This window comes from Lissotriton vulgaris, chromosome 8 (assembly GCF_964263255.1).
Source record: "Lissotriton vulgaris chromosome 8, aLisVul1.2, whole genome shotgun sequence".
NCBI lineage: Eukaryota > Metazoa > Chordata > Amphibia > Caudata > Salamandridae > Lissotriton > Lissotriton vulgaris.
In genome coordinates, this window is record NC_141696.1 from 109605523 (window position 1) to 110729209 (window position 1123687).

Genomic DNA, 1123687 nt, shown 5'->3' on the forward strand with positions numbered 1-1123687 from the left:
CTTGCGATGCGGGCCTGCAGACCTGTCCAGATCTGGGTTTAGTACTAAGTTGAGATCACCCCCCCAAAGGATTTGTGCAGTGCTGTGGGTGCCTATAATATCTACTACGGATTGAAAGAATTCCGGGAAGTCATAATTTGGACCATAGACGTTCACTACAATAAAGTCCACGCCAAGGCCTTTGCAGCGCGCAATCGCATAGTGGCCCTCTGTGTCAACGCGTAGGGAGGTTAAAGTGAGCTTGGATTTTGGGTTCACCCAGATAAGGACCCCTCTGGCGTGAGTCGTAAAGCCCGCAGCTATAGTGTTACCCTCCATGCATCTGCTGTGTAGCATCCTACTCGTGAGTGGCAGATGCGTCTCCTGCAGGAGAGGTATATCCACGTGAAGACGATGTAAGTAGTTCATCACTTTCCGCAGCTTCCGGTAGTCATTCAGCCCTCTCACATTCCACGTCAGAGCTTTAAGCGTCATAGGGGAGGAGTGGTCCCCAGTTTTAGGTGTGTTCAGTGGCAGCACAGGTGATGCAGTGTATGATTTGCAGTGTTCGTGTATGTCCAGCATGACCAGTGTTCGGAATCTGTGCGCAAGAACCTCGCTCTTCCCCCCATGCCACTCAAAAATGACAAACATGTCACCCCACCACCGGCAGCAGACCCCCCAACTGGGACGTGCAGAATTCCCTACCCTCCCCCAACCCACAACTCTAACATAATAGTCTCCATAGGGACAAATCAGGTGGTGTGCACGCGGGGCCAAGGTTGCCTGGGCGCCAAGTAGGTGTGCGAAAGCGCACTACTCTAGGACCTCCCTCGCCCCCACCCGCAACAGTCTATAGTGAGCATCGATGAGGCTACTTCAACCCCCATTAGGACTGTACAGTTCCTCAGGATATGAAAACGGACTACACAGGGGCCAGGTACCATAGCATCAGAAGAATGTTGAGCCGCCCCCCTACTAAGTTCCAGCCAAGCTCATGCAGTGTTATATGGAAGCGGCCGGCAGGGATCATCAAGTCTGCGTAAAGTCTGGCCCCAGCGCAGTTTAATGTGAAATAGACAACTGCAATGCAGAAAAGCCCTAAGCAGGGCAACAATCCCCGCTGCGGACCCCAGCATCCAGACCTTACCAAGTCAATCAGTCTTCCGGCAGTGGGCGGTTACTCACGCTCCTCCAGCAGTTCGCCACCCTCCGCCTCCTCCGCAGGTATGTTCGCCTCCTTGCTTTTCTCTTTGGACCAGTTCTTTAAGGCTTGCTTCAATGCTCTAGGGTCAGTAAACAGATGCAAGTGGCCCTGTCGATTGACACGGAGCTTTGCAGGATATAACATGGTATAGTCGAGTCCAAGGTCTTGCGGCTGGCGCTTGAGCCGGGCGAAGTGTTTGCGGGCTTTCTGCACTTTGGCGGTAAAGCCAGGATAGAGCGATATCTCCGAGCTCTCATATTGCAAAGTTCTTTTTTCCCTAGCTTGTCTCAGGGCGGCGTCCCTGTCTCTGTAATTAAGCAGCTTGGCTATGATAGGGCGCGGTGGGGCACCCGGGCGCCGTCGCGGCCCAAGAAGCGATGAGCACGCTCCACCACAAACATCGGGGAGAAGGTGTCGGCTCCAAGCAGGGTGGTCAGCAGTTTCTCGATAAAGAGCTCCATGTTGCCAGTTTGCGTCGTTTCCGGCAGGCCAGTTATTCGGAGGTTACAGTGACGGGAGCGGGCTTCCAAATCCTCCGTTTTATCCTGCAGTGTCTGCATCAGCTTGTCTAATCTCTTATGGTTAGAGTTCAGCTCCTTCTGCGCCTCTTCTCCTTCAGTTAGCATCCGCTCAGACATGTCCAGGCGCTCTGCGTGATTGTCAATGCGTTCTGCCATTCTGTCCATTCTGTAGGTGAGGGCGTCCAGCTTTGACCCCAGCGACGACATGCTAGTCCTCATCCTCCTGCTCAGCGTTTTTGTCTGCTCCCGTTGTATTCTGAGACCTGGAGCGCCGGTGCTCGAAGGTGAGCTTGCTCTACATCTTGTCGCCTTTGCCCATTTTGCTGTGTGACTACTCAGACTCCAGGTGTGACTCGTGCTACTCCAGATCCTAGGCAGGGTCCTCAACGAGGGTCAGCCAGGGTCGTCGACCGCACTCAGTTGTAAACCTCGCCAAGCGGAAGCACCCCGTTGCAGTCCTAGTCCCACGCAGTCCCCCGCGACATGGCCCGCGTTCAGGGAGAAACAGTTTGGAGCTGCTCTGACCCCCCAGTTCACTCAGGTTGCTATCGGAACCAGCTCCTGCTGTAGCTGTCGCACCCGAGGAATCTTCCACGAGACTCCAGGTAGGGCGGACGCCCCAAGCATGCAGCAGGAGGCCACCGGGGTGCTACTTGCCACTCTATCTCAGCAGTGGATGCCCCCACCAGGTCCACACTCAAAGTTGCAGCATATCCACAAGGGGGGGCATAGCCGCTCCACAAGTGGTCACGGCTATGATGTGGGGCAGTGTCCAGGACCTGTGGTGTCGTGTGGTCTCCTGGGGCCTGCAAACGCGTTGTCCATCCAGGCCCTGGAGCGCGATCAGAGGCAGACCTACCTCCACACCAATGGCCAACAGTGCTTCCCCGTGGAGCAGGGGGCCCGCCTCACTCTATCCCGTCAATCCAGGGGGGGGTCACCTCTCCCCCCGCGCCTCCGGTAATGGTCGGTGCTTTACTACGCACCGCGTTAGCAGGTGCAGTTCTCCAGCTCACGGACAGGCCCTAGCCGCCTCTCTAAGCTCGGGGGGCCCAGGAGGCACAGCCACAGCGATCACCACCCTTCCGGTGCCACGGGGGTCGGGCGCCTGGGTACCCTCGCTCTCCGGCTCCCCGCGGTGTTCAGAAGGTCAGGGCCCCGGTCAGTGCCCTGGTCGGCGCCGCACGTACTGTGAATTCGCACGGGCAGCGCAAGCACTCGAGGCCGCTGCTTCTGGGCCCTCCGCCTCACCGCTACGCAGTGTCGAGTGGATCCCCGTTCACGGCCCCAAACAGCTGTTTAGACGGATCGCCAAGCAGCCCGTCCGCTCGCCTCCACAGTGGTCCGTGTGAGGGCCAAGGTTCGCCCCAAGGATGCAGGTTAAATGCAGGATTGTTTAATAACGGGCAGGAGCTACGGGACTAAGCGGCCATCTCGCCGCCGGCAAGCTCCGCCCCCTCTCCTTCGCCTAATATTTACTAGCAGATTCATCGACTATAATGGTGGTGTGTCTGAATAAAATGTCTTGTTAATAAAAACCATGGTAAAACTCATTTAAACTGCAGGTGTAAATGGTATAAATATTTAGTTTTGATTTAGTCACTCCGCTATGATACAGCAGCTCTCCTTTGAATCTCACCAATCGATGAAGTAGGGTGGAAGTGTTTTGTGAGTAACTCGCAGTGTTATGGGCCCCACTGATGAGTAGATATATGATTTGGTACTTCAGGGAAAGGTGATATGGTTTTAGAAAATATTTCCGGAGTAGCGCTGCATCAGGAATGATGGTGCGTTAGCTTTCCCAGAAGTCGGATTGTTTAATTTGGCAGTTTTTAAAAAAAACATTTTACATTTTAAACATAACATTTGGCATTTCGAGTAAGTTATAGTATACATGCATAAATTCTTTGCAACATATTTTCCGTTTCATACATCAAGCAGACTTCATTACTTTTCTATTCAAGGCTAGAGTTTTTCCAACATATCGGGTCATGGGTACTTCAGAAACTAGATCCTCATAGAAGAGTGATAGCTTCATGTCATTTACATTTGTTATCCCGCCACCTCACCGGGCAAGGCTATATAGGGTCTCCATCCCTCCCTTCGGCAAAAAGAACTCCAGGTCAACGCAACATTAGCATTTCAGGGTATCCCCTTCATGGACTACTTTGAAGATCGGACAGTTCCTGTGGTGGGTCGCATGGCTGCCCTCTGTATTCGTTCCATTTCCCCCATACCCTAGTCCATTTATTGGGGCATCCTCGATGCACATACACTGCCTTTTCTGCCAGCATAGCTGTGTCCATATCCCTTCCCCATTGTGTGTATGTGGGTCCCACCCCTGAGCCCCAGTTCCTGGCAATGTTCCGTTTAGCAAGGGCTAGGCCCAATGTTGCCCATGTCTGCATTCCCCGATTCATGTCAGTGGGTGACCAAATATTCAGTAAACAACATCTAGGGTCTCTTGGTAATTCAATACCACCTGCTTCTGATATTTCGGAGAGTATTCAGCCCCAATAAGATTGGATCTTGGGACAGTCCCATATTATGTGAAAGTATGTGCCCGGGAGACCGCACCCTCGCAGGCAGAGAGGTTCTGGGATGCGGCCCAGCTGGTGTAGGAGTGTGCGGGAGTAGTATATTCTGTGTAATATTTTCAATTGCACTAGCTTGAGTCGTGACGGGATGGAGGCCTCCCTGGTAGATGCTAGTGCGTTTAGCCAATCTTCATCCTCTATGTCCCCTAGTTCTATTTCCCATTTGCTCCGGAGGACAGCCGTGGGGTCGGGCTGTTGTTGATACGTTTGCAATATGTGAGGGAGATCGCTTTTTTGTCTAGGCATTCAGTAAGTAGTCTATCCTCCAGGGTGGAGGATTCAGCCAGTTGGGTGCCTGTTGGAACTGCCCCCTGTAGTGCATGCTTGATTTGTGCGTAGCGATGCTGTTCGGTGTCTGCCATCCCATATTTTTCTTTAAGGGCTGGGAAGGTGACCATTTCAATTTTTTTCCATAAGTCCCACTGCCGGAAGCCCTATGTGTTTGCTAGGGTATCTAGTCGCCGCGTGTCCCAAAGTGGCGTGGCGAGCGTGAGCACTCCCTCCCATCCCAAGGCTCTCTGTGCTGCGTGCCAGATCTTGATCGTGTGGGCTGTTGGGCCTGCAAAGGTGTGGCGTCGTTTGTTCGTGTATAGTGCCCGCATGAGTTGGTCAGGTGGTAGCACAGTTCGGTCAAGGTGGAAGGCCGGGTCCAGTTGTGGGGCGTGTATCCATTAATTAACTGCTATTAGTTGTGCTGCCCAAGTAATACAATTTAACACAGGGTTGGGCGATCCCCCCGTCATACCAGGATCGGAATAATTTGGCCTGTGCTATACAGGCCAATACAGGAGTGACGAGATTTCTGTGTCTATGGACTTAAAATAGGTGAGAGGGACTGGAAAGGGTGTGTTTTGGCAACGCGTAAAGAAATCTAGGGAGTGATAGCATCTTAAATAATGCGGCCCTCCCTAGCAACGTAAGCGGTAAAGAGCGCCAGTGTGTGACGTCGGATTTTAGCCTCTGTAGCGGTTTCATTAAGTTTTCTTCCATGAATAAGGGTTCCTGTGGCGTGACATAGATTTCCAGGTATTTGAATCCCCTGGTGACCGTCTGTAGGGTGCAGTCTGGGGGCAGCATCGGTGTATGGCCTCGCAGGACATAAAGAAGCGATTTGGTCTAATTAATGGTGTATCCCGATACCTCGCCGTAGGCCCTGAGTAAGTCCATCAAAGCTGTCAGTGACTGGGTGGGGGACATCAAATAAACAAATACATCGTCCGCGTAGAGGGAGATGCGATCCTCCCATCCCGTCCCCCATGTGATCCCTCTAATTATGGGGTCTACTCGTACCTGCATCGCCAGAGGTTCATGTATAAGAGCGAAGAGTAGCGGGGATAGAGGACATCCCTGCCTCGTTCCGCGTCCCAGTGTGAATGTGCGGGAAGTGTGGCCATTTGCTACCACCTGCGCCATCGGCTCGGTGTAGAGAAGTTTAACCCAACTTCAAAATTTAGGGCTGAAGCCTATCTTTCTGAGGACCGCGAATAGGAATGGCCATTCCACCAGGTCGAAGGCCATTGTTGCGTCAAGAGAGAGGATGGCCGCGTCTTCCTGTAAGAGGGGAATACGATGTAGGACGCCATTAATGCGCCGTAGATTAAGTGATGTATTCCTACCAGGCATGAAGCCGATTGGTCCGGGTGTATTAGGTCTGTAAGGTAGGGCTGTAGTCTAGCGCCAGAATTTTCGCCAGGACTTTAGCATCTACATTCATTAGGGAGATCGGCCTATAGGAAGATGTTTGGTCAGGTGGTTTGCCGGGTTTGTGCACTACGACAATGGTGGCTAGTCGTTGGTCAGCTGTGAGCTCACCTCTCGATAGGCAGTCATTATACATCGGGACCATGTAGGGGATTATCTGTTGTGATAGTGTTTTGTAGAGTTCAACGGGTAGGCCGTTTGGCCCCATCGCTTTCCCTGTATGTAGTGCTGCTATTGCCTTCCCCACTTCTTCCCCTGTGAAGTCGCCCTCAAGTGTCTGTGCATCTTCCTGTGATAGCGTGGGTAGGGGTATGTCCTGCAGGTACTGCGAGCAGTCTTCCTCCGTCTTCCCACCCCGTGCAGTGTATACGGTCTCATAATAAGTGGCCAGTTCTTCTACAATTTGCGGGGGAGCAGTCGTGTGTGTACCATCTGAACGTTCTAATGTGGCAATCCATCTATTGGCCCTTTCCCTACGTTCAATCCATGCGAGCATCTTCCCAGTCTTGTCACCCAATTCATAGATCCTATGCAGTGTGTCAGTCAGTTTTGTCTTGATTATGTCCTCTACGTATGCCTTGTACTGCTGTGATGCTAGTTTTAGTGTGTGTGCTGTGTCTTCTGTGTTATCTGAGGCATGGGCCAATTCTGCTGGTTGAACTGCTGTTTCTAGTGCTTCAACAGCCGCCCGCTGTTCTTTTTTGTGCCTGGAAATGGTAGAGATAGCCTGTCCTCTGAGTACTACCTTAAATGCCTCCCATAAAACCGAGGGCGAATCTACTGAGTCTGGGTTTTCCTCAAAGTAATGCGTGGTAGAGGTTTTCAGTGCTTTCAAAATAGCTCTATTTTTGAGATAGCCGGGGTAAACCGGGAATATTCTTTGTCGTCTGGTGGGTTGTGCCATGTAGGTGAGGTGCACTGGGGAGTGGTCTGATATCCCTCTTGGTAGGAGCTCCAGAGCCGTGATCTTTTCCGGGGGGGGATCGCCAAGGTTAGCATGTAGACTATTCTGGAGAGACTATTATGGGCCCCTGAATGGAACGTGTAATGACGGTCATGGGGATGTTTAAGTCTCCACATATCCACCAATCCCATTGCTTCTAGGGAGTCGTTAAACATTTGGTTAGGTCTAGTGGTTTCACGAGGAGGTTGCCGATCAATCGCTGCATTCGATACTGCATTAAAGTCTCCTCCCTTTTCTCACACTTTTCTAAGCATGTGCATGTCACCTTTAGAAGTATAAAGTATATCCAGGTTCTTGTCTATATGAGACAACTAAGATATATTATTTGTTTCACAAACCTCTACTGTTTTACAAAATTTTATGCATAGGCAGTCAAAATGGTGTCTGCAGATACAGAAGGAGAATTTTCTTCTCAAAATGTTGTAAATTGAATGTTAGGTCACTCTGTACAGTGACAAGAATCACAAAACTGTGTACATTTCTGTTTTATTTCCAGCCCTGAAGAGTCAGAGCAATCTGTACTCTGACGAAACACGTGTCGGCTGGCGTAAAGGTTTTATTTGGGCAATAAAACAGCAAAATATTGCTTAAACAGAAGAAGCAGAATATTATTTTCTAGGACGAAACCCATTGGATGTCTGTTCTAAATACAATTTGTACCTAAATTGATTTATTGTGTGCATAGGAATTTGCGTTGTACTCCTCCCATGATTAGTTCACCTTCTGGGAGTTCAAGTATTAGTTTACCCAGGTCTTGGAATGCCCCTTGGTGTAACGTAGGGGGGATGTAGACTGAGAGTATATTATATAGCCGTCCCTCCCATTGACAATGTATAGCCGCAAATCGTCCTTGGTCATCAGCCCATGTGCGTTTGATGAGGAGTGGAGTGTTTTTTTGGGCCAGGATTCCAACCCCACGGGAACCCGCTGAGAATTCTGCGTGTGTGACCATCTTGAAGCCCCAGCGATTAAGAGCCTTGGAGGTAGTCCCCACCAAATGTGTTTCCTGTAGTAGGGCCAATGTGGGTGCCTTTCTCTTGAGATATTGGAGGACTAAGCCCCGCTTCATTTTATGGCCTGGCCATTGACATTCCACGATATGATTGTTAGCGTGGGGGCAACTAGTGGTTGTGATTGGGGGGCTGGTGAAGTAAAGTAAAGTAGGGGTACAAAGTCCGAGGTGAATGTGACCCTTCCCTCGCGGGCGGGTCCGTTTCCGCCCCATGTCCAGAGCAGGCCTCTAACAAATGTCTTTCTGCATCAGCAGTTCAGTAGGTGAAAGTCCTCGCTCGTTCCGCCTGATTCATTTCAGGCCAGAATCTCCTTGATCCAGATTTTGTGAGCCTTCCTCGTTGGGAGTGAAGAGTTCAGGGCTACCCATCTCCGCTTCATCTGCGTGGCGACTGCGGTCTCTTCCACTACGAAGGGGTCCCTCTTTCTTTCTCCAGCCTTCAAGCCAGTCATACGCCTCCTCAGGAGTCTCAAAGAACCATGTCTTCCCCTCAGCAGCCACTCTCAGCCTCGCCGGGGACAGCGTGGAGTAGGGTATTTCACGTGACCGCAAGACTTTTTTTAACTTCCAGAAAGCTTCGACGCCGTTTTGACACCGCTGCAGTGTAGTCAGGGAAGAAGGCGATCGATGAGTTCTGTATTCGAGTTTGTGGGGAGATCCGTGCTGTTTGGAGAATGACATCCCTGTCTCTGAAGTTGAAGAGGCACGCAAGCACCGGTCTCGGGGGCGCCCCTGGCTTATCCTTTCTGCCTGGCACCCTGTGTGACCTTTCTACTGAGAAGAATGTGGAAAGCCCCTTGGGCTGTAGCCTAGTTTTTATCAGGTCTTCCACGAATAAGTCCATTGCCTGGGTGCCTTCACTTTCCGGAATACCTAAAAATCATACATTATTGCGTCGCGCGCGTCCTTCTTGGTCGTCCAGCTTCTCGGCCAGCATTTTGTTTTCAGTCTCGAGTTGGGAGACCGTCTTTGCTAGCGTCGCCATGTCGCCCACTAGTGATTTTGTGGTTTGTTCCACTTCCGCCACTCTGGTGGTGATTTTTTGAAAGTCTGCGGGGAGTAATGAGATGTCTGTAGAAATGGAGCCCACAGTAGTTTGCACTTCGACCAGCGCCGCCATTATGTCCTCTAGCGTGACTTTTTTGGGCGTTCCTCCACCTTGAGCTGCGCTTGACGAGGTCCTCCCTTCTTGCAATGGGGGAAAGTCTTTATTATAGGCATACTTGTCCAGTTTGGCCTGCGTCGTGAGGTTTCTTGGGCCTCTGCCAGACATCTCGGCACACTGGGACGGTTGTAGGGGGGGATGAGTCGCTATTCACAATGTGCGCAGATGGGGCCTGAAGTCTCGGCAATGCGTCACCCCTTTCTTGTTTATGAGCTGTATAGTCCTGAGCTAATGGCGTGGGCAGTCGAATGCCGGTGCTTTCCGGGGTCTTGTATGAGCGGGTCCCTAGAGCTTCTTTAGCGCCTGGTGCGTGTGAAGAGCATGGATCGTGCCGCCCCTCCCGGTCCGGTCTTTATAATTAGTGCACCTGAACCCACCTTGTAGGCGTCTGGTTATTATTGTGGGGCCCCCACTGTGAATCCCGCGTATCGGGTAGATAAGGGTCTCCTGCGTGGAGTGTGCCACAGTTATGCCGCCGATCGCGGAGCCTATTCGGCCTGTGCAGGTACTCGGGCCCCGGTTACTGCTTCCGGTCTAGGCCTTCTTTTGGTAGCTGCCGGGAGATGCCGTGTGGGTTTGGGGTTGTTCCACTGCTGGTGGCGGTTGCGGGTTGCCTCCACACCGGTGCGGGCACCTCACTGTGTTCTTTCCAGCGCTCGGTCCGGGCCTGTGGATCGCTTCCCCGCTTTCATTCACTGCCTCGCGCTGCGGGATCTATTGCGCGCTCCCACCTTAGGGACTTGTCGCTGCAAAGGAACTACGTGGGATGATCCCGCTTGCCTGCCGTGTCCGACTCTCCGTCCGATTTCCGGCGATGTCTCTGCTACTCTTCGCCCCGGAGAGTCTCTGGGCCTGCGGATCACTTGAGGCCCCAGCTTCTATTACGGGGTTAGGCCCTCTTCCTTCCGCCTTGAGTTGTATCGGGTCTCCGCTGCGGATTTTCCCCGGACTTGCTGTCGGCGATGCCGCTCGGTCACGGGCGTTCACTGGTGCTGCCGCCTCCCAGTAATTATAAAAATAAGCAAGACAGTTTGCCAGTACTGTGCAATAATTTACGACAATTTTATATTGAAGAGCTCTTGATTGCTCTATCAAACTGACCACTCTTTCAGTCAATGAAGGTTTTGAAAAAGAGACTTTTGGTTAATCTTTGTTTATTAAATTATATTTTGACTTTTTAATAAACTTTGTTTTTTATGTTATTTTTTCAAAGATGCATTAGCTATATACAACAATATACAATGAATTGGAGGAGAAACAAATAAATAGGCAAAGGGATAGGTCAATAAAGCATTTTGGACAACATTAAGACACTAGACACACAACAAACACTAGACACCAGTGAACACTGAATAGTACATAACAAAGTGGGGGCGGTGGAAGTTGTTGGCGTTATTTCAAACTGTTTATCAAGAAAAAATAATAATCATTCTTTGTCCTATGTCAAGTTTAGCCTATTTAGAAACAGATTAAAAGACCAACTTAATGCATATTTCTCTTTACCAAACAGCGAGATAATCGGTTTTAAATAAAGTTTTACAATTTCAACTTATTTTTCAACGTTTGGCCACAACCTTTCCAAACAGCCACTACAGTGGCGCCAACAGACAACTAACACCTCAATAGGTCGACGCGTTTCGAATCCTAAATTGTTGGATAGGATTCTCTTCAGGACCACACAAAATAAATCTGTGGAAAACAATAAATAAAACATTCTGTCAGTGGAAACGAAAGAGAGACTCTCAAACTTTCACTTCGCATCCATACACACTCAGTATATTACCTGTCTGCAATGTTACTGCGGCTTAGGCGTAAAGATGAACTGAAAAGAAGTTGAATAATATATATCAGCATCAATCAATAGAAAACCTGGTTTTCAAAATTGCGCAAGAGTCTATGGTACTCACTGATGGGTATTTTCTTCCAATACCTATTGCGGGCATCCCCGAGGGGGCAAATGATCCAATTTCCCAATAGTTGTTTAGGGGGGGACGGACTGGCCTCGAGAATCAATCTGAAAAAACAAACAACGGAAATAAATGTTCCGTTGTGGGCTCCTCGATACATTCAGGGAAAGCGGGAAGTGGCAAACGAGTTGTATATACCGCTCGCGGTATCCAATTGTGTCCGTAGTTCAAGGGATCTGTTTACCTGAGGCTTTGCGTCTTTCTCCTCCGAGCTGGGTCGCGGTCAGTAGGAAACGCGATACCAGTGGATCGGAAACGCCTCACTTTTAGTCTAAACTACTTCCGAGTTTGTACAGAGGGAATCATGGGATTTGTAGTTGATGGAGGAGCCGGAATGGTACTTCCGGGTTCTATTCAATGGATCTTTTGGCAATGTTGGTAGCACAGAGTTGTGATACGAACAATAAACTGATGCGGAAGTATGCATTCTATGTTGAACCAACAAAAGAGCAATGAGGCTAGTTATACTTTACAGACTGTATAGTTCCGACATTTCGTTTAAGCCTTGCGTGGTCGTATTAAATTTCAAAATCAGCATAGCTTCGCGTTGACGCAATTTGGCCTCTACATCTCCGCCTCTTGGGTCAGGGTCAATTTTAGATATCACAGTCCATTTGAGATCTTGTTCCCCATGGAGCTGGTCAATCCAATGTTGGACTAATGGGGCAGTAACAACTTTTTTCTTTATTCGCGATTTATGTTGGGACATCCTTTGTCGTACTTCCTGAGCTGTTTTACCTATGTACAACTTGTCACACGGACATAGGATTCCATACACCACATTTCTCGATTTACAATTAGTGCATTGTTCATGCTTCCAGGATATTCCTGCATGTTGGAATAAGTTCCCAGTAATTGACAGGATAAGTGGTCGGATTTTCCCCGGAGGGTCACTTCAACCTCGGAGCTCTCTTAGCAAGCGGCCATTTTCGTCGGCAGCCACGCCCCCCTAATTTGGCAGTTTTGAACTTGAGAGAGAGGATGATGAAGCTTGAGCCAAGATCTAGACCGACTCAATTTGAAGCCCTAGTTGAATGGGAGGATGAGATGCACGAAATGGAGAGAGAGAGGTCAGAAAGACATCTCAGACCAAAAAGTAGATTACGTGGATTATGGGGAGAGACACATGAGAGTAGAATGCGCAGATGGAGAAATGCTGACATGTGTGATGGAATGTATCCAGTTACATTAGTGGATGAATATGAAGGGCGGAAATGTACAGAGAAGAGGAAAAATGTGGAAACAGGGAAAGAAAGTTATGGTGATGGTGAATCAGAGGATGCTGTATTGGAAGAAATATTAAATAAGACCGCCACCATATCGACCAGGTTCTTTATGGACCACACCTAATGCTCTACCAGTAGAAGATGGAATTAATGAAACCCCAAGACAATTTTCTAATTTTAGAGATATACCAGAAAGAGTAGAAATGAGATATATCCCAAATGCCTCAATGACAGAAACAAGACTTACCAGTATTCCCAAGAAAAATAATGAAAAAGGAAGTGTAAATAGAGTAGAAAAACGAGTTGAAGAAGAAACAAGTACTGCTGAATATATACGATCTACAAATGAATTGACAGAAAAGATACAAGAGCTTACCAAAAACATAGTAGCAGTAACAGTCCCAGTAACGATAGGACCTGTAATCCCGGTGTTTGAAAACAAAAGAATAAAAGAGCCAAGTTATACAGCAAAAGTTTGCAAAAGGTAAAAGAAAATATTTATCCAGATTTGTAAGAAATTAGACGAGCAAATGTAAATCCGCCTGACTTAACTTTTAATCAGAGTTTACCCTATAAGTATGCAACGGAGCAGAACTTATGTTCATGTGCAAAAGTATAACATGGAAAGCGAAGTCTGTACATGATCAATTAAAAGGATTAGCGAATTAATTCGAAATAGAATTCGCAAAGAATAAAACATTGCAGAAATCCTACAGAGTAGACTTTTCAGAAAAAGACATTGAAAATATGAATACTGCAGGAAGGTTAACCCAGATAAAAGAATTAATTGTATTACTAAGGAGATAGGGAGATGTGAATAAGTGGAGAATAAAATGGGCAAAGAAGAAAGAAGAGGTCAGTGATAAATCTACATTAGTGTTCCCTGTGAGAGAAAAGGAAACAGTTGCAAATGATTTCCTTATGAGAGAAATACCCGGAGGAGGTTATGTACATGTTCCTTGGAGTATACAGGATATATTATCATTTACTAATGATTTCCCCAGATTGAGAGAAAAACCAGTAGAATGGCATCGACAGGTAGATCGATTTGTGAAAGTTTCAAAAGTACTATGGGTTGATCTGGATGGATTATTTGACATCGTTGTAACAGCAGATCTGTGGACTGAGTGCAAGATAACTGTAAATTGGCCAAAAGAGGTATATCCTCGAGACAAAGTAACAGGTGCCCGTCGCCTGAAGTAATGCGAAAGTACGAACAAGTAATAGTGTTTTTGAAGAATAAAATTCCACCAAAATAAACAGATTGGGTTAAAATAGACACAACTATACAGGAATCGAAGGAATCTGTACATGCATTTTATGAAAGACTGTTGTTGGTGTTTAAACAATACAGCGGATATGAGGAACTGAGTGAAAAAGACATGAGTCATTTTGTATATCGTATTGTATATGGTTTAGACCAGAAATTGGAGACATGATTAGACATAGCTTAATAGGATGGCAATCGAGTACAGTGGATGAAGTATTGAGACAGGCCAAATATTGTAGTGATGAAATTGAAGCTAAACAAAAGAATCTAAAGGAAAAAAGCTTTGTGGGCACAAGTGAAGGTAGCAGAACACCAAGTAGCAATATTGGAGAATAAAAATACAGATAGTCAAGGAAAATTTAAAGGAAATTTTAACAAAACAAAATTGGTAGGAAATATAGAAGAGCTTAAGAAAAAGTTCCCTTGCAACCGCAGAAGCAGCAGATAGTTACTCAGAAAAGTCAGGTGCCACAACTAGGGTGACCAACTGGCATAGGTGCAAATTCAGGACGGTTAGTGTAAAAATTCAGGACAAAGAGACAAAATTCAGGACAAAAATTCAGGACAAAGGGTCAAAATTCAGGACAAAACTTCGGGACAAAAGTTACTTTTTACAGACACGTCAGAGGAGGTAGCGCAATAGTATATAAGTAAGTAAATAGACAACCACCTAAGTACAAGTCAAAATAAATTTATATTAGGTTGAGACAACCGTGCAGGTCACGTTTTTTCAGTATGGCCGCAGCTTGCTACCTTAGACGATTCAAAATTTGCATCTCGCTCCAGCAGGTACTTAAGTCACCAGACAATGGTGAACAACACCTGAATATAAGTGAGGCCGCTTTTATTGTTGATTGAAAACTACTGGATATACAAGGAGCTTTGCAGTGCCAGCCCCCAGTAACAAAAGGACTCTCCCCCTACTTTCCGCCTCCCATTGAAACACCCAATGCCCGGTCCGGCCTTGCTACCACCCTCCATTGGTGCCCCTCATCTTCACTTAGACCGCCTCTCATGTGTATTTAAATTATTTTATAGTGTTACTCATCCCAAGTATGTAGGGCAGGGTGTCGGAGTATGTTACATCACACACACACATTATATAGAGACAATGACTCATATTAACATGAAAGTCATTGTATAGGAAATGTTACTTATGATAATGGGTGCTGCAAGGTGTAATCATTATTTCATCCATCATTCAGTCTTTCACCATTCATTCTGTCCTTCCATCTGTGTGCCCATATATATCCAAACATATTCAACCATTCGCAAACCTATCCACCATATATCCTTCCATCCATCATTTCACTCATCCATCCCTTCATCCACCCTTTCACTCTTCCATCATTCATCTATCCATCCTTTCACCCCATCCATCCGTACAGTCATCTATCCACTTTTCCACCCATCCATCTATTCACTCACCCATCCAGCCATTTACCCTTTCACCCATCCAGCTATCCATTCACTTGCTCATCCATACACCCATTAACTTGCCCACCATCTACCCTTCCACTTATACATCCGTCTATTTACCTTTTCTCTCATCCATACTTCCACTCATTCACTCATCCATCCTTTCATTATCTATCCATTCATCCTTTCAGTAATCCATCCAGCCATTCACACATTCCTTTACTTATTTACCTTCCCACCTTTTCACATTATGAGCTGAGCCTTTGTCTGCAGAGTCGCAGACAGAAGAGGCCCATCAAGAACTTCACCTCGCTGTAGCTCCTAAAGCAAGGGGTGTTGGAGGGTTCACTATGCCCCTGCAAATAGGCAATCTGAAAACGTAGAAGTCATGAGTCATGCATGATGCACAGTGCCAGGATGTGAGGTGACTGTGGCATGGTGGTGTTTCCAGGGCTTTAAGTGGTGTAAAGAACGTGGGGGTCTCTTCAAAGGGTGTTTTTGATGTAATTAAGGGCGTGGTTTAAAACACCTAGGCAAAACATCTGTGCTTAGCATAGTGTTGCGCCCGACTGGTATTATGTCATTGCATCCAGATGTATAATACAGCAAGTACCATTACACCAACAAGAAGCCAGGACTATTGGCTTTGTCAATGGGTATTAGTTGCTTAAAATAAAAAAGCAGTAACCAGGGCTTTGTTGAATATAATATTGAAAATACCTCACTCTAAAATGATGGGACAGTTTTTCAGGCTTCTTTAAATAAACAGTTTTCTCACGTTGCAGCATGGACATTTTACCTCGTTTCTATCAGATTGCCCTGCTGTACACTAAGGTAGAAGGAGGCCGCCACAATCTTTAGCACCCCCAGACTGCCACATTGTCATTCTGTATGTGGCAATCAGCCGGCAGACAGAATGACAATGTGCGGGTAGGGGGTGCTCCAGGAGGAGTGCGAGGCGCCCCATCAAGGGGGGGGGGTGAGGCCTCTCACAGGGAGCAGTGCTGCTCCCTATGAGAGGCCAAAATTACGGACAAAAGGCGTCCGTAAAAGGGATCCTCACGGACAACGGACGTGAGGTCCCAATTACGGACGGTCCGTGAAATTTACGGACGGTTGGTCACCCTAGCCACAACCGCCACTTCCACACAGTGTAAATCTACAGAGATACAGTGCAGAGACAGGATTCAGCGGAGGAGAGCAGGTAAACCGATCGCCCAGAGTGAATGTGAATCCCCAGTATTGGATACAAGAGGAAGGTGGGAGTGAGTCGGATGAAAGTTTCTGATGGTGCCTGAGAGAGGGAGAAGAGTGTGTGCTTGGAGCCACTCTTGAGGTAGATCAGTCTGGTCCATTTGTGAACGGAAAGGTAAGTGATGTAGAAATAACTTTCCTAGTGGACACTGCTGCTACCCGTTCTACTGTTAGATCAGTGGAAGTCCAAAATCTTCCTCTCTCAGGAGACCACATCCAAGTTGTAGGTGTAGCTAATAGACAGATTAAAACCTCTTTAACACAACCAGTTGAAGTAGAAATTGGATATTTCAAAGACATGCACCGATTTGTAGTGTGTGATAGTAGCCCAGTAAATCTGTTAGGACGAGACATTTTGTGTAAAATGAACTGTGCCATATGCTGTTCACCAGATGGCATAGAACTGCAAACCCCAGATGAAGAAAGTTTGTATAAAATGACCATGCTCATGATTGAGGCAGAGAAAAATAAGTTGTTTCCTGTGTTTGATCGAGAAAAGATACCTGATGAATTGAAAAAGGTAGTGAAAGAGAAGGTGTGGGATTTCACAGGAGAAGATATTGGATTAATGAAAGACGTAAATCCTGTAAAAGTCTCTATAAAAGAAGGTGTGAGTTACCCGAACGTTCCCCAATACAAAATGACAGCAGAGATAATTGAAGGAATAACTCCAGTAATAAAAAAAAATGATTGCTCAAGGCATTCTGAGAGATATAGAAAGTAGTCCTTGTAATTCACCGATAATGGGATTGAAAAAGCCAAAAGGTACATTTAGGATTGTACAAGACCTTAGAAAGGTTAATAGAATAGTTGTCCCATGTTGCCCAATTGTGCCAAATCCAGCAGTGATTTTATATGAAATTCCCCATGATGCAGAATGGTACACTGTGATCGATCTGTATAATGCGTTCTTTACTGTTCCATTGCACCCAGAAAGCCAGCCAATATTTGCGTTCCGGTTCGGAGATCATATTTTGGCATGGTGCCGAATTTCTCAAGGGTATACTGCGAGTCCATCTATCTTTAATCAGTTGCTAAAGAAATCACTAGAAAGTTTGAGCATGCCTGGAGAGTCTGTATTGGTTCAGTACATTGACGATCTCCTAGTGGCATCAAGGACAAAAGATGCATGTATAACAGATACCGTTGCATTGTTGAATCATTTGGCAGAGGAGGGACATAAAGTGTCTCCATCAAAATTACAATTTTGTCAGAAAGAAGTGCAATACTTCGGTCATAAGATTGCCAAAGGAATTAGACAAGTCACTGCAGAAAGAATCAAAATGATACAAGGAATGCAGCCACCAAAAACCCAAAGGCAAGTAAGAATGTCCTGGGAATGGTAGATTACTGTAGACAATGGATTAGTGGATTTTCACTGATAGCAAAACCATTATAGAGATTAACTAGAGCAGATATCAGAGACCCTATAGTATTAACCAAGACTGAGATGGAAGCATTTGAACAGTTAAAAACGAGATTATGTGAAGCACCAGCTTTAGGGATGCCTGACTATGAAAAAGAGTTTGAACTGTATTGCAGTGAATGAGAAGGATGCGGATTGTCAGTGCTAATTCAAAGACATGTAAAACTGAGAAAGCCAATTGCATATTTATCAGCTGTTTTGGACCCAGTTGCAAAGGCATTGCCAGGTTGTCTGAAAGCAGTAGCAGCTACAAGTGTAAGTCTAGAACAAAGTGAAGGAGTAGTGATGGGATTTCCTGTGAGGGTGTATGTACCTTATTCTGTGGAGATTTTTCTCACTAGGACAAAGACCCAGTATCTCACCAACAGTAGGATGACCAAATAGGAGAAAGTAATTCTGGGAGCAGAAAATGTGACAATCTTTAGATGTGTAAATATTAATCCTTCTACGCTATAGCCTGATACCATTGAAACAGAAGTAAGAAATAAGGTTGATCACAAATGTCTAGATTTTCTTGAATACTGTACCAAACCAAGACCAGACATCAGAGATGAGCCATTTCCTGAATCTGACTATGTAATGTTTGTTGATGGTTCCTGTTTGAGAACAAATGAAGGTGTTTTGAGTGCAGCATATGCAGTTTGCACAGTAGCAGATGTACTGGAAGCATCTTGTCTGAAAGGAATTCTTTCCGCTCAAATAGCAGAATTGATTGCTTTGATTCAAGCATGTGAGCTGGGAAAGGAAATTAAGGTTACCATAGTGACTGATAGTCAGTATGGATTTGAAGTTGTCCATGACTACGGACAACTGTGGTCCCAAAGAGGTTATTTAACCTCTGCAGGATTCCCCATACATAATGCCGAATTCGTAAGAATGTTGATTGACGCAATTTAATTGCCTGATAAGATTGTAGTAGTGAAATGCGCATCTCATAAAAAGGGAGATGACTACATAACTCGAGGTAACAGGTATGTAGATTCCATTGCAAAATATTGTGCAAGAAATCTTGCATCCATAAATCGGGACAGGAGTAAAGAGCATGTTTCAAGTCCTTTAATGCTAACCACAGTAGTTGAGACTTGGCAGGAAGTGAGGCAAATGCAGGAAGAAGCTGATGAGGAAGAGAAACACATCTGGTTAAAGGCAGGATGTAGGCAAAGAGAAGAAGATGAAATTTGGGTTTACAAAGATGAAAGACCAGTAATGCCTGATAGCATGATCTCAAATATGGCCCGAATGTACCATGGTCAAGCTCATGTTGGAAGGGATGCCATGCTTCGTCTATTTAGACAGACGTGGTATAATCCTAAGTTTAGGATGATTGCTGAAAGCCTGTGCCAGAGATGTTTGGTGTGTCAGCAATTTAATCCTAACAGAAAAACAATTGTGAGTCTGGGAACCATAGGATGGGAGGGAGGTCCATTTACAAGAATACAGTTGGATTTCATAGAACTTCCAACTTGTAATAGGCTCAGGTATGTTTTGGTGATCATTTGTCTGTTCTCTCGATGGGTGGAGGCTTTCCCCACGAGGAGGAACGATGGACTAACTGTTGCAAAGTTGCATTTACGTGAAATCATCCCAAGGTATGGATTTCCAGTACTGATGGAAACTGATTGTGGAACACACTTCCAAAATGAACTTATGCAAATGATCTGTGAAGCCCTGGACATTCGTCAGAAATTGCATTGTGCTTACAGACCTGAGGATTCAGGGGTAGTTGAACAAGTGAATAGAACAATAAAAAACAGGATTGCAACAATGTGTTTGGCAACAGGACTGAAGTGGCCAGACGCCTTACCACTTGTTTTGATGACCATAAGGAGTATCCCCGACAAAAAAGACTGGATTGAGTCCACCTGAGATTTATTTTGATAGGCAGAGTGATGAGACAAGCATTTGTACCAGTTGATAAACTGTTAACTATTAATGATGACATCATACTGGATTACTGCAAAAATCTGTCTGACATGGTGACTTCTGTGTTCCATCAGGTGGGAACTGAATCAAACACGAAAGAGAAACATCCAGCTCATGATCTAGTTCATGGAGATTGGGTTCGGATAAAGGTACATCGTAGAAGAAACTGTATGGTGCCTCGCTAGCAGAGACCAAGGCAGGTTATACTAGTGAGCACGACTGCAGTTAAATGTGCCGGAGTAAAGAGATGGGTGCATGCAAGCCACACCATCCGTGTGCCTGGACCTGGGAATCCAAACGAAGAAGGTGAAAGCACAACTGATTCTGATTCTGAAGGTGAACCAGAGAGAAATCCATATACTGAAGCTCGACAAGAACGTCGACATCTGGAAGTATCAGATGCTAGCTCTGCGTCGGAAGGAGAAAAAGAAATCTTTGAAATACCAAATTCTGAAGATCAATCTGAAAATCGAGATTTGGTAGAGGCTGACACCAGTAAGGAAACTGAGCAATGTGGAAATAAAACTGGTGATCAAGAAAATACTGAAGAACGGTCTGAAAGCTCTGAAAGCAGGAACCAAAATCCTGACACTGGAAAAGAGGAAATAACACACGATAAGGATGAGATTCCAAGTACCAGCTATGGAGATGTTCCTAACAGAGAGAAAGAACTGTCAAAAGAGAAAACTGACTTTTGAAAAAGAAAAAGACATCATAAAGTTTGACATAAATGAAACTGTTGAAGAGACTGAAAGTGAAACTGACGACGCAGATGAAACTCCATTGAGGAAGAGTTCAAGAAAAAGGGCTTGGAGAGTGGAACATACTACCACGGAGCCTAAGACAAAAAGAGTTTGTAAAGGAGATAATTGCCCTAAAGAGAATGATGGACTGAGATTTAAACGGGTTAACAAAGCAAGAAAACCAGAAGATCAAGTAAATGAAATAACCAGTCAAAAGGAGTTGTTGGGGAAAAGAATAGAAGTTGTTCAAAGGCCAAAAAGAGTGAGAAGACCAAATCAGAAATACAAGTCACCTGAATGGTCGTATATCATTCTACCTCCTACTGAAGACGTAAACAGTAGCCTAGAGAACTTATACTGCCCAAAGTCAATTGGGAAAAGTGAGTAAAAAACTGAATCACAGAGAAAAGTGATAATTGATCAAAGGTATAGGGTAAAGACAAAATCTGAAATCCTGATATAAGGAGGACATTGTAAGTGAAAGGTGAAAGCCTATAGATGACAGAGGTGTAAGAGAATTGTAAAAGCAGGAAAAAAAAATATATATATATGGCTAACAATGATCATAAAACTAAATGTCCTATCTTTAGAAAATGGTGTAGAATGTCTTTAATATGTACAGGACTATTAATATTGATATGGATAATTTTAGCTATTGTCATTCCTTTTCAGGATAACTTAGTTTAGTCGAAACAGAATGTGAGTTCAAATGAACAAAATGTTGAATCAAAGTCTAACAAACAGCATGTATATAGACCAGAAATGCATCAAGATAGGTCAATCAGTGAGTACACCAAAAACACGTTTTCAAGATTGTTGTCTGAATATGTTAAGACCATGAATGCTAGTAACTGTTATGTCTGTGTGAAATTACCTGCATCTGTTTCAGAAGGGGTGACGTACCACCATCTTCCACTTACATATGGTGTCACGTGTAATGTAATTGCAAGTCTGTTTTATCAAACAGGTAAATTAGAGTACTATTATTCAAATTCAGATGATGTATTTACAAAATTGAAAGTAATTAATGTCATGAATAAAGTAAAGCCATCTAAGTAATGGGGGAATTCTTTTTGGAAATGGATGAATTGAGCCACGAATATGCCTTGAAAAAATTTTTTACATGTAAAATGAGAATTGAGGAGAAAGCATTTTTAGATATGGTTGAAGAGAGAAGAATTGCTCATAAACGTAGTGAAAAAGTGTAACATGAGAAATCTAAATATTGGACATTTGAAGATGAAAATCTTGATGATAGAAATGTGAATGTGGCCATAAGTATAGATACTCCATTGTTAGGGAAATTTTGTATAAGAAGAGACAACACTGTGTATGACAATTATTTTGTGGGAGCAAGTCAATGTAAAGACACCTATAGAAAAATAGGGGGTCGGGGATTTAAAGGTGGAAAAGATTCCGTTTTCCCTGGTATTTATTTTATTTGCGGAAACAAAGCATATTATAGATTACCAGACCATTGGTATGGGACATGTTATGTAGGTCTGGTCTTTCCTAAAATATTCCATGTAGATAGAGGTACTAATGGAATACATGAGATATGATACCAGCAGTGGGAATATCTTTTAATGCAAACCGAATTCGAAGATTATCAACGGTAGTAGATCGTTTGTCAACAGACACAGCAGGAGGATTTTTAATGGTATATACTGAAATGGTTGCTGTGAGAGCTATGGAGATGCAAAATCGTCTTGCTCTTAATATAATATTGGCAAAAGAAGGAGGAGTATGTGGAATTTTGAAGGTGCAGCACTGTTGTACCTATTTTCCAGACAAAAGTCAAAATATTGAAAAGTACATTACAAACATTACAGAGTTGCATAAGGAAATTAAACCACTGGAGGTTGATGGTATTCTTGAACGACTTGGTAAAAGTTTTTCAGCAGTTAAACGTTGGTTTCAAGAAATAGGTAGTTCAATTATAGGTAAAATACTAATCCCAGTAACAATAATAGTATTAGTGATTTTGATGTTAAGATTATGTTGCATGTATAGAAAAAGAAGGAATGCTAAAAAATCAATATAGAAAGCAATTCAAGAAAAACGAGAAAGAGAAAACTATGATATAGAAATGAAAGAATTTTGAGAAAAGGTATTTGAAGAAACCAGAGAAGAAGATACTAGAGTATAAACTGTACTAATCTGAAGAACTTGAAACATGTTCGGATAAAATTTTCAAAATTTTGGGAGATATTTGGTGATAAGATCACCAAAGGAGGGAGTTGATGGAGCGAGGTGGAGAAACAAAATTGTGTATGCCCCTCGAGAAATCATTTCCTCATAACTGTAACCTTTATTAATTGTGTGGTTTGGTATATTAATCAACGTAGTATTGAATGCACACACAAATACACATGGGAATATTAATCTGCTTGCATGGAAAACTATAATCCACTAATTTAGTATTGTTGTCATGTTGTTTATTAATGCAAGGCTTTAATTTAATCAAAATGTATTTTGTGGCAAAAACATGGAGTTAGGTGAGTATATCATGCATATGTGTTGCTTGTTTGCTAGGTAACAACTAACAGGGAAACCCTTAGTATGGGGGGAGGTAAACAGAAGGGTTATATTTCAATAATTAACATTTATTTGTGTTTGTTTCTATGATAGTTCCCGTCCTGGCCAGTGAGACCTAGTAAAAGATGGCTGCTTTATTAACTGTGAATGGAAGATAAACTGAGCATACGCAGCCCAAAGCCGAGATTGAATGTGAGCTGCCTGTGCCTGAACGAAAGCAGTTCAAGAACAACTTGCCCTGGAAGTCCTGATGACTGCCAAAAGAATGAACATTTGAGTTACTGATCGTGGGAAAGAAACCTGTAGTAACTAGTTGAGGATGTGACTAGGCCGAAGACTTTCTCAAACAAAGAACTCTTAAAAATTCAGCTGATGCTACGGAAATTGAATATTAGGATGACAAGGTGATATTCATCCACCCTCAAATTGTCCAATCAGGACTTGAGTCCGTACTGATAGTAACTTTTGTAGATAGACAACGTTCGTGAAAAAGGGTATATAAAATCGTGACTTTTCCTAAGAAAAAACTCTCTTTCGATTTCGTCCTGAGATGCTGCCGGTATGCTGATTTTCCTGAGATGTAAGAATTCTTGAATAAATGTTTTATTTCTTTCAGTGAGAACTGAGCTTTAGATGAGCTTATTAGTTAGGAAAGTTAGGAGAAAATGAATTTTGGGAACTATCTGTCTTTTTGCTAATATCTGTGTTCTGAAATCTAAATAATAATGGCTATTTCTAAATCTCTGAAATAAATGAATATAACTGTTTGAGATAAAACTTTTACTCCTTTAAAGTTATCTTTGAATAAAGAAACAAATAAAGTGAATAAACTGTTAGACATGCTAAACTTTGCTTTTAATAAAAATTAGATAAATGGAGAATTAAGCTGGTCTTGTATTTTCCTACGCTTAATTTTTAATAGTAGATTCATCGACTATAATGGTGGTGTGTCTGAATAAAATGTCTTGTTAATAAAAACCATGGTAAAACTCATTTAAACTGCAGGTGTAAATAGTAAAAAATATATAGTTTTGATTTAGATACTCCGCTATGATACAGCAGCTCTTCTTTGAATCTCACCGATCCATGAAGTAGGATGGAAGTGTTTTGTGAGTAACTCGAGGTGTTATGGGCCCCACTGATGAGTAGATGTAGGATTTGGTACTTCAGGGAAAGGTGATATGGTTTTAGAAAATATTTCCAGAGTAGCGCTGCATCACTACTTATCTATTCAAAGGGCACATTGAGTGCCCGGGCCTTTCCTTCATTTACAGCTGTGCAGCAAGTAGTGCCAGCTGCACCGTTTAGGCCATTTTATCCTTGGGGGCAGTTCTGATTGAGTTAGGAGTGAGATGCACTCCTGTGCCCCATCCCTTCACAGCTGTGCAGCACTTAATGCCAGTTGCAACACTTAGGTTTGTGCCAGTGCACACCCTGGCAGCAGCCCAGACGTTCTGGATACAGGGCATTTGAGCCCACCCTTTCAGATGGCCAGGGGGACTGGGAGGTTTGTTGGGCGCCAGGCCCTAATGTGATTATGTGGTGCTAGGAAATGTATTTTATGTAGTATGATTTACGCACCCTGTTCTGGTTACCAATAAATGTGTTTTTATGATTATGTGGTTGTCTTGCATATTATGGTTTATGCTACTGAGATTTTGTTCCACACTGTGCTTTATGCCCCTAATGTTAGTGATACTTAGGAGGTTAGGAAATGTTGTTCCACCCTGTGCTTTATGCCCCTAATGTTAGTGATACTTAGGAGGTTAGGGTCCAATATTAGACTGTTGAGATTATGGGCGTACAATGCGCTTGGTGCCTAATGTGGTTTATTTTACAGGCTGATGCTAAGTACAGTGATTACCAGTGGTTACTGGTTGTACGTTTATGATGTGTTTTACTTTTACTAAGTTCACTTTGTGGTGGTTCTGACAGTGGTCCAGTTGGCCCTGTCATATGTAAACAATTCCCTTGTAAATATGATCTAGTGCCAGGTATATTATGTAATTACCTAGATGAAGGGCCCATCAAATACCAGCGGAATCATAGAGACTCCCAAGCAGTAAAGCTTTCTCGACTACTGGAATCTGTGCCCCCATCTTCTCCTTCTCTGAAGTAACAACCTGTTCCTAATCGCCTCACTTCCCGGACTGCACCTTACTTCAGATATCTTCACCCGACGTCTGGAATATGTGCCCCCTTTTTGTCCTTCTACTTCTCCTCACCACCGCTTTCCTAATAACACCCTTCTCATATCCCTTCTACCCTCCTCCTCCTCATTTTCCCAAACTGGCCACCACTCGAATTAAGTCTGGAATTAATTGCTACAAAATCATGTATCCTCCCAACCTGTCTAAAGCTTCAGCAAAACGATTAAAGCATAACACTATTGAATGTTTCCCTGATTCCCTTTTTGTTGAACAATTTTACAATGGTCGTTATGGGAGGCTCAAAAACGATTTCATTATTTTCACTCACGACATCCCCTCTTGGTCCACCAGCTTAAATAATTCCCTTAACGTCACCTCCTCCTCCTCTATCCCTCATGGGAAACAGATAAAAAATATCCCCCTCTGCGTGTTTCAACGGCTCCCTTACTATCTCACTCTATAACAACTGTACTGTCATGATCCAAGCCAAAGACACCTGTCTCTCTCTCTTTGACCACCTCTTCCCTTCCTTACTCCCCTCCTATGCGACCGGGTTATCCTTTGACTCTTCATCTAGCTTCACCCATTACTCCCTTTCTCCTCCGCTGACCCCCTACACTCCAATAGGCTGCACCCTCAGGAGTCACAGGTCGACCCTCTTCTCTCCCCCTCCCCTGTGCCCTCTTCTCCCATTCTCCCCCTCACACTATGCCCCCCCTTCATCACTTCAGCCTTACCTCTAGCTAATACGCTCCTTGTCCAATCTGCACCGTCCCGGTACTCCAATCTCATCTCCTCCCCCCTGTCCCTACCTGCCACCCCCCTTTTTAGTCCACCTCTCCTCCAACCTTCTCCCCTAGTTAACTTTCCTTACATTTCCCTTATTCCCTCCTCTTCTCTACCTCCTCCTCCCCGCGCTATATACCCTGATTTCTCCAAAACCCATTGCATCTCTCTCCTTCCCCCCACTCCTCCAGCAATGATGTGCTACCCCCTTTCCCCCCTTGGTAACCCTTTCCCTCCCTTGGGCCTAGCAGAAAGACTTTCTTTCTTCAACTTCCCTATCTCCCAACCTCCCTCACTCTGCCAGATGCCTGTTCCCTCACAGCCACCTCTCCTAGCTGACAAGACCTCTCCAACCACCTCCCCTCTTTTCCTCTCAAACCTTCTACATTCCTATGACTCCACACATTCCTCCCCTCTCCTTCCGCCACACCGCCTCACTCCTCACCTATCTCCCCCTTACTATGTCTTCAATTCCTATCATTCTTGCAACGCCAACAAAGGCAACTCTCCTTTCACCTCTGATGCACCAACGCCCGCTCTCAACCACCACCTTTCCCCACCTATGAACCCTATACCCCAACTCCCCTCCCGTCCCCCCACCTCTCCCTGCCTTCCACCGCCAATTGCACCCCCTCCTGTTTCCATCGAGCCACCCCACATTCCGTGCTCTGCCCTACTCTCTCTGGAAAATAAGCTAGGCTCTCTTTTCACCTCCATCTCCCAACTTGAAGCTACCATTTCACTTTTAAGCTCCAAGATTTCCACTTTTCCATACACCTCAATTCCTTTGGAAATCACTCACCTTTCCACGAGATGCACCTCGTCCCCACACCACATAATAACCAAGCATAACCTGTTGTCTGCAAACTGTAACACCTGGGGGTCTCGGGGTCGCTACAGACACAACAAAACAGAACACGACACGGTTCAAAGGTTGGGTGATTTATTTGTATAGCAATACAAATATACAATGAAAATATGAATAGTTACTGTTCTCCGCCAGCCGGTCTGCATAGCCCCGTCCTCTGCAATTACGCCGGTCCCGGCGTATGCCAACAGAGGAACGAAACACAGTAGCCGGCAATGCCACCCGGTGTGTTTTAAGGGGAACGGGGAAACAGCCGTTTCTCACCGTTGAAGCAGAGAGACACCCAGCCGGGGTCTCTACCTGAAGGGAGCAGCCGCTCGACCTTATGCGACAGAGGAGACAGGGAGACACCCAGCCGGGGTCTCGACCTGAAGGGAGCAGCCGCTCGACCTCTTCCTCGTCTACAACGGGACGCGGTTTCACCTCCGGGTGATACGTCACCGTTGTCCCAATAATAACTGAAACTGAAAACGAGAGCAGCCGCTCGATCGTCTTCGGAGCTCTACAACCGGTACGCGGCAAACACCTCCTGGTGTGCGTACCAGCTGGAGTCTATTGCAATACTGTGACAGGCTGGGAGCTTCGGCTCACACCAGCGATTGCCCCAGTGATGGACTCCCGACTCCTCCGAGTCAGCGGCGACTTTAATGGACCGGCTTCTCGACTCGTCCGAGTCAGAAGACGCAAGGAAGCTTCCTGGTAGCTCACCAAGAACAAACAGGGCGGAACCACAAAGACCGGCCCGGGGAGACTCTCTCGACCCACCGCCGTCCTTGTCCTGAAATCCTGCAGTGAATTCTCCTCGGAGCGGGTGCACCAGAACAGCTTCTTCACCGGTTGTGTGGATACCAGAATATCCGACACCGTTCCTTCGCCGAGTACCGCCTATATAGGCGTCTTGTAATTGCGTTATGCAACCACTGCTCCGAGTTGCATAACACTCCTCCCGCTTTGCCTTCTGGGATTTGGAGTCCGGAGGAGTCGCGGATGTCCTTTTCACCGCGGGAGCGGGAAATTCCTGACAGTACATCCCCCTTCCCTCAGCATCTCCCCACGGGGCCCGCGCTGGACGGGAAGCGACGATGAAACAACGAAACCAGGCGCGGTGCGTGCACCCCTTCAGCCGGCTCCCACGACTGTTCTTCAGGTCCATAGCCTTTCCAGGCTACCAAGTACCACAACTTTCCCCGCCGCCATTTGGAGGCAAGGATACCTGCAACCTCATACTCCACCTCCGATTCCACCAATATCGGTCTGGGTTTAGGGGTCGTTGAGTTAGCTGCGGGTTTGAGCAGCGAAACATGGAACACAGGATGGATTCTCAATGTCTGGGGTAGGCATACCTTTACATTCAAAGGACCCATACATTTGGTGATTCTGTACGGCCCCATGAATTTAGGATGGAAGACGCTGTTTTTCCGAAACCTCATGTTCCGAGTAGATATCCAAACATGGTCCCCAGGCCGGTATAACGGTCCTGGTCTCCTTCTTCGGTCCGCGCTAGCCTTATACCTCTGTTTAGCTGCAATCAGGAAGGCCCTAGAGCGCAACAAGATGTCCTTGATGTGTGCTACCCGTTCTGCTGTGGCTGGTATTTTGCTCTCTCGAAGGGGATGGAAAAGGGTAAGAACCTCAGATGATGTCCATAGTTGCTGTAGAACGGGGATGATTTAGTTGAGCTGTGAGTGGCGTTGTTATACGCTATCTCCGCGATCCAGAGCAGATCGACCCATTCCTCCTTTCCCTGCTCCACAAAACAGCGCAGGTACTGCTTTAGAGTTTGGTTCAGGCGTTCCGTTTGGCCTTCTGTCTGGGGGTGGTAGCTGGTGGACATCGCGGTCTGGACGTGCAACGCAGAGCACCAAGTCTTCCAGAACTGTGCCGTGAACTGCGACCCCCTGTCCGACACGATCACCTCTGGCAATCCATGTACTCTTACCACGTTGGTTAGCAGTAACGTTGCTAGCTCTCCTGCCGTAGGCACCTTCTTGCATGCGATGAAGTGCCCCATCTTAGTCAAGTAGTCCACGACCACTAAGATAGCCGTCATTCCTTGATCCTTCGGCAAACCCACCACGAAGTCCAACAAAATGTTTTCCCATGGACGATGCGGGGTAGGAAGGGGACGAAGGAGCCCTTGGTTTTTTCTGTGATCCGTCTTCATGGCTGCACATGTGGTGCAGGCCTGTCCCCACGACTTGACATCTGCTCTCATGGCTGGCCACCAGAAATGGCATCCCATGTTGGCCACCGTCTTCTCGTACCCCAAATGACCCGCACAGGGGGAGTCATGGCACCACTCAAACGCCTGTTTTCTCAGCCGAGGCGTGGGTATCAGCAGGCGTCCGCCTTTCACAGGTATACCGTCTCTCACATGCCATTCCCTGTGGCTCTGTAGCCATCTCCTCCAATCGAACCTACGGATCCCTCTCTGGATCCCTTTAAGGAAGGTGTCCGGCTGAATCACCCCCAGCACCATCTGAGGAGGAATGATCGAATGCACTGCCTCCTGTGGAGGTTCTTTGACAGCAGACTGTCTTGACAGCGCGTTGGCCTTCCGGTTTTCTGACCCTGGACGATAGGTTATGTGGAAGTTGAAACCAGCGAAGAATATCATCCACCTTAACTGCCGAGGAGAAAAATGCCTTGCAGCCATCATGAACTGCAAGTTCCGGTGATCTGTGTACACCGACACCACATGCCTGGCCCCCATCAGCCAATGTCTCCACTCAGCGAAGGGGTCCTTGATCGCGAGAAGCTCTTTTTCTGCGATATGATAGTTGCGTTCAGCGTCGTTGAGTTTGCGGGACATAAAAGCCACGGGATGAAGCAAACCCGTGTCGGGGTTGCGCTGTGACAAAATAGCCCCAACTGCCACGTCTGATGCGTCTGCTTCCACTACGTAGGGAAGGGTCGGATCCGGGTGTGCCAACACCGGTGCTTTACCAAAGGCGTTTTTCAAGGCTTCGAAGGCGCTCTGCGCTTCCCGGGACCACACGAACTCAGCTGACTTCCTTAGCAGTTGTGTGATCGGTGCCACCAGCCCCGAGAAGCCGTCGATGAAACGCCTGTAGAAATTGGCGAAGCCAATAAAGCTTTGGACATCCTTTACTCCTTGGGGGGTTAGCCATTCTCTCACCGCCTTGATCTTATGTTCCGCCATCTCCTGTCCGTTTGGACTAAGCATCACTCCCAGGAACTCCACCGATGTGACATGGAAATCACACTTGAAGAGTTTGTGAAACAGCATGTTCTCCCTCAGCTTCTGGAGTACCGCCGAGACGTGTTTCACATGATCATCCTCATCGTCAGAATAAATGAGGATATTGTCGATGTAGACCACGACGTATCTGTCCATCTCCTCCCGAAACACCTCATTCAGGAAATACTGAAAAGCGGCTGGTGCGTTGCACAACCCGAACGGCATGACGAGGTACTCAAAGAGGCCAAACCGGGTCTTGAATGCGGTTTTCCACTCGTAGCCGTACCTCATGCGCACCAGATGGTAAGCCCCTTTCAGATCTAACTTGGTGTAAATCCTCGCCTTCTTGACCTGCTCCAGGAGAACACTTATGAGTGGTAAGGGGTAGCGGTTCTTTATGGTGATGGCATTCAACTCCCTGAAGTCCACACAGGCTCTCAGCTCCCCATTAGCCTTCGGAATGAAGAAGAGTGGCGAGGCGGCGGGAGATTTCGACGGTCTGATGAAACCTAACCCCAAGAGTTTATCCAGGTACCCTCTGAGATGCACGTTCTCCGGTTCTGTCAACGCATACAATCTGCCGCTGGGCACGTTGGCCCCTGGGACCAGATCGATCTGGCAGTCATATATGCGATGCGGGGGGAGCACCTCCGCCTTTACTTCATCGAATACATCTTCGTATCTGTGATAGGCGCTGGGGAGCACCACCTCCTTTTCCGCTGCCGTGGCTACCGTCTGACTTCCACTCGGTTCTGTGAAGGGTTGATCCTGTCTCATCCCGCAGTGCACCCGGCAAAACGGGGACTTCATCTCTATGGCATGTGTAGGCCAGTCCACTGAAGGGTTATGCTTCTGTAGCCACGGAAGACCCAAGATGACCCCGTATTGGGGGGTGCCCTGATTATGTTGAAGTCAACCTTTTCCAGATGGCTCCGTCCATACTTCATCAGTAGACCCCCTGTGTGCTGCCCTATGGGCCCGGTCACCAATCGTCGTCCGTCCACGGCGTATACTTCTTCGGGAACAGCCTTGGGAAGAAGCACCAGTCCCAGCCTATTCGCCTCATTAATGTCCATGAACATGCCTGTTCCCCCCGAATCCACCATGGCCACCACAGGCACCCACTGGTCATGTACTCCGACATGCACCATGATGAACAAGTGTCTTTGTCCTGTGGACACAGAATTAGACAGTGAAGGGATGTAACCGTGACTCCTAGATGTCCCTTCCTTGGTCTGGGAGTCCTCTAGTTTTCCGCAGGGACGTCCAACACCGCTGTCACCGACCGGTTGTTCCTGAACCGGGTGTTTTTCGGTTTTGCCGGGCACTCCCGGACATAGTGTCCCTTCTTGCCGCAGTACAGGCACAGCCCCTGTTTACGGCGGGATTCCTTCTCCGTTGCTGTGAGACTCGCCCTAACGGCGCCTATGTCCATGGGTTCACCCTTGGTTGTGGCTGTGGTTTCAGGACTTCCCACCGTTGCATATGACGGAAGGGCCTTCCCTTTCCTTCTGGTGTCACCTCTTCTTTCGCTCAACCTGTGATCCAGTCTCAACACCAGGTTGATAAGGCCCTCACATGTCTTGGGTTGTGGGTCGATTTGAGCAACCACGTCTTTCAGCTCGTCACACAGCCCTTGGTGAAACAGCGCGGTTTGTTTCGCTAATGGCCACTTGGTTTCCGCCACCAGCCTGCGAAACGCATTGAGGTATTGCACCAGATCGTTGGAACCTTGTTTTAATTCCAGCATCTCGCGGTCCGCGGTGTATGAATCTGCCCTTCGATCGAATACCTTGAGGAATTCTTCGCGAAAGGCCCCCCAATCACAGAGGATGGGGTCGTCACGGCTCACCAATGGTACAGCCCACTGTGCAGCGTTACCAGCCAAGTAGGATATCAGAAAAGCCACTCTAGCTTACCTCGTCGGAAACGCCTTAGGCTTGCAGGACAGATGCAGGGCCACCTGCGTAAGGAACACTTGCACTGTGTTGGGGTCCCCGTTGTATCTCTCCGGGGTAGCCAAGGGAATAGCAACCGGCATCTCCACCACCACTGATGGACTCGGTGTCGTGCTGGGAACGCCGGGCGTTAAAGGGTCTCGTTGCATGGCATCCAGCCTAGCCCGCACATCTGCGGTTTCCTGCCTTGTGGCCGTAAGTTCGTTTTGCATTGTGGCTAATGCAGCCAAGACGTCATCCAGTGTTGCCATGTTTGTGAACGCCCAGGAGTCTGTTAGGTTTGTAAAGGTCGGATATTTTGTAACACCTTGGGGTCTCGGGGTCGCTACAGACACAACAAAACAGAACACGACACGGTTCAAAGGTTGGGTGATTTATTTGTATAGCAATACAAATATACAATGAAAATATGAATAGTTACTGTTCTCCGCCAGCCGGTCTGCGTAGCCCCGTCCTCTGGAATTACGCCGGTCCCGGCGTATGCCAACAGAGGAACGAAACACAGTAGCCGGCAATGCCACCCGGTGTGTTTTAAGGGGAACGGGGAAACAGCCGTTTCTCACCGTTGAAGCAGGGAGACACCCAGCCGGGGTCTCTACCTGAAGGGAGCAGCCTCTCGACCTTATGCGACAGAGGAGACAGGGAGACACCCAGCCGGGGTCTCGACCTGAAGGGAGCAGCCGCTCGACCTCTTCCTCGTCTACAAAGGGACGCGGTTTCACCTCCGGGTGATACGTCACCGTTGTCCCAATAATAACTGAAACTGAAAACGAGAGCAGCCGCTCGATCGTCTTCGGAGCTCTACAACCGGTACGCGGCAAACACCTCCTGGTGTGCGTACCAGCTGGAGTCTATTGCAATACTGTGACAGGCTGGGAGCTTCGGCTCACACCAGCGATTGCCCCAGTGATGGACTCCCGACTCCTCCGAGTCAGCGGCGACTTTAATGGACCGGCTTCTCGACTCGTCCGAGTCAGAAGACGCAAGGAAGCTTCCTGGTAGCTCACCAAGAACAAACATGGCGGAACCACAAAGACCGGCCCGGGGAGACTCTCTCGACCCACCGCCGTCCTTGTCCTGAAATCCTGCAGTGAATTCTCCTCGGAGCGGGTGCACCAGAACAGCTTCTTCACCGGTCGTGTGGATACTAGAATATCCGACACCGTTCCTTCGCCGAGTACCGCCTATATAGGCGTCTTGTAATTGCGTTATGCAACCACTGCTCCGAGTTGCATAACACTCCTCCCGCTTTGCCTTCTGGGATTTGGAGTCCGGAGGAGTCGCGGATGTCCTTTTCACCGCGGGAGCGGGAAATTCCTGACACAAACATTGCAAACTCACACAAGCCCTCAAACGCCACCGTTCTTCCACTTTCATCTCCAAGTAACCCTACTATCTACACTATTCCGACCATCTCCTCTGTCAGAACCACTCATCCACCTAAACCCTCCTGAGCACCCTCGTATAAGTACAATATCCCTATCACCCTTCATAGCCCAAGTGGCCCCGTCACCAAAACAGTCTCGACAGAGCTGCGAAGTCTGCTCCACAACTACAGATCTGCAATAATACACAAACTTGAAATCTCCGATACCATCATCCTTCACAATATTGGCATGCTCTTCCTCACAGAGACCTGGTTGAACGATACCTCTCACTCTGTTTGATCTCCTATCACCCACAAGCTATTCTATATTTAGAAATTACAGAATTGACAAAGTTGGGGGAAGTGTTGCAGTCATCTTTAGACACTCCCTTCAAATTAAGGCTTTTCCTAACAGCTCCTTCCGCACTTTTGAATGCCTATCTCTTGAGCTTCAATTGCACCACTGCTCACCCCTCAGATTCCATTCCATTTACCGCCCGCCTTGTAGCGGCCCTTTGTTTATGGAGGAACTCACTGACTTCATTAGCGACCAATACTCGCAAAGTGACAATCAGATCGTTGTGGGTGTCTTCAATCTCCACTGGGGCTCGCCTCAAGACTCTTCTGCAATTTGCTGGCCACCTTCCTCTCTGCACACGATCTTATCCAGCACTGCACAGAAACAACACACTCTAAGGGCTCAATCCTGGACCTTGTTATTTCTAAAGTAGGCATGCTTACTATCGCTTGCCCTATTCATGTAGACTGGTCTGACCACCTCCTCATCCCATTCTCTCTTCACCTATCATACTCTATAACTCTCGGCCAACCTAAGAGGGCTACCTCCTGGTTCTGTGACACTAAAAATATTGACGTCGGTACCCTCTGTGAATCAGCTTTGCTATCACTTCCAAAGCTAGACCCGAACCTAGATGTTAACGAACTCACCTCCCAATGCCTCACAGTCCTTGCAGTCGAAATCAATAACGTTGCTCCTCTCCAAAGCAAAAAGAAAAGGCCTATTCCCTCAGCACCTTGGTTCAACAAATCCTTCTATGAAGAAAGGAAGTACCTAAGATTCCTGGAGAAACAATGGAGACAAACGCCCTCCACCGATAATTTGGCCACGCTTTGTTCAGCAAGATCCAAGTACCACATACACATCTTCCTTGGAAAAACGTCGCACTTCAGAACCCTCCTCGACTCAGCCAAAAATACATCCAAAAAACTATTCGATCTCATCAAGAATCCAAACTGTTCTTCCCCAACCTTCAAGTTGGAGGATTCTACAAAGAAAGCAGCGGAATTCGCTTTATTCTTTGATGAAAAAGTGAAATCACTTGTGGATCAGGTCATTCATCCTACCCTTCCATAGGAGCGCAAATCCTTAGCCATTTGGCAGAACTTTGACCCCATCTCTGAAGATGCCCTCCTCAAATACATCCTCGAAACAAATCCCTCCAACCATTCTCTTGACCCCATCCCTAGTGCCATTGCCATTGACTTCTATAACCATTCTCTTTCCTATTGGACCACTCTGGTTAACTTCTCCCTCTATCAAGGCTCCCTTCCTGTTTCCTTCAAAACTGGGCAGGTCACCCTTCTGCTTAAAAAACTCACTGCTGATGCGAACGACCTCAACAGCTTCCGCCCCATCACTAACCTACCTTTTCTTGCGAAAATCACAGAAAGATGTGTCGCGAAGCAACTCTCTCATCATATCAAGGACAATGATCTTCTTGACAATTTCCAGTCCCACTTCATCCAAAACTGCAGCACTGAAACACCCCTGCTGCAAGTGATTGATGACAGACTGCGGATACTCGATTTGGGGGAGTCTTGTCTTTTAATTCCTCCTCCTCTCTTCCTCACTTTCTCCTCTCCCAGTTCAATCATGGATGGATCAGATGAATCTACTTAACAATAAACCCATCATTGTCAACAGCGCAAAATCCCTTGGTGTCATACTCGACAAAAAACTCAATCTACTCTCCCACATCAATTCCATCGCAAAGTGTGCTTGATACCAACTGCGCCTTCTTTGGGGGATTCGTCGCTTCTTCCCGGAGCAAGACCTTAAAACGCTGGTCCAATCGCTAGTTCTCTTCAGACTGGACTACTGCAATTCTCTTCTTACTGGCCTTCCCAAATCCCACCTGTCCCCCATTAAATCTGTTCTCCATTCAGCAGCTTGTTTCATATATGGGGCCAATAGAAGCGACCACATCACACTCATTTTATCCACTCTCCGTTGGCTTCCCATCGAGGCAAGAGCTATCTACAAGACTGTGTGTATCACCCACAAAGCCTTGCACTCCTCCTCATCTAGCTACCTGGCAAATAAACTGAAACTCTCTGGTGGCTCTAGACCAACATGTAATGTGGAAAATGTATTGCTTGAACCTCCCACTTTCAAGAAGGAAAGATCGATGGCCCAATCCTTTTCAGGCAACGCAGTGAGAATCTGGAACTCACTTCCGCCTCAGCTCCGGACCACCACCTCTCCCCAGTCCTTCAAAACTGACTCAAAGTTCTCCTCCTTCAAAGACACTTCCAAATTTAATTCACGCCCTCTCTATTATCTGAAGGAAGTCCTTCCGTTATAGGAAATTCTATTCTCCATGACTATAGAAGTGCATTCCCAGTGTGTTCTTGTGATTTGAGTGTCTGCTATTTATTGCAATATTATACTTCTACCTGTATTTTGTACTCTTTTGTAACATGCACACGTCACTTTTCCTCTTTAACGTATCGTTTGCTACCTCTTGTATTTTGTTTGCTTTTGATACATGCACAATTGCCACCATTGCCTCATGTTACATAACGATTTACAAAAAGGGGGTGGTGATGAACAGAGTGTCTAAGTTAAACAGACCACTCTTACCCAGTCCAAAGATCAGGGCTTGATCCATCACCGTTATTTATCTCACTGCCCCATCCCAGCTCAGAACCTGGCTATATGCAAATCAGTCTGTCCCTGGCCCAGTGCATCATGGGAACAGGGCAGACTAAACTACCAAGCCAATTCTTCACCAGAAAGGAGACAAGCTACCGGGGACCGGTTTCTGGCATTTCAGCCTTCTTCGGCCCGGCTTGCTTGAATCCTGATGGAGCAGTGAGAAAGGGACTCATGTCTGAGTATACCCTGCCACACCTATAGTGGCCAAAAACGATTTACAAAAAGGGGGTGGTGATGAACAGAGTGTCTGAGTTAAACAGACCACTCTTACCCAGTCCAAAGATCAGGGCTTGATCCATCACCGTTATTTATCTCACCACCCCTTGTTGTAAATATTTGTGTCCACCCTAAGCGTGGAAGGGTATTCTCAGATGTGAGACCCTTGCTCATTGCACCATCAGGATTCAAGCAAACCGGGTCGAAGACGGCTGTAATGCCAGAAACCGGTCCCCGGGAGCTTGTTTCCTTCCCAGTGTAAGAATTGGCTTTTGTAGTTTGGTTTGCCCTGTTCCCATCATGCACTGGGACAGGAACAGACTAATTTGCATACAGCCAGGTTCTGAAACTGGGATGGTGCAGTGAGCTAAAAAACGGTGTTGGATCTAGCCCTGATCTCTTGACTGGGTGAGAGCTTTCTGCTTAATTCAGAGACTCTGTCCCTCACCACCCCTTGTTGTAAATATTTTTGTCCACCCTAAGCGTGGAAGGGTATTCTCAGATGTGAGACCCTTGCTCATTGCACCATCAGGATTCAAGCAAACCGGGTCGAAGACGGCTGTAATGCCAGAAACCGGTCCCCGGGAGCTTGTTTCCTTCCCAGTGTAAGAATTGGCTTTTGTAGTTTGGTTTGCCCTGTTCCCATCATGCACTGGGACAGGAACAGACTAATTTGCATATAGCCAGGTTCTGAAACTGGGATGGTGCAGTGAGCTAAAAAACGGTGTTGGATCTAGCCCTGATCTCTTGACTGGGTGGGAGCTTTCTGCTTAATTCAGAGACTCTGTCCCTCACCACCCCTTGTTGTAAATATTTTTGTCCACCCTAAGCGTGGAAGGGTATTCTCAGATGTGAGACCCTTGCTCATTGCACCATCAGGATTCAAGCAAACCGGGTCGAAGATGGCTGTAATGCCAGAAACCGGTCCCCGGGAGCTTGTTTCCTTCCCAGTGTAAGAATTGGCTTTTGTAGTTTGGTTTGCCCTGTTCCCATCATGCACTGGGACAGGAACAGACTAATTTGCATACAGCCAGGTTCTGAAACTGGGATGGTGCAGTGAGCTAAAAAACGGTGTTGGATCTAGCCCTGATCTCTTGACTGGGTGAGAGCTTTCTGCTTAATTCAGAGACTCTGTCCCTCACCACCCCTTGTTGTAAATATTCATGTTACATAACGTTTGTTCTTGTGTTTGAGTGTCTGCCATTTATTGCAGTATTATACCTCTACTTGTACTTTGTACGCTTTTGTAACACGCACACGTCACTTTTTCCTCTTGTAAGGTATCGTTTGCTACCTCTTGTATTTTGTTTGCTCTTGATACATGCACAATTGTCACTATTGCCTCATGTAACTTAACGTTTGCTTTTGTAACCTGCTCACTTGTAATTTTCTCGAATAATTACTGTTCCTATTGTGAAGCGCTCTGACACCTTCGGGTTAAGTCTGCACTATATAAAAACGCATAAAATAAATAAATAAATAAAACCTTATAATTGCCCCCACTTTCTTAGAGACTATGCAGGTTTCCTCCATTTGAACTTGGAGTGCTCACCCATGTAAAGGTTTTGGTTGACGGTGATACAGTTGGTTGGAGATATGATGCTGAAGTACACAGAATTATTCCGTTTTGAAGAAACCCACTGAAAGAAATTAGGAGCAGCAAAACACGTTATTCTGAAGAGTTGCACTCGCTGGGACAGCGCAGCCAATGAGCTACTGGGAAGTCTTTTCTCAGCCAATGGCAGACTACCATGGTAGTCACTAATGGTCCAATAAACCAATAGTGATGGAGAAATCCCATACCCAGTCCTATGCTAAGAGATCCTTCCGCCAATCCAAGCGTATCTGGCTCTCCCACCACTGATAGAATCTAGTTTCTCTGGCGTGATTGGTTGCGAGCACGGGTGTGTGTGGCTGTGCTCCGGTGTTCTAACCGGCTCCTCACCCTGTTGACGGGACTGGAGCCGCCCGTTAAACTGTAATAACGGTCAGCGGCTTCAGTGTGAAGTAATGACTGTCCCGGGACAGTGAGCCCAGACAGGTGTCCGCCACTCAAAGGCGGTGTAAAGAATCAGGAAGCACACACACTCTCACCCCCTCACCACTCCCGCCCCTGCCGCGCACAAACACTGCCCTCCTTCCTCCTCGCTGGCAGGCTGGCTCCGGGCTCCGAGCAGCGCAGACACCCGTCCCTCCCTCCAGCAGGAGCGCATGCCTCTCTCTCCCTGCCAGGCATGCTGTCACGGGCGGGTCCGGCTGGGGCCACCACAGTGACACTCGCTTCGAAAAGGGATTGCTTTAAAATTTACTTTTATACTGAAAAGTAAAGTAGAAGAACACTTTCTCAGAGACGCTCACTTTTTTTTTTTAGCTGAGCCTTCGTTTGGACCTGGAAGTCCGGACTTCGCAGTGTTTTTTTTGGGTGGTTCTGTCTTTCCTGGAGGGAGTCCAGTCAGCTGTGCCTTTCTTCGTGCCCCCCGCCCGGTGCCATGGCCTGCGGAGCGCCGGCGGGCACCCTCCCCAGCACCAGCCCCCCCCTCTGGTACCACCGGGACCTGAGCCGGGCGGCCGCCGAGGAGCTGCTGGCCAAGGCCGGGAAGGACGGCAGCTTCTTGGTGCGGGACAGCGAGAGTGTCACCGGGGCCTATGCCCTCTGCGTCCTGTGAGTAGCCCCCCCCCTTTCCTTCCTTCCTCTTATTTGTGCGGCTCAGGCTAGCTGGGCATCGCATTCAGAAATGTGCCCTCACTCTGGATTTTTGTGGTGTCTCGTTTTGGAAAAAAACATGAGGCGAGTTCTTGTCGCCAAGGAGGCAGTGGTCTAGTTTAGGTTTCCTTTCTAAAATACAAATGCATGTTGGGGAATTGTAGTTCTCTTTGACTGAAATAAAATGTACCTGCAAACACTGGTTTGTTAACTAAACGGTTAGTGCTGCAGCGTTGCTTATTTATTTTAACATTTCTGCAAATCGCAATTTAAGAGGGGATGTAGGCGTGCTGTACATCAGAACAACACTGAGACGCATGGCAACCTCTGACAAAGAACTAGCATGAGTAGTGCTATAAATGGGCAGGTGGTGTCCGGTATGGAGTACCTGCCTTTCTTCTATTTGAAGGGCAGAGTACTGGCACTTCTCAGCCCTGCTGCAATAGATTTAATGGAGGACTACCAGCACTTCTCAGGAGCAAACTGGTATTGTAATTGCATTTTTATAGCGCTTACTACCCATGACGAGGCGTCAAAGCGCTTTTTCGGCGAGCAGCACCCTACTCCGGAACCCATAAAGGATTAGTGTTCAATTAGTATCGTGAAATATGAAGGCAATTTGAGTGGTGGATAGGTTAGTGAGTTATTTGGATTCAGGATAGCGGAAGGATAGAAGAGAGAAAAAAGGTTTGTATTTATATAGCTCTTGTTATCCCTGATGGGGTGTTGAACCGCCTTTTCTTTTTATGTGTAGCACGCTAATCCGGAAACACTGTGGATAGTGAGTGTGTTATATCTGCTGCTCAGCCTGTGTGTCCGTGGTATAGAATGTTGGTGTGTGGTGATGCTGTAGAATGTTGGATGTGTGAGAGTTAGTTGGTGGAAGGGCTCATCAGCAGGTAGGCTGCTCCTGGTGGGGCTCTTAATGACATCTCTTGTACTCAACACCTTAATAAATCATCTTCCTTAATATACATCTGGATTGATGGACTCTTCATTGATTGCAATATTTTGGCGACGATTTAAAGAGAAACATGCGTGTGCTATTGGGGAGAATGAAGAAACTACCAAAACAAAGCCTATATGAAACTAACCTGAGGAAACTAATGGAAGAAGAAGTTTAAAGGAATCTAAAATTACAGAGAAGGTCAGGTGGGGGCCCTCCAGCCCCACCACTTGCTTCATCGGACGCCTACCAACCTGGGCATACTTCAATTGAGCAACCGTTATGTGTTGCTGGTGCTTGATACCTCAGAACTTCATCCCTTTCACTGGTCTTATGGATGATGTGAAAGCAGGGTAATGCCTGGGCATACTCCAAGTGAGCAACTGTTGATGTAACATCTTTGCTGTTGGTTTTCAGTGGAGCTCAATCGGCTGTATTATACGATTAATTTTGGGATGACTGTCAGCTAGACATGGATGTTTGGAAGCTCACATGAGCGGTGACTTTGAAGTTTTTTTTGTGTGAAAGTAGCCTGTGCACAGTTTGTATCTCATACAGAAGGCCCGCATAAAACATTTGGGCAGTGTCGTCGAAGTTAATTTTGCAGTACTATGCACACGTGGATTTTTCTATTCGTTATGAGTATTGCATGTGTAAGAGTAATGGTATTTGACTGGCACAATTCTTTGCTAAAGCCCTAGCACGGTTCTTTGGAAAATTCAGAGTATTTACCTTTACCGTTACTACGATGCAGCATTTGAATGCGCCGTGAGGCAAGCAAGCATTCCTTTACCTTGATCGCATGGCTGTGCTGAGAGGCGTCATGCGGATCCTCTCTGTCGCTGTTTGGAGTTGGCTGCTGCTCTTTAATGTTTAGCCGCGTATGCGCCTAGATACATGTAGTAAAGTATAAACGAGGATTCAAGCAGGTAGAGACTTGTTAAGAACAAGTTTATTCACAGCACAGAGTAAACAGCATAACACCATCTGGCCAAGCACCAACTGACCAAGCTGGAATTCTTAACTAGAATCATAACATTAGGAACACACTAAAGTTCCAGGTAAGAAACAGTGAAAACAGACTAAACACAGTGAAGCTATTTACAACACATCTCCCTCCCTTAATCCCATAAAGTAAAATGCAAATAAATACAACTATTGAACATAATCACTGAGATATACAGGCGGACGACGAAATCTAGCATTTCTAGAAGTAATTCCATTTGTAGAGATAGTTTCATTGGAAAACAAAGGTGTAGAAGAAGAGACAGTGTCACCAGAGCATGAAGGTGTAGGAATAGACACATCACCCCCAGAGAAGAAAGATGAAGAAGTATCACCACTACCTACCTCCCCCCTTACACTGGTTTGAGAATAAGAATTCAAGTCACACTGGGCAGATAACATGTAACCATTACTGGAGGAAACAGAAGAAGGTAGAGTAGTCTTCACATCCACATCACCCTGTCTCTTGTACAAAGCTACCCTTCTGAAATTCCACCACTCGCCATTGTCAAGAAGAACACAATGGGGAAAAACACGCTTTCCGAAAAAGGACCTCTAAACTTCGAGAGACCCTTAGAAAACCTCCCCGGCTTTACTTTGACCAAGTCCCCCACACAAATTGACGAAGAAGAGCCATCCAAAGAAGACTTCACCGGGGAAACCTTGTCTTGATTCCTTAACCAAGAAGGTGTTAACTTAGTTACAGGAGGACGACCACGCATTAATTCAAAAGGAGACTTACACTCATGTTTGTGGGGAGTTGAAGGATAGGCCCAAACAAGTTCTTGAACCTTATCGTTAGAAAAACAACCAAACTCAACAGACATCTGTATAATCCCCTTAATTAACCTATTGACCCTCTCACACATTCCGTTACTTTGTGGGTTATATAAACTGAATATAAATTATAAGTAAATTGTATAAATACACAGGTAAAAAAAAAAAATAATATTTGAGACTATCTGTCTTGTTAAAATTTCCAGTGATGAACTTCCACACCAACCACGTTAAAATTCTAAAAGTGTTTGTCTTACTTATTTTCCTTGCGTTGAATGTTTACAGGAACATGCTAAAATGGTAACATTATCACTCAGCGAGATCGTGCTGAAACTTGTTGGCTCCGTAGTAATCGATGACTGCAAGCGCATAGGGAGCAGCGTCGAAAAGAAACTGACGACTGACGTGCGTGTGACGAGTAGCGTCTATTGCAGAATGACGTGATCCTCGTAATCTGTGTTGGAAGCATCGCGCTGGAAGCAGCTTGCGCGAGGAGCATTGTTATGGACACAAAGGAGGATGCAGGTCACGGGGCGCTCAGAAGCGGTAACCAGACAACCAAGGTAACTGATTCAGGAAAGTTTATGCAGGGGTGGGGAATTTGTATCGCCCGACGCCCTGGACATGAGGATTCTTCTTGCAGACAAGAAGTTTTATTGTCTACTTAGTCCTCCGGACAAGTAGACTTTCTCATTAACCCTTGTGCATGTAATATAATCACAACACCGTTATTATCTGACATCTTAGTAAATGCGCCTCTTCATAGGTAATTACGGTAACCAAGCTAAGCCTGGTACAGCTTGTGCTCACCGTCAATCCGAGAAGCAGAGACTTCACACTGCAAGTATGCCAGTGAGCGATGCCGGCTCCCATATTAGTTATGCTTCCGGTGCTAAAAGTTGCCGCCTGTGTGCTCTTGGTGAAATAATAAAGAAACGCCACTAATGGTGCAGAGCGGATACCCCTGCAGTGGTAAAGGCAAGCATGTACGGGGTCAGGGAAGGTGAATGTCGTGCGTTACGAGTTCTTAAGTGTGGACAGGAATGCTGTGTATGCAAATTCGCCGAAAGAGTATGACGTCAGAGGAGCCCTGCCAGCTGAAGGGAAGCTGAACAAAGAGGATGTGAGGACCCTGGACGCACTAAATTCCATAAAAGGTCACGGATGTAAGATGTACTTGTATGATAAAACACACACAGATGCCTCGATGCTTAAAGGTGCCTGATGTCAGCTTCGAGTGAAATAACACCAGAGAGCCTGAAAAGTGAAAACTAGTAATGCAGGAAGTATTTGATGCACTTGTACAGCGTTCCAAAGTTCCTGATTCAAGGAACTGCTGCGACTTTCCTCTATTTACTTTGCAGAAAGATGACATGCTACCATTTCTAGACATTTATTTTGTCATTTTCAAAAGAAAAGCATTTTCTGTCCAGGGGAATAGATCTATTCATTTGGGTAGTAGGCTCTGAAGACTGAAAATAACGGGCTTGTTCAAAATATATGGTGGAGATGAGAGAGATGGAACACCAGTCAGGTCACAGACCTGCAGATAAGACTGACACTTATTTGCGTGGGATAGTTGGAGAACACTAGGAGAACTCCTGGCGCACGCAGTCTGGGCCAGAAAAAACAGGAGATTAGAATAGGGAGCACAAGATGCCTCATCATTTCACCTGCCCTGCTGGCACAACAATGAGCCGATAGTAAGCAACGCAAATGCAACTTAATATGTGAAATCCTCAACGTGGATTCGACCATACATGCTCATATTCTGAAAGTATAAAGAGGGCGATTTAAAATAAATAAAAAAAAGATTGTGGGACTGTATTTTGTCCATAGACCTTCATTGAAGCAGAGGCATTTTCAGGTGGCAGACTGCTAAAATAAAACTGTTTTAAACCAGGAATCTCCTGTGAATCTGGTCTGTTGGCATCCATGGCTCCAACAGTTACCAGTTGCGTCCTGCTTGGCTCATACTGAGCAGCAAGGACAAAGTGATGTGTGGGAGGATGGGGGCCTCCAACTCAGGCAGCTAGCGATTAACAATGTCATGGTTGATAAACATGACATGCCTATTGTACGTCAGGAGCTCCTAGGCCACGAGGCACTTACTGAAAGTGCAAAAAACTCAACTAGTGGGAACCAAGTCCCAACCAAGAGGCAGGCAGCAAGCAACGGTGTGGGAAACGGGGAGGGTTTCAAAATGCTCAAGGCTTCTTTTACTACATTCTCTCAAAGGCATTTATTTCCGAATGTCGGTGGTACTGACACTGTACAATTCCTTCCTTTCTTCACTAGGAGCACGCTGGTGTTGTTAGGTGCACCCATTGTTTCCCCCAAGCTGCTCATTCCTCCTTCTCCCCGCTTCCCCAATTTCCTAACGTCACTGCATTTTGTTCCCGTTCAAGTAACCTAACTGATCAGCTGCTACAATTTGTGTTTCACCTTTTCTCTAAATAGATCCTTTACCCAATGCCATACCATAATCATAAATGCCCGCCTCAGACTATTCTCGAATGCCCCCATATCTGCTTTGAATCATTCAGCTGCTTTTGCCCAGCCTCTCTTCCTCCCATCACTCGCTGAACCTTTAGCACCACATTCTACAGAACTATATCCCACCGGTTCACAAGTCCTCTCCTATTAGCCAGTACTTCTTGTTGATATTATTGTGCTTCACACTTCACTTGTGCTCTTTGCAAGGTATATTAAAACAGACTTTACCACTATTTAATAGGATGCTATTCAGTGACCTTAGAAGGATAGATGGCGGAGACTGTCCTGCCAGGGTTTCTAAAATTCTCTTCCAGCTTGAGCCCAAAACTAAGAGAACATGTAAAGTGTCATAGGCCCTCCTTCTGTTTGAGTATAATCATGGCTGGACGCCACCTGGATCCTAACACCTAAATGCCAAAGTAATGAGGAAACAAAGGTACACAGCTTGTTATCACTTACTTAAAAGAAGCTACGATTTGGAGGCCTTTTTATTTTTATTTTCTGCAACTTCTATATGTAACACATATGCACTGTAAAAAGTTCACATGTGTGAGTACGTGTGAGTATTTACAGGAATAACAACTTAAATAGCAATTCCTATTTTTTTTATTCAATACTTTCAAAACGCTACTCATCCCACTGTAGGGTGTCGGAGCGCTTTACATCACACGCACATTATACACGGACTATTAATCATACAAATGTGTAGTGTAAATCAATGTACATGATGCATAAGGCAAATAAGGTTTTAAGGTGTAGGCGTCACAAAGAGTATTTAATGGTAGGAATTATATGACAAGATTGTATAGCTGGTAGAAATAAAAAGTTGGGTTTTAAAATATAACAGTGCTTGGGCTAGTCCATTATTTATGTTAAAAAAAACTTTAGCAGCCTTGTAATAACAGATTAAGAACAAACAAGGTTCTAAACCCACGTCTTGCAGTTTACATGCAGGTGCTTGATGCCGGTTCATAGCTCATTGTGCTATATTAGAAAAAATGCAAATTTTGAACTGCAAGTAATAAAACAGTGGTCCACTTCCCTGTCTACATAACATAATAATCTGTAATCTGCATGTGACCTGATGTGCTTTGCAGAATACACATTAACACTATGCTACTTCATGTGTCAAAACTGTAACTAAACAAAACACAGATCTCCCCAGCAAGTTCTTTAAGCACCAGAGTTTCATTAATGTTTTATTATTATTCCCTGAGATTTACTAGGCACACAGAGCTCGCTGCAGCACATGCTTGGACCCCATTAAATATTGTAAAATGCAGATGTTGCACCCAATCAAGCAAGAACAGATTTTCTGTCATGTTTCCCCTTGGTGACAATTTATTGGAGACATAAAAAAAAAAAGGTACATACAAGTTGACCCCTTTTCAGGACTCCGCCCCGTGTGACTTCATCCTCTTTTTGTTGCCCACTTTGATCCCCCAATTTAGGGGTTCCCAAAGTAAATATTTTCCAATCCCAGAACTGCTCATGACCATACAAGTTAAGAGCAGGGAGTTTTGGCTCACAAAGAGATCTTGATTTTCTGACTTTGCCTCTTCTATTAACTACCTCTCCCCACTGGATCACATGCAAAAACTCTCGTCGCTCTCTTTGTCCTCCAGGCTACATGTCTGCTCTTCGCCTGGCCAATATTATTTTATTTAGGGTTTGTTTTCTCAGCGCTGTTAATCACCAGAGGTGATTTCCAAGTGCTTATCTGACCTATGTCCTCTGGTACTTCTCCCTTTGATCTTGACAAAGCTCTTCTTCTTTTAACCAAGTTTACACTTTATTTTGTACCACTGTTGACTTTTCCTATACCTATTCCTCTGCAGGCCATCCTTCCCCATATTTTGGATTTATTTATAAGGCTTAATAATCTTCTTCTGTTTTTAGAACTATGAATGATGGAACTATAAATATTGTTTACTAAATAGTACTCAATTTGATAGCCTTAAATGGAAGGAAAGCAAAAGTTGTGTTGCCAGAATCTGAACTCATAGTGTGCAGACCACAGCAGTTGTCTGGAGTAAATCTTAGCCCACTGAGCCATCTAGCCAATTTGCTGATTCTGTTTGAACAACTTTGGTTTCTTTCTTTGTGCTGTCATCCCGTCAACTGCTATCCCTCTGTCCTGAAATTATCTGAGCTTCTATTTACTGGACTAAATGGTTTGGCTGCCTTTATATTTCTCTTACCAGCCTCCTTCCCCTACAACATCCTCTGGTGCTTCTGCCCTTGAATTCACTAATGTTTTCTCCAGAACCTGTGTGCCTTTTCCTAGTACTAGATCCCTTCTGTCTTAATTCTTCCTCAATTTAATCCTTGGACCTTGCTGCAGGCCTCTCCAGGTAACCCTATCCTAATACCCGGCCAGCCCCGTCTCTTGAATACTGCCTGGTGATTCATTCAACATTTATCCACCTCAATCCAGCCTGGCCCCATGAGATCTGCCTCAGTGCCATCTGCGAGTTTCATGACATTCCCTTCATTGATTCAGGTATTATGCTATTGAAATGTCCACTCAGAGCTGTACTGTCCAGGCTACCCAATTTAGACTCCTTCCCCAATGGCCAGTCATTGTGCTCCTCGCCACTCCCATCTATTGTCCTTACTGCACAATTCGAAAACTGATACATTTGCTTTGCCATAACTGCGTTACCATCAATACACTGGACACAAAACGTGTCTAAATGTCAATGCCTCGACATGTGCTGCTTTTTACATGTCTTTACTACTAGGGTTACTGTGGTGGCAGTTGGCAGGGCTGCTGGTAGGCAGGAAGCAAAGTGAACTTGATAAGGTAAAGTGGTTGCTCAGAGCCTTTAGATGAGTACAGATCGCAGAGGGGGGTAAAGAAGGCTGAACAGCCTGTGATGAGCTAAGGCAAGGTAGCAGCAGTAGATAAGAGAGGTGTTGGAAGGGATGAAGCCTATGGTGAAACTGGAAGGTGAATAAAACCTCTTCTGAGGGAGGAGAACCTGTAGTAAAATGTTAAAGTGGAACAGAGCCCGTGATGAGGGAGTGGCGAGGTCATGGGATGATTAGTGAGAGGAATATTCAATCTAATGTATTTAGTTTGAAGGTATATGTGTAGTAAGGGAGTGGTGTACTTTAACAGTAAGTGTGTGAAGCCCTTGTTGTGAGCAAAGAGAACAGACGGGTGATGAACCCTATGATGAAGAAGTAGAATTTGTATGGGCCCTATGGCAAGTTAGTTGAAAGGCAAATGTTTTACTGCTGACAGCAAGAAAACAGCGTGGAAGGTAATACTTTATAATAAGAGAGTTTGCAAGAGCAAAGAGACATATGTGGTCAAGTTTACTTTAGGTTTTATAGTGGACTAGTAATCAGTCCTTGCTAGTACGTATAGCTTTTACTTTTATAGAGTACGTGGGACAAGTGGGTTTCTTTACAGGGCTAGAAGATTATTGTATATCTTTGTCCCTTGGACAAGTACAGTTTTTAAAAAATTCCACACCCCTGTTATGGCACGGATAAAATCCTCCAAATATTGTGAAAAGCGCTCACCTTCCCAAGAAGTTTAAAACGATGTCCGTTTTTCAAAGAATGACAGCAGTGATGACTCACTTGATGCACACGGAGTTCTTTTGTGGTGAAAGCCGCATTTATTCTGTAAAACTTTGTCCCACTGCGCCGTTGATCCTCTGGCCAGATACTAGTCCTTGTCGCCAAAATGTAGTAAAGTATAAATGAGGATTCAAGCATGTAGAGACTTGTTAAAAACAAGTTTATTCACAGCACAGAATAAACAGCATAACACCATCTGGCCAAGCACCAACTGACCAAGCTGGAATTCTTAACTAGAATCATAACATTAGGAACACACTAAAGTTCCAGGTAAGAAACAGTGAAAACAGACTAAACACAGTGAAGCTATTTACAACAATACACTCGGCACATATCCGTTGTACCTGCCACCATTTTAGGGGATTTTGCTGGATGTACGCTGGACCTTGGCCAGTGGATGGAGAACCTTTTTTTTTTTTGGCACAGCCATTCGGAAGATGCAACAAGATGCTGCTGCTGTTTCCCAAGGACGCGACTGCTCATCAGGCCAGAGAACACAGTAATGAACATAAGGCAAGGTGATCTTTAGTTGCGCTCACTTTGAAGGGGACATTGGAATGTGGCCTTCAGTTGCAAGCTATAACATGGTCTGGTCAGAGGACACACAAAACTGGTGGTTCGTGATCCGAGATGTTATCGAGTTTTGGAAGGAATTCATATCTTGGAACAAAGCCGGTGTATCAACGTTTAACGTGTTGTTTCCATTTGACCTTATTGCTAATATTGTGGCTGTTTTGTCATTTCAGCTAGGGTCAATTTTCATGCTCAGTCAGTTTAGAGTGAAGCTTAGGTGCGATTTCTTTTGGCACCTCATGGTGTGGTTGATGGATGTGTTCTATATTATCACTTAGGTTCTGTGAGGAGTATCTGTGTCATGATATGCTCTGCTTGTGTGAGGAGTAACTGTGGCAGGATTTGTTTTCCTTGTTTTATTTAGATTACTGCATGTACCTTAGTCACTGTTCTTGATAGTGTGGGGTGGCTCCACATTGTTTAAGTCACCCGGTTTTTATTGAAACGTGTGGTGTGGGATTACTGTGCGTTGTTTAAGTCACACAGTTATTTTGAATTGTGTTTGAGATGGCTGCTTGTGGATTAAGTCACTCATCTAGTAGGTGTTCCAGTTAGGATGACTGTTGTGTGTGTGGGATGTATTTGTGGGATGACTGAGAGTAGTTTGTCACCCGTTCTTGGTGAAGGTGTTTGTTCCGAAAAAACTGCGAAAATCCCAAGTTATGGTTTATTCCACAATTCTTAACTTGCAGCAGCCATGCGAACCCATAACTCACACATCAAATGCAATGCTCATGAACCTGTCTTTGATGTGACAGTCTCAATTGCAAATGTAAATATTCTTTCAGGTGAGATTGCATATGACATTAGCCATAACACTTTGAAAGAGTTGACTATGAACGTAGTCGTATTTATTGGTTTAAGGATGTGTTATTTGATTGCATTGTGTTCGTATGTGTTGCTGCTTACTGGTATGAATATTCTAAGGTCTTAAGCCTTGCATTTGGTGTGCGAGTCTTGGTTAGCATAGCTGTTCAAAAAACGAAATGTAGAGCTAATCATAAATGACACAGTTCACTGTTTTATCGGTTTAAAGTCATTTATATCTATGTCTGTACTTTATCTGTATTTTATTTAAGTGAATTTCTGAGGTAGCACGTTAAGACTTTATAACCAAAGTTAACTATAACTTCACTTTAACCTTGTTTTGTTATAATGAATTTTAGTTTTGGTATGAAATACAAAATTCAACTTCTTTGAAAATGTACTGTATCTTGCTAATCATGGCCTTTGGCTGTGCACAGCTTGAAGTGACGAGAGTGCTGGAGGGCATGTCTTTTGCCTGTAATCTTAATAACTCAGTTAAGAGATTTGGTCAGTCAACTAAGGCGCTGACCTTGCAACCCACATCTGACATAAAACTTAAATCTTGAGAGATGATGGATGAATCACTTTTGTCCCAATGTAAATAGCTGCATATAATGTAAGTGTGTGATTTGCAAATATGGATGATGTAAAGAGAACTGTGAAGAGTGCTTTGTAGTATTGTCCCAATTCTATAATGCAACTTCAACTGGGCTTTATAAACGTGTTCTGTGGTGTTAGTGTGTGGGTAGCTCGTCATGTTTGAGATACTCCTGTTGTGATAGGTTATCTGTAAAGCTTTGCATTGCTTTTTCTTCATCAAATGCATGCCCTCAGTTTCTGAAATAATGTTTGAAGATGCAATTATACTCTCTTCAAGACTTCCCCCAAAGCTGTTTCGGAGCAATCAGTTCTACTCACCAGAGTGATCTCTGCTTTCACAACATCCTCGTTACTTTAATCAAGAGCCCTCATGGTTCTTGTAAGGGGCACACTTCAACCAGTTGTCAACATATTCCTCTCCGTCAAAGCAGCAGTGGCATGGAATTCCTTTCCTAAGGAATTGCGGAATATTCAGGATCCCAGACTTTTCAAAAAACAACTTAACTGTCCTTTTTAATCAGCCCATCTAATTCTCTGCTCCACTCTGTTACGGTCACTCTGCGCGCCAGGACACTCATGAGTATTTGAGCGCGTTATAAATACTTTATAACATATAACATAACATAACATGTGCAGCGCCAGTGTAGGCCTGACTCTGGATTGGAAAGCCATCGTTATTTCTAATGGCTGAGATGATGTTGAACACTCACTTCGAAAAGGGATTCATCTACAGAGTATTTTTTTTAAAGCAGAGCACTCTGTAGGTAGATATCTGGATTGCACACGTGAGCAGCGTTGTTCAACTATGACCCCTTCAGATAGGCGCAGTCCATTGTATGTTTCTGGAATACTGCATATGCCCCAGGCAACACACTTTATCTGCTAAAAGAATGCTGTCAAGGCATGCATCAGTGCACCCACTGAGGCCCATGAGAAATCCCACATATCAGCAGTGTAAGGATCCCCAGTATGTGCTGTGCTTCCAGTCCTATTGAGAAGCTGGGAGAGGAATGGAGGTGGGTCTTCCTCTTTTCAAACCTGGCCTTGCTGCTTTGTCTGGCTCCTCCTATGGAATCACAGCCTGCTGATTCCAATAGCCATTGCCAGATTCCTTCTTTGCTGAATGACAATGATTAAGTAGGGGAGTGCGAGTTTGTGAGTGAAGGGGAAAAGAGTGAATGGGGGAGTGAGTATGAGTGAAAGTGTAAGAATGTGAGATAGTAAGAGTGTGTTTATTTGTGTTTTTTGATTGAGTTCACTGTTGGCCATGGCATACTCAATATTATTCTCGGCTTTTTGCTTCACACACACTAACATGTTCAGGGGTGTGGAATTTAAAAAGAAATATCTACTCATCCATGGGGCTGGTTGCTTCATAAATCTACTTTTCCTGTAACAAAATCCACTAGTCCCTTTGGTGCCATGCTGTGAGGCGACAAATTATGCAGCAATCTTGTTATACAATAGCTCTGATATATCCTCTGATTATGCCAGGGTTTATACCATAGTAGTGTTTGAATACTTGCAATCCCCTTCTGTAGCCATGTTTACGCAGATCTACTTACTGGGGCTGAAGGTAGTGGTAAGCAATAGTTCAGGGTTCTGAGTCTGTGCAAACCTACTAAATAGCATGTGTTATGGGTATTCATCAACTCGTTTCTAATATTTTCTCATAGAGAGAAAGGTTGGAAATTTACTCCTGAATTGGCAGACGTAAACCTTCTTCCAGAGTTGGGTATAAAGTGGTTGAAGGTAAAGTGAACTTGCAAACACTCAGATTTTCACATGAGAAAATCTACACATGCACATTTGCTCATGCTAAAAGGCAGTTCACAAATGTTTTCTAGGAGTACTATTTTTTGTTCTACATCTGTAAATTCTTGGGCATTCACGGAAGCTGTATAGCTGCACTTAATGCAAGGACATATTCAATGGGTGCATTTTTGAGACTTTCTTTAATAATTGGGCCCCTAATTTGGTCTGCCATTGAGCTTGACCTTTTGCGTTTATTAAAATTCTCTATCTCTCTCTCTCTCTCTCCCTCTCCCTCATGGCTGGCTTCACTGTGAGTGACAGCATGCTGCTCTTTCACAAGGGGCATATTGCACACATAGTAGTTTTGTTCAGTGCCAGTTACTACTGTGGCAGTGTGTGCCTTTTGAGACCAAAACATTTTTGCTTTTGCCAATTTTTGTTATAATTGTGAGGACCTGGCAGCTCCCACACCAATAAGGTTTTACAAAAACCATGCCAAAACAAGTCACACATTGACAAAACTAAAAAGCTGACTACAAATCTCAGATCTCCTGGCTTTGCCAATGCTCGTTTATATGTGTTTCCCATAATCTTATTGAAACTGGTTACACTGATTTTCCATTATGAATATTTTGGGAAATACTAGCATGCATCAACACGTGTTCCTAAATGATGCTGCAAAGAAATGGTACCTGAAATCTTACAGTAGTTAAGCAAAATGTTTTTTAGGTCGAGCCTAGCGCAGCGCGCATTCGCTGCTCTAGGAGAGGACCATCAGAAATCGTCTTCCCTTTTCAAGCACTCATGCTTGTGCTGGCATCCACCTTGCAGATGCGAGCAGCGGCGCACAGGGGCCATCTGTTTCTAATTAGCATGGCAGCGCACGCTTGTTTTCTTCTCCCGTCGTCGGTGTCTTTGATGTTTGCCCTCTGGGTTCCTGTCGTGTGCTACTTGAAATCTGCAATATATTTGTATGGATGGTTTTCAGCCCTTATTCTGTAAGTACTGCACTCACCCTCTGCGAAGACTTTAGCGCCTAGAATCCTTCAGAGGTCAGGGGTGTGGGTGTTCGTCTGACACTTCTGTCTTTCATTTTAACTGTCCGTTTGCGTTCACAACTGGTGAGGATCCAAGTGTCCGACCCTTCCCCATCCGATCCGAACGTGCCCGGGCACTGCCGCATAGTTCCTGTTTGCTTTTTATGTTTGGACAGCGGTTTTATATTCCGTTTCACTTTCCCCACAAGCTTTATATTTAGACGTGTTGCTTTGCAGCTGTTCTGTTTACTCAAAGCGCTTCTCTTGAATCGCACAAAGGATCTTGGGAGCCTCGGCCAAGGATGTGTAAGAGAGGGCGGATTGGCTTACTTCCATGGAGGAAGCACAGATGAGGCATGTGCAGTACAGGGTTACTCCCGGACAGAATGAGAGCAGGGGGTGCACACAGCTATATTCTTTCACTGCAGGTAGAGGCGGTCTGGGAAAGAAAGCTGGGTGGGGGTGCACGCAACAGTTTCACTGTTGCCGAGTAAGCAGGGTAGGGTGTGTTCAGCACGGTTTACTTGTGTGCAGGAAGCAGGGGTGTGACATTACAGTTTTACTTTCAGAGAGGAGGCAAGGCCATGAGGAGTGCATTGCAGATTTGAAGCAGGGGGTGCTTATAATGCATTTTATTTGGGGAAAATTATGCATTTCAGTCTGAAGTTGTACTTTATAAATTAAGCAGGGCTTGGATGCGCGCAGTACAGCTTTACTTCATAAAGTAAGCAGGCGGTGTTTACACCTTTACGTGTGGGAGGTCAGCAGAGATGTGATGTCCCCTGTCCAGTTTCTTTTTTGTAAAGTAAGCAGGGCTCAGTAGCGCGCAGTACAGCTTTACTTCATAAAGTAAGCAGGTGGTGTTTACACCTTTACATGGTGGAGGTCGGCAGGGATGTGAAGTCCCCTGTACAGTTTCTTTTTTGTAAAGTAAGCAGGGCTCCGATTCGCGCAGTACAGCTTTACCTTATAAAGTAGGCAGGACTCGGATGCGCACAGTATAGCTTTACTTTATAAAATATGCAGGGGGTGTGTACTTTACGCCTTTACGTGTGTAAGGTCGGTAGAGATGTGAAGTCCTCTGTACAGTTTCATTTTTGTAAAGTGTATAAATAACGTTTTATCTATATAAATATAATATAATGTGTCCGTTTTTCTTGTGTAAAATGAGCAGGGCACTCTGCGCATCGCTGTACTCTTCTACAGAATGCAGGGAAATAAATGGCACATTTCACTTTTACCTACATACTGTAAGGAGCGGGTGGTGTGTGTGTGTGTGTGTTAGTCATATTACTGCCTGCATTCAGATGGTTACTTACCCTTCATTTCTAGTTACAAAGCATGGATGAAATGCGCACATTACAGTTTAACTTGTATTGAGTGTGCAGGCAGCTTTACTCCTATAATAGAAGACTGGGTGTGTCCAAAAAGTTCTGGATATTGTCTCAGAAATTACTGCAAACCCCATTGTTCCCAGTCTCCTGGACCAGAATACCTCCCCCCCCACCCTGCCTGCAGCCAGCTGGCTAGCATTCCAAAGCTTGATCCGGTCACCTTGGCTACAATAGCCAAACGGATTAAATCAGGCTCGCGATTGGACCCTTTGCCCGCCTGGCCTTTTTCACATGGCCCTGCCGGGACTGGAAAAGCAGGCCCTGGGAGTAGTCAACGAGTCTTTAGATCTGGACTATCTACCAGCGATTCTGAAGGAAGCAAGGGTTACTCCCCTATTGAAAAAACCAGGGGCAGATGCATCAGCCTTAAAAACTATAGGCTCATCTCACAGCTCTCATTCCTTACTAAATTATTGGAACAACATGTCTTGAAATCTCTTGCAAAATATCTAGATGACCACCATTTGCTCCACTCTAGACAGGCGGGTTTCAGGACACACCATAGCACTGAGCTGGTGATGGTGTCAGTACTGGACGAGCTTAGAATCGGAGCCGATAATAAACATCCGAGTGCTCTGATTTTATTAGATCTGTCAGCAGCATTCAACGCGGTCAGCCATAACATCTTGCTGAGCCGTTTGTCGCATTTGGGCATGAAGGGGCCCGCACTTCAGTGGTTGAGATCTTTCCTGACCGACTGTACCCAGAGAGTCCAAATGGGGGAGCAGGCGTCGACTTTAGGCCCCCTGTCCTGTGGAGTCCCCCAGGGCTCTGCTTTGTCTCCACTTCTCTTTAATATCGATCTACAGCCCTTGGTGGAGGCGCTCACAGGCAGAGATTGCCAGGTCTTTAACTATGCTGATGACACCCAACTCCTGGTCTGTCTTGATAACACCAGCCAGGCACAAGAATCAGTGAAAAATCTTCTCAGGTTTACTGTTAACTGGATGGCAGCCAATTCATTAAAAATCAACCCGGATTAAACCGAGGTGCTGATCATTCCAGCTCAAAACAGCCCTTGGTGTGAACTTTTCTGGCTTTCAGAATTAGGTGTGGCGCCAATCCCAGTGCCAGTAGTAAAGAGCCTGGGCTTGAAAATCGATTCCGATCTGTCTATGTCTGGCCAGGTGTCGGTGGTAGTAGGCATCTGTATAGGCCTTCTTAGGCAATTACGGAGACTTGTCCCTCTCCACCTCTGTCCTACACTCAATTGTCTCAGCCACGGTCATATCCCGACTGGACTATGGGAATGCCCTTTTATTTAGGCATCCTACAGAAGCTTCTGAGGAGATTACAGGTTGTACAAAATGATGCAGTCAGGTTAATTTTTAGTCTCCCTAGGCGCACGCGAGCCACCCCCCTACTTCATAAATTGCACTGGCTGCCTATTGCACAGTGGGTGCAATTAAAGAGCTTGTGTATAGCCCATAAGGCGGCGTATGGGGATGCACCAAAATATATACAAGAGTATGTGCCTGGACGGGTGCTGCGTTCTTTGGAGACCTGTATGCTAGCTTCCTTCAGATACAATCTTAAGACCAAAGGGGGCAGAGCGTTCTCGGTCCTCCTGCCACGGATCTGGAACGATTTACCAGAGAACCTGCGTAAGGAATCAGCCCTGCTCCCCTTTAGAAAGCTGTTAAAAACCCACCTGTTTAGAGAGACATTAATATCTGTCTAATCCTCCGCCCTGCAGCCATGCAGTGCCCTGCTCCTTCTCTGAAGCGCTTACAGACCAGTGATGATTTGCGCTATATGAAAATAAAATAACATAACATAACATTTCAGGGTTACCAGTGTAAACAGGGCTGTGAGTGTAGGTTCTATTTTTGTTTATGTAAAGTAAGATCGGATACATTGTCTAAAATGACAGTTTTATTATGCACCGTAATTAGGGAAGTTGTGTGTACATGGGAACCGCACGAAGATTGCCTTTGGTACTTGTAGTCAGATCACGACGTCGGAGGATGTTAGTCTTGTTGAAGGAAGAATCCGAAGGCGCTTAAGAAGAGGTTTGCGAAGTTATTCTTCGTCCGGGCGAGAAAGAAGAAGAAGGGCTGAAAAAATGATCCAAATCGACGACCCCGCACACCTCAAGGTCGTCGAACAAGCACAAATAAGAAGCATTGTTATGTGTCCCCGCGTCGTTCTTCGAACGGCAAGTCTTCGAGGTTGGCTTCTCTGATCCAGCGGCGTCTTGCCTTCACAGGAGACTCCGGTCCATTCTCCGGCACCAAGGGATTCACGGCGCCCAGGGAGTCGTCTCCAGCTCCTCCGGCTTCACATGCCACGACCCCGGTGTCACCCACCTCTCTGCCATGGTCTGATCCAGACTAGGCGGCTCCGGATCCATACCAACCTTTTCCGGGGGTGGGTGTGGACCCATCCCACTTTCTTAATGTGATGTTTGGCATGTTTGCCAAAGTGACAAACCCATCCGGCACGCCGGCTGGCCCCGTGGGTCCACTTGCATATAATTTGGGCATCTCCCAACATTATGCCTAGACACCATTCGTGCCTTTCATGCCGATGACTCCATCATGGCATCTTCCAGCACCAAAGTTCTCTACGCCGATACCGCAATCTCCGGCACCGTCTGGTTTTGGCCGACGTCTTTCCGGCTTTGTGCAGCTCCACTGACTGCTACTTAGGGTTCTCCTTCAGCTCCGATGTCACCGGCGCTGCGCCTGGCGCCACCGATCCCAAAGATGCGCTCCAGGAGGGAGACCCAGAGGCTGCTGGAAGAACAGGAGTTCCAGGGACAGCAGGAGCTAGCTGAAGAGAGGGAAATTCTTGACTCTGGATGACTTCGAGGGTCTTCAGGAGGCCAGTGGTTTGGACACTTCCCCGAAGTGGGAGCTTTCTTCCCATGAGGCAATGCCTTCTCAGGACAAGGCTCCTTATCACACTGTCATCAGGAAGGCTGCTGACCTGTTGGATCTGCGGTTGCCCACAGCCGAGGTCAGGTCTAACATTTTGACTAAAGTTTTGCACTCTCCTTTTTCGGTGGTTGAGCCTTTGCTTCTTTTCAATGAGGCATTAACAGAGCCGATTTTGGAAGTGTGGCAGAAGCCTTTATCTGCCCCGGCAGTTTCAAGAACAGTGGCAAGACACTATAAGCCTGCTTTGGGGGATCCGCCTTTTCTAACCTCTCGCCCTTCTCTTGAGAGCTTGGTGGTTCAAGCTTCATGTTCATTCAAACAGTCGGCAGGATCATTCCCCACCACTCCAGGGGATAGAGACTCCAAAAAGCTGGAGCAGTTAGCCAAAAAGGTGTTCTCTTCTGTAAGCATGGACTTAAAATCTACAAACGCTACATGCTTGTTGGGAAGATATATCCACGCTTTGATGGACTCAACCAAAGAGGTGGTTCCTAATCTGCTGTATGATGTACGAGGGCGCTTTTTGGTGCTATTGACTGATTCGCAGGCTGCAGCCCGTCAAGTGATTCAGTAGGGTCTGGATACAGCGGACTCAGTCGCCAGGGTGATGGGCAATACGGTGGCTAACAGGAGGCACGCCTGGTTAAGAAATTCAAGGTTTTCTCCGGAAGTGCAAGCCACTCTGCTTGATCTTCCTTTTGATGGATCCAGGCTCTTTGGGACAAAAGGGGATTCTGCTCTACAAAGCTTAAAGGATAACAGGGCTACTGCAAGATCCTTAGACCTGCAATCCCTGTCTAGGTGATTTTGTGGTTTTGGAAAGGCGGCTTCCTTTCGAGGCCGTCAGCAGCAACAGAAGCAGGGGAACCCCCTGTTCAAGTCGTACAGAAGGAAGGGAAGAGGCCCGTCTGCTGGGCGCAGCCCGGCAACAGTCCTCCTCCTCCTCTCCTGTTCTTCCCACCACTTCCACTCTAGATTTCCCATCTTGGAACATGTTGGTCCTGTAGGAAGTCGGGTGTCCCATTGTCTACAAAATTGGAAATCTGTTACATCAGATCTTTAGGTTTTGAATCTTGTAGAAAACGGGTAGGTCTTTCTTTTCCAGGAGTTTCCCCCTCCTTACCCACCTCGCCAGGGCTGGTGTTCGGAGGACCATCTGCTGCTCCTTCAGCAAGAGGTCCTGGCCTTGCTTCAGAAAGGTGCAATGGAGGTGGTTCCTGAGAAGGAAAGGGGTCAGGGGTCAGGGGTGTTACTTCTGATAAATTCCTGATCCCTGGATGGATGGGCGATTGAGACTGATCCTGGATCTCAGGGTTTTGAATTTTTACAGCAAGCAGGAGAAGTTCAAGATGTTAACCCTAGCTCTAGTTCTTCTGACGCTGCAGCATGAAGATTGGATGGTGTCGATCGATTTGCAGGATGTATATTTCCATATCCCCATCCTGAAGTCACATCAGAAGTATCTCCGTTTTACGGTGGGATCCCAACATAACCAATTTGCGGTCCGTCCGTTCGGATTTACTTCCGCACTGTGAGCCTTCACAAAGTGATGGTGGTGGTTGCAGCTCATCTTAGAAGGGCGGGGATTCCGGTATTCCCCTAGCTGGACGACTGGCTACTCAAGGCGAAGTCTCCAGAGTTGGTGCTGCATCATCTGTAGATAACGACTCAGTTGCTGTTCGACTTGTGTTTTTCAATAAATGTACCCAAATCTCACCTAGTGCCCTCCCAGCGCAACCTGTTCATAGGGGCAGTATTGGACGCGACTGTGAATCGTGCCTTCCCACCTCCTCAGAAAATTCTAGACATCCGGGCTATGATTCCGGTGTTTCAACAAGGAGCAAAGGTTCCAGTCCCGAAGGTCTTACGCCTGCTTGGTCTGTTCACTTCCTTCATACTGTTGGTCAACCATGCACGCTGGCATATGAGGGCACTCCAGTGGTGCCTCCGCAGGCAGTGGTTTCAGGACAATGGAGATCTCAGGGAGGTGGTCAGAATCTCCAGAGAGACTGTGGCAGATATGTTATGGTAGAGCGTTTCAGGCAACCTGTTACAGGGGAAGCTGTTTCAACCTCCCTCTCCGGTGGCTACAGTGATAACGGACGCCTCCACTCGAGGGTGGGGTGCTCATCTGGGGGATCTGGAGATCAAGGGCCATCGTTGGAATTAATAAATGCCTTGCACTCTCGGGTCCGAACGAACAAAGTATGTCCCCAAATTTGGGCTGGTCCTCGACTCTCCCCCATACCTATCATTCAACGGAATGTATCTCTACCACCTCCATTTTTTACTCCGATGCACCCAGACACCTCTACGATGATAATCCTTTTATTAAAAAAGCAAAAAATATCATATTGCCAACATGACTCTGTTCACCCACACTTTATCACATTTTACAATCAACATAAAAGTAGTTCACAGCCTCACTTACCCATGGACTTGCCATTCAAGCAATGGCTAGAAATATCAAACTATAACCAAACAGAATTGTCGCTAACTATCAAATAATGGTTTACACTCCCTACTACACTATGTCTGGTCAGAATTTGTTATGGGCAGTACACAAATGTGTAATGATCGTTTTGTAAGCTTTCAACTCATTTGTGTAGAGATTTCCTGGCATTTAGGAAGGGAGAACACCTTCACATGTGAATTTGTGGCACAATAGCACAACTATCAAACGAAGAATGGTTGTATTGTTGCCTAATAGAATCAATAAAGGGTAAGGTGCACGTTTCCTTGTTTATAGTTAGTTAACGGGGGAATTTAGTATCTAAAAACAACATGTCCTTAAATATGAAAACTGTAGCGGGCAGTAAGGGTTATATATTGAAATTTTAAATTGCAGTACTGGTTTTTAAACCTGCACTTTTGTCAAAAAACACTTCCAAATAGCTTACAGACTTGTCTGAGATCATGCCTTCAAGTTCATTGAGGAAGAAATGTTGGAATTGAAAGACTAAATTGTAATGTTTTATTATGGGCGTGGTGAATTTCATACTACTTTGTGATGTTCAAATAAAGGAAAACCTGAAATCTCGATGACCTGTTCTGTGCCACTTCTGCATCCAATTGCTTCGGACTCCGAACTGTTCCTTCTGTTAAGGATGATGCTCTGTGTGTATTTAGGTGTCTGCACAGCAAGAACATAGCCGAAGGTAGTGGCGCAATGTACCTCGCCGGTGTCCTCGATTAGTCATAGATCGTTTGCCGCAAAGAAGGGGAGTTGTTGGATGAGTCGAGAGGAAAGGTGCTTTTAACGTGTTGAGAGTTTATTCTTGGATTTTGTCTCTTGTCTGGCAATGTCCTGGTTGTGAGTTGAGACCTGCTAGAAATGGTTACATTTGTCAGCCAAATAGTCATGAGTATAGTACATGATGGTCTTGTGGATGATATGGTATCGCCCTCTATCTATCTATCACCCTCACTCGATCTATCGCCCTCACTCTATCGCCCTCCTCACTCACTCTATCGCCCTCCTCACTCTATCTATTTATCGCCCTCACTCTATCTATTTATCGCCCTCACTCTATCTATCACCCTCACTCTATCTATCACCCTCACTCTATCTATCGCCCTTACTCTATCTATCGCCCTCACTCTATCTATCTATCGCCCTCACTCTATCTATCGCCCTCACTCTATCTATCTATCACCCTCACTCTGTCGCCCTCACTCTATCTATCGCCCTCTATCTATCGCCCTCACTCTATCTATCTATCGCCCTCACTCTATCTATCTATCGCCCTCACTCTATCTATCTATCGCCCTCCCTCTATCTATCTATCTCCCTCACTCTATCTATCGCCCTCACTCTATCTATCTATCGCCCTCACTCTATCTATCTATCGCCCTCACTCTATCTATCTATCGCCCTCACTCTATCTCTCGCCCTCACTCTATCTATCGCCCTCACTCTATCTATCGCCCTCACTCTATCTGTCGCCCTCACTCTATCGTCCTCACTCTATCTATCGCCCTCACTCTATCTATCGCCCTCACTCTATCTATCGCCCTCGCTCTATCTATCGCCCTCACTCTATCTATCTATCGCCCTCACTCTATCTATCGCCCTCACTCTATCTATCGCCCTCACTCTATCGCCCTCACTCTATCTATCTATCGCCCTCACTCTATCTATCTATCGCCCTCACTCTATCTATCTATCGCCCTCACTCTATCTATCTATCGCCCTCACTCTATCTATTTATCGCCCTCACTCTATCTATCTATCGCCCTCACTCTATCTATCGCCCTCACTCTATCTATCGCCCTCACTCTATCTATCGCCCTCACTCTATCTATCTATCGTCCTCACTCTATCTATCTATCGCCCTCACTCTATCTATCTATCGCCCTCACTCTATCTATCTATCGCCCTCACTCTATCTATCGCCCTCACTCTATCTATCGCCCTCACTCTATCTATCTATTGCCCTCACTCCATCTATCTATCGCCCTCACTCTATCTATCGCCCTCACTCTATCTATCGCCCTCACTCTATCTATCGCCCTCACTCTATCTATCGCCCTCACTCTATCTATCGCCCTCACTCTATCTATCTATCGCCCTCACTCTATCTATCGCCCTCACTCTATCTATCTATCGCCCTCCCTCTATCTATCTATCTCCCTCACTCTATCTATCGCCCTCACTCTATCTATCTATCGCCCTCACTCTATCTATCGCCCTCACTCTATCTATCGCCCTCACTCTATCTATCGCCCTCACTCTATCTATCGCCCTCACTCTATCTATCGCCCTCACTCTATCTATCGCCCTCACTCTATCTATCGCCCTCACTCTATCGCCCTCACTCTATCTATCTATCACCCTCACTCTATCTATCGCCCTCACTCTATCTATCGCCCTCACTCTATCGCCCTCACTCTATCTATCTATCGCCCTCACTCTATCGCCCTCACTCTATCTATCTATCGCCCTCACTCTATCGCCCTCACTCTATCTATCTATCGCCCTCACTCTATCTATCGCCCTCACTCTATCTATCGCCCTCACTCTATCTATCTATCGCCCTCACTCTATCTATCGCCCTCACTCTATCTATCGCCCTCACTCTATCTATCGCCCTCACTCTATCTATCTATCGACCTCACTCTATCTATCTATCGCCCTCACTCTATCTATCGCCCTCCCTCTATCTATCTATCTCCCTCACTCTGTCTATCGCCCTCACTCTATCTATCTATCGCCCTCACTCTATCTATCTATCGCCCTCACTCTATCTATCTATCGCCCTCACTCTATCTATCGCCCTCACTCTATCTGTCGCCCTCACTCTATCTGTCGCCCTCACTCTATCTATCGCCCTCACTCTATCTATCGCCCTCACTCTATCTATCGCCCTCACTCTATCTATCGCCCTCACTCTATCTGTCGCCCTCACTCTATCTGTCGCCCTCACTCTATCTATCGCCCTCACTCTATCTATCGCCCTCACTCTATCTATCGCCCTCGCTCTATCTATCGCCCTCACTCTATCTATCTATCGCCCTCACTCTATCTATCTATCGCCCTCACTCTATCTATCTATCGCCCTCACTCTATCTATCGCCCTCACTCTATCTATCTATCGCCCTCACTCTATCGCCCTCACTCTATCTATCTATCGCCCTCACTCTATCTATTTATCGCCCTCACTCTATCTATCGCCCTCACTCTATCTATCGCCCTCACTCTATCTATCACCCTCACTCTATCTATCGCCCTCACTCTATCTATCGCCCTCACTCTATCTATCTATCGCCCTCACTCTATCTATCGCCCTCACTCTATCTATCGCCCTCACTCTATCGCCCTCACTCTATCGCCCTCACTCTATCTATCTATCGCCCTCACTCTATCTATCTATCGCCCTCACTCTATCTATTTATCGCCCTCACTCTATCTATTTATCGCCCTCACTCTATCTATCTATCGCCCTCACTCTATCTATCTATCGCCCTCACTCTATCTATCTATCGCCCTCACTCTATCTATCTATCGCCCTCACTCTATCTATCTATCGCCCTCACTCTATCTATCGCCCTCACTCTATCTATCGCCCTCACTCTATCTATCTATCGCCCTCACTCTATCTATCGCCCTCACTCTATCTATCGCCCTCACTCTATCTATCGCCCTCACTCTATCTATCGCCCTCACTCTATCTATCTATCGACCTCACTCTATCTATCTATCGCCCTCACTCTATCTATCTATCGCCCTCCCTCTATCTATCTATCGCCCTCACTCTATCTATCGCCCTCACTCTATCTATCTATCGCCCTCACTCTATCTATCTATCGCCCTCACTCTATCTATCTATCGCCCTCACTCTATCTATCGCCCTCACTCTATCTGTCGCCCTCACTCTATCTATCGCCCTCACTCTATCTATCGCCCTCACTCTATCGCCCTCACTCTATCGCCCTCGCTCTATCTATCGCCCTCACTCTATCTATCTATCGCCCTCACTCTATCTATCGCCCTCACTCTATCTATCGCCCTCACTCTATCGCCCTCACTCTATCTATCTATCGCCCTCACTCTATCTATTTATCGCCCTCACTCTATCTATCGCCCTCACTCTATCTATCGCCCTCACTCTATCTATCACCCTCACTCTATCTATCGCCCTCACTCTATCTATCGCCCTCACTCTATCTATCGCCCTCACTCTATCTATCGCCCTCACTCTATCTATCGCCCTCACTCTATCTATTTATCGCCCTCACTCTATCTATCGCCCTCACTCTATCTATCGCCCTCACTCTATCTATCACCCTCACTCTATCTATCGCCCTCACTCTATCTATCGCCCTCACTCTATCGCCCTCACTCTATCTATCTATCGCCCTCACTCTATCTATCTATCGCCCTCACTCTATCTATCTATCGCCCTCACTCTATCTATCTATCGCCCTCACTCTATCTATCTATCGCCCTCACTCTATCTATTTATCGCCCTCACTCTATCTATCTATCGCCCTCACTCTATCTATCTATCGCCCTCACTCTATCTATCTATCGCCCTCACTCTATCTATCTATTGCCCTCACTCCATCTATCTATCGCCCTCACTCTATCGCCCTCACTCTATCGCCCTCACTCTATCGCCCTCACTCTATCTATCGCCCTCACTCTATCTATCGCCCTCACTCTATCTATCGCCCTCACTCTATCTATCGCCCTCACTCTATCTATCGCCCTCACTCTATCTATCGCCCTCACTCTATCTATCGCCCTCACTCTATCTATCGCCCTCACTCTATCTATCGCCCTCACTCTATCTATCGCCCTCACTCTATCTATCGCCCTCACTCTATCTATCGCCCTCACTCTATCTATCGCCCTCACTCTATCTATCGCCCTCACTCTATCTATCGCCCTCACTCTATCTATCGCCCTCACTCTATCTATCGCCCTCACTCTATCTATCGCCCTCACTCTATCGCCCTCACTCTATCTATCTATCGCCCTCACTCTATCTATCTATCGCCCTCACTCTATCTATCGCCCTCACTCTATCTATCGCCCTCACTCTATCTATCGCCCTCACTCTATCTATCGCCCTCACTCTATCTATCGCCCTCACTCTATCTATCTATCGCCCTCACTCTATCTATCTATCGCCCTCACTCTATCTATCGCCCTCACTCTATCTATCTATCGCCCTCACTCTATCTATCTATCGCCCTCACTCTATCTATCTATCGCCCTCACTCTATCTATCGCCCTCACTCTATCTATCGCCCTCACTCTATCTATCGCCCTCACTCTATCTATCGCCCTCACTCTATCTATCTATTGCCCTCACTCTATCTATCTATCGCCCTCACTCTATCGCTCTCACTCTATCTATCTATCGCCCTCACTCTATCTATCGCCCTCACTCTATCTATCTATTGCCCTCACTCTATCTATCTATCGCCCTCACTCTATCTATCGCCCTCACTCTATCTATCTATTGCCCTCACTCTATCTATCTATCGCCCTCACTCTATCGCCCTCACTCTATCTATCTATCGCCCTCACTCTATCGCCCTCACTCTATCTATCTATCGCCCTCACTCTATCTATCGCCCTCACTCTATCTATCGCCCTCACTCTATCTATCTATCGCCCTCATTCTATCTATCTATCGCCCTCATTCTATCTATCTATCGCCCTCATTCTATCTATCTATCGCCCTCACTCTATCTATCGCCCTCACTCTATCTATCTATCGCCCTCACTCTATCTATCTATCGCCCTCACTCTATCTATCTATCGCCCTCACTCTATCTATCGCCCTCACTCTATCTATCGCCCTCACTCTATCTATCGCCCTCACTCTATCTATCGCCCTCACTCTATCTATCTATTGCCCTCACTCTATCTATCTATCGCCCTCACTCTATCGCTCTCACTCTATCTATCTATCGCCCTCACTCTATCTATCGCCCTCACTCTATCTATCTATTGCCCTCACTCTATCTATCTATCGCCCTCACTCTATCTATCGCCCTCACTCTATCTATCTATTGCCCTCACTCTATCTATCTATCGCCCTCACTCTATCGCCCTCACTCTATCTATCTATCGCCCTCACTCTATCGCCCTCACTCTATCTATCTATCGCCCTCACTCTATCTATCGCCCTCACTCTATCTATCGCCCTCACTCTATCTATCTATCGCCCTCATTCTATCTATCTATCGCCCTCACTCTATCGCCCTCATTCTATCTATCTATCTCCCTCACTCTATCTATCTATCGCCCTCACTCTATCTATCTATCGCCCTCACTCTATCTATCGCCCTCACTCTATCTATCTATCGCCCTCACTACATCTATCTATCACCCTCACTACATCTATCTATCACCCTCACTCTATCTATCTATCGCACCACCACAGCATCACTCGGGGGCACCACAACAGCATCACTCGGGGGGCACCACAACATCACTATGCGCTACCACAGCATCACCGAATGCCACAGTGTTATAATGTGCTTATTGCCATTTTCATGTCTCTCCTCTTTGGTTCTCTCTCTGCCTGCTCAGCCTGCTATGATGTCATGTGGAATGTTAGGGTGGCTTTGTATGTGGGAAGATCAGTTGGTGAGATGGGCTGAGCAGGGTGGACCTTGCTCCTGGTGGGGCTTTACCAGAGACTACCTGATTTACCAAGGATCTTCTTGTAATTATATACCTGCTGATTCTACCTGATTAAACCTACTTATACCACCTACAAGAGATGTCTGCCCCATTACTTCATTATAACTCGTCGTCACCACAACATCACTCAGCGCCACCACAGCATCAATCTGTGCAACCATTCAACAACAACTGGTTCAAATATGTTCTCTCAATGTTTCAAGATTTATTACAAATGTTACAAAAAGATGTTAATATTTCACTTCTGTTCTTGGATTTTCCTCACAATAAAATACACTGAACATATTCTTCACAAAAGTTATTTACAAATGTTTAAGCTATTGCCATTATAAATTACAATAACTTTTATTTATTAATTATAAAAAAATTAAAAGCCATTGTTATTTGTAATCTCAATACATCTAAGTCACGTAAATACAACACATATTGCATTACAAATGCTATAGGTGTCACATTTGTGAAAGTTATAACTATTGGCATTGTAAATGACAAAGCTATTAATTTTGCTATTTTCAAAACCAACACATCAATAAAAAATTGTCATTTACAAGACCAATAGCTCAAACTTTCCTAATGCGAGACCTATTGCATTGCAAATGCTTGTTTAAGATAGGGACCACAATACTTCCCCGCCATGATTTTGTAATATCTCCTGTTGCAAAACCGTAGAGAAATGGGGGGAATAGAAATGTAATCCACTCGTCCGGATTTGCTTGAAGAGCCTTAATCGGGATCTTGTCTGGTCCCGTTGCTGCTGTAGATCTTGCGGCCTTTATATTTGTGTAGTTGTTGAGGCTACTGCGAAAGCATTTAACTGATTCTTCCCTTGAGACTGCTGATCCCATTTTCCCGCCTTCTGTGAGTTAAGTTTATACAAATTATGGATATGTTTTTCCCAGTCCGATGCTGACACTGGGAGTGCTTGTATTGTTCTCCTGATACTTATTTGCTTAAACTATCACCATACAGTGAAACTGCCCTTGTCTAGCAAAAATACATATAAAGCACAGACGTTCAGATGAACCAAGGCTCCTTAGTGTACCCTTCAGCGTTGAGTTAAGGGGTGGGGCGAGTCCAAATGAGAATGACATTACTTTGGGAAATTGTAGGCCTTGTGTTATGTTGAGGGAAGTCTGTTTTGGCAAACATGGGCCACTGAGAAGTACTTCGAGGCGCTTCGTGAAGGGAAAGGTCTGTCTCCAGAGGTTCCCTCTCTCCAGAGCTGGTCCCCGGAGCTGGCCTTTGGCTGCAGTTGAGGAAGGCGCGCCAGAACTGTGCGGCCCAAAGAGGAAGTCTAAAAAAAGGTCCCTCACGGCCCGCCGCGGCGGCTTTCCCTGTTTGTTTACAGATGTCGTAATGTAGCTTCAAATATACCCTCGTGTATCCCACACAGCGGAGGAACCAGGTTTGTCCCTGGCCACAAAACAGGAACGGTTTACTGGGGTTTTGGTTAGGTGATGGCGGCCTTGACTCCTTTGTGCACAAGAAAGCACCGAGACCATACCTGGTTTGCCGAGTGGGAGGACAGACTATAGATTTCAGCCACTGGCAGCAGAGCCCCCATCCTATCGTCTGTCTCCGGTCCCTGCCGCCCCCCAGCATCCCGTTCTCACGGCCCGCTTCGCAGAGCTTGCCCATGGCGGCCGGTTTTAGCTCCTTTTACTCCGTTGCTTTATTTCATGTGTTAATCTTTATCCCCCCCACCCTGTTTTGTGAAAATTAATAAACTATGTGGAACAAAAAAAGTATTTTTTGTTCTCGTTTATTGCTTTTTGTTTTTCCTTCGGTTTTATGAATATTTAATGAAATATTTGAAACCAAAAAAGTATTATTGTGCTTTTTTGTTTTCCTTGTGTAAAGAATGGAATTAAGAGCCCTAGACTTGTAAACCTGAGAGCCCAGACTAGAGCCAGTGAGAGCTGAGACAGAACCGGAGAGAAACCAGTAATGTTGTACAATGTTTTTTTTATTCGGTGAAGATGGTTTAACTGTTTGCTGTGACACTGGGCGAACCAAGCTCATCTAGTTAGTCCCCCTTGTGTTTTGTTTCCTTTAGCTGCCAAAAATGTGAGCATTTCGAAATAGACTGGGGCTGCAAGTGTAAGTGCTATATAAAACAAGTAGGCACGTTTAATTCTGATGAACATGTGTCCTGGAAATATAACTTTGTTGTTGTGGGTGTTAACTCCGCGCGCTCCTAGCCCTAGCATACATCCAAGTGAAGATTTTCACCAGCTCTACCTGAATGAGATATAAAGTCTGTTTTTATTACATTGAAAAGAGAACCATTGATTTTTTTAAATAATGTAGTTGGCTAAGATCACAAGGCGCAGCGGCAGCAGAGTCTGATGCTTTCCATTTCAGGGCCTTGCATAGAATATGAAACAGTCTTTCGGATGCCACACATTAAAATAGCCTGCAACACATTTGGCTAAATATTCTGTAAACCCAGTCCTTAGTTGGCACATTGCACTGCTTCAAAGAAATGTAACCGAAAAAAATATTTGTTTTGCCTTTTTTGTGTTAAAACTATGAAGAGCCAATAAACATTGATAGAATAGTTTTAACATGTCTTGATTAGTGATCCCGTATTTCAGTTTGTGGCACCGACTTCTTTTTTTACTATTATACTTTGCGGTGGAAACTATTTTAAGAATATGTTTCGTCTAGGATTAGTGCACCCCTCAGTGGGGATCAAGATGTCCAGCCAGCAAGATGCATCTCTAGAATGGTGGACTTTCTCCAACTAGTTGGAATTCTGAAGATAGCATGCTGGTTCGCGATTGTTTCAAGAGATCGTCTCCTCCAAAGCAGCTTTGGGGTGTAGTTTACCGATCCAGCTATTATCTTAGGTTTCCAAATGCAGTATTGCTTAGTTATAGCAAGTCAATGCCATCACATAAGCTGTAGCGTGGTATAAACAGCCTGGAGAGTTGAAGGTTTTTTTAATTGCACACTCAGCGTATTTCTGTATGTTGGGTCAGGTGCCTCCTGAAAAAGGAGGTAGACTCCTAGACCAGGGAATTGATTGAGGTATAGAAGAGTCCGTGTTGAGGCCTCCTACTTAGGCAAGTCTTGCATGTTTAGTACAGAATGTACCAATTGGATTGGTCAAGTGCACTGGAAATCTAGAACTAATGAATGAATCCACTAGAGATTTCTTCACATGCTCTATAATTCCCTAATATGTATATGAAATATGTATATGAAAGTTCACTTCCTCTTCTGAAAAGGTGGTTAGTTTATTGTAATTTATGACTGGGGCTCCCAGTTTTATGGTACTTATTTGTTGAACATTTCTCCTTGTATTTATCCATATTTAATACCATCTTATTAGTATTTATCTATGTTTATTTTGAGTTTTATGAACACATGATTTTGCGACTTATGTATACCCACACTTATTTAGCTGATAAATGTGCACTCATAGTTTAAAGCCTGTCTGGTTTTACCACACTTCAAAACCAAATCTAATAATCAATACACCCACATGAAAATATTAGCATTATATCAGTAAAGTTGAGATATGGCGTTATTTAAGGAAATCTCATCCTATTTTTAAACTCCATATGCTGCTGTTCTGCATAGCTATTGGCCTTGGAATTAATGAATGACCGCATGGATGGTCGCTTAAAAGAAGGGAAATTATCTGTATATTTCCACTTTTAAAATCGTTACAGACCGGAAACACACTATTATTTTCGGACTGTATCTGCACAAATCAGTAAACATGGAAAACTTGGGACCTTATTTATGACCGGCTGTTGCGGGGTTTTGGATAATGGACTGGCAGCTGCCCATCCACTACAATTTTGAGAAGTCTCCTCAGATCCAATGCTGGGAAAGTGTGCGGGTTGGGATGCTCTGCTTTGTGGGATGAGGTTTCATTGTTTTGTTCCTTATGTGTCTGGTGAAGTGTGGTTGCTTGGGTTCAACTATTTTCATGGGGCTTGGGAATGCAAAGGCCTTTACAGAATGAAGTAGGATGGTCTGGGACATTGTGTTGTTGGGTATGTTAGCAATATGTGAAGATTATGAGGAAAAATAACTTGGCTAGGGAACAAGAACCTTCTGATTTGGAATGTTAGTGAGTTGAGGAACAGGATCAAGGAGAGTTTGTCAAGATAAAATAAGCCAGACTTGATGCCCTTTTTAGGTGACAGACATGATGGATACAGAATGTCATTACCTTAGGCTATAAACAGTTGGCAATTGCAAGGTTTACTAAAGGGACCCATAATTGGCGACCTAAGTCAGGAAGAGAGTGTCTGCTGTTTGTGCTAGCAAAGGGATGGGCTGATCCCAATGAGTGTTATGTTTGGGTACAGGGAAGGTGGCAGTATCCACATTATATGATTCGTTATGTGTACACCTATTGAGACTTCAAAGTGTCTCTCTGTTGGACACTGCGAATTCTACTCACATCTTGGTAAGGGATTTCAGTAGAGTGGTGGATGTAGGCCTGGACAGGTCCCGGCCTGCAAAGTCGACATACATGATGTGACTCAATTTTGCACATGCCTTGGCATTAGCTGATATGTGTAGAGAGGGTCCGCGCAAGGGAAAAGTGTTATGTACACCATACACTACAAACAGAACTTATTTTTACTTTTATCAGCTCTATAGGCAGTAATCAAAACTACTGAAGGGAGGTATTGATATTTATTTTTCAATACCCAGTATCAAACACTTAACAATACATTCATAAATCATTTCAGAAAGCCCCAAAGTCGGGGGAGGAGAGGGGAGGAGAGTGAAGGAGGGGGTGTGCTCAGGGCAGGGTAAAGTCAAAAGGAGTACACGTAATCACAATGAACACAATCAGAATTGATAAACACATGAATCAAAACAAATTTGATACAAACGCCTGAAGAGTTAGGGCATTCAATGTAAATATAATACAAAGGAGACCTTCAACGATCACACATAAGGTATTAGGGCTATTTAAAGGACAGGTGCCGGAGGTCTGTGTTAGAAAGAAGAGCCGTTGACGTTTCGACCCCTGGCTGTAGGCTAAGTTAGGTCCTTTAACGGGGTCTTCATCAGGACAAAGAGGACAAGGTGGGAAGGGGCAATACTATCTGTAAAATTAAAACAATTGATCAGATCACTGTTTTAGAAGCCATCATCCATTTAGAAAGAATAATTAACATCAATTTACCATGGGCTTAGGGCCAAATGGGCCTCTAAGTATTGGGGATATTGGAGTGAGACCAGCCGAGGGTCTGGTTCAAACACAAGTGATATAAATTCACATATTGGATATTGGAGTGAAACCAGCTAAGGGTCTGGTTCAAACACAAGTGATATAAATTCACACCTACACAGAGGGGAACGCTAGCGAATTGTCACATAAAAATGAGAGTATTAAAAACTCACATAACTTATCTACCAATCAGCCGATTGGTGAGATTTTCTGTTGTCGACCCACACGGGGGCTTAGGATACCAAGCAGTTTCCACGAACTGCAGATAGAAAGTTTGAGGTTGGTGATAGGTATATAAGAATGACCTTAGTAAATACCCATTAGGACATATGAACTTACTTAAAAAGAGGGAAGGGGGCGACCTTGGTGTCACCGTGGGTCTGTGTCTGGGAAGCTTGCTTCTTCTTCAAGCTTTGAAAGAGGAAATTAATGCTATGGAGGAGAAATAAAAACAAAATGGCAAAGGGCTACATCACTGCAATACATGCTGTGAAAACACACTAGCGGGCAAACGTACCCATTTTACGTACCATTAAGATGGTCTGTCACTCACACAATGTTATCAAGTGGCATCAAAAACAGCTCGTAGGTCGGAATAACTCAACCTTCCAAACAGGTTAGGCAATGTGAACGCCTATAGCCTATACGGAAAAATAGAAAAGTGACCATTTAGAAGACCGGCTGGTATTTAAGACACGTTAGTGGCTAGAAGGGATACAGAACCAAACTTACACGCAATGGTGCTGGTCTATTCAAATGCGTGCAGCATCACCCGTAAGGTCATTCAACAGAGTTGATGCCGAGGTTGCCTTTGAAATATTTCGCGAATAAATCAATCCTACAAAAAAAACAAGGAGATCGGGTTTTAGGATCACGAATGACTGTGTCCATAATGATACATGTATTTGGTTTTCAGGCTCCCGCTTATTAAAGAAGGACGTTTAATACCTGTGAAAGCTGGCGATTACTGCCGCCGTCTGTATGCATCCAGGGTAAATCAGCAAGTCCGCAACGCGGAGTTGGGGGCGGAGTCTACAGGTAAACAGCTCGTTTGACATAGAAGAGTTACTCAGAATGTTGCGCAACCGGAGGTTTGTAGTTTTCAGGTTTAGGACATAAATGAAACACTTTCGAGTGGCATAATATTCCTTAGGGCCACAAATTAAAAAATTCAAAACTACTCGCGCACCTCTGCAACACGAGGGTGTAGGCGAGCAGAACCACACACAAGAGTTTTAGAACATTATGAATGTTGCCACAAGCAGATGTTACCTCAAGCAGATAAGCTCATAGGAGTTTTGAGTTTTACACAGAAATGAAACACTATCGAGTGACGTATTATTCCTTAAGGACACAAAGTGAAAAATTCAGAAATACTCGCGCACCTCTCCAACACGAGGGTGTAGGCGAGCGAAACCAAACATGAAATTTACAGAACATTATGATGTTACATTATGGTGTTACCTCAAGCGGATCGGTGACATGAGGGTGATGGACAGGTTATCTGGTACACATGCAGACATTGTCATTCTGATAATGAGGAAATGCAAATTAATGTGACACACAATATTTAATAATAACTCATGCACTTCTCTACCACAAGAGTGTGGATGAGTATTACTTCTAAAAACTTTCCTCATTAGGTACTTGAAACCGGCTCTAACCCACAATGTATTGCAACACTTATCAGCCATGCGACTATGTATGTCCATTAGTAGTTTAACCAAGTGCTGCTAACTGTGCCAAGCTGCTATCCTGTTCGTTCAGGCCATTTTTTATGGAATCCAGAAGGGACATCCATTTGGATTCTCGTGTATTGAGAGCTCCCTGAAGGTTACCTCCTCTGGTACCCAAAGATACTTTTTCGACCACCCACCATTTAAGGTCAGGCACCAAATGACCCTCCTTCTGCCAATGATCTACTAGAGGCGCACCCAATACCTTGCACCGCAGTCTGCTACAATGGGACGAGATGCGGGCTTTGATCTTCTGTTGGGTTTGCCCCACGTATAAGTGATCACATGGGCATTTTATAATGTAGATCACACTGCATGAATTACAGTTCGTATGGTGTCTCAATGTGTAAGTGCGACCACCATGAGTAAATGACTTAATCTGAACAGTAGTGTCGCAAGCAGTACAATTTCCGCATCGAAAATGACCCATCAAGGGAGGTATATTCCATAATGTTGTGATCGTAGGGAGACTCTCTGGTTCGAGGTAGGAATGAACCACCATGTCACGTATGCTTTTTGCCCTTTTGAACGAGTGAAGCGGAAGATTTGTTTGTCTTATTTCATCTGCCACCAGATGCCAATTCTTATGGATGACCTGTTTCACCTCATTACTCCGTGTAGAGAAGGTTGTAACACAAATGAGACGTTCACATTCAGTTTGGGCGGAGGGTGCAGGGTTCAATAAACTTTCTCGTGGATTGTACCAAGCTCTCTTTCTGGCACGTCTAACCATTCGTGTGGGGTAACCACGTGCAATGAGACGATCATTGAGGATTTCTGATTCTTTTATATAGTTCGCTCTAGTGGAGCAATTTCTCCTGATCCTCAGGAATTGCCCCACCGGTAAGTTGTCTTTTAAACCTCTTGGGTGGTGACTCCCATATTGTAGTAGGGAGTTACGCTCCGTGGGTTTTCTAAAGAGCGTCGTCTGGAGATGATCCTTATCCACATAAATGGAAATGTCTAAGAAAGGAATGGACTCGTTACTGGATTCCATTGTGAATTGAATGTTCGGGTTTCTAGAGTTCAACCAATCATGGAATGTGACTAATTGTTCTTTACTGCCTTTCCAGATACATAGAACATCATCGATGTATCGAACCCAAACGGGCAGATTAGTATGAAAAGGATTGCTGATTGGAAAGATGTGCTGGGTTTCAAAGTGGTCCATATAGATAATGGCCAAATTCGGGGCAAAGGTAGCCCCCATCGCTACCCCCTTTGTCTGAACAAAAAACTCTTTTTGGAAGATAAAAAAGTTCTGTTTCATTGAAATGCTCAACAACTCAATAATGAAGTACGTAGGAACCTGTACAGGAGCAGGTCTTTGATCTAGTACCTCCTGTATAACATCCAAAGCTTCCTGCTGGGGGATGCTAGTGTAAAGCGATACTATATCGCAAGTCACTAGCTGAGGCTTGGAGATTGAAGCATAACAGTATTTATTTTTTCAGGAGCCTATGGCTCTTCTGTAGTATACTTTACTTCCTAGTCCCTGGATTTGAGCTCCAGCCCCGTTTGACAAAGTGAAATACCTGGCCAGAGGTATTTCCAGTTATTTGTCCATGGTGCTGTTGATGAATGAGCTGAGGTCTAATGTCTCAGTTGTAGAACGACTGAACACGTGGGAACTGAAGGACCAAGAAATGATAGGCTATGTCAAGAAATTATAAAGTTATGATTTCAGGAGAAGGCTGGTCAATTGCACCACTAGTCCTTCGGTTGGCTTATGGGGCAGTCTTTAGAAGTTACACATTAGCAGGGGTGAAGTACAAAAAAGGCCTAAACTGAACAAGTTACATTGCGGTACTCTGGCTCATCTGTTTTAGAGGTTGGCAGGCCATTTGGGCGCTGGACTGCTCAATGTGTACAATGAAGCTGGTCAGCTTCCTAAGGACCTCCGCCATGCAGTTATAACAATTTTTACCCAAGAAGGAAAATAATGCCACAAAGTGCCCTTCATACTCCCTGATCTCTCTTGTGAGTATAAAAAGTGAAATCCTGGCCAGCAGTCTCTTTTGGGCATGTCCTTACTAATACACCTGGACGAGTCCTTGTTTACGTCTCACTGTTCCATCTGATTGATTCTCCGTAATTTCTTATGTTCCCTGGAAATGTGCAGGTGATATTGAGGAACCCCTTGCAAAACCCACAAGACTCTGAAATGGCATTTGAATCAATTGAATGGGACTTCATGTATACTTGGTCTACCAATTCTGTTTTCAAATTTAGTTTTTAAACTACCTTCCATTTTGCTTTCACTCTCAATGGAACCTAATTTGTAATGCTTATTGTTTGGGGATGCTGGAAGAGTGTAAAGATTTTTGCTAAGTGTCATCCGCTAAATGCAATGAAAAATATGAAAATAGTCACACATTAGTGCCTTCTCTCTTGTGTGTTAAGAGTCAGTCCTTTTTGGAGTTAGTTTAGTTTCAAATCGCATTGTATGTATTCTGCACACTAGACCACGCACTGTTGCAGAGAAATATAGTTCACAGTTAAACAAGTATGTAGTTTAGATTCAGGCAGGTTGCAGTGCAGAGACACTTCAAATGCTTGCTGGTGCTCTCCACATCCCGGATGGAGGTGAACTCTTCTTGTCAGTGCACAGTTTTTTAGGTCTTGCCAGAGACGGTGCAATTTTGTTAGCTTACAGGGGACTTTGAGCCTGCCCATTACTTACAGCTGGTTTGCTTTTTTGTCACTCTCATTTGCTTGCTTCTGTTTGGTCAGCTCGTGCTGCCTTCACTGCCTGCTAGTCTCTTTGACCCACCCCTGGAGAATGGCCCAAGTACTTGTACCCTTCCACTACTTGTGCATTTGGAGCTACTTTTTTCTTTTATAAATCACTCAGCGAGAGTGCATCTGCTTGTTGGCCATCTCCCTCATGTGCTTCTACCATGCCCCCCATGTCACGCTCTCTTACCCGCGTCCTTCTGTCCCCCTCCGTTTTGTTGCTTGCGCCCATCCGCTGTCCATGCTGCTGCTTGCCCCTTCCCACCCACCTGTCCCAACCTCAGGTCTTTCTACATGATGCTTTTGCCCCCTTCCTGTCCCTTTCTGTGTTGTTGTTTGCCCCCTTCCCACACTCACTGATTTATCTTCATCACTGTGGAGAACTGGAGAACAGTGGTCCAGGCTTATATCACATGGTGTCATTACACTAATCCTGGTTGTCTCCTTTGCAACCTATAACGGATACTGCCATCAGGGCCTCTGTCCATGAGTAAGACCCCACAACTCCTGTCTAGCGGGCCCACCACTGGCTTCCTAGTTAATTCTGGCCTGCTTCGTCTGTAAAGCTGTAAGGGATTTATTTAGCAACAAAGATGTTTTTTCTGAGCTGTCAGTGTAAGCGAAGACTGCAAAACAAAGAAATTCTTTGAGACTGTTCCTTTTCATAAGTAGAATACTACGCGCTGTAGATCTTTTGGCCTGGTTAAAGCTGTATATCTGTGCCCATAAAATTTAACAGCTCTGTGTATAAAAACCAGGCTCTTCTTTGTGAAGACCACTGATGTACTCTCTACTCAGCCTTCCAGATTGTTCTCGGAGAAGGAATTGTTAGGTTGTTGTTGGGACAGTTTGTGTTTTACCACTGGGTGTACACACGATCATAGCTGCTAACCATTCAGTCTTTTTGGTTACCTTTATCAGACGTTTGCGAGTTGTCATTCAACCTTGCCATTTGTGCTCATAAGGCTTTTCTTTGGAGACCCTCAAATGACCACTGCTAGTAATATATATGTAATCCTCAACCTTGGTTGTACTCACTGGTGGTGTACGTATGGCAATCATTTGTGAGATATAAATCTGTCTTTGCCATCAATAGTCATTACATGGCTTAATCGGGATGCTTCCCATATTTGTAACAGTTGGGGATAATAACTTGCGACCAATACTTCTTCGCATTTCTGATTACTATGTAGGTATTATTGCAGAGTATCTGGGGACCTCCTTTGACTCAAACATCGTATCTTACGCACTGTTGATACATATATTATCTGCAGAGATAAGATTGTTGAAGACTAATTAAAGTTACTCGTTCTAAAATGCATATGCTTTAAAATGAAAACATACATAGCTGCTCTGGTGTTTGATGCCAGTTCAACGGCAGGATCTATATTGATGTTGCCCTTGTTTGATCTCAATCAAATATATAGGACTTCTTGAAATATCACAAAAAATAAGCCTAATAACGATGTTTATTTTGAACTAGGGCGACCCTATAGGGGCACCCTAAGCCTTCTACACAGACTTGGGAGGCACAGTAGTATACCGCAAACTGTCTTTATCTACAGCAGGGGTTCTTAACATTTTGACTTATGTGCACAACCACTTAAGCAATATTGGAATCTGGGGACCCCCATTGAATTATTATTGGAATCCGAGGACCCACACTGAGTCATTACTGGAAGTCGGGGGCCCCAGCGTAAGCAATTTCAATGATTGGAACCTCAAAAAAATACAGGCACATACTGCAGCACTATGGAAGAGATTCATCACCTGGGCGTTTTGAAAGGAGCCCTGTGATAGAGGTGCTAATACAAACTATCTACTACTCACTATTACTCACTGTACAACTCACTCTCTACTACTAACTCTCTACTACTCTGTTTATAATACCCTACTAACACTTTACTAATAACTATCTACAATATACAACTCACTCGCCACACCTCAAATTACTCTATACTACTCACTTAAATACTATATAATACTCTACTCCCTAATACTCTATACTCACTACTAATTGTCTACTACACACTCTACTACTCAAAATAATTATACTACTCACTTTCTACAACTCTATCCAAAAAACTCAACACTACTCTCTACAAATCACTTGTTACTACTCAGTATAATACTCTCTATTATAACTATATAATACACTACTGCACTTTACTAACATCGACTCACTCTACTACTACTGTAAACTACTCATACTTTACTCAATCTCTACTACTCTCTAATTCTCTCAATTCACACTCTAGTACTCACTCTACTAATCACACTATAATACACTCTCTACTACCTACTAGTCAAACTCCTCACAACTCACTCACACTATCCACTATATTATACTCACTCTCTACTACTCTCTAGGACACCCTAATACTCTAAAGCACTAACTAATACTGCTCTCTAATATCTACTCTATTTTAAAAGTCATTCACAACTCACTCTACTAAATATATCTCCCACTCCATATTCTATCTACGACTCACTAGACTACATATATTTCTATTTAGTACTTTTCATTACTCACTACTACTCTCTACTATTCACTATATACTACTGCCTACAACTCACTCCTACTCTACTCTATAAAAGTATACTCTCTATTAATCAACTAGTCACTCTCTGCTAACTACGAATAACTGCTAATACTCTCTACTACTCTCTAATGCTCACCTATTGCCATTATAAATGACAATGCCATTTATTTATGTGTCTTAAAAACAAAAACATAACAAAAGTCATTTGCAATACCAATAGCTCTAACTTTAACAAAGACGAGACCATTGCTTTGTAAATGCTTGTTAATCATTCTTAGGGACAGTAAGAGCAGGAGCCAGCCCACGTATTAGTTGTTAGCTTGGAGCTCCCCAAATGCAGAAGCGTCTTAAGAGGTGAGCTGGATTTGTAATTGAGTATGACTCCAAAGTGCTTTTTTGGCGAATAGCACACTACTCCGGAGCCCAAGAATACTAGTTAGTAGGTTAGTACAATTTATTTCTTTAGTTTTTTCTTGTGCATTAGTTGTGTTTAGGATTGTGCTCTTGATTTCTTGTCTGTTTTGTTGGGCTTGGGGAGGGATAGAATTATAAGAGTGGATTTGAAAAGGGGAAGTTGTGGGTTGTTTTGTAAGCAATGGTCGTGTGTGCTTGCTAGATGGGTGGCACGGCTAAAAGGAGGGGTAAAATATTGAGAAGGATGCTTGGGAGTTCATGGTAGTCAGTAGGTTTTGGATGAGTCACTAGGAGTATGGATGGGAAGGACAGAAGGAATTTTAAAAAATATCGCTCTAAATTACACATGCACGAACACGCTCACACACGCAATGCTTGGTAAAGTTTTGTGTACTTGATTAAACCCCTCTATATAAATACCCATATGTACATTGAAACAGCAATGTGTACATGGTCTGCTATCCACATTTATCATGTTGTATTTTTTCTAATGGTTTCTGATAACTATAGTTAACTTATATATACATAAATAAACAAATGGCACTTATTGTAGTTATTAGTAGTAGGCATAACCCTATATGTACATAATAAATGATTTGTTATACACATGTATCATGCGGTGCAATATATAATTTTCCCCTTATATGAATGTATCTGCTTATAACAGGAGGCATAGTTCAAAGTACAATGGCGTACTTGTACACCGACAGCTTTTTTGTACCTTACATCCCATCACTGGAGCCAAACTGGTCAGTGGTTGCCTAGTCGAGCAGGCCTATTGAACTGGAATTGTCGTTGAATTCAGACGTATATTCAATCGACATAGACCCCACTGTATTTGATGTTAAGGGAGAGCAGCAGAAAACGTGCAGGATCAAGCACACGGCCCCGGTTTTGTTTTTCTGACTGTCGCTGCTTATTTTCGTGTTCCATCTTTTTAAAGCAGAGCACGTTGTGTTGATCTTGAGACTAGACCAATGCATTGAAATTCAGCTCACTTTTTCCAGCACGCCATTGAACTCCAGCAGGAAGAAGGGGCCCTTCAAGTTTGTAAAACGCCTTTGTTCCCCCTCGCATTATTCCAGACCTAGGACTTGCAGCTTTCAGGGGCTATGTGCGCCGAGGAAAAATAACCTCGTGTGGTGGTGGAAGATGCAAAGCGGGGAGGAGGGAATGGGGTGAAAACAGAAGTCAAGATTTTGTGTTACGAGGGGTGCCCTTAGGTTCACGAAAGACACTCTTTGGGTGTCAGTAACTTTAAGAATAATTAGAAAGGGACACTCTTAAATGTTACAAAACAGAAACCGACTTTGGGGTTACAGGGCTAAGCAAGAGCGCAAGTGTTTGGTTCATTACGGGAGTATTTACTGCCAGAAAATTGCGGTTGTGTTACTACACTGACTCTTGCTAGGACCCCATCATCTGAAATCATGCTCCAGTTTTGGAGGGAACCTGTGCTGAAAAACAAAGACGATTGTCAGAGTTTGGACAGGGGTCCCCAAGATGATGGATGGTTAAAATCACAATCGCAAAAGATAAGAGAAACTAAACGCGTTTGGTTTCAAGTAAAGAAGTTATTGGAGGAGGGTTTATTCGGAAACCAAAGAAGTGACTAGTATTTATAGCAACATAGTACCAACAAGCGTTGGCAAACCCAGTAGGTCTTGCCCATGATGAAGCTATTGGCTTTATCAATATCTTCTAGCCATATTGCACAGCAGCGCAGATGCTGTGCAGAATGGCTGAAAGTTAGAAAAAATAAGTGCTATAATGCCAAGTTTAACCCTTGGGTGTGAATGTTGTTCTTTACAGGTACGAAACCTAACCTAATACAGCTCTGCCGAAGCACCTCTATCACAGGGCTCTTTTCAAAACGCTCAGGTGATGAATCTTTTCCAGAGTGCTGCAGTATGTGCCTTTGTCAAAAGGTTGCCCTCTGTTTGCATTCAAATAGCTCTGCTGATGTAAGTAAAAGAAAAAAAGTCTCTGAAAGCACAAGAAGTGGAAAGACAATGAGCAAGGTAGCAGTTCTTGGCCCATGCTCCAGAGGAAGGACAAACAAACTAAGAGACAATGACACCTGCATGTGCTGATCAAAGAGAAGCAAGGAAATGAAACTGGTCATAAAGCAAACCAGTGGTAGCCGGGCCTGGTGGCTAAGTGGACTAATGCGTCCACCATAGGGGCCTGTGTTTCCGTTTCAAATACCGCAGGTCCAAGCAGCCTTTCATCCTTCTAAGTTCGATAAAATGAGCACCACTGAAGTGGGTAACAATAAACATTTGTTAATCAGCGCCAAGATGCCCACGGGTGAAGGTGCACTTTACAAATACACGTTATTATGTTATGGTACATTATGGGCTGGCTCTAAACCCCCTGTAAGTAAAACAAAATGTCTTGTAAGTGACAGCACATGCTCTGTCTCAGGCAAGACCTAAAAAGGACATTTGACTCCTTTGAAGTTGGGGTACAAACATTTGTTTCCCAGCTCTTGCGTTATTTAGCTGCATGCAATGTTGCTTCTATGCAGCCACATTGCTGTAGCTGGTGCACGTCTCTCTGCGACTTTTCCAAGTTTAGGGAGCTTTGAGTTACCCACAAAAAAACAAATAATGACATTGCATTATTCTTATAGTCTTCGATCAGAGTTGGCGGGCCGTTGTTAATAGTTTTTGCAGTAGCGCTCTTAGATTCTTACTTCAGAAATGCCTGGGGTTCCTCCTGTCGCCCATACAAGGCAGGAGATGCGGGTGTTTGTTCAGCCCTGACAGTACATCTCTGCAGGATCTGACTCAATGCAGTCCAGAATCTTTTGACCTCCCAGTTCGCCAAACAATATGCCACTTCCTAACTCAGCAAGAAGTCTACCTGTAAGTGACAAGATGTTGAAGATGGACTATGATCGGTCTTAGAGCTGCTTGTAATCTTGTGTGTAAACTTAGCTTGTTTGAGTGGTTAATTGAGGTTCGGGGACATCTAGAGCTCATGAGGAAGTCATACCTGCATCAAGTGTGAGTGTTTGTGTCCAGGTCCCTTAAAGCATCTGCCTTCCTTCTGGGCCTCGGACATAGCAATCTGTTGCAGAGAGGCAAATAATTGTAGCACTGCAGAACCATTGAAATAATCATTACTATAAGTGAATTAATGAGTGATTAATTGACATGAAGCTGAATACCAGCTGAATTGGGGCTGCAGTGCTATAGGATCAAACTGCTCCACCATGAAGGGAGTGTAGTGGTAGGCCTGTGTATAGGATGCTGCTTACATTGGAGCAAGATGCAACTTAAATGCTTAGTTGTGGCAATGTTGGAAAGAACAGTCATTACTATGAAGCTGAGTTGTCGTTTATTGTGTTTATTACATCGCTGTAATTGCTAAAGAATCGAGAAAAAACAATGAGCTAGTGGTAAAGCTACATATTAGAATGCAGAGGTAAAAAAACAGGACCGAATGAATTAGACACCCTTGACCTGGTGCAACTTGGGAGCTCTCCGAAGACAACATGGGGTAATGAGTCAAACGTGCAGCACGAGATGAACAATACTCAAAGAATTGGTGACAGCAAGAGGCATTTGCTAGAACACAGGGTTACAGTACAAAACTCTGCAGCTGTTCCACTGAAGCAAAATGTGAAGGGTTATCAGGAAACGACTAATAATTGAATGGTAAAGTTATATGGCAAAAAGCCATTCATTGCGGTGAGTAGACTATATTACTTAGAACCGTGGGATTTGTTTTATCACCTTGGCGTGGTGACAAAGTGGCCTCGAATCCATACACTTTTGGAGCTCCAAAGTCTCTGCAGTTGATAAGCTGATCCACTGATCTATCTTACTTGTTTCTACTGTTGGTATAGTGATCCATTGAGGTTTTTTCCAGGTATGGCCCTGGAAATTTACTGTGCAACTGTCAAATCGGGTCTTTACTCTCCCAAGAAGGGACTCTCCTGAAATCTAAGAAATTAAAGATCAGATGTTGTTTGCTGTTGGGGCACCACCACCTGACGCACCCAGGTGTGAGCACGGATAGTGTGTCTGGCTCCGTCTTCAGGATCTGGACATTATCTCATTGGCGGGAAACAAATGTTCAGCACATTGTTTCTTGCTCACCCTTGACTGAGAACTTTATGGTGTGGAAGTCCTGTGAGGATTTAGTGGGCTTTTTCTCTAGATTAGTCATCTCTGGTGTTAGTGGAGGTTACCAATCCCATGAACTTTTGTAACCCACAAACATCCAGTGACATGCATGTGTTACATAGTTGAAGGGTTAGCCTGACAAGTATGCCTTTTTATATATTTGCCCCATGTTCTCGTGCCTTTTAATAGGTATATGCAGTAATGGGCCCATACAAACTTTTGTGGCCTTTTTAAGCCACATTAGGAGAAAGACAGCCTTACTTCAACATGCCTTTTTTAAAATCACACCTACACCTTTTCTCTTCATACAGAAAACAGTTCTTAGTCAACACACCTCAAGAAAGGTGCTGCTTGATTGGGTATGCTGTCTTCCCTTTTTATGATGTCAGTGGTATAAGCACTCCCAGATCCTACGCAGTTCATATAGGAGCAAGCCGTAACCAAGGCCGAGATTCCTTATGCAGTTTAGAATATATGAAAGCCAAAATTATCACTCAGCTGTTGAAAAAAAGATTACTTGGATGGGTCCTTTGTGGAAAACTGTAGACCCATTACTGTTCTTCCTGTCTGTGGCAAGCTGCCAGAACGAATCATGGTTAAACAGCTTGTTAATCACCTAGAAGACACAGCCAGCCAGGAACCTTGGAACTACTTTTGCCTTTCCTCTTGATGAAATTAAATTACTTATTAATCATGGCAGCTTGGCTACCCTCATCCTTCTGGATCTCTTCACTCGTTTGACACAGTGGACCCCTCTATTCTATTGAGGCGGCTAGCTGAGCTGGGAATATTTGACACATTTCCTTCATGGTTTGTTTCCTTTCTGGTGGATTGGACTCAAGTATTCACCCTTTCACTTGCCTGGTCTGCAGGCACGCAATCTAAGTATAGGATCCCACAGTGCTCCTCACCAGTTATGTTAATGTCCATATGAAATGCTTCACCTAGTTAAACAGATCTCATGGATGTCTTGCGGTGTCCTATGTTGTTTACACTCAGCTGTTTATTCAACTGAATAATTCAGCATCCAGTTCCACCACCAATTTGGAGGAGTACTTAAAGGGAGTTCAGGCCTGGATATCCCTGAATTTCCTCAAGTTAAATTCCAACAAGACCAAGATTCAGGTGGTCGGGGAGAACTTAAATTGCTTACAAAATAGTGTCTGGCCTGTTTCCGTGTGCGGCCCTATTTCTCTAGCTTCGAAAATCAAGTCACTAGGATTAATTTTGGCATCTCGTCTTTCTCTTTAATAGCTTATGGCATTAGCCTGTTTCTTAGCCTTAGCTGTTTAGGGAAAATTCTCCAATACCTACTGCAGGAGTATCATGCTTGTGTGGTTTCTGAGTGTATTCTATCTATCATGTTCATGTGTTTTTGAGTGCATCCTATCAAGAATCGATCATTGTAACACATTATATGTGGGCCTTCCAGAAACAAGTTTACATAAACTGCAGAAGATTCAGAAAGATGCAGTTGGAGGCTCATCTTAAAAGGTCAAATCATGTCTCTCGGGCCAAATTCCACCTCCACTGGCTCCCAGTCAAGCAAACGTGTATGTTTTAAAGCTGTTTGCCTTATGAATAAGGTTCAATACAACATATCAACAATTCAGCTGCTACACTTCGGGCAGAAAGAAATACTCAAACTCCTAGTTTCTCCAGGTTATCCCAGATCTACGAGATCAAGGTTTGCAATCGGGCTCTTCGCTATTCATGCTTCCAACTTTGGAAGAATCTCCATCTCCGCATTGTACACTTCCATTTGACCTTCAGGAACGCCTTGAAAACCTGCCTATTTCGCTAACCTTTACCCCTGCTGTATTATGTACTGTCTCTTCCCTCCTTTTGTATGTGTAACATTTTTCCTCACAATTCTTGTCTCCTGGTGATTAGCAGCAAGATTCCTCTGGGGATGGAAGGGTGCTCTATAAATAAATGAAACCAAGTATATATTTGGAAACTGAAAGCAGATGTTTCTACAGATGCATTCTTTTCCACTATTAAACATTGGCCAACACAGTGTCAGTTGTTGGCAAAGGGGTCTTGGAGAGCCTTGCGCCTGGTGGGATGAATGCCCGGCGCCTGCAAAGTTCCAGTCTTCTCACTCAGGCCTTCTGTTCACGGCATGGATAACTACATTCTGGCTTAAAAACACGGCTATTGGAGTTGTGTAGAACGGAGGGCCAAACTACATGTTATGAATGAATATTTGACAAATTATGTGGCATAACGCGGCACATTCTGTGGCAGTCCTATTTTGTCCTTTCTATACATATTAATACTGTCTGGATAAAAGGTTCACCTCATTAGCACCAGTATAACACCAGAACACCTCAAATCGGCAACTGAAAGGCGATCAGTTCACTTTTGCAACCGGTTTGCCACAGCACGAATATGGTGCTTTTGTTGGTACGTTTTGGACCCTTTGAGCCAGAAACAAATACATTCTTTCTTGAAATCTGCAAATTATTCAGCAGTTGAGGTGTTATGTGGCTCATGAGGTACATCTGTATTAATGCATTACCTCCACGGCCACAGAAATGCATATTTCCAGTGACCATGCCTACAGTCATGCCCTTTTTGCCACTTTGTGACAGTTTTGCTCAAAGCTTTATTTGGTCAGTTGGTTTCCCTTTAAAATTTCCAAACACTTACATTGGTGAGAGGAATGTGCACTTCTATGTTTTCAGTATGTGGCCAGCTTTTTTAAAATTATTTTTGTGTCATAGGTCTCTGGCTTCTCACCATAGCTCAAAACAATCTAGCTAAATTCCCTTCAAGGGAGTTACATTGGATGATGAGGTAAAACTGGAGTACAGACAGCTCAATTTTGTTACTTAATTCAAGTCCAACCTTGAACCTGTACACTAAACGATATGACGGTTTAAATCCCTTGGACAAAGTCCATTATGTCAAATTAATCTAAGACGTTTACATCATATGCTTAACAGAATGCGCTCAAACTTATTTCTGAGCCACTGTTTAAGTAAGGCCCGGGTGTAAATATTGCAGGCAGGCATGACTTTGACCTGTCAATGAATCTTATATCTCAATGAAATCCCAGTGTTGATTCTGAATGAACAAAAATTACATTGATTCTTTTTAAGTTCAAGAATTATGGTCTTGCTTAGGCAATACATATTGCTGCTAGGGTTATCCCAATACACTCACATTTGTACTCTTCATAATTTGTGCACAGAAAATGGATGGAGCACATTTTATTAATTTGCCACAGCCTGTTAACAATTGCTAACTCTTTCAGAAAATGTTCATTAGGCATAACCGACAGACAGCAAAACTGCACTACATATATTCTCCACCAACAGAGACTGATTGTTACAGAGTTTTTAAAATATTGGTTTTCTTCTTGGAGCAGTAACGTAATCATGTGTTTTTACTAATGTGTGTGGTATTTCAATGTAGTAGTTTTCGTTTGATTGATTCTAATTGTTAAGTCACTTTTCTTTTTGAGGCCTACACCAAAACTAATAAAACCTTAATGTGGCACAGCTGGATCCAATAGAAACCATTTGTAACACTTCCACTGGAATTTCCACCGAAGGGTATTAACAAAGAGTGAAGTGAAAAATGGCCGCCTTTCGGCGAAGCCCCACAGCTGCTGCAGCAAATGTTCTGCCTAATCCACACGTTCCTCCCATCAGAAGGTTTCCTTGCTGTCTCCGAGCCAGCTGGGAGGATTTTTTTTCTTCTGTTCCAGCCAGAAATGTGGTGGATCCCTGAGGCAGCTGCTACTTCCCGGTTGAGTTTTTATAATTTTTTTTAAGCTGTTTTATTTTTAGTAAGCCGTTTCTGAGGAGAATTTAGGTTCGTAGTTCCCTACTTTTTAAGCACAAGTTTGTGAAACAGCTGCTGTTTCGGCTTTTGCAGCATGGTACAACTTATGTGCAAGTTTTTTTATGACTCCTTTTGAACGTTGATTTCCATAGTCGCTGCAAACCCTTGTAAAACCCTGGCTCGTGAATGTGACATGCATTTGATCTTATGTTGGCAATCGGGCATGGGACAGGCTCTGCCGTTTGTGGTGTGGCTAGAACTTCGGAGCACGCGTTGAAGGCAAGAAGCCCTTTTTCCTGTACTGACCTTTCCTTTGTCAATATAGAGTGTACTCTGCAAATTTTAATATTTGTAAGTGGAAATAGAACCAACAGAACTAACATATCTGATGACGGCTATTTATAAATGGATGCATAATGCCCTGTTGACATATGCCTCTCGTAACAGTATGCCATTATTGCTGGTTCCTGAGTGTTGGGATGGCAGAACAGTTATGTTGGATGTGCTATACCCCCTTCTCTTTTCATTGTTCGCCATTCTCAAGGGGGCGCATGACAGTTCCTTGGAGGTTCTCACGTGGTAAGCAAAGCGTGGTAGGCGTATCGCCTATATTATGCTTGGCAACGGTATTGCCTGGCTCTGACGGGAGGATGTGGAAGAAGTTGAGCTTTAGTTGGTCTGCCCATGTTATGTGACATTTATTAGCTGCTTCTATTGACTTTATGATGCCCTAAAACTGCTTCAAAGTGCCAAGGATCAGTTTTAACTTTGGAGGTACTGTAGCAAGGCAGTTTAGATCTTTTTTTTGCAGTTAGCTGTAAGACTGCCCTCAAGAGCGGGAATAGAAAGTCGTGGCATGGCACTGGTGATGCTGCAGTATGTGAGGGCTGATAGACTTGTCGCGATTGTAAATTAAAATGAAAAAGATCCTACATCATATATGTGAGACAGCATATCCTTCTCCTTTCAGATGGGAGCTCGAGCACTAATGATTATCACAAAGACAAGGCCCTGGATGGTCCTCTAAAGGACTTTGAGTGAAGTGCAAGGTCCATACCCAGTAAAACTGAAAGTAGTTACAGCAGACGTGTTCCTGCTGTTCACACAATTAGATAGGCCTTCTAGTGAGCTTCCAAGCCAGAGATGGGTAGACCGTAATGATGTTCTTACTCAGTGGTTTGTGGGGTTTTCTTCCTCTTTGGCAAGCCTTACTCCTTCCTTCGATTGATAGTTATTACTTGCTCAAAGCCACCCATGTTTTGGCCTTCCAATTGCTGTCCGTTTCTGGTATGAATTGTTGCATTTGGTATAACCTAGCTCTGGCGTTTACAACCGCTTCCACACCCTCATGTTCGCCTATCTACCTATTTATCTCTTCTGAAGTATTTATGGTTGATCGTGGCTATACCTTTTTGTTCCTATATTTGAGCCACCTGTTGGTTGCTGTCCTAGGTCTTCGTGCAGTTTCCTTACAAACTACTTGTAAGTGTTGCCTTGTACCTACTGCCACGGTGTCGTGCCTTTTTATTGTGCTTAGCTTCTGAGACTCTAGAGATCAGAGCATGGGCCCAACTCTGCTTCCCCATGATTGACATGTGGGGCCTGCTAGTCTCCAGAGATGTTGATGTCCTAAACCGAAGTTGAATACTAGTGTTCTCTTTAACATTGCTGTGCTGAGCCTACACAGAGATCTCTCTGCCTTTTTTAACCCAGCATTAACAATGTGTTTTTTTCATCTGAACATCAGTCATTTTAAGACAGCCACCTAATTAATTAATTTGTGTTGTATTACAGCTACTAGTTTGTTCCTCCTGCTGCAGTCCTGCGCTACAGGTTTCCCTTGATACCTAAATCGGGGAAAGGTAACAGGGGTTGGAAAAGGAATAGATGGGCATGTGAACCCTCAACCCTGTGTATGCTTGTGTGCACCTTTGGGTGTTTGTTGGTTCTTCCTAGTCATACCGCACTCTGGACCAGAGGTGTATTTTTTCCTGTTACTAAGGAGTAAAGTCTAGCAGTTGTGACTGCCAGAAGGATGATGATAATGACAGCTGCCACAAAGTCGTTTTCCCTGGGCCTGCCATTGGATTGTTCTCTCTTTGAGCCACCTGGGAGATGTGTGGACGACAGCCCATAAGCCGACAGTCAGCACCTGAACTGCTAGTGAATAGGTCACATATTCTGTGAGGTCGGCTATTGTTGTTAGCTGGCCCAAGTTAGGTAAATTCTTGCCTTAGTGTGTTGACGAGAATGAGCCTTATCCCTGGATGTGGATTACTATAACTTCTCAAATTCTGTGCACCATGAGTTGGAGATCATCCGATCTTGTTCACCTTCCCCTGTTCTTTGCACGTTTACGAATCTGCGGCTCTCATGTACTTCTCTTACTGGTGCAGGAATGACAATTGACTAACGCCCAAAAAGTCATTTTTCAGCATCTTACAACCTACCTGTATATCATTGTAAATTGTATTCCGTTTTTAAGACCCTTCACTTTTGCGAAAACGTTTTACCAATCTCTGCTTGGTGTGAGCACCGACGGCCAATGGATATTTCCAATCTTTATGTTGCTGAGAAATGATAAAGATCATTTACGAGTCCGACCACATGAGGGTACTCCGCTCACTTCTACAAGGTGGAAACGTTTTTTACTACTTTCAGCCCTCTTCTGTATGTGTCCTTCATGGCTGAGTGTGGCACAAGTTATCTTCTGATCTTCGAACTTGTGAACCTGAAATCCCTTTTTTTTTTTTTGATAATCAACCTGAAATTTCTTTCTAACCTGTTGCGTGAAACTTTTTTCTGGCACACTATAGGATTTTTCCAGTCTTTTACATTGCAAATGAATGTTTGTGCTAATAGTGACCCCATGCCTTTTCTCGGGATACAGTTAGCAAACTCCAAGTGTCTAATATGAATGACCTCAATTAGTTTCTAACACAATTGATAACTTGCAGTGCTTCAGGGAGTGCAGGGGCCCAAAGCTTTTCTTAGGAGCTCACCGCCTGAGCTGCCGATTGCCGAGGTTCGTGAATACCAAGACTGTCTGGTTTTGAGTCAACTTCATTTCTTTCTTCTTCCTCCTTACACCTAATTCGCATCATTTTGTGGATTCTTTTTCTTTCGTGCTTTCTCTTCTCTTCCTCTCTTTTGCTCTGGGTCAAAGTCTGGTGATGAAACATGAGTACTAAGAGCTGTGCCAGCCACCTGCACAAACAAAGGACATTTCAAATGCAACAGGAAGCGTACACCACAAATTATGGAGCAGCCTAGACCAGAGCCGAACCTGTCGCTGTGAACGCATATCCTCGTAATCATAAGCACATGCCTCTCCTTCATCATGGTATGTGAAAAAAATACAATAATAAATCAATACCTTAACTGAAGTTGAAATGAAGGAAAAATAGAGGATGAAAATTTTTATGGAATAAAAAGTTGTTTAATTTACATGTTTATTAATTGTAAATGGGAACATTTGTTGCTGTCATAGCATATGGGTTTCCACTTCGTGGAATAAAAATGACCTCAGAGCTGCAATACATTGGATGTCGTTCGTGTTGGAATTTCCAAATCTCTTTTTAGGGAGTCGTGATCTAGCGTTATTTTTAATTCTAAATCCAAATTAAGACCAAAGTAAATCTGACAGTATTGTAGTTTTTTGCAGTCACAAACTTAGCATGAACTGTGGGAGCATGTTGTAATGGGTCCGCTCTTTCACATCCAACCAGCGTAGTTCCCTTCCCACCAGGAGCTGCTATGGCAAAGTGTGCTTTGAGAGGCCAAACATGTATTGCTTTAGCTAATGGTTGTCTTTTATATTAGTGATGGTCTAGCCGCTCCTCAAATGTTCGAAAACCATGGCAAAGTCAAAATGTTACTTTAGGGAGTGTTTGCTGTTTTCCTTAGCTTATCGTAAAACCAGGGGCATTCATTAGTCACCCTGGCTCGGTCCGAAATTCCAGCTTTATTTGTTCACTAATTATAGAGTTGGGCACGCTTTGACTTTCTTTGCAGTTCAAATACTCCCCCTTTGTCACAAAAACCAACTATGTAGCATTTTGCTCTGAATGCCTTTAATTCACCACTTACAATGCAGGCTTCATCTTCGATGTCCTTTTCATGATGTTCTTCTTTGAGGGTACTGTTTAGCTCATTAAATGTAGTCTATTGATGCAGGGCCGCTCCATTAGAGCGGGGGAGCGTCGCCCCGCCAACTAAAAGGCCCCCCAAAGCCCCAGAGATGAAAACAAGTAGAAATTCAAGTAATTTATTACCATTTTATTTTTCATCAACCTGTCCCGAATCGAGTGTCAGGACGGGGTGGGACCTGCTGAGGGGCAGCAGGAGGGAGGCGTAGTGGGCTGCCTGTGCACTTAAGTTTAAAGTGCGCATGTCTCTTTGGCCGGCTGTCTTTCGACGGCCAGCCAGACATGTGCACATTAAACCTCTCTAACTCAGCTATCTTAAGACACCTGGGTTTAGAGAAGCACAGGCCTCCTGTGTCCTTGGCCGCGCCAAAATAGGCCACTCCCTCCATTCCTGGTGCTTCTCTCATGCTGGTTAGCATCATGAGAGCAGCGCCAGGATTGGTTAAGGGAGTTGGCTGGGCCCGCTCTGAACACCAGACTGGAGTGAGGAGGATGACCTGTCAAGCATGTAAGGTAAGTTAATTTTATGTGCAGGGCGCGATAATGCATGCGACCACTCCACCACTCTCCGTAGATGCCAGCCGCCACTGCTGTTGAACAAAGGTACCATACTGCGAGCTTCAATATCATTGCATCCACCTCTTCATTTTGTGTTTTATCTCTAGGACAGCCGATGAAAACGCGCACTTCACTAAGCTCTTACCAAATACTTCCCCAAACCAAAAACATATGTTCATTGTCCTTGCTGCCCTGGTTATAGTTTCTGTGAAATGCAAACATTATCTTCCATGATGAGTGCGTCACTTGGTTTACCAAGTCGGCACGGTTACATAGTCATTAGCCGCCCTCTGCAGAGGCAGAGTATAACGTCATGGGTGCCAGTATTGACCCTGTGTTTCTTCCTTCCAGAGTCGGTAAGATAACACCAGAGGTTGCATCCAAGTAGTATCAGCAGTTATTTAACTTCACAGAACAGATTGTTACGAGTATTATAAATAAATATCCAACTTTCACTTTTGCCCCTAAAATGAAGTATGTGAATAAAACCAGGGAAGTGAGAGAAACCTTATGAAACAGGTAATCGAAGGCTTTATTGAAATATGCAACCCCTAGTGGAACAGTAAGACACCGCACAATGCAGCAAAGAAGTAGGAACTAGAAAGATCTAGGCACAATTTTGATAACTGTCCTTAAAATGGCATTCACTTTGTATTTAAACCAAAATGAAAATGTAGTTTGCGCAGACCTTTAAAAAAAAACAAAGAAAAAGTGGTCAGCCTGCCCCAGCGAGGCCGTATCTTCATATCGCCTTACCTGCCTCTTTTCTTTTCCTTGTATCACGTGGAGACAAGGCTTGGGTTGAACCTGCCATACAGGTTAAACCGCAGTGAACCGTTGTGATGAGCCATCTGAGAAGTGCGCCGCTCACTGCCAAATTCATGGCCTACGGCTCAAACCGATGTGCGCCCTGCAGACCGAGCAGTGTGCCTTTCGAGAAGAGTGGGGGGCTGGCTTACAACCTATCCTGAACCTGCCCTGGAATGCACGATAGACTAGCACTATTAGAAACGTGCTTTGTTGCCACACGTCCTACCACAGAGCATTTATACAGATATACAAGGCGTGAGAAGAATAGGACTGGGAGACCACAGGTGATGCCACAGACCTTCCGTAACAGAACAGGCCCCCAGTCCGCCAGTTATAACCTAAATACTGAACCTGTGTTGGATTCAGCTTCACCCTGTTGTTCACCAATGTTTTTTCTTCCCTTTGTGCTGCCCTCGGATTTAATAAACTTAAATATATTATGCATGGGTCACCAGCAGATGCTCCCATGATTTACAAATGGTGACTTACCAGGGCTGGTGCAAGGTATGGGCAGTGTGGGCGGCTGCCCATGGGAACACAGTCAGCTCACCAACATGGGACCCCGCACCAGTATGCCACAGCTTGGCCACGGCACATCGGTCCTCATCTAATTGGCAGTTGTGGCCACAGGAGAGAACCTCCTCTTCTCCCTTGGGCCATGATGCTGCGGTGTAGCTAGGTGAGACCTAGGGACGGGCTCCCCTCCTATGGTCCCAATTGAAGGAGACACACAGTTTCTGAACTCCATGAGGCCTCCTACCTTGCTTCCCATACAAAGCCAACACAGGATGCCCATTGTCCTGCAGTTTAGTGCCCCAGCAGTTCTAAACCTCAACGCCTACAAGCAAACCTCACACCTTCAGCCCTTTATGAGCTGTACAATAAGTGCTTGTATGGGGCTGAGAGGGAGGGGCTACAGTTTACGAAATTAATTGCATCCATTTAGCAGCAGTTTAATGAAAAACAATTAATGAGGGATACTTCCAGAATTCCCAGTGTTTGTGAGGAAAGAAGTTGAAATATGGCTGGTTGGCTTTCTAGGAAGGATAACTGTTCTGGGAATATGACTGATTATGAAGGAATATATGAAGAAATCCTGCAATCCGAAATCCCGCATACCATGACTCTGCATTTATTACAACGCGGAGCCATTACTCCGCAATACTATCACTCCTCAAACTTTTACCCCGCAAATAACTTTACCACGCATTCCTTTACAACGCAAAGGCATGTGTGGTGAAGTTATATGCAGGGTAAACTTAGTAAATGTACTTACCACATATTATTATTATTATTATTGACATTTGTTAAGCGCACGGCTACCCCCAAAGGGGTGTCCCGGCGCTAAGGATTGCAGGCAGCAGGGGAAAGAAATTAATATCCTGCGAATAAAAAGGTCTTTAATTTGATACTGAATTGAGATTCAGTGTCCATAAGACGGAGGCTGATGGGAAGAGAGATCCAGAGTTTAGAAACTACCACTGCAAAAGCTCTGCCCCCCTTCCTCGCAAGACGGAATCTAGGTGGGAGTAGGTGCCGGAGGTGGGTAGATCTGAGGTTGAGAGCTGATTTGACTGAATGTAGACTGTGTCTAAGATATCTGGGGCCATTTCCATTCAACGCCCTAAAGACTAGTACGAGGGCCTTGAATCTGACACGAGCAGTGATAGGAAGCCAATGCAATTTTCTCAGGTGGGGTGAGATGGAATGGCGATAGGGGACTTTACAGATCAGCCTGGCTGCGGCGTTCTGCACGATCTGTAGCCTGTGTAGTAGGTAGGTAGGCAATCCTACATACAGACTGTTCGCATAGTCTAGGTGTGAAGTGATTAAGGCGTGCGTCACTGTTTTTAGAGACTCAGTCGGAAGAAAGGGGGAGATATTTTTTTTTAGCATGCGGAGTTTACCAAAACAAGAGGAAGTGACTTTCTGAATCTGGGTTTTAAAAGATCATTCGTTATCGAATTGGACTCCAAGATTACGTGCCGTTTGTACCGGGGTGGGCGGTGGGTTGAGCTCCGCAGGCCACCAGGTGGTGGGTGTCAAGGGGATAGCTTGGTTAAAAAACAGCACCTCCGTTTTGTCCGTATTTAATTTTAGTGTGTTCGAAGTCATCCAAGCTACAGTATTGGATAGACCGGTTTTAAAATTTTTAAAACCCAGGGGTGAGTGATCTCTGATGGAAAAAGAAGCTGAGTATCATTACCGTATGAGATCACTCTAACCCCGGATGTCTCAATCACCTTAGCCAGGGGTGCGACATACACGTTGAAAAAAAGGGGACTAAGAGCGGATCCCTGGGGCACCCCGCAGCCCAGCGGTTTCTTATCTTTAGACCAGAATGGTCGGCACCATACTTGTTGTGTACGGTCTTTTAAGAAATAGGTGATCCAGGCTAGAGGAATGTCACAGATCCCCATTTCACGGAGTCTGTTTAGGAGGATGGCATAGGAGACCGTGTCGAAAGGTGCGGACAGGTCGAGGAGCACAAGCATGGCTACCTCACCCCTGTCCACACTCTCCCGCACGGTCTCGGAGACTTCTAAAAGTGCTGTCTCAGTACTATACCCTGTCCTAAATCCAGATTGTGAGTCATGTAGGAGATCGTTATTTTCTAAATAGTCAGAGAGTTGTTCCTGGACAATTTTTTCCAGGATTTTGGCTGGTCTTGGAAGCAGAGATATTGAGCGATAGTTACTGAGTACAGCAGGGTCAGCTTCTGGTTTTTTCAAAAGGGGGATAAGAGTGGCTTGTTTCCATATCTCCGGGAACTGACCTGATAGGAGAGAGGAGTTCCATATTGTTACAAGGGGTTGTACGATCGCAGGGGCAATGGTAGCGAAGACTTCAGCGGGCATAGGGTCTAGGGGAGGAACTGACGTACATAGCTGAAGTTTGTTTAATGCTGCGTCTAAGGTGACAGGTTGAAACGCGCTAAGCCTTACGTCCTTAGCAGTAGTAAGTTCAGGCGACACGACCTCTGTGATCGATCTCTGTGCTATGTTAAAAGAAGCCTAAATGAGTTTAATTTTCTCGTGAAAGAAATTCGACAGTCCGTCACAGAGTTCTTGACAGGGTTCTGTCTTGTGTGAGAGGGCCGCAGGATTAGTAAAATCTTTTACAATTTGAAAGAGCACTTTGGTTGAATTGTCTGCGGATTTCATTTTACTGGCGAAATATTCTTTCATAATGCTTTGTTTGGTTTTATGACATTTTTTTAGCGCCATTCTATAGATTGTTTTGGCGGCTGCATCGTAGGTGCGGCGCCAAAGGCGTACTAGTTTTTTACATTTGCTTTTTTCTTCCCATAACAGCTTGGAAAACCAGGGAGCAGAGGGTTTGGTTCTGGCTGAGGAGAGAATGGTGAGGGGGGGGCGATATTCTCGATGGCCGTAGTGAAGTATTGATTTAAGTTAGCTACATCCTCATTTATGTTTGAGAAGGGTTGCCATCTGAGCTCGGCAAGTGCCGGCTCTATTGCTTCCAGCGTTACTTTGAACCACTTTCTTCCTACCTTCTCTGTCCTACATGTGGAGGTATTAGTGGGTGGAAATATGAGTTTAAAAGGAATAATAGAATGGTCAGACCATGTCACAGGGAGGGGGGACAAGGTAGAGAGGTCGGGTAGGTTCGTAAAAATCAGGTCTAAAGTGTGACCAGCAGTATGTGTGGGGCCCACAACTTTTTGAGAAAGGTTAATGCCGGCCATAGTCTCTACTAGGGAGCAGGCCTTTGCACAGGTTTTGTCATCTGCGTGTAAATTAAAATCCCCGAGGACAGTAAAATGGGGGTGTTTTAAGGAGAGATATAAATGTATATATATATATATAAATATATATATCAACCAATATATCAACCATCAAGAAATGCCTGCTGAGGAAGAGGCCCACAACAGGTGAGTAATGTCCAAAGGTTTCTTTATTGGAGGCAGCAGTTTACGCTACAGGAATCATGCCCGCAAAATAACACAGTCCAGCCCAACGTGTTTCGTGATACACACTTCATCAGGGGTCCGAGGCATGAAAGTATTTTAACCCTAAAAATACCCAAGCACCCACAAAACCAACCCTATAATCTAAAAATAACATACACTAAAAATACACTGTGCACCCCATAAACCAAACCAACCCTTAAAATACCCCTGAACCCCTAAAACATACACCCCAACACCCCCAAACTAAAACCATATACTTACCTCACACTTAAATATTAAAAACATATACTTTTACCATTCATGCTTTTACAACGAATTTCGTTGTAAAATCATGCGTGGTAAAAGCATATAAAATGTAATGGTATGCGTTTTAAAAGTATTGCGAAGTAATGGTACTTGTGTTGTAATGGTATGAGGAGTGAATGTATGCGGAGTGAAAATTGTGGAGTGAAGGTGTTTTACCATTATGAAGCAAACCTTCCGGATCCCTTGAACTCCAACATCTTTGCAAACCTTACAACCCCACATTCATTTTTCTTCTAGAAATGAGGTGCTTGCCCTGGGGCCAAACTATTTTCCCGCGAGCCTTCAGTGAAAACGAAGATGGAGTCGTTCCAGAGCATCTTCCTTTAGGTCCAACCCCATTGAAACGTTCTCCATGCCCAGTCATTTCCATATACAGTATAGCTACTAAGTTCTGATGCTCTGGCACCTTGTCTGTCCACTGCAACGCTGTGATGGTTGGCTTTGCTGGGCACCAGGGAAGTGGTACTGCTTTTCCACAAGGTGACCACAGGGGAAAATGTCTGTTCATGAAGAAGTCTTTTGGGATTGTGTTAAACTTCGTGTCTATGTCTACCAAAACCTGTAGCCGTTTTTTAGGTTTCGGCTACCGTCCCACTGCCTAAGCAGTGGGTGGGCGGAGCCGAAATCTTTTGTTGGTAGTATGGGGGCCTGAACACTCCCCTCTTCTCGATTGGCTGGCCTCATAAATGCTGGCCAGCCATTGGAGGAGAGGAGCGTCACTGAGTTCAGGGCCCGCCTTGACGCGATTCGGGGGCGTTTCCGTGTCTTTTTTTAAGTCACGCCCTCTCCTCTTCCCATTGGCTGGAATTTTACCTTCCAGCCAATGGGAAGGGGAGAGCACGCCCCCGAATCCCTACAGGACGCTGTGCTTTCTGAGCAGCGTCTACCGAGGCCATGCCATGAGGTTCGTCTCTTGGACCCGCCTTGCTGCTCTTACTACCTACGTAGTGTGGAGTGAAAAGAACATTGAAGAGGTAAGCGGGCAGTAGAGAAGAGCATCAGTGGCGTGCCAGCATGACCTCTACCAACAACTACCAGTGGCTGGAAAACACCGACAAACCCAGCTCCCGGTGAGACCCAGGAGAAGGACTCTCGTGGGAGGGAAAGCGCTAAAGGAAAGAGACTTGGACACTCGCTGCCCGACGACCCGCCCCATCTGTGCTTAGACTTTGTGGATGGGAGGTCCCTGGGGAGATGAGTTGGCTACTTTACTAAATTCCTAATGCGCCATGCTCGGAACCTTAAATATCGCTTATGCGCGCTCCGTGCATGCTTCCTGTATGTGGACCCTGCTACCACCTAATGTAGAATTATAACTGTCGATCTCCCGGGCAGCTTCTCTCACTTACAATTTCAGAGACAGTGCATTCTGTTTGTTCGGCCCTAAAGGAAGCTGCCCCTCCCCCCCGTTATATTTGTGTTCGGTCTGCCGTACCTGGGTGCTTCATGTCTCGAGAAAAATACGCATTTAAATTGTCTGGCCAAATTGCCCCTTGTGCCCCCCGAAACATCCTGGTGGCGCTTTGTGTCAAGGCTCATGCCTGACAGCGCTCCGCATGGGGGCTCGCCAGTTTGCGCCTCCATCTTTTTCCGAGTGGGATTATGTTGTTGTAACCCTTTAAGTGTTGCCTGATTGTTTTTGAATGTCGCTGACGCATACGGACTATGGATTGTACGTTAGATTGTTGCAGCCCGAGCTGAATATCACGTGGTACTTTTTTTTTTACTTTAAGTTACAGGCATAGTTTTAATGTGAGAATGGAGGCCAGGCAACTTTGATTTTATTAGCATGACATTCGTGCTGCTTTTATTTTCAGCACGGCGCCCGCTTCATGGACAACACGTGTTATGTTTCTGCTAATTGTTTTGATCAAGAAGGTAGCGTGTGTGTGATTTTGTCACACAGCTTTCATTTTATTAACACAGCACCTGTGCGGCTTTTATCAGCACAGCGCCGGCTGCACAGACACCGCATGTTATGCTCCAGTTTCCCCCTCAAAAAAATAAATCAAAAGGGTAACGTGTGATTTTGCAGCTGGATCAAATTACGCTGGGTCGCCATAGAAGCAAAATACCCAGCCATCCATTTCCGATTTATATCCATAGCTTCTCATGGGTAGAGTCATCCTGCCATTAAGATTGCAGCCCCCACATGTTTGCAGTGGTGGCAGCTGCCTGTGGTATTCTTTAGCAAACTGGGTGCCGGCCAGCTAACCGTTTCTCGCCTGCATACAGCCCTCCGTGACTCCTATCAAGCTGTTACGAGACATTTGCCAGTCCGACTTCCCTTCACTAAACGTGAAACTAATTTAATTTTCACTAATTCCTCGCAGTGTTTGCAGTTAACTAACTCGTTATAAATTCCCATGTAAAGTGTGTACAGGACCTGAGTCGGAGCCCCAGGAGTACGAGTTCCAGTTCCCCTTTTGGAACAGCGTTACTCGCGCTTCACTCCCAAAAGGATGGAAGAGCAGCATTTCCCGTTGCTATGACTGCGCTCTCCCTTTTTCCAGCACTCTCCCGACTCTCCTATCAAGCAACCTATCTGCAAATGTTCCAGGCGTGGCCACACACACTCATAGAGCCCTAACAAAACACACAGGCCAGAAGCTGGCAGCAGAAACGTGTAGATGTTGTTTAGATAATGTAAGACACTTTCAATCCCATAAGGGAAAGAGCAGGGGAGAGTGTTGTATTGGTCTGCTGTACTTTGGGCAATCTAACCTCACCGACCTAGACCTTTGTCTCCTAGCTAGCCCTACATTCAAGTCAAAACAAAAAGAAATAGCAAATTAGTATTACATATACCCCTTATGTGATGTGTATACCCCTCTCCGTTAATACACATCAGACGTTCAGTACCGTTTGCTAAGAAACCTACTAGGCTACTCAGCTCGCACTTCTCCCGGGTTTAGAATCTCTTAAAATAGGGCAATTATACATGGCACAAAAAAGATTCTGCTGGGAATTAATTTACGATCCACTGAAGGAAGGAGTGTTTCACAGGCAGTGGATGGAGAATTGAGAATATCTGCTGAGCTATGGACGCCCGTTGATTCATAAAGGTAAAACATGGGTTATACAGCCCCCAAGTGCACGCTCTGTGATCTACCACACACAAGATACAAAATGCCAGCATCACAGGCTCAGGTGCACAATACAAGCAAGCTTCACCGAGTGTACAGGACATCGGGTATTGTGCAAGCACTTTACATAAACCGAATATGTTTGTTCTTTTGTAACTTGAAATAATTTCCGCACGTACTGTTGAAATGTGAAAAACACCTGCTTTTGCGAGGGCTTGTTATATAGCAAGCGCATTCCCAGTCTTACTGGCTTGTATTTCTGGGAAGGTTTCATATATAATTCAGTATGTTACTTTTACGTTTTCACAACTTGTATCTTCTTAAAATGGTAAATAGCGTTTTTTCCTGAGTCTTAGCACATGCCATGTATCCATCCTATTAGTGACTTTTTTTTAATTCAATGAGCTTCTCCATTAGTGTGCTTATGAAAATCTGTTGCACCCCCATTTAGCCTAATAGATGGGTGCGCTCCGACTATCCATCCTGAAATTTCCACCCTGCTTTGGAGATACTGCGCCTTTTTGGTAGCTTCCAATATAGGGGCCTCATTTATGAGAAGTGACGCATCGCTGCGTGAAAGCAGCGATGCGTCATTTCTCAGTGCGCCCTCCTTGCGACATGATGGATGCGTCATATTTAATGTATGACGCATCATGTCGCAAGGAGTTACAGATACGTCAGTATTTCTGACGTATCTGTATGGCGCAAAAGTGACGCATTGCTGGAGTGTGTCACAAAAGGGACGCAACTCCAGCAATGCGTCCTTTCACATGGGGCAAGCCCCATGTGAAAGGGTCTGCGTCAATCTGACGCCTGCTGTGAGGCAGGCGCAAGATTTTGACGCAACGGCGTCCTAAAAGTGATGCAGTGAAATCTCATAGATTTCACTGCGTCACTTCTACGACCCTTCCTTGCGTCAATACGCCCCCCCTTGCATACAATATACCTGGCGCAGGTTTAATGTGGCGCAGGGGTTTACAAAGTGACGCATCTACCTAGATGCGTCACTTTGTAAATATGGCGCAACAAGGCGCATTTTTTACGCCACTGGTGCGTCACAAAAAGTGACGCACCAGCGGCGTAAAAGTGACGCACGGCCTCATAAATGAGGCCCTGGGTGTCGATTGTCAGCACACGAGAATAACTCTAAATCTGTCATTTATTTTTGTTTCACAACAAAGGTTATTTCTGTATATTGCCATCAGGTTTGCGTGTGCATTGTCATTCTTTCATATAACCTAAAATCTATTTCCACGAAATTAGCAGTTTGCCTTATTAACTAGATTACGGTATGGCTCTTAAATACATTGGCAGCGTTTTGGCTACGTTTATTTTTATATTTTAGTAGGTGAAAGACTGCCACATTCCCCGCTGTCTTGCCATTGCTTAGTGAATAACATCACATTCTTGCTATCGAACATTTTATTATTTGCATTGGTGCGCCCATGCTTTTGAAATCACCTGCTGGTCTTGTATTTGTTTTATAGTTTTGGATGTCCAACTCGTTACTGATTGAATAGTTTTAGGCCGAGCCTTGGCAGAGCATGCGCTGTCTCTTACATACATGCTGTATTCACTCGGAGGGCTTACTGCCCACCCATTGCCTTTTTATTCGTTACATCGTTTTGTCCTTTAAAACACCTGTTTGCTACTGGTTAATCTTTGCTTTTTGTCCCTCCTTGTTTTCATTTGTTTCCTACCACGGAGCAGTGCCGAACTACTGGTATCTTGCCACTTGAGTGTTTGTGTTATTCCTGGAGTACAATTTTTGTATTTGTTTGCACCCTAAAGGCATAGTTTTAATGTGAGAATGGAGGCCAGGCAACTTTGATTTTATTAGCATGACATTCGTGCTGCTTTTATTTTCAGCACGGCGCCCGCTTCATGGACAACACGTGTTATGTTTCTGCAAATTTTTTTGATCAAGAAGGTAGCGTGTGTGTGATTTTGTCACACAGCTTTCATTTTATTAACACAGCACCTGTGCGGCTTTTATCAGCACAGCGCCGGCTGCACAGACACCGCATGTTATGCTCCAGTTTCCCCCCCCACCAAAAAAATAAATCAAAAGGGTAACGTGTGATTTTGCAGCTGGATCAAATTACGCTGGGTCGCCATAGAAGCAAAATACCCAGCCATCCATTTCCGATTTATATCCATAGCTTCTCATGGGTAGAGTCATCCTGCCATTAAGATTGCAGCCCCCACATGTTTGCAGTGGTGGCAGCTGCCTGTGGTATTCTTTAGCAAACTGGGTGCCGGCCAGCTAACCGTTTCTCGCCTGCATACAGCCCTCCGTGACTCCTATCAAGCTGTTACGAGACACTTGCCAGTCCGACTTCCCTTCACTAAACGTGAAACTAATATAATTTTCACTAATTCCTCGCAGTGTTTGCAGTTAACTAACTCGTTATAAATTCCCATGTAAAGTGTGTACAGGACATATACACCAACTTCTTGCTAACTGCATGGTTACTTAGAGTGATCCTACAACATGATTTCTAATTGAATGTTAGTTGATGGTTAGCCGAAAATAGCCCAACTGTAGCCCAACCGCGTCTCTCTGAGGAAGGAGGGTCTGGGGCGCTGTTATGGAGGCCCGAATGAGCACTGGTGGCTAGACTGGCATCAGGGGTGTGTGCAGAGTGCCTCCTTCTGCTGAATGTTTTTGGTTTTTTAGGTTTCGCACTGCGAACCGATCGCGAACCGATCGTTGCTGCGAAACACTATTGCAATCGTTTCTGCTTTCAAGGAGTCAAGGGAGACAGCGGACAAGCGATGTGCACGCGCGTGTAAACGGATCAGGATCAGGCCACGCGCGCGCTTCCTGTCTCCCATGGCTCCTTGGAAGCAGAAACACACGCGCACACACACATACAGACCCCCGCCCTGCCGCCGCCGCGCATACACACACATAGAGAACACCCCACCCCCCCCCCCGCCGCCGCGCATACGCACACATGGTGAACCCCCCCCGCCGCCGCGCATACACACACAAAGACAACCCTCCCGCCGCCGCGCATACACACACATAGAGAACCCCCCAGGCACGCAGTCATAGCAGTAGACGGATGGACGGGGAGGGCAGCGCCGCGCCGAGCCATAGCGGGAGCACCTTGGACCAGTCTCAAACTGTACTCCGCCCCCGGCCGCATAACATGCCTCAGACACCTGTAACGCTGGGTCGGACACCGAGAGGATGGAACTGCGTGATGTAGAGACCGGGTGATATTTCTCCTTTCTTTTATTTTTTTATTTTACATCAAGGAACATTGGTCGAGCGTGTTTTTTAGACCAGTAGGGACCTACTTAATTTTAGGCCTGAGCCCAGGAGTGCGGGTGGCTTGCTTCGACTGACAACAGACATAACGAGGCCCCCACAATCTCTTTACTCCAGACAGCCTTTAAATACAAGTAAGAGAACCACCCAACCCCCCCACCGCGCATACACACACGAACCCCCCAACCCCCCCCACCGTGCATACACACACGCATGCGCACACACACACTCACATAGAGAACCCCCCTCCCGCCGTGCATACACAGGCACACATAGAGAACTCCCCCCCCCCCGCATACACGCACGCACACACACACACCCACACACACACACACACACACACACACACACACATACATACAGACCCCCCCCCCGCTTACACACACACATCCCCTACCTCGGCTCGGCGTGCCTTCTCATCGCAGCTTGCGCAGGGACAGCCAACGTGCACGCGCACGGCGACGGCGTCTCCTGCGCTACAACCGTGGTTTCGGTTTCGCGGCCTTTTTGCATTTCCGTTGCATCGTCTCCCTGGCATTTTAATAGAACTCTGGGACATCGTCGCTCTTCGAGGCTTTAGTGAGGGCGGCATGGTAAGGCACAAATAACCCCGCCGTGAGGGGTCTGGGGTCTCCGTCTCTTTGGATTGTTCGCACAGGGTGTTGGTGAATGGGGAGAGTGCGGCATGCAGGTTGAGAGATGGTGTATGTTGGCCGGGGCAGCTGCAGCGGGATGGGACAGGGGAGGTAAACAACTTTTTCATGGTTTGTTGGGGGAACGTCATTAATGACTGCGGTCGGAAAGGTAGTGGATGAAGAATTTGCGGCGCTACTGAAAAAGTAATGCCGTATTATATAATAATCGCCACCTTGTTTCCTCCTTCCCGTAAAAAATAGCATTCCTGCCTGCATGCGCCATGCTTGGGTCTCAAAAGTGGACTTTTTAGCAAGTGTTGCTGAGGGGTTAATGCCGGTATACCTCCGCATCTCACCCCAAACGTTACTTTTGTTAAAGTAAAACACTACACCGAGTCACCCATCTCCTTAGCGCTCACACATCAACAAATCAAACCGCCCCCCTCTAACCACAGCGCTTCACATATTTCTAAAAATGCCTGCCCCCAAGCCACAGCATAGCCCGCCTCCTCTGCTATTCTACCCACACTACGAGCTCCACCCTCCGCAAATGCATCGCAAGCCATTCACCACCCCCCGAATATAACTGGCACTGGCAGGCCATCTCTCACACATTATGCCAGCCTCCTTCTGCACAGTGTGCATACTTCAAAAATGCATCTCCCTCAAGCCACAGCCTCTCTTCGCACCTACCGAGCCCTCCCACTTTCATTCCACGCCACTGTCTTTTCCAGCCTCTTTACCCTCTAACCTTGCCTCCTATAGTGCGAGACCCGCGATACTACTCGCCCACCTCGCATGCACTCGTCGGCCTAACAGCTGTGAGCCCGTGCCTGAGGTGCATCATCAGAGCTGTGTGAATAATAACTGCGTCAGCCCCGTGCCTGAGGTGCATCATCAGAGCTGTGTGAATAATAAGAGCTGTGAGCCCCGTGCGTGTGGTGCATCATCAGAGCTGTGTGAATAATAACAGCTGTGAGCCCCGTGCGTGAGGTGCATCATCAGAGCTGTGTGAATAATAACTGCGTCAGCCCCGTGCGTGAGGTGCATCATCAGAGCTGTGTGAATAATAACTGCGTCAGCCCCGTGCCTGAGGTGCATAATCAGAGCTGTGTGAATAATAACAGCTGTGAGCCCATGCCTGAGGTGCAACAGCAGAGCTGTGTGAATAATAACTGTCAGCCCCGTGCTCATGTGCATCATCGGAGCTGTGTGAATAATAACAGGTGTGAGACCGTGCGTGAGTTGCATCATCAGAGCTGTATGAATAATAACAGCTGTGAGCAACAGCATACTCTTGCACACACTCTCACTGCTCACCAATTCAAAGTTTGCTAAAAAATGTATGCAACGCATTGTCATACACAATGCCAATAACTCAAACTTTAATGCTGCGAAACCTATTGCATTGTAAATGCTTGTTTTTCATTCTAGAGCAGTGTCACATTAGGTGTAGTAATGTACCTGTTTCCCCACGTTTCTTCCTTCACTCTGCTGGGTTTGTAGGATTCTATTTGTGTACCTTTGCCAGGATGTAATACCATTATGATTTATTTTTACTAATGTTTCTCTAGTCCTCGTTACCAGCCTTGTGTAATGTATATCATTCCACACTGTATTTGTAAGTGTACAGCATAGTTCCACTTCCCATCTCTTCTGGGCTGAGGATTTTGTTTTTCTGTGGGGTTTGTGGAAAGAATTTATTTAGCTCTGACAACGGACACTAATTGTCTTTTTTTCATGATAATCCATTTCTTGCACAACGTTAATGGATTGCTGGCATGAGGCATAATAATCATGGGTCACCCAGTGCTTATCTGAAAATATCTCATTCTTTATCTCTCTTAGTTCGCGTCATTTTGGTTAATCTGTCAAAGGTCCTAAGACCATTGTGGTCCTAGAAGTCCCCTATTCCTTTTTAGAATATGTTGTGTTTTGTCCCTCGATGTAGACTTACCCTTTCCTTGCTTGGGAGAATTCAGGGTAACCCACAAAGGGTGTACATGGTCTGGGGTGTAGTAAATGCTCTCACTGTAAAGATTTTGTGCCAAGCTGCAGTGGTGGTCTTGAGACATGGGATGCAGGGAGGCTCCACAACCTGTGTTTCCTGGCCATCCAAGCTATCTTTGAAATGTGTATGCCTTCTATTAACTGATCAATAAAGCACAATCATTTTATTGATTCTGTTATATTTTATTTCACTACACATTGTATGTGTGCTGCTAGATAGTAGTTGGCTAAGTAGGGAAAACACAGCCCACCCGCCTCAGATGATGGATAGGTATGTTTCCTCACCATCGTGGCTTCATATTCACCCCTGGAAAGCCTTCGTTTAATTTTTGTATCTTATCAAGCGTGTTTTTAGGGGATTTTAGGGGAAGGATTTGCATCACTTATAGTATTATAGGTAGGAGGGTCATCTTAATTGCTAGCTCCCTGCCTATTCACAATAGGCTCCACATACCATGACTGTAAATCTCTCTGCACTGAGCTTAGGAAATGTGACTCGTTTTTGGCTACAATTTTGACCAACACCACCAATGTGTAAATATCCAGGTACTGGACATGGTTCACTCACCATATGCACCTTCAGTGAGTAAATTAGCAAGAACTGTCCACCATTTGTTAAAAATATAGAGAAAGCTGTAAACTATGGAGATAATGTGATTGGTAGCGGACTCATGTAGTCCCATCAAAATCACATGAAGAGGCATACTATTTTTTTCTTTCTTTTCTTTATTTCATGTGCTTTATTCAAGTCTACTTGTCCTATATCACCAAAGTTTTCCCAGTAATAGCATGTGCTTCCCATGAGGAAGCGCATATTCTAAAGCATGGGAGATTCATCCAGGGTTGGATCTCACCAGACGCGTGTCCATTTCATTTAGGGTAGGTATAGTAATTAGGGATCCTTAAGTCCTGAAGAAAACTACCGACCCATTTGGGGCTGCCTGTATATGGTCAAAATGTATGTTGACCAGTGGACATAGGCACTGACAATTTTCTCAAGCATACATTTCTTTTTTTGCTTTTCATCTTCCCAGACGTATCCAGACGTATCTTTAATAAAGTCCATATTGTTTGATCCCACTGTGATGTTATGCCATACTCATTGTTTGGATCTCCCCTTCAGCTCTGACCAGTAGGAATCAAATTCAGATAAATCGTGTGTCTTCTATGAATGAAGAGGGAACTCAATAATGAAGCATTCCACCACTGGAAGGTGAGAGTTCCATATCCCAAATGAGGACTACTTCAGAGTGGTTGGATAGACTTTCCCCAAGTCCCTTCTGTTGTGTTGCCTGCTCTTGCTCTTTGTAATTACAGAGGGAATGTTAGTGCAGGTTGCTTGGGGGAGAATGCATGGAAACTGGGGGTAACGTGTGAAAATGCGGCTGCAGTGGATGTGCAGAAGCGAATGACTGGGCTTTTTCATATTATGATCTTACTTGTTGAAATAAAGACTCTTTTAACATTGTCCCGCCTTTGCTTATCTTTTCCTCACTTGTGACGAGTCACTGAGGTTTGCCATACTGGTCGCTTTGTGATGTTCAATTGAGGACTTATCATGAACCTTAAATATCTATCACCTCCCCTCTTGTATATTCTGCACATGCTTTGCCGTGTTCGAGGATGCACCTTCTGAGCCCTGGTTGATGCGTGCTACCTCAGGAAAGGCCTGTGCTATAAGAAGGAAGTCCTTTGTGGTAATCCTGGGTAAAACGTGTGCTGTCCTGGGGAAACAAGTGCTATATGCCACCACAAGTGAGACACGTGCATCCTGCAGATAAAGGTGTTGCTCCGAGAGAGAGCTAGCCACCAATAATCTAAGGCAGTCTTGTCAAGATTGTTGCACTGCAGTAGAACTGTTTTTACCAAAAGATTTCGACAGTGTTGGATAAAACTGAGAATCGTAAAACCTAATGATTGCCAGGTGTACATCTGTGGTAAGAGGTGCCTACGCCTCCTGTTCTGTCTCTCTTTTCACACCACAATGTCTAGTTTGCTTTGCAGCAGAGGTATCCAGGTAAGATCGGTCTGCTTTAACACCTCAAAATAACTTGTTGATCCTCATGCGCTCTCTTCAGCCCTTCCAACAGTATCCTGTTTTTGTGGTCAGCCAGCACCAGTATTTGCAAACATACGATCTATTACTGAGAAAAAAAGAGGTTATTGTTCCCGGCTCCCCACAGAGCTCCTATTTATAGAAAGTAATATGTCTTACACATTTGAATCATGCTCCTGATCAAATAAAGATATTATGGAGGGCTCCAAGACAAACAGGGTGCTCAAATAAGCCTCAGGCGTTCAGCAGACTGCGGAAATGTGACTTAAATCCTGTGCATCAGTACTTCCAACACGTTGTGGCTCATAAGGCCACGCCAGCTTGGTGTCAGTCACTCAGGATATGGCTACCTCACTTGGTCCTTTATTTGTTGCTGCAATGCTTTCTAACGAAATCCGAGCCATACTGCTCAGTCTACAGCCTCCAAGAAGGATGGTGGAGTTGGACATTTTTGGGGGATGATGCTGAAGGCTTTCTGGCATGACGACCCAATTAAAGTCTATAGGAATTATGTTAATTGTTTGTAGTGTAAAAATTATTCCAAGGTGGTCAATACCGTCCAAGTGACAGTGAGTTGAAGGTTAAGCAGGCTATGTGGAGTGCTCTACAAGCAACCTGGTTAGCTCACAAAACGTTATCATTGCTGCTGCTCCACATACGCCTATATGTTAAGGACGTTCCTCTGTTTTAGAGATCATCATTGCTCTTGGTATCAGTTTGCGCCGTGGTGGACATCCTCTGGAAAAAGAATGGCCAAGGAGCGACCTTGCTGGGAGTTGAGAAGCTTCTTAATGCAATAGGCCTATCTTATGCAAGTTTAAGAAGGGGGTCTGTCTGTCTGACTTGGGCTGTATCTTGTTTCACTTTAGGAGGCAGTAATTACCTTGCCTGTCCAATCACAAAATATCTGAGGCTGGTGAATGGTTTCGGGCTTGGCGACCCCATTAAAAAAGTCTGTTAAAGTATTTGACTTGTTAGGAGTGTAAAAAAGCTTCCTAGGTGGGCAGTACTACCCAAATGTGAGTACGTTGAATTGTATGCCAGGCTATGTGGATTGCCCTGTGAACTACCTTGTTACTTAACAAAACGTTCTAATTTCTGCGCTCCATGTACGATGGTATATTACGGACACATTTCCTGATTAAGAGACCATTATTGATCTTGGCATCAGTTTGCGCTGTAGTTGGCATCCTTTAGAAATGGAACGGCCAAGTATCGACCTTGCTTGGACTTAAGACTCCTCTTAATGGAATAGGCCATTATCGTATGCAAGTTTAAGTAAACGGACCTGTGTGCATGACTTGTGCTTTATCTTGATTCAATTTAGAAATCAGTAATTACTGTGTCTGTCCAATCACTAAATATTTGAGGTGCTCATTTTGTGATGTATTTTACAGTTTGTCAAAGGAGGGTCTAGACCCAAAAATACACAAGTAATGTGTAACAGATCACTCGAGTTATCAGGGCTCCCATTAAGTATTATTTTGCACCCAATGGTGTTCCGCCAATGGAGCTTAAACCACTGAATGTTAAAGATGGTATCGCCCCAGGAAGCCTGTGGTCTTCTAGGGTGTCAATGTTGGGCTACTCTCCCCCACCACTGTTTTTCAAATGATTCTATAGTTTTGTTTTTAGGCGCCTAGTTCACAAAGCCCTGGTTCTGAACGTTGCAAGTCTACTCCCATACATAGTCTTCCCAGTATAGAGTAGATTTCGAACTTGTTTGGGATTCACAAAGAATGCCCGGAGTAAGTAAATAAATTAGGACCGTCGATGTTTGGAGGAGGAGGAGGTATTGGGAAGCTGCAAAAGAAGCATGTAGGTGGGTACAGGGAAGGAGCTGCTGTGCTTATATACATTGGAAGATACATGGTCTAGCTAGTTTGGGATTAAATAGTTTTTTGTGATATCTGTTCTCCGTAGTAGCTCGTCTGTCTGCATTGTAACTCAATAGCTTATTTTGAGTTTAAATGAGAGCCAGGTTATCTTACTTCACTGTAGTCAATAGGGTTTTGCCTCTCCTAAGCTGCTTGAAGATCACTGTCCTCCTGAGAGGGGAGCAAACACACCTGGTGGCATTGCCCATTGTAGTTGCATGGAAGAATCAGTGTCTAATGCTGCATGTCCCCTTCAACATTTTCTAGTTGAGATCTACTGAACTAGGTGTAGGTTAATATAGTATACCACCCTTAAACAGACATATTTATTATTTTTAAATGTATCTGTGTAGGTTTATATTGAAATAGGATATCTTCAATCATGAGTGGGTGCCACGCTTGCGTTTTTTATAATGCTCAGCAGTAATGAGATGGCGTGTAAGCTTTGCCTTGATCAGTGATATTATAAGAAGTTGATATATCTGTTTCTGCAAGGTGTCCAATCAGCTGAACGTCTATATGTCTTCTTTTCATATTTCACGCTAGGCAGTTTTTCTTTTGTTACCTATCCTGCACTGCAGGTCTTCAAAACAGAAGTCTCAAGTTGCACAATGGCCCTAAGTTTCACATCAATATTGGTATGTGTAGGAAAGTGGGTTTCTGTTGCCCTTTAACTTTATGTGCCCTGGGTACCTGCCAATCTGGTTCCCAGGGCTGGTGTTCTTGATCACAGGTAAGCCCCTTGTAAAAGGTACCATGGGTACTATGACCAGGGAAGGCCTCTAAGGGCTGCAGCACCTATTGTGTCACCCTTAAAGATCCTGCACCTTAACACCCACACACTGCCATTGCAGGCTGCATGTTTTGGTGCAGAAAAAAGTGAAAGGTCGATGGGGTACATATCCCTGTGTGCCATGCCTGCAACCCAATGCCTGTGGCCTGGGTAAGTCACCCATCTAGCAGGGTGCCCCAGACCGAAGGTGAGGGTGCGGTGGCATGAACACGGTACCACTACAATGTCTAAGTCCATTCTTAGAGCTTGTAAGTGCAGTAAAGCCATAAAGAGTATATGGTCTGGGAGTTGGTCATTACGGACTCCACAGCTCCATAATGGCTTTACTGAAACCTGGGAAGTTTAGCAAACCTCTCAGCACTTTAAACGTGCACTGATGCCAGTGTGGGATGTTATGTAAAAAGCACTCAGAGGGAATCTTAGAGATGCCTCCTGAAAAGTTACCAGCCCTGGTGTGGTTCCTGAATGATTACCCCCAATTTGCCACCACCTGATTGGTTTCTGAACCCCTGGGTAGTGGGCCTTCGCTCTATGGGCCCAGAAACAAAGCCAATCCTGGGCAGAGGTGTCATGCCTCCTGCCCATAGATTGTACTATAGTTAGATATTTTAAATGTCCATATCTCCCTCTCAAATCTCCTACAATCATGAAAAACATCTGCTCCAAATATAATCTGCAGGATGCCTGGAGATTACAACATTCAGACACATTAGGATCTATTGTTTCTCTCCTTCACAGCTCTCATATTCAAGACGTGACTATTATTGCTCTCAGGCTCCGCTGTAGCCTTTATTGACAAAACTACTATAGAAGTTAGACACATTTCTGAGCACTCATACATCTCTTTAACACCTGTATGGGGCACTCTATGTACCAAATGCAATTTATGGAGACTATATGATGACATTTTAGACCTAAGTGGACATAAAAGTAAAATATGTAATGATATTAATCACTTTCTTGATGCTAACCTGGTTGATGATACTTCCTCCCTCACCAAGGTGGTAGGTGCAGAAGGCAACCATTAGGGGTTTCCTGATTAGTATCTGGTCCTTCATGAAAAAAATGAGCTATTGAAATCTTAGATAAATTAGAAAAATAAAACCTAGGATTAGAACTTCAACATAGACATTCCACCTCAAATAACTATTGCTAGCATCATTAAATACAAAAAAATATAACTATCTACTCAGGGCTGGTACTTGGATCCAAAAACAGAAAAGTGTAAGTATGTGTGAATCCAACAAAGCGAGAAACTACTTGTTTCCCATTGACATTTAAACAAAACAAATTGTTCATAACTGACATTAAAGATGCAAACAGTGAGATATAGGCCACCTCTGAGAGAATTGCAGAAGATTTTAAACACTTTTGTATGGAACTATCTGATAGCAATACACACATTGACCCAAGTAGTTGCTTAGCGTTTCTGAACTCAATTGACCTTCCCACAGTTAGCGATGCAGAAAGACAGTCATTGGCTTCTTCCCTCACAGCAGAAACAGTCTGGACACTCATAACACATTTGAAGACTGTGCACGCCCCAGGATCCAATGGGTATGCAGCTTTTTTTTAAATAAATATCTCTGGACAGAATTGTAATCCCCCTAATGGAATGATATCACACATTCTCATCCTCGGGAGTGATAACAACTACTCCAGCAGAAGCTGTGATTCCATAACAAGGGAGAGTTTTCTCTTTCCCGAACAATTATAGACCATTCTCATTAATAAACTCAATTTTAAGATGTACGTAAAAGTACTCGCTTCCCGCTTAAACACATTATTCCTAAGCTGATTCAACCCTCACAAGTGTGTTTTGTTAAAATCAGGCTATCTAGTGACAACACTAAAATATTTTCTCATGTCATTGAGTAAGCCTCTCTCACCTCTTCTCTTCAGTTGCAATAGCCCTGGATGCTGAGAAGGCCTTTGACAAGGTTGCCTGGCCGTTCCCTAAAGCCATCATGCACAAATTTGGTCTCAATGACGATTTTATCTGGATGGTGAGGACCTTATACATGCAGCCTAAGGCAAGAGCCTGTTTAAATGGTACCTTATCACTTATTTTGATCTAAAACTGGGTCCAAGGCAGGGATCTCCTCTGTCACCCCCATCTTTTTCTACTAGGTTTTACAAACTATAAGAGATAATAAGGGAGTTGTGGGTATTGCTTTTGGTAACTTTACAGTTAAAGTTGCAGCTTATGCCGATAACATCTTAGTGTTTACTGACCATGTGGAGTCATATGTCCAAGCACTATTGAAGCTTATTCCAAAGTCTCTGGTTACTTTCTAAATAGGGATAAATCTAAAGTAGTGGCCTTGATAAACTGGGGAGGGGGTTTGGGGGGGTGAGATATGTTTTAAGTGACTCTGTGTTATATCGTCAGGCTAAATTTATAAAATATCTTGTTATCAAATTCATTGACAACCTCAGGTAATCCTTTAGGCATAATGAATATATTACCTCCTGAAAAGTATTGAATATCTTAGAATGTTGGTCTCCAAAATACCTAATATGGTGGGGCAGAATTGAGACAGTCAAAATAATAATCACTCCCATGATAAAATATCTAATTTCTATTATACCGATTTTTTTAATCCTTTGATTTCTTTTATAGACTGGATGGTCTTCTTCTAGAACAATAACAAAAAAATGAGAATCTCCGTAAAGAAACTAAGACTCTCTAAAAACATGGTAGGAGTTAAACGGCCAGATTTCTCTCTTTACCACATGGCATTTCTCTTTAAACAATGCTCTCTTTGGCTTTCCTAAGTGGAGCAATATCAATCGATATGGTTGGAGGTTGAGAATCAGATTGTACAACATTCTAATCTTCTCTCATTTTTGATACCCTCTACCAAAAACATACCACACTATGTAGGTACTTTCTATCAATCAAAAAAAAGGCTTTAATATTGACTCATTTTCTGGCACGAAGCTCAAAAAATCTTACTTCACATCAATTCGAAATAACAGCTCAATTAAGTTAAAGAGCTATCCACTTAACTGGACCACTTGGAGGATGAAGGCATTTGCACTTTGAACCAGTTGGGCTCCCCACAAACTCCACTGACATTCGTTAACTTACAGCATTCCTACCATCTTCACAATTTGGAATGTTATAGTTTCCTTAAACTAAAATCGGGTTTAGCTAATTCTAAAGCTACCTTCTCACACCCTACTATCACCGATCTCATGACTATATATAATCTTAATGGACATTGTGTTTCTAAAATATACTACCTTGTTCTACCAAAATCATCTAAATCATTATTACATACTCAAACTAAATGGGAATCTGAATCAAATTGGCAAGAGATCTGTGTGTCCAGTTTTAAGTACAAAATCACTCCCACCCTTGCTCAAACTAAATGTAATCTTTTGTATAAAAAACACACTGGACCCTGGACCCCACATTACATGTATAAAATGAAACTAAAAGATAGCCCTTTATCCTGGAACTGTAACGATTTGACTGGCGACTTACCTCATAGGTTGTCTTACTGTATTTTTTCTAAAGTCTTTTGGCCAAAAATATTTCTATTCATCGAAGATGTTTTACAAATCAAAACAACCTTTTGTTTTTCTTACGTAGGGACCAGACCATATGATTGGAATATGCTAAATTTGAATGATAGACACCTTTTGGACCTTATACTTACCAGTGGTTGTAAGGTAATTGTAAGCAAATGGGGGAACTCAACCAAAATTTCATTCTAACTCAAGAACGTATTATATTTACAGCAGGCAATATCCATGACTCATCCCATATGGGAAAAACTACACTTTTATCTAGAACAAATTAAATCCCTCTGATTATTTACTGTTCTAAATATATGGCGTTGGATGATTCTCTCGCCATGCTGATTCTGCCCCCCCCCTACACCAGCTTTTATTCTGTAGTTTTCCTTCTGTCCTTTCTATACCACATCTGTCTTTAAGTTGGACTCTCAATCGTTTGCTTAGTGACGATCCAGCAGATTCTTTTATTTTTTTCTCTTGTTTATTCCTCCGGTGCTAATTTATATGCGTACACTAAGATAGGCTTCATCGCTGTATGTAAGTGTTGATTTATCTTGTTTTCTAAAATAGAACTTTCAGAATTTAAAAAGTGCCTCAAATGAAAAATATATTTTTTGGGTCTCTCACACTGACCTAGTCCTTTGCACTGAAGGGAACTACTTTGTGCTTGGAAGGGCTTCTTGTGAAGGATCAGAACCTCTTAATTCACAGTAAAGTGAGCCAGTGGCTGAAGTGGGCCGACCCTTCACCTCATGCGGTTAGCTTGATTGTAAGGAAAAAAATGTGAACGACACAACAGAACAATGGATGAAGAGGCCTGGCGAAAGCCCCTACAAATTTGTTATATATATTTATATATATTGATCCTTCCCTCTGACCTCTCACGCCTTTAACCAGCAAGGACACTTAACAACCCAATATACAACCGATATAAGTCTTTACTGACTACCCTTCAAGTAGCGATGTTCCAAAGAATGCTGGTCTGGCATTAACCAAGACCTCTTCATTTTACTAAAAAAGAAAGAAAAAAAAGAAATATATATAATATATATACACACTCACACACAGAAAATTCTCACAGGGCATAGGTGACTGTCTCACATGATTTTACAATAGCGCAAGGAAAGAAAAGCTTTTGAGGCCTAAGTGAAAAATAGCTGAATCACTGTTGTGTTAACATTATTGAAGATCGCACATTTGCAAGTGCATTTCATTTTTCTCATTAATTCAGTTATAAGTTCTCTTTATGATATACATGTCAGTATTAAGTGCTACTAAAAATTTTCTTTTTAGTCATTATTAGCACAATACCATGCAAGCATAATTTTCAACGGGTCGCTTTTCAGTGCATATTTTTTTATTTTCATGTGTTACAAAATCTCATATTTATCCTAGGTTAGTTCTCCGTGAAAAAGCATTTTCTACATTTCTCTAGTTCAACTATGCACATACACATTTATTTCAATGCACATTTGAATTTTGTTATCATGAAAATTCTCTGTTATATTGTATTTTTTTTATCTTCTCACAACACGTAAATGCATCTGCATGAAATTTCTATTTTTCTCACTTTGTTTGCATTATTTGTATCATCGTTCTCTAAAACTGTGCATGCTTTTACGATGCAGTATGTGAACTCATATTTTCAACTTAATAGATTAACGTGTCTCATCCAGTAAGATGGTTTCATAACATGATTTTCTCTGGTACGAATTGGCAAAGATATATGCCAGATAACATCTACACTCCAACACCTCCATTAACACGTTGATTAAGAAACAGAGATAACAAAGTGACATCATTTCTCAGGGTCTCTGAAATGTCAAAAGATTTCAGTGGTTAGGGAAACGAAAAACAGTGGAAATTACTAGTAAAGTGCTGCATGCTGTCATTGGGTTAGGCAGGAAAAATACCATAGTACAATTATATGTAACACACTGTCAGTGTATAATGAATACTAATAAATACTGTTTATTTAGCCCATAGTAGTTTCTTGCCATTAAATAATGGATATTAATTGCTACCCGAACTCCCTGATACTCGTTGTCGACATCGGAAGAATGTATGTTAGTTAGCCCTGCATGGATTCAGATGTATTATGTTATGTTATGTTAGTGCTATTTGTATTGCGCACGGCTGCTCCAGCGAAGGAGCGTCCCGGCGCACCGACAAGGTGGCGAACACAACACAACAGGGGAACAGAAAATATTATTAAAAAATGGGGGAGTGAAGGATTTAACAAAGCTCAGAGAATAAATGGGTTTTGGCAGCCTTGCGGAAGGAGAGCAGGTCACCAAGGGTCCGGAGTTTCAAAGGGAGAGCGTTCCAGAGTGCGGCTGCCCGCACCTTAAAAGAGCGACCCCCCACCCGACTGAGTTTGAACCGAGGGGCTACCGCTAATTCTTGGTCCAGCGAGCGCAAAGTGCGGCCCGGGATGTAAGGGCGCAGAAGTGGCGCAGTAAGGGGGGCGATAGACCCTTCAGAATCTTGAAGGAAAGGCACAAAACTTTAAAGTGGATCCGCTGCCTAACGGGTAACCAATGCAAGGCTCGCAAAGATGGACCGGCCGAGCAAAACCTAGGGAGACCTACGATTGCTCTGGCCGCAGCGTTCTGCACTCTTTGAAGTCGGGTTAACTCGGCCTGGTTTAATCCTATAAAAAGGGAGCTGGCATAGTCCAGCCGAGCCAAAACCGTTGCTTGCACCACCAATTGACGAGTTGCGGCATCAAAGTATTTAAGGGCAGGGCGCAGATTGCGCAAGATGCCGAAGCAGCACGCCGCCGTCCTTTTGGTGTGGCCAACGAAGTTGAGGGAAGGGTCCAGCCAAACACCAAGATTTTTGATCTCCGCAACCGGAGTAGGGGTCGGCCCCAGCTCAGAGGGCCACCAAGTATCTCCCCATAGGTCCGTCCGCTTCCCAAAGATCATCACCTCCGGTTTTTTGGCGTTTAGTTGGAGACAGTTGGACGCCATCCAACCAGCCACCGCCCGGAGTCCTTCTCTGAATCTTGGGGCATCCACCCCAGAGTCCCCGCTGATCGTGACCGCTAGCTGGGTGTCATCTGCGTTCGACACCATGGTCATACCACAGAGCTTCACAACCTCAGCCAGCGGCCTCACGTAGATGTTAAACAACGTGGGGCTCAGTGAGGAACCCTGTGGGACCCCAAGAGACAGAGGATGACATTTGGACTGGTAGGGCGGGGACGCCACACAGAAGGAACGATCCCTGAGAAACGAACGGAACCACTGGTGTGCAGTGCCGATCACCCCTATCTCCTCAAGACGTTGCAGGAGAATATCATGGGAGACCGTGTCAAAGGCGGCGCTTAGGTCTAACAAAACAAGCGCCGCCGTTTGACCTGCATCCAGAACTCCCCGCAGGTGCTCGACCATAGATAGCAGTGCTGTCTCCGTACTGTGGCCAGCCCGAAAACCATTCTGGGTGTCGTCCAGAATGTTGGCACGCGACAGATGACCAGTGAGGGCGGTGTTAACATGCGCCTCCGCGAGTTTGGCTGGCCACGGGAGAAGCGAAATTGGGCGGTAGTTCTCCGATTTTGTAGGGTCGAGAGATGGTTTTTTCAAAATGGGCATTACTACTGCATGCTTCCATTTCAAAGGCACCTGGCCTGATGAAAGCGACGTGTTGATTAAGTCGCAAACCGGGCGAGCAAAAATCTGGTCTCTGAACATTGGTGGCTTGAGCGGGTCGTCCGGCGACCCAGACTTAACTCGGAGAGCCAAGGCCGTGTAAGACTCCAAAGAGAGAGAGGGGAAAGATTCTAGCACCACCTGATCCGGCAGGATGGGTGGCCCCATACTGGTTTGTGCAGTGGAGGGGGGAAAGGCCCTATATATGGTCTGGACCTTCTCCAGGAAGAAAGCCGCCAGCGCTTCACAATGAGTATTGGAGCTGATGGAGTTACCGGCAGGCTTCCTTGCCGCAAGGTCTTTAAGGGCCTTAAAGATGGTTTTAACAGGGTTCCCGCTATTGCGAAACTCCAGAGCGTAGTATTCGGCCCGGGTTCTACAAACCGCGCGGTGATAAGACTTGACCGCAGCCATATACAGGGTTTTTTTGCTGCTGTCATACCTCTTCCTCCAGTGTCTCTCTGCACGTCTGCAGACACTTTTCAGAGCCCTCAGATTGCCATCATACCAGGGGCTAGGGGCGCGGGAGCCACACTTACTGGAAACCATCGGGATAAGGGAGTCGAGGGCCCTGGTTACCCATCCGCAGAAATGGTCATAACCAGACTCCACGTTCTCCGCTGCACCCAGTGGATCGTCAGTGAGAAGGCGATGGAGATCTTCCGCCTTTAATTTGCTCCAGCGCCGTCTGGGCATGGCTCGCGGTGGCACCTTAAGTGGGGCTTCTTCAAGAGGACAGTAAATGGTCACGAGTGAGTGGTCTGACCAGGTCAGGAGGAGGGGGGGGGCGCCACTGTAGCCCCTTCTAAGTTAGAGAAAAAGGGGTTAGGTTAGGTTAGGGGTTGTATTAGGTGTATTCGATGTATACACGGTTACATTTACCTTATGAGAAGTGTCACTGGGTTTCTACTGTCCTGTGGTCCCACTCGCTATGTGCGTTTGCTTGCTTTGAAAGGAGAGCACACCATTTGGTATGTGTTTTAATGTGGATTTTGACGCATATAAGTAGAAAGTGCACCAGAAAAGAGTCCAGTTCCAATATAAATTCCAAATTGTTTACTTTTTTCCCCAAGTATAGAAAATGATAAAAATCCAGCCAACGCATTTCGGTACAAGTAACGTTTTTAAATTCTATTTGATGACCCGATGTAAAGCAGTTGCTATGGAATTGTACTAATGCAATATCGACTGAGACTGTCATTATACTTACACCGTTAAACAAGACTTAGAGCCATGAAGAAGTTCCAGGTATTGGAACAAACCACATTGGCTGTATTTGTATAATTTTCTATTCATGGAGAATAGAGGAAACAATTTGGAATTTATATTGGAACTGGACTCTTTTCTGGTGCACCTTCTATTTTTTCATAAATCTTTGCATCTGCTGGACAGTAGCACCAAACAGTGGCAGGTGCTGGGGGATTTGTGCACAGGACAATATACTCAATAAGATTGGTGAATTTGATGCAGACTATAGAGTCCGCTGCTGGTTTCTTTGTATTAGTGATATTCTTTTATTTATCACATGCCCAGACACCACGATCCTCACACTCTTCTGGACAATAGACACATATGGACAAAATGCAAGATACAAGGTTAATTGGCACAAATCACAGATATATAGCCTACGCCCAATGGCAGAATGGCTGCCACTTCTGAGAGATTTACAGTTAGCGACCACTGGGTTCACATATCTGGGCATTTTTCTCACTACTGAGAGCAACATATGTCGCCAACGCAATATTCAACGAATACTGACGAAATTCAAAGAGGATGCCCATAGATGGAAGAACCTCAAGCAACTCAATCAATATAACGAACGATTGGCATTGCCAGATGTGGACGCCTACTACTGAGCTGAGCATTGCACTCCTATTAATGATTGGATACATGCAGCAGGCGATCACCTAACATATAGGCTAGAATGAGAAACAATGACCCCAAGCACATTTTTACACTATCTTTATGGGAGGAAGGGAGTTAGGGGGCTGCTCCCGGCCACACTAACCCCTCTGGAGGCATGTGGAAGAGCATCCAAAACAGTGGTATGGACCCACAAACCTACTAAGGCAACTCCAATATGGATAGAAAACTGGCTAAAAGAGATGGGTAAACTAACTGGTTTCAGGGAATGGGGCAACATAGGGATCTCAACTATAAGGGATATCATAGACAAAGGCACCCTTAAAACATTCCCTGCCCTGTGCAACAAATTCACACGTCAAGCATCCCAATTACTCAAATATGCCCAATTAAACACACATCGCTAGCGGAGGGCATAAATGGGGCGAACCTACTGGAGTACACACCACTGGAGGGAAGGCTGCTACAAGAACAACTCACATTGGAGGCAGTCTGTCACATACAAAACCCTAAATAACAACATGCCAGACAATCTAAACTCAGGAATACATGGGAGGAGGATCTAGGGGTCTTGGAAAATGTGCATTGGGAGGTCGCCTTGTTGCACCCCAGCGAGGTAGCAATTAAGTCACGCTACGGTTTATCCAATATAAAATCCTTCCCAGAGCCCACTACAACGAGGTCAGACAAAACAGCATTGGGAGGGCGGACAACCCGAACTGCCTTTGATCTGGACAAGACCGGGGAAATTACTATCATACGATATGGGGCTGCACTACCATACAGATCCACTGGGAGGAGATCGTAGGAGAAGTAAAGTAATACAAGCGACTATCCCAATGGATCCGAAATGTATACTGCTAGAGATTCCTAGCGATGTGGACAATGATAGACCACAGTGGATACTCAGCACATTGGGAATGGTGCTAGTGAAAAGAGCAACAAAAACAACAAGGTGAGTAAGGGCCCTAGGGAAATTTAAAGACCAAGCATAGACACACTCTCTATATATTTAGTAACATACAAATAAGTGTCTACGGTTCTAGAAAAGACCTAATACTCATTATGATGCAAAACAAGCTACTCAACAAAATGAAACAAAAAATGAGGATCAGAAAAGGTGAAATAAACTAGTCCTGACCGATCCTAAAAATTAAAGGATGCCCATCAGTCACTTCTCGATACTGCCCTTCATCATTTGGGACTCCTTCTGGACCTTGTTGGTAGCGAGCTATGAGTGATGTGTGAGGATAAGGTGAAAAATCCTTCATCAACGGGATAGCTCGCTGTACGGTCCTTATACTGTTAGTCAGTAGTCTATCATTGTGGGCCAAGAGCACTATCAGTTTGCCATGCTCCTTTTCAGACTTACCACCTCCCCTTGGGTGTTCACGAAAGTAATGGTGGTGGCCGTAGGTCATCTGCCGAGGTTCGGGATTCCAGTCTTTCCCCTACTTTAACGATTGACTGTTGAAGGGTGGCTTGCCCCACTCAGGCTTCTCCCATCTTCAGACTACAACAAACCTCCTGCATTTGCTGGGGTTCACTATCAATGTGCCAAAGACACACCTGACTCACTCTCAGAGGCTACTTTGCATCGGAGCCATTCTGGATACGGTGCAGTTTCTGGCCTATCCTTCAGAGCGGCAAGTTCAAGATGTTTAGGCTATGATACTGATGTTTCAGCCTGTATCCTGGATTTCGGTGAGATTGACTATGAGGCTGTTGGGCCTCATGTCCTTCTGTATCCTTCTTGTTACTCATGCCCTACGGCATATGCAGGATGTTCTGTGGGCACAGCATCAGGGAAATCTCTCTGACATGGTTCAGATCTTGGAGGGAACTGCAAAAGGTCTGCAGTAGGGGGCAAATGAACTGCGTTTGGGTCAGTGGCAGACCCCTCTCCCCTGACCGGAGCTGACGGTAGCGTCAGATGCATCACTTCTGGACTGGGGCGGCCACATGGGATAACAAGCATTTACAATGCAATGGTTTACCTTTGTTAAAGTTAGAGCTATTGGCATTGCTCTTGACATTATTTTTATTTATGTTTTTTTAACATAAATAAATGGCATTGTCATTTACAATGCCAATAGCTTAATCTCTCGCAAATGCCACACACAAACACCCACAGAGAGCCCCCCCCCACTCACACACAGCGCCCCCCCACACACACCCACACAGAGCCCTCCACACATACACCCACACAGAGCCCCCCCACACAGAGAAGAAGTATGCTACATTTAATGCGAGTCACAGGGCTTTCTACAACATCATTGATGAGCCGTGAGACAGTAGTGACATTATAACACTCTGGCTTTAGATCTCATCCACAGAGGATACCAGACCCTTCTGGTGTGCATTAATTATCATTCTGCGCAGTCTGTATTCGATCCATCAATCTCGGCGTCACTGGAGAGCGCGAGATACCCGGAAAAATAAACTGCGCGCATGACGCAGCCCCACCTCCCAATCCTGACAGGAGCCGTTCAACACCCCCTTCGTACGCTGCGCGAGCCTCCGCAAGAGGCTGATGTGGCGTAAAACAATGCAGCATTGCAGCTCTGGTGACCCATAATAACCTCCTGGCTTGCAGGCTAGCGAGGCAGCTCAGCGGGTCAATGCGCCAAAAGAGGTCGGCGCAACCGGCATGCGAAAAATTCCAGGCCCAAGGGCCGACTCACTCATTATTTTTAATGTAGATGAAATAAGTAAACGCCCGATCAGTTTTACTGCTCGAGAGTTTGATTTTGGACTTGCTTTACAAAACCGGGGAAAGTGCGTCTATATTTATGATCGCTATTTATTGGGCGAAAAATTTTGTTTTGCTAATAAATCTGAAGCCATTTGACAGAAATATATAATTTTACAACAAACACAACCAAACTGTTGTTGTATACGCAGTCAAAGCGACCACGAGTAAGGTTACTACGCTTCAGAGCGCTGTGGAGGCAGGGTCAGAGACAAGGACCAAAAAAAATAAACAATTGAGTTAAATAGTATATTTTCTTGGTCTTTCTCTTAAACGTAACAGCATACAAAATAGAACACAAACACCATACGCGAGACAGGAATGTATGTTAAAGTAATCTGTGCAGATGTACTACTGTTCTAGTGGTAAAGCTTATTTGGTTAATGCGATCACTACAGAAGTCTGTCTGTGCAAACAGAGATTCACATCTTTATCTTGGTTTGTGTATATGTGTATTTATAGTGCTAGGATGTGCTAGGATGTCCCACCCTGCGCTAGAAAGCACAGTGAATATGCAAGTCAGAATTTAAAAAACGCATTACACAAAAAGATTCCATGTTCAAGTCAAAACAAGTGCTGTCAAATGTTTATTTAGTAAAAGGCAATCGTGCTGCAGCAAGTGCACACCTTTTTCATACGTTCCAATGGAAGGGTGCACTCCAGAAATGAGCTGCAACGTCTATACAGTGCTCTAAACAGAGTAACTGTCACCATGAAGCTTTAAGTGACTCCATCAATTAAAGCTCCTGCTGGCTCCCAAGCAGCCTTTAGATCTACTGATTGCTGAACCAATTGCACACATTTGCATTTCTTTCAGGTAGCAGGCACCATGGAGAGAGAAGGGCCTGCCTGGTCCTTAGCTGTCTGTCTCCCTCATCTCCCTTTTCAGTACAAAAGAATCTCTCCTTTCCTTCTAGCCAGATGCAACTCAAGGCGTACATTGGCTAATAACCAAGATAAAAAAATCTTGGGAACGGTGGTTCATATAAATCCCACCCACTATACCCTCTGCTTGTTACGTACTGGTAAACATTTGTAGCTGGCTAAAGCATGCATGAAGTGTGCAATACCAAAAAAAACGTTCTCCCTTAAATTCAAGACAGAAATATGGCTGCACAACATATCAACTGAGATAAAATTCCCAAATTTTAAAATGAATGGTTTGGGGAGGAAAATGGTAAAACTATCAATAAGCAGGTCACTGCCCACTCTGGTATTACCCACGGATGTACTTAAGCTTCCTATTTCCCACCCTTTGACAGAAGTGAACATCACTATACGCTTATGGTTTCTTCTTAACCACCTTTTGACATAAGTGACCGTCACTATCGAATTAGTCCCTACACTGGATCTCTGTCGACCTCGCCATCTAAAAGATGTAATCTGGAGTCTGCCTCCTCACAGCTTGGTCACAACCATCCCTGGCATATATAAAAATAGTTCACATTTTCCAACTCAATCCACAGGTTACATTGGCTCATGCTACAATTGTCTGTGGGCGCTAGAACACTCAGTGGCACCTTTGCACTTCTACTTAATATAGACAACAACTCAGTGCTAGATAATATAAGCTTCATTGCTTTACTCTTCCAACAGACTACCGTATCAACATTTTGACTAGAGACTAGCCATCTTTCCAGCTGCAATAAAACATTAGCTGCTGTGGCACATCTTCCATACATCTGTAATGTCCAAGTCGGAAACCACAGAAAGTAAACATACTACAAGAATTTCTGCCATGGTGTGATGTGTTATGGACAATTTATTGTGTTCTAGGCTACAAACATCTATTCTTACACAATGACAGAGTTCGGATGCAGCTAGAGTGTCTTGGGCGGTACCATGTGCTGAACAGCTGGGGACCAGCAATAAATAACACTTTGTACATACATTAAAAAATAACGAATTAAAAAAGAGTTTCCATTTTTTGATTGACAGGCTTTAAGAACTTCAGGGCAGATCTATTTTTTCCCCTACATGTTAGATCTGAGTGATGGGGTAAAGAAGGTGCTAAGAATACCGGGTCCTGAATACCTTTCCAAAGTATTGGCTGCATATGCTGTTTCTTTGCTAGTTAATTACCTATCCATCTTACAGTAGTGGGACAGCTTGCAGCACGGGATATAAATCATCATCCGTTGCATGAATTGTGTAAACAAATGTAACAATTATTGTACTTGACTTCACTATAATAACTGATTGTTTTCTTAGACGAAGAATACATTTTCAAGTTCCATAGTCAGTACAAAAATAACCATAATAAAACATTTTGCTACAAACCTCACATGTGATCTTACGCTTACAATCATATAACACTCACTGATTAAAACCAGACGGCTGTCCCCAAATAACATATTCCATACTACAGTCATGTTCTTAGTCTAGTGAATGAATGAATGAATGTAACATTTGTAAAGCATTCTGCACCAGAACATGGCAACCTGGCACAGAAAAACAAAAAAGTGATAGCAAATGGTCGTCATAGCGAAGTGGGTTTAAATGGAAGAGAATATGTGAGATTTTAGGTAATTCGAGAAAAAAAAGTTATGATTTGCTGGCTGGGCAGCAAGAAGGGACGGCAATCTAAGCAGCAACAACAGAAGAAGGTCAGGCAGCCAGAGTGTGATCGTTTCAATCTTGGTTAGTCAAAGGAGATGATTATTCATAGACTGAACAGCAAATTCAGAATTATAGAGAGTAAAAAGTCTCTATAGATTGGAGCATGGCTGTGAACAGCATTGCGGCAGCGACACAATGAGTTGAAGAGGAGTTTGTGAACAGGCTGCCAATGAAAAGCTTTCTTGTGAGGAGTAATGCGGGGACGGTGTCTTAGGCCATGTATCAGCCTGGCTGCTAGGTCTTGGATGCATTCGAGCCTAGATATGGCGTGCCTAGGAAGTTGCTTCAATGCCACCCTAGGTTCACAATGTCAGCAGCAGCAGTCATGTGTACTGTGACTAACCAATGAATCTATATGATCAGACATAACGCCATCCTCTCCAGTACAATACAACAAATTCCAGGCAGCAGAGATCAGCGGCGGCCGGCATAACTCGCGGGTGGCAAGGTAGGCGTGGGGTGGGGCGTCACACGGGGGGGGGAGGGTCGCACATGTTCAGAATAAAAAAAAAAGTACCTTGATGCAGGGTTTCGCATCTTCTCTGCTCCCATGTCTTCTCAGCTCCTGCTCTCTGGCCTCCGGATCCGACAGGAACGGAATAAGGCAGCCAGGCTCCCTCCTGCAACTCCGGCAGCCGAGGCAGCGGTAGGGGGGCGGGAACGGGGTCAAAGACACAGAGAGCGAGGCAGCGGTAGGGGGGCGGGAACGGGAGCCGAGGCAGCGGTAGGGGGGCGGGAACGGGGCCGGGGAGACACGGAGAGCGAGGCAGCGGTAGGGGGGGAGGCGGGAACGGGGTCAGAGACACAGAGAGCGAGGCAGCGGTAGGGGGGCGGGAACGGGAGCCGAGGCAGCAGTAGGGGGCGGGAACGGGGCCGGGGAGACACGGAGAGCGGGAGAGGGGGTGGGAACAGGCAAAAAAAAAAGCAAGCACTCACCTGGACTTCTAAATTCATACGGGTTGAACCTGTTGACTTCCACCACATGCTAATCTTCTACTAGCAAAAAGGCAGCAGCTTTCGCCGTGTTGCTTTCAGCGATAAGAACCCAAATGCATAATTGTGGGGAGAGTGTATTTTAATTCTATTGCAGGAAGTACATCTCATCTCAGAAATAAAGGCACAGTCTGAGGCCATGTGAAAGAAGGTTGCACCCAACACCAGTTGACATGTATCTGTAATGTTTGGTTTATATCTGGGTAACTTTGCGGGGTAAGTATGTCCTGTGCATGTAATTCATTTGTTTGTATTTGAACCTTGCATTTCTAGACACATTCATTTTGAGCTTTGCAAAGAAGCAATTTGAATCATGCTGGCACACCTTTTTAATCATTACATACTTTTAGTTTCAATTGGGATATGTGAAAAATCTAAAAGCAGATAAGAGGTACTTCCCAATTTTTGACATTTATTCAGACATCGTTTGCATGTAAGCCACAGCTCTCCCAGAAATACTAAAGAGACATTGATGGTGGCAATAAATCAATCAATTTTCTTGTAAAGCACGACTACTCTACCGTTGGGGTCTCAAGGCAAGAAGACTGTTAGGGAGCCTTTAACAGAAGGGCGACCCAAAGTCTTTGAGGCTTGCTCCTATAGGCTAATAGAAGTTCCTTAATTTTTAAGTAGGTGCTAATTTTCTTAGCTTTCATAGGAGACAGAGGAAAATATTTCCTCTAAAAATTACAAGATGATGAACGGTCAAAAGCCTAGCTCTACTACCAAGATAACCATAGTTTCTAGTTCACGTTTCAGCGGGGTGGACGGGTACACCAAATTAATTAGGCCCCACATGTGGCCATACGGTTAGATCTGTACAATTTCAAAAGATTTGCAAGTGAACTTTTGGTGGTCAAGGTATGTCAGAATATCGAATACAGAAATACTGCCATCCGAGAATTATGACCTAAAAAACGTTTACAAAGAAAATGTCTCACTGGATGTACATTTTCCGTTAACAGCTCCCTCGAGGCGATATTTTGGCAGACCATACTTTGGACATCATCATTTATGTCCGATGATATTCTGGTACCACCTGTATGCCAGAACAGCAAGGGAAACCAAGCAGGCATTCACCCTCGATTGCGCTGGAATAGCACCAGCCCAGGGGGAGTTTGTCATTCGGCTGCACTGTATTTATTTTTAATGCCCATTAATGAACACAAAACTCCTGACAGTTAAGACCAGTCCTTTCATCTCGGTGTCTTGTCGAAAGTCATATTAAAAGGCTATAGGATTATCGCTATCATTTCCAGGTAGGGAAGGTGTGTTTTTTCAGCTTTACCACCAGACACTCAACAGGGAAAATAGAAATCCTAATGGAATAGTTCTCCCCTATTTGAATTCGTTGTAATGGAAATCTGTCCTATATATAACAGTGCCAACATAGTGTCAATGCTTACTATGAATAAGATTGGAACAAAACCCATAGGTACCTCACTCTGGCGGGGGCTCCTTGCGACGGCGGCAATCTCCGGTCTCCCTCTTCGGCATGGGAGACCGGCAACACTCTGGCGGGGGCTCCTTGTGACGGCGGCAATCTCCGGTCTCCCTCTTTGGCATGGGAGACCGGCAACGTCCTCCGCTTCTCCCGGGGCTCCCTCCAGGCCATGGGAGCCCCGAGTGGGCCGCCATACTTCTCCTGGGCTGCCGTCTTCCTTCTTCCCCCGGGCTGCAGGGGGGCGGGCACTTCCAGCCGGCCGCGCTAGGATTGGCCGGCCGGCTAGTCACTTCCGGGTCGCCGCGGGCAGCGCGGCGGCCCGTCTCTAGCTCAGGCAAGCGGGCGGCGAAGTTTTCCCGAGGAGTGGGCTCCCTCGCGGACCAGCAGTGACGTCCACGCAGCTTCACCAATCAGGAGCAGGAAGGCAGGTGCCGGCAATGCCGGACCAGATTCGGGGGCGTTCCCAGCTTTTGGCTGACGTCGCGTGACGTCGCCAAAAGCCAAAAAATCTCGGGAACGCCCCCGAATCTGGTCCGGCATTGACTGACAGGCCCATCGTCCAATGGCTAGGCTCCATTTATGGAGCTAGCCAATAAATGACGGGGGCCGTTCCTAACTCCACTACACTACTCAAGAGGTTTTTGCCTGCGCGAAAAAGATGCGCAGAAGCGCATCTTTTCGCCAGGCAAAACCTAAAAACTACAGTGGGCCATTATGTCCCTCCTGCCCCCCCCCGAGAATGGCAATGAGAAGCATATTATTTCTATCTCCATGTCTAGTTTATGCCATGCTGTCTTTTTATGTCTAGAAGCTTTAAAGAAAGGTGTTCAAAAAGATCCAGAGCAGAAGGTGCAGCGAAATTCAAGTTTGTTAATGGTAAGTTGTGGTTACCTTTACTGATAACAAATTAATGTTTATTTATAAAATCTTCAGTAGTTCCCTTAACCCCTTCTGTGCTCATGACGGCCCCCGACCGTCATGAGTCACTGTGGGCGTGTACACATCAAGGCCGGGGACCGTCCAAACCACGCCCACTGATTAGAACCTTAGCACTGCGGCGGAATTCGCGCCGCAGCCAAGGTGTTACTGAAATACAGTTACAGTGGTGCTATAGTTACACTGCGAATCCTAAAGATTACTAAAATCCAGTTAAGACAAGCTGTCTACACCATAACTCAAGCCCCTGCCATGTGCTGCTTGTCATCATTGATGACATTTCAAATTACATCAGTGACGACCTCCATGAGCACCACGGCTTGGGAGGAATGGGGCTGACCTAGTGTGTGGCGAAAGCCATATCCTCTACCTGTTCCCCACTTCACGCAGCCGAAGAAAGTGCACAGTCCTTTTTCTGGATTCGCAATTTTGAGGTTAATTGTAAAGCATCCACATGGCCTGGCCGAAGACCCCCCTCCTTTCTGAACTAACTGGGTATGGCCTTTAGTCATGCAAAATAGGCTTTTAGTACTTTTGTGCAGGACCTGTACTTTATCCAAGCCCTGCACAAAGCCTTCATCCACCTATGCCCAGCTGCAGACATCACTTGGTCTTGAGCAAGACGTGCGCCTATTGCCCAACCCACCCAAACCTGCTTCTGTGACAAGTAGGCACTCGCTAGCCACGGAAACCCACTAAACATAACCTTTTTTGTTTGTAAAAAATGGTTTTAGCGTTATTTCAAATCTGGCAAATTAGAAATCAAAATCTGCTGGTTTTTGCATCCACTTTTTTTTTTTTTTTACATTCTTCCAGAGAAAATCTTCGCCATCCCTACATTCAGATATTATCTTTGTCCCTCTCATTCCACGAATGCACTGATTTCCTTTTTATTGAGCATGTTGTTATTACCCCCACACAGGCCACGAAAAATCTACTTGTTCACTCATGGCAAATCCGAATTTATGGCGAGTCAGATTGTATCAGGTTGAGCTATTTGTAGTACCCACTCCTCCATTCTGGTGAGTGAACTTAAGCTGGAAGGAACAGGTGTTCTTTTCATTCACAAAGTGAAAGAGCAGTAAAGACTCCTTTAAATCTTGTTTTTATCTTAACACATTAGCTGTCTGTTCATGGACAGATCTCAAATGTCAGTTTCTCTTTTTATTATTGTTTCTCATCTTATCCTTTAAAATGTTGTTTACTCTTCTTTCTCTTATTACAGTTAGTGTTTTTTATCAAATGAGCTGTGTGATAATCAATGTGAAACAAAAGCATGTAGGATGTCACGTATTTTTTCTAACACGCAACAACAAAATAAAAGAGTTAAAACAGATCTGGTTCTGGCTCAATCGCCCTAAACCACATAAATTCACGAGTCAGAACCGCACACGCCATAACATGCTCCAAATGCCATGCGCTAAACAACAAGTTGTGGACTGCGCAGAAACAAAGGGTTTACAACAACATGACACCACAAAAAGACAGACAGCCTAAATGATGTTGTGTGTCACTTGCTGCCCACAACGGACGAAGTTTAGTGATTTTGGACGTTTGAGTGGCAACTTTAACTAGCTTTTTCATGTTTTTCCCCCCGATATTTAATACTCACAGACCTTGCCACAAATCAGCGGAGCACTTCACAAGTAACAGAGAAAACATCAATACACTCCCAGTGTGCAATCCGGACAAGGAATAAACAGCAGATTCAGTTTCTACTCACTGTATCTGTGTGTCTCTTTGTGATCAGGTATGTGCTGCTGACGGACCTATCCTCTGAAGAGATCCCATCCTACCGCCCACTGCCTGCAGTGGTAAAGGTGTGCCTTTACTGGCCCCCTTTAAGCTTGTGCCTCAGGTGAGTGGCGTCTGCACCGGGCACTGAGAGGGAGGAGAAAATATAACAAACCCTGTGTCCTCTCAGAGCCTGCCTGCAAGTCGACCCACTGTGCTGAGCACCCTTGTACTGTCCCACTAAAGGGAGCACTGGTTGAAACACATCTGCATGTCTTTGCAGCTTCACCGCCGGTTTGTTGCTTAAATAAAATAATGGACAGCTGTCAGTGCTTTGATGAACCAGCAAATGCCATTGAGGCCTTCGGTGCCTGCTGCCTGCATCTTCACGTACTAGTCTGCTGTGGTGTCTTCACATTTTGCTTCCACCCACTATAGTATGCATCATGATAACAAGGTGTCCCCACTTCAGCTTTTAGCTGTGTCACTGTTCGTGATGGCACGGTGCTCCTATGTAATGTACAGATCCGCAGAAAAGTAGTACGCTTGAGTGCCAGTGACAACTGGCCGAGTGTGGGCTTCTTCTTTCCATGTTCTCCCTTTTGTAGTTGTATGTATTGACTGGACAAGCACCCGCAGTGCACCACATTCAGCTCGAGCTTTCGAAACCATTCTTTAACGGCTAATCATGGGTAGACATGGGTGGTCATCTCGGCATTTAATACGAAGATCCGTTCTAGGCAGAGGCTGTTCTGTTTGTCGTGCGTGCAGACAGACAGACAGACAGACAGGCCTGGCCTGGCTGCAGTCTTTTATCAGCGGGACGCCCTGTTAGCAGAGCCGCGTTCCCTTTCCTCAGCCCGCCGCGGAGTGACATGTGAGAGGGTCTGTGCTCTGCTACAGACAGCTGCTTCGGCTCATCCGCGGCCTACGCCAGCCAGGTCTGTGCTTCCATGAGCGCCGAGGCTGAACCCTGGATGGCAGGAGGCTGGGCTGTGCTCCCAGGCCTGGCTTATGGAGTGCTGCAACTGGTGGTGAACTTGAATATTTTACTCATTTCGGAAGTTTAGGGACATTAGTTAGTTCCCCGCTGGGCTGCTACTCTGCGTTAAATACTATTTCGGCCCTCAATCTGTGGTGGCCCCGTATTACTAGGTGGATGCGATGGCGTGGGTGCTTGCCCCACTGACAGTACGGAAGTAACATATGCCTCTCGTGCTCGAGATTTGTCAGCAGGCAGAAGTATGGCGGCTGCGAGGTGATACGTTCAGCTGCTCCATTGAAAAACAATGATATGGCAGGATAACTGCGATTTCACATTCTGGGCCCGTCAATACCCGAATAAAGTGTTGGTTAGAACCTTTCTTTTAATCCAATGGGACCTCCGTTTCCTTTCCTTTATTTCCTCTGACCCTTCCAGATGGATTGCATTACATTGCAGCATTTATATAACACTTTCTACACCTATGTGGGGTACAGAAGCGCTTGCCTACATGGGTAGTACACTACACCGCCTAGTGCGTGTGGCTGGAAGGATTTAGTCTTTGATTTGATCTTATGTGGGAAGTGTTTCCATGTCTTGCATGATGACCATCGAGGTGTGGTTATCAGATTATGGGACACAGTCTGTTGGATGATGAGGTGTGAGAGACAGACGCACAGTTTTATGGTTTTCAGTATGCTGGTAACTTTGAACAGCTCCGCAGGTCCTTTTATATTATTTTATATGATACAGTATCTGAGATTTTGTGCATAGTCCTAAATTGGCATGGTTAAGTGTCTTTGTGAGACGTAAAGAAGCAATCATTGTATAGATATTTGGGACCTGTAGTGGTGGACTATATTCTAGTCCTCTGGATTGCCCAGCAATGTAAGACCAATCTCTTCAGTTATTCAATCCCGGTTCAGATGGTGATGCCTGTTTTTTTGGCTGTACAGTGCAGTTGATGGGAAACCCTCATAGCAGATTGTCTTTTGTGAATTTAGGCGGTATAAGTTGTAATTTGTTGCTGACCGCTGAATATTATGGTTTTAGTATTATTGTGGGCCATGATTCTTGTATATGGAGGTACATAACTATATAATACTGCGGTGAACTATAGGTCAGCCCTTACCTGCGTATCAAAAGTTGTTTGCTTCTGGAATTGTTTGCAATTCTTGAGATGTAAGCAGTGGATTGTGCATGGATGCCACTGTTTCTGGGCTCTGCTGCTGAGGTGTAGGTGGTGCAGTTATCCAGGAAATAGCTATGTTTGCAAATGTCTTCGGAAGTGTTGTGTCCAGAGGTTGAAACAAAAATGAATGCTCTGCTCGGTTACTGAAATACTTTCAGTTTTGACTGTGTAATATCTTTCTAATTCACTACCATTCTGGCTACCAAAGTTGATCCTTATCATAGGTGTTCAAGATACTGATATAAAGCATTTTTTTGGTTCAACAAAAGAGTTGAGCATTGCTTGCACTTTATAACCACTAAGGTCTCAATTATATTCATTAGCTAATTATTGAGTATAAGACCAGACGATGCAGGGAGGCATTGCTCCATTGTTATCAATCAGACATAAAGGCCACTTTTTTGTGTGTTGCATCCTGCATATTTGCAGCATGGAAAATCATGAGAGCTGTAAATCTCTAGCGCTAGGGAGTAAAATTAAAAGCGACCCACCACCTGTAACTCGTGCAAAAAATCCTTTAAGCATTTTTGTAAATTTAGATTTTTTTACATTTAATTTTTAGTGTATTTTAATTATATATTGTAAGGCTTTAATTCTGCCTGAATAAAAAAAAATGTTGCAAAAAATTCTGCAGTGTGTGGAACAATGTGTTCATTTCAATGTTGGTAATGCAGGTAACACCAGTGGCATAGCCAAGGGTGCCTTGGGCTCTAATGAAGTAAGGAAATTGGGCCACCATTCCTTTGTTTCAGACTAAATCAGCCATTAAGTTAGGTCGAGTGGGCCCCTCACTCTTCTGGGCCCAGATGCCATTGTACCTGTTGTACTATTGATACGTGTTGCCCCTGGGTAACACGTATTTGAATAGTCACATGACTATAATGATTAAGCCACCATACCCTTACATTTGTGAAAGTGGGAACACTTCTGTTTATGTTCAACACCTGTCATGTTCAATAACCAAAATAAGCAGCGGTTTAGAACCTACTTCATCTACAGTGTGTTTAAAAAAGAAAATAAGAACCATTTGAAATGGAGTCAGGTTTGAGCTAAACAAAGCACGCAAAAGAGGAACAGCACCAACTGATGCGACCAGTGAGCATCCGATCAGCTGCTGCACTGCTCTCCAAAGATTGTTTCACTTCTAGTCCTTTGAATTCTGTTGGACGTGAGGCTTCGGGTTTGGGTTTTGATTGGCTAATAAACTTAGGGCTGTGCTTGGTTAATAGGGCTAGGTCTCCCATTGGCTCTAGGGTTTATGGCTAGAGTTCTGATTGGAAAAGTCAAAGTAAAATCCCTGGAGGAACTATTGTCCTAATGGTCTAACTTCTTCCCATACGTCCAACATACATTATTTAAAAAACCATTCAGTTGAAGTTTACACACTAGAATGTAACGTTTACAATCTTTTTTATTTATTAAAAAATGGCGAGAAGAGTGGGATAAATGGATTATCCTGTACACATGATTTTAAAATTTCAACAAGAAAAACTTTTTCTAACAATGTATCTAAATAAAACAATACTTTAAAAAAAATCATTGTGCACTACTTCTCTTGGATCTTTAAGCTGCCTTAGGCACAGCTAACCACTACACTCTAAGACTCTACAAATCGGGCATAGAGGGGACTGCTGTCGACTGGTTCCCATCCTACCTTCAAACCAGGAAAAATGGCATCCATGCTCCCCATTTTTCATCCAAACTGTACTTCACAAAAGCGGTGGTCCCTGAAGGCTTTATCATCTCGGCCATGCTTTTCAACATCTACATGAAGTCATTACCGGCACTGATCAATGAATTTCAGCTCACATGCTATACCTATGCAGATGACACACAAATACTCCTTAAACTAGAAAGCCGCATACAGATTGGAAACTCACAAATGTTCAGTTGCCTCAGAGCTGTTAATTAGTGGATGACATGGAACCATCCCAAATGGAATGCTTCCAAAACGGAAATTCTCACATGTTGCAATTGGCAAAATTATGGCCCACTCAGAGCCTGGCCTGAGGATCTGAGACCACCTCCTAAAGTATCCAAGGAAGTAAGAAACTGTGGAATTACCATGCACTCCATGTTATCAATAAATGCCCAAGTAGACAAATTAACAAGATCAAACTTCATTACTATGAAAACTGCAATGCATCTTTCCCCACTTGGGATTTCCACACAAGGTCAAGGCTACTGTTTCTCTTGTACTGAGTAAACTTGATTACGCCAATGGCCTCTACCACGTATCACCTTATCAACTATGAAAAGACTGAAACAGATTCAGAATGCTGCTGCCAGAATACTCCTACGTGTAAAGCCACAAGCCTACATCTCCCTTGCCTTGAAGGCCCTACATTGGTTACCGGTTGCCAGAAGATCCACATTCAAACTGCTTTATATCACCCACAAAGCAAAACATGGAACAGGACTGATTTTCATCAGGAATAAAATCACCAAATATGTTCAACAAAGGAACCTCCACTCAAGATTGGCACTGCGCCTCAACACACCACCATACAAGAAAATAACCCAGAGATGGTACACCTTTCTCTGCTCAAGCAAGAAAACTATGGAATTCATTTCCCCCAAACATAAAATCCACGGATAATTATCTTACCTTCAGAAGACTACTCAAGAGTTGGCTCTTTCAAACCTCATTTTACTACTATGATCTGCAAAGCTTCCCTCGTGTATTCCAAACCTCATTTTACCACTGTGATTTCCCTAATTCCTTTCTAGAAACTCTTCCCTCCTCCATCTCTCTTTTTACTCACCCTACACCTTGTCTTACTACTATGATCTCCCATATAATACTTTCTAGACTCTTCTCTCTTCTATCCCACCATTATCCTTTTCAATCCATCTAACAGACTCACATGTCCACCACTCAATTTAACTCCTATTACCCTATACTAATCCACCACTAATCCTTTTTAGGTTCCGGAGTAGCGTGCCATTCGCCGAAAAGTGCTTTGACACCTCGCCAGACACTATATAAATACAACTATAATGGCTTTCATTGTTTTCAACTTAGTCACAATGCCAGAATCAGGTCACAGATGGGAAAAACGAAGATGCATAAAACATTTACTTTACATGAAACAAAGTACACATGACAGAGAAGCGCATCTTTAAACTTCCGCAGTCACACTTTGTCAAACAAACCTCTACAGACCTGATGAAGGGGACATAGTTTTCCAAACCTGGCATGTAAAATGTAAATGTATTGTGATTTATATAGCGCACGTATCACCCGAAGGCATCAAGGCGCTTGCTTAGGGAACCCGTCCTGGTATTCCCCTGTGAAATACCCCGGCAGGGTATCCGCAAGGTGAAAGCCAGGCATCCCGCCGCGAGAGGCCGTTGTGGAGATTAAGCAAGCTATTGCCCAGAGTCGCAGAGTGTGAACCCGTGAATCGAGTAGGCACCGGAGCGAGAATTGTCGAGTCCATGGACATTTTTTTTTTTTTTAGGACTCAAGACCCCGCCGAGCCGGGAATTGAACCCTGGTCCTGGGCTGACCTCTGCTTCTAGGTCTGCCTCCTCCAACCAGTGAGCCACACTTCATGCAGAAGTGGCTATGTCGCCTAGCGCCCCTTTCAGAGCTGCCCAACTCTCAGCATCCTGATCAATGCGGAAGATTTGGATGTAGAAAGAAACTCCAGTTATGAAGACCTGCTGGTCCACCTTCACCATTACTGGTGAAAACAACACAAAAGGCAGCATAAACAAGACTGGCAACTAAATAAGTGTTCTCATATAATTCGCAGTGCAGCGGTTCCTTAATACTGCAGCAAAAGGCTCTGTCTGACAGACTATAACTTTGAATGTGTGATATACCCCTGTAAGTAATGGACGTTCTTGCCTTCATTGAAGACATCATGCTGATAATTATTCTATCCAACTGCACGTGTATACTATAGCAGCCAGAGTAACTGAAAAACGACACTTCACCAGTAACTGCCTGTGAATGAAACCACAACTTCACAAGAACAACGATAGACCATTTTTTGTGGCTGGAATGCGCAAATCCTCTTCTTACAACAGGCGATCTAAGCAAATGAAGGACATTTTCTTAGTCATAGTATTACATTTTGGTAGGGTAAATATTCATTATTCCAATGTTAGTTTAAAGAGACAGGATAACACGTGACTGCATGACTCTAATTAAGTCAGAGGCTTACCTCTTACGAACTAGCTAGCAATGAAAAATTCTGAAAGTAGGCACTCTTAACAAATCTGTTGCCTCGAGAACGTCCTCCTCTGTGGCTTGAGCCAGAAGTCTTTTGAAGCTGTAGCCATGGCCAATGGAATTATGTGGCTGGGGTAGACCAAATTATCAGGCAGGGTTAACTGAATTATGCTGCATGAAAAGGCAAATCATGTGGCGTAATACGGCACATTTTGAGTTAGTATTACCTCAATATTTTGGCATTTTTACCCATGATAACACTATGTGGGCGAATACTTATTCACCTCATTAGTACCACTAGGACATACAAATACAGAAATAAGCAACTGAAGGATAACCAGTCAACATTTGCAAAGGGTATTCCACTGAGCGGCAACACAGGTTGCATCGTTTTTAGTAACTTTTGATGTGTTTCACCTATAAACACTTTTTTTCTGAAATCTGCAAATTATGCAGCGAATTATGGATTATGTGTCAAATGCGTTAAATCCATAATTATGAGGAAAGAAGCAGTGGCCTCAAAATCACAGTGCCTTAACTGTAATAGGGTGCACTGTCCCATATCTGTAGTCCGTGTCATGGCTATAAACTGTGGGTTTGAGAAGCCTCGCAACAGAAGCCTGAACCAGTGTTGACTGACAGAAGTGTTGCCCAATGTAATGTTCTATTTTCAAGCTTTGAAATAAGGCCTTACAAACCCAAAGTATGTAGAGCCATAAAGATATACACTATTAGACTTCAAAACAAACTCCAGATATGCGTCTTCTCTTTGGCAATTCACATCTAGGGTCAAAGCTTGTTAAAATTAAATCCTTTTAATTTATGGGGCAACTCTGCTGCCTCCTAAAAGTTGGAGGATGATTCACTGGTGCCCTCATTTCCGAGGGTGCTGTGCCACAAGCATCTTCTAGCTTGTCAGTGTGACCCCTCATCTCTTTTTAATGGGTTTATTGGTTCTCCATTTCTAATGGGGTTATTGGCTTGCCCATTTCTGTAATTTCTTAAGCAACTTGCTGGGTCTCAATCATTCTTCCTCAGTGTTGTAAAGGCAGTTATTAGTAGGGACAAATGTATATCTGCCCCTGGCAATAAGGCCACTACCATAATGTAGGGCTCAGTACAGGCCTTAGAAAATTATTCCCATGCTCAACCCTTGGTAGCTTGGTGTGAGAAGGCAGGCTTAACTTCAAAGACAGGTATGGAAAGCATTTAAAAACACCAATTAAGAAAATAATTAAGACAACACATAATACAAATCCAACACCAATTTATAGAAATGGGAAATAGTTGTATCTTTAAAAGGACACCAAAATGAAAATATTTGAATGTAGGGAACCAAAGATATGATTTTTTAAAGATTTAGCACTATATAGCTCATAGAAACCTGTTGCACCTATTGGGACATCTGGTCACGCTAGACCGGGTCAGAGTCAAAGTTTCAGTTCGACTGCGAAGGAGCCCTGCGTGGCTACCCCTCACAGTAGGTCTCGGTCAGAGTTTTTACCTTCTGACTTCGAAACCTTTCTGGAGCTTCTCTTCCTGGGGTCCCTCGAAGTTCTCAGCCTGCTGTCAAACTTATGGAAATCCGACCTCTGGAGCTTTCCAGTGGGACGAACCAGGGATCCATGCCGGCTCACGGTTGATGGTGGGCGGCTTAGATCTCGTGGTTGGTCCCAGTCACCGTTTCTATGTTCAGACTTAGAAACTTTTACTGAGCTTTTTCTTCAGGGGTCCCTCACTGCGCTTCACCAGGCCGGCTTTGATGAGGGTTTAGCGGCTTTGGTTTCCACCTACTCCTGCTCAAACTCTGGAAGTGGAACCTCCGCACCTTTTCAACGGGACGTACCTGGACGTCAGCCCGGCTCACGGTTGAGGGTTGCCGGCTTGGCTGGTCAGTTCGAGTCGGTCCACGTGTGGAGATTATTTTCAAAGTTGCTCCAAACTTCTCCAAACCTGTGGAAAGTCTTCCTGAAGACCCCCAAAGGGTCCCAAATTGTACAAAATGTACTCCAATGGTCTGGAATTTCAAAGATGGTCGTTGAAAGTTTGGGACTTCGGTTCCCACAATCCACTTGGACAAAGCCCTTACAAATCCACTGGTAGATATCCAGGCTGGGGATTCTTGGTGGTGATGGTCCAAGTGAGCTTGGTTAATCTGTAGCTTGCAAGGAGTCCACTCTTTAATAATTTTGAAACAAGATAGTCCACAGGGCTGTAGTTTAAGATTGTGCAACAGGCGCAATATTCAGAGTACAGTGCCTGGTTGGTGCAAATCAAACTCCTCAGTAGGAACCCATCTTCTCTCAAGTTTCAAGCTGCAGATATGAGAGGCTCTGTCCTTCTCAGATACTTATTCCAAGCTCTCTGGGTCAGGACCTCATTGGACAGGAGGTTACTCCTGTCCAATGAGGTGCAGGACAACTCCCCAGGGTATGACCACATCTTCCAAAGTGTGGCATTATTTTTTCCCAGAAATGCACAGCAGCTGCAGTGGTGGCTCATGAACCAACATTGGGACCAGGGCAGATCCCTCTCCCTTCACCAACCGGAGCACACAGTGGTGACGGACGCGTCCCTCCTGGGAAAAGGGGACCACATGGGTGAGGCCGAGATCAGAGGCCTCTGGTCTTCGGCGGAGTCCAAGCTCCATATCAACCTTCTGGAGCTCCGGGAGATCCGACTTGCACTGAAGGCATTCCTTCCCTCTGTCAAAGGAAAAGTGGTGCAGGTGTTCACAGACAACCCCACCGCCATGTGGTACTGCAACAAACAGGGCGGGGTAGGGTTGTGGTCCGTATGTTAGGAGGCTCTGCACCTCTGGACATGGATGGAACAGCAGGGCATTTCCCTGGTGGTTCAACACCTGGCAGGTTCACTGAACGCCAGGGTGGAGGAACTCAGCCTCTGGTGCATGATGGATCACGAATGGAGTGTTCACTCAGATGTGGCGCAAGGCCTCTTTTGACAGTGGGGAGAACCTTGGTTTGTTCTATTCGCCACCAAAGAGAAAGCGCAATGTCAGCATTTCTGAGCGTTGGAATTTCCAAGATGGCACTTGCCCGGCAACTTTTCGTCGCGAGTGGAGTTGCGGTCTGTTGTACGTCTTTACACCTATACCATTTCTAGCCAAAGTGCTGAGGAAGATCAGGCGCGACCGGGCCCAAGTTATTTTTATGGCTTCGGACTGGGTTCGAAGAGTATGGTATTCCGAGCTACTCCATTATGACAATCGATCCTCCGATCCGACAGCTTCTTCGGTAGGATCTTCTGTCCAAGCAGCAGGGGACGGACCTCTAGCCGAACCTGTCCAGCCTCCACCTCTTTGCGTGGAGATTGAGCAGCGGCAGTTGATTCCTTTTGACTTGCCTCCTGAAGTCTGTGATGTCATTCTGACAGCCAGGCGTCCCTCCGCGAAGTTGGTATACACCTGCAGGTGGAACAAATTTGTGGCATGGTGCAAAGGCTGTGGATACCCTTTCTGCCCCTCTTTCAGAAGTCCTACTGTTCCTCCTTTCTTTGGCCCAGCAGGGCTCTGCTCTGGGCACTATCAAGGGCTACCTTTCTGCTATTTCGGACTTTCTCAGGCTCCCTGATTACCCCTCTCTTTTCAAGTCCCCTGTTGTAAATAGATTTCTCAAAGGCATTACTCATCTTTTCTCTCCTATTCCTTTCGTAATGCCACAGTGGGACTTTAGTCTGGTTCTTACATATTTAATGTGCGCTCCCTTTGAGCCTCTGCACAATTGTCTTCTTCGTCTGCTGACCTTGAAGACTGCTTTCCTGGTTGCTATCACCTCTGCCAGGAGAGTGAGTGAGCTCCAGGCTCTTTCTTGTAAGCCTCCTTTTCTATCTGTCCATCAGGACTAGGTTGTGCTCAGGACACGTCCCTCCTTTCTGCCTTTCACATCAGGCAGACCATCACTTTGCCCACCTTCTTTCCGTCTCCTTCTAGAGAGGAAGAGAGGCTCCACTGTCTTGACCCAAAACGTGCACTCTCGTTTTACTTTAACCGCACACAACAGTTCCGGGTGGATGACCAGCTCTTTGTTGGCTACATTGGCGAAAAAAAAAAGGTCGGGCCGAACACATGCAGACTATCTCCTAATTAGTTGTCTTGTGTATTAAAGCCTGTTATTCTCTGGCTAAAAAGGAAGCTCCGTTGGGGCTGCATGCCCATTCCACCAGGGCGACTGCAGCCACTACAGCATTGGGACGTGGTGTCCCCCTGCAAGACATCTGTCAGGCAACTACGTGTGCCGCGCTGCACACTTTTACTAAACACTACTGCCTGGACAGCCAAATCCGGAGAGAATGCTTCTTTGGCTGTTCTGTTCTCTGAGACTTCCTGGTGTGATCTTGGTTCGCAGACCCACCACCGGGGTTGGTATTGCTGGGGTATCTATTCAAAAGTAAGGAATATATCATTATGCGTTTCTTTCAGATGAACAAGTTACTTACCTTCGGTAATGATATATCTGTAAGCAACATTAGTAGTGATAGATTCCTTACCGCCCCACCCATCCTCCCCGTTCTGCAAACTGATTTCTAGGGTTAAGGTGTTCCCTTTCAGGGCCCTAGTTTCAAGGCACCAGTGGTCAGTATCTTGCATGGCTCTGCGTTTTCTGGCGCGGAAAGTCGTGTACAGTACTGACATCCGCCTTCGAGGGCGGCGTCTAAGTAGCTGCCATGACGTCATCTTGGAGACCACGACGGACGCGGAGCCGCACGACGCCACCTTCCGACGCGCAGGGGTACTGCTGACAAAAATTTTACGGATCCAGTCTGACGCCTGGGGGTAATTCTAAGGTAAGGAATCTATCACTACTACTGTTTCTTACAGATATATAGTTACCGAAGGTAAGTAACTTGTTCAGCATAGGCAAAGTACCTGTGAAACGTGTGGCTTTACCAATGCCTCTTTCCTTAGATGACAGCTATGATATATTATAGAACAGTTTTAGATCGAGCTTACTAGACTACGCATGTGCTTTCTGTTGCATGGCATATTGTGGCATAGCATGCACATAGAGAGGCTTGGAGAACTGCTGATTGCTTACCGCTATTCGCTCTGCTTCTTATTTGTGTCTCAGCTTCTCACCCCTGTGTTTTTCTCTATCCTGTGGAGCATTGCTTTTGACCAGGTGTTTTTTTGCACTGTGTCTGCTTTGATGTTAGGGAACTGATTTTTTCTTCTTATGTAAACACTCAAAGTGAGTGCCTGTGCTATTGAATTTCTCCCACATGTATGTCTCTCACCTTATGCTGCTGTTTGTTCCATCCCACCCTTGTGTCTCCTCCATGTACCCCCGGCCTCCGCTGTGTTGCTTCCGATCACGTCTGCCCCTCTTGGTTCGCTCCCTGATGCTTCTGCCTCTTTTTATCCCCCCAGATCAGAAGTGGCCTTATAAAAGTTTTTTCTTTCTTTTTAAATTTAGCCATGCTCCACTGCATCGAGGATGCTGTGCAGCAAGGTTTAAAACCAGTGTCAAAGCAAATATGTCATTCCTGTTTTTTGTTTTTTCATTCTTATGTCTTCTCTACAGACTGCTTCCAAATATTTTTTGTCCAACACCTATTGCTGATGATATCAAAATATAGAGTAAGATTTGGTTTAACCTATTGCTTATCATTTATTCACTTTAATCTCATTCTAAATTGCTTGCTTCTTATTCAGTTGCTCTCCTTGAGAATGCATCTGTTTTCCCATTATATCCCTTGTGTGCTGCTTCCTCCTTCACATTCACTCCATCCATATCCTCCATGCTCTACCTTGTGCTTTCCCCACAGCTCATCTGTGAAAGCACAGTAACAGGTATTCATGACTGGATCGGATCCTGAAGTTCTGCACAGGACCCTGTTGCTTCCTGATCATCTGCCTTTTGAAAGCGCTACTTGAAAGGAGAGTCCCACATTACCCCTGCTAGCCCAGTGAGTACCAAGGAGTTGCCCAGACCACCTTGAAGCCCAGCAGGGAACCCCTTCACCAGAAAATTAGAAATACGGCAAGTGAGAAATTGCTGGTGTCCTGCAAAGAGGGAGAGTGAGTTCCTCCTGGTATATATGTTCCTATGCATCATGTGACCCTTTGTGACAGTAGGATTTCCCTCCATGCGCCATCATTCAATCAATCATTACATTTATAAGGCGCGCTACATACCCGTGAGGGTCTCAAGGCGCTGGGGGGGGGGGTGGCGCAACTGATCAAAGAGCCAGTCTTCTGAAGGCCAGCAGGTGCTGAGTCTGTCGTAGGTTGGTTGGGAGAGTGTTCCAGGTCTTGGCGGCGAGGTAGGAGAAGGATCTTCTGCCCGCTGTGGTTTTCCGGATCCGGGGGACTGTGGCGAGGTTGGCTGAGCAGAGGCTTCGGGTGGGGGTGTGGAAGCTGAGTTGGTTGTTGAGGTAGGTCGGGTGGGGTGTGGAAGCTGAGTCGGTTGTTGAGGTAGGTGGGTCCGGTGTTGTGTAGTGCTTTGCGTGGATGAGGAGTTTGAAGGTGATCCTCTTGTTTACGGAGAGCCAGTGCAGGCCTTTCAGGTGGGGAGTGATGTGGCTGCGGCCGGGGACGTCGAGGATCAGTCGAGCCGAGGCGTTTTGGATTCGTTGTAGTCGACTCAGGAGCTTGTTTGTGGTTCCTGAGTAGAGGGCGTTCCCGTAGTCTAGTCTGCTGGTGATGAGGGCCTGGGTGACGGTTTTTCTAGTGTCGGTAGGGATCCATTTGAAGATTCTGCGGAGCATTCCGAGGGCGTTGAAGCAGGACGCGGAGACGGCGTTGACTTGCCTGGTCATGGAGAGGGTGGAGTCGAGGATGACCCCCAGGTTACGTGCGTGGTCTGTGGGTTCCGGGGCAGTGCCTAGCGATGTGGGCCACTAGGAGACGTCCCAGGCCGATGGGGTGGGTCCGAGAATGAGGACCTCCGTCTTGTCTGAGTTCAGCTCCAGTCTGCTGTCCTTAATCCAGTCGGCTACGGCCTTCATTCCCCTTTGGAGGTTGGCTTTGGCGATGTGGGGGTCTTCGGTGAGGGATATGATTCGCTGGGTGTCGTCGGCGTATGAGATGATGTTGAGGTTATGTTGTCGTGCGACGTGGGCGAGCGGTGCCATGTAGATATTGAACAGCGTCGGGCTGAGGGAGGATCCCTGTGGGACGCCGCAGATGATCTCTGTGGTTTTCGAGCGGAAGGGTGGGAGGCGAACGCTCTGGGTTCTGCCAGAAAGGGACGATGTAGTCCAGGCCCAGGGCCTTCTCTTGAGTTCCGGCGTCGTGGAGCCGTGTCAAAGGCTGCTGATAGGTCCAGGAGGATGAGGGCGGCTGTTTCTCCTTTGTCCATCAGGATCCTGATGTTGTCAGTGGCGGCGATAAGGGCGGTCTCAGTGCTGTGGTTGCTGCGAAAACCGGATTGGGAGGGGTCCAGGATGTTGTTGTCTTCGAGGTAGCGGGTTAGTTGTTTGTTGACTATCTTCTCTGTCACTTTTGCCAGCAACAGAAGCAGGGAGATGGGCCGGAAGTTCTTGTGGTCCATGGGGGTCTGCCTTGGGCTTCTTCAGAAGGGCATTGATCTCAGCGTGCTTCCAGATTTCCGGGATGGTTGCGGTCTCGAAGGAGCTGTTGATTGTTTTTTGGAGGTGGGGCGCGATGGTTGTGCTGGCTTTGTTGAAGACGTTGTGTGGGCACGGGTCAGATGGGGATCCGGAGTGGATGGAGTTCATGGTTTTGATGGTGTCTTCGTCGCTGACATTGGATCAGGCGGTCAGGCGGCTGGTACGGGTGGTCGCAGGGGTGGTGGACTCGGTGGTGGGTGTGGGGGTGTCTGAGTTGAAGCTGTCGTGGATGTCGGTGATCTTGCGGTGAAAAAAGGCCGCCAGGGAGTCGCACAGGTCTTGTGATGGTGGGATGTCGTTGGTGTTGGAGCTGGGGTTGGAAAGTTCCTTCACGATGCTGAAGAGCTCTTTGGTGTTTTGCACGTTGTTGTCTAGGTGGTCTTTGAAGGCGGTCCTCTTGGCGGTCCTGATGAGTTGGTGGTGCCTGCGGGTGGCGCTTTTGAGGGCTGCGTGGCTGACTGGTGTTCGGTCGTGGAGCCATTTCTTCTCCAGTTTGCGACAGGTGTGCTTGGAGATCCGGAGGTCTTCGGTGAACCATGTGGCTTTCTTGTTGGTGTGGTTGGTTGTGGCGGTCTTGAGAGGGTCGAGGGTGTTGGCACAGTCGTTGATCCACTGTTTGAGGTTGGTTGCGGCGGTGTCTGGGTCGGTGGGTGGTCTCCGGGCGAGGGTGGTCGTCAGTTGGTCTTCGGTGACCTTGCCCCAGCAGCGGCGCGGCAGTTGTTGGGTGCGGTGGTGTGTGGTGGGTTTCCTGAAGGTGAAGTGGACGCATCTGTGGTCGGTCCAGTGGGGTACAGAGGTGTAGTTGAAGGAGACGTGAGGACTTGCGGAGAAGATGGGGTCGAGTGTGTGTCCAGCGGCGTGGGTGGGTGTCGTCACGAGCTGTTTGAGTCCAAGGTTGGCGAAGTTGACGATGAGGTTGGTGGAGTTGGCGTTGCTGTTGTTCTCGAGGTGGAAGTTCAGGTCCCCGAGGAGGATTTAGTCCGTGGAGGCGAGGGCGTGGCTGCTGATGAGGTTGGTGATGGTGTCGCTGAACTGTGGTTGGGGTCCGGGAGGTCTGTAGATGAGTGTCCCTCTGAGGGTCATGTTGGGGGCGGTGTGAATCTGGAAGTGCTCGGCAGTGGTGATGGTGTCGTCGGTGTTGGTTGAGATTCTGATGGAGTCTTTGTTGACGATGGCGATTCCGCCTCCCACTCCGTTGGTGCGGTCTCTGCGGTAGATCTTGTAGCCCTGTGGGATGGCTATGGCCATCCTCAACAGCCCTCTGCCCAGGTTGACGTGGACACAAATCTGCCACCCGACCATAGGCATAGGTGATCCTGCTGGACTTAGTAGAAATCTATCAAATGTTTTGCCCCTTAAACTCTGGGTTCATGAATTCAGATGAGTTGGCCCGTTTGATGAACTAAGGGTCTCCCAGAGTTCAATTGCACATTTGTAGTTTGGAATTGCAGTCAGTCCAAACCCTTACTCTTACCCAGAGAGATTCACCCTCTTCCTCCTGGAGTCCATAACTGTTGACTCCAGGTGCCTAACACCAAAAGCCTGGAGATATTAGTTATCAAAGTATGACAGTCCACTCCATACACAGCACAACCTGTTCAAATTTTTTGGCCATGACTAGCGGAATTAAGGATATCACACTTTTAAGTTGTGTGCTCAACAAACCTCACCTAGAAGCTAGAATTGAGTAATTTCCATGAACGGTGTATCGGGAGAATACTAATACCAGTGAGATAGGGTGACTGCCGGACTCCAAAAGGGAAGTTCTATGAGACCTTAATAAAGCAGAGGTTAAAATTAAGACTGCATCCACTGTAAGCAGAGATCAAGGTTTTAGCGTATTTCCAAAAATAATCTGAAAACGAGTTGAGACTTTTTGTACAGTGGATCAATAGTGAGTCCAACAGGGAATGCTTTTGAATTCTAAATTGGTTTTCTTTCTGGGTAGTTTCTGGGCCTCGGATAGCTCTACACACTTTGATGTGGAGGACTTTCAGCACATTGGACAGCTCAGCATTTATCCATTATGCTGAAGTCTCATAGGATAAAACGGACTCATTGTATTTGATGGAATCTTTCCAATTGGATCTTGGAACGGTATGCTGAAGACCTTTTTGTCAGTTGTGCGGAAGGTGTAGTCCAAAAATATTTTTTGCAACATCTCCAATTGTTCATCCAGGACTAAATTGATGCATGAAAGATTTTCTGGATATTTGCTCGAAATACATTTTTTGTGCAATTAATCTAAATGAGAGCCATATATTTATTTTGTAATGATTTTGAATGCCTAGAATTGACCTACCAATCCTGCACCTAATGTGGATGGATAACCCTTGGCTTATTGTGTCTGACTCATCCTTCACCTCCCATGAGCTGGCCTTGGCTGGTCACGCAATGTTCCCCGGAAGCTGATAAGGCATGAGTCCCATCTTTTCTTTTCCAGCTCGTTGTTCCTGCCGCTGTGTGATATCTGCTCGTCACTGGGTGCCTGTGTACAGGGAGCCCATATTGTGTGACACACCGGTGGCACCTTGCGAAATGGCAGGTCCGCTTTATACCTTTTTTTCTCCAATTATCTTTATTTCGTTTTTGTTAACACAAGAATGTGTAGTTATCATAACATATGTCGTGTAGTTATCATAACACATTAGCAAATATATTGTTCAGGCCAGGAAGGGTACAAGTGAGAATTTTACCTGAGGGTCACAAGGTGCTCAGGTTGCCAAGCAATACAGAGCTGTTAAAGCTAAATGAAATAGAAGTATACAATAATGAAATAAAGTGATCAAAACATAGAATTACCAGAAAGAGGAGACGACTATCAAACCTCCCACTCCCTATGAAATGAATTTGTACTTGTAAAGCGCACTTATACCCCGACCGGGGTTTCCTGGCGCTGTACGCATACCGCTGTGGAACCCTTCCTGGCTTTTCCCTGTGAAATGTCCACTCCTGGGCACCCCCAAGGTGAAGCCAGGCATCCCACCGCTGTTCGGGCCGTTGTGGAGATATTGCCCAGAGTTACAGAGTGGGACCCATGATTAGAATAGGCACCGAGGCGAGAATTATCAGGTCCGAGGAAATTGAGCCCAAGACCCGCCGAGGTGGGAATTGAACCCTGGTCCCGGGCCAGACCTCTGCATCAGGGTCTGCCGCTCTAACCATTGAGCCACACTTCTCCCTACCCCTCAAAGCCCCACCACTCCCTGAAAAAGTGCACCATTAGAAAAAGGTATGTGTTGTACATTGTGCTGGGCTGGAGGAAAATGCGAATGACCTGAGCAGAGATCAGTGGATGAACAGAGCTGGCCAGAAGCCCCTCTGTGTATGTACATTTGTATATGTTTTTGGTTGCCGTTTTGTTTTTTAAAACATGAGACTGGGGAGACAGCTAAAGCTGTCTCGAAGCTGGACCTAAATTGGCATTACTGCAGCATTGCAAGTTTCCTTCTTCATCTGCATACCACATGCAAACCTTTCTGTTCCCAAAACAGTGCCTCACTTCACGTATAATGATTATTCTCGGCACTGGGTATGTAAATCAGCATGCAAACTACAAAGTTTGCATGTGACCTTTCTGGCTCGCGGCAGACGCTGTACCTCGGATGCGTCCTGTTGATACGCCGTCCGCCCCAGCTGTGCACCTTTTTTGGTTACTTCAACCTCCCTTCTCACCATTTGCCGGAACAGTAATATGACAGCTGCCTTAATATGAATTTATTCTTAATACTAAGGAGCCTCGGCAGCATTTCCTGGCCCTACAAAATGGCGTCTGGCCTGCTCCCGGTGGGACTTCAAGGCCGCAGATTCCTGGAGGTGTCTGTGAGGTGCAACACAAGCTTGCTGGGATGCCGGCCGCGTGTTGGGACCCTCGCACCTCCTCAGCTGTTGGCGGGAGGGTTCCTCGAGTGGGCTGTGCGTGCCCTGGGCGGAAGATGATGTACTGACCTCCGCGGTGCATCCCTGAGACCTCATACAAGTGCCCGTCAAAAGTCAGCACTGCCTTCCAGTGTTTCCTTCCATATCCGCTGCCGGGTGTGGTGTCTTTCTAGGAGCTGTCTATAAGCGATGGCTGCCTACTTCCAAGCCCTCTCCTCGAAGAGCTGGTCTCCTGAGATGGAGTCCAGATAGCAAAGAAAAGGCGATTGAGCAGAACACGCCCACCCTCCGGAATTCTCTTATAATAAAGGAGGCGAGGGAAACGATTATTCATGAATCGCTAAACTTGCCCCTCTGCAAGTCTGCCTACCCATTGCATCGACCTTGGCAGGAGGAAAGGCGGAGTTAGTCCTTCCTGTCAGTGTTCGAACCTGTGACCACGGGCTGCCCATATTTCAGCAGTAAGAGCTGCCTTGTCAGCCCGAATACCGCAATAAGTATCGAGGGAGGTAGAAAATGTTGTCATTTTGAAATAGAATCCGCTACAAAGAGTGACTGGTTGACTGTAAAAGGTGTTTTATTAGGCTTATTTATTTCTTGCTGCATTGTAGCCGAGCTCACATTTTTAGTATGCTTGTAGTATGGAGCTAGGGAGAAAACAGGCAACACAGTAACAAGCAGTGGCACGTATTCAGATTGTCAGAAGATCCCCTTCTACAGAATTGTGCGGGCTACGTGCAGCTGTTCATGTCACTTGGAGAGCAGCGGCTGGCCCCACAGTGCAGTGATTTCCATGCAGGGCGCAGTGTAAAAAATTGAGGTAGAAGTACAGCTGAAGGGAATAGTAGGATGGGAAAAGGGGTGTCGGTGGGGTAGAATAAGACAAAAAGAGAGCGTAGCTTAAAGGCAAAAGAAAGTGAATGTGTGTGGGAGATAGAAAGTAGGAGGCGAAAATACTAAGAGAAAGAGAATGGGGGAGGGGTTCAGAGACTGTGAGTAAGAGAAGCAGGAGATGTGGTTTAGTGACTCAGTGGCGGACTGGATTTAAGAGACCTTGACTATGATGCCAATATACTCTTTTAACTTCACCCTTCTCACCTTCCACCCCTCCAATGTTCCCCCAGACTAGCCTGCCTGTCTTTTATTTTAATTTTATAAAGTTTTATATAGCGCGAACCAGATCCCGAGGGATATCAGAGCGCAACCAGATCCCGAGGGATAACAGAGCGCTTTACAAAAAGAATGAAAGGGAGGGTACTACTCCCATGGCGATATCAAGTAAGAATGCCAAACAGTTGTAGTAAAAAAAATCACATACAGGTCTGAGATTTCAGTACCCACTATTCAGCCCTGCCATCGGCCGGCTCCATCTGATTAGTTTCTCTCAAAAAGCGCCAGGATACCCTTAGGGTGGCAGTTGCGCTATACAAGAACTATATACAATACAATACAATACAATACACAACGAGAAGAGAGGGAAAATACAGCTCCATTAAGGATATCAGATAAGGATACCAAACAGTTATAGTCAAAATAATCACAGACAGGTGGTACACAGCGAGTAATGAAATAAACAGGTCAATAACAGGCTGCTACGGGGGTAAAAGTGTGTACAGTTACAGAGATGAGGGTTTGTTCGAAGGAGTAAACTTGAAAGGGTGAAAAAGGAAAGGAGAGGTGGCGTGGTGGCTCAGTTGCAGACTATGGAATCACCAGCCATGTAAGACCTTGGATTTCACATTTAACCAGGTTGTATAATACTGGGCAAAGCTCTTACGGTGGTACTACCGATCAGAGTCCTGTTAATTGAAACCGCGTTTACTTGTATGAAGGATGAAACCCACAGTTTAAAGGCTGCTTTTATTTATTTCCACAAGTCTGACGGGCTCACTTTGGGCTGTCCATTCAGAGTGATAGCTTTATATTTTCTCCACTGGTGAACATTCACTGCCAAAGCCTTTCGTTTGTACCAAGTGACCAGATTATCCACCAGTACATCCAGTCGGGCATACCTGGCAGCCGTGCAGTTGAGTTTGTACCTCATTTATGAACAATCCAGTAATCTTAGCACAGCCATGCTTCATTCACTTTAATTCAATTAGGCATCCTGGAGGTCTGCCGACTTCTGGTAGCAACGCATTTTCCACCAGTCAGCCAGCCCCACTGTATGAGCCTTACAAGTGCCTAATTTGAGTCCGTGATTCCTGGTGCTCTGCACCAGAACTTAATTCTCGACACTGGGACTTATGACAGTCCAACAACAATGATTGACATGGATCATGCACAGCCTGTGTTTCCTCCTCCTTTTGACGGTGTTACCGTGCTCCTGGGAATCATTCCCTGCTCGGGAATGTAAATATATGTCACTCAAGTAGCACCCCCAAATATTTAGGGGTGTCTCCCTGGGCACCAGTATAAACTGCTGATGAATCTGCTAAATTCAAATAAAACGATTCTTTTCAACTTTCCATATGCGTGTTTTATTTTCTTGAATGTGTTTCTTTCACACATCTTTCACTTAATTTCAAAGCGGTACTCCAAATCCCACAATGCATGGAATTACATCAAACGCTTAATGCACTTTGTCTCCTCCCTATGCATTTCGGCGTGAGCCTTCTTCAGGGGAGTATCTAAACAGTAAATCGGAATGTATGTTCACTCTATTGCGGGATGTACATCCTAAAGTATTTATGAATAACAAAGGAGGGAGGGAGAGAAACAGTGGATTCAGTCTCCCTAAATGTACTTGCTAAACAGAATAGAATCCACTTGGGAGGTGGTGGCGGTCCCTACAATGGTGGGGAGCACACAGTGTTGTTTAAATACCCCTCACACACCAACAGGCCCCTTGGTGTCATGCTTCATCATCGGGGTCTTCGCACCCCTCTACGGGATGCGGCGTGCTATGACCGACAACTACGTGGGAGCACTTTCTGTGGACTATGTGTGAATGCGTGTGGGGTACTTAAATGTGAGTGGTGGAGTGGTGAAAGTGATAGTTAAAAAATACCTGGCTCGTTGGGTAAAAAAAACTTTAATTAAGCTCCCGGCTGGTATTATTAAAAAGGGTGCAGTGTGAGGTTACTGGTGTATAATTATGTATATTAACCTCTTTTGTGCGTCGGCATGAACATGTTTTGGAGTGCGAAACTCCTTCAGGACGGGAAATGCACAAAGATCCCCACCTTACTCACATGGATGTAGATGTAAAAGTGTATTATACAAAAATTGTGAGGTGAACTATAGGTGTTATGTACCTAAATTGTAGTTCAACACGTAGTCTCTGCGCCCATTTGGCGTTTTTTCCAAGACCTGGAGGGAGAGAAGGACATAATCAATACCTTTCTCATTATGCAGTTGTGACTGTCATATAGGTTTCAATGACCTTAAGGACAAAGAATATGCACATATAAAGGGTTGCAGATTTCCTCCAAAGATCGTACACCCTATGGATAAAAGTGACAAAAAGGGGACAAGGACACACATATAAAAACACATACATAACACTCCTGCCCCTCCTCTGACCACGCCACGTTGCTGTTCAAACATATACGGCGTCCTGGCCCCGCTTCCACATCTTCGGGGTCCAGTAGATGGTGATGCAGGTACACTGAGGGTGCCGAGCGTCGAGGGCGTGAGTAGTTCCTGTGATTCAACGATCGGCTCACCACTAAGCTAAGTACCGATTCTAATGTCAATGACTCACTCTATGTCTCTTTACCTTTTATTTGACAAACGCGCAGGGTGTGCCAATTACGTTCCCACCCCCCTCCTGTGACCCATGGTGTTCTTCCTTAACACCAACAAAGTGAGACATTTTAACTTATTTATTTTTACGCGATCGATCTGCACTATTAATTTGATCGCAAATCGGAAGTTAAGCTTCCGTTTTTACTTTATCTACACACCTAGCTCGTACCACGCATAGCACGTAGCACTTCCTTCTGAATAGCAGCTAAAAACCCAGAGGCTAAGGTGGTGATAACTATATGGTTATATTTCACCACTACTGTCTCTGAACCACATTTGGAGCACCATAGATTTACAGTTACCATCAGAACAAATAATAAATGTATGTCCTGTTCTACATGTATGTCCATGTCCCCTTTATTTACAGGTGCAGAAACCGTAAAGTTGAAGCCTCCTAAACCAGGAGTGATTAGGGAGACAATCCTTTCTTCCTAATATTTTTTGCACTTTTTCACTGTTTTCCTTATTTTCACTTTCACGTCCCTAGGTAAGGGTGGGCCTTAGCGCGTCCATACCGCCAGGGTTTAAAACACACTTTTAGTTCTGAAGAATTGCCTGGTAAAATTACACCGTTTCGTGGCAAGAAACATGTCGACTGATATCTAGGAATCTACCACTCAACTAAATGTGGACTGCTTCCATACACATAGATTTTAATATAATGTCTTTAGTGATCATAGAATAAAGTTCCTTTTTGATACACTACAGACAATTTTTAATACCCTCATCACCCATTAGTTTAGTTTGCACAAACACGTCCTAAATCTCACCAACCTGCTCCGCAGTAGACCTGGTGTTGTAGCACACCAAAGAGACACTCAGTCTCTTTGGTGGAGCCCAATGATGAGGCATGCCATCACCAGGTGGTGAGTGAGGGCTTTCTTTAACGTCCTAAGTGAGGCCATTCCCTCTTTTTTTGCTCCCTAATGTGGTTTAGTGTAACCATAAGACACTCTTTGCTTGTTTATTAAACAAAAGAAAACAGCAGGAATACTGGTGGTGTATTAAAAATTAAAAATGTATTATTTATCACAACTGCAGCAGCAATGTTAAAAACTGGTCCTTAAGAAAGCCGCTGATACACAAATTGATCAACAGGCTGAAACATGTTGACCTATTAGTGACAGTGGTTCTATATCCATACCACTGTGCTGTTACATTTTAACCCTGTCAGGTAGAACACATTAATAAAGTCAATTGGTGATTCTATCTAGGCAGTTTTAATTCACATTCTTCTTTCACACTTCGCTGCAAACCTCACTACTACCCATCATCACACATATGGGATTACTATCCTACTCCCTACCTACTCAAAACATCTCTGAGCTCCTTCCTTAAATCTTGAAGTAGTAGCTCCCAGTGGTGACTAGGTTTTCCACACTGGTAAGGAGGACCCATATGATGAAGCATGTCACCTTCGGGTGAGTGATGGGTCTTATCCTTAACCACATGGCTGCTGCGGGGATTTTTGCGCTGTGCTGCAAATTGCTCTTTTGCTGCAGATATGACGAGCTCAGCTCGTCATCAGCACACGACACCCGTGGGTGATGACGAGCTGAGCTCGTCATCAGCATCAAAAGGGTTAAGGGATGCCTTTCCCTGTGTATAACACACTTTGTTAGTTAAGAGAGAAATAGGGCAGCTCTACAAATATTGTGTACACATGCATGAGACTGTAGGTGTATAAATTTGTTTTTTGTATCCTATAAATTACCAATTAGCGGGTTGATTGGAGGCGGATGTACGCTCAAACATGGGCTGTTATGCTTATCGTTCGCCGGTAACGCGCCATTGAACAGTGTTCGTTTCTGGCGCATGCTCAGTAAACGGCGTTCTATTGTGCAAGCGCCCTGGTCAAAGACTAGGCTGTTGCACATGCGCGGTTGGTACCGTGGATCGGCAAGTTAGTTATTGTAGTACTGGTGAAACGCTCCATTCAGCATGATCAGAAATTTGAGCGCTCCGGTTGTGAAAAGAAATTAAAGGTTTTAATGGGCATAAATGTGAAAGTAAAGGTACATAATAAAGACTACTGCCCAAGAAGCACCTGTGAGTGCTATTAATTAAGCAAATGGCTATGGAGAGTAGGAAAAAGCCAAAGTCAGCTGGTCATTGCGCAATATGGCTATTTTAACATGAACCTAAGCCAAATACCAGTGATCATGGTAATTCTTGGGAGAAGAACAGACTCATCAGATCTGTGAGACAGAGGATGCAGAGGGTCACATAGGTTCACAGATTTCTTAAGAAGGTTTTTATGTTATCGCAGTTGGCCCCATGGTAAGGCATCATTGAGGCCTTCTGTGTCTGTGCCCAAACGGAAAACCCATCTTTGTTCCTTTTCAAAAAGGCCGGTTTCAGAGGGTAACTGTTCAATAAATGTCCAAAGTAGCTCATTGACACAGTGCTGCCTCTCCAGATAATGTGCTGCCATCTTCGTTGTGGATTTTCTACATCTCACATTACTCTTGTGTTCGTTAATCCTCACTTTCACAGGCCTGGTGGTCATGCCCACGTATTCTAACCCGCAGGGACAAGTAATGAGGTACACCACGTTCTTACTGTTGCAATTTGTAAAATTGCGTTGTTCCCACTTGCTTCCATTTCTAAAGGTGAGAGCCAGGCTTTTTAGGTCTCGGCTAGAAACGCGCCAAGTGCGTTCTCGCCAGAGAACTATAGCTGCCGGCTCAGCCGACAACGATTGGAATGTGGCTACAAGACCTGGCCACGTGCGCTGCATTCTCTATGGCAGCGTCTGATTTCGACCCGCGTCTTCGGATTGGGTCGCGCGCGTGAGCTTGTAGCGTAGACAGCTCACGCGCGTGACCCAATCCCAAGGCGCGCGTCGGAATCCGACGCGGCCATGCTTCTGAATGATGCGCGCCTTGTAGGTTTCGGTTTCTCCCCCATCCTGCCCCGCAGCACACTCCCATCCTGCCCTGCAGCACACTGTCGCCGTCCTCAGTGCGCAGATGCCTCAGCACATGCACCTCTGACCCGGCTTGCAGATCCAAGAGTTGCCCACAATGGTATTTCAATAAAATCGTTCAGTCAGCTTTTGGGCATTGGAAACGAGCTCGAGCCGCCCACCAATAATGGTATATTGTATGAACGTCTTGCCCTCTCTGCATAAAGGACAGCAGATAAATTGCAGCAGATGGCTGTGATTGAAATGAAGCTCTTTAATGATTGTTTTTATTTGCACACAAGACAGCGTTTGATTTCTCGCACTGTGGAACTGATTCTTAAATGTATTGCTCTTCTTTTTGTATATTCTGGTTTATTGTTGCAATGGTTTAAATTAACTGCGCAAACAAATAAAACGTACTTACTCACTCTCTACTATGATGCAGGTTAAAAAAAAAGCCCAGCTGTTCTCGCTCGTCGGACAATCACTGGCTGGGAGGGAGGCTGACAAGGCGGCGCGAGGCTTGAATTAAGTGTGACCCCTCCTATAGTGGCCGAGTGCATTTGGCAGCCGTGGTGTTAGCATAATTACCCGGATTAGGCTCCGACGTAGATAATAAAGTGCTTGTTTTTTTTGCTCTGTTAATTAGCAGCTGCAGTAGTAGTTCTCTCATTTTGTCCCTGGCGGCTTTTTGTGTCGAGGGTGTCGCACCTTCGTCACACTGCAGACGGAACGTTTCACCTCGTATATCAAACTGGCGCGCATTACCGATGCATACATTAATTTCTGGAGAAAAAAAACAATTTACATATTTCTTGCATTCTCTTAATCTCTTCCTGCAGCGCTATGACACTGCCAGCATTGACCGCATCATAGCACTTTTTTTCCTTTTTCTTTTTTTTAACTGTGCCAATGCCCGCCCCCTCATGCTCTTCCCAGCACAGGCATCCCTGCCCACCCCGGGCCTGCAGACAACAAACCCGTCTCCCAGGACAACAGCACTCTGTCCTCCGTGAATGCGATCTCCGGGAGGGCTGGGGGTCCGACCGGCGGGGTGCGGGGGTGGGGGGGAAGCGGGGGTCAGTGGCAGCGGGAGGCCTGAGAGAGGCCAGTGAAAGCAGGAAGGACAGGGACGGCAGACTAGACTGGAGGGCAGTGCCAGTACACAGGACAGGGAGGGATGGCAGTGATGACCTGCAGGACAGTGGTAGTGACCTCAGACAAGACTGTAACAAAAGGCAGAGTTGGGAGGGGCGCAGATAGGACAGGACGGGAATACAGACAGGAGGGAGGACGGAGGCCAGTGACAATGGGCATGATTGAGGGGGCAGCGACAGGACCAACGGCGCCAAGTCGGCGCTTTAAAACCCCCCAATATTTACCCACTCATTCATTTATGCCCCGAAGCCGGATGTCTATCCACCCCTCTGCATTTCTCCTCCATCCGACAGGGCTATCACTCAGGCCGGGTTACAGACCCACGGGAAGCCCACTCTCCCCCGTTAATGGTCACACATGTTATTGCTTTCAAGAAGGCCCCCCCTCGCCGCCCCCATGTCTTCCTTCTGCACTACGTGCCTCACAGACTTGTGGGTATACCTACTTCTGCCACAGGAGCTGGCAGGGCAGTAACTACTCTCCACATACACAGAATATCACCGACATGTACATTTGCCTGACGTGCACACTGACATGATGGCTTGCTCGAGCACCCCCGCCCTCCTCGGCGCTGCAGGCATAAGTGTTCTCCACCTGTTGTGTGTACTGTACAGAAAGATGGGGTGCGGGTAGCGTTGGCAACTGACCCCTCTCACAGTATATTTGGGGGCTCCATCCCCGTTCTCTCCTCTCCTGCTTGTAGCGAGACCCCCTTAATTTAAGCCTTCCCGGTCTGTTCGATGTTCTAAATATTTTGTCTACTTGGCTACCATCAAACACACAATCGTCATGCTAATCAGGACTAAATTGTTACTCTGGATTATTATTGTTAAATTGTATGTCTCGCCCCATCTACCCCAAACGTTTTGGTATTTATATGCCTAATCCATTATTTTATATAGTTTGCGTTCCACTCCGATGTTTTTATATTTTTTATTGCCTGCTTGGGGTTTCAGTATGGGATCATAGTGGGCAGGCCCATTCCTAGAAGGAGATGGTGAATGGTCTTTTCTTTTTGCACGTTATTTATGGTCTGGTGGACGTTGTACAGGTAGGGTTTTTTATTTATTTATTTATTAGTTATCACTTTAATATGGCGCAAACTTTACCCACAGGTATCAGAGTGCTTTAAATCAGCATGCTTATAACAAGCAAGACTAGCACTCTATATTACTGCCAACTTAGCTTAGCATAAGCAACAGCTAACCATTCACAAACAATGTTTATATACCAATTGCAAATTAAAGAAAAAAAATTAATGCAAAGCGTTGTCATTTACAATGCCAGTAACTCAAACTTTAATGCTGCGAGACCTATTGCATTGCAAATGCTTGTTTTCGTAAGGTGGCAGCTACTACAATTGCCACAGGGATGGTGTCCTTTGATTCCCTGTAACCTGGGTTGTTGGTTGGGTTTATTAGATGGTCTGGTGTGTACTAGGATGTCCTTAAGATTTTTACCTCTCCTGTGGGCAAATAATGGTTTCTCTAGGTCTAGGGTCCCGCTGGTTAGTATTCTCCAATGCTTATTAACCATCTTAGACACTTGGTTCGAGTGCGAGCTGTATGTGGTGATACATACTGATCTTGCTTCAGTATTGTCTCTAGGGACTCTGTCCTCCAACAGAGCTTCACAGTTGTTATTCCGTGCCCTCTTCATTGCTGAGTTGATTACTTTGTCGGGGTAATGTCTCTCTTTCAGTTTCTTTTTGAGGTCTTTGGCCTGCGCTTTGTATTTGTTTATATCGCTGCAGTTGCGGCGTAGGCGAAGAAACTGCCCATATGGCAAGTTTTCTCTCAGATGACGCGGTGGAAACTGTTGAAGCGTAGTAAGCAGTTCCTTGCGGTAGGTTTTAAATGAGTCTCTGTTTTAAGGTAACCTGAGTCATGGTAAATGTTGAGGTCGAGGAAGACCATGGATTCGTTGGACATGGAGTGAGTGAATTTCAGGTACGCATTTTGATTGTTTAGCCAAACTTGAAAGTCAATGACTGATTGGCTGTTTCCTTCCCAGATAACTAAGACGTCGTCTATGTATCTTTTCCACGTTTGGATTTTGTTTCTGAAAGGGTTGTCCGGGTGGAGGATCTTAGTGGTCTCTAGGTGGTGCACATACAGTCCCGCCAGGCTCAGCGCGAAAGTGCTGCCCATGCTGGTACCGTGGCATTGTAGGTACAGAGTGCCCTCGTACTTAAAGAAGTTCTTTGTTAAAGCAGTAGAGATGCACTCCATTACAACCCCACGTGGGGTTTGATATTTCCATGTGGTTGAATGTAGTAATTCCTCAATGATGAGGAGAGTCTCGTCGTGGGGCAGGCTGGTGTAGAGGCTCTCCACATCCAAACTCAGCAGTATCTGTGAGTCAGGGTCAAATGGGAGGTCCTTAACTAACTGGAGGAAAGATTTTGTGTCCTTCAAGTAGGTATCCGTGGCCTGGACCCCTCGGGAGCAGCCCAAAATCAGCAGCCTTTTTTAGGATGGGGCCAAGGACCCCGTCGAGGCAGGAACAAGAAGGGGAACAACGTGACCTGGCAACCAGAGGACGAAACAGACCCCAGGGTATACCCCATCCCTGTGGCAATTGTAGTAGCTGCCACCTTACGAAAAAAAGCCTGGATCTCACCTTTAGAAATGGAAGCAAGTGGGAACAACGCAATTTTACAAATTGCAGCAGTAAGAACGTGGTGTACCTCATTACTTGTCCCTGCGGGTTAGAATACGTGGGCATGATCACCAGACCTGTGAAAGTGAGGACTAACGAACACAAGAGGAATGTGAGATGTAGAAAATCCACAAGAAGATGGCAGCACATTATCTGGAGAGGCAGCACTGTGTCAATGAGCTACTTTGGACCATTATTGAACAGTTACCCTCTGAAACAGGCCTTTTTGAAAAGGAACAAAGATGGGTTTTCCGTTTGGGCACAGACACAGAAGGCCTCAATGATGCCATACCATGGGGCCAACTGCGATAACATAAAAACCTTCTTGAGGTACCTGTGAACCTATGTGACCCTCTGCATCCTCTGTCTCACAGATCTGATAAGTCTGTTCTTCTCCCAAGAAATACCATGATCACTGGTATTTGGCTTAGGTTCATGTTAAAATAGCCATATTGCGCAATGACCAGCTGACTTTGGCTTTTTCCTACTCTCCATAGCCATTTGCTTAATTAATAGCACTCACGGGTGCTTCTTGGGCAGTAGTCTTTATTATGTACCTTTACTTTCACATTTATGCCCATTAAAACCTTTAATTTCTTTTCACAACCGGAGCGCTCAAATTTCTGATCATGCTGAATGAAGCGTTTCACCAGTACTACAATAACTAACTTGCCGATCCACCGTACCAACCGTGCATGTGCAACAGACTAGTCTTTGACCAGGGCGCTTGCGCAATAGAACGCCGTTTACTGAGCATGTGCCAGAAACGAACACTGTTCAATGGTGCGTTATCGGCGAACGATAAGCATAACAGCCCATGTTTGGGAGTACATCCGCCTCAAAAACAACCCGCTAATTGGTAATTTATAGGATACACCAGGGTATATAAAGCACAAGCCCTCCTCACAACGGCACAACCATCGTTGAGGGGAAGAGGGCAGATCGTCTCCTGAAAAACCGTGAGTTACCAGCATATCAGACATAAAGGAAGGGTTACCAGTGGATGTAAGTAGCGGATCCTAAACAAGGTTTTATCATGCCCACAGATGACTGAACTTAGCATGATGGAACCCCCAATAATGCGCTAATGGCTCATGAGGCAATGTAACCTAAAACACTAAGTAAGACAATGTCTACCTTGTTGTTTTTCATCCACATACTTCAAGGAACTTTTGGAACAATTACCAAATCCAACATGTGTGTTATGTATGTGTTTTTATATGTGTGTCCTTGTCCCCTTTTTTGTCACTTTTATCTACAGGGTGTACGATCTTTGGAGGAAATCTGCCAACCCTATATATATGCATATTCTTTGTCCTTAAGGTCATTGACACCTATATGACAGTCACAACTGCATAATGAGAAAGGTATTGATTACGTCCTTCTCTCCCTCCAGGTCTTGAAAAAAACGCCAAATGGGCGCATGTGTTGAACTACAATTTAGGTACATAACACCTATAGTTCACGTCACAATTTTTGTATAATACACTTTTACATCTACATCCATGTGAGTAAGGTGGGGATCTTTGTGCATTTCCCGTCCTGAAGAAGGAGTTTCGCACTCCGAAACATGTTCATGTCGACGCACAAAAGAGGTTAATGTACATAATTATACACCAGTAACTTCACACTGCACCCTTTTTAATAATGCCAGCCGAGGGCTTAATTAAAGTCTTTTTTACCCCACGAGCCAGGTATTTTTTAAGTATCACTTTCACCACTCCACCACTCACATTTAAGTACCCCACACGCATTCACACATAGTCCACAGAAAGTGCTCCCACGTAGTCGTTGGTCGTAGCACGCCGCATCCCGTAGAGGGGTGCGAAGACCCCGATGATGAAGCATGACATCCTAAAGTATTACCACCACCTGGTTTCCACAATGAGAAACTATCATTAATGTGGTCTCTAAGTGTTCTATTAATCGCTGTTTTGTGCAAACAGTGATCTACGATGTCCGTTTTTTCGTGAATTTCTCGTGACATAGTATTATGAATCTGATGTGAGAGTTAAACTAATGATCATCATGCTGTTATCCGTGACGCCTGTTAACTGCTATGGGTGCTTGCGTTTACTGAAGTTGTGAAAGGTTGCTCTCTGTTGTTAAAGAGAACGGTGATTTGCAGTAAAAAATTAGCTAGCTATCGCGCCAAGAATTTTCAATTCTATTAAGGACACGGAGGCGAGGATTATGCTTCTCTTTCTTTTTAATGCTACACACAGCAGCCAAAGAAATCTTTGTATTTCAAAAACAAACTACATTTCCCATGATGCAAAACACTACATCACTTCCTGTATTAGTCCATAAGACCTAGGCAATACCGGATATCCTCCTCTTTCTTTGCTTCAAACATAAGTCCATAAATAACAAGTCCAACATAAACATCCTCCAACATGGAAGAACAGCCAACTGGAAAGAATCCTTTCAACTGGAAACCTATTCAGTCCATCTTCCTCTCAGAACCTGGAAGAATGAGAAAAAAATGTGCCCGTAAAATCTGCAAAGACAGACTATAATCATGGGAGGGCAAGATATTACAATACATGTAATATAATCGGGTGGGATAATCCTCGCCTCCGTGTCCTTAATAGAATTAAAAATTCTTGGCGCAATAACTAGCTAATTTTTTATTCCATTACAGGACCGGAGGCTTTGCATTATGCTAGTTTAACGCTCTTGAAACTCTACAGAGGAAATATTACCCCCCGGTTTATAATAAAAATATTTAAAAGTTGATTCTGAGGACCAATCCGCTGAATGCATAATGTCCTGAACAGTACAACCTAACATAAAACTCTTAGAGGCCATGTTACAACGTACAGAGTGGGCCCCAAACACCTGGGTATTAATACCCGCCTCCTGCATAACATATTTCAACCATCTGGCTATCGTAGCTGCAGTAACAGGTTTGAATGGTTTCTGCAAAGCAATAAATAACTGCGTAACATCTATAGGTCGAAAAGACCTTGTACACTCCTCGTAGACCTTAAGACATTGCACCACACAAAGTTTTGCATTGCTTGGGAAAGCATGATAGTCAACACTTCTAGACATTGTCTTAGTCCTGGCAGTAATGTTAAAAGAAACTCCCTCTGGAGTAAACACTCTACCTGTAATGTCCAAGGCTTTGACGTCCGATGACCGTCGACATGCTGCAAGACATAACAGCATAGCCAACTTGGCTGAAAGTTGTTTCCTGGATAACAAATCATTTTGAGGCCAACTATTGAACAGTGAAAGAACTAGAGAGACATCCCCTAGAGAAGTATATTTGGGTTTGTGCAGATTCGCTACCCTGATCCCTTTCAGAAGTTTGCACACAACCAGATGCATCCCCACAGGGTTACCCTCAATTTGAGAGTGACCCGCCGAAATCGTGGAACGAAAATTGTTAACTGAACGATATGCTAAATTGTCTGAAGCTTTCATGGAAAGGAAGTTCACAATGCAGGGTAATCCTGCCCCCACGGGATCCACGTGTTGTTCCACGCCCCAACGAACCCAGCCTTTCCAGGCTGAAGCGTATCTCTTTCTGGTGGAAGGGGCCCAGGCTTGGTCGATAAAGGGTGAAGCCTGTTCCGAAAATTCTGGCATTTGCCAACATTTCCGGAAAGTCTCCAGGCCATCAGAGACAGATCCCCCGACTCTACCATTGGATGCATCTCTCCATGAGGGCCCTGGAGTATCATCGGTGATTCCAGGATCTTCCTGGGAAGGTCGCAACTGACTTCCAGGAGACTCGGAAACCAAGGCTGCGATTTCCAGAGCGGGGTCACTAAGATCACCTCCGCCCTCTGACGCACTATTCGTGAGTACACTCGAGGAATCAATAAGAATGTTGGAAATGCATTAATTCAGGGACTGGGACCAGTCCTGCGTTAAAGCATCCGTCGCCAGAGCCAACGGGTCCGGTCTCCAACTGAAGAACCAAGACATCTGCCGATTCAACCTGGAAGCCAAAAGGTTGATCCATTGGACTACCCGCGATTGGAGATGCCAATCGCTGTAATCTCTGAGGTGACGTGAGTGCCAGTCCGCCACCACATTCGACTGACCTGGAATATACTCGGCTATGACCGATATCTGCTGACTTCGGCAATAGTGCCAAAAGTCCTTTGCTATCTCTACTAACATGGAGGATCTTGTACGTCTCAGTTTGTTGATGTAGCGTACTGCCGAGACGTTGTCCATCCTCAGAAGGATGCAACATGACACGTTCTTGGGTGACAACATGACACGTTCTTGGGTGACAGAGTCTTGATCGCGAATGAGCCGGCGAGAAGCTCTAAGCAGTTTATATGGAGATCTAACCTCTGAAGGGACCACCGTCCTCCCGTGGAAATATTTCCGTAACGCGCTCCCCAACCCCAACGGCTGGCGTCTGACTCGATGACTACCTCTGGAATGGAGCCGAAGATGGCTCCAACCGTTCCATGCCTCGAAGTGGCCTAGCCACCACTGAAGCTCCTGACGGACCTCTGAGGACAGAGGAACCAGGTCCGTGTACGAGAGACCCTACTGCAGATGTTGAATCTTCAATCTCTGAAGGGCCCGGTAATAAAGAGGACCCGGGAAGATCGCTTGAATGGATGACGCCAGGAGGCCCACCATCCTGGCAATACCTCTCAGCGAGACAGTCTGTTTGGACAACAGGGCGCGCAATTCCTTCCGTATGTCGCACAATTTGGACCTGGGAAGACTCAAGCTGAGCCGCTTGAGAATCTATCACAAAGCCCAGAAAATCTATCATTTGGGTCGGGCAGAGGACGGATTTGGTCTCGTTGACCACAAATCCGAGATTTTTGCAGCGTAGCAATGGTCATTCGCAGGTACTTCCTCGCCATGTCCTGTGTTTGCGCCATGATCAGTAAATAGTCTAAATACACTATCATGGAATCCCCTGCTCCCTGAGGTAGGATACTACAGGCTTCAACACCTTGGTGAAACACCATGGAGCTGACGAGAGACCGAAAGGAAGGACCAAATATTTGTACCACCGGTCTCTCCACTGGAACTGCAAGAACCTCCGATGTGGAGGAAATATCGGCACAGATAGATAGGCATCCTTCAGATCCAGACGGACCATCCAGTCCCCCTGCTGAAGAAGATCTGCCAAAAGATGAATACCTTCCATCATGAAATGTTTGTAAACAATGTAACCATTGAAATCTTTCAAGTTGAGTACCAACCTGTAACCGCCACCTTTCTTCTGAACCAGAAAAATATTGCTGCAGAACCGCGAGGGCCCTCGTCGCAGAGCGCTATCGCATGTTTCTGCAGCAATTCTCCTATTTCGGATTCGATGAAAACGCACTTTGTCTGGGAAAAAGACAGCTGCCTGCGGAACCTGTCCTGAACTGGGACCTGAAAGAAATCTAGATGAAACAGTTTCTAAAATCCAAGCATCTTGAGACAATTGAACCCAATTTTGAAAGAAGTAACGAATACGACCCCCCAGAGGGAGTGGGAAAATATCTGGAGCACTCACCTGATGATTCTGTGGCCTGGAAGCCACCACAGTAGGCTCCCCTGTTGAACCGCCGCTTATTGAAGCGCTGCCTGTTAGGGTAGAATGTTCCCCCTCGGGTGGAATCCCAATCGCCTCTACCACGGCCAAAGTCGCCTCTCTGGGGACCTTGAAAAGACTGACAGCCAAATGAGCGTCCCCGGCCTTGTTAAAAACACCAGCCTGAAGGGCTCGCTTTATGCCTGACTGGGCCTTATCGAGAGTTGTGAAGGTACCTACGTATTTCGCCACATCCTTCACAAAACGCTCACCGAATAAATTGCCGTCTGCCAGGAGACCTGGTTCTGCTGCTGCAATTTCAGTGAGGTCTGAGTCCATCCTCATGAGGAGGGACTTACGGCGCTCAGTTGAAATAGCGCAGTTAGCGTTGCCCAAGAGGCATTTCGCCCTCTGGGTCCAACCAGCCAGAACATGAGGATCCATTGCCGCACCTGATTCCTGTGCCTCCAAGGCAATCTCCAAAATTTTGGTCAGGGGCCCCACAACATCTAGGACCTTGTCCTGGCATCCCCTACATGCATGGTCGATGCCCTTCTTAGGGTCCTTTGCAATTTTTGAGGAAGGTCAACATGCTAGAGTCAATGTCAGGGGTCTCTGCAACCTTATCAGCAATATCCAGCCTAGGGCACTCAGACCTGAGTCTATTCCTGACTTCTTTATCAAAGCTTTTTCGGAGATTGTCATGGATATAGACAGCGACCTCCGGTGCTGGTAGCCAATCGGATGACCTGGGGTGAACAATGTCTGCCGGGTTGAAGGTAAAGGGGGTGGACGCAGGCGGAGTGGGTTCTCGTTCATAGATTTCTTAGCTTTCTTTCTGGGAGGAGACTCATCAGGGGAGTCAGTGGTTGTGATGTCCGTGTCCAGAGCCATGGACTTACCGGGTCCAGGGCAGCAGGGAGGGCAAGGAATATGAATGAGGCCAAGAGTCCGATTGCGAATCAGAAGGCGCACTGTCCTTCTTAGGCTTCGTATGGTAAGTAAACCCATGGCGCTTGGCGAATTTCTCCAACTGTTTAGTGATAGGCTTTAGCGCAGTTGCCAAGGCTTGTTGAACAGTTCCCGGAACTGCCTTTTCTAGGGCCTTATTGACAGAGTCCTGGACCGAGGCGTCCAGGGCCTCAACAATATTATCCTCAATGGAAGGGGCAGCCACTTCCTCTTCATAGGTCTCATCCTCTTCATAGGTAACCCAATCATCCATGGTATCTCCAAATTTGTACATGGACTTACTCATAAGGGTAAGGAAAGTATCTAGAGAGGAGAAAATGGGGGAGCTAACCCACAGCACTACACAATCACCAGGTACCTAGCTCCTCAGCCAAAGGCTGTAGTCAGGTTCTTGCAGCCCACAGGACGTAAACTGGAGCAAAGAGCAATAAATAATACACAGGAGGTGTGCTCCCTCCAGGCCCAGCGTTTTTTTACAGCTTGCCAAGCGTGAGGAGTCAGCTCATGGAATAATCTGAAGTGGAGTGGGGAAAAAACCTAGCAAAAACGGGCAGTAGCGACATCCGTAGCCCAATCCTACAAAAAACAAGCCCAAAAAGGGAAAGCTCCTAGCGCTTCCGGCCAATGAGGGGGCCCTCCGCGCTCTAATAATTGTCCCCCGCCGTCGGCGGGTCGGTACCGGTGAATACAGTGCACAATAATGCAAATATGCCCCCAGCAGCAAACGCTGCAATCCGCCTCCCGGGTGAAAACCTGCTCCGGCCGCCTAATACCGAAGACACGCTCCTCCCGTCAACCGAGGGAGACGCGTCTGAGGAGCTCAGCGCGAGATCGCGCTATTCGCACCCTGGGTCCTACAGACTCGTCGGCAATGCTCGCGTACACCCCCGATGACAGCGGGGTGGCGCGGCAGCCAGAGACGTCTGGACAACTCAATTACAAATGCCGAGACAATGCATAACAGTGCAAACAAAGGGTGAGGACAGTGAAAACTCAAGGAAATAAGCATAGGCAAATGCGCAAATTAGCATGACATATACCAGCCGTCATTAATCATTATCACAGTAAACAAAAGGCACTTAACTGACTGCGTGAGCAGCAAAGAAAGAGGAGGATATCCAATATTGCCTAGGTCTTATGGACTAATACAGGAAGTGATGTAGTGTTTTGCATCATGGGAAATGTAGTTTGTTTTTGATATACAAAGATTTCATTGGCTGCTGTGTGTAGCATTAAAAAGAAAGAGAAGCATAATACGAAGCCTCCGGTCCTGTAATAGAATTCGGAGTTGCCGCGTTTCTCTGGTGACACAATATAACGAGTCTAAAGTGAGGGTTAAACGTGACGTGCATAGATTCCTACGGGCGCTCGCGCTTTATCAACATACCAGGAGTATAATACAAGAATTGCAAAGTTCGGCCCTTGACACTTACTGATGTCTTGAGCGTGCCGCGTTTCTATCCTTCTCATATCGGGTTTGCGAGTGCCGGAGCTTGTTGTCAGTTAAAAGCGTGTGTGTGCGTCATTGCGTAATCCTCGTGACCGTGAATGTTAGGATGGTTCATGGCGTGTGGACCAATAAAGATCGAAAATTTTTAAAACTTAGTCGCCGAAACACAATTTAAAACAAGCGTGTCCCGGATGTTACGTTGTTAAGCTCATAACAATACAATGATCATGCTATTAACTAGCTCGCTGAAACGTCCTGCTGTTGTTAACAAATCCAGCTATTATGGAAAAATGTATTAATGTGGATGTTTCCAAATAAAACCATGTTGGATAAAATGCATTTCAAAATGTCTCGAAATATACATGATTACAAGATAAATTGCCAGCCGTCCAGTCCGGTGGGTACCTCCTCACTAAGATGTCTGTTTGCTGTCACATGAATCAAACCATTAATCATACGTAACATTGAAATTCTACCCTCTCATTCAGTCCATTAGGTTTTAGGGTATTTAAATAATAAATCAGCAGTTTATACTTGTGCCCAGGGAGACACCCTCAAAGATTTGGGGGTGCTACTTGAGTGACTTATGACAGTCCACCACATGGCGCTGTTGACTTTCTAATTTGGAGACGTGCACAACGAAAGTGTATAATGGCTCAATATGCATTAAAATGAATAATACCTGCCTCCTACACCATTCTAATAGCTTTTGGGTGGCCTCCAGTAGTCTGAACTGTCATATTTGTATGGGTGTGATGGTTAGTAGTTGTGTTGGTACTTTCATTGGCAGAGCTTGCAGGGCCAATATGTGGTGAACCTGCAATGGCCTCACGAGAAGTGCCCTGGCACTTAATTTTATTATTTATTTATTTTTCACGTTAAGTACTGAACCTGACCCTTTACTTATGGTGGCCCTGCTTCACCTCTCATAATCCTATATACGCCATGCTTCATGTTCTTTCAGTTCTTTCAGTTAGTCAGGTATAGCTGGTGGCTGTCTACTTCTGGTAGCTGTGCTTTCTTCTCTCAGTCAAAACAAAGAATAAAGACCTTGTGTATGTTATTCAATTCAATGTTTCAAAAATGACCAGAGATAATTAATTATTTGGTTATACAAATTGATTCATTTAATACGTTTAACAGGTACTCCACTTTGCACATTTAGATCTCAGGAACCCACTTGGCAATCCTTTGAACATTTGATTATTAATTATTTCTTTGTAATATGTAACCCACTCTATGGTGAATGGTTTTTGTCACAAATTTCTCCCATGTTCAGTTATGTTTATCAGTGTTTTGTCTACTTTAAGTGACGCATCGTTTCAGTACTATTATTATGGAGCTGTATTAATGTTTTTAAAAAAATGCAATGCAAAATAACTGTTGAACATATTGAATGATTCAAATTGTAAGATCAATGAATTAATTGTCTTTGGTAATACTGGAAACCTTGAATTGAATGGCATGCGCGCAAGGTCTTTTTAGTTTCCAGTGGTCCAACCTCCTGTTTTTTAAGGACCCACCTCTTTTCTCTCCTTTTACAGTAGGTATACCATCATCTATCGGTCAGGCAGTCTCAGTAGACCTCCCCTTGTTGTAGAAGTGCTTAGCTAAATGCCCTAACAGTTAAACATCCACTAAAAAATTCACTAGTTCTCCCTTCATTTCTTTGATCTTCCTGTGGCCAGGTCGTTGTGACTCACTGACCAGGATTCCTAGGTGCTGGCTCGTCTGCCTGGGCTGGCACCTACATTGGATCGGCTTGTAAATTGTGTGTAGCAGCTGTTTGAACAACTGGCAAGTTAAATGCCCATGCCTCTGAAAGTTGGGCGGTTGAGACAAAAGTAGTCCTATGTCTGAGCGCTTCTAATATGCGATTTATACTGTTCCAATCCACATTAATATTTAAGTTGAAATGATAATTCAGAAAATGTCTAAATTTTTCAATAGGCCAGGCTTCCTCTTTAATATACTGAATGTCCTCTGATCACTGTGGCAGATTTATAAAATAAATGTCTCTCTTCTGGCTTAAAGTGTCGGGTTTAGAAACCCATAGATCAACACATATATTTGCTAAGTCCTTGTAAGATCTGCACTGCACCAATGGTCAATGTACCGATGCGATCTGAGCTGAAAGAGAAAGACATTCAGAAGGATATCTCTTTGACAGTGGTTGTGAGAAGTGCATTTGTCATAAGATACTTAGACCCCGATTACAAGTCGGTTTGATAATTCATATTATCTTTTCCCAGTAATTACCAGATGCAGTTAAGTCCGCACCCCTGCAATTGTCCCCATATATTAATCAGGAGGTCAAAGATGATATTTACCAAGGAAAATACCAAAGCATGCTGATTTTGTGCGGAAAGCACCAACATCCTCATGTTATGCCCCATTTGAAACTAATAATTGGTGATTATTGTTGCAGTCTTTAAATTCCAAAACCTGGGGCATTTGATTTTAACAGGTGTAGTATTGGTATCCAAGGCCAATGCTCCTGTAATTATGACTTTAGCTAGATCAAGAGTGTACTGGGCTGGAGAGACACTGTGCATGTAGAGCATGGGCAATTCTAATGTTGTTAAATGAATATGCTTTGCTTGAGTCCACAGGAAGATAAGTATGATAACATTCATATGTGGACCATGCTGTGAGTTTGGTGGAGCTTGTGAGTATGGGGAAAGGCCCTTGAGTGAACATACTCTACAGAAGAGCAAGGGACGCACAGGTTTGATAGCTTCTCATGAGATTTCCAGCACTTGGCTTTCACATGACAATCACGAACATTCTTGGCGCTGTAGTCATTGAACGAATAAGACTAACACACCTGATAGCAATTATTTGAAAGTGGAAAGTCCAGCACTGCAGACCTAGTATCTCCATTGATAGGAAATGATAAGGCCACCATGTGTGGGAGGACGACGTAGGCCTCATGTTATAAGGTTACTTTCAAACTTCACTTGTCTTTTGGCAAACTGCATGAAGCATGCCGGGGCGTGTAGTTTCACTTACGCTTTATAAAGATGAGCCTACAAAGCACGAGTAAAATTCAGGACTGGCTAAAAATTACCTTCATGACGTCTATTGGCAGCAGCTCAGTTGGGGGTGGGTTCCTGGAACATTTAACTACAGTGGCGGCTGCTATCAGGGAAAAGTGGAGCGGCAGCATGGGGGACAATAACAAAAAAAAATTTGAAAACTACCTGCCCACCTGGCATATACTCAGACGGCAACAGTTGAGCCCCTGTCGCAGGGGCTCAACTCTTGTATGGGTGAGTTGAAATGGTTATGTGGTCAAATTGGATGGGAACACCAGGGATTACTGCTGAACATACCAGTGGTGGCTATACATAAATAACTACGGTTGCCTTTGACAGAATGGCTGGCTTTAGCATACTCAAGCTGAAACACAGACTAGTTTTTCCCCATCCTCAGGAGCATTTTGGAAAAAATTTGATTGGCATATACTCAGACGGCAACAGTTGAGCCCCTGTCGCAGAGGCTCAACTCTTGTATGGGTGAGTTGAAATGGTTATGTGGTCAAATTGGAAGGGAACACCAGGCATTACTGCTGAACATGTCACAAAAAATAAAGACTGGTGGCGGTCTATATTAAACCCTGAAGACTGAGCAAGAAAAATATATAGAGGCAAATGTGTGAGTGTTAGAACATACAAGTGTATGAATAAGAGGAAAAGAATCCCATCAGCCCACCCATATGGCGGAACCTCATCATCTGGGATTAAGTAAGGTCATGGTCCAGATAAGGAGACACACCTGATAATCTTGTGTGTGTTTATCTCCAATTCTCCAAGACCGCCCGAGATGGATCCGACCCAAAGTACTATGCGTGGGGGTAATGGTGTGGGAAAACAAATTTGCAGTGAAGAAAAGTATGAACAAAAAGCAAAAAACAAGTGCTAGTTAAAATTGACTACCATGATGTAGGGAAATCTTTATTAAAGGTAAATCATGGTGTCAAGATTAAAAGAGAAAGTGTATAACAGTCTGAAATAATGACTGTCCTATATAGTTGGTATCATGGTCAACATGTTTCTGCCATGCAGGGGCATCTCCCCTACCAGGCTTTCATCAGGACCAATTAGGATACACTACTGCAATAACGTACTTGAGACCAAAATTGAATCAAATTAATTGTTACCAAATTATAATACTGGATATTGTGCCGCCCGTAAGTTACTCACTGCGCCGGTACTCCCAGTTTTTCAAAGGATTCTTTCCTGAAAGAAATTCAAAACACATATCTAACCGTATCTAACACAAACACAACGTGCCTACTATTCAAAACAAGTTAGTTGCGCTTCACAGTCTACCTTAACAGTGATAGTGGATAACATTAATTTAAAGAAAAATAACTTTTACTCACCCAAAGATTCTTGGGAGTAAACCTCACCTCTCCTGGCCACAGCTCAGGAAATGGAGGCCCCGCTCTTTATTAGTGGAAAGAAATTTTATGTATATAAAGGTTATCCTAAGAAGTAGAACCCTTCATGTAAATTAACCACTAAGTGTGCTTCCACGGGACAGCACATAGATAACATTGGTATTGAGTCACTTCTAATTAGGAGGTGGCCGAAAAATTTCAGGGCAATTGTCAAAAAACAAGTGTATATATCCAAACACTCAATATTAGTGAAACAGTGTTTTATCATTCACTGAATTGAAAAAATAGAACCCATTCACTGAGAGCCTGATTTACTAATTGTAATCTTACAGGTTATTTGAATGGTTCCTCTATGTTTTAAGTAATCCTGGCCCAAAATAAAATATCAGAAGCAAAGAAAAGAGCATGGAAATGCATTGCGCTGTTGCTCCTTACCTGTCCGTCGGTACCTCTGGCCTTGTCCTGAGGCTCGGGGGGAGGTACCGACTGGACCAAGTTTCTTAGTTAATATATCCACTATTGACCAATCGTCAGGCCATGCTAGCTCATGTGATATGGGGACCCTGTTGGAAACTGCTGTTATTAGGGAGTTAACTATGAGTGGGACAAACCGATGCTTGTTGTTGGCCCTTTGAAAGCCAATCAGGTATCAGTTTCAATGTTCCAAAATCAGGCTAGAGTTTGAATGTTAATGAGGCCGGACTATTGTTCCTTCTCTACTGACTCACAATGTGAGAACGAAACCTTGCCTGTTGCCTATTCGTCTTCTAACAATTTTAATGTATCTCGAATACTAAATCCCTGTTCCGTTTATTGCACACGGGGTGGTTTATTTAACCACATCCATGCGGTGCAGTTTCCCGCTGTGTGCGGCAATTTGCGAAAAGCCGCGTTAGATGACGAGCTCAGCTCGTCATCCGCACACGACTACCGTGGCTGATGACAAGCTGAGCTCGTCATCAGCAGCGAAGGGGTTAAGAAAGTGTTCTTCATTGCTGGGACTTAGCTATTGGATGGGAACCCGAATTGAGCCCACTGATTTGCCTATGAGGAGTCAATGGGCTTTCATGTTAAGACATTCGTTGTGCACTATAGAAAGTAAACACATGTATACTTTACAGGCATTTTGATTGGATGTGAGCCCAAATCAGGGCTTCTGATTGGACAGGACTACATCAGTGTTATTTACCATTAAGACTTTTAATATGCGTTTTGCGTTAGATGTCTGAACTTCGTAGTTAACGTATTATCGCGCAGTTTTTATTTGGTCTTTAAATATAGTTTCCCCTCGGAACCTCCCCATCTGTGTTGTGTTACGCATTACTGCTGAACATACCAGTGGTGGCTATACATAAATAACGAAGGTTGCCTTTGAAGGAATGGCTGGCTTTACCATACTCCAGCTGAAACACAGACTAGTTTCTACCCATCCTCAGGAGCATTTTGGAAAAAATTTGATTTAAGGGTTCAGGGAACATATACAATACTCTTAAAAGAAATGTTGATACTATTGCCTTTAATACCAAGTGGCTTAAGTGTGAAGTTGAGACTATGCGTTTGCGTGTCTTAGCTGTTATGAGGTATACGCTCCAAAGACAAGGAGCTGAGGTGGCAAGATCATGCCGCAAGCCTGGCGCCCTGTGGTAGAAGGGACGTTTGTTGATTGTGAATAGGTGGAAGGAACTCTGAAACTTGGAGACCTTACAGGGTGGAGGAAGCCGGTTCGAGGACGAGGTTTTGAAGTTGGAAGTATTTTACTCACGCCTTTGGTAGCTGGGGCACAAAAAAATATTGCTTAAGGAGTTAAAAATAGAAATGCTTATTACTGATGACATTTTTTTTAGGTGGGCATAAATGTATTTTAATTTTAAATTAAGTTTTTTCTGTAATCCATGGTGGGTTTGCATGTGGCTGTTTGCGTAAATTAAAAGACATGTATTTCACTAATGGAAGGGCGTATTTTTGTGGTGTGGCACGTTACTTAAGATGTTGCAGTTCTGGACATCTCTGAAAGGCAATGGATGTTGAAGCTTGGGGGTAAATTGTCTGATTATAGAGAGTGAAAGGGACAATTAGTCTCATGTCGAACCGGCTAGCTAAAATTCCTAATGCTTTGTTTAGTTCAGTGAGACTATAGTGTAAATGCCTCTGAGGATATTTAAATGACGCAATAAATGGACATGGCCCTTGAAGGTAGTTATGCCAGAACCTAGAGCCTTTACGTCAAAGTGTGTGTTGCATGCTTTAAAAATGGTCTGCCCATCCTACTTCGCACGTGCGCGCACTGAAACCTTCGCACTGCTCCAGTCTGTACAAATGCGGTGGAAACGTGTTTGTTTTGTTTCCTTAGTATCACTAGACCTCGGTGCAAGTTCGCGCGGTAGTCCTCGCGCTGCCTTTAAAATGCTGTAGGGAGCCGTAGCACAGGCACCTGGGGGTCTCCGGGGGCCTGTCGGCAGTGGGCCCCTCGTTACTGTACGTGGCTGCCTCGGGGTCGCATGATATTACTGAAGCATGCAACCGTCAGGGAGGACACCCACGTTCTGAGGAGGAGCTCACGGCGCCGGGAATCGAACCGCGGGCTTCGGCGCCGTCGGCTGTCGTTTAACCCCCCACGCTACGTAACGTAGGCGCGCAGAGTCTGCTTTCTGGATAACTGGATGCTGCTGCTGCGGGTGAACGAGTCCATCCATACCGCCCCAGACACGTTTAAGATGCAAGTGCTGAAAGTCGCAGATGTCAGTCTGCGTGAATTCTGACTCGAATGCTGTCCAAAAATATGATAAAAGGCTGGCTGGCTCATACCTAAGAATTCACAGCGGACAGCATGGAAAGTCACTCATTAGAAGCACAATTTTTATTATTTTTGCGATTTTAAAAATACAGACCGGAAACACATTGTTTTCGGTCTGTATTTTTTAAAAAAAAGAAAACTGGGAGCCTTATTTAGTATACATGGAACCAAGTGGAGTTGGAGGACGAATACAGTGAACAATGATCAGAGTTTGTCTTTTGAATGGATTTTTTTGGCATTTAATAAATAATGTCATCTCTACCATTTATCATTCAAACTGCATTGTTCGTTGTGGTTCCCACAGATTTGTACTGTAATTTTGTCTTATCATACCAGCCTAATGTATTTGTACTTGAGCTAATGTTTTTGTTAGCTTCTTGTTTTTAAGTTTTTCCTTGCTTTAGCCTGTTTTTTTTACTTTATCTTTTTGCATATTGTAAAGGAGCCCTCCGTGTGAGATCTTAGTCTTTCTTTTATTTCCGTAATTGTTTTGTAATACTTCGTGTTCACTGGTGGATTTGGTTTGATCTTTGCATATGGCTCTACTGTGCAGGAATACATTTTTTAGCAGTAGAAGCTATCTGAGAACGTATAGCGAAACTATACTTTGCCAAACATTGAAAGAAGTCATCTCACACTCGAAGTAGAGGGCATAGACCCCTTCCCACAACAGGTCTTGACGTGGACCAAGTCATCCAGGAAGTCGAAGCGAAAGGACAAGAAGGCCAAGCAGGATTTATCCCAGTCCCGCCACTCTCTGCCTGAGAAGTCTCAAGGACATCAGGGTACCTCTCTGTCTCGCTCCTGGTTCCCTACTGAGGAGCTGATTCCGCAACTGATCTTGATGTACCCCAAGTTTCTAGGGACCTTGGCAATCTTTCAATGGATTGAGGCTTTTAAAAGGCCATATTGCACATCTTTGGCACTCTTCCAGCTCCCTCTGGTGCACCTTGATGCCCCAAAGACCCACAGAGGCCTTCAGTCGGGTTACTGCTGGCTTCTCCACTCTCTGAGCCATCTGCGCCTCTTGAACCCATCTTTGGTTCCACTCAGACACAGGATCCAACTTCTACTCCAGCACCTAAATCCACAACAGTCCCTTTGATTTTGACGCCAGCCCCCGTGCTACAGGTGCTGGAGAATGACCCTGCCCCAATAGTCCTTTCTGACTCTGAATTTCTCTGTCTGGACGGAGATCATGTCCTGAAGTCATATCGACTCACCTGGTCCCAGTCCAATCCGATTCAAACAGACCAGTGCTTTTGCCTCATTTCCAACTCGCCTTTGGAGATGATATTTGGGATGAAGGGTGAGTATATTCCCCTATGCGTTTATGATACTTTATACATAGACTTGAAGGAGGCCACTGGGTTGGACCTGCACCAGATAGTGGGTGGTTCTCTCCCTCTGAGCCATCAACGGAAAAGAGTGCATCCTTTTCCATGATAATGAGATGGGCAGCAGAGGTACTGGATTTACAATAGCCAACTATGGAAAACCAAACTAACATACTGACAGACGTTTCGCAGCCTGCACAAACCTCATCCAAAGCTCTACTTCCATTTATTAAAGCTCTGACTGACACATTTATGGGCATCCGTCCTAAGCTTTGTTTCTGTTCACTCGTACACAGGCTTGTTGTCATACGCTGCAAGCCAGCGCCAGGAGTCCCTCAATTTTTTGATGCAGCACTCTATGCCAGAAAGTTAGGTGGTTCAGGCTTCCACAAGTAGGATGTAACCCAATTTAGTCTCAGCAACTCTACCAGACAGAATTTTCAGACAAATTAGAAGCCTTTGGGAAGCAGAGGTTTTCCTCGGCCAGTTCAGCCCTCCAATTCAGTCAGTGTCGGCTCTTTGCTTGGCGAGATCTTACCAGAAGTCTCCATGGAAATTTGGGCCAACCTGTGTCAAACCATGCAGGATGGTCAGAATGGTGCAAAATGAATTGTGTCTGGACTGGACACTACAAACTGCTTGGGCAGAGGAGCTAACACTGGCATGGTGCTTTAGCGACATGCTTTGATGAGACCCACTGCCTTTTTTTTTGGGAACGTACAAACTTTCTGATGGGCCGGCTATTTGATGGATCTCGCTTGTTTGGCAAGAAGGATGATTCAGCACTGGAATGGTTTCAAGAAAGCCGGTGCATGGTATATTCAGTAGACCTTTCTAAACCTTGAGGGCGCGATCTTTAACAGTTTTTCCCCATTTGAGGCTTCTCCCATATAGTTGGTGTACTGCCAAAGCCAGGGTCCCCCACTCCTGCAATAGGCACCCCAGGCCTTTCGGGTGGAGGATTGGGATCGAGCAGACAACGTCCAGGCTACCATGGACAAGGAACTTCTCAGTACACTGCCACTACTGCAACAACCTCTAAACTGCTTTAGTTTGCCCATAGTGGCACACCCTCACTGTGAGGTATACATGCTCACATGTTTTCTCCGTTTTCAAAGTATAACATGCTATAGGGGGGTCCTTAAGATCATCCAACAAGGCTATGCCTTCCTTTCCTTTTCAACCTGCTGCATCTTCCACCCACATCGGATTATCTTTCACAGGAGCACCTGTCCCACTTTCTTCAAGAAGTGCAAGCTCTTTTGGCCAAAGGAGCCATAGCGGGGGTGGGGGTCCTGGCCCTGGAAACAAAAACTGCCTGTGACTGTCGCTATTTCCTCCTTCTGACGATGAAGGACCGAGGCATTTGTCCTATTTTAGATCTTAGCCCCCTGAATACTGTCTTGCTGAAGTACAAATTCAAGATGCTCACGCTGGCCCAGTTTCTGTCTGGATGGTAGCTTTGGACCTGCAGGACACTTAATTTCTTGCACCTGTCCCATAGTCCCTACAGACGCTGCTTGGGGTTTAAGGTTGGCTAGAAGCATTTTGAATTTGCTGTGCTCCCTTTCAGACTACCCAGTGCCCCTCGGGTGTTCATGAAGGCGATGGTCACCTCACACCTTCAGAAGTTGGGTATTCCAATTTTCCCATAACCCGATGACTAGTTTTGGGAGGTGGGTTTGCCACAGTTGGGCGTAGACCATCTCCAGATGACGGCAAACCTCCTGACATCATTTAGGTTCACTAGCAACATACCAAAGTCAGACTTAACTCCTTTGCAGAGGCTCCCTTTCATTTCAGGATTTCCCGTCAAGTGTGCCAGATAGCATACATGGGCTCTGGGGAGAAACCTGAATGCTCAACACCAGGGGAACCTGTCAAATTCTACACAGGTTTCTGGATAGACTGCAAAAGACTTGCAGTTTTGGATCAACCGCAGTTGGACCGGCAATAGACCCCTCACCCTGTCCCACCAAGAGCTGACTGCGGTGATGGCTGCATTAATGCTAGGCTGGGAAGGTCATCTGAGAGAGGCAGAGATCAGAGGACTCTGGTCTGCAACGGAGGCCCATCTGCACATCAAACTTGGAATTGCAGGCCATTTGCTTGTCACTGAAAGCCTAACTATGATCAATCGAAGGTAGGTTTATTCAGGTTCTCACAGACCGCACCATTGTGTGTAATACTGCAACAAGCAGGGCGGGTGATGTCCTGTGCCAAGCGGCACTTTGTCTCTGTAGCTGGCTGGAGCGTCCGGGCATTTTCCAGGTCTTGAACTAGCTGGCCTGTTCCTGAAACACCATTGTGGACAAACTCAGCTGGCGACTCCAGGCGAATCATGAATGGTGGCTACACCCAGAGGTGGCACATGGCATTTTCCAGCAATAGGGAGTACACTGGCTAGATAGTTTTTCCTACTGGCTAGATAGTTTTGCCTCAGTCAAGAACATGCAGTGTCAAAATATTTGCATGCTGGAGTTTCCAAAAAGGATCTCTTGGACGTGCATTCTGTAGACAATGGAGCAGGGGACTTCTTGTACTCATTTCTGCCTCTTCCTCTCCTGAGTGCTAAAGAAAATCAGTAATGATTGGGTCCAAGTCAATCTAATAACTCCAGATTGGTTAAAGAGAGTGTTGTGTCTGGAATTTTTGGGCATGAGCATCAGTCCTCCGATCAGGCTACCAATTTGGAAAGTTCAGTCTCTGCAGCAGGACAAGGGTCCTGCAATCTAACCTGCACAACCTGCAACTCCATGGATCGAGACTGAGCGGCTGCAGTTGACTTTGTTCGATTTTTCCTCCTGAAGTTGTATATGTAATCATTGCTGTCTGGCATCCCTCGACAAAGTCTGTCTCCAGCAGGCGCTCTGACAAGTTTGCGGCCTGGTGAGGCAACCATGAAACACAGATCTGTTATAAGGCAAACTTTTGGATGTCTTGTAAAAAAAAAAAAAAAAAAGATTTTCTGGCTAAGCAAGGGCTTGCACTGGGCACGGTTAACTATTTGTCAGCCTTTTTAAATTTGCTGGACCAGCCATCCTTGTTCAAATCACCTGTTGTGATGAGGTTTATACAATTTTGACACATTTCCTCCCAAACCCCTTGTGATGCCACAGTAGGATCTCAGTTTGGTCCTCACTTATCTCACGTCAAGCTAGTTCACGGCTGCCAACTACTTCTGACTTGGAAAACTGTGTTTCTGGTTGTGACAACTTCAGTTTGTCGCAGGGATGAACTCTAGGCGCCTCACACTTACTTGTTTCCCCAGATAAAGTGTTTTTGAAGACCAGGGCAGCCTTTTAGCTAAATATTGTGACTTCTTTTCACGTTGGGCAATCCATTACTTTCCCAGTGTTCTTTACTCCACTTCACCCCTGGAAAGATGAGGAGCAACTTCATCAGCTGGACCCGAAGAGAGTCTTGAATTTTTACGTCAATCGCAACAAAGATCATCGGGTGTATTATTGTGTTTTTATCTAGGAACCTAAATCGATATTTCTATTTTATGCCTTTGTACGGTTATTATCAATAATATCCCTATAATGACATACAAATTATATCCATATCTAGTTGTAGCCCATGCAGTCACATTAAGCAAGGCTACTTCCCCAGACTCCTAGAAAGCACAACAAGTTCTCTAAACACACCAAACCTCCAGCAACCTGGGAAATCCCCATTTGCTTTTGTTTTGATTTGTCCTAGAACTCCTGCGAGCACTGTAAGAACGGCCAGTTCTTAGTGACCTCTTTATTGACGTCTTATGTCCAACCTTACGTCAAACCCGGAACCTTTCAGGTATAAATATACCAACGTTGCCTTAAGCAAACACACAGTGGTGGTTTTGGAGCAGAGCAGCTATCTACTTGCCCGAGAGCCCAGCTGATGCAAGAGCCCACGGACGCTGCCCCTCCTCTTTGACGCGCTGAGAAAGACGCTGTCTTTTTCTCCAGCCGAGAAAATCCAGCTCTGGCGTTTCCAGCCTACCCTTGCGGGTTGCTGGAATATCGAGTCCTGAGGAAAGAGATACCAGACCTCCCACATTCTATTACCAAGGTAGGGAGCTGACTAAACCCTTAAAGAGAATTCTTGAGTCAGATTCTTGGCACAACCAACTTAACTTAAACTGTTACTTACTTACTCCTTCCCACGTATTAGGCTTAGGTCAGGTACACCGGGGTAGGCTTATTTTAGAAGCACCAGTTGAGTACGTTAGTGAATGTATATATGTATGTATATCTTTTATCCATTTTAAAGTATCTTATGGCTAAGAAACCATATCAATGCTTTTACAGTATTATTTCATAATACTCCTTTTACTGTACGCACTTTACTTTACATTAAGTATTGCAATTGTGGCAATTCATTTCTCTTGCATGAGAAGGAAGACTGCTCAATAAATTATACCTTTTATTGAAAAAGCCCGTCTCTCTTTTCTCTGCACTTTGGTGAAACTAAGTACGCACATTTGACTGAGTGAAATAGCTGTCTATTGTTTTCACACGACTCTAGAGATGCACTCTTATTCTGAGGGAGCAAAGTTGTCATGTTATATGGTTGTCAGAAGCTAATCCCTTCTTGTCTATCCAGGAAGGTTAAACTCCTCCTTGTTTATTCGAGAAAGTTTCTAGTGACCTCTGAGCTAGCTGGCAAAAACATAAGTCTAATATAGTCAGTAGAGACCTAGTCGACCTCAGTCCAACGTCTACACTGCTGAATATATTATTCCAATGCGCAGAGCCTATTGGGAATATAGGAACTACACTACATGGCGCCCAACGTTTGGTAAGGCGATAAAACTAACGCAAGACATTAGAGTAACTCAGTCGTGCTTTTTCACACAGACCCTTTTTCCTCGTAAATACTCCAATAGACGTCTGGAGTGGGTAAAAGGTTAAAATCCGCCAGAACTTAGTAGGAAGAGATTCCTATGTATAGTTTTTGGTTTATTCATCGTTGAAGGATACAGTGTTCCAAAATATTGTGCACCTAATCTTTGTTTCCTTGAAACTTGATCTGCAAAAAAAAACCTTTCTGTCAGTAAAATGGTGGAATGGTGGAAAGTGACGATGAAGCGGAGAGAGCTAGAATAGCAGCTCAACTCACAGCAGATGACACAACTCTCCAACAGAATGACCCGGATGCAATACTCATTCCGGTTAATGTAAGAAGAACTAGAACTCTTAAACTTATAGAAAATAGACTGACATCACAAGGTGGTACAGTCATATTCGTGGTAGAGGCCCATGAATATCGGCAGACAGAGGTATTCTACTCATGGATAAACTTTCCAGCAGCAAACACTGTAACACACAAGTTCCACTATTACAAAATAGAGGAACCTCCGGAGGAATACACTCCTTTCGAGGATGTTGAAATCCCATTAAATTACCAAGAGCACCTGCTCTGGTTTAAAGGCGCCCTAAAACATAATAATCACATCACCAGGCTTGGTCCACTAGGTAGACCGGGAGCAACGTGGCCGGTTCTAGCCAGCTACACACCACACCCCGACATTGATAAAATGTCAAAAGAAGAAGTCTTAGTTAAAATGAAAGAACTAACAAAGGCATATAGAGAGTTAGTTCAATTGGCAACGAGGAATATAACTAATCTCCAGAAATTGAAAGAAACCAATATAGCAGACCAACCAATTGAACTTGCCAGAATCATAGGAAAATCCTATGAAGAACTAGGTAGAGATAGTTTGGGTGGGAAACCGGTAAAACCCCAACTAACTGAAAATCCTGAAAAGATATTTATTAAAAATAATCTAAACACTCCAAAAAAGAACTGGGATGGAAATAAACAATCCACTCCCAAATAAAAAAGATTCCAGTCCAGAGGAGGGTCTCCTCGGCGGAGAGAAAAATCTCTGGATCTAGGACACAAGTCTCCCCAGAGGGAGCCCTCTGAGAAAAGATACAACCTTAGAAATAGGGATAATTTGAAAAAACCTGATAGATATCAAGATATTGATACACGTCCTTCTCGATCTTTTCAGACTTCCTCGCAGAAATTGGAAAGAAGAGGACGGTCAGAACACAGTGAAGAGCACGCCAAGTCCAAAGACAAAGAACCTGCTCAAAGTAAAAAATTACAATTTCCAAGAAAGAAGGTAGCCAGTATTAAAATAATCAAACATGCCGAGGATACTGAGGATACAGCTGAAAAACGGAGAGTGGGCCCAGACAATGCTAGACAGCGCAGCAGAAGTGACAATAGCTCGCAAGATCCTGATGAATCATCTGGAGACAGTGGACACGAATGAATACATTCAAGTGGAAACTGCAGATACCAGAGTTAGCAAACCTCATAAAATATACGAAATAACATTGCGTATAGAGGGGGATAAGACTAGGAAAGTAAGGGGTCTGTTTTGGGATAACCTTTCAAAAGGCTATGACATCCTTCTAGCTGAGAAAGACTGGCCACCAGAGTTTGTCAGGGAGTGCCCACATGGCGAAGAAATGATTATGCCTGCCTTCCCAAATCATATTCCAATTCATAGAAAATACACATATGCAATAAAATGGGCAGTAGCCCAAGCTCCTGCATTATATAGAAATCATGTAGGATGGGATGAGTACTCTCCACCTCACAAAATCCAGTTAAAATGTCAACCCACTGCACAAAGGTAGTACCCAATTAAGCAAGAAGCTAAAAAACAAGTCAGGGAGATCTTAGATCAACTTGAATACCAAGGGGTGATTGAAACATGCACCTCTCAAATGAACAATCCTTTGTTTCCTGTCTCCAAACCAGACGATTCATATTGTCTAGTCTTGGACTACAGACACCTTAACTCATGTTGCAAGACATTTGCAGTACAAGACTCACACAGTGCGGCACTAATGAATAACATCGTTCGCAAAAAATACAAAACAACATTAGACATCTCTAATGGATTCTTTTGTCAAAACATTGCACCCGAAAGCAGGTATTTAACCGCTTTCTCAATAATGGGGTCACAGGAAAATTTCTGTCGACTCCCACAGGGATTCAAGAATAGCCCAGGATTATTCTCAGCAAGGGTAAGAGAGTTACTACAAATATATGATGATCAGGCATTATCTTATGTCGATGACATCTATCTCACAGATGATGACCTGGATACTCACTTGAAAAGAGTGAACACCATAATACTTGGGTTCGCAGCAGAGGGTTACAAAATCAACTTTAAAAAGTCACGAATTGCCCATCTAACTGTCCTGTTTTTAGGAAATGAATTATCAAGTGAAGGCAAAAGCCTAGCAGACAACTTCTTAGAGAAGTGCGCTGTACTCCAAGCACCAAAAACGCTGAAGAACTTACAATCAGTACTAGGTTTTCTGAATTTCGGAAGAACTTACATTCTAAATTATGCAGAGAGGGTTAAACCTCTCTATGAATTAATAAAACCTGATTTTAAACCAATCAATTGGACTCAGAAACACACAGAAATTTTGAGATCATTGCAAACAGACATGTTAGCTAAAACAAAATTAGAAACTCACGACAATACACGCAACCTTGTAATCCGAATCATCCCAGGAAGATGCGGATTCACGTACCTGACCTCTAATGAGGGAGAAACGGTACCTAGAACATACAAATCACATTTGTACACACAAGCTGAAAAAACATTCAGTCTTACAGAAAATATTGTAAATGCGGTTCAAACTGCTGTAGCAAAAGAAAGAGCCCAAGCCCAAGGCAAAAGAGTAACTGTTTCTACAGCAGAATCAGCCTTTGAGGCGTTATTCAGCCCAGTTAATCTAAAAACGGTGGCATTAGATCCAAAATGGATACAGTGGGAAAATTCTCTTGCTGCAGAAGACGTGAAATACTATTTTGACCCGAACATGAAAAAACGTAAAGATCTAAAATATGAAGAAGAATATCCTCTGACAATCAAAATTCAGCCTCTCCAACAGTACTCTTGTATAATCTATACGGACAGATTTGTACAACATTACGATGTGGATAATAAATCCTACAATGCAGCGTGCGCGATTGTTAAAGGTCGCTGGCTCTGGTGTAAATTCAGACCAAAAATAACAAAAACTGAATCGTTGAGAAACTGTTCGGCTCAGCGAGCTGAAATCAGATCTTTAAAGATGGCGCTTGAAAATGCCGATCGTGAATTCCCGACACTAATAGTGTGCGATTCGCTTTTTTGCATCAAATCTTACAATAATGACTTGCAGAACTGGGTTCAAAACGATTACAAAGATGACACAGGTGCCGCAATAAAGCATAAGAAGCTTTGGGAACAGGTAGTTCTTTTGCAGAAAGAACTACGAAAGACTCACGTGATACACTGAGTCATCAACGTGATGGCGTTCACGTTGCAGGGAATTCATTGGCTAAAACAGCCACAGCGTAAGCAGCTCAACCGGCTTCCGTAGCCACAAAAAAGCGTTCAGAAAAATACATAGACGGGGAAACCATGCTGGCGGTAAAAATGTCTTCAAAAGGCGACTGTGCAGCACTACCCGTGAACTATCCACTCAATTATACATACGTAATTGACGCAAACTCCGTTCCTTTTGCTCGAATCCCTGGAGTGAGGGATAGAGTAATTCCAAACACGAACAGGAGAATCTTCATAATAGCAGACGCACACATGGGATTGGGTCTAAGGCACCAAGAGATCAAGGGATCTCTGAAAGAATTACAATCAGAATACTGGTGGCCGGGGATGAGCGTGCAACATTACAAATGTGCAAAGAGCTGTCCAAACTGCAACAGAGATCGCAGTAGCGAACCGACCGTAGTATTGCCATGGCCCTTCTTGTAGTTAGCATAAGGCTAACTATACGTAAAATCCAGCGTCGCATTAATTTTTTTTTAAGACCAGATTCACTTAAAAATACAGACCCCAGCGCTCGGCTGACGCCAGAACTGTTATAAAAGATTTGCGAGTCTTTATCGGCACATACGCAATTGGCATGCTGCATTCTGACCAGGGTCCTGCTTTTAGCTCTCGAGCTTATAAGGAGGCCATGACCAGCATGGGCATTGCATTGCGGTACTCTTGTCCCTTCCATCCTGAGGGAAATGGGATTGTGGAAAGAAAAAAAACCGGGACATAAAGCAATCTATAACGGCGAGGGTACTAGGTTCGGGTGATGGGTGGGTCCAACATTTAACAAGTGTCCAACGTAGTCTTAATAACCTGCCAAGAAATTCTCTAAAAGGTTTCAGCCCGTACGAGCTATTGTTCGGTACTAGAATGCATATTCAGGACTTAGATAGTCAAACTTCAGTGGTAAAAGAAAAATGCTTTGATATCAAAGACCGTTTGGCTGTTTTACAGGACTTAAATGAAACAAGAAGAGCCCTAAGCAACATAAAGTTAAAACAGCCAGAAGCCACTGAAGATAAACCACCTGTCCCAGCAAGGCCTGTCTGGATTCCAAAGATTGGGGATCTAGTCAGAGAGAAGATTGTGGTGAAGAAGGAATTTGGGCCTTCTTACAAAAAAGCAGTACCTGTCTTAGCTATCAGCGGAACAAGATCAGTTGTACTACCGCCCCTTGCTGGTAAAAAGGAGAACCGAGTTGTATCCATCGACCTGGTAAAACCACAATCATGTGGCCAATAATAAGTAGTAGGCCCAGTGGACTCCCAAGAAATAGCAGAATACCAAAATTTGCTACAATCCAAGAGGTTCAAACTGAGAGACTAATCACATTTGATAAACCTGCACTGAATCAAAAAGGACTATGCAACAATGCCATGGAACTTGTGCCTCTTGAAACCCAAATCACAACAGTTCGTCAAGAAACACCTGTCTACAACGATGTAGCCTCAGACTATGCTAATGAAAGAAAAGATGATAAAGCAAATAAAAATTCTTAAGCAATTCCAACAATTGACAGAACTGCATCTGGCTACTTCATCAATTTTGATAACTTTTCTGAAGATCCAAGCGAACCTGAAGAAACGCCAGCAACAAAAACTTTTAAAGACAAAATAACTGAACTCTTTCATCAACTCAAAGATACCTATCTGATTTCTCCATGGATTACATTTTGGGTTGTGTTAGGTGTACTTTTCCTCCTGCTTTGGATCATCACGGTTCTCTGTTTGGGAAAATTCATTGAGGGAAAATACAGTACAATGGACACAGCAAGCCAGAACATCAACTTGGTCCTAAAGCCACACAAGTCATCTCACATCGAGAAAAGAGAACTATCATCAGTAAATGTCACAGCCATTCCAATACCCGGTGGGGTAGCTTGGGACAAAACGGATTACGAAATCTATGGCCGGTTGAACTCTTGAAATATCCACATCAGTTCAAGGTTTCATTAAGTGACTTTGTAAAACCAAGCACATTCTCTGATGATTGGGACTTTGAAAGTATAAATAATATGATGTCAGATTTAGTAATGTCAGCATAATTTACAGAACATGATTACTTACAAGGTTCATCGAATTATGAACAAATGTATTGTTACGATCACTATGCACATCAATATTTACATAAATCTGCTCAACCTAGAAATGTTTTTAGTTATAATCAATGGGAACATTGTGCAACTCCACCTAAAAGCAGCTCGAAGACATTTTATGAGAAATTCCCATACTTCACAGGGTTTCACACAAGTGATGCAGAAACGTTTTATTTTAAACTGTCAGATAGGACAGGGATAAAAACAATGTTGACAAATACTAAATTGATTTATTCTGAAACATTTTATGAAAAAATGATTACATTTGGTTTTGAATTCTGGAAAAACAACATTGAAACGAAAACCATCTGGGGTTCAAAAGAATGGCATGTCCAAGGTCTAGAAGCATTATTTAGAGCCTGCATGATCCCAGAACAAATTATATTCTTGAATGGCACCATTCAACAGACTACTTGTCTTGGCCTAGCTAAGATTAAAGACTTAAACAAACCGTCTATTCCAAAGCCAATACCTGACAGTAATAGCACTACAGATGTTGAGATAGACGTATACCATATTTTACACCTAAACAGAACACATACTGATTGGAAAAAATGGTTGATCTGGCCAATTGACACAAATAACTGTCAAGATAGATTCCTGAACAAAAAACAGTGGTTCAAAATGACCAGACCTGACCCTAGATACTCCCAGAGACAACATACAGGGATAGTAACAACATACAGTGTAGGGAAACTATGCCTTGAGTGGCTAGAGAAATCCACACTGGCTGAAATTAAGCAACACTTGACTTTACTTAAAGACGGTGCTGACTTGCGTGATTTCTTAATGGGACCACGCAAACAGCGTCAAAAACGTTTCATAGCGGCCGGTATATACGCTGCGTACAACGAAGCTTGGAAAGTAATGCAAATTGAAACGGCAGAAAAAATACGAGAAATTGATCGTATTAATTTGGAAAAATCACTTTCTGTTGTGGACAATGGGTTAATGACTCTGTCCTACAGAATATACTCACTGGATAGTATTGTATCAGCTGCTATCGATATAATAGATCAGGACTTACTAATGTTACAACACGGTCAGTCCCAATTACGTTCTATTGTACAGCTTGGCTGGACGTTGCAAAATCTGCGTTCAGGCTACGTGCCATGGCGTTTAATCAACACAACGTCATTATTCTCTATCTTTAACCCTACTGATAAACAAATCAGTTTGGCACAAAAAGGAGCAGACTATACGATTCTGAGCATTGAAAAACTTGAGAGATTACCGTTGACAATGTCAGAAAGACCTGTCATTGAATGGATAATACACGGAATAATCACAATTCCGATAACAACTTTCCAATTTAAAAATTGCCAAGAGTATATACCAGCAGGCCAGTATGAAAGGTTGGGTAAAGGGTACATTAAGTCATCATGGAAATTACCTTACACACACACATGTTATAGTGACAAAAAACAGAATGTATTTCTTAGTGGTAACAATTGTAAACGATCACAAAGCGGTATACTTCTGTGCCAAGGTATTAATTTGCATGGGGCCTGTGAGGGGAGTTCAAATAACCTTTCATGCCACCAGCACGGCACACCTGCAACACAAATAGAGCCATTCTTTGGAAAACTTTCTAACGGGAGTTATGTTCTAATAACGGACCACAGCTGTTGTGGCATGGTGCCAGGGAAAGCCTATCTCGTAAGCGTTAGTTCCATGGTCACTTGCTGTATGCAAGTATTGTATCCAAACGGCTCTCCAGATATGGAGGCGACGATTTGGCCTTCTTTGAATATCTCTTCTATTCGAATTGATACTTTAAGCAGAATGAAGTCTGTTCTTTTACAGACAACCGTGCTTTTTACGTCATCAAAAGAAACGTATGATCTGCAAGTTGCAAGGACAACAGCAGAGATACATACCCTTTTATCAACAAATTGCCCCATGCATTTCGTAGAAATGCTAAGCCAAATCCTAAATATGTCAGATACCAGTGGCATCGCACATGTATTTAAGACAATTTTTTCGGGACTGTTAACACCCTTCGAAACAGTTCTGGGCATCTTTCCCAATTTTGTCCATTCTGTCTTTGGCGGCCTACCACTACTTTTGGGACTCGTAGCAGGAATTTTATTTTTGATCCTTCTGCTCCGATATGGCAAGCCAAGTGGCAGACAAGACCCCAGCAACGATGGAAGAAACGATCCTAGCTATACGCTATCAGGACCGCATAACTAAAGTCCTTGGATTAGCCTGGCTAAGAGATCTGAATATGACCTGGTTTCTTTCATTCAGACCAATCTGGCAAAATTGCATCTTACCTGTGCTTCGATGTATGCTATGCGGAAGAAGAATGCATATTGGACACCTGTCTTACACTACAATCAGCAGTACCAGTGGATGTCGATACTTTGCCAAGTCCTGTAACGGCTCATGCATCGTGTTGTCCCCAGCGGTTACCAATTCTGATGACTGCATTCGTTGAGACTTCACCACTACGATTAGGTGGCAGTGAAGTAAGAGATGAGAGCAACATCACCCAGGTACGACCTTCTGTGAGCATTGCTGATCCTGACATCGATGACAGCAATCATTCTCACGACTGCACTGTTGCGGCATTTTCAAACTTAGTCGAACTTTCACCTGAAGCTGTAGACTGCTTTTTTGCACATCTGTCTGAAATGATGTTCTCCCCTGAACAGAGAGAATAACTTTTTAAGCAACAAGCACACAGCGTTCCTCTGAACTCTGAATTCAGCCTTCAACTTTGATAAACAAAAGCTACTGAACAGGGTTGGAACTATTTTTTCCTCTGAAAGCGAAATTATTTTTTTGCCAACTACCAAATATTTACTGTTTTTCTGGCACATGTACTCTGCTTAAAGTAGAACTATTCTTAAAGAACAGAGCTTCTATTTTTAGTAACTCTAGAGACAATATATTACCTCAGCCTCTAGCACATTTACACAACATTTACAGCAACTGTATTTATATGTGATGCAATGGTCTCGACCTTCTTTTCTGTATTAAGAGTCATTTCATGTGTAATTTTCGCAAATCGTTCAGCTAATATATATGCATCCTTTTTAACTGAATGATTACACTGCTTAATAAGCGTACAGTACCAATAATCATTTTCGTGTATTTCGCATACACCATTTCGAATGCAAAAAAATGTATTTTGGGGTGGGTTGGAATACACATGCACCTTTAAATGTTTACTATTTCTTAGTTTTAGTAATGATGGACATTAGATCGTGGAGTGGGTATTGTGTTTTTATCTAGGAATCTAAATCGATATTTCTATTTTATGCCTTTGTACGGTTATAATCAATAATATCCCTATAATGGCATAAGAATTATATCCATATCTAGTTGCAGCCCATGCAGTAACATTAAGCAAGGCTACTTCCCCAGACTCCTAGAAAGCACAACGAGTTCTCTAAACACACCAAACCTCCAGCAACCTGGGAAATCCCCATTTGCTTTTGTTTTGATTTGTCCTAGAACTCCTGCGAGTACTGTAAGAACGACCAGTCAGGTATAAATATACCAACGTTGCCTTAAGCAAACACACGGTGGTGGTTTTGGAGCAGAGCAGCTATCTACTTGCCCGAGAGCCCAGCTGATGCGAGAGCCCACGGACGCTGCCCCTCCTCTTTGACGCGCTGAGAAAGACGCTGTCTTTTTTTCCAGCCGAGAAAATCCAGCTCCGGCGTTTCCAGCCTACCCTTGCGGGTTGCTGGATTATCGAGTCCTGAGGAAAGAGATACCAGACCTCCCACATTCTATTACAAGGTACGGAGCTGACTAAACCCTAAAGAGAATTCTTGAGTCAGATTCTTGGCACAACCAACTTAACTTAAACTGCTACTTACTTACTCCTTCCCACGTATTAGGCTTAGGTCCGGTACACCGGGGTAGGCGTATTTTAGAAGCACCAGTTGAGTACGTTAGTCAATGTATATATGTATGTATATCTTTTATCCATTTTAAAGTATCTTATGGCTAAGAAACCATATCAATGCTTTTACAGTATTTCATAATACTCCTTTTACTGTACGCACTTTACTTTACATTAAGTATTGCAATTGTGGCAATTCATTTCTCTTGCATGAGAAGGAAGACTGCTCAATAAATTATACCTTTTATTGAAAACGCCTGTTTCTCATTTCTCAGCACTCTGGTGAAACTAAGTACGCACAATTGACTGAGTGAAATAGCTGTCTATTGTTTTCACACGACTCTAGAGATACACTCTTATTCTGAGGGAGCAAAGTTGTCATGTTATATGGTTGTCAGAAGCTAATCCCTTCTTGTCTATCCAGGGAGGTTAAACTCCTCGTTTATTCGAGAAAGTTTCTAGTGACCTCTGAGCTAGCTGGCAAAAACATAAGTCTAATATAGTCAGTAGAGACCTAGTCGACCTCAGTCCTACGTCTACACTGCTGAATTTATTATTCCAATGTGCAGTACGTATTGGGAATATAGGAACTACACTACAGTATTTTCCCATTTTAGTGAGGTTCTCTGGGACAAAGAAAGGCAATACAGCGCAGAAAAGCACTCTATCTATGTTGATTTGTCCTCTGCATTATGATCTGCTACACATTGGCCTAGAAGCAGCGCCAAGAATGGCCCATTGCACCAGTGCCATGGATGCAACCACTCCATTGGCACACGGAGTGCCTGTTCTCTGTATCAGTCCGGCCGCAACATGGGCATCAGTGCATTCTTTACAAAGCACTACTGTCTCGACAGCCAGTTTCAACTGGAAGGGCGCTTTGCCTGTTCACTCCTGCATACATTTTTTATTTGAGTCATTCCGCTGGCCCACCGCCTTGGAGAGGTACCACTTTCTTGGTATCTTTTCTAAAGGTGAGGAATCTGTGGTTAGAAGTGTCCATCAAAAGAACAAGTAACTTTTCTTCGTTGACGCTCTTTTTGGTAGTTAGTTTATCTAACCATAGATTTCTCAAATCTCACCCACCTCCCCTTGTAATGGCCTCTTTTTGTTTTCTATCTAAAAAGGTCCCAAACAAGAGACATAAACACTGATACTTCTGATTAATTTTGGGCTCCGCTTTCGGGGGCACAGACTGTGTCAAGAAAGAAACTGATATCCACATGTAATTGTGGCATTTATATGTGGTTCCGTCGTCACTTCCACGGCTGTAGCAAGTCAAATAAATCCAGGAACACAGTTGAACTTCGAGTTGGAGTTTATTAGAGAACTCAACCCATGCGTGAAGCGTCCCCTCGATGGAAAGCCAAACAGTGACTGAATAGCATCGTTGGAACTTCCACCGAAACCTAATAAGTTACACGAGATAACACACTCGCAACATGCACGTGAAACAATCCAAGAACAACATTGCACGATCTCCGTGCGATGTATACTAACCACTACACTCCCTTCCCCCTTACAATAGAACAAACATAAAAAATAAAATAAACAAATGTAAAAGGTAAAATAAAAATACACATTTTCTAATATCTCACAAAACTAGCAAATCTTTTCGGCACCTTAATTATACGAACACGGGAAGAACATGCATGAACATCTTGAACATTTAAACAAGAAGAGGAAGGAGCAGGAGCTAAGGATGTCTGAGAAGGGATGTTGTCTTTACATGATGAATCCAACCAGTGGCTCCAATCTAAATCTTCTTCCACCCTCCTACGTCTATCCTGCATTATTCTCACCTGACCGAAAGATACCATAACTCGTTGCCTTTTGTTCCACCACCCTTGTCTGTCTATAAAAGCAGCACCTTTGCTAACTTTCATAACTTGGACTTGATCTAAACATTTTGATTCACCTTTCCTGACTTTGCATGGTTTCTTAATTAACACCCAGTCACCTACCATTATGTCAGTACTAAATTCATTAATTTTTTTTATCAAAGTTTACTTTCATCTGCATTTGTTTGTCATTGATCTTCTCCCAGACCACCTTCAAATTAACACCTTTCTCACCAGTGATATTTTGTAACCAGGATGGAAACAAAACCAAATGTATTTCCCTGCCCCTCAATAAAGAAAAAGGCGAGACACCAGTAGTACAGTGAGATACCGTGTTATAACTCCACACCTTTTGTTTGATAAAACCTTGAACATTTAGATTAGAGGACAATGCAGTTTGAATTCCTTCTTTTATCACTTTATTTCCTCTCTCCACCAAACCATTTGATGAGGGAGAATATAAGGCGACCGTAAGCTGTTTAATGTCAAGTTCGCTCAAAAATTTGCAAATTTTTCCTGATACAAAATGAGTACCGTTATCAGTAAAGATAACTTTGGGGGACCCTTCTAAGTGAAAAACTCTGCTCAAAAATGAAATTGTATACTCAGTATCAGGAGTCTCCACAAAATCATAATACATCCACTTCGAAAAATAATCAACTAATAAGATAACATATGTCTTACTTTGAACTAACACAGAATATGGACCAGAAAAATCCACACCTACTTTTTCCCAAGGAAAATGTGGGAATTCTGTGGGGTGTAAAGGAACCTTCAAAGTGTGCCAGTGCTTATCTGATAGAAGACACTTGGGACAGTTATTAATAGCTTTTCTCACATGAGCATCTAAGGAGGGCCACCAGTAGTGTTGTTTTATTTTCATGATAGATTTCGTGACACCTAAATGGCCCTGATGTGTTTCGTTTACAATTAAAGAACGCAAGGCAGCTGGAGGTACAAATTTATCACCTCTACGAACAATCCCGTTCTCATCTGAAATTTCATCTGAAATCTGAGAAAACAAACGCAAATCCCACACTCAGCACCTAGTCTCAGGCCAACTATGAGTAGAGGAATCAATAACCTTCTGAAGAACTACATCTTCTTTGCAAGCCGAATTCCACTCCTTTTCTGATAAAACAGAATCATACTCACAAACGGCATTCCCAACTGTAACACATTCGATATCATCAGGTGTAATATCTTCATCATCATCTTTCATCATTGGCAACCTTGAAAGACAGTCAGCCCGAAAATTCTTTCCGCCCTGAATATGTTTAACAGTAAAATGAAATACTTGTAGCTTAGACACTAATTTCATTAGCCTGGCTGACAAACAAGAAGAGCTCACCTTATCAAAAATATAAATCAGTGGTTTATGGTCAGTTACCAGTTCGAACTTCCGACCCCATATGTACATTTTACATTTCTGCACAGCCCGTAAGCATGCTAATGCTTCCCTTTCGATAGTACTATATCGTTGTTCAAATGACTTGAGAGATCTAGAAGCGGAAGCCACTGTTTGCTCATGACCACCTACCCTTTGGGTTAGAACTGCTCTCAGACCAGAGATACTAGCATCAACCGTTATAATGGAAGTACAATCATCTCTGAAAACATGCAAAGCTTGAGCAGAAACAATCAATTTCTTAACCTCACAGAAAACCTTTTCGAGATCAGGACTGAAACTTTTACCCTTCCTTAAGAGCGTACGTAACGGTTCAACCACCTGAGCATATGAAGTAACAAACCTGGCATAATATTCTGCCAACCCTAAAAAAGATTGCAACAAATCCTTATCCGTAGGGTTTTTGGCATCTCCAAAGGCTCTAATAACCGAAAACTACGGTTTAATTCCATGACTGGAGACTGTGTGACCCAAATATTCTAGCTCCTGAACTGCAAACTTGCATTTGTCATCACACACAGTCCTATTCTTAGACATTAAAATTGCCAAAACTTGCTTCAAGATCAAGTTATGCTCCTCAGAAGATTTAGCATAAACCAAAATATCGTCTAAATGGGCCTGTACACCATTAACCTCACGAAAAAGAGAATCCATAAGCTTTTGAAAAACGCTCCCAGCCGACGCTAGGCCGAAAGGAAGACGTAAAAATGTGTACGCTCCAAAAGGAGTGACAAAAGTTGTTCGCTCTTAAGAATCTTTAGTTAGTGGGACCTGATAATAAGCTGATCTCAAGTCGATTAGGGAGAACCATTTAGCCACCCCCCCCCCAAATTTGCCAATAACTCATGGATCTTAGGGAGTGGGTGGCAATCTACGATAATGCTTTTATTCAAAGCGCGAAAGTACGCGCAGAGTCTTATCTCGCCGGACTTTTTGCGTGCGACTACGATTGGGGCCGACCTATTGTGACAAATTTGTAGGTTCTATAATACCTTGGTCACACAAACTTTTCAGAGTGGTTTTCAATTCATTCCTCACACTCAAAGGAACAGAGCGAACTTTATGTGAAATGGGTTGAGCTCCTGGAATTAACCTGATACGGTGTTCAAAACCCTGAACGAACCCTACTGTGTTGCAGAACACTGGTTTGAATAAGGAAATAACTTCTTTTAACACTTTAGAATCCGAATCAGACATGTTACACTCAATATTACATACAGGGAGATCCCCGACCTTAATTGGATTTTCATCGCAAGTAACCAAATATAGGCCCATGCGAGCGAGGTCCTTCCAGCTGATGATATTTTTCCCTTTCTCTACAACATACATTTTTGTTATAGTTTCTCTGCCAAGACATAGCACCAAACCAGGGAAATAACCAATCTTATTTATATATTTTTCCCGGAATGCCTTCGGATTCACATCTGATTGGATGAGATCAACCTTTCTGGTCCAACAATCATAAAAAGTAGTATCTCTAAGGATTGTTAAAGGGGAGCCAGAAGCAGCCATCACCTGCAAATGAACGTTGTCGATGATGGCCGAACATAGAGGGCCTTTTATAGAATTAATCTCATCTTCACCATCTAATTTAAAAACTATGTTGTTGAAGGAATTACTACAGGAATCAACATCTGGATCAATACAGTTCACATTAACTGACCTTTTAGCATTTCTGCATACCCCTTGAAATTTGTTTTACAGATGACACATCGTTTGTTAATGGCTGGAAAATTAGGAGAATTCCCTATATGGTTTTTGGACCTGCATCTATGAACCAACATAGCCCCCTTGTTTTTAACATTTACTGCGCATATGGAACCGTCATTATCAATTTCTGGAGAAGAAACAATGTTAATTCCACCTTTAGAGGTATCTTGCATTGCTTTACTTGACAACATGGAACGTTCAATGCTCAAAGCTAAGTCGATTACCTCAGACAGAGAAGGGTTTTTACATCCTAAAATCCTCTCTTTGATTTTACGTGAAGCGCAATTAAAAACAAACTGGTCCCTGATGTACTTATCAGATAATGGTCCGAAATCACACGTGGTTGCCAAGACCCTGAGTGCAGATCTGTATTCCTCAAGTATTTCTTCCTTCTTTTGTTTCTTTGAATAAAATTATGCAGCTCTAACATAATGTTTTGCTCTTCTGAGGACTGTTTTTTTAAGCGAGCAACTGCTTCCAAATAGACATTCCATTGACCATCACCAGCGTGTGAAGTAGGTGGAGGAATCGGGACAATACTATGGAAAATTCTTTGTGCTGCTTGGCCCAGGCATCCAAAAAGCAATGCAAATTTTCTAGCAGGAGGGTAATTTACAGCATCAATAGCAACTAAGTGGTTCTCAAATAATCTAAACCATTCTGACCAAATAATTTCAGGGCTACCAGGCTTACGGAGGAAAGGCAGGGGTTGGGTAATCTGTTGAACATTAGCCATTATATCAATCACAGCGACAATAACAATCCAAATAAATAATAAAATCTGCACAAAGTATAATAAAGCAGATAATCAACACGTGTATGCCAATAATGTATATTCAGACACACGGCATTTGAAACCTTGCATACATGCTCAAAAATAAACTGATACACAGTTAATAAAGCGTGCAAATCGACGGAAATTAACGACACGCACAGTAACGTGTGTATCGCTGTTCTGTTCTGAAATGATGCGCACCAACAATTATTATTAAGCGTGCGTATCGCTGCTGTGAAAGCAATATGCACTGGGAAGTTATTAAAGCAGATATTAAGCGTGCGTATCGCTGTTGAAAAACGAGACCCGATGTGATTTTTAATATAAATTGACAACTAGCATGTGAATCGCTGATGAACGATGCACACTGGCAGATTATTAGAGTAGATATCAAGCGTATGCGTCGCTGTTGTTAAACGAGACGCACTTCCAGTCATTTTAAGCCAATTCAATTAAATGAAGCGTGCGCATCGCTGAAAGCAAACCATGCGCGGTGTCAACATGAATCACACTTGCTGGAAACAATGTTTATCCAGTATTGGGGTATCTTTCATAGATTCACATGCTTAGAATCATCCCCGCCGACGAGGTGGGAGTCTCGCGGTACAATAAAACATATACATTATAGTCATAATAACATTATACCATAGACTATAGTGTAAGTAAGAGTCACTACAATAGCCTATCTCAGTCTTTTTGTAAACAGAACCAAACTTGGAAACCAGCCAATCAGGCAGCAGCACCCTCTAGAACCATCCCCACAGAGAGGCAAACCCTCAGATTTTCTACCGCCCTCGTGTTTTAGAGAGTCTCCCTGAGCTCTGCTCAGTTTTTTCCTTTGACCTGTGTTTCTGAAGGAAAATTATGTCTGATTCTAAGAAAAGTTTATTTTTGGCTTGTTCTTCCTGTGGGAAGAAAAGACTTCACTTTGAATACCCTCACAAAGAGTGTATCTATTGCCTCTACCCAGCACACAAAGTTAAAGACTGCAGGATCTGCAGAACCTTTCCTGCAAAGACTTTGAAGGATCGTGAGGGACGCCTGCTGGTTTGGCTGGAGAAATTGAAAACATCTGAAGGGGTTTCAGAGGGTGAAGGAAGTCAAGTGTCCACCCCCATCTCCAAGAAAAGAGATAGATCTGAAGATCCTCCTGAGTAGATGAGGAAGACCTTAAAAACTTCATCTTCTGAAGCAGGTCAGTCCTCCTCTCAAAAAGAGAAAAAGAAAATCTCTTCTGAGGAGAAATCTAGAGATAAGGTGAAGGTTTCTTTGAAAACTGCCTCTAAATCTCTTCAGGACACTCCGTCGACAGCTAGATCATCTTCGTCGTCGAGGAAATCACCTCAAAAAGTGAGTGGATCTTCAGCTTTGAAGAAAATTACACCGTCCACGAAGTCTTCCTCGACTGCGCCGTCGACGAGAGTCTCTACGCCGTCGAAAGTTCACACCTCGTCGTCGCCTGCTTCGTCGACTAAGATCCCGATGACGAGCCCTCCGGCGACGACAATACCGTCGACGACGATACTGTCGACGAGCCTATCGTCGACGACGATACCGTCGACGAGCCTATCGTCGACGAGCCTACCGTCGACGGCGATCGGTCGACGAGCCTACCGCCGACGGCGAAGATTCCGTCGCGTGCCTACCGTCGACGACGATGCCGTCGATGATTTCACCGTCGACTATCATTATTCCTTCGTCGGCGAGTCTACCGTCGACGACGACTTCAATCATAACGTCGACTACCACATCCTCAACGATGTCCTTTCCGTCGACGACAACCATGGTTACAACATCGACGATGCCAACGGTTGCAGCGATTTCAGCGGAATATGAGTCACCTTCAACATATATTTCGGCTACTCTAAGGCGTAAAAGACCCTCACCTTTGCAGTTTACGCCTATTCTGAGTTCTAAATTGTCATCTAACAAGCAATTTTATCATTATGTGTCCCACATTTCACCTTTGCCTCCTAGCCATTATCTAGAGGAATCTGAGGATGATAATCCTCATGGGCAAGCATGTGACCCTTCACAGCTCAGGATAAAGTATCAAGAGGAGGATGAAGAGGAAGAGTTCTATGAACCATGTGAGTCGTTGAGAGGACCTCAAGAGGTTGTTCATCAAGAACCAACGGTTCAAATGCGGGTGGCTTTGCTTCAAGACCTTACGGCATAGCTTAAGGACTAGAATAGTCATTTTCCTCCGCCTCCACCACCTCCTCCGCAACAAGTTTCTCCTCCTGTAGAGGTGCAAACTGTTTTACCTGCAACACCGATATCTGAGCCCCAGGTAACATTACCTTCACAAGACGATGATGTTAATACGGTAGCAGAGGACGGAGAGATTCCTAATTCGCCCACTACCGTTGATGAATGGGATGAATAGTTGATCCCAGATCCAGCTTCACCGATTCCACTGGCTGCAGCCTCTCCTCCGGAGGACATAGGAAGGTTTCCTGCCATTATGGAGAGAGCAACTACAAGATTTCATCTTACTATGCCAGTGCAAAAGACTAAGTGTTTTTTATATGATTTAAAGACCTAAACAGGAAGACCACACGTTCTATTCCCATAATTGATCACATATGGGAAGAGGGAATAAAGGTCATGAAAACTCAATTTTCTATTCCTGCAATTCTGCCACGGATTGACAAAAAGTACAAGGCGCCGGATGATGCTCCTGCCTGCCTTACGGGTCACCCTAAAGCAGACTCTGTGATTTCTCAGGCAGCGCAAAGAAAATCTCGGAATCCTTCCATTTCTATAACAGCTCCCCCTGACAAAGATGGAAGACGCCTGGATAATATAGGGAAGCTTTTTACAACCATGGCAGGTGCTACAGTCCGGGCTACAGACTGTTTGGCCATTTTGAGCAGATATGACAGTCAATTGAGGTCAGATATGTCGGCATATATGGAATATTTGCCTGAGGACAAAAAGATAGAGGCGGAGAAGATCCTTATGGAAGGAGTAAGATCGGCTTCTGAAATCATAGATATTTCTATGGATATAGCGTCTCTTGGCTTTCGCCAACTCGCCGGAGCTGCTACATTAAGACGTCAGGGCTGGCTTAAATCCACTAATTTTCGCTCAGAGATCCAAACTAAGATCCTTGATATGCCTTTTGATGGTGACCTTCTGTTTGGAAAGCACATAGGTAACGCTTTACAAGATATAAAGAAGGACACGGATACTTCAAGATCGTTGGGTTCTTTACAGTATCGTAAAACGCCGTTTCGTGGAGCAAGGGGCAGAGGATCCTACTCCTTTCGTGGGGGTTACCAAAAGTATCAGCAGCAAGGTAACCAGGGTCGTTATGGATACAATTATCAACAGCAACAACAAAATTACAGAAATCCTCCAGCAGATGCCTATAGACATCAAGGAAAGAGATGTCGGCCTCAGGGCAGAGATTCTGCCAGAAGGCAGTGACATTCCTGTTGCACCTGTGCCAGATTCGCCACTACAGTTCAAAATTCCCAAAATCTCACAGTGTTTCGACAATTGGAAGAAAATAACCAAGGACAAATGGGTATTAGATATCATATAATTTGGGCACACCCTGGAGTTCAACAAATTTCCCCCTCCTCATCCACCTCTAAAGAAAAATCCGCCACATCTTGCTCTTCTCAGGAAAGAAGTGAGAGTTATGCTTTCAAAAGGGGCAATAGAGAGTGTTCCTCTTTCTCAAATAGGAAAAGGATTCTATTCTCGCTTTTTCCTGATAAAGAAAAAGTCAGGAGATTGGAGGCCAATCTTAGACTTGCGGATGCTGAACAAGTACCTTCAGAAGAAATATTTTCGCATGGTAACACTCCAGGAAATTCTTCAGCTTCTAGATCATGCGGATTTCATGACAACCCTGGACCTCCGGGATGCATACTTTCATATCCCAATTCATCCCAAGCAGCGAAGATTTCTGAGGTTCACGGTGGCAGGTGCACACTTCCAATTCAGAGTACTTCACTTTGGCCTACGTTCGGCTCCAAGAGTCTTTACAAAATTCTTAGCTCCTGTAGCAGCGCATCTTAGGCTGCAAGGTGTTCAGCTATTCCCATACCTGGACGATTGGCTAATAAAGGCTCCATCCTTTCACAAGGCTTCTCTTGCAACAACAAAATGCCTGCAAGTGTTTCACTCAATGGGTCTATCACTAAATGCTCAAAAGTCAAGCTTTTTTCCATCTCAGGTAGTGCAATTTCTGGGAGCAAAATTGGACACTCTTCAAGACAAGGCATTCTTGTCAGCAGACAGAATATCTCGCCTTCTATCTCTGGCATCAGAACTTCTAAAAAGAAAGTCTGCTTCAGTGAGAATGATCAAAACTTTTCTGGGGATTTTATCGTCCGCAATCCTGCTAGTGCCTCAAGCGAGGTTAAAAATGAGGCCACTTCAAGAGGAGCTGGACAGTGAGTGGCTCCAAATCTCGGGTTCGTTCGACCACATAGTGCAAGTGACTCCAGTTATGAAAGAAATGCTTTCTTGGTGGAGGAAGTTTCAAGAATGTCTCCGTAGGGCTCTCTTTTCAACCTACAAATCCGGATTATATCATCACTACAGATGCTTCCCTAGAAGGGTGGGGGGGCCCACCTTCAGGATCTCAGCATAAGAGGAAACTGGTCTTCAGCAATGGCGAAAATGCACATCAATTTTCTGGAACTTCGGGCGATTTCTCTAGCCCTGCAATCGTTTCTTCCCCGACTGCAAGGATCTACAGTTCTCATCAGGACCGACAACACCACTTGTATGCATTATCTAAACAAGCAGGGTGGAACGAGGTCCCATATTTTGTCACAAGAGGCACAGAGTATCTGGAAGTGGCTCCTCATTCACAGAATAACAATCAAGGTGGAGCATCTACCAGGAGCACAGAACACCTGGGCAGACTCTCTCAGCAGAACAGCAAAGTCTTGCCACGAATGGGAACTGGATCAATCGGTGCTTGACAACATCTTCCAGAAGTGGGGCAAACCGAATCTGAATCTCTTTGCCACCAAGAGCAACCGGAAGTGCCTTTTCTTCGCAAGCTGGGAGCCAATGAAGGGTTCCTGGGGGAACGCTTTCATGATGAGGTGGACGGGAATCTTTGCTTATGCATTCCCTCCTTTTCCTCTAATCTCGAGACTTTTGCACAAGATGAAGAAGCAACCATGTTGCATGATCCTGATTGCACCGAAATGGCCGCGTCAACACTGGTTCATGGAGATTCTCCTTCTCTCCAAGTACAAGCCATTCCCCCTTCCAATACAACTGAATCTGCTATCAATGAGCAAAGGGCAGATTCTTCACCCTTGCCCAGCTCAACTGCAACTCCATGCTTGGTTCCTGGACTCACAGATTTCCAGGAAGTAGAACTTCCTCAGGAATGCAGGGACATTCTAGACAAAGCAAGAGCCCCTTCTACATTGCGGACCTGTGCCCTAAAATGGAAAAGATTCTGTCACTAGTGCTCTAATAATAATCTACATCCATTGGAATGTTCTCCTGATAAGGTGTTACCTTATTTGTTGTCACTCTCTAAGTCTGGTCTAACATTTGCTTTGGTTAAATTACATTTAGCCGCTATTTCTACATACAGAAAGTCTTCAGTAATGGCGTCACTCTCTTCTAATCGTCTCATCAAACAGTTCCTGAAGGGACTTTTCAGAACTTTCCCCCCTATTAAAGCTCCTCCTCCAGAATGGAGACTAAATGTAGTTCTACAGCAGCTCATGAAGCATCCATTTGAACCCATTCATAAGGCTAATATTAAATATCTCTCATGGAAGACAGCTTTACTGTTGGCACTCACCTCTTCCCGACGAGTCAGTGAGTTACAAGCGTTCACTATAAAGCAACCGTATTTGAAATTCTCTAATGATTACGTCATTTTGCGAACTGATCCCACATTCATACCTAAAGTTCCAACTACATTTCATCTCAATGAGCCGGTAGTTTTGCGGACATTCTTCCCCAATCCGTCATCTGCGGCGGAGAAGTCATTGCATTCCTTAGATGTCAAAAGATGCCTAAAGTTCTACATATCTCGAACTGTGTCCTTCAGAAAATCGGATCAGTTATTTCTCTCGTATGGTGGCCCCAAAAAAGGATCCGCTATCTCAAAAGCTACCATTTCAAAATGGATTGCGTCTACTATTCAGTTCTGCCATTGCAAAGCAGGCCATCCATTGTCAAGCAAGCTGAAAGCTCATTCTACCAGAGCAGTGTCCTCCTCTACGGCATTGTTTGCTGGTGTGTCCTTGGACAAGATTTGCCGAGCCGCAACCTGGAAAAGTGTACATACTTTTACTCTGCATTATTGCTTGGATCTGGCAACAGAAGCTGAATGAGCAGTTGGACAAGCAGTACTACAAAACCTTTTTAGATAAGGTAAGCCTGATGGCAAGAGTGTATTGTAACTAATGTTGTAGAGTTCTCTATTTGATATGACCATTATTGTGTATGAGTATAACTTGATCTTTCTCATAATATAGAAATGTTTGTGAATGCTGCATTGGTTTGACATGGTATCTCTTGAATTTCTTATGATACCCACCATCCACTATGCATATAAGTGTTACTTACTGCTAGCTACTCTGATTCTAAGCATGTGAATCTTTGAAAGATACCCCAATACTGGATAAGAAAACAAGTTACTTACCTGTAACTTCAGTTATCCAGTATTGGTATCTTTCATAGATTCATATGCGACCCACCCTCCTCCCCAGAGAGGCTTACCTTATCATAATGGTATACTACTATCACAGTGCTACGAAAATCTGAGGGTTTGCCTCTCTTTGGGGATGGTTCTAGAGGGTGCTGCTGCCTGATAGGCTGGTTTCCAAGTTTGGTTCTTTTTACAAAAAGACTGAGATAGGCTATTGTAGTGACTCTTACTTACACTATAGCCTATGGTACAATGTTATTATGACTATAATGTATATGTTTCATTGTACCGCGAGACTCCCACCTCGTCGGCGGGGATGATTCTAAGCATGTGAATCTATGAAAGATACCAATACTGGATAACTGAAGTTACAGGTAAGTAACTCGTTTTCATCTGCAGAGATTAAATGGCGGCAAGGTACGTTGAAGAAGGTGCGTACGTCAGATTATGTAACGTGCTACAGCCAGAGGCGGGACTTGTAAACGATTGGCCCAACCACATTAAGAGTGAGTCACATGCAGGAATGAAGAGACAAAATCATAGTTGGCCAATAGAAAAACGTCTCTCAGTTAAGTAGTAAATGGCTTCCAATAAGCACTCGTAATATCAGTGCTAGCCAATGGGAGCTTTTTTTAAAGTTAATTTCCCACGTACCTTTTCCGTGTCAAACCCCTCATTTGAAGAAGTCAAATAGAACTTGTGATGAAATGTCGAGTAGAGCCGGATTTATGGAATGACAAGTCGGTAAGGGTCGACGAAATACGTGGAAAAATTGTATTTCCTTCTGCTTGGGTGTGGGTGGAGTTTCCCCGATCGTCGCCAAATGTAGCAAGTCAAATAAATCCAGGGAAACAGTTGAACTTCGAGTTAGAGTTTATTAGAGAACAACTCCACCCACACGCGAAGCGTCCCCTCGATGGAAAGCCAAACGGTGAATGAATAGCATCCCAAACGGTGACTGAATAGCATCGTTGGAACTTCCACCGAACGGACCAACCACGCGTGAGTATCCATTTGAAACATAATAAGTTACACGAGATAACACACGCGCAACATGCACGTGAAACAATCAAAGAACAACATTGCGCGATCTCTGCGCGATGTATACTAACCACTACAACGGCGAAATAACTTCAATGCAGAGCCGCCCTGTGCCACCTAGGGGCATGTGGAAGTAATGGTATTTAAATCTTCCAGATCCAGTCTGGCACTTGGGGATATTCCCAAGGTGAGGAATCTGCAGTTAGAAAGAATGGTTCCAAAGGTAAGTAACTTTTCATTATAACTCATGCATGTACGCTACAACTGATTTATTGTAGGTCCACAATCACAGCACTGACAGCATCTTTGTATTGACTGTGGTTTGCTGATTTTCACCACGTATATTCACCATTTGGGGGGCATTCTTTATGGTCTAATTTGCACACGTTTTGCAGAGTATCCGAATTAAGCAACAAACTTGGCCAGAACGGCTGCACTCCACCCTGACCTCTGTCCCTATCCTGTTGTTAATTTAACCTCGGAAGACGATCGGCTTACCCCAATGTCACGCATTACGTACTTCAATTTAGGAGCCACAGAAAGGAACCAACCCCCTTTTTTTGCTGCTATATTTCCCAGTCCTTTCTGGGTTTGTTTGGGAAAGCTCTCTCTTTTTTACCCCACGCATTTGAAGCATTCAAAGCACCTTGAAATCTGACCTCTGCCATTTTATTGAACAATTCATAACTTAATGTTTTGTGTAATGTGCATAGTAAGTGTAGAATGCTTGATGAACGAAATCATGTATTGAGGACGAACGAGTCTACAGTAGTGATTTTCCTCCTGTTGGTGCTTCTTGGAATTTTCTGTACTCTTTTAGCAGAAACTGCGATGACTGCGAATTAAACAACGAATGCCTCTGTACTCATTTACCAGTAGGATGTTTTAGGCGAAAAATGAGAACACCAAGTGTAGTAATCCAAGGAGTACCGTTCTCTGCTCCAAGAGCACATACAAGCTTGCAGTTAAAGCTTTGAAGGAAGAGCAAACAAGCACCGTTTGCATGTGCCCCTCGCTGACACTTTACAGAACAAACCTCTGTAGTAACTTAATCCATAAACTGAGAACTTGGGGATAAATCACCTCAGTACCCATTCAGTAGGTCCATCTTTTTTGTTGTTTTTAGGTTTGGCCTGTCGAAAGCTGCGCACTGCGCAGCTTTTCGCACAGGCGAAATCTTATGTCTACAGTATGTGTGTGTTGTCCCGCCCCTCTGTTCTATGGCTAGCTCCATAAATGGAGGCTAGCCATTGGAACAGAGATCTGTCCGTCAATGCCGGAGCAGATTCGTGGGCGTTCCCGAGAATTTTAGGCTTTTGCCCACGTCATGCGGCTGTGGGCGTGTTTATTTATTTTTTTTTTTAAAGCTTTGTTTTAGCCAGTTCGGAAGTGTCCTTTGCAGGGGTGGGTTGCGCGATGTCCCGCTGTCCTTTCCCACCCCCCTCCCGCTGTCCGTGAGCCCGTTCCCGCCCCCCCTCCCGCTGTCCGTGTGCCCGTTCCCGCCGTCTTCCCTTTATTGCCGTCGCACGTATTTATTTATTAACATGCCGGTTATTAGTAAAGTACATGTAAAAGGCTAACACAGGTACACGTAAAGCTGCTCTTGATTTGTTTTAGGCTCTGTAAAGAACGTCAGTCCAGATTTGTACAGGATCAACAATTCTTTGTAGTTTCAATGCCCCCTCCCTTCTCAGCCGGGACAAGCCCCTGCCCTCGGAGCACACTGTGTTCACGTTGTTGTGCGGCGTCCAAAGGGGCACTGAACCGCTGGTAACTGGCAGTGCTGGGGTCTATTAAACACACAAACCCTTGGTTACAGGACATAAGGATTATTATAGTGTGAGTGCAGAGTGCGCAGAGTGCAGAGTGCGCAGAGTGCAGATTGTGAAGTAGTGAGTGCAGAGTGCAGAGTGAGTGTGCAGAGTGAGTGTGCAGAGTGAGTGTGCAGAGTAGTGAGTGCAGAGTAGTGAGTGCAGAGTAGTGAGCGCAGAGTAGTGAGTGCAGAGTAGTGAGTACAGAGTGCAGAGTAGTGAGTGTGCAGAGTAGTGAGTGCACAGTAGTGAGTGTGCAGACTAGTGAGTGCAGAGTGCAAAGTGAGTGTGCAGAGTAGTGAGTGTGCAGAGTAGTGAGTGTGCAGAGTAGTGAGTGTGCAGAGTAGTGAGTGTGCAGAGTAGTGAGTGTGCAGAGTAGTGAGTGTGCAGAGTAGTGAGTGTGCAGAGTAGTGAGTGTGCAGAGTAGTGAGTGTGCAGAGTAGTGAGTGTGCAGAGTAGTGAGTGAGCAGAGTGCAGAGTAGTGAGTGCAGAGTGACTAGGGAGTGCAGAGTGCTAGTGAGTGCAGAGTAGTGAGTGCAGAGTGACTAGGGAGTGCTAGGGAATGCAGAGTGACTAGGGAGTGCAGAGTGACTAGGCAGTGCTAGGGAGTGCAGAGTGACTAGGGAGTGCTAGGGAGTGCAGAATGACTGCAGAGTGCTAGGGAGAGCTAGGGAGTGCTAGGGAGTGCAGAGTGCTAGGGAGTGCTAGGGAGTGCAGAGTGACTAGGGAGTGCAGAGTGCTAGGGAGTGCAGAGCGACTAGGGGGTGCTAGGGAGTGCAGAGTGCTAGGGAGTGCAGAGTGACTAGGGAGTGCTAGGGAGTGCAGAGTGCTAGGGAGTGCAGAGTGACTAGGGAGTGCTAGGGAGTGAAGAGTGACTAGGGAGTGCTAGGGAGTGCTAGGGACTGCAGAGTGACTGCAGAGTGCTAGGGAGTTCAAAGTGACTGCAGAGTGCTAGGGAGTGCAGAGTGACTAGGGAGTGCAGAGTGACTAGGGAGTGCAGAGTGCTAGGGAGTGCAGAGTGACTAGGGAGTGCTAGGGAGGGCAGAGTGACTAGGGAGTGCTAGGGACTGCAGAGTGACTGCAGAGTGACTGCATAGTGCTAGGGAGTGCTAGGGAGTGCAGAGTGACTGCAGAGTGCTAGGGAGTGCAGAGTGACTGCAGAGTGCTAGGGAGTGCAGAGTGACTGCAGAGTGCTAGGGAGTGCAGAGTGACTAGGGAGTGCTAGAGAGTGCAGAGTGACTGCAGAGTGCTAGGGAGTGCAGAGTGACTAGGGAGTGCTAGGGAGTGCAGAGTGACTAGGGAGTGCATAGTGACATGGGAGTGCAGAGTGACTGGGGAGTGCTAGGGAGTGCAGAGTGACTAGGGAGTGCAGAGTGACTAGGGAGTGCAGAGTGACTAGGGAGTGCAGAGTGACTAGGGAGTGCAGAGTGACTAGGGAGTGCAAAGTGACTAGGGAGTGCTAGGGAGTGCAGAGTGACTAGGGAGAGCTAGGGAGTGCAGAGTGACTAGGGAGTGCAGAGTGACTAGGGAGTGCTAGAGAGTGCAGAGTGACTGCAGAGTGCTAGGGAGTGCAGAGTGACTGCAGAGTGCTAGGGAGTGCAGAGTGACTAGGGAGTGCTAGGGAGTGCAGAGTGACTAAGGAGTGCATAGTGACTAGGGAGTGCAGAGTGACTAGGGAGTGCTAGGGAGTGCAGAGTGACTAGGGAGTGCAGAGTGACTAGGGAGTGCAGAGTGATTAGGGAGTGCAGAGTGACTAGGGAGTGCAGAGTGACTAGGGAGTGCAAAGTGACTAGGGAGTGCTAGGGAGTGCAGAGTGACTAGGGAGTGCTAGGGAGTGCAGAGTGACCAGGGAGAGCTAGGGAGTGCAGAGTGACTAGGGAGTGCAGAGTGACTAGGGAGTGCAGAGTGACTAGGGAGTGCAGAGTGACTAGGGAGTGCAAAGTGACTAGGGAGTGCTAGGGAGTGCAGAGTGACTAGGGAGAGCTAGGGAGTGCAGAGTGACTAGGGAGTGCAGAGTGACTAGGGAGTGCTAGAGAGTGCAGAGTGACTGCAGAGTGCTAGGGAGTGCAGAGTGACTGCAGAGTGCTAGGGAGTGCAGAGTGACTAGGGAGTGCTAGGGAGTGCAGAGTGACTAGGGAGTGCATAGTGACTAGGGAGTGCAGAGTGACTAGGGAGTGCTAGGGAGTGCAGAGTGCTAGGGAGTGCAGAGTGACTAGGGAGTGCAGAGTGACTAGGGAGTGCAGAGTGACTAGGGAGTGCAGAGTGACTAGGGAGTGCAACGTGACTAGGGAGTGCTAGGGAGTGCAGAGTGACTAGGGAGTGCTAGGGAGTGCAGAGTGACTAGGGAGTGCTAGGGAGTGCAGAGTGACTAGGGAGAGCTAGGGAGTGCAGAGTGACTAGGGAGTGCTAGGGAGTGCAGAGTGACTAGGGAGAGCTAGGGAGTGCAGAGTGACTAGGGAGTGCAGAGTGAATAGGGAGTGCAGAGTGACTAGGGAGTGCAGAGTGACTAGGGAGTGCAGAGTGCTAGGGAGTGCAGAGTGACTAGGGAGGGCAGAGTGACTAGGGAGTGCTAGGGACTGCAGAGTGACTGCAGAATGACGGCAGAGTGCTAGGGAGTGCTAGGGAGTGCAGAGTGACTGCAGAATGACTAGGGAGTGCAGAGTGACTAGGGAGTGCTAGGGACTGCAGAGTGCTAGGGTGTGCTAGGGAGTGCAGAGTGACTGCAGAGTGCTAGGGAGTGCTAGAGAGTGCAGAGTGACTGCAGAGTGCTAGGGAGTGCTAGAGAGTGCAGAGTGACTGCAGAGTGCTAGGGAGTGCTAGAGAGTGCAGAGTGACTGCAGAGTGCTAGGGAGTGCAGAGTGACTAGGGAGTGCTAGGGAGTGCAGAGTGACTAGGGAGTGCTAGGGAGTGCAGATTGACTAGGGAGTGCTAGGGAGTGCAGAGTGCTAGGGAGTGCTAGGGAGTGCTGAGTGACTAGGGAGTGCAGAGTGACTAGGGAGTGCTAGGGAGTGCAGAGTGTCTAGGGAGTGCTAGGGAGTGCAGAGTGACTGCAGAGTGCTAGGGAGTGCAGAGTGACTGCAGAGTGCTAGGGACTGCAGAGTGACTGCAGAGTGACTGCTAGAGAGTGCTAGGGAGTGCAGAGTGACTGCAGAATGCTAGGGAGTGCAGAGTGACTAGGGAGTGCTAGGGAATGCAGAGTGACTAGGGATTGCTAGGGAGTGTAGAGTGACTAGGGAGTGCAAGGGAGTGCAGACTGCAAGGGAGTGCAGAGTGCAAGGGAGTGCAGAATGACTAGGGAGTGCAGAGTGACTAGGGAGTGCTAGGGAGTGCAGAGTGACTAGGGAGTGCTAGGGAGTGCAGAGTGACTAGGGAGTGCTAGGGAGTGCAGAGTGTTAGGGAGTGCAGAGTGCTATGGAGTGCAGAGTGACTAGAGAGGGCTAGGGAGTGCTAGGGAGTGCAGAGTGACTAGGGAGTGCAGAGTGACTAGGGAGTGCAGAGTGACTAGGGAGTGCTAGGGAGTGCAGAGTGACTAGGGAGTGGTATGGAGTTCTAGGGACTGCAGAGTGACTGCAGAGATTAAGCTAATGGCAATGTAAATGACAATTCCATTTATGTATCTGTTTTCAAAACCAACACATAAATACAAATTTTGTCATTTACAATGCCAATAGCTCTAACTTTTCCAAAGGCGAAACCATTGCATTGTAAATGCTTGTTTAAAAAGATGGTACAGAAAACTCCAGTCAGCCAGCAGAACAACGTAGAGAGGATGAATGGATTTCTCTTCCAGTCGACAGCCTGATAAGAGATTGCAATCTAATAATAACAAAAAAAGTCACATTTCACATTAGTCACATGGTACCAAGCACATAATTCCACGCCGAAGTATTTCTGCTACAGGTGTTATATTTTGGTCATTTTTTACTGACATGCTGTCTTTCGTAGATCACTTTTTCAGAGCACATATCCTTACTCCCCCTCCCCACCTCCACATTCGTGTCCTAGGACCTCCTTGTGTCCCCAGACCCATTCCCAGGCTACATCCTACTGCGCAACCAGAAGACTTGTTGGATCTCTTTGTATCTGGTTAGGTCATGGGTATTCTCTCTATCTGTTCCGACACCAACGTGGTGTGCATATAGGTTAGAGACCACTGCACCCCAAATGTCTGGTTTTATCTGCATCTCCATGTTGTGTAAAAAGGATCCCTTTTGCATCTTGTACAGTTAAGTGTGATATTATTTTTGCACTACATAGTCTGAACCAGTTGGGTCGTAATATGTCCTGTGTAATATCTAGAGTAGTGTAACCAGCAGAGTGGCTTGGACGGCTATTTTTCAGAGATAAGCAGGGCACAAGTCAAGGGTACATGCGGGTAGACTGCATCTGCCCACTCCTTTCACAGGGTGGACGCCGTCTACATACATGCCAACATCTCAGGAGAGCAAAGTGAGAGATTTAAAAAAATAAATCGGGAGAATGGGACTTTGAATCGTGTTACTGGCATGTATGGGCTTTGGACGTGTGCTGCTGTAGGATCGGACATTTGAAACGTAAATGCACGTTTTTTTCTTACCTTTCAGAAGCATGGAGCATAAGGCAGGCAGAGAGGTGATGAAAGTGTTGGGCACTGGCCTGGCAGGTTGTTGGCAGTGCATGCACCCCCCACCCCCCTGTGGCAGCCCGGGCTGAAACAGCCCCCACCCCCAGTACTTCGCAGGTCTTTAAAAGACGATTCCCTTGTTAATGACGCTTTGTTGGTTTTTCACCCCTTCGAGAGCCCCTGCATCGCCACTCTTTGCTGGAAGAATTAGCACTTTACACAATACCAAGCCCTGTCAGCTGAAAGCCCCGAGGAATCGGGTTTTTGCTTGTAGGAATCGGGAGGCGGGAGACTAGCCTTCAAATCAGTAGTCTCACGCCTGAATCGGGAGGGTTGGCATGTCTGCGTCTACCCTGCCCAGAAGTTGGGTAGCACAGAAATGTCCTGGTGTAATTTTCAGACACCAGGACACTTTTAGTAGCGTCTGCACGTTGTCTGCTTTCCTTTGGAGCAGCAACATGCAGGCAGGGAATGGGTTTATCGGATTTCAGCTCGGCCTATAACAAAGGCCGAAGTTAGGTGCCTATGAGGCCTCCTTTGGTTGGAGTATGCTGGCTGGGAGCTATCGGGAGCCTCGCACCTAGATGCCAGGTGGGGAAACAAAGGCACGCAGCTTGTTATCACTTCACAGGTACTTAAAAGAGGCATTGTTTTGACTTCCCTGTATTTAAGACATATGTATGAACTTTAGGAATGCCAGATGTGTTGATCTGTCCCAGTATTTACACATATAATTTAACCCCTTCGCTGCGGGGGTAATTCCCCCGCTGTGCTGGGGGGAGGGGGCGCGCACAGCGCCCCGGTTCTTGTGAAGAGCTCAGCTCGTCACGCAGCACGGTGGCGCTGTGCTCATGACGAGCTCAGCACGTCACGACCACACCCGTTTCCTCAGAACGCTCAGCACAGCTGGGGAATTATTCCCACGTGTGAGCGCTGCGCGGGTCATGACAAGCTCAGCTCGTCATGAGCACAGCGCAACCGTGCCTCATGACGAGCTGAGCTCGTCATGAGCACGCATGAGGTTAAATACTACTGTTTTGTTCTATTTCTTTTATAGCGCTACTCACCCCAATGCAGTGTCAGAGCTCTTTACATTTGACTTACACATTATATATTGACAATAAATCATGTGTGTAAATCAGTGTGTAGGATGTCATATAAGACAATAAGGTTACATGGTGTAGGAGACATATGCCTTTCATACTTCACTGTGCAATATTAGAGGTATTACTATTTATGAACTTGCAAGTAACAAAAGGATCTCTGTATTAAGGCAATAACCCACTTACCATTTACTTTAAATAAAAGATATGTCATCTGTGTGTTACATAATGTGCTTTACAGGAGGCATATTAACCCTCTATGCTACTTTGATGATTCAAAACTGAGACTAGACAAAACACAGATCTCTCCGGTGAATACGTTAATCTCCAGAGTTATTTTACCATTATTATTGTTCCTTGAGATGTAGTTGTCACACACAGATCTCTGCAGCAGGTGCCCTAACTCCATAAGATATTGTAAAATGCTGATTTTGCAACCAATTAAGCAGAACAGATTTACTACCAAGTTTCGCCTTGTTGCCAATTTATTTGTGGCAGGGTTTTAAAAAATGAATATATAAGCGGAGGACCAAATTTTGCGTCGGGGTTTGCGTCACTTTTTTGGCCCAACACGGCACAAAATCTCATTTTTAATATATTGTAATTCTCTCAAATGTACTCATGATAGACCTGCTAAACATACGTGAGACTTGTTAAGATCTGATGTCACTTCTTGTGATGTCACTTCCATTGAGGTCACGCACTGTGATGTCACGCGCCATGATGTCACTTGCATACTGGCTAACTTGTATAGCCCCCGCTTCATTTTTTTAGGACTTCTACACTGCAGATATGTCTTGGCCTCCCATTGGGTCCTTTTTGAATGAGTGTCACGATTGACAATGTTTCTTGTACGGAGTACACAGAAGGAGTTTTAAGAAGTAAAATGCTTTTGTCGGAAGGAGCCCAGCACCAATCGAGAAGCTCTCTTGTGTCCCACCAATGCATACCAGTCGCCCTCTACTTGTCAGGCATTGTAATTAGTAGATGGGGGGGGTTGGTTCTTGGCATATTGGACTATTTACATTTTAGAATATGAGGCACCGTCTAATGTGAGTACAGTGGCTTTTGTTAGCCAGTGGTTGGAATAGACGAGCCAGGAACAACTTGAAAGCACACCAGGCCTGCAGACCTAGTGTGCTGAGCAGTGTGCAGCCTCTGCCAAACCCCCTTCTCTCACTGGGACATCTAGCAGCCGACTCGGTAGCTGCACTCACAGCTGTTCTCATGTCTGGTATTAGTCAACTAGAAGGGTCGTGAATATTTCATGTGCTCCCCGATCACTCAGTGGGCTAATGGACCCTAAAGAATCTTTATCCACTTGAGCTGAAAAGTGTTTTCTGGTAGGGGCTGCCAGGTGATGTCTCTCTCCTGGGGGCGCGCGGCAGGCACTGTAACACACAAAGGGGTTTGCACTGTGGCGTAAAATGATCAAATAATTATCAAAATGAGGACCTAAATGTGCTCAATGGGAGCAGACAGTCCTCACAGAAGACTAGTCAACTGACTGAATATCCTTGGGATGGGAGCAATGTTGAATATCGCTAACAAGAATATAATCTGACAGAAATATTCTGTCCTAAAGATCGTCTGTATTTATTTTCCCTAAGATTGCAGATCTTTCCCCTTTAACTACTAAAGGGACATTTTTTATAAATGATATTTAGGGCACAATATTTATGGCAGACGATGGTTTGGTTATGATTTTCTGATACTGTATCAAGACAGGGCAGGTAAGACAGTTGCAAACTGGACAAGAAGGTTTATATGGGTTGATTCTTAAGAAAAGCAGGTAAATATTTGTGTGCTAAGGGTATCTGTTCTTGGCTGTTTCATTGCAGTAGTCCATAACTTGTCCCAGAAGGGGGCATGCAGTGCAGTTGTATAGTGCAGTCTTTTTTAAGTGTGCGCCTAGCCATGCTAGTGAAAATCTTTGGGAGCTGCGTGTATGTTGCCATTCAGACTGCGCTTCATTTCAGTGTCTAGACTCTAGACTGCTCTGAAAAGGGGAACCAGCACAAAAGGGAGAAAGGATAATAAGTTGATGACTTTACTACTGCTATGTACTTTGTCCATGCAGATATTGGTTTGGTCTTTCTTGTATTTTGCTGCTTGTGGCCACTTCCTGCAGGTAGGCTTTAGTTCCTCAGTGGTGTTTTGGAACAAGAACTATCCAGTGGTCAGGAGAGGTGCGTTATTATCTGCTGAAGAATGTGGGTGACAGACTTGCACTGTATGCCCATATTGCAAGGATTGTGATGTAGAGAGGCACGGTGGTAATGCTTTGATGACTTCCACGCATACTGCGATAAGAATGAGTAGAACTCAGTGTCCTGAGAATTACCGGAGAGTAATCAGAGCACTGTACACCATCACTTGAGAGCTAGTAACCTGATGGTCTTCTGCTGGTTTTATCTGCTCAGAGTAATTCTAATCTTCCAAAGGTTTCAAGTTCACTTCCCTGCGTTGCTGCTGTTTTCTTTCATATCTTGGGGAGAATGTTTTGCCTTCAAGTTTTCCAGCAGAAAGATTTTTGACAATGTTCTCTTTTTGGGAATAGCTCCTTTGGGGGCAGAAACCCTTACTGGCATTGTTTCACTCAAGCTGGTCTCCTTTATGAAACTCCAGATATAACTTCACCCACAGTTGGACTGGCAGAAAAGCCCTCTCTCTGCTTCAGCCAGATATGACTGTGGTGACTTATGGGTTGTTGTAAATGTAAATGTAAATGTATTGCGATTTATATAGCGCACGTATCACCCGAAGGCATCAAGGCGCTTGCCTTGGGAACCCGTCCTGGTATTCCCCTGTGAGATAACCCCAGCAGGGTATCCACAAGGTGAAAGCCAGGCATCCCGCCGCGAGGGGCCGTAGTTGCTAGGACTGGGCGGTTATCTGGGAGTGGTGGAGATCAGAGGACTGTCATACTTAGGGATGGTATCCAGACAAGTTGGGGCGCTTCTATAGACCATGTATGAATGGTGATCTTGAGCATGAATTTTAGAGGCTGACTTTGCTTCTTAGAGTCTCAGCACACTTTACATGGTTCATCATTTATCTCTCCCCCTCCCCCCATTGCACATTCAAGGATCACACTAGAGTGAGCAAGGAGGAGACAAATATCCTAGTAGGCTTACAGGGTAGAGTGGCTGCACTAAAGTGAAATACTTGTGCAAAGGTGGCTTATATAGTGTGACCATCATGTATACTGGTCAATTCATGTACTCATGAAAGGGTAGTACACCTTTCAATTACTGATTGCTTTTTGGGCCAAGGTATTCTGATTTAAAACAGCTATTTTTAGGTCTTGCAGACCTAGCGGTGGAGCGCGCATGCGCTCCTCGCTCTGCGAGGCTTATTGTCATCTGTACACTTTTAGAAGGGGACTTGAAGCCACGCCCCTTCTTCCAATTGGCTTGCGTCCTAGTTCAGGATAAACGCTGGCTTTGTATTGTAAAGGAGGCTTCTTAGTCCATCCTTGTTACCACCCTGTCCACTTTTGGCCCTGCCCACCCGGACTGGATCGTTTCCTGGCGGAGTTACACAGTCTCCTTTGTAAGTCTGTTGGCACTCTTTTATTTTCATTTCCTGCTCTGTCCGCTTCGGCTGCGCTTGTTGTTTCTATTTTCATGTCCACCCCTTACCATTTGGGAGCCTAAAGAGGGCTTTGCGCTGGACACTGCGTCTGGAAACGATGTCCAGTCATGCCGGGGTCGTCGTCGTGCAGTCTTTGTCCGTCTGGGTTATTAAAGTGAGTCAGGGTTGAGTGTGACGCCCCTGCCTCTTGCTCGGTGTACCTTCAGCTGTGGTAGCTTTGGGCTGCACCATGTATTAGCTGTGGTGGCGTGGCGCGAGAGGCCCTAGTAGTGACCTCAATATTATGGGGGACTTGTGAGTAGTTGTGCGTTGTCGGCGTGCAGGTGAATTTCTTCCAAGGCGTGAACCCGATGCAGCAGCACGTTGTGGTGCTGTGCTCTCTCGTCTCGAGTTCCAGTGGGTTTGTGTGTCCTGGAACCATTCAGGCGGTTTGCGTGGCTTGTTTCCTTACCGTGGGCATCATGTGTGTTGGGCCTTCCATGGCCGTTTAGGGGCTCTCGCTTGAAGAGGGGGACAGTGAGGCGTTCCATCATTATTTCGCTTTGCTGGTGCCTTGTAAAACTTATTATGTGGAGCAGCTTGGGAGCTGCAGGAGCAGGATTTGAAGCGCTAATAACCGAAAACAATACAATATTGAAAATGATGTGCTGCAATGCCCGTGATTTTGCGTTCAGTCATTGTTTCAGCTGGGATGTCATTTACCCTGAGCGTAGCTGTTGCCTGTGTAAGTCATTGTGGGGTTTGTTGTTATGGAGGTCCTGTAGAGCGTTTTTCCGCGTATGTGTTGTTTGGGTAAATTAGTTGTGCGCCCCACCCCCCTGCGTCCACATTTGGGTTTGCTGTCATTTCAGTGTCCAGGTTCACGCCCGCATTTGGGTTTGTCGCCATTCGGGTGTCCAGCTCGTGACGCACACCCTGTTTCACAGCAGATAAAGTAGTAGCCGCAAACTTCTTTGAACTTCCGCTGTAATCTAGCCGCTGGATGGCCCCACCAATGTATGCCCTGCATGATGGACAATTGCTTGGATGTCATCCAGTGTTTGAGTCAATTCAATTTGTTTACTTTATTCGGTTTCATTAAAAGAAAACCATAAAAGTTTATTCATCTCAAAACAGTACATTTCCAAAAAAGACATGAATTATTTGTTAAAATCACAATAAATTATTTACAAAGTAAAATTTGCATTCAGAGATTTCCAATTAAAAAAACATACAGCAAAAATTTTAAGTGCATCAGATCTTAAGTTATAAATTAGTTCTATGACGAATTCAAAATTTTAAAAACCTGGCTATATTTAAAGCTAGAAGATCAGATTCCAAGAGTTGTAGAACCATAAAAGCGGGTCGACATTGGCGTAAGCCCAGACTTTTTAGAATTGGTACGAGCCATCGCTTTCTGGGTTCGGTGAAGAATTTACAGAAAAGGGTTAAGTGTAAATGCGATTGAGAGGATATTCCATCACAGGGACAATGGCATAACAGGTTTGACCAGTCATTAACAGTTGGAAAAGTGACAAATCGGTGGAAGATATTAAGTCTGAATCTGGTCAGTAAGAATCTGTCATAGCTAGATAATTTCCAAGTTAAATATGGGTGAATCACCAAGGATGTTTGAATTAACAAGGAATGCTGGACAGAGGTTTTATTGGCTTCAACCAACAAACGAAGACCTGCTAGTTGCATTAGACATTGATTTTTTAGCGAATTCCTTGGAATCTGCACCATTTCAAGGGAGTTGCATATTTATTGACACTGCTTTGTCTGTGACTTTCCTAGTCGCATACCTATATTATGCCTTCCCTCTGCACAGGAGCTCGTTTGAAGCCCTACCTTCCCATTTGATTCTGGCGGATTGTTCCTCCGATGACTCAACATTTAGGTATTTTAACCCCTTCTCTTGCGCCTTAGTAGCACTCACATTTTTTGTAAATATCCCCCTCACACACCGTTTCTTATCCACAGGTGCTCACACAGTCCTGAAGAAGACCGCAGCTCAAGGACCAGAAACATCCTGTATCTAGGGGTCAAAACGTCGACTACACTTCAAATACAAACTCTAGGGACACAATATACAATTAATTTTTGGTTCTGTTCGAGTTATGTATTGTTTTGGGAACAGCCCTATCATATATGGAAATGTACATAGAAATTTATATTGATGTACTTATGTCACTTTTATCTTTCCATGTCCCCCTTTCCCGCACTTGAACACTCTATTCCCATCCTTTTCTTTTCTGAGCACCACGAGCACTGTGAATACTATTACACATTTGTCTAAAGTGAACTCAAATATTGCTTGGATATCAAAATACAGGTGAATACTAATCACACTTGAACCTGTGTCGTTCATTATTCTTTGTGCTACTAGAATATATGTTTAAATTAATTGTTCTACTGCCAAGACCAACTTTTTGATACTGGATTTCACTGACCCTGGTCAGGTAGTATATATGGGTCTCCCCCTTTATATACAACACTTCCTCCCTAGTCAGCGGAAACTGTAGGGTTCACGTGAGAGCCTACGCTCAGTTAATTGAATTTCATGATTAAGAAGGGATTCCGCTCTCACCAGAAAAGCGTCCAAAGTGCCCACGGTACTCTTTCGTTTCTCCAGGAATCACAGTTAATAAAGGGTAAGTAAGCAGACTTTGGAACAGTAAGAATAAGTGAATACTATTGTCAGAACAAAAAGAAAAGAAAGTCGAAATAGCTCTTAAACAATGGAGCTTGTGCTAAGGGGGACTACGTCGGAAGGTCCGTACCACCGAAGTTCTTACCAGTCTCACAGTAATACAGCTCGAGTCGAAGAGCCAAGGGACAGGGCCCTGACCTGCCCCTGTCTGACCCTGACGGCCACAGATGGCCCGCCCTTTGCCCGGGCTTAGCCCGGCGCCCGCCCGCACGCGTCCCACGTGGCGGGAAGAACTAATCGATTAAATCCCCCCTATTACAGGGGGGAGGGGCAGAGTCAGCTGGTAGCCCCCGCAGCGTCCAGGGGCTGGTAGTTCCTTTGGTGTCCGGCTCCCTTCACAACGCGATGCGTCTCCCGCAAAGCGGGAGGCGCGAGAAGCTTTTGAAACCCCTGATTACAGGGGGAAGGGGCAGAGTCAGCTGGTAGCCCCTGCATCGTCCTGGGGCTGGTAGTTCCTTTGGCGTCAGGCTCCCTTCACAACGCGATACGTCTTCCGCGAAGCTGGAGGCACGAGAAGCTTTTGAAACGCCTGATTACAGGGGGGAGGGGCAGAGTCAGCTGGTAGCTCCCGCAGCGTCCGGGGGCTGGTAGTTCCTTTGGCGTCAGGCTCCCTTCACAACGCGATGTGCCCACAGGAACATGAAGGCTGTGGAGTGGTTTTCCCAGTTGCATTCCTACCATGTATGCAAAGTTTGATGTCAAGATCAAGGAGTAAATCGTTCTACGTCGGGGCACATTTACTACAGTGGAAAACATACTTTGTAGCAGACTAGGGCCTTTTTCATGTAGGAGACACATTCTTTTAAATACCAGTTCCGCGAGATGCTGTTCTGCGGCTGGACCCAAGCTAAGTTACGGAGATGGGTGTACCATATGTTGAGTGGTCACGGGAGCTGGTAGCGAGTGGCCCTGAGTTGGTATTGGTGCACGCGGACGCTGTTGCGTTGGCATATTTTGAAGGGGCCAAGTCGCGAGTCGTCGTCGCCTTTCCTTCGGTCTTTCGCTCTCAGCAGTGTGCAGGCAGTATGGTGATGATGTGGGCATGGTAACAGAGCCCACAAGGTTGTTACATATTGCCAGGGTTGCAGGTTTGACCCGGGCAGGCCGCAAAGTGCCGTAAAAGCAGGGCCTGCAATGGGTGGAAACCGGGCACAGCAACGGAGTGTCTGTGATGCGCAATTGTAGGGTAACTCGGGTGGAGCTTCTTCCCACGTTATTGCGGCCCAGGTTAGTTCTCTGTAACACTGTGTGGCTGTCGCTTTCTGTGCTAAGGGTCAAGGCCCCCATTGTCTAACCTCTGGGTACTGCACGTAAGTCTATATAGGCAGTAGTGGAGTAGTGGAGTTCACCGCGTGGGCGTGATAAAGAATGGGCGCGAGTGGTTGGACTTCGCACCGCAGCAGGGGATAGGCGCGATTTGGGCCAGTTATTCGGGCCCCGGGCATTTTGACATGCCTAGCCGGCAGCTATGGGGAACAATGCGAGCATCATGGCTTGGGAACTGCGCCCTGGCCTAGAGTTTATTCTTTTGAGGCACCGACCTGAGATCACTACTTTGCAGACAAAGAGGCAATCACTACACACCACATACACTCCATAAAATATGGATAAAAGACATTGTCATTTACAACGCCATTTACGACGCCAATAGTTCTAACATAAGCAAATGCGAGCCCTATTGCATTTTCAATGCTTGTTTTATTTTGTTGTCGGACCGGCAGCTGGCTCTGTCTTCTTCCCCCACTGGTTTTAAGAAGCATCGGCCTATTGGAAAAGCTTCCCCCCTACTTACCTGTAAACATCAGTTCTGGATTACACGTTCAGTGGCAAGCCACTGAGCTTTCCAGCCATAAATGTCACACCTGTAAGCCCGCATCTTGGCTCTCTGCGTGACCTGGTGATTTGAGGGAGGTCTTGCTCAAACGTCTGTTTCAGCCTCCCGCAATCACTTGGGAAATGTGCAACTAGCTGCTATCATTGTTCTCCACTCAAAGTTGGGCAGTGGGTGAAGGTCAGCCGTCATGGAACGAACCATGCTGCCACCTCCTGTGAGCATTCTCTGGCAGAGACCTGTGCTTCCTGAACTGCATGCCAGGCACACAGTAAGTCCAGGGAGTGGAAACACAAGCTCATATTTTGTACACAATTGGCGTGGGAGGTGAAGGGTGCACTGGAATCGGTCCCAAGGTCACTTGGCGTGTTTTGCCAAGTGGCCAGCCTGCCCTCCACAACTGGACCAAACTTCCTCATGGCACTACTATTGAAAGATTGGAGCTTGTCACCCAACAGTGGCTGTTTGTACTAAGAGAGAGAAAGAGTACCCTTGGTTTGTGCTACAATATGTTAACCATGAAGAAAGTGCCACCTCTGAGGGGTCTTGTGGAAGGGAACTGTTTGAATGCAACTCTGTCAGATCTTCCATATCAGGAGGTCAGCGCTGATCTCATGTCTGTATATGCACATGTGTAGGGAATAATACTTATAGCAACATCTTTGCAAAACATTGGAGGGATAGGCAGTCTCACATTAGCTGCCCCTTGGCATAGGCGATCTCAATGGAAGATGAAAGCTTTATTATTAGAAACTTTTAATATCACAATATGTTGGAATAAACTGCATCTGTGGACTGAATGGGTTATAGTGTGAAATATAATGTGAAGTGCAGTGGAATCATGCATTCCATGTTCCCCTTAGCACAAGCTGCCCATGTCATACTTCAGACACTTCTTTTTTTTTTTTTTACTCCGGAAGTTCTCAGAAATTAGTTTACTAACCCAAAGGTTCAGGCTTTTAAGATGCCTTTTTGAACTGATTTTTTTTTTTTTAAGACCAATGGTCCCAAACTTTATTTAGTTTCACAGGTAATAAGGCAATTGATCACACAATGTCATAAAAAAGAATAACTACTACAAACGTTACCCAGCTAGTAGCATGTTTCGACATGTCGGTCATACATAAGTGAAAATAAACAGTAGCCAGGGGAGATGCATTAGTTCGCAAACGGCAGTGCCAGGAAAAGTCTCGGGTTGCAGTGCTCGTAGCCCGCAGCACTGCAAAAGGACCAAGGTGGTCATGAAAGTCAACAACCATTGTCTTAGGCCGCTTTCCCTGGTCGGCACAGAAGCAGTCAAAGGCAGGATCACATCCCATACTGTCATATGGGTCGCTGGGTTACAGTCTCCTGATCTTGGCAGTGTCCAACAGGCATTGTGTGAAGAGGAAACTGGGAGGGGAAATCGAACAGTATCATGAGTACAGCAGAAACAATCTCACTGCCAACCAAGAGACACAACAGGGAATGAAAAGAAGGGGAGAGGGAGAAACATTTCAACAACAGTTGGACTAGTATTTGCGTGTACGGTAATGTATCAGTGATCCTAGCTGTGTATGTTGCACCCTATGTGGGCCGTGTGGGGGTGGGGGCGGCTGAGGATGTAGAGTTGCTGCGACCATAGGGCGGGGGGGGCGGGGGAGGAGGGGGGGAAACAACAGGGGACTCCTCCTGTTGGGCATGATCCCGGTGGCCGGGGGAGGGAAGGGGGGGGGGCTCGCGCACAACCGGACGGTAGACGACAGGACCCTCACTGTTCTGTGTCGGGCGGTCACTCTATACCGGCCTGGGTGCACGCCCGGTGGTACGCGGCCAGGGCAGCGTCCCAGTCTTGGGCTATCGGGTACTTCCGGAGGCCCGCGGTCTCTTCCCTGTGTAGAGACACACTCTCCACGCAAGCCCAGTTGTCAAAAGAGCGACGCCAGTCAGCAGGGCGCGGGGGGGCGGATGCCTTTTTGAACTGATACTGAGGGGTACACCTTTATTTTCTCAGTTTACCCCATGAAATGCTCTGCAGCAGAGCTTTCTGAAAGTGACTTTGACTTGCTGTGCTGCTTGGCAGTGACTCGCTTGCTTCAATGCGTGCTGTTGTTGTCTGGCTTCAAATTGTTCACTGGTTGGTTATACTAAATTCCTCTCTGAGAGGATTTTCGCCAAATATTTGTTCATAGCTCTTCCTGAGGCAGTTGGGCTATGGCCAATTTGGCTGGTTCTGTTATGTTGTTATGAACTGAAACTTACCTTTAAGTTCCAGTGAAAGGTAAGTCATCATCTTTCAGGAGGGATCTGGTCTACATTTTTTGTTGTCTTGGCGTTGTTCATTGCTAGCAGGTTTGCTAAAGCACCTGCTCTCTGCTGCTGCTCTTCTAACCGGCCTTGATGTCCTGTTGAAGTACAGATGAATACAAAATCCTTGGCACGACCCCGGCCATTTCGGGGGGGGCGGCTGAACCTTTAATCAGTAGGCAGAGTGGAGCTGCAGGGGCTCTTAAAAGAGGGGGTGTAACAACTGCAAGGCCTAATTAACATTCAAATGGTCTTTTAAAGACCTTTGAAACGTTCGGGTGCGGCTCTGTGTGTGCCCGGGATCCGTCTCATCCCGGGCTGCCACACACGACGGGGAAGGGTGCCCGGGATCCGTCTCATCCCGGGCTGCCACACACGACGGGGAAGGGGGGGGGGAGGGGGGGGGGGGGCTGAAGCCCTGTGAGTCCAATGGGTGTTGCGCGCCTGCCGCTAATGCACCCACCAACCAACAAGCACACCTCAGGGTTATAGCAAAGATGTCTGGTCCAACAGTCCTCAAGCAGAAGAGGTCTCAGATTTTAGGCATCTGGACTGGTTTCTGTTATTGTGGGAAGATCTCGGAACCCTAGTTTCTGTGGGCATTTCACAAGCTGGTAACGCCAGTGTCACTTGCGGGGCCTGTGGTCTGCACTGCCATTCACTAGGCTGAGCAGAGCTCAGAAGCTTTGCTTGCAATGTCCTCCCGGGTACCATTTTATTTCTGGGGTGAGTCTGTGTAGGTGTGGAAGTCAGTGAAAGCTAATAACATGCCACGAATGCTATCAAGAACCCTCATGTAAAAGATCCTCTTCCCAGTACAGTTAAAGAGCTTGTTTATCACTTGGAACGCTGTGCTTGCTTCCCTCCCAGTTTGAACTACCTCTGAACAGTTCTCAATCGTAGACTTTGCTTTCGCCAAAGCGTATACTTTCAGTTTGGTTACATACTCGTTCGGGAGGCAGAACATTACTCCAGATGTATCAGACCTTTCACTCTGATGCTCACAGTGAAAACCTGGTGAGATATAACTTTGGTATCACAACCAGGTACACAGAAGACCTTCTCCTTGTTGAGTCTAGCATAGCGTCTAAAGATGAGGGAGTGGTATTCAAGAGCATGCAAAGTTTGAAAGTTTGTCACCTTTGCAACTTGCCACTTGCTACCATAAAACATTTTAATATAGATGTTCTATCCAAAACAGTTTTGGGATGTTTTAAAGGTATGCATGCGACTTTTTTTCTTACCGATAAATTGGCTCAGGGGAGGTCAAATAGAATTGGGAAATGAGTGATAAGAAAACCAAAGCAGGGGAGGAGTCACTATGATGCTCAAGTTTTCACACAGGAAAGCTCGCTTTTAAACACTGTTTTGACACTTTTATGATTGAAGCACAGTTTGGTTGGTCTAGCGCAGACCATCTTAACTCAGTGATTTTTTATGGAGATCCTGCCCTTTGCAGTTGATGGGTACTTTTTTGTTCATGTGTATATTCCTGGAATGACATCATGGGAGACAGACAGTAGTTAATATACTTCTTACGATGGATATTATCCATAGATCCATACCTCTCACTGCCATGTTGTGATCTTTGGACCTCAGTGGTCCTGAAAACGGTTGCATTCCATAGAACCGTTAGCAATTACACATGCTGCTTTGTACCATTTCTGAAAGTTGTGTATCGTGACGTGGCTGTAAGGGAGTATATTGAAGTAAAACAAGTGTATTGCACAAATACCGTAACAAGAAATTATGAGGCCCCCTTACATAATGCGATGGGCCCTTGAGTCTCCAATATTTCACGATGTGCACTGACCTTGAGTAAATGTGGACCTCCTTGAAGGTTTGGGGGTCACTTGAAGGGGTGGGTGCCTCACTGCACCACAAGTTGCAGGGGCCTGTGTTATGCCCTTTGTTAGACGGACCGGGAGGGTCGGCCGAGGACTAGGGGAGAGGTCTCCGGGGAGCTGGGGGGGAGACATGCGTCCCCCCCAGCTGAAGGCGGGGAGAGTCACCCATCCTCTTGGGGACTCTCCTCGTCGAGGCGGAAAAAGCGTGACAGGCCATCCGCGTTGGCGTGGTCCTGGCCAGGTCGGTGTTCCACAGTGAAGTCCATCCCCTGCAGGGAGATGGACCATCGCAATAGTTTGGGATTTTCCCCCCGCATCTGCATTAGCCACTGCAGGGGCCGATGATCTGTTTGCACCCGGAAGTGGGTACCGAAGAGATAGAGCCGGAGCTTCTTGAGGGCCCACACTACGGCGAAGGCCTCCCTCTCGATGGTGCTCCAGCGCTGTTCTCGGGCCAGGAGGCGTCTGCTGATGAAGGCCACCGGTTGGTCAAGTCCTTCGGGGTTCAACTGGGAGAGGACCGCCCCGATGCCATGGTCAGAGGCATCCGTTTGTACGATGAATTCCCGGCTGTAGTCGGGGGCTTGGAGCACCGGGGCAGTGCACATGGCGGCCTTCAGTTTCTCGAAGGCCGCTTGACAGTCGGGGGTCCAGTTGACTTCCTTCGGGTGGTTTTTGGATGTGAGTTCTGTGAGGGGCCCCACAATGCTGCCATTGTCCCTCACAAATCGCCGGTAGTAGCCGGTGAGCCCCAAGAAGGCTTGGACCTCTGTTTGCGTGACTGGAGGCTGCCAGGACTGGATGGCGGCGACCTTGAGTTGAAGGGGGGCCACCAGACCGCTTCCCACTTGGTGTCCGAGATAGGTCACAGACCCCTGACCAATTTGGCACTTGCTGGCCTTGATGGTGAGGCCGGCCCGTTGGAGGGCCTGCAGGACCTCTCGGAGGTGGTGGAGGTGGTCGGTCCAGTGGCGGCTGTACACAGCGATATCGTCCAGGTAGGCGGCGCTGAATTCCTCGAGTCCCGCCAATACCTTGTTCACCAGCCGCTGAAAAGTAGCTGGAGCGTTCTTCATGCCGAATGGCATGACCTTGAAGTGGTAGTGGCCATCGGGGGTGGAAAAGGCGGATCGTTCTTGAGCCCGGGGTGTGAGACCGATCTGCCAGTAGCCCGCTGTCAGGTCAAAGATGCTGAGGTAGCGGGCAGCCCCCATGCGGTCGATCAGTTCATCTGCTCGGGGGATGGGATGAGCGTCGGTTCTGGTGACAGCGTTCAGGCCCCGATAGTCAACGCAGAATCGGAGCTCAGGAGTGGTGCCGGGGGCAGCAGCTTTGGGGACCAGCACGACTGGACTGGCCCAGGGGCTGTCCGAGGGCTCGATGACCCCGAGCGTGAGCATCTTTGACACCTCCTCTTGGATGCAGGCCCGTACCCGATCTGGTACGCGGTACGCCCGATGTCCGATGTCCCTGGGGTGAGGGAAAACAGGGTCGCAAATTGCAGCAGGAGGTCCCGGCAGTCTTGGTGCTGTTCCGGGGTGAGGGCATCGGAGAGTCGGACCCCGTCTACGGAACCATCTTTCTCACGGGTCTTTAGAAGATCAGGGAGAGGTTCGGAGTCTTCTTCCGCTCCACTGTCTGTAGCCATCAGGAGGCTGAGCTCCGAGCGCACAAAGTGGGGTTTGAGTCTGTTGGCGTGGAGGACCCGGAGGGGGTTTCGGGGAGATTCCATATCGATGAGATAGGTGACGGGGCTCTTGCGCTCAACCACTTTGAAGGGCCCCGTCCACTTGTCCTGCAAGGCACATGGTTCGGTGGGGGACATCACCCATACTTGTTGGCCAGGTTCGAATTCGATGGAGGAGGCATTTTGATCGTACCATTTCTTCATGTCCTCCTGACTGGCCTCAAGATTCGCTTTTGCTATCTCTCTGAATCGTCGGGTCTGATTGCGTAGGGTCAGGAGGTACTTGAAGACGTCTGGAGGGGACTTCAGGGGGGCCATCTCCCAACCTTCTTTGACTAGGCTGAGGGGCCCTCGAACAGGGTGTCCGTACAAGAGTTCAAAAGGGCTGAAGCCGAGGGACTTCTGGGGGACTTCTCGATATGCGAAGAGGAGGCACGGGAGCAGCACATCCCACTGGCGACGGGGGGGCTCTTCCAACCCCCCGATCATTCCCTTGAGCGTGCGGTTGAACCGCTCGACTAGTCAGTTTCCTTGAGGGTGATAGGGGGTCGTGAATCGGTAGGTGACCCCGCACTGTTGCCAGAGGGATTTCATATATTTTGAAATAAAGTTTGTGCCTCTGTCGCTGACGACTTCTCGGGGGAAGCCCACCCGGGAGAAGATCCCCATTAAGGCCCGGCCGACCACCGGGGCTGTTACAGTTCGTAGGGGAACAGCCTCGGGGTAGCGGGTGGCGTGGTCCACCAGTACCAGGATGAACCGATGTCCTTGCGCTGTTCGGGGGTCCAGGGGTCCCACAATGTCTATTCCCACCCTCTCGAACGGGGTGGTGACGACTGGGAAGGGTTGCAGAGGTGCTTTGAGTTTGCGGCCGCTCTTCCCGCTGGCCTGGCACGTGGGGCAGGATCGGCAGTGGTTGAGGACGTCGTTTCTCATCTTTGGCCAGAAAAAGTGGGTCACCAGGCGACTGTAGGTTTTGTCCTGTCCCAGGTGTCCCGCCAGAGGGACATCGTGGGCCAAATTTAACAAGAAGTCTCTAAAACGGAGGGGCACCACCAACACTCGACTGGCCCCTAACTCCGCGATTCTTTGTTCACTATACAACAGGTCGTTGTCCCAATAGATCCAATGGGCTCCGGTGGTGTCCCCTGCGCCCTGGGCGAGGGCTTGCTGGCGGAGTCCCTCGAGGGAGGGACAGGTCTTCTGCTCTTGACGGAACTGCTCCTGGGTGGGCCCCCCTTCTTGACGCCACTGAGCCAGATCGGGAAGGTCCTGGAGCTGAGCGGGCCCTTCGGGGGTCTGCTCTGGGGGGTCGGTATGGTCGGTGTCCTCCACTGGGAGCGATCGGAGGAGGAGGTGCTGGCCATTCGGGTTCTTCAAGTCGGGGATGGCACGGGCGGCCATGGACCGGGTGGTTACGCACGCCCAGTCCGGGAGGCCCAACATCCCCAGGTGCTCTCTTCTTTCCACGGCGGCCCACGGGGAACTCTCAAGATCGTTCCCCAAGAGACAGTCCACGGGGGCATCATCTCGGACCGTTACCTTCAACATGCCGGAGACTCCTCCTCATTCGAAGGGGACGCAGGCCATCCGACACAGACTCTCGGAATTGTCGGCTGAACGGACGGGGCAGAGGATGTTCGGCAGGATCTGTTCTGGGGTCACCAGGTGACAGCGGACAGCCGTCACACTGGCCCCTGTGTCACGTAGTGCTTCGGCCCTGCGCCCATTAATGTTCACCCACTGACTATATTTTCTAACAAACTCGGTTGCCGATGCACTCCAGACGGTGTATACACTGTTAAGTAACAATATACAAAAAAAGATAGTGAACAAAATGACAGAAGTATCATAACAAAGGCTCTCATGAAGAGTAAATCTTGGAGTCTTTAATGTAGCAAACAGCAAACTGGCTGTTTGCTACATTAAAGACTCCAAGATTTACTCTTCATGAGAGCCTTTGTTATGATACTTCTGTCATTTTGTTCACTATCTTTTTTTGTATATTGTTACTTAACAGTGTATACACCGTCTTGAGTGCATCGGCAACCGAGTTTGTTCATGTAGGGGTAGTTTCTTTCTACTCTATTGAGTGGTTCAAGGTTTTTCCACTTGCCGTTTTGCACCTGTCCAAATACTATTCCTTACTGGTGTGCGTATAAACAGGCAGTGCACCCATAGCACAACTGATTAAAAGCCTTCAGAATTCTGTAGGTGACTATATTTTCTGGTGTTGGCGGGTAGGGGAGCCCGCGGGATCATGTCTCTTCCCCCTAGGCACGCTAGAACCATGGCGGCCGGTTCCCACTCTTGTTGTTCTTGTTCGCATTCTTCCTGTTCTTCCGAGATTTGCTCTCCTCCCAGGGCGGCGGCAGCTACCTGGCGGGGCCTTGGAGTCTGGTTCTGTGGACAGTTCGGGTCATTGGCGTAGTGACCGACTCGCTGGCATCGATGACAGGTGACATTGGCTCGGAACCCCGGGCGCATCGGGGGGTTGCCCCGGCTGGCTGGGGGCTGGGTGCTGGCAGCAGGAGCGGCCGGGACGGTGTCTCTTCCTCGTCCCTGGCCTCCTCCTCCTCCTCGGGGACGGTGCTGACCTTGGTTGTTCCTGTTCTGTTCGTGCGGCCCATTCCGGCCTACTCGGGTGCTCTCCCATCGGTCAGCCTCGGCGGCGAGCTGCCGTGGGTCAGTCAATTTACTGTCGAGGAGGTGCTGCCTGAGCTCGACGAAGCAGTTGTTGGAGAGGTGCTCCCACACCATGAGATTAAAAAGTTGCTCGTAGGTTGTTACGTGGCTCCCCTTGATCCAACCCTCGAAGGCTCGGCTGAAATAGTTTACATATTCCACCCACGTGGTACCTGGGATCCGGGTGCAGTCTCGGAACCTCTGGCGTTACATTTCGGGTGTGAGCCCATATCGGGTGAGGAGGGCAGCCTTCATGTGGTCATAGGAGGTCATCAGATGGTCTGGGAGCTGTAACAGGGCATCGCGGCCTTCATTGACGAACCTCCCCCATAGGCCGGCTCCCCAGTCACTTCGGTCGATCCGGTGGGAGGTCATGGCGATCTCGTAGGCCTTAAACCACTGTTGTATGTCGTCATCTCGGAAATACTCTCGGGCGACATCCTTGGGGATGTGGACCTTTTTTTCTGTTGCTCCTGGGGTGCGCGGTTGCTCGGGCACCCCCAGTTCTTTGTTTTGCTTCCGGAGGTCTAATTCTGCCAGTTTGTGCTCGTGTTCGTACGCTAATCTTTTTTCTTCGAGCTCTCTCTGCCTCTGTTTTTCTTCCCGTTCTTCTCGGAGCCGCAGATGTTCTAGGTTCAGTTTTTGTTCGGCTAACTTTAGTTCACCGTCCATTTTGAGCCGTGCCATTTCTAACTCATGTAGTCGGCTTCTTTCTCTCTCTTGGACCTCTTCCTGCGAGATACCTGTTCTTCGCTCCTCGGGAGCCGTGGTGTTCTTCTCTGATGCTGCAATGTTTTGGTCCGGGGGTCTGGCGGCCCCGGTTTCGGCCCAAGACTCAATAGCGTGCTTGAAATCGTCTTTGGTGCTCAGACCGGTGGTAGCAATGCCTAGTTCAATGCAGAATTGTTTCAACTCACGATGGTTGTACTCCTCCAATTTCTCCATCTGTAATTTCTCGGTGGATCCGCTCTCTTTGGTTGTCATTGTGGTTTAGTTGTGGGGTGAGCTACTCTCTGTACGATTACGCGTTGATTCGGATCGCGCCGCTGGCCACCAATGTTAGACGGACCGGGAGGGTCGGCCGAGGACTAGGGGAGAGGTCTCCGGGGAGAGCCGTCTCCAGTGATCGTACAGACGAGTAACTTCCCCCCCACAGACGTACACCACACAAAGATAAGGTTTGACGTTCTTTATAAGTAATCTTTAGGTACGAGAAGATGGTACAAGGAGGTCTGGACTCAGGGGTCCCCTCGATTCTAGTCTCTTGGATGGGACAGGGGGTAGCGGGACAGTCTTGTTACCAATCTGGTAGATGTTCGCCATTCCAACTCCAAAAACAAATGATTTCACCAACTTCTGTATTCCTCAAAAAGACATGTACAATGTTAAATATTATTCCAAGTCCATTTATTAACAATTCCTTTCTTTTGCCACACCGTCACAGCCGACGCGCGTTTCGCCCTCCGCGGGCTTTTTCAAGGCTAACAATTTGTATGGTGAGCATGTATCTTTTAGTAGTCAACAAGGAATCGTATGGTCTGTGAGTACATGGGTCCTTTACAGCTTTTGTTTTAGTGCACCATGAATTCGGTTTATGTAGTATGGTGTCAGTCCTTCTGTTCTTTGGTCAGTGAACCAGTAGTTAAACGTCTGATGGTCATTTGGTCAGACTAAATGAAATCGGGACTCCATACGAAAGCCGATTGAACACGAGATGGCGATGGGACTTATCATGGCTCCATCAGACGTTTAACTACTGGTTCACTGACCAAAGAACAGAAGGACTGACACCATACTACATAAACCGAATTCGTGGTGCACTAAAACAAAAGCTGTAAAGGACCCATGTACTCACAGACCATACGATTCCTTGTTGACTACTAAAAGATACATGCTCACCATACAAATTGTTAGCCTTGAAAAAGCCCGCGGAGGGCGAAACGCGCGTCGGCTGTGACGGTGTGGCAAAAGAAAGGAATTGTTAATAAATGGACTTGGAATAATATTTAACATTGTACATGTCTTTTTGAGGAATACAGAAGTTGGTGAAATCATTTGTTTTTGGAGTTGGAATGGCGAACATGATATTTGGAGAATAGCAACTGAGAGGGATGTGCCTTGGTACCTCTTCTAATTTATGTACGAGATCCCGTCTCACCAGGAGTGAGTAGGAGATCGTGGATTGTTGCTTTAAGGTGGATAAGCACAATACCAAAGAGCACTCCAATAGAGTGTACTAAATACATTGTATCACAACTATTACTAAGGGGAACAAGTATTCACAGATGTGCAGACCAAACGTAGCAAATCCACTGTGTGCTTTATGTTGTCTGTACCAATCTGGTAGATGTGATGATATGATGGATAGCTCACAATCCTCGAGCTCGGCGTTCTAGGTGGACGGGCCGCGGCAGCGCCAGCAGGTCCCGAGATGATCGTAGGTAGCGACGGTCCGCGGCGGCGCCAGCAGGTCCCGGGGAAGGTGGTAAGGACAACGGTCCGCGGCAGCGCCAGCAGGTCCCGACGAGGATGAAGGATGCAGAAGGTTGCGGCAGCGCCAGCAGGCAGGACAATAGTTCACAAGGCAAGGCTACGGCAGCGCCAGTAGTCCGTCAAGGATGAGTTCTTCTCGGTGTCTCTCGACTCCAGGATACAACTGCCTTCCTGCTCTGGAGCTGCCCCAGTTATAGGTCTGGCGTCCTTTGATGTCCGGACCCTCGCACTTGGAGGTCGGGAGGTCCGGGATGAGGGAGTCCAGACACCCAGCAGGGGGGTGGAGCCAGCGCCCGGGGGAGCTGGGGGCGATCGGCACCTGGCGGGGGAGAGCCATCGACACTTCTTTCTCCCATTGACCTGCCAAGTGGTCCGTTCACCTCCTGGGTGGATGGTGGTGCCGGGATGTCGGGGCCTGGCCAGGCCCAGGGTTAGGGTCGAGCTGAGGCCACGCGGCCTCGTGGTGTAGTGTCCAAGATGGCGGCCGGGTCGGGCAATGGAGCTGGTAGTGGCTCGGCCCCATGATACGGAGATGTCCGGGGTCAGGAGTCCCGTAGGAGACGGGGTGCGGGTCGCTTCTGTGGGTCACACCTGGGGGGCCGGGGCTCGGGCCCGGTCATGCGGGGAGGGAGCAAGCCCTTCACGTGGCCTGTCCAACACCCTTGTATTACACATATTTCGGTCTATCATAACTGAGTAAAATCCAGTTTGGATTTTGATTCTGCTGTCTGCTATAACTCTTGTACAGTACAGGAACAATCCTCATTGCTAGTGTTGCTCAGAAGGCGTGGAGAGCGCATCTTAATTTTAGTCAGACTCTTATCTTGTGTTTCTTTTTTGTTGTATAGCTCAAAAGGGCACCAGCGTATGTTACAATAGAACATTTTAATGTATTTATTTTTAAAGTTTTGTAAAGCGCGAACATGACCCAAGCAGGTATCAGAGCACTTTACATACGAGATGAGGAAGACATAGGTAAATAGCTGTGGAAAATAAACCATATGGCTGATTCAGGCCTAGGATTTTACTAGGTCAGTGTGGGAGTTGGGACCATGTGGCTGGAACAGTACTAGATAACACACTGTACTGAAAGTGTTTACTTATTTTCAGCTGAAGGTAGAAAGAGTAATCGATTTTCCCAGAAATGCACAACTTTTTGGTCAAGTGCTAACGTCTAGATTAGAACCCAAGTCCTTAGTTTTGTGTTCATCCACTTGAGTATATCCGCTCTGAAGCTGTGTCCTGTAGTGCCTGCGATGAACATGGTAACATGTCACTCGTGCTCATAGCAGTAAGAAGTAACAGTTTGTCAAATAAATGCTAAGCCATATGTTTAAAAAAAAGTATGTGTGCCTAATGTCCAGCATGGTGGTTGAGTCAGAGTTGTCCTGATGACAGATGATTGCATTTTACAACTAAAAGCAAGCAGCATCATTTCATAAATCTGTGATGGACACAGTCATCTGACAGAGTTGTTGGAATGCACCTTTTGCCAATTGATGAACCACAGAAGTCGGAGGCTGTTAAGTGGATAACTTGTCGAGTAAAACCATTTCGGATGTTTGCACGTTTTTCCTAATATCCTTGTGTGATTCCTAGTGGGTTCTTTTGGGTGTTAATCCTAAATACAGGAAGATTATTGGGAAATCCTAGATTAGTGGGAAGGATCTTAGTGTTGATTCTCTTAAGACAGCCTTCGAAGATTCGCATTAGAGTGCCTATAGAAAGCAGATTGACCCAGATGGACAGGAAAAAAAAGACAGTACAACGTGGAAAGTAACTTATTATATATCTATGTGCAACATTGTTTTATGTGTCCGCGCAGAGTTAACCCTTTTACTCCGGCTGTACTGTTAAACATCATTCATCAGCAGTGTCATCAAAGTGCATTAAAATGTAATTGAAGCCATCAGTTATTAATAGTACGGGCCTGTAAGCACAGCTTTAAATAGGAATTTTGAAGTGCTGGTGCTCACACTACCAGGGTACCTTTGCTACTGAGAAGTATTGGTACTCTTGATAGAGCGTGGGTTCACCTGCCCTAGATTCACCATACTCACCTGGGCCCATAAACAACATACACACTTTGTACAGGAAAACCTACGCTAAATCAGGATTTTGTTTGAACCTTTTAAGACTTATACCTTTGACTTACCAATCCTAGTCACTGGTACCGAGCGTCCTAAGGGATCAAGGGAGTTAGCAAGAAAATAGGTATCATTAAACATTTGCACTCATAAACAACCACAGACTCGGGAAAGATTTAACCGCTTTATCTAAAAAGTCTGAGTCCATACAAAATTAGTTGAAGTTTGTTCAATTAAGAAAAGTATAACCAAAACACTATGATGCGGAAATATTATGTAGCTTTCTTTAAGCATTGAAACGTAGGAAGGGTAAGAAGAGGAAAACAGCACAATGACATATCCTGCTCAGCTTTATATTTACCTAGAATGGTGTGAAGACCAACCCTGGCCCCGGGCTGGGATAAAGGACAGGACCCGAAAGTGCAGGTGCCAACACGATAGAACAGGTGCAGACCAGAATCAGGATAAATACGGACCAAATTGGATCAGGACAGGACCACCGCAGGTCAGGACCCACAGCTAAAGTGCAACACCGGCGTCACACCCCTCTCTGCAGCTAACAGTCGGACCCCGATTGTGTTAGCGAATCTTCTCCCCAGAACCCCGATTGGGTTATCGATTTCCTTCCCAGAACCCTGATTGGGTTATCGATCTCCTCCCCAGAACCCCGATTGGGTTATCAAATCTTCTGACAGAGTGATCCACCAGCACCTCTGCTCTCGATCGCCTATTGAGTGCGTTGGGTCAGTCGGACAATCTAACTAGCTAAGCCTACCTTAGTTATACCATTTTCCAGGGCAGTGTACCACCCCCCAATGTAGCAAAATGTGTGAATTCCCTCAATTTGATTGATCAAAAGACGAGGAGAGGTCCTCACACCATACCAGTTATGAGGTCATGCTTTTCAATATTCAGATTTATGTTCCCGCCCAATCATTTATTTTCCCATGCACTTTTATTCCACCAGGCAGTGAATGTATCAATAAGAACTACAATCAGACCCTCCAGGATTTCGCAATTTCGCGGTTTGCCGCCAAATCGGCACTTTTGTAAAAATGCCGCAATTTTTACAAAAGTGCCTGCGAAATCGGCACTTTTGTAGAAATCGCAGCATTTTTACAAAAGCCGCTATATCCTGGGGGGTCTGACTCTGTGAATCTCATTCTTCTTTATTTAGAACAGGAAAAAACCTCTGCAGCAATTGTCTCATGCTGTATTGTCATATTGATGCAGGATAGAGGACAGTGTAAACGCAGTTCGGGTTTCTTTAATCTCAATTCAGAATGCATTTAAAATGAGAAAGGAAAAAGCAGCGCAACCCCACTACCAACTCACACTGTCCCGCCGAAAAAGCACTGTTTGTAACACACCACTGGGGTAGCAAGAGGCATATAAATGGACTTTATTGTCAGGTATGTTCACACTGCAGTGTAAATAAAACTGACTCATGCACTGGTTTTATTGTTTGTGAAAACAGGAATCACAGGACATATTGTAATTAACGTAGCTGACCGTAATCGGGACCCTAACTGTATTTTTTTTTAAAACATACTTGGCCTGCCGCAGCAAGGATGTCACTTGAGTGAGAATCGGTTAGGCGCTGGGGAGACAGTCTACGTGGCCGTAACCCATTAAATGCGTACAGAGGTCATGACTGGGACGATAACTTACAGTGAATGAAGTCACTGGGCAATGACAATGCAAACTGCTGCCGACACACGTGCCCCTGCCACATGCTGAGGCGGGTGGGGGGCAGGCGAAATGGGAGGCATTTCTTAGCGTGCTGCTTTGAAAAATAGCAACATACAACCGTTCTGCTATAGATATAGCGGAGATGGCGGACTCTGAGAGGAGTAGCATGGGGCTGGGAACTGGCCTTGTGTCCTGGAGCCGAGGCCTGGGCTGCGGCAAGTGTTGTGGTCCGATGCTCCGCCATGTACTACCGCTGGAGCCATGGACAGAAGTTCGGGAGCTCTGCCATTTAGCCGGACCTGTGGTGAGAGATGAGTGTGGTTTTACGTGGTGAACGCTGGCTGTTTGATACGCTGTGCGAGAGCTTACAGAGAAGGTAGATGCCTGGAAATGTCCCCGTACTCTGTACTCTGCATGCCTGCATCAGACACTGAGCATATATAACAGTTGGAGTGTAAAGTCACCAGCCAAAACTTGAATGACAATATGACAAATTAGCTGAGACACACTTGATGCAAGCCTTATGCTCAATGATGGGTATAGTACCTGTGTCTAAATGAACTAAGAACAAAAGCAAAAAGAGCCCTGAGAAGCACTGTAGTTTAGTTGGCCTGGAAAGGAGTTGAAACGGCACAGTGCCCTAAGAAAAAAATACTAAGATATCTGTGTTTGTTGTAGGAAAAATGGGCAAATAAAATGCTGCAAAATTTCCATATTTGTGGCGCTAAATTTCCATTTTTGTGCCGCTAAATTTGCTAAACCATGCCGCTATATCCTGAGGGGTTTTACAATGTAATATATCTTTTCAATTCAGCTTCCTTTTCCTGGGTCAAGAGGTAAGGCTCCCAGGAACATCTTCTAGCAAGTCCAGATTTGGCCGGGTTTCAATGTCAGTGCTTCAGGAAGTTGAGCTTCTCTGCACAGGCGCAGTTCCTCCAAAGATGGAGTTCAGAAGTACAGGTCAGGCCCAAAATATGATACATGCAAAAGTAGAAAAGAAACAGGTTTAGAACAAGGAAATAAATGAATGCACTGTGTACCACTTATCTCTACTCTATTCCCATCACTTTATTTTAACTGCAGCATTAGGGATTATGCAGAACGAACAACTTAGTAAAAGCAGCAAAGCAAGCATTAGCGCATGAGAACATAGAGCAGTCATCTTTAGTTCTAGTGCGCAGAAGCAAGAATTTCCCACCAAGCAATAAGTACGTCATGTCGCATGAGTGTGACAGACGCAGCGCAGAAAAGTTCCCGCGTTGCGACAGCCATTTTGGGTTAATCGAGTTACGGTTAGTAAAAGCGCATTAAAAAGCTTCCCCAGAAATGTCATGTGGTGCATTGTTAATAATACAAAACATGTTAATTAGTATATTACAAGTTATTATTTCGAGGGGGCTGAATACCAGCAAGTCGCTTTACGTGCGCAACCTTGCTCCATCACTCTGCCATTAACAGCATCGAGGCCCTTGAGAAGCGCAGGTATTTCCCTTTCAAATTAAAGAAGTGCAGGTACTCAGTAGCTGTCTATAAGAAGTTAGCAAACACAGGTCATGATTTTCATGCATGTTTGTTCTCCCTTCAGAAAGAGGAGCTTTAGCCATAGAACGATGACATGTCATCCAACAACTGTGGCGCTAGTCCGGGGCTTTTCATTTCCTCGTCTCTGTTTACAGATAGTTTAGCTGAAGTGACCCAGTTTACGAATCCCAGAATGCCCTGGGTTATTGCACAAAACCGGTGCACTGATTGCCCGACGACTCGCAGCACACACTGCGAGGAGTCTGTGTGGACAAACCCCTCACTAGCAGCCACGGTGAAGGCGCCTCGAGCTGCCGGGTCTCGGCGCTGCTCGTCACGGGTGACTGGGAAAGCCGCAGCGAGCGCGAGGCAGCGGCCAAGCCGTACCCGGAAGTGCCCCCTTTTCAAGTTGACACAAGGTGGCGGGAGCCGGAACAGAGCCCGCGGCGGGGCTGGACTGTGAACCCGGCCTTCTTTGAAACACGTGTGTGCCCTGAAACGGCCGGGGTTGTGCGTCGCAGCAGCTGCGTCAGAGGAGACCTTTCATGTGTGTTTGATTTGTGGCCACTCGGGCCAGTCAAAAAGGGCGCCAAGTGAGCGCCCTTGCCTGTGACTCACAGGCCCCGGGCTCTGTGCTTCACTCCCCACCTTCCTGTGAGCAGGGTGTGAGTAATACCGACTGCTCGGCATTGTGGGCTTCCTTGCCGGGCAGTGCTGCCCTTTCAAACCCGAGAGAAAGGGGCTGGGAGACCGGATTAAGGATGTAGCAACCTCCGGCGACCCTCACGGGGCAGCACCGGGTTAAAGCAGGAGTTTTCACGGAGGAGTTGAATATGAGCCAGTGCTTGTTTTCCTTCTCCGTGTTTCGGAGGACACGACCAGCTGTTGGTACTATGGTGCAGTTACAGCACCGGAGGAGTGATGATAAAAGTCTTAGTTTTTTAGCGTGCCAAAACACTATTTACACATTGTTGCGGGTCATGAGGCCGTTTTAGCATGTACCCTTCGGCAACTGAAAGGCCGTCACCACCCCTCTATCTATGTAGATAGTATATATAACCCATGATTGCCTCAAGAAAAACAAGCATTGGAAACCCACTAGGACTTGCCTTTTTGACCTATAAGCTTTGTCAGTGTTTTTGGTTTGTGAAGGACAAAAAGAGCAGATATTGCGTGCAGTTGTTACTCCGATAAAGAGAGTGTTCTATAGCATGGCTTCTTAGAGCCAGGCGTATTAAAATGCGGATTAAATGAATGGATGAGGAACAGCCAACTCGTTGGTGTCTCCTGTAGTTCCATAACAGGGCGGAACACTTCAAGTTCTACCTCCCCCTGCCCAGGACTGCCCAAGTATTTGCCTGGATGTCCAGGTAGTAGCATAAAATAAATGTACATTAAACTAATCTAGACCAAGCTCATTTATTTAGCCAGCTGCAATCCTTAAACTCTGGCCTGTGTCTGGTCCTTAAGGGCTCTGTTAGCCCTCTTAACACACCTCTCGGGTCAGAAGATAAATTAATGGGCAGTTATCACTCAGTTCCTCGAAGGGCTTGCGTGGTCTCCTTTTCCGTTACAATGATCTCTCTTTGCTGCTGTTCTATTAATGTTTTGTTTCTGTAAAGCTTAGCTTTGTTTAACTGTCAGAACATGTATGTGTTCCCTAAATACTTGCTTGATGAGGTTCATGCTTTTCTGTTTGGTTGGCAGTCAGCTCTCAGATAAGGGAATGCAGCAAGGCCAGGGAAGAGACACGGACAGTGGAGTTATATTCTCGGGGACTATAAATCGGATAGTTTGATCCTGTGCAAGTCCTTAAATCTTCATGCCTCACTTTCCTTTTCTGCCAAAAGTGGGAGTGTTTTGGAAGCAGGCTGAACATCACTGGTGTGAGATAAAAATAATAATCTAAGTACTGTAAATTAAAAAAAAAAACTTAACCATTCTGTTCGCCCTGGAAGTCCCTAGAGCCGAATTACCCAGTCCGGCTTTCCCGATCTTGATGTTCGATTGTACAGCTCCTGGTTAAGTGTACCGAGATTTGAATCTAGATCACATTTTACAAAATCTGCAAACAAGCGACTAACCAGTATTTTTCTATAAAAAAGACGTCTCCGCGAGTTATCTTTCTACCCCTCCTCTACTCTTCCCACCCCTCCTCTACACTTTCTCTTCAGTCGTCTGGGAGACGGTCCTATAAACTTCGACAGAAGCACGGCGCTTTTATTCGTAAGCTTCCTCCCCCTATCATCGTAAAGCCTTCTGCTTATTCCATGTTTTATTTCTGCGCTCCATTTTCTTGTGTTATCACTAGATGCTCGGCACAGAGCTCTGTTTTGGTATGGCACCTCATATGGCGCCTGCCACAATGAGCAGGCTTGTCAGGGCGAGCAGACCAACGTCCACTACTTACTTATTTATTTATTTTACGCGTTTTTATATAGCGTGGATTTTACCCGAAGGCGTCAGGGCGCTTCACAATAGGAACAGAACTGCTACATGAGAACATAACAAGTGAACAAATTACAAAAGCAAACCCTAAGTTACATGAGGCAAAAGTGACAATCGTGAGCAAACAAATACATGAGGTAGCAAAAGGTGCATTACAGGAGGAAAACGTGACGTGTGCAGGTTACAAAAGCGTACAAAGTACAAGTAGAGGTAAAATACTGCAATACATGGCAGACACGCAAACACAAGAACAAACGTTACGTAGGCAATGTTGGCACTTTTGCAAGTATCGAAAGCAAACAAGCAAGCAGCAGTATTGCTCGATACCCCGACCTCTTCTGAGGGTGAGAATAATAATGGTGTTATGCTGTGGCGACTTTAAGAACGGACACATCTTTCTTGTCGGATAATGATTTTGTCCCTATGTTTATTTTGTATTTCTGGATTCCTTACAGGCAATCTGAGTGTTCCCGGCTTCGAGTAAACAGCTGACACCTATCCCGAGAAGGCCCAGCTGTCCCGTCGGTGACCAGCCGTTACCATTCCTCAGTTTAGATTTCAAGTTTATTAAATAGAAGGCGCTCCCGTACTTTCCCCCTCTCGAGTCCCAGCGCCGCCGCTGTCGCCGCGCAGCTCGTGTGCTGCCAGGTTCATTATCCCTTCGGCTCGATGCTTCCCACGTGTGATTGCAGCTCCCATGGAACGCGTTGGGCCCACTGGTGAAACCCGATCTCCCGCCTTCTCAGGAGCTTGTGTTCCAGCCGCGTCGTGTGTATGGCCTTTCTCACTTTCACCGGCTAATGCTTTATTTATGTAGCGTGCTGTCAGCACTGAAGGCTGCAGCAGCCGGTTCCACGGATTCTTGTTAATGCAGGAGAGTGATAGAGGCGCTGCGCATGTTCACCCTCTCACGTCACCCTCGCCCCACAGACCCCGGCCAAGGGAGCTGCCAGTATAGAGCGGAGGGGCCCCTCATGTTTATCCTCTCACGTCACCCTCGCCCCACAGACCCCGCCAGGGGAGCTCGCTGTATAGATCGGAGGGACCCCTCATATTCATCCTCTCACCTCCCCCTCGCCTCACAGACCCCGCCAGGGGAGCTCGCAGTGTAGAGCGGAGGGGCCCCTCATGTTTATTCTCTCACACCACCCTCGCCTCACAGACCCCGCCAAGGGAGCTCGCAGTGTAGAGCGGAGGGGCCCCTCATGTTTATCCTCTCACGTCACCCTCGCCCCACAGACCCCGCCAGGGGAGCTCGCTGTATAGATCGGAGGGACCCCTCATATTCATCCTCTCACCTCCCCCTCGCCTCACAGACCCCGCCAGGGGAGCTCGCAGTGTAGAGCGGAGGGGCCCCTCATGTTTATCCTCTCAAACCACCCTCGCCTCACAGACCCCGCCAAGGGAGCTCGCAGTGTAGAGCGGAGGGGCCCCTCATATTCATCCTCTCACCTCCCCCTCGCCTCACAGACCCCGCCAGGGGAGCTCGCTGTATAGAGCGGAGGGGCCCCTCATGTTTATCCTCTCACACCACCCTCGCCTCACAGACCCCGCCAAGGGAGCTCGCAGTGTAGAGTGGAGGGGCCCCTCATGTTTATCCTCTCACGTCACCCTCGCCTCACAGACCCCGCCAGGGAGCTCACAGTGTAGAGCGGAGGGGCCCCTCATGTTCACCCTCGCCTCACAGACCCCAGCCAAGGGAGCTCCCAGTATAGAGCGGAGGGGCCCCTCATGTTCACCCTCGCCTCACAGACCCCGCCAAGGGAGCTCGCAGTGTAGAGTGGAGGGGCCCCTCATGTTTATTCTCTCACACCACCCTCGCCTCACAGACCCCGCAAGGGAGCTCACAGTGTAGAGCGGAGGGGCCCCTCATGTTCACCCTCGCCTCACAGACCCCAGCCAAGGGAGCTCCCAGTATAGAGCGGAGGGGCCCCTCATGGTCACCCTCGCCTCACAGACCCCGCCAAGGGAGCTCGCAGTGTAGAGTGGAGGGGCCCCTCATGTTTATCCTCTCACGTCACCCTCGCCTCACAGACCCCGCCAGGGAGCTCACAGTGTAGAGCGGAGGGGCCCCTCATGTTCACCCTCGCCTCACAGACCCCAGCCAAGGGAGCTCCCAGTATAGAGCGGAGGGGCCCCTCATGTTCACCCTCGCCTCACAGACCCCGCCAAGGGAGCTCACAGTGTAGAGCGGAGGGGCCCCTCATGTTCACCCTCGCCTCACAGACCCCAGCCAAGGGAGCTCCCAGTATAGAGCGAAGGGGCCTCTCATAGTCATCCCCTCACCTCCCCCTCGCCTCACAGACCCCGGCCAAGGAAGCTCGCTGTATAGAGCGGAGGGGCCCCTCATATTCATCCCCTCACATCACCCTCGCCTCACAGACCCCGCAAGGGAGCTCGCAGTGTAGAGTGGAGGGGCCCCTCATGTTCACACCCGCCTCACAGACCCTGGCCAAGGGAGCTTGCAGTGTAGCGTGGAGGGGCCCCTCATGTTCATCCTCTCACATCACCCTCGCCTCTCGGACCCCGGCCAAGGGGGCTGACAGTATAGAGTGGAGGGGCCCTCATGTTCACCCCCCCCCCCCCCCCCCCCCACAGACCCCGGCAAAGGGAGCTCACAGTATAGAGCGGAGTGGCCCCTCATGTTCATCCTCTCACGCCACCCTCGTCTCACAGACCCTGGCCAAGGGAGCTCACAGTATAGAGCAGAGGGGCCCCTCATGTTCATCCTCTCACTCCACCCTCGTCTCACAGACCTCGGCCAAGGGAGCTCCCAATATTGAGCGGAGGGGCCCCTTATGTTCACCCTCGCCTCACAGACCCCGGCTAGGCGAATTTGCAGTGTAGAGCGGAGGGGCCCCTCATGTTCACCCTCGCCCCACAGACCCCGGCCAAGAGAGCTCCCAGAATAGAGCGGAGGGGCCCCTCATGTTCACCCTCGCCCCACAGGCCACGGCCAAGGGAGCTCACAGTATAGAGCAGAGGGGCCCATCTCCAGGGTCGATCTGGTAAAGAAAATAGGCCCGGGCACCAAAATAAAAGGGGCCCTCATTCGGGAATCGCAGAGCTAGAATATCCGCTGTATTTACAAATCAGGGCAGTTTTGAACTTTTAATGACAAGCTTTAAAGATTAGCTATATGTGTTTTGCAATATATGGACGACTGCATGCATTTATGTTTGCTGGAGGCAATGTTTGTGCCAATTATGGTGTGTGTGATAATACCAGAGCAAAAATCTGCCTACCAGACCATAAAAAACCCCACAAACAGCCAGAAAAGAGGCCTGTTGGCATATTGAGGGCGTCCTCAGCATGATGAGCCCATGTCTAGCAGAATGCACACATTGGCTTAATGATGGTAAATACAAACATATTTTCAGCATTCCGTAGTTGTTTGTTGTCCACCCCGGCATAATTCTGATCCTGCATAATGGTGAAAATTGCTGGCATATTGTGGTTTTTAGTGGCGTGGGGCCCACTGTGGGTATAATGCAGGCCCTGGTAGAAATGATATTCCTACAATACTATGGTCACCCATGGCGTTGCCCACCCCTGGTAGAACACTAGCCTAATGTTTGTAATACCTTCATTATCGTGGCATGATGGAGCCCACCCTTGGAATGATGCTGAACCTATGATGGTATTAGCTATTTTTCGCATAGTGAGGACTTCCATGGTATGAGCCACTTAGAACACTGTTGACGTGGAGGCTTCTGGTAACCTTAGAGGTAGTAGTTAGACATAGTTGTCAATATATGTAAAGAATACATACAAAATAAAAGACACAATATTGTGCAGCATGGACCGCAAGAGCGGCTTTGTTGTGTGTAAAGAGAAGGAATATCCTGCGCCGTGCCCGGATGTAAGACCCTTTCCGAGTCCGTTCCCTGGTCTCTGTGTATGGTTCCTGGTGGTTGGCCAGAAACAGGAGTGAAACTGTTGGTGAAAAGGAGGAAGTGAGAAAGAGACGGAAATAGCCGCTGCTTGTGGGCCCCTTTGGAACTTCACCCTGTTCGAAAGGGGGATGATGCTTCTGACAGGGGCCCTTGGCCCATCCAGCCAGACTGTATGCTGTGAAATCGGGCCTGCGAAGTGCACCGAAGAAAAGGGCAGGTGACTGTGACCATTGGAGTGAAAGTGGGGCAGGGAAGCAGGCTCGGTGGCAGAGGGGTGGTCGAAATCGATTACAATTCAAATATGTACGAAAGGTTCATCAAGTGTTCTGCCTCTGAAAAATAACAATTTTAAAGGGTCTGTATGTAGAGACATGTAAAAAAGATAATTTTAAAACCGATATTAATCATTAAAAAAAAAAGAAAAGAAAAAGGGTTTGGCATATAAAACGACATGGCTTGTTGTCACTCGCTTGCCCTAGAAAAAAAATGTAAAGAACTGCTTATTTTTATGTTTCCGCTCGGCAAATTAGTATATTATGGTTTTCATCTTCCCTTCCACTTCCAGATATACACACACAACCTGAGATTGGACAATAATTGCAACTAACTGGCTCGACATTACTAAGTGTCTGTCTGTGCTAGCCATCCAGGAATGGGTGTTTCAACTTCCTTAGTCTAGGCCCCGATAAAACGGGAGGAGTGGTGATTGGAGAAAAATAACTGTGGACTGAGGATGGGCCCCTTAATCACTAGACCACATGTGTTAGATAACATGCTTACCACCAGTAGACTGATGAAGGCAGGTCACCTTCTTCTGCTTTCAGTCGAAACAGTTCCAGAAAATACTTGTATATATCCCACAAGACCATTAACCACAGACCGAGACCATTAACCACAGACCATCAATACCTTTGTCATGGAAAGACTAGATAATTTTAACTCCAGCATCTAGGTATACTTGCTTGATCTCTGTGCAAACTGCTGTGTTTGTAGAATGCAATGAAAAGACTCGTTGCTGAACCATAAGTTTTAAAGATCGGACCCTGGATGGTTGCCTTTCAAGGAAAGTTACGTTTTTAAAGCTTGTTTCGTTTCATGAGGCAGAGCCAGAAGTAAGTAGGATTTTACACTTGACATCGAGTACTAGTTAAGAGGCTGAAGAACTAGCAGGAGTTAAATGCATCATGCGGAGCCTCCAGATAACACTGAGATTGACAGACGCATTGCCTGCAGCATCATACTCATGGTGCAGCAAAGATACAGCGAAAGCAAGATGTAATAGTCTGTTAACACCCCCATTCATAAAAAAAAGTTGAGGGCATACACTATTGGAAAAATCTTACTACTAGATCAAAAAATATTTTGTCTTTCCCATTGTTTACAAAAAGCTACGTAAGGAGAGGGATTGGCATTTCTAGAGCCCATCTAGAACACTATACCAGAGTTATCAAAGAAACCAAACACTTCAGAAGATTCCTTAAACATTTGAAAACACACCATTTTAGCTGATCCACTGGTTCTCTGAAAGCTTAGGGATACCCTTGTATGATAAATTGCTTCATTAATAAGCAAAATGAAACATTGTACCCGACCAAACACCTTGCCTTGCCTCAAACAAGGACCCACACCGCTGGTATTTCCTAATGGGTTCTGCATTGTGATTTCTAAATCTCCTTTCCTAGCAGGCAAGCTGTTTAAAGGGTGATTTCGTGACACGCGAGAGGACCTTGCTGCATTCAGGAGATAGCGTTTTTGGCTTTCCTTTGTAACTATTTAGAGTGTGTCACTTTGAAGTTGGAAGCCTTCATGACCCTGTCATGAGTTTTGATATCCAGACTTGTGACATTTCAGTTTAGATGCTTCCAAAGTCATCAGGTGCAGAAATAAATAAACCATTCACTTCAAAGAGAGGATGGTGGACCGTTGTGAGTTAAAAGGCTGCATAGTGCCAGAACCGTTGAAATTGTTGTAAAAATTGTGGTATTATATATAGGCTTCTTGCACTTGCTGAGGTATCAGTTCTCGAACCTTTACACAATGTTCTTATGCCTGCTCCAACATTTAATGACATTGTTGTAGTATTGTGGGATGCAGTCTAGTGGTTGCAGGGTGGAGTCAGAGGGAGGAGCAGGAACAGGAGGAGCCGGGGACAGGAACCAGGGAACAGTTAGAGTAGGGACAGGGACCTATGCAGATGTATGAATAAAGGGCTCATAGATATACAAGTCGGTGTCCGTGTGTAATTGATATAGGACACGACAGCTGGCGACGAGGGTGGGATGGGCATGACCATAGCCCACGGAAACCCCCAAGAGAGCCCTGTCCCCAGGCAGCCTCGTGGAGAAGAAACGCTGCCTAAAGGAAACGAAGTTGCTGCCTGAGGCAAGAAACCAGCAGCAGGTGACCCTGTTTCCCCCAACAGGTGAGAGGGATCTAAGAGGGAGCCGAGACACTGAGCGTTAAAACGCTCGAAGAAGAAGAGACCCCTTCGCGCCAAAAAGCGCCTCACGCTGGAAGCGTGTGCCCCGGGTGAAGAGCCCGTGTGCAGGAATCGGGAGCCCACTCCGACCCTGTGGAGTGCCCAGAGAGGTAAAAGAAGTGCCCCAGAGTTGTGGAAGGCGTCCTTAACGTGCCGACAGCAAGCGCTGCTGAGAGCGCTGCAGTTCGAGACCGGGCGCCATCGGACGTTAGAAAACCTCACGCCTAATGCGTGAGGTCCGGCAGGTCACTGGCGAAAGAGAGAGCGGGAATTCAAGAATCGAGTTGGGAGCCCACCCCAACCCGATCTGGTGACTGTGGTGGCCAAGAGACACATAAATCAAGGGGTGGATCGCCCCACGAAGGCCTGCTGTCGCACGCTGCTGAGCGCGCAATGACTGGAGCCTGGACTCCGATGTCGGAGAATCTCACGCCGGATGCGTGAGGATTGACCTGTCGCCGCCGAGGACTCTGCAAGGGAAGGCGGGAGCCCACCCCAACCTCACCTGACAGCAGTGGTGACCAGAGGGAGTCGAATTGGAAAGATCCTGCTCCTGGAAATGACTGCCGGTGAGTCCCGAGTGAAGAGGAGGGCTGAATGAAGAGAAAGAAAGTAGTGCCTGCAGATAACCACGGCGGCCATCTTTGAGTCAGGCAACTTTTGGGACATCCTCCCTGTGCAAACTGTAGGCGGCCATCTTTAAGTCAGGCGAGCAGTGTCTGGGAATAAGCATTGGTAAAGGACAAACAAACAAGCATTGGCCAAGACCAAACAATCATTGGCAAAGGCAAGGGACATACAAACAAGCATTGGCAATTGCATGCAAACAAACATTGGCGGAAGTGAATCAACAAACACTGATACATGCAAATCAACAAACAGACCAAACGATCATTGGCAAAGACAAGAGACACACAAACAAGCATTGGCAATTGCATGCAAACAAACAGTGGCGGAAGTGAATCAACAAACATTGGTACATGCAAAGACAAAGTACTGGCTAAGAGTAAACAAGCATTGGTACATGCAAATAAACAAGCAGTGATACATGCAACTAGACAAACATCGATGCGTGCAAATCAACAAGCACTGGTGCGTACAAAGGAACGAGCATTGATCCCTGCAGAGAGACACAAGCATCGATACACGCAAACCAACAAGCATTGGATAAATCGCAGCCAAGAAAGAAAACAAGTATTGCTGAAAACCAAACAAGCACTGGTGAACATAACAGAATCAAGCATCAGCAAAAAACCAAGCGAGCACTGGCGAAGGACAAACAAGCATTGCTAACGTCCCAGCGCATGACTAGACCACAGGCTTCGACCAAATACAGATCAATTACGAAGACGAGAAGACAAGTGAACAGCCCGTGCTCTGCGAGCATGATTCATCAAAATCCTACTCTTATGGCGGGGGAAGAAATCGCACAACAGTTCAATCCCTGTTTTGAAGCACCACCCCCAGGGATGCAGACGGATACTTGGAGTCTGTGTCTCAAAAGGAACCAATGGCTGGCCACCTTGAGTGACTTCCTGGATGCCAATGGAGAACAAAGAGAGAGGAAGTGCCTAATGCTGCTCCTCCATTTGGTGGGTCCAGAAGGCCGTGCCCAATCGAAACATTTTTCGAAGAAGACACAGACATCTATAAAAGACTCCAAGAGAAGCTCTGTGCCCGTCTCTCCGCACAAACGGAAGTGGATCGAGAGCGCATCGCTTTCAACACAGCTCGGCAGGAACCAGGTGAATCACTGCCAACCTTCATCACTCGGTTAAAAAACCTGGTACAAGGCTGTCACTTCAACACCTTTACGAATGAGGACGCCGTCCGACTCCGGATAATTGAAGGCTGCGCAAACCCCGACACGAAACTCAAGATCTTGCGAGGAAAGTGGTCACTGGAAGAAATCATCAGGAAGGCTGAAGTTGGACTGCACGTCAAGGTTAGAGGCAAATCAAAGGCCCCAAACCTGAAAGCAAATTATCAAGACGCCCGGACAGATAACCCTCAGAAAACAAACAGAACTGAAAGGAGAGAGAGGGAAGACAGACCAGCAAAAAGACAACGGGAAAGACACAGTGACAAAGAAAATAACACGGCTTACTCAGAGTCAGATTTCTCAGCATCCGACTACTCAAGGTCAACCAAGGACTGCTCGGAGTCAGATGACCTAGAGTCAACCATCCAAAAGACAATTCCAAAAAGTTATTCACCCCCCAGGAGTTTCTCAAAGAGTCATTTAAAGGAGGAAGAAAGAGCATCAAGTGGGACAGATCGCACTCCTGGACAAGAAGGCATCCCACACAGCAAGTGGGAGAGAAAGACTAACCATAGAAGACGGAGTCACACTGGTCAACACCGAGAGTCGGCACAGGGACATCAGTCGACAAGCAGTGAAGACGAGTCCAAGGAAACATCTGGCCGGAGAACACATAAACCCCAAGTCAGAGGTGTTGGAACATCAAGCCATTGGGAAGGAGAACCAGATCACACAAGACGGACTGGTCCCTCACAACAACAACAACCAGCAAGAAAAGATCCATGCCTTCATGGGCCCCAAAGCATCCATGGGCCCCGCGAAAACGACGAAACAGAGCGTAGATGGGTAACATCAGACGAGAAGGACGAAGAGGCGAAAGCTTGGGATCAAGCACAAGGAACAAGCACGGAATCTTCAAACAATCTCCCAAATGAGACAGCATTGAAGATATTCCAACAAAGACACATGGAGAAGCTTTTCAAACACGATTCCGAAGGGGAAAGCAGCTCGTCACGGACTACCCGGCTCCGAAGACCACCTAGTAGGACAGTCCCAAATGAACACTCACAGAGGGAACTGACGGAGCACCCCTCTGATTCAGAAAGCATGTCGGTCCGATCTTTTGAGTCGGCAGAGTCATGGTCCCGACAACGACCACGTGCAACATTCTTAAAGAAACATTCTCAGAGGGAAGTGAGGGAGAACTCCTCTGATTCGGACAGCATTTCGGTCCGATCCTTTGAGTCGACAGAGTCGTGGTCCCGACACCGGCCATGGCGCCAAACACTTGAACACATCAGCAAACCAAGGGACACTCCTCACGTCGAGAGCGACGTGTCCCACACCAATGTCAATGCACACTCGATCACTCCACCAGACAACCTGTCGCATCGAGCACAGGTGCATCGTGACACTAATACCACACCGTCACCCCGGGTAGGGGCAGCAAGGTTGACTCGAAGGCCCTGGTCCTGGTCTTATAAAATGGAATCCGACATCGTGACCAAGAGCACCCACATGAAAACGGACCAACCAGTCAATCCGCAAAGGAAGCCAGACATGTCAGGAGAACTAAGTCATCATAGGATGAGAACAAGACACACTATTCTTCAGCTGACCCCAGGGTCTGCCTGTTCCACGCGCGAGCAGGCGTGGGAGAGACAACCCGAGACAGCAAATCAATCTCCAAACCATACCAAACTGACCTCCGCCGTTCATACCTCACCGGCCGGCACCCCAGACTCGAAACAGGAAGACAGTGTTGTTCTTGACCTGACGAAGCAATTGGCAGTAAAAATAAATGAAGTGAATGAATTACTGAACCAAGCCAAGACAGTCTCGTCCGATAGCACCATACTGTCTGGCATACATGACCCGGAACCGGAGGACAGCGTTGTCTTCAACCGGACAAGACAAACGGAGGCCAAAGTGGATGCGGGTGCTCGGAAGAGGACCAGAACACTATCCACCCACACAAGGGATCGAGCACCTGAACCAACAGTAGTTACACCACTGGAAAGAGACATGCTGACTGCGGAATGTGAGAGCAGACAGTTCACACGTAACGTGATCAAGGATGCCCTGATCAAGACAACAGAAAGATTGACCAAAGTCAAGCCCACCGTGGATTCGACACTACTGAGGCTTGAAGAACAGGCTGTCCGTCAACCTGTGTGGCGGATTGAAGAACTGCGAACACTGGGGATATTAAGCTCATTTTGTTAAGAAAGGGGGAGATGTAGTATTGTGGGATGCAGTCTAGTGGTTGCAGGGTGGAGTCAGAGGGAGGAGCAGGAACAGGAGGAGCCGGGGACAGGAACCAGGGAACAGTTAGAGTAGGGACAGGTACCTATGCAGATGTATGAATAAAGGGCTCATAGATATACAAGTCGGTGTCCGTGTGTAATTGATATAGGACACGACAATTGTGTGACCCTGGGCAAATCGCTTCTTGCACACATACTTCGTTTCTCTGACCTGCTACCACCAGTGGTACCTAGAAATTGACTTACCCATCATACTGAAAGGTATATGGTGCAGGCCTTTTTTCATTCCCTCCTTGCGAAGAAAAAAAGATCACCCATGCTAGCAATGGTGCCCCCCAAACCCCCCCCCCCCTCCCCCCCTCACCCCCATGAAACACAGAACGTGTCAAAGGTTAGTACACAAATAAGAAGTAGGCAAATGAGAGTTGCAGGAAGCAAATCAATGGTAAGCAATAGTGGTCTCCAAGCCCCTGTATTGTATTGGTACGGCCACAATATGTCTTTCGCAACCAGACAACAGAAATGTCAGGTATGCCCGATCTAAAAATCATGGTTTTTATTTTAACAGAAAGATGGACGTTTAGCCACCGGTGGGCTCAGAAAACCAGAGTTGTAATTGCAACTTTCTTATTTTACCAGATCATATGCTTTTGGCAGGTTATTCTGTATCCCTGGCATCAAAGAAATGCTGGGACCTGGTGATATTGGAGTCAAGCGTTTAACAAGAATTATAATACTGTTCATGTGCACAAAATGTGACAGAATAAATGTTCTCTCAGTCAAATATCTTGTTATTTTATGCTGATATACCTAAATTGGTGCCTGCAGCCGGGGGAAGGAGTCTATCAAAGCAGAGAATGTCCCAAAAAATGGGAGAAGATCTGGGGTGCTCGGGAGAAATATAGATCTTAAGGGTGCGGACAGGGAGGTCTCTGTACACAGGGGGCTTAGGAATCACGGCGGTGCTTAGTTCATGTTAGCAGCTGTACTGTTCTCTCTTTCTACCACTGCCAGACTAAGATATACGTGTTATTGCTTGTGATAGTGTATGATGCAGTAGTTAAATAAAAAAAAACTTTAAAAAAAAATAGGGCACAAAGACAAAGACATACCTTGCTTATGTTGTTCTTTTTGTAGAACATGAACCTAGCTAGTGAAACGTGGAGTGCTGATCAGGTACGTGATCTCAGAGATACTTCTGGGTTCTTCTTTTTGTATTTTTTTGTTTCCAATCTGGTGATTTCCTAACTTTAAACATGGTGCTGTTCACTTGAGGTGGTTCATTTCTTGTACAAGGGTGCATTGGAGCCGGTTCTGGTGGTCTGGTCTTGAAGATGACAACAACTTGGTTGGAAGCAAGGGAAGTTTTTTCGTGTTTGGTTGGATGTGCTCAATCTTCTTCAAGCCTTCAATGATATTTGCTGCAGTATACAGGATGACTTTGTGGCCACTGAGGTGTTAGGAAGACCAATGAGCAGAGCATTGCTTTATTTGCTTATTACACACACACGGAATAGAAGCTTGCACCTCTTAATTCGCTAATAGGGAATGCATCTTGGTGCCATGTATGCTGCATGTAATGTAAACAAGCATTGGAAATGCAATAGGTCTCGCATTAGAAAAGTTGGAGCTATTGGTCTTGTAAATGACAAATATTTTATTTATGTGTTGGTTTTTAAAATAGCTAAATTGATAGCTATCTCATTTACAATGCCAATAGTTATAACTTTTGCGAATGTGACACCTATAGCATTTGTAATGCAACATGTTTTGTATTTACGTGACTTAAATGGCAGCTCTGGTTGTTAGGCCACATCTCTAGAGAGATGTATGAAGTACTGAGGAAGACAAGATAAACTGCACTTCAATAATGATGTCGAAATTAAGTTAGTACCTCTTTGATCGTTTTACTGCAAAATTTTGAAAATTATGAGACTCTAGTTCAGAACAGTTCGAATTTAGATGTAGGACAAGGCAACGCAAGAAGTGCCAGTGCAAAGTGTTGGAAGTAACTGTGGCCAAGCATCTACTGTAAACAGAGGCCACGTTGTCAGTAAACTTGGGAAAATATGTAGCCTGGCCCAATATTGAAAGTGTTGCAGTCACTGGGTGTAGGCCATTAAAAACAAGAACAGAAGTGAAATATTAACATCTTTTTGTGACATTTGTAATAAAGCTTGAAACATTGAGAGAACATATTTGAACCAGTTGTTGAATGGTTGCACATATTGATGCTGTGGTGGCACTGAGTGATGTGGTGGCGACGAGTGATGCTGTGGTGTTCAGTGATGCTGTGGTAGCGCATGGTGAGGTTGTGGTGCCCCTGAGTGACGTTGTGGTGCCCTTAGTGATTCTGTGTTGGTGCTGAGTGATGCTGTGAGGATGCGATAGATAGAGGGAGGGAGGGCGATAAGATAGATAGAGGGAGGGCGATAGAGTGAGGGCGATAGATAGATAAAGTGAGGGTGATAGATAGATCGATAGATGGTTGTATGGGGGGTTGTGTGTGGGGGGGGTTGTGTGTGTGTGGGGGGGGTGTGGGTGTGTGTGTGGGGGGGGTGTGGGTGTGTGTGTGTGGGGGGTTGTGTGTGTGTGTGGGGTTGTGTGAGTTTGTGTGGGGTTGTGTGAGTTTGTGTGGGGTTGTGTGTGTGGGGGGGGTTGTGTGTGGGGGGGGTTGCGTGTGTGTGGGGGGGTTGTGCGTGTGTGTGGGGGGGTTGTGTGTGTGTGTGTGGGGGGTTGTGTGTGTGGGGGGGGTTGTGTGTGTGTGGGGGGGGTTGTGTGTGTGTGGGGGGGGTTGTGTGTGTGTGGGGGGGTTGTGTGTGTGTGGGGGGGTTGTGTGTGTGGGGTTGTGGGTGTGTGTGGGGGGGTGTGTGGGGGGGTCTGTGTGTGGGGGTCTATGTGTGGGGGTGGGGGGGTTCTGTGTGTGGGGTTGTGTGTGTGTGGGGATGTGTTAAAGGGGTTGTGTGTGGGGAGGACGATCAACAGATGAGAGAGCAAGGAGAGAGTGAGAGAGAGGGGGGATAGAGATATAGAGATATAGAGAGAGAGAAAAAGGGGGAGAGAGAGAGGAGAGGTATAGAGGGAGGGAGAGAAATAGGAGGGGGAAGAGAGAGTGGGAGAGAGAGAAAGAGAGAGGAGAGAGACAGATAGAGAGGGAGGAGAGATAAAGAGAGAGAGGGAGGGAGAGAAAGGGAAAGACTGAGAAAGAGAGTGGGGAGGGAGAGCGAGAGAGGGGATTAGAGAGAGCCAGAGAGGGGGAGAGAGAGCCAGAGAGAAAGAGAGCGGGAGAGACAAAGTGTGAGGAGAGATAAAGAGAGAGAGAGGGAGGTAGAGAAAGAGAGAGATAGAAAGGGAAAGAGTGAGAGAGAGAGAGGGCGAGAGAGGGGGAGAGAGAGAAAGAGAGTAGGAGAGACAGAGACAAAGAAAGCGAGAGACTATGCGCACTGGTGGGAGCTGTGGGAAACAGGTTCAAACAAATTCTGTTGAAAAGAAAGGGTGACATACGTAACATTAGATGGATTCTTGAAAAAACAGGGCGGAAATTAAACCACAAACCACAACAGAGACAGCCCACTAACCCGAAGGGCCGTTAGAAGGCTTTAAAAGCCCCCTCGGTGCATCAGAGGAGACGCAACACCGCTCATGGCCTGCCTCGCTGCTTCACTGCCAAATGGAATCTCTCCTCAGCCTACCCCAGCACCAGTCACAGGACAAGGCCACACGTGAAATAACACATGCAGAAGAAGGGTGTCCAAGTTTAACTTTAGTAATGCTTTGTTACCAAATAGTCATCAGGAATTACAAACTATTAAAACTCTACCTGCCATGCAGACTGCCAAGCGCTGAGAAGCCTAAAATGAACATGGCTTGCATGCAGAGCCCATGTGCACCATTGTACTGAATAAAAGATGGTCAGCAGAGGCGAGGGGAGGGGAATCCAGTACTCCCTGGTTTTGTTAATTGTGCAAGGCCGAGCCCGGGTGGGGGCGTGGGTGGTGCCTCAGCACGTGCGAGATAACGAAGGATCAGGAGAGCGCCGGATTGATTTCAGAAAATCGCCATCTGAATAACCTGCATTTCACAAAATATACATGCGCACGGATTAGAAACATTTCAGTTTTTAAAGAACCTGAATGGACATATAGTATATGTGCAGATTATAATATAATGTTTATTAGCTTGCCTTCTCCTTTTTTACGTCATTATGACAAGTGTTCTGAGACAATAAAAAGCCTTTTCTCATGGCAATAATGTAATAACACTGAATGTGACCTGCGCATTAAGTGTTAATGTGTGGGTGGGTGAGCTTGTACAAGTAACAGCATTCACCCGGATTCGGGCTTCTGTGTTTTTGGGCCACAATTATTTTCACTGGCACTGCAGAACTGGGTTCATGTTCATGTTTGTGCTCCCACTGCACAAAATGTAGAGCCACATAAAGACAAATTTACGGGTCTCTGTGACATAGCGGCTTCATCACAGTCAGCCTGGAACCCGGCTGAAAAATGATTTATTTTGCAGATGATGGCAGCAACACTGATCACGGACAGACTTAAAGCCAAAGGGCCCTGATAAAGATAATTCAGCTGCGAAAACGGGAAAGAGGTACTCATGCCCCACATGAATTAAACCAGACAGAAATGGAGCCACCTCCACCGCCATTTTGTGCAAGCTTTTTTTTTTTTGAAAACCTTTATTTACATTTAAACCAAATACAAGTATGGGCCTACAACCCCGGGGGATGGCCGCTAAGCAGTTAGATTACCAGAGAGCAATTTTAATCACATGCAGCACCTCGGGGAGCAGAATCTCCATGCTAGCGTACTCTTGGCCACTGAACAGCACAATTAGAAAAACAGGATATACAAGGTTTTCATTTTATAATATAAGATGGAAGGATCAGGTGCCGAACAATTTCCCAGCAGCGAAAATGGCAGGCAGAATAGTAAACGTATCGTCAATAAACAGTAATCGATCAAATCAATGGCGCTGAAACAAGAGGTCAGGATGTGAAGGAATATTACGGTCAATTCGCGCCTGCAGTCACCTGCCCTAAGACCCAAAAAACACCACGAAAATTGAGGCACAGATGAAAAAGCAGGGATTGATACCAAAGGAAACCCACTGCACTGACCCAGAAAAGAAAAAGACAAAGAAAGAGAAGAGAAGAGAAAAAAGGCCATAGAAACAAAAATAAAAACGAAAGATCCCCTCCCCCAACCCCCCACCCTGCACCCCTGCAGATGACTACGCCCCTCCCGCCCCCAGCAATGTGCCTGTCGCCCGAGAATCAAACCTGAAATATAGAAGAAGAAGAGAAAAAGAGAAAGAAAGGAAACCCCACCTAACGGGGAAGCGGAGGAGGGCGATAGTCTATGCGCTCCCGGTCTCTCCCCCCGCCCTATCAAAGGGGCCCCCCTAAGCCAACACCAGTAAAGTTATCCACCATACAAAAATACCCCGGGGGGAACCACAAACCCCCCGCCCCGGATTCCGTCTGTTGATGAAGCAGTCCGTTACCAATAGATCCATCGTAAACGATTCAACCCACAATCTCAGCCTTGGCCCCGTCTAACAAAGTTGCTGTGTCCCTCGGATAAGAAAAGCCACATCCCGGAAAGTCAAAGTTCACACAGAAGCAGCCGGAGCTTGAGTCAGCAATTAGGAGAGGAATAGCAGGTCCCAACGCACACAGCTTGCACCAACGATGTCCCTCCCCGTCCCCGAAGCCAAGCATCGTTCTATCCGCCATATTGGGAGACCGATTGGGGAGGGGGTGCGTCTCGTTCCGACACAGATCAAAGTGTGGGCCAACAGTGTCCAGTATGGGGGAAGCAGTGAAAGGCTCCGATAACTGTAGGACCGATGTTTCCGAGAACTTAAGAGAGTCACCAATCTCAGCACACACGATGATTCCGTTTCTTCGGGGGCAGGCACAGCTTCCAGCACCGGGTCCAAACACAACAGTAGGGCTTCCAACAGGGGGCAAGTCGGCTGCCGGGTCTCAAAGAACAAGTCAGGGCTTGTTCCCGGTCCTATGATTCCATCTGTTGCTGACAGCCAAGGATTGACCTGGGCCCTCACCATCGCGTGAAGCGCCCAACTTCCGCCATTACCATCCGCAAGGAAGGGCCACATTGAGTCCGTTCCACCGGGTTCCATTCGGCCGCAGGCATAACGATCCCCACGGAGAGGCTCCCTCTCCGGGGCAGGATACGCCGGAGCAGAAACAGGCCATGAGGGACGGGCCAGCAACATGCAGCAACGCGCGGTGGGACTCCTACCCCGGGGCACCAGCGGTGCTAGTGCCGGGCCTCCGGGCTGGGGCCCCCCGCGACGCAGCACCACGCACCACCCGTCGCCTCACCTCAGGTACAGCACCAGGCAGCAGATGGTTGCAAAGTAGTTAAGAGAAATTTTCGAAAGTTCCAGGGACCGGACCCAACCACCCTCGGCAGTCCGTTGTTGTTCACTTTGGACCCGGGTAGACCAGAAATCGAGACCCCGGCTTCCAGTATGGGTTAGGCCTCAAAACATTTTCGATGTTACTTCACACCAGAACATCAGAAAAATTCCGCGATCACACCATCGGGATGCAGACTAGTTCACCCACGCGAATCCAGGGCAGGAGATCAGGATAAGCGAGCGGAGGACGGGGGTCATCGGAGCCGGGAGACTATGCGGCCATCTTGGTTGGTGTCGTAGCTCCTCATTTTGTGCAAGCTTGAGAGAGAAAGAGCAGCGCAGGATGGGAGAGAAGAAAATGGACGAGAGAGAGCAACACAGGAGGGGAGAGAGGCATGTAAGAGGTCTGGGAGGGAGCGTAAGGGGGTGGATCGTGACAGGAAGCAAACAACAAGCAAGTAGGTTTCTGCAGCTTAGGGGGCGGAGCGGGGAGAGCGGCGATGAGGGAGAGACACGGCCTGGCGGCCGTGAATAGTGTGAAGCAGCAGGGGCCTTTGAAGTGAAGCTAAGCTTCACTTCAAAGGTGTGGGAGGTGTGAGGAGTGAAACAAGTTGTAAAAAAAATGCGGCTGAGGCAGAGCGCACGCTGGGGGAAGCTTGTGGGGCGGAGCGGGAAGAGCTGCTGGGGAACAGATGGCTGGCGATTTGATGCTGTGCAAGCGCACGGGCACAGCATCAAATCGCCATTTAGTTAAACCTCTGTTTAAGCCCCTATAGTCTCGCTCCGCTCAATGTGCATGCGCATTGAGAGGCGAGACCTAAAAAGTTACCTGACTGATCAGTGCACCAGGATCGGAGTAGTAAATACTTTAAAAATAGGATACAACCCAATACTAATTGATTATTTATGTCAGTAGTTCAAAAAACGTAAATGGGTTTGCTTTCAGCTCTTTGGTATCCTCAGGGCACATTAGCTGAGTATTCATGCAGTATGCATGATTCATGCCAGCCAGCTGCTGCTTCTTGCATCATCCCAGTTATCTTACCTGCTTGCTAATTGTACGATTACAGTCGCTGTGCCAAGTAAAAGCACTTGCAGTGTACCTACTGCACTGCTAACATCTGAGGCGCCCCTCTGTTTGATTCCTTGTGGCTGGTGAGTTTCCAACCAGAAATCTTGCCAGACCTTTAAAAGTAGGATGCTCTCAGTTATATTGTACATTTTGTAGTTGTGCCACATGTTGAGACCATTCTTCTCTACCGAGTGCTTGGCGTTTGCTGCTCATTGATAATATTCCTGAGCTAAGTGCATGTCCTGGTCCCAACCCTTTGAAAAGCAGTGAATTTAAGCAATCAAGCGCCATTCTCACTCCCAGAGTTTCAAAGAAGTGCATCTCGCCCAGTTGAGGATCCTAGCATCCAAGATGTGTTATTTTATCAGAACGTTGTATTGTGGAGTTCATTGATCTTACTTGTATACGTTGGGTCTATCCTTACGTAAACTTCTCCATTTGGTGCTTCGCGGTTTCTACCTGTTGAGCAGGCCTGCATCTGTAAATTCATTATTTTTTTATTATTTTTTTTTGAAAACCTTTATTTATCGTAAACATAGTACACAGCGTCTGCCTACAACCCCTGCGGGCCGGCCGCTATGACAATATACAACCAAGGTACCTTGCGCTTCAATAGTCGACAAAAATAACAGCACTACGATGGACTGGCAAGGAGCCACAGGAAAAGGATAAAGAGGTTTCATTTTATAATTTTGACGATTCATCCTAAAGTCAGACTGGATAGTTGAGTGGGCGAGCCAAATAACAGGATAGCCACAAGTGAAACATCGTTATCAAAATACTGGCGCAAATCATTACCATAAGGATACACAAGTGCGAAAGTACATGTCGCCCTAGTTAGCGCCCGCCCAATCAATATATCACCACAGGAGTTGCAGTCAAGTTTGTCTACGGTATGATAGAATATGAGAGGGATCATTCTATAGCAGCAATAAAAAGGATCTGTCGACATATAGAAAGGCAATTATTACTTGGGAAAAAGCGTGACAGGATATGCGCCCTCAAACAGTAGTAGAAAAGGGGAGCAAGATATGTAATCATTCAGTGACTATGCAGTAAAATCGATTTCGTGGTCATAGAAACAATAAACCATGTGATAAAGACATAGACGCAAAGCGCAAAAATCGTCCCGGGAAGAACCAACCCCAACCCCTCGTCTGACCCAAGATATATAAGAAGGAAAAAGAGAAAGAAGAGAAAGAACAAGAAGAAAAGGCCATAGGAACAAAAAAAAAAAAGGGAAAGAAAAATTGAGCCCCAACCCCCCCACCCTGCACGTTGAAGAGGCTACGGCCCTCCCCCCCTTACTAACGTGCCTGTCGCCCCAAGAATACCCACATAAGGGAAAAGACGGGGGAAAGTCAACACAACCAAACTCCTGCCCCAACCCACTCGCACAAAGCAGCTCAGACTCGATCACATACAGACCCGCAGGTCAACAAGCAATGGCGGCGTCGTAGTATAGTTCAGCAAAGCGTCCACATCAAAATGGGCAACCGGGTATCCGTCCTACGCTATCTAGAGGAAGAGTTCACCCCTGACCCATTCTGACCCTTCCATCCAAGCGTGGCCACTGAAAGTTAGTAGTGCAATACTTCAAAAGATCAGGGTGGAAAGGCAAGCAAGGCAAAACCAGCCGCACGGGTGATCCCGCCATCCAGAGGCTGAAAAACCAAACTTTCCAAACGTATAAGAACATCAACAAAGTACCAGGCCACCTCACCAAGTCGCAATTCAATAAGGGCAGACCAGAGTCGATGGTCACAGGAGCAATTCCGTGGAAGCGATCCCCCTGCAACATAGGTTCAGGTCCCAAAGTCACATTCACGCAGTCGGCCGGCTCGAAGTTGCCTCCATCTCTGGCCAGGGTCCCCAACAGGACCACCCGTGGACGGATAGCCGCCACACCCATCTCCCGCATAACAAAGTCTGTGGCCCAAATCTTCGTCGGATCAGTGGGGCTCTCATCCATCAGCGGAGCTATAATGGCGTCCAGCCGTCTATCGAGGTCTTCGGCTCCCCTTACCCAAGCAACACGGAGGGAGTCCAATGCAATGAGGATGTGTCGAGCCGAGGGCTCCATCTTGCGAGGCCAGTCTAAGCGCATAACCCCACAAAGTAGCGTCATCATAGACCTCGAGCAGCCCACGGGAGACGCTGGCGATAGTAGCGCTTCATGGTACGGGGTCGTGATGCTCAGGATAGCCAATGCAGGATTACCGATCCCCGTACCAATGGGATCCGGGACACACAATGCGTAGGGCTTGCTTCAACAAACAAGTTACACAAAGAAAAGTCTGCTTCAAAATGGCGTCCCATCTCCGAGCAGCCAAGCTGTACAAGCAGCTTCGAGAACAAAGGGACGACCTCACAAGCCGATATAGTGGACTCCTTAATGTGTGCGTCTGCTTCTGGTGTTGCGCTCGGTCTCCGCGCTCATCCGTTCAGCTCCAATGCCATCAGCAGCATGTCGGGCCCCTGGACGTCCCGGCCTGCACAGCCGCGGTCTCCGGTGTCCTCTATAGCCGGCATCCGCATCCGGCCCCTCGGTCCGCTGCCCGACTCCGTCACGGCTCAAGCGGCAGAAATCAGAGAAGGGGGATGCCAATATCGTCAAGCCCCAAAGTTTCGGCCAGTTACTTCCCGGACCTTCCGACGCCGCGGAAGATTAGCGCCAAGCTGGAGCAAGTGGGGGAAGGCAGGATAATTCCAGGATTAATGCCGCGGCGAGCGGAGCTCGCAGCCTAAGCGGCCATCTCGCTTCGCGCTCGGCCACGCCCCTCTGTAAATTCATTGTTGCACTAGTGGAGAAGTGTGGCTCACTGGTTAGAGGAGGCAGACCTGGAAGCAGAGGTCAGCCCGGGACCAGGGTTCAATTCCCGGCTCGGCGGGGTCTTGAGTCCTAAAATGTCCATGGACTCGACAATTCTCGCTCCGGTGCCTACTCTGCGACTCTGGGCAATAGCTTGCTTAATCTCCACAACGGCCCCTCGTGGCGGGATGCCTGGCTTTCACCTTGCGGATACCCTGCCGGGGTATCTCACAAGGGAATACCAGGACGGGTTCCCTAAGCAAGCGCCTTGATGCCTTCGGGTGATACGTGCGCTATATAAATCGCAATACGTTTACATTTACATCACTCATGCAACTTAAAAGTGAAGCATGCATTTCACAGTAGGCCTGTTTTCTTGCTCCTTGTGGAAACAAAGTACACTTGGCAGCCTATGATCCATTTTACTTGGGTAATAGTTCCCTACAAATAATGTCCACAAGTTCTGAATCCCAAATACACGCCAACAATTTACACCCTGTCGCCCATTATTTTTCCCTCTATGTGCCTGTGCTCTTGGTGCTTAAACCACGTTTTTCAAGATTTTCACCTTTAAGCGGTGGAATCCCTCCCTTCCTATGTGCACTAGTATCACCCTAGACATAATGCAGATCTTTCTGATACTGAATTATCCGATTGTGGGTGCACCAAGAGTCTCTCCTTCCAAACATGCAGTCAGTGGCAGCTTTTCTTAACTCCACACAAATAAAACACCCTCTTCCAGACAACCTCCTGATCCCAATCTTGTCAGATAAATTATCAATACATTTCACACCGTATTCACGTTGGTCACAAAATAACAGTTGTATATTGATAGGGTGTGGAACCTACTTATGCATCCACAAGTGCACACTGTAGTATGATGGTAGCCTTTAAGATGCTTTACACGAGCTATCCCTATTCCTTTTCTTAACCACAAATGTAACTTGTTTGGTGGGTCCCAATGGCTGCTGACATCTTTGCTGTTAGGATGGGATGACTGTGAGTATACACTTGTCCCTGGGTACTTACAGACCTCCATGTATGAGCTTGCATATAAATGCTCCATGTTGTACCACCCCACTGGATAAAATTTCACGTAAAAGGATCAGAGTATTACAAAAAATACTTTATTACCACATAGATAGACTGCTTCCCAATTTTATCCTGTTAGTCATTTGGATTTGCGATTTTTGTGGTTTCGAGTTGTGTAAATAAATTCATTTTAGCATATTTATCTAATGTCAGTCCATGACCACGTTTCCTGTGGTCGGATGATGGGAGTGAGGCTCATTGGCAGGAAGTGCTAAATCATGTTCGGGGCAAGGGTGAAAGATTTTTCTTGGATAGCTTGCGGAAATGTTAGAAGGAATGTGGCTTAGGATCTACTGTTTCTTTGGCACTGGACAAAAGACACCCTTGCATATGATCGGTCTACTTCTGTAAACGGAAAGAAGATGTAAAGCACAATATAATGAAGTACACCCAGAGTAATTACAAGTGGTTCATATTGATTCATGCATTTCCACCTGTCACCTTTGCGCTTTGTAAATACAAGGTCCATATACATATGGCTCAATCTTTGTTACATAGTCCGATTCCATTTTGAGACCAGGAATTAAGGTTAAGTTGTAGTCAGAGTTCAGTTGAAGTTGCAGCAGACTTTCCTGTAGGGTCTTAAATGCCACACATGACTCAAAATCACAGTAGCAAGCCTTATTATAAAGGTTTTGAGTTCACCCTGCAACAAATAGATTTTACACTGGCCATGAAATCAGCCTATCTTTATGCTGAAGCAGATCTTCTGAAGAGCACACAATCCAGACTGCATTATGTACTAAGCGAGATATGTTCCATTTAGATCTTTCCACTGTAGGAGTTTGGTATGCCCTAGCGGAGCTTTCCGGGCACAGTACCCTGTACTCTCCTGCCATGCCACTTCCTGACAACATGCTACTGTCCTTAACAAGAGGAGGATGAGAAATCTAGATGGCTTTAGGTAGGGCAGAACAGACAACACTAGGTTACTAGTAAAAAAGAAAGGGAGTTTCTAAACCCGGACACTTATAAGGGAGACGGTAATTAAAAAGACCTCTATATATTTACATTGATCCACCCTCTAGCTTATGCCAACACTTCATTCAGAAACCTGCAGCATATGCCATGCTTACACAAATTCTCTCCCCATGCAACAGATGTCTCTGCTAAATAACGTCACCCTAGTAACGCCATGTAGATTCTACTTTAAATGGGAGTAAGCTCTAGATACTGAATTATCATATGAGTGCTGGGAGCTTAACTGCAGACAGACAACAAAGTTACTCCACTTCAGATTTCTTCATATTGTATATTATACCCCTGCACTGCTAAATAAGATGGAGACCCACTCCGCGTTAGCACAGACTTTATACATCTGGCTTAGCACTGTCCAGGATTGTTGCAGTTCTGGAGAAAGGTCTTTGACACTACATCGCGGACTATAGACCATGGCATTCCAACGTACACAAAGACAGCTATGTTAGGCCATGTTGCAGATATAGCTCTACATGTACGATGGCAAGCGATAATTATTACTGCTGGCATGAAGGTGTGTGTCCATGAGTTTGTGGAAATATCCACTTCTGACTATAAAAACATGGTTTAAGGATATAGCTTCCTGTAATGACAAGGCAGAAACATTGCTGACCTACATTGTTTATATGTATGTGTATGATATTTCTATAGCACAAACCTTGTCAAAAGGCAGCAGAGTGTAAATTGTCAAAGGTGTGCATAAAGTGAAAGAGTAAGAAGATAGAAAGCTGGGTTGTTGATGGTTAATGCATTATGACTGTGATGTAGTGTTCCTTTAAAAACGAAACCCCTTTTATAAATAGGAGCAGCATTGAGGCGATCCTGACGGATACTGGGGTGTTGCAGATTCTGGGTGTGTAGATGGTAAAGGGCCTGCTGTAGTTTTTTTTTCTTTTTTACACTTCTTACTCTGCTGTCTGACGGTGGCCTGGCTTGCAGGTCTGCTGAGATCCACCAAGGATTGTGAGCTTATCTGCAAGATAAGTAGAGGTGCTGGCTTTAATCGGTCTGTAATAGTTTTTAAGAGGGTACGAGCCGGAAAAGGGAAACAAATGGAGTTCCATTAGAATGGCGGTGATGTGGTATTATTTCTTCAGGCCCTGAATGAGACATGCTGCAGCATGTAGGATGTCACTAAGGGATACCAGTGTGGAGCATGGGGGGCCATGGTTTCGGGCATTGCCACCACCCAGATGCGACAGAATGAGAGCTTTGAACAGCTGTTCGGAAGTTGCTTTCTGAAAGAAATGTTTAACTCTCTATAGAAGAGACAGTTCGAACCAGGCCATCTTTTTTTTTGCCAATGTGTTTCTTGAGGATGAGATTAGTGTCCAGTGTGAATCCAAGTGACTTGGCATTCAGTGAAAGTTGGGGCTAGAATCTGTCAAAATTCATGCCTTTGAGCCAGGTTTGTACTGAATCTTTATTGTTCTTGGAAAATAAAAGGAATTCTCCAACCATTTACATCACGGCCTATAGAGAGATGGGAACTCCTGCAGCTGTACTTAGCAAGCTCAGGAGAGTACTGAGACAATGGTTTTCTATTGCTGCCAACTAGAAGGTTGCCTGATGGAGCGGTGGTAAGTGGGGGGATGAGGGGTAACGATCCGGTGGGGTGCACCACTTCACTCAATTTCTGTGAGGAGGAAGAGGCAGGGATATGGCTGCAGATAACTGAAAGTATGGGTCAGATACTCTGTACTTGAGCTCTTGTCTTTCATATATGTTCCTGACATTATTTGCAGACTAGTTCACTGTCCCCTTTCCGTAGCTCTGATGTAGCAGATTAGTCTTAGCAGTATGTGGAGCTACTGCTGTTTATATCATATATTGATTGTGGCCTGCAAAATCAGGGTAAGGTTAATTTGTTAAGTAAGGTTATCTCATCCAAGTCTGATGTTCATATAAGGTTGTCGTTGTAAAATATGAGCACTCAAATAACTAAAAATACACTTAAAAAGGCAAAAAATGATTTTGGAGAAAAATAGTTAACGTATAAAAATACATCATTCATCCATTCATCCCCCCCCCCCCCCCCCCCCCCCCCCCCGCCTTAGCGCCTTGAGACCCTCACGGGTGAGTAGAGATCCAACAGATGATGCATTACCAGGCTGGCAGCAAAAGTTCATCTAGGGTTGGCAGTTTGTCATGGTCATTGTTGATGCTATTCTAAGCATGAATCTCTTTCAGGGGAGTGTAGAATCCACTTTGTAGTTTTAATGCTTCTACAAACTCCCACTTGATTTTAGAGTCCTAAATTGGGTTATCTCGGGCACGCTTGCATTTTCACATACCACATTGAGGATAAAAGTACGGCAAATGCAACAAAAGACACCATTGTTTCCCCACTGCACTGACCCAATCACAACTGGTGCCGATCAGGGTATTGCTAATTAATTGCCTAGGGATCCAGCATAGAGTCTCTTTCATGGCATCAGTTGTGTTGAGTTCCAGTTCTTTAGCTCTTTGTGCTGTGGTTTAAACCTGGGTTGCCAGTTGCTATCGGGAGTGGAGGAGTGCAGCTGCTTTCCTGGGATGTATGAATGAATGAGTTCACACTTACTTTGATTACAAAGCATAATTAAAAGCCAGCTTCAGAGGGTGGAGGTGGAGAGGGGCCCCACTTCAATCTGGTCGTGATGGTGGAGAGCAATGGAAGTTCACCTATGGTGGTACACACCCTTGCTTCACCATGTGCCAGTTCCAATGACTATTGCGATAGATAGTGGTTATACTTTAGTATTATACTCACCAAGCATGGGAAGTCAAAATCAAACTGTAACAACAGAGCTTTAAGTGGCATTAAAAAGTGGGAGATGAGGGGTCTCTTACAGAGGCACGGCCTAAATAGAAATCCTTTCCTATAAGCATGGTCTATGTAATAAATGGTGTGGCTTAAAACATGTAAATTAAAATCCTGTGCTTCCTTTAGTGTACCGCCTGACCAATATTTTGTTGCCTCTCTCTGAACTTTGTTATTGCATCCAGGCACATCACACAATAGCCGATGTACGCCTAAAACAAGCAGACCTATTGGCTTTACCAGTGCTTGTTAGTAATATTAGATGAATGAATAACAATGATTTTGTTGTAAATATTTTGAATTAAAAATGTTTCAATTATGAAAATGTGAGAATTAAAATTAAACATTACCAAGGTCTGCAGAAGGGGCAAGGGTATTTGTTGTGTCTCAGTCACTCCCCTTCATGCTACTTTCCTCTGAAGTCTTCACTGTTAAGACACTCACACCCTTTTCTCCCCACATCTTTGAGTAATCTTCCATTGCATATTATGTATCTCAACTCGTTCAGCACTCTTTTTCACTCTCTCTTGCATGTACTTCCTTGCATATCTTTCAGTACCCCACACACGCAACATACCCATTTACATGTAAACACTGCATTTTATTTTACTTTATCCAGGTCAGTATTTTGACAGATGTGCAACTTCTTCACATGCCATTGCATAGAATCACAATTGCAACTGGCACATATAACCATTGCTCTGTGAGCTGTGCAGAGAGGCAAATGATCGGATGGCCATGTATTCTGAACCCCTTTGCCACCCACTGAGAGGCAGTGTGAGAAACTGGCATTGTACTCTGCCTCAACTCCAGAGCTCTCAAACATGGCCCATTATAAACACCCACCCACAATCTGAACTCACCCAGATAACTAGAGACCACTCAGTTCACAGTACACTTTATAAAAGAGTAATATGTTGCATGATAATCAAACCTACAGAAAAAAAACACTCAAAGAATGTTGGATTAAGTAAAACATATTCAATGTAAACATGATGTGCATGTCTGACACTGATTAACTTAACGTTTTTACAGTCCTCGATCAGTGGTTTTAATGGTAAACTTAGAAATGTGTAGATAGGCCCAATAGAGACCCGTTTCAAAGTCAGTTTTTAGTTCCTGGTTGGGTGTACATCGCAGGGAGACCTGCCCCACTTAAGCCCTGCATAACAACAACATTGGATGAAACATAACTACAACAACATGTGACGAAATATCAATAAAGTGTTTGTTTTCCAGAGTCAGTCTTCTGGTGACATTGCAAATGGCAAGAATGACGAATAGATAGGAAACTCACCATTATTAGCACTACACCATCTACAAGTTGATGTTGTGCTTGGATCCCCCTCACAAGAAAGCTAATCCCATGGTTCTGCTGTGCAAGGTGATATGGGGAAACATGCACAATATAGTATTTAATATCATATTAAGATATGCTTAGAGGGCACGGTCCCTTTAGTACGATCTTGATACACTGTTGCATTTTTAGTATCTTCACAACTTACTCATGGGGGTTTTGGTTGTTTTGATTGCATACTCATTAGTGTATGTGTGGATCTGTGAATGATTCAGTTGTGTGTGTTACAGTGAGTAGGAGTGCCTGATGCATATAGCTTGAGGCATTTATCAATTAGGGTCTGGTAGAATTGGGATGGGATTTTTCCATTGAGTAGTGTGTGGAATTAATGGTGTCCTCTTAAAGATCCACAGTACGCTTGTACCAGACGTAAGTGTGGGATGTTGGAGTTTAGTGTATTCTACATAGGTTGATGAGGAATGGCATATGGTTTTGTGGGAAATGGGGTACTGTTGTGCGCTTAGTGAAATACACTTATCTTGTATCTCTGGTGTGTTAGATAAATGTGCCGTTTTCTGTGTAGTTTGTGTGATTAGGGCCATTGTCGCCCTCGCCTACATCCCATTCGAAGGCGTCCTTCCTTCGTTCCCTCCAGCCTCTGACCTTCTGTCCTCCTCCCTCCCGAGGTCCGTCGGCTTTGAGAGGGCAGAGGCGAGGCCATGCGGCACTGCCCTGTCTGAACTCCCAGCAGGCACGAGAGGTTCGTGGTCTCTTGCGTCTGTGCCCGCCAGTGGCTGCAGAGAGCATGTGGGAGGTGTTTGCCTTGCACCGCTGTCTTCAGTCTCCGAAGCCTCGTGGGAAGCTTCTAGACCCGGACTAATTGTTCAGCCAGTCTGCGCTGTGCCACATACGGCCTGGCCTGGTCACTCTTTCCTCCGGAGCCAGGACTGGCAGCATGGTGCCGTCCGCACACTGGAGCATGGCGGCGGCATGCAACGGCTACGGGAAACACCTCGGGGAATGTTTAAAAGAAATGAGCAACCTGTGCTCCTCTCGCGCGCCCACGCGGGCCGGCAGTGACGCGCCGCTCAGCGATGCTCGTGATTAGTCCCACAAGCATCGGAGTGGAAGCGCCTGCATTGCTTGAATGGTTTCACCATGAACCCGTCTCAGCTGGGAGGGAAAGTGCGAGGCGTGCGTCCCCTGCGGCCAGTGACGTCATCACGCAAGAGTTCAGTCAGGGCAAGGGGAGCTGTACTCTTTCTTTACTTCCAGTTAATGTCTTTACCGTAAATGCCCCTCTTGCCTCTTTCTGCATTCTGTGGTGGGCACCGGGCAGGAGGAGTGAACTCACTGGCCTGGCCCATCCAAGCCGCATCACTGTTGGTCATAGAGTTCATAAGGAATGTGTGGGTTATGACTAGGGTTTCCACCTTTCCCAGAGAAACCCCACTCCATCCCTTTGCATTTCAACATTCTGCAAAGCCCTGACAAGATTGTTAAGCAGAACTGTATGTGAATAATATGTATTCACTTTGACACTGGCCTTTCTTTGTTTATGTTCAGGTAGGTGTCAACAGGACAGCTGTAGAACAGGGAATCTGTTTTCTTATTACATTTTAACGTTTGTATAAATAAGGAGAATTTACCAGTTATATGTGATTTATTCAAATTTTTGTCTCGGCCGGGACGTAGAATGCCAGCCATGCTGGTATAAAACTAGCCAGGCAGTGACTTCATCCTTTCTACTGAAAGAGCTCACTTTAGCTTTTCACACCCTGTACTGCCGTTTCTAACATATAGTTTTGCAAGGCCAGGAATCAAAGGCTTCAATGTTACTCTACATATATGGCAGCCACACAATGCTTTTCTTAATCAAAGGCGATGGAACATTGAGTCAGTAGTCCGTGCCAGCCCAATTTAACTGAATCTTTCACACCTGATATTTTGATTGAAGAATATCAGCTAAGACCCTACCCTCACTGCCCGAACTCTTAACGCCCCATTCCGTTTATTACCTAGCGCTCTGAAGTAACTTGAGAGAGGGGCAGTACTCTACAACAACTGTAAACCAATTAATATATTTTCTATGGTTACACAGTTCTATCAAGATCTCTTCTGGCTAACAAATGCACTTGGATAGTACAGAATACTGCCTCTAAAGTGTTTAGAAGATTTACAAAGGTTGTTGTAAAATTGCAGTCACACAAAATAACTTCTCAAACTCGAAAGAATTAATCTTGTTGACCTGAATGTTTTCATATTGTACAGCTCGTTGAAATATGATTTTTTGGGGGTACTTTTCTTTCTTCCACAGTCTTTCTACGTGGACTTTACGATGCTGTATCACATCCGCACCTAACACTTAAATAAAGTTGCAAAACAAATAAGCTGCATAAAACTTGATAACTTCTCATGGTCTACCAGTGGATGAGGTCTCCTAACACCAGTGGCTAAACAGAATGCTGGTGTCTTCTTTTTTCACCACTAGGAGCGGCCTATGTAATATTAACCTACGGACCACACCGATGCCCTCAGTAGCCACTGCTAGTTGTTACACTATCTATGCGAAGATGGTGAGTAGTGACACACGTGGTAGCATCTGTTCTCACACACTATGCAGCACCCCATGCTTGCGCACACCTTCATGCCTCACACACTGTAACAAAGCCTCACATTAATTCAAACTATGACCAGAGCTTTAGCAACCATGCACTTTAAGCAAATTGGAGCTTCCCCCGCTCCCTCCTTACTTGACTATCCAGAAAGGGCTTTGGACCTCGCCAAGGGTTCAGGAAAGTGCTAAATAATGTTGAAAATAGGATGGTTCCCAGTCATATTTAATAGCTCTGCTTCTGTTATCTTGGGCTGTTTAGAGAGCTTAGTAATTATCAGAAATGTAAGCTGTAACCATTAATCACAGCATGGGAAGCCTTCCTCTTTCCACAGATGGTGTGTGGGAAACTATTCAGCAACCAGCCTGACGCATCACGTGGCTGTGGTTTTGACTTTTCGGGCTTCAAGTACAAATGTTTTCATTAAAAATAATAATAATAATTATATTCACAATTTGTTACTACTTATAACTGTGAACGTTTCAGCCACATGACATTACAGCCAAGCTGGGTGTAAGTTCTATAAAGACTTTTAATGAATACATCCCCTTACTGTAGGTAAATGAGTATTAAATTGTAGTTACTTTGCAGTGCGGGCTTCACTTAATTTCCTCGCAAGGTATGGATTCAGTGTCTTTTCTCCCTTCCTATTTCCTTGTGCAAAGGAGTAGATGTGTTGAAAAGTCTTTTCCCTGGCAATGTTATTTGTGTGAAATTCTTTTCTCTCATGGAGAACAGTAATCTCCCTCCCCAAGCTTATTTTCCTACTTTGTGGTCCTCTACTTCCCATTGGGGTTCCTTATATTCTTTTTCCTTCAGTTCTGTTAAAGGGTTGTAACCTATAAGGATATAGTGAGTCATTCCATGGTTTGGTCTGTGGCTACTGTTCCATGCAGTATTTCCTCCCTTCTCCCTGTTGTCTGAACCCCACTTGCTTGAAAGAGTTAATAGTGGCATTCAGCTGACTGGTCTGGCCTCCAGTATCTCTCTAATGCAGGTCTCGGAGGCCGTCTTTATATGGGGGAAATCCCCACCCTCTCATTCCTCCTCAACCTCTTATTTTTTCAGTGACTGCTCTTTGCCAATTCTGCTCTTCAAAACATAGGGCCTTTTTGATTGATGTACTCTACCTCTGTCTAGTTCCTCTCTCGCCCTCCTTCAAAAGGTAGTCAGCGTCCTTCGGAGAATACACTCTGGCCTCCTGGAGCTCAGACCCTGTCTTGTCCTATGCACCAAAGAGCCTCTGCTCTGCTTAAGATCTTCTTGCTGAGTATCGGCCTCCCTCCCAGAAGACAGTGGTGTATTGAAAATTGATGATGCCCTCCCCTCCCTTGTAGAATACGAACAGGACCCCTTAGTTTCCTAAATCTCACAGATGTTCATTAGCCTTGGTCCGAATGGGGCCCTGAAATGATTGGGGCCCTCCTAGGCCACAGGGCTTTTTGTTGTTACACCCTTCCCTGCATCAGCCAGAGAAAGGTACCACTCACAGTGGTTGGTGAATGTCGATTCCTCCTGAGCTAGAGTGAAACAGGCAGATAAAGGATGGCCCTCGCCCATACCGTTTAGCGCCCTCTAACCTTCCATGGTAGTCATCCATATTGTCTAAGGTCCTAGATAGTGCAACCAAACCTGGGGTCACAGGTCCCTGAGAGGTGGATTCACTCTAGTGCCAGACCCTGAGCCTACCACTTTACATCCTGAAAGTAAAATGAAGAGAGTGCCTTTTTTGTCATCTTCCATGCACCTTCGGTGTTCAGAGGGGTGACCAGGAATACCGAAACTGCATTGACATACCCTGTCCCAGCAAATTACAGTAAATATAGCGCGTCCCAAATCTCAGAGAGGCTTGACTGAATACAGAGGGAGGCAAGTTTTCATGGGTTCCAGTGCAAAACTAGTTGGCAGGCCGTAGAAGAAAGCCATTACATACAATATGACATATGATACAGTATATAAAAGTTGCATGTAATTAGTGCCTCATTGTCTGTGTTTTCTATGTTGATAAGTGCTTACAGTTAAGTCACTCTCTCCCCTTCGGTGGATACAACATGGTAGACCTACCTCTATGTTTGTGAAAGGTCCTGCATTTTACTTTTCAATAGTTGGTCTTCCATCTTTTCCGGTGATAGGTGTCCTTACAGGGTGTAGCCTCTGCCCAAGTGGGCCTGTGCATGCCAAATAACATGTCTTAACAGTGTAAGGAGTGAGTGAATGTTTGAACGTGTACAAAAGACACGCTCCCTGGGTTTGCCTGTACTGTAGTACCCGATATGTTTGCGAGATCTCCCGGGTATCTATGGCCTGTCGTCGTGTTCAGCCTCCACTATGGACTGCTGTGCGCACCAGGCCCCAGGACCCTGACACTGCTCCTTTTGTCCGTCGGCTCCCAGTTGCCAAGAAACACACACTGGCCTCTCCCCTTTGCCTCAGATTACTCACTGAGGTACTGGAATCCACCGTGTAGAATGCAAAAGGAGCGGCCCTGAATAGATCTCCCAAGAGCCCTGGACATACATCTAACACGAGAACAGTGGTGGAGAGCGGGGTCATTTCAAATCTGACCATTGTTGGAGCAGGAAATACTTGCAAAGTACCAATCACAGCGAATAAACCATTGCTGGAGCAGGAAATACTTGCAAAGTACCAATCACAGCGAATAAACCATTGCTGGAGCAGGAAATACTTCCAAAGTACCAATCACAGCACCATACACAAAGGTTAGAGCATCTTTAATACTATGGAGGTCTCAAAAAATCAACCTTTAAAACGTGCTCGGTGCTCTAGTGAGTATCAGTGAGTGAAAATAACGTGACAGCTGTGTAAATACAAAAACAAGATTAGTTCAGTGCTGATGGTAGCACAGTCCAAGTGTTACAGTGAGCGATCAATACGATAGGAATTCATAATTGAATAGCAATTGATCCTCGTGTTTGTGTCGACAGCGTTTCAACATCTTTATAAATTCTACGGTCATCATCAGAACATGGAGGATTACAATTGTGTGGTATTGATCAAACAAGCAGCCGCCCTGTCATCTTGTGGCCTCTTGATATGCGGAGTCCTTCAGGCAGTGGCCAGTAGTTCAAGTCATGTAACCCACCCTCGACGGATGGTGCTATGTTTTGTAGCTTATGAACAACAACGCGTCTCTTCACCAGAAGCAGCAGAACACCATCATTGTATTTCTAATCTTCACCTTTTTGGGTCTTCGGTGGGGACCCAATACACAGTGCTTCAGTAATAAAGCAGTGATCCCATAAGTGGTGCTCTGTAATAGTGTTATGGATGAACCCCAAAAGATTCAAACAGTGTAAAAAAAATCAGCATGCCTCCCAGAGCATCTAGAAGAACTATTCGACCGAGAAAGGTTGATTTAATGTAAAAATAGCTGAAGTGTAATGTGCCATGTGTGTTGCGAACCTCTGTTGTGTGTGGGTGTGTCGAGAAGTGACCCTGGCTGACGCGGTGGCTGCCTCGAGTAAACACCACCACACGCCTCAGTGGGGGAGGGAGTGCCCACGGGCGGGAGATCCGCTGCTGTCGCTCCCTTCAGGACACGGCGTACCACACCGGCCTGTGACGGCAACAGGGCCCTGTTTCCACAACACACTGCACCGTGCGGCTGTGACCACAGCGAGCCGAGGTGTGTTTACCGCGATCACACGAGCTCCCCCATGGCCCCTCGGGCTCCTCTTCAAGGGCAGCAGCCGCCTCTCGATCACTTGAGGACAGTCAGTGTGTTCATTCACCACAGCTGCCTGGCCTCACCACAAGCCCACAGAGAATGGCTTTTGAGATTTTGCTGACAACGAAGCTTTGAGTTTATGAAAGGTCTGTAAGAAAGGAAGGGGGGAGGGCAAGGGCTGCACATTACAATGACTCTAAGTTTGTCTGTCGGTGACCACTAGTGCTGATTCAACCTCTTACTGAGTAGTGTCTTCAGGCATTAAAGGACAACACGTCCCTGCTCACTAGCAATAGTATGGCCTATATGTAGTACAGGAAGGGTTGTGTAGGGGGCCTGGTAAGGCCCCTGGAGAGTTTTCTTCAGAGTTCGGACTCTGGCGTGAAAAGCTCGAAGTCAGGGTACCTCATTAACGCCAGGAGAAAAGTGCCTGTAGAGATGCAGGCACTATAGTGATACTGGTCTGCGATAAGATAAGTGATTTCTTTTGCGAGAAAGTAGAGAAAATCTATATCTCCTTCTCAAATAATAATTCGGCCCAAACCAATTGTGAGGTACTTTCCACTCCCCTGGCATGTTGCACCACTTTTGGTCCCTTTTCAGAGGAGGAAGTAAATAAAGTCATGCTGGAAATTAAGTCGGGCTCCCCGCTAGACCCCTGCCCACATCACATTTTCTCAAAACGTACCCAGGTAATATGCCCGGCAGTAACACACATACTCAGCACTCATTGAGTCAAGCCGAATTCCCATTAGGCTGGAAGAACGCTATAGAAACCCCATTAGTGAAAAAAGCCAGAGCTGATATCAACAACCCCGCCAATTACTGGCCCATTTCACAACTGCCATATCTGTCAAAAGTATTGAAAAAATTGGTCAACAAACAACTTACAAATTTCCTGGAAACAAATAATTTATTGGACTTTTCCCAAACAGGCTTCAGGGCCAACAATAGCACCGAGGCCACACTCTTGGCAGTACTGGATGACATCAGGATTAAGGTGGACCAGGGGAAAACGGTCGCCCTGATACTATTAGATCTTTCAGCAGCGTTTGATACCGTACCCCACCACCTTCTATTAGAAACCCTAGCCGACAAAGGAATTCGAGCCAAAGCACTAGGTTGGCTGGAGTCATTTCTATTTGACAGAACTCAGGTTGTGCGTATGGGGAATTTTTCATTGTATTTGTGTCATCCGTGGCGACTATAGAAGAAAGTGGGATATCAACATCTGCTCATACGCGGATGATACCCAGCTAATGGTAGCCTTAAATGAAGAAGACGATCCGAAAAACAGGCTGCTTAACGGCCTCACGGAACTATCAGACTGGATGGATAGCCACTGCTTGAAGTTTAATGCTGATAAATCAGAAATCCTCCTGTTTGGCGGATTGCAGCATTTATAGGACAACACCTGGTGGCCCACGGCCTTAGGCACACCCCCAACCCCACACTGACTGCCAGGAACTTAGGAGTCATTATCGATAATACGCTATCCTTAAAATACCAGGTATCGTCAATCTGTGGTAAAAGTTTTGCCCTGCTAAAAATGCTGAAAAGAGTGTTCCCATGGATTCCCATTGAATGTAGAAAGATCTTGGTCCAGTCACTGCTGATGAGCAGGCTGGACTATGGGAATGCCCTATTTGTTGGCATGGCAGACTATTTATTTGCAAAATTGCAATTGGTGCAAAATGCTGCAGCAAAGGCTATTTGCAACAGGAAAAAATATGACTCAGCCAAGAGCTGCCTGCGGGATTTGCACTGGCTCCCAATGAGGCAGAGAGCCTCCTTTAAGATGCTACGTATAGCGCACAAGGCATTGTACAACACCGGTCCAAGTATCCTAAAAATAGGATCAAGTTTTACGCTCCCAATCGTAACCTTCGCTCGCAATGTACAGCAAGAGCGGTTACTAGGCGAGTAAAAAGAGCCAGGATGGGAGGGCGGGCTTTCTCCCACCTGGCAGCTACTATTTGGAATGATCTGCCCATCGATCTTAGACTTACGGACTGTCATCTAACTTTTAGAAAAAAGTTAAAAACTACACTTTTTCCAAAACTGTATTAACATTGCTTTACTCAAATTGGTGCCCCCTGCTATTCACTAGCTAATTCAGCGCCGTGATATCCTTCCAGGATGAATGTTGCGCTTAGCAAGAAATATTAACATTAACATTAATGTAGCAGAAGATCTGAAGACAGTCCTCCAGGGGCCCAGGCTCTCTCATTGGTGTCCCCTTGATGGCATCATTAGATGAACGAGTCTGGTCTCTAGAATGAGGTGCGTGCAGTTGTGTAGTTTGTTTGGACAGTTAAAAGACCATGGAAGTCTGATAATAACACGGGGACTGTGAAGAAACAGATTCCAGGAGGTCTAAATGTCTCTGGTTTTATCTTGCAGGTAAATTCCTTCTTCTGTGACACCAAGTGGGTACAGTGTTGAGATGCGCGATCCTACATCTTTGTCGGGGGCATTTCGAAACAGTTGAATCTGTTGTCTTCACCTTGTGGATGAATGTAGGCAAACATCAGAGTGGGTGGCCCAGTCTGAGCCCTCCTAGGTAGTGCAGCATTTCTAATCATCTTATTTGGTCCGTCTCGTCAGCATTGCACTACCCGTGGTGGTGAAGGAACCGCGGTTTGCAGGGTTGTGCCAGCAGTTAGGGAACTGGGCAGCCCCGAGTTCCAGTTGACCAATGTACACAGGCACTTTGAAACATGCTACTCAGGAGGCCTATCCTTGCAGGCACCACTCGCAGAAATCCTGCCATGATGGAGATGAGCTGCTCCGAATGGTAGGCACCAGTTCCATGTTTCACTGTCCTTCCTCTGTCACTTCTCAAGGCCTTTCTTCAATGGGGCTTTCTTTGGTCCACAGAGATATTGATCCGATTGGTGAAGGTGCATTGTATCCCAATCCAGGATGGTGCTGAACCTCTTGGCCTTTCGTACAACACTAGTGGGCAGATCCCCAGCCTACTCACAGCCCTGCCACTGCTGGAACAATATGAACATGAGGTACAGGCTGCAACCTCAGACTCTTGTTGCACTCACATCAGCCATGCTTTGTTCATCTGGGGACTTGTTAGGCTGAAAGTATGAACTAGCGGAGTTCAGAGAATGAGGGCAAGGAGCCTGTTAATGGCCTATCTTGTCCACAAGAGACCACCATTATACAGTATGTGTAGGCGGTTGCTTGAATATATGTTAGCTGGTGAGTGCATTTGAGCTAGTGGAACATAGTGGATAGGAAGAGGCACCAAGGAGCGAAGACATCAGTAACATATACAATAAATTCGACACAGCCGGATCCCTGCGACTCCCTTTCACCGGAAACATTATGCAGGGATAAAATCAGTGCAGAAATACAGCAGGGAAGGGACATGGCCAAGGAGTAATTAGAAGGAAAGGAGTGGTATTTTGATTTCAGTCCAGCAGCTTTGAGTAAGGCTAAGACCCGCAAGAAACCACCGCTCCTTCTCTGGCAAGAAGCACAAGGCTATGGCAGTGCAGCCAGACACAGCAAGCTGTCCGGTACCCCATCTGCCACTTTCACACTCAACATTTACAGTGTTGGAAAGGATAGATGGGAGTTGGGGGGGGGGGGGGGTGGGGGGGCTTTATCATGAACATTTCAGTGGTTTACAGTCAAAGTGGTAAAGAGTTACAAAACTGAGGGTAAGACAGCAAAGTAGGTGCTGAGAATTTACTGCTCATCCCACCCAGCTTTCTCCAGATCTCAGCTGGGATCTTCCGGATCCCTCATTTCCCCTTAATTTTTACTCACTTAGTAACCATCTCCAAATCCCTGAGTTGCACTTGAATAGGCAACATTATGCTGAAGCCACAGGTGTACGGTTCTGTCAAAGGCTGCTCCAAAAATAACCTTGCGTGTATTCCCTTCGAAAACCCTGCTACTGTCATGAGCTCCCTGAAAAATTACAGACGTGGCTGTACCTGTGCACTTGACACCAGGCTACACAAATACCAGACTCTGGCTCTAAGAGATGCATGATGAAGCCACTGGACTGGCCACAGGTTTGGAAAATGATCATTTTACCACAGCACTAAACTAGCCACATCCGCATAACCAATAGGATCAGATTCAAGTGCGAGATTGAGTGCCTGTCCAGAAAATGGGTCACAGAGACTGGTCCATTTCAGTATAAGGCCCTAAACTGCATGCCCAGCTACATTCACAAACCCGGTCATGCCAAGTTTTGTTCAAACCTCAGAACTTTCTTCCCATATGACTAATAGCCCCATCGACCCCATTCTATTTCTGGCTGGTTTATTTGTATCTGCACTGTCTTCCTCAACACCTTTAGAGCATCTTTGTAGTGTTTGTGTTAAATAACTGACAAAAAGTGCACCTGTCCTTGCCTTGCAGCAGCAGCTGTTGCGGTGAGCAGTGCAAAAGCTGTGGCCAATTTTAATCGATTAGGAATTTCCACCCAATGTTATGTATATATGGGACAGTACGGCTAGAAGAGGCCCATTCATTAAATGTCCGGGCCTCGGAGAGCCAGTAAAGTGCTCAGAGGGGAGAAGGGGAGTGCATGCTTCTGCCTAGGAGATTTCATCGAGAGATGAGCTAGCTGCAGTATTCTGAATTAATTGCTACGGTATTAAAAGATGGCTCGGAAGCCTCAGATTGAGAGAATAACAATTGTTGAGCCGTGAGGCAACGAAAATAGAAATGCCAGTAAAGGTTGACCACAGTGATCTGGCGTGTAATTGAAAAATTAGAGGTCAGAATACAACCAAGATTCATCACTGTTGAAAATGGGTGTAATATCCACCCAAGGGCACAACCACAGTTCTGTACTCCCCGAATCTCATACACATCTGGAGGTGCTACGAACATTTGTTGCCCAGATGTCTTTTTCTGGAGGGGGGTTAGACAAAAGAGCCCTTGCTTGTGGGAAGGTGTTCCACTCCTCCCTAACCTCTCGCCCTCTTGGAAATTGAGTGAGATGCTTCTGTATGAATCTCACTGTTTTCGGGGGCATAGCCTGTTGGCCCAAGTCCTTACCCATCGGTGGGTGGATCAGGGTGATACTACCTTGTCACCCTCTTCACTCCTGTACCTGCTCTAAATGAAGTGTACACAACCCGCATGCCAAAGTGTGGAGCTGTTAGAAGGTGGCATTCTTGCCCACGTCACATGTCCTTCACTCGTGTGGAAGTACTGCAGCCACGTCTGCCATCCTTCAGGGTGTGGTAAGATGCTTGTCCTCTCACAGGAAGATGCTTCCTATTGCCTGATAGAGGGTACAAGATGTTTTACAAAACTCTACTCTTTCCATGAGTTCTAAAGACCCATCACCCACCTCCTCAGTAATTCACTGTGGGAGAGTTATGGACCAAGACAGACCTGTGCCCAGGCTCTCACCTTTCTTGGAGTTTTAGACGAGCCCTGCCCCACTCCAAAAGAGGAGCTTAAAAACTATCCTCCCTGGACTGTGCTGTGAAAGGTTGTGTCAGATCAGGTGCTATTCGAAAGTTCCACCAGCAATTAGTATGCAAAAAGAAGAAGTCAGGGCACAGAGATTTCCTTAGAAGGCCGTAGAGGGCCCCACCTACTACTGGCCCTGCCCATTCCAATCACTCAAAACCTTTCTGTGCTTCTGTCCTTTTCTCTACCGTAGTTCCCATGTCAGGCAGTCGCCGTGTACTGTGCTCCATTGATCCTCACGTCGGTGAGATCAGCACTATAGAAATACCAGCACATACATCGCATGTTGCCATTTATTTCAGACAAGTGGGGCTCACGTTTAGGCTTTAACGGACTGGTCTTGAGTTGTTCATCTATGGTGAGTAGCTTATTCAGCACCCTTTGCTTTATGGTATCTGTAGTCCAGCTTTTACAACGAAGAACAGACTACAGGTACCAGAATTCCTTGAAAAAACAAGCATTTGCAATGCAATAGGTCTCGCATTAGGAAAGTTTGTGCTATTGGCAATGTAAATGACAATTTTTTTAGTAATGTTTTGTTTTTGAAAATAGCGAAATTAATAGCTTTGCCATTTACAATGCCAATAGTTCTAACTTTCGCAACTGTGACACCTATAGCATTTGTAATGCAATATGTGTTGTATTTACGTGACTTACATGTATTGATATTCCAAATAACAATGGTTTTAATTTTTTTAATAATTAATACTTAAATAAAAGTTATTCTAATTTATAATGGCAATAGCTTTAAGTTTTGTAACTAACTTTTGTGAAGATTATGTTCAGTGTATTTTATTATGACGAAAATCCAAGAACAGAAGTGAAATATTAAACATTTTTTGTTACATTTGTAATGAAGCTTGAAACATTGAGAGAACATATTTGAACCAGGTGTTGTTGAATGGTTGCACAGATTGATGCTGTGGTGGCGCTGAGTGATGTTGTGATGGCAAACGAGTGATGCTGTGGTAGCGCATAGTGATGTTGTGATGCCCCTGAGTGATGTTGTGGTAGTGCTGAGTGATGCTGTATGCTATTGTATGTTTTGTTTTGCTATCCTATGTTTTGTTCTCTTATGCTATGCTATATTTTGCTATCCTATGCTTTGATTTGTTATGCTACGCTGTGTTTTGTTATGCTATGCTATGTTTTGTTATGCTATGCTATGTTTTGTTATGCTATGCTATGTTTTGCTATGCTATGCTTTGTTATGCTATGCTATGTTTTGTTATGCTATGTTTTGTTGTGTTTTATTGTGCTATGCTTTGTTTTACCATGCTATGTTTTGTTTTGCTATGCTATGTTTTGTCGTGTTTGGTATGCTATGCTTTGCAATGCTGTTATATGTTTTGTTTTGCTATGCTATGTTGTGTTTTGTTAAGCTATGCTATGTTTTGTTGTGTTTTGCTATGTTTTGTTATGCTATGTTTTGTTATGTTATGCTATGATTTGTTGTGTTTTATTATGCTATGCTTTGTTTTGCTATGTTTTGTTATGCTATGCTTTGTTATGCTATGTTTTGTTATGCTATGTTATGCTAAGCTTTGTTTTGTTTTTGCTATGCTATGTTGTGTTTTGTTATGCTTTGCTCTGTCTTGTTGTGTTTTGCTATGTTATGCTATGTTTTGCTATGCTTTGCTATGCTATGTTTTGTTATGTATGCTATGTTTTGCTATGTTTTGTTATGCTATGCTATGTTATACTATGCTATGTTTTGCTATGCTTTGTTATGCTCTGTTTTGTTATCCTATGGTTGGTATGCTATGCTTTGTTGTGTTTTGCAATGCTATTTTTTGTTTTGTTATGCTATGTTTTGCTATGCTATGCTATGTTTTGCTATCCTGTGATTTTTTTGTTATGCTATGCTATGCTGGTGAGGGTGTGTGAGGGTGAGTGTTTGTGAGGGTGAGGGTGTGTGAGGGTGAGGGTGTGTGAGGGTGTGTGAGGGTGAGGGTGTGCGAGAGTGAGGGTGTGCGAGGGTGTCTGAGGGTGAGAGCGTTATGAGGGTGAGGGGGTGTGAGGATGAGGGGGTGTGAGGGTGAGGGGGTGAGGGTGTGTGAGGATGTGTGAGGGTGAGGGGTGTGAGGATGAGGGTATGAGGGTGAGGAGGTGTGAGGGTGTAAGGGTGAGGGGTTGTGAGGGTGTGTGAGGGTGAGGGTGTGTGAGGGTGAGTGAGGGTGTGTGAGGGTGAGAGGGTGTGTTAGGGGATGTGAGGGTGTGTGAGGGTGAGGGGGTGTGTGGGTGAGGGGTGTGAGGGTGAGTGAGGGTGTGTGAGGGTGAGTGGGTTGTGAGGGTGAGGGATTGAGTGAGTGTGAGGCGTTATAAGGGGGTGTGAGGGTGAGTGAGGGTGTGTGAGGGTGAGAGGGTGTGTTAGGGGGTGTGAGGGTGTGGGAGGGTGAGGGGGTGTGTGGGTGAGGGGGTGTGAGGGTGAGTGAGGGTGTGTGAGGGGTTATGAGGGGGTGTGAGGGTGTGATGGTGTGAGCGTGAGGGGTTATGAAGGTGAGGGTGTGTGAGGGTGAGGGTGTGTGAGGGTGAGGGTGTGTGAGGGTTAGGGTGTGTGAGGGTGAGGGGGTGTGAGGGTGAGGGTGTGAAGGTTAGAGGGTTGTGACGGTGAGTGGGGTGAGGGTGTGAGGGTGAGTTGGGTGAGGGTGTGTGAGGGTGAGGGTGTTTTACATTTAATAAGGGTATCTATACCTAAGGAGCTTGCATGTTTGCCATAAATGTATTTAACCACGGCTCCGCCTACCCTATAGAAGGTTTTGTAGACCTCGTGCTCATCAGTAAGAAAATTGAATGGTGAATGACCGTTTTACTTCATGCATTACGAGCCTCCGCAAAAACGCCTGCATGCAGAGCAAATTAAATAATATAATGTGGGTCTGCGCCCTGGAGGGAATGTTGATTCTTAAACCGCAATGTTGTTCATGGTAGTGGGAAAGTACCTCTAGATGGCACCATTGGTTTAGTACGTTTATGTCCACTTTTTGACACTTGTGTGCGCCCCTCTCTCATGAAGACTCAAGACATTTCTCGGCCCCTCCATGGCGACTCCCGCCAAACAAACATGCGCCATTTGGAGGCTTAATGTTGCAGAGTGTTTACTGTTTGCGCTGCTACTTAAGTGTGCTTAAGTGTATGTATTGAGGCAGTATTGAAAACTCGTTTTAGTGGCTTTTGACATGGGGGAGTGAAGGGGTTAATCTTTAGTATGACATTACATTTCCATCAAACCTCGATCCCATGCCTACAGTATAATTAATACTCGAAGCTTTGCCGTACATTTATTTGATTCACCAACTACTCGAGTGTGGGGTTCATAGAGATGGTAGGACTAATATGAAGGGTGCACTCAGTGTTTTTTCAAATCGCAACGTTCCGAATTTTCATTATGTTGGTGAAACTGGTTTATACTACACCCGCACAATGATTCTCCGCAGTCACAAGTTTCAAGCGAGCTGTTAGCTCAGTTAACTAATGGTAGCACCCAGAGGCAAACTCATGGGTTTGATTCCTTGTACCAGTTCATTTTAAATATCCAGAGTCTTGTAGTTGTGCTTGTTTTATGATCGAGCAGGCAATAGTAGACCTGGTCAAAAGATGTATTTGCAACGAGAATCTGGCTTTGCGGTGTTTTCACGGCGCCATCACTGATTTTTGGGAAACAACAAAGGGAGCGCATGCTGGTCTGCAAACAGATGTCCAGAGACTGCGAGGGTGAACGAGGCACAGGGCAGGGAGTGTCTGTGATGCTCGCTGTTTTTATGATAGCTACACACACAAAGACTCGCACATCATCCCCGCAAAGGTTACGAGCGCATGTACTCACTTCTGAAAAGATGCTGCCACCACTTTTGCTCTGTGACCGCGGCGGCTGGGACACGCTAGTAGCCAGAAGGAGGCGTGCTCGCGACAGGCTGGGGAGCACGCGCACACGTTCCAGGCAGCGATGGAGGCGAGGCGCGCACCGCCTCCGTGTGCCGTGTCGCGCGCTGTGGATCTCGTCCCCTTTTGCTCTTCCCAGTGTGCGCACCGCGGGTGCCTGTTTACTACGCTAGGGGCCTGCAACTGCCGCTCCCTGCGATGTTGGCGGAGGCTGGCGGGGATGCGCCCCCGGTCTGGGGGAAGCTGCCGGTTTTGCAGCCACTCTCGTAAGTACCGAGATTCGGGGGTATGGCAAATCTCCCGATGCATGGGGCAGGGGGGGGGTGTCTGTGTGTGCGTGCAGGGGGGATGGGTAGGGGGCGGCGTCGTGTGTATGCGTGCGTGTCTGTATGTGTGTGTGTGTGGTGGGGGGCGGCGGCAGTGAGCGTATTAATTGAAAAGCAGCTTTATAAATAATAATTACGAGGCAGCTTGCAAATAATAATTTAAAGCCTGCTTTGGAGATAATGCTAACAGCGAGCATGTTATTTAAAAGCCTGATTTACAGATAATGGTCACAGCAAGCGTGTTCATTCAAAGCCAGCCTTGGGAAAACGAAAGTAATGAAAAGCGAAACTGACACTGCACACACAGCAAGCAGCGCACTCCCGCGGTGAAAACTGAGAATGAACAGGCGCGCGTCTGACTGCTGTCCACATTCCCAAATACGGGTAACAATAGTTGTCTTGCTGACAGCAATCAATGCTTTCGCATTAAATGCAGGTCAGCTCGACCTAAACATGAATTCTTGTTTTACCTGACTATCTAGGTAAACCAGGGCCCTCCTATTGGTTTTGGCTGCAGTTCCTAATCTGGATCTGGTTACGTCAATGTGTCGGTCCCATATTGGAGGACTGTTTTTTTTGTTTCTGTTTTTTTAACCATCAGTACTGTCAGATTTCAGTACGTTCAGCACTCACCCCGGTTCTCAGAGAGGCTCGTCTGAATACAGATGGAGGCAAGTTTTCAAGTGTTCCAGTGCAATATTACTTAACAGCTCTTATAAAAAAAAAACAATTTGTTGAACACCGTGTGTAAAAGTTGCTTCATTGTCTGTGTTTTCTATGTTGGTGAGCACTGTGAATTAAGCAATTATGTTCCTCTCGGTCGATTGCACTGGTTTTATTCACCTAGCTGTGGTAGGCTGGTGAATTGTTTTTCATACTTGTTTGTATGTGGCAGAACCCGGCAAAAGCTGTGGTTATCGCTGAGCAGTGGTGTAGCTATAAATGGTGCAGTGACGCCACAGCCCTAGTGTATTAGATGCCCTGTACACCTCAACTATGGGTACATTTTAGTACCTAGTCTGGGCTTGAGGGACAAGTGGGCAATTTGTTTGTATGCAATATGGGGCCTGTAACATCTTTGCTAATGCTGCTGATGCCACTGGCAGATTAACTAAACTGCAATGCATAGATTTAAAGATGTTATAGGAGTTGAAGTAAGTTTGTCGAGTTATGGATTTTTTTGCTGGTATTTGAAATGAGCATCATTTTTTTACTACGTCCTGGAGGAGAGCAATGGAAGTGCATTTCGCAGTTCTGCTGCCCTGCCTTAGGATGCGCAGCCACCCTACGTGATCTATCTAAACTTTGAAACACAGCATAGCTTGAGTTATAGGTCACATTGTTCTGTAGGGCTTATATATTTGAAAGTATTGTTGAGTGAACTCTGGCCCTCTGGGTCAAGAGGCATTATGAACCCGACAGGGCGATTTAAATTGAATTGTGTTCCCTTACTGACAACCAATGCAGGATTTTACAAGCTGGGATTAAAGAGTCTTGCCAGCGAAGATCAAACTAGCATTGGCATAGCCTATAGGTCTCGCTTTTGGGACCTTATAGGTGTTTATCCATGCAGCAAATTCTCCTTGTATTGTTTGTGAAAGGTAGGTGTTGAGCTAGGCACTACAAAAAGCATGCAGCTATTTTGAAAACGTCTACTTAACTATTTTAAGTTTGAAGAACTCACTGAAAAGTGTGCCCCTTTTTACAGAAATCACCAGTCCTCAAAAAAGGTATATACACCGCTTTAGAGAAGGGCTAGAACTATGACAATAGTGCAGAAAACTTTAAAAGTGTATAGACCTTTCTAAGAAACAGAATGGTTGACAGACGTGACTCTAACAGCCTGAGGTGTGCAGGTAGACATTTATGCTGGTGTTCTATCTGTCGCTTTTAGTATGCAGAGTGCAGGAGCATACTATACAGGTTAAAGAATGTATGCGCTCCTACAGCATGCAAAAGCAGACTAAATTGTTTCCACGCGCTACCTGGTTTTGCATAGAAGGTAAATAATGCAAAGGGCGCTAAAGGGATTTGCTCAAGGTCACCCAATTGGATCAACAGATAAAGACAGGATTCTGAGCTTGTCTAAACCTAGCTTCTAGATCACATGTACTACCTGGATAAAGAGCAATGCTCATAAAAATAACATAACAAAATAGAACATAACGGCAGAGTCATGTGCAATAGATTCCCTTACCTGGGAATGCACCTCTTCCAGTATACCTCCCAAAGTACCCCCACCCGTTCAACAGGTGCCCCACTCCTGAGTTTTCCACTGAAAATGCTGCTCGCACCATGTCATTACTAGCAAGCCCCCGGCAATGCCCTGTCTCAGCCCGCAGGTATAGGAGGCACTGGAACAGCAATAACAAAATGCTTCTGTTTGCGATCAGAGGGGAAATAATGAAAAAAACTCTTTTGTGTTCCTGTCGATTCACACAACACATTCTAGTAAGCCCCGGACCTGGCCGCCACACAGTGAGGGAAAGGGGAGGGCTTCTGTGTTTCATTTAAAAGAGGGAAGTACCAATTGCCTGCGCTGGAGTGTGATAACAGTCCAGCCCGTCCCACGGGCAGGGGCGGGCTTTGGGACTCTATAAGTAAACATGTTTCCTCTTTAACCCCTTCTGTGCTCCCCAGTGCTGCCAACGGCCGTCGCAGCCTTGCCCACTCAATAGAACGGCCGCACCGCGCGGCTGAATTGCCGCCGCGGTTAAGGTGTTAATCTAAGCTCTGCTAGTTTGGGCAGATATGCGATTGATGATCACATAGCGTGATCAAGTGGAACACCAGAGATAACAAGTCCTAAACAAGCAGGTTGGGGGGCGCAACAAATAAAGCTTCTATTCTGCCCAAAGTAACCAAAACACAAACACAGCTCCCAAAGTAAATAAAAAACAAGAGAGTGCAGCGGCTGTAAAGAAAGATCAAGCACAAATAATAAAGAGGCCGCAAACCTTTCATCAAGCCAGTGCACGAAGTAAACACGAACACTTAACACGAGCAGAGGCAAGAGGCAGGTCAACAAAAAAAAGAGTGCTCTCAAGGTATCCTAAAAAACCGGAAGAGTAAGAGCACATGTAACAGGAACGGTCCTCATCTGACTTCTCATCTGAGGATGCAAAAGTCCAAAAGGAGGGACTAATAAACATATTCTCCAAACAAAAGCCGGCATTTACAAAGGACAGGACAGTAAGAGGAACCAATGATAAAGACGGACAATGCTTGAAGCTCATATTGTAGATTGTAGCCCTCTGTCTCGAAGAGACAGCATGTATGCTCTGCCTAGGCGAGACCTAAAAAGACACGTGCAGCAGCATTTTGAGTTGTTGAAGTGAAGTCAAGAGGTTACAGGAGCCTAATGAACCTGATAGTTTTGGAGAAAGCCAAGCAACTTAAACATTTTCTTCAATAAGTGCAAATGAAACAAGCAAAACAAAATAGAACATAACGGCAGAGTCATGTGCAATAGATTCCCTTACCTGGGAATGCACCTCTTCCAGTATACCTCCCAAAGTACCCCCACCCGTTCAACAGGTGCCCCACTCCTGAGTTTTCCACTGAAAATGCTGCTCGCACCATGTCATTACTAGCAAGCCCCCGGCAATGCCCTGTCTCAGCCCGCAGGTATAGGAGGCACTGGAACAGCAATAACAAAATGCTTCTGTTTGCGATCAGAGGGGAAATAATGAAAAAAACTCTTTTGTGTTCCTGTCGATTCACACAACACATTCTAGTAAGCCCCGGACCTGGCCGCCACACAGTGAGGGAAAGGGGAGGGCTTCTGTGTTTCATTTAAAAGAGGGAAGTACCAATTGCCTGCGCTGGAGTGTGATAACAGTCCAGCCCGTCCCACGGGCAGGGGCGGGCTTTGGGACTCTATAAGTAAACATGTTTCCTCTTTAACCCCTTCTGTGCTCCCCAGTGCTGCCAACGGCCGTCGCAGCCTTGCCCACTCAATAGAACGGCCGCACCGCGCGGCTGAATTGCCGCCGCGGTTAAGGTGTTAATCTAAGCTCTGCTAGTTTGGGCAGATATGCGATTGATGATCACATAGCGTGATCAAGTGGAACACCAGAGATAACAAGTCCTAAACAAGCAGGTTGGGGGGCGCAACAAATAAAGCTTCTATTCTGCCCAAAGTAACCAAAACACAAACACAGCTCCCAAAGTAAATAAAAAACAAGAGAGTGCAGCGGCTGTAAAGAAAGATCAAGCACAAATAATAAAGAGGCCGCAAACCTTTCATCAAGCCAGTGCACGAAGTAAACACGAACACTTAACACGAGCAGAGGCAAGAGGCAGGTCAACAAAAAAAAGAGTGCTCTCAAGGTATCCTAAAAAACCGGAAGAGTAAGAGCACATGTAACAGGAACGGTCCTCATCTGACTTCTCATCTGAGGATGCAAAAGTCCAAAAGGAGGGACTAATAAACATATTCTCCAAACAAAAGCCGGCATTTACAAAGGACAGGACAGTAAGAGGAACCAATGATAAAGACGGACAATGCTTGAAGCTCATATTGTAGATTGTAGCCCTCTGTCTCGAAGAGACAGCATGTATGCTCTGCCTAGGCGAGACCTAAAAAGACACGTGCAGCAGCATTTTGAGTTGTTGAAGTGAAGTCAAGAGGTTACAGGAGCCTAATGAACCTGATAGTTTTGGAGAAAGCCAAGCAACTTAAACATTTTCTTCAATAAGTGCAAATGAAACAAGCATTGGCATAGCCAATAGATCTCGCCTTTGGGACCTTATGTGTTTAGCCAGAACTTATGGCTATGTTGTAGAGCATTGTGGCTGCTGTGCATCATGTTGAAAAGTTATAATAAAAAGTGTTAAGCATTTTTTTTACCTTTATACAAACCAAAACGACATTATATACAACTGAACAACCTGATTAAAAAAAGATTTTAGCATAAAAAATGTCTTCTAGTTTTTTGGTACTTGCACTGCTGGCAACTTCTTGATCTCATGCTTGTTTGATATAATTTGAAGGAAATCTTAGTGCGAAAACATGTTTCCTTCCACATGTCGGCTGGAGGCATGTCTGTGACGACTCAAACTGCTAGGGAGAGCATCAAACTGGACACCGAAAGAACTGGCTTCCTAAAACCCCCCTCCTCTGCAGCGCTTCGAAACCTTGCTTTACCTTCCTTCTGTGAGCATTATTCTGCTCTCTCATGGAGAGTGTGACATCACGTTTTTACAGCCCTGTATGTAGCCGGGTCTGGTAGTTCATTGGATGAATGCTGCCACTTCCGGAATCTGTGTTTGACCTTGACGTCCCAGGTTCGAATCCCTGCAGGTTTACTCAGCCGTCCATCCAGCACCTTCTAGCCCATTGATGGCGCCAAGAGACCTGCTTGAGAGGATTGTGTGTTCCACAGATTTGCCTGTTGTGTGCCAGCTGTGAATCCCTGGCTGTACCCGTGCCTCGTGGATTTTTGTTTTCTACCGTAAACTTGTAGCCTATAAGAAAAGGGCACAGTCATCACCTCTCTACCCCCTGCGTCGTCCATTACCACAAAACTGTGTAGGACAGCCTGAGACTAACCTACTTGCCATCTTTGATCCAATCCTTTGGGTTATAAAGGCGAAGCTACTGCCATCAATAACACACTGGAGCGAAATCTTGATGGGGAAGGATGCTGGCCTCTTGAACAGGTGGTGGCCAAAATATACAAATCTGTTTTCACTTACCACGGTCGACTTCCCCAGCACAAGTGTGCATGGAGTTTGGTCTGTTAAATCAAGTAATAGCCAGACAGCAAGTATTTCTTACTTAGTGCCACAAAGAGCCTGTGGGGCTGGCACACTGGGTAACCTTAACTGGCAAGACATCAGAACCTGTCCGAGCAACTCATTCAAGCTTCGGTTCCCGGAAATGTCTTTAGATACTTTCCAGGCAAGCTATCTGTGGAGACAACAGGTGGCTCCGGTAGTTTTTTGGAGCAGCACTTATGTATTTTCTCGTCCCTGCTGCGTGATGGCAGATATGACTAGAGTTTCCTGCACATGAGCTCAACCCTATGAGCTATCTCGTCATCTAATATTTATACTTCCGCCTTTCACCACTGTACTATGATGGGAAACTGTGTCTGCAGGATCTGGCATTCTCGTCCTTCTGGCCACCAGTGGTTAGCGATCCTCAAAGCCCTGACAGCAGACCTTCAATCAGTGAGCTATTAACAATTTTGTTTCCTTAAGGTTGTGTCAACCGCTGTATAGTAATTGGAAAGGGTCACCATAGCAGGCGCGCAGCCCACTGAGCTATTAGTACCGAATATGCATCCTTATTTGGGGCCTCTAGCCAGTGATTTACAACAGCCAGGGGACAGAGAAGGCGGGACATGTACCCACCTTAGGCCAATTGCGTGCTGTCTTTCTTAGAAAGATGCACGCAAAGGCCAATAGCGGGAGATTTAAAAAAGCACACACACGAGCGTGTGTTTTGAGTTTAAAGCCCTTACTCAAAGCCTCGCATGACAACGCATGTATGCTAGCTCAGGCGAGACCTAAAAAGCGTGTGCTTACAATTGCTGAAACTTGATCTCCCATTGACGGATCCTGATTTATGAGGATTTCCAGGTTTTAGAACGAAAGAGCGGGCATTGTACCAATGCATCTGCAGCAACCAGGATGATCACCATTTTGCTGGGTCTTAATTTTGAATGATTGATACTGACTTGAACATATCCATTTATCAGTTTTTAGAAGCTATATTCTGAAAGGTATTCTTTCTCCTGCAGTAGAAGTAATGGTTTTTAAAATCAGCTAACAGTCATCTACCAGACGGCAGACTGAATGCTCGAACGGACAATGGACAAGTGGTCACCTTACATGTAGTAGTTAGGGAATTTAAATGTGATTTTCACATGCAATATTACCTTCATTGTTTATAACCGTTTCTGCTATCTAATGCTGCAATGAAACATGTGAAAATGTGCCTTAATTGGTGCTCGATTAACCCTCTTTGGAATCTGGGTTGTGATAAATTCTCTTTCACTTTCCTCTTCTGCATACCTCATCTTTCTGAGCACAATCTACTCTGTCACATGCAAGTTTGCCTTTATCTCGAATACTGGATTTCTGCACATTGTCCACAGCTAACGTCAAGGATCACAACCTCTCCTTTCTAGAAAGCCATTCCCCTGCAATCTAATACCAAGCAAACCTCCTGTGGCTAGCTCATCTGTTAATCCCATCAACCATCTGCATGAGCCCACATATCATACTAACTCCTATTAATTTATTCTACTGCAAAGAAGTTAGAGCGGATGCATGAATGATCTGGTTGATCACACAAGATGCATTCCAATAGGAAAAGAAACCAGCATTAAAAATGCAATAGGTCTCGCCTTTTATTAAGTTAAAGTCATTTGCTTTGCTATACAATACCATTAGCAAAGCAAATGGCTTTAACTTAATCGAAAGCGAGACCTATTGCATTTTTAATGCTTGTTCTTTTTGCATTTGCCACCCCGAGTGGGACGTGGGTCCGTGCTCTCCATGCCACTGGATTCAAGAAAGTCACCCCGAAACTGGGCACAGGATACTTGTTACAGGTCCAGGGACCTGGCAGTTCGAGCTAGACTGTTCCCATTGGAGCAGGGTCAAGACTGATTTGCGTATGGCTGAGTCCAAACTGGGGTGGAGTGGTGAGCAAAAGACCAATGCATTTAACCCAGCTCTCTGACTGGGGGTGAAGGTTCGATTTGTTCTGCATTCCCGCATCAATTGTTATTTTTACTCCAGGTACCACAGCTCTCTTTTAAGACACACACCTTTGGCTTCCTGCCGTTAAAGCCACGCGGGCCTCTTTAGTGACAGGCCTGAGACGTATTCTTTGGCTAAATTATAGGCTTGGCCAGTCCTAAAACCAGTCATAATCCTGGCTCAGTAACTTCACCGCATTGTATGATCTTTTTTATTAGCACTTGAGACCATCACGTTGTGTAGAAGCGTGCAATAGAGGGGCGGGTGTGATTCAAAGTGCGCAGCACCACAAAAATGCTTCACAACACACTGAATTCTAGAACCAGCAGGTAAACAAGCACATTTAAATTTTATTTTACAGATTCCGTGTCAGAGGAACCTCACGCGGAATGGGGCGGCTAGAAGGAATCTCGCCAACTGATGACACCTTGTTTTGGTAGGCACGGGGCTCTGGGCGCTGTGATTTGCCTAGAATCACAGGATGCTGAGCTGAGGCTCGAACCCGGCTCCCAAGCTCCAAATCAGCAGCTCGCCGGTCCTGTGTACAGATCGAATGTAGTCTCAGAAGGGGGTGTGCGAGGCTCGCGGGGAGGATTCCCATCAAGAGGGATAGCATTGCAGGGGCACGTCAAGGCCCAATGCTCTGGTGCAGCAACGACTATTTGCGGGGGGGAGGGCGGGGGCCTCCTGCAACACAAGGACTGCTACATGAAGAATTCAAGGCAATCCAGTGACTAAGTTATAACTAACGTGGACTATGTCCTTAAACAGTAATTCACCCCCGAGCTGTTCTCTAGGAAGACCTACGCTGATGCTGCCTTGCTATTCAGCCTTGCCACAACCCCCTCCGCCGCCCCGGGGAGGCCACGGCCATTCTCTGGTTTATCTCCGCTTTTCCTCTTCTCCCAATGACATCCCTTCCCTCGGCCACCCACCTGCCGCTCTTGCCACCTTTTCACAACGGTCCCCCTCTCTAAGCCAGCGACTCGCCCCCAACGTACCCCCCGGATGTCCCAGTATCCAAATATCATCGTCATTGCGCCGACGGATTGACTGAATATCTAGGTTCCAGCGCCTAGTGGTGGCAGATGTCCTGCTTTGCACGTTAACACCCGAGGGAGGCGCAAGCAATCGGCAGCGGAAGCCGTATGACAGCCTTTTTCCCCCACTCGAGTCGGACTCGGAACTCAAGTGGAGGGACGGACTGGACGGAAGAAGAAAGATTGTTGGCTGTGTGTGTGGGGGCGGGGCGGCGGGTCCTGTGTGTGTGTGGGTGGGCGGGAGGGGGTCCAGGGGCCCAGATGCAGAGGAGGCATGGAGGAAATAATATGCGTTCTGACAAACAGCAACACTCTGAATTCTAGAACCAGCAGGAAAACAAGCACATTTTAAACATTTATTACAGATTCCGTGTTAGAGGAACCTCGCGTGGAATGGGGCGGCTAGAAGGACTCTCTGCAACTGATGACACCTTGTTTTGGTAGGCACGGGTTCTGGGCACTGTGATTTGCCTAGAATCACAGGATGCTGAGCCGAGGCTCGAACCCGGTTCTCCAGCTCTAAATCAGCAGCTGTGTACATATTGAATGTAGTCTCAGAAGGGGGTGTGTGAGGCTCGCAGGGAGGAGACAAAGGAGCGAAGAAGGCGACGGGGGATGAAACAACGGACCATGGGCTGTGAAAAAAGGCAAATTTAAAAACAGCTGATTTTTCAGAGGAGGGGAGATGGATGTCTAACTGGCTGCAAAACACGGTGGAGTGAAGGTAAACAGAGAGTTATAGTAAAGCCAATGGTACATGTTTATCATTTCCCCCACATGTTAGGATGACAACATGTCCGCACAGTGGAATGTCTATGTTTACATCACAGAGAACCAGTGGCAAACAAGCTCGTCCTGAAAACGAAAATAGGATCGCACCGGAGCTTACCTTTATGGGGCCATGTGTTTGAAACACATGGCCCCATAAAGATAAGAATCCTTTTGCGACGCCAATAAGTCAAGTGAGCCAGTCCAAGTGGGACGGCTCAAAGAGAGAAAACTTTTTGAAAGAAAGTGCTCTTTCCCAGTGTCTGGCCACCATTTTAGCCTAAACATTGACGCTGGCCAATGGGAAAGAGGGGTGGGGCTTAAAGCCCGCTAGTGAAATCTACCCAAAAACATAAGATCTCGCAAGCGAAACTGCGCATGCGCAGCCTACGCCAGCCGAAACCTAAAATGACTGGCCAGTAACACTGGACTAACCACTAACCTTGTGTTCCTCAGCAGCAGGCTGCCCAGGATAACGCACTACAACATCGCATCAGGGGAAAGATGCTACAAAGTTCAATTACAATGCAATAAAATACAATCAATCTAGTTGTAAAATAGAATTTCTCAGAGTTTGGGAGGTAACAACGGAGGGTGAAGTTTAACCAGAAGCAGGGATAATACCATCCGCTCTGAACACTACAAACAAGGGGATTTCACTTCAAGGTGACAGTGCCATGTTGTACTGCCTGAGATCTTTCGCTGGGAAAGAAAGGAAGCCACGCATGCGCAGGGTCCTTCACTCAATGTTGGCTCGTCAGTGATATACTCTAGCATGGTTGATGTTGTTGAAGGCCGTTGATAGATGTAATAAAAAAAGTGCTCTGACTGCACCACCATCTGCCATCAGGTGCAAATTGTGCCTGATTACTGTGGTGACAGATTGAGTGCTATGAAGAGACCGAGACAAGCTTGATGATCGAGAATGTTATTAGGCTTGAGGTATTGCCTGGAGTGGAGTACTAGCTGCTTGTTCCAGGTACTTAACCAAAATCTGCTCCAGATTCAGAATATTCTTATAATGCAGCAAGGACGCCGGATCTGTCTGGGTTTCAAAAGGCAAGTAGCAACGGCTGATTTCAAATCAAATCAGAACATTCATGACAAGGGCCAATGGCTAATTCTACAGCTAGAAGCGGGATATCGGAAGAAGCAAGATTTCCTAGACGCTTGTTGTGGACTGCGATCAAGGGGAGACCATGTGGTTTTACAATCATCTGACTGATATCAGTAGTGGACATCTGAGCGCTGAGAAAAGGTAGACATGGCAGTCACACTGGGGAGAAAATAGGCCACCACTTTAGGTCCATTAGGTTTCTGATTAGGCTGCATATATTTTATCAATTTCGAGACTGCAAACGTCATGATTTTCATTTCACAGATGTTGAGTGGTCGGAATAGATGATGCATTGGCATTAGAGCTATAGTTATGTTATATGTCACATGTATAGCACACAGCTCTCACAAGTGTGGCGTTGTGGCATCTACGCGGGGGAAGTGGCCAAACTGTTCTCATGAAAAATCTCTTCTCTTTGCACACTTGTATAGTACAGTAATTTAGAAGTTTTAGAGGGTAATGATCACCTTTCTATTTTCTGTTTGAACTTGAAGATCTGATCTTCAAATCCATAAGAAGTCCATTTGGCTGGATGCCACTACCCCTTTTGGTGCGTGCCTCTCAGAATCAGTAGCAGTGCTCAGCAGCAGTTGTACTTTTATGCAAAATGTACAATTATATGGTCAATACACAATCAGTGCATTGATGAATGCAAGTGTAATTAATCCCCTTTACGCTAAAATGAGTACTGGCCTGAGCATGGGAGCCTGGCTTGAGCTCTGCCAAACACCATCTTAAATAAAGCAGGGAATTCCACAACAAATATTTAGCTGTTCATGCAGGTGAGATACAAGTCATTTTGCAGATGTCTTGCACACTTTCTGAAGTTTTCAGGAGCCTCCTTTCACTTGTTTTTTGTTAGGTGTTTGAAGAAACTTGCCTCCAATTCTTTATCTGGCTAGCAGGAGAATGAAGATTTGTCTGCTTTTGGGCTTTTTTGTAGTACTCCAGCGGGTCGGTTTTAGAGTTTATATATAATTTAATCCTCTAAACTCTGGGGTTTAAAGACAGGTGAAGGGTTAGTCTAAAATGGAGGGTGTTCCTGTGGGAATTGATGTACTACTAGATTGAGTGAGATTCTGGAACTGCAGTGTTTTTTCTTTCCCTGCAGGATACTTGTTTTTAGGTCGAGTCTAGGTAGCGCTTGTGATGCTCTGCGAAGCATGCAGTAATCTAGACTGTGACTTGAAGCACCACCCATTGTTTCCATTCGTGCCTGTTTGTGCCCTTCATAAATGCCATGCCTGCTTTTGTTTGGTCAGCATGCTTAATTAGTCCCGCCTTTTGCTGTTTTGGACCCTCCCAGCAGACTGCCCCTGCTAGGCGAGCTCTTACTTTTTAATTTATGTTCCTTCGTGCGCACTGTTGGTTTTTGGAGTCTTCCTTGGGCTTGTGTATCAGCATAGCGCCCGCTTCACAGTCGCAACACTTGCATTTTCCAACAAGTACATTATTATTATAATTAAGGCTCCCGGTTTTCCGTTTTTACTGATTTTTACAGATAATTACAGACCGAAAACATCAATTTTCTTGTTTGTATTTATTTTTAAATGTGGATAAAACGGAAATGGGTTTGCTTTTTGAGTAATTCTACTTACTGTCTGCCATGACTGCCAGGCCAATAGATGTGTGGATTGAGAGATAAGGGGGTTAAAAAATAAAGGAATTTTAGTAAAGAGACTTTAACAGAAGTAGATATGCCCATCGTTGGTACTGGAATTTGCATATTTTCATATAAGTGCTCTGATATATCTTCTGCGGGTGTTCACAGCACTGAAACCTGGCAGACATTTAAGCATGAGTGCAAATTTATCGGTTAAATAAATGTGGAAATATACTAAGTTCAGCTTAATTTTCCCATAAAACCCAAAATAAATATGGATAAATACAGATAAAATTAGCCAAAAATAAATATGGATAAATACAGACGAAAATGGCAAAATAATAAATACTATAAAACCGGGAGCCCTAATTATAATTAATGCGACTGCCACCACGATTTATTGCATCGGTAGCAGCATTTCATGTAGCATGGGGAATCCCTCGTTAGAACTCATTAAAAGAAAGCTCCTCCCTCATGCAGTTTCCTACGCGAGCAAGTTTCTAAAGAGCTGTGATGGCAACATTTTTCCCACTTGCGACAACCACATTTGTATGACATAGAAGGAACCCTATAGTACAAAGAGCATGTTTTGAATCTTTTATAACAGATTGCTACACATTATTTATTATTAGACTTATTATTTTGCTGAGTGGTTTCTCTTCTGTTCAGTTGAGTTCACAAAGAAACGCATCCTAAATTTGTTTGTTGGTGAGATCAATTGCTCATAAATATTTAAAAAAAAGTATTACCCAATGATGGATGTCAAGTTCATGCTAGGCAGGTGATAGATAGCCTGAATATCAGAAGTAGGGCGTAGTGCTTAGTCCCTTTATTCTTTCCATATTGCGGCAGTGAGTACCCGGTGGCACTGGTAGGTGAAGCCGGATGTATGCCTGTCCTGCACTTTTCTCTGCAGATTAGTCCTGGTTTAGGGTGGTGGAACCGGTCTCTAGGAGCGCCTGCGGCTGAGGTCGGATCACAAGGGTTGCTAACCCCCTCTAGCACCAATGTTGGCGCCATCCTCTACAGCAGGGCCGCCGCAGCCACCATGCAGGCCATCAAGTGTGTGGTGTTCAGGGACCGGTGCGTTATGGCTGTATGGAACCTAATATAGATGGAAATACGCAATACCCACCATATTGGATCCATAGAGATTAATAAATGAAGTCTTCTCAAAGCAGCTTTTCAACAGATTCTCATTTACAATGGTATATGGCAAACCAATGTCGATTCTATGCACATGCCCTCAGCTCCAGCACTAACGAAACATATGGGTTTGTTCTCGAGTTTTGAGTCGTCATTGGCTCATATACTATAGAACCCAGTATTTACTGCTCATGTTTCAACACCCCGTGCTGTAAAAGCCCCTGTACTTCTTGCAAACAGGTCTTCGAAGTCCTATTCTATGTTAGTCGAGGTGCTGGTCCAGTCTGCTTCAGACTGCATCTTTGCCTGTAGTTTTACTAATCAGACTGTGCACTTTGCCTGTCGTTTTACTAATCAAACTGCACTTTGCCTGTGGTGTTATTAATCAGCCTGTGCACCTTGCCTGTCGTTTTACTAATCAAACTGCACTTTGCCTGTGGTTTTACTAATTTGCTTCAGGGTGGACCCGCCACAGCAGGGCTGTATCATTCTATCAAGAGCTCAGTCATAACATGGGGGCTTACAGGGGCCCTGCACGGCGGTCCCTGACGGCCCGAGACGGCTGTGGGAGCACAGCTGTGGCCCGTGGAAGGAATGTACGGGGGAGGCCTAGAAAGGCACTGCACCGAGCTTCGTTGAGTGGCTGTTTTATTCATACAGCGCACGTGCTCCAGCACAGGCCTCATGGCGCGTCCAACAGGAGGCCACCATGCGAATTAAACACCACAAGATGAGCACACTGCGAATTAAATACTACAAGACGAGCAGGCAAGGTAGAAAAGGTCCAAGGATTCTAAGGCTTAAACAACGCTTTGATAAGCTGCTTTTATAGGTGAATGGAGACACACTCGAAGCTCTGGACCTCTTGGGCTTCATGTAGAAATGCAGGTTTGAGAAGTGGTGAGTGTGTACTCCATACAAGATCACAAAAGTTCTTGTCAGGAATAATATCCGTTCTTTCAAGTCGTCATACAGAGGACAAAAATATTCTGGTTGCAGTATAACATCTTTATTATTTTTTTGTGGAACATGGACAGCCGACACGTGTTTCACCCCCTCTTGGCGAGTTGCGCCGGGGCTTTCTCAAAGCTAATTTCACATATATAACGTATATTATTATGGTCTCCAATTTTAGTAATATCCAAGGTACAGGGAGTTCAATACTCCAGGAGCAGAAGTTCTTCTGTGAGTTTTATTGAGCTATTTCCGTGTTCGGTCCCTGCTCCCAGTCCTCGGTCTTCGGATTAGTTTACGGGTTGAATCCCAGGCTATCCTAATAATAGCACAATGCAAATTAAACACTACAAGATGAGCACAATGCGAATTAAACACTACACGATGAGCACCATGCGAATTAAACACTACAAGATGAGCACAATGAGAATTAAACACTAGAATATGAGCACCATGCGAATTAAACACTACAAGATGAGCACCATGCGAATTAAACACTACAAGATGAGCACAATGAGAATTAAACACTAGAATATGAGCACCATGCGAATTAAACACTACAAGATGAGCACAATGAGAATTAAACACTAGAAGATGAGCACCATGCGAATTAAACACTACAAGATGAGCACCATGCGAATTAAACCCTACAAGATGAGCACAATGCGAATTAAATACTACAAGACGAGCACCATGCGAATTAAACACTACAAGATGAGCACAATGCGAATTAAATACTACAAGATAAGCACAATGCAAATTAAACACTACAAGATGAGCACAATGCGAATTAAATACTACAAGATTAGCACAATGCAAATTAAACACTACAAGAAGATACGTTAGCAGACAACTGCAGCCTTAGCACTGTCCTAAGGAAGTACGTGAGATAATGTTTTTGATGCATAGAAGACGGCTTTCCCAGAGTTTGAGGCCCAGGAGTCGGAGAGAAAGACAACCTGTATGAGAATGTTTAACATAGGTGCTGAGACCAGCAGCTGAGCTTTAGAGCACAGTTCCTTCGCAGAACACTGGTGAAGGAAACATTGAAAGCAGGGAAAGATTGTTTGGTTGTGTAAAACAAAACTGCATAAGAGAGAACGTTTTAAAAGCAACCCTGTGCTTAACGAGGGGGCAGTGGAGTTGGAGTCTAGCTGGAGTCGCATCGTCAAGTTTTTATGCTGTTTGCAACCCCTACACGCTGCTGGGTTCAGAATTCTTTGGAGCTTGATGAGGGAGGACCCAGGAAGGAATAACTATAGGATGTTACGATACTGTTCCTTTGACCAAATGCTCGCAGAGACGACTTGAGCATGAAGTTAGTTTGGTGTGTAGGGAGGACTTTTCCCAGATGCTTTAGTTGGTGGAAGCATGTCACTCTGGATCAGAGGGGAGAGTCATGAGTCAGTATAGCTCCTAAAGATTTACCCTTTTTGAGAGGTGTGCATTGGCTGTAGGTCTAGGCTAGTAGGAAGTATGCGAACAAATGATGGTCCCAAGTATTAGGATCGCAATTTTGTTTTTATTCGGTTTGATAAAGTTGTGTGAGATCAAATCAGAACTTCTTGCAAGCATGTAGTGTGCCTGGCTAGAGAGCTAGGAGCACAGAGGCCCAGGGAACGACAGTGGCATCTTAAGGTGACAGTACATTGGCGAGAGTCTGTAAGGCCCGCTGTACGGGGCATTTTGTGTAGATGTGTTTTTGGGGCTGACCATAGTGCTCACAAGTCACACACCTTTTATCATGTCTCATGATGTTATCTGGGTCCGAGGCCACATTCCTTCATTTCCGGCCATTTGAGAGATGTCTTTTCCAGGGTTCTCATCAATTTGCTAATAACCACGTTGAAACCTGAAAAATTCTCATTCTTCTTGGTCACAAAAAGTCATCAAATATGGTTGCTTGTTCCTTATGTTATGGTTGGCATGAAGGGGGTGGAAGGGATTCATTTTTCTGGCCTGGTGCCGGTACCTTCCCTGTTGCAATGTTTGTCTATGTTCTGAACCCTTCCAAGAAAGGCTACCCTCAACCCTTCCTGCTCCCACTTTCTAATTGATGCATTTGCTTACAGTGTCTAAACTTAAAGAGGGTTGGAAGGATGGGGGTATAGGGAACTTTCAGGTGCAAACTACTTTGCTTCCGCAAGAACTTGGACTAATAGCAGTAGAGCAATATTGGATTTCCGAGGGTCTGTTCTGGTCCCTGTGTTTCAGGGACAATCACTCTCCTGTCTCCCGGCCTGGCCTCGGCTGCCAGTGGTATATGCTTGATCTTAGGATGCTGGTAAGTTAGCTTCAGCAAGGCCAGGGATGGGCTTACTATTTAATCAAACTGGCAAACCTCAGATAAGCAAAAGTCATGGAAGTATTGATGGAAGATAATAATAATAAAGACATTTATATAGCGCATGGAAAATAGTAAGCCATCTCGGCGTGTCCCCGCGCTAAAAGAAGAGGCGAGAAACTCATAAGGGGGAGAAGACAGTACGAGACAAGGGGCAATTAAATAGGCTATAAGGAGAACAGATGAGTTTTAAGATGTGAAGTCTGATTTCAGCTCCCAGACGGTACCAGAAAACAGCATTTAAAAAGGTACAGCAGTGCTCTGTATTTTAAATACTTGTTATTTTCAGGCACGTCATCATGTGTTGATGCTTTATATCACATGTCTGCACATGCACACTAAGAGCATGCCCTTCCCCATCAACTGATCCCTGCTCATGTAAAGAAACATGAACACCAAGTCTGGTAGAGCTCAGTATTGGAGATTTGCTGTCACAAGTGGATCGATCGATCGATCAATCAATCAAACCATATTTATTGAGCACATCTGACCACCCCTGAGGGTATCTAGGCGCTAAAGTCTCCTGGTTTCAGTCAAACAGGCAGGTCTTGAGTCCCTTTCTGAATCCCGCGAGATCGGAATACATTCGCAGGAGGAGGGGTATGTCGTTCCAGGACTTGGTGGCGAGGTAGGAGAAGGAACGACTTCTGCCCTAGGTTCGGCAAAAGAGGGGAGTATGTGCAAGGGCGAGTGAGCCGGAGCACAGGTGCCTGGGAGGTTGATGGAAGCTCAGGCGATGATTGATGTAGGCTGATCCCTGTGGCAATCTAGAGACAACTGTAGGGAAAAGCCACAGAAGGGCCATACAATTAGTACAGAGGCATCAGGACCTAGAGATGGGGGTAGTTATCTGTCACTCTAAAACTTTGCCTTTCTGGGACTCGGGGTGCAATTGTATCCTTCATTTAATTGCATTGTTTGTTTGTAGGGGCAGCTGTTAAGTAGAAAGAAAATTCACGAGGCGTGTGGCCAGCCCTGCAGGGCCTTCCCTCTGAATAAGTCTGTCCCCTTGACTAGAGTGGCATGAGCGTGCATTTTTGGGCCAGAGAGCGGGCACACGAGTGTTTAAGTTTCCACGTGTGTGTGTGTGCGTGTGTGACCGGCAGGAGGAGAGAAACAAGGATAAGTATATGAGAAGGAGACAATTGCATGAGGAAAGATATCTCGATGTCCAGCCAGGTCAACTCGATAGCCCTCTCTTGTTTCCACACCCTCAAGCTCCTCAGGAAAATCTTCAGATGACTTCCTCTCAACACCCTTCAAAATATTAGCCAAGCCATTATTACCAGCAAGCTGGATTATGGAAGCGCACTGACTCCAGATCATCCAGAACACAGCAGCCAGACTGGCACTCAAACTTCCACCCCAAACCTACATACCCACACACCTCAAACACTGACACCCTATTCACAAACGTGCCCTGTTCAAACTATTCACACATATTTACAAAGCACTGCACAACCTAGGACCTGCATACCTGACCAACCCCGTCTGCTTCCACACCCCACACATCATCTCTCAGCCAGCCTACTGCTCTCCCATGGCCTTGCTTTCAAAGAGCTAGAGATGGTGGCTGCCTTCTCGTACCTGGCTCCTAAAACCTGGAACCACAACCACCCCCTCCCCAACCCTCCTGTACATCACAAGCACCAGCTCGGTTCTAGAATTCTGAAAAATGCGGAAAAATGTCCATTTGGTATGCAACAGGATACTCTCCTGGGTGACATGCACACTGTACCAATGCACATAACATAACAAGGGCTGGGAGGCACAGGCATTTTAGAAATAAGACATGAGATCAAGTGAAAGGAGGTGTGTAAGTATAGTAGAGAAAGGATGCTGGACTGGGACATTAGATGGGGAGGCTGGATGTATGAAAGGAAGAGTCTGGAAAAGGAAGGTATAAGAGAGGGGAGTATGGAAAGGAGTGTGGGATATCTGGTATCTTTTAATATTTATTCTTCTTGGCAACAATAGATAACTTTGGAGTATTTGGTTCCCACAATCCTTTGTCGTGAGATTCTGTGTGTGTCAGTTGCAGAGGCTGTAATAAATACTACTTTGTCTTGTTAAGTTTGGTCACAGAATTTGGGACGAGTTTCAGCCCTGGTGTGGAGGATCCGCGTGGAAGTGGACTGGACCAGAATTATCCCCATACACAGGATAGAGAACGAATGATGCAGCCCGAGTGTTTACCAGTGGCTGGGATTAATTCAGGCATTCCATCTATCACTGTTTTGAATACTTATTGTGTCGCCCTAAGTGGGACAGGTATGCCCAGACCTGTGTCCCGTGCGCACTATCACTGGAGCCAAGCTGTACCCAACTGATGAGCCCATAACTGGGGCGGAACCGGTCCGGAGTTGCTTATGTTCCAGTTCAGGGAGGACCTGGCTTGGCAGTTAAGGCTGCACTGCTCCGAATGGAGCAGGGTCAGGGCTGATTTGCATATAGCTGGCTGCAAACTGAGGTGGCATTGTGTGCAGAATAACGATGGACTGGGATGCGGCTCCGAGTGATTACCGGTGGCCTTAGATTAATTCAAGCATTCGATCCATCACTGTTCTGTAGACTTTTTAGGTCACAGCCAGCCGGGACGAGTCCCAAATCGTCTATTCCCCTTTAGAGGCCAGTGTCCTGAATGGGTTGTGGACGTGCCATAGAACGCTATCTTACACACAATGTACACAACTCTGCCCTTTTAGGTGCATGTTTTATGAGAAAAGAGAAGTGGCACTAAGCTACCAACTTCAGTTACAATTTGTTTCTGCTTTAGAGCTTTGAGTCAGTTCTTTGTTTTTCATTTAGTCCTGACTTTACGCCTCTTAAAACGATCAGTTACCTTATTTCCCATGTTATTTTTCGTGTTCCTTTATCATCTTCAATTCTATGTATTGTGCCTCTTTTACATGAGTGGTGTCTATCATATAGGGGAATTGGGACTTTGAATATTCTGTAACCCATTAAATACGTTGACAGTTTCTTCTAGCATACCACCAGCTTTAAGAGTAATTGTTCCTAATTATAAGCCTTTTCATGAACTCTTTTATAATGCCAGTGGGACGCCAAAAACATCAAAGTTGTTTTACCTTTTATTAAAGTATTCAGGCAACAGAAGCATTCTAAGCAGACACGAAGACAAGGCAGGGAAAGGAAAATGAAAAGGCAAATGATGCATTTTATCATTACAAGAGAGGTGTCGAGTTCTGGATAAGTTAAAAATAAAGACAGAAGTAAGAGTCCAATGACGAGAACAAAATGTAATGAAACCGACGATGAGTGCATCAAAAGGAGGAACGAATGAAATACGGCTAGAATAAAACAATAAAGCGCTGTCTAAACCAATCAAGGAGTGAGGACAGGTAGAGATTGTGGCGCCAGGGGATTCTAACACAATGGAAAAGTACAAGGAAGCCCACCATTAGAACGGTCTTCCTTCCACTGCTGAATGTTGAGTGGGACATTGGGGTGTAAGGAAGGGAGGTAACTGGACATCTCACGAAAGATGGGAGATGCAAGGAGGAGTGGGCTGTAATGCAAAACAACTTCCGGAAAATCAAAAGACATGGGGTGTAATCTCTCAAGTGTATGGATCTCCAGACCAGATCTGCGGTTGTATAATACTGAACCCCTAGAAACCTTTCCTAAGTAGTCTGGACCTACCCCAATCCCCGAGAATCTATTCAGTGTTTAGTGGCTGTCAGAACTTTAAAGGATTCTCTTCTGATTGTAAAGCACCTCTGCCCACTCCCCTTCTTTCACCTCCTTAAATTTAAGGACCATGATCACAGGATGGGTGGACGTCCACAAGTTGTGTTGTAAAGCAAAATTGTCCCACACATTTGCCACTAAGTTGGTAAGCAGTGGACTAATGGCACCAGGTTAATTTTCGTTATTTAGCAATACCAATCACACAGCTGTAAATAGAACAAGAGGCTAACTTCTAAGACATAGGCCAACCAGTATACTCATTCAACCACCGAAAAATAAACCACTATAGCACACATTACTTAAATTCAGGTCAAGATATTAAAAAGAAAAGCCAGAAAAATTGTTTTTTGGAAAAATATATATACTTTGTGTATTTATTCAAATATTAACAGTTTATCACAATCATAACAAATCATTAAAAAAATAGATGAGGTATATTGAACATTTCATTAAAAGCATAAAAGGTCACAAAGAATAGACAAAACAAACATTTGTTTAAAAGTTCATAAGAACAGGGGTCGACGCGGCATTTCGGTTACAGGCTAACAATAAACAACCTTCTTCAGGACCAAGTTCTAAAAGGAAACAGAAAATTACTTTTTATGCATTTCCAATTTTTTACAAACAAAGCATATATCCAAAACAACATTACTTAATGGCTAAACTGTTCGGTGGTTGGCACTAGACAAAAACTGGTGATTTTTAAAATTATTGGTATTGTTAAAGCACATAACCTAATGATAGGGGCACCGTTTAGTGAATCCCAAGGTGTATTTATTGGGGAGACCTGTATGGTCAAGACATCTTATTCTTCATGTCTAACAATCAACAAAAGTTACCTGAATTTATTAAAGGCTTCCAGATATATCCTGGAGTGCCGGAAACCGGTTGTAAAATTCGGTCATTAACTGATGTGAATTCGCGATGTTTTTGATCTAACATACGCTGTATTGATCTCTGGAAGTGATAATAAAATATGGATCAATATTTTGTGTGCTCTTATTTATCTTTTAAGTAACAAATCAATATAGCACGTCACTACCTTGTATTTGTACAGGGAAGGATCACACTCTGGTAGTAGGAGCCACCGATATTGGTTTTCAGATATGCTGTAGAGAAATACATCTTTTACCGTGTTGTAATCAAAAGGAGTGATTGTCAATTGTCATGTAGGGTTCTAATTATTTAGACTTACCCAGATTTTAATGACTGGCTGCTTAATGTTTTCACGAGCTTTACAATTGGCTTGTGTATCACTTTTGGCGTTCATACCTTGGCGGGGATTCTCCTCAGGGCCGGACTGGGAACCAGAACCGGCCCTGGCAAAGTACTCGGCCGGCCCCCTCCCCCCCCCCCCCCCCCCCCCCCCCCCTCCAGGAGGAGAGGGGAGGGGGGAGAGGTGCGACCGCGCTCTGTGACAGGGCCGGTTTTCGGCCGTTTTTGTTACAGGGCCATTTTTGCAGCATAACGGCCCTGTAACAAAAACGGCCCCAGGGGCCCAAAACCGGCCCCCAACCATGCGGCCCACCGGGGAATGGCCCGGTGCCCTCAACGGCCAGTCCGGGCCTGATTCTCCTGCCACTATTGATATAGAGGATGGAACTTTTGTTAGGATCACTATTTGTTTAATGATACTCATTTGCAGTTTTAACGTAAAATATCTAATAACTGCCTCTCCATTGATTTAGTATATACTTTCATGAAGGAAGTTTAAATGACAGGTTTGTTACTGGCTAGCATATTATCAGTACTAGTATTCTATGTAGGACATAGCAGTGCAGTTGCACCCCTTGATTTGACTTTTACATCCATTGATCACATTCTTTGGACATACGTTAATAGTGTTACTTTTTGTGTTACTTCTTTTATCTACGTTTGTTATATATTGTATATTTAGCGTTGTTATCTTCCCATAGCATAAAGATAAATAGCGCGTCTTATTCATTATTGTGTCCAGAACTCGACAAATTGTATTTGGGTTTGTGGCACCTTAAGGGTGAGGATGCAGGTTTTAATCCTCGAGCCTGCTCCTACTCCGTCAGCGTTTTCTCGATTCTGCTCGGGTTGAAAGTATTAGGGACACGCAAATCACGGTTTATTTATAATACGGCGTTACTGATTGGGCGGTCACTCTCCTGCTTTTTGGTTGGTTGACGGGATGTCACCTGACATTTCGTTTGTAAACAAACACCCGTAAGGGGCGCGTTAGACAGCGTGATTACAGCGATATACCTAGTTTAATATGCGCGATAATCTAACGCATTTCGGCAGTAATATGCGAAAATTGGGGGCAGTGTGCAGAGCTCGAGTGATTGCTGTCCTGCTTCGAGTGTGAGACGGCTTTGGTGTATGTATATATCTATTGGATTTATACCTCATTTGTAGCAATGTACATATTTATGCATTAGCACTTTTGTATTTGAAATTTATTTTTGCTATTGAAATTGAGGTAGTAACATCTATTTGACATGAATTATTGGATATTTCATTCAGTATTTCTATGCCTCTATATATTCGATCTTGGAAACCATATTGCACCACAGAATAATGATTTTAAATGGAATTTTAAAGCACTATGCTATCATTCTTTCTTTTGCCTCGTTTGCCAACAAACTATGTAAACATTCATTTTTATGCCTGATTGTATCGTTTTTTACCCATGCGTCCTGTTTCTTTAGGCGCTTGGGCTTTTAATCAGTGTATATTGCTCTGCCTACTCCTGACGCGTCATGTGATCAAGCTCCGCCTGCGGACGAAACGCTTCAGGGAGAGCACTTGCTCTGCTATGGAAAGCAATACATTTGCACTGCTGACACTTTAATTGTGTGATGGCGTTTTGATAATATTCAAAATACACTTTGGAGGAGAGGTGGTCTGCGCCCGCTTGTGACCGCGACTAGAAGCGGTCGGGTTTCTTCTGATATATATATATATATATATATATATATATATATATATATATATATATATATATATATATATATATATCCACTCTCCGAAAAAATATTCGTTTGGAACATAACGTTCCTTCTCACGGCAGTGTCATACAGTTGTCCCTTTTCACTTTCCATATATACTTATTGGACATTAGTGATGCATGTTGGGATATGTAGTTTATACAGTTAATTATTTCTAACTTGATTACATTCGTTTTAGATCTGCATCAATAAATTGCATTACTTTTCACAATTGCGCTTGGTTTTTGTTAATGCCGTTCCCTGCATTCATATTATAGTGATATTCGCAGTTGCAAGTTAACATGAGAGATTATGTGCGGTCATGGGCTTAGTGCCCTGCTGCGCGCTGTGTTTTGCTCATGTCTGTCCGTGTAATCCCTTTTAGCATCTTAAATTGACATTTGCATGTGTCAAAGCGCGACTAAGCAGTGTGTCACTGTGCACGTAGGGTTATAGCATAAACCTATTTCTATCGCTGTGTTTAAGCAACATCGTGTTTGTGGACAGTGTTTGTCTCTATATCTAGGGCTGAGTGCGCTTGCCACTGCTTGAGATTAGTCGCAATTAATGTCCAAATCAATTTTCTGGGTTCAAAGAGTTTTTTGGTCTGCAGTTCAGTTTACAATGGCGTTTCCACACATATACTGGTCCTCATGTTCAGAATTTTTTTTTTTTCTGATTCATTTTTTCGCGGACACAGAGTACAATTTTTCGTGACATACAACAATTTAAAGATGAAAATAAGTTCTTCGTCCCCGTTCAATCCTTTAGGTTGTTTTGTTCTGAATCTCATAATTAGTTTGGATTCCAGTGTTCGTAATTTCAATTTCCTGTTTCCTCCACGTTCATGCTGTGGTATCGTTGCTAAGCCAAAATACTGAATGTCCTTCCACGTTTTGTTGGTGTGGCTAGTGATGTGTTTGGCCATAGCATAAGAATGGTCACCATTCTGTATGGCGCGTGTATGTTCCAAGATTCTCTTTTTTAATGTACACGTGGTGCTGCCAATGTAGCTTTTCCCACAACAGCATTGCAGCATGTATACCACAAAAGTGGTCTCACAACACGATGTTGCTTAAACACAGCGATAGAACTAGGTTTATGCTATAACTTACGATAAGTTACACCCACTATGGGCAGTCTCTTGGAATAAATTAAGAGCAAAACATACAGGCGAGTCTTTTAAGCATTTGTGAACTCATGACGAAGAGGCGTTGGCCTCGAAACGCGTCGAGTATCAGATTTTATTTTGGACTGTGGGGAAGCGAGCTGCATCGAGGCTAACACTGGCCAAGTGGTTTGAGCATCGTTGAGTGCATATCTGAAGCGCCAGGGCTTAGAAGGATATATAGATATATATATCTATATCTATATATATATATATATATATATATATAGATATATATATCTATCTATCTATCTATATATATATATATATAACAGGCTCCCAACCGCCTGTATATATTTGTAATTTACACATGCCTCTTTAATTCCATTTGACTCAAAGCATGGGTTCAGTGTACCAGGAAGGCCTCTAGCCATGTTCTGTCCGCCCTGTACCTCTGAATGTTGCACCCACCTGAGGGCAATTATTGGACAGGAGCAATAGCAGGGTCTGTGTGTGTTCGGAAGGCCATTGGATGTCGGACCCCCCCCCCCCTTTTGAAGAAGGCCGATGCGGCCGAAATGCATTAGGACAGCGGAGCTTACAAAATGGTGAAAGAAAATGATGTTCCCTTTACCTGTGGCGTGTGCGCCTCAAAGAACCTGGACAATTTATATATATAATATATATTTGTAATTTACACATGCCTCTTTAATTCCATTTGACTCACAGCATAGGTTCAGTGTACCAGGAAGGCCTCCAGCCATGCGCTGTCCGCACTGTACCTCTAGATGTTGCAAGCGCAGCGCATGGCCAGGTGCCGCGCCCTGTGTAAACTGGCTATAGGTGCAGAATATACTCATGCGGAGGACATGGGTGAGTGGCCACAAACCATTCCCCATGTGCCCTATATTCTATATGAAGCACCTGTCATTGGTAATGTTGCTTGTAATGTCATTGGTGATGTCACCAGTGGTGTCCTTTGCGTTGTCATGTGTATGGTAATAAGTAGTGCAGAGGAGATATGTTAGTGTAGCTAACCCTACTAACCCTACCTGGATAATCTCAGTTATTTTTATGATTATCAATCAATCTTAAATTAATGTTTTTTCAGGCAATGTAAACATTTGTCTTCTATGACAGTAAATTCGTCCCTTCCTCAACGTCGAAGCTGTCTAGTTAGGCCTCTCCCCTGTCTCAGCGAGGCCCTTCCTGCCCCACAGTCAGCTGCTGGATGTAAACCGGAAATTGCCTGCATGTATGCTCGCTCCCCACAGGCTGTGCCGACGAGGGAGGCAGCAACTATTTACGCACACAGCTCTGCTTTCCGGCACCGTTTTCACTTTTCTCACCGTGGGAAAGGCTGGTCTCGCTCTTGTTACAATTAACAAAGTCTCGACCCAAAACAATGGCAGGCAAGTTATTGAAGTGGCGTAGATTACATCTGTTCCACACTACACCTCCCACTCAAAACACCGATTTAATAACCAAGGCGCCCTTTTATAGTCTTTTCTTTCAAGGACACTTTTTTCTAAACAGAAAAACTGAAAGTAAAATTAAGTGTACTCCTCAAAATACTCGTGTGTCTTATTGTTGATCTAGAAAAGCACCAGGGATGTCTGGTCGAAAAGAACGGATGCATTAGGCCCATCAGACGTCTTTTGACGGTCTCATGGCCCCTAGAGAAGCACTCGTGTCGTGTGCCATGTTGCGCCAGATGCCAAGGGCTGCAAGGCAAGCCCTGCCAGGCATCCACCTGGTACCGTCTCTGCCAGCTGACGGAAGTAATGTGCCTTTTTACTGAGTCCTTACCTCCCACGACTCCTTTACCCAGTTCCCCACCTTGTCTACCAAACACTGAGACTGGATACCTCTTGGATCGAGAGAAGTGGATTACGGACCCATTTTAGTCCCTTAACTGGCTCCATCCAAAGAACGGCGACCCTTAGTTACCCTGGTGCTACTGAACACTTCAACTAGCCCCCAAGTCATCAGGGCCAGTCATAACTTTCCAGACCACAGCGCTGTGGATTCTGGGAGTTTACATTTTCCTTTTTTGGTGTAGGTTTTACAAAAGACTGCAGCAGTGGTGGACGGGCAGCTGCATCAAAGCCTACAGGGCAGCTCTCCTACCGATTCAGCGCTGTATTTAGCAACCCAGGAGTTGAAGTTCTTCGAAAACAACCATCCTTTACACATGTAGTGTTGCTAAATGGTGGACATGTCGAAAAGTGTGGCAAGTTCAGAAACTGTAATGTAACGTCATTCTGCCTAGTCTGCTGTTGACATACCAGTGCTAAGCATGAGCGAATTTTGCGGATCTCGCGTTCGCGAATTTTGCGGATTTGCGGATTCGCAATCCGCAAAATCCGCGAATTCCCGCGAATTTGCGGATTTTTTTTTTTTTTGTGTTCGCCCGTGTTTCTGCCAGTTCGCGAGGGTTTTGTACACTTTCGCAAATTGCGAACTTACCTGTCGGGTCGCAAGTTTCGCGAACTTGTTGTTTCTACGTGTCCAGCCTGTTTGGGACACTCTTCTTCATCACTGCCACTCTCTGTCACCACTGCCACTCTCTGACTACTCATGCCACCCTCTGGCCCACCCATGCCACCCTCTGTTTCATCACCACACCCTCTGGTTGTCCAGTGTACATTATTTTCGGCAAAGCAAAGCACACCTTCCCTGCCTCAAGTGACCTGAATTAATTTGGGGCTGATTCATGTGTCACAGAATATTTTTTTAGCTGGCACCTGCTTCCTTAGTGCGCCCTGATTAGTGATCTTTTGCACTTGCTAAGCGCTTTCATTGTTGCAAAATTAGTTACAACACCTGCCCTGCCCCAACTGACAATAATGAATTAGGGGCTGATTAATGGATTTTAACTTCCAGCCTGGCTCCTGCTTGTCTCCCTTAGCTGTAATTCAGGACCTTTGTGGCATATGTGTAACTATTCTGAGGTTCAGAGCAGGGTCACATAATAGTTTCAACTGGCAACTGAACTCTGGAGGGGCCCCTCAGGAAGCACTCCAGGAAATGGCTACTAATGATGAGCCTGAACTTTTGAACCTGGTAAGTAGTTACTTTCAGTTTTGCTAAGATCGTATTTCTGCAATTTGGCACTTATTCGCGGGGCGCGAACTCACGCGAACAGTGCGAGCAGTGCGAGCAAAATCCGCTGCTCGCGGATTTGCGGATTTTGCGGGAAATCCGCAAATCTCGCGGATTGCGGATTTCCCGAAAATCCGCAAAATCCGCGAGCGGAACGGATTTTCCGCCCACGCCTAACCAGTGCTCCCAGCACCGAGTGCTGAGTGAAGGTGATCCTCTTAATGTGGGTCAGTTAGCAGGTTTGCAGATATGGAAGGCTCTTTCCCTGCCGTCCTGTGTCATTCTGTGTTGATTTGTCCTAAAGTGGCACCACCACCCACCACACCACATGGTGTTCAGCTGCTGCCGCCACCTGTTCTAGAGTGGGCCATCCAGGTAGAAACGTTTTTTTAATACACACGGCTAGCTGGTAAGAAAAAAATGCACAAGCAAAATGCCCGTGCTGCAAAATTACAGGACATTTGTTGTTGCCTAAACACCTATTTCGCATCCTAGTTTCAAAAGCCGGCAATGCCTCCACTCCAAAACCCTACCAGCAGCAGCGAACAAATTCCTCCTCTGCCACACTCCCCACCACATTTTGTTACAATCCGGACTAAATCTACTACCAAAACACCCATCGTTCATCTGCTTCTGGCATTTAACCATTTGGCTCATCCACTTGTTAATGGCCCTAAGGAACTCAACGTTTTGTGTCTATTTTTTTTGCCCATGCTGTATCATGCACATCACTTGTTGGTCTTGCAAAGTCCACTCACTGATTGATCATGCTCTGTCATGCCTGTCACTTGTTCGCTGTTCCATGTCCACTCACTTCTTGACTGCGCTGTCATGTAGATTGCTGGTTAGCCGTGTCTGCACAGTTGCTGATCATGCGGTCATCCCGATCACTTGTTGCCTGCTCACTTGTTGACCATGCTGTCATTCCTATCACCTTTTAGCCCTTTCTTATCCGCTCACTTGCTGATCATGCTGTCTCACACCACTCGCCTGTTAGCCATGTTGTGTCCACTCAGTTGCTGATCATGCTCTCACACCACTCACCTGTTAGCCCTTTCTTATCCGCTCACTTGCTGATCATGCTGTCTCACACCACTCGCCAGTTAGCCATGTTGTGTCCACTCAGTTGCTGATCATGCTGTCATGCCAATCACTTGTTAGCCATGTCCGATCACTTGCTGATCACGCTAACCACTTGTTAGCCATGTTAGCTCCCTGGCATATCTGCCTTCCCCTTGGGATACCTGTCAAAAACTCGTCCCACTCTTGTTCTGCAATATTAATTCTCCGTTCAGTTGCCCACTCTGTGCTGAACTAATACCATAATATGCACATTCACCCAAGGGTAACTTGGTGCTGAATAATAGATGTTTATTGCTACCCAACTAAGTGGTACTCGTTTTATCGACCTCAGAAGGATGAATGGTTGAGTGGACCCGCTGGGATTTGAACCTGTGACCATGAAGTCGAACACAGGCTCCTGCAGTGGCTGCTTTAGCCCACTGAGCCACCAGACCCGACTAATGAAATGGATATTTCTTTCATGTTAACCGGATTACCCTCTGCCTCTTCAGTTGGGAAACCTTGGCAGTGGTGTGTTGATGCATCTTAAAATGGGAACACGATTCCTGCTGAGAGCAGGCGAGGATGGTTGCTGCTGACATGGCTTGCGCCAGAGTGCGGCCTGAACCGCTGTGCACCTGCCTGAGACCTGTTCGCACTCCCGTGTTGGAGCAGCAAACAAAGCTGGGATTGTCCTTGTTACTGTAAACAAGCTCTTCGGGTTCTGCTTCCTTTTCATGCTCATCTTTTTATAGTCTCTTGGGTGCATTTTTGTTTTCACAACAGAAATGGGTGGGACATTGGTTGGCCCTCTTGGCAAGCCCAATGCCAACAGCCCTGCCTGACCCAGTGCTTGGTGAATCTTGTCCCGTTTGTCAGTAGTGTGTGGAATGTGTCCTGTCATCTTGTCCTTGCTGTCACTTGTCTGATGTTGTAAATGGTCTCTCTTTGTAATCTTTCGGTCACTCTGGTCACTACCATAACAGCAATATGTGTTAGTAGCATAAGAAGATTTAATTGATCAAACGTAGTCCTCATTTTAGAAAGGATTGTAAACTTCTGTTTTAGAAGGATTTGTAATCAGAGGCTAGTCACTGATTCCCGAGGTCACTATTTCAGAATTTTCTCAACGCCCTCTTACATTTCAGCAGGGACCACACACATCTCTTCACTTGTAAGCTACATTAATGCAGCGGGGATAGGTTCTCCTGGCTGGACAATGGAAAGGGTCTGCACTTTGGCCTCCAGACATATATCCTGTCCAAGCTCCAGTTTCTATTAAATGTCATAGGTGGTTAAATGACCGAACACTATGCCAGTACAGACCCTTGGCTCATTCAGTGTTGTTAGTGCAGGACACCCCCTCCAGAACCAAGACACTTTTGCATTTCTGAAGTGGGAAGCATAAGTTAAGGGTACATTGGGAGGCCTTGTCAAAGTTTGCATTAAGCACACCATTTTGTGCTTTGCTACTGCTGAGTGCCAAATATAGGCATTCCATTCCACAAGAGTGTCTGGGTGCCCACTACCTTTAAAAGAGGTCAATTCTTTCTCAGCTACAGATTCTCTGGTTTCGTCTTCCCACTTGCCCTAGCATGTACTTTTGCACGGTTTATGATACTTCATTGACTACAAATGAGGTTTATCTGGTTTGTAATGTTAATTACAAAAATACAGCATTCAATAACATAAATATATAATTGCCCATGCAATAAAAAGTGATGTGGAACTTTACAAAGAGCTCACAAAAGCCAATGCAGACAAAATCAAAAGTAATGGCTAGGGCTAGGTCATTCTGCATTACTACACACAAAAATACGTCCTGGTTTGGTCAATCCATTATCAGCCTCCCCTCTCCGATTGCTGCCAAAGAGGAGACATTCGTAGATCTCCAAGCTCATATTTATAAAATTAGGGCTTTCTTTGCAACTAGGTAAGTTTCTGTCTAGCACAGCGACATACCTGAGGATTCTTACAGATGCTGAAAGGGGTTCGATATAGAGGTGGGCTCCTGGTTGAAGATATCTGTCAATGATGTGTCCTACCTGGAAGCCTTTAAGACATTATCACAAATCACCCCTGAACTTGTTTGTGAAGGTTACTGTTCTCTTCCTAGTATTTAGTATGATTATTAATATGTTTTCGATATTAAAAGATGTACAGGTGAGCAAAATCGGAAATATTTTCTGCCACCATGCTTCACAACCTCTTAACTTAGATTTACCTATGCCAGCAAGCGGAGAGCGGATCTGTGCAGACCTTTGTGTATCCTTTTGCCAGGTAGAGGAACATCACAATGTGTTTTTCCCAGTGATGCTAGGTTGACTTTTGTTGTAGGATTATTTCTAAGACCCTTCTGGTTTGGCGGGTTGGTTCAGGTCATTTTGTTTGAATTTGCTGAGTTTGTTTCCCTTGCTGGGGACTCTGCGTGCACAAATGGTTTAATCGTCACAGGCGAAGATTCGCTTCAAGGCCGCCTGAGCTGAGATCTGCACATTGCTCAGTTTTCATGTCCAGTTACTTGGTCAGTAGTCCTTCCAGGACGAGGGCAATCCTTGGTGGTTTCACTTCCGGAAAAAGAAAAGCCTCCCTCGAACTCCCAAGTACTTATCAATTTTTGTCCCATTTCCTCCTCCCCTTTACTACTAATATCGAGGTCTACATTCATAGGAGCCAGTAAACTGTTGGATCGAGGTCAGCCTCGGTTCATCCCTCTCATGGAACTAAAACCACATTACTTGCAGCCACTGATGACCTCCGTGCAATCTTAGATCAAGGTGATCGAGCCGCCCTCATTCACTTAGATCCGCACTTATGAAAAAGTAAAGACCCTGCTTTTCTCCATCTAATTAGCCAGCTGTCTCTTTAGCCAGGCCACCCTCTATAAGGGTCCAAGTGTCCTTTACGAGCACAAGAGGATTCAGGATTTCGTTCTTTTGTTTTTTGCATCTAACAGATGTTTTGCCTTGATGAACCTACCTCAAATCCCTTAGATGGAAAAGTCTGCATTTTCCCTGATCTCCCTCTCTTCTCCCCCCCCTATGACTATGGGGTTTTGTGTAAAATGTTCTAGGGACTTATGCTACTGTCTTACTTTGAAAATGCCTTTAAAATGGACCATAAACAAATGCACAGAAGTGCTGAACCAAACATGTGCTTTGATTTAATATTTTATGTACTACTTACTGAAAAAATTGGTAAGCACAGAAAAAAATGAGGATTTCGTTCTTTTGTTTTTGCATCTAACAGATGTTTTGCCTTGATGAACCTACCTCAAATCCCTTAGATGGAAACGTCTGCATTTTCCCTGTTCTCCCTGTTCTCCCTCTCTGCTTCACCCCCTATGACTATGGGGTTTTGTGTAAAATGTACTAGGGACTTATGCTTGTGCACAACTTCTCGATAATTTCCTTTCCGTTCGTCTTTGAACACCCTTACTTGTACCGTCGTTGTTGCCTTCTGTACATTCATCATTTTTAGGTCGAGCAGACCTACCCTCAATGCGTGAGCATTGAAGGTGTCTGCTTCAGACCTATTGTGGCCCGTATTGGCCTGTACCTAGGAATGTGGACACATAGCAGACGCGCGCTTTGAGGCTGTCAGATTTCACCTCGGGAGCGCGCTGCTTGCTGTGTGTGGAGTGGCGTGTCAGTTTCACTTTTTATTACTTTCGTTTTTGCCTAGACTGGCTTTCAATGAAGAACGCTTGCTGGAATTAAATGTTGTTTTTTTCTATTTTAACATGCGAAACGGGGTGAAGACTGATAAAGAAAATGAGCTGACAAAGGGGGAGCTTTAGAGTGCAGAGTGGAGCTTCAGAGTGGAGCTTCAGAGTGGAGCTTCAGAGTGGAGCTTCAGAGTGGAGCTTTAGAGTGCAGAGTGGAGCTTCAGAGTGGAGCTTCAGAGTGGAGCTTCAGAGTGGAGCTTCAGAGTGGAGCTTTAGATTGCAGAGTGGAGCTTCAGAGTGGAGCTGCAGAGTGCAGAGTGGAGCTTCAGAGTGGAGCTGCAGAGTGGAGCTTCAGAGTGCAGAGTGGAGCTTCAGAGTGCAGAGTGGAGCTTCAGAGTGGAGCTTCAGAGTGGAGCTTCAGAGTGGAGCTTCAGAGTGGAGCTCCAGAGTGGAGCTCCAGAGTGGAGCTCCAGAGTGGAGCTCCAGAGTGGAGCTCCAGAGTGGAGCTTCAGAGTGGAGCTTCAGAGTGGAGCTTCAGAGTGGAGCTTTAGAGTGCAGAGTGGAGCTTCAGAGTGGAGTTTCAGAGTGGAGCTTCAGAGTGGAGCTTCAGAGTGGAGCTTCAGAGTGGAGCTTCAGAGTGCAGAGTGGAGCTTCAGAGTGGAGCTTCAGAGTGGAGCTTCAGAGTGGAGCTTCAGAGTGGAGCTTCAGAGTGGAGCTTCAGAGTGCAGAGTGGAGCTTCAGAGTGGAGCTTCAGAGTGCAGAGTGGAGCTTCAGAGTGGAGCTTCAGAGTGCAGAGTGGAGCTTCAGAGTGGAGCTTCAGAGTGGAGCTGCAGAGTGGAGCTGCAGAGTGGAGCTTCAGAGTGCAGAGTGGAGCTTCAGAGTGGAGCTTCAGAGTGGAGCTTCAGAGTGGAGCTTCAGAGTGGAGCTTCAGAGTGGAGCTTCAGAGTGGAGCTGCAGAGTGGAGCTGCAGAGTGCAGAGTGGAGCTTCAGAGTGGAGCTGCAGAGTGGAGCTGCAGAGTGCAGAGTGGAGCTTCAGAGTGGAGCTTCAGAGTGGAGCTTCAGAGTGGAGCTGCAGAGTGGAGCTTCAGAGTGGAGCTTCAGAGTGGAGCTTCAGAGTGGAGCTTCAGAGTGGAGCTTCAGAGTGGAGCTTCAGAGTGGAGCTTCAGAGTGGAGCTTCAGAGTGGAGCTTCAGAGTGGAGCTTCAGAGTGGAGCTTCAGAGTGGAGCTGCAGAGTGCAGCTGCAGAGTGCAGAGTGGAGCTTCAGAGTGGAGCTTCAAAGTGGAGCTTCAGAGTGCAGAGTGGAGCTTCAGAGTGGAGCTTCAGAGTGGAGCTTCAGAGTGGAGCTTCAGAGTGGAGCTCAGAGTGGAGCTCAGAGTGGAGCTTCGAGTGGAGCTTCAGAGTGGAGCTTCGAGTGGAGCTTCAGAGTGGAGCTTCAGAGTGGAGCTTCAGAGTGGAGCTTCAGAGTGGAGCTTCAGAGTGGAGCTTCAGAGTGGAGCTTCAGAGTGGAGCTTCAGAGTGGAGCTTCAGAGTGGAGCTTCAGAATGGAGCTTCAGAGTGGAGCTTCAGAGTGGAGCTTCAGAGTGGAGCTTTAGAGTGCAGAGTGGAGCTTCAGAGTGGAGCTTTAGAGTGCAGAGTGGAGCTTCAGAGTGCAGAGTGGAGCTTCAGAGTGGAGCTTCAGAGTGGAGCTTCAGAGTGGAGCTTCAGAGTGGAGCTTCAGAGTGGAGCTTCAGAGTGGAGCTTCAGAGTGGAGCTTCAGAGTGGAGCTGCAGAGTGGAGCTGCAGAGTGGAGCTTCAGAGTGGAGCTTTAGAGTGCAGAGTGGAGCTTCAGAGTGGAGCTTCAGAGTGGAGCTTCAGAGTGGAGCTTTAGAGTGCAGAGTGGAGCTTCAGAGTGGAGCTTTAGAGTGCAGAGTGGAGCTTCAGAGTGGAGCTTCAGAGTGGAGCTTCAGAGTGGAGCTTCAGAGTGGAGCTTCAGAGTGGAGCTTCAGAGTGGAGCTTCAGAGTGGAGCTTCAGAGTGCAGAGTGGAGCTTCAGAGTGGAGCTTTAGAGTGCAGAGTGGAGCTTCAGAGTGGAGCTTTAGAGTGCAGAGTGGAGCTTCAGAGTGGAGCTTTAGAGTGCAGAGTGGAGCTTCAGAGTGGAGCTTCAGAGTGGAGCTTCAGAGTGGAGCTCCAGAGTGGAGCTCCAGAGTGGAGCTTCAGAGTGGAGCTTCAGAGTGGAGCTTCAGAGTGGAGCTTCAGAGTGGAGCTTCAGAGTGGAGCTTCAGAGTGCAGAGTGGAGCTTCAGAGTGGAGCTTTAGAGTGCAGAGTGGAGCTTCAGAGTGGAGCTTCAGAGTGGAGCTTCAGAGTGGAGCTTCAGAGTGGAGCTTCAGAGTGCAGAGTGGAGCTTCAGAGTGGAGCTTTAGAGTGCAGAGTGGAGCTTCAGAGTGGAGCTTCAGAGTGGAGCTTCAGAGTGGAGCTTCAGAGTGGAGCTTCAGAGTGGAGCTTCAGAGTGGAGCTTCAGAGTGGAGCTTCAGAGTGGAGCTTCAGAGTGGAGCTTCAGAGTGGAGCTTCAGAGTGCAGAGTGGAGCTTCAGAGTGGAGCTTCAGAGTGGAGCTTCAGAGTGGAGCTTCAGAGTGGAGCTTCAGAGTGGAGCTTCAGAGTGGAGCTTCAGAGTGGAGCTTCAGAGTGGAGCTTCAGAGTGGAGCTTCAGAGTACAGAGTGGAGCTTCAGAGTGGAGCTTCAGAGTGGAGCTTCAGAGTGGAGCTTCAGAGTGGAGCTTCAGAGTGGAGCTTCAGAGTGCAGAGTGGAGCTTCAGAGTGGAGCTTCAGAGTGGAGCTTCAGAGTGGAGCTTCAGAGTGGAGCTTCAGAGTGGAGCTTCAGAGTGGAGCTTCAGAGTGGAGCTTCAGAGTGCAGAGTTGAGCTTCAGAGTGCAGAGTTGAGCTTCAGAGTGCAGAGTGGAGCTTCAGAGTGCAGAGTTGAGCTTCAGAGTGCAGAGTGGAGCTTCAGAGTGGAGCTTCAGAGTGGAGCTTCAGAGTGGAGCTTCAGAGTGGAGCTTCAGAGTGGAGCTTCAGAGTGGAGCTTCAGAGTGCAGAGTGGAGCTTCAGAGTGGAGCTTCAGAGTGCAGAGTGGAGCTTCAGAGTGGAGCTTCAGAGTGCAGAGTGGAGCTTCAGAGTGGAGCTTCAGAGTGGAGCTTCAGAGTGGAGCTTCAGAGTGCAGAGTGGAGCTTCAGAGTGCAGAGTGGAGCTTCAGAGTGGAGCTTCAGAGTGGAGCTTCAGAGTGGAGCTTCAGAGTGCAGAGTGGAGCTTCAGAGTGCAGAGTGGAGCTTCAGAGTGGAGCTTCAGAGTGGAGCTTCAGAGTGGAGCTTCAGAGTGGAGCTTCAGAGTGGAGCTTCAGAGTGGAGCTGCAGAGTGGAGCTTCAGAGTGGAGCTGCAGAGTGGAGCTGCAGAGTGGAGCTTCAGAGTGCAGAGTGGAGCTTCAGAGTGCAGAGTGGAGCTTCAGAGTGGAGCTTCAGAGTGGAGCTTCAGAGTGGAGCTTCAGAGTGGAGCTTCAGAGTGGAGCTTCAGAGTGGAGCTTCAGAGTGGAGCTTCAGAGTGGAGCTTCAGAGTGGAGCTTCAGAGTGCAGAGTGGAGCTTCAGAGTGGAGCTTCAGAGTGCAGAGTGGAGCTTCAGAGTGGAGCTTCAGAGTGCAGAGTGGAGCTTCAGAGTGGAGCTTCAGAGTGCAGAGTGGAGCTTCAGAGTGGAGCTTCAGAGTGGAGCTTCAGAGTGGAGCTTCAGAGTGCAGAGTGGAGCTTCAGAGTGGAGCTTCAGAGTGGAGCTTCAGAGTGCAGAGTGAAGCTTCAGAGTGGAGCTTCAGAGTGCAGAGTGGAGCTTCAGAGTGCAGAGTGGAGCTTTAGAGTGGAGCTTCAGAGTGGAGCTGCAGAGTGGAGCTGCAGAGTGGAGCTGCAGAGTGGAGCTGCAGAGTGGAGCTGCAGAGTGGAGCTGCAGAGTGGAGCTGCAGAGTGGAGCTGCAGAGTGGAGCTTCAGAGTGGAGCTTCAGAGTGGAGCTTCAGAGTGGAGCTTCAGAGTGCAGAGTGGAGCTTCAGAGTGCAGAGTGGAGCTTCAGAGTGCAGAGTGGAGCTTCAGAGTGGAGCTTCAGAGTGGAGCTTCAGAGTGGAGCTTCAGAGTGGAGCTTCAGAGTGGAGCTTCAGAGTGGAGCTTCAGAGTGGAGCTTCAGAGTGCAGAGTGGAGCTGCAGAGTGCAGAGTGGAGCTTCAGAGTGCAGAGTGGAGCTTCAGAGTGCAGAGTGGAGCTTCAGAGTGCAGCTTCAGAGTGCAGCTTCAGAGTGCAGAGTGGAGCTTCAGAGTGGAGCTTCAGAGTGGAGCTTCAGAGTGCAGAGTGGAGCTTCAGAGTGGAGCTTCAGAGTGCAGAGTGGAGCTTCAGAGTGAGTGGAGCTTCAGAGTGGAGCTTCAGAGTGCAGAGTGGAGCTTCAGAGTGGAGCTTCAGAGTGCAGAGTGGAGCTTCAGAGTGGAGCTTCAGAGTGGAGCTTCAGAGTGGAGCTTCAGAGTGGAGCTTCAGAGTGGAGCTTCAGAGTGGAGCTTCAGAGTGGAGCTTCAGAGTGGAGCTGCAGAGTGGAGCTGCAGAGTGGAGCTTCAGAGTGCAGAGTGGAGCTTCAGAGTGGAGCTTCAGAGTGCAGAGTGGAGCTCAGAGTGCAGAGTGGAGCTTCAGAGTGGAGCTTCAGAGTGCAGAGTGGAGCTCAGAGTGCAGCTTCAGAGTGGAGCTTCAGAGTGGAGCTTCAGAGTGGAGCTTCAGAGTGCAGAGTGGAGCTTCAGAGTGCAGAGTGGAGCTTCAGAGTGCAGAGTGGAGCTTCAGAGTGGAGCTTCAGAGTGGAGCTTCAGAGTGGAGCTTCAGTGTGGAGCTTCAGAGTGCAGTGTGGAGCTTCAGAGTGCAGTGTGGAGCTTCAGAGTGCAGCTTCAGAGTGCAGCTTCAGAGTGGAGCTTCAGAGTGGAGCTTCAGAGTGGAGCTTCAGAGTGGAGCTTCAGAGTGGAGCTTCAGAGTGCAGTGTGGAGCTTCAGAGTGCAGTGTGGAGCTTCAGAGTGCAGTGTGGAGCTTCAGAGTGCAGTGTGGAGCTTTAGAGTGCAGTGTGGAGCTTTAGAGTGCAGTGTGGAGCTTTAGAGTGCAGTGTGGAGCTTTAGAGTGCAGTGTGGAGCTTTAGAGTGCAGTGTGGAGCTTTAGAGTGCAGTGTGGAGCTTCAGAGTGGAGCTTTAGAGTGCAGTGTGGAGCTTTAGAGTGCAGTGTGGAGCTTTAGAGTGCAGAGTGAAGCTTTAGAGTGCAGTGTGGAGCTTCAGAGTGGAGCTTTAGAGTGCAGTGTGGAGCTTCAGAGTGGAGCTTTAGAGTGCAGTGTGGAGCTTCAGAGTGGAGCTTTAGAGTGCAGTGTGGAGCTTCAGAGTGGAGCTTTAGAGTGCAGTGTGGAGCTTCAGAGTGGAGCTTTAGAGTGCAGTGTGGAGCTTCAGAGTGGAGCTTTAGAGTGCAGACTGGAGCTTCAGAGTGGAGCTTTAGAGTGCAGACTGGAGCTTCAGAGTGGAGCTTTAGAGTGCAGACTGGAGCTTCAGAGTGACGCACTCTACAGCGCCACGCACTGCGCCACGCACTGCGCCCCGCACTCTACAGCGCCCCGCACTCTACAGCGCCCCGCACTCTACAGCGCCACGCACTCTACAGCGCCACGCACTCTACAGCGCCACGCAGTGCACCGCACTCTACAGCGCACCGCAGCGCCCCATACTCTACAGCGCCCCGCACTCTACAGCGCCCCGCACTCTACAGTGCCCTGCGCTCTACAGCGCACGCACTCTACAGCGCACCACGCTCTCAGCGTCCCGCAGCGCCATGCACTCTACAGCGCCCCGCGCTCTACAGCGCCACGCACTCTACAGCGCCACGCACTCTACAGCGCCACGCACTCTACAGCGCCACGCACTCTACAGCGCCACGCCACGCACTGCGCCCCACACTCTACAGCACCCCGCACTCTACAGCGCCCCGCACTATACAGCGCCCCGCACTCTACAGCGCCCCGCACTCTACAGCGCCCTGCACTCTACAGCGCCCTGCACTCTACAGCGCCCCGCAGCGCACCGCACTCTACAGCGCACCGCAGCGCCCCGCACTCTACAGCGCCCCGCACTCTACAGCGCCCCGCGCTCTACAGCGCCCTGCGCTCTACAGCGCACGCACTCTACAGCGCACCACGCTCTCAGCGTCCCGCAGCGCCATGCACTCTACAGCGCCCCGCGCTCTACAGCGCCCCACAGCGCCCCGCACTCTACAGCGCCCCGCACTCTACAGCGCCCCGCACTCTACAGCGCACTCTACAGCGCCCCGCACTCTACAGCGCCCCGCACTCTACAGCGCCCCGGAATCTACAGCGCCCCGCGCGCAGAAACTTTTACAAATCATAGAAATCCCACCATCGACAGTAGTCAATTTATCCACGAAAGTATTGACAAGGGATGAGGAATCTGTCCTCAATCTAGGTTTAAAATGTGTTCCCAGCAGTCAGCAAACATACAAGGCAGCTCCAATAATATCCTATTGGCGAGCTAGTCCTGGCAATAGTGAAGAACGAAATTAGCAGTATTTCACTATCATGACATGTAATACATACCTACACATGTCCCACCTTTAACATACACTGCACCCTGCCCCTGGGAGTGTCTTGGGCCTACCTTAGGGGTGTCCAACATGTAGTAAAAGGGAGGCTTAGGGCCTGGCAAGAGACTGCACTTGCCAGGTCGACTTGGCAGTTTAAAACTGTACTCAAAGGCACTGCAATGGTAGGCTGGAGACACGTTTACAGGGGGTGCTTATATGGTTGGCACAATCACTGCTGCAGGCGCACTAGATGCATTTGATTTACAGGCCTTGGGCACACACAGTGCACTTTACTAGGGACTTACCAGTAAATCAAATATGCAAATTATGGAGAACCCAGCAGAATTAAAAATGACAGAGGTAGCATTTGCACTTGAGCACTGATTAGCAGTGGTAAAGTGTACGGAGTACATAAAACAGCAAAAAAGAAGTCCAGCATAACATCAAAAATACAGGTGGTAGAGCAAAAAGACAGAGGAAAACACGTCAAGGATGCCAGGTCTTGCAACTGCTTAGAGATATTTGAGTGATGACAGGTCACATTGCCTCTCTCTCATCGTCTCATGACCCCAAAAGACAGAGGTCAGTCGCAGGTGTCTAGGGATAATTGGTGCACCTGAGCCCACTACAAGAGAGCGCTTCGATCCACAAGAATCCACTGCAATAATCAATCTAAATTACACCGCGCTGTGTTTGTTTACACTTCCTCTCTCGGGTGGGTTCTTTTCAGATGTGATCCCATTTGTAGCTCAGCAGACAGCAGCTTACCCTGACAGAGCAAGAGAAGGATGATCCGCACTCTGCTGCTTTTGGTCCAGCTCTCTCATTTATGTGTATTTTGTTGCCTGCGAGTGTTGTTTTTGTTATCACAGGAGAGGGGGTTGGCCTGATTCTACTCCCCACTACGAGCAAGGAGCCACGTGAATATCACCTGTGTATGTCCATTACGAAGTGATGCTAGAACACGTTTTATTTTAAAAATGGATTAGGCCCCAGAAAGTGTTCAAACAATTTCGAGGCATGGTGCTCATCTTCTCAGCATGAGAAGGATGAAATGCTGAGCCGAACTTGCTTTGATTCCAAACTAGTGGCCATTAGGTTGCAGTTGCATCATTGTAACAGGTGCATCAACCAACTGAGCTAGCTTGAAAAATTCCGGAGTGCAAACATACTAGATTAATAATGTAAGGTTCCTTTTGTAACACCTGCTTAGGACAGCTGCTAATCCCCAAACATCTGATGCAGAGACACGCATTTTTTCCTTGACTGAAGCAACTATAACGATGATGCATATGTCATAAGTACATAGAAAGCTCACGAAAGTAAGCATGTGATGCTGAACATTTAAAAACATGATGGAATAACAATCTAGTATTTTAGCTATTCATCTTAACAAGACCAATGCATTGAACACCGTTACGTTGGCTGATAAAAGCGCATTTTATTTACAGTAGTCTAAAAGAGCAAAACTGCAGGAAAATGACCACTATACAAAATAAAAATAGCACTACTCTGCGCGCCGCCACTCCCGTGCACCATTTTAATTATGAAGACCCGGCCCGCCTCCAGTGCGTACCACTACCAACTATTTAATTAATTTTAAAAAGGCTCAGGCCAGGCCGGTAGGGCGTGCGCACCACGGCACCATAATTAATGTTTATAGGCCGGGGCCCGTTACCATCCGTCCCTGGCGTGCGTTGCGCACTGTAACTATTATAATATAGGCTTGCCTGCTTGCTTGCTTCAGCAGCAGCCGAGGGCAAATGGAGCAGGCGAGGAAGCAACAAGGGTTGGGGGGCTAATTGAGTGCAAGGGCGAACCCAATATGGAGGGAAGCGGCACACAGGCAAGAACAGAGAGCAACACTGAGTGCGGCCCCGGGAGCAAAGAAGTACAGAAGCGAGAAAGCATGTTCTATAGGAGGGACAAACACGAGTGACAAGTGGGGACATAAATAAGAAGCAGGCAAATGCGCGACCGGAAAGCAACTAATTAGTGCACGCAGCAGGCCTGGAGGCAGGCAGCCAGCAGCAACCCTGCCCCGCCGGTCGGTGACAGAGTCTGTCACTCCGTCTCCGAGTGACTTACTTTGGTTTTCGGACTCGGATTCGGAAATCGGACAGGGCAGCTCAGCGTGGGCGGGCCTGGCCGCCTGGCTGCTTTGTCTTGGACTTGGAAGGCAGTTAAGTTCGCAGTTTTCGTTGTTCTTCTCTTGTCTTCTTCTTTGGCTATGCGCGCCGCCTGCCTCGCCCCATATGCCACGCACAGGGGCTTACCGCTTATTGGCCCGCATGATGTTGTGCGTGCCCTGGGGCTGCCTGGCATTGCTCACCACCACTCAGCAGCAGCCAGCCCTGCTGCCCACGCCCCCCACGCACGCGGCACGCGCATACGCGGTGGCGGAAGTGCGGAACTGAAAGTGAAAGAATGAAAGGCCTGTCCCGCGGCCCGCCGCCATTTCATAGAATCAGGCGGGCTTAGACTAAGATAACAAAAAGTGCCTTACAATTGTCACTTTTGCCTCATGTAATGTAACGTTTGCTTTTGTATTTTGTTATCTAGTAATGTTCTCATGTATCAGTTCTGTTTCTATTGTGAATTCGCTCTGACACCTTCGGGTAAAGTCCGCACATCCCTTCTTACTCGGCTTGCTTAGCTGTCAGAATGGTGTTGCAGCGTTGGCTAAGAATCTATTATAGTTGAGCTTTTTTCTTTCAGTTAAACAATAAAGTGACATTCATACAACCTAAATTCAGGATGCTGCCTCCCTGCCAATGTTTTAGGCATCTCTCTTTTTAAAGTCGGGAACATTCTGTTAAAACAGCTGTTTAGGATGTAAGGTATTACTTCTCACGAAACAGACTGATTTTTGATAATGTCCTGAATGCAGCAAGGACCGTCTGAATGAATGTAAAGAATTGCAGTGTTCCTAATGTTCTATATGCGATTTGCCTTCAACTAGTAATTACCATTGGATCATTGTGTGCTGTCTCACTCTTAATGCCTGTTTAAAAAGAGTGCTCTTTATGCTGGACCCAAGTATGTTGCTATTTAAACAACACCAGCGATCAATGCACGCTTCCACCACACGCACACAGAACCAGACGTCGGTGCACGCTTTCACCAGGCGCACACACACACCACCAACCGTCAGTGCACACTTTCACCAGGCACACCCCATCAGCCGTCAATGCACGCTTTCACCGGGCACACACGCCACTAGCTGGCAGTGCACACTTCCACCAGGCACACACACCATTAGCCATCAGTGCACATTTTCTACAAGCACACACACACCACCAGCCATCAGTGCACGCATCAATGGTTAGCACATCCACAATTAACTATTGTAGCAATCGCAGTATGGCGCACTTTACTTCTAAACATGTCAGTGCACGCTTTTCCACCATGCACACACACCATCAGCCATCAGTGCACACTTTCAACAGGCACACACACACCACTAGCCATCAATACATGGTTTCATCAGGCATACACACCACCGGCCGTCGGTACACACTTTCAACAGGCACAGACACCATAAGTCATCAGTGCACGCTTTCACCAGGCACAAACACCACCAGCCGTCAGTGCACGCTTTCACCGGGCACAAACACCACCAGCCGCCAGTGCACCCTTTCACCAGGCACAAACACCAACAGCCGTCAGTGTACGCTTTCACCGGGCACAAACACCACCAGCCACCAGTGCACCCTTTCACCAGGCACAAACACCACCAGCCGTCAGTGCACACTTTCACCAGGCACAGACACCATAAGTTGTTCGTGCACGCTTTCACCGGGCACAAACACCACCATCCGTCAGTGCACGCTTTCACCGGGCACAAACACCACCAGCCAATACAGAGTTTGCAAAAGAATTAATGCAACACATTGTCATATACAATGCCAATAACTCAAACTTGTTTATATATAAACTCAACAGTAGCGTCCCACAAGTTCTCATTGCAAGTGTCTTGCAGTGGTAGAGTAACTTAATTGTGGTGGGTGCTCTGAGTGCAGAGTGAATGCAGAGTGACAGTGAATGCAGAGTGACAGTGAGTGCAGAGTGACAGTGAGTGCAGAGTGACAGTGAGTGCAGAGTGACAGTGAGTGCAGACTGACAGTGAGTGCAGAGTGACAGTGAGTGCAGAGTGCGTGCAGAAACAGTGAGTGCAGAGTGCGTGCAGAGTGACAGTGAGTGCAGAGTGCGTGCAGAGTGACAGTGAGTGCAGGGTGAGTGCAGAGTGACAGTGAGTGCAGAGTGACAGTGAGTGCAGAGTGACAGTGAGTGCAGAGTGCGTGCAGAAACAGTGAGTGCAGAGTGCGTGCAGAGTGACAGTGAGTGCAGAGTGCGTGCAGAGTGACAGTGAGTGCAGTGACAGTGAGTGCAGAGTGACAGTGAGTGCAGAGTGACAGTGAGTGCAGAGTGACAGTGAGTGCAGAGTGACAGTGAGTGCAGAGTGCGTGCAGAGTGACAGTGAGTGCAGAGTGACAGTGAGTGCAGAGTGACAGTGAGTGCAGAGTGACAGTGAGTGCAGAGTGAATGCAGAGTGACAGTGAGTGCAGAGGGACAGTGAGTGCAGAGTGCGTGCAGAAACAGTGAGTGCACAGTGCGTGCAGAGTGACAGTGCGTGCAGAGTGACAGTGAGTGCAGGGTAAGTGCAGAGTGCAGAGTGACAGTGAGTGCAGTGACAGTGAGTGCAGAGTGACAGTGAGTGCAGAGTGACAGTGAGTGCAGAGTGCGTGCAGAGTGACAGTGAGTGCAGAGTGCGTGCAGAGTGACAGTGAGTGCAGAGTGCGTGCAGAGTGACAGTGAGTGCAGAGTGCGTGCAGAGTGACAGTGAGTGCAGAGTGACAGTGAGTGCAGAGTGACAGTGAGTACAGTCACTCAGCACCACCACATTATCACTCAGAACCACCACAGCATCACTCAGAACCACCACAGCACCACTCAGCACCACCACAGCATCACTCAGTATCACTCAGTATCACTCAGCACCACCACAGCACCACCACAGCACCACCATAGCACCACTCAGCACCACCACAGCATCACTCAGCATCACCACAGCCCCATTCAGCACCTCCACAGCATCACTCAGCACCACCACAGCACAAATATGTTCTCTCAATGTTTCAAGCTTTATTACAAATGTCACAAAAAGATGTTAATATTTCACTTCTGTTCTTGGATTTCGTTACAATAAAATACACTGAACATAATCTTCACAAAAGTTATTTACAAAAGTTTAAGCTATTGCCATTATAAATTACAATCACTTTTATTAAGTATTAAAAAAAATTAAAAGCCATTGTTATTTGTAATATCAATATATCTAAGTCATGTAAATACAAACGTTGCATTACAAATGCTATAGGTGTCACATTTGCGAAAGTTATAACTATTGGCATTGTAAATGACAAAGCTATTAATTTAGCTATTTTCAAAACAAACACATAAATGAACATTTGGTGAATTACCATTAAAATATTTGACTTTTTTACTAAGATATTATTGTACTCTTTTATGCAAACAAAATTTAGATACTGCATAAATAACTTTAATAAAACATATTTTATATGTATTTTATATGTAGCTTTTTATGTAAAAAAATAACTATAGCACAAAGCAAAAAACAATTGCCATTTACAATGCTAATAGCTCAAACTTAAATAATGCGAGACCTATTGCATTGCAAATGCTTGTTTCAGTAAGTAGTACATAAAATATTAAATCAAAGCACGTTTTTGGTTCAGCACTTCTGTACATTTGTTTATGGTCCATTTTAAGGGCATTTTCAAAGTAAGACAGTAGTAGTTTCTCGGAGTATGAATTGTATAATTATTCCTTGTAAGCGCAGTCAAACATGTCTGCGGACTTGGATTCAAACAACATAACATGTACGTATATCCGCTGTATCCAGAGTATTTTTTTTTAAAGAAAAATGACATTTACTAGATCTTGGATATATGTGTCAATAGTTTAGACCCTCATGCTATAGAAATAGTATAAATTGTTACACGCGTATATTCCTTTCCATGAGACTTTTGGGGTAATGCATGATACACCTAACATGTACTTCCTTCTCGACTAAAAGTAGAAAAGAAATGTATAATAGATAGTTGTAATTTTGGTAAGCCGCTTACAGTTCGAGGTGTCTGTTGTCCTTACAGGCGTGGGGTCAGTAAGACTTGACTGAGTCCTTTGCGTATTTCTGTCCACGTCTTTGCAAAGTCTCCCTACAGACCAGTCCGCCTCTGCCTTGGAGGACATTTCATCGAGTTCCTAAGAATTGGATCTTTTGGGTGTTTGTGGGGCACTTGGATCTTACCACATAGTCTCAACAACTGAGCCAGGCGGTTGTAGCATCGAATATTGTGCGGGCAGGGACAGTATGTTCGGTATGTGTCAAGAAAGAGAATACAGACCTTTTTTAAATATTTGCTGCTACTCTGACAGCAGCTGATATCGCTGCTAGAGTCAAAAGTAGTGTTTGTTGGCAGGATCTTTTCATCCTGCTCTTTCTGGTGTCTGCCTTCCTTGTTGTGTGATCTGGAATCCGGTAGGGGGTGCTCTTCCAGGGCTAGCTTCACACACTTCTTCTCATTATGCTCAAGTCAATAAATGTACGCTTAGATCATTTTATGACACTCATTTTGTTCAATATTTGACGCCTTTGTAGCAATAGGTGGCGTTTGCACGAGGTGGATGGTGCTTGGCCGGAGCACAGTAAAAGGGAGTTAAAGAAGTTTGAAGTTGTGCTCTTCTGACAGCACAGTGCAGTGTCTGCACAGTGATGAATGGCAGACACTAACTGTGATGCTGCCGCTCAGCATACACTTCAGTCACATTGAAGTATGGGGCTGTAGCACTTGATCTGTGACAATGATCATCATAGCCCGTGCTTAGGGACTGATTGGATATTTTGGTTGTTAAAAGTCCAACCACGGTATTTCTATGGCTTACAAATGCCCATAGCCAGAAATGAGGCCACATAGAGGGTGCAGTACTCAGGACATAGCAGAGATGGCCAAGTGGAAGGAAGCCGCCATGGTGAATACTCTTCATTGAAGGGGTGACAACCCCCTCCCCAGTCTGGGTTGCAGGGGCAACGCCTTTTTATTATACCAAGAGTGCATAGTGATCTGCTATACACTCTTGGCCGGCAATAATCTCTGCCTGGTGGCTGGCACGGGCACCCTAAGGCCCCTGCACCAGCTTTTGAAAGATCTCCAGGGCTGGAGATACTCCATCCCTGCCCTTGGGGCCTTGGCACACCTCTGTACCTCCCCCATGAATGGCCTGCTAGGCCTCAGCTGAAGGTAGACAGGGGGCGCAGTGGGTTTAAGTCCTGCAATGCCCGTGGTTGCATGCCAATCAGCCAGTCCCCCCCACCCTTTCCCAACTCATCACTGGGTGGGACGAAAGCACAGAGATTAAAACTTCAAATCTGAGACTGCGCAGGTTCGAGTTTGGTTTATGCCCCAGCTGGAAGCTGAAGGAAGCAAACCCCCAATGGGACCTGCGGCATGGTGGTAAGCAAAGAGCTTTTACGTTATTTAATGTTGTGTGCGCGGCATAGGGGTAAGTGTGTGTGTGTGTGTGTTTGTAGGGAAGAGCGTGTCTGTGAGAATCAGCACGTGGTGTGTTCAAGTGAAAGTGAGAGAATCAGTGGAGGGAGTCAGTGAGTGACAATGAGTGATGGGAAGAGTGAGTATGAGTGTGATGAATAATAGAGAGGGAGGATGGGGTGACTGTAACTGGAAGGGACAATGACAGGCAGTGATACGTATGTAAGACTTAATGAGTCACAGTCTGAGGGAGTCCGAATGAGTGAGAATCAGTGAGACTGATTTTGTCAAAGTGAGTCTTAATGATTGGAACGGAGTAGGAATGAGTGAGTATAATTGAGCCTGGGTGAGTCAGTGAGATTGAATGAATGAGAGTAAAATTGATTGACTGAGAATGAGTGAGACGGAGTGAGTCAGAGAATGAGTGAGACAGCGAGTCGGAATGATTCAAACTTAATGGAAACAAGTGAGACTCAAGGAGTCAGAGTGAGATTGAGTGATAGGTGAGTCAGAGTGACATTAATTGATTGAGTGAGAGGGGCGCTGAGTGAGAATGAATGAGATGAAGTAAGACTGAGTTCGACTGAGAATGTGTGAGACTAAGTGAGTGTCAGAGTAAGATTGAGTGAGTAGGACTAAGTGAGCCCTCCTCGAACTCACGGATTAAATGGGCTCGCTCACTAGAATTCGGGCCACAGATTATGCCCACTGCCGCTTTTGCAGGCAGCTGAATGCAGGGAAAGAATGAGGTTCTGTTTTTGCCCTCACTTCGCTGTCATTCACCCCCAAAACACAATGTTGAAGCACAACAGCACACCTGATTCCGAGCTGCCAGTGGGTCAACCTCACATCACACTTCCTGTCTCATGTGTAGCACTGCCAGCACCCACACCTACAGCACATACTCCTAGAGCAAACAGAAACAAGTCCATGGAAGGAATGTTGAATTAATGTGAGCCACTGGCAAACATGCCTGTTGTCTTTCACCCGCTGTGCCACTCTAGAAAGACTTCGACCATAACAAATCAATCTTGACCATGCTGCAGTAGAAACAGCCGGTCCCCTTCACACCGGAGCACAAGCAACCTCAGACTAGCCTACTAAAGCCTTGTCAGAGGTCTAGCTTGAGCCCTGTGCACAGTAAGCACAGTGCACAGTCCCATGGTTGGGGAGGCCAGTTGCACCCAGAGCGTGTTACAACAATGAGCTAGAATACTGCCCGAGTGATCACCAGTGGCTGAGACATTTTCAAAGTAAGACAGTAGTAGTTTCTCGGAGTATGAATTGTATAATTATTCCTTGTAAGCGCAGTCAAACATGTCTGCGGACTTGGATTCAAACAACATAACATGTACGTATATCCGCTGTATCCAGAGTATTTTTTTTTAAAGAAAAATGACATTTACTAGATCTTGGATATATGTGTCAATAGTTTAGACCCTCATGCTATAGAAATAGTATAAATTGTTACACGCGTATATTCCTTTCCATGAGACTTTTGGGGCAATGCATGATACACCTAACATGTACTTCCTTCTCGACTAAAAGTAGAAAAGAAATGTATAATAGATAGTTGTAATTTTGGTAAGCCGCTTACAGTTCGAGGTGTCTGTTGTCCTTACAGGCGTGGGGTCAGTAAGACTTGACTGAGTCCTTTGCGTATTTCTGTCCACGTCTTTGCAAAGTCTCCCTACAGACCAGTCCGCCTCTGCCTTGGAGGACATTTCATCGAGTTCCTAAGAATTGGATCTTTTGGGTGTTTGTGGGGCACTTGGATCTTACCACATAGTCTCAACAACTGAGCCAGGCGGTTGTAGCATCGAATATTGTGCGGGCAGGGACAGTATGTTCGGTATGTGTCAAGAAAGAGAATACAGACCTTTTTTAAATATTTGCTGCTACTCTGACAGCAGCTGATATCGCTGCTAGAGTCAAAAGTAGTGTTTGTTGGCAGGATCTTTTCATCCTGCTCTTTCTGGTGTCTGCCTTCCTTGTTGTGTGATCTGGAATCCGGTAGGGGGTGCTCTTCCAGGGCTAGCTTCACACACTTCTTCTCATTATGCTCAAGTCAATAAATGTACGCTTAGATCATTTTATGACACTCATTTTGTTCAATATTTGACGCCTTTGTAGCAATAGGTGGCGTTTGCACGAGGTGGATGGTGCTTGGCCGGAGCACAGTAAAAGGGAGTTAAAGAAGTTTGAAGTTGTGCTCTTCTGACAGCACAGTGCAGTGTCTGCACAGTGATGAATGGCAGACACTAACTGTGATGCTGCCGCTCAGCATACACTTCAGTCACATTGAAGTATGGGGCTGTAGCACTTGATCTGTGACAATGATCATCATAGCCCGTGCTTAGGGACTGATTGGATATTTTGGTTGTTAAAAGTCCAACCACGGTATTTCTATGGCTTACAAATGCCCATAGCCAGAAATGAGGCCACATAGAGGGTGCAGTACTCAGGACATAGCAGAGATGGCCAAGTGGAAGGAAGCCGCCATGGTGAATACTCTTCATTGAAGGGGTGACAACCCCCTCCCCAGTCTGGGTTGCAGGGGCAACGCCTTTTTATTATACCAAGAGTGCATAGTGATCTGCTATACACTCTTGGCCGGCAATAATCTCTGCCTGGTGGCTGGCACGGGCACCCTAAGGCCCCTGCACCAGCTTTTGAAAGATCTCCAGGGCTGGAGATACTCCATCCCTGCCCTTGGGGCCTTGGCACACCTCTGTACCTCCCCCATGAATGGCCTGCTAGGCCTCAGCTGAAGGTAGACAGGGGGCGCAGTGGGTTTAAGTCCTGCAATGCCCGTGGTTGCATGCCAATCAGCCAGTCCCCCCCACCCTTTCCCAACTCATCACTGGGTGGGACGAAAGCACAGAGATTAAAACTTCAAATCTGAGACTGCGCAGGTTCGAGTTTGGTTTATGCCCCAGCTGGAAGCTGAAGGAAGCAAACCCCCAATGGGACCTGCGGCATGGTGGTAAGCAAAGAGCTTTTACGTTATTTAATGTTGTGTGCGCGGCATAGGGGTAAGTGTGTGTGTGTGTGTGTTTGTAGGGAAGAGCGTGTCTGTGAGAATCAGCACGTGGTGTGTTCAAGTGAAAGTGAGAGAATCAGTGGAGGGAGTCAGTGAGTGACAATGAGTGATGGGAAGAGTGAGTATGAGTGTGATGAATAATAGAGAGGGAGGATGGGGTGACTGTAACTGGAAGGGACAATGACAGGCAGTGATACGTATGTAAGACTTAATGAGTCACAGTCTGAGGGAGTCCGAATGAGTGAGAATCAGTGAGACTGATTTTGTCAAAGTGAGTCTTAATGATTGGAACGGAGTAGGAATGAGTGAGTATAATTGAGCCTGGGTGAGTCAGTGAGATTGAATGAATGAGAGTAAAATTGATTGACTGAGAATGAGTGAGACGGAGTGAGTCAGAGAATGAGTGAGACAGCGAGTCGGAATGATTCAAACTTAATGGAAACAAGTGAGACTCAAGGAGTCAGAGTGAGATTGAGTGATAGGTGAGTCAGAGTGACATTAATTGATTGAGTGAGAGGGGTGCTGAGTGAGAATGAATGAGATGAAGTAAGACTGAGTTCGACTGAGAATGTGTGAGACTAAGTGAGTGTCAGAGTAAGATTGAGTGAGTAGGACTAAGTGAGCCCTCCTCGAACTCACGGATTAAATGGGCTCGCTCACTAGAATTCGGGCCACAGATTATGCCCACTGCCGCTTTTGCAGGCAGCTGAATGCAGGGAAAGAATGAGGTTCTGTTTTTGCCCTCACTTCGCTGTCATTCACCCCCAAAACACAATGTTGAAGCACAACAGCACACCTGATTCCGAGCTGCCAGTGGGTCAACCTCACATCACACTTCCTGTCTCATGTGTAGCACTGCCAGCACCCACACCTACAGCACATACTCCTAGAGCAAACAGAAACAAGTCCATGGAAGGAATGTTGAATTAATGTGAGCCACTGGCAAACATGCCTGTTGTCTTTCACCCGCTGTGCCACTCTAGAAAGACTTCGACCATAACAAATCAATCTTGACCATGCTGCAGTAGAAACAGCCGGTCCCCTTCACACCGGAGCACAAGCAACCTCAGACTAGCCTACTAAAGCCTTGTCAGAGGTCTAGCTTGAGCCCTGTGCACAGTAAGCACAGTGCACAGTCCCATGGTTGGGGAGGCCAGTTGCACCCAGAGCGTGTTACAACAATGAGCTAGAATACTGCCCGAGTGATCACCAGTGGCTGAGATGAATTCAAGCATTCCTTCCATCGCTCTGTTGTTTGTCGCAGAAGACGCTCCACCTGGGCATAGTGATGGGGAGTCCATGGAGTTGGAGAAAGAGATGACTCCCATTTTGTATTGAATTGTGGTTTTGTGTTGCATTTGCATGTATTTAGTGCTTCGTACACCCTAATGAGGCACTGGTGTGCAGAGGCAGATGGGTAGCGCGCTACACTTTAGGAGGTGCTTGTTAAGAAGAGTAAAGAGTATCAGATTGCAGAGTCCCCTGTGCAGGAAGTGGTGTGGTGCTGTGTCTGATGACAAGAGTGCTGTGTGATGCACTTATCCCGACATCCATCACTGCACCTTAGCTTGCAGTTCAACGAAGGGCAGTGAAGGAAAGAGCACCTGGGATTGACACTATTGTAATGCTGTATCTGGTTGCAAGGGCTTTGGTTATCAATGTGGCCTATGTGAGAGGTGTTTTGGTGTCAAACATAGGGAGAAGTGAATGCACTCTTTAATTTGCTGCAGTTGTGCAGCTGCAGGTATACTTTAAATAAAGCACACAGGGAGATGCGAATGAGGTTTTGTTTCCCATACAGGAGAGAGAATGCGTTGAGCATCTTGGGTGGGTTTAAGAGACCGTAGGAGAAGCCTCAGGAAAACACTAGATGCATGTATTTTTATTTATTTATTTATAAAGTTTTATATAGCGCAAACTTGACCCAAGTAGGTATCTGAGCGCTTTACATTTAGGATCGTTGCGTTTCAAGTTACATCAGATACAAAAGCATAGTAATGAAGCTCCAGCCAGGCTCGAGCCTGGCTCTAGCTCAAGTCGAGATCCTGTTGGTGATAGAGCGCTCAAGTCACCCGGCTAGGATATTTTTACTAATTAGTCACCTGGGCCCATAATATTTTGATACTCTGTAACATTCACCTTGGGTAACTCACCCTCTACTATCAGTATATCTTGAGATTCTCTATACTACTGATTCCTATATCTATAACCTAGCAGTGTAGATACTAGGAACCTAATCACATGGGATCAGGGAGTTGAGTATTAAGCTAGGTATACAAGAACACAAAACATTTTGAATAGTCAAATAGCCACAGACTCTGGGTAGGTTTAAAACTTTATCTAATCTTCATCATCATATGTCATGAGCATCAAATTAAAGCAAAACAAACTATAATCAAAAGCATAAGTAACGTATAACTGTGCAATAGATAATTATGCTAAGCATTTAATAAAATTTGAAAAAAAGGAAGGTAAGAACAAGGAACATACTATTTTTAGATAACAATCTTTCGCAAACACTTTTGTAAAGGAGGGTAAAGAAAGGGAACTTGCTAAATCCAAAAAGACTTTAATAGCAGGTAAAGAAGAACATACTACTACAGGGAAGGTAAGATTTGGAACATACTATTAAATTCAGCTTTTCTCCTAAAGGGAGGGTAAGATAAGGAACATATACTAAAATAGAAACAATTTAGTATTGATTAAAGGTGGGTTAAAAAATGGAACATACTATCAATCAGCAATACATGAATATCTCATTACCAAGGGATAGGGGAGAAAAGGAACATATGCAATTAGACTTTGCAATTATTCGAGAAATTAAGAATGCAACTATAGGAAAGTAAATCACCCACACAGACTTTATATTTACCTAGGATAGAGTAAAGACCAACCCTGGCCACGGGTCAGTTGGAAAAGACGGGAAGGAACCCTCAAGGACTCAGGTGCCAGTAGGCGAGCAGGTACAGCTCAGGGACAATCAGGACAGTCAGGACAGGATCACCCCAGATTTTGGATTAGGACCGGGTTCACCAAAGGGTTCGACCAACACCTGCAGCTTCGGTTGCAACGCCTGCGCTACTCCCTCTCTGCAAGGAATCTGCCAATAACCCCGATTGGGTTCTCGAACCTCACAGCAAGGTGCTTCGCCAGCACTTTCAATTCTGCAAAACCCCGAATGGTTTTTTTTTCTCGAACCTCCCAACAGAGTGCTTCGCAGCTCTCTGATTTCAGTCACCTATAGAGTGCATTGGGTCAGTGACAGCTCAGCTATTCGGACAAGTCGGACAAATTCTCTAGCTAACCCTACACTAGTTATACTGTTTTTTGGGTCAGTGTACCACCCCCCAATGTTGCATGTGTAAGGATCCCCAATTTTTATTGGCCAAAGGAGGAGGTTAAGTCATCACACCACTTAAATTTTAGACTTTCTCAGGCTTAATATTCAATCTCTGTACCCACCCCTTAAATTCCATGTTCTCATAACATATGCTTTTCGGCTAACAATGGTGAATACAATATTCATGTACATTTGTAGCGACTTCAGTACAGTTCAACTTCGTTCAGCTAGGTCGCAGGTCAGGTTCCCCGGAGCATCTTGGCTGTGGCTGCCAGCTGGCTGGGTTCCACTGCTGCAGAGTTCTTATCCCTCCACAACGAGACCTGCGCAGTAAGGACTTCCAAAATGGAGTAGTAAGCTCCTCCCAGGCCCAAAGGATACGATACATGAAAAGCAAGAGAAACCAATTTAGAGCACAGTAATAAATGATTACACTGTATACCATGAATCACTATACTATACCCATTACTGTAATATAACTATAGCAGTATTGTTTATGCAGAACAGACAGCTTTGCGAAAGCGGCAATGCAATCTTAAAGCATGTGAGAACACAGAGCAGCCATATGAGCTTCATTGCACATGCGCAATTATTTTCCCTCCAAGACGTTGAATACGTCACGTCACATGGTTATGACCGACGCATGCGCAGTCTAAATTCCCGCGTAGCAGCGGCCATTTTATAGTGCAAGCGTATTAAGATAAATAAACACATAAGCAAGCTTCACTCGGTCGCCCCATATAATGAAAAATTTGCAAAATTAGTAAAACGAACATGTTGGTTATTTTAATAACGTTATTTGAGGTTCATGATACAAGCAAGTCGCTTAACGTGTAAATCCTTGCTCCTTCATTGGAACCTCCAGCCGAGTTTGCATGTGGCTTCTGCCTCCCTCCTTCTACCCGGGATGTGGTGTTACGGCCGGAACCGACGACTATGGAGCTCAGACACCAGGTTTGAGTCTCCACGTCGGCTCAACATCATGTACTTCTGGGCAAATCATGTAATCATCCCATGCCTAGAAACAATGCATGTGACCTTGTGTAATGTAGCTTGTGCTCATGTAAAGTGCTTCAGTACACTCGGCTCGAGTTTACAATATATTTTAAAAACTGCAAAAGAATGCACTAAGAGGTAAAAAGAAAGCCCTACCATAAAAACAGCCAAATAGATAACCATTTACTAACTGATTTGTACAGAATGAAACCAGAAAATCTGGATAAATCATGGCTTCCCTGCTTAAATTGTGTGATCTTAGGCAAAACATTTATTTCACCAAAAGTCTTTTTTCTTCATTATTGCGATTGAAAGCACATTTGAATATGTGAGTTCAGGCTACTAGTCTTATAATTTTTAATAAGTGATTTTCCGGGCAGTGCTGTAATTTGGCCTATTAATGTAAAAGCTTCCACATGTTAAAGAAATTCATTTTTTTGAACTTTGAAGAGACTGTATCATATTGTATGTGCTTTGTTGTATGATTTACTTAAAACATATTTGCAGGCCTTGGCTCTGCTCTCCCTGGTAATTAGTTGGCTCACCCACCTCTAACAGGAATGAACGAGTTACAGGCATCTTTTTGAAAGACTGTACAGTCCACTCAGGAAGAACAGAGGCACAACTTCTAGGTATTCACTTACTTGAGCCTGCTATGGTAGGAGCCCAACCAGTAGCAACCAGAGGGGCATCACACAGGATTAGGATTAGGAATATCTTTATTCGATTGTTTACATGATACAATCATAAAAGAGCATTTCATACACATTAATCCATACATTGGTAAAAAAATAGTGAGAGTAGTATTACAGCAAGACATTTACAAGCATATACACAGTGATATAGTTAAAAAGGCTAAAATACATTAAAAGTGAGAGTACAGTCTGCAGCTGAGTTGGTTACCCTTCCATGCTTTTTCTATATTTAACTGCGAGTTTTAAAAAATTACATACAAACATAGTACTTTCGCTGTTTAGCATTTGAAGGTGACACAATGCGGGTCTGTATTGTGTAAAATTCAGGCGCTTAAGTAAAGGTTTTAAAAACAGGTTTCGGGGGAGTGTATAAAACTGGCAAAAAAATAAAAAGTGTGCCAGATCTTGCGGAGACTTATTGTCGCAGCCGCAAGCTGGCAACACTTGTCCTCTGTGCGCTCCGCTTGGGACAGCTAATAAAAAGTGGAACATATCAAATCGGAACCTTGTCAATAGAAAACGGTCATAACCGGACATGGGCCAGGACAGGTAGGGTTCCATATATAAACAAGTTTTGGTTAAGGCATACTGTCTCACACTGCTTTTCTTGTATTCGTTTTCCTCCCGTGTCATACACCTAGACAGCATAAAAGTGTTCTTTACAAAGGTTACATCAGTTTTTGTTATTGTTTCAGGGGATAAAAATAGATCTGGTCGGCCTAATTCAAAAAGCCACGTTCTTACATATTTTATCCATGGGATCTTAAGCCTACCATCCCACTGTAGTGCCTCTTGAAGGATGTTTCTGGTGAGAGGTATGGCTGTGTTAAGCCAGCTATTCAGCCAGCATAACAAGGGATTCACTGCCAGCTTGTCACTTAGATATGGAATGCCAAGTTCCTCATGTACCGGAAAGTTGGCCGTCCCCCTGGGTAACCTTAGGACCTTTTTTAAGAAGTTATTCTCAGTAACTTCAAGGGCACCTAGTGATTCTGATCCCCAAATTTCACTTCCATAACGTGCAATAGCGGTGCTTTTAGCTTGATATAACTTCAAGACAGCAGCCACCGGACTATTGCCCATTTTTCTAGTGAAGTCCAGTATTGCTGCGTTGGCCCGCACTACCTCGCCCTTTTTCTTTTGTATTGCTGGTGCCCAAGTTAGTTTGTGGTCAAAGAGAACACCAAGGTACGAAAAGGTCTTTGTGGTGGGTATTTTATCTCCATTTACAAAGTGAGGGTATACTTTTTTTGGGGGTACACCTGCCACCATTGTAAAGGATTTAGAATTATTAATACTCAGGCCACGGGAGTTCATAAAATCATTAAAAGAATCTAGCAAGATTTGAAGACCAAGCGCCGTTCTAGATATTAACACGGCGTCGTCCGCATATAATAGGACCGGTATGCCCTTCTTGCCAATGTAAGGAAAGTCTGTACCAGTTTTTAATAAGTGCTCCTCCAACTCATTAATATAAAGATTAAAAAGAAAAGGGGCAAGGATACATCCTTGTCTGACTCCTTGGGTTATTTTAAAATCTCTGGTTACTTTTAAATCATGGGTATAGCGGACGTTTGCTCTCGTGTCCGAGTGGAGGTCAACAAGAAGGTTGACCAGGTTTTGTTCCACCCCCATTTTTAACAGCACCTCCCATAGCCTGGTTCTGTCTACGCAGTCGAACGCGGACGATAAATCCATAAAGGCCATATGGATCGTCCCTTTTCTTGCTAGGGTGTATTTACTGTTTATTAAATATAGGTTCAGACATTGGGTTATCGTAGAATGGCCTGGTCTGAACCCATATTGTATTGGGGACAGTATGTTATTATCATTGGCCCAGGCTGTTAATCTGTTTAGGATAATACCCCCCACCACTTTTGTGACTGAATTAATCAGGGATATGGGTCTATAACAAGTAACGCTACCACGGTCACCCTTCTTAAAAACAGGGACTATGGTGGAGGACCCCCAGGCTTTTGGGCAACCAGCCAGAATCCCTGCATTTACAACTGCGGTGATGACTGGTGCCCATAAAGAAATGTTTGATTTAAATAGGTCGGGTGGAATACCATCGGGTCCGGGTGCTTTGTTACAGGTTAATCCTTGTATCCCCTTTTCTACCTCCCCCACTGTGAAACACAATACATTTTCGTCAGAGAAATTAAAAACAAAGTCTGCTTGCAAATTGTCACTTTTAAAAATTGTGCTGTAATGTAATATCCACTCTTCCTCGGGTATATTAGTCCCGACGTTAGAGTTTAAGGGGACATCAAACAAGGGTTTGTTTACAATGCTCCAGAACTTGGAGCTATTGCCCAGAATTGCAGGATCGCATAGTTTCTTCCAGACACCGGCTTTTACTTCTTTTTTCCGGGCTGCCAGGACTGACTTATAGTTAGATCGCAGTGACTTAATAAGAACAGGATCTCTTGGGGTAGCCTTAAGTGCTTTTTTTAAGTCTCGGCCGGCCTTTGAGCAGGCTTGATCAAACCACCCTGGTTGATATTCATGACGTCCCTTTATTGGAACTGACAACAATTGGCCGATTTTCTCAACAACAGTAGCAAAGGCAATCAGGGTCGCTTCGGGCAAAGTGGATGGAGAAACACAAAGATCTAGGTCATTACCACAGCTAGTGGCAATTGAATCATACAAGGAGTCGCTATTGACCTTTGACCACTTCAGGCGACGATTTCCGTTGATGGGATTTAAAACACCATGATCAGGTCGTGGCTTCCTCTGATCAAAAAGGTTACCTCCGATTCTGATTGATAAAGGATTGTGGTCGCTGAAAGTGCTTGTTAGGATTTCAAAGTCTGTGGCTAGATCAACTAGATCTCTCGAAAGGAATATGTGGTCTATATAGGAGCCTTTGCCGTGGCCTTTAAACGTGGGGACGTTGAACTGGTGTGAGTCCTCCAGTGTGGCCATTGCGTCGGTTAGATCCTTTCCATCTATTAAGTTATTGATACTGGTGCCTCGGGGCGAATGATCAAAATGAAAGCCAGACCTCCTGTTGCAGCCTAAGAGGCCAATTGGTGTCGTTTCAGGGTTGCCACAGGGATAAGCATTAAAGTCTCCAGCAATAATGATGTTTCGAGGTAGACTATCCGCTTTTGACTCTAAAAGGTTTTGTAGTTTGAGAATATTACACTCTTTGTTTGATGACACGGCATTATAAAGGTTGATAAGTGTCAGTGCCTTTTTACCATTCCTGAGCACTAAGATTTGAATATGCTTGTTGTCCGATGCTCTGGTTGTAACCTGGCAGCTGAGTGCAAGGCTTATGTAGGTTGCCAGGCCCCCTTTAGATCTTCCGCTATTTGATGGGGTAGCTGGTAAGAAAAAACTTTGAAAGCCCTCAATATGTGCATTTGCATCTGCTAACCAGGTTTCTTGGAAGCATAGAATGGTATAATTTTTTACATAGGCTAACCACATAGGATCATTAACCTTAACGGCTAAGCCGGCTGTGTTCCAGGATAAAAGATGTATGGAGCGTTGTTCGGTGAGGCCCAAGCCTGTTGTCAGGGCCTGATCTGCGGAAGGAGAGATTGCTTGGACCCCATGGTCAGTTGTTAGGTGTTCTTGCGATGCATTGCTAGCAGTTAGAGGGTTTTGTACACCACTGTGCACTATGCACTGGGTTAAACTAGTGGCACTTGGATAGCTGCACCCACTCGCATTCGATGTGATTTCTTTAAGTTGTGCTGGAGGAGCTGTCCTAGGCGCTTCACTGATCTCCGGAGAGAAAACACTTATGCACTCTGGGCGCATACTTGATACTCTGTAAAGGGGAGCTGCCTTAGTTGTGGGCTCAGCAGGGATAAGGTAGGAGGATGGAGATACGCTTTGTCAATCGATCTCGTCTAAAAAGTCAATATTATAGAAAGCGTCATACCTGTTAGAAATAGGTACCCCATATTGTGTGTCTGGGTATTGGGGATGTGAAAAGAGCTGCTGCTGTGGACGGATAAAAGGCTCGTTTCTCTCCTGGTATCTACCGTGATGGTTGTTAGGTCTGCTCTGCCACGGTTGTTCATGCCTATAATCAATGTGGTTTGTTCGGATATATGGGCCAATAGGCAGTGTATAGGCCCCTGATTGGTTATCAACCATCGGCTCAAGCAGCCCCTCCTGTCCGTAGACTGACTGCACTTGAGTACGACGATGACCATGGTTATTTGGATAAAAGTAACTTAAAGCCATGGTACGGATCAAGCTACTTGTCACATCGCTTTTCCAGCTGCTTATAAAGCTGGCAGCACGTCTATCCCTAAAGGTTACCACTATACAGTCACCCTCGGTCGATTTAAATCTGTTTCCCACCCAGTCTACTCTTCTTACCTGTGCAATATGACCAATGATATGTTTAGGAATCGGTCTGTGAGTTGTGAGCCAGTGGCTCACCTTATTTTTTAGGTCCCCATGAGTTTCCACCCTATCCCCTGTTAATTTAGGTACCCCAATCATTACAATGGTGTACGGGCTACATTCAGGCGGGAGGTTAACATGAGGTGGACTCTTTACTACCGTCGGTTTTGTCGTGGTAGCACCTATTTGTTTTGAGGATGTGCCCTGTTTAGGGGATTTGGTTATTCTCGTTTGTTCTACCTGGGTAGTTGCAATTTTGGTTGGGGAACTTTCTGCGGCCCATTCGCAATCTTCTGTCTCTGCATCTTGTAAGGTTTGAGAGCTACTTGGTGTGGCTACCACTGGGAGGGGTATATTGGTACCGCTATCTTGAGTTGACGCTGGGGTGGTTAGAGGAGTCTTAGGCTGGTTTTTCTTGCTAGCAAGGGTAGGATTAGCTATGGCTTTTTTTGTCCTAGGATTTTTGTTGCTAATCAGAGTAAGGGAGTTACTGGCTGGTGTGAAGGTAGAGGTTGATTGTGATACCTTCAGTGTTTTTAGCAAGGTGGATGTTGCGTCATTTTGGGCCCTTTCAAACTTCCCTAGGGCATTCTCAATATTGAGGACTCTCTCACTGATAGGTAACAAAAGGGACTTAATCAAACTTTCAAGGTCACTCAGAAGTGATTTTGTATTTATCATCGTTTGTTCAGCCCCGGTTGTGGTGTGTATAGACGTATTTATGGGTGCTGTCGTCTCTTTATTCAAGAACAGGTCTGAGTTTTGACTGCTTATGAAAGGACACAAAGTCCCCTTCTCTGGGGCAGGTTTAGCCAGTCTAAATGTAGACCAAACATCTTTAGCTGAGCTAGGATGTTTGGCCTTGAGGTGAGATTTTTGGTTTTTTGTAATAGATGACTTGGGTTTACCTCGTGTACCAGTTGTCCTAGTTTTGCTCTTTATCAGGCGACTGACTCTAGTAACCGGTTTTGTCATTGTGGATGTATAACCACCCGAGGAAGGGGCTGCTGGGTGTAAGTGAGCTATAGGTGACATATGGTTGCTACTACCGTTTTCCCCGGTAGGTGCAGAACTGTTGTTCCTACTGTTGCCTGAAGGTGAAATAAGCAAGGCTGTTTGCGTGTTGTCTCTTGTTTGGGGACTGGGAAGCCCTGTAAATGACAGCGTTAAAATAGACTCCTCAGAGTTTATGGTGTTATCCAGAATGTTTATGTTACCAGTGGTGTGTAAAGAAAGGTCGGGGAAACATAAATCTGGAGTAAGTGAGAGTCGTCTTTCGGAGTCCTGAATAGCATCCGCCACGACATTGATCGTTTTTTGTAGCATTAAGTCTATGGCGGTTATTGTGGGAAGAGGGCTGTTGGTTACATCTTTCAATCTGGTAGCTGATCTTGTGGTAACGGGGGTATTTCGACTTTTGCTCATCCTCACGATGTTTTTATCAATTGTATGCAGTGGCACTGTGTAAGGAGGTGATGGTTTCGTGGGTGCTGAAGTTATAAAATGTTATTAGGCGTTTACCTTTGTTGAAGACAGCTGGACGGGATCTCAGGGGGGTGGCCCCGTCCCGGACTCCTCGGTCCCCGGAGGGCCACAGAGGGCCCGCCCTTTGCCCGGTCTTAGCCCGGCGCCGCCCCGCGCGCTCCCGCGACGCGGGTGTTAAGGGTTGTTTTTAAGCGCCTCCTGGCGCGCTCCGCCTCGACGCGACTTCCGGTCGCGGAGGCTGCTGGGAAATGTAGTCTTTCCCTCACCCCCACTCGGCGGCAGCACAGTTGTTGCGAGGCTGCGGCGGGGGGGGAGGTACTCGACAATGGAGCTGCGGCAAGGTCGGCGGCAGTGGTGGTGCTCCTGAACGGCTCTGCTGGCAAGGATAGCGACTCTGCTCCTGGTGAGTTATCAGGCTGTTTGGTTGGTCCCCACTGCTTTGAGGATTAAGGGCTGCTTTTAAGCGCCTCCTGGCGCGCTCCGCCTCGACGCGACTTCCGGTCGCGGAGGCTGCTGGGAAATGTAGTCTTTCCCTCACCCCCACTCGGCGGCAGCACAGTTGTTGCGAGGCTGCGGCGGGGGGGGAGGTACTCGACAATGGAGCTGCGGCAAGGTCGGCGGCAGTGGTGGTGCTCCTGAACGGCTCTGCTGGCAAGGATAGCGACTCTGCTCCTGGTGAGTTATCAGGCTGTTTGGTTGGTCCCCAGTGCTTTGAGGATTAAGGGCTGCTTTTAAGCGCCTCCTGGCGCGCTCCGCCTCGACGCGACTTCCGGTCGCGGAGGCTGCTGGGAAATGTAGTCTTTCCCTCACCCCCACTCGGCGGCAGCACAGTTGTTGCGAGGCTGCGGCGGGGGGGGAGGTACTCGACAATGGAGCTGCGGCAAGGTCGGCGGCAGTGGTGGTGCTCCTGAACGGCTCTGCTGGCAAGGATAGCGACTCTGCTCCTGGTGAGTTATCAGGCTGTTTGGTTGGTCCATCACACAGGAATCCACCAGTTACAGGCATGGATAGAATCCACTCATTACAGGCCTGAATGGGAAAGGCCGGTCCACTTAGTGTACAGTTTTCCGAGGAGTGACCGAGGAGCATACCTCAGGAATCCGCAGGTTACAGGCCTGGATAGGAAAGCTCGGTTTACTCTGTACAGGTTACCCAGGAGCGACAAAGGAGCATCCCACAGGAATCCACCGGTTACAGGCCTGGATGGGAAAGCTCAATTTACGCATTGCATGGTTTTCCCAGGAGTGACAGAGGAGCATCCCACAGGAATCTGACGGTTACAGGTATGGATAGGATCCATCGGTTACAGGCCTGGATGGGAAAGCTCAGTTTACTCAATGTACAGTTTTCCCAGGAATGACAGAGGAGCATCCCACAGGAATCCACCAGTTACAGGCATGGATAGAATCCACTCATTACAGGCCTGAATGGGAAAGGCTGTTGCACTTAGTGTACAGTCTTCCGAGGAGTGACAGAGGAGCATCCCTCAGGAATCCACCGGTTACGGGCCTGGGTGGGAAAGCTCAGTTTACTCTGTGTGCAGGTTACCCAGGAGCGACAAAGGAGCATCCCACAGGAATCCACGGGTTATAGGCCTGGATGGGAAAACTCTGTTCACTCAGTGTACAGTTTACCCAGGAGCGACAGAGGAGCATCCCTCAGGAATCCACTGTTTACAGGCATGGATAGGATCCACCGGATACAGGCCTGGATAGAATCCACTGGATACAGGCCTGTATAGTATCCGCCGGTTACAGGCCAGGATAGTATCCACCGGTTACAGGCCTGGATAGTATCCGCCGGTTACAGGCCTGGATAGTATCCGCCGGTTACAGGCCTGGCTAGAATCCACTGGTTACAGGCCTGGATAGAATCCACCGGTTACAGGCCTGGATAGAATCCACCGGTTTCAGGCCTGGATAGAATCCACCGGTTACAGGCTTGGATAGTATCCACCGGTTACAGGCCTGGCTAGAATCCACCGGTTACAGGCCTGGATAGAATCCACCGGTTACAGGCCTGGATAGAATCCACCGGTTACCGGCCTGGATAGAATCCACTGGTTACAGGCTTGGATAGAATCCACCGGTTTCAGGCCTGGATATAATCCACCGGTTACAGGCTTGGATAGTATCCACCGGTTACAGGCCTGGATATAATCCACCGGTTACCGGCCTGGATAGAATCCACTGGTTACAGGCCTGGAAGGTAAATCTCGGTTCACTCAGTATCCAGTTTTCCCAGGATTAATAGAGGCGCAGCTGATAGAAATGCACTCGTCTCCAGAAGCCCTTGCAAATCCCTGTAGAATCCACCCCAGACTTTTGTAAAGCGCGATTAGTCACCATCATTTTTTGACCTCCCCTGTAAGATATCACTTCTGACCGCTAATGTAATGCGTCGCAGAATGTGGCTCGTCCCAAGGAATATCTATGTTTTTTTTCATGGTGAATTATTTTGTATACCAGCTTATTAATTAATAAGGCATATTCCCCGTTATGTAGCATGACGCTTACGTTTTCCTGTCAGACATCCTGAGATTTCCACAGTTTTGGAAGAAAGGAGGTTATCAAGGATCTTTCAGAGAAAACAGAGGAGGCGCTCATAAAGTTACTTATTTTCTTGAATACAAAAAAAGTTGAATGCTGCTTAGCGTGCGGCGCCCTCTAGCGGCAATTTGTGATATCATTTGTTGTGCCGAAGGGAGGAGGTTCATACAAGGCCTGTCCTAAACCAGGAAGTGAACAGGAAAAGGAGTTGGCAGGAAGTCTTCGCTCCTGCAACGTTTCCTCGGGGCCTGAATTTCAGAATCCACTTTTTCAGCCGAATGTAAACCTGTTTTTTTTTTAAAGATGTTGACCGCCTCGTGGTGGTCTACATTTTCTTTAGGCACCCAGGTAGTCATTGATTTTTAATGGCTTCCCTCGGAAGTGTTTATTTTCAGCGAGCGCATTTAGCAATTGCTTGATAGGTTTCTCAATAAATGCATATTTAAATATAATTACCATTAAAGGCACTGATTTATATGTATCGTTGAGTGCAAGAGAATTACAGCAAACCGAAGCAATTGCCTGAAATGATTGGGTCCTCTGCAGAATGTTGTGAGGGCCCCTGAGAGTCCCATATTTAACAGATATTAATAGGATCAGGGATAAATGGCCCCCCTGAAGCAGGAGCGTAACACTGGTCCCTGCAGCTCAAGGGGCACCAGACCTGGTGGGGTAGAGGGTAGTTTACACTCAGCCCAAATCCAACGAATATGTGAGGTATGTGCGGGGCCCCATCATTTTGCTTTACACCACTTTCTTAGAGGGTTGGCATCAGCATGTGCTGCAGGAGCCTGCGTTATGACGTCACGGCATAAAGAATTTGTGTTCCAAAACATACATGTATGCGCATGAAGAGTGTAATACGTACATCCAAGGGATAGGGTTTTACTTATGAGTTGGACATTATTTTTCTGCTTTCAACTGATAAATACGCATTAAACATATTTTCCTTGGGCCAGCGCATGGAGACCCTTACCCCCTACACCCCACGTGATCACTAGTGACGTGTCCCGGCAGTGTATTGATGTGCATACACCATTTTGTAGAGTGAGTGGGGTGCTACAGGGGGCTGTGTTCTTACATTGCTTTTGTTGTAAGAAAGTTCCAGCAGGAACAAGAAGCTGTGGCCATTCTCCGAGGTGGATAGTTAATTTGGGGTGGTGATGTGGGATTGACTGATAGAGGCGTGGGGTGTAAGCAGGGGAAACCCCAGAGGGGGGATATTTCTAAATTGTTTCTGAATTGTTTGACAGCCAAGAAGTACTCTCATTCTACCTGCCTGTCCCTTCCACAGGTTCCAGAAGCACGTGCACACATACCGGATCCTTCCTGACGAAGAGGACTACCTGGCAGTGCAGGTGAGCAGACTGTGGCTTTCTGGGCCCTGTACCCCGGCCGGGCGAGGTATCTTTTGTTTACTAAGAAGAGAGGCGTGCTATTTGCAGCTTTAATTAAGTTAGTTTTGTTTCAAATTATTTTTTAAGCTCAGACTGGTGGCCCAGAAGTTACAATTTAAAGCTGTCCGCTTGTAGGACCTTTTATGAGCCAGGCACCTTTTGTTTTTTACTCCCCCCATTTTCAAATCTGTAAGTGTAGAATGGCAGCAGATATTCTTCAGTATGTGCACCTTGGAATATCATGAGTACATTCACCACTAATCCATTTTGGGTTCCGTAGTAAGCGCTATACAAATATAATTACTATTAGTCGCAAAAACCCGCCTAATTGCCCTGTTTTTAAGGTGTTGGTGTGTAACAGCTCAGCTTCGCTAAGGCACTCAGTAGTGTACTTACTGTGCAGTACAAATGAACCCACAGAAGCTGGACATTGGCATTCATTATCGACCCAAGAGAGCAGGAAACGTTAGCTGGTGGGGCGTTCATTTGAGAAGGAATTTAATGATGACTGCTGTCATGTCTAGACATTATTTAATTAAGCAAGAGCACATTTGTGAGCTAGACTCGTACAACAACAGTCTCGTCTTGATATTGCACGAATCACACCGAGCGAGCAGTGGTGCAAAAAGCGATATCCAAGTGCTAATGTAACTCGATGTTTAACGTGCAGAAATTGTAACAGGCTAAATCTTGTAAAAAAAACCTATAGAAAGAGGAGACCTCTGAGAACATCCGAACAATAACGCCAGTCCTTTCAGTGTTTTCAAAGCTGTGTTAAAACCGCAGTTTGGAGAAATGCCAAATACCATTCCCCCCCCCTGAATTTAACCAAAGGAGAATGCAATGTGGCAGAAGCAGAAAACCATGCCGAATGAGCTCGAATGCGGACAGCAGATCCAAGAGCTATGTTTCAAAAAATAAAAGTCAAAAAAGGGAGTTGCAAGGAAGTGATAGAAGCATGTAGGGGTCTCCTGTCAGGAAAACAAGGCGAAAGGAGTTGAAAGAAAAAAATAATGACCCACCAAACAAAGACCGCAAAATACATCTTTGTCATGTATGTAAATGGCTGTAATTTATTTACACCACGTGGTTTGAGATTTCAACATACAACCCACAGTGCCTTTCAGCTGTCAGATAATTGCTGGTTAGAAACTGTACTCAAAATACAGGAAAAAAGTGAAATACTGATCTAGTGTATCTTTGTATGTTATATTTATTTATACTCAATGTTGTCCTTTTACAATCTTGTTGCTGTTTTTGTTGACCCGTAATTTCCACTATTGCCAAATGTGCTGCCATGTATTTTATACACCTCATAGCAGTGAACACTATTTGGTGTTTCCATGTCTTACAGTATTGTTACATTGATGTAAAGTCTATGGATATATGTTGATTTCTGTGAGGCACATATTTGTCATCTTACCTGATAGTATGTGTTGATTCTGAAAATAAGGCCTTAGTTTTAGATAATTCAGTTTAACTTGCATACGCAGGAGTCTTTTTCTGCAGCGAAGTTAGGCTTGAGGTGAATAACTAAAGTTTTTTAATTATTGATAAAATTGCTTTAGTATCAGTTTAGTTTGTTGGGGCTAGACATCCGACATAAAGATTTCACATGTCTATAGATTGCAAACACAACACTAGAAAATTAATGGGAACAAGATAGTTCTGGTTCTCTGCGAAGATTAATAAGAAGGCTCTCTGTGACTGTGAAGCCAAACGTGCTGTCATAGAACATTGGAGAAAGTCAAAGAAGGTCCTGGACATGCTCTCATACCCTGGGCTGCTCTTGTGACCATTCCTCTTCGAAGTCCAGGAATTTAGGCAAGTAGAAGAAATAGAAATAAGCACAAGAAGTTGAATCACAGGTCCCCTTTGTTCCACCACTCCCACTGTTTGAAGTTGTGCTAAGTCCTGAGTACCACCAAGCCACAGGGTCGTTCTCCTCATCCTATATTGATTATACAGTTTATCCCGATTCTCCATGACATCCTCGGGTCACCGGCGACTCCTCAACAGCCCTAGAATTTAAATTGGTAACAGAATATTTGGTAGTTGCAATGCCTCGAGAGCACCTTTGGGCCCTAAGGATGCAAGGTGGCCTCTAGTCTGGTTACCACCAGTCGATTCGTCCCAAGGCTGACTGCCCCACTCAACCTTGCTTCAAGACTGGTCTCATCCATGAGCCTAGCTCCGCTGACTCCAGCACAGGTCCGACACCAGCGCTGCGACTGACACCAAAAAGTCGAAAACCAAACAATGTTTGTCTATTCTGATTCAGAAACCTCCCAAACTCATGCTGGCGACGATAATTTTTTTTTTTTTTTAATTAGTTTCAAAACAAAGAAAGTAATAGACATATAAGGTGCCATACATTCAGACATAATAATAAGGCGAACAGATGTAGATACAGGATAGATACTAAGCAGTGAAGAAATGGCTGAGACGCCTACGCCAATGTATGAGAAACAGGATGTGCCACAGTACGATATAAGATTCACATGAAGCGCAAGCTCTCAGAGTCTGCCCACCCATAAAATCAGGATAATAGAAGAAGCATGAGCACCAGACACTGGAATACCAAGAAAGTCAGGATGTTCCACCAACTATACTTATAAAAGGAAGGTGAAAGAGAGTGTGAAGAAAAAGAAACCATAAAAACAAAAATGAAGACGAAACAATAAACCCATCCCCCCACCCTGGACCCCAGCATATGGCTATCGCCTAACCCCAACTAGAAGTGTGCCTGTCGCCCCAACTAACTAAATACTAAAAGTAGAAAATGGAGGAGGGCGTCTTCATACATGCCCCCGGTCTCCGCTCCCCCCGCCAAAACCAAGAATCCCCAGACTAAGGTCTCGAAATCTATTAAGCTACAAATACGTAGCGCAACAGAGGAAACTCCAAACACCGCCCAACCTCCCGAACGCATCATGGTTGCAAACCCCGTGTCCAGTAATACCCGATGGCAAACTCAATCACACATTCTCATCCTTGACCCTTCCGATCAAACATGTGAGCCCCTTCCGGATAAACTGTCGCTTCCGCAGGATAGTCAATGCATGAAAAATCTGTAGCAAAGTTCAAAACGAGACGAAGCAGAGAGATGAGTGTTGAGAACTCCGCTAAGTCCAAAGACTCCCCACACCGTCATGGATTCCCAAGGTTGTTTCGTCTGCCATCTTAGCGGTGCCGATGTACAGCGGAGTGACGCAGTTTCAAACCAACAACAATTCCCATCAAAAGTCTCCGGAAAGGGAGCATCAAGTAGTCCTTCCATAGTCGGCAACGATCGTAGGCCTGACAATCCAATTGCGGCATCAAGCTTGCCCTCAGCACCCAAAACACTGGTCAGAGGCTCCAACGCCTCCCATAGTACGGGGTCTGCTTCCTCTATCGAAGTGGCCATCTTGGGTATCTCGAGTCGTTTCGTTTCTTGTAGTGGACCAGGGTCCGGTCCCATCCGCCCAGTTCCAGACAAAAAAACTATCAGTTTATGGATGTGGGCTTCCACGCAGACGTGAAGTGACCCTATGGCTGCCAACACAGTTCGTAGTGACGGGTCACTCACAGTCCGCTCCACAACATCTCGCTCAGTTTCGGTCATATTCGCGTCCCCAGAGAGCCCGGTCTCCCCGGGGAGAATAGGTGGATGCGGAACGGGCGACTTCAGAGGGGGACTTATCGTTGGGGACAATAACAATCCAAACTCAGCCACCGTAGGCGGAGATCCCAACCCAGCGAACACCGGCGGGGCCCTAACCGGGCCACCGAGCCAGGGACCCCCGTCTACAGCTCCAATTGTGCGTCGTCACCCCTCCTTCGAAATTTACCAATTCAGCCAGCCATCGTCAACTTCGGTCCAAGAGAAAATGTTTCACCTCGGTAGATCGGACCCTGTCACACAACTACAGCCGATGTTGTTCAACTGAAACCCGTCTGGGCCAGTACTCGAGACCCCGGCTTCCAGGCTGGACTAGGCCGCAAACTGCCACACGACGTATCTTTGTCCGTTAAGCACTGTTAAGCTCCAGACCGATTCATACACACGGAGGCAGGGCGCAAAAACAGGATAAATAACAGGATCTTCTGGCAGGAGTCGGAGGTCGGCGGAGCCGGGAGCTTACGCGGCCATCTCGTTGCTGGCGTAGCTCCTCCGGCGACGATAATGTTGATGATACCCCTTGTAATAAATTGGGTTGTTGGTTGAGGGGTGTGAAACCCTACTCAAGTAGCAGCCACAATCCTTGTCAAGGTGAACTACAAGAAGTCACAAATTTAACCTGTGCTTAACCTTCTGGTAACTTGGCACAAAATCAATCCGGGATAACTTCCAGACAACGTGTAAAGTATTTATGCAGCACACAAACAGTAATAAAGTGGAAACCCAACACAAGAAAAATCCTCACATCAATTTATAAAAAGAGTATATTTCAATAAAATATTTGACACCAAAACTGCCAAAAATCAAATCGGCAGAACCGGAGATATGCAATTTTAAATGTTTCAGGTAAGTATAGCAGGTAACAAGCACAATAAAAGCACCCCCTGCGAGTATCTGATCGTGCAGGACCGGATAAAAGTCACAAGTTTTTTTTATTTTTTATAAACTTTTATTGCAGTAATAAACGGCACCTTGCCATGGTACTACATTACACGCAAACGGCCTAAGGCCGATAAAGCACATTCAATGTATATCTTACGCAGCCATTTAGCCAACAACCCGAAGCGGGCATGCGGTGATAATAATTACGACCCAGAGTTCCCGCATCCTGACATACAACAAAAAACTCCCACAGGCTCTGCACAAATGTATGTGCTGTGCGTCCCCCTATGCATGAGCATCAAACCAATATCAGCAGTCCAGAATGTGTACCACGCCCTCCCTAAAGTCTCCCTGTTCCTCCAACCCCCCCCGAACCCCCTACCCTGCATCCCCATGGAAAAACTTGATTCACAGCCTCGCCCTAAGGGGTGTCTACAGTTGCTGTCTGGGGAGCCCCCGTGTTCCGCCAAGGGAGTCCATAGTGCCCGTCGTTGCCTCACCAGCCACTTCCACCTCCGCATTCTCCGCCGCACCCCCTGTGTGAAGCCTATAGGTATTATATAGTCCCCAAAAGTTTTTCGGTCTGCTCCTAGGTGGGAGTAGCTCGCTGTAGTAGTAATAGTAGTAGTTATGCGGTCCAAAGGCTCAAATATCATGGCCGGTAGGGGAAGAGGTTCCCCAAACAGTCTCTCCATGCGGAGGAAAAGTATATCTGCCTCACCATGTATCCAGGCGTGAACATGAACCCCCTGCGCTACCCTATAATATAGTTCGAAGTCTGGTGCGCCAAGACCTCCCAAATAATATGGTAGGGTAAGGACTTCCACTGTACCCTCGTTTGCTTACCGGCCCAGGCTAATTTTTATCATGGATTGACGTAGTCGCAGGAAGAAGGAGCGCAGCAACACTATTGTTATGTTCGTAAATAAGAACAGGAACAGGAGCCTGGGCAGAACCACCATTTTCATAATCGAAATTCTTCCCATCAGAGACAAACGGAGGCAAATCCACAACTCTACATCGTCTTCAAGCCAGAAGTCACAAGTTCAGGCCGACCACAATGGAGCAGGGACCAGGTTAGTCCAGCTGAAAAAGTTACCTTTTAACCTCTAGCCAGCATGAGGAGTTAATTTTGTGGTGAAGGTGAGCATGAGGAGCAGGGTGAGCGTCGCAGATGGTCGTCACTGTAGCACAAAGAGCTGGACGGTTGTTGCGGTATTTCTAACATCTTGTCAATTGTCGTAGACGGTTGTTGTTGGAAATTCACCTTGGCGGTCACCACGGGCTGTCGATGCCATAGCACGACGTGCAGATCTCTCGTTGTCGGTTGACTCTGACGGTCAGCGGTCACTGCAGCGTGAAGCTTTTTGTTGGCAGTTGGAACGGAGGGTGGCAAGATCTTATTGCGAACGGGCTTGTTCGCATGTCATGAAGAGCCCAAAACTTTAAGATTTCTTCCTTTATTCAAGGAGGTGCTCAACGGATGCCACACCAAAGGTCCAGGACCTGGGAGGCACCTCTTGGGGATCAGTAACTGACTCCCGCAGGACCCAGGCAGGTCCAGTTCAGCAGGCCAGCTGGGTAGTTGCAGAGGGGCCTCTGGAGCTTGTGTCCCTGTAGCTCAGAACAGGAGAGGAGTCAGCTGACCCTTCGAATCACGTCAAGTGTTTTACTACCAGATCATATCAAACATAAAAGTAAATGTTCATATTTTCACTTGCAACACACCCTGCCCTATGGTCTGTTTTAGGGCCTACCCTAGGGGTGAGTTATATGTATTAAAAAGGAAGGTTTAGGCAGTGCTTAATTTGAGCCGGTGGTTTCCGGTGCTCAGCACTGGCACTTAATCACCTACATCGGCGTCTTTCATGAGCGCCAGTTAAAGACACAGTCATTTACAGGGAGATTAAGTGATTTGTCCAGCACCATAGGATGTTGAGCGAATGCCGAAACTCAAACCTGCTTCCCCAGCTCCGAAGTTCGCAGCTGTGGCCATTACGCCGCATCCTCTGCCCACTTTCATGATTAGTAGTTGGATCCGGTTTAGGCGGCGCTAACAGGAGAAATGTGCTGGTGAACGCTGTCTCCTGATGAGGGGCCCTGGCACTTATTTTTTTAACTAAATTAACCTCTGGGTTAAGGCCTGGCAAAATGTTCCCCTACAGACAGATTGGTATGTGTCAGTAGGTACTCCAGGTATTCCAACACTAGTAAAAACCTAATCATTATACATTGGCACATTCTGATTACTGGCAAGCAAAACTTAAAGAAACCTTTATTTGCTTTAGGAGAAGCAGTAATTTACGAGAGCTGTTGGTTCATACACAACCCAAGAAGGCCAAGGCTAGCCCATAAACTGAACTTTGGGGCCTCCTGAAAGTGAGCAGACATTATCCCTGTAGATCATGTTCCGTGTGCCACCGCACTATGACAACTAGATCTGTTGATCTGGGTCGGAATAATTCATGGGAGCTATGGAAATGCACTAATGGTAATAGTGAGGGAGTGATTTACCTGATACCTGCCTATGTTTACTGCACTATTGAGGCATGATGACTTGGAAGGTACGTGATCGCATTTGTGAACACCGAAGCACCATACGATGCAGACGTAGTACCACCAAACTAACTATTATTTCAGCATGATGCACCCAGAAAATGACTTGTCATTGGTAGTCATTGATAAACTAGATTTGATAGGAGAACTGACTCATTTCACACAGTTACTCAGTCTGAAAAAACAATGGTGAGTGCATCGCCTGTACACTGTCCAAGACGGGCTTAACATTGACATACTGTAGCGAAGAATCGTGACGATGACACGCTAGGCACTTTACGCTTCTCGCTCCACGATGACCGCAATTTATACTTCAAGTAAAATTCCCGGACAGGAATACTCACGACCTGCAGCTCATCGCCAGAAAATCGCTAAAGTCCCCACCGCATTACAACTCACAGCAGTGACAGTCAGCGTAGCAGTCGAACTCTGACGCACACCAGGGCAAAGGTGAGCACTGCCTACCTTCCTTCTTCGTCGCCAGTCTGTGTAGTGAAGGAGCCTACTTTACTGCAGGGTCATTTAAGTAGAGTTTATTTGCCTAGAAGGAAGGCAGCTAAACATCCAGACAGCTAGCTCCCCAACAGCCTTTCCTTAACCGTCCACCAAGAACCTACTCCGACCCGCAGTCCAAGAACCCTGCCACTCACCAACATTCTGCCCAAGGTTGCTTAGAACGCTACACATACCAATGATCTCATTGTCTGAGATCTAATATCACTGTCTACTTTGAGGTGACCTTTTGAGTCACATTAATAACATGCTCATTTTATGATTCAGCTGAGCGAATCTTCTGGAGACTGTTGCACAGATAGCGGTTTCATTTACTACTCTCACTTTAACACCCTGCAAGCAGCCTTATGGAAAAATGGACAGTACCATCTATGTATTTAATATGTTAAAAGAATACATCTCTCTTCCATGAAGTGGTGATATTTAGTATTAAGGATAGCCTGCCACTGATTGAGTGTGCTATTCTCGGGTTAGTTTCTCGTACTCTAGCTTCCCACAGATTCAATTCAGTACCCGCGCACAGAACTTCAATTCTCAGCTTCTTAGAGCAGGAACTCTGACCTTCTGGTTGGAGTCACTACTCTTCCCCCGCGCAGCTCCACATTTATGGCACTGCCCTTAGTACCAACTTGAGCTTTAGGTAGGCCCTCCTCCACCCGCAGACTCCTGCCTGCGCCTCATCCTTGGTGGTCTAGTGGAAAAGCCTGCTCTTCTGCTAGTCCGCTCTGTGGGTGACAGCCTTTTCTGTTTTGCATTTCTCTTTTGCCTCTTTTTGTCTTTTTCTGTTTTGCCTTTTTTGTTGTCTTTTCCCCGCCGTTGCTGCCCCTGCGGCCCTCCCCCCTGCTGCTCCCCCTCCCCGACCCCTACTAAATGGCGGCCGTGCCCTAGACCAGTCCATCTGCGCTTTTCCGTGGCCAGCACCAGGGACCCTGGTCCCCCGACCCCCAGCACACTCTATGAACTCAACCCTGGACGCAAAAAGAACTGCCAGCTCTCGACACAGAGCAACACCCATGGACCGATCTACTGCCAACACTGCTGCTGCACCTTCACCCACCTCCAGACCCAGGCAGCTACTCCCAACCCACCGGACACCACTGTACACAAGCCCCTGAGCTGCATCCTTAACATACGCTCCCTGCACAGACACGCCGTAGAAATCTGGGACCTTCTCAACACTCACTTGCCCAACGTTGCCTTCCTCACAGAGACCTGGACCAACGCCAGCTCTGCTCCGGACATCGCAACCGCCCTCCCCGACAGAATCAAGATCCTGAGGAAGGCCCAGGAGGAGGCCTCGCCATCATTCACAAAAGCTCCCTCCAACTAACAACCACCGACTCAGACAACGCCTCACCCCCCATGGAACACATCCACTTCTGGATACAGCCCAACCCTGGAACGACGCTCAGCGGAACACTCGCCTACAGACCTCCCGGACTCTGCACGCCTTTCACCAAAATCATTGCAGACTACATCACTCCCCATGCTCTCGCCTCCACGGACTACTTACTGCTCGGACACCTGAATTTCCACCTAGACAACCTCAGCAATGCTAACACCACCGCCCTCCTGGAGAACCTCACCAACATAGGACTGAAGCACTTGTCTCCACCCCCACACACAAAGCAGGACACACGCTCAACCCCATCTTCGCCGGAGGAAACATTAGCTTCAGCCAAACCACCGAACCGCTCTGGACAGACCACCAGGGCATCTATTTCTCCTTCTCGAAACCACGGCACACAAGCGCACACCCCGCTTCCCAAGCAGAAACTGGAACAATGTCTCCGGAGAACACCTCACCTCTGCTGCCCTCTGCAGCACACCTCCCCTACTATGACAGACGTCAAAACAGCAGAAAGCAACCTCCACCAATGAATCGCCAACTGCGCCAACACTCTCACCCCCCTTCATAACTCCACGAGATGACACAACACGGAAGCCACCTGGCTCACCACGGACCTCCAAGAATCCAAGCTCTCTTGCCAACGACTGGAGAAAACATGGAGAAGCAGCAAAACCCCGGAAGCACGCTCCTCCTACAAGGCGGCCACCATGGCACACCACCAACTCATCAAATCAACAAAGAGAAACTTAATTCAAGACAGAATCCTCTCCAACTCCCACAACTCTTCGCCATCATAAAAGAATTTGCCAGCCCCAACAGCGAAACAACCGACGTCGCTCCCTCCCAAGACCTCTGCTAACAAACTCGGCTCCTTCTTCCACCTCAAGAACAAGATGCTCTACGACAACTTTGACGACCAAGACCATGGCACTGCCTCAACCCCCACTCCCCCCTCTAGTGACACCATCTAGCAGACCCTCCTCACCTGGATCCCTTTCTCCACAGAAGACACAGCAAAGACAATGAAAAGTATCCACTCCGGAGCACCTACTGACCCCTGCCCGCCGCACATCTTCCACAGGTCCGCCACCACCATGTCATCCGAACTACGCCGAACTATCAACTGCTCCCTCGAGACCGCCGCATTCCCCCGACGACTGGAAACACCCTCTTTAAAAGCCCTCTGCAGACCCGACAGATCTCAAGAACTTCAGGCCCATCTCACTACTCCCTTTCTTCGCCAAAGTCATCGAGAAAGCCGTCAACACCCAGCTAGCACACTTCATAGAAACCCACAGTATCCTAGACACCTCTCAATCCGGATTCTACAGCAACAACAGCACAGAGACCGCCCTCATAGCCGCCACCGACATTAGCGCCCTCCTTTACCAAGGCCACACAGCAGCCCTCATCCTCCTGGACCTTTCAGCATCCTTCGACACCGTCTCCCACCACACACTAGCTACCAGTCCCCACAACACTGGCATCCAGGGATCAGCCTTAGACTGGATTCGATCTTTCCTCTCAGGCAGAACACAATAATAAGACTCCCGTCCTACCTCTCCGAACCAGCAGTGATCAGATGCGGAGTACCCCAAGCATCCTTCCTCAGCCCCACGCTTTTTAACATCTACATGGCCCCACTCGCAACCATCGTCAGAAAGCACAAACTCAACATAGTCTCATACGGCGACGACACCCAGCTCATCCTCTCCCTCACCAAGGAACATTGCAACCTGGATGAGAAGCAGCTGCCTGAAGCTCAACTCTGAGAAAAAGGAAGTCTTCATCCTCGGCTCCACCCCCTCTGCATGGAACAACACCTGGTAGCCCCCCCTCCCTCGAAAACCCTCCCACCACAATGGACTACACATGCAACGAAAGCATCATTCTTGATTCTTCACTCACCATGAACCACCAGATCAACGTTGTATCCTTCACTTGCTTCAACACCCTCTGCATACTTCGCAAGACCTTCAAATGGATCCCCCCGATGCCAGGAAGACCATCAATCACGCTTTCATCACCAACGGACTGGACTACGGAAACACCCTCTACGCTGGAACAAAACAAAAAACTCGTCCGCAAACTCCAGAGCGTCCAGAACGCCCCAGCCAGACGTATCATCGACATCCCACGACGACCACATCACCCAACACCTCCGCAACCTCCACCGTGCATTTCAGCAGCCTCGGTCAGACAAAGGTATCTGGAGGTGCATGTTGCAGCATCTCTATGCGATTGTCACCATATTTGTGCCTGTGATCATTTGTTAGGAGACATGAGCACGCCACAGCCAGCCACCATTAGTCAAGTTTATTATTTTTAAACCGGCACGGCATGTATAAATCCTGCATTACGTAGTACATTTGAGGGGAAGAGTTACTACACAATATGTTTCTAAAGAGCCTGATGAGCGTGACTATGTTTGTGTCTAGAGATTTTCATGGACACTTCTCATGCACCACGCTCCGTTTGCTCCTAGAGTTGGTGTGTTAATACTAATCGACTGTCACTAACCCATACATCTCTCTGGCTGTACCAGGTCCTTATTCTTCCAATTCGTGCCGCTATACAGTATTACAAAAAAAATGCTTCAGTTTGATTAGTTCCCCACTGAGTAACTGATATGAGAAGTACATTGTATGAGTAATGTCTGTTGATTGCTTGAGCCAGAGAATCATGTGTTTGGGATTTCTGTATGTTCAGCAGGTCCGAGCCGTATTTACTACAACTGCAAGGACGAAGTGAAACCATGTAATTATATTGGTGAGAAGAATCTATCAGCATGCACACTTTAGTATGGGTTTGTAGTGGATTCTTCACGTGTGTATTCACTTTACCACTGTGCACACTACTTTGGTCACATCTATGAAGTTATAGTTTATGCATTATCTAATGTTGTGAGTATTTTATTCCCTATTGCAGGCCAACAGTGAGGAGATATTTACATTTCAAAAGTGTTTGCCAGAGCAGAGAGGGTGACTTGAGTCCTGACAAATGCCACTGACACCTCCTTTTAGTGTTGATACAGGCAGAAACATGTCGACCTCTATTGTGGGTAGAACTATATCCTACTCTTTTTACCCTGCCACTTAAGGGCTCATTAAAATGCACTTCTCCACCTAGTAGTTAGTTTTATTCCTTTCCAGTTCATTATTCCCCTTTGCACACCCACATACCCCCTTAGACCAGACAAGTTGCCTAGCTAACCATTTACACTCTATCCCCCCAAGCTGCCCTATATATTGAAGGGTGGTAGTTTTCATCCACTCCTTAGAGATGTCCGGAGGGCCCCAATGAATGAAGCATGCGACCCATCGGGTGGGTGACGGCCTTCGTCCTTAAACAGGTAGGCGGTTTCCCCTAGATCAACCTGATTTTCGGGTTATGTTCCAGATATGTTTGCAGCTAGTTCTTTTTGTGTTGTCTACAATTATGGGAGGCTGAACTGACTGCCTAGTGATGTTTGACAAAAGGTTTATTTTGTCAGGTCGAAATTGCAGTTTAAAACTGCATAAACAAGCTTCCATGTCAGGGCTTGTGACATGTTTTTGAGGGGCTACTTAAGTGGGTGGCGCAATGAGTGCTGCAGGCTCACTAGTAGTATTTAATTTACTGGCCCTGGGTACCTGTAGCACCACTTTACTTGGGACTTATACATGAATTAAATAGGCAAATTGGTGTAGGCTACTTCGACCGTGTTTACAGGAGAAAGCACAAGCAATTTAGCATGGTTAGCACTGGTAAAGTGCACAGAGTCCTAAAAGCTAACAAAAATGGGTTCAGAAAACAGGAGAGGTCAGGCCATAACGTTTGTTGGTGGCCCTGCAGAGAGGGCCAGGTCCAACACCCCTTTGCAACAAAAAACTATTTCTGGATCTGATAGATGCCAGTGGGTTGGACACCGACACCTCCCTAGACATTGGCCTTTCTGCTCCTAAAACTTCAGAGACAGTGGTCAGGAGGGAAGATGACATTTTGCATCTCACCCTCCCAACAACAGAGGTGACGACAAATGATTTAACTGAAGTGCTCAACCATGGTCAAACGAACTAAGAACCTCTGCTTCCCTTCAATAAGACCCAATATCCAGCACCTCCACATCCCTCCTGGCAGCTGCCGCAAAACCACTTTGTCACCCCTGTCAGCACAAGATTGCCCAGTGAGAGGCCTGCATCACCTACTACCTCCCCAGGTGAAGAAGCATCACATCCGACCAATGGGTGCTCCTGACCTTCGTTCTGTAATCCTTATTCTCAGTTTTGTCGCCCAGGATAGCTGTTGTGCATTCACTAATGTCACACAAGGTTTCACTTGTGGCATCCAATATCTTAATTACTCCATTATGAGAAATCATAAGGATTGTGCTCATGCTGGGCCCTAGTAGCCAATGGCATATTTAGGATGGATACTATTGACTTAATAGAGTAAAATGCACTGAGATAGTACTAGGTGACCTGGTCTTGGTGTGGTGGATACATATAACCACCTAGAAAACACATCAAGTCCAAGTGTTGTGTGGTTGGCCAGGATGAATTCTTTAAAGAAAGTACTGCCCTACCCAGGGAAACATAAGATATGCCACACTTATTTTCACCATTTACACCAATGTTATATTGATCGTTTTGTTTTTTGTGCACTTTTTGCATGACTGTGATCCGGCATAAACAATGCTTATGCAAGTGAAGAGAGGGGAATGATGCAGAGAGACTCCTCTTTAGTTCCAAGGAGTCCTTCAATGGCAGATGGCATTCTCGGAGTTTTATAAAACTCTGCAATAGTAACTAGAGTTGTTCTCTGCCAAGGTATAAGCCAAAGCAAAGCGCATCACTATGCACACGTAGTGTTTTATGTAAAAGTCTGTTTGAATGTTAAATAGTGCACAAGTTTTGATGAGCATAGCAGTGTGGTGCTTTAAAAGGAGGAGTTTTGTGGAGCGATGCCGTTATACCCAAAGTACGTCCAGTGTTTTTTGAATCTGCTTGAATATTGTTTGTAGGTTGCCGAAAACTGCAGCCAGAACTTATAGTTAGACTTGTGAGCGCAACCGAGAACAGAAGCTTGTATTGCAACAAGCATTGTCTTTCAGATGATTGCCTTTTAGAATCCCAGGTTTGCGGAAGATGATAGTATTGTGACCTACTGTGGCTTGAGATCCAGTCCCACAGTCAAAGACAACGGAGGCCGCAGAGCCTATACACCAGTGGCTATAGAAAGTGGCTATAGTAAGAATGCTGGTGTACTGAGGAAACTTGAAGAAATGTCACAGTGCCCTACCATTTCCTAAAACCATGGGAGTGTGTAGCAAGCAAGGGGGTGACTCCAGGATGCTTACAATGCAGTGTTCACACGTGTAAGGAGAGCAGGATGAACATGGCAGCATCTACACAAGGTCAATAGCAAGGTAATGTGCCCAACAGAGGGAGTCCCAGTGTTTTATAAACTGAGGATTTACATGTAGCAAACTGTAGAACTAGTCTAGATCCCTTTGTGAGAAATGAGACTTGAGCTTTGGTGAAATGGATATAGTTACATGGATGATGGGGCGCCCTGACCCCCATTTAGAGTCAGCGGCAACTCTACCATATGCAAAAGCTCAGTAGAACATGAAGATGGTAAATAAAGGTGGACACGGAGAAGAGAGCCTTGAGGCTTCATAAGAGCCGAATAAAACCATGGCACTTGTAAATATAGGATCTACACAATTTATTCTTCAGAACAGCTGCATTGAAAGGAGTAGCAGGGGAAGGATATGTCAAATGGTAATTAAAAAGAAAAACAAGAAAGTGTAGAGGTGAAGAACAGCATTGGCTCTCAGTCTTCCAGCCAACACACCGAAATGACAAGCAGAGCCTCTCAGAAGCAACTTAAAACCATGGGAGAGAACCACCGCTGAGCCACTGGAATGACCATGCGATACGAGAACACCAGATCTATCCAGAAACTCTGAATCAGGCTGAAGGTTTTTGTATCAGTGGAGTAGAGTTTGTGTGATTCAGGAGTGATATGATGTAATAGTTTTGATCAAGCAGGAGAATATTTTTTTTGGATGCCCATTTGTTGCCCTGCCCTCCTCTTCCTATGAGCGGGGTATCTAGAAGAGAGTGTTTGCATGGTGTGTCTCATAAGCGAAGGGGACCAAAGTGAAGAGCCATATTCTGCATTTAACCTAAGGCCGTGATCTCTCAGTAAGCTCTCCTTTTATACTAATGTATTTTATCTATCTAGTTATTAAATAAATAGGTCCAGAAAATAATTTCCACATTCCTACTCACCCATGAGTAAGAGATTATTGAATTTGCCAAGGAGAGCGTGGGTCACATGTACATTTTTACCATGTAGTCAGATGAAATGTATCTAAACTGTGGTTTTTATGCTTTGAACTGGACGCATTTCCTTTCCAACCAAATAGATATTTGATCTAAGCCATGTGCAGACGTAGAACGGGCATGAACACCCATTGGATCAAAATCAACGTGGTTGTTTGTCATCGGCATCACTGTGTTGTGAATCAGCTGCTGAGTGTTGTGTATGAATATGAAAGTACTGAGGAAAGTGAGTAGTCGTCCGTATTACAAAAATATCTAGAACGTCGTGCTTTAATCAGTAGCAGATCGTTTTAGTTATATCACCTCTCTCCTCAGACTCCAGCACTCACGATTATACGCAACAAACCAGAGTACAAAAAAGCAGAGGAAAAAGATTGTGATTAACAGGTCTATGGAAAATATCCAAATGCAGAAGTGAAAATGTTTCCACTGAGTTTAATTGTACAAAGACCTACACTGACGTTTGCACTAATACATAGGGGACACTCCCTCGTTAGCAGAACCTTTTATTTTTTTTATATTCTTACGCCCTGCAGTCACTGTGGTTGCATGGATGTAGACCCCCTTGCCTCTATGCTCCCACCCGTGACACACTTCTCCCTCACCTTCTTAAACCATCAGTTACACCTTCCATCATTCTTAGCCAAATCTAATCTTAACCTCGATCGTTACCTAAGCCCTACCACCTACCCTTCTCTACACATTTTATAAAAGAAAAATGGCTCAGCGTTAAAAATGCTCTATGTATCTATTTACTAGCAATCAATCACTGAAAACATGTCAGTGACCCTTATGTTCCCCCAGATGTCCCCCCAGCACGGAATAAGGCAAAAGAAGGGGGAGGGTGTGTAGGCATCCTCTTAATCCACTTATTTATAATGTTATGTACAGTACTGAAACCAACAAATAGGTAAAGCACCTGTATCTGCAGCTCAAGCTAAGACACACCCACCCCAGATGAGACCTGGACAGCAGCAGCCAAGGTGCCTCACAAATAAAAATCCTACATGAGCAGTAGCACTGCAGGCATCACACACAGTTCAAGGGATGACAGATGTGAGTAGAACCTGCTCTCTCCAGTCCTCGCTTTACTTTGACCAACCCCTGTGATTGAGGCTTTTGAAAGGTGACTGGACAGTGAGGGAACAGCAGGGGCCTGTAAGGGGTGTCCTTTGCTGGGCTGTGAACGGAACACGCTGATGAGTGTCTCCAGGGGAGTTTGTAAGGGATTCCCTTTCGGGTGCCTGATGTGAATGGTGTGTGTTGGCCTTAGTGCGGGGGATCAGGCCTTCTGTAGGGCAAAGAAGATTGTTTACAGGCCTAGCCAGAGGACCTGATGCAAAGTGAAGTAGTGGGAGGAATCCTGACAGAGCTCTGCACTGTAAAGAGACCTGGTTCTGTGGAGAAACAACCTAAACCGTGTACTGTGGACAAACACCGCCCCCCCCCCTTCCCCAAGGTGTCTTTCATCCGAAAGGAAGGGTAATAGCAGTGGGGCGTGGGAGGAATTAAAGGGAAGGAAACTCAGGGGCTTAACCCAAGCAAACACTTCCCACTTGTGAAAGGTCGTTTTCCAGTACATAGGAGTATTTGTGTCCTTCCTGTTTTGTAATTCATGGCTCTTCAACTCGGTCATTCTAAATATTGTAATTTTGTTTAAAAGTGAAACAATTTTCACTTAGTCCGGGCTCGACTGGTCATTTATGACTTAGGAAGATCCCCGGTGGGATGGGGAGCAGCTGGCTGGGTGAGAGCTTATGGGATTTTCCATCCAGGCAGGACTGAGTAAGTGGCAATTTCCATGTACTCAGAAGCATCATTTGGTGCTGCTGGACTAGTACTACCGAGTGTTGCAGCAAAGCTTAAAATAGCGCTGTCTTCGACGAGGTTTCTTCAAAAAGTGAATTGTATGACCCTGTCTCAAATGTTTAATGGGGGCAGGGGTCGAAGAATTAGAGGGCGGGAATAACCCAAGGATAAGATGAGTGACAGGAATCAGAGGTGTGGCCAGAATGCACAAAATATTACATTGTTTAGTATTTGTTTGGCATTTCAGTGCGAGTTACAGCTTATTAGGAGCTTATTTATTTCAAACAATGGATACAAATGTTTATTTAAAGTTTAACATGAGTTATTGACATTAAATACATTCACAAAGTGGGATATGTTTTCAATCACCGAATGTCCCAAATACGCTAAAAAGTGGAATCACAAGCCATATTTGTCTCCGACCCATTGAGTTTCTGTCATCAGCACTTCGCATCCCTTTTTCCACAGGAGCAGTTAAATATGAATGGGAAAATATCCTAATTTGGAATGGTTTTCATTTGGAATGGTTTTCTATATCATTATGGCTCTGCCATACTTGCCACATAATACAACATCTGCTGCTTAATCTGACAATTTTAACCAGTAGTTTGAACCTCAAACGGATCAAAAGTTACTAACAAATGTGACTTGTGTTGCTGCAAAGTGGACTGCTCTTTGCAAAGGTTGACCGATCACCTTTCTCACTGCTGCATTTGTATGTTACACTCGTACTAATAAGGCACACATTTTCCAAGACTGTTAGCTTGTGTAAAAATGTCAAAATAATAAAGTATCAGAAAAATATACTGCATTATGCTGCAGGCAGCCTGTTGTTTTTTGCTGTATAATTTAGTCAACTCTGCGGCATCATTTTGTCCTTCTTTGCTGCATAATTCAAGTGGCCCAAAGCAGGCAGCACATGTTAAAAGTGCTTGTGCATGAAGTAGAGAGACTGTGGAATTTGCTAACTTCGTTTGGTGTGCGTGCAAATCCTGCATTACCGATCCCTGGTGAGTTGCAGCTACAACTGCTGAAACCAGGCCAATGGAGGTATTAATGGGTGAGATGAACATGAGTCAAAACTATCCACTAGACAAAACTCCGATCTCTCTCTAGGACGAACATTAATCACCTGAGTTATGACATTTTTATTGTTACTAACACCCCCACCCAAAGTTAGCACCCGAATCGGTAACACCAATCGCACTGCCCTAGAGCCGGCCCTTCTCAAGGGTCCTGTGACCTCAGTGACGGAGTCACTGTTGCTCTAGATTCTGCTGCTTCATAGGCCTGTCAGCAAGACTGGAGGTGAACTTCAGTATCGATTGTGGTGTACAGGCCTTCAAGGTTAATCCACACTTGCCACCACTAGGGTCCACCTGCACATGCTAAGACACCAGGGCTTCTAAGGTCTTGTAGGGCCTTCTAAGGTCCAGCATGGAAATGTGTTCCCTCAGGAGAGTGGTCTGGGGGAACTGGTCATGAAGACTGAACCTGGTTCCCCAGTTCCAAATGCAGCAGCTCTGACCACAGTGCCACATCCATCCCCCCACTGATCACCATACTGCCCCACTGAGAGAAGCTTGCATTGCTTTCAGCTACAACCCAATTGTGCCCTGCTATAAACCCCTGGATGCGACTCAATTCAAATTACGCACTAGACCAGAGCAATATGCTTCCTTAAAAAAAAGTACCAACATCGTGGAAAAAGCATACACTCATATGCAAGCTTAAGTAAAGTTAGTGAAATATAAGCAGGAACAACATGGTTCCTTAATGCTTTTATATTCACTATTTAAAAATCAGTGAGTGTTTTTGCCTGAAGAGTTAAGCACATGACTACAGGGTCCGGAAGGGACCTGTTTCAATGTCCATTGCTTATATCCTTACAAAACTTAAGCAGTATAGTTTAAAAAGACCACATCCGTGAACACAGAGCCACAGTACACATTTTGTTTTCCAGTCTACCCATCAGTCCGGCATTGCAGTACCTCCAGGATTTGTGCAAAAACCACAGTTGATGGACAGAATGCAGAACAATGTCATACTTTCACCCCAGTACAGAGATCTGGGCCTAAATCCATCGTTTTTTGCACTACACACCACCCCAGTTCAGACATGGCCATATGCAAATCAGTCTGACCCTGTGCCTCATGGGAACAGTCCAGCCCGAACTGCCAAGCCATGCCTTCCCTGGACCGGAAACAAGCTTCTGAGGACCGGTTTCTGGCATTCCAGCCGTCTTCAGCCCGGCTTGCTTGAATCCAGTGGTGTGGAGTGCATGGGACTCACGTCTGAGCATACCCATCCCACTCGGGGTGACAAATGCAAAAACCACAGTTGATGGACAGAATGCAGAACAATGTCATACATTCACCTCAGTACAGAGATCTGGGCCTAAATCCATCGTTTTTTTGCACTATACACCACCCCAGTTCAGACATGGCCATATGCAAATCAGTCTGACCCTGTGCCTCATGGGAACAGTCCAGCTCGAACTGCCAAGCAAAAAAACGATGGATTTAGGCCCAGATCCCTGTACTGGGGTGAATGTATGACATTGTTCTGCATTCTGTCCATCATCAGTGGCTTTTGCAATTTTCCTCCAGGATTTGTGCCCTTCCCCACCCGGAGAAACTGCTGTTCAAAGACAAGAAAACAAAAGTAGGGCTTCACTGTCAAACTCTGTAAAGTGACGCTGATGTGTTTGGGTGTGAATTAAATCAATCTGGCCACTTTGCGACCACTCCGGCTTGTTTTATTCAGTTATTTATTTATTTATTTTTCATATTTTTAACCTTTTATTCCTGAAGCTGCACTTTGAAATGGAAAATGTAAAAAAAAAGACGAAATTTCCATCAAAAGTGTTTTTCTTTTTTGGATCCATTTCACAGGGAAACAAATAAAGGAAAGGAGGGAAGAGAGGGTGAGAACTGTTACTTGAAGTCACAGTTTTCAGTAAGTGAGGAGGAGCAAGACAGAAAGAGCGAGAATACAAGGAAGAAAGGGGGGCAGGTGCCAGCAGAGCAGAAGGGAACCCTGTCCTTGTGGCTTTGGGCCGGAAGGAAAAGACAGAGTCCTTTTCTTTCTCTGTCCATCCGTCCGTCCCCGAATGGCCACGAAACCTGAGCCTTATCTAAAGGCCGTGGCTATTTCTGCCGTCCTGGGACGCATGTAACATTTTAAAAGTAGGGGAACGGAATCTATTGAATTTAGGAAGTAGGGGCACGCCGTGCCCTGCCAAACCCTCTCACTTCGACCACTGCCTGGGAGTTTGTTTAGAACCAGCCAAATCTACATCAATAGGGTCTGACTCACATGCCACTTTTGCTGGTGTGGTGCAATCTAGTGCTATTCATCTTCATGCCAGCCCAGCACACTGCTGTGAGTCTGTGGGAGGATAGAAAGAAATCAGCACTTGGGACCTGATCGCTTGAGCTCTGCCTGATAGTGAAATCGACTGAAAATAACATTTAACTTTATCGATGTGCGGCAGAGAGCAGAAGCTGGACATCATTAGATAATCAAACTCTGTAAAAACAGTAGTTTTGTATTCGTTTAAAAAGCAAATCCATCTTTTGGCCGTTTACGTGCCACATTAGAGTAGAGGTGCTGTCTGAAGAAGTTTATAAGGCAGGTCGTTGTATTTGCTTTGTGTTTTTTCTTTTTCATCACCTAGAAGCACCTTTAATAAGGATCAAGCCAGTCAAGTGACTTCATTTACACAAGCCTGAAATGGCAGATACAGACCTGGCCATTTGAAGCATTTTCAGATTTAATGCTTATGAGAAGGAGAGCGGGGAGGTGGTGGAGGTTGTGGTGGAGGTGGAGGTTGTGGTGGAGGTGGTGATGGTGGTGATGGTAGTAATGGTGGTGATGGTGGTGGTTCGCTCCGTTTCCTTTAGCCGCATCTGAGCGGTTTGCATCTTCGAGGAGGATAAACATCGCAATGGAATAGTTTCCTTAATTGAGCTATTGGACCACTGTAGCCACCCAAAAAATTATAGCAATTAGTGCTCAAAGTGGTAGTTTATCTGAAGCGCCCTGTGAAGGTGCTGAGGCGCAACATTCTGGTTCTCGCTAGAAATGGAAGCGCTTTACATTTAGCGAAATGTAAAATTTCTTTTTTTATCACGTCTCACCTGTATTCAAGTGTGGATCCTTCAGGTCACTTCACGTTTTTTTTGGGTGGGGGGGATTCTCTTTTCAGTGGTAATTGTAATAAGATGAGGGTTGATGAGTCGGTGAGTGATATTATTTATAAAGCACCTAACAGAGGCTAAACCTTCTTTTGGGACTTGAATGCAGTTTCTGAGGCAGATGCAGGACACAGTATTAAAATTTAAGGGCTGCATGAGAAGTGTCAGCGAATGGATGGCCAAGAACTGCCTCAAATTAAATTCAAGTAAAACGGAGGTGTTGCCCTTTGGAAAAGACACCACTTTTTTGGTCCGCAATTTGGTGGCCTTCAGAACTTGGAGCGGCTCCCACTCCCGTGGTCAAATCCAAAAATCTTGGGGTTATAATGGACTCCTCTCTCTCCTTCTCCCTGTACATAAAAAGGCTTACTGCATCCATTTTCTTCATCTTAAAAATTTTAAGGAAAGTGCTCCCCTTCATTCCAGGAAACCTACAAAAAACAGTGATGTCAGCCTTAGTCCTTTCAAAACTCGACTACTGTAATGGGCTTCTGGTAGGAGTAAACAAATCCGTGCTGGTTAAGCTTCAGGTTCTTCAGAACTCTGCAGCAAGTATGCTTTTTGGATTAGCCAAATTTACATCAGCAAAACATGCTCTTAAAACGTTACATTGGTTACCCATGGAAAAGTCATAATGTTCAAGGCCCTGTGTATTGCCTTCAAGTCACTGCAGAGCGCTGGACCTTGCTATGTGAGGAAGCGTTTTATATGGTACACCCCCGTCGCACCCTCGCTGGGCCTCACTGAAGCTAGTAGAGGAACCCACGTTTTGTCTTCAAAGATGGGGTGGTAAAAGCTTTTTCAGTATTTCCACTAGATGGTGGAACAAGCTACCATTTGATTTGAGAAACGCCCCTGATTTGTTATCCTTTAGGAGAGGCCTAAAGACTTGGCTCTTCTCCCTGCACCCTAGAGTTGGTCTGAGCTGATGCACAGTTAACGTTCACCTGATGTAGTCTCCTCAAGTGCCTTGACGCCTTCGGGTATATGTTGCGCTATATACATTTTTTAAATAAAAAATAAAAAAATGTTTCTGCTCACCCTGCATCTGTCCTGGTATATCGTCCAGTACAAAATACCACTCCCGACAAAACCCAAATCGTCCGCTTCACAATTTCTTTCCTCAGGATTTACCAAAAGATGCAGCCATAGCTACCCACCGATACTTTCCAACCGTTTAGTCTTTTCTGATTATTCTAGATGCCGGTCATTCACCGGGATCCTATTGCTGTTCCTAGCTGTTGTTGTCTTGCAGATTCCTTTGTGGGGTTTGATGCCATACAGTCCACCTAGGGTGGTGTGGAGTGCAAAAAAACGATGGATTTAGGCCCCGATCTTTGTACTGGGGTGAATGTAAGACATTGTTCTGCATTCGGTCCATCAACTGTTTTTTGCAATTTTCACCCCAAGTGGGCTGGGTATGCTCAGACGTGAGTCCCAGGCTCTCCACATCACTGGAGTCAAGCTATCCAAGCTGAAGAAGGCTGATAGCCAGAAACCGGTCCTTGGATGCTTGATTCCGGTCTAGGAAAGACATGGCTTGGTAGTTCGGGCTGGACTGTTCCCATGAGGCACAGGGTCAAGGCTGATTTGCATATAGCCATTGTCTGACCTAGGGTGGTGTGGAGTGCAAAAAAACGATGGATTTAGGCCCAGATCTTTGTACTGGGGTGAATGTAAGACATTGTTCTGCATTCTGTCCATTAACTGTGTTTTTTGCAATACAGTCCTCTCTCTCCATCCATAATTGCAGAATTAAGTGTCTTGATTTGGTTTGGTTAGAGTTACAAGGTAAATTTACTGTAAGGGCTAAAGTTAGATTTAGGGTTAGGCTTAAGAGTTATTAAATAGTGATGGTGGAGGTTGGCTTTAGGGTTAAGGTAACGCCAAGGGTTATTTTTGAATTTCAGGTTAGGGCTACATTTTCACTAAGGTCAAGAGTTCGTATAAAATTTTGGATTTGTGTTAGGTTAACTGAGTTTCGTTAAGGGCGAGTTGCAAAAGACTTCGCTGTAGACGTAGAATATTTGTTGTATGGGACTGTAAGGGATTATCTACTGTATATTTTCTTTTTTTTGTCGTGGCTTAGGTTCCTTTCTTTGGCTTTTAAAAAAAAATTGGAGGTTTTTAGTTATTCTGCAGGCCGATGACTGTCTTTATGGTAGGATATTTAAATAAAGTCCAGATGACCATAAATTTGTGGTAGAGGGTTTAGTTGCCGTAGCACGTGCAGGTGCGTTCCGCCCGGCCAAGAGATGGTTTACTGCCTGCTTTGTCAGAACAACTCCTTTCATAGGGTTCCTTTTGAAAAAGTAAGAATGAAGGAATAAATACATAGGGAGCCTGTTTTTCTCTCATTAAATGTGTCTTTGTTTGGTAAGCACAGACACTGCTGATCTTGGTAGGAGACGCATGAGTTGATGTATTCATAGACTGATATTGACTCCTCTGTGCTCAGCCTGAGTGGAAACAGCACTAGTGAAGGAGGAGAGATGGAGTGAGCAAAGAGAGACCCATGGTTTGTGCCATTGGGCCTCGCACCAGCCTCCCATGGGAGGAGTGCAATCAACAATGGTGCCTGGCCTCCCCTGCCTCACTCAGATTATTGCTTCCTTTGTTAGCCCGGCTTCTTGTCAGGAGTTTTGATACAAGCTAATAAATGGAAAGCAAGCATATGTAAGAATGCCCTTAGATAGGCAATAGAAAGTGAATGGCCGCATGTATTATGCGATTTTAGCGACATAAGATATGTGCACAGGAGAGGTAATATATCGAATAATATGAATAAATGACAGATTGTACATAGTATAGAAGGTAGCCGTCTCCATTATTGTAACGGTTAAATAGTTTGTCAGGACGTGATGCAGTAATATTGCTGATAAATCATGATCAAGATGGAAATTGATGACAACACAAATGTAATTATTTTATTATACAAAAATCAAATCGAGAAATTCAAAATAAATAAATAAATGGCGAGCATCCACGACAGCCCTCCTCTCCTGACAGGTTGGTTCCAAAGTACAAGAATAGGTTTTTGGAGGGGCATTATTGCTCTCTTTTTGGAAGGAATTGTAGAGCACGTAAACTCAATGGCTTCATTTGTACCCTCTTTGATGTCTTGCCTATTTCTCATTTTCCAGTTGGCTTCCACTACATCTCTTTGATGTTATTATTTAGCTTTTTCTGGTCTTATTGTTTGTACTGTTGCTGTCCTTTGTTATCTTCTTGTTTTTTAGTTCTAAGAGAGACTTCTAGCCGCTTATTCCTCACCTTTTTGTATTATTTCCCAGGCATCAGACAGGTCCGGAAACTTTTTCGCAGTATCTCTGTGCGCCGGATGGTGGCGCTTTGTAACTCCACACTAATGCCGTTCTGATCTGAAAGGAATGTGCGGAGCTTATGTCTGCACCAATCTCACGCAATTATGTCCATTCCTTTCTTTCCGTGCTACCAGATGCTTATCATGAGCATCCTCTTTGGGAGCATCCTTTCTCAGAGACACTTAGGATTTTGCTTCACACATTTTCTTCAGTTTGAAAAGGATGTCACCCCCTAAAATAACAGCTTTCAAACCCTGTAGGGACTGCCGCAAACAGGTGTCTGTGAGTGATCCTTATCCTGTATACCTTTGATGTCCGGGGTCAGCCATGACTCACAAGACCTGTGGCGACTGCTCGTCGATGAACCTGAAGGTCATCAAGGAATGCAAGGCGAAGCTTTACATCACCAAGCATGAGACAACCGAGTGTCAGGACCAGGCCATCTTGCCTCCGGCTCCCCTTCAAATGCTGTTCCATGTGCCCAAACCCACGCTGGATCTGGATAATTGTCTTCAAAGGGATCCTCATCAATAGTCATAAGCACTGAAGATTCCCACCCATGCGTGGGGACCCTGGAAATAATAAAAAATATATATGAAAAACATATATGTACAGCTCTATATATGTACATATATCACTTTTTTCACACCTCAATGCAGGCCCTATAAAGAAGGCTATCAATGCAGCAATAAATAACCGCTTTTGCATTCACATAGTATAGAGATGGACCACAGGAGGGCAAGTATTACTTGAACTCTTTTTAATGAGTAGACTCAAAATTAACTGCAAAAGAGCAAGCATTGTTCGCCTACAGGCTGCAGTGAAACCCAATGGCATAGAAAATGAAAGCAATTGTAACATAAAAACTGGCACCGTGCCTTTGAGTCAGCCACGACCCGTGGCTACCCATCATGCCTCAGGGGTGACAGATCAGTTGTTCTTTTCGGCTCCTTCAGTCAGGACCCTGGAATTCACAGCTCTGACTTTGTAGTGTAGTTCCTATATTCCCAATAGGCTCTGCGCATTGGAATAACATAAACAGCAGCGTAGACGTAGGACTGAGGTCATCTAGGTCTCTACTGACTATGTTAGACTTAATTAGTTTTGCCAGCTAGCTCAGAGGTCACTAGAAACGTTCTCGAATGAACAGGGAGGGGTTAACTTCCCTGATTCAGACAAGAAGGGATTAGCTTCTGACAACCATATAACATGACAACTTTGCTCCCCCAGAATAAGGAGTATATCTCCAGAGTCGTGTGAAAACAATAGACAACTATTTCACTCAGTCAATCGTGCATGGTTAGTTTCACCAGAGTGCAGAGAAATAGAGAGACGGCGGTTTTCAATAAAAGGTGTTATTTTATTGAGCAGTCTTCTTCCTCATGCAAGAGAAATGAATTGCCACAATTGCAATACTTATCAAGAAGTAAAGTGTGTACAGTAAAAGGAGTATTATGAAATAATACTGTAAAAGCATTTATATGGTTTCTTAGCCATATGATACTTTAAAACGGATAAAATATTTACATACATAAAAACATTGACTAACAAACTCAACTGGTGCTTCTAAGATACGCCTACCCTGGTGTACCTGACCTAAGCCTAATACGTGGGAAGGAGTAAGTAAGTTGCAGTTTTAAGTTAAGTTGGGTTTTTGCCAAGAATCTGAATCAAAAATTCTCTTTAAGGTTTTAATCAGCTCCGTACCTTGGTTATAGAATGAAGGAGGTCTTGTATCTCGTTCTCAGTACTCGATCTCCCAGTAACCCGCAAGGGTGACTGTAAACACCGGAGCTGGATTTCTCGGCGTGAGAAAAGGCAGCTTCTTTCCCGGTGTGTCAAAGGGAGGGACGGCTTCCTTCGGCTCTCGCATCATCTGGGCTTCGGATAAGTATATAGCCGCTCTGCTCCACACCACTGTGTGTTGCTTAAGGCAAGTGTTGGTATATTTATACCTGGAAGGTGTTGTGTTTGACGTAAGGTTGGACATAAGACGTCAATAAAAGATGTCACTAAGAACGGGCCGTTCTTTTAGTGCTCGCAGGAGTTCTATGACAAATCAAAACAAAGGCATGGGGAATTCCCAGGTTGCTAGAGGTTTGGTGTGTCGAAAGAACTCGTGCTCTCTAGGAATCTAAGGAAGTAGCCTTGCCGTATTTGGGCTGCATGGGCTATGACTAAATATGGGTATGATTCTTATGCCTTTATAAGGACATGATTTATTATAACCACATAAGGGCATAAATCTGGAATATTTAATTAGGGTCCTAGATACATTCACAACAACTTTTTGACTTTTTTGTGAAATAATTCTACACTTTATTGTGGTGTTTTACCTTTCACTCGACATCTTTTAGGCCTTTGAGTGAGGTACAACCATTTTTTAACAGAAAGTGATTTATTTTCTGTCATAATGCTATCTCTTTTTGACCCTTGGCCCTCCTGTGGCAAAAAGGCTAGATCTGGCCCACATTCTGTGTGTATTCTCTGCCTTCCTGACTCTCATTCCCCAGAGACCTGAAGAATCTGTCCAGGAGAACTCTCAAGGAGAGAGAAAGGATTAGTCTCTATTTACTTTCTGAGAGAGGAAGGTCTCCGTGAGACAGAAGAGAAAGAGGGCCAGATCGATGTCGAGAAGCAAGATCCCGAACTGTTCCCCATCGGTGTTGGGATCGGCATCAAATTTACCAGCGGTAAAACAAATGTTGTGTTCGAAGCCTTCGATGACTCCAAGTTCGAAGACAACAGTTTTGATGTCGAGTCACCAGGTAATGGACCCTCTGTTGGCATCAACCCAGCGACGCTCAACGTCCAGTAGCAGGTCTAACGTTCGACGTTGAGGCATGAGACTCCGTCCGCGTCCTCTCTCGTTCGTTCAACGTCGAGGCATGAGACTCTGTCTGCGTCTTCTCGTAGACGATCAGCATTGAGGCACTAGACTCCACCGGTGTCCTCTCGCAGACGATCAACGTCGAAGCAAAAAACTCAGTCAACACCTTCACATAGACATTCGACGTCGAGGCACAAGACTCCATCGGCGTCATCTCAGAGGCGTTCGACGTCGAGACACCGGACTCCGTCTGCGCTTCCTCAAGAGCGCTCAGTGTCGAGACAGGGGACTCCGTCGGCGTCAACTCAGGAACGTTCGGCGTTGAGACGGACACCTAAATCGACGTCAACCAGTCGGCGATCGATGTCGAGGCACAGATCTGTCCCCAGTGAACGATCGACATGGGGGAGACGTTCGACTTCAAGACATAAGTCTTGGTCTGTCTCACGTCCAGTGAGCATTTCTCCGTCCCCATTGTCGAAGGCAAAATTGCCAGCACTGGTTCAGGACACAGTGACTCCACGTTCAATGTCGATAAACTCTCACCAGTCGGCGTCTACCCATCATACTGTTTCAAGATGCTCTTCGTCGTTGTCCTCAAGGTCAACGGAGGTGGTTATCTCGACGTCTAGCAGTCCGGCGTCTTCACCTGTACTGTCCCGTTCACGTTCTGAGGCTCCTGCTCGAGAAGATCTCTCCTAGGTTTATGTTACCTCTAAACCCCTGCAGAAATCTGGTACAGCACAAGCACAAGGTACTCAGGACTGTTCCAGTCCTCAACACAAGTCTCCTCTTGCCTGATTGGCACACACTGTAGATCTCAGGTCACCGACACGTTCACCTTCTTCTACCCAATCTTTGAAGAGGGACTACTCTCCAGCTCTTACTGTCGAGGGTCTCTCCGCTGAATGACGTTAGTACCTTCTAGGACGTTCTGGCCAGAAGGGCAACTAAGTTGAACATTGTTATGCCTCCTCAACAGAGTTTATTCTCAGTGATTTTTTAGACTTTACATCAAAGATCAGCAGCCAGACCGTTATTACCCTTAGTGATGGGGCTCCTCCAGCCGGTGATGGACATTTTACTTATGTCGCCAGCGAGGATCTTGAAGAAATATAGACCCCCGGAAGAGGATCCATTGTTTCTTAGATCCGACCCACCTCTTGACTGTAATTATTGCAGCTGCTAAAAAGACACATGCAGTGGCCTCCTCACCAACAGTCCCACACAATTTGAGCAATGAGAATTACTAGCCTGACTTTTTTGTCCATGTGAACACCATTAATACCCACCTGAAGTAGCGTGTCCCACCCACTGCATCCTAACTCCATTAACAGCATCTGAAACAGCCAGGACCATCCAGTGTGTTGAAACCCTAGACACTTCACGCTTATCAACACATGCTCAATGCACTCAAACCCTATTGACATCCTCCAGAGCTAGCTCAGCCAGCCGAAAGTCTTTCTAGACACATTCGCATAAACCAGAACCAGTTTGGCCCTACCCAGTCCATTCTAGCCCTATTAACCCCCATCTAGTAGCCCATTCTCATGACTAAATTCACTTGAGCCAAGATTACTGTGACTATATGATTCTTGATTTGTATGGAACTATATGTTTTTTACCTAATGCCTATTTATCTTCGATATTTTTGTGATTATACCATTGGATTCAAGCTAGCCTGGCTGATGACTGCTGATAAGCCAGAAACCGGTTCCAGGATGCTTGTTTCCGGTCCAGGGAAGACCTGGTTTTTCAGTTCGGGCAGGACTGTTCCCATTAGGCACAGGGTCAGACTGATTTGCATATGGCCATGTCTGAATTGGGGCGATGGAGTGAGCTAAAGAATGATGATGGATTAAACCCAGATCAGTTGACTGGGGGTGAGTGTTTGATTTGCACAAATGCTCCGTCCATCATCCCCTTTAGTATCCCTTGGTAGCTACGAGGGGCATAAGCAGGGCTTTAAGTGGGAGGGGGTCCTTCAAAGGGGAGCAGCCAATGTAATTAAGGGCGTGGCTTAAAAACACATAAGCTAAGAATCTGTGCTTACTATAGTGTGCCGCCCCAACTTGTATTTTGCTGTTTCTGTCATTGCATCCAGATATATGATACAACAAGTAACATCATATCTACAACAAGTCAGCACTATTGGCTTTGTCAATGGTTGTTAGTTGCATAAGATAAATAAGCAGCAACTATAGCTTGTATATAATATTGCAAAAGCTTCCACTTAAAGCACTGGTGAAATCACAACGATGTTGCCGCCCCTGAGTTTCAAAAAGAGAAGGGAAATCCAGAGAGAAAAGGATTCTCTTTAAAGGATTTCTCTCCCCTACAACGCTCACCTGGCATGACATCATGGTGTAACTTCACCACTAGTGACAATTGAGAAGTGTGAGCACACACACATCGATGTGACTGCTGTCACTGCAGGACCGCCTGTGTCAGGGAACAAATCAGAACCCGATACAGAGCCGTTTCGAGGCCTCCTTTTAAAAACTGCCGGTGCTCAGCACTGGTGAGACCCGGCCCACTTAAAACCGTGGGCATTAGTGATGAAGATCGCACAACCTGGTCTGGCAGTACCACAATTTCCTCAATGCCTTGCTTATTGAGTCTGTCAGGCGGACCATATGCCAGGATCCAGTACAGCAGTCCCTTTCACGATTATCTCCTCCTGCAGGGTTGGCACTTTTTTCTCTTGTTCACAGACAGGGTGTATTGAAACCAACAAAAGTCAAGTGATTCCTCCTTCAATTGGACTTCCATAGTATCTGAGTACTCTACGGAGTAGTCCCTCCTCGGTAGAAGAGGCCACAACAACGAACAGCAGTGGGTCTTGAGCTCTCATCTTTATACCAATTTCAGAGACAGAGGATATGTGTTCCAGGTCTGCTTCCTTGGAACCAGTTTGGGTTGGTTCCCCTTTCATGTGTTCCGGCCTGACTACCTTCCAGATCTGTCCTTTGTCCGCAACACTGCACTGCCCAGCAGGACTGTCTGCAGATGGGGTGCCCACCACAGAAGAACAAAGAGGTGTGAGCTGGCTGTACCCAGCTATTTATGACTCCTGCTCACAGAGATCAGAAAGAGAGACCAGAATCTATGCCACTTCGAAGGACTCCTTTCCCTAACAACAGATACTATAGGCCTCACCCTGCAACCCCTGCAGATGGGATGCCCACCGCAGAAGAACAAAGAGGTGTGAGCTGTTTGTACCCAGCTATTTATGACTCCTGCTCACAGAGATCAGGACGAGAGACCAGAATCTATGCCACTTCGAAGGACTCCTTTCCCTAACAACAGATACTACAGGCCTCACCCTGCATCCCCTGTAATGTACCTTATGGCAGCAGCAGGCAGAGTCCTTTCACAGCCCAACATATCAGGAAGGACAGTAACACTTCTAAAGTAAGCCTGTCTTTTCTTTCCTCACTATAGCGTGTAGTGTTCCCTCTCTCATCTAGGAGACACTAGCAATACACATATGCTATCTTGGGAAAGCAGCCTTGTTCTCTGGCCCAGGCTGTGGGCTTCCAAAATACAAACAGAAGGCCTGGATCACTTGTACTTGGTGCACTACCAATCTTATCACACAAGCACAATGCACAGGATGCCATCATCCAGCATTTATTCATTTTTTTCTTTTACAGTTTTTTATACCGTGAACTAGACCCGAGACATCGGGTATCGGAGCGCATTACATGAGCACCAGTTTCGTTAGAGAAGGACACATTCATTTTTGATAGGCACAGGGAGATTACGTGATTTGCCGCCCAGAATCACAGGATGTTGAATGTCGTTGCCAAGACTCGAACCCGGTTGAAAGTCACCACCATGCTCCACTCATGAAACCTGTGACCGAGTTGGTATGCCTCTGTCACTATGAGGGTGCGCATGGCGCATCCCTTTTAGTCGGATCATTGTCAAAGACAGGGCCGACGTCAATGAGCGCATTTGTGATCATCTTGTGGTAGAACTAAAATCATTAAAACAGGATCATGGGTATATGGAGTGATGGTGTGCAGGGACATTCCCTACACTACATGTTATGAAGCGGGTGCAAAGAAAGACCAGCACTTTTCTGGGGAGATCCTTGTGCTGTAGACAAGAGTCTTGAATTTAATGCACTCTTCAGGCAGCTTAATTCAGTGAAGGCAACGCGGATCAGGCAGACAAATAGTTTTTTGGTCACTTGCAATTTCCTAATGGAAGTCCCAAGTAGAGGCAATTGCAGTAGCCCCATCTGGATCAAGTGAAAGCCTAAAAGGCTGAATGAAGCCCATCAGAAATAGAAATGCCATAATCCGTGGCAGCTGCCTCAGGAAGACAGTGCAGGTAGTGGCAACAGCATTATTCTGAGGGACTAAGCACATTTGAGCGATCTTAACACTCAGGTTCTTGATGACAGAGACAAGCATGAGAAACAGACCCATTTCACTCTGTTATTTGCAGGTTAATGTCCATCCATAGTCAGTCCAGCTATCAAGAGGAAGTTCTTCGTTGTTCAACAGTTTGTGAGCGTTGGTCAAACCTTATTTAAAACGATGCAGTAGGTTTACCATTTATACCACCTGACTTAACAAACACCTTTTTGCAGTAAAATTCATGAGGGACACTGTATGAAGCTGGCTCTGTATTTACTATATCAAAGTAAGGTATAGTGTGCACAGAGTTCAGTGGATCCCCTGAGGCTTTACAGAGGCTAAAGTAGATAATACCTCACTCTCTTTCGTGGTAGTGTGGTTGAGTAGGACTGTGTTAAGCATTTGTTGTACACACACAGGAAAAGAATGATTAGACACACACAGACTGAATCCAAGACCAATTGTTTTGTTAGAAAAATATTACTTTGTTACTTTTATTTCTAGAACCAAGAGAAACTCAGTTTCAGGTAAGTACCAGTTTAAAAATAGCAATACTTGTCAGGTACAGTAAATTGTGTTTGTAAAAGCAGTAAAAATACTTTACAGTGATATTGAAAATACTTTGTGGTGTCAAATCAACAGTAGCAATGCTTAGCAATGCCAAAAATAGACACTTAGTGCAATTTCAGAAAATGCAATGCAATCCTATGGCAGGAAACAGTTATGCACATTTACAGGTAAATACTCGACTTACACATCCAGTATTCAGGGTTCAGACCAACACTAGGCAAGGGCCAGTTCAAGCTAGGTACTGCACCGCTGGCGGCACTGGGGCGGCCGGGTGCAGATGTCACTCGGACGGATGTTATTCAGTGGAGACTAGGGGCACCCACAAGAGGTGCAGGTTGCAGGTAAGTACCCGCGGTTTCAGGGCACAGGCCCGAGTGTTAAAGCAAGCAAAGGGGGCCACAAGGCAGCACAAACCTAACACCACCAGTGGCACAGCAGCGGCTGGGTGCAGGGTGCAAATCAGTGAGTGGCGCCCAATGCTTTTCAATGGGGAATTTCAGTCACACAGAGAGGCTGCAGGCTCAGACCAGGAGGCTGGCCGAAGGTGACCACCGGCTGGGCAGGTACGTTGAGATTTTGGAGGAGGGCTGGGCAGCATTGGCTGGGCTCCCCAAAGTCGGGGGCTTTGGATGCAGGGGTGCCCTTTAGTGTCGGATTTTCTTTACCGGAGCCGGTCAGGGGGACCCTTCAATATGAGGCTGCAGGTGTCTTAGTGGAGTCTAGGAGTGGTCAGCCAACTCTGGATTCGAGGTCAGGAACGCTAAAGAGACTTCTTTGGACAGTTGAGCCTCTTAGACTTGGGCCGTGGGCATCGGATGCAGAGTGGGCAGGGAATGTGGTGCCAGCTGGATCCGGAGTCCTTGTAGTTGGATTCTTCTGGACAGGGCCCTTGTCTCTCGCTAGATCTGGTCTTTATTGAAGAGTGGGCTGTCTTTTTCGGGTTCTGGAAGTCGCTGGCCACAGGACAGGCGTTGTCTTCTAAGCAGGGTCTTTGAGAAGGAGACAGGCCAGCAGTGCTGGGGCCAAATCAGTAGTCTTCAGACTAAGCCTCAGTGTGTCTTCAAAATACTTTTCTTCTTAAGTCGTAGGAATCTGAGGATCAAGTTTCAGGGGTGTCCCTAAATACTGAATTTAGGGGTGTTGCAGGTATTGGCAGATGGTAGCCAATGGACTACTTGCCTTTAGGGTACCAGCACCCTTAGGGGAGGGGGCAACCCCTAACCTGATTCACTTAAATTCTTCTACTCAAGATGGAGGATTTTCTAAATGGGTGGGGGGGGGGGGGGCACCTCTGTCCAAGGCAACTTAGGGTGGTCCTGGCAGAGTGGGGACACACCCCTCCTGATTACCAATTTTCCCGCTGACCCTGCCATCAAAAGTGGATCTTGGTCAGGGGGGCGGGAGTCTCTGCTAGCTGGAGAGGCCCTCGTCAGCATAACAAAGGGCAGGAAGCCTTTGCTGCTCACTGCCCTGAATGCTATGCCTGCTTGGAGGTTGGTGAGAAGCCCCTCCACCCCAAGCAGCCTTTGTTCCTGACCCACGAGAGCACAAGGGCTCATACCTCAGGAGGTCAGAAACATGTCTGAGTGTGGCAGGCTGGTACAGACCAGTCAGCTGAACATGAGGGCGTTGGTAGTTTTTCAGGGGGCATCTCTAAGATGCCCTCGGAGTGCATTTTACAATACATTCAACACTTGCTTCAGTGTGGGTTTGTTGTGCTGAGACGTTTGATACCAAACTTCTCAGCATTCAGTAAAGCCATTATGGAGCTGTGGAGCTCGTAATGACAAACTCCCAGCCCATGTGCTCAATATGGCTTCACTGCACTTACAATGTCTAAGAATGGACTTAGGCACTGTAGGGGTGTTTTACTCATACTGTTATGCCCTCACCTGTGGTATAGTGCACCCTGCCTTAGGGCTGTGAGGCCTGCTAGAGGGAAGGCTTACGTATGCCACAGGCATTGTTGGTGGGCATGGCACACAGGGATTTGTGCCATGTAGACTCTTAGGTTTTGTCTGCACCAAAACACACAGTCTGCAATGGCAGTGTGTATGTGTTTGGGGATGGATCTCTGAGGTTGGGACAATACATGCCGCAGCCCTTTGAGACCCTCTCTGGTCCCAGGGCCCTTAGTACCAGTGGTACCCTTTACAGGGGACTTATAGGTGACCCAGAGATTTGCCAATTGTGGAAACAACAGTACAGTTTAGGGAAAGAACACAGGTACTGTCAAAGTGCATCAGGCAAAAAGTGGGAGGTAACCATGCAAAAAGGGCACTTTCCTACACACATGCAAATGCTATGCTTCCTTAATCTCCTGGTCATCAATTAATTCTCTAAGCCGTTCTGCCTTCCCCTGACCCAAACAGTGTGTTTCATAGAAACACTGTGATTATTTCCACTTGTTTTGTAAAGCCCTTTAGGGTTAAGGTTCACCGTAAATATTCATTTTCGTGTTTTTCAAGTGGGTCCACTTAAAAGCTCTATAAGAGATCCTTTATCAAATTAATATCCATGATACCCCATATCAACAGTGACCGAATGAAGGGGACCTTTCCCGACTGTGGTATGCAGCTCAATAGCGGAGGGCACCAAACCATTATCTTTCACAGTGAGTCAGCATCTCTAGATTCCTCGACTTTATCATGGCATTTTATATTGTTACCAAGTATGTAATCTGTGTTGTATGAATCTGGACCATGTATGTTGCAGGTACGTAGATCTTTCATGTTTACTGTACCGTTAACTCTAACATGTCATCAAACGGGACAGAAGTGTCACTCTTAAATTATGAGCGAACAACTTGTTTTGCATCACTTTTTGCATTTGTGGGGTTTTTTGAGCATGTTTGTTTTTTGCAGTAAAACCATGAATACTATTGCTTTCATTACTTTGATATTAAGTCTAAAATGTTTGGCCCATCAGCATCTTCTCTTGATTCATTCCATGTTGTCTCTTCCAGACGTCACAAGGAGTCCAGGTGAGGCGCTTCAAGTCCTTGGGTGACCTAATCATCCAGTACCTGCAGCCCAGCCAGGGCCTGGTCTGCACACTACTCTACCCTGTCGACAGAGAGAAGGAGAAAGAGAACTTTGAGGACCGAGACTATTCAGGTACACCCTTCTGCAGGGCTCTGTCATTTTGGTTGCGGTATTATGGATACTTTCATGTTTGCAAGCATGAAAAGATGAACCATTCTTAGTGTATTTACAATTCAAAAGACAAAATTCCTAGGCCAAGTTTTTTTTTCTTCAAACATATGTTTATTGGCATTTTGTTGAGAAGAAATACACCGTATTCAAGACCATACCTCTGCAAGGCCTTCAAAACAACATATAATAAGCATGTGTAACTAAAAAATTGGCATGATAGGCAAATTATCTCATAAGCATCCCCAGGATGTTACAAAGGCACAAAACCTACATTTGAAATACTAATGTACTGCTCCGGACCCACCTTCTAACGTTTTTGCCAAATCAGCCTATGCATTTACATCAAATCGCTAGTTCCCATGTGGCCCATAAGACTGTGGGCCAAGGAGGAGGGACGGGGGCAATATGGGAAGTAACTTAGGTAAAAAGAAAACTGTCTCAGGGTGTGTGTTGGCTACAGGTAATGAATAAGATCAGAGGAGGCGTGGCTAAGCGGGACAAAAGCTCCAGAATGTGTAAGGGCAATCTCGCCACATTCAGGGGAAGGGGCGGGGAGGGTCGGGGCACATGGGCAGCCAGGGAGACCACAGCAGGTGGGAGGTGCTGTACCCTAAAGAAGAAGGGGCCAACTCTACTCAGAGAGCACTCACTCCTACACCATCACCCAGGTCTCTGCCCTGATCTCCACAGACAGAACCATTCGACCGCGGGTTTCTGACCCCACATCACCTTCCGGATGTTCCCCGCTCTCCAACACCTCCGTCCACAGACCAGCTATTGGGCGTCGTATCACCCCTTGTGTGTCTTCCCTAACCAACACCCTCTTCTCTGGCCTATCCCACAAGGTGATATCTTTCTCCCAGGTCTCCAGAATGGGCCCCACTACAGACTTCCACGCCATCGCAATTCATCTCTTGGCAAATATACTTAGTGCCCACCATCTGAGGTTTAGGTCTGCCTCAATCGTCCATGGTGTGAGAAGTTGGCCTGATATATAGTGCTCACTATTCTAGTGATCACTGTGTATCATACCAACGACCCTTATTGATGATTGGTTGTAAGTCAACCTTATAGACCAGCTATCCTAGTAGCGTGGACAAAAGCAGTCTTTAGGCTAAACTCTAGAGGGCGTGTTAAGCCAGCTGTTTTACCATCACATATACCCCTTGAACACCAAGTGAAAGGACACCACACAAGTTGTTATAAAAATAAAGGATATTTATTAATAACAAGTCTACCCTGAACTCTTTATGAGTCAGGGAGCTAAGCACAATACGAAACTCTTACGAAAATACTTCAAGTTGCACAATTTACACAAATGCCCGAGGGGCACGAAAAACCACATACACTAAAAGTGGAATGCGAAATACTAGCAGGTGAGTAACACGATCTAGAGGCTTCAGGATCGCTAGGACTACACTACTGAACTCTAAGGTTAGGAGCAGGAGGCCTAGGGAACTCGGGTGCAGAGTGTGCACTCTCACACGGGATGCGGGACAAAGTCTATGGAGGCTAGTATTTCTAAAGTTACTGTTTCCGGACGAATCCGACTAGGTAGACTTAAAACGAAAAAGGATCTGGACACTTGGATAGTGAACCTGCGTTGGAGCACCAAAATGCTCGGGTTACCTAGCCCAGGGGCTGCGGCTGCATAGGGTTCAAAAGACGTCGGGAATCCTCGTTGTAGTCTATGGAGCCTGAAAGAAGAAGTTGCTGGCAGGCGACCAGTGAAGATGTTCTGTGTGATCCAAGCCTGGATCGGTGATGGAGACGACCTTAAAGCAGAGGGGACTCAGTTCTTAATCACTAGCCAGTGATTATGTGGGCACCAGGATGGCACCGGATGAGGTCACCGCAATCAGGTGAGTGGGCTCTGCAGTCACACGAGCCAGGAGGCGTTGTCGGCGACCAGGCTGGAGGTGCGAGCTGTCCCACGAGGGTGTCTGCTGTCGGCGATGCTGGAACCAGGATTGGAGCTACAAGCCTTGGCAAAGGCAAGCCCACGCGGTGGAGTCAAGATGGCGTCTGGAGTGGACCAGGAGGGTCCGGGGTGCTCCCCTTTTGGAAGGGAGCAAGGGCCAGTCTGGAGCAACCAGACCAGCGGTGAAAACGTCGTGGTACGTCGTCAGGAGGGCCACTAGCCAACGGGCAAGTGACCGGACAATGCGGTAGGCAGCAAAGAGCAGAAGGGCCCCACGCAGATCTCGTGGATGCTGGGGGGCTGGACTTCGGTGCTGGAGCTGCTCTGGGTTGGGGCTTCTCAAACCCCAGTGCACTCACTCGCGGATCCCTCGGCGGTCGTGCTGGTTAAGCGTCGTGCAGGTTTTGAAGATGGTTGGTCCCTCAGGTCTCGTCACACCCACGAATCTCAGCTGGGCTGATGATGCAGGTAGAGGTCAGAGATGCCAGGGAATCCGGGTCTCGTCGAGCTGGTCAGTCTTGATCCGGAGGATGGACGTGCAGCAAACCGCGATGCTTAGGTGGTGCCTGCGGGTGCAGGGTGGCTACTCCTTAGCCACAAGGGAGAGTCTTCAGAGAAAGTCAAGAGTTCCTTTCGTGGAAAGTAGTTCAAGATTCAAGATTATCTAATTTGGGAAGGGGGCCCGCTCCTACCTTTATTCTAAGAAATGGGTCTGGCACGCGACTAGGTCCTGCCCATGGGTGGGACCAGGAGGGGGGTGGTTACACCCCTCTCCTTTGTCCGGACTTTCCCCAGCTCAGGGGCTGGGGTGCCCCTGGAACTGGTTTGAGCCGGCATATGCACAGTGAGCACCGGGGTGCCACTTGCAGTCACCTTCCTCTCAGCCCTGCCTACCTGGGATAGACAAAACCCTGTCTGGGATGGTGCTAGCACCGCCCCTGACAGGAAACCCTTTGTCCGAGCTCTCCTCGCTGGAAGGACTCCCAGCAGCAGGAGGTCAGACTTGTGTCTGTGGTGGCAGCATCCATTTTGCGATGCTGAGGCTCGAGTTAACTTTAACCGGGGTTCACAGTTACCTACATGTCGTGTCCCTCTAGAAGGGTGGAATGCTAACCCCGTCGCCAGAATTGGCGAGGGGTTAGTATTCCAATTCGTATGACACCTTACTCGACATGTTTTGATAAAGCGATACCAAAGTTGGCAAATAACCGCGAGGATTATAATGCACTTAAGAGTATATGGTACGCGTTATCATGGAACAGCTATTAGGACTTGGTTCCGCAAGCTGCAAACGGCTCAGCTCATGCCAGAGCACCATCTCACATAATTCCCAGCACTCTGCCTTCAGGATTGATAAGGCCTGCCATAGGAGTGACTGATAGGAAGACATGTGTCCATTTTAGGGTTAGATATAGGAATACTATGTTCGAGGCATATGGGCTGCAGATGGTACATTATGAATAGATCGCCATTTGGTGTTGGGCTCGGATGATTGCACTTTGTTTTTCTCTTGGAGAGTCTTTTGTATCTTGGTGACTCCTCCCTTAGTTGGTAGTGCGCATGGGCATCGGCTCCATCCTTAGATTGTTTTTTTCCGCCATCGGGTTCGGATGAGGATCGAGACGCTCCAGATCAACTTCAGAAGAAAGTGATTTATCGGCGCGTATTCCCTTTCCAATTCGACGGTATTGTTATCGAACGCGTTTCATTTCCATTCCGACGCGTTGCAAATTCAAAATCGAAGAGAAAAACTTGGATCTACGTCGAAGAACAGGAGGCCTTTCTCGACGCAGTCAAGCCCGGAGTCCATGGAAAGGACTCCATTCAAAAAATGTCCAACGTGTGGTGCTAAGTTCCCACACAAGGACCTACACGAGGTGTGCAACCTCTGTCTATCGCCTGAACACGAATCCAGGGACTGCGAAGCCTGTGCAGCATTCTCCTCCAAGCTAACGATTAGAAATCGTCGAGCTAGAAGACACGAGGTTTCCAGAATGCAGGCGGAGGCGATCCCGGAGCTGTTCGGAGACGAGCAAATCGAGGAAGAAGAGGACCAGTCGGGGTCGGAAGGGGACCAGTCGGAGGTTGAAGAACTCATCGAGCAACAAACCATGAGTGACGATGTCCCCTTACCGAAAAACCGACCCCGTGCGGTAACGACCCCGCCCTCGGGCCCGGTCAAACCGCAGAAAAAAGTTTCCGACGCCCCGCCCTCGGGCCCGGCAACGAAACTGAAACTGAAACCGAAACACTCGGACCCCCACCATGTCGGATCCGAGAAAAGGGCGACATCGACTTCGGCACCGAGGCTACATACAAGGGAAAGCTCGGTATCGAAACATTCCATGTCGAAGCATAAGGAATATGATTTATCGTCCAAGATACACTCGATACCCAGAAAGTCGGAATCGAGCAGACATTCGGTGTCGAAAACAACAAGATCTGACGATCGAAAACAAAAGCACCTCTCGGAACCAGGACCTTCGGTACCGATTCAGGAGCAACAGACAGATCCCAAACAAAAAATCTTGTTTATTGATCCGCAAACTGGGAAAGTGGTCACGAAGAAGAGAAAGAGTGAACAGTCAGAAGATAAACCTCTTCCTTCAAAAAGAGAACAATGGGCACAAATATAACTCCTCCTGCTTCTCCTCGACCTAAAGTCACACCCTCTTCTCCTATTCCTCACAATAGGACAAATATTCCTACACCTTCCACACCAAGACCAGCTACACCTCAGTCAGATGTAGACAGTGATCTAGGGGAGGGAGAACCTCAAGGGGATGACGAAACTATCCCAGATGAGGAGGACCCATGGGAAAACTATGATGTAGGGTCAGATGAGGACAACGACCCAGAGCTATATCCCTCAAAGCCTTCACCACCTGATGATAACACAGGTTTTGTGCAGCTCATTAATAGGGTAGCAAAATATCACAAACTAGATATGCATACAGAACCTCAAATAGAGGATTTCTTGTTAGAGACTCTACCTAATGCACAGAGAACATCAGGTACTCTTCCTATGTTGAAGGGTCTTCTTAGTCACACAGAGGAGATATTCGAAAACCCAGTGAGAGCCAGGGTGTTAAACCCAAGAATTGATAAAAAATATAAAGCGGCTCCAAAGGACCCAATATTTATTAAAGGCCATGTACCTCTAGACTCGCTGGTGGTCTCAAACGCTCGTAAAAGAGCAAACTCATTATCTACAGGAGAGGCTCCTCCACCAGATAAAGAGTCAAAGTTAATAGATGCATCAGGCAAAAGAGTAGCATCACAGGCAGCTAATAGCTGTCGTATAGCCAATACACAAGCACTACTCGCACGCTATGACAGGGCACATTATGATGAGTTAGAGAAACTTATCACACATCTCCCCAAAGAACATCAGAAAAAGGCAGATCAATTAATACAGGGAGGTAAAATAATAACTAATACCTCCATTAAATGCGCACTAGACGCAGCAGACACTGCAGCAAGATCTATTAACACCAGTGTCATGCTAAGAAGACATGCATGGCTTAGAATCTCAGGATTCAAACAAGAAGTACAAACGGCCCTACTGAACAAACCATTTGATCAAAAGACACTGTTTGGTTCAAGCACAGACGAGACCTTAGAAAAGATGAAGAAAGATACAGAAACGGCTAAGTCAATGGGAGCATTGCAACAGCCAACACACAGAGGTTCCTTTCGTAGATCCACCTATAGAGGGGGCTCAAAGAATACAGGAACAAATCAGCAATCCACCTCTTTCACACCAACATCACCCAGAGGTAATTCAAGAGGCAGTTACAGAGGTAACAACAACAAGGGTAGAGGCCGCGGAAATAATAACAACCGCAACGCCTCAACACCAAAACAGTGACTTCATAGAACTCCCCCCAGACCACATAACACCGGTCGGGGGACGTCTATCACAGTTCCTACCTGTCTGGGAAGACATCACATCAGACAAGTGGGTGAGACAAATTATCCAACATGGTTATTGCCTAGAACTCACAGCTACCCCACCAAACATCCCCCCCAAACAGCGTCCAATGAGTCAAGATCATCTGACATTGTTAAGAGAAGAAGTTCTAGCACTTCTACAAAAGCATGCAATAGAGAAGGTCCCAAAAGATCAACAAGGAACAGGAGTATACTCTCTACACTTCCTGATCCCCAAAAAGGACGGGTCCCTAAGACCAATATTAGACCTCAGACCTCTCAATGCTTACATAAATTCAGAGCATTTCCACATGGTCACGCTCCAACAAGTACTCCCTTTACTGAAGAAAGGGGACTTTCTTTCTACACTGTATCTAAAAGACGCTTACTTTCATATCCCAATTCACAAAGCCCACAGAAAATACCTAAGATTTGTGTTAGAAGGACAACACTATCAGTTCAAAGTCCTTCCGTTCGGTGTCACAACAGCACCAAGAGTTTTCACAAAATGTCTAGCCGTGGTGGCAGCACACCTAAGAAGACAACAAATACATGTCTTCCCATACTTGGACGATTGGCTAATAAAGGCCAAGTCAAAAGAAGAATGTCTTCACAACACACAGAAGACAATTCAATTGCTGCACCACCTAGGGTTCACGGTGAACTACAAAAAATCGCACCTGCAACCAAACCAGATTCAGCAATACCTGGGGGCTACAGTAGACACAGAAAAAGCAATAGCATACCCCAACCCAGTCAGGATACAAACAATGGTCGGGTTAATACAAAGATTGCAACCACAACACTCACTACCAGCACGAGTGTTTATGCAACTATTAGGCATGATGTCCTCATGCATACTGCTAATACCACATGCCAGACTTCAAATGCGTCCACTACAGGAGTGTCTAGCGACACAGTGGAATCAGGCTCAAGGTCAGATTACAGATCTGGTGTTGGTAAACGACCGGACGTACCGCTCTCTGAAGTGGTGGAATACAGAAAACATTTCCAAGGGACGGTCGTTCCTAGAGCCAATTCCACAAGTAATAATAACAGCGGACGCATCGCTCTCAGGATGGGGAGCGCATATGGACAAATACACAGTGCAGGGGAAGTGGAGTGTGCAGCAAAAGAAACTGCACATCAACTACCTGGAACTATTAGCAGTGTTTCTAGCACTAAAAGCTTTCCAAATGCAAATAACAGGCAAGGCAGTCCTGATCAGAACAGACAACATGACTGCAATGTATTATATTCAAAAACAGGGGGGGACACACTCTCTCCAACTATCCAAACTAGCACAGGACATTTGGAGATGGGCCATTCCTCAAAAGATCTATCTGTTAGCAGAACACCTACCAGGAGTTCAAAATCAGATAGCAGACATCCTAAGCAGACAGTCAGAGCAAGTACACGAATGGGAGCTGCACGACCAAATACTGCAGCCATTCTTCCAAAAATGGGGGCAACCAGAGATAGATCTGTTTGCCAATCATCAGAACGCAAAATGCAAAAACTTCGCATCCAGGTACCCACACCAACGGTCCCAGGGCAACGCACTATGGATAAATTGGTCCAACAAATTTGCTTACGCGTTCCCTCCTCTACCACTAATTCCGTTACTGGTTCGGAAGCTGCAGCAACACTCAATGACAATGATACTAGTGGCACCCACGTGGGCAAGACAGCCGTGGTTCACCACACTGCTACAACTCTCACAAGTACCACATCAAAAGCTAAGATTATTACCCATGCATCTCACACAGAACCATGGAGAAATAATGCACCCAGATCCCAAACAACTGAACCTAGCGATCTGGCTCCTGAGGTCATAGAGTTTGGATATTTAGATCTACCACCAGAATGTATGGAAATCATTAAACAAGCAAGACGTCCTACCACCAGAGCATGCTACGCAGCAAAATGGAAAAGGTTTGCTATACACTGTAACAGTAAGCAAATCAACCCTCTGGACGCATCCACTAAACAAATCATTTGCTATTTACTACACTTACAGCGATGTAACTTAGCATATACCTCTATAAGAGTTCATCTCGCAGCTATAGCGGCGTACCTACAAAACAGGCAACATCTTTCCCTGTTTAAAGTACCAGCAATTAAAGCTTTCATGGAAGGACTCAAAAGAGTCATTCCACCAAGAAGACCACCTTCCCCAGTCTGGAATCTCAACATAGTACTTACCAGACTAATGGGGCCACCCTTTGAACCTATGCATAGGTGTGAAATACAATTCCTCACATGGAAGGTGGCCTTCCTCATAGCTATCATGTCACTTAGAAGAGTAAGTGAACTGCAGGCTTTTACAATTCAAGAACCATTTATGCAGTTACACCAAAATAAGGTGGTTCTTAGAACAAACCCAAAATTCTTACCAAAAGTAATTTCAGCATTCCACATCAATCAGTCAGTGGAATTACCGGTTTTCTTTCCAAAACCACAAACAGTAGCAGAAAGAGCCCTACATACATTAGATGTTAGAAGGGCCATATTGTACTATATACAAAGAACACAAACTTTCAGAAAGACAAAACAGCTACTTGTTGCGTTTTCTCCAACACACAAAGGCAATCCCATCTCTAAGGCGGGCATTGTCAGATGGATTGTAAAATGCATTCAAATATGCTACTTAAAAGCAAAGAGAACATTAACTGTTCCTCCTAGAGCTCACTCTACACGTAAACTAGGAGCATCTATGGCATTTTTGGGAAACATCCCACTAGATGACATATGCAAAGCAGCTACCTGGGTTACACCACACACCTTCACAAAACACTATTGTGTAGATGTGCACACAACACAACAAGCTAGAGTGGGACAAGCAGTATTAAAAACTTTATTTCAGACAGTTGCAACAGACACTGGCGACCACCGCTAGGGAGAGAACTGCTGTATAGTCTATTCATAATGTACCATCTGCAGCCCATATGCCTCGAACGGAATATGCTACTTACCAGTATGCATCTGTTCTTGGCATAGAGGGCTGCAGAGCGGTACATGCCCTCCCAGCCTCCCCGGAAACCTGTGTCTGTTCCAACATTATTCTTATTTAGATACACTTACATGGGCATTCTTATCTGTATTCTACTACACTACTCCATCTAACCCTACTATGGCAAAACAATCTAAGGATGGAGCCGATGCCCATGCGCACTACCAACTAAGGGAGGAGTCACCAAGATACAAAAGACTCTCCAAGAGAAAAACAAAGTGCAATCATCCGAGCCCAACACCAGATGGCGATCTATTCATAATGTACCACTCTGCAGCCCTCTATGCCAAGAACAGATGCATACTGGTAAGTAGCATATTCCATCTAAAGCAAAGGGTGATTACACCACCTTGCCACAGCTGTCGTGCAGCCAGTTGTGTCAGATTTGGGTGGCCAGCCAGGGGTGGCATAATACATGCTGCAGCCCCTGGTAGGCCCTGGGTACACCTATGCCCTGGGTACCTAAGGTACACTGTACAGGGACTGATAAGGTGACTCAGTATCCAATTCAATATGTACCTAAGGTACATGGAATCCATTTTACAGAGAGAGCAGTGGGCCTGGGGCCCTGAATAGCAGGGTCCCAGGTCAACTAAGTTGAAAAACCAGCAAAACACCAGGCAAAAAGTTGGGGGCAACCATAGTCAGATATCCACCTTCCTACACATGGAAGAGTCCGAGCCAGTGTATTATGCAGTCTGAGGACTGCTGCGTTCCAGAACAGCTGTAGATGGGGGCAGCCACAAGTCAAATGGCAAAAGTCTGCACCTGGAACATTCATGTGGCTCCTCCCCATAAATGACCTGAAGTCTGTAAGGCATTAGGTAAGTCATGAGGATATAATTAATTTGGATGCATTTCAGTCTCGGTTTTCTGGAGACTTTCTTGAGATATGCTAGTATCCTGCATCATGGTTTCACTATCTCGGCATACCCGTCAAATTAAGGCTGTCACAATGAAAAATACAAAAAGAAATTGGATGGAATGCTTAAATTAATCTCAGCCACTGATAAGTACTTGGGGCCATTCCGTCGTTGTTTGCCCCACCATGCTGACTTAGATTAGGTAATGTCAGATACGTATGGCCATCCAGAGGAAATGCAGGCCAATGTGCTTTCCAATTGCGAACCTCTGTGTAAACATTTGAACAGACCAGATAAGCCAAGGTTCAGCCAAGGATTCATAGAACAGTCTGAGATGTTGAGGTTGGGTCTAGAGGTCAAGTAAGGCATGTTATCAGAGAGACAGCTGATGCCATTCACTAAGACAAGTTGAGACCTCGTTAAATTCTGCCCCCCAAATAGTTATCACAATAGAGTTGAATAGGTGGAAATACCATTCAAACACAGGAGCGTAGGTGGAGAGAGACGAGTGCATTCAGGGGCTATCACTCTCGCCATTTTACTTCATTTATGTAGTCCTTGTTAGGTTCTTATTTCCTGGGACTACCATCAGGTAGCAAAGAGTGCTGATAGAGAAGCACCCCCCCCCCCCTGCAGCTGCTTTATTGTATCTAATCCTACATGGTGCTGGAGCCTTGCTTTCCATTTTCATTGTACCTCAATTGGGACAATGGCTGGAAGTGAAGAGACTAGGAAGACTAGCCAGGTTAATGCTTCCTAGGTAATCCAAGTCAGTCGCTTGAGCCAGCGCAGATGGGAAAATATTATCCGTGTCAGTCACTTGTGTCAGAGTTTCCTAATGTGGTGATGCAGTTCACTATAATTGGCTTTTTGAATGTGGGCATCCATGTGTATTGATTGTGGAAAAGCCTTTAATCGGCAACACAACACTCATCCAGATTTTTCAGGTCTTGTATTTGTTCTTTGCTAATAGAGTGGAAGTGGTAAGTGTGATGTAATTGTATATTTCAAAATGTAGAAATTCCTGCTTAATGTACACAAACCTGTATAGTCTCCCAACCCCTTTCTCCAGCTAAGCTTGTTGTATATAAACACACGCCCAAACATGGGACTAGTAATTGTAAAAACAAGTTTGGCAAAGCCAGTAGGTCTTAGCTTTGAAACCTATTGACTTTGCCAACGCTTGTTGCTATCCTAGCTAACTGTGGCAATTGCGCAGACATCCACAGTGGCCTTCTTAGAAGGCATTTTGTTTTAGTTAACAAAATGCCATTTCTAAATGGTCGCTGTGGATAAGTGCTCATCACCAGACATCTTTGAAGAGCATTTTTACTTATTGCAAAATACATGCAAAGATAGCTGCTGTGGATGTGCATAAAATCCATGAAGGCCATCTTTGAAAGCATTTTGTTTTATTTTATCACATCATGTTCAAGGATGGCTACTGGGGATGCGTGTGAATCTTTGTCAGTCATATTTGGATGCAATGTGTCCAAATAAAAACATTTGAAGATGCCAGTCACGCACAAGTGTACAGGCACACAAATGAGGTGCCATGTTAGAAGGATCACACATCCGTTTTCAAAATGGATGATACCACTGCGTGCATTTAGAAACCATAGGGGGCTGGACTGCGAATGTAATCGAACCGTGGATGGAGAGAGGGAGAAAGTCACTGAATATAGCCCCTCCAGTGCACTGACTAGTAATGTGTGACATCAGGAGTGGAAGAATATCTCATCTAGCCAAAACACTGTAAGACAAGATTTGTCTTGGGCATGACTAGTCAAGTTCAGTGAAAACAACCATCGAATCAGCAGCAGGGAAGTGAGATGGACAAGAAAGCCATCCAGTCACGAGGAAGGGGCTGGCTGAAAGCTCATGCTAAGTATATGTAATGTATTGGAGACAATATGTCTGGCTAAAAATAACAAGAGCTGTTTGTAGCCAAGGCCAAATGAATGGTGGTCCATACTTGATTCTTCTGCCTTACTTCTGGGGGCTCTGATATTCCTCCAAGCCTCATATGCCGCCCCACCTTGTAGGCATGAAATGCTGTTGACTCTGTTACGTCCCAACTCTTTTCCTTACTTGCTATATATTACTGGGGCACATACCAGGGATTGGGTGTTTATTCTTTTCAGTAACGTGGTTTCTGCTCTGTACGATCTTCATTGATACTCCTAAATGCTGAATAATCCATTCCATTAAAAAACATGTTTGCTTGACATAGTTCAATATCTGATCTCAGGTTAGCCTCCTCCAACGGATTTTTTTCAGTCAGAATGCCTTCTCTATTTACCAGCTGTCTTTCTTGTGGAAGGAAGAAGGCTTCTTCTGATGCACACAAAGTCTGTGTGGTATGCCTGTCACCATCTCATCAGACAAAAGAATGTGACATTTGTGGGGAAAATGTCAAAAACGACTCGTAAAGACTGAGAGGGTATCAGATTAATAGGTCTGATTCAGGATGTGAGGGCAGAAGAAGAAAAGAAGATAGTAAGTGCCTGGCTCTTGCCCTTCCTCTGGTAAAATTCATAGATCTGGCAAAAACTCCCACAGAGGGAGCTCTACAGACAACAAGACATTGCCATCAACGTCCTTCTCATCGACACCGATCATCGCCATCGAGAGTGTTAGTGCAAACTTGCTCTCCTTCAAAATAAGTTTTGACAACACATCACCGTCAATGCACACTGTCAAAATCGACTTTAAGAATATCCGCATCACTATCCATGCCAAAAATCTCGACTGCAGCAGCTTGTTCACTGCCGCAGACCATTTGTTTGATGGCTGTGGTAACACACACAACGTCGAAAAGATATGAATCACTATTACATCCGATGTGGTTGAAAAATAGACCCTGTACGACATTGAATCCTTCTCCCTAAACATTGAGAGGTATATAAGTGGTACTCTTTTCATCACCAGGGTGGTCTGGATCACCTTCTGCTCATTCCACTTCATCTCAAGCGTTCTGTGATCCAGGTAATCAAATGGACAAACCTCTCTGCCCATTGAGAACAGTCATGCCTCCAGTGGATCCCTTGCAGACACACTTTGATTCCTTAGTCCTCTCACCAGGTAAAATGGCTTTAATAGCAACTTCCATGTCACCAATCAGAAAATGAAAACCTCCTTCACCAATTAGGACAACATCATTGAGAACACCTTCTAACAGAAGGGATGCATCTTATTCCAGATCGAGGTCTCCTTGTTCTGATTCAACACATACATATATAGTATACATCATAGCCACCTTCTAGAGTATCTCCTGAAGATCATATTCTTACTTTTCAAGATGCCTTAATTAGAGAAGCAACTAAGTTAAATATTAACATGGACACTCCTCAGTCCACTGTTTTTGTCATGCTAGAGAAGCTACAAGAAAGAGCAGTTCGTAAACCTCTTCTGCCTCGTCTACCATGTCTGTTGGACATTGTAAAAGAAAAATGTCTTAACCTTGCCACGGTTAAAGCCGCCACTTAAGGCTTCTAAAGAAATACAAACCACTGCAACAAAATCCCAATTTCCTCAGAATGGATCCTAAACCTGATTGTCATTGTTACAGCGGTAAGAAGTAAACACACTTCTGCTCCAGAATCTATGGTTCCTCCTGACAGAGTGAGCAAGAGATTGGACACAGTGAGGAATAAGATCTGTGGTACAGCTGGCACTCACTTAAAAAATGCCAATGCAACTGTCCCTCTAGCAAGGTATCATAGAAAAATGTGGGATGGTTTGAAATCTTTTGCCTCTGATTTACCATAACATATGCAACTTGATGTTCTTGAAATCGGTTCGAGATTAGAGAGCCTTCTTTAACAATCTTGAGGTGCTGCAGTTGACTCGTTGAACTCTCAGCTACATCATTCTGCCATGGGGTTTCACTAAGAAGATCGTCCTGGCTTTGTTTATCCTCCCTAAAACCTGACATTCTATTAAAAATTGCAAACTCATCTTTTTCAGGTTCCTCACTCTTCAGGCAGCATACTGAGGAAGAAATGGTCAGAATGAAAAACAAAGAAGCAACACTCAAAGGAATGAAGGCCGTCGCTGAATGGATGAGGAACAGCCGACTGAAGGTGAATTCGGACAAGACGGAGGTCCTCATCCTCGGATCCACCCCTTCGGCCTGGGATGCCTCTTGGTGGCCGACCGCACTGGGAACAGCTCGAAACACCCACCGACCACGCACGCAACCTAGGGGTCATCCTCAACACCACCCTCTCCATGACTAAACAGGTCAACGCCGTCTCCTCCTCCTGCTTCAACACCCTCAGCATGTTCTGCAGAATCTACAAGTGGATCCCCACTGAAACGAGAAGAACGGTCACCCAGGCCCTCGTCAGCAGCAGGTTGGACTATGGAAACGCCCTCTACGCAGGAGCCTTGGCTAACCTCCTGAGATTGCTCCAACGCAACCAGAACGCCTCTGCACACCTGACCCTCGACATCCCTCGCCGCAGCCACATCACACCCCACCTGAGAGACCTGCACAGGCTCCCGGTCAACGAGAGGATAACCTTCAAGCTCCTCACCCACGCACACAACACACTCCACAACACCAGACCAACTTACCTCAGCAGACGACTCCGCTTCTACACCCCCACCTGCCAGCTCAGCTCCGCCGACCTCGCCACAGTCCCCTGCTTCCGAAGAGCGACGTCCGGCGGTAGATCGTTCTCCTACCTCGCCGCCAAGACCTGGAACACCCTCCCCATCCACCTACGGCAGACCCAAGAACTGCTGACCTTCAGAAAACTCCTCAAGACCTGGCTTTTCGAGAAGTAGCAGCATTCCCCACCCCAGTGCCTTGAGACCCTCACAGGTGAGTAGTGAGCTTTACAAATGATATGATTGATTGAAAGCTGTAGAATTGGAGGAATAGAAAAAAATCTTCAAACAAAAAACACAAGCCCAGAGAAAGAAGGTATCACTGGTAAAGGATTCAAACCCCCAGATGACCATACCTACCTCAACACCAACAAAGGCATACCCTCCCAAACAACAGAGGCGATATCCGAAAAGATAGTCCACTCCACCAAAATCCTCATGTTCCAGAGGATGTAATTCACCAAGCAACAAGTAATTAAGATCTAAACTCCCCTTACATGTCCCACTCTCCTGTATGGGGAGCAATTACTCTTTTTCTGGAAGAGTGGAAAAATATAACATCTGAAAGAGACACGTTAGTGATAGATTCCTTACCTTAGAATATCCCCAGGCGTCAGACTGGATCCGGAAACTTTTGCGTAGCAGTACCCTTGCGCGTCAGTAGGCGTCGTCTGCGGCTCCGCGTCCGTCGTCGGCGTCGTGGGCGCTGTGATGACGTCGTTGGAGTACTTAGACGCCACCTCCGCGTGCTGACGTCAGTTCTTCTTTTTTTCCGCGCCAGCCAGCGCAGATCTGGAAAGAGCAGTTCCCTAGTCACTTTTTGACTAAGTTTTGGTGATCTTTTTGATCCATTTCGAAGTCTGTACGACTCCGACGGTGCCTTTAGGGATGCCCGGCTTCAAGCATTGCGACGAGTGCGACCGTACCATGTCGGTCACGGATCCCCACCGCCTGTGCCTGACGTGTTTGAGCGTCGACCATGATGACAAGGCCTGCCCCGACTGTCGGGCCCTTTCGAGGAAGGCCAGGCGGGAGCGGTCCCGCAGGCGGCTCGAACTCCGGCAGTCGGCCCCGCGCCGTGTGAGGTCCCGGTCCCACGGGAGGTCGAGGGACAGGTCGCGGGGACAGAGCCGTCACAGCTCCGGGAGTCGGCACCACTCCTCCGGGTCCAAGTCGTCAGGTAAGAAACACAAGAAGTCGAAAAGGCATCATCGCTCTTCTGACTCCCCCCGACGCTCGCGCGATGCGGCCGGGGGTTCGGGTGACAACGCCCACGCGGCTCCTCGGGAGTCGCGGGCGCCGCGTCCGGCCCCATACCCTCCGGTCCCTGGGCTGAACGCGACGCCGGAGGAGATTGAGTGTTTCCTCATGGCCATGAGGTCCCTTTCTCCTCCGACGGGTTCCGCGGCGCCTTCGGGCCCAGCGAACCCGTCTGGGGGCCCTAGTGGGTCGGGGGCTTCGACCCCGACGCCGTTGGGTGCTTCGACCCCGACGCCGCCGACGCCTTCGGGCCCGGCGCCGCAGGGCCCCACGATCCCGGCACCGCTGGTGCCTCGGGCTCGGCGCCGCAGGATTCAGCGGCCCCGGCGCCGTCGGCGCCTTTGGGCCATGCGCCGCAGGGTGCCGCTGGATCTCCATCGGGCTCTGGATCATCACAGGTGGACCTTACGACCCCCCCCCCGGCGTCGGTCTGTGTGGTGTCTCACCCGGCGCCGTCCCCGATGCCTCCTTTCATTCGGTTCCGACGTCGGGACGCCGCCTATCGGCGCCGATCTCGACGCCGTTTGGAGATTTTAGCTTCTACGAGCCGACCTCATACCATTACGACCCTGAATCTCAGGAGATGAGGGATGAGGAGGATTGGGAGGGGTCTGAGGACCCTCTGGCCAGGGAGTGCCAGTTTAACATGGAATGGGCAGAAGACCTTGGGGAGGCCAGTGGCCTGGACACCTCTGCAGACACTGTATTTGTCTCTCCTCCTACCGTGGCTTCGGAGGAGGGGGCTACCTATGGTGTGGTGTTGACGAGGGCTGCCAAGGCCTTGGGCCTTGAGCTCCCCGTCGCGGCCGTGAGGACTAACCTCACTGAGGTCCTTAAGCCGCAGTCATGCTCCATGGAGCCTCTGCTGCCGTTTAATGAGGCCTTGACGGACGTTCTTTTGGGCACTTGGTCCAGGCCCGCTAGGAACGTGGCCAGATGCCACCGCCCGGCTCCGGGCGACCCATGTTTCCTGTCCTCCCACCCCACCCCGAGAGTCTGGTTATCCAGGCCTCTAATTCCCAGACCACATTCCCGACGGCCCCACCGGACAGGGAATCCAAGAGGTACGAGAACTATGGCAAGAAGATCTTCTCGTCCCTTAGTTTGGGACTGCGGTCTTCCAACACCGCATGCCTCTTGGGCCGCTACACCCACTCTCTGTGGGAGACGGTGGCGGAAGTGCTGCCAGAGTGCCCTTTGGAGGTACGAGCCAAACTCGGCCAAGCCCTTGTGGAGGGCCGGGACGCAGCCAAGTATTCAATCAGGTGTGGCCTGGATACAACTGACTCGCTGGGCAGAGAGATGGCTACGACGGTGGCGGTACGACGCCATGCCTGGCTGAGATCCGCCAATTTTTCGGCAGACGTCCAAAACACCCTTATGGACATGCCGTTCGATGGCCGTCGCCTCTTTGGCGACAAGGCAGACCACGCGCTTGAGCGCTTTAAGGACTCCAGGGCTACGGCCAAGTCCTTGGGCCTCTTGGCCCCGCGCCAGCAAATGGGTGCCTTTCGCTCCTTTCGTGGCCAAGGAAGGGGCGCCCCCACACGTGCCGCCAGCCACTCGCCGCAAACTGTCGTCCAGCGCTGCGGCGGCTGTGGAAACCGCCGTGGAGGCGGTCGGGGGAACAAGCGGAGTCAGTCCACACCTGCCCCCGCGGCATCCACCTCTAAACCCTCCTAGTCCGTGCTTTTCAGCCCATGTGACGCCAGTGGGAGGAAGGGTTCGCCATCACCTCTCTCACTGGCGCACTGTCACTTCGGACAGGTGGGTGCTGCAGATCGTCCGAAGGGGCTACTCCCTCCCCTTCGAGACGACCCCTCAAGCCATGCCACCGCAACACCACCGCGTATCGGGGGATCACTTGCGGCTCCTGCAGGAGGAAGTTTCGGCCCTCTTGGCCAAGGGTGCCATCGAGCGCGTTCCTGGGCCAGAAGTAGGACGTGGTTGCTACTCCCACTACTTCCTGGTACCCAAGAAGGGAAAAGGGGGCCTACGCCCTATCTTGGATCTGAGGAACGTTAACGGCTTCCTCCGGAAGGAGAAGTTCAAAATGCTGACACTGGCTCAGGTCTTAGCTGCCCTAGACCCAGGAGACTGGATGGTAGCGTTGGACTTGCAGGACGCGTATTTCCACATCCCCGTCCTGCCGGCCCACCGGCGTTACCTGCGGTTCACGGTAGGCCACGAGCACTTTCAGTTTACCGTGCTCCCCTTCGGCCTTACCAGCGCCCCAAGGGTGTTCACGAAGGTGATGGTGGTGGTCGCAGCTCATCTGCGCAGGTTAGGGGTGTCAGTCTTCCCCTACCTAGACGACTGGTTGTTGAAGGCGGGCTCGCCCCAGACAGTCGTCAGCCACCTCCAGACTACGGCGGATCTCCTGCACCAGCTGGGGTTTTCCATCAATGTGCCGAAGTCACACCTGTGCCCCTCTCAGAAGCTCCTTTTCATCGGAGCGGTTCTCGACTCGGCGCAGTTTCGGGTTTACCCGCCCGAACAGCGGGTTCGGGATATTCAGGCTCTGATTCCGATCTTCGGGCCTTTATCCCGAGTTTCGGTCAGGTTGACGCTGCGGCTTCTGGGGCTGATGGCCTCCTGCATCCTTCTGGTGCATCACGCACGGTGGCGGATGCGGGCTCTGCAGTGGGACCTGAAGTTTCAGTGGGCCCAGCATCAGGGCAACCTGTCCGACCATGTCCTGATCTCGGAGGGCACTGCGAGACAGCTGCAGTGGTGGCTCTCGGACCGAGATTGGGTCAACGGCAGATCCCTCTCCCTTCCCCAACCGGAGCACGTAGTTGTGACGGACGCGTCCCTCCAGGGCTGGGGAGGCCACTTGGGAGAGGCGGAGATCAGAGGACTCTGGTCTCCGGCGGAGTCCGGCTCCATATCAATCTGTTGGAGCTGCGGGCGATTCGTCTGGCACTGAAGGCATTCCTCCCGTCTGTCCGAGGGAGTGCAGTGCAAATGTTCACGGACAACACCACCGCCATGTGGTACTGCAACAAACAGGGCGGAGTGGGGTTGTGGACGCTTTGCCAGGAGGCTCTGCGTCTCTGGCAATGGCTGGAACATCAGGGCGTGACTCTGATGGTTCAACACCTGGCAGGTTCTCTGAACGCCAGGACGGACGAACTCCGCCGTCGGTGCTCGATGGATCACGAATGACGTCTGAACTCGGACGTGGCGCAAGGCCTCTTTCTGCGATGGGGAGAGCCTTGGTTAGATCTATTCGCCACCGAAGAGAACGCGCAATGTCATCAGTTCTGCGCGTTGGAATTTCCAAGGCGGCACTCGCTCGGAGACGCTTTTCGTCGCAAGTGGAGCTCGCCTATACCACTTCTGCCCAGAGTGCTGAAGAAGATCAAGCGCGACCGGGCACAAGTCATCCTTGTGGCTCCGGACTGGGCACGAAGGTACTGGTATCCCGAGCTACTCAGTATGTCAGTCGATCCCCCGGTTCGTCTGCCTCTTCAGAAGGACCTTCTGTCGCAGCAGCAGGGGACGGTCCTCCACCCGAACCTGTCCAGTCTCCACCTCCATGCTTGGAGATTGAGCGGCGACAGTTGAGGCCTTTTGACTTGCCTCCTGAAGTTTGCAACATCATTCTGGCAGCCAGGCGTCCCTCCACAAAGTCGGTATACGCCTGCAGGTGGAACAGATTTGTGGCATGGTGCACAGCAAAGGCTGTGGATCCCCTCAATGCCCCTCTTACTGACGTGCTTCTCTTTCTTCTCTCTCTTGCCCAGCAGGGCTCTGCTCTGGGCACTGTCAAGGGCTATCTTTCAGCTCTTTCAGCCTTTCTGAGGCTGCCTGACCAACCTTCTTTGTTCAAGTCCCCTATCGTTAATCGGTTCCTGAAGGGCATCACTCATACCTTTCCTCCTGTTCCTTTTGTGATGCCTCAGTGGGACTTGAACCTGGTTCTAACGTTTCTGATGTGCGCTCCCTTTGAGCCACTTCACAACTGTCCTCTTCGCCTTCTTTCTTTGAAGACTGCCTTCCTGGTAGCCATCACCTCTGCCAGGAGAGTGAGTGAGCTCCAGGCTCTGTCTTGTAAGCCTCCTTTCCTTTCAGTCCATCCGGACAAGGTTGTGTTACGGACAAGGCCCTCCTTCCTACCCAAGGTAGTCACGGCTTTCCACATTGGGCAATCCATCACGTTGCCCACCTTCTTTCCGCCTCCGCATCCCTCGAGAGAGGAGGAGAGGCTCCAACGTCTGGACCCAAAACGTGCGCTCTCATTTTATCTGAATCGCACACAACAGTTCCAGGTGGATGATCAACTCTTTGTTGGGTACGCGGGCGCTAAGAAAGGGAAAGCGGTGCACAAGCGGACCATCTCCAGGTGGATTATCTTGTGCATCCAGGCGTGTTACTCCTTGGCTAAGAAGGAACCCCCTGTTGGGCTGAGGGCTCATTCCACTCGAGCCACAGCCACTACAACTGCCTTGGGCCGCGGTGTGCCCTTGCAGGACATTTGCCAGGCGGCTACGTGGGCCTCGCTGCACACGTTTGCAAGACACTATTGCCTGGACAGTCAAGTCCGGAGGGACGGCTACTTTAGCCGTTCCGTCCTCCAGGACTTTCTGGTGTGATTATTGGTTTGCAGACCCATCACCACGGGGATGGTATTGCTGGGGTATCTATTCTAAGGTAAGGAATCTATCACTAACGTGTCTCTTTCAGATGCACAAGTTACTACTTGTGTAACGATATATCTGTAAGAGACATTAGTTAGTGATAGATTCCTTACGGACCCACCCATCCTCCCCGTTCTGCGAACCGATATCTAGGGTTAAGGTCATCCCCTATCAGGGCCCTAGTTTCTTGGCACCAGTGTTGGTTTTTGTCAGGGCTCTGCGCTTCTGGCGCGGAAAAGCTGTGACTAAGAACTGATGTCAGCACGTGGAGGCGGCGTCTAAGTACTCCGATGACGTCATCACGGCGCCCACGACGCCGACGACGGACGCGGAGCCGCAGACGACGCCTACCGACGCGCAAGGGTACTGCTACGCAAAAGTTTCCGGATCCAGTCTGACGCCTGGGGATATTCTAAGGTAAGGAATCTATCACTAACTAATGTCTCTTACAGATATATCGTTACACAAGTAGTAACTTGTGCAACGGGCAGATAGGATTTAAATATCATACAAAACAAATATTTAATTGGATTTAAATAGCATCCTTCTCCCGTCCCATCAAAACCGCTAATGAGCTGTCTTCTACCCAGTTTTCATCAGAAAAACGCGGAAAGTGCTACCAAAACGAGCAATAGAAAGGTTCCGTAAAACTAACACAACAGAGTAATATATTCAAGACATTTTCTAGTCCGCAAAAAAAGTCAAGCCAAACTATTTCAACGATCCTAGATCTTCACTTCCTCAACAAATATATTGCCAAAGAAAAATTCTGGATTTTGGCTCTTCATCGGATCTAGCCACATATAATGAATGGTGATTAGCTGTGTGCAATAGACTTACAGGACGCTTACTTTCACATTCCAGTTTCCTGTTCTCGCAGGAAATTTCTCAGATTCCTGGTAGGAAATTATCCCTATCAATATGCTGTACTCCTCTTTGACCTGAAACTAGCTCCTCAAACCTTCTCAAAATGCATGGCACTGATCGCAGCACACTTAAAAAACAAGGAATATTTGTATACCCATATCTCGAAGATTGGCTGATAAAGCCAGATTCACAGTCTAAGGCGAAAAAATAAGACTTCAAATACCCGGGGAAATTACTGCCCAGAATAGGTCTACAGGTAAACTTAAACTCGTCAGTTATATCAACATTACTATGTCTGACTTTTCTAGGTGAAAAAACATACACCCAAAAATAAAGAGTGTATCTTTACGAGGAGAGAGTATCATCCATACAAAAGGAAACATGGAGATCAGATCCATATGATAAAACCATTCGTTCTTCAGATCTCATCACTCCTAGGATCCATGGCGTCATGCATATTCATAGTCTCAAAGGCAAGACTATTAATGAGACTTTGTCAGTACTGTCTACAGGACCAACGGTCACAGAAAACAGAACACTGGGAAGATAACATTTACTTAACAGACAACGCTCGATATTCTCTGGCCTGGTAGTCCAAAGTTCAGAATTTACTATTGGGAGTGCCTTTTCTCAAAAAACTTCCATCCCAAACTATCAGCACAGATGCCTCCTGGTCAGGATCAGGTACGCATATGAACCATCTAACAATTCAAGGTCTATGGTTTTACAAGGAAAAATCTTACCATATCAACCTTTTGGAACTGAAAGCAGTAGATCTGGCTCTCAAATCCTTTCTACCAATTTTTTCCTCCAAATAAATTGTAATTCAAACAGATAATACCACACTGATGTACTACATCAGCAAACAAGGAGGAATAAAATTGAGACAATTGTATCTTCAAGCTCAGGCAATGTGGCACTGGCCACTATCAAGCGGCTTGTCACTCACAACTATTCATATACCAAGAGTGCGAAATGTCTAGGCACATTTTCTCAGACGTTATAGCGAATGAGTTCTCATCGATGAAATACACACGATATTTTCACAAAGTGGGGTACTCCAACATTAGATCTGTTCGCTGCGACACAAAAGAAAAAATGCCAAGGCTGTGCATCCAGATTACTAGAACAATGCTTAGTTGGGAAATGGCCCTTGTGATCAATTGGTCAACTCCATTTACTTATGCTTTTCCGCCAATACCTCTAATACCACTAGTGATCCACAAATTGCAGACATCGAACATGAAAATGATCCTAATTGCACCGGGTTGGCTAAGACAGTGGTGTTGCAAGGACCTACTTCACCTATCCATGAAACACCACAAAGGACTTTCACTCAGACCAGATCTCTTATCCAGACTTCAGGGCCTAATTTTGCATCCAACCCTACAATCTTTGAATTTGGCAGCAACGCTCCTGAGGCTCCTGAAGTTACATGATATGGTCACTTAAATTTACCAACTGATTGAATACACATTCTTATTGAGTTGAAGCGCCCTTCCACCAGAAAATGTAATACATGTTAGTGGAAAAGATTACTGGTCAAGAAAACATAATTCCTCCATATCTACTTCTTTTGTCCAAATCCAAACTAGAGTTTTCATTAATAAACTTTCACCTAGCGGCCATTACGGCATACAGGAAATCACTTCAACAACCATCCTTCTTCAAAATCCTTGTAATAAAAGATTTTCTCAAAGGATTTAAGTATGTTTTTCTTGCAACCTTTGCCGCCATGGGTACTAAATCTAGTACTATTGAAACTGATGGGTCCACCTTTTGAAATGATTCATACAGCAACCCTACAACATTTGTCACTGAAGACTGCTTTTTAGGTTTTGCCTCGCCAAAAAGATGCGCTCTGCACATCTTTTTCGCGCAGGCGAAAACCTGATGAGAACTGTAGTGTGGCTTTGGGTCGGCCCTCGTCATTCATTGGCTGGCTCCATAAATGGAGCCTAGCCATTGGACGAGGGGCCTGTCCGTCAATGCCGGACCAGACACGGGGGCGTTCCCGACATTCTTTGGCTTTTGCCGACGTCACGCGACGTCAGGCGAAAGCCGGGAACGCCCCCGAATCTGTTCCGGCATTGCCGGCACTTCTGCGTCTCTCCTCCCCCGTTTACCGCCCCGTGACTGGCCGGCTGGCCAATCCTAGCGCGGCCGGCCGGAAGTGCCCGCCCCCCGCAGCCCGGGGGAAGAAGGAAGACGGCAAGAAGTATGGCGGCGCCCGCGGGGCTCCCGTGGCCTGGAGGGAACCCCGGGAGATGCGGAGGACGTTGCCGGTCTCCCATGCCGAAGAGGGAGACCGGAGAAGTGCCAGAGAGATTGCCGCCGTCGACGTTGCCGGTCTCCCATGCCGAAGAGGGAGACCGGAGAAGTGCCGCCGTCGCAAGGTGCAGGTGAGTCGATTTGTTTTTTTTTTGTTCCTATGGATACCTGCACAAAACGGTACCAGTTCAAATCACTCCTCACTAGCTGTCGCCATCCCTCCTCGGTTCCGCGCACAAAGAGCATTACGCCAGCGCTACCTTCACTGCTTCAAAAGATTACGGCCCGTCTCAAAGTTACTGACGATGGAACTTCACTACTCCGCTTCACAGGCAGCGCAGCAGCCGCATCAAATTTACCCTCCACTTCACTCGTAGACCGTCATCACATCCCGGCATCAGCAGCAGGACGGAAATTCCATGGACGGTCGAATCAAATGCCGGTGCCGCTCCAACCATCGCTTGTTGCCATTTGTAAGAAAGTTGCGCTTTACCAGGTAAGGTTGGCAATGTTTAGTTTTTGTAATTTCAAGCTGAGCATTCGGAGCGGCATGGCGTTCAGCTTAACTCCATCTCAACCCCTACAACCGCCAACCTTGAACCCCCAAGCTCATTCCCATTATATGTTCTATTCCCAAAGTTCCTCCACCATACCACAGAGGGCAATAGTTTTTCACCCAACCCGTAGTTTGGCTTCTTATCGACTGACATACACTTTAAACCAATCAGGACTGTGGGCTTTGTCAATGGATGTTTAAGATTAATGAGTAACAACGATTGAAAATGTTTACATTCTGAAATTGTGATAATGTGACTTCAACATTACTTAGATCTGTGGAAGGTGTCGTGATCTTTAGAGTGTCCCAATCACTCCCTTTATGTTCACTCTGTGTTACGACATGTATGCCCTTTTTCTCGCCATGTCTCATGTATGTGCATATCTTGTATCTCTGCATATCTTATATCTCATCTCTTTCTGCTTCGGCACCCTCTTTTCACTTTCTCCTGAACGCACTTCCTCGTTCTTCTTCACCACCCCAAACATGCAGAGCATCCACTCACCTATAAGCACCATATTTTCTTTAAAGTTTTACCTTGTCATATTTTTGACACCTGTGTACGTCTTTACTCACATTCTCATTGAATAACCATTGCAACTGGAACACGTGACCATTGCTCTGTGCTCTCAGTAGAGAGGTCAAAGATTGAATGACAATGTATTCTGAACACCTTTTTTACCCCATAACATGCACTTTGAGAAACTCATACTGCCTTCAGCCTCACCTCCAGAGCTCTCAATCGTGGCCCTTTATAAACACACGGAGGTAACTCAGTTGAAAGTATGCACTATACACTAGCAATATGCTACATAAAAAAATATACAGAAATACAACATGCTGGAAATAGCTACTACTCTTAGGAATGCAAGAAGTAGTAAAACGTAAAATATAAACTGGAACTAAAGCCCTAGAAGTAGTGGTGTGGTGGGTTCTGCAACACTTCTTTTTATGCAAAGTGTGATTTTGCAAAGTGAATTATGTGACAATCTTGCAGGGCTGTTGATTGTTTTCTTTTGTAAAGATGCAAAAGGGAACAGAAAAGGGGGGAACGAATCTGAAAACAGGGAGAAAGAAACGTGTTGCCCTCACACACCCCTAGAGGTGTCATGCTTCGTCTTGGGCATTGCTCCTTGTCGGGTCTGCGCTGCAATGCCCCACTGATACCACTAAGGGTTGCTTTAGCAGAGAACGTTTGTCATTTATGCCATATGATGAAGGGTGTAGGTGTGAGAGTGTCCTAAAAGTCTGGGATGGTAATGTGTGGGGAAGTGATGTAAAACTGTCTAGGAGATTTCGAAGTAGCTATTTTAATATGATGATTCTCCTGACCTGATTACACCACACCATACAGCAGTGGATGGACCACAATCATCTTAAACTAAATCTGGGTAAGACCAGCGTGGGGAGAGTGGCAGACGAGGGAAAGGTTCACGGGAGCTAGTGAGCAGGAGAGGGCACGGTGAAGAAGAAGAGCGCGGGGAGAGTAGATATGCGGATGAAAGGAGGAACGAGCAGGGAACACTGACGGGAGAGTAGACTGACTGACTGGGGACAGACTGGTTAAAAGAGAGCAGGAGCTAGTGAGTGAGAGGCGACAGGCGGGAGGTAGAGCGGGGATGTGTGAGCGGAGAGTGGTCGGCTGGTGAAAGGAGAGGACAAACTAGTAGGGCAGTTGCGGGCAGATGAGTGAAAGAGAGCATGGACTAATAAGAGAGGCGGAGGGCAGACGTATAAACGGGGTGCAGAGACGAATGAGCAAGAGATAGATTTTAGACTGATAAAAAAGGACAGTAGGAAGAGATAAAGGAGTGAGAATACGGATGAAATGGGGAGCAGGTACTAATGAGGGCGAGGGGACGGGCGAAGATGAATGAACAGGTGTAAAGGACAGCAGGGGCCAGTGAGGAAAGACTGAGGACAGGGAGAGGGCGAACTCATGAGAAAAGAAAGGTGAGCTATGTCTGGGAGTAGAAACGGTGGTGATGCTCAGCTCGAGTTATGGCACACACTGGATGCTGGTGTAACGCAGCCCCAGCGACGCGATGGAGTGGGGCGGGATATCCACTGAGTGCCCCTACGTGTCAGGGGCCCTCCATCAGTCCTCCGTGTGCCCCTGTTGCCTGCTTGTGCCTCCGTGTGCCCCTGTTGCCTGATTGTGCCTCCGTGTGCCCCTGTTGCCTGCTTGTGCCTCCGTGTGCCCCTGTTGCCTGCTTGTGCCTCCGTGTGCCCCTGTTGCCTGCTTGTGCCTCCGTGTGCCCCTGTTGCCTGCTTGTGCTGTGTGGCTGTGTGTGTGGGGTGCTTTGTGTGGCTGTGTGTGTGGGGTGCTTTGTGTGGCTGTATGTGTGGGGTGCTTTGTGTGGCTGTGTGTGTGGGGGGCTTTGTGTGGCTGTGTGTGTGGGGGGCTCTGTGTGGCTGTGTGTGTGGGGGGCTCTGTGTGGCTGTGTGTGTGGGGGGCTCTGTGTGGGTGTGGGTGTGTGGGGAGGCTGTGTGTGTCATTTGCGAGAGATAAAGCTAGTGGCATTGTAAATGACAATGCCATTTATTTATGTTAAAAAAAAAAAAATGTCAAGAGCAATGCCAATAGCTCTAACTTTAACAAAGGCAAAACCATTGCATTGTAAATGCTTGTTTTAACAGCGATTACCTCTGTAGGCGAAGCTTGTGAACTACAAGTCTTTCAGCAGTAGAAGCTTTTACTGTCTTTCATCACAATAGGGTAGTACTACGTACTACTTCTTTCTTGCTAAAAGTAGTGTCTGATTCTCACATTAATCAATCTATGGAATTACCTACCTTTTTCCCCAATCCTTTTTATACAGCAGCAGAAAGATCGCTACATTCTCTAGACATTAAAATGGTTCTCTGTTTCCACTTAGACAAAATAAAAGATGGTAGAAAAACTTCGGAACAGGCCATTGCAAGATGGATTGTGTTGTGTATTGCATTATGTTCCTGATTAGGCTTGGGCGGAGTTTGCGGATTTCCGCAAAACTCTGCTGCGCTTCGTGGATTTCCGCAAGCTACGGAGTGCGTTTGGTCATGCCGCCCACGTTGATTTTCGGTGCTGGCTGTTTGTCCCACGCTGTAAAATCAAGCTTGAATGGCACCATGCGCAGCTCAAGAGGGCGCTGCTTGTTTCTGCCGCTCGAGTAGATGTTCTACCCGAGCTGCAGTTTTCTCAACGCGAACGGAAGGTTTTCGAACACGAGCGGCCTCGACTGCCTGTGTTGAGAAATCTGCCGGCTCCACGTTGAGAAATCTCGCCAGCGGTTGATTTTCCTTGCTCGTAATCACCAACTTGAGGTTGGCGAGTGTGGAGTGGAGGTTTCTACAACTCTGCGTGGTCTGCAGAGTGCAGATAACTCCACGAGCGGAGTCAAGTCAAGTCAAGTCATGGAATTTGTATAGCGCACTACATACCCAGAGGGTTTCAAGGCGCTTAGGAAGGAGAGGAGGGTTACTTGTCAAATATCCATGTTTTAAGTTGCTTTCTGAATGCTAGGTGGTTCTGGGTAAGGCGAAGGTACGCGGGGAGTGAGTTCCATGTTTTGGCAGCCAGGTAAGAAAAGGATCTGCCTCCCATGGTGGTCTTGTTGATGCGAGGTACAGTGGCGAGGGCTTGGCTGGAAGAACGTAGTTGGCGGGGGGGGGTGTAGAAGGACAGTCGTGAGTTGAGGCAATCTGGTCCGATGTCGTAGAGTGATTTGTGTGCGTGGGTAAGCAGACGGAAAGTGATCCTCTTATTGACGGGTAGCCAGTGGAGGTCTTTAAGGTGACCGGAGATGTGTTCGTTGCGTGGGATGTCTAATATGAGCCTGGCTGAGGCGTTTTGGATTCGTTGGAGCTTCTTCTGGAGTTTTGCGGTAGTACCAGCGTAGAGGGTGTTTCCGTAGTCCAGTCGGCTCGTGACCAGAGCGTGGGTGACTGTTTTCCTCGTTTCGGAGGGGATCCAGCGAAATGTTTTCCTGAGCATGCGAAGAATGTTGAAGCAAGAAGAGGAAACTGCGCTGACTTGTCTGTTCATTGAGAGTGAAGAATCCAGGATGACGCCTAGGTTTCGTGCGTGGTCTGTCGGGATGGGTGCTTTTCCGAGGGCTTCTGGCCACCAGGAGTCGTCCCAAGCAGAGGGGGATGTACCTAAGATGAGGACTTCTGTTTTGTCCGAGTTCAGTTTCAGACGGCTTTGTTTCATCCATTCGGCAACTTCTTTCATTCCTTCGTGTAGGTTAGTTTTGGCGGTGCTGGGGTCATTGGTGAGGGAGAGGATCAGTTGAGTGTCGTCCGCGTAAGAGATGATGTTGAGGTTGTGTTGGCGTGCGATGGTCGCGAGGGGGCTCATGTATACGTTGAAGAGGGTGGGACTGAGTGAGGATCCTTGTGGTACGCCGCAGATGACTTCAGAGGCCTCGGACTTGAATGGAGGAAGGCGGACTCTCTGGGTTCTTCCGGTGAGGAACGAGGTGATCCATTCAAGTGCTTTTCCTTGGATTCCGATGTTATTGAGGCGTTGTAGAAGGGTGCTGTGGCAGACTGTGTCGAATGCTGCAGAGAGTTTACCAGGCCTTCGCATTAAGACTCCTTTCCTTAAACCCAAATCAGTAAATTTCCAAAACTGAGGGCCCATCGCCCAACCCCGCCTCACGGTCTTCCCCGTCATTACCGTAGTCTCCAGAGTTCATGACGTCTGAATTCCTGTCTGGTGGGTCACAAGGGCACTGCTCGCTGTGCCGAAGCCCTCTTAGGCATGTCAGCACCCGCAGGAGCCTGTCCGCTCAGCTGGGGTGCTCAAATAGAACCTGAATTGTCCACTTTGTTTCTGTTGTGATGTAGAAGCGGCGCCAGGGACACCGGTGCATTGGTTTTAGCAGGGCACGGGCAGGCCGGGTGAATAGTGCCATGCACGTGGGGGCAACAAGGAGCACTGATCTTGCAGTCTTCAGGCTCATGTCTGGATGGTGACCGTCGGGGCATGGCGGCTTCCCATTCAGACAAGGAAACAACATGCTTGGAATCAATGTCAGGCTATCTGTATGTTTTTATTTGTAGCTATTTTTTGAAAAAAGCAGACCAGAAATGCCGAGGTTAGGCGGTAGCGAGTGTCGCCCAAGATCACACAGTCTAATCGGAATGCAGCTCGGATCCCCTGGTTCCCGTGGAACCTGGCTTCAGGCTCATCACTCTGCAGCATTGCATTTTACACGGCCTCGATAGTTTTCTGTCTGTTTGAACCCGTTCTTGAAATGGAGCCACAGACGTGCAGGTACTGGCTATCCTAATGTGAAGTGCCGCTACTCTGCCTTCTAAATGAAAGAAGTGCAGGTACTCGGTACCTGACGGTACCTCGCTCCGAAAACAATCACATAGGGCTTGCTCTTGCCGCCACGGTCTTAGAGCTTCGTAGCCCTGCAGACAACAGGCGTTAGGGTTGGATGGTACATAGCTCATCTGTCTCTGAAGGGTGAAAGTCTAATAAAGCCCCGCCCGGCTCCATTGGATCCAGTCACCTGCTGAGATCTTGCCTTTGCTGACATCAGACCAGGCGTGGATGCGACACCTGAGCACAGATGTATGCGTCCGCTGCATTAGCCCACCGAGCTACCTGCCCGGTTTGTATCGATGCGTGCTGCGTGCCTTGTGCATTCCTCGCGTGCTTCTGGTCTCCAAGACAGACTCGCTCCTCCGTTGCTGTAACATACTTGTCGATTGATGTATGTGTTCCTGTTTGAGGCGTGGCCGCGCGTCCCCGTCGCAGACTCGAGTGTGAGGGACAACTGAGGCCAGAGGGACCCTCGCTGCGATAAGGGACCCTCAGGCCGCCTGTAGAAACGTGGCAGCCCGCGGCAGCAGGGGGAGCGGACCCCGCCGGAGCGGAGGTAAGGCCCGTGAGCCCCTGCACGCCCCCTGCGGCACTGAAGCTGAGCTCCCCAGTCCGCTCACCTGCAGTGAACTGTGTGCCCGTCACCCCAAGCTACATCCGGCTAGAGTCCTGTCGAGCAATGAATGTAGCAAAGTCCGTGCGAGGATTGTATTCTATGCTCTGTGCCACAGTATTTAAGATGCCAGTGTGAGCTGTGTCCTTTGCCCCGGCACTAGCGTCCACGTTTACCCCTTCGCGCAGGTGGGGAGGGGTGGGGCCTGCATCAAACCCGCCGTGACGGCTTCAGTAGTCCATAGTCAACTCAGGGCGACATAACATTCCCCCGCCCCACATACCCAAACCCGCAAAGGAAACACAGACAATTTATAAGTTTGGGTAAAAACTGCTGCAGGATTTATTTACATACAACATATGTAAAGATGGTGGGTTAGCTTACGGGCGATCCAGGACAGGCCGCATTCTCGCCACCTGTCCGCCTGATTGAGCCAAACAGCACAGTGGCGAACCACCCAACTGCTGTATAACATAATAAAATACTGACACACCCATTTGCTGGGCGTGCCTAGGCAAACCCCCGGCTGCACAGGCCCACAACCGCCCGAAGGACTACTGGGGTGCCGACACGGATTCCTGCACCTCCCATGAGGTTACAGGTAGGCTCTGGCACCCCTATGTGCCCACTGAAGTACATCATTTGCACCTCTCTTCTTCCGGATCGCCCCGTAACTCCGCCTGCAACGATAAACAAACATATTACAAAAAACCCCCCAACCCTTACCAATAACACTCTGGGTAAGCGGAAGGGAGGGAAAAGAGTGTTCAGCGAGGTCGCGACGGCGTCCGGGCGGCAAAGAGGATTCGGGGAAGGGGCGCCGCAGCATAAGTACACCACAAGCCCCTCCCCGCCGCCCGGACGAGATTCTCGGCCGGCCGCCTCCTCCAACCGGTGAGGTGGAGGTGCCGGACATTACAGTGGGGGGCGGGACCGCCCTCCTTGACTAGGTACCCGCCCTCTTGATGGCCACTGCGCGGCCTCGGGCAGGCGCATAGTCAACTCAGGGCGACATAACATTCCCCCGCCCCACATACCCAAACCCGCAAAGGAAACACAGACAATTTATAAGTTTGGGTAAAAACTGCTGCAGGATTTATTTACATACAACATATGTAAAGATGGTGGGTTAGCTTACGGGCGATCCAGGACAGGCCGCATTCTCGCCACCTGTCCGCCTGATTGAGCCAAACAGCACAGTGGCGAACCACCCAACTGCTGTATAACATAATAAAATACTGACACACCCATTTGCTGGGCGTGCCTAGGCAAACCCCCGGCTGCACAGGCCCACAACCGCCCGAAGGACTACTGGGGTGCCGACACGGATTCCTGCACCTCCCATGAGGTTACAGGTAGGCTCTGGCACCCCTCTGTGCCCACTGAAGTACATCATTTGCACCTCTCTTCTTCCGGATCGCCCCGTAACTCCGCCACAGCCTGTGCGGTGGTAACCGCTGCCGCACAGGCCCCCCACCAATGTCACCTATACTACCTGCATCCTCTGCTCATGAGTGCCTCCTTCAAGTCCAACAAAAAGAGGTCTAAGCCCACAGGCGTGAGGTGGACACCATCCTCCTCGAAGTACCCCTTGACCCTTTCCTGAATCAAGTCATGTTTAATGAAACCAAACCCTCTGTGCTGTGTGAACTTTTTCATGGCCGCATTTACGCGTCTTCTAGTCCTCTCGATTGCCTCACTGGACTGAGCACCCCGCCAGTGCCTCCTGGGCACTAATTCAGACCACCAGACCTCGCATTCGCGCAACATGTTACCAATGATACCCAGGTCCGTTTTCATCCTGAGAAGCAGAGCTGACTTCCCCAGTGAGGTAATGTCATTGCCACCCAAATGTATTATTAAATGCTGAGGAAGAGGCCCCCCCCGGGAAAGGATCTCCTTCAATCGAAATAGCAGGCTATGCCAGCGCATACCGGGGAACCCCCACCACACACACTCTATTTCTGCGAAGGTACCAGTCCACTGTCGGATGGCAGCCCAGCGCGCCAATCTGCTGACCATAGAATGCCCCAAGACCCACACGCGAGTACCTGTCAAAGAAAGACGCGATATGTTCAAGGGTGTTTATTCCAGACACATGTATACAAAAGTGAAGCACAGCAAACAAAATTGTGAAGCACAGCAAACAAAGTCAACAACACTGAAAAAGAGGGGGGGGGAGAGCTCACGGCCTAACATAACGCCTATAACAGGCAGATGCCCAACGTCCCACCGACTGCACCTGCCCTGGGGACATCCCCGCGCGGAAAGCTGAAGTGGCCGCCCCTATGCGGAATGAGTGACTCGAGAACTTCTTCCCTTCAACCAACAAGCCAGCCCTGTCAAGGCAAGCCAACATAATCTTGTCCAGTTGGTATTTTGTTAAAGGGCAGGAATCGGCATGCACCAAGAGGTAACCAGGCCCCAACGGGCGTAAAGCCAGGAAGGCTTGCAGCAATGCCACGGGGCAGTAGCGGGGATCACCAAGGGGGGAAAGTCTAATCAGGGCCCCCCTACCAGACTGGTCAGTTTTGGATCTTCTCAGCTTAACAGACAACCCACCCTCGAGATTGATATCTGCCACACCCAGGGCATCCATAGAGGTATCGGACTTAGAGCGCGCCACCAGCTCACTACTCCTGAATGCACCAAAGAAAGCTAGGGCGAATGCCGCCGCGAAGAGGGACTCCTCGTACCTGGAGTGCACAACAGCTTGCAACCTCTGCAGCATGGCCTGGAGGGAAGGGAAATCAATGGGGGACCTGTCATCTGGGGCCCTAGGATCCTCCCTCGCCCAACCCTTCAAGGCAGCCCTAATTGCAAAAGAAGAGGTGGGGTCAAGTCCCCCACACAATCTAGCCTCATGCCCAATTGCCGCTAGGTGTCCGCACACCCAAGAGTGCGATTTCAACTGCCGTTTGGCCCACACTATAAAAGCATGAACTTTCTTCTCTAATGGCAATGTTTGCAGACCCAGGTCAGAGATCACTTTAGTGAACGTAGCACGATGGCTTGCGTAGCGCTTACGTGTACTCAGTGCTAATGATTTTTCGCCCAGTTCCCTCATGTGCTGCTCCACTCCAAGATGTGCCAAAGCCTTGGCGCAAAGGGGGTCATCTCCTCTCTCGCCTGAGGGCAGGCTGCCCGGAAGCGGTCCAGCTGAAAACGAGAGAGAGCGTCAGCTGCGACATTGGTGACCCCCACAATGTGTCTGGCTCTAAAATCGACATTGCAAAACAGGCACCTGCTAGCCAGTTCCCGGAGCAGAGACAGCACCAAGGGGCAGTTGGCGGACAAACCATTGATCGCCTGCACCACTGCCATGTTATCTGACCAGAACAAGACTTTCCTGTGGGACAAGGCCTCCGGCCACAGGTGTAAGGAAATGACAATCGGGAAGAGTTCCAGGACAGAAATATTGGAAGTAATGCCTCGCTTGCGCCAAGAGTTGGGCCAACGCTGCGCACACCACTCATCTCCCAAAATGACCCCAAAGCCCTCGCGGCCCGAGGCGTCGGTGTACATGTTTAACTCTGGACTCCCCACCCAAGGGGACCTCCACTTCACAGTCCCATTAAATTCCGCCAAGAAAACATCCCACATCCTCAAATCCTTCTTGAGACCGGAGGTCAACCTGACAAAATGGTACTGTTTGTTAATTCTAGCGGTGGCTTTGGCCAGGCGCCTAGCAAAGACGCGCCCCACAGGAATCACTCTCGCAGCAAAGTTTAGCTTACCCAAGAGGCTCTGAATGACCCCCAGCGGCGCCTTGTCTTTGCCCAGCAAGGCCTGGATGTCCCCCCTCAAGGCCCCCACCTTCTCTGCCGGCAAACGGGACACCCCCTGTACAGTGTCAAGCTCAATCCCCAGGAAAGTCAGCACCTGAGCAGGGCCTTCGGTCTTACCCGGCGCTAAGGGCACCCCCAAGCGGCCAGCCAGCTCCACAAAACAGTCCAAGCCCTCCTGGCACTCCTGCGTGCCCTCCCTCCCAATAAACAGGAAATCATCCAGGTAGTGAGACACCGCATACACATTGTATTCCTCCTCGAGGGCCCACTGCAGAAAGGTGCTGAATGCCTCAAAGAAAGCACACAAGACAGCGCACCCCATGGGCATACATTTGTCAAAGTAGTACCCCCCTTTCCATTTGAATCCCAAGAGGTGCTGACTGTCAGGATGGACCGGTAGCAAGCGGAAAGCCGCCTCAATATCTGCCTTGGCCAGCCAAGCTCCTACCCCTGCCCTCCTCACCAAATCTATGGCCATGTCTAGGGAACAATAGGAGACCGAACAAGCTTCTTCAGGCAACCAAGAATTAACAGAGTCCCCCTCTGGGAAGGACAAATTGTGAATCAGTCTGAAGGCCCCAGGATCTTTTTTGGGGACCACACCCAAAGGGGACACAACAAAGTCGTGGAGGGGGGGAGACAGGAAAGGCCCAGCCACCCTCCCCAACGCTACCTCCTTGTTGATCTTTATGTCTACAACCTCTGGGAGCTCCCTTACTGATTTTTGGTTATCAGCATCTCTGCTGACTCTGGGGCCCTGATAGGGGATCTGGAAGCCTTCGAGGAAACCATGGGACAGGGTATCCCTATCTTTCACATTGGGGTATTTATGAAGGAGGGCAAGTAACCTGGGCAAAATGATTGGCGATGGACCTTTGGTCCCAAGATTGGGGCAATCGCAGACCGGCAACACAGGTGGACGATGGGGAGGGCTGAGAGGCTCGCGCTGCTGGGGGACCACAGGAGCTGGGGGAGGGGGGGTGGGAAGGTCCCTGGGAGTACTACTTGTCTTTGTTGGCAGCATTGGGGGCAGGGGATCTCTTCTCGCAGGAGGACTCAGGGTGGGGGCCACTGCACTTGCTGCACGCATGGGAGAACTTGCAGGCTTTCCCCCAAGTGCAGTTTCCCGCATTAAACATCCTGCAGGTGGCAGGGGCATATTTCTTGGCGAATTGCTTGTTGGAACCGCCCCCCCCACGCCCCCCACGAAAGGACTGGCGAAAATTACTCCTCTTCTGGGTGAACAGCTTCTCGTTATCTGACTTCCTGGCCTGGACCACACTGTTACCACTTTCTACTTTACTTTTACCCATATGAGCAATCCACAGTCTGACCTCAACCTGATCCCACTCCAGCTCGGGGCAGACAGACATCTTTTTTCGGAACTCGCAGTCATAAGAATACCACCCCATCCCAGTTGTTGCTTCCGCTTCATTAACTATGATGCTATTGTATTGAAAAAGACCCTGTGCTTGGTCCGGAAAACGTTCAGTTATGACTGCTGCCAGGATGGCAAAGGCCTGACGCCAGTTTCTAATAGACTTCTCGGGCCAGGACTGGAAGCGAGCTTTCTTCTCCTCCTCTTTAGACCCCATCCTACGCACATCTACCCCATCCGCCCCCAACATGAGGAGCGAGAAAATGTCAATGAACTCCCTCCTCCAAATGCCTTCCTTCGCCGCCTGGGGAACCTGCCAGGCCAGGGAGCATTTGCCAGATAGAAGGGGCGCCATGGTCATGAGGGCTGTGGGCGCAGGGATGGGCACCAATGATGTCGGTGGAGTCACCACACTGGTAGTCGGCAGAGGGGGGGGAGTGGCAGATAGCCCCGCTAGAGGCTGGGCAGCGACACCCGCCGGCAAAGGGGCCACCTGGGGCACCCCCTGTACTGGCGGCAAAACCTGCGGAGGAAAAGCACCCGGCACCTGACTGTCTATCACGCTGACCGTCTGGACAATAGGTAAAGTGACGGGACCCACAACAAACCCCCCTTGTGCAGGAGCACCACCCCACACTTGAGCAACATCTGCCTCCCCGGCAGAAGACAAAGGGGCCACTGGCGAAGATGGCAGAATAACAGGTAATGCAGAAACAGATGATCTGGACTGGGCAGGGCACAAACTGGCTCTTATTTCAGACATAAAAGAGGCCAGCGAGTCAGTAATCTTACCCAGGTCCGCCCGGGTAGCGAATCCCGCACTCGGGACCGCCAAACGTGGAGGAGAGGGGGGGCACACCCGGACCACCGCTGGGGGGGATGCCGGGGCATGTACTATCACGTTTCTGATCGGTTCAGGCGCCCTGGACTTTGCGGGGGGCTCCGGTGGGAAGTCTTTGACTGTTGGCTTCCTCGTGCGCTTGGATCTCCCTGTGGTAGTGTCCTCAGCCACCTCTATTTCAGTTATTAGTGGGGCAGGGGCCGGCCCCGGGGCCCTAGGGGGGTTGGCTAGTAAAAGTCCACTCGCCCACGCCACCCCATTGGTCTTTATCGCATCCAAAAGGGCTTTCATCTGGGGGTCCTGCGACGTTCCTAGCCCAGAATCCTCAACCTGAGATGTCTGTGAGAAAAGAGCGGGGGACCCCTGACTCTCCATGCCGCAGTCGAAAGAATCCTGCAAAAAAGATGACCGTGAGGACGTATTCACACGAATTTGATAAGCGAGCAGACATCACACACCCCCGAAAGCTCTCACCCAAATCACCCCCAATACGCTCGACCAAGAGGGCGAAACACTTGTCCCGCGGGCAACTCCTCCTAGGGGAGGCACACCCGTTTCAAAACATACCTCTGGAAAATTCCTCGTGACCTTGAAAGTAACGCCCCGATGCCGTTCCGCAAAACGAGTAAAGTACCTGAAAACAACAGAATGGGCTGTGAAACACATGCATCCCAACATTACATGCCCATTCCCGGGACACTAAGAGCACCCTGATTCAAAACCACCGGTAAACGCCCCCCGGGGAAGCGTGCCCCAACATGCAGAACGCGTGAGACATCACCACAAAACAGCCAATTGCGCGCGCTTGTAAACGTACCTTGCACTATCCCTGCGTAAGCGTGTGCGCACTACGGGCGATCGGCGAAGCAGGGGGGGGGGTGGGGAGTGGAGGGGGTGCGGAGGCTAGAAAGCGCGGCAAGATGCACCGATGAAGGCCTAGGTGCGAAAGCGACTTGCCCGCAAATGTCCGGAATCTGAAAGAAAAGGAACAGGGACATGTAAATAACGGGCCCCAACGAGGCCGCACAGCCAGCGCGTGTGCCAAAACAGCAAGAAAGCCCAAGCGCCGCCTCAACACGGCTCCTGCAAGGAAGAACGAAAGATTAGAAAATTACGCAAGAGAGGAAAGCCTGGCGTCCGGCAGGAACACCCCAACAGACCCGGGACCCCGGGACGCAGGCCCCCCCCCCTATTTCCGGCAGTGAATCACTCCGCGACCCCGGGGAGGGGTAACCAAAGATAACGGGCTAGCTGCGCGCCCGCCAGGTCACCCACCTTGCTCCTAACCCCGCCCATCTCCAGAAACATGTAAGCCACACGATGCGCCAAGGCATCAACAGCGTGGGACCCTTCGTGGATGCCATCCCCCCCCCACACTCTGCAAACATAGCAAAACCGCCTTGCTTAAATACCAGCAGGCGTATGAGGGGGGGCGACGCTAAAAACATTAAAACAGTTATAAGTCATCATTGGGAAACATCCGCCGCGCGATCACGCTACATGCATTAAAACAGTTATAAGGTATCGTACGAGAGAAAACATCCGCCGCGCCATCACGATACATACATTGAAACAGTTATCAGGCATCATTACGAAAACATCCGCCGCACAATCAAAACAAAGCAAGCCCTCGAGCATAGCGAATATACTAGGCAACACGCGCATCGAAGTGCATAATCAAACAGTTGCTATGATAAAGAGACGAATGTGCCTGCAAAAATTGTTGGCTGGTTCCCCGCAACCCCTCGAAACATACCCCGCGCCATCATGAAAGGTAACACAATGCTTAAATCATCGGGGGATAAATTGCACTATACGTGAATATGGCATTCACTTGAACATGGACCACAATGCACAAACCTGAAATGATTCGACACTAAGAACATGGAGAATCTGCACACTTAGAAAGAAAAGCGCTAAATGCACTTTGAACGGCAATCATCCCATGCGCGACTGGCAGGCAGTGGGGGACCGGACACACAAGGAAACCACACATTATACCGTAAATCCACGCGAACAGCCCCCCCCTCAACAAATAACACGCCGATCAGCAAACAAAATGGTCACCCCGACGGGAGAACTGGGGGGGCGGGGAAGGCGAGCGGAGGCAATACACCCCCGGGAATACAGGCCCTGTCCCACCCGGCCACACAAATTACATCGATCACTATGGGGCCACATCAGGTACCGACCGATACCGCATTGGCCAGGGGACAGGGACCGCAACGGCCCCGGACGTCCTCCCCCCCATAGCAGCCCGCTCTCACGGGCCACCTCGCCAGGCTCGCACCTCGCCACGAGGGAGCCGGCGGAAACGCAGGAAATGGGGGGGGGGGGGGGGGGGAGGATGCTAAAGGCCCGAGGCCACGCTCACCTTAAAACGACGAGAGACGACGAAAAGAGTGTTCAGCGAGGTCGCGACGGCGTCCGGGCGGCAAAGAGGATTCGGGGAAGGGGCGCCGCAGCATAAGTACACCACAAGCCCCTCCCCGCCGCCCGGACGAGATTCTCGGCCGGCCGCCTCCTCCAACCGGTGAGGTGGAGGTGCCGGACATTACAGTGGGGGGCGGGACCGCCCTCCTTGACTAGGTACCCGCCCTCTTGATGGCCACTGCGCGGCCTCGGGCAGGCGCATTCACTCTCTCTGGCCCGCCGCTGCGTTTCGGACAGAACACTTCTATGGTTCGCAGTTGACTTTCTCATTCACAATGCCATCCGGTCATTGGCTTGATAGACCACATGGCCAAGTCCCAGTGCATTGTGGTTATTGTAGTTTTTCTTTTGGCACTAGCTCAGCAAGCTTTGTTTCGAGGCAGCCCTTTTATCTGGCATTGGGAATGTTCCCGTCCCTTCTGCTTCAGTGCAACCCCTGATATGTGAAGCCCTTTACGCATGCACTGTTTACTTAACATCATGTTCTAGGACTCGCCTGCCCCTGGGAAGCCGCAGTCGAGTCCCAAACACACCGTGTGTGCACTCCCTAAGGTCATCTTCACCCCGGTTCGGCGTGTGTCTTGCTTTCATGAGCCTCTCTGCGCTCCCGTTGACTCATGCACGGGTCTTTAGTCCGTCTGCTGCATCCAGTTCTCGCCTGTGCTGCAGTCCCACCATGGTTTCTGCTCATTGGAGATGCCGAAGTGGTTACACATACCCCAACCCCCCCCCCCCCCCGTGTTTCTCTTTCGCTCTGATTGGAGCGCATGAGCCTAGCGGTGCCAGTTACGCAACTTTTTTCTTAGATAGAAAGAAACGAGAACGTCTTCTTTGTACTCTGAGATGGCCCATTAACCCCATGTAGTGTTAATCAGTCTTAAGTTAGACACAAGCCCTTAAGATGAAGTCACTCCTTGTCCACCTCCTCCCCCTCATGGTTCTGGACACACGAGAGGACACCTCAGCGCTCCAATCTTATGCACAGGAGAGCTGTAATAATGGACTTGTATACTTCCAATCTGCACAAGCTACACCTATATGCGTAGAGACTGTGTGTTGGCATTTGACCTGCCACCTGAAGTGGTGGATGTCATCCTTGCTGCCAGGTGCCATTCATGAAATCCATTTATGCCAGGCACTGAGACGAATCTGTGGCCTGCTGCGGTACGCAAAGCTGTCTAATGTCCTTTTGTTTGTTTTATCTTCAGCGCAGCAGGGCCTTGCACTGGGCTCTATTAAAGATTACTTGTCGGACCTTTTCGGCCTTTTCCGGTTACCGAACCAATCCATCCTTATTTAAATCACATATTGCGGGGATAGTCATTAAAGGTTTGACACATGTTCACTTCTAAGCTGTTTGTGATGCCCCACTGGGGTGTAAACCTGGCTTGACTTTTCTCACGTGTATGCCCTTCGAGCCCATGCATAGTTGCTCGATGCATCTCCTGACTTTGAAGACTCTTCCTCTTTGCATTTATATCAGTTCGTAATGTGAGTGAACTCTAGGCGCTTTCAGTGCAACCGATGTACACCATCTTTTTTCCAGACAAGTTTGTGCTGAGGACTTGGGCGGCATTCTGACCAAAAGTTGTGACGCTTTCATGTTTGGCAGTCCGTCACCCTGACTATGTTACTTGCTCTCTGTCACCCCGCAAAAGGGAAGTAGAGGCTCCATCGACTGGACCCCTAAAAGGCTTTAAGCTTTTACTTTGACCCTACCGGGGAACACAGTGTAGACAATCATCTTTTTGTGGGGTTCTCTGGGGCCAAGAAATGCAAGGCTGTGCAAAAGCAGACTGTTGAGGTGGATAGTCCTCAAGACCTGATAAGGCACTGGCCAAGAATCAGCCCCTAGGTCTAAGAGTCTATTCAGCCAGGGCTAAAGCCTCTACCACTGCATTGGCAAGTGAACTGACTGTCCTTGACATCTGCCAAGCTCAGACAAGGGTATTAGTGTATACATTCATGAAGCACTACTGCCTTGACCGCCAGGTCCGGCATGAAGGACATTTGGTCCAGTCATCCTGCAGGACTTTTTGGACTGATTCCACTCGACAGAACCTCCACATGGGGAGGTAGTGCTTTGGTATCCATTCTAACACGAGGAATCTGCAGTTAGAAATATCCATCAGAAGAATTAGTCACTTACCTCCAATAATGCTTTTTCTGGTAGATACTCTAACTGCAGATTCCTCACTTCACTCCCATCTCTCAGTTCCATGGCATGGCCTCTTTTTAACATCACGAAACGCCTAGTTTGAAGCCTACAAATCTTAAAGAGGCTGTACTCCCGGTGGTTTAGGTGAATCGCTATGAGATGCTGTTTCAGTAAATGTTTCTGTCATATGATTACAGTGTCATGATGCTCAGAGTCTACCTTGATTGTTGTAGATCTTGTGGTTCCCATACTGACCCTTTCATTCAAACTCTCCTCTGTGCTCCACAGGTATACATTTATCTCCTCCCAAAATGTATCTCAGCCCTCTCCACTGAGCCACATCATTCAGTCATTTATCTCTTCAGGGTCTTTCACAAGCAGCATCCCACAAACTCTAAAAATAACTGAAATCTTGCCCAGATAACTCTCAACTATGCTTACACCATCTGTGTAGACTTCTGTAACCAAAACTCATTCGCTTCAACACGGTCATCAAAGAACCGACGGCTGACATTTGGTCCCTCCTCCACCAAGGGACCCAAAGATCCTTCTTCTTCAGGGTTGCCCTTGCAGAATAACTTCAGCACTTATTACCCAACTGAAAAGCAGTTTTCCTAATAATGAGGCTTTCACTCTTTTTATTCTATTAGACCTATCGCCAGCTTTCGATACTGCTGCAATCATCCTTCTTTAGCATTTAGAAAACGTCAGAGTCAGGAGCTTGGCGTTGGCGTGGATCCCGTCTTTCTTGGAGAATAGAAGCGAAGCGGTTTGGATGGCCCCTTACTCTTTGGATTACAAAATGCTCAAATTTGCAGTGTCTTCCAGTGCATCTTTGAGCCCTACTTTATTTAATATTTATCTGGTCCCGCTGACCCCGTTAGTAGAATACTTGGGGTTCAGTCAGACTGTCTCCTACGTGGACATTACGCAGTTGTATGTCTCTTTAGAAAAAGACGCAAGTGAGGTGCAGGAAGCTTTCAAGAAATGATTGGAAGCAGTTTTTGAATGGATGTGGGCCAGCCACATTCTGTGCAGTGCTCTGCTGATGCACCTGAGATCCTGCTGTTTGGCTTGTCCTCACCTCAGCGGGGGCTGGGTTGTTGGATGGTTCATACAGCTGCTCCGCCGCCCACACTGAGGCTTGCAACCTGGGTGTCAAGATAGACTGTCAACTGATTGTCTGCACAGATAGTGGCTGTAGTTTGATCATGTTTTGCTCTATTGAGATCTCTGAGATCCCTCTTCAGTCCCAGAGAACAGTGATCATGCTCTCAATAAATCTTGTTTGGACTATGCAGGATATTGTACCTGGGTCTGCCTGCTGAAGAGGCTGCCGTCTGTACAGGACGCTGCAGCAAGGTAACTTAAAGATCCCAAGGCAATTGTCAATTCCCCGCTCATTTGAAGGAGCTCCATTGGCTGCCAATTTTGGGAGAGGATTCTTTTCAAAACCCTTGTTATGGCACATAGAGCTTTCTATGTCTCGGGTTCCTCCCTAACTCTCAACTCAACTAAATCACGATCTCCCTATCAGAGCCCTGGGATCTTCTGATGCAGAGGTGTTCTGTATCCCCAAAATCAGACGCAAGGAGTGGGGAGGTTCATCATTCTCCTATCTTGCGGACTAGGCCTGGAATCGCCTCCCGGTACATCTTCGAAAGAACAGGGTTGATGGCCACTTCAGAAATTCCCTTAAAGCGCTCAGGGTTGCATAGTGAGCATGGATGTCGGACTTGTTTGGGGTATGGTGGGAGCCGTTTTTCATAATGTTGGGACACTCACTGGCGGCACTTTGTTCTCTACAAATGGACTGATTTGTTCGCATATTTTTAACATGCAATTATTTGTTTGTTTTTCGGGCTGTGTATATTTGTTATTGTTCTCTCATTCACCTCATACACATGGTAATCTGTCTAACCAAACCCAACTTGTTGCCGTCGTCACTTATATCAGATCTTAAAAGTTATTTTTCCATGTGAAAATATATATTTTAGAGTTGTCAGAAACATTAATAGGCCGTTCTTATTAAGGCCGTACATTTATATAAAGTATGATGAGAAAGCCCTCACCAAAAAACACACACAAGTATGAATAAGCAGTGGCAAAGCCAATAGGCCTCACCTTTGTGACTTATTGCTATTGGTGAAAGCACAACGCTTTTTTAACAATATGCAACGTGCACTTGTGCGTCATGCTGATGCATAATTTCTAAAGCACGCACATGTGTGATGACATATGCATGCAGATGGGTAACCATGCATGTGCTTGTCAACTGAATCTCACAGCCACTGCTTTATTTATTTATTTTTATGATCCAAGATGGTGAACGCCACTTACAGTCGTACATAAAAAAGAAATGTTCACTAGTGCAAAAACGCATTTTGAAAGTGGCGTGGCCATGCAGCAAATAAGAGCTGCTAGGCCTAAATGTTAATTAAAGAAAATACATTTTTTAAGGAGTGCAAGAGGTGAAGGAGTGTGTGGCGGGAAGCAACGGGGAGTCAGCAGGGTGCTCATCGGGTGAGCTTCATATTAGGGAGGGAATTAACTAAAAAAAAATTAAAAGCTGTGCAGAAAGTGAAGTAAGATTTCCAGTCCACTGCGAAACACCTGGACAATTTGAGTCTCCCATCAATCTACAGAAATCAACATATAGAACTTGTTCAAATATTAACATACTTGGGCTCATTTCTGGACATCGTACAGAAAAGAGTGTTTCCATAGGTGGAGAGAGCATATGCTATATACAGTTGAAGTGTTGTCAACTCTAACACATGCACAATTTAACAGCCGTGTTCTGAGGGTCCATGACCATATTCATAATTCCGATTGGCAGGTTGTATAGGTGGCTCCTACAACAGTGTCGGGAAGGTCAGTGAACTCAAAAGCAAAACTCCTGGGCGATGGAATAATTTGACCACGAGAAGCTCTTTAGCCACTTTCACTGTCGAACATTTGTGGCAGTCTCATCCGAGGAGTTTTTTTCCATCAAGATCATCCAACTCAGTCAAGAGTCACAGATGCATCAATCAGTATCTGTGGAGTTCACATGGACTTTCTAACAAGGCAGATCCTGGTAAAAAAAAAACTCCGGATGGTTTGCCTAGTTCTCCAATCCTTCTTTCTTACTCTAAAAACAGACAAAACCCTAATTCAAACAGATAATACAACCACAGCCTCAACAAACAAGGGGGGAGCCAGGTATTCTATCAAGTGAGGTGCAAGCAAACTGGAAGTGGTTAATTTTGAAAGGCTTGTGATGCATCAATCTCCCAGGAGCACAGAACAGCTAAGCGAATGCTTTAAGAAGCTTGTTTGAAGAAAACCATGAGTGGGGTTTAATCGGCAATGCTTTAAGAGATAACTTTTTACAGTGGGGCGTACTGCAAATAGATCTATTTATGATAGCGAAAAACACCAAATGTTGAGACTTTGTACACAGGTTCTCACAACCAGGTTCCCTGTCTGATGTCCCCTTCTTTAATCAACTGGTCAAAAGGGTTTTGTTCGGCTTTCCTCTGTTTCCAGCCACTCCACAACTCAGACAGGCAAAGATGATCCAGGTTGCTCCAGAACAGCTGAGACTGTGGTGGTACACCAACTTGCACCTCTGCCAGAAAAACCCCAGAAGAGGCTGATGTGCAAACCCAACCTACTAGATGGTGTCAAATATCCCTTTCCAAATATAACTACCTTGCATGGTTCCATGGTACATTCAATACAAATTGATAAATGTTAGCTACTGGTTGTTTTTTTGTGTAGAGTTTAAGAGGAGCTAGCCGATTTAGAAAAATTGGTTCAGAAATCACAATTTGAGCAGGTGGGCCTAAGGGTGCCAGTAATCAGGGGAGAATCTGGCTCAGGAGTTTGTCATTTTCTCAGATCTGCAACAACATTTTGAAAAATGTTGCTTTTTTTAAGGAGTATATTATGTATTTAAGTGTACCTGCTTATTATCAGTTGCATCTGTTTGAAACCAGGGTAGGCTGCAGACGTTCTCACTCTTGAGCAATGTTCCCTCTAATTTTTTTCCTCTGTGTGCAGCAGTGTAAGGTCTATGTGCGCTGCAACCAAGGCAATGTGCGCCAGTAACCAGACTGCGTGTGTGGGTTCAGCGCCAAATATCACTCCAAACTTTTGCGTGAAAAGTCTGTGCATTTCCACACCAACAGCACCACGTGAACAGTGTTAAGGCAAGTTTTAAACAGTCCCACATAACGATTTGAAACCTTGGCAGCTATGTTGGTGCATTTCTTTTCTTAATAGAGCTGAGCTGCGCGGTGATTGTGTGCATTCGTTAAAGTTTTCATGTTAATTGCAGCTCATGACGGGCACTGCGAATAACATGAAAACTTTAACAAATGCTCTCTTTGAGGAGGAAAAATAAAATATAATAACTTAGTTATTATAATTTTAATTTTATTTTTCACAGGTTCTTGGCTGGGTTAGGGTAAGGCGCATCAGACCAATGTATTTTATTGCTGGTGTCCACATCACCGCATTAAAATGCATCAGTCACGCATTTTAGCGCTCCTCTGACAGTACTGCAATTGAGGCGCCCTGCCAATGAGGCAGCACCAGCATGCTCAAATTGTCTAACATATATGAGCATGCAACTGCGTCCTCAAATTTAAAATGCTATGTTTCACCCCACACATAAAAATACGATGTTTTTTCCTCCAAACACAGAATGTTACTCAAAGACTTCTGTTGTAGCACAAGTGCAACGCCATCCAACATGGGTCCCATGACAACAGACCTTCCTTCATGAACCCAATCACGAAACATGGTGAGCCCATTAGAAGAACCTTTGTCATGATACCCTATTTTAACATCGATGATACTAGACGCTTTATTATCAGCAAAAGATGCATTAATTTCACACCTGCTGCTGACAGAAAGTTCGAATTTGGCACTCATCAGTAAAACATATCCTATATCTTCTAGTGCCCCACCGAACCCTTCATTATCCTCACTGCTTTTCAGTGTCTGCACGAGACCCCTGGAACACCTAATTGTACAGTACGTAGTGCAATTCAAATGTATGAGGACTAAACTACAAATCAGAAAACACAAATGATCAAAGCAAGATCAAGGGGTGTCTCAGAAACAACTTGTAGATACGTGAGATCTGCTTAGGCCTCAGCAGGTCCTATGTCACTGATCAGAACAGCTTCAGCTTAACCCTAGTCTTTGATTTGATGGCCTTGGGAGCTTGGACACACTGCAGTTCCCATTCTGGAACAACGGATCACAGACACTTGATTTGACACAACTTTTTTGCTACATTTCAATGATCATATGAATCAGCAAACTGCAACTCATGATGCTTATAAAGGTTCTCTTTTACTGCAAGAAAAGCAAGATGGGCAGTTAATAAGAATGTTCATTCTATCCAAACTAGACTACTGCAATGTAGTCTATGCCGTAGCTCAAAAACAATTAGACACAGAAACTCTAGAGAATCGAGAAGCAGGACAATCCGATTTGCCTCAATTAGATTAAATCTGCTCACATCACATAGACATCTAAAGAGCACCTCTGGCTCCCAGTAGAACAAAAAAATTAAGTAAAAAAATATATCTGTACTTCACTTCAACCATACTATCCCATTAGGAAGCTCAAAACTTATCGCACCCCTCATGCCTCAAAATTAAGAAAGATGGATGGAAAACCATTTGAGTGCAAAGATCCAACTGCTAGCCTATTCAAGAAAGCCATGCTTTAGCTGTCTAGAAGCTCTGTAATGACCTTCGTCCGCACATGGTTAATAGAGGATAGAACCTCGAAACATGAAACATTAATACGCCACTGAATCTTCAAGTCTCCCAGTGTTGCCAAGTGGCTTACGTGTGCTGCACAAAAACACATAGATGGCACAAGACTAGCCACCATTGCAATGATGCGTAACACTGTTTTTATCAAACCTGCCAGTTCAATTTTACTACAATTGAAGTGTTAATTTATTCTGGCATTAGTGCTGATTAAGAATGTTAAACATTAAGGAAAAGGTGTATATAAATGGTAGCAGCACAACACAATTGTATCTTGCAGGTTTTACTTGTCATACAGTGGAAATAAAAAAAAATGCGCAGGTTAGCTATAAAGCTCACATAGTTCAAAACAACTGTCAAGGTGCATTGCTAAGAATGTGCTGAAAATGTATCTTCAAAACTGGTGCAATTAATAGGAAACAATTGCAAATCTCGGCACTAGGCCCATCTAGTCGTGATGTTCCGAGCACGCCCAAAAGTATATGTATGCTGCTTGGTCTCCAGCCTTGCCTTGGTGTTGTGCTCTGCATTGGCCTCACGGGTTATGAACTGGACTTTAGTCCAGCAATCCCCGATGGAAAGAGGTGTTTCTTTCTTCACACGTGTTATGTTGCAAACTTAAGTGACAGCGATGAGAACAACAAAAGAAGCTGTTTGACCTCTGAAACACCCTGGACACAAATGTACCAGAGCAAACATAACCGTGGCCTATATTCGGTGAGTATTTCATAGTGAAGTGAATATCAATATGTGGACCCAGAGACAGAGTGATAGACATGACAAATGGGAAAAGACACATATAAAACACACTAACAACAAAAAAACACATACACAAATACCTCATTGGTGGCACTTTAAAACAGAAACTAAAACACATGGTAAAATCGAATTGCAAACGATCTGTCAATAGACAAATGTACATCAAGTTGCAACGAAAAAACGAGGTTAGCTTCAGGGCTGGCATGCTGTAAGAACAGAACAAACAAAGTCCACCCACGTTGCCGGAAACAAACAATTCAGAGTCCCACGTGAAATGAACATTAAGCAAAAAAGAGCTACGCAATGTTTCCAACCACGTGAGATACTTTCACGAGCGTGACACCTCCATGGTCACCCGACATTTGGCACGTTAATTGCTGTATTCTGAGCCGTGACAGTAGGTATTTGTTTAATAATTACGGATTTTTAATACAGCACGGCCGCATGACATCGAGTTTGGATACCGCAGTGTTGAATAACTAACTGGTGGTCGACTTGTCAGCGAGGCATCTCTTGAGGCATGCTGAGACAATGAGATGTCTACATGACGTCCAGGACACCCTCTCATGTGAGCTTGGAATGAACACATGCAAGAAGGTAGTAAGCAGGGAATCAACAGGAAGAGGGCTACATCAAATGACCGGAAGCCACAAGCATAGAACTGAAGTAGTACTGTATCTCAATTCCTTTACCTGGAAGTAGTGTTTATGTAGAAGCGTGCCCGCAAGATCATCAGCACGCTACTTCAGAGCGGTTCGAAACACTAAGCTGAAACTGGTTCCACAACAAAGTTACGCATTGAGAAGTATGGAGAGGTGTACCCAGCAGGGCCTGGCATGTGCACACTGCACAGCAGGTAGACTTTAGCCGTGTTTCTAGACTTGCTTTATTTCTTTTGTTTGGTAGAGTAAGGCTCTGGGGCACATATTGTGTTTTTGTGAAAGTATTCATGTTAATCGCAGCTCGTGAAGACGCTGCAATTAACATGAATAATTAAACAAAAGCAGACAATGTGCTCTAAAGTCTCACTCTACAAAACAAAAGAAATAAAGCAAGTGCTCCCTCCTTGACTCCTTGATCTCACAAACTGCCTCTCCGAAACCAGGAAATGCCCGTTTTTCACGCAGCTCGCTTTTTAAAGGCGGCGACGGGAACGCTCTCTGGGGATGTGTGTGCGCGCCACACACACGGCACTGCGCGCTTGAGAGGACGGAGGTGCGCGCTGGCGCACGCGCACATGTTAGAGGGAACAGTGCTCTTGAGTGTAACTTTACAATTCAGTTTCGGTGTAGGTCCATAAAGTAATCACATGTGAATGCCCTGAGACCGTTTTATCAGTTGAGTGCAGGTTGGTGACGTTACAGGCTTTTTTGGCCACTGAAGAGGAGTTCACCAATTGTCTCATAGTCATTGAATTGTGGCATAACTGACACGTGTTGCTTCGTAAATCACAGTATTCATTCACCAATTGTATAGGTAATACACCTGACTAAACACTTCCCTTTTTCGATAATTTATTGATGTCCTTTGATCCACCAAACATAGCACAGATATCTCATGTGGTCAGAACATCAAAGGCCGGAACACCCTCGAACCCTTGCACCCTAAAAATATTCCAGATGGCACCTGACCTCATCAGTGAGCAACTTAGTATACTTTTTAAGGAGATTATTAGCACTGGTATCTTTCCTGATTCTTGGAAGACTGTCTAAATCCTTTCCCTTTAAAAAAAACCTAATTTGGATCCTAGTGACACCAGCAGTTATAGACCAATTGCCAGGATACCATTCCCTGCTAAGGTCCTGGAAAAAATCTTAAACATCCAATTGACAGCCTTCATATCATTGGCATATCTGTTAGATCCCTCGCAATATGGTTTCCGCCAAGGGCATAGTACGGAAACTGTCTTAGTCATGGCAGCAGAAGAGCTCAGAGCAATACTAGACTCAGGTGCCAAAGCTGCCTTGATACTTTTGGATTTATCAGCAGCTTTTGACACTGTTAACCACAATATCCTAATTGGAAGGCTCTCCGAGGCGGGAGTTGAGGATTCTGCCCTTAACCACATCATTGCGGCGGCTATTCCGCCGCAGCGCTAAGTGGGCGGGGCGGCCGCATGTTGACGCCGGAACCGCTCCGTCATCAGCCGCGGTTGGGCTGTGCTCATGACGGAGCGGTTCCGTCATGGCCCCGCCCGCTCAATAGAACGCGCCGCGCAGGCGCGGCGGCAGGGCCATGACGGAACCGCTCCATCATCAGCACATCGCCACTGCAGCTGATGACGGAGCGGCTCCGTCATCAGCATAGAAAGGGTTACATTGATTAAATCCAATCTGAACAATAGGTCTCAATATGTTCAGCTTGGAGATTCCTACTCAGAACAGTTCATGCTTCCATGTGGGGGGCCGCAGGGCTCCTCACTGAGCCCCACATTATTCAACATGTATGTGATCAGATCAGCGCAGAGCAAACTCCCCCAAACCCCCAGATTCAACAAGGTACGTTGGGCAGGAGGAAGCTTTGTTCTAGGCACAGTTAAATTGTGGAACTCACTCCCTTTTGATATCAAGAACAGTCCTACGTTGCTTTCCTTCATAACAGCACTAAAAACCTGGTTGTTCTCTAACTAAGCTTCTCTTCTGTGTTATTTCTGGCAATCTACCGCACAGCGCCTAGACGCCCGTGGGCATTTGTGCACTATATAAATTTCCAAATCAAATCAAATTCACAGAATAAAATCAAGAATTCATGCACATTTTCTTGCATTAATGTTGTATTTGGGAAGCAACATCTAAGCTGTGGCTTAGACTGAGAAGGCATTCTCACACATATAGTACATACAAGCAGGGGGGCAGAGGCAATGCTTTCTAGGTGGAGGAAGTAGAAGATTGTAACCATGATCATGGACTGAGCTCAGTAGGAAAGGTGGGCATTGTGAGTTGTTAAGAGTTGGCCTTATGGGGTTAGGGAACAGGAAGACATTCAGAGTTCTCTCCGATTGCACATGAGTTAAAAGGAACCCAAACAAACAAGGCTTTTTCTCATTTAACATTTCGTCAGACATGGCAAATTACAGAAAATGCAAGGGTTAGTGAAGTCACGAGCCTGTTTTTCTTGTTCTTCCGTCCCACAGTGGGCTTGTTTCCAAGAATTTTGGGCGGAGGTGCCTGGGGGGAGATTATTCTGGGTCAAATACAGAGTTGTAGTTTGTGGGACAGCTGGAGTACCTGTTACTGTGATTTGTGCTTAGCCTGCAGTCACCAGGTCAGATCCTGCCACATAGCATAGAAATAACGTGTTTTATCCTTTCACATATAAAATGAATTCTACTGAGCAGGGTAATGGCGCCTATTATTTAAGCTCCATTGAATTGTTTATATTCGAAGTGTTATTGATTTTAGTAGTGGTAACAAACATAGTGTTACTGGTATTGGTAATTTAAACGATGGCTCTATAGTATTATGAATGTTTTGAGTATTTTATTTTAAAGCTAATGATAATTAGTAACTATTAATTGTATGTTATTGCTGGGGTGTTAATCGTTTGTAATCATGTGTCCCGCAATTCAGACCCAAGCCGAAGGCCCGAGTGCACAATGAGGTGAAAACCTGGCAGTATGTGGGGAATAAGACTTTTAGTTCCAGTCCCCCGTTTCTTCTCCAGGCTGCCAAGCCCCTCTCTCTGCTGCATATTCTCTTTGCTTGGCAAGCAAAGGTAGTTCGTGTCCGCATTTCTAAGTTTACATTAGTTATTTTATTAATTGCTTACATTTATTGTTATTTTCCTTTTGCACTTCCCACTCCCTCCTCTGCATCCACTCCCTCTTTGCTCTCCCTGCTTTCATCCTCCGACCATCTTATCCCGTGTCTTGTTCATCCATGCCTACCTATCTCTCTTTCTGTCCCTCTTCTCTCTCACGCCCTCTTACTTCCCCACTCCATCCTCCTTTCTACTTCACTCCTCTAGTTCTCCCTGGCTCCCCTCAAGTACATATACCTATCTACCTTAATTTCTTCCCACAGTCCCTCATTTTTCTCACTCTTCTCGTCGCCTGCCCCCCTTCACTTCACTCCCATTCTGTCCCATCTACGGTAGTCTATTTTTTCCTCCCCTCATCTTGTTTTGATGTATATCAGTTCTCTGTTTTCAGTTTCCGTTTTTTGACCCCCTAGTCTATGTTAACTGTACTACCATTGCCTTACTTTTGGTCCTATGTAAAGTGCTCCCATATCTCTCGTTGATAGACGCTATACAAAACTGTTAAATAATATGATGTATATGTATTTATGTATCCAGTGCATGCTGGGAAGCACTGGCGTGCTTGACACAGCAGTAAATCACGGCACAGCTAGAAAACGTTATCCTGCCAAAATAATGTAACTTGTTGCACACCATTTGCCTATGTCTGATAGTTTGAGCACCTAGAATGAGTTAAGGGGGAAAGACAAGAGACAAGGTATAAGAAAACAACTTCACCAAAATGCATATTTCCCTGGCTACCACTCCCTTCAAGAGGTGATTGTGGTCTAGTTAGTTAACAGTTCCTTGAGTATTCCAGGGCAGCCAGCACCGCCACCTATTCTTACTGCATGAAGTTTTCTATCAACTTCTTGGCTGAGTCCAGCTAGTTGAAATCGGGTTTTTTGCCCATGTCCTTTGACTAGTTTCCTAGTAACCAAGGTGTGCCTTTTCTTCCTCATCCTCCTTCTCTATACCTACAAATCTGCTCTTCAAGCTTTCCTGCCACAGTCTTCACTGCAGTTTTGATGGAATTCGTCCTCTCAGTCAAGTTACTGCTTGGTACATTGATGGAGCACAGAATGGTCCTGTTCTCTTTCGTGCGCCCAGGTTTGTCTTTGGAATTCCCAGACCCTTCCCATGGCACAAGTCAGGGTTGGCGCAGGAGCGTGGAGGGCCCCCACTGTTTTTAGTTTGGGGACACTCCTTGAACTTGCATCCCACATACCTGTCGCACTTAGGGCGTCACCTTGAAGTATACAAAAAAAGTGATGGATTGAATGCTGGAAATAATCTCAGCCACTGAAGCTTACTTGGGATGCATCTCCGTCCATCATCATTTTGCACACCATGCCACCTCAATTTGGCCACTCCCATGTGCAAATCCGTCTTGAACCTTGATGTAACTCCCTAAGTTCCAAGGGTATGCCCAAACTTGGGCCCCATGCTCACTGTTCTACTCGAACAAAACTACACCTGACTGATGAGCTTTATTCAGGGCAAAACCAGCCTGCCTTGGGTTGCTTGTGTTCCAGTTTAGGGAGGACCTGGTCTGGCAGTTCAGACTGTGTGATTGCAGCTGGTTCAAGGCTGATTTGCATATGACTGGTCCAAACAGAGGTGACATTGTGGGAAAAAGAATGATGGGTTGAAATGCTACTCCGAGTGACTGTCCAGTGGTTGGACTTATTTGCAAGCATTCCTCCCATCACATTTTGTGTGTTATATTTTTTTGTACGGCAAGCATGCTTTTAGGGGTCTGCTTCAGATAATAACAGCCCTCATCCACCGTATCCCATTTTTAATGTATCTCTGATATTTGCCTTTAACTTGATATATCACACTGATTAGTCTAAATATAGATGCCATCCTTAAGAGCAAATGTATATTCATTGGCACACCAGTTGTATACACTTTGTCCATTGTGTCAAACTTAATGGTCATTGATGCATGGATTATGCTTTTGAATGCACACTTGCGTAGACATTCATTCTTTTGTGTTCGCAGACAAGATGTAGACGTGCATGTGTGTTTGATTTCCATATAAATGTGTATATAGGGTTACCTCCAACGGCTTGCAGTGATATACAAAAACTCTCTAAATAGTTACATTGTATACGTAGCAAAGACTGTATTTCAGCGTTGACTGTAAAATTGGTGGCTCTTTTTTGTGAGCGGTGTGTAACATCACCTCCTTTGATGTCACTGCATGTGACGTCTTTGCAAATTCAATTTCTAAATTAGTTCCCTCACCATTTTGGTTAGGACTTGCACCCTCACCTTTCCTTTCAGCTCCCTCCCCCATACTTCCCTTGCTTGTGTTCCCCCTCTGCCACTTGTTCCCTGCTACCCCCTTTTGATCCACGGCAGATAGATTTTCTTTGCATATCTTCCTTTCAGATGTTGTATTGCAAAGCAATTGCATGTATATAGCGCTAACTACTCCTGACGAGGTGTCAAAGTGCTTTTTCGGTGAGTAGCATGCTACTCCGGAACCCATAAAGGATTAGTGGTGAATTAATATAGTACAATATGAAAGCAATTTGACCGGTGGATATGTTAGTCTGTTATATGGATTGCGAAGGATAGAAGAGGGAACAGGTTTGCATTTATATAGTGCTTTCTACCCCTGATGAGGTGTTGAAGCATATTTTCGGCACGTAGCATGCTACTCTGGAACCCAAAACGCATTAGTGGTGAAATTGTATAGTAAAATATGAAGTAATTTGAGCGATGGCACCCTCGGATAGTTGTTGCTGGTGGGCTCAGCTCGGTGTTAGCATTGGTCCATGCTGCAGCCCTGTACTCTTCTGAGAAATGCTACAAACCAGAGAAATACTGCAAAATTTCTTCCCATGGGTAGAATCAGTGATGGCACCTGGTGCAGTTTGGTTCAGCACAGACCCCCCCCCCCCCACAGTACCCTCTCGAATCAGTTTAATTTACAATCATCTGCAATCAACGCATCTGCTAACCTACCAGGATCTTGTGCCTATGGCTTTAAATGGAAATATAGTAGTGCGGGTACTCTCTATTTACAGTACCTGCTTGCTCCTGAGAGATGCTGGTACTCTCCCATTATAATGTGTTCCAGCTGTGCTGGGAAGTGCAGGTACTCTCTCCTTCGAATTAAATAAGTGAGGTACTCAGTACGGCACAGGGCCTTCCTATTTAAAGCACCACCTGTTCCCTTCCAGACTCTAAGCACCTTTCTGAAAACGACTATTGGTCCATCTAAGGGGATCAGAGAGTTGGTCTTCTTCTCTCCATGCCTGGAAATTTAAAAATGTTGATGACTTCCCCAGCTCTTACTCCTGCGGAAGTCACCAGCCTTTGGTACTGTTTTTTCACCTCTTGTCTCCATAGGTCACACAGATCTCTTCTACTTAGCCAAGAATGGAAACAAGCTGCAATCTCATCAGCGTCTACAGGGTTCCATTCTCGTGTCTATGAACTAATGCAGGCATTTAGTGGGCTGGGTCCTATCGGTTCTCAGCACCACTGGCAGTTCTAAAAAGTAGGTGCTGAGACAGGTCCTACCAGGCTTTCCATTGTTGCCCTCACCCTCGGGGTAAAAAAAATCTGTACTCTGCCACAGTACCACCTTTCACTGTAACTTCAACAAGACTTGTTATAGCTCTTTCATAGTCTAATCATTTCAGAACTTTTTTTGCAGAAGATATAGCGCGAACTCGACCGGAAGGTATTGGAGTGCTTTACACGAGCACCAGTTACGTTACACAAGGACTTATTCATGTTTTTTATTATTTGATGTTGAGCTTACGCGGAGGGTCAGCTCTAGCCGTTATGCCACAATCTTTCCAAGAAGACATTTTCTATATTATATAAAACGAATGAAAAGTTGGTACTTATTTAGCTTATGGAACTAACAACCATTGACAAAGCCAATAGTCCTGGTTTATTGTAGGTGTACTGTTACTTGTATTATATAACTTATGCAATGACAGAAGCAACAAAAAACCAGACCGGTTGCACACTATGCTAAGCACAGATTTTTACCTAAATGTTTTTAAGCCACGCCTTTAATTACATCGGCCATACCCCTGTAAAAAATCCCGCCCAGTTTTTTCATCCAACTTCAAGCCCTGAACTTATAACTCCCCTGGAAGTCAATTGTGGGCAGTCGATTGGATCTGCATTCAAAGCCCACAGGAAACTAGGCCTTCTTGAGCTCAGTCTGGCTCTGTCCCCCACCAGTGTTTGCTAAACATTGTGATTGACTGAGCCAATATCCTTATTCCATGCAGGGTCACAGCAATAAAAATAATTATAACTCTGGTTGAGGGCCTTTAACATCCGTTACTGCCCTTGGCAGCCGACTTTACTGCTCTATTATGAATTGTTCTACTTTTTTAATACACCATAATAGGTAGAATCCCTCCTTTATCCCATGTCTTTTGATGGTGTTGACTTGCATGGGTTGTTAAGAGTCTGCTTTTGGCAGGAGTCCTAGGCAGGCAGCATTGCTCCTTCCAGTAGAACGCCCACACGCTCTGTGCACCGAGCCATTGGTCTGCCTAGTCATGTGAGAGGGACTTTTAACCAGGAAACAGCATGGGTTCACTGCAGTGAGGGAGCCCGGGATGTCCTTCTTCACGAGATGTGTCCTATCCTTAGCGCGTGAGTAATGCGCGCGCTACAGAAATGTGTGCTCTGTATGTATAGTGTCCTTTCTTTCGACCTGAACACGTCGACGCAGTCTGTCTGTCCACCAGGGGGGCGTGCACCCAGCCGGGAGCCGGCCTCTATGCTGCCCAAGGTGCTGCTGAGGAAAGCTCCATAGCAGCAGGCGCGAGAGCCGAGCGTGACGCAGGTAACGTGAGCGCCGAGGGAGCGCGAGCTGATTAAATGAGCATGCGCAGCTCCAGGCCTACCCGGCTTCTTTTCAAGGCCCCCTGGGGTATTACAGCGAACCCGTTTAAATACTACAGTTATGGCACTTTCATAGATTTACAAGAAAGAACTCCCCCACCAAGGTACTGATTTAGGTCGAAAAAGTTGGTATTTTAACACATGGACTGAAAATGAGAGCCTACAAATGCCAAGGAATTAAAAACCCTTAGGAAAGGTAAGTAATGTCCGAAGCCAAATATTGACTGATTTAGTTGACTCGAAGATGTCCGCTTTCCTGCGCGACTAAGAAGGCAGGCCATATTTAGATACACAAACTTTCAAATCCTCCAAAGTATTGATATTGTTTCTGAATCCTGCAGTGGTAATATGCGTTATAAAATGCAACCTTTAATGACTAATTTCTATAAAATTCCGGTGACGAGCATAGGCAGAGCCAATAGGACTCGCATGTGGGACGTGGGACCCCCTGCCTTTGTCAGAGATTTTTAACTTTGCTGTAGACAGAGCATCCCCAAAACTGTGCAGCATGGCAAAAAAATTGTTTTACATAAAAGGGGTAACCCTGTGTCCCTCAGAACCTGGGTAAGCGTGATTAAAAACAAAGTGGTTCTGTTGGGTGGCAACAAAAATTGCTTTGAAAGAAGGCTAGATCAGCTCATTACACAATGAAGTAAACCTCTCTGAAAACAACTGAAGATCAAATCTTTATATGATTAAAAAACAATCACAATACACAGGAATTTCTTCATTCCGTGACGGCACAAGTTTCAATAAATGGTAAAACATGTGGTAAAAAGTGACTTTTGGTGAACAAAGTGATCAGTGCATTAAATTCAGTGACACATATATATAAATTGTACAAGGGGGAATTTTTGGAAGGCCAAAGTTTTGAGTTAGTGCTCCAAGGAAACAAGAGGTTGCTGTGCAAGTTCCTGTGTATTGTGATTGTTTTTTAATCATATAAAGATTTGAACTTCAGTTGTTTTGACGTAAATAATTAATTTACTCTCTTAATTTCTATGCAGGTAAGTACTTAATCAATAGCAACTCAATCGGAATGAAAAAAGACAGAGTCCGTGGTGTTAGAGTTTCTAAGGGTTTTATTCCTCATAAAGGAATGGTCTAGACCAGGATATCATGTTCTGACCACCACAGGGGTGTCAGAAGGGATAGAGTGCTCTCGTTTATTAACAATACATAGCTTGTATACTTGATTTATACCATAAGAAGTAATGTAAGAGGCGTAACAGCTGAGAGAAGACAAGATAACAGTATACACGTGTTACTAGTACGTAATCAAGAGGCGTAAACTAGGCGTGAATCAGAGGTGTGTGCTAGAAACGTCACTGATAGGTGACGCAAGTGGGTGGCACCAAGGGGTGGTGCTAACAGAATTGTTGCAGTGTCAGCAGAAATCGGAAGCTTGGATGCGCGCGCAGCTGCATGACGTGTGATTGACGGGGTGCAGGGGACTTGACATTTACACTGACGGAAAGAGACAGAAGTCTGGCATGTCAGACCAACTTGTACTTTTATCGTATCTGATATCTGATGTTTAGGAACCATACTATCTGGGCGGAAAGGTCTCTAGGGCAGAAGCTATTCTATGCTAACTGTGGATGCGTGTATAAGCGCCTAAGTGTCTACATGAGAAGCGTGGGGGCACGGGGCCTTCCATGGAAGCATGGTAACAGAGGCTATGAATTTACTTGCATTGAGACAGGTCGGCCCTTTGGCTCTGCAGCTGGAGAGGATGTTTACTGGAGCTAGTAGGCAGGAATGCATTCTCGAGGAGCGGAACAGATAACTCGAAGGTTATAGTCAGTCTTGGCAGAAAGCAGGCTGAGCTGGGCGCGAGGGGCCGCGCTGAAAGTAAGTCAGAGTTCACGGGTACAGAGGTAGCCTGGGCAGAGGCTGTCAGAGTCAGGAAGCCAAAAGAGGCTCGATGGCAGAAATCAGGGCCTACTCTGCCAGAGCAGGGAAACATGTAAAGTGTACTACAAAAAGACGGTGGCATAGCATACTTAGGAACGGACTATGTAATCCATTCAGGGTGGATCTGAAAGAAGACATGTTAACGGTGGACGCAAATGTATTTGCGTCTTCATAGCTGGCACAGGAGGGAAGTTACATGCACTTTAAGCTGGTACATGGAGTCGGTGGGGTACGCGCTAGGGAACATAACATAATTTAATTTTCCTCATTCCCTCCTTGTTCCCTACGGACCCTTCATGAAATATCGATCCTCATGAATCGATCAGTTTGTTCTTGCAACATCATTTGTTCTTCTTTCTTTCGTTTACGTTTTGAGAGAAAACTGGAGTGTTCAATACATGACGTGGCACACAGTCCACAAATCGCTGGCCCACACTGCAGGCACAGGCAGCAACTGAATACTAGGACTAGGCCAATGCCTAGGAAGGATAGGATCTTCCATCCCCAAGCTGTTAACGTTGTCCAGAACCAACCGGACCAAGTCCAGGTGCCTGGATTCTGATGTATCTGATTTGCAATTTTATGGAGACGGGTGATAGCTTGATATACAGATGGTGCGTTTTGTGGTATGAAAACACAGCAACTTGACCCGATGACCTTACAGGCTCCACCTCTATCTGCCAAGATGACGTCAATAACAAGACGATTCTGAAGGACAACAACCCGCATGGCGGACTGCTCTTCTGTTAAGTTACCTAAGGCGGAGGCAGTTTCATTCACTACTGCTTCAAGTGTTCTAGTTAATCTGCGTATTAATTTACTATTCTGAACAGGGCCTAAAAAGAAAAAGAATCCTTTATTAAAGTCGGTGTACTGTTCCCATGCCGTTTCTGTGTAGTCGACAAGTGGGATGTCTCTTCTGGGTCTATTCTTTACTAGATTGGTATTTCTATGGTAATCAGGAGGAGCTAGAAAAACAGGTGGCAGAAGGAATGCAATGTAACAGGTACCATCCCAATCTGGAGGTAGACGTATGTATGCGGTATGACCACAAACAAAGTAAGAGTGACTAATAGCTTTAAAAGACGATTTTCCATGATCACTGAATTCGACCACAGTAGTACATTTACTATGACCTAAGTGTACTGAACCTTTCTTCTTGATACATAATTCACCAGTGACTGGCAATACTGACATAATTGGTAGAACTGGTGCAGCTTCGGACTCGACAGTAAGAATCATAAGGCTAATTGTATAATTACCTAATCCATACACTTCATTTTCTAGATCAGTTCCTATTCTGGTGGGGAGTCCCTCCTTATCTGGGTAACAGACGTCGAGCAGGACCATGTTCAGATTTCCCCAAACCCAGCCCCCATCGAAAACAGCAATGTCAGGATCTAAGGAATTAATTATTTTAAACCATGCTCCGCAGGAGCCATTGTGAGTGAACGGATACGGAAAGAGGGGCAGGGCTCCCTTGTAATTCTGGTAGGGAGGGAGTCGGCCACATATCCAGCAATTTGTAGCATTGTTAGTTTGATGAGAATGATGTAGCATACTAATGAATGTATTGTTGCGCAGCGCAAGTCTGTAGGAAAGCTCGTGTGGAGGTAACTCACTAAAAGTGTGTTCAGCAGATACATTATAGGCAGAATGTTCACGCTTGAAAATAGGATAATAGATGGGTAATACGATGCTGACAACAATAATTAGAATACTAAGAATAAACATGATTAATAGTGTCACTATGCAGTGACTACGAAGTGATTTACAATATGTACGTTTCTTGGCCTCTCTCTCTCTCTCTCTCTATCTCGATCTAGGGGATACATGTCAGAGACTATTTAACCGATTCACCTAGGGGAGGACTTAAACAATTAAACTGTCTGACTTGCTAGATCGTAATTTCATGCGATAATTTTCTTGAGGAGTTTTTTCTCGTTCAGATTCTGTAAAGTCTTTTTGTTCGACACAGTCTTTGGTGGGGGTGGACGAGTCTCGGTCAGGTTTCAGTCCAGAGAATTTTTTTATATGACTCGTGTGGACCCACCCCTTTCTTCCTTCTATTTTCACTGCCGTCCTTGTTGTTAGAAGAACGGTCTTCGGGGACTTCCAGCGGGGCTCCAGCGGACTCTTTCTGTCGAAGTTGCGGACGAACACAAGGTCGCCAGGACGGACGTCGTGTGGCTTTACATCAGTGTTGTCAGGGAAGGCTGCGGCAACCTGTGAACGACATGATTGGAGTGCAGACATCAAGGAGGCAAGGTAATCTGTCAACATGTTACAATCAACATCAGTAATCTTTTTCGGAATGGGCGTCCCCCACATATTCGGTGGTCTGCCAAAGACCACCTCGTACGGGGATAGCCCTGATCTCGAATGGGCGACCATTCTCATGTAGAATAGTGCCACTGGCAGGGCGACTATCCAGTCGACCCCTTTCTCCTGACATATTTTGGCAAGGCGGATCTTTAGTGTCTGGTTATGCCTTTCTACAAGGCCTGCTGCTTCGGGATGTCGGACACAATGGAACTTCCACTGGTATCCCAGTAATAAGGAAACTTCTTTCATTAATGCAGATGAGAATGGCTGACCGTTATCTGAGTACACGACACGAGGCAAGCCGTATCGTGGAAAGAATTCACGAACCAGCTGCTTGGCAGTGGTCGGGGCAGTGTAATCTGAGACTGGGTATGCTTCGGTCCAGCGGGACAGAGCACAAACAATTACGAGAACATATTTAAATCCTCGACAACGGTCCATCTGGATATAATCCATCTGGAGGACTTCAAAAGGGTGATCGGGAGGATGAAATCCACCTTGCTCTACAGGGACGCTTTTTCCTGGATTGAACTGACAACAGATCATGCAAGTACGCACTTTCTGTTTTGCTGCTGCTCGTAAGTGTTTATTGTTCCAGAGATTTTGTAAACTGTCTAACATCGCTTTCTCTCCTAGATGTGCAGGACTATGTGCTGTATTTATCATAACTTGAACCATAGAGTCAGGGAGGAACCATGTAGATTTTCCCTTTGTCATCCAACCTTGATCTGTCTGGATCCCTCCTAGTTCGATCCATTTCTTTATTTCTTCTGGAGTAGCATGTGTCTGAATGTCGATAACATCTAGTGTGGGATCCCTGACTGTCATACAGTTTGTCGGATCTGTTGTCATTGTCGTATCAGTTATCTGAGTGTGGGTCAGTGCTGTATGTTTTGCTGTCTGGTCTGCCAGGTCGTTACCCTGGGAAACAGAATCTGTGACTTTAGTATGTGCTTTACACTTCATGACGGATATGGCTGAAGGCAGATGTATTGCTTCTAACAGTGCTTGAATGAGAGGACCGTGTTGGATTTTGGCACCATGAGAGGTCAGAAAACCTCGTTCTTGCCACAGCATGCCGAAGTCGTGTACGACTCCGAACGCATAACGGGAATCAGTGTATATGTTGACATTTCTGTTCTTGGCTAGAATACAGGCTCGGGTCAGAGCGATGAGCTCTGCCGCTTGAGCAGACAGTGTATCAATACGATGTGTTTCTTTAACTTCAGTTTCAGTGGTCACGGCATACGCGGCCACTAACTCTCCTGTACTTGTTCTCATGCATGAACCGTCCACATAAAGTGTCAGGTCTGGATTTGTCAACGGAACATCTGTTAAATCTCGTCGGGGCTTTGTTACTGCATTAATGATCTCTATGCAATCATGCGGAACTGGATCTGTCATAACTGTAGGTAACAGTGTTGCTGGGTTCAGGATACTGCAACGTCTGATTTCTATGTGTGGCTGGAATAATGTCAATTCGTAACCTGTCAGTCGTGCTATAGTCAAGTGTTGAGTTTGGGTTCTGTTTAAAAGAACCTCTACAGAATGTGGAACTTGTACTGTTAACTGGTGACCTAGAACAATTGAATCGCTCTGTCTGATTGCTAACGCTGTTGCTGCTACTGACTTTAAGCACGCAGGGAGTGCCTGGGCTACTGAATCCAATGTACTTGAAAAATAAGCACAAGGTTTATGTGAACCTGCTTGGTCTTGAGTGAGGACAGATAACGCTGTACCATCACGTTCTGTAACAAAAAGTGTAAACGGTTTGTTGTAACATGGTGTCGCTAAAACTGGTGCTTGGCATAATGCTTTCTTTAATTCCTCAAAGGCTTGTGTATGTTCCTGAGTCCAAGGGAGGGCAGGCGAAGTTGCTGCCTCCTGCGTCGTCAACTGGATGAGTGGTTTAGCTAGAAATGCATATTGAGGAATCCATTGTCTGCAGTACGAGGTGAGGCCTATGAAGGCCCGCACTTCCTTTTGTGTCTGGGGTCGTGGCATATTTACAATTAACTGAATGCGATCGGGAGTGAGCTGTCTCCCCACTTTGGACAGCAAGTGACCCAAGTACACAACTTGCTGAACACAGAATTGTAGCTTCGAAGGAGACACCTTGTGTCCCTTGTCGGCCAGGAAATGTAAAACTGTCAATGATGCTTGTTCACATTCGGGCTCACTTCGTGCGGTGATCAGTAGATCATCGACGTATTGCAGTAAAGCGGTGTTAACTGGCATTTGAACACAATCTAGTTGTCTTTTCAGTGCTTGACTATAGATGCTGGGGCTTTCTGTGAATCCTTGAGGTGCGCGGGAAAATTTGAAACTTCGTCCATTTAAACTGAATCCGAAGAGATATTGGCTCTCCGGATCAATAGGTACACTGAAGAAAGCGTTCTTGAGGTCAATTACAGTAAAGAACGTTGCTTCTGAATCAATAGCAGTCAATAGGGAAGAGATATCGGGGACCACAGGGTACTGCGGTACGATGCACTTGTTCAGTTCTCGAAGATCAATCACCAGCCGATATACTGGCGGTGCATTGGGGTCTGTACGTTTAAGAATTGGAATGATGGGTGAATTACAGATATTGGAGTCGGTCTCTACGACCACTCCCTGGGCAATAAGCTCTTCAATGATTTTCAGTAAAGCCACTACAGCATCGGGTGGTAACTTGTATTGTCTGATTCTGGGTAGAACAACTCCTGTCTTGAGTGTAACACGATATGGAGTGATATGCATACAACCTACATCAGCTGGGCCTTTTGCCCATAAGTGATCTGGTACATTTTTCAATCTGACATCAAAATCTCTTAAAACATAATGACCCTTGAAATCCCGTAGAAAGAGTCTGACTCCCTCCGGGGAACAGCATATTATGGCTCCTAGAGCCTTCAGTGTTTTGATTCCTAACAGATTTTCTGGGCATGATTTCGTGAGTAACAAATCTGTAACTCGGGATAATGGACCCACAGCTAATGGTACTGGTTCCGAAACTTCATTTACAATAGGCTGTCCTGAAAAACCAAGGGATACATTCTGTGAGCCTGAGAGGGGTGCCCCTGGGACTTCATTGTGACTGATTGTAGTGCGACTTGCCCCTGTGTCAATTAAAAACTTTCTGTCTTTTCCCAATACGTGACTGTGTACATAAGGACCTTCTTGATCTACAGGAATTTCAATAAGAGGCAAACCACCTTCCCTCTCTAGGCTGTTTCATGTGTATCGGGGGTAATCTGGATATGCAGATTGGGCATACTGGTACATCTGTTGTGAAACTTGCTGAGTCGCGGCAATGGGCTGTGGCTGCGGCACTGCTACTGTCTGTGCTGTGTGTGATGGAGCATGCATAGGCTGTGTATTCTGCATCGGCTGTACATTTTGTGAAGTCTGTTGCTGGACCTGATCTTGTCTAGGCGGATGCGGTCTTTCTTTAGTTTTACCTGTTGAGATGTTGTGTTTCAGGACTGGGCATTCATGTACATAGTGACCTGGCTGTTTGCAGTAATTACATGTCCCTTTAACGGGAGCTGTATTGTGACTTGTCTGGGCCCCACCTTTTCTCTGGCCGTCGGCTGGGACCGTCTGAGCCACCAACATTTTCATTTTTGTGTCCTTCATACGCTTCTGTTCCTGATCTTGTTCTTCCCTAATTCTGTTCTGATGATATTGTAACATTTGTAACATCTGGGATGGCGTATTTGCCTGCCAAGTACTTTCAACTTTGTACACTCTATTTTTAACTAACGGTAGGGAATTCTCGACTAATTTTGATACGAAAAGATGTGGATATGACTCGCTGCTTGGTTGTAGGCCACTATTTATAATGAAACATTTCTCGAATCTGGAATAGAAGTCACTAGTATCTTCATCTTGTTTCTGTTTACAGGACGAGATTGCGTCCCAATCTTCCTTTCTAGTTGTCAATAATCTTGGCAAAACCTGTACTATTAATCCGGGCAATGCTTTAGTCCTATCCCCAAGGCCTACCCCTGGGATTCGTTTACTTTCTTCGTCTTCTATTTCTGCCCATGCTATCTTAGACTCTCCCACCTCCCAATCCTTTTCCTTTAATTTCTCGTAAATGCCCGTGGGCAACAGTACTTTTAGCATTTTCATAATATCATCATACGTGTAATCCCCCATCAGTAACATGTCTTTAAGCTCTCTGTGAAAACCTGCAGGGTCTTTATCATGACACGGGACTAATTTCTTCATTTCTAATAGTTCTAACTTGGTCAGTGGTGTGTGGACATACACACGCTTCAAAACTTGATCCGCACCCATAACTGGGTGTACTTCTCGTAAGGGGTTCTGACTTTCAATGCCACTCAGGCATTGCATGTGGTACGTTTTTCTTTCTGGAGGCGGGGGGGGAACATATTCAGAACTTATAAAGGTGTTATATTTACGTCGTTGTTCTATAATTATTTGTATTAACTTGGTACTGAAACCTCTCCATCTATCCATGAGTAGTGCTTCTAGTGTTTCGTGTAAGGGACCTGGATCGGAATGGTTCTTTCTGAACTTGATGAGGAGGTGCTGAATCATGTATACACCTGCTAATTTCTGCTCGTCTGGGGAAAGGTTCAAGAATGTCTGTGCTAATGTATCGTCATTATATATGTCTGGGTTTTCGGCCCATAACACGGCTGACCGGGTTAGTTCCTGTTCATCCATAGAATTGAGTACATGGTACCCCATTCGGTCTCGAAGCCTTTTATCAGTTTCCTGGAACTGATGTTCAGAAGAATTCGGGTTTGTTAAAGCAGAGAGAAAAACTCTCTTGTTTTCCGGACGGATGCCTTTCCTAAGGTAGTTTCCTTTACCTACATACGCTATAGTATCTGCAGTCCTTCCTTGTTCTGTAAGTTCTTCTTCCTCCTCGGAGGAAGCTTTATCATTCCCTTTCTGATGTGCCGTTATCACTGCCCTTCTAATTTTCTGGTACATACTGGCTATGCAAGCCCCCTTGTCATGTTTTCCTTCGGCTATATTTTGACCCCACTTTGTTAGTCCATCTAATTCACTTTGATCTGTCTCGGGCCTGTCTCGTTCTCTTATTAGACAATTTATGAAAAATCGTAATATCTGTGCTTGAATGTCAACTTTCTGTTTATCCATGGCATCCTTGATACTGTCAGGGTCTTTCCCTGTCTGTATAAACTCGTATATTCTATCGAGACGCTCCTTCATTCCTACATAGCATAGCAAGATATCAGTGGCAGATCTTAATCGTAGTGATGCCAATATCATTAGATCGTTTTTTCCGGGTACTGGATCATATCTGCAAACTGACATGTTTTCCTTTAATGCGTCAAGACGGGTCAAGTGGGGAGACTGGAAAGGATTCTGCGTGTCCCTTAAATTGAATCTGTGTGTTAATGGCGGGGTCTGCGGACCCGCAGTCGCACCTCCTGAGGCGGATGCTTGGGCATTATCTCTCCGCGGAGTCTGTATCTGAACTTGAATTTGTCGTTTAGTAGGATCAGGTAGGACCTGTTTCGGTAGGTCAATCTTGAGTGCGGGAAGTGGCGGAGCTGGCGGAACAGGGGAAGTCTGTCGCGGTACTGGCGGAACATGATCTGGGGGCGTAGTGCCACCCCCATCCCTGTCAGTAGGCAGGGCACGAACAGGCAGATTGGCGTAAGCTGGTGCTACATCCTCCAAATATGAATTTAAGAATATGTCTTTAGTACTTTTATGCATTACTTTAGTTGGAACTAATGGTAACGGTAAGTTTTTCGGTATGTCTGATGGGGCCTCAGGTGTACCTTCGGCCGCGAGATACATTCCGTTTACAAGATTGTTTCGAGCACGGTCTATTTGTTCTGTCTTTACTCGGATCCCTTCAATAACTAATTCATTTTCTTGGGCTTTTTCTGATTCTTTAAGTCTGTCCTCTCTACGGAGTGCTTTCTCAGCACGCTTATGTGATTCCTTACGCCAGAATTCTATGGCGTCTTTCTGGGATTGTCTAGCTTTCTTTTTCCATAATGCTTCTTCTACCTTCATGATGCACTCGGCATCCCATGTTCCAGTAACAGGCCATCTGTGTCTTTCGTCTAGGTGTTTGGTGTAATCGGCCCATAAATCTAGATATAATATGGCATCTATGCCATGCTTGTGGTACATAAAGTTACCTGGAGTGTCCCTAGGGGGAATAGGAATTTCTTCCTCCAGTATCCCTTTCCTAGTTCCTATCTGCTTTAACTTGTTGAAAAACGGCATTTTGCTTACTTATTACTGAGTGCTCGATCTTTACTATTTAATACGAGTTACAGCTAGTTGATACAAAAAAAAACACAATAATGCACATTAAACGATCACATTCATACCACGACATTAATCACATAAGAAGACATATAAAACATAGATGACTACCCCCCTATACTGGATGCACTGCTCAACAGTACAGATACACTGATGTAACAGTGCAGAAATTCGGAATACTAGATATACTGCTAAACAGTACAGATACACTGCCTAAAAACAGTGCAGACCGGACTTGCGTACCCAAACCCGTCTAGATACGACCCAGCAATGGTACTCACCGGGAAGCACGGAAACAGAAGGCCTCGGAAAACTCGACTGGACTCGACTCGGTACTTCGGAAAACTTCGGAAAACTTCGGAAACCTGGTGGGCCTCTTGACACCTCGGACCTTGCTTCTTTCGGCTAGGCTCTGGTCGGGATCCTCCGCACTCCTCACCGCCTCGTCTGGGCACTGATCGCAGTCTTCGTCACCTCCTTGAGTCAGAGGGAGATGCAGGAAATCCTGCCGGTACGCGTAGGTTCCGTCTAACTGACGGCAGGGGACAGAGCTTGCAATGCGCCAACCGGCGCGTGAGGTGGGGGAGGGGTCCCTATTCGGGCGCCAAAATGACGTAAATAATTAATTTACTCTCTTAATTTCTATGCAGGTAAGTACTTAATCAATAGCAACTCAATCGGAATGAAAAAAGACAGAGTCCGTGGTGTTAGAGTTTCTAAGGGTTTTATTCCTCATAAAGGAATGGTCTAGACCAGGATATCATGTTCTGACCACCACAGGGGTGTCAGAAGGGATAGAGCGCTCTCGTTTATTAACAATACATAGCTTATATACTTGATTTATACCATAAGAAGTAATGTAAGAGGCGTAACAGCTGAGAGAAGACAAGATAACAGTATACACGTGTTACTAGTACGTAATCAAGAGGCGTAAACTAGGCGTGAATCAGAGGTGTGTGCTAGAAACGTCACTGATAGGTGACGCAAGTGGGTGGCACCAAGGGGTGGTGCTAACAGAATTGTTGCAGTGTCAGCAGAAATCGGAAGCTTGGATGCGCGCGCAGCTGCATGACGTGTGATTGACGGGGTGCAGGGGACTTGACATTTACACTGACGGAAAGAGACAGAAGTCTGGCATGTCAGACCAACTTGTACTTTTATCGTATCTGATATCTGATGTTTAGGAACCATACTATCTGGGCGGAAAGGTCTCTAGGGCAGAAGCTATTCTATGCTAACTGTGGATGCGTGTATAAGCGCCTAAGTGTCTACATGAGAAGCGTGGGGGCACGGGGCCTTCCATGGAAGCATGGTAACAGAGGCTATGAATTTACTTGCATTGAGACAGGTCGGCCCTTTGGCTCTGCAGCTGGAGAGGATGTTTACTGGAGCTAGTAGGCAGGAATGCATTCTCGAGGAGCGGAACAGATAACTCGAAGGTTATAGGCAGTCTTGGCAGAAAGCAGGCTGAGCTGGGCGCGAGGGGCCGCGCTGAAAGTAAGTCAGAGTTCACGGGTACAGAGGTAGCCTGGGCAGAGGCTGTCAGAGTCAGGAAGCCAAAAGAGGCTCGATGGCAGAAATCAGGGCCTACTCTGCCAGAGCAGGGAAACATGTAAAGTGTACTACAAAAAGACGGTGGCATAGCATACTTAGGAACGGACTATGTAATCCATTCAGGGTGGATCTGAAAGAAGACATGTTAACGGTGGACGCAAATGTATTTGCGTCTTCATAGCTGGCACAGGAGGGAAGTTACATGCACTTTAAGCTGGTACATGGAGTCGGTGGGGTACGCGCTAGGGAACATAACATAATTTAATTTTCCTCAGTTTTCCGAGGTTTACTTCATTGTGTAATGAGCTGATCTAACCTTCTTTCAAAGCAATTTTTGTTGCCACCAGACAGAACCACTTTGTTTTTAAGCATGGCAAAAAAAAAGCGCGTCATTTTGTAGTTGCACAAACCACACGTGCGTGCCTACAAAATAACACGGCTGCTTTTTAGGGCTCGCCTATTAATATCCCGCAGGGATATAATAGGCTAGCCATATTGGGGTGAAACCAAGAGCTCAAACCATCGGGCGGATTTCGCGGTTTTCTAAGAGTTCACGTGAAATCACGTGACCACAAGCACGCGCATTTGCCCACATCAAAGCCTCAATCTCCATCCCACAGGCTTCCCCAGTGCGCTCCGGCCTCCGAGAGCTTCAAAGCTTCCCCGCCCACTGCTTCACACTTGGCCGTGAGATCCATTCCTTTAATACAGTTGGAAAAGCCCAGCCATCTGCAGTTCCTTGTAGCTTGTTGTCTGTAAGTTAATGTATGTTAAAACGTAACACAATCAGCACTCACGTTTATTTTAATAAACGTTTAAAGGCAACTTCCCACATCAACGTCTTTTAGCCTTTCCACTTTACAATCACATTATGTGTGGCGTTTTATATAGCGCTAACTAGACTCCAATGTATCAGAGCGCTTTACACCAGCACTAGTTACGTTACATACACACGCATTCATTTTTGGTAGGCACAAGGGATATTAAGGGATTTTCCCAAAATCACGCAAGCTTGGGCATCCCCGCCGAGACTCGAACCCAGTTCCCCAGCTCCTAGGTCAGCCGCCCTAGCCGTAAAGCCACAATCTCTCCACATTGTTCCTTTGTTTACTATCTTAGCTATTCAAGTTTCAGGCGTGCTCTTTAAACTATATATGGCACTTTTATTACCTTATTGTCTTCCCTTAGTTTCTTGTTTGGCGTGTGATTTATTTTACAACCCGGCCAGGAATGTTTGCGGCTGCTGTACATTTCTTAAATTACGTGTAGAAACATGAGACAGATGTAGACTCGGCTAGTACACTACATACGGAAATGACGTATACATAGTTATTTTTCCACATTTCATAGGCCGAGGATGTAAAGTAATATTTGAGACGTGTTATACTTTTTATCTAAAACATGAGCACTTGAAATTCGCATGCGATTATATAATGCGCTGTTTTTTGTTATGGGTACATATTTTTGTTTTGTTGATTGTACGTGGCAAAAACGTAGCTTTTCGCCCTATGAAAGTTGCGTGCAATTGCCCATGCGTTTTTCTCGCACCTAAATGAGTCGTTCAAACACGAACGCTGAGCACACCAACAAGAAAACAATGTAGTGTAACAACAGCATGTTTGTTGTGCGTATTATTTTCCTTTGTGAATGATGTCATATGCAAAGCCACGAGGTAACACAACTGCATGACTTGTTTTTCTTGTATTTTAATTCCACACATAGTTGAAACTATGGCGGCATGCCTTCCCCTGTAGCTTACATTTGAGATGTAGCCTGCTTGCAACCTGTTGCGTAAAACACATAGCCTCCTCCCAGCTGGGCCGCTGCCGAAGTCCTGCTCTGCCCCGGGGGCAGCCTCTCTTTCATTACTGGTCCCATGCTTGTGCGACCTCGACCAGCCCTGCACTTCCCACCTTCAGGCAAAGCAGCTGCCGGCAGCAGGCTTCCCCCTCCTTCTCTTACATTGGGGCCGTCGCCTGCAGATTTCCCTGTGCTGCTTGCTGCTGGAGGGGCCACTGCAGACTATCTCGCGCTGTGGTCCATCCACTGTCACCTGGCTGCAGGTGGTGTCCCTCATATCAGCTGCTGCAGAGACGATCCCGTACCTGCTCCCCCGCAGTTAACAATCACTTCAGCATTAATAACAATGGATCACAAGAACGCCAAACTGTGTTTACTAATAAAATGTTATACTGGAATGCCCCCCATTGTCTTTCCTTCTCGGAGCTGACGGTTTGCTTTTATCCTATTTACATGCCTTTATAATTTCTCTTTTTCACTGATGACAGCATTAGTTCTTTTCATCACCTTATCGTTCCAGTTCTTTGCCCCCTTGGATGTCATCACTCGGATGATACCTGCTGCTTTTCATGTTAGGTTGCAGATCCATTTATTTTTTAAAGAGAAGGTTTTACATGGTAAATATTGAATTGATATCGGTTTGTTTTAAAAAGTGGTTAACATTAAAACTGGGACTTCTCAAAATTTTAAAAAAACGTAAGCGTCCTGTGTGTCTCGCAGCTGCAATATGGTTAGCTCGTTTCTAAGTACTCAATATTTTGGCAAACAAGGGGGCCTACAGAGTTACGGCATTTTGCAGAGGATCACACTGTTTGGTTGATTCGTGCGCGCCGGGATTCAGTGTTAATTAAATCGCTGCGTTCTTCAGTTCAAGCATTTTTCAGCATAATCTGAGCACGTAAACTTCACACTAATACCCAGTAACGAGAAAACCAAGAGATAAACAGAAGCAAAATGTATCCCCCATCTCTCCTCTCATACTGTAGGGGCCTGGCGAATGCTTTAGTAATATGCACAAGCAATTACTGCCACAGCTTTATTTAAAAATGTCACAAAAAGATGTTAATATTTCACCTCTGTTCTTGTTTTATGCTGTTTTAGTTTGACATAAATACCAGTTAACATGAAACTGCAACGGCATTTCCAATGCACCATCATTACCACTGCAAGAGTGAATCCCTTCAAACAATGAACAGTTTGTGATTTCTTTGCACAGATATTACATTATATATTACTTTGGCATTTCACATAATGGGGAATCAATTATTGCTATGATACTGGAGAGGCTTTGTGGTTGAGCACATTGCACACACATTAATATGGCATGCATTTCATTGACTCAACGATCTTATGATTTCTCCAACTAAATGTGAAAATCTAGCAACAAGTATCACCTACACTCTTCAAGGGCATGCAGTGGTGCTGCTTCTTTCTGAGTAACACGTTTTCGAGTGTATTGCAAGGATATGTGTCTTTTATTGAAACATCTCCTCTACTCACCACTCTCCCTTTCCATTTACTCCCAAAGCCTTCCATTTTGCCCCGTATTACCTCTCCTCACACCACAGCACCACTCAACACAACAGCACCACTCAAAACTACAGCACCACTGAACACCACAGCACCACTCAACACCACAGCACCACTCAACACTACAGCACCGCTCAACACTACAGCACCCCTCAACACCACAGCACCCCTCAACACCACAGCACCCCTCAACACCACAGCACCCCTCAACACTTCAGCACCGCTCAACATTTCAGCACCGCTCAACAAAACAGCACCGCTCAACACCACAGCACCACTCAACACCACAGAATCACTCAGCGCCACTGAATGTCACAGCACCCCACAATGCCACAGCACCACTCAACGCCACAGCACCACTCAACGGCACAGCACCACTCAACGGCACAGCACCACTCAATGCCACAGCACCCCTCAATGCCACCGCACGCCTCAACGCCACAGCACCACTCAACACCACAGCACCACTCAACACTACAGCACCGCTCAACACTACAGCACCACTCAACACAGCACCCCTCAACACTTCAGCACCGCTCAACAAAACAGCACCGCTCAACGCAACAGCACGCCTCAACACCACAGCACCACTCGACACCACAGCACCCCTCAACACCACAGCACCGCTCAACACCACAGCACCCCTCAATACTACAACACCCCTCAACACCACAGCACCACTCAACACCACAGCACCACTCAACACCACAGCACCACTCAACACCACAGCACCACTCAACGCCACAGCACCACTTAGCGCCACAGCACCACTCAGCGCCGCAGAATCGCTCAGCGCCACAGAATCACTCAGCACCACTGAATGCCACAGCACTCCACAACACCACAGCACCACTCAACACCACAGCACCACTCAACGCCACAGCACCACTTAGCGCCACAGCACCACTCAGCGCCGCAGAATCGCTCAGCGCCACAGAATCACTCAGCACCACTGAATGCCACAGCACTCCACAACACCACAGCACCACTCAACACCACAGCACCACTCAACACCACAGCACCACTCAAAACTACAGCACCACTGAACACCACAGCACCACTCAACACCACAGCACCACTCAACACTACAGCACCGCTCAACACTACAGCACCCCTCAACACCACAGCACCCCTCAACACCACAGCACCCCTCAACACTTCAGCACCGCTCAACATTTCAGCACCGCTCAACAAAACAGCACCGCTCAACACCACAGCACCACTCAACACCACAGCACCACTCAGTGCCACAGAATCACTCAGCGCCACTGAATGTCACAGCACCCCACAATGCCACAGCACCACTCAACGCCACAGCACCACTCAACGGCACAGCACCACTCAACGGCACAGCACCACTCAACGGCACAGCACCACTCAACGGCACAGCACCACTCAATGCCACAGCACCCCTCAACGCCACAGCACCACTCAACACCACAGCACCACTCAACACTACAGCACCGCTCAACACTACAGCACCACTCAACACAGCACCCCTCAACACTTCAGCACCGCTCAACAAAACAGCACCGCTCAACGCAACAGCACGCCTCAACACCACAGCACCACTCGACACCACAGCACCCCTCAACACCACAGCACCGCTCAACACCACAGCACCCCTCAATACTACAACACCCCTCAACACAACAGCACCACTCAACACCACAGCACCACTCAACACCACAGCACCACTCAACACCACAGCACCACTCAACGCCACAGCACCACTTAGCGCCACAGCACCACTCAGCGCCGCAGAATCGCTCAGCGCCACAGAATCACTCAGCACCACTGAATGCCACAGCACTCCACAACACCACAGCACCACTCAACGCCACAGCACCACTCAACACCACAGCACCACTCAACACCACAGCACCACTCAACACCACAGCACCACTCAACACCACAGCACCACTCAACACCACAGCACCACTCAACACCTCAGCACCACTGAATGCCACAGCATCACTCAGCACCACTGATGCCCACATCATCACTCCGCACCACTGAAGGCCACAGCATCACTCTGTGCAACCATTCAACAACTGGTTCTAATATGTTCTCTCAATGTTTCAAACTTTATTACAAATGTCACAAAAAGATGTTAATATTTCACGTCTGTTCTTGGATTTTCTTCACAATAAAATACACTGAACATAATCTTCCCAAAAGTTATTTACAAAAGTTTAAGCTATTGCTATTATAAATTACAATACATTCTATTTAAGTATTAAGTATTATAAAAAATAAAACCCGTTGTTATTTGTAATATTAATACATCTAAGTCATGTAAATACAACGCATATTGCATTACAAATGCTATAGGTGTCACGTTTGCAAAAGTTAAAACTATTGGCATTGTAAATGACAAAGCTATTAATTTCGCTATTTTCAAAACCAACACATAAATAAATTAAGCACTGGCGTTGCCAATAGGTCTCGCAGTAGGAAAGTTGGAGCTATTACAATTGCAAATAACAATGCCTTTTATTTTTGTTTTCATTTTAAAAACATAAAGGGCTTTGTCATTTACAAAACCAATAGCTCCAACTTTCCTACTGCGAGACCTATTGGCAACGCCAGTGCTTGTTTCTTTTTGTTTGCCGATCCAACTCTAATTAGCAAATATATATAAAACAAGCATTTACAATGCAACGGTCTCGCCTTTGCCAAAGTTAGAGCTATTAACATTGTAAATGACAACATTTTTATTTATGTGTTGGTTTTGAAAACATAAATAAATGGCATTTGCCATTTACAATGTCAATTGCTCAATCTCTCGCAAATGCGCAGCCTGTTGCATTTGCACCCACACACACAGAGCCACACACACAGAGCCCCCCACACAGAGCCCCCCCACACAGAGAGCCCCCCACACACAGAGCCCCCCAAACACAGAGCCCCCCAAACACAGAGCCCCCCCACACACAGCCCCCCCACACACAGCCCCCCCACACACAGAGCCCCCCACACACACACAGCCCCCCCACACACACAGAGCCACCCCACACACACAGAGCCCCCCACACACACAGAGCCCCCCACACACACAGAGCCCCCCCACACACACAGAGCCCCCCCCCCACACACAGCCCCCCCACACACACACAGCCCCACACACACTCAGAGCCCCCCCACACACACAGAGCCCCCCACACACACAGAGCCCCCCCCACACACAGAGCCCCCCCACACACAGAGTCCACCCACACACACAGAGCCCCCACACACAGAGCCCCCCCACACACAGAGCCCCCCCACCCACAGAGCCCCCCCCCCCACACACAGAGCCCCCCCACACACAGAGCCCCCCCACACACAGAGCCCCCCCACACACAGAGCCCCCCCACACACAGAGCCCCCCCACACACAGAGCCCCCCAAACACAGAGCCCCCCCACACACAGCCCCCCACACACACACAGCCCCCCCCCACACACAGAGCCACCCCACACACACAGAGCCACCCCACACACACAGAGCCCCCCACACACACAGAGCCCCCCCACACACAGCCCCCCCCACACACACAGCCCCCCACACACACACAGCCCCACACACACACAGAGCCCCCCACACACTCAGAGCCCCCCCACACACACAGAGCCCCCCACACACACAGAGCCCCCCACACACAGAGCCCCCCACACACACAGAGCCCCCCCACACACAGAGTCCACCCACACACACAGAGCCCCCCACACACAGAGTCCGCCCACACACACAGAGCCCCCACACACAGAGCCCCCACACACAGAGCCCCCACACACAGAGCCCCCCCACACAGAGCCCCCCCACACACAGAGCCCCACCCCACACACACAGAGCCCCCCACACACACAGAGCCCCCCCACACACAGAGCCCCTTCACACACACACACACAGAGCCCACCCACACACATACACAGAGCCCACCCACACATACAGAGCCCCCCCACACAGAGCCCCCCACACACAGAGCCCCCCACACACGGAGCCCCCCCACACACAGAGCCCCCCCACACACACAGAGCCCCCCCCACACACAGAGCCCCCCCACACACACAGAGCCCCCTATCCATACAGAGCCCCACCACCCATACAGAGCCCCCCCCACACACAGAGCCCCCCACACACAGAGCCCCCCACACACAGAGCCCCCCACACACAGAGCCCCCCCCACACACAGAGCCCCCCCACACACAGAGCCCCCCCACACACAGAGCCCCCCACACACACAGCCCCCCCCACACACAGAGCCCCCCACACACACACAGAGCCCCCCAACACACAGAGCCCCCCACACACAGAGCCCCCCACATACAGAGCCCCCCACACATACAGAGCCCCCCACACACACACAGAGCCCCCCACACACACACACACAGAGCCCCCCACACACACAGAGCCCCCCCACACACACAGAGCCCCCCCACACACAGCCCCCCCACACACAGCCCCCCACACACACAGCCCCACATACACAGCCCCCACACACAGCCCCCCACACACACAGCCCCCCCCACACACACAGAGCCCCCCCACACACACATAGCCCCCCCACACACACAGAGACCCCACACACACACACACACACACACAGACCCCACACACACACACACACACAGAGACCCCACACACACACACAGAGACCCCCCCCACACACAGAGACCCCCCCCACACACACAGAGACCCCCCCCACACACACAGAGATCCCCCCCACACACACAGAGATCCCCCCACACACACAGAGCCCCCCCCCCACACACACACTGTTTATCTGTGATTCAGTTCGTACCATCCTAAAATCCGCAAATAGTGACACCACTGTCAAGGGAGGAGGTCTGAAGAGGCAGGTAGGTGCACAACTGGTCAAAGCCCGGGATTTGAAGGGGGACTAACAACCATAAGGTTCGTCAGGACTGAGGTACAGAAAGAGGCAGAGAGCACAAGGGGGGGGGGCAGGTCGGAAGGTGCACCCTTTCCTGCCCGGAAGTCAATCTCGCTCCCAGCTCACCTGCTCGGGGGGTATCCTTCTTGCTCACGGTGGCCAGCGGAGTCCTAGGAGACGTCATGTTTACGGTAGACCCTGAGCGGGTCTCCGGTGCAGGGTTTGCAATACGGGCCCTGATTCAGTCCCTCATTTGCAGTACAAACTATATATAGTAAGAATAAAAAATATTACAATAATTTGCCTGTACCCTAAAGATCACATCCAACAAGCAAATTCGGCAGAACGATAACTGTGAAACTTCCCAGTAAGTAGTTTGCTACAGCCAACTGCCTTGCCCTGCTCCCAGTATGGGACATAACCATCCAGAATAACGAGTCACGTTAGTTATACAAGGGGGGTCAAGCAAGCACTGGGTGTCGCAGTCTCCACAATGTTATTCCTTCATGGGCAATATTCTCTAAATTCCACCTGGCCACGGTAATTCAATATACAAACATAGCAAGTACACAGTCTATTCTAGACAGCGTCTCAAATTCCCTTTGGAGTACTCTGTGGATTTCTTCATGGGCCCTGAAGTTTTCCGGTACATGCTCTCTTACCACGGCCACTGCACGCCAACCCTGTCCTCGAGACGGACAAGGTTGTTCATTTATCTGGTCAGCATTCTTGTGGAGTTAAAGGCCTGCTGACACTTGGCGTATGCGAGTGACGCAGGTGACAGATGTCTTCTATTCAGAGAAGTGTGTGTGCGTGTCATCAAACCCAGAGGGGCACAAGGACACAGAAATGGAAGTTCGACATCGCCCCGCGTAGCGTAAACAGATGTCTTATCGCAAATCCACACGCCACACAGATCCAAATCAAAGCCTCCGTGTAAGCCCAGTGACCTTGCGGGACTGTGGCTTTACAATTTTCCCCTGCTCGTTTGCTCGTTCTCCTGCATAAAATCAAATTATGGAAAAGGGCTTGCGAAGTACTCCTTGGGCAGGCAAGCGAGAGAGAGAGAGAGAGACGCATTTGGTGAGAGCACGTCCTGTTCAGCTGCTGCAATATGGTGCACTAGTTCCCTGCAGCACACCCGATAGTACTGGACGAGGTGTTCAAGACGTGCTCAACACAGCAGTAGCAGACATGGAATGGAAAAGTCACTCGACTTCTAGAAACCTGGAGTAAAACGTGAAGCCTGGACAAGACTTTACGTTAACACGTGCGATCAGCTCGCTTCATTTAATATAGCCGCCGCGGTAAAGGTACGCCGGGGGCCGGTGTCTCAGAGCGGCGACCAGCACGACATGCTGTGTAAGGAGGCCACGAGCTGGACAATGGCGAGTAAACATTTTACAATGAACGGGCGGGGGTTAGGGGACGGTCAGCCACATGTCAGATACAAAGTCACCCATTTTCCTAAGGCTCATGGGACATTAACCGGTTCCTGGCTCTTCCACCCACGCAGCCCCATTCATATTGTCGGATCCGACATGGGCTGATAAGAAGGTACACAGCTATTGCTGCACACCTCCCCTCTTTTCGTGGAGAAACTGGGCCCCAGCCTCCCTAATACGCGCAGCCCCATTCAACACGTCAGTTCAGACCCGATAGGGGCTGTTACAGCTGTGGCTGCCCTGCCTCCCTTCCCGAACCAGCCACTCCCGCCTGTACTCCACAGATAGTGCAGGAGGCCCATTCAATGAGCGGTATCTACACTGCCCCCTGCTTGGACGCTCTAGTGCTCCGCCTCTTCTCTCGAGCACCCCCTTAGCTCCCTTTGACTGCCCAGGAGTGGCACGTGCCGCCCAGCTCGCACCAAGCTGGAGCAAGGGTCCGGGCAGGGAGGAGATCGTTCGCCAGTCGGGAGAGCCAACCACATTGGTTGGAGGGGGACACCACGAACAACGTAGGAAAAAAACAAGGCCACGGACAGTGGGCGGGCGGGATGGAGGAGGCACAGACAGTGGGCGGGCGGGAGGGAGGAGGCACGGACAACGGGAGGGAGGGCAGGGGATAAACAAGGCACAACAGCAGGAAGGGGAGGATAGAGAACATGGACAACAGGAAGGAGGCGGGAACAAATGGATCGCTGGCGGCGGGAGGAGGGCGGGATAACTCCTCGGCGAGAGGGAGGGTGTGGGGGGGGGACTTAAAAAAACAGACAAACGCCCAGGAATCGCGTCGTGACGGGGAAAAGAGTGATTGACAACCATCTCTTCCAACGGCTAGCCTCCATTTATGGAGCTAGCCAATGGAAGAGAGAGGCGGGACAAAGCCCTGTACTGTCTAACATAAGATTTCGCCTGCGCGAACACTCCTGCGCAGTGGACGCCAGGCGAAACCTAAAAAAACACGCACACAAAAGCGTTAGAGGAGCGAAAGCAACAAGCAGCATGGGCAGCCAGAAGCAACACGAAGGGCTTTTGTAGAGAAGCAACATCGGGCGGTGGAGTGGTGAGCAAATGGGCGCAAGAGGAATAGCTATGCGAAGGGTAGGTTTACAGTAGGTACACCACAGATGAGAATGGGAAATGAGCTACAAAGAGGAGGTTACTCTCACCAGCTTCATATTACACATTATTTCAAGCTTTGAAGGATAAGAGGCTGAGTGAGAGGCTTAGTTTACATAAACACAGCTGGAGTGGTTGCATTCATTGACAAAGTTATCTTCTCTGATTGATAAAAGAACATAAAACTCACAACTTTCCATTCCTACATAGTCAAAACACTGCTCCAAATATAGTAATGTATGGGGTTGACTTTCACCATCAAGACACTTGGAGCAGTCTCAGCATCACGACGAAAGTCACCTCTCTAAATAGTGACTGTCTCATGTTCAAACACTTACAATAAGTATCAGAATAATCACCAGCTCTAGATACATACAAGACCAGACTTTCACAACACTTATCACATCAGGACACTTCATAACGTCAAACATTGACACAATTAAAATACTGAAAAGCACAGCACTTACAAAAGACAGATTATTAAAGCAGAACTTCGGCTGTGAAAAACTTTCACCCGTAATCTCCTGTGCTCTAAATCTAGCACCTTTCGCAACTCAAACATAGAAGTGTACAAAGCCCCTAAAGGTACGGCAGTGTGGAGTGTGGGCCTGTGAGGAATTGGGGTGCATTACATGGTGTGGTTGTGCAACCCCATTGTGTAATGCACTTACCAGCCACTTTAGGACTCTTAGGTTTCGCTTGTCAAACCTTCTGCTCAACCCTTGGTAGCTGTGGCACTGAGCCGCGAGACTCACAGAAAGGAACAAGTGTAAAGCATTTAAACAGCATCAAAAAAATTGAAGAAGTCGACAAGACAGCAAAGAAATCCCATGCCAAATATGCAGATCCTGTATTTTTATGTATTGTTAGACACCACAGTGAAAAAGATAAGTTCTGGAGATATAGAATTTACAAGGTATAGTAAATCTGATTATATCACTCAACCACGAACAAGCACTTGAAAATGCAACAAATTTGACACTTAGAAGCTTTTTCACCAAAAGGTTTACTATTTGGAATGCGGTTACTCAGTCACTTTAGGCGACTAACTACAGTGGAAAGCCTGTAGGGTGGGACCGGCAAGGTCCTCAGAAACAGTTACCTTACCAGGTGAAGCAGTCTTAAGTCATTTCCAGGGATTTTTATCCTTTGCAGGGCTTTCATATGCAAGTGGTCCTGATGCAAGGGATAAAGGATGCTGAACATGCTCAAAGGATGCTGTGGATACAATGCGGTTAATGGGTATCTTGCTACGACTACTCCTTGGTCCATGAAGGGGTGATGCAGTCCTGGTCACTGGGTGGACCTCCGTTGAAGTCTTCTCAGTGGCAGAAGTTCAATCACCACTGGATTACTGGTCACCCGGAATTGGGGTCACAGGCCAATCCTACCTGAGACGATAACTCGTTCTCGGGGGAGTCCCAGCTGCACTCCGATGACTCTTCCTGGCTCAGTGAACTCGGGTGCAACTCTGTGCAGCGGGTCCTGGTCCCTGGTGTTGTACGGCGATGTTGGGGGCAGGCTGACTACTTTTGGCTACCAACTTGCCCCAGCAGACTTCTCAGCTGCTGTGTCCCTGTGCTCTGAATAGGAGGCTAGATCACTGACCCTTGGAGTCTCTTGGCTTTGGCTTGGCTCAGGAGACTACTTCTCCTTTAGCAGGACACAGCAGGCACAGTCACTCTGCTTTGCCAGCCACCAGGTTCAACAGGTGCAGTCCACGCTGGTGCACCCTCTCTTTGCCAGTTTCGCGGTGCAGCAGGGCGGTCCTTCTTCCTGTCCAGATGAGATCTGAGTTCTGGGTGCCGAGGGTGCACTCTTTCATGGAGGCCTAAAATGCATCTAGATTAGTGTAGCCCTGGGCATCTCATACGGTTCTTAAAGAACACAAAACTACACTCTGAAGTCTAAAGTTAATAATGGATGGGGAGGGTGCTGGGCTGCAATATATTCCTTGTGACTGCCCTCTTATCTGTGCTACCGCCAGAGAAAAGCAAACATCGTAAATTACCTTGTTATCTAAGGGACTTTAATAGTATTACAATGTCATGTGTGTGCCCCAGAAAGTTCAAGCTCAGGCAGCTGGATAAATAAAGTCAGCTGTGTGCCTTGGAAGCACTTTTTGTTTTCTGTGAAAGCACACTTTTGCTAAATCAAAATGTACTCCTGGCTACAAGCCAGTAGGTGAAGCCAAATCCCCTCTTTGTAGCACTCCTGAAAGCTCTGTTTTCGGTTCATCACATTATGTCTGGTGACAGCTATGCTGTCAAGCCAGACCACCTAACAAGCATTGATAAAGACAGTAAGTCTTGTTTTGGTGCCTGTTGGCTTTGTTAATTGGTTCTAGCTGTGCTGTAGAGCATCCCTAGAAGCAACATGGTGGGGGGCGGACAGCGAGAGAGAGAGGAACATGAGGGGAGTAAAATAATGTGTGAGCATGCAGTGCAAAGCTAGGGGATGCCCACAAATGAAAAAGCAACACAGGGTCGGGGGAGAACACAAGGGTACAGGGTAGAACATGAGCTGTGAGCACAACAAAGGAGATACATGCACATGGGAGACAGGAGTAAAGCACATGCACTCTTCAAGTGTGCTTAAACAAAATGGAAAAAGCTGCATCTGAAAACAGAACATTGGAAGGACACAAGTAAGGGTTTCATACTGCAGAGGAGGGTAAAACTCCAGAAGAAACAGTGAAGCCCACACAAGCTAACAAATTAGAAGCAAGCAAATTAGACTTAGAATGAAGCCAACCAAGGATCAGTAAGTAATGGCATCTAAGGTAAGAAAACGTCTTGCAACAGACAACACATGCTGCTGAAGTGTGACCTAAAAAGTAGTTTCCTAAAAGCGAGCAGAGGAAGCATAGATGCTATCCAATTAAAGAGGTGGTAAAGAAGCTACATTTAATGTGAGGAACAAACATCAGATGGACAGGCGCAAAACATATAAGCCATCCAAATAAGAAGTAAGCAAATAAGATTGAAAGTAAAGTCAACCAATGGCAAGCAATGGGTGGGCTGCATGCCCCTGTTATGTTCTTGGAAAGCCCACAATATGTCTTTGGCAACCAGAGGACTGTGCTGTCTGGAAGACTCAACCTAAAAATGAACTGTCCCCCAATAATAGTGTATTACCCTTTTAGACTTAGTTAGTGTTGGTCATTGTAGTAGTCAGACACAATTACTGCAGGCTGGAATCTTCGGTCCTTTTTTGAGAAGACATAGAACATCATATAGATCATGGGTAATGAAAGTAACTCAAACACAACACAGCCTACGCTGAGCTTTTTGCACCAGATTTGCAAGTTAAGTAATGCGGAGTGTACTTTACCGTGATCTTCAGCTTATTTAGTAAAAACCATGCATTCCAAAATATGTACACATCCATTGTGTATGTCTCCAGGGAAATCACTTAGCACCCAAATGCTAGATGACAAACGTAAGAGGATAATTGCCCGCTGCCCAAAGGGCCGAATCGTAGAATGTTCATGTAGCCCTGACTAAGCAGTAACCAGTTATACGTATTTAACAGTTAAAACCTCGGATGTTATAGAATATCCTTCATTTGACTAGACACTGCATCTTCATAGCAGTCTTCCTGACTGTTCAAACTTTGTAACCCGTATCTTTGACTGGTTCCTGGCTACGCTCTCTCTAAAGTATTCACTTTGTATCTAGTTGCAGTGTAAATAACTTCTCATTTGTGAAGGTGTTTAGGCAACATAGGCTTTTGTGGGTACTCTTCTTCAAGGGATTTTAAGGTGATTTGGTCATTGACAGTAAGCCAGTGTAGTCAGTTCAAGGTCAGGCAGATGGACTCATACGACCTCTTTACCGATAACATTGACTCTGCATCTCTTGGGGTTTTGCGCTTTTGATGCTGAAACTGATCACAGATCCAGGCTGGACGTCCAGGGTTAGTATTGAGTGCTCGTAAGCTTAGTGCTGTGGCTAACGCCTTATCTAGATGGAAGTAAGATGTTCGGTTTGTGTAGTGTGTGGCAGTGCATACAACGTTGTTTTTCGAATTTTTAAAAATGATTTGATTGTGAAGGAGATTGATAGGGCCTGGTTTTGGGTGTTTCTTACTTTTGGGCGATGTTGCAGTCCTTTAACATCTGTTCTTTGACGTTATCAGTTACACCGTTTGACAATCCTTCAAGAGTTATACTCTACTACTAACTGTTAGCCATTTGAGATTTCTTATTCAATACTCGAGGTGGCAACTAATCTGTTGTATGTCACTTTGAACAGCAATATGTCGACCCTCATGCTTCGGAGAGCATATCCCTGCTCCCACTGATTTCTTGTGCACCTCTCCTTTAGGTTTGCATTGAATCCTACAGTGAAGTTATTGCATTTTGTATTGCAAGAAAGTGGAGCACCGAGCAAGAAGTTAGAAGAAGCTTCACATATATTCTTGGTTCGCCAGATAGTGATTGGTGTGCATGCATTGCATAGCGCGCAATGGAGCCGTGTTTCAGTGCTTCCAAACAAATTGCCCCCCTTCCAATTAAAGAACTAAAACCCGAATGGAAATCCCTTGCCTCTAGAACCAGGTGCAGAATCTGCAACTTCAAAATGGAAACCCTGCTACATTTGGTGTGCTGCTGGCAGTGTGTCTATTTAAGGGAGTTCGGACATGTAAAGAAGCGTTATCGGTTCGGTTCTCCTGCACTGTACCGACAGACTTGGCCACATTTGGGAAATATATGGCCGAGCTGAGTGTCAGGCTTACCTAGAAAGAATGTTCAGAAAACACCAAAGAAGTTTGAACAGCAGCAATCAAACAGAAAACAGACTTGCTTTTTTTATGTTAACACCATAGTTTTAAACGATATACAGCACATAGTCACTTTAAATCCAGTGGCACTCGCATAACATGGGGGCCGATACAGAGGTCTTTTCTGTCCTACAAGATGGTTGTATGATGCACTTTGCCACATATTTATATAATGGTTTTTAATATGAAAAGTGTTTCCTACAAGTGTACAACTGCAATCGGATAGAATTTTATTTGTGTGTTCTTTTCACAGATGTAAGATATTTTGCAAATGATTTTAAGTAATTGGGCAATAAAAAAAAATCATTCGTTTCACGTTAACTGCAGATCTGTTCTTGTTAGTGCTAACACTCCAGTGGCAGTTGGTTTGGAGAAATGATGAGTGTGGTGTTGTTTGTCGGTCGGGGTTAATGACGCAGATTATGAAGCGGATGACACAATGGTCAGTCCAAGGGAGAGAAAGCAATGATAATTTACTTTTGTTGGAAGTAAAGGCTTGTGGTGTATCCAGGGCTTTAAGTGGGCCGGGTCTCACTGGTGTTGAGCACTAGCAGTTTTTAAAGGGGGGCTCGAAACGGGTCTCTATCGGGCTCTGTTTTGTGCCCTGGCACAGGTGGACTGCAGTGACAGCAGGCACATCGATGTGCGTGTGCTCACACTGCTCACTTCTCACCAGTGGAGGTTACGTCATGACGTCATGACGTCCTTCCAGGTGAGCGTTATAGGAGAAGGGAAATCCTTTAAAGAGTCATTTTCTCTCTGGATTTCCCTTCTCTTTTTGAAACTCGGGAGCAGCAACATTGTCGTGGTGTCACCAGGGCTTTCACTGGAAGCTTTTCAGTAGTATATACAAGCCATAGTTGCTGCTTATTTATCTTATGCAACTAACAACCACTGACAAAGCCAATAGTCCTGATTTGTTGTAGGTATGATGTTACTTGTTGTATCCTATATCTGGATGCAATGACAGAAACAGCAAAATACAAGTCGAACGGCACACTATGCTAAGCATACATTTTTAGTTTAAGTGTTTTTAAGTCACACCCTTAATTACATCGGCCACCCCCTTTGAGAGACCCCCCAGTGTTTTCATCCCACTTGAAGTCCTGGGTTTATCCAGAATATAGATAACACCCTTGACCAGTTACTGAATTCCCAGGGTGGTAAAATAGGCTCTGCAATGTAGGGGAACATTGGCCCATAGGTTAAAGTCTTCAGTCTGTAGAACATCATTTTTACTGCACTTGTGGAGATGAAATCAGTGAAAGGATCAGATTTTGTTTTTGCTTGGAGGCCTGTAGTTAAATAGTATGCAAGTGTCAAAGTTTAGTTTACTGTGGCTGGGGTTTAATCTTACATTGTTTACACCTGAAATGATTGGTGGACCTCTTATGCAATAGAGTTACCTGTTTCATTGTACTTTCAAGAGTTGTTGGCACTATTGTAATTTGTAGGTCTTTCACAGTTTTCCAACCTGTTTCCCTTGACGATAAGTATTAGTCTTTTTCTCACCTCCCATTAATACTTTTGACTTGTTGCTGAATGCGAGGCCAAGTTGGGGTTGGCCAAGGCGGGGTTGGAATTGTGCCTCTGATGCTGTTCCTCTGAGGTATAGTGGGAGGAGATGGTGAGGACTTACTGTTAGTGTCCTGATCTGATGTAGAGCCGTGTGCAGGGAACCTGTAAGCTATGTTCCCTCCAGGGTGCGCACATGCTCACCCTGCTTCCTTGAAGTGCCCATCGTCTATTAGGGAGTGCTCAGGTCGCTCCAGAAACCATTCAGGAGCTTTTTGTGTCTAGATGCACGTCTTTTACAAAGGCGCGCTTCTGAAAGGCATTAAGTCTGTTGTTGGATGGCGCGTCAACAAACATTTGGAAGGAGGGGCAGAAATGTCCTGCATTGTGATGGGAGCAAGCTGTGCCATTAGCCTGAAGGTGACGAAAATGAATAGGGCGGATGGGCAGCCTTCTTAGAGAAAAGAAAGGCGACTGTGCCTTTGATTAACAGTAGGAAGTGCACGAGTCAATAAATTAAGAAGTAGAGCAAAGACAAGTTCATGGTCTCACTTCACTGTGAGAGCCAAGCGTTGAAATGTTAGAGGTAAATGTTACTCATGCAACAAACACAAGGTAGAAATGTGATAAAGCCTTTTCAAAATTAAAGAAAGTGTATTTCTCCAAAGTTTCAACTTAGTATATCAGATTACATGACTGCACTGAGATGTTTATTAAAAGTGATAATAAAAAAAAATGAACTTAGACACATTCAGACCTCTCGCTCTGACAACAAATCAAGAGGCAAGTCAGTTTTTAGGTCTCGCCTAGCGCATGCGCTGCTCTTGGTGAGGGCTTCTGGAATCACTTGAGACTTCCAAGGTCTTGTCCGTGTAGGTGTGCCTCATCCCACACATCCCATTGGCCTTTGTGTGTGGCTTTCAATAATGAAAGCACACAAATGGCCAAAGACGGGTGCATGTCCCGTTTTTCCTCAAAACGTTTACTCCCATGGTCTAGGCGTCTCGGAACATAGCAGTGGCACGTATTGTGCCAGTTGCATTCCTCCCTGATCGTTCTCTTGTCTTGGCTCATATTACTGACGTCCTCGCATGTTCCCTCCTTCTCCTTCCTGGTTTCAGCAACGGGGCTAACAGCTGCTTTCCGCCAGTGTCTCTGATGTTTTCCATACCTCACTACGTGACACCCCTTCTTTGGGACTGCGGGTTTGGTGGCTGTGTGAGATTTTATTTGTGTCCTCCTCTCATCACTTAATCTACCAAAGGCTGCCTTCATTTGGTGTTTGTTGGCTGTTTAATCCCACCCCCTCGCTGTGTGGGTAGAACCTTTCTTCCAAGGTTTATACATTGTTTGATCCTACATATTCCACTCTTCGAGTGTAGAGACCACTCGATGTGACAGTGCAGCTGTCAAGTGAATGTTAAGATGTTTGTCTTTTTATGGACACTGAGATGGCAATGTTAATCAAACGTTTTCATTTTAGCTTTTGATAGCTGAAACATTGCCTCGCTTGCAAAGTGATTTGATTAGTGTTTTTGGTGCTTGCAGCTTTGGTTCTGGTGCACAGAGATCATTCATTGCAGCACACGGAAGAACAAATTTAGAGGGAACATTGCCTGTAAGGGCGCGTTTGTTTCCATGTTATCTTTTTGGGGGCTAATGGAAGACTCCTGTTTTTGACAGAGTAAGGGGGTTGATCCATATCTGCGTATTGTAATACTTGAAGGTGCACCGAGTGGGAAGTGTAGATAAGTGATAGACAAGCATCTGAGTAGCTGAGTAATGGCATACAAATGCTATTATTTCTGGGTCACTTCACCATTTAAGGCCTGGTATCACCATACGGATTTTTACCTGTTACTGGGGGAGTATAGCAAATAGATAAGAGGATTTACAAGAAGTTGCTTGATTATGCCATTGCATCGCTCCTCATCAATACAATGGAGCGTCATATTGAATTTTAAAATCAAAACCAGAATCGTCTGGAAGAAGCTTACCAAGTCTTATCTGGAACTATTTTAGTTGTAATAGTACAGTAGAAATGAATGAAATGAGAACAGGATTTCTAAAGCACCTGGTTACCCATAGGCATCCCAGCGCTATTGCCTGATTACACACAGCTGTGACCCATTCATTTAGGGAAGAGGAATGTTTTAATCTGTCTCCGGAAGGTGAGGTAGTTAGGTTGTGCACGAATCTGCAAAGGCAGACTGTTCCAGAATTTAGCCACATTATGAGAAAAGAGGCGGCCGCCACTTCGTGCTCTCTTTATTCTTGGTGTTGACAGTGAATATTTAGTTTCCGACCTTAGGGATCTATTTGGACGGTACAGATGGATAAGGGACTAAACAGACAAGGATCCCTTGCCTGCAAGTGCCCTATGGGCTATGCATAATGCCTTAAACTGGATGCGCTCACGGATGGGGAGCCAGTGTAAAGATGCCAAAGCTGGTTTAGCTGAAGAACGCTTTGGGATGATCTTGAGCATACGCGCGGCACAGTTATGAACAACTTGTAACTTTTGTATCGAGGAGTGAGGGGCTCCAAGATAAAGCGCATTAGCATAAGCCGTGACAAGATGAGAGCCTGAACTATAACTCTTCTTGCTGGAAAAGGGAGTAGTGGAAGCACTTTACGGACCATTCGTAGGATCCCGAAGCAGCTTGCAGCTACTTTTTGCCCTAGCTCTTTAAAATCAAGGTTCCGGCCGAGCCAAACACCCAGACTTTTGATTTGGTCCTTAGGAGAGGGGGCAGGACCAAAAGAGCTAGGCCAGAGTAGCCCAAGATTTGTCTTTTATTTATTCCCTAGAAGCATTAGTTCAGTTTTTGATCCATTAAGTTTCAAAAATGAATCTTCCATCCACCTTGATACTTTGTCCCGACAAAGGGCAAGACCAGAGCTGGAGGGGTCCCGTTGGTTGAAAGAAACAACCAACTGGGTGTCGTCAGCATACGTGACGATCTGGATCCCGTAAGGTAGCAGTACCTCTGTCAGAGGCCTCAAATAAACATTAAAAAGTGTGGGGCTCAGGGAAGACTGCTGGGGGACCCCACAGTTAATTGGTATGGGCTTTGAAGAAATGCCATCTTCAAAAACTTCGAAGGATCGGGCTTCTAGAAACGACTGTAGCCAATTGAGCATGGTCCCTGCAATTCCCACCTCACTTAGCCTTTTTATCAACAGCCGGTGGTTGACCGTATCGAAGGCTGCGCTTAAATCTAAAAGAATGCTGGCTGCGCAGCTTCCAGCGTCTAGAATTTTTCTAGACTCATCCACTACAACCAGAAGAGCCATCTCGGTGCCCTGTTGAGGTCTAAAACTCATCAGGGAGGGATGGAGATGGTTATTACTCTCCAAGAAGATGGACAGTACAGAGTTAACATATTTCTCAGCGATCTTGCTGATAGCGAGCAGCAAGGAGATGGGGCGGTAATTGCTCCAAACGTCCGAGTCCAGAGTTGTTGTTTTTTTGTAAGACTTTAACCATAGCCCATTTCCACAATGGGAGGACCGTCCCTGAGGAAAAAGAGACACTGATCAGGTCAAGGATTACTGGAGAAAGAGTTTTAGAAGCCAAATTTAAGATGTTAGGAGGGGCAGGGTCAGTAGGGGAGCCAGATTTTAAATTACTCATGATGTCTAGCAACATGGACGGGTTAAGTGGAAGGATTTCCTCAATTAGGCCTACTCTTCCTTTGTCCAAGTACTCTTGCTCTCCAATCTGTAGTTGATATGATATTTGAGTGAAGGAGGAATAAATGGTTTGGATTTTACTGGAGAAGAAATCTGCTATGGCGTTACATCGCGCGGAAGTATCTTCTGATACAGTAGGGGGAGAGGGGATGGTCAGCAAGCCCTTAGCAATGCGAAAGATTTGGCGAGGTAAATGTACAGCTGCTAGAATTCTCTCTTTGTAGTATAGAGTTTGGGCCAATTGAATTTCAGTTTTATAAGTTTTTATGGCCTCTCCATAATTTTGTTTATGACTGGCATAGAAATCCTTCCTCCATTGCCTTTCAGCTCTCTTGCAAGTTTTCTGAAGTTCAGAGTTTCGGGGAGAACCACGGATTACGCTTGGTTTCTGCCTTGTTAAATGTTTTTTTTGATAGGGAGGACTGAGTTCAGTGATGATTCCACCCAGTTGTTACATTTATTGTACGCAGTGACAGGATCGGGGTCGGAGGTAGGTCTGGTGTTTTCCAGGGTCATTACCCATGGTTCAATAGGTAACTTAGCCATCAAAGCAAAAAGTCTCCCTTTGACCTACAGGTATTTTACATTAGTATTATTTCCCTTTTCATATGTGAGCCACCCAAGAACTATTAAAAAAAAAAACCAATTCACAAAAATATATTTTTTTAAATTTCTTTTATCAAAAATATTTTTATCATCTTATTCTCTTTTTTTAAACATATATAAATTCACACTCAACAAACACACACACACTTTCATACCATGGAACCACTTTCCCCAACACACATTCAATCAATCTGGGAGGATCTGCTACAGAGTGATATAGTAGTTTCCATAGACTATATCCAACAACTGCACAAGGCAGGATCTTGATAAGGCTCTAGTCGGCGTGTTTTGGTGGCTAAACAGGGATGACATACCTCCTTCTTCAGGACCAGCCAGAAAACAGAGAAGTGTCTACTCAGCCCGGGGAAAATAACCACCTAAGGAAATATATATATACACTATAAAAGATGCCCACACAAATTACAAGAATAAATCTTCTATTATTTACATATCTATGGACCATCAAAAGAAAAATGTTTACCTTTGCTTTGACCCATAACCCCTTAGCTGCGGCGGCTATTCCGCCGCAGTGCTAAGGGGGAGGGCGAGCGGCGCTCCTGTGCTCGTGACGGAACCGCTCCGTCACGAGCCTCGGGTGGGCTGTGCTTGTGACGGAACGGTTCCGTCACGGCCCCGCCCGCCCAATAGAACGCTCAGCGCAGGCGCGGAAGCGGTCCGTGACTGAACCGTTCCGTCACCAGCACAGCCCACCCGAGGTTCGTGACGGAACGGTTCCGTCACGAGCACACAAGGGGTTAAAGAAGATTCCAGAAAAAGAAAAAACAAGAAAAATCAAGATCCTGCCTTGTGCAGTTGTTGGATATAGTCTATGGAAACTACTATATCACTCTGTAGCAGATCCTCCCAGATTGATTGAAGGTGTGTTGGGGAAAGTGGTACCATGGTATGAAAGTGTGTGTGTGAGTTTGTTGAGTGTTTCCTCTCTCGGGGTCAATATGTGTTGTGTATATTATGCCTTTTGATCTTTTGTCTATATACATCTTGATTTTGAACAATTTATGTATTGTTTTTCTGTAATTGCAAAAAAGAGAAAAATAATTTATATATGTTTAAAAAAAGAGAATAAGGGGGGCGTGGCCAAGATGGCGGACTGAACAGACGTCTACCCGAGTGGCTCCCCGTCTTAGTTCCCTTTAGCGCCCCTTTTGTAGCTGAATACACCCCCACGCACCTCAAGCCCCGGCTGCTCTCGTGGGGCGTCTCACGGCCGTTCCGGTGTGACCGGGCACTTAGCTGCAGGACCTCCCCTGGCTGAGAGTGCGGCGCCTGCACCGCGGAGAGGGGAAATGGCGGCCGAGCCCGCCAAGTGATTGCGGCCGTGCCTCTCACTAGTAGCGGACCGGGATCCACCAAAGACCAGAACCGCCCGCGATCCCTACCCGCTGGCCTGGAAGCGGTAACAAGAACGGGCGGTTGGCGACGTCCGCTGCCGGCGGTGGGGCACCAGCAGCGGAGAGGGGCGGAGCCAGCCGGGAGGAGCAGAAATTGAGGCCCCGGCTCCGGGCCTGCAAGGGAGCTGGCTGGCATGCCATCTGGTGTCTCTGAGGACGTTGTGACGCAGAGACCGTACCCGGGAGGCGCGGAAGGAGAGCCAGACGATCCACAGCCCTGAGGGCCTCCGTAAAGGTGAGGAGAGTCGCATGGGGCCGGTGGAAGCTGAGGGCTCGGGGGCACAATCGAGCCCTTGACGTTGGGCCTAGCAAGGCCTTGCTCACGCAGAGCAGCAGTGCACAGGACGGGGAGCGACACAGGGGCCAGAGCGCCGGAGCCCACGCGCCCAACCACTGGAGTTGCAACGCGGCGCCCTGGGGGCTGCGGGCTGAGAGACCTTAGTAGAGTGGCCATCAAACAGCCGCCGTGACGGGGCGGAAGACAGGCCCTTGGACGCCATTTTGAGGAGTCTGCCCGCGGGACGGTGGTCCCTGGTGGGCGTCCAGCAGCACACAGACACCACCACAGCAGGGATCCGGGGGCCGTGCTCCTGTCAGAGCTCCCGGCGGAGAAGCGGACTCACCGCGAGACATCCATCCTCTGGACCTGTCGTGGCCGGGCCGGGGTGCTGCCCTTCCCCAGCTAAGAGATTGATCTAGGGGTGAGGTGGAGATAGGAGGCGCCCCGAGACGACGGACACCACACGACAGAACCGTCCCTCGGTGGCCGCTGTGATCAACTATACAGGCGCTGGACACCCGAGCAGCACCGCGGAGCGCCCCACAACCAGGGAGGACCGCACCAGAGCCGACGCCGGCACACACCGGAGCCCCGGGGGCCCGAGCGGCCCACACGCAGAACCGGAGGCGGCGCAGTGGACATCATGGCGGGTCTCAGAAAGAAAGGGGACCGCACGCTCCCGGAGATGCTCGCGAAGAACCAGACCAGGCCTGACAAAGGGCTGCTCTCCCCCGAGGTCCCAAAATCACAACCGGCTCCCTCTGAAGACAATGTGCCCATCACCAAATCCTTTTTGGAGTTGTTATTTAACTCCCTCAGGGACGATTTCAAATCTCTGAAACAGGACGTAGCCGGTGAGGTCAGGGAGCTCAGGCGGGACGTAGAAGGCCTTGGGGAGCGCGTGGTCGCTATTGAAGACGCCGATCGGGCCCGGAGTGAGGAGGTCGAGCAGTTATAACAGGAAGTCCTACGGCTCAAAGACCAACACCTGGACCTACAGGCCCACGCGGAGGACTTAGAAAACCGGTCCTGTCGAAACAACATTCGGGTCCGGGTGGTCCCTCTTCAGACAGAGGGGGCGGACATCACAGGCTACCTACAAGACCTTTTCAGGGACATACTGGGAGAATCCCCGGGCTTTGGCATCAGGATAGACAGAGCAGACAGGGTGGGGCCCCCCCCCGGCGTTCATCTGACCCGCCTCCGGACATTCTGGCCTTTCTCCCTGACTTCCCACTCAAAGAAACAATCCTCCGCGAAGCCCGGCGGAAACAACCGCTTCATTTCCACGGCCATCCCATTGCTCTGTACCAAGACCTTTCAGCGATCACTTTACAGAAACGGAAGGCATTCAAGATAGCCACGGACTTCCTTCGTAAACACGAGATTCCGTATTCATGGGGCCACCCGTTACGACTTATTTTCAAATGGAACGTAGCCCTGCAGCAGCTGCGCTCGCTCAAGGACACATGCACGTTGCTGGGCGTAGAGGTAGCGGAGGGTCTTCACCATCAAGGCCTGCACGGGGACAACCCAGAGACGGCTGGCACACGGTCGGCCGCAGAAGTTCCTCGAAGTCGCGCTTGAAGCCTGAAGCCCACATCATCTCGCAGGAGAGAGCTACGGCCATCCTAGAGGTGGCCAAACAAACAGCGACCTCTGATTGATTCTGTCCCAAGGGGGGGACCTCTTCGCACGTTTGTATTCACAGCGGGGGGACGGGCGGGGGGCCACGGAGGCCGCCACTGGACACTGCTCCAACAGGTAACACTACTACAGCCCTGTGTTGATCTGACAGGACTGGGACTCTGAACTCACACAGTTGGGGGGTTGGGGACCGGGTGGTGGGTGGCGGGGACGGGGCTTTGAGGTCTAGGGGTGGGGCTAGGGGAGGGGGGCAGGGTTCAGGAGGGGGTTGGGGGGGCAGGGCAGTTGACAGGGTTTTTTTTTGGGGGGGGGAGGGGTCCTCCTTGTCCACCTATGTTTGAGTTCCCTTTTTCTTTCCCGCGCCTTGTTCAGAACCATGCAGGTCCTGCTGATTACACATGATGTCCCTCCAACTGAAAATCCTCTCTCTTAATGTGAGGGGACTTAACAACCCTATCAAGCGTCGGGCAATACTCTCCCTCTTGGAGCACTCCACATCAGATATCTGCCTCCTACAGGAGACGCATTTGCTGCCGAAGGATCACCATCGACTTAAGTCCAGAGCCTTCCACATGCAGTTTTTCTTGTCCTCACCTAAGAAGGTGGCGGGAGTAGCGATTTTGGTGTCCAAATCCTTTATCGGTCAAGTTTTGCAGAGGGAGGTAGAGATCAAGGGCAGGTTGCTTCTACATCGCTTTCTGATAGCCGGACAGACAATTTTAGTGGGCTCCATATACGCACCTAACGAGGGTCAGGAAAAATTCTTACACACGGCCTTGGTGGCAGCCACAGCTAACACCCACCCACATTTACTATTAGGGGGCGACCTCAACTTGGTATTCCATAACACGGCGGATCGCTCCTGCCAACGCTCGGGGCAGGTAGGATCCCTCTCCAGGACAGGACATGCACACCTTTCAGACTTAGGTCTCGTCGACCTGTGGAGGCACTTCCACCCACACTCCACGGCATACACCTATTACTCAGCGGCTCACAAATCCTACGCTAGGCTTGATTACCTCCTGTGCTCCTCATAACTGGTGCTCCGAGTGAAGGATGTTGACATCCTCCCGGCCTCCCTGTCGGATCACTTCCCAGTAATAGCCACCCTCCTCTTTCCAGCCGCGCCTGCCCCACCTCGGCATTGGCGCCTTCGGGATGCCTTGCTCCAGGCCCCTACCATAGTAGAGCGGATTAAAGCCGCCATCACCCAGTTTTTAACCTACAATGCCGATACCCCTAAGGCTACACAGTGGGCCGCGCTCAAAGCTGTCCTGCACGGAGAATTCATCTCCATCGCCACAGCCAACAACAGAGAACGCCCTCAGAAGAGAGTTGAAATAGCCCAACGCGTAGCGGAGCTGGAACAGATGCACCAACGCACGGGGGCAGCTCGGGCATGGTGCCAACTCTGCACGGAGAAAAAGATTTTGGCCGCCCTAGATCAGGACACTGCGGAATATGCAGCCCTCTGCCTCCGGCATGCGTATTATAGTGGGGGTGACCACTGTGGGAAACTATTGGCGAGCAAGTTGAGAGAACCACGCTAAAGGCAGGACATAAGGTCCATACAGACCCGACGGGGAGACCTCGTGGTCGACGGCGCTGACATAGCCGCAGCCTTTGGGGAATTTTACGAAACTCTATATGCAGGTGACCCGCTCGACTTGCTGGCCGGGCTCGCATACTTAGGAGGCTCGCACCTCCCGTCCCTGAACGTGGCACAGGCGGAGTTCCTCAATCGGCCCATCGGCTTGGAGGAGGTGATTTCGGCGATATCTCGCCTCAAGCTAGGGAAATCCCCAGGCCCGGATGGCTATTCGTCGGCCTTTTATAAAACGTTTTGTCATCAGGTGGCCCTCCTGTTACGAGACCTTTTTAACACCTTTGACCAGCCCGGAGCGATTCCTGCGGACCTTTTGGAAGCAGCGATAACGGTCATACCGAAACCCGACCGGGATCCCACACGTTGTAGTTCTTATAGGCCGATATCCCTCTTAAACCTGGACCTCCAACTATACACGGGCATCCTCGCGAGCAGGTTGGCACCATATATGCAACAACTGGTGGAACCTGACCAAGCAGGTTTCATACCCCAACGGCAGACCAGTGATAACACCAGACGGGTCCTCCACCTCATTGAGGCCGGGTCGCGGACGAGACCAGATTGCATGCTACTTACCATCGACGCCGAAAAGGCCTTTGATTGGGTGCACTGGCCCTACCTGGAACAGGTGTTACAACATTTCGGTGTGGGAGAAGTTCTCCGCAACCGTATACTGAATTGCTATGGCCAGCCCAACGCCACGGTCCGTGCAAACGGGCACACTTCCCCGTGCTTTCCGGTTGGCAGGGGGACCAGGCAGGGTTGCCCACTCTCCCCTATCCTTTTTGCCCTATACATGGAGCCATTACCGCAACGGGTCAGGCGACATACCCTTATCAAGGGCATCCCCTTTGGCGGCGAGTTGCACAAGATCAGCCTCTATGCGGATGATATATTACTCTCCCTCACTGAGCCGATGCAATCGCTGCGAGCGCTTTTTATCGAACTCCATACCATTGCGTTGGCTTCCGGGTTCAAAATTAACGTTGAGAAATCGGAGGCCCTCAATATCTCCCTATCGCCGGACACACTCATCGAGGTACAAGGCGAATTTGATATGCAATGGTTAAGTACCACAATTCCCTATTTAGGAGTTCTGCTGGGCCCAACCATCCCGGCCACTGCCGAAGTGAACTATGCCAGACTCTGCTCGCGTCTCAGCGACGAACTCCGGAGATGGAAGCACCACTCTCTCTCCTGGCTGGGGAGGATAGCAGCCACCAAGATGACCCTGCTACCCCAACTCCTTTGTGTTCCAGACTCTTCCTCTGCGCCCACCAGCAGGTTGGCTTCAGCGAACACAGTCCGACTTGGCACGCTTTATCTGGAATGGTCGCTGTCCACGCTTCAAACATGCAATCACGGTACTCCCGCCTGCTCACGGTGGAGTTGGGGTCCCCGACCTCCTCTTATACTATCAAGCGACACAACTTCGCACCCTAGTGGAACGGCACCAGCTGGAATCAGGCAAGAACTGGCTTTTTCAAGATAAAGCCGTTGCGGGCATGCCTCTCCAGGGGGTTCCCTTTCTCCACAGGTGCCACCGTCCCCCCAACCTCTACGCATCTCAGATTACGAGCACCGTCTTGGATGTGTGGGACCAAGTGGCTGTTCGACACGAGCTCACGTTGTTTCCCTCCCCGATGACCCCGCTTTTCGCTAATCCCGACTTTTCCCCCTATACATGGAGCCATTACCGCAACGGGTCAGGCGACATACCCTTATCAAGGGCATCCCCTTTGGCGGCGAGTTGCACAAGATCAGCCTCTATGCGGATGATATATTACTCTCCCTCACTGAGCCGATGCAATCGCTGCGAGCGCTTTTTATCGAATTCCATACCATTGCGTTGGCTTCCGGGTTCAAAATTAACGTTGAGAAATCGGAGGCCCTCAATATCTCCCTATCGCCGGAGACACTCATCGAGGTACAAGGCGAATTTGATATGCAATGGTTAAGTACCACAATTCCCTATTTAGGAGTTCTGCTGGGTCCAACCATCCCGGCCACTGCCGAAGTGAACTATGCCAGGCTCTGCTCGCGTCTCAGCGACGAACTCCGGAGATGGAAGCACCACTCTCTCTCCTGGCTGGGGAGGATAGCAGCCACCAAGATGACCCTGCTACCCCAACTCCTTTGTGTTCCAGACTCTTCCTCTGCGCCCACCAGCAGGTTGGCTTCAGCGAACACAGTCCGACTTGGCACGCTTTATCTGGAATGGTCGCTGTCCACGCTTCAAACATGCAATCACGGTACTCCCGCCCGCTCACGGTGGAGTTGGGGTCCCCGACCTCCTCTTATACTATCAAGCGACACAACTTCGCACCCTAGTGGAACGGCACCAGCTGGAATCAGGCAAGAACTGGCTTTTTCAAGATAAAGCCGTTGCGGGCATGCCTCTCCAGGGGGTTCCCTTTCTCCACAGGTGCCACCGTCCCCCCAACCTCTACGCATCTCAGATTACGAGCACCGTCTTGGATGTGTGGGACCAAGTGGCTGTTCGACACGAGCTCACGTTGTTTCCCTCCCCGATGACCCCGCTTTTCGCTAATCCCGACTTTTCCCCGGGCTTGGACTCCAGGGCATTTGCAGCCTGGAGACGTTCTCCCTGCAGAGCCCTGGGGCATTTGTTCAACCGAAATGGTATCCTCTCCTTTCAACAGGTGAGGGAGGACAATGGTATACCAGAGTCCAATCGCCTACCCTATTTGCATGTCCGCCACTGGGCACTACTGCCGGAGGTCAGACCAGGCGCACAGCGTTTCCTCACCCCGTATGAAAAGTGGCTGGTAACCCGCTCCTCTGATAAGAAACTGATCTCTGACCGATACCAACATCTCCTCCTCTCAACCACCTATACATACAATGCGGGTAGGACCAGGTGGGAGCGGGACTTGGGGAGATCACTCGCACACAAAAAATGGGGCGGCATATACCATAGGGCCAGACACTTTGCTTACCACACAGGCCTCAGTGAAACTTTGATCAAAGTGGCCACCTACTGGTACCATACACCTGAACGCCTACATCACTGGGACCCCCGCATCAGTGACCGCTGCTGGAGATGGTGTGGGGACACACTGGAGCACTTACTTTGGAGCTGTGACCTTTTGCAATCCTATTGGGGTACGATTTTGGACGACATAGACTCACATCTTGATACCCAACTTCCTAGATTCCCCGCTTACATTCTGCTAGGACTCCCTAATGCTTTGATGTACCCTTTGAAATCTAGGAGGGGGAGGCTCATAGCGATTGCTCTAGGGGCAGCCATGCAGAACATCCTGGCACATTGGAGGACCACGCAACCTCCCCCGCACACAGGTTGGCTCCATAGGCTATGGATGGTACTGGGTATGGAGAAGTTGTCCTTGGCGAAGGCGGGGAGGGGAGAGGAGTTTGCAGAACTTTGGCGGCCCTTTTTAACTTTGCTCACAGGGGAGTTCAGGGAACTAAGCTGCCCTCGCTACTTACGTCTGCTGCGCCTAGCAGATACCCCAATCGAGGAACAGAAGGCTCCGACGCGCAAGCGCAAGATGCAGAGCTGATGATCGGCATACAGCCTTTCCCTCATTGGCTTGGTGAATCCCCTTTCCTTTTGCTTTGTGGACAGGGGGTGGGGGGTGTTGGACAACGCTTCCCCTTCACAGGGGCTCTACAAGTCTTGCATTGTCGTTATTCTCACTACCGCACGCTTTCGTTTGTGTTAAACATGAAGAGTTCGGCATTGTTTCATCTGATGGGGAAAGGTGGTCTGCATGTTTTTTCCTGTTTTGAAAACTCAATAAAAGATTTAAACCATAAAAAAAGAGAATAAGATGATAAAAATATTTTTGATAAAAGAAATGTAAAAAAATATATTTTTGTGAATTGGTTTGTGTTTTGAATAGTTCTTGGGTGGCTCACATATGAAAAGGGAAATAATACTAATGTAAAATAACTGTAGGTCAGAGGGAGACTTTTTGCTTTGATGGTTTTGTATTTCCCCTCTTCTGCCTGACCTTTTATTGCTCTTCCAGAGGGGGTCCCCCTTTATTCTGCGCTCAATAGGTAACTTAGACCATGTACGTGAGTAGTTCCTACTTCCCATGGTTTCTGTGGCAGTAGCTTGCGGAATCCACGTAAAAGGAATTTAAAAATAGTCGGACCACGGCAGCCTAACAGGGTCTCTAACTAAAAGATTCACCAAATTGGAGAAAATGGGGTCCAGAAGGTGGCCTTTGGTGTGGGTAGGGCCAGCTACTTTTTGTGTGAGTTGGAATACGGCTAGCTCATCAGTTAGGTCGCGCGCATCTGATTGTAGAACGTTGTAGACAGCCAATGCTGTAATTAAGATCTATCTGGGTACACAATTGTAGGTATGTTTGAGTTCATATGTGTCTGTTGTGTGTTTTTTAAGATATGCCGTCAACTCAGGCACTTCTGGAAGAATCACTAATAGTGAATGAACAACCAGCTTGTCAGTTCTGAATGTTGAATGCAATGCTACCTCCTGGCTTTCTTTGATTCTTTCATGATGAGTTATTGTAAAATCCTCTGACGTCTAATAGTCTAATGTGTGTTCACCATATTTCTTTCAGATGGAGATGATGACAAGCCCCCACTGCCGCCACGCTCAGCCTCTTCCAGTTTCTCCACCTCCATGAACTCCAATATGGGAACCAGTGGACAAGATGTGACGCTGGAAAGGTGAACTGTCTTAAAACACAGAATAGCCCTGAGATGGGAAAGCAGAAGGAGTTCTTTTTTTATGTTAGATCGTTTATGCATTTAAGGTGTGCCCTTTAATGACAATCTTATGCCCATTACATAGACACTTGCCACACCAAATCAGGCATATCATACAGAGGTACCTCACAGGTCTGTATCAGCCATTAAACAATGCTTAGCGTAGCTGGAAGAAAAGGTGCGTCACCCTAGTTCCTGGATTTAAGGAGGACTGACTAGGTGTAGTTAGTAGTGAGTATGGTGATGTTGGTAGCCCAAAGTCTGGTTGACAGTATCTTGTGCGGGTTGCAAGCTTGTGGAGTCCAACCATCCAGTGTTACTCTGTCAGTTCACACATCAGCCCCAGGTCTTGTGTATTGGATTGATGCAGATGTTCATTTTCAGATGTTTCCTAAGGAGTAGATTTGTTTCTGTACAATAAACCATCATTTTATATTCATGAGTACATTTTCCCATTAGTAAATAATATAATAGCGCATTCTAGTGGATGAATGAGTACCTCTGCCGATGGAGTACATGAACCCCTACTGCTGTAGCTGATCACAAGTGCCGGGTGGTACCAAATGGGGAAAACAGAGGAGGCTTGGGTCTGGGTTCAAAACGCGTTGACAGTAGGGCAAAGGCAAATGATTCTTGGGTGTTAGATGAGAATTGGTCTAAATAAATTTTGTTCCCAGTGATCAGACAACCCTCATACGAATTTTATACCCCTTTTGCCCTACATACAGGCAGGACCTTTGGAATTATTAATCAATCGCCTGTGATTTATCTGTTTAGTATGAACTGGCTGTTTTAAGGAGATGTATAGGATACTCACAACTTCTGTGGCGTTTATGTTTTTTGTTATGTGTATCATATATGTGATTACGTTGTAATGTTCATATATATTTTTTTGATGGTGTCATAAGTATGGTTTATTGAATGAAGTGTTATCTATCTTATGACATTTATGAATGTTCTTTACATGTGCACTAACTGAGATAAAAATGATGTGAAATAAATCACATGAACTTAGAACTGTTTGTCTAGGCTCATACATTAGCAATCATTAATAATCTATCCGGTCAATATTTTGTTGTAGTGGTTGGTACCAAATGACATTGTTAACCCCTTCGAAGCTAATGACGAGCTGGGCTCGTCATGGCGCTTACCTGCCGTGCGCTGATGACAAGGCCAGCTCGTCATGAAATAAAGTAAAACATCAATTCCCAGCGCAGGACGGGAAAACGCCTAGCAGCCATGTGGTTAAAGAAGCCACATGGACAATGAAAATGACTTCAGCAAAGCCAATTTAATGCATGCTGGTGCCAATGATAGGACTTTCTTGACGTGACTATTATCACAGAGTCACATTCATTTTTGTATTCTTTATTTATTGATTTTGCAAAAAAAAGAACAATTCAAACAAATCAAAATTAAATTAGAAAATAAAAAAAAACAGTCACAGTGTACATATGTTTTGATCAAGTGACATTTCAGATATCAAGTTGCAGATCTTGGGAGTTATGCATTCATGGGTACAATATGCCAATTGAGTGAATCATTATACAGCAAAGTCTAGGCTAGCATTTCTTCCAACTGCTGAGTTGTCTAATGGGGACATCATGAGGACATTATTCTCTATACAGCATGTAGTTCTATTTTATCTAGCAAGTGCCAAGTATAGAAGCTAAAATGTGGTACCCAACGCACCCAGGTATCCCTAGTCGCGCGCTTCCTACTACCAGAAGCAATCTGAATTACAGGAGATATTCATTCTCTGCCAGCAATGTAGTTCTGATACAGGCTCCAGAAATTTGTAGGGCGGCTCTGAGGGGGGAGCAACTCGCTATGTAGTTCGGATTGCGTGTTGCAGTACAGCATATCTCTAGACCACTGTACTACACTAGGAGATGGCTCACCGGTCCAGGGCCTAGCAACTCCACGCTTAGCTAACAGCAAGCCCATATCAACCAGTCGTCGTATTTTTTTCCGTACATGTTTAGAATAGCCAAGGAGAGCTAGCAAGGGGTCAGGCGTCAAAGGCTCGCCTATGATATCGCTCAACTTTTTAAATATCAGATTTTGCGGAAGTCATCTCGAAGTAGATTAACATCCACCGTTACAGCATCCATTTTAGGTTCATTAGGGGCTATGGATCCCTGCAGCTCCTGTATGGCAGCCATAATTGTGTGCAGGGAAGGATACCCGTCCTGCTGTGAAACCCCTCCCGTAGCTGCAGTCTCTGCCCCCTGGGCCAATGCCTCAGCCGCAGACTTCTTCACGGTGTACTTGTCCAGGTTGTTCTGTTGCGGGGGCCTTATAGGGGCGGCCCTTCACAATTGCAGGGACCTCCCCTTCTCTCGCTCCAACTTCCACGGGGCCGGGTTGGCCATTCTCCATCAGACACTGTCTCGCCCACAAGCCCTCTGTCGCCCAACTGACGCAGGCGTTAGGGCCTGCGTCAGGCATAAGCTCCGGTCCGCCATGTGCCACTCGGGGATCTATAGGCGTCCCCCTGCCCGGGGGAGGTGGGGCCCTCCAACCCTTCACCTGAGTCACTCCTTCCAGTTAGCCCCGTAAGCAGGAGCACACCAGATTCACCCGGCAGGGAGTACCACACCAGCAGCGCAGAGCACCGCTGGATCTCCAAATACTAATCCCAGGGTGAGCCCATTCCCAACTGTATCCTTCTGGCGAGCCAGCTTTCTGCCTCTCCCATCGAGGCATTGTCTACTCGCGCTACCCAGTACCTCATTGCTCTGGCACGCGGGCCACAGCACAGGGTCGCCGCCTGCAATGCAGCTGCTCAATTGCCTCACTGCAAGGTTCTTCCTGGACACTCTCCAGGGTCCACGGGCCCCTGCCGCAGTTGCAGATAGGGAGACAGGGCCCGCTCAGCACTCCCATACCGGGGCTCCCGCCAACAGCCCTCCTCTGCACTGAACCCTGCCCTGGATCTTCAGCGTCCGCCGGGCCCTTTGTGGAGGGCCGACACACCGCCTAAACGTCTTGGGTCTGCCCCTGTAGCCGGTGAACAGTTCTCGTTCCTTGCGATCTTCTCTGGTAGTCCCTGCGCCAGGTCGCAATGCTTTGGGCGGGAGCGGGTCACAGCGCTCCAAGTCCCCAAGGCAACAGGGCCATGGACCCCATCTTCTGGAGACCTCCTGGCCCCTTACAATGCTGTTTCGCTTGTTAACGGGACTACCCTGTCACTGCCGTGACCTACCGTACAGTCGCCAGGGGGCACCGCTACATTGTGCCGGCTGAGCCGGGACCGATGTGCCAGGATTTCAAGACTGATATCGGGGATTAGCCCCGGGCCACACAGAGCTCGCTCAGAAGGCAGCCATCTACCCCGGCTGCAATCCACTCCCCTCCATTCATTGTTTTGTACTTCAGCCACATGTTGTGCAATGCCTGAGTTCTGAAGTTCTATTGACTTCCTTTCTTGTTATATATTGTCCCACTTCTATGGTTTTCTTATTTTTTTGACTTAATACATTTATAATAATCCGTATGGAATTAAAAAACATAGCTATCATTATATCTCTGTGTATTATTGCTTTATATGCCTTTTTTGAAAGGGGACACTGTTCCTGTAGAAATTACTTGTACGCTAGGTCCCTTTTTAACTTCTTCGATTCCCTTTTCTCTTTAAAATGTATTGACAGATGCTTCACTCTTGGGATGCAGCGGCCATCTGAAAGAGGTGGAGATAAAAGGACTCTGGTATTCAGCAGAATCCAGACTGCACATCAACCTGTTGGAGCTCCAAGCGATCCGATTGGCATTGAAAGCCTTTCTACCCTCCATCCAGGGAAGACTATTGCAAGTGTTCATGGATAACCTCACTGCCATGTAGTACTGGAACAAGCAGGGCTGGGTGTGGTCATGTACCCTTTGTCAAGAGGCCCTGTGATCCTGGACATGGCTGGAATAGCAGGGCAAATCACTGGTGGTTGAACATCTGGCAGGCACACTTAAAGCCAGAGTGGACAAACCCAGGCCGAAGAGGCCTAATGGATCACAAATGGCATCACCAGCCGTAGGTGATGCAAGGTCTCTTTCAGCAGTAGGGATAGACTTGGTTAGATCTGTTCACCACTGCTGAGAAAACACAATATCAGAAGTTCTGCATGCTGGAGTTTCCACAGCGGCTCTCGCTCGGAGACGCTTTTCATCTCAAGTGGAGCTCAGGCCTCCTATATGCCTTTCCACCCATGCCACTTCTGCCCAGAGTTCGCAAGAAGATCTGGAACGCCCGGGCCCAAATCATCCTTGTGGCTCTCGACTGGGCATGGAGAATTTGGCATCCGGAGCTGTTGAGCATGGCCATCTTCTGTTGCAGCATCAGGGGAGGGTCCTCCACCTGAACCAACCCTTTGCCTTCTTGAATGGAGATTCAGCGGTGACAGTTAGCAGCTTTGGACCTGCCTCTCGAAGTCTGTATTGTTATCTTGTCAGCCTGATGTCTCTCCAACCAAGACAGTTTACGCCTGCCGTTGGGGACAATTTGTGACATGGTGTACAGAAAGACAGATCAATCACCTTTCTGCCACCCCCTCACATCCCCTTCCTCTTTCCCAGGAGGGCTCTGCTCTGGGCACTCTAAAGCCCTATCTCTCCGCTATTTTTCCTTTTTTGCAGTTGCCTAACCAGCCATCCCTCTTCATATTCCTCATTGTAATTAGATTTTTTTTTTTTAAATCTGTTTATTGTTTTCATTAACAACTTCGGCAATAAAGTCAGGTTGAACAGTATCATATGTCACAATGAATATACATATCCCCCATCTCCATATATTTTTAACACCTGTACAAATTCGGTCGATTGCGGCCATCAGATCGGACCATCCTGTAAAACCATTTCCCATATTTACATTATTCCTCATCTTCAGAACTTTCGTCTTCCCACTCTGGCGACGGCTCACCTATATCCCCCCGATATTTGTTCCATGCTCCCCATATTTTTCTCCATTTCCAGGGGCATTTCCGATTTATGAATACTGTTTTTTCGGCCAGCATAGCCATGTCCATGTCCTTACACCAATTCGCCAGTGATGGTCCCTCCACCGCTCCCCATATCTGCGCTACATTACGCTTAGCCAGCATTAAGCCATAGTGGCCCATGCTTGCGCCGGGCGCGTTAGGTCATTGGGTTCTCACACATTTAGCAGGTATCTGCGTGGTTCAGGGACCAGTGATATCCCCACCGTCTGTGACACTGTTCTTAAGATCTTTTTCCAATAGTCGGCTATCTTGGGGCAGTCCCACAATGTATGAAAGAAGGAACCCTCCTCCCCACACCTTCTCAGACAATATGGATCCTGCGCTCTGTCCATTTTGTATAGATTGTGCCTGGTATATGTGCTGTGTAGTATTTTGAGCTGCACCAGCTTAAGGCGTGAGGGTATGCCCACCTCTTTGGGGGAGGACAATGCCTCCTGAACTCTGTATCGTCCAACTCCCCCACGTCCGTTACCCATTTCTCTCGGAAGGCGACTGTCGGGTCCGGTTAGTTATTAATCAGTTTACGATATGTGAAGGATGTGGCCCGCTTTTGCATGTATTCATTGAGCAGCCTGTCCTTTAACGGAGAGGCCTCCTGGACGTCAGTGCCCGGGGGTTTAATCTGTGCATAACGAAAGCTTCAGAAGGTGCAAGATCATATTGCTGTCTGAGTTGCGCAAATGGGATTACCGTCCCTTTGTCCCATAGGTCGCCCACCGTAGAGATGCCTATGTTGTCCCATTGGACAAAGCCCTTGCTATGTAATTAGATTTTGTAAAGGTTTGCAACATTTGTTCCCACCGTCTCCTTTCATTATGCCCCAGTGAGACCTCAAGCTCATCCTCACTTTTCCTATGTGCTCTCCCTTTGAGCCTTTGCACAATTGTCCGCTCAGGCTGCTTACCATCAAAACGGGGTTTCTTGTGGCTATAACATATGCCCAAGAGGGTCAGTGAGCTTCAGACTTTATCATCCAATCCTCCTTGCTTCAGCACCTATCCAGACAAACTGGTGCTTCGTACGAGAACTTCCTTTCCACTGAAAGTGGCCACTCCTTTCACGTAGGCCAATTCATCAATGCCTACTTTTTAAGCTCTGCCAAGTCCCTCCAAGCCAGAGGAATGACTTCACTGGTTGGACCCAAAGAGAACGTCGTCTTTCTACTTTTGACCGCACACAAGAGTTTCGGGTGGCCGACCAACTCTTCGTGGGGTATGTTAGAGTGAAGAAAGAACAGGCCGCGCAGAAGTGGACCATCTCCAGATTCTATGCATTGGCTAAGAAGCAACCCCCCGAGGGTTTGCGTGCTCACTCCACCAGAACGAAGCTGTGACCACTGTGATCGCACGCGGAGTTCTGGTCCTGGGGATCTGCAAGGCAGCAACGTGGGCCTCCTTTCACACATTCACAGAGCACTACTGCCTGGACAGTCAGGTTCATCAAGATACCCATTTTGCCCGTTCGGTCCTGCAGGACTTCCTTGTATGAAATCGGTCCGCAGACCCACCTCTGGGGATAGTATTGCCTGGTTATCTATTCTAAAGTAAGAAATCTGTGGCTAGAATTCTCTATCAGATGAACAAATTACCTATCATCGGTAACGGTGTATCCGGTGGGAGATTCTATTTAGCTGCATATTCTTTACCAACCCTTTCCCCTGTTCTACGAACTGTATTTCATTTAACATTGAAGAGATCCTTCAGACCTCACTTTGGCATACTAGTCATTCCACCTCAGTTTGGCTCTGCGCTTCTGGTGCGGAAAAAAAGTCAAGATCTGAGTTCAGTATGCTGAGTTGGCCCCTATATAGGCACCGCGTACGTCACTTCTGGCGAAGACGGCGCCACGTGAAGCCAAACACCACTTACCAGCACGCATGGGGATTGCACAAAAAATTCCATATCCAGTCCGACGCCTTGGGAACATTCTAAGGTAAGCACTCTGTGGCTAGATGGAGTCTCTATCAGATAAGGTGTTATAGAAGGTAAATAAATTGTTCTTTTTGTCACACTTTGATATTTTTGAAAGGAGTAGACTTGACTCTAGTCTCTATTCTAGTGGTCAAATTCTCTTCCAGGGGATCCTCATCAATAGTCATAAGCATTAGAATATTCCCGCCCATGCGTGGGACCCGGGAAACACTATATTATATGTGCCCCACATATATATAACCATATATATATATATAGCGAGGACATTGTTCCCGTGTTGGGCAGCGTGCACAGACACTGCGGCCCCGTGAAAAATTGAACTGTGATTTCGGGGCTGGAGCGGTAGGGGACTTAAGGAAGCATCCGTGTTCGCACTGAAAGCAGGGTCTGGGGTCTCATTCATGCTACAAACCTCAAAGGAAGGGGAGGTTCCCCTGTCGTGAGTACCAGGGAAGGGGATATTTAATCACAAAAGATTTAAGATTCCTGTAAAGGATGTAGCAGACTCGGATCGCTGAGACAAACTTGGACGGGGGGGGGGGGTTGTGTGTGGGGTAGTGCGGAAAGTTATAAAAAAAAAATTCTGACTGGATAAGAGCAGGCAACTAAAGTGCAAGTGACTGCAGGTACGCAAAAATAGTAAAATTCAATGGCAACATTTTATTTTGGTCCTCCCAACTGGGTTACAATCTAAAACATAATAAAAACAAATAAAAATCACCCAAAATGGTGATGCAATAATCATAATATACAGTCAAAGTGAAAAAGTCGACGCGGCGTTTCGGTGATATTCAATCTTGACACCTTCATCAGGACAAAAAGGACATTTGACTCCGTATCTACAAATTAAATAACAGAATTTTAACATCACAGTATACTAAGTTGCTTCTTATTTTCCACACTCTACTCCTATTCTATTTTAACTTGACATTGTTAATCATACTAGGCCCCTTCTGTATAATCACCCCGTTCTGAGGCAGTCCTTGTATTCACTAGACAGAGCACTGGTAATACCCCTCTTCCATTGGGTTCACCAACTAATTTATCTAGACAGTACACAGATGTACCTGTGTTTTTAGTTTCAAGAAGTTAATGGATGTACCTGTGTTTAGTTTAAAAGAGCTTTTCAATTGCTTTCACACTTGCTGTGGATTTCTTTGATATTCGTCACAGTTTTTCTGGCTGTAGATGTACAAAAACAATGGTACCCCATTACTTTTCCCCATTTGTATGGTTATCTAACAGTTTCAACCTATACTTGATTTGATTATTATTTACCTTATGGATAAAACAAAGTGCCTTCTAGGTGCACGGAGGAGCCACCGATGATGATAGGAGGGGCTTCTAGGATATTTGTTAGCGACCTGTATATATAAAGATCACATCTATTTAGTCCTGTATCTATGATGCCTGTTACTGAAGACTATATTCATCCATCTCTCAGTGAGTACTCACCAACTCTCATATCAGTTGGATATATGGGTATGATCAAATTGATGTAGACCGTTCATCTGGTTTCTTTCATGATAGGGAAAGATAATATCTATGGATGAAAGCACAATAAGGGGAAAACTATAGTAATGTACTGTGCATGTAGCAATATTAAACCAACTATATCTATACTCATTAGTTACATGGAGAGGAGACCTAATCAATGTCTCCTGCTGCAGATAAATAATTGACTTTCAACGTGATCAGATTTTAGTTCAAATCGTGCCATTCACTATCTAATGTGACATTAAGTCAAACTATCATAATTCTACCCCAGATGTTAGGTAAATAGTTCAACTAGTAATAAAATCCATAGAGGAATTGACATTTTTCTAGGGCATTAGTTAAACATGTGAGTGCCTAGTTTGGTGCTTACATGTTATATATATAAAAATGCCGATCTCCCTGCCTTAGTTTATATCGCTAATCAACACGACGGGAGTAGCACAGAGGAGCAGGGAGGCCGAATTTCGAATCAAAGGTATGCGAGGGCTTTGAGCATGTTTCCGTATCAGAAAGGGAGGGCTATCTGTATTTGTGATAGCCTTCCAAGTATGACTGAATCTTTGAAACCTTGCCCAAACTCTGCCCCTTATAACATGTAAGCACCATATTATAATTATTTCATCACCATTTTATAATTATTGCATCACCATTTTGGTTTGATTTTTATTTGTTTTTATTATGTTTTAGATTGTAACCCAGTTGGGAGGATCAAAATAAAATTTTGCCATTGAATTTTACTATTTTTGATACCTGCCAGTCACTTGCACTTTAGTTGCCTGCTCTTATCCAGTCAGAAATTGTTTTTTATAACTTTCCGCACTACCCCACACACAAACCCCCCCCCCCCCCCGTCCAAGTTTGTCTCAGCGATCCGAGTCTGCTACATCCTTTACAGGGATCTTAAATCTTTTGTGGTCTCATTCATGCTATCCTGCTTCCCGCCTGACCACAAGGTTGTCATTCCAGCACACTACCTACCTGGAGGCAAACTGCTGCATTCTGGGAGTTGCGGTTCCTGATGACGCCTGGAACTGCAACGGGTGGGTCTTCAACATCGGAGGCGGAGTAATGGTCACATGGCTACTTTAAGCAGCAGGACAGTATCGCTGCATGAATGGAAGTTCCCCGGACACTTGTGGCGCTGATGAAGGCTAATAAATGCCGAAATGTATTCGCTGAAATGCTGTGAATAAAGAGCTTCCATTTCGTTCCCCTGGCGTGGTCTCTACTCTCTTCAGGTGTAGGAGGTTTCTTGGATATTATCTGCTTACATGCCAGAAAAGCAGTTTGGAGACCCCCGCTCTACAATTAGACCCAGACTCTTCTGGCTTCTGCTTCGGCTTTTCTCGACACCAAGATATTGGTTTTGCCTGGGTCCGCCAAGAAGTCCAGGCAAGTTTGCAGCGGTAGCGAGGACATTGTTCCCGTGTTGGGCAGCATGCACAGACACTGCGGCCCCCGTGAAAAATTGAACTGTGGTTTCGGGGCTGGAGCGGTAGGGGACTTAAGGAAGCATCCATGTTCGTACTGAAAGCAGGGTCTGGGGTCTCATTCATGCTATCCTGCTTCCCGTCTGACCACAAGGTTGTCATTCCAGCACACTACCTACCTGGAGGCAAACTGCTGCATTCTGGGAGTTTCGGTTCCTGATGACGCCTGGAACTGCAACGGGTGGGTCTTCAACATCGGAGGCGGAGTAATGGTCACATGGCTACTTTAAGCAGCAGGACAGTATTGCAGCATGGATGGAAGTTCCCCGGACACTTGTGGCGCTGATGAAGGCTAATAAATGCCGAAATGCATTCGCTGAAATGGTGTGAATAAAGAGCTTCCATTTCGTTATTTCGTTCCACTGGTGTGGTCTCTACTCTCTTCAGGTGTAGGAGGTTTCTTGGATATATATATATATATATATATATATATATATATATATATATATATATATATATATATATATATATATATATATATATATATGCAAAGAAACAACTTTTCAATCACAAAGTTGACTCGAGCCCAGGTCCTTGATAGCGTGTTATTTATTCACACACTGGGGCGGAATTGACATGCTTTATGTTTTATGTATCTAATCACTGGTACATTTGCCCACTGGGGCTCAATCTTGAGAAACGTTCAGTTACTCTTTTCGTTTTAAAAAGGGTTCTACCTTTGATCAAATTGTAACAAAATGATTTATATGTTACACCAATTATGGTCCTTACAACAGTATTTTTGTATAAATGTACAAATGTATACGTTATCTGTGTCCAATTACCCATTCAAATATGGCCGCCACAACTGGGGTTGTACTAACACTGATGTGAGGACGAGTAGTCCTACGTTTATGTTTATATAATTTCTTCACTTTAAAAATGAAATTGTTTGTAAACACCGTTACCCGTGACCAAGGTGCGGCTGCACCGAAACGCGTCGGGTGTTGTTTGGCACTCTGTGTGTGAATAAATAACACGCTATCAAGGACCTGGGCTCGAGTCAACTTTGTGATTGAAAAGTTGTTTCTTTGCATTTTACGAGGATCGCCTCCTCACTCGAGCCCGCCGCCGTGTGTGGCCGGGAGACTGGCGAACTTTTTTGACTCATATATATATATATATATATATATATATATATATATATATATATATATATATATCCTAATAAACAACACCAGAGCTGAATCGTGCTGTAAAGAATTTCCACCATACATGAATATCATGCATTAGAAACATCATGAGAAACAACAACAAAGATTGTTTAGAAACTGTTTTAATGCTTAGAAAGCAGTAGAAATTCTCATAACACACTGAAAGCATAGAAAGCTCCCAGGCTGCATTGCAAATACACAGTCTAAAAAGACTGAAAAGCTAACCTGTAGCTGTATAGCAATCAACTGACACTGTGCCTTTAAGGCACTCATGACCCCCAGCTTCCCATCATGCCTCAGGGGTGACAGGTCAGTTGTTCTTTCCAGCTCATTCAGGATCCTGGTGACACAGCTCCACTCATTTCTGATTTTTGTCAGAAATTCACTTAATTTTCCTTCGTCGTCTCGTCGGCGGCGAGGGTGTCAAATATCTCTCCGCTGTCGTTGCGTAGACCCTCAACGGCGAGATTGGCTCCTCCGTCGTCGTCCCAGCGACGTTTGGCATCGAGAGAGAGGCATGTTCCGTCATCGGCTGCTTGCCGTTTGACGTCGAGACATCGCCGATCTTCACCAGCCTCTCGCCGGCATCACTCGCCGTCGAGGTGACAAGAATCGAGGAAGCATGCTGGATCGACGTCGAGAGACTCCCTACCGACCGCCACTCCTCCTCGCATTTGTCCAGGCGAGCTTCCTCAAGGTCAGCCTCTCCAGAGGCCAGTAACCCTGCACGCAAGTCACCTTTACGACAGACGGAGCCTTCTCCTACTGAGGTGCAGTTGTCCCCGAACTGGAATCTGCCATTACATCACTGGCGAGATTCAGGGGCTACGAGGAAGATGCAGGAGTACACCAGTCCTATGCACAGGTCTCCTCTTCAAAGACTGGTTGAAGAAGCGGACAGACGCAGCCCTCCCAGGCACAGGGTCCAAGCTGAGAGATCACCTGTGAGGAGGCCTACTAGATCTCGTTCCCCCAGAAGGGAGCATCGCTGGAGTACAAGAGATAGAAGTCGCAGGGCTCAACGCAGGAGTAGAAGATCACCGTCTACTTCTTCCTCCTCCTCTACCTACTCTTTAAAGAGAGATTATTCCCCCACGCTTTCGGATAGCTTTATCTCTAGAGTCTCACCGATTGATGACATTAACACGTACCATGATGTCCTGCAGAGGGGAGCTCAAAAGCTCAATATTGCAATGTCTGTTCCCCAGGTCACCACGACGGTGATTTTTGAGACACTTCACCAGAAGTCTGGGTCTTGTCCCTTGCTTCCATTGGTTCCAGGGATTTTGGAACCTGTCATGGACATATTCTTGTCTCCAGCGTTCATTAAGGCGGTGCCGGCTCGCATCCAGAAGAAATACAAGCCAGCTACCTCTGATCCGGTTTTTGTTAAGACTGATCCTCCTGCAGACTCGGTGATCGTAGCAGCAGCACGGAAGACACATGCAGTCACTGCTACCTCTTCAGTTCCTCCATACAAGGACAGCAGATCCCAGGACTCGTGGGGTCGCAAGGTCTGCAACGCTGCCGCCTCTACACTGAAGGTCTCCAGTGCGGCTGCGCTGTTAGGCAGATATGATAGAGCCTTGTGGGATTCCATGGAGCGCTTCAAATCCAAACTGCCAAAAGAAGATCAGAAATACTTTGAAGAGACACTAACAGAAGGATGTCTGGTGGCTAACCAGATGATTAGCACGGCGGCGGACGGCGCAGTGCTTTCTGCGCATTCGTATGCGCATGGAATATGCGCCAGAAGGTCGTCTTGGTTGCGCTTGACAGGCCTCAAACCAGATGCACAACAACGCGTCTTGAACCTTCCATTCTCTGGTTCCTCTCTCTTCGGCTCCCACACAGACGATGAGATGAGTAGAATGAAAACCGAGCTGGACACTCTCAAAGCGGTCGGCTTGGAGAAGAAAAAAGAATTCAAGCGCCGATACAAGACCAACCAGCGCAAGGGGGGTCAACAGAGGGTTCAACCCACTCAGTGGTCCCAGAACAAGAATCAGGGCAAGTCACAGTTTTGAGGAGGAAAATCTAACAGAGGTAGAGGTGGTCACCAGCAGCAGTCCGATACCACGACAAGAGGAGGAAAGTCATGAGCAGTGGCTTCCTCCACCTCCGTTGCCCACTCCAGTGGGAGGAAGTGCTTCTCAACATCTAGCAGAGTGGGCCAGCATCACAGGAGATCGCTGGGTGCTGAATATACTATGCAATGGATATGCGCTACGTTTACGTGCGCTTCCAAAGGACATTCCACCAAAAAAGTCTCGTCCTCATCAGTTAAAGCTGCTTCGACAAGAGGTGAGAGCTCTTCTCCAAAAAGCAGGCTATAGAGGAGATCCGCCCTCTCAAAGAGGAAGAGGAGTTTACTCCAGATATTTTCTTGTCCCCAAAAAAGATCAGGAGGGCAAGTTTCGACCAACCCTGGACCTTCGACTTCTGAACAAAGTCATAATCAAGGAGAAATTTTGCATGTTGGCCCTTCACCAAATATGTCCACATCTGCAAGTAGGCGATTGGATGTGTTCGGCGGACCTCCAAGATGCGTACTTCCACATTTCCATCGCAAAGCGTCATCGGAAGTACCTGCGGTTTGTGGTCGGCCACAAACATTATCAGTACAAGGTCCTGCCCTTTGGACTGAAGTCAGCTCTGCGAGTCTTCACCGAATGCATGGCAGTGGTGGCAGCTTTTCTTCACAGAAAAGGTCTCTTCGTTTATCCATAGTTGGACGACTGGCTGCTGAAAGGTCCATCCCCACTGCAAGTGGGGCGCGACTTCCAGTTTTGTCTACAACAGCTGCACGACCTCGGGCTGCATGTCAACCTGGAAAAGTCAGTGCAACAGCCCACCCAGTCTATCCACTACCTCGGCTCCGTTCTGGACACAAGCGTGGGAAGAGCGTATCCTTCGGAGGAGAGACTGTCTTCCATGAGACCGAGGTGCAGGCTTCTGCTCCAAGTGCAGAATCCGACAGTCCGGCAGGTGGCATCCCTGCTAGGATCGATGGTATCCTGCATCTTCCTTATTCCCAACGCCAGGCTGAGGATGTGTGCTTTGCAGCAGACTCTGGAGGACCAGTGGGATCAGTCGACAGGTCGCTGGGAGGATCAGATCTCTCTCCCAGGCGACGAGATCCTCCCTCTCATGGTGGACTCAACAGCGGAATCTGATGGTCGGAGTCCCTTTTCACCAGCCACTACCAGTGCAATCGGTGGTGACAGACGTGTCTCCTCAAGGCTGGGGGGCACACATGGGGTGCCTTCAGATTCAGGGACGGTGGTCGGCAAAAGAACAGGCCTACCACATCAACATGCTGGAGCTACGAGCAGTCCATCTGGCTCTGAAAGCTTTCCTGCCTGCAATCGAGTCCGATTCAGTCCTGGTCCAGACAGACAACACGACGACCATGTTTTACCTGAACAAGCAGGGTGGAACTCGGTCGCGTCTTCTCTCCCTGGAATCACAAGCGATATGGCACTGGCTGCTCGCCCGGAACCTCTCGGTGGTGGCGGTGCATCTTCCAGGAGAGCTAAATGTCAAGGCAGACTCACTCAGCAGGCACTTCGAAGATCAGCCAGACTGGGTGCTACACAACGAGGTGGTGGCAGACCTTTTCCATCGTTGGGGGTCGTCCGGAAATAGATCTATTCGCGGACGACGAAAACACAAAATGCCACGCCTTCGCGTCCAGATTCGACCGTCCAGGGACGGGGGAATTCTCTTTTGATGGACTGGTCAGGGACATTTGCCTATGCCTTTCCTCCTCTGCCCCTGATCCCGAAGGTGGTGTCCAAGCTACTCAGATCCAGCATGACCATGATTCTGATAGCTCCAGACTGGCCACGGCTGTGGTGGTACCCGGACCTTCTTCATCTGTCGGTACTTCCACACAGGAGACTACCTTGCAGGCCGGACCTTCTGACCAAGATGGGAGGGAGGATTCTTCATCCCAACCTTCCCTCGCTGAACTTGACAGCATGGCTCCTGAGGTCCTGCAATACGGACATTTAAATCTGCCTCCAAATTGTATGCATATTTTAAAAGAAGCAAAGAGACCCTCCACAAGAAAGTCATACGCGTTTAAGTGGAAGGGGTTTTTTCTTTGGTGCAAAGCACATCACTTTGATCCAACGAAGGGGCAGGAGGATGTCATCCTCCCTTACCTTCTGTATCTAGAAAGATCTGGTCTTAAGTATGCTTCTATCAGGGTGCATTTGTCTGCCATTACGGCATACAGGAAGTCGCCTAGTCAGCCCTCCTTTTTCCAGATGCAGGTGGTCAAGGACTTTGAACAGGGGTTAAAGAAAGTGTATCCCCCTGTTCGAAACCCTTCTCCTCCGTGGGAGTTAAACCTGGTGTTATCAAAGTTGATGGGCCCTCCTTTTGAGCCAATCCACAGAGCTTCCTTACAGCATTTGTCTTGGAAGGCCGCTTTTCTGGTAGCAATTACATCAGCGCGCAGAGGATGCGAGATCCAGGCATTGTGTACCAATGAGCCTTACACTGTTTTCCACCATAACAGAGTTGTCTTAAGAGCGCATCCTTCTTTTCTCCCTAAGGTGGTGTCTGATTTTCACATCAATCAGTCCATTTCCCTGCCATCTTTCTTCCCTGATCCAGCGACCCCAGCTGAGCTGTCACTTCATTCCTTAGACCTTAAGAGGGTGCTTAAGTCCTACTTACAAAGTACCAAGGAAATAAGGAAGACAGATCAACTGTTTGTTAATTATGGCTCCATGAGAACAGGCTTCCCAGCCGCTAACAGATCCATTTCAAGATGGATTGTTTCATGCATTACCTTAGCTTACCAGCTGGCGAAAAGGCCCTTACCTTTACTTCCCAAGGCGCATTCCACCAGGGGGAAAGCGGCCACTTTTGCTTTCTTGCATGACGTCCCTATGTCAGAAATTTGCAAGGCCACAACCTGGAATTCAGTTCATACTTTTACGAGGCACTACTGCCTAGAATCTGATTCCAGGGCTGATGCTCAAGTAGGCCAGGCCTCCTTGAGAAATCTGTTCGGATAGTGGGTTCCTCTATCCTAGCTTGGTTTTTACTAAGCTTACTTATCACGTTTTCTGTGTTCTCCTTTGCCCGCAGGGAGATGAGGTGAGGCTCGCTATTCTATTCTAATGCTTATGACTATTGATGAGGATCCCCTGGAAGAGAAGGATTAGTTACTTACCTGTAATCCTAGTTCTCTTCCAGGGGTATCCTCATCAAAGTCATAAGCAACCCTCCCGCCTCCCCGGGCAAAGGACTATTTTAAGCTGGAGATATTGTTAACCTCTTTGTTTCATGGTTTTTCAGTCTCTGCAAAGAACAACTGACCTAAACTGTCACCCCTGAGGCATGATGGGAAGCTGGGGGTCATGAGTGCCTTAAAGGCACGGTGTCAGTTTATTGCTATACATCTACAGGTTAGCTTTTCAGTCTTTTTAGACTGTGTATTTGCAATGCAGCCTGGGAGCTTTCTATGCTTTTAGTGTGTTATGAGAATTTCTACTGCTTTCTAAGCATTAAAACAGTTTCTAAACAATCTTTGTTGTTGTTTCTCATGTTTCTAATACATGTTATTCATGTATGGTGGAAATTCTTTACAGCATGATTCAGCTCTGGTGTTTATTAGGCTGCAATTGCTCATTTATATATATATATATATAATATGTGTGTGTGTGTGTATATATATATATATATATATAAATATGGTTATATATATGTGGGGCACATATAATATAGTGTTTCCGGGGTCCTGCGCATGGGCGGGAATATTCTAATGCTTATGACTTTGATGACGATACACCTGGAAGAGAACTAGGATTACAGGTAAGTAACTAATACTTACTGTAAAAAGAAAATGTGAAATGTGCCTGGGCATCAAGGAGTTTAAAGTAACATAAATATGAATTGATTGCTGTTGGAAATCTATGTTACTGACTGAATGGTTTTCCTTTCAGCACCACCAACGGCTTGAGCACTGTATCTCATGAGTACTTGAAGGGGAACTATGCACTCGATCTTGATGCGGTCAAGTCCGGTGCCACAAGCCTACCCCACCTCAACAAGACGCTGGTCACATCATGCAAGAGACTACACTGGTAAGACTGGCCTCTTTCTACTCATAACTCAAGTTTCAAGTTTTGGTTTATTTGATTTACTTCCCTGCTGAGAACAAAAAATTTCATACAGAACAATTGCTATTAATATTCACATAAAACAATCAATACATATTTAAAAAATATTAAAACAATTTAAACAGGTTATGGAATACAAATTCATCTGGGGGAGAGTTAAAAAGGGTGATCAGATTATGCACAGATGCGCTGTAGTATCTAATATGTATTGCTTTTATATAGCGGCTTCTTGCCTCAACCAGTATTGTGTTTGGGCATACCGAGCACATGTGTCATATCTTGCACACCACAATTGCACTCATACCTCACTGATGAAAGGAGCCTTTGCCCATTGAAAGAAAAAGGAAGGAACTCTGAAGTCAGCCAACCTTCTGGCCAGTTCCACTGGAAGCACCATACTCTTTCCCAGTCCATTTAAATGGGTTCCAGGTGCTAAGTAGATGTTTGATTGAGTTTAATGGCCTTCCTCTGTTGGGAAGAGTGTTTGATTTTAGCTGCTTTGTTCACTGTGTATGATCTAGTCTGTAATTCATGGTCAGTTGCAGAAAGAGCAAATGGTGCAATTTGTATGGATAAGTATACACAAGGGTGGGGAAATTCGGAGTTCCGGCTAATATGCCTGTCATTCGAATGGTCAAACACAGCAGAGTATAAGTAAGTACAGTGAAGATGTAAGGCTTGTAAGGGGTTTCTTTAAAATGCAGACATAAATAATTTTTTTCAACAATACAGTATCAAAAAGTTACACCCTAGTTATAGAATTAGCACTCAATAGAGAAACCTCTGTTCGTAAAACATATCACCTCGCGTTCTTAAGGAAATTTTAAACTTCTGTTTTTTGTTGAATCAATCCACTATTATGTGCATACAGTGTCGGACACAATTCTGCATTACAAAAAAGCAAAAACGTATTTGTCCAACATTTAACAAACAGCTTCCATCCTCAAAAAGAACTATATACCACCTAGATCCACTTAAAGTACCAACACGGAGGAATAACAGTGAACAAAGACATCAGGTATAAATCAGAAATGTTTCGTACTCACAGGGGAACCAACTTCCCTAAATCTCCCTCTCACTTCCCCCAGAATGCAAGTTCCCAAGTTCAAAGAACCTCACCTGGCTGCAGAGGCCCAACAGCTTTACTTATGAAAAGCTTAGTATGTGTAAACTGTTACTATTTACCCTCAAAATCTACCCTCACCTCTTAACAGTGAAGTACCCATTACTTGTCCTTATCACTTGCTTACAGAATCGTTTCCTCATGAAGGAAGTCAAGGAATAAGTGCAGACGGTGACCTTTTTCTTGCAACACTGTCTCTGGTCTTGCAAACAGAGCAGCCTCCACCTTACCCCCTGTGTTTCGTAGAGTTGAGGGGTTCATGTGCGTTATTATTATGTATAGCATAGACAGCAGTATCATTCTTCTTCGTTAGTTCACAAAGGGGAAGTAGTATCCCCTCAACTACTAACAGCTGCTTCTCCAGAGGGATTGAATACAGGAGACCCATAATCTTCAATTGGTCCCCTTGTCAAGAGAGTTCGGTCTTGCATCCGAACTCAATGTTTTCTGCAACACAGTTTTTTAATCCACCAATGTCATCTGAAGCCTTCTCTGTCACAATTTGTTAGTGTTCCAGGCCATTCCAAGCTTCCGAAGAAGATACTGTTCTTTCCACAGCTATCAGTCTCTCAAAGAAGGGGGCCATGTTCAGCTTGATTCTTTCACATATTGTTCTATGGCTTCTGAGAGCTCTGTCAAATTGGGATGTACAGTGTTAATAGATTTCAGAAGTAGTCTCTCCCCTTCCAGTAGCAAGCTCAAGGAGGAGCCTCCTGTTATCCATTTCACTTACTTCTCATCATTCAGGTATTTGGCTTGAAGACGTTGTCAAATAACCTTTCCTTTATGCTCTGCCCTTAATGTGGTGCTACTTCAAGTTGGTATGGTCAGGAATATCCTCTGCGCTTAAATGCCCCACTTAATGCCCTAGAGAATCTCTGGAAAACGTGCTTCGGATCCTCTGCAGGGCAAGGCCCTGAGCCCATGACATAGATGTAGCCACTCAAACCCCCTTCACCTAAGTGGGCCACACCACCTTCCTTGAAGGAAAAACAAGACCATCCTCCAGTACACTGTCTTCTTTCGCCTGTTTGTGTGCCGAATGAATGAGTGAGTACAGTTTCAACACATGCTCATTACCAACTATCAGTCTCTTGGCAAATGACAGTGCTACAGCTTTCTTTTGCAGCAGCAGATGGTGTTCTTCCCCTTAACCCTGGCACTCTCAGTATTCATCAGTGCCACTGGGTGTATCCAGGCCCGCCACCTCTTAATCTCCACACCAGCGCACATGGTGGCCAGAGGAGAAGAGAGGAACTAGTTTAGAAAGTCAGCTTCCTGGTCCGAGCGGAGCTCGGAACCCACCTCCCCTCAAGAATCAGCCCAGGATAAGCGCACAGTTAGCTAGAAAGTGTGGTGGTTGAAGTCCAAGATCAAGAGCCCCAAACATTGCCGGTCAACTTGGAGTTTCTAAGGAATAGCTACACAGAGCTTTTTTTTAGTGAGGCGCTGACATATTTTAGGCATTTTGTCGAGGTGCTAAACGTGTGCAAAGAAAAGCTAGAAGGAAATTCGCCCTATAGTCTATGTAAAATGCCTAAATGTATTACGACAGGTAAATATATAAGCTTTATTGTTATTCAGCTAGATTGTATCTCACACCCAGAATTCAGAATAAGCACTTGGCACTGAGTCCATTGTGGTGAATAAGTAGTTGGATATGCACATATGTTTTAGGAGTCACCTAGATTATTGAATACAATATTTATGAGTCTTACCAGCACTTTGTTAAAAAAAAATTAATTGACTTTTCCAATTTCATACAGCAAAACATAGAACTATACAGTACAGAAGAGCATAGCACGTTCAATAGGCTTACATACATCTGAATTGTCATGCTAAAAACGGTATCTACAGCAGAGCAAAGGAGTGCATTTACATGCGGGAACGAATGAGCACAGAATTCCACCAATCATGTTCTGGCCCTGGCATTTTCAACCGGGTGTGAAGGGTATCTAGCGTGGGGGGCTACTGCAGGAATCCAGGTATGTTTGCCCTTACTTCATGTTTCAGCCGAATATATAAAAATACCTCCAGCGGACTGCCATTTTCCCCATCTCGAAGCTCGTCGATCTTTAAACTTACACTCCTGGTGGAGGTCACCCCAGTTATGAAGGCTTCTTTTCCGGAGCATTTCTTGGCACACAGCCTCATGGGTGACCGGTGCTAGGGGATGGTACAGGAGGGGCAAAAGCTAGGAATATAACACAGGTTTACACGCTATCCTAACAAGGCGCTCCCATGCTAGTTTGGTACAGGTCACTGTGTGATGGGCAACCTGCCTCTCCAGGGACACGGGTTCCCAGGAAGAGGGCTTGGGGTGTGGGTGCCATGTATTCCTGCTCTATGGCCAGATGTAGTATAAATGGTGGTGGATGGAGCCAATATATCGAATAGTGGGCTTGGGCGCTAAGAAAGTACTGTTCCATGTATTATTTTATTTTATTTTATTTTTAACATTTATAGAGTGCGACGAATACCCTAAGGCGTCTCGGCGCTAAATGTATGTGGCCTCAAAGCTGCAGCTAGAGAATGGTTGTGTCATAGTCTGCTATCCCACCCGAGATGTTTCCCACCCCATGCAGGCTTAATTAGCAGCAATCGGAGGGTATGAAAGAAAGGGCGTTCCGGATTATAGGGTATGTTAAGAAATAAGTATAATAATTTGGGTAGGAGAATCATCAACATCAATGCAACTCCTGCTAATGAGAGTGGCAGCGTGATCCAGCGAGCAATCGTTTCAATTGTTGTGCCATAGTTTGCTAGGATTGTTTCCTCCCTGTCTCTTGTTATTACCACACCTAAGTATTTTATTTCCGATTCAAACCATCTTAGTGGGTATTCTAGGGAAAATTTGGTGGTGTTGGGCGTGAGGGGAAATATCTATGATTTACCCCAGTTAATGTTTATCCCTGATAGAGTGCCAAAGCGAATAATTCCCGGAGGATAGGGTTGAGGCTAGTGTGGGGTTCGCGAAGCTAGAGGGTAATGTCGTCAGCGTGTAATGAGACTAATATTTGCCGTGAGGGGTATTGTATTGCATATTCCCTATGGTGCTGTCGGAGTTTGGCCGCAAGAGCTTCAATTGCCAAGGCAAAAAGTAGTGGAGAAAGAGGGCACCCCTGGCGGGTGCCTCTCGAGGTAGGGAACAGAGTGGAATATAGGCCATTAATCTGTGCAATGGCCCCCGGCCGAGAATAGAGTAGTCTAATCCATGCTAAAAAGGGTTGGGGAGGCCCATTCTACCCAGTATAGTGAACATGTAGTCCCATTCCATAGAATCAAAGGCTTTTGTGGCATCTAAAAAAATCCCAGCCGTCGAGATTTCTGGATCAATATCGTGCAGTAGCGTGAATATGGTCCACAAATTATGTGAAGTTGCACTCCCAGGAATGAAGCCTTCCTGATCTGGCACTACCTGTCCCTCCATCAAGAATGTCAGTCTATTTGCGATAACTTTAGCCAGTATCTTGGCGTCGCAATTAATCGGTGACAAGGGTCTATAGGCCTCACATGTGGTGGCGTCCTTGCTCAGCTTGAGCAAGGAAATGATCATGGCTTGTCGCATGATAATAGGGAAGACACTTGTTTAAGGATGGGGACTCTCTGATTAATGTAGCATTTGTAGAAGTCTGCAGGTAGCTCGTCAGGGGACTTTGCAGAACGCATTATGGCAGCTCGTATTTCGTCGTCTTAGAAGTCGGCGGCAAGAAATTCTCTGCGGGAATCGCAGATCCACCAGAGGGCAGTGTCTTCCAAGTAAGAAACAATGTCAGGTTGTTTTCCTCTGTGTGCAATAGAGTTGCGCTTAGTAATCAGGATACTGATGATCTCGGGTGAGTCAGTATGTCTAGTTCCATCTTCGTCTACTATTTTGAGTATCTGATTAGCAAATCTAGGGATACAAGTTACTTCGGGTAGGGCCTTTCTGGGCCCTTCACCCTCCCCATATGTCCTAGCTGTATGGTACTTAGAGCGAAACTTAGATTCGTGCTCTGCCTCGTCTGCGTATTCAATTACCAGCTCTTTGAGGCGTGCCTTCCGTTGTGGGGTACGGTCAGTGACCAGGTGGTGGTACTCCTTTTTTAATATCTCCTTCTAATCTGTGCAGCGTCCCTCTTATGATGCGCAGAATCCCCTCACCTTTCGCTATACAGATCACCCTAATGGTGACCTTAAAGCTTTCCCATACACAGGCAAGTGATGGAACACTGTCTATATTACAGGGGAAAAACTCAAGGATTTCCTGATGTATTTCTTCGCTTTCCTGATGTATTTCTTCGCGGAAGGAGCAATCTAATAATGCTGTGAGTTGGAGCCTCCAGGAGCGATATGGGGATTCGTTGCCTGGTGGAGCCGTTTCATTAGCACAGGGGAGTGATCCGAGAGGGTGCATGCCAGGTGCGTCGCCTCCCGGAGCCACAAACTCAGCCCCTTTGAGAACAGCCAAAAATCTATACGAGACCAGCTGGAGTGTACAATGGAATAAAAGGTACCTTCTCTTTGTGTGGGATGGAGAGACCTCCATACATCCTACAGCTGGTGGTCTGTCATAATACCGGAGACTTTTTGATTTGCTTTTAGATGTGAAGACGGGAGTGCATGTGAACGGTAAGTCTTCGGGTCCAGTGCTATATCAAAATCTCCTCCCCATATAATGTAGGTGGAGCCTATCTTCAGAATGCGTCCTCAGAGTTTGCTAAAATAGGTGGCATCATCGATGTTGGGGCCATAACAGTTTACTAACGTTACTGAATGATCCGTTAGTCTGCCCCACATGATGCTACATCTGCCATGTGGATCTTGCAGAGCCCCAATCGGGCAGAACTTCACACTCACCTTAACTAGGATTGCTGTGCCCCTAACATATGTTGAGTAGGATGAAAAGCAGCTATGCGCATCCACTTCTTACCAAAGCTGGGTGATGTTCGAGGGTCTAGGTGAATCTCTTGCAACTTTGCCACCTGCCTGTCTAGGTATCCTAGGATTTGCCTGCGCCCGCGGGGGTCTCGAAGTCCTCGTACATTCCATGTCAGGAAGGTATAAGTGAGGTCTGCAGTTGGTCTAGTCATAGCAGTAGCCACTGTAGTGCCCTTGGGACAGGAAAGCTTTTTCGAATCCATCGTGCTAAGCATTTAAAAGGATGTCTTGTGTGTATCCGCATCTGCATAGATTCAAGGTTTTGACGTGGAGTGCTGCTGTATACAACAATAAAATCCCCTTACCTCCCTCCACCCACACCCACGGCCCAATCGAGTAGGCGAATATTTATTTATTTATTTTATTTGAAAAGTTTTATATAGCACTGGCTAGACCCGGAGGTATCAGAGCGCTTTACATGAGAAAGAACATTTTTTCAGAACAAAGTTACACAGTTATATCAGTTGCTGGAGCAATATTTACATGAGTTACTTGAGTTACAAAAGCATAGCATAGGCATAAGGATTAACAAAGCAGGCAGGTGGAGAGAAATTCATGGGAGAGAGGAAAGGAATAGAGGAGGTAGACAAAGAATGAAGGAGGGAAGCGGTGGGGGAGGGGGGGTAGGAGACACAGCGTGGAGAATATCAACCCACCCGGAAACCCCACAGACGCTTCAAAAAGGCGCATTGACAGGACAGGTAGAGAGTATTGATTTATTTTATTTTGAAGGTTTTATATAGCGCGGACAAGATCCTTGCGGATATCAGAACGCTTGCCAATAAACAAAGCTAGTTAACATAACAATAAAAGAGGAAAAATCCAAAAATAGCATAACACATGATAAAGGAAATTATATGAAGGAAAGATCACGCATGACATGAACAGTTCGTGTACAGGGAAGAAAACGTAGAGAACATAACAGGAACATCAAGGTTGATAAAAGTCCTGGGCAGAAAAATGAAACTAGGATGTTTAGTTGGATCCTTAACAGAAGAGTGGAATACTAGCAAGGGTACTATTGAATCTCAGATTTACTTAGTCTGTAATTAGGTGAATTTTGCCATGAGAATCGCTTTAACTTCCTTTTTGAAAGAGACGGTAGAGGCATTCAGTCTGATTTCTGGAGGAAGAGAGTTCCAAATCTTTGGCGCCATTCCCGAAAAGGTTTGTTTATACGTTTTCTTCTTGTTGAATCTTTGAGGTTTCAGTAGTAGGTAATCTGCACTCCTTGAGGACCTTGACCCACCAGAGATTGTCTGTTTTTGTGCGATTTGGGTATTTTGCCGCCAGTTGTTAGTTGTAATCATATCCATGAGGTGTTCGGTGAAGATGAGGTTGTCACCTGGTGGATGATACACGACGTGAAGCGTGCAAGCTGGTATGCCATTGCTGCTAATGTCAAGGCAAATGTATTCGCAAGAGGGGAAAACCGGGGATATGGATCTGTTAACCGTGATGTTGTTACGATGTATACTGGTGATACCTCCACCTATCTTATCGATTCTCTCCAGTCTGATGTCGCAGTTAGGGGGTACTAGAATGTCAATAGGTGCGGTGGAGAATTCTGTTAGCCAGGTTTCAGTTAACATTAACAGGTCTAGTTCCTGTGAGATGATGTCAGATATATCCACAGCATGTTTGGAGGCAGATCTGCAGTTGAGGAGTTTGCATTTAAAACTGGGTGTGATGAGGGAAAAGGAGGGGTCCTGGGTGAGAGGGACACTTCTAAGGTTGTTATCGATAACCCCTCTATTGTTGTGGCTTGCGGATCTGAATTGATTGAGGGGGATAGTAGGTATGGTCATCTGAGTAGAAGTTAGGCCAATCGTGGGAGATGGTACGTAGGAATGTAGGAGAGATAGCAGATCGCTGTCAGTAAACTGATTGATGATTTGCATTAGGCGCAATGGTGTATTGTGGTGGGGAACGGTTTTCCAGCTGGGAGGAGTGGGTTTAGGGGTGCGAGTTACGTGGTGTGGGCACTCATTCGAGTTAGAGGTGCTGAAGGGAGTATTACGCCATGGTTGTCTCAACATCACCTCCTTAAAAGATTGGAGTTCCTTTTTGATTTGGTGAAGAGCAGACATTATTTCCTCTAGTCTAAGGTCAGGTGAAGTCATGAGTAGGTTTGGAGGCTTTGTTATGCATGTGGATGGCTGCAATGGTGCAGGTATGGATATAGTTGGAGGTAGTGTTGTGCAAGGGGGTGGATGAGTGGAGGATGTAGAAGGCTGAGTTGAGGGGGTGGCTGGTTGATGTTTGGGAGTGAGCGGGGTAGTTTGGAGCGGGGGGTGCTCAGAGGGTAATGTGTTATTGATGAGGTAAAGTGGTGTCGAGATACAAGACATCCCATGGCCTTGGAGGGGGTGGCTGTGATGGGGTGAGTACTTGTCTAGAGTAGCATTATGAGTAAAGGATATCAAAACAGGAGAGATACTGCTGTTAGGGGGAGGGGAGCTATGATCCTGTGCTGACGGGGTTCAGAATCAATAAGAGGGACAAATGCTGTATTGACCGTGCTGGGATGTAGAAAGTGTGGGGTAGTCGAGATGTTGTGAGGTGTGATGTTGGAGGGTGAAGATTGAGTGGAGGTACCGCAAGAATCCGATGCTAGAAATGGATGAGGTGGGCGAGAGGTTAAGATGTCAGGCGTGCTGGGTGGTTTTGGTGCGGAGAAGTGAGGTGTAATAGCTTGAGGGGTGAATTGGGTGGAATCGTAGGACTCTAATGTCAGAAGTGGAAAGAGTGGTAGAGGGATGTAAGGCGAGCTGGGGGGTTTTGGAAGGGAGGGGGGAGGGGTTTGATGTATTGGCGGGAGGGGTAGATTGGGTGGAAGTATCGTAGATCTCCGATTTCTGTGCTAGACAGGGTGGTTGAAGGGGAAGGCTGTCAGTCAGGGTAGATGAATTAACCAAATGTGTGCTGGGGCTGGGAGAGGATTGGGTAACCAATTGGGGTTTAGACACTAGGTTTTTAATGGTGGGGAAGAAGTTGTTCAGGAGATTAAGATTGCAGTCTGTGGCTTGGATGAGGATAATTCCGTTATTGTATATGGTGATAGTTGCTGTCGCATGGAAGAGCTGTGAGGGGCAAATACATAGAACAATACCATGTGCGGTTTTCCTTGAGGAAGAGATCGAAAGTGAGGTAAGGAAAGCTTTCCTCCATTGGGCTCTTCGCTTTGTGTGGAAAATGAAATCAGAGGTAGTAATCCTGTTGTGTGTTGAGAAATAGGGATCGGCAAAGAGAGTTTCAGGATGCAGTTTTATGAAATTGTGCTTGAATCGTTTGGCTGATTTTTAAGTGAGGTTAGAGGGGTAAATGATGTTGTAGGAGTGTGCCTGCAAGTTCCATACTGAGAGCAACACAGTAGGTGAAAAGGTATGAGATGCGAAGAGGGCGTAGATCCCGTAGGGGAGCGTGGTATGTGGCGAGAGGGGTGCTTGGGAGAGGGTCGGTACGGAATGGGGGGACAGCCAATGAGGAGGTGGCTAGGTAGTCGAGGGCTGAATGGGAAGCAATACAGGGGTAGGGTAGGTGACAGCCGATGTAGAGGTGGCTAAGTAATCAAGGGCGGAAACGGAACCCAGGTAACTAGTTGGAAGCAACGGAGGTGTGGGGTTTGGAGTGAGAAGTGGGGGGAAAAGATAGGGGAAGGGAAGGGACCCAGACTTGGGGATAGAATAATGTGGAAAATAATGCAAGGAGAGTGAATGGAGATTCGGATCTGAAGTGACGAACTGCGGGCGCTCAGTGGTAAAAAAGACAGTCTAAGATGGCCGACTCATAGGGATGGATCTTACTGAACACCTATGAAGTCCTTTGTCTATTTCCATTAAGAGTGGGAGCAAGCAGAGTACTCCTATTTCATTGATCATTAGGGCTGGTGGGGTTCTATGGGCTATCCATTGTAGTCCTATTTTACTGTCCGTGGGACTATAATGGGAAGATAGTCCTGTTTCAGCTGAGACTTATTGTAGACAGAGGAGGTACAGTGAAAACAGACTCAGTCATACTGGTGGGTTGGGGAGGGCCCCTTGTCCATGCTATTTACGCCCTCGGCCATTTTTCTATGAGAGTAAAGGCTATGGCCACTGCCATCTTAAAAATAAATGAATAGCTAAACAAGAAAAGTGCCAAACAAGAATGAGGTCAGAAAAAGTCAAATGCCCAACAAAAAAAGGTATCATTACCTTAAAACAATGTCAATGTTGCTGTCATATTTTTGTTGGCTTAAACAGGTCCGCTTTGTAGGTAGAGGGCTGTTATTGTTAATTTTCTTGTCCTTTAACATTCTGTTTTTAGTCGGCCATTAAAATTATTCGTGAGCATTGAGTGTGCCCTTAATATGTGGTGATATGAGCTGTTCCTGAGGGGGTGGGGCTGTGCAGCGAACTAAGCTCCGAAAGACCTAGGAGTCTTCGCTCTGGGGCGCACCGGGGAACGTCGATGCCTTGGCCCTGTAGACCCGCCGCACTGGGTTCAGCTACCCCCGGGTGGCGCTGCAGTCTCAGCGCGGAAATCTCATTGTCCCAGGCTAGGGGCTCCGTGCACTCACCATCGTAGCGATGGACAGAGAAGACCCTCCGCCTCCTCCTGCGGCTCACGAAATCCCGCCTCTCAGTCTCAGATGCAGAACCAGCCGCTGTGTCTTCAGGAACCCGAAGCAGCAACAAAGGGAAGCCCAGGATACTGTCCCAAGTTCCCCCAGGATCAGGATCAACCACGGACAACCGTGCAGGGAAAGCCAATGCAGGATCTTACTGCTGCTGTGGCATCGGGGTTCCTCGACTTCACTCGGCGGGCTGACGGGGGCCGCTCATCGGTGGACCGGAACAGCCGGCCACTGCCCCCAACAGTCTGTGCACTCGGGGTTACGTCCCGGCCACTGCCCCCAACAATCTGTGTCCTCCGAGCTTCGCCTCGTGCTTGGGGCCGGGGGCCGGCAGGGAGAGCCCGCCACGCCTTAATCGGGTGCACTCGGTGCCCACTGCTCCCACAACTGCGGCCGCCTCTGGGTGTCCGTCCGCCGCTGTGGAAGGGAGAGCAAGCGTGTCTCAAGGGTCCGCTCCCCGAGTCCCGGTCTTTGGTTGGGGCTGAGGGCTAGTAGGGAGAGCCCACCATGCCTTAATCGGGTTGAGCCACTGATCTCTCAACTGCGGCCGCCCCTGGGGGCCCGTCCGCCGCTTCGGAAGGGAGGGTCAGCGAGTCCCAAGGGTCTGCTCCTAGAGACTCGTTCCAGCCGGCCTCTGCCCTCTTACTCCGTACACTTCTCCCTAGGCCACCGTCGCCAGCACTCCAGACGGGTGCCGTCCTAGCCCTCAGCAGTCTTGTGTAAGTGGCGGTGAGCAGAGACACTTCCAGTCGACTCAATCTCCTCCGATGGCCAGAACAGCTTCCCGGATGGCTGCAGGACTGTCGACAAACTCTGATGTCCGAGATCAGGTAAAAATTGATGTGCACGAATTGCAAATAAAAAGAAATGTTGCTAGAGATAATCCAGTTACTTTTACGAATTCTGTTCCTCACAATGGCAGACGCTAACAGGGATATTCCCAGAAAGGGGATCCCAAGCGCTAGGAGCTCCTTCCAAGAGCTCCTACCAGTCAGCCATCTTTTTGTTTAACCAGAAGAAAGACTGGAAAGATGTGAAAGTAAGGGTATGTAGATAGGGACATGGTGTGGAGGGCCTTAGTCAGAAAAGAAAAGTAGGAAGAGAGATTCGGGTCAACATAATGCATTTTTCAGGGAATTCTGTAGGAGAGTAGGGTCTGTTTCCTATGGTTACCCCCACTTTTTGCTGTGTTTCACTGGTTTTTCGACTTTAGTCTGGCTGTGGCCCTGCTAATCAGGACCACAGCCTAGCTCTCTCTATCTAGTTGATTGCATGTACTTTAGGTACATAACAGATTGATTACTGAGTTACCTTGTGAGCCCCTAGTATATGGTACCAGGGCATAGGTACCCCAGAGGCCTACCAGGGGCTGAAGCATGTATTATGCCACCCCTGGGAAGCCTCCCAAAATGGGTGTAAGCACCCCTTACTTAGATATAGTATACCTATATCTGGACACATATCAACCTATAAGTCCCTCTTATGGCAGGCCTTGACAATCCTGAAGGCAGAGTGCTTGGTTTTGTGTGAGAGGGTTCCCTAGCATGAGTTGAGCCCCTCTGCAGCCTTCGGAATCCCTTCCTTATAGCTGTTCTATGATATAGCCATACCATATAATCTTAAGTGCATTATAATCCTCGCGTTTAATGCTAACTTTGGTTTGGCTTTATCAAAACATGTTGTGTTTGGTGTCTAACACTTTGGAATACCACCCCACCCCCCGCCAGTTCTGGCAGCGGGGGTAGCATTCCACCCTTCTAGAGGGAGAAGACATGTACACACCTACTTACCCAGTAAATGTTTTAAAGAGCCTCAGCATCACAAAATGGATGCTGCTGCCACAGACATGAGTCTGACCACCTGCTGCGGGACGAAACTCTGGCAGGGGAGGCTTGGACAATAGGTTTCCTGTCCAGGGGGTGCCAGCACCTCCCCAGACGGGCTTTAGTGTATTGGGGCAAGGTGGGTTGCATTCAGTGAATGCTTTTCAGACACTGCCTGGGGCACACAAGGTGCTCCATGCATTTCCCAGTTCAAACCGGTTGCTGGGGCACTCAGCCCCATCGCAAAACTGGACAAAGGGGAAGGGGTGTAACCACCCCCTCCCCAGGTCCTCCCATAGGTGGGACCCTAGAGTTAGTCCAACCCCTAAACTTAGTATAAGTACAGGATCCCAGTCCCTAGGATTTTAGATTACCCTGGATGAAACTCTGAAGACGAAATCTTGGACCTTCGACATTCCATATCGAATGGAAGACGGAAGAAATCTCCCTTGGGTTCAAGGACTGACCTCCCGGTTCAAACAGGCACCAAAAAAGCATCTTGCCGGTCTACATTTTCGAGGCTCCCGCCGGATCCCGAAGACTCTGCGCCACAGGACACGGACTTCCAAACATCTCCGAGGCTGACACAAGTCCCCAGAGAAGCGGAGACCTGTAGCTATCACGAGAGACGTGGGACCGGAACTCCTGGACATCCTGCAAGTTTGCAAGTGCACCTACTTCCCGAAGTTTCCTGAAGTTGTGTATTGGGCTATTTGTTGCCCTTGCCCGAGCACCTTTTGCACCGAAGCTGAGAGGCCTACAATCCCCGAGTGTTCCGTGGGCCCGTTTTCTTCACCGCAGCTCGAGGCTTCTTTGCCATTTCTAGTCCGTTGGCAAGTGGGTTCCCACGAAGGACAATCCTTTGTTTCTTGAGCTTTCCTGGTTGCTCCAGACGTGCTCTGACTCCCCTCCTAAGGGTGAGTCCCTCAGACCTTGCTGGTCTGCACCAAAGCTGATCTTGTCATCTTGCGTGGGTTGCTGTTGCCAAGGCTTGTTGGGTCCAATACGGATTCCAACGCTGCAGCACACAAAATCCTTTGTGGGACAGCCCGTATCCAGCTTCTGGTCGTTGTCGACACCTCTTGGCTGAACAGTTAAGCTTCACCTACTTCACCTTAAAGCACCCGACATTGGCTGGCATCTTCCTGTCGCCATCCTGATCACTGGCTAGTGACTCAGACTCTGTCCCCTCTGCTTTCAGGTTCTTCAGATCTCCGATCCACCCTTGGATCCATCCGGACACTTTTCCTCTGGTCACCTACAGCACTTCTTCGCAGCTCTCCATTGGAATCGATGACGAAACCCGACACGAAAAGACACCAATGCACCCAGCTTCCATGGGTGAGGTAACACGAGTACTTTGGCGCTCCCGTGGATCTTGACTCTCGAAGTGTCTAAGTCTAAAAGGGTTTCACCGCAGTCCACTCCTAAGTGTCCTTAAACTTTAAAACTCGAACTTAAACTTTTTCCATAGAAGTCAATGGTGATTCGCGGCTGTGTTTAGACACTGCACGCGTCGCGTCCCCTGTGGGTCTCCTGCGTCCCTACCTTGGGTGGTTCCTGGTTGCCCCAGCAGTTCTACAGGCCCTAGGCCTCACTTCTATCCTTCACGTGGTTCTTATACCACTTTTTTAGTTTATGGTTTGTGAGGCTTCTAGGGCAAAATGTATACTGTGCTAGTTTACTGTGTACTATTTAAGTCCTTGTATTGTACTTTGGCCTCTAGCCTCATAAAGAGACTAGAGGGGTTGTGTTTAGAATAAATACATATATTTTATATATATATACCTTGTGTGGTGTACTTTCATTTGATCCTTCAAGAGATTAATGACTGGTAAAACAAGCTGCTTTACATTCCTTCATGTATTAGCCTGAAGGCTGCTCTCCCCAGCTACCACTAGGATAGCTTTTAGAAAGGTTGTCTTAAATGTACCATCAATTAGGGTAGTTTGGACTGGTACAAGGTGCCCACTAGAATAGTAGACATCATATGCCAGGCCAACTTCTCACAAATTCCCACAGGGGAAATGCGCCAGAGAGTCCGGCTTTGCTCCTCGCAAGTGCAAGGGTGCCCCGGATATCATTATTAAGTGGCGGACTCGCTGATCCCTACAGTGGCTTCTACGCAAGTTTAACCTGGGGTTATTGATGCCCAACCCAGTGCAGCCATGCGCGAGACACTGGCAGGCGCGTTGTGAGTGAATTGCATAGTCTTAATAGAAGTAAAGGCTCACGTCTTCCATACAGCGACCATCTTTAGTCTTCCCCAGGAGCCGGTGATAGCCTTCTGGAACCAGGATCTTCATCTCAAGATAAAGGCGAGCGCCGTCCAACAGATTTCAGGTAATTCTGGGTTTGTTGCGGGGTATTGAAGATGTGTATCTTTCCGTGGTATGGGACGCGCAGCCGGGCAGGGTATAGCATTTAATATCGTATATTGGCTTGTTGGAGCTTAGGTTTGACTGTCTGGAACTTCTTTTGTGCTTCCTGCACTTCCATAGTAAAGTCTGGGTATATGGAGCGACTGTTCCCTTGATGTATCAGCTCTTGCTTGCCTCTTGATTGATTGATTGATTTAATGCTTATATAGCGCATGCTGTCACCCTACGGGTATCCTGGCGCTTCAGACTGAGAAGAGTAGACCAGACTGGAATAAGTCAGAGCGGGAAGAAAGGAGATCAAAGGTTAAACCTTAGGAAAGAGACCGGTTTTTAAACTCCTGCGAAATTCTGGCAGAGAATCAGTTTGTCTGAGGTTCAGAGGTAATTCTTTCCACAGGTGGGCGCCGGCCACATTGAATGCCCTCCCTCTCGACTTGGAGCGTTTAACCCTGGAGACCTTCAGTAGACCGGCACTCGAAGAGCGAAGCTGCCTCTTAGGCTGGTACCGTGTACATTTTTCCTGTAGTGGGACTGGACCCAACTCATGCACTGCTCTGAATACCAGACAAAGGGACTTGAAGTGGACCCTTTCCTTAAAAGGCAGCCAGTGTAGATCCCTCAGCGCCAAGGTGGTAGATGCCCTTCGCTGCCTATTAAGTGCTAGCTTTGCTGCTGCAGACTGGACTTTAAAGTTAAGTAGACGTGCCAGAATGGGGTGGGGCCGGTGCTTCCGGAGGTGGTCTGGCCGGGAGCAAACGATGAGCTCTCTCCACCACCAGTACTTTAAAGAGCGCCTCCGTGCCAAAAAGCCCCAGCAGCATATGCTCAACATATTGCTGCATGCGGCCCGTGGCAGTAAATTCCAGGACCCCCATTATGCGCACATTGTTTCTGCGTGAGCATGCCTCCAGGTCTTCGTTTTGGCTGCAATGATTTATGTCGTTTTTCCATTTCTTGGAGTCGTTCTCGGCTTGCGGTAGAGGTGTCTTCGAGAGAGGAAATGCACTGTTCTGTCTCGGTTATGCGGCCATCGTGCTTTTCCAGCTTCTTTATAAAATCCATGCGCGTATTCATGGCGTCCATTTTAGATTCTATGGATTTGAGACTGTGGCGCATAGCAAGGAGGAGAAATTGTATGTCTGAGTCTTGCAAGGTGTATGAGGATGGGTTCTCCAGTATTAGGGGTGTCTTTCATAGATTCACATGCTTGAATATTCCCCGTCGTCGAAGTGGGAGTCCCACGGTACATAAAATAGCAGTAATATATGCATGTATATATGAGAAATATCATAAATAAAAATATACATACATTTAATGCAATAGAAATGTAAACTTGAAAAAGTACCATAGAACAGAATAGGCCAGTTGAAAAGCCCAAGGGAGAATTCACTTTAGTAACATATTAGAGTCATTATGTGTTGGTCCACATTCCAGCCAATCAGGCTGTAGCCTCCTCTAGAACCTTCTCCTCAGAAGCCCAAGTCCTTCGATTTTCTACCGCATGTCGTGTGAAGGGAGTCTCCCTGAGCTCTGCTCAGTTTTTTCCAGTTTCTAGCTGTTTTTCTCTTCAGAAATGTCTTCTACTAAGAAAACCTTGTTCAAGGCTTGTCCATCCTGTGGTAAATTGCGCCTTTTTCATGAGGACCCTCACAGTAAGTGCATTTACTGTCTTTACCCGGATCATATTGCCTCTACCTGCAAGTTCTGTCGCACTTTTCCCCCTAAAACATTGAGGGATAGAGAGGCCCGTCTCCTTCTGTGGCTACAGAAGTTGAAAACATCTGAGAATGTGGTTTCTGATGCTGAGAGTATGTCATCTGGATTTTCTAAATCCTCTCAGAAGCGTGGGTCTGAGACTGAAGTACCCTCTCCTTTTCTTAAAAAGAGTAAAATGTTGGGTTCTTTCAAGGATGTCTCCCCACAAGACTTGCTTCAGGGCGCGCCTACGGGACCTGGCTCTCTGGCGTCTAGACCCAAGACTATGCCCTCCTCTTCAAAAACGGGCACTGGCTCGTCGACGGGCTCGTCGACGCGTCCGTCGACGTCTTCAGCGACTACAAAGTCAGTTTTGGCGGTTTCAACGTCGACGGCCACTTCTTCTCTGTCAACCAGCTCTGCAACGACGACGACCATCTCGTCGACTAGCAGCCAAGAGGTGAGACCCATCTCGTCTATTATTAAGATCTCGTCGACGATCAAACCGTCGACTAAGAAATCATCGTCGACGCGCCTTCCGTCGACGGTTCCTCCGTCGACGAAGAACAAGCCATCGTCGTCGACGCCTGCTCCGACGACCGGATCTTCCTCGTCGACGACTGCCTCGTCGACGGTAACATCTTCGTCGACGGTAACCACCCCGTCGACGACTGGTCCGTCGACGGCTACTTTCTCATCGTCGAAAGCATCTTCGTCGACGGCGAAGAATGCAACCTCGTCGATGACCAAAAAATCTTCGTCGACCAAGACTAAGCTGCCATTTCATACGCCTGTTTCTGCGGCGTCGACGCAAGAACAACCGGGTGGTGCTAAGACTTTGGAAATCTCGTCGACGACGCACCAACCCCTACAGACTACTGCCACCTTCAAAGTGGTTACTGCTTCGTCTCTCAAGACTGTACCACTCATTCAGTTAAGTCCAGTAAGGAGTGGATCTCAGCCTCCGGAGAAATTGTTTCAGTCTGGAGAAGAGGAATCCGGAAATGATTCTGAAATGGATCAAACTTATGAGCCAGCATCCAGTCCTTCTGATTTGCACATTAAGTGTCAAGCGTACAGTGACGAGGATGAGGATGTGGATAATAACGTCGAAGATGGGAATGTACTTTTTCCAGTCGATACGGCACAACCAACTACTTACGAACAGGTTACGGAAATTCCTCTGTCATTGGTGCAAAAACCTGCAACATATGCTGGACGACTACAATCGTAGGTTTCCACCGTAATTGCCTCCTTCTCCGGCACCTCAAGTACACCGATCTCAGTCTCCAGCGCCACGACCTCTGTCTCCAGCTCCTCGACCTCTGTCTCCAGCACCTCGACCTCAGTCTCCAGCACCTCGGCCTCAAGCTCCGGCGCCTGTCGCACCTACCTCTCCTTCGGGTGCTTGCCCTGATACTGATAATGAGAACCAAACTCCTCATAACACTGGGGATAACGACACTGATGATGACATGCAGGATTGGGACATTTATAGGGCACAGACGCCTTCTGCTCCACCGGCATCACCAAGAGCTTCGCCGCCAGTAGATATCGCGAGTTTCCATAACCTTATGGTTCATGCTGCGAAAAGGTTCCACTTAACAATCGAAGCGCAACAAACTGAATGCTTTTTGTATGATTTTAAGGACTTACCTCAACGACAAACGCATACCATTCCTATCATAGACCACATATGGGAAGAAGGTTTAAAGTTGATGGAACGTCCTAATTCCATACCAGCTGTTCTGCCCAGATTGGACAAAAAATATAAAGCGCCACCTACATCTCCGGCCTGTTTGGTTTCACAACCTAAGGCAGATTCTGTTATCACACAGGCGGCACAAAAAAGATCTCGGAATCCAGCCATACCTCTGACATCTCCGCCTGATCAGGATGGCCGTAAATTAGACTCAATTGGCAAAAAATGTACCACTATGGCAGCGACAGCTGTGAGAGCGTCCAACGCCTTAGCTATTCTAGGTAGCTACGACCGTCAAATGTGGTCTGAGATCGCTGGTCTGATCACTCAGATGCCCGACTCCATCCGGGATGAAGCGCAGGCCATCATTCTCGAAGGAGAAAAGATTTCAGCAGAAATAATCGACTGTGCCGTCGATATATCTTCCACTGGTTTCCGGCAACTAGCTGGTGCTGCAGTCTTGCGCCGTCAAGGCTGGCTAAAATCAACCACCTTCCGTCCGGAGGTCCAGTCCAGAGTTTTAGATTTACCTTACGACGGTGAATCTTTATTCGGTAAGCATGTTGATGATGCTTTGGAACTTATAAAGAAGGACACGATACAGCAAAGTCCTTGACAACTCTACAATATCGGAAAAGGCCATTTCGTGGGGCACGCGGTAGAGGAGGAGGAACCTCTACTTTTCGTGGAACAGGCCAATATAGAGCATACAACTACAATGATAACAGACAGAGGGGCTCCTATCAGTCCCAAGGTCGTTCATCCACCTCCAGACCGTACCAGCGTAAGTCCAATTACAGAGGCGGTGCGAACACCAACAAAAAACAGTGACAAATCCAAACTTTATCCTCTGACGTCTGTGCATCTTGGAGGTCGAATCTCAAAGTTCTTCTGCAATTGGTCGCACATTACCAACGACCAATGGGTCTTGGACGTTGTTTTAAAAGGACATACCCTGGAATTCACGAAATTCCCCCCCACTCGTCCACCTTCGGGTCCACCTTCTCCCCATTTCAAGGAACTGTTGGCCCAGGTGCAGCTTATGATCAGGAAAGGAGCCATAGAATTGGTACCGCAAGGTCAACGTGGCAGGGGGTTTTACTCCTGTTTCTTTCTCGTAAGGAAAAAATCAGGAGAGTGGCGCCCCATCTTAGATTTGAGAGCTCTAAACAAGTTCATCGCATCAAAGACGTTTCAGATGCTAACCCTACTTCAAATCTTGAATTTCCTCATTCCAGGAGAGTACTTTTCAACGATAGACCTTCAAGATGCATATTTCCATGTACCTATTCATCCCAGGCACAGGAAATATCTCCGTTTTACAGTCGGCCAATTTCATTATCAATTCAAGGTCCTGCCATTCGGCCTTCGATCAGCACCGAGGGTATTTACCAAGATTCTAGCCCCGGTGGCTGCCTACCTGCTTTTACAGGGCATCCAGTTCTATCCGTATCTGGACGACTGCCTGATAAAGGCCAGGACTTTTCAATTAACGGAACAGCACACTCAAGTCTGCATATCCCTGTTCGAAACGTTGGGATTCTCCATCAATTGCCTAAAGTCACACTTTCAACCATCTCAACAGCGAGATTTTCTAGTAGCCTCGCTCGATTCTCGGCTGGGGCAAGTGTTCGTTTCACAGGAGAGACAAGATCGAATGATACAGAAAGTACAGTTCCTGCAGTCAAGACAGTACGTTTCTGTCCGAATATACAAATCATTCCTCGGCATGGCTTCTTCGTGCATTCAGCTAATTCCCAACTGCAGATTGCACATGAGAGTCCTACAAGAGGAACTAGACAAGCAGTGGAAGCAGACATCGGGGTCGTTCGAAGACAAAATCCATCTAACGCCCCGCTTTCAAAAAGCTTTGGAGTGGTGGGCTCATCCTCCAAACATAGCGACAGGCCGTTCATTCAAAGACGAACCACCAACACTTACGCTGACAACAGACGCTTCCCTAGAAGGTTGGGGGGCACATCTCAACGGGATGTCCGTGAAGGGAAAATGGACGGCGTCTCAGCGCACTTGGCACATAAATCGCTTGGAACTACTGGCGATTTTCTTGGCCTTGAAGTCCTTTCAGAGAGTAGTGCAGGGACAAACATTGCTGGTGAGGACGGACAACACCACCAGCATGCACTACATCAACAAACAGGGCGGCACAAGGTCTCTCGTGCTGTCACAACTGGCACAGGAAATATGGGATTGGGCTATCCAACAACAAATACATCTCACAGCTGTCCATGTGCCAGGTGTGGCCAATGTTCTGGCGGACTCGCTCAGCAGAGCCCTCTCGGACAACCACGAATGGGAAATCAACAGACCAACGTTGGATTTCGTCTTCCGACAGTGGGGCCGACCACAGTTGGATCTCTTTGCAACTGCTCTCAACAAGAAGTGTCAACGGTTTGCGAGCCGACATCCACACAAGGAGTCGAGCGGGAATGCCTTTTCAATAGACTGGTCGAACGACTTCATCTATGCATTCCCTCCACTTCCGCTCATTCCTCGTCTGTTGCACAGAATGAGGTTCCAACTGTGTCGGATAATCCTGATCGCACCCAAATGGCCGAAACGTCCTTCGTTTTCAGATCTCCTTCTGTTCTCTCTGACAAATCCGATACAATTGCATCCTCTGACACATCTTCTCACGATGCAGCAAGGTCAAATATGCCATCCGGACCCAGCATATCTCCAACTTCATGCTTGGAACCTGAGTACAATGAATTTGCACACATGAATATCGACAAGGATTGTAGGGCGGTGCTAGCAAGTGCTCGCGCTCCATCTACCTTCAAAACTTACCAGCTGAAGTGGAAGCGTTTCTGTGCTTGGTGTTCCACTAAAACCCAGGATCCCATGTGTGCTCAGCCTGAACAGATCTTGCCGTTCTTTTTATCATTAGCAAGATCAGGACTATCACACTCCACTCTAAAGGTGTTTCTGGCTGCAATTTCTCGTTTTCGCCACGATGGCGTAACATCTTTGTACTCCTCCAGAATAATCAAACAATTCTTCAAGGGCCTCTTTCGGATGTTCCCACCAATCTTCGGCCCCCACCTTCTTGGCGACTGAACTTAGTTTTGTCTCAACTACTTTTGCCTCCATTCGAGCCCATCCATTCTTCCAATCTAAAATTCCTCTCTTGGAAGGTGGCTCTTTTGCTTGCTCTGACTTCATCTAGGCGCGTCAGCGACATCCAAGCCTTTACTATACAGCCACCGTTTCTACAGTTCTCCAAGGAGGCTGTTACTTTGAGAACAAATCCCAGTTTTATTCCTAAAGTTCCCAGTGACTTCCATCTCAATGAACCAATTGTTCTTAAGACTTTCTTTCCTGCACCTCAATCTGCAGCGGAACGCTCTTTGCACACTCTGGATGTGAAGTGCTGCCTCAAATTTTACATTCAACGCACAGCTACATTTAGAAAGACTGATCAATTATTTGTAGCATATGGCCCAGTGTGCAAAGGACAATCTGTAACCAAACAGACTATCACCAGATGGATATCGTCTGCCATATCCTACTGTCATCAACGGGCTGGCAAGCCCCTTCCTGCTCCGGCTCGAGCTCATTCTACGAGAGCTGTGTCGACTTCTGCTGCCCTCTTTGCGGGGGTACCTCTGAGACACATCTGCAGAGCTGCTACTTGGTCTAGCAGCCATACTTTTACGAAGCACTACTGCCTGCAATCAACAGATGCCGCGGATGCGGCAGTAGGTCAAGCGGTGCTGCGGAATCTTTTCCGATAAAGGTGAGCCTCTGTTTGCTACCCGCCTCCAGTCATAAAGGTTTTTGTCATGATTTTTGGTATTTATTACTTATTAAGTGATATGTTTTGCCAAGACTTAAAATGTATACTTCCTTTATGACTAGTGTATGATTTACTGCTTTCTACTCTTATTCAAGCATGTGAATCTATGAAAGACACCCCTAATACTGGAGAAGAACAAAAGTTACTTACCTGTAAACTGTGGTTCTCCAGTATTGGTGTCTTTCATAGATTCACATGCGACCCTCCCATCCTCCCCTCAGAGGCTCTCTTCTCCTCAAACATTTATACTTACTTGTGCTACGAAAATCTGAGGACTTGGGCTTCTGAGGAGAAGGTTCTAGAGGAGGCTACAGCCTGATTGGCTGGAATGTGGACCAACACATAATGACTCTAATATGTTACTAAAGTGAATTCTCCCTTGGGCTTTTCAATGGGCCTATTCTGTTCTATGGTACTTTTTCAAGTTTACATTTCTATTGCATTATATGTATGTATATTTTTATTTATGATATTTCTCATATATACATGCATATATTACTGCTATTTTATGTACCGTGGGACTCCCACTTCGACGACGGGGAATATTCAAGCATGTGAATCTATGAAAGACACCAATACTGGAGAACCACAGTTTACAGGTAAGTAACTTTTGTTCTTATCCTCCTCCGCTGTGAGTCTGTGTCTTCAGCAGCTTTGGAGAGAGTTTTGTGTGCTGTGGGCTGCAATTTTGCCTGTTTGCCCTCCGCGCGGCTCATGGTGTAGGCTGGCGCTGTATATCCCAAGGGGGGCAGGGATCTAATTGGGATTCCGGTCGCCTTCCGTTCAGTCTGGGTTCAGCTGCGCTGACCTTCAAGCCCCACTGCTCCCTTGCAATATTTGCCTCCGCAGTCTGTTGGGCATTTGTGTAGATTTCTCTTGGCTCTAAATTGCGGTGATGAACAGCAGGCGCTGAGCGCTCATAAGGTCTTCCCTATGACGTACCTTTACATGTTTTACAGTGCCCCTCGTATGTCTCTGGCCCCAGCACCAGCCGCAGCAGTGTAGCCTCACCTCACATCAGATGGCAAGCTCAGCGTTGGTGAGAAACGTCATCTGCTGCCGCACAGGGGTTTCTCAGGCGGTTTTCTCAATATCAGCGCTGAGCCCCAGATTCACGGCCTCCCGCGCCGCCACACAGCGTCGTCGTAACCGGCTGAGCAGGCCGCTCCTCACCCAGCGCCAAGTGCGCCTCAGCCGAATCTGTGCCGCCGCTCCCTTGCGCTCCCAATGTCTCGGAGGGACCACCTACGCAGCGGCTTCCACCAGGATCGGCCCGCCAGTCTCCCCGGCAGCAGCCAGCAGCCCCTGAGGGACTGATCGCGTTTATCGCCCAACACTTCTGCGACAATTGTCTGGGCTCACCTTGGCCATCTGCGTACGGCCGGCTGTGCTTGAGCCGTTAGGAAGTGCCCGTCATTGGTATCCTATACAGAGATTGAGGTATTTATCCAGCCAACTTTGGGACCGGTAGTACGACTGAACGCGAGGGGGCATTGCTCAAACCACATTACCAGGAGTGGTATCCCCTGCATCCTCCATTTGCCTTGTGGAAGGAGTTATTTGAAATCCTTGATAAGGATTATCTGGAACTTGCTGGAACCTGGTTTTGAAGTGCTACCCTTCCATGTTGGATGTTGCGCTATATTTAAAAAAAACAGCCTTTGTCGTTTGTATTTAAACAACAGGTGTGCTGTCCCACACCACTCGTCCATCTCCGCCCTGATGAAGGTGTAGCCCCAGCTGGGGCCTGACACTGAAACGCGTGTTGGCTTTGTTACTGTTGGGAGAACTGGGTTGTACCTACCCCTACCCCCTGGATGATTATTCTTAACCGCATCGCTGCGGCGGCTTTTCCCGCTGTGTGCGGCAATTTTTAAAAAGCTGTGTTACATGACTAGCTCAGCTCGTCATCCGCACACGATCATCGTGGCTGATGACGAGCTGAGCTCGTCATCAGCAGCGAAGGTGTTAATCTGTCATCAGATCATTTTGTGGCCGTTGTTTCTATTCTGATGCACTTGTTGATGTGATGTGTATATGTTATGTTGGATGATCGTATGACTGCGATGTCTGAATATGATGTGTAGGACTTGACTAATTTATTAATGTTTTACTGAGTATTGTCTTTGTACTGTATCTATTTTTGCCGAAAAATTGATGAAATGTCTTTTGTGAATATGAAAAATAAAATAAACAAGCATTTGCAATGCAATAGGTCTCGCATTATTAGGAAAGTTTGAGCTATTGGTATGGTAAATGACAAATTATTTATTTATGTGTTTTTTTTTAAATAACGTAATTAATAGCTTTGTCATTTACAATGCCAATAGTTATAACTTTCACAAATGTGACACCTATAGCATTGGTAATGCAACATGTTTTGTATTTACGTGACTTACATGTGTTGATATTACAAATAACAATGGCTTTTATTTCTTTTTAATAATTAATACTTAAAAATTTATAATGGCAATAGCTTAAACTTTTGTAAATAACTTTTGTGAAGATTATGTTCAGTGTATTTTATTGTGACGAAAATCCAAGAACAGAAGTGAAATATTAACATCTTTTTGTGACATTTGTAATAAAGCTTGAAACATTGAGAGAACATATTTGAACCAGTGATGCTGTGGTGGTGCTGAGTGGTGCTGTCGTTGCCCTGAGTGATGCAGTGGTTGCGCGTAAAGTAAAGTGTGCCATACTGCGATTTCTACAATAGTTAATTGTGGATGCGTTAACAATTGATGTGTGCACTGATGGCTGGTGGTGTGTGTGCCTGTAGAAATGGTGCACTGATGGCTGGTGGTGTGTGTGCCTGGTGGAAGTGTGCACTGACGGTTGGTGGTGTGTGTGCCTGGTGGAAGTGTGCACTGACGGCTGGTATTGTGTGTGCTTGGTGAAAGCGTGCACTGACAGCTGGTGGTGTGTGCCTGGCTAAAGCGTGCACTGACGGCTGGTGGTGTGTGTGTTTGGTGAAAGCGTGCACTGACGGATGGTGGTGTGTGCCTGGTGAAAGCGTGCACTGACGGCTGGTGGTGTGTGTGTGTGTGTGCTTGATGAAAGCGTGCACTGACAGCTGGTGGTGTGTGCCTGGTGGAAGCGTGCACTGAAGGCTGGTGCTGGTTGTGCCCTGTGAAAGTGTGCACTGACGGCTGGTGGTGTGTGTGTGTGTGCCAGGTGAAATCATGCACTGACGTCTGGTGGTGTGTGTGTGGTGGAAGCGTGCACTGACGGCTGGTGGTGTTTGTGTCCGGTGAAAGTGCGCACGGACGGCTGGTTGTGTCTGTGCCTGGTGAGTGTGCACTGACGGTCAGTGGTGTGTATCCCTGGTGAAAGCGTCCACTGACGGCTGGTGGTGTGTGTGTCTGGAAGCATGCACTGAAGGCTGGTGGTGTGTGTGCCTGGTGGAAAAGTGTGCACTGACATGTTTAGAAGTAAAGTGCACCATACTGCGATTGCTACAATAGTAAATTGTGGATGCGTTAACAATTGATGCGTGCACTGATGCCTGGTGGTGTGTGTGCCTGGTGGAAGTGTGCACTGCCAGCTGATGGTGTGTGTGCTTGGTGGAAGCGTGCACTGACGGCTGGTGGTGTGTGTGCCTGGTGGAAGCGTGCACTGACGGCTGGTGGTGTGTGTGCCTGGTGGAAGCGTGCACTGACGGCTGGTGGTGTGTGTGCCTGGTGGATGCGTGCACTGACGGCTGGTGGGGTGTGCGCCTGGTGGAAGCGTGCACTGACGGCTGGTGGTGTGTGTGCCTGGTGGAAGCGTGCACTGACGGCTGGTGGTGTGTGTGCCTGGTGGAAGCGTGCACTGACGGCTGGTGGTGTGTGTGCCTGGTGGAAGCGTGTATTGACGGCTGGTGGTGTGTGTGCCTGGTGGAAGCCTGCACTGACGGCTGGTGGTGTGTGTGCCTGGTGGGAGACCTATAAAAGAGCCAACAGGACCACTGGGCAAAGTTTCTAGGAGTAATACAAGCATAGAGCCTCCTCAGGACTTTGAAGCGCTATATGGAAGCAATTGCAATATGTAACACTAAGAAGGCATACAGAAAAAACAACCCTTTTTCCTACGACTCTCTCCCCTTGTACCTGCCCTCAGTGGTGTACGTAAAGATGCTACAGAGTGAAACGTGGACCCGGGACATGTGCAAATATGACAGCATGGGCAGTGATCACAATGTGCGGTGGGTACACAACATGGATGCGGAACTTCCGGTCTTCCAAATCCCATACGTGGGTAGCTCACTTGTTTTCTCTTGGCTTTCTGGGATGTGTAATAGGAGGAGGAGGGGGTTCCAATGGGAGAAGTTTGTGAGCAGTCCGCAGCAAAGGTGCAGGGCAGACAGAATGGGTCAGAGTAGCAAGAAGTGACCACGAGGGGAAAGGTGCAATGGGTTAAAGTCAAAGGAGATTTTCACTAGGCGAAATGGCGAGAGCCATCAGAAAATGGATAGTAGGGAGCAGAAACTGGCGTTAATTAGTACAGATGTTGGGGGGGGAGTGGTTTACAGTGTAGGAACACGTGTGACACGGAGAAAGTGTGAAAGTAGAGGTGGAAGGCAACCGTCGACTAAAAATAGTGAAAGTAAGGGGAAAAGGTTGATGGGAGAACGAGAGGCAGAAGGAGAATATGAAGGAACTGATGACATTTGGAGGAAGTGAAACACTAGCATGACGAAAGAAGTAACTACGGGTGACACCTCTTAAGTCCCAATTTCAGTGAATTGTTACAGCTGAGGCACACATTACAGCACGGAGAGGCCTCACGGTTCATTTAGCATGACAATTACAGTGCCTAGACATAGCCTGCCTTGTCCACACCATCACACCGAAACCCCCCACGTTGCAGCTCGCGAACCCTAGCGCCAGAAACAACAGCATCACCCTGGCCTGCGTGATGCAACCAAGATGCAATAAGGACAGCACGACAAGCTCCCAGCTGTGCCAGCAAGCAGCAGCTACCATGCATGCTCAGTTTAAACCGTGTGGCACTTTTTTTTCCACTGGTTCTCTGCCAACACATGTTTAACGCGTTTTCCACGCCTCTGTTTTGAAATGTTTCCACGCAGTTTTCTGGCCAGGCGCGCTGCTTTGGGGAGAATCCGGAGACACAGATCAGCGGTGCACTGCCACATTCAGAGATGCCAGTGTCACACTGGCATCTCTGAATGTGGCAGTGCACCGCTGATCTGAGCTGCCTCTGCATGTCCTGCAGGGTCCCCTGCCCCAGGGGGACTGGCTGGCACTGCTGAGGAGAGGACGGTAGCCCTGCACCACTCTGGATCCGTTAGAGGCTCCGGGCCGGGACTCAGAGGAGGCAGCAGTGAATTAAAGGCTCGGGGTCCTTACCTCTTCTGTTCCTTCCATCAACGGTGCGCCGTGGCAGCCAGCGTCCAAGACCAGTGTCCCTCGTATCACCTTCTCTTCCGTCCTGTGCATCGGAGCATTTCACAGCCACAACTGATGTAAATTAGTACAGAGGGGGATTTGTCCCGTTTATTTGAAGACCTACGTGCCGGGCGGATGAACCTCAGTCAGAGTTACAGCGAAACCGAAAGCAGCTCTCAGTACTGGGCTGCGACTGAGGGCGGGGGCTGCCCGCGCATGCGCGCTCTTTGCTGGAGAGGGAACCCCGGCGCTAAGGCAGCTGAAGTCCCGGGTCCCGTCCCGAGTGACCACCAGCGCTGTGGAGCTCCCACGCCGAGACACACCCAATGGCTGCCGAGGGAGAGAGGGACACGGACGAGGCAGAAAGAGCACGGTGAGTGGGAGGGGGGGGGGTTGTATCTGTGTGTGTGTGTGTGTGTGTGTGCGCGCGCCCGTGAGTGGTGGGGGTGCGTGCGTGGCTGTGTGGGGGTGGGGGGGTGCATGTGCGTGTGTGGCTGTGTGTGCGTGCGCTTGTATATGGCTGCGTCTGTGTGTGTGCCTGCCTGCGTGTGTGCCTGACTGCGTGTTTGCCTGACTGCGTGTTTAGGTGAGAATCAGAGGCAGGGGATGTGCACGGCGCCGGGCTGGGCGTGCGCGCCCACGAGGTGAAATCCCAGATGGAAAGCGCGTGCACATCCCCTGTCTCACATTCATCGGAACACGCCAACAAAAGATGTCTTCGCAGACAAAGCATGCTTCGCATGCTTTTTAGGTCTGCTCGACCTAAAAAGGATTATCTATTCTGATTAATAAGCTCAAGTTGATTGATGACCTTTGATAATAGCCTTGGTCCACTCCGGTGTGTGCTCATTAGTATCTGGCAGTAATAAAATGTTTAGGAGGGTCAACAGTGCAATTGGCATGTAAATCATTAAAGCTTTTAAGTCTAGCTGCAAAAGTGCTAGAAAAGAAAGACACTTAACTCAAACCAGAAAATGCTTAGACATTTACTTCGAAGCAAAATACAAGTACAAGAATCAGATTCCTCAAGCTAGAACCACTCCATTAGACTAAAAGGCACTAATTGTACAGTATTCCTTAGCTTTCCTTCGTTTTACTGATCAAAATGTTTTAAATGGAAAGTTCACTAATCAACCAGTATTTATACATGAGTTTTAAGTCACAAGTGTTTACGTGTTTTTTAGCGGTAAACCCGCTCTTTGTATGATTTTTTTATCGTATCAGGCAGGCGCGCAACACCCATTGGGCTTCAGCCCCCCGTCGTGTGTGTCAGCCTGACACAGTTTTGCGGGCTGGCGACCATCTAATTGCAGCCGCACCCGAGTACTTAACAGGTCTTTAAAAGACCATTAATTGTAAATGGCCCAGCCCTCCGAAATATTTTTCAGCCCCCTAACCCCCCCCCCCCCCCCACCGAAATTTGGCTCTAGTTACCCGCCTGGTCAGGACCCTCTCCTAGGGCCTTATTGCAATTGTTGGGCAGGTAATTTCTTGTTGTTGGTTGCTCACCTTGGCCTGTCACACCCTCCGGTGACGGCTCCAAGTCTCAGGAAGCGGGCCGCTTTCTCCAGTCGAGCGTCGTGGAGGTCAGCCCCCTGCACTTAGCGACACATACAGCGGGGGTCACCTATCGCCGGGGCCAGTCCCGCAGATCTTTTTAGTCCGCCAGCATAGCCACCATTTTGTCACGTCTTAGGCTGCGGTCCATTCCGCACAGCGATATATTATGTAGAGTAGCTCAAGACGGGTTCTGTTCACTGCATCAGCTTCCCGGCAAAGTCTGGCTGCAGCTTTGTCAGGGTTACGCCGCAATATAAAGAAGGATTCTGCCGGACAGTGATCCCAGGCTGTCAGAGCCTCACAAGAGTGCGGCCGTCTTGCTCGTCGGCTCTCCAGCGCTGCCCTTACCAGCACAATTGGTGTCTGCTGTCAGCTATTAGAAATGTTTTAGAGCTTTCTGTTAATGGGATTGTATGCTTGTTTTCAACATTGTAAAAGAAAGACAACAATTTTTCCTAATGCTAGGAACCATTAATGGCCGATTCCAGTTTACCAGACTTTGGATTGGTCGTAAATCTATGATTTATGAGTGTGGCAATTTGAATTATTCAGTTATTTTTGTTGAAGTCAGTATGTGTAAGGAACAAGGTACAAGGTACAAGGAATGATGTGATGTTTAAAGTCCACTATATTAGTTTATCAAGAAGTAGTAATAACTTGATTGGTACATTTGATCTGTTGAAATTTTTGCATATAGCACTTTTATGCATTGGGATTGATATTCGAACTTTTGAATGCATTTTATTGACTCTTGTCTCTTTATGGGCTAATACTTTTTTATGATGTTAACCTTTATGAATAAAAGGCAGCTTAACGTATTTGTTTTTCTAATTTCCTCTGACTTTCCTCCCCCCTTCAGTGAAGTTGATAAGGTGTTATCCGGATTGGAGATCCTATCCAAGGTCTTCGATCAGCAGAGTTCCCTCATTGTCTCTAAAATCATTCAACAGGTAAGACACATATGCAGACCTCCCGGTGAATGGGTTGTTTGAGTGACTGGTGGTGGATATATTTTGCTAATGTAGAGCTGTGTTTTTTTTTAATGTCTGCATTAAGACTTTACATTCTGAATCATAGGAAGTTTCATTGAAGTCATACATGTTAGAAACATTCCCCACTGCATGCTTTGACCCTGGAACTCTTCATCTGAATATGTTTTTCCTTATTTTCACTGGGGATGCGAACTTCCATATGCCCATATGATGTGCAGCTCCTTTGAGAAGCCTATCACAGCAGGTTTTTCAGTAACTTCCAAAAACCCTTACGAGACTTAATTCCAGCATCTAGAGTATAAAAAAGCTGTGCATTTGTTTAACATTGAGGGGAAAGCGCAGCCTTGATAGGCTTGTGTATAAAGGCTTAAGAAAAAGAGTTATTTCCTTTTAGGAGGGACTTGCACTGCCCATGACACTTTGGACTGGCAGTTACCTCACAGAGTCCGTTCTTTTTGAAGAGAGATAAAGAGTTGTGATTTAAAAAAGTCAGTTGCTGTTACGAATGCCCAAGAAGATAGAAGCCTGAGAGGTGGGAAGCTCATGTTTTACTTGGATAGGGAAATACTTTATAAATCACCTAGTTTCCTGTTTAACAATGAATGGCCACCTGTATGGCATAACCCACCTGGTTAATAACTGCAAAATAAGTCATTGACACCTAATTTCCTTTTTAAAGGAGAATGGGGTATACTAATATTCATATACTGTGAAGTCTCACTATGGTACGCAGGACCATTGTTTAACAGGTACAAATAATGCAAAGGATAATAGGTACACAATACAGAATTGGTGCAATGAGTCACAAATACAAACATTTAAATACACAAGGTATTACATAATTACACAGAAGAAAAAAAATATGCATATCCCACATCCAATTAATAAGGACATACGCTTGAATCTGTCTGAACAATCCTTGGACACAACTTTTGAGTCATTTTTGTAATTTCTGTGTAATTATGTAAAGGTAAATTTAGGGACACAGTTTCACATGTTGGAAAATAACATGGTTTCTGCAATGTTTCACTTTTATAGATTCCTACAAATTAACATCATTTTATGACAAATGTGAATGTCTTATGTGTTATCTCTCCTTTTAACTTATGTACCTATGTGAACTTTGCAGTATCTGTTTTTAGATTATTTTGAATTTTATGGACTAATTGATTAGAAATATTTGGCATAAAATGTGATAATATAAACTGGTCTGTTAAAAAACATTTTTTTGACTCTTTCAAGACTGTATGAATGTGCGGTGATTGAAGAAGTTTTTGGTAGTTGAGGTGTGCGATTTTAGGTCTCCAAGGGAAAATATTTGTGACTATTAAGACTTCCATACTTCCCTCTTGTGGAATGCGTCATTGGCTTCCCTTGCCATGGTTTACCCATCAGTTGGTAACATATATTGTAGCCACAATCAAATAGGTGACGAGGACACCAGTCTTCAGAGTCATAACACACAATAGGCAGCTGTGCATCAGCTCGAAGGGAGAACATACGTGGAAAGTCAGGACCAAATTGAGGCTTCACAAAGGGTTTGGAAGGAGGCAATTTGTGTCAAACCTTTTATAAAATGCATTGCAACAAGTGGCTTGAATAAGGACGGCTGGCCCAGTAAACTCAAAGGCCGAAAGGGTCAACAAATATCTTTTAATTATGCCACCCAAAGTCCTTGCTGGGCCAGAGATAACACAAATAATAATAAATCTAACAGTCTATACTGTGGACCCCATACCATAACACAAATTTGCTAACAGTACCCAGTATAGAAGAACCTTGTAGATGGACGCCGGGCAGCAAGGATGACATCCACAACTTTGGGTGATGGACCAAACGTAGTCAACTGCTGCCGCTCAGTCTCCATGTGTGGAGGTGGAAGTTGCGCACGTTCGGCTGCAGAACCCAGCCCTGCTGCTACAACAGAAGATCCTCCCAAAAAAGCACCCTAATTGGAGGACATATAATCAAGCACAGACGTTTTTGGTACCACACTCTCCTTGCCCAGTCGGGAGCCACTAGGATAACCTGATCGTTCCTGATCTTCTTCAGAACGTGTTGCAGAAGAGGGGGAGGCAGAAACGCATATAGGAGTCCCATCCTCCACTCTAACCCCTTACCAGAATCCGTCTCCTACAGAGAGCTTTTTTGGAAACTCGGGCAGGCAAAAGTGTTGCCCACTTCCATTCTCAACCGTGGCAAAAATATTCAGCCAGGGTTCTCCCTATTGTTGGCTCATGCTCTGAGTCACTTCATGGTGTAATCACCATGTGTAATCTGCCATGTGCCTTAGGCAGAGCCAGTTCACACTGGCACCTGTGGGACTTCAGGATAGTCACATAAAAGTACTTTTCCTGCAAGTCTAAGGCAACAATCCGGTCGCCTGGATCCAGTGCAGACCTAACTAGGGCCATTGTGAGCATCTTGAATCTCTCCCCCTGCAGAAAGGCAGAAATTCAGAGGGCAGAAGTCTAGAATCAGACGAAGGCCTTCATACTTTTATGGCACCAAGGAAATAGCAGGAGTATCATCTAGCCCCTATTTCCGGATCTGGGACCCTCTTTGTAGGGAAGTAGAATCTGCTTTCAAGGTCACCCACACTTTTTGCTGGTGTCATTCTATTTGTCTGACTGGGATCCTGGTAATCAGGACTGTGCTATCTCCTTAAATTGGACAATGGTCAGTACTGCACCTTCCTAATTGGCTACAGGTGTACCCTTCGAAGTCCCTAGTATATGATACTAAGGTACCCAGGACTAAGGTCACCAGGGGTCTCCCATGGGCTGAAGCATGTATTATGCCACCTATGAGAGACCACTTAAACTGTGACTACAGGCCTGCCATTGCAGCCTGTGTGAGCTGGTGCCAGCACCACTCACCACCCGATATGTTTCCTTATATCGGAGGTCACTGTACTTAAAACCTATGTCCCCACTAAGGTAGGCCTTTCAATCCTGAAGGTAGGGTGCTTGGTTCTAAGTGTGATGGTGTCCTGCATGAGCAGGACACCCCCTACAAACCCCGGAGTAGAATATCCAGGCTTTGTAACTGCGGAGAGCCATTTTATACATATAGTGGACATCAAGTCAATTATGAGATGTCTAACTATATATTGGCTGCACCAAAACCGGTCATGTTTGGTATCAGACATGTTGGGTTCCTACCCCAACACCGATTCCAGTGTTGGATGCAGGATCCCATGTACTGGGGGGCTCCCCTAGGGAGCTCCCCACTGTATTCCACTGTACCAGCCTTTCTGGGTCTAACAGCAAGCTAGTGCTGCTGCCGACCACAGGCCCAAGTCTGCCCTCAAGCTGCCTAGCCAGGCTCGAGCAGGAGAAGGTAAGAAAATAGCTTCTTGTAGCATGGAGGTTTGACCACCTCCCAGACAGTACGTTTCGGACTAGGCTGGGGCTGCTTGCCAGCGCCACCAGACTGCTTTGAATGGCACATTTGGTGCCCTCCTGTCATACTCCAGTTGGAACCAGTTCAGGGAGCTGTTGGCTCCTGCTCTGGTGCGAAACTGGACAGAGAATGTGGGAGTATCCTCTCCTCTGTCTAGCCCCTCCCCTGGGAGGGATCCCTGAATCCTCTCAACCTTTTTCTTAGGGTACTTAAGAGCTTACCTGCAGATGACTCTTCAGATTCGTCGTGGGGCAAGATTCAGATCCAAAACCACTTTAGCTTCAACCACCTGGGCACTTTGGACTTCGCTTTGAGAACCGAGACTGCGTCTGGAAGACTCCTGCTGCTCCTTGCCTCATCGTCTTGCTAGTCTTCTGTGTTGTCTGTGCCTGTGCTCCGTCCAGGCTCTACTCCAGGTCTGTGGGCATCAAAGATTCCCGAAGGAATCTCTCTTGGAGTGAAGGAGTCACTCCCTTGTACCTGCAGGCTCCCCAAGAAAGCTGACTGGTCTGCTGCTCCTGATGTCCCATGGTCTCCAAAAGGCTAAGCAACACAGGGGGTGGTTCTGCAACTCCCGTGAGTCCTGCATTGTCTTCACAGCAAGTTTGAAGTCCGTACCCTCGTCGGTATCGCTGGAGCAGTACCCCTATGCACCTCGCTAACTTGCAGATGCCAAGGCTTGTTGACTCCTCTTCTCCAGAGATCTTCGGGCTCCAAGAAGTTCCAGCCTCCAGCATCTCCTGCTACCAAGATCTTCGTCCTCACTGAATGCTCTGCACCGTGGGCCTGCATTCTTGGTGAGCTGCTCGAGGCCCTCTTGCGACTCCTGTGCATTCGGCCTGTGGGTCCTCATGAGCGAGCTCTTTTGCTCCAGTGGGCTCCTCTGCTTGCTCAGGGACTGGTCTGACTCTCCTGCCGTTGGTGAGTCACTTGGACCTGGCTGGTCCCGTCACTGCACCTTCTTCTTTTTCTTTGTCTGTTGCTGCTGCTGCCAAGGCTTGTTGGTGCTCCAGACAGACACCAACCCCCTGGCTTTCGACTTCCGACGTTGGACAGCTCGTGGACAGCTCCTGGTCTTCCACAGCGTCGCCTGGTTTCACAGCTTCAGCGACAAGGTCACCTTCAACTTGCCTACATCTTCGTTCATCGGTGGTCATTGGTCTTCCATGCCTCCTGGTCACTCCCGAGTGGCATAGACTCTGTCCCCTCTGCTTGTAGGTACTCCTCTTCAACAATCCACCCTTGGATTCCACCGGACGCTTTCAGCTTCCTTGCCAGCGGGATCTTCACTGAAGTTATCTATTGTGGTCTACAGCGGTTTTCAACGTCACTTCGGACCTATGCACCCTGCTTCCCTGGTGTAGGTATCCTGGTTCCTGGAGTATCCATGAGTGGGGTGACTCTCCAACCTTCCATCTTCCACATGGTTTCTTCAGGGTCCTCTGGGAGGGGTCCTCCTATTTCACAACTGCAACCGCGTCTTCCTCATTGACTTGCATTGAGGATGTGGTTGTGTTTTCTGGGTACTTACCTTGGGTGTTTCCCCAGCTCTTCTAAGTCAAGTCTCGACTTTGGTTGTGGTTCTCATTCCACTTTATTTGTATATGGTTTTGTCTCCCTCTGGATACCACTGTTGTTTTGTGCTACTTACCTGTTCTATTGTTTAAATATTGTGTGTATTGTGTTTATCTCTCCGGGTAGTAGATATACCAATGTGTTAGTGAGTGTTTATGATAAATAACTGTTTTTTATAACAACACTGTGTGGTTCTTTTTCACTTAACCTACACTATATAATTAGTACTGGTACAACAAGCTGCTTAACACTCCTTCTGGACTAAGCCTGAAGGCTGCTCTGCACAGCTATCACTTAGAGAGCTTTCTATGATTGTCTAGGACCACTAAAATCACCATAAGGGGTGCCTGGATTAGTGACAGTGCTTCACTTAAATAAGAGTGCACCATAAACTAATCAGCCTCCTACACTCTTCATGGCCCCTTTGGACAGGATAGTCTGAACATCTTGCAACAAGATGTTGAGGTTGGTCCTCTGAAAGCCACTCTAATGTGGGCAGAGATGCAGCGGGTCGGAAAATAATGTTTGGACAAAGCCCTTTTGAATGATCTGAAGGACCCATCTGTCAGAAATTACACCTTGCCACCCTTCACATAAATGTCTGATCCTTCCTCCCACAGGGTGTTCATGCGCCACTAATGGCAAACTAAACTAAAGCAGCTTTGAGGCTGATGACGCAGGTGTAAAGGACTGGGAAGGTCCCTCCTCAGGATGGCTTGTAACGTGTCTACTCAGTCCTTATCCCTGTACCTAAAATGATCAAGTGCATACCGCAGGGGTTGTGGGGTGGTTGGCGCTTCCTGTGCGCCATGCCTCTAGATGCAGTTTTCGAGGAAATTGTCTAGCATGGTTTGAGAGGTCCAAGGAACGTGTCAGGGCCAGGCTCTCTTGGAAGCGTTCCAGGGCAGAATCAGCCTTTTCGCCTATTAGACGCTGTCTGTCGACAGAAACAGCCATATTCAATGCCTGGACATCCCTCGATAATCCTGTGGATCTTATCTATTCGAGGCAACAAAGCTCCACACTTGTACTAACTGCTTGACTCAAGCAATTGGTGGTATCCAAGCCATATTAAATTACATATTTGTCTGCATCCTGAGGGGCAAGAGTTGAGGGTTGAGGGTAGAGGTGATTTTTGGAGGAACAAAGTGTTCGAGGCATGTGGGCTGCTGAATTCATATCTGTGCATAGATCGCCGCCTAGTGTTGGGTCTCGCCGCCTAGTGTTGGGTCCGGATGATTGCACCTTGTTTTCCTGGAAGAGTCTTCGAAGTATCACGAGATAGGTGATTCCTCCCCTGGACTACCGTGCGCATGTGCATCTGCTCCATCCTCAGATTGTTTTTTTCCGCCATTGGGTTCGGATGTTATTCCTATACTCCAACTTCGGAATCGAAACTAAACTTTTCTAGAGGCCAAAAGGCCTTCCACTTCGACGGTATTGTTCTCGCTCGGTACTTCTTGACTCAATCAAGCTTTCCATCTCGACTCGGTCGTCGACGCGGGCCGTTGGGCCTTTTCTACGCCACGTGGGCCTGCTGTCGTTGGAAAGGAGCCAGTTCAAAAGGTGCCCACAATGCCACTCCAAGTTCCCGCCTACTGACAAACACACAGTATGCAACAAGTGCCTATCACGAGACCACTAGGAGAAAATCTGCCCAGCCTGTGCCCAATTCCGTTCGAAGAAAACCATCCGGATTCGACGGGCAGCTAGGCAAGAGATGCAGCGTCAGGCACCGGAACCAGACAACATCTTCGAAGATGAACAAGATCTTCCAGAAGCTCAAGATTCGGATCTAGAGATAGTCACCGTCGAGGAATACTCGGACTCTGATGACAACATCCCACCGGGGCAAATCGTGAGTACACTGACCCCAACACCGATTACCCCATTACCGAAGGCTCCGGTCGAGGCATCGCCTAAAGGCCTTAGCCAAGATCCAAAACATCATTCAGCAGCCCCGCCGTCCGGCTCGGCTCCGAGAACAAAGATTAAGCCTTCAGAGACCCCAGGTCCAAGTAACTTTATCCCAAAGAAGGTTCTAGAACCTAAAAAGGTCATCGACCCGAAGGGCGTTGAACCGAAGAAGGCCGTACAGCCTAAAGGCGTCGACTCGAAGAAGGACGTCGAGCCAAAGGGCGCAGAACCAAAGAGAAGCCCCGAACCAAAGAAGGCCGCCGACCCGAAGGGCGCCAAACCGAAGAAGGCCGTCGACCCGAAGAAGGCCGCTGCGCCGAAGGTCGTCGAACCGAAGAAGGTCGTCGACACAAAGGGCATTGTGTCGAAGCTTGTGGTCCAGCCTAAGAAGGTTATCGAACCAAAGAAAGGCATCAAACCAAAAACAAGTGTTCCTAAAACACCAGTCGATCCAAAAAAAGTCATCGACTCGACAAGACAGTCAACCTAAAAAACTTGTCGAGCACAGAAAGCGTGTCGAACCTAAAGATCCGGTTGATCCGCAATCACTCGTCGACCCGGATAAAGAGACCGAGCCGAGAAAGAGCAATAAGGCGCTGAAAGTCGTCGAACCAAGAAAGGTTATCGACCCGAAGGCAATAGTCGATCCAAAAAAGACTAAGTCAAAGACACAGCCACGGACAGTGGAAGAAGAACTCTTCCATCCAGATCCATCCGAAGATCAGGCAAAAATTTATATAAACCCTGAGACTGGTAAAGTCACAATCCTACACAGGAAGAAGAGACCATTGGGCACGGACTCTCATTCCCCCATTCCTTTAAAGAAAAAGAAGGACTTTGGGACTTCTCCCTCCAGACCCTTCATTCCTTTCTATCCTACTATGCCTACTACACCTTTTGCTCTTACTTCCTACGCACTCTGGGGACAATGAGGGTGACACAGGGGAAGATCCCCAACATGATTATGACTATCCAGAGGATCCTAACCCTCAAGATGAACCATGGGGTGAACTTACTGATCCATATGACATGCATCCCATCCCCGACACCTCCTCATACCCAACAAAGCTGTCACCTACTGACGACACCATTGTCTTCAACCAGCTAATAGATAGGGCAGCGCAGTACCACAACGTAGACATGTACAATGACCCTATAGAAGAAGATTTTTTATTTGATACATTCCCTACTTCAGAAAAAAATGTCAGAACACTTCCTATGTTAAAAGGGGTATTAAAACATGCGCCAGATATCTTTAAAGATACAGCCAGGGCACGCGTAATCAATCCCAGGATTGAAAAGAAATATAGAGCAGCCCCTACAGACCCTACTTAGGTCAGAGGTCAGTTACCATTAGACTCACTAGTAGTGGCTAATGCACGTAAAAGGGCCAACTCACAGACAACAGGAGAAGCTCCACCTCCTGATAAAGAGTCCAAAATACTAGAGGCCTCGGGTAAAAGGGTAGCATCACAGGCTTCCAATTTATGGAGAATAGCAAATACACAAGCTCTACTAGCTCGTTACGACAGAGCACACTATGACCAGCTTGAAAGTTTAATGCAACACCTGCCTGAGCCTTTCAAAGCACAAGCTAATGACCTCATACAGGAGGGGAAATTTATTACAAACGCCTCCATTAAATGTGCGCTTGACGCAGCTGACACTGCAGCCAGGTCCATTAACACTAGCGTCTTACTGCGAAGACAAGCATGGCTACGTATTTCTGGCTTTAAGAACGAGGTGCAATCCACCATTCTTAACCAACCAATCAATCAAGACTTCCTTTTTGGCCCTGCAGTCGACACCATTTTAGGCAAAATGAAAAAAGATACAGAAACTGCAAAATCAATGGGTGCATTGCAGTTTCAACAACACAGAGGTTCCTTTCGACGCTCCTCATACAGAGCAGCTACACGGGGAAATACTTCATAATCCTCGTCCACATACAAAAGCAACACCCAAGGTTCCTTTAACAAGAACTCCAACAGAGGAGGTTATAGGGGCAACAATAATAAGGGAAGAGGACGTGGAGGCAATAACACCAGAGCCTCCACTGCTGCAAAACAGTGAGTTCATCACACTACCTCAGACCATTTAAAACCGGTCGGAGGCAGAATCTAACAATTCCTACCAGTCTGGAACGCAATTACCACAGACAGGTGGGTGAGACAAATTATCCAGTATGGTTATTGCCTGGAACTCACTTCTACTCCACCCAACATACCACCCAGACACCGTCCTATGTCCAAAGAACACATCGCCCTGCTACAGCAAGAGGAGAAATGCATGCTGGAAAAGCGGGCCATACAACCAGTCCCTTTCCAACACCAAGGGACAGGAGTATATTCACTATACTTCCTTATTCCCAAGAAGGACGGTTCCCTCAGACCAATATTGGACCTCAGACCCCTAAATCAATACATACTGTCGGAGCACTTCCATATGATCACTACAGCATGTGCTCCGGTTGCTCCAGCAAGGAGACTTCCTAGCAACATTGGACCTCAAGGATGCGTATTTTCACATACCCATCCATCCAGCTCACAGAAAATATCTCAGGCTCACAATCGAAGGTCAACACTACCAATTCAAGGTTCTCCCCTTCGGGGTAACCACGGCTCCAAGAGTGTTTACAAAATGCCTAGCGACAGTAGCTGCACATCTCAGGAGGCAACACATCCACGTGTTTCCATACCTAGACGACTGGGTAATACAAGCAAAATCGTACAAACAGTGCCTAAAGCACACGTCTCAGACACTTCAGCTGCTGCACAGCCTAGGTTTTTCAATAAACTACCCAAAATCCCACCTACAACCATCCCACACACAACAGTATCTGGGAGCTACCATAGATACTTCAGTGGCAAAGGCATATCCAAACTCGGCGAGGATAACCAGCATGCAAGTGCTCATTCGCAAATTTCTGCCAAAATACTCTTTGCCAGCTCGAGTCTTCATGCAGCTCATAGGCATGATGGCCTCTTGCATATTCATTGTCCCCCATGGCCGACTTCAAATGCGTCCACTGCAAGAGTGCCTTGCAAGACAGTGGAACCAGGCTCAAGGATTACTAAAAGACCTAGTGTTGGTAGACAGTCGCGCTTACAACTCTCTGCAGTGGTGGAACCCACAAAAAACTTTCCAAGAGCCGACTGTTCCAAGAGCCGGTTCCACAACTAGTACTAACAGCGGACGCATCACTGACAGGTTGGGGAGCCCACCTACTTCAATACACAGTACAAGGGCTCTGGACAATCAAAGAAAAGAGACTGCATATCAATCAACTAGAGTTGCTAGCAATATTTCTAGCCCTAAAAGCATTCCAGAAATACTTGTACAACAAGACTGTGTTGATCCGGACGGACAACATGACAGCCATATACTATATCCAGAAACGGGGAGGAACACACTCTCCACAGCTGTCCACCTTGGCACGGAGCATATGGAAGTGGGCAATTCCAAAAAACATCTTTCTCCTGGCAGAACACCTCCCAGGAAAAGACAATCAAATAGCGGATCTGCTCAGCAGACACAGCCAACAACTGCACAAATGGGAATTCACCCCCAAGTTCTCCAGCCATTCTTCAAGAAGTGGGGTCACCCAGAGATAGACCTGTTTGCCACAAAAGAAAACTCAAAATGCCAATACTTTGCCGCCAGGTTCCCACATCCGTTGTCACAGGACAATGCGATATGGATGAACTGGTCAGGCAGATTTGGGTACGCTTTTCCCCCAGCACCACTGATTCCGCTGGTGGCACGCAAACTACGGCAACAATCACCCACAATGATCCTAGTTGCTCCCACATGGGCGAGACAGCCATGGTACACAACGTTCCTGGAACTTTCAGTAGTTACTCATCAAAGGCTACGCCTCGCACCCCATCTTCTAACTCAGAACCATGGAGAAATCAGACACCCAGATCCCAATCAGATGAACCTAGCGATCTGGCTCCTGAAGTCTTAGAATTTCGATACCTTAACTTGCCTCCAGACTGCATGAATATCATTGAGGCAAGAAGACCAACTACTAGAGCATGCTATGCAGCTAAATGGAAGAGATTTGTTATCTACTGCAACAATAAGCAAATCAACCCATTAGATGCTCCCATACAAAACATTATATGATATCTACTGCATCTTCAAAGATGCAACCTAGCATACGCTTCTATAAGACTACACCTTGCTGCTATAGCAGCATATCTCCAAAATAGACAACACCTTTCACTGTTTCGGCTACCAGCAATCAAGGCTTTTATGGAGGGTCTCAAAAGAGTGATTCCTCCAAAACACCCACCTTCACCAGTCTGGAACCTAACTATAGTACTCACCAGACTCATGGGACCTCCTTTTGAACCTCTACATTCATGCAAATTGCAATTCTTAACATGGAAGGTGGCATTCTTGATTGCCATCACTTCACTTAGGCAAGTTAGCGAACTACAAGCACTAACAATTTAAGAACCCTTCATGCAGATACATGCTAACAGGGTAGTACTTAGAACAAACCCTAAGTTCATGCCAAAGGTCATATGCACTTTCCATATTAATCAATCAATAGAACTGCCAGTGTTCTTCCAAAATCCACAGTCGGTAGCTGAAAGAGCCCTACACACACTAGATGTAAAGAGAGCTCTGCTTTATTATGTGGACAAAACTAAACCATTCAGAAAAACAAAACAATTATTTGTTGCTTTTTCACCACAACATAAAGGAAATTCCATATCAAAGTCAGGAATAGCCAGATGGATAGTTAAATGCATTCAAATATGTTATAAAAAAGCTAAACGCAGGTTAACTGTCCCTCCAAGAGCACACACTACGCACAAAATGGGGGCATCCATGGCTTTCCTAGGAAATATTCCTCTTGAAGACATATGTAGAGCAGCCACATGGTCTACTATACACACTTTCACAACATACTACTGTGTAGCCGTACAAGCAAAGCAGCAAGCTGCTGTAGGCCAGGCTGTCCTCAAAACTCTTTTTCAAACTGCTGCAGCTGGCACAGGTAACCACCGCTAGAGGAGATACTGCTATTACAGTCTATGCACAGATATGAATTCAGCAGCCCACATGCCTTGAACAGAATATGCTACTTACCAGTATGCATCTGTTCTTGGCATGTAGGGATGCTGACATTCATATCGCCTGCCCTCCTCCCCGGTGCCTGTTGCAGCTGCAGCATTATCTTTTGCATGGCCATCTCTTACTTTACTATCTCCATCTCTGCCACAATGGCGAAAAACAATCTGAGGCTGGAGAAGATGCCCATGCACACTGTAGTCCAGGGGAGGAGTCACCTATCTCGTGATACTTCGAAGACTCTTCCAGGACAACAAGGTGCCATCATCCGGACCCAACACTAGGCGGCGATCTATGCACAGATATGAATGTCAGCAGCCCTACATGCTAGGAACAGATGCATACTGGTAAGTAGCATATTCTATCGGGGGAAGAGTCCAACCCAATGGCTTCATATAAATCTGTATATAGATTGTCGTCATCATAATGTGGGGGGTAAATCGTCCCCATCTTCCCCCCTGCTCATTATCGAAGTCTGGTGGCTTTGTTCAGAGTCATAGCGGAAAAGGTGATTGAGCATCTGTAGCCAGCTTCCTGGTAGAGGCAATATCTTGCCTGAATCTGATCGTATTAGTACTGGGTGCATCAATGAGAATTCAGGATGTGACTTTGGTTCAGGCAGTGATGAGTTTGGCTCCGAGTTGGACACCCAAATTGATAATGAGTTCTCCTTCGGTACAGACAGCGTAAAGAGCAGTGTTGATGTTGAAGGAACCAATGTAGATTTTAGCATCTGTGAACAAATCTGCTCCACGGCCAGTACAGAACTCAACATGGGTTTGGGAAATACAGACTTCACCGAAGATGGATCCATCAGCGGTAACCTGGCTGGAGGCCTCTGCAATCCTTAGGGCTGAAGGTGCATCAGAGGGGGCCAAAGAAGTGCCAACGTTTCACATCAAAGACTCTCTAAAGGCTCAAAGCAGTTGCAATGACATGAGGAACTCTGGGTGCATTGGTATCAATTGCAAAATCAGCTCCTCTGAAGGAGTTCCGTAGTGAGACCTAGTGGCACTTTGATGCCTTCCCAACTTCTCCAATGGAGACTGCCCTATTAAAGGTGAGCCCCACTTGGCCTTCTCTATTTCCGATTCAACTTAGACTGTATCCAAAGACTTTGTCCGTGAAGATCACCTATTGCAGGAATGACTGCAAGAGCAGGAACTGGCCCACTACCTCCAGACATCTTGATCTTGTGCCTCCCTGCTCCCTTCATTTAGTGCATCATCATCAAGAGGGATTATCATGCTGAATGGGTTAGCTGGATCTTGTTGTCCCAGTGGTCTTGTTGTTGTGGCTGTTAGTCCTTTAGATATTGCTGCGGGCTTTCATATGCATTCTTGCATCTGAGAGAATGGAAATGCAGAAAACCATGGAATCAAGATGTGAGAACATCTGCTGGATCTGTTGGATTGGCAGTGTTGCACAGAAGGTGACATTTGTCTCAAATATATGACCCTCTCTCCAAAGAACCCACTTTCCCCCTTAAAGTATGTATTGTTGCCCCTAGATAGGATAGAATCTGTGCAAACTTTGACACTAATTTCTGTGGGTTGTCCTGCAGGGCTAGCCTGCAACCTAGACAGTGTGTTGTCCTTCTGAAGTAATGTTTCAGTTTTCTAGAACTGTGAGCCTTTATTAGCCAGTTGTCTCGTTAAAACATTCCTTGGCGTCCTAGATGAACTGACACTACGGAAGAATGTGTGTAGGGTCGATTTCAGGTTGACTGGTGGTATTGTATGCTGGAACTGCAAATTTCCCTCATTGAAATGCAGTCTTCCTGTGTTGTAACCCTATTGGGATTTGAAAATAAGAATCTTGTAACTCTGTGGCACACATCCAGTCGCCTTACTTTATGTGAGAAAAGATCTGATGGGCTGCACACATCTGCTTTTTTACCCTCCGATCCATTTGTTGGTGGAGCACAGACCCTTTTGAGTGGGTGCATGTATTTGCAATAGTGCAAATGTTTCTTTCTTCAGGATGGCAATTTGGTGCTTCGATGTTGGCTCCAGAGGTGGTGTTTTGCCTTGAAACGTAGTGAATATCCACAGCTCACAAAATCCATCAATTGCCTCCATTGCTATTCTCTCCCACTTTTGCAACTGAATAGATATGGTTCTCCCACTTGAGTGACAAACAGCGAAGTGGGGCAGGTTCGAGGTTGTCTCAGTCATTTGCCCTAGTAGTACTTTCCAGATGTATTAGAATAGTGTGATGGTGTCGACTTGGTCTTGGAGGGATTTTCTGGTAATAATACCACTGGCCTTACTGCTGCTGATACAGCCAGTGACGGGTTAGAACCCTCCTCGCAACTTGTACTGTGGCATAAAAAAAGCTTTCTTTTTTTCTTTAAGCTCTACCCCCTTCAGGGTCTCCACTTCATTCTTCTATATCTATAAAAACGAAAGTATGTCTGTCTGTTTGTCCTTTATGCATTACTACACCATTCATCCGATCGGCATAAAACTTTGGGAAGTTGTTGAGTACACTCCTGCGAAGGTTTCTGGCAAAAATAAAAAAAAATAAAAAAAGTAATTGTTAAAAGTTGTCGAGTACACTCCCGCGAAGGTTTCTGGCAAAAAAAAAAAGTTAAATATCGGCCCCCCGGCTCCCCAGCCCCCCAGGGCCCTCACACTCTTTCCAATAATAAACGTTTACAGTTTCCAGTGCGACACGCTTTTGCAATGACCATCAACAAAGCACAAGGACAATCGCTGCAAGTGTGTGGACTACATTTGGAGAATCCGCGCTTCTCACATGGACAACTGTATGTGGCCAGCTCGCGCGTCGGAAAAGCTTCTGATTTATTCGTGTACGCACCAGATGGAAAAATAAAAAATACCTTGTATCCACAAGCACTCAAATAAATAAACAGAATTAAAACAGCACTTTAAAATGTTTTCCATAGTAAAATGAATAAGTTTCAATAAAAATGACACAATGTAAATTGAATGTTATCATAACAAGTTTCCTTAAGTGTCCTTTTTTCTGAGATCGCAGCAACGCGCGATGGGTAAGCTAGTTCTTCATATTTACCATCTCCAGGAGCTGACCAAATAAGGAGGATCCTGACAATGTTTGATTGAAGATTTTCAACTGAGTGTCTAGCTTGAGGTTAGTTAGACAAAGCCATAAGGACATTCGAAGAGAGACTCTAAGGCAATAAGCTGCAGCCAGTAGTGCTGATGGTCATCTATAAAAGACTTTCTATATCTCTGTCATATGTTACACGAGTGGCGTCTTGGAAGTGTTTTTTAATGTGGTAGCTGCTATGCCATACATTTTGGTGTCTATAGCATTTCTAGGACAGAGGCATGTCTTCTAACTGATATGACTATGACCAAATATGGCTTTGGATCAAATCTCAAGAAATCTCGGTCCTGTTGCGGTGGCTTATATTTTTGGGGAAGGCGTGCAGTTGACTTTATTGTGGCCGGAGGTAGTTGCAACTTCTTCTTTGCGGCTTCAAGTGCAGGAGAAGTCATGGCGAAGGCTATGGTTGTAGCTTCTTCATTATGCGACTCCAGTTTATATGCACTCTCAACAAATACATTGTGATATCATCCACCGGTGAAACTCTTGAAAGTTTAAAGGTGGCAGTGCAGTTGACTTTATTGTGGCCTGGGTCAGGGACAACTTCTTCCCTGCACCCTCAAGGGCTGGAAAAGTCTTAGTGAAGGTCATGGTTGTATTGCCTCCATTATGATCGATAATAAAGCTTGCAGTGCTTTTCCAGTTTGGAAGCTCCCTCAACAGATACATTGTGATATCATCTACCGGTGAAACTGTTGAAGGTTTAGAAGTAGGAGTGTATGATGAGTGAGTGTCGTCACCATTAGACTGTGATCATGATGGAGACACAGAAGGAGATCTGAATCTTTTGTGCCCTTCTAGAGTGTGCGAAGAGTCCTTTCTCCCACATGAAAATATTGGTGCATAATTTTACAGTCCCTGACACTCTAGCTGCCACCGGCCTTGTCCTAATGGATGTTGGGCACAAGACCATATTTGGTGGTAGAGGCAAGTTTAATAGTCTTAGTGGAACCTGAGCTTGGTCCTTGGTCAGAATGAAGGCCCAGTAATAGTTGTATAGGCTCTTCAAGAGACTTCCTTAGGCTCTTTCTTAGCATTGGTGACACAGACCACCTCTAGGGCTTCAGCGTTGAGCTTGGCGACGTTAAGAATTTGTACCAAAGCGAATCAGCACCAGGGAGTGCTGTGGAACATTAGGTGTTTCAACGGTGAGGAAGACACTGTCAATCGAGGATAGTGATGTTGGAGCATGCTTTCGTCTTTGCCAGACCTTCTCTCGCTAGATCTCCCACTATGAAAGTCGTTATGAGGTTTTGATTTTTCTTTAGTGGAGACTGCATGGCTAGAGGACTTTTCGTTTTTTTTCTTCTTCCTCTGCTCCTCTTTCATGATTAGGACTTTCAGCTTGCCACTAAATTCATAAGTCTAATGCCATCACTGTCACTTTGAAATCTTCATGCGGAATGCATATACCTTCACTGAATGTGGAGAGTGAAGACACACTACACATACCTTCAGTAGCCACCTTATTTCTTCTTTTTTATCAAATCATTAAGCTATATATATATATTTTGTCAGTTTTAACGCTCAGTTTTTCTGTACAATGTTCATAAACAAATCTTTATAAAGCATTGACGGTTAATGCTAGGAATCCTAGATTCGTTTCAGATTTTGCGGAAAACTACTGATGATGTCACTGAGTTCCACTGAGGTAATTGTATCCAAATTAATTTTATTTGGAAACCTGACATGGATCCTGCCCTTTTGGACTTCCGAAGAACAAACCTGTGTTATGCCATTTCCTTAACTAATATCTTTCTCAATCAAAACTCATGAACTTTGAAATATTTTTCGGATTGGCCTTGTTTAAGTAAACCTACCATCCATTAAGTCTTTTGAAATTCAATTTGTTGTAACATTTTCTAATGACATCAAAGCAATACTTTAAATCTAGCAGTAGATGGTTGTATTGGGCTACATATTTGAGCTTGGTATGTTTCTTGTGAATTTTACAGCAAAAATGAAAAAGTTTAGACCACCTTTTAAGTTTTTCTTAAATTTACCAAAATAAATTAGCACTTACCTTCATCAAAGTAATTTGTAGGTCTGTGGAAAAACTCAGTTGGCTGTGCCCTCTTTGGGAGTCATGTGCATGCTTCAGAATTTCAGATACTACAGTTACAGTTGAAGTAGCTGCACGTTTCTAAATTGTGGGCAAACTGCTAGAAGATTAGCAACAGTGAGCGAAAACTCAACGTATTCATAGAAAATGCCCACTACGTTTCAAATTTTGAATGGGTGAAATGCACAAAAGGATGATGCGATTTGTTTGGGTAGCTATGGTCTTTTTTTCTGGAAATTGTGCGTTAACAGCCCGATTCATAACTCTATTTTGTTTTGATGTAGTTCTTGCATTGTGTCCTTCTCAACTTCCTGGGAATGCTTGATTCATTGGCTGCACCCAAAAAAAGTTTCTCCAGAAGATGCTGTCCCTTTTTTCAAAAGATCTTGCGCCTTAAGCAGGCTTGTCACAGAAGTTCATGCTGCATTCAGAAGTCTTACAACAACTTGATGAATATTGGGAAGAGACGTTGCTCGGCCTACTTGCAACAGGGAAAAACAAGAAGTTCCTTCAATCCAGAATCGGAGTGCGGACCCTACACTACTGCCCTACTTCCCTTAGCTTAAGAGCTTGGTTCATGTGGCCCTTAAATATAAATATCTGAATGTTTCTGAAATTTCATGCAAATTCTGAAGGGAGCTAGGAACCCTTCCCACCTATGCTATTAAATGGTAAAGATTCTTTGGTTGGTGTATTTTTTATGGACATGCCCCTTTATCTTGCCAAGAGTAAAGCTTTACCGCCCTACCTGTTACACCTGGAAAAACATCCCTTTAATATGGTTCTGTTCTAGATCACTTGTTTGTGGTAACAGTCTGAATGGTATCTTCTTAAATAGCCTTTTCAAGATCACTGGTGTGTGACATTTCATTGAGGAATCAAAGAGGAAATACACACCCACCATCACTATTCCACCTTCATGAGAATTGAAAATAGTATTATCAAAATTGATTAGGGTGTGTTTGAGTCCATGCTCATGTGCAAACACTATCTTGCAGCGTCACATTTCTACTGCCTTTAACATTAATCAGATTAGTAAGGGAAGGCAACGGCAGTGGCTTTCCAAAGGTATCTGAAACAATGGAAGCACAGCCATTTGGAGCATCTCACATACCTTTTGTATTCATTACATGCTGTATGCTTCTTTGTTGAAGTATGGTTTGGCAAATGTTGTTTCTTTCTCCTGGCTGCCGTGGAGCTTTGGAATCCAGTTTCACATCTGCTGGAAAAGAGGGCATTAAGTAACTAGAGAGGAAGAACAATTAACCTTCATAGTTATTCTGGTACTCTTCATTTTTGCACTCTTACCTTCACAACACATGCTCAGTCATCCCATCATTAAGTATGCACTATGCTCCAACCTTAAATTGCAGAAAAACATGTGTTAGTTGGGATTGGGTGGTTTTATGGTTGGCGGAGCACGGATGGGGCCTGTGATTGAGATGTTGTGATGATGGGTATCCTTGGAGAATCTACAGCATCTTTTTGAGCTGCTTCTTGTGGTACACCCTCAATTGTACCCATTCCCAAACAACTGTGAAGGTGTTGTTAAACTAACAAAAATAACTATGCAGTATGGTTTTCTTATTTACAGTGTAACTTGTGAGGGGTGGAGATGGTGGGTCCCAGAAAGATAATATTGATCAGTGTTTAGAATACAAGAACACATGTGGTGTGCAGTGTGATTGTTTGTGAGTTTGTGTGCTGGGATCTAATTCTGGTAGGTGTTTGAGTTAGCAGAACAATGGGGTGGAAGATGCACATTTATCTTTTAGCTTCTGAATGCCACAAATCTGGCAAAATAATGTTTGGTTTTAATTGTAGGATGGCTCCCACCTTGTGGGCATGAATTCTTAGCTGTAGAAATATGATGTGTGTCCTGGAAGTATGTGGTGTTAATTATTGGAAATAACTACAGAAAGTGGTAGCTTATTCGAACATGTTTACTGTTGGCCTTGCGAGAAGCACACCTACCTTGTCCTGATAATGAGGGCCAAGCAAAATTTGTGCCTCATTCGCAAATAGATGCAGGGTTGTCATAATATTGATGCACAAGTTTCTTATATTTTGAAATTTATAGTTGATGATGACTTGCAGACGTAAATGTGAAAAATACTTTGTCTGCTTCCACGATAGACTGCGAGTCTAGCTAGAGGTTGTTGACTCAATTCAATGCTACACACAGTTCTCTGTATCTGTGAGAGGTGAAATTGGCACCATTCTTTCATGCCAATGCAGCATGCAGTGTATTGCAGGGGTTAGTGTGGTGCACTTCAAAGTTGTAGATTTGTATTTGTATGTCACTGGGAGAGGGTTCTGAAGTGGCTGTGAGGAGTTTAGCACTGATTGAGAACACACAGTCATAGAAGCCCACCCTTATCTAACCCATGACCAGACCGTGTTGGGTGAAACTAATGTTATGGCATTCAGATATATATTGAGAAAGATACTGGCATCCCTATCCAACATCATCCCTATCGACTGGTCTGATCACCACCTCATATTGTTCTTGATCTCACCCTTAGTCCAGCCTGCCCCTACTAAAAGCAACAAAACCACAATGTTATCCAGAAACCTTAATCGTATCCCCCCAGGTGTACTGGAGGCCAAACTCCAAGCACAACTCAGTCGCACACCTCCCTCTCTCAATGCAAACAAACTCCCTGAGCACTACAATAAAAGGTTCTAGATCAACTTGCACCACCCAAACCAAAAACTCTTAAAATTATCCCGTCCAAATCTTGGTTTAACTCAGACCTCAACAATGAAAGAAGAGTACTCAGGCGGACTGAAAGAACCTGGAGACAACACCCTTCCCCCTCAAATCTTGACCTCCTTCGAACCGCTAGATCCGTATACAAGAAGCACATTTTCACCGAAAAGGCTTCCTTCCGTTCACAGCTCTCCTGGGTCAAAAATAGACCCAGAGAGCGGTTCAACATCATTAGAAATCAAGCCTCCCTCTCCCCCCCTCCCCCGCAACATGTTGGCCACCAGGAGCAAATGCGAAGAAATTGCTAACTTTTTCTCTGACAAAATTGCCAAAATTGACCAATCCTTCACTCTAACTCAAATTCCCCCAATCCCCTCTGTCCCCTTGATAATATTTCATCACCCTCCCCTCTGCTCATACCCCTGCGTCCTCCCCACCCCCACTTTCCTCAACCCCTCCTGAATTTCCCCCAGACAACACACAGCTCAAAAACAACGCCTCTTGGCTGAATTTTCACTCTGTTTCCGAACTAGAAGTCTTTAACATCCTGTCCAAATTAAAACCATCCTCCCACACTAAAAAAACCTCTCCCATCTTCCCTCGTCCAAGACCTAAAACATGTCATTGTCCCGTATTGAAACAATATCATCAACTGTTCCCTTTCCCGGTCTCCCTCTAACTCGGACAAATCACACTCATTCCAAAAAAACTCTAAGGCTGACCCGAACGACCCCAATAACCTCCGGCCCATCTCAAACCTCCCCATTCTCTCTAAAGCCCTGGAAAAATGTGCCCTTCAGCAATTGGATAAACACATTGACACTTACAACCTTCTCGACCCCCTACAATCTGGCTTCCGTAAAGGCTGCAGCACTGAAACTGCATTGCTAAATATAGTTGATGACATTCACCTTGCCCTAGACAATGGTGAGGCCTGCCTACTCATACTCCTTGATCTCTCTGCGGCATTTGACACAGTTAACCATTCAACCTTACTCATTACACTTAAATCTCAGTTTGGCCTTAATTGCACCATCCTCAACTGGTTCAACTCCTATTTCCAACACAGAACCCAACAAGTGAAAATCCAAAATTGCCTATCTAGCCCCACTCCGGTCTCCCTCAATGTCCCCCAAGGATCTATACTTTCTCCTGCTCTCTTCAACCTATTCATGGAACCCCTTACCCTCATTCTCAAACAAGCCAGTATTAACTATCACCTATATGCCGATGACACCAAATTGTACTATAAAATTAAATCCCACTCTGATATACTACACCTTAACACTACCCTGACCAATATCCAAACCTGGTTCTATTCCAATCATCTCAAACGTAATACTAATAAAACTGAAATCATTCTTTTCTCTCCTAAAAACACCCCTCTCCCCATCCAAACATGGGCATCCTTAATGCCCTAAAGTGTCGTCCACTCTCCCTCTCCGAATCAGTAAAATCCCTCGGCATCACCTTCAACAGTAAGTTTATACTTAACTCCATATAAAAAAATCAGCAAAAGGAGCACTCTTTACTCTCCAACATCTCAAAAAAATCCAACCCTTCATTCCAGCGGAAGATTTCAAATCAGTTGTACAATCCCTAGTCCTCTCGAAAATCGGCTATGGTAATGCCCTTCTCCCAAAGCTCACCTGGCCCCTCTCAAATCTGTTCTAAACCTAGCGGCTAGGCTAACAACTGACTGCAAACGTTCTGACCACATCTCCCTGCCTCTAAAGACCCTTAAATGGCTGCCTATTGGATGCAGATCCTCCAATAAATTAGCCTGCACTACGCACAAAGACCTCCAACAAAAGACCCCGCTCTACCTTTCAAACCAAATCAAAAAAGCGGGCAGTGCCTGACCGATGAGAAGCACTAACTCTCTCCTCCTAGTCCCCCCTCTGCTAAAAAAGAAAGCTGCGCAATCTCGCTCCTTCTCTGGTAAGGCCCCCAGCATCTGGAATGCCCTCCCTAAAGACCTACGGCTTAACCCTTCATACGTCAGTTTAAAAAAAGACCTTAAAATGCACCTGCTAAAAAAAATATTGGGGTCCATAATCATTCTATGTCCATACTTGACGTACAATCTCTTCCTTTTTGAATCTCCTACCTTCCCCCCTCCCACCTCTCCTATACTCTACCAACACCTACTCACCCCCTACCATACACATCCCCTACCATACTCATCCTCACTTCTTGCCTCCCCCTCCTTTCACCTCTCTCCTAACACTTAGCCAACCCTCCTTTGCTACACTCGCCTAACCATTCCTTATTGACAAAAATGAGTCTAGATTCTTTTTAATGTTTAATAATTTGTAATTGTCATTCATATATTGTTCTAAGTAGCTTCATCCTTTCACTTTGTACCATATTCAAGATATGTTAATCATTTTGTTCTTTAACTCTACCATATGTTAATGTTTCTCTTCGTTACTATTTGTTTTGTAATCCATGTACTTTCGTCATTCCAATGTAAAGCGCTCTGATACCTCAGGTTGAAGCCAGCGCTATATAAAACCTCTTAAATAAAATAAATAAATACTGATGAGCTCTTGAGTGTGGCCTCTAACAATTGTAACTGCAAACCAGGCCCACATTGGATCCTAAGTTCGAACATGGTACTGTATATAACAATAACAAAAATTAATTTACTATTTTAGACTTATCAGATGTCATAAATACAAAATGAATTAATCTGGCGATGAGGTGCAAAGTTCTTGTCACAGCTTAACCTTTGAGAAAATATGGGTGCATCCAGAGAGGCACGAGAGTTGTCTATGTTAATGTATGAATTGATAGCGGCTGCTACAGCTCCTAAGATTGGGAAAAGCCATGGTCCTGATGTCCGGGTGCCATTGACCAAGCTTCTTCCCTAGAACAGTAAAGTGGCATCTTGAGCTATGCATTTGCTGTGGAAATCTTTTGTGACTTATAGGTTGCAATACTGACTTTCCACAGGACAGACACTGCCTAATATCCCTCCAGTGTAATAAATTGAGTACAAATAACGGGAGTAGTGGTAGCAGATGTTATTAGGATGGTAAAGTACATTACTGTCTTTGGCGGTCTATAAAATCGTGGTTTTCTCATAAATTTTGTTTACACATTTCAGGCTCCTAACCAATCAGGTGAGCAGGAGCTGGAAAGCCTGGTCTTGAAACTCTCAGTTTTGAAGGACTTCTTGTCCAGCATTGAGAAGAAGGTAAGTTGAGGTAGAGCGGAGTCTGACCCTATTTAGCTACACCAGTGATTTTTATTTAACTTGCAGGCTATTAATTTCTGCACGCATATCTGTTGTTAATCCAAGTTTAGTGGTCACCGTGGGAGGGGGGGGGGAGACTAGGATGAAATGAACCCTCAATTTCAAAGTACAATATTGAGAGTTAGTTGGGTAAAAGGCAGTATCCCGTAATAATATTATGGAAGTTTTGTACATCAGCCTGTGCCGGATCACACCAAACGTAGTGAGAGCATGGGTGACTTACTTGTGAAACAGGTTAGACTCAGAGGGACTTCTAGCAAACTTACACCTCTTTGGATAAGTGACACACTTGAGAATTGACGCAGTTGCGGAGGTTTAGAACATGGACTAGGATAACTTGGATATTCATACTATGAAATGTGTGGCGTCAAACATGATTGAATGACTATGATTAGCTACATTCTGAATTTAGGGTAGCTGACTCTTAGGCGTGCAAGTATATATAACTACAGCATGCAGTGTTGTGCGAGTTGGTACAGTACTAGATGGCCCAGTATTGCTTCCCAGTGTAGAATATACTGTTTGAGCTGATAGACAAAGAGACAACATTCCTTATTAACAGAACTCTGATTAATAACACTCAAGTTACATTGAGCCACTTGTGGTCACACTCGGGCACTAATCTGGGCTTAAGAGAAACAGAATAGGAAGAGGCACAAATGCACCTTCTCCAGAGAGATGAAAAACAGATCTGGGTATGGCGAGTTCAGATATTACACAAAATACATTACAGGTGTGTCTAGTTGAAACAATTTGGGAAAGTGCAGAAGGATCTGCGCATGAGAGTATGTGGTGTAAATGTCAGTTTTATCCAACCATATGGTAGTATCTCAGATTAAAACCTGTTAGAAAAATGTATTAGATGCCCTGGCCATAGTTACAGATAGTGTTGTTGAAAATGCTCAGTTACTTATATTGGGTATATGGAATGAACAAATATCATCAAGGGGGTTTAAAGTTTTGGATAATATTATGGTACTACTTGCACACAGCATGCTGCTGGGCATAACGTCCTTCAACACCTTGTCAGGGGTAGTAAGCGCTACGTAAATGCAGTTACAGTTTGTGATGAATTGGAGTGTATTATATGATGTGGGTTTGTGATCTCACCGTCTAATACACTTACCAACCCCTTTAGAACCAGTAGGGTTGTCTTTAAAACCCTCAGCTCAACCCTGGGTAGCTGTGGCACTGAGCAGTAAAGTAAGGCTTACACAGAGGAACACTGGTAAAGCATTTAAAGATCACCTAAATAATTGAATAAGATATTGACACAACACTCAATCAATCCGACACCATTTTATAAAAACAGACTATATGTTTATCAGAATTTAGACACTAGAAAGAAAAAGATGAACCAGTAGGTTCCTAAAATATATAGATTTTACAAGCAATAATAAATCACAGCAATTTCACTCAACCACGAACAAGCCTTGGAAAATCAACTAATTGAACACTTTTTCAAGGAATTCTTAGCTTAGTGTCAATGCGGTTGGGTAGAAGTACTTGGGGTGACCAAGCTACAAGCTTGCCCCAGCAGGCTTCTTCAGCTGTTGTGTCGGTTTGCTGCAAACAGTAGGTCAGTCAGCTGGCTCTTGCAGTCTCTTGGCTTGACTGTGCTCTGTAGTCAGCTTCACCTTGAGTAGGACACGGCAGGCACAGTTACACTTTTCGCCGGTACCAGGTGTAGCAGGTGTAGTCTTAAATGGTGTGTGACACGTGCCCTTCAAAGGCGGCTTCCCCTTTGGAGTCTGCCTTTTGGGGAAAACACCTAAGCTTCCTGCAAGGACTACAATCCCCCATTGTTCTCCTTTCTGAGAGTCGATGGCACATCTCTCCAGGAGGGTAGAAAGTTGTCTCGTTGAACTGACTCCATGTGTTCCCCCCCCTGGAAGGCACATGAATTGTAAAGGCAACCAAGTGGCAGCTAAAGCTGCACACTGCTAAAAGTTACATTAATTTCTCTTGAGATACAAGTCGGGCTTAATCTAACAAATTGCATGATACCTTCAGGTGCCCACTTTGGTCACACTGTTCAAGAGTTAGCACCGCTGAGGAGTCAGTGTATAATCTTGTACTCGCCAATGGGGTGAATAAGTCTTTGTACAGTAAAAAATGTTTTGTATGTTTCCAGGTAAGGCATGTAAATTGTCATATGGTGCACCCTGTCTTGGGACTCAGTAGGCCTGCCTGAGGGGTGACTTACACAGATGTTCAAGGGAAGTGGTGACTTTGCCATTGCTTTTATTGGCAAGGTCGGGCTAGCAGTGCACAACTGCTCTACCAGTCTGCACTGGTGGACTGTGGGACTCATTTTACTTGGAGGACCTACAGGTTAGCACATCCAGTGCTGAAAGACTTGGGGTACCCCTCTAACTTACATGCCTGTGGCAACGGGGTACAATTACTATGGACTTAAGCTAAGTTAGGCATTTCCAATTGGGTACAGCCAGTTTGACATACACTTTAGGGTCAGGGCACTAAGATCTGAATAGCAGACCTTAGCGCAACCTCAGTTGAAAAATCTGCAGCATCAGTCGAAAAACTTGAGGCTGACCGTACATAAAGGGGTAGTACCTTAAACAGTTACAATGATGATCAAAGGTCAGACAGTGTAGAACCTGCTCAGTGGAGGAAAAGATGCTAAAAAAATCTGGGGGTTACACAATAAGTACTGTGGTGTCTTAAAGGAAAAATACACTATGCAATTGGAGGAAGAATATTTACCCCAAGCTTCTCAGGAAATGGGAAGTCACAGTGATGGAGTGGCATCATAACGACACTCTCTGGTGCCCGCTAATTGTTATATTAGTGGTACTGCTACTATGCAATAAAAAGGAAACCTCAGCAAAAATAGGTTTGAAAAGAGATTGGCTATAAGAAAGAGAATGCATGGCATGCATCTAATATATGGCCTCAGGTCTCACATGTTACTTGTACTTTTGTCGGTTTCAGTCATGTATATGTCCCTTTTACGACCCCATGCAATATTTTCCCTCTTGAACTTGTTCTGTGTCTGTGGTACTCTGCTTTAGGAGGTTTTTTCTCAGTAGTAATGTGGAAAGTATCTGCCATGAAATTCCTATAGTTTGAATGTAATCGCAATGTGATCTTTCTCTTTCCTTTAGGCGTTGAAAGCTCTGCAGGACATGAGCACTACTGCACAATCTGCCCCAACACAGCCATCGTCCCGGAAGTCCAAGTCCATCCCGGTGAAAGCCTTTGAGGTAATCTTCCATCTCTAGCATTCAATGTTTCATAGGGTCATCCTCTTGAACATTGCTTACATCTGCAAAGATGCTGCTTTTCCATATTTCTAAACAGCTGAAGGTGCAACCTTCAAGCAGAACCACATCATATTAAGTTCAGCTGTGCCATGGGCCATGCGATTGATTCATAAAAGTACCTTGGGTCCCATGTAGTGGGGTAGTTCAAACATCATGGGGCAAAATCAAGCAGATTCTTGCATTTATTTAGGAGTTTTGTTCTATCACTTTGTCTCCTCGCAATTATTTCAAAATATTGGAATAAGCTTCATGTTTATGGGTTACCTCAAGTGCTGCTGATTGCATTGCATGACCCCTACTAGATGGCCCTCTTGCGTCAGGGCATACACTTTTTACGCTGCTATTTTAATTTTCAATAAAAAATACACAAGTACAAACCTCGGGCACAGCATTTATATAACACATCAACTTCTTGGTGGAATGTAATGGCATTGATAAATTGAGAATATAATGATAAACTGATTTAAGATCATCAAAGTAAATGCCAGCTAAGCCAAGAAACCTGCTCTGAAAGCTTTGAATTGTCTTTTGTGGTGTTTGTCCTGCCTGGTTCTGGTCATTTCTTCGTGTATTTTCCCATAACGTGGGCAGAAACCGCTTCAGTTGTTTGTGGATATAAAATACCAATGGCTGAAACACACTTGTGTGTGTATAGATCAGGTCTATAGCAAGCGGCACATGCTGGATATCCTCTTGAGGAGTGAGACAGGGCAGGTCACAAAGGTAAGCTGCCAGAAAAACCTTTGGTCTGACTATAATTGGCAGCAGGACAGGTAAAGAATACTTGTCCTTTTTTCTGTGCATTAAAATTCTGTTTGCATAACACTAAATATGTGTACGCATGGAACTTTGTTGAAACCAAGCACAAGTTTGAAACTTGGGTTCCGCAGTCACTTCACCAGGGTGTAATGCTTTATTCACCCAGTTATTCTATGACTCAAAAGCAGTGGCTTCAATGGGCAAGAGGGCGACTCCACTCTGCCGCAGACATTGTTGGCAGGAGGGGGCATTTTAGCACATTATTTGGTCCTGCCCAAAAATTCAATCCTGTTGGGACTCAGTGGTGTTGTGCATGATGGGGATCTGTCGTGAGAACCTATCACTCTCAGCCAAATGGTGCCTACTCAGTGTTTGGGAGACCACAGAACTGGGGCGAGCTCATCAGACCTGGGTAACTTTAGGTTTGATGATTGCAAAGAGTAGCATAGCTTGTCTTTGGGTGGCGGAAGCTAGACCAGCCCTCCTGGACTGGGAGAGGGACATGGATTGGTGTATAGTAGCAGAGAAAATAGTCTATGAGTGTAGGTTGACCCCTGAAGTGGGGAAAAGGTGTGGAACAAATGGAATGTATTCCGGGGGAGCCCGTGTGCAGCGCCCACTGTTGTGTTGTTGCAGTCCCTGAGTGTGAAGAGCAGCTTGGGCCCGATGGGAAAGATTCAGAATGGCCTTTTACTGAAATTGAATGTCGGAGAACTGTACTAGATGGAGATGTACTGCTTTATTGGTATAATGTGCAAGAAAGTGGTGTGATGTTATCTTAATAATTGCTTCAAACGAATAAAACGCAATGACTTGGGCACCTAAGTGACGGGGGGAAGCTAAAAAATAGGCCTCCAGAAGTGTAAGGGTTGTGTCATGCAGAATATAAATATTAAACTTGAGCAGGTTAGTTTTTGTATTTTCGTGATGTACTACCTATCTGGACCTTGAGTTGATGTAGTTCCCATGCAGTGTTTGGTTACCCAGGCTTCAGAGTCTTGCATTTACAAGCCTTAGTCCAGTGCTACACTGGGCACACAGTGCACATTTCATGATTGTTAGCCCTCTGCATATACTCCATTGCTGTCATGGGTTTCTCCTCAAGGTTGCTTGCTTCAGCCATCTCCACCAAGGGCTGACTGAGATGATGAAGGTGACAACTTCACGTGCTTTGCTGTCTTAACAGGACTCTTTGATTAAGAAAATGTGTGTCTTCTTACAACATATTAGCTAGCTACATCAAGGTCCTTCTGTTTCTGCGATATTGAGCTGTGCTTATCATACACTGTAGGAAGTAAAGACTGATTTGGGTAGGTTTCAATTAAATCCAGTAGATGACAACTACAGGCAAGGTACTGTTCACTCAGTCTGGTAAGGTGTCCCCTCCTGCTTGATGAGATAGCTGTACTTACTCCAAACCTTAAGTTTGTCTTTTGCTAGTCGATGACTGCAGCCTGTGTACCCTGCTTCACACAATCTGGCTCTTCAGATGTCTTTGGGCTACTATATTGTCTCTTCTTTATTTAATCAGGTGAAGCTGGACATGAACTTGGCAGATCTCACTAAGATCCGGAAAACTATGAAATACACGCTGAGTGTGGATGTGGAGGGTGGGAAGCTGGTGGTGATGAAGAAGCAGAAAGATTCCCAAGAAGACTGGAACACCTTCACTCATGATAAGAGTAAGAATGCATGTGCCTGATGGGTTTGCATCTTCTGCTTCATTTGACACGTGCTTCAGGGCTTTTGATAGTCTTCTGTTATTTCACAGGTTAACCCTGATGATTTCATGAGAATCACGCCCCAAGTCACTGAGTACAATTGCTTCTGTCAATTCTGGGAGTCTGAGGGGGGTGAGGGGTCATCATTAAGAGTGTTAGTCCCCTAAATGAAACCTTATTACGTATATTACAACCACTAAGGGTTCCAAGATCTGTAAAGAAGATATAGGCTTACACTTATTTTTTCTATGTAATTGACACACATGATATATGTAAAGTAACTGATGGCATATTAAGATTTACAGCATACCCCTTCCCCCGCCCATAGCACTACGTCTAGTGGCACCCATTCCATCAGACAGTGTACCAGGCCCATGGTTCTTCTTCATACTTGCTAGTGCCAGCCCTTGAGGTACGATGGGAAATAGATCAAATATAAAATCGTATATTTTATTTATTTCATGAATACTTAATTAAAACCATTTCATTAAAATCCCATTAAGAACATCATTTAAAAAATCTCTAAATTATGTAAAGTGCAGTGTCCATAAAAAGTATCACCCTGGGAAACAAAACACAATTGTGAACTGTTAAGCAAGTTAAAAAGAAAAATAGATGCATTGTAATGTTACGCCTGTTCCCGTTTTTTTCCAAACTGAATTATACATTTTATGTACATCTGGCTAGGTCTTTACATAAAATATGCAAACAATTTAAAACAGTGATTTCATGTCGTGCAGTATGCGCCAATGTCAAGTTTATAGGAGCTTTTTATAAGCCTGGTACAAAAAACTGATTATTTGCACATTAAGTCTTATATTTTCTCAATTAAAAGATGCTATAACTGATTGCTGCCATATGCACTCTCCAAGATGCTTTAAGGTATGGTGCAAACATTGTCAATGCTCCAACAGGAGTTCATGAGTGACAGAGGAGAGTATGTGGTATAACAGCTAGAGCGGTCGACCTCAAAGCTGGGGAACCGAATTCGAGTCTCGGGAGAGATGCTCAGCATCCTGTGATTCTGGGCAAATCAATTACTCTCCCTGTGCCGAAAAAAATAAAATAAAAAATGTGTCTATCTGTAACGCAACTGGTGCTCATGTAAAGTGCTCTGATACCTTTGGGTGGAGTTTGAGCTATGTCCCCCACCAAACAAAAATAAAAATTGTGTGGGGGACTTGGGACTTGCTTGCACCATATAGAGTCTTTGTTTTTTTGTTTTGACAGGCCATTTGGGTCTTACATCTAGAGTTGGGAAATCACCTAGACGCAGACACATTCATTTCATTATCGTATTGACAGAATAACAGTAGCCAAGTTGCTCTAGGGATTTATGAGATTGTATGATAAACCATGAAAGAGCTCGCTTTGCAAAGAAATTTCTATTTGCCTGAAGTGACAACTCTTGCATATTTCTGTTTACCAATTTCTTAAAGACTTGAAAGGACATTGGCTGCTACTACAGCCCATTTATTTTCAAGTTCTTTATTCTAATCAATAGATGATCTCTGAAATGGGTGAACCTGGTACCAGTAGATAGTTCCGTCCAGAACATTTGATTTAACGAGCACCTTGGCAGCTCTAAATTTATAACAGAATCTGATAAAGGCACTTTGTCTTGTATTTGTTTGGTTTAGTAGGCTGAATTCCAACCTTATTTAAGCTGGAGAAGCATTTCATGGTAGGCGAAAGAGCTTCCTATATATGTTTCAACTAAGCACTTCAAAACACTCTGTTTCGCAACCACAAAGCTCTTTAAAACAATATACTATAGTGGGGAGGAGTTTTGTGGCAACAACCGTCTATATAACTTGTAGAGAATAACATCCAAATCTTTTCTGAAGTGACACAAAGGCTGATAAGAGTGCTTCTGCTTTTGGTTTCATTTGATCCCCTCTGTCCAAGTAAAGTCCCTGTTGTGGTTATTATGACCCCTGGATACTTATACTCTTTTAATTATCTTCATTTATGGGCCTTTATAAACCACAGTCAAAGCTTCCTAGGGCTTGTGGTAAATGTCAACACTTTTTTTATTGAGATTTGTTTCACACTTGATTGACGTGTAGTTGCTTAGTACATGCAGCAGACTTTGGAGACCCACATTGGTTCTACTGAGTAGAACAATAGCATCTGCATATATCATGCTTGTTAATGTTTTCCCCTCTATGTTGGGCACGTAGGCATAATTGAGTCCAATTCAGGTGTGAGGTCTGCCATAAAGATGTTAAAACAAGGTTGGCGCGAGCACACAGCCTTGTTTGAGTCCTGTTGTGATGTGGATCTTGCGCAAGATGCTTGTTCCAGCTCCAATTTTAATCGGAATCCTTGTATCAATATGAAGTTGTTGGATTGCCTTAGTCTGCTAGCTTAAACCACAAATGTTTCCTATCAACTTGGTTGAAAGCTGCCTTTAAATCCATGGAACAGGCATGGAAATGACTTTTGGCTTTCAGAACTTTTTTTTAATCCTGTCCAAGGCAGTCAGATTGGACAAGATACCCATGCCTGGGTGAAAACCAGTCTGATTGTATGGTAGTTTCTGCTGATCCTCCACCCATTCGTTCAGATCTTGAAGTAACAGCCCGTGTAATTCTTAGACTCATTATCCAATACGGCTACAGGCAATAATTAGATGTATCTCTTTTTTTTTTTTTTGTCCTCATAGCACCGTAAGCGTCTGCCATCGTAACATAAAAGACCCTGTTGATCCTGAACGCCCTGGGTCCATGTTGCTGCATTCGCTTTCGGGCCCACCAGGCCAGCTTCTTTTACTCTCTCTTTTACTACTGCCTTTGTATATCTGGTGGATAATGGCTCCTTGCCTCGAGTATTGAATTGTATTATGTGCCTAACTTGTCATATTTGATTTAAGGAGGGCATGTGGCAGACTGTTCGGCCCTGGAACACCATCTATTTGGTTTGGCTGAAAGGTATCTGTATACGAATCAGGCAGCTCCCACCGTGGGCGAACTAAGGATAAAGTCACTTGATCTTCTAGCTGAATATTATAATGTGCTGGGAGATACTGAACCAAGGCTACCTCTGTGATTTTAATGTTATTGGCAACACCAGGGCTTCTTTGTAAGTTGTGTATAATCCTCCAAAGTTGCCTTGAATATTATTTCATACAGTTGTAGAGGGCTCTTGCCCATAGGCCTTCATCATACTCCTTCGCTGCCCAAGGTACATTTTTATACCCTTGTCTGGTTTGTCTAAAGTTTTCCACCAGGGTTCTACTAGATGGATATTTCCTCACAGTTCTTATGTGGCAGTTCAAACTGTTCTTTTCAATCCCCAATGCAAACCATTCTTATTTTTTGTATCTTTGGACCAATTTGTTGTCCTTTTTGGAAGACCAAATTGTAAACCTGTTTAACAGCATTTCCACATTTAACTCCCAAGCTTGCACAGGGTTGCTGTCCTTGGATAAATTCACATGTGTTAAAGCTACACACTGCTCTATTATATCGTTGTAACTTGCCCTTTCCATTGCAATCTTCTCAACGTTTCTGAAGACACTAGAGTTAGTAACATTTGGGCTTTTGAATGTAAACATCTCTGTTTTTAAGTCCATTATTTGGGGGCTATGTTCACTTTCTGTCCGTAGATCAATTCTAAAAGAAATTTTCCAGTTGAACAGGTTGAGGGACACCAAAGTATAATCTATTGTAGAGGTAGCCTTTGAAGAAATACACGTTTAGCAGATGGCCGATCCTCTGGGAATCTCTCATTTCATACCCTCAGGCCCATTGTGGTACAAGCCATCAGCATTAACGCACACTGGCTGATCTGGGATCTGCCATGCTTGGTCTTGTTCAACAATGTATTTGTCAGCGTCTAGTTAATGGAAGAGATTTGAATTAAAGTCACCTGTTAGTGTGAATTCAGCATCATAATGGTCCTGCTTTAGGCCTACTAACAGATTGCAGATTTGCCTCTACCTCACGTTTTCCCGAGGCAGCCGGGTTGATATATATATTTGGAATTATTAAAGGGTATTTTGAGTTTTTGGACCAGTGCTCCTGCTTCACTGACAACTTCCATGGTTGGGACAATTTCAGTTGCAAGGTCCTGGGCTTTTAAATTGACAGGCCACCCCCTAGGACAACCTCTTAATGTGTGTTTGAACGCAAAGTTGGTAAATTCAATTAATCCAATCAGTAGCACACTTTCTTGGGCCCAAGTCTTGCAGTAGAATAATGTGGTGCCTCTCCCATTAAGTGGTTACTGTGGCAGTTTCTGAAAGATTTTTTAAGCCGCCCACATTGCAGGAGCATAGTTGCAGCGCTTCTGTGCAATCTTTAGCGCCAATCTTACGTGGCTGCAAAGAGTAATTTCATCTCAAGGCCTTATTTGAGAGGTACAATGGCTGCCAACTTCGATTCCAGGTAATAATGCTGCATGAATCATATGCACACTCTTCCAAGTTGCAGCACAGAATATCTTCTCTAGAGGCACTTCCGCAAACTTAATCATTGAGGTGGAAACTGTCCTAGTTGAGTGCAACCTTGCTTTTGCTGAAGTTTTGGGGTTTAGGGGACGGGCGGTGGGGCTGGACAGCCTTTGAGTAGCAGAACTGGATTGCATTTGAAATTCAATGAGTGGTGGTGACATTGTGACTGGAACACCCTTACAAGTGTCAGTTCTTATGAGTTGTTTATTGTGATGTAAGTAGAATTTTAGATATCATTTGATATATAGTGTATGAATGAAAATGTTCCTAGCTAATTTAACAGAAAGTTTCAATTCTATTAAGCACTCGGAGGCGAGAATTATGCCTTCTTTCTTCACTTTATTCTAATAGCAGCTCATTGAAGGATAACAAAAAACTACGTTTCCCATGAACACTTGGGAGAAGGTAGTTTAGACAAAACACATAGAAATAGCCAATCATGGCATAGCCACAATGTCCTATCAGGGGGCTCATAGCCCAACACAGTCCTCTCTCACTGGCCGCTCGCCCTCTTTCATTGCGCAGAGCCAGCCGTCTGATCACCTTCATGCATCCTGTTTGTTTGCATCAGACCCTGCAAAGACAGAGAAATATTACCATCTGAGCCCAAACTGCAAGGCCTGCAAAATTAAGCAGCAAACGTAGTTAGTGCACAATAGAACAACGTTTCCCACCAAACCCCTTATAGATAAGCAAGATTATGTACTCAAATGCGGGGAAGGATGTCCTCTCTTGGACCCTAGGGCGGGATAATCCTCGCCTCCGAGTCCTTAATAGAATTGAAACTTTCCGTTACATTAGCTAGGAAATGTTTCATTCTATGTCAGAACTGGAAGCAAGGAATATGCTAGTTCAAAGCTTGTTCACAACAAGGCGAGCCATGTCCAGCACTGGCTTAAAATAAAATCTTTTAAACGTTGAGTCCGAAGACCAATCTGCCGAGTTGAGGATATCTTGTAAACGGGCACCCAAGCCAAATGCTTTAGAGGCCATTGCCCCCCGTGCCGAGTGGGCAACAAAGTGACAGAGGCTAATGCCTGCTTCTTGCATCCCCCATCTCACCCATCTAGCAATGGTAGGTGACGAAACCGCCTTAAAAGTCTTCCGGAGAGCAATAAGAAGTTGCCATTCCCCTGGTAGAGGAACCTCCTCCATCATTTATTCATATGCTTTAACACCTTGCATGCTCATGACGGCCCCCGGCTGTAATGCGTCATGGTGGGCGTGTGCCGGGGGCCATCCAAATCCCTCCCACTTTTAAAAACACCTGCACAGTGCGAAAATTCACTGCGCATGCAAGGGGTTAAGGCATCAAACCACACACGGTTTCGGAGAGTCTGGAAATTCTGGGTACGAAATAACCCTGGAATGACACATTGTCCTTCTAAGGAGAGTGAAAGTCACTCCATTAAGAGTAAACATCCTACTTGTGCTGTCGAAAGCTCTGACATCGGCGACCCATCTACTGGAGATGACGCAGAGAAGCATAGCCAACTTAGCAGAAAGCTCTTTCCTGGAGAGAAAACTGTTTGGTTGCCAGGAGAGAAACAAGTTGAGCACTTGGTTCACGTCCAAAAGGGCAGAGAAGCGAGTCTCTGGAGTTAAAGAGAGCCGAATACCACATAACAGTCTGCATATCATGGGGTGCTCGCCCACAGAAGTGTCATTAATCGGCACATGTCCGGAGGACATTGTAGAGCGAAAGGTGTTTATCGATCTGTATGCCATGCCATTGGAGGCCAATGGTGCCTAGAAATTCACAACATGCACTAAGTCTGCGACCAGGGGATCAAAACCCCGTCGTAAACACCAATGGAACCATCTGCCCCAAGCAGATCTATACCTCTTGACAGTTCTGTCTGCCCAAGCCTTGGATAGAAAGGTTTCAGCCTCTTGCGAAAGGCCCCGGACCTCCCATCGTCCCCTGAAATCCGCCATGCCATGAGCCACAGTGAGTTTGTCTGCACCAGAGGATGTGGAACCTTGTCGGATCTCAGTAGGGCGGTTGGAAAGTGGGGGAGTGGGATTAGAGAATCCCAGAAAAGTTCCAGAAGAACTGGAAACCAGACTTGCGACCTTCAACAGGGGTTGATTATGACTAACTCTGCTTTTTGTCGCCAGACCTGAGCCGTCGTCCTCGTGATCATCGCGAAGGGAGGGAAGGCGTACCCCTTCTCTGGGCTCCACTCCTGGAGGAAAGCATCACAGGGCCTGGAGCAAGGGTAGGACGATTGTCCGTTGACTGCCTACGCCTCAACCGGAGCAACAACGTGCTCTGGTTATCCCCGTCAGCCTTAGACTAAGTAACTAGGGGTCTACAGTACTCCCCAGTACAAGTCTACTAGGGCATTCCTACCGCATCTGGTCATTTATGTCACAGAATCTCAATACCAGTCGGTAGTGCACTTTTTCACTTAGCTTTCTCAGTCCTGATGAAGTGCCATTTGACCCGCTAGGGACAGACTGGGTACGAAATATGTTGCAAAACAACAGTTGATGGACAGAATGCAGAACAATGTCATACATTCACCCCAGAATAGAGATCTGGGCCTAAATCCATCGTTTTTTTGCACTCCACACCACCCCAGTTCAGACATGGCCATATGCAAAAGCCTTGACCCTGTGCCTCATGGGAACAGTCCAGCCCGAACTACCAAGCCATGTCTTTCCTGGACCGGAATCAAGCATCCTAGGACTGGTTTCTGGCTATCAGCCATCTTCAGCCAGGATAGCTTGACTCCAGTGGTGTGGAGAGCATGGGACTCCCGTCTGAGCATACCCATCCCACTCGGGGTTACAAATGGAAAACAACAGTTGATGGACAGAATGCAGAACAATGTCATACCTTCACCCCAGTACAGAGATCTGGGCCTAAATCCATCGTTTTTTTGCACTCCTCACCACCCCTGTTCAGACATGACCATATGCAAATCAGCCTTGACCCTGTGCCTCATGGGAACAGTCCAGCCCGAACTGCCAAGCCATGTCTTTCCTGGACCGGAATCAAGCATCCTAGGACTGACCTAAACCAGCAAATTTTGTGACCAAAGAAATAATCTGTAAGTGACTCCGCATTTTTTTCGTCATTTAGGCACAAAGTAAAGATTTTCAACCACAGGTAGGATTCCCATATGAGACAATCAACTTGTTTAATTTGGCAAACCCAGCACAAAGTATCTGAAAAATTTTCCATATGTGTTTTGAAATACAGCACACACGCCGATCAACCTCAGTAAAGTATCGGTAAGATCTCTAAAAACTATTGGTTATATTCCCTCTGAGGCCCTGAAGCAGGAACATATAAATTAATTATGACATGTATTATTACAGATCTCAAACATTGAGTCAGTACAACTATAAAGTACGATTTAATAGATTTACAATCTGAACTGTATGAGCACCCATGAGCGTATGTGTTAAACATCATGGTTTTCATTTTCTTTTTTTAGTGATAGCCCCTGAGGAAGGCACTGATAGTGCCGAAATGCATCGGGCATGTGATCAAGATTTGTTATGCATTGTAAATGTGGTTGTGATTTACTCGTAGGATATGTGATTATCAAGTTGAATTCATTGTGTGATTATAATGAAAAATTTATGTTGAAAAACATGTGCTATAAAACATGAATTATACCGAGAACTGAACAAAATAATAAATCAATGAAAAGTATTTGATGAATTTTTGATTACGTTGTGAAGAATAATAAGGTGTGGTATAACACTAAATGAACAGTGCGTGACTGGACTAACAACCATGTTGGCCTAAACACATACAGTGAAAATATTGAGCCAGATTCTTTGGCTTCCTCTGCCATATCCAAAATATTTGTAATGGGGCCTAAGGCATCCAGGAGCTTATCCTGGCATGCCTGCCCTGACCTGTCAATACCCTTCTTAGGGTCTCTAATAAACTTCTTTAAGAAGGTGGCCATGAGAGGATCAATTTCCGGGGTAAGTGCTACCTTGCCCTCAATGGAGGGACGGGGGGACTCCACCCGGAGAAATTTACTGGCCTCCTTTTTTAGTGGCCTACGAATGTGACTCGCCACATAACTAGCAACCTTGTTGGCCAGGGCCAATTCGGAGGAACGTGGGTGTATAATATCATCAGGCATGTCTGATGTTTTTCGGCAGGCCTGGATAGTTTGAGTGGTCGTGGGCCTTGTTTCCCTTGTAGTGGTCCATTATTATTATTATTATTATGTTTCTTATATAGCGCCAGAATCGACCCCCGAAGGGGTATCTCCGCGCTTGCCTTGGGAACCCGTCCTGGCTTTTCCCTGTGAGATAGACCCTACAGGGCATCCCCAAGGTGAAAGCCAGGCATCCCGCCGCGGGGGCCGTTGTGGAGATTAAGCAAGCTTAATGCCCAGAGTTGCAGAGTGTGAACCCATGATTAGGTCAGGCACCGAAGCGAGAATTATCGAGTCCATGGACATTTGAGCTCAAGACCCTGCCGCGTCGGGAATTGAACCCTGGTCCCGGGTCTGACCTCTGCTTCAGCGTCTGCCTGCTCTAACCAGTGAGCCACACTTCTCCACCTGGGGTGAGACGGGGCGGAGCAGGAGCAGTGTATTGGGGAGTCAGCCTCTCAAAGGCTTGGGCTATTTGGCGGGAAAGCCTCTCCTCCAACAGAGTCATGACCTCCGCCACTGCTCAATAAATTGAGGTGTCAACAGCCTCATAGAACTCATCACCCCAAGGGAGGTCAGCCAGAGGGTCCTCCTCCTGTTAGTCCTCCTGGTATTCCATAACTAAATAAACTATAAAAGGTCAGGAACCAATTAGGGGTGTCTGGGTATCAGTGCACCAGGCCTTGAAGTAGGGCCTATAATTTTAAGGGCTGGGTATCAGCCTGAAATTAAGCGCGAGTTTCTCGCAATTTAAATGGGGTTAGAGCCCCTCGGGACACACAGGCTGGTGAATTAGGTTTTTAAATTGGGAGTAATGACCCTTGTCACAGGGGAGCTGGTCCGGGCAGTGTCCCACACACAGACCTTTAGGCCTAAATAAAGACCCAAAATCAGGCCATAATAAGCTCAAATACAGACTCTGCTCCCAAACTCACTGGGAAGCAGAGCATTAATAATTATCACAAGCGATCGGAGGCTTCGTCCTTGTCAAGCCGCCTGATCACATATAGACCCAGATGGGCATCTCACTTTCAGGACCGGCTGCTCGAAGAATGCACGTGATGACTGAATTCCCAGGAATGTGAGGAATTCAAACATCACGTTGCATTCAGCATTGCCTCCCACGCCCGCTGGCGCGGGAGGTCGACGCTTTGAGCGAGGCACCAGCAAGTAGGTGCGAGGAACGCTCCCGCGGTGAGGAAACAAAAACCAACAATGATTTGGACAATTAAAGTCGCAACATCGCGCTGAGCGCAGGAGGAATGAAACTCAGCGCCCAAAGCGGCAAAAAACAAGAGGAAAGTCGCAATGACACGCGCATACACAAATTAGCATAAAATGAAGTGGAAAAACAATCACCTGCAATTACAGTCCAATACAGTATGAAAACAGTATATTAATACAGAACTTCAGCATCAAACAGTGAAATAACATCTGGAGGGTACTTAACTCGGCTGCGTAGCAGCGAAGAAAAGGGCGAGCGGCCAGTGAGAGAGGACTATTTTGGGCTATGAGCCCCCTGATTGGACATTGTGGCTATGCCATGATTGGCTGTTTCTATGTGTTTTTTCTAAACTACCTTCTCTCAAGTGTTCATGGGAAACATAGTTTTTTTTGTTATCCTTCAATGAGCTGCTATTTGAATAAAGTGAAGGAAGAAGGCATAATCCTCGCCTCCAGTCCTGACATAGAATTGACCTTTCAGCTGGTGATGCTGGATTCAGGAAGAAAGTCTGAAATATTATAGGTTCACTGAGGCAAAATCCGAAGGAACCTTGGGAATAAATCTTTGGATTGGTTCTGAGAAGTACTAAATTGCCTGTGAGGCGCAAGAAGGTTCTTTTAAAACAAAAAAAAAATTATATTTCTTTTTATTAAATTTAAAACATAAACAATGAAGAAACATGGCAATACAATAATTGAAATGGTGGCGCGTCCGGCGAGGTAGGAGAGCATACAATTTCAATACAGTCAACAACAGTACGGGATGGGGGAAATCAAGGGGAATTGCGAGTCAGGAGGCATTTTAGCTGAAATAGCAGTAGGAATGTAGGGTCAGGGGGAAGGTGAGGCAGTCTCTACTTGTGTGAAGGGAGGTGTACATATTTCACCTCGGTAGGAGTTCCACTGGCCCCAGATTTTCCCCCATTTACGAGGCTTGCCACGTGCTACGTATACCGTCTTCTCTCTAAACATACACCAGTCCATATTTTCCTTCCATACCCGAACAGTGGGCGGCCTCTGGGATCCCCACAATTGCGCTATATCTCTCTTGGCAATCATGTTGCCGAAGGTCGCCCACTGCGTCTGTGTCACACCATAGTCAGTCGGCTCCCAAACATTCAACAAGCATCTCCTAGCTTCAGGCAACAACGCAACACCCGTGACCTCTTTCATAACTTCATGTACTCTATTCCAGAAACGCACAACCACCGGGCACTCCCAAAGTATGTTGAGAAAAGTGCCCAAGAAACCGCATCCACGCCTACACATCCCGTCCAAGGAATATCCCATGCTAACCAGACTGCCAGTCCTCGTCATCCAACTCCAGACCATCGCTGGTCCAGGCCTCTCTGAAACTGTGTAGAAGGTCGACCCTATTATTAATTAGTTTTTGGTAAATTAGCGAGATCGTACTATCAGGGACGTATCCATCCAGTATCCGATCTTCAAGCGGGTATGCCTCCGGGACAGTTGTACCCGACGGAAATACCGACAGCAGTACGTGTTGAATCTGCGCATACTGGAAAAACTCTGTCACACAATTCATACTCCACCTTCAACTCCTCAAAAGTCTTGGCCCTGTCCTTGATCCATACGTCATTCACCCTGCAAATACCAATCATGTCCCACCTGTCGAAGCCTTTCGTCTTCCACAGGGAGCCCAGACTCTCGGATGCGTAAAGTGGAGTCGCACGTGTCAATCTATCCTTCCATCCCATGGCAGCATTCGCACGATACCATACTTGCACCACTATCTTGGTTGGACCCGTGAGCATCTTCCCGGCCGATTTTGTATGGAGCACCCTGTTGTAGTCACCACCAGGCAACTGCCACTTGTCCATTTCGAACGCAGGATTAGATGCAGACCGTACGTACCATGATTAATCGCCCCCAGCTGGGAGGCCCAATAGTAGCGCCTAATATCTGGGAGTGCGATTCCACCATCGTACCACAGGAGTGTCAATTTGGCAAGGGCAATACGGGATCGCCCGTCCCATATCAATTATCTCTGCAGACTTTCCACCTCTCGGAAGTAGCTTGCTGGGATAGTGTCAAATGTATTCTGTAACGCACATAGAAGCCGGGGTAACGACATCATCTTGAATAAAGCCGCTCGTCCAAGAGGGGACAACGGAAGTTTGCGCCATGCCTCAACATCGGACCTTAGGCGTTGAAGCGGGGGTAGCAAGTTACGTTCATAGCGGACCACTGGATCCAAGGCGATAAAGCCCCCAGGTAGTTAAACCCCGCCTGCACCACCTGTATGGGGCACCCACGTGGCAAGAGAGGAGACCCACCCGAAAGAACATACACACAGGACTTGGAACAGTTAATTACAAGGCCGGAATTTTTCCCAAAAGAATTCAACACATCAAATAACACTATCAGCGACTTCCGAGGCGAAGTAAGATATAGCAGGATATCATCCACATATAGAGTGACACTCGGTCCTCGAGGTCTGGGGTCCATTGTATACCCTTCATCAATGGCTCCCACCTCAGCCAGGCTGCCAAGGGTTCCAAAGCAAGGGCAAAAAGAAGGGGAGACAACAGGCATCCTTGGCGCTTGCCTCTTCCGAGGGTAAACGAGCCAGAGACTCGACCATTCACGACCACCTGGGCCAATGGTTTCTCATACAGTAATTTCACCCAGCCAATAAATACAGGGCCAAAGCCAAACTTAGCAAGGGCTGCCCAGAGGTACGGCCATTCTAGCGTATCAAACGCCATCGTGGCGTCCAAGAGGCTAAAATGGCCGGCTCACGTAGCGACGTCGCCCTCGCGAGGGCGCCGTGCATGCGCCTGAGATTCAATGCAGTGTTACGGTGCGGAATGAAACCGGACTGATCTGGATGGATCAGGTCGCTAATGACAGTTATCAAGCGGTTCGCAAGTACTTTTGCGAGGATCTTGGGCTCAGCGTTTAAGAGCGAAATGGGTCTATATGATGCACAACGATCTCGCGGCTTCCCCTCTTTATGAATCCCGACGATCGATGCAAGTCGTTGATCAGAAGGGAGGGAGCCTGTGTCTAGCGACTCTAAAAACATTGATCGGAGATACAGTGCTATTTCATCCGGACGCAACTTGTAGAGCTCAATGGGGAGTCCATTAGGGCCCATGGCTTTTCCCGACCGCACGGAGCGGACAGCAATCGCCACCTCCTCGACGGAAAGCGCGGCGTCCATCAGTTCCCTGTCTGATTCCGATAAGCGGGGCAGTGCAATGTCACGTAGAAGCAAATGTGAGTCCTGCTCCGGCCTGTCTGATACAGGGGAATATACAGTTCGGAAGTATTCCGAAAAACACTCCACGATCTCAGTAGGGTCAGTTACTCTCACCCCATCCACTCTCTCAATCAAAGGAACCACACGACTAGCCCTCTCCTTCTTGTCTAGCCAAGCTATCAACCTCCCGCCTTATCACCCACATCATACAAACGTCCTTGCTGCTCTCTGCTCATCACCTTGGCGGCATCCGTCACCAGTGCTCTATAGTCATGTTGTTTAAGACTGAGGAGGTGGAGCTTGTCCTGGGCAACACCACTTTCCAATTCCCTTTCTAAGTCAGCTATTTCAGTCTCAAGTCGGACAACTGCCTCATGCTTACGCTTCTTAGCGCTATTGATTAATGACAGCGTCTGGCCACGGATAACAGTCTTGAAGGCTTCCCACAGTGAAACAGAAGATGACACAGACCCCTCATTTTCCAAGAAGTATTGATTCAATGATTTGACCAACTCTGCACGGATCTTAGGGTCGCGGAGATACCAAGGGCTAATCGGGGCTACCCGGCCCTCAGTTCCCAGTCTTGTTTCCAGGACAAGCCATAAAGGAGAGTGGTCTGAAATACCCTCCGCCAGGTGTCTAATCTCTCTGACAGTGGAGGCCTGTGTCACGGGCATCAGTATGTAATCAAGTCTCGAGAAACTACCGTGAGCACCAGAGTGAAAGGTATACTGCAACTGCCCCGGTCGAAGCAGTCTCCAACTGTCTATTAATCCCAAAGTATCCAGGTAGCCACCCAGCCAGGACCGAGACCTCACAAGTTCCCTGGGGGGGTAGCGGTCGCTATTTCCAGACACTACCGAATTAAAATCACCACCCACCACCAGGATGCCTTCCGGGAACCCCAGAATCACTCTCCCTAAGTCGCCAAAGGTCGTAGTCTGAAGGCCAGGCGGGACATAAACAGAAAGCAGGGTGATAACATTCCCCTCCCATCTTCCAATAATGGTGACGTACCGCCCCCTATAATCAAGGCGGATGTTATCGACCTCTAGAGGGAGGGAACCCCTGACCAGGATACCCACCCCCTAGAGCCTCTAGTGAATCCAGAGTGCGCCAGAAGACTGTAGCCCCGTCGATTCATAGCGTGGCATGTGTTTCCTATCAAGTGTGTCTCCTGCAGCAGCACAATATCAGGGGAGAGGCGTCTTAACAGTTGTAACACCACACTACGTTTTATCCTGTCCCCCAACGCATTAAAATTCCAACTCAATAGTTTCAATCGCCTACCCCCCATCCCTGAAGTGAGTGCTGCACCCTCCCCACAACGAACGCGACAACCAAGTCCAGAAGTCCATCAATACGTTGCCTTGAAATGAACCAAACATAAACAACTTCCCCCCTCCACCCCCCAACAAACTCCCAAAACTAGACCCACCACCCTGCACCCCTGCGTTAGACTCAAAAGCCACCCCAACTTGCAGTGTGCCTGTCGCCCTAACATATAACTAGTCTACGAGAAGAAACCCCAGAGGAGGAAGAGACTCACCCCTCCCTCCCCCCGCCACCCCAGGGTAACCACCTCTAGCAAAGCAAGTTTAAGAATCATCAAACCGCAGCTGGAAAGTCTATATGTAGTCTTGAGAACCAAGTCCGTTTCTCATTCCTGCTCCATCGGACCACCTTCAGCTCCTCCAGAGTGTTCAGAGTGTTCCTGCTGCCTGGGTAGCGTATCATGCCAGTCACTTGCAGCCTCAGGATGATCAAAAAAGAACGTCCCATCTCCATATTCCACACGTAGCCGCGCTGGAAAGAGCATTGCGTACTTCATGTCTCTGTCTCTCAGTCGTCCCTTCACCCCCTGGAACCCCATCCTTTGTTTCTGCACAAGCTGGGTGAAGTCCGGATAAAAGCTCACCGTAGTGTTTTCGAATTTCGTGGGGCCACCCGAGCGCGACGCCTGCAGGGTAGCGTCTCTGTCGCGGAAATTGAAAATCCTGGCGATTATGGGCCGCAGGGCAGCACCCGGCTTAGGTTTACCTCCCGGCACCCTATGTGCCTGCTCCACCGCAAAGAAGTTGCTCAGGCCTTTAGGTGCAAGGTGGTTTACTATGAGATCCTCCACGAGGAGGTCAACAGTTGGGCTGTCATTTTTTTCTGGGACACCCACAATACGAACGTTGTTTCGTCTTGCGCGACTTTCGAAATCCTCCAGTCGGCGAGAAAAGAAATCGGCTGAGGACCGCAGATTGCGGACCTCCGTTTGTAGGTCGGAGACGTCAGTCGTGAGGCTGGAGGTCTTCACATCCAGGGATTTGACTTTTTCATTGGTCTTAACTAAATCCGCCCTGATCAGATTGACGTCGATCGCAACGGTGTCAAGTTTTTGGGCCAGAGTCTCGTATTGTTGGCCAATGGAGGTCTTCATGCCAGCAATGGCGCCCATAACATCACGTAGAGTTAAGTCCTCTCCTGCAATCGAGTCGTCTCCCGTTTCTCCCAGAGTCCTACTCGCCCCACCGGGGGATCCCTTAGGATGGGTGTACCGGTCCATAACGTTTGATTGTATGGTACCTCCACGGTGGCCAGTCTTGGTCTTTCGCCTCTCAATCTCAGGTTTGCCGGCCATCTTGGAAGCTGCGCCCCTGAGGGGACCTGGAGACCTGGTTAAAATAGCAACGTTCAACTCACCCAAAGGGGTTCGCTAAAGGAACAGGTTACCACTCGCTGTGCAACGAACAGTGACTTTCAATCACGGCACTAGAGCGAAGTTGCAAAGTGGAGCAGACCCTGGGTGGCAGAAGCGAAACCGATGTTGGGGAGGGTGCGAGGCCAAAAGCAAAACCGAAAGCTAAGACCTGGGTAGAGAGTAGAATCAGGCTGGCCGATGTTGTTCAATTACTGCCCGGGCAGGCCATTGACTCGAGCCCGGGGCAGTTCCGTGGAGCAGGCCGCAAAAGTTCAGAGTTTCGTAGAATCGGTTCCCGGGGTCCAAATCAATTTCTGGAAACAGCTATCATATCAGCTGGGTTGCATCTTCAATGACCCGTCGTCATAAACCAGGATAATAGTCAGGATAAGTGCCGGAGGTGGCAAAGGACCGGGAGCCCTGTGCTCACGCGGCCATCACGGTTGCGCGCGAAGCTCCTCCTCCCTCGCAAGAAGGTTCTTGAGTTGAGAAAGCCTGTATCTCCTCTACCCTCCTGATCGGAGTGAGTGCTTAGTAACAAGGTGACCTTTCATGTGAGAAATATGATGTGTGCTCTGTGAATGGGTTTGAATGAACTGTTCAGGTGTTGAGATAGAACTATGTTCAGGTGCCAGTCCGGGAAAGGATCCCTTACTGGTGAAAATAAACCTGAATAATGCTGTCTTGAATTCAATGATGATACTGCAAGAGTAGAAATAGAGTTAATGTGATGAGCATCTATATCTTGATATGCTGCAAGCTGTGCTTTAACAGATGCATGTACCAACCATAACTGAGCTAGCGAGCCACATTATGCCAGTAGAGGATGTAGGTTTTATTTTTGCCACCATAGGCCGAAACGTTTCCATTACCGTTTACATGTCTTTGCCGTGACTTCTGCCTTGACTTGGAGAGAATACACCTGCAGTCCTGAGGAACATTGAGATCTTTCAATTCATGGAATTTAGGAACAGTGTGCATAAGAGGAAAGAAGTCTGGTTAGAATGAACGATCTGGCCTTAGTTCATCGTCAAAGGTTTACGGGATGTTGGAATGTGAATGTGGCTGTATTCCGATAGCAGGAGAAGCTCCGAGAACCAATGCTCCATGATCTATCTGGGGGCTATTAGGATGAAATGATACCGCTCTGCTTTCCTCTTTCTGAGAACCTTTGGTATAAAAGGGGTCGGGTAAAAAAGGTAAGCATAGATCGTGGACCATCAGTCGAAAGGCAATTCCCCACGATCCTGGATGGGATGCCAACTGGAATAGAATTGGCATTTGCGGGCTTCATTTGTTGCAAAGAGATCAAGAGCCGGTTTGCCCCGGAATGAGAAGACCATATTTAGCTCTGACTGATCAAATTCCCAATTGTGGAGGCTGTGTTTTTTGCATGCTTTTGATATTGTCAGAGAGAACTAGCACCGGAGACTATGCTGTCAATGGCAGGAAGCAAAAGACACACAACTGATGGACGGAATGCAGAACAAATCAAAACATTCATCCCAGTCAAGAGATCTGGGTTAAATCCATAATTGTTTTGCTCGCCTTGCCCCCCCAGTTTATACCTGGCCATACGCAAATCAGTCTTGACCCTGTGGCTCATGGGAACAGTCGAACCCGAACTGCCAAGCCAGGTCCTCCCTGGACCGTAAAACTAGCATTCTAGGAACGGTTTCAGGGTTTCACCCCTCTTCAGCCAGGATAGCTTGATTCCAGTGGCACAGTGAGCCCAGGACCCACGTCTGGGCATACTTGGCGCACTTAGGGCGGAAAAACAAAAGACACACAATTGGTGGATGGAATGCAGAACAAATCAAAACATTCACCACCAGTCAAGAGGTCTGGGTTAAATCCATCGTTTTTTTGCTCACCATGCCACCCCAGTTTAGACCTGGCCATATGCAAATCAGTCTTGACCCTGTGCCTCATGAGAACAGTCCAGCCCGAACTGCCAAGCCAGGTCCTCCCTGAACCAGAAACAAGCATCCTAGGACCGGTTTCGGGGTGTCAACCCTCTTCAGCCAGGATAGCTTGATTCCAGTGACACAGTGCGCCCAGGACCTACGCCTGGGCATACCTGGTTCACTTAGGGCAAGAAAGCAAAAGACACACAATTGATGGACGGAATGCAGAACAAATCAAAACATTCACCCCGAGTCGAGAGATCTGGGTTTAATCCATCATATTTTTGCTCACCATGCCACCCCAGTTTAGACCTGGCCAAATGCAAATCAGTCTTGACCCTGTGTCTCATGGGAACAGTCCAGCCCGAACTGCCAAGCCAGGTCCTCCCTGGACCGGAAACAAGCACCCTAGGACCGGTTTCGGAGTTTCACCCCTCTTCAGCCAGGATAGCTTAATTCTCTCAACCTCAAGCTATTTGCGGAATGGTCACATTTTTAAATACAACAGACAAGCTGCTAAGAACTGCTACTCTGTCAAACTCTTGTGGAATATAGTCTGTATCCTCGATTGTTTTTATATTTAAAGACCATCAGCTCATCACAAGATTGATATTTAAAATCCTGAATGTATGCATTAAATTGTTTGTTAGCCTATATAGAGCTTGCGCAAAAATTCTGCCCTCAACTAATGTGCCCTTTTTTATTCATGCACCAACACTTTAAGCTTTGTTATAATGAGTGCAATCAGACTGCTGTTGGTTTTAATTAACAATGTATTACTATTAATTTACTCACAAGATACTGTTAATCCTTGTTATTGATGTCCAAAGTCACTGGTCAACACTTGTTTTATAAGCAAGTAATTTAACTTATGATATGGACTCTACCATATATTAATGTTTCACTTCGTTACTATTTGTTTTGTAATCCATGTACTTTCGTCATTCCAATGTAAAGCGCTCTGATACCTCAGGGTGAAGTCAGCGCTATATAAAACCTCTTAAATAAAATAAATACATTAAATAAACGTATAACAGTATTTTAAAAAATCTCATCAAATTATATTTTTAATTACATGCTTTGGAACTATGCTTAATTGTGCTGTTTTATTTGTTTTATTGATCTGCAAAGGCTTTAATTAGTGGAGCAAAATAAAATAAAATGGAACTTGTCACAAACATCTAACATAGCTAAACAAGGAGACTTTAAGCTGCTTTCAAAGAAGTCTTCAGAGGAGGTTCCAAAACATCAGAAATCAAGAATTGTACTCAAGTTTTTTCTCATCATGAAGAAGAATAGGAAATGGAGACCTTTGCTTGACTTGCAAAAAGTTTTTAAGAAACAAAAGTGTGGTAGCTAGATAACCATAGCAAAGATGGAATGTGGAACTAATGTTTTTATAGCTCACAGTAGCAGGAGAGTTTTGAACACTTGCTGCGAGTGACTAAAGAAGCAGCAAATGGGCTAAATGAGTTTGAAATTTGTATAAAATAATTGGAGATTCATTCGTTTCCAAAGATGTGCACAATTCTGGAGAAATGTAATTTTCGGAAAGAGGGAGAGTAAACAGAAATTTATGTAACAGCTTTTGGAAATTTATTGGTGAATTGCAAGTTTGGGGAAAATCACAATGAGAGAATTAGAGACCAATTTATGCTTGGTTGTAATGCAGATACGGTAAGAGATGAATTACAGTTTAAGGATGAGCCTGATCCGAGTGAGGTTTCGAAAATTGTTAAGAAAATAGAACACACTCTAACATGAGATAATCAAGGAAAGTACCAGTAATGACAAAGTCGAGATGCAAGCACTAAATGTTATATCAAGAGGGGCAATGCAGAGCAAGGCTAGATGGAAATCTACAGAAATCAAGGGCATTTAGCCAGTTATAAATAATATCCTACCTGTAGTAGGTAAAGGGGGGATTTTGCTAAAGTGGGCAAAGCATCTAAAGGAACACAAAAGGTCAGTGAAGTTATGGAACTAGTTGAGTAATAAGTTTTGCAGGATCTGGGGAGTGAAACATGACCCATCAACCTAGTAGAGTAGAAGAACATCAGATTAACCTATTATTTGATTCTGGATCCATAGCATCCAAGGCGTTTTTGAAAGTTTATCAGAAGGAAGATTAAACTGTGCTGACCAGACTTTACAGCTGTAGGTTGTGGCGGAGAGTCTATCAGGTAACTTGCCCACTTTAAGTGGTACATAGGGTATAAAGGAAAGTATGCATCAGGGAATTATAATAATTTTTTTGGTTGGAGTTTTATATAGCGCAAACTTGACCCGAAGGTTTCAGAGCGCTTTACATGAGCACCAGTTACCTTACAGACAGACACGTTCATTTTTGGTAGGCACAGGGAGATTGTGATTTGCCCAGAATCAGGATGTTGAGCGTCCCTGCCGTGATTTGAACTCTGTTCCCCAGCTTCAATGGTTGTCCGCTCTAGCCATTTGGCCACATCCTCTCCCCCTCGTTGATTCCACCTGAGGAATTTGAAGTTGTTGCTGGATCCCGCCTCTCAACAACCAATTTGATTAAAGGACGGTGATCGAGGACTGCGCCATAACTCAAAAAGGAAAACTCAAGATTAATTTGTAAGTGCATTTTCAAAAGCCTTTAGTGATACATTGAGTTGCATGAAGGGTTATATCCATCTGATAAGATTAAAGAATGTAACCAGTGGTAAACAGGGTAATGAATATTACTATTACCTTCTGAGAGGAAGTTACAAGAGAATTGGAAAGACTCATTTCCGCAAGCATCATTGAGATTGTAGAGTTGTTCGCTCCTGTGGCTGTGGCTCGTAAAGAAAGAGGGGACATTGGGCTATGCATGAACCTAAGAGGACTCAACAAATGCATGGAGGCTGATAAACATTCGTTCCAGAACATTACAGTTATAATGTTCATGTTGAGGGCTAAATATTTTCCACACTAGATCTAGTGTCTGCATACCACCAGGTGAGACTACATTGTGATTCCAGAGAATGAATTGCCTTTGTGACTCCCAGTGGTACTTAATGAATTTTACAGATGCCTTCTGTGCTTATTTTCAAAGCCGCAGTGTTCCAAAGGATTATGTAAAGGGTTTTGGAGACGATACAAGGAGTGAAGATATACCAAGAGGATATCTTGGTTTTTGGGAAGGATGAAGAGAAACATAATATGAGGATAAGACAAATCCTGTTAAGAGGTGAATGGTTTAATAATAAAGGTGGAAAATAAAATCTGAGTCAAAGGGAGTTGGCTTATTTGAGTCCCAGGCTTAGGGAAAAGGCATAATACCTAAGAGCTGTACATATAGTCTCGAACATGGAGATACAAAAGGCATTTGGAGGTAGATTTTAGGAAAGGTTGCCTCATTGTGTAGCATCTCCTGAACTGCTAGTCATACAGTATGCGTCTCTTAGTTTTATGATTCACTAGGCATCACTATATCTATAGATGAGGTATTTATTCTGCAGTTTAATGATTATAAAGAAACTGAGGTTGAAGTTCATAGGGGACACTCCATAAAGGAATTTAGTGTGCACAGGGAGGGATGTAGGTGCTTTTTTGGTGTAGTTGATGACGGCAGTTCCACTGCATTAGTAATCTCAGGAAGATAGGATCACCTGAGTGAATACACCAGTGAGCATTATTTTAATATTTTCATTGCTTGTTTAAATGTGTTGGCTATTTGGAAGAAAAAAGGGTAATCTTCTTTAAACTTATTACTGTGTATTAGCTTAATCTCTAACTTCACCTTCATGATGTTGTCATTATTCAGTCCGGCAACTGATCAAATCTCAGCGGACGCAGGCCAAGCTGGGAATCGTATTTGAGAAAGAGAAGGACAAATCTCAGAGGAAGGATTTCATCTTCGTCAGTGCTAGGGTAAGAACCAAAATAAGAAGTGAATAGAAATGCATTGAAAATATTTCAATGTTTCAAATAAACAGGATGCTATATTATTTTAATTTGGCCTATTGATGGCTATATTGCAGTATTGATTCATGCCATTTTGTCCAAGGAAATGGCATGTGTGGCTAGTGGAATTGTCATCTTTGTGATTCTTTGAGTGAGTGAGGAATGCAACCATCACGCTTCAGAAATGTCGTTTAGCTGCTGCATCATTTTTTTTTTTTTTTTTTTTTTAAATATATTTTTATTGCAGGGATCAGTATAACAATACAGTAACGACCAGCAACACTTTATAGTCAACTTGTACAAGATATAGCCCGCCGACCCCCTTCCATAGCATTGTTATACAGCCAAGCAGCCCATCTCCCTGGGGTTGGGCGGCGATTGTAGCTGGGGTCAGTAGGATGCTGTAGCCGGTCCGGATGATACACTGTCCGTCATCTGCTTTTCTAAACAAACCCCAACCCCCAAAAAGATACCTCCCCCCAAACTTCTAGTTACTACGAAACTCCCCCCTCCCCCCCCCCACCATCAGCGCCAGGGAGCATGTCAATTCAGGATCCACAGCTTGACCCACGGGGAAGATAATAGTACTGTCCATGCTAGTGTCTAACGGGACTCGGGTCTAGTTGCTTCTTCACTGTCGGAGTCGCTGGGGGCACCATAATCCCTGAGGGCCTGCACCAGCGTTTCCCATTCTAACGCGGCTTCCTGCGCCTTCTCATTGTTCTGCCTCCAAGCTAACTGATATCGCAGCGTGCTCTCACCCGCCGCCCATTTCAAAAGTTCACCATGCCATCTGCCGCCCGTAGGACCAGCACGTGCCTTCCAGTTCCTGGTCACCTCTCGCTTGGCAAGTAGGAGCCCCAGGTCGATGAATTTACTGGTGATTTTATTCCGGGGGGTATGGGGGAACCAGTGCAACAGCCCTACCGCCGCATCAAACGATAAGTGCCTCCCCGTCACCTCTTCCAAAGTCGCCGCCACCTCCTGCCAGTAGGACGACAATCCTGGACAGGCCCACAGCATGTGTAGGAGGTCCGCCTCCTGAGCCGGGCACCTAGGGCATTCCGCCGAAGCCGTGGCAAAATAACGCCTGATCTTAACCGGGGTCAGGTACGCCCTATGGAGAACATAATAGTGGACCAGTTGGAAACGGGCGCTGCGCGTACCCTTCCATGCGCGCCTCACCAGCTGGGACCAGGTCGTCTCCGGGATCTCCCTACCGATGTCCTCTTCCCAGCGGGACTTCAGTTTGGCGAGAGGAGCCAACCCCTCGGTAATCAACCTGCCGTAAAGGCAAGTGACCGCCTTCACTGTGCCCGCCGACATCATTACATACTGGCACACCTGAGACAATTGAGGTTCCTCTAGTCCGTTTTGCCAGTGCGCCTGGATCACACGCACGATGGCCGAGTGCAGCAGGAAGTCACCCCGGGGGATCCCAAAGCGGTCAATGAGATCCTGAAAGGACAGGAGCACTCCGTCCTCGTATAGGTCCCCAACGAGCTGTAAACCCGAATCCTCCCATTCCGCCAGTCGCGACCAGTCACCTCCGTGGGGGAGGGCCGTCAGCATCCCCAATGGTATTTCAGGTGCATATGGGGTCCGCAGGCGATCTCTGTTATGAGCCCGATTCCAACAGAGTCGGATAGTCCGCTCCTCCATCGACAGGTCCTGAAGGACTAGACGCTGTCGCAGCGCGATAAAGGAGAGGACGTGCCTGGCCATACCCGTCCCTCTACCGTCTTCCGGGCCTCTGAACTCCCTGGCTATCTCCTGGGTGTATGTCTGGAGCTGCGCCGCCAGGTAATACTTCTCAAAGTCCGGCACAGCTAGCCCCCCCTCGTCCTTCGGCCTCATCAAGGTATTGAGGGCCACCCGCCGTCGGCCCGTGCCCCAAAGGAACCCGACCACCATAGAACGCAAGCGGCGAAACGTAGCCGGTGGGACCCAGATCGGCAAAGTCCGAAAGTAATATAATAGGCGGGGAAGCGCCACCATTTTGAGCAGGGCGATGCGTCCTGCCACGGAGAGCGGCAGCGTGGCCCAAAAGTCCATGCTGCCACGGAGTGCTCGTATGCAACGGGCAATGTTTCCGTCCAGGAGGTCGGGCTGGTCGTGGTACACAAATACCCCAAGGTATTTAAAGCAGTCGGGTTCCCATCTGATCTCCCTACTCAGCGTCGGAGCGGGGACACCCCTACGCATCGGGAAGAGGCAGGTCTTAGACCAATTCACTTGTAGACCTGAGACGTCTCCGAACTCCGTTAGCGCTAAATCCGCTCCCCGCAACGCGTCTACCGGATCCTCCAGGAAGAGCAATAGGTCGTCCGCATAGAGCGAGACGTAATGTGGGCCCGCCGCTGTCCATAAGCCCGTATAGTGGGCTCCCGAGCGGAGATGCATCGCTAGTGGTTCCACCGCTAGTGCAAAAAGAAGCGGGGATAAGGAGCACCCTTGCCGCGTGCCACGCTCCACCGGATATCGCGGTGAAATCAAAGGGCCCGATCTAACCCTGGCTGAAGCGGAAGCGTAGAGAACTGCTGTCCAATTGATAAATCCCTCCCCAAGGCCGAATTTCCGCAATACCGCACTTAAATAGCCCCACTCCAGGCTATCAAAAGCCTTCTCCAGGTCCACCGACAAAACCACCGGGGACGGGGCATCCACAAATGGTTCCCCAAGCAAGCGAAACAACCCTCTGATATTCATGGTCGTGTTTCGTCGTGGGATGAAACCTGCTTGGTCCTCGTGCACCAGGGAGCTCATATGCCCTAACAGCCTCGAGGCCAAGATGCTGCTCAATATTTTGTAGTCCACCGTCAGCATTGAAAGAGGACGGTAGGACCCCGGGTCAGACGAGTCTCGGCCTGGCTTGAGGAGAGGAACCACCAACGCCTCACACATCGAGCCGGGAAGGCGACCCAGCCTCTTCGCCTCCCTGTAGACCACCAGTAATCGAGGGGCCAGGAGGTCCGCGTAAGCTGCATAGAACTCCACCGGCAGGCCATCTAGGCCCGGGGTCTTGTTCCTCGCCATCCGTTTGATGGCCCCGCGGATCTCCCCCAAGCCGATGTCAGACCCCAAAGTGTCCGCCACTTCCTGTTCCACTGTGCGGAGTTCCAGCGGGCTGAGATAGTTATCAAGCCGGTCTGGGTCACGCGCGGAGCGACTGCGGTATAAAGATTCATAATAATGCCGGAAGCAATTAAGAATCTCCGGTTGGGTGTATACCTCGGTCCCATCCGCCCTACGCATACTAGTCGTCGTTTGGGATTGGCGCGTAGGGTTGGCCAACCACGCCAGTAACGCGCTCGATCTGTCGCCCTCCGCTATAGATCGGACCATATAGGCCTTGTAATCGAAACAGCGGAGCCGTTCGACCTCCACCGCCACCTTCTCCTTCGCCTCTGCCGTTTGCGTTTGCAATTCCGGGTGTCCGGGGCGGCTAAGTTCGAGCTCGCGGAGCGCTCGGTCCGCTGTGTCTAGATCAGCCAGGATAACACGCCGCATGCCCACCTTCTTAGAGATGCAGTACCCCCTCACCACCACCTTGAAAGCGTCCCATTCGAACGCCCTAGTACTCGCGGAACCGCCGTTGGATGCAAAATAATCCGTGATTCTCTCCCCCAGGTCTGCCTTGAAGACACTGTCCTCGAGGATCTCGGGGCGCATCTTCCAGGTGGGTACTGCCGGCGTCCCAGGGAACCAGCGAATGTCCAGCAGGAGGGGGTTGTGGTCCGAGATGGTCCGCGTTAAATACTCCGATCGGGCCGCTGCCGAGACTAATTCGGACGAACCAAGAAAGCCATCTAGTCTGACATGCAGCTCATGAAGGCTCGAAAAGTACGAATAATCTCTAGTCGCGGGGTGATGCGCCCTCCAGATGTCCGTCAGACCCCAGCGGGTCTGCCAATCTTGACGGCCCTTAGCCGTTCGCCGGACCGGGGAATCGGGGAGCGGGGGATGCGAACGGTCTATGTCCACATCTACTACGGAGTTAAAGTCTCCCCCCAGCAGGAGGGGACCGGCGAAAAAGTGGGCCAACGAGCCCGATAACCTGGAAAGGAAGGCAGTCTGGTCCACATTAGGGGCATACACACAGCAAACATTCAAGTCCCTCCCTCCTAGCGTGCCTGATATGGCCACGAAACGCCCCTCTGGGTCTAACACTGTCCTCGTGACCTGAAAGGGGACTCCCGCCCTGATCCAAATTAGCGCCCCCCTGGCATAAGCAGAGTACGCCGTGGAAAAAACCTGCCCTCGCCACCTACGCTGAAGCGCCGTCCCTTCCGCCTTGTTCAGATGCGTTTCCTGCAGCAGCGCCATTTGCACTCCCCTACGCACTAAATAAGCATGGACCTTGTGACGCCTGGACATAGTGTGAAGCCCCCTCACGTTCCAAGTAATACATTTCAAGTTAGCAACATCAACCATTGTCCCAGAGTGTTCTTGTACAGTCCCCCCGTTCGGGTCCCCACAGAGAAAAAACATCAATCCTCCCAGCGCTGACGGCGGCCATGTTCCCCAACCAGAACCAAACCCCCCAAAAACCAACAAAACCCCCTCCCAACCACCCCAGAACAGGACCCAAACTGCGCCATCTAGATCCCATCCAAACCTCTACGGAGAATAACCCCAAAACCCCACTAGTCCTACGGTCGCCACCGTAGGAAGGCCGTATGGGCCAGGTGCGGGCTGAGCGGAGGCAGTGGGTCCTCGTCGCCCAGGCTACCAGGACTATAGTAAGCCCCCCCCTGCGTCAAAATCTTTCGGGGCAAGAGCAGAAGCCTCCCATCCCTCCCTCTTCCAATGTTAGCAATAAAGAACGGCAGCCGCCTCCCCCCTGCCGGGCCCCCACCCAAAGCAAGGCAACCTATCCCGTTACCCTTGTCCGTCCAAAAGGTCCTCCACCGATTTCGGTGTAATCACCGGTATGTGGGTACTGTCTGCCACTGAGTCTTCCGAATCCGATGGTGCCCCCAGAGCACCCGGGTCTGCTTCCTCCTCTTCGATGCCTTCGTCTCTTGCTCCCGACAGTTCCGACAGAACTTCCAACACTCCCCTCCGCTCAGATGATGTCTCCGCTGTCGAGGGTCCTCCCGTGCGGCCGCGGCGGTTCCTGACCCTTTTAGATCGCCTCCTTTGTTCCGGCTCCTCCGCCTGATGGGTCGAGGCGCTATAACCATCCTTCCCCGTTCGGTATAGTTCGAGCCAGTCACAGACCTCCTCCGGGGTGTCGAAGAACTGGGTTTTGTCGTCGACAATGACTCGGAGCCTCGCGGGGAATAGGAGTGAATATTGGATGCCCTCACTCCTGAGTTCACGCTTAACCGCCAGGAAGGAGAACCGCTTGCGCTGCGTCTCGTAGGTATAGTCAGGGAAGATATTCACCTGACTGTTTGCAACCTGGAACGGGCCATTTTGTCTGGCGGCATTTAGGATCAGGTCTCTGTCCCGGAAATGTAGCAACCGCGCCACCACCGGCCTCGGGGCTCGTCCCTGCTGTGGGGGCCGCGCTGGGACTCTGTGGGCCCGTTCTAAAGTGTAAAAGGAGGACAGGCCCTCCGGGACCACCGTGTCTCGGAGCCAGGTCTCCAAGTAGTGCACCATATCACCTTCCTCGACCTTTTCCGGCAGGCCCACTACCCTAATGTTATTCCTCCTGTTTCGGCCTTCCGCATCCTCCGCCCTCCGTTCGAGGGTCTCGATTCGGGACATGGCATCCTTTATCGTCGCGGCCAGGGTCCTCTGCGCCGGTTCGATAGTCTTCACCGTGCTCTCCACCTCCTTGACCCGGTCCGAGAGTTTACCATGGTCTGCCCTAAGGAGTCCCAGGCCAGTCGCCACCTGGGCAATGTCCTGTTGCAGGGCCGACCGAGTCGCCTCTATGGCTTCCAGTACACGGTCGAATTGTTGCTGGAGTGGTGCGCCACCAGGTCGTTTAGGATCTCCATGTTCTTCCTTGTCCTGGGCCTCAGAGTCCGAGGTGGCCTGGCTGGATCCCTTGGCTCCTCTAGGTTTCCCCATGCTGCCAGGGGCTCTCCGCCAAGGTCCCGGAGTAGGCGCCTCCGTGTACAAGTGTCCAGCACGACTTTCCCGGGATTTCGCTCTCAAGTCCGGTATGGGTGATCTCCTTCTCCAGAGCCTGTGGAGACTCCGCCGTTTCGGCTCACGCCACCGCCACGGCGTCCGAGGGCACCGATAAGGGGGCGGAGACACCCGTCTCCGAGTCGGGCAGGCCCGTTCACCCACTATAGCTCCGGGGCAAGGGCCACCAACTCCCCCGGTTGTCCTATGGCGCCCGAGTGTCGCGCCATCCATGTAGTTGGGCTGGCCAGGAACTCGTCGCTAGTTGCGGAGTCGCGGCGCAGACCACCGCCTAGAACTGAGGGCACCCGTGCCCGGTGCCCTCTAACGCGTGGGCATCCGCCCTGTCGTCCAATCGAGTATGATCCCACTGTAGAGGGTCCGAACCAGCCAACGTCCAATGTCTAAGACCACTGAGGCTGGTGAAGCCGGGTGCCAGGCGATCCCCGCGAGACCTCCTCAACTCCGTAGGTTCGATCAAGAGGACAAAGGGGTCCGGGCGCCATATTGGGTCGCACTCCGCCACTCCGCAAACTTCGGCATTTCTTCAAAGCCACCTCCGTCCAAACTCCACCAGGGCCCCCGGCAGGGTGTCGTCGCCTCGCTCAACCGAATGCGGGGTCTGGGGTGCCCCTCAGCCTCCGATGTTCAGGATAATTTCGGGCTCAGTCCCGGAGCCGAGCTCTCAGGCGACCATCGCCATCGGCGCCCAAGCCACGCCATTTAGCTGCTGCATCATGTTAAGAAGATCTGATATTTTTTCTTTTACAAAGAAAGACTATACAAAAACCACAACCAAGCCGGGTATTTGCTCTAACAGCCTGTGTGTGTTTCAGTTTAAACATTCATTGCTATCTCTCTCACACACCCATTACATATAAAAGAATGCAAACGAGGATTAGATCGACTAGGCTTTCCCCCTCCTTACTCCATTTGTTTTTTCTCATCAGTAAGTTATTAAAACAGGATCCACGTACTTTTTTTTTTTTGCAGAGTTTTATATAGTGGGAACTTGACCCGAATCGGGTATCAGAGTGCTTTACATAGCACCAGTTACGTTACATGAGGACACACATTCATTTTTGTTAGGCACGGGTAGATTAAGTGATTTGCCCAGAATCACAGGATGTTTGTTTGGCGTTACCGAGACTCGAACCCAGATCTCCAGGTCCGAGTTCGAGCGCCCTAGCCATTAGGCCAACTTCTCTAAAACCCTTGAAGGCAATTCCCTTTTTTTTGGTACTTTAGACGATTAAACAAATGGTCAGCCAGCTAGTTTCGGTTTGCAGAGTTAGTTGGAAAGACTGCATCTGTAAGTAAAAGGTGATGGAAATGTTATCAGGTCAGAAAAAATGGAGAGCCGTAACTTAAATCTCTGATGGTAACAATAAAGTAAGTGTGAGAAGTATAAAATCAGGATGGTGATATATTTCCTTTTAAGAATAAAAATATTAACTTGAAATATAATACAAAGGGAGAAAATATGTTTTTTAAATCGACATCTGTTCCAGTAGTCTGGTAGCAAGAGTAAACAATTAATTACATAAGCATTGTTTCAGATTATGAAGTTCTTGTCCTTTATGCCAGCTGTGCCTGATACATGTTATTTTGATCTTGGAGCGCATCTCTCTGGCTTTAATGAATGTCTGTCACATTTAGTGAAGATGAGTACTGGGTAGGATAGTGCTCCAAACTGGCAAGTTTGAACAGTTCTGGACTACACTATCAAACTCCAACATATTGATCCCCCAAATTATTGTTGGCAAAATAGTGAACATCAAAGCTATTGGTTTTTAGCTTGTATTTTATATTATTATAATGATTGTGCAGTGTTGGATCTTTAATGGATTAACATGCGTTAATAATCCCCCTTGTTGAGCTGTACTACATAGTGATCAGTACAATGTTAAATATACACCTAGATAGCTTTCACATTGTCAAAACAGTAACCTTTCCACCTCTTTATAAAACACCCAAACTCCGCCAATCAGAGCAAAGCACAGTATTCCCCTCTCCAAACCCAGGCTAGCAAGTTGAGATTTCTACGGCATGCCGTGTATGAAGGGAGCCTCTGTGAGCACTTCTTTCTCAGTCAGATAAGAGACTATTTCTTTCAATGTATACACCAATATTTCAAGGAATTATTAAAACTACAAATCAAACGAAGTCTGAATCTAAGAAGCAGAGCCTTATTTGATAGAGACCTCTAGCCGCAGATATCTTACCTTAGAATAATCCCCAGGCGTCAGACTGAATCCGGAGATTTTCCCTAAACAGTACTCCTATGTGCAGGTATGTGACGTCAGTCGGCTCTGCGTGGAGTGGTCGCCATTGTCCACACTGGAAGTGATTTGCGCGGTGTCTGTATAGGTGCCACCCAAGCGTGCTAATGTTAGTTTTTTTCTTCCACCCCAGTCAGCACATATCTGGGAAGAGCTACCCCTTAGTCCATTTTTAACGAACTATTTTTCGAAGTTTTTGTATTCCTACTGTGATAGGAATGTCATTGAAGAAGGCCAGCTTCAAGCCCTGTGGTGCCTGTCACCACTCGAAGTTGGTGATGGACCCGCACCTTGTATGCCTTTGGTGCCTAGAGCGCGACCACAATCCAAAGGCCTGCTCCGATTGCCACACAATTAACCCGAAGGCCTGGAGGGAGCAATCCCTCAAGCTCCTAGCAGCTCGGCGTGCTATGCCGCTACAGTCCAGATCCTGGTCAAGAGCCTTTGGGTACCGTGGGTTTGGGAGGGCCTCCTTAAGGATCCGTGCTGACTGCTCGGGCCCCGGCAACAGTTGGCCCGCAGGGATCCACAGACAGGTCCAGATCAGCGCCGGTTGTGCCATCTCGACCTTCCCTGACGCGGGTCCTAAGGTGACCCTCCTCGCAGTGCCGTCCCCATTTTTATCCCCAACTCCAACGCCCGACTCAGATTCTGACTGGAGCCATGCCAGAGCATGAGCCCTATTGTTATGGGCTAGGACGCAGGGAGGAATGGGAGGGGTCGTTGGACCCTGAAGAATACCAGCCATGTGATACTGACAGGGACTGGATTAAGGATTTAGCGGATGCCAGCAAACAGGATACCTCTCCAAATACTGTCATGCTTTCTCCCCCTACCATGGCTACGGAGGAGGCAGCTTCCTTCGCAGTGGTGGTGAAGAGAGCAGCTAGGGTCCTGGACCATAGTTTTCCCTCAGTGGTAGTCAAGACTAACATCTTGACAGAAGTGCTTCTGCCGGGACGGTCCCCTTCAAAACCACTTCTCCTCTTTAACAAAGCTTTTACTGATGTCCTTTTAGGGACTTTATCCGAGCAACACAGGGGCTCCTGTGAACCGCTTCGCTCCAGGGGACCTAAAATTCCTCACAGAACACCCTTCCCCGGAGAACTTGGTGGTTCATGCCTCCACTTCCACGTAAATTCTGGCACATTCCCAACCACACCACCAGATTGGTAAAGCAAGAGGCTGGAGAAATGTTTTATTCCACCAGCCTTGTATTGTGGTCTGTGAACACTGCATGCCTTTTGTCCTGCTTTTCCCATGCTCTGTGGGATACGGGTGTGCAGGTGGTGCCAATGGTTCCAAAATAGGCCCAGGTTGTGGTCTCCCAGGCTGTTGTCACTTGAAGGGATGCAGCTAAGTTCACTATTAGATGTGGTCTGGACACCACCGACTCACTAGGCAGAGCGGTTTCGTTGACCGTTGCCCCGGCTCCATGCTTGGTTTAATAAATATCAGTGGGATGTCCAAACATTACTTAGAGACATGTCCTTTGATGGGTCCTGGACAAGATGGCTAAAGCCAGGTCCTTTGGCCTTCCCATGACCCCTCTTAACCACCAATCTGCTGTTCGCTCTTTTTGTGCCCACAGAAGAGGCTTCCAACCACGTCTTTACCCGTCCAGCCACCATAGCGTGCAGGCTTCCCAACCTCTGTGTGGCCAAGGATGCGGTATCCACAGACCCCATGGGTTGGGCAGCCTAGGTCAAGCCAGTCCACCACTCCCCTGGCAGCCCCAGCCTCTTACAGTCTGTCCTTCTGCCACCATGGGCACCCAGTGGAGTGCAGGACCTGCCCCACTGGTGGTTCATGACATTGGACCGGGGGGTTTTGCAGATCGTCCAAAGGGCTACTTCCTCCCTTTCGAGACAACCCCTCTTTTCATGCCACCTACTAAAGACACGTTGACGGAGTACCAACTATCCCTTTTTCGCAAGGAAGTGATGGCTCTCTTGGACAAGGGAGCCATAGAGAGAGTGCAGATATCAGAAGTAGGTTGTGGTTGCTATTCCCACTACTTTCTAGTGCCCAAGAAGGATGGAGGTCTTCGTCCTATGCTTGTCCTGCTCTCTCTCAATTTCTTCTTCAAGAAGGAGAAGTTCAAAATGCTCACTCGGGTCCTGTCTGCGCTGGACCCGGGAGACTGGACGGTAACGTTGAACTTGCAAGACGCATATTTTAACATCCCAGTCCTTCCCGTCCACTGACATTACCTGCAGTTCACTGTAGGTCCCAAGCATTCTCTCCTTTGGCATTACCGGCACCTCTCGGGTGTTTACCAAGGTGATGGCTGTGGTTTCAGCTCATCTGCAATGATCACAGGTGCCAGTCTTTCCCTATATCGACGCCTGGCTGTTGAAGGCAAACTCGACCCAGGCTATCGTCCCTTACCTCTAGAATAGGGCAGACCTCCTGCATTTGCTGAGGTTCACTATCAACATGCCAAAGTGAAACCTGACTCCCTTTCAGATGCTCCTTTTCATCGGAGAGGTTTTGGACACGTAGCAGTTTCGGGCCTGTCCTCCCAACTGGCAAGTCCAAGATATTTATGCTGTGATACCAATGTGTCAGTTTCTGTGATTGATTTCGGTGAGACTGACTCTGAGGCTGCTGGGCCTCATGACCTCCTATTTCCTGCTTGTGACACATGTCCTTTGGCATATGTGGGCTCTGCAGTGGGACCTGAATTTAGAGGGAACTGCGAAAGACCTGCAGTGGTGGCTAACGAACGGGAATTGGGTCAGTGGCAGACCCCATCCTTTCCCCAACCACACCTGACAGAAGTGACAGATGCATCACTCCTGTGGTTGGGCAATCATCTGGGAAAGGTGAAGGTCAGAGACCTCTGGTCTATTGCAGAATCTGGACTCCATATCAACCTGTTGGATCACCATGCGATCTGGCTGGCATTGAAAACTTTTCAACCCTCCATTAAGGGAAAGCTAGTGCAGATGTTCACAACACCACCTCCAAGTGGTACTGCAATAAACAGGGCGGGTGGTGTGAGGAGCCTTTGTCAAGAGTTGCTGTGTCTCCTGACATGGCTGGAAGTTCAAGCCTTATACCTGGTGGTTCAACATCTGGCAGGCTCTCTGAATGCTAGAGCGGATTAACTCAGTAAAAGATGCTTAGTGGATCACAAATGGCGTCTCCATCCGGAGGTGGCGCAAGGTCTCTTTTAGCAGTAGGGGAGAGCCTTGGTTAGATATTTTTGCCATCGCTAACAATGCGCAATGTCAGCAGTTCTGTGTGCTGGAGTTTCCAAGGCATTGATCGCTTCTCATCTCAAATGATGCTCCTGACTCCTATATGCATTTTTGCCCATATCACTTCTACCCAGAGTTATTGAGAAGATCAGGAATGACCGAGCCCAAGTCATCCTTGTGGCTCTGGACTGGGCACAGAGAGTCTGGTAACCCGAGCTGTTGAGTATGGCCATTGGTCCTCTAATCAGGCTGCTTTTTTGGGAGGATCTGTCTCAGCAGGGGAGAGTCCTCCACCTGAACCTGTCAACTCTTCGCCTTCGTGTGCGGAGACTTGTGAAAGTGGACAGCTTTTAACCTTCCGCCTGAAGTCTGTAACATTATCTTGGCAGCCAGCCATCCCTCCACCAAGACGGTACACGCCAGTCATTGGGAAAAATGTTGGCCTGTTGTACAGAAAGACAGATCGGTCCCCGTTCTGCCCCCTCTCCCATGTGCTTCTCTTCATACTTTCTCTTGCCCAGCAGGGCTCTGCTCTTGGCATCTCTTAAAGGTTATCTTACTGCTATTTCAGCCTTTATGTGCTTGCCTGACCAGCCATACCTTTTCAAATCCCCTATTGTAAATAGATTTCTGAAAGGTTTTCAACATTTGCTCCCACCTTCTCCATTTTTTCTTTTTTAATGTAGTTTATTGGTTTTCATACAAAACAGACATAAATACAGGTGACCCAATGGCTTCAAGATTACTATGCCTATGGTAGGACATCCCGTCTAAGTCTCGTTACGTATCATAATCATGTGTCACCTATGATCAAGCAATACCCCCAGTAAAACCCAACAAACCCTGTCAGTTTTGCCCGCAACTCCCTTTTCGAACAACAGTTGCCCTCCCCCTCCTCCCAGTTCTCGTCACTGATGCATCAAATGTAATGACCCTTCAAATCAGTTGTGTTCAGGAATACACTATGTCCTAGTCTTCGCGATGTTCCTGGTTTGCTATGGGGCTTCCTTGTCCCGTGTTACACTCCAGCTAGACCATCTGTACCTTGGGTTTTGTTGCGGGCCATGTGCTTAATTGCACCCCTGATTTCTCCCAGCTCTATGTCTTTCCCCAAGCTTTTTGCCTGTTCCTGTTCTAGTTCTGGTAGTTGTAGTGCCTCCAGGAAGGTATCAACAGCAGGGTCTCCGGCTACTAATGTGCTTTGATACAGTGTCTCGAAGTAGCGCAAGAAACATTGCAGGATCTCATTCTGGGTGTTAATTACAGTCCCATCCCCTGCCTCCAGCGCTAATATCGTGGAACCTCGTTTAGTGGGGTTCGCCAACCAGGCCAGCAACGTTCCTACTTTGTCGCCCTCCGCATGTGTTCTCATTACGTAAGCTTTGTGGTCATAGCTACGCAAACGTTCCATTTCCGCCGCTACTGCTTCCTTCGCTGTGCTAACCTCTTCCTGCAATTCGGGGTGCCCGGGTCTCGCTAGTTCTATCTCGCGCAGTTTTGCTTCGGCCGTGGCCAGATCTGTTAAGAGCACCTTTCGTACCCCTGCGTGCTTCCCTATACAAATTCCCCTGATCACCACCTTGAAAGCATCCCATTCCGTTGCTCTCGTGGTCGTCGAACGTGCATTCTCTGCGAAATAGTTGGCAATGCCCTCTCTTAGCGCTTCCTGAAAAAGTGGGTCATCCATTGTCTCAGGGCGCAGTCTCCAAGTGGGATGCAAGACTCTCCGGTCATCCAGTGCATCGTGATGAGCAGAGAGTTATGATCTGATATCGTCCTAGCTAGATATTTGGATTGTATTACGGCAGGCTGTACTGTCGTGGAACATAGCACCGCGTTTAGCCTAACGTGTAATTCATGCATCCCGGAGAAGTAGGAGTAGTCTTGGTCCTGCAGGTGATGTGCTCGCCAGATGTCCACTAGACCCCACCTCGTTTGCCAGTCTTGTCTGCCCTTAGTCAACCTATGGACTGGGGATTCGGCCAATGGGGGATGTGATCTATCAAGAGAAACATCAACCAAGGAGTTGAAGTCTCCACCCAATATTAACGGGCTGGCAAGGTAGTGTGCCAGAGATCCAGACAGTTTCGCCAGGAAATCCAGTTGATCGACATTAGGCGCATATATACTACAGAATGCTATGTCCTTACCTCTAAGCTTCCCTTGTATCGCTACAAACCTACCGTCAGGGTCTATCAGTTGGCTAGTTACCTGAAAAGGGACTCCCGCCCTAACCCAGATCAGTGCACCCCTTGCAAATGCTGAGTATGTAGTGTTATATACTTGGCCCCTCCACCTACACTGTAGCGCTATTCCCTCAGCCTTGGTCAGATGTGTTTCCTGGAGTAGTGCTATATGTACCCCTCCTGCGAACCAAATATGCATGTATTTTGTGTCGTCTGGTCATGATATGAAGTCCCCTCACATTCCAGGTTATACATCTTAAATCCGCTGTATCACCCATTGTCCATCAATGTCCTGAACATCATGTTTCTTGATTCCGCGACTGCATCAGTGACTGTCCCTCCCAAACTTCCCCCCAAACTGCCCCTTTCATCCCTTCCCCCCCAGAACAGGACCTAGCAACAACCACCTAGTTCCCATCCAAACTAGTACAACTTCTAACACATTTCGAAGCCCGCCAGCAGACACTGTGGGCATGCCTTAAGGGCAATGAGTGGGGACTGTGCGCCAACCGGTGGCCACCTACTCCGGTAGTCCTCCTTGTCCCAGTAAGCCCAGATTACTAGTGCCCCCCGAAACTCCCCCCCCCCCCCCCCCCCACCCCCCATCTCTTATTAGACCAACCTCCCTTGTTAGGCCACATTTGGAAGTCCATTACAGTTCCATGTTCTCCTACCGGTCACTCCTGCAGGATCAGCTACCCTTCGTCCAATATCTCCTCGGCCGTCTTTCGAGTGACTTTCTGTAGGTTTACGCTGTCTGTTTCCGAGTGTTCCCTATCTGATCGGGTGTTGTCTTTTTCTGAGTCCGTACCATCCACCGATACAGGCTGTTGTGTGGTTGATAGCGTGGACACCGCTGCCAACACATCCCTTCGTTCTGCTTCAGTCTGTGACGTGGAGGGCCTCCTTAAGCCCCGCTGCCTGTTTGGTATCCGTCGCGATTTCCGCGGAGGCAAGCTCTCTGAGATGGTCTGCTTTCTTAGTGCATAGTTATCCTTCCCAGCTTTGTAGAGTTCCAGCCAGGCACAGGCGTCGTCCGGGGTTTCAAAAAAACATGTTTTGCCGTCTACAATAACCCTAGGTCTGGCTGGAAATAGGAGAGAGTATTGGAGTCCTTCGGTGCGCAGCTCCCTCTTGACTGCCAAGAAAGAGGTTCGGCGGCGTTGGGTTTCGTATGTGTAATCAGGGAAGATGGTGACTCTGCTATTCTCCACCTGGAAGGGGCAATCCGTCCGTGCTTTCTGGAGGATCAAGTCCTGGTCCCGAAAGTACAGCAGCCGTGCTACTACTGGTCGTGGGGGCCTTCCTTGTTGAGGCGGCCTAGCCGGCACCCGGTGTGCTCGTTCTTAGGTGTAAAAGGTTGATAGGCCCTCTGGTGTCACTACCGTTTGGAGCCAGGTTTCCAGATATCGTATCATGTCCGACCCTTCAATTTTCTCCGGCAATCCTACTACACAGATGTTGTTCCGGCGGTTACGACCCTCGGCATCCTCAGCCCTTCTTTCCAAGGCGGGATATACGTAGGGGGTTGTACCCAACTAATGTCACTGGGACCTGGGTGATCAATGTAGTGAGAAGAAGGAGTCCCAGCAATCAAGAAACGATTTACAAGGCAAAAAATAAATAAACCAATCACAAAAGAAATCTGTTCACATTGTTTTAATCACAATGTGAATGTTTGTTACAAATATATAACGTATATTGACACGTAAATATAGTTCATGTAGTGCCCCAAAAGTAGTAAAAAGACAGGGGAGGGGGGAGTGATCCTGTGAGGAAATAGTGGAGGGAGGAAGAAGGAAGTTTGTTGTGACAATTAAATCAGTCAATTAGCGTCATTCGTCCATACTACACAATGTGTGCAGGAATGGGGACCGCAAAGTTCAAATTATCATTTCAAAAGAACAGCATACTCCACAAAGTTCAATTAATGGAAAAGTCAGGGCGTGGAGTTGGTAATAAGAGTGGTTGTCGACGTTTCGACCCTCTATTGCGCAGGTAGACTTGCTAGCCTTGCTGTGGGGTCTTCATCAGGACGAGGGTGGGGGACACACCTATTCAATGTAAAATATATAAATTAAAAATGGGAAATGAATCCCTAGCTAGTTCCAAGAGGGAAGCACATCAGTATTGGCATAAGGTCGTAGGGACTAGAATCATTCCTGTGATACAAAATAGGGGCGAGTGAATTCATGCGCCACACATTTAATATCCGTGTAATTACTAGACTCAATGGGTATTGGGTGCACCTTAAATAAATGGAAAATGCACTGAATTGAATTTCTATGTAAGGAAAGAAGGAGTAAAGCCAGTCTGAAACTGCAGTAGCCGGACAACTAAATATCTAAGGACTCACGATATACCTAGCAATTATTCGGTAATGGTCAGTTGAACTCACCATGATGTAGCATAAAATTGGACCGTGGTGCCATGAGGCGGCGTGGTCCGATTGGATCGTCGTTTATAGTGAAAAAGCTGTTGATAGCCAAAAAGGGGCGGGCCATTAGACAATTGCACATATACATTAAATTGAGGTAGAGTAAAATAAAAATGGGGCATACCACGAATCAATATCGGGACGACCCCAAAGCAATTTAATGGCGTGATCTGATATCTCAGCGGTTGTAACGAGGCTGGGGAGTGTAAATACAAAAGACCCCGGATTTAGCAGGCGGGAGGCTAGTGATAACACCACCTTTTTAAAATTCACCAGCGAGTAGCACTCACCAAGAGGACACGATCCTGTTGCGTCGTAGGGGGGTCTGGCTGATTCAAAAAGGTGCTGCGTGGATGATTCTAAAAAGAATTAAGGGACCAGAATCTCAGTACAGGGGAGATTAATTATGCAGTACCAACAAGATTAAGTTAGATCGGGAGGTTGAACTCACCGGGCAGCAACGATCGGTTGCCGATCTTTCCAAGGCATCCATTCGGTCCAACACATTAGTCAGGGTAGCTTTAAGATCCTTTTGTAGTGGTTCGATGCTTTGGATCGTACCCTCCACTGATGTGACTCTGTCGGCCAATTTCCTGTGGTCGACTCGCAATAAGCCCAGTCCCGTGGCTGTGCTATGTCCTGCTGAAGTGCTGTGCGGGTGTCCGGTATTGCCAATAGGATCCTATCAAGCTGTTGCTGCAGGTGTGGGTCCCGCACTTGTTCCATGTCTCCTTGCTCTTCCCGCATAGGTGTTTCTTCCTCCACGGTTGGTGGGGTGCCGCTCTTGCTCCCTTTCGGTTTCCCCATCGTCAAGTGTCGCTGTAGCTGATTGGGCTGTGCCGTTCTTTGCAGGTAGGTCTTCTTATGTGGGCCCCAGGGATTGCTACCCGTGACCTCTCCCACAGATCTCTGGTCTTTTCTGGGCTGTACCAGCGAGCTAGCAACGTCCAGTTTCAGTCACCCAGTGTTATGCGGGGTTGGTGCGTCAGCTGCTAGCGAATTCGTTACTTGCTCCTGTTTGTGCTCCTTTCGGGGTCTCAGGGGCCCATCGGGCGTATAGCGCCGCGTTCTCCACCTCGTGGTGCTGTCTGTGACTTGGGGTTTGCTTCCGGCCCTGAGAGTCGCCGCCTCCGGCCACCCTCGGCAGTGCTTGCTTGCTATGGTGTCCGGCCTACTCCTGCACCCTGTCTTTGCGATCGGTTGGTCTTGCACAGAGACTGCCCCTGAAGTGTCTCAACGGTCGTGCTTAAGCTCTGCACCTTTCTCCAGCACGGGTCGCAGTCTCTCTAGTGAGTAGCTCCTTCCGAGCGCTGCAGTAGTTGTGTCTTGCCTCAGCCGCCGCCCCTTATCGCTCTCCGCCGGCCGGGCGGCTCCCACGGTTCAATTCCTCCGCCTTCCCTTCTGCCGTCTCGATCCCCGGTCTTCCTGTGGCCGGTCACTGTGTCATTCTGGGGCAGTGCCACTCTGCGGTTTTCTATCGCTACCCGCGGTTCGTGGCAAGACCAGGGCGGTCCTTGCTACATATATCCTCATCTTGTGGGGCCCCACCAGTAATCCCGGTCAGGTTCCCCTCTGGTCCCGGGTGCGCCGCTGCTTTCCGCAGGTGCTGCCTCGCTTCGGCCTTCCTATGGAAGCCTGGTGTTAAGGCTCCCCAGTCGGGACCGTCAGGCACTCTGTTGATAGCTGTCAGGCCGCGACTCACCAGAAACTGAGGGGCCCTCTCCTTTATTAGTGTACCCTCCGTGGTAGTATTCAGGGCCCCTGAGGGGGCTGCCGCAGGCCTCACACCAATTCCCGATTCGCCGCCTCACAGCCAGCTCGGGCGCGGGCCTCTGCAGGATCGCGGGTCTTTCTGTCCCCCGATCGGCACTGCCTCGCCCCGCTCTCACCGCTGCCTCTGGGACCGCGAGCCTCCTCAGTCTATTCCCCCCGGCCGCAGCTTCGCCAGACAGGGATCCGCCTGTCCTCCGCTATTCCTTCCGCTGCAGTGGTAGCGAGGCCCGGCCGCCATCTTGATTTGTGTGTCGCGGCTCGCCGGCCGGTCGGCAGAAGTGCTCTAGCAAGTTTCCCTGGACGCCCGCACTCACGATTTGTTGGTTCCGGGGGGGGGCATTCCCTCCCCTATCGCCTTGCGGGAGGTGGGGGGTCCCGTGTGCCATTTTAATCAGGATTTATGGGGCTCGAAGACGGAGCTCCTCGCTCACACAGCCACCATCGTCGGCTGCAAGCCACGCCCCCCTCCTTCTCCATTTATTATGCTCCAGTGGGACCTTAATCTTGTTGTCACGTTCCTTATGTGCGCTTCCTTTGAGCCTCTGCACAATTGTCCACTCAGGCTCCTTACCATCAAGACTGACTTTGTCTAGGCTATAACATCTGTCCAGAGGGTCAGTCAGCTTCAGGCATTGTCATCCAAACGTCATTACCTGAACATCTACCCAGAGAAACTGGTGCTTTGTACAAGAGCTTCCTTCTACAGAAAGTGGTCACCCCCTTTCATGTAGGCCAATTCATCACTCTGACTACTTTTTGCGCTCTGCCTCGTTCCTTCAAGGAAGAGAAGCTACTTCACCGTCTAGACTCAAAAAGAGCGTTGTCATTCCATGAGAGTTCCGGGTGGACAACCAACTCTTTGTAGGTTATGTTGGAGCGAAGAAAGTACTGGACATACAGAAGAGGACCATCTCACGATGGATCATGCTCTCTATCAAAATCTGCTACGCACTGGCTAAGAAGCAATCCTCTGAAGGTTTGCATGCTATTTCCAGAAGAGGTAAAGTTGCAACCACTGCATTAGCAAGAGGAGTTGTGGTCCTGGACATCTGCCAGGCAGCAATGTGGGCTTCCTTGCAAACGTTTACCAAGCACTACTGCCTGGACAGTCCGGTCCATAGGGATGGGCATTTTGCCTGTTCTGTCCTACAGGACTTCATTATGTGAAATTGATCCACAAACCCACCTCCAGAGAGGTATTGTTTTAGTATCTATTCTAGCGTTGCAACTAGAAGTCTCTATCAGATGAACAAGTTACTTACCTTTGGTAATGCCTTATCTGTTAGAGACTCTATCTGGCTGCAGATTCCTTACCAACCCATCCATCCTCCCTGGTCTGCGAACGGATTTATAAGGACAGGGCTTTCCCCTTTCAGGGCCCTAGTATTACACACCAGTGGTCCATGTGTTTCGTGGTTCCCCACTTCTGGCGTGGAATGTCAGCTTGCTGGGGTGGTACCTATATAGGCACCATGCACATCACTTCCAGCGCGGAGTGGCCAATGATGCCACACAGAGCCGAGCAACGCCTCCTACCGCACGCAGATCCTCTCTAGTTCCAGTATGATGCCTGGGGACAAGTCAAAAGGTCAGGAATCTGCAGCTTGATAGTCCCTAACAGATAAGACATTACTGAAGGTAACTAACTTGTTCTTTTAGCCATGTAGGAAATGTGTAAAAAATAGATTTGCTCTAAAGACCCACATAAAGACTGTATGTTTCTCTTAACCCGGCATACTGGGCCAAGGAATGCAAAATTTGTAGAACATTCTCTACCAAAACTTTAAAGGACAAAGAGGCAAGTGTACTGTTAAGACTGCAAAAGTAAAAATCTGGAGAATCAGACTCTGGGGAAGAAGGATAATCCCCCTAATCTCCTAAAAGACATATCATGAAACCTTATTGCTGTAGACGGTAGAATGCTAACTAAACTGAAATACCTAATACACTACAGCCCTTAGCCCAAACATGATCCCTAAACTTAGTTCTGAATGTTACGCTGGCCCCACCATTTCCCTATCCTTTTTTAGGTCTCGGCTTCGAGACCTATTGCAGCTGAGAAGCTCCTCAAGGGAGATAGAGCGGTGCACGAGCCGACCAGGGTCTGTGGACGCGCACACACACAGGCAGGCAGGAGAGCAAATTCGAGGAAACCAAACAACGCTTAACAAAAAGAGGTTACAAGCAGAAAATCATCAGCCGGGGGGAACAAAGAGCGAGAAAAAAACAAGAGCAGAGACCTTAATTGAAAATAAAAAAGAAGAAAAATCAAAGAAAGATGAAGATAAACCACGTCTCATATTGACTTACTCCAAAGAGAGTGCACAAATCAGAAAAATTGTAACCAAATATTGGAGTGTGCTCAAAAAGGATCCGGATATTGGTAACCTAATTGGTGATGGACCACTAATTTCATTCAGAAAAGCACCATCACTTAGAGACACACTGGTCAACAGCCACTTCACAGATAAAATGGCAGAAACATGGCTACAAAAGCGACAGAAAGGATTTACTAAGTGCATGTCATGCAAAGTATGCAAAGTGGGAAGAAACCTGAAATCGCTCAAGGATCCGAAGGGACAAATCTTTGAAATCTGGAATAAAATCACGGGTGAATCACATTTTGTAGTCTATCTGTTAGAATGTGACTGTGGCAAACGCTATATTGGGTCAACAATCTGTGCTCTCAAAAAACGAATGTTGGAGAATATTAGAGCGATTCAAAACAAGGACACATCATATGCAATTGCTAAACATATGATGAATCACAAAAACAAAACATGGCAAAACTTGAGATACTCAGGAATCGCAATGGTGCCCAAACATGAAAGAGGAGGGAATCTACTCCAAAAGTTAAGACGCTTAGAATCGAAACTCATCATCCAGTTTAAAACAAAAATCCCCAATGGATTGAATGGGGACGAAGAACTGTATGTACAATTGTGACACCTCAACAGCTTGCAATAATTGACAAACTGAAACACTGTCCAACTGTAGAAATTCAATATCGGAGAAATTGGAATGAAAAAAGTACTAGTACAAAACAATCATTCTCTAAAGACATAATAGCACAAAAAGCACAAAATTGTACTATATTAATGATATAAAAAACTGAAAGGCTATAATGTATCATATGTATAGATCTGAGGGATAATCCACATCCAGGAATTGAACTTGATAATTCTTGCCAATTCAATGCGTGTTGTGTCTAACTGTCCGAGCTTCCTACTTAATGAATATCCGAGGGATGTTAAAATAGCCCAGTTGTATACAGAAAATGATGATATTTGAGTCTCTTAAAACAATATAAATTAGTTACAATGTCAATTGGTTTCCCTATGGCTGTTAATGTTTTTGTATAACATTGCTTTTTATAATTACTGTAGGGCGCCCACCTTGACAGCGGGTAAGATTCAAGCATATTGTATTGTATTGTAATTGCATTTATTTATCGCTTACTACCCCTGACGAGGTGTCGAAGCAAGTAGCACCCTACTCCGGAACCATTAAAGGATTAGTGGGGAATTAGTATAGTGAAATATGAAAGTGATTTGAGTCAGTTGTTTGGATTGAGAAGGATAGTGGAGGGATAGAAGAGGGGAAAAGGTGTGCATTTATTTAGCGCTTGGTACCCTTGATGGGTTGTTGAAGCGCTTTTTTGGTGAGTAGTCTGCCACTTTGGAACCCATAAAGGATTAGTGGTGAATTAGTATAGTGAAAATATGAAAGTAATTTGAGTGGTGGATATGTTAGTCAGTTATTTGGATTGAGACAGATAGTGGTGGGATAGAAAAGGGAAAATGGTTTGCATTTATATAATGCTTGCTATCCCTGATGGGGTGTTGAAGCGCTTTTTTTGCGAGTAGCACGCTACTCTGGAACCCATACAGTGTTAGTGTTGAATTAGTATAGTGAAATATGAAATTATTTTGAGTGGTGGACATGTTAGTCTGTTATTTGGATTGAAAAGGATAGCGGAGGTATAGAAGAGGGAAGGATTTAGCATTTTGTTTCTTTTTTTAAGCTCATAGCAGTAGGAGGAAGTTTGGTATGAGTAAAAGGTAGGTGGAGGGAGATGAGTAAAAGGGAGGTGGAGGGGGAAGAGTCAGTGGGAGGGTTTAGAAAGGCTTGTGTTGGGGTATCGGAATAGTAAAAAGAGGTATGAGATGATGCAGGGAGGGGTGGAGTAGGGAAGAGTCTCAAAAGGGTTATTTTGGGGACCATAGTATTTGTATGGGGTTTGGGATGAATAAGAGAGTGGAGGTAGAAGATATATTGATAGAGGTATAGGGTGAGAAGGAGGTTTGAGATGAGTCAGAGTTTGAGGTAGAGGATATATTGAGAGTGGTATATGGTGAAAAGTAGGGTAGTGCATTGGATATGCTGAATTAGAAGAAAAGTAATGGGTAAAAGTAATAAATATATAGATCCATAGGTAAATGGAAGGTATATAGATGCCTAAAGGAAGGTAGTATATGTGGATTAAAGGTGCTTTAAAATAATTTGAACCTATGAAAGATATCAATACTCCAGTGTACAGGTAAGTAACTTGTTTTTTCTCAAGACAAGGATGCCACTCATCACCATGTAACCTTTGTTTTTTTCTGCTTTCACCATATGGGTACTACATGCAGTAATGATTCAGAGTTGAACCCACCTGGTAGGTACCTCTGCTCCACCAGTGACCACTTTTATATATGCCTGTTAGCGTAACGGCTGCTACTGGTATCATCTCGTCTGAAGGTACAGTATCTCTATGGCTGTGTTCAGCAGTTCCTGACTCGGAGCGACCAAAAGTTACATCCCAGTTCATTTAAGCCAATCTTTAGTGGAACCCTTCGCGCTATCATCCAGATATAACTATTTAACATCAAGGAGAGTGGTTCTGGTTAGAGTTAAATGTTAGAATATTTTTTTATAACTTTAACTTGTTTGAATTTTAGGTAGACCGAATAATACGCAGCATGAGCAGGCACTCTAGGATTGCAGGACTTTACCTTAGTGAAACCAGCAATTTGTATTAAACAAAGTTATCAAACATATTCAAAACTCTAGTCCCCAAAGAGTATTTATGTTTTCAATGGAAGATGGGCCTAGGGCATTATACCTATTGCCCACTCTCCTCAAGAGAGTCATATGGTACTCCTTGCTAAGGAGCTCCAGAATACTATTGGAAGACACAGCAGTAGCTCGAGGAAAGTGAGTAAAGATGGGGTGACTAAGTATGTAAAGAAAGAAGGGAGGTTAAAGAAAATCGGGACAACATCTTGTGGATGTGGTTAGGGAGGGATTGTGGTCACTTCAGTGCTTATCAGTGAGGAAGCGGGTTACCTTCAAAGCTCTGTGAATGGTCTATAAGGCTCTTCACCAGCAGGGTCCATGGTACCCGAGAACCGTTTTCTACTGGTATTCTCCAAATAGACAGCTTAGATCTGCAGCGCTGCTGAAGGTGATCATTCCCAGGTTCCGAAAGACGAGTTGGGGCGGCTACACGTTTTCAGTGGCAACAGCCATATTATGGAACACACTACCTATACATATTGCAAGTCTGAATTCTTACTCTGTGTTTCTTAAGCATCTTAAAACCTGGTTATTCTCTCTCACTTAATGATTGTCTTGCTGTCTCACCCTGGCTCTTTCTGATCGGTGCTAGTGCTTTGATGCCTTTCTGGTTTAGTGCGCTCTATAAATTTGAATATTTTTTAAAAAATGTTTTTTAATTTATTTGGAGTTTTATATAGCGCTAGCCAGACCCGGAGGTCTTGGAGCGCTTTACAACATTTGTCAATAACAGTCCAGTATACAAAGAGTGTCAGAGAAAACACAATGATTCCAAGGTGGTTCATTAATCAGTATAAGTCCAGTAGCATTTGATGCAGAGTTGTAAAGTTCGCGGTAAAAGTAGGGGGGGAGTCCTGTGCCGGACAGGAAGAAGGTGTTGTAAGGAGTGATCTTTTGGTAGTCACTGGATCCCTTGTTTTGAGGCAGAATATTCTTGCAGGTCCGTTGTCACTTCGTGAGGTCTTGATTGAGGAAGAACGCCTTGAGCTGGCTCTTGAATGCTTTGAAGGAAGGGTTAGTCCTGATATGTATAGGTATGGCATTCCAAATTCTGGGTGCATTTCCGGAGAAGGACCTAGATAAGGTCTTTTGTTTGCAGGTTTTCGGGTGGATGAGTAGCAGAGTGTTGGTGCTGCTGAGGTTTCTTGTCTGTCCCGCTTTCTTGAATTTGGCAGCTAGATAGGTGGGTTTGCCAGTGTGCAGAGCTTTGTGTGTGAGACAAGCAGTTCTGAAGTTGGCCCGCAGGTTTTTTCTCTTATTTTTTAATGGGGTAAGTGTTACTTATCCCATATCCTCCCCCCCACACACTTTACTCTTTTTTTAATCTTTTTATCTTCTCTTACTTTTATCGAGGACATAGCCCCCCCATAACCACCTTTTAATATTTACATTTATATATATAAAACTGTAAATTTATGTATATATACGTGTGTGTATATTTACACACACATATAATCACTGCAAAAAAAACAAAGGTTATAGGGACGCTATAGTTAGGTTCACGTTTTACCCACTCAAAACCATATAAATTCAGCAGTTATAGTTATACTTATAGCAATTATAGGAAGCTGGACTTGTTTGCCGATTTCCCCCACTTTTTGCCCCCCAGTTGAACTACTGAGTGCTGGTTTTTTGACTCTGACGGTTCACTGCAGCCTACTAACCAGGCACCAGTGCCAGTGTTCTTTCCCCTAAATTGAAATGTTTAATTTAAATTCAATTGGCAAGGACTTTAACACCCTGGTAAATGGCACCTATGGTGCCCAGGGCATGGGTACTAAAGAGTGTCCCTAAGGGCTGCAGCATGTATTATGCCACCCTAAGAGACTCACTCCGAAAGTCATGCAGGCTGGCATCGCAGGCTGCGTGAAATAGTGCAAACCATGTAACCTTTGTTTTTTCAGTGAATTTATATGTTTTTTTTTAACGTAAAGTAATATATATTTGGATCCATAGGTACCCGCGGATCCGTGGAGGATCTGCGTCCCTAGAAATACAAGGTTTTATTTCTTTAATAGCTCAAACTACTGAACAGATTTACTCCAAATTACAATAAGCATTTACAATGCAACGGTCTCGCCTTTGCAAAAGTTAGAGCTATTGGCATTGTAAATGACAAATTTTCTGTTTGTGTTGGTTTTGAAAACAGATAAATAAATGGCATTGTCCTTTACAATGCCAATAGCTTACTCTCTCGCAAATGCGAGACCTATTGCATTTGCACTCATACACACACACAGAGTCACACACACAGAGTCACACACACACACATAGATGTGGTGGATGTGGTGGTGGTGGTGGTGGATCTGGTGGTGGTGGATGTGGTGGTAGTGGATGTGGTGGTGGTGGTGGTGGATGTGGTGGTGGTGAATGTGGTGGTGGATGTGGTGGATGTGGTGGTAGTGGTGGTGGATGTGGTGGTGGTGGATGTGGTGGTGGTGGATGTGGTGGTGGTGGATGTAGTGATGGATGTAGTGGTGGATGTGCTGGTGGTAGATGTGCTGGTGGTGGTGGATGTGGATGCGTGGGTGGTGGTGGATGTGGTGGTGGTGCTGGATGTGGTGGTGGAGGATGTGGTGGTGGTGGTGGATGTTGTGGTGGTGGGGGTGGTAGTGGTGGTGGTGGTGGTGGATGTGGTGGTGGTGGTGGATGTGGTGGTGGTGGATGTGCTGGTGGTGGTGGATGTGCCTCAAGATGGGGCAAAAGGCGGAAGCACCTAGCAACTACACATCATCCTTCCACAACATCAGAAGACTGCGTGTTAACCCTTACACTTCTCAGGTGGCACTTGGGGCGCTTTCCCATTGCAACCCCTCCGTTCGTAACAGCCACCTTGCACCCCTACCGTGAAATATTATGAATGAATGAATGAATTCGGATTTCTAAAGCGCGGGTAGCTGCCCTGAGGCGTCCAAGCGCTAAGCATATCTCTGAGGTGTGAGTTAGGAGGAGGGCAGATTCAGTACCATGGTTATGTGGTGAACAGGAGCGTTTTCAGCTGTTTGCGAAAAGAGAGAATGTCGGGGTTTGATCTGAGATGCTGGGGTAGGGCGTTCCACTTTTTTGCCACATTGAAGGAGAAAGAGCGGCCTCCGGATCTTGATTTCTTTATTTGCGGTACAATGGCTAGATGTGCAGAAGTGGAACGCAGCTGTCTAGTGGGTAGATAGGGTGTGATAAGAGGGAGGTTGATGGTCGGGCCTTGCGACCAGAAAGTCTGGTGTGCGATGCAGAGTGATTTGAAGTCTACTCTTTCCTTTACGGGGAGCCAGTGCAGTTTCCTCAGTCCGGGCTTTACTGAGGATCTGCGGGGGATTTGTAAGAGTGTTCTGGCTGCACAGTTCTGTATTAGTTGTAATTTGCGCAGGGTGAAGTCGGGAGCTCCGAGATATAATGCGTTTCCATAGTCCAGCCGCGATTGAATCAGGCCCAGGACTACGGTTTTTCTTGCATCAAAGGGGAGTAGCGGCAAGATCTTCCTAATGACTCTCAGGATACCAAAACAGGTGGCAGAAAGTTTTGTAGCCTGTTGGTCAAAGGACAGGGACCTGTCGAGCCAGACACCAAGGCTCTTAATGGCGTCTTTAGGTGTTGGAGCCGGGCCTAGGCTGGTGGGCCAGAGATTGTCTATGGTCGATGGTAAAGTGTGACCCAGGAGCATGAGCTCTGTCTTGTCTCCATTAAGTTTGAGACAAGACTTGGTCATCCAGCTTTTGACCGTATCCAGGCAGCCTGCGAGATCTACATTTGCTGACGTACCGCCCGCCTGTGCCAAGGAGACCACCAGCTGGGTATCGTCCGCGTAGGTAATGATCTTGATACCGAACGGACGGACGATCTCAGCCAGTGGCCTCATGTAGACGTTAAATAACGTCGGGCTCAATGAAGATCCCTGTGGGACCCCACATCCCAGAGGCTTGCTGGAGGAAGTAACATTGCCCTCATACACCTGGAAGGATCTTTCACTCAGGTAGGACTTGAGCCACTCCAGAGCTCTGTCAGATATTCCGGTGTCCTGGAGACGCTGCAAAAGGATACCGTGATTAACGGTATCGAATGCGGCGCTCAGATCGAGGAGGATGATTGCCACCGATCCTCCCCGATCTAAGATTCTCCTGGACTCCTCTGTGACTGCCAGCAGTGCTGTCTCGGTCCCATGCCTGGGGCGGAAGCCAGTCTGGGATGGATCGAGAAGTTGGTGTTGTTCGAGAAAAGTTGTTATGATACTGTTTATATGTTTCTCCAGGATTTTGGCTGCCCAAGGCAACAAGGAGATCGGGCGGTAATTGCTGAGATTCTTGGTGTCAAGATTTGGTTTTTTTAATCAGGGCCCTTACCATAGCCTGCTTCCACGCTGTTGGTACTATGCTGGTGGTGATCGAGGTATTGAGTACTTCAAGCAGTGTGGGGAGGATGGTTTGAATCGCCGAAACTAGAACATATGGGGGTGCTGGGTCTCTAGGGGAGCCCGACTTCACCTGGTGCATGAGGGAGGTGAGGTGATCTGCCTGCAACTGGGGGAATTCCGCCAGTACCGGGAGGTGATTGGATGGGTGATCTGCCTGCAACTGGGGGAGTTCCGCCAACACCGGAAGGTGATTGGGTGAGTGAATTTGAGGGGGACAAGGGGCTGCTTTGATCAGAGCGGTCTGGTCTGTAGAAGGGAAAGATGAGTATATAAGGTTGATTTTCTGAGAAAAGAAATTAGCCAGGTCTTCACAGCGGAGCTGTGGGTTCTCCGTTATAGACAGGGGTGTGGGGAGAGTAATGAGGCTTTTTACTATGCTGTATATCTCTTTTGAGCTAGAGCTGGCCTCTGCGATCTGGTTGGAGTAGTATGAGGATTGCGCACTTTTTATATCTTTTTTGTATGACCTGATGGCATCTCTGTAGATAGTTTTATCTGTTTCTGCGTAGCCTAGTCGCCATTTACGTTCTAGTCTCTTGCAAAAACGCTTTTTCTCCCTTAGTTCAGTGGAGTACCAGGGAGCTGAAGTTCTGGATCTTTTAAAAACTGTTTTCTTCAGGGGGAGCGTGGCGTTTAGGGAACTCAGAATCCATTCATTGAATGTTTCATTGGCCTGTGAGGGAGTCTGATCAATTGAGGGAGTGGATTTTTGTAATTCCAGGGTCCACTGGGTCAGCGGTATTTTAGACCAGATTCGCGTTTCCTGGACAGTGGGTGTAGGGGGTATAGATTTCTCTGTTGTCCAGAGCAGCGGGACTAAGGCATGGTCTGTCCAGGGAAGTGCTGTAGGGGGACAAGCCTTCAAATGTGTGCAGTTGCTGAAAACTGGATCCAGCAGGTGGCCTTTCGTATGCGTAGGAGATGAGACCAGCTGGAGCAGCTGCAAAGCAGATAGGTCCCTACTTAGTTTGTTGGCGATGGAGTTATTGGGGTCGTCAAAATGTATATTGAGATCACCCAATAACGTGTAGTTGGAAGGCGATAGGGCCAGATCGGCGACTAGCGGTGGCAAAGTTTCATAAAACTGTTTGGGAGTGCCTGGTGGGCGGTATATAAGAGTCCCAGAGAAGCTCAAATTGGGAGAGAAATCCAAGGTAAAGGACATACTTTCACATTCCGGAATTATGAAGTCCCACCTCCAGCCCACACTGTGCCATCAGTCTTGTGATCCTGGCAAGCCGCCCGCGAGCTCCAGAATTCGCCACCTCAGCAGACATGGCTCAGTCAGAAAGCCACTCTCTTGGAACCAAACTACTGGCCAAACTGGCACTGTGTTGCAGCAGTCTGAGACAAGTCTATTGCGCCTGGACCTTCTTCTGAAACTGTGGTACCTAGAGTAAACAGGTGCACGTCTCAGACGTAACTTTATTATAGCCAAATCTCTATATCATATATTGCATTTTTTAAGGACCAAAGCCACCGTTTGGAGACTGAATCGCTTTTCCTCGACCGGAAGCTGAGGGGCAGCGCTTCAAGCCTCAGTTTGATACACATTTTGTGCTGGTCACGCCTCTCTTTGAAACAGCCTTTGCGCCTCAATTTTCGTTCTGCTTCCGTGCTTATCAAGCCTCGGTTGAGGCAGCATGGTTCATGTCAAGCATTCCTCTTCGGTGCAGTTGCGTCGCACAATATTCTAAAGCAGAGTCGGAAGTCATTCTGTCTTTGCTTGATATTTATCCCCACTGATGATTCATAAACAACTGCAGAGGTGCGGAGGCATTAAGAAATGTGAGTGTTTCGAAAACGCAGTCTAGTAAAATAATATTTTTTTTACAATGGGTGCAGTGATGTCCTTCACAGGTCTTGCCTACCAGACCGCGCCTACCAGACCGCTTTTGTGTAGGCGAATGTCTAAAACCAACAAGCGCTCACCATGACACAGCCTTTTGTCTCTAAGCCCCGTCCTTTTCAGACTGGGCACCCCAACTTCCTGCTGGGGTAAAAGGTTCCTTATCTTCTTTATGGGGCCATCTGGACCCATAAAGAAGATAAGAAACCTTTTACTTCAGCAGTAAGTCAAGGAACGCAATCTGAAAAGGACAGGGCTTAAAGAGAAAGAAGAACGTCACTAGGACCTCTTCTCAAATGGCTCGCCACCGTTTAGGAGGCCAGCCAATGGAGAAGAGGGCGGGGATTAACCCTCGCTAGTGAAGTTCATAAAATCTCGCGAGCTCGACTGCGCATGTGCGCAGTACGCCATGCGAGACCTAAAAAGGGCTCTTTCTGGACTAAGAGCTATTTCTAGTCTGATATTTGTCACATCACCGATTGCATATTTCACAAACCCTTTCTATTTATACAGTACTCCACTGCATCAGTCGAAGGTTCACTCCAATTTCGGGTCTAGGGATTCCCTCAATGTCTCAGTTTACTCTCTCTGGGTTGTTGTTTCCTCTCCACATAGCCATGTTTTTGCCAAGTCTGTGGTTATGTTTTTCCAAACTCCACTGTGGATTCCCCTTAACTGTGCAACCTTCAGCGACTCACTCGGGCCTCCTTGGGCACACAGTGAGTCTTCCTACTCATCCTGTCCAAGCTTCTTCCTAGTGGGGTGTCTTGACATGGCAGATGAATCAATGCCCTGTGCCCCCACTGTACACAAGTTTATTTGCACAACTTCTCAACTTTATTTACTAAGTTAAAGTGTTTGAATGTTACTATACTTTGGATTACAGGCACAGAAGCATTGCCATACCAGTCTGTGTTTGTGAAATGCTAGGATGTTAATGTGGTTATATATGTTAACGGTATGTGGTCTTTTGAAATATTTACAAATATAATAAGCAGTGGTGACCCTTTGAGTTATTGATTTGATTTAGAATGGCTTTACGAATCACTGTTTCATGACTAGTTCCTCTCCTCTTCCCATAGAAACGTGAGGCCTTCTGCCAGTTACTCCAGCTGATGAAGAACAAACATTCCAACCAGGACGAGCCGGATATGATCTCAGTATTCATTGGCACCTGGAACATGGGTAAGTGACTGAGCAGAGGATTAATTTTTATTTATTTATTTATTTAAGGATTTGTAGAGCGCCTGGTGACACAAAGGCATCCCCGCGCCATAAAACCTGTAAGGTTGGCTAAGAGGGGAGAGAGGGGAGCGAAACTATTTATTTAGGGAAAAGCAGCCTTCCCATTTGTGAGCATGACCCAGAGGTTGGATCCCAGGCTCTGGCATGCTGTATGTCCTAAGCACTTGATCTTAAGAAGACATCAGAAAGAACACCTTTCACATAAGCTTTTAACAAGTGGATCCATGGGTCAGTATGTGGCTAATTCTTTGTTCTGGCCTGACTCAAACTGCTCTTGGCTTATGACATCTAGAATTCAGGCCTGTGACACATGGACTGTCACCTGAATCCAAATTCGGTCAAAATCTCCATTAGCACCTAAATCTGAATTCTAGCTTGTGTGCAAATTTCAAATTATGCACCATGCAAGTGTTTGTCTTAACTATTTCCATGGTCACAAATCATGCAGCCATCTGATATCGGAGTTGGTGCACTGTGGTACAAGGGATAATTTGCTTCATTTGCATGTTACAGACTTTTCTGAGGTCCGAGTGATGTGCTAATTAGGCACTCTGTAATTATCACACCAGAGATTTCAAGGCTCTCAGAATAAGGCCCTAGGACTGCAGTCTCTCATGCTCATGGTTCCCCAGGATGCACCCCTCCTTACTACCCTCTCTGAGCTGTTCCAAGTGCTGGCGTGCAAAACTTTTAACTTATTCTCATGCGGCAACGGATGCGTCTGAATAACGATCAAATCTTCTATGTCTCGGAGTACGTGACTGTTCGGTCCTTCATCTTTTGGTAAGATATCTCAATGTGCAGAGATCTGAGACTAACATCATGGCCACAGATTAGAATGTCAGTAGAGTGACTTTGCGACTGGTCCTTCTAAGGTTTATAACGTGAGCACTATTAAGATGTATACTAATAACCCCCCCTCAGCAGCGATTACAAGTGTTTCATTATGAAGAGTGCACTGTAAAAGTGTAGTTACTATTATTACAGTTATATGGCAATCATTTTAACCATCTACGACTTTTAATATATTTTCTAATCAAGTGAACACTTTAATGTGCAAGAAATCTCTCTGAAGAGGTGTTAAAGCCACAAGATCAATTATCTGTAAAAAGCTATAATAAATATATCACACTAAGAATAAAACTCTGAACGTTTTGATCCCAGTACCTAGGCTGAAAACACCAGCCCTTTCTTCTTTCTTCGTCTTTTGCTATCCTGTAGTCTCAAATGGAGTTCGAAATTCCAGATGTTCCGTCCAGTGTCCTTTTGCAATAATCACATAGTGTCAATTTCTCCTGAGGATTAAAAGGAACTGAGCAATATACACTTCAGTGACATTCAAAGAAATACGTAGGCCACCACCGCCCTCCCTCCATCCATCCATCCATTTTACTTAAGGTCACTTTTATGTGTTTTTCACTTGTCGTAGCTCATCATAAACTTGCAGGATTCAGCTGCAAGTCAGTCACTGCATCTCTCATTACAAAATTAGTGATTTCTGACTGCTACATTTGTTAGGTAACCATAGACATCAGAGGCAAGTACTTCTGAAACGTTACTTTCTTGCTGGGGCTACATATCACTTGAGCCAAGTGCCTTCTGTTCATTCTTGTAATTTTCCTCATTGTGTCAGTGTTTTGCATACTCTTTGTATATAAATATATCATCTTTTTTGCGTTCTCTCTGATAATGCAGTGTTCGAGGCATGTGGGCTGCTGAATTCATATCTGTGCATAGATCGCCGCCTAGTGTTGGGTCCGGATGATTGCACATTGTTGTCCTGGAAGAGTCTTCGAAGTATCACGAGATAGGTGGCTCCTCCCCTGGACTACAGTGCGCATGGGCATCGACTCCATCCTCAGATTGTTTTTTTCCGCCATTGGGTTCGGATGCCTTTGGTTCCCTCTTGTCGGAATCGATAGAAAAACTTTCCTTGAGACCAAAAGGTCTTTAGTCTTGCGTCGGTATTGTCTCGCGTTCGGCTTAACAACTTCTACTTCGGCTCCGCGCCGGGTTCTGTCCTTCCGCGTGCTTTCGGCGCGGAAGGCCTTGTGGACGCTCCAGACTCATCGACCATCCATCATGGACCGAAGTCCATTCAAAAGATGTCCGGTCTGTAACTCGAAGTACCCACACATCGACGTCCACCCGGTGTGCAACAAGTGTCTGTCGCGGGACCACGATGAGGCCAAGTGTATGGCCTGTGCGTGATTCAGGTCCAAGAAGACACTCAAGCTCCGACGAGCTGCGCGACTGGAGGCCCAGCAATCGGCTCCGGCGCCTACGGACATTTTCGATGCTGGGGATGTCGAGGAAGAATATATCCAGGACGTCTCGGAATCGAACCCCGCGTCGGACGTCGAAGAAGACTACGACGCTGATGCTGAGGTGTTCGAAAGCGAAGAAGTCGTCGAGGAGGTAGGAGACGACGACGGGGCCCTCGGGGCCATGGAGGATAGCTCGGACGAGGAGCTCCCTCAGTCAGACTCTGGGGCCGTGCCTATCTATAAAGCCCAGGTCGAGGGATCACCTTCGGGCCTTACCCAAGACCACAATGTGGGTTCCACGGCCCGCCTTCGGGCCCGGCCACGGACATTGTTACCGAGCCACTCCCGGTCAAAACGAAACCGAAAGTGAAAACTACGGTCTCGACCCCAGATACTGCGCAGGTGCAGGTATCGAAACCAAAAGTGCGCATCGCATTAGTCGGATCGAAGACTTCTGAGGCCTCGGCGCCGAAGAAACCAAAGATGGCTGTCGAGCCGAAAGGCCAAGTCGAGGGTGCCGAGCCGAAGACTACCGCGCCGAAGACTAAGGTGAAGGTGTTCGACACTGGCGCGTCGGCGCCGAAGACGATCGACGCCGGCAGGGTCCGGGTCGACCCGAAGAAGGCGGTCGACGATCCGAAGAAATCTCTCGGCGACCCGAAGAAGCGACCCGATGACCCAAAGGTCCTCTCAGCCCCGCTTCCACACGACAAGGCCAAGGGTGCTGCGCCACGTGAGTCGACTCCGAAAGTGACCTCGAAGGCCTCAACTCCGAAACCGTCCTCGAAGGACTCCGTCGAACCGGCACGTCCATCTGCCGCGTTCACGAAGACGGGTCACGGAATCCCTGCAGCGCATTAGGGACGGCGCCGCGGCGGTCGAGCCGAAGGACCCTCCGCCTCCCAAGCCTCTGGAGAAACCGGTTAAGGCGTCCACGCCGATCCTCTTCACCTTGCCGCCTAAGACGGCGCCGAAGGCTTTCGCCCGAGGCCGGGGGCCGGTGTGCTCGAGAAGGTCTCTTCGGCGCCGAAGGCGTCATTGGTGGTCCACGGCCCGCGGCCTCGACAACCATCGGAAGGGGAGCATCAGGAACATTTCATCGACGCCGAAACGGAGGAAAATCACCCCAGAACCCCAATTGGAGTCTTACAGAATCCCCCTCAAAAAGAAAATGGACTCTGCTGGTACCCCTGCCTTGGTGGAACCCCTTTCACCGCAAGCTCATGAGGTTTCGCCCACTTACTCCGATGTGGACGCTGGGGAGGGCGATGAGGAGGATGAATATAGCTATCCGGTCTACACAGACCCAGAAGATACACATGAGCCCTGGTCAGCTGGTGGTGACCCTGGGGATCCTCATTCAGGCCAAGACCCTCAACTTTTCTCTGCTAAGACTTCACCTACTGAGGACTCTGCTGCTTTCAATGCCCTCATTGAACGGGCCGCTGCCAATCACAATGTCCAGCTGCATGCTGACCCTGTGGATGTGGATTTCCTCTTTGACACCTTTTCTGTATCGGAAAAGACTGTAAAAACTCTGCCTATGCTGAAAGGTGTTTTGAAGCATGCTGCTGAGGTCTTCAAGGAACCTACCAGGGCGAGGGTCATCAACCCAAGGATTGACAAAAAATACAAAGCGGCACCTACTGATCCAACCTACATTAGAGGACAGTTGCCTCTGCACTCCCTTGTCGTCTCGAATGCCCGGAAGAGGGCCAATTCGCAGACTACGGGTGATGCTCCTCCCCCAGACAAAGAATCCAAGGTCTTTGAGGCTTCAGGGAAGAGGGTAGGAGCTCAGGCAGCCAACATATGGCGCATCTCAAACACACAGGCGCTTCTGGCGCGTTATGACAGGGCACACTACGATACACTAGAGACCCTTTTGCAACACCTGCCCGATCAATACAAAGAAGGGGCTGAGATGCTAATCCAAGAGGGGAAGCTGATCTCCAACGCTTCCATTAAGTGCGGTCTGGACGCAGCTGACACCGCTGCGCGAGCTATTAACACCAGTGTTATGCTTCGGAGACATGCCTGGCTACGAATCTCTGGTTTTAAGCCAGACATCCAAACCACCATCTTGAACCAAACGGTCAACCCAGATCACCTGTTTGGCCCAGAGGTTGACACCACCCTAGAGAAAATGAAGGACACTGACACTGCAAAATCCATGGGTGCCTTGCAGTCCCAGCAGTTTCGGGGTGGGTCCTTTCGTCGCTCCAATACTAGAGGCACCTCAAGGGGTCAGCTTTCACAGTCCGCGCAATTCTACAAGGGCAACACCCAGACTACTTATGCCAACAAGAGTCGTGGTGGATATCGCGGCAACAGCGCCAAAGGCAGAGGACGTGGCAACAACAGCTCCAGGTCCTCTACCACCAGCAAACAGTGACGCCTTGTCACTGCCCCCCGACCACCCAACACCGGTCGGGGGGAGACTCCAGCAGTTCCTGCCCGTCTGGAAGTCCATCACCACGGACAGGTGGGTCAGAAAGCGTATCCAATTCGGTTATTGTCTGGAGTTAACATCCTCTCCACCCAACATACCCCCAAGGCACCGTCCTATGTCGGACGAGCACTTGCACTTATTGCAGCAGGAAGTCAACGTCATGCTGCAAAAAGGGGCAATAGAGCTCATGCCTATGCAGGAAAGAGGCACAGGGGTTTACTCCCTGTACTTCCTGATTCCCAAAAAGGACGGATCCCTCAGGCCCATTCTAGACCTCAGGCCCCTCAACTTTTACATCCTGTCGGAGCACTTCCACATGCTGACCCTGCAGCAAGTGCTCCCGTTGCTCCGGCAGGGGGACTTTCTCGCAACTTTAGACCTAAAGGATGCGTACTTTCACATTCCACTACACCCTTCACACAGGAAATATCTCAAGTTCACCATCCAAAACCAGCACTACCAATTCAAGGTTTTGCCTTTCGGTGTCACCACGGCTCCCAGGGTGTTCACCAAGTGCCTGGCGACGGTGGCGGCACATCTAAGGAGACAAAACATCCACGTCTACCCTTATCTGGACGACTGGCTCATTCAAGCGAAGTCAGCCCAGCAGTGTGCCGCCCACGTGTCCCACACCATTCACCTCCTGCACGATCTGGGATTCTCACTGAATTACACGAAATCCCACCTCCAGCCCGCCCACATACGGCAGTATCTGGGTGCGACCATAGACACTCTGGCGGCCACAGCACAGCCGAATTCAGTGAGAGTCAGCAGCATTCAATCGCTGATCCAAAAATTCAGACCTCAACACTCGCTTCCAGCAAGAGTGTTCATGCAGTTGATAGGCATGATGGCCTCCTGCATCTCCATTGTCCCGCACCCGAGACTACATATGCGTCCGCTTCAGGAGTGCTTAGCACGTCAGTGGACTCAGGCTCACGGCCAATTGAAAGACCTAGTGTTGGTGAGCGGTCGGGCATACAACTCTCTGCATTGGTGGAATCCACGAAACCTTTGCAAGGGCCGACCGTTCCAGGAACCTGTGCCACAGATCATCCTGACGAGGGACGCTTCTCTCCAGGGATGGGGAGCGCATGTACTCCAATACACTGTGCAGGGACTAGGGACGCAACAGCAGAGGAATATGCACATCAATGTTCTGGAACTGATGGCGATCTTCATGGCACTAAAAGCCTTCAAAGTACACCTGTGCAACACGGTCGTGTTGATCCCGTCGGACAACATGACGGCAATGTACTACATTCAGAAGCAGGGAGGAACACACTCTCCGCAGCTGTCTCATCTGGCTCAGAGCATGTGGAAGTGGGCCATTCAGAGGAATATCTTCCTCATGGCAGAGCACCTCCCGGGCAAGGACAATCAGATGGCGGACCTGCTCAGCAGGCACAGCCACCAAATGCACGAGTGGGAGATACATCCATCAGTTCTCCAACCGTACTTCCGAAGGTGGGGTCATCCAGAGATCGACCTCTTCGCCACAAGGGAGAACGCAAAATGCCAAAGCTTCGCCGCCAGGTTCCCACACCCACAGTCGCAGGGCAATGCGATATGGATGAACTGGTCAGGCAAATTTGCGTACGCTTTTCCCCCAGCACCTCTGATACCGCTGGTGGCACGCAAGCTCAGGCAGCACTCGATGACTCTCATCCTGGTTGCTCCAACGTGGGCTCGCCAACCATGGTACACCACGTTTCTGGAACTGTCCGTGGTACCGCATCAAAGGCTACATCTCACACCCAGCCTTCTGACGCAGAGCCATGGCGACATTCAGCATCCAGATCCGCAACAGCTCAACCTGGCGATCTGGCTCCTGAAGTCCTAGAGTTTGGCTACCTGCACTTACCTTCCGACTGTATGGACATCATTCGGGAGGCAAGGAAGCCCACCACCAGAGCATGCTATGCGGTGAAATGGAAGCGGTTTGTCATTTATTGTGCAGACCACAACATTAACCCGCTGGATGCTTCCATTCAGAACATCATCTGTTACCTTTTCCATCTGTACAAGTGTAATCTGGCCTATGCTTCCATTCGCATTCATCTGTCTGCAATGGCCGCTTATCTCCAGAATAGGCAGCGCCTCTCCCTCTTCAGGGTGCCTGCCATTAAGGCTTTTCTGGAAGGGCTCAAACGAGTCATTCCTCCACAGACTCCACCAGCTCCGGAGTGGAACCTCAATGTGGTCCCTACCAGGCTGATGGGTCCTCCCTTTTAACCACTGCATTCCTGCGAGATTCAGTTCTTGACGTGGAAAGTGGCTTTCCTCATAGCAATTACATCGCTACGGAGGGTTAGTGAATTGCAAGCCCTAACAATCCTAGAGCCATTTATTCAAATTCATTCCAACATGGTAGTGCTTCGCACTAACCCGAAATTTCTTCCCAAGGTTGTGTCTCAATTCCATATCAACCAAACTATTGAACTACCTGTTTTCTTTCAAAATCCTGAGTCATTGGCGGAGCGGATGCTCCATACCCTTGACGTCAAAAGGGCCCTGATGTATTACATCGATAGGACCAAGGATTTTAGGAAAACTAAGCAACTCTTTGTCGCCTTTGCACCACACCACAAAGGTAACCCTATTTCCAAGGCTGGTATTGCTAGGTGGATCGTTAAATGTATCCAGATCTGCTATCTGAAAGCAAAACGCACTCTTACCATTCCACCAAGAGCCCACTCCACCAGAAAGTTGGGGGACTCTATGGCATTCCTTGGAAACATTCCTTTGGAAGACATATGTAGAGCAGCCACATGGTCTACCACACACACATTTACTAAGCATTACTGTGTTGATGTGCACTCCAAACAGCAGGCAGCTGTAGGGCAGGCTGTTCTCAAAACACTTTTCCAAACTGCTGCAGCTGGCACGGGCGGCCGCCGCTAATGGAGGGACTGCTATGTATTCTATGCACAGATATGAATTCAGCAGCCCACATGCCTCGAACCGAATATGCTACTTACCAGTATGCATCTGTTCTTGGCATGTAGGGCTGCTGACATTCATATCGCCCGCCCTCCTCCCCGGCGCCTGTAGCAGCTGCAGAATTCACATATACTTCTAGCATGGCCATCATTCACTGAGTTTCACTCCATCTTGGCCACAATGGCTAAAAACAATCTTGAGGATGGAGTCGATGCCCATGCGCACTGTAGTCCAGGGGAGGAGCCACCTATCTCGTGATACTTCGAAGACTCTTCCAGGACAACAATGTGCAATCATCCGGACCCAACACTAGGCGGCGATCTATGCACAGATATGAATGTCAGCAGCCCTACATGCCAAGAACAGATGCATACTGGTAAGTAGCATATTCGTTCTACTATTTTTGTTAATAAAAGGCAGAATCCTGACCTACCTCCTAGTCTCCTTATTGAAGTTCTTAAATGTAGCAATTGTAGTACTTCTCCCTGCATCATTTGTCACAGGTGCAAGTCTACAGTACATTATTTTTGTCGGTCGCTAGCTAACATCAACCATCCCAGCTCTGTAAGATGTCGATCTGAATATCGAGCATAGTATTTTTGTACATTAATGGTTCATGGCCCTAGGATATGCCTTTAGATAAACTATTACTGCCACTTAAACTCCACATAGCTCCATAACAGTGTTTCTTTCCTGTTTTACAGGCAGCGTGCCACCGCAGAAAAATATCACCTCGTGGATTGGTTCAAAGGGATTGGGCAAGACGCTAGATGAGATGACAGTCACCATCCCTCATGATATCTACGTGTTTGGAACTCAGGAAAACTCAGTCACCGACAAAGACTGGATTGACTTCTTGCGAGGGGTGCTGAAGGACTGCACTGAGATAGAGTATCGTTCGGTAAGGTTCTATCCTTTATAAACAAGTGGACTGAGACATCTGGTGCAATTATATATCTAAAGGGAACCCACTATCTTCTGAGAGAAAAACACAATTTTATAATGGACGTCTTTGCCTGTTGGGATGCTGTGATCTTGAAGGAAACCGTTAAAGGCTGTCATAGTAAAAGTCTTCTTGAGGAAACAACTGATGAAATGTTAATTTCTCTTTGTAATACCTGGCACCATTGGTGTGGGTTTCCCCTGTATTTTTACCTTTGCTTCCTGTGTTTTTGCTCTGTATTGGACTTCGTTTTTGCTGGTATAGATGTGTTATGCAATTTGCCACGGCTGTTCAGTGCCAAAATGCAAGTGCTCCCTTTCTAAAGTATCGCTATGGATTAGTGATTTCCTGATTGGCATATTTGATTTACTAGTCAGTACCTAGTACAGTGCACTGTGTTTGCCCAGGGCCTGTAAAACAAATGCTGCTAGTGGGCCTGCAGCACTGATTGTGCCACCCACATAAGCAGCCTGCAAATGTGACTCTGGTACTGCCATGTCAACCTGGTAAGTGCACCCACTTGCCAGGCCCTAACCTTCCTTTTTAGGTCGAGCTGACGGGGCATTCATGCGAAAGCATGAATGCTGTCAGCTCGACAACTAATGTTACCCGTATTTGTGAAAGTGGACAGCAATCAGACGCGCGCCTTTCCAATGTCAGATTTCACCTCGGGAGCGCGCTGCTTGCTGTGTGTGCAGTGTCAGTGTCAGTTTCGCTTTTCATTAGTTTCGTTTTCCCGAGGCTGGCTTTGAATGAACACGCTTGCTGTGACCATTATCTGTAATTCTGGCTTTTGAATAACATGCTCGCTGTTAGCATCATTTTTAAAGCAGGCTTTAAATTATTATTTGCAAGCTGCCTCGTAATGAACATGCTCATTATTTTTTATGAAGCTGTCTTTTCATTATTTTTGTGGCGCCATGGTTTTCTGCTGAGCACTATGCACGTATTATGTTTTTAAACGCTCCTATCCCTTTGAAAACACTTCTTTGCAGTGCTCTCATTTTAAAGTTATCAATAGGGCAAACTGCTTGTAGTTTTGATTCTTAGGAGCAACAACACAATCAATGCAGTGAAAACACTGAAGGCGAAAACTCCAAAGCCATTTCCCAAGTGCCATGTTTATAAGTTACATTTAACATCAGGTCAGAGTTCCTGTTGCCCTATTCTTCCCTTCGAGCACAAACAGACATCATTAAAACACTGGCTTGAAAGACAGCGTAACATGTAATCTGTACTCAAGACTTCAGGCGACATTACCGGGCATGCTTAACCTTGTGGCCGCACTACTACTGCTGGCAATGTGATTACAGTTCAGCATGTAACTACTCAATAATGCAAAGTAACGTGCACTTACAATTATATGCGACACCAGCCTCTTATACAGCACCCATTACTTCTGCAAACACCCTCGCATGTGCTCAAATAAACAATAAGTCCACAATAGTGAAAGCGTAACGCTGTTCGGTCCATATTCACTTGCACAGCATTATGTACAGCTTTTCTTGCGCTTCCCTCTCCGCTTCCAGCTACCATCACCCAGCCCCCCTCCCCCCCCTTTCCGCTGCCGCCCCCTGTCCGCTCCAAATTCACGCATTATTTACCGCTTTTCTTGCACTCGCTCTCTGCTTCCAACTACTATCATCCAGCCCCCCCCCACCCTGCTGCCACCCCCTAACCGCTAAATATTTACTTATAAAGCAATATTTACCGCTTTTCTTCCGCTTCGCTCTCCGCTTTTAGCTACCATCACCCAGCCCCCCCTCACCCCCCCTGCTGCCCACTGCCCTTCTTTCACTAGTTTCTATTTACACTCTTTATATTACTACACAACAAAGCTGCTCCTCTCTCCTCCCACCTCGTACTTTCTACGCGCCAAGCTGCGCACATCAAAATAACTGCGCAAATACGTTTAAATTATTGGATTGGCATAGTAGATTATTAGTATATAAAGGAACGTGCACTTACAATTAAATGCCACACCAGCCTTTTAGACAGCACCCATAATTTCTGCAAACACCCTCGCATTTGCTCAAACAAAACAATAACTCTACAATAGTGAAGGCCTCACCCCTGTCCGGTCCATATTCACTTGCATTACAGGTACGTAACAATAACAAAACAACATTTATTTCCCCCAAAAAGCTGCTTTTTCGTACTTTACTAATAACTTCCTGCGTCAACATTCGCATGCAACATGTCTTAAAGGCACCATTTTAAGTAAGTCGTACAATCTGCAATAACAACAGAGAACAAAACACACGTTTAAATATTCGCATTATTTTACTATTTACAGCTTCTTTAAAACGTTACACTACACTTCACGCATACAGCATTTCATGTGCGATACATAACAGTATATTACGCGTACAACACATATAGTATCACACACACTTCACATATAGCGTACAATGAGAGCTTCACATGTACAACATAACACTCAATATATACATAGAACGTGCTCAACTTACCAGCCACTAAACTTCTGTAAACACGTCTTCAACTTCTGCTTCTTTACATAGTTAGCAACATGCAAGCACAAACAGCTTACCAAAAATTAGACTCTGCCACGTGCTCTATCCTACGCCCATGTCCAAGGCACAGGGCGCATGCGCAATGCATACGCTTATGTGACGAACGGCTACCACTTTCAGTTTCAGCGTACTATTTGTTTTTTTGTTACCATTAATAATCGTATTTTTTACGTTATTAATTATTAAGCTTGAAAAAATAATGCAATATACTAAAAATCGGCAGTCATAGAAAATAATTATTTTAGCAATTACATTTAAATTAAATATTGAAATGCTGCATTTGTATTACAATGCTATTATATTACAATCTCAATGCACTCTGTACGTTCTTGCTTGCGCGCGGCACCTGCTTCTCAGATATCACCCCATAACTGCCGCAAACACGCTTACATTTGCCGAAACAAAAATACGAACTCCATAATAGCCCACGCCTGCCTCCTGTCCCTCTTAACATTCATTTGCATTGCACGATCTATCGCTTTTCTTCCCGCCTCGCTCTGCCCTACCAGCCACTATTACTCAGCATACTCTCTCACCTGCTGCTCAATGCCCTTTTCCAATTATTCTTTTTTACACGCTCCATACTACAGCACTACAAGCCCGCCCCTCTCTTTACTTCACCTATCACTTTGGAAACGCCGCACTGCGCAAATAAAAAAATAATGCAGTAATCTGTGTATATGTAAGGCATCACTATGTGTGTGTGATGCACTGCACTATGTATGTATATATATAATGCAGCACAACGTATATGTAAAACAACACAGTGTATGTATAAAGCAATGCAATGTGTATGTATGAAGCAGCACATATGTGTGTATACATGTGTAAAGCAGCATTGTGTGTGTGTGAAACAGCATAGTATAATTGTACAATAAGCAGCAATGTGTGTGTGTAAGTAAGTTAATATGTGTTTGTTTATAAGGCAACAATATATGTGGGTACAAAAGTGCTATGTGTGTCTGTGTATGTATAAGGCAGCACTATGTGTGTGTGAAATGTGGCAGTGTGTATGTAAGGCAGCATTGTGTGTATGTAAGACAGCATAGTGTATATATAAAGCAATGCAATATGTATGTATAGAGCAGCACAGTGTATGTGTGTACATGTGTAAAGCAGCATGGTGTGTAACACAGCACAATATAGTGTATGCAAGGCAGCACTGTGTATTTGTAAGGCAGTGCAATGTATATGTAAGGCAATACAATATGTATATGTGTGAGGAAGTGTATTATGTGTCTGTATGTTTATAAAGCAACAGTATGTGTATGTATAACAATGCAATGTGTATGTAAGGCAGCCAATGTGTATAAGGTAGTGCAGTGTATGTATAGCAGTGCAGTATATGTGTGAAAAAGCACAGTATGTGTATGTAAAGCAGTGCAGTATGCATAAGAGGCAACACAGTGTATGTGAGGCAGCATTGTATATGTGTTAAGTACCGCAGTGTGTGTATAAGCAGCCAATGTGTATAAGGTAGTACAGTGTATGTATAGCAGCAGTATATGTGTGAAACAGCACAGTATATGTATGTAAAGCAGTGCAGTATGTATAAGAGGCAACACAGTGTATATGAGGCAGCATTGTATATGTGTCAAATACCGCAGTGTGTGTATAAGAAGCCAATGTGTATAAGGTACTACAGTGTATGTATAGCAGCAGTATATGTGTGAAAAAGCACAGTATGTGTATGTAAAGCAGTGCAGTATGTATAAGAGGCAACACAGTGTATGTAAGGCATCATTGTATATGTGTCAAGCAGCGCAGTGTGTGTATAAACAAGCACAGTGTGTGTGTGGAGACAGCACAGTATATGTATGTTAAAAAGCATAATGTATATATGAAATAACACAGTGTGTGTATAAAAAAGTGCAATGTATGTATATGTAAGTTAACACAGTATATGTTTCTAAAGCAATACAGTATTTATGTATAAAGCAGCACCATGTGTATTAAACAGTGCAGTGTGTGTAAAGGAGTGCAGTGTCTATGTTTGTAACACAGCAATGTGTGTGTGTAAGGCAGCACATTATGTGTGTAATGCAATGCAGTGTATTTATATGTGAGGCAGTACAATATTTGTGTGTATATGAATAAAGTAGCATTATGTTGTCTAAATTAACGCAGTACATATCAATAATAACTAATAATTGCCGCACCACCTTTGCAAAATTTCACAAACTCGCCAACAACTTTAATATGCATATTACTTATTTAAACAAGTTACAAGATTTTCTTATTATTCATAATAGCACAACAACTAATTAACAGACAGACAACACATATTGCAATACAAATAATATAAATGTCACATTTGCAAAAGTTTGAACACGTGGCATTGTAAATAACACACCTATTACTTTAATTATTTGAAAACTAATAACATAAATAAAAGCTTCGCCATTTACAATGCCAATAGCTCAAACTTTCCTAATGCGGGACCTATTGCATTGCAAATGCTTGTTCTTACATGTTAGTCACCCCTAAGATAGGCCCAAGGTACCCCTGTGGGCAGGGTGTAATGAATGTGAAAGGGAGGACATGCACTGATGTGTGTGGCATGTCCTGATAATGAATTACTGCCAATTTCGTTTTTCACTATTGCAAGGCTACCTGTTCCCATAGGATAAAATGGGCAGTTTGCCTATAACATCTTATAAACATAACTACCCCTGGGAACAAGGTAGGAAAATAAAGTTTAGTATGCCTGAACTCAGATTGTTAAACTGCATCTTTTAGTGTAGGTGATTTTTACAATCTGTGTTTGAAAATACCACTTTTACAAAGTAGATATTTTTTTGCTTAGCCATCCAGTGTATTGACCGTCTGGCTTTGGAGTAACAGGGGCTGGGAATAATCAGTGGCTCCAGAGCGTCTGGATGAGTCAGGGCTGGGCTGAACAGACCTGGGCTGCATTTAGAGTAGGGGGAGGAGATTTCCTTTTACCTGAATGGGCCTGGTCTGCCTGACACAATGCTGTCTCCACCTCCTGCCAGGAAGTTGCACCAGAGAGGACACAACTGGTTTTGACTGAACACAGGGATTCTCTGCCACCAGAGAACAAAGGATTTTGCTGTATAAAAAGAGAGGCCCAGACGTCAGACTTTTAGATCACTTCTGGGAAATCAAGAGGAACCTTTGCAAAGGAGAAGAGCTGGAGAAACTGGAGGAGGAGTACTGCCCCTTTGCTGTGTGCTGTCTGGGGTTGGCCTGCAGTGGCTGTTTCTGGCAAGGAAATGAAAAGGACTTTGCTGTCTGCTGTGTCCCCTGCTTGAAGAAGATCTCCAAGGGGTTGCAGTGGAGCTTGCCCCTGTTCACAAGGTCTGAGAAACATCAAAGACCTCACCAAGCTTCCGGCCACCGTCTCTGGAACCACTGGATTCAGTTGCTTGGAGAAGAAAAGGGTAACCGACCCTGTCACCGAGTCCGACGCAGGATTCCATGTCTTGAAAGCATCATAGAGAGCACCGCCTCGTTTCGCAACGCAACCTTGGTCTCACCGACTCTGTCAACGAGCCGCTGCTTGCACCGTGTCCTGTAGATATCGCACTCTGCAATGCTTTGCTACATGCTGCACTGACATAATCAACTCCGTCGCTGCCCGACTCGAACATCAACCGACTCCGTTGCTGCTTCGTGACCTGCCAGCACTGCATCGAGCATCGTCTCCCCCTGCAACGCAAGCTTTGGTATCACCAACTCCATCAACGAGCCGCTGCCTGTACTGATTCATGAGGACACCGCCCGCTGCAATGCTTCCATCTCACATCGCAACCGCAACGGTTTCCCCGGACCAGCTCGAACCATCATGTCGGCCGCAACAACAAAAGGTACTGTCTCCGAGTCTGTCGGCGCTTCAGCTATCCCGTATCGACACGGTTGGCTGGAATTCTTAGCCTCTGTCGAATTGAGTATTGTGGTAGCCCCGGACAGAGTTTCCGAGACAGAGGAACTATATCTTAAAGTTTTTCCTGCAATTTAAATTTTGCACAGTAACAATTTTTTTTTTTCAAAATCTTTATTGAAATTTAAGGCATAAGTTGTATTCACAAGCTTACATTCGAACTTTCATCTCAGACTCACATATCCATACGGAGTATATCCATAGTGTCTACTGCTTGATCTTGTATATAGCTAGCCGGTTTCAAACAGTAAGAAGTAGTAACGTAACCGTGTATGCATACATCACTTCTCGTAGTACATTTTAAAGGCCTTCTGTGTTGTACAGTACATTATTTTAACCATCAGAACATTAAATCTTAAAACTAAAAAGAGTCATCACATTTAAGTAGTCTTTTCACGTACACACCGACTTCCAGCCACTCCACCTGCTTCATGTTAGGCAGCTCGGTAAATCCGTATTTGAACGTTGCCCTGTCTGGTTCAGTAATTGTAGCAAACCACCACCCAGCTATCTATTCATCGTCCCCATCAGAGTCCAAGTCTTCTTCTTCCGGTAAGGGTTCACAAATTTCTCCTCTATAAATATTCCATGCTGTCCATACCTTATTCCATTTTCGGGGGCATGCCCTGAGCACATACACCGCCCTTTCTGTAACCATCAGCATGTCCATGTTTTTACTCCACCTAGTAGCTGTAGGCAGTTCCTGTGCCCCCCATTTTTGCGCAATGTCTCGTTTAGCTACCATCATGGCCAGGGTAGCCCATATATGACCATATCTATCCAGATCATTGGGGTCCCAGATGTTCAATAAGCATTTGCGAGGGTCTGGCAGAACGGAGATCTTACGCGTTTGTGAAACAGTGCGCACAACCTGTCTCCAGAATTCCTGTATGCGCGGGCAATCCCAGAGTGTATGGTACAGTGTTCCCTCCTCCCCGCATCCTCGAAGACAAAAGGGATGTGGTGCCCTATGTATTTTGTGAAGCAAGGTCCTAGTGTAGTAAATGCGATGTAAAATTTTAAGTTGCACTAATCTGAATTTTGCTGAGATACCTACTTCTCTTGGTGATGCTAGTGCTTCGTTCCACTCTGACTCAGTGACCTCACCTATTTCTCCCACCCATTTTTCTCGTAGTTTTATTGTAGGGTCCCCTAGGTTGTTTATCAGTTTTTTATATGTGAGGGAGGTCGCGCTTTGTTGCATATAATCCGTCAACAGCCTATCCTCCAGTGGTGAGGACTCTGGTATATCAGTGCCTACTGGGATCGCCTGGAGCAGTGCGTGTCTTATTTGCACATATCTAAACGTCTCTGTCGGGCCCAGGCCATATTGTTGTTGGAGCTGCGGAAATGCGACCACCGTGTCTTTGTCCCATAACTCCCCAGCTGTGGAGATTCCTATACAGTCCCATTGCGTAAATCCCTTACTAGACCGTAGGTTCCCTAATGTCTTGGTGTCCCATAGTGGTGTTAGTTTGGTGATTTTCCCCTTCCAACCTAGTCGTGTTTGTGCTATGTGCCACACGGCCGCTGTGTGTTGCGTCGGTCCCAGCCGTTTCTTAACTTGCGATTTGTTATATAGTACTGAGAGCATACAGTCCGTCCCTAGCTGTGACCAATCCGCTCTATATGCTGGGTCACTTCTTGGAGTGTGTATCCATTGGTTTATTATTTTAAGATGGGCTGCCCAGTTGAACAGCTGTATGTTCGGCAATGCTATACCTCCCTCATACCAACTCTTAGTCATCTTATCATATGCTATATGTGCCGGGCCATTATTCCAGAGGAGGTTTGTGACCAGAGCTGCGACCTGCTTGAAGTATCGCGGTGCAATAGGATACAGGGTGTTTTCCAATACATATAGGAATCTGGGTAGTGCCATCATTTTATAAAGGGCTGCACGCCCGAGGAGGGTCAGTGGTAAGGTCGCCCAGTGTTTAACATCAGCACGAAGATGTTCCATAGGCGGCTTCAAGTTTTTGTCTAAGAAGTATGCTGCACTCTTTGTAATAACAATGCCTAAATATTTAAAGGAGTTCGGGGCCATTGCAAGGGGGCAATCCGATGGTAGCACCGGATCCGGACCCTTTAGAGTGTATATCACCGACTTGGACCAGTTCAGGGTATAGCCCGACGACTTCCCATGTGTGTTACAGAGATTTAACAATGCTGGGATCCCATTTTCAGGCTCAACCATATAAATCAGCATATCATCCGCATATAGGGATATTTTATCTTCCCACCCATCCTCCCATTTGATTCCTTTGAGTAACGGTGTTGTTCTGATTAGGATTGCTAAGGGTTCTAGTACCAGGGCAAAAAGCAGGGGTGACAGAGAGCATCCCTGCCTCGTCCCCCTTCCCAGCGGGAACGTCTGCGAGACGTGACCATTAGCTACCACTTGTGCCACCGGCTTCGTATAGAGTAGTCGTATCCATGCTATGTATTTCGGTCCAAAGCCCATACGTGCCAATACGGCAAATAGATATTCCCACTCTACTAGATCAAAAGCCATTTTGGCATCAAGGTAGAGAATCACTGCTTTTTCCGAGAGAAGGTGTGCTCGTGCCAACACCCCATGTACCCGCCTGAGATTCAATGCTGTACTCCTGTGAGGCATAAAGCCCGACTGATCAGGGTGGATCAGTGTCTGCAGGTGTTGTACCAGACGGTTGGCTAGTAGTTTTGCCAGAACCTTGGCCTCCACGTTAAGTAGGGAAATGGGGCGATACGAGGAGCAATCAGACGGAGGTTTACCCGGCTTTGGTATGGCTACAATCGTTGCGGTGCGCTGGTCTAGCGGCAGTTCTGCCTTTTCCAGGCTCTCCGTGTACATTTCCAGTAATGGTTTACTGAGAGTGTCGGCCATCGATTTATACCATTCTATGGGTATTCCATTGGGCCCTAACGCTTTTCCTGATTGTAGCGCCTGAATCGCCTGTTGAATTTCATCTTCTGTCGGGTCGGCCTCTAGCTCTTGCATTGCCCCCTGTGGGAGCCTGGGGATTTCAATATTCTCAAGCGAGCTTAACGCCGCCTGAGCAGTGACTTCCTGCTCTGGGGTATATATCTCTCGGAAGTGGCGTGCCAGGGTGCACACTATTTCTTCTGGATGTGTCTGCAACTGTCCGTCATGTGAGTGCAGCCTCTGTATACCTCTATTACTACCCCCTCTCTTATCTAACCACGCCAGCATTTTCCCTGCCTTGTCGCCTACATCATATATTCTATATGCTGTGCTTGTGAGATATCCTTGGACTGTCGTTTTAAGGTGGGCTTGGTATTGTCGCTGCCGTAGTTGTAATAGATGCGCTGCTTCCGGTGTGGGATCTGCCATGTGGGTGTTGTTCGCGTTGTGGAGTGTCAGCTCGAGCTCAGTGAGCTCTCGCCGTGACTCTCTTTTGTGCCCTGGAATTGCTGCTATCGCTTCTCCCCGCAGGACGTTTTGTACGCTTCCCACAAGACCGAGGGAGAGGACACTGAGCCCGCGTTTTCCTCGAAATAGTGTGTGGTCACTAATTTAAGGTCTTTCCTGATCTTGGGGATTTTTAAGTAGTTCGGGTATAGTGGATAAATTCTGGCTCGCTTCTTCTCTTTGGTGGTGAGTGACAGGGATATTGGTGAATGGTCAGATATGCCTCTCGGCAGGATTTCTATTTTATCTACTTTCCCCATTCCCACCCCTAGGAACAAGAAATAGTCAATACGTGACAGGCTATTGTGTACAGCGGAGTAGTATGTGTATTGTGTCGCTGTGGGGTTTAGCTGTCTCCATACGTCTGTAATGCCCATTGCCTCTAGAAATCCTGGGAGCGTTGCAGTGCCCCGAGGACGTTCTCTAATGGGATATGTGTCCAGTGTCCAGTGTTGGGTCCACTATTGCATTGAGGTCCCCTCCTATGATTGTGTCGCCTTCCGGGAGGTCCAGAAGGAATCTACCCAGGGCAGGCAAAGCAACAGATTGGGGTGCCGGGGGGATGTAAACGGAAACCACGTTGAGGGGTTTCCCTTCCCATTGGCCATGTAGTGCTGCGAACCGACCCTGATCATCCGTCTTGCGGTGTTCTACTATAAAGGGTGACGTCTTTTTCATGAGTATCCCCGCCCCCCGGGAGCCTGTCGTGAATTCAAAATGTACTGCCATCACGTATCCGCGTCTGTCAAGTGCCTTACATGTTGTTCCCGTGAGGTGCGTCTCCTGGACTAGTACTAGGTCGGGGCCCTGGCGTTTAATTGCTTGCAGAACCAACCCCCTCTTTATTTTATCTCCTAATCCTCTGATGTTCCAAGTAAGCATGCGCAGGGGAGGCACCTCAACTGTCGTAGGCGCGCCCTCAGTGGGTGCAGTGTGTAACCGTTGGGCCATTGGATTGGTTGGGTAGTGTTCTAGCTGCCATGTTACAGGCTTCAGTGTGTATATAGCGTTCTATGTTGAGGTGTAGGAATAGCTCGTTAGTCGGTGCGCTCGTGTACCATGTGGCGTGAGGGATGACTAACAATACTAACATTAACTTCAAAACGTTGTCTCCCTCCCTGCTCCCCTGCTCCACGGACTTACCCCCGCCCGCTTCCCCAACTTGGCAGAGTGCTTCGCATAGTTAAAAATACTTGCTCGCTGGGGAAAGGACTGCTCCGGAGACAACTGCCTCTCTTCCTCCCCGTGGTCGCCATCCACCTAGTATCCAGGGCGTTCTGTCAGGCCTTTGGTATAAATGTTATCTCACACCAGGTGTCTATTGTTCGTCATCCGAGGCCTGGACAGTATTGTCTCTTACTGGGGATCTGTCTTCTGGTCCGCGTCCTGACGCTTGGGAGCTTGTGCAGCTGTTTGGTTCCTGGTTCCTGTGTGTTCTGTGTGTCCCACGCGGCGGCTCTACTGGTCTCCAGCCGTCCAGCCAATCTCGAGCGACCTCAGGGGTATCAAAGAACCAGGTTTTGTTGTTTGCCACTACACGCAGTCTTGCCGGGAACAGCATGGAGTACGGAAGTTCTCTCGATCTGAGTTCTTTCCTAATGTCCAGAAACGTTCTCCTACGACGAGCAACTTCGGCCGTGTAATCCGGAAAGAAGGCCAGTGTGGAATTTTGGATTTTAATTGGTGGTGCCACTCGCGCCGCCTGCAGGAAGGCGTCTCGATCTCTGAAGTTGAACAGTCGAGCCAGGATCGGTCGCGGCGCTGCACCCAGTTTCGGTCTGCCTCCCGGGACCCGGTGGGCCCTTTCGACGGAGAAGAAGGTGGATAGGCCCTTGGGTTTAAGTTCTTTCTGTATCAACTCCTCCACATAGAGGTCCATTGCTCTCAAACCTTCTGATTCTGGAACCCCAAGGATCCTTACGTTGTTCCGTCTGGAGCGCCCTTCTTGGTCGTCCAACCGTTCTCGCAGTGCCTTATTTTCCGCAGCTATCTTCTCCACCGTTGCCTGGAGTTCAGAGACATCCTCGACCAGGGATTTCGTCACAACCTCCATAGAGCTTACTTTTCCGGACATTTATGGAAGTCCGCCCTGATAAGTGTGATCTCGGTTGATATTGACCCTACCGTCGCTTGGACTTGCGTCAGGGCTTTCATCACGTCGTCCAGTGTGGCCTGCTTGCTGCCTGCTTCCTCTGCTGACTTGCCTGCCGGAGATTTCCCGTCCGCGGAAGGAGAGGCATTCTTGTTGCATGCAAATCTGTCAATTCTGGTTTGGGTAGTGTTGCTCTTACTCCCCCTGCCCGACATTTTTGCCGCTGCCAGTGGATCGATGAATGGTCGATGTCCCCGAGGTCTTCCGCGGCTTTCAACTGTCTCTCACCGGGTTCAACAGTGTTGTGCCATTAGCTGCGCCCACTGAGTTAGCGGTCACTGGCTGCGCCCTCTGAGTTAACGGCGTCGCTCCAATGGTGCAGCTGCGACCAAGTCCCGGCTTGTGCAGGGGGAGGGGGGCGGGGGGTTGGTTTAAGCCCTCCTTCCCGTTGTATTTTCCTGGCCGTAGGTTTTATCCGTGTCAGTTTTGTGAGGTTCCCTCTGCCCCACACGCCTCCCAGATTCAGTGTCGATTTAGCGCTTGCCCCTTTGTGCCCCTCAGTATAGTTCACCAGTCACCAGGCTGTTTATGTGTTCATTATGCCTTTACTTATCCCTGCTCCAATATTTCTGTCTTTATGATGTAGCCGAGTGAGTTTCCGGGTGTCAGGGCTCTTGTGCAACCGGCAGTCAGGCTGTGACATGTGTATCAAGATTATGTCCGTGTTGGGCGTCCTCCGCACTGCACCAAGATGGCGGCCCGCCGGTATTGTTATGCCTCTATCACCGCCTGGCTCCTTTCTCATGCAGGGCTGTGATTTGCAAGGCTCCAGACACTTTGGCCCAATGCGCTACTTGATGCAGCTCCCCGGCACCTCCCGCTGTCCTACCTCGGCTGCGGGAGGATTTCTATCACCGGGGGCCGATTTACTGTACCAATATGGCTGCCCACCGGATTCAGCTCTCTTCGTGTTTCTCCTCGCCGCCCGCAGTCCGGCTTTTTTTCAAGAAGTGTCCCGGTGCGACTCTCTGCACTTATAGGCGCCCCCACCGTTGCGGTGATGTCTACTGCCGCCGTCGGCGCACCTCTTCCGTATCTCTCCTGCGCTCCCTCTTGGACGGGTGCTTCCGGCGTCTCTCGCCCGGGTCCCTGGCACTTCCTGTCCGTCTCTGCTGTACGCCAGCCACTGGTGTCCACTGCTTTTCTAGGCCGCCAGGTCCGTCGTCTCTATCTTGGGTTCCCGGTGTTCAATCTGCACCGGAGTCACGGCCGTCCGTCCCGCCCGGTCCCAGGTTTCAGGTCCTCTCCACAGAGGTCATGTGAAGTACGGATTTGTGTCCGGATCGTTGAAGAGGCCGCGTTGTCACTGGAGCTCTTCCCTTATGCTGCCGCCATGCTCGGCTGCAAGCCACGCCCCCCCCACAGTAACTATTTTTAAGTGTATTGTATGTTGGATTGTTGTCGTTTTTGGTCTTGTTGGTTTAGATAAAGTTTGCTTATTTTTCTAAACTGGTGTGGTGTCCATTTGTAGTGATTTTACTGTATGCATGCACAAATGCTTTACCCACTGCCTCTGAGATAAGCCTGTCTGCTTGGGCCAAGCTACCAAGGGGGTGAGCGGGGTTATTTTAGAAGTGTATCCCCTTACCCTGACTAGGAAGAAGGGTCCCTAATTGGACAAAGGTTCAAACCTCTGCCAACTAGAGACCCCCATTTCTTACACTTTTCCTCATCAATAATTATTAAAACTGTAATGTCCTTCCTGGATGCTGGATCCTAGAACAAATTAAAATATATACATTTATGCATGGAGCTTTTTAGTAGAAAAATGTGCTTGCCTATAAAAGCCAAACAATTAGCCAAGTTTCATTTATTTTCTTCTTTTATAAAGCAGCTAATTAAAAGGATTTAGTCACTAATTTAATACATGGGGAATAGAAACATTGTTCACAAACCTACCATTTTAAGGAAAAGGAAGTAAATTCTGGGCATTCTAGCAGCTAAGCTGCCATAGAAATGAAACACTGGTACTCTGTGTTTAAGGAATCACCCTTCCAACTTTGTGTTCATCATGTCCCACGGGTAACAGTTAAGCCAGTTTTTTTTCTCTAGATCTTGGAAATACAATCCAGGAGTATGAGCGATGCCTTTTTTCCCTTATATTGGAGACCTTTCTCAACCTTACCAATTCGCTTTTGCTCCGTCTCTTTTAGGACAAAGTGTTGTTAAGTGATTTTCTGACAGAAACTTGTAATTGTTCCTGTCAGGAAATGTGCCTTCACTGTTTATAAGCCTGTGGTGAGAAAAGGCCCCTTCAGACCTTAAGGACCTCTCCATTGTCTTCCTACCAGAGGACCATTACCCTAAAGACTTCTGCCACAGCCAGAGGATGTCCAGAGGAACTTCAATTGACAGCCAGAATATAAGGCTTCTTGGCTTGCAGGAGAGGCTTCCCAATACAGCCTCCGGAAAGTCTGAAAGGCTAGGAAAAGGGGGTCCTTTTACTCCAGCTCCATTATCACTCTCTAAGGACACCCCAAGGGACAGATCCATAGAGAAGCATTCATACTGCAACTGATGCTGTTCCCGGTAGAGGATGATGACGTTGTGTATGGGTACAGTAGTAACTTGATGATGGCTCTTGAAGGCCAGTATGCTGTAAGACGTTCAACTTTGAAACACCACTCGACGCTGAAGCATTCACCCAGACTTTCAGTTTTGAACCTACCTTTAAATTTGAGACCACATTTAGCTTGAAGGCTTGAAGACCATTTACCATTGCTACCTTAGATTTTGAGGACTTTCTGGATACTTTCCTTCTGGGAAGACATTCGCACTCAGAAAATTCCTGCTGTTGCAAAAAGTGGGTTTACCATCTAAAGATAAAAAGGCAACTGCATGCCTTCAATTCGTATTACTCTAGTGCCCACTCCTGTACACCCAAGGTGATTCTAGTAGTTCATCTCTCCACCACTCTTTTTCTGACAAGACAAAGTTTCTCCTCGTTTTTCTCCAGCGCCTCCAACTTTTCCAGTACCTCTAACTTCTTGTCATCTAACCAAGTCCACAATAATAGCACCAACTTTACCACACTCTGTTCATCAAAATCCTTCCAGGCAGAGAAGCCATCATAAGAGAACATGGTTTCCACAGAGAATTCAGTCCCCAGTAAGATCATGGTCTCATTCGAGACGTTCAACACATTCCAAAAAGAGATCATATTATTAGTAATGTTCCGGTTCTAGCATGTTCACTTTCTTAAATTTCTCACCCATTTTGAGGCATTCTTCAAAATTGTTGGATTCTCCTCTAGCTTGCGTATCTCTGGCAGATGATATCCAAACCTTCAATGAGGTTGTGGTCTGAGGAACGGCCAATTTAAACATCTCTATGCTAGTTCTAGCTACAACAATGTCCGTAATCTTTGAGTCTCTTCATCATAGATAATTTCTAGACCTCTTTTACTTCTGTTCCCTCATCTTTTCCAACCTTTGCTGAAAGTTCTTCTCACTCCTGCAACAGTCCAGTCTACCCAAGTAGGCTTCAAAAGAAATGTCTCCTGATCAAAACCTGTCAGAGTTCATCTCAGCAGCCCGAAAGACAAGGAAAGTAAACGGATGGACTCGAAAGGAAATTGTGCAGAACATTGGGCACAGCTATGAAGACTGCCATGTCACTGCCTTGTTAGAACACTACATTAGATTCATATGGGATTTCCGTCAGTGCTTCACTGAGGAGATGAAAAGGAAAGAAAGGCCAGCCTTTCAGGAAATTCCCCAATAAGGTGCGCTTGTCTAAACCCAAGTAATTAGTATGGCTGTAGTTTATTGCGATAAGACAGCACACGGATATTGCAACAAACTGTGTTTGGGCTGCAGTTTCTGGCTGTGATTCTCTGAACTCAAGGCAGAAGCTCAACAACACATTCTTCACCTCCCTTTCTATGGGAATCCTCTGTTCTGCTCTCACACCAGTGATTACATGAATATTATGAATGCTGAGATGAAAACTCTATTAGCCATAGGTTTGGGAAAAAAGAAATATTAGTCACTCTAGATTGTACAATAGGCTTTTTTCCTCCGGTTCAAATCCTTCACTAGTCTCAGCAACAGCAGCAGAATCATCAGAGAAAATCCCACCATTACTGTAAGCTGTGAAAGGAAAATGATGGTCAGCAATCACCTATTGTCATATGAGAACCACCTCCAGGGACTAGGGGGAGCATTGTAACCCACCTAGCAGAGTGGTGGAAGGTAAAGACACCACTGGATCTTACACATTGTTCAGAATAAGTATTCTCAGAGATTCACATCCCCACGGTCTGTTCCACCAAAAGGTACCTCATCAGCAAAAAGGAATGGGAATTCATTCTCTTTACTTTCAGAGTTGAAAAAGGTGCACAACAAGAATTCATACCCACACTTGGTCTCAGACCAAACTCATGGTTAAAAATTGAGAAATTCAGAATGTTGGTGTTTCACCTAATTTCTAATTACTAATTTCACATTCCTGTAAGAAAGGAACCTCAGAAGGTCCTGAGGTTTGTCGTAAGCAATAATCACTCCCTATTCAAAGTGTATTGTAGTGACTGGGGCTTACCTCATGTCTGTCCCTGCTTGGATGATTGTTTAACTAACGCTGCAACATCAGAGGAAGCATTGATTAATTTTCACATAACTTCAGCTATCTTTCTCTTGTTTGGTCTACATGTTAACCTAAACAATGTGACTGCTGTTCCAGTTCAAAAATTACAATACTGGATACTCCAGTCACAAAACTGTATTTTTCAGCGGAGAGCATAGCATATATTTGTTCTTCATCCAAAGGCACGCCCGTTATCCTCTCTACTAGTTATCAATTGCCTCTTACATCTTTCCAATCCCTTCAGCTGGCATCACATGTGATCCCTTTTGCAGTGTCTAGAGGATAATGGTGCAAAATTATGGGCAACTTTTGGAGAACAAACTTACTCTACTTCAGTCTGCGATTCAGTTATTCTCCTGGTAGTACCAGTCTCAGAATTTCTTGAGAGGAGTTCCCTTTCATGAAGAGGTTCCAACACAGACAATCACTGCAGTCCCTACTTGTTAGGAAGGGGTTCCCACAAATGGATCAATTTCAGGTTCAAGGCTGTAAAGTCATTACTCTTGTCCTTCAAGACAAAGTCTATTGCTGTTCAGACAGCCAACACAACAACACTGTATTATCTAAACACGCAAGAAGGGACGTTTTCCAGATGATTATCATGGAAGCATACATAATCTGATATGACTAGTATAGAATTACTTGAACATCATGGTTATATATCATCCATAATTTCAGAATGTGGAGACGGACTCACTCATCATGTCACTCCAAGAAAACTTTGAATGTTACCACAAAGTACTGCGAAGCGTCTTCCACAATAGAGGTATTGAAGGCTAGACATATTCAAAGATGCAGTAAACAGGAAGCGCCAAGACTATGCCTCAAGGTAACCAACCAGGGTCAAAGGGGAATGCATTTTTGATAGACTGGTCACGGAGGTTTCCTTGCACATTTTCTTTGATTCCATTGGTCCCAACTGTGTTGATCAAGCTCTCCTGGTGCAAAGAAAGGATGAGCCTGATAGCTCCATAGTGGCAACACCAGTGGTGGTTCACAGACCTTCTATACCTATCTTAGTAGCCCCACAGGAGAATATTGTGCAGGTTGGTTCTCCTTTACAAGTTTGTGGCACATTTGGGGAACTTCAGAAAAGTATAAGGAGGTGAACAATGTAACAAATGCCCTCGTAATTTCTCAAGGAGAGGAGAGAAAATTGTCTTGCTTGTTAATGATTGCCGGTATTGTCGATTTTGCTTCTTTTGTAGTGCTAGAAGACTGTAGTGTTTTTCTCACTGCTCATTATGTTGGTTTCTAAGTTGATGTAGCACCTGTTGCCTTGTTCTGTGAGTAAGGTATCAAGCTTGTACTACGTGAGTTAACATATGTAAGTTCTCGTCTGTAGGGTCAGCACAATAGAGCCTATTGATTCAAGGGAATTTCTAATTCCAGTGAAGTCCTCAGTTGATATGTTTTCTGTTTTTTTACGTGCGGTGGCAGCATCATCACACATATAGGTCTTTCTAGCCGCTCAAAGAGTTTGACGGGAAACTGACTCCATTTTAGGGTTTTAGGAATCCTTAAGTTATCCAATTACGTTTTTTTCTTTTCTTCAGACAGTTAATACTTTGGGGAGTCTATCTTCCAATTTGTATCCTTTGTAGTCAGAAGATGCAAGTCCAGCTGTATTTTGATTGGGACATGATGAGATACGAAATTTATTGTCGAAAGTAAAGTCAGGGTTGCCATATCATCCCTGACCGCGCTCGGTTGCAAAACTAGCTGCAGAACCTGTGTCACGAAAATTGACTTCCATCATTAATACAATGTATATAGAGGGAACTTTTTTTTGACCGAGAAACTGGAAACATGCCTCAGTTTTACCTTTAATCAAAAAACCCAGCCTGGACGCTAATGGTCCAAACAATTTTAGAACAGTACATAATATGACCACAAGTCAGAAAAAACTCTGATTTCAGGAAGCTCCTTTTCCGTCCTGATGATGATCTAGATTCATATAGATCGAAACGTCGTCGACCCATACAAGAAAATTTATTCCCCTGTTTTATTGTATATATTTATGTGGATTTACCTTGTTGTTTTGTGATGTCTTGTTTCACTTTGGTCACTTATGTCACGCCTTGCACACTGTCACTTTTGTGAGCACCTGGAACCTTTTCTACGAGTACTTAAATTACAAATAAATGAATACTGTATAAATCCCCTATGTATTTTGCTCCTTAGCGCGAATTTACAAAACACTTTCACCGTTTAGATGTGATCCTGTTGGACAGCTGTTGAACCATTGTCTGTTTATATATATTTGCTCACCCCAGGTTCAATTTATGGGGTACCCTTGTTTCTAGAACTACTACTTTGCAGAAAGGGGCCCGAATCATATGATTTAACAAGGACCCTTGATATAGGAACAGCATCGCAAACACTTCCTAGTCTTCTCTGAACAAGTGAACACCTTTCTCTTCTCTTACTTCAGCAGGATTCCTATACCTACAAGAGTTCCAGTCTTTCACAGTCAACTTTTCTTATGTAATCAGTGTGCTTCTGACAAAATTCCCTGTTCTCAGTTCTATGCTATAATGCAAAGGAATCAAGTACGACCTTCTGGATCAGGCAAAGGTGCTGGTGACGGTTGAGGGGAGAACACAAGCATTTCAAGATCCCCAAGAACTTGAATCCTTCCTGGATCACCACCCAATAAAAGTGCTGCCACTCTCAAATGGCAAGAATGATATGTCGGTTAATCCTCTTCATACCGCACTGGAAACCTCTAAGACAGTAGCTAGCTCTTTACAGATGAGGCATACATACTCTTCCAAAGAATCTTTTCAAGAAGATCTAGGCTGCCTCTTACGCCTTGATATCCAGTCCACAGTTAGTTTATTCAGGATGCACGGAGAATACCCAAGGGATAACTCAACCTTGCACTTTGCTTAATATTTTAAGCGCTGACCAGCAGAGCCCAGCACCAGAGGTTCTATACACTTCTGAATCATGGAGAGACACTAGGTTTTACAAAGAGAAACTCACCATTATAAAGTTGTTAGAGATTACTGTTCTGGAGTGCCTACAAATTCAAGTGTCCATCTCTAAGGTTTAGCTTTTTCATCATTTTCCTTGGAACTCATTATTGACATACAAACTTGCTAATAAACGTCAAGGTCACATCAAACCTAGGATTTCTATTTACTGCTTACAATTCGACAATCTTTACAACCAAGGTTCTTTACCTCTGGTCGCTCAATGTGAACTGACTTACAAGCTTTGTTGAACGGAAATAAGTACTCTCTCACCTCAGATCTAAAAAACTATACAAAGCCCTCCTGAAAGAGAGACATGTCATTGGCAGAAGTGGATAGCCTATGACAAGACCGGATAAGCAAAGCTACAGCTGCATCACTACTTGCACGCCTGAAGCTCAAAGTACATCAGGAACCCAACACTGTAGGAAAAAAAACACGGGTTCATTCAAATTTACGAGAGAATTTTGAAAACCTGGTCAAACCCAGAAGTGCTACTCTTTCGCCAAAATAACAATCCTAAAATATGCTCTGGGAATTGGGTCCATCTATAACACCATAAATCCTCCTTTTTTGCCACCCTGAGCAGAGTCCTGACAGAAATTGGTCATGTGCAAGTAATGATCAGTGGTGACTGCAACCTAACTATCAGGGGTGTAGCTTGGGCAGTATGAATGAGGGGGTGTGAGCTTCAGATTTCCCAACAATCACACTGGGGCATATTGTTAAAACACATATTTGAAGCCGTACATGAGGGGGTGGGCTTAAGGGACAGTGGAAAGAGAGAGGAGTGGGGATTGTGGGGATGGAAACGCAATATCTTTCAAACTAATCAACGTTTTTAAGGCCTTCAAAACACAGACGAGAGAGTGTGTGTGTTTTTGTTAGTGTGGGATTGTAAAAATCTCAGGTAAAATCCGACAGACACTACGCGTTACCCGACTGAAAGCACTTTTACCCAACAAATTACTACGGAAGAACAAAGGACTGCTACTCGTTTTAATGTCAGATCATTCCCATTTTGACCGATGGAGGCTTTGGCCTTCACCCCCTGAGAGCAGGAACACATGGCATGGAAACCAGAGTAGATTACTTCCACGCTTATAAACACATTCTCCCTAAATGTTTCAGCTGCATGACTGAACTAGCTGTGTTATTGTTATTGGAATTTGTAGAGCGCTAACTGTTACCCCTAGGCGTCCTGACGCTGTGTGACAGCCTACCATTGACTAAGTCGAAGAAGGAAATTAACCAGATCAGTTAGAGAAAAGCCATGTTTTCAATGACTTCCTAAAAGTCAGAAGATTGTCCATGCTTCTCAAATGTAAAGGGAGAGTATTCCATGATTTGGCCGCATTAGCTAAGAAGCTTCGGCCGCTCGTCCGATGATCGGAGTGCTCTATTTGGTGTGTATCATCGACATTGCTTTTTTAGAAATTCGGGCCCGGTTCCTTGAAGGGCTTTAAAAACCAGGCATAGCGACTTGAACAGAGTTAGCTTCCTGAGAGCAGCAGTTTTTTTTTTAGTCCCAATTGATTCAAACTTTGGGGTGCCTGTAAGTTTTCTGGCCTCTGCGTTCTGCAGCATTTGTAGTTTATTCCGTGCTCCTTCCTGTATTTTGAGATATAGACTATTACAATAGTCTAATCTGGACATTATTAATGCAGTAATGACTGTTGCGCTTCTTTGGGTAGCAGCAGCATTATTATTTTTGCAAGATCTAAGGATGTACGATGTTGAGGATGCCACTGAGTTCACCTGGTCCCTGAAACTCAGTTTATCGTCTATCCATACTCCGAAGTTCTTCCCTTTCTTGATTGGAGTGGGGAGTGGACCGGAGGCCTCCGCACAGCACTCACGGGCCCAGAGGTTGGGGTTATTGCCAAATACCACCACCTCAGTTTTCCCGGTGTTGAGTTTCAGGCAGTTTTGAGCCATCCAACCACCCACCGAGTTCATACAGTCCTGCAGCCTTGACGCAGTCTCTTGAATCCCATCTGGTAGTATGGTAACCAAATTTGGGTGTCATCAGGAAAGGAAATCAAAGTGATCCCGAAAGATTTAATAAAAGGTGCCAGTGAAGACACATAGATATTAAAAAGTGTCGGGCACAATGAAGACTCCTGCGGCACACCACATGGTAGGGAAAAAGAATTTAATTTTCCAAGGCCACCGTTTTCCTTATGTCTGCCAGAAACAATTTAAGAAGTTTCCAGGCAGTGCCCTTGACTCCGATCTCCTCTAATCGGTCCCTCAGCAAAGCATGATGGAGCGGATCAGAAGCAGCCGATAAATCGAGCCTGATCAGCGCGGCCTTTCCTCCTTGGTCCAGAATGGACCTTATCTCTTCTGTAGACTTGAGGAGGGAAATTTATGTACTGTGGCCCTCGCTGAACCCATACTGTGTTGGGTTCAGCGCCTTAGAATCATGCAAAAATTTGTTGAGTTGAGCATTCATGTTTCTTTCTATAATTTTTGCCGGGAGTGGCAGTTGGGAGTGGTAGTCGCATCCAGATTGAGACCCCCAAGCGCTGCCCCCATCTAGGGAAGCTCAGTTCCCGGAGGACTAAGACTCCGTGTCAACGTTATGCTTTAACTTGAACAAGCAAGCCACAACTAAGAAATTGACCTGCTCCAGCAGCTGCTTCTTCAGCTCCCTTATGTTCCGGGCTCCACTGCCGCTCTGCGCGCCATCTTGAACAGAAGAGTCTGCTGAGTCACAGAACGAGCCTTTGCCATTGGCACCCTTGTAACTATGGAAATGGAGTATGGACCAATAACGATAGGGCACATGCCAACAGATGAAAAGTTGTCAAATAGTATGTTACACTCATGCGGTCTAACATACAAACCTCCTATATCAAGGCTATTATAACAAAAGCAATCTATGTCTCTCTGCCCCATCACCTTTCTGAGCTTGTAAACTTTGTGCATTTACGTATTTTTAGAGAAAATATTAGTTTGTGGTTTCAGGTTTTAAGTGTTCTTGAATATAGTGAGGGGAGGAGTTGTCTTGTCTCTGGGCAAGTCACCCAGTGGACAAAAAAATGTAATGCAACCAGGTACTCATGTAAAGTGCTATAATGCCCTTGGGCTATGGTCGTGTTATATTAAATAAGTGGCAAAAAAGATTTTCGCCATCTCATCTCAGCAAGCACTCACCAGCAGCTGCTGCTGCTGCTTTTATCAAGCCCACAGGCAAAGCAGATTGGTATCCCTGCTGCTCATGTAAACACGGCTTTCAAATCAGCCAGCCTGTCGCATGACCCGCATAACCACTCCAGGGACAAAAAAAAAAAGAAACGGGGTTGAGCGGATGGGGGAGTAGAAACAAACATGAGGGCAGTTGGAGGAAGATGGGGGGGTGAGGGGGTAAGATGAAACATTGACGGGTGAATGGACAGACGTAATGGTGGAGGAAAGGGCTTGAGAGTCAAAAGAAGCAACATGAACGGGTTATGGGAGTGCTTGAAAACAGAGAAGAAAGTAGCTCCAAAAACGGGAGCAGTGGAAGGACACAAGTACTTATGTCATGCTCGAGGGGAGGGACAATCTCAAGAGATGATATGACGTATGCATGCAGTGCCAAATACAGAAGCAAATGCGAGCCATGCTGAAGCTCACCAATGTTGAGCCAATGGGCGGCGTGTAGCCCACTAACCGTAAACAACATGTCTCAAAGAGACAGCACATGCGTTGTGTGTGAGACCTAAAAAGGGGACACATTGTTACCTAAAAAGAAACAGCTACTGAAAAGAAATCATTAAGGCTGAGGGTGGGTTGAAACCCTAGGCTGACTCATGGGAGACATCACATTTGTCACTTCGCAAACATGTTTCTATGCAAAGTAGAAGAAATAAACTTGCATGTTTCGCCATTCTGAACCATTCAGTACCATAAAGCCTAAGTCAGCATTACAGCAGAGTTCTCAATAAAACTGAATCATTGTATGGGTCATCATCGGCGAAACTAAAACTGTTATTGCAGTGACATATGTTCTGTTGCTGTCAAAAGTGAACAACAACCTTCAAAAATACCATAAGGCCCAAGTGGACAAACATCTCCCTCTTCAGGACTGTCTGTCAAGATGGAGAAAGTTAATAAACATATATGACATCCTCCTTTAAAAAAATACATCTAACTACCACTTGAAGGTGATTGTAGCATGGTTACTGATACAGAACACCATCATACTACACCTAGGGCTACATCTGTAGTGCAAACGAAGTCAGTGAGACTAAGAAACCTTATAACCCATTGAAATATCCTACAAGGAGTGCTGTGTGGCATGGTCTCCTGTTGAAACTGTCAAAGGTATATGGAAAAACACTAAAAGGGTACCACTCTGTGTGTGAATCCTGAGGAGTATAACATCATATTCAACATCACTAGTTATGGTTTTACTAAAACCACCAATATTGTATTACACTAATATTTATATAATTAAAAATCTGTTTCAGTTGTGTTGATTGCCCCGAAACAAAACAATACTGTATGTCATAAAGCAGAGCGCAAGTTAACCATCCATTAACTTCAAAGACATTTTCTAACTAGTATATCTGCTGTTACTTTAAAGTTTCACAATGTCTCTTTGACGCTACTATGAGAAGGATCTTATTAAAAGCAACAATGCAGAAAATCACACAAAATAAATATACATTTAAAAGTCAGATTTAAAAAAACAGGAAAAAAATCAAGCTAATTAAAGCATATTGTCTTAGTCACATAGGTGTACCCCTAACTCTTCATCTGAATTGACTACACCTTTTCCACATGTGCCTAGATTGATGATGTAGATAGACTCTAGTTTTTTCAGTGCCTACTCTTTGTTTCCTACCCAAGGATTTTGCAAAGCTTTAGCAATTCCAAAGATGAACAGTTTGTTGCAATTTTAATCATGCAATTTGTAAAAATGTCTGGAGGCTGGGTAAACTCTGTTGTGTTAGTAATAGCCCTTTTATTCTCCTTAATACTTTTTTTTTTACTTGACAGATCGTGCTACTCATGTACCATTGGCAACTGGGGCATTCTAAAATATAAGTAACAAACGAAGTATTGCACGTTAAAAACTTGCTGATTTCTTTGCCACTCTCAGTGCCTGGCACAACATATTAGTTTCTGACCTGAATTCCTTTACAGGCCTTTTAATGTGACATATATAGACACCTGAAGCTTGTATACTGGTTTTGGAAGTACCCAATGTCATCTTAAAATGAGTAGGCCCCCCTAAAAGTGACAGCTGAAATTAGATCGATGCTACCTTCAAGTTTCTCCTCAACATTTAGGAGGCTCCAATGCCTATTCAGAATGTACTTACATTGTTGGACCTGGGTTCTGAAAGCAGTAACAAAGCCTCTTGCTGCTCTCTTGTAGCCCGATGTTTGGGATTCAGTAAGGTTGGCCTTTCCATTCTTCTTTATTCAATTGTTAAGGGATGATCAAATGTAACAGTACTGGCTTTATAGCATTGGTCTTAAAATTGTTGAAGGTGTCACTATTTATCATGTTTATACACACAAGTGCACTTGTAAAACTGTAGTTCCCAAGACTACTATAGCATCCGAACCGAAATGACCAAATGGAATGTTTGACATATTTAAAATGCTCTGTGAAAACAAACGACGTACCTGTGAACACGTCCCTGTTTGACCGAAACGAGTAGGGATACCGTTTGCATTTGTTAAACTATCATAAGATTATAATTAAAGAATGTTGGAAGCCAACTGTGAGTGCGGCTCATTCTGTACCGTTGGTAAAGCCTATGTAATACATATATATATATATATATATATATATATATACATACATATATATAACAACTTGCCTCATTTGGAGTGGTCCATTCTCCTTCTTGGCCGGCGAGTGTGTTGGAAGTGGTTTGGAGTGTTGCTTTGGAGATATATATATATATATATATATGCTGTGTGCCGCTTCCTCGAGGGTACAATAAAGGTGAAAACTGCTCACTGCACCTGAGGTCTCCGTCTTCTTTCCTGCGCAGCGGTTTCCTGCATTGGGCTCCGGGCGAGAGGTTGCTGAGGATTGTTCGATATATATATATATATACACACATATATATATATATATATACACACATATATATATATATATACACACATATATATATATATATATATATATATATATATATATATATATATATATATATATATATATATATATATATATATTCACATATATATTCACTGAAAAAACCATGGGTTATAGACCATATATAGTTAGGAATTAGCATTTACAAAACCTTAATTTACTCGCACAAAACCATAGAAATTCGAATATATAGTTAGTTGCAATAACTATATATCGCGCACCCGCAATCCACTGCTGATGATGTCACATGTTACATCATTCATGACATGGTCAGTGACCTCACTGATGACATCACTGATGACATCATCCAGAGACTGTCTGTTTCTGTAAAGTTAAAATATGTCTTACATATTGAAGAATGAGTGGATGTATAAGTGTCTGGATGAAGGATTTAGTAGGTGCATGAGTGAGTGAGTGATTAAATGTGTCTCACTGAGTGCATGGGTTAGTGACTAAACTGTCTTAATTTGTGCATCATTATATCTGTTGTTCTGTAAACTGCTGCATGTGTTGATCAGTAGCTATATGAGCAACTATATGGGTTATTGATTGGCTGCCCAAGTATTTGTATGGGAGAGTGAGTGTGTGTGTGTGGGTGTCTGGGAGGTGTGTGACTCTGTGCATAGATGTGTGAACAGTTGATTCACTAGATGTATGGGTTCAAAACTGCATGTGGAAACAGCTGTATGGGCGGTTGACTGTGTGCATGAGTGTATTGGTGAGTGAATGGATATCTCAGTGCTACATTTCAAAGTAAGTACATATGTAAAACACAGTACACGTGAGAGTTGGCATATATAAATAACTGTGCATAAGAGCCAGTGAATGTGTGAGTGGCTGTATGGATCATTGTGAACTTGTATCAGGGATTGTATAAGAGAGTAAATATGTGTTAGTATATGTTTGAATAAGTAAGGTGTGTATAACTGTATAGTTGAGGAAATGGAGGTGTGATTGATTCTTTGCATGACTGACTAGGTGTGTGAGTAACTCCATGGATGAGTGACAGTCTGTGAGTGTCTGTTTACACTGATTGTATCTAAGGTTATATTAGAGTCTGAAGAGGTTCATCGTATTATCACATGAATAATATTATCAGTGATGTGATCAGTAATGTCAAATGAGATGTCATCAGTGATGCCATTTGAGATGTCATCCGTGATGTCATTTGAGATGTCATCAGTGATGTCATTTAAGATGTCATCAGTGATGTCATCAGTGATGTCACTGACCATGTCATGAATGATGTAATATGTGACATCATCAGCAGTGGATTTCGGGTGCGCGATATATAGTTATTGCAACTAACTATATATTCGAATTTCTATGGTTTTGTGCGAGTAAATTAAGGTTTTGTAAATGCTAATTCCTAACTATATATGGTCTATAACCTATGGTTTTTTCAGTGAAATTCAATGGTTTTTTAATAGCAAATATGAAAAGCTGTAAAATGTCAAGTACGTGGTAAGTAAAAACATTTTCGTATTTATGCACGCTGATGATTCTTGGAAGAGGTTGACACAGATGACATTTTAAGGAACAAAGAAAGACAAATTAAGGATGAGGAAGTTGTCCCTTTAGTTTTTTCATCAGCTAGCGATAGCCACAAACACATTGTAATGGAGATTAGAGAGGCTACGGATGGGTGAATAAATTTTGAAAAGAAATGGCGACTCCCCCCTTTAGTAGATTAGCTAAATCTTTGCGTAATTTGGTAAGGGTTGCCTTTCCTTAAACCTTTGTTTTTAAAAAAAATTGGAAGAAACAAAAAATCTTCCCTTCCATAAATAACCCAAGACTTTTTTTTTGTTATGGCAAGGTAACGAAATAGAGAATAAACTATAGTTGGTCACCATGGTCCGGACGAAAATGAAAAATCAATGATACTAAGTACCTGTAAACACTGAGCAGACATGTGAATGTGACATTCTGATTATTGCTATGCCCGAATATGTATATAACTGCTCCAATCACTATGCTAATAAACAATCTTTTGTTCTGTTTTGTAAAGTAAAACTATTGTGAACGCAAGTATTATACATAGTAAGTGTTTAATATAGCATTTGTCAGTCATTGGTTAAGCAGCTAGGACCTGTTCACTCTTGACACCCCAGGTGCTGTGTAAGTTGCACTATAGTGCTGAATCGGGTACATTTTTCAATTTTTTTCTACAGCACCCTCAGTGCATGAACAACTATAGCAAGAGTAGAAAATATGATCATTGCCTTTTAGTCTAGACTTCATTTTATGTGTTTTGAGTGGGAGAAACGCCGTCTTTCGCCATTTTATGTGTTTTGAGTGGGAGACACGCCGTCTTTCGCCATTTTATATGTTTTGAGTGGGAGACACGCCGTCTTTCGCCATTTTATGTATTTTGAGTGGGAGACACGCCGTCTTTCGGCGCAGCATTGTAGGATGGCCACACCAGTGCGGCAACTTGCTGGACACCACCTCGGTGCCATCCGGATCTCGGCGCGTTGTGCTGCCTTCGGCCTATTCGCACATCGGTCCGCTACTGACGCCGCCTCATGGGCCAACGAGTTTTGTATGCTTTTTATAACCCAAAGCCGCATAACAGGTCATGTGACTTGTTTATAAAACTTTTCATTGGTTCATTTTACTTTTGGTTTCCTAATGATGGAAGGCTTGATCATATGACCTAAAAATAACACTTTTCATTGGATTAAAACATTTTTTTTCCCCAAACGATGAAAGACCCACCTTTTTTTTTCTCACTCGGCAATCAAAAAAGGTTCCGTTAGATGACAACAGAGGGGACAGGCAACAAGAACCATCACTCAAAAAAGGGGAGGGCAAGTTCTTCCCTACCGGGTCACGTTGGGGCTCCACCGGAACTCATCGAATTGATAGTCTACAGTGTTTCTGGATGTTTCAGACTGAAGCTGGCGTCAGCATGAGAGCACCACCATCTCGTAGCTCCGTCGTGGCCATTCCGCAAGCAATCATGGCAGCCGCTCCCCACCGGAAGCCTGCGAGAGTCGGGGGACCCCAAGACTTTTATAGAATCTGCAAGGCTGAGGGGACGCTTTCGGGAATGGGGCCCATGCCCTAGCAGACAAGCGTCCGAGTTCCAAGGTGTCCCAGGGCCATTTTAGTGGACCACGCCAAAATCCGAAGAGCCGGCCGCCATTTTAAGAGTCCTGTGGCAGCCGCCTATCGCTGCACCGCAAGAGTGGAAGCAACTCAACTACATGGTGAGCGAGACGCTGTAGCTGCAAGAGCGGGCGGTAAACAGCTGAATGGCGGAAGAGGCACAGTGTAGCAAAAGCGGGCGGAATGGCAACTGAAACGGTAAAGGGGCGCCCCACTACAGCAGACGAGCCTCCACCTGGGAGGCCCATTCACGCCGCCTTCCCTTCAAACCCCCCCCCCCCCCCCCGGGGCGCCCCACGCCGTTTTTCGGAACAGCATTGTAGGATACCAAAACCAGTGCGGCAAGTTACTGGACATGACCTGGGTGCCGTCCAGATCTCAGCGCGTTCTGCTGCCTTGGGACTATTCGCACAACAGACCGCTACTGACGAGACACGGTGCAGCAAAAGCGGGCAGAAAACCGCTGAATGGCAAGTGAAACGCTAGAACAACGCTAGAATAACATCTGGAATAATTGTCGCTCAGAAGAACAACACACAAAACTCTGTAGTGTCTGAGGAAAGTAAAACAGAGAAGGTCACTGTAGTTTCAGACACACTTAACACTAATGACTTAACAAAGATATCGTCTGTCTATGAAGCAGCTGTCATGTTCACAGAATTGACAAAGAAGTGTGCAGACACCAATGCTATTAAGAAACACAAGGAAATCCCTAACGCATCTGCATTCTCGGAAGAGGTTGACACAGATGACATCTTAAGGAACAAAGAAAGACAAATTAAGGATGAGGAAGTTGTCACTTTAGTTTTTTCAATAATGGAAAATATGCAGTCATTGGCTATGAAGGATGTCTAGTGAAGCAGAAAAAAGGCCATTTGATTAATCATCGAAAATTGAATAATTGCGTAATTTGGGCATAAAAGTTATATTATTGGAAGTAGATGGTTATAGTTCTGGTTAATTTCCATGCACATTAAGGGTTGCCTTTCCTTAAACCTTTGTTTTTTAAAAAAAATTGGAAGAAACAAAAAGTCTTCCCTTCCATAAATAACCCAAGACTTTTATTTTGTTATGGCAAGGAAACGAAATAGAGAATAAACTATAGTTGGTCACCATGGGGTTTAAAAAAGGGATGGTTCTTCACCAGATTAGATATTTACCCAGACCCTCATTCTCCAATGTGATGAACTAGGCTAACATTCTTCTGGTGCCTGCACCCTGTCACAGAATATCACCCCAAAACATGAAAGCGCCCAAACACCAGATTGAGTTGAACCCCACAGTAAGCCTTATTTCTTCAGGGCCTCAGAATTTCTTTTGCTTTGCTCATGGAAATTGTGGGATATAGGACAGATAAGGTGTCACCATTAAGAAAGGGTAGTATTTAAATTTGCATATCAATTATGTTTAACCTTTTAAAAATATGATATGCTAGCTTGAACTTATGCTTTACATTTGAAGCCGAATTCAACAGCTTAAGTAAGTAGGTTTTCGTAGTTGTAACTTTAAAGGGTGATGTAGCAAACTGTAAAGATTTTCTAAAACAGTGGAGCGTATTTAGTTTTTTAATGTACATGTTTTTGAAACGATTACACAAATGAAACATTTGTGAGTTTTAAATTTCCGGAGAAGTATAATTTACCAATAGTTTTCTCTGTAGATGTTTTTCCATTAACAAACCCAGTTCCATCACCCGCCCAGGATATCACTACTGTTCCCCATGTCATAAAACCTTAGGATGTTCAATAACTGAAACAGCTAATATGGGTTTACTTACAGGGGACATCTTTTGTTCTGTTTTGTAAAGTAAAACTATTGTGAACGCAAGTATTATACATAGTAAGTGTTTAATATAGCATTTGTCAGTCATTGGTAAAGCAGCTAGGACCTGTTCACTCTTGACACCCCAGGTGCTGCGTATGTTGCACTATAGTGCTGCATCGGGAATACGGACAACCCTATTGATGCTGATTTTTCATTATTGATTATTGTAAAGAAATGGCGACTCCCCCCTTTAGCAGATTAGCTAAATCTTTGCGTAATTTGGGCATAAAAGTTATATTATTGGAAGTAGATGGTTATAGTTCTGGTTAATTTCCATTCAGAATGTCTTACACAGCACCACTCTAGATAAATATGCTGCCTTGGGACTATTCTCACAACAGACCGCTACTGACCATTGTTCCTTCTGTTTTAATAAAAAATGTTTTACGGTGTTTACTGTTTTTGTTGCGATGTATATATTTATAAGTTATTAAAGTGTTATAATCCTACTACTTTGTTGGAGTGCTATATATTTTTAATGTGACACATAATTGTGAAGACTTTGATGTACAAAAAGGCATCCCTGGAATCTTCCGCTTCAGGCTCGGTCCCACACACCCTCACAGTGAGAATCCCCTCCCCAATCACAATACAGGATGGTTATCAGATTGTAGGAACACGTGTAGTGTGACGGATCTCATCGGGTGGGGGCCTTGATCTACTGTAACTCCTTTGAAGAGGGGTGATTCTTTACAGTTGAGGCCATAAACTACATCCGCCGGGCTAGGTGATAGCCTGGGACCGGCCTGGACAATCGGACACAGAGGAAGAGGAGTGTCAGAGGGTGCGGTAGTGAATAGGGTGAAAGGGAGGTGTCGGACGGGCACAGGGTGTGATTCTCAGGGAAGAGCAGCGCAAATGGGGGGAGGTTTATGGCCCATGCATAAGACAGAGAGCGGGGGTGACCAGTGCGTGGGGGAGATGCTTGCAAGGGTGGGGAGCCATGCTGAGGATCGGCAGCGTGCAGAGAGTGGGTCTGGTCAAAGTATCTAAAATGGCTGCAGTGCACGACAAAAGTGTGGCATTGGAAAAAAAGCAAGATGGCGCACACAATGTTTATCAATACGGATTAATTTATAACAATTATTTTTAACAATATATTTACTCGCAGTGTCAAAATGGCGGTCAACACTTCTTGATTTCCTTCCAATCGAACGTCAACAGACGTCACGCAGCAAAAAAAAAAAAAAAACGCTCACGCGCAGCCGCTGGAAGACAAGTATCAACATATATGAGCCTCCTCAACCACCCTCAGAAAACATAGGGGGTCAGGATACGTCTCCCGTACCCCCTTATACCCATTTCTCACATTGTTTTTCCTCCATCTTGTAATTTAATTAAATCGAAACACAAAATGGCGAATTCCTGTTTCGCTACCAGTTTGCGACCCGGTTCACGAACCGGGAAGCGCTTCTACCGCGAAAAATTTAATTTTTTTTATTTGCCCCACGGGACCCTTTAATAACCCCAACATCATTCCTAGGGGGTCAAGAGGGGTCTACCTTGCCCCCTTTCATTAAATTCCCCCTTCGTTTTTCTCCTCCTCTTGTCTCTCGATCCTACCGAGAAACAAGATGGCGGCCGCACCGGACTGTTTAGAATGTTGACAGACACCGGAGAGCCAATCAGCTTCGCTTCGCAAAGCTTCGTTACGCGAAAAGTACGCGATCTGGAGCACTATCCGGGACGCTGTCACAGATATATCTGTTTTTTTAAACGTTAATTTCTCGAAATCCACTGGAGCACATATATTGAGACCCAGCAAAGGCACATCGGGCTAACAGTCCCTACAATTTTGCCAAGTTTCGTGTAAATCCATTCAGCCGTTCGAGCTAAAAGTGAGGCCAAACACCCTATGGAAAAATGAATGGGAAAAACGCGTTTTGGGACCCCCCTTTTTTCTCGGCCCCCCCCTTGACGAAACCCCCCCAAATTTTCAGGGGCTGCTCAGAAACAAAATGTGCCATTTTCCTGAAAATTTCAGCCGATTCCGTCCACAAACGCCAAAGTTACTAGACATAGAATTTTCAAAAGTTCCATAGAGAAAACATCCTAACTATATATACCTACTGGCAACCGCCAGTAGGTTATATATACATATATATATATATAATCCTCAAACCTCCACGCCGACAGCGTAGCGAAAGAAGAAAACAGACCCAATATATATATATTAAATCACTTTCTTTTTCCTGGCGGTCAAAGACACAGCAGGGCTTCTGAGGCTGCAATTTATTCGGAACCATGTGCACAACCGGTTTCGGCGTGTGCCTTCGTCAGGTGCTGTCTTCTAAATTGCGTATCTGCCATTTGCGTGATGTTTTATGGGCCCCTCCTCCTTCTTGCTGGGGAGCCTCATGTGCATTCAATTAAACTTTCTCGCGCCGATTTCGGGGACTACCAGTCCCACAATGCTGTAAGTAAGTAATCAAATGTTCGTGGCAGATCGCAAAGATGTTCCTGCAGTGTTCACCTCTGGTTCCCTTCTTTCAGCCACGACCTTCTCACGAGCAAAGGTAGGAAACGCGAGTGTATTATCCGCGTTACACTAAGCAGTCTTAGCCCGCCGCAGTGCAGCGGCTCCTCAGCTCCTGATACACGATCGTGGCGGTTCACGGATAATTTCCAATACCTTGGCATAAGTTCAGTTCATTCCCATATCTTCGTGAACGGCTTGTAAGAAAGGGTCCTTTGTACGCCCCTTGGGTAGAGCGGTAACATTAAATCACTTTCTTTTTCCTGGCGGTCAAAGACACAAAGGACACAGCAGGGCTTCTGAGGCTGCAATTTATTCGGAATCATGTGCACAACCGGTTTCGGCGTGTGCCTTAGTCAGGTGCTGTCTTCCAAATTGCGTATCTGCCATTTGCGTGATGTTTTATGGGCCCCTCCTCCTTCTTGCTGGGGAGCCTCATGTGCATTCAATTAAACTTTCTCGCGCCGATTTCGGGGACTACCAGTCCCACAATGCTGTAAGTAAGTAATCAAATGTTCGTGGCAGATCGCAAAGATGTTCCTGCAGTGTTCACCTCTGGTTCCCTTTTTTCAGCCACGACCTTCTCACGAGCAAAGGTAGGAAACACGAGTGTATTATCTGCGTTACACTAATCAGTCTTAGCCCGCCGCACTGCAGCGGCTCCTCAGCTCCTGATACACGAGCGTGGCGGTTCACGGATAATTTCCAATACCTTGGCATAAGTTCAGTTCATTCCCATATCTCCGTGAACGGCTTGTAAGAAAGGGTCCTTTGTACGCCCCTTGGGTAGAGCGGTAACATTAAATCACTTTCTTTTTCCTGGCGGTCAAAGACACAAAGGACACCGCAGGGCTTCTGAGGCTGCAATTTATTCGGAATCATGTGCACAACCGGTTTCGGCGTGTGCCTTAGTCAGGTGCTGTCTTCCAAATTGCGTATCTGCCATTTGCGTGATGTTTTATGGGCCCCTCCTCCTTCTTGCTGGCGAGCCTCATGTGCATTCAATTAAACTTTCTCGCGCCGATTTCGGGGACTACCAGTCCCACAATGCTGTAAGTAAGTAATCAAATATTCGTGGCAGATCGCAAAGATGTTCCTGCAGTGTTCACCTCTGGTTCCCTTCTTTCAGCCACGACCTTCTCACGAGCAAAGGTAGGAAGCGCGAGTGTATTATCTGCGTTACACTAATCAGTCTTAGCCCGCCGCACTGCAGCGGCTCCTCAGCTCCTGATACACGAGCGTGGCGGTTCACGGATAATTTCCAATACCTTGGCATAAGTTCAGTTCATTCCCATATCTCCGTGAACGGCTTGTAAGAAAGGGTCCTTTGTACGCCCCTTGGGTAGAGCGGTAACATTAAATCACTTTCTTTTTCCTGGCGGTCAAAGACACAAAGGACACCGCAGGGCTTCTGAGGCTGCAATTTATTCGGAATCATGTGCACAACCGGTTTCGGCGTGTGCCTTAGTCAGGTGCTGTCTTCCAAATTGCGTATCTGCCATTTGCGTGATGTTTTATGGGCCCCTCCTCCTTCTTGCTGGGGAGCCTCATGTGCATTCAATTAAACTTTCTCGCGCCGATTTCGGGGACTACGAGTCCCACAACGCTGTAAGTAAGTAATCAAATGTTCGTGGCAGGATATATATATATGTGTGTGTGTGTGTGTGTGTGTGTATATATATATATATATATATATATATATATATATATATATATATATACATATATATACATATATATATATATATAATATATATTTTTTTTTCACTGAAAAAACCATAGGTTTCACACCTGTTATAGTTAGGTTGAAATTTTACTCGCATAAAACCATTGAAATTCCCAAGTTATAGTTAGTTGGACTCACTATAACTTGCGCGTGCAATGCACTGCTGATGACGTCACATATTACATCACTCATGACATGGTCAGTGACATCACTCATGACATCTCAAATGACATCACTGATGACAACATCCTTGTGACAAAGTGGCAGACCTCCTATCAGCATAAAATAACCTTTGACACACACATTCAAAAATAGAAACTAACATTTTCTTAAAAAAGAAGAAACCAATACCAATTACAACAACTTATTAGGTAATTCCAACATCTACATACACATCCACTCATTCACCAACAGTTCTATATAGTCACTCATGCATGTACTTACTCATCATATGTACTCATACACTTATACATCCTGTTACACACTAATACTCATCCATATAGTTACTCACACACAAATTCACACATGCAAATAAACTATCAAAAAACCATTTACTTGATTATACTGCTATATACACACTACTACACATACTTCTACAGAAACGGAAACATATTTACTCTCTTAAACAATCAATTATAAAAACACATACTCACTAACCCACCCATACACACAATCATCCACCCATACAGTCTTGCACACATGCTGTCTTCAAAATACATACAAATAGTGAGTCACTCATTCATGCATCTGTGCTCTAAGTAATATCCCCCACCGAACCATACAGACACTGATACTCAAAAAAACAACTAATAACCCATATACACACTCATGTAGCTACTCACCAACCCATGCAGCCACTTATACACAAAGTGAGACACAGATACAGATATTTAAATATTTAAACATTACTCGCTAATATATGTATTCACTAAGATACATTTAATAAGTCAGTTAACCAATCAATTTTACACAAAAAAAATCCATTTAGACATTTATTTACCCATTTATTCTTCCATCAACCTTTAGATATAAATATATAAAAAATATTTATTTTTCAGAAAGATACACATTCACTGGATGATGTCATCAGTGATGTCATTTGAGATGGCATCAGTGATGTCATGAGTGATGTCACTGACCATGTCATGAGTGATGTAATATGTGACGTCATCAGCAGTGCATTGCACGCGCAAGTTATAGTGAGTCCAATTAACTATAACGTGGGAATTTCAATGGTTTTATGCGAGTGAAATTTCCACCTAACTATAACTGGTGTGAAACCTATGGTTTTTTCAGTGAATTTAATAGATTTTTTAAATGCTAATTCCTAATTTCAGTGAATATATATATATATATATATATATATATATATATATATATATATATATATCCTGTTCACCGTTTGTCTCCAAACTCGCGCGTTCGTGCAACACAGCAAGTAGACTCCGGACACGGACCTCGAGGTGTATAAAGAGGTTTTATTTAGCAGAAAGAGTCACCGACGTTTCGGCTCAGCGGAGCCTTGATCACATGACAGCGTTTGCTTGGTTAGGTACACCTTTTAAAGTGAAAGCGAGTGGTTAAATGAAATCACCTGTGCAAACTTCGTAATAAACATAGAAAACACACTTTGCATCGCATTCAACATTGTATTGCATTTATATGTTTCTTAATAAATGTAAAATACATTTATAACCATATCATATTTACAAGGTTAATAATAGATTAAATAGATTGAATGACTAGAAAAAAAGGGGGGGGGTATTATTGTAAAATACACATATTAATTGATCAAACCCGTTTTAAAAGCCCTATTTACAAAGATAAAAATATATATATGTAAAACCCCTAATCATTGTATATACATATCTGTAAACATAGTTTTCGATTTTGCTTTCTGCCTCAGGAGCCTCGGTACAATAGTTCAATCCCTATAAAGTGCTGTGTATATATGCAATTCACAGTCCTGTTCCGCCACCTCAAATCAGGACCAAGATCCAATCTGCCACACCGGATACCACAGGTACAGACCACTCCACAGCGCAAGGGTGATATATTCTCAAAGTTTATTCACACGATTTCGCCAGCATGACGCGTTTCGGTCACTCCACGGTGACCTTGATCACATGACGAACAAAACCAATGAAAATGTATATATAGGTTTACCAATCAACAGGAGGGGCGGGAGAAATGATGGAAACTGAAAAAATCACTTAATGCACATCATCCTTACGTAGAAAACAGACAAAGAAATGGATATAAATATACCTGATTATTTACAATCTATAAACTGATTATACTGGTCACATGCACAATCTATGTACAATCGACTAATTCATAACATCATTTAATCAATATTGCTATACATTATGTACATGTGAATCCATCGAGATTGCTGTTTTCAGATATTTACAAACCCTAAATCGTTTTACATTTCGTGTATTTTGCAAGATCAAAAGATGATGCGCAATTATATTTCTTATTCAATATATAAGTTTTACCCGCTCACAAACCCGAGTCGATTGGCGTATAAGACCCCTAACGTGACCACCTAGTGTGCAAAAAAAGGGGGGGGGGAAAAGCAAACCCATAAATCAAGGTGTGATCTGAACTTAACCTGAAATTCAGAAAAAAAGAGATCAAAATTTGTGATTTAATATGTGACTAGTTTATCAAAGTATTAACACACTGGTCAAAATTATAAAAATTGGGAGATACTCATGCTTTACCATGTTACACCAGTTAGGAGGTTTACATGTGCAAGAGTAAATACAACTACTCTCCCTACTTTCCAACCCTATATATATATAAAATTTCTATGGCAAAATGAAAATGAAACCCCTCATTTTGTTCCTTTTCAAATTAAATGTATTAAGTGTTACCACTTTATTCCAATGAAGATGACTTCAGGTGTGCCATACTTTTGTCATAAGTAAGACTGTTAGCGTTCTAGTTGTTCTTTAGAACACTCTGGGACATTCTGTCATTGGGCTATAGTTGGGCTACATCTGGCTGATATTTGGGCTACATTTGGGCTCTTTTGTCTCTGGTGGCCATCTTGGGAGACTGCATATCAGAATTTTTTTAATGAAATATAAGAGTATTTGAGAAGTCACTCAAAATGTGCCCTAATTTTTCTTTCTTCAGCACTAATCATAATTTCTATGGCAAAATGAACCCCCTCATTTTGTTCCTTTGCAAATTAAATGTTTTAAGTGTTAACACTTTATTCCAATCAAGATGACTTCAGGTGTGCCATACTTTTGTCATAAGTAAGACTGTTGGAGCTCTAGTTGTTCTTTAGAACACTCTGGGACATTCTGTCATTGGGCTATAGTTGGGCTACATCTGGCTGATATTTGGGCTACATTTAGTTTTTTTTGTCTCTGGTGGCCATCTTTGGGCTACATTGGGCTACATTTGGGCTCTAACATGTATATAGCCCAATATATATTTGTTCAAAGTTAATTTTTGTAAAAACCACTGGAGCACATATCTTGAGACATAGCAAAGGCACATCGGGCTACCAGTCCCTAAAATTTTGCCAAGTTTGGTGGAAATCCATTCAGCCGTTCGGGCTAAAAGTGAGGTCGACCGCCCTATGGAAATTAACATGGGGAAAACACGTTTTGGGACCCCCCTTTTATCTCGGCCCCCGCTTGACGATTCCCCCCAAAACTTTCAGGGAAGGACCGGGGCTCCGCGAGGCAAATTTGAGGAAATTTTCAGGCAGATTCGTCAACCGGCGCCAAAGTTATTCACAATAGAATTTTGAGATTTTGCATTGAAAAAAATCCTAACTATAACTACCTACTGGCGACCGTCAGTAGGTAATTAAAATATATATATATATATATATATATATATATATATATATATATATATATGTATATGTATATATGTAGTTAGGACCTAGTTACCATAGGAAATTCCGAACATTCTATTGGGAATAACTTTGGCGCCGATTGAGGGATCTGCCTGTAATTTTCCTTAATTTTGCCTCGCTGTGCTCCGCTCCTTCCCTGAAAGTTTCGGGGGGATTCGTCAAGTGGGGGCCGAGAAAAAAGGGGGGTCCCAAAACGTGTTTTCCCCATGTTAATTTCCATAGGGACATTCTGACAAGGCTATAGCTCGAACGGCTGAAGGGAATTGCACCAGATTTAGCAAAATGGTAGGAACTGGTATGCAGCAGTGCCTTTTGTATGTTTGGTGTAAATCCCTCCAGTAGTTCTTGAGAAAATTTAATTTGAAATTTTTCAAATGGCATTTTCTATGGGACCTTTAGACACGGCTACAGCCCGAACGGCTGAACGGAATTACACCAAACTTGGCAAAATGGTAGGGACAGGTATGCAGTAGTGCCTTTTCTATATTTGGTGAAAATCCCTCCAGTAGTTGTTGAGAAAATTGATTTGAGCAAATTATATATCTATATGCGCTCAACATTCTATTGGGAATAACTTTGGCGCCGATTGAGGGATCTGCCTGTAATTTTCCTTAATTTTGCCTCGCTGTGCTCCGCTCCTTCCCTGAAAGTTTCGGGGGGATTCGTCAAGTGGGGGCCGAGAAAAAAGGGGGGTCCCAAAACGTGTTTTCCCCATGTTAATTTCCATAGGGACATTCTGACAAGGCTATAGCTCGAACGGCTGAAGGGAATTACACCAGATTTAGCAAAATGGTAGGGACTGGTATGCAGCAGTGCCTTTTGTATGTTTGGTGTAAATCCCTCCAGTAGTTCTTGAGAAAATTTAATTTGAAATTTTTCAAATGGCATTTTCTATGGGACCTTTAGACACGGCTACAGCCCGAACGGCTGAACGGAATTACACCAAACTTGGCAAAATGGTAGGGACAGGTATGCAGTAGTGCCTTTTCTATATTTGGTGAAAATCCCTCCAGTAGTTGTTGAGAAAATTGATTTGAGCAAATTATATATCTATATGCGCTCAACATTCTATTGGGAATAACTTTGGCGCTGATTGATGAATCTGTGTGTAATTTTCCAGAATTTTGGCCAGCTCCGCTCCGCTCCTTCCCTGAAAGTTTTGGGGGGATTTGTCAAGCGGGGGCCGAAAGGGGGTCCCAAAACGTGTTTTCCCCATGTTAATTTCCATAGGGACCTTTAGACACGACTACAGCCTGAACGGCTGAATGGAATTACACCAAACTTGGCAAAATGGTAGGGCCTGGTATGCAGATGTGCCTTTGCTATGTTTGGTGAAAATCCCTCCAGTAGTTCTTGAGAAAATTGAATTTGAAATTTTTCAAATGGCATTTTCTATGGGACCTTTAGACACGGCTACAGCCCGAACGGCTGAACGGAATTACACCAAACTTGGCAAAATGGTAGGGACAGGTATGCCGTAGTGCCTTTTCTATATTTGGAGAAAATCCCTCCAGTAGTTGTTGAGAAAATTGAATTTGAGCAAATTATATATCTATATGCGCTCACCGTACGCGCACCGTACTCGTACGGTATACGTATACGTATACGTATGTGCGCGTACCCTTATGTGCCTGATCGAGTTTCTGATTGGCTGGCAGTCGACAGCCAACAGTCCAAACCAGGAAGTGTTGGCCACCATCTTGTTTTTCAGGAGAACTGAGGCACAAGAGAGACCAAAACAAGAGTGGAAAACACGAAAAGGGGGCAGGGTAGAGACCCCCCAACCCTCTAGTCCTTCTTGGGGGGTCCCAAAAGGACCCCCAAGGGCAAAAAAAAAAAGTCAAAAAAATCGCCCGGTATGCGTACCGTGCGCGTACCCCACGATTTAAAAAAAATCATAATTTTTTTGCACTTGGTGGTCCTTCTGGGACCCCCTAAGAAGGGCTAGGGGGTCAGGGGGGCTCAACCCTGCCCCCTTTTTGTGTTTTCCACTCTTGTTTTGTGCTCTCTTTTGCCCCACTTCTCCTGAGAAACAAGATGGCTGCTCAGGTGGTCCTAGAAGGATAATAATAATAATAATAATAATAATAATAAAGGAGATTTATAATGCGCAACTTAGCCCAAGGGCGTCAAGGCGCAAGACAATATAAGTGTCATATTACAGGTCTCAGAATTGCCAAGCCCATGGCTTAAGAGTACGCCTCTCGATAATAACATATATAAACGTTATCCGCTAATAGAATTAGCAATTACAAAACCTTTGAAATTTATTGAAAAAAAATATAGGTTTCACGCCTGATATAGTTAGGAATTAGCATTTAAAAAACCTTGCAAATTCACTGAAAAAAACGATAGGTTTCAAGCCTTATATAGTTAGGAATTAGCATTTAAAAAACCTTGCAAATTCACTTAAAAAACCATAGGTTTCAGGCCTTATATAGTTAGGAATTAGCATTTAAAAAACCATAGGTTTCAGGCCTTATATAGTTAGGAATTAGCATTTAAAAAAACATTGAAACTGCTCCTATATAGTTAATTGTACTAACTATATTTCGCGCACCCGCAACCCACTGCTGATGATGTCACATATTACATCATTCATGACATGGTCAGTGACATCACTGATGACATCACTGATGACATCTCAAATGACATCACTGATGACATCACTGATGACATCTCATTTGACATCACTGATCACATCACTGATGATATCATTCATGTGATAATACGATGCACCTCCTCACACTCTAATATAACCTTTGATACACCCAGTGTTCAATACAGACTACCATTCTTGAAACCATTGACACACCAATACCAGTTACTACATACGCACTCACTGATTCCTAGGTCTACACACACATTCACTCATTCACCCATAGAATCACTCATACATACAGTCTCTCATCAATACAACACTATCATATGCACTCATACACCTATACAGACACTCACACACTGCCACTCATCCATGGAGTTACTCACACACCTAGTCAGTCATGCAAAGAATCAATCACACTTCCATTTTCTCAACTATACAGTTATACACACAACACCTTACTTATTCAAACATATGCTAACACATACTTACTCTCTTATACAATCACTGATGCAAGTACCCAGTGATCCATACAGCCACTCGCACATTCACTGGCTCTCATGTATAGTCATTTATATATGCCAACTCTCACATGCACTGTTTTTACATATGTACTTACTTGGACATGTAGCACTGAGATATCCATTCACTCAACAACACACCCATGCACACAGTCAACCGCCCATATAGCTGTTTCCACATGCACTCTTGAACTCATATACCTAGTGAATCAACTGCTCACACATCTATGCACAGTCACACACCTCCCAGCCACCCACACACACACTCAGTCTCCCGTTCAAATACTTGGGCAACCAATCAAAACCCATATAGCCACTCATATAGCTACTGATCAACACATGCAGCAGCTTACACAACAACAGACATGCTGATGCACACATTCAGACAGTTTAGTCACTAACCCATGCATTTAGTAAGACACATTTAATCACTCACTCATACAGTCAGTCACGCACCTAATAAATCCTTCATCCAGACAATTATACATCCACTCATTCTTCAATATGTAAAACATATTTAAACTTTACAGAAACACACAGTCACTGGATGATGTCATCAGTGATGTCAAATGAGATGTCATTTGAGATGTCATCAGTGATGTCATTTGAGATGTCATCAGTGATGTCATCAGTGATGTCACTGACCATGTCATTAATGATGTAAAATGTGACATCATCAGCAGTGGGTTGCGGGTGCGCGAAATATAGTTAGTACAACTAACTATATAGGAGCAATTTCAATGGTTTTTTAAATGCTAATTCCTAACTATATAAGGCCTGAAACCTGTTTTTTTAAGTGAATATATATATATATATATATATATATATATACATATATACATATATACATATATACATATATACATACATGTATATATACATACATACATACATACATACATATATATATATATATATATATATATATACATATATATATATATATATATATATATATATATATATATATATATATATATACATATATATATACATATATATACATATATATATATACAGAAGCAAAATTCAGGTAAAGGAATCCAGACAAGCCCGTAGTTCATCCGAAAGGTCTTTATTTGGCAAACACAAGAGTCGAGGGATAACGCGTTTCGAACAACAAGTTATATATATATATATATATATATATATATATATATATATATATATATATATATATATATATATATATATATATATATATATATATATATAGGCAAAGACTCCAATTGAAGATGCAAAAAAAAATGTTTATTGCATTAACATGTCGAGATGACCCGTTTCGACCGCAAGCCTGGGATCTTGATCACAGAGCGCGCTGTGTGAACCAACAGGGTTTATATACTCATGTTGTGACTTTACTATGTTCATCATGATTTGTAAATGTTGCATGATAATTACAACATGCAGTAAAGTTACCTAGTCATCGGCCGATGACTGGGCACACACCATGAAGCAAAAGCGATAACAGACATAGACAATATACTTGAAATTTGAACAAAGCATGGATGACCTCATTATGTTTAAAACATGTGATTATAATGCTTGAACAAATGAACAGATGCATATGGAGCAGCGCTTTAGCAGTGCATATGCGCAGGAAAAGAAATATAAAGAAAGGAAAACCCCTTTACCAAGTGTGAGGGAGCCGCCAAGAAAGACATTATCCCCTCCTTTTTGCAAGGTAATACAGCGTGCACTTAGCAAGAACTCTGCCACTGCACCAATCCAGATGCATGCTGGGAGTTGTAGTCGTCAACACTCGGACTACAACAACCCATGACTTGGTGGGGTCAGCTGACTTTCCTGCAGAGGGAGGACCATGGAAGAACAAAAGGGAGGGGCTTGGGGGTTCCTCAAATTGCCACAGCGTCTGAGGAAGGCAGAGATGCCGAAATGCATTACGCTGGCGTTTGGTTCTAATAAAGACTTCTCCAAAAAGTTCCCTGTGGTGGCTTCTGATCTCTTGAAGTGAAGTGGTCCGTGACAGAATATATACGCGCCTCTCAGCAGCGCGTTAAGAGGCCCCGCTCCCAATGTGTCCTGCGGTCTTGCTGACACCCGTGGCAACACGCAAAAAAGACTCACCGAGGAATCGGATACCGCAGGACAACCTTTGGCAACAGTTCGGGTCAGAGGCTTCTGCAGTGAGCAGCTCGTCATTGAAGATGGGGGTGGGGTCACTAAAACCCACACCTTCGGCCCTACCGAACATGGATGCTGAAAGGTGGAGCGTCAGGGACCTGAGGAGAATCTAGGAACAAAGAAGGGAGCCGCCAAGAAAGACATTATCCCCTCCTTTTTGCAAGGTAATACAGCGTGCACTTAGCAAGAACTCTGCCACTGCACCAATCCAGATGCATGCTGGGAGTTGTAGTCGTCAACACTCGGACTACAACAACCCATGACTTGGTGGGGTCAGCTGACTTTCCTGCAGAGGGAGGACCATGGAAGAACAAAAGGGAGGGGCTTGGGGGTTCCTCAAATTGCCACAGCGTCTGAGGAAGGCAGAGATGCCGAAATGCATTACGCTGGCGTTTGGTTCTAATAAAGACTTCTCCAAAAAGTTCCCTGTGGTGGCTTCTGATCTCTTGAAGTGAAGTGGTCCGTGACAGAATATATATATATATATATATATATATATATATATATATATATATATATATATATATATATACATATCCATACAAATGCCAAACAAACTGCCGAACTCCTTACGTGACGGGTGCCTCCTTCGTGCATTTGGCTTGCACGTGTTTAACTTGTTACAATTGTCCCTTCACCCAGGAACGCCACAGGAGCACACTCAGGCTTGATTTAAAACACATTTATTTCATCTCGCATGACGCGTTTCAGCCACCAGGCCTTTATCAAATGCTGTGTGATGAAAACCGATTGTTCATATTCCACGGTTTAAATAGCTCCAGAAGCACAGCTTCTATGTCATGGCAAACAAGGGAGGACTACAATTGCATCATGGTCCTGTTTGTTGTTTTAGCGGCGCCATCTTTGAAGGTGAAAAGGTGCATTTAAGTCCCATCTAAGTTGATGTTTCTTTTTATTATCGACTTTGGAAATGAATTTCCTCCCTCGTGATGGATCAGATGTTCATGCCTTTACACAATTGTCCGATATTTTGGGCCATTGTTAGTCTCTCTCCAAATGCTGTTGTTATTTGTGAGCTGTTGGTGTAACATGCCTTTCGTCAGCCACTCCGTGCATATTCGAATTCATACCTGAAATTGCTGATATAAGTAAACAGCGCATTAACATGTGGTCATGTCCTAACTTCAGAGTCAGCAGGCACATCATTCTTTTTGCTTGGGTGGTTCTAGCAGTTTCCCCTAATGTCCATACAAATGCCAAACAAACTGCCGAACTCCTTACGTGACGGGTGCCTCCTTCGTGCATTTGGCTTGCACATGTTTAACTTGTTACAATTGTCCCTTCACCCAGGAACGCCACAGGAGCACACTCAGGCTTGATTTAAAACACATTTATTTCATCTCGCATGACGCGTTTCAGCCACCAGGCCTTTATCAAATGCTGTGTGATGAAAACCGATTGTTCATATTCCACGGTTTAAATAGCTCCAGAAGCACAGCTTCTATGTCATGGCAAACAAGGGAGGACTACAATTGCATCATGGTCCTGTTTGTTGTTTTAGCGGCGCCATCTTTGAAGGTGAAAAGGTGCATTTAAGTCCCATCTAAGTTGATGTTTCTTTTTATTATCGACTTTGGAAATGAATTTCCTCCCTCGTGATGGATCAGATGTTCATGCCTTTACACAATTGTCCGATATTTTGGGCCATTGTTAGTCTCTCTCCAAATGCTGTTGTTATTTGTGAGCTGTTGGTGTAACATGCCTTTCGTCAGCCACTCCGTGCATATTCGAATTCATACCTGAAATTGCTGATATAAGTAAACAGCGCATTAACATGTGGTCATGTCCTAACTTCAGAGTCAGCAGGCACATCATTCTTTTTGCTTGGGTGGTTCTAGCAGTTTCCCCTAATGTCCATACAAATGCCAAACAAACTGCCGAACTCCTTACGTGACGGGTGCCTCCTTCGTGCATTTGGCTTGCACGTGTTTAACTTGTTACAATTGTCCCTTCACCCAGGAACGCCACAGGAGCACACTCAGGCTTGATTTAAAACACATTTATTTCATCTCGCATGACGCGTTTCAGCCACCAGGCCTTTATCAAATGCTGTGTGATGAAAACCGATTGTTCATATTCCACGGTTTAAATAGCTCCAGAAGCACAGCTTCTATGTCATGGCAAACAAGGGAGGACTACAATTGCATCATGGTCCTGTTTGTTGTTTTAGCGGCGCCATCTTTGAAGGTGAAAAGGTGCATTTAAGTCCCATCTAAGTTGATGTTTCTTTTTATTATCGACTTTGGAAATGAATTTCCTCCCTCGTGATGGATCAGATGTTCATGCCTTTACACAATTGTCCGATATTTTGGGCCATTGTTAGTCTCTCTCCAAATGCTGTTGTTATTTGTGAGCTGTTGGTGTAACATGCCTTTCGTCAGCCACTCCGTGCATATTCGAATTCATACCTGAAATTGCTGATATAAGTAAACAGCGCATTAACATGTGGTCATGTCCTAACTTCAGAGTCAGCAGGCACATCATTCTTTTTGCTTGGGTGGTTCTAGCAGTTTCCCCTAATGTCCATACAAATGCCAAACAAACTGCCGAACTCCTTACGTGACGGGTGCCTCCTTCGTGCATTTGGCTTGCACGTGTTTAACTTGTTACAATTGTCCCTTCACCCAGGAACGCCACAGGAGCACACTCAGGCTTGATTTAAAACACATTTATTTCATCTCGCATGACGCGTTTCAGCCACCAGGCCTTTATCAAATGCTGTGTGATGAAAACCGATTGTTCATATTCCACGGTTTAAATAGCTCCAGAAGCACAGCTTCTATGTCATGGCAAACAAGGGAGGACTACAATTGCATCATGGTCCTGTTTGTTGTTTTAGCGGCGCCATCTTTGAAGGTGAAAAGGTGCATTTAAGTCCCATCTAAGTTGATGTTTCTTTTTATTATCGACTTTGGAAATGAATTTCCTCCCTCGTGATGGATCAGATGTTCATGCCTTTACACAATTGTCCGATATTTTGGGCCATTGTTAGTCTCTCTCCAAATGCTGTTGTTATTTGTGAGCTGTTGGTGTAACATGCCTTTCGTCAGCCACTCCGTGCATATTCGAATTCATACCTGAAATTGCTGATATAAGTAAACAGCGCATTAACATGTGGTCATGTCCTAACTTCAGAGTCAGCAGGCACATCATTCTTTTTGCTTGGGTGGTTCTAGCAGTTTCCCCTAATGTCCATACAAATGCCAAACAAACTGCCGAACTCCTTACGTGACGGGTGCCTCCTTCGTGCATTTGGCTTGCACGTGTTTAACTTGTTACAATTGTCCCTTCACCCAGGAACGCCACAGGAGCACACTCAGGCTTGATTTAAAACACATTTATTTCATCTCGCATGACGCGTTTCAGCCACCAGGCCTTTATCAAATGCTGTGTGATGAAAACCGATTGTTCATATTCCACGGTTTAAATAGCTCCAGAAGCACAGCTTCTATGTCATGGCAAACAAGGGAGGACTACAATTGCATCATGGTCCTGTTTGTTGTTTTAGCGGCGCCATCTTTGAAGGTGAAAAGGTGCATTTAAGTCCCATCTAAGTTGATGTTTCTTTTTATTATCGACTTTGGAAATGAATTTCCTCCCTCGTGATGGATCAGATGTTCATGCCTTTACACAATTGTCCGATATTTTGGGCCATTGTTAGTCTCTCTCCAAATGCTGTTGTTATTTGTGAGCTGTTGGTGTAACATGCCTTTCGTCAGCCACTCCGTGCATATTCGAATTCATACCTGAAATTGCTGATATAAGTAAACAGCGCATTAACATGTGGTCATGTCCTAACTTCAGAGTCAGCAGGCACATCATTCTTTTTGCTTGGGTGGTTCTAGCAGTTTCCCCTAATGTCCATACAAATGCCAAACAAACTGCCGAACTCCTTACGTGACGGGTGCCTCCTTCGTGCATTTGGCTTGCACGTGTTTAACTTGTTACAATTGTCCCTTCACCCAGGAACGCCACAGGAGCACACTCAGGCTTGATTTAAAACACATTTATTTCATCTCGCATGACGCGTTTCAGCCACCAGGCCTTTATCAAATGCTGTGTGATGAAAACCGATTGTTCATATTCCACGGTTTAAATAGCTCCAGAAGCACAGCTTCTATGTCACGAGGGAGGAAATTCATTTCCAAAGTTGATAATAAAAAGAAACATCAATTTAGATGGGACTTAAATGCACCTTTTCACCTTCAAAGATGGCGCCGCTAAAACAACAAACAGGACCATGATGCAATTGTAGTCCTCCCTTGTTTGCCATGACATAGAAGCTGTGCTTCTGGAGCTATTTAAACCGTGGAATATGAACAATCGTTTTTCATCACACAGCATTTGATAAAGGCCTGGTGGCTGAAACGCGTCATGCGAGATGAAATAAATGTGTTTTAAATCAAGCCTGAGTGTGCTCCTGTGGCGTTCCTGGGTGAAGGGACAATTGTAACAAGTTAAACACGTGCAAGCCAAATGCACGAAGGAGGCACCCGTCACGTAAGGAGTTCGGCAGTTTGTTTGGCATTTGTATGGACATTAGGGGAAACTGCTAGAACCACCCAAGCAAAAAGAATGATGTGCCTGCTGACTCTGAAGTTAGGACATGACCACATGTTAATGCGCTGTTTACTTATATCAGCAATTTCAGGTATGAATTCGAATATGCACGGAGTGGCTGACGAAAGGCATGTTACACCAACAGCTCACAAATAACAACAGCATTTGGAGAGAGACTAACAATGGCCCAAAATATCGGACAATTGTGTAAAGGCATGAACATCTGATCCATCACGAGGGAGGAAATTCATTTCCAAAGTCGATAATAAAAAGAAACATCAACTTAGATGGGACTTAAATGCACCTTTTCACCTTCAAAGATGGCGCCGCTAAAAGAACAAACAGGACCATGATGCAATTGTAGTCCTCCCTTGTTTGCCATGACATAGAAGCTGTGCTTCTGGAGCTATTTAAACCGTGGAATATGAACAATCGGTTTTCATCACACAGCATTTGATAAAGGCCTGGTGGCTGAAACGCGTCATGCGAGATGAAATAAATGTGTTTTAAATCAAGCCTGAGTGTGCTCCTGTGGCGTTCCTGGGTGAAGGGACAATTGTAACAAGTTAAACACGTGCAAGCCAAATGCACGAAGGAGGCACCCGTCACGTAAGGAGTTCGGCAGTTTGTTTGGCATTTGTATGGACATTAGGGGAAACTGCTAGAACCACCCAAGCAAAAAGAATGATGTGCCTGCTGACTCTGAAGTTAGGACATGACCACATGTTAATGCGCTGTTTACTTATATCAGCAATTTCAGGTATGAATTCGAATATGCACGGAGTGGCTGACGAAAGGCATGTTACACCAACAGCTCACAAATAACAACAGCATTTGGAGAGAGACTAACAATGGCCCAAAATATCGGACAATTGTGTAAAGGCATGAACATCTGATCCATCACGAGGGAGGAAATTCATTTCCAAAGTCGATAATAAAAAGAAACATCAACTTAGATGGGACTTAAATGCACCTTTTCACCTTCAAAGATGGCGCCGCTAAAACAACAAACAGGACCATGATGCAATTGTAGTCCTCCCTTGTTTGCCATGACATAGAAGCTGTGCTTCTGGAGCTATTTAAACCGTGGAATATGAACAATCGGTTTTCATCACACAGCATTTGATAAAGGCCTGGTGGCTGAAACGCGTCATGCGAGATGAAATAAATGTGTTTTAAATCAAGCCTGAGTGTGCTCCTGTGGCGTTCCTGGGTGAAGGGACAATTGTAACAAGTTAAACACGTGCAAGCCAAATGCACGAAGGAGGCACCCGTCACGTAAGGAGTTCGGCAGTTTGTTTGGCATTTGTATGGACATTAGGGGAAACTGCTAGAACCACCCAAGCAAAAAGAATGATGTGCCTGCTGACTCTGAAGTTAGGACATGACCACATGTTAATGCGCTGTTTACTTATATCAGCAATTTCAGGTATGAATTCGAATATGCACGGAGTGGCTGACGAAAGGCATGTTACACCAACAGCTCACAAATAACAACAGCATTTGGAGAGAGACTAACAATGGCCCAAAATATCGGACAATTGTGTAAAGGCATGAACATCTGATCCATCACGAGGGAGGAAATTCATTTCCAAAGTCGATAATAAAAAGAAACATCAACTTAGATGGGACTTAAATGCACCTTTTCACCTTCAAAGATGGCGCCGCTAAAACAACAAACAGGACCATGATGCAATTGTAGTCCTCCCTTGTTTGCCATGACATAGAAGCTGTGCTTCTGGAGCTATTTAAACCGTGGAATATGAACAATCGGTTTTCATCACACAGCATTTGATAAAGGCCTGGTGGCTGAAACGCGTCATGCGAGATGAAATAAATGTGTTTTAAATCAAGCCTGAGTGTGCTCCTGTGGCGTTCCTGGGTGAAGGGACAATTGTAACTATATTATATATATATATATATATATATATATATATATATATATATATATATATATATATATATATATATATATATATATATATATATATTCATATATACATACATACATATATATATATATATATACATATATACATATATATATATACAGAAGCAAAATTCAGGTAAAGGAATCCAGACAAGCCCGTAGTTCATCCGAAAGGTCTTTATTTGGCAAACACAAGAGTCGAGGGATAACGCGTTTCGAACAACAAGTTATATATATATATATATATATATATATATATATATATATATATATGTATATATATGTATATATGTATATATATGGGCAAAGACTCCAATTGAAGATGCAAAAAAAAATGTTTATTGCATTAACATGTCGAGATGACCCGTTTCGACCGCAAGCCTGCGATCTTGATCACAGAGCGCGCTGTGTGAACCAACAGGGTTTAAATACTCATGTTGTGACTTTACTATGTTCATCATGATTTGTAAATGTTGCATGATAATTACAACATGCAGTAAAGTTACCTAGTCATCGGCCGATGACTGGGCACACACCATGAAGCAAAAGCGATAACAGACATAGACAATATACTTGAAATTTGAACAAAGCATGGATGACCTCATTATGTTTAAAACATGTGGTTATAATGCTTGAACAAATGAACAGATGCATATGGAGCAGCGCTTTAGCAGTGCATATGCGCAGGAAAAGAAATATAAAGAAAGGAAAACCCCTTTACCAAGTGTGAAAAAACAGAAGATGTACGCGGAAAAAAGCTGGTAGAACTAACGCTGGAATTACATGTATCGTGGCTATACGGATGCTGAGAGGCGTGCGCTGCATCCGGGGAACCGTGTACGGACTTTTAATCGCAGGGAATGAGGGATCTGGCCAAACTGGCACCTACTGTTGCTAATCCAAGAATGCACAGGGAAAACTGCTAAAAAAGGAATAGAGGAGCAATGCAAACTGCGAACAATGAAAAGCAGCAATTGATACACTGAATGCATAGTGCAAGAGGTCACCATCAATAAAGTAAGTCTACTATTGTCAAGTCATAGCGCCCGTGTCTTTGCGAGGAGAAAAACCTCATAGTAACGTACGCTGTGCTAAATGTGAAAAATAAGTGGGAAGGTCATTGGTTAGTTGGTCATACTAATAGGAGGGGGTCGGGAAAGTGCAATTGTGTATTGGCATGAATGGACCATTTTCCAGCTTCGCAAGTTTTTTGGTATTCTTGTCTGAATTTCTTCATGTTTGATTTCTTGTAGATTGCTGTGCAATCATTATGGAACATCAAAATTGCTGTTTTAGTAAAACCAGAACATGAAAATAGGATTAGCCATATAAGTACCTCAAGCGTGAAGACCGGGATAGCCAACACATTAGGTAAGATTGCAGCTTCTTTTTCATTCTGTAAACATTACTTTTTCTTCTAGCATTGTCGCATTTATTCGCTTTTTTTCACATAAGCGAGGATGCCCTGAACTTAGCCTAAAATAATTCAGAAAAGCTATTCAGTGAGGGCACAACCTGAAGCCCAACACTTGGCCATCACCATTTTATATTCCCTTTCATAAAGTAATGCAAGGTACCTAGTCAGTGTTGCCCCTACATGTAGCCTTTCCATACTTGAGCTTGATATTTACAGTAAGTATTTTACTAGTTGACAACATAGCAGTTTTTAAGATTAATATTGCTCAGTCATTGTTCCCTTGAAGTAGTTAAATGAGCCCCTTCAAGCAAAAATGAATAAGGAAATGCCTTTTCCGTGTAAGCAGGTCTACATGCTGCTATTGGAGCCATCAAGGACTGAGCCTGCTGATAATACCTCGACAGACAGCCACTGACACCTTGGCTATGTGGGCAAGCTGAAACTCAAAATCCCCAGTGTAGTATTTCTCATGGTGTCTTCTAGATGTGTCAACAGTGTGGATGTAGGTGTTTTGCATAGCATTACTATGCAGTCTTACAGCTACTCAAGACGCCTATCCAAAGCCAGATAGTCTAATCGTGAAACAACATGGCAGATAGTAGTTGTACAGTAGCACTATTCCAACAGTAAGGGTTTGTTTGTAGCATGTTTAACTGAACGGGTTTCATTGTCACAATGTCTTTATTTTTCTATACAGCTTGGTGTCATATGGGGAACTAAAATCATTCTCTCTTTTGTACAAAGAAGGTGGTTTTGGAGGGGGGGGGGGTCTTAAGGTCTCTTTAGTAACAAAAACTATACAAACAGCAGATGTTTTAAGTTTCGACCAATAAGGTCAAGTTCAGAGAAAAACCCATTTCATCATCCAGAGGTATGTGTGCCTTGGTTCTGGACATTATACCACTTCACAGCAAGAGACGAGTCTGGGCGCTGTTAGCTTATATCTACAATTCGAGGTGGTGTTACCAGTCTGGATCATGCAGTAGATGTTAAAATGCTCAAAATGGGCACGCCTGTAGCACTGCCTTCCTGGCTCTGTTGGCTGTAAGATGTTAAATAGAAATAAGAAGGGTTAAAGTTACAAAGTCCTTTTATCAACACTGGTTACAATATTTTTAGCGATCTCTGCTAATACCTTGTCAGTGTCTATTAAGAGCCTGTAATTGGAGTGATGGGCACATATTAAGCTATACGACTGCATACATCTGAAGTTGAACTGGTGGGCATAGAGAAGGTTATGAGAGACTACCTATTTCTACATTTGGACTGGTTGGGTTGGAGCAGGTTATGGGACTATAGCTTTGGGACTATACATACTGCAGGAGCTGTATTGGTTTGTGTTCATACTGCTGAGGTTCGATTGGTGGACCTAGAGCAGATTGTGGGAATTTACATATTGCTGAGGTTGAACTGGGAGACTAAGAAATGGTAATCCGTAAAGCTGAAGCTGGACTGGTTAGCGTAGAGCAGGCTGATTAATTCTGCCTGCTGGAAGAGTTAGATTGGAGGCATAGAGCAGGACAGTAATGCTGGTGCTAGTTGTTACCTTATTTTCTCACATCTTGTTGCACAATGGAAGGTTGCAAAAAGTGTGGCATTTGAAACAATACTTTTGTCTGTTGTAGCTTTCCTATGCAGGGCTTACTTGTAACATGTTATAGAGGTTCATGCATCACTCCCTGTTGAAGGGATGCATTCAGTATTGTTACAAGGTCTGGGTGAGATCTATGAGGAATCCTTTTTGCTGCATTAGAGCACAGTTCTGTGAGAGAATCAGGGTTCAAATATGAACATCTTTGTGAACTCATTTTCATACTTTGGTTTAGTGAAATGTTTAGAAAATTAAGTATTGGGAGTTGTCGTTGGATAGGGGAAGGTCTTGTTTTTCAGTAGCTAAGCTTTCCCTTGAATTCATTGTTTGGGAGATTGAAAATGTAATCATTGCTTCTCACTTTCAGGGAATAAAGGAGCTGTTGGTGTCTCCTTTATGTTCAATGGCACGTCGTTTGGTTTTGTCAACTGTCATCTGACCTCAGGAAATGAGAAGACAGCCAGGTAAGTCTCCTCATGAAGTCAAGTCACTTTACACAGTAAACTTTTATTAATGCCTCTCCATGTGAAATCTGAAAAAGAGCGCGAAGACTGATAACTAAAGTCAATCAAGAAATAAAGACTGTGTGGTCACCCCGTTCACTGAACAATGACAACATCCAGCCTACATGTTGTTTTAATACCTCTTGTTGGTTGATACTGTAGGGCTTTAACATAGGGCCAAGTTAGGGCTCCTCTTCTCCTATTCCCGATATTCTTCTCTGTCCTTTTTGATACTTGAGGGCTCCTTGTGTGCTGTCCCCGTCTCTACTGGTCTACCCTGCGGTCCCTTGATGAGGCGAAGCGTGACCATCAGAACCAAAGTTAAACAGGAGCCAGGGTAAGTAATTCAGTCCGGATTCTACCGGTTTCCTAATTACTTTTGCTTTTACTTGTGCTCTCCTTCTCCTGGGTGATCATGCGATAGTAACCGCCTCACCTCCCACCGCCTCCTTAGTGAGAAATACTGTATCAGGGGCACTTGCCTGTGGCCACAACCCTCCAGGGTCCTGGCAGGGGGAGTCACAGTGTCTTACTCCTCATGGCACTACTGGACCTCCATGTGTTACTTGTGGGCTGTTCTTCCTTGTGGTCTCCCACAGCCTCTGTTCTCCAACCTGCATTGCCTTCATCCGTTCATTTCGGCTCTCTGCCAGTCACTCCTCCATCTGTGATTAACACCTCTGTAGTGCTCCTCGCCATCTGCTGGTTTTCCGTTTCCACACCAGCTTCTTCCTCCTCAGTTTGGATCTGTCTGACGACCCAGTGGAACCGCGATACCCATCCTTAGAAGCTCTGACCTGCTTCTCTACGATGTTTTCCAGAAATACTGGTGCGCTGTTCCTCTTCTTGTCCATGCAAATGGCGGCCATTTTGGAATTCCTATCTGCGGAGGCTGCGGGATCACAGACTGGTGCCAAAAAATCTCATGTCTACATAAAACAGCATATGAGTTGGGAATTAAAGTCTAGCCCGGCCTAAGATTTTCTGATGCCAAGTGCACCACTTTCTCAAGGTTTTGGATGAACAAGTTTTCATGACTTGTTTTTGTAATCTATAAAATGACATACAGTGGTTGCAAAAGACAGTTAATTGCTTAGCATAGTGCAAGAAGTGGGAGCATTCATTTTTGTTTTTTTTTGTTTTTGTTTTTGGAAGACCTTTATTTCACATTTGTCCATCATCATACAAGGTGTATTGCATGGCCCACAGAGGGGCGAATCAAATATTCAATAAACAGAGTTATTCGGTATGGATGACGCAGCCATTTAGCTGGTAACCCGGGGGTCCAGCGGCAATATACATGGTGGAAACAGTATTGTCATTTGGAATTGTTCATAATAAGTGATCGGTCTAATTTTCTCTTTTTTTGGGTGTAACAACAGTAGAAATGTGTCATTCAGTCAAGCATCGTGGCCGTCGCAGCTTATTCCCCGGGATCTCACCTAGGTGCGTGTAGAACTGCATAAGTGCATAGTAATGCGTGGGTCCCGGGGTGGTTGTGGGCATGTCTCGCGTTTGCAATGCTCGACCGTGCATGACAATCAGTGTGTGGTATAGCTCACTGAGGCATAAAACTACAGGTGAAGGCTCGCGAGTCCAGTCCGTAGCCCTAAAAGCGATGTCCACGTGTGTGGCAGTAGGGCGTGCACACTAATCCTCAGGTCCCAAGCACAGCGGTCAGTCAGTGTTAGAACAGGCGCACTTCGCCTTGCCGCGTGTATGTCCACTGCTTGCGCCGGAGCCCTAAGCGTCAGTACCTCTCCGTACTCCAGGTGTAGCATGCGCTTCGTAGTGTGTCGCCACCTAGTGTTCGCTCTGTCCTCAGTGTCCATATCGAGAGCTAAGTGTAAGTCTGGTCGGGTAACTTGACCAGCGGGTAAACTATCCCCCACGCGCCATAACGGTAGGGGAGAACTGGGGTTGGGTAATGTATTGCGGTCAGGGATTGGGTGGAGGGGGGGCGCAAAGGAGATCATCGTATGATGCAGTGGGGGTTAGCAGCCGTCCGTGCGGGGCGCAGGGGGGCCAGGGTTAGGATGACAGAAGCTGTGTGTGGAGGGAGTGCGGGGGGGGAGATAGTGCACACCTGGGCAAGGTCTCTGTGTGTGTGTGTGCGTCCAGTGTATCTATGAAGCAGGCGGTGGTCGCCTTAGGTCATCTCCTGTTCCTTGCAGGCCTCCTGATACATCTTCAGAAGTGGGAGCATTCATGACACAAACATCAAGAGCAGAACGTTTTCTTTTGATTTGGGTAAATTGATTTGTTTTCATGTGAAAGGGCATTGCTCTGAGTATCCTCGAAACAATTCATCCATCGCATCCATTTAGAAATTTTGGTTGCAGTAATGCATATTTTTCCATTTCCAAATCCAGACACTTTAGTTTTCCAGCCTTATATTCTTTGGGACAGTTAAATAACAGTGTGGTTCTCTTACATGATATATTCAGTATAGATTGCTTATTTATGCCCTTAACAAAATGGACATAGTACAAATTTCTTAAGCTCTCACTTAAGTTTACCTTTATATTGGAGTTTAGACACGGATGGAAATCATATGGATTAATATCAGGAAAATGTTGTCTATAAGGCAGTTGAAAGTATAATTTACTCTTGTTGTCTTAATGAAAAATGTTTGCTGTTAAAACCCTAGAGCTTAACTGCAGAGAGACATGCATTCAACTCTATAATTGATACATTTTTAATAAGGCTAGAGAAACAAACTGATGACAAGTGTTGTTAACTATATTGATTGCCATTACAGATTTTTTAAAATACATAAGACTCCATCCAGTGTATAACAGCTGTTACTGATAGAGTCTTACAGCCGCAGATTCCTTACCCTAGAATTTTTCCCAGGCATCCGAATGGATCTGGAAATTTTTCATGAGCAGTACCCCTGGGTGCCGGTAGGTGGCGTCATTCAGCTCCATGTGGCTTTGGCATTGTCCTTGCCAGAAGTGACATGCACGATGCCTTTATAGGCGGCACCCCAGCATGCTGACGCCAATTCTTTTCTATCTGCGAAAGTCAGCGCTGATCTGGAGAAGAGCTACCCCCAGTCACATTTTAACAGACCTCTTTTCTACCCTTTTGTTGAAGATTTTTTTAACTTTGTCTCCTGGTGTGGCAGGAATGTTTGCAAGTAAGACTGGTCTAAAGCCCTGTGGCGCCGGTCACATCAGATGTCGGTGATGGATCCACACCTCTTCCGTCTGTACGACCATAATGCCAACATCTGTGTCGATTGGCACACCATGCACCCCACGTTTTTGAGGAAGTGAAGCTCCTTGAGGTACGACTCCCCAACGGTCTCGATCCCGTCAGGAGGAAGGTCTCTGGATCAGTCACGGAGCCACTCCATGCGCTCGTCATCAGTCGAAGTCGTCTGGGGGATTCGGGTAAGTCCCACAAGTCATCCATCCACAAGATATGGGAGCGTCGGCATTCGAGGCCTGGTTCCTGGGTTGATCCTGCTCCCAGGCTGACTCCACGCCTCCCATAGTTTCCAGAAGACGGTGCTGCCACCACCTAACTTCTTGAATTTTATGAGGCCATGCACCTCATATTTGGGTGGCCTGTCTCTGCTGGAGCGCCTCTGAGCCCCCAGGCTCAGAAGAGGCCCTCTGGTCTTCATCTTGCGGGTTCACCCCGCCACCAGTCCAGCCCCTTAGATCCATGGTGGCTCAGTCCCCATACTCATCTCTTGCACCGACATGTAGCTAGATAGGCATCGTCTGACTCAGACTCCTGGACTGATTGGGGGCAAACCACCCAGACTGGAGCCTGAGGCTTATTTCTTTGGGCTATTATTTGGGGATGATAGGGAGGGTACATTGGACCATGATGAATACCAGGCCTTAGATGTTACGCGGGCACCTGGTATGAGTATTCAGGATAGCGAAAGGTAACAAGGACCCCGTGTTAAATTGATACAGCAATTCCTAGGGTAGGGCACTATTCAAGTGTAATGTATATCCCTAGGCAATTTATACATTTCTACTTGTCATAGATATTTTAAGTATATATGCCTTTCCAGTGCAAACAATTAAAGAACTGAGTGTAACAATCAATATAAAAAACAATAATGAAAATTATATGAAATTAAAAACAGCAATTTATTACAATATTAAAAGTACAGCTCATAGCACATGTTAATCTCTTATTACACATCTTATTCTCATACTCATGCAATGTTTTCAATGATTAAAGAGCAATTATACATACATCAACAAGATTGTGTCAATAATCTAAAAACAGTTACATATACAACAATAGCGTTCGTTGTGGTAGAGAAAATTAAGTGTCTTTGACGCGCGCTTCGACGCAAACTGCGTCTTCGTCAGGAAAAGCCAGGCGATGACCTAAAAACGTAATTCGAAAGTTAGACTACAGTTTATGATATCACACAAGATAGATTGACCATCACTTTCACCATGTGTTATTCAGATGAAGTAAAAAATGGTAGCAGTCTGATTCAAAAGTAAGAGAGGTAGGATTGGAGCATAGCTAATGTATCGCTGGTAGCGTTAATAGAAAGTCTTCAGTAACCCAGATGGCTATAACAGGAGGATTTTACATAAGTCAAGATATTCCTGCTTACTAAGTATATCCAGTGAAGTTTAAAGATAGTAAGTGGAGTTCAAATCGATCAAAGTTTCACTGCTTACTCAGTATATCGAGCGAGGATGTAGGGATAATACTGTTCTCTCATATACATTTCAGCATCTCTGTCTGATGCCCAATACTACGAGGGATCATGGAAAAAATGTTTTTAAAGAGATCTATTTAGATATACAGGAACCTTATAATTACCCTCTGTTTATTCTTATACAACTCTTATGATGCTCCGAAATGTCCTTGATCAATGGGTTACATTAAGTCAGTCCGTAAATCCAAATTAGAGTTCTATAAAATCTAAATAGGATTAAGCATATATTAGCGACAAACTTAAATTATTTAATGCTCGATTCTTTTCCTTTTATAAAGATATCTGGTACCTAACGTGAATCGTTTGTACCTGTGGGTATTATTCCTGTTTTTCAGTATCTCTTGGAACGGCTCATTCTGGATAAAAATCTTGCGCGATGGGTATGTAATAATCGTAGCTGTAAAGAGTGTTATACATTCAGATTTCTCTTTATATATATGATAACAATACTCATATAGTTTCACAGTCAAATACTTCTATTAATCAAATCATGGTATTACTTAAGAGTTCGGCAACGGACGCCTCCTATTGTGGTGTTTAATCGGGTATCTCGACTCTATATTCGAAGCACTGTTATTAAGTCTAAATAAAGTTGCTAACTAACTTGTAGTTGTTAAGCTAGCATAGTTCGAACAACTATGTTTACGTTATAACAGAGTACCAGTTCATATGCTAACATAACTTACATTAATAACATGGGTAAAGTTGCTAACGGCTCCGTCGGCGTCTTCGCGTCCTGCCCGGTCGTCACAATTTGTTTAAAAGATTACAGATTGTGTCTCTATTGTCTTTTAAGTGTTTAAAGCTGCATAGATCTTCTTCCATGATTGGTTATTTGATGTACGGTATCACATGCAAAGGGTCTCAAGGTTAACTGACTACTGGCAGGAACACGGAAGTACTCTGATCATGTGACTCGTGTTCTAGTTGTGTTTTCAGGAAACCGAGCTACACTAGAAAGTGAACTCTATCAACAACGGTGTCCCTACTTCCTGTAGTCATAATATACATTTCCTTTAGCAATCAGAGTAGCATGCAAATCTATACATAGCATGTCATTATTATACAGACTCTCTCATATTGTTAAAGCTTCTCTAATATATTATAAGACATACCCACCTATATGGATCTTATTAAAGAGGTATCTAATTTAATTAATTGAGTATGTCCAGACCATACATCTATAGCATATTATCTAAATGCGATATCTACTCTAAATAGCATTCTCCCATGGTAACTCATTATTCATCCACAGACTGATGCATTAACTGAAAATATCCAGTAGGCTTCCTTTCTTTTACTGATTCTTGTACTTTCATTCTCTCCTATATTCTTTATCTTTTCTAGTACTCGCCATTGCATCTCTTCTGGCTTGTGTTGTGACTCTAAATAATGTTTCACTAATGGTGCAGTAATTTTGGCAGTACGGATTGCCGAACAATGTTCTGTAAGTCTAGTACTGATTACTCGTGAGGTCTCTCCTACATACCCTAATCCGCAGGGGCATACAATTAAATAGATAACATTTTGTGTCTTGCAATTCCACATCTGTTGTGTGCGAATCATATAACCATTAAAAACTAGTCTCTCCTTCCATTACCGAATCACATGATTTGCAGGATAGACATTTAAACGTTCCCTTAATGGGTTTGCTGCCATCAATAGTTTTTTGGACAAAAGTTTTAGCAGCATTATAACGTGAATGTACCACTATATCTTTGATATTTTTAGTACGTCTATATGCAAACAGGGGTTTGGGTAATGTTGTTTCTTGTTCTGGATCACTATTTAAAATGTGCCAATTAGAGTTTATTATTTGTTTTTCTTTGGCATTTAATGTGGAATGTTTAGTGACACATAAAAGTTGGTCTGGCTTTTTACGTGTGGTTCCTGTTAAAAGGTGATTTTTATCATAAAACCTGGCTCTTTTGTAGGATTCGCTCACCAACCGGTGAGGGTATTCTCTGGCTATAAATTTCTTTTTTCATCGAAATGCTTGGTTATCAAATTCTACCAAATTCGTGCAGTTGTGCCTTAATCTTAATAATTGTGAAAAAGGAATACTTTGTTTTTGTGTGTGGGGATGATAACTGTTAAAATGGAGGAGTGTATTTCTGGCCGTCTGTTTAACAAATAGATCTACCTCTAATACTCCTGTATTATGTCTTATTATTATGTCAAGGAACACAACTTCCTGTACGCTTGAATGTGCTGTAAATTTGAGATTATTATCTGTTAGGGTCAACCATGTTAAAAATTCTTCGAAACTATGTTCGTGATCTGTCCAGATAAAGAAGATGCCGTCTATATATCTAGTCCAATGGGAAATAGACTCGAAGAATGGAGCAATTTCATAAAAAATGTACTTTGTTTCAAAGAGGGCCATGTAAATGTTTGCTACCGAAGGTGCCACAGAGGCCCACATGCTTATGCCTTTAATTTGTGTAAAAAGACTCTTTCCAAATTCAACATTATTTTCATTTAAAACAATGTCAAGGCATTCTAGTATGAAGGTTTGTGGACCCGGAACTTCAAATTTGTTCATGACCCATTCAACAGCTTCTAGGACTTCTTTTTTTCGAATATTACTTTACAGTTACTCTATATCTAGAGTCACTAATACATTCCTATCTGGATTGAATTGTAGATTTTCGACCTTATTAATCATATCTCTTCGATCTTGCACATATGATTGCATTTTAGAGAAAACGTGTCCGATTTTGTGATCTATATATTTGGACAACAGCTCTGTAACTGATCGGATTGACGTCACAATGGGGCGATATGGAGGGTCTTTTTCGTTCTTGTGTACTTTAGGGATGCCATAAATACATGGCATCTTACCTTGCGAGCTATTCAGATATTCGTACTCTTTATTACTGATATCTCCTGAATCTAGCACACTATCTGTTAATGATTTATTTTTTTGCACTATCTGGTTGGTAGGCTTAGCTGTAATCTTAGAGTAGAACGTTTGATCTTGGAGCATGGTTAATATTTTTTGTTCATATGTAGTAGTATCAATAACTACGATGCCTCCCCCTTTGTCGCAATTTTTCACTGTTACAGCCTGATTTTGGCCTAAAGATCTCAAAGTTAAAAATGTCTCTTTCTCTAAATTATAAATTGGTTTTGGGATAAATCTGCACACCTGGTTCAAATGTTTTAATACTATGGACCAGATGTAGGTAAATCCGATTTACCGACTCTTAAATACCGACTCATACCGATTCGGTATTTAAGAGTCAGTAAATTGGAAGGAGGCAGATGTAGGTAAAAAATTACCGAATCTGTAAGAGTCGGTATTTACCGATTCTGTAAATACCGAATCTGTATTTCCCATTAATTCCTATGGGCCTTGAAGCCCAAAGGAATCAATGGGAAATACAGATTCGATATTTACAGAATCAGTAAATACTGAATCCTGCAAGGGTGCAGGGGGTGTCACTTTGACACCCTCTAGCACCCCAATTCCGGACTTGTGTGCCATGTGGCACACAGACAATGCCCTAAGGGCATGTCTGTGTGTCACATTGCACAGGTGAGCATGCACAGATGTGCATGCACACCTGAATTCGGTATTTTACCACCCAATAGGATTGGGTGGTAAAATACCGATTTTTAAGGGCCTGTGGCACTCTTAGGAGTGCCACCTACATGTGGTTTTTCCGAATCGGTAAATATACTGATTCGGTATTTTACCGATTCTGTAAATTTACCGATTCGGTAACTTTACAGAATCGGTAAAATATAGGCCCCCTACATCTGGAAACCCTAATACCGGTCGGTAACGGCCGAATTCGGCCGTTACCGACCGGTATTAGGGCTCCTACATCTGGCCCTAAATGTTCAAAAACAGATACTTCAGAGCCGATTTGATCTAGTGATGGTGTAAAATTCGATTGAACACGCAATTCATTCGTATCTGGTAATTCTGTATGATTGTTTTCTTCACTGAAATACTTAAGTCTAATTTTCTGAAAAAATGAGATGTCTCGATAAAGCTCAAATTTATTAGTTGACATATGGGGTGAATATGATAAACCTTTTGAGAGGAGAGTGAGACTAGCTGAATTCAATGGATTAGATGATAAATTAAATATAGGGATGTCACACCTTACCTCCAATATCGTCTCTTGCGTGTTTCTAATACATGTGGGGTCTCTGGTTGGTATTGGTGGTTCTGATAATTTTCTCTCGATGGTAATTGAAAGCTCACTCTGTCGGCCTCGGCGCCCCCCGCCCTGGGATAAACAAGCATTTACAATGCAATAGGTCTCGCATTAGGAAAGTTTGAGCTATTGGTATTGTAAATGACAAATTTTTTATTTATGTTTTGTTTTTGAAAATAGCTAAATTAATAGCTATGTCATTTACAATGCTAATAGTTATAACTTTCGCAAATGCGACACCTATAGCATTTCTAATGCAATATGTGTTGTATTTACGTGACTTAGATGTATTGATATTACAAATAACAATGGCTTTTAATATTTTCAAATAATACTTAAATAAGTTATTGTAATTTATAATGGCAATAGCTTAAATTTTTGTAAATAACTTTTGTGAAGATTATGTTCAGAGTATTTTATTGTGACGAAAATCCAAGAACAGAAGTGAAAATGTAACATCTTTTTGTTACATTTGTAATAAAGCTTGAAACATTGACAGAACATATTTGAACCAGTTGTTGAATGGTTGCACAGAGGGTGAGGGGGTGTGAGGGTTAGGGGGTATGAGGGTGAGGGTGAGAGGGTGTGTGGGTGAGGGGGTGGGGGTGTGAGGGGGTGGGGGTGTGAGGGGGTGTGGAGGTGTGAGGGGGGTGAGGGTGTGAGGGGGTGTGAGGGGGGTGAGGGTGTGAGGGGGGTGAGGGTGTGAGGGGGGGTGAGGGTGTGAGGCGGGGTGAGGGGGTGTGTGAGGGGGGGAGGGTGAGGGGGTGTGAGGGTGGGTGTAAGGGGGTGAGGGGGTGTGAGGGTGGTGGGGGTGAGGGGGGTGAGGGGGTGTGAGGGGGTGTGAGGGTGAGGGGGTGTGAGGGTGAGGGGGTGTGAGGGTGAGGGGGTGTGAGAGTGAGGGAGGGTGAGGGGGTGTGAGGGGGGGTGAGGGTGAGGGGAGGTGAGGGTGAGGGGGTGTGAGGGGGGTGAGGGTGAGGGGGTGTGAGGGTGAGGGGGTTTGAGGGTGAGGGGGTGTGAGGGTGAAGGGGGGGTGAGGGTGAGGGTGAGGGGGTGTGAGGGTGAGGGGGTGTGAGGGTGAGGGGGTGTGAGGGTGAGGGGGTGTTAGGGTGAGGGGGGTTAGGGTGAGGGGGTGTGAGGGTGAGGGGGTGTGAGGGTATGAGGGTGTGAGGATGAGAGGGTTGTGAGGATGAGGGGGATGAGGGGTGTGGCCTGAGGAAGAAGACTGAGCTCCGGACACTGAGGAGTACCTAAGGGGAAAGCTTGATGCCTCTGCCAATATCTTTAGAAGAAATTCAACAGATCACAGAATTTGAGGACTGCTTAAAGGTGGCCGTCCATGCAGTGAGAGGCGTGCGGTGGGCTTCCTTAGTAACAACTTATTCCAGAGGACTGGGGAAGTACAACAAATTCAGAGGTCCCTCCTTCATGAACATTTATGAGCTTGCAGAAGGACACGAGGAAACGGTGGCCCACGAAAGCGCCTCCCGTCTAAAAAGGAACGTAAAGCAGAGGGAACGTGCACAGCCCTGAGGCGGCCAAGCAGACCAGTTAAAGCTCTGCTTATGAAGCGGCATACCGGCCCCGAAGCGTGTTGGCTACACACAAAACCGTTACGTGGCAATAGCCCTCTGGTTATAATTAAATCTGATGGACTCCGAATCTCGGTTCCATTTTAGCTCCGAGGCATCATATTTCCGACCACCAGTTGGCGGTGGAATGTTTGGAAGTTGGCGCGCTTTCAGGGATTTCGGAGTAAAATGATCGGCATTCGTTGCTGTCATTTGAAAGCAGACTTGAGTTCTTCAGCCATCTCCCACTGCCTTTCTGATGTATATTTGCATGTTAAGGTCACAGAACAGCCTCCGCCTGTCTGCACCAAATACCTTAATAAGGGTAATCTGACCGGGCAAAGTGCTACTGAACGCGGCTTTAGCACAGATTGGCATCGGGACCTTCCAAGCTAAAATAGCAGCAGCTTTTTATTAATTTCTTTCGCTCGAAGACCCTAAAACAAACACACAATGCAAATCAACATCGTTAACGCGTTTCAAAAATGAATCCAACGTCCTCTGAAAATGTTAGAATCTGGTTAAAATTAAATTGCAATGCAAAAATAACACACGCGAAGAACGAACGGCCCACCCACCTTCACCACTCGCTTCCCAACACCATGCAAGTATTCACAACAAATATGATCTATCCATTCCAATCCAATCCACCCTCACGCTTATGCACTCACCCATGCTGGCTCGGTTACTGCTGGCGCACTGGGGAATTCGCTACACATCTCCTTTCGTTAGGAAACCGATATGTAGAAGACCAGGAAAGCCCGGACATCCTAGATGTTTCATTTTTTTTTTCTTCTGTAGGTCAGTCCGTAATACATGTCTCGTCACTGCGCATGCGCGTTTGAGCCTTTGAGTTCCTTTGGGCGGGCGGGACTTCTGTCTTCGGAAGTCCTGCGCACGCGCCCACGGAGTGCCTGAGAGCGGGGCTCCCATGCCCGAGGGAGAGCCCCGGCTACAGAAGTCCCGAATGGCGGTAAGTGTGGCTTAGTTCTAGGGGGAGGGAGGTGCGCTTGTGTGTGTGTGTGTGTGTATGTGTGCAATGGCGGCGGCGGAGGGAGGGGGGTCTTTGTATGTGTGCATGCGTGCGTGAGTGTAGGTGCGCTGGTGTGTGTGTGGGGGGATCTCTGTGTGTTCGTGTAGGTGCGCTAGTGTGTGTGTAGGTGCGGCGGCGACAGGGGGGGGGTGTATGCGTGTGGCTGTGTATGTGCGCATGCGTGAATGTGGGTGCGCATGCACACAGTCAAATCCAGCACAAGAGAGGCGCGTGGCACCCTCTTGTCCTTCATTCCCCCGAGACAGGCAGCTATAAGTCTCCGCCTGGACGCATCCTTCGGATGCTTATTCCAGGCGAGACCTAAAAAGGCTGACATGTCTGCTGATTGGTGTTTTATGACCTTTGTTGAATCTGAGGTACATAATAAGTTGATCTCCCTTCACCTTCGGAATCCGAAGTTTCAGAGAAAGTAGTGACTTTTTGATTTCTAGAGGTATTCTCATTCATATACTGGTTCTGTTTATAAAAGTTTTCCCCTAAATAAGGATAAGTTTTCTCTACTGAATGATAACGTTTATCTTTGGCTAATTGGTTGATTTTACGTTTTGTTAAATATTCTGAAAAAGATGCTAATTCTATGTCAGGACCGGAGGCTTCAGATTATGCTTTTCTCTCTTCGCTGTTTATTAACATCACATCGCACAGCAGCCAGAAAAGCATCAAAACTTGAAAAATGTTAGTATCCCCAACACACGAATATCAGAAAACATTGTAATAACATCGTTTAATAACTACAAATCCCATGAGATGAACATTTAGGCAGTCCTTCTTTAGTGTCCATAAATCCCAATATAAGGCGTCCAACCAACGAACTCCTCCTCTTTCTTCGCTGCTTCGCAGCCAGTTAAGTGCTATTATCCCTCTCTTGCACTTTTGTGTTTGTTGAGGTTTTTTTGTGTTTTCTTCTATTCTATTTGCATTGATTGTTGCTTTGGGGGGCCTGTGGGGTTTTTCTTCCCTTCCAGAGCCCCTTCCATCGCGGGGACGCCTTCGCCCCTTACGCGATGTCCCCGTGTATTCCGCTGTGTAGAGTCACCGCTAGAGGGCGCCGTTGCGTCTCGCCTGCCCGCGCGCAGTTTTCGTCTCATTGATTGGAGCTGCGCTGGGGAGTCGACATCGCAGGTGCCCTGCTGCCGCCTAACCCTGACGCCCTCTTGGGTTGTACTGTCCCGTGCTTGAACGCCCCGGTGGGGTCTGTATAGTGGGTGTACCCACGTTGAAGCCTGCGGGCGATTTCAGCACCTTTTTTCTGTAACAGCTTCCGCTGGGGTGTTCCCCGCTCGAGCGCGCTGGGAGACGGTGCGGCCCGGTCTCTGGAGAGAGGGTCGGCGCGCTGTAAAGGCTGGTGCTGCCTTTTAATTGTCCGGTTCCACCGGCCTACAACCTTTGCCAACCTTCGGTCGGCCCACACGTGGCAGTCTGTGTACGCCATCGGAACCCTCAGTTTCCACTTTCTTATCTACTGCGTGGCGCCATGGCTGAGGGGTACTACGTCGAGGAGGAGGAGTCTCACCAATACCTCCAGGACGACGAGTTCTATGCGGCTGTGGACCAGTCGATTTACCGGTGTGTGCAGGAAATCGTTGGGCCTATGGAGGACAGACTTTCAGCCCGCATTGTCTTGGAATGTGCCAAGTTGGCACCGGCCCCAGGGGGTTCCCCCGCCAACGATCCTGGCCAGCCTCCGGCGGCCAAAAAGTCACGTGGGGACGCGGGTCCCAGTGGTTCGCAAGGTGTGGACAAGGACGCTTTTGAGCGCCTACGCGACGCTTTCCTGGCTAAAGCGTCTGGGTCGACCCCCGAGGCGCCTCCGCCTCAGACACCTTCTACACCAGCGAACGTTGTCCCGGCCTCCCCGGGGGGGGCTTCCCCCGCGGATACGGAAGACGACGACGACGACGAGGACTCCGTGCGGTCATGGCGACCGGCGTCCAATTCGACGGAGTTGCCCAAGGACACTTCGGGCATGCTGGACCCGGACGAGATCATGCACCCGCGGTCGGCCGCCTGAGCGCCTGGTGATAAGGTGGCGCAGTTTGTGGCGGGCCGCCTCCGCAAGCCCTTGGAGAAGGAGGCGCGCAGCTGTTTGAGGGGCGAATGTCCTCGCCCGACTCTGGAGGGGAAGGTGGCCATGACGCCGGAACTCGATGGGAAAATGGCCACCTTCATGGCGAAGTTCGTCAAGGACCCCCGGAAGGGGATCGACCGTTCCTGGAGCTCCTGCCAGGACAAGCTTTGGACACCATTGGCCCCCTCACCAAGATTCTCGATATGGCCGAAGAAGCCAAGGTGTCGGGCAGCGCCATTTGCCTGGAAGTACTGTCCAACTGGGCGCAGCGGGCGGTTATCTTCTTGGGGAATGCCAACTGTGCCCTTTCGACCGAGCGGCGTCGGTCGCTACTGATAAAATTGGATCCCAAGTTGGGCGATTTGGCTTCGTCGGAAGCTGGCGCTGTTGCCCAAGGAGGACTCTTTGGTGAGCCATTCATTAAAGAACTGGGGAAGTTTGTTTCCACCTTCACCTCCCTGGATAAGGCCCAGTCGACCATCAAGCGGGTCTTCCACCAGCGTTTTTCCCGGGGGCTGGTCGTGGTAGGGGCCTCACGACCGGCCGTGGTGGTCAGCAACAGCCCGGAAAAGGGCATGGCTCCGGCAGAGGAGGCTACAACTCCTCCGCGAATTATAACAACTTCTACCCCACCAGAGGTCAGCGTTTCAGAGGACGCGGAAACTTCCGGAACGACTCCGGCGGCAACAGTTCACACGGTGAGTGTTATCCCTGCAGATCAGGTGGTTATTGGGGGGAGGTTGGCGTGTTTCCCCCAAGCGTGGGAGGCTATTACAACGGACGCGTGGGTCCTTCAAACCGTGCGGGGGTTCCGCATAGAGTTTTACGACCAGCCGTGCCAGGCGGAGCCTCCCCGGCCCATAACGTTTTCTCAATCGGACCCGCTCTTGATCGACGAAGAAGTCTCGGCGCTGCTGCGCAAGGGGGCTATTTGTCGAACAACGCGCCACCCTAGGGGTTTCCTGAGCAATATTTTTCTTGTGGAAAAAGTGGACGGGGGCAGACGACCAGTCATCAACCTCAGGGACTTCAATGGCTGGGTGGTGTACAACCACTTCAAGATGGAGGGCATCCATCTTTTGAGGGACGTTTTGCTCCCGAACGACTGGATGGTCCATCTGGACCTCAAGGATGCGTATCTGGTGGTTCCGATTTACCCCCCGCATTGTCATTTCCTTCAGTTTTGCTGGAAAGACATGGTGTTCGAGTTCAAGGCCCTTCCGTTCGGTCTTTCCTCGGCCCCTTGGTGCTTTACAAAAATTCTGCACCCGGCCATCGAAACCCTGCGGAGTCAGGTTATTCGGCTTATCGTCTATCTGGACGACATCTTGCTGTTGGGCCAGGACCCGAGCAAGTTGGCCGCCCATCTGTCTCAGACAGTCTCCCTGTTACAAGGTCTGGGGTTTATTGTCAACAGGGAGAAGTCGGTTTTCACCCCCGCCCAGCAAATGGTGTTCCTGGGCTTTGTGATGGACTCGGTGAAATCGACTCTGTTTGCCGTCCAGAAAGATGGCCAAAATAAAGCATCTGCTTCGGCAAACTATCTCCAAATCACACACCTCCCTCCGGCAGGTGGCCAGAGTAGTAGGCCTTCTCTCATCGTCCATTCAGGCGATATTCCCGGGCCCTCTTCACTATCGGGCCCTTCAGCGACTGAAAGCGCACCATTTGCGCAGAGGGCTATCCTACGACCACTTGATTCCACTGTCGGTGGAGGTCAAAGAGGAAATGTCTTGGTGGCTAGCCCACATGGAGGCGTGGAACGGCCGCGCGATTTTCGGGTCCGTTCCGGACTTGGTGATAGAGTCCGACGCCAGCAGGTCTGGCTGGGGCGCCCGCTGCGGGGATTTCTCCACAGGCGGCGCTTGGTCGTCAGACGAACAGCGACTTCACATCAACTGCTTGGAACTTCTAGCAGGTTCGTTCGCCGTCCGTTGCTGGACGAGGGACTCGGTGAAGTCATGCGTCCTTCTGCGGATGGACAATGTCTCAGCGGTTCGGTATGTGAACCACTTAGGGGGTCCGCGATCAAGAGCCCTTGCGGACCTGGCGAAAGACTTTTGGGATTATTGTCTCGCTCATCAAGTCTCGGTTCAGGCAGAATACCTGCCGGGTCGGGCCAATCAGGTGGCGGATTGGCACTCGAGATATCTCCGAGACTCCAGCCTGTGGAAGCTGGATGTTCAAGTGTTCCGCTGGCTGGCGGCATGCTGTGGTCCGTTTTCCATAGACCTGTTTGCGTCCCGTCTGGACTTCCAGCTTCCGAGGTTCTTCAGCTGGAGACCGGATCCCTTGGCGGAAGCGACGGATGCGTTCCTCCAAGACTGGAGTCAGGAACGGCCGTATGCCTTCCCGCCTTTCTCCATTATAGTACGGGCCGCGGCCCAGATTCGCCGTCAAATGGCGGACGTGGTGATGGTGACGCCCGTGTGGAGGTCGCAAGTGTGGTTTCCAGTTCTTCTGGAACTTTCCTGGGATTCTCCAATCCTACTCCCCCGGCTTCCTCGTCTTCTCCTCAATCCAGACGGGGTCCCTCACCATCTCCTCCAGGGTTCTCTCCGCCTCATGGCATGGAGGCTTTCAGGCGACGTTGGTCGCTCCCTGGCCTTTCGAACTCAGCTCAGCACTTTTTGTCCAAGGCCTGGGCAGGCAGCACTGCCAAGAGGTATAGATCGGCTTGGACCAGGTGGGTTAGTTGGTGTCTTCGACGGGGTTTGGATCCCATGGTCGCAGGCCTCGTTCCTATCCTGAATTTTCTTGCAGAACTCTCTACCGCCGGCTTGGCATACCGGACGATTAATACGATACGTTCTGCCATATCAGCGGCTCATGTGCAGATAGATGGAGCGGCGGTTGGGGAGCACCCCTTGGTATGTCGACTCCTTAGAGGAGTGCGTCTGGCTTTACCGCCGGAGCCACGGTATTCCGTCCTGTGGGATGTTAACGTGGTGTTGAACCTTTTTCTTTCCTGGCAGCCTAACAAGTATCTTTCCTTAAAAGAACTGTCAGCTAAACTGGCGATGCTCTTGTGCTTAGTATCTTGTCGCAGAGTGTCTGATGTGCGTGCCCTGGATGTCACGGCGAGAGCGTTCTCCCCGGATGGGGTGACCTTTACCGTGGGTCGACGCACGAAATCGGCTACGAGGTCTATTTCCTATCCGGCATTTGCAGATGCCCCCAAGTTGTGTGTGGTACAGTGTTTGAAAATAAAGGAAGTTTGTGCTGAAAATATACACACTACCCATGTGTTGAAACTGTGGTGCAGGAATGTCTGACTCAGCAGTGACAAGGCCCACGGTATTTTTTTGTTGAAGTATCTCATCAGCACCCGCTAAAATAGATTCAGCTGCTATCGAGCTTTCTATTGTCCCGCGAGCGGCCGAGTCCATGCCCCAGAGGGGGGAGCGGGTGCTGTAAAATAAGCCCCGCTGTGTTTTTTTGTTGAAGTTTTCATCCGCACCCGCTAAAATAGATTCAGCTGCTATCGAGCTTTCTATTTTCCCCGAGCGGCCGAGTCCATGCCCCGGAGGGGGGAGCGCGTGCTGTAAAATACGTACCCAGCCTTTGCGTGCCAGCGTGTGTATGAAGTGTTGCAACACCTACGACTTTTAAGGGGATTCTGTTAATGTAATTTGTAGGAATTCTTTGACAGTGCTCTGGAAGTCAATGTATTATTTTGATTTAAAACGGATCTCCCTGCGAATGTCAAAAGGAAATCCTTGCTCTCCTCCATTTACATTTTGACTTTCTCCGTGTCCACGCACACTACGTACTTACTATGTTAGAGTGAGTTCAGTTTTAAACATGCAGGCAGTCTGTTTGTTGTTAGTCAGTGCCTCCCATGCTTACTTGTTGACTCTGACTATAAAGCTAAAGGCACGGTCTGACGCAGTTATTATTCACACAGCTCTAATGATGCACTTCAGGCACGGGGCTGACACAGTTATTATTCACACAGCTCTGATGATGCACCTGAGGCACGGGGCTGACGCAGTTATTATTCACACAGCTCTGATGATGCACCTCAGGCACTGGGCTGACGCAGTTATTATTCACACAGCTCTGATGATGCACCTCAGGCAGGGGCTCACAGCTGTTATTATTTACACAGCTCTGATGATGCACCTCAGGCATGGGGCTGACGCAGTTATTATTCACACAGCTCTGATGATGCACCTCAGGCACGGGCTGACGCAGTTATTATTCACACAGCTCTGATGATGCACCTCAGGCAGGGGCTCACAGCTATTATTATTCACACAGCTCTGATGATGCACCTCAGGCACGGGCTGATACAGTTATTATTCACACAGCTCTGATGATGCACCTCAGGCAGGGGCTCACAGCTGTTATTATTCACACTGCTCTGATGGTGCACCTGAGGCAGGGGCTCACAGCTGTTATTATTCACACAGCTCTGATGATGCACCTCAGGCACGGGCTCACAGCTGTTATTATTCACACAGCTCTGATGATGCACCTCAGGCACGGGGCTGATACAGTTATTATTCACACAGCTCTGATGATGCACCTCAGGCAGGGGCTCACAGCTGTTATTATTCACACTGCTCTGATGGTGCACCTGAGGCAGGGGCTCACAGCTGTTATTATTCACACAGCTCTGATGATGCACCTCAGGCACGGGCTCACAGCTGTTATTATTCACACAGCTCTGATGCGCTCTCTAATACTCTTTACTAATAACTCTCTCCTACTCACTATCAACTTCTCACTCTACTACTTACTCTGTGTGTGGGTGCTAATGCAATAGGTCTCGCATATGCAAGCGATGAAGCTATTGGCAATGTAAATGACAATGCCATTTATTTATGATTTAAAAAAAAAAATCATGAGCAATGCCAATAGCTCTACCTCTAATTCTGCCAAAACCATTGCATTGTAAATGCTTGTCCAGGAATTGTCTGAGTTCTATAAAGAGACCTGGGATGTCGGTGAACTAGACACCTCCTCAGATACAGACTTGGTTTCTCCTCCTACCGTGGCTACGGTGGAAGAAGCCTCATTCTCTATGGTGGTCAGGAGGGCCGCTGAGGTTCTGAACCTTCAGCTACCCACTTTGACAAATGTCTTGACTGAGGTACTTCAACCGGAAGTCACCACTTCTGAACCTCTTCTCCCATTTAACAAAGCCCTAATGAATGTCCTACTCTGGGCTTGGTCCAAGTTGTGCATAGGAGCTGCTGTGAATCAGTCGATGGCCCACCTCAATTGCCCTGCCCCAGGAACCCCAGTTTCCTCACAACACATCCCTCCCCACCCCGTACACCTTAGTGATCAAAGTCTCCCATTCCAAATCCAATTCAGGCACATTACCTTCCACTCCTCCGGACCATGAATCCAAGAGGCTGGGTACCTTTGAGAAGAAAATGTTCTCAACCGCCAGCCTGGCCCTGCCGTAAATGAACACTGCATGCCTTTTGGGCTGATACACTCACTCGCTCTGGGGCTTGGTTGTGAAGGTGTTGCTTATGGTCTCAGAGGAGGCCCAGGCTATACTCTTTCAAGCTATTGGTTATTTGAAAGGTGCCACTAAGTTAGCCATAAGTTGTGGGCTGGATATGTCAGGGCAGAGGATGATAGAATGGCGTGGAATGCTATGATTAGAGACCTTCAGGGCGACAAGGAACAGATCTCCTGAACGGAGGGACACATCTCAGGGGGCAATGAGCGACTCTAGACCTGCACTGGAAGAAACAGCACACCCGCAGATAGAGTAGACTACATGGACAGCTTATCCGCAGGTGGAACTCCTGTTGCTCCAAGGGCCTGAACGGACACACGGGGGAAGGGTTATTGTTAAAGTTGTAAAATGTTTTGTTAACTTTATGGCATTGTGATTGATACCCCCTACAAGTATTGGAAATATTTCTTTGTTGTCTTCAAAAGGGAGGTGGGTACCCGAAATTGACACAGTCTGTGTTACGAACCGAATTGTGTTTGAGATGTTGGAGCCTGCTATGTCATACATCGTCATATGATGTGATGTGCTTTATTTGTGACTAAATGCCAATAAAGAACAAAACAAAAAAATTGTGGGCTGGATACGACAGACTCACTAAGCAGGGCAGTTTAATCGTTGGTGGGCTTATGGCGCCAGGCCTAGCTGAAGACGACTGGCTTTTCTGGGGATGTTTAGGCCTCACTCAAGGACATGCCCTTTGAAGGCTCCCGTCTCTTTGGAGACAAACCTCACTCAGCGATGGAGCGCTTCAAGGACAGCTGGGCTAATGCCAGGTCCTTGGGTTACGGCCAGGTCCTTGGGCCATCACCTGCACCACTGAAGGTAGATAGCATCTGACTGCTGGGTTGTACAGATTGTCCAAAGGGGCTATTCCCACCCATTTGTGACTGACCATCCTCCCATGCCACCTTCTTGCGACAGGCTGACGTAGGACCACATCTCATTACTCTACGAGGAAGTGCAGGCTCTCCTGGCCAAGGAAGCTATAGAGAGGGGGCCGGCATCAGAAGTAGGTTGTGGTTGTTATTACTGCTACTTTATAGTGCTCAAAAAGGACAGAGGCATTTGTCCTATCCTAGACTTGCGCCCTCTCAATTTCTTCCTGAAAAAAGAGAAATTCAAAATGCTCACACTCGCTCAAGTCCTCTATGCCCTGGCCCCGGGAACCTGAATGGTAGCGTTGGACCTGCGCGACGCAAACGTCCACTTTCCCATCCTGCTTGCCCGCAGACGTTACCTGCAGTTCACAATGGGCCACAAACACTTTCAGTTTGCTGCGCCCCCTTTAGGCCTTACCAGCGCCCCTCAGGTATTCACCAAGGTGATGGCTGTGGTTGCAACTCATGTGTGGAGATCAGGAGTTCCAGTTTTCTCATATCTCGATGACTGGGTGATGAAGTCGGGCTCGTCCCAGGTGGTTGTCCCCTACCCCAGACTATGGCGAACCTCCTGCACTTACTGGGGTTCTCTGTCAACGTGTCAGTCACACCTGATCCCTTCTCAGATGCTCTCTTTCCCCTGAGCTGCCCTGGGCACTGCTCAGTTTCAGGCTTATCATCCTGAGCAGTGAGTCCAGGATATTCAGGCTACAATACCAATGTTTCAGCCTCTAGCCTGGATTTCGGTGAGACTGACTCTGAGGCTGCTGGGCCTCATGGTCTTCTGCGTCCTGCTTGTGACTCATTTCCTGTTGGCATATGGGTCTCTGCAGTGGGAGCTGAAGTTCAGGCAGAGCATCAGGGAAATCTCTCCGACATAGTCAAGATCTCGGAGGGCACTCTAAAAGATCTGCAGTGGTGCTAATGAACTGCGATTCGGTCAACGTCTGACCCCTCTACCTTCCCTAACCAGATCCGACGGTAGTGACAGATGCATCAATCCTGGGTTGGGGTGGCCATCTGGGAGATGTGGAGATCAGAGGACTCTGGTCTCTGGCGGTATCCGAACTCCATATCAATCTGTTGAAGCTCCCAGGAATCCGGCTGGTATTAAAAGCCTTTCTACCCTCCATCAAGGTAAGTCTAGGGCAGGTGTTCACAGACAACACCACCGGCATGTGTTACTGCAACAAAAAGGGTGAGGTGGGTAGTGTACCCTCTGTCAAGCGACCCCATGATTCTGGACATGGCTAGACATTCCCCTGGAGGTTCAACACCTTGTGGGCTCTCTGAACGCCAAAGCCAATGAAATCAGCGGTTGTTGCCTATACCGAGCTAGTCAATGCTCCGCCTACATGCGTTGAAATTGAGCGTAAAGTTGACAGCTTATCATTCCGCTGAAGTCTACAATGTTGTCTAGGCAGCTCGGTGTCCCTCCACCAAGAAGGTGTACGTCGGCAGTTGGAGAAAGTTTGTGGCATGGTGTACAGACAAACTGGTTGAGCTTTTAACGGCACCCTCTTCCCAAGATCTTTTGTTTATTCTTACCCTGGCGCAGCGGGCTCAGCATTGGGCACATGGAAGGGGTATTTGTCTTCCGTCTCAGCTTTTCTGCGGCTGCCAGATCAGCTTTCCCTATTGTAAATAAGTTCCTTAAAGGTCTTCAGCACATGTATCCTCTAGCTCTCTTTGTTATACCTCAATGTGTCCTTAGTTTGGTCCTTACTTTTCCAATGTGCTCTCCCTTTGAGCCACACCATAACTGTGCTTTTAGGCTTCTCACCATCAAGACGGCCATTCTGGTGGCAATTAGATCTTTCTGGAGGATCAGTGAACTACAGGCTCTGTCATCTCATCCTCTGTACATATCCTTTTACCCAGACAAACTGTCCTTGTGGACTTGAGCCTCCTTCCTCCTGAACATTGTCACCCCGTTCCACGTAGGCCAATCCATCACCTTGCCTACCTTTAACGCTCAACCTCATCCCCCTAAGGAAGAGGAGAGGCTCCACTGACTGGACCCAAATGTGTGTTGTCATTCTACCTTGAACGCACAGAACTTTGGGTGGGTGATCAACTCTTCATGGGCTATGTCGGAGCCAATAAGGGTAAAACCATGCAGAAACAAACCATGTCCCGACATATTGTGCTCTGTATAAAGGTCTGCTATGCATTGGCCGAGAAGCAACGCCCCAGAGGGCTTGCATGATGGTTTCACCAGAGCAAAAGCTGCAACCACTGCATTAGCACATGGAGTTCCATTCTTGGACATCTGTCAGGCTGCAGCATGAGATTTGTTGCACACGTTCACCAAACATTACTACCTGGACATTCGAGTCCCTCGATATTGGCATTTTGCCCTTTGTCCGCGTTCTGCACAATACCTACCAATGCTAATGGGTATACTTCGTCCCACCCTTGACATATTCAATGACCCTGTAAGATCTAATATGATAACACCATGGGTAGATCAAAAATATAAAGCTTGGGGGGGCGTGGCTAGCAGCCGATGATAGCAGCAGCAAACTAGAGAGGCTCCCGGAGTAAGGCGGCTTTCCGCATCAATCCGCACAAAAACGAACCCAGACGAGGTGTCCGGGACCCGGTGACCGAACAGCACTTGGAGGAGAAGTTTGGGAGTATCGGTGCCCTAGGAACGGGAAGAAACGGTGACCTCTGGGTGCGGCTTGGTGGCGTGCATACAGCCGCGGCGGCTGGTTTGGGAACTGCCCGGGCGGAAGTGAAGTCTCGTCGGCGCTGACAACCGGAAGTGCCCGCTGTGACTACAGACCCCGCGATAAGGCGATGGAAATCTGATGCTCCTTAAAGATCACATAAGGGCTGGACATTTCGCCCCAAAGGCAAGACCTTGCTGTGGAAGACGGCGCCGCTAATTGCCACTGAAGCCTGAAAAGCGAGTGCGTAGCCGCCGCCATTTTCTATCACATCCGCCACGGTGGGCACGGACCTTATTGTTTGCAAGGCCGGGCGTCCTGTACCGTAATCTTGGAACTCGATCCTGAGCAATCATCATAATTGAAATACAGAGTGCGGATCCGGCCGTGGGTAGCCTAACGACTGCGAAGATTGGACGCCGCTGCAACTTTACGGCCCGGCAGTCCGCTCACCACGGGCACTCCCGTAACAAGGGACCGCCACAGGCTGAAAGTACCGGAGTGGTAACATGGCGGGCAAAGGGTCCAGAAATACCTCCACCCAGGCTAAGCTTGATAAATTTGCTTATGAGAAACAATCACTCTCTCAAACGGAACAGCGCAAATCCCTGGGCGAAGGCCCGGAAGGAGAGGGAGCGAAGAAGGCTACTTTGGAGGACGTATTGAACGCCTTGGCCCAAGTACAGGCAACAGTGGGAGCAACCGCAACGGAAGTAACTTTGATACGTGCGGACCTCCAAAAGATGAGCGAAAGGGTGAAGCAAGTGGAGGTAGTCACTAAATCTTTGGTGGAGGACGTCTCGGACCTGCAGATGGAAATGCAGAGACTGCAGGCCGACAATAAGTTGCTCAAGGAGAAGCTGGATGACCATGAAGGACGCTCCCGATGAAACAACGTTCGCATTTTGGGAGTCCCGGAATCTGAAACCACAGGAGCTATGGATTTGTATGTGGAGGACTTGATCAAGAACCGGCTAGCCCCCAAGGGTCTATCGAACTTCTTCACTGTAGAACTGGCCCACAGAGTACCGGGAGGAACACCGAAACCAGGGGCCTCACCGCGCCCGATCCTGGCGAGACTTTTTAACTTTTGGGATCGCGACACCATCCTCCAGGCGGCCAGAGTGGCACCAGCCATTCAAATTCAAAACTCGCGCATATCCTTTTTCCCGGATTACACGGCGGAGGTAACGCGACGGAGAAGAACCTTTTTGGAAGTGAAAAAAACATTGCGTGAGCAGGAACTACCATACTCCATGTTGTTTCCGGCTCGGCTACGGGTGGTCGCCGATAAGAAAGTCTGGTTTTTTGACTCCCCTGAGGCGGCAAGGGACTGGCTCGAAGGCTGGCGCACAGTAGAACGCAAGTCCGACAGAATGCATCACAGACACCGGAACGATAGTCGGACCGGCTCACAAACTTCAGATAGAAGAGGCACGAGCAAATCACCGACACCGGATTTATCTGCGGCAGCCGGGGGAATATAACATGGCCTGCCCATGCATGACTTGAACACTGACTCCCAGATTGAATACGCACACATGTCGTTAGTGGACGCCGGCCTGGATACTCTGAAAGGTGCAGGGAAGCCGCCTGCTCGGGGAGACACTCTCCCCCAACGTGCAAGTACTCTGTTTTTGGGATGGGTTAAGTGCTCTGCTCAGTTGGGGAGGCGGGCAGTTGGAGGTCCGTTAAGCAGGGAGGCAGGGAGGGAATGGGTGGGGGGGGGGGGAGTTTGGTTTTTGGTTGGAAATTCACTACGTCGGTCAGGACTTGCTACTCGCTGTATATGTGCTAGAGCTGGTAGGATAGGCCTACAGGTACGATTGATCCTTTAAAAATCGTTTGTATATGTCTGCATGATTGGAAATGGCGACTGAGCAGCTAAGTCAAGTGGGGAAGGCTGAGTCACAGTTGGGTGGTTCCTCCCTTAGAATACTCTCGTGGAACGTGAGGGGGCTTGGGGATAAGGTGAAACGCGGCCTGGTACTAAATGCATTAAAGAGGCAAAAACCCCAACTGGCGCTCTTGCAAGAGACACACTTGACCGGGGGGGGGCACTAAGGCCTTAGATAGGAGAGGGTACAGGATGGTGGCACATTCGGAATTTACATTGGGCTCCCGGGGAACTGGTATCTTGCTAAAAAAATCCTCACAATTCATTCCGCTGGGCACGAAAACAGATGGGCAGGGGTGCTTCACAGCCTTGCAGGGGCAATGGGAAGGTCGCCCCCTAACTGTGGTATCGGTATACATCCCACCGTCCCTTCACTCAATAATGCTTCCAGCTCTTAGCGACTTTTTATTGTCTCTCCCTGAAAGTGATGTAATTGTGGGAGGAGATTTTAATGCAGTGGTAGATTCACAGCTAGAAAGATTCCCCACGACAGCTTCGCCAGGGGGCCCTCCCGATTTCAACCTTTCCTGACAGCGATGGGATTGATAGACATCTGGCGTCACGTACACCCCCAGGACAGGCAGTACACATTTCACTCCACAGTCCACAACAGTCTCTCCCGGATAGATTATTTCCTGGCATTGGGGGAAGGGTTACAGCACGTAGATTTTGCAGACATACACCCGAGAGGCATTTCAGACCACTCTTCGATTACCCTAACAATCTCCACCCAGAAAAAATCTCGCCACCGTATATACCCCATTCAAGCGTCCTACCTTAAAATCCCAAAAATCAGGAAAACCCTCCAGAAGGCTACAACACAGTATTTCGAAGACAATGTGGCTACTGTTGCCTCCTCCGAGGTGCTCTGGGAGGCCTACAAGACTGTGTTGAGGGGGCAAGCTATGAGCTCTATTGCGGCCCATAAAAAGGAACAAACGGCTGAACAATCTCAGCTTGAGCTGACACTACGCAGTTTAACAACTTTGCATGAGGCTAACCCCACAGTAGACACTGCACATGCCCTCGCACTCCACCAGCGACTGTATACAGAACATGTTCGCCAAATGGTGAAGGGACACATTACTGACACACAAAATCGGATATACGATGTTGGCGACAAGGCGGGAAAGATGTTGGCCTGGCTCGACAAGAGGGGGGGTAGTTCCAGAGGGATTCAGCAAGTGAGAGATAGCAATGGCGTATCGCAAACAAGCCCTGAACAGATAGTGGAGGCATTGGCGACACATTTTGAACAGGTGTATACTCCGGAGAGGGTAGTGACCGCCGACATGGCACGGGAAGCGCTAAATAGAATGGACATCCCAGTATTGCAACCAGAGGCAATAACGGACCTGGATGCGGCCATAACCAGCGATAAAATACAGCTTGCCATACGTGCGCTCAAGCCTGGCAAAGCCCTCGGACCGAACGGCATTCCAGTGGAATGGTATCAGTCCCAGTCCGAGGAACTCAGCACATACTTGCTCAACATGTATGAGGAATGCCGAGAGAGAGGTGAGCTTCCACTCGTTCAAAGAACGGCCACTATAGTGGCGATACCTAAACCCGGGAAGCCACAGGACGACTGCGCCTCATATCGCCCCATCTCCCTGCTCAACGCAGAGGGTAAATTCCTGGCTAAACTCCTGGCTACCCGATTGATGGCACATCTGCCTGATCTTATCCATCCAGATCAATCCGGGTTTATGCCCCACAGGAACACAGCATTAAATCTTCGCAGGGTACATGGGGTACTGGCGAGGGCGGACCTGATCCACGACCACGCAGTTATATTGGCCCTGGATGCCAAAATGGCTTTTGACTTAGTGGAGTGGGGCTACCTCTTTGAGGTTCTGTCATGTATGGGCTTCGGCTCGAAATTCATATTGTGGATTAAACTGCTGTATACGAAGCCGATGGCACATGTAGTGGCGAATGGCCACATTTCTCGTACATTTTCGCTGGGGAGAGGTACCCGACAGGGCTGCCCCCTATCACCTCTGCTTTTCGCTCTCTCCCTAGAGCCACTGGCTAATTTAATAAGACAAACGCCCTTACTTAAGGGAATACACTGGAAGGAGGGTTGGGAAGACCGACTGTCCCTCTATGCGGACGACATGCTGGTGTACTTAACTAACCCCGAACATGGTGTACCGGCTCTTCTGAACCTTTGTGACGGTCACGGTAAAATCTCAGGTTACACGATTAATTGGAACAAATCTGAGCTGTACGTTCTGAAAGGCCAGACCCCAACGCTCGGCCCCGATTGCCCCCTGAGACTAACTGGCTCTTCTTTCAAGTATTTGGGTATTCATGTCACACGGGATCCATTGGAATATGTGTAATTAAATTTGGTTCCACCATTGGAACGGCTCAAACAAGATGTCAAGTTCTGGGCGGAGTTACCATTAACAATGCTGGGAAAAGCAGTGCTATATAAAATGATGTCTTTGCCACGTTTTCTATATATACTAGAAAACACGCCTTTTCCGGTGGCGCCGAGATACTTTAAGAAGGTGGCAGCGGTTGTCTCTGGTCTGCTGTGGGGCAATCGTCCTGCACGCATAGCGCAAGCCAAGCTACACAGGGGTTGGTACGATAGCGGAATTGCCTCACAGACTGATCCAGCGTTCCAAACAGATAGGGCACAACTGGGCGCCAACAACATGCTGGCCCCGCTCTATGACCAACGTAAAGTAAGAACATTGACGGGGCCTACCAAACTTACTGTGACAATATGGCATGCGGCACTGGCCGCGCTGGGCTGGAAGGGGAAGATCACCAAACTCACCCGACTTTGGGACGCCCGAGCCTTGGGAAACCTGAGATACAGTAGGGGCTTCTCTCACTGGGATTCCATCGGGATATCCACAGTGTGCGACATGTGGGAACGGGGCGAAGTCATTTCATTCGACCGTCTGAAGGAACTGTATGAGGTAGGATCACACGAAACGTACCGTTACGTTCAGATACGCCATGCTTTGCTTGCAGCCATCCCCTCCGGGTCGGTCCTGCCAGAATCCTCTCCACTGGAAGATCGACTTCTAACTGACTTTATGTTAGAAAGAGCGACATCACTGACTTACCGTAAACTCCTGAATAACTTGCCAGACCCGCTGGCCCCCCTGAAAGATAGGTGGGAAGGGGAAGTGGACGCCCTAGACGAACACGAATGGAACGCGGCGCTTGCGTCCCCTAAGGAGGTGGGCATCCCAGCTAGGCTGAGACTTGTACAGCTTAAGGTCCTCCAGAGTATATTACACGAGAACACTCTTACATCGCATCCACAGAATACAACATCCTTTCTGTCTCCGTGGCTGTGGGGAGGAGGGGTCCTTTTTCCACACACTCTGGGACTGCCCACGCATTCAACATTACTGGAGACTAATACTACGCACTGTATCACAGACTCTGGAAACCTCACTTCTCCCAGAACCGAGGCTATGTCTTTTAAATGTGTGGGGACCGACTGACCTGTCCAGATGCGGCCAACTTTGGGTCACGTTAGGCATGATTGTGGCTAAGAGAGATATTGCCCAGCGTTGGGGAGCGGCAGACCTACCGACGAAGTCGCAGTGGTGTATGAATATGGACAAGATGATGGTGACAGAGGGGGCGGTCTACTTGAGCCGTGCGTGCCCCGGAAAATGGAATAAGATATGGTCCCCATGGAACGTGTACCGCGGTGAAATTTGTGACCCTCTGCCAGAGGACGATCAGTTAGAGTCGGATGATGAGGGGGGGTAGGTTGAGGGGAAGAGGGAGAGTAGGGACGTTATACAATTACACGTAGATGTAGGGATATCGCCACCTTTCATTTTGGCCTGAACTCCTGGCAACACACAGCAGCACGTACTGTCATGGGATCTTTCATACGGCTAAACTGCACTACTTTTTCTAGATGACCGCATTGTGATTTCCTGATTGTTATTTTTGTTATTTTCATAAAAAACAAAAAAACAAAACCTTAACTGACTTGCAACATGATACTGATTGTATACCTTTCACTTGACCGTATGATACACCTTTTGTCCTCAGCAGCATGAATATAACATGGACTTAATATATACATGATTTCCAATGCTCATTTGTTAGCGGCCGGCCCTTTGGGTTGTAGGCACACTGCTGTGTAAGTTTGTGAAGGTATAATAAAGATTTTTAAAAAAAAAAATATATATATATATATATATATATATAAAGCTTTCCCTAATGACCCACTATACGTTCGAGATCAACTTCCGCTTGACTCTTTGGTGGTAGTAACCGCACGTGAAAAAGCCAATTCTTAAACATCTGATAAACCTTCTCCACCAGATAAGGAGAGCAAGAAAATAGATGCACCTGAATTTCTCCAATACCTCCCAAACTAACACAAAAAAACTATCCTATTAAGTTGCCTCTGAGGGAAAATTAATTTCTAATACAACTAAATGTTGTGCCCTCGACTCTGCAGGTACTGCAGATAGGGGGAATAAACTATAGTATTTTACTACGCAGACATGCTAGACTTCGAGTCTCGGGGTTTAAACCTAAGGTAAAACAAAATCTACTAGCCCTTCCATTCGATAGGGAACATTTGTTTGGGCCTCAAGTAGATACATTATTGGGAAAGACAGAAAAATCACACTGAAACAGCCAAAGCCATGGGAGTACTGCAGACACCCTCTCATCGTAGCTTTTTTGCCATGCCGCCTCGCGTGGAGGGTCCAAAACTACCTCTCTGTAGATATCCACCTCATACGAGTGGCAACAACCCCAAACCATCACCACTAGAGGATACCACAGAGTCTCATCGAGGGGTAACAACTCCAAACCCTTTCTTACCTTCCATTCCCTCCAATCACACAACACCTGTCGGGAGTCGTCTACAAGGGTTCTTTCTCGCCTGGCAGAACATCACGTCCTACATATGGTTGTTGGATGTTATCCAACATGGTTATTGTCTAAAGCTCACATAAACACCTCCCAATATTCCCCCTTGCAAAAACAGGCTTTCCCCACAATAACATAACATACCGTGTATTTGTAAAGCGCACTTTCACCCGTAGGTATCTTGGCGCTGAATAACAGATGTCTGTTACCCAACTCAATGGTACTCATTTTATCATCCTCAGAAGGTTGAAAGACTGAGTGGACCTGCCGGGATTTGAACCTGTGACCATGAGGTCTAACATAGGCCCCTGCAGTAGATGCATTAGTCCACTAAGCCACCAGACCCAGCTTAATCAAAAGTTGCTCAGGGAAGAAATACAAGCACTCCTCAAAAAAAAAGAGCCATAGAACCCGTTCCACTCCAGCAACAGGGCCCAGGAGTCTATTCAATGACTTCCTTATTCCCAGAAAGTATGAGTCCCTGAGACCAATATTGGATGTGAGACCTCTAGACGAGTACATTCTCTCAGAGCACTAGTAGGAAAGTAGGATCTGCTTTTAGGGTCACCCCCAAATTTTGCTGATGTCATTATGTTTTTTCTGATTAGTCTTACTGGAATCCTGCCAATCAGGACCCCAGTCTTTGTCCTTCTTCCCAAAATTGGACATGGTGAGTTCCTAGGTACCCTCACAATTGGCTGCTGGGGTACCCTAGCAAGTACCTAGTATATGGTACTAAGGTACCAAGGGAAAGGTACACCAGGGGCCTCCCATGGGCTGCAGCATGTATTATGCAACCCATTGTGTCCACCGACCTGCAATTTGAGCCTGTGTACGCTTGTGCTAACACCACTTACGACAGATATAGGCTTTCCTATATCTGAGGTCACTACACTAACCCTAAGGCAGGCTTTCAATCCTGAAGGCAGGGTGCTGGGTCCTAAATGTGAGGGTGCCCCTGCATGAGCAGGGCACCCCTACAACCTTCGGAGTCCTTTCTCCCGGGTTGTAAGTGCAACAGTCATAACAACATATAGAGTGGCCATGCGTCATTACGCTATGACCATCTTTAAACTGCTGTAACGAACCCTGTCATGTCAACAGTGTGGGAGGTATGATTCCATGCACTGAAAAGCTTCACCGGGGGGCCGGCAGTGCTCCCGGTACCAGTCTTCCAGAACCAGACAGTAAGCTAGGGCTGCTTCCGGCCAGACTCACGTTCCTGCCATCCTGCTGCTGGGCCAAACCTGACCAGGAGAAGACAGAACAATAGGTATCCTGTCACAGGGAGGTGTGCTCACTTCCCAAACAGGGTTTAGTGTATTGGGACAGGGTGGGGGCACTTACCAGCGCCACTGAGACTGCTTGAAGGGCGCATTTGGGGCCCTCCTTGCATTGTCCAGTTCAAACCAGTTCAGTACACTTCTGGTCCCAGAACCCAGCTACTGGTCCTTTCACTAATTGACTGTATGCTTGCATTTAACCTTGTACAGCACTCAACTGCCTTTTGGCTTATGCATGCCCTTTAAAAATGTCACATACATACATATGTGCAACTTGTATCTCTAAGCAATTGCACTGGTTGTAATCTGCTCTCCAAAAAACGTACAGCTCATCTACCTACCATATCCCAATGCGGTGGGTCTCTCCATCTTCTCAGTATCCTTTGTTACAACAAGGAATGCTATGGTGGTTGATCATTAGAGACTTTTGGACTCAGGCTCTGGAGTGTTACCACTAGATAAGTGCATGATCTTAAATTCCTCCTGTGTTTAGACAAAGCTGAAAATTCATTTGTTCTCTTACGCTGCTGTCTGATCTCTCACTTTGTACGTCTCTGGTGAATCAACTGACCTAGGTGACCATTGCACTTCATAAGTAATAAAATCTCTCAAAGTCCACCCACACTTTTGAGTTTAGACACGTGTCCATGCACTAACTGTTGGAATCTTTAGCCACTTCCCACAAAAAGGAGGAGGCTCAGATCAGGATTTCACTACAGAAAGTGGCCACCATCCAGGGAAACTTTTTTTTGCCAATATCGAGCAGATACTCAATGTTAGTCTCAAAGTGCGTAGGAATATCTAGCCATCTCATAGGAAGGCACCACTCATAAAATATTTTCAGGCAGTCTCTTGCTCAGCAGGCAGCTCACGAGCGAAATTGGAGCCATCTTTGAAAATTGCAATGCACCATATTGTAAGTCTCTGAGAGACAGGTTTCCAAGAGGGGCTGCTCCTCATGTTGAGGGCATCCAATTGAAAGGCTACAGCATTTGGTATGTCCTCTGTTACCACTGGAAAGGTTAATGAATAACAGGTATCACTTAGTACTTTGCCCTTTTGGCCCTAAAACTGGCCTAAAACTAGAAATGTGCTGGTCGATTTGCTCACTGTCCCTCTTAACAGCATTAGTTGTCACCAATTAACTGTTGGGCATTGGTATTTCATACTGAGGCACAAAAGTACAAGCCAAATATTATAGACTGTTGTAGCTTGCTTTAACAGCCATTCATTGCCCACTCCGGCATTTAGTTTGGGCCTATAACAAAGGAGCAGTACTGTAATGACCAGAGTAGCCTGCAACAGTGGACTGGAAAGTTATTACAGTATTGTGAACCATGAAGGCTGAATGTTCTAACTAAATCAAAAGCTTCCCCGAGACACTGGGGGTGTTAAAAAAAACTCCTGCGCCTCAGAAGTTTCTGAGGCTTTGTTTCACAGATCCTGCTATGCATGTTTAATAACTACAGGTGCATGCTGGGACAGGGCAGTAACTGACAAACTTGGACAGCAAGAGCTCTCAAAGGAGGCGAAGGCAGCCCCTGATTATCCCATGGCATTGCCAAACTGTATTGGTTTGGAAGTCCCGAGGTAGATACAGGAGTTTCCCCCTTCCTCCTTCTGTGGCACTAGTGATTCTCTGAAGTACAAAAGGAGGGAGAGCAAGACTCTTCCATAGTCTCTGCCTCGCTCCTTACCGTGTGCGTTCCACGTATCCTGGAAAGCGAGGGTAGAATGACAGTCAAAGGCTGTAGATTAGGACATTGGAAAGTTGACAGGAGCCGGTCTATACCTATGTTTATAATCCACTGCTGCTCCAGTGGAACGCTCAACATGACAGTGTGCATGCAACTCTTGAAGGACATTCTTACACAACTTCTTAAATACAGATTTTCATGTAGTAAAGAATGCAGACTCTTAACAGCTTCATGTTATGATCTGTTATTTGTATGCATTCTTTACTCCATACCGAGCAGTGTTTAAAAAGTGTCCTTCTCGAGTTGGAGAAACAGTAACATTATTTACTTAACCTTAATATCTTCTCTTGATGCTAAAATCAGTTCTATCTGTATAAAAGAATTCTGCGGTGACCTGTCGTGTTAAATTGTATTTCTCTTATTGAACTGTTTGCTTTTCCATCTTGTATTCTTTTTGTCCCAGGCGGAACCAGAATTACCTCGATATCCTGCGGTTGTTATCACTCGGTGACAAGCAGCTTAACTCCTTTGACATTTCTCTGCGTTTCACCCATCTCTTCTGGTTTGGAGACCTCAACTACCGCCTTGACATGGACATCCAGGTACATTCATTTCATATGCAACGGCAATGCAGCTAATTCTGCTCACATAGATATGTGCTAATATGCATTGTTCCCTTTGTCATCATGGACTATAACCTAAGAAGTTGTAGACTGTAACTTCCAACCTATGGCATTTATATGATGCATCTGAAGAATAAGTATCTACAAAATATCATAAGGGGTTACGGGTGCAAATTTAATGCATCTTTCCTAATAGAATTATCAGTCAAATACTGTACATTTTAATATGTCTTCTTTTATTACATATCAAAAGGGATATTTTAATCTACATATAAAATCTAGTCATTCACAATTGTTATTACATGGATTTGACGGATTTTGTGACATAAGTGGTTCTGCTATACCACATTTTAGTGCTATTAATCTTTCTTTTCATTGAATAAACTATTGAAAGTTGCAATCCATTGTTCTTCTGTCCACTATTATATTTACAACTGATATTGTTTGGAACCGTATTCAAGTGTCTAGCTACCTATATTGAGAAGGCGTTTCATCAAGTAGCTAGAGGAAACGGGGACATTGCAGATAGCACTTGAGATGAGTAGACAAATTTCATCCACTCTGTGCCTTGTTTGTGGCCACATAGCATCACATTACTATTTTAACCTGCTCTGTTAAGGACACCTCAAGTATATAGAAACGCCTAATTAAAAGGTATGCTCCTTCAGGTTAAATGAGAGGTGATGTGGGTAGAAACTCAACTGCAAGTTGAGTTTTCTTATTGTTTGAGCAAGCTATCATTTAGAATCGGGTTGTGTCTTATCGGGTGCCAATTTTAGAAAACCTTTTTGTGTATCTTGCTGTGTATGTTTGTATACCCCACAGTGGGGTCAAAAATGGCCAGTGTTCTCAAAAGAACCGTTGTTTTGGTTGTATGTGTTTGTCTCTACTATCTATGTTCATTAGGTCATGTGATGTACCTGGCAAATCAATTGCTTTGAGTAGAAGTGCCCCTGTTTGCAAGTTTTATGTTGCTTGTTTGGTCTGGCGTGCCTCAAATAAACCGACAGGATTCTCCAAAACTGGATCTTTCACAGATTTACATCCTTTAATTATCCTTCTCATCGAGTGGGGAGTTCCATAGTAGCATATCACTCGCTGTTCTATGTTAATGTAATGTTAAGGCTCAAAGAAAAACTGTTTAGTAGTCTTGTCACATCATTTGAAAATAACCAAACTTCCACCACTCAGACTATCAGCCTGATGACCACACCCTGAGAGTCCACCATTCTTCAGATTTCTATCGCATGTTAAGGGTGAAGGGAGTTATCTGAGCTTGACTAATTTCCTTACAGATAAGTGACTTTTCTTTCAACTTCATCTGTTGCTATTCTATGAAGTCAACTTCACAATTTTCTGGGATTACCATCTAAAGGAGGCAATGTCTGACAATGGTAAAAAGGTCTTTTCAGACCTTGTGGGACTTGTGACAAGAAAAGATTACACACCAAAGACACTAATAAGGAGTCTATTTATTGCCTGTACCCTAACCATAAAGAGCAATTGATGGTGTTACCCAACACCAATATAATAGGTCCACACAAGAGTTAATACTAAGTTCTTCAGAGAATAACATATGTTCGCACGGGCTGTATAATACGTCGCCCCTAGATACAAAGATGGATGTTCTGTAATAACTCATATTCCCATCCAATGTAATAAAATCTAATGTAATAAAACCCGGGAACAGAAAGGCTTCCAATCAATGTACTGACCACCTGTAATGTTGCTATCATGATTTAAGGACCTTGCATAATAACGGAATGCCAATAAAAAGATTTTACCAAACAACACCTTAGCTTAGCGAATGGACCTGTTTGTGCCAAAATCTTGCCACCCAGCCGGCCCGTCAACTCTAAGCTCTGGAGAACTCGACATTGTCACATTAACCGCCAGCGATACTCGCAACACGATATCTGCATCTTTGCATAGAAGATTCTCTGTGAACCAATACTGTCATGGACACCACAGGGGTATTAATATGAGCGGCAATGGTTCCTTTTTTATTTTGCCCATGACATTTGCAATTAGGGGAGGGGAGGGAAAAAGAGAAAGCTAATGTTTCTGACCAGGCTGACAAAAACACATTCTCCTGCATTCCTGGTAGAGCATGTCTTCAAGCATAATAATGGCAGCTCCTGTTCCGACCTGTCGTAAGCAGGTTAAAGTTTGACTTTTCCAAGTGCTTTAAGATCTTGTTCAACTGAATATGATGTGGTTCTCATTCTTGGAACTCTTTGTATGGCCTGCTTAGGGTGTCCGCTCATGCGTTGTTTACTCCCGGAATTTGTTCAACTGTTAAATGTATGTGGCCTTTGTTGGCCCAATCCGATATCCTTTGTGCTTCTTCTGATAGGGGAAGAGATCGAGCTTCCCCTTGTTTGTTCATGTAATGTATTAATGGTGTATTTTTGGTGTGAATCATTAAGGAACTTCCTTTTTCGGAGTGGCTGCTGACCCAGGGCAATGGTTCTCATCTCTAGAACATTGATATGGGGGTGAATTCATCCACTCACCATAAACCGCTCAATGCCAGAATTTGGCCAGAGATGCACCTGTTTTGATGAGAAAGTTCGACCTTTGTTGGAAGAAAGTTCATCCAACTGTGGAGTTTTTTTGTTGAAAACACCATGGCAGAGCTTGTTTTATCCCTGGTGTCAGTTTCAATAATTAACCAATGACCCCTGAGTTTGTAATCCTTGTTTGTGTGACACTTTCTAGAATGGACACCTATACAGATGGCAGTTTGGAATTAAATGAATACAAGGCAACATCATTGCTAAAAGAGATGTGTATGTTCTCATGGTGATTTTGTGTCCTTTCTGCAATGTTTTGTTAGCTCAGTTACCCATGCTATTCTCTGTTTGGATCGGAAGGCGTTGTCTGCATCTATATCCAAGATTGCTCTTAGGAATTTAATTTTGTGGCAGGTCACTAATATTGATATGATCTTGGTGAGTGTTAAACCTAATGCATGGAAAAGCTGCAGAGTGGACTAAATATAGTTCATTGCCACCCTGAATGATTTTAGCTTGAGTAATCAATTGTTGAGGCAGGGACACTCTTGATGTCCCGTTTTCCTCAGGTGTGCTGTGAGTGGAGCCATACGCTTTGTGAAGATTGTTGGAGCCTATATGAGGCTGAATTGGAGTACTTTGAGCTGATATTCTCAGGCTGCCACTTTGAATCCAAGATACTTTCTGTGCTTTGCATGGATAGGGATGTGGAAGTATGCAACCTGTAAGTCTAGGGTAGACGTAAAATCTCTTTCCAGTAACAGCTGGAGGATATCCTGTAGTCTAATCATGCAAATTGTTTGCTTCTTTAGATATATGTTCAAAAGACGGAGATTTAAGATTGCACTACTTTCTCCTGAAATTTTCTTTATTAAAAAGAAGCAAGAAAAGAATTCTGTATTTCACTACAAATCAGGGACTGATTTTATGGCTCATTTCTTTACATTTTAGATATTACTGCTTGGAACATCTGCAGATGTCGATTCAGTTTCTTGGCTGGTAATGAAGGAAGAGGTTTTTGTATGAAATTCAATGTATGTCCCAGGTTTAGGATATCTATGATCCATATGTCTGTTGTTATTTTCCAGCAGCTGACATAATAATGGATTTTTCGACCTACACGGGGTGGGAGACTAGATGTTATGGCCACCTCACACTTTTCACTGACATCTTGAGATTTCTTGAGCATTACCCTGCTACTGTTACTGGATTTGTCATTGTTTTAGGTCCTCTGGCCATATGTGATCTATTATTGTGTTTGCTTTGACTGTCTTCCTGGTGGGCTCTCTTGAAACCATATTTAAAGTAATCTGTTCGAATCTTTGTGATGCCCTTTCAGTGAGGCTGTGTAAACCACCGATGTTACTCAGGGTTGGGGAGGGGGCTGTATCTGATGGAGTTGGTGCTGTTTTTTTTCCCCTTTCACCGAAAGATAAATTAATCTCATTCATAACCAGTACGAGCAGGGGCAAAGGATGTAAGCTCCCCTTCCTCTTGTGCGTCTTCCGTATAGCAGTCATCGTTGTTAGGTTGACCTGGCGGTAAAACATGGCACGTTGCCAGTGGCTGAGCCTGTATAAGCAGATAGAGTGGTACTCTTGAACGTGTTCTAGAAGCGGTGGTCTTGGTTTGTATTGTAGAATCAGTGGGCTGGGTTTGAGGCATCGTAACTAGTGGTGAAGTTGGTTAGGAACGTGTGTTCTTTAAGCCAGTGATGCTCAGGGAATTATGCATAACTGTTGGCTGAGATTAGAGTAGGTTTTTAACCAGATTTAAAGGAACTTGCATTAGAGGTTGATCAGAGACCTGTTTAGCTCTCAAAAGGTTATTCGTTGTAATGCACTCTTGTTACTTTTGAAAAGTTTGGTATTTTGATCTGTCTGTCATAGAGATTATGAGAATGAATATCATCATAATAGCCAAGCACCTCATCTTGAAAAAACAGGTACTGTAGCAGGTTTGGCAACATTACTAGGGGATGCTTGTTCTGAAGTTAGAGAAGATATATGTTCTGGAAGCAGGGCATTTGTGGTGCCTTTGTCTGATTTAAGAAAGATTTTGAGCTTCTTTTGAGTTTTTGGAGAGGACTCTTTTTTTCATCTTGGAATAGTTGATGGTTGTGCAACTGTCAACGGTGTAGTGGAAGGTGCTGTTGAAAACAAATATGTAGTCAGTGACATTACCACTGTCATTTGGTCATACCTTCTTGTTGGTAAAGATAACCCTATCGACAACGCCTTTGTTTATGGTATTGTTGGAGATGGAGTTTTTTGCTTTGGTGTTGGTGGTTCAGACCCTGGTTTAGTTCTTGACTTACCAGTCTGAATTATCTACTCCGAAAGCAGACTTTAGTCTCTTGATTTCCTCAGAACCTTTTATGTGGTTCTTTTGAAGTAGATGGTTCAGACCTCGACTATTCAAGGGGTCTCTCCTCTGAATATACCCCTTTATGTTTTTTAGACTTTTTTGAAGTAGCATTGAATCTTCTGTTGCCAAAATAAAGTGATCCTCCAATATCTTTGAAGGTTTTAATTGAGATGGTCCGGCATATTTTTCACTAAGGAGAGTTTAGCGGAGAACCCCAAACCTCAAGATTTCTCCTTTTTCTTGGAGAAGGGAGTTCAACTGATGCCACACCAAGGGTCTAGGACCTGAGGGGCACCTCTTATGTATCAGGAAGTCACTCCAGCAAAAGCCAGCACGGCTCATGCTGGTCTAGTTGTATGTCCAGCAGCAGGTCAGCTGGGCAGATACAGAGAAGCATCTAGAGCTTGTTATGTCCTTGTAGGTCAAAAAAGGAGATCAGTCAGCAGACCCTTGGAGTCACTTCTGCCAGGGATGGAGGGTGTAGGTTCAGCCTTCCTTCTCAGCAAGCAGGGCAGCAGGGTATCAGTCCTTTTGGCAGCAAAGAAGGCCACCTTAAGAGCAGCAAAGCAGTCCTTCTGTACTAGCCACAGGTCCAGAGATATACTGAAGAGTTGAGTCTGAGGGTAAAAGAAGGAGTAGGAAACGGTTCTGCAGGTTTCCGCCCCCAAAGATATTGGAATTTCCTATCTCCCTGGACCCCGCTTGTCTGGAAACACAAAAGCCCAGTCTCAAACCCTTTGTGAGTGTGTTCAGAGGCTTTGTGAGGTGCAGGTGACCGCGCCGCCACCCTATCAAATCAGAGATGACCTATCCTGCCAACACCAATTCCTCCTTTGTCTCACTGTCTGGAGCAATACACAAAGACTAACTGCCAGCTACACCTAGTTATGTGACACAAGATACAGGCTGCAGGCACCAAATGGTTGAGACAAGAAAATGGCAACTTTCTAAAAGTGGCATTATCAGAATTGTGACTAAAAATCCAACCAATAAAACAGGTTTTAAGTTACAACAAAGACACCAAACTCAAAATTCCTACTTGCTCCGAATGGAAGCTCAGCACTTACTAAATGTAGTAAGGTAGCCCAGTGTTATCTTATGCAAGAGATAGGATTTGTAGTAGTGAAAAATGAATTTAAGAGTTGTTTTCACTACCCAGGCATCTAAAAGTTAAAAGTACATACCCAACTCTTCAAATACCCAATACCTTGCCCTATGAACTGGTTAGGGCCTACCCAGGTGGTATCAGAAAAAATAAGGAGGCCCCCCTCTTTGTATTTGTCTAGGACCAGGGTGAAATTATTGCAAGAAACCAAGGGGTGTCCCAAATAATAGGCCACAAGCCTAAAACAGAAGGATTCTATCTATACGTGTGTGTATAGTAGAGACCAAGGCCCAGGGCGGGCTTTTCTAATATTATTGGGGTGCAGAGAAAAGGCAAAGGCAACAAAACTCTAGTGTGTGGCTGGTGCAGAGTTACAATAGATATCCACAGGTTTGACGCTACTGTAGTTCGTGACAAAGATAAACCAACTAGGCTGATACCCAGAAATTTGTTAAAGTATACAGATTTTATTGTTTCACATGTGATATCAAACATTTAATGGTCATTAAAACAACATAGGTAATTACACATCAAAAAATTATGCACAGTTCATAGAAATTAAAACATAATATATATAAAAGAAGAATCTAAGGTAAGTCGACGCGGCGTTTCGGTTTTTTCTTCTATATAGCACCTTCTTCAGGACAGATTCTCAAAAATTTAAATCATTGCTTCTAGAACCAAATGTATATTGTGGTTCCGTTTGCCTCAGTCTTATAGGATCTGTTGGCTTCCACACTTTCTTTAACTGGAAATATCTTTATTAATTGTGCATCTCGCATTACACACTGTTCGGTGGAGCCACCGTTCTACGTATAAGTTACTACTTCCTAGTACTTCGTTTATTATAAAGGGGAACCGCTGCAGTGGATGACCTTCACTTGAAGCAGTCACCTGCTCACGGAGACTCGGGGGTTGACCTCCCGTCCTTTTTGCCTTACACACACGGATCCGTTGTTTTTACCAAACAGAAGACGGACCTGCGACGCTGTTACGGAAAGGAGCAGGGAGGCCGAAATAAAATTCAAAGATTCAAGTGTGTAAGGCCAAAAGGACGGGAGGTCAACCCCCGAGTCTCCGTGTGCCGGTGACTGCTTCAACATCATTCGAAAGGGCCATACCTTGGAATTCACCCAAATCCCACCAACAAAGACCCTGCAGCCGTTCCATCGAAACACCTACGTCTTCTGAGGCTCAAAGTTCATCAAATTCTCTTCAAGGGGGCTATAGAGCAGAGTGCTTGGAAGTATGTGAGATAGTGCTCTGGCATGAGCTGAGCCTGTCTACAGCTTTCGGAACCAAGTCCTTTAGCTGTTTCCATGATAACGCTATACCATATACTCTTAAGTGCATTATAATCCTCGCGGTTATTGCTAACTTTGGCATAGCATTATCAAAACATGTCGAGTAAGGTGTCATACGAATTGGAATACTACTCCCTCGCCAGTTCTGGCGACGGGGGTAGCATTCCCCCCTTTTAGTCCCACCCATAGGAAGGACCTAGTCATAGTACAGCCCCCTTTAGGCGCATAAAGGTAGGAGCTGGTCCCATTCCAAAACAGATTAATCCTGATTTGAAACTCTACAAGAAGAAACTCTGGACTCCGACGTTCTGCTCCACAGAAGACTGAAGAAATCTCCCTTGTGGCCAAGGAGTGACCACCCTGCACAAGCAGGCACCATCAAGCGTTCCAGCGGTTCACTTTGTCGTCTTCCCTGGTGGATCCAGACTTCAGAGCCCGACGAGACCTGGACTTCCAGACCTCTCCGACCTCAACTCACATCTACAGCACAGCTGAGATCCGTGGGTGCGACGAGACACGTGGGACCGGCCATCTTGAAGAAACTGCACTTCGCTTCCAGCACGACTTCAGAGGCATCCTCGACGAAGTGCTTTGGGGATTGAGAAGCCCCAGCCCCGAGCAGCTCCTGCACAGAAGATCAGCCCTCCAGCATCCACGAGATCTGCGTGGGGCCCTTTTGCTTGATTGCTGCTCGACGCGTTGTCTGGCCACTTGCCGGCTGGCTAGTGGCCTCCTAGACAACGATCCTTGAAATCTACACCGCTGGTCTGGTTGCTCCAGACTGGCCCTTGCTTCCCTGCAAAGGAGAAGCACCCCGGACCCTCCTGGTCCGCACCAGACGCCTTTTCCACTCACTGCGTGGGTTGCCTTTGCCAAGGCCTGTTGATGCCGAATCCCGAACCAACACCGCCGACAGCGAGAGCCTGCTGGGACACCTCGTGCCTCCATCCTGGTCGTCGAAGACACCTCCTGGTCCACGTGGCTGCAGAGTCAAGCGTCCACTCTTCACCTGATCGCGACAACAGCATCTGGTTCCTTCCTGGTTCCACCCCAGTCACTGGCTAGTGACTGTGAACATTGTCCCCTCTGCTTTCAGGTCTTCATCTTCCTTTATCCACCCTTGGATCACTCCGGACAGCTTCCTCCTGGTCTCCTGCAGCATCTTTCTTCAAGGCTCCATAGTCTTCAACGCGGACACCTGACACACTTTGACACCTATGCACCCGCAGCCCGTGGGTGAGGTAACAAGAGCATTTCGGTGCTCAAGGGTAGATTGACTCTCCTAGTGTCCAGATTTCCAGTCGTTTTAGTCCTAGCTAGTCGGAACTGCCTAATACTTACCTTTTCGTAATTTGTACTGTCCGTTGACTTTGTTACGCATCTCGCGTGTGAGTTCACACTCTGCACACGCGTCCCGTGGGCCTCCTATTACTTACCTAAGGTTAGGGTAGTGTAGACCCAACGATCCTACAGCCTCTGGACAGCTCCATTCCTTCCATCGATTTCCTTATACCACTTGTTTAGTATATGGTGTCTCGTGCCCCTAGGGCACCATTGTAACTCGTGCAACTTAAACGTATTTTTCCTAAAAGTCTTGTCATGTGCTTAGCCCTCTGACCTCATAAAGAGTTCAGAGGTGTTTGTTATTAATAAATATATTGTTTATTTTCATAACAACCTGTGTGGTGTCCTTTCACTTGGTATTCAAGGGGTTATATGTGGTAAAACAGCTGGCTTCACATGCCAAAAGAGTTTAGCCTAAGACTGCTTTGTCCATGCTACCATTAGGATAGCTGGTCTATAAGGTTGACTTACAACCAATCACCATAAGGGTTGTTTGGACTGATACATCATGGAGAAGTGTGGCTCAATGATTAGAGCGGCAGACCCTGATGCAGAGGTCTAGCCCGGGACCAGGTTTCAGTTCCCCGCCTCGGCGGGTCTTTGGCTCAAAATTCCCCGGACCTGATAATTCTCGCCTCGGTGCCTATTCCAATCATGGAGTCCCACTCTGCAACTCTGGGCAATAGCTTGCTTAATCTCCACAACGGCCCCCACAACGCTAAGGATGCCTGGCCTCCACCTTGGGGGTGCCCAGGAGTGGACGCCTCACAGGGAAAGGCAGGATGGGTTCCACAGCGGTATTCGTACAAGCGCCTTGAGACCCTTGCGGGTGAGTAGTGCGCTATACAAGTATCAATTTACATTACATTACATTTACATATATCAGGCCAACTTATCACACCCACCTTCCGTAATTTTGCACATTTTGTATCTTGGTCATGTTGGCTTTGCAGTGTATGCTATGCCACAAAATGTGGGTTTGTTATTGCTAACTGCTTGCTACTCTGATACAAAAGCATGGTAATCTATGAAGGTTTCAATACTGGGGCAAGAAAACAAGTTACTTACCTGTAACTTTAGTTCCACAGTATTGGTAACTTTCATAGATTCCCATTAACCCGCCTGCATGCCGGAGGAAAGCTCAACCTTCAACGGAAATGGTGGCTACACACAACGGCTCCGAAAATCTGAGGTTCCTTCAGGAGGGTTCTAATGGGTGAGGCTCTTCTGATTGGCTGATGGTCTCTTTTACACAAAGGGAGTGATGGGCTACAAAAGGGAATGAGGCCTATGCTTTTTTCTTTCTCTTTTATGCCTACTGCTATGTTATTTTTGTTACCGAGACTCCTATTCCGACGACGGTGAATGATACAAAAGCATGGGAATCTTTGAAAGTTACCAATACTGGGGAACTAAAGTTACAGGTAAGTAACTTGTGTTCTTTCTTTTAAAGTTTTTTTTTAGAAAGAGACTAAATTTTTTCCTCCAATAAGGACACCTACTTAGGACCTCATTTTGGTACTGTTGAAATGAACGTGTCCACGCTTTGAGCCTATTCAGAATGTGTCATTGCAGCATCTATCTTAAATCACCACCTTTTTAGTAACTATTACTTGAGCTCATAGGGTTAGTGAGATTTAAGCCCTTTCTGAAGTTGAACAATATAAGGACTTCATTGCACATAGAGGAGTTCTCACAGGCCATACTTCATTTTTCCCCACAGAGGTTTTGGTCTTTCACATGCACCATTACTTTTCCAGCTTTCTTTAGTAATCGGTCCTCCCTCACCTGCATGGTGTTCCTCACATTTTGTGATAGACGTAGAGAGTTTTTTGCTTCTATGTAGACAAGTCAAAGACTTTGCACAAAGTTTAAAAACTCTTTATTATTGTCATGTTCTCCAAGGACTTGCCACTTCAAGACAATCTATCTCTCATTAGGTTGTTTTATGCATTTCACTGTGCTATCAATTGGCTAATTAACCCTTGCCAGAGAAACCTAAAACACGTTCCAGAAAATTGAAAGCAGCCACCACACCTGGGCTTAGAAACATTCTTCTTGCAAATATCTATGTGGCGCCCATTTGCTGCAGAGAATTCATCTTATGTTTATGACTTCAGTTAAGATTTCTATTATCTTTTGTTCCTCAGATGTGATCTTTTCAGGATTCATGATAATTTGGGGTGCCTGAACTGTTCAAATAGAAGTTTGAGCGGTTGTGACGTTCAAACTTGCTGGCTTGGTTGACACGGTTCACAGTAACAATTAAAATTGCTATCATAAAAATTAATCCTGGTCCCAAACCGCACTGTGTGTGATGGGCAATAAGCCTTTAACTAATTGTGAACTCTTGTGTTGGAAATGTTCAGAGGATTTATCGCTCTGCATTAAATCCATTCAATGTTTGTGTGAATCAATAGTTCTGTACAGGGCCGGCTTTATCGCTGGTGGCGCCCAGTGTGACAATTCTTTTTAGCACCCCCACACCCTATGACCGCCTCCTCGAGCTCTCTTACTACCACCAGGCAAAAGTGCCCCTTGTTACTAAATACAGCGCCCCTCCTGAGATCAGCACCCCCCCCCTCCACAGGTCAGCGCCCGGTTCGGCTGCACCAGTCGCACTGCCCTTAATCCGGCCCTGGTTCTGTACATCTTTGAATTTCATTAGTGCGTCATAACTGTTTCCTCTGAATGTAACAATTCCCTATTCCCAATGCATTTCAGAAAATTCCTCCTTCATCAGGGAACCTTTCATATCTAATCTGTAATGTTAAACATCAATGCTGATAAACAGAGGAAGCTAAAAAAAAGCTGAGAGATGAGTGATCAAAAACTTCAGTGTGTTAACTGTGATCAGTGACTCTTTAATTGCAGAAAAGTATTAGACCCTTGTGTCATTTTCAAAAGTGCGTAGAGTGAAAATATAGAAAGCCTATGTTGATTCTTGGGAACTTTCGTTCACTTGAGCATGCTGAATTTTAAGCTTCCTTTTTTCTTTTTATCCTTTGCTAATGTGCTCGACCACTGGTACGTAATACAGGAACAGAAATGTTGTTTTCTGGTGATTCCTGGGCGTGGCATACACATAGCATTTGAGGATTAGCCCCACTTTTGATGATGACACACTGGTCTAACATTTTTTTCTTTTCACGCCGTGAGGTCTGTCTTGCCCTTGTTGGGGTTGGGGGGCTGTTATTAAATTCCTCAGGCTGGCGTGGTTATATATTTTCTGCATTGCGCTGCTCTCAGAGACCACTGGAATCCTTTATACAGCCAATTGCCATATCCGATTATTCCTTCTGTAGTACTTACTGAACCCGTCATGGGTCATCTATTCAGGGCTTCTTGACCTCACCTGATGGTGCATATGGATGCTTCCTTGTTAGGCTGGGGATTTCAGCTCAGATCCAGCCCATGCAAAAAGGCCTAGCCAGCAGTCACAACTCCCTATAAATTTGTTGGAGTTGTGTGTCCATGGCTTTATATCATTGAAGCTCAATGACTACACATCTACAATGTTCTGCATCAACAAGGCACAGGCTGTGGGTTTCACTTTGCGGAGTGTCGTAGAAACTGTGGCTGTAGCCTGTGGTCTACGACAAAGACATTGGTTTGTTAGCAGTTCATTTTGTGCGTCATCTGAAAATGTAGGAGGGCTTCCTTTGAAGACATAATCAATGAATCACAAGTGGGCGATACAGTCTGCAGTGGCACATATTTTTTGCCTTTGGTTTCTTTTTGGTTAGATCAGTTTGCCACTTACTGGTACAGCAAATGTCGAACACTTTGCTCAATAGATTTTCTAGAAAGGGAGTATTCGTTGATCGATGAGTATAGTTCGTTACTTTGTCATTTCAGAATTCTTTATGCATTTCCTCCACTCCTTGGTAAGAAAGGGGATTAAGAAAATACAACAACACAGAGCAAATTAAGTTTCATAGCACTTGGTTGGGCAAGATCTGTTAAAGTCCAGGTCCACAGGGATGTGGCCCCTTCAGTTGCTCTCTTGACAGCAGTTGGGCACATTCTTCATTCTAATGTAGAGTCATTGAATTTTCAGGCTGTGTTCATCTGGGCATTTCGCTCTTTCTTTTGGCTATTTTAGAACCCCTTGTATCATCAATTCTTTAAAAAAAGAATGTGTATACCCATGGTTAGAGAGTGAAAATGAAACATAGTAGGTTTGGCCTCCTGCACTCATTGGCATTGGTCTCGGTTTAATGTTTTGGCATTCCTTGGATGAGTTGTCCATCGAGCCCATGGCATTTTAAGGCTAGTTACATTGTCCACCATGACACAGTAGAGCAAAACATAACTTCACATCTTCACAAAGCACAGCAACCAAAATAGATCAAAGCATGATGTAATATAACAAGCCCTAACACAGTTTGGCATCACATAACATACCATAGCATACAGCATAGACCAGTTTGACATAACACAATACCCCACAAAACAGCCCAGCACATATTATACAATAACAAAGCAAAGTCTAGCAGCTGTGCATCACACTACATAACACAACATACTATAGTAGACAAGTGTTCCACTTGTGGGGTACTTCATCTTTTTTCCATTGGAGGCTGAGAGGATAAGCACCAGTTAGTTGGGTGATAACATAGGAACTTACTGAGAATTTTGGGATGGGATACTCAAAGTAAGGCACATATGCCATCTGCAGTTACAAGTGATACAGATGTTTTTATCTGCCATATTTGTGATGGAATATACTGCATGCCAAACTCTAAATAATGCACTTAGTGTCTAGAGACGGGGCCAGTAAGTGACGTTTTGCTGGGGTCCCTCCTTTTTTCTGAATTAATATCAAATGCTTGTAAGGGCCATCTACGCCACTGCTGATGGCGAACTATGTGTCTAGACACACATTAAACTGTCAGCAGCTCTTTTTCTGTGCTTAATATTGGTACTTTAGACAATTCATTTGAAACATGCATTTAACTGGTAAATGCTGCACAAAGTAGAACCATAGGCGCAAACTCTCAAGAAGACAAAATTCTAGTTAGCCAGGAGTACTGATAATCAAGGACCTTTATTCCCAAATGATTGCCTGTGGTTTTATACCAGCTTTGCCAATTTAATTTCTTAACCACAGCTTATCGCTCTGCTCCATTGGACTGAGTCACTTGCTTGAAAAATGACGGTTGAAGTGTTGGTCCAAAGTTTGACTCTCCCCTGTAGGCCATTCCAAGACCCAAGTGATTTTGGACTGCTTTAAGTTCTCTAAGCACTCCACTTGGTCTTCGAGGTGTCTGATGGAGGCAAGAGCACAGGATTGAAAGTGATGCTCTTCTCAGAGTCTGATCGAAGATACTGCATGGTTTGTCCTTCCTGATTAAGCTTCCCTTCTATAGAGCTGTTCCTATTTTCTTTGTTCTTCAAGCGTCTTTATATGTGTAACTCCTCTTCAAAGTCTTCCATCCATTGATCCATTGCATACAGTTTTCCGCAGATTTTGTTTTGGTAAGATATTCGTATTCTCTCCCCTTTTGTTAGATGAGACTGGCTTTAAGGCTTTCTCTGGCTGTTCGCGACACCCCATTGTCACTGCTCATGTTCTCCCCTTGCAGCCTTGACAACCCTTCCCTCTGTCTTTACCATGGTGACTGAGACACCTGAGGTTCCCTGGCTGCCAATCTCTCAACCCACCAGTTTCTCCTTGCCCTTCTCCACACATCACTGTTGCTCTCTCAGTTTTGACTTCACGATTGAGGGCAGTGGATATATCACTGCATTGAAGCCGACCCACTCCTCATCTCACAGCCAGCCAAAGTCATCTCCAGTGTCTGACTGTGAGGAGCTTTAAACCGTTGCAGTGACTGCATGCCGAATCCTCATTCCATGTTCTCACCACCTAGTGACTCTGCACTGCTCCAAGCAGTTCCCTCAATTTTGGAATATTGACATTTCTGAGAGATTGCAGCACTGAAGTGTGTATTTTGGGGCCCCACTCTCCCCATGCCTCTGCTGTAATGCTGTACTAAACCTGAGATTACCTAGCCCGCTGCTAGCATGCAGGCTGCAGAAAGCTGTAAGGCTGGACACGCTTTCAAATCTCAAGCTTGATATGTTATATTAATTCGTGGTATCCAACTGTGGTGCCGTGCTGGTCTGTGGTTGATGCTCAAAAGTGCCACCTGATATTGGTTATGAGGTACTGATTCAAAATATTTCCAGATCCAGTCTCTTGCCTGGGGCTGGTTCACCGAAGGAGCCTCTTGGAAGGTGTGTATCCATCAGAATGAATGTTACTGAAAGTAATTAATTTGTTCATTGTGAGCTTCATCTGCCACATACAATTCTTGTAGTCTTTGATGAGTTGCTTTTTATTGGAAGGATTGTGATGACTGCTTGGCAACAAAGCAGTGAAAGGGTATTGATTTTAGCTGCTGGTGGATTCCACAGCTCCTGTATATCATAGAAAAGGTTCTCCATGTGGATATACTTGAGGAAATGGTAAAATATGGCCCTCTGTTGCAGAACAGTTCACGTTTTGGGATTTGGTCGTAGAGGGGCTGTGGCACATACTGGTTCGTAATAATTGGGATCAGACAGCCCTGCTGTCTGAGATTTTATGAGTGAGCCACTGCAATGACCTATTGCTGCAACACTTGCATATGCTAGTGGTTCAAAAAGATCAAGCACATCCTTCTTTTATCTGTTTATGTCTTACAGATAGACTAAGTCCTCATACAGTGGTCCCTCAGCTATATATGTGCTTGTTCTAAAAGATGGTAGTCTGGCTGTGCAAGTTAGACCTGGGGAGTATATTTTTTGCAGTATAGCTCAGTGTACTAATACATTCACAGCATAGAACTTAGTGCAACATTCTTGTAATGGTCAAGACTCCATTGGGTCCACTTAGTCTTTCACCTTTCCAAAGTCTATACAATGAATATCATTGAGTTCGGTAACAGTAACATCCATTGCCAGCACCTGCATGTTAATCACATGGTAGATAATACACTGTTTAGTTATTAGTGTTAGATGCTCAGATATTTCTGTGAGCTCAGTACATGGTGTTGAGATTTGTTTTGATCGTTTATTAATGTTTAAGTGAGAATAAAAATTCACAATGACTGCTGAATCATGCACAGTATATCTGACACCATTAACAGTAATAGCGGTGACATAGACCTGAGCACTTTCCCCCAAAGTAGGCCATGCTGTTGAGATTTATAAATGATTTGAAAGTGATCAGTTTCAATTCCTGCTGAACATACACAACTCATCTTGTGGAAATCAATTAACAGAGTAACTGAGTTGCATAGTAGTAATACTTGTTACTGATAGTATTACTGTGAGAAAGTAATTATTAACTTGGGTCAATGGTAGTCCACCATAAGTAATAATGCCTCTATTCTTGTCAGATCCAGCACAAGTTTCACTAGCTCAATCTCAAGCCCCTAGTAACTGTGGCACAGAGAAAACAGGCTTAACTAAATAAAATGTGTAAAGCATTTAGAAGTACCAAGCCAGTTAAAAAGTCAATAACACAAAACAATAAAAATCAAATTTGAATTTATAAAGAGATCTTGACGAACAAAATTACACCAAAAAGACAAAAAATCAATAAAGCGCCAACTGCGGACAACTAATGGCACTAGACTGAGACAAGGGTAAGTTTTAAGGCCGACCCCAATGGAGCATGTGTCGGATACAGGGACCAGGTTCGTCCTAGTTGGAAATGTTACCTTCTGACTTAGTCTGTGAAATGGAAGTCCTAAACCCTCTGAATGGTAATGCAGCAGGCTTGGGTCCCATGCTCTGGATTGCAGTTGGACGAAGTCCTATTGAAGCATTTGACTTTTGGCAGGAAAGCTCAGAGCGGGAGGAATTCAAAATTCACGCCAAGGCAGGTCCCTTTCTGGTCTGATACTTTTGGCGCCTTTACCCAGTGAAGATTTATATCTTAGGACTTAGTCACATTTTTAGAGCTCTGATTCCACTAGTGGGGCAAGACTGAAATCTGTAGCTGAACAGGGCTCCAGGGGGTCGGATGTTTTCTCTGTGATGTCCCACTGAAATAGTTTTGCTGCTGTGGAAAAGCTTTGAGTGGGATCAACCTGAATCTTTGGCCCAGAATCAACACACCTTCTTCAGATTAACTTAACTAGTTTGTACCGGTCTTTTGGTAGTTTCCCCCCAAAAAAGTTCTGGGGTCAGCTCCCATCCTACTGGGATTGGTGCCTGGTAGGCTAGCAGGACAATAGAGGGGCCCACATGTGGGCTATATCTGCCTGTGACAGGGTCGGCATCCTTGGACATTAATTAAGTTCCTGGGCACAGCCCGGATGGCCATCCTGCCAGAGGAAGGTTAACCCGTCTTCCTTTGTCTCAGCTCTGAGGACCACTGCACATCTAATGATGGAGCCATTCAGCTCCCGGTGGACAATGGACACTGATAGAAAGACACTTTGGACTCAGGCAGGAAAAGGATAACTTTCTAAGAGTGTCATTTTCGGAATAGTTAAAAAAAATCTGCATTGACCATTAAGTTGAATAGTAACATGAGCCATTGAATTATTTTTGTAGCTACTCCCATTCTGTTAGGTGTTATAATATCACCCAGACCTTCTCTTTGGGAGAGCAAACCTTGCCACAGTGGAAAACGACTTTGAAGGGTTTTCACTGGCAGTACTTGTGACACACAAAATATACATGTCCTACTTCTTAAATACCATGCACTCTGTCCTATGGGAATTTAGGGTGTGGCTTAGGGGTGACTTAAAAGTATTAAAAATGAAGGTTTAGGCCTGGCAAAAAGTTTATTTTGCCAGGTCAAATTGGCATTGTTAAAATTGTATACCAAGTCTGCAGGGGCAGGCCTGGAGACATGCTCAGTTTAGTGGTGGGACAATATATGCTGCAGTCCATTAGTGACATTTAAAGTAAATGCCCTGGGGGAAACTTTTGTACTGTATACAAGGGACTGATAAATAAGTTAAATATGCCAATCATGAGTATACCAATTTGACATGTTTTTAGTGGTTGGATCACATACACTGGGTCCTAGACAGCATTGTCCCAGTGTGCAGAGCAACAACATTTTTTTTTTTTTAAATCAAGCAAAGCATAGGGAGGACCAAGCAAAAAGGGGCACTTTCCTACAATTACCCAGTAACACTGTTTTATTTTAATTAAAAAACTGGGAATATTCCTTCTATTGTCATTACTTCAGGTAATTGGAGAGCAAAAGACACTCTCATACAGTAGTCTTTCACTGCTCCCATAAATGAATTTCTACATAAAAAGGTAATCTAGTTTAGAAAAGGTATGTTACCAGTCTCACCATTAGGGCCAAAAACTGTAATTAAGGATAAAAAACCTTGGACAATGGCATCTGATATTTCTCAGGTATTTGCTTTCCATAAGGTGCTGAAAAGTAATTGGCATGAGGGAGACTGGCTTTGTGGTGCTGTTAGTGACAATGGTTTATTTACAAGTATGTTTGCACGCAAATATCACTTGTACAGATAACGAAAAATAGCAGATTAGTGTGGATTACAATGCTTTGAACTTCCACTTCTCCGAAGCACTAAAAATTATAGTAATTATAAATTATGTTCATGTTACAAATTCTGATCATTTTGGCTGAACGTTTGAAAATATAGACATATGTGTAAGCATTTTGTGGGTGTTTTTTCTTGTAGGAAATTCTAAATTACATCAACCGCAAGGAGTTTGACCCTCTGCTGAAAGTGGACCAACTGAATCTGGAAAGGGAGAAGAACAAGATCTTCTTTCGTTTCAGTGAGTGATGTTTATATTTGTAGAGCTTTGGGAGCTGAAGAGAAGCTGAAACGGAAAGGTCTCTGAAGGATGGACAGGTGGGACGGCTAAGGAAAAGATTGAACATAAGAGATTCTTCAGGGTGGCAAATTGAGACGGGTGAGAATGATGTAGAACACTGGACTCCCGACCGAAGAAAGATCAGACTAATGAAATAAAACCGAAACCAGATTATGTGGGTAAGGCAAATAAAAAAAAATGTTCTAGAGGATGGATTGATTTCGTGATGGGAAGACAGACTAGGAGAATACTGGGAATGGTGGGTTTACTTAAGTGTGGTGAAAAGAAGTAAGGGAAGAGGAACAGTGAGAACTCTCAGAGTAGTGAAACTAATCATTTGAGAAGACTGGCTATAGAGACTCTTGAAGATCGCGTGCCGAAACAAGTACAGACACAGAACAGAGGGATTTCACCCTTAATGCATTGTAGTTTAGAAAACAAAAGATAGAATAAGTGGTCTAGGATAAGGCAAGATAGCTGACAATCTGGAAGCAAGAATGGTGAGAGGGAGGTGGACTAGAAACACGTAGTGGTCAAAAGATGAAGCAAAGAACTTGGAGAATTAAGTGACTGGGAGTTGCCAGGAGAGAGAATGAGCAGGTAGAATGAAAGGTTGAGCTTAGGGTTAAATCAATCATTCAATCAATCAAGAAATTTGTAGAGCGTACTACTTACCCGTGAGGGTCCCAAGGCGCTATGCGAGGGGTGCTACTGCTCGAAGAGCCAGTTCTTGAGTAGTCTCCTGAAAGTAAGTAGGTCTTGGGTCTGCTGTAGGAGGATGTGGAGGGTGTTCCAGGACTTGGCAGCGAGGTAGGAGAACGATCTGCCGCTAGTGGTCGCTCCTCGGATGCGGGGGACGATAGGGAGGGCGCGGTCGGCGGAGCAGAGCTGGCAGTTCGGGGTGTAGAAGGTGAGTCGTCTGTTGAGGTATGCGGGTCCGGTGTCGTGGAGTACCTTGTGTGCGTGGGTGACGAGTTTGAAGGTGATCCTCTTGTTGACTGGAGCCTGTGCAAGTCTCTCAGGTGGGGTGTGATGTGGCTGTGTCGATGGATGTCGAGGATCAGACAGGCAGAGGCGTTCTGTATGCGTTGCAGTCGTTTCAGCAGTTTGGCCAGGGCTCCTGCGTAGAGGGCTTTTCCGTAGTCCAGCCGGCTGCTGACGAGGGCCTGGGTGACCGTTCTTCTTGTGTCGGTTGGGATCCACCTGTATATCTTCCGGAGCATGTGGAGGGTGTTGAAGCAGGAGGATGAGACGGCGTTGACTTACTTGGTCATGGAGAGTGTTGAGTCGAGGATGAACCTCAAGTTGCGTTAGGTGGGTGTTGGTGTTGGTGCTGCTCCCAGGGCGGTTGGCCACCAGGAGTCGAACAATGTCAGGCTAAGGGATGATCCTTCGGGTACGCCGCAGATGATCTTGGAGGCCTCGGACCGGAAAGGGGGGAAGCGGACGCTCTGGGTTCTACCTGAGAGGATGGAGAAGGTCCACTCCAGAGCCTTGTCTCAGATTCCTGCGTTGTGAAGGCATTTGCGTAGGGTGTGGTGGCAGACAGTGTCAAAGGCAGCTGATAGGTCCAGGAGGATGAGGGCCGCGGTTTCGCCAGTGTCCAGCATAGCCCTGATGTCGGTGGCGGCGATGAGGACGGTTTCTGTGCTGTGGTTGCTGCGGAATCCTGACTGGGACGGATTTTGGATGTTGTTCTCCTCGAGGTAGCAGGTCAGCTGTGTGTTGACGGCTTTCTCAATTACCTTCACTGGGAAAGGGAGCAGGAAAATGGGCCGGAAGTTCTTGATTTCTCTCAGGTCCGCCTTGGGTTTCTTGAGCAGGGTGTTGATCTCGGCGTGCTTCCTGCTCTCCAGGAAGATCGCGGTCTCGAAGGATATGTTGATGGCCTTGTGGAGATGGGGTGCGATGGTGATGCTGACTTTGTTGAAGATGTGGTGTGGGCATGGTGCTGACGGGGAGTCTGAGTGGATGGTGTTCATGATCTTGATGGTCTCTTTGTCGTCGTTGATGTGGTTCCAGGTGAGCAGGGGGTCGCTCTGGGTGGGGGCTGTGGGGTCAGAGATGTCGTTGGTTGTTGGGGTGGTCAGGTTGTCGAAGCTGTCGTGGATGTCGGCGTTCTTCCAGTGGAAGAATGTGGCAAGGGAGTTGCACAGGTCTTGTGATGGTGGGATGTCGTTGGAGCTGGGGTTGGAGAGTTCCTTCACAATGTTGAAGAGCTCTTTGCATTTGTGTGCATTGTTTTTTTTTTATAATCAAATTTTTATTGGAGCTTTTGGTACAAACAAAAGTCATTGGTAACGAGTCACATGTCACGAATAAAAAAACAAAACCCTGTCCCCCCCCTGAGGACAACACAAATCACAGTAGTCACTTCTGAATAGGAAGATAGTCCCGTTGCAACAGACCAGAAGAAAAGATCCGAGCCCCTCAAGGCGGAAGCAGGCCAAACCATTTGCCCCACACTTTGTTGAACATCTCTGGGCATCCTGAGCCTTGAAGAGGGACTCCACCTGCACCCCACACCAGTCCACACCCCTCCTCCATTTCTGCAATGTTGGCGCCTCCACTTATGCCCATCTAGCAGCAATGTCTTGTTTCGTCACAGCTAGTGCTGTGCCCAGGAAGCGCCTGCCGGCCCGGGTGCCATCCAAGACATCGAACACCCCAGTATTAAGTGTTTCGGGTCGTGGAGAACCACCCATCCCAAGACCTGCATGAGCTCTCGCTCTCCCCCCCCCCCCCCCCCAAGAACAAGTTCAAGGCCGGGCATAACCACACCACATGGTAGAAGTCAGCTGGCGCGCCGGAGCAGTGCGCGCACTCCGGGGAGGCTTGCATGCCAGCGTGGAAAAGATGCGCCGGGGGGCGAAGTAGGCCGCGTGGAGATAGTAAAGCTGGACCAATCATAGTTTGGAGGATGTGGTCAGGGTTTTGGGCGCCATAAGGGCGTCGCGCCAGTCCGCTTCATCCAAAGGACCCACCCATCCCTCCCTAAGCCGGTCTAGAGATGCGGGACAGTTATTTACCAGAGCGAGATATATACGGGACACCTCCCCCTGTACCCCCCCTCCCCAGATTACCCATCATGACTTGTGCCTCAAGGGGGCTAAATTCCGGGAGGGAGGTGGGCGTTGGAAGGTGCGCGTGAAGGGCGTGGCGAAGTTGCAGGTATTTGTAGAACTGGGAGTGTAGGAGACTGTGTCTATGTTGTAGATCAGAAAAGGAGCGCATATGATCCCCTACCCACACGTCCCCGAGTTGCGTTATCCCCACCAAGTCCCAACGACGGAAGCCATCCAGGGAGGAGACCTCATTCATCCAGGTGCTGTGCCGAAGGTGCGTTTGCCTAGTCAGCTTCCGGTCCCAGGTGACCAGGCGGAGGGCAGCGTGCCAGGCCATAAGGACCGACCAGGTGGGTAGGGGCATGGATTGTGGCACCGGAGAGCCATAGAGAAAGTTTTGAATCTGCGGAAAGTCTAGGGTCGTAAGCTCCATCCGGTAAGGTGGGTCGGATCAGCCGCCCGCGAACCAGTTGTGGATCATTATGAGCTTGGTAGCTAAATAGTAAAAGTGGAGGTTAGTGACTCCCATACCACCGTGGAAGGGGGGGATCCGGCAATGGGACAAGGACATACGCGATCTCCCACCACCCCACCAGAACCGAGTGAGTGTGCCATCGAGCTCTCTAAACCAGCTACTGGGGAGGTGGACCGAGGTGTTCTGTGGGATTTAGAGGATGCGTAGGAGGATCATCATTTTAAAAAGAGCACTTCTGCCCAGCGGGTTAAGGGGGAGAGATTGCCAATTCCGGAGGTCAGTTTTCAGACCCGAGGCCCGAGACCTGTTCAAACTCGGAGAGAGCCAATAGAGACCTAAGGCCAGAATGCTCCGGGTCAGCTAAGTACAGCAGAACATCGTCCGCGTACAGGGGGATTTTATCCACCTGGCTCCGATCCCACATCCATCCCTGGATAAGGGAGTCCTGCCGGATCAGCGCCCCCAGGGGCTCCATCGCCAAAGCGAATAGTAGTGGGGAGAGGGTGCAGCCCTGTCGGATACCCCTCCGGATCGGGAATGGTTCAGAGAGTGCACCGTTAACCAAGACAAGGACAATTGGGATACTGTAAAGGACCTGAATCAGATGGCGAAAGGGAAGACCGAAGCCCATGTGTTCCAAAACATCCCCCAAATACCCCCAGTCCACCGCGTCGAAGGCCTTCTCAAAGTCCACATGGAGAAGCGCCAGGTATGTGGATAGTCGATGTCGATGGGCCAACGCCAGATGGAGGCGGCGAATGCAATGGCGGGTGCCCCTGGCTGGCATAAACCCGCATTGGTCAGAGTTGACCAGGTCGGATAGAAGGGGCCTGAATCTTTGGGCTATAGCCGTAGCGATATCAACGAGATTGGGCGATAGTCAGAGCAGTTTAAGGATATATACGGGACACCCCCCCCCTGTACCCCACGGGGTACAGGGGTGTGTCACCGACACCAAGGACCTCCGACCCGAATCTCCAGGAGGGGGGAGAGGAAGAAGGGGGGGATGCCACCCGATGAGATGGTGACTTACCCCCGGTGAGGCCGCTACACGGTGGTCCACACAGGGATGATGGGCGTCTAGGCCAGCGGGCCGCCAGAGAAGGACACGCCACAGCACAGGCCGCCAGACGGAACCCTTCAGCACTCCAGTCCAGCCAGAGGGCCTCCAAACGAACCAAGCCCACTTCTGACCCCCCGGGGAGCCCAGGTAAGAAGGAAGTTCTCGGGGGCGGCGTCCGCGGGCCCCATGACAATCCACAGCCTTCCCTGGGGGGTTCCTCTCTCAAGGCGGCGCACCGGGGCCGAACAGGCAAGTCCCAGGTCACAGGGCACAAGTGATCGGGTCTCAGCCCGCGCTACCCGAGGGGCCACCATTGTAGGTGAGGCGGGCCGCGAGAGCTCTGCAGGAAGAGGGAAGAACCAACGCGGCCCTTCAAGGACACCGGGGGGCAGCGGGCAGCCCAGGGAGCTGGATCTGGTAGGTGGAGGGATGAATCAAGGGCTGTTTGCGGCGATTAAGAGGTTGATGACGTTGGGGGTCCGGAGCACTCTGAGTGCGACTGCCATCTTGACGCCTCAGGCCACGCCCAGTTGTGTGCATTGTTGTCGAGGCGGCCCTTGAAGGCAGTTTTTTTGGCGGCTATGATGAGGTGGTGGTGTTGGCGCATGGCGGTCTTGTGGGCTTCTAGGTTCTCTGGTGTCTGTTTGCAGTGCCATTTCTTCTGTAGTTTCCGACAGATTTGTTTGGAGGTCTGGAGTTCTCCCGAGAACCAGCTGGCATTCTTGGTGGTGTGTCTGTTGGAGGGTTTCTTGAGTGGGGCGAGAGTGTTGGCACAGTCGTCGATCCAACGCCTGAGGTTGCTGGCGGCAATGTCGGGGTTGGTGGGGTCGGCGGGTGGGCGTCGGGTGAGGGCGGTGTTTAGCTGGTCTTCGCTGATTTTGCTCCAGCCGCGGCAGGCGCCTGTGAGGTGCGGTGGTGCGTGGTGGGTTTCTGGAAGGTGAAGTGATGCAGCGATGGTCGGTCCAGTGGAGTTCGGTGGTGTGGCTGAAGGAGATGTGGGGTCTTGGGGATAAGATGGAGTCAAGCGTGTGGCTGGCGGAGTGGGTGGGTGCAGTGATGAGCTGTCTGAGTCTGAGGTTGGCGAGGTTGTCGGTCAGGGTGGTGGAGTTAGTGTTGTTGTTCTCGAGGTGGAAGTTCATGTCCCTGAGGAGGATGTAGTCCGTGGAGGCGTACCTGCTGACGAAGTCGGCGATGGAGTCGCTGAACTGAGGCCTGGGTCCCAGGGGTCTGTAGATCAGAGTTCCTCTGACAGTGGTGTTGGGATCAGTGTGGATCTGGAAGTGCCAGTTGTTCGACAGTGCTGAGGGTGTCGTCGGAGTTGGTCGAGGCCATGAGACATGAGTGGTCTTGTGGATGATGGCAAGTCCACCTCCTACTCCGTTGGTCGATCTCTGCGGGTGATCTTGTAGCCGTCCGGGATGGCTATGGCGATGTCGGGTGCTGAGGAGTCGTTCATCCAGGTCTCTGTCAGGAAGGCTACGTCTGGGGAGGATGTGTCGAGCAGGTCCCAGGGCTCAACTGCATGTTTTCGTGCGGAGCGGGTGTTCAGTAGTATACATATCAGGTGGTTGCGTCCTGTCACAGTGGGCGGTTTGGCGGCTCAGAGACAGGTGAAGCTGCAGTTCTGACAAGAGAAGGGTCCTTTGTGGCGGCTAGGAAGCAGGCGTGTGTTTGTCCATTGTTGAGTGCGTGGAGGGTGTTGGCGGCGTCTGGTGTCGTGGGGTCCAGAGGTCCTGGCGCTGGGTGCGGTCGCGGCGTGGACGGGCGCTGATGGGCTGGCCTTAGGCGCGCCTTTGGCGCAACCGCCATAAGAAGGAGAGGTGGGAGGGAGGAGCAGCTGGGACCGCACGAATGGGAGAGTGGGGGTGTGGGGCAGCAGGAGACGCAGTGGCAGGAAACGAGAGTGAGGAACGGCGAGGGGTAAGAGGCAAAAAAGGGTGCAGAATGGCACAAGAGGGAAAAGGAGTAATGAAATATAGCCAAAATAAACAATGACAACAAAAGCTATACAATTGCGCTACTGCAAAAGTGTAGCGGGCGGGGACGCAGGGGACTCAGCGGCGGGAACAACCACGGGAGGAACAGCGAGAAGGAAAGAGAGGGCACAGGGCACAGAATAGCACAAGAGGATAAAGGAGGAATGAAACGAAGACAAAATAAACAATGACAACAACAAAGCAATACAATTATGCTAAAGCAAAAAGTGTAGCGAGCGGGGCCGCAGAGGACGCAGTGGCGGGAAAGACCACGGAAGGAACGGCGAGAAGGAAAGAAAGGGCGCAGAAAAGCACGAGAGGGTAAAAAGGAGGAATGAAACGAAGGCAAAATAAATAATGACAACAAAAGCAATACATTAACACTGAGCAATCTACGGCCTACCACTGACCACCAGGGATGAGGCGCAATGGTCGCCTGCGGGTGGAGAAGGGCCTCGAACCTCCATCAGCAGCAGCGGCAGCTGGGCTAAGTGCACGGGCACACTGGTGGTGCTGTGCGGCGTGGGGAGCGACCTTCCTAAAAAAGGGTCAAGGGTTAAAGACAGTGGCAGTTAGGGTTATTAGATAAAAGTGTATAAATACAAGGCGCATGGGATATCACAATTGGGGTTGCTCCGATAAGTGTGAACACCGGCCATTTTCATGTGGAGAGAATGGTGTTTCTGAATGGAAGGTGCTCAGAAAGGTGCACCATCCTTTTTTTCTTCTTTCTCCCCCTGCTTTTCCGCCTCAAGTGGCCTGATGCACTCCCTATAATGGTGTGTCTGCTTTATATCTTTTGTTCTGTCGAATTCTCAGTCTTAGGCACAAACCCTTCCCTAACATCTCTATTTATGCTTGAAATTTCTTTAGGAATCTAGGATGACGCAGCCACATCGCAATATATTATTATTTCTTGTCCTGTTGAAAATATTTTATATCCAAAATAAATGGTGATTATTACATATTATTTGAGGAAGTTTATCAAGGCTAGAGTGAATTTTGTGGTTGGGATTTGGGACATCATAATGATTGTTATGTAGTAGCACTGTACATCGGAAAACTGGGTAAAATTGCTATACCATGTTTACTTCAGTCTGTAGCATCATTTCAGAGTCATCCTGGTGAGCACCTTAACTTTTACCTTAAAATTATTTATTAACAGCTATGGGACAGATGTACTAAGCCATTTAGTGTTAGCAAGCCCTACGATTTGCTAAACCACAGGGTTTGTGCCTACTAAAGGTCTTTTTACTATGTACTAATCCCATTTTGCGATTTGGTGAATGGCTACAAAATGGGTTTAGAAATGCATTAGAAATCACAATTTGGAAGGGGCATGTTTAGTATGTCCCTTCCAAATTACGATTCATTATGGAATGTTCCATTTGTGTGTGACCTCAATTTTGGTCTCAAACCATACAAACGTTACCGGCTCCTAAAAAGAGGTGCTTAGTCCTTCCCAAAGGGGAAAGAGATCTCTTCGTCTTTTCAAGTTTGTTGGTGAATGAGAAGCGGTCTAGGGCATCTCTCCCTACAAACGTTTTAAATAAAATACACTTTTTTCTATAAACGCAGACCTGTTTCCTTAAATAAAAACTAGCTGCATAAACAAAACCTAAAGAAATACTTAAATGCAATCACAGATATGATGGTCCACATTCCGTGTAGTGGCATCGATTAGGAGTAAGTTGTAACTTGCAAACCTACGTATGTATATATATGAGGTCATTCAAATTTGGACAATTCTGAATAGTGATTTCTGAACCAACCTAATAGTACATAGGTTGATTCCCAAAATCTCATTGGATTTGCAAAAAGTCCTTGGTGTGCAATTTGCAACCTCTTTTTGCAAATCCAGTCTTAGTACATCTGGCCCTATGTTCTGTCCTGGCCAGATTATATGGGTGAAGGTGCATGGATTTCATATCACCCTCATTTTTAGGTCTGGCCTAGAGCTTGCATTACATGATTCAGTAGCCTCATGTTTTCAGAACAGTTCTTAATAAAAATACATACATGTTTCATACTTATTGGGAATTTCAGTTATCCCTTTTCTTCCATTAGTCTGTTGTGGTTGTATTGACATTTTGCTTCTGTTCAACACAAAATACAGCATGAGGCAATAGGTCATCCGAGTTCATCCTTTGGCTTTATTACGCTCTGAGTGGCAGCATTTTGCTGGATAACGTGCACATCCACTTGAAAATTTGTGCACTTCAGTGCTAGGCTGATGTGGGTTTCTGCTGGATCATTCCTTTAGTTATAAATTTTATATAATTTTGCATATTTTTGTTTTGCATATTGAGTATGTTACCACCCAAAAAAATAATATTAACACACTAACGCCAGGCAAAAAGTGGGCGTATTTTTGCCAGAAAGACCCTACTTTCCTACACCACGTAGCTCCCTTACAGATATCTTGAATTGGAATCTGTCTGGCCCGAACCGTGGTTGATGCTTCACCTCTTGTAGAGTGAGCCTTAGGTTTGCCTGGTAAAGATTTATTAGCAATCTGATAGTTCAAAGATATACAAGAAACAACCTATTTTCCTATTGATTTTTTGGAAGCAGCTAAACCTTGCCTTAAAGAGCAATAGTTTATAAAAAAAAGATGCCTCAACTTTCTTATATTTTTTGATTTGTCAAACAAAAAACATAGCAGTCTTTTAATATTTAAAGAATGTAGGGTTGTTTTCGCTGCTGTAGACGGTGTTGCAGGGATTCTATACATAACTATGCGTAGGAAAACAGGACCTCAGTGTGTAGGCGCTGAAGCTTCCTACCACCTTAGTACCCAAAATCCCAAAAACGACAAGCTAAAGTGTCTTATTCAATCTCCTACTTAATCACGAACCTACAAATGATTAGACAACCCAGAACACAACACTCCTGACTCTCTCAGGAATCGCGGTAGCAAGACATACCTTTTCACTCACTCACTCATACTTGTCCACAATAAGAATTGACAGTCACAGTTATAGTTCAAAATGTTTATCTTAACTATTGTGCTCTATAATGCAGTATACAAGAACCTACCAACAGCGAAATGCATAAACCTAAAACAGTTAGCATTGTTACAATTCCATAGACTATAAAGGGAGTTGTCATATACAGACAATGGAAAAAGGACTATAAGGCCTAACCACCCTCCCCTTGGTAAGGTAAAGTTTATTATAGAAAGGAAGATCTCTGGGCCTTATCAGCAGACCCCATACCTTAGTTCTTAGATGGAAGCTTTACATCATAGGAATAGCATAGCTCTTCACCCTGGAAAGGTCTCTCTTCAAGTGTGTATTTAGAACAACATGCATCCCCGTAGTATCAAAGCACAAGTTTCCAGCAGCACAGCTGTGTTAGCATGTTTTGTCTAGGTGCTAGGGACTGACCAGAACAGAATAACAAGGGGCATTGTTTATCGACTTTGCACATCATGTTCTTCCTGAACTCCAGGAACAGGGAGAGAACACAGAAAGCAGACCGTTCTCATGTGATAGGCACAAAAAGTCTTGTAAAATAAAGTCTTGTAGTAACGTGCGCAAAAGCAGCATCATGGCAGCAGAGCTCATGCTAACTTAGCAATGATGACAATGACCCGAATAGCCATATAACACCCTCCACTTGGTAAGGTCGTAGTATATAGACAAAATACCAAAACCGAGGTAAGCAGAGTTCAGAAGCACATGAAAAAACGAAATTGGAAAAATAAAATAAAATACATTTTATGTTGTTGAAAATGTTGTTTCTCGGAAAACCTGAGTAAGAAGGAGGTGGTAAATCCGTCAAAGTATGTGAACTTAAGAATGCAGTTCGTTCCAAAAGGCCATCCCTATCATTAGTAGAAAAAAGGGATGTGTCCAGTCAAGTAGGCCAAAGGAACAGACGTGCTTCTCATAATCTGATGCCTTTAATAGAACATCTGGGCAACTTGCCTGATATTCGATGAAACTCCATAGCAGGAGGTTCTGTACTGCCGCACAGATATCCCTTTCAGCCAAGACTCCAAGTGCAGCCGCAGGCGCCATACTGCCGTCCCCAGAACAGGCCTGATCATGGGTCACTAAGGGATCCATTAACGGGTCATAATCCGGGTCTGAACATGACGTATTGAAGAGGCATAAATCCAAAGCCCAATAGAAGGGGCACAGCTGACAGTAGAACACAGGTTGCACGCAAGTGAAGTAGGCAAAGTGAAAAGTTAGTCCATAACTCAAGCCAAGCTTTGCTAATGAAAAGCATCCAAAAAGTTGTTGCATTCGGTCATGGTACAGTTGCAATTGGCCTGGTCTGTGCATTACCTCAAGATAATAATAATAATAATAATAATAATCCACATTTGTAAAGCGCACAATCACCAGTAAGGGTCTCTAGGCGCTGGGGGCCATCGGGAAGATTAAGCAAGCTATTGCCCAGAGTCACATGGTGCTGGGCTATTCTGCCGCCGGTGCGGGGGATCGAACCATGATCCCCAGATTCCGGAGTCAGTCGCCCTAGCCGCTGCGCCACACCTCTTCCACATGAGCAGCCATTGCGTTAGCAGGAGCAGAAGAATCAGGATTCCACCAGCTAGCGCCAGTTACAAAGGGAACCCTCCGAAGACGCTAGAAAAAATAGAATAAATAAAAGCCGGTATTACTCCAACTATCGTCTGAAAAGAAGTCACAAGGCTGGATTCCACAAGCTTAAAAAAATGAGCAAGGCTTTTGGTGTCAGATGCTTTAAATATTTGATGTATAAGCTCCCCAAAGTAAAGTGGGAGGTTCGTGTTCAGAAGTGACTGAATCTCAAAAGATGTTTTAGCCACCTGCAATTCGAAGGTCTCTAAGTGAGAGGCTCTTCTTGTTGAAATAACAGCGCTTGAGTCTGTTCAATTTGTTGAAATCTGTGTGCAAAGTCGGAATGGAAGGCCAAATGCAACTATCTACTTTCCCATGCAAGGGCGAAAAAAGCCCATTGCTACAGCAAGTAACACGTTGTGAAACTGTTACTATGTACGGGATTCCTCCCCGTAAACCACAGAAGATGTGGTTGTTCAAAATAGGATAACTGCCGTTAGTATGCAATGTAAAAGTAGGAATTATTGCTGAGATGGGAGTTCCTTTAAAAAAAACAAGCAAGATTAGGCGCAGATACATTACAAGTGCTGTGCAACTTAACGCGTCCTACTGTGGAATCACAGTCCTCCCCTGTAGGAAAACTTCCTTATCCTCCAGTTGACGTCTGTAAGTTAAAGGTAGGGACCATCATTCATTGAGAAATGCACTACCCAGGGGTTTAAAGCAGCCAATTGGTAAATGTTTCATGCTAAATTTAAACTTAAACAGTGAAAATGGATGAGAGCTAACCCCATCAATTAACCATACAGCCAAATCTGTGTCCGCCCCAGAAGATGGCAAGTGTTCTAATCGCTCAGTGTGCAATAGTGTGTATATAGTATCTTTCAAGGGCATAAATCTCTGTTTATCAGATAGTAATCTATCTGATAAACAGAGATTTATGGTAAAAACAAAGCAGAAGCATTCAAAGAATCCGAAGGGACTTTTCCTATTTTGAGAGTCTGTAACGTCGATGCAAACTGCGATTGTCATTGATTTTGACCATGATATGACACAGATACATCATTCTGAACAATATCAATAACAGATGAAACAATATTACCCAAGGTATTATTGCGTGAAAACAGTGTATTGATACTATTGTCGACCACTGCAAGGGATTTTTCTAAATTTGCTTTGTCAATTTGGCGCTGATGAAGCGCTGCCTCAATCTGCGAAAGTTTCCATATTTCATTGTAAGCTGCATAGATAAACCTCTTTGTTCTAGGAATCCTAGGACCTAAGATAAAATCAGCCAAATTGATGTCGCACAACAAGAGTGTGAAGTGTTGTTTTACTGACAACAAAGTGGAGCACAATTTACCCATCGAGTATGTGGTGAATGTGGATAACGAGGATCTGGTCTAGTCTGTTTGAAACCAGGCGTTGCATTGTAAAAACACAGTTGACATGCATTTGAATTGGTTTGCCACAACAACCAACCTCTCGGGTCAATATCAGAGACATTGAAAGTGTCATTTCAAAACAGAGCTTTCAATACATCGATTGAATATTTTGAGTCTGTACTCCAATTATCATACTCAGCCAATAAAAGAATGGATGGAAAACAAATTTTATTTGTTTTTATTCTGTATCAAGGGGAGAGGGAGGAACAGCAGGGCTAGTTCACTTCCCCTGAAATATATGTATTATCAATGGAACTAGCCTCAAAGGGCATAGGGATAGTGTGTATGTACGGAAAAGAGAGTTTGGTGGGTGAGGGCTTTCAAAATAAATATTTCTCTTTACTGTACAAACACTATCCCTATGAGGCTAGTTGCCATTGATAATACATATTTACATTTTTGGCAGTTGCCAGGCCAAAACAAGTAGTTTGGTACACTGTATCATTAAAAAAAGAAAAAATTAGCCGGAATTAGGCAGTCACGGTGCAAAGCTTCAGTTCCTTGAACTTGCCAAGACTTAGTGCCCCAAATTAATTTAAAATCAATGGTATCTCTCCAGTGATCATATCCGTGTAAGGCCAAATCAGTTCTAAAGGAACTGGAGTAAGTTAATTTTGTGTGGGTCAGAACACATTTGGATTGAGACGACACCTGTAATTTAAAGAAATAGGATTATGGATTGGACATGTTATAATCAGTAAAATAGGTGAAATTATCCCTAAGGGTTTTAGAACTGTCCTGTATGGGAGGTGGACAATGTTCCCAATGTGTGTAATTAAAAACCGGTCTTAACGTATTTGTTTTGTGTAGGAAATGATGCCCATAGTGTTGATAACATACTAAATCAGCATAATTGGCAGCATTCAAATACAAATCCTCAGCATCAAAGGCAGCATAATACTTCAAATCAGAAAACAATGAATTTATTGCCTGTTTAACCGTATCATCGGAATGTATGTCCTGCGTTACCACATCTCCTAATGAGACCCGAAACACGTATGATATCTTGAGGACCCCCCTGTTGGGCCGTGAATTCCGAATGCTACTTTATCCTACACCATGGGTACTCACAAACTTTCTCTCGGGGGCCAAATTTACAGTGTGGTATGCGGCCGAGGTCCGCACTGATGGGTGCGGGTCAGAGGGGGAGGGGGTGGGGCTAAAGCGAAACGGTTGCACACAGGTCCCTGCAGCAGATGCCTTCATCCACTGAGCTACCAGACCCAGCATACATACATCTCTCTCCCTCCTGCCCTCCCTCTCCATCTCTCTCTCCCTCCTGCCCTCCCTCTCCATCTCTCTCTCCCTCCTGCCCTCCCTCTCCATCTCTCTCTCCCTCCTGCCCTCCCTCTCCCTCCTGCCCTCCCTCTCCCTCCTGCCCTCCCTCTCCCTCCTGCCCTCCCTTTCCCTCCTGCCCTCCCTCTCCATCTCTGTCTTCCTCCTGTCCTCCCTCTCCATCTCTCTCTTCCTCCTGCCCTCCCTCTCCATCTCTCTCCCTCCTGCTCTCTCTCTCCCTCCTGCTCTCTCTCTCCCTCCTGCCCTCTCTCTCCCTCCTGCCCTCTCTCTCCCTCCTGCCCTCTCTCCCTCCGGCCCTCCCTCTCCCTCCGGCCCTCCCTCTCCCTCCTGCCCTCTCTCTGCATCTCTCTCTCCCTTCTGCCCTCCCTCTCGCCCTCCCTCTCCCTTCTGCCCTCCCTCCTGCCCTCCCTCTCCCTCCTGCCCCCCCCCTCCCTCCTGCCCCCCTCTCCCTCCTGCCCTCCCTCTCGCCCTCCCTCTCCCTTCTGCCCTCCCTCTCGCCCTCCCTCTCCCTCCGGCCCTCCCTCTCCCTCCTGCCCTCCCTCTGCATCTCTCTCTCCCTCCTGCCCTCCCTCTCCCTCCTGCCCCCCTCTCCCTCCTGCCCTCCCTCTCGCCCTCCCTCTCCCTTCTGCCCTCCCTCTCGCCCTCCCTCTCCCTTCTGCCCTCCCTCTCGCCCCTCCCTCTCCCTTCTGCCCTCTCTCTCTCTCCTTCCCTCTCTCCCTCTCCATCTCTCTCTCCCTCCTGCCCTCCCTCTGCATCTCACTCTACCTCCTGCATCTCTCTCTACCTCCTGCATCTCTCTCTACCTCCTGCATCTCTCTCTACCCTCCTGCCCTCTCTCTCCCTCCTGCCCTCTCTCTCCATCCTGCCCTCTCTCTCCCTCCTGCCCTCTCTCCCTCCTGCCCTCCCTCTCCATCTCTCTCTCCCTCCTGCCTTCCCTCTCCATCTCTCTTCCCTCCTGCCCTCCCTCTCCATCTCTCTTCCCTCCTGCCCTCCCTCTCCATCTCTCTCTCCCTCCTGCCCTCTCTCTCCCTCCTGCCCTCCCTTTCCCTCCTGCCCTCCCTCTCCCTCCTGCCCTACCTCTCCATCTCCCTCTCCCGCCCTCCCTCCTGCCCTACCTCTCCATTTCTCTCTCCCTCTTGCCCTCTCTCTTTCCTCCTGCCCTCCCTCTCCCTCCTGCCCTCCCTCTCCATCCTGCCCTCTCTCTCTCCCTCCTCCCTCCTGCCCTCCCTCTCCATCTCTCTCTCCCTCCTGCCCTCCCTCTCGATCTCTCTCTCTCTCCCTCCTGCCCTCCCCTCTCCCTCCCCCTCTGTCATCTCACTGTGTGTGTGTCTGTCTGTCAGCCTTCAGCCCGGGCTGAGACAGCTTCCTCAGCGCGCACACACAGACAGCCGCACCAAAGTATTTTGCAGGTCTTAAAAAGACCATTTACATGTTTTTGAGCCTTTGTTGTAGCCCCCTGCATCTCCACTCTGACAATCACCGCTCGCTCGGCCCCACAGAGCAGAGGCTTTGTCGTATTTCACCACTTAGCGCCCCTATATCTCCACTCTGCTCTGTGGGGGCTGGGGGAGAAGTGATTGTCAGAGTGGAGATGCAGGGGCGCTAAGAGGTGAAATACAACAAAGCCTCTGCTCTGTGGGGGCCGGGGGAGCAGTGAATATCAGTCTCTGAGTCCTCTGAGTCAAGCGCGGCTGCGGCGGTGTTTGCTAACACTAATAAATTATTTTTATAAGCACAGGTACGATTGTCTGCAAGGTCTGCGGGCCGCCAAGGCAGGCTTGCCGGGCCGTACTATGAGTACCCCTGTCCTACACGATGCCATCTGCAACCAGGAAAGCTGAAATGTTCACAAGAGTTTGATCACGTTTCATGACATGGGACGATGTATGAGGCGCCAGAATTCCATCGACCAAGTTCACATCAGAGCGTTCTGTCAAATAATGACCTTTAAAGGACTAGAAAAATACTGTCATAAATCCAATCGACACGAAGAGGAAAATCCGGATAATTACCAACCAGATGTAGGTCCATGTCGGGACCAGGTAAGTCTTTTGAACCACGAGATGAAAATACTTATTTTTGTCGGTGGAAGTGCCAAAGTGGAAGGAAGAGTCATAAGAGAAGCTCGCACAGTCCCCAAAATAACCGCTTGCACCAATGTTTATTAAAGGTGGTAAGGCAGCATCCGCTTGATGTTGTCGAGGACTGGTTGGCACTTCACTGTAGGACTCATCTGCAGAGTAAGTATACTCGACTTCCTCATTGTAAGAGGATGGAGGCAGTACAGGCAAAAGATCTTTAGTAGTTTCCATCTCACTCTCAGCGATACAGGGATTAGTCGAAGAGGATGAATTCATTGGATTCAAAGAGATAGCGTTGCATGAAATGGCAGGAGTTACACTATTCAAAAACGGCCAGTGGTGTAGTTTGACATTGTCCCCTGAAATGTATCTGTTGTCTTTGCGACCAGGCAAAGGTGGTAGAATTACTGTATGAGTACCCTTTAATCCAAGTACCGGCACTGGCAGACGATAAGAGGGACCAAATTATTTTTTGTTCTCCAACTTTTCTCGCACCAGATTTCCAATCTTAGGGAGCCAGGTGGTGACCGGAATCAGCAGTGCTGTATCATTGGAAGAGGGCAAACGTCCAGTTGCGTAGTTGTCACAGGTCTTTTGTAGGTCCTGTAACATAGTAGAATGATTATCTACGTCAAAGGTTACGGCAGCCGCCACAACGTCTAGACCATCAAGGTCTGGCACAAACATTTTAATGCTAAAGAGCATTTTGTATTGGGTTCGCCCATCCAGAGTTCTTCTAGGGAGAATATTGAGTGCACGTTAAACTCGATACAAATAGACTTGCTGCCAGTACCTAAGACCCTGGCTGTCAAAGATTGCTTTAAGTCACGGTTCATTCGCTCCACTGTAGAATTGCCCTTAGGCCTGTATGGAGATGAAAACTGCACCAGCACCCCCATTGACTTCATCACGTCCTTGTACGCATTAGAGGCGAACGCTGGACCATGGTCAGAATGAAGGGGCCAATGGTAAACATCCCGACAAAGACACGCAAGTCTCTAATGACATTTCGAGTGTCAGCCCTACGTTGTGGCCAAACCCAAAGGAATTTAGTGCATGAATCAACTGCAACAAAAATGTACTTATATGTAATATTAGAAGACAATGGACGGCAGTGATCAAGATATACACAGCCAAACGGCTGAATGGAAATACATAGCTGTGTCTGTGGTGGGCTTGAGACTGAAGACGGTTTGATTTGCTGACAAATGTCACACGAAAGCACATAATTACGAGTCTGTTTCTATAAACCACACCATTAGTTGCGTTGCTGTAAAATAGAAACTGTCGCAGACACCCCAGCATGTGCAGAAGCCATGCCTTCGTGTGCGGCAATGATCAAAGCAAATCTGCAATCCATGTTGGGAATCAGCCAATCCCCAACTGACGGTATTTTAGCATAAGGAACTTGTTCGGGAGATAAAAGATAAGAATTCTTGGAAGGAAGCCCTGCGGATAAGCAGTTCCAGCTACAGCTTCCAAAATGTCATTATCTATCTTAGTTATGGATCTTGTAACTGCTACAACAGAACACGTGGCTACTGCAGATTTAACTGTCTCGTCAGCCAATGAATTACCAACAGCATGTGCCCCCACGCGCTGATGGCCTAGAGTATGTATAACCTGTGTGAGTGGCTGATGTTCTTTAAGATTCGCCACTCGAACCTAAAGCGTTTTTATGCTTTATTGCGCTGCTTTAGAGTCTCGATAGTGATTTTGAGACCAAAAGAATAAGTTGTCATTAAAAGACTGAACACAGTAGTAAGAATCGCATACAATAAGAGTATTCACATTAGGGTCAGCAAACTCGAGAGCAGCTCCGCTAATTGCACTGTACAGTGCCTAAGTGCCTGTGTATGCGCTATGGAAGATTTAAATTCTCCATTTACAATTGAAACAGCCACAATAGCGCAAGCCGCTGAATAAGTGTGTTTGGAACCAATGGCCAGTTGAGCCTAGTCTTCGGTATAAATTATACATTTGTACTCATCCAAAGGAAGCAACGGAGGAGGATGAACATGTTCATACTGTAAAAACTCCTGTGTCTAAAGAGCAGAATCAAAGATAAACGTGGTATTAGCCGATGTCAAAGAAGTAGCCCAAAGAAGATGTAGTGCCTTAGAGATGGGTACACTCGTCTTAGTCACTGCTTCTAAAGCAGGGAAAGGCGTGACCATAAGAATGTGTTTACCTGGTGCCAGTGAGCATTCTTTCAGAATCGCCATTTGAACCGCTGTCAAAACTTTTTCAACATTTGAAAATCGCATTTCTGCCGCAGTGTACAGATGTGATTGGTATGCAATAGGTACTGTCTCCCTCATTGAACGTCAAGTAAGTAAAGCCCACCGTCCCGGTACTATACGTATCACCAGATCTAAAAGAAACAATGATAGATTCCTTATCTTAGAACTAACCCCATGCGTCAGACTGGATCTGTAAAGTTTTTCGTCAGCAGTACTCCTGCGCGTTGAAGGTGGCGTCAGTCGACTCCGCGTTCAGCGTCGTGGTCGCCTGGATCACGTTGCGGTGGCTACATAGACGCCGCCGTCATGCGCTGATGCCAGTTCTTTCTTTTTACGCACCAGCAAGCGCAGATCCAGGGAGAGCGGTACCCTCCCGTCACTTTCTGACTGACTTTTTCGCGACTTTTGTCAACATCGTTTTTTTAGTCCATCGACTGGTGCACGAGGGATGCCCGGCTTCAAGGCTTGCGTCTCCTTTAACCGACTGATGTCGGTGACGGATCCGCACCACATGTGCCTCTTCTGCCTGGACTGCGACCACGACCCCAAGTCGTGCTCCGACTGCCGGACCATGAACCTAAAGTCTATGTGAGAGCGGTCCCGAAAGCTTCTCGATGCCCGGAAGCCGGCTCCTCGCCTCTCGTGGTCCCGGTCGCATAGGAGGTTGAGGGACCGGTCACGGAGCCACCACCATTCTTCGTCCAAGTCTTCCCACTCTGGGTCAGGTAAGTTGAAGCAGAGGAAGAAGTCGAAGAAGCATTGTTGCCCTTCCACTGCCCAGCTTTGTCAGTTTGGCAAAGCAATGCACACCATCTTTGGGCAGCCCGACTCCGCCAGCATGCCTTCGGGCCCCGCAGATACGGTTGGGGGCCCTGGGCCTTCGACGTCGGAGGCTTAGGCTTCTGTGCCGCAGGGTCCCCTTGGATCCAGGCCTGGATCCGCATCAGCGCCGGTCGACCTTTTTACGCCTCCCCCGGCGCCGATTCCTCCAACACCGATTCCTCCGGCACCACATCCACAGCCGGTGTCAGCTGTGTCTCCAGCCGACGTCGACCCTGGTCTCCACCTCGAGGTAGACACGGAGCCGGCCAGCATCTACCAGAGCCGGCGCCAAAGGGTACTTGTGTGACCCTGTTTTACCCTGGCTCTTTGAGACCAAATTCGCAGCCAGAGGAGGGTGAGGAGGACTTGGAGGGGTCTGGGCACCCTTTAACCGACCAGTTAGGTTATGAAGGACTGGAGAGAGGAATTGGGGGAAGCCAGTGATCAGAATATCTCCCCAAACCTTGGCATGTTGTCTCCTCCAAACTTGGCTACGGAGGAGGAAGCATCATACGCAGTGTAGCGTAGGGCGGCCGAGGTTCTCCACCTCGAGCTACCTACGGTGGCAGTCAGGACTAGCCTACTGACAGAGGTGCTTCAACATGCAGCGAGCTCTTCTGAGCCCCTGCTGCCGTTTAATGAAGCCCTCACAGACATCCTTTTGGGGTCTGGTCCAGGCCCAGCACAGGAGCTCCTGTGGACCGGATAATTGCCGGACGCCATCGCCCGGCCCCGGGCGACCCCAACTTCCTCTCCCAACACCCCACCCCTGAGAGCTTGGTGCTCCGAGCCTCCACCTCCAAGGGAGTGTTCCGTACCACTCCACCTGATAGGGAATCCAAAAAGCTGGACCATCTTGGGAAGAAGATGTTTTCTTCCTCCAACTTGGGATTGCGGTCGGTAAACACCACATGTCTGTTGGGCCGTTACACCCACTCCTTTGTGGGATACGGTTTCGCAAGTGCTACCTCAATGCCTGGAGGAGGCCCGGGCCGTACTCTCTCGGGTAGTTGCTGAAGGAAGGGACGCAGCAAAGTTTACCATTCGCTGTGGGCTGGATACCGCTGACTCACTAGGCAGGACGATTTGCAGGTCGACTGGCCTTTCAGGGGATGTCCAATCCACCTTAAGGACATGCCCATTGATGGCCGTCGCCTATTCGGTGACAAAGCAGACAACGAGCTAGAGCGCCTTAAGAACTCTCGGGCTACGGCCAGGTCCTTGGCCCTCTCCTCCACCCGCCCTGTGCAGTCTGCATTTTTCACCCCTGTTGTGGCTACGAAAGCGGTGCCCTGCCAAGTCCCGTCCAGAGCCACAGGCCAGCGCAAGCTGTTCAGCCCCTGCGCGGCCAGGGACATGGGAACCACCGCTGTGGTTCTGTCGGCCAGCGGGCGGGCCAGTCCGCCACAGCCCACTCTGCAGCAGCATCCAACCTCTCCTAGTCCGACCTTACAGGGCCACCAATTGCCAGTGGGCGGCAGGATTCGCCATCACCTCCCCCACTGGAGTACGATCATGTCGGACAGGTGGGTTTTGCAAATAGTCAGAAGGGGCTACTCCCTCCCCTTCAAGACTACCCCTCCATCCATGTCAACTCAGTACCATTGCATGTTGGAGGAACATCTGGCCCTTCTCTAACAGGAAGTTTTGGCACTCTTGGCCAAGGGGGACATCGAACAAGTTCCTGTCCCAGAAGTGTGTTGTTGTTGCTATTCCCACAACTTTCTGGTGCCCAAGAAGGACAAAGGCCTGCGTCCTATTTTGGATCTCAGGAACGTCAACCGCTTCCTCCGGAAGGAGAAGTTCAAAATGTTGATGCTGGCTCAGGCCCTGTCTGCCCTAGACCCTGGTAAGTGGATGGTAGCGTTGGATTTGCAGGACACTTATTTTCACATCCCCGTCCTGGTGGCTGTTAGACCTGGCACCTTGGCGTGAGTCTCCCTTCCACTTTTTGCTGATGTGCCTCCGATGTTTTGCTGGTTTTCCGATACTCAGGGCACTGCGCCACGGCTGATCCGTGCCGCAGTGCAAGTGCTCCCTACTGTAACCTGTACATACGATTGGTATCCATGATTGGTGCATTGGATTTACTGTTAGTCCCTAGTAAAGCGCACGAGAGAGTGCCGGGGCTTGTAGATGCCAATACTGCTGGTGGGCCTGCAGCGCTGGTTGCGCCACCCATCAAGGCAGCCGTAAAAGATGTGTCTGGGAACTGCGACCGCAGAACCCGCGTGCGGTCTCGTACTGCCACGCTAGCTGGGCAAGTGTCCCCACTTGCCCGCACCGACCCTTCCCTTGACTGCATATTAGACACCCCTATGGTAGGCCTGCGGGCAGGGTGCATTGTAGGTGTAAGGTAGGACAAGCCCTGATGTGCGTGGCATGTCCTGGTAGTGACTTACAACGAAGACCGTATTTCACTACTGAAGGCTACCGGCTCCATTAGGCCAGACTGAGCTGCGAGGATTGTTACGACCTATAATCCCCGCAGGCTCAAGGAGCATGGTAGTGAGTCATGTTTAGTATGCCTGAACTCAGGATGATGAGATATTTCTTGTAGACAAGTTTATTTCAATATCCTGGGTTTGCAAATGCTACTTTTAGAAAGTTAGCATTTGCTTGCCTAACCATTTCAGTTGCCTCTGCCAGTATGTGTATCCGACTGTCTGGGATGTGTGAGTGACAGGGCTGGAGGGATGACAGGTGGTGAATGCGCAGATTACACCTTAGTGGGAGGTAGGAGTGCCTCTTGACTCGAACTGTCACTGTGCTCGGCCACCACAATGCTGGCTCCACCCTCCTGGGGAGCGGCGGATGACTCTGCCGGCACCTGGCCCAGGAAGGGCGAAGCCCCATCAACAAGGTACTCTGGCCACCCCTGTCAGGACAATGCTGGCTCCACCTCCTGTGGGGCGTCTGATGCGCCTGCCCCTCACACTGAAAGCAGGAGCCGGAGCACACCCGCCGAGGTACTCCAGAACTGAGAGTGGCTATGCAAAGGCCCCCCTGGCCTGCGAGGACAAAGGAATTGGCCTATAAAAGACGGAGCCCTGCTCCTTGAAAATTAGATCCAGTTTGGGCCACAGAACGACTCTGCCCTACGAGAAGGACCGCGAGAAGACAAGGAAGGGTGCTGACTCTTGCCTGTGTCTGGTGCCTTGCTGCTGAAGGAGAGGAGGACAAAAAGACTACGAAAAGACTTTTGTGCTACTTGTGCCAAACTCTGCGAAGAGATCTCCAAGGGCTTGGAATTGAACTTGCCCCCTGACCAGCGTCCCAGGACCAGTGGACGCTAACCCCCTTGGAAGAAAGCGACTGCGGGTGCTGACCATCGCCGCAGCACCGACAAAGAGGAAGCTCCTCTAAGGCATCCACACCCCCCCGACCACCGTGACCGGGGCCCAAAGCAACAGCGGAAGCACAGTGAGGACCAGCCGCCGCTGGCCCGAACATCGTGACCACAACTGCGCTGGGAGCCCGAGAGCAAAGCAAAGGAGGGCCCGTCCGGTCCGAGCTATCGAGGCGACCGCATAGCGAGCCGTCCCTCACCTGCAAGGACAGACCATTGCCCTACGAGAATCCACAAGGTCGGTAGCCTGCCCGACAGCCCAGCTGGGAGCCCACAGCTGCATCGACATTTGGCTGGGTACGTCCTGCACTTGGGGACCGTACTGCCACTTGTCACCGCCGCACAGCCGCCGTCTCCAAGGTCGGAGCAGACGGCGAAGAGAGGACCGTGCCGCCACAGAGCACCGCTGCCCCGGACGACCAGTGACCTGCTCGGCCGAAGAGCCGCAACGATCAGCGACACCGGGAAGGCAACGCGACGTGGGACAGATCCCCTGGAAGCCGCTGGCTCCACAAAGAACTTTGTTTAACGCCGGCCTACGGGCCTCCCAAGAACTACGATAAGAACTGTGGTAACCTAAAGCTAATATCCTGCAACCGTATCCATAAAGTTATTGACTGTATTCACCAGCCTGCGTAAAGTCTATATAAAGAGATATATTTTTACAAGAATACAGTCTGGTCTCGTTGTGTGGTGGGTTGGTTGTGAAGGTGTACTGTTGCAAGTGTTTAACCCTATGTGCCCCAAAGATTAGCCTACGACTGCTTAAGCCACACTACCTAGAGGGTAAGCAGAGGTTGTCTGGAAGGTAACCCTCAGCCCTGACGAGGAAGAGAGAGTCCCTGCTTGTCGCTAGTGTTGCACTGCGCCAACTAGAGCCTCCCCCTTCCTACATTGGACGCAGCGGTGAGGATTTTCGAATTTACACTTGCGATAGTTATACCTGAGCTTCTGACCGCTACACAAGGATTACGGTACAGTTACTAAACCACAGACTTTGCTTTTTGGAAAAAGATTCCGAGTGCAGAAACCATGCCGGGCACAAAGAGCCTGGATGGAGCGGAGTCCACGACCTCCGAGGTCTTGGAGGTAGAGTGGGACCCCGCCAAAGTGGATAAATATTCCAAGGACGAGCTGAAATTCTTTTGCAAGAAACTCAAAGTTCCGCACGCTGGCTGCAAAAACAAAACGCAGCTCTCCAAGGCCCTGAAAGCCTGGATAGAGTCCCGAAAGACCCCGGAAGAGCAAGACGTCCTCGCCGAGCAGAACGCAACGGAGGAGCAGAATGCGCTTGGGGATCTGATCGATCTCGAGCGGCAGGACAGCGAACACAGTTTTGGAAAAGGCCTGTCGCCAGAGGAGCTGGCGGACAGGAAGGAAACCCGGAATCACGAAAGAAAGTTGGCAGAATTGAAAATCCAGCTGGAGCTTGAAACGAAAAGAATGGCGCTGGAAGAGCGAAAGCACCAGATGGATTATGAGGTGAAAATGAGGGAGATAAGTCTCAAAGAGAGAGACTTGGATCGTCCTCCCTCTGGTGGCAGCACATCGCCAGTGCAGGTAGAGTCAAGAGTGCATATCCCGAAGGACGTAGTCAAGGAGTTCTTTAAGGGGGATGACATAGGACAATGGTTTAGGGCATATGAGGTAGCCATGTCCTCCCACCGGGTCCCTGAAAAGGATTGGGGAGCGGGGTTGTGGGGAAGGTTCCTTAGCGAAGGGAGAGATACCTTGCTAGATTTGCCCGTTGAGAATCAGAGGTCCTATACCCACATGAAAGAAGCTTTGTTGAACAGGTACGGGCTTACCCCTGAGATGTATAGACAGAAGTTTAGGGGATGTACTAAGCGGCCTGGGAATACGTATGTGGAATATGTGACTTACTTTTGCAGAGCACTGGATGGTTGGGTGAAAGGTAACAAAGTGAATGATTTTCAAGGTCTCTTTGATTTAATTGCATGGGAGCACTTGTCTGATCACTGTTTTCCTGAGTTACGCCAACATCTGATCGATAGCAAGCTGTCCAACCCGAGGAAGCTTGCTGAGGAGGCGGACCGCTGGCTCAGCACCAGGGTCCACAAGGGTCCCGTGGGAGATTCCGCCAAGAGTGGGCAGGGTCCCCAGCAGAAGAGTGGGGGGGACAAAGGGGGAAAACAGAAAGGGTTCCAAAAAGGCCCCCAAAGTAGTTCCCAAGGGAATCCGCAGCAGGGTTCTCAGCCTCCCCCACCCCCGAAGCAGAATGGGGCCCCGACAGGTAAACCTGTTCCAAAGGGGCCCTTCAATTGTTTCAAATGTGGCGAGCCTGGGCACATATCCAGTGACCCCAAGTGTCGCCTATTTGGAAAACCCGCACCCACTGGTGCTCCGCCCCGACAGGTGACTAGCGTTCACCTGGGAGAAGAAATGATGGTCCCGGGGGGTGGAGATCCCGTTCACATGACCCTGGTCTCGTTAGGAGACAGCGAGATGATCCCTACGAACTACCTGCCCTCTAACACTAAAAAATATGGGCAGGTGGTGATCATCAATGGTAAGGAAGCCGAGGCTCTTAGAGACACAGGAGCCAGTGTGACTGCAGTGAGGCAGCACCTGGTGTCTCAAGAGCAGGTTGTACCCCATGCCTACTGTAGGGTTATCAATGCTGATAATTCCGAGAGCCAGTGTCCGATGGCTCAAGTTCCCTTCGAGTGGGGGGGGGTCTCTGGTACTCTGCAGGTCTGTGTGAGAAAAACCATGCCTGTGGACTGTTTGCTAGGGAACGACTTGGAGCACTCCCCTTGGGAAAAGGTGGAGAAAACGACTCACCTGCGGATGGTGGGTCTGCCTGACTGGGCGTGCGTGACCACACGGTCGATGGCAGCCAGTAAGGGTGATCGAGAGGTCCTGGGGCCTGATGGAGAGGCCCAGGAACCGGCCTTAGGGAGAAGGCGCAGGGGGCGCGGGAAACCGGCCCCGGAAGTTCCTACGGTCCAGGAGGAGGCAGACCTTGAGGGGGATGCCCTGGAGCCTACAGGGGAACAGATCGCTGAACTGGGGGACCTGCCTGAGCTGACCCATTGGCAGCAAGAAGGAGGACCCTCCAGGGAGGAATTCTGCAGGGAGCAGAAAGAATGCCCTTCTCTCGTAGGTATGCGGCAGCAGGCTGCAGACCAGGCCAATGGTGTTCAGGCCAAAACACATTACGTGTACTGGGAGAACGACCTCCTGTATTCGGAGCCTAAGGCTGCTGAACCTGGGTCAGCCCGTGTGCTGGTGGTACCCCAGAAGTTCAGAGCCTTCCTACTGGGTCTGGCTCACGATGTGCCTTTAGCAGGACATTTGGGGATGGACAAGACCTATGACAGGCTTGTCACCCACTTTTACTGGCCCCAGATGCACAAGAGTTCCGATACGTATTGCAGAACCTGTCCAACTTGCCAGGCAAGTGGGAAGACGGGAGGGAAGAACAAGGCTCCCCTCCAACCCTTCCCTGTGGTCGGTACGCCATTCCAGCGAGTGGGTATTGACATCGTTGGGCCTCTGGACCCCAAGACAGCCATGGGCAACAGGTTCATCCTGGTCTTGGTGGACCATGCCACCCGGTACCCTGAAGCCATACCTCTGCGGACAGTGACGGCTCCCGTGGTGGGGCGTGCACTGATGGGAATTTTCTCACGAGTAGGATTCCCTCTAGAGGTAGTGAGCGACAGGGGGACCAATTTCATATCGAAGTATATGAAGTCCCTTTGGCAAGAGTGTGGCGTAACGTACAAGTTCACCACACCCTACCATCCCCAAGGTAACGGGTTGGTTGAAAGATTCAACCGAACCCTCAAAGGCATGATCATGGGCCTGGAAGGTCCGATGAGGCGTAAGTGGGACGTCCTCTTACCATGCCTGCTGTTTGCATATCGCGAGGTACCACAGAAGTCCCTAGGGTTCAGCCCCTTTGAACTGCTTTACGGTCACCCCGTAAGAGGACCACTGAGTTTGGTAAAGGAAGGCTGGGAGCAATCTCCCAGGAAACCTCCCCAGAATGTATATAGCTACATGCTGGCCTTCAGAAACCAAACCAGGCGCTTCAGACAACTTGCCGAGGCAAATCTGGAAGCGAGCCAGGAGGAGATGAAGCGGTGGTACGATCAGAATGCCACTCTGGTCGAGCTTCAGCCTGGACAAGAGGTGTATGTCCTGGCCCCGGTGGAGCCCTGTGCCCTTCAAGATAAGTGGACAGGACCATTCGAGGTTGTGGAGCGGAAGAGCCCCGTGACATACTTGGTGGACATGAAGACGCCCAGGAACCCTTTGCGGGTCCTACATGTCAACCGCCTCAAGCCCCACTTGCGAAGGTCCGAAGTGGGCATGTTGTTGGCAACCGATGACGGAATGGAGGAGGAGTCAGAGCCTCTACCGGACCTCTTGGTGGCCTGTGAGAAGGATGGGTCAGTGGATGGAGTTAACCTCTCACCCTCCCTGACCGCCGAACAACAGGAGGATTGCCGCCAGTTGCTGGGGCAGTTTCCAGACCTGTTTTCCCTGGTTCCGAGTGTCACAGATTGGTGCGTCCATGATGTGGACACTGGAGACAGCTTGCCGGTGAAGCATAAGGCTTACCGGGTGACTGACAGGGTACGGGCCTGCATCAAGGAGGAGGTCTCCAAGATGCTTGCCCTCGGGGTGGTTGAGTCTTCCAGCAGTCCTTGGTCCAGCCCCGTGGTCTTGGTACCGAAGGCTGCTGCGCCGGGAGCCACGCCCGAACTCCGGTTCTGTGTGGACTACAGAGGACTCAATTCAGTCACCAAGACTGACGCGCACCCCATCCCCAGAGCTGACGAGCTCATTGATCGGCTGGGGGCTGCCCGGTTTCTCAGCACGTTTGATTTGACGTCTGGGTACTGGCAGATCGCCTTGACCGATGGGGCAAAGGAGAGGTCGGCATTCTCTACACCAGATGGGCATTTCCAGTTCCGGGTTATGCCATTTGGAATGAAGAATGCCCCTGCCACCTTTCAGAGATTGGTCAACCAGGTGTTGGCTGGGCTGGACGAGTTCAGTGCCGCCTACCTGGATGACATCGCGGTGTTCAGCGGCACCTGGCCCGAACACCTGCGACACCTCTGGGAAGTGTTGATGGCCCTGCGCAGAGCAGGCCTCACAATCAAGGCAAGCAAGTGCCAGATTGGGCAGGGTTCAGTGGTGTACTTGGGACACCAAGTTGGGAGTGGCAAGGTAGCCCCCTTGCAGCCCAAAATCGAAACCATCCTGGCTTGGGAACCCCCCAAGACCCAGACTGCAGTGAGAGCCTTCCTGGGGCTCACTGGGTATTACAGGAGGTTTGTCGAGGGCTATGGCACGATCGTGACCCCCTTGACAGAGCTGACTTCGAAGAAGCAGCCCAGGAATGTGATTTGGACTGACACCTGTCAGAAAGCTTTCGACACCCTGAAGACTGCCATGTGCACGGCGCCCGTGCTCCTGGCCCCTGATTTCTCCAAAGAGTTCATTGTGCAAACAGACGCTTCAGAGCATGGTGTAGGGGCTGTTCTTTCACAGATGACTGAGGAGGGCTTTGACCAACCCGTAGCCTTCATAAGTCGGAGGTTACTTCCACGGGAAAGTAGGTGGAGTGCAATAGAGCGTGAAGCATTTGCTGTGGTCTGGGCGCTGAAGAAGCTAAGACCCTACTTGTTTGGGTCTCACTTCCGAGTTCAGACGGACCACAGGCCCCTCAGATGGTTGATGCAAATGAGGGGTGAGAACCCGAAACTGTTGAGGTGGTCCATTTCTCTACAGAGTATGGACTTTACGGTGGAACACCGCCCTGGCACCGATCACGCCAACGCTGACGGTCTGTCCAGATTTTTCCGCCTTAGTGATGTGGAACTCCCTGGGGAAGGGTAGTTCCCCCCACATTTCAGCTGGAGGGGACACATGTTAGACCTGGCACCTTGGCGTGAGTCTCCCTTCCACTTTTTGCTGATGTGCCTCCGATGTTTTGCTGGTTTTCCGATACTCAGGGCACTGCGCCACGGCTGATCCTTGCCGCAGTGCAAGTGCTCCCTACTGTAACCTGTACATACGATTGGTATCCATGATTGGTGCATTGGATTTACTGTTAGTCCCTAGTAAAGCGCACGAGAGAGTGCCGGGGCTTGTAGATGCCAATACTGCTGGTGGGCCTGCAGCGCTGGTTGCGCCACCCACCAAGGCAGCCGTAAAAGATGTGTCTGGGAACTGCGACCGCAGAACCCGCGTGCGGTCTCGTACTGCCACGCTAGCTGGGCAAGTGTCCCCACTTGCCCGCACCGACCCTTCCCTTGACTGCATATTAGACACCCCTATGGTAGGCCTGCGGGCAGGGTGCATTGTAGGTGTAAGGTAGGACAAGCCCTGATGTGCGTGGCATGTCCTGGTAGTGACTTACAACGAAGACCGTATTTCACTACTGAAGGCTACCGGCTCCATTAGGCCAGACTGAGCTGCGAGGATTGTTACGACCTATAATCCCCACAGGCTCAAGGAGCATGGTAGTGAGTCATGTTTAGTATGCCTGAACTCAGGATGATGAGATATTTCTTGTAGACAAGTTTATTTCAATATCCTGGGTTTGCAAATGCTACTTTTAGAAAGTTAGCATTTGCTTGCCTAACCATTTCAGTTGCCTCTGCCAGTATGTGTATCCGACTGTCTGGGATGTGTGAGTGACAGGGCTGGAGGGATGACAGGTGGTGAATGCGCAGATTACACCTTAGTGGGAGGTAGGAGTGCCTCTTGACTCGAACTGTCACTGTGCTCGGCCACCACAATGCTGGCTCCACCCTCCTGGGGAGCGGCGGATGACTCTGCCGGCACCTGGCCCAGGAAGGGCGAAGCCCCATCAACAAGGTACTCTGGCCACCCCTGTCAGGACAATGCTGGCTCCACCTCCTGTGGGGCGTCTGATGCGCCTGCCCCTCACACTGAAAGCAGGAGCCGGAGCACACCCGCCGAGGTACTCCAGAACTGAGAGTGGCTATGCAAAGGCCCCCCTGGCCTGCGAGGACAAAGGAATTGGCCTATAAAAGACGGAGCCCTGCTCCTTGAAAATTAGATCCAGTTTGGGCCACAGAACGACTCTGCCCTACGAGAAGGACCGCGAGAAGACAAGGAAGGGTGCTGACTCTTGCCTGTGTCTGGTGCCTTGCTGCTGAAGGAGAGGAGGACAAAAAGACTACGAAAAGACTTTTGTGCTACTTGTGCCAAACTCTGCGAAGAGATCTCTAAGGGCTTGGAATTGAACTTGCCCCCTGACCAGCGTCCCAGGACCAGTGGACGCTAACCCCCTTGGAAGAAAGCGACTGCGGGTGCTGACCATCGCCGCAGCACCGACAAAGAGGAAGCTCCTCTAAGGCATCCACACCCTCCCGACCACCGTGACCGGGGCCCAAAGCAACAGCGGAAGCACAGTGAGGACCAGCCGCCGCTGGCCCGAACATCGTGACCACAACTGCGCTGGGAGCCCGAGAGCAAAGCAAAGGAGGGCCCGTCCGGTCCGAGCTATCGAGGCGACCGCATAGCGAGCCGTCCCTCACCTGCAAGGACAGACCATTGCCCTACGAGAATCCACAAGGTCGGTAGCCTGCCCGACAGCCCAGCTGGGAGCCCACAGCTGCATCGACATTTGGCTGGGTACGTCCTGCACTTGGGGACCGTACTGCCACTTGTCACCGCCGCACAGCCGCCGTCTCCAAGGTCGGAGCAGACGGCGAAGAGAGGACCGTGCCGCCACAGAGCACCGCTGCCCCGGACGACCAGTGACCTGCTCGGCCGAAGAGCCGCAACGATCAGCGACACCGGGAAGGCAACGCGACGTGGGACAGATCCCCTGGAAGCCGCTGGCTCCACAAAGAACTTTGTTTAACGCCGGCCTACGGGCCTCCCAAGAACTACGATAAGAACTGTGGTAACCTAAAGCTAATATCCTGCAACCGTATCCATAAAGTTATTGACTGTATTCACCAGCCTGCGTAAAGTCTATATAAAGAGATATATTTTTACAAGAATACAGTCTGGTCTCGTTGTGTGGTGGGTTGGTTGTGAAGGTGTACTGTTGCAAGTGTTTAACCCTATGTGCCCCAAAGATTAGCCTACGACTGCTTAAGCCACACTACCTAGAGGGTAAGCAGAGGTTGTCTGGAAGGTAACCCTCAGCCCTGACGAGGAAGAGAGAGTCCCTGCTTGTCGCTAGTGTTGCACTGCGCCAACTAGAGCCTCCCCCTTCCTACAGTGGCCCACCGGCGTTACATGAGTTTCACTGTAGGCCACAAGCACTTTCAGTATACCGTGCTCCCCTTTGGCCTTACCAGCACCCCTCGGTGTTCACGAAAGTGATGGTGGTGGTTGCTGCTCATCTGCGCAGATCAAGGGTTCCAGTCTTCCCCTATCTCGACAACTGGCTGTTGAAGGTGGGCTCGCCCCAGGCTGACGTCTCCCACCTCCAGACTACGGCCACCCTCCTGCATTTGCTGGGGTTTTCCATCAACGTGCCAAAGTCACACCTGAGTCCCTCTCAGAAACTACTTTTAATCGGAGCGGTTCTAGACACAACACAGTTCGGGTCTATCCTCCTAAACAGCGAGTCTGGGATATTCGACCTAAGATTACGATCTTTCAGCCTCTATCCCGGGTTTCAGTCATGATGACCCACAGGCTATTGGGCCTGATGGCCTCCTGCATCCTGCTGGTTGACCATGCCAGATGGCATATGCGTGCCCTGCAGTGGGACCCGAAAGTCCAGTGGACACAAAGTCAGGGCAACCTGTCCAATTGAGCCCGGATCTCGGAGGGCACTGCACACCAATTGCAGTGCTGGCTAATGAACCAGGATTGGGTCAACGTCAGTTCCCTCTCCCTTCCCCAACCAGAGTTCACAGTGGTGATCGATGCATCACTTCTGGGATGGGGTGGCCACATGGGGGAGGCAGAGATCAGAGGCCTCTGGTCTCCGGCGGAGTCTGGGCTGCACAACAACCTTATGGAGCTTCGGGCGATTCGTCTTGCACTCCAAGCATTCCTTCCCTCTCTCCGTGGAAGAGAAGTGCAGGTATTCATAGACAACGCCACCCCTATGTGGTAATGCAACAAGCAAGGCGGGGTGAGGTTGCAGACCCTATGTCAGGAGGCCCTCCACCTCTGGACATGACTGTAACATCAGGGCATATCCCTGGTCGTTCAACACCTGGCAGGTTCTCTGAATGCCAGGGCGGGTGAACTCAGCCACAGGTGCATAATGGATCACGAATGGCGTCTAAACACGGAGGTGGTGCAAGGTCTCTTTCGACAGTGGGGAGAGCCTTGGTTACATCTATTCGCCACCAAAGAGAACGCGCAATATCAGCACTTCTGCGTGTTGGAATTTCCAAGGCAGCACTCGCTAGGCGGCGCTTTTTGTCACTAGTGGAGTTGTGGTCTTCTATACGCCTTTCTGTCTATGCCACTTCTGCCCAGAGTGCTGAAGAAGATCAAGCGCAACCGACCCAAGTAATTCTTGTGGCTCTGGATTGGGCACGAATAATCTGGTATCCCGAGGTGCTACACATGGCCATCGATCCTCCGATCCGACTGCCTCTTCGGGAGGATCTTCTGTTGCAGCAACAGGGGACGGTCCTCCACCCGAACCTGTCCAGCCTTCACCTCCTTGCGTGGAGAATGAGAAGTGGCAGTTGACGTCGTTTGACCTGCCTCCCGAAGTCTGGGATGTTATCTTGGCAGCCAGGCGTCCCTCCACTAAGACGGTATACGCCTGCCGATGGAACACATTTGTGGCATGGTGCACATCAAAGGCTGTGGATCCCCTTTCCCTTCTCTTTCTGAGGTTCTCTTGTTCCTCCTTTCTTTGGCCCAGCAGGTCTCTGCTCTGGGCACTCTACAGGGCTACCTCTCTGCACATTTCAGCCTTCCTTATGCTTCCTGATCAGCCTTTTCTTTTCAAGTCCCCTGTTGTAAATCGTTTTCTTAAGCACATTACTCCTCTTTTTCTGCCTGTTCCCTTCGTAATGTCCCAGTGGGACTTGAACTTGGTTCTTACATATCTTATTTGCGCTCCCTTTGAGCCGCTACATAACTGTCCTCTCAGACTTCTAATTTTGAAAACTGCCTTTCTGGTGGCCATCACCTCTGCGCGCAGGGTGAGTGAGCTACAAGCTCTTTCTTCCAAGCCTCCCTTTCTGGCTGTCCTCCAGACTAGGTCGTCCTCGGAACTAGACCTTCCTTGCTTCCCAAGGTTGTTACTTCTTTCCACATTGGCCAAACCATCACTTTGCCCACCTTCTTTCCACCTCCACATCTTTCAAAAGAGGAAGAGAGGCTCCACCGTCTGGATCCAAAACAAGCCCTTTTCTTCTACTTGGATCGCACCAAACAATTCCGGTTGGACGACCAGCTCTTTGTGGGTTACGCGGCCACCAAGAAAGGTTGTGCCGTGCCCAAACAGACCATCTCCAGGTGGGTCGGTCTGTGCATCAATGCTTGCTATTCTTTGGCAAAGAAGGAGCCACCAGTGGGACTGTGCGCCCATTCCACCAGGGCGACGACAGCTACCACTGCTTTGGGACTGTGAGTCCCCCCTTAATGACATCTGTCAGGCAGCTACGTGGGCATCACTGCACACGTTCACCTGGACGGCCAAGTCCGGAGAGATGGTTTCTTTGGTCATTCTGTTATCCAGAACTTTCTGGTGTGAACTTAGTTTGAAGACCCACCTCTGGGGTTGGTATTGCTGTGGTATCTATTCGAAGTTACGGAATCTATAACTAACTTTCTTTCAGAGGAACAAGTTACTTACTTTTGGTAACGATATATATCTGTAAGAAACATGGATTAGTTATAGATTTCTTTCTCCCCCGGCCACCCCTCCCCCCCCCACCCAACCGATCCTACCCATTCTGTGAACTGCCTTCTAGGGTTAAGGACTTCCTTTCAGGGTCCTAGTTTTGTGCACCAGTGATAACTGTCTTGCATGGCTCTGCGCTTCTGGCGTGGAAAGTCGTGTACAGAACTTACCGCAATGTTATACCGGCGACCACGACGCCAACGACGAACGCAGAGTCAACTGATGCCACCTTCCGACATGCAGAGAAGTGTGGCTCACTGATTAGAGCAGGCAGACCCTGAAGTAGAGGTCAGACCCGGGACCAGGATTCAATTCCCGACGCGGCAGGGTCTTGAGCTCAAATGTCCACGGACTCGATAATTCTCGCTTCGGTGCCTGACCTAATCATGGGTTCACACTCTGCAACTCGGGGCATTAAGCTTGCTTAATCTCCACAACGGCCCCCCGCGGCGGAATGCCTGGATTTCACCTTGGGGATGCCCTGTAGGGGCTATCTCACAGGGAAAAGCCAGGACGGGTTCCCAAGGCAAGCGCTTAGAGACCCCTGGGTTATAAGCGCTATATAAATCCAACATACAATACAATACAATACAATACTGCTGACGAAAAACTTTCCAGATCCAGTCTGATGCCTGGGGGTAATTCTAAGGTAAGGAATCTATAACTAACCTATGTTTCTTACAGATATATGGTTACCAAAGGTAAGTAACTTGTTCTTTTGTCTAACGAGATAGGACTTTATTCGAACAAGCAAGATTTTTTTTGTTGTTGACATATTTGAAATAGATCAATGTTCGCCTTGACAACTGACCGCATTCTTTAGAAACACAATTAAAGATCAGAATACTAATAGAATAGCACCCCAAGTGTTATGTACAATAAAAGCCTGTGGAAGACTAACAAACCGTTTAACAATTTCATCAGTTTCTAGCGTGGTTAGTGTATCGGCTCCCAATATCTACACAGCAACAGAAAAATCATTATCCACAATATTTGGAAAGCATAGGAATTATTAAGTTTCTGCAGAATAAAGCAGCTGTGGAGCTAAAATAGCTAAGTGGCATACTCAACAAATGTCATTAATCGGGCTCTTCATTTTAAAATCATTATCTTTTTTTGGGGTCTGTTTAAAACGTTAAATTGAATATATTTAAAACGAGCCCCTTTAGACATTGAGTGAGGTAACTCTTGTATTCCTGTATCCTAGCATATTCAGTGTCATCAAAAGGCTTGCCTAAATTGGCCTCCCAAGCATTTCTAAGAGTGTATCGGGATAGGTCAAGCTGTTGTTGGAATGGCCTAAACAAACACTGTATTCATTTCCCCCAGGTGCCTGCGGTGTGCAGCGTTTGATGCACCTTGTGTGTCAGGGGCATTCGAGATAGAGTATGAAAGAGAGTGGTGACATAGTGTCAGATGCTTTTGCATACATGAGGGAGATCGCAGGCCACCACTAGCGAACGGAAACTTATCCCTTCACCTTTGAGGAAGAGATTGCCAGCAATAGAGAGCCCAAAGGCATGGCAAGTTTGTAAGTGTTCCCATCTCAACCAACCCGCCGCTGTGGGCAGGCCTGATAAGGGGCTAGATGGAGTAAGCTGTTTCACTGTGCCTGTTAGTTTATTGGTCCTAGCCGAACAGGCCCGTGGGCTGTGGATTTAGGTAAGTAAAGGGGAATTAGAGGTAGATCAAAAGACCATCCTTGACATCAGTCATCGGAAGCCCCCTCTCATACAGGGAGAGAGCTTCCGGGCCACCCACTGCAGCTGGGCAACTAAGCTATACTGTTGTGTTCTATCTAGCACCCCGATCAATATTGTGACCTCATGCCCCTATACGGCTATAATCAATACATATCCCTATAATGGCATAAACGATCAGAGCCATATTTCAGTAACTCGTCTCTGCAGCTCATTACAGTACATGACACAGCAGAAGCCACTTCCTTTGATTCCAAGATAACACACTGAGTTCTTTCGACAGCTCAAACCCCCCAGCAACCTGGGAAAGCCCCGCTGGCTTTGTTTTGATTACTAATAGAACTCATGCGAGCACTGTAAGAACGACCAGTTCTTAGTGACATCTTTATTGACGTCTTATGTCCAAAAACCTACGTCAGACTCGGCACCTTTCAGGTATAAATAATACCGACGTTGCCTTAAGCAAACACGGTGGTGGTGAATACTGGAGCAGAACAGCTGTCCCTTGCAGAGAGCCCAGCAGATGCGAGAAGCCCACGGACGCTGCCCTTCCTCCTTGACGCGCTGAGAAAGACGCTGTCTTTTCTCCTGCCGAGAAAATCCAGCTCCGGCGTTTCCAGCCTACCCTTGCGGGTGACTGGAATATCGAGTCCTGAGAGGAGATACCAGACCTCCAACATTCTAATCCAGAGGTACGGTGCTGACTAAACCCTTAGAGAGAATTCTTGAAGCAAACCCTTGGCAAAACCAACTTAAACTTAAACTGTGACTTACTTACTCCCTCCCACGTACAAGGCTTAGGTCAGGTACATTGGGGTAGGCGTAGGTAGAAGCACCAGTTGAGGACGTTAGCCAAATGTATATTTGAATGTATATATTTTATTCATTTTAACCATCTTATGGCTAAGAAGCCATATCAATGCTTTTACAGTATTATTTCGTAATACTCCTTTTACTGTACGCACTTTTTATAATAAGTCTTGCAATTGTGGCAATTCATTTCTCTTGCATGAGAAGGAAGACTGTTCAATAAATAATACCTTTTATTGAAAAATGCCTGTCTCTCTATTCTCTGCATACTGGTGAAAGTAATTCTGCACAACTGACTGAGTGTAATAGCTGTCTATTGTTTCACACGACTCTAGAGATTGACTCTTATTCTGAGGAGCAAAGTTGTCATGATTATACGGTTGTTGGAAAACTGAATCCCTTCTTGTCTGAGCCAGGGAAGCTGATCACTTCCTATTCAGTCTAGAAAGTGTCCAGTGACCTCTGAGCTAGCTGGTACAAACCCAATTAAGTCTAACATAGTCAGTAGAGACCTAGAAGACCGCAGTCCTACGTCTACACTGCTGTTTATGTTATTCCAATGCGCAGGGCCTATAGGGAAAATAGGAACTACACTACAATACCGTTCGAAATCTGGGAGGGCCAGTCCTGCTTCCACTGGAGGATTTAGAGTAGCGAGGGATACCCAATGTCACCCTTCTACCCAAACCAAGGTGACCAGAGAAGAGTCTAGTTGCATAAAGAAAGACTGTGGGAGGAGGGGGAAGTTGGTAAACTAAAGGAAATAACGATAGCTCTACTATTTTTTACCAAAGCCACACTACCAATTACTGATATTGGCAATCGAATGATGACCAACAAGCAATGTGGTTTCGGAATGTACGCATCACTTTACCCAGGTTTCCAGCCTCAGGTGTGTGATAGATGTTGACCCTTTTGAATGGTAGCCAGGGATCTAACAGAGTGTGAGGCGGAGGTCTGTCCGTCTGTCTGTTGTAAAGCAAAGACACGTTATTTAGTCCAATCACCCTGAGTGTCGAAAGGGCCGCAAACTCAGAGAAACTCTGGGCGGCATTGGATAAATTAACATCAGTGTCATGAATATACAAGAGGAGGTGTCTCCAAAGGTACATTGATTGTCTGTGGATTACGGATGTCAAGTTGCTTAATATTTCTAACATGTGGTTGGTGATTTGTGTTGCAGATGAGGAGGAAATCACTTACCCACCGACTTACCGGTACGATCGAGGATCTCGTGATCAGTATGTGTGGCACAAGCAGAAGCCCACCGGGGTATGTTAATGTTTATTTCTGAAAAGAGGATCATGGTGGAAGACAGTTGTCGGGCAAATGAGCATGGAACTAAATTCCTTGCATGCACAATTCAATTCTAAATATATGTACTTGTGAGAAGTAGACCACATAGAATATTGTTCCTGCATCAGTTGCTGTCAACTCCCTCTTTGAAAACAGACATTGACATGGCTGAGTTGTTAAAAACAATGTCTTCATACTAATGAATTAAGGCTTGGTATTATATTTTATCCACACGATAAAGCTGGTTTTAAAGAATCGTTGCCCTCAAACTGAAACAGACAACACCCCTATTTAGATAATAACTAATGGCAGTTTTAGCGGTCTGTTTTATAGAACTATTGTAGACCATACCAATGCTTACAGTGTGCTTTGGGTCAGCCCATTTCTTTCAATTGGTTTTCTTTCTTGTCAGTCTAATTTGACTCTTATTAAATGACTTGCCTTCCTCTTCATGTGTTTATTGCTCCCTTCAAACATCTCTTTACAATCCTTTAGATTGGTTGATTTGTATCCTTCCATTGCTTACATTCCTTTAGTCTGTTTATTTAAGCATGGAAACGCATTTGTTGTTTCCTCCATCAAAGCGCCACTGCACTTTCTATGCTGCTCTCCCCCTCCATAACTCATTCGCTACTTAACCCATCATCCTGGTCTGGCTTTTTTTTTTATTCATATCTAACCCTGTCCACCTCTCTCCTGCGTTGACTTCTCTGTTTCTTCAAGGTTTAAAAAAATAATAATTTTGGAGACCTTTGCAGCTCCAGTATACTACCAGACAACTCCTTTTTTTTTTATTATGTACGTTTGCACATTTTTTTTTTAATGTATTGCTCCGAGCTTGGCATTTGCCATCTTAGAACAGTAAATTAAAGGTTAAGTAAAGAAAGAAAATACAGCAGTTATGCAGTTAGGTTTTAGAAAGCAGTGGTGTTATAAAACATAACTGCATAAGTTTGGTGATGCGCGCACACACACACACACACACACACATTTCGTCCCTGTGTGATGGGTCATTTTTGTTTTGGCTGGACAGTGTTCCACACTGGCAAACTAATATTTTTTTCCTTTTTGCTGAAGGAGAACAGCATTAGCAAAAGCATTGGAGGTGAGGGAAAGTCATTGAAACACAAGACCTATTGTCTTTGTCAATGCTTGCTTTTATTAAGATGCGTAAATTAATTCTGCTGTGGAAATGTTAGCATAGGGTTATGTTTGCAGCATACTAAGACTTCAGAGCTGTATTCTGTAATCAAAGTCAAAGAAAAAAATATTTTACAGATTAATTAAAATCATTACAATAGAAAAAATAACAATTTACTCCAAAATCATGCACACCTTATAGTACAGAAAGTAATATAACATTAATCACTGTAAAGAGGGTGACTTTTTTTCTAATGGAGGCACACACCACATACGTCCCAATGTATGAAGCAGTGCTCTTCATCAGTAGCAGGTTTCTCTTCAAATCAGCCATCCTTTTGGGAAAAAACTGGCTGTGATTTGGATGGTTAATGCTAAGCAACTGACATATTAAACTGTGAGCCCAGGTTTTGTTTCTGAGCAGACCTTGCATATCAACCTAAAGCCATTTACCCACTTCATAGAAGGGAGTGGTTTTGGCATCACCTGTGGGTGGCTTTTTGAGGCTTTCAATACGTCTGAAGAAATCTGCTTGCCCAATCTCTATGGCGAGTTAGATTTTATCAGGACAAGCTATTTTAGGGCCTACTGGCCCAGTCTGGCGAGAAAGCTAGAGCTGGCAAAGAACAGGTGTTCTCTTCCAGGGAATCTTCATCAAAAGTCATAAGCACTGATTAGTCCCGTCCACGCTGCGGATTCCGGAGATCATCTTCTTACATTTTTTTTATTTGTTATAAACTTTGTAAGTACCTTACATATACATATATTTTCAGCCTAAAGAGAGGCAAAATGGTCAGGTTACATTGAGTTTTCATTTTAAAAGAAATCCAATCACATAGGAATATGTTATTAATAAAAAATGGCTATAGAAAATATTTAATTAATCTTTAGTGAAAGGGAATATGAGAAATTTTTAGCCAAAAGGCTACTATTTCAAGGAATAGTAGAGATAACTGGCACCGTGCCTTTAAGAACCTCATAGTACCCCCTGTATCCCATCATGCCTTACAGGAGATAGTTAGGTCAGGTAATTTTTACGGTGATTAGGAATCCTGAGTGACATATTTGTTGAGAGCTGTACTAGTTCCTGTCCCGGGAGGTGGGAGGGTTGCTTATGAGTTTGATGAGGATTCCCCTGGAAGAGAACTAGGATTACAGGTAGTCTTCCAGGGGATCCGCATCAATAGATATAAGCACTGAATAGAATAGCAAGCCCATCTCACAAGAAGTGGTCAAGACATAACAACAGCTACAAAAAACTACCCAAAAAAGATTCCTCAGGGAAGCCAGTCCTACGTGAGTATCTGCTTTAGAGGCTGAATCTACACAATAATGCCTAGTAAAGGTATGTACAGATCTCCACGTAGCTCCTTTACATATTGCAGGAATGGGAACTTTTCTTGGGCGAGATACAGTTGCAGCCTTTTCCCTTGTAGAATGTGCCCTAGGTCTAGGACGTTAGGGTTTTTTAGTTAGTTGGTATGAGAGAAGTATACAGGAGATTATCTACCTAGACATACTCTATCAGATAGAGACTTCAAGCTGCAGATTCCTTACCTTTGAATGTCTGTAAGCGTTAGACTGGATTTGGAAGATTTTTCGTGAGCAGTCCCCCGCATGTAGGTAGGTGGCGTCCATTGGCTCAGTGTGCGTCGTCCACGCTGGAAGTGACATTGTGGTAACTATAAAGGTACCACCTAGGCACGTCAGTTCTTTTCTGCCAGCGCTGATCCAGAGTAGAGCTACCCTCAGTCACTTTTTGACTTGATTTTTTTCAACGTTTTGTCAAGTGTTTTTTGAGGAATTTTCCTCCTGGTGTTTTTAGGTGTGTCATCCAGGAATGCCAGATTCAAACCCTGCGGAGCCTGTCACCACCGATGTCAGTGACGGACCCGCACATCATTTCCCTGTGGTGTTTGGAGTGTGGCCACAACTCGAAGTTGTGCTCTGATTGCCGTGCCACAAACCCGAAAGCTTTGAAAGCTCATGGCGGCCCAGCATTTGACTGCGCAAATCAACATCCCAGTCGAGAGTATCTACTCCTGGATCCAGACCGGCGCTGGTCATAACATCTTGACCTTCCCCGGCACCTGTTGCGATGCTCTCAGCACACACTGATGGCGCCATCCTCATTGCCATCCCCGACACAGAGCCATATGGGTGCCACACGACTCCAACACCAGCAGGAGCCTTGACTCCTAGATAAGAGCCTGAACCCTATTCTCTTGGGCTAGGCCTCGTGGAAGACTGAGAGGGGTCTCCTGACCCTTCAGAATGCCAGCCCTATGAAAGAAGACCCAAATTAGGACTTGTGTGAGGAGCTGGGTAAAGCCAGTGAACTGAATACTTCTCAGGATACTTGTATGCTTTCTTCCCCTACCGTGACTGCGGAGGAGGGAGCCTCCTGTGCAATGGTAGTGCGGCGGGCTGCTGAGGTCCTTGACCTTCAGTTGCCTTCGTGTCAGTCAAGACTAACATCTTGACAGAGGTGTTGCAACAGGAAGTCTCCACATCCGAACTCCTGCTCCTGTTCAATGACACCCTCACAGACGTAGTCGTTTTGCATGCTGAAGTTTTCAAGGCGGCTCTGGTTCGGAGACGCTTTTTGTGTTGAGTGGAGGTCAGGTCTCCTGTATTCCTTTCAACCCATACCGCTCCTGCCCAGAGTTCTCAAGAAGATCAATAACAACTAGGCCCGAGTCATCCTTGTGGCTCCGGACTGGGAATAGAGAGTCTGTTATTCCGAGCTACTGAGCATGGCCATCGAACCCCTGATCAGACTTCCCCTTTGGGAGGATCTTCTGTCGCAGCAGCATCAGAGGGTTCTTGACCCGGACCTGTCCACTCTGCCTTCTTGCATAGAAATTGAGCGGCGACAGTTGATAGCTTTTGGCCTTCCTCTAGAGATCTGTAACGTCATTTTGGCAGCTTGGCATCCCTCCACCAAGACGGTATATGCCTGCCTTTGGAATATATTTGTGGCATGGTGTGCAGAAAAAAGTGTTGATCCCTTTTCTGTCCCTCTTTCTGAAGACTTACTCTTCATCCTTTACCTTGCGCAGCAGGACTCTGCTCTGGGCACTCTTAAGGGCTATCTCTTTGCCTTTCTGCCTTCTTGCGCCTGCCTTACTAACCCTCATGGTTTAAGTCCCCAATTATACATAGGTTCCTCAAAGGTCTTACCCATCTCTTCACTCCTTCACCATTTTTTATGCGTCAGTGGTACCTTAATTTGGACGAAACATTTTTGATGTGCTCTCCTTTTGAGCCTCTACATAATTGTCCCCTCAGGCTTCTCACACTGAAAACAGCCGTCCTTGTGGCAATTACATCTGCTCCTAGAGTGAGAGAGCTGCAGGCCTTATCATCTAATCTGCCTTACCTCTCTGTATATCCAGACAGATTGGTGCTTTGCACAAGGGCCTCTTTTCTACCAAAAGTGCTCTCACCCTTTCATGTAGGCCAATTGATCACCCTGACTACTTTATATGCACCTCCACATCCCTCAAAAGAAGAGGAGTGATTCCACCACCTGGACCGCACACTAGGGCTCCGGGTGGACAACCAACTCTTCGTGGGTTATATGCTAAGAAAGGTTGGGCAGTGCAGAAGCGAATTATCTCTCATTGGGTCCTACTCTGCAACAAAATCTGTTACGCACTGGCCAAGAAATAACCTCATGAAGGTTTTCAAGCTCATTTCACCAAAGCTAAAGCTGCGACCACTGCATTAGCACACAGAGTTCTGGTCCTGGACATCTGCCAGACACCAACATGGGCTTCCTTGCACACGTTCACCAAACATTACTGTCTGAACAGTCCGATCTATAGGGATGGGCGCTTCGCCTGTTCGGTCCTGCAGGACTTTCTTGTATGAAATTAGTTTGCAGTCCCTCTTCCGGGGATGATATTGCTTGGGTATTTATTCTAACGTAAGGGTTCTGCAGCTAGAAGTCTCTTATCAAATTAACCAGTTATTAAACTTTGATAAAGCCTTATCTGGTAGAGACTGTATCTAGCCACAGATTCTTTACTACCCACCCATCTATCATGCTCTGTAAATGGATTTCAAGGGACAGGGTGACGCTTTTCGGGGCCCTAGTTTTTGCACACCAGTGGTCAGTGTCCTTAATGGCTCTGCGCTTCTGGTGTGGAAAGTCTTGAAAAGAAACTGACGTCCATGGCCTAGGTGGCGCCTATATGGGTACCGCAACGTCACTTCCGACACCAATAACGCACGCAAAGCCAATGACTCCCACCAACAGGCACGCAGGGTTACTGCTCATGAAAAGTCTTGCGGATCCAGTCTAATGCTTGGAAAAATACAAGGGTAAGGATTCTGCAGCTAGATATAGTCTTTACCACATATGGCAGTACCGAAGGTAAGTAACTTGTTTGTTTTGATGACGCCAAACCTGTTGTCACTGGGTCATAATTAATAAAGAGGTGATTTGATTCTACTATTTGAATGGCAGCCTATTGGCTAACAACGTCGGCTATTCCCTTTCCTTTTATTAAAGGTTTGTGAAAGATTTTCTGTAGTCATTTTTATCAATGACATTTTCCTAAAATAAAAATTTCTTTAAATCTTGTTTTTATTTTGTAACATTTGCAGTATGTTTAAAAACTGCATGTCAGCCTATGTCCTGTAACAAACTGCTGCTAATTTTATCCTGGAGACTGGTGTTTACTTTTCTTTTTCTACCGGCAAAGTTAGAGGATTTTGTAAAGTGAACTGTCTGACAATCATGCCGGGAACAAAACATTTAAATAGGTTGGATATGATTTGTGCAAATATTTCAAAATATATTTCAGTAGTTAGGAAAACACCTTTTCTGTTATTCTAAAGTGAGATGGAAATAAAGATTGTATTAGGATCAAAACAAATTAGGATACTTTACTTTGTGATATGTAAATGACAAGTAATGCTGATACCGGATATCTGAAAGAGACACGTTAGTGATAGATTCCTTACCTTAGAATATCCCCAGGCGTCAGACTGGATCCGGAAACTTTTGCGTAGCAATACCCCTGCGCGCCGGTAGGCGTCGTCTGCGGCTCCGCGTCCGTCGTCGGCGTCGTGAGCGCCGGGATGACGTCGTCGGAGTACTTAGACGGCGCCCATGCGCGCTGACGTCAGTTCTTCTTTTTTCCGCGCCAGCTAGCGCAGATCCGGAAGAAGCTCTACCCCCAGTCACTTTTTGACTGAAAAATTTTGATCCTTTTTGATCTTCTCTTTAGTCGACTGTCTCGACTATCGGTGCCAGGGATGCCCGGGTTCAAGCCTTGTTCGAAGTGCGGCCGACTCATGTCGGTCACGGACCCCCATCGCCGGTGCCTGAAGTGCCTAGGCCTCGACCACGACGATCGAACCTGCGCCGACTGCCGGGCCCTGACGTCGAAGGCTAGGCGGGAGCGGTCCCGCAAGCGTCTCGAGCTGAGGCACTCGGCCCCGCGCCGCTCCAGGTCCCGGTCCCGGTCCCACGGGAGGTCGAGGGACAGGTCGCGAGGTCGGAGTCATCGACGTTCCCGGAGTGACCACCGATCGTCTGGTTCCAAGTCCTCAGGTAAGAGGCATGAGAGGTCGGAGCGACACCATCGGTCCTCCGACCCGCCCCGACGCTCGCTCGATGCGGCCGGGGACTCGGGCGACACCGCCCACGCGGCTCCGCGGGAGTCGCAAGCGTCGCCGCCTGCCCCACACCTTCGGGTCCCTGGGCACGGCGCGTCGCAGGAGGAGGTCGAGAGGTACCTCATGGCCATGAGGGCCCTCCCTCCTCAGTCGGTTCCCGTGGCGCCTTCGGGCCGATCGGCTCCGTCTGGAGGTCCTTCCGGGTCGGGCGCTTCGGCCCCGATGACGTCGGGTGCTTCGGCCCCGGCGCCGCTGGCGACTTCGGTCCCGGCGCCGCGCGACCTCGCTGGATCCGGCTCCGGATCCGGGACCTCGCCGGTCGACCTTACGACCTCACCGGCGCCGTCCCTTCAGGTGTCGTCCCCGGCAGCCGATGTGGTTGCCGCCCCCAATGCTTCCTACGGTCCTACTCAGGAGTCGGAAGGGCGCCGTTGGGCGCCGATTCCGACGGCCTTTGGAGAATTCTATCTCCACGAGGAGGCCCTGGCTGTTGATCCTGGTCTCCAGGAGCCAGGTGACGAGGAGCAGTGGGAGGGGTCCGAGGACCCTCTGGCACGTGATTGCCAGTCAAACCAGGACTGGACATATGAGCTTGGGGAGGCCAGTGGTATTGACACCTCGCCAGACACTGGATTTACGTCGCCCCCGACTGTGGCTTCGGAGGCGGGTTCTGCTTACAGCGTAGTGTTGACGAAGGCAGCTAAGGCCCTGAGCCTTCAGCTCCCCGTCGCGGCCGTGAGGACTAATCTCCTCACCGAGGTCCTCAAACCACAGTCCGGCTCCGCGGAGCCCCTCCTGCCGTTCAATGAGGCCTTGTGTGACGTTCTTCTGGGCACTTGGTCCAAGCCCGCCACAGGCCCCCCTGTGGACAGGAACGTGGCCAGACGCTACCGCCCGGCACCGGGCGACCCATGCTTTTTGTCCACCCATCCCACCCCCGAGAGCCTGGTCATCCAGGCCTCTAACTCCCAAACCGCATTCCCGTCGGCCCCGCCCGACAGGGAATCCAAGAGATATGAACAGTTCGGGAAGAAGGTCTTCTCGTCTGTGAGCCTAGGGCTACGGTCTGTGAACACCAACTGTCTCTTGGGCCGCTACACCCACACTCTGTGGGACACGGTTGCGGAGGTGCTGCCACAATGCCCAGAGGAGGTCAGGGCTAAACTCAGCCAAACCCTTGCGGACGGCCGAGATGCAGCACGCTTTTCTATCCGGTGTGGACTGGATACTACGGACTCACTGGGCAGGGCGATGGCAACGACGGTGGCGGTTCGACGCCACGCCTGGTTGAGGTCCGCCAATTTCTCGGCCGATGTCCAGGCCACCCTCCTGGACATGCCGTTTGATGGCCGTCGCCTCTTCGGCGACAAGGCAGACCATGCGCTGGAACGTTTCAAGGACTCCAGGGCCACGGCCAAGTCCTTGGGCCTTACGGCCCCACGCCAGCAATCGGGTGCCTTTCGCTCCTTTCGTGGCCACGGAAGGGGCGCCCCACCACGTACCGTCAGCCACACGCCGCAGAATGTACAGCAACGCGGTGGCGGACGTGGGAACCGCCGTGGCGGTGGTCGGGGACAGCGGCGAGCCCAGTCCACACCTCCCTCAGCAGCCCCTGCCTCAAAACCTTCCTAGTCCGAGTTTTCAGGCCCATGTGACGCCTGTGGGAGGCAGGGTTCGCCATCACCTCTCCCACTGGCATACAGTCACTTCGGACAGGTGGGTGCTGCAAATTGTCCGAAGGGGCTTCTCCCTCCCCTTCGAGTCATCCCCTCCATCCATGCCACCTCAATGCCACCGTGTGTCGGGGGATCACTTGCAACTTCTGCGAGAGGAGGTTTCGGCCCTCTTGGCCAAGAGGGCCATCGAGCGCGTTCCTGGGCCAGAAGTAGGACGTGGTTGTTACTCCCACTACTTTCTGGTACCCAAGAAGGGCAAAGGGGGCCTACGCCCTATCTTGGATCTGCGGAACGTCAACGGCTTCCTCCGGACGGAGAAGTTCAAGATGCTCACTTTGGCTCAGGTCCTGGCTGCCCTGGACCCAGGAGACTGGATGGTAGCGTTGGACTTGCAGGACGCCTATTTCCACATCCCCGTCCTGCCGGCCCACCGGCGTTACCTACGGTTCACGGTAGGCCAAGAGCACTTTCAGTTTACCGTGCTCCCCTTCGGCCTTACCAGCGCCCCACGGGTGTTCACGAAGGTGATGGCGGTGGTCGCAGCCCATCTGCGCAGGCAGGGGGTATCAGTCTTCCCCTACCTCGACGACTGGTTGTTGAAGGCGGGCTCGCCCCAGACAGTCGTCAGCCACCTCCAGACTACGGCCGACCTCCTGCACTTGCTGGGGTTCTCCATCAATGTGCCGAAGTCACACCTGTGTCCCTCTCAAAAGCTCCTCTTCATCGGAGCGGTTCTCGACTCGGCGCAGTTTCGGGTTTACCCACCCGAACAGCGGGTTCGGGATATTCAGGCTCTGATTCCTGTCTTCAGGCCGTTATCCCGGGTCTCGGTCAGGTTGACGCTGCGGCTTCTGGGACTGATGGCCTCCTGCATCCTTCTGGTGCGTCACGCCAGGTGGCGGATGCGGGCTCTGCAGTGGAACCTGAAGTTTCAGTGGGCCCAGCATCAGGGCAACCTGTCCGATCATGTCCTGATCTCAGAGGGCACTGCGAAGCAACTGCAGTGGTGGCTCACGGACCGCGACTGGGTCAGTGGCAGACCCCTCTCCCTACCCCAGCCGGAGCACGTAGTTGTGACGGACGCGTCCCTCCAGGGCTGGGGAGGCCACATGGGAGAGGCGGAGATCAGAGGCCTCTGGTCTCCGGCGGAGTCCCGGCTCCACATCAACCTTCTGGAGCTGAGGGCGATTCGTCTTGCACTGAAGGCATTCCTCCCCTCTGTCAGGGGGAGCGTAGTGCAAGTGTTCACCGACAACACCACCGCCATGTGGTACTGCAACAAACAGGGCGGTGTGGGGTCGTGGACCCTCTGCCAGGAGGCTCTGCGCCTCTGGCAGTGGCTGGAACATCAGGGCGTGTCCCTGGTGGTTCAACACCTGGCAGGCTCTCTGAATGCCAGGGCGGACGAACTCAGCCGCCGGTGCATGATGGATCACAAATGGCGTCTGAACTCGGACGTGGCGCAAGGTCTCTTTCGACAGTGGGGAGAGCCTTGGTTAGATCTATTCGCCACAGAAGAGAACGCGCAATGTCAGCAGTTCTGCGCGTTGGAATTTCCAAGGCGGCACTCGCTCGGAGACGCTTTTCGTCGCGAGTGGAGCTGCGGTCTGTTGTACGCCTTTCCGCCTATACCACTTCTGCCCAGAGTGCTGAAGAAGATCAGGCGCGACCGGGCCCAGGTCGTCCTTGTGGCTCCGGACTGGGCACGAAGATACTGGTATCCCGAGCTACTCAGCATGTCAGTCGATCCCCCGATTCGTCTGCCTCTTCGGGAGGACCTTCTGTCGCAGCAGCAGGGGACGGTCCTGCACCCGAACCTGTCCAGTCTCCACTTACAAGCTTGGAGATTGAGCGGCGGCAGTTGAGGCCATTTGACTTGCCTCCCGAAGTCTGTGATATCATTCTGGCAGCCAGGCGTCCCTCCACAAAGTCGGTATACGCCTGCCGGTGGAACAGATTTGTGGCATGGTGCACAGCAAAGGCTGTGGATCCTCTCTCTGCACCCCTTTCGGAAGTGCTGCTTTTTCTTCTTTCCCTTGCCCAGCAGGGCTCTGCTCTGGGCACTCTTAAAGGGTACCTTTCTGCTCTATCAGCCTTCTTGAGGCTACCAGATCAGCCTTCTTTATTCAAGACCCCTATTGTGAGTAGATTTCTGAAGGGCATCACGCACATGTTCCCTCCTGTTCCCTTCGTGATGCCCCAGTGGGACTTGAATCTGGTTCTCACCTATCTGATGTGTGCTCCCTTTGAGCCGCTTCATAACTGCCCTCTTCGTCTCCTTACTCTAAAGACGGCCTTCCTGGTTGCCATCACCTCTGCCAGGAGGGTGAGTGAGCTCCAGGCTCTTTCTTCTTCTCCACCTTTCCTGTCTGTTCATCCTGATAAGGTGGTGTTACGTACACGACCTTCCTTTCTGCCCAAGGTTGTCACGGCCTTCCACATCGGGCAGTCCATCACTTTGCCCACCTTCTTTGCGCCTCCGCATCCCTCGAAAGAGGAGGAGAGGCTCCACCGTCTGGATCCAAAACGTGCGCTCTCCTACTACCTAGATCGCACACGCCAATTCCGGGTGGATGACCAACTCTTCGTTGGTTACGTGGGCGCGAAGAAGGGAAAGGCTGTGCACAAGAGGACCATCTCTAGGTGGATCATCTTGTGTATCCAAGCATGTTACTCCATGGCGAGGAAGGAGCCCCCAGCTGGATTGCGGGCTCACTCCACTCGGGCCACGGCAACGACAACTGCCCTGGGCCGCGGTGTCCCCCTGCAGGACATTTGCCAGGCAGCTACGTGGGCCTCGCTGCACACGTTCGCAAGACACTACTGCCTGGACAGTCAAGTCCGGAGGGATGGCTTCTTTGGCCGTTCCGTCCTCCTGGACTTTCTGGTGTGATATTGGTTCGCAGACCCACCACCGGGGTTGGTATTGCTGGGGTATCTATTCTAAGGTAAGGAATCTATCACTAACGTGTCTCTTTCAGATGCACAAGTTACTACTTGTGTAACGATATATCTGTAAGAGACATTAGTTAGTGATAGATTCCTTACCGACCCACCCATCCTCCCCGTTCTGCGAACCGATATCTAGGGTTAAGGTCATCCCCTTTCAGGGCCCTAGTTTCATGGCACCAGTGTTAGTTCTATCATGGCTCTGCGTATCTGGCGCGGAAAAGCTGTGTTATCAGAACTGACGTCAGCGCGCATGGGCGCCGTCTAAGTACTCCGACGACGTCATCCCGGCGCTCACGACGCCGACGACGGACACGGAGCCGCAGACGACGCCTACCGGCGCGCAGGGGTATTGCTACGCAAAAGTTTCCGGATCCAGTCTGACGCCTGGGGATATTCTAAGGTAAGGAATCTATCACTAACTAATGTCTCTTACAGATATATCGTTACACAAGTAGTAACTTGTGCGTCTATACATTGCAGTTTGTCGCTGTATAGTTTTATCAGTCAAACTGAATGCGGGTGGGAAAGTTTTTGGCCATTTCATTGGAAAATGTCTGTCTGTAAATGACAGTGAATTACCACGTTATGCTTTGGAAATATATTTCTTTAAAGTGAGAATTTGTAAACTAATAATTGAGAAAGATTCCTGCCCCTGATGACAATTCTATTAGTGAACTAAGAGGCAAGTCAGGGGTCAAGTGTACCGTGTGTGGGCTAGATTTTTGTTATAGATGAATCAAAAGTTTAATCTATTTAATCAAACAAGAGTTTCTTGTACAGCAGGCTTACTGAACTCACATCTTTGAATGTGCTCTTGTATATGGTAATAAAGAAAAAGGTGACTCAGTGAAATAAAATATTTTCCTAGGTTTCACAATTTGAGATGAGTTTATGGTCGAGCGCATACAGCTAGGTTGAGTAGATTGTTCCATTTGCTAGACCTGTAGGTCTGGTAACATTTTTCAGATTTTTTCAAAGCCTGCATGTGACCTGGTCACTAGTCACAGGTACTAGTAATTCAAAGCCATTGCAGTACCCTAGTAATCCTCATTTCTATTTTTAAGGTTCACCTAGTACTGTCCTAGTTTATTTAACTTTATAAGGTGGAAGATGCCTGCACTTTTAATGGAACCTCTTAACACTGCTCTAGTAGCTCCTTTTCAGACTTGTGCAGGAGACACAGACGCATTGCAACTGCTGAAGGCATATTGTTTTCTCCCACAAAATTAACAAGCATTGAAAATGCAATAGGTCTCGCCATTAATTAAGTTAAAGCCATTTGCTTTGCTAATGGTATGGTATAGCAAAGTAAATGGCTTTATCTTAATGAAATGCGAGACCTATTGCATTTTTAATGTTGGTTTTTTTAAGAAATCAAACATTGGTACCATATTGGTAAAATAATCTTGTTGATTTTTTTTAATTTTTTTTTCAAGAACAAGCTTTAGAGTTAACATGGGGAAGTACAGTCAATACGGACAGCAGTTATTACTTATAAGACACATTTTGATCACAAAACTACTAAGCTTATCTTTATATACTATTACCTTAAAATGTTATGTATTTTTGCATTTACTTTTTTGTGTAGTAGAGTGAGAAGTACATTAACTCATTTCCCTTGGATCACATAAATGACATATCATCAATAGCTGAAAAATAAAAATACAAACACACCATTGTGAGTGTCGGTCAAAGGCTGAGGTGACGGACAAGATCTGGTGTAATGTCTGCACAGCAGAACTTGGAGCCTAAAGGTCTTGCTTCTAATCGCACCTTTGATTCTAAAACCTGTGTGATTCTGGGCACATAACTGTGGGCCGACTTCACAGAGATTTCTTCCATGAGTGTGTCTTTCTCCTCGAACACCGGAGTAAGTCACAGTTAAGTGAGTAGTGAGTCATAACTACTCATGCAAAACGCTTGTGACAGGAGCCCTGCTCCCTGCTGTGCTTCAGATTGCAAATATATGTAATGTAAGAGATTCGATTTTTCCCCATCTTACATTGACACATCCGGTGTCGGAGGTGGTGCTGCTGTAGAAATAATGCTCTCTGTAAAGTGCTTTGTTACTTCGTGGTGCTAGTCTCTGGTGCACCAAACACCTAAAAGAAGCACAAAAACCAATCACTCTGCGACGTAAATAAAATGTCTGACTTTTTTTTCTGACCAGAAGACCCTGGTGGAAAAACACAGGCTGATCGCATAGGAACACACAGACCCGTTGAAGCAATTCTGATATCTGTGGAGTGAGATCTGCTAAAAGGGCTCTTAAAGAGCACTATGTGCACCCTTCCAAAGTGGGGGGTCTAAGGATGGCGGGATAGCCCTGTGGGCTAAACTCCTACTGCTATAATAGGGTGCATTTGCAGTTCACAGGTTTGAATCTCAGCCAGGTTGACTCAACCTCTCATCCTTCCAAAGTGAAGGAAAAAAAGTGAGTGCTGTTCCATTGGGATACCAATACCTAATAACTCGTTGCGCCTTGAAGGTGCAGCCTTGCAGCTGCTCCCGGTGCAGCCGCACCGAGCTGATATTGTGGAGGGGGGGTGAAGAGGGTCGTCGGTGGGTGGGGGGTTCAGAAGGCTTTGTTTAGAAATACCTTATGGTTTTAAGAGCACCTTCTGCAGAGTTCCTTGTGTATCCAGCAGTTTTTAGCAAAAAAAAATGTTGAGATATTTTCGCTAAATAATGTTCCTACTGGAGAGACATCGAAGTTTTGTCTAGTTGCGGTTTGACTTATCATGAGGTAGCGTCGAGGGTTAATGTTCCTGCTGTAAAGAACGTATACACTGAAGAACACAGAACTGTGTTTAATGTGGATATATAGCTCAGTGGGTGGCTGCTTTTGTCGCAGAGAACCCTTTTGGGATAGCAGTTCATGAGGGAATCTGTGAAAGAGGTAATTGGTGGCGGCACCAAAAACATTGTCGCAACAGGCACCACCAGCGCTAAAGCCGGCCCTGCTTGTAGCTGAGAGCGTTATTGGTGCTATCAGCGCTTAATCTGCTGGTGTAAGTTCCAACTAAGCAGTGGCTTTCGGCTTTTGCAAGCAGGCGTGAAGATCACGAGAATTAATTTCACAGCACACACTTTCTAAATCACCATCAGGCGGAAAAAACATGAGAACCCTTGGTGTCCTGGTGCTGCAACTACTGCAGAGGTCTGTGGGTGATTTGAAAGTCCAATGTTTGAATCCCGAGCCTCTGGTAGCACTTTTAAACTCCACTCCTAAATGTCTCGCCAGAGGTCAGCGCATGCGCTGGCTCAGCCGAGACCTAAAAATAGAGGACAGTAAGCCCCTATAAGGGTTGGAGGCATGTTTCTGGCTTATGCAAGTTATTATTTTGTTCTCAAGGCTGTAGTAGTGTGATTTGTTTTTTTAATTATTTTAAATGCATCCTCTGAAAGTCAGGCTTTTTGCCCTTATACAACAAAAAGGTCATTTACATGCATTTAACCCCTGTTTTAATCCCCAGTAATGACGTAATTTGCCCCCCTTTGTCCCCATGGTTAAGAAGGGACGTAAAGATGCCTTTTATCATCAAATTATGTTATCACGTTAAGTTTCGCTCCTTTGTACATAAATCTTAATTTTACAAAAAATAATTTTAATTTGTGTATAGATTGACTTTGAAATGCCACAGCCAGGCTCTCAATATTCCCCATACACAATCACTCCTTACCTAAAGATGCTGCACTGGCTTCCAATACAATAGCGGATCCATTTCAAATGTCTGATGCTGACACACAACTTTCCACAAGAAAGGCCCTAAATAGCTGATGGACAGACTCAATGTTGCCCAAACAGATCACCTTGATGATCTAATTTTCTCCTTCTTAAATGTCCTGGGCTTATTGGGGCTAGGAAGGAAGGTGACTCCTTTTAATTCCTTGCCGCCAATCAGTGGAATAGCTCTAATTTTCTCTGTTTGAGCCATTCCTTCTGAATTTTCTTTTACAAAACAGTTGAAGTAATGGTGCGCCAAACTTGAAGAACCTGATTTCCTGTCCAGAGGTTCCCCACAGAAACACAAAAAGGTGTGGGGGAAGTGGTAGGCATATTGTGGTCTGTAACGAGTCTGCATGAGCGTATTGTATTGTACATTTATTATCTTTCATAAGAGCCTACAGTAGATTGTGTGAAATTAATAAAATTTGATTATAAAAAAAACACTAGTTGAAAACTGGGCTATTCTAAATCATTTAAAGACCGCTGTGTCTACTTTAGTGTGTGGCCTACTGAAATAGTACTAGGGCACCCTTGCCGGCAGCTATTGCACCATAGACATTTGCATTCATTCATACATCAGTATCAGCTATAGAACAAAACTAAACAGTAAATAATCAAGAAAATGCAACAACCAACAGCTGTTTCACAGAGTAAGTCACTTATTCACAGACAGTGTAGATTCTTTAATGATAGGTTACCACTCTAGTACTTTCCTTACGTCTCATTGAATACTGATACCCTTTCTGATCTCTCAAATGTCATGAGTATTTAAAATGTTTGCTTCTGTAACCTCTTTCCAGGTGCGTACCAATGTTCCCTCCTGGTGTGATCGTGTGTTATGGAAATCCTACCCTGAGACTCACATCATCTGTAATTCCTATGGTAAGTACTGTTGTGATAGCCATCAAACTGCATTTATAGAGACCAGAATCTTAGAAAGACTCAAGGCGATACTACTTATTTCTCCAGTATTGGATCTTTCATAGATTCACATGCTTAAATCATCCCACGGTATACCTATAAAGGCAGTAAAAAATACTACCATACGCTACCATGCAATGAACAGTCACTGCAATAACCTGTCCATATTCCTTTGGAAAAAAGAACCAAACTTAAGTAGCAGCCAATCAGGTGAAAGCACCCTCTAGAACAACCCGAGAGGCTAGGCTCATCAGATTTTTCCCCGCACGTCGTGTGAAAGGGAGTCTCGCTGAGCTCTGCTCAGTTTCTTCTTCAATTTTCCTGATTTCTACTCAAAATGTTGGATTCTTGCAAGAAAGGTCTTTTTAGGTCATGTGGAACATGCAGTAAGAAGAGGCTGCATGCTGAGGATCCTCATAAGAACTGTATCTACCTCCTCTACCCTCAGCATAAGGTAAAGGTCTGCAAGATTTGTAGGACCTTTTCAACCAAAACCCTCAAGGATAGATAGGGTAGGTTGTTGATTTGGCTTTAGAGACTGATGTTGTCTCTGAGGATGAGGAGAGCTCTACCTTACAGGCTTCTCAGGAAACATCCAAAAGGAGAGAAAGATCTCATGAATGTCCTGAAGTTTCCAAGAAAAAGGCTTCTAAAAAGTCTTGTCGGGAAGATGCAGGCACCTCACAAAAAGGGAGGCATTCACTTCCTACCGAGGAGAAAAGCCATACACATGAAAAATAATGTTCAGAACCATCCATGAAGATTACAGCCTCTAGGAAGCTTTTATCGTCGACAACATTATCTTCTGCCTACCCATCGACACACAAATCACAATCTGAGTGCATTTCACCTACCTTGGTATTGAAGATCTCGTAATCAAAAACAAAATAGTCGACAACGATTATGACTGCACTATCGACGACGGCCCCGCTGGCGATGCATCCATCAATGGCGAGGGCTCCGTCTCCCTCGTCGGCGATTACTTGGATGACGACGGCTTCCACGTCGACATCCTCGTCGACAACGTTGGTTCCATCGACGACCTCCTCCTCGTCGACGACGACCGTGTAGATGCCGACCTCTACAGCATCATCGTTGATAGTGATGACGATTTCATATGCTTCTATCATGTCCACGTCGACGACACGGACTCCGCTGCCGTCGACAAAGCTGATGACATTGTATTCCACGCCTGGCCATAAGTGACCCTCAACGTTGCAACTGACACCTGTATATTCGTGGGCGACACCTTCGACGAGGCATATTTTTCAGAATCCTGCTGTCTTTTCAGCTTTGCCACCTTCAACATTTTTGGAGGAATCTAATGATGATGGAATGTTTGGTCCTGCTCACAGTCCCTCTCAGCTTCATGTTAAGTATCAGGACGATGATGCGGATGACTATGAGGGCAACTATCAGCAGGAATATCACCCGTAACATACAAAAATACAATACATGGAGCCTGTTGGTGAGCCCATGGTCCACTTTTATGTGGCTTTGGTTCAAGATCTGCAAGACATGCTACATGATTACTGCACTCGTTTTCCTTCTTCAACTGCTCCTCCACCTCTGCTGCCGCCACTGCCTGCACCTTTAACACTTGCGTCTACTCCACCAAGGTTTGTGCCTTCTCCTACTGTGTTCCTTGTGATGGATACTGTTTTGCCACCACAACAATATGACACATCTGATGATGGAGAAATTGAGGAGGGTCAACCTCAGAAAGAAGGGCAAATAGGTGATGAATGGGAGGACTATGTTATTTCACCGCCAGCTTCTCCGTCTCCTCAAAATACAGATTCTCCACCAGAAGACATTGGCGGCTTCCACCGATTTAATGGAAAGGGTGGCTTCTTGTTTTCAGTTTTCAATGACGGTCAAGCAGTCTGACTGTTTTCTTTATGATTTTAGGCATCTCTCTGAAAAGACTGTGATAGTGATACCCTTTATAGATCACATCTAGGAGGAAGGTGTGATGGTAATGAAAGCAGCCCCCACAGTTATCCCAGTCTTGCCCAGGATTCACAAAATATATAGAGCTCCCGACGATGCTCTACCTTGTCTGGCAGGGCACCCTAAGCCAGATTCTGTTATCTTGCAGGCTGCCCAACGGATATTAAGAAATCCTTTAGTGCTTATTACTGCACCACCTGGTAAGGAGGGAAGGCGCCTTGATAATATTGACAAGAGATTTACAATCCCTTCAGGTACAACTGTATGAGTGTACCCCCTGGCACACATCCACACACAACCACATAGGTGGCGGCCTGACGGGACCCTCAATGTAGGCACTCATGGTACATATACTGATAACATAGTACAGGTTCTTTCTCTCTTTTCCTTTTTGTTTCTTGTGAAATAAAGTTGGAGACAGTATACTTACGGTACAGAATACCAATATTGATGTAAACTCAATGTGACTAGGATTTCATGCTGCTTTATTAATATTGCAGTCGCTCTTTATTTGTGTCCCCTAATGGATGTGGTCACACATAATCTTGTCAAAATCTTGCTGTAAGGGGTATATGCTCCCTCTCCTCATGTTTTTCTTTTTGTATTCTTTTTGAAAATGAATAAAGACAATCCAGGTACAACTGTACACGCAGCTAATGCTCTAGCAACATTAGCAAGACACGACCGTCAAATGTGGTCAGATATCGCTCCTTACATAGACTTAATTCCGGAGGATAAAAGACTAGAAGCAAGAAAGATTCTCCTTGAGGGGGAACGATCTGCTTCGGAAATCATCGATGCTTCTATGGATGTGGCTTCCTTTGCCTTTCATCAGCTCGCTGGAGCGCCTGTCCTCAGACATCAGGATTGGCTGAAGGCAACAACATTCCACCCTGAGGTACAAGGCAAAATACTGGACACACCATTTGATGGCGAGTGGCTTTTTGGCAAAGATATTGACAAATCCTTACTGAGTATTAAGACTGACACAGGTAAAGCTATCTGCAAGCTCTAGTACAGAACCCCCTGCCCCCTTTAGTGGGGCAAGTGGCAGAGCAGCCTATTCATTTTGAGGTACCAACCTCAGGCTTACACCTCATTTCGCTCTTCCTACCAACATCAGCAGCAATATCGTGCACCACTGCAGACTGCTTACTCCAGACAACCCAGACTAAGGCAACAAGGTCAATCCAGGGAGGCTGTCAGAAAACAGCGACGAGGTCTCGCCACCTGCGACTCTTCTCGCGATTACTTCATCCAAGAAAAGCCCATTCAGATTTTCTGGCCGGCCCAGATTTACAAGATGCATATTTTCCTTGTCCCTATCCATCTCAAACATTGAAAATTACTCTGTTTCACTGCGGCAGGCGCAAACGGTTAATTCAAAGTGCTTCCCTTCGGCCTCCCCTCAGCTCCACAGGGATTTACCAACTGTCTTGCTCCAGTCGTAGCATACCTACGGTTAAAAGGCCTGCAGATCTTCCTGTATCGCGCCGATTGGATAGTGAAGGCTCCTTCTCTTCATCAAACCTCGGAGGTCATCTCCTTCTGCCTACAGCTCTTCCACTCTCTGGGGCTGACAGTCAATTATCAAAAATCCGTTCTCATACCTTCACAGCGGATAACGTTTCTCTGGACAACATTGGATACTCTCCAAAACAAGGTATTCTTATCCACAGAAAGACAGAACACCATTCTATCTCTGGCTCACAATCTCTCCAAAATAGAGTTCGCTTCTCTTCGTCTCCTCAAATTCTTTCTCGGCATGATGTCCTCTGCCACCCTCATGGTACCTCACACGCCTATGGATGAGGCCTTTTTGGGAGCAATTGGACAGACGATGGCTTCAGATAACCAGATCATTTGACGATATTATTCAGATCACCCCGGTCATGAGAAGCGCACTTCCTCGGTGGCAGTCCACCAAAATCTCTCTGTGTGGCTGACATTCCTCTCTCCTCTTCCAGAGTTGTGACCATAGATGCATCATTGGAAGGCTGGGGGGGGGGTGCATCTTCAGGACCTCCAGTTTTCAAGAACTAAGAGCAATTTTCCTAGCCCTTCAGTCGTTTCTCCCAAGGATACAAGCATCCTCAGTCATCATTCGTACAGACAATACCACCTGTATGCATTATCTCAACATGCAGGGAGGAACAAGATCTCCAATCCTATCTTTCGAAGCTCAAAGGATCTGGGACACTGCAGCATCACATAACCATCAAGGTAGAGCATCTACCAGGAGTAAAGAACAACCTGGTAGATAACATGAGCAGATTATGTCAAACAAATCACAAGTGGGAACTCAATCAACTAATTCTCGAGCCCATCTTCCAGAAATGGTGAACACCCAACTTAGGTGTCATGTAACATCTCAAGGGAACCAGAAATGCCGGTTCTTCACCAGCGGAGAACCTCAGAGAGGGTCATGGGGGAATGTATTTTGGATAAGATGGTCATAGATCTTTGGGTACTATGTATTCGAGGCATGTGGGCTGCTGAATTTATATCTGTGCATAGATCGCCGCCTAGTGTTGGGTCCGGATAATTGCACATTGTTGTCCTGGAAGAGTCTTCGAAGTATCACGAGATAGATGGCTCCTCCCCTGGACTACAGTGCGCATGGGCATCCTTTCCATCCTCAGATAGTTTTTTTCCGCCATTGGGTTCGGATGTACTTTCTTGACTCCAGTTCGGAATCAATATAAAACACTTTTCACAAGGCCAAATGGCCTTCGGGGCGTCGGTATTGTCTTTCGTTCGGTGCCACGTACTTGATCCAGTTCTTCGAACAGGATGTCGAAGGCCGTTTACCTTTTTCGACACCAAAGGCCCATCAACGATCGACGATGGAACGGAGCCCGTTCAAAAGATGCCCCATTTGCAACTCCAAATACCCTCACATTGATGTGCACCCAGTGTGCAATAAATGCCTATACCCGGACCACGACGAGGCCATCTGCATGTGGCCTGTTCTAAGTTCCGGTCAAAGAAGACACTTCGGCTTTGATGCACCGCGAGACAGTCGGCGCAGAAAACGGCGCCCGACCCGGAGAACATCTTCGAGGCTGATGACGACGAGGGCATCGATGAAGAGGATCCTGAACAACAGTCAGGTCCTGCGTCGGAGCACGACTCTAACTATGATGTGGACGAAGAAGAAGACTACGTCCATGAAGACGACATCGTCGAGGTAGGAGACGACGCAGAGGCCATCGGAGCCGTCGAGGACGACTCGGGCGATGAGCAATGCCCACCCGCAGTCGCGGGGCCCAATACTGACTCTGTACTTTCTAAGGCTCAGGTCGAGGCATCGCCGAAAGGCCTTAGCCAAGATCTTAATCCACATTCTACAGCCCCGCGTCAAGGCCCGGCTAAGAATATTTCTAAGGAGCCATCGGTCGATCAGCCACAATCAGCAGTGAAATCGAAACCGAAACCGACAGATGCTAAATCGAAACCGAAACTGCTACAGACAGTCCTCGGATCGACGGCTTCGGATTCGTCGGCTCCAATCAAATCAAAGAGTGTCATCGACCCTTCGGGGTCACAAGGGGGCGTTGGCCTGAAGATCGGGGCGCCGAAGCCTGTATCTACGGTCAAGCACGTCCCACTGACGCTGTCGACGTCCAAAGATGGCGACACTGGCAAAGGACTCAAGGCTAAGAAGACTCGATCCGAAGCTTCCAGCCTCCAAGCCAATAGTGGGCAAGACCTTCGAGTCGAAGAGCAAAATCGACCCGAAAGAGCATGTCACCTCGAAGCAGAAGAGCGTGCCTGCTGCGCACCGAGAGCTCGAGTCGACGCAAGGCCGCAAGCTGACTAGTGATCAGACGAAGTCGGTCGGATCGAAGACAGCGCCGCCCTCGAAGGTCGGTTCGTCTCCAATGCTTACGCCACCAATTAAGTACGTATTGCCCCCGACCGTTCGACCCAAGGCGTTCGAGCCACAAAAAAGCACCGACACAGCCAAAAAGGTGTCATTCGTTTCGAGAAATCAGCCCATTGAGGAGGACGTGGTGTTCCTCGCGCCCTCCTATCACAATCAGTCAAAACTGTTTATCGACTCGGATTCTGGCAGACTCACTATTTACAAACGAAAGATCATTCCAGAAAATCCTTTGGAGTCATATAAGATCCCTCTCAAAAAGAAAAGGGATTCTGCCACCTCACCTGTTCTCTTTGAGTCTGTGGAGGCCTATGGACAAGAATATGCCTATTCTCTCACACGTACCAATGAGGAGGGATACAATGATTAAGAATTTAGTTATCCTATCGACGCAGATCAAGAGGAACCTCAACCCTGGACTGACCCTGTTGACCCTGGTGAACCACACACCACGCCTGACACTCAGTCCTATACCGTCAAGACCTCGCCTACTGAAGATACTGCTGCGTTTAACGCATTGATTGAAAGGGCAGCCAATAACCATGACGTGGAAATGCACGCTGACCCAGTGGAGGACTTTTTGTTTGATACTTTCTCAACTTCAGAAAGATCAGTAAAGACATTACCTATTCTAAAGGGTGTCCTTAAACACGCTAGTGACATTTTCAAGTAGACCACAAGGGCAAGGGTTGTAAACCCAAGGATTGAAAGGAAATACCGGCCTGCGCCTGTAGACCCTACGTACATCAAGGGCCAGCTCCCATTGGACTCCGTAGTGGTGGCTAATGCTCGTACGAGAGTGAACTCTCAAACAAGTGGTGATGCTCCTCCTCCGGACAAAGAATCCAAAATCTTGGAAGCTTCTGGCAAGAGAGTAGCGGCTCAGGCGGCAAATATTTGGAGGATCTCAAATACACAGGCCCTATTATCCAGATATGATAGGGCTCATTACGACACGTTAGAGCAGTTCTACAACACCTGCCTGATGCTTATAAGGAGGGAGCAGAAATGCTGATAGAGGAGGGGAAGCGGATTTCAAATGCATCCATTAAATGTGCGCTAGATGCAGCAGACACAGCAGCTAGGGCCATCAACACAAGTGTGATGCTTAGACGGTATGCCTTGCTCCGCATCTCGGGTTTTAAGCCAGAGATCCGAACAACTCTGCTCAATCAGCCGGTTAACCCTGACTTTCTATTTGGTCCTGATGTAGACACGACCCTAGAAAAAATTAAGAAAGACACTGAGACAGCAAAATCCATGGGAGCTCTACAGTCACAACAGTTCAGGGGCGGTTCATTTCTGTAGTAGGGGATCTCTGTGTATAGTCATAATCTAGTGAATAGTCCCGCCCATGTGCGTGGACCCCGGCAATCAAAAATAATCTCTTAAGGTGTCAAAATAATGCAGAAACTGCAAAGACACTTAAGAGAGAATTTAAAGACAAATAATGCAGCCTATATCCACAGGCTACACTGTCCAGTACTTCAGCTAGAATTTCCACCAAAAAAACACCACACACAACACAGCCTGCAGTTTCTGCCATAGAGAAACTTGCCTCCCCCAGTCAAAGACTCTGGAATGATAGAGAGGAAGGTAGGGACAGACAAGCCCCATAGGCTGCCATTATGTGGCTTAAATAGGATACTGTGCCTTTAAGAGAACTTTCCAGAACTTCTCCCAGTATCCCAGAATGCATAGCAGGTCCCTCTTACTTCAGTTCTTTTTTCCGGCTCCTGCTTACAGGACCCTGGCATTGAGCTCTCCCTTTTACAAGGGTTTATTGAATTCGTTTTTGCACTTTTAACTTTTAAAAGTGTTGCTGTTACTGCTTGGTGTTCTCTTCTCACTTTTGTGCTGTTTTTAGGCGTTTTGGGGCTCCGAAATGCCTGGCCTTTTTGTCAAGTGCCCAGCATGTGAGAGGAAGAAGGCCAAAAGCGACCCCCATGATGTCTGCATCGTGTGCCTTCCAGACGATCATGGCCCTGAGGAGTGTGTTATCTGCCAGCAACTTTCTGCTAGGACACTCAGGGACAGATTGAAGATCAGGCTGGCTGGCCTGGAGGATAGGCGCCAACGTGCTGCAGGTGGGTCTGGGCAGCCTGGGAGGGATCCCTCTGCCTCTGCTGAGGCCCCTGGGGGGCTCCCCAGGGGCAGGAAGTCCAGCCAACGGTCCCATTCTCCGTCGGCGTCGATGGCATCGACGACGGCGTCGAGAGGGATGACGACGGCGTGCTCCCCTTTTCCCCGGGGCTCCGGGTCGAGACGGCGCGACGGCTCGACGGCGAAGGAGAAGCCGACGTCGAGGCCGCCGTCGACGTCATCGTCTTCGTCGACGTCGAGGTCATACCGACGCCGAAGGCACAGTGACGTACATCGACGCTCGCCGTCGAGGCGGCGCCGACGCTCGCCGTCGAGGCGGCGCCGACGCTCGCCGTCGAGGCGACACCGTCGGTCGTCGTCGAGGCGACACCGTCGATCTCCATCGCGGCGACGCCGCCGATCGACGTCGAGGGGCTCCTCGACGTCGGGAACATCAAGGCGACGGCGGCGCTCGTCGTCGAGGGCGGACCGCCCGACGTCGAGAGGACGCCGAAGGTCGACGTCGAGGAGTCGGCGTTCGACGCCGAGGAGGAGGCGGTCGACGCCGAGGAGACGGCGCTCGACGCCGAAGTCCAGGAGACGTCATTCGACGCCGGAGGAGCGTCGTTCTGCGTCCAGCAGACAGCGGTCAGCGTCGGGGAGCAGGTCACCCGCTCCTAAACGGCGGAAAAGGGACTCTAGTCCCAGGAGTCACGCTGCTTCCAGCGGTGGTCGCAAGAGGAAGAGGTCGCCTGCGGATGGGGATGGATCTCCGCGCCCCTCGCCTGGAGGGACACCGGGCTCGGTGTACTCGGAAGTGTACACTCCGTCCCGGCCCAGGACTCCGACTCCTCCCCCCGTGCCTAAGGAGGACCCTCCGCCCAAACCACCACTGCCTTCAGAGGACACTCCTCCACCTCCGGTCCCTCCGCATGGGCCCGCACCGCAGCCGAAGGTTCCTCCTCCGAGGTCCACTTCCCTGCCGTCCCTGCCTGCTCCTCCCAAGGGGACTCCGAAACCGAAACCCCGGGAGGAACCGAAGACGCCTCGTGATGAGCCAAGGAAGACCCCTCCGCGCAAACCGAAGGAGCGCCCACGGGCTGGCAGATCTCGCTCTCGCTCTGGGCGGAAGGACAGATCGAGGCACAGATCGTCCACGAGATCGAGGCACCGCCATAGGAGGCGCGAGTCTCGCTCTCACACGAGGTCCTCTGGGACCAGGGATTATTCACCTACCCTATCGGGGTCTCCGGACACCAGAGTGTCCCCGATAGATGACCTGGTGGCCTTTCAGGACGTACTGTTGCGGGGCGCAGCGAAGCTCGGCATCTCCCTGACGGTGCCTACACCGAAGACATCGGTCATCTTCGAGACGCTGCATCAGAGGCATCTGTCTCGTCCTCTCCTGCCCCTGGTGCCGGGCCTGGAAGAACCTGCTATGGCTCTGTTTCTCACCCCGGCTGTGACGAGGGCGGCCCCTTCGAGATTACTTAAGAAGTACCGAGCTCCCGAATCGGATCCGGCCTTCTTGAGGGCCGAGCCTCCACCTGACTCCGTCATCGTCACGGCGGCCCGCAAGCAGCATGCCACCACCCCGACCTCCACGGTTCCCCCGGACAAGGAATCGAGATGGATGGACTCGGCAGGAAGGAAAGTTTGTGGTACTTCCGCGACCTCCATGAAAGCGGCGAGTGCCACGGCTTTGTTGGGTCGCTACGACCGCGCCCTCTGGGACTCCCTTGAGCGCTTTGCGGAGCATTTGCCCCGGGAGCAGCGTGAAGAATTTACGGAAGTCCTGAGTGAGGGGATGCTGGTGGCCAACCAGATAATCAGCGCGGCTGCGGACTCTTCCCTGTTGGCGGCTCACGGATTTTGCCACGGGATCAACCAGCGGCGTCACGCATGGCTCCGGCTTACGTCCCTGAAACCGGACGCACAGCAGAGGGTGGCCAATCTGCCGTTTTCCGGTGAGACCCTCTTCGGGAAACATGCCGATGATGAAATGGCCCGCATGAAGGCGGAGGCCGAAACGCTGACGGCTGTGGGCCTGGAAAAGCCCAAGGAGAACAAGAAGCAGTACCGCCCCTTCCAACGGCGGTTCGGCGGACAGGGCCGAGGTCGAGGACAGGCCTCAGGACACTCCCAGCAGCAGCAGCAGTTCCGGAAGCCGTTCCAGAAGCGGCAGAGGGGCAGGGGAGGCCAGCAATCGGCTCCGGCGCCCAAGGGCCAGGCGGGGCCTAGGCCCTAGGAACTTACTTCCCCCGGATCCGTTACCCACTTCGGTAGGGGGAAGCATCCAACTTTTTCTGGCAGAGTGGAGAAAAATTACTCAGGACAAGTGGGTGCTGAATATTGTTTGCAATGGATACAGTCTTCGGTTCACCAGCCCTCCTCCAGCTATTCCCCCGGTCAGCTCGCAGTTTCAGCTGCGCGAGCTTCAGGCGGAAGCGGATATCCTGTTGAGGAAACGGGCGATAGAAGACGTACCTCGGTCTCAGAGAGGAAGAGGTCTGTACTCCCGGTTCTTCCTGGTTCGCAAGAAGGACAAGAACGAGTTCAGGCCCATTCTGGATTTGCGACAGGCAAACAAATGGATTCGCAGAGAAAAGTTCCGCATGCTGTCGTTGCATCAGATTTACCCTCAGTTGCAACAGGGGGACTGGCTTTGCGCTATAGACCTACAGGATGCTTACTTCCATGTGCCCATTGCACACAAACACAGGAAGTTCCTGCGGTTCCAAGTCGGCACCAATCACTATCAATACACAGTACTCCCATTCGGACTGAAGTCTGCGCCGAGAACGTTCTCGAAGTGCATGGCGGTGGTAGCAGCACACCTGAGGAAGAACAAGGTGTTCGTCTACCCGTACCTGGACGATTGGTTGATCAAGGCATCCTCCTTCTCGGAAGCGCGAGCACACTTCCAGAAGACGTGCGTTCTCTTGAACAAGTTGGGGCTGCACATCAACATGGCCAAGTCTGTCCCGACTCCGGTCCAATGCATACAGTACTTGGGAGCCTCCATCAATACGCTGTCAGCAAGCGTGTCTCCTTCGGAAGAGCGACGATTATCACTCCTTCGAAAGGCTCAGGCTCTTATGACGACTCCATCTACAACAGTGAGGACGGTGTCTTCTCTACTGGGATCGATGGCCTCTTGTATCTTCCTGACGCCACACGCACGGCTGCACATGAGACCGTTGCAGGAGTGCTTGGAGGACCAGTGGGATCAGAGGAAAGGATCTTGGGACGACAGGATTCGGCTGTCGCTGCATGCTCTTCAGTCTCTGAAGTGGTGGTGTTCGGCGGAGAATCTCCTAAAAGGGGTTCCCTTTCACAAGGACATGCCCAAGCAGACTGTCGTGACGGATGCGTCTCTTCTGGGATGGGGAGCGCACTCCGGGACTCTACAGATTCAAGGCACGTGGTCACCGATGGAGGCCACGTATCACATCAATTTCCTGGAACTCAGGGCTGTTCACTTGGCGCTGAAGGCCTTTCTTCCGTCCTTCCAGACCAACTCTCTGCTTGTACAGACGGACAATACCACCACGATGTATTACCTCAACAAGCAGGGGGGCTCGAGATCGCGCACCCTGTCTCAGGAGGCGCAGACGATCTGGCACTGGCTTCTAGCCAGAGGACTGTCGATAACGGCCACCCATCTGCCAGGTGTGCAGAATGTTCAGGCAGACGCACTGAGCAGGCTGCTTCAGGAAAACCACGAATGGGTCATAAACGACGAAGTACTAGGAGAAGTCTTCGCAAGGTGGGGAACTCCAGACGTAGATTTGTTCGCCACCGCCGAAAACAGCAAGTGCAGAGACTTCGCCTCCAGGTACTTCCAACAAGGGACGCTGGGGAATGCGTTGTGGATCAACTGGACGAACAGCTTTCTGTACGCCTTTCCTCCCATTCCCCTGATTCCGGCGGTGCTCATCAAGCTGGCCCGATCCAGGACTCGGATGATACTCATCGCCCCGGAATGGCCCAGGCAGTGGTGGTTCACGGACCTACTTCACCGGTCTCTCCTTCCTCACATTCGGTTGCCGTGCAGGCCGGACCTTCTCACGAAGTTCGGGGGACGGATGTTACACCCCAACCTCTCGTCTTTGAGTTTGGCGGCATGGCTCCTGAGATAGTGCAATATGGCCATCTGAATCTGCCCGATGATTGCATGGACATACTGAAGGAGTCTAAGAGACCTTCCACTCGGACTTCATATGCTTACAAGTGGAAGAGGTTTTGTATATGGTGCCATTCTAAGGACCATGATCCTACTACCTGCAAGGAAGATGTCATCCTTCCTTATCTTTTACATTTGGCGCAGTCTGGCCTTAATGTCCATTCCATTAAGGTACATCTTGCTGCATTGACTGCCTACAGGAAATGCCCTTCACAGACTTCCTTTTTCCAGATCCCTGTGATCAAAGACTTTCTGGAAGGTTTGAAGAAAGTATTCCCTCCTGTCAGGCTCCCTTCGCCTTCGTGGGAATTGAATGTGGTGCTGTCCAGATTGATGAAGGAGCCTTTTGAGCCTATTCATAAGGCTTCGTTGCAGCACCTGTCCTGGAAGGCGGCGTTCCTCGTGGCCATTACATCGGCCCGCAGGGTGAGTGAAATTCAGGCGTTGTGTTGTAATGAACCTTATACTGTATTTCATGCTGCTAAGGTTGTTATGCGTACTCACCCTAAATTTCTTCCCAAGGTTATTTCTGATTTTCATATCAACCAGACTATAACTTTGCCTACGTTTTTTCAGAACCCTTCATCCCCAGCGGAGAGGTCTCTCCATTCCCTGGATGTGAGGAGGGTCTTGAAATTTTATCTGGATAAAACCAAAGATATTCGTAGGTCTGACCAGTTGTTTGTCAATTATGGATCGGTCAGGACGGGTCTTGCGACCTCTAAGCAGTCCATCTCTAGGTGGATTGTGTCCTGCATGCAATTGTGTTATCAGAAAGCTAATAAGACCTTAGGGGGTAAGCCTAAGGCTCATTCCACCAGGGGCAAAGCTGCCACGACGGCTCTGCTCCGTAATGTGCCGTTTGCTGAAATATGCAAGGCAGCCACTTGGAAGTCGGTTCATACATTTGCTAAGCATTACTGCCTGGACACTGACGCCAGGGCAGACGCTCAGGTTGGACAGGCTTCGCTGCGGAATTTGTTCGCACAGTAGTGGCGTTATGTATTATTCTCCACCGCCTCTTTGGTGTGGGGATGGGCTTGCCATTCTATTCACTAGATTATGACTATACACAGAGATCCCCTACTACAGAAGGAGTAGTTTCTGTCCTGTAACTCCAGTTCTGTAGTAGGGGTATCTCTGTTATAGTCATAAGCGCCCGCCCTCCTCCCCGGTGGAGATTGTTTCATCATACAAGAATGCGACAGGTCTGGCGTGCTTCGCCTTCAAAAAGAACTGAAGTAAGAGGGACCTGCTATGCATTCTGGGATACTGGGAGAAGTTCTGGAAAGTTCTCTTAAAGGCACAGTATCCTATTTAAGCCACATAATGGCAGCCTATGGGGCTTGTCTGTCCCTACCTTCCTCTCTATCATTCCAGAGTCTTTGACTGGGGGAGGCAAGTTTCTCTATGGCAGAAACTGCAGGCTGTGTTGTGTGTGGTGTTTTTTTGGTGGAAATTCTAGCTGAAGTACTGGACAGTGTAGCCTGTGGATATAGGCTGCATTATTTGTCTTTAAATTCTCTCTTAAGTGTCTTTGCAGTTTCTGCATTATTTTGACACCTTAAGAGATTATTTTTGATTGCCGGGGTCCACGCACATGGGCGGGACTATTCACTAGATTATGACTATAACAGAGATACCCCTACTACAGAACTGGAGTTACAGGACAGAAACTACTCCTTCGTCGCTCCGATAACAGGGCAGCCTCTAGAGGTCAAGCATCACATGAAGCCCAATACAACAAAGGGGGCACGCAGACCACCTATAACAAAAATAATAGGGGTGGATATCGTGGGAACAGCACCAAAGGCAGAGGACGTGGAAATAATAATGCCAGATCCTCCGCCACCAATAAACAGTGACGTCTTGTCACTGCCCCAGACCATGTAACACCGGTCGGGGGAAGACCTCAGCAGTTCCTGCCAGTCTGGGAAGGCATCACCACAGACAGGTGGGTGAGACAACTTATCCAATACGGCTATTGTCTAGAACTAACCTCCACTCCACCCAACATACCCCCAAGGCACCGTCCTATGTCCGCAGAGCACATGCACTTATTGCAGCAGGAAGTCATCTGCATGCTGCAAAAAGGGGCTATAGAACTCGTGCCTTTAGAACAGGGTACAGGGGTGTACTCACTGTACTTCTTAATCCCAAAGAAGGACGGGTCTCTCTGGCCCATTCTAGACCTCAGACCCCTGAACCAGTACATCTTGTCAGAACATTTTCACATGCTGACTTTGCAGCAAGTTCTACCATTGCTCAGTCAGGGGGACTTCCTAGCCACCCTAGACCTAAAGGATGCATATTTCCACATTCTCATTCACCCAGGGCACAGGAAATATCTCAGGTTCACCATAAACAACCAGCATTACTAGTTCACGGTCCTGCCTTTCGGGGTCACTACAGCCCCCAGGGTGTTTACAAAGTGCTTGGCGACAGTGGCTGCGCACCTTCGGAGACAACACATCCATGTCTATCCTTATCTGGACGACTGGCTTGTCCAAGCAAAGTCAGCCCAGCAATGTGCCAGCCACATGTCCCGCACAATTCACCTCCTACACAGTCTAGGATTTTCGCTAAATTACCCAAAATCACATCTTTAACCCGCACATGTACAACAGTACCTAGGAGTGACAATAAACACTCTGACAGCAACCGCGCAGCCGAACTCTGCCAGAGTCAACAGCATGCAACTGCTGATTCAGAAATTCAGGCCCCAACACTCACTCCCAGCGCAAGTCTTTATGCAGCTGATAGGTATGATGGCCTCCTGCATCTTCATAGTCCCTCACGCGAGGCTACACATGCGTCCGCTTCAGGAGTGCTTGGCACGACAGTGGAACCAGGCTCAGGGACATCGCAAAGACCTAGTGTTTGTGACCGGTCGTGCATACAACTCTCTGCATTGGTGGAACACACAAAACCTTTGCAGGGGACGACCGTTCCAAGAGCCTGTACCACAGATAGTGCTGACGACGGGCCCATCTCTCCAGGGCTGGGGAGCGCATGTCTTCCATTATACAGTGCATGGTCTATGGACGACGCAGCAGAAGATGCACATCAACCTGCTGGAGCTGATGGCAATCTTCATGGCGATGAAGGCGTTCAAATTGCATTTGTGCAACAAAGTTGTGCTGATCCGGACGGACAACATGACTGCCATGTATTACATCCAGAAGCAGGGAGGCACACACTCTCCACAATTGTCACATCTAGCCCAGAGCATGTGGAAGTGGGCCATTCAAAGAAACATGTTCCTCATGGCGGAACATCTCCCAGGCAAGGACAACCTGATAGCGGACCTGCTCAGCAGGCACATTCATCAAATGCACGAGTGGGAGATACATCCCTCGGTGCTCCAACCGTATTTCCAGCAGTGGGGTCATCCAGAGATAGACTTATTTGCCACAAAGGAAAACGCAAAATGCCAAACCTTCGCCGCCAGGTTCCCACACCCACAGTCTCAGGGCAATGCGATATGGATGAACTGGTCAGGCAGATTTACGTACGCTTTTCCTCCAGCACCGCTCAACCGCTAGTGGCACGCAAACTGCGGCAGCACTCCATGACGCTCATCATGGTTGCTCAAACATGGGCACGGCAGGCGTGGTACACCACGTTCCTAGAACTTTCAGTGGTGCCTCACCAACGACTGCGACTCACACCCAGTCTCCTCACTCAGAGCCGTGGAAACATTCAGCACCCAGATCCGCAACAGTTGAGCCTTGCAATATGGCTCCTGAGGTCATAGAGTTTGGCTACCTGAACCTGCCCCCTGACTGTATGAATATCATCAAGGAGGCAAGAAGACCTACAACCAGGGCATGCTATGCAGCGAAATGGAAGCGATTTGTCATTTACTGTTCCAACAATTACATAAATCCGCTAGATGCATCAACGCAAAACATTATATGTTATTTGTTGCATCTATACAGTTGCAATCTGGCATATAGTTCCATCAGGATACATTTAGCTGCAATGGCAGCTTATCTTCAGAGCAGACAGCATCTTTCCCTTTTCAGGGTGCCAGCCATTAAAGCTTTTATGAAGGGACTCAAGAGAGTGATTCCTCCCAGACACCCTCCTTCAACTGTCTGGATTCTGAACATAGTTCTCACCAGACTAATGGGACCACCCTTTGAACCTCTTCACTCTTGTGAGATACAGTTTCTGACATGGAAGGTGGCCTTTCTAGTAGCAATCACATCGCTAAGAAGAGTTAGTGAGCTTCAAGCCCTAACTATTCAGGAGCCTTTCATACAGATTCATGCTAATAGGGTAGTGCTGCGTACCAACCCTAAATTTATGCCTAAGGTGGTGTCGCAGTTCCACATTAATCAAACCATAGAACTGCCCGTTTTCTTCCCGAATCCAGATTCAGTGGCAGACCGAGCACTGCACACACTGGATGTTAAAAGAGCTCTCCTGTATTACATAGACAGAACAAAAGATTTCAGGAAAACTAAGCAACTGTTTGTTGCCTTCTCTCCACAACACAAAGGCAACCCCATTTCCAAATCCGGTATAGCCAGATGGATTGTCAAGTGCATACAGATCTGTTATCAGAAGGCTAAACGCACATTAACAGTTCCCCGCAAGAGCGCATTCCACACGCAAGTTAAGGGCATACATGGCTTTCCTAGGTAACATTCCTCTAGAGGATATATGTAGAGCAGCCACATGGACCACCATACATACATTTACCAAACACTACTGCGTAGATGTACACTCCAAACAGCAAGCTGCTGTAGGACAGGCTGTTCTCAGAACTCTTTTTCAGACTGCTGCTGCTGGCACGGGCAACCACCGCTAAGGAGGTAACTGCTATTTATTCTATGCACAGATATGAATTCAGCAGCCCAAATGCCTCGAGCGGAATATGCTACTTACCAGTATGCATCTGTTCTTGGCATGTAGGGCTGCTGACATTCATATTCATCTTTGTTTTTAGTATATGCATCCTCTAAGAGTAGATATGTATATATATTGGACTGTTTCTATACATGCTTCTCTATGCAACTGCTAGCTATTCTGATTCAAGCATGTGAATCTATGAAAGAGCCAATAGTGGAGAAGAAAATGACATAGTTACCTGTAACTGCGGTTCTCCAGTATTAGTGTCTTTCATAGATACACATGCGACCCACCCTCATCCCCTGAGAGGCTACCCTTTTGTTCCTCACAGTATAAAGTTTCACACTCGTGCTTGAAAATCTGAGGAACCTAGCCTCTCTTGGCATTTGCTCTAGAGGGTGCCATCGCCTGATTGCCTGCTACTTAAGTTGTGTTCTTTTTTCCAAAAGAAAATGGATAGGCTATTGTAGTGACAGCTTTTACATGTATACCGTAGGACTCCCACTATGACGACAGGGATAAGTCAAGCATGTGAATCTATGAAAGATACCAACACTGGAAAACCATAGTTACAGGTAAGTAACAAATTTTCTTAGTTGCCATAAAAAGCTGTAATCTGTTTTACTCCAGTCTAAATTAAATTCAGCTGCCATAAAAAGGACAGTGAGAAAAAATTACTTATTATGATTAAATGGTAAAAAATATATAGCTTAGTTAGATGACTGAGAACTTTCTAGTATTTGCACTTATCTGATAGAGACATTTAGCCGCAGATTCCTTAACTGTGAATTCTACCCCGGCGTCAGACTGGATCCCCAAAAATTTGCAGCAGTACGCATGCACGCCAGGGGACAACGCCATATGGCTCCGTCATGACGTTGACTCCAGTCATGACGTCAGTGAAGCCATATAGGTCCCCTCAGGGTCACAGACGTCAGTGGAGCCATATAAGTCCCCTCCGGGGCGCGGAAGTTTTTGGCCTACTACGCCAGTTTATTGTCATTGGGAACAGTGTGCCATTTTTTCACCATGTCGTCAGGCTTAAAGCCTTGTAGTCAGCAAATCGGTTTGTATGTGGTGTTTGGGCGAACACCACAACACCACAGATTGTGCCTCCTGCCAAAAAGCTGAAGGAGCACAAGATTAAATTGCTGGCAGAGCGTATGTTGCTATTGTCTGAGACTTCCCGGCCTCGGTCCTAGGTGTCCCAGAAAGAGGTTCGTTCACGGGGTCGATCTAGAACTCGGAGCCGGTCCAGAGGAGTTCATTCTCCAGAGACATCAAAAGATAGGAAGCAGTTGAAATTGTGGCATCCCCCAGTTTCACCTTGTGGAGATACGGTCTCCCAGTGCTTCACCCACTCGGTGGTTGAGGAGGCCTTACGCCATTCCGCACCACGTGTCCCCGTCTTTCCGAGAGCCAGGATTTCAATGGTTCAGGTAAGGGAGTATTATAACTCTTTACACCTCATCTTTGGGACACCTCCTCCTTCTGGAGTGCCTTCGGGCCCCAGGAAGCGAGTGGGGCGCTGTTGGGGAGTTTACCCTCAGTGACGGTTGGCCTTGGAGTCGTTGGGCGGCGCCAATCAGATTCAACCGGCTCTGCTTCGGTGCAGGTATACAGTCCTTCGGGATCTCCATCTACGGCGCCTGTTTTCGATCCTGCGAGTCCAACACTGATGTCGGCGGCACCGGTAGTAGTCATGCCTCCTCCTCCTACCGAAATTGAGGCATCGCCTTCTGGACATCATATGGCTTCCAATGAGGAGTCGACAGTGCTTACTGAGGGGAATGTGCTGCTGTTTGTTACTTCTCAGGAAGAGACTTCTGAAAGTCACCTCGTGCCGGCTGGGACAGTGCTTTTTCAGCCCATTTCTCATACTATTGCTTCTCAGGTGGAGGAGTGCAGGATATCTAATCTTGAGAGGCTAGTGGGCTGGAATCTTCACCAGCTTCTGGGTTACTTTCTCCCGGTAGTCTCATACTGAGGCGAGTTCCTCATTCGTGGATACGCCGAGGAGAGTGGATTCCGGTATGCGGACGTACTGTTGAAAAATTTCAGGATCCACTCCGACAACTGGGGGGAATTCAAAGATAAGGACTCTGCGGCTAGACTGTGTCTCTACCAGCTAGTAAGTTACCTAAGGTAAATAACTTGTTCGTATAGTTATTACCAATCAGGCATATCCTAACACAGGGTGTAATTCTTATGTAAATTAACACAAATCATTTTCCCAACATACCTTGGTGCACCTGTACGATAACAAAGTAGGACTTATTAGTGTTGCTATTTATACAGCGCTTACTACCCTTGATTAGGCCCTAAACCAGTTTACAACTGGTGGCATGCTACTCTGTGGAATTCCAGTGTTACTGTTTTAGTCTAGCATAATGCTCATATTTAATCTGGATGTTTGAATTGAATTTGTAGTTCCCCTCATGCAAATGTTGTTAAAATGTTGTGCCATTTCCTTATATTTGCTGTTAATGTCATGAATGCATGTTAGTGATCTGCTTTACTCTACTTGTCAGGCACACATATGGTAGTTGTCATGCTGCTTATAATCTAGTTGTCATGTCATTTGTGCACAGTTCAGCAACCAGTTATTGTGAAAATAGATTTGGTTACTTGGGAATAGTGACTATAAGGTGTGTACTCTGAAACAACAGAAGAATAACCCGTTGGAGGCACTGTTAAATCCAAAATGAGTCTACCCATGAGCAAGAGGGAAGCAACAGAAAGCAACCAGTTGTTAGGTAGTGTTAAATCACTGGGGAGTATTATAAGAAATCAAACCAGAAGCGACACTGTAACAGTCAATTGGAGGCACAGTTAAATTGCCACAGCTCAATAAATGGCATTTACACAGCGACAACAGAGAAAAATTTATTGAAGGCACTGTTAAGCCACCAAAGGAGTATTATATGCAGGCTTCCCGGGATTGACAGAGGAGGAGCCTATAGGAAATGGCTATCTTTTGCATGATCCCCCCACCAGATGTTTGCCTTAACTGGTTTTGCTAGCTATACAACTCTCTGCACTTTATCAATGCCAACCAGAGGTAAAGGGCGTGGGCTCCTATTTTCAACATGATGAAATTGACATACTCCTAAGTGGTTAATATTTAACTTAGCTATAACTCTCCAATATATGATACAAAGTGTACCCAGGGCCTGTAAGTTAAATGTCACTAGTGGAATTCAAAACCTGTTGTTCCATCCACTACAGTGACTGTGTAAAGCAGGAGTCTCCAATCTTTTCCATGACGAGGATTACTTCTAATTGCTTAAAACCAGTATGATCTCTGCTTAAAATACGATTCTGTAAGGGTAGACATGGGCCAAGTGACTTAATTACTGCCACTGATGAATCCCAGTCCTGCCCACTGAGCAAGAAGAATTAAAATCACAAAAAGCGTTTCCCAAAAGGTTTACCTCAAATCTTCAGGGGACAATTTTGTCTTTTTTCTGTTGAGTGAGAGAAAGAGAAAGTATGTAGGAGAGAAAGAGATACAAAGAGGGAAGGGAGAGAGAATGAATGCGAGATAAAGGGAAAGAAAACTATTAAGAGGAGAAAATTAGTCAGAATGAGTCGAGGCAGAAAGGAGAAAAAGAAAGACTAAACATTCATAGAAAAAAATGATAGGAAGGAGAGAAGAAATGAAAAGTAATATACAGACAAAAGTGAAAAAAAAGGAAGCGAAGAATGAGAGAATTAAAAGATAGAAAAATCAAGAAAAAACAGTGATAGGAAAGAAGGGAGGGGAAGAAAGAAAAACAAAAGACCAAGAAACAAAGAAAGAAACGGGAGAAAAAAACAAGGTGAAAATAAAAGGAGATAAAAAAGTAAAGAAATCAAGGAAGAGGAACGTGGAGAAAATTAATTGCAGACAGAAAGAGAAAGACAGTACATGGAGAAAAAAGAAAGGATAAGAGAGTTGGAAAAGGGGACAATGAAAAGAGAAATAAAATAGGAAGATTAAAGAGGAAATAAAGTTAAAGATACAACAAGGAGAGGAAATAGTATAATCAGAGAAGTTAAGGAAGACAGGACAGAACAAAAGGAAGCAGAGTAAGAGAGACTGAAATAGGAAGAGAAAGAAGCAGAAAGAATGCAATAACTGAATAAAGAAATACATAGAATAAATTAATGAACAAAGGAGGAAAGAGAAAGCAGAAGCTAGTCAGAAAGTGTTTTGAAAAAAATCACAAAAAAATGGAGAAAAAGAAATGAAAGAAGAAAAGGAAAGAAGGAAAGAGATGACAATAAAGGAAAAAACAAACTAGTAAAGAAAGAGTTTTCATAAGTGGTTAGCCTGCATTGTCTTTAAAGGCATCATAGAGTGGGCGGATTGTTTTAAAGAGCTCCTTTAGCTGGTGGGTGTCTATTTTCAAACCAACTCACAAGGAATTATAATGTGTGAGCGACTGAGAGACAGCCTGCGAGCTACTAGTAGCTCATGATCAACTTGTTGGAGACAGCTGATGTAGAGACTTGGGGACCCCTTGCATGTCTCCAGTCGATAGTGATCTGTTGTTTCACCAAAATGAGCGCAAGATCCATGAACTTTGTAGTGACTTTATTTTTGGTTGGCCTTGGGAACAACCCCAGGTGACAAAGCACTGGTTCTACGGTGATGGCGCACTCCATAACCTCCTCACCACTACCTCACTCCTGAAGCCCCCCATATGTACTATTTCTTTGTCCAACATCTGGCACTTAGGACAATATGAGGCAGCTCCAGGATACAACATACTGATCCTGACAGGTGATAAGTAGGCCCGTGCAAGTAATAAAAGGTAATCAATTTAAACTGCTCGTTCCTGGATACCCAAGGCATTCACTCTAGTATCCTACCCCTTTCGGCATCAATGATCGCGGTGCCCATATTAGTCGTCCAAACATCTTTAAGGGTGGTAAGGGAAGTGTGAGAATCTGCCCGGAGGGCGGTATAGAGGGTTGTAACAGCCCTCCGCCTGCCAGGATTTGTGCAGAGTATTTAGAAGCCCTGAAGAGTGACGTGTTCCTCCCGTCGCTGGAGCGCAGCCAGCACACCATACAACAAAAAGTGGCCCACCAGTAGATCATACCCCAGCTGCAGGTCCTTGATGGGATGCAGAGTCCCGGCATCGTAGAGATCCCCGATTGTCAGCTAGCCCAGGTCCGCCCAGACCCCCCACCTATGCCCTGTGCCCTCCAGCAAGTGGCATGTGAGCCAACTAATGGGCACCGCAGGGGCAAAAGGAGAAGCAAATATTCCACCCAGCAATGTCTGTACACCTCCTGCAGAGTGCCAGGCTCCGCCCTGCATCCCAAGGATCCAGTAGATGTTGTTGCGACCAGGGCAGTGGGGTCACACCTTCCTCCCGAGGCAGGCCACCGCTCAATGATGTGTCCAGCTTGGCTACCCTCTGCAACTGGGCTGCTACATAATAGGCCTCTCTGGCAGTGGCAAGGCAACCATCTTGGGGTTCGCGAAGGGACCTGCTGCAGATAATAGGGAGAGTTGTCCAGAGCCTAATCGAGCCATGTATCGCTGATATACCCTTGCCCAGGTTGCCTCAGTGTGGTATAATTGTACCCCCAAGTATCAGAAAGTATCATTCTCCCATCTCACTCCCCAGCCAGTTGTGGGGATATCATGATCTTGCGTAGCGGGTACAAACTGTTCTTCTGCCAGTTGTCACATAGCTCAGATAGAGCGGCAAATTTGTCTAGGAGCCTCATGACCCCGGGAACGTCTGTCTCGTAAGCACTAAGGAAGAACAGTGTATCATCCGCGTGGAATGCTACATGTTGCAGTGTGTGCTGGTGCAGTATCCCCTGGAAGCAATCCCCCATTCTCACTGTGCTGGCCAGCGGTTCTACTGCAATGGCAAACAATAGCGGCGAAACATACCTTGCTCTTAAATCATATGTCTCTGATGTAATACCCCTGTTCGAACTCTTGCAGGTGTCCCTGTATAGGGAAGTCACACCCATGCCAGGAAACTACCACCAAGTCCCACGAGGTCCAGCACAGCATACAGATAATTCCAGCCAAGTCTGTCAAAGATCTTCTTAATGTCAACTGCCATGAACGTTGCACTCACGTCCAATGAGGACGCGCCAAGCAGTAGGTTTGAAACCCGACAGACATTGAATGCTGTGCATCTCTCTGGAATTAAACCGGGAGGATTGGTGTGGGCAAGTTTGATTAGACACACACCCTCATTTAGAACTTCCTGAAAATCTCATCTATTTTCTTTGGATAGAGTGTCACAATATTTTTGGAGAAAATCCCAGAGGGATCGGTAGTACCACCCCAAAAGAGTAGTGCTTGCTGCTTTCATAATGGATGCAGATGTTCCACACATTTTTTTTGCCAATAGAATCCATTCTCTTGCTTGCTTTGTCTTGTGGTATAGAAGATGAAGGAGCTACTGTTGGGGATTTCCTCGCCGCAGCCACAATAACAGATTCTGGATTAGGATTCTGTCTGAGTAGAGGGTGCTAAAACGGTGGCTTGTATTTTTTCAAAAGCAACGAGGGAGTAGATCTTATAGACGCAGATGTAAGAACAACTGCATAGCCGGTTCCATTATACTTGGGACCAACGAAAGCAAGGGCCTTGAAGAGGTTTTATGGTGTAAAATGCTGAATATGACCGATGTCGTGGTGGTTGGCATTGCAATACTCACTTTTGCAGCACCTGTTACCAGCACATTCTTAAAGGTAGTGAGATCATCTACCGGTGAGACCCTTGCAGGAGGAAAATCTATTAAAGTTGAAGAATAATCTCTGACAGATGTACATTAAGTGATCTGCCAGGGTGGAGAATGCCTCTTGTGGCAAGAGCAATATTCCTTGTAGATCGTCTGGAATGATGTCACCTTCTAGAACTTGATTTTCGTGGAGGTGGACTGTTGTCTTTTTGACAGCTTGATGGAGGAGTCAGAGGTGAAACTGATGCACTTGATGGCATCAGAGACGATAAGGGACCTGGTGTACTGTCTCAGAAGTATTCCTGGATGGTGAGTAGTTATGGGAGTAATCAGAATCTAGAGTGCTTGATTTCTTTTCATGTAGACCATGAAGCCATCTTGGCGATATTTGTATTGATGGTGATCTTGACTTGCATCTAGATCAGGCTTTTGATGATGTAATTGAAGATAGTCTCGACATCAACTGAGGTTGATTCGACATCAGCAATGGATGGTTCAACGTCAACTGAGGTGTGTTCGAGGTTGATAACTGTTTTGACAGCGACTGTTGAGGCTCTCTTGACATGGAATGGTGCCTTTTCATAGACTGCTATTTCAATGGCTTACTTGTTGACTGCAAACAAGTTGGCAAATTGCCTGTTTTTGACATGAGACTCTTCGACATCATAGTCCTCAATGTCGACCGTCTCTTCCTCTGATGACTTCTCTCCTTTGATCTGCCTCTAGTGGAGTCCTGAGTGTGGGAAGAGGGTACACTTGAGGCAGTTTGCCATCTCCATTGCCTCTTGAAGATCCAGCATCTCTCTCCTGCTGCTTTCCTTGAGGTCCATGCAGTCTGATCTTCTATCTGTCTATTAAAGTTCTTGTGGATAGTTTCCAACAGTGTCTGCATGAATCTGGATGTTGCTCTTCAGGAAGACAATGGATGCTGACCCTGTGTGGATCTATGTGTGCCTTTATTTGGACAGAGAAAGGGCACCTCACAAAAAGTGAAGGCATTTTGACAGGAAAATAAATGCTTTCCTATCGAGAGAAGGTATAGGACTACTTCAAGTCTATAAAGACTTCTAATGAAACACTCAAAACAAGGTTTTGGAAAGATTTCCGCTTATTTTTAGCAAACAAAAATGCAGAGCTAAGTGCCCCAGGATCCTGTTTCCAGGAGCCAGATAAATGAACTGACCTAACTGTCACCTGTGGGGCTTGATGGGATGCTGGGTGTGCGATGAGGTTCCTAAAGGCACTGTGTTATTTTTGTTCCCTAAGCTTTCCCATGCAGCCTATTTGCTGATGCTATCCTTCTTTCCCTTTTAATTTTTCCTTTAAAAAAAAAAAGAAAAGTTTGTGAAAGATTCTCTATGGGCACTTATCTTTTTCAGTTTGGTTTTAAACTTTCGCTGTCATACTTTCTGGTCCACCTCATTCATTTAGTGGCTGATTGAGTGGAGAAAATATTCCTTTCCCTGCCTCACTTCCTGATTGTCTCGTTGCAATTCTGTGGGTTAGCAGTTTAGCTGCTCCCAATTATAACACATAAAAAGCCGATGCCAGCACAGTCTCAGCTCAGGAAAGCATTAGAGATTCCCTGCATTTTTAAACATTTAATTAGTGGCGATTTTATTAATTGTTACTTACTGCTTTTGGTATTTAAGTTCCGCCATCATGCCTTACAGTCCGCTGCAGACATTTGTGGCTGATGGAGCTGAGAAAGCATTTTTTCCCCTGCCTCGCTAGCTGGTTATCACTCTGCCATTTTGTGGGTTAGCAGTTTAGCTACTCCCATTTTAACACATAAAATGCTGATGCCGGCACGTACGTGCTTAGACTGGATAGAGGTTTAAAAATAGGTGGTGGAATTGCCATTGTATACCCAAATTCCATCTAAGTCACTATAGTGGATACCTCAGTTACAGAGTGGATTGAATTAGGTATATTTATTATTGAATCATCTCCAAAGGATTGTTGGAAAAGTGCACACTTATACTGACCTCCAGAACCAAAAAAAAGAGTTTTAAAAAAGCCAGCGTATAAATGTATAGCGACCCATTATTGTCAGCCCAACACTTTCTTTTATTAGGTGACTTCAATTACCATGGAGAAGACTTGTGTAATCCAGAGGTTGCTCAGCTCATCTCAGATTTAGAGGCGTTGGGCTTGTATCAGAAAAATGAAAGGCCTTACTCATATAGCATGCCACACGTTTGATTTGATATTTACGAATTCCAACATAGTTACCTGCAATTCTCCTTTACCTCTCATCTGGATGGACCATTGTATGATCCGTTTTCAGATCTCTAAAAGTGATGGAACTGGAAAAAATAAGACAACCAATAAGACAGCATCCCGGCAATGGCGAGCGGTCCTTCCGGATTCTTTTTCTGGAGTCTTTGAACCTCTTACAGGATCCAAGGTTACAGAAGTAAGCTTGGCTGTAACATACTACAATAAGTCCATATGACAGCTTTTAACAGTATTACTTCGCTCAAAATCAGCGCCAATACCAAACAAAGATTCCATACTCCTTGCTACATCACTGCGCTAAAGCAAGAAAAATCCACCTGTAAAACATTAGGGAGATGATGGTGACAGACAAATAATCTAAACGATAAAGACACTTAAAAAGCTGCCATCTTTACATATCCCAGCAATTTTAAATTAGCACGAAAGATGCACATCACTAAACAACTTGAATAGACAGGAAACTCATCAAAAGTACTTTTTAAAGTCCTTAATGATTGTATTAATCCCCATGCGGGTGTCCTGCCAACTCAGGTCTCACAGAAATTATATGATTCCTTTCCAGACTTTCTCTGAGGCCAAAATACAAGAGATATATCAGATATTTCTGTCCTCCAAGATCGGTGCAAAGTTGTGATAAATATTGATGCGTTTCCTTCCAACTGTGATTACGGTTTAGAACATTTTGAACTGTTCTCCTTTGAGCAGGTCCAGAAAGCCTTAGAGAAGGATAAATGCAGCTCTCCTCTGGACCTATGTCCACCTAGGGTTGTTGCCCTACTTCCTAACCAGCTTGCACCCACAGTTCAGTCACTGTTTAACCTAACGGTAGAAACTGGAAAAATTCCAATCAGGGTTTAGGTCTTCCCACAGTACTGACACTGCACTGATAGCAGTCACAGATTCATTAAAACTTTCTTGACTCAGGATCGACAGCCATGTTAGTACTGCTAGACTTGTACGCATGTTTTGATACTTTGTCGCATACTAGACTGCTACAGGGACTGCATTAGATATGCATTCACGGGGTAGCGCTCAAATAGTTCCAATATGTTTTAGGAAATAGAACCCAAACCATCTCTCTTGGCCCATTTAACTCCCGTACCATGAGGATTGGAACGAGAGTTCCACAGGGATTTAGTCTGAGCCCTCCCTTATTTAATATATATATATATGACCCCCCTCGCCAAGATTGTTGAATCTTTTTGCTTCGAATTAATATCATATGCGTATGACACACAGTTGGTCATCTCGTTTGACAGAGATCTGGATACATTAAAGATCGCTTTGCCAAGGGAATAATAGTGATCTTGGGATGGATGACAACCAATTGTCTACAGCTGAATGTGGAAAAAGTCGAGATCATGCTGTTTTGTAAGCCCCAATAACTCTGGTCAGACGAGTGGTGGTCCCCGGAATTAGGTGCTGTCCCCACCCCCTAGGCAGGTAGTCTAAAATCTTGGAGTGACAACAGATCAAGCTATATCCATGAAAGAACAAGTCCTCTCTGCTACGGGCACTTGCTTTCGTACAAGGCGCCCACTGAGGTGAGCCTTTCCATTTTTTCCCATTACAGCCAGAAAAATATTAGTCCAGGCACTGATAATTAGCAGACTGGACTATGGCAATGCTCAGTTGGTTTCCGCAAATGAGGCACTTCTGTCCAAATTACAAGGGGTACAAAATGCATCTGCTAGGCTTGTCTGTAACATCCCTTTGGGCTCTGCTTCTATACCACTGCTGAAATTGCTACACTGGTTACCAGTAAGGCAAAAAGAAGCATCTTTGAAATGCGTTGCCTAACACATAATGCCTTGATGGGCAAAGTTCTGATATTACTTGAAGCAGAATCTCAGGCGCTACTCCCCAGCTAGGAAACTATGATCTGTGGACAAAGTTCTGCTGACTGTACCTCTTATTCGATTGACAAGATGAGGAGGCAGAACCATTTCCTACCTGGCCCCTGTATACTGGAATAATTTACCCCTTCATCTACGTCTCTGCACAGATTATAATGAATTCAGAATAATGCTAAAGATGTTTGTTTTGATGGTGCTCTTTTTTGTTGTTGCTTGAGATGGCATTAAATACGAAGATACCCCTCGTGCTGTTATTTGCACACTATATGAGTTAAAATACCAATAATAAATTGGTTTCTTTTTTTTAAATGAAAATAAAATAAAATGTGGCCTTTTTAAGCCCTTTTAAAGGCTGCAAATAGATTACATGAATGTATATATTTTTTTAAGTGCTCCAGGATCCCAAGCGTGAGTGGGATTATTTAGTGCTTATTACAATGATGACGATTCCCTTGAAAGAGAAGTAGGATTACATTTCCTTTTCAAAGGATTTCTCAATGCAAAACACACTATCAACCTTTTATTGCAAAATCTAATTTTGCAACTACCAAAATTAGCTGCCTCCATAAAAGCATACGAGGATGACTTTTTGGAACTTTTTTTTGATAAACAAATTTTTATTGATTTGACAAGACACCAGCCATTCATCACGACACCATGAAAACCCAGGAATATAATCAATGATTAGCACAACCCAATCTACAAATACGAATGAATACAAAGCAGCATACATATGGACATTCCCCTTGAGCTGAAACCATTCCCCCAACCATTTCCCCCAGATCCTACGATGCTTCTTAGGACACCCTCGTGCTTCATACATGTTTTTTTCTTGCGTGGCACACCAATCGACCCCAGTCTACCAGCGTATGACACTTGGGGGGTCAGGTCAGGGCATTTCCAGGAGGCCACTATGTCCCTTTTAGCCACCACCATTGCTGTAGTGAAAAACAACTTCTCGTTTCTATACCCATACAGCCTGTGATGCCCAGGATCATGTGTTTTAGATTATGTGGGACTTCCCACCCCAATATTTCGGTGTGTTCCTCCTCAAGTTCCCTCCAGAACCGCGCCAAGCGAGGACAGGCCCATACCATGTGGAGAAACTCAGCTGGTTCGTGGCTGGTTCGTGGCCGCACTTAGTGCAAGCGCAGGCCAGGCTAAATCCTGTGACTTGTTGGAACTTAACTTGCTCTTCGGAATTCTGGGTGTGAGTTTGGAGTTCTTCACTTGTGTGAATTGCTTACTGCACCTAAACCTTTCTGTCCTCCTTTTGGACACCGAGAAGAAATGTTGGCTATGTTATGGTTTGAAAGTATTCACATGAGCAGGTGAAGAAATGAGTTTCTTTCTGTTTGCTATGTTTTGCAGGGTGCACTGATGACATTGTGACCAGCGACCACTCACCGGTGTTCGGGACGTTTGAAGTTGGCGTGACCTCTCAGTTTGTTTCGAAGAAAGGTACAATAGGGGGTTTTTGTTACCATTGTAGGGTCATTAGCAACCTGTGAATCAACCGTGTTAATAAAATTGGGTATGAACCACCGCGGCACAATTGATGACATAACGTAAAATTGCACTATATCTTGCATGTGAGCAGTAGAGAACTGTATGTGGGATGTTACTTCCTTCCTAATTGCCCTAGTAAATTGGGTAGAGCTCCTCCAGATCTCATTATGATTTACAAACCTCATGTTCTATTGCACTGTCCAATGCTTCAGTGACCACCACCTCTGTAATCTCCATCTGATTATGTTCTAGGTCTCCTAAAGTCTTCAGAACAAGCTTTCATAGAGTTTGAAAACATTGAAGCCATTGTAAAGACTGCCAGCAGGACCAAGTTCTTCATTGAGTTCTACTCAACGTGCCTTGAAGGTAATTTACTGGAGGAAACAGATGTGCAGTTGTTCCTTCCCACTCCTGCCTGAAGCTGATGGGTTGGAAAGGCTAGTCAAATGATTTTATGCAGAAAAAGAGGTAATGGCCTCCAAGAAGATACGATGGGTGTCCTCATACTGCTGAACATGGATTGTAGGCCAATCTTCCTGTGTCAGCCCGAAATGCATTGGGATTGTCTCAACTATTTGATCTGTCTCATTAATTGGTATATGGAATATTTGATTTATGAAACGTCATCACCAGCTAACAAAGGAGATTGAGTCTAACTGGATTTTAATTATTATTGGAAAACCGATTACTTTCCCCCTCTGGGAACCCAGCTGTGCATCTAGGGGACGCTATTCCTAGGGGGGAGCGCTACTTCCATGAATTCGGACATGCTTTTGATCAGAAGTCGATACCAATCTGCACGCCCTCAGCCTAGTCAAAGAATTATGTTGGATACAAACCCATCTGAGAAGTAGAGTGTGTGAACCAGCCCAAATACTCTTATATTCCATGGACACGTTTGTCAGAACGCTGCTAGATAAATGCAGTGTGTTGGGGGTTAGTTTATGACAATTTGCTGCCTTAGATGTGTCCTTTGACATTTAATACTGTGTATACTCGATTTCTTCACATTATTTAGATTGCGCTGCAAATGAAGGTGTGTTTCCAACTACAGTTTGAACTGTTTGCCAAAGGGTCATAGTAATCATGTTTCCTTATTGATCTTTCTGCATACATCATACTGTCCAGAAGCCCCCTTGCGTCCCTTCTACCTTGAGTTTAATGTTTCTTGCATGTCTTAGAGTACAAGAAGAGCTGCGAGAATGACACCCAGAGCAGTGACAACATCAACTTCCTGAAGGTTCAGTGGTCATCCAGGCAGCTGCCCACGGTAAGGCTGATCCTTCTTTATAGATATGTGACCTTTTGTCACTGCTCAAGATGCTCACAAGCAGGACACTTTATGGTACTTTACTGGTAACAAAGTCCACTGGGCACTTTGTGTATTTAACTCTACCACCCAGTAGACAACTATCTCTTAAAAAACATATGAACACATTACACATTTACATTTTTAAGATCCAATTCCTGGCTCCAGGGTAATGTAATTTTCTTTAGTTGCAGAGTTACTAAGCACATTAAACCGATGACACATGTAGACCACAAGGGAGTGTTTGGGAAGGGGGACTGGTATTGAGGGAGGCGAGGGCCAATAGGGGTCATTCATCCCAAAGTGACAATTTCCAGAATTCATAAAGTATGCCTCCTGGGCTTAGTGGCCACTCAAAATACAAAGTAAACTTAATCAATGTTTATTAAAAGTGATCCACGAATAGAACAAGCATGAAAAGACTAGGATGACTAAAAAAAAACACACAACATTAAAGGGTGCTTTCAGAGGAGAGGCATCCTGAGTCTTAGAATTCTGAACCACCTTCCTCAAAAAGGTCAGAAATCAGAAGACCAAAGATGCCTTTTTGAGGAGATAATTCACATTGGAAAATCAAAACCTATACCAGTGACTGAACTACCAACACCAAAGCAAAAATCTGCTCAGTCTCTTACGAAAGATATATTACAGTGGGCAAAGGCAACATTGTCAACAGTTCTCGTCGACAAGAAGACATGACAGACCTACAGTGATAATCCAAGCAACCATGAAAACAGCTACTACAGGTTTATTGATATTAGCTTCTTCCACTACAACGTCGACAGAAGTTGCTGTACCATCAGCTATCCCACCAACGTTACTATTTTCAATGATGAAAAAGCTGTTCTCTCCAAAGCCTCAAAAGAATCCTAAAATCCTGCTTATATTGTAGAAGGGAACCCCAACTACTTTATTTCCATAACATACATCTGCTCTAATTCCAGAGCAAACATCCCCTAATTAGGTGTCGCTAAACTCTCCGCTACCCCTTTTTGAATCTGAAGACGACGGTTATGACTATACTAATTTTCATTATCCCTACAACGGACAGAAACTTCTTCGTCCAGAGTTCCTTACCAGACGTTTTAGGAGCACCAAGAACAAGAATGGCACGACAGTGAAGAATCTTTTAAGAGTCGCAACCTATGACGCTGGTTCCATTAAATGTTGATAAAAACCTTTGTTTGATGTGTTAGCCGACTATCATTCATGATTCCCTGAACCTGCATTACTGGCTCAAAGGAAACAAGTTCCTCCACCAGCTTCACCACCAACTACATTGCCTCGCCCCCAACTCACCCCTCCTAGAACACCTTCAAGAGTACCACTAAGACTGCCTACACAGGTTGACTCACCGACAGCATCATATGTTCTACAGCCATGTCATCCTAACAATGATGACAGCTATATGAATAATGCACAAGAGGAAGGGGAGCTTTTCCCCTGCTGATACTGGTCCTGAATAGGATGATTATATTGCTCCAGTGGAATGGAATGCAGCACCACCAATTCTATCAGCTATCCTCTGGATGACATAGGTGTTTTTCACAGCCTCACAGGACGGTCTTCCCTAAAATTCGACCTTCCCCTACCATCTACATAAACTGATTATTTGTATGATTTCAAAGAGCCAGCCAGGAAGACAGTTGGAGTAATCCCAATAATAGACCACATATGGTAAAAATTGATACTTGTATAGCGCACTACTCACCCGCGAGGGTCCCAAGGCGCTTGTACGAATACCGCTGTGGAACCCATCCTGGCTTTCCCTGTGAGGCATCCACTCCTGAGCACCCCCAAGGTGGAGGCCAGGCATCCTTAGCGTTGTGGGGGCCGTTGTGGAGATTAAGCAAGCTATTGCTCAGAGTTGCAGAGTGGGACTCCATGATTGGAATAGGCACTGAGGCGAGAATTATCAGGTCCGTGGAATTTTGAGCCCAAGACCCGCCAAGGCGAGGAATTGAACCCTGGTCCCGGGCTAGACCTCTGCATCAGGGTCTGCCACTCTAACCATTGAGCCACACTTCTCCAGTGGTCCTAGGGCCTAAAACAATAAAGAGTCCAGAAACAGTAGTAGCTGTTCTTCAAATGTTGGATAAAAGTATAAAACCCCTGATGATACTCTGGTCTGCCTTACCCATAGTAAGGATTCAGTAATGATGCTAGATGTACAGAGAAGATCACGCACACCAATGACACCCTGTTCTGCCCCTCTGGACAGATATGAAGAAGATGAGGTAATATAGCAAGAGGTTCTCTGCAATCGCAGTCACTACTATAAGAGTGTCTAATGACTTAGCAATTTTAGCTTGTGGTCTGATATTGTACTATACTTGGAGATATGGTACCTGATGATAAAAGATCCGAGACTAAAGTCATCTTGCATGACGGTGGGCGAAAGAACTTCCTCAGTGATTATTGATAACTCCGTGAAGATTGTCATCACAACTGGCTTTAGGGAATTGGCTTGTGCAGAATTATTAAGAAGGCAAGGGAAGTTCAAAGCAACAAAATTTCGACCTGAAGTGCAGAGTCGAATCTTGGACATGCTTTACGATGACATCTCATTATTGCTTCACTATACGCCTCAGACAGTTCAAACCCTTACACAGTACGATCTCTGGGCTTGCTACAGTAGTGAAGAACACGCCTTTCGCAGGGGTAAAGGCATAAGCCAGTTAACATTTAGAGGCGGATATAGGTACCATAATCAACAGCCATACCGTCAACCATACAATCCACTGTATAGGCAGCTGGCATCTTATCAAACACAAAGTCCTCGCCAAAGACGCAGACATCAGGGTGAAGCTCAAATCTCCAGACATCAGTGTCTGGTGACAACCACATCATGTCTCCCACCTCCTATAGGCGAAAAAATCTCTTACATCAGCTCCTAGAAAAATAACAGCAGACTGATAGGTTCTAGATATCATACACCTGGGACACACATTGGAATTCACACAGAAACCCGCCCCTTTGTCACAGTCCAAGAAACTGCAAAAATATCTACAGATATTACAAGCAGAAATATCTTTACTGGCAAAGAACTTTATATGTATTGCTCTGAAACGTGGACTGCTTAAGATCTTTGATGCTCAGAGCCGGCACCCTACATGATCCCAGGCACGTACGCGACCCTCTAGAGTAGTACAGACATCACTGATCAAGTCCGCAATCAGTTGAGAGCCCCTGGTTGCTGGTTCACGCCTTGAGAAAGCCCCATGACTGTGAGGCGCCACGGGGGCGAAACACGTTGGCTGTCTTCACTGAACTCGTAACTCCGACAATAAGAATCCGATCATATCAACCTGTGTTAAAAAAAATTGTGATTCTGACTTTAAGAACCACACTCAAGCACAGAACTTGTCTTACAAAATAAAGAAACTTGCACAAACCATCTAACAGACTTCAGATCTATTTTATTGGAATACAGCATATACTACCAGCAACGATTCATCTCTGTCCTTGTCCTAACATAGCCAATATCAATTCAAGTACTCCCTTTCTGCCATAAATCATCTCCAAGCATCATCACGAAGTGTATGGCTGCAGTCACAGAACAACTGAGTAAACCGGGACATCAAGTGTTTCCCTGCCTCGATGTTTGGTTAGTCAAGTGAACATCTTTCAAGGTGGCAAAAAACTCCTTGAAGTCCGTCCTGCAGCTTTTTCTAAGAATTGGGTTTAACTCTTAACAAGGACAAATTAATATTCATGCCCCGCTCGAAAATTCTATTCCTAGGATACAGATCTTGGATATGGGTGCAGGCAAAGACTCCCAATGCAAATGGAGAATAGCAAAGCTAACACAATATTTGCAGAAAGAAAACTAAATCACCATGAGGATATACAAGTCTCTTTTAGGAGGGATGGTGTCTTGCATTCATTTAATTCCAAACTGTCACCTGCATGTGTCAATTCCAGGAAGAGTTTAACAAAGAAATTTTTACAAACTCAGGGGTCGTTCAACTTCATCAAATTGACACCAAAAGTAAATAAACACTGCCATGGGGTTTTCAACACAAAACCCCACTGTTGGATTGAAGTTCCTTCAATAAAGGCCCAGCTTTGTCATGGCAACAGATGCGTCATTAGATGATTGGTGTGGGGGTGCACTTTCTCAAGATCTGGCAGTGATCAGTGTATGGCCAGCAGATAAAATCCAACTCCATTTCAACATTCTAGATATACATGAGAGACATTGACATGGGTCTGCAATCTTTCCTCTTGAGTAAAAGTAAGCTCTGCATTCATCCGCACTTAATGTATTACATAAACAAACAAAAGGTAACTCAAACTCTTCCTCTATCAGAAGTAGCCCAAAAAGAAGTGGGCTTGGCCCTTCAAAAACCACAACCAATTAACAGCTGACCATGTCCCGGGAGTAGACAACACATGGGAGGGTGCTCCAAGCAGAAAATACAAAGAATGCCACGAATGGGAACTACATCCGATCCAGATCCAGTTGAACAAGATCTTCAAGTGCTGGGGGAAACCGTCTTGGACCTGTTTGCAACAGCTTGGAACAGGAAATTACATTCCTATGCCAACAGGGCATGTTCTGCTGGTAAGGTAGGGGGAGCCTTTTCGATAGACTGTTTAGGGACCCTTGTTTATGTTTTTCCACTGCTTCCCCTAATCGTAATGGTCCTGTGTAAGTAAAGAAGGCAGTCGTTACCCACCCCCAGACTACGGCGAAGCTCCTGACATCCTTGGGGGTTCACTATCAATGTGGGAAAGTCACACCGGACTCCTTCTCAGATGCTCCCTTTCATCATAGCCATCCTGGACTCTGTCCAGTTTTGTACCTTTCCTGTGTAAAGGACAGTACAGAACATTCAGGCTATGATTCTGATCTCAGTGAGGTGCTGAAATTGATAGCCTCTTGCATCCTACTGATCGAGCACACCAGGTGGCATATGCTGACTCTGCAGTGGGACCTGAAGATTCATTAGGCCCAACATCAAGGGTACCTGTCCGACCATGTTCAGATTTCAGAGTGGACTCCTAAAGATCTGCAGTGGTGGTTACTAGACCATATTTCGGTCAGTGGCCATCTGCTTGGCAGTGAGGGAACACTGGTACTTACGACAACACTATCGCCATGTGGTCCAGGAACAAGCAGAGTGTGGTGGGGTCACGGAACCTGCACCAGGAGGAGCTACTCTGTGCTATACCATCAAGTAATCTTCCCGATAGTGAACCACCTGGCAGGATCTTTGAATGCCAGAACGGACAAACTCAGCCATTGATGTCTAGTAGCTCATGAGTGGCTGTTAAACTTGCAGGTGGCTCAGGCTCTCCTCTGCAAATGGGGAAAACCTTGGTCCAGTCTCTCTGCCACCGCCAAGAACGTGCAATGTCATCAGCTCTGTGCTTTTCATTTTCCAAAGTTTTTCTTACTACTCCGAGTTCTGAAGAAAATCAGGACCGCTAAACACATTTGACCGTCCTTTGGAGTTGGTTGATATTATCTAAGCGGGCAGGCATCCCTCAACATAAAATATATGCGCTTGTCATTGGGATACATTTGTGGTTAGGTGGTGCAGCACAAGTTACATTGATCCCCTTCAAGGCAAACCTATCTGATGTTTTATTTGTCCTCTCCTACTCTGCAGAGCTTTGTTTTGAGAATGGTTAAAGGGTATCTTTTGGTGCTCTCTTTGGCTGCTAATGGTTGAGTGACCAGCCCTCAATATTTAAGTCACCACATGATGTGATGCATTTTTCTTTTTAAAGGACTCCAGTATTTGTTTCCTTCTTTTCCCTGTGTTATGCAACACTGGGGTCTTCTCTTGTTTTTATCAAATATTGGATGTACACTCCTTTTGAGATGCTGCCTAACTGTTTTTTGTGGCTTCTCACACTCAATTCACTGTTCCTCATTGCCATAACGTCGGCAGGCCGGTAGGCAGGCTCCAAGCACTTTCATCCTCCCAGACAAATTTGTTCTGGAACTTGGGCATCTTCCAAAAGTACTGACTCCATTCTACTCTGCTCAAACCATAACATAATCGGAGTTCTATACTCTGCCTGGGCCTTCTAACAAGGAGGAACTCCATTTCCTAGACCCCAAAAGAGCAGTTAATCTCTACATTGATTATACCATAGAACACTGAGATTGCAGATCAACTCTTTGTGGAGGGGTCGTGGGAGTGAAGAAGGCAAAGCTGTTCAGAAAAAGACCATCTGTCCCTGGATCATGCTCTGCATCAAGATCTGCAATGCACTGGACCAAAAGCAGCCCCAAGAAAGTTGAAGAGGCTCATTCCACCAGAGCAAAGGCTGCTACCACTCTCTTGGCAAGCAGGGCTCCTGTCATTGATATCTGTCAGGTGCTGCATGGATGCCACTTCATACATTACCAAAGCATTACTGTCTGGACAGCCAGGTTCTCTGAAAGAAGCTTTTCGCCTGCTAGTCTTAGAGGACTATTTGGTTCGAGACAATTCGCAGAACCACCTCCAAATAGGTTTTGCTTTGGTATCTATTCAAAAGGTGATGAATCTACAATTAGAAGTCTCTATCGGAGGAACAAGTTACTTACCTTTGGTAATGCCCATACTGGCAGAGAGACTATCTAACTGCATAGTCCTTACCAACCCTCCCATCATCCTAGTTTTGTGAATTGGACTCTGTCCATTAAAAAGCTCCCAAGTCTAGGAATCTACACACTGGTTGACGTCAATTTGCTGTTGAGGCTCTGCATCTGGGGGCGCGAACAGCATTGAAAGCAACTTATGTTAGCATACAGTAGTGGTCCTATATTGGTTCTGTATGTAATTTCTAGTAGGGAAAGGTATCAGTGCGGAGCCTCACAGTAGCACCTGGTGGCACCAAGAGATACTGCTGAAAAGTTTCCGGATCCGGTCTGATGCCTGGGGGAGTATTCAGAAGGTGAGGAATCTGCAGTTAGATAGTCTCTACCAGAAATAAGTTTTCCAAAGGTAAAAAAACTTGCTCATTACCACCGCTCGGCTTCCATATTTTCCATACCTCAGCAATGACCAAGTACTCCACCTATACCCAGTATCTCAAGGATTATCAGCATGTCTCCTGAACACGAGTTCTAATGCTTAGAAATTCCATATGACTGTAAAGTTAGAGTAATTTCCACAAATAAGTCCTATAGAGCCAAAAGAAAATGTTTCTGTATTAGGTGTATCCTAAACAATTTGCCTGTCTGTACCTTGTGCAGTTGTCTCTTGCAGGTCTTACTCATTCATTAGTAGGATTCCACTTGACAGCTATGTCACGGTACAGAAGGAAACAAGATCAACATTCTCTCGAGTCCATCATGATTATAAAGGAGTTTCTTAAAGGACTCTTCAGATTTTTCCAACTAGTCAAACCACTGCCAACTCCTTCAAACTTAATATAGTACTTAATCAACTTATGAAAAATTTGCTCCAACCATTACATAAAACAGACATAAAATGTATTTCATCAAAACTTGCATTTCTACTAGCATTACCCTTTGCAAGAAGAGTAAGTGAAATTGAAACCGTAGTAGTAAGAGAGCCTTACCTACAATTCTATTTCGACAGTCATTTTAAGGACTAATTATTGCTTTATATTTAAAATTCCATTGGGTTTTCATTTACTTGAGCCTATAATCCTTGGACTTTGTTTAAAAGTCCCAACACGGCATCAGAAAGGGTGAAAGAACATACACACATTTACTCTGCATTATTGCCTCGAGTGAACTGTACAGAGAGATGATGCAGTTGGACAAGTGGGTCTGCACCATCTGTTTCAGTAATGTGAGCCCTTTTTAAATTGCTCTTCTGCTTGTGTGGGTACTATCCTATATAACTGTTTGCTACTCCGATTCAAGCGTGTGAATCTTTGAAGGATCAAATTCTAGAGGAGAAAAAATTACACGTAACTGTATTCCTCCATAGTTGGTATCTTTCATAGATTCACATGCAGTCCACCCGCCTTCCCTTCAAAGGCTTACCAAATACTGGTATTACTTCAGACTTATAATCAAAAAAATCTGAAGGATGGTGCCCTCTGAGGTGTGTGCATCGGACTCACTGACTCTTGTTAATGCTTGGTTCTTTTTAAATGTAGTGATTAGGCTACTAAACCGTCTTTGTTCAGCTTTAGAATTACATTAACATAGAAGTGGTAGTGAGATGTTACAGTGGGACTCCCAACTCTTCGACTGGGATGATGAATGGGAATCTATGAAATATACCAATTCTAGAGAACTGTTATTTAAGTGAAGTAACTTTTTTCTTAACTGGTGATGTAGTCTTTACTGTTTTGAAGCAATGTATTTTGCCACTAGGCGGCAGGGTGTCCATATTTTGGAATACTAGTTAGTTCCTCTGTTGATTTGCAGTAACAGAGGCTTGCAGAGGTTACTTGTTTAGTTTTAAATCAGAAAGTTCCAATCTTCATTTGCTTATTTTGTGCTGCAAATGCGGCAGTTTTACTGTTTATTGAGATGTGCAGATCTCTTAATTTCCGGTTTTTGTTTTATTTATTTCTTTATTTGCAGCTAAAGCCGATTCTCTCAGAGATTGAGTACCTTCAAGACCAGCACTTGCTGCTAACCGTGAAATCCCTTGATGGCTACGAGTCATATGGTGAGGCAGGGGAAGACATGGGTAACCACACTTGGGTCGGAAATGCAATGCAGAACCAGAATGTCAGTGGCATAGGGCTCCTATAATATCAAGCTGTAATTGGTCTGGCCTTGGCTACCAGCCATTTCCTTTGTCAAACTTATTTCGTTTTTACCATGGATTTTATAAAGCATTATTATGTGAACTGCCTGCCCCTACCCAATGTAAAAAAAAAAAAGGAAAAAAGTATAACCATTTGGCATAAAAAAGCACCCATTGCCAGTGTAGTCACTGGCAGCGAAGGGAATAGTTTTGTGTGTTGATGTGCTCCTTGTAAAAGAGCAGAATGCTGTCACTCTCAGTGAAGTTAGCAAGTAGCTGAAGTGGGGTGACAAATTGCCATATGCTGTACTGGTCGGAAGCAAAATGTGAATATCACTACAGACTAATGGAAGAAGTGGGCTGGCAGAAAGCCTCTGTAGCCTCTGTATATTAGATAAAGATTTTTATTGGAATCAAAAGAACTTAGCTAACTGCAGTCGTAAAAACAGTAAGAAAATAAACCTGTCCCATCTTCGGGCTGGAATTGCAACTGTCGTATTGCATTAACCTGGCTTTGCAGGATCCATGATCCCGGATATTTAGTTGTCTGCTGGAATGCCATTGATAGAAGATTATTTCTAGAATCAGGAATTTCTACAAATCAAAGATTCAAGTTCTCCACTTGGATCCGAAGTCTCATGCGACAGACACTCTTAGTATACAAGAAACCTGTTCTGAGCTATAACTCCTAAAGAGTTGGCAATGCCACTTATAGGCATTCATATTGAAACAGTGGTTCATTCATTTCACTCAGTCTGGCGTTAGCCAAAGCCTTAGAGTTTACTAAAATTATTTGTATAATATACTTACATGTTATGTTATACGTTTTATAAAGTGTACAGCTGCGCCGACAAAGGGGCGTCCCAATGCTGGCAGCAGGAATCTGGATGCTACTAGCAGAAAGCAGGGCCTAGAGCGGAGGGAAGAGGTGCGTCTTGATAGCCTTACGGAATGGTAGGAAGTTATTCATGCTGCGAATATGTATAGGAAGAGAGTTCCAAAGTTTGGCTGTCAGGGTGCAGAAAGAGCGCCCACCAGCACGTACCCTCCTTTACCCTAGGAACAACTGCCGGATGTTGACCCATAGAGCGCAGTTGGCGGGTGGGTGTATAGGGTAAAAGTAGATTGGCCAAGATGCCAGGAGAGAGATTCAATTTTTTAAAAGCAATGCAAAAGGACTTAAACTCTACGCGTCTAGCCACCAGCAACCAGTGTAGTCAGCAAGAGGCACTAGTAGTAGAGCACGTTCTAGGGAGGATTTCTGTCTTGTTTGTCCCCAAGTAGAGCAAGCTAGCATAATCCAGTTTAGACAAAATGGAGGCCAGAATGATAACTTGACGGATGAGAAGGATCGAAAAATCCCAGCAACGGTTTGTGCCCCTGCAATATTCCGGAACAGCTCCCTGCCACTTTCTTCGTTTGGGCCTGGAAACTAAAGCAGACACTCAGATTTTTTACCACCTGTTTGGGTGCGGGTGCACAGCCCAGGGTTGCAGACCACCAGCGTTCACTCCACAGCTCTGAGTCTCTCCCAACAAGCAAAACCTCAGACTTGCTGGCGTTAAGCTGGAGGCTTTCATCCAGGTTTCTTCATCCATTTGGTCTTTTTTTTGTATCATTCACATTTTGCTTCATCCACTACAGCATAGGGCAATTCGTCAGCCCTCTTCATCCATTGGCTAGCATCACTTGGCTAACATCCTTTCCTTTCACAAGGAGAACATCTGCACACAAAGTAGTGCCCTTCTGTAGGAAAGTAGGATCTTTCTGACATGGGTGCCCCCACTTTTTGTCTGGTGTCGGTATGTTTAGACTGCAGTCACTGGGATCCTGCTAGCCGGGGCCCCAGTGTCGGTGCGCTCGCCCCTAAATTGACTGCTAAGTACTTTATACACCCCAAAATTGGCCTACTAGTGTACCCCTTTAAGTCCCTGGTATATGGTACTAAGGTACCAAGGGCATCGGTACACCAGGGGGCTGAAGCATGTATTATGCTATCCATGGGAGCTCGAGCATACTGTCCCTGCAGGCCTGCCATCTCAGCCTGCATGAAATGGTGCATGCACCTTTCACTTTATATCCCGTACACTGCACTTAAAACCTATAAGTCACCCCTAAGTGAGGCCCTACAGCCTAAGGGCAGGGGGCATGGTTCTAAGTGTGAGGGTACCCCTGCATAAGCAGAGGCACCCCTACAAACCTCGGACTCCATTCTTTCAGCTTTGTAAGTGCAGGGAAGCCATTTTCAGGTATGTAGTGGACACTGGCAAACCCGAGATATCCAACTACATAATGACTTCACCGAACCTAGTCATTTTTGGTATCAAAAAGTTGGAATCATTTACTTACACCGATTCCACTGTTAGTTTCATGATACCATGAACTGAGTCCGGAGGGACCGCAACGCCAACCAGATGGGAGGAGGCATCGCCATCATCCACAAGAACACCATCCGTCTCACGACCAGCACCGACAACACCCTGACCACCGCCGAACACCTGCATTTCCAGATCCACACCAACCCGAACACCAACCTCAGAGGCACCCTGATCTACCGACCCCCTGGACCACGCACACAATTCAGCGAGGACATCGCCGACTTCGTCAGCCCGCTGGCACTCCCCTCCTCTGACTACATCCTCCTGGGGGACCTCAACTTCCACCTGGAGAACAACAACGACCGCAACACCACCACCCTGCTGGACAACCTCGCCAACCTGGGACTCAAGCAACTGGTGTCCACCCCCACCCACCTCGCCGGACACACACTCGACGCAGTCTTCTCTTCCAGCACAGACATCGACTTCAGCCACGCCACAGAGCTTCAATGGACGGACCACAGCTGCGTCCACTTCACCTTCAAGAGAACGACGACCCACCAGCAACAGGCCGCCCGCAGAAGCTGGAACAAGATCACAGCAGACCAGCTCGCCACCTCCCTGAGCCAGCACCCTCCTGCCAGCTCAGCGGACCCTAGCCAGGCCGCCGACAACCTCAGGAAGTGGATCAGCATCTGCGCGGACGAGCTCGCCCTGCTGAGGACCCCGCCCAGCAGACCCGGCAGCAAGAAAGCCCCGTGGTTCACCGACGAACTCAAAAGCTCCAAGAAGAACTGCCGAGCCCTCGAGAAAGTCTGGAGAAGGGAACCTACACCGGACAACAGGACCTCCTTCAAGCTTGCCACCCGGAAGCACCACCAGCTGATCCGCGCCGCCAAGAAAACAGCATTCAAGGAACGGTTGGACAACAACGCACACAACTGCAAGGAACTCTTCAACATCGTGAAAGAGCTTTCCAACCCCAGCGCAGGAAACAACAACATCACCCCATCGCAAGACCTCTGCAACTCCCTCGCTTCATACTTCCACAACAAGATCGCGGACATACACAACAGCTTCAACAACCAACCAACGCACACCATGACCGAACAATCACCCCCCACCACCACCATCCACGCCTGGACCCCGATCAGCACCGAAGACACCATCCGCACGATGAACTCCATCCACTCCGGATCACCGACCGACCCCTGCCCTCACCACGTCTTCAACAAGGCCGACGCTGTCATCGCACCCCACCTGCGAGACATCATCAACACATCCTTCGACACCGCCACCTTCCCTGAGAGCTGGAAACACGCCGAACTCAGCGCTCTACTCAAGAAACCAACAGCGGACCCCACCGAACTCAAGAACTACCGCCCCATCTCGCTCCTCCCGTTTCCAGCCAAAGTCATCGAGAAGACCGTCAACAAGCAGATGGCCGCCTTACTCGAGACGAACGGATCCCTCGACCCCTCACAGTCCGGCTTCCGAGCCAATCACAGCACCGAGACCGCCCTCATCGCCGCCACCGATGACATCCGAGCCCTGATGGACAAGGGAGAAACAGCGGCCCTCATCCTCCTAGACCTCTCCGTGGCATTCGACACGGTCTGCCACCGCACCCTAGTACAGCGCCTCAGCAACATCGGAATCCAGGACAAGGCGCTGGAATGGATCATCTCCTTCCTCGACAGAAGAACACAGAGAGTCCGCCTACCACCGTACAAGTCAGAGGCCTCCGAAGTCATCTGCGGCGTCCCTCAAGGATAATCTCTGAGCCCCACCCTCTTCAACGTCTACATGAGCCCCCTCGCGGCCATCGTACGCAAACACAACCTCAGCATAATCTCTTACGCCGACGACACCCAGCTGATCCTCTCCCTGACCAACGACCCCGCCTCCGCCAGAGCCAACCTGCACGAAGGGATGAAAGAGGTAGCCGAGTGGATGACGACCAGCCGCCTGAAACTAAACTCTGACAAGACGGAGGTCCTCATCCTGGGCTCTTCCCCCTCCGCCTGGGACGACTCCTGGTGGCCTCCCGCCCTGGGCACCGCACCCAAACCGACAGACCATGCACGCAACCTGGGCTTCATCCTGGACTCCTCCCTCTCCATGACCAGGCAAGTCAACAACGTCTCCTCGGCGTGCTTCAACATCCTACGCATGCTACGGAAGATCTTCCGGTGGATCCCCACCGAGACCAGGAAGACCGTCACCCAGGCCCTCGTCACCAGCCGACTGGACTACGGCAACGCCCTCTACGTCGGTACCACCGCCAAGCTCCAGAAGAGACTCCAGCGGATCCAGAACGCCTCAGCCAGACTCATCCTCGACATCCCACGAACCTGCCACATCACCGGACATCTGAGAGACCTTCACTGGCTCCCCGTCAACAAAAGAATCACCTTCCGCCTCCTCACCCACGCACACAAAGCCCTACACGACCAAGGCCCGAGGTACCTCAACAGCCGGATCAACTTCTACGCTCCCAAACGCCACCTCCGATCAGCCAACCACGCCCGCGCCGCCGTCCCCCACATCCGAAGAGCGACTACAGGAGGAAGGTCCTTCTCCTACCTGGCCGCCAAGACCTGGAACTCCCTCCCGACCGACCTGCGCCTGACCCAAGACCACCTCTCCTTCAGGAAGAAGCTGAAGACCTGGCTGTTCGAGCAGTAGCGGCCCCCCCCCCCCCCCCCCCCAGCGCCTTGAGACCCCACGGGTATGTAGCGCGCTCTATAAGTGTCACTGATTGATTGATTGATTGAACTGAGGGCTCCTTAGAGGCTCCCCCTGTCTTCCTGTGTAACCTTGCAGGGTCTGCGTGCAAGCCAGTGCCTCCGCCCACCCCAGCTGCCCTCCTGCTGGTCAGCCTAACTCAGGTAGGAGAAGGCAGAACAAAGAGTTTCCTGTAGAGGAGAGGTGTAGCCACCCCTCTTTTAGAATGAGGTATCTCCGGGCTAGTGAAAGGGTGCTTCAGAGAGCCACCAGACTGTTTGGAAGGGCACATTTGATACCCTCCTTGCATAAACCGTTTTGCCCCAGACAAGAACCCTTGGCCTCTCTCTGGCGAGAAACACAACAAAAGACAGGGAAGTGACCACCCCCCATGCCTAGCTACTCCCCTAGGGAGGTGCCCAGACTCTGCTAGATGGTCCACTTGATTCTGCAATCTTGGAAGCAAGATGAGCAGAGGCCTCTGGGAGCATCTGACTGGTCAGTCCACTAGAGTAGCGTCCCTGATCCCCCTGATAGGTGGGTCACCGCAGGAGCTGTCCAACCCCCTTCCTGGGCTACTTAAGGGCTCTCCTGAGGGTGGGACCAAGGATTCCTCTGCAAGACTCGTCTTCAAGATCCTCCACAAGACTCTTCTACTGCTGGACACTGGACTTTGCTGTTGGGCTGTGCCAGACTAAAGACAATACTGCTTCTGCTAGGAAGGCTCCTACTACAACTTCATCTCCGTGCTTTGCAACCCTCCTGCAACATCCATGTCCGTGCATCCTCTAGAGTCACAAGGACTCTGTGTGCATCAATGACATCTGGAAGGAATCTGCCTTGGAGTGAAGGAGTCACTCCCATGCAGCTGCAGGAACCTCAGCGTCGGACACTGGTCCGTGGATCCTGCTGTCCCATGGACTCTTCAAGGCTCTACAACACAGATGGTGGCATGATAGTTCTGCTGAGGCCTGACCTGTTTTCTGTGCAATTTGGAAGACTGCAATCCTTTGTTGAGCTGCTGGAACTGTGTCCCTGTGCACTGTCTGTCTGCCGTTGCCACGGTTTGTCGACTCTCCACTCCAAAGATCATTGAGCTTCCAGAAGCCCCAGCCTCAAGCAACATCCTCCTTGCAGCTACTGCGATGTGGGCCTCCGTCTTTGCTGTGCTGATGAGGCTTCTTTGCGACTCCCTGTGCCTGCTGCCAGAGGGTCCCTCCGGGGTCTTCCATCGATTCCTGCTTGCTGAGGGCCAGCCCTGACTTTCCTGTGGTGGGTGAGTCCGTCAGACCTTGCTGGTCTGCAACTAAGCATTTCTTCCTGCAACATGCCTGTTGCATTTGCCAAGGCTTGTTGGTGGTCCTACTGGCCACTGACCCTCCTGCAATTCATCGCCCGTCGTGGGACAGCTCGTGTTCGTACATAGTCACCTGGTCTTAACAGCCGTAACTCCTAAATCTCCATCCTACCTTGAAGTATCCCGAGAAGGGTGGACATTGTGCTCCTGCACCCTCTGGACGATTCCAGGTGGCGTGGACTCTGTCTCCTCTCTCCTCAGGTGCTCCTTGCCTGGATCCATGCTTGGGTTCCACCGACCTGATTCATGGGTCATGGTAGCAGCTGGACTTCTGAAGATCCTCATTGACTTCAACAGGCTGATCCAACAACACTTCACACCTAACCACCGGGGCTCCCTGGTGTAGGTATCCTGCTTCTCTGGGTATCCACCGGTGGGGGTGCTCTCCAACCTCCCTGGTTCCAAAGGGTTTCCTCTAGGAAGGGTCCTAAATCCTGAAAATCCGAACCATGACTACTTCATTTTGTTCTGTGGACACTGACCCATGGTATCCCCTCTGCACCCAGGCGCCTAGGGACTCCTAGTTACTTATTGGTGGATCAGTGCTTCCCTGGCCTACAGATCCTTGGCTGGTAGTCTTGGGTAGACATCCGTATCGCATTCCGCTTACTTAGTATATGGTTTGCCCCCCTCCCCCCCAAATAGGGGGCCTGTGTGTTTTTATGTGTTTACTTACCTGTTTTACTGATATTTTTATTGTGTATGAATATCTCTGGGTTGGAGATATACCACTGTAGTTTAGTGTTGGTGTGTAATAAATACTACACCAGTGTGCTTTTTTCTGTTTGATTGTTACTGACTGACTTGTTTGGTAAATGCACCCGCTTTACACCCTCCTGGATAAGCCTCAGCTGTTCACCACAGCTACATCTTGAGAGCTTTGGTGATCAGGGACCTCTTATACTTTCACTAAGGGTTGCCTGAACTCGGTGCATAGGTGTGCAACATATTCATATCCAGCCTCCTACTACCTGCATGCCAAAGACTACTATGGCAATGCGTGCTTTTTGAGAATAAGGGTTGATGATGGTCAATAGTGGAGTTTCGAAAAAACTATGACTAAACAAAACAATCATTGACAAAGCAGAAGGCTGGCAGTTAACACATGACCTGCCAGTGCTTGTTTTTATTTATATTTCCAGGCCATGTGATATCTGCTCTCGAAAGCAGTGGCAGCTCCTCAACTGAGGTGGAAGAGCATCTCCTCACTAAGCAATTCAAAACAGAAATATAAAATAATAATAACGCTACGTTTGTATTTTATTTAACTGTACAGGCTCAGTTGGTTGGGAGGCAGGGCGGAGCAGGGCTGTTTAGAGCTGGGGCAGTTGTGGTAGGCACCTCCTAAGTGCGCATGACATTTTGGCCGGTCCTCTCGGCCGGCTAAACAGTCATGCACACTTTGCATGTTCTCCACCCAGGCTGCATTACAACTGGGTGGAGAATATGCACAGCCTCCCAGCCCCTGTCTGAGTGCTGAACCACGGCACTCAGACAAATCACAACACTGGTGTAAGACAGCGTTGCCGTTGGTCAGAGGAGTCTGGGAGGCTGTTTGCTTCCTGGTTCCTGCTGTCAGGGAGAAGAGAAGAGTACTGATGAGAGGCAGCGGCCGGCTGTATCCAGGTCAGTGTTTTTTTTTATTTCCTCCATACCCTGTTTGGTAGCAGTTTCTACTGCTCCTAAGATGATTCCCCTATTGTGGTTTGTGCTTTTATGATTTCCTTCCTGTGTTGCCCGAACTCTCTTTACTCTGGCCCGCCTGAGTATCAGTATAGCTTTTTCATGTCATTCATGTTTCAGTTGAGAGGCTTTTGCCCTGTTAGTTAGTGTTTGTCTAGGTTTTTGGTTCCTTGACGTTTGTGCACAAATGAAGTTTAAGTAAAGCTTGTATATATCTCAATAATAAGGCAAAGATCTTGTCCTTTTTCCAATATGTGTGAGCATTCTGTGATCTTACTGCTCTTGCAGATGTGTGTGTGTGCTGTTCTTTGATTTTAGAATTTCCTTGTAGATACTATCAGTATAGAATTATCACTTCACTGTTTGCAAAATTGAACATTGTTTTTTTTTATCTATCTCAACAAGCAAGTTCCTGTGTCAGGCTTGCAAACCTTTGGCGAGACTCGGAAGAATCTTCTGACCTTACAACGATGATAGGGTATCTCAGGGTTTACATCAAAGAGGAAAGATGTAGCTTTGGTCCCTGAAAGGAATAAAGTGCAGAGTAGATGGTGTGTGTGAGGTAATAACCAGCTCTGGGGCATGAAGAGGGTAGAGTGCATGCAATTTTCTTAAGTACTGATGGATTTGTCTCGATTACAAGAACAATATTCTCTCTTCTCGCCACCATGCACTAAACACATTATATTAACTTAGTGTACATATTGCTGTAGGGAATTTCTTGCATCAATGTTGAATGAATGTAGAAAACAGTGCATGTCCCTAAAGCAGTGTAATATGATCTGTAAATTCCCAAGCAGATGTGAAGGAGATACTGCATTGCACATACTTCTTATAGCACTCTGTCATGGGCAGCTAAACAGCAGAAGCACTCTACGAATTTAATATAAGTAAAGTACATTTATTCAGTAAAAATATGTTTTTTTTAGTAAAAGGGCATTTCCTATCTCCAGCTAGAGGATATTTAGCTTAATGATAAAGAGAGACTTAAACTAAAAATACATAAAGTTAACATTTTACCGCTTATTGGTTTTTTAAACCTTTGAGGGCAAGTGACACCTCCTAATGTTTGTGCTAGGCTTTCTGGTGTTTAAGAACCTCTTGCATGATTTTTTAACATCTCTATTGTTGTCAGGATTTTGCTACTCAAACCCCTCACTTATTCTAACTTCTTTTGCAGCAACATGTTTTCCTGCTAATATGTTGCCACATGCTTCGTGGTTCCTCTGGCCCTTTTGATTTGCTAATATGTAAAACAATGTGGGAAAACTGTACAAAAGGATTGTATCAAAAATGCAGGATATGCTTCAGCAGCTGGTTAGGCATATGGTGGCATTGCTTTCTACGCACAATTATTAAAACGGTGGCTCCATTAGGTGTAACAATTCAGATTTATTTTACTGAGACCTGGTGAAAACATCCATACGACAAATTCCCTTCATTTTTTAGGAACATTGATTGCTTTACTCAGAAGGAGAAGTGCCTCTGATGGGAAAAACACAGAATATCAGTGGCTTGCGGCCAGCCACAGTTTTGATAACTTTGACAGTTTCAGGTCCCTGATGGGGATATGTGGTATCATTTGTGTGAAGTATTGCTGTTCGTGCAGCACTCACAAAGCGCGTCTCTAATCTCCCTCTCCAGGTGAGTGTGTGATAGCTCTGAAGTCTATGATTGGCAGTACAGCCCAGCAGTTTCTCACCTACCTCTCGCACCGGGGTGAAGAGACTGGAAACATCCGCGGCTCCATGAAAGTGCGGGTACCTTCAGAACGCGTGGGCACGAGGGAGAGGCTTTACGGTAAGGACTTCTTTCTGTGCTTTGCCCTTTCTCCAGTACAGTTGGAATCTTCCTGCGTCCTGGACCAGGGTGTTTACTCCTTGATCACATTGAATCTTCACAATTTGTGTTCTAATTAGAATGAGACATAGTCAGTTCAGAATGGCTTAACGCTACAGCACTGCATTTCCTTTACTAATGTTCAGTATTTACAGGGCTTCACAGTATAGAATCATTGACAGAGCTGATAACCTATTCGGTTCAAGTTACTGAAATGTGCAACGTAACTGATTCTATGTAAACTGCTGTGTTAACATGTAACGAAACTTGTGCTATGTAAAGCGCTCTGATAACCTAATCGGTTCAAGTTCGCGCTATAGAAAACTCTAAAAATAAAATAAATAAATAAAATAATAGGGTATCTTTGTGTTACTAATAGAAAACCTGTTTCATTTGAGCACAGGCATGTGCCTTGTTTATATAGATTATGAATACTGCAAAGTGTGCTTTTCAATGCTTTTTGAATTTAACACAAGAGTAACAACAGGGTGAATCATGCTAACAGTTGCAGTAACAGACATTTGTTAGTTCTCAATCAATGGTCACAGTATGTATAGTGTAAAACCAGAGTTACAGGCAAATTAGGGACTGGTGTTCAAGCAGGAAGAGAAACAGTCATAATGGTTGTGATAATTAAAGTTAAAGTTCACCCAGCCTACACCATAAACAGAATTGTCTCAGAGTGTTTGAATAGGAGAGCATAAAAGAAATGTTGCTAGAGCAGCCCTCCTGCCTTTGATTGTCATCAAATAGGAGAAAAGCACTAGCGATGTCCATCAGCCTGAGAAGATTGATAGGTCCTTGGCTGAATCTCTCACGCCTCAGGCCGAGCTAGTCTCCCATCAGAGTTACAGCATACAGTGATCAAGACCAGTGCATACCCACCACGCAAGACAGACCTAAAAAGTCTGTTCCTACTTCACAAAAAAAGCATAAGTGCACCCATTCCAGTATTAGAACCTGTTCAGAAGAGTTGTCTTCCCAGTGTAAGAAACTTGAAAAGAATGATCATAGAGAATAAGAGGAATCGATGCCAGGTACTTCAAGTTTTGTCAAGTGCTGATAATTTCAGCCATCTCTTTTTGCTACCAAAAGTTGGGCCTCAACATTTGGTGATTTCTTCAGCTACGTGTATTGAATGTTTGTGATTCCGAGGATGAGTAGACTCTATCTTTGAGAAGTGAATTATGAGTGGCTGCTATGGACCGAATCAAGTAATGATGTCTGTATAGCAGTGCTAGTCTGCAGTCGTTTACTGTTTTACTTGCTTTCCAAAAGAGATAACTACTTTACATAACCAAGGGTTGTTTATAGCTCGCTTCACTATCAAACCCATTCCCCAATAATGGATAATCAAGAATCAGTGGCAATGATTAGGGTCAAAGGCACAATAAAAATGTGGGAAAACATATAGTGAAACAAGTGACATAAAGTGAGTACTGCGTTAACCATAAAAGCAGTGGACGCTTAGGCTGGTATAGAAGAATGTGAGTATTCAGGAGTATGTATCCTTCTAAAGAGACAGTCACTGGTGAAAGACCATAGCCACCTATTGCATCAAATACCAAGTGAGTTTTCCAGAGCACCAGGAACTCTTCTACCAGAATCATGTTTCTTTGGAGCTTGTCCAACTTTTGACACAAGTGCCTTTTCTCACACCCTAGGAAGAACCCTGTTTATTGTATGGTAGTATTTGTACTGCATTTCATAGCTCTAGCAGAGATGCTAAAGCACTTTCAGGATGGTCGATTACATGGCATTTCAGTTTGTGGTGACTTGTTGGAAGGGTGTGTGTTCCATGTGTGTTCCACTATATGGCCTATGTTTTCAATGTTGGGTGTTATGCCTGAGGTGGCTTCTCATTATGTTTTCTTATGTCTCCATTCTCTCCCAGAATGGATCAGCATAGACAAGGATGAAAGTGGAGGAACAAAGGGAAAGCCACCAACTGTTTCACGAGAATATACAAGGTAAGAGCCTTTATGATCAGTACTCAGAGAAAGAGTATAGGTAGGAACTCCTTGTGGGATCCAGGTTTGGGATATGCTCATGTACCTAGTTAATCAATTCAGGCTTAGAGATGACATTAGTTGTGTAGTGTTCTAAGTAAGTGTTATTTTAATTCATGTATTAAGTGTATATCTTTTACAGTCAAGCACAAGTGGTTTTGTTCCTTTTGTAACGTAATATAGCGTTTGCATTAAATAAAGGTATGCATCTTACACCTCTCTCCGAATTAAATGTCTCAGTCTCTGTAGACTCAAAAGCACTTTTCTATGTACTCTTCCTGTGTCGGAATTTGTCACTTTCTTCCTGTAAAAGATATATGTGCTTTTTTATTGCTTTCTAATCCATGATTTTAGTCTGGGTTTCGACTGCTCTGCACTTCAGACCTCCAGGGACTGGTTTAGAGGTGGGCAGCAATTGGAAATCTACCAACATCTGCTTACCTCTGTGATCTCCTGTCTTATTTTCGGTGTGGAGGAGGCAGTGACCCTTCTAGGCAAAAAACAAGTAGGTAGTTGTGAGACTCGGTTCTACCCCCAAATCTTCATTGACCGATATGCCACCAATACCGACAACGGCATGTTTTTGTAAGATTCCTGTGTTGTGTTATGTTATGTGTAATTGTAAAGAGCACAATCACCTGTAAGGGTATCTTGGTGCTAAGTAGGTGTGTGCGCCTAGCCTACGGTGGGTTGGATAATTGAAAAGCCAGGTCTTCAGCTTCTTACAGAATACAAGAACATAGGAGACAACTCTGATGTGGAGGGAGAGGTCTTTACGCTCTTGAGGAGCGATTTAAGAGAACGCTCGTCCTCCTGATTTGGTTCCATATATGCGTGGGATGTTGGAATAATGCAAAGCGGAGGTGAGTGTATGGTTGGTGGAAGAAGATGCGAATGTTCAGGGAGGGGAGGTCTGAGTTGTGGAGTGCCTTGAATGTGTGTGTGGTGAGTTTAACTGGAGAATGTTTGTGTTTTGGAAGCCAGTGTAGACCCTGAGTGTGGTGTAATGTGAGTTCTGTGTAGGAGGTTGATGATGAGTCTGACTGCTGAGTTTTCAATGGTCTCTAGTCTTCAAGTGTGTTGCTTGGTGATTGCGGCATAAAGGGTATTCCCATAGTGAAACTTGCTTGGGACCAAGGTGCGAGTTTATTTTTCTTGTTGTGCTTAGGGGGCCATTTGAAGATCAGGGTGTGGAAGCAGGATGCAGCGATGGTGTTGACTTGAGCAGTCGTGCCCTGTTTGCTGTTGATGATTATTCTGATGTTCCTGGTGTGGGTTCTGGGTGTGGGTCAGAGTTCGGCCAGTCACCAGTTGAAGTCCCATAGTGAGGTGTTCACTACTTCTGTCTTGTCGATATGTTGAGCTTGAGACAGTTGACTTTCACCCGGTTAGTGACTTTGGTCATGCAGATGGTAAACTTGTTTCTTGTGTTGGGGGTTTTGTACGAGAGGGAAAGTATGACTTGAGCGTCATCTGCGTAGAATGAGATGTTGATGTCAAGTGCGTGGATGACATTGGTCAGAGGGCTCTTGTGTGTGTTGAAAAGGGTGGGGCTAAGCAATGACCCCTCGGGGACTCTGCAGATGAGTTTGCAGTCTTTCAAGGAGTAAGGTGCCAAACTGACAGCCTGGGTTCTGTCCGTTAAGAAGGAACAGATCCATCTAACAGCAGGTCCTTGGATGCCAATCTCATTCAGGCAACTGATGAGGATCGGGTGTGAGACCATGTGAAGGCTACTGTGTCTCATCTGTCACGGGTCATGCGGATGTCATTTGTGGCGCAATGAGTGCAGTTTCTGTACTAATGTTGGGCTGGAATCCAGACTGTGACATTAAGGAAACCGCCATTGGACCTGCCGGACCACCCTTGCCATATTCCCAACTGACAGCCCATCAGCACTACCTGCATTTCGTGATGGGAGAGGAGCATTTTCAGTTTGCTGTGCTCACCTTTGCTTTCACCAGCACCCTTCGTGTTTTCATGAAACTGATGGTGGTGGTGGCAGCACATTTTCAGAGGTCAGAGGTGCTAGTCTTCCTCCCCTACCTCGACGATGGTCTGGCAGTTCTAAACCACTTCCAGATTAAGGCACACCTCCTGTCATCTTTGGGATTCACAATGAACATGCCGAAGTCCTAACTGACTCTTTCACAGACTCTCCCATTCATCTGAGTCATTCTAGACAAGGTGAGGTTTCCTGCCTTACCCCCAGGAAAGTGTGTCCAGGACAATGATTTTGATCTTTCAGCCGCCATTCTGGATTTCAGTGAGGTCAACTCTGAGGCTTCTGGACTGATGCACTCCTGCATCCCGCTGGTCGAGTATGCCCCGTGGCATATGCTGGCTTCACAGTGGTATTTGAAGTCTTACTGAGCCCAAAATCAAGGGTTCTTTCCTGCCACGTTCAAATTTCGGAGGCGACTGCAAAAAGATCTGCAGTGGTGACTACTGGACCTCGAGTGGGTCAACAGCAGACCCCTCTCTATTCCCCCATCCTGAGCTGCCAGTGGTGATAGATGCGTCACTTCTGGGCTTGACACTTTGGGGAGGTAGAGATCAGAGATCTTCTGGAGCTGACGGCAATCCGCTTGGCGCTGAAAGCCTTCCTGCCATCCGTCAAGGGGAGGCTAGTACAGTTTCTCACAGACCACACTACCATCATGTGATCCTGCAACAAACCGGACGGAGTGGGGTCTTGGACCCTGTGGCAACAGGCCTTGCACCTCTGGAAATGGCTGGACCCTCAAGGGATTTTTCTGATGGTGATCCACCTGGTGGGCTCAATGAATGCCAGGTCAGAAGAAATCAGACGTCGGCACCTCACAGATCATGAGTGGCAGGTACACCAGGAGGTGGAGTAAGGTTTTGACCACTACTTAGGAGAACCTTGGCTCAATCTGTTTGCCACCACAGAGAACGTGAAATGTCAGCACTTATGTGCATTAGAGTTTCCAAGTTGACTCTTGCTCTAAGGCATGTCCTGCCTTGAGTGGAACTCAGAGCTCTTGTATACTTTTATGCCGATACCACACCTGCCCCGAGTTCTCAAGAAAATCAAGACCGATTAGGCCCAAGTCATCCTAATGGCTCCGAATTGAGCTTGGAGAATATGGTATCCAGAACTCCTGAACTTGAGTTTATGTCCTCCGATCAGGCTGCCCTTCCGGGAGCATCTGCTTTTGCAGCAGCGAGGTAGTGATTTCTATCCTGGCCTGCACAATCTACACCTCCATGCATGGAGGTTGAGTGGCGCCAACTGAATGCATTTGTTCTCCTTCCGGGGGCAGTGGATGTCGTCTTGGCTGCCAGACATCCCTCGACAAACATTGTATACACTTGTCTCTGGGACAAGTTTGTGGTTTGGTGTGGCACATGCCGCATTGCCCCCTCCTGGCTCAACTGTCCGATGTCCTGTTATTTGTTCTTTCTCATCTGGTTGATTAGGATATCAGCCCTGGTCAAGCAGCAGCCACAATCTTAGTCAGGGTAAGAGGCAGGCAAAACCCTAAGTTAACTTATGCTCACCCTCTGGTAGCTTGGCAATGAGAAGTCGGGCTTAATTTAGAGGCAATGTGTAAAGTATTTGTACAACACTTCAAACAGTGAAAACAACACACAAAAAGATCCCACACTAGGTTAGCAAATTAAAGTAAAATTTAATAAATAAAACAAAACCATTATGACGACAATCCAATTACTGGAACTGGAGTCATGAATTTATAAAAAATAAACGGTAAAATAGCAGCTAGAAAGAGTCCGCTCCAGCCATGGCTATCTGATCACGCCAGATTGGGTCAAATTCAAAAGTTCAGGCCGAACTCGATGGAGCGTGGGTCGGATACAGTCCCAGATTACTTCCGCTGAAGTTTTACCTTCTCAAGTTTTATGCCAAGAGTCCTGTTCGCGGGGAAGAAGTTTGTCGGAAGCAAGGAGAGCGTCATTGACGGTGGTCGGCGGGGCATGAAGAGCAGAGCAGGCGCCACAGCCAGCTGGGCAGGAACCTCGCGGTGTCAATCCACGTAGGGGGACAGTGCTAGCTGTGTACAGAGATGAACTTGCTGATTTCTGGTGCAAGCGATGCAGTTCTGCTGTAAAAAGGCGCGTTTGCGGTCGTGAAGAGCCCAAAAGCTTGACTTCAAGAGCCCAGGAACTGAAAGGCAGCTTTTGGGCATCAGAAACTCACTGAAAATGGGTCCAGGAGCTAAAAGGAACCTGAGGCTCAGATCAGGGGGCCAGCAGACTAGCCCTTTGAGCCACTCTGGGGTCATGGGTGATTGGTCCCAAGTCCAGTTCCTTCTCCCGGGGCAAGGGGCAGCAGGTCAGCACAGCAAGGCAGCAGCTCCTTCAGAGTGGCAGTCCTTTCTGTAGCACAGCAGTCCTTCTTCTTGGCAGAGTATCCACAGGTCCAGAAATGTACTGAAGTGGTGATGTCTGAGATCCAGTCTTTATACTCATTGGTGCCTTTGAAGTGGGGTGACTTCAAAAACATGCCTTTAAAAGTGCAAGGATGTCCTTCCTTCCTGCCCTGGTTCCAGACTCGCTGCTGGGTGGTGTGCAGCCCGTTTGTGTGAATAGGACACCACCTATTCAGGTGTAAGTGAGGCTGTTTCCAGCTCCTTCCTTCCTTCTTGCCAGGAATTTCCCATGGAGACACACCTAAGGCCCCATTGTGTGTGGCTTTTTAGGAGGAAAACACAAAACCCAACTGCCAACTACACTCAGTCATGCGATCAGAAACAGGCTACAGGCACCAAATTCTAGAGCAAGAAAATTCCAAATTTCAAAAAGTGGCATTTTCAGAAGTGTAATTTAAAATCCGACTTCACCATAAAATAGGATTTTAAATTAGGATGTTAGAGACACCAAACTGCATTAATTGGATCTTCCCATTTGGAAGTTACACATTAAAATGTAATAAGGTAATCCCAATGTTATTATAAGGGAAATATAGGCCTTGCAGTAGTAAAAAATTACTTTAAGAGTTGTTCACTACCAGGACATGTAAAAATTAAAAGTGCATGTCATCCCTTTTAAATACATTGCACCCTGCCCTCTGATGTGTCCAGGGCCTACCTTAGGGATAACATATGTATAACAAGCATTTGCAATACAATCGGTTATGCATTTGTCAAAGTTAGAAAGCTATTGGCATTTTAAATGATAATGTGTTTTACTTATATTTTTTTGTTTGTAGTGGAGTAACGTAACAGGTAAAGCAGCTGACTTTGGAATTGGTGAGCTAAGTTTGAGTTTTATAATTGATTAACTGTATTGTATTTGTTGTAATTGAAGCAGTTCAGCGCTACGTCTGTTGACCCTTATGTCTGCATAGCTAAACGGTTTAACTAACTATTCTCCCAGGACGTACAGCATGTACTCCTTTCTTATCAATCTAAAGGTTTTTTTAGACACAATTTGAATAGAAATCGAGATGGTTTATCTCTGAAACAGATTCATTAGGTTTTACTGCCATTAATATAGCAGCACCCATTCTTGGATTACATGCTAGCAGTATGCAGAAATATATTAGCCCACATCAACAAACTTGAAGCTGAAATCGGCCAATTCAAGTAAAAAGGTAGTAAAAAATGCATATATCAATTGTTTCTTTTGTTAGCAACATTTATGATTAAGCTGACAAGAGGTTCATCGAGCTAATCTTACACATTTGGCTATACATAGATCGAATAAGCTTGGAAAGGAATGATTATGAAAATATGTAATGCAGAGAACCTGCTTGACAAAACCAGAATAAACTGAGTCACAGAACATTTTCTGCTAGTAAAATGGAAGTAGGTGGTCATTGTAAATGTCCGACAATGCTCAGTAGTGAAAAAATAGACAGTAGTGGGCTTGCTTACAAGCTGTTATTTTTTCCAGAGAAAGTGGTATACACACAAACATAATAAAGGATTGATAACATTGTAAAACAAAGTAATTTCACAAGCACTAGTTGCTAAATATTATTCGTATGGAATTTACTGAACGCCAAATGGGGCAGTGTATAGCTTCAATGAAGCAGGGTGGCAAATTCTTAGAGCACAACAGAGTTAAAAAAAAATAGATTTCATGTAAAAAAAAACATTTAAAAAAATGTGATGCATTTCATGAGACACCGCAGTGGTGAGGTTGGGTGGAACGGGATTGAGGGAAATCGAAAGCACTGTCTAATGCTGGAATAATATGGGTGGTGCCGGTGGACTGAGGTGGATTGACTGCGCTATGTGTGAGTCCAGGTGCTAACATAACAGGGGTGCTAAAGATCAGATCTGAGAGGTACTAAAAGCCTGTGAGTGGGCACTAGAGCAGGAATATTGGGGTGCTACCAGCCAGGAGTGAGGTGTACTGAAAGAACTGTGTGGAATCCAGGTGCTGGAATAACATGGGATGCGGAGAGAGAGTAGAGGACTTTTGAGAGAAATGTGCGTGGGTTCCAGGAGTTACAGTGGAACTGTCAGTCAGGATAGAGATGTAGTAACTGAGCAGTACTGACCACATATTATGCTGGTCCCAGTGGTGGAAAAGCGAGTGCCAAAGGTTGACTGAGTTGCATTGTGGGAGCTGGAACAGCAAGGGGGTCTACAGGTAGAGTGGTGTACAGTGGCACAGTCTTGTCTAGTTCACAGTACTGGCCTGAATCTTGGCAGTTATGACTCCGGTGTGCTGGCAGAGCTGTTCAGACCAAGTGCTGGAGTGCTAGAGGTGCAGCCGATGGGGCAGAACGTGACTGAGGCCTGTGCAGGGTGCCAATACTCGAACAGCTTGGGGAGTTGCATGTCTGGGCTGGAGTGCACTGGCAGGGTGATTTGGAGGCTGCAGTGGTGAAATAGCAAGTGGGGTTAAGGTTTGAAGTTCACTGACAGAGCTGTGTTTAGGCCCCTGAACTGTAACATGTATGAACTGTAACATGTAATATATTACATATGTGTACTATGAGTGCCCTTGTGCTGTTATCACAAGGTCACAAGTTCAAATATCAGCAAGGCCAACTAATCATTCCATCATTAAAAGGTAGGTAAACCAAGAAACATTAAATTATATTTTTATTGTGTATTGTATGTTTACTATGCATCTAATTTGTGGTAGGACTGGTATAAGCGTGATGTGCTAGCTTAGAGCCGGAAGCTGCATGTCTCTTGTCTGCCGTGAGTGTGTAATTAGCCCTGCAACTTACATTTTTTAGGGACTTTTATATAGCGCGAACTAGACCCGAAGATATCGGGTATCAGAGCGCTTTACATGAGTACTAGTTTCATTACACAAGAACACATTCATTTTTGTTAGGGACGGGAGAGAATAAGTGATTTGCCCAGAATCACAGGATGTTGAGCGCCGTTGCCGAAACTCGAACCTGGTTTCCCAGCTTCAAGGTCGACCCCTGTACCCGTAAGGCTACATCCTCTCCCCTATTAGAACCAATTGGTGAAAGGAAGCGGGGTGCACAACAATGCAGCCCAAAAAAACCTTTAAAAGCCGCCAACTGATCTGCACGGCGACAGCACCAAATGATATTCTGCGAGGGTTGAGGAAACGTGGGTGTCTGGCCTCCTCGTGCCGACCAACAAAAAATTACCAGAAAGCAAGGCAGCCTGAGGACCAACACTGGCACTGCGCAGCACCCTGACCCCGTTGCACTCGCACCACTAGCATGATAATTTTCAAAGCTTTACTTTGATTATTTGATTTCTATTAAATGCAGTTCAAACCACACAAATAGCAAGAAAACCTGGAATTCCTGCCTGAAAATGTCGGTAGGGGTGAAGGACGGGAGCACCAGGCACAAAAGAGAGGGAGTCAGACTGAATGTTTCATGTTTCAGACCGTTTTCTTTTAATCATGCGCAACGGCAGAACAGCATTGCAAAGAAACAAACCTTATAAACGAGACCCGGACAGAAGGCAGCCGTCACGCATAATATATAAAAAAAATTGGCGGGAGGTGGTGGAAACGAGCAACAGTAAAAAATCAGAAATGGCCAACAAAAAGCAACAATGAGTGAAATCACAAGCAGCGGCGCAGGAAGGACAGCAGCAATGACCGGAGGGAGGGAGTGCGGGCGAGGAGGCAACAGATGGCCAACAAAAAGCAACAATCGGTGAATTCTGATGGGAGGGAACCAAGCACCTAAAGGCGGGACAGATGTACACCAACCATAGCAATGGAATTTCGAAAGGTAGGCCAAATAACCAATCTGAAGTGCTGGGCGTGTTGAAAGCTCATGGACTGAATACAGCATATTTTGCAGACAACGCATGCGTGCTGCCTAGGCTCATCCTAAAAAGGGAAGGTTTGGGCCAGGCTAAAGGTTTATTTTGCCTTGTCGAAATTGCAGTGAAAACTGCACACACAGACTCTGCAGTGGCAGGCCTGAGACATGGTTAGAGGGCTACTTGAGTGAGTGGGTCAAATAGTTTTAATTTACATGCCCTGGGCACTACCAGGTACTTATAAGTACATTAAATAAGCCAATTGAGTATTAGCCAATATTACCATGTTTAGGGGAGAGAGTACATGCACTTTAACACTGGTTAGCAGCAGTTAAGTGCTCAAAGTCCGAAGGCTAACAAAAACAAATTCTGCAAAAGTAGGTAAAGGTATGCATAAAGTTTGGGGGTGACCCTGCATAAAGGGATATTTTCTAACACTCGCCATATCAAGAAAAACGCCAAAACTATGCACCTCTTCAACAGATATTCCTATAGCAGCTGTCTTACTCAAGCAACCGCAGAAGCGTAAACCCTGGCAAAAAGGCCATGTCACTGACAATCGTTTCGCACCAGTTACCAAACAATGCAGTCTAACAACATCAGGCCCTAGAGCAAGCATAATGTCTACCTTCTACAACAACTGGGAGGCAATCACTATGGACACATGGGTCTTGTATATTATTTAGGGTGGTCAAGTACTAGAGTTTATTCAACATCCTCCAACAATGCCACCTCATAGAATAAAACACACATTTGTTGAAGACAGAAATACAACCTATTCTACAGAGGAAGGCTTTATAAATAGTCCCAAAACAACATAAGAAAATGTGGGATTTTACTCCAGACACCTTCTAGCAAAAAAGAAAACTGATAAAGAATGAAAGGCCATTCTAGATTTACACCAGCTAAACTTCTGTCTGAAAAAACAAACAGTCAGTATGGTTACACTCCAGGACGTTCTGGCCCTTTTAATGAAAATGGAATACATGGCATTATTGGATCTCAAAGATGTATACTTTCATATACCTGTTCACAGACAACATTGAAAATTGATACGATTTGAGGTAGTAGGTTCCTGTTACCAATTCCAAGTACTTCCTTTTGGCCTCCGATCCGCACTCAGAATATTTAAAAAATATATGTATCCAGTAGCAGCCCACCTTCATCATCTAGGACACCAAGTTTACTCTTACCTAGACGACTGGATGCTCAAAGGCTCGCCATAAAAGATAGCAAAAGCTCAATCAAAGCCTGTATCGAGCTTTTCAAGTCTTAAGGCCTCCAGCTAAACCAAAGCAAGTTGTCCTAAATCCCAACAACAATTATTCATTTGGTTCAATTGACAGACAAATTGCTCTTTCGGCACTGGTGAAGTAAATAATAAAACAAAAATATGTAATAGTAACCTTCTCAAGAGACTATCAGGCATGAGGTCTTCTTGCTAATACCCCCTACCAAAACGTATTGCGAAAATGAAAAAAGAACACTGCATGTTGAATCTCCTGGCCCTCTAAAGGCCAAGACAGTACTGGTTCTTAGACTATCTACCGTAAGAGCAGCCCATTCTCTTGAAATGCTCAGCGAATCTTCTCTCCAGACACAAGAATCAAATTGTTAACCCCAACCCACAATCTCTCAAATTGACAGCATGGCTCCTGAGCACCATGGATTCAGACAGTTGGACATTCTGCAGGACTGCAAGGACATTTTAGCACAAGCCAGAGCTGTCTCAACAAACGCATGTGCAGCAAAGCGGAAACAATGTTGTAGCTGGTGGAGGACTAAAAGGGATTCACCCTTTTCAAGTAAAAGCCCATCAGGTACTGCCTTATCTTTTGTATCTAGTGAAATCTGGGCTTAGACATGCCTCAGTCACAGTTCACTTGGTAGCCATCTCAGGTTTGACCTGTGCACTGAATGCATCAGATATATGGTCACACAGAGTTGTTAAAGCATATGTCTCCAATCACTCGATCGTGAGCTACCAGTAGCTCCCAAACACCTTCAGAGTAGCACGCAGCCTTGAGTTAATTATTTTAGATAACATAATAAGCACAGGACCAAGTTTTATTTTTAGAGTCAAGGGAAGGCTGTGTTTATTTTAGACTATCATCTGGCTGCTGATACAGACTGATAAGGAGCAGTGCCCAGGCAGTTTTAAATTATTACCCAAGCTAGGGCACAGAGGTGAAGAACTGAAGCACTGAGATATTTAACTCCTAAATAAAAGTCCTTGTCAACTCATTATTGTAGCATGAAAACAAATTAAGTTTCTGAATGCTTTTAAATTGAAGAACATTAAAATTAAAGGTTACCTCAATGATTAAGTTTTAATTTTCTCCGATTTCAAAGTGTTGCATATACAATAGCAGGAATCTTGCTCCCAATGGCCAGTAGACACTGTGTCATATCTATAACTAAAAAATAGTCAGGTTTTTGAATGGAATAAATTTAAAGGGAAGAACAATATTTCTACGAAACATTACAAGTTAATGTTTTTTTCCACATTCAATTAAGCCAATTACATCTTGATGTTTTATGAAGCATGTTTCTTCACTTTAAATTCCTCCAACTTAAACAAATGGCTGTATTTTTCTGTTGTAAATATGTATGGCACTGTCTCTCCAGGCCACTGGGAACGGGATGTCTGGTGTTTGTAAATGTGACATTTGGAAATGGAGAACATGAAAATGAGTTTTATGGAATCCATATAGACATAAAGTTAACTCTTCAGTTTAACTTTCTCCCATTTCTATGTGACGCCTTTACACACAGCAGGCATCTTGCTAACAGTGGCTGGTAGATGCTGTGCTATATTTATAACTGAACAATATTACCATTATTTTAAGTGGGAGAAATTCACAGTGCAGAAATTTTTTCCATATTATGAACATTATTGCACAACATTTCCTTGCACTTTAAATTACTCCCATTTAAAAGTTTGTCTTATACATGTAACAATGCCACATATGGCAAAGGTTATGTCCTGTGCCACAAGTACTTACAACACTTACAACACAGGCTCTCGGTCAACCAAACACATATATCCCATTCATATTCACACATGTTCATACATCTCCAAAGACCACACACTCACTGGCACACATGGCTGCACTGTCATAGTGGCCCTAGTCAAAGTGTTTTGTTCAAACCATTGTATCGGTTTCTATGGATTAGGTTTATACTCAGTGAAGCTGGGCATGGGGGATGTATGGTAACAGCACAAGTTACTTAGCCTTGAGTAGCTCACAATGATTTTCACTGATCAGAAGTAACCCTCGGTACAGACATATTAGAGAGGTTTATTCAGAGTATTCCCACCGATTCAAACACCTCCATCCACCTGGGAACTAAATACTTTATGTTCACAACTTATGTCAGCTGTCCGTTCAAGCATATTAATAAAGCCACCATAACATTTGTAACCTCGAAAACTGGCAATAACAAAAGTGAGAAGAGTCGGTGAGATCCAAGAATTCACTGTTATGGAACCTTTCAAACAAATTTCAAAGGGCAAGGTAGTATTGTAGGAGAGTAGGGTCTGCAATCCTATGGTCACCCCAGATTTTCACTGGTTTACGACTTTCCCTGGCTGTGGGCCTGCTAATCAGACCCACAGCCTAGCTGTTCTCTCTATAAATTAACACTCATGTACTTTAGGTGCATTTACCAATTGGTAATGGGTCACTCTTGTAAGTCCTTGTACAAAGTACCATAGGTACCCAGGGCATAAGTGCACCCAAGGCCTACCAGGGGCTGCAGCATGTATTATGCCACATCTGGCTGGCCATCTAAACAGACACAACTGGCATGTAACACAGCTGGGGCAAGGTGGTGTAATCACCCTTTGCTGTAGATATAGTATACCTATATCTAACCACAAAATGGACACATTTACTCCTATAAGTCACTCCTATGGCAGGCCTTATCAATCCTGAAGGCAGAGTGCTTGAAATTATGTGAGATGGTGCTCTAGCATGAGCTGAGCCTGTCTGCAGCTTTCGGAACCATGTCCTTATAGCTGTTCCATGACAACGCTATACCATATACTCTTAAGTGCATTATAATCCTCGCGGTTATTGCTAACTTTGGCATAGCATTATCGAAACATGTTGTGTAAGGTGTCATACGCTTTGGAATACTACCCCCTCGCCAGTTCTGGCGACAGGGGTAGCATTCCACCCTTCTAGAGGGATAAGACATGTATGTAACTGTATAACTGTAACCCCGGTTAAAGTTAACCCGAGCCTCAGCAACACAAAATGGATGCTGCTGCCACAGACACAAGTCTGACCTCCTGCTGCTGGGAGTCCTTCCAGCGAGGGAGGCCTGGACAAAGGGTTTCGTGCCTGGGGAGGTGCCAGCACCACCCCAGACAGGACATTGTGTATCCAGATAGGCAGGGCTGAAAGGAATGAGACATGCCTGGGGCACACAAGGTGTCCCTGTGCATACCCAGGTTCAAACCAGATGCTGGGGCACTCCAGCCCCAGCTCTGGCGCGAAACCGGACAAAGGATAGGGGGTGTATCCACCCCCCTTCCTAGTCCCACCCATGGGAGGGACCTAGTCACTAGTACAGCCCCCTTTAGCAGAATAAAGGTAGGAGCTGGTCCCATTCCAAATAAGATTATCCTGAATTGAAACTTTACAAGAAGAAACTCTGGACTTCGACGTTCTGCTCCACAGAAGACTGAAGAAATCTCCCTTGTGGCCAAGGAGTGACCATCCTGCACAAGCAGGCACCATCAAGCGTCCTAGCAGTTAACTTTGTCGTCCTTCCTGCCGGAACCAGACCTCAGAGCTCGACGAGACCCGGACTCCCAGACCTCTCCGACCTCTACCCACATCTGCAGCACAGCTGAGACCCGTGGGTGCGACGAGACATGTGGGACCGGCCATCTTTGAAGAACTGCACTTCTTTTCCAGCACGACCTCTGAGGCACCCTCAAGAAAGTGCTTTGGGGATTGAGAGGCCCCAGCCCCGAGCAGCTCCTGCACCGAAGACCAGCCCTCCAGCATCCACGAGATCTGCGTGGGGCCCTTCTCCTTGATTGATACTCGACGCGTTGTCTGGTCACTTGCCGGCTGGCTAGTGGCCTCCTAGACGACGAACCTTGAAATCTACACTGCTGGTCTGGTTGCTCCGGACTGGCCCTTGCTTGCTTCCAAAAGAGAAGTACCCCGGACCCTCCTGGTCCGCACCAGACGCCATCTTCACTTGCCGCGTGGGTTGCATTTGCCAAGGCCTGTTGACTCCGATCCTGGAACAGACACCGCCGACAGCGAGAGCCTGCGTGGGACAGCTCGTGCCTCCATCCTGGTCATCGAAGACGCCTCCTGGTTCACGTGGCTGCAGAGCCAAGCATCACCTCTTCACCTGATCTCGACAACATGATCTGGTTCCTTCCTGGTTCCACTCCGGTCACTGGCTAGTGACTTTGAACATTGTCCCCTCTGCTTTCAGGTCTCCATCTTCCTCGATCCGCCCTTGGATCACTCAGGACATCTTCCTCCTGGTCGCCTGCAGCATCTTTCTCCAAGGCTCCATTGACTTCAACGCGGAAACACACTTTCACACCTATGCATCCGCAGCCCGTGGGTGAGGTAACGAGAGCATTTCGGTGCTCATAGGTTGAGTGACTCTTCTAGTGTCCAGGTATCCTGTAGTTTCAGTCTCAACCAGTCGGAACTGTCCTTACTCACCTATTTTGTAAATTGTTCGTGCCCATTGACTTTGCATTGAAATCCGTAAGGGTTCTAACACTGCACACGCGCCCCGTGGGCCTCCTGCTCCTTACCTAAGGTTAGGGTAGTGTAGCTCCAGCGATTCTACAGCCTCTGGGCATCTTCATTTCTTCTATCGTTCTACTTATACCATTTACTTAGTATATGGTTTGCCGTGCCCCCTAGGGCACCATTGTAATTTGTGCGACTTATTGTATTTTTTCTAAAGAGTATTGTTATGTGCTTAGCCCTCTGATCTCATAAAGAGTTCAGAGGTGTTTGTTAGTAAGAAATATATTGTTTATTTTCATAACCTGTGTGGTGTCCTTTCATCTGGTATTCAAGGGGTTATATGTGGTAAAACAGCTGGCTTCACATGCCAAAAGAGTTTAGCCTAAGACTGCTCTGTCCATGCTACCATTAGGATAGCTGGTCTGTAAGGTTGACTTACAACCAATCACCATAAGGGTTGTTTGGACTGATACAAGGTGATCACTAGAACTAGTGAGCATCATATATCAGGCCAACTTCTCATATTGGTGGCAGCGGTGGGATTTGAGCTTGCTGTTGTTTTTGCCAAATATAATCTTGAGATATCATTTGAAAGATCACATAAGGTACCATAGGTACATATAACAAGCTTAGAAATATTCTGAGTTCTACTGAACCAGCTGTTGTAGTAGAAAGGGGCCTAGCACACCCTGACTACAACTCTTAGCAAGGGATCAGTAGGAAAACCCATAGTGTAGGTAGGTGCACACACCATACCTCACTAGAAAGCATGTCTATCACAGGAGAGGCCACAGTGACTCCCCTAGTGACCCTCCATAGGTCCTTTCCAGATATGCAGCACTCAGTTTCCAGGAGATGAGACAACTGTGTACCTCCAGGAAACTGAAACAGGGTTCCAACCCTACCCTTCCTTTTCTGTTAGGACTCTAAGAGACCTATGATGCCAGAAGGGCCTCTAACCCAGGCCCCTCAGATCCAGCAGATAGAAGCATACCCCCCCTTAGAAGATTACTCTAACCTTCCTGAAACAGAAAATGTAGATAGTAGGGAAGATGGAAACTCATCTGATGGAGAGGTAGACAATGGCCAAGCTTTAGTCAGCAGACTTACAAGGGCCAACTTAAGTACATGGGGAAGGGTTTGGGGGAGCCCCAGACCTAGCCACAAGCAGGCCTAACCTCGGGAATAGAAGAGGTAGGTCCCAGTCCAGAGACTCTAACAATTCTATTCACTCCCATGTCTCTCATGCATCTGCTCAGAGGGGGGTGACTTCCCCTCAGAGGAGAGAGCACGAGGCAAAGATGAAGGAAGTTAATCTGAGGATCCAAAGGGAAGAACTTGCCCTTGCCAAGGAGAAACTTGCTTTTGCCAGAGAGCAGAAATTGAGTGGGATAGAACCCACTGGTGGCAGCAGTATCCCTAGGGATAAAGACAGGAGTTTTGATAATAGACACCTGAGTAAAATAGTGCCACCCTATAAGACAGGGGATGACATCCACAAATGGATGACTGCTCTGGAGAGGGCCTGCAAAGTACAGCAGGTACCCCAGGGTCAGTGGGCAGCTATATTGTGGCTCTCCTTTGAAGGTAAAGGCAGAGATAAGCTCCTCACTGTTAGAGATGAGGATGCTAATGACTACCAAGTCCTGAAAAATGCACTGATTGATGGGTTTGGCCTAACAACTGAACAGTACAGGTTGATGTTCAGAGACACCCAGAAAACTCAGGCTCAGGATTGGACTGACTTTGTTGATTATGCCACTAAGGCTTTGGAAGGCTCGTTACTGGGAAGTAAAGTTACTGATTTTACAGGATTGTACAATCTTATAATGAGAGAACAAATCTTAAATACTTTTCAGAACCAGTTGTTGCATCAGCACCTGATTGACTCAGATCTGACCTCTCCTCAAGAATTGGGAAAGAAGGCAGACAGATGGGTCAGAACCATGGTTAAGCAGCAGAACCAGAACCAGGGTGGTGGCCAGAAGAAAGCAGACCAAAAGGGTAGTAATCAGAATCAACAAAATGACCAGAAGTCTTCAACAGGGCCCCAACAATCTAAGGAGGGTGGGTCCCAGAATTCTCAAAAGAAGAAGAATGATGGTCAGAAGAAACCATGGTGCCAATACTGTAAAAGTAAGACTCACTGGTTTAGTGAGTGCACCAAGAAAGGCTCAGGTCCTACCACTACTGCCCCTGAGGCACCTGCACCCCCTAGTACAGTTAGTAGTGGTAGTGTACCCCCCACGGTTATAGTTGGGTTAACCTTGGGAACTGAGGTGGGTTCTGACTTAGTCAGAATACCCACTCAGGCTGTTCTTGTTTGTAGTGGGGACATGGATATGACCCCTACTGTAAGCCCCAGTACTCTAGGCAAGTATAGGCAAACGCCTTTGATCAATGGAAAAATGTCTCAGGCCTACAGGGACACATGTGCCAGTGTCACTATGGTGACACCAGCCTTTGTGGACCCTGATCAGATCATACTAGGTTCAGACTACCTAGTGGCCAATGCTAGCAACGTCACTACCAATCACAGATTGGCAGTTGTTAACTTCTCTTAGGGAGGGGTAACTGGCCTCAAAAGGGTTGTAGTTAGTTCAGACCTCCCTGTGGAATGTCTTTTGGGCAATGATTTGGAATCCTCCTTATGGTCAGAAGTGGAGTATAGGACTGATGTGGAAATGTTAGGTTTGTCAGCACATGTCCATGCTGTGACCAGGTCACAGGCCAGAAAATGCCGAGCTGAACAGGTGCTGGATCCTGGAACAATGGACCAGACACTACCCAAGAGGAAGAGCAGTAGGGTTAAGGCAGTGCCCTCCCCCCCTGCCTCAGGTTGAGGATCAGCCCTCTCAGGAGGCTGACCCAAAGACCCCAGAAAGAACTGTCATAGAAGAACTTGAACCTGACCAGGTTGAGTTTCTTGGGACAGGGGTACCTTCCAGGGCAGACTTGAAGCAGGCACAGTTAGACTGTTCCTCCCTTGAACCCCTCAGACAGCAAGCTGCTGCTGAGGCTGCAGGGAATTCTACAGGTACCCACAAGGTGTACTGGGATGAAGGACTCCTATACTCTTGAGGCAAGAGACCCCAAGCCTGGTGCTACCAGGAGGCTGGTAATCCCCTTGTCTCCTAGAGATTTCCTTCTTACCTTAGCCAATAAGATTTCCCCTTGCAGGACACTTAGGCCAGAACAAGACTTGGGACAGGCTTGTCCCTCACTTTCACTGGCCACACATGTTTGAGGACACAAAAGAGTTTTGTCGCTCCTGTGTCACCTGTCAAGCCAGTGGCAAATCAGTTGGCACAACAAATGCCCCCCTTATACCACTACCTGTGGTGGGGGTACCCTTTGAAAGAGTGGGGATTGACATTGTTGGACCAATGGACCCCCCAACAGCATCTGGGCACAGATTTATACTGGTGGTAGTGGATCATGCCACCAGGTATCCAGAAGCTTTCCCCTTAGGACCACTACAGCTCCTGTTGTGGCCAGGGCCCTACTTGGAGTTTTCTTCAGAGTGGGGTTTCCTAAGGAGGTTGTCTCTGACAGAGGTGCACACTTCATGTCAGGATACTTGACTGCAATGTGGAAGGAGTGTGGTGTAAATTACAAATTTACCACACCCTATCACCCCCAGTGCAATGGGCTTGTGGAGAGATTCAACAAGACCCTGAAAGGGATGATAAAAGGGTTACCTGAAAAGCTTAGGCGAAGATGGGACATCCTTTTAATCTGCCTTCTGTTTGCTTACAGAGAGTTCCCACAGAAGGGGGTTGGCTACAGCCCTTTTGAGCTTCAGTTTGGGCATCCTGTAAGAGGACCCCTATGTCTTGTGAAGGAAGGATGGGAGTTACCTCTCAAAAAGCCTAAGCTTGACATAGTGGACTATGTACTTGGTCTCCACTCCAGGATGGCAGAGTACATGGAGAAGGCAACCAAAAACCTTGAGGCCAGCCAAGAACTTACAAAAAGCTTGGCATGACCAAAAGGCTGTCCTAGCTGTTTACCAGCCAGGACAGAATGTGTGGGTGTTGGAGACAGTGGCCCCAGCAGCTCTCCAAGACAAATGGTCTGGACCCCACACCATCATTGAGCAAAAGGGAGAATTCACCTACCTGGTGGACTTTGGAACTCCCAGTAGCCCCCACAGGGTGCTTCATGTTAACAGGCTCAAGGCATATGTTGACAGGGCGGACATGGGCTTGCTCATGGCCACAGATGAGGGACAGGAGGAAGAGTGTGAGCCTCTCCCAGACCTGTTCACTCAGAACCCTGATGATGGGTCAGTAGATGGTGTGGTCTTTTCTGACAGCCTCTCTGAACCTCAACAGAAGGATTGCAAACTGGTTCTTCAATCCTTCAGACATATGTTCTCTCTGACCCCCAGCCAGACAAACTGGTGCACCCATGAGGTGGAAACTGGTGGCAGTCTGCCTATAAAGAGTAAAATCTACAGGCAACCTGACCACGTCAGGGACTGTATCAAGAAAGAAGTACAGAAGATGTTGGAATTGGGAGTCATTGAACCCTAAGAAAGCCCTTGGGCTAGTCCTGTAGTTCTAGTGCCAAAACCTCACACCCAGGATGGTAAGAGAGAGATGAGGTTTTGCGTAGATTACAGGGGTCTCATTGCATGTTACTAAAACAGATGCCCATCCAATAGCTAGGGCAGATGAACTCCTAGATAAATTGGCTTCTGCCAAATTTTTTAGTACATTTGACCTGACAGCTGGTTATTGGCAAATCAGGTTAGCTGAGGAGGCCAAGGCCAAAACAGCATTTTCTACCCCAGGAGGTCATTACCAATTTGTGGTGATACCCTTTGGTTTGAAAAATGCACCTGCCACTTTTCAAAGGTTGGTGAACCAAGTTCTCACTGGGTTGGATGACTTTTGTACAGCATATCTAGATGATATTTCTGTCTTCAGCTCCATCTGGGAGGATCACCTGATCCACCTGAGGAAGGTTTTGGAGGCCCTGCAGAAAGCAGGCCTCACTATCAAGGTCACCAAGTGCCAGATAGGGCAGAGTCAGGTTGTGTACCTGGGCCACCTTGTAGGTGGAGGCCAGGTTCAACCATTGGAGAGCAAGATACAGGCCATAAAGGACTGGGTTCCTCCAAGCACCCAGACACTTGTCAGAGCTTTCTTGGGCCTGTCTGGTTACTATAGGAAATTTGTCAGAAATTATGGGACCATTGTGACCCCACTTAATGACCTGACAAGCAAGAACATGCCAAAGAAAGTTCAGTGGACAGTTAGCTGTCAAAAGGCATTGGATGACCTGAAGCAGGCAATGTGTACTACACCTATTCTCAAGAGTCCAGACTACTCCAAAACCTTCATTGTCCAAACAGATGCTTCTGAGTTGGGTGTGGGAGCTGTTCTATCTCAGCTGAATATTGATGGTCATGACCAGCCCATTGCTTTTATAAGTAGAAGGCTGACCCCTAGAGAGAAACGTTGGTCAGCTATTGAGAGGGAGGCCTTTGCTGTGGTTTGGGCCCTGAAGAAGTTGAGGCCATACTTGTTTGGAACTCACTTCAAAATTCAGACCGACCATAAGCCCCTCTTGTGGCTAAATCAAATGAATGGTGAAAACCCCAAACTTCTTAGGTGGTCCATTTCCCTACAGGGGATGGACTTTACAGTGGAACACAGACCTGGTACAGACCATGGCAATGCAGATGGGCTCTCCAGGTATTTCCACTTAAAACAGGAAGACTCACCTGGTCAAGGTTAGTTTAATGTCCCTAAGTTTGGGGGGGGGTGTTATGTAGGAGAGTAGGGTCTGCAATCCTATGGTCACCCCAGATTTTTGCTTTTTGCTTCACTGGTTCACGACTTTCCCTGGCTTTGGGCCTGCTAATCAGACCCACAGCCTAGCTGTTCTCTCTCTAAATTAACACTCATGTATTTTAGGTGCATTTACCAATTGGTATTGGGTCCCTCTTGTAAGTCCTTGTACCGAGTACCATAGGTATCCAGGGCATAAGTGCACCCAAGGCCTACCAGGGGCTGCAGCATGTATTATGCCACCCCTGGCTGGTCATCTAAACAGACACAACTGGCTGGTAACACAGCTGCGGCAAGGTGGTGTAATCACCCTTTGCTGTAGATATAGTATACCTATATCTAACCCCAAAATGGACACATATACTCCTATAAGTCACTCCTATGGCTGGCCTTATCAATCCTGAAGGCAGAGTGCTTGGAATTATATGAGATGGTGCTCTAGCATGAGCTGAGCCTGTCTGCAGCTTTCGGAACCATGTCCTTATAGCTGTTCCATGATAACGCTATACCATATACTCTTCAGTGCATTATAATCCTCGCGGTTATTGCTAACTTCGGCATAGCATTATCGAAACATGTTGTGTAAGGTGTCATACGCTTTAGAATACTACCCCCTCGCCAATTCTGGCGACAGGGGTAACATTCCACCCTTCTAGAGGGATAAGACATGTATGTAACTGTATAACTGTAACCCCGGTTAAAGTTAACCCGAGCCTCAGCATCACAAAATGGATGCTGCTGCCACAGACACAAGTCTGACCTCCTGCTGCTGGGAGTCCTTCCAGCGAGGGAGGCCTGGACAAAGGGTTTCCTGCCTGGGGAGGTGCCAGCACCACCCCAGACATGACTTTGTGTATCCAGATAGGCAGGACTGAAAGGAATGAGACATGCCTGGGGCACAAAGGTGTCCCTGTGCATACCCCGGTTCAAACCAGTTGCTGGGGCTCTCCAGTCCCAGCTCTGGCGCGAAACCGGACAAAGGATAGGGGGTGTAACCACCCCCCTTCCTGGTCCCACCCATGGGAGGGACCTAGTCACTAGTACAGCCCCCTTTAGCAGAATAAAGGTAGGAGCTGGTCCCATTCCAAATTAGATTATCCTGAATTGAAACTTTACAAGAAGAAACTCTGGACTTCGACGTTCTGCTCCACAGAAGACTGAAGAAATCTCCCTTGTGGCCAAGGAGTGACCACCCTGCACAAGCAGGCACCATCAAGCGTCCTAGCGGTTAACTTTGTTGTCCTTCCTGCCGGAACCAGACCTCAGAGCTCAACGAGACCCGGACTCCCAGACCTCTCCAACCTCTTCCCACATCTGCAGCACAGCTGAGACCCGTGGGTGGTACGAGACACGTGGGAACAGCCATCTTTGAAGAACTGCACTTCGCTTCTAGCACGACCTCTGAGGCACCCTCGAGAAAGTGCTTTGGGGATTGAGACGCCCCAGCCCCGAGCAGCTCCTGCACCGAAGACCAGCCCTCCAGCATCCACGAGATCTGCGTGTGGCCCTCCTGCTTGATTGCTACTCGATGCGTTGTCTGGTTACTTGCCGGCTGGCTAGTGGCATCCTGGACAACGAACCTTGAAATCTACACCACTGGTCTGGTTGCTCCAGACTGGCCCTTGCTTCCTTCCAAAAGAGAAGCACCCCGGACCCTCCTGGTCCGCACCAGACGCCATCTTCACTTGCCGCGTGGGTTGCATTTGCCAAGGCCTGTTGACTCCGATCCTGGAACAGACACCGGCGACAGCAAGAGCCTGCGTGGGACAGCTCGTGCCTCCATCCTGGTCATCAAAGACGCCTCCTGGTTCATGTGGCTGCAGAGCCAAGCGTCACCTCTTCACCTGATCGCGACAACATCATCTGGTTCCTTCCTGGTTCCACTCCGGTCACTGGCTAGTGACTTTGAACATTGTCCCCTCTGCTTTCAGGTCTCCATCATCTTCGATCCGCCCTTGGATCACTCCGGACATCTTCCTCCTGGTCGCCTGCAGCATCTTTCTCCAAGGCTCCATTGACTTCAACGCGGAAACCCGACACACTTTCACACCTATGCACCCGCAGCCCGTGGGTGAGGTAACGAGAGCATTTCGGTGCTCATAGGTAGAGTGACTCTCCTAGTGTCCAGGTATCCTGTAGTTTCAGTCTCAACCAGTCGGAACTGTCCTTACTCACCTATTTTGTAAATTGTTCGTGCCCATTGACTTTGCATTGAAATCCATATGGGTTCTAACACTGCACACGCGTCCCGTGGGCCTCCTGCTCCTTACCTAACGTTAGGGTAGTGTAGCCCCAGCGATTCTACAGCCTCTGGGCATCCTCATTTCTTCTATCGTTCTACTTATACCATTTACTTAGTATATGGTTTGCCGTGCCCCTAGGGCACCATTGTAATTTGTGCGACTTAGTTTTTTTTTTTGAAGAATATTGTTATGTGCTTAGCCCTCTGATCTCATAAAGAGTTCAGAGGGGTTTGTTAGTAAAAAATATATTGTTTATTTTCATAACAACCTGTGTGGTGTCCTTTCACCTGGTATTCAAGGGGTTGTATGTGGTAAAACAAGTTTGGACTGATACAAGGTGATCACTAGAACTAGTGAGCATCATATATCAGGCCAACTTCTCACAAGTATTAACCACAAACCCCAAATGTATCCCTCAAGTACTTACTGAGCTTCATCTAAATAAACCAGTTATCCTTAAAGCATTTTTTCAAAATCCAACCACTCCAGCAGAAAGAACTCTTCACTCAATAGGCATCAAAAGATACTAAAACTCCGTCTGGACAGAACTAGAAATGTGGAATTCCAATCACATGTCTAGTTCAGTATGGAGGAACATGCACACCTTCATGAAACACTACTTCATGGAAGCAGTCGCAAACAGAGATGCAATGCTGGAACAGGCAGTTCTCCAGTATTGGGGTGTCTTTCATGGATTCACATGCCTGAATCAATCCCCGTCGTCGGATTGTGAGTCCCACGGTACATAAAAAAGCAATAATGTGCCTATAGAAACACCAAAACCTTGGCAATAACAAACCAGGAAGTAAAGTAGCCCAAGCTACAGTACAAAAAACTTCCACACTCATGACTATTCTAGTCATTTTGTATAGACCAAACTGCAGCCAATCAGGCGACAGCACCCACCAGAATGTTCTCCCCTCAGGCTCTCAGATTTTCTACCGCACGTCGTGTGAAGGGAGTCTCCCTGAGCTTTGCTCAGTTCTTCATAACTTTGGTTGGTTTTTTACCTTCTAAAGGATGTCTTCTTCAAAATCCCTCTTCAGGGCTTGTGATTCTTGTGGGAAGCTGAGACTGTTTAAGGAGGATCCTCACAAGAAATGCATTTATTGTTTATTTCCAGATCATGAGGTAAAGGAGTCTAAGATCTGCAGAACCTTTCCTCAAAAGACCCTCGGGGACAGGGAGGGTTGTCTGCTCCTCTGGCTCCAGAAGATCAAGGACCAGGATAACCCCCTTTCTGAGGTAGGAAGTATAGCCTTGGGGTCAACTATGTCCTCTAGAAAGAAGAAGGCTGAGGTTGAGAAGACTTCTTCTGGGGCAAAGGTGTTGAGGAAAGCCCAATCCTTTCAGGATTCTGGCGTGCCTTCTACTTAAAAAAAAAGGCTTCTCCACCTTTTAAATCTGGTCCTGGTACGCCCCCGAGGAAAACTGGAAAATCCTCATCTTCCAAAGCAGCTTCTCATAAAATATTACCTCAAAAAAAGACCTCCTCGACTTCAGCGTCGACGACGGCTCCACCATCGACGTTTCTAAACGTCGACGCTTCTTAGACATCGACGGTAACATTCTCCTCACCAAGACCTGAAAGGGTGATGTCTTCAGCTTCCTCACCGTCAACGCTGGTTTAGGTAGCAGTTCGTCCCATCTCGTTGACGAAGATAGTGCCATCGATCGTCAACGCCCCTCCGTCGACGAAGATTTTGAAGGTACCGACATATGCGTCAACGAACGTCATACCGTCGACGGGCTGATCGTCGACGAAGATCACCCTTCCTCCGACGTCATCCTCATCGACGAAGATTACCATACCGACAACTATGTCATCGTCGACGAAGAAGACACTTCCGTCGCCGATGACGTCTTCGACAAAGAAGACGCTCCCGTCGATGACTGCATCGTCGACGTAGATTACATTGTTGAGAGCCACACCGTCGACGAAAGCATCACCGACGTCGACAAAGATTGCTGTTCCACAGACGGTTACTGTTTTTTCTCCGTCTACGACACTGACGACGGTGGCACCGTCGGCGCCTCCTCTATCAACTTGTACTGAACTGCAAGTGTGGTCAGCTAAGCCGTCTACAGTCCCTTTACCTTTGACGTCTACGACAGCTTCATTGCTGGAAGGACGAGGATCATCCTTAACAGCTCTATCACCGTTAAAGTTGCCGGAGCAGTTATTAGATTCTGAGGAGGAGGAGGAGGAGGAGGAGGAGGAATCCTACGAGGATGAAAGTTTTCGTGCAGCCAGGAGCCCATCTGAGCTGCTTATAAAATATCAGGATGAAGATCACGAAGAAGAGGAACAGTTCCTTGAGCCTTCTGGTTCGGCTCCTGTGTCTGTGCCTACCGCGCAGATGCCATTAGATTTACTCCATAACCTTCAATATATGTTGAGTGATTATTCCCACCTTCTGAGTCCGGTGATTCACGGGTCTCAACGCCTATGCCACAGACCTCTACGGCACCATTAAGACCTCCAAGGCAATCTTCTCCGCTGCCAGTTTCGGAGACACAACCTACAATACCTCCTTCGCCGATACTATATCATCACACCCAGGATGATGTTACCTCTGATGAGGAAAGAGAAGAAGGTGAAGTAGATGGCAAATCCGTACTGTCTGAGTGGGACGAATCTCAAACTCCTTCTCCAGCTGGTCCACCTAGGGCGGACTCTCCGCCGGTAGACATCGTGACTTTTCATCAGATTATGTAAAGGTCAACGAAAAGATTTCTTATCACCATGGAGACTAAACAGGATGAATGCTTCCTGTATGATTTTAAAGATCAACCTCAAAGGCAGGTGAGGACCATCCCAATAATTGACTTTATTTGGAAGGAGGGTTTGAAGATAATGGCTACCCCAAAATCTCTCCCGGCAGTTCTACCTCGAGTAGATAAGAAATATAAGGCGCCTCTCACTTCACCGGCATGCCTTATTGGTCAAGCTAAAACAGACTCAGTTGTCACCCAGGCGGCTCAGAGGCGGGCCAGGAATCCTTCCCTGCATGTCACTGCTCCCCCTGACAGGGATGGGCGACGTCTAGATTCAATTGGCAGGAAGGTCTCAGCTATAGCGGCAACGACTGTCCATGCTGCTAACTCCCTAGCGATACTTGGGAGGTACGATAGGCAGATGTGGTCAGACATAGCACCTTATATTGAGAAGCTTTCGGAGACTGATAAGTCTGAAGCCAAGAAGATATTACATGAAGGTGAATGTTCGTCGGCTGAAATAATTGATGCTGCTGTGGACGTGGCGGCTACAGGTTTCAGACAGCTGGCGGGTGCAGCTGTTCTGAGAAGGCGCAAGGATGGCTCAAATCTACGTCCTTTCGCTTAGAAGTCCAGACTAAAATCATGGACATGGTCTATGATGGAGAGTTCCTTTTCGGCCAACACGTGGATGAGGCTTTGAAAGCCATAAAAAAGGACACGGAAACAGCACGATCGCTGGGAACGCTGCAATTCCAGAAGTCGTCCTTTCGTGGTGCAAGAGGCAATTTCTCCAATAGAGGAGGTTACTCTCAGCAGCGTTCATATAGCAACACGCAAGGTAACCAAAGATACAAACCGTACAAACAACAAACGTACGGTCAGAGAGGAAACAATTATTCCCAGACAAGGCGGAAATCCTCTTATCGAGGAAGAGACACCAACAAGAGCAAGTAAAACAAACAACCTGCCACCACTTCTACCCAAGCCAAATTTGCAAATTGGAGGAAGAATATCCCACTACTTATCAAATTGTTCCAAGATTACTACGGACAGATGGGTCCTGGACGTTGTATCCAGGGGCCACATTCTGGAATTTGTCAAAGCCCCTCCAAATTCTCCCCCATTGGGTCCACCACCAGCTCATCTCAAAGAGCTGTTCTCCCAGATATATGCCGTGATTCGGAAAGGAGCAATCGAAAAGGTACCTTAATTGCAAAGAGGGAAAGGATTTTATTCTAAATTTTTCCTCATACGCAAGAAGTCAGGGGAGTGGCATCCTATCCTGACCTGAGTGCCCTCAACAAATACCTCAAAAAATTATCCTTCTGGATGTTAGCACTTCAAGAAATCCTCCAGTTTCTCTTAGAAGGGGATCACATGGCAACACTCGACCTTCAGGATGCTTATTTCCATGTGCCCATCCTTCCCAGGCACAGGAGGTTTTTAAGGTTCAGAGTGGCTGGCAGGGACTTTCAGTTCAAAGTTCTCCCATTTGGACTGCGTTTAGCTCCCAGAGTTTTCACAAAGATATTAGCTCCGGTAGCAGCTCATCTTTGTTTGGAAGGAATTCATATGTACCCATATTTGGACGACTGCCTTATCAAGGCCAATTCTCTAGTCACACCAGAAGCACACGTTCAAAGGTGCCTGTCACTTTTTCAGAGCCTGGGTTTCTCAGTCAATTTCGAAAAGTCCCATCTAACTTCATCTCAAAGGAAGTCTTTCTTGAGAGCAACGTTGGACACGAAACTCACCCAACTTTTTGTTTCAAAAGAAAGGCTGATAAAGATCCACAGGATGGCTTCCATACTGCTGAAAAAATAGTGCGTTTCTGTTCGCAAGTTCAAATCTTTCCTAGGGATGATCTCCTCCTGTATCCCTCTCATCCCCAACTGTTGTCTCAGGATGAAGCCCTTGCAGGAGGAGCTCAGTCTTCAGTGGGTGCAGGTGGTAGGATCATTTGAGGACATGATCCACATAACTCCTCAGATGAGAATGGATGCAAAGAAGCCACCAACAAGGGGGATGTGCATTCCTGACAGAAGTGCCCAGATTTATCGTTACCACGGATGCTTCTCTGGAAGGATGGGGCGCACACCTCCAGGGAATGACAATCAATGGAAAATGGACCGTACAACAGAAAAAGTGGCACATAAATCTCCTGGAGCTACGAGCCATCTTTCTAGCTCTGAAGTCTTTTCAAAGAATCATCGAGGGTTCCACGGTTCAAATTCAAACAGACAATACAACCAGTATGCATTACCTGAACAAACAGGGAGGTACAAGGTCGGCCCGGGTATCTCGTCAAGCGCAAGAGATTTGGAATTGGGCCCTGGATCAAGACATCAATCTTTCAGCAATCCACGTTCCAGGAGTCTCCAACATGCTAGCGGACTCCCTCAGCAGGTCTGCTGTATCCAATCACGAATGGGAGATCCATCAGCCGACCCTGGATCGAGTATTCCGAGAGTGGGGTCACCCCGACCTGGATTTGTTTGCGACGAATCAGAACCAAAAATGCCCACGCTTTGCAAGCTGGATTCCCCACAAGAACTTATGTGGGGATGCGCTTTCGATGAACTGGTTACAGATATTTGCCTACGCTTTTCCACCAATTCCTTTAGTCCCCAAGGTCATCAGGAAGATGAAGGGACAACCATGTCGCCTAATCCTGATTGCTCCAAGGTGGCCTCAACAATATTGGTTCACCGAACTTCTCCTCCTTTCGGAGTGCAGTCCAATTCAGTTGCCACAAATACCGAATCTACTGACCACTCAAGGAGGTCAAGTTTGCCATCCGAACCCAGCTTCCTTGAAATTAGCATCTTGGCTCCTCAACACAATGAGTTCGCCCACTTAGACATCCCTGCAGATTGTCAAGAAGTTCTGGCCAATGCTAGAGCTCCAGCCACGATTAAAACCTACAAGCTCAAATGGAAGCGATTTTTTTGCCTCGTGTCGCTCTGCCGATCTGCATCCCAACCATGCTAGACCAGACCAGATCTTGCCTTTCTTCCTTCATCTGGCTAGATCAGGTTTATCGCATTCAAATCTAAAGGTATTTCTGGTAGCCATTTCCAGATTCCGGCAGGACGGATCTAATTCTCTTTTTTCTTCAAGGATAATTCAACAATTTTTTAAAGGACTATTCCGTATGTTTCATCCAATTCGACGTCCACCTCCATCTTGGTACTTGAATGTGGTGCTCGCACAACTCATGCGTCACCCCTTTGAACCCATTCATAAGATTGATCTCAAGTTCCTTTCATGGAAGGTCTCTTTGCTCTTAGCATTGAAGTCAGCTGACATTCAGGCATTCACTTCGAAATCTCCTTTCTTGTAATTTACTTCAGATTCTGTGGTGCTAGGTACTAACCCTAGATACATGCCCAAAGTTCCATCTGACTTCCATCTTAATTTCCCAGATGAAATCCGTCGTTACTTAATATCGCTAACTTGGGGGCGTGGGTTGGACGGCAGTGTGAATGGCTGCCTAACCTCGAGCTCCGCAACTCGGGAGAGCGACCTCATCGGTTCCCAGCTGATCTATCGCCCAGAACAGTGGGAGAAACGACAGACCCGATGCCTCATGCCTCGCGGAGCCCTCCGGTGCCCTGATCACCGCACTTAACGCACCTCACAAGGACTTTTGCTACTTCTTAGCGCGCCCACGCGCCGACATCGGAGCCCCTCAAAATGGCGACGCCACGTCTCATCGGCGGTGCCTGACTGACAACTCGGGCTCTACTACCGAGCAACAACGGACCTTAACCAACACCACCGGGGATGCTAAATCAACGCCAGAATCCCCCACATGCCGGTAAGAGGCGCTTACATCAATGTGAACACAGCTTTTCAATGCTGATTTCTGCCCGTCTCGCCTGACCCTAAGATGGCGGCCATCACCCCAAAACGAGTCGATAGTAATCTCAGCTAATTAACCACTAAGCATCTGTTTGGGGGTAGCGGTTCTACTCTAATATCAAGAGGAAGTCCTCCAGCCTGCTTCTTGTGAGGCTTTCATCGTTCTTTGGGGACCACAACTTTAAGGCTTACTGGCAGGGTGTCCTTAGCCGGTACCTCACTCTGACTCTGTTTCAGGCTTGCCCACCTAAATCCCTATTAACAACTACAACACTGTCAAGCTGCCAGACCTTGGTTCAGGGTTAACTCTCCTACGGACACAGAACCAGCCAACTTGCCAGCACTGAGGGGGTCAGTGCTTATTCGTGCCCGCCTGGTTCTGAGTGGGTTCTCCTCAGTCCTCACTCTCAAAATGTCGGGCAATAAGAACAATACAAAAAAAGTGAAACCCGAACCACAGATTTCTGACTCCCCCATTAAAAGTAGAGCTGACATGGCGGCCACAATGGAAATTATACTGAAAAAGTTGGGAGACCTTACTGAGATTTCCAAGTCAACCAAAGCGAACACGGACTCTATGCAGCTAGAGTTAACAGCTATCAGAGCTGATATGAATGACCTAAAATCAGGGCTGGGAACAGCGGAGCAACGCATCAGCGATGTAGAGGACCTCTCACGCCAGTCAGCCGCTAGAATACAACGCCTTGTAACCACCACTGACATCCTCAAGCACCAAAATGCTGAGTTGGAAGACCGCAACAGGCGAGGGAACGTCAGAATCTTTGGAATACCGGAAAACGCGGAAAAAGATGCGGACTCCTGCGTGGCTTTCCTGGAAGCATGGATCCCCGCGATCACCAAAATTGTATTCCCGCATGGGCTGGAGCTAGACCGGGCGCACAGAATCCCAACCTTCACTAACAACCGCGAGAGGGGGCCCAGGCCAATGATCTGTAAGCCACTCAGATATCAGCATGTCGAAATGATCCTACAATACGCAAGAAAGAACCACTCCATCATGTGGGAAGGTCACAAGATCATCTTTACGCAGGACTACTCTAAAGACACAGTGGAAGTTCGCAAGGGGTTCCTCGAACTCCGCACCATACTCAGATCCAAGAGCATACCTTTCTCCTTTGCAGGACCCGCCAAGTTCAAAATCATTCTTAATGGCATTTAAGCTCGACATCTTCACCCACATACGTTCTAACATGGGAAATACTGAGCAACGTCTTGTTAATGTTTAATACTCCTGTTTTGCCTAGCTGGGTACTGTCGTCGTACTCCCTACGTACGTATTTGGGGGGGAGCAGGAGGGGGGGAGGGAGGGTTTACATGGGTAATGGGAAAAAGAGAGAGCACTCTACAGCTACAAAATGCCAGTACTTTAGAGCTTTATTCATCACCTTATGTTATTTTTGGCCCCTATTTATGTCTGTTTCCTACAGGTACAACATGCGCACGCCACTTTTGTCCCTAGCCATGTCGATAATTCTGTCCCCTTGTTGTCACAATTACACACAGACTCCCACAGGGATAAATGATTCAATACGCTGTCCCCCGCCAGATCTTCGTTTAGCGGTAATCTTGCCTGACAATGTCTAATACTAATTCCATAGCAGATGACCTCAAGATTGTATCGCTAAATGTTAAGGGACTTAATCACCCTGTAAAAAGAAGGAAAGTGCTTGAGTATATCACCAAAACTAAGGGGGATATTATCCTCCTGCAGGAATCTAAACTGTCGGAAGAGGACACACGATTCCTAAACGTTCACTGGGCCTCCCATATACTGTCGTCTCCTGCCCCACACAAAAAAGGGGGTCTAATTACGCTGATATGGAAGAAAGCGAACATAACACTGGTATCAAACACTCACGACGCGGAGGGGAGGGTTTTGATGGCCCATTTACGCAGGGATGATGACCCCATACACGTAGTGAACATATACGGACCCAACTCAGACGACCCGGAATTCTGGGACTCAGTTTCTCGCTCGATGGAACATATCCCTCTGGACGACCTTCTGATTGTGGGTGGCGATTTCAATCTCCCCCTAGACCCATTACTAGACAGGCAATCCAAGTGCGCATTTCATCCTTCACGTTCACATGAGGCCCTTCTGCGTCTATGCGAACGATACTGCCTTAGAGACTCGTGGCGTCTCCAAAACCCTGAGGGAAGAGATTACACCTTCTACTCCATTCCCCACAACTCCTACTCACGCATTGACTTTATCCTAATATCTTCCACGTTTGCACACCTAATTGAAGAAACTGACATCGCCCCTAAACTAATTTCCGACCATGCATGTATTCACACCAAACTCGCGGGGTCCCGCTCAATCAGACCGCCCAGAAGATGGCGATTCAATGATGAAACGCTAACCAACCCTGAAGACAAACTCCTGATTACTAATGCCATCGAAGAGTACTTACTCTTAAATAATACCCCTGTCACGGACCCAAACACCCTCTGGGACGCTCTCAAACCCACGATCCGTGGAGTTATTATCAACATAAGAGCCAAAGCCAACAAAGCGATAAACAAGGAATTGGAGCTAATAGAGGGGGAGATCAGATCACTAGAAGACCTACACAAAACCAACCCCCAAGACTCCAATCCCCTTGAACTGCTCATAAAAAAGAAATACAAGTATAATTCCATCACAAGCAAGAGGGCAGGGGTGTGGATCAACCGCTTTAAAGCCTTGAAACTATGTGAGGGAAACAAGGCCGGGAAGTTACAAGCTTCCTATCTTAAACACAAGCAGAAGCTAGCAACCATTTCCTCTATAAAGGACCCCACAAACAACACACACACTAATCAATCCAAGATTCTTGATACCTTTAAATCATTTTACGTGGAGTTGTACAGGAACGATAAATCTCTGGACTTAAAGGCATGTTCGGACTACCTGGAGACCCTCGACCTCCCCAAACTTTTGGAGACTGACAAAGTACATCTGGGGTCCCCCATCAGTATTACAGAAATCTCGACAACCATCAAAACACTCAAAAACAACAAAGCCCCAGGTCCTGACGGATTCTCTGCATCGTTCTACAAAGCCTTTGAGAGCCAACTTTCACCAACTCTCCAAACCGTGTTCAACTCCTCTGCCTCTAGCGGGAGTATCTCTCCCTCGATGAGCGAAGCCACAATAATCGTTATTCCCAAGGAAGGGAAAGACCCCCTCCAGACCAAAAACTACCGCCCCATTTCGCTAATTAATATTGATTGCAAGATCTATGCCAAGATCTTAGCTACTAGATTGAACTCTGTACTACCCAAATTGATAAGTCCGTCACAAGTGGGTTTTTTGAAAAATAGGATGTCAAATGACAACACCAGACTCCTATGTCACATACTTGAAAAAGCGAAATCCTGCAAAACGCCGATGATCGCAATAACCCTTGATGCTGAGAAAGCATTCGACAAAGTCTCATGGCCCTTCCTTCAACAATGTATGGGCTCATTCAACCTGGGTAACTCATTCATAAAAATGGTGATGTCCTTATACTCCTCTTCTCTGCCCGTATAGCAATTAATGGGACACTTTCCAGCCCGTTCCGCCTGTTCCAGGGTACTAGACAGGGTTGCCCACTTTCACCGGCTCTATTCCTACTGGCACTTGAACCCCTACTAACCGACATAAAGAACAATGAAGACATCACCGGTGTAGCCTTCGGAAACACCCGGGTGAAACTGGCGGCATATGCCGACGACATCTTAATCGCCACAGAAAATCCAACTGTATCAATTAGGGGTCTTATGTCCTCAATCAGCAAATACTCTGCACTGTCCGGTTATAAATTAAACAAGGACAAGTCCGAAGTCAAACCACTTAATGTACACACTACCAAAGAAGTCCTTGGTGATTCGGGACTAGCCTGGCAACCGGATGTCATAAAATACTTAGGCATAGAATTCACTGATAACATATTGAGTACACTCAAACACAATGAATCGACCACACTAGCGAAAATCAAAAAAATCCTGGATGGCTGGTCACCACGGTTCATCACATGGTGGGGCCGGATAGAGTCTATAAAAATGATGATTTCCCCATTGGTCAATTACCTAGGTTCAATGCTTCCCCTTACACTTTTTAACGACTTTCATTCTAAATTAGATAAGATGATCTCCTCCTTCCTCTGGCAAGGGAAAAAAGCCAGAATTAGCATGAAAAAGCTATGCCTTGATAATTCACTAGGGGGTGTCAATCTGGCTGACTTTCGACTTTACCAGACCGCCTTCCTGGCAAAGCAAGGTGCGACTTGGCTCACGTCGCAACCTGACTACACGCCAGTGTGGTTACATGTAGAAAAATCTATAGTGGAAGGTCTTGAGCCCTCCGCCCTCCTCACCATTAAATTACGCCCCAACATCGACTCTGGGATCATCTTTAAGAACACAAAAAACTCCCTACTCCATATAAGCAAGTCCCTACCCCACCAATTTCGGAAATCAAAATGGGAATCTCTTTGGCAGAACAGCACTCTAACATACAGAGGTAAACCACTGTATAATCCTTCTTGGATCAGAAAGGGAATACACTTCCCTCACCAACTTTATGAGGGCTCAACACCACTTACATTCAATGATTTACGAGACAGATTCCAACTCGAGAGCATTGACTTTTACTACTTTCTACACGTTAAGGTCGCCCTCACAAAAGCAAACTTGGGCAACACTTCCCCCTCACTCCCTAGCCTTTTATCCGCCCTAGATAAACTTGGACATCAGGTATCCAGAATTTACAAAATGATAAGACCACAGAAATCTAACCTGGTCTCTGCACAGCAATCTTATTGGGATTCGTATTCTTCCACTCCCACTTCGGAAAACAAATGGGCCAAAATCTGGGAGTCAACCACAAGACACAAAATTAGTCCGACTCTGTCCCAAACTAAATTCTGGCTCCTACACAAAGCCTTTTGGACCCCTAGAAGACTCTTCCTTCACAACATCAAGGATACTGACTCCTGCTGGAACTGTTTGGAATCGGGAGGAGACCTTGAACACCTAATATTTAAATGCCCCCGGGTTACCACCTACTGGGACAGAATATTCGAATTTATTAACAAAGCCCTACAAATTTCTCTCCCGAGAGAATTTGCTACTATAGTTATGGGTTCCTCCAAAGCTGTCACTTTAGATGAAAACGACAAAGCCCTACTTGATCTTCTACTGACAGCGGCGGTTAAAATCATAACGACCAACTGGAAAAACACAGCCAAAGCCTCCTTTCCCCATTGGCTCAACTGGGTTTCTAATCTCAGGGGTGCCGATAACATTGCCCTTGCTTCTAACCCATGGCGACCACAACATAGGAAACTATGGACCTCACTTGATTCTCACTTTGATCTCTTCAAACCCCCGTGAAATATCTAAATTCTGCTTTCTCAATCATCTTCTCAATGTGTTAAAGGATGGACGTGATACAACCTACTGTGCTGAAAGTCTGATATAATTACATGCTGTAATAAGCCTCTCGTGTTGTACTGATATGATGCCTGATTGTCACTTTTCTTTATTTGTTTCTTTCTTTCTCCCCCTCTTATGTTTTTCATCGTTTGCTCGATTTTATTTGTACTTGTTCCACGAACTTTACCTGCTCTTGTATGTACTGTGCATATTCATTGCCAATCTCTCTCAATAAAAACTTTGTGAAATTAATATCGCTAACTTGTCTCAATGCTAATTACCTGAATCAGTTCAGACTGAAGTCTTCTGCACAATCAATGAACTTGCTCCTTCTCCAACTGAGCACTATTAAGTATGTTATACTTAAAAAAACATTGTACCTAAAGTACTTGCATATGGTCTCTCATTGAATATTCCCCGTCATAAGTCAGAGAATCTTTGGTAAACTGTGTAATACAGAAGTGTTCATGTACACTCAAATAACATTGAAAGAGCTATATAATATGTAAAATTAATACTTATGTAAGTTGCGTATGACTTGAGAATTTCTGTGTTTTTGTTTTTAAATAATAGTGTTTTTTCCGTGAATTTCAAAGGTTTTATTCTATTTTAAGTTCACATCTTACTTAAAATAGATTCATCCCTTATAACTCCACTTTAACCTTTGTTTTTTTCATTAAATATATAAATGCATGTATAAAGAGGCACAAACGCGTGTGAGAAGTAGGACCACGTGTCTGCGAGAAATAAAACATATTTTTTAGTTTCCCTTCAATTAAGATTCCTATATGTTTACCTCTGAATTGCACACTTTCTGTACAAGATATTTCCAACTTATCTTACTACCTTCATCCCTTATAACTCCACTTTAACCTTTGTTTTTTTCATTAAATATATAAATGCATGTATAAAGAGGCACAAACGCGTGTGAGAAGTAGGACCACGTGTCTGCGAGAAATAAAACATATTTTTTAGTTTCCCTTCAATTAAGATTCCTATATGTTTACCTCTGAATTGCACACTTTCTGTACAAGATATTTCCAACTTAACATGGCACCTTTATTTGCAACTTAACATGGCGCCTACATGGCGGGACGTGGCTACGAGTGTCAAGATGGCGGTCACACTCCGAGAGTGCGCCGGACCCTGCCGTCCTCCGCTTGCATCCTGCAAGAAGAAAAGGAGCTGAAGATACCCCGATCATCCTCAGGCACCCCAGCAAGGCGCGGGCCCCCCCTATCTACTGAGACGGGGGGTGCAAACAGTCACTGCTGAATGGCAGGGCGGCACTGACACAAAATGACAGTGCCCAGACAGGAAAGAAACCGTGTCCAGAGACGGTGAAGTCCGCAACCCATACACCAAGAGAGGAGAGCGCTGAAACTATCATGGTCTCATCCTGACCTTCCCTGAGCACGAGAGCAGCGGGAGGATCCCCCACCTAGCCGACGGACCTCTGTCCTGTCTGAACTGGGGTGGCAGAGTGGGCTAAAGAACGGTGATGGATTAAACCCAGATCTTTTGACTGGGTGTGAGTGTTTGATTGATTCAGATGCTCCGTCCATCACCACCCCCTTTTGTACCGCTTTTGGCCGCCATAAGTGTGGCAGGGTATGCTCAGACGTGAGTTCCTTGCTCACTTTGCCACTGGATTCAAGCAAGCCGGGCTGAAGACGGCTGGAATGCCAGAAACCGGTCCTCTGAAGCTTGTTTCCGGTCCAGGGAAGACATGGCTTGGCAGTTCGGGCTTGACTGTTCCCATGAGGCACAGGGTCAGACTGATTTGCATATAGCCATGTCTGAACTGGGGTGGCAGAGTGGGCTAAAGAACGGTAATGGATTAAACCCAAATCTATTGACTGGGTGTGAGTGTTTGATTGATTCAGATGCTCCGTCCATCACCACCCCCTTTTGTACCGCTGGCACAGTGGCAGCACCCAGGAGAGACAGGAATAGCAGCGGACCGCAGTGAGCGGCCCGGATCCTGGAGGTGGTCGACTGCCAACTTGAGCAGTGACTGCGGTGGAGATCTGCCCTGACCCAGACGTTGAGGTGGGCCCCCCGATGTGTGGCGGACTCAGCGGTGTGTTGGAGGTGGAGCCTGACACGTGGAGGGCTCCCGGGAGAGACCAGTGCGGCAGCTGAAAGACCCACCATCTGAAACCGTCACCCCCCTAGTTGAGGAGGAGTGGGGCACAGGAGACTGCATTGGGTCTGATCCCGCACTGTGGAACTGGGGAGACACCGACCTGGCATCTGAAAGACCCATCATCCGAAACCATCGCTCCCACAGATGAGGAGGAGTGGGGACGAGCAGGAGACTGCATCGTGTCCAACCCCGAACTGCGGCACTAGGGAGACACCGACACGGCTGGTCTGCAAACGACCCCAGCCCGTTGGTCCTTCTGAGGCTCTGCGCTAATACTGCCACTGCCTGCCCTACCTGGTGGATGTACACAGACCACCTGACAAGAAGAGAGCCAAGCGGTGCCTGGGGACACCCTTTGCTGGTGTTGCAGGGATTCTGCAGGAACCCAGAACTATGCGTAGAAGTATGGAACCTTAGTATATAGGGACTGAGTCATCCTAACACATTGGTACTCATAAGCCTAGGACCGACTAGCTATAGTGTCTCACTTGCCCTCCTACTCACTCACAGAGGAACAAGTGATTAGACACTCCAGAACACAACACTCCCGACTCTCAGGAATCGCGGTTGCAAGACACACCCTTTCGCTCACACTTTTGTACTTGTCCACAATATGATTTGACAGAGACACAAACAAGTTTAAAATATTTATTTTAACTAACGTGCTCTAATATGCAGTATACGTGCCACAATAAGCAGAAAATGCATAACACAAATAAGTCAGCATAGCAAGTAGTCCATGAATCATAAAAGGAGCTGTCAAAATGAAAGACAGCGTGGCCTAACCTCCCTCCCCTTGTATAGAAGCAGGACGATTATATTTTAGAAGATCTCTGGGTGTTATCTGCAGACCCCGTACATCATTATATACATGGGAGATCTACATCATAGGTGCTGTCATGCTTGTCTACCTGGAAAGGTCCTCTCCAAGTGTGTGCTACCTATCCGTGTGTTCCAATAAGACCAAAGTACGTATTCCCAAACAGCTGCATCTGTATGTTGGTGCTAGGGCCTGACCAGAACAGAATAACAAGAGGCATTGTTGTTCGACCTTGTTCACATTGTTCAGACTAAATCCCAGGAACCTGTAAAGTGTGAACACAGTGGTAGGTTCCCATGTGAAAATATCTAAAGATGCATAAAGTGAGTGGCGGCCCGGAGTGTACCTATATCCCTGGCACTCGCTGGCCTTGAATGGACTGGCCCGCACGGGTGAATGAGGGGTAAGAACGTGGCCAAGCATGGGCAAAGCCAGAGCGGCGAAACTGCCTCCCTCTCAGGCTCGCATGGAGCAATATACTACAAAATGCAGGCACCATTGGCACAGCCCAGCCCAACCAAGACCCCTTTACCAGTGGGAGATCTCTTCAAGCGATATGCACCTCGCAGGACTTATTTGAAACCAAGATCGGCGAAGTACGTGTGGACATGGCGCTCATTAGACAAGAGGCCGAGTCCCGTCTGTCTACTGTTGAAGATGAAGTCCCAACAATGAAAGGTCAGATTTCAAGGCTTTTATCCCACACGGCCGATCTCGATAGGCAGGCGGAGGATGCTGAAAATCGTTCCCGCCAGAACAACCTTCCTTTTGTTTAGAGACTTGGAGCAAGACATGGATGCCCGCTGATCGCCTCATCACGGTTTGTGGTGGGACGGGCTCACCGAGCTCTCAACGCTAAACCGCCTCCAGGGGCCCCACACAAGCCAATCATAGCGTGCGTCCTCAACTTCAAAGATAGTGATGCCATTCTGCAGGAGGCGCGCTCTCAGTCTACTATCACGGAAATAAAGTTGTGATATTCCGGGACTATACTAGAGAGGTACAAGCACAGCGACGATCCTACACCGCTGTCAAGCAGAAATTGCAGGCACTCAATCTTTCATATTGGCTTCTGTCCCCGGCCCGTCTCATTTCTCAACAATAAAAGAAATTTATTTGACTCTCCTGAGGCAGCATGGCCCAGGGCAACAAAGGAATGTCCTCTCACCTTGCACAACACGGTTTCCTCATCCCTTACATGTGTACACCCGGTAGCCGCACTAGGAAGTGAAGCTAAACCGCTGCGGAGACACACCAGGTCTCGACTGGGACACAACGCATGACACAAAACATCCTCATCACCTGGAGCGACTGCGAGGAGCATGTAGTGTAGTTCCTAGTTTCCCACTAGGCCCTGCGCATTGGAATAACATAAACAGTAGTATCGACGTGGAACTGCGGATATTCCAGGCCTCTACTGACTATGCTAAACTTAATTGGGTTGTGTTACCAACTAGCTCAGAGGTCACTGGAAACTTTCTTCTCTGCATAGGAAGTGATCAGCTTCCCTGGCACAGACAAGAAGGGATTCAGTTTTCCAACAACCGTGCAACATGACAACTTTGCTCCTCAGATCAAGAGTCAATCTCTAGGGTCGTGTGAAACAATAGACATGTATTTCACTCAGTCAGTCTAGTGCAGTTTACTTTCACGGTATGTAGAGAATAGAGAGACGGGCGTTTGTCAATAAAGGGTTAACATTTATTGAACAGTCTTTCTTCTCGTACAAGAGAAATGTATTGCCACAATTGCAATAATTGTTAAAAAGTACGTACAGTAAGATAAGTATTGCGAAATAGAACTGTAAAAGCATTGATATGGTTTCTTAGCCATACAATGGTTTAAAAGTAATAAAACATATATACAGTCATATATACATTAGGCTAACATACTCAACTGGTGCTTCTAACTAAGCCTACCCCAGTGTGCCTGACCTAAGCCTAACACGTGAGAAGGGGAGTAAGTAAGTAGCTATAAGTTAAGTTGGTTTTGCCAAGGTTTGTTTCAAGAATTCTCGTCTAAGGGTTTAGTCAACACCATACCTCTGAATAGAATGATGGAGGATTGGTATCTCCTTCAGGGGTCTCTCTCGATATCCCAATCACCCGCGAGGGTAAACTGGAAGCGCCGGGACTGGATTTCTCTGCACGAGAAAGGCAGCGGCTCTCTTCAGCGCGTCGAGGAAGGAGGGGTGACAGCGTCCGCGGGCAGCTGGAATCTGCTGGATGTCTTCGCAGAGGACGGCTGTTCAGCTCCTTAAGCGTACTGCACCATAGTTCGCGCTGTAGCGGCGATAATGGTAATCAGCAGCTTCACCACCACAGGATAGCAGGCTGCAGCGACAGAGTGCTAGATTTACCAACACAGGGTCATGCAGGCAGCTGGCATCAGCAACAGGCAACGAACTCGCATTGCTTAAGGCAACGTTGGTAATATTTATACCTGACAGGTGCCGGGTTTGACGCAAGTTTGCTGGACATAAGACGTCAATTAAAGATGTCACTAGGAAGTGACAGTTATCAGTTGCTCATTAGAGTTCCATTACTAATCAAAACATAGCAAGCGGGGATTTCCAGGTTTGCTAAGTTTTTATCTTGTTGAAGAACTCGGAGTGTTATCTAGGAATATCAGATAGTGACTGCTGCTCTGTCATTGCACTAATTGGTCGCAAAGGAAGTAGCAGAGAGTCATGCTGGAATGTGGCTCTGTTCGTGTGAGGCCAGAGATGACTTTTCAGAAAATCGCACTTGAACGGTTATGCCAATATAGGGAATAAATGGATTTATAGCCGAATAGGGGCATAAGGTCACAGTATCGATCAGGAACCTAGATAAGCACGCAACACCCACTCCACGTTTTCATGTCCATCAAAATTACTAAAACTAAGCAATAAGATGCATGTGTAACATTGCCCACCCCAAAATACATAAATGCATTCGAAATAGGCGTACTTGTAATACATGGAATTTAGGTACTGTACGTTTTTTAAAGCATATTAATCATTCAAAAATTATTGCATATGAAATCAATGAACGATTATGCAAAAGGAATTACACATGAAGTATCTCTGACAGAAGAAAGGCGAGATAAATCATCACATAAAAATGCATTGTAATAACATGTGTGCTAGAGGCTGGTGTAATGTTGTTATGTCTCTAGATGTGTTTAGAAATAGAAGTGTGAAGCTTCTGTTCTCTAAGAATAGTTTTTACGTTAAGCAAAGAATTGTTCGTGCCAAAAATGGTCAATATTAGAAAAAATTGTCCAATTCAAAGAAAATAGATTTCCAAAGCTCTTGGCAGTTTTTGTTGATCAAAACTGAAGGCCGAATTCAGAGTTCATGGGAACGCTGTGTGTCGGAAAGCTTCTCAAAAGTTATTGTTTCTCTGTGGGTGAGAACATCGTATCAGACAGGCTCTCAAAGAATTGGTCTACAAAATCAGGTGATAGTTCAACCAAATTAGATAGCGCTGTAGCTTGTTAGCAGTCCCGTAAAGACTGTCTTAAATATGCCTGGGATGCTTGTTGCACTAGACATGTTAAGGAGTTGGCTGCACATTTCTACGAAATGCACGGGGCAATTTGTTGATAAAAGGTCATGAACCTCAGTAGCCGTCCTTGCGACTAGAAGATCATACGTCTCTTTAGATGACGTTATAGGCACGGTTGTCTGTAAAAGTACAGATTTCATTTTGCTTAATGTATCAATTCGTATGGAATAGAGATTCAGACGAGGCCAGAGGGGAGTCACTATGTCTGGAGGCCCGCTCGGGAACAATGCTTGCATACAACATTTGACCATGGACGTTACTTGTACTAGATAACTTTTCCCTGGCGTCAGGCCACAACATCTGTGATCCGTTCTAAGAATGTAACTCCCGTTTGCGAGTTGCATAAAGAAGGGCTCTATCTGAGTTGCAGGTGTGACTAGCTGGTGGCATGAAAGGTTGTTTGAATTTCCATCACATGCTCCATGTAAATTAATACCCTGACACAAAAGTATACCGCTTAGTGAATGTTTACAGTTCTCACCACTAAGAAATACATCTTTATCACTGTCACTATAGCAAGAATGAGTGTATGGTAATTTCCATTCGGATTTAACATATCCTTTACCCAATTGTTCATACTGGCCAGCAGGTATGTACTCAAGGCACTTTTTAAATCGGAAAGTTGTTATCGGAATTGTGATAATTCCGTGTATTATCCATTCAATGACAGGACTCTCTGACATTGTCAATGGTAATCTCTCGAGTTTTTCGATGCTCAGGATTGTATAGTCTGCTCCTTTCTGTGCCAAACTGATCTGTTTATCAGTAAGGTTAAAACTGGAAAATAATGACGTCGTGTTGATTAAACGCCAAGGCACATAGCCTGAACGAAGATTTTGCAGCGTCCAGCCTAATTCTATAATAGAGCGTAATTGAGACTGGCCATGTTGTAACATTAGCAAATCTCTGTCTATCACATCAAAGGCAGAGGATACAATATTGTCCAAAGAATATATTCTGGAAGACAGAGTCGTTAACCCATTGTCTACCACAGAAAGTGATTTCTCCAAATTAATACGATCAATTTCTCGTATTTTTTCAGCAGTTTCAATTTGCTTTACTTTCCAAGCCTCGTTGTAAGCAGCATAGATACTGGTCGCTATGAAACGCTTTTGACGCTGTTTGCGTGGTCCAAGAATGAAATCGCGCAAATCAGCACCATCTTTTAATAAAGACAAGTGTTGCTTAATTTCAGCCAGTGTGGATGTAGTTAGCCATTCTAGGCAGAGTTTCCCTACACTGTATGTTGTTATAATCCCTGGATGTTGTCTCTGGGAGTATCTAGGGTCTAATCTGGTCATTTTTAACCCATGTGTTTTATTCAGGAACCTATCTTGACAGCTATTTGTGTCTGTAGGCCAGATTAACCACTTTTTCCAATCAGGATGTGTTCTGTTGAAATGTAAAATTTGTGACACGTCTAACTCAATATCAGCAGTCGCATTTTCAGGTATTGGCTTCGGTATAGACGGTGTTTTAAGGTCTTTGATCTTAGCTAGGCCAAGACAAGATGTTTGGTGTATTGTGTCATTTAAAAATAACATTTGTTCTGGTATCATGCAGGTTCTAAATAGTGCTTCTATGCCTTGCACCTGCCAATCTTTTGTACCCCAAATTGTTTTCGTTTCAATATTATTTTTCCAATAATCAAAACCAAATGTCATCATTTTGTCATAAAATGCTTCTGAATATATCAATTTAGAATTTGTCAGCATTGTTTTCATTCCTGTTTTATCTAACAGTTTGTAATAAAACGTTTCTGCATCACTGGTGTTAAACCCGGAGAAGTATTTGAATTTCTCAAAAAATGCTTTAGAACTGCTTTTAGGTGGTGTAGCACAATGTTCCCATTGATTATACATAAAAACATTTCTAGGCTGTGCAGATTTATGCAAGTAATGATCCCCATAGTGGGTGTAACAGAATAACTGCTCATAACTAGATGAACCTTGTAAATAATCATGATCTGTGAATCTAGCTGACATCACTAAATCAGACATCATGTCATTAATACTGTTAAAGTCCCAATCATCAGAGAATGTACTTGGTGTCACAAAGTCACTTAAGGAAACCTTTAGTTGATGAGGATACTTCAGGATTTCGACCGGACCATAGATCTCATAGTCTGTTTTCTCCCATACTACCCCACCAGGTATTGGAATTGCTGTGACATTTACTGTTGACAGTTCTCTTTTCTTCACGTGGGATGATCTGTGTGGTTTCAGGACTAGGTTGATGTTCTGACCTGCTGTGTCCATTGTAATATATTTTCCTTCAATGAATTTACCCAAACACAGTACCATGATGAGCCAAAGCAGGAGGAAAAATATACCTAGACCGAACCAGAACTCTAGCCAAGGGGAAATTAGGTAGGTTTCCTTCAGTTGATGAAAGAGTTCCGTTGCTTTTTCTTTAAAAGACTTTTTTGTTTCTGGCATCACTTCGGGGTCGTTTAAATCTTCAGAGAAGTTGTCGAAGTTGATGAAATAACCAGAGGCAGTTCTGTCAATTGATGGGATTGTTCTTTCAATCTGTCTTTCGGTAGCACTTTCTGATGCCACATCATTGTAGACTGGTGTTGTTTCTTGACGAACTGTTTCAATCTGTGTTTCAAGAGGCACGAGTTCCATGGCATTATTGCATAGTCCTTCATTGTGCACTGCAGGCTGATCGAATGTGATTAGTCTTTCAGTTTGAACCTCTTGGATTGTTGCAAGTTTGGGTATTCTGTTGTTTCTTGGGAGTCCACTGGGCCTACTGTTGATTATAGGCCACATGCTTGTGGTTTTACCAGATCGATAGACACGACTCTGTTCTCCTTTTTACCAGCAAGGGGCGGTAGCACAACTGATCTTGTTCCGGTGACTGCCAAGACAGGTACTGCTTTTCTGTAAGAAGGCCCAAATTCCTTCTTAACCGCGATCTTTTCTCTGACTAGATCCCCAATCTTTGGAATCCAGACAGGCCTTGCTGGGGCTGTTGCGGGTGGTGCCTCGTCAGTGGTACTTGGCTGTTGCTTTAACTTTATGTTGCTTAATGATTTTCTTGTTTCATTCAGTTCCTGTAAAACAGCCAAACGGTCTTTTACATCAAAGTGCGTTGTTTCTTCTTGTACCACTGACATCTGACTATCGAGGTCCTGAACGCGCATTCTAATTCCGAACAATAGTTCGTATGGGCTGAAACCTTTTAGAGAATTTCTTGGCATATTGTTAAGACTAGTCTGGACACTTATTAAATGTTTGACCCACCCAGCGCCTGAACCTAATACCTTCGCTGTTATAGATTGCTTTATGTCACGTTTTTTTCTTTCTACCACACTATTCCCTTCGGGGTGCGACGGACAAGAATACCGCAACCCAATTCCCATGCTGGCCATGGCCTCCTTATAGGCTCGAGAGCTGAAAGCAGGACCCTGGTCAGAATGGAACGTGGTAATTGCGTATGTGCCGATAAAGACTCGCAAATCTTTTATAACCGTTCTAGCGTCAGCCGAGCGCTGGGGGCCTCATTTTTTTAAGTGCTTTTCGTCTTAACTGTTAATAGGACGCAGGATGGGGTGTAGGCAGCGTTACGCTCTTTCTGACTGGTAGCCGGTAGCAAGGTTCGCTACTGCGATCCCTATTGCAGTTTTCACAGTTGTTTGCATATATTTGGTGTTCTACACTCATTCCCGGCCACCAGAATACTGATTGTAATTCAGTCAGTGATTCCTTGATCTCTCTGTGCCTTAGACCCAAACCCATGTGTGCGTCTGCTATTAAAAATATTCTCCTGTTCATGTTTGGAATTACTCTGTCCCCCACTCCAGGGATTCGAGCAAAAGGAACGGAGTTTGCATCGATTATGTATGCATAATTGAGTGGATAGTTTACGGGTAGTGCTGCACAGTCGCCTTTTACGGTCGTTTTTACTGCTAGCATGGTTTCCCCGTCTATGTATTTATCTGTACGCTTTTCTGTGGCTACGGAAGCCGGTTTAGTTGCTTCCGCGGTGGCTGTATTAGCCAATGAATTCCCTGCAACGTGAACGCCATCACGTTGAAGACTCTGTGCGTGAATCACGTGAGTCTTTTGTAGTTCTTTGCTTAAAAGAGCTACCTCGTTCCAGAGCAATTTATGCTTTATTGTGGCACCTGTGTCATCTTTGTAGTTGTTTTCGATCCAACTCTGCAGTTTATTGTTGTAAGAGTTGACGCAAAAATGAGAATCGCACACTATAAGTGTCGGGAATTCGCGTTCTGCATTTTCGAGCGCCATCTTTAAAGATCTGATTTCAGTTCTCTGAACCGAACAGTTTCTTACAGATTCAGTTTTTGTTACTTTCGGTCTGAATTTACCGCACAGCCAACGACCTTTAATGATCGCACACGCTGCATTGTAGGATTTTCTCTCTACGTTGAAATGCTGTACAAAGCTATCTGTATAGATTATACAGGCGTATTGTGGGAGAGGCAGAATTTCGATTGGCAGAGGATATTCTTCTTCATACTCTAAATCATTCAGTTCTTCAAATTGCGGGGCGAAATAGTATTTCACGTCTTCCGCTCCTAGAGAATCTATGCACTGTATCCATTTCGGATCCAGTGACACTGTAGGCAGGTTTACTGGGCTGAATAGCGCCTCGAAGGCGGATTCCGCTGTAAGGATATTAATCCGTTTGCCGTGTGCTAGTTCTCGTTCATTTGCTAATGCGATTTGCACTGCGTTCACAGTTCTTTCTGTGTGACTGAATGCTTTTTCTGCTTGTGTGTACAAGTGAGATTTAATTGAAATGGGTACCTTTTCTCCCTCATTAGAGGTTAGGTACGTGAATCCGCATCTTCCTGGGATGACTCGGATTACAAGATCGATCGTGTTGTCACGTGTATCTAATTTAGTTTTTGCTAACATGTCTGTTTGCAGTGATCTCAAAATTTCTGTGTGTTTTTGAGTCCAATTGATTTGTTTTAAATCAGGTTTTATTAGTTCGTAGAGAGGTTTAACCCTCTCTGCGTAATTTAGTATGTAAGTTCTTCCGAAATTCAGAAAACCTAGTATTGATTGTAAATTATTCAGCGTTTTTGGAGCTTGGAGTACAGCGCACTTCTCTAAGAAGTTGTCCGCTAGGCTTTTCCCTTCACTTGATAATTCGTACCCTAAGAATAGTACTGTCAGATGGGCAATTCGGGACTTTTTAAAGTTGAATTTGTAACCCTCTGCTGCGAACCCAAGTATAATGGTGTTCACTCTTTTCAAGTGAGTATCCAAGTCGTCGTCTGTGAGATAAATATCATCTACGTAAGACAATGCTTCATCATCATAGATTTGTAGTAACTCTGTTACCCTAGCTGAGAATAGTCCTGGGCTGTTCTTGAACCCCTGTGGGAGTCGACAGAATTTTTTCTGCGACCCAAATGCAGAGAAAGCGGTCAAATATCTGCTTTCTGGTGCAATGTTTTGACAAAAGAAACCATTAGATATGTCTAATGTCGTTTTGTATTTTTTCCTAACTATGTTATTCATTAGGGCTGCACTATGCGAGTTTTGTACTGCAAAAGTTTTGCAACATGTATTAAGGTGTCTGTAGTCCAAAACTAGACGATATGAATTGTCTGGCTTGGAGACAGGAAACAAAGGATTGTTCATTTGAGAGGTGCATGTTTCAATCACCCCCTGGTACTCAAGTTGATCTAAGATCTCCCTGACTTGTTTTTTTAGCTTCTTGCTTTATGGGATACTGCCGTTGGGCAGTTGGTTCACTTTTTAGTTGGATTTTGTGAGGCGGTGAATCCTCATCCCATCCTACATGATTTTTATATAATGCAGGTGCCTGGGCCACTGCCCATTTCCTTGCATATGTATATTTTTTGTGAATTGGTATGTGATTCGAGAAGGCAGGCATAATCACCTCTTCGCCACGAGGGCACTCCCTGACAAACTCCTGGGGCCAATCTTTGTCAGCTAACAGAATATCATAGCCTTTTGAGAGCTTATCCCAAAATAGACCCTTAATTTTCCTAGTCTTATCACCCTCTATACGCAATGTTATTTCGTATATTTTATGGGGCTCGCTAAGTCTGGCGTCAGCAGTTTCAACTTGAATGTATTCATTTGTGTCCACTGTCTCCAGATGACTCATCAAGATCTTGCGCGCTATACTGATTTCTGCTGCACTGTCCAACATTGTCAATGCCCACTCCCCGTTTTTCAACTGTGTCCTCAGTATTCTCGGCATGGTTGATTACTCTAATACTGGCTACCTTCTTTTTCTGAAATTGAGATTTCTTATTTTGAGCAGGTTCCTTGTCTTTGGACTTGGTGTGCTCTCCTGGGTCTGACCGTCCTCTTCGTTCCGAATTCTGTGGAAGAGATCGAGAGGGACGTGTATCAATACTTTGATATCTATCAGGTTTTTTCAGATTATCCCTATTTCTAAGGTTATATCTTTTCTCAGAGGGCTCCCTCTGGGGAGACTGGCGTTCTCGAGTCGGAGTTCTTTCCCTCCGTCGAGGAGACCTTCCTCTGGACTGGAAAACTTTTTCCTTGGGAGTGGATTGTTTATTTCCATCCCAGCTCTTTTTAGGAGTTTTTAAATTATTTTTAATAAATAATTTTTCAGGATTTTCGAGCAGTTGGGGCTTTACTGGTTTCCCACCCAAGCTGTCTCTACCTAATTCTTCATAGCATTTTTCTATGATTTTTGCAAGCTCAACAGGATCTTTTATATCTGTTTCCCTCAACTTCTGGCGGATCGCCACAGATGCTGCTTCTACTTTAATATTGGCTAATAATATAGCCGTGACCCGCTTGAAGTCTTTCAGTAATTTCATACCTAGATTTAAAGCGGGTTCTGGACCGAATTCATTTTGAATCTGTTTTAGCACTTCTGGTATTACCGCCATAGACGGAACACCGTGTGTTTTTGTGTAAATGGAAGCAAAGACTGTACCCCAAGTGTCACAGTCCTCCACGTGTGGTGCGATTCCCATAGGAAGGCAGATGGTCAAGATTCTGTGTTTCTCAATAGGGGTAGTATCAGGAAATACTGCCTCTATTTGAGTGATTTTCTGGGCTAACCAGAAAGGAATTTGTTCCCGTTTTACGGGTGTTTTACCAAGACATGACTGTATGTTCTGTGGTGTAATTTTATTTGTATTCCCCTGATGAGGGGTCAGCTGTGGTGTATTAACAGCTGGCTGGACTGTTGCAGTCCGCATTACATATTGGACTAATTGCCTATGTATTTTTATTAATGTGTTTAGCTGTACTAACAGCTCTTCTCTAGACATTTTTGCAATGTCAGGATGTGGTGTGTAGCTGGCTAGAACCGGCCACGTGGCTCCTGGTCTACCTAGTGGACCGAGCCTGGTTATGTGATCATTGTGTTTTAGGGCGCCATTAAACCAGAGCAGGTGCTCTTGAAATTTAAGTGGGATTTCAATCTCCTCGAAAGGAGCGTACTCTCCCGGAGGTTCCTCTATTTTATAATAGTGAAACTCTTTTGTTATAGCGTTTACCGCTGGAAAGTTTATCCATGAATAGAATACCTCTGTCTGCCGATACTCCTGAGCCTCTATCACGAAAATTACTGTACCACCTTGTGGTGTCAGTCCGTTTTCTATAAGTTTTAAAGTTATAGATCTTCTTAAGTGGACCGGGATGATAATAGCATCTGGGTCTGTGTATTGGGGACCTTGCTGAGTCGCATCTACTGCGGCCCCAGTGGTTCCGTTTTCTCCTGGCATTGTAAAAATGCGAGGTTTGCAGAGTAGGTCTCCAAGGAGACAGAGATTAGGTGCACAATATTTTGGAACACTGTATCCTTCAACGTTGAATAAACCAGAGCTTTACATAAGAATCTCTTCCTACTAAGGTCGGGCGGATTTTAACCTTTCACCCACTCCAGACGTCTATTGGAGTATTTACGGGAGAAAGGGGTGTGAAATATGCACGACTGAGTTACTCTATAAGTCTTGCGTTAGTTTATCGCCTTACCAAACGTTTGGGCGCCATGTAGTGTAGTTCCTAGTTTCCCACTAGGCCCTGCGCATTGGAATAACATAAACAGTAGTATCGACGTGGAACTGCGGATATTCCAGGCCTCTACTGACTATGCTAAACTTAATTGGGTTGTGTTACCAACTAGCTCAGAGGTCACTGGAAACTTTCTTCTCTGCATAGGAAGTGATCAGCTTCCCTGGCACAGACAAGAAGGGATTCAGTTTTCCAACAACCGTGCAACATGACAACTTTGCTCCTCAGATCAAGAGTCAATCTCTAGGGTCGTGTGAAACAATAGACATGTATTTCACTCAGTCAGTCTAGTGCAGTTTACTTTCACGGTATGTAGAGAATAGAGAGACGGGCGTTTGTCAATAAAGGGTTAACATTTATTGAACAGTCTTTCTTCTCGTACAAGAGAAATGTATTGCCACAATTGCAATAATTGTTAAAAAGTACGTACAGTAAGATAAGTATTGCGAAATAGAACTGTAAAAGCATTGATATGGTTTCTTAGCCATACAATGGTTTAAAAGTAATAAAACATATATACAGTCATATATACATTAGGCTAACATACTCAACTGGTGCTTCTAACTAAGCCTACCCCAGTGTGCCTGACCTAAGCCTAACACGTGAGAAGGGGAGTAAGTAAGTAGCTTTAAGTTAAGTTGGTTTTGCCAAGGTTTGTTTCAAGAATTCTCGTCTAAGGGTTTAGTCAACACCATACCTCTGAATAGAATGATGGAGGATTGGTATCTCCTTCAGGGGTCTCTCTCGATATCCCAGTCACCCGCGAGGGTAAACTGGAAGCGCCGGGACTGGATTTCTCTGCACGAGAAAGGCAGCGGCTCTCTTCAGCGCGTCGAGGAAGGAGGGGTGACAGCGTCCGCGGGCAGCTGGAATCTGCTGGATGTCTTCGCAGAGGACGGCTGTTCAGCTCCTTAAGCGTACTGCACCATAGTTCGCGCTGTAGCGGCGATAATGGTAATCAGCAGCTTCACCACCACAGGATAGCAGGCTGCAGCGACAGAGTGCTAGATTTACCAACACAGGGTCATGCAGGCAGCTGGCATCAGCAACAGGCAACGAACTCGCATTGCTTAAGGCAACGTTGGTAATATTTATACCTGACAGGTGCCGGGTTTGACGCAAGTTTGCTGGACATAAGACGTCAATTAAAGATGTCACTAGGAAGTGACAGTTATCAGTTGCTCATTAGAGTTCCATTACTAATCAAAACATAGCAAGCGGGGATTTCCAGGTTTGCTAAGTTTTTATCTTGTTGAAGAACTCGGAGTGTTATCTAGGAATATCAGATAGTGACTGCTGCTCTGTCATTGCACTAATTGGTCGCAAAGGAAGTAGCAGAAAGTCATGCTGGAATGTGGCTCTGTTCGTGTGAGGCCAGAGATGACTTTTCAGAAAATCGCACTTGAACGGTTATGCCAATATAGGGAATAAATGGATTTATAGCCGAATAGGGGCATAAGGTCACAGTATCGATCAGGAACCTAGATAAGCACGCAACAAGCACGTCTGGTTTTCCTGTGGAGGCGAGACTGCGAGGTGTCTTGCAGGATCTGGATCCAGGCGAAAAGACACCTCAAAGACGATCTCCAACCCCACCGATGGAGGGAGCGGGAGAAACAGACCTTTCCCCCAGTCCAGCAATATGAATTTAAGCTCCCGAAGGTAACGATGGAAGCCTCACATCAGCCTCAACGGCCATTCATAATCCCAGACTCCTGAACATATCCGAATCCTACAATATGGAGGGGTCCACCACTCCATCCTCAACCCACACTGGTTGAACTTGTTTCAGTTTTTACTGTTAGGGTGACAGATGCTGCAAGGGAAGAAGTACGGTGAGGGGAGTTGTTGGGGGGACAATTTGAGGGCTTGTTTACATGTTTCTGTTCTTGTCCCCGTTGCTCCCGACACAAGACACAACATGTTTACACCACTCACACATTGACATTGAACTGGCGAGGAGCCATTTGCTCCCATCCGATCGACCTAACACGAAAAGGTCAGCGAGCACCCCGGATCAGCAATTACATTCTCTCCAATGATCGCACCCATGGCGTTGCACCACTTTGACCTCGAGCCCCTGTGTGTCCTCTCCTGGAATGTCAATGGATTCCTGGAGAGGGTGAAGCACACAGCGGTCCAGAAGTTCTAACACCAGTCAGCTCTATCGCCCTTATGCTGCAGGAAATCCATCTCCTAGGTAATCATTCCCCATTCCTAGCCCACCAGGGGTTTGACAGGGTGTTCCATGCTGGATTCACACGGTTGTCCCGAGGATTAGCAATCCTTCTCTGCCATTCCTTTCCTTTCATAGTCACTCAAGAGTTCCATGACCACAGGGATGCTTTTTAGCCCTCACCTGAAAAGTGGGGGGACGCACCCTCAACTTGATCACTGTCTATATACCCCCTGCAGTCCTCGAGCCCTCCCTCCGTGACCTCGCAGTTTCGCTGTTGTCTCTCCCCACGGGACTAACAGTGATCGGAGGGGACTTCAATGCAGTCATGAACCCGGTCTGGGAAGCTACTAGTGCCCTTTCCCATCATCAACGCTCAGGCGCCAAACTGCTCTTGGACTGGGCCTCCCAACTCGGCCTATGCGATGTCTGGGAAACGTAGAATCCCCACCTCTGCCAATACATCCATACCTCTGCAGCCCACCACACCCACTCATGCATCGACTTAACGTTCATGCCCGACCTGACTATCACCTGGTCGCAAACATCCAAAAATGTGCCCGGGGAGTTTCTGATTATTCACCCTTACTGATTTGCTTGGGGGGGCTACTGACGTTCTTCACTATATGTGGCGATTTAACGCCTGGTTCCTACAACACAAAGAATGCAAAAAGGCACTAAAAGACAAGCTTAGATAATACTTCCAACGTAATGAAGGGGCGGTCAAGTCCCCCAGCACGCTATGGGCGGCCGGTAAGGCCACTCTTAGAGGCTTTGCCCAGGGCAATATCAAAAAGATACACCAGGCCCATGAAGAGCACCTCTCCCATCTAGAAGCCTGCGCACTCCGTCTGGAGCTCGCCACGGGCAGAGCGGCAGGAGACACTGGGTCCAGCCAGCTCGAGCACATATGCGAAGAAATCCGTCATATCTCCCTGAAATCGACCAAACAGATGTGGAGGTCCTCCACAGCCCCTGTCTACGGAGGGGGAGACAAGAATGGTAAGCTCTTATACTGGTTGGCTTCTCTCACTTCGACTAATCTGATAATTCCCAAAATCGTGAATGTGGAAGGTACCACACAGCAGGCGTCTCAGGCGATAGCCTAGACATTTGCTCTCTGCTACAAATGTCTTTACTTCAGCACGCTGCTACCTGGCTCAGATCTCGGATACGACTTTTTGTGGGATGCTCTGCTCCCGCGGCTGCCGCTTTCAGATGCTTGACCAACCCATCTCACAGGAGGAGATAGGCCAGGCCATTTCAGCTCTGGCTATGGTTAAAACTCCAGGCCCTGATGGCTACCTAGCGGAGTACTACTCAGTGTTCAGGGAGATCCTGCCACCACAGCTTCAGGCTCTGTATGCAGAGGCTGCAAAGAGGGGGGCTTTCCACGAGACATTGATGTGGCTACAATCGTGGTCATACCTAAAGCGAACCCTCCTTGCTTGGAATACCGCCCGATCTCACTCATTAATACTTAAGTCAAAATTTATGACACGATCCTAGCCTCACGCCTCCAGATCGTACTTGCTACCTCATGACCTGCCGTAGTACGAGGCATTGCCAGCGATGCCTGCACGTGGCATTGGCTCACCGTCATCTGCTTCCACCATATCTGGTCCTACTACGGATAGACTTCGAGATTGCCTTTGACACGGTGGACTGGTGCTACTTAGAAGCCGTGCTGCTCCGCGCAAACTTAGCCCCATACTTTAGGGTGCTTTTACCAGTGTTACTCTCGAACACATTGGCCCAGGTCCTGATCAATGGTGTTCTGTTGGAAGAATTCCCTATCCATCGAGGACGAGGCAGGGTTGCCCCTTCTCCTCGCTACTATTGCTCTAGCAATAGAACCACTACCCCGACTAATTAGATGCGATGCCCAAATCCAGGGTTGGCGCTGGAACAACTCCCATGAAGAGCGTTTTGCCCTATACGCGGATGACGTTCTTCTGTTCATGGCAGACCCCACTCATATGGGCCCCTGTTGTCTTCCTATCCTAGAACTCTTTGGGGAAGCATCAGGACTAAGGCTTAACCCAGCCAAATCAATTCTGGTTCCGTTACACATTTCCCAGGAATGCGCCGATTGGCAAACGAATATTACAATCGGATGCCTTAGCTTTCGCTACCTGGGGATTTTGGGTGGCAGTCTACCCGGAGGTAACTTGATCCCTCAACCATGCCCCATTACTAAAGATGACCAAAAATGACTTTAAGAAATGGCAGGCCCTCCCATTGAACCAGATGGGGAAATTGCCTTATCCAAGATAATGATACTCCCTCGATTACTTTAGGTATTGCAGAATCTAGATCTCCACCTCCCGGGCCCCTGGTTTCACACCCTGGACAAAATCACAACATTGTTCTTTTGGAGCAACTCAAGACCACGAATTGCGCTGACCCACTGCAAAAAAAGCTCTGTACGACTGTGGGATAGGAATGACCAACCTTTTTGTCTACTACATGGCAACACGTGTCTTGGTGATTAATAACGGTTTCTCTGAGGGATGGTCCGATCCGGCCTACCAATTAGGGCCTCTGGGGTTCTCACAGATGCAAGCAATGCTTTATGGGTTGCCAATCCCCCACACTATCTCTGCTGTGACTAGGACAATCCTCCTTGCTTGGCGTTCAGTGCTGCGTTCCGATGGGATGTCAAACTCACACTTCAGACAACTTTGTGGCGGGGTACGTGGATAGGAGATGTAGCGACGCTGGAGGTGTTCCAAAAATGGGATCTAATTGGTATCACCCATATTGGTGATGTTTGGGAGGGGGGTCAAGTTCACACCTTTCAGGATCTGCAGGGCATGTACACCCGTAGCGCCACATAGTTTTATAAATTCCTACAGCTTCGACATGCCATTACGATGCCCATCCCCGGGGTGCCACTCTTGCTGAACTCAACCCTTTTTAGGCCAAACTCCTTATGGGAGAGCTGGGGAGGGGAGGGTGTCCCAGATCTACAAGGCCCCTGTCAATAACTCTCCCACTACATTAGATCATTTACGGATCCACTGGAAACTATGGTTGGGCCCTCTGGAGGACGAGGCTTTGCGGGACACCCATATGGCCCCTTGTGTGATCACTATCTCAGCCAGTCTGAGGCTGATCCTAAGTTACTAGCTTCACTCCGCATATCTCACCCCATCCAGGTTACACCGAGCAGGGTATCTTCAGGCTCCAATTTGCCCACGATGTGCGGAGGCGACCGCAGATTTTTATCACATGACTTGGTCCTGCTCTATCATATCGAAATATTGGGCGGACGTGGTTGGTGAATTGAGTAGCGTTCTTGGATAGGAGGTTCCACTCACTCCCCGGGTCCTGCTCCTGGGTGTACTGGAAGGCATAGGAGGCTCCAGGGCCGACAAAGCATTTCTTTGCACGACCACCATAGTGGCCAAACGGGACTTAGTGACTAGATTGAAGAGTCCACCCCACCCCTACAATTTCCCTATGGCTCAAAGAATTGGATTGGTGCGCCGCACAAGAACAGCCGGTGTACGCGGCACGGGGTGTCCAACCAAATATGAACAAGTGTGGGGTAAATAGCTGGGTCCATTGGGTTAATATGCGAGAGAGGGATGTGGCGAGCAACTCCTCTGAACCATGGTTCTTTATGTATTGATATTCAAAGGTATTGTAAGACGAACCTCTCCGCATATCATGCATAGTCTGTCAAGCAGTGCCCGTTCCGATACTATGAAGTATCGTGTATGTTCGCTTGTTACCACCCAATAGAATGGAGAATGAAAATAAACTTCGCACCTTATTCTAGATCTAAGAATGCTCAAAAACAAATGTTCATGTAAAGGAGAACTCAATATGATCTCCCATTTTATGTTCATATTCGTTAACAAAGGAGATTTCCTGACATCCCTCTCTTAGAGGATGGCTACTTTATCCTCCCCTATTTACCCTCTGCATCGAACTTTCCTCTGGTTCATTGTCAGTGGCAACCATTATACACTCTTTGGTCAGTGCCAAGACTTTTCACATAATGTCTTGCCCCAGTCATTTAAGATTCGGATGGGATTTCCCTTACCTTGATGAGTAATTGATCAACTGTCCTCCTCGTGGTTCAAGCAATCATCACCATCCTGACCCTCTTTCAAAAGTAAGATTTTTTAGGAAGCAAGAAGAAATCAACATTCATTCCTGTTCAACAAATTATTTCACAATGACTTGCAACTCCTGTTTGTCACAGGAGAGATGCGATAAACTTTAAGAGCTGTATCAATATATTTACAAATATATCACACATCAGCAGTTTTGGATCAGAACAGACAATATGACTATTCTTCAGTGCATAAAGAAACTGACCAGAACATAATCACCAGTTTGTAACAGGACACTCTAAATGTTTGGCACTAGGTCTTACGTCACTCTAAAGGAACTTGTTCCTTTCATTGATCAAGGTGCCAGTTTGAGCCAAATCTTCTGGTTCGTAAACCTCTATGATCTGTTGTTGGACATGCTGATCGACTTACCTTTGATCCATTCTATCTCATGAAGAATAAAGGTGAAGTTCTGCATCATGACACAACCATATTAGACCTGGCTGCTACAGAATTACAATTTGATTCACTCCCGTTCCGATTCTGTATCAAAGTATTCTGAAACTGCTAGAGCAGTTTCACAACTAACTTTGAATTAGAAATGTTTTTTCTTTTGAAGAGCTGACCATTATTTAGATCTTTTCATCATTTGCCCTCATGAAATCTTACCTTGTGTTGTACACCTGGCAGACACATGTCTGAAGTATTCATCCATGTGTGTTAATCTGTCTCAAGTTATCCATGGATTGAGCTTAACTTGGTTTTAGATGCTCTTGTAAGAAGTCCTTTTGAACACATTCACTACAGATATTTACGTGGCTAACTGCTACTGTACTTGCTTGAACTACAGTCAAAAGAGTAGGACAAATCTGAGCCTTATCACTCTAACCAACTTACGTGCAATTTGTAAAGAATAGTTACTTTCTAAACAAATGCTCATTTCATGCGGACAGTCATCCCCTGAAAGAGAAGATTCATTTATCAATTTACATTTCACAGTTGACTTCCCCAGCTGAGATATGTGTGCATCCATTTAGGTTTACAAGATGAGACTACTGTGAGTTCGATCAGCTGTCCTTTGCCAAATCAGAAGGTGCCTTGTCTGCAAATCCAGTAAAGGTGGTGCCTTGTCTTCGAATGGTTAGTCCACTGGATCAAACCATGCAATGCCCTAATCCACAGGACACCTTGCAGGCTACTCAGAAGCATTATTGGTGCTCATTCCATCAGATGTAGTGTAGTTCCTATATTCCCAATAGGCTCTGCGCATTGGAATAATATACACTATAGATTTGACATAGGACTGAGGTCAGTATGTCTCTATCGAGTATACTAAACTTAATTGTGTGTGCCAGCTAGCTCAGAGGTCAGTAGAAACGTTCTCGAATACACAAGAAGGGATTAGTTTCTGACAACCACATAAACATGACCACTTTGTTTCCCAAGAATAAAACATATCTTCAGAGTCGTAGAAACAATCGATAACTATTTCACTCAGTCAATCGTGCAGGCTTTGTTTCTACAGAGGTGCAGAGAAACAGAGAGACGGGCGTTGCAATAAAAAGGGGTTTATTGAACAGTCTTCTTTCTCATGCAAGAGAGGTGAACTGATACAATTGTTAGACAGAATGCAAAGTATAATGTGTACAGCGTAAACAGTAATATAAAATAATACTGTAATAGCATTGTCTGGTGCTATGACATATAAAAATACATACATAAATAACACAGGCTAAAATACTCAACTGGTGCTTCTGAAAAAACCTAAGTCCTAGGTCTAGTACGAGGGAAGAAGTAAGTGTTGTCTTTAGCATAGGTTTAGTTTTGCCAAGAATTGCCAAAGATTTCTCTAGATTCAAATCAGCTCCATACCTTAGAATGAGAGAGGTTGGTATCTGTTTCACGGACTCGATCTCCCAACATCCCTCAAGGGGAGTCAGAAACACTGGAGCTGGATTTTTGGCAGAGGAGGACAGCTTCTGAACAATGCGTCAGCTGGAAAGTTGGCTTCCTTTGGCACTTGCTGTAGCGAGCTGCGTCGTGCAAGTAGGTAGTCGAACTGCACTGAACCACTCCGGGCTTTGCCATAGCAAGTGAAGGTATATTTATACCTTGAAGGTGTTTAGGAATGCCAGCTTTGACGTAAAGTTGGGCATATGAACGTCATGAAGGAACCCCTAAGGAATAGATGTTCATGCATAATAACTGAGTTCTTAATATTCAAGCACGGGGAAGTCCCTAACTGCTTAAGAGTCTGGTTTTCGAAGAAATCGTTGTGACTTAGATGAACGGATGGAAGTAGCCATGCCTGCATTTGGGCAGCATGGGCTATTTATTTATTTATTTTTATTTATTTATTTATTTATAAAATTTCTATAGCGCACAAATACCTTCCGGTGTCTCGGCGCTGGAGTTCACAGATTGCAGGGGGTTCCTATTGAAAGCTACTGATTAAAAAGCCAGGTTTTAAGGTGCTTTCGGAATGTTAGTAGTGATGGGCTAAGTTTGATATGGGGAGGGAGCAGGTTCCACAGTTTAGAAGCAGCCACCACAAAGCGTTTGTCTCCCCATGTCGCTTTTTTTGTGCGTGGAATTTGAAGCTGTTGGGCTGCAGATGAACGTAATGTTCGACTAGGTGTGTAAACACTAATGGCCTTTTTAAAAAATTCTGGTCCAATGTTGTTCAATGCCTTATATGTGATACATAAGGCCTTAAACTTTGTACGGCTTCTAACCGGCAACCAATGTAGTTGACGAATGATGGGAGAGATAGATGAATATTTAGGTGTGCCGGTTAGAATCCTTGCGGCAGCATTTTGAACAAGCTGTAATTTGTTCAAAACTTGCTCCTGCGCGTTTAACAGTAGGCCATTGCAATAGTCCACCTTAGATAATACCAAAGTGGACATTAGGGTCTTGCCTGCATTTGGGGGAAGAAATGGAAGCAATTTCTTTACCATTCTTAGGGTAAAGAAGGAGGCTGAGACCACTGCGTTAGCATGGCTGACAAAAGCTAGCTTATTGTCGAATAGAACTCCCAGATTTCTAACTTTGGATACTGGTGATGGGGGGGTTCCTAGCTCCGAAGGCCACCAAACTGGGGACCAAGATGGGGTCAGCTCACCAAATACCATAACCTCAGTCTTGTCAGAATTTAGCTTTAAACAATTCTGATCCATCCAGGTACTGATGGCTCTCATACCCTCCTGGAAGTTAGCGGCCACTGCTCCTCCATTTTTGTGGATCGCCAGGACCAGCTGGGTGTCATCGGCATATGAGGTTAATCCAATACCAAATGACTTGATCACCCTCGCCAAGTCCGACACATAGATGTTAAAAAGTGTCGGACTTAGCGAGGAGCCCTGGGGAACTCCACAAGGCAGAGTGAAATCAGGACAGTAGTAACTCCCCATCTTCACAGGCTGCTCTCTATCAGCCAAGAAGGATGCCAGGAGTACCCTGGCTTCGCCCTGAATGCCTATTGCAGCGACACGATCGATCAAGATAGTGTGATCGACCGTGTCGAAAGCTGCAGACAAATCCAAGAGTATTAAGACCGCTGCACCACCCTGGTCCATGATTATCCTGACCTCCTCTGCTGCCTTTATCAGAGCAGTCTCAGTCCCGTGGCCCTTCCTGAACCCAAACTGGGTGTCATCCAGCAGCTCATTCTGATCAATATAGTTCGACAGCTGTAAGTTCATTGCCTTTTCAAAAAATTTTGATAGATAAGGGAGCAAGGCAATAGGGCGATAGCTTTTAGGCTCTAATGGATTTAGGGTTGATTTTTTTAGAAGAGGTTTTACAGTGGCCTTTTTCCAGATTGAGGGGTAGTCACCTGTCCGAAACATGGCATTGCAGATGTTAGTGAGCACGGGGGCTATCAGATTGGATACTGGTTTAGAATGAGTGGAGGACATGGATCCAAAGGTGAATCCTGACTTAACAGTATTCATAAGCTCTTTCATAGACAGTTGGGATAGTGGGGAGAAGACCTCAAAGGTTGGCTTTGGTGACATGAGAGGGATCTCCAAACGGGCTGAATCAGTGATAGTTCTTTTAGTAAAGTTGTTAAAAATGTCTTTGACCTTTGCCTTGAAAAATTCCGCTACCTTATTGCAAAAAAATTGAGATGGCTCTGTGGTGGCAGGAGCCGGTGGATTGGCTAATTTTTTAACCACCTGATATAGCTGTTTGCTCAAATTTTGAGCTAATTCTATTTGTGTGCTATAAAAATTACATTTTTCTGCAATTATGAGTTTTTTGTAGCTCAACAAAGCTTTCTTTTATGTATCTCTGTCATTATTATCGTAATTCCTACGCCAGCGCCTCTACAAATTTCGGCATCGTTGTCTCTCGAGCCTTAGTGGTTCCGAGAACCACGACGCGGAGGGTTTAGTGCGGTTTGGCTGCATTTTTTTATTAGGTGCTAAGCGGTTAAAGGCATTGTTCAACCAATGTCCATAATTATTAGATGCTTCATGTGGGTCAGATATGTCTTCTGGTCTCGTAGATTCCAGGATATTATATAAAACGGTGGAATCAATGTTTTTCCAGTCGCGACATTTAATCTGGAGGCGAATGATAGGAGATGAATTTTTATGATTCCTGACTAAGATAGTAAATTTAACTGCCGAGTGATCCTTCCATATAAGCGGGAACACTGTAGGGTAAGTCATATAAGAATTATTAGTGAATAAACCGTCCAGGGTGTGACCTGCTTGATGAGTGGCTGAGGAGACCCGCTGTTCTAAGCCAGCGGCCGAGAAGTCCGAGATAAGAGTGGATGAGTCTTTATCTGCAAGGTTTTCTAAATAAAAATTAAAATCTCCCAATATTGTGTAATCCGAGTTGGCAGCTACTGGTTCTAATAAGAAATTAAGGGAATAGAGTAATAGTAATAGTGAAACCTAAAGCTTCCGCAAAGTCATAGTCTAGTGGTTCAGTTTTGATAGCTAAATTGGCTCGGTGTATAATAGCTAGACCGCCCCCCCTTTTGCCAGATGATCTATCTAGTCTAATCACATGATAGCCATCCGGGGTGGCTATACTGAAATCTGGGCCAGATGCTAGATCTGCCCAGGTCTCAGTTATAAAAATAACGTCTATATTTTGGTTGGCTATGAGTTCCACCACGTCTTCCCTATGTTTTATGAGAGAGCGTGCATTTATAAGTACGCAGTTTATGTGTTTATCTTCGTTTCCAGAGACCAAGAGGGATACTTGTTGTGAGTAAGGTGACGTAATCTTAAATGCGCAATTCGGACAGGCGTTAGAAAGTAGGTTACAAAAAGAATCCAATTCAAAATGAGTGCAGCTCTTGTAATTTACTGTGTTTCCTATACTCAGAAGCTGTGCTCTGGAATAGGTGGTTACCTTCGTTGTATGGTGGGTTCTGCGGGGGCCAGGGGATCTAGCGCACAGCGCGGTCCCAGCGCGGACTGGCGCAGACTGGCACCTCTTTGGCATGGCTTCGGCGCGGTGACGGCGCTCCCGCTGCACTCGACCGCTGCGCTTCCGGGTAGCCATTTTTATGGTCTAAGCCCCGCCCCAGCTGGAACGCTAACTCCGTTCTGGTCGGGGAGCCGGCCCTGAGGCACAATGGAGCTCTACCCTGCCCTCCACACAAACGGCACGGAGCCGCGGTGGAACGGGGCTAAGGGTGCAGAGAATCACAGTACTGCTAGTGAGTTAAAATCTTTTTAAAATAACAATTAGTACATCAATTGCATCAGATAAGAAGGTGCGTTTTTTACATAGGGCATTTTAAAAATAAAGCGTTTGACACTGGGCTTCACTGCATGCAGAGGAGGATCCCCTCGCAATCTGCACGAGCTCTTCACAGCAAAACACACAAGGAGCTGCCACCACCTTGCTATGCCTAAATAAGGACTCGATTTCTATGCCTATATAAGGTCAACGCCATTTGTACCTATATAAGGGCATGAATAGGGAAATTCAATCGGAATCTAAAATCGAACACAACACAAAGAAATACCAATGACAGCTGTCCTCTTTGACAGAATGCCTATTGCAGACAAATGCAAGGTAGCACTGTGGGCCTCTACCCAGGCCGTCACTAAGCATTATTGTCTCAACATTCATGCAAAATCAGAAATAGCAGCTCCACAACCCGTGCCTCACATTCTTTTTCACGAAGTTGAGCCTCATTACTGCTATTCGACTCTAACGGTCACTATTTATTTGGGAATCTTAATTCAAGCATGTGAATCTATGGAACATCCATTGTTTAAGAAGAAAAGGTTCCTCACCTGTAACTCCAACTTGGGTATCTTTCATAGATTCACGTGCAACTCAGCCTGCACCTAGGATATAAAGCTTCTAGATGTTCTGCAATTTCTTGAATAGCCGCAGAAATCTGAGCAGTACAGCCTTTGAGGGGAATTGTATCCCTGGGTCGGTTGACTTCAACTGGCCAGAGTAGGGTAATTAAAAGATGCAAATATACTGCATATAGTTTACAACTGAATGTTATTTGTGTGTGTATGATAAGTCTACATTACCACTGACAACTGAGGATTCACAGCCTAGCAATAGGGAAAGGCATGAGATTCTACTAAGTATATCAAAGTTGAAGAACTGTCTTAGTTTGCGGATTTGCTTCTGGAAAAACTGCACAGCTTGTATGAATGACAATTATTGATTTGATCACCTTGATATACCTCTCCAAGCGGTAACCATTACATGTTCTCTCCATTAGATCAGCAGGTCGAAAGCATGCCCCTGGGGAAAGTGCCCCCTCTCAGCTTGCTAAGATGTTTGATGAACCTGAAAAGGCCAATGCCACATCTGTTGGTCGTCCGCCAGCAACCTGTCCAGCCACAATCAAGGAGGAAGCCTCTCAGACCCGGTTAGTCCATTTTACATTTCAGAGGTCTGTGCATAGACTCACCCATGAATAGGCCCAGTACAGCAATATTAGGCAACTGGGAAAGGGCCATGTTCTTGCTGTTAAATGACTGATGTAAAGTTGACGATTGGAAGTGTCATGTTCCCGGAATACAGTTCTGCACATGCCAATATTCCTGCCAGCACCACAGAGATTCTTTTTGCAGAAGGTATTCTCCTCACCAGCAAAATCTGTATTGGATTCTTAAAAATTATTCATAAAAGAGCAATAAAATAGATAACTCATGGATAGACAATTAATTAACATAATACCCAATAAATTAAGACAGCAGAGATTTCCAGTGTGAGAGTGCACCTTTTAGAAAACTTCCAACTGCAGAACATACTAACGCATTACCTTACATAAGTAGCATAAGCAATAAAAGCAAGTTTACATTCAAGAAATGTATATTCTTTAAGTGCAGGCCCTAAAAAAACAATGTGAAAGATATTTGGAAAATTTGCAATAAACTTAAACTGTAAAAGCGATTTGAAAGAAACTTCATCGCAAGGGTAGGTCATGACTGTATTAGTGTCCGATTGTCCTAATTGTTAAAATTGATTTCTCCCACAGATTAGGTACCCACACCAAATAGGGTTCAATGTCCCCGGTGGTCAGAATTATGATGTAGCCCACTACAGATTGTTTAAAAGCTCTTTTCCATCTTTGTTAGTGGTGATTAAATCCCTAAATGTTTTTTTTTCTTCACAACAGTTTTTACTGTTGACAGATATGAAAGCCCAGGCAACGTCAGAGCAATACATTGTTTACGTATCATGGCAATGGTAAAGATGTACATTTTTACAATATACAGTTGTCGAAAATAGGAATATGCAAAAATCTGAGTTAAACGCACACAAGCATTAGAAACAAGAAGCATTGGTGCGACAAAGTCCATATATATGTTATCATACAAAATCTCCAATTGTAATATTTACGTCAGGTATAATTATTCTCGATAGTAATGTTTTTTTTGCCCAATGTAGTTTGCTCGTCTGGGGACTTAAAATGTAAGTCCAGTCTACCCAATAAATCAGCAATATACTTAATATGTTTGAACCAAGGGATAGACTGACCATGGTTGTATCTAAAGCAGTCGAGAATGATCTTACGATTGAGTGATGTATCTTAGTACAATCATACAGACAGCCAGAGCAGCTTGTGGGCCATGGCAGTAAGATCTGACACATACCTCAACCCTAATTCCTCATGCATGCAAAATGGCCCTTAGGAATCAAACATTATACCCAACTATTAAAAGTGGCTGACCTCTCAGCCTTTTTTCCCTTAATATTAAAAACTGTAGTTTTGCTGCGTTTAGGGCCGCAATCAATATAAAACGTTTTAGATGGGTTAGTATTCAAGTATCCATGAACTTGATGAATTTATCAATAAGGATCTTCAGGCCATTCAGTGTCCAGGACAGTAATACTGTGTCATCAGCATAGGTGGGTAGACAAGTAGCATTAACCTTTTGGCATATCTTCGGAGCGTGGCTTAACTGCTAAAGATGGCTAACACATAATTGCATCCCTCTGCTCCAACCCACGAAAACATCCTGCCAAATCAAGGACAATGGGCCCCATCCAACCCCCAAAGTTTTCTGTGGGTCAACTCCTTGCCTTGCGGGGTCTTTGAGGCAGTTTCCGGGAGCAGACAGTGGCGTCCCTCTGCCTTGAGACCCTGCTGCTGGAGGTGAACTAGCTGGGCTCCTGGAGATCCGCGTGGCATGTGGCAAACTGTGGAGGCTCCGGCGGTGCTGAGGATTTGGTGCTTGAGAGGCGTGCATGCAGTACTGGACTGCAGAGCACACCTGCCATGCAGTGAGTGCAACCCTAAGAGTGGAACAGTGTCTGGCTGCCGAACTTGCACCAGAGGCGAATCTGGGTTTCTCCCCCTTTGCCTCTCCCCCCCCCCCCGCACCCCACTCCCCTGCACCCCTGATGAACCCAAGAAAGGTGCTTCAGTTATGAGGTAGGGGAGCAATTGCCTGGCCTTGAAACACCGATGACTTCTGGATGCGCAGCATACTGCCTCTAAATTGCCAGCTCGAACCCTGGCTGCAGCAAGAGGCCTCCTGAGACTGCGCCTGGCCCCACAAGCTGGTGGTTGCTTTCTAGGCAAAGGCGAACTGCCAGAGAGACTCCCGCAAAACAGCTACATGCTCACATGATGCTGGCTAATGAGCTAGCGCGAGGCAACATGCAGATGAACATACCCTGTCCTACATGATCCCTCTTTCATCTGGCCTCATGCCTTCGGGGGCTAGCGTCATCCTGGCGGCCTGGAGAAGATGCAGGTAGCCAATGCTGAGGTACTGGTCACGAAGGTCAGACCCTTGCTGCGCCCGCTCAAGGCAGCTGTTTTGGCACTGAGTCTCTGGGGGCGGGACATGGGGGCAGTGAAACGCAGAGGGGGCCTGCAAAAGTGAGACTGTACACAACCAAGCACATATACCCCCCTGAGGGCACTGGCACCCCGAAGTGCACCGACAATAGGAGGAGACACCGCAAACTGCTGCGCCTTTAGAAGTAGGCCTTGGATAAATTCCAGCTGAGTAATGGGCGCTAAACAGCAGAGCTGCCTTGTGGTCCGGTGCGCTTCCTAGAGATAGAAACAATAAATCCTATAACACGCAGAAGCGGGCCTTCCACAGCACACTACCTTAAGCCCGAACCCAGTCCAAGTGGCTCTGCTGGGCGCCAGGACAGTCCGCTTTTACCGCATACCAAGACTCACCAGTGGCCTGCCTGTTTATAAGCCGAACACCAAGCAACGAATGGTGGAATAGCCTGGCAATGATCACTGGGAGACTACCTTATTCCAGGGTGAAGTACGCTGAGATTCTGGCCGCCTCTGCCCCCCTAACCAGACCCTGCTGCCCTCAATCTCCATGGACTGGAGGGATATGGGGAAGCCAAGAGCTTGTCAGATGAGCACAGATGTTGTCGCCTCTGATAATTTGAGGATGACAGCGGGAGAAGGTGAAAGCCTGGGTACTATGCCACCCACTACGCAAACACAGTTTGACAAGATCCTAGCTGCTATAATGGACACCAAAGCCATGCTGCAACAAGACATCAGCGCAGTGTCGGTGGGGCTGGGATTGCTACGAGCTGACCATAACAAATTATTGGACAAGATGAAGGACGTAGAATAGGGGCTCGCGGAGATAAGCCCAGCACATCTCGACCTGGCCTGACAGGTCGCAACACTGACAAAGTGCACGCGCGAGAATGTCCGAAGACGCCATAGCAGACGGAGTAATGTGCGGGTGGTGGGCCTCACAGAAGGGACAGAAGGAGATCATATGGTAGCCTATTTAGAGAACTGGTTGAAGTCTGTTGTCAGACCAAACTAACTGGCACCCTTCTTTGCCCTCAAGCGCACTCACATGGTCCCAGCCAGACCGCCTGCTCCGGGTTGACCACCCCGCTGAGTGGTGGCTAAACTCCTCCACTTTAGGGATTGCAACATCCTGTTGCAAAGAGGCAGGAAAGAGGGCCTCTATTGAGTTGAAAATGGATGGGTTTCCTTGTTTCCAGACTGTACCCTTGCAGCGTTAATTAAAAGGGTATCGTAAATGGAAGTGAAGGGGTTGCTGAGAGAGGAGGGTTTACAGTACTTCCTTATGCTCCCGGCCAAGCTGAAAATGATACTGGATGGAACTACGCACCTCTGTGAGGAACTTCAGGAAGTATGGGTCTGGCTGGAAACCTGCAAGACTAGGTCATCCCAGGTGGAACACCCTCGGAGATCCTGAGAGATCAAGACCAAAAGCAAAAGATGATCATGAAGGCCCAGGAGCATTAGTACATTGTGGAAACCTACTAAACGTAAACAGAGCAGGAAAGAGCCAAGGCGCTACAGTTGGCAGGAGTCATTGCCTCGCAGACAGGGCTAGAATTCGAAAGTGATCCCCCCCATTGAGAAGTCAGCCCACAGACTTATAACAAGAAAGCTAGCTTGTGGATGGCAAGAGTCTCTCTGTGGTTACCCTACAATCTGTGTAGGACCTGATTTAAACTAAGAGCGAGATTAGAGGAGAAATGCTGAGACTGCTGTAACCGGCCTCCCCCTTGAGGACGGACATGTGTGATACTGGTGGGGACCTGGCCACAGACCTTGGTGCTAATGAGGCTGCACATACTTTTTTAGTGCTGGGTTGGGGGATGGACGAATGTGAGCTAAACACCATTTCCTAAAGCTGACACTACACAATGATTTAACAGGGAATGAGATGGAGGGCCCCGCTCCTTCTAGATTTTCCTTCTGTGGGAAGAAGTGATTTAAAGAAAATTGGACTGTTCTCGCTAGCCCCTATCACCTGACACCATCTAGGAGTCCAGTAGAACTCTGCAGATGCTGCTGTTTATAGGTTGCAGTATGTTTGGACAGACAGCCGTTGCTGCTCTGCCCTGGGAAAGGGGAGTTGTGTATTTGAGGATTGCATTGTTATTCTTTTTGTTTGTCTCTGGGAGGCAGGTAAATGGGGTAAATGGTCTTTAGGCCGACCAGGTTGAATATGGTCAGCGACTTTACCCACAACACTGCCATGGCCACTAGAATCCACAACCTTAAATGTATGACTTGGAATGTGCGAGGTATGGGATCTGCGACCAAAATGTATAATATACACAGTTACCTACGGCGTAAGGGAGTGCAAATTGCCATGCTCCAAGAGACACATCTTACAGAGGTGGAGCTCTTACGCCGCAGATGGCGATGCCAACTATATGCTGCATCATTCTCTGCATATACGAAAGGAACATTGATATGGGTGTGGGCTGGGGCCCCTTTCAAGTGCCTATATTCATGCTTTGACAAAGACGGCAGATGCGTATTAATGTGGTCTAGGTTACTAGGAAAAGTGATCAGACTGGGGTGCATCTGTGCTCCTAACCAGTATCAATTGGCATTCTTTCACTCCCTATTGGCACCACTGGGCCAAACAATGAGCGCAGACCTGTTACTGGGAAGGGCTTTTAACTATTATGAACGTGGTCCTGGAATGCTCCCTTTGTCACGAGCGCCTGCACACAAATTGGCGACGTGCCTTAGAGTCTGGACATAACACTGGGGACTGACAGACTTATGGCATGCCCAGCATGGTCCCACATGACTACTCCTTCTTCTCATCCGTTTATGCACTCTATACCCGGCTGGACAAAATCCTATGCTCTGAGAGGTTAAGCCAATATGCCATTTCTACTGAATAGCTTGGGCGCACACTCTGACCATAGCCCCCTCCTGCTGGGGTTTAGGCCCATTAATGTCAGACCAGTCATTCCATCATAGCAACTTCAACTAACATCACTTGAAGACACGTGCTATAAAAAGTCCCTTTACTTGCTGATTATTCACTATTTTGAACACAATCAGGGCTCTGCCTCATCCTCCTTAATTGAATGGGAAGCATTCACGGTCGAGGTCCGTGGTCACTGTATGAGTCAATCAATCGGTATTACTAGGGAATTTCATAGAGAACTAGCCACCCTAAATCACACCCTAGAGGGTTGCCATGGGAACTGACCCAGACGCCCATAAACTGATTGACAGATGTGAAGGAAAGTTACACTACTATCCTTGAATGCCTATGATGTCATGACTACAATACCTACATGACTAGGGCAAGCGTGGAAGAGGATAATCTGGGAGAATCCTGGCTTGGCTCATCCGCCCTGAATTACAAGGTACCCCATCACACACCTCACTTAATTCATTGGGACTCGCGTCTACACACCAGGAGACATCACTGGGGAGTTCCGTAAATACTATGAAGCACTCTATTGTGGCCCAGAGATACTGACTGAAGGCGTGCAGGATAGGTTCCTAACTAGATTGACCCCGACACTACCACTGGAGGCCCAATAAACCATAGGGTGCCACGATTATGGCTCAGGAAGTGCGTGCAGCTTTAAAGGGTACGCCCACAGGTAGGAACCGGGCCCAGATGGGCTCCCAGCAGAGTTCTACTCCGTCTTTGTGGGCACTTTTTCCCCCCAAACTAGTAACACTGTATGCTTACTCCTTGCGGCTGGGCTACTTGCCGGACTCCACACTAAGTGCCACAGTGATTCCACTCCTAAAGACTGACATAGTAGGAGAACCTCCAAAAGCGTTATGCCCACTGTCCATGTTAAATATGGACCTTAAGGTTCTCAGCAAAATAATTGGAAGTAGACTCCTCCCCTACATGCAGACTTTAGTCCAGAGACCAGAACGGTTTCATCCCAAACCGTAGCACATCCCTCAGTCTCAGGAGACTATATCATATACTCTACCACTCCGAGGTGCAGGTTAACTAGAAGGCTGTCATCATGTCGGTAGACCTCGGGAAGGTCTTTAACTCTATACGATTGGACTTCCTTTTGAAGGTCATGAGTAGGATGGGGCTGGGGAGAGATGCATTAAATGGGTTACTCTCCATTATACAGACCAGATGGCCTGAGTGAAGACTGGATCCACATTTCCCCCCACATACAGCATATTCAGGGGACCAGGCAAGGATGCCCGCTGTCTCCTCTCCTCTTTGCCCTGGCTATAGAGTCCTTGGCTGATCTGCTCTGGACAGAGGGCAGGGGCACTGGTATTGCGATTGTAGCCATGAACATATTATATCGCTCTATGCTGATGACCTCCATTTATACTTGGCAGACGGATCGGCTGTAGTGCGCAGGGCGTCTTGGGACTCTGTCAGGCCTAAAGGTTAACCAAGCTAAGATGTGTTTATTCCCTTGAGAACCCCTCAAGCTCTCGATATGTTACCAGAATTTCTTTGGTCTCCCACGACCTTTAAATACCTGGGGGTATGGGTGTACCATGACCTGGAAGATTTAAGTGAAGGCAACCTAGGAATAGCCCTCCGATCCCTTCGGTCATGTGTAACCTTCCCTCCCTCTGCCTTTCCCTTATGGCGGGTTTGTCGATTACCAAGATGGTAATGCTCCCATAACTATTATACTATTTCACGAACCTGCTTGTTAGGGTACACGCGCCTTGGTTCAAACAACTCAATACCCTCCTCGACAATTAATATGGGAAGGCGCCTGCCATTGTAATGTTATGTTATGTTATACTCTCTTGTATAGCGCTCGAATCACCTTGAGGCATCTCGGTGCTTACTCAGACCCTACCCAAGGAAAGAGAACAGAGAGGAGGGAGCCTTTAGTACAGGATAGCCTTTAGATGTTTCCTGAAAAATTGATACAATGGGATTTCTCGCAAGGAGACAGGAAGGCTATTCCAGTATTTAGGGGCCAGGTAGGAAAAGGCCATACCTCCCGATTTGTGGAGTCTGATACGGGGTACATGTAATAGTGACTGCGAACTTGATCTCAGTGATCGACTCGGAATGTATTTTACCAGCTTATTTTGCAAATATTTTGGACCCTGAAGGACATTAAAAGTCAGACAACAGACTTTGAAGAAGGATCTTCGCTTTATAGGCAGCAAGTGCAGCTTTCTCAGCAGAGGCAGCGAAGGCAATCTTGCCGGCATGTTCAGAACCAACCTGGCCACCGTATTTTGGATCACCTGTAATTTTTTGATGGATGTTGTCCCGGCTTCTGCTAAAAGGGCGTTACCGTAATCCAAACGGCTGATGACCATAGCTTGAGTCAGGGTTCTGCGATGTTCTAACGGAATAAAAGGGAAGATCTTCCTCAGCAGTCTTAGCCTGTAGTAACATGACCCAGAGACAACGGCTACATGATCTTGCATAGACAGAGAATGGTTAATCTTAATACCAAGGTTATTAACACACTCTTTAGGTGTGGGAGGGGGACCTAGTTGTGAAGGCCACCACTCCTTGGACCAGGCTGCCGAAGCCTTACCCAGCAGCATGACTTCCGTCTTCCCAGGATTCAACTGGAGGGATTTGTTGGTCATCCAGTTAGAAATTTCTAGAATACCTATGGAGAAACGTAGTTTGTCCGCCTCCTGGTCTGGGCCGATGTTAAACAGCAGCTGGGTATCGTCGGCATACGAAATAGTTTCGAACCCCAGAGCTTCCACTACCTTAGCCAAAGATCCATATAGATGTTAAAAAGGGTAGGGCTAAAGCAGGAGCCCTGGGGAACGCCCTTGTCCAGTGAAGTTTTCTCTCCCTGATAGGGGCCCATGATGACCGTTTGGGATCTATCTGTCGAGAAATTCTGTAGCCATTTGAGGGCCAGACCCTGGATACCGATGGCTCGTAACCTCTCCGCCAGCCTAGCATGTGAGATGGTATCAAAGGCCGCAGAGAGGTCAAGAAGAATCAAGATTGCCGATCCTCCACCATCCACTGTCATCCGCAGGGAGTTAGTTACAGCTAAAAGTGCAGTTTCCGTACTGAAACCCTTACGGATACCGGACTGCGAGGCATCCAAAATGCAATTTGATTCAAGATAGCTGTTCAGTTGTTGATTAATCAACAACTGAACGGTAATTGCTCAACTCTAAAGGATTAGCCGCTGTTTTTGTAAGATAGGGTGGACAAAGGCTTCCTTCCAAGGGGCCGGAATTACGCCCTCTGTGATTGATAAGTTAAACATTTTCAGAATGGTGGGAGCCAGTGTATGGGCCAGGAGTGCCATAACTTTTGGGGGCAGGGATCCGCCGGGGAGCCTGACTTTGCAAACTCTAGGGCTTTATGAGTTTCAGCCAAGGTAATTGGTCTGAAACCTTCCAAGGCGCAGTCCGTCCATGTAGGTGGACTACCTGCACTAGGTAGAGTAGGAGCAGAGTGTGCAAACTTGGAATAAATAGTTTCAATTTTCTCCCGGAAAAACCTGGCCAGTGAGTCACATAGAGTTTGAGACTCTATGGGAGGTTGCTTACACACATCAGGGGATACAAAGTCATTCACAATATCAAATAGTACTTTAGAGGCATTTGTAGCACTTTCGATTTAGTTCGCTATTAACACACATCTCGCTGCCCTTAAATTACAATGGTAATTTGTCAGAGAAGATTTGAAAAGTGTCTTTGACTGGGGGGATTTACTTTGTCGCCAACTTCTCTCCAGTTTTTTGCAGGCGGATTTTTCCTGCCTTAGTTCGGAGGTATACCATTGGGCTGAGCGACGACTCAAGAGGAGTCTGGGTTTCTTTTTTTCTGGAATAATTGTGTCCAAGGTTCTCCCCAGTTCTACCGTAAAGGTCGACAGGGCTTTAGAAACCTCCCCTTCCTTTAAGACCGGAAGTGCCGAGAAAACTTCCTCAAATGCCTTGAATTTCTCTAGAGGTCCTGAGACACCGACCAAATGCTGGGAGATTATGAGCTCCAGATTTTGAACTATATTACTTAGCAGCGCAGCTGCAATGAGTGACTAAATGGCTAGATGACTCTCATACCCACGACTTGGACCTTTTGGGAGTGACCCCATATCGGGGACTTCTGTTAGCCCACTTATTGCTTTTATTGTCCTCCCACAGTGAAGTGTACTGTTACACGTAGCGTTGCAGTGCTGGCACCGAGTTGTTGTGCGAACCCAGAGAGCTGCCTTGTACGTACCAGCTTTACCACTGGTTGGCCTCCCCCACAGAGACCATGTTACCTTTTTCACTCCTTCCTAACTTTTAGAGTGGATGGAGGCAGCGATCACGACAGTGGGAGATTGTGTTTTTTACAGGGGGTTCCCATTCCACTGGAGACCTGTTTGATACCCACGCCCTACCCAGAGGCCAATTCCTGACATATGAAGCATTTGTGCGGGCATTCACGGACCTATGAGACAAGGGTCAGGATGAACCCTCACCGTGTATGGCACTCCAACTCCTCCTTTCTATGGGCATGGGACAGGACTTGGTGACATGGTTCTACAGAGTGCTAAATGACGCTCTGGGAAATGACACTAGGCAATTACATCACACAAAGTGACTGGGAGAGGGTGATAGCCCACCCCAAAAGGGTCTCCCGTAATACACGGTTGAATCCTCATGTAATGCAACTGGTGCTATGAAAAGCGCTCTGATACCAGATTCGGGTCAAGTTTGCGCTATATACCTCACCCCACACAGACTACAACTAATATTTGGAGGGGACCCTTAAAGCTGTCCTTGCTGTCGAGTACCTGACGTAGACTTCTGCCATATGAATTGGGGATGCCACGTACCGCAGACTTTTTGGGCTACGGTTTTGCAAAATTTGGATCACATTAAGGCGCACGCTGCCTAGAACTTTACAGATCTGCCTCTTTGGAAGCTTCCCCAGGCCCAAAGCATGAAAAGCTGCCTCTAGATGCATAGCTCGGCCTTGGCCCTAGCCCGACCCAGAATAGCAATGGCATGAAAATCTGAAAGAGTGCCGAGACTGGAGACTTGGGGGAGTGAAGTCCTAATCTGGGCAGTGGCAGAAAGGCTGGCCCCTAGGAGGGAGGATGTCAGGGGAATATGCAGGTGCCCGCTGGCCGAACTATGGAATGAGAGTTTGACAAACTAGGAACACCCAGGGGACAACACAACTCGGACCAGGGTAATCCTGAAGCGTGGATAGCCCAGGGGACCCAATACAGATGGAGGGGAGGGAGAGGGTAGGGGCAAGGGAGACTAGGGGACTTAGTGGCCAGACATAGGATAACCTGCACAATAAGCCCAACAGAATCCCTGCATCCCACACATGGGGCGGCCACCATGGACATCCACCAATCCCACCTAGGACCTAGATATATTGGACATGGGCTTCTTATGAACCAAACAAGTCACTGATGCCCACAAACAGTGACACATATACACATATTATAGTAGACCAGACTATACACATCTCCCTTTCCCCCAGAGACACAGTTCATGTGATGTTTATTGGTTTTATGTTTGTTTCATTATGATTTCTCACGGTCTCCCTTCCCAAAGGTAGGCCACTACATATATGCCGCCTGTAATGTTCAACATATGATATAGCTGAGAACTCATAAGTAATCACACTTCGATATACTGGCAGTGTGGCAAGGGGAGGATATATAAATGGCTGGCTCTGTGATGTCTTTTCTCAAACACTGAGAACAGCGATATTACATTTGAGCAAAGTAAGCTAGTACTGTTATATATTTGTATGATCCACACCTGCCATCTTGCTCAGCTGATATGGCTGGATAATCATCTTTAGATGCTAACATGTCAGTGAACACACATGTTGATTTTATGCAAGCAAGTATGACTAATATTGAAATTCCAATAAAAAATTCTTTAATAAAAAATTTTGGGCATATCTTGACCATGTAAAATTTAAAATGGACAAAGACTGTTGAAGTAAAGTAAAAATAAAATAGGAGCCATCAACCACCCTTGTCTCCTCGGTTTAGGGAAAACAGCCTAGTACATTCTCCATCTTACCAAATGGGTTACAAAAACAGGAGGGGTTAAGGAAAAAAGTTTGGGGGTGACCCTGCAGAGCATCATGTCCAACAGCCCTAAATAGGCCTTAGCTTATAAACTGATAGGATTTAAGAGTGCCAATTGACTGATGAGTTTACTGTAAAATTCACTAATGTAAACAAAGTAATGGTGGTCTGAAAGCTCACCTTATCCCAATTGATGTTCTTTGTACTGGCCTTGGCATAAAGTGTTTATCTCAGCACCTTTGGACTCATTCCACCAGTTTGGAGACCACTACTACAGCCCTACCACAAAATATTCCTGTTTTGTACATCTGCCAATCTACCAAGTGGTCCTCAGTCCATGCTTAGGAAGGGCCATTTTGCAAGCTTCGCCCCGCAGGACTATATGGTGTAAAGCCCATGGCGCAAACCCTCCTCCTTCGTATCGATTCAAAATGGAATGAATCAGCAGTTCAACGTATCTATCAGAAGAACAGTTTACTTGGTTTTGGTAATGCATTTTTGGTGGCTACCCAAATCACATCCTCACACCCACCCTCCTCATCGCACTGCAGAGTCTATTTTCTGAAGCAGTAAAGGCTCCAAATTAGGATGCGCACACTCTTAATATTGTCAATTTGCCAGTTGCACTCCACGTCTGATGGTGCAGAAAATGTAATTAAAGTAAGCAATGTCTGCCTGTAGGGGTGCCACCTTCATATGGCTTTGGGTACACACATCTGAAGATGGGACAGAGACTGATGGCGTCATCTGCCGACGCGCAGGAGCTGGAGTTTTTCATATCCAGGGTGGTGCCTGGGAATATCGACAAAGTGAGGAATCTGTGATTAGATAGAGTATCCATCTGAGAGAGCATTAACAAAAATAAGTACCTTATTCAATTTATAAATTTCTCATGTATTTTCTTAGTACTGTGTATGTTGTGACAATCATCCATAGCACTCAATGATTACAGCCCAAGCGACCTGAGCAGTTGTGATAAACTATCTTGAGCTAGCTTATGCAAGAAATGTATAGTTGGTTGCCGAAGTCAGACACAATAAGGTCTTCATGCACGTGTTCCACGCTGGTCTCCATACATTGAGAACAGATTCAAGTGTTAACATTCTTTTTTTTTTTTATTAAATCTTTTTATTGAAGTGAAAAAGCAGTGGCCAACAGAGATGCACTTAAGACTTACATGGCGAACAGTGGTTCGCAAAGGGAATCCAACATTACATCAGTTTCATGGCATTTGCATCGCAGTATATCCTCTCTCTTAGATTCCTACCTCAGGTAGCGAACTGCGAGGCTGGGGTGGTTCACAGATATCACCTCTGTATTTGTTCCATTTATCCCATACCGCCCCCCATTTTTTGGGGCATCCCCGGGCCATGTACACTGTCCTCTCTTGGAGCATGCACCAATCCATGTCCCGTTTCCACACGGTGAGTCTTGGAGGTGCAACTGCCCCCCAATGCCTCGCAATGTTACGCTCAGCTACCATCTGGCCAAGCGTCACCTAAAGCTTCCCTCTCGCCGGTAGATCCGTTGGCTCCCATATGTTCAATATGCAACGTTTCCCCTCTGGGCGCAGTTCCACTCCCCAAACACCCTGCATACACCGCACCACTTTTGCCCAATATGACTGTAGTATCGGACATTCCCATATCATGTGGAAGAAGGAGCCAACCATTCCGCAGCCCCTCCTACACCCATCATCCTCGCTCCTACCCATCCTCTTCAGCCTAGTGCTGGAAATGTATACCCTGTGTAGATTTTTAAGTTGGATGAGCCTTAGAATGGACGAGATTACCACCTCTTTAGGGGAGGCTAGCGCACACCTACACTCCTCCTCATCGATTTCCAGACCGTCTGCCTCCCATCTCCCCTTCAGGCCCAGGAGTACGTCAGGTAGGTTATTGATATGATTCTTATAGGTGAGTGAGATTGCGTGTTCCTGTATATGACAGTCTAGCAGCCTGTCCTCCAGGGGGGAGGCCGGAGGGGGCACAGTACCATGTGGAATGTTCTTTTGAAGTGAGTGACGGACTTGCAGCTACCTAAAGTACTCCGCGGTCGCGAGTTCAAATGTGTTTTGTAAATATGCGAAGGATTTAACCCCTCAAGTGTTAACATTCTTAATTACATTTTTCCTATAGGGTGAAACAGGATACACAGACAGATCTGGAGGGAGCTGGTTTGAAGAACTGTTTCAATAACCCTGCATACTATGTGCTTGAAGGCGTTCCACACCAGCTTCTCACAGCAGACAACCAGAGTCCACTAACACTAACAAAGCCGCCTGCTTCAAAGAATAAAGTTCAAATCACTGTGCCTGTACAGCTTGAAAAGCGTCGCCAGCCCTCATCAGGTCAAACACAAGGCGAGGAGAGTTCCTCAGATGATGATTTAGGCACTATGAATCTCCCACCACCTGATTTCCCTCCTCCACCTCTCCCCAAATCTGTGGAGTTTGAAATGGTTGAGAATCCTTTTTATGCCTCTTCAAAAGAGATGCAGGGCTTTACTGTACCGAAGGGAACTGTTGGCAGAGAAGAGGTGAATCCCAGGACTGGAGCCACCAAGCCCAAGTCTGGAGTTGCATTTTGTGAAACTCTTGAGTCCAAGTTGCCTTCTAAACATAACCCAGTGTCTTCAAACACTACTGTGCCTCATGTTGGGGTGACATTTGGCTCTGAGCCCCATAACAGCACGAGGCAAACACAAACTACAGTTGATGATCATTCCTTCTCCGTGTTGCAGATGGCCAGGACACTGAGTGAAGTGGACTATTCTAACAGCAAGAGTGGCCCTGTGGGGAGAGGGCAACATGGGAGAACTCACCATCTGCCTGAGAGAGGGCCAATGGACTTCCCTCTGAGAGGCTTTCACTCGGACTACAGCCAGCCAATGAGTTTCCCACCAAGGTGCATCCGGGAAAGCATCAAAGAAGTTGTTGATGAAGAGGTAGGCAGAACTGTACTATTGTAGGATGACATTTATGCTGATGACGGTTATTTCATAATTTTAGGCATAATTGCTTTTGTTTTTACTTTTAATGGCAGAAATGTATACAGGTAGATCTTGAAAGCAAAGGTTCTCATTCAGATGTGCAGCTAAACTGGAGAAGTACATAAGCCGGTTGGGGAAGAAATCAGCCACTACAAAGAGGGTTCTCCTGGATAGAATGGGTAGCAGGGTTGGAGGAGGTAACAAGGAGACAGGCATAGTAGCCAAATTGGTCAAGTTCAGAGATTCTTTTTATTCTCGGTTGCCACCCTTTAAAGGGGTTTTTCTGTATATTAATAAAAAATTATGAGTATTAAAATGTGAATAGTTTCCTTAATCGGATAAATGAGATTCTTGAAAACATATGCCTTATTAGAAAATCTGTAGGTGTGTTTCCTGAGAAGCCGGGTTAGTATATGGTGCTCACTTATGTAAGTGTAGTATCCTGCACCAACCTGAGCGACCCTTATTTTAGGGGTTTAGATAACCATAGAAAACTCTCTTAAGTGGCAGCTAAAGAGAGCAGCCTTCAGGCTTTATCTAGGAGGAGTGCAAAGCAGCTCGGTTTACAAGTATCTAATCCTTTAGTATAGGCTAAATGAAAAAGAACCATGCAGCATACTTATAAAAATAGGTATTTATTTCAGTCACTCACTAACACCGTACAATATCTCCTACCCGGAGTTATACTCCCAATGCACCCAATACTTTGGACATAGAACAACAAGTAGCTCTAATACACAGTAATCCCCAGGGGGGAGACCAGACCATATTTTGAAGGAGTGGGAAGTGAACCACGACCTAAGTCGAGACTGGACCCAAGAGAGGTAGAAGTGTCGAGGACCCAAGGAACCACCCCAGCAGTGAGAAGAGGATACCCAACCATATACTCAATAAGGATCAGCGGGTACGTCGCAGTTGCAGTCTTACCACAGAAGGACTAAAGTGTCTTTTGGCACCCAGAAGTGAGTTCAAGTCGAAGTGTACCTGAAAGCAGAGGGGACAGAGTCTATGCCACACCGGGACGTCCAGGAGGTACGGAAGTCAAAGGCCACTCGAGTTCAAATAAAACAAGTTAAATGAAGAGGCTTCAAGCTTGGGTACACAGAATCGGTAGGTCGGCTCGATCCAACAGGTTGCTGAAGACAACAGAATCGGTCCGTCCAACCAACGCATCAGCATGGGTCAGTTATAGCAGGAACAGACTCGTCGACAGAACCTCTCGATGTGTCCGAGTCTGTTGGCACAAGTCGGTTGTGGTAACTGTTGCGGTCACCGGTTGATTGAAGCAATGCAGTGACACAGTGCACAGGGGTTTTGTTGTAGGGTGTTCTCCAAAGGATGCTGGCCTCAACTCGACAAGAGGACAACTCAGACCTCGAGGGAACGCCAATCCACCACCTGTGTTGCAGAGCCTTGTGGAGTCCGTGGAGCCCAGGTTCGGCAAACCAGTCGATCGTGTTACTGTGCTTGCGGATGTAGAGGATGACTCCTTCACTAAAAGGGAGAATCCTTTGGATGTCTATAGATGTCCACAGTCCCGGGATAGAACCTGCATGGAGGACGGACACTTATGGTGCAGCAGGTTTGCAGAGAGACAAGATCAGGAGTTGACATAGTCTTCTCAGTTGTGGTCCCAGTCCTAAAGCAAAGGAAGATGCAATCAGTTCAGCACGGTTCAGCCAAGAAGTCCAGACGGTCAAAGAAGAAGTGGAGTTGAATCTAAATCAAATCTCACGACGAATCTAGGGACCCACCCACAGGTAACCACTTAAGTACCCTAATGTGAGGGTTGGGACAATTCAGGGGTCCCTCTCAGAGGAGGGGTTGGACAGTAGGGAGGATACTCACATGTTTTTTGTCCAGTTTTGCGGCTCCCTGATCTGGTTTGAACTGGAGTATGCAAGGAGGGCACCAAATGTGCCCTTCCAGCAGACTGTGTGGCGTTGGCAAGCACCCCCACCCCGGCCCAATACACTAAGTCCTGTCTGGGAGGTGGTCACACCTCCCTGTGACAGGAAACCTATTGTCCAACCTTCCCCTGCTTGGGCTTTGCCCTCCAGCAGGAGAGCAGAATTGTGTCTGGGATTGGCAGCATCCCTAGGTTGCTGTCAGGCTCTGTAAGATCGGTCCCGGGAGAATGGAGGGCCTCAGGGAGGGGCTCTACTGTGGATGGAACCATACCACCAAAACCGGATACGGTGTTAGCGTATGATTCCAAATTGTTTGATACCAAACATGCCCAGGTTTGTTTCAGCCAGTTTAGAGATGGCCCTTGCGTAATAACGCCTAGCACATGGTAACTGCCACACATTTTCCTTAAGAAGACATTCTTGGCTCAAACAGGAGTCACAATGGAAGATTAATTACCTACACTTCTCTGGGAAGACTTTATTTGGAAGTCATACAGACTAAAATATGGCTTGGATGAAAACCGAGGAGACCAATGAAAGCTGTTGACATGGAGAAACGTAAGGAGCAGAAGAAACATTGTTAAAGGCCTTGAGAATGTTTCTCTTACCCTCGGAGGGTTCAACCCACCAACAGCAACAACAAATGCCCTTTCAATAGCAACAAAGTCAGCAACGAAAAGGAAGAGGTGCTCTCCAAATGGCTCAGGCAGGAAAACCCCTGCAGGTCCAAAACAACGAGCCTCTTTTTGCACTTCTTCCATTACCCACTCTGGTAGGGGAAAGTATTTCCCAATACTTGGAAAAGTGGAGGTTCATTACAAAAGACGCATGGATACTTAATATTGTGCAGAATGGTTTGTGTGTCAGATTCACCAATCCTCCACCAGCTATTACACCAACAACACCCACTCAACATCTGGCGATGCTGCAAAAAGAAGTAAATATTCTTCTGCTAAAATATGCGGTGGAGCCTGTACCTCTTCTGTCAAAGAGGAAGTGGACTTTATTCCTGGTACTTTTAGGTGAAAAAGAAAGGTCCAAAGAGCAACTTTAGACCCATTCTAGATCTGAAAGTCACAAACAAATGGATACAGGAGGAATAATTAAGAATGCTAGCATTACACCTAATTTATTCTCAAATCCATTCAATGGAACTGACTATAGCCCTGACCCGCTGTTTAGTATACCCCAACAGACATTCAGGGAGCTGAACAAACTCATATTTGAACTCTTATGGGCGATGGGGAGGAAGCGGTGGGACCAGCCTTGCTCATGCGGACTTGAAACCGAGGAGGGGTGGAAGTGTCATGCATGGATCTTTATCTTCTGGCTACTCAACTGCAGCATGCTGCCCACAGGCTAGACGAGGGTGGCGACTGGTAGAAGTGTTTACTGGAGGGAACCACAGCCACTTCCCTACCTGAACTTCTAATGTCTGGAAATAGGGTTTCCAGCTACGTGCCATTTGTGGTCGAGCAGGTATTCCAGGCCTGGGAACGAGTGGAATGGAGGGTTCTGGGTAGAGCCCCGTTTGCGCCTGAGTTAAGCATATGGATTCTGTAGACCTTTTTGCAGGTTCCCCACCAGATGACATTGGAAAGTTGGAGAGCAGGGGGCTGTGAGACACTGCAGGATTTATATCCCAATGATAAATGTATTACCTTAGCAGACGCAATAGTATCTTTTGACTTGGGGTCTGGACAATTTCTACAGTATGCAAAGATGGCAGCCACATTGAGCGGTATAATATGGCCTTCCTTTCCTGAAGTGCCCGAGACGCCACGAGTACTGGTGGAAATGCTTGGATTAGAGGGTGGGAGGCAGCTGGTCTTTCAGATTTACAGGGTGTTGTGGGGAGGATGCTCCTTCACCTGCACTGGAGTTTCAGGGTAGATGACATGACGTCTTGGGGGAACAACTCACAGACGGGGAGTGGTGGGCGGTCCGTTTAAGGTATGTCAAAGACATCAACAAATGCCCGATTCAAGCTCATTCAATATAACTTTGTACACCAGGTTTACTTGACACCCAAGCTAATAGTTTTTATTTACACAGGCCGTTCGTGCTCGTGTCCCCTTTGTAGCGGGGTGTAGGTGGACTTTCTAAATATGATATTGGGTTGTCCACTGATATAGGGTTATTCCCATACACAAGAAGATGTACGGCTCAGCAGGCGGTTTATAGTACTGGGTCTGGTCCTGGCAAAGCGCAAAATCACAATTGGTTGTAGGATATGGCTGAATGAGCCTGTGTGAAAGATAAACATATGTGCAAAACACGCAGGGATGATAAAGTAGCTGAAGATAGGAGGTATTGGGCAGCATTGCTCAATGAGCTATTAAAGCCCGAGATGCTAGACCCCCTGAAGAGAGAGGGTGTAGATGGGAGAGGGGCGGCTGAGCACGGGGACGTACTCACATAAGAAGGAAGATAGTAAAGCAGCTGATTTGGTGAGAACAGCAATATCGCGGTCATGTTATACGTACAAGTAATGGTCAAGGTAAAATTTATATTTTAAGACAGATATCACATTGTTATTGTTCCCTCAGTAGAGCGTGTAATGCAGGGATTGTTTTTGGGTGAACACTCTGTATTGTTATGTAAAAAGACACTTCAAAAAATCTGTATCACTGTGTATTACAAAAAACAAAAATATATAAAGAAATAGAAGGGGGGGGACTCGCTATGTTCCAGAGATCTTTAGAATACATACTTTTATATTCCAATTGCCAGAAAGCACTGCAAATTCTTATGATTCTTGGTCGGAAACAACCACTACCAATACAGAGTACTTCCTTTTGGCTGCAAATCAGCTCTAAGAACTTTTTCAAAGTGCATGTCTGTAGTTGCCCCAAATCTCAGGAAACTCAAGTTCTTGGTCTAACTGTTTCTAGACGACAGGCTCAACAATGCTGCAACATACCAACAGGCTTGTCAACATTATCAAATACCTGTCTCTACTCTCAGTCGCTTAGGTCTACTTGCCATTCACGAAAATCGACTTTGTCTTCGGTACCGTCTCTTCATTATTTAGAAGTAGAAGCGATTATCGATACTACAAAAGCAAAAGTGTATCTTTCGGGGGAAGAGACTGTTAACCAACCATTTGAAATGCAAGTCTCTATCAAAAGCTTCCCATCCAACAGTGAGACAAGTGTCCTCTTTACTGGGCTCGATGACTTCTGCATCTTTGTAACACTGAATGCCCACCTCCACAGGAGACTACTACAAGAGTGTCTAGAAGATTAGTGGAGCCAGTATTCAAGGAATTGGGAAGGCAAGATCAAAGCGAAATCTCTAAAAAATTATGCTTTCAATCGAAAAATCTCCTCTTTGGAATGCCATGTACTCAGAAGGTCCCATCGCAGACAATACTGATAGATGTCTCTTCTAGGTCAGAGTGCAGACATAGATCACCTTCAGATACAGGGAATGTATTCCACGAAAGAAATGACATATCTTATCAATCTACTAGAACTGAGAGCTTTTCCCTTTGCGCTGAAATATTTCCATCCCTCTTTCAAGACAGACTCACTCCTTGTTCACACAGACAACACAACAATGATGTACTATCTGAACAAAGAAGGAGGAACGAGGCCTAGCGCCTTATCATTGGAATTCCAAACCATATGGCAGTTGTTGCTGGACAAAAACCGGTGGATCACTGCAGTCCATCTCCCAGGCATCCAGAAAACTCAAGCAGACTCCCTCATCTGATATATTCAAGAAAATATTGAGTGGGTCCTCAACGACTGTCATTAGCGATGTCTTCTGTCCCTGGGATTTTCCTCATATAGATCTCTTCGCTGGGCAAAAAATGCCCAGACTTTGCCTTGAGTGTCTACCAACCAGGGACATAGGGGAATGCACTGTGAATTGACTGGTCTGGCAAATTTCGCTACCCCTTTCCACTGATACTCCAGATTCCCCCAGTGATCATCAAGCTGGCTTACCTGAGAGCCAAAAGGATTTTGCTAGCACTGGAGTGGCCCCAGCAGTGTCGTTCACAGATCTGCTGAACAGACTGGACCTTCTCATCAAGTTTGGAGGTCAAATTGTTCATCCTAAGCTTACATCTTTGAGTTTGGAAGCCTGGCTCCTGAACTCGTACAATGTGGACACTTGAGCTTTTCACAAGACTGTATGGAAATTCTGAAAGAAGCTAAACATCCACCCACACGAGCCTCTTAGTCAAATAGAAGAGATTTTGTGTCTGGTGATCTGACAAGAACGTTGATCCAACCACATGCCAAGAGGAAACTTTACTACCATGCTTGCTGCTTTCGTCCAAATTTGGTTTACAATTTCTTCTATTATTGCCATTACAGCCTACAGAAAATGTCCTTCACAAACCTCTTTTTTCAAGATCTCTGTGGTTAAGGTCTTCTAAGAAGACATTAAAAAAGTGTTTTTCCTGACACTTAGTCCATCTCCCTTCCGGGAGTTAAACATTGTGCTTTCACCTCTCATGGGTTTTCCATTCAAACCTATCCACAAAGTCTTATTACAACACCTGTTTTGCAAAGCCGCTTTTTTGTGGCTATCACATCAGCATGCAGGGTTAGCGAGATTAAAGCTTCATGCTCTCATGAACCATACACAGTATTTCATAGCAACAAAATAGTCATGAGAACTCATCTGAAATTTTTACTAAAGTAGTTTACGATTTTCACGTCAATCAAACCATACATTTGCAGATGTTTTTTCAGAACCCTTCTACTCCAGCAAAGAGATCTCTCCATACTTTATATGTGAAAAGATTCTTAAATTGTTATCTGGACAAAACTAACATATACGTAAGTCTAAACATTTTTTTGTGAATTATGGCTTTTTCCTTTCTGGTCTAGCCACATGGAAACAATCTATATCCAGATGGATATTTCCTGCATTCTGTTATGCGATCAAAAAAGCAAACACAATCTTAGCCGATAAGGTAACAGCCCATTCCACCAGCGGTAAATCTGTGACAGCTGCTTTAGTGAGGAGTATTTCTATTGTGAAACTCTGCAAGGCAGCCATATAGAAGTCTGCTTACACCTTAATGAAACATTATGGTCTTGATTCAGATGGTAGAACAGATGCTCAAATGGGACAAGTCTCTTTAAGAAATCGTTTTGCTTAGTTACGTCTGCTGGTGATCTTTTCATCATCCACCGCCTTTCTTATTCTATTCAGTGCTTATGCGTATCAAGGGAGATCCCCTGAGAAAAAAGGAACGGTTTCTTACCTGTAATCCTATTGTTCTCTTAGGGTAATCTCCACTGGGATCATAAATAACCCTCCCTCCTCCCTGGTGTAAGGGATAAAGATAATTAACAAGCATTCTGCTTTTAAATACTCCTTCTCTCTATGACTGTCTAAAGAAGAACTGAGGTAGTTGCCAACTACTGGGCATGAAAGGATAACGGAGGGCTGTCAGCCCTTAAAGGTGCAATGTCAGTTTACATATGTGCATAGCTTCAGCCTGTGTCTACATTCCTGCATTCTTTTTCCACATTTCCTTTAAAGAAGGTTTATGAATGAGATTTATGAGAACAAATATTTATTTTCTAGTAATTTTTCCTAGTTTTTGTTATTAATTTGGCCTTTTTAAAAGTAAATTAAAGTAATCTAACAATATAGCCTATAGCTGCAAAAACCTTTAAAAGATTATATGTTTAAATTTGGCCTTCCTTAATAAGGAGAAGATCTATACTTAAAAATATGAATTTTAAAAAAGTGCTCTGCGATACTCACAAGTTGTTGCCACTATTCAGTGCTTATGATTTCAATGGCGATTTCCCTGAGAAAGAACTAGGATTGCAGTTAAGAATCATTGCTTCTGGGAGCCAAGATGGCGGCGGAGACGGACGTGTAGTCGCCCGGCTCCCCGAGCCTTTGTTTCCCGCATGATTATCCTGAGTAATATCCTGCCTTCTCGTACCAACGGGATGCTGGGGAAAGTGTGCCGTTGCTGTGGGTGTTCCTCCGGTGTCACTACCTGCCTGAGACCCTGAGCATTTATCGAACTGACCTGCCGGCGTCTGCCCTGGCCCTGGAACCGAGACCTGCGCTACCACGCACCGCCTGTGATTACTGAAGCTGCGGGGGCCGCCTGTGCTGAGCGGAACGGAGCGGACGACCGGCAATGGGCGGTGTGACCGTTTACATCGGACGCCTGCGTGTAGGGTGAATATTGGCCTGCAGTGGGTCTGATTTACTGCTTTCCGTCGAAGGGACGCTGAAGGTGAGCCGCGCTTTGTTTCCTCCAGCTCGGAGGTGCACCGGCTGCCGGAGCCCCTGTGCTAGCTCATCTTGCCTTGGCCGAACGTAAGGGGGTCTCTCGCTGTGGACGTCTGCTATCACGTCTCAGTACTGTCCCTGGGTACTTGACCCTTGAAATACAGCGCTACCCTCGCCTGGCAACCCCTGCTACCCCCTGACGACAGGAATATGGCGGCCGGCTCCTCAGTGGTGATGGCGGATGGCGCCTCGACTCTTGGCCGGCGTGCCCAGCGCGAACCCGAGTGTGATGCTGGTCGGTCTGCCGCGCCTCGCACAACGGAAGTGGTGGAAGAGCAATCGCCATTAACCTGCGCCTCAGTCCTTATTGTTCTTGCTCAACTGAGGACAGAGTGGTGTGAGGGTTCAAAATTGCTGGGGGAGAAACTGGACGGACTTGCAGCCGGATCGGGCTATTCTTTGCCAGTCCACCTTTTTCGCCGCGTTGATCAGCCTCTGCTGATCCCTGGTTGTGTAACTTTGTTGCCGCGACAATGTGTGATGCAACAGTTTCCTGGCGGTGATACTATGTGTGGACTGAGATTCGACCACATTAGTCCTGCTACAATGTCTCTCTCCCTGGCGCAGACTACGACCTCGCCCACTGCACCCATGGAGCTGCTAATACAAGACCGGATTAGCTTGGCTGACTGCCCCTATCTCGTAGTGACACTGTTAAACTGTGTTTTTCATCGTAATGCCGCTTTGACGATGCAGCTCCTGTTGGTTGTCGACTTTGTTTGGGACTGGCGACGTCCATCTTGCCTTTGTACACTTCTTCTTCACCGTGTGCGGCCATTTTGTCTTTGTGTCCTAGTGAGGGCGGAACTTCCGAGGTACCCGTGTGCTGGGACATCTTTGCGAACTGGCCAGGGCTAAGACAATTCTTCGCTACTGGAAATCGCTAGTTTGGCGGGTGGGGTCCTGAGACGTAGCTCTTCTCTAATATGTTCTATCGCTCTATGGGATTATTCTCCCCAACCTTTCCTGTGACGGTTGATTATTGTGGGGTTTCCGGGACCGGGTTCAGGGAGACGCTTGAAATCTGGCCAGGGCTGGGAAAGTCCTTATTCCTACGGAACGTGAATGTTGGGCGGGCAGGGACCCGGGGGGAGGCGCTTCCTTACCATGTACTGCAATGATCTATGATGTCTCTCCCTATTCCACATCGTGCATGAAAGTCCTGATTCAGGTGTTATGTTGGGCATGGGGGGTATTCCATGACCGAGAAGTTCGGGAGACTTATAAATGTGTCCTCATTGGGAATCGGTGACTTTCTGACATGGGCAGACCCACATTTTTGCTACGCTGATTGTTTGCTATACTGCTTCTCCCCACTTACAATTGTACTTGCTATGCTCTGGTTTTATTCCACCTGATGGGGATGTGTGTTCGGCGCTGTCCCGGGGACCTGGGTGTGACTGATTTCTTTCCTATCCTTGGTTCTGTGTCTTCCGACTTTACTATTGTACATGGTGTGGAAGTTGTGGAGGGCCGGGGATTCCGGGTGACTTGATACCGAGTGGGCTCCTCCCCACCTTCTTCCCCTTTTTTGGGAGTTTAGATCAGTTTATTCTTTTCTCACTCCCTATATTATAAGTGTTAAGGTTTTTCTTTCTTCCTCTTCTCATTCTTCTCTTTCTTCCTCTTTCTTGTCTATATTTCGGGTTCTTTAAAGGGCGACAGGCACTCTGCTGAGGGGGGGTAGGCCGTAGCCTCCGCATTGGTGTAGGGTGGGGGGGTAATTTAGTTTTCTTATTAGTTTCTATGGGCCTTATTTTTTTCTGTTTTCTGCGCTTTCTTAATCTGGTTCGATTCTGGGTCCGGGATTGGGTTGGTAGGGAGGGAGCGGCGCTGAATGGGGTGCGTAAATGCTGGGTGATGTTTTTGCTGATTGTTTTGCACCGCCATATTGCCCGTGGTGTTAACTTCCACTGTTGTTTTCAGCTATGACGCCGCTTGCCCAGGTCGTGAAGCTATTGTGCGGACTCGAATATCCTTAGTTCTTATTCTTCACTGATTTATCTTTGATGAAAACACATAAAAAAAATTTAAAATTAACCTTCAATTCTCCTCCTCCCCGGCGACATGAGTCCTTCCAGTGTAACGCTCATTGATTGTTGATATTTCACCTGTTGCTGCTGGGGAACCGTAATGCTTGCACCTGTGCTGACAAAGTATCGTGGCCGGCCTGACGGTTGTAGGCCCGTATTTGTTCTTTTATTCATGCACAATAAAGGTTTTCAAAAATTTTTAAAAAAAAGAAAAAGAATCATTGCTTCTTTTCTTTTGTAGAAGAAGCTATAAAAAGAAGCCACTTTTAATAGTTCTCAACAGTTGGAGTTGGAGTTGGGAGGAATAACTGGTTACAATGTTTCTTTTGCCAAAATTTCTGTTTCTGTGTCGAACAATCCCAATAGAAATCCCTTATAAGTGTCTTAATGAGCTTTCAAGGGATGTTCCCAGTTTTTATCTCTGCTAAGAAGAAACCAGGAATTAAATGAAAAAAATGTAAGAACCAAAAAATAAAGGAGGCTGTGAGACTGGCGGATTTTAAAAAGTATTGCTGGGTCGCAATTATAGGCCACGTTAATGCTAATGACTGAGGAAGAGTAAGGTTGAATTGTTATACTCCTGCAAAGTTGTAATCCCCTCATTGCTTCAAGAAAATAAGATTGAAGAGTTTGTCACCTGGCAAACCAGATCCCTGGTATTCCACAAGTGGGTCCTTACATAGTGTTGTTAAATATTTTATTCCCATAACTGCCCTACTTATATACCTATATATCATGTAACAGTCTACCAAGTACTTCCTTGTGCTGCATGCACATCATGGGCCTGAGGCACAAATGTCAAGTGAAGTGCATCTCCAGTGTTGGTACAAGGTCTGTGCAATCAGTTATCAAGGTGTCTGGTACTGGAGTGAGCAGACATACACTGATTAGAGATTAATACTCCTGGAAATAAATTTATCATTCAGGTAGTATGGTATTGAAAGCATAGACAGCGGAAGGTCAGAGTTATGAACAGCTAAGTAAGAAACTTGTCCTGTAGATACTTACATTTCTTGCACTATCCTCGAATAAAAAATGTGTCTGATAGACATCTAGCCACAGATTCATTAGCTTTTGACTTCTCCCCAGGCGTCCGACTGGATCTGGAAATTTTTCAATAGTACCTCTGCACGCTGAGGGACGGCGCTGTGCTGCACCGCAATGACGTAGACTCCGGTTATGACGTCAGGAGCCATATAAGTCCCCTCTGGTGCTTGGATGTCAGTTTCTTCTTTTCTGCGCTGCAACACGGATCCGGAGAAGCGGTTCCTCAGGCTGTTTTTTTCCTGCCATATTTTGACAGCTTTTGTCGGTGGAAACAGTATGCCTTTTCCCAATGTCGTCGGGCTTTAAGCCTTGTGGGACCTGTAATTGACAGATGTCGGTTACAGATCTGCATACCGTTTTTATGTGGTATTTGGAGGAACACTACGACTCTGAGGATTACGGCTCCTGCCAGAGACTGAAGTGGAAGGCACTCAAAAAAGGCCATATAAAGTTGCTGGTCGCACGTCTATCGCGGTCCTCAATGACATTGTGGCCTCGTTCTTCTTCTCCTGCAGAGGTCAGTTTGCAAGGTCATTCTAGGAGCCGGAACCGTTCTCCAGGATGTCATACATCAGAAACATCCATGGGTAAACGAAGGCGATTGAAGTTGCGGCACCCCCTCCAACTTTGCCGTGTGGAGACTCCGTCTCCCACGGCTCCTCCTGCTCGCCGGTTGAAGAAGCCGCCCCAGATGAGGGAGTATTCTAACTCTCTACACCATATCTTTGGACTTCTACTTTCCACTGGAGCGCCCACGGGCCCTAAGCAGGTGAGTGGCACTACGCTGGTGGATTAATCTCCGTGGTGGTTGGGCAATTTGAGTCTTTAACTTGGCGTCGGCCGACTCATTATGGCACCGGTACACGGCCCTTCAAGGACTCAACCTTCGGCATCCATTGTCGATCAGCCGATTTCGACATTATCGTTTGCGGCGCCGATTGAAGTCTCTCCTCTTCCTATCGATGTCGAAGCTTCGCCATCTTGGCTTCGGGTGCAGAGTCGGTAGAGCAAACTGAGGGGAATGTGGCATTTTCACTTCCTTCTCAGGGTGAGACTTCAAAGAGTCACCTTTTAACGGGTGGTATCTGATAGAGACTTCTAGCTGCAGATTCCTCACCTTTGAATTTCCCAGGCGTCAGGCTGGATCCGGAAACTTTTGCTGAGCAGTACCTCTTTTGCGTTACGTCGGGTGGCTCCATTCAGCTCCGAGTGATGTTGTTGGCGTTGGTAGTGTCGGTTATGACGTTGCGGTACCTACATAGGAGCCACCTAGGTGCGCGGACTTCAGTTCTTTTCTTTCCGCACCAGTTAAGATTCGATCTGGAAAGAGCTACCCCTCTGCCGCTTTTTGGCAGGCTTTTTTCTCGACTTTTGTCGATATTTTTGAGTACGACTCTGTGAACGACGGATGTCTGGTAGGATGACCGGTTTTAAACCATGCAGGACATGTTCCTGCATGATGTTGGACACCGATCCCCACCACGTATGTCTATATTGTCTTGAATGCGACCATGATTCGAAGTCGTGTTCAGACTGTCGGTCAATGACACAGAAGACCTTGAAGGAGCGAGCGATGAAGTTGATACCGTCTAGCGAGACACCGAGGAGGTCACGATCATGTTCGAGGAAGAGGAGGTCGCGGGATCGCTCACTGAGCTCTAAGTCCTTTTCCTTCTATTCGAGGTCATCTGGACACTCGGGGAAGAAGTCCAAGCGGACTTCGACTTCCCCTCAACTGACATACGTCGTTGAGAGAAGTAAGGAACACCAATGTTCTAGGCACGGTTCTGCGGCGCTGGAGCCAGTCAACTTCGCGTCTCCCTACCTTTTCGGGAACTGGAGCAACTTCCACTCAAATGAAAGATTTTTATGAGGCCATGCGCCATGTATTTGACCGGAACAACCCTGTTGGTGAGCCCTCGGGCCCCGCGGGGTCGGATGGGGCCCATCGAGTTCGATGCAGTCGGCTTCAGCCATGGCGCCGGTGGGGCTTCAAGGATCGGATCCCGGATCCATTTCGACGCCGGTCATGCCAACACAACCTTCCTCAGCGTCGAAGTTGGTGCCCACGATGTCGTCAACGCCCTTCGGTGGCGTAAACCCCATCTTCATCTGTAACGACATGGAGCCGGAACGGCGTCGAGCGACGCCGATTCTGACGTTGAAAGAACCCAGGGCTTCTATGTTGTTGCCTGAGCTCTTTGTGGACATGCTAGGCTCAGTAGAGGAGTGGGAGGTGTTTGGAGACCTATTGGAGAACTCTGAGGAGATGGGGTATGGGGAACTTGGGGAAGCCAGTGGTCTGGATACTTCCTCATACACTGGCCTACAGTGGCTATGGAATGAGGGGGTGTCTTATGCCATGGTGGTTAAGAGGGCAGCTGAGGTCCTTGGACTGGAGCTGCCCTCAGTGCAGGTCAGGACTAATCTCCTGATCAAATTAGTCAGGCTGGCCGAATGGATTGCTTCTGTCAAATTGGCATGTTTTTTAATAAAATTGGAATCCAAGCAACTCGCAAGACTCCTGAATAACTTTTATTCGTTACATCATGACTACTTGATCTATTGCTGGAGAACAGTTTAACCATCTGTTGATTTTCTAACAGATAATCCTTTATAGAATTGAATGCTCCTTTTCATTTGTTGTTTATTGACCTTGTTTTGGGGTGGCCTCTTGGCAGTGGGGTCACAATGTAGAGAGTTGGAGGAAACAGAATTGGTATTCATTACACACCAGTGCACCGTATCGAGCCCACATTGCCACTGTGCTTTTTTCTAGCATTCGACGTTATTCCATCTCAAGGGGAGAAAAGTTGGATATCTGCTTTTGGTGAGGCTAGTGTGCTGGAGTCCTGTCCAGCCTCGGGGCTTCTTTCCCTCCTAGTCTCACTACTGAGGCAAGTTTTGGACTTATCACTTCCTACGGTGGAGAAGTCATCTGGCCCTCTGATTGATGTCCTTTACCAAGGACAGTCCGGAGAATAGCCTGTTCTTCCATACACTAAGGGCCTGTTTGACATATTGTTAGGAACATCAGCCAAGCCTGATCAAGGGTCTCGTTGGACTGTGCTATATCTCGTAGACGCCTACCTGCTCAAAGAGACCCAGTTTGTCTTCTCAGGCATCCTACCATTCGTAGCCTGCTAGTTCAGGCTGCTGCAGCCTCACAGGATGTGGATTCTGCACCTAAGACTCTATTAAGTAAGGAATCTAGGAGTCAAGATGCATGTGGCAGACACGTCTTCGCTTCTGCTAGTTCTACGTTCAGATCCTTGTGTTCTTGGACGGTTTTCCCACGCTTTGTGGTATACCTTGCAGACCGCGTTGCCATCGCTTCCGGATAACCTCCATTCAGATGTTGAAAACCTGATTAGAGCTGGACATCAGGCAGCTAAGCTGATAATCAGATGTGGCATAAATACCACTGATTCAGTAGGTAGGACAATGGTATCTTCGGTGGCGCTTCGGCGTCATGCATAGTTAGGAGCTTCAGGTTTTTCAGAGGCTGTACCAGCGACTTTAGCCGATATGCTCATTGGTAGCGCCCATATTTTTGGGGCTCAAGCAGATTCAGCTTTGTCACTTCCAAGATAAAAGAAGTGATACAGGGGCATATGTATCAAACCCTTTTCCCGTTCTCAAACGGGACGATTCTTAAAATCGGCCCGTTTGCGAACGGGAAAAGGCCTTTTGGGATGTATCATCACATTTTGCGATTCTCTATTTTGCGATTGCATTTAAGGAATCGCAAATTGCGATTCCTTAAATACAATGTAGAAAGCACCTAAGTTGTGCGAATTTGGCATAAGAAATCTCAAATTACCACTAACTGACAGTTGGTGGTAATTTGCGAATTCTTTGAAAAAAGCTCTTTTTTCAAAGTGCCATGTGGCACACATACATGCCGTTACATGCACACATGCTCATTTCAGGGGTGCATCAGGGTTTCCTTATGACACCCTTGCAACCTTGAAATTGCATTCTCAATTTTCTATTCTCTAATTGGTAATCGCAAATTGAAAATGTCTTCCCATTAATTTCTATGGTCCTCTATGCCCATAGGAATGAATGGGAAGGTTTTTCTTAATTGTGAATCGCGATATGCGATTCGCAATTAAGGAATATTAAGGAATCGTAATTATTATTGCGATTCCTACATACAAAGCATTTTGCGACTCCTTAATAGCAATTCGCTAAAAATCGCTATTAAGGAATCGCAAAAGGGCTTGTTCATACATATGCCCCACAGAGTCTGAATTACTCTTTCTATGTTATATATTCTTTAAATTTTACTTTATACTTGAGTTGTGTAGGTGATACTGGATTCTTTATTTGTCAAAGGACCTGACTTTGTTAGAGTATTACATGATTACACCTTGTTGGTGTTTGTGTGGGGTGCAGATGTTATTGTTTCAATACATCTTTAACAGTTTAAGTGGTAAGGATGCCTGCAGTATTTTTTTTCTTCTTTCTCAGTTCTTCTAAATGATGGGCTGCATGCTCGAGGTCAATACAAATGATGTGTCTTACGGTTGAGGAAGATTACCTTTTTGGTTGCTTCTTTTGAAGCAGTTTGGTGATGCTGGTATGCATTACTGTGATTTGCAGTATTTCTTGTAGAGACATATTACTTGCGCCAATTGTGAGACTTTGTATACAGAGTGCGTACTTGTTTTTTTGTGAATACTGTGAATTTCCACTTCTGGGTAATTTTGGACTCTGGTTTGTCTAACGCAGTCCGGTTCCCTACTTTAACGGAGTGCACTTTTCATTGAATTCAGGTGGTGTAATGATATTTTTGCATTGAATTAATTTTAGGTTATGTTTCCCGGTGAGGGGATCATGACAGCTTTAATATGTGTTGAGTTCACTTACCTGCACACAGGAATGTATTCCATGGAAGTGTGCCCCTCTTTGTTGGGGATGTTCTCAGGTGTATGATGTGCATTCTTCTGAATATTTACAGTCTTCATTTCATTAATTTCTGGAGGTGATGTTATTACTATGTTCAGTTTTGGAACTTGGTTATCTCGTGTGCTCTACTTCTAAGATTTCCTGAGATGCAGTGTTGGAATAGTTGCCTTAGAGTGTTTTACGACTGTATCTTACATGGTTGGAAATATTTCATCAAAAGAGAAGGTTCGCTTTTTGATCCGTCTTCAGTTTAAGAACATTTTAGATATGTCCATGTTCTTTGGCTCTTTAAAGCCATACCTTTCCTGTCTGGAGCTTGGATGTTCTTGGTCTCCGTGTGGACAGTTCTCTTTCTCCATTAAGCATTTGCTATCTTTCTCTACCTTACAGCCTTTTTTATGGCAACATAGTGTGAGGTTATAATCTAGTGCTTCATCGTTCTTGGGGAACTAAAATATGCCTTTATGGGCCTTGTCTGTCTTCTGGTCAGATTAGATTTTAGCTCGTGTCTTATCGACAATTATTTTAACTGGGTTCCCTAGTTTGCTAATTTCCAGGTGCTTGGCTTATCATCTTCATCCTGGCCTTCTATACCAACTGTTGCTGTAGGACTTGCTAATAGCAAGTTGTCTTTATATTGTAGTTTTTTGTTACATATTACTGGCTTGTTAAAATTCTTTTGGCAGGCGGTATTATCTTTATGCTGAGTCTTCCAAGGTGTTCGTGGAAGGTGCAATATGTCTCTTGATACCATATTGTATGGTGCTTTGGGGCTGGTTTTTCAGTCCTGTTTATGCATGTGTGTGTATATAAAGAATACATAAGTGTGTTGCATATGTGGTTACACATGCTGAGTTTTGATTCTGGAGGAAAAAAAATTGTGAAATGTGATTGAATCTCTCTTCTCGGTAAGTTTGAATTCAGAGCTATATGTATGCATGGAAATCGGTGATAAAGATCTGAACAGAATTGTACAACTTTTATGACCGTTTCTTATTTGCTACTTGTTGTCTTTCGTTTCAACTGGTACTATACATATGTGAATTCAGATGGACATTTTTTCTCAAATATGTTTCTTTTTCAAGGATCGACTATGATGGTCATCTCCCTTGAAACCTGGATTGCTATTCCAGACCTTGCAATTAATGATTATTCATTTTTCTTTTAATGAGAATGGGTACTGGAAGTCTTTCTTTTCTGGAGTTTTTAGGTTAGGTTCCTTCAGGGATTTCTTTACTGTGGTAAAGAATGTGGGCTACAAGACATTTGTTTTGTCTTTAGCCCTTCTACTCTAAAGGTTATTTTACCCTTTACGGATTGAATACTATTGACTGTCTGTTGTCAGATGTCTTCTGGCAGAGTTTTTCACTGTTTCCCTTGAGGCTTAGGTTTTTCCATTCCTGCTGGATTGTTTCTTATTCACATTGTCTGTTGTTATTGCCACGTTTTTTATAGGGAGCCATTCTCTTTTACATTTAATTCCTACGTATGTGTGGTCTGTGACTAATTTTGGCCAACTAGTTCTCTTTGGGAACTTTTGTAGGATTGGTTAACAGACCGTCCTCCGGGTGGGTATAGCTATAGTATTTAATTCAAAAGTTAAGGAATCTGCGGCTAGATGTCTCCATCAGATGAACAAGTTACTTACCCTCAGTAACGTAGTATCTGGTAGAGGCACAGTCTAGCCATTAAATTCCTTAATGGCCTGCCCATCCTCCCCGCTCTGCGAACGATTTGTAGTCTGAGGGTTATACCCCTTTTCAATACTGGTTTTATATACCCGTGATCATTGTTTCACGTAGTTGTGTGACTCAATGGGACATTAGATCTTATTCCTTTATTTTGGTTTGGTATTGGCATACCAATGGTTTTGATTACTTCGTCAGTCCTTGTGGTCTTTTTTCATGGGTCTTGCCTGGGTCTGGTCATGCCATTTATTCCCATTTTTCTTATATTGATCTTTTGGCACACTGTTCCCACAGCCAGTTTCTGGAGTGGCTCCGCCTTCTGACATGGAGGTTTTCACAGAAGAAACTGATGCCTGCGCGCCGGAGGGGACTTATAAGTCTCCAGTGACGTCAAAAGTCAACATCATCGTGGAGCCATACGGTGCCGTCCCCCAGTGTGCAGAAGTACTACTGAAACATTTCTGGATCCACTCTCACACCTGGGGAGAATTCAAAAGTTAGGGAATCTGCGGCTAGACTGTGTCTCTACCAGATAATACGTTACCAAAGGTAAGTAACTTGTTCTTATGAACCACTGATCTACATTCAAGCATGTTTCATAATGCCTCAGGGCAAAGTTTATCAATAGATTACAGAAAATATCATTGCTGCATGCGAATAGCAATGTACATGCTACAGAGAAATGGTGTTACTGAGTATGGATGCACAAAAGGAATCTATTTGGGAAAACTCATTAATAATGCATCAGTTACCTATCGTACAAGGAGCTACACATGTTTTTTCAACTTTATTATACTCCTGAGCGACTCTGGAAGGGATAACAAGATAAATATTAGTAGTTTGTGATTGGTTTCCTTAAGCTTGTTTTTGCAAACTGTTGAAAGATTGATTAGTTTTGTGACGGAGTGTTCAGTTTTGTTCGATATTACATAAAGCATACAGCAAAATTTCTAGGGCACACATAATAATCCTAATAAACAGGGAGCATTCAACAACAGAGAAGCAATTAAAATGTATTACTATATCCATTGCCTATAGTTTTATAGTGAAACACTGAAGAAACACTAAAATATCTTGGGGTTGTGTTTCAAATTAGATTAATACAGCATATACTGTTAGAAAAAAGAGATATATTGGAAATATGATTGTATGAACATGTTTGAAAACAATATGAGACCTGTTAAGATATGTGTTTTGTCCTCTCTATGGTCTTCCTTGGAACTCCTCACAGATCCAGCTCTCGATATCTTTTTTGGTGTCTTATAAGTCCTTTTTACTGCCTTATATTTGGGAACACTACTTTCTCCTTGATGATTGTCGAGATAGATGTTAGCCACAACCAAACTGTAAACCCACACAAACTTGGACCTTGTTGATGTCTGAAACGTATGATAATTTGATTTTCACCCTGAGAAACTAATAGGGATTCTTAAAACATAGCTTGGTGGACAATTCATAGAACCTTAAAAGCCACATGAGATTAAATTGGCAGCCGGTGTAAACTGATCTTAGCCTTTTGTCTCCAGTGAGTAGCTGGAATGCGGCCATTTGAACCAGTTTAGAGTTTGTGAAGAAGACCTTTAGAAAAGCTCCAGTATATGGAATTAAGTACATAGGTGTTGAGGCAATTAGTGCTTTGATCACTTTAATTTGACAGCAGGAACTATAACAGGGAGCAACCACACACAAGCTTAAGTTGAAAGAAGATGGCTGGCCAAAGCCACTATCAAGATAGGGAACAATAGCTGAAGGATTTCATCCATATCAAAGCACAGGACTGTGACTGTCTTTAGGTGAATGCCTTTGTGAAGCATGTTGGTTAAGATTTGCAATTGAAAACGTTCTAAGTAGGTATATGTGCAAACTACCAGTGGGGCAAGAAAGCGGTTCCATGTTCATTTTGATTATGTTCAGAAAGGCACCAAAGTAAAGCCTAGATGGGCTGGGTACTGCCAAAATCTGTATTTCGCTTATGATGTAGCTTAATAATTGCAGAAACACGCTACTAAACTGTAGAGTAATGGAACATCTATGCCTCTTGTGGTTTATATTCGGAACCCTGAACTTCTACGTCACTGCATATGCATTACCACGCGGGAGCTACCCCCAATCCCACACTCCCCATTCCTCTGTTTACAGTCTGCTGAAATAGTGAACCACCAATTGCTTCTTTTTTGATCCTCTTTCCTACTCAGGCTTTGTATCAGAGTGAAAGGAGTAGCTCGAGCTTGAGTGAGTCCGGCGTCGGAGACTGGTTGCGAGCAATCGGGCTTGACCGCTATGAGGCCGGACTGATCCATAATGGCTGGGATGATCTGGAGTTCCTTAGGTAAGCCTTGATGTCATTTAAGCCGGTGTTGGGAGGATCAGACTGAGTGGGCATGCTGTCCTCATGTTTGTGAGCTTCTTAGACAATTGTTGTTCTGGATGAAAGTCTACTAACGACCAAATTCAACCTTACTTTTCACGCATCTGGTCGAATGGATGCTAGATTTGGGATTAATAAACTTTTCAGAACACTAATTCACTTACTGTTAGATTATTAAATCAACAAGAACTTTGCTGACTGTGAGTATTTGCTTGATGTGTCTTAATATGCCATCTGTTAAGTTTTTGGTGTTGTGTTTTAGATTTTATGTATTTTTACCATTTTTAACTTAAACATCCTATAACGTTTGATCTATTACACTTAGAATGTGGCCCGGCTGCACTACAGCGTGTAAGAAATGAATAAAATCGGGGGAAGGGGGGTCACAGCTTTCAGTAGTGCAGCAGGTGCAGTGGCACAGGTTTGCCATGGGTATACTTTTGCCCATTTCTTGGCCACTTATTAGAAAAGCTGGGATGGGCGCTCAATGCTCATTCTTACATGCCTTGGCTACGTCACTAGATAAACAACCATCAGAAATAGGGGTGTCTGGAAATATGTCTTAGGACACCACTGTTCATATTTAGGTCTTGGTTCCATGAACAGTGAACGGTTTCAGTGTAAGTTAATATCGACATTGCCCACTTTTAATGATGAGCTCTATGTAGCAATGTAATCCAGGTGTCCTGTTCCGTTGCGGAGCTATTTTACCATTCTTAATTGCGTGGGCAAAGTTGGGACGATGCAGGACTAAATAAACCTGAATTATGCAACCTGGACTTGCCATGGTGTGGTTGATATGTTCCAAAAAAATATAGCAGTAGGGTATTCTGTTGCTTATCTTAAAACCGGGCTGGGATGAGGCTGTTGTGCGTTTAGTAATGAATACGTTTGGACTGTATATTTTACTCTTGATATGAACTGTATAAACGTAGGGTATATTGTTTAGACCAGTGGCTCTTAACCGTTTGACTTCTGTGGACCCCCACTTAATCATTACTGGAATCCGGGAACTGCCACTGAACCATTAATGGATTCTGAGGACCCCGGCCTAAGCAATTTTGATGATTTGAACTGCAAAACAAAACACAAAAATACAGAAAGAAGCATTCATCAAACAAATACACATTTGATTAAATATTTTATGTAATTTGCAAATAATATTAAAGTCGCAATTTAAATTTTAATAGAAAGGTTGGAGCTTTTATAAATTCAGACTAGGCCACACATCATTCATACTTTAATCTATATGATGCACTTGCACTGCTCTCAAGAACCAGTCTTGGGATACCAACTTTATTTTCAGTCTCCAGTTTCAAATGCTTTCATATTTACAGAACGTTTTAAAAAAGTTACATTTTACATTCATCATTTTTATTTACACGCACTTCATTAATTTGTTTCATTTTCATTTCATTTTAGTATTTAATTTTCTACGCAGTCACGGACCCCTTCAATAAGTGTTGCGGATCCCAGGTCCCATATTTTCAGAATCACCGGTTGAGACTGTTCATTGCAATATATATATGTTTTTAATCCACAGTCTAGTTATCTATGCATACCTATTCCCTCCAGCAGCACAGTACACAACAGTGCATAGTCCAGGAATCTTTTCAGCCTACTGTGCATGTCACTAGATATTTTGGATATGAAAACATCACCTCTGTGCACCCATGCAGCAACTCGTACTTGACTGCAGCTTATATGAGTTCTATTTGACAAATCTGTCTGGTGGTCGATGGGCATGTAATAGCCATGGGGATAAAGTAAGCAGGTGCACAAGTTCGGCCTGATACGAACCCAGTGATCCACCAATTAGATCACATCCCAACCAAGTACCCTTGATGCCTCATATATTTTCTATGGCTCATTGTCTGTTCTGTAAATCTGAGAAAATCTTTTGGTCACTGATGCCATACTGTTTAGAGTAGTATAGTCCATAGTACATTGCAGACCAGCATGTATAACACTAGCCAGCAGAGTTCTCACAACATCATACTCCCTGGCAGGCTTCCATTCTCTTGATGGCTTTTCTGACACGTTAGTACAGAGTTGCTGATAAAGCACTATATAGCATTACCAGTGTCTTTCTGCCTGATTGCTTTTGTCATTGCATAGTTAAATAATGAAAACATGCTCTTCCCTGGTTTAATAGCTTTTGTGAAACATTGTAAAAAGAGTTCTCCAGCATTAGATCTTTCAAATATTCACATACTTGAATCATTCATTGCAAACATAAAAAGCCATGAACAGTGTTAAAATAGCCATTAGTCTCAACAACAGTATTTGTTTTGCCGCAAATCCACATCAATTGAATCAACCCAAACGTGAGCCAGTGAGGTGGAAATGCTGACTCAATTTTCCTATGTGTATAGCTTAGCGGCGTATGATGGTGTCCGTGCCTTGTTTAAAAAGTGCATCGAGACACCATCATACGCCGCTACGCTATACTTGAAAAGAGACTGCGGGCGGTCTAATTTTCTACGGGAGTGTTATTCCTCACCCCAAAAATACTTGGATACAAGAGCCAGGATTGCCACGTTATTACAAACGCGTCGTATACCGGCCGTATTTTTAGAATCAATAACGCTTCATTATCGTTGGTTCGTCCTGTGATGAAACCAAAGAAAACATAATTTGTGACCTAGGAATACTCAATAGATGACTCCACTCAGCGCGGCCTATACAACAAGGAGCGTCGGATTAAGCATTTGAATATTCAGGAGGGCCTTTGTTGTCTCAAGTGAGATTTACCGTAATTTGTGGGAAATTATGTTTTAATCCTGAGGAAGGTGCTGGCTTTTAATGAAGTTGCCAAAACTGAAACGTGTCGATGCTATTCTAGAATTGTGACACATAAAGTCACTGGACCAAATAACTTCTCCATTTAAGATAGTTGTACAATTTGGAGTTTGATGTAATTATGTCTGACTATTGTGTCCTCTTCTCTTTTAATTAGAATTATTTTCTATGTTTTCATTCCCACTGTGTTAGAATTTTTAATATAATAATTTTATTCTGTTGGTAGATATACACAATCATTTTTCTGTGATTTCTATTTTATGTATGTTGTAATAAATTGTACACGTTTTTAATTTTAACCACTTGCATTATCTTTGCTCTTGCTGGGCTGTATGGATTGAATCAATTATGTTTGCAATGTTGAGTTTGTAAGTGTAGTATTTGATGTGTAAATTTACCCAAAGGGGACAATTTATTTGACTTAAAGTCTTTTGGACCCCTACCCTTTTGGTTGTTGGGGTCCCTATCTTTTATTAGAGACAGGATTATAAATCAGCCCGATCATCAAGTTTACAACCCCACCACTCCGAAGGGCCTCTGCTTGAGCTCACTGGTCATAACAGTGAAATCCAAATATACTAAGAATACTGATACGTACATTGTTATATAGTACCCGTAACCCTCAATCTTAAGAGGCAAATGGGGATGGCCATCTTGAATGAGGAGTAAACCCCAAAGCTGGAAGGCAGAGAAAATGAGCGGTTATATAAACTGCACAATGAGGTCACTTGAAATCATGGGTCATTTCGAAACAATTTACTTCAAAGCTAATTAATCCAATTTCAGAGAGATAATTGATCGTATCTTAAATATATCCATGGAAGGTGACAAATAGGTCAGTCCAATGTGAATTTATGTCAAAACACGGCAAAAAAGTTCGAGTGGAGTAACCAGGAGAAACAAAACTCAAGTAAGCAAATGCAAGTTCGTAAGTCAAGAAAAACAGATATATCTTTCAGCTAAGATGGCCTGTACATGGTGGTAGTAGGTTGATACCATAAAAAATATATGGCTAATAAGGCAATTGAAGTGGGATGGCTAGATAGTATGTTGAATTCAATTGACCCTATAGATAGGGCAATGAAGATAGTGTGAGTATATAAACATCACAGGGCAACATAATCCATCCCAGATGACAAATCCTATGAATGTATTGCAAGTGAAAATAGGAGCAATAAAGTTGCAAATAAAATGGAAATTAGCATCTAGTCAAGAGTAAGCAAGTAATGGATCTATAGAAAATAGTGAAGCTCCTCATCTGAGTTGTGACACAGTTCCACACTCCGTAATCTACAGATCCAACTTGTTTAATTCTGTCTCTTTTTTTTTATTTTATTTTTTTAAAGTTTTATTGTTTTATTGCAAGGGAATACAGCAAAGCATAATCATAAGCAGAATAACACAGTATCTTCAAAAAAGAAGAACAAAATATATAATAATTTTTTAACAGAGTACAAAATGGAAGATATATAAAATGCATAAAATTAGATCCACTCGGCAATTGGTGCCCAAATTTTTTCCCCCATGATTCTTTTTTTAACCCCCTTAAGCTTATAGATAGCAGATTCCATATTATACATAAATAATCATTTTTCCCGCCACATGAAAAACGTGGGGGGATCCTGGCTGATCCATTCTTTAGTAATACAGGATCTGGCTGCGGCCATGCAGAGAAAAAGGAAATAAGAAATTGGTCTGGGCCTAGTAACAGTGTGATCTATACCAAGTAATACTAATTCATTAGTTAACTTTATGTTACATTTCAAAATAATAGATAAAAAAGTTTCGATTTGTTAAACAGCAATGATAATTTAGAACAAAGAAAAAACATATGTAATTCATCGGCTGCATACAATACACATCGACTGCAGTTCGTGCCTACCGTCGTGCTCCATTTAACTACTTTACTTGGAGTATAATAAAGATTATGGATACACATGAAATGTTGGGATTTCATCATCCCATTTATAAGACACTCTGCAGCCATTTTAATCGACAATAAGATATCAACATCCAATATACCTAGACTGTTAGCCCATTTAATCTGACATTGGCCTAAATCATCCCCGTATTCCTGCATTAGGCTTAAATATATAGCGCCTATCCAAGTTTTTTTTTGTAAAAGCTCTAGTAAGGGAATTTTAACTGGAGGAATTGAAGGATGATTCTGTAGGAAGCTACGAAGTTGTAAATATTTTTAAAAAATCATTTCTTCCCACAGAAAAATGAGTCATTCAATCCTGAAACGAAATCATTTGCCCGTTATAAAATAAATCACCCAGATGCTTTATTCCTTTCTGCTGCCACCTATACATAATTAAATCATAAACAATTTCTGGAAATAACTCCATTGATGTAAGAGGAGTGTAGAAATTTAATTTCACTAGTTTAATGTGTTTTCGAATTTTCTGCCAGACTCCAAAAGCTGATTTCAGCGTCTTATATTTGGTTTTTTGTGATAGCTGGGTTCTACTATTCTCAAAAAGCTACCCTTAACTTTCTCACCCAAAATCATTTGGTAAATTGATGGGGTCTGACAATCTACAAGTTCAACTCTATCACCCAAAATTAAGGGGCCAATGTATTGTAAAACAGCAGAAAAGTAATAAAAAAGAAAATAAGGGACATTCCATCCGCCACATTCCTTGCTAAGAATCATTTTCTTAGCAGCTTTTCTGTGACGTTTATAGCCCCAAAGAAATCGAAATGCGGTTCTTTCTAGATTTTTAAAGGAATGTAATTGGAAATCCAGAGGAATTGTGCGAAATAGGTATAGGACCTTCGGTAAAACCAACATTTTTAAAATGTTAAGTCGACCAAAGAGAGATAACCGTAAATGATCAAGACGCTGTAATGAGGTGTTGATTTGGGTTACAATAGGATTTAAGTTGCGCTCTGGAATCTTTTCTATAGGTAGCGAAATTTTAATTCCTAAATATGTGACTTCTGAAGTGGTAGAAATATTTGCTGGTGGGTTTTCTCCTGAGCACAAAACTTGAGTCTTTTCCAAATTGAGTATATAACCCAAAAAAAACCCGAACTGTTTAGCAATCTGGTCAATGATAGGTAAGGCTGTTTGAACGTCTGTAGTAGTAATCACAATATCATCGGCATAAGCAAGGACTCGATAGTTATTATTAGCTAGATGTATGGGTTTGATATTGGCTTCCAAAAAAAACCGATTAATTAAAGGGTCAATATAAAAAGCAAAAAGTAGGGGAGAACAGGGACATCCCTGACGGGTACCCCTGGAAATTAATAAAGGTGATGATAATTGCCCATTGATGCGAATATACGCTCTGGGGGTGATATACAAAGTTTTCAAAGCTTTAATGATCCCCTGTCCTAATCCCTTCCTGAGCCGAATTTCCCAGAGATAATCCCAAGCAACCCGGTCGAAAGCTTTCTCAGCCTCTAAAAATACAAGTCCAATATTAGACCGAGTTGCTTGGGACCAATCCAAAAAGGAAATCACACGTCGAATGTGATCGGCGGTATCTCTAGCTGGGATAAACCCATGTTGGTACTTGGAAACTAAAGGGGAAATAATATTGGGAAGTCTAACCACTAAGATTTTAGAAAAAATTTTACTGTCAGAATTTATAAGTGAAATAGGGAGAAAAGATGAGGGTAATAACGGAGGTTTGCCTTTTTTAAGAAACACCGTAATGATAGAGTCATGCCATGATTGAGGGGAGTTACCTTGCTGTGCATTCAAACATAAATCCAATAATTCTGATTTTAACGCATTCCAAAAGAATTTATAAAATTCTAACGGAATAGCATCGGGTCCTGCGGCTTTTCCTGAAGCTAGCGACATTAGGGAGAGTTCGATCTCCTCCCAGTTAAATGGTAGATCTAGTTTCTCCTTCTCTTCATTAGATAGGGTAGTATTCAGTACTGGGTCAACAAACTGATTATTCTGGTCTAAACAATCAGGGCGATCATCATCCGCATACAGTTTGGAATAAAAATCACTAAAGACTCTCAGAATATCTTCCATTTTGCTAACAGTCGTCCCTGTATGGTTATTTATTTTATTGATACTAGCAAAAGCTGCTTTCTGTCTCGCCCTCTTTGCCAATAATTTGCCCGAATTTTCCCCAACTTCATATAACTCTGTCCTGAAGGCAGAGACTTGTTGCGCAAATTTCGTAGCAAATCGTTGGTAAATCGTGGTTTTTAGAGCTGTTAATTTCTTTATAACAGTTTCAGTAGGTAATCCTTGATTGTATGCTTGCATAAGTTGGACCTCTAAAGATTTTTAATTTCAGAAGTTTCCTGGACTCTGGCTTCCTTTTGTTTGCTTAATGAGTAGCTAAGTGTTTCACCCCGAACCCCACATTTAAAGGCATCCCAAACTATTTCTGGTGATGCAGTGCCTTTATTATTAGAAAAGAATTCCGGAATCCAAGCATTCATACGGTCAACATAGGATGGGTCATACAGTAATTTACGATCAAAAGACCATAAGCGGGTGGTGTTAGCGATATTCAGTGCAAACTTGAGTTTTAAAGGATTATGGTCTGAAATAACTTTCGGAAGGACCTCATATTCTACTTGCGCTAGATCATTGTATAATCCCTTAAATACAAAAAAATAGTCTAATCTAAAAAATCTTTGGTGCGGTGCAGAAAAAAAAGTGTGCCCAAACATTCCTCTTCTTTTCTCATGGCCTACATCAGTTAGTCTGTACTCTTGGATGATCCCTTTAAGTGCTGTAAATACCTTCTTCTTCCTACCCTTATATGGAGTACTACTATGCATATCAAATATTTCTTCCAAATGTAGATTAAAATCTCCACAAAAAATAATATTGGGTGACCATTGTGCCAGCTCTACACTTAGAAGATCAAGCGCACCAGAGTCATCCAATATAGATCCATACATGGAACATATAGTAACAATTAGTCCTCCAACTTTAAGTTCAGCAATCACCCATCGTCCAGTTAAATCCTCTTTAACTCTTTTTACTTCCCCCATTCCACGCCTCTTGAGTATTGCGACCCCTCTTGTTGTTGAACTCTGGCGAGAACACCCTACCATTTCCAACCCAAGATCTCTTAAGGTCCTTCTGTTAGACCAGGCGATATGGGTCTCTTGAATGCAAACTACATCCACCCGCATAGTTATTAACATCTGGGCCATTATACCTCTTTTTCTTTTATCATTCAAACCACATACATTGATAGAGTATATCGATAATTTAGCCACTATAAAACATTTTTAAATAAACTTGACTAAACACAAACACATGAGCAACAACTGCCGAAGTTCGATATCTGCCAGAAGTGAATCTTAAACAAAAAACAAATACATCTTCCAACTGTATGACCTTGCACCCCGAAAGAAAAACTTCTTCCCACCCACCACCCCCTTTGTTCCCCCCCACCCCTCCCTTCCCCCACCACCCCCTCAGAGTGCATCTAGAACTAGAAAGACAGAAAAAAAAGAAAGCAGTTAAATAGCAGAGCACACTGCTAAGGGGTCAGCCCATTCGAACTAAATACAGTGTTAAACATGACCTCATTCCTATAACACTTATTACATAATTTCTAAGCATTGTTGCGCTTTTATCTCCGAGACAAAAAATAAGGTTCTTCCCTTATGCACAACTTTAAGTTTAGCAGGATTGAGTAAGAAGGTTTGACCCCCCTTAGCTTGCATTGGTGCCATAAGCTGTTTTAGTCTCCAACGTTGTTGAACAGTTGCAGCACAGAAGTCTGGTCTAACAAAGAATTTGTGCCCCAAGCCTTTTCTGGGTTTAGATGGTCTTGCCAAATCATATAAGATCTCACGGAGAAGATAGTTCTGCACACAAATGAGAATAGCTCTTGGATGTTTGTTCCTCCCTTCCTGATCTGGTTTTTGATTAAATGGGAACCGATGGGCTCTTATAATTTCTTTATCCCAGTCCCATCCAGTGAGATCCTGAAAAGCATCCGAGAGCAAATCTACTACAAAACGTCGAGCATCCTTCCCTTCTGACTTTTCACCAACTCCCAAGATACGTAGATTATTGCGCCGAGCACGATTCTCTAAATTCGTTAGTTTCCAGTCCACATCTTGCCTAGTACTATCCAAGTCTTTGATTGAGTTCTTTTGTAGTGTTAACTCATCCTCTACCGCCGATATACGTGTTTCAGTCTCTTGCACTCTCAAATTAGTGTCCGTACTAGACTTGGCCAATCGTCGAACAACATTTTGGAGTTTACGTACAGCTCCCTGAGTCCGAAGACCCTCTGCCTTGGTTTCTTCTCTGTGAGTTAGAATCATACGATACATTGAGGCCTGTAGCTTATATATGGACTTTAAAGTGATCTCCTCAGTTTCCTCTAATAACTCAGGAGTTTCAGAGTTTTCGTGATCAGATTCATTATTTGCACCGGCCCCATCCCATTGAGGTTGATTCATGACTGTTATATTCTCCTTAGATTTTTCCTCTATGACCTTACGGACCGTGTTTGAAGCTCCTTCCTTAGTTAGAAAATCAGAGCCAAGCATATCTTCCTCTGAGATTTGATTGCAATCATCCGCCCAATCTTTTACCTGAGAGTGTTCCTCATTTAGAAGCTCCTCTTCAAAATCTCCTTCTGATGCAACTGATAAGTCAGACATTGAAAAAAAATTACCCCCTGACTCTATAGACTCTGCATCCTGTTGTTGTTGTGGGTCGTTCGGTCTAGGTGAAACTCTAACTCCCTCTACAGCGAGGCAAAGCTCAGATACTACATCATCGTCGTTGGCTTCTCCTCTTGCGCCAACGTCTTCATCAGCTGGAACTAAAGCAGCATCAGTTTTAGCTAATTTGCTTAAATTGGTTTTTTCGGGGTTAGAGTGCACTGGAGCCTTAGAGGGGGTCGGTTCAATTATAGTACTTTTATTAGGGTTAATTGTAGGCTTTTTCTTAAATAAGTCAGGTATTGTGGGCTCTTTAGAAACTCCATTTGTTTGTAAATTGCGATTTTCTGGGTCTGCTGTTGTAGTGGTATTTGCAGCATTTGCAACATTTGTAGAGTTAGCTAGATAAGTGGTATTTTTTTTTGTTACTCTACCTTTGGGAGCCATGTTAAATGGATAGAGATATAGAGATATATCTCAGATAGTGTATCAAAGAATAGAGAGAGTTTATTCAGTCACTTAAATCACTTCTATGGATTCGATACTTTCTGGCTTGCTGGCTATTGTTTTCCACTCACCGGAGGTGTCTTCTATTAAACCAAACGTAGCGTTGCAGCAGAAGAAAAAGAAAGAAAAAACTGCTACAATTGCTGACTGCAAGGGGCTTTGAAATTCAGCCGCTTGCTGAGCACCGCCAATAACGCCTTTACTCGCGTCCTTTAGCTTCATGCAGTGTCTGAAACACCAGCAGTGCCCTCCCAAGTGAAAAAAAAAAGACTAAATCGCAACAGTGTAGCCAGGAGCAGCAAATTCCCAGGAAGTGCTCCTCCAAACAAAGCACGTCGCCAACACAAACGCCCAAGCTGCGTCCTCCACACGCCTCGCAGCAGCTGATTCTGAAAATTCGAAAATACGATGGGTCGCGGTTGGAGCGCCGCGGACGCTCAGAAGCACCTGGGTCCCGCCGACCAGTGGGTAAGAGTCAGCACGGCCCCCGCAGCTCAAAACAATAGCTCCAATGTAGCGTAATGAGCGGAGAACAAATCGATCTTTTCTCCTCGGCGCCTCTGTAATCCCCGTGTAACCTCCAGCCTCAGCTCTCCGCTCACAGACGACGGTCGGCAACAAGCACCACACTCACGCCAGGCTAGGTCGGATCACCGGACAGAACACGAGCAGCTCCTCACACGGCTGCAGTAGCGGCCGCCATCTTGCTTCTATCCGACATTGTTTAATTCTGTCTCAGGGAGAGTTCCCTATCCCCCTCTGAGGTTTGGGGGTATATGGTCAATACCAGATATTCTCACCGTCTACATGGTGTTCTGGTATATGGAAAGTCAATGGGATATTTCATGTCCCCTTTCTTAATGGCACAGAAATGTTCCTGAATACGCTGTTTTAGGGGTCTGAAGTTACTACCCCCACAGATCTTATCACATGGGCACCCCAGGACATATGTGACATAGTTGATTTTACAGTTAATGTGATGTTTGATGTAATAAACCTTTTTTGTGTTAAATCTAAATGATTTGGTTGTGTCCCTCACCAGGTTGCATACATTACACTCCCTGCACATATAAAAGTCTTTAACTGTATTGGACAACCAAGTGGTTGATTTCCATGTCACAACATAGCTAGGACAGAGCATGTTTCTAAGTGTTATACCTCTATAGTAAGTCACCCGGTGTTTTTTAGATTACCTCCTGCATTCCTGTTATACCGGTGAGAAGATTCCAATGTTTTTTAAGGATGTTACAAACACTGTTACTGCGTGTGTTGTACTGAGTGTTGAAAGACATGGTATTAGGTCTTGTTTGTTTCAGTTTGTCCGTTTTTAGCGTGCCAATCCTAGGCATTTTAGAAATTCTAATCTCAGCCTTTTTTAATGTGTTCATTGCATACCCTCGCTTGAGAAAGCGGGACTTGGCGTCTTCAATATTGATGGCAAATGTGTCGTTGGAGCTACAATTTCTCATGATAGGCACCATTTCACCATAGAGTATATTGTTCACCACATGTTTAGGGTGTGCTATCTTAGCATGGAGAACACTGTTGCAGGCTGTGGCCTCTCGGAACATAGTGGTCTGAATTTGGTTGTCCTTCACATAGAATAGTATATCAAGGAATTCAATTTGTTCCCTGCTGTGATTGATCATGTTGCGTATGTTGTACGGGTTATCATTAAGGAACCTATGGTAATCCAAAAGCTGGTCAATAGTGCCTTTCCAGAGTATAATAACATCATCGATATATCTGCCCCAAAATACCATGTGTTCAATCCAAGGAGAAACAGATTGAACATGCTTCCACCAGCTCATAAAGAGGCCAGAATAGGAGGGAGCAAAACTAGAACCCATTGCAGTCCCCTGCACTTAATGATACCACTGGTTATAATGCAAAAAATAAATTTTTGGACAGTATGATATCTATAATTTCCAAAAGTACAGTGTTTTGTTCCAAGTGGTCTGCTGTCCTTTGTCCAAAAAAGAATTCAACTGCCCTGATGCCAAATTCCTTTTTAATGCATGTGTATAAACTCGCCACGTCCATCGTTACAAAGTTAAAATCTTCAGACCATGTCATTTCATCAAGTTTATTTAAAATGTCCTTACTGTCCTGGATATATGCCAATAAATTGTGGACAAAAGGTTGCAGGAATTTGTTCATGTATTCAGATAATCTTTCTGTGGGTGAGGTAATACCCAAATTAATGGGTCATCCTGGGCGGAAATGTCAATCCCTTGTTGTTTTTGGGCAGTATGTATATACAGGGGAACTAGGTTCCCTGACCTCAAGTAATTGTACTCCTCATCTGTTATTAGACAACCTTCCTGCCAATCCGTCAGTTTCATGTTAATGAAGGAACTGAGGGATTTGATACGGTTGTGTGAGATTTTCATGTAACGGGTGATGTCGGCCAATTGCTGATGGATTTCCTCCATATAATCTATGTTCTCCACGATCACTACATTTACCCCCTGTCAGCCTCACTGATCACAATAGCGGCGTCCAATTGTAACTCTTAATACTGACCTTTCCACCCATCTTAAGTTATGAGTACACCTATTCGAAACAACAGGGCGTACCAACAATTTGTAAAGATCTGTGGATACCTTTTCTCTAAATATGCCGATATTCCTGCATGTACCTACTTGTGTAAATTTGGAACAAGTTTTTAAACTGCGGCTAATGAATGCATTTTTTGTAATATTTAGCTCTGTTCTCAGAGTTTTCACATTCCTTGGTGTTTAATCCTGTAACAATAATAACAGGTGTATATCAGGTAAGTCGGAAACCGTTTCAGTGGGGGGAAGCTGGCATGCAACAGTTTGGTTTAAATTTGTTTTATTGTAGTCATTATCACGTTTCAAAACTTGCCACATTGTATATTTTTAGGTTTAGAAAATAATGAGAGCATCAGCGAAGACATGACAATAAGATAAACAAGTAACTACCCTCCCACCCACCCCAGTACCAATAGATAGCTATGCATCTAGCAATGCCTTTATGTCTGCGTGTGGGTTCTTCATTGTGTGACTTCATCTCTTTCAGTATGGGATGAATCTGTGAGCCTCAGTATTTGTAAATAAAGGGGACATGTCAGTTCTTGGAATTCTTAGGAGAGTAGCACTAGAATGGGTGCCAGCTGGTACTAAATGTGTCTCCTCGACCAGTGAGTATGAGGGGAAGTCTCTCCATCCCCAGGACCCCCACAAACGGTGGAACCAACTTAGATGTGTCGGTATGGTGGTTGACCCCCAGAGTCAGAAAATGGGTGTCTCCCTTCATCTATGCTCCCTCTCCTGATAAGAGGGATTCCAATCTTGCGGTCTGTCTCTGGGCTTTAAGTTTGGTCGCCAGGAGACTTCCGCATTTGTTCCTGTTTATGTAAATGGGTTGTTTTAGTTGGAGAAGAGAGTACTCGGTCCTATCCAGGTATAGGCTGGCCAGTTGTTTCCGCATACTCTCTAACTGTCGCTAAATCCTCGGTCCCCTATGCATTAGTGCATGTGTTCTAATTCTCTGACCAGCTCCTGAAGTTCCGCCCTTTTTGCCCTTTTTGCCTTGTGGTGCCCAGTTTCAGCCACCGCGATTGCAATGATTAACCCATGAATAATTGCCTTTAAGGCATCACATAGGGTAGATATGGAAACGTCTGGGGTGTCATTGAGCTGTAGATAATCGCATATAGCTGTTTGAATCTGCGTTACCACCTCAGATCTTTGCAACATAGTCTCTCAGAGTCTCCATCTGCACCTCGTATCCCTCTGTTTGGGGTTATGGAGCTCCAGAATTAAAGCTGAGTGAACCAAGACCGATCTAGGTTCAATCTCCACCGATCGTGTTAATGGGAAAACTTCTGTATTCACAGAAAAAAATCCAGGCTGACATATGACCTGCGAGCATGCGAAAAAAAGGTGAAATCCCTAGTTTGGGGATGTAGAGCACTCCATAGGTTGGTCAGCCTTATCTCCCTCAGCCAGTGTAGTCCCTCCCCTATCAGAGCCCCCTCCCTCCCTCTCTGGAGCCAGAGAGGTCTAGGTTATTATTAAGAACTACGTTAAGGTCACTTCCTATTAAGACTAGGAGATCTTGGGATGTGAGTGTCTCCTCTATGGCAGTTTGAATAAATAGTTCCTACCCTTCGTTGGGTGCATGCAGTGAACCCAGGGTAAGGGTCCGGGTCCCCAAATGTATTTGATATACCAAGAGACGGCCTTTAAGCTCCATACGTTGTGGTCCTATTGTTCCCCGGAATCTACTAGTTAAGATTATTGCCACCCCAGCTGCTTTGCGTCCTGTGGAGGAGCAGCATTGGCTCTCCCGATCGGGGAGAGGAATGCGAGAGAGAAAGTCTGCACTTCCATTATCCGTGCCTTTACTATGGCAGACCTGAAAGGAGAAGGGTTGGATTGAACCACCTCAAAACTATGGGGTTATGGGAGATGTTGCGGCTCATCCACAGCAGGGGAGCATGGTCAGTATATAGGGTGAATGGGTGACCCTCCAAATAGTATTGTAGCTTATCTACGGCCCATTTAATAGCGAGACACTCCTTTTCTATTGTTGGGTATTTTACCTCCCTGGGGAAGAGTTTCCGGCTGATATAGAGAATGGGGTGCTCTATTCCATCTGACGACATCTGAGACAACAAGGCCCCCACCCCATAATCAGAGGCGTCTGTGTGGAGAATGAATGGCCTTGAGAAGTCTGGGGACGATAGTACAGGACTAGTGGTGATGGCCCTTTTTACCGTGTTGAACGCTTGCCACATCTCTGGGGTTGGGTTCTGATATGGTAGAGGTTTGTATTCCTTTTCAGGGTATCTGTGAGGGGTGTTGCAATGTCTGAGAAGGAGGGGATAAAACGTCGGTAGTAACCAATTAATCCAAGGAACGCCCTCCTCTCTTTTTTGTTTCTTGGGAAGGGGGTATCTGCTATAGGGCGGATCTTCTTTATCTGGGGTTCTATTAAGCCATGTCCCAACACGTATCCTAGGTATTTTACTCTTTGGTAACCCATAAGGGATTTTTTTGAATTTACATGTAATCCAACTTCCTGCAGTCTTTTCAGAATGATCTGTACATGATGTAGGTGACTCTCCCAGGAGGGGATGAAGATTATAATATCGTCCAGGTAGGCTGAGCTATACACCTGGTGTTCTGTCAGGATTTCGTTCATCAAGCGCTGAAACGTCGTGGGAGCACCATGTAGTCCGAAAGGAAGGACGTTAAATTTGTATAGGCCATCGGGTGTCGCGAAGGCAGTTTTCTTCCTATCTTCCTCCCTTAATGGAACCTGCCAATAGCCCTTGGTCCGGTCCAATGTGCTGATATATTGTGCATCTCCAAGTTTCTCAATTAGTTCATCGATTCTTAGTATCGGGTATGTGTCGAAGGATGAAACTGAATTCAGGGCACGAAAGTCCATACAAAATCTTGTACTCCCATCAGGCTTGGGCACCATTACGATGGGCGAAAACCTTTCGCTCCGGGACGGTCGGATCACTCCCAGATTTAACATTTCCTGGACTTCCTTTTGTATCACCGGTCTTTTGGCTGCAGGTATTCGATAGGGCCGTTGTTTGACTACAGTACCATCCGGTGTGTCTATTCGGTGTTCTATCAGCGTAGTCTTTCCAGGTAAATTCGAGAACAGTAGAGAAAAGGGAACCAGTACGTTCTGTAAGTCATCTTGTTCAGTTTGTGTTAAATCTTCGTTTATCACTAGTTCGTCTAACGTTGAAGACGATGAGGCTCTCGTGGGAATTGTGAGGTGGTGAGCCGTAGGGGGTGGTCCAATCCACTTCTTTAGGGCGTTGATATGATAGGTTTGAGTTTTTCGGGAAGTGATTTGTAGCCTGTAGGTCGTTTTGCCAATGGTGTTAACCACTTTATAAGGTCCTTTCCATTCGGCTTGGAATTTTTTTGTAGATGAGGGTAGGAGCACTAGAGCCCAATTGTTCACCTCGAGGCATCTCCATTTCTTCCTCTTGTTGTAGCACAGCTTCTGCTTTTTCTGGCTAGTTTCGAGGTTGGAGTAGCCCAGGTCTCTTATCTTTCCTAGGTTGTTTTTCAGGGTCTGGCTGTACTCCAGTAGGCTTTTCGTTTCTGCCTGTTCCGATTCCCAGGCTTCTTTGGTCATTTCGAGTAGGCTTCTTGGTTGTCTCCCATACAGCATCTCAAAGGAGGAACACCGCAAGCTGCTTTGTGTCTACCCCCGGATTACATATAGGGATAAGGGTAGAATGAGGTCCCACTCTTTCCCATTCACTCAAAGCATTTTCTTAAGGGTGGACTTGGGTGGATATTCTGAGTGGTTTTCTCGCTACAGGTGTGTCCTGCCAGAAGATGCGTGTGTAAATAGAACATTATTTGTTCCCTAAAAGAAGTAGGGACTAAAAGTTGTAGGGGATCTTCGGGGTTCCCTTGCCTATACAGGAGTTCATCCTTAATCACAGACCTAGGGAATTTGGGGTCTGGGATAGTTTGGTTATAATGTACCTGTTCCCATGCATTAAAAAGTGTAGCATCATTAGATTGCGCAAATCTAAAGCTTTGGTCTTTTGTCCAGGGTTCCAGGGAGGTCAAATCTGGGATAGGGGAGGACTCTATCTGGGGTTTTGTCTTTAGGGTCTGGGTGAATAATTCCAGGAAGTGAGGATTGTCAGTTCCTATAATTATCTCTTCTGGGAGTGTCTCTAAAACCCCTACTTTAACTACAAGAGTTCTTCCCTCCTTTATAACCAGGGGCACGTAGGCTGCTGGATATCTCTTAATATCTCTGTGTACTCTCTTTATATATACCACTGTGTCCGGAACTATCTGATGGGACCGTACAAAGACCCCTTGCATCACAGACTGCTTGCAACCGGAGTCTAGCAGGGCCTTTATTTTCACACCATTCACCCAGACACGTACATGATAAGCTCCTCCTAGTTCAGCAGAGTATAGGACCGGTTTGGGTAGGTAACCCACCTCCATAGGTTCTTCTGGGTTTCTTTTCTGAGGGCACAATTGCGCGATGTGCCCCCAGGTGCCGCACTCAAAACATTGAGAACCTCTAAAGCTAGGGATCTCGGGCTTTATAGGTCGTGGCATGGGAAAGTCTGTTGGCTGTCGGGGTTTCCTTTCCACCCTAGGTAAGGGTTTGGAAGGTTTCTCTGGTTCCCAAGAGTGCAAACGGGGTTGTGCTTGGGCAAATGTGGACGCCATCTCCATGGTTTGGGATGTGCTTAAATTGGAGTGCTGCCTTAGCCACTACTGTGTTCCATAGGGCAAAGCTTCCAGGTATTTTTCCAAATAGATTTTATCCATTATTTCCACTTTTGTACCGAGGTTGGGAGTAAGCCATTTGTCAGCGGCCGTTTTCAGACGGAAGAACAGAGTCTTTGGGTTTTCTCCCTGTGTTCCTCGCTCCTTTCTAAATCGCACCCTATAGGCCTCTGCGTCAAGACCTAGGTGGTCCAATATGATTGTTTTAATCATGGCATATGGGGCCTGTCCGGCCGGCGTGGGCAACTTGGTAGGCCGCTTGGGCTTCCCTGGTCAAAAGCAGCGCCCAAAAAAACAGCCATTTCTCTACAGGCCAACTACAGGCCAAGGAGCAACTCTCTCAAAGTAAACCAAAAATGCGTTGGGGTCTTCTCCGGCTATATATTTCTGGAGGGAGATCCCCGATGGAGCTGGGTGAGCGCTTCGGGGCTCCCTTACGGTAGGAGAGGCGGGGTCCCCTATCAGTTTTTGTAACCCCTCTATCTGCGCTGCTATGGTGTTCTTGAAGGTCTCTCGGTCTGCTTGGGCCGAGTTTAATTGTTGCTTTACCGCCCAACCTAACTGTTCTTGTCCTTTAACAAGATGCTGCATAGGTCCTCCATCTTAGTTTCGCAGATGGTTATTTCAGTTCCTGCATTCTCCACCACTTGTGTCGGGATGAAATAACTCACGGGACTACGGGGAGAGGGTAGTGCCGGTTTTATTGCTTTGAGTAAATGTTGTCGGCGTACTACACTGCGGTAGTGTGGTAGAGGGGATTCAATGTCTTTCTCCGTTGAGGAGAGCCGTTCCTTCCACAGCTCCAGTCCTGTTCTCCTCCTCTCCAGGGGGCTTCTGGGGTATGTAGGCACTGGACCGGCCGTCGTTACCGCCAAAGATAAACCAAGAAAGGAGAAATAGACTTGCGTCAGTCTGGTGTGCTACTTTATACAGTGACAGGGAAGGGAGTGAGGTATCACACTAGTGCACAATTAGTAAAAAAAAAAGTTCTTCCGGAGTGCCGGATAGCGTGAGGGATAGGGGGTGCAGGGAAACGCTCTAGTGCAGATTCAGGGTGGTTTAAAACCCTTTCTTACCCGCCCAGTCTAGGATACGATAATGTACCTGGGAGAGCCACACTTCCTTTGAAGCGTGGCTGGGCGACACGCCTTGACGTTGGCCTCCTGGCTTCTGTGGTCGACGGGTCGCCTCCGCTCCCAAGTCTTCTCCGACCTCCTCCTTCTCCAAGCCGTCTCTGTCTCCTCTGCTCATGCCGTTGTCTCCTCCGTAGCCTCCTTCTCTTCCGCTCACCCCTTCTCTTCCCTCGCTGTCTCCTTCTCCACCTCCGGGTGTAACACACACTGACAGGACGGGTCTTCCGGTATGTACCTCATCCGCGTCACCTTCGGGGGTGGGGCTCTGTTCGAACTCGGCCCAATTAAAGTAACAGGGCTCCCCTTCGCTCTCCGGGTCTTGTAATGCTACAGCCGTGTCCGCCAGCCTCCAGTACTCGGGTTGCTGCATAAAAAGAGGGGAGAGGGCATTGTTCACACGTCCTTGGGGCATAGCAAAAGATGTACGTCCGTCCTGCTTCCCTCTGTCACAGTGTTTTTTGCTAAGAGATGGGTCTCCTGAAGGAGACCGATATCTCTTCTGTATGTTCTAAATATTAAATAATGGCCCTCCTTTTGGCAGGTTTATTCAGCCCCTTCATGTTGAAGGAGAGTTTCCTCAGATATTCATCAGCTGCCATCATGGGGTTGTGTTTTCATGCTGTGTGCCTCTTTATTATTCATCTGACCAAGACAGAATGCGTCTATGTGCATTAGACCCTTGCATCACATAAGCTTATGTGAAATAGTTACAGCTTCTGCTAGTTCTAAAACCCTTTGCGTTGTTATACATTGGTACATATCAACTGATAATAATTGAACAAAAGTATACAACAAAGTCTCTGGAAGGGGCGGAGTCACAAAGGCGATCTCCGCCATTTCCGGACAAAAGATGGGGGTCCATGGTGACCATCAGCATACACCAGGGGTCCTCCCCTACCCGGCCTCGATAACTTCTGTCATGTAGAATCCCGGTTTACTGTGTGTCCTCAGCCTTCTCATCTGTGTGGTCATGTGACAGAACTCTAGTCAGGCTCTCCAACACTGCTTTTCTCTCAAGCTATTGTAGCTGAGTCTGGCATAGCTAGGCCCCTACCTTGCAATCTCCTCCTCCATCGCAGATATCTACTAGACCCGGGCTCTGATCTCATATTGTTCCCAGAGGAACCATCAGAAGGGTCTATCCGGAGAAGGTCGCAGGTTGCTCTGAAGGAGCGTATTTAATGTGCCTTCCCTTTTCAACTAAAGATTAGCTGGAAAGGGTGGCCCCAGGTATATGAGGTATTGTTTTCTCGTAGATAGGCTGTCACCAGGCGGAATTCCTTCTTTTTCTGCATGGTGATTGCCAAGAGATCCTGGAAAAGTTTAAGGGAGTTGTCGCTGTAGTGGACCAGGACGGAATCACTCGCCTATCGAAGAATGCGCTCCTTCAGTGGAAAACTGTGGACGCATGCTAGAATATCCGGAGGAGGCAAATGTGTGACCCTAGGTAGGACCACTCGGGGAACCCTGTATAGTCTGACGTCTGCGCACTGCACATCTCCCAGAATCTGTGCAAAGAGCTCTGTCACATATTCCTCCACATTTCCTGCCTCCGTAGCAGTTGGGGTGTTCCGGATTCGGATGTTGTTGCATCTGGATCTATTCTCGAGATTCTCTGCATGAAATGTTCAAGTTTAAAATTTGTATAGCGCACTACTCACCCAGAGGGTCTCAAGGCGCTTGGGAAGTGGGGTACTTTACTCATCGAATATCCAAGTTTTAAGTTGTTTTCTGAAGGAGAGGTGGTTCTGTGTAAGGCGTAGGTAAGTGGGGGGAGAATTCCAGGTCTTGGCCGCTAAGTAGGAGAAGGATCTTCCCCCCATAGTGGATCTATGGATGCGTGGAATTGCGGCGAGGGCTTGATTGGACGATCGTTGTTGGCGGGTGGGAGTGTAAAAGGACAGGCGCGAGTTGAGGTATTCGGGTCCTAGGTCTTAGAGGGCTTTGTGTGCGTGGGTGAGGAGACGGAACGTTATTCTCTTGTTGACGGGGAGCCAGTGGAGGTCTTTCAGGTGACCGGAAATGTGAGCATGGCGGGGGATGTCTAGGATGAGTCTGGCTGAAGCGTTCTGGATGCGTTGCAGTTTTTTCTGTAGTTTGGCTGTAGTTCCGGCATAAAGGGTGTTTCCGTAATCCAGTCAGCTTGTGACCAGTGCATGGGTGACCGTCTTTCTTGTTTCGGTGGGGATCCAACTGAAGATTTTTTTGAGCATACGTATGATGTTGAAGCATGATGATGAGACGGCGTTGACTTGTCTGGTCATCGAGAGGGAGGAGTCCAGGATGAAGCCCAGGTTACGTGCGGGGTCCGTTGGTATGGGTGCGTTTCCCAGGGCATGTGGCCACCATGAGTCGTCCCAGGCGGAGGGGGATGATCCTAAGATGAGGACTTCTTCCATGTTGTCCGAGTTCAGTTTTAGACGGCTGTTCTTCATCCACTCGGCTACTTCTTTCATTCCTTCGTGTAGGTTGGTTTTTGCGGTGTTTGGGTCTTTGGTGAGGGAGAGGATCAGCTGGGTGTCGTCTGCGTAGGAGATGATGTTGAGGTTGTGTTGGCGCGCAATGGATGCGAGGGTACTCATTTATACGTTGAAGAGGGTTGGACTGAGTGATGATCCTTGTGGTACGCCGCAGATTACTTCGGTGGCTTCTGATCTAAAAGGGGGGAGGCGGACTCTCTGGGTTCTTCCGGCGAGGAACGAGATGATCCAGTCCAATGCTTTTCCTTGTATTCCGACGTTGCTGAGGCGTTGTATAAGGGTGCTATGACAGACTGTATCGAAGGCTGCAGAGAGGTCAAGTAGGATGAGGGTGGCTGTTTCTCCGTTGTCCAGTAGAGTTCGAATGTCGTCTGTTGCTGCGATGAGGGCGGTCTCGGTGCTGTGTTTGGCTCGGAAGCCGGACTGTGAAGGGTCGAGGGATTTATTGGATTCGAGGAAGGCGGCGAGATGATTATTGACGGCTTTCTCAATGACTTTGGCAGGGAATGGGAGGAGCGAAATGGGGTGGTAGTTCTTAAGTTTAGTGGGGTCTGCTGTGGGTTTCTTCAGGAGGGCGCTGAGTTCAGCATGTTTCCAGATTTCCGGGAAGGTAGCGGAGTTGAGGGAGCAGTTGATGACGTCTCGGAGATGGGGTGCGATAGTGGAGTCTACTTTGTTGAAAATGTGGTGGGGACAAGGGTCGGTTGGCGATCCTGAGTGGATGGAGTTCATCAGGCGGATGGTATCTTCAGTGGTGATTGGGTTCCAGGCGCTAAGGTTGTTGGATGGGCGTTTTAGTTCGGAGGAGGGTGGGGTGGACTGGTCTCCAAAGCTGTTATGTATGTCAACAATTTTGTTGTGGAAGAACGAGGCTAGAGAGTCGCAGAGGTCTTGGGAGGGAGTGATGTCGGTGCCGGCGGTGGGGTTGGTAAACTCTTTGACGATGTTGAATAGTTCCTTGCTGTTATGGGCGTTGTTGTCGAGTCCATCCTTGAATGCTGATTTCTTGGTGGATCGGATTAGTTGGTGGTGTTTGCGGGTGGCGTTCTTGAAGGTGGCCAGGTTGTCAGTGGTTGGGTTTTTTCGCCAGGCTTTCTCGAGGGTGCGACAGATCTTCTTGGATTTCTTAAGGTCATCATTGAACCAGGGGGCTTTTTTGCTACCTTGCTTGATTTGATGGTTTTTCAGAGGTGCTAGTTCATTAGCGCTGTGGGTGATCCATTGTGTGAGGTTGGTGGCTGCTTGGTTTGGGTCTGATGATTTGGCAGGAGGGTTTTGGTGAAGTGATGTGAAGAACTGGTCGGTGGTAATTTTGTTCCAGTTTCTGCGGGGAATTGGTTGTGGGTGGTTGTGGCTTGTGATTTTTTTGTAGTTGAAGTGAACGCAGCTGTGGTCCGTCCAATGGAGAGCTGTGGTGTGATTGAAGGAGATGTGCTTGCTGGAGGTGAAGATTGGGTCGAGCGTGTGCCCAGCATAGTGGGTGGGGGTGTCCACAAGTTGTTTGAGTCCGAGATTGGCGAGGTTGTCCAGAAGGGTGGTGGTGTTGCTGTCGTTGTTCTTTTCCAGGTGGAACTTGAGGTCTCCCAGTAGAATTTAGTCCTCGGAGGGGAGGGCGTGTGGGCTGATGAAGTCAGTGATGTCTTCGCTGAATTGTGTGCGGGGTCCTGGTGGCCTGTAGATGAGGGTGCCTCTGAGTGTGGTCTTGGGGTCGGTGTGGATCTGGAAGTGGAGGTGTTCTGCTGTTGGGCGCGCACTCCCGCTACTCTCTCTCCATTCTGAGTGCAGTGCAGATCTGGTCCCCAGGTGGCACCTCTGATGTCTCCGTTCTAATGCCACCCCGGACACCTCTTCTCGGAGGCTGGGCACACTGGGATATTGCTAAGGTATCGAGGCCAGAGCAGAGGCACCAAATTTTGCATCCCCTCACTCCGCCATCTTGGCCGTGCCCCAGTATGCAACAGTTTGGACAGATTGGAGAGGATTGCGATAAAAATGCTCTTAAAGTTTTAATATTCTGACAAATTTGTACCAATCAATGAATACATTCGATCATTGCCAAATTGGATAGGACCAAATCCCAATCCCTTACCAAGGGCTTTTAGTTCATTTTCAATCATAATATGTTTTGACAGATTAACAATAGTTAACTCATGCATCCCTGAGTTCATGGACCCCTCTGTGTGCAACACCATGTTTTCATCATATGTCTTTGGTTGGATGCCTAATTCCTCTTGGACCTGGTTGTCACTCCCTGTGTATCATTCTTTTCCTTTTTGTTTTTGCCATCTCCTCCCACCCCTCTTGTCTTTGATCTTTTCATGTTGTTTTTACTCCTAGACTCAGCCTCTCCATCTCAAACAAAAAATTATAAGATAGATTCTCTGGTCTTGGGACACCTTCTGTTTCCTCAGGTGAGACCGAGCTCGCAACAGACGTAAGGAGCTGCTAATGCTGACAGAACCTGATTCTAGTGATTCCTCCCTAGATCTTTTACCTTCTCCTGACACCTTCATGTTGTCATATTTATGTGCGAAGGTGTATATTATACCATCTTTATAATCCTTTTTCGCCCCTTCTTATTTTTCGCACCTTTTTGTCACGTAAATGGATCTGATATCCCTCCAATACCTTTTCAAGGATGTCATAGTTTTTCTTAATGATATCCTTGAGATGAGTCATTGATTTCTTTCTCCAATATCAGACTGCAGTTTAGTCCTTTTTCTTTGTGTGTTTGATCAAGATGCACATCATATTATTAGATGCGGTCTTACCAAAAGTAGTAATATGGGAAACCCTTCCATGAACTAAAAGCTGGAATAGGCTTCAAAAAAGAAACCTTAGACAAAATCAAGAATTGCAATTTGTAACCCATTTCCTAGCATAATGCATTAAAGTCTGACAAACCCCCTGTGAAGCGGGCAGGGAAACTTGCCTAAAGCGGCCGCTTGCTGTCACAGGCACAGCAGAAAGCCAGCGAAATACTCTTTTCCCCTTGCAGATTGACTGATTCGCCAAGTATGACGCAAGCTTGCACGCTGGTGCAGGATGATGTATTAATAAGGATTGCTATCTACCACAAATAATGGGAATATTTTGTGGGCACGTGCTGTAGGGATGTGGATATATGCATCTTGTCTTGTAAGTCTATTGCACGCATCTCTGTAGCCTGAAGTCGGCACCACACATGTTTTCAAAGTACATGAAGTAATAGTAAATTATCCAAGAAGAATAAGGAATAGTCATCTACCTATATTTGGACGACTGTCTGTTGAAGTCTCACTATTTAGGGAAAGTTCAAATGGGTGTCTTAACGACCATGAGGTTACTAAAAAGATTAGGCTTTCAAATCAGCGAGCAAAAGTCCATATCCATCCCAGTGGGAAAACTGTCATATCTGGAAGCAGCACTGAAAACCGTAAAAGGAAGAGTTTATGTTTTCGGAGGAGAGAGTTACAGCTATCTAGGACAAATGTGATATACTCCTATCATCTCATCACCCATCTGTGAGAATGGTTGCCTCTCTTTTGAGATCAATGGCCTACTGCATCACCATTGTTCCTAATGCAAGACTGTGAATGAGGCCACTCCAACAGTGTTTAGAGGACCAATTGTCACAAAGAGAAAACATTTGGGAAGATAAAGTAATCCTGATGCTGTCAGAGAAACAATCTCCTTCTTGGTGGTGCAAAATAAAAAACATTCAGAGATAGGAACCCCATTTAAAACTCTTTCTTTGTATTTCTTCGCAATAAGAGAAAAACAAAAATCCAGAGACTTTGCATCCAGGTTCCCAGAAAAGAGATTTCTAGGGTATGCCCTTTCGGTAGAATTACTCTACACTTTTCCTCTAATTCCATTAACAGCAACTGTGATCCTCAAACTTTGCATATCTGCAAAGAAGATTATTTTAGTGTCTCCACATTGTCCTAGACAGTGGTGGTTCCCGTATTTATTACAGATATCACAAGAGGTTACCATACAGACAAGATCTATTCACGACACTACGGGGTCAAATTAACACCCAAACCTTCTGTCATGGAATTTGTCTGCTTGGCTCCTCAGATTAGACAGTATGGCCATCTAAATTTAACACTGGCTTGTAGAGAAATCTTGAGAGAATCTGTGCGCCAGTCAACAAGAGCATGTTGTGCTTTTAAGTGGAAAGATTCTTTATTTCCTGCCCACAAAAAGGACACAATCCTATTACATGTCAAGAAGACGTATTTCGGCCTTACCTACTACACTTCGCTCAATTTAAGTTTACAGTTCACATTGATTAAAGTACATTTATTTCTGCACACAGAAAATCTCCAACCCAAGAATCATTTATTGTGGACAATAGAATAGCTATTACTTCAGGTAGATGAGTAAGTGAGTTACAAGCACTATTGATTGCAGATCCATTCACTGTTTTCCACTCTAACCGAGTTCTGATGAGAACACATCTCTCTTTTCTCCCAAAGGTGGTTTCTGATTTTCATATCAATCAAAACCATTACTATTCCCACTTTTTTCCCCATTCCTTCAACAGTGGCAGATCTTTGCACTGTTTAAATGTTAGAAGGGTAATACGGTTCTACTTGAGCAAGACGTAGGATTTCAGAAAAGCTTGTCAACCTTTAAAATTAATTGTTGACCATTAAGACAAGGATTTGCCACTTCTAAGTTTAGCTAGATGGCTAGAATATTGCATTCTATTCTATTCACTGAGATGTATATAGCAAATGGCTACCCAACGAACCGCCCAACGCTGATAATAATCTCTGCTACAGTACGGTGGTTAAGGATTAAACTAGAGTAGGTGGGTTTTCAGGTTTTTTTTCTAAAGTTAATTTCTGATTTATCCAGTCTAAGGTGTGTTGGGAAGGTATTCCACAGCATAGGTGCCAGATTTGCAACTCCTTCCACATCTTTTCTTTTGATCCTTGGAACCAGTAACAGATTCTGACCTTCTTACCTCAATGTTCTTTACGGCCTGTAAGAGGTCAAACGGCGCTGTATGAGATAGGGGCCTTTTCTGTTGATGGCGTGGTGGACAAGCCAAAAGGTTTTCAACTGGAATCTGTTCTGTATTAGCAGCTAGTGCAAAGCCGCTGATGCTGGTGATCTGTGCCTAGGGATTTTATAGAGAATTTGCTCAGCGGCGTTCTGTATCACCTTCACCTTCAGTCGGTTGATGATATATTTCGAACTCCCTAAGTAAAAGGAGTATACGTAAATCAGGCGTGAGTTAATTAATCCCTGCACCATAACCCTGCGGAGTGGGTGCATCTTAGCAGTTTCCTCAGGGTGCTCAGTAGTCCAAAAAGCAAACCAATACTTTCTTGGCCTACACCTCAATAGTTAGCCTATCGACGATCAAGCTTTTAACTTTTGGGGAGGGTGAAGGGAGTGGACCGAGCTCGCCCGGCCAATTGAGTTCCAATCAATGCTAGGGATTGCTTCCTGCAACCAGGACCTCTATTTTATCGCGATTCAGTTTTAAGATACTGGTAGACATCCAGTGAGTAACTTGTTTGAGGCAGATGTTTAATTGATTGGAAGTTTGTTTGTTTGTTTTTTTGTTCTTTAAAAAAAACTTTTTATTGAGAGAAAATCAGGGCATTGTAAAGTCACATGGCATTTACATTGATCACTACATATCGAAACAAATATTGGCGACACTACACACATTAATATTACATGTTGCATCATACATGTTACTGTTGGCATCTTGCTTAACCCCACCCTCCCCCTCACTCGGACATGTTGTCCATCTCCAGCATGGGCGGGTCACAGATATAGCCCCTGAATTTGTTCCATGCTCCCCACACCATCTCCCATTTCCTGGGGCACCCTCGGTCAATGTATACCACCCTTTCCGCCATCATAGCCTTGTCCATATCTTTGCACCAGCCTCGAAGAGTCGGCGACTCCCCGGACCTCCATTTCCTGGCAGCATTACTTTTGGCAAACATCATCCCCAACGTTACCCAATCTTGAGCTGGTTGTGAAAGATCATTTGGTTCCCACAGATTTAGGAAACAACGCCTCGGCTCCGGCACAAGTGACACCTCCACAACCTGTGACATTGTCAAAACAAAGCCTTGATGGTATGGCTATTTCCCGTTGGGACGACGGTGCTGTTTGCCAATCTGCGTTGTCGATATCTCCCAAGTCAGTGGACCATTTGTGTCTAAGTGTCAGCATCGGGTCGGACATGGTGTTGATTAGCTTGCGATAGGTGAAGAAGGTTGGCTTTTTCGGCATATATTCCGTCAGCAGCCTGTCATCTAAGGAGGTGGCTTCTGGTATGTCGTTATCAGGCGTGAGAACCGAATGTAATGCATGTCTAATTTGCATGTATCTAAACATCTCAGTGGGTGCTAGCTCAAATTGGATCCTAAGCTGTTTGAACTAAACCATTTCACCCCTCTTCCATAGATCCCCCACCGTGGAAATACCTATCAGGTCCCATGCCTAGAATCCCTTACTGTTTTAAGCCACCCAAGCTGCTGTGCGGTCCAGAGTGGTGTCATCTGGGTGATAACTCCCTTGCATTTTAGTCTGACGTGCGCCGCATACCATATGTGAACTGTGTGTGCCGTCTGTCCAATGAGGGAGAATGATCTGCCTTTATCGTATAGTACAGACATGATTCCTGCTTCTCCCACCCCCTGTCTGTCCGCCTGGAATGCTGGATCTGTCTGAGGTGCATGTATCCATTGATTGATTATTTTTGACTGGGCTGCCCAATAGTACAACTGTATATTCGGAAGAGATATTGCGCCGTCGTACCAGCTCCTTACCAATTTTTCCTGTACTATACGAGCTTGTTTATGTCCCTGGAGTAGACTGGAAACAGCTGCTGCTATCATTTTGAAATATTTCAGTGGCACAACAAATGGAGTGCTCTCCAAAACATATAAGAAACCGGGGGAGTGTCATCATTTTAAAAAGGGCTGCCTTGCCCAGCAAGGTCAGCGGCAGGTTATGCCAGTACGTCACGTCTCGCCTAAATCGGTCCAGGGGGAGCGACAGATTTTTCTGGAGAAACTCCTCGGACTTGGGTGTTACATAAATGCCCAAATATTTAAAGGTATCTTCCGCGATTTTTAGTGGGCAATCCACTGAAAGCAGTGGGGATGGGCCTCGCAAGATGAACAAGATCGATTTAGACCAGTTAATAGTATATCCTGACACCTGGCCGAAGATTTCACAGATGTTTAAAAGCACCAAATAGAGCGTCTAGGGGAGGTCAGGTACAGTAACACATCATCCGCATGTAAGGAGATGCGGTCTTCCCAGGTCATTGTCCATTTAAGTCCCCGAATCACTGGGTCCCATCGAAACCATGCCGCCAAGTGCTCCAGCACTAAGGCAAATAACAATGGGGACAGTGGACAACCTTGGTGTGTTCCACATGAGAGTGGAAAATCCCTTGAGATATGTCCGTTAGCCACCACATGTGCAAGGGGATGCGAGTACAACTGTACCCATGCGCAGAATTTTGGGCCGAGGACCAGATGTCTGAGGACCGCAAATAAATAAGGCCATTCTACCATGTCGAACGCCATTCGTGCATCGAGGGAAAGGATAACTGCTGGTTCTTGGATGTATGGCATCCGTGCCATTACCGCATGTAATCTTCTGAGGTTAAGTGCTGTATTTCTGTTAGGCATAAACCCGGACTGATCCGGGTGAAATAAGGTCACAAGGTGCAGGGTTAGGCGTGTCACAAGAAGCTTGGCGAGGCTCTTAGCCTCAGCGTTAAGTAAGAATATGGGCCGGTATGAGGAGTAGTCTTCGGGGGGGGGGGGGGGTTTACTAGGCTTCGGAATTGCGACTATAGTGGCCATTCGTTGATCCCGTGGTAGTTCCCCGGCCCTCGAACTTTCAAGAAACATTTTCAAATGATGCGGGCAGTTAAATCAGATGTCCTTTTATAAAGCTCGATGGGTATACCATTGGGCCGCACCGCCTTTCCTAATTGCAGGGAATTGATGGCTGCCTGCAGCTCATCAACTGTGGGGTCAGCCTCCAATAAGAGGGCCGCCTCCGCCGAAAATGTAGGCAATTTTATATCCTTGATGGAGGTCTGAGCCTCATCTGTCGTCATGTGTGAGCATGAGGTATACACTTGTTCAAAATACCCGGCCATCGTATTTACTGTATCCTGCGGAGCGGTCACTGTAGAACCCAACGGAGTGCGTAGCTGCTCTATCGTCCTCTGTGCTCTTTCCTTCCTATCCAGCTACGCAAAAAGCTTACCTGCTTTATCCCCAATTGATTGGTAGTTTTGTTAGATTCTGCTGTGAGTGTGATGACAATCTTAGTATCATGTGCATAAGAAACGAATGCTAATCTGTGAGCTTGCTCTATTTCTGCTAGTGGGCGTACATACAGATTAAAAAGTGTGGGACTTAAAGAGGATCTCTGTGGGACTCAACATTTTAATGAGCATGTAGCAGTAATTGATGAGTCCTCCTGGTCTTGGAAGCTTCTGTGCTCTAACAAGGATGTGAGCCATTTGAATGTCTCTCTGACAATTCCTGCCTCTTCTTGTCTGTGGATTAATACAGGATGGGACACGGTGTCAAAGGCCTTACTCAGATCTAATAGGATTATTGCTGCTAAGACACCTTAGTCTTCCATTGCCGCTAGCAAAGCAGTTTCTTTACAGCTGCCTGGCCTGAACCCTGTTGTGGGGTACAGAATGGTATGGGCTTCTAAAAAAGGGGGCAGGTGGTTGTTCACATATTTCTCCAGATGGGATGAAAGGATAGCTGTCGATGGAGATGGCCTAACCGCGATCAACAACGGAGATAACATCACCGCTGTCATCAACGCAGCTGCCGTCGTCTTGAACGTCGACGTAGTAGGTGTCCGTGACGAAACCCCACAGGAGCAGAGCCAGAGGTCGTAGACAGTGATTTCTTCGTCTACGAGCGTTTTCTGTCAGTTGAAGAATCTCTGGGAGGAGATAGAGGCGTTGACGGAGGAGCTTAGCCTGACTTCTGACGTGATGAGGAGGGACTAGACTGGCTCTTTTTACCTCTTTTCTCCTCAACTCTCTCCTTACTATGAGACCTGAACTTTTTGGGATCCTTAAGAGATGAAGAAAATCCTTCTTTTCTCTTCTTGGAGGAGGTATGGAGATTCTCCTGAGCCTCAGAGTTAGAGTTCTTTGCTGCTGTCTTCCTTTGCAGCCAGAGAAGCACCCTACCCTCACGGTCCTTCAAGGTTTTTGTGGAAAAAGGACGACAGTACTTGCATTCTCTGGGCTTATGCTCTGGGTAAGGAAGTAGAGGCATTCTTTATGTGGGTCCTCAGAATAAAGTCTGGACTTTCCACAAGTCTTAGAAGGCCTAAACAACCTTTTTTTAGACTTGGACACTGGTACCTCAGAAGAAAAATGAACACAGAGATAATTATTTAGCTGGAGTTCAAAGGGGCTACAGTAGAAACACTGACTGAGCAGAGCTCAGGGAGACTCCCTAGCACATGTCGTGCGGTAAGAAATCTGAGGGTATGGTGAGGGGAAGGAGATTCTATGGTCTAAGCTCTGATTGGCTGGAGTTTGGATGTTTTATAACAATGGTTATTGGTTTCTAAAGTTAATGAATTCTTATGGGCTTTTCAAAGTTTAACTTTAATACTGCTATTTTACTGTTACCATGGGACTCCCACCATGACGATGGGGAAGATTCAAGCATGTGAATCCATAAAAGATATTAATACTGGGTAACCACGGTGTACAGGTAAGTAACTTGTTTTTTTATTAAAGAATTGGTCCATGCATGCCACACAACACTGAATTATTTTGCGTGTAGGTCTTCAATGATGATTCCTACAATTCAAAGCCAGGACTACAAGTAATCTTTTATTTTTACTGCTCTTTGTAATTCATATGAAGGTAATGGCTTAAGTAACTAGATTCATGATACCAGAGTACTCTTCCAAGCAAACCCCCTGTGTAATTAAACAGTACTTTTTCCTGTATTATAATACAGAGACACGTCAGTTTAAAATAACCCGCACAGCATACTCTGAAAATACCAACTTTTGCCTAAGGTGATACATCGTAATCAGAAAATTAGGGTAGTACAAGGTTCTGGTTTCCATTATTTAACATCTGTTGCCAGGCTTCTTAATGAGAGATCTTCTTTTGAATTTCAGTGACATCACTCAAGATGACCTGCAAGAGGCTGGTGTCAATGATCCTGCTCACAAGAAAATCATCTTGGACAACCTCAAGCTGCTCAGAAAATGAAGAGAAGGGCATGTCCTTGTGATCCTTTGAGAACTTCTTCTTTTTGTAGCTGAGCCTTTCATCTTTATTTACCTTTATCAGCAGCATGTTGGCTGCCCGCTCCCTTAAAGGAAAGAGAAGAGAGCAGGGATCAAGAGAAGATGGGCACTGGTGTCCACGGTCGTTGCAACATTAACAACTTTTGATGGTGAAGTGACAGGCTTGGCGTGTCATTGGAGGATCAAGGAGACACCGGGGTGTAGGCTCAGCTGAGCACCTCCATGTGCAGAAAAGGAATTACTGCAAAGGCTGTGCCTGTATTGTGAGTCGCCTTTGTCCCTTGGGGACAGGTCTAACCGTGTGCAAAGGCTGTGCCTGTATTGTGAGTCGCCTTTGTCCCTTGGGGACAGGTCTAACCGTGTGCCCTTACTGTGATACAGGCTCAAGCGCCACAGCTTCCAGTTCTAACCTTCATTTCAGACTACAACACATATCAGGGAAGCAGGTTAACCCTGACAAGAGATAAAGAAATGGTCAAGAGACCTAGAAATTGATCTGGGTCATTTGTTTCAACAATGTGTATGTGGAAAAAGTTCCTTTGACTTTATTTATTGGAACCGAGAATAAGGGAACCAGAGAACTGTACAGGGATCAATGGTAAGGATGTGCTTGCCAAAATAGGTGTTTGTTACTGATTTAGAGCTACCATGGACCAAGGGAAGGCTGAATGAAGAGCCACATTTCGATCTTGGGAGAGGGTCTGCAGTTGACTTATCAGATGGTAATGCACCCTGGATCCTGTAACCAGCAACGCAAATGAGAGAAGCACATTTGGTCATACCCTTTGAGTATGTCACATTCTTCTGAAGTTTCAGAATGGAAAAATCAAAAGAGGGGGCGGGATGCTGTGTCATTTATCACAAGCAAGTCAATATGTTGTAGTCATCTCAGAGAGATGGGACTTACTAGGGGAGCACTGCTCTTGTTTTGAATAATAGAGGATGATTGTAATTTTCAATTGATAAGTGCCTTGTAACAATTGCATGAAAACATGTTTCTCACAGTATGGCTCATGTTCACCTTCCTGAGACGACAGAAACTCCTGCTGTCTACTCGTCCAGTTGTATTACATGATGTTCATCTTTTATACTGTAATTGACATCTCCACATGTAATTGCCTTTTCATAACCACGCAGGATGAAGTAGCCATCAACATTTCAAACCATTTACGAGTTCCTTTCCTGAAAGCGGTGCAACAAAGAACCTCCTCACTCTTCCTCTCCACCATGAATGGTGCAGCCATTGAAGCAGGAGGCAGCCGTCTTCAAGAAACTATTCGTTTGTACTGCACTATGACCTAACACTACCTGTGAGGGCCGACAGATTGTTTACCAGTGTGGATCCGCAGTGCCTTTTCCAACAGACGACATCACCCAGAGACACACGCATGAATGTTGTCATTGCCACTTGTGTTTGGGGCTTAATGCTTGCACCAGCTCACTTGCATCATCTTCAGACACACTCACTTGCAGCATAGGGTCAGTGTGTGCTCTGCTTCATAAGCACAAAGGAAGAATTGTTGGTTTTTGCTGTTTCATCCCCTTGTTCCAAGCATTCTTTCAGATAATTTTGACAATCCTGAATAACTATTTATCCATCGAAGTTTAAAGGCAGGGAGATTCTTGTGGATGGGCAGAGCAGTTTTGCAATCTGTACCCACAAAGTGGCAGGTACTTTGAGGCTGCAGATAACTAGTACATATTTTTTCATTTGGCGAATACTGGCAGGACTGCTGTGCGATAAATATATATATTTACATATGATTTAGAATATGTCATTAAATGTGGGCTAATAACGGTTTTAAAGCAACCACCAATAAAACACATTTATTACTAAAGTAAAAAAGGTGAAATAGCAGTTTATTACCATAGGAGAGACAAATTGACATGAGAAAAGAGACGTGTACTGTCTCACAGACTGCTTGCTACAATTACTTTATGGATAGAAAACCATATGGAACTGGTCTAATACTCCTGGGAGTCTTCAATGTGATTTAACCACACTACATTAATTTAGCTCCTTGTCTCCCGGTGTTAGTTAAATACCGTTTTGTAAATCAAATGCAAATGAAAAATGTGACGGCATAACCCATATGAGGTGTATATTACAGTATTTTGTTGAAGAAGAGGATGGGCATCATTACCTGCTAAATGCCTTGCCTCTTGTGAGTCACTGCCCCTCCCTGCACACAGCAATGAGAATGGGCATTATCACCCGCTAAATGCCTTGCCTCTTGTGAGTCACGGCCCCTCCCTGCACACAGCAATGAGGAGGGACATCATCACCCGCTAAAGGCCTTGCCTCTTGTGAGTCACGGCCCCTTCCTGCACACAGCAATGAGGAGGGGCATCATCCCCCGCTAAAGGCCTTGCCTCTTGTGAGTCACGGCTCCTCCCTGCACACAACAATGAGGAGGGGCATCATCACCCGCTAAAGGCCTTGCCTCTTGTGAGTCACGGCCCCTCCCTGCACACAACAATGAGGAAGGGGCATCATCACCCGCTAAAGGCCTTGCCTCTTGTGAGTCACGGCCCCTCCCTGCACACAACAATGAGGAGGAGTATCCTCACCCGCTAAAGTCCTTGCCTCTTGTGAGTCCCGGCCCCTCCCTGCACACAACAAAGAGGAGAGGCATCATCAGTCGCTAAAGGCCTTGTCTCTTGTGAGTTACGGCCTCTCCCTGCACACAGCAATGAGGAGGGGCATCATCACCCGCTAAAGGCCTTGCCTCTTGTGAGTCATGACCCTCCCTGCACACAACAATGAGGAGGGGCATCATCACCCGCTAAAGGCCTTGCCTCTTGTGAGTCACGGCCCCTCCCTGCACACAGCAATGAGGAGGGGCATCATCACCCGCTAAAGGCCTTGTCTCTTGTGAGTCACGGCCCCTCCCTGCACACAGCAATGAGGAGGGGCATCATCACCCGCTAAAGGCCTTGACTCTTGGAGTCACGGCCCCTCCCTGCACACAGCAATGAGGAGGGGCATCATCAACCGCTAAAGGCCTTGCCTCTTGTGAGTCACGGCTCCTCCCTGCACACAACAATGAGGAGGGGCATCATCACCCGCTAAAGGCCTTGCCTCTTGTGAGTCACGGCCCCTCCCTGCACACAACAATGAGGAAGGGGCATCATCACCCGCTAAAGGCCTTGCCTCTTGTGAGTCACGGCCCCTCCCTGCACACAACAATGAGGAGGAGTATCCTCACCCGCTAAAGTCCTTGCCTCTTGTGAGTCACGGCCCCTCCCTGCACACAACAAAGAGGAGAGGCATCATCAGTCGCTAAAGGCCTTGTCTCTTGTGAGTTACGGCCTTTCCCTGCACACAGCAATGAGGAGGGGCATCATCACCCGCTAAAGGCCTTGCCTCTTGTGAGTCATGACCCTCCCTTCACACAACAATGAGGAGGGGCATCATCACCCGCTAAAGGCCTTGCCTCTTGTGAGTCACGTCTCCTCCCTGCTCACAACAATGAGGAGGGGCATCATCAACCGCTAAAGGCCTTGCCTCTTGTGAGTCACGGCCCCTCCCTACACACAACAATGAGGAGGGGCATCATCAGCCGCTAAAGGCCTTGTCTCTTGTGAGTCACGGCCCTTCCCTGCACACAACAATGAGGAGGGATATCCTCACCCGCTAAAGGCCTTGCCTCTTGTGAGTCACGACCCTCCCGGCACACAACAATGAGGAGGGGCATCATCAACCGCTAAAGGCCTTGCCTCTTGTGAGTCACGCCCCTCCCTGCACACAACAATGAGGAGGGGCATCATCAGCCGCTAAAGGCCTTGCTTATCCAGTATTTGGGGTGTCTTTCATGGATTCACACGCCTGAATCATTCCCCGTCGTCGAGACGGGAGCCTCCGGTAAATAAAAAAGTAATGTCTTATAGACAGAGAAAAACAAACGTCCAAGTTCGTTGGACAGTTTAGATAATGTCTTGTTTTTAGTGTAGGACTAATGGGTCTCTCCTTTGATACCCTAGAATCATTAATTGTATCTAAGGGGGTATATTTACCAAGAGGGAGGCAAAAGCTATATGCTTGTTCCTGAAATAACATATAAAAGTAAATGTTCTACTGTTGGAAGATTGGATCAACGTTATCAAGGTAGGATTGCTAGCAACAAAAATAGACAGATGTTAAATAAATTTTCAAACAAATAACCGTGTTTTTCTAGTTAAGAACATAACACTACTAAAGTTAGGTAACAAAATACAAGTTTTATTACACAATACAATGTTATAAAAAAGGGTACAATTAAAACCATTACACAGTGTACATGATCATCACAATTTAAAATGCAATAAAAGGTCACAGAATCAAAAGGTCGACGCAGCGTTTCGGCTTTTTTCTAGTATGCCTTCATCAGGACTGATTCTAGACAGTTAAGATAATAAAACACAAAGTTACCAAACATGAAAAAACGGTCTGGTCACATTATTTGTCTGTCTTTTGTTGCTTCTGACCCCCCTGTTTTAAGATACTCATAAAATAAAAATGTCACACAGATATAGACTAAGAGAAATGAGTATCTTAAAACAGGGGGGTCAGAAGCAACAAAAGACAGACAAATAATAATAAAACTTGTATTTTGTTACCTAACTTTAGTAGTGTTATGTTCTTAACTAGAAAAACACGGTTATTTGTTTGAAAATTTATTTAACATCTGTCTATTTTTGTTGCTAGCAATCCTACCTTGATAACGTTGATCCAATCTTCCAACAGTAGAACATTTACTTTTATATGTTATTTCAGGAACAAGCATATAGCTTTTGCCTCCCTCTTGGTAAATATACCCCCTTAGATACAATTAATGATTCTAGGGTATCAAAGGAGAGACCCATTAGTCCTACACTAAAAACAAGACATTATCTAAACTGTCCAACGAACCTGGACGTTTGTTTTTCTCTCCTAAATTTTTCCCCACCGTCCTCTACTTAACTAGAGTGGGGTCCTCCTTTTGGTTTATACATGTCTTATAGACATACATAGAGAAAATAGGCCTAAGGGCCTCCCCTTAGTAGCCTTTCTTAGTCCTTATGTAAAAAGGACCAAACTCTCCTAGTCAGCCAATCAGCTCCGACCTCCCTCTAGAACCTTCCTGGGAGGAGCCTCAGTCCCTCAGATTTTCTACCGCACGTTGTGCTAGGGAGTCTCCTCTGAGCTCTGCTCAGATTCTGTGTATTTTTCACTTAATTTGGCTTTTCTACTATGGATTATCTTCACATACATTCTTTATCTCAAATAAAGAAGGTATAACAAGGGAAAGAACGGAAGAATTCTGTTTGGAGCCTGCACTTCTTGTCCCAAGAGGTAGCTCTGCTCTGTTCCTCACACTCACAGACCAAAACCACTCACTGACCAAAAGGTATGTTGCACTTTTTCAAGTGATTTTGAAGGGTCGTGAAGAGAGGCTGTTAATATGGTTAAGGCCAGAAAAGAGGCTATTATTTTCTCCAGTTACTGAGATGAGGTGTTGCCCTCAAAGTCTAGGAGACCTTGATAAAGAATTTCCTCAGACTCATTCCTCAGGGTACCATCCTGAGAAGGCCCTAAAAAAGACCGCTCATGGTCTTCCGGGCGCAGTCCTTCAACAATCTCCCCACTCTGTGAAAAAGGAGAGTAAAGGACTTGCCTTTGGAGAAATGTCGGATAACAATGACGACGTATGAGCCGTCTAAATCGCCTCCTCTGATCATAGGATCATTCAGAAGGGCGTCTCCTACCCGAAGTACAGCCTAAGGAGCCATCGATGTCAAAAACATCCACATGACTGTAGACATTCGTACCAGAGCAAGTGCGTATAGCACATAAACATATTCCCGGAAAGGGAAGCGCTTTGTGTCTGGGGCGTAGCCGCGGAAATATGCTTTTCCCCACATCACTGGTGCAAATATTGCCTTATCGATTACATCTACCACAGTCGGACCTAACCCACTCCTCCATTACAGTACCCTTAACAGCGTCATCTCGTTATATAAGAATTCCAACGAGCCCATCGCTCTGGTCAAGCGGGTTGATTAAGCAAGTTCTAAAACGATTATATAGATCTTTCCCGACAGTAAGGAGGTTGCCACCTCCTGGCATCTCAATGTGGTTCTTAACATGCTCATGAAACATCCGTTTAAACCAGTACACGGAGCTGACCCAAAGTATGTCTCGGGGAAAATCCACACTAAGGGTCAGAGAGCTACTGACGGTTTTCTATCCAGAAGAAGTGAGCGAGCTTCAAGCTTTGTCCATTCAGGAACCATACATGCACTTCAGGAATGATGGCGTGGTGCTGAGTCCGAACCCAAAAATTCGTTCCGAAAAGTGCCTTCAGACTTTCATCTCAATGAGCCAGTAATCCTTCAAACTTTCTTTGCGAACCTTTCCATTGCAGCAGAATGGGCTCTACATTCTTTAAATCTCAAAGATGGCTCAGGTTCTACCTAGATTACTCTAACACTTCAGATACTCTTCACCACTGTTCGTGGTATACAGCAGGCCAAGAATGGGCCTGTCCCTCACGAAACTAAGCATCTCAAGATGGATCTCATCAGCGATTGCATTCTACCACGACCAGGCCGGACGGCCTTTAACTGATCAGGTCACTGCACATTCCATCAGGGCGTGGTCCACGTCAGCAACACTCTTCGCGTCACTGCACATTCCACCAGGGCAATGTCCACGTCAGCAGCTCTCTTCGCGGAGGTGCCAATATTGGACATTTGCAGAGCGGCGACTTGAAAGTCACCGCACACTTTCTCCAGACAGTACTGCCTGGATTTCGAACTTCAGAAAGACGCGGCAGCGGGTACAGCGGGGCTTCGCCATCTCTTTCAGTGAGGTGAGCCTTCCTACATCCCGCCGTCCAGGTATGCACATTCCTTGCTCTTGTGATACTATATGTGATAATATATGCATTGTCTAACATGACTGCAGAGCTGATTTACATCGCAAATGTGCATATCTGATTGCTAACTATTCTGATTCAGGCATGTGAATCCATGAAAGACACCCCAAATACTGGATAAGAAATGCGTTACTTACCTGTAACAGCAGTTATCCAGTATTGGTGTCTTTCATGGATTCACATGCAACCCTCCCGCCTCCCCGGGAAGGACTCACATCCCTCTCTAACAACATTACGCCTACCTAGCTGGGTGCGTACGAAAATCTGAGGGACTGAGGCTCCTCCCAGGAAGGTTCTAGAGGGAGGTCGGAGCTGATTGGCTGACTAGGAGAGTTTGGTCCTTTTTACATAAGGACTAAGAAAGGCTACTAAGGGGAGGCCCTTAGGCCTATTTTCTCTATGTATGTCTATAAGACATTACTTTTTTATTTACCGGAGGCTCCCGTCTCGACGACGGGGAATGATTCAGGCATGTGAATCCATGAAAGACACCAATACTGGATAACTGCTGTTACAGGTAAGTAACGCATTTCCTCTTGTGAGTCACGCCCCTCCCTGCACACAACAATGAGGAGGGGCATCATCACCCGCTAAAGGCCTTGCCTCTTGTGAGTCACACCCCTCCCTGCACACAACAATGAGGAGGGGCATCATCAGCCGCTAAAGGCCTTGCCTCTTGTGAGTCACTGCCCCTTCCTGCACACAACAATGAGAAGGGGCATCATCACCCGCTAAAGGCCTTGCCTCTTGTGAGTCACGGCCCCTCCCTACACACAACAGTGATAATTAATAGCATATTGCACTCTGTGTGTGTGTTCACTGCTGTGAATGTAGTGGAACAAAACCCATATTGCACAGGAAAACGTGAAATGTGATTAACATTTCATGATTCCATATACATTATCAAATTTCCTCATCCAAATGATAGCCCCTCACCATTCTGCAGAGCTTTACTGTTATCTGGGTAATTATGTGGCAAAATTATCCTAATTATGTGGCAAAGTATGCTGCAATTCCCTGGTAGTATTATGTTCACCAATTTTAAGTAACAACAGCTTTTTAAAGGAAAAGTGCAATTTTTTGCAAATTATGCAGCAAATGCAGTAAACCCATAATTATGTGGTAAACTCTGAAGCCGCAGAATTTCATAAATCCTCTGCCTCTCACTATTACCCTTTGTTTTATAAACAATTTATTAATTAAAGGTAAACCGAAGCATTCTAATTGTGTAAGGTGGTGCCCATTGTTAGCTGCAATTGGAATAAGACAGCTTTATCAAGGTAACTATCCGAAAATCAACATGTAATGTAAGAAATAATGAAGAACGTGTAATATGGTCCTATATTGCCAGCTCAGGCTTCTAGTGATATTTGCAAACCACTCATTGTAGGATGTCACCGTAATGGTAATATTGTACCATACGACATGCTTATTGATTTTATATAATAAATATATATGTCTATGTATACATATATATCAGTATTGATATAGAGAGTGAGATATAAAATAAACATAAAAATAAATCGGCTAGTGGGAAAAAACAATATTGATTAGAAGAACGTTGTCCGTTGTTGCCATTCAGTTCGTATTTTCAGAATACTGACATGTCAGAAATGTGCACACATCGATTCTAGTGTATATTTTTGCATGCCATTAATTGTGTAATCTAGCTTGGCTCGGTCGTTTAGGACCAACTTTACCCATCCTGGTTACAGAGTAGCAAATCTCATGCTGACCACAATCATTTCACAGTTTCTGAGAATGTGTTTTCGTAGATTAAATTGCTTTAAATCAGGTTGGAGCACAGGATTATTTTGACAAAACGTCTTTAAATAAAAGGTAGTATTTTCTTGAAGTAGAAGTGCATGCAAAAAAGATTCCATGAATTCTTTCTGTCCACTCCTTGGGGGCAGGAGATGAACTGTTATGACATCTGATCAGAGCTATTGCTTAATAAGGATATAAGCTTCTTGTTTTGTTGTTCTTATTTTATTCTAGTTTGGAGAGTACACAAAACAGTAATTGATTTGGCTTGATTGAGGTTTTTAATATAGCCTCTTTCCTGGATTCTTTTATTTCATTGGAATTCAGTGCACACGCTCGTGACCAGGGTCCTGTCTAAATCTGATTCAGTGCTTTGTCATCTGTGCAAAACATAACCATAGAAATAATGGCATGCTTTGAAATTAAAACATAGTTTTGATATACTTTCTAAATATCTTTTTTATACCCACATATTTTAATTTGTATCTACATTGAGTTATCTTAGTCTCTGACTAGCATGCCCAATTGTACCTTTCCCTATTTGGGAGCCATGCTTTTTAAACATCTTTACATTATGCCAATACTCACACTTGGCACAGAGAAGCACATTTTTTCCAGGGGTGTATCTTAGTCTGTGATATTCGGGGGTGAATCTTAAATTTCACTACGATAAACAGTATGCCGCAGGGTGGAGGAATGATATGACCAAGGTTTAGTTTAGAATGGACTGTTCCTATGAGGAACAGGGTCCATACTGATTTGCATTAAGTGGGCCTCTCAGTTTCTGCTCAAAAGATGTAACAAGTTAAAAACTCTTGGTCAAACGAGGATGATGAGAAAAACCAACAAAGACATAGGAGACCCAACTCAGGGCCCCCAGACCCAACTCTCATGCCAAGAATACATGTGGGGGGGTCATGCCCCAAAAAACCCCTCTGAAGCAGTGCCCCTGATTTGCTCCTGTTGAAATCACGAAACTTGCAGCTCCCAAATGTAATAATGTTCTGTCACATAGCGACTCAATTTTAATGTCGACCTGGAGGCAGACACCGAGTTTAATTTACTTCTGCGTGGATTAAGAAGTGCCAGAAATCTGCAGCATTTGAGACTCTCCATGTCTTTGCCTCTTGATTCATCCACAACAAATAAAGCGCACCTTTTGTTAGACTCCTCCTATCAAGAGGCAAATAATACTGAGCTGATGAACCATCCTGGAGAGGTGGAAGGAATGTCCAGAGATGTTAGCATAGGAACCTCTCTGGTGACCAGAGGGTATTATCTCTGAACAGATATGAACCCTCTGTGATTTAGGGAAGTACAGGATGTGTTATTGGTTTTTTAGCTGTGCTATTCCCTTAAAGCGTCATTTGAATCCTAATTTTGCATATCAACTGTGCTTCTTCTGTTAAGGGAGCTGGATAGCCCGTGTGTAACTATATCAGAAAGCTACGGGAAAATACTTGTGTTTGTTGACAATTAGTGGTGAATCTATACTTCAGACTCCTGATGGTACACTTCACCACAGACGTATAGACTGTAGTTTGTTACAATAGGTAGCTATTATTTTAATGGCCTTTGTTATGATAGGTGGCTAAGGTTCTCAAGGCGTGTGCAAAACAGGTTTTCTAAATTGAGGGTGTTAGTGGAAATGGTACACTGATTGCATGACTTTCTCTTATTCTCATTATTATAAACCAGTTACTTCTTCAGCCAAATCACCTTAACTCTACAAACTAAAACTGTCTCTAAATAATATACACAAACGCCTTATCAAACATAGTACTTAGCTGCTAAGTGGCCCTATGTTATGTGCAGCACTGTCACCAACTTTAGGGTTTTCAAGAAACTGAAAGTTCCAAAATCCAGTTTTGGCCTAAAAGCTGGGACTTGCCTGAGAGTTTTACACAAATCATAGAGAAGCTTGACATTCATAACAGAATGTCTCTCAGACCGCCATAGCCTCCTGCGTTCCAGATATAAATATGAATGGGTAATATACTTTAGTGGATGCACTTTTGGCAGTGATGCCCTGAGACCACAATTTGAATTCCAGGTGGCCCACCCAATCTCGTTGTGTGATAGAGTGAACAATGCTTAGTGCCTTCGTTTCCTTGACTGGTAAAAATTGATTCATTGCAAAACATGCTAAAAGCTGGTCCAAACATCACTTTTTAAAAATGCACATCACAATTGCTACTTTGACTGGCCAGATGCACATGAGGAGCTAGAAGGGAAGTGGGGTCTATTGCCCTTAACGTGCAAGAGATGTAATGTCAGTATATGAGGTGTATATGTGTATTTAAAATACTTGGAGCTCATCCCAGCATCCTCTAAAACGACTCCTCAAAGTTTCCTTTAATCAGCAGTCTTCACAGGGAGATGTTTTGGTCCAAAATGGTGCTTTGATGCTTTTGTCCCACAACAATGGTCTTTCTAAAGAATCGTGTGTAGTGATTTTGTATCGTTTCACTAAAATAGTTTAATTATTATTTTTTGTGTTGATCATGAGCTGTTTTCCATTTTTTACTATTATTTCTAATTTAAATGTGGTTCTTATAGCATACGTTAATGTTATTTGTCCAGTGAAATGGTTAAAAGGTATGTTTATTTGATCATAACATTTCATGTTCTGATTTATTTCATTGAGAAGCAATAAAAGGGCTTGTTTGCTGAATCAGTGAATGGTTTGTCCTAGTTCCTCCTCTACCCTGTGGTTTTGGCTTTACACATTTCTCCCTTTGGTGAATCTGTTTCACTCTATTATAGGTTTATGCTTAGCTTTCTTACATTTTTTTATTCCTAGATCCAGGCTGCCTCCTATTTCCAACTTGTGCATTAATACACCAGCATTTAATTTGTGCTAGTGGTATACAACACTAATATCTGATGGAGACATTTAGCAGCAGATTCCGTAAGTTTTGAATTCTCCCCAGGCGCCAGTCTGGATCCGGAAACTTTTCAGCAATATCTCTGCGTGCCGGTGGACGGCGTTGTACTGCTCTGGGACTACGTCGACTCCGGTCATGACGTCAGTGGAGCTATATAAATCCCCTCTGTTCACGGACGTCAGTTTCTTCTTTTCTCCGCGATGTAACACAGAAGCGGTTGCTCTGGTTGATTTGTTTCTTGACCTGCTTCGACACTTTGTGTCCGTGGAACAGTTTGCCTTTGTCTGATGTCTACAGGTTTCAAACCTTGTGGGTCTTGTAGCCAACATATGTCGGTGACAGACCCACAAACAATTTGTATGTGGTGTTTAGGCGACCACCGTGATGCCGAAAATTGTGGCTCCTGCCAGACACTAAAACCAAAGCCATTAAAGGAACGATGTTTTAAGTTGATGGCGGCACATGTATCTGAAAGAAACACGTTAGTATTAGATTCCTTACCTTAGAATATCCCCAGGCGTCAGTCTGGATCCGGAAACTTTTGCGTAGCAGTACACCTGCGCGTCGGTAGGCGTCGTCTGCAGGCGTCCCCTGCGGCTCCGCGTCCGTCGTTGGCGTCGTGCGCCGTGATGACGTCGCTGGAGTATATAGACGCCGCCTCCGCGCGCTGACGTCAGTTCTTCTTTTTTCCGCGCCAGTTAGCGCAGATCCGAAGAGCAGTACTCCGGTCTTTGACCAAGTTTTTTGATCTTTTTTGATCTCTGAATCTTCTACAGTGCCGGTAGGATGCCCGGTTTTAAGAACTGTGACGACTGTGACCGGACGATGTCGGTCACGGATCATCACCGACTCTGCCTCCGGTGCCTGGGCCCCGACCACGACGTGGACGCCTGCGTCGACTGCCGGGCCTTGACTAATAAAGCTAGGCGGGAGCGGTCCCGCAAGCTGCTCGAGCTCCGGGTGTCGGGCCCGCATCGAGAGCGGTCCCGGTACGGCCGGCGGTCGAGGGAGCGATCGAGGGAGCGGTTGCGGAGCTGTCACGGGCGCTCCGGGAGTCGTCACCATTCTTCTGGTTCCTCAGGTAGGAAGCACAAAAAGTCGGGGCGTTGTCATCGTACCCCCGACTCCCCCCGACGCTCGCACGAGGCGGCCGGGGGTTCGGGTGGCCCCACCCCGCGGCTCCGTGTGAGTCGCCGACGCGGCCTGCTCCATACCCTGCGGTCCCTGGGCAAGGCGCGTCCCCCGAGGAGATTGAGGCGTTCCTCGTGGCCATGAGAGCTCTTTCTCCTCCGGCGGGTTCCGCGGCGCCTTCGGGCCCTGTGAACCCGTCTGGGGGCCCTAGCGGCTCAGGTGACCCTGCCTCGACGCCGTCGGGTGCTCCGGCCCCGGCGCCGCCGACGGCTCCAATCCCGGCGCCGCAGGGGCCCTTGGGGTCGACGCCGGCCGGTCAACCGGCCTCTCCGGCACCGATTCCATCGGGGCAACCCCTGGCGCCGCCCCCGCGCGGCGCCGTCCCCATTCCCTCTCCGAATCCGGGCGCGGAGTCGGACCGGCGTCGATCGACGCCGGGCTCGACGCCGATGGGGCCTGTGAACCCCGAGGAGCCGGTCTACATTGTTGACTCCGATTATGGTGAGGATGTAGAATATGGAGAGGGGTGGGAGGGGTCCGAGGACCCTCTGACACGCGAGTGTCAGTATGACATGGACTGGACAGGTGACTTGGGTGATGCCAGTGGTCTGGATGACTCCCCCAACCCTGGTTTTGTCTCGCCTCCTACCGTGGCTACGGAGGAGGGGGCTGCCTATTCAGTGGTGTTGATGAGGGCTGCCAAGGCCTTACACCTTGAGCTCCCCGTCGCGGCCGTGAGGACTAACATCCTCACCGAGGTCCTCAAACCGCAGTCATGCCCACAGGAGCCACTGCTGCCGTTTAACGAGGCCTTAACGGACGTTCTTTTGGGCACGTGGTCCAGGCCCGCTTCAGGTTCGCCTGTTGATAGGAACGTGGCCAGACGCCACCGTCCGTGTACGGACGACCCTAACTTTCTGTCCACCCACCCCACCCCTGAGAGTCTGGTGATCCAGGCCTCCACCTCCCAAACCGCATTCCCGTCGGCCCCGCCCGACAGGGAATCAAAGAAGTATGACCAATATGGCAAGAAGGTCTTTTCGTCCCTGAGTCTGGGACTGCGGTCTTGCAAAACCGCGTGCCTCTTGGGCCGTTACACCCACTCTCTGTGGGACACGGTCACGGACCTGCTGCCTGAATGCCCCGCGGAGGTACGGGCTAAGCTCGGCAAGGCTATGATTGAAGGCCGAGACGCAGCAAGATATTCCATCAGGTGTGGTCTTGATATGACCGACTCGCTGGGCAGAGCGATGTCCACGACGGTGGCGATTCGTCGCCACACCTGGCTGAGATCCGCCAACTTCTCGGCTGATGTCCAGAATGCCTTAATGGACATGCCGTTTGATGGCGACAAAGCGGACCACGCGCTGGAGCGCTTCAAGGACTCCAGGGTCACAGCCAAGTCCTTAGGTCTCTCGACCCAGCGCCAGCAAACGGGTTCGTTTCGCTCCTTTCGTGGCCAAGGAAGGGGCGGTCCCACACGTGCTGTTAGCCACGCGCCGCAACAGAATTATCAACGCGGTGGCGGCCGTGGAAACCGCCGTGGTCGCGGTCGGGGACAGCGGCGAGGTCAGGCCACACCTCCCCCCGCTGCATCTGCCACTAAATCCTCCTAGTCCGAGCTTTCAGGCCCATGTGACACCGGTGGGAGGCAGGGTTAGCCATTACCTCTCCCACTGGCGCACAATAACATCGGACAGGTGGGTGCTGCAGCTCGTCCGAAGGGGCTACTCCCTCCCCTTCGAGACAACCCCTCAAGCCATGCCACCGCAGAACCACCGTGTGTCGGGGGACCACTTGGCACTTCTGAAAGAGGAAGTTACGGCCCTCTTGGCCAAGGGGGCCATCGAGCGCGTTCCTGGGCCAGAAGTAGGACGTGGTTGCTATTCCCACTACTTTCTGGTACCCAAGAAGGACAAAGGGGGCCTACGTCCTATCTTGGATCTAAGGAACGTCAACAGCTTCCTCCGGAAGGAGAAGTTCAAGATGTTGACTTTAGCTCAGGTCTTGGCTGCTCTAGACCCACAAGACTGGATGGTAGCGTTGGACTTGCAGGATGCGTACTTTCACATCCCCGTCCTGCCGGCCCACCGGCGTTACCTGCGATTCACAGTAGGCCTCGAGCATTTTCAGTTTATCGTGCTCCCCTTCGGCCTTACAAGCGCCCCACGGGTGTTCACCAAAGTGATGGCGGTGGTCGCAGCTCATCTGCGCCGATTGGGGGTCTCAGTCTTCCCCTATCTAGACGACTGGTTGTTGAAGGCGGGCTCGCCCCAGACAGTCGTCGGCCACCTTCAGATGACGGCAGATCTCCTGCACCAGCTGGTGTTCTCCATCAATGTGCCGAAATCACACCTGTGCCCCTCTCAAAAGCTCCTTTTCATCGGAGCGGTTCTCGACTCGGCGCAGTTTCGGGTCTATCCTCCGGAACGGCGAATCCAGGATATACAGGCTTTGATTCCCATCTTCCAGCCATTATCCCGGGTTTCAGTCAGATTGACGCTGCGGCTGCTGGGGCTGATGGCTTCCTGCATCCTTCTGGTGCATCACGCCAGGTGTCGGATGCGGGCTGTGCAGTGGGACCTGAAGTTTCAGTGGGCCCAGCATCAGATCAACCTGTCCGACCATATCTTGATCTCGGAGGGCACTGCGAGACAACTGCAGTGGTGGCTTACGGACCGCGATTGGGTCAGAGGCAGATCCCTCTCCCTTCCCCAGACGGAGCACGTTGTTGTGACGGACGCGTCCCTCCAGGGCTGGGGAGGCCACTTGGGAGAGGCAGAGATCAGAGGCATCTGGTCTCCGGCGGAGTCCCGGCTCCATATAAACCTGCTGGAGCTGCGGGCGATTCGTTTGGCACTGAAAGCGTTCCTCCCCTTTGTCAACGGGAGTGTAGTGCAGGTGTTCACGGACAACACCACCGCCATGTGGTACTGCAACAAACAGGGCGGGGTGGGGTCAAGGACCCTTTGCCAGGAGGCTCTGCGCCTCTGGCAATTGCTGGAACGTCAGGGCGTGACTCTGACGGTTCAACACCTGGCAGGTTCTCTGAACGCCAGGGCGGACGAACTCAGCCGTCGGTGCTCGATGGATCACGAATGGCGTCTGAACTCGGACGTGGCGCAAGGCCTCTTTCGGCAATGGGGAGAGCCTTGGTTAGATCTATTCGCCACAGAAGAGAACGCGCAATGTCATCAGTTCTGCGCGTTGGAATTTCCAAGACGGCACTTGCACGGCGACGCCTTTCGGCGCGAGTGGAGTTGCGGTCTGTTATACGCCTTTCCGCCTATACCACTTCTGCCCAGAGTGCTGAAGAAGATCAGGCGCGACCGGGCCCAAGTCATCCTTGTGGCTCCAGACTGGGCTCGAAGGTACTGGTATCCCGAGCTACTCAGCATGTCAGTCGGTCCCCCGATCCGCCTGCCCCTTCAGGAGGACCTTCTGTCGCAGCAACAGGGGACGGTCCTCCACCCGAACCTGTCCAGCCTCCACCTCCATGCGTGGAGATTGAGCGGCGGCAGTTGAGGCCATTTGACTTGCCTCCTGAAGTTTGTGATGTGATTCTGGCAGCCAGGTGTTCCTCCACGAAATCGGTATACGCCTGTCGGTGGAACAAGTTTGTGGCATGGTGCACAGCAAATGCTGTGGATCCTCTCTCTGCCCCTCTTTCTGAGGTTCTCCTCTTCCTTCTTTTTCTTACCCAGCAGGGCTCTGCTCTGGGCACTATCAAGGGCTACCTTTCTGCCCTTTCGGCCTTTCTGAGGCTGCCTGATCAACCTTCTTTGTTCAAGTCCCCTATTGTAACGAGATTCTTGAAGGGCATCACACACATGTATCCTCCTGTTCCATTTGTGATGCCTCAGTGGGACTTGAACCTGGTTCTCACCTTCTTGATGTGTGCTCCCTTTGAGCCACTTCATTCCTGTCCTCTCCGTCTCCTGACTTTAAAGACGGCCTTCCTGGTTGCCATCACCTCTGCCAGGAGAGTGAGTGAGCTCCATGCTCTTTCTGTCAAACCTCCTTTCTTGTCCATTCATCCAGACAAGGTGGTTCTGAGGACGAGACCTTCTTTCCTGCCCAAAGTAGTTTCTGCTTTTCACATTGGGCAGTCCATCACCCTCCCCTCCTTCTTCCCGACTCCGCATCCTTCAAAGGATGAAGAGCGGCTCCATCGTCTGGACCCAAAACGTGCGCTTTCATTTTATATGGATCGCACACGCCAGTTCCGGGTGGATGACCAACTGTTTGTTGGCTACGTGGGTGCGAAGAAGGGACGGGCGGTACATAAACGGACCATCTCTCGGTGGGTCGTTCTGTGCATCAAAGCGTGCTACTCTTTGGCTCGGAAGGAGCCTCCGGTTGGGCTGAGGGCCCATTCCACTCGGGCCACGTCGGCTACTACTGCCTTGGGCCGGGGAGTCCCTTTGCAGGACATTTGCCAGGTGGCTACGTGGGCCTCGCTGCACACTTTTGCGAGGCACTACTGCCTGGATAGTCAAGTCCGGAGGGATGGCTTCTTTGGCCGTTCTGTCCTCCAGGACTTTCTGGTATAGGAATGTATCTGTTCGCAGACCCACCACCGGGGTTGGTATTGCTGGGGTATCTATTCTAAGGTAAGGAATCTAATACTAACGTGTTTCTTTCAGATGAACAAGTTACTTACCTTCGGTAACGATATATCTGTAAGAAACATTAGTTAGTATTAGATTCCTTACCGACCCACCCATCCTCCCCGTTCTGCGAACTGATACCTAGGGTTAAGGACCTCCCTTTCAGGGCCCTAGTTTCAAATGGCACCAGTGTTGGTTCTCACATGGCTCTAGTGTTGGTTCTCACATGGCTCTGCGTGTTCTGGCGCGGAAAAGCTGTGTGCAAAGAACTGACGTCAGCGCGCGGAGGCGGCGTCTATATACTCCAGCGACGTCATCACGGCGCACGACGCCAACGACAGACGCGGAGCCGCAGGGGACGCCTGCAGACGACGTCTACCAACGCGCAGGGGTACTGCTACGCAAAAGTTTCCGGATCTAGACTGACCCCTGGGGATATTCTAAGGTAAGGAATCTAATACTAACTAATGTTTCTTACAGATATATCGTTACCGAAGGTAAGTAACTTGTTCGTCACGATCATCGGAGACTTCCCAGCCCCTGTCTTCGTAGTCTCGGGAAAAGCGGGGTCGATCAAGGACACGAAGCTGGTCTGGAGGACGTATTTCTCCTGGTAAATCAAAGGGTAAGAGGCGGTTGAAGTCACGGCATTCTCAGACTTCACCGCTTTGGGACTCCATCTCCCATGGCTCCTTAAAGGAATATTATAGTTCCTTGCACCTCATCTTTGGGACCCCATCTCCCTCTGGAGCCCCTCTAGGCCCCAAGGAGGTGAGTGGGGCACCTTCAAATGGTTTGCTCTCGGTGATGGTTGAGCTGTTGGAGTTGAGGGGTCGTCGCGGGTCGACGTCAGTTGGTGCCACTTTGGCGGCAAGTCCACAGTTCTTCAGGATCTCGGCCTGCGACACCTGACGTCGCTCTACCGACTCCAATCAGCCGACTCCGATACTGGTGGCGCCGGTCGAAGTTGCTTCTCCTCCACTGTGTAGGCGGATTCGACTATTCAGACTGAGGGGGGATCAGGTTTTGATTCCTTCTCAGGAAGAGGTTGTGGAAAGACACCCTGTGTCGATCGAGGCAGGGCCCTTTCAGCCCAGTTCTGAAATGTGTGTGCCTCAGATGGAGGAGAGCTGGTTGTCAGCTCTGGGAGAGTCTAGTGGCCTAGATTCTTCTCCAGCTTAATGGTTGCCTTCTCCCCATGGCCTTGCCACAGAGGCAAGTTCCTCCTTTGCAGACATGCTAAGAAAAGTGGCCACAGTTTTAAACGTGTCACTTCCTAGGGTGAAAAGGTCCACAGACTCTTTGATCTAGGTCCTGTTTCAGGCACAGAAAGGGGAAAAATCTGTTCTTCCGTTTTGGGAGGCCCTTTTTGATGTTTTATTAGGTACGTGGGCCAAGCCTGAGTTGGGGGCTTAGTGGACCGTGATATTGCATGTAGACCGAGCCTGCACTTAGGGACCCAGTTTGCCTTCATAGACGTCCTTCCACTTTTAGCATGGTGACTCAGGTTGGAACTTCTTCGCAGAATGTAGATTCTGTTCCTAAGACTCCAGTGGGTAAGGAGTCTAGGACTTGTGATGCATGTGGTAAACACATGTTTGCTTCGGCAAGCTCAGCCTTGACATCCATAAATATATCTTGTTTGATGGGCGATATTCCCATTCTTTATGGGATTCGCTACAGAATCTGTAACCATATCTACAGGATAATGTCCACTCGGAGATTGGTGTTTTGTTAACAGATGGTCAGCAGGCTGCTAGTCTTACCATAAGGTGTGGTATAGACACCACAGATGAATACACAAAGGGGGACTCAGGGGCTTGTTCCTCTTTTAGAAAAGAGGGAGGTCCAGCATAAGTTGCCCCGGGTAGTGTATTAGAAAGAGAAGGATATGCTGTTCCTCAGTTGACAAACAAGGGAATTTACTCGTTAAAAAGGTCAACATGTTTCTCACTCCATGTAGAAGTATACATGCGATTCGTCAGGACCTATCATGTGAGGACTATCTACACTATGGTGATGGTGACATGGCAACGTACTCACATCAACTAAAACATTACATAAATATGTACCTGTCAAGCCTGGGACTACCTAAAGTCATAAGCTAACCAGGCATCAACAGTACCTGGTAGGTCAGCCAAGACGGGTTCCTCAAGTGCTGGACAAGTTTTCAGTGCTCTTGTCACGTCTCGGATCGACCTACCCACAGCTACCAGTACCGGGTCCTGTTGATGCCTGGTGATTGTGGAGAAGTGTGGCTCAATGGTTAGAGCAGGCAGACCTTGATGCAGAGCTCCGGCCAGTGACCAGGGTTTGTTTCCCGCCTCGGCGAGTCTTTGGCTCATAAATTCCTCTGACCGGATATTCTCGCCTCAGTGCCTATTCTAATCATGGGTCCCATGCTGCAACTCTGGGCAATAGCTTGCTTAGTCTCCACAACGGCCCCCACAGCGCCGGGGATGCCTGGTTTCACCATGGGGGTGCCTAGGAGTGGACCCTTCACACGGAAAACCAGGAAGGGTTCCCTTGCGGTATTCGTACAAGCGCTGGGAGACCCACTGCGGGTAGCTGTGCACTATACAAGTACAAATACATTTACATTTGATTGTGACCAAATTGTGTTTCATATCACTTTGCTAACAAGGATTACTTTTTATATTATTTCCTTTTAATGTTTAGTCTTTTCCTTATTTAATGTTTTGATACTGCACTAATAGGTGCATTCCCTTTTCTTCTTTCGCTTCCATGGTATTTTAAGCGTGCCCACGGCTCGGAGTCATGTTTAGACATCCAGACCATGACACTGAAGGCCATGCATGCCCAGGCTTTGTAGATACCTGAGGTCCTGCACTAAATGTGGGCCAGCAATGCTGTATGTGTTGTCAAGCGCTCAGATTCTATTGTGAAAAGATATTATATATATTATGTATATGTCAAGGTGATACACCTTTGTAGAAACATTATTTTTTACAACTAGCATTATTGATGAATATTAATATTTAATTCAAACCTATTAGTGTCATTTCAGTCTCTTTACAGTGCTTTGTTTCCTTCGAGTGGTCGTTTTGTTTAAACAAAATTCTTATGACCTTGGAGGTATTATTGTTCATCTTTCTTTTGGTGTTCATTCATCTTGGTATAATGGAATGAGTTCTGAGAGTCCTTCTTTTGGATTTTATCAGGACGGTTCTTTCTCTGATATTTCTTTATTGTTGTGAAGAATGCGGATTACATGACCTTTGTCTTGCACTCAACCCTTTTAGTCAACAAGTTTTTTTTCCCCTTGAGGGATAGAGGTTAATGTCTGATAACTGACAGATGGTTCTTTAGTTTTTTTTCTTCTCCTTTTCCTTCAAGGGCAGTTTCTCTCGGGCCTTTAGGGTTGTTTATTATTTATATGTTTTGTGTCAGTGATCATGGATTCTGTTTAGAGCCAAGCTCTTGTTCTGCTATTCATACGTACATTTGGTTGTTTGTTAGTGATGACCAGCTGGTTCTCTTTGAGAACTTTTGTTGAATTGGTTCGCAGACCCTCCTCCAGGGGGATATCATTTTGGTACTTAACCACTTGGCTGCTAGGCGTTTTCCCGTCCTGCGCTGGGTTTTATTATTTTTCATTGTTTTATGACGAGCTGGCCTTGTCATCCGCGCACGGCAGGTAAGCGCCATGACGAGCCCAGCTCGTCATTAGCCTCGAAGGGGTTAATTAAAAAGTTAAGGAATCTGCGGCTAGTGGTCTCTATCAGATGTAAAAGTTACTTACCTTCAGTAACGTACTATCTGGTAGAGACACTGTCTAGCAGATTAATTAACTCCCTACGCATCCTCCTCACTCTGCGAATGACCAATGAGGTAAGGGTTATACCCTTTTTAGGTTGAGGACCTTAGGCTGCGCTTGTGCAGTCTCTGTCAGAGATTTAATGTTTTCTAGATGTTTTCTACAGTGGGGCTTGAACCTGCCCCTCTTCTCCATTGGTTGGCTTCCTAAACGAAGGTCAGCCATTGGAGGAGAGGGGCGTCACTTCGTTCAAGCCCCTTCTTTTTGCGATTCGGGGGTGTTTTTTACTTTCTTCCTCGCTTCTTCCCATTGGCTGGAATTTTACCTTCCAGCCAATGGGAAGAGGAGAGAAAGAAAAACACACCCCCGAATCCCAAAATGAGGCTGCCTTTCTGCCTCGCCTCGGAGAAACATGGTGATGTTCAGGGACACCCTCCCTCTCGTCGAGGTCCCAGTCTATTCCTCATGTAATGTACCTTTTGCTACCTCTTTGCTCACGATTGTCACGTTTGCCTCATGTAACTTAACTTGCAATTTTTTAACTTGTAATCTTCTTATGTATCATTGCTGTTCCTATTGTGAAGCCTCGGACACCTTCGGTTAAAATCCGCGCGAGAGAAAAAAATAATCATTAACTATTTTTTTTCTATTTTTTACGCTAGACAGCAAATGAACTTTACGTGCATCCATACGCCATTTAACACCTTGGCTGCTAAGGGGTTTTCCCGCTGGGTGCTGCAGGCCACTGTTTCCCATTGTTCATGACAAGGTCAACTCGTCATAAGCACAGGGCAGGTAAAACCCATGACGAGTTGACCTTGTCATTAGCAGGGAAGTGGTTAAGGCTATCGCTCAAACTGAACAGGCAAGAACATTTGTAAACACTGTTTAAAGCTACTTCCTGTGTTTCTTGCCTGCTGAAAGCCTCATTCGGTCCGTCGTTTGTTTCTAAGTAAACATCGCCAGCCAGATTCAGCTGTTATCTAATTTCCGCTGCCCTGCCCGGTGTCACAGCTGGGCCTGTAACTGTCTGCGGGGTGGGCTGAGGGGAGTTGGTAGGGGCGTTGTGTGGAAATAAACCTCACAGTGCCCGCGATGCTCATCCCCTGTAAATTCAGCCTGTGTCTTGTTCTATTACTTGGCCTCTTGGCGCAGAGCTCGCCTGTGCTTGTCCACTGTGTTATCGCTGGTGATGTGCATGCTGGGAGGGGGATGCAGGGGGTACGGGGTTACTTTGACGGACACTGGCCCCATGAGCGCGTGTAGACTGGTGTGAGGTCTACTCTCTGTGGGCTTCATAGGCCGGGGTTTATCTACACAGAGCAGCGTTACGCATTTGATTCTGCTCTACACCCTGTAGATGACTTTAGCAGGATCCGCCTAATGAGGATAGAAGAAGTTCCACGCTCCCCAGGCAGGCTGCCAGGGCACGAATCAGCCTTTTGTTTCACCTGGTGAGGCAATTGAAGTGAAAGTAAATTCCGAGCAGATTTAGCTCTTTCCTGGAACCTGCTAGGGATAAATACACTTTTCAAAATAAGCACAAATTAGGAGTAGTTGTAAAGAAAACATTGCATTTTGGGTACAACCCCTAAAAAATGTATTTTCTAGTAAATAGTTGGGTACTGGTGCTTTCAGTCGGGTATATTTCGGATTTCAGAAGGAACCTCTCTTTTGAAAGTCTTCCAAAGTGTTTATTTTACTAAGCATTGTGGTTTCTCTCACTTAAGACCTTTAGGTATCCACACCCAGCTCCCTTTCCACTGCCCCTTAAGCCCCTCTCCTGCTTGTCATAAAACCTATTTTAACATTATATGATTTTTTGGGGAATCTGAAGCCCCCCGCCCACCTCACCACAATCTTACTGACCAAGCTACGGCCGTGCCAGTAAGTGTGACGTCAAGTAGAGCATGTGAAGATGCTGTTTTCGAACTCTAACTTGGGGACTTGACATCTTCGTGTTAGACACCCAGTCTGTTCTAGTGAACCGGAGCAGCTGAAATAAAGACCTTGAGCTAAATAAATAATCTGTTAACCATGAAGCACTGTACCTCGTTAAAGAAATCCAACGCTCTCACTTGTATCATCTTTTCTTCCTTTCACTCGCATTGCTGGCTGAGCCTGCCGTGATATTACCAACCAGTAAGGGTCAAATGCTCCTACTTGATCTTTTACCACTGCAGGTATATATGAGAGACAGCCTTGTAAGAGAGACACTACTGACTAAACCCTACCCAGGCTTTAGTTGCAATTCTGAAAGATCTTTTCCGTCTCATAAACCAGCAATTCAGCAGTAACCCGTCAGCAACCAGCAATTGTAGGGGCGCCTATGACCCCCCTCACATTGCCCAGGAACTTTTTCTACAATTTCACAGACCTTTAAACAGCTTTGGCTTTGAAGGGCGATGGACTGTCCAGCCGTATTCGGAAATCAAACATGTACATTTCCAAAGCATTTAATTTCTGCACCCGTTTCCAGACCTTGCTGCACAGTCTCCACCCTGTCAGCAATCAACCAGATTCTGAAGCACCACCTCCATTGCTTGCTCAGTTTTTGTGGTTCTTTCGAGTAAGGCTTTGTGCATCCGACTGATAAACTGTAGCCTAGCCTGATCAACAGGCATGCACTCACCTTCAGGCGATTTCGCCACCATTCTTTTCCTCCTACTTCTACAGATCCGCAAAAGTTGCCATCGCGTTGCGTAGGTCACAGCCTCCATCTGCTCAAGTGTCATAACATACTGGGCTCAGCGATGTGTAGTAAAAATGTGGTTGTAATTTCTGGATGAATTCCAGTGTCAGCACCAAGCCCGGATTCAGCCAGCTATAACTGCGCCTGATGATGTGGGGCTACAGCGGGACTCACCCGCCCTTCTTAGGTCTCGGCCTGCGAAAGACTGCGCAGAGATGCACTCACTCTATCACTCACGCTACTACTCACACTCTACTCCTCCACTGCTCACTCTTTACTACTCACTCTTTACTACTCACACTCTAATACTCTCACTATACTACTCTACTACTTACTCTACAACTCTAATACCCCCTACTCACTCTACTACTCTCTCTACTACTCACTATACTCACTACTACTCATTCTAGTACTCTCTACAACTCTACTACTCACTCTCTATTAATCACTCTATTACTCTCTAGTACTCACTCTACTACATACTCTCTACTATGCACTCTCAACTAATCACACTCTACTACTTTATTTATGATTTTAAAAAAAATGTCATGAGCAATGCCAATAGCTCTACCTTTAATAATGCCAAGACCATTGCATTGTAAATGCTTGTTCAGTACTGTTTTTATATACCAGGGATCTCTATCTCAACTTATGTTGGGATTCAACAGACCACTTGGCCTGGCCACATAGGTTTTGTTTAGATGTTGCCATAATGTCCAATTCCAAATGTGTATGGTCGGTAGGGTGGGGGGTGTTTTTTATTTCACACTGGATTGGAAACCAGTGGGAAGAATGGATGTATTTGTTCTTTCTTTGAAAGTCTTTGTTTGGTATCATCATACCTGGTGTTGGCACTATCAATATGTCACGTAGTGGTGTGATTCAACAAACAGCATTATGTTGTTTTTATAGGTTTTATTATCATGCCACTCATTACCACTGAGGTTTTCTTCCCTTACATGAGGATTATTTACCAAGGCTCGGGGTTTCAAAGATTTTTGATAAATGGTCTATAGAGTATAAGGTTTTCTTCCCTTGCATGGTGGTTATTCACCAGGGTCTAGCGTATCCCGTTCCCCTGTGCTCCATTGATTCTTTATTTTTTTTATTTAAATCCATGTTGGGTATTAACATACCATTTGATGTTTCTCCTTTATTAATGTTTCAAAGATTTTTGATCTTTTTGGCACACTGTTTCCACAACCAGTTTCTATAATGGCTCTGCGTTCTGGTGTGGAAGGTTTCAGAGAAGACACTAACGTCCGCGCGCCTGAGGGGATTTTTTACTGATGTCATAACAAGAGTCGACGTCTTTGCAGAGCCGTACGACGGCGTCCTCCGGCGCACAGAGGTACTACTGAAAAATTTCGGGATCCAGGCTGGCACCTGGGGAGAATTCAAAAGTTAATGAATCTGTGGCTAGACTGCTTCTCTACCAGATATTAAGTTACCGAATGAAAGAAACTTTTACTTTAGGAACTGTGAAATATTTTACATCATCAAACTCCAAACTCCAACCTACAACATGAGAGAAAATGGCAAAAAAGAAAGGTCGAATAGGAAGATTGGAATACTCTGATAAAAGGAGATATCAATGATAAAAACCTTACAGGAATGAAATAGAGACAGTGGGTGGCAATAGCAGGAGATCAAATGAAGGCACTGTAGCCTTGGTATTCAGCACTCTGGTAATTAGCGACTGGCTACTATGAAATACTTTGTGCCTGCGCGCACACACGTGTGTATCTTACTAAATAAGCACTGACTGCACCACATTCTCTTGAACAGATGTACTTAACTATTTGCCTTTTCTGATGGATAGGTCTACATGCAGGTTCTTCACCTTTTGAATATCCCCAGACACCAGACTGGATCCTGATTTGTTTAATTTCTCTCTGCTACTCGGTGGCTCTGGCTTCATCTTGCTGCCAGAAGCAGCAATGTGTAAAAAAAACTGCCACCAAATAGCAGACTCCTGTGCACCAATGTCAGTTCCCTTTTTTCTGCAATCTTTGACACAGATCGGAGCTGCTCTGTATGAGTTTTCAGTGGTTTTCAACACCTTTTTTCAAACAGCGCAGAGCACAGTTATATCACCACCTACAAATCAGGATTCAAACCATACTGCTTCTGTAATGGACCCATGCTGTTTATTAACCACCACATGGTCTGCCTATGGTGCTTGGGGCCATAGCACGACTTTAAGTTGTGCGACAAATGGGGCCTCATGCAAGCCAATGCCATTAAAGAGCAATTAGATTCCCAGAAGCCGGCGTTCACCGATGGCAGCCCATAACTAAGGTAAAACGCTAAAGAGAAGCTTGTGGAAATAGCGCGAGTGACATAGAGGTGAAATCTATGATAGCGATACTATCGACTCGATTGACACAAACGTTCGTTTGTCATTACAGGGTACCATCGTTCAATCCAAGCCGGTTTACATCAATGGCTCTCCATAACTAAGGTAAACACCTCATAGACACGGACTAGTATGGCCCAGAACGGTTATCAACAATCGAGTGCATTTGAGTAAACTATACACCTGTCTGTTATTACAGGGACACCATTGATAAAACCAACCCCTTATACCTGGTGGCAAAACAAGAAACACAATAGGTAAGAACCTAGTTCGAAAACGGTTAAAAGGCTTGTAATAACACAAGTAATTTTTTCTAACATAGATCCCCATGTTCTATTACAGGGTAGAGTGTGTGTGAACATCAAGACACACCGGTGAGTAAGAATTGTCCACTCAGAGTACATGTACCATGCATAGAGTTTTTGGTATAGCTCGGCTGAGCTTGATGTCTTAATGTCGTTTAGGTTGTCCCGCGCCGTGGGCTTGAGGACTTCCACAAATTGATTTGTTGTACAATATAGAGGTAAGAGGCGTAGAGGTGGATGCTGAGCCACCTAGTGAATTCGAATAGGGTTTAGAATACATACCTAACATAGGTCTCCCCCTTTTTCCTTTCACGGTGTGTGGTCCTGATGAGAACTCAACACTAAGAAGAGTTCGAAACGCGTAGACCTTGTGTTTGTCAAATGCCATAAGAACATCAATCAATAAATGAGTTTTTGTGAAATATAAAATTAGGTGTTAATTATAATCTATGGCATTATAAATGAAAAAGTTTGTTTTGTAAAAAATTATGGATGAATAATTGTAAATATTGATGGTTTAATGGTGAGTGTGTATGAGAGTGTTTGACAGTGATTCACAAGTGATTGTATGTGTGAGTGTTGGAAGGGGAATGTTTTATTGTATAGAATGTTTTGCATATACTGTATGTCATAAGTTTTTTTTAAATGTAAAATTTGATTAAAAAAATGATCAAAAAATCCAAATGAAGTAAAATTAAATAAAACTCAGGATTTATTCAAGATATTCAGATCCCCTCAGTTTATGTTTCAGTCAACTGTGAGATGATAAATAGATGGTGAATTGATAAAGGCAGCATTGGCGTGTTTCTATTGTGTAATATATTAAAGAGCGCAAGGCAAAACTATTCAACATTAATTTTGGAACTATTAAGGGACAAACAGAGAAGAGTCACCATAAGACCTATAACGCGGAGCAAACATGGGCGAAAGATACCTAGAGGCTGATGGCTCGAACGCCCAGGTCATAAAATATCCATCTAAGTTATCTAATAACGGAGCCAAAAAGCTCAAACATAATACCCTGAGGAAAAACCCGGACACACTGTTCTCCGACCCATACTTTAATTCAGATAAAGGCACTATAACTATTGACCTGATATTCCACACTAATAAAACGGCTAAATGGCGCAATGCCTTCACAAGAATGCTCAACATAAAAGATATGAAAAACATCCCACATGGCACAAAAATAATGACCTCACCATCAAGAAGATGCAGAGCAGAATTATGCATCACCATATATAAAACTGGAATAGTGTTGATACAGGCAGCGAACAGTGAACTAATGAAGTTCGACAAGGTATTCCCTACCATAAAAGAATCACTAGAGGGCTTAAGACACCAACTACACCTGACCCCACCAGAATTCACTCTTGACAATATAACTATCAGAGACGCCAATCAAACTGGAGGCTGCCTGGAGCTAGCTACTAAATCCGGAGAGAAAACTGAAACAGGAGTGACTATATCGGAAAATGAGACAGAATGGATAGAGAGGTCTATGAGTCATGAGAACAAAGAACAAGACCAGCTCCAAAGGGAAGAGTCGACACCGCTTCCAAATGCCGAGCCTTCCCACGCAGAACGTACAGTGGTGCCGAGTGAATCAGTCAATGTCAATCAGGAAATAAATAAGATAGGACATATCAACCGTTCTCTACCTACCTCTAATACTATACTAAAGCCATGTAAAACCTCACCCACAAAAACACTCCTAGCTTCACAAAACTTAGACAACTCACTCAACATCTCAAGAAGGAACGGAACCGACAACCAAACAGAGGATATAAAGAAAATGGCTGAGGCACTAAGAAAGGATCAAAAACCGAGAAGAGCAATATACAACCCCCGGACACACAGGTTAACCATCCCTAAGAAATCACCCAGAAACCAGAAGGTTATTAAAGATCTTCAGAAACTAGTTTGCAACATGACACAAGTCACAATTAATACCCTACAAGCGATTGAAAAAATACTGACTGGAAGTGACGGCAAGCACCCATTCCAAGGTCACGCATATACAAAATCTCGTACACTCCTCACATAGAAAGAGCAACGAGATGGACATGCCACTAGCGAATAGGATCAACCGACCAAATAGGACGAAGGCCTTGTCGAAAGAGGAAGCCCTTGCCTTACTCCGAACTTATGAATCACCAGACCGTGAGAAAGAGGAGAACATCAAAACAGTTCTGATCGATTCTAATAGAATCAAGAAAGAAGGATAGGAAACTCAACCATAACAATTTACAACAAGTCCAGCTTAATTCCGAATACGAAAATCTGAACAGTAATAACTGGGAAACAACTGACTTGCCTCCTACTCAACTGTCGATCGGCTACCAAACATGCGTCAGACATAGCAGACCTCATCATTAACAAGGAAATTGATCTCGCAATCCTTACAGAAACGTGGCTATCGGAATCATCATCTCCAACTATAGATCTCTTAGTACCACCTCAATATAACATTGTGAGACTAGATAGACCAAAAAAGTCAGGAGGAGGAATTGCCTGCATTCACCGATCGGATATAGAGGTCAACCAAATTCAATCCAACCCTCTAGAATCTTGCGAATAGTTAAGTCTCAATATAAGATCAGCAACCAATCAAAGATGCAATTTACATGCGTTTTACCACCCACCAGGAGAAAACGCTAAGTTCACAGAGCAGTTAATGGAGATCATTACGACCAACTCTAACACGGATGCCAATAACATATTCTTAGGAGATTTCAACTTACATTGGGATGACTGCAACGACAAACTAGTTAACACGCTTAAGGATTTCCTTGCCGAGCTAAACCTCAACCAAGCATGCACGCAACCCACACACTCTAAAGGAGCAACACTTGACTGAATTATCTCGGGCAACAAAAATACATCAATCCTCTCAATAGCCCCGTGTGATTGGTCGGATCACTATGCAATAACATTCCTGATACCCATATTGAAAAAGGGCAAGACCGTTCAACCTGCCAATTTCAAAAAATGGATCCGAGACACAAGAGAGGCTAATATTGAGCTACTAGTAGAAAGTTGTGAGAGAGACTTAAAGCCACCTAGCAACCTGCAGAATGTAAATGAGTTGACAGAACATTATATAACTTCAGTCGGGAATATCGTCAACAACACCTTGCCATTAAAACTAAAAAGAATCACGGAGAAGATGAAAAATCCAAGGTTTGATGGATCACTGAACGAAGACAGGCGAAAACTGAGAATGGCCGAAAGAAAATGAAGACAACACCCATCATCCCCCTGAGCTGATAGCCCTCAGAAAAATTAGAAACCAATATAACAAAAAGATCATCAACTCCAAAAAGGAATTTATAAGATCAGAATTGGATAATGCCAAAAACAGACCACGGAAACTTTGAAATCCTGAAGCAACAATCAAACAAACTAGCCAAAACCGCTCATGAAAACTCAAAAACATCTCTAAGCAGCGAGGAATTTTCAACATTTTTCACGAAGAAGGCCAAATCGCTTGAAACAGAGCTCTTAAGCGCAGCGATTAACCTCCCCATCCAACCACTGACTACAAGCGATCCCAACCTGACTACAGTGTGCAGCAAGACAAAAAACAAGGCAAATTGGGACACATTCGAATTATATGATCAGGACACGATCGCCAAAACACTCTTGAAAATCAAACCTAACAACCACTACCAAGATCCTCTACCCGCGAAATGCTTAAGAGAAATCAGCCATATTGTGGTGCCAATCTGGACCAAAATACTAAACGCATCGTTATCACAAGGGATCCTCCCAGACTGCCTAAAAACAGGTCAAGTTGTTCCCTTGATCAAAAAACCGACTGCGGATGCTACAGATCCGAATAACTTTCGCCCAGTGACCAACATCCCTTTATTGGCCAAACTAATTGAGAAATGCGTGCAGGGCCAACTGAGCCAACACATCACTAAGTTCTCCCTACTAGATGAATGCCAATCAGAATTCAGATCCGGGCATAGCACGGAAACAGCGATCCTCCATATTGTTGATGACGCGCTTCAGGCTCTTGACCGAAATCAAGCATGCTTACTAATTCTCCTGGACCTGTCATCGGCATTTGACACAGTAAATCACGAAGCATTACTGACTAGACTACAGGACAGGATGGGATTGTCTGGAAATGTGCTGAAATGGTTTGACTCTTTCCTACGGAACAGAACACAACGATTCCTGGTCAATCAATCAATTTCACCACCATGCCCTAACTCAATCTGAGTCCCACAAGGACAGACACTATCCCCTGATCTGTTTTTTTCACAACAAGTTTATTGATAAAGATGAGCATATGAAATAGAGTGGCCCCCCACAGTCAGGATGGTACCATCAAACATACCGATACAATCATAAAATAGGACTGAGTGTCAAGTCGAGGAACCAATGCAATTCAATGATACAAAGAAACATTTTCTCCTTCTTTATCTTTTCAGTTACCTACCAACCCAACTCCCAGAACCCTCCCCTGGATCCCACCCTAATCCCATGCATGTGTGTACGTACAGTGTCGATGCAAATTCCTGATGTGGCAATTGCGTGTGTGGGGAAACGGGGTCGCCGGGCCATATGGGGCTAAAGGTCTTCCTCCTGTTCTGCCGGGGGGTCCAGTGTCAAGCCCCTGTAGTCCGCCCACCTCTTCCATACCTTAAAGTGCTTACGGGGGCATCCCCGAGCTTCAAAGATCGGCCTCTCCAGACCCATACAGAAGTCTATGCCAGCCTTCCATGCACTCGGGGGGGGGGCCTCACATCCTTCCATGCTCGGGCCAGGTCTCTTTTGGCCACCACTAGCCCCAGGAGGAGTAGGTGCCTCTTGTAGATATTGCCACCAACCCCCTCTAGGATGTGCAGTAGGCCCAAACGGTGAGTACGGGGGAGGGTCCAGCCCAGCACCTCTGATAGGCAGCCCCACACACCCCTCCAGAAGCCAACCAGTCTGGGGCACGACCATATTGTGTGGAGCAACGTACCCATCTCCACTCCACACCGCAGACACTCCGGGGACTCAATCAGTCCTGCCTTCCTCAGACGCTCACGTGTATAGTAGGCTCTATGAAGAATTTTGAATTGTATGAGTCGAAATCGTATTGCAATAGCCGCTCCCCTCGGGGATTCCAAGGCCTCTCGCCAATCATCTTCATCTAACTGACCGATGTCGATCTCCCAAGCCGCCTTTAGCGGAAGAAGGGTGGAGGAGCAATGGGTGACCATTGTCTGGTAGATGCGTGAAACTTTTTTATCCCCAAGATCGCCCATGAAGACCTTTGCTTCAATCGGGCTAAATTCGGGGAGTGAGTCAAGGTTGGTAAGACTGGGCATCAGTGCATGCCGGAATTGTAGGTATCGAAAAAGTTGAGATTGGGGCATATCGAATTCGGTACGAAGGGCCTGGAAAGATTTGAGCGTCGTGCCGGACAGCACATGGCCCAGTTGCGAGATACCGATCGCGTCCCAGCCATCGAAGCCTGATAGCTTAGACAGTTCGGGCAGCATGCCGTTACGCCACAGGGGCGTTTCCGCGGTCAGTCTGCCCCACCAGCCCATGCGACGCAAGGCCTGTCGCCACACCGCAAAAACAAGTCGAGTAACCCTCGGCAGCGAGCGACGCAGTCGGGGTGAGTAGAGGATGGTGTGGAGCGAGTTATCGCCCATCAAAGCACGTTCCAGGGCATAGGCTGGATCTCCACCATCGCCATACCACCATTCATTAAGAATGAGAAGATGCGCGGCTTGATAATACGACTGCAAATCCGAAGTGGCCAGGCCCCCACAGTAGGTGGACAAAAAACATGTACGTAGCGCCACTCTGGCGGCACCCCCAGCCCAAAGAAAGCGGCCCAGCACAGAGTTGACCTGCCTAAACCATTGAGGTGGGATAGGATTCGGATGGTTCTGCAGCTGATATAATAGGCGCGGTAGCGCCACCATTTTGAAAATAGCGGATCGGCCAAAGATTGACAGGGGCATCCGAGACCAAGTTTTAACATCTGACTGTACTCGTTCCCAGACTGGTATTAGATTACGGTCCCAAGCAGTGTCCGCCGAGTCCGAGAGAAACACTCCAAGGTATTTCAGACCGGTCGTAGCCACACGCAACCCTGAAGCCCAGGGGTCCGTCACCGTGCCTCCTTCCAGTACCCACAGTGTGGATTTATGTAGGTTCAGATATAGGCCTCCCTGATCTGTTTAACTTGTATGTCGAACCTCTTACAGAAATTCTCAGAAACTCACAGATATCCTATCATATGTATGCGGATGACACGCAAATATATATAAAGATCGCCTCCCTTGAAGACTTTGAGCTAATGAATGAAACTTTAAAAATGGCATTGCAATGGTTAACTACTAATCATCTGAAGCTAAATGCTCACAAAACAGAGTTCTTACTAATTTCTCCACCAAGGAGCGTTACGGAAATAAAGGAATGGACCAAGTTGGTGACTGCGCTCAAGTGCACTCCCACTCTAGTCAACTCAGCTAAGTCGCTAGGAATTACTTTAGACGAGAATCTTGACATGAAAGCTCACATTAATTCAATGGCTAAAAGCGCCCGCTTCCACCTGAACTACCTAAGAAAATTGAAACCATTCATCTCTGAAGCAGATCTGAAACTGGCAATCCAATCTTTAGTCATCTCTAGGATTGAATATGGTTGCACCACCTTAGCGGGTTTACCAAAAACATCCACAGCACCACTAAAAGCTTGCCTCACGCTGCGGCGAGACTCATCTCTGGATCAAGGAAGTTTGACCACATATCTCCTCACCTGAAAGCATTAAAATGGCTACCCTATGAGGCCAGAATTCAACTAAAGATAGCATGTATCACCCATAAAGCGCTCCACCACAATACTCCTGGATACCTATCCAAGAAAATTTAGCTATCAGGAGGCACCAGACCAGCTAGGAGTGCCAAGGAGTTGGTGCTGCGTCCAGCCCTCTTCAGAAAGAAAAAAACTTATGACAGAGCGTTCTCAGGAGCTGCCCCCAGAATCTGGAACTTACTCCCTCCAAGCATTAGGAAGACTCCTAATACTTCAACATTTAAGCGAGACGTGAAGAGCTTCTTGATGAGTAAATACCTTACATAGAGAAGTTTATGGATCATTATGTGATCTAATTCTGCCCTCAAACAGAACACTTACGTCATCAGAAAGAGAAGGATCTACGTGAATTAGATGAAAGATAAATGATGGTTGGAAACTGACGCCATTCCTTGTGATTAAACTGTATACCAACTGCTACCTCATGTCAATGTGAACTCATATATTTATCTCACATCCTGAAACCATATAACCACCTACCTCATATGTATGACGAAAATGGCAAATTATATAATCTCATGCTTTATAGTACTTCATATTGTAAAGGACTAACTTGAATGGAATGTAGATACATAAGCACCCCCCTAAAGCCATATAATTATCGACCTCATATCTATATGTTGTTTAATGGTTATCATCTTATCTGAAAGAAACAAGTTAGTATTAGATTCCTTACCTTAGAATATCCCCAGGTGTCAGTCTGGATCCGGAAACTTTTGCGTAGCAGTACCCCTGCGCGTCGGTAGGCGTCGTCTGCAGGCGTCCCCTGCGGCTCTGCGTCCGTCGTTGGCGTCGTGCGCCGTGATGACGTCGCTGGAGTATATAGACGCCGCCTCCGCGCGCTGACGTCAGTTCTTCTTTTTTCCGCGCCAGTTAGCGCAGATCCGAAGAGCAGTACTCCGGTCTTTGACCAAGTTTTTTGATCTTTTTTGATCTCTGTATCTTCTACGGTGCCGGTAGGATGCCCGGTTTTAAGAACTGTGACGACTGTGACCGGACGATGTCGGTCACGGATCATCACCGACTCTGCCTCCGGTGCCTGGGCCCGACCACGACGTGGACGCCTGCGTCGACTGCCGGGCCTTGACTAATAAAGCTAGGCGGGAGCGGTCCCGCAAGCTGCTCGAGCTCCGGGTGTCAGCCCCGCGTCGAGAGCGGTCCCGGTCCGGCCGGAGGTCAAGGGAGCGATCGAGGGAGCGGTCGTGGAGCTGTCACGGGCGCTCCGGGAGTCGTCACCATTCTTCTGGTTCCTCAGGTAGGAGGCGTCGTCATCGTACCCCCGACTCTCCCCGACGATCGCACGAGGCGGCCGGGGGTTCGGGTGGCCCCACCCCCGCGGCTCCGCGTGAGTCTCCGACGCGGCCTGCTCCATACCCTGCGGTCCCTGGGCAAGGCGCGTCCCCCGAGGAGATAGAGGCGTTCCTCGTGGCCATGAGGGCTCTTTCTCCTCCGGCGGGTTCCGCGGCGCCTTCGGGCCCTGTGAACCCGTCTGGGGGCCCTAGCGGCTCGAGTGACCCTGCCTCGACGCCGTCGGGTGCTCCGGCGCCGCCGACGGCTCCGATCCCGGCGCCGCAGGGGCCCTCGGGGTCGACGCCGGCTGGTCAACCGGCCTCTCCGGTGCAGATTCCATCGGGGCATCCTCTGGCGCCGCCCCCGCGCGGCGCCAGTTCCCCGGCTCCGGCCGGCGCCGGTGCTCCGGCTCCGGGCGGCGCCGTCCCCATTCCCTCTCCGAATCCGGACGCGGAGTCGGACCGGCGTCGATCGACGCCGGGCCCGGCGCCGATGGGGCCTGTGAACCCCGAGGAGCCGGTCTACATTGTTGACTCCGAGTATGGTGAGGATATAGAATACGGAGATGGGTGGGAGGGGTCTGAGGACCCTCTGACATGCGAGTGTCAGTATGACATGGACTGGACAGGTGACTTGGGTGACGCCAGTGGTCTGGATGACTCCCCCAACCCTGGCTTTGTCTCGCCTCCTACCGTGGCTACGGAGGAGGGGGCTGCCTATTCAGTGGTGTTGATGAGGGCTGCCAAGGCCTTGCACCTTGAGCTCCCCGTCGCGGCCGCGAGGACTAACATCCTCACCGAGGTCCTCAAACCGCAGTCATGCCCACAGGAGCCACTGCTGCCGTTTAACGAGGCCTTAACGGACGTTCTTTTGGGCACGTGGTCCAGGCCCGCTTCAGGTTCGCCTGTTGATAGGAGCGTGGCCAGACGCCACCGTCCATGTGCGGACGACCCCAAGGTTCTGTCCACCCACCCCACCCCTGAGACTCTGGTGATCCAGGCCTCCACCTACCAGGCCGCATTCCCGTCGGGCCCGCCCGACAGGGAATCGAAGAGGTACGACCAGTATGGCAAAAAGGTCTTCTCGTCCCTGAGTCTGGGACTGCGGTCTTGCAACACCGCGTGCCTCTTGGGCCGTTACACCCACTCTCTGTGGGACACGGTCGCGGACCTGCTGCCTAAATGCTCCCCGGAGGTACGGGCTAAGCTCGGCAAGGCTATGATTGAAGGCCGAGACGCAGCAAGATATTCCATCAGGTGTGGTCTTGATACGACCGACTCGCTGGGCAGAGCGATATCCATGACGATGGCGATTCGTCGCTACGCCTGGCTGAGATCCGCCAACTTCTCGGCTGATGTCCTGAATGCATTGATGGACATGCCGTTTGATGGCAGTCGCCTGTTTGGCGACAAAGCAGACCACGCGCTGGAGTGCTTCAAGGACTCCAGGGTCACGGCCAAGTCCTTAGGTCTCTCGACCCAGCGCCAGCAAACGGGTTCGTTTCGCTCCTTTCGTGGCCAGGGAAGGGGCGGTCCCACACGTGCTGCCAGCCACGCGCCGCAACAGACTTATCAACGCGGTGGCGGCCGTGGAAACCACCGTGGTGGCGGTCGGGGACAGCGGCGAGGTCAGGCCACACCTCCCCCCGCAGCATCTGCCACTAAATCCTCCTAGTCCGAGCTTTCAGGCCCATGTGACACCGGTGGGAGGCAGGGTTCGCCATCACCTCTCCCACTGGCGCACAATAACATCGGACAGGTGGGTGCTGCAGCTCGTCCGAAGGGGCTACTCCCTCCCCTTCGAGACAACTCCTCCAGCCATGCCACCGCAGAACCACCGTGTGTCGGGGGACCACTTGGCACTTCTGAGGGAGGAAGTTACGGCCCTCTTGGCCAAGGGGGCCATCGAGCGCGTTCCTGGGCCAGAAGTAGGACGTGGTTGCTATTCCCACTACTTTCTGGTACCCAAGAAGGACAAAGGGGGCCTACGTCCTATCTTGGATCTAAGGAACGTCAACGGCTTCCTCCGGAAGGAGAAGTTCAAGATGTTGACTTTAGCTCAGGTCTTGGCTGCTCTAGACCCGCAAGACTGGATGGTAGCGTTGGACTTGCAGGATGCGTATTTTCACATCCCCGTCCTGCCGGCCCACTGGCGTTACCTGCGGTTCACGGTAGGCCTCGAGCATTTTCAGTTTATCGTGCTCCCCTTCGGCCTTACCAGCGCCCCACGGGTGTTCACCAAGGTGATGGCTGTGGTCGCAGCTCATCTGCGCAGATTGGGGGTTTCAGTCTTTTCCTATCTAGACGACTGGTTGTTGAAGGCGGGCTCGCCCCAGACAGTCGTCCACCACCTTCAGATGACGGCAGACCTCCTGCACGAGCTGGGGTTCTCCATCAATGTGCCGAAATCACACCTGTATCCCTCTCAAAAGCTCCTTTTCATCGGGGCGGTTCTCGACTCGGCGCAGTTTCGGGTCTATCCTCCGGAACGGCGAGTCCAGGATATACAGGCTTTGATTCCCATCTTTCAGCCGTTATCCTGGGTTTCGGTCAGGTTGACGCTGCAGCTGCTGGGGCTGATGGCTTCCTGCATCCTTCTGGTGCATCACGGCCGGTGGCGGATGCGGGCTCTGCAGTGGGACCTGAAGTTTCAGTGGGCCCAGCATCAGGGCAACCTGTCCGACCATGTCTTGATCTCAGAGGGCACTGCAAGACAACTGCAGTGGTGGCTTACGGACCGCGATTGGGTCAGAGGCAGATCCCTCTCCCTTCCCCAACCGGAGCACGTTGTTGTGACGGACGCGTCCCTCCAGGGCTGGGGAGGCCACTTGGGAGAGGCAGAGATCAGAGCCATCTGGTCTCCGGCGGAGTCCCGGCTCCATATAAACCTGCTGGAGCTGCGGGCGATTCGTTTGGCACTGAAAGCGTTCCTCCTCTTTGTCAACGGGAGTGTAGTGCAGGTGTTCACGGACAACACCACCGCCATGTGGTACTGCAACAAACAAGGCGGGGTGGGGTCGTGGACCCTTTGCCAGGAGGCTCTGCGCCTCTGGCAATGGCTGGAACGTCAGGGCGTGACCCTGACGGTTCAACACCTGGCTGGTTCTCTGAACGCCAGGGGGGACGAACTCAGCCGTCGGTGCTCGATGGATCACGAATGGCGTCTGAACTCGGACGTGGCGCAAGGCCTCTTTCGGCAATGGGGAGAGCCTTGGTTAGATCTATTCGCCACAGAAGAGAACGCGCAATGTCATCAGTTCTGCGCGTTGGAGTTTCCAAGACGGCACTCGCACGGCGACGCCTTTCGGCGCGAGTGGAGTTGCGGTCTGTTATACACCTTTCCTCCTATACCACTTCTGCCCAGAGTGCTGAAGAAGATCAGGCGCGACCGGGCCCAAGTCATCCTTGTGGCTCCGGACTGGGCTCGAAGGTACTGGTATCCCGAGCTACTCAGCATGTCAGTTGGTCCCCCGATCCGCCTGCCCCTTCAGGAGGACCTTCTGTCGCAGCAACAGGGGACGGTCCTCCACCCGAACCTGTCCAGCCTCCACCTCCATGCGTGGAGATTGAGCGGCGGCAGTTGAGGCCATTTGACTTGCCCCCTGAAGTTTGTTATGTGATTCTGACAGCCAGGCGTTCCTCCACGAAATCGGTATACGCCTGTCGGTGGAACAAGTTTGTGGCATGGTGCACAGCAAAGGCTGTGGATCCCCTCTCTGCCCCTCTTTCTGAGGTTCTTCTCTTCCTTCTTTCTCTTGCCCAGCAGGGCTCTGCTCTGGGCACTATCAAGGGCTACCTTTCTGCCCTTTCGGCCTTTCTAAGGCTGCCTGATCAACCTTCTTTGTTCAAGTCCCCCATTGTAACGAGATTCTTGAAGGGCATCACACACATGTATCCACCTGTTCAGTTTGTGATGCCTCAGTGGGACTTGAACCTGGTTCTAACGTTCTTAATGTGTGCTCCCTTTGAGCCGCTTCATTCTTGTCCTCTCCATCTCCTGACTTTGAAGACGGCCTTCCTGGTTGCCATCACATCTGCCAGGAGGGTGAGTGAGCTCCAGGCTCTTTCTGTCCAACCTCCTTTCATGTCCATTCATCCGGATAAGGTGGTTCTGAGAACTAGGCCTTCTTTCCTGCCCAAGGTTGTCTCTGCTTTTCACATCGGGCATCCATCACACTCCCTTCCTTCTTCCCGCCTCCGCATCCTTCAAAGGATGAAGAGCGGCTCCATCGTCTGGACCCAAAACGTGCGCTTTCATTTTATATGGATCGCACACGCCAGTTCCGGGTGGATGACCAACTGTTTGTTGGCTACGTGGGTGCGAAGAAGCGATGGGCGGAACATAAACGGACCATCTCTCGGTGGGTCGTTCTGTGCATCAAAGCGTGCTACTCTTTGGCTCGGAAGGAGCCTCCTGTTGGGCTGAGGGCCCATTCCACTCGGGCCACGGCGGCTACTACTGCCCTGGGCCGGGGAGTCCCCTTGCAGGACATTTGCCAGGCGGCTACGTGGGCCTCGCTGCACACCTTTGCGAGGCACTTCTGCCTGGACAGTCAAGTCCGGAGGGATGGCTTCTTTGGCCGTTCTGTCCTCCAGGACTTTCTGATGTAGGAATGTATTGGTTCGCAGACCCACCACCGGGGTTGGTATTGCTGGGGTATCTATTCTAAGGTAAGGAATCTAATACTAACGTGTTTCTTTCAGATGAACAAGTTACTTACCTTCGGTAACGATATATCTGTAAGAAACATTAGTTAGTATTAGATTCTTACCGACCCACCCATCCTCCCTGTTCTGCGAACTGATACCTAGGGTTAAGGACATCCCTTCAGGGCCCTAGTGTCAAATGGCACCAGTGTTGGTTCTCACATGGCTCTGCGTGTTCTGGCGCGGAAAATGTGTGCAAAGAACTGATGTCAGCGCGCCGAGGCGGCGTCTATATACTCCAGCGACGTCATCACGGCGCACGACGCCAACGACGGACGCGGAGCCGCAGGGGACGCCTGCAGACGACGCCTACCGACGCGCAGGGGTACTGCTACGCAAAAGTTTCCGGATCCAGACTGACGCCTGGGGATATTCTAAGGTAAGGAATCTAATACTAACTAATGTTTCTTACAGATATATCGTTACAGAAGGTAAGTAACTTGTTCGGTAATCTTTATCCTACTTCTATGTAAAGCGCTCTTATACTCACGGGTCTTGTTCGCGCTATACAAAACTTTTTAATAAATAAATAAATAATAAATAATACAGTCTGCCTCAGAGTTGCGCTCCTCGCTGTTATCCAAATTCCCTAACGAGAAAAAGAGAAAACATAAGAGGAGAGGGAAATTGAATGACTACTCCCCTCAACATTGCTTGAAGTCGTATGGAAGATCACCTTGACACACTGTCATCCTTGAAGTTTCATTTGAACTGTGATAGGGTCGGTCCTTTGTCATACTTGGTCCTAATCCGCTTCAAGTACATCATCGAGCTATAACTGATCACTCACATTTTCTCAAAGAACCAAAGACCTGGCTCTTCTAACATCAGGAGAAGTTGGCCACTGTCTGTCAGTAAATGTCTAGTACACAGGAACTAGAACCGCACTCTGGTGGGTATATGTGAGCTTTAAAGGTTGAAATTACATTGCCGCTGGTTCAGAGAGGCAAGATGGCTGCCGCTTGACCGGAGTGAGCGTCACTCCCTGTCCAGTCTGGCAGTATTGACTTTTGTTTCGAGCGAGAAGGAGCGCTTTTGCTGAATGAAGGATCGGCAATTTTGGGACGTTTTTTCCAGAGCTATCGAGGAGTTCTTTGGGCGGAAAGAGACTTATGTTCACGGATCGGCAAGAACAGAAGCTTTGGCTGCGGGCTGCGCGTCTTGCAGTGACCGCCCTCCAGACCCGAGCACAGCTGTGGCCCTGGTGGGTGTGGTCAGCAGTGAAACCTCATTGGGAACCTGCCGTATTTGGCGGTCAACGATATCTAATTTCGCCACCCAAAAACAGGAATGTTCCCGTAGTAAACCCTAAAGTCTTGGAGGACTCACCAGCTGTCTCGAGGAAAGTAATGCCCGCATCGGAGAAATCGGAGAAGGCGGGGAAGCCGGACAAGGTAGAGAAACCCGCGCTGAGAGCAACGGCGGTGAGTGTTAAAAAAGGCTTTGTTAAGGGGAAACTTATGGAAAAAGCACAGCCCCTTTCTGGCACGAGTGAAGAGAGTAAGAGTAAGGAACCTGGAAAACAGGGGACTTTGGCACCAACTGCTGAGGGCCCGGGACAGGGGAAGGTAGTAACGGTCCCTGGGATGCTCGCTGGGAAATCGGCAGCAATCAAAATCCCGCCACAAACCTCGCTCACTGGTATGGGTGCCACTGGCATCGGTCAAAATTGCGAGATGCCAGGGAAAGATAGTGGGGGGGCGAAAAAGACACTGTGGGTGCAGAAAACCCCAAAATTGATGGGGATGGTAAGGCTGGGTCTGCCCAAATTATGATACCTGAGGCATCAATGATTGTAGGTGCTGAATCTGGTGGGGGCGAAGGAACTAAAGATACTACCGAGAAACTTCTGCAGAATTTGGAGATGAAGCAGGGGGATACTTCTGTCTTCTCAACTCCCGCTGGAGAGATGTCAGATTTAGGATCTGGGGCTGGCAGCATATCTGACGTCCAGGATGGCTATAGCTTTTTCTCTCTTGCTGAGGACTCTGATATAGAATCTACTGTAGATTCTTCTAATGAAGATTTTACTTCGGGTGAAGAGAGTGGATGCCCACCGAATACAGCTGACACTCTGAAAAGGGCTACACCTCGCCATAATAAAGCCAGGATGATGTCCATACAAGGACCTGTGATAGTGAAGGATCTGTGGCTAGTAATAATCTCCAATGGGACTATGCACATGCCACTACTAGTCTCACAGGATCAGAAGGGCCAAGAACTCAAGAAGAACAAGCCAGGGGCTCTAGGGGTGAAACCAATATACCTCCCTCCAATACCTTTATATATGCCATGCTTAAATCTATTCAAAGTTAGGAGCAACAGGAGCATAAGAGGGCTCAGCTGGCCACGATGAAAATACAAGGGGCTATCCGGAAGAACACTAAGGTTTCTTCAGAAGTTATAGCCAGGACCGCCGCCCTAGAGGAACGGATTGTAGGGCTTGAGGCCGGGTTACAGAACACTGAAACAAAAACTACAGCCAACGATGAAAAGCTTGTAGATATAATGTGGAAGCTAGAGGACTCTGAAAGTCTGCTCCGTAGGAACAACTTACGACTCTTAGGAATTGAGGAGAAGGCCGAGGGGCAAGATATTAGAGGATTTGTTTTGAAGTTGCTCAAATCCGCATTCCCTGAGCTCTCGCATTGGTGTTGGGAAACAGAGATACAGAGAGTGCATCGGTTCCCTCTTATGTTGAAAGAAAACCCTGGTCCCGAAACTAAACCGCGGGCTATATTAATATTCTTTGCCAATTTTCTTTTGAGACAAGCCATCTTTAAAAAAAGCCCGCCCGGCCGCTAAGAGATCTGCAGAGGGCCACTCGTTTTTTGTGCGCCCCGATTTTTGTCACGCTACAGTGTAACTGAGGTGGCGACTCCGTCTGCTGATTACTCCTTTCCAAAAAAAGGGATGCAAGGTTTTCCTGATGAACCCTGCACAGCTAAAGGTTATCTATTGTGGCAAGACACGGGTATTTTCCTCAGAAATACAAGCCGAAGAGTATTTGAAGGAACTTCCGGATGGCTAGTAGATTTTAAGTTTAAAAGGACCTTGAACTAACTTTGCCGTGCCATGGTTCTCGTTACTCTTATCTTTAAGCTGTTCTATGTATTTTTTGTTTGTTTATTCTGTTCCTTTTGGACTTTATTTCTGCATTCTTTTTCTCGCTCTTTTGTTAGGTGACGATGTGGACAGGGAGGGACCAGGGGACACTTGGGAAGCAGGAGGCATCACATGGGTCCAAGGACCTTTTTTGCCTGTTTTGTGGGTGGGGGTGTGAGGGAGGGAGGCGGGGGCAGGGTGGCCAGGGGGGGTAGGGGGCGGGGCGCACTACAGGGGGAGGGAAGATGTGGACTGGGGCCTGTTTTTGGGAATAGACTAGCCTGGTTAGGCTTTGCACGAAATGTTGGCTGGTTTTGTTTTAGGAATGTTTCTTTAGAGGTATGGCCAATATCCGAGTAGCATCTATAAACATCTGTGGGCTCAATGACCCAAGTAAATGCCGCCGGATTAGAGAGGATTTGCGTTTTCTACGGGCAGATATTATTTGCCAATAATACAATAAAGAGGGTGTATAAGGGAAATATTTATTGACCTAGCATTGCTACGGTCCCTACGTACAATGAAAAAACAAATAGTAGCAATGGGTCAAGATCAACTGAAGCTATCTAGAAAACTGTGTATATGTGTTGGGATACAATCTATGAATCCAAGGTATTCAAGGTGAAAAATTGTGTTCCCATCAGATACCCATCCTGTACCGCCCTACATCATTTGGGATCCTTCACCCGAAGGAAGTGGAAACATGTCCACTATGGATTAGGTAGATTGTAGCCTAATCGTGTAGAAGGATGCAGGGATGTGTTAGAAAAAAGAGTGGTATCAGGGGGTAATAAAAATAGCAGTGCAAATTAATGAAAGTGCTATGTGCAACAGGTAAGTGAATGAATTAATATTGGGTTGCAGGAATGGAAAATGAATTTTAATAGGATCCTACCCACACCCAAGGTTAAAAAACAGTGCAAAGTAGTGTAACAAATAACTACTTAGATGTAATCGAGGTCGACATGTTTCTGCAGAGTAGTAGGGTCAAGAGATCCCTGGCTGCTTCTTCAGGACCTTAACAGAAATTGCTACTGCTGATGAGTGTATTGTAGTGATTTAAAATCATATCACCTGAAATCGCCCGTCGAGATGATCAGGATAGTCATAGAATCATTATGGACGGACAAACACACAAAGAAAAGATACACAGTTAATGACGATAGCTTATGAAGTGAGACAAATATCTCGTGAGAGGTGCATGATGCCAGATAATATTGGTCAATGGTTGCTTAATAGTCAACCTAAGTTGGTCAAATCAACCTTGATGAGACAAAGAATAGCATTATATTCACTCACCCACTCACTGGGGACTAAACTCTCCACCTCACCCGGCTACAGTTCAGGCACAAATGGAGCACCGCTCTATTGAAAAGAAAAGCGAGGAAAACACTATAGAAAGAGGAAGAGCTAGCAGGAGCTTAGGCTAGACACGCCCTGTCCCTGATACGCATAGGTCATGCATTTCTAGATTTGCATTTAGCAACCCTCGTGAGCGCCTGCCTAACGCGGCTGTAAATGTAGGGAAGGTAGCTAGTATCAGAAATAATGACAATGGATGTCATAACATTGCTAGTACATTCTGATCGTAGTATGAACTATATGCGCTAAACAAAGCTGTAGTGAGAGTGGTTTGTCCCAAAAACTCATGCAAAAAGCGGAACACAGACCGCTTGTATATCGAGCGTCCAAACGAAGTGGAGTCTTGTTAGAAAAAGTGCTTTGGAAAACGCATCGATACAAACAGGCGTTACTGCCACCAAGTACAAGAAAAATAAAGGTTTCGTACCCGCCCCATGTGCGCTGTGTACTCGTATGAGCCCACTAAGTTTGTCCCGTCCTGTCTCAGAAGCGCTTACCTGTCCGTCGGTACTCCTGACATCCGTCTAGGCTGTCATGTGGGAGGTACCTAAACGGACAGGAAGCGGACATTTAAACTTTCTTTCACGGGCTACGAAAAAGATCATGTGACTACGTGTTGTTACGTGCTCTAATTCCACGGGGCTGCTGGGGATTGTAGTTTATCCATGTGGTGGATACAACCACATAGATGGTATAAATAAAATAAAAAAATAAAAGACTCACGGTGGACAAACTACCTTAGTGTTTCTTTTATTTTCGATATTTATAAACTGGCACATGCTGAATTTAATGGTATTGTAAGATTCATTAATGCCTCCGGTTGAACAGAAAACTGTAGTCATGCTCCTACAGATGTACGTAACTCTTATGGTTTACGACATATGGACACCCAATCACCGGGATATCTATAATGACATCCACGGGATGTCTTCATTTAAGACCCATTTTGTCAGTTTGTAATTTAAACACCCACCTTTGTTCTCTTCTATGTAGGAAGGTGCTTATGTCAGAAATTTGTTTGGGTATCATAGGTTGTTCTAACACTGTCCAGTGTAGATCGGTAGGAGCATGGTGGGCTGCTAAGAAATGCTTTGTCAATCTCGTAGCCTGCTTGATACAACGTATTGAGCTCTTGTGCTCTGATATCCTTGTTTTTATTTTCCTGGTGGTCATGCCCACATACTTTTTATCACAGGGGCAACTGATTAAATAGATTAGGTTCGAACTGTTGCAATTCGTAAACCTACGTTGTTCCCATGGTCGTTCTGTACCAATGTTGATCTTGGTAGATTTACAAGTTTGGGGGCATGCTGCACACTGTCCACACGGATGATGTCCGGTAACTGCGGGCATCTCCCAAAGTGTGCCTGTGGTTCTTGGAATTTCCATTTTCGGTCTTGTATGGACCAATTTGTCCTTTAAATTTTGTCCCCTTTTAAAAGCAAAAAGGGGGACAGGCAATTTGTCTTTCCCAGTGTTTAGGATACCCCAGTGTTTTTTGATTTTAGAAATATGATTTGACAGTGTGCCGAATGTTGTGACACATGTCATACGTTCAGTTTTCTCTTTAGGGGGCATTATTTCTAATAGGCTGGCTCTGTTATTGTTCGCAGCTCGTTTTTTAGACTGATGTACCAGTTTTTTTGGATAGTCTTTGTCCAATAAATCTTGTGTCAGGCTCTTCGCATGTGTTTCAAAGGAAAGTTTATTAGTACAGTTTCTCTGTATGCGCAAAAATTGCCCATAAGGCAAATTGTCCCGTAGGGACTTGGGATGGCAGCTGTGATAGTTAAGCAAGGAATTGCGGGCCATTGGTTTCCGGTAAAGCTCCGCTATGAGGCCATTGGGTGTGCCATTAATCAATAAGTCCAAAAAGGCCAATTGACAGGTGTTATGTTCCATAGTAAATTTCAGGTAGCGATTCCTCTGATTGAGCCACTCATGAAACTCTTTGAGTTGGATCTCATCTCCCCGCCACACCACGAAAATATCGTCGATGTAGCGTTTCCAGGCTCGCAGACACCCAAGGTGGGGGTTGGTGTCCGCGAGCACGTGCTCCTGTTCAAAATGGTGCACGTACAGATTAGCGAGACTAGGGGCAAAAACGCTGCCCATACTAGTCCCGCTAATCTGTAAATATAGGGAGTCTTCAAAGGCAAAAAAGTTTTCTGTCATGGCCAGTGTCGCCAATGTCATAATGAATCTGACCGGAGTTATGGAATTCAAATCTCTTGTGAGTAATAACTCCTCTATCACTTGTAATGTCTCTGTTTGAGGTATAGATGTGTATAAACTTTCGACATCGAATGACACCAATAGGTCAGTATTCATGTCATATTCAATGTCGGGTAACAGTCTTAAGACATCTTTCGTGTCCTTCAAAAAGGTCGGCATTTCCTGTACCATCGGTTGAAGGAACACATCGACGAAGGTCGACAGAGGTTCCAGAAGTGAACCTATCCCAAATATTATGGAACGGCCCGGTGGAGGGCGTTGGGCCTTATGTATTTTTGGTAGCTGGTAAAAGTAGGGAATGACAGGATTGGATACTCGGAGGTATTGTCCCTCTTTGGGAGTAAGCCATCCTTCCGCAAGGGCTTCTTCAACAATGTGACCTATGATGTTTGTTAGTCTAACTGTAGGATCTTCTTTGAGTTTTTTATAGGATCGTGTATCATTGAGTTGTCGTAAGCACTCATTGCTGTAGGTTTCTACATCAAGGATGACCACCCCTCCCCCCTTGTCCGCTGATTTTATTACAATGAGGGGATTCTCTGTCAATTCTTTGATGGCATTTTGTTCATTTCTGGATAGATTAGAAAAAGTCCTTTGCCTGGTTGCAAAGAGTTCCCGTATGTCATGGTTAACAGCCTCTTCAAAGGTGAGAACCTTTGGGGGCTGACCTAACGTGGTGGGATTGAAAGTCGAAGGTTTCTTCAACCCTGTGTTGACATTAGAACTGATTTGTGTCATCTCGGTTGTCTTATTCGCAAACAAGAAGTGGAGTCTAATCTTTCTGTAGAGTTTACTTATTTCAGTTTGCGCTTGAAAAGGATCAGTGTGGTTCGTGGAAACGAAGACAAGGCCTTTATTCAGTACTTGTTCTTGAGTCTCTGTTAGTTGTTGCGAGCTCAAATTGATGACTAGACTGGTCCCGCAGTGGTTGCTGTTTGATCTTGTGGGATCTTCTTCCCACTCCTCAGATCCACGGTCTGGGGTGGTACGTTCCAGCGAACCTGTCCTTGCCTGGGAGTTCTTTGGCGGCCCCGGCTTCTCCTGCCCCCGCCTAAAAAAGTCTGTTGGTTGTAGTCTCCATAGAATTGAGGCGGACCATAGGGGTTCATCATTGGTGGGAAGGGGGGTTGTTGTCCCCACGGTGAGGGCTGCCACCAAGGTGGAAATTGCGGTTGGGAGAAGGCTTGATTGTACCCTCTCCACCCTCTCCTGTTGCCACCTCTTCCCCGCTGTTTGAATGGTGACTGGCTAGTGTTCGATCCATCCGAATCGCTGGAGGCACCATCGGAGCTGGAGCTCCCATAGTTGGATCCTCCCTTATGTGCATCCTTTTGGTTAGTAGGGCGGAAATTGTCGCTGGTGTATGGATAGACCTTATCCATCGCGAATTTGGCCAGATCTTTTTTAAATTTCTCTAATTTAGTAAATAGTATAGAGTCTCTGAACTCTTTACTAGATTTATTTCCATCCTCTTGGTGTTTGGTAAACAATTTACTGGATGAAATAGTTGTTTTAATCTGGCCCTCTAAGACTTGGATCTCCACCATTATTTTGTCTGCTGTCTTTTTTGCCGTTTTTATAATAAGACACAACCAGTCGCGTGTGCACTTCCACGCTATGAGCGACCAGTCATGTAGGAAATCTTTATCGTCTAGAAATAGACGAGGGACGTTCCCCACAATGAGGCCGCTAGGGGCACAGTTGCTTCTTAAATAGTCTCCCATTACTATTCCATGCACACTCAATCTGGCTTGATTCTTTTTGAGAATAAGTACTTTTGCCCAGCCATCCTCAGATGTAGTAGAGGTGGTTGGTACTGTGTTAAACATTTCAAGCATGCTGGGATTCTCCGAGAGTAGTGTCTGGATTTCATTTTCATCGAATGCTAGGCCTAGATTTGTGGCCATGGTGGTTGTTTAATGTGTCTAGTATTATACTCCAATAGCTCCTCTACTCGATCAAGGTTCCTCCCTATCAACACAATTGAGTCGTAGAGGGGCGCTAGAGGGCGCCGGGCAAGATGGCCGCACATATGTGAGGCTCTGACCGTGATTAATAAGCGCTAAAATCCTTTACATCCTGCTGCTTTGACCCCCCAGCTTGAGGGCGACAGTCATCTAAAGTGCCTGTGACTCGAGAGCGGTGGTCTCCCTTGAGCGCGAGGGTCGGCTGGCCCGTGAAACCGGAGGAGCTGAGCGCCGCGTCCTAGGCGGCCGGAGGAGAGTGATACAGTGGCGTGTGCCGCGCAGCGGCTTGGAGCTTTTCTGACTGCTCTTCCTGTCCAGCGGAGTGGTCTGGCGCCCTGAACTTTGAGCTGCGAATGGTGGCGGAGACCTAAAGACGGCGAGACGGTGCCTGCGACTCAAGCGGCTGCAGTCCGACCCCGCCGGTAGTGGTGAGTGGGGCGAGGGTCTACGTGAGACCGGGGCTGCGGAGGCGTGCGCTGGGCCGCACTGGGCCTCGTCGCGCAAGCTTTGGCTGGCTGGGGTGCGGGACGGTGTTTTGCTGCTTTGGAAGGGTGCTGTGGGAGAACTGCGGCCCCGTGCGCTTGGAGGGCCCTTCGCAGCCATTATAGTCCCGCGTGGGTGGTCTGCCCTACTGCACTGGACGATATTCTTGGCCTACCGCCTTAGCCACGCTGCTGCTCCCGGATCTGCTGCTGCTGTTGGGAGGGCCGGCTGGGGCCTTGGTGCTGCAGTGCTAGCTCACCTGCCTGGGCCTGGGGCTGCGGGGGAGACTTACTGACCCCACGGGATACTACCTCTGGGCTGAGCCTGATCCGGATACGGCGCCATGGGCAGGCCGGAGCGTAATCAGCCAAAGATCAATTTTGAGGCAAAAAAAACTGAGCAATCCACCTCACAGCCACCGCCGGACGCTGAAAATGCGGGGGCAGCTGGCGGCGGCCCGACCTTGGAAAACACACTGGTGGCGATGCAAAAAACGTTGCAGTCCATTGAATGCACCATGGAGGCAGTCAATCATAGGCTTGACCATATGGCGACGCAGTTTGATCGGCAGAACGAGAGGATGGGCGAGGTGGAACAGAGGGTGTCCGCCACGGAGGATGGGCTGGCCACAGTGACCACTAAGGTATTTAATATGGAGAGGGTGCTGGCGGGGATTCAGGCGAAGAACGAGGAGTTGGAAGGGAGGTCCAGACGCAATAACATTCGCGTCACGGGCCTGCAGGAATCAACGAATGTGGGGCGGATGGAGGACTTCATGGAGCGAATGCTGGTGGACATTTTTGGCCAGGAGCGGTTGTCGAAGGTCTTCATCGTGGAAAGGGCACACCGCACGCTGGCGAAGCGACCAGCACCTGGGGCACATCCGCGCCCAATTATCGCTCGCATACTTAACTACAAGGACCGTGATGTGATACTTCAGCTCGCCAGGGAGAAGGGCTCCATTGAATACCAAGGGAATAAGCTGGAATTTTTCCCTGACTTCACTGTGGCGGTGCAGACAGCGCGAAAGGAGTTCACTGCGGTAAAACAACTGCTTCGAGAGGAGAGCATTCCATATGCCATGCTGTATCCTGCACGGCTTCGGATAGGGCCCCCTTCTGACAATAAAATCTTCGCTACCCCTAAGGCTGCTATGGACTATGCAAAAAAACAAAAGAAGCGCAAAAGGGACTCCAATGTGCAGCAGGAGGTAGAAGGGGACCTGATGGACGATGTGGAATAGGAGTATGACGCCTTGCGGTTAACTCTTGGTTGAAGGGGCTACTCCTACAAGAGATGTTTATGCTTGGCACTGTGAGGCTTGGTAGCCTGCTGCGTTGTATACTTTGCATTACTCTGCGGAACGCTGATTCAAAAAGTTATTTGTACTTTCTCCTGTGCTGCAGGGTGTGACACTTGTAGGACAGATGGTGATTGCGTCGCTCCTGGCGTGGGACAGCTGCGCCTAGAACGATACTTGCGATGTGCACAGGCGCGCCCATAGGGCTGGGGTTGCAGAACTGTTGTATAACTGCTTGCTTGCCGTTAAATATTGGCGTATTGCTGCATTGTGCTTCCTTTGAGGGGCAGGTGTCGCTTGATTCCCTACTCATTTGGGGCTCCTGTGTCTAGACTGATGAGCGGGAGGTGCACTGTTGGCACTTGCGCATATGGAGTTGTTTGATAGATGTGCAGCTGCCTGATAGCTCCTGGATCTTGGCGTACCGAAGGATCAGTTGTGGTTGAGGGGAGAGTGCCATTTGCTTCATTGTCTGCAACAGGTGGCTGTGATTTGCAATGATCCTTGAGGCTCTGATGGTTGGGGGGGGAGGGGTGGGATGTTCTAAATGCTTGCGCGGTCCGCTCTCTCGTCAGATTTCTGGCGGGGGTTGTGCGCCACTGCGTCCCCACACATGGGAGATCCCCACACACTTATGTATGCATGGTTGGGGTGGCTAGGGGTGGGGGGCAGGGGGCAGCTTTGGCAGGTTGGGGTAGCTGAAGTGGGTGGTGGGAGGATGGGGAGTTTTTGGTTTTCCTGGGTACGGTCGCAGTATTTTCTTGAGTGTGCTGAAAGGTATGTGAGGACTAATCGGGGGTTGGGTGGCTACTGGGTGCAGTCGTGCTTGGGAAGGGTGACTCTACTTACTGGACCTCACGGAAAGCATGGTTGTGTACGCTGTGCTCACTGCGGCCTGATGGGGTGGCCAGACAGCCTTTGGGACAAATGTTTGATCTGGATGGATGACCAGGGGGGGTAAATTCACATGTGTTACATGGAATGTGAGAGGGTTGAATCGCCCTCAAAAGACTAGGCAAATGTTGGCATTTCTAGACAGGCATGGTGCACAAGTTGCTTTCCTTCAGGAGACGCATTTGGGGGGTACAGCTGCAGAGACTGTGGGTCGTAGATGGGCGGGAGTTAGATTGGCATCGAATTACTCCTCTTACGCACGTGGTGTGATGATTCTAATTAAAAAATCTGTACCGTTTGTTAAACTGTATGAGGATATCGACAAGGAGGGTCGTTACATTATAGTGCATGGTAACTTGTGTGGAACACCTGTCACGCTTCTTAATGTTTATGGTCCTAATGTGGATGACCCTGATTTCTATGTTGCACTATGGAATAAGATCTACATGCTGCCACAATCGGCTGTGCTCTGCGGGGGGGATTTTAATATTGTACTAGATGGGGAGCTGGATAGGAAACAAGACAGGCCCTACGTGAGAAAGAGAGCGGCTGCTGAGGTTCATGAGGGAATGGACGGACTTGGACTGGTGGATGTGTGGCGTCTGCGGCACCCGGGTAGAAGAGAAGGTACTTGCTATACGTCAGCTCACGATACGTGGTCGAGACTGGATTACTGGATGGTGACACGGGATGTCTGTGGTTGGGTTATGGACGTCGATCATTTGCCGCGCACACTCTCCGATCATGCGCCAGTCCGCTTGGTGTTGAGGATACCGACGTGCACGCCTGCCCCATTCACTTGGCGCCTGTCGCCGGGAACCTTGACTGATCAGGTACTGCGTGAGAGGCTCAGAACTCTTATTGAGGAATTTTTTGACAACAATGTCGGCACGGTAGATAGTGCATGCACGGTGTGGGAGGCTTTTAAGGTGACTATCCGCGGGGCATGCATTGGGCTTCAATCTGGGGTACTGACATCGCTCAGAGATTCCATGTCTAGGTTGGAAAGAGACCTGTTGACACTTGAGCGCCAATTGGAGGACTACCCTGGCGAGGCCTTATTAGCAGACATTAGGTCAAAAGTCTCTGAGTACAACGAATTGGCTGACCAAGAGGTGTCGTTCTTATCCAAGCATACCAGGGCGCGTTATTATGGTGAAGGGGGCAGGCCCGGGAAAGGCCTGGCGGATCGCATACGAGAGCCATGGGCCAAACACTGCACGGTGCAGGAAATAGTAGACGGGGTGGAGGTTGTGACAGACACGCCGGGCATTCTAAGCTGCTTTGCGAAATATTATGAAAGAATGTACGAGCATCGGGAGACGGCGACGGAGGAGGAAATAGGTCGTTACTTTGAGGATATAGCTTTGGTTTGGCTTTCGAGGGGACAGCAGGAATTCCTAATGCACCACATCACGGAGGAGGAATTTCGGGAGGCGATAGCTGCGCTTCCTAATGGGAAAGCTGCTGGCACAGATGGTCTCCCGTCTGAATTTTATAAAGAGTATGTCGATCTTCTTCTCCCGCACCTGGCGATGGTGCTGGAGGAAGCGGTAGAGCAGGGCCAATTTCCAACTACAATGAGGGAGGCGCTACTAGTTGCATTGCCAAAGCCCGGGAAACCTCCTAACCAGTGTGACTCGTACCGGCCTCTCTCCCTCATGAACACGGACGTTAAAATCATAGCCAAGGTGCTCGCTACTAGGCTGAAGCTGCTCCTCCCGGTAATGATACTACCTGATCAGTCGGGGTTTGTACCATGTCGGTCTACCACCCACAATCTCAGGGCTCTTTTTGCTGTATTACATCTGCTCAAACCGGAGCTGGCGGCGGTGGCTGTCATGCTTGACGCCGCGAAGGCCTTCGACTCAGTCGCATGGCGGTATATGATAGCCATTTTGCACCGGATGGGGGTTCCATTCTTTTTCACATCGTTGGTGACTCTTCTCTATACTAACCCTATAGCGCGGGTGAGGGTTAACGGACACGTCTCGAACTCGTTCTCGGTACAGAGAGGCACTCGGCAGGGGTGCCCCCTCTCACCTTTGCTGTTCGCCATTGTGATGGAGCCCCTTGCCTGTGTTCTAAGGCAGTGGTATGCTGACGCAGCTCTAAAGTTCCCCCTTCGCTCGCTGGCTGTATCCATGTATGCCGATGACATGGTACTTTATGTGCGCGAGCCTGCTCGTCATCTAGAATCTATCCTTGGAGAATTCATACGGTTTGGCCACCACTCGGGTCTGACTATAAACTGGGATAAGTCTGTTATGCTGCCACTCACTGATGTTACCCTACCATTTCCCTTGGAGTTTCCACTGGAATGGGCGAAGGACTCGGTGCGCTACCTTGGGATCTGGGTTCATCGAGATAGTCAAGAAGTCATTAGAGCCAATTATGGCGTGGCGATATCCAAGCTGGAGGATCAGGTAGCTCGATGGACTAAGCTCCCTCTCACCCTCGCAGATCGGGTGTCTTTAATCAAAATGGTCGTGCTCCCGAAATTTTTATACCTTTTTGTTAACATACCGCTTCCGCTGACGTCGCACTTCTTTGCCAGGCTGAGATCCTTGTTGACCACGTTAACCTGGGCTGGGAAAAAGCCACGAGTGGCGTGGGATGTGCTGACTAAGCCATACACTCTGGGAGGCTACGCTGTGCCGGATATGAAGTTATATTATTTGTGTGCACAAGCGCATTTTGCTGCATATTGGGTGTCTGCGCACCCGTATACCCCGCATGTGGAGCTTGAAGCCAGTTCTGTTCTCCCGTACCCACTGCGGGCTATGATGGGTAACAATCACTCTGTATTCGAAAAGGGCGAGGTGGACACGGTGCGCTCCACGGCGAATGCGTGGCGGGAGCTGGGTAGGAGAGCGGGCAGGTTGCCGTTGTATGCCCCAAACATGCCGCTATTATACCATTCCGAAGTATCGGTGTCGGGCGAAATCGGTGGTCTACAGATTCTTCAGGGAGCTGGACTGCACAATATGGGTGACCTTTTCCCAGGGGCCACGTTCCTCTCGTTGCAGACTGTGACGGAGCGATCCACGAATGAGATAATGGCTACTTTCCTTTATGTCAGACTTCGGGCGGCTATACACTCCTTATACCCTACATATCCGGAGGAGCCTTTAGCATTGGGGGCCTTGCAGTTACTCTACACCGCGACTGACAGAGTTAAATTACTTTCCAGATTATACCGCGCTGCTCAGGAGGACGAAGGGGGGGGTGCAGAGCTGGCTAGAGCCAGATGGGATAAATGTCTGCCAGAGCCATTAGCGGATGATGAATGGACTGAATGCTGCACCATGACTGGGGGATATGTAGCCAACGGCAATTTTCGCCTATTACATTTTAAATTTCTGCATCAATGGTATTACACACCCACGCAGCTAGCTAGGTACGGGTTACGCGACTCTGCTCAATGTGTCCGGTGTGGAGAAGATGATGCGGATTTCGTGCATTTGGCATGGGGGTGTGCACAAGTGTATGACTTCTGGGTGGCTGTGACTGAGGCACTGACTAAGATGGTGACTACGGAGGTTGCATTGGATATACGCCTTTGCTTGCTGGGGCTCGCCTTTGGTGTGCCTAGTGGGGAGCGGAGGTTGGTTCTTCTGGCGTTACAACTTGCCAAACGGAGGGTGGCTATGGTGTGGGGTGGAAGACGAGCGCCTGATGTCCAGTTGTGGCTAAGAGATATGGCCTACTGCAGGGACCAATTGACTTGCTATGCTGAAGCTCTGCCGATGAGGTCGCGTCCGCGCGACATTTGGGCACCATACACTGCGTATATGCTATCTCTGGAGGATGAGGATGCTTCCGGCACTGAGGGTGAGGGTCTGTTGCCGGGAGATAGAGAGCCTGAGTGTTTACCTACCTGAATGGATGTGATGTGACGTTGCCGGGGATGAGTTGTTCTTCCCATTTGCCGTAGGAGAACCGTGCAGAGGGGCTGTCTGGTTCAGGGGGTTTGATGGTGCTCAGCCACTGACTGGACTCATGCGAGGCTTTGAGTCCAAGATTGCACAGCTTGCTTGACCACTGAGGATGTCTTCAGTACCTTCTGGATTAATCTGTCATTCTGTGCTACTTAACTGGACTTTCACTGCGACTGGGACCGGGAATGTTTGGGATGGGGGGTTGGGGGTTGTTCAAGTTGGGTTTAAAAACTGTAAAATAAGACTATATGTGAAGAGCGAGATGCGACTGCGGAGGACGGCCTGGGTTTGCATTGTGACATATTATTACCCTCTGCGATCTTTGTATGCGCTCGCACGATGTCATTTGATATGTGCTTTCTAATTGCTAATTGTTGATTTGGTAGCAGCCGGCCCTGTATAGGGTTGTGGGCACACTGCTGTGTATAAGCACGTATTTGCAATAAAGGTCTTACAAAAAAAAAAAAAAAAAAAAAAACACAATTGAGTCGTAGAAAATGAGTTTCACCCGCAGTCATCTGACTGCACTGGAACAATAATACAATAAAGAGGGTGTATAAGGGAAATATTTATTGACCTAGCATTGCTACGGTCCCTACGTACAATGAAAAAACAAATAGTAGCAATGGGTCAAGGACAACTGAAGCTATCTAGAAAACTGTGTATATGTGTTGGGATACAATCTATGAATCCAAGGTATTCAAGTTGAAAAATTGTGTTCCCATCAGATACCCATCCTGTACCGCCCTACATCATTTGGGATCCTTTACCCGAAGGAAGTGGAAACATGCCCACTATGGATTAGGTAGATTGTAGCCTAATCGGTAGAAGGATGCAGGGATGTGTTGGAAAAAAGAGTGGTATCAGGGGGTAATAAAAATAGCAGTGCAAATTAATGAAAGTGCTATGTGCAACAGGTAAGTGAATGAATTAATATTGGGTTGCAGGAATGGAAATTAATTTTAATAGGATCCTACCCACACCCAAGGTTAAAAAACAGTGCAAAGTAGTGTAACAAATAACTACTTAGATGTAATCGAGGTCGACATGTTTCTGTAGAGTAGTAGGGTCAAGAGATCCCTGTCAGCTTCTTCAGGACCTTAACAGAAATTGCTACTGCTGATGAGTGTATTGTAGTGATTTAAAATCATATCACCTGAAATCGCCCGTCGAGATGATCAGGATAGTCATAGAATCATTATGGACGGACAAACACACAAAGAAAAGATACACAGTTAATGACGATAGCTTATGAAGAGAGACAAATATCTCGTGAGAGGTACATGATGCCAGATAATATTGGTCAATGGTTGCTTAATAGTCAACCTAAGTTGGTCAAATTACAGTTATTGACGATAGCTATTTGTTTTTTCATCAGATATTATTTGCCTTCAAGAAACCCATATTGAAGCTAGTCGGCATAAACTTATGGAGTTTAAGGGTTTTCAATAAGTATCATGGATTATTTAGAAGCAAAGACTAATGGAGTTGCTATTCTCGCATGACGGGGAAGGGTTAATATAGTACGTTCATCAGCTGATAGTTTTGGTCGCTGGGTCATTGTGCATGGTAAATTTCTGAACAAAGATCTTACATTATGTTCAATATATGGCCCAGTACTTGATGATCCAGAAATGTGGTTGAATCTGGAGCTGGTAGGCTGGCCAGCTCCATTTATAGTCTGTGAGATTTTAATATAAATATTGACTGCGGACTTATGAACCAACCGGGGATAGTATATGTGGGTCGAAAACAAAAGGTATATAGGGCCTTACGGCACATGATGGATCTCCATGATGGATCTCCATGGTCTGACCGATGCCTGGGCTTTTTTCAGACGGAATGATCCAGGATTTACTTTTTTTTCTGCACCTCACAAAATATATTCCAGGCTTGATTATTTTTTAATTTCTTCAGCTCTTGTTTCAAGATCTAGCATTACTAGATATCCGAGAGTGATGTTGGATCATAATCCGCTTTTACTTGAGATTAATCTACAATCTAGTGGTAGCAAACCAGATGTGTTGACGTTTAACTGTGGTCTGCTCAGAGATAATTTGTATATGGAATCCTTGGCTGCATGGATCACAAGATTTTTAGATGAAAATATTGGCAGTACCAGCATACAAAATGTCTGGGACACACTTAAGGCTGGGAGAAGGGGTGAGACTACTCGCTTTGGATGGGAAAATCAGAAGAAAGAAAAAGCGAAACTACTAGTATTGTATAGAGATTTAGAAGAGGCTGAGATAAACCTGGCCCGGGTTATATCGCAGATTGAGGATAGTGATACCGCTCAAACACTGATTATTATAGCTAAGTCAGCTATAATAGAAATATTGCAGGCTAAGGCAGCAAGTAAATACGTAGCATGGCGTTCAAAAATGTTTGAGAATAGTGAAAGAGCGGGACACCTGCAAGCTGCTAGAATTGGAGAAAGAGAGTCTGTAACATGCATCAAAAGCATTCTTGACTCAGATGAAGTGTTAGTTACTGAAGAAGGTGCTATTGCTCTAGCTTTTCAAAAATTCTATCAAAAACTTTATAAAGAAGATATTAGTGAAAGTGTGGCAGTGCAGGCTGAAATTCAAGAATATCTTAGTGAAATTGAGGTTGGTGCACTATCCCCAAAAGAGAGTGATATGTTAGATGCAGATATTAAAATTGATGAGCTTTGGTTAGCTATAGACTCTCTCCCTGCTGGAAAGGCTGTCGGCCCAGATTTCTTACAAGGGGAATTTTTAAAGTGTTTTCGATCTCAGCTTACACCAGTCATGTTGTAGATGTTCCGTAGGATTCAAAATGGGGACATGCCTCCTGAATCGTGGCGAAGAGCCAGAATCGTTACATTTCTAAAGAAGGGCAAGATACCATCAGATACTGGGTCTTATCGCCCAATTACGCTCATCAATAGCGATATAAAAATATACGCCAAGATTCTTGCAAATCGGCTTTCGGGGGTAATCAAGAAACTTGTGTCTTCTCAGCAACACAGGTTTGTGCCTGGTCGTGAAACGATTGATCACATACGCCGTACAATTGCGTTGTTTGATTATACTAAGGTTTCAGGAGACCCTATGGCTTTAATTCTGCTGGATGCAGAGAAAGCTTTTGACAGGGTCTCCTGGCCTTTTTTATGGGTTTGCTCTGAGGCATTATGGGCTTGGGGAGAGATTTATCTGCGCAATTCAGAGTATGTATAAACAACCTACGGCTCAAATCTCGGTTATGGGAATTCAGACAGGCACAATCAATATTCTGAGAGGTACAAGGCAGGGGTGTCCCTGTTCCCCTTTATTATTTGCAATTTATATCGATCCTTTAATTAAAAAGAAAATGCTAATGCTCTGATTTGTCCGATACGGTCTAAAGAGGGAGACACTAAAATTTTAGGTTATGCTGATGACCTTGCTATTTTGATAGACTCCCCGCAGGTAGCATTACAAGAAATCCAAATTATTACTTCACAGTTTGGCATGATCTCAGGGTATCAGTTAAACGAGGCCAAAACCCAAATAATATGTAAAGATAAAATTGTGTTAGCGGATTAGCGGGTGGTTCATAATGCTAAATATCTTGGGATAGAAATTAGCTCTAACCCTGAAGAGATAGTGGAGATCAACTTAAACCCTTTGCTAGGTAAAATAGATGCTGATGCTCGCCGGATTAATAATCTTAAATTAACACTGATGGGTAGATGCAATGTTGTAAAAATGATTATCTTACCTAAAATTTTGTATTTTCTTAGAGCTATTCCTTTACTGTTTGATCAAATTTGGTTTAAAAAATTAGAGCGGATAACTTCCTGGTTTCTATGGGCTGGGAAACGTCCTAGGCGAGCTTTGAAATATATGACACTGCCCAGAGATAGGGGGTTGGTCCGTACCAAATTTCCAGGTATTCTATTGAGACATATTGCTGAATTATTAGATGCCGAAGATTTAGACTGCTTGGATATTTCAATATATGGTTTAATTCATGGGGAAGAAGCTCGGGGGCTCTTATTTAGACATATTGATTTTGCTTATTTCAAACGGGTCAGGTTTAAGCTTTTGTTGGGGGCTTTCAAAGTCTGGACCACGGTCCAGAAATTGTGTAATATCGGGAGGATTCACTTATACTCCCCGTTTACAGGGAATACCCTTTTACTGGAAATTCTTCGGGATGGATATTTTAGAGAATGGGCATCACAAGGGGTTACTGTAATAGGGGATATTGTTACGGAATCAGGGGTTCTGACTTTTGAAGCTATAAAACAGAAATTTGGAATTAGCAATCTGTATTTTTAAAAATTTTTACAGATTCGAGACTTCTTCTCCAAAAAAACTGTTAGTTGGATCCGTATCCCAGTAGTGGAAACCATCAAGGGGGGCCAATCAACTATCTCTATGATTTATAAATTGGTAAATGAAAGAAGGAGCGATGATTTAAGTAAGCACTTTAGCCGATGGCAGATAGGATTACATGTGGGACAGGAGATTTGCGAAGAATCTTTAGATTATAGTCGAACTGCCACTATATCTGTAAATCTCCAGGTCCAGGTTCAGTGCTTTAAGACATGGTGTAATTTGATTATAACTCCGCACCGTATACAACAATGGGCGGTTATGGTGGGGGTAAACTGGCCCGATGTGGGGAATTTGCAGTCAATAGTATTAATATGTTTGCATCTTGCCCCTGTCTGACCCCATTACTAAACAAAATTGAACAACATTTAGAACAAATGTTCAGATGTGTGATATTACTAACACCACAGGCCATAATGTTGGGGGTAGTGGATCAAAATATGACTGAACCAGAGCGTAAGTTAATTTTTTACTGCCAAGGCTATTTTGAGAAGGTGCATCGCCACTGTTTGACTAGAACCTGCTCCCCTGAAAGCACATAAATGGCTTGGTAAATTTATTAATGTGTGTAAGTGGGAAATATTGGTTTTTAGGAGAAGACCTAGGGCTCGGAGGGAGGGTGAATTGATATGGGAGCCTTTAACTAACTGGATGAATCTGGAAAATTAAGGCTTAGTGAAGCTTGATGAAATTGATTTTTTTTCACTAATTATTCAATCTGTTCTTTCCTTCTCTTTTTCTTTCTATCTACCTGTAGTGCTCCAATGGGGTGGGAGGGAGGGTGGGGGGGCGGGTTTGAAAACAGAAAAGTTGAGTTATGACATGGATACTGTGTATGTTGTCTTTCTCCTTGTTTGATTTGTTATTATGTCATTTCTCTAATAAACAATTTAAAATAAAAAAAATGAAATTACATTACCCCAGTATTGGAACTTTCATAGATTCCCATGCTTTGTATCATTCCCTGTCGTCGGAATGGGAGTCTAGGTAAATAAATAACATAGCAGTAGGTACAAAAGAGAAGAAATCAGACCTAGGCCTCATTTCCTTTTGTGGCATATCCACCTCTTTTTGGAAAAGAGACCAAAACTCCGCACCAGCCAATCAGAAGAGCCTCACCCCATAGAACCCTCCGGAGAGAACCTCAGAGCCTCAGATTTTCTACCGCACGTTGTGCTAAGGGAGTCTCCTTCGAGCTCTGCTCATTTCTACTCTATTTGATGAGTATTTCAACGTTTTTCTTCAGGATTGTTAGGTATTTCTTCTGAGATGTCTGACAAGGAGAGAAAAGCCCTTTTCAAGTCTTGTTCCACCTGTGGCAAGAAAAGGCTGTATGTGGAAGACCGGCATAAGGACTGTATTTATTGCCTGTATCCAGATCATAAGGCTGCGGACTGCAAGATCTGCCGCACCTTCTCTTCAAAGACCCTCTGGGACCGTGAGGGTTGTCTCCTCACTTGGCTCCAGAAATTAAAGTCAAGGAAGGACACTGTGTCAAGCGACAGTGAGGATTCTTCAGCAACATCATCAAGAATGTCAGTCAAAAGGGGTAGGACCTCCCTTTCACGTTCTGTGGAGCGTCCAGTTAAGGCCTCAAAAAAGACCCCTTGTGAGTCTGAGAGCCAAAGTCCTGTTAAATCAACTCACCACGGTGTAAAAGAGAGGGAAGGACCATCTACACCGTCAGTAGTGGTGCACACCGCTACAACTATTAAAAAACCATCTTCTCTGTCATCCTAGAAGTCTGAGAAAAGCTCCAAATCGTTGACGACGCAGCAGAAGACGCCGTCGACGAAGGCGTCTAAATCGAAGGTGACAAAAGTTAAACCGTCGAGGGGCTCGTTGATGGTAGAGTCGGCATCGACGACAGTGACAGCGACGTCGACGGGGGTATTGACGTCAGCGATGACGATGAAGATTTTGTCGACGACGACGATATCGTCGACGAGAGCTGAGACGACCATGACGACGGTGGGAGTGTCGACGGTCTCGTCGACTGCAGTGTCGACGACGCCCATCTCGTCGTCGACGATTCACCTGTCGACGGTGACTTCCGTCGACGACCTCGTCGACCAGTTTTCCTCTACCTGCTCCATCGTCCACTGTACCTTCGACGATGCAATCGTCGACGGAGAGAGTTAAATTTCCTTGCGAAGGATTACACAGGACATGACATCTCCAAGGAGGGTTAATCTCTTGCATCCCGCTTTGTTACTGGAAGAAGAAGAGGATGATTCTGATGAGGAGGATCAGGACTCTTTTGGGTATGCTCACAGTCCATCTCAGCTGTTGGGGAAATGCCAGGAAACAGACTCTGAAGGAGAGTTTCTTCATGAATGTTCTTACCAACACTCTTATCAACGTCAGGAGAGCACAGGCCAGGAGATGGTGTCTGTTCCTTCCTCACTCTTGGCAGATCTACGTAGAATGCTGCAGGTTTATAAAACCAGGTTGTCTCAGGCTCCAACTCTGGCTACCTCTTTTCGGGCAGTTCAGGTTACACCTGTCCCCATGACTCTGTTGGTGGTTTCTCCGGAAATGCCGGCCCCAGTGTTCTCTCAGCCACAAACACCAGTTCCAAATATACCTCCAGTACTACCGAACGTTCAGGATGATTCCTCGGATGGGGGTCAGGATGTTGATAACAGGCCCAATCAGGGCTTAGAATGGGATGAGTATGTGATCCCGGACCCAGCGTCACCTAGTCCGGACCCAGTGGATTCTCCCCAAGCAGATATTGGGGGTTTTCATAAGCTAATGGAGAGAGCATCTAGTAGGTTCAAGCTGCCTATGCCTTCCGTGCAGATGGAGTGTTTTCTCTATGACTTTAAAGAGCCCTATTGGAAGGTGACCCGATTTATACCCATTGTGAGCAATGTGTGGGAAGAGGGTCTAAAGGCGATGAAAAACCCAGCTACGGTGATTCTAGTTTTACCACGCCTGGAAAAGAAATATAAGGCCCCTGAAGATGGCCTGGCGTCTTTGACTGGGCAACCAAAACCGGACTCTGTGATATCGCAGGCGGCACAGAGGAAGTCCCGTAACCCTTCGGCACCTCTTACAACTCCTCCAGATAAGGAGGGCAGGCGACTCGACAACGCAGGAAAGAGATTCTCTTCTATGGCGAGTCTGCTGGTGCGAGCGACAAATGCCCTGGCAATACTAGGCAGGTATGATTGCCAGTTATGGTGTGACTTATCACCATATTTGGATCAACTTCCCCAGGAGTCTAAAGGGGAGGCTAAGAAGATACTGCAAGAAGAGGAAGCGACATCAGCAGAGGTGATAGACTATGCTATGGACATTGCCACTACGGCTTTTCGTTCATTGGCTGGTGCAGCGGTTCTTCGTCGCCAAGGATGGCTCAGAGCGACGTGGTTCAGGCAGGAGGCCCAGAACAAGATTTTGGACCTACCTTATGATGGTGAGGCTTTATTCGGTAAGCATATTGATGATGCCCTCCAAGAAAAAAAGAAGGATACAGAGACGGCTAAGTCTCTTGCTACACTTCAGTATCGTAAAGCTTCATTCAGGGGAGCCAGAGGAAGGAGTACTACGTCATACAGAGGCTCATACCAGTAGCAAAGATACTCTTCATACGGATCAAGGTCACAATCGTATCGACCACCTTACCAGCAAAAACCAGGCCAATCCTCGTCTTTCTCTAGGTCGAATACTAGAGGGAAGCAGAACCATCAGGGAGATGATACGTCCAAGAGGCAATAGCGGCGTTCTGGCTCTGCCTGCTGTACCCACCTCCGCGACATCATCTGTAGGAGACAGGGTATCTCAATACCTCCACAACTGGAAAGAGATAACATCAGACCGTTGGGTGCTCAACATCATTCGAAAGAGCCATACTTTGGAGTTTACGCAAATACCACCTTCCAAGCCCCCTGCCGCCATTCCTGCGAAACATCTGCATCTCTTGTAGCTCGAAGTTCATCAGATACTCCTCAAAGAAGCTGTGGAGCTGGTTCCCTTAACTCAGAGGGGAGAAGGATTTTATTCCAGGTTCTTCCTGGTAAAAAAGACGCTGGAGAAATGGCGCCCTATTTTTGCAAATACATGCCCTATTTTAGATCTCAGGGAGCTCAACACCATTCTCATTTCTCAATCCTTTTGGATGGTTTCACTCCAGGATATCTTACGTCTCCTCAATCCAGGGGATTTCATGGCCACTCTCGATCTCGAAGATGCGTATTTTCACATACCCATTCACCCAGGGCACAGGAGGATTATTCGATTCACAGTAGCCAAGAGCCACTTTCAATTCAGGGTTTTACCCTTCGGACTTCGCTCTGCCCCAAGGATCTTTACCAAGGTGCTGGCACCGGTGGCAGCTTTCCCACAGAAAAATTACTTTCAGGTCTTCCCTTACCTGGACGACTGGTTGCTGAAGGCCCCGTCCAGGGAAGCGGCGAAAGAATCAGTCAAAGCATGTCCAAACCTCTTCCAGAATTTGGGCCTTACTCTCAACAGGGAGAAGTCATCTCTATTCCCGTCCAGGACAGCACGTTTTCTGGAAGCAATCTTGGACACAACTCTCAACAAAGCCTTTCCTTCCTTCGAAAGGCAGGAAAAACTCAAATCCATGGCGCAATTATTGAGAAAAAGAAATTGTCTTTCAGTACGCCGTTACAAATCCCTTCTGGGAGTGATCTCTTCATGCATCCCTCTAATACCTCACTGCAGATTGCGAATGCGATCTCTTCAAGAACAGCTGGACAGACAATGGAAACAAGTTCACGGCTCATTCGACGACAAGGTGATGATTACTGCAGCAATGAAAAAAGCAGACTTGTGGTGGACGGAACAAGAAAACCTTTCCTGAGGTCTATCCTTCGTAAGCAATCCGGCTCCTCAAGTGGTAACAACGGATGCTTCACTGGAAGGCTGGGGTGCGGTGTTTCAGGATCTTCATGTCAGCGGGCATTGGTTGCCCCAGCAACATCATTTTCACATCAACCTCCTAGAACTCAGGGTAATCAGGCTAGCACTGCAGGCGTTTCTCACACGATTGCAAGGGTCGGCGGTTCTCGTCCACGCGGACAACACCATGGCCATGCACTACATGAACAAGGAGGGGGGCACCAGATCGCTTCCGTTATCTCAAGAGGCCCAGAAGATTTGGGAATCACGGAATATTGCTGCAAGCAGAACATCTGCCGGGAGTACTAAACGAAAAGGCGGACAGACACAGCAGGCTGTCGTCAGTCAGCCACGAATGGGAACTGATCCAGATGATATTGGACGACATTTTTCATCGGTGGGGCAAACCCTCAATAGATCTCTTTGCCACCCCGATCAACAAGAAATGCCGGTTTTACGCTAGCAGGCTTCACCATCAAGGATCATTAGGGAATGCGCTTTCGATAGCTTGGTCAAGAGCATTTGTGTACGCCTTTCCCCCCATTCCGGTGATTCCGAGGCTACTCAAGAAGATCAAGGCGGAACCGTGCAAGATGATCTTAATAGCTCCTGCTTGACCGAGGCAGTTCTGGTTCATGGAGTTGCACCTTCTGTCTCTGGTGCCTCCACTTCCTTTGCGGGCGATTCCAGATCTTCTCACAATGTCCCACGGGCAGATTTGGCATCCGATCCACGTTCCTTACACCTGACAGCATGGCTCCTGAGCTGCGAGAATTCGTAAACCTTCCCCTCTCTAATGAGATGAGAGGTTCTGTCTCAAGCTAGAGCCCCTTCCACCAACAAGATGTACCGTTTGAAATGGAAAAGATTTTGCATTTGGTGCCGAACGGAGAGGGTGGACCCTTTCTCTTCTCAGCCTCATCAGCTTCTACCTTATCTCTTGTCCTTGGCTAAGACAGGATTGGCTCATTCATCCATAAAAGTTCAGTTGGCAGCAATCTCTCGCTACAGACGCACTGCACCTGGACCTTCTTTCTGGTCATCCAGAATTATCAAGCAGTTTCTCAAGGGCTTATTTTGAGTCTTTCCCCCGGTGAGGCCTCCGCCTCCCACATGGCATTTGAATTTGGTTCTCTCACAGCTCATGAAACATCCATTTGAACGGATTCATCGGGCAGACATGAAATTTCTTTCTTTGAAATTAGCTCTTCTTCTTGCTCTCCCATCGGCGAGACGCATTGGGGAATTACAGGCTCTTACAATACAGGAACCTTTTCTCCAGTTCAAAAGAAACACTGTGATTCTAAGAACTAATCCGAAGTTCATACCAAAAGTGCCTTCAGACTTTCACCTCAATTAACCGGTGATTCTCAAATCTTTCTTTCCTCATCCTTCCACACCAGCGGAGAGGTCACTCCATTCTCTGGATGTGCAACGGTGCTTGAAGTTTTATTTGGAGCGCACCAACGAGTTTCGTAAATCTCCTCAATTGTTCATCGCTTTTGGCGCTCGTCGCAAAGGCCTTCCCCTGTCAAAGCAGGGTATTGCGAGATGGATCTCCAGTGCCATTCTATACAGCCACTCTACAGCGGGTGTTGAGTTTTTACGAGGTTAAGCCCAAATAAAAAACACCCGGCTCGGGCCGTCAATACAGTATGTGTAAATGATTGGTCAAGGTAGTTTAGGGTATATACACATAACAATTTCTCATAACAGAAGAGAGAACAAAAACAGTTCACTACTCAAGAGTATTTCAAATGTAAACTATGGATATGTTTAATTCACAAAAATAATATCAGCATTAAATGCGATTCAAAATCAAGGCATTAATAAGTCTGAATTAATAAGCTTCACAACAATACTGTTTGCAGTGCTCTTGTGAAATAAGGAAGGAGGAGGATGGGGGAAGTGACAGTGAATTAGTTGGTGAGGGACAAGGTAAAGGTGTTTGTGACATAGAAATAATACACAATATGTACAAGTAATCCTTTCCGGCCTTTCAAAGGTCACTATGTTCCCACTAATACATTGCTCATATGTATTCTCAATTGTCAATAGTTCTGTCAGATGAGCATGTAGGTGTTCAGATAAGAAAAGTCTACATTTCGACCCCAGTAAGTTGGAGGGTGATTCAAGTCCTCACGTCGGGGTCTTCATCAGGACAGATGAGCACTTTGGTACGGAGGGACATGTGGTGTTCGGTCCTTAATGGGCTCTCGCAGGGCTCCTGGAATTTTCTACACGTGGATGGGAAATCAATCTCCCGGTAGGTGTGTAATCAATCCAGAATTCTCCTACTTGTGGTTCGTACGCTCGAACAGTGAGAGCGTACGAGCCACAAGCAGGAGAATTATTGTCTTATGAAAGTTTGCATACGGAGATGTTTATCGATTTATGCCACAAAATGTGCTTTATTACTTACTGCTAGCTACTCCGATTCAAAGCATGGGAATCTATGAAAGTTCCAATACTGGGGCAGGAAAACAAGTTACTTACCTGTAACGTTGGTTCCCCAGTATTGGTAACTTTCATAGATTCCCATGTGCCAACCCTCCTCCCCTGGGAAAGCTCAGCCTTCAGCAGATGTGGTTACTGTTACACAACGGCTACGAAAATCTGAGGCTCTGAGGTTCTCTCAGGAGGGTTCTATGGGGTGAGGCTCTTCTGATTGGCTGGTGCTGAATGTTGGTCTCTATTGCAAAAAGAGGTGGATATGCTACAAAAGGAAATGAGGCCTAGGCCTTTTTTCTTCTCTTTTGTACCTACTGCTACGTTATTTATTTACCGAGGCTCCCATTCCAATGACGGGGAATGATACAAAGCATGGGAATCTATTAAAGTTACCAATACTTGGGAACCAAAGTTACAGGTAAATAACTTGTTTTCTTACTGTGCTTCCAGGGGAGCTCCTGGACCTCACTCTGCCCAAGGAGCCTCTTTAGCAGTGGCACCAACTCTAGTGCCAGCCACGGGGCCAGTTTCTGGCCAGATGCTACCTCTTCCATATGCGGCTCCAATACCGTTTTATCCTTGTTCTGACACTGGGAGCTAACCCAACTCTTTTGCTCAACTACATGATGGCATTTTTTATATAGTGAACTCTACCTACAGATTCCTCATTTTTTAAATATCCCCAGGCTTCAGACTGGATCTGGAAACTTTTGCATAGCAATTCTCTTGGGCGCTGACACGTGGCTCTTGCCTCCTCATTCTACCACGAGCCGCTCCGTCCCAAATGGATGTGAATCAGGAACATATATATATATATGTATATATATATATACCGATATGGCTCTGCAAGTTGAAGCGCTGCCTGTTCAGATGCGCCAAGCTCCTCCTCTGAAGAAGACCGTTGAGCGGTCGAAATGCATTAGGAAATGAAAACGGAGCTTTTTATCAGCTGTAGGGGGGCGTGGCCAAGATGGCGGCGGAGTAGGACGTCTTTCTCGGTCCCTCCACTGCCGCTTCTTCAACGCGTTGTTTTAGCCCTGCAGAGGACCTTGCTGCTGCCCCTAAATCATCGCTGGCAGTCTGGGGGACGGTCCGGCAGCCGCTGGTGTGGTTCCTGGCGCCTCAGCCCCAGAGAGACAGGCGCGGCGCTGTGTGGCGGCTGGGTCGGCGCGGTGCCTGAAAGACGTGGTTTGCGCGGCCGGCGAGCCATCAGCTGTGGGTCCCGGCTCAGAGGCCTGCGCTGGTGGCGCCTCGCCCTGGCCGCCATTGCTGTTGTGCCACCTCGCGGCGGAGGACCGCCGGCGCCCGACGGAGACACCCGGCGGGGTGCACCGCGCTGAAGCTGCTGAGGCGGAATCGGCACTGAGGAAGCGTTCGCGTGCCTGAGCCCTGGCCGGTGTAGAGAGGCCCGCGTGGCGCCATCCTGCATCCCCTCCCCCCTCCCCCCTCCCCCCTCCCGCCTGGGCCGGCGGTGGTAGAGGCGCGAACGCAGCGTGTGGGGACAGTGGACCTTCCCCTCACCCCCGGCTCCCTCAGCCTGACCAGAGCCTCCGGGTGGTGAGCCCTTGCCAGGGACAGCAGAATTGGCGCTCACTGGCCCCTGGTTTGCACTGTTGCCCGGGACCCCGGGCGCGCTACGCTTGCGGTGCCTGCGACCCGCCCGGCGGCTGCACAGAGGCGCGCTTTTGGCGTCTGAGGACCTGCCGCCGCCATGACGGCCAACAGAACCAAAAAGGACAAGGAGAGGGAGAAGGCCCTGAAGGAGGCCTCGCAGAAAAGCTCTCCACTGAGGTCGTCGGCGGCGACTGACAGGGCGGCGGCGCCGGAGGAGGGTGAGGCGCCGGCCACCAAAGCCTTCATGCGTGAACTTTTTGCGGCCATCAAGGAGGACATACAGGAACTCCGGGCGCAGCTAGCCTCGGACCTCCGGGAGGTACGCCGAGACGTCGATGCCATCGGGGAGAGAGTGGCGACCCTCGAGGAGCACGACGTGGATACGGCGGGAGACATCCATAGGCTCCAGCAAGAGATCCTTCGCCTTAACACCCAGCACCTCGACCTGCAAACGCATATGGAGGATCTAGAGAACAGATCCAGGCACAATAACATTCGTATTCGTGCGGTCCCTTGGAAAGGTGAGGGATCGGACCTGCGCGAGTACGTCGACGGCCTGTTCCGCCACATCTTGCAGGACGAGGAGCTCGGCGAGATTCAACTGGACAGGGTCCATAGAGTCGGCCTACCACGAGGTTCCAACGCACCCCCCCTGGACATCCTGGTGTGCGTCCACAACTTCCAGCTCAAAGAAAGAATCTTGAGGAAAGCCCGTGAGCATAACCCCCTCCTGTTTCGTGACCATCGCCCTGTGCTCTACCAGGACTTGGCGGCCACCACCCTGGCCAAGCGACGGGGATTCCGGCCAGTCACGGCTTTTCTGAAGGAGCAGGGTGTTCCCTACTCCTGGGGGCACCCCTTCCGGCTGGTCTTTCGATGGAAGGGGAAGCTGATACAGGTGCGCTCAGTGGAGGTTGCCCGTGACCTGTTGGGAATGGAGAACGCTGACCCTGCCGCTGGGCCCCCGTCGCCCTCTTCGAGGTCTCGCCGCCGCTCCGAGGAATGGCACACCGTGGGCAGGCCGTCCAAGCCATCGGGCCCAGACCTGTCCGTCAGCTTACAGGAACGAGATGCAGCGGTGGCCTCGGTGTCGAAGGTGACCGTGTCGCCCGAAGGGCCCTGAATGGTATAGCTGAACATTCTCCCTCTGCACATTTTGGCTGGCAGTGGAGGGACCGATCCACTGGACACTGATGGGTAATGTACTGACACGTCCCCCGTGTATATTGTCCTGTATCAGGATCTGGGTGGCTGGTGGGAGTAAGTCCATGCCCCCAGCCCTTGGGACTCCAATGACAGACTCTTGTTCCCCCTTGGTAGTTCGCTCCTGGGGCCTTGTCGGGATTTTGTTGTTGTTGGGGGGGGGGAGGGTTTTGGGGGGTTGGACCTGAGGGGGTTTGGGGTAGTTGGGGGACTGGGGGAGAAGGGTAGGGGGGGGGGTTCTCCGCATCAGCCGCTGGTTTCCCTTAGCAGGGTGCTTATCTTGCCTCCTAGATGGGGAAAGATTCGAAGGTTGTTAGCTTAAATGTCCGAGGTCTCAACAGCCCTGTCAAGAGAGCGGCGATCCTGTCCCTGTTGGAGGGATCGGAGGGCGACATCTGTCTCCTGCAAGAGACACATCTCCTCGCCAAAGACACGAGGCGGATGAAGGACAGGCACTTCCCCACCCAGCTATGGTCCTCCTGTGGCACGAAGAGGCAGGGGGTGGCGATACTGATTGGTGCGAAGGCACATTGTAAGGTGCTGTCTCAGGTGGTTGATATAAAAGGGCGCTTCTTGGCGGTTAGGATCCAATGGGGGGACTCCCAATTCACGATAGGCTCCATCTATGCCCCCAATGTGCAGCAGGAGACTTTTTTTACCTCAGCGCTTGCGGATGTGTTGGCCTCTCCTGATCCCTGGGTCCTCGTGGGAGGTGATTTGAATATGGTGATGGACCCGGCGCTTGACAAGTCTGAGGCGCGCTCTCACGCGTCTGGCGCGCTTTCCAAAGGGGGTCTGCTTTGGTTGCAAGAGGGAGGACTCCATGATGTGTGGTGACATTTGCACCTGGCTGAGCGCGATTTCACCTATTACTCTGCTGCTCACAAGTCCTACGCGCGCTTTGATCACTTCCTTGCTTCCACTTCCCTGCTTTCCCAGCTTTCTTCTGCGGAGATAGCGCCACGCTCCCTCTCTGACCATGCGCTTATCTCGGTTGTGCTGTCGGGGGGGTCCGGGAAGCAGGCACGCGGGGGCTGGCGGTTGCGCGACTCTTTGCTTAACTCTGCCTCTGTTGTGGACCGTTTGCAGGACACGATCAAGCACTACTTTGACACCAACGAGACCGGCGGGATGTCGCTTAGCTCGGTCTGGGAGGCTTTTAAGTTGGTTGTGCGGGGCGAATGCATTGCGATCTCGGCTTCTTTGGCGAAGGCGCGCAGGGAGAAACGCGAGGAGCTCGAGCGGGATGTCCGCGGGCTGGAAGCGATACATAAACGGACCGGGGCGCAGAGGGTCTGGAGGGAACTGGAAACGAAGCGGCGCATGCTGAAACACCTTGACCTTGACAGGGCCGAATACGCGCTTCTCCGACTGCGCCACAAATTTTATCTTAGTGGCGACAAAGGGGGTAAGATGCTGGCGCACCGTCTGAGGGCACAAACGCAACAAACGATGGTGTCATCCGTCAAGGACGAACATGGGGTGGTACAGGTGGCTGACGCGCACATTGCGGACAGCTTCCAGCGTTTCTATCGCGCTCTCTACTCTGCTGACCCCCCGGACCCAGACAGGGTGCACGCGTACCTGGAGTCCTGTGCCATCACTCCCCTGTCCCAGAGCTCGGCTGCGTCTCTCGACGCCGAGATACGCATTGAGGAGGTCATCTCGGCGATTGCGTGCCTGAAGGTGGCTAAATCGCCTGGCCCTGACGGCTTCACAGCCGCCTTCTACAAGAAGTTCTGTGCCGCCCTGGCTCCCTTCCTGACGCGTCTCTTTAACTCCTTCCGAGAGTCTGGGAACGTGACGCCGTCCATGGCCGAAGCCGTGGTTACTGTTATTCATAAGGCAGGCAAGGATGCCCAGGAGTGCGGCTCCTACCACCCCATTTCACTCCTAAACATTGATATGAAGTTGTTTTCGGGCATCCTGGCCGCTCGCCTCAGCCCGTTTATGGACGGTATCATTGAACCCGACTAGGTGGGCTTCGTGCCGACGCGCCAGGGTGGCGAGAACACCAAACGCCTACTGCACCTGATGGACTTGGTTCACCGGTCGCGTACGCAAGCGTGCTTTCTCTCCATCGATGCCGAGAAGGCTTTCGACCGGGTTGACTGGTCGTACATGTTTGCGGTCTTGCGAAAGTTTGGGCTGGGAGACCCGTTTGTCAGCTGGGTCCGCTGCCTCTATGCCTCCCCTCGGGCCGCTGTCCGAGTGAATGGTTGTAGGTCTGCTTGTTTTCCGATCACCCGGGGGACGAGGCAGGGATGCCCTCTCTCGCCCCTGTTGTTTGCGCTCTATATGGAGCCTTTGGCGCAACGCCTCCGGGACAACGCAGACGTGCAGGGGGTGCGCTTTGGGGCAGAGGAGCACAAGGTGAGCCTCTATGCGGATGATGTCATCCTATCCCTCGCGCATCCGCGCTCCTCTCTGAGACATCTCTCCCGGGAGCTAGAGGAGTTCGGCATGGTGGCCGGCTTCAAGGTCAATTTCTCAAAGTCCCAAATCCTGAACCTCTTGGTGCCGGAGGAGGAGGTCCGTGACCTCAGTGCCAACTTCGCATTCCAATGGGTCCAGACGGCCATCCCGTACCTGGGGATCCAGTTGGCGCCCACGCTCACCCAAACGGTTGCTCTCAACTACAGGCTCCTCCTTGACCAAACGGCTAAGTCAGTCTCGGACTGGTCCCGGCTGCAGCTGGCCTGGTTTGGCCGCCTCGCTGCGATCAAAATGACGATCCTCCCCCGCATCCTCTATTTGTTACAGATGCTGCCTTTGTGCCCCCCCGGGGTCCCTGCGAAAGCTCCAGCGGTTGCTGACCACGTTCTTGTGGAACCATAAGCGCCCCCGTATCGCTATTGATCGCCTCATGGCGCCGCGAGATGACGGCGGACTTAACTTCCCGTGCGTGGAGGCGTACTACCAGGCGGCGTGCCTGCGTTTTATTCTGGAATGGAATAGACCTATGTCCAGCAAGCACTGGCTCTTCATGGATCAGACAGTGGCCGGGCGCAACATCTGGCGCGAGCTATGGCTCCCGCGCAAGCACAGATCCTGGGGCCTTTATTCCTCCCCGGTGACCTCGCCGACCCTTGCGGTGTGGGACCGTCTAGCGCACAGGCGCCGCTGGACCACCTTCCCTTCTCCGCTGACGCCTATCGTTGACAACCCGGACTTCCCCCCCGGGTGCGCCTCGCCGGTTTTCCAGCGCTGGAGGGAGTTGGGTTGTAAGAGAGTGGGTCACCTCTTCCAACCGGAGGGGCTGATACCGTTCGCCACTCTGCGCCGGGAGTATTTCGAGTTGACCGCGGCTGACGCCTTCCACTTCGCGCAGGTAGCACATTGGGTAACGCTTCCTGATAATGTAGCAGACATGTCTCGACCAATGACGCCCCTGGAGCGCTGGGTAGCCTTCAAGAAGGACGATCGCAAACTTATCTCCGAGCTGTATGCCTTCATTATGAAACGCCACCACCCGCAGCGCTCCAGGGCGCGAGTTCGTTGGGAGACGGAGTTGGGCCGTCCCCTGACGAGTAAGGAATGGGGCAAGATCTTCTATCGCGCGCACCACACAGCGGCTAATGTGGCGGGAGGTGAAGCGGCCTTTAAAATTGTTACTTACTGGTACCTTACGCCGGCGAGGCTCCATGGGTGGGACCCCAAGTGCTCGAGTCTTTGCTGGCGGGGCTGCGGCGCTACAGGCACTCTTTCCCATCTGCTCTGGCACTGTCCCAAGCTAGTACGCTACTGGCAAGCAGTTTTAGATGATATAGACAATGCTTTTGGTATCACCTTTCCCAGGGCTCCGGAATATGTGTTGCTAGGCCTGCCTCACCCTAAGGCGTTTCCCTTGCGCTCCCCTCGGGGTAGACAGATTGCGCTGGCGCTTCTGGCGGCGCGCCTGGTGCTCCTTTCGCGGTGGCGCTCACTGGACGCCCCTGACCCCAGGGATTGGATTAGGCGCCTGTGGTTGCTTCTGGGGATGGAGCGGCTTTCCCTGTGTGTGGATGGTAAAGGGGACACGTATGCTAAGCTTTGGGCACCCTTCGTACACCTGCTATCTCGGGACCTACGTGAGGTCACATGCCCCAAATTCCTCCAGATTTTGCAACTCATTCCCTTGGAACCGCCCGAGGCTGTTGCATGATTGTCTCTAGCTTGCTTTAGGAGAGTGATGGGATCCCTGGACCCCTGGACTTTGTGGGTTGACTGACCTATGCTGATGCGGAGAGGGTGGGTGGGTGGGGAGGGGGGGGCTAGAGTTGGCTGGGTGTTGGGTGGGGTGGGAGGGTTCGGTTTCTTTTGGGCTGTTTTCTTTTTCTGGTTTTGACAAAAAGCAGTATCGCCTCCCTACATGGTTCCACCGCATGGCTGTTAGCCCACCTTCGCCGGGTCGCCCTCCGGGTTGTAGACCCTATGGCTGTGTTGTGTGTAATTTGACTCCCCTCTGCCGGCCTGTGGATGTAGGCAGCCCAGCTGTGTTCACTGCTACGTGTCTGCTGAATAAAATTGTTCGATTCTAAATAAATCCGCTGTAAAGAATCGCGATGTGTGTGCGACTCAATTCTTTCTCTGGAAAGGTGACTAACAGATTATAACGGCTTAGTCTGGCCGTGGAATACCGCACCGCCAAAGAAGAGCGCCGTAACTGCCCGAAATAGACCGTCCAAAGTTTTACGCCGCAAGGTAACAGGGCAGCGGCAGCCACCATGGACTGGACTATGGTATAGGCCCCAGCAGTTTCGAAAAAGAAGTGTCGGGGAATCGCGACAGCACAAGAACTTGGCAAAATTCATCTCCCATTGAAGGGAAATCATCGTTGGCGGTAGAGCAACTAAAGTGACCAGGATGCTCGATGTTAAAGAAACGCCCATGATGGGCTGGACAATGGACTGAAGCACCGATATGGCTCTGCAAGTTGAAGCGCTGCCTGTTCAGATGCGCCGAGCTCCTCCTCTGAAGAAGACCGTTGAACGGTCGAAATGCATTAGGAAATGAAAACGGAGCTTTTAAATAAATCAGCAGTAAAGAATCGAGATGTGTGTGCGACTCAATTCTTTCTCTGGAAAGGTGACTAACATATATATATATATATATATATATACATACATATCTCACCTGGCATCAGTTCTTTTCTTTCCGCCCCAACAGATGCAGATCAGGAGTTTCAACTGTCATTTGACTGAGTTTTGTTATTTGCTTTAGAACATTTACAAGTGTGCAAAAAAAGATTTCACCTAAACTAACTGGTTTTAAGCCCTTTAAGGACTGTGTCCGGCAAATGTCGGTTACAGATCCTCGTAAAGTCTGCCCTTGGTTTCTTGGCCTTAGTCTCGACGCGAAGTTGTGTTCCTCTCAAGCCAAGAGGAACAAAAAAGGTGTCCTCGTGAGGCGGAGCTTGCAGTTGATGAGATGAGGAAGTCGAAGACCCATACTTGTTCCCATTCCCAAGGATATTCTTGTGATCAGTTTTCATCAAAGTTAGGTAAGTCGAGGTCCTGACACTGATGTGGTGCAAGATAGGAGGCAAGATGGCGGCCGCGTAGGACGGCCGGGAAGCAGCTCGATTGAGGAGATGCAGGAATGAAGTAGTATGACTCCGCAAACCTGTACCACGGAGCCACGGAGCTTGTAGGAACTGAATACCCAGTTTAGCGGGAGACGCGAGACGCGGGAGACGCGAGGTGCAAAAAGGATTGAAAACTCGGAACGCGTTAGAGGGAAATTCTGCCGTATGAGACTGACTTGCCGACGGCCGCTTAAGCGGCTGCTTTTGGATTTGCTGCAGGTGGCGAGGAGGCTGAGAGGCGGGTCTGCTGTTGGGCTGCTGGCGGAGACGGCGGAGTTAGCAGAGATAGCTCTCACCAAACAAACGGTGCGGAGCTCACTGACAAAACGGAGCCGGCAGCGGAGCAGACAGCTCCGGTCAGCGGAATCTCGGCAATTAGAGACCCAACCGAATCGGCAAGTGAACTCGCATCAAAGTGCTGAGGGGAGGATACCGAACGCCCTGGAGACCCCTACGGACCTGAATTTGGAGGATAATAACTGGGACAGCATTACATGCAGTAAAGAGCAGTTTGGGCTTGAGGAAAGGAGGAGGGAAATCATGGCTCCCAAGATTAGTGCAAGTGCCAAAGCCGCCGCAAGGAGGAAGGCTGCAGCAGAGCTCGCAGACTCTATGGCAGAACTAGAGGGCAATAAGAGGAAGAAGCAAGTCTCCCCAGCAAAAAAAAATGGTACAGCAGCAAGGGGGCAGTAAAGTAAACCTAGACTCTCAGGGCACCACCCCGATATCTGATATAGTTCAAAAGTTGAGCAAAAATAAAGACTCTAAAGACCCTAATTTTGAGGCTATTCAGGCTATGGCAAAGACTGATGATGTTGATGATGCTGGGAGCCCCAATATCACAGGGGAGGTATCCCAGAATGCTACAGTTACCACTGCTCAGCCCAATACTGCCGGAAGCACAGAGGGGCGCGAGAAAGGGGGGATGGATCCTGCAGGGGGTCCAGCAGGGGATTCCGAGGTCAACGTATTGGCGATACCCCGAGTATTAGAAGAGATTTTGGAGGATGATACCGGGGGAGACATTAGTGACAAAAAGGAAGCCCCAAGTGAGGCAATCTTCTCAGTATCAGAGGGCGGTGAATGGTCGGAGGAAGAGGAAGATAGTCTGGATCAAGAAGTCAGTGGTTCAGATACTGACAGTGATTTGGAACAGGACGAATTTAGCCCCCCGATAACCGCAGTGAAAGCCACGGTGGGAGCGAAAATACACTGTCAGAAAAGAGAACAACCGATGACCAAACCAATCCCAGATAGCCCTGGAGGGGAATCGGCACAAATGTCCCTCCTGGAGTTCATACACCAGGAGATCATTGCACACAGGGAAGAAGCTCGACAGGAGAGCCGTAAGTCTCAGGCGGCAGTCAGAAAAATGCAAGGGGTGGTAAGGAAGCTGACTAAGGTGTGTGTGAACCTGGGAGAGCGGGTTACTAACTTGGAAGAGTGAGTTGTTTCAACAGAAGCCGAGTCGGCGGCGGCGTCTAGCAAGGTAGATCTGCAGACAGAGCAGTTAACTGATATACAGTGGAAATTGGAGGCGTTGGAGAACAGATCGCGTCAGAATAATCTACGCATTCTGGGAATCCCTGAAGGGTCAGAGGATACAGACATGAAAGCATTTGTTGTCAAATTATTTGAACATGCCTTTACCGATTTGAAAGATTGGGATTTCTCTAGGGAGGTTCAGAGGGCACACCGTATCCCTGCCAAATCCACAAGAATGCGAAAGAGGGAGACAAGCCCAGAGCAATTTTAATTTTTCTGGGCAACTTTAATCTGAGGCAAGCAATTTCTGAGAGGGCGAGACCTGACAAAAAAAAGACGGTTGATGGTTACTCTTTCTTTGTTCGCCCTGACTTTTGTCATATCACGGTGGAGAGACGCTGGAGATTACGGCAGATGATTAAACCGTTTCAGGATAAGGGTATGCAGGCATACCTGATAAACCCTGCCCAGCTGAAAATAATCAAAGACGGAAGAACATTATATTTTTCCTCCGGAGTTAAGGCCAAAGAATTCTTGATGTCGCAGGGGGTCTAGAAAATGCCTAGAATTGTTAAGCAATGATTGATATTAGTGTCTGGTAATAATAATTGGGATTATCATATCGGCAGTATCTAGACAAAAGTGAAGCCCTGTTAAGTTTAGGCAAAGTACAAAGCAGGAACACAGAGTGTGGGTTGGAGTGTAATGTATATGGTGGGGGGTCATAGGAACTAAAGATGGGATACAGGATTAAATCTCCTCAATCAGGGCTGCGAACCATCACGTGCACAGACCATCGGTCTGAGCGCCTCAGAAAAAGGGGGGTGGGTGAGGGGGAGCTCCGGCTGTGAGCTGGGCAAGGGGAGGGAGAGGGGGGAGGGGGAGGGGGTTGAGGGGGGAAAAGGGTGGATTAAAAAAAAGAAAAACTATGAGATGGAAATGAATATGACTTGGGCTGGTATTAGAGTCATGGATAACAGACAATGTAGGAAATGTAAACGTGTCAATAATGTCAGACATTAGGATTTGCACTATTAATGTAGGTGGTCTAAATGACTGGAAGAAACGGCAAAGATTGAGTCACTTGGTCAAATCAAATAATATAGACATATTGTGCATTCAGGAAACCCATATACCCTGGGCTAAAAGGAAGTTGCTGGAGATGCATGGGTATACCATGATTGGATGTTCATCGCAATCATCTATGATTAGAGGTGTGGCTATTTTAGCAAAAAGTAATCTGGGTGGAGTGAAACGTAGTAAAACTGATGGGTCTGGTAGGTGGGTCCTAGTGGAATTGAACTTGGGATTTACATTGTGTGTGATATATGACCCAAATGAAGATGACCCAATGGTTTATGATAAACTGGAAGAAGAGTTGGCTAATTGGACCACCCCGATGATAGTGTGTGGGGATATGAATATTTCAGCGGACTGGCAACAGGGAAGTAGATATACAGGTCGTAAACGTAAAGTAAATAGAGCTCTCGGCTCCTTAAATCTGAAAGAAACACGTTAGTGTTAGATTCCTTACCTTAGAATATCCCCAGGCGTCAGTCTGGATCCGGAAACTTTTGCGTAGCAGTACCCCTGCGCGTCGGTAGGCATCGTCTGCAGGCGTCCCCTGCGGCTCCGCGTCCGTCGTTGGCGTCGTGCGCCGTGATGACGTCGCTGGAGTATATAGACGCCGCCTCCGCGCGCTGACGTCAGTTCTTCTTTTTTCCGCGCCAGTGGACGCAGATCTGAAGAGCAGTACTCCGGTTTTTTGACCAAGTTTTTCGATAGTTTTTCTCTCTTTGTGCCTGATAGGATGCCTGGGTTCAAGCACTGTGATGACTGTGAGCGCACGATGTCGGTCACAGACCATCACCGCCTCTGTCTCCGGTGTCTGGGCCCCGACCACGACGTGGACTCCTGTGTCGACTGCCGGGCCCTCACCAACAAGGCTAGGCGGGAGCGGTCCCGCAAGCTACTGGAGCTCCGGGTGTCGGCCCCACGTCGGGACCGGGAGCGGTCCCGGTCCGGCCGGAGGTCGAGAGAGCGTTCGAGGGAGCGGTCGCGGAGCCGCGCCGAGCGTTCCGGAAGTCGACACCACTCGTCAGGCTCATCAGGTAAGAAGCACAAGAAGTCGGGGCGTCGTCATCGTACCCCCGACTCCCCCCGACGTTCGCGCGATGCGGCCGGGGGCTCGGGTGACCCCAACCCTGCGGCTCCGCGAGAGTCGCCGGCGTGGCCTGCCTCATACCCTCCGGTCCCTGGGCACGGCGCGACGCCTGAGGAGATCGAGGCGTTCCTCATGGCCATGAGGGCGCTCGCTTCTCCGACGGGGCCTACGGCGCCTTCGGGCCCAGTGCTACCGTCTGGGGGCCCTGGCGGTTCGGGTGTCCCTGCCTCGGCGCCGTCGGGTGCTCCGGCCCCGGTGCCGCCGACGGCTCCGACCCCGGCGCCGCAAGGGCCTTCGGGATCGGCACCGGCTGGTCTTCCGGCCTCCCCGGCGCCGTTGCCATCGGGGTTACCCCCGATGCCGCCCCCGCGCAGCGCCGGTTCTCCGGTGCCGGCTCCGGCCGGCGGCGGGGTTCCGGCACCGGCTCCGGGCGGTGCCGTTCCCCTACCTTCCCCGACGCCGGACGCGGAGCCGGACCGGCGTCGCTCGACGCCGGTCCCGGCGCCGATGGGGCCCATGAACCCCGAGGAGCCGGTCTACATCGTTGACTCCGAATACGGAGAGGATGAAGAGTTCGGTGAAGGTTGGGAGGGGTCCGAGGACCCTCTGTCACGCGAGTGCCAGTATGACCCGGACTGGACAGGTGACTTGGGGGATGCCAGTGGTTTGGACGACTCTCCTAACCCTGGTTTGATCTCTCCTCCAACCGTGGCATCGGTGGAGGGAGCTGCATATTCAGTGGTGCTGATGAGGGCTGCCAAGGCCTTACACCTTGAGCTCCCCGTCGCGGCCGTGAGGCCTAACATCCTCACTGAGGTCTTCAAACCGCAGTCATGCCCACAGGAGCCACTGCTGCCGTTTAATGAAGCCTTATCAGACGTTCTGTTGGGCACGTGGTCCAGGCCCGCTTCAGGTGCGCCTGTTGATCGGAACGTGGCAAGGCGCCACCGTCCTTGTCCGGACGACCCCAAGTTCCTGTCTACCCACCCCACTCCTGAGAGTCTGGTGATCCAGGCCTCGACCTCCCAGTCCGCATTCCCGTCGGCCCCGCCCGACCGGGAATCCAAGAGGTATGACCAGTTTGGCAAGAAGGTCTTCTCGTCCATTAGTTTGAGCCTGCGGTCTTGCAACAACGCTTGCCTCTTGGGCCGCTACACCCACTCTGTGTGGGATACGGTCGCGGAACTGCTGCCAGAATGCCCCATGGAGGTGCGGGCCAAACTCGGTCAGGCTGTGGCTGAGGGCCGAGATGCAGCGAAATATTCGATACGGTGTGGTCTTGATACGACCGACTCGCTGGGCAGAGCTATGTCAACGACAGTGGCGATTCGTCGCCACGCCTGGCTGAGATCCGCCAACTTTTCGGCTGATGTCCAGAATACATTGATGGACATGCCGTTCGATGGCTGTCACCTGTTCGGTGACAAGGCGGACCACGCGCTGGAACGCTTCAAGGACTCCAGGGTCACGGCCAAGTCCTTGGGTCTCTCGACCCAGCGTCAGCAAACGGGTTCGTTTCGTCCCTTTCGTGGCCAAGGAAGGGGCGCCCCCACACGTGCTGCCAGCCACGCGCCGCAACAATCCTTTCAACGCGGTGGCGGCCGTGGAAACCGCCGTGGCGGCGGTCGGGGACAACGGCGGGGTCAGACCACACCTCCCCCCGCAGCATCTGCCTCAAAATCCTCCTAGTCCGTGCTTTCGGCCCCATGTGACGCCAGTGGGTGGCAGGGTTCGCCATCACCACGCTCACTGGCGCACGATCACTTCGGACAGGTGGGTGCTGCAAATCGTCCGAAGGGGCTACTCCCTCCCCTTCGAGACCACTCCTCCAGCCATGCCACCGCAGAACCACCGTGTGTCGGGGGACCACTTGACACTTCTGCATTAGGAAGTTACGGCCCTCTTGGCCAAGGGGGCCATCGAGCGCGTTCCTGGGCCAGAAGTAGGGCGTGGTTGCTATTCCCACTACTTTCTGGTACCCAAGAAGGACAAGGGGGGCCTACGTCCTATCTTGGATCTAAGGAACGTCAACGGCTTCCTCCGGAAGGAGAAGTTCAAGATGTTGACGTTAGCTCAGGTCTTGGCTGCTCTAGACCCACAAGACTGGATGGTAGCGTTGGACTTGCAGGATGCCTATTTTCACATCCCCGTCCTGCCGGCCCACCGGCGTTACCTGCGGTTCACGGTAGGCCAGGAGCACTTTCAGTTTATCGTGCTTCCCTTCGGCCTTACCAGCGCCCCACGGGTGTTCACAAAGGTGAAGGCGGTGGTTGCAGCCCATCTGCGCAGGTTGGGGGTTTCAGTCTTCCCCTACCTAGACGACTGGTTGTTGAAGGCGGGCTCGCCCCAGACAGTCGTCCACCACCTTCAGATGACGGCAGACCTCTTGCACGACCTGGGGTTCTCCATCAATGTGCCGAAATCACACCTGTGTCCCTCTCAGAAGCTCCTTTTCATCGGAGCGGTTCTGGACTCGGCGCAGTTTCGGGTTTATCCTCCGGAACGGCGGGTCCGGGATATTCAGGCTTTGATTCCCATCTTTCAGCCGCTATCCCGGGTTTCGGTCAGGTTGACGCTGCGGCTGCTGGGACTGATGGCTTCCTGCATCCTTCTGGTGCATCACGCCCGGTGGCGGATGCGGGCTCTGCAGTGGGACCTGAAGTTTCAGTGGGCCCAGCATCAGGGCAACTTGTCCGACCACGTCTTGATCTCAGAGGGCACTGCGAGACAACTGCAGTGGTGGCTTACGGACCGCGATTGGGTCAGAGGCAGATCCCTCTCCCTTCCCCAACCGGAGCACGTCGTCGTGACGGACGCGTCACTCCAGGGCTGGGGTGGCCACTTGGGAGAGGCAGAGATCAGAGGCATCTGGTCTCCGGCGGAGTCCCGGCTCCATATCAACCTGTTGGAGCCGCGGGCGATTCGTCTGGCACTGAAGGCATTCCTCCCCTTTGTCAACGGGAGTGTAGTGCAGGTGTTCACCGACAACACCACCGCCATGTGGTACTGCAACAAACAGGGCGGAGTGGGGTCGTGGACCCTTTGCCAAGAGGCTCTGCGCCTCTGGCAATGGCTGGAACGTCAGGGCGTGACTCTGACGGTTCAACACCTGGCAAGTTCCCTGAACGCCAGGGCGGACGAACTCAGCCGTCGGTGCTCGATGGATCACGAATGGCGTCTGAACTCGGACGTGGCGCAAGGCATCTTTCTGCAATGGGGAGAGCCTTGGTTAGATCTATTCGCCACAGAAGAGAACGCGCAATGTCATCAGTTCTGCGCGTTGGAGTTTCCAAGACGGCACTCGCACGGCGACGCCTTTCGGCGCGAGTGGAGTTGCGGTCTGTTATACGCCTTTCCGCCTATACCACTTCTGCCCAGAGTGCTGAAGAAGATCAGGCGCGACCGGGCCCAAGTTATCCTTGTGGCTCCGGACTGGGCTCGAAGGTACTGGTATCCCGAGCTACTCAGCATGTCAGTCGGTCCCCCGATCCGCCTGCCCCTTCAGGAGGACCTTCTGTCGCAGCAGCAGGGGACGGTCCTCCACCCGAACCTGTCCAGTCTCCACCTCCATGCTTGGAGATTGAGCGGCGGCAGTTGAGGCCATTTGACTTGCCTCCTGAAGTCTGTGATGTTATTCTGGCAGCCAGGCGTCCCTCCACTAAGTCGGTATACGCCTGTCGGTGGAACAGATTTGTGGCATGGTGCACAGCAAAGGCTGTGGATCCTCTTTCTGCCCCTCTTTCGGAGGTTCTTCTGTTTCTTCTTTCTCTTGCCCAGCAGGGCTCTGCTCTGGGCACTATCAAGGGCTACCTTTCTGCCCTTTCGGCCTTTTTGAGGCTTCCTGATCAGCCTTCTTTGTTCAAATCCCCGATTGTAACTCGATTCTTGAAGGGCATCACTCACATGTTTCCCCCTGTTCCGTTTGTGATGCCCCAGTGGGATTTGAACCTGGTTCTAACCTTTCTGATGTGTGCTCCCTTTGAGCCCCTTCATTCTTGTCCTCTCCGTCTCCTGACTTTAAAGACGGCTTTCCTGGTTGCCATCACCTCTGCCAGGAGGGTGAGTGAGCTCCAGGCTCTTTCTGTCCAACCTCCTTTCCTGTCCATTCATCCTGACAAGGTGGTTCTGAGGACTAGACCTTCTTTCCTGCCCAAGGTTGTTTCGGCCTTTCACATCGGGCAGTCCATCACCCTCCCTTCCTTCTTCCCGCCTCCGCATCCTTCAAAGGATGAAGAGCGGCTCCATCGTCTGGACCCAAAACGTGCGCTTTCATTTTACATGGATCGCACACGCCAGTTCCGGGTGGATGACCAACTGTTTGTTGGCTACGTGGGTGCGAAGAAGGGACGGGCGGTCTGTAAACGGACCATCTCTCGATGGGTCGTTCTCTGCATCAAAGCGTGCTACTCTTTGGCTCGGAAGGAGCCTCCTGTTGGGCTGAGGGCCCATTCCACTCGGGCCACGGCGGCTACTACTGCCCTGGGTCGGGGAGTCCCCTTGCAGGACATTTGCCAAGCGGCTACGTGGGCCTCGCTGCACACCTTTGCGAGGCACTACTGCCTGGACAGTCAAGTCCCGAGGGATGGCTTCTTTGGCCGTTCTGTCCTCCAGGACTTTCTGGTGTAGTTTTGTATTGGTTCGCAGACCCACCACCGGGGTTGGTATTGCTGGGGTATGTATTCTAAGGTAAGGAATCTAACACTAACGTGTTTCTTTCAGATGAACAAGTTACTTACCTTCGGTAACGATCTATCTGTAAGAAACATTAGTTAGTGTTAGATTCCTTACCGAACCCACCCATCCTCCCCGTTCTGCGAACTGATACCTAGGGTTAAGGACATCCCTTTCAGGGCCCTAGTTTTACATGGCACCAGTGTTGGTTCTCTCATGGCTCTGCGTCTCCTGGCGCGGAAAAGCTGTGTGCAAAGAACTGACGTCAGCGCGCGGAGGCGGCGTCTATATACTCCAGCGACGTCATCACGGCGCACGACGCCAACGACTGACGCGGAGCCGCAGGGGACGCCTGCAGACGACGCCTACCGACGCGCAGGGGTACTGCTACGCAAAAGTTTCCGGATCCAGACTGACGCCTGGGGATATTCTAAGGTAAGGAATCTAACACTAACTAATGTTTCTTACAGATATATCGTTACCGAAGGTAAGTAACTTGTTCTTCAGTCTCATGGCTTGGTGGAGGTATGGGGAGAAAAAGTGCCTGGGGATCTAGGGTATACATATTTTTCCCACCCGGCACAGAAATATTCTAAATTGGATTATTTTTTTGTGACAATGGGGGAAATTGGCAAGGTTAAAATAGTCAAATTACCAAGAATAATCTCTGACCACAACCCCTTGATATTGACGTATAACGTTCCTAATATGCAGAGGAAAACAACAAGATGGACCTTCGAAAGGAAACTATTAAATGATGAAAGGTTCGTAAATCATATTAAAAAGTGGGCGAGGGAATTTTTTGAGTTTAATAGATATAGTGCTTCCAGAAATGGAGTCAGGGAATCCTTTAAGGCTGCATTAAGGGGTGAGACGATTAGCTGTGCAGCCAAATTAAGGAAAGAGGTCAAAAGTAAAGCGGAAAAACTCATATCAGACTTAGCAGAGGTTGAGAGATGTCATATAGAGGAAATAGTCTCAGGCAAGGATAGTAGGGAAACTTAGAAACATGGCTCGGATTAAGGGCGAGATCTTAAAAATAATCACGCAGAAGGAGATCTGTGAATATCATACACATAGAGCGAAGAGGTATGAGACAGGCGAACAAGCTGGAAGAGCATTAGGGCTGCGCATTAGGCAAGAAACAAATCGTAATAAAATTCGTAAGATCAAGTATAACGGTGTAGAATATACAGACCCAAAAGCAATAATGGATGTATTTCAGAAATTTTATCAGAAACTGTACGATCAGGAGCCAGGGGTGGTACCACCCTTGCAAGATCAGGGACCCCCATGCCCAAGGGTGGAGGAGGAGGACAAGGAGCAATTGGATTTGGATATAACAGCAGAGGAGATAAAGATTGCACTGAATGAACTGGCAGCGGGTAAAGCGGAAGGCCCAGATGGCTTACCGATAGAGGTGTATAGGGTTTTAGGAGAGGAAATTCTTCCTTTGCTCGAAGATCTATTTAATGGAATAATCTGTTCTGGTAAGGTCCCGGATACATGGAAACAGACTAATATCGTAATATTCCATAAGAAGGGAAAACCGGAGGAGAATCCCGGCTCATATCGGCCGATTTCGCTGATAAATGCGGATGCCAAACTTTATTCCAAAGTATGGGCGAAAAGGCTAGGAAGGATTATTGGTCAACTTGTTTCACCCTGGCAGCATGGGTTTGTCCCAGGGAGAGGTACTACGGAACACACAGCGCGGGCAATCTCGTTATTTGATGCAATGGCTGCTGCGGGTGGAGATATGGCCATGATCCTTTTTAAATGCCGAAAAGGCTTTCGACCGTGTGGTCTGGGATTTTATGTGGGATGTATTGGCCAGAAGGGGCTTTGGAGAGAAATGCAGGAAAGCAATTAAAGCTATGTATATGGATCCTGTAGCCAGAATCACCTCAATGGGTCTGCAATCGGAAGAGGTGGTGATTAGAAGAGGCACCCGTCAAGGATGCCCCTGTTCCCCTATACTCTTTTCACTCTATATAGACCCGTTAATTAGGAAAATTCTTGCTTCTGATAAAATAACCCCTGTTATAACTTACGGACATACTACCAAGTTATTGGCGTATGCGGATGACTTGGCAATTGTTACCACCAATCCACAAACGGCAATACTGGAATTAAGCCAGTTGGCTCAGGGGTTCGGGTTGTACTCGGGTTATAAGCTCAACACGGAAAAAACAATAATAATTTGTACAAAGAACATCCATAAAAGGGACCAAAGGTATGTGGATTCCGCGGTCTATCTTGGAGTGAAAATCAATGCAAATGTAGGTAAAATCGTACAGGAAAATTACTTGCCCTTACTTACCTCAATAGACAAAGAATTGAGAAGAATTGATGTACTACATCTGTTTTTGATCGGAAGGGTGAATGTATTGAAAATGTCAATGTTTCCAAAATTACTGTATTTATTCCGTGCCATACCGCTACTTGTTGAAGAGGGCTTGATGAAAAAAATGGAAGCAGTGTTTTCACAATTTCTATGGCAATATGGAAAAATCCGGAGATCATTAGCTCGACTTTCTGCGCCACTGGAGGGAGGAGGGTTATCTGCACCTAATTTAAGGTTATATCACTGGGTCTGTTTAATGCTGCATATGAATTATTTATTGAATTATGATGTTCTAGAGATGCCGCTTGGATCCCACAGAATCCCCACAATATATGAATTATTAATTGGAGAAAGGGCTATGGGGATTTTAACACGAGAAATCAATGTCTTGTATTTTAAAAGGAGCAAAAGCAAAGTGATGTTAAGTGCGTGGGGTACATGGAAGGCAATACTGAAATTTCTCAAGATCCCTAAGATCAATGGTACAGTAGATCTTTGGAGCTCAAGCCCATTCTCTCATCTAGGACAGAACAGAAATAGCGGCACATGGAAGAGGTTGGGCATTAGATGTCTGGGGGATGTCATGTGTAAGGATGAATTATTAGGGTTTGATGTTTTGCAACAAAAATATGGTATCCCTACGAACCACTGGCTTTTCTATAAACAATTAGAACAAACAGTGAAGTCACTTAGACTTAGGGTTTCTATTCAGGAGCTAAACCCGATTATGAAATACATAATGAATGGGGGCAAGAAGATTAAAATAGTGTACAGCTATCTTCTACAGGGCTTGGGAGATGACATTGGACAAATAGAAACTGCCTGGGCGCAAAGAATTGGGGACCCAGATATAGATGTAGATTACGCTCTTGCATTGAATAGAAAAGTACTAAGAGCAACTAATTTAAAAGCGCAGCATTACAAGATGGTGTTTAACCTTTACTATACTCCCGCTAAGCTGTTTCAATGGGGTAAAAGAGATACTGATAGGTGTCCAAGGTGTAATCAAGGCCCAGCGGATTTATTGCATATGTTTTATTCTTGTCAGAATCTTACGCCAGTTTTAACAGAAATGGAAAAGTTTTTATCGGGGCTGCTAGAGCGTCAAATTCCTCTATCCCCTACTACTGTTTTGATTGGCAGGGATGAAAACCTTATAATCGAACAAGAAGCCGAAGCTTTAATCTTTCTGTCTGTGGCTGTTTTTAGAATCTTAATTGCGGCGGCCTGGAAAGATCCGATAGCTCCCACTTTTCAGATGTGGCTTATGAGATTGCTGGGGACTCATAATATTGAGGAATGCCTATATAGCTTTAAAGGTAAAAGGAGGAAAGATTATGGTAAAAAGATATGGGCTCCTCTTAGTAATTGGAGAAAAATGAGATGAATAATCTGAACAGTCCTTGGGCCGATCAGGATCGGATTGATTCTCCTTTACCGTTTTGGAATGTAACTTTTTCCTATGAGGCTAGTCATGTGACAAGTTTTGGTTGATTGCTAAGATCTGGAAGATGTAGAAGATGTATATGTATATTTTATTAGTAATGTCTGATTTTACCATTTTCTTATCCAGCTGATATCTGTAAATATGTTTTTTATATTCTGATCCATCTCAATAAAAAAAAACAAAAAAAAAAAGCAAAGTTAGGTAAGTCGAAGAAGACGCAAAAAAAGTGTAAAAAAATTCAAAATAGTTAATCTGTGTTTCGCTACTCACACCATTCAGGGTAGTATGACGCAGCTGGCACCTCTAGGCCTCCGAATCATTTACCCCCAATGGAGTCGGCTTCCTTGCTGATCCCGTTTCAGTTCCCATCTGATCGGGTGGCAAAGCTTAATCAGCTTCATCAGCTTAAAATGGCTATAGACAATGCTTTTGGTGCCACACCAGATCCTACTGGAACACGTTTGGGCTCCATGAATTGGAGGAGACCTCTGGCTGGTTTACCATCTGCGGATTTGTCCTCTGCATCAGCTATGCCTCTCGACCTTGTCCCAGGGTCAATACAGCGTCTCTGGTTCTGTTGAATCAATCCAACCATATCTCTGGATCCTTCCTTGGCACCGCATCTGATTGCATGGTTACAATGAACGGTGCAGCTGATTCCAATACCAGTCTTGATTTTGACATTGCTGTCTCGGGTTAAAGATCCTATTGTTTTTTCAGATACTGAAGCCCATGCTCCTCCACCTAGACCTAGGATATTTACAAATTCTGAACCTGTCTTCTCTAGAGTCAAGTTCATTTTTTCTGACGAATATCGACCCTTTGAGCAAGGTGATGTTTTTGGTTAACTCCAGAATGCCAGTGGCCTGGGTACCTTTCCAAACGTTGAACAGGATCTTTGTGACAGTCATCAAGAGCGCCACAGAGACCATTGTTCTTATCCTACCTACTCAAGAGGCAATGGCAGCTCTCTTTACAGAGGTTTTGAATAATGCAGGACAATCCTCTCTGGACCCCTTACTTCCTTTTAATGATGCCTTTACATATGTGCTGGTAGTCACCTGGATAAAGCCGGGGTCTTGCCCTCCAGTTAATAGATAAGTGGCAAAAAGACATAGGCTTCTTCTTGGAGATTCCAACTATTTTATTATAACAACATCCAACTCCAGAGAGCCTTGTAGTACAAGCTTCTATGAGGCATACAAACCCAAATGCCTTTCTATTGACCCCACCTGATAGAGAGTCTACAAAGATGGAGGCATTTGCAAAGAGGAATAACTCTTTGGCCAGCCTAGCATTCAGGACAGTTAATACATCATGCCTCCTGAGGAGATATTCTCTTGCATTATAGTTAAAAGTATTGGATGTCCTATAAGTGGTCCCTGAGGAAGTATATCAGATCCTGCAATGTTTGATCTCTGATGGTCAGGATGCTGCAAAATGCCCAATCAAGTTGGGCCTGAACTCTACTGACTATCTAGGAATAGCAGTTGGCACCAGTGTGGTGCTTAGGCACCATGCCTGGATTAGCTCCATGGGCTTCTCCACTAATATCCAACACTCACTTATTGACATGCCCTTTGATGGCTATAGGCTATTTGGGGCAAAAGTTGACTCTGCCCTTGAAGGTTCAAGGAGAGTAAGGCCGCTGCCTGTTCTGTGGGCTTAGCTTCACCGTCAAGACAGCTTCCCCAACAACAAAGCCCTTTTCAAGGATTTGGTAGGGGTTATCTGCAAAGACAAAGGCAGTATTTCTCTCAGCAACAACAGACGTCTCAAGTCCATTGGGGGCAAGGTTGGGGAGCTAGTCGACAGCATTCAGTTTCCCAGGGCAATGTTCTCCTCGGACCACAGTCACCCCCTTCTGCAGCAACCACAAAACCCCTTTTATTTAGCCTTCAAAAAACACCTGATTAACTGGTTGAAGGTTGGTTCACCTTTTACCGCCCTGGATGCAGGAGTATCCCCTCCAATCATCCTTCTTAGATCTTCGTCCTCTAAGCTGCTTCCTAAGGAAAGACAAGTTCAAGATGCTAACCCTGGCCCAAGTTCTGTCTGCCTTCAATCCAGGAAACTGGATGGTAGAGATGATCTTGCAGGACCCAAATTTACATATATTTCCGTCCTACAGGCTCACAGACATTACCTGCGGTTTCAGGTTGATATGGAGCACTTTAAATTCTCCATATACTCCTTTGGCCTTATCAATGCACCTCAGGGGTTCACAAAGGTGATTGTGGTGGTTGCAGCCCATTTGCAGAGGTTGGGAATGCCAGTCTTCCCATATCTCAATAACTTGCTACTGAGGGCCGACTCGTCTCAAACAGTCATGAACCACCTTCAGACAATGACTAATTTGTTGACATTGTTTCTCACAGCCCTTTATTCCCTGCTTTGCGTTGGGTTATGGGGGCTCTTGCCCATAACATGCACTGCTCACCTCGAACCCCATGTTTTGGTGTGATGTGAAATCTAAGGCAGCTCGCTCTACTATTCAGCTTATGTCCCCCAGTTTTGGGCATGGGCACAACTTCCTTCTCTTGCATGGATTGTTGGCCCCCTTAGCTTGCCTTACCACAAGTTGTACTTCCGGTATTGAGCACAACACGAATTCCGAAAGACCGAGGAAAGGGGGGGTTGGGTGGTACATACCCCCATCCTTCTTCTTGAAATATGCCATGAGTCCAACAGTCACGTTTTTTTCTGCTTCATATGTTACCTCCCTTTGGGAGCTCGACTGAGTTAAAAGCCCTTGCGATCCTTGTGGTCATCCTATTAACCCGGTTAATTTTTAATTGTTCTATATTGTGTGTGGCAGATTGTTTTCCTATTCCCATTTGTGCCTATATCTGTACCTTTTAGGCATCGCTGCTGCTCTCCTGCATATAGAGTTCTTAAAAGATTGCTTCCAATTTCCAAAGGGAAAGTTCTGTGTGGTCATTATGTTGCTTAGGACTGGGCGCTGATGTTTCGTGTTTTATCCCTTATGCTAGTCTTGCTTCTGATGGGGTGCCACTCTGCCCGGTTTTTCATCTGGGCCATGAGAAAGTTTTGGGGAGGACGCCTGGGTATTACCCTTGATTGGAGCATGCTGGATATATGCAAAGGGTGGCAAATATTCCTTTAGACATGTGAATTTGGACTTTTGACTTTGATGTCTGAGGTAGCAGTGGCAATAAGAGTGTGTCTAAGCTGCTATCACCAGGTTTTTCGGGCTCAATTCCAAACTCCAGGCCATTGGAGTCTTAGTTTTTACCCGACACCGCTCAAAAATGTTATTGAATTGGGTGCCACCTCTTCTCCCCAAATTGTTAGATGCCTACAAATTTCTGCGGAGGAGCACAAATGAGCACGCCTGTTCATCTGCGAGGATTTTTGGAATGTGGCAATAATGCTGGAACTTTGCAGCATGAAAGTTGACATACCCATGTGAGAAAATGTCCCCAACCGTATATAAATCATGCTGCAGTAGGGTACGTTGACCAATGTTTCTTGTGTTATTGGGAGCCATGGATTATTAGCCAGAGGAAAAGCGGATGAATATAGGAGACCTCCCCCTTAGAACAAGCAGAGCTTCCACCATGTCCAACTGGTAGTTACACGTGTTTGGATGTCAGTGGCGTTCAATGTGATTCCCCCTGGGAATATGGTCTACAGCAGTGCATACCCTTTCTGATCCTGTTCATGCATGGCGTAAGGGAGACGTGTGTGAGAGGTTGGCCTGGCATATGCTGTCCACTATTCTAGGGGGCACCTTGCACCAGTCCAAACGACCCTTATTGATGGTAGGTTTAAAGACAACCTATATAGAAAGCTACCCTAGTGGTAGCTGTGGAGAGCAGCCTTCAGGCCAAGTCTTGAAGGAGTAATGGAAAGCAGCTTGTTTTACCAGTCTATAATCTCATGAATGACCAAATGAAAGGAGAACCACACCAGGTATATATATAAAATATATGTGTGTGAGTTTGAGTTTAAAATATTTCTTAAGCGCACGTACACCTAGCGGTTTCATGGCGCTGTACGGTACTGAACCCCGGAGGAATCGGAAAACAAGAGCAAGAGAGGGGGGTTTAAGGGGAGAAGGCTTGTATGAAAAGAAACGTTTTCAGTGCCTTACGAAAGAGTGTATACTGGGGACAGGATCTCAGATGAACCGGAAGGGAGTTCCAAAAGGCAGGGGCGAGTGTGGAAAATTTGGAGCCTCCCCACTTTTTACTTTTGAAACGGGGGACTACGAGCAATTGTTGGGTGGAATAAAGCAGCTCCCTGGGAGGAACATAAGAATGAATTTCAGAAATGATAAAGGCAAGGGCTGATCCGAACCTGGCGTTGAAGATGATGCATCCTAGTTTAAACTGGGCTCGTTCACGAATGGGGAGCCAGTGTAAGGTCTTGAGGAGGGGAGTGACGTGATGTGACTTGGATAAATTGAAGACCAGGCGGGCCGCCTGGTTCTGGACTAGCTGGAGGCGTCGCACGCTGTACGCGGGCATACCAAAATAAAGGGCATTGCCATAATCCAGGCGGGTGATCACCATTGCCAGGACTATAAGTTTGAGGGCCGGGAAAGAGAAGAACCGAGAGACTTTACGAATAGTGCGAAGGGAAAAGAAAGACGAGGACACCACAGTGCTAACTTGGGAGTGAAGTGAAAGTTGGTGATCCAGTTTGGAACCAAGAGTTTTTACAGAGGGGGAAGGAGTTGGGTGAGAACCCAACGAGGGGGGCCAAAAAGATGAGGACCAGGGACTGGAGCAACCACCTGTCAGCACCAACTCTGTTTTGTCGGGGTTGAGCTTCAGGTGGTTGTGATTCATCCAGTCCCGGATGAAAGTCATGACCGACTGAAAAGTAAGGATAGACTCTGGGGAGGAGGATAGGGAAAAAATAAGCTGGAGGTCATCCGCGTAATTGTAGACGGAGACCTCCAGCTGTTGGAGGGCAAAAATAAGAGGAGCAATATACAGGTGGTATATATTGTACATTTTTTTGTCTCTATGTATTCTTTATTGTTTGATGACTGTTCTTTTGATGACATATGAAAATTTAATGGAAAAAGTTTTTCTATAGAAAAAGACAAAAAGACTAAAATAAAATAGTTGATCACCCAGAACTGTTTGGCTGGATGTGATAAAACTTAAAAAAGTAAACCTGTCTGGCTATTTGTTCTGTTTTAGTATATTCGAGTGGTCCAAGCCAGTCAGAGATAGGACCCAAACCTTTCTGTCTCCCTGTATCACAGAACAAAGCGGTACAAAAGGGGGTGGTGATGGACAGAGCATCTGAACCAATCAAACACTCACACCCAGTCAACAGATCTGGGTTTAATCCATCACCGTTCTTTAGCCCACTCTGCCACCCCAGTTCAGACTTGGCCATATGCAAATCAGTCTGACCCTGTGCCTCATGGGAACAGTCCAGCCCGGACTGACAAGCCATGCCTTCCCTGGACCGGAAACAAGCTTCTGAGGACCGGTTTCTGGCATTTCAGCTGCCTTCAGCCCGGCTTGCTTGAATCCAGTGGCAAAGTGAGCAAGGGACTCACGTCTGAGCATACCCTGCCAACTTATGGCGAACAAAGCGTTACTAAAGGGGGTGGTGATGGACAGAGCATCTGAACCAATCAAACACTCACACCCAGTCAACAGATCTGGGTTTAACCCATCACCGTTCTTTAGCCCACTCTGCCACCCCAGTTCAGACTTGGCCATATGCAAATCAGTCTGACCCTGTGCCTCATGGGAACAGTCCAGCCCGAACTGCCAAGCCATGCCTTGCCTGGACCGGAAACCAGCTTCTAAGGACCGGTTTCTGGCATTTCAGCTGTCTTTAGCCCGGCTTGCTTGAATCCAGTGGCAAAGTGAGCAAGGGACTCACGTCTGAGCATACCCTTCCAACTTATGGCGAACAAAGCGGTACAGAAGGGGGTGGTGTTGGACGGAGCATCTGAACCAATCAAACACCCACACCTGTAGTGTAGTTCCTATTTTCCCAATAGGCCCTGCGCATTGGAATAACATAAACAGTAGTATGGACGTAGAAGTGCGGATCTTTCAAGTCTCCACTGACTATGCTAAACTTAATTGGGTTTGTTACCAACTAGCTCAGAGGTCACTGGAAACTTTCTTGACTGAATAGGAAGTGATCAGCTTCCCTGGTACAGACAAGAAGGGATTCAGTTTTCCAACAACCGCATAAACATGACAACTTTGCTCCTTAGAATAAGAGTCAATCTCTAGAGTCGTGTGAAACAATAGACAGTTATTTTACTCAGTCAGTTTTGTGCAGATTACTTTCACCAAAGTGCAGAGAATAGAGAGACGGGCGTTTTCAATAAAAAGTATTATTTATTGAACAGTCTTTCTTCTCATGCAAGAGAAATGAATTGCCACAATTGCAAGACTAGTTATTATAAAAAGTGCGTACAGTAAAATGAGTATTGCGAAATAATACTGTGAAAGCATTGATATGGTTTCTTAGCCATACAATGGTTTAAAATGAATAAAACATATATACAGTCATATATACATTTAGCTAACGTACTCAACTGGTGCTTCTAACTACGCCTACCCCAGTGTACCTGACCTAAGCCTAATACTTGGGAGGGAGTAAGTAAGTAGCAGTTTTAGTTAAGTTGGTTTTGCCAAGGTTTGCTTCAGGAATTCTCTCCAAGGGTTTAGTCAACACCATACCACTGAATAGAATGTTGGAGGTCTGGTATCTCCTTCCAGGACTCGATATCCCAGTCACTCGCAAGAGTGGGCTGGAAACGCCGGAGCTGGATTTCTCGGCAGGAGAAAAGACAGTTTCTCTCTCAGCGCGTCGAGGAAGAGGAGGGGCAGCGTCCGCGGGCAGCTTGCATCTGCTGGGCTCTGAAGGGGACACCTGTTCTGCTCCTATGTTCATTACATCGTTCGCTGATGTCGTTGAGGCAGCGATAGCATCAGTATCAGCGTGGCAGCGTTTGCTTAAGGCAACATTGGTAATATTTATACCTGAAAGGTGCCTGGTTTGACGTACGTTTTTGGACATAAGACGTCAATAAAGATGTCACTAGGAAGTGATCGTCTCTCAGTGCTCATTAGAGTTCTATTACTAATCAAAACATAGCAAGCGGGGTTTTCCCAGGTTGCTGAGTTTTATCTTGTTGAAGAACTCGGAGTGTAAACTCGGAATCTTAGATAGTGGTTTCTGCTGTGTCATTTGCTCTAAGGAGCTGCAGAGGAAACTGCAGAGGAAGTGATTCTGAAATGTGGCTCTGTTCGTGTTAGGCCAGAGACGAGTTTCTGAATATTGCATTTGATCGTTTATGCCAATATAGGGGTACAAAGGGATTATAGCCGTATAGGGGCATAAGGTCACAGTATTGATCAGGGTCCTAGATTAGAACGCGACACCCACTCCACAAATTTATGTCCATCAATTTACTAAAACTATAGCAAAAGATGCATGTGTAACATTACCCACCCCAAAATACATATTTGCATATGAAATGGCGTATTTGAAATACATGGAATGTACTGTACGTCTTTAAGCATAGAAATCATTCAAAATTATAGCATATGTAATCAATGAACGATTTTGCGAAAATTACACATGAAATATCTCTTAATACAGAAAAGAAGGGCGGGATAATTTCATCACATATAAATGCATTTGTTTTAAAATGTGCTAGAGGCTGGTGTAAAGTTATTACGTCTCTAGAATTACCTAAAAATAGAAGCTTCTGTTCTTTATGAATAGGTCTACTTTAAGCAAAGAATTTCGTGCCAGAAAAAGGTAAATATTTTTTTAAAGTGTTCAATTAAAAAAAATTCTTTTTGAACGAGGGAATAGAGTTCCAACGCTTTTTAGCGGTTTTTGTTGATCAAAACTGAAGGCCGAATTCAGAGTTCATGGGAACGCTGTGTGTCGGAATGCTTTTCTAAAGTTAATATTTCTGTTCGGGTGAGAAGATCATATCAGACAGGCTCTCAAAAAATTGGTCTACGAAATCAGGTGACAGGTCGACCAAGTTTGATAGTGCTGTAACTTGGCAGGTGTGAGAATGATTGCTATCATCCAGGATCAGCAATGCTCACAGAAGGTCGTACCTGGGTGATGTTGCTTCTATTTCTCGCTCCACTGTTACCACCTAGTCGTAGCACAGGAGTCTCAACGAATGCCGTCATCAGGATTGGTAGCCGCTGGGGACAACACAATGCGTGAGCCGTTATAGGACTTAGCAAAGTATCGATATCCATTGGTACTGCTGATGGAAGTGCAAGACAGATGTCCAACACAAACTCATCTTCGCATAGCATACATCGAAGCACAGGTAAGATGCAGGTCTGCCATATAGGTCTGAATGAAAGAAACCAGGTCATGTTCAGATCTCTCAGCCTTGTCAATCCAAGGACTCTAGTTATTCTGTCCCGGTAGTGGATTGCTAGGATCGTTTCTTCCATCCTTGTAGGAGTCATGTCTGAGTTTTGGCTTGCCATATCGGAGCAGGAGGGTCAAAAATAAAATGCCTGCTACAAGTCCCAAAAATAGGGGTATGCCGCCAAAGACTGAATGGACTAAATTAGGAATGATTCCTAGAATTGCTTTGAATGGTGTTCGCAGTCCCGAAAAAATCGTCTTAAATATGCCTGGGATGCCTGTGGCACTAGACATGTTAAGGAGTTGGCTAAGCATTTATGTGAAATGCATGGGGCTATTTGTTGATAAAAGGTCATGAATCTCTGATGTTGTCCTTGCAACTAGGAGATCATGCGTCTCTTTTGATGACGTGATGGACACTGTTGTCTGTAAAAGCACAGACTTCATTCTGCTTAAAGTATCAATTCGTATAGAAGAGAAATTCAGACGAGGCCATATGGGAGTCTCAGTGTCTCCAGGGCCGTTTGGAAACAATGCTTGCATACAGCATTTGACCATGGACGTTACGCTTACGAGATAGGCTTTTCTTGGCAAAAGGCCACAACATCTGTGATCCGTTATTAGAATGTAACTCCCATTTGAGAGCTGCTTAAAGAAAAGCTCTATCTGCGTTGCAGGTGTGACATATTGGTGGCATGAAAGGTTGTTAGAATTTCCTTCACAGGCTCCGTGTAAATTAATACCCTGGCACAAGAGTATACCGCTTAGTGAATGTTTACAGTTTTCACCACTAAGAAATACATTTTTGTTGCTGTCACTATAGCATGTGTGTGTGTTTGGTAATTTCCATGTTGACTTAATGTATCCTTTACCCAATCGTTCATACTGGCCAGTAGGTATGTATTCAAGGCAATTTTTAAATTGGAAAGTTGTTATCGGAATTGTGATAATCCCATGTATTATCCATTCAATGACAGGACTTTCTGACATTGTCAAAGGTAATCTCTCAAGTTTTTCGATGCTCAGGATTGTATAGTCTGCTCCTTTCTGTGCCAAGCTGATTTGTTTATCAGTAAGGTTAAAGATGGAAAACAATGACGTTGTGTTGATTAAACGCCAAGGCACATAGCCTGAACGAAGATTTTGCAGCGTCCAGCCTAATTGTACAATAGAACGCAATTGTGACTGGCCATGCTGTAACATTATCTATCACAACAATTGATATCTGGGGGTCAGAAAGAGAAAGGAAAGTTTTGACAGTAGGATCCACTATACCAGACAGTAACAGTGAGAAATGATAAAAGAGTGGTCGAGTCAAGACTCAAGGGTACCAGGAGGGAAATATTGTTCCCATCAGAAGCCACACTGTACCGCCCTTATTATCATCATATGGGATCTCCTTACCCAGGAGGCAAGACGGCCGGTAAATATTACCGTGACCGAGATGTAATATGAGGTATGAGAGCAGAACAGAGAAGTGTGGTAGTGGCTGCTGAAAAAAGCAGTGTATAGTGATGAAAAAAGTGAAGGGTACTAAAATTAGGTGAATGGGTGGTAAAAAGAATTTTAATAATAACCCCCAAACCCTAAGGTTAAAAGGCAGGTGTAGGTGCAGGCTTTAAATAATAACCGCACTTAGTGGTCGACATGTTTCAGCATATTGTAAGATGTTCTTAATGCATTCCTCAGGACCTGTATATAATACACTACTGCTTTCAAAAAATAAATTAAAGGTGTCACCTGAAAGTCCAGGCGTGCTCAACCGTAAACTGTCAATGAAATGGTTAGGGATCCAACATGTAAAACAAAACGACAAACAAACAAACAAATAATACAATGCACGTTATTATTTGTATTCATAGTGACATTACAATATGTTCAATCATGCCTGATCGTTATTTCAGGTATGCACTCACCCTTATGTGTAGGCTGAGGAGCTTCACCCCACCTGGCTGCAGCGCAGGTAAAAGGAGCACCGCTCTGTGAGAAATCACATAACGTTTAATCGAGCGGTCAGTGATTAAACACTAACTCATTTGAGTAGCATAATAAACTTTGAGATGGCAGGTTAACTGGGCTATTTGTAACCAGGCTGGGCGTGGGCGCCGTGTTCTGTCATGACTCAGGGGCAGTGACCACACGATGGGGATAGGTAATACGAAAGGGCCGTGCAGTGTCAGTTAGGAGATCGCTTAATATTTAAGTTACAGAAAAGCATCTAACAGCGTGTCAGTTTCAGAACGCGCACAGGGGAAAAAAACCGCTACGCATTGTAAAGCGGCGTTCAGGGTGGAGAGAAGCGCTGCAGATGCTCGATGTCAGGCTGGCCTCTAGCGGCAAACACAAGCCGAGCGAGGCATCAGAAACCTACGCATAATGCGTTGGATCATGCGTTAGCTCACCTGGCCGTCGGTGTCTCCAGGCAGTCTTCAGTACTGCTCGGGGGGGCGCCGACCGCCGAGTGAGCCAGTGTTTTGTTTGATTCACGGAACCAGCGCGTTGACGAGCAGTCACGTGATAGTGAGACTGCTGGGAGTTGTAGTCCGCTCTAGGAACCAACTCTGTAGGACCAAATATGCTGGTACTACCAATGTCAAATGTAGGTCGTAAGTGATGTACTGAGATGCGCAAAGGTATATAAATGATTTTTACGAGTACATTATAAAAACATGGCCTTAACGGCATGACTCTGGGGCAGTGTGTACTATTGCGCAATGGATGGATGTTAAGTTACAGACGTCTACTAACAATGATGATAATATGAAAGCGCTCTTTAAGGGGATTGTTATGCGCCATTGGAGCTGATGCACATATGCGCAGTGGATGTATAAGATGACTGTTGCTGCTGATGTTAATATTAATGCGCTTCAAAGGGGTTGTGATGCGCTATTAATACTTGCATATTTTGAAGGGAGGCAATGGAGACAGATTTCCAAAGGGTATTATGTACATTGCTAAGGTGTCAATGGGAGGAATATAATGATTACGCCCAATCAGAGGGACATCCAGGGTATGGGTTCATTGAGTCCCTCCTTGTCACTGTTGATGCGGTATACCCATTTCTGTTCTATCTTGAACAAGAACCTGCTTATATCTGCACATGAGTCTGGAATGTGCGGTTGTTCAAGAACTGTCCAGTAAAAATCTTCTGGACCATGGCCTTTCTCCAGGAAATGTGCGGTAAGTCTGGTTGCTTGTTTGCGGCAACGCACCGTGCTTTTGTGTTCCTGGATGCGTGTGCGTACCTTTCTAGTAGTCATACCGACATACCGTAATCCACAAGGACATTTGATCAGGTATATCAGGTTACTGCTATTACAATTAGTAAACCTGTTCTGTGTCCATGGGCGATTAGTGCCGATGTCAACTTCTGTGGATTTATTAGTCTGAGGGCAGACAGAACAATTACCACATGGGTGGTGGCCAACCACAGCTGGTAAATCCCACAGGGTCCCCACTTGTCTCTCTCCTTTACTGCGTGGGCGTGTATGAACCAGTTGGTCCTTCAAGTTCATACACGCCCACGCAGTAAAGGAGAGAGACAAGTGGGGACCCTGTGGGATTTACCAGCTGTGGTTGGCCACCACCCATGTGGTAATTGTTCTGTCTGCCCTCAGACTAATAAATCCACAGAAGTTGACATCGGCACTAATCGCCCATGGACACAGAACAGGTTTACTAATTGTAATAGCAGTAACCTGATATACCTGATCAAATGTCCTTGTGGATTACGGTATGTCGGTATGACTACTAGAAAGGTACGCACACGCATCCAGGAACACAAAAGCACGGTGCGTTGCCGCAAACAAGCAACCAGACTTACCGCACATTTCCTGGAGAAAGGCCATGGTCCAGAAGATTTTTACTGGACAGTTCTTGAACAACCGCACATTCCAGACTCATGTGCAGATATAAGCAGGTTCTTGTTCAAGATAGAACAGAAATGGGTATACCGCATCAACAGTGACAAGGAGGGACTCAATGAACCCATACCCTGGATGTCCCTCTGATTGGGCGTAATCATTATATTCCTCCCATTGACACCTTAGCAATGTACATAATACCCTTTGGAAATCTGTCTCCATTGCCTCCCTTCAAAATATGCAAGTATTAATAGCGCATCACAACCCCTTTGAAGCGCATTAATATTAACATCAGCAGCAACAGTCATCTTATACATCCACTGCGCATATGTGCATCAGCTCCAATGGCGCATAACAATCCCCTTAAAGAGCGCTTTCATATTATCATCATTGTTAGTAGACGTCTGTAACTTAACATCCATCCATTGCGCAATAGTACACACTGCCCCAGAGTCATGCCGTTAAGGCCATGTTTTTATAATGTACTCGTAAAAATCATTTATATACCTTTGCGCATCTCAGTACATCACTTACGACCTACATTTGACATTGGTAGTACCAGCATATTTGGTCCTACAGAGTTGGTTCCTAGAGCGGACTACAACTCCCAGCAGTCTCACTATCACGTGACTGCTCGTCAACGCGCTGGTTCCGTGAATCAAACAAAACACTGGCTCACTCGGCGGTCGGCGCCCCCCCGAGCAGTACTGAAGACTGCCTGGAGACACCGACGGCCAGGTGAGCTAACGCATGATCCAACGCATTATGCGTAGGTTTCTGATGCCTCGCTCGGCTTGTGTTTGCCGCTAGAGGCCAGCCTGACATCGAGCATCTGCAGCGCTTCTCTCCACCCTGAACGCCGCTTTACAATGCGTAGCGGTTTTTTTCCCCTGTGCGCGTTCTGAAACTGACACGCTGTTAGATGCTTTTCTGTAACTTAAATATTAAGCGATCTCCTAACTGACGCTGCACGGCCCTTTCGTATTACCTATCCCCATCGTGTGGTCACTGCCCCTGAGTCATGACAGAACACGGCGCCCACGCCCAGCCTGGTTACAAATAGCCCAGTTAACCTGCCATCTCAAAGTTTATTATGCTACTCAAATGAGTTAGTGTTTAATCACTGACCGCTCGATTAAACGTTATGTGATTTCTCACAGAGCGGTGCTCCTTTTACCTGCGCTGCAGCCAGGTGGGGTGAAGCTCCTCAGCCTACACATAAGGGTGAGTGCATACCTGAAATAACGATCAGGCATGATTGAACATATTGTAATGTCACTATGAATACAAATAATAACGTGCATTGTATTATTTGTTTGTTTGTTTGTCGTTTTGTTTTACATGTTGGATCCCTAACCATTTCATTGACAGTTTACGGTTGAGCACGCCTGGACTTTCAGGTGACACCTTTAATTTATTTTTTGAAAGCAGTAGTGTATTATATACAGGTCCTGAGGAATGCATTAAGAACATCTTACAATATGCTGAAACATGTCGACCACTAAGTGCGGTTATTATTTAAAGCCTGCACCTACACCTGCCTTTTAACCTTAGGGTTTGGGGGTTATTATTAAAATTCTTTTTACCACCCATTCACCTAATTTTAGTACCCTTCACTTTTTTCATCACTATACACTGCTTTTTTCAGCAGCCACTACCACACTTCTCTGTTCTGCTCTCATACCTCATATTACATCTCGGTCACGGTAATATTTACCGGCCGTCTTGCCTCCTGGGTAAGGAGATCCCATATGATGATAATAAGGGCGGTACAGTGTGGCTTCTGATGGGAACAATATTTCCCTCCTGGTACCCTTGACTCTTGACTCGGCCACTCTTTTATCATTTCTCACTGTTACTGTCTGGTATAGTGGATCCTACTGTCAAAACTTTCCTTTCTCTTTCTGACCCCCAGATATCAATTGTTGTGATAGATTGTGTTAGGGGCGTATATCTGGTTGGTCGGTAAACTTGCCCTTAGACCCTCCTCACTTGTTGTTGTTGTGTCATGCTGTAACATTAGCAAGTCTTTATCTATTATATCTATGGGAGATGATACAATACTGTCCAGTGAATATATTCTGGAGGACAGAGTCATTAACCCATTGTCCACTACCGAAAGTGATTTTTCCAAATTAATACGATCAATTTCTCGTATTTTTTCTGCTGTTTCAATTTGCGTGACTTTCCAAGCCTCGTTGTATGCAGCATAGATGCTGGCCGCTATGAAGCGTTTTTGACGCTGTTTGCGTGGTCCCAAAATAAAATCGCGCAAATCAGCACCATCTTTAAGTAAAGATAAGTGTTGCTTAATTTCAGCCAGTGTGGATGATTCTAGCCATTCAAGGCACAGCTTCCCTACACTGTATGTTGTTACTATCCCTGGATGTTGTCTCTGGGAGTATCTAGGGTCTTGTCTGGACATTGTTAACCCCTGTGTTTTATTCAGGAATCTATGTTGACAGTTGTTTGTGTCAGTAGGCCAGATTAACCATTTTTCCACTCAGGATGTGTTCTGTTTAAATGTAAAAGTTTAGATACGTCTATCTCAATATCTGTTGTTGCATTTTCAGGTATTGGCTTTGGAATAGACGGTTTGTTAAGGTCTTTAATCTTAGCTAGGCCAAGACAGGTTGTTTGTTGAATTGTTTCATTTAAAAACATTATTTGTTCTGGGATCATGCAGGCTCGAAATAGTGCTTCTAGGCCTTGTACCTGCCAATCTTTTGTACCCCAGATTGTTTTTGTTTCAATGTTATTTTTCCAATAATCAAAACCAAATGTCATCATTTTTTCATAAAATGCTTCTGAATATATCAATTTAGTATTTGTCAGCATTGTTTTCAATCCTGTTTTATCTAACAGTTTATAATAAAACGTTTCTGCATCACTGGTGTTAAACCTTGAGAAGTACTGGAATTTCTCATAGAATGTTTTAGAACTGCTTTTAGGTGGTGTAGCACAATGTTCCCATTGGTTATACTCAAAAACATTTCTAGGCTGTGCAGATTTATGCAAGTAATGATCACCATAGTGTGTGTAGCAGAACGTCTGTTCATAACTAGACGAACCTTGTAAATAATCATGATCTGTGAATCTAGCTGACATTACTAAATCAGACATCATATTATTAATACTTTCAAAGTCCCAATCATCAGAGAATGTACTAGGTTTTACAAAGTCACTTAATGAAACCTTGAATTGATGAGGATACTTCAGGATTTCGACCGAACCATATATTTCATAGTCAGTTTTGTCCCGTACTACCCCTCCGGGTATTGGAATGGCTGTGACATTTACTGTTGACAGTTCTCTTTTCTTCACGTGGGATGATCTGTGTAGTTTGAGGACTAAGTTGATGTTCTGACTTGCTGTGTCCATTGTATTGTAATAAACTTTCCTAAAATTAAAATTAAAACTAAAATTAGGCATAGTAGGAGTATGAATACCCCTGAAATGATCCAATGCTCAATCAACGGTGCATCCAGATATACTTCTTTGATTTGTTGAAAGAGTTCTGTTGCTTTTTCTTTAAAAGTCTTTTTTGTTTCTGGCATCACTTCTGGGTTGCTTTGATCCTCAGAAAAGTTATCGAAATTGATGAAGTAGCCAGAGGCAGTTCTGTCAATTGTTGGAATTGTTCTTTGAATTTGTCTTTCGGTAGCACATTCTGATGCCACATCATTGTAGACTGGTGTTTCTTGACGAATTGTTTCAATCTGTGTCTCAAGAGGCACAAGTTCCATGGCATTATTGCATAGTCCCTCTCTGTGCACTGCAGGCTTATCGAATGTGATTAGTCTTTCAGTTTGAACCTCTTGAATTGTTGCAAGTTTGGGTATTCTGTTGTTTCTCGGGAGTCCACTGGGCCTACTGTTGATTATAGGCCACATGCTTGTGGTTTTACCAGGTCGATTGATACAACTCTGTTCTCCGTTTTACCAGCAAGGGGCGGTAGTACTACTGATCTTGTTCCTTTGATAGCTAAGACAGGTACTGCTTTTCTGTAAGAAGGCCCAAATTCCTTCTTCACCGCTATTTTTTCTCTGACTAGATCCCCAATCTTTGGAATCCAGACAGGCCTTGCTGGGGCTGGTGGTGCCTCGTCAGTGGTAGCTGGCTGTTGCTTTAACTTTATGTTGCTTAAGGATTTTCTTGTTTCGTTCAAGTCCTGTAAAACAGCCAAACGATCTTTGATGTCAAAGTCTGTTTTCTTATCTTCTACCACTGATATCTGACTATCTAAGTCCTGAATTTGCATTCTAGTTCCGAAAAATAGTTCGTATGGGCTGAAACCTTTTAGAGAATTTCTTGGCAAGTTGTTTAGGCTTAACTGGACACTTATTAAATGTTTGACCCACCCATCACCCGAACCTAATACCTTCGCTGTTATAGATTGCTTTATGTCCCGGTTTTTTCTTTCTACCACACTGTTCCCTTCGGGGTGTGACGGACAAGACTACCGCAAGCCAACGCCCATGCTGGCCATGGCCTCCTTATAAGCTCGAGAGCTAAAAGCAGGACCTTGGTCAGAATGGAACATGGAAATTGCGTATGTGCCGATAAAGACTCGCAGATCTTTTATAACCGTTCTGGCATCAGCCGAGCGCTGGGGGCCACATTTTTTAAGTGTGTTTAGCCTTAATGATTAATAGGACGCTGGATGGCATGTAGACAGCATTATGCTTACCATGGAATTAATGCGCTTGACTCATTGCTGCGATCTCTGTCGCAGTCCGGGCAGTTCTTTACATATTTGTAGTGGTGCAGGCTCATTCCTGGCCACCAGTATACTGACTGTAATTCAGTCAGAGATTCCTTCATCTGTTTGTGCCTTGGACCATCACCCATGTGTGCGTCTGCTATTAATAACTTTCTCCGGTTCGTGTTTGGAATTACCCTATCCCCCACTCCAGGGATTCGAGCAAAAGGAACGGAGTTTGCATCAATTACGTATGCATAATTGAGTGGATAGTTCACGGGTAGTGCTGCACAGTCGCCTTTTACGAACGTTTTGACTGCCAGCATAGTTTCCCCGTCTATGTGTTTTTCTGAACGCTTTTTTGTGCCTACGGAAGCCGGTTTAGTTGCTTCTGCTGTGGCTGTATTAGCCAATGAATTCCCTGCAACGTGAATGCCATCACGTTGATGACTCAGAGTGTGTATCACGTGAGTCTTTTGTAGTTCTTTCTGTAAAAGAGCTACCTGTTTCCAGAGCATTTTATGCTTTATTGTGGCACGTTTCATCTTTGTAATCGTTTTCAATCCAGCTCTGCAACTTATTATTGTAAGAGTTGACGCAAAAATGCGAATCGCACACGATTAGTGTCGGGAATTCACGTTCTGCATTTTCAAGCGCCATCTTTAAACATCTGATTTCAGCTCGCTGTGCCGAACAGTACTTCACTGATTCAGTTTTTGTTATTTTCGGTCTGAATTTACCGCACAGCCAACGACCTTTAACAATCGCATAGGCTGCATCGTAGGATTTTCTCTCTACGTTGAAATGCTGTACTAATCTAGCTATATAGAATATACATGCGTACTGTGGGAGAGGCTGAAGTTCGATTGGCAGAGGATATTCTTCTTCATATTCTAAATCATTCAGTTTTTTGAATTGCGGGACGAAATAGTATTTCGCATCTTCCGCTCCAAGAGAATCTACACACTCTATCCATTTCGGATCCAGTGACACTGTAGGCAGGTTTACTGGGCCGAATAGCGCCTCGAAGGCGGATTCCGCTGTGAGGATATTGATCCTTTTGCCATGTGCTAGTTCTCGTTCATTCGCTAATGCAGTTTCTACTGCTTTCACATTTTTTTCTGTTGGACTGAATGTTTTTTTTGCTTGTGTGTACAAGTGAGATTTAATTGAAATTGGTACCTTTTCTCCCTCATTAGAGGTCAGGTACGTGAATCCGCATCTTCCTGGGATGACTCGGATTACAAGATTGCGTGTGTTGTCACGTGCATCTAATTTTGTTTTTGCTAACATGTCTGTTTGCAGTGATCTCAAAATTTCTGTATGTTTTTGAGTCCAATTGATTTGTTTAAAATCAGGTTTAATTAGTTCATAGAGAGGTTTAACCCTCTCTGCGTAATTTAGAATGTAAGTTCTGCCGAAATTCAGGAAGCCTAGAATCGATTGTAAGTTCTTCAGCATTTTTGGAGCTTGGAGTACAGCGCACTTCTCTAAGAAGTTGTCCGCTAGGCTTTTTCCTTCACTTGATAATTCGTATCCTAAAAATAATACTGTCAGATGGGCAATTCAGGACTTTTTAAAGTTGAATTTGTAACCCTCTGATGCGAACCCAAGTATTATGGTGTTCACTCTTTTCAAGTGAGTCTCCAAGTCGTCGTCTGTGAGATAGATATCATCTACGTAGGATAATGCCTCATCATCATATATTTGTAGTAACTCTGTTACTCTGGCTGAGAATAGTCCTGGGCTGTTCTTGAATCCCTGTGGGAGCCTGCAGAAATTTTTCTGAGACCCCATTACTGAGAAAGCGGTCAAGTATCTGCTTTCTGGTGCAATATTTTGACAAAAGAAACCATTAGATATGTCTAATGTCGTTTTATATTTTTTCCTAACTATGTTATTCATTAGTGCAGCACTATGCGAATTTTGTACTGCAAACGTTTTGCAACATTCATTAAGGTGTCTGTAATCCAAAACTAGACGATATGAATTGTCTGGTTTGGAGACAGGAAACAAAGGATTGTTCATTTGAGAGGTGCATGTTTCAATCACCCCCTGGTATTCAAGTTGATCTAAAATCTCCCTGACTTGTTTTTTAGCTTCTTGCTTAATGGGATACTGCCTTTGTGCAGTCGGTTGACTTTTTAACTGGATTTTGTGAGGAGGAGAGTCCTCATCCCATCCTACATGATTTTTATATAATGCCAATTTCCTTGCATAAATATATTTTTTGTGAATCGGAATGTGATTCGAGAAGGCAGGCATAATCATTTCTTCGCCATGAGGGCACTCCCTGACAAACTCTGGGGGCCAATTTTTTTCAGCTAACAGAATGTCATAGCCTTTTGAGAGTTTATCCCAAAATAGACCCCTTATTTTCCTAGTCTTATCACCCTCTATACGCAGTGTTATTTCGTATATCTTATGGGGCTCGCTAACTCTGGTGTCTGCAGTTTCAACCTGAATGTATTCATTCGTGTCCACTGTCTCCAGATGACTCATCAGGATCTTGCGGGCTATACTGATTTCTGCTGCACTGTCTAGCATTGTCTGTGCCCACTCCCCGTTTTTTAACTGTGTCCTCAGTATTCTCGGCATGTTCGATTACTCTAATACTGGCTACCTTCTTTTTTGGAAATTGAGATTTTTTACTCTGAGCAGGTTCCTTGTCTTTGGACTTGGTGTGCTCTCCTGGGTCTGACCGTCCTCTTCTTTCCGATTTCTGCGAAAAAGATCGAGAGGTATGTGTATCAATACTTTGATATTTATCAGGCTTCTTCAAATTATCCCTATTTCTAAGGTTATATCTTTTCTCAGAGGGCTCCCTCTGGGGAGACTGGTGTTCTCGAGTCGGAGCTCTTTCCCTCCGTCGAGGAACCTTCCTCTGGACTTCGAAAACTTTTTCCATGGGAGTGGATTGTTTATTTCCATCCCAGCTCTTTTTAGGAGTATTTGAATTATTTTTAATAAATAATTTTTCAGGATTTTTGAGCAGTTGGGGCTTTACTGGTTTTCCACCCAAGCTGTCTCTACCTAGTTCTTCATAGCATTTTTCTATGATTCTGGCAAGCTCAATTGGTTGATCTGTTTCCTTCAACTTCTGGCGGATCGCCACAGATGCTGCTTCTCCTTTTATGTTGGCTAGTAATATAGCCGAGACCTGCTTAAAGTCTTTCAGTAATTTCATACCAAGAGTTAAGGCAGGTTCTGGACCGTATTCATTCTGAATCTGTTTTAGCACTTCTGGTATTACCGCCATTGACGGAACACCATGTGTTTTTGTGTAAATGGAAGCAAAGACTGTACCCCAAGTGTCACAGTCCTCCACGTGTGGTGCGACCCCCATTGGAAGGCAGATGGTCAGGATCCTATGTTTCTCAATAGGGGTAGTATTCGGAAATACTGCCTCTATTTGAGTAATTTTCTGCGCTAACCAGAAAGGAATGTGTTCCCTTTTTATGGGTGTTTTACCAAGACATGATTGTATGTTCTGTGGTGTGATTTTATTGGTCAGCTGTGGTACATTAACAGCGGATTGGACTGTAGCAGTCCGCATTACATATTGGACTAATTGCCTATGTATTTTTATTAATGTTTTTAGATGTGCTAAAAGTTCTTCTCTAGTTCTTCTTTTAGTTAAGTTGGTTTTGCCAAGGTTTGCTTCAAGAATTCTCTCCAAGGGTTTAGTCAACACCATACCTCTGAATAGAATGTTGGAGGTCTGGTATCTCCTTCCAGGACTCGATAGCCCAGTCACTCGCAAGAGTGGGCTGGAAACGCCGGAGCTGGATTTCTCGTCAGGAGAAAAGACAGCGTCTCTCTCAGCGCGTCGAAAAAGAGGAGGGGCAGCGTCCACGGGCAGCTTGCATCTGCTGGGCTCTGAAGGGGACAGCTGTTCTGCTCCTATGTTCACCACATCGTTCGCTGATGTCGTTGAGGCAGCGATAGCATCAGTATCAGCGTGGCAGCGTTTGCTTAAGGCAACGTTGGTAATATTTATACCTGAAAGGTGCCTGGTTTGACGTACGTTTTTGGACATAAGACGTCAATAAAGATGTCACTAGGAAGTGATCGTCTCTCAGTGCTCATTAGAGTTCTATTACTAATCAAAACATAGCAAGCGGGGTTTTCCCAGGTTGCTGGGTTTTATCTTGTTGAAGAACTCGGAGTGTAATCTAGGAATCTTAGATAGTGGTTTCTGCTGTGTCATTTGCTCTAAAAGTTCTTCTCTAGACATTTTTGCAATGTCCGGATGTGGTGTGTAGCTGGCTAGAACCGGCCACGTTGCTCCTGGTCTACCTAGTGGACCGAGCCTGGTAATATGATCATTATGTTTTAGGGCGCCTTTAAACCAGAGCAAGTGCTCTTGGAATTTTAATGGGATTTCAATCTCCTCGAAAGGAGCGTACTCTTCCGGTGGATCCCCTACTATATAGTAGTGGAACTCGTGTGTTGCGGCGTTTGCCGCTGGAAATTTTATCCAAGAATAGAATACCTCTGTCTGCCAATATTCGTGTGCCTCTATCACGAAGACAACTGTGCCACCTTGTGTGGTCAGTCCATTTTCTATAAGTTTTGACGTTATAGATTTTCTTAAATGTGCCGGGATGATTATTGCACCCGGTTCAGTAGTCCCTGTACCATCGGGACCCTGCTGAGTCGCATTTACTGCGGCATCATCGTCTGACATTTTATTGTCAGGAAGGTTTTGCAGAGCAGGTCTCCAAGGAGACAAAGATTAGGTGCACAATATTTTGGAACACTGTATCCTTCAACGTTGAATAAACCAGAGCTTTACATATGAATCTCTTCCTACTAAGGTCGGGCGGATTTTAACCTTTCACCCACTCCAGACGTCTATTGGAGTATTTACGGGAGAAAGGGGTCTGTGTGAAAAATGCACGACTGAGTGACTCTAACGTCTTGCGTTAGTTTATCGCCTTACCAAACGTTGGGCGCCATGTAGTGTAGTTCCTATTTTCCCAATAGTCCCTGCTCATTGGAATAACATAAACAGTAGTATGGACGTAGAAGTGCGGATCTTCCAAGTCTCCACTGACTATGCTAAACTTAATTGGGTTTGTTACCAACTAGCTCAGAGGTCACTGGAAACTTTCTTGACTGAATAGGAAGTGATCAGCTTCCCTGGTACAGACAAGAAGGGATTCAGTTTTCCAACAACCGCATAAACATGACAACTTTGCTCCTTAGAATAAGAGTCAATCTCTAGAGTCATGTCAAACAATAGACAGTTATTTTACTCAGTCAGTTTTGTGCAGATTACTTTCACCAAAGTGCAGAGAATAGAGAGACGGGTGTTTTCAATAAAAAGTATTATTTATTGAACAGTCTTTCTTCTCATGCAAGAGAAATGAATTGCCACAATTGCAAGACTAGTTATTATAAAAAGTGCGTTCAGTAAAATGAGTATTGCGAAATAATACTGTAAAAGCATTGATTTGGTTTCTTAGCCACACAATGGTTTAAAATGAATAAAACATATATACAGTCATATATACATTTAGCTAACGTACTCAAATGGTGCTTCTAACTACGCCTACCCCAGTGTACCTGACCTAAGCCTAATACTTGGGAGGGAGTAAGTAAGTAGCAGTTTTAGTTAAGTTGGTTTTGCCAAGGTTTGCTTCAAAAATTCTCTCCAAGGGTTTAGTCAACACCATACCTCTGAATAGAATGTTGGAGGTCTGGTATCTCCTTCCAGGACTCGATATCCCAGTCACTCGCAAGAGTGGGCTGGAAACGCCGGAGCTGGATTTCTCGGCAGGAGAAAAGACAGCGTCTCTCTCAGCGCGTCGAAGAAGAGGAGGGGCAGTGTCCACAGGCAGCTTGCATCTGCTGGGCTCTGAAGGGGACAGCTGTTCTGCTCCTATGTTCATTACATCGTTCGCTGATGTCGTTGAGGCAGCGATAGCATCAGTATCAGCGTGGCAGCGTTTGCTTAAGGCAACGTTGGTAATATTTATACCTGAAAGGTGCCTGGTTTGACGTAAGTTTTTGGACATAAGACGTCAATAAAGATGTCACTAGGAAGTGATTGTCTCTCAGTGCTCATTAGAGTTCTATTACTGATCAAAACATGGCAAGCGGGGTTTTCCCAGGTTGCTGAGTTTTATCTTGTTGAAGAACTCGGAGTGTAATCTAGGAATCTTAGATAGTGGTTTCTGCTGTGTCATTTGCTCAAATGAGCTGCAGAGGAAACTGCAGAGGAAGTGATTCTGAAATGTGGCTCTGTTCGTGTTAGGCCAGAGACGAGTTTCTGAATATTGCATTCGATCGTTTATGCCAATATAGGGGTACAGAGGGATTATAGCTGTATAGGGGCATAAGGTCACAGTATTGATCAGGGTCCTAGATTAGAACGCGACACACCCAGTCAACAGATCTGGGTTTAATCCATCACCGTTCTTTAGCCCTCTCTGCCACCCCAGTTCAGACATGGCCATATGCAAACCAGTCTGACCCTGTGCCTCATGGGAACAGTCCAGCCCGAACTTCCAAGCCATGCCTTCCCTGGACCGGAAACAAGCTTCCGAGGACCGGTTTCTTGCATTTCAGCTGTCTTCAGCCCGGCTTGCTTGAATCCAGTGGAAAAGTGTGCAAGGAACGCACGTCTGAGCATACCCTGCCAAATTATGGCAAACAAAGCGGTACAAAAGGGGGTGGTGATGGACGGAGCATCTGAACCAATCAAACACTCACACCCAGTCAACAGATCTGGGTTTAATCCATCACTGTTCTTTAGCCCACTCTGCCACCCCAGTTCAGACTTGGCCATATGCAAATCAGTCTGACCCTGTACCTCATGGGAACAGTCCAGCCCGAACTGCCAAGCCCTGTCCTCCCTGGACCGGAAACAAGCTTCCGAGGACCGGTTTCTGGCATTTCAGCCGTCTTCAGTCCGGCTTGCTTGAATCCATTGGCAAAGTGAGCAAGGGACTCACGTCTGAGCATACCCTACCAACTTATGGCGAACAAAGCGGTACAAAACGGGGTGGTGATGGACGGGACGGAGCATCTGAACCAATCAAACACTCACACCCAGTCAACAGATCTGGGTTTAATCCATCACTGTTCTTTAGCCCCCTCTCCCACCCCAGTTTAGACATGGCCATATGCAAATCAGTCTGACCCTGTGCCTCATGGGAACAGTCAAGCCTGAACTGCCAAGCCATGCCTTCCTTGGACCGGAAACAAGCTTCTGAGGACCGGTTTCTGGCATTTCAGCCGTCTTCAGTCCGGCTTGCTTGAATCCATTGGCAAAGTGAGCAAGGGACTCACGTCTGAGCATACCCTGCCAACTTATGGCGAACAAAGTGGTACAAAATGGGGTGGTGATGGACAGAGCATCTGAACCAATCAAACAATCACACCCAGTCAACAGTTCTGGGTTTAATCCATCACCGTTCTTCAGCCCACTCTGCCACCCCACTTCAGACATGGCCATATGCAAATCGTCTGACCCTGTGCCTCACGGGAACAGTCCAGCCCGAACTGCCAAGCCATGCCTTCCCTGGACCGAAAACAAGCTTCCGAGGACCGGTTTCTGGCATTTCAGCCGTCTTCAGCCCAGCTTGCTTGAATCCAGTGGCAAAGTGAACAGTTGCAGCTCCATCCTCCAGACCAGGTATGGGTTCTTCCACACCATCCAACCGTATGCCCTGCCGGTCTGCCGCTCCCCCATACTATCAAGCCGGTCCACTAGAGTGTCAAAGCATGCGTCAATTGAGCAGAATCCCATGCACAGCTCTGCCATTATAGCCACAGTGTCAGTCATTTATTCAGCATTGGTGCCACCCACTGTGCCCTTCTCTGCATCTGATGGGGGGTCGCACCACTCCATCGTTGTAAGTTTCTTGAAGGACAGCTTGTGCTGCTTGGGGTCCCTCCTTACAATGATTGCAAGTAGCGTAGAAAGTAGACACCTGTGGGGGGATAGAGCAGGTGCTGTGGCTGTGCCCACCAGTGGCTGCAGCAGTGATTAACGTAGAGAACCCCTCGGGCCACCCAGGCCAAGCAGTGTCAGCAGGAGCATGTCCAGAAACACGCAGCAAGAGTTCCGCCCTGTCATGCGATTGGGCGCAAACCGTATATATAATATTAACAATGAGCTGTATCACTTTTTGTAAGATCATTCTTTTTATTGAATACTGTATATAAACCTATGTTGCCCATGCTAATACTGTCCCAATTGTATGAGATCCCTACTGGGCTCAGTAGGGATGTGCTTGAACTAATAAATCTATGTTGCCCATGTTAATACTGTCCCCACTGCATGAGATTCCTACTGGGCTCAGTAGGGATCTACTTGAACTAATGAGACTAAGAACGACTGTGTCTACCTGTACGTCGTTCCTAAGTAGCTTAATAACTTTCTTCAAGCTCAGTGAAGGTCTGCTTGAAATAATGGATTTAAGAACAACTGTTTGAATCTGTAAATCATTTCATGGGAGCTAAAAAATATGTTTTGCTGTGTTACGTATGTTTACGGTTAAGAGTTCATAAATTGATGACGTAAAATTTATGAGAATTGACAAAGAATATGTTCATATACTGATTTACTAGCTCGCATGAACGGCATCTTGGATCATAATCAGTGTGAGTTGAAACATTTCTGAACGACATGACTTGCTTCCCCGAAATTAAAATAGCATACATCATATTCTACATTAAACTGAATGATCTTAGCTGAGGGCATATATTACCATGTAACAACATGATATATGGTTTAAAAAGAGCATGTCCTTACAAAAATACTGTGTCACCCAGGTATGTGTTACTTTGTTTTACATGTACATAAATATGCATTTTCAGGTGTGGACAAACTAAACTTACATTTTGAGTGGCAGTATATGTTGTTATAACATTACTCCAAATGACTGTCATCTGAACCTGAATATGGCGACAACCTTTCTTAGCGTAAGACAATCACATTCCCAATCCAAAATGGCGCCGGTTTTCCCTAGCGCTAAGCGATCTTTTTCTTTGATCGGTAATGGCGCGGCCAATTCTATTTACATTACGTTCTATAATGCGCGCTCTCATTGGCACTCCTTGTTAAAATTTATAAACTTTATAAATACTGTTCAGGAATCCACAGGATAAATCGTTCAGGGCGTCAAATGATATATGCCCTTACTAAACCTGTCTATGATATAGACCATCATAAGATGGCGGACAGAATTTGTTCTTCCAGATGATGATCTAAGCAATCTCATTCGTGTTCGATAATGGCGCGGATTATTTCAATCACATTTCGAATATTAAGCCTGCGCCTACCGTTACCTAATTAAACTCCATAAAACATTGTTTAGGAATCTACTGGTGATATTGCCCGTGGCTTCAAGAGAAACATGCCTTGGCTTAATCTGCCAATGATATGGTACACTACAAGATGGCTGACAGATTTTGTTTGTTTAGATGGCAATCGAAAATGATTTTGCACAGCTGATCACCTGGAGCGGGCTATTTAAATCCGTGAGGGCTAACTTAGATTTATCCGCGATATTGAGGACAACCACGCGATTCGAGATGACGGCGCTCTATCTAGGTAAGCAGCCACTTAGGGGGGGCTCTCTCCGTAACTTAGAAGCTCTGAGCACTCTTTCAGCGATAGAACACGATGACTTACTCCCGCTGTTTAAAACGCAATGGGAGATACTATGTTTGTAAAAAGGTAGGGTAGGTTACTCTGTTGGATCCCCAATTGGCTAATTAACTTTTATCGTTCTCCTGTTTAAACTATTGAAGAACATGTGGAGATACACTGTAGGGTATAAGGTTGTTGAATAAATATCAATCGCCTTTATCTCTACGCATATATTTAAATTGGATCAGGTTGATATTTCACTCCTCCTTTTTTAAATAGAATGCTGGTTTCGCTAATAAACATGTATCATATGCACGAATATAAGCGATGCCATGACAAAACCTATTTGCACATTGTATAACAAGGCATATATTAGGTGGCATGCTATAATCGCGTAAACCCTATTAGAACCCCTTTTAATTCCTGTACAATTACTCTACAGTTCATTCTTTTTTTTCCTCAGACTAAGGGGGATTTGACACGCCACAGAAATTGGACGTGGAACATATTTCTTGCCAAATATATGCAGGATTATTACGGAAATTACCCAATATAGTGAGGTATGTCTATTGTTACAAACAAGATTTGGTAGCACCCCAACACATGTAAAAATGGTTTAATAAGGGGAACTATTTATCCTGTATTAGGTGGCTTTCCCCGCGCAAGAACTGGATAATTGAATAATATATCTCAGGACCTAATAAATTATCAAGTATAGATGGACTAACCAATATAGGAAAGAACAGACACGCAAATCTATAAGGTACGCGGAAATAATCAGTTTTAATATCACGAATATTGTACAGATTATACAATATTTTTTGTCTGTTCATATTTATCCGTATTCATTATAAGGTGCTGCCCTCAATGAATATTTTTTCTCGGGGACAAGTTTGGAAGATTAACAGCACAGTCAAATTCGCCACTCTGTTGGTAAGCGAATCATTAATAGGACTAAGACGATGAGCATTCTTTGAATCTCTCTTTCTGCACACTAAACATGAGTGGCTCTTCCCTTAAGGAATAATGCTCCTTCTAGAAACAAGCGTGAATAAATAGTCGTCTCTGATATATTAGTGTTTTCAGTTTTTCCTAAGAATTACCTATTTTTAGAGATCCGTTTAAACTCAATGTGAGTGGTTCTTCCCTCAAATGAATTACTTTCCTCCATAAATAAATCTGAAGAAATAATTGTCTAAGATACACATGTGGTTTTTTCAGAATTTACCCTCTTTTCGTACTGAATTTTCGCTTTCCTCAATGTATTGTAACTATATATCCGTCAGTAGGCACAATCAGGTTGATGTCATATATAGGATACACCTGGTGAGAAAATGCTAAAATTAGCTTGACTCTGTATAGAAGATACCGATTGTATTATAATAGTGTGTGTTTTTAACAAAATGTAAATAGGATTGTACATAATATGTATTTTTGTATACTTGTTTGTAGCCCTGAAGAAGTCCTCTTGGACGAAACACGTTGGCTACGTATTTTTTGAAGAATAAAGAACTTTTAAAGCCCTGCTGAACGGATTCTAGAAAAACTTCATTACACTTATTTGTTTGTTATGACTTTTTGTGGAGAGTGCTGGATCATAGTGCTTGATTATTACCAATGGCCACCAGTTATGTCTAAGTGGCAAGGATCGCAGGGCCCCCTGTAGGTATAGGCACTCCTCCGGTCAAGCAGTGCCAGAGAGCTGCCTGGAAGGTGTTGTACCACCAACAACCTGCACAGCCAGCAGCTGCAGTATGAGAGGGGGAGTAAACTGCCGCACCTTTATGAAGTCACCGGGCCTATGCCCAACCATAAATTCATCCATTGCCGGCCGCGCCAAAGTGCCAGTTCGATGTACAAGTGATTGCCTCTGCTACCTTACTGGGACCTCGGAGGCCAGCGGGGGTAATAAAGGGCAGGCCCCCAGGACCGTGTGGCATCCTGGCAGTCCCTGGCCTGGCCCACTCAGAAACAGTCCAGTGGCCTTGCGCGTCCCACCAGGCCTCGTGATTGAATTGGGCTCCGTCCTGCAATTGTGGCCCACAAGAGACAATTCCCCCAATGGCTTCTATGAGGGTACCTTCACGCAGATGAAGTGGGGGGAGTTTTGCCCAGCAAGGCTTTGTAGCCTCAGGCTCACCTGTGGCCCCTGTCGCTGCCGGGTCTCTGAGGCAAGGGCTGGGCCTTTGCTCACTTGATATTATTACACTCCCAGACAATGTTCTCCTGCAAACAGCAACACAGCATGCCTTCACCGGGACAGCAGATACCGCTATCTCTGTGGGCTCCAATATTAACTACGGCCCAAAATCAGCTTAACAGGGCCTGTCCGAGCTGGAGCTTCACAGCCATTCGACCATCTTGGTCACTGACGTGGCCAAGCCCCCTTTTGATGCTTTTCTTTATAGAGTTAATCAATATCATCTCCTCCCCTGAGAACATTTAGTCCCTCAACACAGTCCAACTGGAAACACAAAGCTGGCCGACACCTAACCACCTGAAACTAAATGCTCTAAAAACAGAATGCCTCCTTATCTCACCCCATAAGCAATCACCGGACATTGAACATGGTTGAATCAGCTTACGGCTCTTAACTGCAGGCCTCACCTTGTTGACTCGGCATCCTCGCTTAGTATCATACTGGACAATAGTTTGAACATGCAAAAACACATCAGTTCCCTCACCAAAGGAGCGAACTTCCAACTCTGCATCCTTAGGAAGCTCAAACCTTATCTCCCTGCTCATGACCTAAAGGTTGCAGTGCAAGCATTGTGATCGTAAAGATGGACTATGGCAGTGCTACACTGTGTAGCCTGCTCAGAGCGATAACGGCTCACCTTAGGGTGACCTTCAATGCTGCGGCCAGGCTCGTTACGGGCACAGAAAAATACGACAACTTCGCTCCGGAATTGCTAGCTCTGAAATGGCTCCCCTATGAAGCTCGGATACAGCTGAAAATTGCATGCATAACACCCACAGCCATCCACCTCAAGACCCCGATGTACCTCGCTCAGAAACGGGAGCTCTTATGTGGTTCAAGAGCCTCTAGATGTGCCAGCTTCCTATTACTAAAACCACAAAAATTCAAGAAAAAAAAGACCTATAATCAATCATTTTCAGGTATGGCGCCAAGGATCTGGAACTCTTCCCCCCGAAGTCAGGGTGATCCCTTCCTTTGCCCTGTTCAAATCAGAAGTTAAAGAGCTCTTGATGAAGAAGTATCTGCCTCAGTCTTCTTTCCCCACTTGACTCCCGGATCATTTGACGTTGTTCTGTGCCCTAGATGCTAGGCTCTTGAGAATGTTGGACATTCTAAATATATGTACCTGTCGATATGCTGATTATTTGTGTTTCCATGTACTCATCCTACTGCATAATCTGTAAAGCGCTCTGATACCCTCTGTGGTCATGTTCGCGCTATATAAAACTTTCAAAACAGATATGCTTGCTCCTGTCCCATTTGTAATGATACAGTAGGATTTGAATTTAGCTTTGTCCTTTGAGCCCATGCACCGTTGCTCTTTAATGCTGCTGACTGAACACAGTGCTCCTTATAGCCATTACATCAGTTAGGCAAGTGAGTGAACTTCAGGCTTTGTTATCGGTGCCTCCTTATGTTTCCTTCTTTACTGATAAATGTGTCCTTTGAACGAGGGCAGCATTCCTCCCTAAGATAGTTACAACCTATGCAGTGCCTCGTCCCTCGAAAGTGGAAGACTACTACATCGCCTTGATCCTAAAAGGGCTCTCAGCTTTTACATAGAGAGAGCCAGAGGATTCTGACTGAATAAATAATTTTTTGTCCGGTTTTCAATCAATCAATCAATCAATCAATCACTCATTTATAGAGCACTGCTTATCACCCATGCGCTGAGGGGTTTGGGGGTGCTGCTGCTGAGAGTTGTCAACTGAACAGCCAGGTTTTTAGGCTGCAGGGATGGAGACGTGTGGAGGGGGAGACCATTGGAGGTTTTAGGGGCCAGGTCTGCAGTGAAGGGTAAAGCCGTGCAAAAAAGAACCCTCTCTAGATGGATTGTATTATGTATTACCATCTGTTATGGGCTAGCAAGAAAACAGCCCCTGAAAGGATTATGTGCTCATTCTCCCAGAGCAAAGGCTGCGAGTACAACACTAGTGTGAGATGGGCCAGGCTTAGTTGTGAAAGGGTATCCTTTCACATGTTCACCAAGCACTATTACCTGGACAACCAAGGCAGGCAGGCAGGGTACTTCACCTGATCTGTCCTGTGGGGTTTTGTAGCTTGAGCCATTGCACAGGCCCTCCACCTGGGAGGTACAGCTTTGTACCTCAAAAGGTGTGGAATCTGTGGTTTCCAGTCTCTGAGAAGAACAATTACTTACCTTCCGTTAAGCCTCTTCTGGTAGAGATTCTATCCAACTGCAGTTTCCTCGCCTGCTCTCCCACCTTCCCATTCTGTGGAGTAGTCCCATGAAAATCTGTAGGCGATAAGATTCCAATATTAAAAGGCTGAGCACTAAAAATCTTTCAATGATAGTTTCTTGAAATTGCATGTCTGTCGGTACGGGTGGAGCACAGAAAGAAACTGACACAGCAGGTGACATATGGATGCTGGGTCCAACATCACATCTGGACAAGATGAAGAGCAGCGAGGTAACATGGTGTCGCTCAACGACACCTGCCAATGCTGTAGGATATTGCTGCGCAAAAGTTTCCGGATCCAGTCTGATGCCTAGAGGTATTCAAAAGGTAAGAAATCTGTGGTTAGATAGCGCCTCTACAAGAAAATGCGTTACTGAAAGTAAGTAATTTTTTCTTCATGACTTAAGCAATAATTTCAGAACTAGGATTACAGAAAGCACGGGTTCCTGCACTTAAAAAAAAAAAATCCCCATGGCAGCCCCCCACCCTGAGCTTGCGTGAGGCCTAGTGGACCCCATTCCCCAGGGCCAATGGTTAATTTATTTAACGGGGAGCGGTAGACGCCTCCCTCCTTAGGCTTGCTCGAGGCCCTTGGGATCCAATCCCGTGGGGGCTGATAGTTTATTTAAAGCAGTGATACTCAAAGTACCACCCGGGGGTTGCTTGCGACCGTCTTGACCTTAAAATGTACCCCCCACTGGTGAAATGCAGCATGGGCTACTGTTTACTTGCTAAGCACTAATATTCCGTTTTATTTTCAAATAAACTGGCAAGCATTTATTTGCAGGTTAACTGTAGTTATGAAGTAACTAAGGTGGTTCCCTGCACCACCTAACTTTAGGAACAACTTTATTTTTAAGGACATCTGTTATGTTATGTTATGTTAGTGCTATTTGTATTGCGCACGGCTGCTCCAGCGAAGGAGCGTCCCGGCGCACCGACAAGGTGGCGAACACAACACAACAGGAAAACAGAAAATATTATAAAAAATGGGGGAGTTGAAGTTTTAACATAGCTCAGAAAATAGATGAGTTTTAGCGGCCTTGCGGAAAGAAAGCAAGTCGCCAAGGGTCCGGAGTTTCAAAGGGAGAGCGTTCCAAAGTGCGGCTGCCCGCACCCTAAAAGAGCGACCCCCCGCCCGACTGAGTTTGAACCGAGGGGCTACCGCTAATTCTTGGTCCAGCGAGCGCAAAGTGCGGCCCGGAATATAAGGGCACAAAAGTTGGCGCAGTAAGGGAGGCGATAGGCCCTTCAGAATCTTGAAAGAAATGCACAGTACTTTAAAGTGGATCCGCTGCCTAACGGGTAACCAATGCAAGGCTCGCAAAGTTGGACCGGCCGAGCAGAACCTAGGAAGACCTACGATTGCTCTGGCCGCTGCGTTCTGCACTCTTTGAAGTCGGGTTAGCTCGGCCTGGTTTAACCCTATAAAAAGGGAGCTGGCATAGTCCAGCCGAGCCAAAACCGTTGCTTGTACCACCAGTTGACGAGTTGCGGCATCAAAATATTTAAGGGCAGGTCGCAGATTGCGCAAGATGCCAAAGCAGCACGCTGCCGTCCTTTTGGTGTGGCCAACAAAGTTGAGGGAAGGGTCCAGCCAAATACCAAGATTTTTGATCTCCGCAACCGGAGTGGGGGTCGGCCCCAACTCAGGGGGCCACCAAGTATCTCCCCGGAGGTCCGTCCGCTTCCCAAAGACCATCACCTCCGTTTTTTTGGCGTTTAGTTGGAGACAGTTGGACGTCATCCAACCAGCCACCGCCCTAAGTCCTTCTCTGAATCTTGGGGCATCCACCCCAGAGTCCCCGCTGATCGTGACCGCTAGCTGGGTGTCATCTGCGTACGACACCATGGTCATACCACAGAGCTTCACAACCTCAGCCAGCGGCCTGACGTAGATGTTAAACAACGTGGGACTCAGCGAGGAACCCTGCGGGACCCCAAGAGACAGAGGATGGCATTTGGACTGATAGGGCGGGGACGCCACACAGAAGGAACGATCCCTGAGAAACGAACAAAACCACTGGTGTGCAGTGCCGATCACCCCTATCTCCTCAAGACGCTGCAGGAGAATATCATGGGAGACCGTGTCAAAGGCAGCGCTTAGGTCTAACAAAACAAGCGCCGCCGTTTGACCTGCATCCAGAACTACCCGCAGGTGCTCGACCAAAGATAGCAATGCTGTCTCCGTACTGTGGCCGGCCCGAAAACCATTCTGGGTGTCGTCCAGAATGTTGGCACGCGACAGATGATCAGTGAGGGCGGTGTTAACATGAACCTCCGCGAGTTTGGCTGGCCACGGGAGAAGCGAAATCGGGCGGTAGTTCTCCGATTTTGTAGGGTCGAGAGATGGTTTTTTCAAAATGGGCATTACTACCGCATGCTTCCATTTCAAAGGCACCTGGCCAGATGATAGCGACATGTTGATTAAGTCGCAAACCGGGTGAGCAAAAGTCTGGTCTCTGAACATTGGTGGCTTGAGCGGGTCGACCGGCGACCCAGACTTAACTCGGAGAGCCAGGGCCGTGTAAGACTCCAAAGAGAGATAGGGGAGAGAGTCTAGCACCACCTGATCCGGCAGGATGGGTGGCCCCATACTGGTTTGTGCAGTGGTGGGGAAGGCCCTATAGATGGCCAGGACCTTCTCCAGGAAGAAAGCCGCCAGCGCTTCACAATGGGTATTGGAGCTGATGGAATTACCGGCAGGCTTCCTTGCCACAAGGTCTTTAAGGGCCTTAAAGATGGTTTTAACAGGATTCCCACTGCTGCGAAACTCCAGAGCGTAATATGCAGCCCGGGTTCTACAAACCGCGCGGTGATAAGACTTGACTGCAGCCATATACAGGGTTTTTTTGCTGCTGTCATACCTCTTCCTCCAGTCTCTCTCTGCACGTCTGCAGACACTTTTCAGAGCCCTCAGATTGCCATCATACCAGGGGCTAGGGGCGCGGAGGCCACACTTACTAGAAACCATCGGGATAAGGGAGTCGAGGGCCCTGGTTACCCATCCGCAGAAATGGTCATAACCAGATTCCACGCTCTCCACTGCACCCAGTGGATCGTCAGTGAGAAGGCGATGAAGATCTTCCGCCTTTAGTTTGCTCCAGCGCCGTCTGGGCATGGCTCGCAGTGGCGCCTTAAGTGGGGCTTCTTTAAGAGGACAGTAAATAGTCACGAGCGAGTGGTCTGACCAGGTCAGGGGGAGGGGGGGGCCACTGTAGCCCCCTCTAAGTTGGAAAAAAAGGGGTCCAGAATGTGGCCACCACTATGAGTGGGGTCCGAGACCAGCTGGAACAATTGAAGGGCCTCGAGGTCCGCCACCATCCCTCCCACTGAAGAAAGACACAAAGTGTCAAAATGGAGATTCAAGTCTCCGATGATAGAAAAATTGGCAGACCCTACTGCTAGTGAACTGACTGCCTCAGGAAGAGCCTCTCGAAATGCCACGGAACTACCAGGTGGGCGATAAATCAGCAATCCTGACAAGGTAAAATGCGATGTAACTGCAACCCTGAACAGGGCGCTTTCGCAACCCGTGATGTTCTGCACTCTCCAGGCGCAAGGATAACAAGATTTAACTGCAAGAGCGACTCCGCCCCCTCTCGAAGAGCGGTTGAGCGTGTTGATGGAATACTCAGCGGGGAGCGCCAGATTCAGTACAGTAGAATCGGTGTCCTGCAGCCATGTCTCTGTCAGACAAAAGATGTCATGGGGGTCATTGTCCATAAGATCAGCAATATCCTGATAATGCTTGACCGCCGACCTTACGTTCAAATTCCAGATGGTGAGATGTCGCGAAGAGACATCACTGCTTATGGCAGGCTGCACTATACAGGACCCCAAGCAAGATGGAGCTTCGATTAGCCAGCCGCCACAAGCACAGCGGTGGGGGCCACACAAAGGATAAACGCGGGCTCCAGCGCAGGGAGGCAGACAGTTGTTAATCGCCAGGAGAGTTTCCCTGGTATACGTAAGCATAGTTAGAGATGCACCTGATGTTAAAGCCACCGCGAGACCAGCGCAACCGAGCGCGGACGGGCGCAGACGGGCAGGACTCTGGCACGACTCCGGCCACGCGAGGACGCGCCCGCTGCGCGATCCCGCTGCGCTAGGGGAGGAGCATTAAATAGGTGTTCCCAGGCGGCACATGCGCACTCAAGCGCTAGCATCTAGCAACAAATGTGTAAAAGTAGGATTACATTTCTTCAAAATTCAAAAAGATGTATTTCATTAACATGTAGAAACATTTTACCATACCCCTGCATTGAGAAGATTTTTAAAAGAGATAGTTTGCAAACTTGAATTTAGAAACATTGATTCTTCCCCACGCCACCCTGACAACAATGCCAATAGTGAACTAAGAGGCAAGTCAATTGTCATGTGCACCCTCTGGGTGGCATAGGGTTGCTAATATATGTCAGCTACATTATACTCAAACAGAGGAGAAGGTTTTGTACAGCGCACATTTTGAGCTTATGCATTTCGAGGTCCCCTTGTATGCCATAAGAAAGGAAAAGGAGGAAAAGTAAAAAATGAATTGCCTAGGACACAATTTGGTCAAGGGAAAAGCTGGAATTGATCCCGGTTTTCTGGTTTCACGCTGTACAATTCAGCCACTAGATGTACATGCTTCGCTTCCTCTACGACCCCCTTACACAGTCCCTGACCCACCTGGACCCCCACCCGACACCTTGCAGGTATCAGTGCGTCCCCCTGTTACACCACAGACAATTTGTGGCTCCTGGGTAAATGTTTACGAGTAACCAAGACTTAAAAGGAGGGGGTGCACAGCCCCCATCCCTGACACTGCACAAGGACCAGGGGCCCCATACCCCGGGCAATGCATTAATTAATTAAAGGGGAGGGTGATGCGCTGCCCTACTACCCAAGCCTGCTTGACGCCCCAGGGTGCCCATCCCCTGGGACCGATAATTAAAGGTGAGGGGGCGCGGCCCCCCTCCTAGACCCATTCTATGATCCCAGAGACCTCATTCCCTGGAGGACTCATAAAAAGATGTCCAGAATATGCAGTTTCTGAAATCCGCAGCCTGAACTAATGATGTGGAATAAGCTTATCACCTCTTACCAATAAAGCATTTTCAAAGGATAACTCATCCGCAACCTTCCAAAAAGACTGAAAATTGATTCTCAGCATCTTCTCTTTTGTCATCTTCCTGAGACAAAGGAAATGGCTTCTGTCAATTCAACATCTTTCTCCAGCCAATCATCCATATTCATGCCCAGCCCTCGAACTTGAGCAATATTGTATTCTTCAACCTCTTCCTCTACACAGTCATGTTGATTATCAACCAGTAACCCTGACAAAAATTCTGCTTTCACATCCTTACCACTGCAATGTGGACAATTTCAAAACTAAGTTCCAGGAACTTTGTGGACATCCTGACTAACTGAGCAGTAGCGTTCTTAGTTTTTTTCTCCAGACAGTATGTCAACCAATGAGCAATGATCAGTTTGCAAACAAAATTCCCTTGTCCATAAATAAGATTTAATTCTCTTGGCACACTATCACCCACACAAAATCAGCATTGCGTTTCAATAAATTCCAGTCACACTCTGTGTGCGGGTAGCATCATGTTTCATAAATTGTGTATAGAATTGTCACATGCCCATAAAAGAATGAAGCGGCTCCCTGTTTTAGGGATGCAGGCATTTACTGTGAAATCAACTAGCCAACATTTGGGTTTAGCTCCAGCTGCAGGGCCAAGGGGGAAGACCAGTCCAAATAGGATTCTACAAAACTGAAATGTACTGTCAGGTGTCACAAATGCTGTTAGGTGTTGTGAGCTTGTATCCACTTCCGCCTGATGGTAAGCTGGACTGACCTACAGAAGTTATAGGAGCCTCTGTGTGAGGTAGAGGAAAATTCTCAACCAAGATGGTAATGTTTAGGTCTCTGAGATGCAGTGACACAACACTGTTTTTTTTTTGCTAGAACAATAGGTGAAAGCATAATCTGGCGTCAACTGCCTCCATAATTACATCTTCCTGCATGTTTTAAAGTATTTGAGAAAATTCTCCTCTTACATTAAGAGGAACATTTTGTAACTTATGTTTAGTTAGGGCCCAGCCACTTTCACTTTAATGACGAGTGACATTTTTGATTCACCCAACTCTCTCTCTGAAAACATCCATAAATTTGACAACCACTGATCTTTGGTGTTAGATGAGACACCCTGAAATCTGAACATGTTCCTCTAGAGTCCCAGGACATTTCTTTCAAGTCTGATCTTCATTCTAAAGTCTGCCTGATGCCACCAACCCAAACCATTAATCCCCTTCTTAGAAACATAAACATTCCTTTTATTTTTTTTGTTCTGAAAAGCAATGTCTGCCCGGAAATACCTGAGTAGATCAATTCTACTGCCTTGTAATGCAATACTTCTGGTGGTAGTATTTATTTATTTATTTATTTATTTTACAGACTTGTAGAGCGCATGGCTGCCCATGGGCGTCCCAGCGCTGGCAGACCAGAACCTAGTGAGAAATGCTTTATGGGAACAGCCATGTTTTAAGTGCTCTTCGGAATGAAAGAAGGTTGGGTTGGGCTCTGAGGTTTGGGGGGAGTGAGTTCCAAAGTTTAGCCGCGTTGAGTGAGAACAGTCGGCCGCCTGAGCGGGCTTTTCTGATCCTGGGAACCGAGGCTAAATTGCAGTTGGAAGAGCGGAGCGTTCTTGAGGTGGTATGGGGTGAGATGAGATTTTGGAGTATGGGAGGGGCCTTGCCGTGCATAATCTTGTGGGTTGTGCAGAGTGCTTTGAATTGAATTCTCTCTTTGATAGGGAGCCAATGAAGGGCCTTCAAAGACGGTTTGGCTGAGCAGCGACGATGGGTTCCTGTGAGAATACGGGCTGCCGCATTTTGGGCCGTTTGGAGTTTTGCTAAGACTTTTTTGGGGGCTCCTAGGTATAGGGCGTTGCCATAGTCCAAACGAGATAGTACAAGGCCGTGGATGAGGAGTTTGCGAGATTGTGTCGGAAGCAAGGGTAGAATTTTTCTTGCTGATCTTAGCAGACCGTGGCAGGTTCCAGCGGTTTTCCTTGCTTGGGCTGAGAAGTTGAGTTCTTCGTCTAACCAGATGCCCAGGCTCTTAATTTCTGGTTTGGACACAGGGGGGGGGGCCATAGCTGACGGCCATATGGAGATGGAACTGTATAAAGATTTGTTGCCTAAGAACATTATCTCAGTTTTTTCGTTGTTCAACTTGAGGTGGGAGCTACTCATCCATTTTGTTATTTCGATCAAGCAGGTATGCAGGTTGGGAATGGAGAGGTCTTGCTGGTTAAGGGAAACCACCAGTTGAGTGTCGTCGGCATATGTCAGTAGTTTGATGCCATAAGGGGCGACGACTTTCTCGAGGGGGGACATGTAAACATTAAAAAGGGTTGGGCTCAGAGACGAGCCCTGTGGTACCCCGCAGTTGATGGCTGTGGGTCTGGACGTAAAGGTGCCCTCTGTCACCTGAAAGAATCGGTTTTTGAGGAAGGAGTCTAGCCAGGCAAGAGCCGTTCCTGTGATTCCAAGGTGTTTGAGTCTTTGGATCAAGATTGAGTGGTTGACGGTGTTGAATGCAGCGCTAAGATCCAGGAGGATCACTGCCACTGATCCCCCTGAGTCTATGATCTTCCTTGCCTCTTCGACTACCGCCAGTATTGCGGTCTCGGTGCTCTGGCCTGGCCTGAATCCCGTTTGGGAGGGTTCCAGTAGTTTGTTAGACTCGAGGTATAGGGAAAGATTTTGGTTAACATGTTTCTCAGCTATTTTGCTGACACCTGGGAGTAGGGAAATCGGCCTGTAGTTGCCGAGTTCCAGTGGATCAAGGTGGGGTTTTTTGAGCAATGCTTTCACCATTGCTCTTTTCCAGCTGGGGGGGACAGTGCCTAGGGAGAGTGAGTTGTTGATAAGTTTTGTCAGATAAGGTAAAATAGTGGGTCCGACTAGTTTCAGAATATTAAGTGGAGCAGGGTCGGAAGGGCTACCACTTTTAATAGAACTGAGTATTCGGAGAGTGGTGTCAGTTGTGAGCGGAGTGAAGACTGACAGCTGATTATTGGGTGGGTTGATGTCCGGGGGGGTCATGAGGGCGTTCAGGGAGGTAGGGGGGAGTGAATTGATGATATTAGTAATTTTAGAGTTAAAAAATTCTGCAAGTTCGTTGCAGCGGGTGACTGAGGGTTCCACCAGAGGGGGGGGCTTCGGGGTTTTGAGGAGTTTCTTAGCTATTTGATAAGTTTCCCGGGCTGAGTTACGAGAAGATTTAATTTTCTCTTCGAAGTGGTTGATTTGTGCGACTTTGATTGCTTTTTTGTAGGTGAGAAGAGTAGTTTTATATTCGATTTTCCTGGTGTGGTCGAAATTTTTTCTCCATTCTCTTTCTGATCTTTTGCAGGCTTTTTTTAGGAGTCGCAATTCATCAGTGAACCAGGGGGAGGTGGCTTTGTTCCGTGGATTACAGGAGATTTTTTTAGGGAGAGTTTTGTCTAGGGTGCTGCCAATCCATGCTGAGAATTCTGCATCAGCGCTGATGGGGTTATTGTTGGGTGCAGGAAGGGAACTCTCTAGATGATGTTTCCAGATTTCTGCATCAAGTTTAGACCAAGATCGTGAAGGTTTGCTGGGAGGGGCGGTAGTACGGAGGGCGCGGGTGATCTGCCAGTATAGAGGAACGAGGAGATGGTCAGACCAAGGGACTGGAATGGGATCACGGATAGTAAGGTCATGGATGTTGGTAAAAACTGGGTCCAACAAATGTCCCAAGGTGTGAGTGGGTAGATGGCCTAGAAGTTTCAGTTGAAGGGTTTCGAGGTCTGCTATCAGGTCGGCGGTCTGTTTGGCTTCCTTTTTATCGAAATGGATGTTTAGGTCGCCCAGGATCAGACAAGAGGAGTTGGTTGCGGTCAGGGTGTACGAGTGTTCCGTTAAGGATTCACAAAACTGACCTAATGGTCCTGGGGGGCGGTATATGAGGAAGCCTGATATGGATAGCACTTTCTCAGCCCATCTTTCCTTGTACATATCAATGGCAATAATAGTAATCCTTTCCCCTGAATCAAGTAGCAGTGGGACTTCAGAGTCTTCACTGGACATACAAATAAGGGATCAATATAAATCTAGATGTTGCTATCAACACTTCCAATTTGACATAAGCTGTTTGGAAGCGCTAGTTAATTGACCTTATTTTCAGCATTGTCAACCTCATTTGACAAAACCTGAAAATGTCCACTCCTGACTCTATTCCCTTTCCGTCCTCTACATAACTTGTCATAATGTCATATTTTTTGCATCTCTTGCACTCTGAGAGATTGTTAGTCATTTTTTTTATATTTGACACAAATAACAAACAAACGATATCTAAAACATTGCGTATTTGTACGAATGTGAACCTCATGTCTATCTCTGATAGATTTCAAATCAGAATAGCCAGGTTGTGTTTTGTTAATGCTACTCTCTTTCAAGACATAAGTGAAGTGTGATTCAAATTATGTATAGAGTCTTCTTGAGAACACTATATACTTTTGGCAATATCCACTGCTTCATCTAAAATTGTATTTTTCCATGCTAAAAGCCTTTGTTTTACTTTTTGGGAATTACATCTAGAAACTCTCTGGTCAAGTATCAGTTGGGACGTAAACATTTCAAATTCACAATATGAATCTAACACTTTTAAAGCAGTAACATAACTGTCTATTTATTTAGTTGGTCTTTGTACTCTGAAAAATTGATGTCTAACTACCATCAAATTTACACTGCCTTCAAAATGAATTTCTAATTGTTTCACCACAAACTCAAATTCATCAGGAACCTCATCTTCATCCTGTGTAAAATCAAGTAAGAGATCAAAGATATTTTAACCTTCTGTAGTCAGATGGTAGTACAATAATTTATTTTGTGATCTGGTTCGAACTTGACCCTATCAATTGCACCTAAGTAAGCATTAAAAGATCTAACCCAAATTCGCCATTTCAGAGGAGGTCCACCAGGTTCTTAACATAGCGTGCATTTATAAAGCTCAAGTTCATCCAGAAGGGTATCTTGGCCCTGAATAGCAGATGTTTATTGTCCCCAACTCAATGATATTCATTGTATCGACCTCAGAAGCATGAAAGGCTGAGTGGATCCCCAGAATTGAACCCTGTGACCATGAGTTCAAACACAAGTCGACACATTAGTCCACTAAACCACCAGACCTGGTTCTTGAAGAAAAGGAGCAGGAGTAGTTTTTGTTTGGAATATTTTGAAAAATAAGAATTAGGCAGATTCAATTACTACATTAGGACAACAAAAACCTGACGAAATGGAGAAAAAAACGCGGTAAAAGTTTCTTGAACTTCCTGGAAATCAAAGTAAGCTTGCACGTCGTACAAGGATGATCACCAATACATAGAATCCAGTCTCTGAACAAGCGTGCAAATCGCTGAAGAAAAAGTTTTAAGTCTAAGTACTACATCTGGCCAGCAAGTGTCAGTATTCCTCAATGTTGAAGCTTAAAAGTTGTCGCGTAAAAAGACGCTGAAGAGAGCACGAAAGATTCGAAGGGCAAGCGCCTTCTTTATTATTATTATTAATTTGATGTTTGCAGAAGTCGCCAGCGCTCCTTGTGAGCGCGTGCGATGAAATATGCAGTAGACCTTTGTAGTCTCTACCATTCCTATGTGACTCTTAGAGTACATCCATTTGTATCCCTTCCCTATGTATATAGAGATAACTCTAATCACTTGCAAATGCAATAGACCTTTGTAGTCTCTACCATTCCTATGTGACTCTTAGAGTATATCCATTTGTATCCCTTCCCTATGTATATAGAGATAACTCTAATCACTTGCAAATGCAATAGACCTTTGTAGTCTCTACCATTCCTATGTGACTTAGAGTATTTCCATTCGTATCTCTTCTTTCTGTTTGTTTCTCTTCCTTGTGTGACTCTACATCTTGTACATTTGCATTTTTTTCTGTATGTGTCTTTTATGTAACACATGTAAACCTTAGTCCTTATGTTTTTCAACTGGTTCTTATGTAAAACGCGCTGACACCTTCAAGTAATGTTCGCGCTATATAAAATCGCATTAAATAAAATAAAAAAATAAAAAAATAAAAATGCACAGCTGTTCTTGAGCAGGCAGCCAATCACACGCTCCCACAGCCATGAGAGATCACTGACGCGACGGCGGTGAGCGCGAGCCTACACCGCAGTAAATGGAGGCGAGCTCGAGGACAGGCGAGCAGGAGCTTCCGACAGCCACACAGAGAGGAGTGGCCAGCGTCTGAGGTTCCTCTGTGAGCGGGAGACCAGAGCACAGTCACGGATACAGCTAATGCCTTGAATGCCTCAGTAAATTGTAGAGGAGCTGCTAATCCCCTGGGTCTTATATGTAACTAAACTGCAGCAAGGAAGTTTTTTTGTTGTTGTTGTTTTTTTGGGTCTTGACCTGAGAAAATCTACTATGTGTATATAGAGATAACTCTAATCACTAGTATATGCAGTAGACCTTTGTACTCTCTACCATTCCTATGTGACTCTTAGAGTATATCCAATCGTATCTCTTCCTTGAGTGACTTTACTATTTGTACATTTTCAATTTTTCTTTCTGTTTGTATCTCTTCCTTGTGTGACTTTACATCTTGTACATTTGCAATTTTTTCTGTTTGTATCTTTTATGTAACGCATGTAATCCTAAATCCTTATGTTTTGCAACTGGTTCTTATGTAAAGCGCTCTGACACCTTCGGGTAAAGCTTGCGCTATATAAAATCGCATTAAATAAAATAAAATAAAATTATGCCATGGTACCTGTTTGCCACCTGCTCGCTTTTCTACCGGCACCACCGGTATTTTCATGTCCCAGCTGGTGCAAAAGTATGCAAAATTACCTGTACATGTACATATTCAAAATAAAAAATGTAAACAGAAAGCAGCTCGTGCAAAAGTATGCAAAATCACCTGTACACATTTAAAACAGCAAATATAAGCAGAAATCACTTTTAAATGTGTTCTAAATTTACGTCTACGATTCCTGACTAATAATTAAATTAAACAAAGGCAGAAAAGTCATGTTAGAAATGATGCATGCGATTTTGTTTAAAGTCCTATTTAGTGTCAATTCCGGGCCTTTGCAGACTCTTAAAACAACAACACATGGCCAGTATTCTTCTCTTGGAAAGGTGGTGAGTGTGACCCTACATGAGACACGCCGATAATAAAATGATAAACAGTACCTTTGTCTAGCAAAGCGGAGTCGCCGAATAGGTCGTGCAGACATCCACTTCCAGAACAGAACTTCCATAAAATATTTATTTCCAATAGTAGAAGAGAAGCAAGCTGCTGCCAAAGACCCAGGAACTCCTCATTAACTGTTCACATTTATGAAGGTAAAACGTATACATTCTAAAACAGGACACGACGGCAGCCAATATGACCCATACTTACAATTTGAACTTTCTACAAAGCCATAATAACAAGCGAGAATGTAACAAATTTGTTTCCATAAGGAATCACTGGGAAGGTGTTCCCAGTATATGTAGTTACTAACGATGGAGTCTAGCATATCAGCAACTAGTCACAGAGCACCATCTAGTGCCTATGAATGATTACTGCATCAAAAAAATCCGGCCCTTCTCTGGGACCTAGACAGACAAGGCTCACATCAGGACTGCAAGAACGTGTGTTTGTCAGAATGAATGTTACCAAAGTTAATTAACTTGATTTTCTGTTTCATTATTAGGGGGTACTTAGGAAATTGTTGGTATCTGCAAGAACATTAACCGTTCAGATATTTTTTTTGCATGAATATTTCATACTTCACTTTAGTACTTGTTGTCAGACTTGTGGACTCACCACTTTTGCTCTAATTTCAGCAAAAGGTGAAGTTCTGAACTGAAGCCCCTTCCTAGAGGGCAAGATACTGTGGGAGTAATCCATGTTGGTAAGCTCCACTATTTCCATGTCGTGGGTCCATTGTCACCCAGTCTCCTACGCAGGTGTTATTCCAGCAAAATCAGACCCATTTTGAGACCTCTAATTATATGTTCTTGTGCTTCTGGTTTAGGCTCTGTTGCTCCCTGTAGCGTTCTACTCGAGCTCAGGTACTGATAAATGATCACGCCACACACGGAGCTTGGTATTACATGTCTTAAAACATCAGCGTGTAATCGTGAACGGATCATTCTGTATCATGAATTCTATGACACACACGCAAGCACTTACATCACAGTTCTACAGAGTCTGTCAGGGAAAAAAAGGGATACCATTATCTCTGACTCACAAGATACTACACTCCCAAGGTTACCTTGCTGTCTTGTCCTCTGGTACTACCAGAATCCAGAATCCAGACCAGGCTTTCCATGTGCACAGTAGGCTCCTCCAACAAAGAACTCCTGGCATTATGGAAGGTACTATAGACCTACTTTCTTTCTCTAGGTTCCAGGATAAGTGCTGATGGCACACACAGTTTCCTCATGTTTGTTTGTGTTCCTTTGATTATTGGCATCAGTGCCAGTATGGCAGCCACTGAATGCCAATCAGCTTTCCCCCCCCCCCCTATTTTTTAAACCTGTATTGGTGTCGGTGAACGTCTAGTCAATGGCAAGAGAGACTCTTCTTTTCTGTCCACCTCTCATAAAACAGTCACCGCCCAGAACATCCTTGTCAGCCATAAATTGATCACCAGGTGAGCTGTCGTACGGTATGATGCCTGTGGAAGCCCACCTCTGTGCTGCGGTGACGCTGGAATGAGGGCACGCTCAGCACGCAGGGCCATCTGTGCATGGCCCCGCGAAATACCCTTAACCCCATGGCTGCTAGGCGTTTTCCCGTCCTGCGCTGGGTTTTATTATTCTTCATTGTTTTATGACGAGCTGGCCTTGTCATCCGCGCACGGCAGGTAAGCGCCATGACGAGCCCAGCTCGTCATTAGCCTCGAAGGGGTTAAACATCACCTGTCAGGATGCATGTTTACATATCTTACCGTTATGTGTGTTGCGTGATACACACTAGATTCCTCCAAAAGTCTCTTGCTTAATAACAGGTAAAGTGGCTCACCAGCCTTAGAACTCATAACTTTCGTAAAATGTCCTTCTTGACGGTGATTAATCCCGGCTGACTACCCTGCGGAGTAAAGGCCAACAGAGACTGATCTGTCATTCTGCCCACCTAATTTAGATGGGCGAAATTATAGGTCAGTTTACACTTCCCATCACCAACCATGAAAACCCTATTGGTAAGGTGCAGTGAAAATTGCTAAATGCGCCCCTAGCCATGCGAGAGGAATCCCATGGTGAGGGAAGTAGTGTACTTTTTATTTGAAAAAAGAAAATCCTTTTTGGGGATTTTCTTTTTCAAAATAAAAAATGGAACCTGTATGGTTCAGGGCTCAGCCCGCTGACCGAGCCCTGCACCAAACCCGAAAATGCATTGACAGAAACAGACGTGACAGCGGTTATTCCCCATGCTTTATAAATGACTACCTGTTTGGCGGTCATTTATAAATGTGGTGAACAGTCCCTCTACCAGGGTGATGGAGTCAACGTTTTTATTAGAATTACGTTTTTCTGGAAGGGAAATTATTCCTTGTTTCACAGACTGGAATTAAATTCGTCATTCCTCTGTGCTTTGATCATGTGCGACGCGTTTCGAATCCTGGGCGTTGAGTTCCAGGATTCTCGTCAGGGCTTTTGAATTGTGGCAACGTTGGTATTTTCTGAGAAGTAGTAATTATCTTCCCATCAAGTTTTGAGCAACGCAACATGAGCTGTCTCTTGTTTGAGGGGTTTTCTTTTAATCTTCTTCCTTTTCTTTTACTGATTTGCGCGACGAATTGTATGCATAACGTCCTGCATCTGTAACGTTCTTTAACAGGGCCGCTCGTGTCGTTGGGTTACTTAGTAACGGCGGTTGTTTTTTCTTTTGTCAGAGTTTGTGATGATCACCGTTCTTTTTCCTCACTTTAGCGATGTTTCGCATACGTTTTCTCATTAAGCCATGTAGTTTAATTGCATCTTTTGTCGCCTTCACGGATACCTTTACAGTTTGTGAAACAAGGAATAATTTCCCTTCCAGAAAAACTTAATTCTAATAAAAAAGATTTTTTCCCTGTGTATCCACTGATACCTGATATAGACACTAGAAGGAAGTCTAGGATCGCTTATTGCATCTTCTGTCACCTTCACGGATACCTTTACAGTTTGTAAAGGTATCCGTAAAGGCAACAAAAGATGCAATTAAACTACATGACTTAACCCCTTCGACGCTCATGACGGAGCGGTTCCCTCATGAGCGCCGGTTGGGCTGTGCTTATGACGGAACCGTTCCGTCACGACCATGCCCGTTTTTTAGAACCTTCAGCACAGCGCGAGAATTTGCGCCGCGCTGAAGGTGTTAATGAGAAAAAGTGAGCAAAACATTGCTAAAGCGAGGAAAAAGAGCTGCGTTCATCGGGAACTCTGACAATAGAGAATACAACCGCCGTTACTGAATAACCCAACGACACGAGCGGCCCTGTTAAGGAACTTTACAAGCCAAGGAAGACGGCTGTAATGCCAGAAACCGGTCCTAGGAAGCTTAAATCCGGTCCAGGGAAGGCATGGCTTGGCAGCTCGGGCTGGACTGTTCCCATGAGGCACAGGGTCAGACTGATTTGCATATGGCCATGTCTAAACTGGGGTGGCAGAGTGGGCTAAAGAACGGTGATGGATTAAACTCAGATCTGTTGACTGGCATCAATCAACATTTTTACAAACTAAGCATTTCTGATGGGGGATCCTGCAGAAGTTAAATAACCTCTTTGGGACCACCGTTGACCATAATCATGGACAACCCCAAAACCATATTGACTGCCAGTCACTATTGTGACTCTTATTTCTTTTCCCAGTTCACATGCTCGAATCAAAGCAATCAATTCCGCTGTTTGAGCAGAACGAATTCCTTCCAGACAAGATGCTTCCAGAACGTCTGCCACTATACATACAGCATATGCAGCACTTAGAGCACCCTCATCCGTTCTCAAACATGAACTATCTACAAACATTACATAATCAGATTCAGGCATGTCGTGAGCCTGAGAAAATTACTCCAAGTGACAAGTTAAAGGACACGAGTGAAAAAATACAATAATGAACCTTATTTTGATTATAACGATGACTTGGCGGAAATATGGACAATGAGGAGATGAGGTGATGCTCATCCACCCCTTAAATGGACCAATGAAATTGAGCGAGGACCCTAAAAATGTTCAAACTTTAGATAGAAAGGGGAAAAGGGTATAAAAGAGGATGTTTGAAAGTGGAGAAAAAATAGCTTGCTTTTGATTTGATTTTCGCACCACGACATGCTGTCGGACTGAACGATTTTTCCATGGTGCAAAGACTTAGAAATTGTCTTTGACTAACTTTTGATGGGTGCGTAGCTCGGATGGGAGGTGAACATCAAGAAAGATAGAGAAGCGGGTTTTGGGAACTTTCCTGCGCTAATCCTGATGTCCATTTACTGAAATCTTGGTATTATGGTTTTGACTTATTTTCTGAAGAATTCTACTAATAAATGTAAACTGTTTGAATTTTAACTTTCTTTTCTTCAGGTTAATTAAAATGCCTAATGGTTATTGAATTAAGGCTAGAAATAATAAGATCACGCTAGGAGATTAAGTCTCTAAATAAAGATTAAATAAATGGAGAATTAAGCTGGTCTTTTTGTCCATTAGTTAACTTTTACTAGCTGATCTATTGACCAAATGGTGGGGTGTTTTAATGCTCCTTAAAGGTAAAACCATGGTAAATTTGATAAACTGCAGATGTATATAGTGTATAAAATGTTAGACTAATTAGTATAAAATAAGACACTCTGCTAAAATCCAGCATCTCCTCCTCTAGTCTTCACTGAATCTTGGGAGCAGGGCGATTTGTGTATATGAATGACTCGCGGTGTCATGGGCCCCACCGACGAGTAAAGTGTGATAGCTTCTAGGAAATATAGTGATGGTTTGGAGGTTTGGTTTGGAGCAGCGCTGGATCAACCCCAACAGAGGACAACAGTCAGGTCGTCAGCAGCAGCAGCTGTTAGGCTGAACATCTTTACTCAGAGGACAGGGAAAAACGAAACCTCTATGTTTTAGGTGTGGGTCCTCTTTTCATGTCTCTAGTTTTAAAAATTGTCCTGCAATTTCACAAGAGTGTTGGAAATGCAACAAAGCAGGACATTTTGACAAATTATGCAGAGGGGTTGGACATCCTGGGGGTAGTCGAGGTACAACAATAAGCACAGTCGTTTGTGCTGTGCAAAGACACCACGGAAGACATACAAGGTTTAGAGAACAAAGAAGAGGAATTGGTAATAGCGGTAGACATCATTAATATGAAGGGGGATTTCAATTCTAAATGTTATAGTGATCCATTGGTGGAATTTCTGCTTAACGGATGCATCATATATATCCCTCTTGGTGGACCCAGGTGCTAGGATTACTAACATTGACATCACAAAGTTCAATTCAAATTGGACTGCCCAAGTGTTATTACCCGCTGATGTAATAACTACAGCTTTTGAGGGAAGCAGGATTGATTTACTGGGGTATTTCTTGGCAACTATTGGATTTTTTACTATGGAAATAAAGGGAAAGTTTATGTGGTGAAAAAGGGCATCAACGTACTTAGTTGGTCGCATCAAGCTGATTTTGGTATTGTAATAAGACAAGGGAAGAAGCACCCAGTAGCACATAAAGAGAGTCATAGTGTTGAAGGGACCCCTACCAGTGAAACAGTCCATTAGGTTTCAGAGTTTACCAAAGTCTTTTCAGATCATATTGGTGAAATTAAAGAATTTAAGCATGAAATTAAGGTGAAAAAGTGCTGTGCACCCATTAAAAACAAATTGTGCAATGTAGTTTTTAGTGTGAGAAGTGATTTGTTAAAATTTGCTCTCAAATGCAACAGGATGATATAATTGAAACTGTAGATGCAACTGTATGGTTGTCCCAAGTTGTTTTGGCTAAACAGAGGTCAGGAGAACTACAATTATGCGTCAACTTGAGTGTAAACTATGCCATATGGGAAGAAAATTTCCCAATTCCACACATAGAGGATCTTATCAAAGCCATGGGTCGGACCATATAGTTTACAAAATTGGACTTAAAGGCAGCGTACTATCAGATTGTGTTAGAAGTTGGATCACGTCACTTGACAGCTTTTGTGACACCTGATGGTCTGGTTCAATTTTGTAGCATGCCATTTAGTTGGACCTCTGCTGCTTCCATGTTTCAAAAGATAATGATGAAAATACTTCATGGAATAAAAAACATTGCTGTCTTCCAGGATTACAACTTGGGTTTGCCAAGCTCCTTGGAAGAGCATAACATTGCACTACGTATTTGTAGGAAGCTGGCTCTGTATATACTATACCAAAGTGAGGGATAGTGTGCACAGAGTCCAGGGAGTCCCCAGAGGTATAGCAGAGGCTAAATTAGATAAGTACTAACAGCTCTCTTTGTGGTAGTGTGGGCGAGCAGTTAGGCCTTTCAGGAGGGTGCATTTATTGTATTCACTCAATCAAGGACTGATTACACACACTCAGCGACAGAATCCAGACCAATTAGGTAAGTATAAAAGATATGCTTATGTTTTATTTTCTAGAACCAAGCAGGACTTGGTACAGGTAGGTAAAACGTACTTGCAAGTGTAACACTTTACATGGTAAAGCAATTGAAAATGGATTTGCAATTGTTACAGGGTTGTATATGCTTTAAAAACAGTTTAAATTACATAGAACTTACTTTTGCGATACTTTTGGATTACATAGAGTACTCGGGCGGTTTGCCTAGAAACCACACTGTGGTTTACTGCAATACAAAGGTAATTAAGACCTTTTCAGGTTTAAAACACATTTACTTTTCTCCCGTACAGAAACAGTTCAACATTTAGAAAATTATCTGGACAAAAATCTTAATATGGGTTCCTATGGGAAAACTGAAGTTCGCAATTGAAGATCAGTAAAACGGTTTACTGTAGTGAGCGTTTAGGTGCTGGACCAGGTCCAGCAAGATTATGTTATGCACTGAAACTGCACCCTCAGCAGCACTGTGGCGGCCGGGTGCAGAGTGCAAATTCGACACCGGGGCCATTGCAAGCCAATGGGGCTAGGAGGCTGCTCACGGGCAGGCGAATCGGGCTAGGGCAAAGATCTTCTGGGGTCTTGGTGAAGGCTAAGGGGAATCCAAGGCAGCACCAGTATTGCACCACCAGTGGTACAGGGGCAGCCGGGTGCAGGGTGCTTGCACAGTGTCAATGTCCCAATACTATTCTGTGAGGATCTTCCAAATTGGTCTTGGGCTGCAGGCGTCAGTCAGGGAGCCAGACAAGGGAAATCAACAGCCAGGTAAGTATCTTCAAATGCAGGAGGACGTCAGGACCCCTTTATATCTGGGCGATTGGGCACAGAGGCTGCAGAGGTGTCTTTTGACTTTAGGTTTTCTCATTACCTGAAGGTCACTATCGAAGGGGGTCGTCGTGAAGAGGCTGCAGGCGTCGACACTGAACCTTGTAGGTGACACCTTTGATAGTTTGGAGGTCAGAACTGCTGGGAAAACCACTTCAGGACCGATCGACCCTCTGGACACAGGTCGTGGACGGTGGGTGCAGAGATAAGTCCTGGAGCAGGGTTTCTTGGTTTCGCCGGGTCTTTATCTTCTTTTGTGGACAGGGAAGCTGTCCTTGGGAGACTTTAGACTTTATTGAAGTTGAGGATCAGTCCTCAACAAGTCTAGAGGTAACTGATTCTTTTTGAAGCCGTTGTTTTCTCTTGCAGGGATTTCGAAGCTGCAGGCAGGCCAGTAGGGTTTGAGCCAAGTAAGTTGGGCCTGGAGTCCTCACTGCTGTGCCTTCACCTTCCAGTCTTCATAGTTCGATAAAACACTGACTTCCTGGGTTCAGGGCTTCCCCCTAAATACTACATTTAGGGGGCGTGTCAGTGGTCTTTAGGTAGTAGCCAATAGGCTACTACCCTTGGCATGCTCAACCCACGTGGGGGAGAGAGCACATTACCTAACTCAAATTGGGACTAATTCTCCAGACCAAGATGGAGAATTCTGGGGGGAGGGTTCACCTCTGCTCCTGGCCACCTTAGTGGTGTAAAAACAAAAAACACACACTGGGGGTCAATAGCTGGGCCTAATGTGCTCCAGACGGCAAAAACACACTGCTAACCAAATCAGTGGGCGTTGCTGAGGCTACAAAACCTTTAGCTTACTCATAAAGTGCCAAACAGAGCAAACCATGTATCGGGATTCACTTCAAATGTAGAATGGACCCATACAGAGAAAAATTGGATGTCCATCAACGTCGGATGTAGATCATATATTCTTATTTGGTCATCCAGGTAGGAATGGTATGTCCCATGATCATTGAGACTGGTCCATACCTAAGCTTGTCTGGGTCACATCTCCAAATGTAGTGAAGACCATGGGAGCAAAAGATCGTGATGGAGTCCGGTGCAGTGCAAAATAATAAAGTGTGGTGAGATTAAAAAAGGATAGAAGATCAATATAAAACTTTAATATAACTTGATCCCTGCCTTAATAAAAACAGGAACAGTGCAAAGATGCAGTCTAACCATATAACTGCATATATTCGGCCAACATGTTTCAGCCTCAGGGGAACCAAATCCCGCGGCTTTCTTCAGGGCCACAGTCCTTAACGTTTGCTACTGCTTATCAAAAAAGTGAGAGAATGACTAAATCAATCAAAGGATACAACTGTGTTGTGATAACTTTCTTTCAATCCTCTGTATCAACAGTGTCGATTTAATCTGTTCACAAAAACAAACAGAAATATTTTGCATGAATCCCAAAAATAAGAATGCTCTTTGGTCACCGTCCCATGCAGAGGTGACTGCAATTTATTAACTACTGTGTACTAACCTGCGTTGTACAGGGAGTAAACCTCACCTCTCCTGGAACCTAGACAAGCTTAGGTTATGGACCAGTCTCAATGATCATGGGACACACCATTCCTACCTGGATGACCAAATGAGAATATATGATCTATATCCGACGTTGATGGACATCCAATTTTTCTCTGTATGGGTCCATTCTACATTTGAAGTGAATCCCGATACATGGTTTGCTCTGTTTGGCACTTTATGAGTAAGGTAAAGGTTTTGTAGCCTCAGCAACGCCCACTGATTTGGTTAGCAGTGTGTTTTTGCCGTCTGGAGCACGTTAGGCCCAGCTATAGACCCCCAGTGTGTGTTTTTTGTTTTTGCATTGATTGAGTGGGGGACTTCACCCTGGGTAGGTCTTTAAATATTTTCCCTCTGACCCTTCTTCCCCGTTTTGTTTAGCACCTTAGTGGTGGGCCAAGCCATGCTGGACACCACTACCTTGTTTACTAAGTTTCCCGCCTGTCCTTCTGCCAAAGATTAGGGCGAGGATCTCCACTGGTTGGAGCTGCCCAGATATGCATAACAGAAGGGGGAGCCTTTGATGCTCATCGCCAAGTGCTGCTGTTCCTGAAAGGGGGAGGTGAGAAGCACCTCCACCTAGAGCAGGCTTTGTTCATGACCTCCGGGAGCACAAAGGTTTCCAACCCAGGAGGTCAGAAACCTGTCTGGTGGTGGCTGGTTGGCAAAGGCCAGTCAGCCAATACACTAGAAGCTGGTCGTTTTTCAGACTGCATCTCTAAGATGCCCTCTGAGTGCATTTTATAATACATCCCACACTGGAATCAGTGTGGGTTTCTTATGCTGAGCAGTTTGCTATCAAACTTCCCAGAATTCAGTTAAGCCATTATGGTACTGTGGAGTACGTAATGAAAAACTCCCAGACCATATACTCTCTATTACTTTCTGCACTTACAATGTCTAACAATGGACTTAAACAAACACACGGAGATGATGGACGGAGCGCTGAAGCTTTTCAGACACTCACCCCCAGTCACAGATCTAGGTTGAATCAAGAATGGACTTAGACACTGTACCCACTCCAGTGGTATAGTGACCCAAGCTAGAAGGGTGACTTACCTATTCCATATACATAAACATGGAGAATCTAAAGAGAAGAGTTAGGTATGGTCCCTACAGTGGTGGGGAACACACTGTTCTTTAAATACCCCTCACACACCAAAAGGACCCTTGGTGTCATGCTTCATCATAGGGGTCTTCGCACCCCTATACGGGATGTGGCGTGCTACTAACCAGCGACTACGCGGGAGCACTGTTGTAAACTATGTGTGGTGCGCGGGAGTGTGAGGTACTATGTGAGTGTTAGGGTCAGGGGTGAATAAACAAGTGAGTGTTAAAAAATACCTGGCATGTGAGGTCTAAAGAAAATTTTATGCAGCCTCCATGCTAGTATTGTTAAAAGGGGTGTGGTGGAGGTATTATTGTATTTAATGTACAATACCTCACTTGTGCGTCGACATGTTTCGAAGCATAGCTTCTTCTTCAGGACGGGGTGCACAGATCCCCACCTTACTCACGTCTGAAATGGGTTTTAATTACCACTATGTTGGATTACCAGAAAAATGAAAAGCTAAATGTGCCTATTCATTAGGCATGAGCGAATTTTGCGGATCTCGCGTTCGCGAATTTTGCGGATTTGCGGATTCGCAATCCGCAAAATCCGCGAATTCCCGCGAATTTGCGGATTTTTTTTTTTTTTGTGTTCGCCCGTGTTTCTGCCAGTTCGCGAGGGTTTTGTACACTTTCGCAAATTGCGAACTTACCTGTCGGGTCGCAAGTTTCGCGAACTTGTTGTTTCTACGTGTCCAGCCTGTTTGGGACACTCTTCTTCATCACTGCCACTCTCTGTCACCACTGCCACTCTCTGACTACTCATGCCACCCTCTGGCCCACCCATGCCACCCTCTGTTTCATCACCACACCCTCTGGTTGTCCAGTGTACATTATTTTCGGCAAAGCAAAGCACACCTTCCCTGCCTCAAGTGACCTGAATTAATTTGGGGCTGATTAATGTGTCACAGAATATTTTTTTAGCTGGCACCTGCTTCCTTAGTGCGCCCTGATTAGTGATCTTTTGCACTTGCTAAGTGCTTTCATTGTTGCAAAATTAGTTACAACACCTGCCCTGCCCCAACTGACAATAATGAATTAGGGGCTGATTAATGGATTTTAACTTCCAGCCTGGCTCCTGCTTGTCTCCCTTAGCTGTAATTCAGGACCTTTGTGGCATATGTGTAACTATTCTGAGGTTCAGAGCAGGGTCACATAATAGTTTCAACTGGCAACTGAACTCTGGAGGGGCCCCTCGGGAAGCACTACAGGAAATGGCTACTAATGATGAGCCTGAACTTTTGAACCTGGTAAGTAGTTACTTTCAGTTTTGCTAAAATCGTATTTCTGCAATTTTGCACTTATTCGCAGGGCGCGAACTCACGCGAACTCACGCGAACAGTGCGAGCAGTGCGAGCAAAATCCGCTGCTCGCGGATTTGCGGATTTTGCGGGAGATTCGCAAATCTCGCGGATTGCGGATTTCCCGAAAATCCGCAAAATCCGCGAGCGGAACGGATTTTCCGCCCATGCCTACTATTCATCTCAATATCTCACTTATTAGTGCCTCCAATGAGGACCTAACAATGACGAAAGTACCTACAATGAGCACCTGGAAATAAGGAAATCTTTATCAAACCTGCAGATAAAGGGGGTGCGATTGTTGTGCAAACAACATCTGCATATGATCAAGAGTTTCGTAGACTCCTATCAGAAAGGAGGAACTACAAGGTCCTACAGGAGGACCCTATGGAGACATTACGTATCAGAATCATGGGAATGGTGGAAGAAGCTCTGGCACACGATTGGTTGTCCAGAAAGGAGGCTGAGTTCTTAGTCCAGAAAACACCTAGGACTCAGTACTTCTACACCATTTCCAAGATACATAAAGACCTGGACCATCCACCGGGTAGACCGATACTCTTGGTAATCGGGTCTATCCTGGAACCTTTGTCCAGATTTGCTGACGCCTTCCTACGCCCCCTGATCCAGGCTACGGATACATATCTGAAGGACACAAAAGCAGTACTCCAGCTTTTACAGAACTTACCTTTCAACCCCCCCTAACCAGTTCCTACTGAGCCTGGATGTAGAAGCGTGTACACCAGCCTAGCCCATGACGAAACACTCTACATCATAGAGGAGGTCCTGTTTTCCAAACCATGGGAGTACCAGACCCCCAGGAACCTCGTGATGGAGTGCATCACTCTGGCACTCACAAAAAACATTTTTCAGTACGAAACCACTCTGTACCTACAGAGCCATGGGACCAGCATGGGGAGCATCTTTGCCCCTAGTCTGGCCGGGCTCTACGTGCACCACGTAAAGGATCAAAAAATCCTCCACCAAAGCAACCCCTACCGACAGAACATACAAACCTGGAGGCGATACATAGACGACGTGTTGGTCATTTAGGAAGGTGACCTTCAGTCCATTGAACAGTTTATGGTATGGCTGAACGCACAGAATCCATTTCTTAAATTTACCAGCTCTGCATCGCGTGAGAAAATGGTATTCCTGGATCTGAACATCTACCCGGAAGGGGGGCTATTAAAAACAACCACCCACTTTGAGCCTACTTCAAAGAACTGCCTGCTAAGATAGGACAGCTTCCACCCACGTCACCTACGTGACAACCTCCCCTTTGGCCAATTCCTCCACCTGAGACGGAACTGCTCCTACCCGAGTTATTATCAAATCCAGGCAGTGGATCTCCGGAAAAAGCTGGAGCAACGAAAATATCCAATACCAGTGATAAACAGGGCCATGAAAAGGGCACGTAATAACAACAGGGATGCTTTCTTAGAGGACAAAATACAAAAAGAACCGAATAAGAGATCGATCTGTGTACCCACCTAAAATACTCACTCCAACGAGATTTCAAAAATCGTGAATAGGCACTGGAGGACCCTTATGTGTGGGGAGCTGAATCTAGAGAAACCTCTTTTTGCTCATAAGAGAGAGAGGAACCTGAAAGACATCCTGGTTTATACCCAACCCCGCACTAACCAACCTAAACAAGCCACTGTGCAGTGGGTCCAGGAACACCACCCGTGTGGCAACTGTAGTAGCTGCCACCTGACCAAAAAAAGCAGACGACTGAAATTCCGCTATGGAAGTGAGTTGGAACAGAAGAATTTCACCAACTGTAATAGCCGCAATACGTATTTGGTGACATGTCCCTGCGGCTTCGAATACATCGGCATGACCACTAGACCAGTGAAGATCACGATTGGGGAACACTAAAGCAACATCAGGTGCAAGAAGAATTCGACGAAAATGGCGTCCCATTTTCTATCTGAAATGCATACAGTGAACGACCTGAAATGGACAGTCATAGAACAGCTACCCACAGAGAATGGCCTCTTGGAGAAGGAACAGCGCTGGGTGTTCCGCTTAGGGACCAACACCGCTGGACTCAATGATGATATCCCGTGGAATCAATTTACCTAGGGATCTACCCTGACACTTGTGCATCCGCCAAAGGGTGGGGGGGCATACCCCAATATGGTGTCTCAGTGTTCTGAGTGGTATAGCCACCTATAGGGGAGGCAAGTATACATCATAGCGGCATACGCAAGTGGTTTTTCCACATTGCACCTTTACTGCATCTTTATGTAACCTTAACCTTGTATTTATCTGTCTCAATGTCAAGACATTTGTGTTTTCATCTATGTGTATTAACTAGTGGCACAAGTGAAATGCCCCGATGTCTCCCTTTCTTTGTCCGGGTCTCGGTGCCTCGCAGCACCTATACCCTCATATACATGCGCTACAGAGACTGTTGCTTTATTCAAATCCCACAACTCCTACGAGGCCAAGATCTTTGCCGTTCTGACGCGTTTCACAACACAGGCTTCATCTGTGAGTTTCGAATGTTAATGCGCAGGTGCACAATCCACAGAATTCTATATCATTCAGCGTGCATGGGCATAACAGTGCCGCTCCCTTTCTACTGCGCATGCGCTTGAATCACAACAGCCGTCTACCACCAGGGCACATGGACATACTAGCGTCTTCCTCCTCTATACCTTGGCCACTGATCGGCCACACCCCCACTAGAAAACCACCGCGAAGGTGTATGAGAAGCGCCATGACCACGCATTGAATAGACGCAGAAGGCAGCCAAAACTTTACCCATGCAAAACCGGAAATACCTTAAATGGTGTTCAGCATCACTGGGCTAGCACAAAACTTTCACAATTATCCAATTAAGGAGCATATTTAAGCCTATCCCTCCGGGCTCCTCATTGAACCACGGAGCCGCGGATGGGACGGTTTGGAGAAAGGGAATCCTCTTGCTTTGTAAGTACGGCATAGCCCAGGCAGCAATCACGAACCTACAACTGTATTCCATTGATGTGAGTACCAATATAAACGCTGCTACAGCGACTGTATATTCCTCTTGCCTCCACTCTTTAAGATGCTATTTAGCACCTGATCCCTCAGTTTTTCAGGCTCTTGTCGCCATTCAGCAACTGGTAAAAAGTATGCATTCTCCTTTACCATCTGATTTTACATGAGATAAACAACTTAATGGTTGCAGGACTACTTTTTAATCACTGGACTTCTGAATAGACTGTGTGTTTTATGTTTTGTGTGTGTCTGTCATGTACTTGTCATTTTTTACAGGGCACTGCACCAGAATAGAATGAGTTATGTGTCTAGAGAGTGCTATTACCACTTTTTTAGGTCACTATTTAACCATGTTGGAGGTTACAATTGAAGTACCAGATGTGTTTTCTTCTTTTTTTCCCTGTGTTCTTCTTTTTCCAGGTCCTCATTGTAGGTACTTTCGTCATTTTTAGGTCCTCATTGTAGGCACTAATAAGTGAGATATTGAGATGAATAGGCACATTTAGGTTTAAATTTTTCTGGTAATCCAACATAGTGGTAATTAAAACCCATTTCAGACGTGAATAAGGTGGGGATCTGTGCACCCCGTCCTGAAGAAGAAGCTATGCTTCGAAACATGTCGACGCACAAGTGAGGTATTGTACATTAAATACAATAATACCTCCACCACACCCCTTTTAACAATACCAGCATGGAGGCCGAATAAAATTTTCTTTAGACCTGACATTCAAGGTATTTTTAAACACTCACTTGTTTATTCACTCCTGACCCCACCACTCACATAGTACCTCACACCCTTGCGCACCACACATAGAGTTTACAACAGTACTCCCGTGTAGTCGCTGGTTAGTAGCACGCCGCATCCCATAGAAGGGTGCAAAGACCCCTATGATGAAGCATGACACCAAGGGTCCTTTTGGTGTGTGAGGGGTATTTAAAGAACACCACTGTGGGGACAATACCTAACTCTTCTCTGTGGATTCTCTTTGTTTCTGTATACTGCGGTTGGGGAGACCGAGTCCACGTCCTCTCCACTCCCTTTTTGTTTTTGTTTACCTATTCAATAGGCAGTGGGTTGCAGGCATGGCACACAGGTATGTGTGCTATGTTGACTCTTCACTTTTCTCTGCACCAAAACATGCAGCCTGCAAAAGCAGTGTGTGTGTTAAGGTACAGGACCTCTAAGGGTGGCACAATATGTGCTGCAGCTCTTAGAGGCCTTCCCTGGTCACAGTGCCCTTGATAACTTTTACAAGGGACTTACATGTGGCCAGAGATGTGCCAAGTGTGGACAACAATGGTGCAGTTTTTAGGGAAAGAACACAGGCCCTGCACACCTGATTGGCAGGGATCCAGGGCACATCAAGTCAAAGTGCATCAGAAATCAGGCAAAAAGAGTGGGGGGTTACTGCAACAGAAACCCACTTTCCTACAGCCATGTACTGAATACTTTGAGTAACAACAGCATTATGCTAAGGAAAGATAAATGTGTATTTGTAGTTAATGAAGTAAAGTATTTAGGTCATCTTATCTTCTGAAGGAGTCAAGCCCAAAACCAGGTTTGGTCGATGGTATTGCTAAAGCTCCTCACCCCAAGGGCAGGGACCAACTTAGATCCTTTTTGGGAATGTGGGAATTCTTCTCAAATGTTATGTGTAATTTTTCCGACATGACTGAATGTTTCAGAAACCTGTTCAAAAAGAGTTCAGGCTTTGTTTGGTCTTCCGAGTGTCAACAGAATTTTGAGCTCATAAAGAAAAGCATTTCTCGGCTCCAGCAGAAGGGCGTAGGCCATTTATCATAGTGGATGCCAGTGCATATTGCTTGAGAACCATACTCTCCCACTGCGCCACTCAAAGAAACAACTGTAAGATGCGCCTCCAGAAGATAAACTGAAGTTGAAACAAGATGCTCGGTCATTAAGAAAAAGAGATGCTAGCATGTACTTGGGGTGTTAGAAAGTTTAAACTATATGTGTGTGAAAGATCATTTTGTTTATAACAGACCACAGGCCATTAGTTGATATCCTTAAAAGGATCAAGATATAGAAGTCCACAGCTAGATTGGCAAAACTTGCTGTAAAATTGTTAGAATTTAATTTTTAAGTGGTTTACATACCAGGGGGAAAAGCAGATTGCTTGTCAAGACCACCGGTTGGTAACCAGACAGAACATCTTGAGGAAGAGGACATTGACGAGTGCATGTTTGCAAAGGTTGATGATCAGGTACTATGTGAGAACCTGGACGAACGGCATAATGCAATAATTTGTGATGGTGAGTTGCAAACGGTCATGGAATTTGTATTGAAAGGTTGTCCTACAGAGAAGAATATGATGTTGAGTTTACAGCCATTCAGAAAGATTGCGGATGAGTTGTCTTTGGAAAGTGGCATCCTTGTCAGGGGAAACAGGTTAAATACTCCTGCATGCTACAGGCAAAGAATTATTGAGACAGCACATGCAGGGCATTTGGGCATGATGCCCACATAAACACATGTGAGGACCATGTATTGGTGGCCATCCATGGACTGTGATGAGTGCTATGTTGTGCATGGGTGTTATCAGTGTTGTCTGAGTGATAAATGTCTTGTAACCTCAGTCCCAGAAACCCAGGGTGTCTCTCAGTCCTGACAAAGTTTGGAAAAGATGTCAGTTGATTTTTTGGGCCCGTTCCATGTTTTAACTGCACGTATGATATATATTATTCTTTTTATTGACCATTTATCCATATGGGTGGAGGTGAAGTGTGTTGCAAAACCTACTACTGCTAGCGGTATTACATTTTTCAAATACATTTTTTGCAGAGAAGGTACCCCACCTTAGGTGTTGTCAGACAATGGAGTACATTTTACTTCAGGAATCATGCACAGGTTTTTCAAGAAAAATGGGATAAAACACACCCGTACTCCGTTGTATTGTCCACAGTTCAATGGAAAATTGGAATGATTTAACAAAGTCTTGGCTGAGGGTATTCAAAGTGCGTTGAAATATTGTGTTGATTGTGTGAAGGCTGGTGGGGATGCCATATGGGCATATCACACCACTTTGCTCTCTGATACCGGACACATTTCCTTGGCAATAATGAGGGGAATACGTGTGAGGTTCAATCTATCTCCTGGGTGGATATCTGACTTTCTGAATGTGGGCGTTGATGTTCAGGTGTTGCCTGAGAAGGTGAAAGCTTCGAGTGATGAAGTGAGAAGGACTAAAGTTAGAGACGGATTGTGTGATAAGAAAAGGCGCAAGAATGCTATAATGGTGCAAGCAGAAAATTGGGTTTGCATTAAAGATCCTTTATTGCTAAGAAAGGGGTTGGCAAGTTTCTAATGGTCCAGTGTAGCTAAAGTGAATAAGGACAGTTGAGAATCTTCTGATGATACGAGGGACGATGTTGGTGGGGACTCTGCCTCGAGGGGGGATGTTTTGAGTTAAGGGAAATGTCCGCAGTCAATAGATCCTGGCAGTTTGTTAAGGAACAGTTCAAGTATAAAGAGATTACCTAGTAGATTTATGGAATAAGTTTATGTGTGTATTAGGTTGTTGTGTGGAGTGTGTGTGTTATGTGGGTTTGTGTTGAAAATAAAAGGGGGAAGATGTGTGGTGTAGTTATAGGCGTATTTTCTGTATATATTTGTATTGTGTAATTGATCATCCTGTGTTGGCTGGTGACACACTAAAGGTTCCGAGATCTCACAATTTGTTGAAGATAACTCCACACTTTCTGACTTCCAAACAGGATTCCGTCAAGGAAGAGGCACAAAACATCCCCTCATCGCCATCTGGGATAACCTTAAAAACACAGTATACCGCAACAGGGTTGCTGCACTATTTCTCTTGGAACTCTCAGCTGCCTTAGACACAGTTGACCATGACACTCTAATGCAAAGCCTCTACGGAGCCAGCATAAATGGAACTGCCCTCGATTAGATCAAATCCTACCTTCAAAAGAGAACAAAGGTCATCCATTCTCCCCCTTTCTCATCCAAATCATACTTGACAAAAGCAGGGGTCCCTCAAGGCTCTATCATCTCACCCATGCTTTTTCAACATCTACATGAAGTCATTAGTGGCAATCATCAATGTATTGTAGCTCAATTGCTATAACTATGCAGATGACACACAAATGCTCCTTAAACTGGAAAGCCCCAGAACCATTGGAAACGTACAAATCTTCAGTTGCCTCAGAGAGTGGATGACATGGAGCCATTTCAAATTGAATACTTCCAAAACGGAAATACTAACATGTGGCGATTGGAAAAAATATGACCCATTTTGCGCCTGGCCTGATGATCTGGGACCACCACCTAAAACATCTAAGGAAGTAAGAAACCTTCGAATTACTATGGATTCCAAGTTATCTACGAATGCCCAAGTGTACAAATTAGCAGGATCAAGCTTAATTACTATGTAAACTCTGCATCGCATCTTCCACCACCTGAGATAGCCACACAAGCCCCAAACAGATTCAGAACTCTGCTGCCAGACTACTCCTACATGTAAAGCCACAAGCCCACATCTCCCCTTCATCGGTTACCGGTTGCCAGAAGATGCACATTCAAGCTGCTTTCTATCACCCACCCAGCAATACATGGAGCCGGACCACTTTTCATCAGGAATAAAATCACCAAACACATTCACAAAGGAACCTCCTCCCCAGAGTGGCACCTCATCTCAAATCCCAACATACAAGAAAAAAACAATAGGTGGCACATTTATCTCTGTTCAAGCAGCCAAACTATTGAATTTATTACCTCCAAACATAAGAACCACAGATAAACTATCTTAACTTCAGAAGACTACTCAAGAGTTGGATCTTTTCTACATAACCACCATACTCAAACGCAAATGTACCGCATATCCCGGCGTATATAAACATTTAATTTGTGATTATGTGCATGTATCTAGATATGTGTATTTCTTGATATAAATATGTATAATAATATGAAATCATATATATATTAATTTATTTATTACTTTACTCCTACTGTAAAAAAAACTTTGACTCTCTCCAACGCACTACCCTATATTTTACCCGATACCTCTCTCAATGTATCCTCTACCTTCACTCTCTGACTCATCTCAAACCTCATTCTACTACTGTGATCTTCAAAAGAACCCTCTCAAGACTCTTCCCTCCTCTATCTCTCCTTGGATCACCTCAAACCTCATTTTAATACTATGATCTCCCACACAACCCTTCTAAATTCTTCCCTTACCTATCCCTCCTTTGACTCTAGCCAAAACTAATTTTACTACTATGATCTTACTAATCCATTTCTAGAGATTCTTCCCTCCTTCATCTCTCCTTATACTCATCTCAAACCTCATCTTACTACTATGATCTCCCAGTAAACATTTACTAGACACTTTCCTCTCGTATTCTCCTTTTCAATCCAACTAACAGACTCACACATCCATCGCTCAAATTAACTCAAATTTCACTATACTAATCTACAACTAATCCTTTTGGGTTCAGGGGTAGAGTGCTACTCGTTGAAAAGCACTTTGACGCCTCATCAGGCATAGTAAGCACTATATAAATAGAATAAATATGAAAGTTTCTGCAGAGGACACTGAGGAGACACAGAGAGAATCTGTTGGGGACTGGATGTTTCTTCTGGGCTCAGTGATTATGTAACTCAGAAGTCTTATCCTTTACCAATAAATTATATATTGGTTCAACTACTTGTGGCTACATGTGAACATATAGGGAGGCAGGGTAGGGATACCCTGACCCATATGCCTTGTGGAAGGTGGGGCGGGGGTCCCACTCCGAGCTGGAGCTGTATGCTCTTTATCTGGTGCAGGGACTCCTCATGGTTGGTCCCATGGCTGCATTTCGTGACCTGAAAAGTGTAGAAAAAAAGAGACTCAACACATATTTATGGTTGTTTTGAATACAAATGCTTTATTTATTGTTTTTGAGACTATTTATTATTTTTAATCATTGCTAAGCATGTACATGGAAATACATTGGATTATAATTATTGATAATTAATTGTAGTGATTTCTTGACAAAGCCAATGTCTGCTTTATATAGGATGCTATGCTGACCTCTTGCTAAAGCAAATAGGTCAACCTTTTATATTTAGGTGTTCTGGATTTTTGACAAAGCCAGACAGTCTCCCTTATTTAAAGTGACATCTCTTTGTATTATTGATTTATGATTTTAAAAAACTCAGAAATACATTGAAAAAACAAAGGTTAAAGTGAGGTTATAGTAAGGTCCGGTAATAATATTTTACTTTCTATTAAAATAAACCTCAGAAATTCATTGAAAAAACCCAAAGATTAAAGTGACTTTATAGTTAGGTGACAATGTCAGTTAGAACATGACATGTTAAACTAAAAAAAACACTGAAATTCAACAGTCATAGTTAACTGAAGTAACTATAAGCCACACCCTTGCCATGCACTGCTTATTACCTCATATTTTACATCAGTGTGTATGAAACGTTATTGTTCGATTAATTAACATCTTTACAATAAGAAAACGCTATGATAATAAATGTTATAAAAAAGAGATTCGGTAATACAAAAGTAAAAATGTTTGATGGAGCATAATTACATAGAGCCAAGAGGGTACTGGATTTAATTTTTCACAATTTTCCTGACGACATGTGATTTCAGTAAAAGAAAATGTGCCATGAGGGGCAAAATAACGTCATTGCTAAAGAGGAGCTATTCCGTTAAAGCACAGAAAAGAAAAAACAGGCAAGGCACAAGTCCAGAAAAGTCCAACTGTCCGATCCACTCACTTTAAGGTTCTATCTAAAAAGGAGGATGGTCCCTGCATAGAGAAGGGAAGAGACTCTGGTGTCTCAGCTAAACAACTCGGGTCATGAAGTGGGCAGCCATGTTGATCCAGAGAAAATGGTGGCGTCTGACTGCATTATCAAATGGGAGGCAACCCAGAGCTATAAGATGGAGATTTGGTTACTGGCACTCCCACTGTATTAACATTTTTGCTGCTCTTGTGACAAACTTGGTGAACCGGATATTGAGCATCAGGTTTTCTGGGTTCATGGCTGCTAAGATGGCTTGGCAGGAGCGAACACAAAGTTTATTCCATTCCCAGCATAGCTGCATCCTTCGATCGTTGAGTAAGGCAGAGCAAACGCACACCACGTGCTCAATTGTGTCCGTAGTACACCCACACACCCTGCACATTGTACTGTCATTTGAGAAGCGCCAATCTGGTAGATATTGCAAAAAAGCCCATTCAGCCATCCTGAGGGCCAGGAATCTTTTTCTATGCTACTCCATAGGTCAGGCGCGCAACACCCATTGGACTCACCGGGCTTCAGCCCCCCCCCCGTCGTGTGTGGCAGCCCGGGATGAGACAGATCCTGGGCACACACACAGCCACACCCGAACGTTTCACAGGTCTTTAAAAGACCATTTGAATGTTAATTAGGCCTTGCTGTTGTTTCACTCCTTGTTGGAGGCCCTGCGGCTTCACTCTGCCTACTGATTAAAGGTTCAGCCCCCCCCCCCGAAATTTTTTCTTAGCCCCCCCGAAATTTGGCTCTAGTTGCGCCTCTGCCATAGGTGCACGATAGATGTGACCATGCAGTCCCTGGCCTAAACCCCGATAAAACTGTCCAGGCGTGTTTGTGTTTTGTCAGTTGTGCCCTGTCAGAGTGAAAGGACCATAGCCGGACTCTTTTTTTAATGTACGCTTGAGGGCCTGCTGGGATGGGTTAATTCCCCAAAATTCAGCAGCAGTGTTTTCAACCCACTTGACAAGTTGATATTTCTTGCCACAGTATGGCCTCCAAGCTTCCTTCACTTGAAGTGTGCAGTTTGTTGCACAGCTTGATAAAAACGCCGGCCCTAACCCCAAGATGGTCTAAAAGACCGAGCTCAAGTCTTATCTGAGCTGGGGATGAAGATTTCGGTAGACTTCATGATCGCTTAAAGATTCTTATTGTTATCTTGTTCACCAGACAGGAGTCTTTGCCCAGCATTATCTCCTGGCCATAAGATAAATAATTGGAAGTTTTGCTTTCATGACGGTTAAAAGAGAGGACAGACTTGATACGGATAACTGCCTCGCAAGCTTCGTAAATGCTACCTCGATTGACAGCCTTCGCCCGACCACCTATTTCTGTTTGGAGAAGGCACCCCTTAAATCCATATAGATGCCCAGATATTTGTAAGCGGCTGTACTTTCAATGCTTTTGCCGTTAAAATACCACCCTCCACCTAGCGGCTTCCTTTTCCCGAAGGTTATTGTCTTTGTCTATGATAGGTTTAAATTCCAGCTCATTGCGGATTGTGTAGGGGAGCAGCTGGTCAAGAATCCTCTGCAGGCCAATTCTTATATGGCTGAGCAAGACGAGATCGTCTGCATATAGCAGGTTGCTTACATGGGTACCGCCAAGTTTTGGAGGGTGGGTATTACCTTCATCAAGTAGCTGTGATAAATCTGAGGTGAAGAGATTGAAAAGAAGGGGTGCCAATACGCACTGTTGTTTTACCCCACAAGAGGTTTGTATTTTCCTTAACGGGTGGGATCCGTCTCCCAATTTTATACGGATCCAGGTGTTCGAGTGAAGCTGGATTATGGCCTTTAGGAGGGCAGAGGGGATCCCCCATTTTTGCAGTTTAAGCCATAAAAGACCCCTGGGCACACAGTCGAAGGCCGCCTTGAAATCAACAAAGCAGCAATGGAGTGGCATTCTTGAGGCCGATGCTTTCACCGTCAGTACTGATAGTGCAGCAAGTTCTGGTTCCTGATTTTACATCACTGTTGACATTTTCTATGACATAATTGGTAATATTGTAGATGAGATTTGAAATTACATCATTAATGAGAACACTGTGCATGGCAGGGGCAAGAGTATTCCATGCCAGTATTGGGTTTTATGGAATAAATAAAGCACAGAAACATCTACTTTCAGAACCCCGATGACATAATATTGAAAATGATATTTCCTCAATGTCACTCAATTCCTGTAGATTACTGTCAGACCCCATTTGGAGGTAAGGGGCACGCACGGGGCAAGCAGGGCCTCCTGGACTTCAGCTGTGGAAGCTGGGGTCATTTGCCTCTGATGTCTCATTGCCCACCCTGCTATGGCTATGCAAAATTGGGACAACCCCTTCAGCACTTGACTCTCATTGGTAGCAATGGCGAGCAGTCACAGGCTTCTCAGGGAGGTAGAGTGGGGGGGGGGGGTGTAAGCTGAGAACTCAACAATCACCAAGCAACGAAATAACTGATTGACCTCCCCAGTGCTTTTACTTTGGTAATGAAAAGTTCTTTGATTCACAGCTAATACTTCACAGAACAGGTGAGAGGGACAACCACTTTCCTGGCACTTAGGCAGTGTGTTGTGGGCCCTGGTCTCCCTCTCCAAGATGCATTGTTCCATTCATTCTCAGGTAACCAGCAGGGACATACGTCACCCATCCTGCTTGCTCCCTTTTCTGACAGGAGAGGAGCAGGCTGTAGGTTCCCACGTTCGAGCAGAGGCTACAGCAGATAGCAGCTGAGACTGCCGCCAGGAGTGCTTTCAGACATGTAGGGCTCTGGTGAGGACACAGGCCTCTGGCTATCTACAAACCAGCTTCTGAGCTCAAGGTGAGATAGGTGGATTGTGCCATAAGAGTCAAAGGTCAGAGTAGCACTGTCCACTTTGGACACAGTACTTTATGGATTGGCACAGTGCACTCGGGCACAGTTGCTTGATGCAACAGCATAGTCAACTGGGGCACAGTTCATCGATGCATTTGAGGAAATATAAATTTTTTGGTCATGTTATGTTCCCTAGTGCGTACCCCACCAACTCCATGTACCAGCTTAAAGTGCATGTAACTTCCCTCCTGTACCAGCTATGAAGACGCAAATACATTTGCGTCCAACGTTAACTTGTCCTCTTTCAGATCCACCCTGAATGGATTATATAGTCCGTTCCTAAGTATGCTATGCCAACGTCTTTTTGTAGTGTACTTTACATGTTTTTCTGCTCTGGCAGAGTAGGCCCCGAATTTCTGCCATCGAGCCTCTTTCCTGGCTTCTGACTCTGACAGCCTCTGCCCAGGCTACCTCTGTACCCGTGAACTCTGACTTACTTCCAGCGCGGCCCCTCGCGCTCAGCTCAGCCTGCTTTCTGCCAAGACTGACTATAACCTTCGAGTTATCTGTTCCGCTCCACGAAAATGCATTCCTGCCTACTAGCTTCAGTAAACATCCTCCCCAGCTGCAGAGCCAAAGGGCCGACCTGTCCCAGTGCAAGTAATTCATAGCCTCTGTTACCATGCTCCCATAGAAGGCCCCGTGCCCCCACGCTTCTCATGTAGACACTTAGGCGCTTATACACGCATCCACAGTTAGCATAGAATAGCTTCTGCCCTAGAGACCTTTTCGTCCAGACAATATGGTTCCTAAACATCAGATATCAGATATGATAGAAGTACAAGTTGATCTGACATGCCAGACTTCTGTCTCTTTCCGTCAGTGTAAATGTCAAGTCCCCTGCACCCCGTCAATCACACGTCATGCAGCTGCGCGCGCATCCAAGCTTCCGATTTCTGTTGACATTGCCACATTTCTGCCTAGTACCACCCCCTCGCGTCACCCATCTGTGACGTTTCTAGCACACACCTCCAGTTCACGCCTAGTTCACGCCTCTTGATTACGTACTAGTACCACGTGTATACTGTTATCTTGTCTTCTCTCAACTGTTACGCCTCCTGCACTATTACTTATGATGTGAATTAAGTATATAAGCTATGTATTGTTAATAAACTGGAGCGCGCTCATCTATCCCTTCTGACACCCCTGTGGTGTTCAGAATCCGATATCCTGGTCACGACCATTCCTTTATGAGGAATAAAACCCTTAGAAACTCTAACACCACGGACTCTGTCTTTTTTCATCCGATCTGAGTTATTATTGATTAAGTACTTACCTGCATAGAAATTAAGAGAGTAAATTAATTATTTACGTCATTTTGGCGCCCGAATAGGGACCCCTCCCCCACCTCACGTGCCGGTTGGTGCGTTGCAAGCTCTGTCCCCTGCCATCAGTTAGACGGAACCTACGCGTACTGGCAGGATTTCCTGCATCTCCCTCTGGCCCACGGAGGTGACGAAGACTGCGATCAGTGCCCAGACGAGGCGGTGAGGAGTGCGGAGGATCCCGACCAGAGCCTAGCCGAAAGAAGCAAGGTCCGAGGTGTCAAGAGGCCCACCAGGTTTCCGAAGTTTTCCGAAGTTTCCCGAAGTTTTCCGAAGTACCGAGTCGAGTCCAGTCAAGTTTTCCGAGGCCTTCTGTTTCCGTGCTTCCCGGTGAGTACCATTGCTGGGACGTATCTAGACGGGTTTGGGTACACAAGTCCGGTCTGCACTGTTTTTAGGCAGTGTATCTGTACTGTTTAGCAGTATATCTAGTATTCCGAATTTCTGCACTGTTACACCAGTGTATCTGTACTGTTGAGCAGTACATCCAGTATAGGGGGTAGTCATCTATGTCTCTAAATGTCTTCTTATGTGATTAATGTCGTGGTATGAATGTGACCGTTTAATGTGCATTTTTGTGTTTCTTGTATAAGGTAGCTGTAACCAGTATTAAGTAGTAAGGATTGAGTATTCAGTAATAAGTAAGCAAAATGCCGTTTTTCAACAAGTTAAAGCAGATAGGAACTAGGAAAGGGATACTGGAGGAAGAAATTCCTATTCCCCCTAGGGACACTCCAGGTAACTTTATGTATCATAAACATGGCATAGATGCCATATTGTATCTGGACTTATGGGAGAATTACACCAAGCACCTAGACGAAAGACACAGGTGGCCTGTTACCGGAACATGGGATGCCGAGTGCATCATGAAGGTAGAAGAAGTATTATGGAAAAAGAAAGCTAGACAATCTCAGAAAGACGCCATAGAATTTTGGCGTAAGGAATCACATAAGCGTGCTGAGAAAGCACTCCGTAGAGAAGACAGACTTAAAGAATCAGAAAAGGCCCAAGAAAACGAATTAGTTATTGAAGGGATCCGAGTAAAAACAGAACAAATAGACCGTGCCCGAAACAATCTTGTAAACGGTATGTATCTTGCAGCCGAGGGCACATCTGAGGCCCTATCAGAAATACCGAAAAACTTACCGCCACCATTAGTTCCAACTAAAGTAATGCATAAGACTACTAAAGACATATTCCTAAATTCTTATCTAGAGGATGTAGCACCAGCTTACACCAATTTGCCTGTTCGTGCCCTGCCTACTGACAGGGACGGGGGTGGCACTACGCCCCCAGATCATGTTCCGCCAGTACCGCGACAGACCTCCCCCGTTCCGCCAGCTCCGCCACTTCCCGCACTAAAAACTGACCTGCCGAAACCACTCCGACCTGATCTTACTAAACGACAAATTCAAGTTCAGATCCAGACTCCGCAGGGAGATAATGCCCAAGCATCCGCGTCAGGAGGTGCGACTGCGGGTCTTCGGACCCCGCCATTAACACGCAGATTCAATTTCAGGGACACGCAGAGTCCTCTCACGTTCCAGTCTCCCCGCCTTGACGCATTAAAGGAAAACATGTCAGTTTGCAGATATGATCCAGTACCCGGAAAAAACGATCTAATGATATTGGCATCACTACGGTTAAGATCTGCTACTGATATCTTGCTATGCTATGTAGGAATGAAGGACCGTCTAGATAGGATATATGAGTTTGTTCAGACAGGGAAAGACCCTGACAGTATCAAGGATGCCATGGAGAAACAGAAAGTTGACATTCAAGCACAAATACTAAGATTTTTCATAAATTGTCTAATAAGAGAACGAGACAGGCCTGAAACAGATCAGAGTGAATTAGATGCACTGAACAAGTGGGGTCAAAATATAGCCGATGGAAAACATGACAGGGGGGCTTGCATAGCCAGTATGTACAAGAAAATTAGAAAAGCAGTGATAACGGTACACCAGAAAGGGAATGACAAAGCTTCCTCCGAGGAGGAAGAAGAACCTGAAGAACGAGGAAGGACTACAGATACTATAGCGTATGTAGGTAAGGGAAACTACCTTAGGAAAGGCATCCGTCCGGAAAACAAGAGAGTTTTTCTCTCTGCTTTAACAAACCCGAATTCTTCTGAACATCAGTTCCAGGAAACTGATAAAAGGCTTCGAGACCGAATGGGGTACCATGTACTGAATTCTATGGATGAACAGGAACTAGCTCGGTCAGCCGTGTTATGGGCCGAGAATCCAGACATATATAATGATGATACGTTAGCGCAGACATTCTTGAACCTCTCCCCAGACGAGCAGAAATTAGCAGGTGTATACATGATTCAGCACCTCCTCATCAAGTACAGGAACCATCATTCCGATCCAGGTCCCTTACATGAAACATTAGAAGCACTACTCATGGATAGATGGAGAGGTTTCAGTACCAAGTTGATACAAATAATTCTAGAACAACGACATAAATATAACACCTTCATAAGCTCCGAATATGTTCCGGCCCCACCTCCAGAAAGGAAAATGTACCACATGCAATGCGGTAGTGGCATTGAAAGTCAGAACCCCTTACGAGAAGTACACCCAGTTATGGGTACGGATCACACCTTGAAACGTGTATATGTGCACACGCCACTAACTAAGTTAGAACTGTTAGAAATGAAGAAACTAGTTCCGTGTCATGATAAAGACCCTGCAGGTTTTCACAGAGAGCTTAAAGACATGTTGTTAATGGGGGATTACACGTATGATGATATCATGAAAATGTTGAAGGTACTGTTGCCCACAGGCATTTACGAGAAATTAAAGGAAAAAGAATGGGAGGTGGGGGACACAAAGATTGCATGGGCAGAAATAGAAGACGAAGAAAGCAAACGGGTCCCAGGGTTAGGCCTTGGGGACAAGACTAAAGCATTACCCGGATTAATAGTACAGGTTTTGCCAAGATTATTGACAACTAGAAAGGAAGATTGGGACGCCATCTCGTCCTGTAAACAGAAACATGATGAAGATACTAGTGACTTCTATTCAAGATTCGAGAAATGTTTCATTATAAATAGTGGCCTACAACCAAGCAGCGAGTCATATCCACACCTTTTTGTATCAAAACTAGTCGAGAACTCCCTACCATTAGTCAAAAATAGAGTGTACAAAGTTGAAAGTACTTGGCAGGCAAATACGCCATCCCAGATGTTACAAATGTTACAATATCATCAGAACAGAATTAGAGAAGAACAAGATCAGGAACAGAAACGTATGAAAGACACAAAGATGAAAATGTTAGTAGCTCAGACGGTCCCAGCCGACGGTCAGAGAAAAGGTGGGACCCAGACAAGTCATACTACAGCTCCCGTTAAGGGGACATGTAATTACTGTAAACAGCCAGGTCATTACGTACATGAATGCCCAGTCCTGAAACATAACATTTCAACCGGTAAAACTAAAGAAAGACCGCATCCGCCTAGACAAGATCAGGTCCAGCAACAGACCTCACAAAATGTACAGCCAATGCAGAATACACAGCCTATGCATGCTCCATCCCATACAGCACAGACAGTAGCAGTACCACAGCCACAGCCCATTACCGCGACTCAACAAGTTTCACAACAGATGTACCAGTATGCCCAATCTGCATATCCAGATTACCCCCGATATACATGAAACAGCCTAGAGAGGGAAGGTGGTTTGCCTCTTATTGAAATTCCTGTAGATCAAGAAGGTCCTTATGTACACAGTCACGTATTGGGAAAAGACAGAAAGTTTTTAATTGACACAGGGGCAAGCCGCACCACAATCAGTCATAATGAAGTCCCAGGGGCACCCCTCTCAGGCTCGCAGAATGTTTCCCTTGGTTTTTCAGGACAGCCTATTGTAAATGAAGTATCGGAACCAGTACCCTTGGCTGTGGGCCCATTATCACGAGTTACAGATTTGTTACTTACGAACTCATGCCCAGAAAATCTGTTAGGAATAAAAACACTGAAGGCTCTAGGAGCTATAATATGCTGTTCCCCGGAGGGAGTTAGACTCTTTCTACGGGATTTCAAGGGTCATTATGTTTTACGAGAATTTGATGTCAGATTGAAAAATGTACCAGATCACCTATGGGCAAAAGGCCCAGCTGACGTAGGTTGTATGCATATCACTCCATACCGTGTTACACTCAAGACAGGAGTTGTTCTACCCAGAATCAGACAATACAAGTTACCACCCGATGCTGTAGTGGCTTTACTGAAAATCATTGAAGAGCTCATTGCCCAGGGAGTGGTCGTAGAGACCGACTCTAATATCTGTAATTCACCCATCATTCCAATTCTTAAACGTACAGACCCCAATGCACCGCCAGTATATCGGCTGGTGATTGATCTTCGAGAACTGAACAAATGTATTGTACCACAGTACCCTGTGGTCCCCGATATCTCTTCCCTATTGACTGCCATTGATTCAGAAGCAACGTTCTTTACTGTAATTGATCTCAAGAACGCTTTCTTCAGTGTACCTATTGATCCGGAGAGCCAATATCTCTTCGGATTCAGTTTAAATGGACGAAGTTTCAAATTTTCCCGCGCACCTCAAGGATTCACAGAAAGCCCCAGCATCTATAGTCAAGCACTGAAAAGACAACTAGATTGTATTCAAATGCCAGTTAACACCGCTTTACTGCAATACGTCGATGATCTACTGATCACCGCACGAAGTGAGCCCGAATGTGAACAAGCATCATTGACAGTTTTACATTTCCTGGCCGACAAGGGACACAAGGTGTCTCCTTCGAAGCTACAATTCTGTGTTCAGCAAGTTGTATACTTGGGTCACTTGCTGTCCAAAGTGGGGAGACAGCTCACTCCCGATCGCATTCAGTTAATTGTAAATATGCCACGACCACAGACACAAAAGGAAGTGCGGGCCTTTATAGGCCTCACCTCGTACTGCAGACAATGGATTCCTCAATATGCATTTCTAGCTAAACCACTCATTCAGTTAACGACGCAGGAGGCAGCAACTTCGATTGCCCTCCCTTGGACTCAGGAACACACACAAGCCTTTGAGGAATTAAAGAAAGCATTATGCCAAGCACCAGTTTTAGCGACACCATGTTACAGCAAACCGTTTACACTTTTTGTTACAGAACGTGACGGCACAGCATTGTCTGTCCTCACTCAAGATCAGGCAGGTTCACATAAGCCTTGTGCTTATTTTTCAAGTTCATTGGATTCAGTAGCCCAGGCACTCCCTGCGTGTTTAAAGTCAGTAGCAGCAACAGCGTTAGCAATAAGACAGAGCGATTCAATTGTTTTAGGCCATCAGTTAACAGTACAAGTTCCACACTCTGTTGAGGTTCTGTTAAACCGAACCCAAACTCAACACTTGACTATAGCACGACTGACAGGTTACGAATTGACACTATTCCAGCCACACATAGAAATCAGACGCTGCAGTATCCTGAACCCAGCAACACTGTTACCTACAGTTATGACAGATCCAGCTCCGCATGATTGCATAGAGATCATTAATGCAGTAACAAAGCCCCGACGAGATTTAACAGATGTTCCATTGACAAATCCAGACCTGACACTTTATGTGGATGGTTCATGTATGAGAACAAGTACAGGAGAGTTAGTGGCCGCATATGCCGTGACCACTGAAACTAAAGTTAAAGAAACACATCGTATTGACACACTGTCTGCTCAAGCGGCCGAGCTCATCGCTCTGACCCGAGCCTGTATTCTAGCCAAGAACAGAAATGTTAACATATACACTGATTCCCGTTACGCGTTCGGAGTTGTACACGACTTCGGCATGCTATGGCAAGAACGAGGTTTCTTGACCTCTCATGGAGCCAAGATCCAACATGGCCCCCTCATTCAAGCACTGTTAGAAGCAATACATCTGCCTTCAGCCATATCCGTCATGAAGTGTAAAGCACATACTAAAGTCACAGATTCTGTCTCCCAGGGTAACGACCTGGCAGATCAGACAGCAAAACATACAGCATTGACTCACACTCAGACAACTGATACGACAAAGACAACAGAACCGACAAACTGTATGACAATCAGGGATCCCACACTAGATGTTATCGACATTCAGACACATGCTACTCCAGAAGAAATAAAGAAATGGATTGAACAAGGAGGGATCCAAACGGATCAAGGTTGGGTGACGAAGGGAAAATCTACATGGTTTCTCCCTGACTCTATGGTTCAAGTCATGATAAATACAGCACATAGCCCAGCACACCTAGGAGAGAAAGCGATGTTAGACAGTTTACAAAATCTCTGGAACAATAAACACTTACGAGCAGCAGCGAAACAGAAAGTGCGTACTTGCATGATCTGTTGTCAGTTCAATCCAGGTAAAAGTGTCCCTGTAGAGCAAGGTGGATTCCATCCTCCCGATCACCCTTTTGAAGTCCTCCAGATGGATTATATCCAGATGGACCGTTGTCGTGGATTTAAATATGTTCTCGTAGTTGTCTGTGCTCTGTCCCGCTGGACCGAAGCATACCCAGTCCCAGATTACACTGCTCCGACCACTGCCAAGCAGCTGGTTCGTGAATTCTTCCCACGATACGGCTTGCCTCGTGTCGTGTACTCAGATAACGGTCAGCCATTCTCATCTGCATTAATGAAAGAAGTTTCTTTATTACTGGGATACCAGTGGAAGTTCCATTGTGTCCGACATCCCGAAGCCGCAGGCCTTGTAGAAAGACATAACCAGACACTAAAGATCCGCCTTGCCAAAATATGTCAGGAGAAAGGGGTCGACTGGATAGTCGCCCTGCCAGTGGCACTATTCTACATGAGAATGGTCGCCCATTCGAGATCAGGGCTATCCCCGTACGAGGTGGTCTTTGGCAGACCCCCGAATATGTGGGGGACGCCCATTCCGAAAAAGATTACTGATGTTGATTGTAATATGTTGACAGATTACCTTGCCTCCTTGATGTCTGCACTCCAATCATGTCGTTCACAGGTTGCTGCAGCCTTCCCTGACAACACTGATGTAAAGCCACACGACGTCCGTCCTGGGGACATTGTACTAGTGCGCAATTTTGATAGAAAGAGTCCGTTGGAGCCCCGCTGGAAGTCCCCGAAGACCGTTCTTCTCACCACGAGGACGGCCGTGAAAATCGAAGGAAGAAAGGGGTGGGTTCACACGAGTCATGTGAAAAAAAATTTTGGACTGAAACCTGATCGAGACTCGTCCACCCCCACCAAAGACTATGTCGAGCCAAAAGACTTTACAGAATCTGAACGAGAAAAAACTCCTCAAGAAGAGTATCGCATGAAACTCCGATCTAGCAAGTCAGACAGTTTAATTGTTTAAGTCCTCCCCTAGGTGAATCGGTTAAATAGTTTCTGACATGTATCCCCTAGATCGAGATAGAGAGAGAGAGAGAGAAGCCAAGAAACGTACATACTGTAAATCACTTCGTAGTCACTGTATAGTGACACTATTAATCATGTTTATTCTGAGTATTTTAATTATTGTTGTTAGCATCGTTTTACCTATCTACTACCCTATTTTCAAGCGTGAACAATCTGTCTATAATGTATCTGCTGAACACACTTTTAGTGAGTTACCTCCACACGAGCTTTCCTACAGACTTGCGCTGCGCAACAACACATTCATTAGTATGCTACACCATTCTCATCAAACTAACAATGCTACAAATTGCTGGATATGTGGCCGACTCCCTCCCTACCAGAACTACAAGGGAGCTCTGCCCCTCTTTCCGTACCCATTCACTCACAATGGCTCTTGCGGAGCATGGTTTAAAATAATTAATTCCTTAGATCCTGATATTGCTGTTTTCGATGGGGGCTGGGTTTGGGGAAACCTGAACTTAGTCCTGCTCGACGTCTGTTTCCCTGATAAGGAGGGACTCCCCACTAGAACAGGAACTGATCTAGAAAATGAAGTATATGGATTAGGTAATTACACAATTAGCCTTATGATTCTTACTGTTGAATCCGAAGACACGCCAATTCTACCCATTATGTCAGTATTGCCAGTTACTGGTGAATTGTGTATCAAGAAGAAAGGTTCAGTACACTTAGGCCATAGTAAATGCACTACTGTGGTCGAATTCAGTGATCATGGAAAATCGTCCTTTAAAGCTATTAGTCATTCTTACTTTGTTTGTGGTCATACCGCATACATACGCTTACCTCCAGATTGGGATGGTACCTGTTACATTGCATTCCTCCTGCCACCTGTTTTCCTAGCTCCCCCTGATTACCATAGAAATACCAATCTAGTGAAGAATAGACCCAGAAGAGATATCCCACTTGTCGACTACACAGAAACGGCATGGGAACAGTACACCGATTTTAATAAAGGATTCTTTTTCTTTTTAGGACCTGTTCAGAATAGTAAATTAATACGTAGATTAACTAGAACACTTGAAGCAGTAGTAAATGAAACTGCCTCCGCCTTAGGTAACTTAACAGAAGAGCAGTCCGCCATGCGGGTTGTTGTCCTTCAGAACCGTCTTGTTATTGACGTCATCTTGGCAGATAGAGGTGGAGCCTGTAAGGTCATCGGGTCAAGTTGTTGTGTTTTCATACCACAAAACGCACCATCTGTATATCAAGCTATCACCCGTCTCCATAAAATTGCAAATCAGATACATCAGAATCCAGGCACCTGGACTTGGTCCGGTTGGTTCTGGACAACGTTAACAGCTTGGGGATGGAAGATCCTATCCTTCCTAGGCATTGGCCTAGTCCTAGTATTCAGTTGCTGCCTGTGCCTACAGTGTGGGCCAGCGATTTGTGGACTATGTGCCACCTCTTGTATTGAACATTCCAGTTTTCTCTCAAAACGTAAACGAAAGAAAGAAGAACAAATGATGTTACAAGAACAAACTGATCGATTTATGAGGATCGATATATCATGAAGGGTCCGTAGGGAACAAGGAGGGAATGAGGAAATATAAATTTTTTGGTCATGTTATGTTCCCTAGTGCGTACCCCACCAACTCCATGTACCAGCTTAAAGTGCATGTAACTTCCCTCCTGTACCAGCTATGAAGACGCAAATACATTTGCGTCCAACGTTAACTTGTCCTCTTTCAGATCCACCCTGAATGGATTATATAGTCCGTTCCTAAGTATGCTATGCCAACGTCTTTTTGTAGTGTACTTTACATGTTTTTCTGCTCTGGCAGAGTAGGCCCCGAATTTCTGCCATCGAGCCTCTTTCCTGGCTTCTGACTCTGACAGCCTCTGCCCAGGCTACCTCTGTACCCGTGAACTCTGACTTACTTCCAGCGCGGCCCCTCGCGCTCAGCTCAGCCTGCTTTCTGCCAAGACTGACTATAACCTTCGAGTTATCTGTTCCGCTCCACGAAAATGCATTCCTGCCTACTAGCTTCAGTAAACATCCTCCCCAGCTGCAGAGCCAAAGGGCCGACCTGTCCCAGTGCAAGTAATTCATAGCCTCTGTTACCATGCTCCCATAGAAGGCCCCGTGCCCCCACGCTTCTCATGTAGACACTTAGGCGCTTATACACGCATCCACAGTTAGCATAGAATAGCTTCTGCCCTAGAGACCTTTTCGTCCAGACAATATGGTTCATAAACATCAGATATCAGATATGATAGAAGTACAAGTTGATCTGACATGCCAGACTTCTGTCTCTTTCCGTCAGTGTAAATGTCAAGTCCCCTGCACCCCGTCAATCACACGTCATGCAGCTGCGCGCGCATCCAAGCTTCCGATTTCTGTTGACATTGCCACATTTCTGCCTAGTACCACCCCCTCGCGTCACCCATCTGTGACGTTTCTAGCACACACCTCCAGTTCACGCCTAGTTCACGCCTCTTGATTACGTACTAGTACCACGTGTATACTGTTATCTTGTCTTCTCTCAACTGTTACGCCTCCTGCACTATTACTTATGATGTGAATTAAGTATATAAGCTATGTATTGTTAATAAACTGGAGCGCGCTCATCTATCCCTTCTGACACCCCTGTGGTGTTCAGAATCCGATATCCTGGTCACGACCATTCCTTTATGAGGAATAAAACCCTTAGAAACTCTAACACCACGGACTCTGTCTTTTTTCATCCGATCTGAGTTATTATTGATTAAGTACTTACCTGCATAGAAATTAAGAGAGTAAATTAATTATTTACGTCACATTGGCATTGTACGCTTCAGAACAGTTCTTCAATGCAGTGACACAATCTGCTCAGGCAAAGTTCTTCAGTGGAGTAGCACAGCCCCCTCGGGCACAATTCTTCTATGAAACAGTATAGTATGCTATAGCACAATACTTGTTGCAGTTTATGTCCGAGGCTATATGTACGGTGGGATGACTGCACCCTTATTCCTTAGGGCAAGCAAACGACTCACCTCTTCCTGTACCGGCAGACCCAAATACCATTGGGTGTCGAGCTGCTTTTGCCACTCCCTGGACAATCACACTTCCGGCAAGGTTGTCATGGCTCCTTTGCTTTCTTAGCAGGCAGACTGACTGCTGGGCATGTCTGTTCAGACAATCATATTCTTCATTACAAGCAAGGCTTCAAGTTATATCCCATCATTTATGGGAAACTGGCTGTCAGGCACACATCAATTCTAGTTGCACAGCATTTCTCTAAGAACTCTGCAGAGCACTCCTTTCCTTGGTCAAAGAGAACTTGGAAATGAAGCAACAAATAGGTCAATGCCTCCCACTTTTAAGCAGTCAAAGCTGACGGGGATGTAGATTTGCTATCTTCACTTACAAAGCAGTTATGGGTAGCTCTTCTTTCAAGTGTCCTTGCAGGTTGTTTTCCACACCCAGCCTTTGTTTAGGGTGATGCTCCTCACAGTAGGGTGGTCTCTAGCCTTCAGCATCCATAACAGAGGCATAAAGAGGTATGGGCTTTTTTGTACCTGGGTATCTACAGACATGCTGAGCAGTGCGCAGGGAAGAGACCAAAGGTTTTCCTCACCTGAAGGGTGTTCTTTTCACCTCAACAACAGAGATTGCGCTCCCACCCTTCTCCCCACCATCTACCAAATGGCAGTGCTACAGGAAGGCTATTCAACAGGTCCTCTCAGCAAAAGGCCTAATTGAATTTCTAAACACTCGTCTCTGCTTTTCCCAATTCAGTGTCTAGATCTCCTCTCTCCTCATCCCCACCCAGCTACAGGAATGTCAGTCATACATTTCAACTGTCTGGAAAAACAATCTCACCTTCATCTTGTTGACAGGAAAAGGCCAGGAGCTTCCATTACTCTAGTTCACTCATATACACAGTGCATGTACCACACAGGTTACATACACACATGCATAATACACATTTGTATTGTTAGTGCTAGGATCTGAGTAAGTGCATGGAAATGGAACTTCACACGAGTGGGGCTAACAGCCTCCAGTCCAGCAATGCAGGTAAAAAAAAAAATAAAGGGCTGTTCACAACAAAGGATTCACAAAACATGGATCTGAAAGAGACACTTTAGTGATAGATTCCTTACCTTACAATATCCCCAGGCATCAGACTAGATCCGGAAAGTTTTCGCTAGCAGTACCTCTGCACATCAGTAGGTGGCGTTGTGCGGCTCCGTGTCCGTAGCTGGTGTCGTAAGATCCGAGATGACGTCACTACTTAGGTGCCACCCATGCGCGCTGACGTAGTTTTGTACACAACTTTCCACGCCAGGAACGCACAGCGGGGTTGGTATTGCTGGGGTATCTATTCTAAGGTAAGGAATCTATCACTAATGTGTCTCTTTCAGATGCACAAGTTCCTACTTGTGTAACTATTTATCTGTAAGATACACTAGTTAGTGATAGCTTCCTTACCGATCCTCCCCGTTCTGTGAACTGATTTCTAGGGTTAAGGTCATCCCTTTCAGGGCCCTAGTTTCTTGCCACCAGTGGTCAGTTTCTTGCATGGCTCTGCTTTCCTGGTATGGAATGTTGTGTACAAAACTACGTCAGCGCGCATGGGTGGCACCTAAGTAGTTTCCGTGACGTCATCTCGGAGCTTACGACACCAGTGACGGACACGGAGCCGCACAACGCCACCTACTGACGCGCAGAGGTACTGCTAGCGAAAACTTTCCGGATCCAGTCTGATGCCTGGGGATATTCTAAGGTAAGGAATCTATCACTAACTAATGTCTCTTACAGATATATTGTTACACAAGTAGTAACTTGTGCTACGCTGCCACAACCTCTCGACAGTCTAAACCCACAACAGGGACAGCAGTCCAATGAGAGTAAATGTCAGCATGCTTTGAGCATCTTTTCCGGTGATGGAGCAGGCACTGGTGCCATTTCGACAGCCTAGTGCCAATGCAGGTGCACTGGCACCATGATGCAAGGGTGTCTGTGTTGTCAGCGGGATTATTTTTTGTGCAGGAAGGTCCCATTCCTGCACAAAAACAATCCTGAGAGTCATTTTCCTCTTTCTATGTGTGCTTCAAGATGAAGCACACATGGAAAGAGGAATAAACAAGAGGAAATAAAGTTATTTCTCCTCAATGCGCCTCACCTCAGGAGGCGTAAGATTTTGGCGCATCCCCAGGTTTGTAAATCTTGCGAAGAGTCAACCATGGGTGTCGTGGAGAACACCCACCACAACACCCATGGAATGCCTCCCGAGCTCAGAGTCAGGCGAAGCAGTGATTTGTACTGCCTTGCCTTACTCCAGATCTATGAGGCTATTCAAAGCCAAGCAAAATGGCTTTGCGAGGCCTCAAAGATTTGTTTTCAAATTTTGCGCTGCTGGAGCATCACAAAAAGTGACTCTCCGGCGGCACAAGGGGCTCATAATTATTCCCCTATATTCTTATATTCAAGCAGTGGTGAAGGCAATAGAGGGGCCAGGGGGTTGGCGTCCCACCTGGCTCACTTCTGGTTCCTGTTGCCTACATACATTTTACAATTGAAAAGAAACCAGTTCATTTGCAAAAGCATTATTTACTGAAATCACTCCGGGTGACTGCACCTTTCCAAATTAAATTGTTTGCATTTCAGTTGTAAAATGCTTCACGGGTCATGTTGAAGGCCTATTTACAATGAGGCTTAGGCTGGGGTTAATATCAGGGGTATGGGACCGGCTAACAGAGATGCAGTGCTGCTCTGTCTCTGGAGCAGCACCCTGGCAGCAGGTTACAAATCACTGCTGCCAGGCCATGCCTGCTGTCATTTACTTCACAAAAAGCACATTCTATGGGGCAGATTAACAATAACTGGCACATCCCTGCATATCAGCAGGGATGCGCCAGTTATTGTGCGTCAGGGCTCCACCATCATGGATGCGCCGCAAAATGCGGCGCACCATGGGGCAAAAATGGACAGATGCATGACGCATCTGTGCAGTAAAGTCGGCGCATTGCTGGAGTTGCGTCGCAAGCATGACGCAGCTCGAGCAAAGCTCTGGGGTGCCCTATCTATACAATGCTGCGTCAATCCTTACGCCTGCTTCAAGCAGGCGCAGGGTTTTGACACAGCATGGGCTTAAAAGTGACTGAGTAAAATCTTGTAGATTTCACTGAGCCACTTTTTGAAGGCGTTCCTGCGCCGGAACGAACTCCCCCCCCCCTCCCCTTCCCCTGTGCCGGAACACCTACTTCTGGAGCAGGGCTTTACAACGTGACGCATCTCCCAGATGCATCACGTTGTAAATATCCCGCACCATGGTGCCTCTTTTGCGTCACAAAAGTGACACAACAGCAGGGTAAAAGAGGCACAAGGGGCTTGTAAATCTGGCCCTCTGTTTTTATATTTGCACAATAATGAAAATGTTGTCATCGCCCTTGTGTGTCGGTGCTCTTCTATCCTCCAATGAAAGGAGGAACAAATATTCTCATAGCGGAGGCTGCCACACTCCTGCACCGAGCACCAGTTCGAATGGGCAGCAAACCCAGGAAGTGTCACATATAGTTAGCGACGGCTCCCCCGCTATGGCAGAGGAGTATCGCCCCCCCTCACCAGCAGCCACAAAATGAAAAAATAAAACAATACTGAACCTGTTTAGAATTGTTTTATTTTTTCCCATAGCATTGTCTAGGGGATGGGGCCATGGGGATGACAGGCACAGGGGAGTGGTTGTTGCACTGGCTGTCAGTGCGCATGACAGTTTGGTCGGCTAAACCATCATGCGCACTGAAGCGCTCTCCAACCCAGCTGCATTGCTGGGGTGGAGAAAGCAGGTACAGGCTCCCAGTCTACCTGGGAGTGCAAATCCACGGCGTTCAGGCCAATCCTGACGCACTTTCACGCAGCGTCATGATTGGCCCAGGGGATTCTGGGAGCCTGCGCCTGCAGTGCAGAGTGACGGAACCAGAGAGGAGCCTCAAGCATGTAAGTTAGTTATTATTATTATTTTTTTTGGGGGGGGGGTTGTCCATCCTCCCTGCCGCTACTGCATACAGGTTCCATTTCGAACGACATATTTCGCAAGATTGAGCATCTGTTGCAGTGATCTATGTGTTATTACTTTAAGGTTAACTGACAGATGCACTAACATAATGCTCATAAAAACACTGCAAAAAGTTGCAACAAGTATAATTTTTTGTAAACCAACCTATGTATTAATAGCAGAAACCTATCCATTTCATTTTCCTGAAACATGGTATCTAGTTTTTCCTTTCCACCCTGGAAAGGCACTTTTTAAAACACTACTTTTACGTGTGATAGAAGAGTAGCAAACGGCTTATAAAAAGGTTTGTGTAGACCTATGTACTTATGAGTCACTCATAAACTTTTTTCTGGGCAACTGCCCGGGGAACGCTCCATGCACCCCCGGTCAGAGATTCTCTTCAATGAAAAATATGTAAAACTAGAGGATTGTTTGCAATAGTAAATCTGACCTGCGGGTAGATATGGTTGTGCTCCTAGTCCTTTGAATCAGGAAATTTCCATGTGCTGATCTCTTTTTTTGCATACATAAGCTTCACTTGTGCACTCCAAAAAAACGTTATGAACAAAATGCAAAGAATTCAGAACTAAGAGTTGTGGCCCTGTCTACCTGAGAAACTTAATCACAGAGCCAAGGCTCAGAAAGTGCTCCATTGGCTCAGGGTGAGATAGAGTTATGTTCTACATCGTAAGTGTTGTGTTGTGTATAAGGCCTAAGTTGGTAATGCTCTGGAGTTACCTAAGAGCCTGGCGGCTCCTCACCACAATCCTAATGAGTTCCCGAAATGCAGGCACACCCCATCCAGCTGCTAAACCGTATTCTTAGCTGCCTAATGAATAACATGGATCGCCATCTGAGATCGCTTCCTTGCTTTCAATGTTTTAAGAAGAGCCTAAAATGGCTCTTCTTAGGGCTTGCCTGAGACAGTATGTGTTGTCGCTTGCAAGACATTTTGTTTACTTGTAGGGAGCTTTGAGCCTGCCATTGCTTACCATTGGCTGGCTTCATTGTCACTCTCATTTACTTGCTCCTCTTTGGTCAACATGTGCCGGCTTGACTTCGGCCCCCCTTGGAACACGGCCCCAATACTGCTTCCTTGCTAATTGTCCTTCCACGGCTCACACTTTCAGAGCTACTTTTTTCTTATTGTGGAAGCACTCTTTAAGAGCTCATGTTGCTCCTCCCCTTCCACACTCCTCCCACTGTCCTTGGTGTTGCCTAGCCCCTTACCCCTCCTGTTTCTGTATGTTGTGTTGCTTGTCCCCTCTCACCAGCCTCCCGCTCTGCCGTGTTGCTTACTCCTTCCCACCCTTCTCCTGTTGTCCATCGTAATCCCTGCCCTCATCTCACTGTCCATATTGGCTCCACCCACTCCCATGTTTTTTTCTTGCCCTGTCCCTATCCAGCAATGTTGCTTGCCCTACCCCTTGCAAGAAAAAACAAGCATAATGACGCAGCCAGCGCTGGCCATGTCATAGCGCTTTATTCTGAAACTTTATGCCATGATATGCAGCAGCTGCGCTTGTGGTGAATGTCTAAAAGAAATTGACAAGGCCAAAAGCAAATAGTATACCACATGCAACTAAAGTCATCTAGCATGTAATTTACACTCACTCGAATTTTACACAATTTGTGCACTTAATACAGTAATGGCCAAGGGGAGTACCGCGTCTAAACAAGCCATTGGGCAAGTAAATGGCTCAGTGTGTAACCTATACTGACGTGTATACTGTGCTCCTAAAGCTTGCGCACACTAAACTGCTTATCACGGTCACTGGTAGGGAGGTAACCAGGTGGTTGCATGTGAATATCAGTCCACGGTTTTGATGTGACAGTCCTCGTTCTCTTCAATTGGGGCAATAGGGTGAGCTTAACCAATAAAAGCCATCTTTAAAAGATGAGCTAAGACTTCAAAGTGACATCCTGCCTGCAGACATTCTGAGGAGCACACTACTGGGCCAGGTGGGGTGGAAGTGGTTCCAATACACAAAGAGACATTGAATTAAAAACATGGGATATAGTCATGTAGGTGGCAGTTTTATGAAAACGAGACTGTAAGTGGCATGTTGTCCAAATCTTCTTAGGTAGCACAAAGGACTAGAGGGCTATGATAGTTGACATCACTTCAGGGCACTGTAAGCCGCTGAGACATGCACTTCAGGCGGCCTGTGTTGCATTACCACTGGCAATCGAAACTCCTACGGTGGCAGCGACAATGGTATGGGAATGGTCAGACATGTAAATGGACACTAGGGATCATGCGACTGGATTGGGGGTGCCTATTCTGTAGGGGAGGGGAATGGCAGGTATAAGGTACTAGGGAAATAGGGGTACAGTCTCCTTTTTATCAGACCATTGTCCTTGCTCGCTGCTTTTGGCATCCAGTAACTCATTG

General features: G+C 46.3%; 1 protein-coding gene and 1 non-coding gene across 3 annotated transcripts; one reads left to right on the plus strand and one right to left on the minus strand.

Moving 5' to 3' along the window:
• Nucleotides 1-38566: 38566 nt before the first annotated feature.
• INPPL1 (inositol polyphosphate phosphatase like 1) lies at nucleotides 38567-953795 on the plus strand. Of its 2 annotated transcripts, XM_086933779.1 has the most exons (28): nucleotides 38567-39079; nucleotides 343704-343767; nucleotides 379171-379321; nucleotides 477968-478076; nucleotides 495142-495282; nucleotides 525207-525297; nucleotides 548308-548397; nucleotides 551586-551684; nucleotides 554035-554185; nucleotides 575632-575738; nucleotides 606143-606245; nucleotides 614672-614868; nucleotides 666647-666764; nucleotides 668769-668865; nucleotides 701725-701863; nucleotides 720192-720291; nucleotides 757244-757332; nucleotides 773286-773367; nucleotides 802546-802635; nucleotides 802936-803049; nucleotides 803865-803953; nucleotides 812502-812589; nucleotides 822400-822555; nucleotides 824489-824564; nucleotides 886104-886253; nucleotides 899754-900561; nucleotides 920676-920809; nucleotides 951818-953795. In XM_086933779.1, exons 1-28 carry the CDS (start codon nucleotides 38907-38909, stop codon nucleotides 951909-951911), a joined length of 3900 nt encoding a protein of 1299 aa, XP_086789905.1. In that variant the 5' UTR covers nucleotides 38567-38906; the 3' UTR covers nucleotides 951912-953795. The 2 variants fall into 2 exon arrangements, with proteins under 2 accessions (XP_086789905.1, XP_086789906.1); XM_086933780.1 differs by lacking the exons at nucleotides 38567-39079; nucleotides 343704-343767; nucleotides 379171-379321 and adding an exon at nucleotides 434660-434750.
• LOC147693561 (small Cajal body-specific RNA 14) lies at nucleotides 172782-172916 on the minus strand. Its single transcript, XR_015299662.1, has one exon.
• Nucleotides 953796-1123687: the final 169892 nt, after the last annotated feature.

What these genes read in the sequence shown, in the direction of transcription:
- INPPL1 (XM_086933779.1), top strand. Translation starts at nt 38,907, where the DNA reads ATGGCCTGCGGAGCGCCGGCGGGCACCCTCCCCAGCACCAGCCCCCCC. An exon ending in TCCCGGTGAAAGCCTTTGAG is followed by an intron (nt 551,685 to 554,034) that starts GTAATCTTCCAT and finishes TTATTTAATCAG; the next exon opens with GTGAAGCTGGACATGAACTT. An exon ending in ACAAGCAGAAGCCCACCGGG is followed by an intron (nt 757,333 to 773,285) that starts GTATGTTAATGT and finishes ACCTCTTTCCAG; the next exon opens with GTGCGTACCAATGTTCCCTC.